The sequence below is a fragment of the Pleurodeles waltl genome, chromosome 4_2, assembly GCF_031143425.1.
Source record: "Pleurodeles waltl isolate 20211129_DDA chromosome 4_2, aPleWal1.hap1.20221129, whole genome shotgun sequence".
Taxonomy (NCBI): Eukaryota; Metazoa; Chordata; class Amphibia; order Caudata; family Salamandridae; genus Pleurodeles; species Pleurodeles waltl.
The window spans coordinates 338538587-339692019 of NC_090443.1; the positions used below are offsets into that span (position 1 = coordinate 338538587).

The following is a 1153433-nucleotide window of genomic DNA, read 5'->3' on the forward strand; positions in this document are numbered from 1 at the left end:
TGGGCGCAAGATTGCTCCGGCCTGGGAGCTGGTGGGCACTTTGCACGTCCTCCGCGGCGGGCTTGGCATCCGCTGGGCCCTGGCACCGGCCCACACCCCGCTCTGGCGACTGCAGATTGGCCCGAATGTCTTGGGCTGGAGCCGGGACCGCTCTTCCCCCATCAGCCTCCACCCTCCTCCTCTTCCTCTCCTCCCCTTTCCCTGGCTCCCGCTGCTGCACAAACCAGGACACTGCACAGCAGCCAAGCGCACTGCCCGAAGCGGAGCCCGGGCACCAGATCCGGGAGCACGGGCTGTGCGGGGTGGCAGGGCACAGCGTGTGAGAAGGGGCTGCAGCTCAAGGGCTGGGCAGAGCCGGGTGACTCTCGCCCACCGAGGACAGGTGAGAGACCCGGTCGTCTATGCATATTCTGAGCTGGCACCGCTACATTTCCCAGCGCCGCGAAACAGCTCCCAGCTGCAAGCGGCACTATACTAAAGTGCATATATGAACTGATGCAGTAAGGCAAGGGGCGAATTGGTGATCTGGTGGGGGCATATACTCCATGACCTTGTATCTGGGCGCGTGGCAGTGCTGCTGGCGCCCTTTCCAGATGGTGGGTCTCCGCGGAGGCGGAGAGGCCGTAGGGTTGTGTGGAGCTCAGGAATGGGAACCGGGGCTCCTCGCTGATGTTCTCCGTTTTTACGAGTCTACTTCACTTTTGGCCGCGCTCATGTTTTTTAGGTGCTCCGAGGCCACCCGTGTGCCAAGTGAGTTACCTAAAATGAAATGTAGTCATTAAACTGTTGCTGCCGTCTACCCGTGCCTAATTCAGTCTCTACACATGTCCTCGATCTTCTCAAGAAAGGCAACGAGCCCCCAACAGGGCCCGCCTCTCTTGTGTCTTCCCCTCTGTGAGTAACACGTGCCTCGTTCGACGCTCCCCTTCAGGTTCACCATTCCTCTCTTCCCCACTAGTTATACTCCCTCTCCGCCTCCTCCTCCTCCCGCACGCTCCTTCCCTTCTCTCTAGCGCCTCGTGTCCCTTTCCCACATGCACTGCTGTTATTCTCCCCTCTCTCCCACTCTCTCCCTCCTGCCTGTCTCTGCCAGTTCCCCTGCCTCTCATGATTTCTTTAACCCTTCCACTCACTGCCACCCCTCTGCCACAGTCTTCTCCCATTCTCCCCTTCCACCCCCCGCTCTGTTTTTCTAGCTTTCTCTTGTCTACTCCTTACAGGCTTTCTCTTAACCCTCTCCTTCTCCAGCTCCTCTTTTCGTTTACTCTCTCTCGCCCGTCCCCTTTCTGCCATTTTCTCTCTCTCTGAATCAACCCTTGACTTTCTCTCTTTCCCTTCCACCTTGCCCCTTCCCTTTATTCCCTCCTTCTTTCTCAACCGCGCTCTCACTCTTTTCCTCTTCTCCCCTCATTCTCCCCTTTGTTCTCTCTTCTTCTTCGCCCCGCGCTCGCTCTTTCTCCATTTTCTCCCTCGTCCTTTGCCAGTCCAAGTTTCGAGTTAACTTACTTTGTGGGAAAGGGCACCGTTCCGGAAGGAGCTGTCAGGAGACCGACCACAAAGCTGATGGAGCCTTCTCGACGCAGGGCCCACGCCAGCAAGGGGTGGGGGCTGAGAGAGGGTAGTGGAGGGAAACATGCAGTGTAAACACTGTGGCGTGTGCCTCGGCCTCAGTTTAAGGAGGCCCGACTGTGCGTCAGGACGCGCCCTCACGGGAGCGGGGGAGCCGGCGAGGGCCCAGTGTGTGCGAGGCTGTACCTCTTGGGTCCAAAGCCCCGTCAGCTCTTCTGAAGTAAATATAGGCCAGATTTGTACAACCACACTCCTTTAATCCTAGTGTTTCCACTCAAGGGTGCACCTCGAAATGACCACCCAAACTTAAGGACAGATTTACAAGGCCCTTGTGCCCCTTCGCGCCACATGTGCGGCAACATTTTTGCCTCAAATGTGAAGCTAACGGGCCACTACCATAGCGCGATATTTACATGGTGGCGCACACTAGATTTGCACCACCTTGTAAACCATTTGCGCCACATCATGTATAATATATGCACGATGTAGTCACAGGGGGTCCCTAAAAATGGTACAATGGAATTTACAAGATTCCATTGTGCCATTTCTAGCTTAAAGCAGGCGTTAAAATGAGGCTCCCATTTTTTTCAATAGGCCTCTTAACACTATGCTAGAGTAGCGTCATTTTTTTTACACCAATCCAATATAGCATTACAATAGCGTCAAAAAATGACATGCACCATGGTGCGCCGTATTGTAAATATGCCGCTACCATGATGGTATTAGGGGCCGCAAGGGGGCCGCAAGGAAAGTGGCGCATCACTTGTGATGCACCACTTTTTTGTAAATATGGCCCTTAGTAGCTAATAGCACATTTTTTTTCAAGCCTGGCTATGAGACTGAGACAGCTACAGACCATTGACACCCCACACCACCCCACCCCAAAAAAAGAAACATATATAGCAAGCTTTTTGATTAGCAGGCCTTTTCCATTGGTCTGTTGAACTGCCATTCATATTTTATTCCCACCAACTACTTCATGGGGCAATGGTCAGTCCAATTTACCTGCTGACACCGCTCTCTGGAAGTTATGTTATGTTCATTTGTATAGTACTTAGCACCCAGGCGCTTGACTGCACAAAGTCTGTGTACGTTGTTCACATCTGCCCAAAAACTTTTTTTCACTGTGGCAAAGACTGTTCAAAGTGTGCTTTTAGATTTTTATTTTCGCTTCAAATGCCAGCTATTTATTTTACCTGAAATTCGTGTTTCAGTTACATTGTGATCTATTTTCTGTCTCTTTTTTCAAGTTGTTGTTATAATGTCATTCAGAGACATTGTAACATAGATGCCCATGGTTCGAATCATTGTCGAGGTGGTGGTGATTTCTTCTTGACTCTTTCTCAAATAACGATCGTTTTAAAATTCATGGCAAACTGAAAGGACTGGTTTTCAAAAATCTTCGCCAGTTAAACAGCCAGGTCACTGTTTTTTTTTAAAAAAAAGGTAATATTTAATTGCAAGTATATGGCTGATACACTTACGAGGTGGTATGTGTTCCTTTTTTATTTTTGAAGCCAGTGCCTGTAATGAAAAATTAAGATATGCAACCAATGCTTCAGCTTGCTAAGGCCACACCTATTGGCTTTGCCATGGACTGTTTTTGTAAGTAGCTAGTGGGTTTTGGATTACACAAGGGGTTTGGGTTACACCAGTGTTGTGTCTTTCTGGAGAAGCCTGTGAAAACATTGACTGTAAAAAAACGGTTGGCAAAATATAGACTTCAAAAGGCAGACTGCCAAAAACCTGAATTTACATGAATATGCTACAAAATTTTTGACTTGCACTCAAGCGCTTGTCCGCAAACATGCTCCAACTGGAGGCAGAATTGAAAAATGACCCAGTCCTAATACACATGAGAATCGGCATTGGCTCGATTGAGGAATTAAATACAGGTTAGGTTTTTGGTAGGGAGGCATTGAAGGTTGAGATATTAAATTGTCTATGATTTGGTGTCTACTTTCTATAAAAAATATGTTTAATGGACTAGACTGTCACATGGGATTCTTTCCTGATAATTCTACCCTCCCCCTTATCTCTCATCCTCCCTGTTTCCTACTCTCTCACCCCTCTAATGTTCTTATCCCTCGTGCTTCTTCCTGTATCCTGTCTCTAGTCCTTCTTCTGTTGCTCTTATCTTCTTTCCTCCTTCTACTGGCACTTCTTACACATCTTATTTCTGGTTGTCCTTTCTATACCTGGTTCTCGTCCCCCATCCTCGATCTTTGGTTCTCCTCCTTGTTCCACGCCCCACACCCTTTCCTGCACTATCCCCCCCCCCCCCCCCCCGCCCCCACTGTTGCTCTCATGCTTGATTCTCAAACCAGTACTTTCAGGCTCAGTCGTTTCCTTCTGTTGCTCTTTTTTCTTATTCTCCTTTCTGTCCCAGGTTCTCTCCCTCTCTCCTACTTTTATCCCTGTTTCTCCTCCCAGTGTCGTGTCTTCGCCCCATTTTTGGCAGCCATTAGTATCATTCACTCTCCTGGTTCCCGGCCCTGCTCTTTGGACCCCTGGTTCTCTGTCATGTTCCTGTCTGGCTTGTTCCCTATGTCTATCCTTCCAGGCCCCCTTAACGTGTCATGCCTCTAGGTCTCCTTGTCTACATTCCTCGTTTTCGTGGTTCTAATTTCTGCCCGCTCTCTACACATGCTTCTAAAACCACCCTCGTTTGGAGGGTGTCATCCTCTTTAGACTCGTTTACACTCTCCAAACAAGCAAAACACCCCCTGGACTTCACTGGTATCACCCGCCGTGGAACACTTCCTCACCCCATAAAAACCCTTGGCGTCTTCACTGACTTATTGGGGTCGCCCTCCGAAGCCCCTTAATCTAAGCCTCATGGGAGGCAGAAGCGGTTTAGAGGATGTTCTACAAGGCTCTTTATACTCTACTTACCCCGACTCCATGCCCCCCACTTGCCTCTCTTTTCAAGTCCCTCTTGCCTCTTACTCATGTGGGTCACCTTCCCCTGCCCCCGTCTCCCCTTAGCCCCAGTCATTACCGTTATCAGGGCCCGGGGCCGACATGAAGCGGCCTCGGGTTGTGTGTTCCTCAAACACAGAGCGCTGGCTCGGACTACCGCCCGCGTCTGATAACGGAGGGGGAGGTGTGCAAATATCAAATAATGGGTAATCCGGGGCTCAGGGCTCAGTCACGGAACAGGATCCGCGGGAGGAAAACGTGCTCTGAACAAGAGCACCTTTCACTCTGCGGTTTCCCGAAAGAAGCCTTCCAGGGGCTGACTTTCCAGCGCCCGGCAGGTCATGCGCCAACTTTCCAGTGCTCAATACTCCAGCGCCTGGCCACACAGAGTCTGCCTTTTCAGTGCCATGTCTCTCACAGCCTGACCATCCGAGTGCCTGACGTTCCAGTGACCGGCTTCCCATGGCCTCATCTTCAAGAGACTGACTTGCTAGTGCTCAATTCCCCAGTGCCTGATCGCTTAGGGTCAGACTTTCCTGTGCACTGTCTCTCACAGCTTTATCCTTCGGGGACTGACTTTCTAGTGCGTGTCTCACAGAGCCAGATCTTCGAGGCACTGGAATTCCAACACCCTCGCTCCTAGTGCCTGACTTTCCCGTGCCCAGCCTGGCCGAGACAGCCCTTCAGGGAATGCAATTCTGGTCCCACCCCCTCAGGAGCCGACTTCCCATCGCCCAGGATCCGGGAGCCTGCTCTTCGAGGAACTGGCATTCCATTGACCAGTCTCTGAGGTCCTGGCATTCCAGTGCCCAGCATCCGATGGCTTAACTGTCTGGTGCCCAGTCTCCCAGATCTTGAACTTCCAGTGCTTGATATCCCTTGTTCGAACTTTCCAGCTTTCCACAACAGAAAGATTGTCCTTCAAGGGAATGACTTCCCAATGTCAGCCCTCCAAGAGCTCAACTTTCCTGTTTTCAATTTCCCAGGGTTCCACCCTGGGGACAGGGCCTCCCAAGGGACTGGCATTCTTCTTCCCAGCTTCATAAGGCCTGACTTTCCAGTGTCTGCCCACCCAGTGGCCAACATTCCAAGACCAGGCCTCCTAGTTTCGGACTTTTCAGTGTCTGGCATCTCAGTCCTTAGCCTCCTAGCGGTGGCCCAAGGCTGCAGGGGCTTGACTGCTTTGTGCATTTCCTCTTACGTGCCTGACTTTCAAGTGCTTTGGCTCCCAGGGTCTGAATTTCCAGAAGTCAGTTTCAAAGTCCCATGCCTCAGTGGGCCTGATCCTCCAGGGACTGATTTACCAGTGCCTGCTCTTCTAGGGCCTGGCTTTCCTGGAATTGGCTTTCCAAGGCTCAACCTCTCAGGGTTTGGCAATCGAGCTGCTTTCCAGTGCCTGGTCTCCACAGGCCTGGCCTCACTGGAAAAGGCTTTGCAAGGTCCAGCTGCTTTCAAGGATCTCACTTACAAATGCCCTGTCTTCCCGGGCCTGGCTCCCCCTCCCCCCCCCCCCCTCCCAGGGCCCCAAACACCCAGACCTCTATCACTTTTCAGTGTTCTGCCTCCCATTGCTCCTGGGACACGAGCAGGCTACCTCTCAGGGCCTGGCCATCCAGGCTCTTACTTTCCAGTGTCAGACCTCCCAGGCCTTCCTATGCAAAGACTCTCATGTCATGACTTTCGGGAGTCCGGCCTCCCAGTGCTCGTCTTCTCGGGACCCAGACCAACCTTCCTCTCGGGACTTGGCTTCCAGTGCTCGCCCTCCCATGAGCCAGGCCCTGACACTTCTGTGGTCGTCTCCCTGTGCCCATCCTCCCAGTTGCCCTGCCTCCTTTCACCCCAGGACAAGAGTTAAATTGCCAAGCCACCCAACACCAAGAGCCTCAGAGCCAGACCTCAGTTCACTACCTCAGATTACCATGTCTCCCCAGCTCTCAAATCACTACCTCAGATTACCACGTCTCCACAATTCACTGGTTCAGATTACCATGTCTTTCCAGATCTCAGCTCACTTCCTCAGACTACCATATCTCCGCAGCTCTCAACTCGCTACCTCAGATTATCACGTCTCCTCAGTTTACTGCTTCAGATTACCATGTCTCCCCAGATTTCAGATCATTTCCTCAGATTATCATGTTTCTGCAGCTCTCAGCTCACTACCTCGGATTACCACGTTTCCTCAATTCATTGCCTCAGATTACCATGTCTCCCCAGCTCTCAGCTCACTGCCTCAGATTACCATGTCTCCACAGCTCTCAGCTCACCTTCTCGGATTCCCATGTCTCCTCAATTCACTACCTCAGATTACCATGTCTCCACAGCTCACTGCCTCAGATTACCATGTCATCTCAGATTACCACCTCAGATTACCATGTCTCCTCAGCTCTCAACTCACTACCTCAGATTCTCATGTCTCCTCAACTCTCAGCTCACTGCCTCAGATTACCATGTCTCCACAGCTCTCAGCTCACCTTCTCGGATTCCCATGTCTCCTCAATTCACTACCTCAGATTACCATGTCTCCACAGCTCACTGCCTCAGATTACCATGTCATCTCAGATTACCACCTCAGATTACCATGTCTCCTCAGCTCTCAACTCACTACCTCAGATTCTCATGTCTCCTCAACTCTCAGCTCACTACTTCAGATTACCATGCCTCATCATTCCACTACCTCAGATTACCATGTCTCTTCAATTCACTGCCTCAGATTACCATGTTTCTCCAAATATCAGCTCACTGCGTCAGATTACCATGTCTCCTCAATTCACTACCTCAGATTACTATGTCTCCCCAGATCACTGCCTCAGATTACTATGTCTCCCCAGATCACTGCCTCAGATTACCATGTCTCCCTAACTCTCAGCTCACTGCCTCTGATTACCATGTCTCCTAAATGCTCAACTCACTACCTCAGATTATCTGGTCTCCTCAACTCTCAACTCACTACTTCAGATTACTATACCTCCTCATTTCAGTACCTCAAATTACCACTTCTCTTTGGTTTCCTGCTTCACATTACCACGTCTCCCCTGATTTCAGATCAATGTCTCATATTACCATGTCTCCACAGATCTCAGATCACTGCCTCAGATTGCCATGTCTCCTCAGTTCACTCCTTCAGATTACTTTATCTCCTCAGTTTACTGCCTCGGATTACCATGTCTCCTCAATTCACTGCTTCAGATTACCATGCCTCCAAAATTCACTGCCTCTTAGGACCACGTTTCCTGTCCTCCTGTGACCAACATTCCAGTGCTTAGCCATCCAGGGTTCAGATTTTCTGAACAGAGCTTCCAGACTCTCTTCTTCCAGTGCCAAGCTTCCACATGTCCATCTTCCCGGTGCCCAGCCTTCCAGCGCTCAGGCTGCAGTGTCCTCACTGCCCCGAGCAGCTGGCCTGTCATGCTTTTGGCAGTTGATTTAGTGGGATCTTTTTTTATTACATTTTTGATTGTCATTTTGCGGAAGTGGTGGATACCTAGCACTTTTTTCCTCATACTCGGTGCCATGGTTTGTTGGGGTAACGGCAGTGAGGTCCCCGATACCCAGAAAGCAGGACTACCGTATGGCTCCTTGAAATATTAGTCACCATGTTTGAGTCCTCACAGCCTAATGCATTCTGGGAGTTGTAGTCTTGGTTCATCTTTGATGGACCCTACTGGACTGAAGTGTAAAAGGACAATGGTTTGTGTAGCATTCGGAATACTTGATGAATGGAAATGCTTACACCAACCGTAACATTGGTAATTCATCTAGGCACATTTAAGTCTATTGGTTAATCTTTTGCGTGCCATATACTAACAGTATGGAAATCCATTTTTGCCCACCCTAAAAAAGGAAGTCCTCACAAAAGTGAGAGCACCTAACCTGCTAGGGCACACCTCTAATTGAAGCAGGGCACTCTGGTATCTTGGACCTACATCAGGCTACATTCATGTCACCTAAAGCGACTCACTTTGCTTTAAAAATAAAAAGAAAGCGGCTCAGATTACACTAATTATTCAGAATCATTAGCAATTCCGCGGAATGCATTTCATTCCATTGTTTTTGCTCTGTGCTGTTGCAGATAAGGACCCCTCAAATACAGATCACACTTGGCCGGGACCCAGGACACGGTCCAGCTCATAATCTTGGGCCACATCTCATATGAATGAGAACACAAGCAAACCCATATAGTTTACGGTCTTATCAGAACTCTTTGTTGATGAGCAGATCCTGCGATCCCTGGACCCTCATCCAGTCATACTCATCTTACCTAGGGCAATTCACTTAGGATTCACGTATCCAAAAAAGTGAAGGATAGTAATGCTTGTACCAATCTGACCAACTGGTCTTAACTCTGGACACATACCATTGTATCATTTTAAAGTTTGTTGATACCATTGAACACTGCCATCCTCTAGATGCAGCACAGGTGCATCACTCAGGAGAACGCATAGCAGGGTATATAGGGTAGGATCTCCCACAGGTCTGTTACCCAAGTCAGTCTTCTGCAGATCCATCCACATATGTGCACCTTGGTGATATATATATCTTCAAGGTACACTAAGGTGTAGTTAAACACAGAACATCCTTAACTCCCCCTGTGTACTTCCCTTCCCATATTTTGGCCCTCAGTACTGTTGGAATGATATCCTGTCCTGTTGAGATTTGGGACTCAATAGCCCCTACTACAGTGGGGTCAAGAGTGGACGAAACTGGGTGCAAATGTCAAGTTAGTGCATGAAGGACTGTTTGATGGAGTTTGTGGGTGAGGATATGTACAGATGTAAAAGTAAACTGTTTGATGGCTGAATGAACTTACGGGCTGCAGTTCCTGAATGAGACATGGGACAGAGGGGTGACGTATGTGAGGAAGAGGGCAAAGGGGAGTGACGTGTGTAAGGGGGCATCCTGTACATAGCTTGACATCTAGATTTCTCAAAGCTTCTGAAAATGCAATGTCCATAGTCCAAGCCTAATGAGAGCACAAAACAAGCCCTTGACCAGTGAGACCACTCGATACATCTAGGGAGGGTACTGCCAGCAACAAGTCTTTCATTCATAAGCCCATGGAGAGCTAGAAGAGGACAGGGACATCCCCAGAATAGACCGCATAACCACACACAGAAACCAGGCATCCAGAACACTCCTTCTAAAAAACAGACCAGAGCTCTGGCGCTCTATGGCCAGTGAAAGCAGCAACCAGCCTTCTATTCCAGTGATGGAGCAATCCAAAATGACGTGATCCACGGTGCCCGATTCCCAGCCAGGTAAGGACCAGGTTACACATCACCCAAAAAGATGGGCACACAGGCACTCAATCCTCCATAGACAGGAACAAATGACATTACAAAAGAGCTTGCCCAAGAGTCCTCATCAGGGTTGAGAAGATGCTAGGACAAGACCATTTGTCTCCAGGAAGGGTTGGCTGCTAATCTTGGGCTCTGGAACAGCATGCTACTCTCCGTAATGGGCTTCAGTGTTCCATCAAGTACAGTAAGTGCTATATAAATGCAATTACAATGCAATAACACTGGGCAGCTTTACTAGAGCCCTGTGCCCAGCTTGGTTGCTAGATTAGTCACGAGCTATCACTTACAGGCAACTGGATGGCATTGCCTTAGGGTTCACCCTGTTGAGAGCCACAAGGGGGAATGGCTGCACTTTCCCAGTTTCTAGATCATCCTTGATGGTCCTTCTATAGTGGTTCTTGAGGCAGCGGTCATGGGCAGACTTTTACAACTCTTTGCTTGGCAGTATCTCCGGTTCTGGAAATCTCAATATCACACCAAGGATAAAACCATCTATAGCTCCATTATTGTTCAATATCCGCACTTCTAGAGTCGCAGTGGTTTAGGACCAAGGCCAAATGAAACTCAGGGCACAAGAAACCAGCAATTGGAAATAAGTGCTTACTGTTAACCCTATCCACATGCAAAAGAAACCTTACTGCAGTTTTGAAGAGTGAGAAATCTTGAATTTAGAACTAGACTTCATTTACAGTTTGGAGAGAAATGAAAGCCCTTCAATGTCTGGTGACAGTGTCCATAGCATCGATTGGAATACTCTCAGCCCCAGGTCCCACTTGGAGGCAGCTTAATGCCCTCAGTTCACTAAGATTCCTAGTATGAACTGGGCCACAAACTACAATGAACAAGCATTTACAATGCAACGGGTCTCGCGTTTGCTCATGTTAGAGCTGATCGCGTTGTAAACTCCTAACCCGACTTTTCACCTATCGGGCAAAAGTGCATTTATGTACGTAACCCGAAAAAGTGAAATTAACTATGTAAAGAGCTCGACTCCTGCCAATCGAGATCGTGCTCGTAAATTAGAGAAAAAGAAGTCCACGAGCCCGATGGAAAACAGCGAGCCTCGCATGTTTTCTGTACTTGGTCGCTGCGCTCGAGGAGGGCTAGCCACCAGAAAAGGCATGACGTATACGTGCCTTCGACTAATGAAAGCAAGCAGATTTTATTAAGCAAGCCCACGAACCAATAAAATACACTGATGTGAAGTTGACAGGGCTCCGAGCCCTTTTCTATATACTAAAGCGTCTCGCTGCGATACGCATGCGCAAGCGCATGCAACGCAGGCTCGACCCTACAAAGGGCTTAGCTGAGTACAGCCCTGCCAGTAGCAGTTTTGGTTCTATTTAAATCTCAGCCCAGTAATCTAGGGACAATCCTGCGAAAACATTGCGGCAGCAAGTAATGCTGCAGGCTTTCTCCAGCAGCAAGTACTGTCGAACATACCTCTGAAAATTACCAGCATATGCACTGTCTAACATGCACACTTCCCAGTATAGTATTGCTGCTGCAGATCTCAGTAATAATACATGTTTTTATAACTGTAAAAAGTGAAAAAGGACTATTGATATGGTTACTATACAATATGCCCACTCCTTTGCATATCAAGTGCTCCTTAACTCATGATCTAAGTACAAAGGTGACTTTGCTGTTAAAGACTAACTTCTAATTCTAACTAACCAGGTCCCGTTGCTATATGCCCTGGACCGCAGTTTTTCCCCCTTATAAATCACATACACACAAATTGTAATTTTAAAGGCATGTTTCAAACATAAATATAGTAGCAGGATGGCCTAGAAAAATCTAAGACTATAACTTTTAAATATTATTAGTCAGATGCTTGTTTGTGGTTTTAATTAGAGAAATATGAACTCGCCAAGAGTAAAATATAGTAATTATTAAAATCACTTTCAGAATTTCCGCTTTATGTTCTTCTCCTCTGACTGTTTTGGATTGCTTTGCAGTCAACCTTGCATCCCATTACCTGCTGCAGGGTACCCAACTGGTCGCTTCATATCTGACTGCGACTAACTGGGCCCAGATGTGGCCGAACCTCAACCACATGTCATGGGCCCCATTCGGGAAGGCATGTCAGAGTTTACTGCTAAATGGCTTCATTCACATCTGTCAAGAATTCACAGAAAGATTCCTGACAGGCATAACTGGTTTTACTGCTGCATGAATCTCTGCCAGTAGTGTGCAGAGTTACCCCCACGCAAGGCGTGGGGAGTGAGCGAACAACTAGTTTGGCGGATGCCAACTAACGAGCTCACACTACCTACGCTACACATGATCCGAGTTTTACTCCAGCAAAAGGACAGAGTAACTCCTCTTTCAGCTTGGATGGGTCAAATCAAAGCTTGGAGGGGGTGTAGTAAAAGGTGACTCCACGAGCGAAAATATCTTCATGTGCCATTTCCCCGTGCATAATAATACTTTGTGTACAGTTGTGCGCTAGGGAATGGGAGCCCCGGCAGTATGTCAAATGACATTGGCAGTAGTACTTAGGGATACTTGCGCCTGGCACAGCTTTCCAGACATGCTACTGGGATATGTATACATTTCCAAAGATGGTAAAATTGCACCTCTTCATAGGAGTACCACTAAGGGTAAAGATTTACTACCTCTTTAGTGAATCATTACCAGTCTATTTTACATTTCCGCACACTTGTCTCACTAAATGGCCATTGCGATCCCCACCTCATCGAAACTGCCATACAGACATGGGAAGCATGAACGTCATTTCACCAAAAGGCCTTGGGTAGCAAAAGTGACATCACATGGCATTTGCCCTTTACATTCATTCGCCCACACATGCTTACACATAACACACGGTCACACATACACTGTCTCACATAAACACAAACACACTCTCACTTGCACGCACGCACACAGTATACATTTAAACTCTTTTTTTACTTACCTCTGTTGCCTGGGGGGGGACATATTCGAGCCAATTGTACTCCATTTGTATTACACTAATTGTGAATAATATGTTAATAATCACTATTAGTGTAATAAAAATTGGCAAAAAACAAGGAGATTTTATCCCCCCCCCGATGTGCCCCTGTGTTACAGGCACTGATTGTGTCACCTCTGAGACCATGGGCCGCAAATGAAGTGCTAGGGGTCGCAAGGCAGGGGTCACATGACTCCTAAATGACGTCCATGCTGGGATGATGCCCCGCTTCCCAAAAAATAGGCTCCTAAGGGTGAAGGTGCGCGATTGCATAGAGGCAGGGGTCATGGCAAATCACTTGAACGAAGCCAGAAAAACCACCCTTTCCAGAGACACAGGTGTTACCCCGGCACACCACCATCGAAGAGACAGGAGCCGCGGCTGTCCAGCCCCAAAGGATCTTTCCTAAAAGAGCAGAGCAGGCTCTCCCATCCCCCTTTCATAGAGGCAGGAGTCGACCCACCCCTCCTTCACAAAGAAACAGGATTCCACCCTCGAAAACAAAAGGGCAAGTGCTTTTTATTCAACCCCCACCCAACCATCGAGAGGAAGGAACCATGGCAGCCCATTTCCCCAAGAGAGCAGAGCTTCGGCCCCGCATCTAAAAAGAGTCATTGGCCCGGACAGGCCTCCTGTTCCGGTGTATCCCTCGCCTCCTTGGCTGAACAGGCCATGGGTGGCTTGCCCTTGGCCTTGTGACTGCCCAGTCTCACAGAGCATGGACAATCAGGCTCCTTTCAAGTTTTTAACAAGGGCGCGCCTCAGAGAGGTGCAAGATTCCCAATGGGCGCCACCGCAGCAGGATGTCACACAGCACAACCTACCACCTCTCAGGCGGTGACTCTAAAACAGCTCAAGCCATTGTTACATGTATGCAGGGCCTCTGGATTTGTGCGGCAGGGGAGGACCGTATTATGCGGCAGGGTTTCCTAAATTATGAGGAAAGAAAAGGTAACATGCGGCATAATGCAGCACATTTTGTGATAGCTTTCATTCCTTATTTTGACATTTTTCACACAGGTTAATACTGTCTGGGCAAACGTTTCACTTCATTAGGGCCAGTTTAATACTCAAACGCACAATAAGTAACCAAAAGATGACCTGTCAGCTTTTGTAAATGTCCTTCCACTGCCCTGCACCACGTGTCACTGGGTTTTCAGTAACTTTGGGGCTAGAAACCGTTTATTTTTTATCTGCAGATTGTGCTGCGGATGATTAATTATATGGCTAATCCATAATTATGTGGAAAATGCAGCCCAATTGTGCATCTTTCCCTCTGTTGTAGCTTAGTGTATATCGAGTATGTTACAGGTTCAGATCTTGGGCCAATAGAGACTTTAATTCTTAATAGATCAATTAAAACTAGCTGAGTACAAATTAAACCTGTGATTAAAACCGACGAATATTTATTTCGTTGTTGCACTCCATCTAAAAGCTCAATATTGCAACTAATGTGGCTCTCTCTTGTATTCCAGGTTGACAAATAGCAACGGTAACCCCTGCCTTATAACCTGTGCACCCCATTGGACTGGGAGGGCAGCCCAGCGTGGAGGTCTCCTGATCAGTCCAATAGCATGCTTTGCTGAATGTCTCACAAACACTCCCAGTGACCGAATGAGAGATTCATGAGTAGCAAAGGTTGGCGGTGGACGTCAATGTCTTGCAGCGGTGGCACCGATATCCACCAGTCAGCTGGTTAACATCAACAGTGGGATGCAGCACCCAATATTTCAAGGATACCTGAGGTTTTAAGCTCTACACAAGCAACTACACACAATACAAGTGCCCCTTGCCATCCAGCAACACCTTGCGATCACGTGGAGCTGGTTAACATTGTGGCTGGCAGGGGCATACACTCCCCCAGGGACAGCAAAAGCCTTAGAAACACTCACCCTCGCCACCCTAGAGCGCTTTGCAGATTCGTGGAATTGGACAACAGTGCATTTAGGCCCCACTACCTAACAGTGTTCTTCTGGCTAGGCTGGCTGGTGCACACTCAATCTCAGAGATGCCAAGAGCAGTCCCCACTTCATGGTCATGTAGAGGTTGACCACCGGGTTTGTGTCCTTGGAACCCATCAACCACGACAGAGAATTTTGCCTACAAGGGGGATCCTATCTTACCAACGTTTGTTCATGCCTTCACAATGTTGATATAATTGGTCTTCAGACTGAAGGAAACTTGAGGACATTGGGAGTTGTTTTTTTGTTCTGATTAGTGGAATTCAACTTGGAAGATGAGTTTGGGAAAGCTACCCACTCTTAAGAGCCTGGTATCTGGCACCCATCCCAAGCGCCGCCAGAGGCATGACCTGACTCTGGACATGATTGGACCACCATTGGGCGACTTCCGACACACCATGCACGTGGGCCGTGGGGGAGAGGTTTTTGGAGACACCTCCTTCCTCAGCGAGCATGGCGGCAACGCAGCTGAGTCACCAAGTAAAGGCGGCTTCTTTTCCCGGACGCTGCGTCATGTACGGTCACCACTGCGGGGCCGCGGCGGGAGCATCAAGAGCGAGACCGTAGCCATAACTTACCCACCTCCCCCAGTCTCGCCCATTATCAAGAATGCTGTCTCACTGCCACAGCTGAACGAGATTGCCAATGGCGGGTCAGAGAGGTTCACGTACAAGAGCGCACCCATCAACAACACATCTGAGAACATGTACCATTATGGTGAGTGTTGTCCCTTGTTATGTAGGAAAGGTGTGTGCCCCTAGGAGATATATTTAAAACAGATTACATAAATACCAAGGGCCAGATGTAGCAAAACGCCAATTTGCGACTTGCAAATTGCGAGTCCCTGCGACTCGCAATTTGCAACTCGCAAATTGGTATGCAGTACGGTGTCTCAGACACCGACTGCGACTCGCTATGGGGTCGCAATTACCCACCTCATTAATATTCATGAGGTGGGTCGCTAATTGCGGCCCCATAGCGAGTCTAGGCACTCGCAAACATGGAGGCCTGCTGTCGTCAGCAGACCTCCATGTTCGTGACTGCTTTAAATAAAGCAGTTTTTTTTTTTTTAAGTGTAGCCTGTTTTCCTTAAAGGAAAACGAGCTGCACTTAAAAAAAAAAACGAAACCTTTAGTTTCGGTATTTTTTCAGGGCAGGGAGTGGTCCCTTGGACCACTCCCTGCCCTGAAAAAATATTTGTGGGTCCATTCACAAAGTGGAAGGGGTCCCATGGGGACCCCTTCCAATTTGCGAGTGGGTTACCATCCACTTCAAGTGGATGGTAACTGCGACTCCATTTGCGACCGCATATGCGGTCGCAAATGGAATTGCATTCCACTCCGAATCGCAAATAGGAAGGGAACACCCCTTCCTATTTGCGATTCTGAAATGCATATTGCGAGTCGGTCCCGACTCGCAATATGCATTTCTGAATAGCAAAGAGGCTTTTGCGCCTCGCAAACGGCGATTTTCGCCGTTTGCGAGGCGCAAACCCTTTGCTACATCTGGCCCCAAATGACGTAAGGTACAGACTGGTTGGTGGTGATTAGACTCTGTTGGTCTTACAGCAACATCTCAGGCTAATTCTATGGATCATTTCACGTTTGCCTTTGTACCCTTTCAGATGTTTTGGAGACAGGTGGCATATGTTGTTCCATTTGTGACAATTTAAAAATAGGTTCTGTCTTCAGTGAATTAGGTTTGGGAGGACAGGACATTATTTGATCGCTGCACATGTTGCACGCATTGCCTGACCAGAATACGTTGTTTATTTAAAGGTGGTTCAGAATTCCTTTGTTTTCCTCATATCCTAAGAACAGAACTAATGCAATAATTTTCAGAGTTCCATTCAAAATTATACTTCAACATTTGGGTGCTCTATTTCTTCCAGGATCAAAAACCATTATTAGGTAATTTGTTATGTTCTGGAATGCTCTTATGGTCATTTGTGGTGGCGCCATAAGGCATATTTCTCCAATTGCCTTCATGTAGCGACGGCCTACCTATTAAAATAATTTCTTGCTCAGTACCATCATGACTGCAAGCAAATGTAAACAAAGACTAAAAGAAATATGAGATAAGCAAATCATAATAACTGTATTGTAGCAGGATTCAGTTTTCATCTATGCTGTTTAAAAATGGCAATATGGGGAACACTTTTAGTTCCTTTGAAATGAAGAACACAAACAAGTAAAAATGTCATATGAAAAAACAAAACCTGGAAAAGTTGATTCATGTAGACTGCTTAACACTATAAGCAAGATTACAAGGATTATGAGGCCAGATGTATATCCACTTCATTTTGCAAGTCTCTAATTGCGTCTTTTTGTGTTTCACAATTAGAGACTCACTAAATGAAATGTGCAAATGTGTCTCAGACACAATAAGGGCCAGATGTAGCAAAGGTTTAGCGACTCTGAAACGGCGAAAAACGCTGTTTGCGAGTCGCTAAAGCCACTTTGCTATGTAGAAATGCATTTTGCGAGTCGGAACCGATTTGTAAAATGCATTTCCGATTCGTAAATAGTAAGGGGTGTTCCCTTCCTATTTGCGACTCGCAATGCGATGTAATTCCATTTGCGACTGCGAATGCGGTCGCAAATGGACTCTCAGTTACCATCCACTTGAAGTGGATGGTAAACCTGTCGCAAACGGGAAGGGGTCCCCACGGGACCCCTTCTCCTTTGTGTCTGGCATAAAAAATAATTTTTCAGAGCAGGCAGTGGTCCAATGGACCACTACCTGCCCTGAAAAATACCAAAACTAAAGGTTTCGGTTTATTTTTCAAAGTGCAGCTCGTTTTCCTTTAAGGAAAACGGGTTGCACTTTGAAAAAAAAAACCTGCTTTATTTAAAAGCAGTCACGGACATGGAGGTCTGCTGACTACAGCAGGCCTCCATGCCCGTGAGTGCCCTGAATCGCTATGGGGTCGCAAATTGCGACCCACCTCATTAATATTGATGAGGTGGGTCTTTGCGACCCCATAGCGACTCGCAGACGGTGTCTGAGACACCGTTCTGCATAGCAACTTGCGAGTTGCAATTTGCGAGTCGGAAGGACTCGCAAATTGCAACTCGCAATTTGCCACCTACCTACATCTGGCCCTAAGTGATTCCCAATGGGGTCGCAAAGACCTACCTTATCATTATTCATGAGGTAGGTCGCAATTTACGACCCCATTAGGAATGGCCGCACTCACAGGGATGGTGGCCTGCTGGGGACAGCAGACCACCATGTCTGTGACTGCTTTTAAGTAAAGCAGTTTTTTTAAAAAATGCAGCCCATTTTACTTAAAGGAAAATGGGATGAATTTAAACAAAAAAAGTAAAAGTTTTCTTTTCATTTTTCAGAGTAGGCAGTGGTCCGTGAGACCACTACCTGCTCTGAAAAAATATTTACGCTTCCATTTACAAAGGGGAAGGGGTCCCTGGGGACGCCTTCCCGTTTGCAAATGGGTTACCACCAACTTGAAGTTGATGGTAACTGTGAATGTTTTGCGACTGCATTCACGGTCGCAAAACATTCTTACATACCAGTGCAATGCGGTATATGGACAAGAGGCCCTAAACATGCCCCTTCCTACTACCGAATCGCAAAAGCAAAATGTCACATTTTGCTTTGGTACGTAGAAAAAAGCCTTTTTCCAATCACAAACGACCCTATTAGTACATTTTTGCGAGTCAAAATCTCTCTCAGAAACAGGTTTGGGCTTGTACTTTTTTGTTTCTGCAGATTCCAATTCACAAAAGGGACCCATTGTCAAGCTGTAGGTGCAGTGGCTGAAATCACACTCTCTGGGCCATGCATTGTATGCATATTACAGCAGCCTGTACCTGCCCATTGCTCTAATATGCTGTGGCTCCCATGTGCCATCTGAGTACAGTGAAAGGGCCCAATTGATGTCAGCAGGCTGAGTCCCTGTTTCCAGGTTACCCAAGGGATTGGCATTTACATATATGGTTCTTAAAGGACCCTTACAGGTCAATGCACTGAATTACCTTTCTACCCCCAAATTAAGGGTGGAAACGCAGTTACATACTCAGGGAAGATTTGCTAATATTTTGTGTCAGGTTTGCTACACAAATGTGATGCAAACTGGCACAAATTATTTATTTGGAATGTTTTTTCCAGTGTAAAAATATGCGTAAAATGAACAGAATTGCTGCTTTGCTTTACTTTGCATCAAGGGGGTGTTTCGTGTGTGGTACGTGGGTGTTCCAAAGCAAACATACTTTGTTTTTGAGAGGATGTCATATCTACTAACAATATAAGACAGCAAAAAATAAAATAAAACCTCTGTAAGGCAGAAATTAAAAAGGAGAAATAATTTTGTTTCTCCAAACCAGGCTTTCCACTTTACAGCGCACATGCAAAGTAGGCAATGCTTTAAAGATTGTCTAGGCATAGTTTTTTTTTTTCTACTGGAAGGCTACACTTCCAGTACAAAATCTACTCTAGAATGTATGTAATCACCTTTCCACTATGTAGCAGAGGTGTGTGTGTGGTGCTAGGCAGCCTGATTATGTGCTAGTACAAGGAGGCGAGTAGGACAGTGGCATATCTGATTAGAAATGGCCCTGTCCTGTAATATCCCCCCACATCTTTGGCTGCTGCACTCAATCACATGGGTTTTAAGTAATCTACCCCTTCGTGTCTTACTTAGTGGAATAGCAAAGGTGCCTGAGGCATAATTTAAGTAAGTGAAATAGGGCTATTGTTCTCCATTTGCACAGTAAGAGATAGCTTTAATTTGGGTACAGTGGATTCCTCACATCTGGTGAATTGCATCGGCTGTCCTGTTGATAGCTAGACACCTGGGGGTATATTCATTAAGAGTGTATGCCGTGTTTGCACAACAAAAGTGACGCCAATTGTCACAATTGTTTTTCCACCTATTTACTTTCCAGTGCAAAACTTGTTTTGTGTTGGAAAGTACCCTAAAAGTAATGCAAAGCAGCACAAAGCACTGCTTTGTGTTGCTTAGCACCATGGGGGTGTTACATCAGTGGTACATGTGCATTACCATGCAATCACCCATGCTTTATGAAGCTGAACCATGTCTACTAACATTAGTAGACAGGGTTTAGTGTCAAAAATTAACGCTGCTGAAAAGCAGGGGTTAACAGTAGAAATGTTTTCATTTCTCCTTTTTTTTCCAACTTTGCATGCGTGCTTCGCTGTGCAGCACACATACATTTTAGGAAAAATTTTAAATAGCTCTTGGCGGAGTTCGCAGAGTTCTGCTACACAGAACTCTGAGAAGTGACCAAAATACTCCACCCGGTACGCCGAGTTCCGCAAGCAGCAGAGAGCTTTAGGACACGCAGTTCGTGATGATTTTTAGCACTAAGGGCCTGATTACAACTTTGGAGGAAGGTGTTAATCCGTCCCAAATGTGACGGATATACCACCAGCTGTATTACGAGTCCATTATATCCTATGGAACTCGTAATACGGCTGGTGGTATATCCGTCACATTTGGAACGGATTAACACCTCCTCCAAAGTTGTAATCAGGCCCTAAGTGTTTTTTCCCACCCTGAAAATTCACCGCAACCGGCACAACATGCAGTGTAAGAGGGTGCTGCTTTTTTTCTGCCACTCGAGTAGATTCTTTTCTCGAGTGCCACCTTCCTCAATGCGAGCGGTAGTGACCATCCATGACCGCCTGCACTGAGAAATCTCGCTAGGAGGTGGTCTGAGTAAGATTTTCCTCACTCGCGCTAGCCAACTTAATGTTGGCAAGCGTGAATGAGGAAAAAAACTCCACTATGCAGAGTTTTTCAGAACTCTGAGCTCAAAGCGGAGTGCAGACTGGGAAAAACTCCGCAAAATCTGTGAGCGGAGCAGAGCTCACCGCCCACCTCTAGCTTTAAAGTATGTCTACTCATAGTACTTTGTATTGGAAGGGCGCCCTTCCAGTACAAAACTTATGCTAGACACACATATATACTAGCACTATGGCGCTATGGTGTGCGTGTGGCGCTTGGCAGCTTAGATCAGCGCTGGTGCTAAGGAAAGGGGAGGAGAGAGACATATTTCTGTAAATATGGTGCTTTCCTGTTCTCTCCTTTTCACGCAGCACAGCACATCATTTTTTGCTGCTGCACTGTGCTGCATGACTATTAGGTAAATCTGGGCCTTAGGGCCTTCCTTCTCCCTAATGCGGGTGCAGAAATGTGCTGCCATGTGCCACAGACACACCTTTGCGACATAGTGCATAGGTCTTGTACTGGAAGGATACTTTCCCAGCACAAAATACTATGCTTAGACTAACTTTAAACATTTTCCTACTTTATATGCATGCTATACAGTGCAGCACACATGCAAAGTCGGAAAATAAAGGAGAAAAAAAGCATTTCCCCTTCATAGCGCCTATCTGAAATGGGCGCTATTTTCTGACGGTAAGCCTTGTCTACTTTTTTAAGTAAATAGGGCTCAGCATCAGAAACCATGGGTGGTTGGATAGCAATGCCCATGCACCACACATTGTACGCCCCCATGGTGCTAAGTAATGCAAAGCAGCGCTATGCCCTGCGTTGTGCTACTTTTGAGTGAATTTCCAGCACTAAGCAATCTTAGCTCTGGAAAGCAAATTAGTGAAAAAAGATTTAGCTTCATTTTTGTCACTTATGTGAAGCAAACATTTCGATAAAACTTAGAAATAGACCCCTTAGTCTTTCCAGGGCAGTGCACTGCACAGGCCTGCAATACTGGATGAACATTTCTGCTCAATGTCAGCGTTGTATTTTTTCTCCACCATTCCAGCAGTAAGCAGGACTACCATACTGGAGCAAGATGTGGGGCAAACCCCTATCTTAGCGATTTGTTGGGATATTAAAAATATACTCATGCACCGGTCTGTGCCCCATGTTTACACTTTGCACTTGAGGTATATGTTGTACAAAAATACAGATTATGGGCCTGATTTAGATACTGGCGGAGGAGTTACCCCGTTCGCCAGTATCTACATCCCATTATAACCTATGGGATTTAGATACTGGTGGATAGGATAGCTGTCACCGTTGTGACGGAGTAACTCCTCCGCCAATATCTAAATCAGGCCCAGAGTACCAGCAGCACATTTCACCCATGCACAGATTTATTTTATCAAGCTGCATTCGGAAATGCACAAAATTGATTTTTTATTCTGCATTAGCGCTGATACAGGGAAAATATCTATGAAGCTATTGCTCATGTTTCTAGGCCTAGGCTTTTACTGAACAAAACAGTGTATTCTGGGAATTGTAGTCTGTGATTCATGTGCCACACTCTTTAGCAGCGGTTCATAAAATGAAAGCCCATGAGTGGATACATGTGATTCGGTGTAATGGAGCAAGCTGCTCAACTTAAATACGGCTATAGGGACCCAGTTACTGAATTACAGTGCTACAAATGTATGTGCATAGTAGAGGTCAATGATGGAATGGGCCTGCAGAGTGCAGTGGATTGTTACCTACTGGTGACCACTCCAACGAGCACTAGCAAACCCAACATGTAATGCTTTAATGTGCTAATACAAGCACATATGTGCACAGTCTATCTGCCATTGTTTCTGAGTAATTTGCTTCTTGGCACCACAAGCTTGGGGAATAAAAAAGAGAGCCCAGACATAGAAGGTACAGGAAGAGGTTGGTTGCCCGGGTAGAAGGCACAAATAATCTCTGCATGCCTTAGCACATTAAAGCCTGATCTAGTTGCTTTGCCAGGGCTCGTTTTCCTCAGTGAAATGACCTAAGTACAACAGGTATGTCAAAATGCTGGTCTTGTGCTCTTTGTGTATTAGGTAAAAACTGAATCCCAGAAATGTGTTTAAAAATGCTGTAACCAATCTAGGTTTGCTTCTGTACCGGTTAAGATGAGATTTCACTTTGCAGTTTTGGCAGACTGTTCATATTGGAGCAGGTGGCACAGTGAGCAAAAAAATGATAGTCTGGAATGTGGCCCAGAGTAATTACCAGTGACTGAGATTAATTAAAGCATTCTGCCCATCTCCTTTTTAAGGTTTAGCATTTGCCAAGACCTTTTGATTTTACAAATATATGCATAATATGCTTGCTGGGCTGTATCCATTGGCCTGTTGCTGAGTCACCCATTACAGGAACAGCATGCAGTAGTGGTTCAGCCCACTTCAACCAGTGGCTAACTTCACTGAGACTCAGGAGTAGCTTGTGGGGCATGGAAGGGGCGGGCGGTGCACGAGGGGGTTAGGGGAAGATAAATAACAATTTAAATTTTAAAAAAATTACACTAGCTACCTCGCCACCCCCCACCGCTCCATCCACTCCTTCTTTGCTGACTTCAGGCACAGGCTCCCAGCCTGCCCTGCGGCCAATCCTAACGCTGCTCAAAGCAGCATAAGGATACACTGGGAGCGCCCAGTCAGAGCGCTCCCAGGCAGACTGGGATCCTGTGCAGGCTCTCTCCAGCCCAGCAACTGTGTTGCTGGGCTGGAGAGAGCCTACTGCGCATGTGTGTTTGGCCGGCCCAAGACATCCTGCCAGACACACATGCACTCTGAGAGGAGTGCTCTGTGCACTCCCCTCAAGTTCTCGTCACCCCGTGGCCCACCCCTTTTCAAGAAAATGATAATAACCACAGTTTATTATCATTTTCTTGAAAAGGTTTTGCAGCTGCCGCTGCTGGTGAAGGGGGGAAACGCTCCTCCACCCAAATGGAGGAGCCGCCCCTGCTGAGACTGACAGCATTTTGCTCTTTCACAAAAAAGCACATTCATGCGCAAATTAGTTCCCTTCACTTCAAGGGGATTGTATTGGCAATATGTGCTTTTTAAGGCCAAACATATATTTTTACTTTTAACCAAAGTTTTTTTAAATAATTACAAGAACACAGCAGCTCTCCCATTAATAATGTTTTACAAAAATATGGCAAAACCAGCTTTGAAAAAGCCATAAGGCTGATAGCCAACTTCAGATCTGTTGTCTCGCCAATGCTTGTTGTATTTGTCAGTGGTTATAACTGTGGCAATTGCAGTTTTTCCCTGATGTGGTCACTGCTGTCGTCACTTTCATTACTGTTGCAGCAGCTGTGGCAGATGCTGCTGTAACAACTTTTGTATTTCAGTCTCTACACAGAGGTTGTTGCTTCTTCAGTCGCTCTTGTGGTCTCTACACATAGGTTGTTGCTCCTTCAGTCTCTCTTGTGGTTACAGCGGTGATTGCTGCTGTGGTCCCTGCTATTACAGCTGTTGTACTTGCTATGGTGACAACTCTGTCTTTGCTGTGGCTACAGCTATGGTCGCTGGTATTGTGCCTCTCATGGCGGTAGATATTGTTACTACTCTGGTCCCTGCTGCGGTTACCGCTATGGAGGAAGTTGTCTTCTCTGCTATGGTTCCTGCTGCACTTGCAAATATTGTTTCAGCAGTTATTGCTGCTGTGGGCTAACTGTGGTCAGAGATGCTGTAGATAATGCTGTGACCCATGTGGCTGTAGTTTCTACTGTGGTAGAAGCCATTGTTGCTGCTTGTGTTGGTGCAGTCACAGCTGTCATGGGTGCTGTTTTTCTTGCTGATGATACAGTTGCAGCCATTGCTGTAGTCCATACTGTGGTTGCAGTTATGTTTGCTGCTGCTTTCTTTGTTGTGGTTACTGCTATCATCCCTGGAGTTTTCCATGTTGTGGTGGCTATTGTGGTCCCTGCTTTGGTCCTTGTTCTTGTCTTTGCTGTGGTTGATGCTCTGGTACCTACAATGACAGTAGCTGTGGCCACTGCAGGAGTACCTGTTGTCTTTAAAGCCTTGGTGCTGCTGTACCTGCAACAAATACTGCTGCAGTTGTGGCTATTATTGAAACCTTTCTACAGGTTGCTGTGGCAGCTCGCTATAACGGATGTTGTGGCATGTGTTGCAATAGCTATGGTTGATGCTATGGTTCCTGCTTTCATGACAGCTGGTGTTTCTTGCACCAGTTATTGTTACTATTGTGGTCATTGATGTTTTTATTACAGTTATTGTTTGTGTTGTGGTGGTAGTTGTGGTTACTTCTTTCACACTGCTTTTGTCACTGCAGATTTGGTCACTCCGCCATGACAATTGCAGTGGTTCTGCTGTGCTGGTAGCAGTTGTTGTTGCTGTTGTCTTTGCTTTGGTGAAAGCTGGTGTTCCTACTATGGTAGGAGCTGTGATATTTGCCTTGTTTTCAGTTGCAGTCACTGCATTTTCCTTGTCATGGTGGTAAATGAGGTTGCTTCTGTGGTCCCTGTGAGATAACAGGTGTTGTTACTCCTGAGAGGCATGCTCTTGCGGCTGCTGTTATCACTGCTGTGAAACCACCACTGTTGTCACCTCTGTTGTTAATATTCTTGTCCCTGCAGTGATGGCAGTTGTAGTCTTTGCTGTAGTCACAGCTATAGTGGAAACTGTTGTCACTGCTGTGCTTGAAACTGGTATTGCAGATGTTGTTGCAGCTGTGGTGTTCACTGTGGCCTAAGGTGTTGTGAGTCTTTTTATAACATGACCCCTGGTAAGCAGCTAGAATTGTGAACAGCTACAATAAAAAAGGAAGCATTTGCAAAATAAGGTCTTGCAGTTGCTAAATTTAGAGCTATTAGCATATTTCGTAACTAGACTTTTTTGCCACATAAATTGAAAATGAAAAGTAAAACAGTAGACATAAGGGAGCCGGTTCAAAGTGCCATGGTCGCTGTGAGCATGATCGCGAAGGAGAGACACAAAAGGAAAAAGAAGTTCGCTCGCAGTCAAACGTATCAGCAAAAGTACAATTATCCATGTAACAGGGTCGATGGCCAAGGCGGTAAGAAAACTTCCACTAGGCAAAACATAAAGCATTTACAAATGATAACAAAGGAATTTTTAAAGGCAAGCCCATGAAGGAGTGATAGTGATGGGTGTGTGGTGGGCGTGTTTAAAATCCCAGATAGATAACTACACGTCAGAGTGCTTGCACGCTCATCCTAAAAAGACAAGTATTGGCTGGGCATGGAGCGTAAAGTTTACCTCATCCAGTGTAAGTCATTGTTCTAAGGAAATGCCAAGGACTGAGCGGACATTGAGATACCAAAACCTTCTCCACTTGAAATGGTCCTCGGTAGAGGGGCTGATGATTTAGCCTGCATCCATCCACTTATCCGGCATACACCAGTCCTTCTATCTCTCTGTTCTTCCTTTCATCTCACCATTTATTTGCGTTTGTGTGTGTGTGGTTTATGACTGTGCATGCTTCTATACATTGCTTGCATTTGTGTGTTTATAAGTGGTGTCATCTGTAAAAAAGTGCCTCTATGTATATGCGTGGGTGCCTTTGAGCATAGGTCACTATGGGCCTGATTACAACTTTGTTACAAAGTTGTAATCAGGCCCTATATGTCTGATGCCGTCCTTAATTTCTGTTGGTCTTTGAGCAAGGGTACTTAGATATCTGTTGGCCTATGTGTCTGGGTCTCGATTGTTTGTGTGTATCTTTGTCTTCCTCCCTGTCCATCAGACCATCCATGTGCACCTGTGCTGTCTGTGACTCCATGAGTTTAGGGTAGTTGTTTGTGATTTCTTAGCAAAATGCTTTCATGGAATACCATACCGAGAAATCATTTCACCTAAACTGTTAAATGGAAATTTTTAGAATGAATGGCATTTGCTATTTTGTAGAAACGAATCATAGAATGTACTTTTGGTCAAAATAGGATTTTGAACGCATATTTTGTGTATATGTAATGGCTGCCGGTCTTAATTTCATAAACAGTTTTGTTGGTGATATTTATTTCAGTGCTTTATTTCAGGGGACATTAATATTGCCTATTTATACCTTTTACTTTATCAATTACTTTGGATGCTTTTAATTCTCTGACCCATCACCACCCGTAAACAGCATCCATCACTAACCCCTCACAACAACACCATCAAACCCTCCACCTTAAAACCCCTCACCACATCTAATCTACACCCGCCAATGAAGCATAAAAGCCCTTTCTACCCCAAAAATATAGCATCCGTGAACCATAAAATCACTCACTATCCCTAAAGCTACAAATTCCTGAACCCTCAAATCCCTTTCTATGCCTAACCCCACTCATCCCAAACTCATTAAATGACCTCAGCACACCCAAACTCTACCTATACCTGAACCATAAAAAAAAAATCTCCACTCTTAAACATCAGCCAACCATGACCCACAAGAACTCAGCCTAAACTACTCATCTCTGAACCCTACAAATTGCTTTCTACTTCTCTGAATCCTTAAAATGTTTTTACACCCTGAACTCCACCCTATCCTGAACCCTAAAACTCTTCACCACCCCAGCCGCTACCCATAATTGAACTTTAAAAATACCAGCCCTAAACTCAGCCCATCCTTATACCCTAAAACCCCTCAACACCTTTACAGTCCACTCCTCCTTGAAACCTAAAAACATGTCGCATACCTAAACACTACTCATCTGTGAATCCTAAAACCCCTCTCCACCCATCTCTGAACCCTAAAAACCCAATTCTATGCCAGAATGGCAATTATTCATGACCCCTAAATATTCCTCATCACCCTAAACATTACTCATCCTTTAACCCAAAAACTCTACAGAAGTCATAAGCTCTTTAATTTTGGATTTTTCCTTAAAATTATATTTCATTTAAAATATTTCCTTACATTTTTGATTTTTTGTATTTCCTTAAAACTTTCCTTCCGTAAACCTTGGTTTCCATAGTTTGATTTCCTCCAATGTGGTTTCTCAGTTTTCAGTTTTCATTAATTCATACATCAGTTTAGGCTGACTATGCGATTTTGTGTATGTATGTGTGTCTTGTCCTGTGTGATTTTGTCTGTGTATGGACATGACCATGCTTGTTGGTCTGTGTGTAGGGGTGCCCTTAGGTGTACACATTGCATGCGTGTGTGCTAGAATGTGTGTCTGCAGGTGTTTTATTAATTGTATATGCTCGTAAAACACGCTTCAAAGAGTTCTGTTCTGACTTCCTCACCGGTTGCCTCCATCATCTACCATGCATTCTCTTGTAAATCCTCACACTTCCACGCCACTTTGATACTTTACAGGTCAGACTTTATACATACCATACATACAAACATACAGGGGTGAAGCTTGGTCAGTTAGACTGAGGGGTGTGATCTTCAGATTTTCCGACAATCAGGCTGATATATAATGTTTAAATACGTTATACGAGAATCAGGGTGCAGGACTGGGGATTACGAGGCAGAAGAAGGGAAGAGGAATTCAGATTGGTAGGAGTAATAAGAGAGAAAATACAATATTTTGGAAAATAACCAATATTTTGAGGACTTTCAAAATACAATGGGAGAGAGTGTGTGTCTGTTTTTGTCTGTGTGTATGCAAGAATTCCTGGTGAAACCTGACAGACACCTCACTATACCTGACTGAAAGCACCTGTACCTAATTATTTATCATAAAATGCATTTATTTGGGTGGGTGTAACACCCCAAATACCCTCCCTGAATCCACACCCCTGCAAACATACATATGTGCTTATATGTATGATCTAGGCATGAATGTGCGCATGCAGGTGATGTGTCTCTAGGTGCTTGCACTATTCAAAAGTTAAAATATGTTGTTTTTTAAACTCTAAACAAACACACCTGCCCTCTCCCCCCCTCCGAAACAACCTGCAGGAAGCATAGGTAAACATATGGACTTTGGCATGAAGAAAGTTTACCGATCTGCAACTATGAAAATTGCACACAATGACTAAATCGCTGCTCAGAACAGATTGAGCTGTACCTGAGAAGCTTGTGTACTCTTCGAACTAAAAGACAATCATGTGAGGGAAAAGGGGGAAGGGTGTGTAGGGCATGGAGTATCACTTGGCATAATTTTGAGGCAGTGAGTGAACGCACAAAACAGCTTTCCATGCAGAACATACAGGGATAAAACACAGCTAACCTGTTTTTCAGGATTCTCAAGTTTGCCAGGTCTGTGTATGAATAGGTCATCCAGTCCAGAATTTTGCTTTGCATTTTGGGACAGGTAGTCATCCCTATCCCATTATAAAATTAAAACTACAAGTCACAAAATGCATAGTAAAATAAATAAAGGCTGGGTGAGCCGCATAATGCACATGCCTCAAAAGCTTGAGAGTCCTGTTTTAGGTCTGGCATTTGAGCTACCTAATTTGTCTCACCAGACTGTTGTTTAAAAAAAACAACTGAATAATATACTTATATAGAGAGGCTTTTGAATAGTAGTCTTCATCCATTGGTTTGCTAAATTGTCATTCACATTTTGCTACTGCCCACCACAGCATAGAGCATGGGGCCCACTCTATCCATTGACTCCTTTCTCTTTGAGTGACTGCACAAAGCCTGTGCACATTGTTCACATCCGTTTCAATGGTAAACCTGATTCTAAGTGAGCCTTTTCATTTTAGTAATTGTTAGACCTGTCAGCTCTTGTCGCGTTGACTCTCATTATAATAATGAGACTGCTGGATTCAGACAGCAGCACCACAGGAATTTGGAGAACTGAGTCCAATCCCACACCGTGTGACAACTGTCGGCCTTACCTTTGTGGCCAGCTAGCAGTACCTCATTAGTTCCCAAGAGCAGAGGTGAGTTGTAGCCATGCACATGACATTCTGACTTCTCATGGAAATTGGGGTGGAACAGATCTTAGCCCTCTTCTCTCAGTTAACTTCATCTCACACATGTAAAGACAAACAGAAACAGGGATTGGTTCAATGAATTTCATTGAACCAACTGCATCCTAGATAAACAGGCATGTACTTCAATGATTAGGATGATGAACCATGATAAAAGCAGAGCGGTGACGAAAAAAGTGAAACATAAGAAAAGTCCCACCATAATGTCCCAATGCTAGGGTTTAGAATACCAACCTACACCACTATGGTTGTATGCTAGCGCACAGCAGTTTTTAGCCCTAATCTGCCCTTACGGAGCCATGGGAAGACACCATTCTCCATACCTGAATATGGTAGTAGCATAGAGGTCTGTTGGTCTACCAAGATTCGTCTCCCATGTAGGCGAAAAGGATGCTTAGTCTCAGCAGACAGCTGCAATGAAGTGAACGGAATGTGATGGGAACTTCTGGATAGAATTTCCCTCTAACGTATATGGGACAGAGAGGTGTTTTTATAATAACACATCTGTTAGTCTGAGATTATGGCCCTAACGTAAGAATACATATGTTTACATGAATCAGTAGGGACTGTGATGTTCTGCTTTGTACCAACATTATTGTGTATAGCCTTCAGCAAGCACAGAGTGAAGATGTCGTGCTAAGAAATAAAAACAATTTCTAGGCTAAAACCATAATAGATAAAAGAATAAAGACATCACCACAAAATGAGGCTTCTGCTAAAATAATAAAATGAATTGTTTTCTAGGCTAAAGAGCACAAGCTGCCGACCTATGTCTAAAATACCATGCCCATAAAAAGATTCTAAAATAACCTCACAACACCCTCCCCTTGTCAGTTTAAAGTGTAGAGGTCAGCCCAGATGTACTCAAATAAAAAGAAACTAAATATGTGCAAAAATGTCCAAGTTGACATGCAAAGCACACTGAAGCAGGCCAAATAAAAGCAGTCAATTTAGAATATAAAAATCTCATGAAAGGGCCAAATGTCAACATTATCTCAAAAGTCAGAGTCATTTTGAACATCGGCAATTACATCCATGACAATGAATCGAGGAAAGATCCCACTTTGGAAGGTGGTAAAGTTACCAAATCGGTGCCAAGGAAAACCAAAGAGCACTTGTGTTCCAATGCCTCAGCTCCAGCTAAGGCTGCAGCTTTCTGTGTAATGCCAGATGTTAAAGTATCAAGAGCCACTTGATCCACAAAGGGTGGCTCATAGGAGTCTTCCTGTAGCAAACGCATTCTCAATGCGCCTGTCTGTTAATGAGCCCTCAACAAGAACATCAACAGATCAGCATCTAATGAAAGTAAGCACTGCGTAGAAAGACACAATTGTAGTGCACATTTGAAAAGGCACCTAAGGCAATGAAACACGTGCTACACACAGTCCAAGACCTGTCTAAACAATAAAGACTAGTTGCATCCAGTTCTTCAAAGAGTGGTGCTCCAAAATACTGCATTATGCGTTCATTACATAGTTGCGCTGGTGGAAGTGCCATCAGTCCTCCTTGCTGTGATGGAGTATCCATTGCGAATAACAAATAGCAACAGCAAAATGCCACCTAATAAAGCCAATGTAATTGGGAATCCTCCAAAAATGCCAGGAAATATTGATTATATAGCTGAAGGTATTATATCAAATATAGACGAAAAGGTGCTGACAAACCCAGAACCAACAGCCTTAAAGAAATGCACAATCCTGGCAGTATTGGTCGCGTCGAATATTTGTCCCCCAAGTTCACTGAAGTGTCTCAGAAAGTTTGTAATTTTAACAGACTGTATCGCTTCAGATGACCTTGCTACTTGGAGGGCATAGGTCTCACGTGCAGATGTCAGCGCTACATGTTTCTGAAACAGTAGAGTTTTTATTCTGCTTAGCTGGTCAAAATTTACATTAGAAGTGGCACTATGATGCCAATTGTCTGCTACTTTCGTCTCTTGTGTGGGGGGAAAAAGTAAAGTATCACAACATGTCAAATTTTTGCAGACTGAAACTGCATAGGAAATTCTGGATCACATTCCACAACACCCTCATTCTTTAGAAGCACATAACTTCCATTTGAGAGCACCTGGGATGCTGGTCGAATCAAGTAGACAGGACCTCCCTTCAGATAACAAGCCAAATTCACTGCAGAAGTGTTACATGCTCTGTACAAGGACAGCTTTTTACAAACCATTGAATGGCTCAAAGAAATCACACATTGGCTGCCTCTAAGAAAGATCTCCTTAATGCCATTGAAACATTTGTATGCGAAGGGTAACTCCCACACCTCACGAATGTAGCTATCTCTGAGCCTTTCATATCTGCCTACTGGAATGTGTTTCAAGCAAGATGTGAATTGTAGTGTTGAAATAGGCAGATTGATAACCCCGTGAGTTAATAATACCGCAGATGGAATTTCCACCACAGTATAAGGCAACTTTCCTAACTTTCCAATGTTCAGCATAATATACATTACTTCTTTCTTAGCCATTATTTGTTGCTGTCGCATCACATTAAATGAGGCAAACAGGCCTTTTGCTTTAACGTATTGCCATGGCACAAGACCACTTTTCAATGTCTGTAGTGTCCAACCCAACTGCATAATGGACCTAAGTTGATTCTGTCCGTGTTGTAAGAATGACATGTTAGTTTGCATATTGTCAATTGCAGAAGAAATTATGTTGTTAAGGATTTATATACAGTCAGACAAGGTGTTTATCCCATTATCTACAATGGCTAATGTGTTCTGTAAGTTTCCCTGATCTATTTGCCTTAACCAGGCAACGGCTTCTTGTTGTGAAAGTTCCTAAACTTCATTGTAAATTGCATGTATGAAGCTCTTTTCACATTGTCTTCTGGGGCCTAACAGAAAATCTTGTATGTCTGTGTTATTTAACAGGAGGCTGAGGTGTTCTTTTACAGCATCTACTGAGAGACTTTTTAACCATTGCTTGCATACGTTCCCAACACTGTATTTTGTTACAATACCCAAATGTTCTGATGACACATAACAAGGGTTGGTCTGCTCGTTCTAAAACCCCCAGTGGAGTTTACAAAATGCGCATGGCAACCATTTGTGCCCTGTGGCCACAATAACCACCCGTCAGGACTTAAAAGTGTTGTGTTAAATGTTCCTTTTTGGACCCACCCATCAAGCTGTTCTTAAGTTGCATTCATATAGTTTTGCCATTTGTTAAATTTTGAGGGAGTGGGCGCATTCAGTTCTTTAATCTTTGCCAAGCCTAGGCAACTTAATGGCCGCACTCTGTTGTTTAAAAATATCAGTTGTAAAGGTATCGGGCATGCTCTAAACAAAGGTTCCCTTCCTTGTATTTGCCAGTTTTTAGTTTCCCAAACACTCCTAATGTCAATCAGCTTCATCCAAAATTCATAGCCTTCTATGGCCAACTGGGAAACAAAGGAAACAGAATAAATCAATTTTGTGTCTGTTAACAGTACATTGTGCTTTTCTATTGGAGGCATTTTAAAATAATAGGACTCAGCATTTTTAACATTATGCCCAGACAAATATGTAAACGTTCCCATATATGTTTTAGAACCTCCCATTGGTGGGGTAGGACAATGTTCCCATTGTGTACAATTAAAAACAGTCTTCAGGGTACTAGCTCTATGAATTAAATGATGTCCATAGTAATTATAACAGAACATATATCCATAATTTTCTTTTGTTTGGTAAATATCTTCACTTTCAAATACCAAAAAATAATCAAGCTCAGAAAGCATAGATTGAATGTGTTGTGCTAAGAAATGAAAACAATTTCTAGGCTAAAACCATAATAGATAAGAGAATAAAAACGTTGCCACAAAATGAGGCTTCTGCTAAAATAATAAAATGAATTATTTTCAAGGCTAAAGCGCACAAGCTTCAGGTCTATGGCTAAAATAACATGCCCATAAAATGATGCCAAAAAACAACCTCATGACACTCTTGGCATGGTTTCCCCTGTCCTTTTTCTTCTGACCTGTTTTCCTGAATTTCATTTTTGCTGGCTTTAGGACTCTGGGCACGTAATCACTGCTGACCAATGCTGCAGTGCACGTGTTCCCTGTCTAAATTGTATTTGTGATTCGCCCCATGGGTAGGGTTCAGTGTATTTAAAAGGTAGGACAAATGCTGGTGTGTTTTACATGTCCAGATAGTGAAATACTGCTAAATTCGATTTTCACAATTGCAAGACCTGCCTCTCCCATAGGGTAGCATGGGGATTACCTTAAAATACATTTAAAGTGTAATTTACCATTGGGGGCCGGTGAAGATTGGGAGTTTGGGGTCTCGGAACTCACAATTTAAAAAAACATATTTTGGTGAAGTTGGTTTTTGAATTGTGGGTTTGAAAATGCGTCTTTTAGAAAGTGGTCATTTTCTTGCTTAACCATTCCGTGCCTCTGCCTGTCTATGGAATACACATCTGGGTCAGGATGACAGTTGGACTGTTTGTGAATTCACTCTAGACAGTCATACAAAGGGAGCTGAGGTGTGCCCTGCATTTCCTGATGGGTCTTCCTGAGCTTTTGTGGTGGGAGGAGCTGACATTTGTACCTGAACTGGGCTATGGCTGTCCTCACACAAGGCAGTCTCAAACCCCCTGGAGTATGTCCGAGGCCAGAGCCGGGAAAGGTAGGGTCTTGTGCACTACAAAGACTTCGCATTGAAGTTTGCCTACTTCAAAGACAGAAATTGGTATAAGTACTGAACCTCTGACACCACATAAAACACTTCTGGACTGAGGACATTCTGCCAGAAAGAGCTGGATGCTGTAGAAGGGACTGCCACTCTGCGTGTGGTTTTGTTGTGCTGGCGTGCTGCTTTCTGCTTCTGCCCTGGGAGTGAAAGGAATGCACTTTGCTTCCTACATCCTGCTTTCCAAGGTTTTCCAAGGGCTTGAACTGAGTTTGTCTCCTGTTAAGAAGTCTCAGGGCAATTAAAGACTTCACATACCAGCGCCTGGGCTCTCTGCTGAGGGTCCTGACTTGCCAAGTGGTGCAAAATCCAGTTCATGGGCTCTTGAAAGTGAGCTCTGGTGCAACCAAGAAGAAACTAAGCACATCGCCTCCAAAGCGACTTCGGAACTGGTGCCACTCTCCAGCTATGCGATGCCGCCTGCACCAGAGCTGTGGTCCTTGCTGAGTGCAATGACGCGACCTGCAACAGAGGCCTGACACCACACCAGCATCTCTGAAGTTCCACCACAGAGTGAGTCCCGAGTGCCATGTCATCAATGTCCGTGACTCCATCTCCGCCACAGCACTTGTGGCCCTATGGTGTTATTGCGACACCTCAAAGTCGACGCCTTGCATCTTGACCTGCTGGATTCATTGACTCTGCCTTTCATAAAGAACCGATGCCTCACCACCAGTGGCGCATCACCTCCCTTGCAACCATAAGGAACCGATGCCTCACCTCCCCTGCCTAGCAGTAAGGAACCAACGCCTCATCTCCCTGGTAGAAGTAAAGAACTGATGCTGCACCGACTCCAGCGACACCTCACCTCCCCCACTCCGTGCAATGTCTTTGTTCCCTCGTTGATTTCCAAGGTACTGTGCCCGCTGTCTGTGTGACTCCGTGACCGGCCCACACTCTCTCACAGGAGGCATCAGACTTTTGGGAGCGACTCTGTGAAGATGCTGTGAGAGCCCCAGGTGGAGCTATTGTGTTTCTAAGCACTATACCAAGATTTAATCTATGAAAATGCATATTTCTGCTTCTGTATGTTGAATTTTCATCATTTTGGTCTTCTTTTACTCAGATAAAAATTGGCTATTTTTCTAAAGTGGTGTGGAGTACTTTTTGTAGCGTTTTCACTGTGTTACTGTGTGTGTGCGAGTGCGAGTGTGTGTGTGTGTGTGTGTGTGGGTACAAATACTTTACACATTACTTCTAAGATAAGCCAGACTGCTCAAGCTACCAAGTGGGTGAACAGGGGTTATCCTGGCTGTGTGATTCCCTTACCCTGACTAGAGTGAGGGTCCCTACTTGGACAGGGTGCAGACCACTGCCAACTAAAGACCCCATTTGAACATCTGATTTTCAGTTTTAACTTTCATCAGCAACTATTTTTTTATCCTGGCCTTTGGGGTCCGAGTTAGATGGTTATTTATTTTTTGTTTCATGTTGAAGTTTTTAAGTGTTTATCTAACAATGTAGTAAGAAGAATAAGAAGAAAATGCATGGCACAACTGAAAGGTAGCTTTAAAAATTAGCAACTAGTAAAACGGCCATATCAGTGAATGTTTTTAAATTTTTTTAATGTAAATGCAAGTACAATGTGCCTTGTTTAGGTAGCCACATATTTTCTTGTTTCTTTTTGTGGCATATTCGTTCAATAAAAGTAAAAAACTAATTACTGTACCAGCCCTCCAAAGCCAGACTTACAGGCTTTGCCAATGCTTGTTTGAAAAAGGGGGCTTGTATGAGACTGACTCTAGAGACAGTTTTCAGAAGGCCGTTTTAGTACTGGAGCCTGTGTGGAGACTTGTTAACAAGAGTAGATAGGGAAGATTGGTTAATCCTGCTACTCATTCTATGTTCTCAAACTCAATGCGTATTTGCAACCAATTCAAATGTGCTTATTCTAGCCCTCCTAACAAATAATTATAAATTTGTCACAAAATATGACCATGTTTCTTGGTTAAATTAGCTACCATAAAAATATAAAAATGCAATTATTGAAAAGAGCTGGAATCCGGCAAGTTCAGTTTTCCTCTAAGATAAACAGCAGGCCCAGAGAATTGCCTCAAGCTCTTTAGAGCTGGAAGGGGAAGCCTCTGGTAGGAGTGGCAGTGTTCCTGCAATGGTGGTGGGGGTGTGAAACAAGGATCTCCAAACTCCATTCTCCTTAAGTAGCCAAAAAAGAGTAACTGAGTTCCAAAGTTTTGACTTTATCAAATTTGGGACAAGGGAGGGAAAACAGTAATTTACATATTAGTAAATTACACGTCTAAAGGTGTAATTCCCGAAAGGGTAAGCCTGTTACCAACACCATTAGGAATTATGAAGGCTGAGGGGTTACCGTGGACCTCTGTGGTTTCTCACTGACATTTTGGACTACTAAAGGAGGGACTATGGCACCGAAATACTGACTTTTCCAACACTTCCTCATTACTTCGGGCATTTTCAGGGATTAACCTAGAAATCCTAATAAGTACTCACCGTGGAGTTAATAGGGCCCCCAGTACCAGTACCTCAAGTGATGCAGAAGTACCAAAATGCATGTTAGTGCTACCTATGCAAATGTACTTGCTAGTCTATTTTGCACTTGGGGGAGTTCCCAGGACGGTGTCAGAGGTATAGTCAAGCAATTCCGGGGCAAGTAAACACCCCAGGTCCAGAGTAAGACAGAGGTATTCACAAAACAAGTGCAGATGCATTCAACACATTTTTCAGTACATGTAAGCTACATCTGTCAAAGCCAGGTTAAATGAAGCTGAAAGTGTGTAAACCAACTCCTCAGTTTACATGTAGTAGTTGTATTAAGAAGGGTTAAATTGAAAGAAAAGGTTTTGAACTGAGAAAAATTATCATCTAAAATATGATATTCAAATGCCCTAACCCAAAACACACATAGTTTACACAAGGCATAAAATACTATTACGTAGGCCCTCCTTACTAGTGACCTCGAGCAGTATTCACGCAGGGAAATATTGCTCCGAGCCATTCCAGATTGTTTGGATCTGCGATCATCAGGTCGGCAAACAATTTGCACGGAATTCCAGGCCTGGAGACTGCGGGCCTGGCTTTACTGGGTGCAGATGTGCATTAATTGTGACTGCTGCAGGGAAAGGGGTAGAGGCTCCTAGCAGGGGCTGCTAATTGAAACCTTTGTATAGAAGAACTTGGATCAACTAAGCAAAAATGATGTATTTATCTACTGGGCGAAATGTTTATTAAAATATCCACTTTTGCATCGAGAAACCTTGTCCTTATATTTATGATGGGTGGGTCAACCTACCTTTTTTCATATTAAGTCTTCCATCTTGAGGAGAAACTGGTCCAAACCTCAATTGGTGACCCACCCTATATGACTAATATGGGTATTCCGCAACAGAGGGCTTTGTTAGACCTTGAACCATACAATTTAGCTTAGCCTGGCCCCTGTCTGACTCCTGCAGTACTCACGATCAGGTTCAGGCCTTCCCATGTTTCTGACCCCCATCTCCCCTCCCTGTTTAGCAGCTAAGCCGGGTGTGATGTACCCACTCCCTACCAGGGATCTGGACAGAGGTTGTGGCCCAGGGCAGACCGGGTCCCTCAGCCCAACACCTATGGAGTGGAGAAGACTTGGCCTCCGGCATGCAGGCTGGAACCTGCCCGCCATCCACCCACTTCACGTACCCCATCCCTCCCACCCCACAGCAGCAATGCTGGGCACTGTCAGCACCTGGCACAGTTGACTCTACCACTCTTGCGTACTGCCCAGCCCCAGAAAAAGGGCAAGTCTCGGCTATTGCAAGAGCCTGGCACTGATGTCTCTACGACCCCCGCTGCTCAGGTAGCCTGGTGACTGAGTGCTCCCCACCCACCCAGATCACAGTATTGGGGAAGAAGGCACCTCTTCCCCCTCACCCTCCCACCCCCGTACTGACTGTGTCCTGCCCCGAACCCCTAACACCCTGACGCCCTCCCACTGACATTTTTCACCTGCTTTGAGATTTGTTCCCGGAGTCAGGGTTAAAAACATTGGGAAAAGACCCAGTATTCCTGCATGTTTGTGATTTTTGCCTATTCTGGGGACAACTCCCACAATGGGCAAATTTTAGTGCAGAGATACCTGATAGAATCAGCGATTCTGCTCCCCCTGCACCCCCCTCAGTATCCCTGCACTAAAATGCAGCACATTGTAAAGGGGGCCACGGAGTTAGCAAAATGTGTACGTTTTCTTCATTCATGAATATTGGACTGATGTGTGTTCGTTGTGGCTGGTCTCATTTGCAGCTTTTTAAGCAGAAAAGTGCAATGAAATATCTAACCCAGTCTAACTGACACCAATGCAGCCATTAATTTATGGGGAGGTGTGAAATGTGTGAAATTTGCGAAATTCGTTCTGTGAAAGTGCTCAGAATTTGGGAAAGTTATGCGTAATGTCGCGCTATAATGTAGATGAAATGCACATCATATTAAGTGTTGACATGAGGATGCATTGCGCACAAACAGCCTGGAAAACATATTTTCTGCAAACAGTGGCCGCGTTCTGCATGTTCGTGCTGTTACGGCGCTATAATTTTTCCCCAGATGGTGTGGTAATTAAATGACATAGCACTGTGAGGTAATTTGGGGGATTTGTCATAACAAGGCTAAAGTGAAAATTATAAAATTATGGGAATTGCGGGGAGTAGTAGTATAGCTGTTTTCATTAGGAAAAAAAACCGGCTCAATGTTTGTTCTCTAGTCAAGCATGAGTTGTTGCTTTCACAAGGAAGTAACACTTAATAAAGTTTGTAGCATTTTGTTTCATAAAAAATCAATCTCGCTGGCAAAATCTCCATTTTGCAGTATTGCAATATTACAAAAGGAAGATTCGTTGTGTTCAATTACACCCCTGATAGAATTTTCCAATAAAATCTATTTGGGTGAAAAAAAAACTCCAGCAAGAAGTTTGTTTTGAAATGTGTGCTCTTTTTTCCTAGAAGAATACAAAAAAGTTGTATTGCCACTAAAAGAAATCAGCCATTCGTTTGCATAAATATTGTATCTTTGAGAAAGTAATAATGTTAGATTTGAAATACTTTTTTAGTGAGTTTTTGAAAATATTGGTATGCAATGAGTCATTATCAAACATCTTGAGGCAATAACATTATTCTCTGTGAGATGGGATTTCGCTAACGAGTATGTTCTCTCTCAAAGAATGTTTGTCTTAAGAAATTCCATGAAAAGCTGTGGTAACAATCTTGACAGAATCCTTTTACACTCAATTGGCACATTGCCCCCCAGTTTCGGTTACGCCTATTTTCACATCAGATCATAGTTTGCATTATGCTCGGCTAGCACAGCGTGACCAGCTCTATTCAGGCCTGTTAGCACGTCACTGACATTTTTCATGATGTTTTGCATACCCTGGGCAGATGCCAGTATGCCAAATTATGAAAACATGATCAGTTTCGATTATACCCAGTTGGCACATGACCAGCAGTTTCCAATATGATCTAATAGCACATCACAACCAGCATTATCATGCACTTGACGGTGTCTTAACACCTTACTGACTCCAGGATCGCAGTGACTTTTTTGTAGGCTATGCCATCTCAATGCAGGATTGCACGACCAGCGTGCTACTCTGGACTGACAGCCATTGCGTGCTTAATATGTTAGAAAATAATATATACTCCAGTTATTAGGATATAAGGGTCAGATGTACAAAATCGCAGGTTCGCGATTTCCTAATAACACATTTTAGTGATTCGCTAATAGGTAATGATGGAGCAGATTGGCTACTCATGCGCTACTATGGCATAGCATGGGTAAAGAAACATGAAAGAGGAGGTGACAGGACACTCAAACTAAGACAATTGGAGTCAAAAATGATTATTAGACTCAAGACTAAGATACTGTATGGATTGAATGGAGATGAGGAAATGCACAATCACCTAGAGAAAATGTACAAATAGGCACTGACACTAGTGTTATGACTAGAGATAGGGTGTAACTGTGCAATATCCAAGCCCAGAAACACTTATGTTAAGATCAGCAGACTTCTATGATGGTGATTCATAGACTTGCTGTGGGAAATGTAACAAAATGCATTGGTATTTGGATAGTAGGTACGAATGTCATGTCAAAATAAGAAAGGTGCATGATTCCCTAAAGTGTACAATGTCCATAGGTTTTGGCGAAGGTACCCGGAAGTGGATAGGTGGTAAGATTGGGACACTGAAGACATTCCGGCAGGAGATCAGAATAATGGACAGTTCTCCAGAGGACTTAGGACCAGACTATACTGTAATGATGCCTACAAGGGAGAGGCCAGGGATACTATGGGCCAGATGTAGGTAAGTATGGTTTTGCGAGTTGCAATTTGCGAGTCATAGCAACTCGCAAATTGCAACTCGCAAAACCACATGCAGAAAGGTGTCTCAGACACCTTCTGCGACTCGCTATGGGGTCGCAAAGACCCACCTCATTAATATTAATGAGGTGGGTCGCAATTTGCGACCCCATAGCGAGTCAGGGCACTCACGGGGATGGTGGCCTGCTGGAGACAGCAGACCACCATGTCCGTGACTGCTTTTAAATAAAGCAGTCTTTTTTTTCAAAGTGTAGCCCGTTTTCCTTAAAGTAAAACGAGCTGCACTTTGAAAAAAAACCGAAACATTTTGTTTCTGATTTTTTCAGGGCAGGTAGTGGTCCCTTGGACCACTGCCTGCTCTGAAAAAATATTTTTTTGTCCAGTCACAAAGGGGAACCTTCCCATTTGCGACTGGGTTACCATCCACTTCAAGTGGATGGTAACTGCGATTCCATTTAATTGCATCGCATTGCGAGTCGCAAATAGGAAGGGAACCCCCCTTCCTATTTGCGAGTCGGAAGTGCATTTTGCGAGTCGGATCCGACTCGCAAAATGCATTTCTACATAGCGAAGAGGCATTTGCGACTCGCAAACGGCGATTTTCGCCGTTTGCGACTCGCAATCTCTTTGCTACATCTGGCCCTATATCCCTTATTATAATAGATCTGAGCAATATCTAATATAGAAAAACTGATATCACCAGTGGTCGCAAATAAACTACAACGTTAATAGTCGTTACATTTCGATACTTCGATCGATCCATAGGGCTGTGATCTCGGGCTCATGTACTGGTCCCACATGGATCACCTAGGATAGGAGAAAGTATGTCCTGATACCATGTAAATAGATATGCAGTAAGCCCAGTGAAATAGACTTATTGGTACAAAGGAAAGGGACAGGTGGGTAGCCTTGGTAGAGTACACTCGGGCCAGTGGGAGGGATCCACCTACCCACCTTTGCACTAGTAGTAGCTGAACACATGGACTTTAATATACCCATGATGGATAGATCATGTATAGGAGTTTGAAAGAATAGCCTCACTCATGGGGAGAGATGGCATAGATATGTCTCTGAAATACACACTGTGCATATGTAAAAATAATGTATAAGTAGTAGAAATAGACAAAGGGATCAGTAGTGTCTGTGAAAATGTATTAGACGTTTTGTTGGTAGCTCGTTATATGTATTTTTAATTTACACTGTAACTATTGTTGTTTTGCACTACATCTCCCAGAATGCTGGATAATGGCAGAGAGTGGGAGCAAATATATAGTCAAAAGAAAAGATGCACTTACTGTGATCAAGACTGCGATAGTGGAAATGCGTTGATGGTGATGATGGGTTGCTTTAGAACACATTAAAGAATTAGACGAAGTCTTTTGGAGTACTGCACTTCGTTTTTGGAAGAAAAAAATATAGATAGATAGATAGATAGATAGATAGATAGATAGATAGATAGATAGATAGATAGATAGATGATATTACATTTATGTTTTTTCTTTTTAGGGGAACCCACCTGCAGCACCTCTTTTTTTTAGTTTACTTCTAACCAGCCTAAACCACTACCCACCCTTGAACTAAAAAATTACCCTTACCACACTTTACTACTACCCACCCCTGAACCCTAAAGTTACCCTTACCAACCCTAAACTAACCGTTGCCACCATTTATCACCACACACCCCATACATACTTACAGTATCAATACTTACCATGAGTTGTAAAGGCATTCTGTGTTAAAGGCATGCATGGCAAAGGCTGCATGGTAAAGGTATTGCTTGGTAAAGGACGCGTTGTAAAGGATGTTTCCCCAGAGATCAGATATTAATGACTGTGTCTGGGTGTGTTTGCAAACTTATCTCCCCAAACTCCCATACCAGAAAACTGGCTGAAATTTAATATTAGTAATTGTGTCTGACTGTGCTTACACGCTTGCCACTCCTTTCCTACCAGGTACCATAGCAAAAGTTTTTTTTTTAAGATTAATAACTGGATGCCCAAATTTACCCTCATTCACCTGATCCAGGAGATGGTCCTGGGTAGCCTGGTGAGATCCTGGGCCTCTGCTCAGACCCATAACCATTGGACTTTCAAAAGCAGGAAACCAAAAAAATAGGTATAAGCAAGTGGGAAATGTGTACCCTGACCTCGTCGTGGCAGATGATGACTTGAACACAGGGTAGTGAGGCAGATATGGAAAACAAAAGGCCAAAATGGCGCAGGGCCACGTTACTAAACTTATTCTCACATCCAGCCCCACCACTCACAACACGGTACGCCAGGCCCAAGGATCAGGTGAAAGCGGGATCTGCTACCACAATGGAAACTGCGTTCACTGATGAAAATGGCGCTGGGTGAACACCACTGGTGTTTGGCTAGTGTTGCAGCCTAGCCAAATGTGCTGCTCCCTCTGCCAGGAAGCAAGCATTGCAATGTCACGGACGTCGTTTATGGTTGCATACCAGAATATCAGGGTCACAAATAAACTACAAAAATGATCGACTGCAGAATATCACTATACTGTCCGAGTAAGGTTACTAAGTATAGTGAAAGTGTAAATAAGTGTAGATTTAATTTTCATAACTCCACATCTGCTTACCTTAATACTATATCTGGATCATCAAGGTTTGCAGATGTGGAGATAAGAACAGAAAATCTGCCCTTACCAAGAAGATATAGTGTTCGTTGATATTTCTTGAATTTCTCGCTGACTGCCCCTGCATCATCTACCCAGACTTTCTCTTTAGCCTCATTCGTGTACAGTCTCCTTGCCTGACAAGCATCTAATCTACTGCTCCCCAGCTTCCTCCAGAGCCTTCCTGAACTCCTCCTCTAGCTTCCTCCACTCAGGGTCACCTCCTTCCAGTTAGTTGTGTGTTGAATCAAAACTCTGCTAGTAAGTTCCGTAAGTTTCACCACTTTTTAAAGTCAAGTTGCAAAGTTTATGAATTTTTCACAACTTGGCTTGCAGAAAAGTGTTCCACCAAAAGCTGTTTTTGCTGGAGAGTTTGCAAAATTCTCGCACTAAAAGTACATTTTTCTGGGATTTTTTGCTTTCTTTTGCACAAATTCTGTGAAATTCATTACGTTTTTCAAAATAGCTACAAAATCTACAAAGCAGAATCATGCAATTTCGTACAACCTATGACCATGGAGCAACCTTCCCTTCCAAATTAAGTTCTAGACTCTACCGCCTTTCATTGGGAGTTCTACAGATTCTCTGCCCTTCCCCTCCTCTCATAACAATGGCCGCTGTTTAGACCTCCTTTTCCAAAAGACTGAGGGCCTCATTTACGTTTGTTTTTGACGTGGCAGTGGCGCTAACAGTGCACTGCACTGCTCCAGATTTACACACGACGCATTGGGTCCAATGCGTCAGTTTGTAAAGCCCTGTGTCAGATTATATCTGCACCAGGTATAATGTATACAGGGTAGGCATTTCGACGGAAAAAGCCAGACAGAACTGATGCAGTGACATTTACAACATTTCACTGCGTCATTCTGTAACTTCTCTGTGCCAGAATGTTACTACCTGCTCAGAGCAGGTTTAAAATTGATGCAGGGCTTTCTCTAATGGGAACCTCCTCGCATTGCTGGAGTAGCATCATTTTTACAATACTACTCCAACAATATATCAGTTTAGCGCCAACCAATGCTTCAGAATTTCTGACACCTACTTGAAAATGTGCATCATGGAGCTCTGTTTTGTAAATACAGCACATCCATGGAGTTGTTAAGGGATCTTAGGGAATTGTAAGAAATCTGAGGCATTTAAGCCGATGTGTCAGATTTTTGTACATGAGGCCCTGATTTCCTTGTTACTCTTATTGACACTATTCTCTCCTGAGAGTCTGCACACGTGTAATACAGGGGTCCACGCACACCAACGGTCGGGACATGAGCAATCCCAATGGTAGTGCATGCGCAGGCCCCTACTTGCCTTTGACCTACAAACAATCCACATATATGCCAATAGACCCAAGTCAAGCTAGAGAATCCTGATTTTTTAAAGCCAAAAATGGCTTTATTTTTTTCTGTCTCCCGCCTGAAATTACCAATGCTTCAATAAATGTCATTGGGGGAAATTCATTCCCCCGATTGTTTTTTTTTAAATCTCCCACTTTCTTCTTTCAAAATGTTGGCATATATGAATCCACAAAAATGAAAACTTGTGCCTGCATTTGCAGTCCTGGTTTGGCCACACATGCAAACTACAAGACTTAACGGGTCAGTCTGCCATGCTTTTCCAGTGGGCTGCTCTCAGTGCACAATAGGCCGCCATGACCCAGACATAAAAGCCCACATCGCCTCATGCTGGTCGCAGCCTTCTGCAGTGTGTGGCAGGTTTTAATATTTTTGCATGGGCTGATCTTGGTTTTAAGTCTAGTCACAGCTCATAGCCTTGCATGAACTAAGGTCTGAGCACACGTGAGTGTTCTGCTTATGTGACATTCGGGGTTATAACACGTATAGCTGTTGGATTCCCAAGTCTCGGCATTCAGGCACTAAAAATGAACAAAATGCAACGTAATGTGCAATATTCCCATAAACCTGTCACCTCTCCAGCAACAACAGAATCAAGCAAACCAAACAACATATGTAACAAGGTTTTGGTTGCGGGCAGGAACATGGATGCATAATAAGGAATGTGTTAAATGTGTGCTGAAAGGCCTGGACTGGGGGAACTGCATGTGGGAATGGACTAGGTAATTCCAGGACCTGCAGATTTTCCCGATTCTGTGTCCAGAGCTCATGTTGACAGTAACTATGAAGCAGGCACCAGAGAGAATCGTAAACTCCGGCCCTGGTATTCACCCCTCTAATTAACAGGCATGCCTTGTGAGAAGCATAGTAGGCAGTGCTTAGTTTGAGCCAACGGGGCCCACCACCACTCATTTTTGGGAATTGGCACTGATTTTCCTAAGCAGTCTTTAATCACGAGCAAACGAAAGAAAACCCAAAAGGAGGACTGGAAGAGGAAGAGCAGGATGGAAAAACAGTGACAAAAAGAGAAAAGCATTTGCAATGTAATGGGTCTCGTGTTTGATTGTGTTACAGCTATTAGAGTTGTAAACTCCTAACCGGACTTTTCTTGCCACATAAACTAATAATGAAACACAGTTTCACATATGCGAGCCGATGGTTGCCATGAGCATGAAGGAGACACAGAAATGGAAACAGAAGTTTGCTCGCAGTGAAACTTATTGGGAAAAGTGCAATTATCCATGTTACCAGCAAAAGTGCAATTATCCATGTAACCAGCAAAAGTGCAATTATGCATGTAACAGGGTCGATGTCATGCAAAGCGCTTGACTTCTGCGCAGGGAAGTAGCACTGCGCAGGAAATGAAAAGATAAAGTAGTCCAGAAACCAGCTGAAAACACAGAGCCTCGGATGTTTTCAGTAGTTTACCGGCACGCTCGAGGAGGGCTAAAGACCAGAAAAGGCATGAGATGTGCATGCCTTTCACAAATGGAATCAATCTATTTTTAAAAGGCAAGCCCATGAACTAATGAAAGTGACGGGCGTGACATGGACGTGGTTAGAAGCCCCCAGAGAGATTACAAGATGTTCCAGAGCGCTTGCGCATGCTGACCCTAAAAAGGGATGAGAAAGCATCTGCAAGAGTTAGATAAAGAGACATTCAGTGTTTGATGGTGGAGTAAAGAGGCATGAATTGGAATCAAGAGAATGCAGCATTGGTATTTGGTCCACCAACATTTAGTAGTGCCAACCATGGGCGGCTGAGCAATACTTTGGGCCCCAGCACTTATTCTTTCACAATTCAATCACTGGTAGTAGGTGACCGAACCAGTGAGGCATGGAATGACCACTGCCAGAAGTGTTGAAGGGGACAAGGGCCATCATGAACCCCTTCAGAAAAGTTTCTGCAGAGGTCCCCAATACTGGGTTTTTATGATAGCGGGGCATGTGTTCTCCACTTCTGGGGGTTCAGACGTTCTACGGGCCAAACACTGCTATGTGGACCTGTCTTAAAACATGAAAGAGAAGATATTAGTGATCCTGGCCATGCACTGTACCTTGAACAGTGCTCACTCTGGTGATTAACAACGTAAACCATAGACCATGAACAAACACTCCTGTATTCTCTGACCTTGAAAGAAAGGCAATGGCTAATGCAAACAGATAAGCAGTAACTACATACACCTCACCTGTGGGGCTCGGTATACAATGAGACCTGTGTGATTTTCAGACTTAGCTGGTTATGTGGCTTGAGAAGAGAATTCCTTTTTAGGGGTGACTGTGTCTCACTTCGGGGCTGAGACCTTCTGTGGGGGCTGGTACAATGGTACATGGATCTGGCTGGATACCTGAACAAAGCCGGCTGGCATCATTCTTGGCAGCATGACGTAAAACAATATCCACTCTTTGGATAAACAACATGTCCCATGCTACTAACAAGTGCTTTTTTGTTCACAGTCCTTGGAAAGAAGACAAAGGGCGTAAGTGAATAAGCCGTTATTTCCACACTGTCACTTTAGGGCCTGCTACACATACTCAAACACTCAGGCATGTCAGAAGTTGTTGTGGAGCCAGGGTCATTAAACTGAAGCAAGGCCCGTTATAAGACGAGGACCCGTTTAATACGTCTTTACAAATCACCTTTAGGGAAATAGTCCACGTGGCAAATTCAGAATCAGGTGCCATCTAGTAGAGTTAGCTGTCTCACCATTAAAAAATAGGGCAGTTTTGTTGTAAAGTCTGTAAATAAATAAGGGAGCTCGAGCGCGGGGTCCACGAAAGAGCACAGGACTTGGAAAATAATGTCCCCTCCGGCCCCATCCCTTTCAGATAATCTTGCACTCAGTGGTGGTAAATTCTGCAGAATTGTAAGGCCTGTTGGCATGCAGTTGGTGTTCTTGGTAAAGATGATGGTGATGTCCAGGGAGCAGGACGGGTTTATAGGGCTCTGGTCCCCTGTAATGTCAGGAGACACAAAGGAAAAACTGTGTTATGGGTGCTCACGATTGAGAGGCAGTCTATTTCCTGCCCCAATGATGGGTAGTACAGGTGGGGCTTCGGAAGCAGGCAGGAATCTGAGAATGAAAGCAAATGCAGCAGCATATGGACTAGGGCAGTGGAAAATATGGATGATTCTCGAGAAGTTTGTGAATTATTAAAAAAATTACATTATGAAATTTCCTATGATTGTTTTGCTTGTGCAGAAAATGCTTTACTGAGAGATATTTTCTGCTAAAATCGGTCTCCGGCTGCTATATCGAATGACTTTTTGCCGTAAGGTATGCCCGCACAAGACAAATTCATGCTAGATACCAGGAAACCACATCACAGGCTGATCACCCAATTTCACACAATTTTTACTAAATTTTGCTGGAAAAATTAGGTGATTTCACATACTATAAGATATCTTTAAAATAATACTCTGGATGAAAGCTCCATTTTTATCACTCCGTGGCGTCACAAGACTTTTTCTAAGGTCTTTCTGGGAGGTGCATAGAGAAAAGTTAATAGGTCTGGTGTTGGCTGCCAACCTTTTGACTTTGTCTATGTTTATTTTGATTAGTCATGGTTTTTATAACATTTTATTGTTGGAGAAGTTGCCTGACCCACATCAATCTAAAAAATTTAAAAAAACAGTAGTGTAAAGCATAAATATGCCTTTGGTTTCTACAAGCACACATTGCCATAGTAGTACCGTATTAGTGCCTGGCTCTGAAAGGAACTACATTGTGTGTGGATAAGCTCCATGTGAAAGGGCACAGTGCTGTTACTCATAATGAATTTAGCCAATGGCTGAAGTGAGCTAACCCACTGCCACACGCTGTATGCTGTAGTGGGTGGGAAAAAACATGAATTACACAATAACAGACCAATAGATAGTGAGGGCTGGTGGAAAGCCCCTATATGTAAATATAATACACAAATAATTTTAGTAAAATCTAAATGGCTTGGCTAACACCAGACCTAAATATGAATAAGAATGTCACTCTGGGCCCTGCATTGAAGATAGAAAGAAATCTGAACATCCGAATAGTCAATGACGATATGCCCTGGTTGTAGGCTGATTCGCAGGGCAGCATGCACAGGTTGGCTGGAAGAAAATGATGGACTCCTGGATTCCCATCTGAAGGGGGGTGTATTAGTAGCCATTTCAATTCAATCTCTTACCACCCGAGTCAAACTTCGGGATACTGTATTTGCAGCATAGGGTGGGCCTCCTTGATGTACAGTCGCTGAACGAGAATCCATGGCTCCGGGAATCAATAACATCCCATTCTTCAGGTGATTACCAATGGTGACAGCTAGTCTTCAGGGAAGACTTGCTTCCTTTTCCATGGAGTTGAGGTAATTCCCTGGAAATTTCCTTCCATGAGACAAGTCCTTCAGAACATTTGTGTGATCTCAGTGAACCACCTGACATGAGTAGCTTATCAGTGCCATTCTCCCTTTCTCCTTTGGCTGTCTATTCTCTGATCACAAAACACCAGGGTTCTTTCCCAGACCAGACTCCCCGATAATTTTCCTACCTGGTGGGTGAATGTGTTCCATTCCCCATGGATGTCAATGCAAGCTGCACCAGACCAAGGCCAACTTTAGCTTTGGTGGTGCCTGGTGCCGCAATCTTTGTTGGCACCACCTGCAGTGACCTGCTTCTTCCTGGATTCCCTCCCTATCACCATCCAATGGTGGCACTCATCTCTCCATAGCCCATTCTCACATTTATTTATTTTATTGTGCTACTCATCCCAATGTACAGTGTAAGAGCGATTTACATCACAAACATATTACACAGAGACAATAAGTCATACAAGAGTGTAAATCAGTGTATAGGAAATATTACTCAAGGCAAAGAGGACTACAAGGTGTAGGATTCACGTCATCAACATTGGTAGCCATTATATGCTAAGAGTGCTTGGTCTGGAGAAACTAAGGGGCAGTTTATCAAGTTTTTATGCAGTATAGTATCCAAAGTTGCTGTGCTGTGTTGTGTAACAAGAAGAGAGTACAACAGTCCCATGTCTACAACAATGTGGTGCTGTTGCTTTTGCCTCTAGTACTGGCTTACCTAAGGCTTCCTTGCTCCATTGCATATACGCTTGCACCATCGTTCACGGGTGTTCTTGGGATGTCAGGCATAGGTTTTATACCAGAAGGGTACCCTTCCAGCACAAAACTCTAAACTTTGACAAAGTTTAACACATTACCACATTGTATGTGTGCTGTACAGTGCAGCACACATGCAAAGTTGGAAAGGTTCGGAGAAAACACAAATTTTCTTCAACTTTATGCCTGCTTCGTGGAGGCATACTTTTCTGATGCAAATCCATTTCAAACAGTGTTAATAGAGAAGGATTAGCATCAAATCTATGGGTGGAAGCATAGTAACACCCATCTACCCTTCATGGTAGGCGGCTGATGCAAAATAGTGCATAGTGGTACTTTGTGTTAATTTAGGGCTACTTTCCATTACAATTCAGGATTTGCACTTGAAAACAAACCCCAAAGCAACAGTTTACAGTAGGTTTGTGTCACTTCTGTGATGCAAGCAGGTGCAAAATTGAATAAATCTACCCCATAAACTCAGGGGCATATTTATACTTTTTGGTGCAAAACTGCACTAACGGAATTTTGCATCAAAATGTTTTGCACCAGCTTGCACCATTCTTGAATGCCAGCCGGTCACCATATTTATGGAATGGTGCAAGCCGGCGCAAAGGGTAGGCTTGCATTAAAAAAAATGACGTTAGCCGGGTTAGAGTTTAAAAAAATGACTCTAACCAGCCTAGCGTCATTTTCTGATGCAAAACCATCCATACCACATGACTCCTGTCTTAGAAAAGGCAGGAGTCATGCCCACCACCCTAATGGCCAGCACAGGGGACCAGGGTCCACTGGGCATGACCACTGCACCCAGTGCCATGTAGGGGGGCCCAATTCAGGGCCCCCAATGGCACTTAAAAAAAAAAAATACTTACCTGTACTTACCTACACTTACCTGGGATGGGGTCCCCTATCCTCCGCTTTCCCTCTGGTGTCGGTGAGGGTGTCCCTGGGGCCTGGGGAGGGCACCTGTGGGCTTATTCCATGGTGCTCCACCATGGAAATAGGCCCACAGGTCCCCTAACGCCTGCCTTGACCCAGGCGTTAAATAATGGTGCAAAGCAAGCTTTGCACCATTATGTGACCCCTCCTCCCCCGTGCGTGATTTTAGCATGGGGGGATAAATATGGTGCTAATTCCATAGAGTCATTTTTTGCACGGGAACGCCTACCTTACATATCATTGACGCAAGGTAGGTTTCCACATCCAAATAATGTATAAATAAATATGGAGTTAGTTTTGCACCAAATTTGTTTAAAAACAAAAATGATGCAAATTCGGCGCAAAACAAGTATAAATATGCCCCTCAGTTTTTTAAACTTAACACAATGATTGGAGGTGTTCTGCTAACAAAATTGTATTACTACCTAAAAGAAACATTTTTTGCAATCTTTGAATAACAAAAGATTGAGGAAAAACAATAGGGTTTTAAACTTGCGCTTGAGCTTGCAATTTGCATGCAGCGCTTTGATTCCAGTTCATAGCTTGATGTGCTATATTAGGATTGTTAATTATGAACTCCCAGTAACAAACTAATCTCTGTGACAAAAACAATTACCCACTGAGCTTTCTACATAAAATACAAATCTGTAATTTGCATTTTACACCTTGTGCTTTGCAACCGGGACATTAACCCACTATGCTACTTTATACTGAGTCAAAATTGTGACTATACAAATCACAGGTTTACAGCATCCATTATAGGACATCCATCTCTACTACTCATTCATACCTTTCATCCATCATCCCTTCTTCTCATCCATCATCCCTACTCCTCGTCTTCCATCCCTACTTCACATCCCTACTTTTAATCCATCATCACTACTTCTCATCAATCATTCCTACTTCACATCTCTCATCACTAATTCTCATCCATAGTTCTCATACATCATCTCTACTTCTTGTCCCTCATACCTGTGCAGCATCAAGCTAATGTATCAATAGGTCTGGTAGAGAAAGTGTAGACCCCTTTATGTAAGGTAAGATTTGGTTTCAGTGCCTTAAAAACTCAAAATTAAGATATGTCGCTGGATTAGATGTTAATTTAGCTGGGATATGAAATATCAACTTTATTCAGAACTTTAAAACACGTAGTCAATGTCTTTATGTGATTACAATAAAGTTAGGGTTGTTTAATTTTTTAGCAATGTAAGTGGTGCACGCTATATTATGTTTGTTTATTCTACGTTTTTTGTGCAAAAAAGAAACATGTAAGAGATTTTTTCCCCACAGCAACATCTGAAATTTCGAAAACCTTATTTGCTTAATTGCATTTTAGAAAAATACATTTAAAAAAGCAAAATGTTCTTAGTGTCTACGGTGACGTTCCAAACAAGCATGACAGACAAAAATTGTAAGGCTCAAAGCAGAAAATTCCATAGGTTAATGTTAGGGATTCGTTTTTTTTGTAGAATGAGCCTTTAAGCAATTTGCGTACATATCTAAAATATGGTGTATTATATGTGGATTTTAAAATAATATGAAATGCCCAAAATAATGAAAAAATTTATAAAAAAATAAAGAATAAATGTATGATGTTATATGAATTTAACATGTTAGACACCTATGGTATAATAACACAGCACAAACACATTAAAATAAACAAAAAAATGAGTAAAGCTACAAACTAAAAAAAATCAAGGTACAATAATTAAACAAAATATACTTAACTGCATATAACATTACAAAAATAGTAACACAATCTCAAAATAATGATTGTGATTATTCTATCAGAAAAAAATAACAAGATATATACCATTATTGCAGTGGTAGTAATGAGTCGTAATGTGAATAGCCTTTCTGGTTAAAAAAGGGATAATTATTGGCATAATTATTGGCATAAAGTTTCAAAGTACTTTAATAACAGCAAAGAATTACAGGCCAGATGCACTATTTACTGTTTGCAAAAAAACTGGGTACAGGTCGGTTTGTAAAGTTAAATTTGAAGTACATTTTAATTGGACCTATCTCATGAATATCAATGAGGTAGGTCGAAAATTGTGACTTACTTCAATTGGATGCCATGAGCGAAATGGAGGCCTACTAGAGTCATCAGACCATCATGTCTGTGAATGCTTTTCAGTAAAGTATTTTAATGCAGCCTATTTTCCTTAAATGAAATGGTGCTATTGTTAAAAAAAAGTTTCCTTCTATTTTAAGTTTGTTTGAGAGTTGGCAGCGGTCCCCTGGATCATTGCCTTCTCTACAACTTACTTTTTTTTAGTGTGCACAAAGTAGAAGTGCTCCCAAAGGCATCAGTTTCCTTTTGCGAATGGGTTACCACTCCATATCAGGTACTGGTAACTTTTTAATGTTTTGCTACCGGACTTTAGTGGCAAAACATTGATACAACATGCCACTTCCGAATAGTGATTCAGTATGGGGTTGCAATCCCTTTTTAGGGGTCAGAAAAACGTTACTGATCCTTAAAATGGGCTTAGTTCTTTTAAAAATTCATTTAACTGTCACAAACGGTGCATTGGAGTATTTGTGACTGCTAAAATGCTTAGTACTTTTGGCCCTAAATTTCTGCTGAGCAACAGCATTAAAGAGCTAGAGAGCAGAAGAGCCTCTTGACTCTGGCTTGGTGATTGTTTTAGTGATAGAGGTAGAAGATGTTTGGAGCATTAAAGGACATCACGTCAGGTTGTCATTCGAAATGTTCTGACAGAGGCCGGTGCCAAAACCTGTCATATGTGACAAGCACAGATTTTAGAGCTGTTTTGATACCAGGGTTTTCAGATCCTATAAAAATTGTGCAGCAGAAACGTGGCAATTGGTAAGAGGAGCCTGAAATACGAGTCCATCTAAAGCCCAGACCAGAAACCCACTTCCTGGTTTATCTAAGGCCTGCTGCAAGTGCATCACTCAGTCCTGTGGATCAGGTCCTGGGAGAGAGGCAAGGGCTGAAGAGGAGAGCGCAGAGGCAGAGGTTGAGAACAGATGTTGATTAAAGAGGTTACATCTGCACCCTGATAGATACGGCCATTTTTATTGTAGTTTGGCACTATCATAAGGGAGCACATCAAGGCCTCTGCCTGACCTCACTGGTCTTGTCCCAGGGACTTTTACAACAAAATAGGAGCCCCTTTAGAGGACTTCTGCTGTGCCTCCTTGGTCAGAAAAGAAGATTTAAGACATAAGTGTTGAAATGAACACAAACTTTGTAAAAAAAAGGAGTCTGGGACACCTGCTTTAAGGTATTCATAGTTGTGTGGCTTCAGTGGTACACTTGGGAGCAGGGGTTGTGTTTACATTGAGACCCCAAAGTACGGTTGGAAGAATATTACACTTTTACTGAAACAATCTAGGACGGAAGTTAGACCAGTAAACTTGTTATCCAGTGCAATGCCAGCACCTGCTGCTCTCTATGGGCATAATTTGTTTTCGGGTGCGTGGCACAGGCACTTCTTTCTTGACACTGGCACTTTGATAGTTTACCAAATTATGTTTTTGTAAAATTACTTTTTAAATGGGCACATCAGCAGAATGTTTAACAATGTCATACATTTTTAAAAAACACTGCCACAACCAGGCCATTTCTACAGCTTTGTTTGTCGCGGAATAGTCAAAACTGTCAAACTGTCACATTTGTAGAAGTGTCATGGTTCGTGAAAAGCATTGTTACTGGCAGCAGGCAGCACTGGCAGAGGCAGTATTGGTGCAAGCGGCAGTGGCCGCCTGAGAGATACCCAGGGACTTACTTTTTTTTTTTTTACAAATTAAGCATTGAACCCAACTAAAGGCAACATACCCAGGGCACAATAAAATCGTAAAGAAAATAGTCTTGAAATGCCACCAAACTGTCCAAGGTGGGCAACTTTTCATACAGATGGAGATGTTGAGCAATAAAAAATGTTGGAACATTGTAATTTATATAACTTTTGCCAGACACAATTTTTTCCATTCAAAAACAAAATAGCAAGAAGCTGTGCTTGCGCAGTAACACTCAAGCCGCACTCCACTGATGATGCACAAGACTAGTCCGGGCTGCCTGTTTTCCTGTTCCCAGTGGCCATGGCCTGGAAGTTCGGCCTCATCTGTCCCTTTTGTGTAAACACCATGGGACGGATTTAAGAGGCCCTAGCACCACTTTAACGCCGCCATAGTGTCATTTTTTTTTACAGTAAGGCGGCGCTAAAGTGGCATTTTCCCGCGCCATATTTACAAAGTGGCACAATGTATGCATTGCTCCACTTTGTAAACCCTTACGCCACATTATGCCTGCGCCAAGCATAATGTATGCAAGGAGGGTGGCCCCCCGTTAGTGGGGGGGCTGAAGAATGTTGCAAGGAAATCTAACTGATTTCCTTGCGCCATCCTTTTTGGCACTTTTAACGCCTGCTCACAGCAGGGGGCTTCCAATATTTATAATGGGCCCCTATGTACTCTGCAAGAGTAGCGCCAAATTGTTGGTGCTAATCTTGCAGAGTACATCAATAGCGCCATGTTGCGCCGTAAATTTAAATACGGCACACACATGGTGGCGGTAGGAGGGCCAAGGAAAGTAGTTCTGCAATAGATGCAGCGCCTCTTTTCTTAAATCGGCCCCATGTCTGATGCGCATATGTTTAGGCTCTCCTAGACAAGCTAAAAATGATGTAATGGAATGCACTCGAAGTAATTATCTGTGGGCCGGATTAATTTAAGCATTCCACTCATCACTTTGTTGCTGTTCAGATGTTAAAAAGTTCATACACTGAAGCTCTTCTCTTCTTCCATTGCAGGGCTGGAGTCTGGATTCTGCACCATCCCCCGGCTCTCACGTCAAGAGAGGACCCCAGAACCTTCCTACGCGTTGGAGGACCCAGAGGAGCCCGAGTCAGAAGACTTAGAGTTAGACACTGAGGGATGCGACTCTCTGCAGTCCTTCCACCTGGACTTTGGACCCTCGTTGATGAGTGAGGTCTTTGGGGGCATGGGGTTTCCAGCCAGCATCGCCGAAGAAGAGGAAGAAGAGGAACATGGCTGGGGTTACTCGCAGAGCGGGAACCCCGGGGGCACGATGACCAATGGACATTTTGCTCAACAACCCCAGGAGTCGCACAGAGAGCGGTGCGCAGAGCGTGTCGCAAACCACCAAGCTTCTTGGGAACACACTTCCCACCTGCAGGACACAGTGGGCCTTCGCGTGAATGGCGTGGGTCGCCACGAGCCCCCCCAAGCAGTCCCAGCAGCAGATCACAACGGTTTCAAAAGAGACACAGATTCAGTCACAAAGCCGACACCGAGCCCGCGGAGGCAGCGCGAGTCGCGGCAAATGGAGCGGCCCGGCCTCCCCGGGGACCAGGAGCACACGGGAGCCGCGAACCCGGACTTGAAAGCAGAGACCGCGCCACAAGCCCAGCCTCCGCCACTTCCCACGGTGGGTATGAGGCCTGGCGAGTTCAGCAGGGTTGCCCGGGTTTTGGACCACCATTACGGGGCGACTCCTGGCGACCCCTGCACAGAGGAGCTCGAGGAGGCGGTGCTCCCGCTACCACAGGAAGAGGACGAGACGAAGGCCCCGGCGCCAAAGGCCAGCCGAGTCTACTTGGCCCTGCGGGGTGGGGCCTTCGCATATGCCGAGGAGGAAGAGGACGACGAGGTGAAACTGTGACCTCGACCTCCACGCGGGACAACAAGAGGACGTGGGACTTTCGTGGGACTTTCATGGAACTTTGCAGCGCATCACCAGCATGTGACAAGGGCGGGCTTTGGCTTTCTGTACGTTTATAGGAATCGCTAACGACGGCTTCTGAGGCGAGGAGGGACAGAGCGTAAGCAGAGAATGAGAAATAGGAAGAAGTGTGGGGGGGGAGAGCGCGCGGTCAAGGTATAGAACGGGAGAGAAAGTGCGAAAGATAAATAGAAAGCGAGTGTCGGGGGAGAGAACTGAGAGGGGCGAGGAATTACAGAGAAGGGCAAAGCGAGAGAGCCGGGGTAGAGAGGAAAGGTGACCTTGTAGGTGCTGGAAACGAGGAGTGGAGTGGGTGAAAGAAATACGCTGTTCGAGAAGGGAGGGTAGAAGAAGAGAGGTCGAGTGAGAGGAGTGGGGATGGTAGTGAAGGAAACAAGAGGAGGAGGGAGAGTGGGGGGCGGAAGAGCAAGGGAGAGTGTTCACTTTGTCTTGAAGAGGCTGTCACACACACCGCAGAGACAATCAGGGTTTAAACAGGGACCCCTCCACAGAGATAACTTTAAGAAACAGCACGGATTCTACAAAGAGACAATCACTAGACTTGCAGAGGACAATGTATGTCCACTACTAAGTGACATCGAGGTATCATATAGGATAGTAACTGTACACAAAGAGATCACACCAAAGGCATGGTCATCTATCCCTAAGAGATAGTGCACGCCTCCAAAGATACGTCTCACATAACCACCGCTTATGTTGTATAAAGAGGCAGACAAGAACACCAAAGAGACAGCCACATAGTGGTGCAGAGACATACATCCTCAGGTCTCTAACAAACATAGGATACCAATGAGAGTGAGCCAGGTAGTCCACAGAGACATTTAGTGATTCAAAGGAGACAGCTAGTATATGCCAAAGAGACACTGAGCCACCACAAAGAGACTATCAACAAAGACCAAAGAAACACACAGTTGACAGCGCCCTGGGGGATTGATGCATACCAGGGAGAGAGAGAGCTTTCTGCTCATAATAGATCCCAACATTGCAAAGAGACACCTGGGGAGGTAGCCAAAGAGAGAATCCAGATGCACTACAAGTATGAGATGTGCTGGGGTAGCAGCTTCTGCTCTCCATTCTAGGACCTCCATAGAACTGTTCATTTGCCCCGCCACTGTCCCTTGCCTAGGCTTCTTGGGGGCTTTTCCCCTCGACTTGGGGGCACTGGAATTATGCAGCAGGGGATATTCAAATTATGCGACAAGGTTGACTAAATTATACGGCAAAAAAGGTAAAATATGCAGCATATTGTAGCACATTTTGTGATAGTATTACTTCCTTATTTTGTTATTTGTACACATCAACACTGTCTGGGCAAATGTTTCACCTTATATGTACTATTTTAATGCCCAAATACGCAATATGCAACAGAAAGAGGGCCAGTCAACGTTTGCAAAAGGCCTTCCACTGCACAGCAATATGTGTTGCTGTGTTTTTAGTAACCTTTGGTCCCTTTAGGCTATATTTTTCAGCTACAGATTATGCAGCAGATAACGGGTTATGTGCCAAATGAGGCAAATCAATAATTATGTGGAAAACGACACAGATGCCAAATTGCATAATTCCTGTTGCCCTGCCTATATTCTCCAAGGGGCCTTGTCTTCTCTTCCCTGCAGATGTCTCCCCTGAGCGTCCTTTGTCCCTCCCCAAATTGTTTCCAGCTGCCCGCTTCCTTGTCCTCCCTGGGAGCACCTACCCTGGGTGCCCTGGATCCCACTCCGTAGTACTCACTGCTAGTAGCTCCCTCTGACCCAGTGTCACTTCCTGTGTTCTGCCAAATGTCCTTATGTGCCCCTCCTCTAATATACTTCTCTTTTTGTATGGCCTCTCATTCAGGGCATTCCCTCGCCTCACACGTTCCTTTCACTCCCTCCAAACCCCTGCCCCCTTCTACCAGCATGTTCCTCTCTCGCGCTGTGCCTCCCTCCCTACTTCCTGCACCCCAGCCCCCTCCTGCTCAGGATCCTGGACGGTCTTTCTGCCCACAGAAAGCCTCAGTGACAGGGAGATGCCAGGGCAGTGAGGTCACACTCCTTCCCTGGCAGGACAATGCCAGGCAGTGTGCCAGGGACAGGGGTGGCGGCTGTGCACTTTCTCGCCCAGATGACACTTCACCCTCGAGTCTGAGGCTGTGCAGGCCACTGTACCCTTGTGAGTGGCACGCAGCTGGTGAGGGTGCAGAGGCCCGAAAAGGGGTTTGTTTGACTCCTTACCATCTGGGAGCCATCATCTGTCCAATCTAGTGCCAGTGGAGTGAAGCCCGCCCCCGCAGTCTCATTCCGTGCTCCCTACCCTGCCCAGCAGCATCCTCACCAGGTGCCCAGCAAATGAAGCCCTGGTATTACTCTCGCCAGCCGCCTAGAAGCTTCTACAGGGAGTACTATACACCAGCCCCATCAGTCTAAGAAGCTGCCAACCCACACCCCAGTATCCCCACCAGTTGCTAAGGAGGGAGCACCCCTGCTAACCCCTTCCTCAACTGCCCAGCAGGAGCACACTCGACGAAGCACCCCATGAACTGCTCAACTTCTGGTTGGGTCCAAAGTGAGATGGTATGGAGGGCGAAAAAGAATGGACTGGGATGCAGCCCGAGTGATTGCCAGTGGCCTAGATCAATTCAAGCATTCCATCCATCACTTTTTGTGTTGTAACTTCTACAAGGAGCAACTTCTGCCTGCCCTTCCGGTTCATTGCATGCAAAACAGGTACCCCCACCTTCTTCAACAGGACCCCCACCAGCCTCCTCAACAGACAGCAACTGCAGCACAGCACCTTCTGCAGTAGCCCAGCTCTTTCAGGGAGCACCCTTGCCAGTCCTAGACCCAGCACCAGTTGGTGAACACATAGAGAAAGCATACCCACTGCCATACTCAGCAGGCCTCACTATCTGCCTAGCAGAGAGACTCTTGCCTGCCCCAGCATCCTCGCCAGTTGACCAGCATCCTTAAGGAACATCCTAGGCCAGCATTCTTACCAGCTGCCCATCTCATGCTGGTTGTTTACTTATCTGCACCCACACAAGTGCCAATCCAATAGAATTCCATGGCAGCCGAAGCATTATTATCAAATGCCCGATTACTACAAGCTGCACCCCTGCCAGTTCTAGCTTTATACTCATCTGCTTAGCTCCGGGGGGTGCATCCCCTACCAGGACATATATCAGCTGTTTAGCTCCTACAAGAATACCTGCGCAAACCAAAGCATCCCCTCCATCTGCCCTTTTCCTAGCACCTCCATCACCAGGTTCGCCAGCTTCTGCAAGAATCTCTGCGTGGTAGCACCAGCTGCCCCGCGCCCACAAAGAGCACTAATAGCAGGCCCAAGCATTCTCACCAGATAATCACTCAATCAATGAATGTATTTGTAAAGCGTGGCTACTCATCTGTTAGGGTCTCAAGGCGCTGGCCACTCCCACACCTGCTGTCCTGACTCCTTCAATGAGCAACCGAGCCCGGTACCCTCACCAGTTGCCCCCTCCCCACCCCCTCTGGCAGTGCCAGCCTCAGATCCCGTTACCAGCTGTCCTGTCCTGGCATCTCCAGTGAGCGCCCTCACCAGCAGTCCCAACTCTTGCAGATTACACCTGCCAGCCCTTGTGCCCTCGCTAACTGTCTGGCTCCTGCTGGGTACAAACACTGCTAGCCCAAGCTGCCTCTCACTCTGCCATGGGTCCCCTATGGTACATCATCTGCCAGCCTCTGCATTCTCACCAGCTGCCCTGACTGCAGCAGAGCACCCGATTACCAGCTGATCTGGTACCTGCCCGGTTCACACCCTGCCAAGCCCAGCACCCTCAACTGCTGCGCAGGTTCCTGCAGGGGCATGCTCCAGCTCGTGCACCCTGCACCCCTACTAGCTACTCCGGCTCCTGCGGGGTGGAACCTCCATCTTCCAGCTCCTTAACTCCTGCCAGCTTTCAGGCCTTCTGCAATGAGCAATCATAGCCACCGCACACTCCCTCGCCAGCTACCCATTTCCACTAGTCCAGCACTCTCTCCACTTGCCCTGCCTCCTTTCAGGAAAACCCCGTATCCCTGGTACAGGGGATGGTCAACCATCTACGGGGCCCTAACTATGTAGTGCCCCTAGCAGACGGACCAGGGATAGGTGTTTTTACCTGGCCTTTTCTGGGAAGTAGCAGGCACTGGGGCTTTTTGTGGGGCTGTACATCTTGGGGTAGCACATCTTGTTCTGTTAGAGGATTATGTTGCCAGCCTTATTCAAGCTTTGAACGTCTCTGAAATGCGTCTTTTGAGAACAAAATATATTAAAGCTTTTTTTAAAACATGATTTATGTCTTATGAATCTGTTATACCGGTCGATCGAAGAGCGCCAACTGCAGACTGTCCCTCCAGGTTAGATAGCGCCTTGCTACGCTGCCCAGATGATAGCACCGCCCCTGCCAGCGCCTCGGGAGAGAGCCCCTCTGCTAACCTGTCCTCCATCGGAGAGAATGCTCCCTGTTCTCAGGGCAATTGGTGAGAAAGCGCCCCCTTGCGGTTGATGCTGATGTGAAAACTGTCAGCGGCTTAGGAAAGGGCCCACAGCAGTGCTTAATTTGTGCTTGTTGTTTCCGGTGCGGAGCACTGGCACTTATTTTTGAGGAGCGCCGCTTTTTTTTCTGCCTCAAGCATTTACAGCGAGCAAAAGACACATATGAGAAAGACGGAGGAAGAGAAAAACGAAAAAGCATCAGAAAGGGAAAAAGCAGGAAGCTGCAAGAGTGAGATGAAGGGGCAGGGAGTGGCTGTGAATAGATTAATGAGACCCGATATGGCTTCAGGATTAGGCTGCCTCAGTATTCCGCTATCGCACAATTTTTGCAGCAGCCCCGTGGAGAGCTTTGAGCACCGGCACGTTTTTATTTACGAATTAAGCACTGGCCCACAGCTTTCTGCGACTCAAGGTAGGAGAGCGCTCCCCTCCTGTCAGTGTAATGTGGTAAGCGAGCCCCTCAGCTGCCAATGTTATCTCACGACAGAGCGTCGCCAGGAGAAAGGACCCCTTGCTAGCAGCGTTCCGGTTTAGGGCGTCCGCTCAGGTCGGGGAGCTCCACGTGAGAGGGCCTCGTGGTGGCTGTGCCTACAGGGGAGAGACCCGTTAGGACCAACAGGAGAGACGGCGTCCTATTATTACCGTCCCCAGATGAAAGCACCCAGCTATCAGGGTCCTCTAGGCGAGAGCGCCGCTGGTGGCTCCTGGCGAGGGAGCGCCCCTTCTGAGGGAGTCTCCTGCTGTTTGCGCCACCTGTTGAGGGACTCCACTTGCTGTGACTGCTGACAACAGCACGGCAGGTCACAGGCCGTTACTGCTTCCAGTGCTGCCAGGGGAATGCACCCCAGCAGCCCCTCCAAGATGGGATCTGTTGAAGCGCGACACATTCAGCTGTTGAACTGCACGGGCTCCAGTGCTTTATCAAGGCAGAGGGTCACAAGTTTGTTATACGAATGCTGGTCCAGTTGAGCACAGTGCTTGATGTCATGTATTGTGCACAGTGCTTCGGGTGTGATCCTGAAAGCATTGGGGGTCAGTGCAGGGTCACAGGGGCTGGCGTTTTGGACCCTGTTGTTTCAGGTGTAGAAGTATCCTGGAAGCAGTTTTACAGCTGTTGTAATTTGTATAGGAGGGATGTCCACGCTCTTCGGCCTAAAGCGTTTCATCGTCGACAGGACAGAGCACAAGCACAGCTGTACTTGCAGCTTTGTGGGAAAAGCCTAGGTTGAGGACATTTTCGTGAACATTCTTGTTGACAACTTCACTACGGCATTGTTTGCGAGTCCAAAGTAAGATCTGCATTTACAAAGACTACTATAATTTTTCACGTGACTGTTTCTGCAAACACTTCCCCTAGGTCTGCAGGCTAGGATGAGGTCTGTGCAGGCGGAAAGTAGTGACATTTGACAACTTTGGTCTTGTATGTGTTGGGTTCAAGGTGGCTGGTGGCCATCCATTCTTTCACCGCAACCAAGGAAGCTGCCAGTCTGGATGTCTTGGTATCACTGAGGGCCTTAAATTTGAGGATAATCTGTGGTGTCACTGGCATAGTTGTTAAAAGGCAGACATTTGGATTGAAATGGTCCGTGCAAAGTGTTGAGGCAGATTTTAGAAAGAAGGAAAGAGATGATCAACTTTGTGGGGACACCAATATCCCAAACTACCATTTGGAGGTAAAAGGTAGCAGAGAAATTATGTGACTCCAGTTTGTCAAGAAACGGCGATCCAATCCAAGGCTTTCCTGTGGATGCCCACGTTCTCCTGTCTGGTCAGTAGTTTTTGGTGGTACACCTTGTGGAAACACCTGAGAAGTCAAGTATGATCAAGGCGACTGTCCCATTAGCATCTGCTAATGGCCTTAGTTCATCCATTGGAGAGAGCTAGATTACGTTCCTCTGGAAGGACAGGACACAGTTTGTGAATAAGAAAAGCAGTTGTTTTGTATTTAGGTGAATTTCTGCATTTGCTGCGTTTTCGATTATTTCTGCAAAGGAGCATCCATGTACCCCTGGTCTGTTGTTCACGGGGTTCTTTGGACCCAGAGCAGGCTTCTTTAGAAGTGGTTTGATTCGTGAACATTTGCACTCTTTCAGCATGATACTTGTAAGTAGTGCATTGATATGGGTGTTTTCTAAATAAAGATCTGATAGATATTCCTTTGATGATATAAGGGGAGATGGATAATTCAGACATTTTTGCTACATGACACTAGTTATTTAAAATATTGGTCCTATAACCGGGTTGGGGGGGCGCATTTTAAAAAGTGTTTCTTTCATTTGTTTGTATACATGATGCTGGTTTGGGGTTGTTGTTTATTGGTGTCTTTGAACTGAGGGTGTGTAAAACCTCCGTTTTTTCCTACGAAATGAGGGGCAAGAGTGTCACGGGCATGCAGGAGGCATCCAGTTAATCGGAGAAACCTGGAGGGTCTTTAAATTCAGAGAAGATTTTAAAACCTCTTTGAAAGGCATGACACAAAGTAGAAACAAAACAGCAATATTTTTTATTTTTTATTTTGAAGGTTGCTCTGTGTATCAGTTTATACTGTGCATTTTAGGTTTTTCCTCCATTTATGATGACGTGTTCTGTTTGTGGTTTTGAGTGTTACAAGCTCTGTGTGACTCAAGCATGACTCTGCTCTATTCGGTGAAATGTTTATATCAAAAGCTTTTGACACTATTCACTGAATTTTGAAATTGCTAATGACATGCAGCTAAATGTTGCTGGATTGGGGAGGTTTGTTGTAACTAGGGATTCCAAGGTGGCAAATGCATTTTTCAGGTTTTAGGTTTTAGCGTTCTTGGGTGTAATTGCCTTCAGTAGTTGTGTTAGTCACGGATTGTAATGTTGAAAGGGATGTGAAGACAGCTGCTCCCTTTTAAGAGTAGAGGATTGGATGCAGGGATGTTGCCATTGTTGTTAAAGATTCCATCAAGGGTGTGTCCTACAAAGAGCTCTCGGTTTGTGATGACCTGTGTCAGGACTGAGTGGTCCTTTTGTTGAGAGTCAATCTGATTTCTCAAGTCATGTATTGATGTTGCCCAGAACAGTGGTGCTTGGTTGTACTTAGATTGAGGCTGGTGGCAGTATTATAGAAATTTGTTGTGAATAAGCTGCTTTGCGTTGTTGAACTGTCGATCAGCAAGAATCAAGTTAAGTCGTTGTTTGATGGACAATTTTAACAGAGTTTCACATTCTACCACTAAGTAGTCATGCAGGTGCAAAGTATTTAGGGATTCCTTAACCCTTTTATTCAGATGTTTTTTCATGGTAATCTTATACTCTGGTGGTATTTCTTTATGCAAGATGAGGGTAGTGTCATCTTCTTTTTTCGGTGATGAATACCCAGTCTGATTATGTCTGTTATTAAGTTATGTATATGATATTTAGTCTTCGAAATGGATCTTAAACTGATGAGCATGCCTTTGTACTTTTTGTCTCTAATGGGACACCAGGTTGGGTAAGATTTGTGCTCTGCCCCCCAAGGGCTATCTATTTATATACAATTCTAGTGCTTTTGAGTATATTGAGTTCTTTCATCAAGTTATACTTCTGTGTTGTATCGAGACAGGGTGTCAGCTGGAATCTTGTGGCAGTGATGGACTTTATTTTTATCGCTGCTGTGTCAGGTAGAGTAACAGATGGCTTGGTTTGGGATATACAGAAGGTGGGGTTTGAGTTGTAAATCTGATCCATGCCATTGCTGGTCCAGAAATTCAGTGTTAGAATAGATTCTTGTTGGTGGTTGTTTGGCTTTATTTTTGTCTGTTGTTATCCAAGACATTTTGATTTTACTAAAATTGTATGTATAGTATTCTTACTTATAAAGGCTTTCTGTTAGCTGTCTTTATGCATTGGTCCATTTTTGTGTCATTCACATTTTTCTTCCACATACTACAACATATAGCATGAGGTAATTGGTCAGCCCATTTCAGCCATTGGCTAACTTCCTGTGAGTGGCAGCATTCTGTCCTTTCACAAGGACCACATTCACACACAAAGCAATTCCCTGCAGCGCCAGGGACTATTATGGCAAGGAGTGTCTTTTGAGACCAAAACAATATTTTTGTTATCCATTTTTTTCTGATTGATGAGGGCCCACTAGCTTCGACAACATGACGTTTTTTAAAAAAACAAGACAAAACAAGCACTGACAAAGCCGAAAGGATTGCAGTCAACACCAGTCATTTTACAATGGGGGTGTCTCTTTACTAGTTGTTACATGGCAATTTCTGGCCCTGTCTATTCATGTACCTATATAAGAGCCCCCTCTGCCTGCAGGTGAGCGCATAATGCTGTCCTAACCGCAGACGAAGTGGTATATTTACATGGCATACATTTTGTGCATTAGATTATTGTTAGTGGTGACTGGAAGACAAACGTTTAGGAGGCTAAGGGTGAAGGGTGTAGGGGTGAGTAAGTCATCTGCAGCCGCGGTGCTTAAAGTGAAGATGGTACAAGCTGAGTGGTAAGGGCTATTTCACGATGAGACTGGGTGTTTTGAGGTGTCTGAAAGTGCAAGTGGTAGTAAGAGGCAAAGGGTGACCAGAGAGTGCCATAGACAGTGCTTAATTTGTGCTTGTTGTTTCCGGTGCTGGGCACCAGCACTTATTTTTGAGGGCCAGTGCTTATTCTTCTGCCTGAAGCATTTACTGCAAGCAAAAGACACATATGGGAGAGACGGAAGAAGGGAAAAACGAAAAAGCGTCACAAAGGGAGAAAGCAGAACGCTGTTAGAGTGAGCTGAAGGGGTGGGGAGGGGCTTTAAATGCATTGAAGAGGCCCGAGATGGCTTCAGGATTACGCTGCCTCAGTATTCCCTGTTCCCACATTTAGTTGCAGCAGCCGCATGTTTAAGTGGAGTGCTGTGGGCACCGGCACGTTTTTATTTACAAATTAAGCACTGGCCATAGGACACGTCACTGGAGGTGGAGCTGAGTAAGGTGGAAGATTGTTGTGATTTTTGGTGGATTTGGCAGAGGTGGGTTTAGGTGTCAGCCTCCTTCAATGGCTGTGTCTTGGTAGTGGGAGTGTTGGGTGGGTGGTGGGTGTTTGCAGTTGTTTCTATTTCACTGTGTGCAGAGGGCGATTGGCTGATGGCGGCAGGGGGTGAGATACTGGATGAGAGCACACCTCGCTGTGGGTGAGTGAGTCATCTGGTGTAAGGGTCCCAAGCTAAGAGGGTTCTTGCCGACAGTGCATCATCTAAGAGCATCCCTGCAGCCAGTAACCTAGGTATGTGTCATCTGCTGTCAGTGAATTATGCGAGAGCTTCCCTGCTGTCAGTGTCCTATGTTAGAGTGTCCCTGCTATCAGTGCCATGGGTGAGGGTCATCTGCTGCGAGTGAGCCGAACAAGAGCTTTCACAGTTCCATTTGTGATAACACTCCAGCTATCAGTGCTGTAGGTAAGTGTTATCTGCTGTCAGTGCACGAAGAGAGAGGTTTCCCTACCTTCACTGCTCCTGGTGAGAGCATCCCAGCTGTCAGTGCTGTAGGTAAGTGTTATCTGCTGTCAGTGCACCAGGAGAGGGGCTTCCCTGCCATCAGTGCCCCTGGTAATAGCTTCTCTGTTGTCAGTGCCCCATGTGAGAGAATCCCAGCTGTCAGTGCTGTAGGTAAGTGTTATCTGTTGTCAGTGCACCAAAAGAGAGGTTTTCCTGCTGTCATTGCCCCTGAATGATATCGTCCCTGTTGTCAGTGCCCCATGTGAGGGCATCCCAGGTGTCAGTACCTCAGGTAAATGTCATCTGCTGTCAGTGCCCCAGGGGAGTGTCATCTGCTGTCAGTGCCCCAGGGCAGTGTCATCTGCTGTCAGTGCCCCAGGGGAGTGTCATCTGCTGTCAGAGAGCCAGAAGAGAGCTTTGTCTGCTGACAGTTTACTCAGAGCCACCACCCCCTGTTATCCGGATACAGCCCCCTACATGTAAGTTCAAGGGTTGTTCCAACGTATGTTAAGGTACACGGAGCACCCTTGCTGTCAGTAAACAAAGAACACCCCCTGTTGTCAGTTTACTGAACACCCCCTGCAGCTGATGCATGCAGTGCTCCCTCTGTTATCAGGGTTTTCAGGTCTCTCCCAGTGTGATGACACCCTCAGCGGTCACTGTGTCAAGCCTGGTACCAGTTTTCTATCAGTGCACCACTTGCTGTCAGTCTGAAGTGTCACAGAGCAGAGAGCACCATGTGTTAGTGCGGGAGTGATACAGAAAACACGTTACCTTTAGTACTGAGTCACCTTCTGTCAATGCAGAGAACACCTTCTGCAGTCACCACATAGGGAGCACCCCTGCTGTCAGTGCACAGAGACCAGGCTACAGAGGGACTCTGTGCACTGTACACAGGACACCCCTGATATCAGTGATCAGAGCCCAGGCTACAGAGGGTCTATGCTGCACAGTGCATAGAGTATCCCTGCTGTCAGTGCACAGAGGCCAGGCTACAAAAGGTTTATGCTGCACAGTGCATAGGGCACCCCTGTATTCAGTGTACAGATGGTCTCGGTTGCACTGTACACATAACACCCCTGATATCAGTGATCAGAGCCCAGGCTACAGAGGGTCTATGCTGCATAGTGCATAGAGCATCCCTACTGTCAGTCCACAGAGGTCAGGCTACAGAGGTATCTGCTGCACTGTACACAGAGCACTCCTGCTGTCAGTGCACAGAGCCCAGGCTACAGAGGGTTTCTGTTGCACTTTACACAGAGCACTCCTGCTGGCACGGCACATAGCTCAGCGTATAGAGGGTCTCTGCTGCACTGTACACAGAGCACCCCTGTTGTCAGTGCACAGAAGCCCGGCTACAGAGGATCTCTGCTACACAGTGCATAGAGAACCCCTGCAGCCAGTGCACATAGCTCAGCCAACAGAGGGCCTCTGGTGCATTGTACACTGAGCACCCTTGCTGTCACTGTACAGAGTCCAGGCTACAGAGGGTCTCTAATGCACAGTGAAGAGAGTAGGCATGCTGTCAGTGCACAAAGCCCCGTCTACAAAGGGTCTATGCTGCACAGTGCATAGAGGATCCCTGCTGTCAGTGCACAGAGGCCAGGCTACAAAAGGTTTATGCTGCACAGTGCATAGGGCACCCCTGTATTCAGTGCACAGATGGTCTCGGTTGCATTGTACACAGAGCACCCCTGATATCAGTGCACAGAGCCCAGGCTACAGAGGGTCTCTGCTGCACCGTGCATAGAGCACCCCTGCCGTCAGTGCACAGAGCTCAGGCTACAGAGGGTCTCTGCTGCACAGTGCATATAGCACCCCTCCAGTCAGTGCACTGAGCCCTGGTTAAAGAAAGCCCCTGATGTTCTGTACACAGAACATCCCTGCTGTCAGTGCACAGAGCCCAAGCTACAGAGGGTCTCTGATCCACAGTGCATTGAGTATCCATGAAGTCAGTGCACAAAGCCCAGGACACAAAGGGTTTATGCTGCACAGTGCTTAGAGCACCCCTTCTGTCAGTGTACAGAGCCAAGGCTACAAAGGTTCTGTGCTGCACAGTGCATAGGACACCCGTACAGTCAGTGCACAGTTGGTCTCTGTTGCACTGTACACAGAGCACCGCTGCTATCAGTGCACAGATCGCGGGTTACTGAGTGTCTTTCCTGCACTGTACACAGAGCATCCCTGCTGGCAGTGTACAATGCCCAGGCAACAGAGGGTCTCTGCTGCACAGTACAGAGAGCATCCCTGCAGTCAGTGCACAGAGCCCAGGTTACAGAGAGCCTCGGATGCACTGCACATAGTGCACTCCTGCAGTCACTGCACAGAGCCCAGGTTAAAGAAGGTCTCTGCTGCACAGCGCATAGAGCACCCCTGGACCAGAGCACAGAGCCCAGGGTACAGAGGGTCTCTGCTGGACTGTACACAAAGCCCCTCTGCTGTCATTGCTCAGAACCTAGGCTAAGCAGGGTCTCTGCTGCACAGTGCATAGAGCACCCTTGCTGTCAGTGCACAGATCCCAGGCTACAGAGTGTCTCTGCTGTACAGTGTATAGATATCTCTGCTGTCAGTGCACAGAGCCCAGGCTACAGAGGCTCTCTGATGCACAGTGCATAGAGCACCCTTGCAGTCAGTGAACAGACCCCAGGCTACAGAGGGTATCTGCTGCACAGTGCATAGAGAACCCCTGCAGTTAGTGCACTTAGCTCAGCCTACAGAGGGTCTCTGCTGCACTGTGCACAGAACATCCCTGCTGTCAGTGCACAGAGCCCAAGCTACAGAGGGTGTTTGATCCACAGTACACAGAGTCCAGGACACAAATGGTTTATGCTGCACAGTGCTTAGAGCACCCCTGCAGTCAGTATACAGAGCCAAGGCTACAAAAGTTCTCTGCTGCATATTGCACAGGACGCCCCTACAGTCAGTGCACAGTTGGTCTATGTTGCACAGTACACAGAGTACCGCTGCTGTCAGTGCACAGATCCCGGGCTACTGAGTGTCTTTCCTGCACTGTACACAGAGCACCCCTGCTGTCAGTGTACAATGCCCAGACTACAGAGGGTCTCTGCTGCAGAGTGCATAGAGAACCCCTGCTGTCAGTGCACAGAGCACAGGCTACAGAGGGTCTCTGCTGCACAGTACAGAGAGCATCCCTGCAGTCACTGCACAGAGCCCAGGTTACAGAAGGTTTCTGCTGCACTGTACACTGACCACCCCTGCTGTCAGTGCACAGAGCCCAGGCTACAAAGGGTCTCTGCGGCACAGTGCATAGTGCACCCCTACAGTCAGTGCACAGTGGTTGCACTGTACACAGAGCACCCCTGCTGTCAGTGCACACAACCCAGGATACGGAGGGTCTCTGCTGCACAGTGCATATAGCACCTATGCTGTCAATGCATAGACCCCAGGTACAGAAAGTCTCTGCTGTACGGTGTATAGATGCCTCTGCTGTCTGTGCACATAGCTCAGACTACAGAGGGTCTCTGCTGCACTGTACAGAAGGCACTTTTGCAGGTAGTGCACAGAGCCGAGGCTACAGTTGGCCTCTGATGCACAGTGCATAGAGCACCCATGCTGTCAGTGCACACTACAAAGCCTCAGCTGTACAGTGCATTGACACCTCTGCTGTCTGTGCAAATAGCCCAGGCTACAGACGGTCTCTGCTGCACAATCCATAAAGCCACCCTGCTGTTAGTGCACAGAGCCTAGGCTACAGTTTGTCTCCCATGCACTGTACACAGAGCGCCCCTGCTGTCAGGGCAGAGCCCAGGCTAAAGAGGGTCTGTCGTGCGCAGTGCATAGACCCACCCTGCTGTCAGTGCACAGAGCCCAGGGTATAGAGGGACTCTCATGCACAGTGCATAGAGCACCCCTACAGTCAGTGCACAGAGCCCTAGCTACAGAAGGTCTCTGCTGCACACTGCAAAGACAACTCTGCTGTCTGTGCACAGAACCCAGGCTAGAGAGGGTCTCTGCTGCACAGTGCATAGAGCACCAATGCTGTCGGTGCACAGAGCCTTAGCTACAGAAGGTCTCTGCTGCACAGTGCATAGACAGCTCTGCTGTCTGTGCACAGAACCCAGGCTAGAGCGGGCCTCTGCTGCACAGTGCGTAGAGCACCCCTGCTATCGGTGCACAGAGCCCTGGCTACAGAAGGTCTCTTCAGCACAGTGCATAGACAACTCTGCTGTCTGTGCACAGAACCCAGGATCGAGAGAGTGTCTCTGCTGAACTGTGCATAGAGCATCTCTTCTGTCAGTGCACAGAGCTCAGGCTACAGAAGATCTCTGCTGCACAGTGCATAGCACACCTCTGCAGTCTGATGCACTGCACATAGAGCACCCCTGCAATCAGTGCACAGAGCCAAGGCTACAGAGAGTCTCTACTGCACACTGCATAGACCACCCCTCCTGTCAGTGTACAGTGTCTAGGCTACGGAGGGTCTCTGCGGCGCAGTGCATAGAGCACCCTCACTGTCATTGTACAGACACCAGGCTACAGAGGGTCTCTGCTGTACCGTACATAGAGCACCACTGTTGTCGGTGCACAGAGCCCTAGCTACAGAAGGTCTCTGCTGCACAGTGCATAGACAACTCTGCTGTCTGTACACAGAACCCAGGATCGAGAGAGGGTATCTGCTGCATTGTGCATAGAGGACCTCTGCTGTCTGTACACATAGTACGTAGCGCACCCCTGCAGTCAATGTACAGAAGATCTTTGATGCACTCCACATAAAGCACCCCTGCAGTCAATGCACAGAACCCAGGCGATAGAGGGTCTCTGCTGTACAGTGCATAGAGCACCCCTGCTGTCCGTGCACAGAGCCCAGGCTAGAGAGAGTCTCTGCTGCATTATGCATGGAGCACCCCTGTTGTCATTGCACACAGCCCAGGCTACAGAGGATCTCTGCTGCACAGTGCATAGGGCACCCCTGCAGTCGTTGCACAGCTCCCAGGCTACGGAGGGTCTCTGCTGCACTGAACACAGAGCACCCTCCCCTCAGTCACACAGAGAACCCGTGTTGAACTGTACAGAGGGCACCCCTTCGGTCATTGTACACAGGATCCCTTTTGTTAGTCTACAGAGTGTACCCTTGCTGTGAGTGTACACGTTACTGTCTGGTGTCACTGTACAAAGTACACCAATGCTGTCACAGTACAGAGAAAACTACTTTAAAAAGCCCTTCCTGATGTCGGCATAGACAGAACACCTCTTTCTGGCAATATGGTGTACACAGTGCCCTCTGCTGTCAGTGTAGAGAGAGTACACCTTTCTATGTACAGAACATCCTTCACTGTCACCCGATAGAGAGCATCCCTGATGTTAGTCAACAGATAGCTTCCTATTGTCAGCAAAGAGTGAGCATCCCTGCGGTCAATGCACATAGCACCCTCTGCTGTCCGTGAGAGGGAGGACACACTCCCCTGACAATGTCAGTGTACAGTGACACACTCACAGCTGTCAGGAAGCACCAGAGTCTATATATTATACAGAAACTTTGCACTGGCACACAAAAAAGAGAACGGAGACTCCTTTTGCACCATTTTTACTGCTTCTGTGGGCCAAAAAGGGCAACTAGATTTTGCTTCCGTCAGCTTCACTCACATATTTTTGCATTAGAGTAAAACGAAGGAAAGACAATGTAAAACCAATTTGCAACACCCAAATTGAGTACACATCATTAAAAACGAGCCAATAAGATCTTAACAAACACACCTTCGTAAAGGAATAAATCTGTGTTTGCAACTTTTATCATAAGAAACGAGGAAAATGTTTTTGCCACAAACACGCTCCTTTCTTCCATTTCTGATAAGTGTAGCAAATGCATTTTTTCAATTCTTAATAGGGAAAAAGAGCAAAAATAGCCTGAAATCAGATTGTGCCATGTGTTTTTTTTGGTGTAATCCAGAAATCATTTGTAACCTTCACTTCTACATTCCGCAAACAGAAGCATTTCAGTTTTCTGTTTTTTTGTTTTGCACCTGTACACATTTTGTGAAATACGGTCTCATTGTGTAACTCGGTGTTATCGAGTGAATGGGAGGAAATCGACGTAACCTTGGCAGTGCTGGAGGCTGGCACTGCCCTACCCATCTACCGCTTCATTTGATTGTGAGGTCATCTGTTGTACCTGAGTTACACATTAACGAGCTGACGTCAGCGGTGCCCCAGCGTCCAACATATTTAGAAAATGTCTGCCCTCTGGCGTGTCTTTTGAAGGCCAGTCAGACGTGTGAATGCCTGTATCAGTGGCCTGACCTCGGGCTCCGCTGGGGATGACAAGGAGAGGTTGGCATAGGGCATGGCTTGGTCACCCGAACTCAGTGCTTCAAACGGAAATATAGAAGTGCAGACACTCGTTACCCGAGTATCAGTTCACTACTAAGAAATTCTGATACTTTCCGATCAAATGTATTGCAGCAGTGCCGAGAAGTACAGGTACTCTCTCGCTCAAATTAAAGAAGTGCCGATGCTCGGTACCTGACAGTACCTGCCCATTTAAATCACCGCCCACACTCAGTTGTAGACCTGGAACTAAAAGCAGGCCTGGAAAATGTGTTACTGCCTGTCCCATATTACACAGAAGCACTGAATTGAGTGTGTCAAACTTTCTCTGTAAGTCAGGTGTCTCCAACCTTTTCTATAATAAGAGCTACTTACGATCAATGAAAATCATCCCGAGCTACTGCTAACATTAGTGTTGCACTAGTGACCTTTCTAGGCAAGACTACATTAGTAGTCACTCTGTTCAAGATTACTAGCAATGATTACAAAGAGCATCAGGCAGGGTAGTCAGCAGTATTGTAAAAACACCTTTGCCAGTTTGAAATGCCTTTTCATAGTAATACATAAAAGATTTAGCTTGAATGGCCCTGGAACCAAGCTAATTACTAAGTTTTAAATATATTTTGGGAATCCAACCATTTTTCTCACAGCATCAGCTTATGAGTTCTAAAAATACACTCACTTTCGTCTTAAATACACATTTTTCAATTTTGGTATAGGCATATTAATTTGGTCAAGCAAAAGTTTCTAATTTAGTAAGTAGGGTTCGAAACAGAAGAGCCACTAACAGGTAGCTGTAGAGCTACCAGTAGCTCATGAGCTACTGGTTGGAGAAGCCTGCGATAAAGATTAGGTGGCACAAATAAATTGCATAGCTATCTATGAGAAAATTGTGCATACTGCCTCAGGTCTCTTTCCCAGGCCAGATTGTTCCTGATCCCCCTCCCACTCACCCCTAAGCAGCCCTGTGTACCTAGCCTAACCATGTTTTCAATGTGTCTCGTATGCTTAGTTCATTGCACCCATGCCCACATCAGTGGCGGCCCGTCCTTTAGGGCAGAGGGGCCACGCCCCCCCACCCCATGAAGAGTGTTTTTCAGGCTGAACTAAGGTCAGCCTGACAGACACTCTCCATGCTCAGGTCAGGCAGCCAGGAGCAGACATGCGCGATTTGCGCAGACTCCTGGCTGCCTGAGCTGAACTTTGCTGGGCTGAGGAGGTCACAGCTCCTATGGGTGTGACCTCCTCGGCCCAGCAAAGGTGCCTCGAGGCCCTCCCCTGGGTGACGAGGAAAGCGTCACCAATTGACACTCTCCCTGGGCGCTTCAGTTTAAGCCCTGAAGCGCCCAGGGCGAGTGTCAATCAGTGACACTTCGTCACAGAGTGGGGTGGGGTCAGCAGTTTCACTGACCCCATCCCACTCTGTGACGAGGCTGGGACTGCTGCCTTTCCTCATTGGCTGACCTCATGTCAGCCAATGAGGGAAGGCAGCAGTCCCAACCCTCCTGGGACCTTAAGGCTAAAGGTAAGTGTGTGTGTGTATGTATGTGTGTTATGTTTTACATTGAATGTTTGGTGCGCACGTGCATGTTTGAGTGTTATGAGTGTTGTTAATGGATGTGCGTGCGTGCTTGCGTGTGTGTGTAAGAATGAATGTGTGTGATCTTGTAAAATGAATGTTTGGTGCGTGCATGCATGTTTGAATGGAATGAGTGTTGTTAATGGATGTGCGTGCATGCGTGTGTGAAAGAATGAATGTGTGTGATCTTGTAAAATGAATGTTTGGTGCGTGCGTGCATGTTTGAATGGAATGAGTGTTGTTAATGGATGAGCGTGCGTGCGTGCGTGTGTGCGTGTCTGTGTGTGAAAGAATGAGTCTGTGTGTGTGTTTGTGTGTGTGTGGGTGTGTGTGTGTGCCCCGCCCGCCCCCTTCCCAAAGCTGCTGGCCGCCACTGGCCCACATCCTCATAGCTCACCAAAAAGGGCCACAAAAAGAGAAGAGGCATGGGGTAAGTGAAGTGGGGTGGACCCACACACTGGATGTGCTCTGCCCTGAGGCCTATGGGCCTTTCAGAATTACTCCTGAAATGTCACTGGAATCTCAACTGTGTCCTACCAGTTTCTCAAGCTCCTTGTTCTGGAACACTCTAAGCATACTCATACAGTTGGTAAGAGATGTGGTCTAACAGCAAGAGCTGGCGATTTAGGATTTGGGTAGGCCAATACGAGTGTGGGCTCGGCTAAACATCTGGGATTTTTAGCAAATCCGAGTGCTCCAAAAAAGGGTGCGCATGTAAAGCACTCTAGTGCCCTTATTTTTTGGCTCCAGCATTTACTCCCCACACCTGATAATTTCCAAGCACATGAGAGGGAGAAAGTAACACAGTTCTGAAAAATGGAGAAAGCGAAAGACGGCAAATTCATACCAATGGGAGAAAGCAGAACCTGCTAGAGCGAGAAAAAAGCAGCAGGGACTGTCTGGAAATGGATTTAAGACTACCAGCCCTAGTATTCGGCGCACCCTTGTTTAATTGCACCAGACACCAGCTTCTGAGATCTTCGGGCGCCGGCACTCTTTCTTTCACAAATTAAGCACTGCATGTTTGATGTATATTCCCCACTTCCGGGTCGAATGGGTTGGAACAGAGTGAAATGCAGGGGACTGATCTACTATTAAATGTGGTACCTTCTATTCTCGTTTGGCTTCTGGCAGGAATGAAAGACAAGATTTCATCAAGACTGATTGTAATAGGCGGTTTTCGGCCTCCATCAAGACGTAAATGCAAATAACTTTTTAGTGCCACCCAAAAGTAGCAAGATACACATATTTGTAAACAATAAAATACCAGATTTTGCAGCATATTCATTGGACATAACTAAGAGATAGAAGTCGAAGAAATACCAAACTATACTGCAAGCCTCATGCAGCTGCCACTTTCTGCAGGCAGCAACTCTTTTCAGACTTCTGAGTGGCTGCTACAAGTGCTGCTCACTGTATCCCAAGATAGTGCCCACATTCTTTGTTTGTGTCGTTTGTTTAAAGAACATGATGTTGGAAACCTAAAGGCCCCAGTAGCATTAGGCTACTTGTTACTAGTTCAGAGGTTGAAGAGGGCGAGAACTATTGGGAATGACGTTCCCGTACTTCTTTAACTGAGTAAAATAAGCGGCTGTACTTTGCTGGAAAAAAGAGTGTTGCATGGCGGCATTTTCATGGTCTCTTCACGCCACAAAGGGTCTTGCTGTGGAAACAGCGGTCGAACAGGCAGCCGAGGACCATGATGTCTGTCTGGCTTTGACCAGTAGGTGCCTGGGGAATCACTGGAAAGCAAGGATCGGGAAGTAGGGGAATATTGCCTTGTTCCCATACCCTCCCTTACAAGGCAGTTCGTTCCCCTCCCTAGGTGGCTGTTCCTGTGCGCTCCTACCCTTGCTATCACCATCTACAGACCTCACGTCACCCCTTCTGCCTAACATCTCTCGTTCACCCATGCCCTCTCACTGGCCTCCTTTTCTCTCTTTACCCTTTACCTCCTCTGTCTCCTCGCGTTTTCCTGTGCCCTCCCCCGCTCTAAGGGCCATATTTATACTTTTTGACGCAAAACTGCGCTAACACAGTTTTGCGTCAAAAAAATTAGCACCGGCTAACGCCATTCTGAAGCACCATGCGGGCGCCGTATTTAATCAATGACGTTAGCCGGCGTTAGCCGGTGTTAGCCGCCGGCGCTGCCTGGTGTGCGTGGAAAAAAACGACGTACACCAGGCAGCGCTGGCGTAGGGGGATATGGAGCTTGGGCGCCAAAAAATGGTGCAAGTCAGGCTGAGGCAAATTTTTCGCCTCAACCCGATTTGCGCCATTTTTTTCGACTCCCAACCCCCATAGAAATGACTCCTGTCTTAGCAAAGACAGGAGTCATGCCCCCTTGCCCAATGGCCATGCCCAGGGGACTTATGTCCCCTGGGCATGGTCATTGGGCATAGTGGCATGTAGGGGGGCACAAATCAGGCCCCCCTATGCCAAAAAAAAAAATATATATACATACTTACCAGAACTTACCTTAATGTCCCTGGGATGGGTCCCTCCAGCCCTGGGTGTCCTCCTGGGGTGGGCAAGGGTGACAGGGGGTGTCCCTGGGGGCTTGGGAGGGCACCTCTGGGCTCCTTCCGAGCCCACAGGTCCCTTAACGCCTGCCTTGTCCAGGCGCTAAAAAACGGCGCAAAAGCGGCCGTACGTCATTTTTTTTGACCCGCCCACTCCCGGGCGTGAATTTTGCCAGGGAGTGTAAATACGGCGCACATGCCTCGGAGTCAATTTTTTAGACGGGAACGCCTACCTTGCATATCATTAACGCAAAGTAGGTGTCCACGCTAAAAAATGATGCAAACTCCATGGACTTTGGCGCTAGACGCGTCTAACGCCAAAGTATAAATATGGAGTTAGTTTTGCGTGGGAATTGCGTCAAAAAAAACGACGCAATTCCGGCGCAAACAGAGCATAAATATGCCCCTAAGTCCTCTGATCTCAATGCTCTCCCTTCCTGCGTTTCTCATGTTTACCACTCCCTGTTTCCTCTCCCTAGCTGCAGTCCTGGACTCACCTTTTCACTCTTCCCTCTATCTATTCTCTCCAGTGTCTTGTGAGTTGTCCCTTCACCCCCTCTTTAGCTGCAGGCCCCTTTCTTCGTGTTCTCGCTGCCTGCTTCCTCCTCTTCCCCTCAGGTACTCAGGTCCCTCTCTTCTCAGCTCACTAGCTGCAGCTCTCCATCCTTCTCTCTCACTTCATGTCCCTGCCTCCTTGTTACAGCGGCAGCTCTTTTTTTTCTCCTGTCTGCCCTCCTGTTTTCCTGCCCCTTCTCCGAGTGTCCTCAGTGCACCTCCCCCCACCTCACTCCAGAACTTGAGTCCAACCTCAGTGTTTTCAGTGCACCTCTGAGTATGGGTGGAACTACAATACACTGATTGAGCCTTCACGGGGGTGGGGGGGGGGGGAGGGGCACCAGTGCATAATTTGAGTCGCTGGTTTCTGGTGCTCGGCACCAGCACTTAATTGTCAACACTGACGCTTGTGACAGTCTGCCACAAGATGGCGATGTTAGGCTAATTTAGAGATGACCACAACAACAGTTAATTATTAATTCAATATACATTAAAAATGACTATTACCTGCCACTCAAGAGTTGTTGTATCTTTTGGGCCTGGAATAGTCTGAATTGTCACACTTGTAGGAGTGTAATGGTTAGTAGTTGTGTTGTTGCAATCATTGCATGGAAGGCCAGGGGATGGGTGTGCAAGCTGCAGTGGTCTCCTGACCGGAGCCATAGCACTTTTTTTTCCTTTTTATCCCCCACAAATTAAGCACTGAGTGGCACTTATGTCATTTCCCCAGGAATTGTGTAGAGGGTAGTGGCTGCTCATAGGCATTCTATAGAGGAGCTGGGAGTTCAACCACAGGGCCCTCCCTGACACCAAGCCTGGATACAAAGGCTGCAGGGAATTAAGTAGTTTTGCCCACAGGCCAGGACTGGCCTAGTAGGAGATGGTGGAGTTTAATCCGTAGGCCTGCGCTGTCTTCTGGGTAAAAGTTCGGTATAGGCAATGGTGGAACCATCTTAAGCAGTCGAACTATGTGCCGGGCAGGTGCCTCCGAAGGTCTGGGGCAGTAGAGCGTGAGAATCAGAACCAAACACACTCCAGAGGAAAGGTTTTTGAAGGAAGATGGGTAGAAAGCAGGGCCATCACAAGGTTGGGGGGAAGGGGAAGAGCTGATATTGCACCCCAAGCCAGCTCTTTTTAGGGATCCGTGTACAGTCAAAAAATCTATATATAGATTTTAAACTGAAAGTTTACGTTTTAATTTAATAAGGCATCTTACATGGCCATACCACTAGATGGTGCACGAGGCCAAGTTTTCTATCCCATGAGTCCGTTTTGTTGTTTTGATATTTGAATTAGGTCTTTATGTCCCCTGGCAAAAAAACAGGAAAAATGCGCCCAGAAGCACTGCATTAAGTTTTTGCCCGAGGCCTTTCAAAAACTTCAGACAAACCTGGGATAAAATGCAGGGAAGTAAATCACTGGGCAGACAAGAGAGAGACACAGGGCTCTTTTACTCTAGCAGTTTACCTTCCTTGCAGGCACTTCTCACCCAGAGAGGACTACGATATATCGGAAACTGGGCAGGAATACTACCTTAAGTGCAGATTTAAGGTTATTTCAATTCTTACTTTAGACCGTATTGCCAATTAAATGCTCAGTTTCAATCAAATAATGTGTAGTGTGCAGTTTGACCAACATTTTTATGTAGAATTAAGTAGTGATAAGAAACAGTGAGGCATATTTATTATGCTTCTAGCGCCACCTTGCGCCACATTTGCACCATTTATTTTTACACAAATGTGGCGTTAAGGTGGCATTTCCCACGCACCATGGGCCATATTTATACTCCGGTTGCGCCGAATGTGCGTCAAAAATTTTGACGCACATTCAGCGCAAACGATGCCCCATATTTATACCCTGACGCCCGATGCGGCGCACAAGGGGAATGGCGCTATGTGCGTGAGTTTTTGGAAGCGGCACCCCACCCTGCGTTAATGACATGCAGGGTAGGCGTTCCCGTCCAAAAACCCACGCATACAGCGGTGCGTCGTATTTATGCTTCCGGGCAAAAATGTCTCCCGGGCCGTAGGCGGCGCAAAAAAATGACGCAAAGCACGAATAGCGTTAAATTTTAACGCCTGGGTCAGGGCAGGCGTTAAAATGGGGCAAACACACCTGTACTTAAGCAGAACACACAGAACAAACAACAGAGCAGCAGAGTAGCAACAGGGAGCTATGGAGGTGCTTTTTCTTCAACGTGCACGTAGACGCAGAGCCCTGCAGCAACAACAGCAGCTACAACAACAACAGCAGGGACCCCAAAGACAGCGCAGAAGGCAGGACAGGATATTCCGCCCAAGAACAACCCTGCATGGCCTCAGGGAACGGGACATCATCCAGAGGTACCGGTTGAACTGGCAGGCCATTCAGCAGCTGCTGGCAAATATCGAACAACAGTTGGCCCCCACTTTAGTGACACCCCGCACTATCCCAACTGAAACAAAGCTGCTTGCCGTACTACACCTGCTGGCAAGTGGCTCCTTTCAGACAACTGGTGCCCTGGTTGGTGGAATATCCCAACCATCATTCTCTGCATTCCTGCCTAAAGTCCTGGATGCCATCATTCGCCTGACACCCCGCCACATCTGCTTCCCTAACACACTGCAGAAGCAGCAGGAAATTAAACAGGGGTTCTACGCCATCAGTGGCTTCCCGCACGTCCTTGGTGCAATCGACTGCACACACGTACGCCTTGTGCCACCTGCTGATTCAGAACACCTCTACCGCAACAGGAAGCACACACATTCAATCAACGTGCAGGCCATAGTCGATCACCAAGGACTGATCACCAACATCGTGGCCAAATATCCTGGGAATGTACATGACGCATTCATCTTCCGTCACTCCACCATCAACCAACACTTCCAGGATGGACGCTATGGCAATGGACTACTTGTTGGTAAGGACAAAAAACAAACCCATACACACACCGCACACAAACCCTCTAGGACAAACAACACATACACCACAATAGCAACACCTAGCCAGGAACACACTGAGGTACTCACATCACTAGCCATGTGTCAGAAGTCAACATTTAACCTGTCACACATTGGAATTTAATCCACAGCCTAATGTGAAGACATCAATGAGTGTGGTTGGCCAAATGTCACTTTACAGATTGGAAGTCTCAAAATAACCTGTACACTAATACAATGCATAAGTCAAAAGGTATGGGATGGCCTGGGCTCATACACATGAAGGTGTCAAATACACTTTCACGTTTTAACTCGGCATGGAACTAACATCACACCCCCAGTGAGGACACACAGACAACTGTATCACTAGTCACAATGCTAGGGAGGGAACACTCTACTGCAACAACAAAAACAGTCCTTCTGACAAACGGTTAGCCAACAAACACTTGCTCAGCCAAGGGAAAATATATCAAAGCAAAGTTTTCAATAACAACCATAGGTTGGAACATTAGTACACAAAAGAGTCACAGACAACACAAGACAACTACAGCCATCAAAGATCCGTACAACACTGCCTCCTACATCTAATTCAATCCATTCTCTTTCTCTTTCAGCTGATCAGGGGTATGGCATCCAGCCTTGGGTGATGACACCATTCGGGAACCCAATCACTGCTGCAGAGCGGGCATACAATGACGCCCACAAGAGGACCCGCAGCATTGTGGAGAGGACCTTTGGGATCCTAAAGTCTAGGTTCCGCTGCCTTGACATCACTGGCGGGAGCCTACTCTATTCCCCAGAGATGGTGTGCAAAATCATCCTCACTTGTGCCATATTGCACAATATATGTGTCCAGAGGAACATTCCCCTCCTTGAACTGGACCCAGGCATGCCTGAGGATGACGAAGAGGAGGATGCTGGGCCGCAACAGGAGGGGGGACAACCCAACACGGCAGCAGGACAGCGTAGGCGCCAGCAGCTTGTAAATAATTTTTTTGCTTAATGTATAATAATCACCTGTATTACACTATTGTAAATAAACACAGATATCAAACACCACATCATGCTTTGGTCCATGCATTACTGAGCACCTTTACTTATAAAATGCTGACGAAGAATGTGGTCTCCTTGACCAACAATGCCATAACAATCATCACAACAAAAAAGAACATTTCAATTGTATGCACAGAGGGTAGGATGTGACATGATACATTGCCATACACAGAGGCCCACATGAGTACAAATGTGGCAAATCCACATGCTACATCAAAACACCTGAGACAGTCTTGCACCCAGACAAAAAAAGTAGATCATGTGAAAGTCACATCACATGTGGTCAGAGACAGGGTGGGACCATCCATGTGTACGTCACCATGTCATCAATGGCTTCTCTCCAGTGGGTGATATGAGCAAAACACAATTGGGACAACATTAGCTGCCACTAACTCAGGAGGAGACCTGGATGTCACAGTGACAACATACACCCAGACAGGTGATAGTGGATCCACATACCAACACACATGTACACATATGTCATACAATTAACCAAATTATTGAAAGTAGACCATCACAGTCGGGTCCCAGTTTGAACCTAGCAGGAAGAATGTGACATGCCACTTAACCAGTTAATGCAGAAAGGGACACAGACACCCACTAAAGAATATTCCCCAGAACATCAGGAACGCTCAGAGTCTTCCAAACATAGTCATTGGGAAATGGTAGGCATGTCAGCTCAAAATCATCATTACTGCAAACTTCTAATGGGCTAATGAGATGAATGAATGGTCAACAGTCATACATACCATATGGCCTTACATTAGCCTGCTGCTGCAGGTTTCCCATAAAATATTAAGCCAAGCCATGGATACTGTAACTAATCAGGATGGTCAAATCCTAGGGTGCTGGGGGCCTAAGTCCACTTCTACGGTCCCACAAACATACACAAATCCTGTACTTGTGAGCCAAACACATGCATAAGGTACATGTGTGGCCTACATGTCAAGAGTAGAACACAAAGCACAAACACAAAATGAGGCTAGGACATGGTTAGCCCCATAATAACTGTAAGTGACCATTGCACTCCCTGTTAGGACTCCAGATAAAAGCATCACCATCATAAGTGTGGACCAAATTTGGAGAAGGAATACATCATGGTATCCCATCCATCATTTCCAAACAGCCATCAGCAATTGCCACAAATATGTTGACAAATATGGAAAAGACATTATGTAACGTATCCACACCATTACTGTGTGAATGCCTGCCATACATACAACAATGGACATGTGGCATATCCAAACACAAATGTGTATCACATTGCCCCGTTTGACCCTGACAAATCACCTTCCCCAAGTTAAAAACATGAAGACGTAACAAAAAGATTTGATCATAATTCTACGCATACAGCATGGGTGTCATATTTTGGTCACGTACATGAGTGCACAGAATGCAGAGTCAAATCTGAATGTATACAAAAATTTCACAGATTTAGACAGCAAAATATAAGTTACATCATATTTCAGATTTGACTCAGCAGCATGTGCATTCCTGTACGTTTCAAAAATATGACGCCCATCATGTATGCGTCGGAAAAAATGACGCAACATGCACATATTTTCGTACATCTCGTACAGTAAATGAATATTAATATTCATATCATATTTTTTCACTCAGCAGCATTAGCACTCCTGTAGGTGGATAAAATATGACGCCCATCATGTATGCGTCGGAAAAAATGACGCAACATGCACATATTTTCGGACATCTCGTACAGTAAATGAATATTAATATTCATATCATATTTTTTCACTCAGCAGCATTAGCACTCCTGTAGGTGGATAAAATATGACGCCCATCATGTATGCGTCGGAAAAAATGACGCAACATGCACATATTTTCGGACATCTCGTACAGTAAATGAATATTAATATTCATATCATATTTTTTCACTCAGCAGCATTAGCACTCCTGTAGGTGGATAAAATATGACGCCCATCATGTATGCGTCGGAAAAAATGACGCAACATGCACATATTTTCGGACATCTCGTACAGTAAATGAATATTAATATTCATATCATATTTTTTCACTCAGCAGCATTAGCACTCCTGTAGGTGGATAAAATATGACGCCCATCATGTATGCGTCGGAAAAAATGACGCAACATGCACATATTTTCGGACATCTCGTACAGTAAATGAATATTAATATTCATATCATATTTTTTCACTCAGCAGCATTAGCACTCCTGTAGGTGGATAAAATATGACGCCCATCATGTATGCGTCGGAAAAAATGACGCAACATGCACATATTTTCGGACATCTCGTACAGTAAATGAATATTAATATTCATATCATATTTTTTCACTCAGCAGCATTAGCACTCCTGTAGGTGGATAAAATATGACGCCCATCATGTATGCGTCGGAAAAAATGACGCAACATGCACATATTTTTGGACATCTCGTACAGTAAATAAATATTAATATTCATATCATATTTTTACACTCAGCAGCATGTGCAATATTATGCGTCATAAAAAATGACGCAAAATTATGTATGCGTGAAAATACGACGCAAACCGCGATTAAAAAACGGCGGCCATTTTATGCAGGAAGTGATGTAATAGGATATCCTGTTTGCCAAATCTGTATTGGAAGTTGACTTTCACTTTCACTTTTCAGTCTCAGATTTTTCTAGACTGTGTGGTTCAGTGAAGAGTGTTGTCCTGTGAATTACTGCTTTGTTGTCCTGTGTAGCTTGTCTTTTGTACTTTGTTCAGTCTAATATTGTTGTGTATCATTGTCTCAGTCTGTTAAGTCTAGTTTTGTCCATTCCTGTATTTGTTTGTATTGTCTGTGGGAGTCTGTTGTGGCTAGGGTAGTTATTGGGGTTAGTTGGGCTATTTTCTCCTTTTCTTAACTTCACACCTCTACCTTTCCCCATTTCCTACTTTATTTTTTCTGTTAGTCATCAGTCATAATGTCAGGGAGGCCTCGCCTGTCCAGGATGGGCGAAGATGAATTGGGGGGATTTATCTGGCTAGTGTGCCATTTCCTCCCGCTGATGCTGGAGGCTGGGGGCCGTGTGATACAGGGGTATCATACGGAGGCCCGGAAAATTCGCTGGGAGAAGGTGCGCCATCACATGGTCCGGGTCCATGGGACCATGCGGAATGTCCATCAGTTGAAACACCGCTGGGCCGATCTGATCACGAGGGAACAGGACCTGCTGGACCACCTGGGAGTCAGGATTGGTGGCCCTGTTGGTGAGTAGCAATCAATTACATGGACATGATAGTAATCTGTGTGTGAACATGTGATGAATGTTACCCAATCTGCTAGATAAGGAGCTGCCTATGTGTAATGCTAGGGAAACCTAGGCCCTTGTCAATATATATTGATATCCCCAAATTGGCTACACTTTTTCTCCCTCAAACAGCAGAAACTTAATACATATATCTGTATTTGGCAGGTGTGGCCCATCTCTGCGTGATGCAATGATGCAAATGCTGCCTTACTAATGTTTACATATGTGCCCTAATGTGTACGTGTTGCACAATGTGTATGAAGACCTATGCTAGCAGTCAGATGGCTCAGTTGTTCTACACATACCAGATGGCTGTAGCTGTATGTAATGTAGTGTAGCATTTGTGTCAGACAAGCAACACGTTAATGGCTCTATTTGTACTCTACATGTCATAATGGGCAATGAGTAAGTCATGTCGAAACAACATACCTACATATGTAGACCCCATCGCTCGAAATCTGATTTGAATCCCATGATGATGATATACATGTGTGTTTTATACACGTCACATGAAGTCAGATATGTTTTCCACAGATATGTCACATGTGTGTGTGGTTGCTGTGTGTTGAACATGTCCACATAGGCTGTTTGACTGTGAGTGGTCATGCAGTCCTCATGGAACAAGTGTCTGGATGTCTCTCTGGAATGCACATGCTGAGATGTTTGGATAACAATATTGTCGGGGCATAATTATTGTGAGTAAACTTGGACGACACCTGACTGTCCTGGCCACTGCATGTGTGTAGTAGGGTGTGTAACTGTAGCAGGAGAATCATCCAATGTTAATGTTGAATACAAACTCATACATGCAGTATGAGCATGTGTGAAAGTGTATCATTACCATGTCATATTCTCACAGTGTCATTGTAACAGAATTATTTTGTCAGTCCACCCAGTCTGAGTACATTCTTCCTGTCATGCTTTACAGGTGGACCAGAGCCTTACACCGTGGGAGAGGTGGCACACTTCGACGACCCCGATACCTACAGTGAGTGTTGCCTGAGTGCTATTTGATATATTTATTTGCCAATGACGCAAAATGGACTACTGTGTGTTCAAGAGAAATCATGATGTGATGCGCTGGCCGTTCATTGCCATTGTCGTGTTAGTGTGATATCAAATTGGACTTATGTTTCTGTTAAGCAACACCTAGCCATCTCTGAGATTGAGGGGCTGTAGGACATTACAGTTGGGCCGCAATGGGGAATGGGATGAGTTACTTAGAATACACTGGTCAAAGTAAGACTTGGTCGGGGACTTGACATGAACTGAGTCTGCATATCAGACTGACATTCTCCCATATAGCTTAGGCACATGGCTGTGATGAAAAGTGCATCTTCCTAGTTGAGGATGGACTGTGCACACTGTAGGTTGGATCTTCCGGGGGCATGTACTTACACAAGCTGAACTAGGAGTGTGTGTGACTTGAGTGCAATGGCCTATGTGTTCTGTTGAATCATGAGAATGGGTGTTCCACCTCCTCTGTGTGTGTAGTAAAACATGCCTCACTGATAGTATGTCATGTTGGCAAAAGTCATATCATTGTGACATGTGTGGTCCATGGATGTCACAATGTTTGCCTAAGTCCAACGTGTTGCTAGCCATTCATAGGTCTTGTGTGTGAAGGCACATACTTGGTGAACGTTCAATACACTCCTGGGTGTGCATTTCACATGGGATTGGTGGTTGTTCTTCCCACACCACCCTCAACGACTGGGATGTTAATGTGAAACAGGCTACCTTGGACTGTAGCAACCAGTATCTCACACTTACTTGACACCTTTTGTGTCGTGAGTCAGAACCTAGGGCCAGATGTGCCAAACTGTGTACAAGTTGATAAACTCATAATTATTGTGTGTGAGTTGCAAACATCTGTTTCCTATTCCGAAATGTATTAGGTGATCATGAAAATATATGGGAGATTTTATTCCTAATCCTAAATATGAAGGCTTTTTCCAGTCCTATTTGCAACTGACAGTGGTATGCAAGTCCATTTGCAATGGAGTTTGTGGTTGCTAAGTGAGTCGCAGTTATCATCCACTTTAAGTGGATGGTAACCCACTTGCTAGCAGTAAGGGGTCCCCATTGTAACCCATCACCTTTCCGAGTGTACCAAAATAATCCTGTACAAAACAGGCAGTGGTCCTTGGGACCACTGCGGCCCGTATTTATAATTTTTTTGCACCACATTTGCCCAGCTTTTTGACGCCAAAACGGCGCAAACTTACAAATTACAATTGGAATTTGCAAGTTTGCGCGGCTTTTGCGTCAACAAGTGACGCAAATGCGGCGCAACAACAAATATAAATACGGGCCTAAGTGCCTTAAATTATTCAATATTGAAATTGTCGTAATTTATTTCTAAGTGCTGCTCATTTCCCGTTGAGGTAAACGGCCTACACTTGGGGAACATGTTCTGCGTTATTTCCAAGCGGTCACGGACATGGAGGTCTGCTGTTCCCAGCAGGCCTCCATCCCCGTGAGTGCCCATAGTTGCAAAGGTGGAGCAACTTGCAACCCACATCATTGATGTAAATGAGGTGGCTCTTAGCAACCCCATAGCAACTCACAGACGGTGTCAGATACCCCATTCTGCATTGCAGATTGTTCGTCCCATTTCCCATCTTCCTACATCTGGTCCCTAGTGTAGACATTGGGTTATAGCCCATTGGTTCAATCTTAGCACACAACCAATTCCAGATGGCTTAGAGTGAGGAGTGTGATAGTTATCACATATAGTGACATATGTAGTGAAGTAAGTATGCGGAAGAGGTGCAGCCATGATGTACAAAACCGTAGGGATGATTAGGATGAGTAGTGTAGGGTGATGTCATCCATCATGTAGAGACCTGGATATTCTAGGTGTGATATGCCCTTATGTATGCATGCTTCACATGTACTTCCTCTGAGCCCTTCTGTGAACTATGTTGTGACAATTGCTGCAACCTATACATTTCTAGTAATGTACAAATAACCCATTGTGCTATCCCACCCAATGCAAAGCCAAAGGTAAATATCTGCCTTTTCTCTTCACAGCTGCTAACATGAGGGCGGCCGATCGCATCCATTTTGAGCGGCGTGCCATCCGTTACAGGCACATCCTGCAGGTGCAGTCTGGGTATCGGCGGATGGGCCGCAGGTATCACTCCGAAAGGGCCTCCGGGGCGTGGTGGGCCACACCACAGCCTCCAACAAGTGTGCCACCTACAGCCACCAACGACACAGCCACCAGGTCTGGCCCAGTGGTCCCATCTACTTCGGCTGCCATGGACCCGCCGCATGCAGCACGACCTGGACCCAGCCGTGTGCTGGCAGCAGGACAGTCACATGTCCCACCAACAGCTGCCACTAGCTCGACCTCTGCTGGCACACAAACCCTCCCCACAGACCCTCCCGTGGACCCTGCAGCCTTCCAGGCATTGTCCCAGAAAGTGGACAAACTTTTAAGGAAGGTGGACAACCTGACTGATGACATGAACTATGTAAAGACCCGGGTCCGCGACATCAGGCGCACACTAAGGAGTGCAAACGTCTAGTTCGTTTGCCCTCTTAAACTTTTATCCCTCCCCTCTCACCTCTTTCCTTTTTTTCTCCTGTTAGTTGGGCTTTGGGGATTAGTATTAGGATTAGGATAGGTATGTAGCTTAGTTAGTGTTAGGGAAGAGGGTGGGGGGTCCTTGTTATTTTTCTCAAATATTTGTGTGTGGGTGGGTGGGTGGGGGGCAATGTTGGGATTCATGTTTAATAAAACAAAAAAAAAAAAAAATTTAAAACAAAAAAAAAAAAAAAAAATATCTGCTTGTTTAGGATAGTGTAGTATGTGTGTAGGTTAGTATGTTTTGTCCTGCATGTGTCCTGTCTCATAATGGTGGGTGGGGGGTTGATGTTTAGATCGTTTCGTTACATGTGTAGAGTAAGTTTAGCTTAGGTTAGATAGGGACAGTTGTGGGTTATTAGTAGTCAGGTTAGATTAGTGTAGGTGTACCTTTCCCTTAGTTGCCTCTTGTAGTACTAGATATAAATAAATATTTTGTTAACCCTTTACTTGATGCGTTAGGTGCTACTTTATCATGGCCTTGACATCCATGTTGCAGAATGATTTAGTGTGACATTTGTGTCCTATGCTCAGCATCCCCTGGGAATGGATGTTTAACATCCCATCTACCCGTGTGCTCACTTGTTAAGTATCCTCAAATTGGGAGACTCCCCATTGGTAGTGTGCATTGTACACCAAGCTTTTGTTATGATATGTGTTCAACTTCACAAAGAGTGCTTCATTACATGTCAATGTGGGTTAATTGTTAGGTCGGACAGCAGTGTGAAGCTCAGGGAGATCTTTGTAGATGAGGAGTTGTTCACACTCATGTATTGCTGCTTTCATTGCTGAGCTACATCATGTGTGTACTGAAGCAGCATGAATTTCCTTCATGGAAGCCTACTCTGTAAGGGAAGTTAATGCAGTGTGATTTGTACACGATTCATTACATTAAGCGGCATCCATTCTTATTTAAGTCTTGCATGGAGCCTACATTTCCCAGACACCATTTGCTCTCTGGAATAGCGATAGATGGTGCATCATTCTGACCAACACAGCATGATTGTGTGTGCTTAGTTCCTTCCTCAGTTATTTCCCTCAGTATGGTAGGGCTATGATGCAATCCTGGCCAATGCACAGATGGATCTGAATATATGACATCAGGACAGTAGTATAGAGATTCAACAGGGTTGCCACACAGCCACTTTGGAGTTAGGTACTGCACAGTTGAAGTGTGAAATGACACAGAGACACAATAGGTGAGCAAGTGCGATTTATTTACAGGTGTTGTAGTGCAAATTGTCCATTCAACATTTTGGCAGAGTCCGTTCTGGGGCATCATTTCTTGGTGAGCCTATAGAAGGTGTCAGTGCAGAGGGACAGGATTACCAAATTGTAGGAGAGAGACATTCACTGGCAATGTGGACAAGTCAAACAGTGGATTGCCAAACAGTCATTGAGTGTAGGTGTTCAGAAACTGGGCTTTGACTAAACGCAGGACCTTGGTCAGAGTAGGCCATGGTGCAGGGACTAGGGCTTCCGGGTACTCCTCCGTGTGAAGGTTATCTGTTCCACGTCTTCTTCTTCTGATGTGTGTGTTGCCTCCTCTGTCCTTGTTGTTGTTGGTTGTGAAGGGGCAACACACACCTCAGTGTTAGAAGACATGGAGGCAGACATCCCGGGGGCTAGTCCCTGTGGACTTAGGAAGGGCAATACTGCAGCAAGGAGGGCCTGCTGGTTTCTCAGAATGGCAGCCACATCCCGATGGTAGGCAGCCAGGTCAGCCCTGAGGGGTTCGATGTTGCATTCGTGCACCCGTTGACTGGCTTGCATTCTTAGTTGTTCCGTCAACTGGATGACAGCTGTGGCGATTTGCTTTTGAGTTTCTACAAGTTCCTGCATGTGCGATGTTAGTGCTTGCATCACAGCTGTCTGATCAGCAGGAGGGATCATGCACGAACGCACCCTCTCAAGGCTGGCTGCCATAGTTTGCATCCCCACCCGCACCTCCTTGGCCAGCTCCCGCTGGACCCCAACGACGGTTCTTTCAAAGCTGGTTCCAGTGTCGTCGGAGTCCTCAGCTGTGTTGGAGCTGGCAGGTATTACATTTGGGGTGGCAGGTGGGTCTACTGGGGTGGCTGCTTCTTCTGGGCTCCTCCTTGGGACTGAAGGTGGGGTTTGGAGGCTTCCTAAGACCATGTTGAGGGTTTGTGGGGAGAGGTTGATGGGGTTGTCATCGATGTCATCAGGGAAATCAGGGTCAGGCATATCGGCAGGAGATCCATGTTCCTCTGCAATGAAACAGGGTACAATTAGTGTGTCTGTGTTGTAACAAGTTTGCAAACAGTTACAGGCGTTTGGATGCCTTATCTTTGGTGTCTGTTTTTTTCTGGGTATCTGCTGTCCTTCATATGGGCATTGTTGTAGGCCTATGGCCCACCTGTGTGTCACATGTGTGATGTGGAGCTACCAGACTTGTCTGCCTAATTGCCGCTAGGTGTTGCTTTGTAACATTTTGTGAATAGGCATCTTTGTGTCCTACTAGTCCCTCCGTGATTAACTATTCTTATGTAGAGACATTTTCGAGGGTGTGTTCTCATTATCCGACCTGAGCTGACTTGCTTACGAGGCAGCAGGATAGCTAATGGTGTGATGGACTGAGTCTGACCCACTTTTAATTGACTCTGTCACCCTGATTCTTTCATTTTGCTCTAGCTAACTAGCATTGGCTCATGTCTCCCACAGCAAAGGAATGATTATACATCCGAGCGCATGACATCTTTGGAACTTTTCAGGGAAGTTGTGGTCACTCAGATCCCAACATCTTCACTCTTTTCCAGTATGAACTCATACACAAAAGTCAAAGACAGTATTTGTTTCATATGATGATCTCTTTGAACAACTGACTTGTCTATATTTAGGTGTGAGCCACAATAACCCAAATACTTCAACATGGTAGACTTGAAATAGTCAGCAGGAGAGTAAGACATTGGTCGAAAGCTATCATGGTGCCTAACAGTTTGTACTCTCCCTCTGCTTGTTCTATTTATAGCACAGCATGTTAAGCTTCTAGCCTGCCTGTCTGAATCACTGGGGAGACTTCATCCGTCATATCTGAGCAATGGCCTGTGATCTGGTTTTGCATCTGCAGCAAGGCAGGCAGCGTCTGGTGTTTCTCTGTTTGGAGACTCCCTCTTGTGTGTCTTGGGACAAGGAAGTGATTTTATAAGTCATAAGTCATGGTGATGAGATAGTCTCCCTACGCAGGAATGGCAAATCAGAACCCCTACCCCATCTATCCGCAAAGTACCAGACTGTATCCTTGACTGGGGCACAGAGTGTATCTGTTCTGGCACACTCCAGTGCAGATGTAGGCAAAACAGTGTGATTGGACTTATTAACAACACCCTAGGACTGGCTATTTGGTATATTTCCTGATAGGAAGGCCAATGAGAAGCATGTAGTGCAAAGTGCTCAGAGGCTCTTAGATGTGAGCATATGCGTAAGAGTACATTCAGGGTAAGGTGCAGAAAGGCCTACAGCCTGAGGCTAATGCGCAAAGTATACATTACACTTGCCAGAATACACATTGACTGACTGTGGGTGTTGTGAGTGCCCTGCCAACACACTTGCCTCTCAGGACCTGCCCCATTCACTTTTGATTCACATTGCATGCAGTGTACATGTTCCGTGCCATTTCCTATGCATGTTCATGTTTGGATGTGGTGTGGATGTAAACATTGTTGATGTTTGAAGATGAAGGTGGGTCATGTGTGTTTGATTGTATAAGCCTGTTTATCGTATGAAGGTCCGATTTGTTTGTCAGACTTTGCAGGTGTGTTTGAGTGACCAGTTGCCTATGTCTCCTCCTCAGGTGTTGTCTGAGCAGTATGACATTAGTGATGTAGCCTTGTTATCCAGGCATGTGAGGGACCCTGACGTATGCAGCATGTGTGTGTGGTTGGTGCTGTGTGGGTCCTATTGCTGTTTACTTTGGCTTATGTATGTGTCAGGTATGGACATTGGGCATTTGAGTGTACTGGTGCGTTTGTATTTTTACACTGACTTGTTGCGGATGTCAATGTCACCCCCTAATTTGTGTATGTATATTCCATGGGGAGGTTGCTGCCATTTGGTACTGTAGCTGCACAGAGATGAGAGGCGTTATTGTAAGGTGTTGTGGCAGTTACATTGCAGTTGTTGCTTTGCCTACTGGGTTACTGATAGGGACCTAGTTGCTGTAGGATAGATTTTACAAAACAAGTGCCTGGATGTGAGTTTGCTGTAGTGGCCTTCCTACCTGTCGCTGCTTTCCCTTGGCTCTATTGTTGTACTTACAGGATGTCCCCATGGGGCTGTACTTGTTGCTGTGTTTGGTGGTGCCCCAGCTTCAGTGTGTGCTAGGCATGCCCCCCTACTGTGCTCCTTTACCCATGCCACTCTATGTATATGCTGACTTACATGCATTGTGTAGTAGGTATTCCCCCCCTGGTTGCAGTTAACATTAGTGCATTATAATTCCCCATGCGACTTACCCTGCATGTGCATTGTGTCTTGGTAGTCTGCACTGTCCTGCCCTTGAATCCCTGTGACGATCTCCTCGGGGATGGCGGCTGCAACCATCTCCTCCATGTGGTCCAGGGCCTCCTGTTGTGCTGGACTCCCACCTCCAGTCTGCATTGCTGCCTTCCTGTTCCTGGCCATTTTCTCTTTGGTCCTGCGTTTACAGTCATGCCAGCGTTTCTTACACTCAGTGACTGTGCGGCGTTCTTCAGCCACACTGTTGATCTTGTCCACTATTTGCTTCCATATGGCCTCTCTCCTACTGAGTGGCAATTTGGATGTAATGAAAAGTTGGTGCTGGTGTTCCGTCACCTCTCTCACCAGGATTTCCTGCTCCTCTTCACTGAAGCGACACTTTCTTTTCTTTTTTTGGTTATCCTGGTTTGTTTGTGGGACCTCTTGGCTGGTTCCTGGTCTGCTGTCATCATCCTGGGCTCTGTTGTGTCCACTGGGATCCATGTTGGCTCTCTGGTAACACTGCAGTTTTCGCGCTAGAATTTGACGCAATTGCGTGAGAAAAACCAGCGCTTTCACGATTGCGCTGTCGTAAATCGGCCCACGGTGATGTGCGTCGCCTTTACGTGGTTTTTCCTTACGACTTGACGCCGCTGTGTGCGTCACAATATCCTGACGCCCACCTGTTGGTTGCGCCGCCGTACGTCAAAGTATAAATTTGACGCCCGCACGGCGCATCCAAATGGCGTTAGACGGCGCAAAATTTTTTGACGCAAAACTGCGTTAGCGCAGTTTTGCGTCAAAAAGTATAAATATGGGCCCATATTTACAAAGAGGGGCAATGCTTAGCATTGCGCCACTTTGTAAACCCTTGTCACGCATTATGCCTGCGCCAAGCATAATGTATGTAAGGGTGGCGTTCCCACATAGGGAGACCAAGAAAAATGACACAGTGAAATTTGCTAGATTTCACTGCGCCATTTTAGCTTCATTATTAACGCCTGCCTAAGGCAGACGTTAAGATGACTCCCCCACTGAAAACAATAGTCCTCTCTGTGCTTTGGTGCATTATGTATGGCATTAATCCGGCAAGGAGCCACATTAGAGCCATAAATTAGGATGCTAATATGGACACGACTGACATGATGCGCCAAACTGTAAATACGGCGCACACATGGTGGCGTTAGGGGGGCACAATGGGGTGCTGGAAAAGTGGTGCATCATTCGTAAATATGCTCCAGGTTTTCAGACAGTTCGGAAAAATGGTGGGTGGGTGGGCGGGGGACGAGTCGGTCATGCATTAATTATCTCCAGAGAAAATAACTGCAGTACTTGGTTCCTTACAATACTTGGTTAAAATTCCCCTCAAAATATGCACAAAGCAATCCAGATCCCAGTCTTCCTGTAACTGATGTTGCAGTGTAATGCCGAACGGGTGCCCAAGCAGGGCAGAATTGGCCTTTTCTTCTGTTCGGCATTTCCCTGATGGGCTTGGGGCATTAGGAGCTGTATTTGAAGTCCAGGGCCTCTGCTGGTGCCTCTACCACTTTTTCTCAACTCCCCTACACCCCACCCCATCCCGATTAATTGCAGCTGACACAGGGGGCTTAATAAAGAGGGGAAGAGAGTTTGGTGCATATTTACAAGTCCTCTGCTCCATAGTGGCATAATTATTTTAAGCTAATGTGGCATTAAGGAGGCATTTTCTTTGTGCCATATTTACAAAGTGGCGCAATGCAAGCATTGCGCCACTTTGTAACCCCTAGCGCCATATTATGCCTGCTCCAAGCATAATGTATGCAAGGGGGGTGTTACCACGTTAAGAGGCCCAGAAAATTGGCGCAGTGAAATTTACAAGATTTCCCTGCACCATATTTAACGCCTGCCTTAGGCAGATGTTAAAGTGATCCTCCCATTGTATCCAATGGGCCTCCTTTGACGTTGGTGGATTAGCGCCATGATTTTTGGTGCTAATCCACCAAATCGCCACAATAGCATCAAAACTTTTGACACTGTTGGTCTAACGTGTGCCATATTATAAATATGGCGCACACATGGTGTTGTTAGCGGGGCGCAAGGAAAGTGGCGCAGCATCTATGATGCACCACTTTCTCGTAAATATGCCCCTTAGTGATTAATTGGACCAGCACTTAATTTTCTTTAATGGGCTTTGATCCAGAGCAAAAGAAAGAAAACACAAAAGGGGAAAAAGAAGGAAGAATACAAAGATAGTGACAAAGGGAGAACGCAGGAATGTGAAAGGGCCTGCAAGAGGAGATAGAGAGGCCGGGACTGTCTGGTGGTGGATGAAAGAGGTATAAGCTGGCATCAAGAGAACGCCGCCTTGGTCTTTGGCACCATGGCCTTTGTGAGCACCACCCTCGGGCTTCAGAGCAATGCTTTGAGCCCCGCACTTGTTCTGCCACAAATTAGGCACCAGATAGAGGGATGAGAGAACGAACAATCAGAGTGAGAGAAAGGAGGGAGAACTGATGGCTGGGAAGAAAGAGAGAGCAAAGAGAGAAAGAGTGCAATGCTGTTTTGAGCATATTTGCTATGGCCTCTTTTGGTTTTCAGTTCTGCCCTGCGCCCAAGAAACCTGTGCTCTGTTCACACCACTCCTCCTGTTTCCTGATACAGATGCAACCTCTCTGCGTGGGCGCACCCACATCTGCTTAAACCTGCTCAAATCTGCTTATTCTAAAGTGTGTTAATGTTTCACCTATAGATAGTGGTATAAGAGTAGCTATCTGAAAAGATGCAGCTATTGCAGTGTAAGGTTTGTTAAGCAAGAGTAGGCCCGACCACTGGTTGGGACCTCCCTTTTGTGTGAGGCTTCCTTGCATATTAGCTATGGCCTCCCCTCTGCCCAAGTGCTGGCCATTCTTCTCTCCCTGTTGGTTTCCTCAACAGTTTGTCCGTGGCTGTTGGCTCTCTGACACCGGAGTGTTTCTTTGTGTCGTTAGCTGTGACGTCCCTTGCATACATGGTTGTCCACAGAATATTTTTTCAAGGGGGAGCCATAATTTTAGTACAGTACTAGTGCAGGCAGTGTAATGTTATTCTGCACTATGAGCCTGCAAACCAGGCTGTACCTAAATCCAGGGTGGGGGAGCAAGCGCATCCCCTTGCCCCCGCCCTACGGACGCCCATAATTGCATACTAAGTATAGACTTGCCCATGTGCTGGCTGGGTGTACCATTCTGTTGGATATGGCTTCCCCTTTGCTGCTAATGGCCAATCTTGCACCTCTGTGGTGACCACGCCTTCATCCCTGATGGCCAAGGCCACCCCTGTGTGTGAAGTAGCACCCCCTATGGTCCAGCTCAGGTCTTGCAGGTGTTGCCTGTGTCCTCATATGTGCCTTGGCTGTTACCTCCCGTGTGTGTTGGCTTCATCCGCCATTCTCTGTTGGTCACATTCAGCCTTGTGTGGTGCTATGGTCACAGCCCTCGCTTGCCAGGAGTCATTGCCAGATCAGAGCCTACCTTTTTAGGTTTTCTAAATCCTCCAGCGTGACCTTAAACCCTTCAGGAAAAAGGCGTGAGCATGTGATGCCCTTAGTCGACACACTCCACACTGCCCTCAGACTCTACCAGACCATATACTGAAGTTACCAGGGCACATAAGTGCCCATCACACCAACCACGCTTTTGTCCTGTTGCAAACATCTTTGGTCTACCCAGAATGGGGCCGCACTGTGGTCTTCCATTAAAGGGGTTGAGTTGAGGTTTGGACGTTGGTGGAGAGATGAGGGTGGGTTAGCTGGTGAAAGTGTGGGCTGTAGATTGAGGATAAGGGATGGGACATTAGATTGATAATAAAGGGCTGGGAAGGTGGAGGCTGTTTTTTGTGGTTAGGACAAGCGTTAGGAGAAGGGTTGGAGGTTGGAAAGCACTGGGTTGTTGCAGGGCTGAAGTTGGGGTTGATGATGGAGTTGAAGAATAGGAATGGTGGGGATTGGAGGTAGGAGTTTGGAGTCGGGAATTGGTGATTGCAGCTGGGTTTAGAGGTCTGGTTTTGTGGTTAGAGTTGAATAATTTAGAAGGTGGCGATTGGAGGTTGGGGATTACTGGATGGGGCAGAAGTTAAAGGTGAAATATTGCGCAGGAGGGGTTGGGAGCCGTAGGTTTGTATTAGAAAGGCTGTGCAGCTACGCTCACAAGAGTAGCCGATGAAAGAGTTCCCAGAAGCCTCTATGCTACGCACACGGTGTGGTCTGCCAGTGGTTTCAAACACCACTCGAGAGACTAACTCATCTGACAAAGTCCATGGACAAGAAGAGTCATCTCACACAGCCTGGTGCGGAATAGCCCTAGTCTGCCATGTTCGATGCCAACCTCCCGAGCCATTCCTTAGTAATGAACCCTGGTGAGCTGTGTCTGTGAGGTGTATGGTCACATTTGCGAGAGTTTGTGTCCCAAAGAGAGAGTTGAATGCAGGACAGCACAACCTGTCTGTCTTCAATGTCTTTAGTACAATTGGGCTGTAATTGAATCATGAGCATAGCCTTTAATAGTGCAGCAGGTGCAGTGGTACTGGGGCCCCTATTATGACTGTATTTTAATATTCAAACAGCAGACAGGGGGGGTTGCTTGCACCAGTGATGATGGAAACCTTGCTACCCCACTGAATTAAACTGGAGATGACACGTGTGAAAGGCACTGTGTGAGTCAGTGGAAGCACTTTCCAAGAATCCTGGGGGCATATTTACACGGAGGTTGCGCCACCGCTGCATCATTTTGTTTGACACAGCGATGGTGCATTCAGTGCTCCATATTTACAAAGTGACTCCATAGGCACTTTGTGTCACTTTTCTCTGTCCTGTGTCGGTTTTTTCTGTGCTACAACCGGCTGCCTCAGGTAGCATTAATCATATGCAAGGTAGGCGTTCCTTCTTAAAATCCCACACAGAACTGACACATCCATATTTACAAGTTTTTAGAAAAGTGACGCATTGGCGACTAATGACACGCAGAGACCAAAATGCTTCAAAATTCCTACGCCTCCTTAAGCCAGGCTTAAAAATGACAGAGTGGCTTTTCAATACGAATCTGACCAGCTGAAGTCACTTTACACATTTGAATATGTCTGTATTTCACTACCCATCTACTAGTAGTGGGTCTACACATGTGAGAATCATTTTGTAGGACCCCTTGACTGAGCTGAAACCATGCACCTATAATTTCGTCATCCACTGCAGCAAGGCAATGTGACGTTGTGTACTTTTTGTAAGGGTCAGTTCAAGATTGTCACTTCTCTATAGAGGAAGGAGTCCTCAGGTCAAGGCCTGCGTACTGCAAAGGACAACAGGTAAGCACACACATAAGGTACTTAATACACGTATTGCAACTTCACATTCCAACATATACTTGTATTCACTTACATTACACCGTCACTCACTATGTCACACATACTCAGGTGTCTACTTACACATACGTACACTGTGCCCACTCTAATGTGACACATATACATAATGCATGCATAACCTCTAACATCCAGGACCAATGTAAAATGTAGAAGGTTATATTCCACCATTTTATAGTATTTTACATTGGTCATCAAACAATAGGCTAATTGTGTCAATTAAAACTGACGCAGCACCTCTAAATTTTGATGTTTCACTGAAGTTGCGTCAGTTGTGAGTCCAACTTCAGCGATGCGCTACTTTTAGGGCTAAGTTTACCGCAAACTTCCCACAGATGTGTTAGAATTTCTGATGCACCTTAGGTCCTTGCTCCATGGTGATCCATATTGTAATATGGTGCATCCATGGTGTTGTAACATATTCCTGCTCATCGTAACTAATTTTGACACGTTGCTGCTACAACATAGGGACGTGTCATTTCTTATAAATATGCCCACTGGTGACTAGGGAGCCCTCTGGTGTGTCACACCCTGCACTCATTTTGTCATCTCCCCACTCACTTCCTTTGAGGCACTTTTCTCATACTATTTTCTGCTACTTTCTGCATTTTCTGTATCCTACTATTTTTATGTATGCCTTTATGCCTACCAGTGTTGAACTGACCTTTCAATCTTTCTGGCAGTCTGGCACTCCTGTGACGGGATGAAAAAACAGCCCAGACATTGGCCCATCTGAGAGTGCCAGAAAGCCTAGGGCCAGTCCAACACTAATGTCTGCATGGCCTCAGACTACCATAAAGATGCTGTCAATCTGCTTCACATTGATACATAACACAATTGAACAAATAGACAGATATGCAGCGACATTGCACCTATGCAGCGCAGTCTGATATCAGCAACCCCAGAAGCTTCAGCGAGGGAAGAGTTGTAGGTCAGAATATTGTGGTCCGAAATATTGTCTGCCATAAATGATTCTCACAGTATTGTCCCATTGGATGTAGATTTTCTACTATTAACTGCAATATTTGTAAAACTCAGATGGAAGTAGCAACAGCATTGATGATTGCGACATCCTTCCCACACACAACTTCCTTCACAAGCATTGAGGACACAGACCCTAGAAAATGGAAGGCCTCCTCAGTCCAAAGAATTAAGATGGACGCCAAAAGATGGTACAAAAAATTGACATCCCTGTTGGGATCTTTATTACGAGTGTGAGTTGCATGGTACAGTGCACTGGGCTCGAGGCGAGAAGGGCAATGCGTAAACAGAAGCCCTCACTCGTACTTGAAAGAGGTGACTTTGACATCACCCTTGACGGACATGTAGCTGAGCTTGTCGTAGCCATGCCTGTTGGGGAAGGAGATCTCGTGGCCGTCGGGCAGCTTTATTTCAAACTTGTCACCAGAGTGCTTGATGCTGATCTGTGGGCAGAGCCAGAGAGAGAAATGAAGGAAAAAGCATGTCTAAAGCGGAGCAACCTGTGTTACTAGAAGTACAACAAAGGGAGTTACTGGACGTGGAGCAAGCAGATTCACTTAGGGGGAGCAAGTGGAGTTACTGGAAATGGAGCAGGCAGGGTTATTATAGATGTAGCAAGCAGGGGTGTATGGAGGAAGAGCAAGAGTGGTTATTAAAGGTGGAGCAAGCAGCATTACCAGAGGTGGAGTAAACAGAGTTACTGGTGGTGGAGCAAACAGGGATTCTAGAGGAAAATTAAGCGGGTTACTAGAGGCAAAGCAAACGGGGTTACTAGAGGCGGAGCAATCAGACTTAGAAGAGGCAAAGCAAGCGGGGTTACTAGAGGCAAAGCAAGCAGGGTTACTAGAGGCAAAGCAAGAGTTGTTACTAGAGGTGAAGCCAGCAGGGTTACTACAGGAGGAGCAAGTGGGGGTACTAGAGACAGAGCAAGAGGGGTTACTAGAGGCGAAGCAAGCGGGGTTACTAGAGGCAAAACAAGCAGGGTTACTACAAGAGGAGCTAGCAGGGATACTAGAGACAGAGCAAGCAGCATTACTAGAAATTTTACTATAGCTGTAGTAAATGGGAGAGGAGAGTTGGAGCAAACAAGGTCTTACTAGGGGCGTGACTGGGGCCAGACAAAACACAAAGTTTTTGGTCTTGTGAAGACTGAGAAATGTTTTAATTTCCTACAGAATCTAGAACACCTTTCAAATTATATTACATAAGTACTGCTTTCCAAACAACTTGGTACTCATTTTATCAGTCTCAGAAATAGTTATGGGCCAGATGTACAATCTTTTGTTTTGTGACTCCCAATTTGTGATCCGTTTGGGAATCGCAAATTGCGAGTCGCAAAACAAAATGTACAACAGTGTTAAGTACATTGTTTTCAATTCCCAATGGGGTCTCAAATGACCTACCTCATCAATATTCATGAGGTATGTCGCAATTTGCGACCCCATTGGGAATGGCCGCACTCACAGGGCTGGTGAACTGCTGGGTACAGCAGACCACCATGTCTTTGACCTCTTTTTAAATAAAGCATTTTTTTTTAAATGCAGCTCGTTTTCCTTGAAGGAAAATGGGATGCATTTCAAAAAGAAAAATGAAAAGTTTTCTTTTCATTTTTTCAGAGTAGGCAGTGACACTGCCTGCTCTGAAAAAATATTTTTGCTATTATTCACAAATGGGAAGGGTCTAACTTGGTGTTAACTGCAATTGTTTCGGACATCATTCAGCGTTGCAAAACAGTCATTTATACCAGATTCGGTATTTGGAAGGGACGCCCTGAATACGCCCCTTCCTAATACCCGAATTACAAAACCCAAATTGCGATTTAGTAACAAGTTACTGAATTAAAATTTTGGGCTTTGTACATCCCCAAAAACATTTTTCTAGTCACAAATAGGCCGATTCGCAGAACCGGTCCGTTTGCAACTAATTAAATGCTTTGTACATGTGGCCCTAAATGCAGTAGCAGACCTCTCGAGATTCCTAAATTTGCAACAGAAAAGTGTACAACTGAGTTTGGACTCTAACTTGTATTTCCCTCCAGCTCTCTCCATGCAAAGGTGTGAGCGGGCGTGCCGGCGCACACACACACACACACACGTCACTCACCTTGACCTCTGACCCTGGGTGGAAGCACATGTGGTTGCTGCGTTCCTCGGACTGCCAGTTGTTGCTGTGCTTGGAGTTGCACACAATGACACTGTCATTGAGGCGGGGGTTGAAGTGCAGACCTACGTCTGAAGAATTCTTGCCCAAGTTGATGGAGAAACTTTGATGTAGATGGATGGGAGGGAAAAAAATCATGTAAGCGCCAAGTTGTGAGCAACCTTATCCCATGAATAACCAACAGCAAATCGATATCAACGGCAAACACTTATGAGACAAGGAGTGAAAAATAAAGAGTGAGGGCGAAGGAGTGAGAAGTGAGGGTGAGTGCTGAAGAGTGAGGGATTTCCCATTTCAGTCCCAGCAGCCAGTGAGCGGCCTGCCAACTCACATGGTGCCACCGCGTGACACATGATATTAGCTTCCCTCACAGGGTCTCCTGGTGAGGATCCAATATCACACAGTGGCAGGGAAAATGAGCTGGAAACCACTGTAAACAGTGGTTCTCAAGTCGTTTTCGGAGGCTTTTAACTGCTGATGTCCATTAATGGGCGTGAAAACACCCCCAGGACATGGGCAGCAGCCTCAGCAAGCCTTTTTATTTTTTTTATTTTTAAGGAGGGGGTTTGGGGCCAGGGTGACGGCAAAAGTGCCTCTTAGGTGCTTTTCGGCACGAAGCCACGCCCCCTCTTCACACTGTGAGGATTTTGGTGAAGTTGGCAGGTCTGCAGTGATGAAGAGCTCTGTGCTGCTGCCTCCGTGTGGTGAGGGGGAATTTTCCTGACCAATAAAAATATTGCACCCATTGTCTTTTTGGATCCTGTGGGTGCAGGTGGGCCCATCGGCGGTCGTTGTTTTCAAAATCAGACTTTGACCCACAGCAAGAGTTAGACATGAAAGGAGAAAAGAAGGAGGAAGAGAAAGATGGAATACACGTGACAAAGGGAGAAAGCAGGGGCGAAAAGGAATCCGTAAGAGTGAGTTCAACCGGCAGGGAGGGTGTGGTGCTGGATGAAGGATGTGTCAGGTGGAATCAAGACTATTAAAGTTTGGTACTCTGCAGCCCTGACATTTTGAAGTACAGGCAGAAGGTTTCTTCCTAGAACTTTGGCCCCAACAGTTGCTCTCTTACAAAAAAAGCACGAAAAACACCTCTGCTGAGAAATGCCAGTACACTCCAGAAAACGTATGCATTGAACTATTTCAGAGGTGCCAGCTTGGCATCAGATTAGGCTTCAACACTAGAGAGGCTTGCCAGGTGGCCAGCCACAGTCAGGGGATGGTTGGGTGGACTACCATGTTGTGTTTTCTTTCTTTTAGTAGACTTGTCAGTATAATGAGTTCCCAGGGAAGGTTCCCTTATAGCACAGTTTTCTCTGCTTTCTATTGGAAGCTTCTGAACAGAAGGAAGAGAGGGGTTAGGGGCTCTGAATGTCAGGCAAATGGTTTTACCTCATTTGGAAGGAAAAGCAAAATGGAGAACACCAGGCTTCTATTTTGGAGACTATCCAAAATGAGGAAAATCACTTTGTTTAGAATAAAAAGAGAAGACTAGACAAAAAGGAAAGATAAAACTGAGTTCAACAGGGAAGAGGAAGTACAGCGACAAGATTAGTTTTTTCATGAAAGACATTTGCCAGGATGAATTTGCCATCTTGGAAATGCCATTCATGTGGAAAAAATTAGAGGAAACAGGTCTGTGGAGAAGAATGCGATAGAGCACGAGTCATCAATTTTGCTTCTCACCAGAATCACAAATAACCAGGCAGATAGCTCAGTAGAACTTTCTCAAGAGCAAAGGGCAACAATGGTAGCCCCATGAAGAGTCTCAAAAGGATGGACTTTAACTGCTCCCCTACTAATCCCTAAGAACACTTAGTATTGTCATTCCCATGGCACTGCCCCACCAAACCAAGGTAATTACTCCTCTTCCATGCGCTTTTCTCTAGGTGTAATTGCCCAATCCAATGCATATTTTCCTGATCCAACACCTCCATCCCACAACTTTCTAAACTGCATACCTAGCACCCCCCACCCTGGTGCCCCACTTACTTCTTGCAATCTCCGGGGAGCTTGCACTTCACCTTCACCGACTCTCCTGGCTTAATGTCCAGATTGACCATTTCAAACTTCTCCTGCAATCAAACCAGAGTCTCAGATGTCACTACAATAGCAGCTGGAATAACCTCACATTTACACCAACCTGTCTCATAGTCCATGAGTACATCCTATGAACCTCAGCCTCCTCCCATTCACAGTGTCAGTTAAAAGATTTGGGGGCCATTAGGCAAGAAATATTTGGGGGGCCCTTGTTTGGAATAACTTTGGATTTTATTACCCAATTTCTGCTAATTCAAGCCCTATGTGACTGAAAAATATTGAATTATACATGAAAGGTTGAGACTAAGGGTTGGTGGTGAGCTCTGCTCCACTGGCAGAGCCAATGGAGTCTTTGGCACTCCGCGCTCTGCTTGGAGCACGGAGTTTGGCCCAAAACTCTGCTAGCCCCTGAGCAGAGCAGCGCTCACTGCACTAGTGTTATGGGCCACACAGCTTAAGCGCAGATTGTCTGTGCTTGCGCTGTGTGGCTCATAACTAGTCTGCAAGCAAGGGGAAGTCTAGGTCTCCAAAAAGGGAATATCGGTGCTTGATGGGCTGGGGGCTAGAGCTCAACAAAGGCAATGTCCAGGGGTCAATGTGAGGGGCCCATAGCTAAGCTGGGAGATGTCTGTAGCTCTGCAGGATGGGGTCTGGAGCTCTTTGAGATTAGAGTGTGGATGTCAGCAGGGTCTGATACTCAGTGGGGCCAGGAGATGGGAGCCCCGGGGTTAAGCTAAGAAATTAAGCCTTCCTCCTGTCATTTTCGGTGAGTGGTACAATGTATGTGTCACCCATCATGTGTCATTGAAGTGGGGCACTAAAGGGATGGACATCTAAGAATGATTGGGAAGGATGAAGGGACATTAAGTACTAGGAGGAGATGACAGAATAAAGATTGCTCTTAGGACTGGCAGAGCAGGTTGATTTTGGTCTTGCAGGGGAAGAGAGGTCGGTAGGATCAAGAGGATGGGTCACTTGGGGGCAGGCACTGGAAGGAGTGATTTTTCTGTTAGCTTTATTGTTTAGATTAGTCTGTAAGGCTTTGAAGCCAGGGCTGCAGATGCTCTTGTAGTGCTAGGAATTATTTCCTTGTAAGCCGCTATCTCCACCAATAATTGGTTTGGTCATTGTTCAGGCTGTCTCCCCCATGCTAGTCTGGAGCTCAGCCAAGGGGGGGGGGGGAGACGATTACAATAGCCTTAGGGTGCAGAGGATAGTTGTGAAAGGGTCTGGAGGTCAGCTTCTCCATGCCTGGAGCTACTTCGTGGGAGGATCAGGAGCTCTGTGGGGTTTGGAATTCAACAGGGTCCCGATCTAAGGGGTGCAGAGTTTAGAGCTTAGCGACCTCAGGGTATGTCTGAATCTTAGCATCACACTCATTGCAACTCCTAGAGCTAAGAAAGGGGGGCAGGACTGAGCCTGGGGAGGGTCTGATTCTCAATGGGGTGTGCCGCAGCACGGGTTGGAGCTCAACGGAGGCAGCGAGTGGAGCTCAGCAGTGGGAGGCTCCTATCTCAGTGGAGGCTGGCGCGGACAATAACTCCTTCCACCACTCTACATTGACATTGCATGAGGGGGCACTCACCGACATGGCGGCAGGTTGTCTTAGAGCAGCTCCGGATCTTCTGATGAGTACTGGGCTGCAGTGCTTACTACCAAGCCACCTTTATAACCACCAGCTGGGATGATATCCCACCTGTTACTCATTAACAATCCCTCCCCCTCATTAGCTCCTCACCGTAAGAAATCTGCAACAGTGGGAGAACTTTGAACCCCCACCTGTTGACTTGCTAAACTTCCTCAATCGATATCATAAAAGGGTGCGCTGGTGGGGGGGTTCAACACACCCTCCCAGGCACAGCCTGGTAGTACGAACATCAGGGAGAGGCCTGGGCGTGAGGATGAGGAAGGAGGTGCAGCAATGTCACCTGTGAGTGACCCTCGCTCCCTCCCATGTGATCACAAGGCAGGATCTCACTAACATGGTCCAGGCAACAGGAACCTGTGCGTGAACATGAGCTCCCTACAGCAGTGCTTAGAGTTGTGTCATGCCTACCCGCACATCCCCAGGCGAAATGGAAATCATGCCTCCATAATGTGCATACTTGTCGGAATTTTGCGTTACATCTGTTATGCAAACGTCTTGAAATTATGCCATGTTGTGTAACTTCGCCACCGTTCGCAACAAAATTGTAGCGTAGAAGTGTGGGATGAATGCAAACAATCAGAAAATAACTGGCTCTCTTTCGCAGTACCTGTGTTTTTTGCGCTATATTTTTAGCCTAAAATGCACCCTCACTTAAAAATGGACACGAAAATGCAGTTCGAGCTGAAATGTAGCGCTAAATACCAGATTTGTATTTCACATAATTGTATGTCATTTGCACACTCTCATTTATGCCCGGTGTGTGTTTATTTGTACACAGGTTATAATTGTACATATTCAACAAGCACCTTTTACGCAGGGCTCCCGATGTTAATGTATTTTTTTATTTTTCTGTCGGCATTTATCAATATCATTCACTTGCAGTATTTAGCTGTATTTGATTTCCATTTCACGAAAAAACATAACTCTGCAGATGACATCTTTCACATATATTTAACTGTACTTGAATCCGATTAGTGTTTTAGGGCTAGAAGTAGCCATACAACAATATAACTGTTTAAAAAGATTAGTACTGCAGTGCAAGTGTATTCCCAACTGGTAGCTTTTTAACTCCCCATGTGTGAATAGACATTGCCCTAGCATACACAATTGACAGCACGAAGAGCAAAAGAAAATCTGAAATCTGTTTTCCATGTTTCCGTTTTTAAGAGCTAATTAAAACAGTGAAACTTATTGGGGCATATTTACAAGCCTGTTGCACCTCCTTGGACTGCCCTAGTGTCATTTTTTTAAGCTAAGAAGGCGTCAAGGAGGCTCCCACTGTGCTCCATATTTTGGCGCAATGCATGCATTGCACCACTTTGTAACCCCTTGCGCCACATTATGCCTGAGGCATGTATGAAGTACGCAAGGGGGGCGTTCCCACACAGGGAGCCCCAAAAAAATGGTGCAGTGAAATGTACAAGATTTCACTGCAACATTTTTTCCGTCATTTTTAACGCCTGCTCAGGGCAGGCATAAAACTGATGCTCCCATGATGACCTATGGGCCTCCCTTTGCTCATATGCAACATGCATCACTCTGCATCCAATGGACATCACCCTCACATAAGGCCACATGTACAAGCCCCTAGAACCACCGGACTGTCACTTTTAATGCTGCTTGGGTAGAGCAATGCCCGTACCGCAATTACGAGGTGGTGTAAAGCCACTTTTTGTGTCTCAAGGCCACCTGGACACACACATTACTTAGGGCCAGATTTAGAAGGAACTGGTGCAGCGCTGCACCAATATTGGCAGCACTGCACTAGTCAGTTATGAAACACAGGGATGCACCGTATTTCCAAAAATACAGCACACCCCTGTGTTTCCCCTAGCACTGGCACTAAATTTAGCTGCCAACGCTGGCATCCTCGAAGCGAAACGGTGTCTTCTTTGAAGGGAATGATTGTTTAGGTGCAGGAAGGTGCCCCTTCCTGCACATAAGCAATGTACAATGGTGATCTAGCACTTCTATGTGTGCTGCAAAATGCAGCACAAATAGAAGTAGAAAATCGTCATTATTGAATGATTGTTTATGTGCAGGAAGGGACACCTTGCACATAAACAATCATTCATGGCCTTTGCTCTATCTATGTGTGCTTCAGAATGCAGCAAACATGAAAAAGCAAAAACAAGGAGAAATGAAAGTATTTCTCCTCATTGCGCCATGCTAATGCCACACGTGGGGTGGCGTTAGTTTTTGGTGCTGTCTCAGATTAACAATGACTTGTAAATCTGGGACAGCGTCAAAAGTAACGCCCATAGCAACACTCATTGCAGCCAGGAAATATGGATAACAGGTCTGTGTGCAAGGGAGGTGTATCATGTACACGGGGAGAATTCACATGCAACACACAACACCTGTTTCATGGCACACACCCTACAAACTAGGTTTAAACTCACACAACATTGCATATTGGCCAGTCATATGTGACAGGGGGAATGTAAACTAATCTGCAACATCACACACATCCTGCATGGGTGAAGCACCATGCCACAAAAATCACACAATCACCATGCCCCTGAGGCTGTACCCCTAACTGGAAGGTGCACTACAACACACCAATACAATCATGTATGTAAACAGGAACCCATACAAACCAAGGTACTAGTAAGAGTCTCTACGTCATTGACAAACACTGTGCAAGGGCAGTTGGGAAGGAAACACAAGGGCAAGTCTGACTCTGTCTCTCTTCCCCCATTGCAGCGGACCAAGGATGCAGCATCCAGCCGTGGGAGATGACACTTATTGGGAACCCACACACTGAGGCTGAGAAGGCATACTGTGAGACACACAGAAGAACAAGGAATGTGGTTGAGAGGACATTTGGCATTCTTAAGTCCCTGTTCAGATGCCTTGATTTATCAGGGGGAGACTGTTATATGCACCACACTTTGTGTGGACAATCATACTAGTTTGTGCAATATTGCATAGCATTTGTGTTAGGACCAATGTTCCCTGGGACGAACTGGTGGAAGACCCCAGGGAGGAGGATGAGGACAATGACGGTCCACCTCAGGAGGGAGATGCACAAAATACTGCTGTGGGGGCACGCAGATGGACAAATATTGTGCAAAACTTCTTTGCTTAAACATTGTACCCGATTCAACACTGCACCAATATCTAAATAAACCACACATTTGTCTTGGAGCATTTGTTAGATACGAATGCATCAACAACTCACCCACATCTCAGAAAGCATGACTAAGCCACAACAGTTGGAAATCAGGAAGTACAAAAAGCTACACAAAATGCACTGGTTTATGAATGTGAGGGTGTAATGTTTGCTTTGCCAGTTTAACACACATTTTACATCTCAACACACATATCACACAAGTCTGTCTGGTTGACATTTGACAGCAGACCCATTGTGAATCCATGTGATGAAAGTTGTACATATGTATGGCCTTGGTAGTGGAAGAGTAGTATGTACCTACAACAGTAGGTCAGTGTCAGCAATGTGACAACTCCTTGTCTGAATGTCACAATCACAGGTGATAACTTACAACATATCGCTCAGTGGCACACACATATATGACATATTGTGAGTGAACTACAGAGGACACTGCATCTGCATGTCTAGGCTTGTCACACTCATTTCAGTTGTCATCTTGCATGTAGCCCAAACAATGACATAGCATGTCTCAAAACCTTGCCAAACTGCATGCAGCAATCGAGACACAGACATGTTAACATATGCATGTTGTACTCATAGCTGTCAGAACAAATCACTCAATCCACCTATACATATTGTGCATCTGACAAAGGATGTTGGCTGCAGCTGCGTGTGAGTGCCCATGTCAAACACACACATGTTGAAGGACAGCTGAGATACTTGTCTACTTACCTGGCCCAGCCACCTTGTGGAGGTGACTCACAGACTACACAACTGCTGTGACTGGAGTCTGAAGATGTGTGTGTCAGTCACTCATCCTTCATGATACAGCAATAGGGCTTGGCCTGTAGAAGAGCAAATGTCCATTTACAAATGTCACATGGACCAAATTCTATTAAGTGCATTATGGACTAGGCAATGATGATGAGGAAGATGAGGAGCAAGTACAAATTGCCCAAACACTGCCAGCAACATGGCACCCGAAACCCACAGTACACAACCTGGCTACAACATGTGTGAATGAATACACAATGTCAAACACTCACTTAAAAAAACAACATTGAAACCATGTAAGGCCAGACACATAAGCACACATATTGTGTAGGCCAATGAACATCCCAGTCACACTGTCAGCAAGTCCCCCTGTGTGCTTGGCCAGCACAAACAAGGATGAGTGATGCATGTGGAAACTGACACTTTCTGTACCCTAGGTCTGTAGACATGTCCCTGTCATAGTTCCTCTCAATGGAGTAACAATGCCTAAAAGGAAGAAATAGCATCCCAAAACACAGTCTCATGTAAGTCCCATGTACATAATAAGGCAAGACCAACATAAAGAACCTGTAAGTCCCTAGTAGATATTAGGGCAAGGCTGACATTAAGAACCTGTAAGTCCCGAGTAGATAATAGGGCAAGGCTGACATTAAGAACCTGTAAGTCCCTAGCACATAATAAGGCAAAGCTGACCTAAAGAACATTTAAGTCCCTAGTAGATTTTAGAGCAAGGTTGACATTAAGAACTTGTAAGTCCCTAGTAGATAACATGGCAAAGATGAACTTAAAATCCGGTAAGTCCCTAGCAGATAATAGTGAAGGCTGACATTAAGAATAGGTAAGTCTGAGTACATAATAAGGCATGGGATTCATTTGTACAGTTGGATTCCTCCATGTGACTGTGTACTGATGTGAAGCCTACCATCCTTGTCTGATGGCAGCCCTGCCATACAGACTGTGTGGTAAAAGAAGAAGTCTGAGCAAAACTACTTGGTGCAGAATTGTACAGTCAAAGTGTATGTGCGAGGAAGATTGTCACAAAATGCTAACTCAACGTACACCCTAGGTGCCCCTGGCTTTGTGTAGTCTGCAACTTTGAATTTGGGCAAATGCACATATGCATCATAGGGCCTGGTGTTTGGCGAAACAACCTCTTAACACTAACATAAAATAGAGATGTATCAATAGTGGTAACATGTTGTTCACAGACATGAGCAAAAATGTTGCTCTGAAGGAGTGATATGACCCATGAATGGATTTGAAGGGTTGTTAAAGTCATATCCCAGAACAGGCCACTGTTATAGGCTGAAAATATCACACATGAAGAACACATACCACTCACATGCATGTCATGTAAATGAACACATCCATGACAAATGTGTGTCCACCACATCCCAACAATTGCCTGCACAGGGAACTCTAAGTTATCCATGTTATGTGATAGCCTGATGTATGCTCCTTAGGACATACATCAAATTGTCACACTAATGCACTGCCATAGGGGTTGGTAATCTGCCTACATTCCAGGTAAAGTCTTCAGCATCCCTGGATATACACTTAGCAAGGGTATCATGTGCATAAACATGTTGTGCACATGGGCCACCTATCCCAAGCTGTGTGGCTACACAAAATTACCAAATGTGACCTCTGCATAGTGTGATTCCAATAATGCATGTACCCTCACATCTGTACACTCACAGTACACATATTGTACACATGGGAAGACATGGTGGGAAATGAAAGTGGGAAATAGTGAAGCTCATCTCTCGCTAGTGGTTTGTAAATGAGACCTTAAGTAGCACAGCTCTTGGGGGCGTGGCTTGGCCGATCAGCAAGATGGCTGCCACAGTGTGAGGCTCTGCTCGGCGGGGGACCTACTTGCTGCATTTTTCCTGTTTTTGCAGTGCCTCGCCCTTCTTCCTCATCTGTGCCAGCGGCGGGGCGGAAGCTGTCGGCTCCGTGCCGCCGCCGCCAGGCCTGGAGGCGGGGCCGGCGTGGTCACGTGAGACGTGAGTGCCTTGGACACAATTTCCTTCCGCGTCGGGCCATGGACTGCCGGGGCGGGCGCCGCGGGGAGCAGCTTCTCTCGCTGGGCCTAATCCTTCCTGCCCCCACAATTGACCTCTTGGTCTGGGGGCTGCCCTTGCGGCTTTGCGAGGTGAGTGCTGTGCTAAAGCCTCTGCGGGGCCCTCTCCGTGGCCATATCAGACTGCGGGCCACCATGGGTGCGCCGGCGGTCGCTGGGGCAGGGGGAGGGGAACCCCTCTGCTGCTGGCGGCCCCAGGCCCTGCCAATCAGGTTGTTTTTGGTGCCGGCGGGCCCGGGCTGTTGGTGGGGCCGGCGGCGGGCCGGTCTGACGTGCTGCCCTCTGTCTAGGAGGGGCCCGGTCGCCAGCTGGGTCGGGCCACAGGCCCCTGCAGATGCGCAAGTCCACCTGGCCCCCTGAATAGAGGCCCTTTTTTGGTGCGACGGATTGCCAGCTTGGTTTGATGAGGCCTTTGGCTGAGTAGCCTCTTGCGTGCCTCCATTGGTGCGTTTTAAATGGTGCGCAGTCTCACTGTCGAGGATCCGCCATTTTTTGCTGAGACTCTGTTCCTGCCGGGCGCATAGATCATTGGCGGCGACTTCATTTTTGAGTGGCCCTGTGCTTGGCGGCCTTGCTGGGTTTGGGTCCCTCTGGCTGGTTTTTGAGTCAGTAGTTGTGTGGCTCCTCCTGCAGGTTTGGCCTTGACACTTGAATCCTCTCTGCCCCCTCCTGCCTTGTTACGGGGTGAGCTGCCGGCCAGGTGGTGGTTTCCTCGGAGGGCTTGTCTTCGGGGGGCCCCACTGCCGGCCGGACGTCTGCTGGTGCGCTTCGCGGGTAGGCGTGTGCATGGGTGTGCACCGCCGGCCTGCCTGCCTGTGGGAGGCATGGGGAAGGCTGATCAGAAGCAGACTAAGTTAACTTTTGAGAGTGGGCGAAAGAAAGGTGGCTCATCTAGCGGATGGCTGATGATTTGCTGCAGGTGGAGGAGCCGCCTGCGGCATCCGTGAAGGCTATGTTTGTCGATCTTAAGCATAGCCTGGCTAGTATTGATGCCAAGCTAGACCATCTCACCGAACAGATGGATCGCTTAAAGGAAAGGGTGGATGGTCATGACACACTCTTTGAGCAGTTGGAGTCCCGCACCTCGGATCTGGAGGATGAACGTCACGGAGACGGGGAAAAGCTGCTGCACATGGAACGTGTGTTGGAAATCATGAGGAATAAAAATGAGGACCTGGAAGCTCGGTCTCGCCGAAATAATGTCCGCATTCTAGGCCTCCCGGAGTCGACAGGTATGAGGCGTATGGAGGACTTTGTTGAGACTATGTTATCTGCGTTTTTTCCTGGGGAGCTTTCTCAGGTGTGGGTGGTGGAGAGGGCCCACAGATCTCTGGGGCCGCGGCCTCCGCCGGGGGCTCCCTCACGCCCCATTATTGTACGGTTACTTAACGACGGAGATACTATATTGAGCCTAGCTATGGAGCGCTGGCCAGTGGTATATAACAACGCGGAGCTGAATTTTTTCCCTGAATATGCTCCTGTGGTTCAGGCTGCCCGCAAGTTGCATTTTTTTATGGATCCGAAACTGGCTGCGAAGTATGCTAAATCTGTCCCCAGGAGGAAGCAGTCCGACAGCCTGCGTTCTGTTGATGACGATGGAAGTTCTCTGAGTGATAATGATTAACTGGCCCCTTCAGCTAGGGCTCATGTGACCCTCTTCGGGAACAAGTAGCCTGCGTATGTTCAGTGACATGCGGTGGATGTTTGCATGCTACAGGAGACCCATCTGGTGGATGCCACCAAGCATCAGCTGAAGGCTGGTTGGATTGGCGAATGGCATGCTGCGATGTACTCGTGTTACGCGCGTGGTGTGGCGATTTTAATCTGGAAGGGGCTGCAGTGGCGCACTGAGAAGGTGCTTGTAGATCCAAATGGTCGCTATGTCATGCTGCGGGGAACATTGATGGACAGGCCGTGTAGACAGGTATCGCTATATGGCCCAAATTCTAATGATCCTGAATTCTTTGGAAAAGTGGGGAGATTAATTGATTTGTTAGGTCCTGGGTCCTTGCTGTGGGGGGGGGTGATTTCAACATGGTGCTGGATTATGAGGGGGATCGCGAGAGCCGGGCCCAACCACAGCATGTGGCGGCTGTCCGGGCGCTGTCCCGGGTCATGAAGGATGGAGCCATGGTGGATTTATGAAGAGAAAAACATGGTACTGATAGGGAGGGCACTTGAGTTAATTATGTGCACAGCACTTGGTCGGGTTTAGACTGCTGGATCGGCACTAGGGTCGTGATGCTCTGGGTGCGCTCTATAGCACATATGGCCCGCTCTCTGTCACATCACTCTCCAGTCCTGTTGGAATTGACTGTTCCGGGTGGCCCGGGTTGCGCCTTTATGTGGAAGCTGCCTCCTGGGGCGTATTTAAAGAGGAGGGCCGTAACGCTATTGTACACTACTTTGCAGAGAACCCGAGGTCGGTGGCCTCTGCCGGTATAGTGTGGGAGGCCTTTAAGGTGGTGATCCGGGTGGTTTGCCTTTCTAAACAGCATGGTCTGCCGATCTACCTTATATAGCCTCCGAACATATTTTGCGATCTCCTGTATGATTGACCCTGATGAGTGTGCAGCGGCGGTGTTTCTGGACGTTACTAAGGCCTTTGACTTTTTGGCATGGCATTATATGTTTGCACTGCTGGCTTGGGTGGGGCTGAGCTCAAAATTTATACAGCTGATTCGCCTGCTATATACGCAGCCACTCGCACAGCTGAGAGTTAATGGCACCATATCTGATCCTTTTCCGATAGCTAGAGGAATTTGTCAGGGGTGCCCACTCTCTCTGCTGCCTTTTGCTGTAGCGATGGAGCCACTTGTGGCCCGCTTCCACCAACATCATAATCACAGGGGCTTGGCCTTTCAGCAGCATCCAGTGTTAATATCCATGTAAGCGGATGATGTCGCTCTGTATGTTCGTGATCCATGGCTTCATTTAGATGCTTTGCTTGATGAGATAGTTGAATTAGGGCGGATATCTGGGATCACCATTAATTGGTCCAAATCGGTAGTGATGTCCTTATCTGCAGCTATGTTGCAGTTCACCTCTCAATACCCCCTCTGTTGGACTGAGGGGCCTGTAAGATATCTGGGTATATGGCAGAGCAGGGACACGGACACACTCTGGTCGGCTAACTATGGTCGGGCCATTATGTGGTTGGAGGAGAAGATTGAGAGGTGGCGCTCTCTGCTGCTTTCGCTGGCGGGTCGCATTGCTATAGCGAAGATGGTTGTATTGCCCAGTTTCTTATATCTCTTTATCAACATACCTCTGGTTCTAACTGCTAGTTTTTTTAAACAGCTTAAATCTGCTCTAGTAACTGTGGCCTGGGCCGGTCGACACCCCAGAATATCCTGGGAAAAACTGACACTTCCGTTTGAGTGGGGTTGGTTGGCAGCCTCAGAACTGGTACTATACTACCATTGTGCTCAGGCTCACTTTACACATTTGTGGATACACCCTATCAGATACTTACCCCACTTGGTGCCTGAAAGTGATGCTGTGTGGCTGGATAGACTGTCAAGAGTGCTGGTGGGAGGGCCTAGGCCCAGACAGCGGGGGTTGACACAGTGGCATGCGCGGCCGGTGCATGGACGGCACTCCTGTGACGCGCGGCTGTGGGAGTAGCCTTTGCCCCCTCAGTGCCGGTACTGGACATGGGCAATATACAGATGTCGAAGGATGTTCGTGTTTGTGAGTTCCTTCATTAGGCTGGTTTGTCTATCTTGGGATCTTGGTTTCCGGATGGGAGATTTTTATCCTTGGAGACCGCGCTTGGCAGTGTACCCAATATTGCACTGCACTGACTATATTTCCTTAGGATTCGTGCTATGCTACATGCGCGTTATCCTTGCTTTCCTGAAGTACCTGGGGAATGCGGGGCGCTGGAGTTTCTGTATCATGCGCAATGCCCACGTAGGCTTATTACTAGGCTATATGTCTGTATGCAGCGTGAGATGGAGGGAACAGAAGCTAAAGCTAAAGCCCTATGGGAGATGTATTTAGGGGAAACCATTTCTGGTGAAGAATGGCGACGCTGCTGTGTGCATATGCGAGCGCTGTCCCCTAATTACAGATTGCACCTTATACATTTCAATTTTTTACATCGCTTATATTATACCCCTTGTATGCTGAAGGATATGGGCCTTCGGGCTGAAGCACATTGTGTGAGATGTAGGGCCCCTGATGCAGAATTTTTGCATCTGCGTGGAGCTGCCCGGCGCTGGGCGTGTATTGGGCGGAGGTGTTGCGTGCGATTGAGGAGATGACTGAGGCCCAGCTGTTGCGCTGCCCTAAGCTTGCCCTTCTGGGTTACGTTGAGGACCTCCCGGTTGCACATAGACGCTTGATAGGACTGCTACTCCTGTTGGCTAAGCGCAGAGTTTCAATGTGTTGGGGGAGACGTTGGATTCCCCGCTGTGCTGAGTGGTTAAGTGATGCCTCGTATTGCCCGGACCAGGTACAGATATACTGGGACCTCATGCCGGAGGGATCCGGACCACAGGATATTTGGGGCCGCCTGCACTCCTTTTTGGAGACCTGCTTTTTGACCAATGTACAGTAATTGCACCCCAAGCGATTGCGCTGTCTTCATGCTCCCCATATATTTTACTGTATGCTACTGTATTACTGGTTGTATTTATATATACGTCCAGACGGCTGCCCTGTTTCTCTCTACTCTTTTATCGCTTTTGGTCTGCACTATTCTTCCTCTCTGTTTCCTGTCAATTCTATGTGCAGGTCGTTTTAGCTCACAAGTATTGACTGCTCGGCGGTCCTATGGATGCGAATTGGATGCTATTGTGGTTAATGGAGACTATTTGCCTCTGTGCTGAATTTTATGTCCTTTGGGTATTGGACCTTACTGCTCCTTATGTTTGTATTGTACTGGTTGAGCACACTGATAACCTTAAGGATTTGTATGTTTGTTGTTGGTCTTAATAAAGATAAATAAATAAAAAAGTATCACAGCACTTCCCTGCAACACACATTGTAACACACCAAACGCCATCTTTGTGTGACAGCCTGCTCTCTGCACCTTGGGATGCAGCACATATTGTTTGACATGTGCACATTCCTACATGTTGGTGCACGGACCACATTCCATGGCTAGTTCATGGCATCCCTGAGGGTAAAGTAAGCAATGCATTTAGGTGCCAGCACATAGTTTGCCCATGAGGCAATTCTCTGAAGTTTCCATGAAGTATATGAAATTAGGCCAATATATTGTCTGATGCTTGTAAAGCATGTACCATCACACAAGCATACACACAATGCATTCATTGGACACATTTCAAGGGAGAAGTATGTGCAACACAAACATTGACAGACAAGACAACAATCCACATCTCTGTGAAAATGTGTACATGTGTTACATATGACAACATACATCTTCACATCTATTACATTGTGTGAAGAAACAACACATTATCCCAATGCATGTTTTTTAAAGCATTGCATCTGCCAAAAATGACGCATACCATGCAACACATATGAACATCCTCATGTTGCGTTGTCAATTGACCTAAGAAAACAATGCATTAGTCCATAGCATCAGAAAAATGAAGCATTGCAAAAAAGGTGCGGCATCACCACACTAAGTGAGGTAATAGAGCTACCATGCTTCACACCAGGAACTAAAAAGTTAGTTTTACAGTCACAGTCTTTTTGTCTGTCTTGGAGTGAGGTTGTGTGTATTTGGATCTAAGGTTTGGAGGGCCGGTGGATTGGTTTTTTGTGCTGTCTCCTGTTGCTGTAGTGTCCCTTGTGTCCATTTTGTCCTGTATCATTGTGTACTGTATTGTTTTGTCAATGTATTGTGGGGTGTCTGTATTTGGGGTAGTTCTGGAAGTTGGGTTAGTTGGGGGTTGTTTGGGGTATTTCTTTGTTTGGGAGAGTGGCGTGGGTTGGGGTTTTGTCATGTCTGGGAAGGGAAGGGCCCATCACCTCAATCCAGAGGAAATAGGAGGGTTCATCTGGCTGGTAACTCATTTCCTCCCAAATATAGTGGTCATGGGGGAAGGGGGCGAGTGATCCAAGGGTATGGCACGGAAGTACGCAAGCTGTGGTGGGGCAAGGTCCTATCCAACATGACCAGGATATACAAAGGGGAGTGCACTGCACAGCAAATGAAGCATCACTGGGCAGACGTCATCACACAGGAAAGGGACCTCTTGGACTACCTGGGAAACAAGATAGGCAAAACTGTGGGTGAGTACACAATCTATGTGGCGGATTCCTCTTATGCAATTGCAAGTGCATGTTGGTGGGACATAGGCCCTCCTTTAGAAAGTACTGACCAATGGCAGCGTGGTGAGTATTGTGTTTGTGCAAAACAGCATCCATGACCAGAGCAGTAATGCACCATTACTAAGACTAATGCCATATTCCTGCCCTTCTCCCCTGTGTATTGGCAAAAACAGTTTCATGTGCACCAATCCCAACACAAATGTGTCATGTTTGAAGGGTCGATTGTTACCAGGAAGAACTTACATGTCCACTAAGGGCCTCTCTAATGTTGTATGTTGCATATGTCATGTACATGTGATGAGTAATGTTGCTGAGTGTGTCCTGCGACCCATGTATGTCCACAGTGCCATTACAATTAGCTATGCCAGAGAAATGTTGTAGTAAGAAGTCATCTGCAAAATATGAACACTGTAACTATGACATGTATTTATGGTTCCAGTAGATATGTTTGCCCTACCAATGCATGTCACAAAGACATGTCAAATGGCATATTTGAGCATTCACCAACCTAAGTCTCCTATGTGCATTAGCAAATCATGTGTAATGTCCACTAGCTGTCCATAGTGTTCACTGCTCTACATTCACAGTGCTATGTCTTATGTTATTTCTAGAAGGTGGACCCCAGCCATACATCACTGGAGAGGTGGCCAGTTTTGCAGACCTCGATGCTACCAGTGAGTGTCAATCTGTATGTGTAATGTATGTTTTAAATATGATAGTTGATGTGGTATGTTGCGTCCAATGCCATGTAACAAGTGCATGTATGCCACTACGGACATCGTATGCCATACATGGTTATGGACTGTACACTTGCAGTTGTGTGTAGGATGTGCATCCCATGTAACCAATGCACTGGTGGCAACATGTGGCACAAGACCCTTGTGAATGTTGGACATGGTATATGAGTCCAAACACAGTGATGACAGTAAGGACATGTGCCAGAAGTTCAGGTTCCTACACATGTATGCAGGTTGGCAAGAAGTTGTACCTTAAACATGTTATTGCCCTGTGTGCCACATGTAGCACACAGTAACTGAGGTATTTGTAGGATTAATGGCCATGTGACGTGTTCCCTAAGATTTGCAGGACAGTGGGCAACATACCACCCCTCTCAAATGCCAAAGTTGAACCACCATTGTGATGTACTGTCCCATACTTCGACATACCATCGCTCAGTACATCATCAGATAGTGGTGGTCTGGATAATGTCCATAATGTGATGAAACAGCTTCACACAATGTACAGCATTAGCCATTGATGTTCACAAATCCCTGTGCAGATAAGGTGTAGGGCATGCATGCACCCACATATGTGATGGTGGTGCTGTGTGGTGGTGAGCAACATGCTGACCAGATTTCTGGACACACATAAAGGAAATGGGCAGCATAGTGGCACACATCAATTGACTCTGGGACTATGCATAATGTCATGGCACAACTCACCAGGTACTGACCTATGTGGCCATGAGAAAAGTATAATGCGCACATGGATGACTGCTCCACCCACCATTTCAACATATGATACCTGTCACATCCATTTTCCATCTGGCAATGTCTTCAGACATCTGTCCTTGTCATCTCAGGCACAAACTGTTATGAAACTAGTTTTTACTGGCAGTCCTGGCTCAGAAGATATTGGTACATGCGGATCTGAGGTCAATGGCGCAAGCATGAGTGACATTGATGAGCAATCCAATATGATGATTGGTATGATGTGTATGATGACCTTGGTCAATGGTGACATGGGCCTTTGAAGATGTTCTGAGATGGTAAAATGGTATTATGCAACATTAGCTAGCCTTGATACTGTGGACAAGTGCAATATGGAGATGATGGTTAATGTGCTGTAGTACATGTCCTTGTCTATGGATGTATTGTTAGGGGGGTGGGGAGTTGATGTTAATCAAGTCGCGTCTGATGTCTAGGATTAGTTCAGATAAGAAAAGTTAGTTTTAGGAATAAGTTAAGCTTTTAGTCACCTCAGTTGTGTTGCAGTCAGTGTGTGTGGTTTTGTGCCTGTCACTAATCCACACACATATCCCATGGGCGGGTACTCAGGGTTATATTGAGAAGCCCCTAGCACCACCAGAGCATCACTTTTCGTGACGCTCCAGTGGCTCTGTGCCCTTTCCCATGTTTAGAATGTGGCAAGAAACAAATCTGGTGGCTAGGAGCCACATTTGGAATGTGTCCCTCCCCAACTCAGATATATGCCGCAGAGATATGTGCAATGGGTTTTAGCACTTCCTCAATGAAATGTACACCTGAGGCAGTGCCAAAACACTGATACCACACCAGGGGTGGGGATGGCGTGGCACAATGGGGAGTAATACTATTGTTTCACCAAAATCTAGCCTTTTCTATGTGTGCTGCATTCTTCAGCACACATAGACAGAGCAAAGAACCATTATTGGTTATTTATGTGAAGGGAGGGACGCCTTCCTGCACATAAATAACCATTCCCTGCAACATAGTCACCCTCGCACTATGGTGCAAGGGTGCCTTCATAAAAACTAGGCAGCAGATACAGCACCAGCGGTAGAAAATACACCTGGGTGTGCAGTATTCTTTGACATATGAGACACTCTGCATTTTTTGTGTAGACACAGCTCAGTACAGCTAACTTGCATGCAGCACCGTGCTGCCCCTATTGCTATCTACATTGGACCCTCAATGTATTGCCTTCACACAATACATATAGATCAAACAGATACTGCCTCAGACACAGATTCAACACAAATTATGTATTTAGTGAATTTATTTACATGTACAATAGTTGTAATTGTCAGATTGTACATAGCACAGGAGAATGACCCCAACTGTGACCCTAAGCCTTTGAATGGGCAGACTGATTCCAAGGGGGGGACAGGCCATGAGAAGTGTACAGGAGAGGAGTGCATCAATGAAGAGGTGATTACATTGTCATTAGATACGACTGGCCACACTGACAGTCCACATCTGTGATAGGTCAACAGTGGGAAAGTGCTAGGTTTTGCAACACCAGCATGGTGTTAAGCACAGAGCAAAACTGTCCATGTGCCACAGACTCAAGCTACCAGGTGGTTTTGCTTGTGAAAGATGTTCCTTCTGCATCTTCATCCTCAGATGTGTGCGGTGCCTCCTGTGCCAGGGGTGTTGCTGGTGTTGAAGTGAAGGAGGCACACACACATCAGGGACTGAAGATGTGGATTCCAAGATCCAGGCAGCTATCATCTATGGAAATATGAAAGGCATCTCTACAGCAAGGAGGTACTGCTAGTTTCTCAACACATCAGCAACGTCACGGTGGTAGGCAGCGAAGTTGCTAATGAGGGAGTCCTACTTCTGCTCCATGGACTCCAGGACAGTTTATATAGCCTCCAGCCTGTTGGCAACCTCGCTGGTGCCACTTTGGCATGGCATTTGTTCATACTTCTGCCTCATGACACCAGCGATGAAGGCCAGGGACTGCTGAAGTCCACAAAGCAGAGAGTAGGTGACTCTGACGGAGGCAGAGTTGTCCTTATTCAGACTGAGGGACCTAAGGACTGCTGCTAGGCTGCCCGCTATGATCTCCAGACCCAACCACACCTGCTATGTCGGCTTCCTCTTGACTCCTACTGCTGTTTGCTGAAAAATTATGTCAGGGTCCTGGGAGTTCAGGGCTCTGGGTGAGCTGGCAGGTGGTGTGTGCTGTCTGTTGTGTTGGTCATCTGGTGACCCAGCAATGCTGTGTATCCTCCCTGCGACCGGAAATAGTGTCTGGATGACACCCAGGATCTGCTGGAGAGTGTCAGGATTGATGGTGTTGAGCTGTCATTGCCATGATCAGCGAATTCCAGGACTGGCAGCTTGGCAGGAGGTATAACATCATCCTCTGCAATGAAGTAGGGACATGTCAATGTTGGGCTGTAGTAGCTGTTCACATGAGTCAACAGATTCTCCCTACTGGTGCCCTCATTTATGGGCCCCTAGCAGCACAATGTGCAACCAGAGGGCCATATTTTGTTCAATGCTCCATTGGCACATTCTGCCAGTCTCCATTTCCCAGTCTGGTCAAACCCACTTTGCATGGCTTTTCATTGGCTTCTGCTTATGGACCCCTTTCATGCATTACACTGCGTGACAGTTGTATGCCATAGGTGTTGCTTGGGGTGTTCCCACACAACACCCATGAAGCCTACGGAATCAGTTGCATTGCCTGATGTACATTTTTGGGTATGTGTCAGATTCCTTTGCCAGCCCACATCTGTTGTAAGAGTGATGCAAGGGGGAGTACTGTCCACATGCATCCACTTTGTCACTTCCAGTCATGTGTTCCTTATCCTGCACCTCCCATAGTAAGATGCAAACACCTCTTGTGGTGATTATTGTAACCCCATGCAACACTTTAGCATGCATAGAGTGACTACTATGTGCCTCCCCTTATGCCTTTTGTTAGCTACAACACTGTCCCACATTGCAACTTACCCTGCGATTGTTATTGGTCATCATGCACTGCACTGTCGTCTCCCTGGACTCCTGCCTCCGACTTCTCCGGGATGACCACTGCCACCATCTCCTCAAGCTCATCCACCTGCTCCTGGCTTGTGGGACTTCCACTTCCAGTCTGTAGGGCTGCCGTTCAATTCCTGGCCAGTTTCTCTTTTGTTCTGCGCTTGCAATCGAGCCTGTGCTTTTTTGCAATTGGTGACCGTACTTTTGACCTCTGCCACACTGTTGACTTTATCAACTATGGACTGCCATATGGTCTCCTTCCTACCTAATGGCAACTTAGAGGTGACAAAGAGCTGATGTTGGTGCTCCGTCACCTCTGTGATCAAGATGGTGTTCACCTCCTCACTGAACCTTCACTTCCTCTTCCTTTTCCCCTTCTCCTGGGTGTCCGTCTGTTGATCCTGGCTGGTACTGGAGGCACTGGAGTCCCTCAGGGGTCTCTATTGTCCTAACTTCTCCATTGTGGCACCTCGTGGCTTGTTTAGCTTTTTTGTGGGCTTTGTTTTACGCTTGTAAGCCCAAGATGGCCCTAGCACGACTAGCGTCAAAAAACATGCCGCTAGTCAGGTTAGCACTACTTTTTCAGCGTTAGCATCATTTACTTTTGCGAAATGTCACAAAGTCTAGCATAATTTTTTGGGTGCTAGCTTTTCTTTGTGCCTTGGTGCGTCTTTTTGTAAATATGGTGCTAAGAAATTACGAAGTGCAGCAATAAAACTTTTGACACACAACTGTGCTAGTGCACTACTGCGTCACTTCTTGTAAATATGAGCCATAGTTTTCTTACTTTATTTTGTTGTGAAATTCCATAGAAACGGAAATATGGAAGGAGCCCCACTAATTGTCTAAAAGCTGAGGCCATATATATATGTGTGCAGATTGAAAAACAGGGTAACAGAAAAGTGGTGTAAGTACGAAAATCTTCATGTGACTGAGAAATCTGTGTCACCTTGCCCTACTTGACTTTTTCTTGTTCGCCTAACGACCCTTCCCCCCAACAAACCACCAGTGGACTGAATATTCTGTGCGACTGCCAAAGGTGCCCCGTGGCTTTGATCTGCTGTTTAGCAGGCACCTGACTTGTGCCCTCGCCCATCGTAGAGGAGGCTTATGCCCCTCAGCGAGCAATAGCGTGACTGCCGGGTGATGGAAGCTAGTCATAGTTTCAGGGGCACAGGGCTGGATGCACTTCCCACTTTATGGGACTTTCCCACAGTAAAGGGACACTAACCACTTGGTATATGCAATTTGTGTCAGTTCAATAAACTTACCAAGTCAATTAATGTAGGACTGCATACTTCTTGGCAGACTAACCAACACAATAAATGCAAGTCAGAGAATGTAATTTACACAATGCAATGCTCCTGTGAGTTATGATACATCAGGATGACCTCGAGATAAAATGAAACTGAGGATAAATGAACATGGTACCATTCGATGCAGGAAAATACCACATGTTTCACTAATCGGGATTTAGATACCGGTTGTTGGACTTGGCCCCCTCTGCAGGGTCACCCTAACATTTTTGCATTCCACCCTCCTATTTTTCTGAATTTGTTTTTGCTACCTTTAGGGCTCTGATCACTTGTGTTGAAGTGCATGTGCTCTCTCCCTAAAATTTGGTAAACTTGGTTTACACCCTATTGGCACAATTAATTTACTTGTAAGTCCTTAGTAAAGTGGTGCTATATGTACCCAGGTCCTGTAAGTTAAATGCTACTAGAGGGCCTGCAGCACTTATTATGTCACCCACTTGCCACTCAATGCAGCCTAGTGACAGTTTTAAACTGCCAATTTGAATTGGCAAAATAAGCCTTTGCTAAAGCCCAAAACTCCCTTTTTAATCCATATGTCACCCCTAAGAAGGGCCCTAACAACCCATAGAGCAGTGTACATGTTATTTAAAGCTTTACATGTTCTGCTAGTGAAAAACTCAGAAAATCTTTTTCTCTACTGTGAGGCCTACTTCTCCCTTTTAGAAAGTTGCCATTTTCCTGTCTTAACAAGTTGGTGCCTGCAGCCTGTTCCTGGGTCACATGAATAGGTGTGAGTGGCAGTTGGCCTTTGTGTATTCCTCCCAGACAACTACACAACAGGGAGCTAGGATCATGGCAGGATGGGCCACTCTGGCAGGATCGGGGTTGGAGCTGTGAACAGTCCTGCTTGCACTTCAAATACACTGCCTCAGCACATGCTAGATCCCTATCATAAATATATAAGATCTCCCACTTGATGGTGAGCCCGATCAGGTAACATACAGTCCTGCTCATGGACAGAACCAGTGGATAAAGCATGCCATGAAATGTTAGTGTGAGTCCTTTATCCAAACAAATGGATGATGAGGATAACTCTCTTGATATTGGGTGGTACAATATATTAGTTTATCAGTCTGTGTTGTGGGAGATTTGTTGCTAATATCACCAATTTTCGAGAGTTGTACGGCCCGATTTAGATCTTGGTGGAATCGGTTCCACCATTGCTTTTCCGTCATTTCCTGCCCGCCTCCTTTGTGGTCCACCTGCCATATTTAGATGTTGGCAGTCTCCACCCACGTCAACTGCGCAATTGGATAGAGTGGAAGGCTTGAGGACTATAGCCACTTTTCCTGCCGAGCAAATTATGATGTGCCTTCCCACCAAGGTAACTGTGGCAGTGATACCTCCATACCTGAGTTGGCGGATTGGAAGAGAAATGAGGTTGAAACCCAATTTTTTCCCATTTCCACTTCTGTTTTCAACTGGACAACACCTGCCGTTGCTGCTGCCACTGGACCATGAAGGAAACACAAACCTGTCATCATGGGACTTAAAGGTCAGCATTCCATATCACTAGTGAACATTGTTTGGTCACTTAACATTAGCACAGAACCAGTGCAGTAATATATATGTTACAATAACTTTTTAAAAAACAATTTGTGACATGCAAATATCTGTAAATCATCTGTGTTAGACATTATTGGAGCTACACCTGTATATAAAATAAATTAATGACAACACAATTTTTATTTTGGTCTAAGTATTCATTACCAAATGAATGCTTGCACCAAAATAAGAAGAACATCACATTTGTAAACTATGGGGGTCATTCTGACCCTGGCGGTAATTACCGCCATGGCGGAGGTCGGCGGTAGCACCGCCAACAGGCTGGCGGTGCACCGCTGGGCATTCTGACCGCGGCGGTTCAGCCGCGGCCAGAAACGGAAAGTCGGCGGTGTCCCGCCGACTTTCCGCTGCCCTTGAGAATCCTCCATGGCGGCGGAGCGCGCTCCGCCGCCATGGGGATTCTGACACCCCCTACCGCCATCCAGTTCCTGGCGGTTCTCCCGCCGGGAACAGGATGGCGGTAGGGGGTGCCGCGAGGGCCCCTGGGGGCCCCTGCAGTGCCCATGCCAATGGCATGGGCACTGCAGGGGCCCCCGTAAGAGGGCCCCAAAAAGAATTTCAGTGTCTGCCTAGCAGACACTGAAATTCGCAACGGGTGCAACTGCACCCGTCGCACCTTCCCACACCGCAGGCTCAATTCTGAGCCGGCGTCCTCGTGGGAAGGGTGTTTCCCGCTGGGCTGGCGGGCGGACTTTCAGCGGTCGCCCGCCAGCCCAGTGGGAAAGCCAGAATGACCGCCGCGGTCTTTCGGCGGGAACCGCGTGGCGGGCGGCGACCGCCGTCCGCCGCGGTCAGAATCACCCCCTATGTGTGGTAATGTGGTTATAGATGAAAACAGGTCCACACAAATGAAGTTATCTTCGGTATTTTTTTCCAAGATGTCTTCTTAAGTTAAAAGGAACTCCAACCCCATCCTAGGCATCAGCGCCTCCAACAGTCCAGCTCAGAATGCTGTCACAGCTGAGGAAGAATCTAAATGCCACAAGAGGAGATGGAAGATACCATACACTACAAATATACACTACATAATACCATAACCCCTAAGAATGTGAAATACAACCCAACACTAAAATAACACAAAACAATACTGCCTACAATATAATTTGAAACTAAATACAATACAATACTATACTATGTCCATGTGTGCAGTTTGAAATGGGACCGGTAAGTGAAATAGAGCACTTCCAGTTGTGAATGTGAGTAATTACATGTTTATCAATAGAACAACAATTCAATTCCAATGACACAATGACTTGTACTGTAATACACAATGTGGGACACACTGTGTGAAAGTGGGCCTCAGGTCATCAGACATATACTCCTACTCTCATGTATATTATTTTTGCAATGTAACTCATATGTGACAGTGAAAATGTTTGGATGGTATAATTTCCCCTGGCTCTGTTGCCCTTCACTTGTCTCCTGCCTATAGTCCAGGGGTGTCTGCCTCAAGAATGGGCATCTATTGGGCACATATCCGGCACCTCAAAGCGTTTACTTGGGAGGGGTGTGAGTGGATTGGCTGGTTGAGGTAGAGAGAGCTTGGTCTGGGTGATGTGGTTGTGTCTCTCTTTGAGCCACTTGCATGTGGGTCTGATGTTTGTTCTGCATGTTTGGTTGTGTTGCTGTGTGCAACATTTAGGTGAGTGTGGTTGCTTTGTTGTGGTCATTGTTCTGATGTATGTAGTTTTGCTTTTGTGTGAGTGAATTTGTGTAGAAGTGTGTAATTGAGTTGGTAGTTATGGTTCTGTTATATGTGGGAGTAGTGTCAATAGCTTGTGTATGTTGTATTTAGGATGTATGGCTTTGTGTGTTTCCTGTTTGTACATGTTGTGCTGTTGTGGAATAGCAAAGGATCATGGTGTGTATTTAGTGTGTTATGAAGGTGGACACATATGGTTAAAGTACATTGTGTGTGTGTTACTTGCTTCTTTTCCATAGTCACTGCCATTGTACAATGTTCATTGGCTCCCGCGACGAGCTCTCCCATCAGCATTCTACTGGCAGAACACTGCCTGCAGAACTGTAACATCTAAGTATGATTGGGGGAAGCCTGCAAGCCCTGCAGCTAGGAAAACCACCCCATCGAGGCAGGAGGCGGTTCACCCGCAATGCATCTAAATACGGCAGTCGGAACTCTGTCAGCTTGACAGAGTACATGGGACTGCCACCGCGGCGGGATGGCAGTATTCCCACCAAGATCTAAATCAGGTCGTTAGTGTTCAGTCTATACTGCTGTGGCACACAATATATGCTGTCTGGGACTGCTAGACCATATACAGGCAATTCCATTTCCAAGCCTTAATATTGGCACACTAATCACATATGACCAAAGCAAGCAACTAGACTTAACCGACATAACCATTACGTCCTAGTACTGGCCCTCGGGGGGAGCGCTAGCCACGCCCCCACCCCTCATGGCAGGGCTGGAAGGGGAATCGCCTCCCCTTCCACCCCCGACCCCCCTGACCTCCCCCAGTGACGTCTGATGACGTCAGCACGTGATCGCGTGCTGACCTCATCACAGGTCACCTCCCATCACGCTGGAAGCATGCTTCCAGCGCGATGCGGAAGAGAAATGCTCAGCATTTCTCTTCCGCTCAGGAGGAGGGGGCAGGCAGAGGCATGAAAGGAAAGGCCTTTCCTTTCATGTCTCTGCAAGCATTTCTGCTGCCCGATCGTGGTGCGATCGGGCAGCAGAAATGCCCACTAGACACCATTTTACCTTTTTAGACTTACTCATAAGGGAAGCGGCACCTTGGGCACGGGCCGTTCCCCAGGGGGCCAATAATTGTTAGGCCATTTCTGCCCCCATTGGCGGCAGATCGGCCTATTATAATTAGGCCGATCTGCCCCCAGGGGGGGCAGAAACCCCAAGACACCAGGGATATTTTTTTTGTTTACTTTATGTTTTTATGAATGGGGAGCGTTCCCTTAGGCAAGGGTCGCTCCACTGGGGGCCAAATTTTATTTCAGCCATTTCTGCCCCACTTGGGGGCAGATCGGCCTATTTTTATTAGGCCAATCTGCCCCCAAGGGCGGCAGAAACATCTAAACACCAGGGATTTTTATTTTTTTGCATCAATTTCACGCACGGGGAGCAACCCCTTAGACGAGGGTCGTTCCCATGGGAGGTAAATTTATTTTAGGCCATTTCTGCTCCCTCTGAGGGTAGATCAGCCTATTTCGATTAGGCCAATCTGCCCCTAGGGGGGCAGAAACCACTTAGGCACCAGGGATTGGTGTGTGTGTATGTGTGTGTTTTGTTTGGGGAGGCAACCCCTTGGACAAGGGTCGCTCCCCATGGGGGCACATAACTGTTGACCATATCTGCCCTCCTTGGGGGCAGATCGGCCTATTTTTGGAAGGCCCATCTGCCCCCAAGGGGGGCAGAAAGCACCCCAGAGACCAGGGAAGATTTTGTTTTCAAAATAAGAGGGTGGGGGTATGGCCATACCCCCACCCTAAATAAATGGGGCCAAAGTTGTTCTGCCCACCAGTGGACAGATGGCGAAATTGCCCCCCTACCCACACCCCGGGGGGAGGCAGAAAGTCTACTAGATGCCAAGGAATTAAAAAAAAATTGTGTGTGGTGGCTACCAACCAGTATGGGTATCGTTATGCCCCCACCCCACCTGAAGGGGGTAACAGTCTTTCAGCTCTCCCCTGCACACTAAAACATCTTATTCCACAACAAGAAAGAGGTCATTTGAATATTTTGGGTTTTGGTTTTACATTTGGGCCATGAGAACTTGGCTAACTCTCAAAATCGCCCCACTTGGAATGGTGAGGGCTGCACTTTTTGGACTTTGTGACGCTGCCATGCAGAAAAATCCACAAGACCTAGACACATCTAAAAACTAAACATGCGGGTGAGTCCAGGGTGGTGTGCTTCACATGCACCCCTCATCATTTTCTTACCCACAATGCCCTGCAAACCTCCAACTTTGCTGGAAATCACACATTTTTTTCCACATTTTTGTGATGGAACCGTCCAGAATCTGCAGAAATCCACAAAAGTCCTACCACCCAGCATTGTCTCATCTATACTAATACAAAATTTGCTCCACTTGTCAGCCTAATTTTTTTTTTTTTCAAACTGCGCTTTGGACCCGCTTTGGTTCCCCCTCAATTTTGACATGTTTTTGGCTCGTCCCTGTCACAGGCACTTGGCCGGGAGACTGAGGGGAACGTTAGGTGGTAGACAATTTGTTCCTGTGCAGTCATCCCCCACAGAAATGTGGGAAAATGTGATTTTTTTAGCTAAATTTGAGGTTTGTTGAGGATTCTGGGTAAGAAAACATTGGGGGATCCACGCAAGTCACACCTCCCTGGATTCCCTCGGGTGTCTAGTTTTCGGAAATGTTTAGGTTTGGTAAGTTTCCCTATATGGCTGCTGAGCCCAGGACCAAAAACGCAGGTCCCCCACCCAAAAAAGGTAGTTTAGTATTTGATAAATTTGATGTGTTCACATAGTGTTTTGGGGCACTAGGCCTACCCACACAAGTGAAGTACCATTTTTGTCAGGAGACATGGGGGAACGCCGGGTGGAAAGACATTTGTGGCTCCTCTCAGATTCCAGAACTTTCTGTCACCAAAATGTGAGGAAAAAGTGTTTTTGGTTTGCAAAGAATTCTGGGTAACAGAATCTAGTGAAATTTCCACAAGTCACCCCATCTTGGATTCCCCCAGGTGTCTAGTTTTAAAAAATGCGCAGGTTTGGTAGGTTTCCCTAGGTGCCGGCTGAGCTAGAGGCCAAAATCCACAGCTAGGCACTTTTGCAAAAAACTGTTCTGTTTTCTTTCGGAAAATGTGATGTGTCCACGTTGTGTTTTGAGGCATTTCCTGCCACGGGCACCAGGCCTACCCACACAAGTGAGGTACCATTTTCATCAGGAGATTTGGGGGAACGCTGGGTGGAAGGAAATTTGTGGCTCCTCTCAGATTCCAGAAATTTCTGTCACCGAAATCTGAGGAAAACTTGTTTTTTGGCCAAATATTGAGGTTTGCAAAGGATTCTGGGTAACAGAACCTGGTGAGAGCCCCACAAGTCACCCCATCTTGGATTCCCATAGATGTCTAGTTTTCAAAAATGTGCAGGTTTGGTAGGTCTCCCTGAGCTAGAGGCCAAAATCTACAGCTAGGCACTTTGCAAAAAACACGTCAGATTTCAATGTTAATATGTGATGTGTCCATGTTGCGTTTCCTGTTGCGAGCATTAGGGCTACCCATGCAAGTGAGGTACCATTTTTCTTGAGAAACTTGGGGGAACACAGAATAGTAAAACAAGTGTTATTGCCCCTTGTCTTTCTCTACATTTTTTTTCTTCCAAATGTAAGACAGTGTGTAAAATAGACTTCTATTTGAGAAATGCCCTGTAATTCACATGCTAGTATGGGCACCCCAGAATTCAGAGATGTGCAAATAACAACTGCTTCGCAACACCTTATCTTGTGCCCATTTTGGAAATACAAAGGTTTTCTTGAAACCTATTTTTCACTTTTTATATTTCAGCAAATGAATTGCTGTATACCCGTTATAGAATGAAAACCCATTGCAAGGTGCAGCTCATTTATTTGCTCTGGGTACCTACGGTTCTTGATGAACCTACAAGCCCTATATAGCCTGCAACCATAAGAGTTCAGCAGACGCAACGGTATATTGCTTTCAAAAATCTGACATCGCCGGAAAAAGTAATAGAGTAAAACATGGAGAAAAATGTTTTGGTTTTTTTTCACTTCAATTTCAATATTTTTTTTATTTCAGATGTTATTTTCTGTAGGAAACCCTTGTAGGACCCACACAAATTCCTCCTTTCTGAATTCAGAATGTTGTCTACTTTTCAGAAATGTTTAGCCTTCTGGAATCCAGCATTGGTTTCACACCCATTTCTGTAACTAACTGAAAGGAGGCTGAAGGGGGCGTGGCCAAGATGGTGACCGGAGCGGCAGCATAAACTGCAGCTCCGCTCCCGGCCGTATTAATAATCCTGCACCCAACGCTTCCCGACCTTCTATCAGGTGAGCGCCGTTCTCCCTTCCGCTTGTGACCACATCGGGCTGGTCTGAAGGTTTCTGTGCCGCTGTTTGAGAGCCCGAGGAGAGCAGACGCCGCAGCCTGCGGCCTGTCCTGAGGCAGACGTGACGTGGCCTCCGACCGGGACGAGCGCCGCCCGCGGAGGGTGAGACCGACGCCGCCAGTGGGGCTGGCGTGTGGGGGTACCGGTCGGCGCTGTCCTGCTGAGGGTGGACAAAACCCGAGCTCTGCTCCGATCGAGCTCGGATACTGCCACTAGTGATCCCGTGGGCTGAACCCAGCGGAAGCTGCGTCGGCGGCGCAGCCCGACCCGCAACTCGCTCTACAATAAGTTAATGGCCGACTGGATCGGACAATTGCCTACCTAGCGTGCAGGTGCTGCTCCACCAAAGGAGGCGTGTGAAGCATCCGGCAGGCCCCCTGAAGCTGCTGGTGGAACACGGGCCCCCTGGATGCCCACGGTGTCCCCGTAGTTGTTGGCGGCCCCCGACTCCACGGCTGTGGTGCTCGCAGGCGGAGGCGGCTGAGTACGTGCTCCACCCTGAGGGCGCAAGCAGCTTGTACTACGTGCCTGGAACGACTTGCCTGGGAAAGGAGGTGAGGGTGCTACAAACGCACAGCGAATGTGGCGTTGCTGTGTTGTACTGCGTTGAGGGGGATACACGACGTCGAGACCCAGGCCCTGGCCTAACTGAACCAGACACTGTTATGGACGTTCGCGCGAGTAGGCTCTCTCTTGGGTAGGCTTGATCGGCGGCACACATCGAGCCGCTACCAACACACTATTTCCACTGCTGGAGACTGTGCCGCTCCCCATGCTGTACGGAGTCGTGGGGCTCATCAAGGCTTAACGAAGGGCCGGGAGGCCTTTGGACTCTACAACGCCTGACCCACAAACTGACAGCGTTGAAGCACAGCCATACCCGTGCCTGCCTGCTTTCCCTCCCTCGGTGTGCAACCGATGGTTAGTAGAACTCTGTGGCGGTGTTGCTGTTGTGTGAAACTATGGTCTCAACAAAATAGCTCAGACCAACTAAACTGTGTACAACTGGGCCTCTCTATCGATCGGTAATCTTGGAGTCCGCATCTGTGTAGGTTCTCACTGAATGCCCAACCCCTAAAAATACTCCCTGTTGGCATAGGGTCAAATGGACAAACCTAAGACCCCGAGAGGGCCCACGAACACTATGGATGCACCTGCTTCCCCTGCAGGTGAATAAAGTGCTAGAGCCACAGCAATTTGGCTCACAGGTGCAGCACACATCCATAGCCAGGAAGATGGAGCTATGGCAAAGAATCGTGGACAGGGTCAACGCTGTGGGACAGCATCCAAGAAATCGGGAGGACATCAGGAAGAGGTGGAACGACCTATGGGGGAAGGTGCGTTCTGTGGTCTCCAGGCACAACATCGCGGTACAGCAGACTGTCGGAAGACCCCCACCTCCTCCCCCACAACTAACAACATGGGAGGAGCAAGTCTTGACCGTTATGCATCCTGAGGGCCTCGGAGAAGTTGGTGGAGGAATGGACACTGGTAAGTTAAATCTCAACTATTATACCCCTCACCCTACCTGCATGCCATCACACACCCCTGCCCTCACCCCCTCCCCTATCACTCCAACTCCTCACTAATGTACTCATAACACAAACCACACATCCCAACACCAAGCCCTGCATGACACAACTCAGCATGGTCACCCATCAGTAAAGCATGCTCACTGCACATACCCATAACAACCCCCTAACCATCATGACACAAGCCCCCACACACGAATGCTTGCACTGGGGTACACGCTCACCCACCCATTGCACACCATGACACACACACATGCAATAATAATGCTTTTACACCCCTGCAGGACCACTACGGAACGTAACCACACCGGAGGGTCCAGACAACTCCACTCCACCCCCAGAAGAGGCCCACAGTGACGACAGCGGCTCTGCCCTACTGGATCCTGATGACCAGCCCGGACCATCGGGGGCCTCGGGACAGTCAGTTCCCCTCACACTAGCACAGCCCAACACTGACCTTCCACCCTCTGGTAACACCAGCACACCACCCACCCAGCGGGCCCATACCTCCATCCCCAGGACACGTGAATCAGCTGTGTGTCCACCACTACAGGGAACTCAGGATAACCCACCACCCCAACAACAACAGGGACCTGGGGGCAGTGGTAGTGGGCACACGGTCCAGGGGACGGAGGCACAGGAACACAGGGGAACTGGGAGGGCTGCTGTGCGACAGGGGGCGGACAGGCCAAGGGAACCCACTCTCCACGAGGCCCTATCCTCCATCATGGGAGCATACCACCACTCCCAGGAGACGATGGCGACGGTCCTGGCCAAGTTTCAGGAGCCCCAGCGCCTGCAGGACGAACTGTATATGGGGTGCAGGGAGGAGCTCAGAACCATCAGCTCCGCCCTGGGCACCATCGTAGAGGTGCTGAAGGACATACAAAAGACCATGAGGGACACTGTGGCACTCCAAGGGGCCCCTGACACTAGCATGGACGATGAACTGCCCACCACCTCCGCCAGCGCTAGTGGACAGGACGCCCCGCCACAGGACCACCACACCAGCACCCCACCCCCTGCAGACGGACAACCACCACGCAAGCGGTCCCTGAGATCCAGGAACAGGACAGAGCAAGATGGCAAGACCCCCGCCAGGAAATGAGACCACCTTGATTGCCCTCCCCCTGTCCCACTTTGTTACCGTGTCCCGATTGGAACTGCCCCAGCTCCACTTCCTATGCCCATATGGGCAATGCACCTGTGAGACTTATAGACTGGACTCTGCCATGGACATTCCTCCACCGTCCCCCATCACCATATCACTACCCCCCTCCATTTTGAGCACTGCAATAAACACCCTTGAACCACAAAACAATCTGGAGTCAGTCTGTGATTTGGTAAATATGTATAATCAATGACAGTGTCAACATGCTTTCCATTTTTATAGCCAACATACCTATGTCACACATCACAAGTCCTTGAAGAATGCAAGAAGATGACACACGTTGCTAACCACACCTGTGAAACCGTAATGGAAAGGTACAACTCAGTGAACAAATACTGCTATGAAATGACAGACAGGATAGAGGTAGAACTGTGAAAGTGAATGTAATGGTAAAAAGATAACTGTTCTCACCTGTGTGTCACTGGAAATATTGCTGTATGACTGACTCCCTGTTGTCTATGTCTTCTTCCTCAGCGTCCTCCTCATCACTGTCCACAGGCTCCACAGGCTCCACAGCTGCCACAACACCGCCATCTGGACCATCCTCCTGCAGAAAAGGCACCTGGCGTCGCAAAGCAAGATTGTGAAGCATCGAGCAGGCAATGATGATCTGGCACACTTTCCTTGGTGAGGGGAATAGGGAACCACCTGTCATATGGAGGCACCTGAACCTGGCCTTCAGGAGGCCGAAGGTGCGTTCGATCACTCTCCTAGTCCGCCCATGGGCCTCATTGTAGCGTTCCTCTGCCCTGGTCCTGGGATTCCTCACTGGGATCAATAGCCAGGACATGTTGGGGTAACCAGAGCCCCCCAATAGCCACACACGGTGCCTCTGGAGTTGACCCATCATATAAGGGATGCTGCTATTGCGCAGGATGTAGGCATCATGCACTGAGCCAGGGAACATAGCATTTACCTGCGAGATGTACTGGTCTGCCAAACATACCATCTGTACATTCATCGAATGATAACTCTTCCGGTTCCTGTACACCTGTTCACTCCTGTGGGGGGGGACCAGAGCTACATGGGTTCCATCAATAGCACCTATGATGTTGGTGATATGTCCAAGGGAGGGCATAGAAGTCACCTTTCACTGTTGGCAAATCCTGCACCTGAGGGAAAACGATGTAGCTCCTTACGTGTTTCAGCAGGGCAGACAACACTCTGGACAACACATTGGAAAATGTAGGCTGGGACATCCCTGATGCCATGGCCACTGTTGTCTGCAACGATCCACTTGCAAGGAAAGGGGGGGATTCCTGTGGGATGGCGGATTGGTGACATCAGGTCTGGCTCCAAATGGGTACGCAGTTCCTGGATTGTGGCACAGTCAAACCTGTAGGTGATGAGTAAATGTCGCTCCTCCATTGGCAACAGGTCCACCAGCGGTCGGTACACCGGAGGATTCCGCCATCTTCTCAAATGTCCAAGCTGACGGTGCCTAGGAAGGACAACAGCGACAACAGAGTCAACAAAATCCCAGGTATGTACCCACAGATACACAGAACACGACACCAAAGACAAAGATCTTCCTGTATGTGTGTCGACTGTAGGCCTAGGTATGTGTGACGCAGTTGCAAATTAAGCCATGTGGGTCCCTGAAATGGCGGCTGCCTGACCTCTAAACTGGGACAGTGGGATGTGAGGTAACTGCGCTGGCGTTGTACACCGTCGCGGTAGGCGGGCGGTGACCGCGGCGCAAAGCTGCATTTGTTAACATTGGACCTTATGGGTCCCAGGAGCCAATGATGAAGTGCGCCGGTGGTGATGAGACGCACCGCCGCGGACGTGACCGCCGCGGACGTGACCGCCATTTTCTATCTGTTCAATCACTTGATACCTGATCTTCGACAGGAGAGGACCTACACTGCAAGTGCTGCTGTGACCTCGGTCTGGAAGAGACAATGGCTGGTGCGTCTGGGGAAAGGGCCCCTGCCTTCACTGCTCAGGAGTTGGAGAAGCTCGTGGACGGGGTCCTGCCCCAGTACACGCTACTCTACGGTCCTCCAGACCAACAGGTAAGTACACAGGGAGCACGTTGTATGGGCTATGCCTGGGTGGAGAGGGCTGGTTGTAAGAGGGAAGGGGGCAGAGTGCAGTGAACATGAAGGACTGTGAATGCATGTGCCACATGGCAAGGGCAGGGATGGGGGCCACTCACTTCGACGGTGCTCTTGCTAATGACTTCTCTTCTTCCCCTGTGCATGTCATGTAGGTCAGCGCCCACCAGAAGAAGGACATTTGGCGTGCCATCGCCAAGGACGTATGGACCCTGGGGGTCCACCAGAGACGGGGCACCCACTGCCGGAAAAGATGGGAGGACATTCGCCGCTGGAGCAAGAAGACGGCGTAGGCTCAGCTGGGGATGGCCTCCCAACGTGGGTGGGGTGCCCGTCGCCCCATGACCCCCCTGATGTTCCGAATCCTGGCGGTGGCCTACCCTGAGTTGGATGGGTGCTTGAGGGCATCACAGTAGACACAAGGGGTGAGTACACAATCATTCTGGGGACTTTGCGCGCAGTTGAGGGGTCTAGGTGTGGGAGGAGGGCTGTGGGATTCCCTAGGCCAGGGCGACTTCCATAGGCTAGACCCCTCCGTAATGCAGGCCATGTGGCACACCACCCCACCGCAGTAGAGTGCCAAGTACAGGTATACATGCCCCTGTGGCATCCATGTGTGCAGATGTCCACCATAGCCATATAGGCCAGATCCCAGGAATTGCATCTGTAGAGGCCAGGAGCACGGCGTAGTGCAGGGGGCTGCTGTGTCTGTATTGTCCGCCAACGGTAGCGGTATGCCATGCACTAAACCTGTCTTTCTTCTGTTGTCCCCCCCCCCCCTTTTTCTGCTCTCCATGTTCTTTTGTGCATCAGCATCATCAGGCGGAGGTACAGTGGCACCGGAGCACGAGGGAGCTGCATCCCACATGGCCATAGCCACGGACTCAGAATGCACCAGTGGGACGGAGGGCGAGGGGAGCTTCACGCCGGGCACCGGATCCCCAAACAGCGACACGGACTCGTCCGCCGATGGGAGCTCCCTTGTGGTGGCAGCACCATCTGTGACCCACACTTCTACAGGTACAGCCGCCACCTCCCCTACCAGCACCGCCCTCCCAGCAGCCCCTTAGTGTTCGCCCCGTGCCCGCTTACCCAGGAGGGTGGGCATCACCTTCGCCCCAGGCACCTCAGGCCCTGCCCCTGTCACCCCTGCTGCCCTCAGTGAGGAGGCCATTGACCTCCTTAGGTCACTCACTGTTGGGCAGTCTACCATTGTGAATGCCATTCAGGGTGTAGAAAGGGAGTTGCAACACGGTAATGCATTCCTGGAGGGCATTCATTCTGGTCAGGCTGCCCTTCAGCGAACCCTGCAATCTCTGGCCTCAGCACTGATGGCAGCCATTGTCCCTGTGTCTAGCCTCCCCCCTCCAACTTCCTCCACCCAGACCCAATCCCCTGTACCCCAGCCTATCCCAAGCACACCAACAGACAAGCATGCACACACCTCAACACACAAAAGTAGCTCAAACAAACATAGGCACCACACATCCCACAGGCACTCACACAAGCATCACCCACATACAGACACAGCAACATCCACTGCCTCCACTGTGTCCCCCTCCTCATCGTCTCCCTCATCCCTCCCTGTCTCGTCTACACTCTCACCTGCATGCACTACATCTACAGGCACTAGGACCCGCACCAGAACACCCAGCACCACACCCCGCTCACCTGCACTCCCCACCCCCACTCCCATTTACACGTCCCCTGTGTCCTCTCCCAGTGTGTCTGTTATGCCCCCTCCCAAAGTACACAAACGCGGGCACCCACACATCCAACATCCATCTACCTCACGACTGCCTCCAGTACCTGCACCTGCACCCAAAACACCTAAAGTGACACCTCCTACAACCACCTCCTCTTCCTCCACTCCCAGACCCCTTCCAGCTACCCATCCCAGTGTTCGTCAGAAACTCTCCCTCAGCAACGTTGACCTCTTTGCCCCCATCCCCACCCCTCCAATTCATAAGTCCTGTAGTAGTACCTCAGCCAAAAAGACACCTGTACCAGTGGTGCGTGTTCAAGGTGTGTGGAGTGCACCGGCCACCAGGGCAGGCAGTGTGACACGGAGCCAAAGCACTGCCAGTCCACCCCCTGTAAAGCACCCAAAGTTGGAAAGTGGCCGACGGGACAGGTTGAAGACTCCTGGCGGCAAAACTGGTCACAAGGGTCCCAGGGGGATTGCAGAGTCAGCTGTGACTCCTCCAAAGGTGGTGAAGGGCCGGAGTAAGTCAGCACAGTCTGGTGAGAGCAGCACGGCGGAGAAGGGCGCCATCCTCCCCGGCGGCCAGGACGCCACCGCCAGCACCGTCGTCACTGGTCAGGAGACCACCGCCAGAGTCAGTGCCCAGGAGGGCCTGAGTATCGTCACTGGTCAGGAGACCACCGCCACAGTCATTGCCCAGGAGGGCCCGAGTATCGTCACTGGTCAGGAGACCACCGCCAGAGTCAGTGCCCATGAGGGCCCAAGTATCGTCACTGGTCAGGAGACCCCCACCAGAGTCAGTGCCCAGGAGGGCCCCGGCTGCCACAGCCCCGCTGGAAAATGAGGGACCCTCATACCACACACCAATGCACAGATCAGAGACCGCCATGGCAAAGCCCCGCTGAACAAGGGAATCACCGCTGTGGTGAAGACCGCTGAACAGGGCACAGCACCGCTGAACAGGGCACAGCACCGCTGAACAGGGCAGAGAACCGCTGAACAGATCAGAGACCGCCATGGCAAAGCCCCGCTGAACAAGGGAATCACTGCCATGGTGAAGACCGCTGAACAGGGCACAGCACCTCTGAACAGGGCAGAGAACCGCTGAACAGATCAGAGACCGCCATGGCATAGCACCGCTGAACAAGGAAACACCGCCAATTCAAGCATTGTTATCCCATGTACAGCTGGGACTGTGACGGTACAGGAACCGTCATGGGGAGCTAAATGCAGTGTGGGCACCATTCCCCGTCCAGAACCGTTGGAGACTGTTATCCACTTGAGAGACTGTGGCTTTGCACTCCCCAGGATGGAACAGTGGGCAACCCACCCACTGTATAGACTTGAGAGACTGTGGCTTTGCACTCCCCAGGATGGTCCAGTGGGCAAACCACCCACTGTATAGACTTGAGAGACTGTGGCTTTGCACTCCCCAGGATGGTACAATGGGCAAACCAACCACTGTATAGACTTGAGAGACTGTGGCTTTGCACTCCCCAGGATGGAACAGTGGGCAACCCACCCACTGTATAGACTTGAGAGACTGTGGCTTTGCACTCCCCAGGATGGTACAGTGGGCAAACCACCCACTGTTTAGACTTGAGAGACTGTGGCTTTGCACTCCCCAGGATGGTACAGTGGGCAAACCAGCCACTGTATAGACTTGAGAGACTGTGGCTTTGCACTCCCCAGGATGGTACAGTGGGCAAACCAACCACTGTATAGACTGAGAGACTGTGGCTTTGCACCCCCCCCCCAGAATGGATCAGTGGGCAACCCACCCACTGTATAGACTTGAGAGACTGTGGCTTTGTACTCCCCAGGATGGTCCAGTGGGCAAACCAACCACTGTATAGACTTGACAGACTGTGGCTTTGCACTCCCCAGGATGGAACTGTGGGCAAACCAACCACTGTATAGACTTGAGAGACTGTGGCTTGGCACTCCCCAGGATGTAACAGTGGGCAACCCACCCACTGTAGATACTTGAGAGACTGTGGCTTTGCACTCCCCAGGATACATCAATGGGCATGGAACCCCGTCGTGGATCTGGGTAGGTGCTGTAATCCGGCTGAGGTGCCCCCCCCTTCCCTTCCCCCTGTGGTGCCTGTTGTATTTCTATCTGATGCCCCAGCAGTGTTCTCTCCGTTTGTGGACAGGTATCGTGTGTGGGCCTCGCCCATGCATTTTTGGCCCAGTGGTGCACGGACATTGATATGTGCATACCTGCACTGCTTCTCGTAATGTATATACTTTTGAATGTGTATATATTTATCTGTATATATTTGGTACCTGTATTTTGATACATTACAATTTTTCGACTGATTTCCTTTGGTCTTTGCATTCTTCCCGGGGGGTTGTGGGTTGTTACTGTGATGTTTTGACATGCATAGCTGTGTGTGTTATAATGTGCGAGGGTGGGGGTGGGTGTTTTGCGTGTGTGTCCCCCTGACTTTTGCCTCCCCCCTCCCCTATGTCGTAGGTGCAGTACTCACCGTTGTCTTCGGCGATGCCGTTGCTGGTGTTCATATATAAGCAGGAAGACAAGGGCAGGTAGGATTTGTAATTCTGGCTCCATGGTGGCCTCCTTCCTCGTGGGATGTGTAGAAGGTGAGCGTTTTCCCATTGCAAAAGCTGTTTCCGCCGTGTTTTTATCCACGGTGAATCCGCCCCGGAAAAGGTGGCGGATTGGCGGGTTGTGATAATGTGGGCGGTACATTGTCTTCCGCCTGTCTGTTGGCGGTGACCGCCGCGCTGCTTGTCTGTACCGCCATGGGGGTCGGAGTGTTAAAGTGGCTGTCTATGTTGGTGGTTTCCGCCACGGTCATAAATCCCTTTTTTTGTCCGCCGGCCTGTTTGCGGTATTACGCACCTTTAACACCGTCCGCCAGGGTTGTAATTACCCCCTATATCAAGGCTATACAAATTACTGTTGGTTGAAGCCTGCCCTGAATGATCTCATGCTAAGGCCCGTTGAGATGCGGCACTTCCTTCTCCATTATCCCTAAGTGCATGGTCCTCTGCACTATTGTTGGTAAAAAATATTTCCTGCAATACCAGGCTTCGTTACACTCAGTTCAACTACATACATCACTCTTACTTATCCCCGTCCCGCATTAAAAGGATATATCCCAGTTCAGATCCGATGTGTCCTAGATGTGCGCTGCCAGCGGCAGACTTTTACCATATGGTGTGGAGCTGCCCCCCATTGAACACGGCTTGGCGGCGTATCAATGATACTATAGCGGGCATCACTGGCCACACTCTGAATTTAACCCCAGTCTTGTTTGTTCGGCTTGCGCCATCGTGCCAAAGGCGATAAACACCTACATAAATTCATTGATCTAGCCTTCATGGTGTTTAAACGCCTGATAGCCACACATTGGAAAGCTCCACATGCCCTATAACACAATACTTGGCTGCACTATTTATTACAGTGCTCTCATGCTCAAGCTCAAACATTACGACAGTTACAGCACAAAGGGCTGATTCGGGGAGGTGCTGAGATATGGGATGCCCTTATTGTTGGCATAGAAGCTAAAAGCGATATATATCCACCTTGAATCTTGATACACATTACGGGCTATCGTATTTTCTAAGCTTCCCTACCTAATGATTGCATTATGTCACGGTAGATAAATTCTGTACCTCAACCACTTCACACTGCTGGGTTCACGCACATTGGACGCTTTGACATTACACAAGATACGCTCTATCAGTTAACAAAAAAAACCATTTTGTGCTGTCCTGTTTCTGGTGTACTGTACGTCCCAACATGCCAACCTATCTATAGACTATTGTATTGGGTAACAAATCCTTCCCCCCATTCACCAGTACAGGTGTCTTGTTGTCTCTCCATCTTAGCTGTAGGTAATTCAGGTTACCTCAAGAACCCTATGGTTCACACAAAAGATATTAATGTGATGCAGTTTAACCATTTAATGTTTTGTAGTATTTCACAGTATAGAAGACAAGGATACGCTATGCACTCTATGAATATATACATTAACGTAAATGTAATTTTCATTTTTTCATTATTTATTATATAAATGTACTGATGTTTGTAGATATGTTTAATAAACTGATATTTTTTTTAAACTGGAAGGAGGCTGAAAGCACAAAAAATAGTAAAAATGGGGTATGTCCCAGTAAAATGCCAAAATTGTGTTGAAAAAATGGGTTTTCTAATTCAAGTCTGCCTGCTTCTGGAAGCTGGGAAGCTGGTAATTGTAGCACCACAAACCCTTAGTTGGTGCCATTTTCAGGGAAAAAAACAAAAGCCTTCTTCTGTAGCCCTTTTTTCCCATTTTTTTTTTAAACTAAATTTTCGCTGTATTTTGGCTAATTTCTTGCTCTCCTTCAGGGGAACCCACAAAGTCTGGCTACCTCTAGAATCCCTAGGGTGTTGGGGAAAAGGACGCAAATTTGGCGTGGGTATATTATGTGGACAAAAAGTTATGAGGGCCTAAGCGTGAACTGCCCCAAATAGCCAAAAAAAGACTTGGCACCTGAGGCCCGAGATGGCTTCAGTGTTATGCTGCCTCTGTATTCCGCGCTCGCACATTTAATTGCAGTAGCCGTGTGTTTTACGTGAGAGCTCTGGGCACCGGCACGTTTTCATTTACAAATTAAGCACACTTTGCAGGGCTCCCTTAGGCTTCACACTCTGTATCTTTTCCACCGCCCCTGAGAGAGCAGGGCTGGGTATTCTACAGAGCTCTCAGTATCAGCAGGGCTGCTTGTTCTCTAGCAGGGCCACCAACTCCCCCGGCTCGGCTCTCCCGTGGAATCTCTTACACAGGGGCATCTGTACTTTCCACTTGACTAGGTTAAAGTCCAGACCATCCCGACATACCTGGCCCAGGTTATCACCTCGCTGTCTCTGGCGGTGCCACGTCCCAGGCGTCCCAAGCGGAAGGAGCGATTGATTATTGCCTAAACAGCCCACAGTTGATCCTGGGAGCCTCCCACACTTACAAATCCATCTAGGCAAGGCCGGGCAGCCCCATCCTCACGGGAAGGGCAGCTAGGGCATCTGGTGCCAAAGTCTGTGGCCCAGGTTCCACTCACTTCAGCATGCCCAGGACATTTGACAGCCCCTGTGCCGCCAGAATTCTCCATTGCTTCCATGTTTTGGAAGATCCCCTACCCCACAAACGAGCACTTGCAACGCTAGTAGATCTGGCGCTGTCAAACATGCATTTTTTCACTATTTTTTAGGCTAGCACATGCATTATGAAAAGAAAATACTTGCCAAAGATGAATGTTTAAAGAATGGACTGGCCCTGCAACCACAACACACCACCCTGGTGCTGAAGTGCACTCCTTTTCAGACAGCTGTGCACATCCCATCAGACAAAACGCAATCCCTCACAGTGCTAGCCAGCCAATGGGATGACAGACTTCCCCATGCTCTATGCTGCAGTGGGCGGAGGAAAAACGTGATTGACACTTGAACAGCCCAGTGGATGTTGAGGACTAGCTGAAAACTCCTTTATATTTGTATAAATGTGAGTATTTTTATCATGTTTATTGAAAAAAACATGAGGCTGGTGAGACAGCTAAAAATGCCTATAGGCCAGACCTGAAACAAGTCTTCAGGATCCTCCAAACCTAAACAGTACCTCCTTAGAGAACATTTCCCTCTGCATTCTCTCTCAGCGGAAATGACACCCACTATGTGTCTCCAGGAGCCAACATCACTCCTCACTTGCCCATAGGTCCCTCATATCCATCTCTTTGTCACAGGGAACTATTGCGCCCTCAACGACCATTCTATGCTATTTCATGTGATGTTCTTGATTATTTACAGAGCCCAAAGTTTTTTGATCATATTGACACTATCAGGTAAGACACCTGGAGATACAATTGATAACTAATCTGAAAACAACAAAAGCAGAACAAGGCAAACAAACAAGAGGAGAGGAACACTAAAGGAATGATCTATTAGTTGAAAAGCAACGCCTTATGGTTTGCGCAGAAGATCTGGAGCGAGAGCTCATGCCGAAGGGTAGTGGCAAGAATTTTCAGGCCTGTGCCACCAAAAAAACGCTGTTGCCAACATAGACTGTTCGGGAACATCCAGAAGGTCCTGGCGAGTTGAACTAAGAAGGTGCTGTGGCTTGTGCTGTCTGACTTTTACAGCCAGACAGTCCTGGGCTGGGAACCTGGAGAGAGCTCAGATGATGGGACTGATATAATCTCTAGCGGTATGCCTTGAAATGAAGGGAGCTGCTGCATTCTGCATCAGCTGAAGTATCCTCATGGGAGCTCCTAGATAAATCAAACTATCATAGTATAGTCTTGATTGCACCAAGGCATTCGCAACTGAGAAATGGTAATCAGGGTGACCCTATGGTGGTATCTTCTTTAAACATTTGATTTGAAGAAACAAGGCCTTGACCACCTGTTTGTCTAGAGAAAGCTTTGTCAATCATAGCTTCCATTGATTTGTATTGCAGCTAGCGGAACTCTTCATAGACCTTATGAGTTTCACATTTTGTCCTAAAAATGCCGCATGACGTGGGTGTTAGTATTTAGTGAACCAAAATCTGAATGTCTTGTTATTTCCCTGAGCTTTTTCACCCAGTGAATTTCGCTAGATTTGACCAGCAGTATGCATCGGGTGAAATATCCGACTGTTGAGCTTTGCAGAACCACTCATAAATTTAACACCCGTTCATGCAGTGTTTTGCATGGGTCTCGGAGTGACCCAAGGCACTTGTGACTGAGGTCTTAGTGATGAAGACCTGTGTTCTGATAGGTTTCAATTTCCGATACTTAGAGCATCATTACAAGTTCCCTGCTGTGGTCTACACGGGACCAGGATCACTACTGGGGTATACCAGTTACCAGAATCACTTATTATGGCCCGTCCCTTCTTTAAATTAACCGAAAGTACACGTTATTTACCTCTGAATGAGGAATAACATGAGGACCAGGGAATATTCGGTCCAATTCTGCGTATGTTTGATACTTTCAAGGGAAATAGGTCCAAATCCTTGCACAGTTACCACCTGCTTTTAAGATATAGAACCATGCATGCAATATGCATGCTATAACATGAAATAGAACATAACGTGCAGGAAATAGCCAGGCTTTTAACTGATTGCTGAACTCTAACAACATAGGCTCTTTACTCAGCTCAAACGGAAAACTATTCCACAGCTTTGCTGCAGCTACAAAGTCCAAGGACATAAGCCATCCTTACATCCTAAGCTGAGAACCCTGTTTGATATCTTCCGGGTGCATATACAACTGCACCTCAACACGGTGAAGCAGCTGTGCGAGCCACAGCATGTATATGTTAAAAAGCAGGGGTGACAACATGGAGCCCTGGAGAACCCCCACACCCAATGACCTTAAACTGGCAGATGTAACATGGAAAAGAATCCATTTGGTTTCTGTTGGACCAACGTCAACCCTACCTGTCAACTTCTGTGCCCAGCCTCTGCTGCCCCTCACCACGTGACCTGCTTCTTACCTGCTCTGGCTTTGCCCTCTACGCACCTGCCCAGTCATGGGGCGCAGGGCCTGCAGTTTGCAAATATTTATTTATATTTTCGGCGTGGAGGTATGAGGGGCAGGGTGCTTAAAGGTCAGAATCATCTCTGCCAAGTACCACGCATCAGGCGTTAGTCTAATGCACTCCAGTGTGGTGGTCGGCACCACCGCACTGAAATGCAAAACCACACATTATAGCGCCCCCTCAACTGTCAAGAGGAGCGCTATAGTGCAGCATAATCATAGCTCCGATGGTAGAAGGTGATGCGCGCTGCTCCCGGCAGGCGCAGGTGGCAGTCACTGTGTGCCCAATGGCTTGATTAGTAAGCAGACTGTAGTTAGTTCACAGTTTAATAGGCTAAGATGGGTGCCGTGACTCACGCGCTGGTGCAAGTGGGCAGCATTTCAGAAAGTTTTGGCAGCGCTTTTGGGCAGGTCAGAAATGCGCGCTGTAGCACCTCCGATGACCTCGCCGCGCGGTGGGGATGAAGATCGACCAGACAGAGCCACGCAAGGCCGTCCGCGGCTGGCTCTCGCCGTCGGACAGTGTCCCTGCACAAGATCTCGCGAGCCGACCTCAGCTGCCTTGAGTCTACATCATCAACTGAATGAGTGCCTGGTAGAGTGAGCTGTTCTAATAATTAAAGTAATCTCTTGTGCCTGGCATACATGTTAATTACATTGCTTGTTTCAGACTCGCGCTACCCTTCTGCACCAGCTCCAGGTGAATGTGGGCGGTGCGCCGGCTCCAGGGGCGCTCGGCCGCTCTACGCTAAAAGTATTAATTTTCATATTTATACTGCTTAGTGTCAGTGCATTTTTTACATAATAAAGCCTGCTACTGGGCTGTGACCTAGGCTGTGTTTGTACCCTACGATCATGGCAGGCCTTGCTGTGACCATCCGCGGTGGAGTCAGTTGATGACTGGCGGGTGAGAGTTCCGTGTTGGGTCCCGCCTTCCTCCTTTCACATCCTGTTTCAGACCTCTCCTTGGCCCTGGTGTTCCACGTGGGACAGAGACCGCGGCATCAGTGATGCTCTTTGCGTTGATTGAGGTGCACCAAGGCTGGGTAAAGATAACCTTGCGCATCATATCCATGTATGATGTTCAATGCTCTGCCACAGCCTGTGCCCCTCCCGGCCCCGATGCAGCAGTTCTAAAATCTTCTTAGAGTTTCTTGTTGCCTAAATGGGTGTCATTTCTGGTATTTATGTTTCTCTCCTCTTCCTTGCTTGATCTTGCTCGCCTGAAATTGTCACTCATAGTCCTTGAAACGTCACTCCTACTTACATTGAACTTATGAAATTGTCACACATAGCGACCTGGAACCTTGGCAGCTCTGCATAATACAATTTATAACAGATCACTTGAGTTACACAGTTGTTACCATGCAATCAGAATTATAAAGAGAGTTTGAAGCACTGCAGAGAAATATCTCAGCAACAAACCAAAGAAAAGGGCACAGCAAAGAGTTTGCATTCTTCCAAGCAAGGGGCTACTCGGTGTAGGAGGTGATCCGTTGTGTTTTAATTTATTTTTTTGTAGCTTTATATAACACAAAACTGGAATTATAACGCTTTACATGCGCACTAGGTGACGTCACACATTTGGTTATTTATGGCAGCTGGAGACTGAGCAATTTGTCAAAAGGTATGGGACGAGGAGGCAAGGGTGGAACTTAACTCCTTCCTACGTTGCCATCAGGTCTGACACATTTCAAGGGTGACCAGGTCATACTCAATAGTTAAGTTGGGTGTCCTGTGCAAGGTACGTCTGGACCTGTAGTAATTCCAGGGAGTGGTAAAATGGGAGCAGAGGTCGAAGTGGGCAAAGGAATGAGGTAACAATGTTCTCGAGCTTTGCGAATTTGCTCAAAACAGTCCCCATATCTTTTATTTAAAAAATAGAACGGTTCCCAAACGGTTGAGCCGTCACAGGTTGAAGGGGAGAAGAACGGTGTCCTTTAGGATGAAGTGAAGGACTGGAGAGGCAGCTCTCCAGGGTGCCTGCTTCCCGAAAGAAATGTAAACACGTGCAATTGGTTAGTTTGCAAACCTGAAGGCTGCTTAGGGGTCAGTATAGATTTTAATTGATTGATATAATCTGGAATTTGCCCTTTTTAAAAACTATTAAAAAAAAGGCTTGCACTAGCTACAGTCACATTGTAAAAGAGATATCTTTTCAAAGCACTGTAAACATTTAAACAATCTTTTTTTGCACATTTTGACTGTATGCAGCTATATTATATTGTACGTAATACATGTTTTAAACTAATGACTTAGTACACCCTGCTTTCTGTCACAGGCTTGGACCTGTTAGTACTATAAATCAGTGCTTAATTTGTAAATTAAAAGGTACAGGTGCTAAAAGCACACGGGGCTGCTGCAATGAAATGTGCGGACACGGAATACTGAGACAGCTTAATCCCGAAGCCATCTCGGGCCTCTTTAATCCATTTAAAACCACTCCCTGCTCCTTCAACTCACACTTGCAGCTTTCTGCTTTCTCTCATTGTGACGCTTTTTCGATTTTCTCTTCCTCTGACTATCCAAAACGTGTCTTTTGCTCGCTGCAAATGCTTGAGGCAGAAGACTAAGCACCGGCCCTCAAAAATAAGTGCCGGTGCTCAGCACCAGAAACAACAAGCACAAATTAAGCAATGCTATAAATACACGTCACCATTTCCCCAGGGTGCCAACCAGGATTCAAATCACTGGCTGTCCACGTACATCCACAGACACCTGAAGTGATCGTATTTGTCAATCTGTCCTACCATGATTTCCCATGGATGAATTCAAGTTTCATTTATTTTTCTTTAGAGGTGTGCGCATTACATTTAATATGCAGTTAACAGTAGGTCAAAAGCTAAAAAAATGTTTACGGAATATTTTATTCTTTTAGCCAGTACTTATTTTGTAAAATATTAAGTGCCAGGGCCCAAATATTTTTCTGGAGTCCACTGTACCTGGCACTGGTCCAGCGACTGCCAAATGCCAGTGACAGCTGTAACACCATATATGGTGCACCAGAAACACCTGCACAGATTAAGCACCGCTTTTAGTACGTTGCTGATGGTGCCCCACACTCACTGACCATACACCCTTTATTCTCAAGACCACAGTGCCCACACTTTTCTTTATGCAGTTCGGCCGCTGAATGGGAGTATTTAAACTTTTTATGAGAGGTAAAACGTTCCATAATAGGATCAAGCATTAGAGGAAGGAGAGTTTCTTCAGTCACTGGAAGAGATGGCAATAGATTGGCTTTGCCTCATATCAGAATGTTAGAAAGTGCGTGTGAATAGACGGCAGAATTTTTGCACTGGGAAGGGCCAATGGCACAATGAGGAAGGGAACAGGTCAGTTGTTCTTTCCCATTTCACACCTGAGAATGGGACTGGGACCTAGCACTTTCCTGACACCTCACAACCCCTTTATTCCACTCCCATAACCATGGTTGTAGCTTCAATTAATGCAGCAGGTACAGTGATACCAGGGCCCAGCGACATTAGGTTACCACTCAATGCTGATTATTGCTGTATTTTATAATTCAAACAGCATCCAGGAGCCCCATTTCCTTCCTTTCACTAGGACCAATGACACACTGGCTACACTACTGCCAATATCGTACTCTTCGTGTCCACTTTAAGATGAGAGGGAGGCAGGTATTGACAAAAGATGTCATTAAATGTGCATGTGTTTATGTGGTATTTGTGTAGCGCAAAAATAACTGAAGGCAATGGAGCGCTGTACAGAGTGAAGTGCAAAGACACAATCAGTGAAAGATTGGAGGGGTAACTGGGTTCATAGACCCGAGGTGGAATGTTGCTACGTCATCATATAATGTACTGTACGAGTGATGTGCACTGGGCCTCAGCCATTAGAGGGGTCACGTGCACAGGAATTCCATTCACACGCCCTTCCACCTCACCTCACCACCCTTGGTCTCATACCCTCCTCTGAAGCGCGGAAGCTCTGTTTATCAAGGGATTGCCTCTGCCCATAAACTCCAGGGATGGGCAGAGAGCTTCTGCCGCAATGTTTGCCAAGCAGGAGGTGCATCCGTATTCCAACTGAACCTTTCCTGACACCTCACCTAGGGTCATTACGAGTAAGGATGTGCTCAGGTTCGGACTGGGACAGATTTAGGCCAGGTGTTGGAAATTAGGCTATTAGTTATGTGGCCAGCACAAGTAATAGTTCCTCAGTTGTCCTCAGTGGGAACCAAACACCCCATTGTAGCACGTGACTCTTACAGGGTAGCGAGGCGGTTGGTGGTATGGGCTAAGAATCACCAGACACTGGCACGCAATAATAACACTCAATCTCTTAATAAATAATTGTCCAGTCAGTATTTCTTTTTTTGTGTGAAAAAGGATAAGTACGTTTATTAAGCACACACTACTAAATGCTAAGCAGTAATTTACAAATATACATTGGCAGATGGAATATACAATAAGAGGCACTGTAAAATCACTCGGGTCACCCAAACATATTACGTGAGTTCCAACAGTTATCATTTAATCACAAGATATTACTTGGGCATGAATCATTGTAATAATGGTGATAATACAGTACCAATAAAACATATGCAATCATCCTTAACAAAAGCACAATAAAACATTTATCAGGAATTAACTTTTTGTTTGTGCATTCTTTGAAATATTTAATATTGACGTTTTTTGGTCGAATTAACCCGTAGAAGGCACCAAACTAAAAATAGCATATTGAAAAAGCATTGTAGGATAACCAGTGCACAATTTTTGTTTGTTGTTTCTGGTGCGGTGCACCAACACTTATTTTTAAGGGCCGGAACTTATTTTTCTGCTTTAACATTTACTGTGAGCAAAAGACTCATATGGAAAAGATGGAGGAAGAGAAAAACGAAAAAGCGTCAGAAAGGGAGAAAGCAGAAAGCTGCAAGAGTGAGCTGAAGGAGCAGTGAGTGGCTATAAATGAATTAAAGAGGCCAGAGATGGCTTCAGGATTACGCTGCATCAATATTCCGTGTTGGCCATTTAATTGCAGCAGCTGTGTGTTTAAGAGGAGAGCTTTGGGCACCAGCACATTTTTATTCACAAATTAAGCACTGAGTATAACCATATAATGAGGCTATAGAGGGCGTAACCACATAAAAAACAATATGGGGAAAACCATACATTCGGCCCCTACAGGGCACAACTACATGAAATACAATGCAACCAAATAATTAGCCTGTAAAAGACACAGTGCATTAACCATTTTTAGGTCTTCCAAGCCTTCTACAGTGTCACCATACACAAGACCCTAAAAGACAAATGACTCCCAGCTGTTGAACAAAATCCCCAGCCATGGGAGAGTTTGATAATGAACTGAATAGTGGAAAATGTGATGATTTTGGGGTCTCCCCCAACCTGGGATGGAGACCCAGAAGCATTCTGCCCCACCCATTTTCCTCCTCAGGAGCATTGAGAAGTAGTGCTAACTTCTTCATTGCATGGGGATGGCCTTTGTTCCTCCTGCTGGAGAAAATGTAATTACTGGACACAGCAAGGAGACAACGGGCATGAGCTCTGATCCTGAGCTGAGCCAGGAAAATATGAAAACTCTGAATGACCCACAAGATGTACAGTTATTATTTTAGAAGTGTCAAATGTAATTTTCTCGCACAGGTTACACTCAAATTCAAGATGCCAATGGTCTCTGTAGACCACGGAGAAGGGAAACTACAATCCAAGGCAGTTTTCTCCCTGTGTGTAAAATGGGGTGTCTCTATGGTTAAAACAGTAAAGCACACTGACGTTCCCTAATAGTGTACCCTACTCTCCTGAGGCTTATCCCAGATGAATACCTATCCCTGCAGAGAACCCATCGCTCCAAGCTACCTGTGCTCTGGTACCGGGCTGCGCATGACAGTAGTCTCCATGTAACCAGCCAAGTGCCCCTTTCCTTGCTGCATCACAGCAGCCGTATCTTAAAAAGCAGATGCTGGTGGTAAACATATGCAGTCCATTTACCATTTGATTACCGTGGTTGAGACACTAGTAGTGAGGCTCACCCACAGTAAAAAGTCCAAACACCGGGTGATCAAAAAACAAAAAAAATCCATACGTACTGCTCGGGCAGAACCCAATGCATACCCGGGCACCAAAATAAAAGTGTCCTCCTTCAGTGAATTAGCTACCTAAGAAAGTGGCCCATGTTTGTAAATTGGGGCAGTTTTAAACTTATAAAGGTATGCTGTATAAGTATTTTGCAGGGTATGGAAGACTGCAAGGACTTGATGGATTTGAACTTACTGCGGGCAATGTTTGTTTTAATATCAGGAAAATCAACAGCAAATCCTGGCCCACCAGTGCATAAAACAGGCCCATAAATGGGCAAAAACGTTCCACACAGAGACCTGTCAGACCAGCACCTCAGGCCCTACCTGATTGCCTTCTATGCTGGTACGACTGTGAGTGTGGAGGAAAGCCAGGTTCCCCCATAAGCCACCCATGCTCCCAGTGTGATGGAGGTAAACTGGAGGGTGGGCTCCTCTCTAACCCTAGACCGGGGCACCTTGTGGCAGGGGAATAGCACAAGCTTTTGCAGCCGCTGCAGCACATGCCCCTTTTAACCCAGCCCTTTGATTTCTGTGAGATCAGAGAGCCTTACGGACACTTCACCACATTCTGCGGTGGAGGAGTGGTATTTTGTTTTGTTACATCAACCCTTAGATATTTGGAGGGAGCTAGATGGCAGCAGAAGAGGCAGCTGCCACCATGTGCCACACGCCGCTAGTTAATGAACTTTAATAAGACATTGATCTGCTGCCAGTTACTGCCACCGCCTCTATTAAACTTTAGTGAGGTAGAGAGAATCTTCCAGCCTCTGGCACTGCTAGGCATTGAATTGTAGTAAAATATAATGCTTTTTTCTTGTCGCAAATGGCCCTATTCTGCTAATCGGGCTGTTTGCGTCAAGAAAAAGCTTTGTATATATGTCCCTTAGTTCCTAATAGCTTCATTAAACTTTTTAAGTGGACTATAGCATACAGTTTCGGGTAAAAGATTCACATTCAGTCATGCAAGAAGTAGGGGTATAATTGGCACCTAGCCTGTCCTTGGTACTCTCTAGAGAGTGACACTGCAGTGACACAAGGTAGGCCGCCTCCACCTCCAATGATGGTGACCACAGTAGGCAGTAGAGTTATGCAATGAATATGTTTGTGCTATATCAGTGAATAAAATTGCAACACAGTACAGACCTTCCAGTGTGTGCTATGCCTAATGAGTGAAAATGCAAGAAGATGCAGTATTGTCACATGTACCCCACCCCATCTAGAGGAAGAGCCTGGGTGCAGTTTACAGGACTATTGGCCTTTGCCATCTCTTGGCAGTGCCACACTAAAAAGAGGCATGACTGCCAGTGTGTGTCAACTCTAGACACAGAGACCATCGTAGGCTAAGAGCTGTGAAGAAAACAAGACTATAAGGGAGCCATGAGCCTTCCATAAAGACCATTCAAGCCCTCCGCCCCATTCCACAAAAGACCTACCCTTGCTAGTGTTAAATTTGTGCTAATGGTGGCAAATAGGGGGCACCGGAATTTGTTTTTAGTAAGCAGAACTTATTTTTCAACATCACACTTTGACCCAGAGGAAGAAAAAGAAAGTAATAAAGAAAGAAGAGGTAACATGAAGAGTATCAACATGAGAAAGCACTGATGAAGATGGACCTGTGAGAGTGAGATAAAAAGAAAGGAAGTTTAGGGCAGTGAAAGAAATAAGTATGAGGAGGAATCAAAAAACAAGGCTGCATTGTATTCCGCAACCCTGACATATGACAATACCGGCTGTGGGCCCGTTAGGGAAACTCTATGTCTCTTGCACTTCTTTATTTTAAAAAAATATACTAGAGCACTCCAACAATTTATAAAAATAATAATGTTTGAGGGCAAAGAACTGGAAGAGTCAGCCCATAAGTCCAAGGTCATGTGGTATATTTTTGTTGTATTTATTGCGTTTACGTGCTTCCAACCAAGTACATGCTCATCAGCTGAAACGTGTTTCGTCCCCAATGGCACTTTGTCAAGGCTGTGTGTAGTAAACGAATTTGAAAGCAGCATGAAACCAACCTGATACATGAACTCTGTTCATTTCATACATGAGTTAAATGCATTCCGTTCTGTCGATGGTGCAAGCATAACTTAAAAGTGAATCACAGAGAGGTTGGCATATCAGACTTATAATGCTCCTAACACATGCCAAGTTATTACTAAAACAATACCTGATGGGATAGTCAAGATGTAAAAAGAAAAAACATGCCATGCTGTGTATATAGGCCATATGTGTGATATAGCACCTGTGTTGTGGGGCAAAAAGTGAACTGATCCTATGAAGTGTGCACCACAGAGAGCCCTGATAAGCTGTAAAATGAATTAATCAGCACCAAATTGCTTATTTAAGGCTTATTGTAGAAATTAGTAATATGCCATTAATTGTTCTGATAGAACCCGCTCCACAAAATCACTGGGGGATAAGGAAGTTGCCTCATATGACTACAGTCACCCGGCAGAGAAATGAGTTAGTCAGAATGGTTGAGTAAATACATATCACTCCAGTCTTATTTCTTATCTGTTTAAAACAAAGCCACACTGATAAAACATTTGACTGGGTACGGTGGCTGCATTTAATATTTTATTGATAATACATCCAATACTACTCATTCTTGTTTATAACATGAAAAACATTGAGGACCAACATGTGAGGATGACTACATTTGCTACTAGGAAGAATCTACAATTGAATAGGCCACAGGAGAGGTGGGCCTCTCACTACCACTTTTCGCCAAAAACTAATTAATAGTTTGAGATGAATTTGCAAGCCCTCCTCCCCCCCATTTTTCATTACAGATCACCTATAAGAAACTCGTACTATGGCACATAAATCACCTTACTTTATGTATTATTGATAATGGAATACACTTTATAATTATACAGTGAGTCCTTTAGTGGGGATTACAAACTAGAGCAACTTTTATTCATTTTCCATTTTAGTATCCGCACACAACTCCGCCAAATTCTTTTGAACCAAATAATGTTTCAAAACTTTGTGACCACTAAAGGCAGAGTTCCCTAAAAAAATCAAATTGATCCTGGAGTGGGACAGGGACAAAAAAATGTTGTGAAGCATTTGGAACCATAATAATCTTAGGTCACAGTTACATTTGTTTAAATCTTTCACTGGTTTATTTAGTCTGCAGTAGAGGATATTCTTTTTTTTTTTTGGGGGGGGGGTCACACTTCCTTTTCTCTGTGGTGCCAGTTTCATAGTCCCAGTTCACTTTTTGCCCCACAACACAGTTGCTTTATCACAGATACAGGCTATATGCACAACATAGTATTTTTTCTTTTTTCTTTTTACATCATGACTGCCCCATCATATTGTTCTAAAAAGACTGTAGTACTTGGCATGTGTAAGAAGTATTATAAGTCTGCTATGCAGGTGTCTCTTTGATTCGCTTTCAAGTTCTACTTGTTTCATCAACAAGTCTATGGCTGAATGTCTTTAGGTTCTCAGCTGCCAGCGTCTGCCCCTAAATGTTTCCCGTCATAACTGAGATTACATCAAAGTACACTCCATTTGGGGTAGACATCAAACAAATTCACAAATGATGAAATATGTATCACCAAGAGCCTGGTAGCTAAGAAAATTGGGGATGCACACTTTAGGCTATATCACTCCAAGTTTCATGAGAGTTAACACCCATGGTATAGTATCCATAATAACAAACGGGCGCCATCTTTGTAAATCTATTACTTCCTTTCTAGCCAACTGTTATAGTGTCTCATGAGTGAGAATAGTCTCACAATAAGAATCTATAATCTGGGGCAGTTTACACGTGTTCCTCCCCTCCTAATTTTCATGTAATTCATACAGACTAATCTGATCTCTATATACGGGGTATTAGCATAACGTTCTGACAGATTCTATATTACATAATCCTCCACTAATATAGAAAATTAATTCCTGACAAGAGTATAGTGACCTTCTAAAAAGGAGAGATGTTTTATATGCCAATATTATCCACATTATTGCACTTGTTTCCAGTTAGGTATCCAGTAGTAGACACTATCAACACGAAGACCCTCTAAAAAGGTGATATGTATCACTTACCAGCATAATCCACATTACTACACTCCATCCAATTTAGACTATCCATTAAAATGCACCACGGTCAATATTTGACTAGAAAGCAAGTAATAGATTACCAAAGATGGCACCAGTTTGGAATAGCAGACTGCATATCATGGATGTTAACTCTGACTAGTTATTCAATACTTCAACAATGTTCAGAGTTTGAAAACAGGATCACGTCTCAGGAAGAAAGTCTTGAATATTACTAGCCTAAGGTTTAGTGCACACTAACCCAAATTTGGCTTTAAAAACAGTGGAAGTAGAATCCAAAACAACAGGAAACTCGCTGCAAGGAACTCAACAGGAGCAGAGTCTTAATTCATAGAGAATAATGGAAGCATTGCAGACGCCAGAATCACAGAGTCATCAGAAGGGCTCCGGGAGAATCAGGAGACGATCACAGGGAAGAGACTTGCGCTGGACTGGGGCACAGGAAGATGAGTGCTGGAACAATGCTGGTGCACTTTGGGAGCAAGTTTGAGGGAAAGCGCTGATGCAGGTTCAAGGAGGATAATTATACTGGAAGCCAGGAGGATTATCGGGACTAAATAGAGGATCATACAATCCTGTAATGATTTGCTGTAGCTTTGATTTGCAACATGTAGAATATAGAGTATCTTGTATTTATATTTGTAAAGTGTATTAAACCCAAAGGCATCAATGCACTAAAACCAGGTAAAAGGAGAAAAAGCAACAGCAGAGAGGCACGACCAGGTGGGTGGTAGGCCAAAACAACCCGTTATGCTGCTGAGAACAGCAACGTTTTTACCAGCCTTTGAAAAAATCATATAGGAGCCCTTTCCTCTGATTACATCAGCAACTGAATAAAGAAGGAATGAAATACCAACAGTGACTGGAACTTTTGTCCTTTGACTATTATGTGTGTGGAACAATTGAGGATGTAGGAGGCTGGCCTGGTTTGTAGTGGGTACCTAAGGTACTTACACCTAATACCAGGTCCAGTTATCCCTTATTAGTGAAATGTAGGCAGTGTTCTAGCAGCTTAGGCTGTCTAGAGGTAGTTGTATCAGAGCAGCTTAGGGTGAACTAGGAGACACGCAAAGCTCCAGCAATACCACTATAGTTACACAGTACTTATATACAATAAAAGACAATACTCAGTGTTACCAAAAATAAAGGTACTTTATTTTAGTGACACAAGGCCAAAAATATCTTAGAGGCAATACTCCTTCTGGAGGTAAGTATTATACACAATATATACACTAGAGACCAAAATCAGGTAAGTAAATAGTCATAGAATAGTGTAAACAGTAGAAAATACCATAGAATGCAATAGGCCTAGGGGCAACACAAACCATATACTAAGAAAGTGGAATGCGACTCACAAATTCCCCTCTAGGCAAGTGTAGTGTGTAGAGGGACGCTGGGAGTGTAAGAAAACACCAAAGGTAAGTAAAATACCCCACCCAAGAGCCCAGGAAAGTAGGAGCAAAGTAATGCAAGTTTCCTCAGGACACACTACGAGTCGTGTTAAGAGTTATTGCAAGAACCAAGCAAGACTGCAAGCAACAAATGGTGGATTCCTGGACCTGAAGACCTGTGAAGAGAGGAGACCAAGTCCAGAAGTTGCAGAAGATTCCAGGAAGGACTGGAGCCCCTGCCAACCTAGAAGATGGTGCAAAAGAGGATTCTCCGGTTAGAAGAAGTCTGCAGAAGAGCACCAAAGAAGATGGCTGCGGGTTCCTGCATGGTACAGAAGATGTCCCACGTCGAGATGTTGGATGCAGGCTGTTTGCGTCGCTGGATTCGTCCAACAAGCCTTGATTCAAGAAAGGTCGCATTTTGCGCCAAAATGGCACTGCCTGGACCCAGGAGGGACCTGGGGGCCTCAACTCAGACTGAGGAGGCAGAGGGGGCTTCCAACACTGGAAAGAGCCCACAGATGGCCAGGCAGCACTCACGGGAGTCCCAGGACATGGGGACAAAGGAGGTGCTAAATGTGGTTGGTGCAGCACAACAAATGAAGGTACCATGCCACTGGAGAACACCTCAGCGAGTTGTGCATCGCAGGATGGGGTGCTGGGGACCTGGGCTATACTGTGTACGAAGGATTCTTGGAAGAAGTGCACAGAAGCCCAAGGAGCTGGAGATGACGCACTGCACAGGGATACTGTCGGAAACCGGGAAGGCAAGCTCTTACCTTCTCCTAATTTGGACAGCTGGACCTTAGGACAGTCTGGGTCGTGTTGGTCCACCACCTGTGTTCCAGGGAGCATGCTCATCGTCAGGAGAGGAGTCCCAGAGAACCGGTCGTCTTCGCAGAAGGTGCCTGCAGGAGCAGGGAAGTGACTCCGTCACTCCACAAGAGATTACTTCGGTTCTTCTGGTGCAAGGTGAAGACTGGGAGTCCTCAAAGTGTGCACACCTTGGACACTGTTGCAAATGCTGGCTGGAGCTGAAGTTGCAGGTCACAGAGTCGTCCTGGATACTTTGTTCCAGTTACAGCGTTTCCAGGAGCAGTCTGCGGTTGATCCGACGGTCTGAAGCTGAAGCAGAGGATGCAGAGGATTCCTGGAGGAGTCTTGCGAGCTGAATCTGAAGAGACACCCACAGGAGAGACCCTAAATAGCCCTTAGAGGGGGATTGGCTTCCTACCCAGGTATGCACCTATCAGGAGGGGTCTCTGACATCACCTGCTGGCACTGGCCACTCAGAGATCTCCAGAGTGTCCCCACACCTTGGAAAACAAGATGGCTAATGCCAAGGACACACTGGAGGAGCTCTGGGCACCACCCCTGGGGTGGTGATGGACAGGGGATTGGTCACTCCCCTTTCTTTTGTCCAGTTTTGTGTCAGAGCAGGGACTGGGGTGCCTGAACCGGTGTAGATTGGCTTATGCAAGGAGAGCACCATCTGTGCCCTTCAAAGGATTTCCAGAGTCTCTAGGAGGCTACCCCTCCCAAGCCTGTAATACCTATTTCCAAAGGAAGAGGGTGTAACACCCCGCTCCCAAAGGAAATGCATTGTTCTGCCTTCTTGGGACTGAGATGCTCAGACCCCAGGAGAGCAGAATCCTGTCTGTGAGGTGGCAGCAGCTGTAGCTGCAGTGCAAGCCTCAGAGAGCTGGTATGGCAGTACTGGGGGTCCATGGTGGAGCCCCCAGGATGCATGGGTTTGGCCAGCCAAAACCAGATTTAGAATGGGGGACAATTCCATGATCTTAAACACCTCACATGGCCATATTCGGAGTTACCATTGTTAAGCTACATATATGTATTGGCATATGTGTAGTACACACATTTAATGGTATCCCCGCACTCACGAAGTCCGGGGAATTGGCCCTGGACAGCGTGGGGGCACCTTTGCTAGTGCAAGGTTGCCCTCACCCTTAGTAACTTTGCACCTAGTCTTCAGTAAATGAAGCTTATATATATAGGTGACTTATAAGTTACTTAAGTGCAATGAAAATGGCTGTAAAATAGTGTGAGCACTATTTCTCTCAGGCTGCAGTGGCAGTCCTGAAGAAAGATTTGTCTGACCTCCTTATGGGTGGCAAAGGAAATGCTGCAGCCCATAAGGATCTCCTGGAACCCCAATGCCCTAGGTACCTAGGTACCATATAGTAGGGACTTATAAGGGGGTCCAGTGTACCAAGTGGAATTGGAATATGAAGTCACTAGACTATAGTGTTAATTTGGAAGTAAAGAGAGCATAAGCACTGGAGTTCTGGTTAGCAGAACTTCAGTGACACAGTTAAGTACCACTGACAACACACACATTAGGCCTCAAGCTATGAGCACTGTGGTCTTGTCCAGCAGGATCCCAGTGAGAGAGGCAAAACATACTGACAAACAGGCAGAAATTCGGGGTAACATGCCAAGAAAGATGATACTTTCCTACAGATGACATCTGATTAAATATTCAATTTAATTCACAAACAGATATATACAAAAATTGAACTTTTATTTTGAATGGAAAGGTTGAAACTCTCCTAAATTTGGGATCTAATTCTGAAAGAGGAAGCAATATGCTAAATTCTATGTCAAGACTGGAGGCAAGGGTTAGGAATTTCTTTCTCCTTTATTCTACTCCAGCAGCCATAAAAAGAACACTACAACTAACAACATTTCTCATAAAGCATAGGGAAAGAAAATATCACCCAGTCCACCAACCCCGGTCCCTCCATCCAGATAAATTCTTGCAAGGATGCTCTACCCACCTCTTTCTTCGCTGCTCCAGCAGCTACTTATATTGCCTTGTCTTTTCTCAGTTTGATAAGGTAGAATTTGGCAGTTTTGCTGTGTGGCTTTCATAGCGTGCTTGCACTGTTATTGCATTTATTCAAGTATAGCGCAGCAGTGGAAGCGCTCACACATTAGCGGCTGAGTCAGTGTTTTCTGTCCATTTAGAGTGACGACGCGACCGCGGGGGAGTTTCCTCTCTTCGCGGCCGTGTCTTCATTTCCTCAGTGCTTCTTTTCCTCAGCAGCTTTGGCCCCTCTATTTGGGGGTCCTGAATGGCATAGCGCCCGCGGGAGCGATCGCCCCTTCGTGGCCGCACTGCCATAATACATCTCTCAGCGCAATGGGACCGCTAGGGGAACCGTACTACAGTTTTACACATGCAGCATGTCTGTACCCCCCACATGGCCGACGTGCTATTCACCCACCCTGAGGCTTGGTGAAGCGCGCACGACCATTATACGATCGGGGCAGATTTGATTAATTAATTAATTAAACTTTTCTGCCTAGCGAGAGCCACTGTCTGGAGCTCGACACCTGTTTTCAGGGGTAAGTTTTTCGGGGCACATTGGGACTCGCCCAGACAGCGTTAGTTCCCTCAGATTATCAGGGAGTGGTGATCCCAGACCGTACGCATCACAGCAATTCACCCCTTGGGGGTCTATTATTATATAGGGAACATCCCTAATTCTGTATTCCCCAGATACATCTTATACAATCTAAAAAAATGGAGGAGTTGGGTAATTATTGTGAGGAAGAGGAGGTTACCTACCTCCCTATTGATGACCGCTTTTGCCAAATAATGGATGTTTTAATTTTCGAGGTGGTTTCATAGGTGGTTGGTCCTCTGGAGAGGAAAATCCAACAACTTCAGGCCCAGTGCCAAAAAACCCTCAGCTCCAGGGAGGAAATGCAAGGGCCCCTGACCCACTTACCTCCAGGGCAACCGGCTCCTTCAAACTTGGACCCCAAACGTAAATGCGAGGAAGACACTGGGGTAGACTTGGATGCATTTGCGTGCCTCAAAAAGGAGTTTATTGATTCCCACGCCTCCAGCGCTATGCCTCTGGAATTTGGTCACGTGGGGGACCCCTTGAACGTGTCTAAGGCCAGAATTCTGGAGATCTGGAGGATTCAACCGATTCTTCATACCTCTAATGGGGACGGGGATTCAGGCAAACCCTGGCATCCCTCGGGAGCCAATCTTTCCCAGGGGTCTACGGACCCGGCATATGAACCTCACAATTCTGACGGGAATATGTTATACCCGGATAAACTGGTACATCCTCGCTCAGCGGCGTGGGCCCCTGCCCCTAAAGTGGCATCCTATACAGCATCCAGGTTGCATAAACCCTTGGATAAAGAGGTTCAGAACTGTCTGATGGGGGAATGCCCGTCTTGGAAGGGAAGGTGGCTCTCATTCCAAAGATAGACACAAAAATGACAACCTTTCTGGCAAAGTTTATCAGAGATCCCAAGAAAGGTATTGATAGGTCCTGGCGGGCGTGTCAGGATATGTTTTTGGATACCATTGGCCCCTTAGCAAAAATCCTGGACATGGCGGACGATGCCAAGACCTCCGGCACTCAAATCTCCCCGGATGCTTAATCCAGCTTGGCTCAGAGGGCGATCATATTCTTGGGAAATGAGAATTGCGCAATTTCCACGGAGCGGCGTAGATCATTCCTAATACAGATAGACCCAAAGTTGGGGGAACTTTCCACCTCAGAGGCAGACCTTATTGCAGAAGACAGTCTCTTTGGCGATCTTTTCTGGGCAAATTTGTCAAAACTTTTATCTCCCTTGACGAGGCTAAATCATCAATGAAATGCATTTTTACGCCTCGTGTTTTTGCCAGTGCTGGTCGTGGCAGGGGGGGCTAGGCCCGCCGTGCTTATCACCATGCCTCCTTTAAAGGCAATGATTCCCGCAAGGGTCAGTGGCAGGACCCGTCAAAATTCGGAACCTTCTACCAAACAAGAACCTATCCACGTCGGCAAGGGGCTCGAGGAAAAAGCAATGCTGCCTTTGCTTCCCCACAAGGTGAGTTTTTGGAGTCCTGACGGGGTACAGATAGGGGGCAGAATGAGCCTTTTCTTCGAAAGGTGGGAGGTCTTAACCTCGGATACCTGGGTTCTTCAAACGATCAGGGGGTTCCAGATAGAGTTCTATGGTCCCCCCTTTAACCCTCCCGCACCAAACCCCTTCTTTTCAACCCCAATCACATGTCCTTGATAGACAAGGAGACCTCCAGTCTTTTGCTCAAGGGAACAATTGTTCCGATGCAGATTCATCCCAGGGGTTTCCTCAGCAACATTTTCCTGGTGGAGAAGATGGATGGAGGATACAGGCCAGTTATCAATCTACGGGAATTCAACGGGTGGTTGGTAAATCATCACTTCAAGATGGAGGGCATCCATCTTCTCAGGGATTTGCTGCAATCCCAAGATTGGATGGTCCGATTGGGCCTCAAAGATTCATAGCTCGTGGTGCCAATTTTTCCTCCAGTTTCAATTGAGGTCTTGGAAATTTGAGTTTGGCTCTCCGCCTTTTGGTCTATCTTCCGTTCCTTGGTGTTTCACCAAGGTGATGAGACCAGTAGTGGAGCATCTGCAAGCTTTAGGGATCTGATTGATTGTCTAATTGGATGATATTTTGATTCTAAATCAGTGTCCTGTCTGCCTCTCCCTCCAGTTGCAGACTACCATCGACCTGTTAGAGTCCTTGGAGTTTGTGATCACTGAGAACAAGTCAGTTCTCTCCCCGTCCCAAAACATTCAATTTCTGGGCTTTGTGCTAGATTCGACCAAGGCCACATTGAGCATTCTAGCGTCCAAACTTTCCAAGATCAAACAGGAACTGAGACGCTCTCTGTCCAAACCCATGATATCTTTACTACAGATGTCCAGAATAATGGGTCTACTTTCGTCCTCGATTCAGGCCATCTTCCCAGGGCCCCTTCACTATCGAGCCTTGCAACATTTGAAGACATTTCATGTGGTGAAGGTGGAGATCCAGTGGGGATCGCACATATGGACACTTGGAATGGTCGGGCCATATTTGGCTCTCAACCAGATATAGGTGGTCATTACAACCCTGGCGGACGGTGTTAAAGCGGCGGTAAGACCGCCAAAAGGCCGGCGGTAAAATTTTTGCAATGACGACCGTGGCTGAAACTGCCAACAAAGACAGCCACTTTAACCCTCCGTCCGCCACGGCGGTACAAACAAACAGCGCGGCGGTCACCGCCAACAGACAGGCGGGAGACAGTGTACCGCCCACACTATTATGACAGGCCAATCCACCACCTTTTCCGGGGCGGATTCACCATGGATAAAAACACGGCGGAAACAGGCATTTAGAAGGGTAAACGCTCACCTCTACGCACTCCACGAGGAAGGAGGGCACCATGGAGCCGGAACTTCATATTCTCCCAGCGCTAGTCTTCCTGCTCTTCTACGAGGAGCACCAACGCCGACGGCGAAGACCACGGTGAGTACTGCACCTACGACATAGGGGTGGGGGGAGGCAAAAAACAGGGACACACACACTCAACACCCCAACCCCCACCCCGACCCTCACCCACTACAACACACACACCAATGCTTATCTATACATTACAGTAACCCCCCACAACTCCCCCGGAAGAATGCAAAGACAAAAGGAAATGAGTGTAACTATTGTAATATATCAAAATTCAGTAAGCATAAATATACATATATATATATACACTATAAACAAAATATACACCACGATTAGTAGTGCTGGTTTTGCATCATTCATAGTCCGTGGACCACTGGGCCCAAAATGCATGGGCGAGGCCCACACAAGATACCCGAACATGACGGAGAGAACAGTGTTGGGGCACAGATAGAAATACAACAGGCACCTCAGGGGGAAGGGAAGGGGGGGCATCTCAGCCGGATGAGTGCAAGACGCCAGATCCACGAGGGGCCTCCATGCCCATTGATGTATCCTGGGGAGTGCAAAGCCACAGTCTCTCAAGTCTCTACAGTGGTTGGTTTGCCCACTGTACCATCCTGGGAGTGCAAAGCCACAGTCTCTCAAGTCTCTACAGTGGTTGGTTTGCACACTGTACCATCCTGGGGAGTGCAAAGCCACAGTCTCTCAATCAATGCATGTCTCCACTGGTTCTGGAGGGGGACTGGTGCCCAGAGTGCTTCATCCTGTGCAGGACAGACAAAGTGGATGCATGTCTCCACTGGTTCTGGAGGGGGACTGGTGCCCAGAGTGCTTCATCCTGTGCAGGACAGACGGAGTGGATGCATGTCTCCACTGGCTCTGGAGGGGGACTAGTGCCTAGAGTGCAGCACTCACCCTGTGACGGTCCCAGTTGCGTCACTGCCCCTGCCGCAAATGGGCTAGCGGTGCTTTCCATGGTGGTCTTTGCCCTGTTCAGCGGTCCTTGCCCTGTTCAGCAGTGCTTGCCCTGTTCAGCGATGCTTGCCATGGCGGTCTTTGCCCTGTTCAGCGGTCCTTGCTCTGTTCAGCGGTGCTTGCCATGGCGGTCTTTGGCCTGTTCAGCGGTCCTTGGCCTGTTCAGCGGTGCTTGAGTTGCCAGTTTCTGACCTGTTCAGCGGTGCTTGCCATGGCGGTCTTTGCCCTGTTCAGCGGTCCTTGCCCTGTTCAGCGGTGCTTGCCCTGTTCAGCGGTGCTTGCCATGGCGATCTTTGCCATGTTCAGCGTTCCTTGCCCTGTTCAGCGGGGCTTGCCATGGCGGTCTTTGCCATGTTCAGCGGTCCTTGGCCTGTTCAGCGGTGCTTGAGTTGCCAGTTTCTGACCTGTTCATCGGTCCTTGGCCTGTTCAGCGCTGCTTGAGTTGCCAGTTTCTGACCTGTTCAGCGGTCCTTGGCCTGTTCAGCAGTGCTTGAGTTGCTAGTTTCTGACCTGTTCAGCGGTCCTTGCCCTGTTCAACAGTGCTTGCCATGGCAGTCTTTGCCCTGTTGAGCGGTCCTTGCCCTGTTCAGCGGTCCTTGCCATGGCGGTCCGTCATTGCCCAGCTGGGCTCTGGCTGGCGGTCTTCATGGGTCAGCTGGGCTGTGGCTTGTGGGGCCCTCCTGGCCAGCTGGGCTGTGGCTTGCGGGGCCCTCCTGGCCAGCTGGGTTGTGGGTTGCGGGGCCCTCCTGGCCAGCTGGGCTGTGGCTTGCGGTGGCCTCCTGGGCGGTGACGATGGGGCTGGCGGTGGCCTCCTGGGCAGTGACGATGGGGCTGGCGGTGGCCTCCTGGGCAGTGATGATGAGACTGGCGGTTGCCTCGTGGCCAGCGGGGATGATGGCGGTCTTCTCCGCCGTGATGCTCCTCCCAGACTTTGGAGGTTTCTTCTGCCCCTTCCCCACCTTGGGAGGAGTCACAGCTGAGTCCACACTCCCCCCGGGACCCCTGTGAGCGGCTTGGCTGGCTGGAGTCTTCCCCCTCTCCCACCGGGCACTGTCCAACTTCTGGTGCTTCACAGGGGGGGACTGGCTGTGCTGTGGCTCTGTGCCACACTGGCTGCCCTGGTGGCCGGTGCACTCCACATACCTGTAACAACAGGCACCACTGGTCCCGGAGATTTTTTGGCTGAGGTGCTAGTACGGGACCTATGAGTTGGACAGGGGGGGTGGTGGGAAATAGGTTAAGGGGGGACAGGAAAAGCTGTTTGCACACACTGAGACGGGTAGCTGGAGGGGGTTTGGGAGTGGAGGAAGAGGTGGTGGTTGTAGGAGGTGTAACTTTTGTGGATTTGGGTGCAGGTGCATGCGCTGGAGGCTGTCGTGAGGTGGATGGCTGTTGGGTGGGTGTGTGCCTGCGTTTGTGTATCTTCGGAGGGGGCGTCAGAGACACACTGGGAGAGGACACAGGGGACGTGTAAATGGTAGTGGGGGTGGTGAGTGCACGTGAGCGCAGTGTGGTGGTGGGTGTGCTGGTGCGGGACGTAGTGGCTGTAGTGGTAGTGCATGCAGGTGTGAGTGTAGACTAGACTGGGAGGGTGGAGGGAGACAAGGAGGAGAGGGACACAGTGGAGGCAGTGGATGTTGGTGTGTCTGTATGTGTGCGATGCTTGCGTGAGTGCCTGTGGGATGTGTGGTGCTTATGTTTGCCTGAGCTTCCCTTGTGTGGTGAGGTGTGTGCAGGCTGGTCTGATGGTGTGCTTGGGATAGGCAGAGGTACAGGAGATTGGGTCTGGGTGGAGGAAGTTGGAGGGGGGAGGCTAGACACAGGGACAATGGCTGCCATCAGTGCTGAGGCCAGAGTCTGAACGGTTCGATGAAGGGCAGCCTGACCAGAATGAATGCCCTCCGGGAATGCATTTGTGTGTTGCAACTCCCTTTCTACACCCTGGATGGCATTCAAAATGGTAGACTGCCCAACAGTGAGTGACCTGAGGAGGTCAATGGTCTCCTCACTGAGGGCAGCAGAGGTGACAGGGGCAGGGGCTGAGGTGCCTGGGGCGAAGGTGATGCCCACCCTCCTGGGTGAGCGGGCACGGGGAACACGCTGAGGGGCTGCTGGGAGGGCGGTGCTGGTAGTGGGGGTGGCGGCTGTACCTGCTGAAGTGGGGGGCACAGATGTTGCCGCCACCACAAGGGAGCTCCCATCGGAGGACGAGTCCGTGTCGCTGGTTGCAGATCCTATGACCGCCGTGGTGCTCCCCTCGCCCTCCGTCCCACTGGTGTATTCAGAGTCTGTAGTGTGGGCCTTCATGCCCATGTGGGATGCAGCTCCCTCGGGCTCCGGTGCCGCTGTACCTCCGCCTGATGATGCTAATGCACACAAGAACAGGGAGACCACAAAAAGGGGGGTAACAGAAGAAAGACAGGTTGAGTGCATGGCTTACCGCTACCGATGGCGGACAATACAGACACAGCAGTCCCCTGCACTACGTTGCGCTGTTGGGCTCTACAGTGCAATTCCTTCTAAATGGCCTACAAGGCTATGGACGACATCTGCACACATAGATGACACAGGTGCACGAATAGCTGTACTTGGCACTCTACAGAGGTGGGGTGGGGGGGCCACAGGGCCATGCCTTACAAATGGGCTTAGCCGACAGAACTCGCCCTGGCCTAGGGGAACCCACAGCCCTCCTCCCCCACCCAGACACCTTTACTGCACGCAAAGTCAGCTGAATGATAGTGTACTCGCCCCCTTGTGTCTGCTGTGATGCCCTCAAGCGCCCATCCAACTGCGGGTAAGCCACTGCCAGGATCCGGAACATCAGGGGGGTCATGGTTCGACGGGAACCCCTCCCACGTTGGGAGGCCATCCCCAGCTCAGCCTCCGCCGTCTTCTTGCTCCAGCAGCGAATGTCCTCCCATCTTTTACGGCAGTGGGTGCTCCGTCTGTGGTGGACCCCCAGGGTCCGGACGTCCTTGGCGATGGCACGCCAAATAGCCTTCTTCTGGTGGCCGCTGACCTACATGAAATGTACAGGGGAAGAAGAGAAGTCATTACCAACTGCACAGTCAAAGTGAGTGGCCCACATCCCTACCCTTGCCATGTGGCACATGCATTCACAGTCTTTCATGCACGCAGAACTCTGCCCCCTTCCTTCTTACAACCAGCCCTCTCCACACAGGCATAGCCCATACAACATGCTCCCTGTGTACTTACCTGTTGGTCTGGAGGACCGTAGAGTAGGGTGTACTGGGGGAGGATCCCATCTACGAGCTTCTCCAACTCCTCTGCAGTGAAGGCAGGGGCCCTTTCCCCAGACGCACGAGCCATTGTCTCTTCCAGACCAAGGTCACAGCAGCACTTGCAGTGTAGGTCCTCTCCTGTCGAAGATCAGGTATCGAGTGATTAAACAGTTAGAAAATGGCGATCACGTCCGCGGCGGTCACGTCCGCGGCGGTGCGTACCATCACCGCCGGCGTACATTGTCATTGGCTCCTGGGACCCATAGGGTCCAATGTTAACCAATGCAGCTTTGCGCCGCGGTCTTCGACCGCCGACCGCGACGGTGTACAACGCCAGCGCAGTTACCTCACATCCCATTGTCCCACTTTACAAGTCAGGCAGCTGCCATTTCAGGGGCCCACATGGCCTAATTACCAACTGCGTCACACATACCTAGGCCTAGTCTCACAACACACATACAGGCCAGATTTTGTGTATGAATGGTGTTCGGTGTAGACTGTGGGTACATACCTCTGAGTTGCTTGACTCTGTGCTCGCTGTTGTCCTTCATAGGCACCGTCCGCTGGGACATGTGAGGAGATGGCGGAATCCTCCGGTGTACCGACCGCTGGTGGACCTGTCGACAATGGAGGAAAGAAGTTTGATCATCACCTACAGGTTTGACCGTGCCACAATCCAGGAACCGTGTACACAGTTGGAGCCTGACCTGATGTCAGCAATCCGCCATCCCACTGGAATCCCCCCTCAAGTGCAGATGCTATCAGTGCTCCATTTCCTCGCAAGTGGGTCTTTTCAAACAACTGTGGCCATGGCATCAGGGATGTCCCAGCCTATGTTTTCCAACATGTTGTCCAGAGTGTTGTCTGCCCTGCTGAAACACATGCGGAGCTACATCGTTTTCCCTCAGGTGGAGGACTTGCCTACAGTGAAAGGTGACTTCTATGCCATGGGACATATCCCCAACATCATAGGTGCCATTGATGGGACCCATGTAGCTTTGGTCCCCCCCCCCCCACAGGAGTGAACAGGTGTACAGGAACCGGAAGAGTTATCATTCCATGAATGTACAGATGGTATGTTTGGCAGACCAGTACATCATGTGAATGCCATGTTCCCTGGCTCAGTGCATGACGCCTACATCCTGCGGAATAGCAGCATCTCTTATGTGATGGGTCAACTCCAGAGGCACCGGGTGTGGCTATTAGGGGACTCTGGTTACCCCAACCTGTCATGGCTACTGACCCCAGTGAGGAATCCCAGGACCAGGGAAGAGGAACACTACAATGAGGCCCATGGGCGGACTAGGAGGGTGATCGAACGCACCTTCGGCCTCCTGAAGGCCAGGTTTAGGTGCCTCCATATGACAGGTGGATCCCTATTCTACTCACCAAAGAAGGTGTGTCAGATCATCGTGGCCTGCTGTATGCTTCACAACTTGGCTTTGCGACAACAGGTGCCTTTTCTGCAGGAGGAAGGTCCAGATGGCGGTGTTGTGGCAGCTGTGGAGCCTGTGGACAGTGATGAGGAGGAAGCAGAGGAAGAAGATATTGACAACAGGGACTCAGTCATCCAGCAATATTTCCAGTGAAACACAGATGAGAATACATTCCTGCCTACTACAAGTACTTTTACACTTCTACCTCTATCCTGTCTGTCGATTTCACCCAGTGTATGGTCACTGAGTTGTCACTTTCCCTTACGGTTTCACAGGTGTGGTTTCCAACGTGTGTCATCTGCTTACATTCCTCATGGACTAGAGCTGTGTGACATAGGTATGTTGACATTACTATTTCCTGGAAATTTTGTCACTGTAATTGCAAATACACTATTTCTAAATCACAGACAGACTCCAGATCTTTTGGTGCTTTAGGTGTGTTTATTTACATACAAAATATTGGTGGGGGAACTTAAATGGTGAGGGTTGATGGCGGAGGAGTGTCCATGGCAGAGTTCAGTCTATTTGTCTCATAGGTGCATTGCCCATATGGGCATAGGAAGTGGAGCTGGGGCAGTTCCAATATGGACAGGGTGACAAAGTCGGACAGTGGGTTGACAATCAGGGTGGTCTCATTTCTTGGCAGGGGTCTTGGCATCGTGCTCTGTCTTGTTCCTGGATCTCAGGGACCACTTGCGGGGTGGTTCTCCATCTGCAGGGGGTGGGGTGCTGGTGTGGTGGTCCTGTGGCGGTGCCTCTTGTCCACTAGCGCCGGCGGAGGTGGTGGGCAGTTCATTGTCCATGCTAGTGTCAGGGGCCCCTTGGAGTGCCACAGTGTCCCTCCTGGTGTTGAGTATTTCCTTCAGCACCCCTACGATGGTGCCCAGGGCGGAGCTGATGGTTCTGAGTTCCTCCCTGAACCCCAAGTACTGTTCCTCCTGCATGCGCTGGGTCTCCTGAAACTTGGCCAGGACCGTTGCCATAGTCTCTTGGGAGTGGTGGTATGTTCCCATGATGGAGGAGAGGGCCTCGTGGAGAGTGGGTTCCCTTGGCCTGTCCGCCCCCTGTCGCACAGCAGCCCTCCCAGTTCCCCTGTGTTCCTGGGCCTCCGTGCCCTGGACCGTGTGCCCACTGCCACTGCCCCCAGGTCCCTGTTGTTGTTGAGGTGGTGGGTTATCCTGGGTTCCCTGTAGTGGTGGACACACTGCTGATTGACGTGTCCTGGGGACGGAGGTATGGGAGCGCTGGGTGGGTGCTGTGCTGGTGTTACCAGAGGGTGGAAGGTCTGTGGTGGCCTGTGCCTGTGTGAGGGGAACCGACTGTCCTGAGGCCCAAGATGGTCCGGGCTGGTCATCTGGATCCAGTTGGACAGAGCTGCTGTCATCACTGTGGGTCTCTTCTGTGGGGGGGTGGAGATGTCTGGACCCTCCTGTCTGGTGACATTGGGTAGTGGTCCTGCAGGGGTGTAAAAGCATGATTATTGCATCTGTGTGTGTCATGGTGTGCAATGGGTGGGTGACCGTGTACCCCAGTGCTGGCATTCCTGTGTGGGGGCCTGTGTGATAATGGTTTAGGGGGGGGTATGGGTATGTGCAGTGTGCATGCTTTAGTGATGGGTGTCCATGCGTTGGTGTTGCATGCAGGGCTTGGTGTTGGGATGTGTGGTTTGTGATATTAGTACATTTGTGAGGAGTTGGAGTGATAGGGGAGGGGCGAGGGTGGGGGTCTCTGATAGCATGCAGGTAGGGTGGGGGATATGGTAGTTAAAGGTTTGACTTACCAGAGTCCATTCCTCCACTGACTCCTGCGAGGCCCTCAGGATGCAGAATCGCCAAAACCTGCTCCTCCCATGTTGTTAGTTGTGGGTGAGGAGGTGGGGGTCCGCCGCCAGTCCGCTGTACCGCTAGGTGGTGTCTGGAGACCACAGAACTCACCTTCCCCCGTAGGTCGTTCCACCTCTTCCTGATGTCCTCCCGATTTCTTGGGTGTTGTCCCACTGCGTTGACCCTGTCGACTATTCTTCGCCATAGCTCCATCTTCCTTGCAATTGAGGTGTGCTGCACCTGTGCTCCAAATAGCTGTGGCTCTACCCGGACGATATCCTCCACTATGACCCTGAGCTCCTCCTCCGAGAACCTGGGGTGTCTTTGCCTTGCCATGGGGTGGTGTAGGTGATGTGTGGGGTGGTGTGTGTGGTGATAAGTGTGGTGATATGTAGTGGTGTGTGGTGTTTTGTGCGTGGAAGTTGTGTGGGTGATGGTGTTGAGTGCCTGTGGATGGTAGTTTGTGGATGCTGGTGTCTCTCTCTGGCTTTCTCTCTGTGATTTTGTTTTATATTGTAATAGGTGTGTGGGAGTGGTGTGTGTATGTGTATCAGGTGTGTGTATTTTGAATTGTCCAATGTGGCGGTGTTTTGTATGTGTGTGTGTATTTTGAGCGCAGCGGTGTGTACCGCCAATGGAATACCGCGGTTGAAAGACCGCCGCGTGAATTCATGTGTCGTGATATTGTGGGCGTATTTCTGTTGGCGTGACGGTTGAGGTTTTGTTTTCGCCAGTTTATCACTGACCTTTGGTGTGGCGGACTTGTGTGGGTGTCTGAATTTTGTCGGATTCCGAGATGTGGGTCGTAATAGCTGTGGCGGAATTCCGCCGCGGCGGCGGTATGTTGGCGGTCTTCTGCACGGCGGTAAACGGCTTTTACCGCCAATGTTGTAATGACCCCTAAAGTGATCGAGTCAGATGCCAGTGGTTCAGGCTGTGCATTGCGAGTTGTTCTCCACAGGAGGAAAATGGTCTTCCGAGGAACAAGCTTTGCACATAAATTGCTTGAAGTTGTTGGCAGGGTCCTTTGCAGTAAGATGCTGGACCAGGGGCAAGGCCCAATGCTGTGTCTTGCTCAAGATGGACAATGTGGCAGCGGTTTGCTACAACAACCATTTGGGAAGCACAAGGTCAAAGATTCTATCAGACTTGGCTCACAGTCTTTGGGTTTATTGCCTGAGCAATTAGATTTCTCTGACGGCAGAGCATCTCCCGGGAGTCTCCAACCAGATTGCGGATTGGCACTCCCATCATTGGCAGGACAACAGTCTTAAGAAACTCCAACTATCAGTCTTCCATGTGATACAGAACCTTTGGGGTCCATTTTTCATTGACCTTTTTGCTTCCTGTCTGGACAACCAGTTGGAAAGGTATTGCAGCTGGCGTCCAGATCCTGGGGCAATGGCCGTAGATGCGCTTCTCCCCTCGTGGAGAGGGGATTTGTGTTTCCTCTGTTTTCAATGATAACAAGGTTATCCTCCCAAACCAGGAGACAACAAGCAAACCTGGTGGTGGTAACCCCGATATGCAGGTCTCATGTCTGGTTTCCAGTTCTGATGGAACTTTCTTGGGATTTTCCAATCCGTCTACGCCTGTTTCAAGATCTACTTCTGGATCCCCTGGGGAATTACCATCCAAAGATCCTGTTGGGCTCTCTCCTTCTCATGGCGTGGCAGATTACAGGGAACATTGGCAGGTCCCAGGAATTTCAGCAGAAGCTGCCTCGTTACTATCCAGGGCCTGGGCAGAGAATACCAACAAAAGATACCGGTCTGCATGGTCAACATAGGGCAGTTGGTGCCATCATTTGCATATTGATCCATTGGGAGTTATTCATGACTTGAATTTCTTAGCCTCTCTGGCCTCGGAAGGTTTAGCTTACAGAACTATAAATACATTCAGATCTGCAATTTCAACAGGCCTTTGCCAGTAGAGGGACACCCAATGGGTGAGCACCCTCTGGTGTGCAAACTGTTGTGTCATTCGTTTGTCCATTCCTCCCAAGCCTTGCTACTCTTCTTTATGGGATGTGAATGAGGTGTTGGTATTGTTTAAATCCTGGCCGTCCAACAAATATCTTTCCAGGAAACAGTTATCTGCCAAATTGGCTACTCTGCTTTGCTTGAGATCATGTCGAAGGGTATCGGTTGTGAGAGCATTGGATGTAACAGGTAGAATATACACCCCTGAAGGGGTTACTTTCCATATATCCAGTAAGACAAAAACCAATTCAAGAGTAGTATCATACCCCTCCTTTAATGATGTGCCTAAATTATGTGTAGTAAAAACTCTTAAGGCTTATTAGTCGATGACTGAGGAGATTCGCCTCCATGGGGAAAGACAGTTGCTTGTTGCTCTAACAAAGCCTCATAGGGTGGTTTCTTCACCAACTATTGCACACTGGGTACATTGGGCCATTCAGCAAGCTGGAATCGACACGTCTTGCTTAGGTGCTCATTCTGTGCGGGGAGCTATGGCTTTCAAAGCGTGTGTACTGGGGGCACATTTGGAAGATATTTTGAATGCAGCAGATTGGTCCTTGGACTCTACCTTCAAAAGGTTCTACTTCAAGCTGGTTTGTAATCTGGCTTCATTAGTTGTTGACAAGCTTTAAACTTGCCTAATCCTCATTTCCGGTCCTGACATAGAATGAAAAATGTCCTAGCTATTGTAATGGAAAGTTTAAATTCTATTAAGGGCACAGAGGCGAGGATTAGCCCTCCCTTGACTAAAGTTTACTTCCCACCCAAGGGATCTGCTTATGTAATGTAAGTAATTGGTTTCCAAGGCTATTTAAGGTATTCTTGAAGAATGTCCTTTCTTCGCATTTAGTCATTAAGTCGGTTTGTGTAGAAGGATAATGGTTGTCCGATGTTTATGGGATCTTTCTATTTCCTAAGGTTGGATTTGAGTAAACAGGAGAATGCATGAAGATCAGAACATGTGTCGCAGGAAGAAAGAGGGGGACAGAGCGTCCTCGCAGGAGTTTATCTGGATGGAAGCACTGGGATTGGTGGGCTGGATGACGTTTTCTTTCCCTATGCTTCATGGGATATATTGTTTGTTGTAATGTTCTTTTAATGGCTGCTGGAGCAGAATAAAGGAGGAAGAAATGCCTAATCCTCGCTTTTGTGTCCTTATTAGAATTAAAACTTTCTGTTATGCTAGAATGAGAAATTTCCTAGCTATCGTATCATTTTGTCTTTTTTTGCTCCTACTCATCCTGTCTTTGCTATATTCTGTTTGCTGTACTTGGCCTGCTCCCACACATCCAATTATGGATACCAACGTGATTTTTAGCCTCCAATTTCAAATTTCTCCACATTTATAGATTTTTTTTTTTTATTGTTTCTACCTTAGGTGTTGCTACTATATTTGCATATAGTTTACTAATCTTCTAATAATAATTAATTGTCTAAACAGTCTCAGACCTCCTTGGTAGCAGTTATTTATCCCCAGGTGTTCACGGACCACAAGCTTAAACCCACCGTAATTAGAGTATTCATATTTTTTCTGAACGGATAGCATTATCTGCACAATCAGACTTTGTGAAGACATGGGCAACCCATTGTAAAACCAGCGAGTTTAAGAGGTTTACACACTGTAATTAAGGTTAATTTTTAACAAAATGGCAAAGACTGCACCCGGTGTCACGTGCATGGAAGACAAGCCATAAAAGAACAGAATAAACTATAGGGTGAAAGGTTGGGTGGTAAAACAAGAGAGATGTGGAAGGGAGGTGCCCTATTTCACATAACTGGTTTGGTGCTCAATTGCCAAGCAAAGGTATCGGAGACAGAGTGTGGCTGCATGTGTCCCCACAGCCGCTTTTGGTGTGAAATGACACTGATGCAGTAGAGTCACCCGCTGTTCAGTCACAGTACGGCACTGGCGGAGGCACCGGAGTAATTAGACACGTTTGATAATGACACCTGGGCCTGAATTTCATATCCGGCCCAATTTCCCCGTTTGCAATAGGCCGCAGCCTTAACTCGATGCGCCTGGCGCAGTCAGGGTAGTGCACCCAATTACACCAAAAATATGCAGTGCTAAGGGGAAGCGTGACTTCCATCATGCGCTGGGAGAGAGCATTATGGAAAGACAGGGTCACCTTTTGAACGCCTTGGCTCTGCCTTTCACAGGATGTGGACTGGCTTCGGTTTAGAGAGGGAGCAGGCATCCCCCAACAGGTAGGGGCAGTGAATTACTGCAACCAGCTGCAGGGGGGTGCCTGAGGGTTTCGCTCTGTACTCGGTGCCTCCTCCCTACAGGTGCCCACAGGACACACTGACCGAGTGTCAGTTCTATGTGGCGCAAAGTCAGTGCGCCTCACTGCAGCTTTTCTGCCTTTATCTCCACGTCTCTAAAATGGTGCATGTGTGAGGCAAACTGTTCCGTCATTTGTAGAGGGTCACATGTATACCTTCACAGTCCACATAAGAGAAGGGACTACACAAGCATCTGTGTTATGAAGGATGATACTGCAAAGTAATATCAAGTTAGCTTCTTTAGCCCCTTCACTGCCAGACCTTTTCCCTCTCAGCTGCCAGACCTTTTCCCCTCCTCTGCCGAGCCTTTTTTTGGCTGTTTGGGGTAGTTTGTGCTCATTACTTTTGCACATAAGCTATCCACGCCAAATTTGCGTCCTTTTTTTCCAACATCCTAGGGATTCTAAAGGTAGCCAGAGTTTGTAGGTTCCCCTGGAGGAGACCAAGAAATTAGCCAAAATACGGTGAAAATGTGGTTTTTTGGGGGGGACAAATTCGGTAAAAAGTGCTGCAGAAGAAACCATGTGTTTTTTTTCCTGCAAATGGCATCCACAAAGGGTTTGTGGTGCTAAAATCACCATCTTCCCAGCTTTCAGGAACAGGCAGAAAACCACATTTTTCCACACAATTTTGGCATTTTGCTAGGACATATCACATTTTTACTATTTTTTTGTGCTTTCAGCCTCCTTCCAGTTAGTGATAGAAATGGGTGTGAAACCGATGGTGGATCCTGGACAGCTAAACATTTCTGAAAAGTATACAACATTCTGAATTCAGCAAGGGGTCGTTTGTGTAGATCCTTTAGAGTTTTCCTACAGAAAGTAACAGCTGAAATAAAAAAAAATATTGAAATTGAGTTGAAAAAAACAGCCATTTCTGTCCACATTTTCTTTAACTTTTTCCAGCAATGGCAGATTTTTTAAAGCAATATACTGTTACATCTGCTAGACTCTTCCGGTTGCGGGGATATACATGGCTTGTAGGTTCATCAAGAACCCTAAGTACCCAGAGCCAATAAATGAGCTGCATCTTGCAATTGGTTTTCAATGTATACTGGTTATACAGCAATTCATTTGGTAAACTATAAAGAGTGAAAAACAGGTATTAAGGAAAACTTTGTATTTCCAAAATGGGGACAAGATGAGGTGTTTAGAAGCAGTGGTTATTTGCACATCTCAGAATTTGTGGGTCCCCATACTAGCATGTGAATTACAGGGCATTTCTCAAATAGACTTCTTACTTGCATGCTGCCTTACATTTGAAAGGAAAAAATGTAGAGAAATACAAGGGACAATAACACTTATTCTTCTATTCTGTGTTCCCCCAAGTCTACCGATAAAAATCATACCTCACTTGTGTGGGCAGGCCTCATGCCCGCGACAGGAAACGCCCCAAAATGCAATATAGACACATCACATTTTTACATTGAAATCTGACGTGTTTTTTGGAAAGTGCCTAGCTGTGGATTTTGGCCTCTAGCTCAGCCACCACCTAGGAAAACCTAGCAAACCTGTGTATTTTTGTACTTTAGACACATAGGGGAATCCAGGATGGAGTGCCTTGTGGGACTATCACTGGGTTCTGTTAACCAGAATCCTTTGCAAACCTCAAAATGTGGCAAAAAACACATTTCCTCAAAGTTCGGTGAAGGAAAGTTCTGAAATCTGAGGAGAGCCACAAATTTCCTTCCACCCATCATTCCCCCAAGTCTCCTGATAAAAATGGTACCTCACTTGTGTGAGATGGCGTAGTGCCCACAACACAAAATGCCCCAAAACACAACATGGACACATCACATTTTTCTAATGAAAATGGACCCATTGTTTGCAAAGTGCCTAGCTGTGGATTTTGGCCTCTGGCTCATCAGGTACCTTTGGGAATCTAGGATGGGGTGACTTGTGGCGCTCTCACTGGGTTCTATTACCCAGAATCCTTTGCAAACCTCAAAATGTGTCTAAAAACACTTTTCCACACATTTTAGTGATGAAAAGTTCTGGAATCTGAGGGGAGCCAAAAACTTGCTTCCACCCGCATTCCCTTACATCTTTCGATAAAAATGGTACCTCACTTGTGTGGGTAGGTCTAGTGCCAGCGACAGGGAAGGGTCCAAAATACAACATGGACACATCAAAGTTATCTATTACAAAACTACCTGGTTTTGCAAGGGGGGCACCTGCGTTTTTGGTCCTGGGCTCAGCAGCCATCTAGGGAAACCTATCAAACCCAGACATTTCTGAAAACTAGACACCTGAGGGAGTCCAGGGACAGTGTGACTTGCGTGGATCCCCCAGTGTTTTCTTACCCAGAATCCTCAGCAAACCTCAAATGTAGCTAAAAAAAAAATCACATTTTCCTCACATTTCTATGTGGGATTACCGCAATGGCACGAATTACCTACCATCCAATGTTGTCCTCAGTCTCCCGTTAAAAATGATACCTCACTTGTGTAGGTGGGCCAAGTGCCTGTGACAGGGAAGGGCCAAAAACATGTCAAAATTGAGAGGGAACCAAAGCGGGTCAAAAAGGGCAGTTTGAAAAAAAAAAACTTTTTAGGCTGACAAGTGGGGCAGAATTTTTATTTTATCGGTATGGATGTGACTATGCTGGGTGGTAGGAATTTTGTGGATTCCTGCAGATTCCGGAAGGTTCCATCATAGAAATGTAGGTAAAATGCGTGATTTCCAGAAAAGTTGGTGGTTTGCAGGGCATTGTGGGTGAGAAAATGGTGTGGGGTGCACGTGAAGCACATCACCCTGGACTCACCCTGGTGTTTAGTGTTTAGGTCTGGTAGATTTTTCTAGGTGGCAGAGTCCCAAAGTACAAAAAGTGCAACTGCTCACCATTCCAAGTGGGATGATATTGAGAGTTAGCAAAGCTCTCCTGGCCCAAATATAAAATCAAACCCCCAAATAATCAAATGTTCTCTTGCTTGCTGTTGGGATAAGATCCTTTAGTTTGCAGGGGGGCTGAAAGACTGTTACCCCCTTCAGATGGGGTGAGGGGCATAACCATGCCCATACTGGTTGGCAGCCCCCACCCCTGTATTATTTATTTTTTTATTCCCTGGCATCTAGTAGGCTTTCTGTCCCCAATGGTGAGTGGATCAGGGCTAATTGCCCCATCTGCCAACGCTGGGCAGAACAACTTTGTCCCCATTTATTTGGGGTGGGGGTATTGCCATACCCCCACCCTCTTTTTTAAAAATAATTCTTCCCTGGTGTCTAGTGGGCTTCCTGACCCCCATGGGGGCAGATGGGCCTTACAAAAATAGGCTGATCTGCCCCCAAGGGGCCAGAAATGGCCATCAGTAATGTGGCCCCATGGGGAGTGACCCTTGTCCAAAGGGCTGACCCCCAAAACAAAACACACACAGAACCCTATCCCTGGTGCACAAGTGGTTTCTGCCCCCCTTGGGGGCAGATGGGCCTAAAAAAGAATAGGCCAATCTGCCCCCAAGAGGGGCAGAAATTACCAACAGTAATTTGCCTCCATGGGGAGCGACCATTGCACAAGGGACCGCCTCCCCCAAACAAAACACACACACGCACACACACAACAACAACAACAATCCCTGGTGCTTAAGTGGTTTCTGCCCCCTTGTGGGCAAATGGGACTAATAGAAATAGGCCAATCTGCCTCCTAGGGGTCCAGAAATGGCCTAAAATATTCTGCCCCCATGGGGAATGGCGCTTGACTAAGGGGCCGCTCCCATTATGTAAAATATCAATTTTTTAAATCCCTGGTGTCTAGTGGTTTCTGCCCACCTTGGGGGCTGAGGGGCCTAATTAAACCAGGCCAAAATGGCCTTAAAATAAATTGCCTCCTTGGAGAGCGACCCTTGCCCAAGGGGCCGCTTCCCTTATTTGTTCACAAAAAGTAAACAAAATCCCTGGTGTCTAGTGGGCATTTCTGCTCACAGAATGCTCAGAGAGATATGAAAAGGAAAGGAAAAGCCTTTCATTTCCTTATCATGTCTCTCCGACATCCCCTTCCACCATCCTAAAGAGAAACTAATCAGCGTGGCTTCCAGCGCGATGGGGGCAACTTCTGATTAGGTCAGCGCGTGATCGCGTGCTGACGTCATCAGATGTCACGGGGTGGTCTGGGGGTGGCAGAGGAAGCGCTTCCCCTGCCATCCCTTCCCAGAGGGAGTGGGTGGGTGACCCATGGGGGAGCACTGTCGCTCCCCCAGTGGGCTAGGTACAGGACGTAATGGTTATGTCCTCGGCACGGCAGCGCTGCAGCCAAGGACGTAACCATTACGTCCATGGCGCCCAAGGGGTTAATTGAAGTCTCCAGTACTACAGGCAACCACCCACTGCATCACACACCCTCTGCCTCACGTCCCTTGCTCCTCCACAGTTAGGGAGTCAGAGGCAAGATTCCAGATTCCAATACGGCCCGAGGGACAAGGAGATGATAGCACAAAGACACAAACATAACATACCTAATAAATTTAACCAAACAAAAAAGAAACAATGATAATATACGTCAGAAAAATAATAATAACAATAATAATAATAATAATAGGAATACACTATATAAACATGCCAATACAAAAATCATACAATAGTTCCGAAATTATAGGTATGCAGGCAAATACAAAAGAATATTAAATATGCACACTAAAAATATTTATTCTACCCATGACGAAATCCTTGAACTTCCCAGGAACCCTAGGTTCACGTTCCCCACAAACAGGAAACCCACTCGCCTGACTATTAGACTTGGAGTCCAATTTCACTCTCCCAGGAGCATGAGAAATGTATTTCTCAGGAAGATAGGCAGGGACAAGAACTTTAACTACACAAGCAACATTCCAACATTGTCCATTCTCAAAACTCACCACACTTCCATCCGTATTTACTTCATCTACTTGACACAGTGCACCATACTTCACTTTGCCCTTTATCACTTTGGCACCAAGTAACTTGACGGTAACCCATTCCCTTTTTTTTAAGGGAATTGACTTGGTTTTCTTGCCCACATCCGATCTGACTTTACTTTCCAATTGACTCTGTTCAATGTCAGCACGCATGTCACAGGTGTGTTGCCTAATGCTTACACTAGGTTCAATTTTAGACAGATCATTCAACCATGCAGGTTTCAGAAAATCCTGAGAAGATCTTGCCCTTAGTGCTTGAAAAGGTGAAAGCCTGTTACACAATGGGGAGTGTTACAATAACACCATGCCATGGCACATACTGCATCTACAACGTCCATTTCTTCAATGATTGCACATCTCACATATCCACTCACCAGTTTATTCACTCTCTCCACCTTGCTATTACTTTGGGGATGATATAGACTACCTCTTTTCTGCTTGATACCAGCATCTCTCAAAAACCCTACCATGTCATCTGACACAAACTCTACTCAGTCATCTGCTTTCACTTCAGATGGAAAACCCTCTCTTGAAAATACATCTGTTAAGAAAGTAATGACTGTTTTAGTGTTGGTACAACTCATAAATTTGATCTCCATTGATTTGGATAAATGGCCGGTTATTACTATCGCAAAATGTTGGCTATAAAGCAGAATTCTGAAAGGACCAAGAAAATCCAGACTCACTCTACCGAAACATTCTCTGGACTACCAACTTCCACAATAAGAGGTCTCACACTCTTCAGATTTGTATCATTTTGTAAACAAACATGGCATTTACCAACAAAAGTCTCAACATCCCTGTACATACTCAGCCACCAATAGGTTTCCCTCAAACTTTTCTTATTGAGAGTCAGTCCCAGATGGCCTACACGATTCAACTGCAACAGTTAACTTCTGATATTACATGGTGGAATCAATTTGTCCTCTTTGAACATAAGGCCTGCTTCAAGGGATAGCTCTTATTGTAACTTACTAAATGGCTGCAAAGTGACTGATACTTTTATTTGCTAGGCCACCCTTTTGTCACGCGTACCACAACTTTTTTCAAAATATTGTCCTAATTCAACTCCATCCTCCACAAAGGCTTGCTATCAAACAGTCTTGGTCATGTTTATCATTCATTCCCTTCTCTAAGTCATCACCCTAGCATGGTAAACAAGATTAGCATCCAGCCCTTATATTACTGCCACAGGAATATATTGTACATCAGAGTGATACTCCAACAGTTGCAAGCTCAACCTCTTCAACCGAGGAGGGGTTCTGGTGGAATGAACATTGGAACCACTAATATTTTTTTCTGCATCAAATATTTTAAACATGCAAACCATCAGTCCTCCACACCTTTCTTACAAACTCCAGGGAAATCACCTGTAGCCTGGAAAGAGTGGTTTAGATCATTCATTGCATTTGTGGGCACAATTGGTGGGTTTAAATTCAAACCAGAAAGCAAGCATTGGCTTGTGGAACATTCTCTGGGTATGGAAGGCCAATAAATACTTGGACATTTACCTGACTCATCAACTGATGATGTGGTGGAGAATGAGATGGATGAATATGAGCTGGCACTAATGAAACTTGATAAACATTTTTCTAAACCTCCCGACTTAAGTGTCAGACAACATCATTTATTCTCAAGAGAACAATCAGCTGTTGAATCAATTGATGCTTATATAGCTTTGTTACAGGTTTTGGCGGCCAAATGTGAAATTGGTGCATTCACCAACCAACTCATCAGGGATCAACTGGTAATCAGGTGCCACAATGAAAAGACCCAGGAAAAACTACTATCATGAAAGAACCCGCCACTCAATGAAATAGCTGACATTGCCAAGAGTACGCAGGGTTCAAAAACAAAATCTGTCAAGGAACTTAATAAGGATGCAGAAGAAGCTGTGTTGTTAGTTAAACCTAACAAATATGGGTTCAACAGAGTTGTTGACAAGAGGGGAAACCAAAGTAGGGGAATACATGTTTCTGTTGTGAATCTAAATTCCATATAGCCTCATTTAAGCAAGCTCCTGCGTTGGGCAAAGAATCCATTTGATTTGGTCCATTGGATTTGGTGAATTCAATATTGACCCCATGGGAGCGACCCTTGCCTAAGGAGCCGCTCCCCTCTTGTAAAAAAACAAAATTATCCCTGGTGCCTAGAGGTTTCTGCCCTCCTTGGGGGCAGATGGGCCTAATTAAAATAGGCCTATCTGCCCCCACGGGGGGCTGAAATGGCCTTAAAATAAATTGTCCTCCTTGGGAGTGACCCTTGCCCAAGGGGCCGCTCCCCATATTTGTTTATGAAAAGTAAACAAAATGCCTGGGGTCTAGTGGGCATTCCTGCAGCACGATCACTATGCGGCCGTGCTACAGGAATGCTCAGAGAGACATGAAAAGGATTGTCATGCCTCTCCGACCTCCCCTTCTTCATCCTGAGGAGAAGTTATTCAGTTTGGCAATATACAAGTGTCAGATTGCTTGTTTCACCCATCCTACAACAATGTCAGGGTCTATAGGCTCATTGGAGTCTTTAGCCTGGAAGGCTATGTCTAGGATCTTTATCAAAGGTCCAGAAATGTTGAGGAGCTTATCCTGGCATTTACATCAGGCTCTGTCAAGACCTTTTTTGGGACCTTCGCCACTTCATAAAATTGACCATGATAGGGTCTACTTCGGGGGTCTCTGTCACCTTGCCCTCCAGGTCAGGCCTGGGGCATTCAGCACATAGCCTGGCACGGACCTCCTTGTCAAATGCCTCTCTAATATTATTTTGGACATACATCGCTGGTTTGAAATTTAGAACTTTTGGTACTTTGGACTGCGATTCATCTCCTCTCCCCGATCATTTTCTCTTACTGGGTCCTGGGTGTCAGCGTGGTCACTATCACTGTGCCCAGCGGACAAAGATCCATAGTCTGAATGATTGGAGGGATTAATCATGTCATCAGGGGAAAAGGGAATGGGTTGGACAGTGCTATACCCATGTCCCTCCCTGACTGTATCTAAGAGTTTTTCAAATGCCTCTGAGTGGCCCATCTCTTGGCTTGACGCTTGCCTTTATTAGGTTTAGTAGGTGGAGTTTGGGGGCCCCCGGAAGGGTTGATGAGAGGTAACCACCCTTGTTGGCGGTCAAAGCTTTTCAAATGCTGGGTGAGGGGTTCCAGGGCTTTGGCTAAGGCCTTATTCCCAGACATTTGGACGTTATTGTCAAGCGCTTTGACCAAATTTTCCTCTAGGGAGGGGGCATCATTGCCCAAATATTCCAAGTCCTCTTCATATTGGTCATACTGGGCCATAATTCTTTCCAGGGTACAGGTTATCAAGGGTAGTGAAGCTGCAATATGTGATAGTATTTAATTATCAATAAGAGCTTATGGGAGTAGCCAAGGTCCTTTCTATCTCTTTTCCCTCTTCTATTTGTCACTGCTGCCACTACCCATGTGCCCACCGCCTAGCACATAGGTGCATAGAGCTCCAATATCCATTCCTCAAACTGCATAAGCAGCAGCAGAGGGATATGGTGGTGCAGTGATGGTACGGCGGGAGTTAATAGCCCCATCCCTTTCCTTTCTCTGCCCTTCTCTTTTCTCTAGGCCCCCCTGTTTGAGACTGCACCTTCAGCCCGCTATGCCAGCCACCGCTGTGATCCGGTTGTGCCACTCAGCTCTACTCCGCTTGTGGCTCAAACACTCCTGCCATTACTTGTCGACAGTGCTGCACTTCCACTTCCTGCTACCAACAAAACAAGTAGTTAGGCCTAAGTATCATGTTTATGCAATAGAAACTTGCTGTGCCACTTAAAATGCTGATCTGGCAGTTACATGAGATAGGACGAGCAACCATGGACTAGAAAACAGCCCAAGAGATAGCCAGTAGCTCAGATTGGTATCAAGGATCCCATCCATAATTTTGTGGTTTATTGCAGTAGAATCCCTAAGTGTGACACGTTTGCCTAGACATGGGTCCCATGCTCTCTGAAACAAAAGAGTCAAGCTATACCTCACTGAAGTGGTCTAAGTGGGCTGAACCCTGGACTAAGGTTGCTTGTGTTCTCGTCTGGAGGGGCCCTAGTCTGGCAGTTCGTGCTACACTCCTGTCACTAAAGTTGGACCATGACAGATTTGCATATAGTCAGTCTCTGGAGTAGCACAGAGGGTGAAGAACAATTGACTATGGTGTAGCCTGAGTGACTGCTAGTGGCTGCGACTGGTTCCTACATCCCTTTCAACAATATGTTGTTTCTTGCAGTTACAGCACAGGGACAGGGGGCTGAGAAGAGAAGTGCCTTGCTCCTGGTGAGTTTTCCTGCCTATTATTTTTATATGTAACCTACTACCAATCCTGGGCTTAAATGAAGAAGCTGCATTTTGTATTGTGATAGTCCTCCCTGGTTCATGCCTCTAGCAGATGTTCTGTGGAATTTTACTATGTGACAGTAACACCCAGTGGCAAGTCACAGTAGGACACTGACATTTTGCTTTTAATTATTTTTTAGGTAGCAGCCTACAAGACAGTGCAGCTGTCTGGTTTGCTAAAGACATCTTGGGGGCTTTCACAAAGTTGATCTAGGAATGTATTCTACTCGTTGATTACCATTGGCTTTGTGGTTTTCCATTTGCTGGCTTTATTTGCTTTAGGCTCTCCAGGTTCATTTCGTCCCTCCTGTTGCCTAAACCTTGTTTTCTCTATCCTTCCATGAACTTTCTGTTAACAGGCCTTTCAAATCTGGTCTTATCTTGTCACATTTGCTGTGCATTCAAAGACCGAGGTCAAATGTCAGACACTGACTTCCAAGGCCGCTTGTTTACTTTTCTTTCTCTAACTTCAAAGTGAGAGGATTAATGTGAAAATCCTGCTGCATACCGGGAGTAGGAAAGAGTTTTTTTCTAGGACAGGACCACGTTTAAATGAACTGTGTAAGTATTTCAGAATATATACAAATTATGAACGCACAAATAAAGTACATTTGTTGTTATTTCTGCAGTGTGTTGCAAACAAATACTTTAATATGATCAAAACAAGTCATTAAACTATACTATGCAATTTCCACACAATTTTGTCTGTGCACCATATAGTTTTATTAGTAAAACTGTCTGTCTGTGCAAATGTAATTGTCATTTTAATTGAAAATGTGTTGTATGTATTGTAAGTATGCTACCACACCAATTAATACACCACTCTACTCTGCACCACTCCACACTACTGCACTCTACACTGCACCACTCCACTTTACTACTCAATGTCACTGCACTCCGCACTACTCCACTCAATGTCACTGCAGTGTATGCCACTTCACATTAAGCCTCTCTACTGTACCCTGTACCAGTCTACTCTATATGCCAATGCACTCTTTGCCACTCTTCCCTACACCACTGCACTCGTCACTGCACTCCACACCACTCCAGTCTAGGCCACACCAATCTATTTTGCACATCACCTCTCTATGCCACTCTGCAGCACTGCACTGTATGCCAATACACTCTACACCAATGCATTTTACTATCTAACACTCAATTCTATGCCCCTGCACTGTACACCAATCCACGGTACACCACTCTAACCTACTCTGTACCACTGCACTCTATGCCACTGCACTCTACGCCACTTTACTCTATGCCATTACACTCTATGCAACATCACTCTACCCTGCACCACTCCACACCACTTCATTCTACTGTGAAACAATCTAGACTTCGCCATTGTACTCTACTCCACTCTGCACCACTCCACTCAATGCCACTGCACTCTATGCCGCTCTACTTTTAACCACTTCACTCAACGCCAATGCACTCTACACAAATGCACTCTATGGCATTGCACTCTACTCTGCATCACTGTACTCTATGACAATGGTCTCTACACCACTCTGCTCCACTCTTCACCACTGCATTCTGACACTGTACTCTGCAACACTGCACTCTCCACCACTGAACTCTATGCCACTCTACTCTTTACTACTCCACTATACACCACTGCACACTATGCCACTCTACTGTACACTCTATGACACTGCACTATATGCCACTCGACTCTGCTCCACTGCCCTCTGCATCACCCAACTCTACACCACTCTACTCTGTGCCACTGCACTCTACTCTGTGCCACTCTGTTCTGCGCCACTCCACTCAGCACCACTGCACTCTACTATGCACAACTCCAATCTACGCCACTGAATTCTACGAGGATGCATTTTACCTGGCTGAATTCAATGCCACTGAACTCTACACCACTATACTCTGCAACACTCTACAGCAGTCCACCCTACTCTATGCCACTGTAGGCAAATCCACACTATGCCACTCCAATACACCACACTCTCTGCCACTCCATTCTACAACCCTCTACTCCACTCTTTGCCATTCCACTCTATGACACTGGACCCCACTCTCCTCTATGCCATTAACTTTTAGCCATGCTGAACAATGGCCATGCTGGTAAACAACATGGCTAAAACACATTGGCAAACCTATAACTCTTGCATAGGCAATACCTAATGGCTTTGCCACAATCAATTCCGTTCCTTCATCACTTTTTTTACTTAACAGGCTGAGCTGGCTGGAGCACAGCAAGGATAGTGGAGTGGGGCTAATGTTGCGGGGAACAAAGGTAGTTGGTTGGATTTTAGAATTGCTTAGGGGGAAACTGTTAAAAAGGCATGAAAGACCTTATCACACATGATGCCAACACAGCCTTACATCCGGAGGGGGCTAAGGTGCCTTTGGATGGACCACCTCTACAGACCTGACAACTTCTGAAAACTTTTCACTATGTAAGGAGGGGTATGGTATTGGAGGGGGCTGAAGCATTTCTTTTTTTTTTAGTTTAAAGAGAAAGTTTATTGATAATTAATACAGTATTCAAAATATATAAATACACTTGAAGACATGAATAAATAATACAGTAACAGTTCAATTTCATGAAACATACTCATTACAAAACACGAAAAATTTATCAATGCTTTGAACTATAGGTATACATGCATATATTGAGTATATAGATGTATGAAATTATGAACACTATAAGTAAGTACAAAAAAAGAAATGTAAATAAAACAATTCATGGCGGTGTAGAGACCTCTTCATTTCTAGGAAAATGATTACGTGCAGAATAAGCAAAAGAGTTCAGGTAATTTGTAACATGTATCCATAACATAGCAAGGGATAAGGGGGAAATATAGGCTCTATCCAACCTATGGTTATAACATATACCATACCACCAAGCTTGAAAGGATAATTTAGAAGAGTCCTTCCAATTTTTCTTAATTTATTGAAAAGCAACAGACAATAATAAATCTAAGATTAAAATACTATTTTTTAGACAAGGGGACCACTTGTCTGCAAGGCTACCTAAAAATATATTTGCAAAACTTAAGGCAACTTGAGTGTTAAAAATAGTATTCATTTGATTCCAAACGTTAACCCAAAATTGAAATGTATATGGACAATCAAAAAGCATATGTTGAAGATCTGAGACTGGCCCATTACAAGACCAACACGAGGATGGAAGATTAGAGTTCATTACATGTAAAGACGATGGTGTAATTAATAACCTATTATAGATAAAAAATAAAGTTTGAGTAGCATTAGCTGCTCTTGAGGATTTCCGTATTTTAATCCACACCTTATTCCATAAAGGAAGTGAAAATGAAATATCTAAATTTTTCTCCCACTGTATTTCTATTTCAGATTTAGGTCTGTCCTCAGGAAGGGCAGTAATTGTCCGATAAATACGACAAGCCATTGAAGACTGTACAAGCAGATTCTGAATTGGAGAAGGTCTGAGAAAAGAAGCTTGTTGAACTGGGAAGGATTGATAAGAACTATTCACGACATGTATTAAAGCATCATATTTTTTATCAACAGAGGTCGGAAATGAAAAAAGAAGTTGTGCTTGTACCAAGGAAAGAGCAGATTCATGTTCATACAATTGATGTACCCATCTTAGCCCCTTTAAATGCCACGCTTTCCAATAGATAGGTCTATTATTCAACTTGATGTACTTATTATAGCAAATAGACAACTTTAGAAACTGTACTCTGTCTCCATTGTATGGAGCAAAAACTGGCTGCAAAATTCTACATTAACTTTTCAAAACAGGCAGGGAAAAAGATGCTGGTTTATTTGACAAAGTTAACACCTCCAGAAATGTAAAAGGGACAACAAATGACTTTTCAACTTCAACCCATAATGGTAAACTAGGAGAGTCCTTCTCATTCAATAAATAAGAAGCTTGTTTAAGGGAAAAGTCCAAAGGATAAGAAAAAAGATTCGACAGTTAATTCCTCCACAGATTTTAGGCCTTATTAATTTTTGAAGAGACATTCTGGGTCTTTTATTATTCCATAAGAATTTGGTTAAAATAGAGTTCACCCTCTTAAAAAAAAGACAAGGGATATTAATTGGAATATTTGATAAGTAAAGGAGGATAACAGGAAGCAACATCATTTTAAGCGAGTCTAATCTACCGCACCAGGATAAAAATAAAGGATTCCATTTAGCTATAAGAGAATCAAGAGTAGAAAATAGGTGAAAAAATTACAGGAAATTGTATCTTTAAAAGAAGATTTAATCCAAATACCTAAGTATTTCATTTTATCGTTGTTCCAGTGAAAATTGAAAGACTTAAAATCCCCAGGAAGACAGAATTTATTTAAGGGAAATATTTCACATTTATCTTTATTTAACTTATACCCTGAAATAGAAGCAACGTTTTCTACCTCCAATAAAAGGTAGGAAGTGAAGAATTCAGGATTGATATCAAAAGTAAGATATCATCAGCATAAGCTGAAAATTGTATCTGCCTTTCCCCAAAATGGAAACCATGCTAACTTGGATTAGCTTTAAGTCTCAATAAAAAGGACTCCAAAGCAAGAACAAATGAAAGTGGTGACAGCGGACACCCCTGACGAACTCCTCTAGAAAGTGAAAAAGAGGGAAAGATGAGACCATTTAGAAAAATAGCAGCTCTAGGAGAAGAATATAATAATAAGATTAGATTTATACATTTAGTTCCAAAGCCAAACCATGAAAGCATTGAAAAAAATAAAAAGCCAATTAACGCGATCAAAAGGTATTTTTCAGCATCCAGTGCAATTGCTTATAGGGATTCATTAATAACAGACTTACTTAATATATTGAAAAATAATCTCGGGTTATCAGATAATAGACTGCCTTTAATAAAACCAAATTGCTCTTTACCAATTAATTTAGGAAGAATCAATTCCAAACGCATGGCAATAATTGTAGCAAAAATCTTATCATCTAAATTAACTAAAGAAATAGGTCTATAATTCTTACAAAACTTTGGATCTTTGTTATCTTTTGGTAAAATAACTATTAAAGCTTCTTGAAAAGAACCATCAGAGGATTTTTCAGTAATAAAATAGGTAAAAGGTTGAAATAATCTTGGAACCAATAGTGGGGAAAAATGTAAATAAAATTCAATAGTAAAACCATCTGGGCCTGGAGCTTTACCCTTCTTAATAAGATTTAGTGTATTTTAATGGAAATATCATTTTCAAGAGCGGAAAATTCATAGGGTGAAAGTACAGGCAGATCAATGGTAGACAAATATTGATCAATAAGATCCTGTGTGGGATAAAATTCAGGAGTATATAAATGTGTGTAAAAAAAGAATGAATTCATCCAAAATATCACCATTCTTATGTAATAAACCATTGGAAGAGTTATAAATAGAAGCTATCTTTGTTCTTTCTTTCCTAATTTTAAGATAATTTGCTAGAAGTTTTCCTGACTTGTTCTGACCCCCATTGCACTTAGCACTAGATTTAAGAAGATAAGAATTAGCAATATCAGTCGAAGTTTTATTAAAAGTAAATTTAGCTTGAAGTAAATCATTAAGACAAATTGCAGACTTTGAAGAATAATATAGATTTTCTGGATGCTTGATAAGACCCACCAAATGAAGCAATTTTTTTGCAGCTGTTTTCCTTTTATTGGCAACATAAGAAATAATAAAATCCCTAGATGCTGCTTTGAAGGCATCCCAAATGATTTGAATAGATAACTGGGGAGTATTATTTTCCACAAAGAATTGTGTTGCAAACTTCTCAAAGATTTGAGTAAAATTAATGTCAAGTAGTCAGGAATTCATAAAATCTCTATCTATTACTCGGCTGATTATGAACAATAAGATCAAGATTCATACTCACTGGAGCATGATCCGAGATTAATATGGAGCCAATTTCCGAACCCAAAACATGTTGTACGAGATGTTGTGAGACAAATAAATAATCAATTCTCGGCTGGGAAGAATGTACAGGGGAGAAAAAGGAATATTCCTGTAATGTGGGGTTATACAACCTCCAGACATCCGTTAAAGCTATTTGTGTAATTATAGAGGTAAATTGTGAAAGTATGGTAGATGGTATGAATCTAGAATTGGATTTACGATCAATAAAAGGATCCATAACTATATTACAGTCTCCTCCAAAAATAAAATATTTATCTGAAAGATACATCAACTTAACTAATATTTCATTACAAAAAAATGTATCCGGTTGGGTAGGAGCATAAACATTAAAGATAGTGAAAGGTACTTTATTAATAGACATTGAAACCATAACCCATCTACCAATCACATCACATTCTTGAGAAATATTAGAATTATTCAGTGCTTTATGAGACAGTATAATAAGTCCATTTCTGTTACACGTGCCCAGAGACAAAAAAACATGACTTACCCATTGCCTTTTAAGTTTAGCTATCTCAGTCTCCGAGATATGAGTCTCTTGCAACAGGGCAATATCAGCTCTCAATTTTAAGATATGTGTTAAAACTCTTTGCTGCTTTATTGGGGATCCTAAACCTTTAACATTCCATGAAATAAATCTAATTGTCATTTAAGATACCAAGTATAAAATAACCATGAATTAATGCAAGTAAATCAACTATTATTGAGGACAAATTGAACCGAAAGGAATATTTTGACATACAGAGGAAGAAGAATATAACTCTGAACAGGAGAAAGTAGAAAAAGAAAAAGGAAAAGAAGGAAAAATAGTAAAAGAAGAAGAAAAGGAGAAAGAAATAAAGAACAAAGTGCATTATAGAAGGAAACATTTAAAATATTTTTCGAAGTAGTAAAAACATACCTCTAAGACAAAAACAATGTGAGGGTGGTGAAATCACAAAGGGAAGATAATGCAACCTTCACTCCACGACTGCAGACACAGGAGGCAAGGGAGACCGGGCCACACAAGTTGCTACCACAAAAGACAGGTACTTTAAAGAAGAAAAATCTAAAAAAGAGAAAAAACAATAGGGAAATTCAAAACCTTTAGAAAACATGACGTGCTTAAGATTACATGAACCAGTAATGAGTATACCCATTAACTGAAAAAAGAAGGAAAAACACAATATAATAGTCAAGTCTCGCTTACTTTAGATGTATCAATTTTGTTGTTTCTACACGAGTCAGTAAATTGCTGAAGTAATACTGAATCTTCATATGTTGTGGTCTTATTATTGTAAGTCACCTTGAACAAATACGGATGAAAAGGACCATATCTTGCATTAAGCATATCCAGAAACTTATTTTGTTTGTCCGCCGTTGATTTAGCATAATCCTGAGCAAAGAAGAGATTGGAACCTGACCACATGGTCCGACCTCTAGCTCTTGCTGCTCTGAGAACCTTTAGCAGGTCTACATACTCCAAAAAATAAAGTATTATTCCTCTTGGTTTTCTTGACGTCAAAACCATATTTGAAGGATGACCAAGTCTATGTGCTGTTTGAATATTTAAAGCAGGAGAAGTAGGCAAATCCAGAATTTTTGGCAGAAACGATTGAAAAAAAGATAATGGGTCAGAAACTTCAATTCCTTCAGGTAGACCATAACTACGTAAAATATTCCTTTGGTTCCGATTTTCTATATCCTCTGCATGCTTTTTCAACATAACGAACTCAGCCTGTAGAGACTTAATAGATGCAACTGAATCCTCAAGCACTTCCACTCTTCGTTCTACCTGAGAAACTCTATTCTCCACAAGAGACCATTTATCATCCAAGATGTGTAGTTGTTTATTTGTATCTTCCATGTAAGGTTTAAGAGCTCTTATTTCCTCAAGAATTAATCCCATAGAAACAGTGTCAACAACTATAATAGGAGAAGGAAGATCCTTCTTAGCTCTCTTGTTGGTAGACGTCGATATTGTAACTGGAAGTTTGGACGATAATTTATTAATAACAGTAGGGGGAGAAACAGGTGTTGAAGGTGTACTATCAAGATCAGTAGGCCCTGTAGCCTCCATATTCGACAAAAGGGTGAATGAGTTCGACAAAGGAATAGTATCTGAAGCTTTATTATTTTGTAGCTTATTCTTAGTCAACTGAAGGTTCCTAGATATGCAAGAAAATGTATTTTTACCTAGTAAGTATTAAGTCATATATTGTAGGAAGTAAGGCTCCTCCTCAGAAAAAACATAAAGTAGATCAAATAACTGGACACATTCTGGTAAAAAACAAATTATGAGAAATAGAGAGCATAGATACACACTTTGAAGCCAAAAAGCGCAAAAAGAAGATCTGAAGCAGGATGTAGAAGCAAAAAAAAAGACATTGTGAGGAACAAACAGAAGAAAAAAAATGGCGGTCTTAATCAATTCCTCAGACGACTGCCATTTAATTCAGTTAATTAAAGAATAAAAAATTGCTTTTATGTCATTTTAGAGGGAATAATGCACTCCAGGCATATTCCCCTAACATTTCCTCTCTCGAACCGTAAACAAAAATACCCTTGAAACGGACCAAATCCCTCGTCTCCCGTTGCTGTCACGGAGCTCTGGGGAAGGCAGCCATCTTCGATCGGCACCAAGCCATGCCCCAGGCATTTCTAAATCGAATAAAAAACCCTTCTGAGGCTGCCACAGATGTCCTTGGGAGGTTTCACACCTCACTAGACATCGACTAAGCAGAGCTTCCTAACAGGAACTGGAAACCCAATCTACCCAATGGTTTCCAGACCACTTTGAGTTTTACTGAGAGCAGCACTTCATTGGGAGACCATTTGAATGGAGCCAATGTTGGGTGGCATGTGGTGGCATTGTGTGAGTTGAAATGTCTTCTTCTAGCCAGGTATCGATTTCGAGTAGTATTTAAGACATGCCTGCAAAACACAGAAAGAGAGGCACATGTTTTTTCAATAATTAAGTGGTGCCAATGGTGGCACAAGCACCGTGGAGGAGGAAAACATATGCATGCTGTGCTCCGTGAGTCTGAGGTCCACTGAAACGGCCTACCCCAGTGACGTCCCCAATGAATGCATGCTAATCCCATGGAGGGCCTGCAGCATTCTTGTCACAATTTTAGAAATTCCCCCGTTCATTGGAAAGGGATTTTGGACACCATCTAACAACTATAGCTGAACAACTTTGGCTATTGTCTTCTGTTTCATTATTATCATTATTTATTAAGAGGCATAGGAGAAGACACAGCAAAGCAAGAAAGAAGAACAATATTTTACTGCCCAGTGACTTAAGAAGAAAGGTCAATAAATCATGAACGTTTTTTTTATATGAAGGATCATAAGATGACATTTATAAAATACCTTCTTGACAATTAAACACATATCAAACTTGATAACACCAGACCATAACATTACATGCTCACTGCAGTTCCTAGTCCCTTTCCTGGCCCCACGATCTTGACTATTTAGTGCCATAGGAGATGCAACTACCACCCTCCACTCTGAGGCCCATATTTATACTTTTTTTGCGCCGCATTTTCATAAACGAATTACACAAATTCAGCGCAAAAAAAGTATAAATATGGGCCTGAGCGTCTTTATTGCTGAATAAGAGTAAAACTATCAAACGTAAATATAGCTGTACATCTCCAGTAGCTTAATCACTGTCTAAGACCAGTCACAGTATGGCGTCTTGGCCATGCGAGTTGGTATGTAATAGTGCTTGGGTCATGGCCGCTCAGCCCATCAATGCCTCTTCTGCTTTTGCATCAGTCCTAGTTTTCCTCATGTGTGCCTCCTCCCAATTCACTCACTCCAGAAGATCAGTTCTCGGGGCTGTGTCAGTCAGGGGATGAGGCTGAGCCAATTCATGGCAATGCATCTTTTAGACACCAATAGACCTAGGATTGTATATCGTCTAGTGAGTTTTTTTTGAGGGGGGAGATATCCGGCTGGTGGCCCAACAAACAATTTTTAATAGCTAATGGAACGTCCCATCTCAACACTAACTTTCATTGTGCTAGGATCTTGGCCCAAAACTCAGATATTTTTGGGAAATACCACATCATATGAACAAAGTTCGCTCCAGGTGCCCTGCATCTAGAACAGGACCCAGATGTTGAGGGATAAATGCATTGCAGGCACTCCGGGGAGAGATATGTCATATGAATAACGCTATATTGAAACAGTTTAAATATAGCAGATGTGGCTGTCCTACAGGCCCCCTCATGTATCTTAGTCTGATCTCGGGAGTAATCTGTTCTACACTGTACCGTTGCCATCGTTCTTCTACCTTTAGCGAATGATGGTGCCGGTCAGCCCAAAGTGCACAGTATAAGTGTGTAATGAATCGTTGTCCCCTTACCATAGCTAAGAGAGTGACCATAGTGTGGGTGGGGTCTGGTGCATCAGGAAATGTAGCCATAATTGGCGTGCCGTGACAGATATTTTGGCAAGTAGGAGGAATTGTTCCCCGCCTCAGTGAAAGGTTGCCTGTGCCTCCTGCAATGATATAAAGCGGCCATCAGGATAAAGATCAGCTAGCACTATGCAGCCTTCCTCTTGCCATTTATCCTTTACCATCACTTGGGCTATAGTTCTGAAATGAAAGATTCTCCAGATATCTAAAGCTAAGGCAAAGGGGGCTCGCCTCAGGAAATCAAGAAAGTTTAATATGTTTTTGCAAAAGTAAACATGATTATGCATAATCCCCTTTAAAGCCAGTCAACCAATTCTGTTGTGGTTCGGAAATCTTCTCGGGTGTACTTTAAAATTCCTAGGTATTTATAGAATAATTCATCATAAAGTAGTATTTCTTTAATCTCTCGTTCCCACTCTTGTCAGAAAGGTGATAACACATTTGGGCAATTAAAGAGAGGCCGACCAGTAGTGTGAAGAAAATCAAATGGTCATCAGGGCCGTGCACCATTTTTCTGTCACCCTAAAAGTAGTCACATAAAATCATGTTCATTATAATCTTCAATACTATTTTATAAACTGGAGAGCACGCAGAAGGCGTAATAAAATAAGTGGGTCTCCACTTTTTTTCTGCCTAGCAAATAAACTTCTTATCTGAACATTTTTAAAGAAGCTTGTCCAAAGTTAAATTTTATATTTCAGTTTCAATTCTGCATAACTTATATTTCCATCTTTGTACCGAAGTTATTTTCCTATGTGCTTCATGGTACTGCCCCTTTACTGCCCAGGTAAATTGCTTTAGGGGAGGCAGGCGTTCCCCCGCAGTGGTACACTTCCTGGATCTCTTGCATCCTTAATCTTCCAGATCCATTCCAAGTACCACTGACACATCACATTTAGCGTTTTGAAGCTGATCTTTGATGTGTTTGGGCTATGCAATTTGTTGGCATATGCTAAAGTCCTCTGCTCTTTAGTCATACCATTCCAAATAATGGAGGGGAACTGTGTATTGGGTTCCGGGAAGACAATGCGCTGACGAAACTGTGCGAAAGATGCCAAATAATTAAATTCGGGTAACATCCACGCTTCTTTTGCCAGGGGAACACGCAATTTCCTTTTGGTAGGCCCAAGGCCTTCCCAGCCCACACAATCCAGCATACTAAAATATTATATTTAGAAAAAGGAAGATTTGCACACAAGGAAGGCATTGAAATAAAAATCGCTAGTACGACATTTATACGACCAACCAGGGACACAAGGCATGTTACCAGATCTGATTGTCAGTCTCAGTTTTTGATAGTAGACCCCTATAATTCAGATGATGCTTTAGTGCAGCTTACCCCTGTGCCCCCAAATACCGAACACTGCAAGATCTAGTAATTGCCTGTGTCTCTTCTGCTAACTCAGGGATCTGGGCATTTAATAGGAGTCCTTACATCATGGTATCATTTATTTTATTGCTGGAGATGTTAAAATGTATCTATTATCCTAAATAAATTTTTATATTTCGCAGTTAAGGACCCAAAAATGAAGTCACATCACTTGCATACATCAGAATCTCATTAGCCTCTAAGATTTTAGGACTGTCCTTGACTTGAACCACATTGGTTATATAGCTATATAAACGATCAACAAAAGCTCCACTGTTAACTGGGAATATGGACAAGCCTTCCTAGTGGCCAATTTGATCTTAACCTCACCCACTGGATGCCAGTCATTTTTTAGGTCAAAGTCTACCAGTCTGGTTTGCTTACAACTTTTTGTGGGCATTGTAGGAGGCTGGCCTGGCTTGTAGTGGGTACCAAGGGGTACTTACACCTTGCACCAGGTCCAGGTATCCCTTATTAGTGTAGAGGGGTGTCTAGCAGCTTAGGCTGATAGAAAAGGTAGCTTAGCAGAGCAGCTTAGGCTGAACTAGGAGACGAGTGAAGCTCCTACAGTACCACTAGTGTCATATGCACAATATCATAAGAAAACACAATACACAGATATACTAAAAATAAAGGTACTTTATTTTTATGACAATATGCCAAAGTATCTCAGTGAGTACCCTCAGTATGAGGATAGCAAATATACACAAGATATATGTACACAATACCAAAATATGCAGTAATAGCAATAGAAAATAGTGCAAACAATGTATAGTCACAATAGAATGCAATGGGGGCACATAGGGATAGGGGCAACACAAACCATATACTCTAGAAGTGGAATGCGAACCACGAATGGACCCCAAACCTATGTGACCTTGTAGAGGGTCGCTGGGACTGTAAGAAAACAGTGAGGGTTAGAAAAATAGCCCACCCCAAGACCCTGAAAAGTGGGTGCAAAGTGCACCTAAGTTCCCCAAAGAGCACAGAAGTCGTGATAGGGGAATTCTGCAAGGAAGACCAACACCAGCAATGCGACAACAATGGATTTCCTGACGAGAGTACCTGTGGAACAAGGGGACCAAGTCCAAGAGTCACGATCACGTCGGGAGTGGGCAGATGCCCAGGAAATGCCAGCTGTGGGTACAAAGAAGCTGCCACAGGATGGTAGAAGCTGTGGATTCTGCAAGAACAACAAGGGCTAGTAACTTCCCCTTTGGAGGATGGATGTCCCACGTCGTGAAGAGCCGTGCAGAGGTGTTTCCGTGCAGAAAGACCGCAAACAAGCCTTGCTAGCTGCAAGGGTCGCAGTTAGGGTTTTTGGATGCTGCTGTGGCCCAGGAGGGACCAGGATGTCGCCAATTGTGGGAGGAGACAGAAGGGGTGTCCAGCAAGACAAAGAGCCCACTCAGAAGCAAGCAGCACCCGCAGAAGTGCCAGAACAGGCACTACAAAGTGGAGTGAACCGGAGCTCACCCGAAGTCACAAAGGAGGGTCCCACGACGCCGGAGGACAACTCAGGAGGTCGTGCACTGCAGGTTAGAGTGCCGGGGACCCAGGCTTGGCTGTGCACAAAGGAAATCCTGGAAGAGTGCACAGGAGCCGGAGCAGCTGCAAATCACGCGGTTCCCAACAATGCAGTCTAGCGTGGGGAGGCAAGGACTTACCTCCACCAAACTTGGACTGAAGAGTCACTGGACTGTGGGAGTCACTTGGACAGAGTTGCTGAGTTCAAGGGACCTCGCTCGTCGTGCTGAGAGGAGACCCAGAGGACCGGTTATGCAGTCTTTTGGTGCCTGCGGTTGCAGGGGGAAGATTCCGTCGACCCACGGGAGATTTCTTCGGAGCTTCTAGTGCAGAGAGGAGGCAGACTACCCCCACAGCATGCACCACCAGGAAAACAGTCGAGAAGGCGGCAGTATCAGCGTTACAAGGTCGCAGTAGTCGTCTTTGCTACTTTGTTGCAGTTTTGCAGGCTTCCAGCGCAGTCAGCAGTCGATTCCTTGGCAGAAGGTGAAGAGAGAGATGCAGAGGAACTCTGATGAGCTCTTGCATTCGTTATCTAAAGAATTCCCCAAAGCAGAGACCCTAAATAGCCAGAAAAGGAGGTTTGGCTACTTAGGAGAGAGGATAGGCTAGCAACACCTGGAGGAGCCTATCAGAAGGAGTCTCTGACGTCACCTGCTGGCCCTGGCCACTCAGAGCAGTCCAGTGTGCCAGCAGCACCTCTGTTTCCAAGATGGCAGAGGTCTGGAGCACACTGGAGGAGCTCTGGGCACCTCCCAGGGGAGGTGCAGGTCAGGGGAGTGGTCACTCCCCTTTCCTTTGTCCAGTTTCGCGCCAGAGCAGGGCTGGGGGATCCCTGAACCGGTGTAGACTGGCTTAGGCAGAGATGGGCACCATCTGTGCCCATCAAAGCATTTCCAGAGGCTGGGGGAGGCTACTCCTCCCCAGCCCTGACACCTTTTTCCAAAGGGAGAGGGTGTAACACCCTCTCTCTGAGGAAGTCCTTTGTTCTGCCTTCCTGGGCCAAGCCTGGCTGGACCCCAGGAGGGCAGAAACCTGTCTGAGGGGTTGGCAGCAGCAGCAGCTGCAGTGAAACCCTGGGAAAGGTAGTTTGGCAGTACCCGGGTCTGTGCTAGAGACTCGGGGGATCATGGAATTGTCTCCCCAATGCCAGAATGGCATTAGGGTGACAATTCCATGATCTTAGACATGTTACATGGCCATGTTCGGAGTTACCATTGTGACGCTATACATATGTCGTGACATATGTATAGTGCACGCGTGTAATGGTGTCCCCGCACTCACAAAGTCCGGGGAATTTGCCCTGAACATTGTGGGGGCACCTTGGCTAGTGCCAGGGTGCCCACACACTAAGTAACTTAGCACCCAACCTTTACCAGGTAAAGGTTAGACATATAGGTGACTTATAAGTTACTTAAGTGCAGTGGTAAATGGCTGTGAAATAATTTGGACGTTATATCACTCAGGCTGCAAGGGCAGGCCTGTGTAAGAATTGTCAGAGCCCCCTATGGGTGGCAAAAGAAATGCTGCAGCCCATAGGGATCTCCTGGAACCCCAATACCCTGGGTACCTCAGTACCATATACTAGGGAATTATAAGGGTGTTCCAGTATGCCAATGTAAATTGGTGAAATTGGTCACTAGCCTGTTAGTGACAATTTGGAAAGAAATGAGAGAGCATAACCACTGAGATTCTGGATAGCAGAGCCTCAGTGAGACAGTTAGTCATAACACAGGTAACACATACAGGGCACACTTATGAGCACTGGGGCCCTGGCTGGCAGGGTCCCAGTGACACATACACTAAAACAACATATCTACAGTGAAATATGGGGGTAACATGCCAGGCAAGATGGTACTTTCCTACAGGCATTCTAAAAGCTTTCCTGGAAATGCATTCTGTCCATCGCTGACCATTGCCTATCTGGTCTGTAATTCACATTTTCTGACTTTCTGTTTGCTGGCTTTATTTGTTTTAGGCAGTCCAGTGTCAGTTCCTCCCTCCCATTGCCGAAATTCCGTTTACTGTATTCTTCCTCGAACTTGTTTTCTGTAAACATACCTTTAAATATTGTTTGTCACATTTGCTGTGCATTCAAAGACAGAGGTCAAATCTCAGCAGGCTTTGTTGTTAGAGGGAACACTATATCCTTTCTTTGACTTCAAAGTGGTAGAATTTATGTACTAATCCTGTTGAGTACCTCTGTGAGAGAAGAGGGTGTAGGATGTTTTTTTTATAGCACACAAACAAAAAAAAAATAACTGTGCTGATGTTGTAGAATATACCAGATTAAGTACAAACGAAGCATATTTTTTGTAAATCTGAAGTGTAGTGGAAACAAATATTGAATACAATCAAACACATCAATACATAAAATGATGGCATTTGCACACATTAACGTTTCTGCGTCAGTGCAAATGTAATGGTCATTTAAATTGAAACCTTGACTGTATTCTTTCACAGCAATGGCGCAGATTAACGCTTTGGGAAAGAGACTGCATGACGGTCCTGCATCTCACAGGAAAGGGGTCGGTTCAGGTGCATAAGATGAAGAGCAAGAGACGGCGAATGCCGTCGGAATCGCGGAAGATGTTTGAAGGCACCACCAGCGAGGGTTGAGGGTTTGTATTCTGGAGAAAACAAAACATTGAACAGTAGTGCAAGAAACTGAAACAAAAGGAAAAAAGGAAAAAAAAGTCAATGCAGCACAAGAAATGCTGTACACAGAAAACTATCCTGACCACCTAAAGCATCTCTATTTAACTGAAGAAGAAATGTTAAAGAAGCAGAAATGGAAAAGTTAAGAAGGTCAAGAACAAGCCAGTCAAACATTCTCAGGACCAAAAAGCAACACAGTAGCTGAGAGGCTCTGATAAGAAAGCAAGAAAGGGAAGAAGCACAGAGACTCTACAAGTAAAGAAAAATGGAAGCTTATAAGATATAAAGTAAGAAGATCAAAACGGGACAGCCAAATTTAAGCCTACAAATGGAGTATCTGCTTCAGAAAATACAGCAAAACAACCAATGGAGATGCATGGGATTCTTTGTGTTTCATCTGCTACGTGTTATGGTAGAGAAGATGAAAAGTCATCCCATTGCCTTCGAGTGTTTTATTTATGGGAGAACTCAGTGTAAAAAGACATTGAAGCATTTTTTATAATCCACACCATCTGTTACCAGATGAAGTGAGGTGTAGAGCTCAAATTTGAATTTATTATTTGTCTTAGTACATGCATGATAATGTGGATTCTAGCAAATTTTGTATTTAATTTTAATAAAGCTATGATCATGAATTGAAAATGTGTTGTCTGTAATGGCAGTGCGCTACCACACCATGCATACTCCCCCCCACCCCACTCCAATCTACCCCATTCCAATCTACCCCACCCGCCCTAATCTACCCCACCTCAATCATCCCAATTATACCCAACTCCACTCCAATCTAACCCACTCAACTCCATTGCCATCCAATCTAACTCACTCCACTCCAATCCACCCAATTCCAAAACAATCTACCTCTATCTACCCACTCCATCCTAATCTACACCACTCCACTCAATCTAACCCAGTGAACCCCACCCCACTTCATTCTACACCAATCTACACCAGACCAATGCAGTCCACACCTACGTACCCTAATCCAACCTATTCCACTCCCCTCTAATCTACCCCACTCCAACCTACCCCATCTACTTCACTCAATGTACCTGACTCCACTCCACTCTACACCAGTCCAATTTTCCCCACTCATTCAAATTTAACCCACTCCTCTCTCATCTCCTCTACACTCTGTCTAACTCCCCTCCACTCTAATCTACCCCACTCCACTTCAATCTACCCCACTCCACCTACCTCATTCCATTCTCCCACTATCTTACTCACTCCACTACAATCTACCACACTACAATTCACCCAGTTTACCCCACCCCACTCTACCCCATTCTACTACATTCCACTGTATCCAAATCTACCCCACTCCACTTCACTCCATTCTACCCCACTTAAATCTGCCACAACCCACCCACTTTGCCCCAATCCAGTCTACCACACCCCACTCTACCCTACTCACATTTACCCCACCCAATCTACCCACTCCAAGCTACCCCATCTACTCCACTCCATTCCAATCTACCTCACTCCACTCCACCTCAAATCCACACCATCCCACTCTACCCCACCCAAATCCACCCACTCCACTCCAAACTACCCCATTCCACTCAATTCTACCACTACTCCACTCCAGTCTACCCCAATTCAACTACCACACTCCAATCATCCCACTCCAATCTAACCCACTCAATTCCAATTTACCCTACTTTAATCTACCCAATCTACCCCACTCCAATCTATTCTACCCCACTTCACTCCACTCCCAATGCACCCCACTCCACTTCTCCCCAATCCATTTCCCTCCACTCCAATCTCAACTCCAGTTCAACATATCCAATTCCACTCCAGTCTACCCTCTACCTTATTCCAATCCACCCAATCTGCTCCACTCCAATCTCTACCCCAGTCTACCACAGTCAATTCCACTTTACCTAATCCATCCCACTCCACTTCACTCAAACCTACTACACACAACTCAAATCTACCCCAATGCAGTCCACTCTAACCCATTTCACCCCAATCCACCCCACTCTAACCCTATCTACCCCACTCAAATCTACCCTACCACATCCCAATCTACCCCACACCAATCTATCAAACTCCACTCCAAACTACCATAATCTACCCCACTCCAAATTATCCCACTCCTATCTATCCCACTCCATTCTACCCTACTTCACTCCAATCTACCCCACTTCACTCCAGTCTACCCTATTATAAGACACCCAATCTACCCCACTCCACCCTAACCTACCCTACTCCAGTCTACTCCTCTCCATTCCAATCTACTGCACTCTACTCCAATCTGCTCCACACCAATCTACCCAACTCCACTCCAATATACCCCAACCCACAGTACTCCACTCTTCCCCATCCTACCCCATTCCACTCCAATCTATCTCAGTACATCACACTCTACTCTGCCCCGATCCACCTCCCTTCACTCTAATCAAGACTACTTCACTCCAATCCAACCCATTCCACATCATTCTACTATACTCCACCCCAATTAAATCTATCCTACTTCTCAACTTAAATCTACCCCAATCGATTCCACTTCAGTCTATTACACTCCATTCCAATATACCCTACACTTATCTACCCCACCCGAATCTATCCTTCACCACTCCAATCAACCCCAATTCCCCAATCTACCCCACTCCATTCTACCCCAATGTACTCCACCCAAGCTACCCCAGTCTGCCCCCACTCCATTCCAATCTGCCCTCCTATAATCTGCACAATCTACTCTACTTCAATGTACCCCACTCCACTGTACCTCAGTCCACGTCATCCACTCCAATCTACTCCAAAATGTCCCACTACATTCTACTACTACCTACCCCACTCTAATCTACCCATTGCAATCTACCGCACTCCAATCTAATCCAATCTAGCCCACTCTACCCCTATCTACCCCACTCCACCCCAATGTACCTCAATCCACCCCAGTTCGATATACCCCACTCCAATCTACCCCAATCCACACCCACTCCATTCTATCCTACTCTACCCCACTCTTCTCTACCCTAATCTACCCCTCCCACCCACGCCACTAACCTTTAGCCTTGCTAAACAGCAGCCATACTGGTGTACAGCCTTGCAAAAACACAATGCCAAAGCTGAAAGCTCTTGCGTAGGCGCGACCTATTGGCTTACCAATGCTTGTTAAGGTTAACTGCGCACCTTGATAGAACGAGAACAGTAACCTGCTAAACTGGTTTGTGAAATGTATCTCCCCCCAACACCAGATATCAAGGTTTACCAGGTCAAAGAACTTTTCAGTGTCCTAGAACCAGATGATCAGCAGTTCAATTCTGATGTCTGCATAATCCACAATCTCCTTTAGATGTGAATCCAAATGGTGTTCAAGAATAAACCCCATCTGATTTGGATGAATAAACCTGTGGATTATACTTCCAAATCTCCCAGAATAAATTTACAATAAGAAGCTATAATCAGCATTTAATATGTGGATAGGTTTTGCTAACATACCTAGGGGCATATTTATACTTGCTTTGCGCTGAATTAGCGTTATTTTTTTTAATGGATTTTTTATATTTATACTTTAGCACTAGACCCGTCTAGCGCCAAAGGTATGGAGTTAAAGTAATTTTTTGGACTTGGAAACCTACCTTGCGTCAATGAGATGCAAGTTAGGGGTTCCTGTGCAAAAAATGACTATATGGCCTTAGTGCCATATTTATACCCCTGTGCAAAAATCACACACGGGGGAGGAGGGGTCAAATAATGGTGCAAAGCTTGCTTTGCACCATTAGTTAATGCCTGGGTCAGGGCAAGCGTTAAGGGACCTGTGGGCCTATTTCCAAGGTGGAAACTCATGGAATAAGCCCACAGGTGCCCTCCCCAGGCCCCAGGGACACCTCCACCCACACCAGAGGGACAGAGGAGGATGGGGGACCCCATCCCCGGTAAGTATAGGTAAGTACAGGTAAGTATTTTTTTTTAGTGCCACTGGAGACCCTGAAATTGGCCCCCCTACATGGCACTGGTTGCAATAGCCATGCGCCAGGGGACCCTCGTCCACTGTGCTGGCAGTTAGGGTGGTGGGCATGACTCCTGCCTTTTCTAAGACAGGAGTCATGAGGTATGGATGGTTTTGCATCATAAAATGACGCTAGGCTGGTTAGAGTCATTTTTTTTCTGTAACCTGCCTAACGTAATTTTTTGGTGCAAAACCCCCTTCTCCCATACCGCCAGCCCCACCCAGCTAACGTAATTTTTTTTGTTATGCTAGCCTACACTTTGCGCCAGCTTGCATCATTCCATAAATATGGTGCCCAGCTGGTGCTCAAGAATGGTGCAAGCCGGTGCAAAACTTTTTTATGCAAAACTGCGTTAGTGCAGTTTTCCACCAAAAAGTATAAATATGCCCCCTAATTTCTTTTTCAGAGTAAGATTTGATTGGTTTTCAAGGGGCCAGATTTAAAGAAAATTGGCAGTGCCGCGCTGCATCACTGTAGAAATGCAGGAATGCACTGTATTTAAGGGAATACGGGGCACCCCTGTGTTTCCCCCTGCAGTGGTGCTAAATTTAGCTGCCAGTGCCAACGCAGGCATCCCTGCACCATCGTGCAAGGAAGTCTGTGTTGAGTAGTGTGATTGTTTATGTGCAAGAAGGTGTCCCTTCTGGCACATAAACAATAACTAATGGTGCTTTGGCACTTCTGTGTGTGCTGCACAATGTAGCACACACAGAAGTGCCAAAGCGTCATTTTCAAATGATTGTTTGTGCACAGGAAGGGACACCTTCCCCCACATAAACAATAATTTCTGGCATTTTTCTATGCATGCAGTAGAATGCAGCATGCATAGAAAAAGCAAAAAACAAGGAGGAATAAAAGTATTCCTCCTTGTTGCGCCCTTGGGGTAGCGTGAGATTTTGGCGCTGCTCAGGTTTACGAAATTTCATAAACCTGAGGCAGCGTCAAAATGCAATATGTGTTGCTGTGGCACGCCCACAGTAACACCCATTGCACGCCCCTTTCATGCACAGTGCTGCGTGGGAAGAGGCTGTATTTACAAGCTTAACGCCACCTTGTAAATACTGCGCTGTGCTTAGCGCCTCAGGAGCATCACAAAAAGTGACGCTCCTGTGGTGCTTGGTGCCTATAAGTACGGCCCTTTGTTCTTCTGTTGTAACTTTGTCAAGATGCCACTGTGTTCCTGGAGGTGTGTCTGGAAGTTACCAGCCACCTCCCTTAAAATGATCAGCAACTATTTGGTATGTCCTGTCCTCATCTGTACCGTCACTTCATAGTGCTAATCTAACAGGTGCGCAGAAGGGTGAGCGTGCAAATTATGGCTGACAGAATGTCAAAGTTCAAAGGGAAAATGTGAAGAAACTGTTCATTGCCAGGTGAAAACAAAGGGGCATTGCTGAATTACCAGTAACTTAACTCCAAAACGTTTTTATTGACCACTGGGCCTGGTGGCAACAGCGCTTAATCCGAGTCGGTGTTTGCCGTTGCTCAAAATCGGCACCTAAACCTTAACACTGGCACTTGCTTATGACAGTCCACCATATGGTTGAGTTATTTGTATATTTTGAGGTGAGGACCACAGCAGTGTTAACAATTCAATACCCATTAACTAAGCATTGGCAAAGCCAATATTTCTTGCCTAATCGAGAGTTGTTGGCTTTACCATTGTCTTTTAGCCATGTCTTTTGCCTGTTTAGGTGCTGTGCAGCATGGCTAAAGGTTTGAAGAAAAAAGCGCTATGACGAGGCCAGCGTGGGCCATGTCATTGTGCAATCTTTTTCTAAAGGCATATGAGGGGTGGACAATACAAACACCGGGAGGGATGGTGGGAGCAGCAACAGTGACAACAGTATGGGGAAAAAAGTGCTATGAAGCAGTGAGCACTGGACGTGTCATGCCATTTGTTTTTCTTATGGCAGGTGGGGTGAGGGAAAACACAGACAACTGGAGGGCGGGTGGTGGGAGGAATAAGCAACACATACAACATGAGAGTGAGAGATAATGAGCAACAAGGACAAGGGGAGGGCATGGTGGTGTGAAGGAAAAAGCAACACGGACAATGGAGGGGTGGTTGAGAAGAAGCAACATTGACAATAAGAAGAAGATGGGAAGAAGAAGGAAACAAATAAGAAGCAACATGAAGAAAAGAAGAAAGGAAAAAAAGAAAATAGCACCTCAATCACAGTGCGAACAGTAGAAGGACATTAATCAAGATGAAGCCATCAGTACTAGATCCATGCTACATACGAAAATGGAGGAAGTGAAGCCAGCATGTGCAGGCCAATTAAGAGGCAGAAAGTAAGACTGACAATTTAGCCAACAAATGGTAAGTAGTGGGCGTGCTTCAAGCCCCTTGTACAAAACAAGAGCACATGCACTAGTGTATGCACTGTTGCAGGCGGAACCTAGAAACAATAACAATGTGCCCAGGCCATTCTTTAAGCTATGGACAGCCTGGAATGATGCAAATTATCACATTCGTGAGAGTGTGATGGTTAGTAGATGCGTGAGTACTGGCGTTTGACAACAATGATAGGGGCTGTGGATGGTGCAAACTGCAGTGGCTCCAGAGAAATACCCTGAGCCCTTGCCCTTCGTTGTTTTATACAAATAAAGCACTGGGTGGCAGGCATAATCAGGCAGACGATATGAGAGGATTTTCTCCCAAAATATATTCTCCTATTAAAAGAAAACCAATGTTAAAGTTGCATCTAATACATCAAGTACCCAAAGGGCAACGCTCAGCAGGCTAGGGTGTAGGAAGGTAGGTCTGAAAATAAATAACACGTTTGGATGATAAAACTTTAGAGCACTAAAAGAGGCGGGGCAAACCTAAGCGTCCAACATCATTGAATAAACACATGAAATATTGAAGGATCGCTGAGATAGCTTCGTTGCAGAGTGACACTGATGCAACATTGACACCTAGTGGCCAGTCACATTGTGAACATGCCTGATGTCTTGGAAGGAGCTGAATGACATGCATGAATGATAATAATAATAAACTTTTTTATTGGAGTTTTATTGAAGTTTTACATAGAGCAAACGTAACCCAAAGGTATTGTAGCACTTTATATGAGCACCAGTTACATTACAGAAGGACATATTCATTTTTTAAGACACAGGGAGATTAAGTGCAGGGGCGGCTCCTCTGCAGTGGCAAAGGAGCTTCGCCCCACTGGCTCAGAGTCAGCAGCCAAAAAATAACACAATATTTGATTATCATTTTCAGCTGCTGGCTCTGAGCCACTATGTGCAGGGAGGGGTGGTGCTGGGCCATGGGAGTGGGGGAGGAGGAGTGGAGTGGCCGGCCAAACTGAAATGCGCACTAAGGTTCCTCCAACCCGGCTTTGTTGCACAGCCAGGTTGGAGAAACAGCACAGACTCCAATACACCATCTGAGCGGCAGACCAAGCCACCCAGATCAACCCTGACGCTGCTCTCATGCTAACAATAGCATGAAAGCAGCGCCAGGCTTGCATGGAGAGCCTGTGCCAGTGTCCCAGGGACTTCTGGGACACCAGCACCATCGGGAGAAGAGCGAAGTAGCCAGTGGCACTGGACAGGTATATTTATTTAAATTTTTATTGTCCGCCCCTCATCCTCTCACTCCCCACTCCCCCCTTGAGATTTTTGGCAGCCGCCATTGATTAAGTGATTTGGTCAGTATCACAGTATGTTGACCTGATGCTGAGACTCAAACGTGGTTCCTAGATTCCAGTTGGAAATTTAGCGTTAGCACTTGCATGAGGCAAACCGGCACTGGGCAGCATAGATGGCAGAGTTCATACATTTGCGCATGGAAAAGGTAAGTTGACACAGGCGAATGGCCAAAGCCATTCTATCTTTTCCATCCATGTCAACAGACCCGATTCAGACAAGAAGCTTCCGGTTTTTTAAACAAAAAATTACTTTATTTCAGCTGTCTCACGCCTAAAATTGCCTTTTTTTAATAAACGTACATGGGCAAAATACATTCCCCTGAATTTTTGTTCAAAACTTCTCACTTTCAAGTTGTAAAATGATGCCATGCATGCTACTCGTGTGGTGCCAAACCCATGATAATGTATGCAAAGAAGCAGGGTCAGACTGGGACAAAAAATAGACACAGGAACCAAAATAAAAGTATCCTACATTAGGACAACAGAGCAGTTTTGAACTTGTGTAACGTGTTTTGCAAGGGATGGGAGGCTGCGTGCCTTTGAGCTTGCTCCAGGCGATGTTTGTGGTATTCTAAGGGGAATCATCAGCAAAACAGTGAAAACCATCCCAACAGACCATAAGAGAGGCCCAAAACAGCCAAAAAAACACCCACACAGTAAACAGTCTGATCAGCCCTTCTGGCACTACATACTACACTTTGCTGTACTTGTGCTCCATGAATCAAGCTAAAGATACCAACTTAATTTTTAGCCTCCAATGTCAATTTCCTTCACATTTAATAAGTACTGCAACATTTTCAAATTTACATATTGCTTTTTTATGTGCATATACTTTATTCATTTGCTAATATTATTTCATTTTCTAAACAGTTGCAGACCTCTCTAGCAGGTGTTGTGGACCTTCATTGGGCTGTAGACCATAGGTTAAGAATCGCTGACTTGCAGCTTTATTCCAGTTGGTTCATTGAAGGCAAACTACACCTCGCTGCTAAATTTTGACGAAGGACGTCAGTTTCCCAATTTATGCCTTGGCAGCACATTCCCTTGACTAATGTGCAAAATTCACACAAAATTATATATAATCAAGCAAATGCATATCTGACATTTAGGGGCTCATTACGACTTTGGCGGTCTTTTTGGAAAACTCCCAAGTCCTGCAAGCACATCAAAGTTCCCAGGACAGAATGGGCCAAATAATCACCATATTGCGGGAGAATCAAAGGCTGCAGAGGGAATACCACCAAGAAGTCATGCAGATTGAACGACCTTAGAGACGGCAATATTGGCAGGACACTCGGATCCCTGCGCTCCTCGGTGGGGTTCTGGAGATCATTGAAACTAACAATAATGGCCAGAGTGGGGCTCTCAAAAATGATCATACTTCCACGCCTCCTCTACTACTTTGCTAACTTACCACTACAGGTCCCCTCTGCATGGTTCCGAGAGCTGAACGCTCTGCTCAGAGAGCTGATATGGGATGAGGGTCGCAGGAGAACGGCGCTCTCGACCATCTGTAGACCGACACACTTGGGGGGTCTGGGTGCTCCTGACTTCGAGGCTTATTACTTGGCATCCCAGCTACAATGGGTGGCCGGCTGGCTGGCGGGCAGGGGACGGCTGGACCTAGCTACCGCACACGGAGTAAAAGACACAGCTCGGATAGCAGCTAGTATGGCGGGCAGGAAGATTGCCCCCATAAGAGACAACATAATGTGCAATGTGGCGATGAAATGCTGGAAACGGTGCGAGAAAAGGACAGGGGTGGGGCCACCGTACTCTCCCGCTCTGCCGCTGGCGGCCATCGCTCTGGACCCGGGAGTGGGGGAGCGAGGGGGGCTGGGATTGGGACCATGGACGAGAGCAGGGATGGTGACAGTGGGGGGGCTATTCAGGGAGGGGGTGCTGAGGAGCTTCGCTGATGTAGCAGGGGGGGGAGTGCCGCAAGGACAATTTTTACTCTTCAGGAGGCTGGTGCACACCCTGAAAGATCATTGGGACACGATCAACGCGGACCCCACTGTCCACGGGGTGTTGCACCTCCTGTTGACAGCAGGAGAGGAACCTCACTTGATTGCAAAAATATACCGGGCCCAAATAGAGGCAGCTGTGGACCCCCTGCATTCCCTAAGAGAAAAATGGGTGAAGACAGTTGGGCGGGAGCTGTCTGAGTCAGAGTGGACCAGAGCACTAGCTTATCCCAGGATGATCTCACGCAACACGAGGCTGAGATACATCCAATACAACTATCTACACAGAACATACCTCACTCCTCAACGACTGCACCGCATATATGGGGGGGTGCCCAGGACATGCCCCAGATGTGGGGCCGGTGAGGCCGACTTTGATCATATGATGTGGGGATGCACGATGCTCCAGAGGGGTTGGGGCGCGATGATGGCAATCCTCACGGAGCTGTTCGGGACGGAGCTCCGGCCAACCCCCGCCATGTGTCTATTGGGCCTTAGAACCGGCGTCAAGTGGAGCAGGGTTGGGGGTCGTTTCCTTGACCTGTCCCTAGCCCTATATAAAAGACTGATTACGAAGGGCTGGAAGTCTCCCGCTCACCCATCTCTGGCAGAATGGAGAAGCGATGTCACAAGATGGTCCAGGGCTGAGCTGCAGGTCCTTAAGGCCGAGGAGGCCAGGGGAGTTCGCCAGACCCCCATCGCCTCGGAGTGGGAAAACCTAGTGACAAACTGGGACGACCTAACGAAGAGACCAATAGCACCTGAGGGGGTGGGATGAACTAGCTGAAATGGCCAACAGATATGATTGTAGGGGAAGGTCCCTGTAACCATGACAGGAGGAATACTAGGCGCCCCGCCAAGCCGGACGCGGAGGGAGAGAGTGCGGGGGGACAGGACACAATAACTAAAATGATAGAGGAGGGAGGGGAGCGAAACACAGGCCAACCCTACATAACAAGAAACGCCCTGACAATTCTCCCTTTTAGAAATTAAGCAGATCCACCCACATAAGCCAATAAGTTTATTTACAGTTTGAAGTTGAGGTAAGTCTGTTATTAGGTCACAACATCCAAAAGGTAACAAGGGGCACTGAAAGAACTGACACCATAAAAACGGTCTGGTTAAGAGCTGGAAATAATGATGTATAAGTATTATAATAATATTGAAATGTACAGGTAATTGTGAAACACATTGCAAGCAAAGCAAAACAGAGTTGCAGCTCAGTTAGCAGAAATGTACAATAAGGACAAAATGTTACTGTAAATAGACCTACATATGTAAAACAGCAAACAGTTAATAAAAATATATTTGAAAAAAAAAAAAAAAGTCATGCAGCAGTGGCAGGCACATAATGCCACCATGACTACTATTGCAGGGGTGCTGAGGCACATTAATACCGCCCAAATTGGTTCCACAACAAACCATCAGGCCGCTTCCACTAGCAACATAACATCTGCCCCATCTACATCTGAGGTAGCTAGTGGAATGGAGGCCCTGCCAGAGGAACCACATGCCTCAGACACCTCTCCCTCTGTAGCTGAAGAAACACTCTCACCCAGGCAAATGTGGACATCCACCCAGATATCAAGACCAAACCCACTGCCAGGAAGTGAACCTCTCCTGATATATCACCCTTGTGTGCCACTAAGACACCCTGTGGACTCTTCTGAGACATGACTCCATTTTCCCACTGGACTTGTGTAACCAAGTGGGGTAGCTGCTACTCTGATGAATCCATCTACATGACCTAACATCACCCAATTTTCATTTAAGCACTTTGATTTTGACCTTTACAGTCCTGAGATGCACAATAAATAACAATTGTACACAGCTTTTGTATATGTGTCTTTTATAATACATCAACACTTGTCATGCTTGCCAACTGTGGTCAGGTCATGCCCCCCTCTTCGAACAGCCAGTGTAATGACCATCAGACGGAAGCTCCCTCAGCTTGAGAGACATTGCAACAGAAATGTCACAGGACAGATGTCAGAGAACTTGCAATCCAGGCCAGCACTATAGTATAGTCAGTATTCCAATCTGCAAATAGAGCATGGCAGAGAGTACTATCAGGATGGAAGGCATGGTGGCGCACAAATACAAGTAACAGAAGTCATGCCCATGGTAACCCACCTACAAAGCAGGGGCACCCAGGTTAGAGATATTTATCACCAGGTACAGACTCTTCACATACACATACAATAGCTACATGATTACATATCTGATGCAACACACTTATGACATCACTGAGGACCCAGTACATTAACCATATACTAACATAGGGCCTATACCTGTAAGATTGTGACTCACCTTTGACACTATGCAGTTATCTGCACCTTGGACAGCAATATCAGAATAAAAACACAGCTAGGCCCCATGGTCATCACAAAGTTCTCCACCCACTGTGTAGCCAGAAGCCAGGATCCTATCTTCACACATGGGCCACAAATTTCAACTGACATGTAATACACCATTTCACCCCCCCCACCCCCACTGGCAATAGGAACGGACTAAGCAGTCACAATCCCACTTGTACGAAGGGAGTACAAACAAGTTTCCATCCCATTGTAACTAAATCTAATTTACCAGCTATCTGTCATGTACACCTCTCATGTCTGTCACCTATTACCATTGGCTACTGACAATGACTACCTCAAGCCATAGGTTGAAGAGCCAAACACGAAATTGCAATTTCAGTGAGTGGAAGGAAAAGAGAATAGGAGAATGCAAGAAACACAGTTTAATACTGATTAGTCAAAACAGAGGTGTATGTTAGGATCAGATGTAACAATACATGTTTCAGGTGACCCTCTATTACTGTACACCTTACAATCTATCTGTCTGCTTCCACAACTCACACATAGGCATTGGAGCTCATTACACCCCCACTGATGTTTCAAGTCAGGCAGTGTAATGGAAACCATCCACTTCAAAATGTGCACATTCAACATGTATAAAGGTCCACTTCACATACCTGTATGTCAGTGGAAGTACTGATTGATGAGCTCTGTCCTAGAGGCAGCTGCTCATTCTTCCCCTGGCCCTTCATCACTTGCCATATCAGCATTTCCAGCCACTGGTCTAGCTGCCTCCCCCTCATCTACTATCAATGGTATCTGACGTCTCAAGGCTAGATTGTGGAGCTAGCCGCAGGCAACGATTATTTGGCATACCTTGTGGGGCTAGAAGAGGAATGTACCTCCAGATAGGTCCAGATACCTGAATCTTGCCTTCAGAAGCCCGAATATTCGCTTGATTAAATGTCTTGTACTCCCATGGTCCTCATTAAAAAGGAGTTCCCCTAGCGTGGCTGGGTATCTCACTGGTGTCAACAGCCAAGGAAGGTTTGGATAGCCAGAGTCACCTGTGAACACAATGGTAGAACAAATAATAAATAGGTGCTGGGGCTGGCTTTATTGTGATGGCAGGAGACAATACACTGAAACACACACTACAATGCCTACTTACTAAGAAGCCAGGCCCTCTCTGTTTGTTGTCGTGCTATGAGATGTGGGACATTGCTGTTCAGCAATATGTAGGAATCATGCACTGATCCAGGAAACTTGGCTGTGACTTGTGAGATGTACTGGTCTGCCAGACACACCACCTGTACGCTGATTGAGTGGTAGTTTTTCCTGTTCCTATACACCTGTTTATTGGCACTGGGAGGAACCAGGGCTACGTGGTCATCTATGGCTCCTACCACATAAGGAATGTGTCCCATCTCATAAAAGTCTGCCTTCACATACGCCAAATCTGATCTTTGGGGGAACCTGACATAGCTGTCTAGGTGTTTTAACAATGCACATAGCACATCTTTCAACACCAGACTGAACATGGGCTGAGACATCCCTGCTGTTAAGGTGACAGTATTCTGAAATGAAGCCAGGCCAGGAAGTGTAGCACTGACAATACTTGAATGATGGGAGGTATGCAAGAGGGATTGCGTATGGCTGGCATCAGATCTGGCTCCAACTGTGTACAGAGATCCATGATGGTATGACGATTCAGACGATATGTCTAGATGACATGCCTGTCCTCCATGGTTGCCAGGTCTACTAGTGGACAGTACACTGGTGGTAGTCTCACTCCTCTCAAGGCAGGATAACTATGTTGAAAGGAGAGAATGTTCAATGAGTTATGCAGTATGGACACATCATCAACACATTGGGGGTGATTCTGACCCCGGCGGTCTTAGACCGCCGGGGCCAGGGTCGGCGGGAGCACCGCCGACAGACCGGCGGTGCCCCGCAGGGCATTCTGACAGCGGCGGTAAAGCCGCGGTCAGACCGGCAACACTGGCGGTCTCCCGCCAGTGTACCGCCGCCCCTTTGAATCCTCCAAGGCGGCGCAGCTCGCTGCGCCGCCGAGGGGATTCCGACCCCCCCTACCGCCATCCAGTTCCCAGCGGTCCGCCCACCGGGAACCGGATGGCGGTAGGGGGGGTCGCGGGGCCCCTGGGGGCCCCTGCAGTGCCCATGCCACTGGCATGGGCACTGCAGGGGCCGCCGTAAGAGGGCCCCTACGAGTATTTCACTGTCTGCTTGGCAGACAGTGAAATACGCGACGGGTGCAACAGCACCCGTCGCACCTTCCCACTCCGCCGGCTCGATTACGAGCCGGCTTCATCGTGGGAAGGACGGTTTCCCCTGGGCTGGCGGGCGGCCTTTTGGAGGCCGCCCGCCAGCCCAGGGGAAACCTCAAAATACCCACCGCGGTCTTCCGACCGCGGTACGGTATTTTGGCGGCTCCTGCCGGGCGCGCGGTGACCGCACCCGGCGGGAGTCAGAATGACCCCCATTGTGTATTACCTGACACCTAACACCTGTGCAGGATGCAAGGCACTGCTGACATATACAATACAGACCATAGATATGTACCTAATTCACCTTCATAGCTGCACATTGGCTAACATGTAAATTGGATTGTACACATGAAACATATGTAATTGTACATGTGTGAGAGAGTTAGAGGTCCTGCACTAATCACACATATGTTTTGGAATCCAGCTATATCTAGCTGTGGCCTATGTACGTTAGAGTAACTTAACATAGTTCTCAACATATATACTGCCTTAACACGTCATTGTGTAAAGATTGTCCCAATATGTTGCACAACCATGATGGCACAACATGCGGTTACACTTAATTTTGGGGGAGCAAGTGACTGACACAGATAATTAAGCACATCCATCGATTACATGAGCCCAAAATGGCAGGCGCTTGACCTACTGTAGTGGACAGTTGGAAGTGACCTAAGTCTGCCGACGGAAGTCGGCATGGCGGTAGGCAGTCACAACCGCTGTGGAACTTGTCATTGGTTAACATTGCCGCCTTTGGTGGACTAGGGCCAAAGGGCATGACCACTGACAGTGAAGGTCCTGCACATGGCGGACGTGATCACCATTTTCTGCAGTTTTGCTCACTTGACTCCTGACACTGTTGCCAGCAAGACTTCCACGACGTGAGCTGCTGTGTTCTGCCTCTGGGAGCCATCATGCCACTTCCTGCAGGCGATAGGGCCCCTGCCTCACCTGGAGAAGCTAGTGGAGGAGGTCCTACCCTTGTATGAACAGCTGTACGGGGCACCAGAGGGGCAGGTGAGTCCAGTGCCCCAGCCACGTGTGATAGGAGTTGTGTGTGAGGTTGATTCGGGCATGTGAACTAGTGAGGGTGTAGGTACATTCAGATGACATATTGTGAAGGCGTGTGAGCACAGAGGAAGGGTATGTGTGCCTACTTGCTGTGCCAGATGCATAGTGACCACTTCTATTGATATGGTGCATGTCTACATGACTTTCTCCTTTTGCCTGTGTCATCCATGCAGGTAAACACCCACCAGAAGAAGGGGATCTGGAGTGCCATTGCCAAGCAAGTGCGGACCCTGGGGGTCCACTGCAGGCAGAGCTCCCATTGTCGAAAGCGTTGGAAGCAGCTGAGACATTGGGCCCGGAAGACCCCTGAGGCCCAGCTGGGGATGTCCTCTCAACGAGGGAGGGGCGGCCATCGGACCCTGAGCCCCCCCTTATGGCCTGCTTTTTGGCAGAGGTCTACCCTGAGGTGGATGGGCGTTTGAGGGCAGCACAACAGCCACAAGGGGGAAAGTACTGACTGTATCCTTGTACTTGGCTCTGCTTGTATGGTGTTTGCTGTCACAGTGTAGCAGCTGTGACAATGTAGTAGGTGCTACATGTATGCAGACTAGTGGGAATACGTAGTACCCACATTGCCTGACTATTAGATGTAGATCTGGCATCATGGTTTGCTATGAGTACGTTTAGATCACCTGTGTCAAGACATATCTATGACTGCATGTGGAGATGCTCAAATGACAATGCCACATGTGTGACTCCACCCAGCTATTTATATGGATTTAAGCTGCTGTATCATCCTACCCATAGAGTATTTTGAGGCCCACCCATCAGCATATGTGCTTTAGTAGCTCAAAGGTGTCTGACAACTCCCATCTGTGTTGATCATCTGTATTTGCAACTGGGTGCCTGACATTTTTGGTACAGCGGCTATTTAACTTTTGTCCTGGTACTGGTATTGACTTCATGTGAGGAAGGCATCTCAATCACTCCACAGATATGGCCAGTGTAGGACTGTACATATGGGTTTGTGGATCTATCCACATTGTCCCTTCATCTTCATACTAAGGGGTATGTGAAGGTTGTAACAGAAGGCAATTATACTTTGGATGTTTGAATTTGTCTATTTGCCCTTTTCATGCATTTCCATGCAATTGACATGTGGGCAAATCAGTTTTACCCTAATGGCTTTGTTCTAGAGGAGATAAGTGGCTAGGCAGAGCTAGTCTTTGACAATATGCAATGTCCATGCTATTTGTACCAATGCCCTACCAATAACAGTGCAACATATGATATTAGCTGACTACATCATGTCTAAATGGTTATTTGAGGGCACATCTTATAGAGTGGGACAATCATTGCTACCCGTAGCTTTGCTGGTGTAGGAAGTTTGGACGGGAATTGGTATTGATTGACTTCTTAATTCAAGATGTAATGGTTTAGCTGTAGTACTGTTTCTAATACAGGTGTTGTTGTGGGATATGTTGTCAGTGCAATGGCAGTCGTTTAGGTCCATCATGTGTACATGTCTTTTCAGTGGGATACGTGTGCTGTCTGGACTTAGGTACAGGTAATCACATGTCAGGAATGGTGTGAGTGATGCTAGTTTATTCATGTTGTCATGTTGTGGAACTGTAACTGCATGTCAGGTGGAATGTTAGGTGCCCTATGATGTATTTTGTGGCTGGCTAATGTTTAGTTGTTCTTGCACTGCACGCAGTGATTGTCAGTGGATGTCTCATATGTGCTATGTAGGCCACTGTAGCTGCACAGGCATATATGAAGTGATGTGATGTGTCTGTGTTTAGTGTCTGCATATATTCCTCTGGGATTTGGTACATGCAGTGACATGGTTGTTCTCCAGACATGTATTCTACAAATCAGATGTAACCTGTATGGGAGTGCCACTTGTTGTGGCTACATCAGTGATTGTACTCATTATGGCATTTACGTACAGAGGCTTCAGCTAGGCATGTGATTTGAATGGCAGGTGCGGTGTGGTCTGTGAATAGAGTTGCCTTAACTATCATGTGACATTATTTTTGAATATGGACTGGTCAGGTGTAGAATCAGAACATGCATGATATGTTGTGATCAGTCAACTTCTTTTCCTAAAGGTTATAGGAGTATGTAAAGTTATGATCAGGATTAAGACAGATTTTAAGCTTCAGCCAGCGCACGATGAGCATGCTGACATAGCTTTACAGGTGAATTTTTGGAATGCTCCAGTAGTGCTACCTTACTTGGATTATGATGTGGGTGAGAGGGATAACACAAAGGGGTGGATAGAAGTAACATGTTGTGACATGATATAGGATATGTGGGTTAATATATGGGATAGCCTAGTCAAGAGATGTATACTTACAGTTGTCCATATTGTAATGTGTTTATTTGAAGAATGTGATGACCCTCTCTCTCCCTCTCCTTGTCTATCTCTATCCCTCCCTCCAACTCTCTCTATTTGTGTGCATCAGCATCAGCAGGCAAAGGAGACGGGACACAGGCGAGTGGGGATGCTGCTGGCCACAGGACCCAGAGTGCTGATACCACCAACAGCAAGGGACCCAGTGGCCCAGAAGACGAGGGGCGTGTCACAGGGGAGATAGGATCCACATCATCATCCTCAAAATCCTCCTCCAGTGGACACTCTTTGGCAGTAGCGGACTCCTCTGGGCCCACCCCAGCACCATCTTTGTCCGCCACCCGCCTTACTACCACCGCCCTCCCTGTAGCTCCACACCCAGTTGTCCGTACCCGCTCATCCAGGAAGGTGGGCGGCTCCTTCGCGGCAGGCACCTCTGCCTGCTGCCCTCATTGAGGAGGTTATTGACCTCCTGAGGTCGATCTCAGTCGACCATTGTGAATTTTATCCAGGGAGTAGCAACTCAAGTGCAACAGAGCAATGCGTTAGCATTCACGGAGCACTAGCTGGCCTACAGAGATCATTTTAGGCTCTGGCCTCCACACTGACGCAGCCAGTCACCCTTTTGTCTTCCGTCCACCTTCCTCTTCCAATCCCAAACCCCTCTTCCCCGTCTCAGCCAAAGCACACAGACAGACAAGCATGCACCCACCACAACATCCAAGGGTACTGCTGACAAACACAAGCACCACAAGATCTACCACATACAACACCCACCTGCAGACACACTAACACTTACGACCTGCACTGACCCCCCACCACATCCACCTTCACAGACACCACACCAGCATTCACTGATAAAGCCACAAATTCTATTCTACCCACACTCACCACAATAGCAGACCCGCAGACATCCACCCCAGTAACCACATCCGCAGAAACCATAGACAATCCTACATGCAGCACAACCACCATACCTGCAATCACCACCCCAACAGAAAGTCACCCATCCACCATGGCATCTCCCAGCACCTCATCCCAAGACACATAAACACCCACACTCATTCACCCAACAGACACCAAGCACACACAAGCATACCTCGCACACACATGCACCCAAGACATCCACCAAAACACCTCTTACAACAACCTTGTTTCCCTCCACTGCCAAACCCTTTTGACATGACTGGACCCCTGTGTCAAAGAAATGTTTCTTTTTGGAGTTGTCCCTTTTCCCTACTGCTCTCCCACCCCATGTGACCCTTGAAAAATCTGTGTCCCTCCTCAAGTACAGCCCGTCTACCTCACAGTCCACCCATGGCCCCCCTGCAGGCAGCTATGCCCCTCCCCCGCCAAGAAGTCGACCCCTCCCTAGAGTTCCCAGTCCTCCCCTAAGCCTCGACCAAAGGCCTCCCCTCCGAAGCCCAAAGAGCCCCCTCCCAAACCTAAGCCCAAGACCCTCCCTCAGCCCCCCTTAATCCCTGAGGTGTCTGCCTGCCCCCTTGATGCCCCTAACTGTGGAGGTTATATGGCAGCCAAGAGTCAAGTAGGGGCACTTGAAAGTGCCATGTTTGCATGATGCACATATGTGTTTGGACTGGCCTATGGCCTTCTTCTTTTGTACATAGTTCTGTATATCTATTTACTTATTGACATACATCTGGGACAACCAGTTGTTGGTTCCAAGGTTAAATGTTTGTCCTGCCTTTCATTCCTTATGGCTGTTTTGGTCTTGACTGCTTTAGTTTGTGTGTGAGTATGTTTTGTGTGTGTGGTGGTTGTGCTACCAGTTGTGTCTGGGCAGCATGTGTGGGTGTGTGCATTGCATTTGTCCCACAGTGAAAGCTGTGTACTCTGTGATGGCCATGTATGAACTTGGAAAATGGATTTAGGTTGATATTGTGTGTAGTGATTGCGTTGACATATGTTATTTGGAGTGTTGTGTTCCTTTTTTCGGGTGGCTTCCTCTCCGGTGAGGGGAGCCAGATTTGCATTTGAAAGGCAGCAGTCCTTTGAAGCTTGCCGCCTTAGGAAGGCTAATCAGCAGGTCAATCTGTAGGAAGAGATGTTGCACCCTCTTCCCAGACAGGCTTTTGCTCTGGGCCTCCTGAGAGCAGAAGGCTCTCAGCCTATGGGACCAGAACCCTATCGCTTGTGGCTGGCTGGCAGAAACCAGTCAGCAGACACACCAGAGGCTGGTAGAGTTTCAGGGGGCACCTCTAAGGTGCCCTCTGAGTGCATGTATTGGTAACTCTAACACTCACATCAGTGTGTATTATGTGCATGCGTGTGTGTGGTGATTGGTATGTCAGATCCGTTGTGAAGTGCGTTTGCGGGGTATGATGTATGTCTCATTGTATGGATGTGTGATTGTGTGTGTTGGTTCTCTGGTGTTGCTACGTAGTGTTGTATGTATGATTTGTCAAGTAGAGATGTGTATTCTGGATACTTAACAGTGGTTTTGAGGTGTTGCGGTTGTGGTGTAGTTTAGTAGTGTTGTGGTGTTTGACTGTGCCGGTGCTGTGTATCTGCAGGTTGGTGTGTGTTTTAGAAGTGTGTGTGTTGGCCATAGTGTGTGTACTATGTATGTGAGTGTGTGTATGTGGCTATGTGTGGGTGTGCGTGTCAGTATGAGGGTACGTGTGTGTGTCGCCATTGCCACCTGGTAAGGATGTGTATGTTGTGTGTGCATAGATACATTGGGATTGTGCAACAGTGATAGGTAAGTGTGTGCACTCACTTTTGCTGTCGTCGTTGGTTCTGGAGTCGTTGGGCGAGCAGGAGCAGCAAGAAGATGTGTAGCTCAGGATCCATGACGGCTCCAGACGGGTACATGTTCCTGAAGGTGAGTGTCTCCTTTTATAGAGTTGGTTTTCGCCAAGGTTTCCATGGTGGTGCGACCGCGGCCGAAACCTTGGCGGTGTGCAGCCTCGTAATCTGTCCAGCAGGAACATGGTCTTCACAAGCCTGAAGGTGGCTACCATCATCCGTGGCGGCCTGACCGCACTGGTGGTGCTGTTGTGTGGCCATTTTAGCTATAGTTTCATACACGTTATTTTAGCAAACTAGACCTGTCACTGTGCACTTTAACCTAGATATATTTTCTTTACCTTTGCTATATTATTTTAACATTAGCCACATTTTCAGTCTTGTATTATTTTCTCTATCTAGCTGTTCTTCGCCTATGTCAGCACTGCGTTCTTAAAGAAGACATTTCCTTCACTCTGTGCTTTTCTCAAGGCTGCAGTAAGATAGGTTGCTGGCAAAAGTGGTACGCTTTGTCTCCAATGTTCACAGAAACATCCATACCCTTACATGGGGATCCTTTCTTGGAACATCAGATGTTTTATTATAAAAACTCTACTTTGAACCATGCACGCTAGAGGGAGGTTCCAGCCAGATGACCACAACTGTATGCCCATTGCCGATCGCTCTGCTACAGCTGCTTATGTAGACAACAGGTCTCTTGCTCAGGTATGAGGGATGATGTCTTCCCAGGGGGAACCTGAAAGACAGACTTAGAGCTCACCATGCTGTGCTCCAATATTGCGTAGATAGTAACTATCCCTACAAACCTAAGTGACAGTATGGTAGCGTTATTCTTGTGTTTTACTCTCCTCGTCACAATTTTAATCTTATTGTGCTTCATCTTCCTAGTTATTACAATATATGCTTTAAGATGCAGTTACTTCAATAAAACCTTATTGAACTTTACTCTGCTTCTGATTGTCCTTGCATACGTGAGACTAATGTAGCTGAGAGAAACAGATGAGATCTGAGTGACCACGATTTCCCTGAGGAGTCATGTATGTCATATGCCCGGTTGCCCCAATCATCCCTGCTCTTGGGTGGAGATGAGGCACTGCTACTTAGCCGGAACAAACCTGGATTAGGCCGTCAGGTGTCACATCGTGCGGGATCAGACCCAGCCCCCCGTGGTACCGGTTATTCTGCTGCCCAAATCCAGTAGTCTCACTAGGGTAATGAGAACCTATGTGACAGTGCCAGTGGTGGATTAGCTGTATTCTGTTGGGAATACCGCCATGGTCATAATTTGGCGGTCTATTGCACCAGCCTGTTGGTTGTAGGACTGCCACCGCCAACATGGCAGTCATGGAACCGCCAAACTCATAACGATCCCATTAGTGTTCTAATTTCAGGTGAAACATATACCCCATCCATTTTGGGTGTGAGGATGTATTTCATGCTAAAAATGAGCAAAAATCACAAATGCTGCAAGAAAAAGCTACTTGTGTTCTGGTCATTTGCATTGTTTCAGTGCTCCCCCATTATAAGTTGGCCACAACTGCAGTATCGTTATGGGACACGGCGTAATTGCTTAGTTTCAGGAATTTCACATAAAAATCATAATGTGAAATTCCTGAAATTATGCAAATTATGCCAGAGTAATTTAAATTTCACCTGGGTCTGGTTTAGATGTTCTTAAGGATGGCTTGGTCATTGTAACTTACATCTGAATGTGGACGATAGGACTGTGACTGGGCATCACTGGTCTCATTCTGTGTACCTAGGTACCAGGTGCCAGACAGTGTTCTCTGTCAAAAATGTCAGGGCAATGTGAGTATGACCCACTGTCTCTGGTTTTTGAAAGCCCAGGTGTATGTGAGGAGGATCACCCTGTCTGATGGAAGAAATAGCTTTTGTTTGGGCTGTAGCAAGAAGGGTCTGGTCGCTGTGTATCTTAGTGTGTGTGTGTGTAAGTGTCACAGTCATAAAATAGAGGTCCTTCTGGCTAGAAATTGATGTTTGAAATAGCGTTGACCCCCACTTTCCGTGACTCTCATTTATGGCAAGGATGACATGGTTCTGCCTGGGCTGTTTACAGCTTTGACACTATCTTAGCTCCAGGTATTTGCTGTTTTATTCCTTGGATCCTGTGTGTCCCTCTATGTCACTCATGAGAAAGCCTTGGGGGTCAAGATTGTTTCCGGTGGGTTTTGAAGGTGTTGTACCATCTTCGGCTTCCTAAAGCTTGTTTGCTGTTGAAGTTCAGCGCAGAAACCTCCTATGAACCTGAACCTCGTCTTCTAGAGCCATTTCTGAGCAAGGTTCTCTTGCTCTGGAATTTCATAGCCTAACCTGACAGCAGTCCGTAGACAGCAGGGACCAACTCACAAACTGATGTTTTAACCATGTCCAAAGGATCCATAGTAATGAGACTTCAATGTTTCTCCCACTAGCCTGCCCATTCACGAGTGACTCAATGGGATTGTAGGCCACTGGGCACCATTATTTTTAGACCACGACCAGCCTTTTAAAGATTCAAGCATCTGAGGATTCATTATTTTGGGGGAACCCACAGAAAGCTAGTCGAGAAGTGAAAGTTTATGATATTGACACCTGAAGTCCATCAGGTAGCCACCGGGATTAAAAGTGAGCCTAATGAGGATTTAGGGCAACAGCAGGCCTTTACGGACATTAGCTTGCAAGCTACTACAAGACATCCAAGCTTCTCCCCACCACCTCAACTCTTACCATAGCTAGTTTATTCCCAGTGCTAGGTTTTAGGAGCCTAAGCACTATCGTCAACCTCAAATATAAGTTGACCAGTTCTGCTGCACTAGAATTGGCGCACACTTCTTGTCAAAATGCATCTTACATTAACCGAGACCTACAACTTGAAAGTATAAACACAGCTTCAAATCTGAAGATCAAAGCCCTTTCCTGACTGACTAGAAAATTAGCTCCATAGATTTTCACTGCATGGCATGCTGACTTCATAAAGAAGCATTAAGACACATTTGGAGACATACCTTCTCGTTTGAATGCACGAGGCACTTCTGGCAGTCACCAGTGATTTCTCTGTTGTACATTTAAGGTACTTCTTTTCAAACAGATACCTATGGTCAAACATTCATATTTATCAACTGCAATACCCTTCAAAAACTATCGTGTTATGTTGTATCTAAGCACAACTTCCCTAACTACCTCCTTGAGCACTGTGCCAAAGCCAGAACTGGAAGGTCTTGGAAACTAACAAGTCTTTACTTATTTTCTCATGAAACAAAAACTAAACCCCGTGACAGTAATGCCAAATGATAGTGCTAACTAAACACTGGTAGTGCCCAGCAACACTCTCTTGTATCTCATCCGTCCTCTTGTTCAACACTCAATTCTATAGCAGGACCGGAGGCGAGGATTATGCAGATCTTTCTTCACTTTTTATTAATTAGCAAGTTCAAAGTTAAACACAAAATGAACAGAAAAACTACAAGCTCCATGAAGCCGCCGCCATGGTAACCAGTATCCAATGAGGTTCCTCCATTCACGCCGGTATAAATACCCTCAGCTGCGACACACTTCCTCTTTCTTCACTGCTCCATCAGATAAGTGCCTTTACTGCCTCAGTTTAACTTTTACTCTTCGCATACTGTTTGAATTGCTTAGCGCGTTATTGCCTTTGGGTTAGACTGTTGTAGCAACGAGTGTTGCTACGGGGGTGTGCTCGGCTCGGAACACGCGTTCCGCTCGAGCGCTTTCATTTTCTTCTTTTCACACGCGTCGGACCCGGCAGAGGGCGCGCGGTGTTTGTTTAAAGCGCGTTTGAGCGCTTGGGCGTTTTAAACACTCGGCGCTCGGTTTTGGCTTCATTATACACATTTAATTTCACTTTTCTTCACATTTCTGTGTTTTTGCTTGTTTTCCCTACCCCGTGACACCTTTTGGTCGGCAGTACCCCCGAGGGGAAGAATTTTTGGCTTATAATTGCTATTGTTTGACAGAGGGGGTAGGGAATTACCCTTTATATATTTTTTATAGGGTGTAATCTCTGTCGCATTATTGTGCTTCGTCTGAACCTCAGCATGCAATCCTCACAGGAACATGAGCCTTTTGCCAACATGTCCCCAGGTGAGGGTCCCTCTCACCGTACCATTCCCCCTGGGGTGGACGCTTTGTTCTCGCAAGCGATTTCACACGCCTTGACCCCTCTTAGGGAGACAGTAGCTAAACTCACGGAACAGGTGTCCAAGGGTACAGGCATGTTTGGTGTGACGGGAGTGGAGGGTGATACCTCTACCCTTTCGGCTCCCAAGAAAATGCGCAAGCACGACGCGGGGCACCTGGAGGATAGCAAATTTTTATCACACTCCAAGAGTGCGCACGCGCATAAGCGTTTACCCTCCCGGGAGGGATGTTTGCCCGGAGTAATGGGTGACATGCTTCACCATCTATGGAACCCTGACTTAGGGTCACCTAAAGGCATCATGGGTGGTTCAGACGAGGATTCCTCATCTTTGGACGATGACTCAGGTCGCCCTTGGCGTCCTAATGCTACTCTACCTGATCCTTCTGACCCAGGGGATTCTGACCCTGATATGTTTGAACCGGAGGGTATCTACCATCCACGTTCCTCGGAATGGCGTCCAGACCACAAGGTTGCTGAGTATGTCGCCAGTAAAATCAGGCAACCCTTGGACAAGGAGGTGCGTGCTCGTTTACGGGCCGAATGCCCACGCCCGTCTTTATCAGATAAGGTCGCTTTTACTCCTGATATAGACCCAAAAATGTGTACCTTTTTTGCAAAGTACACCAAAGATCCCAAGAAGGGGATCGATCGCTCCTGGAGGGCATGCCAGGACAAACTTCTCGATGTGTTGGGACCCCTCACACAGCTAATTCAATTGGCAGAACGCGCCAAACAATCAAACACTCCCCTTCAAACAGACATTGTCGCAGGATGGGCCCAGAGAGCTGTCTGTCTACTGGGCAACGCGAACTGTGCCATTTCGGCAGAAAGGCGCAGGTCTTTATTAATTAAAATTGACCCCAAACTAGGGGAGCTTTCTAACTCGGAGGCAGGGGCTATTGCCCAAGGCAATTTATTTGGTGACCCTTTTGTAAAAGAATTGGGTAAATTCGTTGCTACTTTTTCGGCTCTGGATAAAGCCCAATCATCCATCAAAAAGATTTTCCCCAGTAAGGTTTTTGGCGGGGCCGGACGAGGCAGGGGTCGCTCTTCCGGCCGTCTTTACCAACAAGGCCCCGGTTCCTTCCAAAACAACGGTTGGCGTGATGGCCGACAGGGAACGTTCTTCCCCAACAGAGGAAGGGGGAAAGGCAGAATTTCCAGAACCGCACGAGGAGCATCTAATGCCCCAGGAGGTCCCTCTGGTAAGGCTTATCCCTTTTTCCCCTCGAAACTTCGGAGGGAGGTTGCGGTTTTTCAAGACCAACTCGAGGCGTATTACATCAGACGCATGGGTTCTACAGACAGTGTCAGGGTTTCAAATAGAATTCTGGGGTACCCCAATTCAACAAAAACTGCCACCACCGATAGTGTTCTCTGCAGCAGAATACGAACTCATAGATTTAGAAGTTCAGGATCTTCTGCACAAGGGCGCCATAGCCTTCACTTCCCGGCACCCCAAGGGTTTCGTAAGCAACATCTTCTTAGTAGAAAAGAAGGACAAGGGTTTTCGAACTGTCATCAATCTTCGAGCATTCAACGAATGGGTTGTTTACAGGCATTTCAAAATGGAGGGTATTCATTTGCTTCTCGACCTCCTTCTACAAGGGGACTGGATAGTGCGTCTAGATCTCAAGGACGCATACCTCACCGTCCCTATTTTTCCCCCTCATCGCAGATTCCTGCAATTCATCTGGAACGATCAGGTATTCGAATTCAGCACTCTCCCGTTCGGTCTCTCGTCGGCACTGTGGTGTTTTACCAAACTCCTCAAACCAGTAGTGGAAGCACTGAGGTTGCAGGGCATACGACTCATCATTTACCTGGACGACATCCTGTTAATGGATCAATCCAGGTCTCAACTTTTATCCAATATGAACACAACTACTGCTCTTTTCCAGGATATGGGGTTTGTAATCAACCAACAGAAATCGGAACTTTCTCCGACCCAATCGTTAATCTTCCTAGGGTTTCTCATAGATTCTCGTTCGGCATCCCTCAGTCTTCCGACGACGAAGATATCCAAGATAAAGAAGGAACTGAGAAAAGTCCTTCGGCGAGACAGGATTTCTCTACGTCAATTAGCCAGAGTGGTCGGCCTGCTTTCCTCCTCAATTCAGGCCATCTTTCCAGGTCCCCTACACTACAGAGCCCTACAGCGCCAGAAGGCCTTCCACCTTCGCCGAGGGGTGACTTATTCCGAACTCATCTCCCTATCTCAGGAGGCGAGGACGGAATTATATTGGTGGCTGGACCACATGGAAGCATGGAATGGCAGAGCCATTTTCGGAGCAGCCCCAGACCTGGTGATAGAGTCAGACGCCAGTTGCCAGGGATGGGGGCTTGATGCGGGGACATCTCGTTTGGGGGACGTTGGACCCCACAGGAGCTCACCATGCATATCAATTGTCTGGAGCTCCTGGCAGGATCGTTTGCGATCAAGTCCCTAACGAGAGACAAGGTCTCATGTGTGGTTCTTCTACGGATGGACAATGTATTGGCGGTACAATACATAAACCGTTTAGGGGGGACGCGATCGAGAGCCTTAGCGGAACTAGCAAAGGACTTTGGCATTTTTGTCTCCAACACCAAATCTCAGTCACAGCAGAGTATCTTCCGGGAGCCCAGAATACTTGGGCGGACTGGAACTCCCGTTTTCTCACGGATTCCAGCGATTGGCAGTTACATCGATCGATTTTTCAAGCGATCATGGCCCGTTGGGGTCCCTGCACAGTAGACCTGTTTGCGTCCAGGTGGAATGCTCATCTTCCCCTCTACTTCAGCTGGCGCCCGGATCCGGGAGCTGCGGCAGTAGATGCGTTTCTCCAACATAGGGGGACGCTTCAAGGTTATGCTTTCCCACCGTTTCTTCTTATCCCGCGGGTCGCAGCTCAGGTTCGCCGTCAGGAGGCGACAGTAATTCTAATAACCTCCTGGTCGAGGTCTCAGGCCTGGTTCCCGACTCTGCTGGAACTCTCCTGCGAGTGCCCTCTTCGTCTCCCGGTATTTTCCTCGATCCTCCGGGACCCGTCGGGGTTTTATCTCCCCCTGGTCCTTCAGGGTCATCTCTCTCTCATAGCCTGGAAGATTTCAGGCATCGTTGGCAAGACGGCCGACTTTCGCAGGAAGCTAAAAAGTTCATTGCACAGGCCTGGGCCCCTGGGACATGCAAGCGATATAGATCAGCGTGGAATAGATGGACTCGTTGGTGTGTGGGCAAACACCGTGATCCCATGGGGGCCAGTATTACAGACATCATAAATTTCCTTGCAGAATTGGCGGAATCTGGTCTCGCTTATTGTACAATTAACTCTTTTCGTTCAGCTATCTTCGCGGGTCACCCCCCTCTGAACAACCACCCGGTCGGCGAACATCCCTGGATATGTAAACTCCTCAAGGGTATTAGACTCTCCAGACCTCCACAGCCCAGATATTCAAATCTCTGGGATGTAAACATAGTTCTTAATCTTTTAACCTCATGGCAGGATAATCAGTATTTGTCAAGGAAGGAGTTGTCAGCCAAATTAGCCATGCTTTTGTGCCTCATTTCATGTAAACGGGTGTCAGATATCAGGGCTCTGGATGTATCAGCTCGTGTCTTTACTCCAGAAGAAGTCACGTTTACTATTTCAAGGAGAACAAAGAATAATACCAGTTCAGTATCCTATCCAGCTTTTCCTGATTCCCCAAAATTATGCGTCGTTAGATGTCTCAAGGTCTATGAGGAAGTGACCGTGAATCATAGACCTCCAGGTGAAAATCAATTATTGATTTCCATAAAGAGACCGTTTAAGGCGGTTTCTTCTCCTTCCATTGCCAGATGGATCAGATGGATTCTGTCCGAGGCAGGTATCAATATTCAAGTTTTTGGCGCCCATTCTACCCGGGGAGCCATGGCCTCAAAAGCCATACAGGTGGGGGGTAGATTGGAGGACATCGTGCATGCTGCTGATTGGTCTACTGAATCTATTTTTAAAAAGTTTTACTTTAAACCAATTCATGCGGCAGCCTCACTGGTGGTGGGTAAGCTTTGAACCTGCATAATCCTCGCCTCCGGTCCTGCTATAGAATGCGAAATTTCCTAGCTATCGTGAAGGAAAGTTTCAATTCTATTAAGGACACGGAGGCGAGGATAATCCCACCCACATACTACTCACGAGTTTTCTGCCCACCCGAACACTTGTATCTTCGTATTGAGGTGGTATATTTGCATGTATCTCTTTATTTATTTATTTATTTATTATCTTTGCTCATGTGTCTAGTTTTCATTAAACTGTGTTGATAATTATTGAGCTTGTAATTATGATTCAAGTTTATAAGTTACGTATATTCCATACTTTATTGACATTGGAATGCGACATTGACTTATCGGTTTGGGCCCTAATTACACCGTCTTTTGTAGGTTCCGAAACTACACCCAATTGACTCTAACAGGATTTCCGCAGTGAAGTCGAGGAAGTGTGTCGCAGCTGAGGGTATTTATACCGGCGTGAATGGAGGAACCTCATTGGATACTGGTTACCATGGCGGCGGCTTCATGGAGCTTGTAGTTTTTCTGTTCATTTTGTGTTTAACTTTGAACTTGCTAATTAATAAAAAGTGAAGAAAGATCTGCATAATCCTCGCCTCCGTGTCCTTAATAGAATTGAAACTTTCCTTCACGATAGCTAGGAAATTTCGCATTTATACACACATAACCACAACTGGAACAGAGTAGAATTTGATTGATCTTTAATAAACCAGGAAAAACAATTAAAATGAAAAATGTAGAAGCACAAACTCAACTGTTGGTGCAGAAGGGACAAGCTCTTTGCGACAGCAAAGCAGAACTTTTCAAGTAATATAATCTTACTCAACCTGTACTTGAATGAGGGATCTCCTCAGCAGCACCCCTCACAGCTGTCTCCCTTTTCTTCCACTGTCTGAGATCTGATTTATTTATCTTAATCTAATCTCTGACTCTTTCTCCCCTCTTTTCTCATACATAAAATAGGCATAACTAGGATTGACAGGCACCCTGTCCAATCACAGGTGAAATCACCTCCCGGACCATCCTTAAAGTTAGCCAATCAGTAGGGATTGAGGATTCCACACACCTCCAGCCAATAGACACATACTTCGGACATTTCTGCAGATGACAACACTCACATATATTCACTTACAGGTTGGCGAACCAACAAAATAAAAGAGAGAGCTGAGCCAGAGCCAATGGTGTAGCTGGGCTCTAAGAGACCATGCACGACCCGAGCCGAGCCCTGAAAATGTTTGGCACACAAATAGTGTAACAAGCACCATATAAAAATACCATAAAGGCTGTTCACATTTTTTAAAATAGTGCATTTCCTATACATGAGGAGCGTTTCAACTTAGCACATCAGATTACATCACTACATAGAGTGGCATTTATTAAAAGTGGCAGTTCTTAAACATGAATTTAAACATATTTATGCTCCTCCTCCACGTCATGATGGCAATGCCTTTTGTGAACTGGGGCAAGTCAGTTGTTTTATGCATCCAGTATGTGGCCTAGATTATTTCATGAACTAACATTGTAGTATATTTAAATGAGACACAAGAGGGGTGTTTGTATAGCACACTGCCTGAACCTACATATTGCAAAGTGTTCTCTAATGCAATAATGAGGAAAAACAAAGCACAGTGAAATCAAATATTTGGCCAGGATCACATAATTTGGTCAAGCCGGAAAGCCTGCATAAATCTCAGGTTTTCAAGTTTTACCTTTCACGTTTAGCCACTAGATGTTTTACATAAAAGTTCTTTCTTCAGTTCTCAGGATACGAGGTTTGAGTGTGGGTGGCAGGCAGAAGGCAAACAAAAGCTTGGCTCGATTTGGGTTGGAGAGTCCAAGAGAACCTTGAGCTGAGTCAGAGCCAGGCACCCGGTTCAAGCCTGGCTCGAGCTTTCAGTGGCTCATCCATCTCTATATTCACTCTTACATAGTGCTCATGGACCGTTCACGCAAGCGCGCTGAGGGTGTGGTACGACAATTTTGTGGTCCAAATATCTTCTGAAAAAATATAAGTATCATTTGCAAACCTATTGGCCCATTGGAGTTAATAAAATATGGAGTGATATTTTTGTAACCGAGAACAAGAAAACAATGTAAAGCCATGTCTCCTGGACTGGCACCATTAAACTTTGCCTCTGAGTGACTGGCAAAACCTTGTTTGTAACCTGCTGGCTTATGCACTTAACCCAGTTCTACAAACAGATGATTTTTCACTTTTACAGTTTGAATAAAATGTAATGATATGTCCTTGCTAAATGATAATAAGATGGAATTTCAATGTTACCTGTTAACATAAGGCAATTGAACATATGTAGGAAAAACAAGAATTAATCATTGGGCAAAATGGTGCTAACCCTATAACTAATAAATAAGCAGACATTATCAATGCTCAAGGTTTGATTAAGGGGTTAAGAGGTTGGGAGAGGTGTGGCACTCCATCACAAACGTGATGAATTTCCAGTCTGCCCTAATACAAGTGCAATATCTCATAATGCACCTGCAACAAGGTGGGTGGGATGTCTCTCCTCTCATGAGAGAAACTCATCTGCTAAACTCTAAATCAGGCGTATGTTTTTTTCTTCTAGTAAGTGATTTATATCTCTCTCATGGTATGTACATATCTTCAGCCCACCACTGATATATTTGTTTTGGTAATGAAAAATAATAGCTTAATTGTTGATTGGAGTTAGTTGAGAAAAGCAACAAATCTACCACAACTTAAAAAAGAGATTGAAAATAAATGATTTTAAATATCTTTCTTAAAGAGCGAAGGAAGAATATAGTAGGCATATGATATGTGGCAATCAGTGTTGCTGAGACTTATTGATCAGCCTGGTTATACAGTAGCATGATGAGCCTATGGAGGGGTTAGCCGAAGTGAAATTTCTTAAAATGAATAACTTCACTTATGAGAGCAACAATAAAGGTGTCAAATAATAAAGGTGTAGCGTTATTACCAAGACACAGAGATGATGAAAATAATATAGAACAGCAGATAGACAGACAGACCCATGTTATTTTATTGATGACTACATTTATAGAACCCACTATTATTATCAATCCAAAAGGTAATATTTTCAATTCCCTTTCCCTTGTTGGATGATATGGGGCTGCAATCCTCATTCTCACAGTCCACTTAAGATGTAGTCATAGGAAAGTGGCTTCACATTATTAGGCAATCATGCCTTCAATCATTAGCATGTATCCACAAAATGAATCATAGGGTTGCAACTTAGATGACTCCACCAACCACAAACTGTTGATGCGTTTCGGCCTCTTGTGCTTCTGGCCCTCCTCAGGACTTAAAGGAAAGGCAGAAAGACCTCATAGTTGAACATCATATTTAATAATTGAAATTAAAATATGTCTATATCAATTACCATGATTTTTCTTTAGTGCGTACCCAACCACCCAAAAGGGTGTAAATGCGCATATGCCATCCATGCACTGACACCGGCGGTCAAACCAAGTGTATCAACCACCACTAGATGCAAGCCTGTATACTGTGATTACCACAAAGATCCTTCAGACTTCTTATACCATTGATGCTTATGATTATTCATAGTTGCTCCTGACTGTAGAGATCACTGCTGACACCTGTGCCCTCATCATTAGTGGCAAGTGCCCCAATTATAAGCTGTAAGTACCTCCGCTATGGAGATGGAATAGGCAGAATCAAATCACTAAGGGCCTGATTTAGATCTTGGTGTTCTTACTGCCAATCTTTGGCAGCAGACCTGATAAGACCATCAAGTCGACGGTGTTCCACCCGCCATATTTAGATGATGGTGGCTCAGCTTCAAGCCGCCACAATGGAGTGTAATCCGTTGCGCCAGTTGCATCCCGTATCTGACGCGGCGGACTTCAATGCTGATGATTAGCCCACCATCGCCATCTTGATGGCAGAATCCTGCAGCACCCATTTAGATAACACAGTTGTGCTAGCAGTGTATCAGCGGCGGTCCCATGACGGCGGGAGCACCTCGCAGGACCCATTCAGTGTGGTACTATGGCTGTGGCTATCGGTTAGATGCTAGCCGCTGATAGAGCGTTCCATATAAATAAATTACCTGTAGTTGGACGCTCTTGGGCCGATGAATCTTTTGACCAAGTGGGACTCTCTTCACCCGAGATCAATCAATTTAATCAAATCAATAATCAATAACGAACATAAGCAATACCCTGATCAACATAACACTTAACAATTAATCCAGAAAACATTTCGGCGAACCATGACCTTTCGGCCATGAATAACCACACCAGTTTATTCAAAGTTAATGAATTTGTTTCCCTATATTAACAAAGCTAGCACAATATAGATGTGTCTCAACACCAATTGATATATGTAAATGAACATTAATAGCTGTCCATAACGGCGGAAAAGATGCAATCTATGCAGTATTTGAATAACAATGCATTCGATAATAGCAACGCAAACCACTAAAACTATAATCTGTAATGAGCTAATTGAATACATTAGTCAGCATAACAAGGTCTCAAATTGCATTGTGCACCAATGATTCCTCATCTAACCTCGAATTAGCATCTGCATGTGGGACTTCATGCAAAAACAATTTAGCAACATTAATTTAGAAAACTCCTAGCTAGGGCTCTTATCAAAATCAGCAGTTGGTTACCTAAAAGAAACACAATGCAATTGTACAATTTCCTTTCATATTTACCAATTACAATCAGCATTCAAGGAAGTCTTCGTCTCACAGGTACCGGTTTCTCTATCAGCATGGGACGGGGCAAAGGGGGCAGGGTGGACAGGGCAATTGCCTCACGGCGGCAAGATAAACTACTACTTCATGCAAAGGGGCAGTTCAAAGTTAAAGTCTCTAGGGCAAGAATTATTTAAAGTCTCTTTCTCTCGATTAGAGAAAGCATCAGAGTCTCATTCAAAATGACATCGGACATCAAGATGGCAAAATGACGAAGTCGGCAAGATGGGCCATAATGGCTGCAATGTCCTGCAAAATGACGAGTAATGGCCAATGGCAAATGTCTAATGGCTAAAATGGCTATGGCGAGTAATGGCTGCAAAAATGGCTGGTAATGGCTCGTAATGGCTGCTTTCTTCTCGTGCACCGGGTTTAAATAAACAACAGTTCAAATCCAGTAGGGTCTTCCATTGGAGGGTTCATAGGTTGGCTTCAAATTGTCCAATCAAAAACAACAGTTCTTAAGCTTCTACCTAGGCATACATTATCCTTGGAGTCGGGAACGTAAGTTGCAACATATTTTACCAATTAACTCACTTTCAGAGCTTCCATTGTCCGCACCTGCAGATTGACCTTGGAGCAAAGAAGAAGATGCCAGGCTGGCACGAAACCTTAAAGATAAACATGTGAACCGGTCTCACTGGAAAAGTACAGCTTCAAGCAGAAAAATACACGTTTATTAGCACGTTAGAAAGACACGAGCATCTAAACCGTGAGACCAGGCAACTAGGCCGAAGCCTCCACTAAAGTTATGCTAAGTTAAAACATTTCAAACAAGCGAAATCATAGCACACGCTTACGGTTATGTCAGATTAGTACAATTCTAATACATCACGTTATATAAAGCACGCTTATAAATGTTGGCGAACTACTCTGAGGGCACATTTGTCCCCGTACAATCTTTATTAGTTCGGTTAAAGTCACACTTGATTATTGCAGCACTACGATTATGCACTAATAAATGTAAAACCTTCATTTCTGCGTCATCAATCCCTCCTCTGATGACTACTTGTCATCACACAAACTATTCCCACAAATTTTATTCCATTAAAATTCTGTCAGTTCTCTTTTCCTTTTAGTTCCCCTTGTTCTTGCTTTGTATTCTTCTGCCATTCTTTTCATCATTTTCTCTTCCTTCCTTCTCTTAATTCTTTCCATTATCATTTGTATTCCCCTTTTTATTCCCCAAATCCAAAAGATGCAAATTAGTACTATTAGTATTCCCTGTATTATTTTGAGTAATATTCCATTCCAAATGCCACCAAGCCAATTTCCCACTGAAGCAATTCCTTTTCCAACCTTCTCCCAAACTCCTGGTTCTTTCAATTCCTTCAAGTCTGCACTCTCTTTTGTTAGATTAGCAAGCATTGTTTTAATCTTTACACTGTTGTCAGGTATATACGTGCAACAGTGACGCGCACCAAGCATTTTGCAAACGCCGCCATCCTTTGCTAAAAGAATGTCTAAGGCAAGCCTGTTTTGAAGAGTCATAGCTCTTTCTGCTGCAAGTTCAGCATCCATCAGGATCATAGCACCTGAAAACTTTGTCAACATGTTATCCACTATAGTAGACAACTTTCTTATTTTGATGGAATTCAACACAACTCCCAATGAAGGAATCATGGCTCCAAATATATCTCCTACCACAGCAGCTGCGGTCTCTCTTTTCTGGATACGATGAGATCCAGACGTCTTTGGAATCATCGATAGGTCATCCAGTTGATAAACCTTTGGGAACACTATACCCAAATAACATCTCCCCCACCACCCTTTTGGAAGACGATAATAGGCATTATGCCCGCAAATGTAATATACACCAGGTATGACAGGGTCAAGTCCGTTCAACATGAATGTCCATTTGGCTTTAAAGATAAACGTATGTTTACATTCACTCGCTCCCACAAAAATGTTATCATAATAAGATTCACCACGATATATACAAAATTTCCCTACATGCCAAGCGTCTAAAGCTATTCTCCCTTGTGTCTTTATTGCAGCAAAAGCATAATTATCTACTGAAGTCCTCTTACTTAGCTCTTTTTCTAATTTTGCATTCATTTGTGCCCTTCTATCATCTGTGCGATCTAAAAAGCTTATTTCTACTGCAGTGAGTGAGCATGTAAGGTTTTCCCTATGTGCGTGAGCTGTTTCAAAAGGTTGCATTGGCTCGAAAAATTCCCTCATTAATTTAGCATCCCAATCTTTAGCAATCTGGCTTAGCTGCGTTATTATAGGAACATATGCAAAGGTAACATCATAATTTGAATAAAAATACTGTATGTTAGTTTGACCATAAAATCTAGAAGTTACTATACTACATGTAATCCCGTATGTAAGAGGCATGTGGTGATAAGTCACCCCTTCCTTTACCGATGTCGGTATCTGTGTACACACATAACAATCTTTCGCATCCATAGTCTCAACATATTCGGTTAGTAGGCGATAGAAAACATTATACGAAAGTTCCTTCTAATCATGCAAGTGTCTCTCATCTAATTCTAGTCTTTTCAATGCGGTTAGTTCAGTGACAGTAACAGGAGCAAAAGTAGAAGCATCAATTTTCTCATTCTCACCCTTTCCACGTGTTGCAAGCACTATTGCCATTATTATTAGTACACATGCAGTTATCAAGCCTATACACGCATATTTACAATATTTCACTCTACTGTTTTGTGTAGCCATGATCTGTATAGAATCAGAGAGCTAGAAGCACTTATAAAGAAACGATTTAGCAATTAGTTACAAAGCTTGAACGAGCGCAATGTTCACACAGTTTTCTTCAGGAGCCCAGTCACTTATCGGTTAGCAGCGTTTGTCTCAATTCGGCAATAACTCAGTCTTTATCAGTTAGCAACGTTGTCTCAAATCGGGTTTAAGAGTCAATCAGGTTATCAAAGTCTTATCAAGTTAGCAAATGTCTCATCCGGTTTAGCAATGTCTCAGCTGGTTGTATCGCGTTAGATTATAGCAAGCAATGTCATTTATCACCCTTTCAATCAATAGTGTCCATAAAACTTTTCTTTTCTATTGGTATCTCTTCTTCTTCGTTCTCGAGGCTAAGAGATACAAATTCGTCAGTCCAATCGTCATTGACTGCATATGCCCATTCTGGACCGGAATATCTCCTGTTTGGTATCCTTTTCCTTTTCAATTTTGCATCTCTCTTTGATTCTGCCTCACTGGTACTTTCCTCTTTGGCCAAGTCCTTTTCTTCACTTGTTGTTGGTACCACGACAGACACTTCCTTTCTTTTCTCTTTCACTCTTGGCCTTTCACTGTCGTTCAACTTTTCTCTAGTTCTTAGTTTTACTGGTGATATACTTGGTCTTTTCTTTGCACTGTGTCCACTTGATGGACCTGCGATCTCTTCTGTGGAGGTTTGAACAGTTTCGTTCTGTTCTGCCTTGTCCCCTTCTTCTGCGGAGTCGATCAGGTTTTCCTTTTCTTTTTCTGTACCGTCTGCTTCTGGGAAAGCCCTCCTCTGATCAGGCTCTCCTGCTTCTTCACCTCTTTCGAGCCCTTCGTCACCGTTACTTTCTTCAGGCTCTTTATCACTTTCAGCTGCTTCAGGCTCTTTGTCACCTTCAGCTGCTTCAGGCTCTTTGCTACCCTCAGCTGCTTCAGGCTCTTTGTCACCTTCAGCTGCTTCGTCGCTGTCTGAGGTTTCTCCTTGGTCTTCCCCAAGCGAATCTGTTGTTTCGTCCTCAGAGACTATTTCTCTCTCTCCTGTTTCTGCCTGTTCGCTTCTAGTTCTGTTTTGCTCTGTCTCAGCGCTCGGCACTGTGTTATCAGTTACTGGCAGTTTCAGCGCTTCAACTTCCTCATCTGTGGGACACAACACCCTCTTTGTGTGACTGGCGTGAATCCAGTTGGGAACTCCCGCACACTTCACAGCGGTAGTGGTCGTCAGGATCACTTGGAAAGGGCCTTTCCAACGGGGTTCCAGACACGACTTCCTCACGTGCTTCTTTATCACGACCCAGTCACCTGCTTTCAGTGTGTGTCCTGGACCTTGGATCGGTGGCAAGGTGGTTGCTTCCACCTGGTGAGAGAAAGAGCGAACCACGTCAGCCAGACCTTTGCAGTAGTCTAACACCATATCATCTGTAATATTCAAAAGCGCGTTTGCGGGAACTGCAGGAAGTCTCATGTCCCTGCCCATGAGAATTTCGTGCGGGGACAATCCAGTCTTTCTGTCAGGGGTGTTTCTCATTGACATTAACACCAAAGGCAATGCGTCAGGCCATTTCAAATTTGTCGATGCACATATTTTCGCCATTCTTGATTTCAGTGTACCATTCATCTGTTCCACCAGTCCTGAGGCTTCAGGGCGATAGCTACAATGCAGTTTTTGCTCAATGTTCAGCGCTGCGCAAAGTAACTTTATCACCTCGTTATTGAAGTGACTTCCTCTATCTGATTCTAAAGAGATCGGGAATCCGAAACGTGGTATCAACTCCCTCAACAAGAGTTTTGCAACTGTAAGGCTGTCATTTCTACGTGTGGGATATGCTTCAATCCAGTGATTAAAAATGCACACAATCACCAACACATACTTCAGACCTCCATGCACAGGCATCTCAATAAAGTCCATCTGCATTCTGCTGAACGGGCCACTCGCCCTGCCAATGTGGCTCATGTTCACAACCGTTCCCTTTCCTGGGTTCATCTGCTGGCAAATGACACATCAATGGCAAACTGCTTCTGCAGCTTGACGGAATCTGGGGTTAAACCAATCAGTTTTGAACAATCTTATCATGGCATCTCTCCCTAGGTGAGCCTGCCCATGATAGAACCGCGCTAGCTGCGATAAGAGACTATTTGGTAAGACAAATTTTCCCTCATTTGAAATCCATAACTCATCTGGTCTCCTTGTACATTGCGACTTAATCCAGGAAACTCTTTCATCCTCCCTGACGCTATTCTGTAATGCTTTTAGTTCATCCATTGTATCTACGACCTTCAAGGCAAATGCTTCAGCTTGTTCGAGTTCTGGTTCACTTATCAAATTCCATTCATCCCTGAGCAATATACAGTTCAAGGCACAAAATCTTGCAACTTGATCCGCATATGCATTTCCCAGGGAAACATAGTCCTGTCCTTTTGTATGAGCACTACACTTTACCACTGCAATTTCGGCTGGCATCTGGATGGCGTGTAACAATTCCCTTATTCTTTCCCCGTTTTTCACTGGGGACCCTGAAGAGGTCAGGAAACCTCTCTGTGACCATAGTTGCCCAAAGTCGTGCACAATTCCAAACCCGTACTGACTATCAGTGTAAATGGTAACCTTCATCAATGTAGACAGTTGGCATGCTCTTGTAAGGGCTACAAGCTCTGCTACTTGTGCGGAATAGACTCCTTGAAGCCAGGATGCTTCCAAGACACCTGTTACAGTACATACAGCATATCCTGCTTTCAAAATTCCCAATGCATCTCTTAAACATGACCCATCAACAAAAACAATTTGGTCATTTTCATCAAGCTTAGTATCCTTAATGTCAGGTCGGGGTTTTGTGCAAAATTCAGTCACCTGAAGGCAGTCATGCTCGACGTCTTCAGCGTTCTCAATTTCAGCATTTTCACCGGGAAGCAAGGTTGCTGGATTCAACGTAGTGCACCTTTTCAGCTGCACATTCGGTGAGCCCAGAATTATTGTTTCATACCTTGTGAGTCTTGCTCCAGTCATGTGTTGCGTTCGGGAGCGGGTCAAAAGTATCTCAACTGAGTGAGGGACCATGACTGTTAATGGGTGTCCCATCACTATTCCCTCACTCTGAGTGAGGCTGATACCAACTGCTGCTACGGCGCGCAAACACCCTGGAAGTGCTGCTGCGACCGGATCCAAAGTAGCTGAAAAATACGCTACTGGTCTGTTTATGCCACCATGGGCTTGGGTCAAGACAGACAAAGAACATGCATCACGTTCATGACAAAACAATGTGAAAGGCTTTGTGTAATCAGGCATACCTAAAGCTGGAGCCCTGCACATGCATTCTTTTAATTCAATAAAAGCATCCATCTCATCTCCTTTCAACTCAATTTGATCCAAGGCATCCTTCTGGGTCAGTTTCAGTAGAGGCTTTGCTAGAGTTGAAAAGTTGGGAATCCACTGGCGACAGTAGCTCACCATCCCCAAAAACTTCCTCACCTCCCTCCTCGTCTTTGGTGGACTCATTTGAAGAACACTTGTTATTCTTTCCTTCATTATTCTCTGTGACCCTTTCTCTATTTGATGACCCAAGTATTTTACTTTCTTCTGACAGAACTGCAATTTTGAAGGAGACACCTTGTGTCCATTCCTTCCCAAATGGTTCAGTAGAGCAATGGTGTCGGCTGTGCAGCCACTTTCTGTCTTAGATGCAATCAATAAGTCATCGATGTACTGTACTAGGGTTGACTCGAATGGCAATTCTAATGCTTCCAAGTCTTTCTTTAGAATCTGATTGAAAATTGACGGTGACTCCGAAAACCCTTAAGGAATTCGACACCAACTGTAAACTCTGTCTAAGAATTTGAAACAAAAGAGAAATTGGCTGTCCTCATGAAGAGGCACCGAAAAGAATGCTTGTGACAAGTCAATGACTGAGAACCACTCGGCATCGCAAGGGACTTGAAACATTATCACAGCTGGATTTGGTACGACAGGGCAGCATTTTATTATGATGTCATTTATTTTCCTCAAGTCCTGCACTATTCGGACCTTCCCACTCGGCTTTATTAATCCCATGATTGGTGAATTACATGGACTGCTTAACACTTCTTTCAGTACTCCCTGTTTTACAAATTCATCAATGAGTTGGGCGACTTTCATGAGGGTGTCTTGTGCCATGTGGTATTGTGGGGTCTGGGGAAAGATTACATTGGGTTTTACAGTCACTTTCACTGGTTCCACTCCTTTCATCAATCCCACCTCTTTTCCTGTCATATCCCACACTTCCTTTCCAACTGTTTCTCGTAATTCAGCTGGAATATCTTCTTCAGTTATCATCGGAAAAAGGTTAATCAGAGGATATTCTTCATCGACAGTTTCCATCTCATCCCCTTCTACACTGTCCTCTTCTTCCCCATCACTGCTCGTCTGGATTCTAATTCCATCGTTCGAACACATAATCGAACATCCCAATTTGCACAATAGGTCTCTCCCTAACAGTGCTATCGGGCTTGAGTCACATACCACAAATTTATGGGACCCTTGATAGTTACCAATTCTGACTGGTACTGGATCTGTTATTGGGTTCGTCAGGTGCCTGTTTGCTACTCCCACCACTTGAACTGTCCTCCCTGAGAGTGGCAAATTTGTTACTTCAATGCTCCTAACAGTTGAACGTGTGGCTCCTGTGTCAACCAAGAATGAAACACTATGACCCATAACTCTTCCCTCCACATATGGACCCTTTTGATCAACTTCCAAGGATGCTGCAAGCACACAATTTCCCTCCTCATCTGAACTTTCACTCTCCCATACATTGTTTATTCCATTCTCACTGTGTAATGGGAACTGTTGTATGGTGCCATTTGTATTCATCACCTGACTCGAGACCTGTGGAGGAACCATCACTTGCTGCTGACTCACTGGTGCCAAAGGTATTTGCATTTGCTGATTAGGTACCATGGGAAACTGCTGTTGCATTGGCTGCATTTGCGTCATCTGCATACGGGGCATCTGCATCTGCTGCGGCTGCATGGGCTGTAATCCCTGCAGCTGATTTATGGTCTGAAAATTTGGGTTTGGACCTCTCATTTTCGGTCCCCTCATTGTCTGAAATGCATTGACATCATTGTTTTGCTGACCAACACCTGCACCTTCCTGCACCACCATCGGGCACTCGCGTTTCCAATGACCGACGATTCCGCACACGTGACACGGCATCACCCTTTTCATTGCCTGCACACCATTCGGAATTACAACAGTGTTCAAATCCGGACCATTACTCCCAAAACCTCCTCTGCCTCTGCCTCTCGCCTGTGGCTGTAACACCATATTTCCCTGCGGCTGCGGCTGCGGTATCTGCTGTTGGAACCCTTGCAACCCTTGCAGACCTGTCTGAGCTGCTTTAAGTTGCATCACCATCACTTTCTCCTTCAACCTTTTCTGTTTCACTTCAATTTCGTCGCTACAGTATTTCGCGTAATTCAACACCTCATCAATAGGTTTCGACTGCCAACAAATCAAATGCGCCTTTATCATCTGACTTATCTCTGGTCTCAGCCCTTCCACAAATCTAAACACAAAATGAAGCATGTCCTTCGCCTCTATTGTTTCCGTGCCACTGTAGTTCTTGAACGCCTTCAACAACCTCTCATAGTAACCATGAATCGACTCTTTAGCCTCTTGGGCAGTTCGATCAATCTTCTGCCAATCCACATTTTTCGCGGCAACCTTCGTCTTCAAATGCTCAATCACCTTATAGTACAAGCTCATCACCATAGGTGATGGTGCACCCGTATCCCTGTCTCTCTCTGGTTCACTTGTCGGCCAACCTACAGCCCTTTTGCAATCCTCCCACAAATCTGCCGGAACCACAATCTCAAAGAGGGTGTTCAGGTCTTCCCAAAGACATTTTGCAAGCTTCACAAACCTATCAGTCTGTTGATACCATTCAATCGGTTTCTCTCTCAGTTTGGGAAAATCATCCGTAAAAGACTGAGGGCCTGATTACAACTTTGGAGGACGGTGTTAAACCGTCCCAAAAGTGACGGCTATACCACCTACCGTATTACGAGTTCCATAGGATATAATGGACTCGTAATACGGTAGGTGGTATATCCGCCACTTTTGGGACGGTTTAACACCGTCCTCCAAAGTTGTAATCAGGCCCTGAATGTCGCTCCTGTGCCACGGTACATGTACTAATTTTCCCCCTGCTGTCTCCCTCATTGTTAACATGGTTATTGCATCACTACTCTGTGGTCTTTTCTCGTTATGCTCGGGGGACACTGTCTTTCCTCTTTTCCTTTTTCTTTACCCATCTGCTTTCCCATTTGTCTAAGCACCTCCACACTTGTGCACTCTGCAGCAATTCTCTAAGGTGCGTTTTCATGCCTGCTGACCTCATGTGTTCAAAGTCTGTGGTCCCGAAGTCCAATCTATAGCTCCTGCTCAAGTGTTTTGTCTTGTCTATCTCAACCCCGTTTTTGTCAGCTATCTCTTGCAACCTTCTATGTACCTTGTTCACTTCTCTCGTAATCCTAGGACATAGATACCTCAGCTCTTCTTCCGAGTAGGACTCTAACCTATTCACACCCATAGTCCCTTCCACCAATTCTTCTGCTTCCATGTTCAACCTGACCCTATTCAAATAGTCTTCTCCCTTCCCACTGGCTGAGCTTTGTGTGGAATTCAGACTGTTGAACCACTGTGTCAGCTGTTGCGCATTCAACCCCATCAGTGTAGCATTCACATCGACTGCCATTGCTGGTTGCGGCAACTTTTCAGTGCTCGATGACAGCGGTATCATCAGTGGGGGACTCGACCTCACCACTGTTGACTGAGCACATATGGGACTGAACTCCATCAAGGACCCAGATCCAGTTGGCAGAGCCGCTATCGGAGTTGTCTCTGGAGTGTTTTGTATGCACCTCCTTTCCATCCCACTCTGCACCATTGATCCTTGACCGCTCATACCTGAGTTAGGCTGAATGTACAAAGGTACCGGTGGACCTACAGTAATGGGTAGGGATATCGCATCTGGGTTCTGTCCATTCCCCATGTTCTGAGGCATGTTCATTCCCACACTATGGGTCATCATTGCCGGCATGCCCATCTGACTCCCCGTCATCTGAGCATGTGCGGTTCCCCCCTGCATCTGTTTTTGAGGCATCAAAAACTGAGTTGATTCAGCTTGTGCCAATGTTGGGTTGCGACCATTCTGTACTCCCATTACAGTCGGATCTAGAATCATTCCCGTACTGTTGTCACTGCTGTAGTACCTTGGGACCTGCGGATGATAATTTTCTGCTGTTTTCAGTATAGGCACATCTGGATATATTCTCCTAACCTGCGGTATCTGCGGGGTGAACAGTAAACTCGGGTCCTTAGATCTCGATGGCGTTTCTGAACTCGGAGTTTCATTGTTCTGTACCGGTGCCGGAGGGGCAGAACTGGTACTTGGACCTTGTCCACTCTCTGCATAAGGTGGTGGACGGTCGTTCAGCAATTGCATTATTAACTCCTCATCCTCTAACTCCTCTTCTCTCCTTAACTTTTCCTCGTCCTCTCTATCTTTGGAACACCTCCTGTTTGTCTTACAGGTAACTTTCTTGCCTGTCGCCTCTTCTTCCTTAGTAATTGCGGGAAACAATTTTATCCCCTGCAATACATCTGACCTCCACACCTTCTGTGCATTATCCCACCTAGCGTCCGCTAGTGTCTTTTCTACCTTTCTTATCCTGGTCTCAAACTTATTTTGCTGTTGCTGTCTAGCCATTAGTTCCCAAATCGCTAGAGCCTCAAACTGTGCTGGCCTTGGAGGTACCTTCATGTCGTACAAATTCTCTAGGATCCTTATATTGAATGTCCCATGGATCGGGAACGCTACGCTCCCATGTTTCTCTGTCAGCTTGTGCCATTGTTTTAGCCAAAGGCACGGAGCTACCCCTTTTTCCTCCATTACAATGTAAGCTGGTGTACCTTCGGGTGGCGTCTCCTCTCCTACGCTCGCTTTAATGTAAGACTCCCCCTTCATCGCACTCTTTAATGCTTTAAAAAATTTCATTTTCTCGTCTTTTGTTTCACAAAGTTTGTAATCACTAAGTGACTTTAATTCCCGGAATACTCTTCGCTTGCCTTTCCCCTTCCAATCGAGCCCCACGGACTGCGTCCAATCCATGCGCGACCCTTCTTTGCAACCAACCTATCCCAGCGCGGCTCCTAGTGACGTCACACTCACACACACTGCGGCTGACAAAGCCTCGCGGCTAGTCCTCCTTCACTCAGCTCCTCTCGTAACAACTTCTGGCATGTATCGCGAGCAACCAAAAAAATAATAATAAAACAGATCTGTCGGTTTACTACAGGAAGGGTAACACAATTGCTTCAGGACCTTAGGGATTTTTCACTAGCCTCAGCAGTTATTCCATCTTTCTCGGTCCCCACTTTCGCAAGCAAATCTGACCCGCAGACTCTGCTCTCAACTTGTCAATGATCTATTCTAGTGCACTTAGAATTTGTCAAAGCCCGAAGTCGAAGTTTTCTTTCACTCCCTTAACACACGTATCGACTCGTTGACCACGCCCGGTCAACCTAATAAACCGACTAGACCACAACATAAAACAAGTGTCTCATACACTTTTCAACATACTCCGGAGTCTCTTGACCTCGCAGGGCCCGTCTCAACAACAACAACCACGTGGACCTTTTCCGGCACAAAGCGCCACATGCACATGAAGTTCGACGACCTCCCTACTCTCACACTCGGAGTCGCACCTCCGCTATTCTCTAAAATCCTCGGAGTCGCACCTCCGCTATTCTCTAAAAATCCTCGCAACCTTTTCAAACAATCTGCGGCAATAAGCTGTGCAAGCGCAAAACCCTAACTTCACTCATACCGTCACTAGTACCGCCAACGCCGATTTCACACCTCCATTCTCTCCATTCGCAAGCTCCGAGATCCCGGGAAAGTCGCGGGGGACTTAGGGCATCATCATTCTCTCAATCTGTTTTACCCAAGAAAAATCTAATTCAACACCATATACCTCTCGAGCGGGGTCCCAAAAGTCTAAACCGTCCTCTGCTACCATCTACTGATAGAGCGTTCCATATAAATAAATTACCTGTAGTTGGACGCTCTTGGGCCGATGAATCTTTTGACCAAGTGGGACTCTCTTCACCCGAGATCAATCAATTTAATCAAATCAATAATCAATAACGAACATAAGCAATACCCTGATCAACATAACACTTAACAATTAATCCAGAAAACATTTCGGCGAACCATGACCTTTCGGCCATGAATAACCACACCAGTTTATTCAAAGTTAATGAATTTATTTCCCTATATTAACAAAGCTAGCACAATATAGATGTGTCTCAACACCAATTGATATATGTAAATGAACATTAATAGCTGTCCATAACGGCGGAAAAGATGCAATCTATGCAGTATTTGAATAACAATGCATTCGATAATAGCAACGCAAACCACTAAAACTATAATCTGTAATGAGCTAATTGAATACATTAGTCAGCATAACAAGGTCTCAAATTGCATTGTGCACCAATGATTCCTCATCTAACCTCGAATTAGCATCTGCATGTGGGACTTCATGCAAAAACAATTTAGCAACATTAATTTAGAAAACTCCTAGCTAGGGCTCTTATCAAAATCAGCAGTTGGTTACCTAAAAGAAACACAATGCAATTGTACAATTTCCTTTCATATTTACCAATTACAATCAGCATTCAAGGAAGTCTTCGTCTCACAGGTACCGGTTTCTCGATCAGCATGGGACGGGGCAAAGGGGGCAGGGTGGACAGGGCAATTGCCTCACGGCGGCAAGATAAACTACTACTTCATGCAAAGGGGCAGTTCAAAGTTAAAGTCTCTAGGGCAAGAATTATTTAAAGTCTCTTTCTCTCGATTAGAGAAAGCATCAGAGTCTCATTCAAAATGACATCGGACATCAAGATGGCAAAATGACGAAGTCGGCAAGATGGGCCATAATGGCTGCAATGTCCTGCAAAATGACGAGTAATGGCCAATGGCAAATGTCTAATGGCTAAAATGGCTATGGCGAGTAATGGCTGCAAAAATGGCTGGTAATGGCTCGTAATGGCTGCTTTCTTCTCGTGCACCGGGTTTAAATAAACAACAGTTCAAATCCAGAAGGGTCTTCCATTGGAGTGTTCATAGGTTGGCTTCAAATTGCCCAATCAAAAACAACAGTTCTTAAGCTTCTACCTAGGCATACATTATCCTTGGAGTCGGGAACGTAAGTTGCAACATATTTTACCAATTAACTCACTTTCAGAGCTTCCATTGTCCGCACCTGCAGATTGACCTTGGAGCAAAGAAGAAGATGCCAGGCTGGCACGAAACCTTAAAGATAAGCATGTGAACCGGTCTCACTGGAAAAGTACAGCTTCAAGCAGAAAAATACACGTTTATTAGCACGTTAGAAAGACACGAGCATCTAAACCGTGAGACCAGGCAACTAGGCCGAAGCCTCCACTAAAGTTATGCTAAGTTAAAACATTTCAAACAAGCGAAATCATAGCACACGCTTACGGTTATGTCAGATTAGTACAATTCTAATACATCACGTTATATAAAGCACGCTTATAAATGTTGGCGAACTACTCTGAGGGCACATTTGTCCCCGTACAATCTTTATTAGTTCGGTTAAAGTCACACTTGATTATTGCAGCACTACGATTATGCACTAATAAATGTAAAACCTTCATTTCTGCGTCATCACCGCCCACACCTGTTGTATATAAGACAATTGAGAACACCTGCAAAACAAACTATAAAACACACTCCGTTTCAGACCATGATACTTTGCCATCACACTGAAGCAGACCATTTTCCCAGCGGAAATTGCCACACAGGAGACAGGTTTTTTTTGTGTGTTTCTCTCCCTCTGTGTTTTTGTAAATATACGTTTCTTTGATTATCCTTAATTATTTTTGGGCACTAGTTTTTTTCACAAATAATCACAATGGCAGGGAGGAGAAATACATGTTCTACAGTCTACAGAGGGAGAGTTGTCTGTCATGGTGGATGAAGTCTTTAGAGAAGAGCCACAATTGTTTGGAGCACAAGTGCAAAATATAACCATATCTTAGAAAAGACAAATGTGGGCCAAAATAGTTGACAGAGTGAATGATGTAGCAAACAACCTGTGCACACAGGAGGATATTAGGACGAGGTGGAACAACCTGCAGGGGAGAGTGTTTTCCTGGCCTTTTATCAATACCGGGAAGCTCAGAGGACTGGTGGTGGTTCTACCAGCCCCCCTTAGAACTATTTCCCTGGAAGGAGAAAGTCTTGAAGATCCTACATCCTACTTCCTAAGGTTTTGACAGGAATCCCTGGTGGAGTGGGGTGTGGTAAGTTGCACTTAGCAATGTCTCAACAATCACAAATGGAGTTCTGCCCTTATGTTAGCTGTTTAGAATGTTTCAACACCCTTATCAAATGAGATATATCTAAACATGACTGCACAACATATCTTGTTTCATCCCAATTACTAGTATCATTGTTGTATCTCTCTTTTTAACAATGTGCAATATGTTTAGACAGATTGTGTGCTGTTCCCCATGGATCATCCCTTGCATTTGCTTTATGCCCTGCTTTCTATCAAGATATGTTGTTGTCCTCCCAAAACACATGTCCAAAACTGCATCCATTTGCACATGAAGGTATACTGCTTGTAAGTGGAATTTTGCTCTACCTTCCTCTACTTCCATATGTGCACACATCTCAAAAACTTGCTCATTTGACAGTCATTTGGCGCTGAAGTCGGAAGCAGCTGGTGGGGGCGGGAGCAAGGCCCCTTTAAACTGTAGTGCGCGCCCGCTTCGCGGGTCGCTCTGAAGCAGCTGGTGGGGGCAGGAGCCAGGCCCCTTTAAATTGTACTGCGCGCCCGCTTCGTGGGTTGCGCTGAAGTCGGAAGCAGCTGGTGGGGGCGGGAGGAAGGCCCCTTTAAACTGTAGCGCGCGCCCGCTTCGCAGGTCGCGCTGAAGTCGGAAGCAGCTGGTGGGGGCAGGAGCCAGGCCCCTTTAAATTGTATTGCGCGCCCGCTTCGCGGGTCACCCTGAAGTCGGAAGCAGCTGGTGGGGGCGGGAGCAAGGCCCCTTTAAACTGTAGCATGCGCCTGCTTCCCGGGTCGCGCTGAAGTTGGAAGCAACTGGTGGGGGCAGGAGCCAGGCCCCTTTAAATTGTATTGCGCGCCCGCTTCGCGGGATGCGCCCGGGCCAAGGGGGCGGGCCCGTCCTGTGCCCATCAGCGCCCGGAAGAGGCTGGGCTGGGCCACATCTCTTTATTGTTTGCTCCAGGGACCAGAGTTTAGATCCTGAAATTGCAACAGTGAGGCTTGTGGAGTTTAAGCTAATAAGGACCCTTGCCGTGCTTCCAGAATGCAGATCCTATTAAGCGCGGTACGAAGTCTGGGCTAAGGGCGGGCCCATTCATACCTGACTGAGACCACCTGAGGACTGAGCACCCCCTCTGGGCCCTAAGGTACGATTTTGGGGGTTTTCTGACATAGTTGTGCTTATTTTTAGGGTCGAGCCTGCATTGCATGCGCTCGCAGCCAGACTCTTTTGTATTTAGAAAAGGGCTCGGAGCCCTGTCAACTTCACGTCAGTGTTTTTTATTGGTTCGTGGGCTTCCCTAATAAAATCTGCTTGCTTTCATTAGTCGAAGGCACGCATATGTCATGCCTTTTCCGGTGGCTAGCCCTCCTCCAGAGCAGCGAAAAGTACAGAAAACATGCGAGGCTCGCTGTTTTCCATCGGGCTCGTGGACTTTTTTTCTCTAATTTACGAGCCCGATCTCGCTTGGCAGAAGTCGAGCGCTTTACGTACTTGATTTCACTTTTTCGGGTTCTGTACATAAATGCACTTTTGCCCAATAGGTGAAAAGTCGGGTTAGGAGTTTACAACGTGATCAGCTCTAACATGAGCAAACGCGAGACCCGTTGCATTGTAAATGCTTGTTTTCTTTTCTTTTAATTCGCCCTCATATTGGAGCAGAGATCCTTGTACAGAATGGGAAAACGCATAGCGAGAACTAGTCCGGAACTGGGTCCTGCCAAATCTAAAATTTCAAAACCCAATAGAGTTACACAACCTCATACTAATTGCGTGTCCAGAGACATTGATAATTTAATAGAAGAAGTATAGTTGATTCTTAATAAAAAAGAGAGGAACGTTCGGAAGAGGCTGAAATCTGGCACTCTAATTCCGTTTTTAACTACTGGAAACCATTCTTCCACTGATGTCCAGCCCCTGAGTGTCCCACCTCAAGTACCAGCTTCCAAAAGCCCCTCTCGAAATGACAATTCCGCTTTATATCCTGTACCTAATTCCAATTTGGAAGCCCCAGACACTGATATTATCATTCATGGGATTTCCTGTTCAAATCGGTTCTCTATATTGGAACAACAAGACTTGGATGGTGTCCAACAGATCTCCCCGGTTCCCTCGCTCTCCAATTGTGATCCTCCTAGAGAAGAACTCTTAGGATTGTTTTTTAGTCTAAAGAGTGAGGTAGGAGAGCTGAAGCATTTAGGGCCATATGTACGAACACATTTTCCCATAGACACAGAATGGGCAAAACTGCTTGCTACATCTGGCCCTTATTGCTTAAAGTCCTTAAGCTTCTCAAGAAGACTGACCTTCCACTATTTAATGTACTGAAGCCACTGCCTTTGTTAAGTAATCATTCCCTGGCCCCTTCGTCCTTGCTAGCAGATTTGCAGCTGAACTCCGAGGCTGTCCAGGGTCCCAAACAAAGGTCTAGTTTCAGTAGAGCTGCTGTGCCACTTTTGACAAAACCTACATCTTCTCCTTCCAATTCTGATCAGAATCGGGACACCATATTAGCATCTGGCCAGTCTTCTCACACGCCTAATGAAAACTGCATTTATATGTGCAATGTCCCTCCGCTTCGAGCACACTCGTGGGAAGACAAACTTTCTTTAACCAACAAGGTCTTACACTGGATTTGTCATGTAAGATGAGAAGCTGTGGCTCAATTATCCATGCTGACATTGTATTGGCCAAACGGTTAAGTGGCTGATTTGGTAGACAGGCCTTTATAAAACTCAATCTTTCAAGTCCCCATTTGGTCAAGGGCCGATTACAGATGGAAGCACGCAATCATACAAGGAAGGAATTTGATATATTCTTCAGTGCTAGCTGTCCTGCATTGGGAACCATGAGCTTGCCTCCCTCTTCAAACATGACTATGCCAGCATTAAATAATGCCACAGGCCATCATGCTCTTATTGGTTCAACATCCAGTCTAGCTGCTGTGACTGACACGGGTCTTGATTTCAAACGTACTACTGTATGTGATTCTGAACTACAGGGGGCTACGTCGGATGTCGATTGACTATGTTCTTCTAGCTTTCCTAACCCTAGTATTAGATCTGATTTGCAGCCTCCACCATATTTAAGAACTTTTCAATGTTTAGGAGCTTATACTCTACGGGAGCCTCAAACTGCCTTTTGTGTGGAATCTATTTCTGCCCTGTATACCGAGCACACCAATACTTATGTCCCAGTTGCTTCAACTAGTGAATCTACTTGTTGCACTACACATTCGATAGGGAAGTTCTTGTCTTGGAATGTGGCTGGTATTAAAAGTAAATTAGTCGACTCTGATTGGGTGGCTTATGTTGAATCTTTTTGTATTTGCATGTTCCAGGAAACGTGGGCAACGGAAAGTGTGTATAGGCAAGGGTTTTGTTCCTATACTAAAAATGCTACACAGTCCTCTATAGGCAGAGCAGTAGGGGGATTATGCACCTGGGTTAAGATGACTGAAGTGGGAGTAGTAAAGGAGATCTTTGTAGATTCCCCTGACATCTTGGCAATAGTAATACTGCCCAATTCAGGTAATCCAGTTCTATGTATTAATATCTACAACAGACCAGGCCCTTCTAACTATCGGTCTGCTACTATAGATCTCCTGTATAATTTAATCACAGATTTTCACCCCAAAATATCGTATCATCATTGCGGGCGATTTTAATGCACCAATTGAACTTAATTCTGCCCTCATTGAGGCCGCGCAGATTGAAGATGAAGTGTGGAACATCCCCCCTCTCTTAATTCAGTCAATGTCATCTACTGTTTGTAGTAGAGTGCTGCAGATAACAGATCTTACAATAACCTTTGGTCTCCATTTTGGCAATGGCCGTTTCCCAGCTGATACCCCTGCTAGACCAACTTTTTTTAGGGGATCATATAGTAGTATCCTGGACTATGTCATTTTCGATTTAAGGGTCTGGCACTCTATAATAGATGTGAAGGTGGGTCCACGGCACACCAGTGATCATGCGCCTCTCCAAATTGTATATGATAGATCTCTTTTATCAGGAGTTGGGTCTTTTCGTGTTTCCAAAGCCCTTGGAGCCCTGAAGCTATCTAGCAATAGGCATGTTGTGAGATGGGATTTGTTCCAGAAGTCTAACAAGTTATGTGAGAAACTTCGTGCCTAAGTCTCTAGACACCAGCTTTTTGACGATAATTTTTTATTAACTCCACTGGAACTTATGTCCTTTCATGTGGACCTTTTTGTGTCCCTTAAGGAGTTGTTTACTAAAACCGTTACGAATCGAAGTAACCCTCTTCCTTCATCCAGCAGTAAGTGGTTTGACAAGAGGTGCCGAGAGGCTAAGAGTTTCTTTATTAAAGCATTAAGATCTAAGGACCGGGAAGCCATTACAAAGGCAAGAAGAATTTATGTCTCCACATGCAAGATGTGCAAACTCGAGCATGAGGAGAGATTATGGGTTGAAATAGCTGAGGCTGCTAGGGCTCACGATGCCAAACTTTTCTGGTGTCTGGTTACATGTAGAGATTCAAACCGTTCAGCTATTCCAGAATGCCATATTGCTGGTGACATCTGGCTAACCCACTTTAGGGAGCTGTATGGCCCCACACCTGATTTTGCTGCCATCAGCTCTGGAGAGATATTGCCATTCCATTAATCGGCGATTCCGCTGTCTCCTTTCACCCAAAAAGAAACTGAGTTGGCAATCCTTGCCCAGAAACCAGGAAAGGCTTCTGGTCCTGATGGAATTCCCTCAGATTTATATAAATCGGATTTGCCTAATTAGACTCTGTATATAAATAGGATATTGAATACTGCCTTGTCCAATAGGCTTTACCCTGATTCTTGGAAGGAGGCAATAATTGTGCTGATACACAAGCAACTCGAGAAAAACCTTCCAGGGAATTATAGACCCATCAGCCTATTAGATAACATGCAAAAAATATTTTGCTACCAGCTGTTAAGCAGATTGAAGCGTTGGATAGTGGAAAATCAGGTATTAAGTCATCTTCAGACAGGGTTCATAGACAAGGTCAGTACTATTGATCAGGTCTTCCGCTTTATTACTATAAAATAGAAGACTGTAGACGGGGACTCAGGCCACCTCTTTGTGGCATTTGTCCACTTGAAATCCGCTTTTGACCACGTCCCGAGTCCTAAACTGTGGGAAGTTATGAGCAAAGCTGGAGTCCCCAGCTCCATGCTTAATATAATTAAAGATCTTTACTCAGGTAGTTGTGCCAGAGTACGATGGGGTCTGGCAGGCGAACTGACTTCAGCATTTCCCACAGTCCGCGGTGTGAGACAGGGTTGTGTACTTGCACCCACCCTGTTTCTTTTATTTATTAACGCATGTATTCCCTACCTTTTAGACTTTTCTAGTGATGCCCCTATTATGGGAGGACAGAAGTTTCCATGTCTCCTATTCGCCGACGATACCTTGTTACTTTCTCGTACAGCCATGGGCTTTTCAAGTCTGCTTGCAAGATTTGTGGAGTTTTGCAAAGATCTTGTTCTGGAAATCAACTCACTCAAAACGAAATATATGGTGTTCGCAGACAAAAACCATAAAATGAAAAGACCTGTTTATTTAGAAGGTACCCTATTGGAAAGAGTGGGCACTTTTGACCACTAAGGTGTAAAACTAGAAGATTCCCACAAGTGGCACGCCCATCTCCAGAAATCATTAACATGTCTGAAGCAAAGGGCGGGTGGTATTGCGAGATTTGCAAGCGGATCCCCTAGTTTTGCCTTGACTCCTGTCCTTGAAATATACAAATTACAAGCTAGGGAGGGGGCTCTGTATGGTGCTGAGTTATGGGGCCACTGTAATTTGGAGGATCTGGTTAGGGCGGAAAAACAGTTTTTAAAGATATTGTTAAGAGTTCCCTTAAGTACCCCCACTTTCCCTATCCGTATGGACTTAATCTCTTTCCAATCAACCAGATCGCTGCCTTAAGGCCACTACTGTTTTGGATTCGGTTAGGGTCTTCAGATGCTCTCATCCCATTTAGATGTGGGCTGCCCAAACTGGTGGGCAGTAATCTTAATACCAAAATTAAGTGGTGTGCCTATGTTGAACGGTCTTTACTCTACCTTGGCTTGGGGTCCTATTGGTAGGATCCCTCTTCTATACCTAAAAATGCCGCTCATATATTGAAGGATGCTTTCTGGCTCAAAGTCCAAACTGCTCAATTGACCGAAGGTGTGCCCTCCTCCATGTAAGATAGTTTTTTGCAATTTAAATGCCACTACGCGTTTGAGCCTTTTATGGATGCAGCACTCTCTCCATTTGCACGCGCTCTCTTTATCAGATTTAGAATGGGGTCTCTTCCTCTGTGTTCTTTAACCTATAAATGGCCCAATTCTACTAACAGGTCTAAGCTATGTCCGATGGGTTGTAAACATGAAGAGACTGATCTTCATGTTCTTTTTCAATATCGTGCATATGGTAAACAGAGGGCTCTTTGGATTATTCCCTTATTCAAACAAATGGGTTTTAGGAATTGTGCATCTGCTGAGAGAGTATTTAAATCAGATTCATCCGTACAAATAGGTTGCCCTGTGGCAAAAAAAATTGAATCAATTTGGCGTTTTAGAGTAGTGGTTTTAAAGAATAAGACCCGTTAACAGATTTTAGAAGTAGGCGCATAATGCACAGTTGTTGTATTTAAGTGTAAGTTTATTTGTCCGATGTTTTAGCTGGGACTGGAGGTCCTTTTAAGCATTATATTTATGGAAAACGAAATCTTTTATGTTATTATCTTCTTTCGTTTTTATCATCTCTCTTTTTTAGATTTTGTAATTTATCTTATTTGTACTCTTTTTACAATTTTTCTCTTGGATTGCATGTATTGTACTTTTATGGTATGCTTTTACCGAAATAAAGTAATGATGATGATGATGATGATGATGATGACAGTCACCATGTCATGTTATGGATGAAAATGTCAATTGTTTTGTTCTTCAAACATGCTGAGACCTTCTCATAGCTACATTTAATTGATGTAAATGCTCACATAATTCATAGTCTGTTGAATCCAAGATTTCCTAACGTGATGTTGCATGCTGAATAGAAGTAGTTTCCATACACAATTTACTGAGCACTGTCCATATGATGACCAACGCCAGTTTTTCTATTAAGTTGAACCACAGTTTGTCTAATGTTTTTAGCCTGCTAGGCCTTGGAATTGCCTAGTACTCTAATCTACTTACCACTGTGTTGGGTTGAATGTCTGGTACATTTAATGTACACTTCAAAAATAACATTTAGCATTTCATGACATTTCTAAAACTTCATCACTTGAGTTTGCTTCTGTGTAAATCTACATGCATGTGTAAAACAAAGAAAATCACACAAAAGCCTAACCATTCTATCAGTCTGATTTTACTTTTTGAAGTTGCCCCAGATTTTAATATATTATCTGCATTCTTCTCAGGTCCAACACCCTGGGCCAGTAGACCACTGTCTGCCACTCAAGACACCTCTTTTACAGACCAGGGCAAAGCCTTCAGTAAGGACTCCACTGCTGCACATATGGATGTTTGGGAGCATCTGGTCTGCCTAGCCAGACAGCTCCAGTGAGTCACACTCAGCCCACAACTACACCTACCACCCCAGCTGCAACCACATCTCAGCATCAGGATACCTCCACTTCCTGTTTACAGAAGAACTTCACACCAATCTTGTACCCCGGGTCCTGGCTGCTGTTGAGACAACGCCAACACGACCTCCAGTTGTGCCTGGACCCAGTGAAATGGGCACCCTGCCTCCAGGGCACAGGGTAGTGGGAGTAGAAGTCGTGGGAGGGAATCTATGTGCCAGCAACATGAGGCCACTGGCGCCTTCGTCCACGAGACCACCATTCACCGAGTCTTGGGAGATGTGATGGGCCAGGTTGTAACTGAGCTGCAGGAGATCAAGGAGGTGCAGAGAGAGCTCATGTTGGAAATATGCAACCATAATGACAAAGTGAGCTCCCTGATGGGGGAGCTTTTTGACATCTATCAACACATGTGCAGAACGTTTCCCATACTCTCTGTCCCTGTCTGTGATTCTTCTACACCTGGACCAAGTACACCACTGCCAGCCTTAGACAAGGAAGCCCTGCCATTTGAGGAGCCTGCTCCTCCCAACCTAGTTCCTGCACCTGTGACCCCCACCCACCCCAAAGAGGCGGTCCTCTGGACCACTAGGAGAGGATGGCAAGACCTCCACCACCACCACCTCCAAGAAACACAGATCCTAATTTCCTCCAGTGTGTGTCTAGCATTCACTGTTTGGACTATTTCAGGGACACATTTACCTTTTTTGAGGACAGCTGTATTTTGTACGTTGGTCCCCAAACTTTTATGCCTCTACTACTATACTTTCATTCACCATGATATTTTTTTTTGTTCATTTTTTCATTGTTTGAAACACTTTTCATTTCCTTTGTGTCATGCAAATAAATGACATGGCCACAAACTACAAGACTGTTATTTCATTTACTGTGGCATTTCATTTTTCATGTCTGTCTTCCACCATCATTTTGTCAAATCTATTGAACAATAAGTTGCAAAGGAAAACTAGAAATGGCAAAGAGGTAATGTGTTATCCATTTCATTCAAACAAAACAAATCAAACTCTCAATGTATCACTGTCATACGTATGTAGGTAACAAGTCGGACAAATTCAGAACTTTGTTTCACAAGCCATGCATAACCCCAATAGTCTGTGCCATTTAGAGGTGGGCACTCGGCAATCTTGACACCAAGGAAGAAGGGGAATATTACATGGGATCAAATTAAATAGTCAAACTATCATTGGTGCATGACCTCAGCTGGAGCTTGGCATCCTGCCCTCACAATAGGAATCTTACATCAATAACACCTATAGTCTACATCAGGACAATAACACAATTTGAGGCCACATGACCATTACAAGACATCGTGGCAGTATCTGGTGCAATGTCACAACCACCATTCAGTGGTGTGCTAAAGAAAAAATCTATCAACTATGAGGAGACACATCAACAACTACCTCCACTGAACGAAAATTGAAGATTTAGCCAATGTGAAGGGAGGAGAGTAGGCTATAGCTTGACATACATATGTGGTTTGATCAAGTTAAGTAGCGCATATTGCCTTGATGGCAAAATCCCACAGAAAACAGGTCTGACACAATCTCAAGATCTTCCATTCAATCACAGTGCAAGATGTCCCTTTTCAAAATCTGTTCGTCCCAAGTGGGTGTCTGTCCCAGGATTAACATATGTTCATTTTGTACTTTTCAACAGCAACATATCACTGCAAATGTCATAACTTTGAAATGTCCAAATGAAGATGACATGGTGAGGGACCCTGAAACAGAATAACAAGCGGAAAATAATGATTTCACATGTACAATTTGACTCAAATGATGAGTAAGGCGGACACAGATACTTAGCATGAGTAAAGTTAATCTATGTCAATAGCCACAGTATTCAATGTAGTTAAATTCTGATCCACGAACATCTTTGCCTTGGACTTTCCTGAACTGACCATTCCTACCAAATTATCATTGCAGACTGATATGTTCACTATGTCACAAGTTGATCAAACATTGGAGATTTCAATATGTAAAGATACACTTAAACTCAGGTGAAGAAGTGGTCAGTAACATCTTGGCGTACGTCAATTACTTCTTCTTCACCACTGTCATCTACATTGGGCATTTCAACATCCTAACCCAGTGGGTTTTCACTGTCTGCATCCTCTGCGAAGACTGAGATGTTCCTTCGCAGGGCAATGTTGTGCAAAATGCAGCAGGCAACCATGATTTGGAACACTTTATGAGTGAGTAGGGGAAGGCTCCACCAGTCTTGTCCAGGCATCTAAACCTGGCTTTCAGAAGCCCAAAAGCCCACTCCACTGGCCTCAGTGTTCTTCCATGGGCATTATTGATACAGACTTGCCCTGGTGTTATTGGATTCTTCAATGGTGCTAACAACCATGGTCTGTTAGGATAAGTTGTGTCTCCTACATGGAAGCAATATATCAATAGATTAATTTCATGCCAAGCTATTGGACCTTCCTAAACTAGGACTGAAGCAAATGATCCTCAAGTCATATTGGACTTACCAGCAAAGCCAGGCCCTCTCAGGTCCAAGTTGTGACATTTGCAGGGGTATGGTGGTGTTCCATAGTACAAAGGGATCATGTGCTAATCCAGAAAAGCGGGCACGCACACTTGAGATGCATAAATCTGGTAAGCAGACAACTTGCACATTGATGGAATGAAAGTTCTCCCAATTGCGATAGACCTGTTCTCTTGAGTGTGGTGGCACCAAGGCAATATTTGTGCCATCTGTTGCTCCAACCAACACCCAAAGCATAAAATTCTCCCTTCACAGTGGTCAAATACTATTGACGTGGGAACTGGATATAGTTGTTGATGTGTCTCAGCACTGGAGAAAGGACCTCTTGCAAATGTGACGCAAATCCCTCATAAATATGCTCCCAAATCTGCTGTGAATGAGGCAGTAAGCTGAACTTTTTCCAGTGGAATTTGTTGACGTCTTCAGCAGCCCCTGCACTGTTGACTTCTCGCTGAACAACAGCGCTTAGGGGTGAAGGGGCTTTCTAGGTCGAGTGAATAAGAGCTTTCAACTGTTGTAAATATTGTGGGTGTGTTACCATGCCCATCACTTTCAATCGTTGTGGGCTTACCATTCAACTATCACTCGATGTCATTGGTAAATGCTTTACATTTGTCCCGCCTTGGTGCGGTTTGGTTACTGCCTTAGACACCCACCCTGTTACAGGGATAACTGCACAATTGCCAATATACTTCAGTGTGGTCGAACTACTTTTTTCTTTTGTCTGCGCTTCGTGGCTGCCATGGTACTCACAGTGCTCAAAGCACAAACTTGATCGGCGGTATCACTTTTACATTATATGTACTCTGATCTGCTTAGTACACATTCTTTGCAGCAGGCATTATAACCTTGAGCGCTTTCTTATGATGACTTCAAGTTCCCACTAGACAAAAGTACGTTCTCTTGGCTGCAATGGCACTCACAGCACTCAGAGAGTGAACTCCATTGGGGGTATCGTTTTTACATGATATGCACTCTGATTTGCTTAGTACACGTTCTTTGCAGCCAGCATATTCACCCTGTGCGCTGGCTTATGATGCCTCCAAGCTTCCACTAGACAAAAGTGCGTTCTCTCTCCAGGAAGAACATAAATCGCCAGAGTTATTTTCACATTGTTACATTACATGCTCTTTGTGATTTGCATAGTACACATTCTTTGCAGCAGGCATATTAACCCTGTGTGCTGCCTTATAATGCCTCCAAGCTCCCACTAGACAAAAGTATGTTCTCTCTCCAGAAAGAACATAAATCGCCAGAGTTATTTTGACATTTTTACATTACATGCACATTGTGATTTGCCTAGTACATGTTCTTTGCAGCAGGCACATTAGCCCTCTGTGCTATCTAATGAGTCCAAGCTTCCACTAGACAAAAGTGCATTATCTCTTCAAAAAGAACATTAACCCTCTGCGCTACCTTATAATGAGTCCAAGCTTGCACTAGACAAAAGTATGTTCTCTCCCCAGAAAGAACATAAATCGCCAGTGTTATTTTGACATTTTTACATTACATGCACTTTGTGATTTGTCTAGTACACGTTCTTTGCAGCAGGCACATTAACCCTCCGCACTACCTTATAATGAGTCCAAGCTTCCACTAGATAAAAGTATGTTCTCTTTCCAGAAAGAACATTAACCTTCTGTGCTACCTTATAATAAGTCCAAACTTCCACTAGACAAAAGTATGTTCTCTCTCCAAAAAACGCATTAATCACTAGAGTTATTTTTCATCTTTACATTATCTGCATGATCTGCTTAGCACACGTTCTTTGCAGCACCCATATTCATTCTAGGACTTGAAAATGTATTTTTATAATGTGATACAAGCTGGAAACCAGTCCTTGGAGTAGTATTTGTAGAGTTGTCCAGCTCCTCTAGTTCAATGAGTGATTTGCTCATTTTGTTTATGTTTCAGCTTTGCATTCTGGAACTTGTAGTTTTATTTTTATTAAGTGATACAAGCTCCGAATACAAAGCGGAAACCTGACTAGATAAACTACTCACATTTCAGACTGTGAACTTGAGCTGTGTGTAGGTATTTATAAAATGAACCACAAGGATAGCTTACAGTTGATTATGCTGTACATTGGTCAATATATTATAACTAATATTTCAGTTCAAGACTGACTGAAGATCATTAATATCATGTCAGGTGGCTCTTCTCAAGCGTGTGAAAAATCATAGCTGTTTTGTTCGATTCAACAAACTGCAGTAAAGGGTCAGTAATCCAGTAAGCACGCATTCTTGGAATACAACTATTTATTCATTGCCCCGCAGGCAATGTCGCCTGCACCAACTGCCAAGTAAATATGTTTTGCGCCTAGGAGTAGGTTGCGTTTTAATGGCCTTGTTTAAAAAATATTCCAGTAGGCCTAATAGCCCTTTAGTTATATGCAGGGCCACTGCAATTATGTGTCAGAAAGGACTAAAATATGCGGCACGGTTGACCAATTAATGTGGCAAAAACAGTCCAGTTTGGCATTTACAATGCCAATAGCTCCAACTCAAGTACATGCGAGACCTATTGCATTGCAAATGCTTGTTTATTTTCCCGTCTAGCTGGGCCAAGGCAAAGGTCTGATTTAAAGGCCATCAGCTCTCCTTTTGTGTGTGAACAATCTTGTCTTCTAGCAATCTACAGCTCCACACCTAGGTGCCAGAACAGTGGAGGGGAAACAAAGGCACATAGCCTGTTCTCACTTCACAAGCATTTAAAAGAAGCTACACTTTGATAGCAAGCTTTTCACTTCATTCATTCCCTGCGAATAGCCATTTAAGTAGCAATTTTTAAATGTAATTCTTTTACAGATGCCACTTCCGGTAATGTCACAAACGATGTGATGCGCAATCATATCACAGGCTGTGATATCACTTGCATACCGACTAACTTAGCTAGCCCCCCCCCCCCCACCCCCACTTCTTTATGACTTGTGCCCTGGTTAGCGTGAGTACTAAGGCCGAATATAACTACAGAGACTCTCCTGGCCTGACAGTCTCTAAAACGGAGGAGTGCAGAGATGGGAAATTGGGGGACAAACCTTCAAGTGAGCCTTTCACAAGCAGTTTCCCTCAGCTGCTTCTGACAGTGGCTGTAGTAAAACCCAGAGTACCTTACACAGTGACAGTGTCTACTTCAGGCCTTAGCTGAGAATGTGAGTGCAGCCCGGTACACCGGTTATGCGCAGGGTGAATCCAGTCAGAGGCCTTTGTGATAGAACTTCTGGTTTAATGTTGTGGTATCTTGGGAAAAAACAAAAGGCCTTCAGTTACCCTCTTCCCTCTTGATCGAGAACATGATTTAGAGTTGTCACATGGTTGGCCTGTATGAAGTGTTTAGCCAGGTCTGGCTTTTGGATGTGAACAATAAAATATACTGACTCAAAATCTTTCTGCTCATGTGATTCAGAGTTTGCTGTCTGTCACGTGACTTACAGAGTCTGAATCCAACAGTATTAAAGCCTTTAAAGGCAACTGGAGACCGTGTTGGGGGTCAGATTTTCGAGATGAGTCAGGACATGGCTGAGCGGTTAGAATTAGTTACGAAATTAGATGTCCTCCTTCAATTAATACAATTCTGTACATGATATAATTAATGTACACAGTATTGCCGCTGCATGTAACAATCTAACCGCTAAATAGCAGCGCTCAACACATCACACTGGCTAGCCCAACTGTATCTCATCTGTTGCCTTCTATCCGAGGCTGCTAGGACTGTTCCTGCAAGTATGCCCCCTCGGATTTAACCTTAGATCCGTGATCACGTGATGCAAAGACGCAACTAGACCCAGCCTTCAGAGGGCCAACAGGCCAATCAATGGAGGCAGGTTTAACGCTTCAAACATTTGAGTAGTGCTATCCCACGAGCCAAAACAAGAAAATAGGGTCATAAGTTATGCATTTTAAATATACTGGTCTAATATGACCACAGCAATCTTGTTTTATAGGCTGCTGAAGGAGATCTTTGAAATGGAGAATGAGTAATTTGACAACTAAAAATCTACATATTTCAATACAAAGCACTTTGGAAATAGTTTTTGGAAACCTATTTCAAGATGACACTCCATTTTGCCAATTACTTCTGTGCAATGGCACCGAGGTCATGAAAATCTTTAATTACATCGTCCGTTCCTTGAGACTTTGCAACATATGTTTGTTCAAGGCTGTACATTTACAGGTCTCGCAGTATTGAGCTTAGTGGATGAGCCACCCGATTTTGGGTCATGTGACTGATTCCTAATGCATCTTCACTTCCTCCTGAGACTAAATAAGTTAGTGCCAACCAGTTGGCAACTTTACCACCTTCTAATTACTGTGCAGGAATGTGCTCTATCCTAAAACAAATTAATCCTCACATAAAAAGAAGGTAAAAATCAGGGTCTGTTTACCATAATGGCTTAAACTATACTCTGTCTAGACCAGTGGTGTAAAAAAGGTCCCCCACAGTCGCTGCGTTGCAGGGGGGCCCCGAGCTTCATGGGGGCCACTCAGCACAGTACACTGTGCACGGGCAGCAGGCCTTTGACTGAGTTGAGGAGGCTCCTCCAGGTACTTTGCAGGGGCCCCCCTCAAGTTTTGTTACTCTCCTGGACTACACCTATGGGTGGGCAACAACCCTTCATCACACAGATATACTCCTAGTATAATGTGTTTAGATAGAGGGTTATGGCATGTTAAGAATATTCTAAAAAGTCTCCAGTCAGTGGTACATTAGTGATAAATTGATTGACAAATAGGACGCAAACTGGTTAAACGCTTATCTAAGAATCTTTAACAGCTCATTTGACTGAGTTTTACATTGCCATGTAAAACCTTGAATACTCAATTTGCCCACTACGCCTTTTACTGCCTTGAAAAAGGTCCCAGGCCTGTAGGTTAACTAAGGGGTGAAACACATGTGGATGACGCACATGTCCTATAGATGTGTCATAAAAACGTACCTTGATTACAAAAAACGCTTCTTTAATAAACTTTAATTTCATCTTTTGAGAATATGCTTAACATTGACATAACTGTCTACTTAAAACCAAATCAAATTGTTGTTGTTAGCACCTCACATTAAGCAGTTCTCATATGAGATTACTAAACACATTTGTGCAGGATTCCATCACGCCTAGAGACCTGGCAAAATAGGTAGTTGCCTTTAATACCACTGCAACCAATTGAGTTCTAGCATGACAAATGGATTCTTTTAAGCTAAGAAACACATAGAATGTGAGGCTGATGGACAATGTTCTGCGGAGGTCACTCAAACAGAAACAGAAACCGTGTGTCTTAATAGCATATGTTATTAAAAAAAATAAGCGTGCTTTCAGTTCTGTCTGATGCCCCTAGCGCACAAAGTGTCAAATCCACTGAACTATTGATCTTACTTCTAGATCCTGCAGGAGCAATGTGCATTCTAAAATGCAACATTTGTTATAAATTTGTCCAAAATTCCTTTAAGAGGAATGATCATATTCTCTATCAAGGGTGCTCCTAAATGTGTGTACTAATTAGCCAGACCTCAGTAAATAAATAGACAACCTTGAATAGGGCACAAGAGAAACACCAGACAAAAAACATGGTTACCCTTTTATCAATGTAACACTAAAACAAGTAGTGCACAAAGTAGTGCTTTGCATTGGGAACCTATTACACCAAATATCAGAAATATCTTTCTTTTGACACACCTGTGCTTACTGGCAGAACAAGGATTCAAAAGTATGTTGTTGCCATACCGCACCTCTTCGAAGATGCAGGACAAATACACGCAATGCCTACACCAGGGGAGTGCTGGTGTATGTTCTTTGCAAAGACAGCATTGCGGAGAAGAAACACACAAGACATATGTTATAGAAAATTCTGCAACTGTTACAAGGCACTCAGAGAAACTGATCATAGAGGTGATTACTTTAGGCAGCAGAGGTATGCCTCTGGTTAGACGTAAATTATATGTTCCGGCTTCACATAGCTAAACTATCTCTCAGTTTACCCTTAGGTAAGACGCCAGACACCTGAGTATCTCCCATGTGACAAAGCTCCATCCCCAAAGGACAAGAGCCACAACCCATCATGTCCGCTCGATGTTTTATAAAATTGCTGTCAGCCTTGGGTTCAGTGCATGAGTGTACCCACTAAATATATTGAAAACCTATACATACAAGATATGTGACTTACAGAGTGCAACAAATGCCCTAAACATCTTGGCACTCAACTGCATAACAGCAGAAAGGATATGAAGAAAACCAAGAAAGTAGGTGTGTTTTAAGAGCCTTCCTAAACATAGAATGACCCTCTATATTGCACAGACCAAGATGGAATGCATTCGAAATAGAGACAACAGCAAAAAAGAAGGATCATAACTGAGCCATAGCATGGTGAAATCAGGCAGGGAAAATGTAGACTAGACCTCTCACACAGGCAGAATGGTCCCTGTGCGTCAGGCCATGTCGGTTTTGTATTGCAAAAACAAGCCCCCACTTCGAGAGTTTGTCTCAATACAAAGATGTTTACAGAGGAGGTACTTTAAACATGGTACCAACTCAGCAACTCTGCAGTGCTCTTTTGGTGGTGCCATCATATTCACTGTCCTAACAGCACAGTAACCACACCGTGGCAGGTGGGGAGCTCTACATGAAGTGGATGGTCCTCTGCTCATGTTGTGGAGGCCCTAGGCTTACTCCCTGGCAGATCTGATGACTGTCTACCTGGTTCTAAATGCCCCCCTAAGCATGGTCTCCAAGATTATAGTAGGCAGGACATATGACATATCAGATGAGTCTACTGGTCTTTAGGGAAGCATCATTATCCATGCACGATCTTGTTTGTCTTTTTAGCTACCTCTATGATGTTACCATAGTGCATGAGCAAAAATAGTTGGTGACTGCAGGAAAATGGACAGATGACACCAAGAAAATCTATAACTAGGCTGCATGACAAACCAGAACTGTTCCATCTATGGCACTTCAGGGAAGCATACTAACCCTTTGCAAATATGCTTTAATGAGTATGAAGAATACAACACAATACAACATACTTGAACCGTGCAGCACTACAAGGCGATAATAACAGCAGCACAGACCTAGACCTAGGCAAATCTCTGATGACATAACCTGTTCCTGCCTTTTATAAACATACAGACTTTCTTTAGACACGGATCCAAAGTTGTAATTGATAGTCCTATCCATGTGCAAATGGGGGAGTACACACAGGTCGGAATTCTGAGTTATGCACTGATTACCAAAATCTTAAATGTTCTTCTTTTTCTTGACAGATTCCACCAGAAAAGCCTTGAGAAAATCTATCATAGCCTGTAATATATCCCCACCTGTACCTTTACCATGAAAATACAATTACATAATATAAACATAAGAGTAGGGTCTGGGGCTTGGATGTGTGGCAAGCCTTTTCTCCAGGGTGCCTGATAACTGAAAAAAATTTAATGTGTACAATCAGTTAATCCTCAAAACTAAAGGATGCCAGTTTATAGCTTTAATTGATGGAGTTATTTGAGGCTTCATAGTAACAAAGATTTATTGTTTTTGAGATGTAATGTTAAGTTGCTATTAGGTGAGTTCTGGAGTGAGTCCCTGTAATGGAAACTTATGAAAAAAAGATTAGCACCAGGCAGGTACAGTCTGATTGCCTATTACTAAAAATATGTGCAAGGAGCTGGGTTCTGGTTGCAGTACCCACACACACACTTTTTGCCTGTTTTTTAGGTGCAACTTCGACTGAAGTGCACTAGGTTCCATCTAACCAGGTCCACATCAACGTCCCCAACAACAACACTACAAACCTCCTTGACAGTATGAGCATCCTCGGATTGACCCAGATCATCCACGACCCTACACACAACACAGGACACACACTGCACCCCACTTTCACCTCCAGCAACTACACCAAATAGAGCCATGTTACAGAACTCACGTGGACCGATCACTCCATTGTCCACTTCAGCATCTCCAGCACCGCAACTCCACCCCCAAGATGACCAGTCCCCTCCACTGGAAGTGGAACAAAATCTCAAACAACAGCTGGGCGGATGCCCTCAACACCTCCAACCTCTCTACCTCCACCAACCTCAAACAGGGAGTGAAAAACTTCAAGGCCTGGATCACCAATTGCACCTACAGCATTGTCCCCATCAAGAGCAACATCCAGAGAAAATCCTCCAAAAAAGGCCAGCTGGTACTGTCATTCATTTCTAATAGTGCTTCTACAGGTTAGCTCTCTGGGTGAGGAGTAAGACCACTTTAGGCACTCTGTGTGCCATATATTTAAGTGCGCCAGTGGCCTAACTGGCCCTGGGCAGTCCCGACCTGGGATTTAACATTGGTAACGATATGGTAAGAGCCTGCATGACTGCTGAGACCTGTCCATAGCCTGTTCTCGACCCTGAGTTTGGTGACTGCCTGGCTTAGTAACACTGCTTGTGCTCATGCCACAGGGAGGGAATGGGGCAGTAAGAAGAGTCTGCAGAAATACTGCAACCTGACCCATAGCCGACCTCGAGTGCAGCGGCCACCAGGCATCCAGAGAGCTGGTGTTGCTCATGACATGGAAGAGGGAAAGACAAGGCTACGTCTCCCAGACATTTGCTCCAGTCACAGTCGGGGCGGCCTCCCGACCAGTTCACCATGACGGCGGTGCTCATTCCGTCCCTGCAGCTCAGCCACCCAACCAAGGCCACAGCAAGCTCAACACATAAGGCCCAAACTGTGCTGAAGCCAGGCCAAGCACAAGGTAGAGACCATAACCAAAGTCCCAACAGAAATTAATGAGGCACCTACCTCTACCCTGCACACTTAAGACACGAGGGCCAGCTGCCCTGCAGTGCTAGTGAAACACCCAGCCCAAAGGAAAGGGGAAGAAAAAGACCTTGGCAGACAGGACCATTCACCACCATGATATTGCAGGTGTACCAGCGATAGAACCATTCAGCGTTGAGGGAGCACCGTCCATGCAAGCACCCAAATGGTGAAACTGGGTTGAGCACCATGAACTATACTTTTAAGCCACTGAAGGAAAAGCAGAGATGGAAAGAGCACTCCTGCTTCATCTAGGTGCAAAGGAATCCACAAGAGATACAAGAGACTTAACAAGGTGAGACCCAAAACATTCTAGACTCTGGTCGTGGCCCTCAATGCTCACTTCGAGCCAATGGCTAACCAAGATTACAAAAGGTTCATATTCCAACAAGCTCACCAAGAGGCTGAAGAATCCCTCACAACATCTACAGGAGGCTGACAGAACTAGCCAGTAACTGTGGATTTGCTGGTGAACAGGAAGAAATTTGGGGACAGAACATCCAAGGGTGCACCTCGTCAAAGTTGATGGAGAACATTCTTCAAGGAAGTCCCTGCAAGATATACTCATGGTAGGAAGGATGAAGGAACTCTTGAAGGTAAGAGCATCGCACATGGAGCATGCACTACTCAGAATAGTTAAAGCAGAACCCGTGAATGCAATGCAACCAAAGAAATCACTGGAAAATCCCAAAAGGGCACCAGAAGCACCCAGAATATGTGAATACTGCAGAGGGTGCACCCACTGGCCAAAAGACTACCCAGCAAAGGGGAAAAAGTGCACCGCATGTGGGAAATAAAACCATGACACAAGGGTATGCTAGACATCAAAAGGAAAGAAGGTCAAAGAGAAAGTGAATACCTTCACAGAAGGAGAGAAAGATATGGAAGAAATTGATAATGACAGCACAGAGCACATGTTACACTCAGTGTTCATGGTCAGCGACTCCACTGCCATCCATCGACCATTTCCCCCAATGTCACCTACATGTATGGACCAACCAGTTACAGCAACCAGTGACACAAGTACCTCCATTAACATTGTGGCTGCAGACCTTTATAACACCCTGCTACCTCCATTGACTCAGGCCATGATCGGAGCCTTTACATATGGGCAGAACAGACCCCTACCCATGCTAGTATATTTCAAGACCTAGACCTCACATTGCAACGCTTGGATGGCTACCACTGTCTATGTCGCAAAGGGGGGCAGGACATGCTCCTGAGCAGTGTCACAGCCGAGGCACTAGAACTTGTCTAGTTCACGCTTCGAATACACACAGGAGAACCAACACAAAACCTAGCTGAGTTCTCAAGCCCATTTGAAGGAATTGAGTGCCTGAAGAACAAAGTAGTCAGGCTAAGCATTGACTAATCTATACAACTGGTGGCTGTGTACCATCGTAGGATAGTGTTCCAACTATGGTATAAAGTTGAAGATGAACTAGGCAAGCTTGATAACACAGGGATCATTGAGAAGGTCAACGGCCCACCCTCCTGGTTGTCCCCAGTCGTTGTAACAAAGAAACTAAAACAGCATGCAGATGTTCACATCTGTGTGGACATGGGGCTACCCAATGTTACAAATTGCCGCGAAGGCCACCTCACCCCCACCATTCACAACCTAATCAGGTAACTAAGTAGTGCAAGTTGGTTCTCCAAGGTAGACTTCCAGTCAGGGTACCACCAACTAACCCTGCACCCAGTGTCAAGGTACATCACAGAGTTTTCAATGCACATAAGCTTCTGACACAAACGCCGCCAAAACTTTGGGACCTCTAGCGCCGTAGAACTCTTTCAAAATGCCATCTGAAAAAGGATGATCATCCTACCTGGAACTGTCAACGTCAGCAATGACTTCCTTATATATGCCTCCACAATCCAAGAACACAACAAATGGCTCAGAAGCGTACTGCAAAAATACAAGTCAGGCCTCACCCCAAACTGAGACAAATGTGAATTTCTGCTGCAAAGTATCAGTTTCTTCGGATGCACTTTCTCCGTGGTGTAGGAAGCTGGCTCTTTATATGATATATGAAAATTAGATATGTGGTGCAAAGAGCCCAGGGGCTCCCCTACTAGTAGACAGGGGCTTGCTCTAGCAATCCCAAGGTGCTCTTTTTAGGGGATAGTGTGGTCGAGTAGCCTTAGGCTTATCAGAGAGGAGTGTTAGACATCTGCAAATACACACACAGTCAATAAATGAGATGCAAGACTCAAGAAGGAGATCCACACCAATTTACAAAAATAACAAGTATCTTTATATATGTTTAGACACCAGAATCAATACGATCAGGTAAGTACATTTTGCAAGAAAAATACCTTCAGGTTTCAGAAGTTGACAGTAAATTGTTCAGAAGCGGCAATGTTATCCTATGGAGAGAAAAACAAGTACTACATTCAGGTATAGCACAGGGCTGCACTGAACCAATCTCCTGGAATTAAGGAAAGTACATGGCAAAGGTCACAACCACACCAACAGGTCACACCGGGCAGCACTGGGATGGCCAGGTGCAGAGATGTAGTATGGCATTGGGTACCCAATGTCAGTCAATGGGGATCGGTCCAGTTGAAAGGAGGCTGCAGAGTTTGGAAAAAGAGTCTAGTCGAGGAGACCCAATAAGTGGGTTAAAGTCTTGAGATGCTCTGAGACAAAGGGACACCTTCTGTCCTCTTTTCCACAAGCCAGGGGCGATGGGTGCAGCGGTGTCCTGAGACATTGGGTTTTCTCCACTGGGAGCACTCATGGTTCAGGAGGCTGCAGGCAGAGGCTGCAGAGGACGTTGCTAAGTCCACAGTGGACAAGTCCAAGGTGGGCTTTGTCTCTATAAGGCTGGGGGCCACGGTGGCACCATTGGCCCACTTCAACTCAGGCTAGGTGGTACGGTGCAATTGTGCTTTCCGGTGTCTGGCTTTTCCAGTCCAGAGTCCTCTCAGGTCTCTTGGGGTGCCTGCAAGACACAGGGAAGCAGCTCGGCTGCTCCACAGGAGTTCCTTGGTCTTTGTTCAAGGCAGGCAGTCCTCCCAGACTTTTTGAGGCACAGTAGCTTGCAGGACGGGTCGACTTTGGTACAAATTGGCAGGAATAGCAGACAGGTAGGCAGGGTTGGAGCTAAGTCAGGTGCTTCTTCCTCTGGCTTTGCAGCTTTTGAGTGCCCTTCTTTGTAGGTCAGTAGGAATCTGATTCTCTGGTGCCTGGGGCTCTCCTAAATACTGAATTTAGGGTTTTTTCGCTTGAGAGCAAAGGCCCTCACCCTAGGGGGTCAAAAGCATGCCTGGTGGTGGCAGGCTAGCTAAACCTAGTCAGTCTGCACATTGGGAATTGGTAGGCTTTCAGGGGGCACCTCTAAGGTACCCTCTGGATGCATGTATTGATAAAAAAGTGAGGGTGCCCATGTCAAAAAGCAACACATTTCTACATGTGGACGGCATTGCGTCTGACCCCCATAAGATGCAAGCTGTCAAGGAAGCCCTGGCACTGTCCAAGTTATCTGAAATTAGAAGCTTTCTAGGCATGATCAATTACTATGATTGCTTCATACAGGACTTGACCAACCTGACACAGACCTTAAGGGAACTCACTATGGCCACAACCACATTGACATAGGGTGAAGACCAAGCCAAGGTGTAGGAAAATGGCTCCTTGTTGCAGTTACCCCGCCACCCCTTTTGCCTGATATTGATGCTGACTTGATTGAGAGTGTGCTCAGACCCTGCTAACCAGGCCCCAACACCAGTGTTCTTTCACTACAAATGTACCATTTTTTCCACAGTTGGCACACCTCTGTAAAAGATTCCAGTGGTACCAAGGTCCCTGTGTCCAGAGAAGGTCCCTAAGGGCTGCAACATGTGTTGTGCAACCCTAAGGGGCCACCTCACCTAACACATGCACACTGCCATTGCAGATTGTGTGTGTTGGGGGAGGACAAAAAGGCAAAGTCGACATAGCATCACCCTCAGGATGCCATGTGCACAAATCACTGCCTGTAGAATAGGTAAGTCACCCCTCTAGCAGGCCTCAAAGCCCTAAGGCTGGGTGGACTACACCAAAGATGAGGAAATTGCTGCATGAGCAATATGCCCCTACAGTGTCTAAAGTCGATTCTTAGACATTGTAAGTGCAAGGTAGCCATATTAAGTATATGGTCTGGACGTTTGTCAAACAAACTCCACAGCTCCATAATGGCTACACTGAATACTGGGAAGTTTGGTATCAAACTTCTCAGAATCATAAACCCACACTGATGCCAGTGTTGGATTTATTAAAAAATCCACACAGAGGACATCTTAGAGATGGCCCCTGTATTTTACCCAATCCTTCGGTGCATGACTGACTGGTCTGTGCCAGCCTGTCACTGAGAGACGAGTTTCTGACTCCCTGGGGTGAGAGCCTTTGTGCTCTCAGGGGCCAGAAACAAAGCCTCCATTGGGTGGAGGTGCTTCACACCTCCTCCCTGCAGGAACTGTAAAGGAGGCTGCAGAGTTTGGAAAGAGAGTCTAGTCGAGGAGGCCCAATAGGTGGGTTAAAGTCTTGAGATGCTCTGGGACAAAGGGACACTTTCTGTCCTCTTTTCCACAAGCCAGGGGCGATGGTTGCAGCAGTGTCCTGAGACACTGGGTTTTCTCCACTGGGAGCACTCGCGGTTCAGGAGGCTGCAGGCAGAGGCTGCAGAGAACGTTGGTTAGACCACAGTGGGCATGTCCTAGGTGGGCTTTGTCTCTATAGGGCTGGGGGCCACGTTGGCGCCATTGGCCCACTTCAACTCAGGCTAGGTGGTACGGGTGCAATGGTGCTTTCCGGTGTCTGGCTTTTGCAGTCCGGAGTCCTCTCAGGTCTCTTGGGGTGCCTGCAAGATAAAGGGAAGCAGCTTGGCTGCTCCACAGGAGTTCCTTGGTCTTTGTTCAAGGCAGGCAGTCCTCCCAGGCTTTTTGAGGCACAGCAGCTTGCAGGACGGGTCGACTTTGGTACAAATTGGCAGGAACAGCAGACAGGTAGGCAGGGTTAGGGCCAAGTCAGGTGCTTCTTCCTCTGGCTTTGCTTTTGCAGCTCTTGAGTGCCCTTCTTTGTAGGTCAGTAGGAGTCTGATTCTCTGGTTCCTGGGGCTCTCCTAAATACTGAATTTAGGGGTGTTTCAGGGAGTGAAGTGTAGTAGCAAATGGGGTACTTACCCAGGGGGTCATTACACCCACTATAAGATCATTACCTGTGGGAAGAGGGCATAAGCCTGTCTCAGAGTTCCTAAATATGCCAGCACCAAGGTGACAGATTTCTAAACATTGTGTCCACATCAGGCAGTGCACCTTTGGGGTGAGACTGATCCGAGGGGTGGACACACCTATCTGAATATAAAATTTCCCGCCTGGCCAGGTGTCAAATGGGCCATCTCTCCTTTGAGTGAAACAAGACGAGACGTGAAATACCAAAGGAGGTGGGCTGTTTTGAAGCCTCCTACCTTGAAATGCAGATTTGTAAGTCAACCGGTTGTGTGGGGTGCATAAACATTTCTCCCAGAGCAGGCGTTGTTTCTAACCGCTTGAGAGCAAAGGCCCTCACCCTAGGGGTCAAAAGCATGCCTGGTGGTGGCGGGCTAGCTAAAATTAGTCAGTCTGCACATTGGGAATTGGTAGGCTTTCAGGGGGCACCTCTAAGGTACCCTCTGGATGCATGTATTGATAAAAAAGTGAGGGTGCCCATGTCAAAAAGCAACACTTTTCTACACGTGGACGGCATTGCGCCTGACCCCCATAAGGTGCAAGCTGTCATGGAACCCTGGCACTGCCCAAGGTCTCTGAAATGAGAAGCTTTCTAGGCATGGTCAATTACTATGATTGCTTCATACAGGACTTGACCAACCTGACACAGACCTTAAGGGAACTCACTATGGCCACAACCACATTGACATAGGGTGAAGACCAAGCCAGGTTGTGGGAAAATGGCTCCTTGTTGCAGTTACCCACCCCCCACACCTTTTGCCTCATATTGATGCTGACTTGACTGAGAGTGTGCTCAGACCCTGCTAACCAGGCCCCAGCACCAGTGTTCTTTCACTAAAAATGTACCATTGTTTCCACAGTTGGCACACCCCTGTAAAAGGTACCAGTGGTACCAAGAGCCCTGTGACCAGGGAAGGTCCCTAAGGGCTTCAGCATGTGTTGTGCAACCCTAAGGGACCCCTCACCTAACACATGCACACTGCCATTGCAGATTGTGTGTGTTGGGGGAGGAGAAAAAGGCAAAGTTGACAAGGCATCCCCCTCAGGGTGCCATGTGCACAAAACACTGCCTGTGGCATAGGTAAGTCACCCCTCTAGCAGGCCTTAAAGCCCTAAGGCAGGGTGGACTATACCAAAGGTGAGGGCAGAGCTGCATGAGCAATATGCCCCTACAGTGTCTAAAGTCGATTCTTAGACATTGTAAGTGCAGTGTAGTCATATTAAGTATATGGTCTGGACGTTTGTCAAAACAAACTCCACAGCTCCATAATGGCTACACTGAATACTGGGAAGTTTGGTATCAAACTTCTCAGAATAATAAACCCACACCGATGCCAGTCAGTGTTGGATTTATAAAAAAATGCACACAGAGGGCATCTTAGAGATGCCCCCTGTATTTTACCCAATCCTTCGGTGCAGGACTGACTGGTCTGTGCCAGCCCGTCACTGAGAGACGAGCTTCTGACACCCTGGGGTGAGAGCCTTTGTGCTCTCAGGAGCCAGAAACAAAGCCTGCACTGGGTGGAGGTGCTTCAAGCCCCTCCCCCCCATAGGAACTGTAACACCAGGCGGTGAGCCTCAAAGGCTCAGGCCTGGTGTTACAGTGCCCCCAGGGCACTCCAGCCAGTGAAGATGCCCTCCCCCTGGACGAGCCCCCACTTTTGGCGGCAAGTCCAGAGGGATAATGAGAAAACCAAGGAGGAGTCACCCCCTCAACCAGGTTGTAGTGGGTGTGGCAATGAAGAACCGGAACACACAGAGGTAAACTTGTTTATTATAAGTAAAGCAGTACCTGGAAACAGGTCCGTTCAGAAAGACACCAAGGCTCAACTGACACAAGGAGACCACAACGTCATAGACCTTGGAATCCCCTAATGTCACCGGCCCTATCATTCCAAATAGGAATGAGAACACACTACATATCCCCCTTCTTTATTCCTAAAACAGAAATTAAATAAAGGAAAAATAAATACAAACAACAAATTATAACCAAAGAAAAGAACATAATAATGTAAAGACCACATAAATAATACAATAATATTCCCAAGGAAACTACTGTTAGGTATTTGAAGATGCTGCTATGTGTCCTAACACAAAATCTTTCAACCAACGAGGAGGTGTCACCTTCCTTTTTCCTTCCTGCGACACAGCATCTGAGTGTCCCATCACATGGTCAGATTCACTAGAGTCACCACCTTCAGAGTCACCACCTTTGCACCCAATCACCCTCTCATCTCCATCAATGGCCGGACTATCCAGAATAGAAGCAGGCAAACTCTCTTCCGCTCCTGAAGTTCTATGACCCTTTACCTCGTCCTCTAACCATTCAGTCCTTGCCTTCTCATACATCTTGCCATTCATACAGTCATCATTGCAACCAAATTTTTGTTCATTGTTAAGCAAGACCACTTGCTTAAGATTCCAAACCCTGCCATCACTCTGACGGTATTATGCAACACTTCCATCACTTGTTCCGGCCCAAAGTACTGACTCTCACCCTTCCTCACCTTATAATGTTTCTTAACCTGAACCCAATCTCCTACATTAATCTTGACTGGCTTAACATGATGAAGTTTGTCATAATAAGACTTAGACCTCCCTACTGACTTGTCCAAACAATCTCTCACGAACTCCATAGACCAGTGCTGAACACTGGTATTAACTAACCACGCTGGGTTATGTTTGTTACTAGGATTCCTTCCCCTCATAATAACAAAAGGACTCAATCCCGTCGCTGCATTCTCAGTAATCCTATATGCCCACATTGTTTTGAAAACAGCAGTATGCCAATCCTCACCCCTTTCCATAGCATATTGAATAACACCCTTGACAACTCTGTTAAATCTCTCTACAGCGCCATTTCCAGTAGGATTATACAGGGATGTGGTCTTGTGTTCAATCGATCCCCACTCTCTCTAAATACTTCTTTGCAGCTTCAGACACAAATTGCACACCATTGTCACTCAATAATTTAGAAGGGATACCTTCAGATAAAATCACCATGTCCAAGAACTCCAACACAATGGTAGTGTTGGTTCTCTCAATTATCTCAATTTCAGGCCATTTAAAAAACAAGTCATTGAGAACCACCACAAATTCCTGAGCATTGCTAACTGGTCCCAAAAGATCCACAGCAACATATTCCCATGGTTGCTTGGGTAAAAATGTTTGCTCCATAGGTGGTCTCAAGGTACATAAACTCTTATTGGCAGAAGAACACACTTGACAGAACTTGACGAATCTCTCCACTCAATTATCTACCCCTGGCCACCAAAACAAATCCTTATCCATGGATTTGGTCCTGACAATGCCAAAATGGCCCTCATGACATAGGGGGTCATTCTAACCCTGGCGGTCGACGACCGCCAGGGCTAAAATGACGGGAGCACCGCCAACAGGCTGGCGGTGCTCCCATGGGCATTCTGACCGCGGCGGTACAGCCGCGGTCAGAAACGGGAAACCGGCGGTGTCCCGCCGGTTTCCCGCTGCCCTAGGGAATCCTCCACTGCGGCGCTGCTTGCAGCGCCGCCATGGGGATTCCGACCCCCTTACCGCCATCTAACAGGATGGCGGTAACGGGTGTCGTGGGGCCCCTGGGGGCCCCTGCAGTGTCCATGCCAATGGCATGGGCACTGCAGGGGCCCCCTAACAGGGCCCCACTAAGATTTTCAGTGTCTGCATTGCAGACACTGAAAATCGCGACGGGTGCAACTGCACCCGTCGCACCCTTTCCACTCCGCCGGCTCCATTCGGAGCCGGCATCCTCGTGGAAGGGGGTTTCCCGCTGGGCGGGCGGGCGGCCTTCTGGCGGTCGCCCGCCCGCCTAGCGGGAAACTCAGAATTACCGTGGCGGTCTTTTGACCGCGCAGCGGTATTCTGGCGGTTCCCGCTTGGCGGGCGCCTCCCGCCGCCCGCCAAGATTGGAATGACCCCCATAATTCTAAAATCGCTTCCCTCACACCATATGGAGGAATGATTTTATACCCTCTCCAAACAACATCCTTCACAACAGAAAGTTCATTCCTAACTTCCCAGAAGCACTTACACTGTTCTGTTAACTGGTCCTTCCTAGGCCACTCTTCCAAAACATATTTTAAAACAGACTACAATATGGCATCCTCCTTCATTTCCTTCTTCGAACAATCTTTACTAAGTGCAGGTCTACCAGAATCTTGTACAAGAGCAACATTCCACTCATACCACGGATCGTCAACACATTTTTCTAGTGGACTAGGTAACCTAAATAAACAATCCGCCATCACATTGTTCTTTCCAGGGACATACACAATGCGATACGTGAAATCCTTCAAGCGCATGGATAGTCTTAGTATTCTTGCTGAAGCTAGTACGCTATCCTCACATGTGAGTAATTTGATCAGGGGTTTATGATCACACCGAATTGTAATGTCCTTACCCCACACAAATGCACAAAAATGTTCCAGTGCCCAGGCGCAAGCTAAGGCTTCCTTTTCAATGACTGGGTACCTTTCCTCAGATGGAGATAATGACCTGGAAGCAAATAATATGATTCTTTCCTTCCCATATCTATCCCTCTGAGATAAAACAGCACCCAGTCCTTTATTACTTGCATCCGTGGACACAAAGGTTTCCAATTTGGGGACAAAACTTTCTAAATGTGCTACTTTACTCAAATCCCTTTTAATGTTTTCAAACTCTCGTTCACACGCCTCATTCCATGCAAATTGTGAATTCTTTTTAAGTAATAACCTTAAGTTATAAACTTTACTTGCAAAATTCGGGATAAATTTGGTACAAAATTCCGCCATACCCCAAAATGATCTTACCTCCTCCTTAGTCATAGGAGATGATGCATTTACAATAGCATTCACTAATGACGCTTTAAGTTTTACCCCTTCACCACTGATTTCATACCCCAAATATTCCACACTTCTTTCTGCAAATTTACACTTGCTTAGTTCTACAGTTAAACCCTTGTTCCCCAACACCTCCAACACGTGTTGCAACCTCTCATCATGCACACTCCTATCTTTTCCAAATATTAAAATATCATCCTGAAAACACATCACACCCTTGGATTTTCTAAACAACTTGTGCATTAAGCATTGAAAAACCGCTGCAGCTGACGCTAGTCGAAAAGGCATCCTTTTGAATTGGAAACACCCAAAAGATGAGATAAAGGCTGTACGTTTTTTCGATTCCGTTGACAAAGGATCCTGATGATAGGCGGGTGACAGGTCGATTGTGGAGAACCAACATGCTCCCTTGAGGCTGGAGACCACCTTCGTGATCTTCGGTAGAGGAAAACGATTGATAACAATATTATCATTCAAGTATCTTAAGGCCACACATAAGCAAATCTTCCCATTGCTGCGCCGAGCAATTAGTACAGCAAAATCCACTCCAAACTTTCTATTGGTTCAATTACGTCCATTAGCATCAATTTATCCAATTCCTTCGAGACTTCCTCTCTTATCATCACTTTATGGATTTTGGGTACTGTCTCTCTCTTTAATATGATCTCGTGCTCGAAACCTATTAATTTTCCCAGTTGTTTATCAAAAACCTTGGGAAACCTCCCCTTCATTTCTGTAGCCAAGGAATGCTTTTCACCCACCACCAACATTTTTTCTTTGCCGCTGGGATCCAAAATCATTTGTAGATGTCCTTGATATTTCCAGCCTAGAACTGATGGTCCTTTTTTTTATACATATAGCTTCCCCCGGGCACTCCTATTTTTGAAAGTGAACAAAAGCCACCTGAAACCTAATAAGTCAATTTTTTCTCCAGTGTAGCTTTCTGGTTGAATGTCCGGTTGTATAAGTTGCATGCCTATTTTCTCTACAAATGTTTTGTTCCATACATCCTCATTTACTATTGTGAACTGTAAGCCAGAATCTGCATACATTGTAATAGGAATCCTCCCATTTTCCATGTCACACACAGGTTTCCCTTTGGTATTCGTCTCAGTTATGTTAAGAATTAAGTTTCCGTCTTCCGCACTTCCTCTGGACTCAACAGTTTTGTCTTCACCTTCACCTCCAACAAAATCGTTATCTTCACAAATACATTTGACTACCTTCTTTTTATTTCTGCATACTTTTGCAAAATGGCCCACAACACCACATTTGTTGCACCTTAGCTTTAAAGCTGGACATGACTTGGCGTATGCCAGATGTTCCTTACTGTCACATCTGTAGCATCTTCTCTCACCACTTTGTAGACTTTTCTGCTCCTTCACTGTTCTACGATTCGCCACTTTGTAAATATCATCCCCACTTTTCTCTATTGAACTTAATTCAGAAACGCACCTTTCAGAAATCTCTGCCTTTCTTACTATAGCCAAGATTTCATCCAGTGGAGAATCTCCATTTGTCCACAATCTTTCTTTGATAGATTGATTGTTACTATGCATGACCACTTGATCCCTAATAAGCTCATCATGGATTGCACCGAACTTGCAGTCAAGGGCCAATTTCTTTAAGTCTGCAACATAGTCGTGTACAGGTTCTCCTTTTTCTTGTTTCCTCTGGAAAAATTTGTATCGGACAATCCAAACGCAAACCTTAGGCTTAAAATATTTATCCAGGTCTTGCATTGCAGCATTAAAACACATACATCCCCACTCATAGGAACCTTCGGCATTTTATTGTATGTTTTTAAACCCATGGGCCCCAACGAATGTAGTAAGATCCTTTTTTTCTGTTCTGCAGCCATTTTGTTCTCTACATCAATGGCACCTAAATAATTTAAGAAATAGGCCCTCATTCTGACCCTGGCGGATTGAATCCGCCAGGGCCGAGGGCAGCGAATGCACCGCCAACAGGCTGGCGGTGCATTCATGGGCATTCTGACCGCGGCGGTAACGCCGCGGTCAGAAACGGGAAACCAGCGGTCTCCCGCCGGTTTCCCGCTGCCCATGGGAATCCTCCATGGCGGCGCAGCAAGCTGCGCCGCCATGGGGATTCCGACCCCCTTCCCGCCAGCCTGGTTCTGGCGGTTTACACCGCCAGAACCTGGCTGGCGGGAACGGGTGTCGTGGGGCCCATGGGGGCCCCTGCAGTGCCCATGCCAATGGCATGGGCCCCCTAACAGGGCCCCACATTGCTTTTCAGTGTCTGCTTAGCAGACACTGAAAAGCGCGACGGGTGCCACAGCACCCGTCGCACACCTTCCACTCCGCCGGCTCCATTCGGAGCCGGCATCCTCGTGGAAGGCGCTTTCCCGCTGGGCCGGCGGGCGATCTTTTGCAGATCGCCCGCCGGCCCAGCGGGAAAGTTGAAATGCCCCCCGCGGGCGGTGTTTGGGCGGTTTCCGCCCGGCGGGCGGCGTCCGCCGCCCGTCCGGGTCGGAATGAGGCCCATAGTCTTTCCATTCCACCCACTTGATAGGTGGTGTGCTTCCAATAGCCAAAAATGCTTGCGGAGGAACGATAGTAAAATTAGGTTGTGCCATACTGTACCTCGCCTCGGTGCACAGTTCGAATTAAATTGCAATGTCCCAACACACCCCGGACCTGTTTCCTATTGTCACTAATTCCTTTATTGTCACGGTGAAGAGTTATTTAGTTATACTCCTGGTTTGTTTGCTTTTATATATATGTATAAATATGTTTATTTAAAGTACTTATATATATTCCTTGCTCTCTTGTGAGGGGACGCGTAAGTAGTCAACTGTTTCGTTCTGTGTCTCTTTGGAGGCACGCTCCGATTCCTCGCGTATGATGCGTCTCCGTTCCCTTGGAGATGCGCGCATGAGGAATGGTTCCCATTCCAAACATCACAGCGCGCAGGATCCGCGTCTCAGTTTCCCTGGAGACACGTGCAGCGGCAACCTGAGCGTCAGGCAATGCAGACTCCTGGACGTCGTGTAAGGGTTTCCGCTCGAGCTGGCGTCTCCGTTTCCCTGGAGATGCGCGCTGACGTAAGGGTTTCCGCTCGAGCTGGAGACGCGTGCGGAAGCAACGGTCTTTGCTTTCTTTGCTTGTGCTCGCGCATACTCCACCACTGTGCCGCAGTCAACGCGGAAATGGAAGAAAAAAGACAAATGAAAAATCACCTGTACAGACGTCCTGAGGAATCTCTGCAGGAAACGCGGCTGAAGAGGTGAACTCCACAATTGGTAGAGGAGCACAGTCCAGCCGCTAAAGTTCCACCTCGTCGCCAAATTGTAGTGGGTGCGGCAATGAAGAACCAGAACACACGGAGGTAAACTTGATTCTTTATTATAAGTAAAGCAGTACCAGGAAACAGGTCCGTTCAGAAAGACACCGAGGCTCAACTGACACAAGGAGACCTTGGAATCCCCTTATGTCACCGGCCATATCATTCCAAATAGGAATGAGAACACACTACACAGGTCCACTCCTAAGGTGACCAAAGCTGAAGTGACCCCTCCTTGAGAAATCCTCCATCTTGCTTTGGAGGATTAGGAACAATAGGGATAGGGATGTGCTCCCCTCCCCAGAGGGAGTAGGCAAAAGGAGGGTGTAGCCACCCTCAGGGTGCCCTCTAACCCTGGCTGGAGAGTGAAAGCTAAAATTGGTTCCCAGTCTTAATAGGAGCGAGTCAATTTAATTAATCAATGGAATAAGACCGGGACCAAGATTAAAAACAGAAGGAAAGTGTAAAATGAGGAATAATGCTCAACCACTTTCTGCATGGTGCTGGAGCTTAAGGAGATTATCGTCGGGCTCCTAGGACATGGTCAACATGTTTCGCGTACAGTGGTCTAACAAGATCCTATGACGCTTCTTCAGGACCAATACATAATAAGACTTCTCCTGTCTATATTACTGAAAGTTTGCAAAAATGTCAAACAAATCATATAGGGCCTGATTACAACTTTGGAGGAGGTGTTAATCTGTCCCAAAAGTGACGGTAAAGTGACGGATTTACCACCAGCCGTATTACGAGTCCATTATATCCTATGGAACTCATAATACAGCTGGTGGTATATCCGTCACATTTGGGACAGATTAACACCTCCTCCAAAGTTGTAATCAGGCCCATAGTCACTTACATTGAAGTTCACTAATTGTCAGAAACCTTTAATGGTCGCCCTAGAAAAATACAAACAAATCATTTTGATCAAAACACACAGAAAAATAAGGAAGGACACCCGTGACACAACAGTGTGTAGTAACCAGTTGTGTAAAAACATAATAAGACAATATGCTTACCATCTCTGAGTACTGTAGCAGAATGTAATAGTCTGCGTGGTGATTTACAAAGGCAAAAACACACTGGCAAAGCGTGGTTATCCATAGAATATTAAGGGATTACCCCGACCTAAGTCTGTTAATACTTTGAGAGATGTCATTAGTTGAGCTCAATATACGTCTGCTACAGTACTCACCAAAACTTTTTAGAAATATTTTCTGCTGTAAAACTGTTTTATTCCTCCCAGTTTTCCTTCAACAAATGTCATAAATGCTAGTGACGAGTCTGTGTATGAATTTCCAAGTGACATGGACTAATAATGTGCTTGATGTTCATAATCCATCTAACCAACCGACCTCTAGTAGTGAATGTGACTGTTTTGGTTCTGATTGATTACACTGCATTCATGGTGTCTGCTTTACCACTTTATTAGTAGTGACCGCTTTCGGCTTGCTACTTCCCAAGGGGCCCCCCATGTACCAAGGGATGGTAAGCATATTGTCTTATTATGTTTTTACACAACTGGTTACTACACACTGTTGTGTCACGGGTGTCCTTCCTTATTTTTCCGTGTGCTTTGATCAAAATGATTTGTTTGTATTTTTCTAGGGCGACCATTAAAGGTTTCTGACAATTAGTGAACTTCAATGTAAGTGACTATATGATTTGTTTGACATTTTTGCAAACTTTCGGTAATATAGACAGGAGAAGTCTTATTATGTATTGGTCCTGAAGAAGCGTCATAGGATCTTGTTAGACCACTGTACGCGAAACATGTTGACCATGTCCTAGGAGCCCGACGATAATCTCCTTAAGCTCCAGGACCATGCAGAAAGTGGTTGAGCATTATTCCTCATTTTACACTTTCCTTCTGGTTTTAATCTTGGTCCCGGTCTTATTCCATTGATTAATTAAATTGACTCGCTCCTATTAAGACTGGGAACCAATTTTAGCTTTCACTCTCCTGCCAGGATTAGCGCCTGACCGCAACACCAGGTCTTGTAGTGTCCGCTACCACGGCTGCTACCTAAAAGATCTCCGGCAAAGAGCCCCCTTACGGGGAGCCCGTCAGACATTGCAGCGCCGGTCTGACGAGGAGCTACCCAATGATGAAGCATGACATCCTCTCGGATGTGTGAGGGCTCTTGCTCCTGAACTTTAATGTTCCCCTAGTGATTATATTTTTCCATTTGGAACAGTGTACACCTTTTTTGTATGTTCAGTTAATTGGGAGACCGTACACTGGACCAACTAATCTCCCAGTCCCTCCCTTTGTTGATGCCCTCTAACCCTAACACACCCCTAAATTTAGTATTTAGGGGTGACCCTGAATCCAGCTCTTCAGATTCCTGATGACCTACAAAGAAGAAGGACTGCTTAGCTGAAAAACCCTGCAGAGAAGAAGGAAGACGACATCTGCTTTGGCCCTAGCCCTACCGGCCTGTCTCCTACTTCAGAGAACCTGCACAGCAATGCATCCTGCGGACCCAGCGACCTCTGCCGACTCAGAGGACTGCCCTGCAACTAAAAAGGATCAAGAACTCCCATGGACAGCGAACCTGTCCAACCAAGAAAGAAGGACCATCTTTAAAGGGGCTCTCATCTCACTCCAGAAGTGTTAGTCCCACCACTAGGCACCTGATGCCTCTGGCCCGTGTCCAGAGAAACCAATGACCCACAGGGGATCCCCAGGCGACTCCGATGGCGTGTCCACCCTGGGCTGACCTCTCTGCACCCCCAACGATGACGCCTGCAGAGGGAATCCCGAGGACCCCCCTGACTGTGACTGCCCGGGATGAAGATATCCGATGCCTGGAGAAGCACTGCACCCACAGCCCCCAGGCCCGTGAGAAACCGACCAACGGTGCACCAGTAACCAGCAGGCGGCCCTCACCCTTGCCCAGTTGGTGGCTGGCCCGAGAAGCCCCCCTGTGCCCTGCCTGCAACGTCAGAGTGACCCCCGGGTCCCTCCATTGAAACCTATTGAACACCCGAACGCCCTGTTTGCCCACTGCACCCGGCCGCCCCTGTGCTGCTGAGAGTGTGTTTTGTGTGCCTACTTAAGGCCCCCCCAGTGCTCTACTAAACCCCCCTGGTGGGCCCTTCGAGGATCCAGGTACTTACTTGCCAGCAGACCGGAACCGGAGCACTCCCTGTCTCTATAGGCGTCCATGTTATTTTGGCTTCTCTTTGACCTCGGCACCTGACTGGCCCTGTGTTGCTGGTGCTGGGTGTTTGGGGTTGACCTGAACCCCAACCATGGGCTACCTATGCCCCGGAGACTGAACTTGTAAGTGCTTTACTTACCGTAATAACTAAACTGTACTTCCCTCCCCCAGGAACAGTTGAAAATTGCAGTGTCCACTTTTAAAATAGCTTATTGACGTTTTTATGAAAAACTGTGTACATTACTGTTTTGGTTCAAAGTTCGAAGTATTCCTATGCAAAGTACCTTACATTTAATGTACTTACCTGCAATATGAATCTTGTGGTTCTAAAAATAAATTTAAAAAGAATATTTTTCTATATAAAAAACCTATTGGCCTGGAGTTAAGTCATTGAGTGTGTGTTTTCAGTTATTGCTTGTGTGAGTACAACAAATGCTTAACACTACCATGTGATAAGCCTAACTGCATGACCACACTACCACTAATAGAGCATTAGTATTATCTATTATTCCCTCTGTGAAGCCTCTTGGGGAACCCCTGGACTCTGTGCACACTATATCTCATTTTGATATAGTATATATAGAGCCAGCTTCCTACAAGGCCTTTCAGGCAACGAAAGACACTTTGGCCTACTTTCACCCTATGAGGCCCACAATCCTTGCAGTAGATGCCAGCCTGACAGGCCTAGGGGCTGTTCTCATTCAAAAGCAGACCTGTAGAGAATGGACCTGGTTGCCTTCACCAGCAGATCCCTAATCCTGACAGAGTAAAGGTACTCTCAAATTGAAAATGAGGTGATCACCATCCATTGGGCATAACGCCATTTCCACCTCTACATCTACAGACACCCCTTCATCATGAGTACGAACCACGAGCTGCTAGTTCAGCTATTCAAAGGGTTAGGGCCTGATTTAGAACTTGGCGGACGGGTTACTCTGTCACAATGGAGACGGATATCCCATCTGCTGAAATCTAAATCCCATTGGATATAATGGGATCTAGGTTTCGGCGGATGGGACATTCATCACCGTTGTGACAGAGTAACCTGTCCACCAAGTTCCAAGTTAGGCCCTTATTCTCCAAGCCACCACTCCACATAGACAAATGGATGCTCCAGCTCCAAGACTATGATTGCCAAGTAGAATACCGGCCCATGGCAAGCAACCTAGCAGACTACCTCTCCTGACTCCCAAGAGAACCAAAGTGGTAGGAGGTGGTGGAAGCACAGAACACCGAAGAGTACGTCAGGTATGGGGGGAACGGTTCCGACACCTACCCCATCCTTCAACAAGATCTGCACAGCAACAAAGGGAGATTAATGCATACAGCTAGCCCTCTCAGCTCTACAAACAGGAGAACACTGCGTGCACTGGTGACCAGATGCAAAACGGGTAAAAATGTCACTCTATCAGGTGCACTAAGAGTTAGGGACTGAGGCTGAAGGATTCCTACTCACGGGGCACACCCAGTCATTCCCAGCAGCCACACCAAACAGGTAGTGCAGTTGGCACACACCAAACATCAAGGTGTAGTCAAGACAATGAAGCACCTCAGGAATAAGGTGTGGTTCCTGTTAATCGACAAAATGGTGGAAACTGCGGTATGCTCATGCCAGTGGAGCCAAGTAGCAGGGCACCCAGACCTACCAGACCCTGTATTTATGTAAAACTGTCTGCAACAGCAATGGACATGTGCCAGTCTCGATTTCACCTGCCGCCAGATGGGCTGTACACTATGGTCCTAATAAACAACTACATCAAATTTTCAGAAGTGGAGATTGTTGGATCCCAGAGAGCCAGCGAGACCCTGCTGAAACTCAAAAAGTGATTATGACACATGAGTTGCTGAAAGAGCTTTGTACCGACAAAGGCCAGCCATTCCAAAGTTATCAGTCCACAATATACTTGCAAGTGTGGAACATCAAGCATAGGAAAGTGACCCCATGGTGGACCCAGACCAACTGCGAGGCTGAGCGATTCATGCGAACACGCCACAAAGTAATCAAATTTGCCCATACTAAAGAACAACCCTTGGAGTGGACCATATATGCTTTCTTACGAGAAAACAGCCAGACCCCGCACTCTACTACTGGGCAGGCCCCAGGGCACGCCATGATGAGTCTGGTGGTCGCAGACACCATTCCCCACCACCCACACTGAGCACTGCCTCCCATTGATGATGACTGGGCACTGCAAAAGAGGAAGACCACAAATCAATGATCAACCATGCGCCAAAGGGCCAAAGTACCAGACATCCAGATAAGGGACCAGGTGTTTATCGAGGACAGGCATCTTGGAAGCAAGTTCTGACTATCTTTCAAGCAGCACTCGTGGGTGGTAGTCTGACGGCAGGGCACCATGATCATGGCCTGGTGGGAAGGAGAAGAGATCACCAGGAATGTTTTGTATTTCAAGCTCGCCAGATAGGGACCTGATGCTGAGATGAACAAGGAGAACAACTGGACAACAAAGGCAGGCAACAGAGAGTGGACCGAAAACTCAACACCGCAGCGGATACAAACTGTGCCAAATCAACCTGACGGAGCTAGCAGCCTTCCATCACCCATTATCCCATACCTAGAGTCACCCAGTGAAGTGACCCAGGACAGCAAGAGCAGTCGCAACAGATATCACTTGAGGGACATCTTGGTGCCATCAGTTTGGCTAAAAGACTGTGCATTCTAAAAAGGTGAGATCCTTGTATCACAGTACGCAATGTGGGTTGTTGTTATGGTACTGCCATGTTTCTTGTTATGGTTGAGAAAGAATGTTGTGTTCTTCACATATAAGGACATGACACTGAGGATGGCACCGTATGCACGGGTAGTGCATATGGAGACCCTGCCCTCGGTGAGCACATCGTTTAACCCACTGGTGACGTGGGGACATCAATAAAGGAGAGGAGGTATAGACTGGAGTTCAGCCCCACGCTGGGCTGAACAAGAGTACCCTGTGTCCATGTGCCATTTATTTAAGTGCACCAGGAAGCTAACCGACCCTAGGCCGTCCCAAACTGGGACTTTACAACCATGGTATTTTACTACCCAACAAACGATGAGAGTGCTCTATATCCTTGTTTTGCTTGCACTAAGGCCCATGACACGCCTAATATGCCACTTACATCACAGATAACTCTGTGTTCAGCAAGAGCATACATGCCAACAGACCCGATTGAGGTAGCAGATTCACGATTTTATAAGACAAAAATTGCTTAATTCGGGCTATCTCCCGTCAATAGAAGTCAATGGTATACATACATTCTTCCCTTTGTTATTTTAAAATCTCCCAATTTCCTCTTCCAAAATGTCGGCATGTGTGCAAGAGCAGGTTGACCGGTATAAACTGTCAAGAGCAGTAACCTCAATCAGAGTATCTGACGAAATAAACAGGTTGGCACCAAACCTGTATTTATATAATTTCATAAAAATTAAAGGCTGACGTCAGGTCAAAATAAACTGACATTGTTGATAAAATCTTAGCTAAACCAGACTAAAACCAGAACTAGAAAGCTCAGAACTTAAAAAAAATAAAAGGAGCCGGATTAACCAGTCACAAACGGATGTGGGAAACGTGGCTTCCATGCACTTACCCAAACCGCACATTTATTTCTGTCTTCAAAGGTTGACATGAAACCTGTTTGAACCTGGTGAATTATCTCTTATGTAATTAATCTGCTAAACACTTCGGTTGTCACTCATGCAGACGGTAAGAGCCCTTGTATTATTTTACCTTTCCATAGTCCTTGCCAGTTTTTAGCCCTACTTAAACCCCGGCTTGTCCCCGTTTTAAATTCTAAAAAATCCGTTCTTCTTCGCCATAGTTGTTTGCCACCAACCCCATCCAGGCTGATCATATAATTTGGTATCAAGTAAGGCTATATAGAGTTGCTCCTCTGCAATATGGCGCCTGCATTTCCAGACAATTCAAAGAACATTTTTAAATTGGGAGAGTTGCTATCCCAGGTCGACCATCTTTTAACTGGGTGACAGTTACAAACGAGGTGGGAATGGGAGAGGTTTCAAGATGGTCTTTCAGGGAAAGAGGCAGACCTCTTTTTATGTCTATCGCGGTACTAGGAAGATGACGCGAGACTCGAATAGAAGGAACCGGAAGTCTCGCGGGATTTGTCGGTTTCCCGTACTGTCTTTGGCGGTGGCGGCTAAGGGTTCCCGAGAGATGGAGGAGGAGAGTTTGGAGTCACGGATCAGTGAGTGCGGGAGAGTGGGAACTTCCGGGTCCATGATGACGTCACGGGCGGGTGTGTTGCCATCACTCGCACCCGGAAGTGATGTCAGAATAGAAGGCATCTCTTTTGGAGATGTCTGTGACATCTTTGCTGATGTCACTATCCCTTTCCATGTCCCTGAATGTAGGGAGTTCACTGTCACGTTTCTGCGTCGTGGTGTCATTGCTTCCTCGAAGTGGGGAAAAAGTAAATGGCTCCTTTGTTTGATGATGTTAGTTGACTGTTGTTATTATCAAAATCTGCACTGCGCTGGCGTCTTTCTTGGTGGCGTAGCTGGCTTCGCTTTGTGTCCTCACCCCTCCCTTGAAGATGACACTGGTCTCTTCAGGGTGTACTTCTCCCCCTTGTTAATTTCGGTGGTTATTTTGGTGGTGAACTGTCTTTTCTTCCCTCTGTGGTTTAGCCGTCCTAACACTTTTTGATGCCATTGCTCCCACATGTGGAGGTCAGTGGCATTCGTTCTGATGCCACTGCCTCCTCTACCTTTTGTGATGTCATTGCTTTTAGCCTTTGGGAAAGGCAGTAGTCTCTTATTGATGGTGTCAGGTATCCCCTTAGTAATGGCAGAAGGTTCATAATTAAGTTATTGCCCAATCTTTTTGTTGTGGTGCGGTTTCATCTGTCTTTGCCGATGCCATCTCCCCTGCCCCTTCTTGGATTTGCTACCAGTACCCTTTGGTGAGGACTAAGGCCACTGTTGTTACTGTTTCTAGCTTCCTTGTGGAGTCGTTGTCGCTCTATTTGTGATGTCTCTGGACCCCTTCTAGTGATGTATTTGGCGTCAGCGCCCCCTCTTATAGTGGCTCATTTAATGCCCCAGTGATGTCACGTATTTTCCTTCTGAGTCTAGTGGCCTGTTCTTGAGTTTTATGTGGTGCTGGTTATTTTGCAAACTTATTCTCCCACTCTTTACTTATTAGGTGGCTGTTGTTGATCTTGTGCACAGTTTGCCATCAGAGGTGTAATGCATAATGTTTGAGTTGTTCTGTTGAGCAGTGCACCCCCAAAAAAACTTGTCCTTGAGCTCTACGGAATAAAGGTAGAAGCAAAACACTAGGGCGTGCAAAATTAGAATGATGTGCTTTTGTATGCTTAAGCAAAATGTCAGCAAATTACATGAAATGCACAACAGTGGCAAATTTTAATGTGAGGAGTTATTTTGCTCCCAAATAATAGTGCAAAAAACAAAGCACCGCAAACTGTCACTCACGTTTATTTGTTCCTATGCGTTTGCAGTACATTCTTACCACAAGTGGTGTGTAATTACGCGAAATGGCATAGCTCCGTGATTCCTGGAATGTCACAAAATTACAGGGAGTCAGTGATGGGCTAAGGGTCAGATGATTTATAACTTCATAAAGTCGGAAAGGGTGAAGGCCTGGCGAAATCTACTTGTCCACTAGCTATGGCGAGTCACATTTTATCAGGTTGAGCTATATTTAGGATTTACTCGCCCGCTCTCTGTAGTTAGTTGACAAAGAACAGGTGTTCTATTCAGTCAGAAAGTGAAGGGGTAATAAAGATGCCTTTGAATATTGTTGTTATCTTGTTATGTTCAGAGACAGAGGTCAGAAGTTAATTTACATATACTTTTACTTCTCTGGCTGCAGAGTTCCAGGATTTTGTAGAGAGAACTGTCTAACCTGCTGTACGAAGTGTAAAATGAAAGGCTGTAGGGTATCACTTTTTTCCTAACACACATTTAAATAGCTAATAAGACAACTCTGCAAACATTTCAAAACATTTCAGTAGCTTTTGTGTACTCCTGTGTGATGGAAAAATATTTTAATACGATGCAAAATGAATCAGAACACTTTACTTATTGATGTGCAAATAATAAATGTTTTCTGACAAGTTATTGTTAACACACTATATAGTTTTATCAGTAAAGCTACAAGGTAGTGGGAAGGTATTTGGCGATTTCTTGGCAATTTACTGTCTGTAAATGACAGTGTACTACCACATCATGCTTCAGTAATATTTTTATTAAAAGTGAGTGTTTAAACATGAGCTGAGAAACACTCCTGCCCCAGCACTGATGGTAATGCTATTAGTAAACTAAGAGGCAAGTCAGTGATTATGTGTACTCTATATGTGGGCGAGATTCTTATTACACATGGAGCAAACGTTTAATCTATTTAATCAAACAAAGGAGTTTTGCTTTGTGCAGCAGAAATGCGGTCCTCACATATTTAAAGGTTAACTCATGTAATAATGAAGAAAAAGGTGACTGTGTAAAATAAAATATTTGCCAGTGATCCCTAAATTTGAGACCAGTTTAGGGGTCAAGTATGTTACAGTTAAGTAGATTATTTAAGTTACTTGACCTGCATGTCTAGTAACATTTTATTAATTTTCTAGGCCTGGGGCTTAAAATTGTAGCATGGTGTGTAATTTGTCAAATGTAGATTAGAGGGATGTTGTAATTCAATCCAAATGGTACATTCCTTTGCCACCATTTACCCTCATACATTCTCCTTCTTTTGTCTATGCCATGATTCCAAATTAGAACACTGACTTGAAGCTCATCTTAGAATGTTGGCATTGTGTGAAGGCAACTGTGTTCATGGCAACTGTAATGCTTAGAGGACTCTTATGAATAAACAACACAACTTACCTCTGGTATGGTATCTTACTTCAATGGAAATGCATTGAACTATGTCCCACTTGTCCAGAATCTATCTTAGACATCTGACCACTTAGGTTCTGTGGAGAATAACAAGAAATGTCTTGTTCAGATTCATCAAACCATAAGCTTGGTAGTTGGGTGACATCTTTTTCTGAGCCCTAATTAATTACCTTTAAGTCCCAACATGAGACTTTAGGAGTTCAATGAGTTTGAGTTTTTACATGTTGGGATTTTCCTGTGAATCATTTGTGCTTCTGCAAACATACAGCTAAGAGGTTCATGCAGGTCTTTCATAGGCATAAGGGAAGCTGGCACAGATGAACATTTTTAGAGAGGTAATGGAGAGAGGCCATGGAAGAATTTCTGTATTATGCAAAGGTGCTACTTGACCAACGGTCAGTGCAGTCCTTAGCGACAGAATATATTTTTATATGTGCTACACATTGTATTGCTGTAATGACTGTAGGATCAATCGAAAGAGAGCGGCATGAACTAAGGCCTATGAAAGAACCCAGGCTTGGATAGGGAACAATGACTGCTGAAGAGAGTTTGGTGCTGATGGTAGCTTTCAAGGTACGAGTGAGGTTCAGGGAAGTTTGACACAATTGTACATTTCTAAGGCACAAGCTGCTTGTACCTGGAGAGAAACACAAGTGTTAAGTTGTGAGGGACTGTGGTGTCTTCTGTCTCTCACATCAGGCAGCAGTATCCAGATTTGTATAGACTAAAAACAACCAGGGAGACAATTATTCCTCGCTTTCTTGACTTTGCACGCGCCAGAAGTATGACTCCAGCGTCATCTTTTAACCCAGTAATACAATCGATCACACGTCACTTGCTAGTCACATAGTGCCAAAAAAAGTCAAGTAAATTCAAAAGTATTTGAGAGCATTAGCACACGATAGCCATTGTACATGGATAAAATGTTACCCTATCACTTTCTACTCTAAAAACAATCATACAAATTTGTATTTGAAAGAGACATATATTGTATTGAATAATAAATCAACTTAAAAACTATTATAATAATAATCTTAGCACAGAGGAGGGTAAAACATCGTTTACCAAAAAGTGAACCGTAGTCCGCTTTTGGAGTTTAGTCTTACTTCTAGAATATTTAATTCCTTCAAATAGATCCCTGTAGACACATATATGCTTTCCTGAAGCAGTAAGGGGTTTATTTATCTGACGTTGATCCCAGTGTAACTAAAGCTGAATCGCAAAGCAGTGTATGTTTTTGCACAGTGACTGCTTTGCGACCCAACCTTAATTTTGTGCTGCCACAACTGTGCCAACCTGGGGGGGGGGGGGGGGGGGGGCGTAGATGACCGCACATTAACCCGGATCCCGCCGCTCAACCCCTAAAACCCCCACCATCTGCAAGTAAACTATTGCCAGAGCAAGAAAAAAAGGTGGCGTTTCTGTCGGGAGCTGTTTCTGCCACGGACCTCTGGGACACGAGCAGCTGACCACTCCTGGCAGTGCGGCCCAGCTGAAGCGCGGCTGCTGCGGCCTAAAATGTGGCCAGCACCGCGAGGAGCGACACTTGGTTTATGACTACGGTGACCAGCGAGACTACAAATGGGGCCCCAGAGGCCGATATTCCTGACCCCAACCTCTGCCTTGTACCCTGCGTTTGGCCCTGGGCGAGGAATGGGTGAGGTACAGTTTGATATTTACTGAGCCTCTCCAGGATCAGTGATCCTAGTTTAATGGTGAATGAGCGTTATATTTGGAGAGACAGATTGTGTGGCGAGACGTTAGTTTGGTTCCCCACCTTTCTTTCCCTAGGTTGAAGTTGTAATGAGAGCTGCACACCACAGTCACATCGGTCCTTGGGCCAGAACCCCATGCTCTTGTGGCATGATCTCTGTCCATCTGACGTTCTGGGGAAATTCATCCATAAGGAGTTCAGGCCCCTCTCTCCGTTCACCCCCCATGGCAACCAATATAAATGTGCCCAGTTTCAGGGTACTATCCTGGAACACCAATGGGTTGGGGGTCAAAATCAAGTGAGGGATGGTCTTACAGTACCTTAAGTGCCTTGCACCTGAAGTGGTTCTATTGCGAGAAACACACCTTCAAGGTAACTCCTGTCGTGCAATGGACAGGTGGGGATACAGAATGATACCTAATGCGTGGTTCACAAAGGCATCCCCCTACGCAAACTCCCCCTCCCTCTCCCCCCCCCCCCCATTATAATACAACAGATCTGGACAGACCAACATGGGAGTCTTGCTGACCTGTCGGGACAATGGGAATGCAAAACCATCAATATTATTGTCATGCACGTCCCCCCCAGACTCCACAGACCGCTTTGGGAGACTTGGGTGTTCTTCTCCGCCAACTCTCTGAGGGTGGCCTGCTTTGGGGGGATACCTCGACGATAGATCGTTGGCCCCCACATCCATAAAAGACAATAAGACGTCTACTGGCTGACTTTATGTCAGCTTTTGGACCAGCAGACGCATGGTGCACCGTCCACCCCTCTGTACAACAGCACACACATCTGTCAGGGGTGCATGGCAGTTTCTCGCGCATTGATTACCTCCTTATGGTAACTAAAGAACTTCCATGCATACGCGAGGCCCAACACTATGGCAGAGGTATTTTCATCTATTCCCCAGTATGCATCACCTATGGCCCCTCTGGTGTGGAGAACAGTCGAAGAACAATGCTCAATCCCTGGTACCTACAGATGTTGCAAACGCATCCGCAAGTTCGTGCAACACTGTTTTCAAGAGAATGAAGGCTCAGTAGAATCTACATGCACACTGTGGGAAGCCTACAAAACTGTTGTTAGAGGTCAGAGCACCGCAGGACATAGTAAAGAAAAGCGAGCCCGACTGGAACGATTAGACAGTTGGAATCCCTTAAGTTATCAGGTGATCAGGGGCATTTGCTGCATGCACTATTCCTCAAACAGAAGGAGTACAGGGACTTTGTGACAGAGGCAGTTCGGAGTCACTATCGAGCCTCCTAGTGCCACCTCTAAGAGGTAGGAGATAAGGCTGGAAAACTATTAATCTGGTTGAAGAAGAGAGAGGCAGCATCTTGATGGGTCTTGCACATGCAAAACTTGCAAGATGAACGGATTAGTGACCGCAAAGGCATAGCAGGCGTGTTCATGGATTACTATGCGCAACTCTACTCAAACAGCCCCAATCGACAAATGCCGCAAACTCCTTGCAGACATTAGTATGCTGGACCTCTCATGAGACGATCGATAAGCCGTACAAAAGGTCTTGACAGAAGCAGAGATTAGGCAGGCAGTCTGTAACCTGGCATCGGGTAAGGCAATGGGCCCCAGAGGCCTCCTAAAGCCTCCTCTAGAACTTTACAAATTGACAGCCGACAGCGTGGCTTCGCCCCTTCTGTGCATGTTTATTGAGAGCTGTGAAACCGGTCCACTTCCACAAGGTTAGCGATTAGCGAGCATAGTGGTTATTCCCAAAGAAAACAAACCACCTGAAGATTGTGCCTCCTATAGACCCATATCACTGCTAAACGCAGAAGTAAAAATCCTAGCGAAGTTGCTGGCCATGCGACTGGTGGGGGTGATTAAATCTCTGGTCCACCCAGATCAATCTGGCTTTATACCTCAGGTTAATCTGAGGTGACTACATGGTGTGCTGGGCCATGCCTCCGAGATCTGTGAAGATGCCCTCATACTGTCCTTGGACGTGCGAATGGCGTTTGACATGGTGGAATGGCCTTTTGTGTATACAGTCCTAGGAAAGATAGGCTTTGGGCCGCATTTTATCTCTTGGATCCTCTATATCCATACTCCGGTTATTGTACTCCGGTCCTCTAGCGCAAGTAACAGTGAATGGGGATGTGTTGTTGCAGTTTTCTTTATAGAGGGGTACCCGACAGGGACTGCCTGCTCTCTCCCCTGATTTTTTGCCTTGATACTAGAACCACTGGTGGCATGGGTCCACAGAGATGCCTTGGGTACGGGGCTTAGTTGGACCGCAGATTGGGAGAACTGGATCTCCCTCTATGCGGATGACATACCTCTCCACCTGGCGGACCCCTCATCACATTTGACAGAATAATGCACATAATGGCAACATTTCATAGATACTCTGGCTATACAATCAATTGGAATCCCTGATATATGTCTTTTTGTGGAGGGTCTCCGATCTTCCCTGCCGGCTGTGAGACTCATGTGGTGGTGGAAGGATTCTGCTACTTGGCCTAATTTGTCATGAGACGCAGAAGCATTCTAAACACGTAACATTGAACCCCATTACAGCATCTGCAAGGGAATGTAGCACATTGGAAAACCTTACCTCTTCACCTGACGGGCAAAGCAGCCCTCTTAAAAATGATGGCCCTGCCACTGTAGGCACTCTAGAACACGCCTTACCCAGTGCTTCAGTCTTACTTCCGTGCCATAGATAGTGAAGCATGCACACTTCTTTGGGAGGGGGACCCCCTCCTATCACGCTCCAGAAGTTAACGAGGGGTTGAAACAATGGAGGAATAACCTTTCCTGAGATATGGATTTACTACTGGGCCTCCCAGTTAATCGTGATCAATCACTGGATGTGCCTTCCAGGAGAAGAACCGGCTTATGGGATGGGTAGAAGAAACATGCAACCAGGAGTCTACCTACGAGCACTTTATGGGGGAACGAAGCACCCATCTAGATTCGAGCCCAAGGCCGTCAGTATTTCCCTATGGCACACAGTATTGAGACCATGGGCATGGAGGGGAAGATGACACTAGCCTCCTCCCTGTTGAACACACCACATTTTGGCAGTCTGGCTCTCCAGGTGGGATTCAGTAAATGGGACCTCATAGACCTGTCCTAAGTAGGGGACCTGTGGAAGGGCGGTGAGGTAACCCCCTTCCCAGAACTGCAAACTTAATTATCAATTAGCTCCCACAGAGATATATAGGCACATGCAAATACGTTATGCCCTGTACAAAGCAATCACTTAGGGAGGTTCTTCCCGAATCCTCTCCTATGGAAGATAGACTGCTTGATAACTACCTACCCAAAAAGGCAATCTCCCTCACTTACCGAAAAATGTTAAATAACTCCCCATATACACTAACCTGACTAAAGGAGGCTTGGGAGAGAGACATAGGTGGTATAGAGGAGGACGAATGGCCTGAAGCTCTGGCCTCTCAACGGGAGGTGGCCGTACAAGCATGCTTCCGACTTCTACAACTGAAGATCCTTCATAGAAGTTACTATGCAGCTACAACACTACTGAAAATGGGTAGACTGGACACAAAGGGGGTTATTCCAACTTTGGAGGAAGTGGTAATCCGTCCCAAAAGTGACGGTAAAGTGACGGATATACCACCAGCCGTATTACGAGTCCATTATATCCTATGGAACTCGTAATACGGCTGGTGGTAAATCCGTCACATTTGGGACGGATTACCACCTCCTCCAAAGTTGGAATAACCCCCCAAGTCTTGCCCCAAACGATGTGGTCAGATAGGTACATTTCATTATATGTTCTGGGACTGCCCAGTGTTGCAGAACTACTGGGCTAGAGTGGTGGCATGAATGGCAAGTGCGTGTGTGGGATTTGGCAAGACCTAGGAGACCGTGTGATGCACTTTGAACACCTGGGGCGACACAGGTCCTACCCGTATGGATTGCCTGTGGATGACCCTGGGTCTGATGGTGGCCAAACGGAACATAGCCATTGCTCTGGGGTGGTAATAGTGTACCTCGTTTTTGGGGAATAGAAGAGAGATATGCAGTCACTGGTGTATGCAGGCGTAGACAGCAGTCTTTGAAAGTAGAGGATGTCCAAATAAACAGAACAGAGTGTGTGGGAAATGGAACGAATATATTTGGAAAATGTGTGCACTCCTGTATTGGTTGCCGTCCGACATGTTTGGGACAGGTAGACATGTGTATTGATGATGGGGTTGAGGGAGGAGGATATGGACATGGGTAAATGTTTACTTGATGCATAATGCCAATGTATTGTGTATATGTGAGCTTGTATTTTATGTCGCTGATCCACAAAGTTTACTTTTGACTGAAATGCCAATAAAAAGAACTTAAAAAACTGTGCTAACCTGTTGCAGCTCAAAATGACCATTCAGGAGGATTGACTAAGTGTTCTTTCATTAATTTTAATAAGTCTGGATTCCATTTGCACTTCCTACCGAACCGGTTGCAAATGTAGGGATGAAAGCCTGCAACTTGTCTGGAAACCTCAATCCTTTCATTTAGAATGCCTACTTTTTATTACATTCCCTGTGCACGGAAGGAACAGGGTCTGCAATAAGAAGATAAAATAGGCTTGCATTGTTTAATTTATTTACACATTCTTATAAAAGCTCACACAGCCTAAGAGTATCAGTGGGCACACATAAATTCAAGACAATGCCAGACTTCAACTCCCATTGATCAAACATAAACCAGACCCCAAGGATTTTTCTGCAAAAGTTGGCAATGTCTGCTGCAAAAAAACACATTTTGATGCCCAAAACTAAAAAAAGTATCTTATTTTTGCGACAGGCAGAAAATGTGACTCACAAAAACATCACTTGGCCCATCGTCCGGCACTTAAGGAGATTCCGCCAGGTCATAGTCTGAAAAATGTCAGTGTTTCCAGCTCCACTTTGCCACGGAACAGGAGGATAACTGGTGCAGAACTCCGTTTGAAAGCTCGTCGTTCTTGTCACCTGACAACCTTCTTTCTAGTGAGGACACAGGCCAATAGAGAGGTTTGGCGGGGTGGTGGCACACAGACATAGGGGAGGGAGCTCAGGGAAGACGCAGGTTCTGGGTGGGGTGGGCAGAAGACTCAGGGTAGAGGAGTAATTCAAAGGTTGGGCTTCCAGAGGAGACAGTGGGGCAGGGAATTCTTTTATTGTGGAAATACCCTGTAGTGAGGCTATCTTAAAAGTAATGTCTCTTGGTGAGTCACTCCCCCCTCCCCTAAATTCTTTATCAGAATTCATAGCGGAGATGAGCCAAAATTGAGCACTGGGAAACATAGACCACAGTGGTAGTCTCGGATATAAAATTTATTTCGCAATTATTTTCGAACAGTAAAGAAGGAGATGATCCATCTCAAGAACACACCCACAATCACATGTATTTCATTAGTATCTGAAGGAGTCTGTGATGAACAGTTATGTCAAAAGCCTTCAGTGAATATCCTAAAGGGTTTTTAGACTTGCAGTTCCAGTACTGCGCCGATTCAGATGCCTGATTTGTTATGTGACATGGAGATTGTTTTGTTCACTGTGTTGGTTTATGTATGTATGTATGTATGGAGGTATTTGTAGAGCGCATTTATCTGCATGGCATGTTTAGTGTGTTCATGTTCGTGTGTTTGGTGAGTGGGTAATGAAGGAGTAGTTTGGGGGGATTATTTTGTGTCATGCAGTATTTCTTCACACAGTTAAGAGTTAACTTGTTGGAAACATAAATTAGAAAATAGTTTGAACTTTTTTGATATACCAGTTCTGCCGAGGATGTTCTTTAGAAACATATGCTTGTAAAACTAGTGTGAGCAGTGGAACAGCATCTTTTGAACTGGGACTCTGTGACATTGCTTTATTGTAGGGGTGAGTTGTCTAACCCAGACAAAGAATAGTATTTCTGGGTTGCGGAGAAATGATTTGCGTGTTATTAGTCCCACACAGAGCCCCTTTTATTCTATGCTACAGTAGAAGCAGAGATAGCATCCCCTTTTCCGATAAATCAACAATAGCTAGCCCTTTAACTAGGATTTTGCTGCTGGTGAACATTGAGGCACATATGGTGTATCATCGGATGACTGTGAGCACAGGCTTTGCAACTTATTGTGGTCTTGTGTTCGTCAGAGCTATTGGTGTGGGATAAGCCCTGCTCGCTTGTGGCAATACAGTATAAAGGGCAGGCGCCGTTTACATGATTGGGTTGCTTAAAATAGGAGACGTATACCCATGGGGCACCTTGCCTTATCTCAGTTCAAACTGCTAGGACATACAACCCCAATAGTTGTATTTTTATATTTCAGACTCGGGCACATACTTTAGCTGTGCTACCCTACCCGTCTCCCCCGGTGGCATTTGCGGGGATGCACATCTATTCATCAGACTGACAGTGTTTCTTTAAAAAAAAAAAATAATAATCCTTAACAAATTAAGCAAAAAAAATGAAGCTTTTTTAGGGAGTTTCTAGACTTGCCTTCAAATTGACCCAAGTGGCATGCCTTACATAAGTGCTTAAACAATTTAACAGAACTATGTGGTTTTTGTGTAGTGTTGTGCAGAGTAACACTGCAGTTCATCAATGCTCACAGTAATTTGAAACGTTTCATTGAATGAATCTTTTAATACAGGCACGTCTTACTATGTTTATTCAGTATTGTGTTTGCAGAGACAAAATGGTAAATATTTGGAAAAATCTAAATCATTAAAAAAACCTCAGAACGAAGCATTATAATTTCTATCTGAGGCAATGAATTTTCTCTAAGCCACGGTTCTCCCCGAACAGAAACCGAATGATTAGTCATGTGTTGGGTGAATGTGGTTGTTGAAATGCCGTCTGGCACTGCAAATTCAACTTCATGGAGTCTGATGTATCTTATTGTACTATGAATTATTTATTGTAGGTAATGGTGTACTGTATCTTTCGATTTTGTGTTGGAAGCGAATAGGGCAATATCACCCATGTTTATCATAGTGTAGTCTCTAATGCTAACTACACCTATCTATCCACTATTGTATGGTGACCTAGCCATTTGGAACTAAAAGTGTATTTCTGCTGTGATTAATACTTACCTCTCTTTTGCAAAGGAGTCTACAAGTGTGCACATGTCATTCCCAAGTCACTTTAATAACTTACAACAGGAGGAATGGGATTGGCGCCTTTCTTGGTGAAAATGTTATGTTGTTTATAATCGATTCACAACGTGAAGTTCTGTGCCCTCAAGGTTGAAGTCATCTCCTGCTCCACCAGCTGCTCTTCAGTGACCATGTTCAATACCTTACTCACCCCTGATGCTGTCCCTCACCCTGCTTGGAATTTGTGGAGACAGTGATTCCATGAGGAAAGTAATGGGTGCACACAGATGAGTAGTGGGGCAGATAGGAACCCCTAGAGTATGGGTGCTGTAATTGCACACACACAATTTGTGTTGAAATAGTCCTAATCGTTTCACAAGGTGCTTTTTTGCTTGACAATCCTTGTCAAAAAAATATTAGTTGCGTGTTACCTGAAGAGATTCTCTATGTACTATAGTACTCAAAATAGCTCATGTGAAATGAAGCACCACTATGCATTCACATGTAGCGACGCACCTCTTCCTCACCCAGCCCTTCTGCCCCCACCCCACTTTCACCCACTGCTATGTGCCTACAGTCTACTGTACATACCTGTTGCTTTGGCGTTAGGTTTGTGCTACATAAATCTACATGTCTGAAATAAGTGTATCTACATTTTTGTAAATTCTAGGCTAGATAAATTGATCCATGTTTTTGACTGCTCCATGTCGCTACCCTACAACAGACAAAGGTGAAAAATGACTCCTTGGTTTGGACGGTGTGCTGAACATCTGCTTTCCAAACAATTTATAGCACTAGAAGCCCTTCTACATTTGTGGTTGGGTTGAGCACACCTCCTTGCCTGCAGTAACTTTTAATTTTCTGATTTTAGACCGAGCAACCAACCCGCTGAACAAGGACCTGGACTGGGACAGCATACAAACCTTCTGTGAGCAACTTAATCGAGAGCTGGAAGGGTGAGTTTGAGACTGGAGGGGGTTTAGACTCCGCCAAGCTTGAGTACAGAGGCAGGTCTGTGTTAAAGAGAACATTAAAGTGGATAGACGTTGCCAGAGTGCAGCTCCAGACTGTGTCAATGAAACCCTTGGATACAACATATTTCGGACCACTATCCATATTGTAGGTCATTGACATTACCTAGTAGAAGCTATGATTACCTTCTCGGAAAACTTAAGTTCATGTTTTGGACACAAGATCCCAAAACAGTTATTCCCTCCTGTTAGAAATGGGGTGTCTAGTTGGCAGTCATTTTGCACCCTGTCCAAGTAGGGACCCTCGCTCTAGTCAGGATAAGGGAGATAACCGCTCAAATAACCCCTGCTCACCCCCCTTGGTATCTTGGCACGAGCAGTCAGGCTTATCTCAGAAGCAATGTGCAAAGCATTAGCACACAACACACAGTAACACAGTGAAAACACTACAGAAGGACACCACACCACTTTTAGAAAAATAGCCAATATTTATCTATTTAAAACAAGACCAAATACGAAAAAAATCCAACATACAGTAATAAAAATATGAATTCTGCAAGATTTACTCAAAAATACAGTTCCTTGAAGTCAATAGCACCACCTGGGGCTATCACGGCGTCGTGAGCAACAAAACCAACAGTGCAGGCCGGCCACGGCTTTGCAGGCCAGTTACGGTGTCGGGAAGACCCGCAAACAGTACCTTGGATTTGTAGGACATTGTGATCCTTCCGGTGAGCTCCGTCTGACGTCACGGTGCCAGTTCCAGAGTCTGTGCAGGAGTCGTTGGGCCCTTGAAGTCACACGCCTTGCAGATAGAACTCCGGGCTGATGAAGTCAGATGTGCTGACATTGGCGTCGGGGCTGCGGTGCGAAGCGGGACGATGTGACGTGCGGTGCCCACAGGTCACGGTGCAGGCAGCGGCTCGTTGACGGCGTCCAGCAGTGTTGGTGAGGCCAGGGCTGCATGGTGAAGCGGGGCGGTGCAACGTGCGGTGTCCACAGGTCATGGTGCAGGCAGCGTTGTTGTTGTTGCGGAAGTGCTTTCGTCGGTAGGCGCAAGCCAGCGGTGCTGGATCGGACGGTGCTTTGTGACCCTCACAAGCGATGTCCTTAGGCCATGGTGCAGGCAGGGATGCCTGTTAACGACACTGGAGTCGATGATGCTGGCGTCGGTGAACCGGGGCTGCGGTGCGGGAAGGGACAGTGCTTCATGCTCCTTACGAGCGGTGTCCAGAGGCTATGTGCAGGCAGTGGCATCAGTGTCAGCAGGAGCAGCATTGTCTGGGAGGCCCAGGCTGTGGTGTGAGCAGACGATGCCGGAGTGCGGGGCAGCAGCTCGGTGAAGTCATCTGATAGCGTCGGTGAAACCAGGGTCGCGATGCGAAGCGGGGCAATGCCACTCCATGCGGCGTCAGCAGGTCACGGTGCAGGCCAGCGTCGTTGGCGGCGGCGCTGTGGTTTCTCCTCTTGAACAGCACAAAACACATAGTTCCCAGTGATGTAGGTCGAGGAAACTGAAGTCTTTGGTGTCCATGAGACTTCCAACAGGAGGCAAGCTCTACTGCAAGCCCTTGGAGAACTTTCTCATGCAGGACACACAGCAAAGTTCACCCTTTGCTCTCTTTTCAGGCAGAAGCAGCAACTGCAGGCCAGTCCAGCAAAGCAACACAGCAAAGGGACAGTACTCCTCCTCCAGCTCTTCAGCTCTTCTCCTTGGCAGAGGTTCCTTTTGATACGGAAAGGTTCTAAAAGTCTGGGGTTTTGGTTCTTCTTCTTATACCCTGTTCTGCCTTTGAAGTTGGCAAACTTCAAAGCAAAGTTTCAAGTATTTGCAAGATCCTTCCTAGTCCAGGCCAGGCCCCAGACACACACCAGGGGTTCGGAGACTGCATTGTGTGAGGGCAGGCACAGTCCTTTCAGGTGTGAACAACGGCTCCTCCACCTTCCCCTCTAACTCAGATGGCTCTTCAGGATATGCAGGCTACACCCCACCCCCTTTTGTGTCACTGTCTAGAGAGGTGGAAAACCAACTGTCAAACTGACCCAGACTGACAATCCACAAACAGGTAGAGTCACAGAATGGTTTAAGAAGAAAATGCCTACTTTCTAAAAGTGGCATTTTCAAACAATTTAAAAAACAACTTCACTAAAAGATGTATTTTTAAATTGTGAGTTCAGAGACCCTAAACTCCACATTTTTATCTGCTCTCAAAGGGAACCTGTGCTTTAGGGATATTTAAAGGCAGCCCCCATGTTAACCTATGAGAGAGATAGGCCTTGCACAGTGAAAACCGAATTTGGCAGTATTTCACTGTTGGGACATATAAAACACACTAGTATATATCCTAACTTACACATACACTACAACCTGCCCCTGGGGCTACCTAGGGCCTACCTTAGAGGTGCCCGGCATGTAGTAAAAGGGAAGGTTTAGGCCTGGCAAGTGGGTACACTTGCCAAATCGAATTGGCAGTTTAAAACTGCACACACAGACACTGCACTGGTAGGTCTGAGCCATGTTTACAGGGCTACTAATGTGGGTGGCACAATCAGTGCTGCAGGCCCACTAGTAGCATTTGATTTACAGGCCCTGGGAACATCTAGTGCACTTTTCTAGGGACTTACCAGTAAATCAAATATGCAAATCATGGATAAACCAGTCAACTGTACAATTTACATAGAGAGCAGATGCACTTTAGCATGGTTTAGCAGTGGTAACGTGCACAGAGACAATAAACTAGCAAAAACAGACCTGAAAATAATAGGAGGAAGAAGGCAAAAAGTTTGGGGATAACCTGCAAAAAGTGCCCTTTCCAACACCTCCTACCCACAGTGGAGCACAGATCCTCTCCATTGACATGGTAAAAATCCAAAAACCTTCTTCATAATTCATAGTCTTTCTAACCCAAAATTAGGCAGCACGCCAACCTCCCAATAATCTAACTAGTCTCCACTTCATCAGCTCCCTTTAATGGGCTTAGCACATCACCTTCCATAGCACATGCTTTGGTGCTTCCAGTGTGTTGAGCAGTTTGAACCTCTGGCCACAACACCCTAATTTAGTGCTTTTCTTTTCCAGCCCCCAGCTTGCTACCCGGCTCTTGGCACATAAGATCCAGTCACCACAGGAATGGGAAGCAGTCCAGGCCCTAACGGTAAGACCCAGCCAAGACAATTAAGTTTGTGTTGGCACTGTTTTTGCGACTTTGAATTTAACAGGTGCTTCAGAACTCGACATCTGACTGAGAAGGCTGGACCCCAATGAAGCAAGAGATAGCTTTTATATACCTTAAGCATATCTTGGCCTTAGATATTGCAGTACAGTGTGAGAATTCTAATGAACAGTCTAGGCATTGTGTCTGGTCAAAATGCGAAGACATATGTAGACATTGAGTGAGGTGGTAATAAGCTAGGCAAGAGGTGTGTTTTTAAGCTTGTGAGTTATAAGTGCGAATAGTGTTCAACCATTAGATATTTCAGTTGATATTTGTGATATTGGGTGTGGGATACGTAAAGAAATAGGACTGTACTAGTAGAAAGGCAGCAACACCAGTATGTTAAACATTGGCAGCCACACTTTCCATTAAAGGGATATTTTTTGGTTTACCTTTAACTTTTGTCCTTATAGGTGAATCTGCCGAAAACTTGTTTTCCCGTTTTACTCCAATAAGATTTTTTTCACTCAGAGCAAACGCAAAAATTGCCAAACAGATTTACACCAAACTTGGCATGTGTATAACACCTTACTCAGAAAGTGTGCTATTGTTGGTTTGTTGTAAATCTGTTAAGTAGTTTTTGAGTGATGTGTCTTAGAACAAAACATGCCTGGTTGGTTTGAAGGGTTAATACTCTTATATGTCTCAACTGTTTTAGTCATCAGAACAGATACCCCACAAAAGGTTCACACTTGGTCCTGAATTTAAAAAAAATAAAGTTCTCCCCTTAGACGTGGAAGGTTTCTGGTGCCGTTGTCCATTTCTTGTCCACAATCTCAAAACTGAGAGCGCACACCTGAAAACTCCCAATTGGCTTGCCACAAGAGAACATTTTGTCTTGCGGTCGCCATTACAGGCTGTGGGGCCTGATCCTAAAATCTTTGTAAAAAGCCATGTCAATAGTAAGGGTAGTAAGGGTAAGTGGGGCAACCCAACTAGTGCCCATCCTAGTTGGGTTCTTTCAAAGAGACTCCCATAGATTCCAAAAAAAAAAAAAATGTTTGCATTCCAGAGTACGTAGAATATTTTTCGAGGGTGTAGCCTTGCAAGACACAAAATGGCACCTGGTATCTGCGACCTCTGTGCTGAGACAGCAAACTATGACACTGGTGGAGCTGTTCTGGGTTTCCCTTTCTTAGTCCAAGGTCTCAACACAGGCTGCAGAGTATGAGCACCATTTTGTGTGTGGCAAGTCCTCTGGCTCGATGATGAGACATCTGAATAAAAAAGTATTGGTCCCTCTTTGGGGCCCCTTTTATAGTTCACACTTTCCGTACTGAGGATGTGGATTATTGGCTTAATTTTTGTATGTCGAGCGTGAGGTCTGAGAACACGTTTAGGTACAAATTTCCACCTATTTGTGGACCGGCTTTTGAGACCGTTTAAGCACAAGTTTTCATAGTGCACTCACTTTGTTTTAATGCGCCAAGCCCACAGTCTAATGTGAGACCACTGACTCTTTATGCCTTGCTGTGTGGGCAGGACTTCCTCTGTTATTCGAGGGTGTTCTGTGTAGTCGGTAAACTATTTTCTAAAATGAAGATCATTCTGAACTTTTAATTGGTTAAAAGTTCAGTTAACCTTTCAGCAGGAATAAACCCTTTTTCCTGACAGCAGTGAGAAGAAACACCATTTTGTGAGAAGTAGAAGACCTGCAAAGGTGATAATGTTGCTCATAGCTCCATTTGCACCATAAATTCGAGAAGAGATTGCAGGATCATCCTCTGCTGCTCCACATGAGCAGAATTAAGAGGTCAAGTTGGAGAGTGCAGAGGTAGATAAGCATGTGGATGTCTGAGAGTTCAACATACACTCACCGGAGGTAAAGTTGTTTAATGCAGTGCGGGTCATCCGCAAGTTTTGTGACCAGAAACTGAGCAGGGGCAACGTGGGTTCTTTATGTAAATAAGTGGCAGTTTAAAGGAGTTCTCCTGGTTTGTATTTGCCGAACCATAACTGACTTAACTTTTGTTTTTCAGTGTTCTGGCCCAAACATGCAAAACCGGTGAAATTCACCAACTGTGGTCAGAAATGTACACAACACTTGCTCCTCCTTGGCCTGTACAGGTTGTAGGGGCAGATGTTGTGCTGGCACCCGCTTCTTTTCGTTACTTTATTTACTTTTTTGCAGCCACCCTGTCCCTCTGCCCACCTAAACGCCTGCCCACTTAGGCCTTGGGCATGGCTTTCAAGCTCATTGGGGAAAAAAGACTGAAAATGTACAAGTCCAGTGCGAAATAGCTTAGCTAAGCCATACAGCTTTCACTCCAACAAACCTACTAAATGCTACAGTTTTGCCTGCTTAGCTAGTTGATGTATGTGTATAGTTAATACCATATAGATACATACAAATCTGCCTCTCTGAATTATTGAACAAGGAAACAGCCATTGTACAATGTAGCATGCGACAATAAAGGACACATCGCCTATCAACAACTCAGAGGCAGATTACAGTAGGTGTCAAATATCAAAATGATAGCACTTATATCAGAAATCCCCCAGGTGATTTAGGCCCTCAATTGACTTTGCCGGTCTCAAAGCAAGACCACCAAAGCCACGGGCGCCAGAAGACCACCAGTGCTGGCGGTCTTCCGCCCGCCATAATAGGGTTACTGCTGGATTTCTGCCACATTTAGGGTGGAAATCCGGCAGAAACCATCCTGGTTGTCGAGGCGCCTGGGCGGTGCTACCACCTGCACTGCCCCTCCAGAAGGACGCTGCCAGCTGTATTTTGACCCAACAGACAGCCTGGCGGTGCGCTGCTGGCAGTAGCAGCGCCCATTCCCTGCCAGACGACCTCCTCGCCGGACAAATTAAGTTGGGCGTCTGAAAGGGGAGGGGGGTGGGAGGGCGGGGGTGTTGTGTCTACATGTGTGAATGTGTGTGAGTATGTTAGTGTGAATGCGTGTGTGTATGTCAGTGTGTATGGAAGTGGTGGTGATGGGTATATGCATGTGGGTGTATGTGCGCATGAGTGCGGGGAGTGGGGGCGCTGTTACGCTAGGGGACGCTGTTACTCTAGGGGCGTGGGGGCGATGTTACTCGTAGAGGCGCTGTCACTGTAGTGGGGTGGGGGGTCAGGTGTTTGCTTGGGGGGGACATAAACCTGTAGCCTTAGCGCCGCCGGTCTTGTGTGGACCACCGAGTTGGAGATGTACATCTCCGGCCCGACGGTTCATACCGCCATGGCGGTATGAGTGGAGATGTGGCAGGTTGGCAAAGGCCAACGCGCCACACTCATAATGTGGATGTATACTCCGCCAGCCTGTTGGCGGTGATACCACCACATTAACCCTGGCGGTCAAAAGATCGCCAGGGTCAAAATGGGGGCCTTAGTCTGGTATAGCCAGACCAATGTCCTTGTAAGCCAGTATACTTTTGTCAGAGCAGCATGAGTGCAGCAAGTAGACTCTAATAAGGGCTATTGGTGACCTCAGTTGAAGCACTAGTATGTACCTACAATCCATACCTACACATTAGAAGCAAAAAAGACAAAATGAAATGCTAGATCCTAGCATATCACTTTGTCTTTTAGAAATAAAATGAATCCTTGAAAAGCTCCAACCTACCCTAAAATAATATTTTCTATTTTTACATTTTGTTTATTTTGAATTTCCATATAGTGTGTATTTGTTTGGCCTACACTTTTTTCTTTGTAGTTATGTATTGTTTTGAGGTTCAGGTAGTAGAAATTGCTTAGGTGGGGCAGAAGTCCCAGCTACTATTAGTGATTCAGTGTGGGTCTACAGAACTCAAAAGCTAAAAAACCACAGTCCTAGATCTTGTTAACTTTAATTTCCTACTAACTCAACTAAAATCATTTCATATCTTAAACATAAAAACTCTTTAATACCCCTAGTCGTCCAAACACCAACAAAAAAAGACACTTTCAAACGATTATATCACTGATCCAGTTTATGGCTTTCCCAGCTTCATGCAAAAGGGTGCTCAGATGATGGAGAATCCACTAAAGGGCTGACAGTGTTGGTAGGCCCTAACGGCTACACAGATGTAAATTATGTACTGAAATACTTAATGGTTTGACAAAAAATGCACAGGTCTAAACTGTCAAAAGATGCCTCGACAAATGACTCTCCTATGGGTGCCCACTTTCTTGAATATCACAGCTTCTAGCCTGCGATGAATGCTCACATATTGCTGAAATTAATACAAGTCTGTGCTGTTTTCGTAGAGACCAGAGTATAAATGATGCCTTGTATTTCAACTTCCTGGAAGTTTCACCCTTGCACATAGTTACTAAAGGATGAGCTAGCAAAATGGAAAATGAGAGGAGGGTGGCAGTCAGCTGAAGCCCTGACACAGCAGAAAAGTGGCTATTGGCTCTGGGTGGGTTTGACAATTGTTTACGGGGAGCGAGTACTGTGTCTTCCAGTCTAGAGGGAAAGATCTGACACTCTACTACTGTATGGCGTGTCTCCAAGGTTGTGTTTATCAAATTAGTTTTAGTGTCAGGCGATAAATCTCGAGTCCAAATAAATGTTTCCATGACACCACACTGAAGAAGGGCAGTACCACGGACGAAAGGCATGACCGCCTGTGTGCCAAATCAAGCGTCAGCCTGCCTTGTGGTTGTTTGCAAAGTCAAACCTGTTTAGCAAACAGAAAAACATAAACAGCTACGCAGGATCAGCTGATGCAAGTTGTTTTCACTTTACTTAAAACAATGTGCATCCTTCGAATTTTGGGGACCTAAATAGTTTTCAGCGCACTAGTCATAACCTTGAACATCTGTGGTTTGGATCGGACAGCATTCTTAATCTGTTTTCCTATGTCCCTTCAGGGAATTAATCTGGCACTGTGTAGACCCCTTGTGGATGCATCTAAGATTTCATCCACAATTCCACAATAAAGAGACAGTAAGAGCATGATGTGAAGAAGAGTGGGGAGTGCTAAATCAGTAGAAAACTCTACTGGGATAGTGTGGGAGAGGTACATACATTTGTGGATTGTATTTCTACATTGGCAGTTTTGCCACAAATCAGAGGATTTTCTGTTTTCACTAAACTTTGTCATACCGTGTGTATCATACCTGCACAGTTCTCTGTTTCCCATTTTCAAAAAAGTTAGCCATACCATTCCATAGCATAGCAACTGGATTCCAGTGCTATGCCATGCCCCTGTTTCTCATTTTCTCTAATGATACACAGCCAGTTTGTTTGTGTTATGGGCAGAAGGTGCTCTAGGGGTCCCCACCCATCTTGAGGCGGTTTTTAATCCTGCTTCTCCTTTGGTGGATGAAGTGTGGTTGTGTAGTATAGAGCCATTGGGTGATGGTGATAAAAGGTGGTAAGGTTTGCCTCCTGCTTTCCTCCTGGTAGCCCTAGGTGCTGGACAAGTGGGTGATTCTGTAAGTGGTAGGTTGCTTGAGTTCTCGAGGTGACTAGAAAATGTTATCTTTTCCTAATCTGCTTGTTGAGTTTGTGGTTAGTTAGAAATGAAACAGGATGCAACATACTTTTGATGTGATTCCCCTCTTGTTCTGTGGATGATCAGAGGTTGTGTGTGTGTGTGTGTGTGTCTGTGTGTATATGTGTGTGTGTCTGTGTATATATGTATGTATGTATATATATATATATATATATATATATATATATATATATAAATATATATATATATATATATATATATATATATATATATATATAAAAATGTTTTCCAGGGGTGTAACAAAACTGCAAGCCCCCCCCCCCCCCCCCCCCACCCACCCCCTGCAAAGAACATGGCAGTCACCCTCCGGACTCACCCAGGCCAGATGCTGTGCTGAGGGGTCCCACTGGGGCTCTTGAGCCCCCCACACCGCTGGGGCTGCATGGGCCTTTGTTACGCCCCTGATGTTTTCTCCTGTTATGATTTGTCTTCTCAAGTGCTGCATTTGTAAGTAGTTTTGTAGAGTGTTGTTGGAAGGGGTATTAAGTGCTAAGGTCCACTCCAGAACTAAGCAGTTCTCGGTCTCCCTTACGTTACACTTGGCTAATGAGTGCTTGTGGATGTGCAAGATTAAAGGTGACAGGATGTGTTGAGGTCCCCCTGAAGAACCTGCACCAGGTCATTGTCTTCTTGTTGTCTGTGTTGATTTCTCATGGCAGACCGAAGTATATGCTAAAGGGCTCCTATAATTTGAAGCCTGTATCATCCCAAATCTCTTCCCCAGGTGCTGGAGACCTGCATGAAGAGCTGCGGCAAAAGATTCCATAGTGAAGTTGGGAAATTCCGCTTCCTCAATGAGCTGATCAAGGTGGTGTCACCCAAGGTAAGGTCTTTTGTAGTGGGAAAAGGCTCCAATGGTAGTTCAGTGGTAGGACATGATAAGCCATGAGTTTCTGGGTATTTGTTAAAACATTATTCAGGACGTCGTGTGGGTCATCCTCTCAAGCATTTTTACATTCCTCATTTCCTTGTTATGGTCTTATCCTTTTCATGACCACTATTTCTCATCTCTGTACTTGTTAGAATACTTTAATTTTTGCTCTGTTGCTCTCATTAGCCTTCTTAAACTCTGAGGACTCTCTGGTTCTAGCCTTGCTTACCTTGGTTCTCCTCTTGAGTCCCTTGGTTAACATTTCAATCTGGCCTTAGTAATTGTTCTCCTTCTTAGTACCTTGGAGCATGCTCTTACTCTCTCTCACTTTTGTATCCCCTATACTTATTCTTGTACTGGGTAGGATGCTCTGCTCTCTTCCTTGTTCATTCTTATTCTTGTTATTAATATTTTGGAATATCTTGGGGACACTAACCATGGCTTTGGCCCATCTCATTCTCATTCGTAGTACCTTGGAGGACGCTCTCCTGAAAAAGTGAAGTCTAAGATTCTGGAGTTGATGTATAGCTGGACCCTGGGGCTCCCGGATGAGGCCAAGATTGCCGAAGCCTATCAGATGTTGAAGAAACAGGGTGAATAGTTACCGTTCGTCTCTCCATGAGCCTTCTCCATTGATAGCCACATCATTTTGATTGATTGAGGCATGCCATTTTACAGCAACAGTAACTCATTTACTGAGATCCTGAATTTTACCGTGCTATCTAAATAGGGGGCATATTCAAACTTTTCTTGTTAGGGAAATACTTTGTTTCTGGTAGCCTTCCTACATACACACATGTTAAAGTAAAAGTAATTAAGGCAATACATATTTTAATAAGGTGGATTGAAAGGAGGCTGACAATGTAGTTATTTTAGAACTTCACTGAGAAACTGTAAATAAAAGCCTGTATCCTATGCACTTTAAAATATAGAAGTGTACAAATGCATTATGCAAGTTTCATACTTCTTAGAGCATAATACAAAGTCCGTTTTCCTTTGATTTCTGAGGTGACCACTTTAAACAGTGAATTGGGTGTATTTGCCCATCATTTGACATTTGTGTGTATAACGATTTGAAGTAGGAACAATAACAAGTTCTAGTGAATGCTAGTTGGATTATTCTTCCAGAACAAATTGTGTTACTCTGGTCCTATGGCCCTGCACTTGCTCAAACCTGTTAAGCCATATAACCTATATGGCTCACACTATACAAATCTCCAAACGAGGGTAGCATTTCTTTCGAAACACATTACTGCATGGTATCATAATTTATATATCAATTTTTCATTTTAATTATTCTTAATACACCTTCTAAAACCAACACACTCAAGAATATCGGTTTTCAAACACTCCTGGACTGTCATTCTACTGACTCCAGGATTAATCCATCAGGTTTCAAATACATTTCCACCCACTTTTTTGTACCGGTCTTTAAAGTCCTCTTTATTTATTCTTCAGGGTTTCGTGGTATTCCTCATGATTTGAATCTCAACTCCAGAGTTGTCAATGGATTGATCACAAACTTTGTTAGAAGTCCAATTGCCAAAAATATTATTGACTGAAGTGGCAGTATAGAATTTACTCAAGCCACAAAATAGGAGCCAATTTATTTTACATGGGACCAATGCGTGTTTCACAGAGTACTGCCACTTCCTCAGGGCTCGCTTTCGACCTTCCAAGAATCCATCAAACTATTTGGAATTGCACTAAAACAAAAGGTTTTTGCTACACCTCATGAAAATAAAACAATCTTGTATCTTTTAATTTTGTGTGCTTGAAGGCATTTATTAAATGATGTCAACCAAATATTAAGCAGACGTGAGACTTTGAAAAATTATTTAAGATATTTTTATTTAGAAAAGTTTTTAAATTAATCTTCGAAAGAAAGCACATCGTATGGTCCAGTGTACACATTTACAAACACAAGGAATGATGAATTACCTTGTTTAAGTTTCAGGAAGTAATAAAATGATATAGCGCCTTTACGCGTTAGCATGTGAATCAACACACCCAGCGGGAGCAGGAGAGGTTTCTGGAGTTTAAATGCCAGTGCCAGTTATTGTACACATAGTCTGAAGATTGCACTGTTGCTAGGAACCAGGTACTGTACTTTTCACACTCCGGAAGTTTGAGCCTACCCCATAATGACATTCAGTCTTATAGGTCTTTTTTTGTTTAATTTGTGCCTTTTCAACGAATTATAGAATTAACGTTTTATTGCAGGCATCCTGAAAGATGACCCCATTCTTCAGGATGATATGCTCATCCCTCCACCACCTCCACCACGGCCACGGAATGCAATCTTTGATGATGAGGAGAAGTCTAAGGTAAATGAATAAAAGTGGACATTGTTGGAAGCGAGTAGAGGCAGTGTGTGGGTTATTACAGAACCATTCCAGCTCAGGCTTCTATAGGTGCAGATGCATAAAATGAAGGGGTACCAAGATACAGTGATGGGTTTCACTAAATACTGGAGTATCAAAAGTAGACCTGAAGTTAAACTCCCCACCACCCCCTCCACCATCCCAGCACTTCCAGCGGCAGAAAAAGTAGATGAAGGAATAGTAATCACTGTGGATCACTTATGTACTTGCACTTCTGTAATATGTTCAGTGCTGTCCTTTCTTTTTATTGGCATAGGTGTTATACTCAAAGTTGTGTAAGAAGAGTGCATTAGAGGTGCTCATAATGAATCAGAATTTAGTTTAAACACAAAATGACTGGAGATCCTACCCTTTTGATGGGCGTCAAGTGGATATCCAGTGACTAAACTAGTTGTTAACACACTTCTAGTAGATTGCAGGAGCATAATCACCATAGGAAAAATCAGTGACTCGAGATGGAGAATCCAATATGCCCTCTGTTAGCAGTAAGCTTGGGCACTTGGCAGCTTGTTCGCTCTGCTGGCCTCCCATGCCTGGTGCAAAAGGACCCTGTCCAACTGAACTGGAGCCAAGGCAAGCAGGATTGTGGCTTTTTGGGCAGGAAGCATTGAGATGGGGAGAAGCTTTGGAAGGTTGGTGTCACACTGTTCACACTACTGTGAGCATGTGCAAACTATAGTGGGGTGGATACTGGCATTTTCCAAGCAACGCAGATACAAGAGCCTTCCCTGCAACTGGGTGAAAGTGTATTGGAATAGTAAATGCAATGAAGATACTGCACATATTTCACTGTGGTCTGCTTCCCCCTGCTTTCTTCTTTTGCAGATGTTAGCGCGCCTACTTAAGAGCTCGCACCCTGAGGACCTTCGGGCCGCTAACAAGCTCATTAAGGAGATGGTGCAAGAGGTAAGTGCCTTCTACGCTCGACTGTTAGATGGCTCTGTGTTTAGATCCTACATTAAAAGGAGAATGTTTGCTTTCTTTAGAAAGAGTGTGTGTGTCAAAAAGTCTTTGTTGATCCAGGGCTTGAATCTCGATTGCATGAGCGGTCCATTGACTGCTAGAGCATGCATCCCTTCCTTCCCAAGTGTGAAAATGAGCATCCATCACAAATTTAGCTCATGGCAGGCTGACCAGTCTTGAGCCACAAAGACCAGACGCTGGGCGTAAGCCAACCAGGCCAGAGGCAACCAGGAGCTAAGCCACAAGTCGGGATGACCATTCCTGAGGAGCAAGCTAGGCAAAAATAGATGAAACAGAAGAAGGGCTTGACCATACCTGAGCCATTAGCAGGCCAAACAGACCTGAGCCAAATGACAGGCCAGCTTGAGCTGAGCTACAAGCCACGCCGACTGAAGTTGAACTGCCAAGCATGGGTGCAAGAGTAGAGAAGCACAGTTTTCCTAGGCTCTTCGGCACTGCAAATTAGGCAGAGCCAGAGTGAAAAAATCGGTGTGTTCCCTAGAGTACAGTTTGAACAGTTTGTTGTACCAGGCTTATTTTAATTTAATATCCTCTGTGCCCTCAAAGCTCAGTATGATTTATTTATGTTGTTCCTTGGGCTATTGTAGGTTTGGCATCATGTCTGAAAATATTGCTAATTGTCATCGTTGTGACTCTTTTAGGATCAAAAACGGATGGAGAAGATTTCAAAACGGGTCAACGCCATAGAAGAAGTGAACAACAATGTCTCGCTGCTAACTGACATGCTGAACTCGTACACCAAAGGGGAGACCTCTGAGGGTAACGAGGACCTCATGAAGGTGAACAAGAAGGCAGCACAGCAAACATAAGGGCACCACTGACTGTGGAGATAAAATAGTAATGTGGAGAACATGATGGCAACAATATTTGTGTGAGAGTACAGAAATAGCAAAGGGCATCCAAGGGATATTAGGATAGGACATAACTCATGATATGTATGGGCAAGGCAGTCCTCGTATAGGTAAGATAATAAAGCAAAAACATGAGGTTCAACAAGATCCTCCTACTCTGGGTTTGGAGGAAGGCATTGGGAATGGAAACCTAATTAATGCATAGGGTCTCTGGAAGAGATATGAGCATGTAGACCTCATGCATGGGGCCTGTGGTGGGGGAATCTGAGAATAGTGAACTCAAAGGGCCCTGGGCAAAATATGTCAGTGTGTACATATACAAAGGACAAGGGACCTAATGCATATATGCCTGGTCTGAATTATTCTGAGACTGGCAATGTCTTACACAAGCAATAGAGCACAGGAATCTCATACTCAGGCTTGTAGACGAGGAATCTTAAGTACAGGACTTGATACATATGGCAATGGAGGAATCTGCAAATATAGGCTCTCATTTGAATCTGAAAAAAAATATAAAAATGGCTACCTTATACTCCATCCAAGAGCAGAAGAATCGGCATGTGTGGGTCACCTACATAGGAACATAGGCTAGGAATCCAGGAACACAGAGCTCGTAAACTATGCTTTGGTCAGAGGAATGTGAGAGCTGAGACTTTATGCACAGCAACTGGGTTGAAGAAATCTGAGACGAGGATCTCACACACTAGCATAGGATGGAGTAATCTGCGAATGAGGGCATAGAAGACCTAGTCCAGCACTAAGAACTCTTTAAAAGGACTGCATACACAGTGCCTAGGGTATATACATCTGAGAATGAGGCCCCTGTATACAGAACCAATGAAGGAGGGCTCTAAGAACGGGAGCACATAGGCTATACTAGGGGCAGAACAAAAAGGAACTTGAACCCCCTGCATAGAGACCAGGGTTTCCATTTTACATGGCTCTGCTTTAGCTTAACACAAGATGGAGGCTCAGGACAGCTTCCCTCAGAGAGAGTAAGTGTATTTACCTGCATTGCTTTGGATGACCAAGACACTGAAGTGAAGAGGATTAAGACAGAGCTCCCTTTAGAAATTCCATGAAAGCCTTGTTACCAAAGGAATGTTGATTAGTTCTTCTTGAACACTGCCATTTGGTAGATAGTATAGGTTGTGGGCGGTGTTCTGGTTTCTATTGTTCATTTTCGGGAAAGATTATAGGCAGAGCCTTCCCTTTTGTTTGTCTCTGACTCCTGATTCAGGAAGATTGATGACGCCTAGTGCAGAGAAATTACACTGCATTGTGCTCATGTTTGCGATGCTCCTGCTTGGGGCCAGCCTCATTGCTTTCTGCTGCGAGAGACATTACTTTGCACAAAATCTGTGCCTGGAGAACAGCTTGAAAAAGCCACTTGAAAGGAATCCAACCCAAATCCGTTTTGAAACCATAGACAATGGTTCCATATCACCTCTCTAGAAGGTATGTATACAAGTGGGACCCAAACCACCACACGTTGTCCAATACTAAGAAGTTCTTGACCAAGCAAGGCACTACTTGAAGGATTGATGCTCAACAAGGACTGGTGTCTTCCTGACAGCCAGCCTTGCAGAGTTCACCAGGGTGAAGTCTTTGCTTTTTGATGCAGGAGCTGTGAGTCTGCCTAGAATGCTGCCTGTCTGCTGAAAGAGGTAAGGCGTGTGCCTGGCATTGCAGGAGGAATGACTGTCAGGGAGAAGATAAGGAGTGTGTTCCCAGTGTGGGACAAGTCGTAGTTACCAAACAGCTGCCAAGGAGCCCTGCGTGGAAGGGGTCCTCAGTCTTCTAATACGGTTGACATCATAAACCTCAATTCTTCTACCAAAGCGACCACTGAGCGAAATTGGCAGTCAACCGGGACAGAAAGCCTGATGCCGCTGCCGTTGTCTTTGGAGCCCGAGTGCTCCTGTACCACAGATGAGTGCAATGTTATCAGAGGCTGCAACTGCTAAAACCATCTGCAAAGGCGGGATCTGCCCTGATACCACAGTTGCTGAATATCATCCCTCCAGTCCCCAGCCTAGAGAGGCTTCAACTGCTGAAGACTGAAGCTGCAACAGTAGTCTGTTAAACAGAGATTGCTGAAGTATCGATGTTTGCGGCTAGGACAGTGCTACATCTAGAAGTCTAAAAGTCTCTGCCAGAGTAGGACTGCTTCACAGTTCTGTTCCATACCCCCAGCACTCCCATTGACGAAGGCAGGTGGCCTTGGGGCTGCGGGCCTTGTGCCAGAGACCTAGGTGCAGGTGTAAGGGACTTATTCTATGCTAATATCACACTTAGGGAAAGGTGACACCTTGGGGGTGATTAAGTGACGGAAATTAGATGCCAGGTATTACAAACATTAGAAGTCCCATTCGCAGGCGTATCCAAGGGTGTAGTACCTAGACTTGAACAGAATTTCAACCCTGTAGTGCATTCCACCAGTTGTCCCGTTTAGTATTGAGTAACACTGTGTTATTAAAATGTTTTTAACCCAAACAGCTAACACTAGACTGGGCAATATATTATTGTGCCTGCTGGTTGATTGTGAGTTCTACCTCCATGAGAAGCCTGTGACTACTCACCCTTGCTACTCTGAAACTCAAGTGCTGAAAGGTCTGGCCTTAACCCAGCTTGCAGAGCCATAGTAGGACACAGCCCTGGACACCAGTGGCAAATGACCTCAACCACCATGCTTGGGGACCAGTAGCCCCTGTCTAAATGTGTGGTCTCCTCATCACGTCTGACAGATGCTTGATAACATGTGAGTTCAATATCTGGAACCCTGGTGGCAGAAGTGCATGATTGTCTCATGATCAAATCACATGGTCAAGAAATCTGGATTCTGCTGCATGTGTAGCAGAGAACTCTGGAGTGAATAAGACTTCCTGTTGCTCAGTACCTCGCTTTTAGGGTAGACGTAATCATCATTTTCCTAAAAAACAGCTATGTGACGGGTATACTCACATGCATACATTTAGCATCCTAATGCTTGTGTATACCTGCTGTCCTACCATATAACTTTGATTTTACACTCAAAATGCTACATCCTATCTCAGGACACCTTTCTATCTAAATGTCTTGTTTCTTTCATCTCCAGGAGCTGTATCAGAGTTGTGAGAAGATGAGACCAACCCTCTTCCGATTGGCCAGTGACACTGAGGACAATGATGATGCTTTGGGTAGGCCTGGTGTGTCTAACTTTGGTTTGGGCTTTTTGTCTCTACACTCTCTTAGGCCATTCCATTGCATGGCGGGCTCACTGGTAGTTACTGATTTAGTAACTACCAGTGAGCCCGCCATGCAATGGTCGCTTGATCAGTGGCGCTTAGTATTAAGGCTCTGCTGCTCCAATGGGAGTAAAATAAAATGAAACAAAACAAGGCGATTTGCCAAATGAAGATTGCATTTTAAAATGAGAATGGGTTGTAAATTGAACAGCTACCATGAACCAATGGCAATATTCTCTTGGAGGCGAACCAGTGCCTGCCGTCTCATTCAAGGTACTCACCTGCGAAATGTTACATGATGATTTCTCTGAATGATAACACAACTCTGTATGTAATGACTTTCTGTGATGTTCAAGATGATCCACCTGTTTCCATGTCCATTCCCTCTTTCGGTGTGAAAGAATAATGTTCATGGACTGTAAAAGCAGCAGTTGATGCTAGGTCCTGTCTGCAATAGAATTTTTCCATTTGGATTTCTGAACATCTAGGCAATTTTGTGGACAAATGTATGCACCAATTTCTGCTCTAGGCAACATCTCAAGCAGCAACATAAAGGTTAGGATATTGGACCCTAGGTATATTGAGGTGTGTACTATGTGGCTAGGAAATGCCTAAACGTGGGAAAAACCTGGACTATCAAACATACACTGGTAGTGATTGGTTGGTGTTAAGATTCTTTGAGTATGTCTTCCCAGCGGAACAGTTCTCTATAGTTTAAAATAAAATTAATTTATCTATTTATGCATTTGATTGTAATTTTTAATAATCTGCATGTTTTTTGTTTGTTTTGCATTGGGTATCAATAATATCCTAAGCCAGTGTTTCCCAGACTCTGGGTCTGTGGGTCGCGAGCCAATTTTTGGTGGTTTGTGAAAGTCCAAACGATAAATAAATATGCTTTTAAATTATGTGTATATATTGTCACATTTGCTGCACTTCAAAGACAGAGGTGAAATATCAGGCTAGGTCATCTGCCAAAGTGCTGCTTATGTTTTTTAACATAAGGATTGGTGTTTACAAATTCCTCTAATTTTTCAGTCAGAGAAAGAAAAGTAACGTGAATGTATGTTTACAATCCGACTCACAAAGGCTGCAGATGTCATGTTTTTGTAACACAATAAAATGTAAAAAAAAAAAAAAAAGTAAATTAACTGGACACATTCAGCAGTTAGGAAAGGAAAAATTAAGCACATTTTTTTGTAATTCTGAAGTGTGATGCAAACAAAGATTTTAATAGGATAAAAACTGGTCAAGATCATTTTTGTTGGATAATGCACAAATTATAAATATTCACTGAAAACCAATTTACAAACATTATTATTTGTGTTTAGTATAGTTTTATCTGTGCAAATTGAATGACCGTTTCAGTAGAAATTGTGCTGTCTGTCAGTGACAGTGTGCTGCTACACAGCGGTTTATAACATTTAAATAATCACCACGTGTATCCATTAAAACTAGGTGGTCGTGAAAGTTTGTCGTAGTAAACAGTAGGTCATGGTTACGAAAAGTTTGGGAAGCACTTCCATAGAGGCAAAGCTTGTGGTGCAATAATTGTAAAATCCGTTGCTGAAGCTTATGAGCAGAACATTGATCACATGGAAAAAGTTGAAGTAAAGCCAATATAAAATGTGCTGTCAGTAATTGACAGCAGGCTACCATACAATGCTTTAGTTACGTTAAAAAATAGCCTGCATCATGTCCAGTAAAGCTAAGTGGGTCGCAAAAGTTTGTTGCTCTACAAAGTGTCTCATTGTTTGAAAAAGTTTGGAAAATACTGTCCTGTGCAAATTGATGTTTTGATTTTTAGTTTGACTCTTTTATTATTTATTGTATTTTCCCCTCTTCTGGTGTTAACTTTTATATCTCAGTGTAATTATTAAAAAATCTTTATTTAAGAGGTACTGCTGAAATGTTAGTTATTGGATTTGCATTATAAAGAAAAGGAGGAGATATAGAAAGAAAGTGTGTGTACATGTGCTTGAATATGAAAGCATCAACGGACTACAAACTTCACACCAAAGGTTTTTAGACTAGCACAAAGTCAAGGCTTTGCTCTGTCTGACACCTACACTCATCTCATCAAAGTGCATATAAATTGCAAAGAAGAGATATCATACCTTGGTACTGCAGGCAGAGGAGTAAAACAAACTTAAGATAGTGCCTGTAGGGATATGGAAATGACATATCTGCATAATCCATTTTTTAAATCACTACACCCACATTTTTAAAATGTGCACCACATGATTGGACCAATTCATGTTTTTCTCTCCCTTGGTGGCAGTGTGACAGGGAACTAATATGTGGCTTTGATGATGCATTGTAAGAAAGAGATACTTGTGCCCCTCCCTCACCCTCATGGACTTTGAAAAGCATTTTGCTGTTCCCTTGCCAGGAATTAATTTGCTCCCCGCTCAAACCTCCATCTTTCTTGTCTTCTTCAGACACAATAGATAACTATTTCCCTTCTGACTATCCTGAGTTTTGGAAGGTTCCAACATGTGGCAGATGTGTTCTTATTGTTAGTACCTTCTGTTGTTTCACATGTAGGTCTCTTAAAATGATCATTTGATTGTACTTTTCAGCTGAAATCCTTCAAGCAAATGACAGTCTGACACAGGTGATCAACATGTACCGACAAGTGGTGCGAGGGGAAGAAATTAATGGTGAGACACCTAGTAGCACCATTCCAGGTGAGCATGCTGCTGAGTTTGGGATAGTCACTTTTGGGAGGATGACATTTTAATCTAGTCTGGTGCAAAGTGAATGCTAAGATGAAAAGCAGTTGAAGCATTGATAAACAGTGGGGAAAAACTAACTGTGAATCTTGTGGAAGGAATCTGGAAAGAGCAGGGCACAAGGAAGAAGCTCTTGAGAATTGGTGTTTGAGTGGGCCTAGAGTAGAAGGAAAGGCTTTCTCACAGGATGTTCATTTTAGGCATGTTCTCTGGTTGCTGGAGGTTTCTCAAACCTAGATTCCTCTGTTGTGGACGTGTTGCAACGGATCACTGGGCCAAAGTATGTTAAGGGAACTAGGTTAATAAAACACATGAAGGGAATGTGTATTTGGGGGTTATCCATGTGTAAGGTCAGAATGGTTCATAATCCTGGTGTCCGCAGGTCTTACAGGTACAGTGATTCTCCTCTGTTCTCACAGGAAGCTCCTCAGCTCTCTTGGATCTCTCAGGCCTAGACCTGCCCACTGGGACTCCCACATACCCAGCCTTCCCATCCCTCTCTCTAGAGCACAGAGCATCCAACCATGAGCCTGGGGCCTCGGCATCACTGCTGGATGATGAACTCATGTCTCTGGGTAAGATTTGTCCCTTGTAACCAAAGGATGGCAATCTTGCCCTGCCTTAGAACACGTCATTCCATGTTTGAAAATGTAGTCTTTCCCCCATCTTCTGTTCTCCTTTTCAAACTCCATGTTCCATCTTTAACTCTCTCTAGTTCTGTTTTATTTTTGGCCCTTCTTTCCTTTTTGTGTATGTCCCCTCTCATTTCTTCCTTTCCCCGCACTGTTTCCAACTTAGTTTTGCTAATTTTATACCATACCTCCTAAATCTTTTTCTCACTCGGTCCCTCCCTCACTCTAGTATCAGTTTCCCTTCACCTGTGACTGTACTAATAACCATCTTTCTTTGCTCTCCTTACAGGAATTAACGACCCCACCACCTCTAGTCAGAACGTCACAGATTCTGGAGGATGGAATAGCTTCCAGGTACAGTGGCTTGGGGTGGAAGACAAGCTCGTGGGTGTGGGGGGAAGGACTTGAAACTTTGCATGTGATGAAAGCAAATCACTTCTGAGTGCTACACTTTAGGCTTGAAACTACAAACAAGTGAGAAGGGAATTTCCAAAAATTCAAGTTACTTCTAGAAGCAGCTTAGAGTAAGTAAAAAATGGACATTTTTTGATGGGTACTTCTAACCACACATCTTACCTTCGGAATCATCAGATTCTCAAGGCTGGATCCTGACACTCTGACAGCATGGAGCTGCATAAAGGTGCCACTCCTATGTGCTGGCATCTATTCTTATTTTTTGATGCCCTTTAATAGGGATCAGGAGCTTTGCTCCCACTGGTTTGGTTGCTTACCAAAGCCCCTTCAATTTAAATTATATTCGCAGTGTGCAGAAATGTCTTCCCCCAAAGAACACATGTTGCATGTGCTGGAAGCCGAAGTCTGCCTTTGCTGCCTTGATATCAAAGATGACTCCACTCCAGTGACAAATGCCATGAGGGAGTGGAAACCCAAACTGTCTGTTGCTGAACATAGGCATCTGAACTACTCTGAAATAGTATTGGGAAGCCATTTCCAGTCCAGCTCTCCGTCTTTGGGTAAGTCAAAGGTAAAGTTGTGTGACAAGTCGAAAAAGAAACAGCAGGAGTAAACACAGTTCTTCAATATCCAGAGTCTCCTGATATCAGGGGAGTTAAACAATGCTGGCTTCACTGTTTTTTAACATTATGGGCAAATCTGGTGCTGATGCGCCATGAGTTTGCATATCCATCATCAACTCCACAACAGGCGGAGACCATCAAAAAGACCATGCTGTCGATTTTTTTTATTTTATCTTGGGTCACTTTTGTGCACCCTCTGTCTCACTTCCACCAGCGGGGCATTCCCTGTCACCAGCTTCCTCGGACGAAGTTAGCCCTCTCCAGCTCTGGCACCAAGTCCTGCTTCTACTCCTGTACTGCAGACTTCGCCAGTTTTTCCTACATCAGTGCTGAATCCACTTTCAGCTGCAACCCAATATTCACATCCTTCCTTAATTAGAGTTCATATTATGTCATGCTATACCCACCTCAATAACTTTGCCTAGGTAACAGATAGAGGCTGTTTTTGGATCAGACTCTGCAGCCACACATGATCTTCAACCTGCTCAACATAATGATGAGGCAGATACTTGTTACTTCCTCTTTACTCTGATGCTGTCTTATATCTCGACTGATAGCATGCTAATGGCCTAGATACCTCCCTCTTGATTCCCCTTTGGGCGTCCAACCAAATAAGGCACTTCTTTCACAATTATTACTCAGAAGACCTCAGAACTGTTAAATCTGCCAAATAATATAGAGGAGACTAAGGCAAATCTTTTGACAAGAGAGTTTGGACTTTCTACTTTAAAGCATTGGTTGCAGTTTAACCAAGTTTTGACTAGCCCCATGATGGTAGCTTGGTTGAAACTATTTCTAGGCCGGCGGTAAATCGATCCATTACGAGGCATCATAGTAAAGTGCCCGAAGATCTTAAGTTCTTTCAGACTCTAGAAAGCCTTGGAGAAAAGGTTTCCACTTGCAAATAAACCCAAACTCCTTTTCGGCATCCCTTCCGGATACAGAATCTAAGAGAGTTGATTTTACGGGCAGGAACGTTTTTTCTTTGGGCAGTCTGGCACTGCAGTCTTTGACATCTGAAGTGCTGTATAGGACACAATGCACGAGGCTCTTCTTGCACTGCCTGATGACCTATGCAGTACCTTTGCGCAAAATGTCAATATCAGCAAGACACAACTAAGCAGATTCTGCATTCTGGACTGAACATCACTGACTCATTTACCTCTGCAATAGGCCACCAGTGTCGCCCGCAGACATTGCATTAAATCCTTTGGAGACATTCATTAATCAGTGATGGATGTGCTCTAAAATAGGGTCAGAGTTTTTGGTGAAAAAAATCTAAAGCTGATCTACAGCTTTTCGAAAACAGCAGAATAACTGCTTGATTCTTAGGATTACTATCCCCAGCCATTCAGTTTCATGTAAAGAAAGGTCATAGGGTTCTCTAAGGGCCTCACCTTCCACGAGCTGCAGTTGTCAAAAGTCCATCCAATTACCATTGCAGACATTTTGTGGCGCTCGAGGCAGGGGCAGTGCAAAGGGCATCATCAGTCCATTTCCTCCTTGTCTCCAGGTAATGCTGCCAAACTCCTATAGCTTGTCCTTGAGCTGGCATCTGGGACCTTTAGGAAGCAGATACATCATTGCCCACCCTACTATAATTCAGTCATTTCTTACCTATGGATCCTCGAGATTGAGCAAGTTGTTTAAAACCTCACCTTTCTTGTCTAGCACAGAGTGGCTGTTGCAAGAGTTTCCGGATAGAGTCTGGCACCTGGGCAGACTGCAGAGGTGAGGAATCTTCAGCATTCAACAGAATGTGTTTCACCAACGTTGACACATTCAATCCTAGCAAGCAATAAATGTACTTAACATCTGATACCATATGAACCTGCAATAGATATAAACTGGAGGTTCCAAGAAGTGATAACTGTAAATACAGTAGATTTTCCTTAAAAACTCTAGATGTGAAGGATGTGACTGTTGGTCACTCGTCTCCGTCTTTACATTCCTCTTGTCTTTGCAATGAGGTTTTTCCTGCTTGATGTTCTTTTAACATTCACAATGCTTAGAACTGCTGTCGGGTAAAAGAGGTAGCTACAACAGATGGGAAACTATTCCAAATAATGCGAGACTCTAGAGGAGATATAACAAGATAACTGTTAACAAGAATGCATTTTCCATATATTCCACAATATGTCCTGCTTTATTTTAGTTGATATCCAGGAGAAGGCAACACAGCCTTCCCTCTTTGCAATGCTGGTAATCTGAGTAACATTTAAACTTATTGATAGAATTGGCGGTAATTCACAGGTCATAGAGACAGTAAAACAGCATTTTGAAGACACATGAGAAACCTTCAGTTCAGAGCTCCACAGTACCTTGCTTAGGATTCTGGGCAAGTATTACCTGACAAATCCACAAGCATGCTGTGCCCCATTTTGTTGATTATTTTCTGAAAGAAACAGTTCAGATCACTATGCCTGCTGTGTCCAAGCTTTGCTCAGCATTTTGGAAAAATAATAGTCCCAGCCATGCTGCAGCATGTTTGGCACTCTGAAGATATATTAGAAATGGCATCCCTAACAGCTCAGCTAAACAGATTTTTTTTCTTAAGAAAGTATTCAAATTAAATGAGGTTTTAAATGATTAAGAAAGGGTTTTTTGGAAGATTACCCCCTCCTTTATGGGGCTATTCGTATTTGCTCCCAGTATTAACTTTATTTCCATTAATGTATTTGTCTCATTTCCTCTATTCTAGTCATCAGAGAGCAGTGATCTTCATGCAACAGCTCAACCAATAATCCCTTCCCGGCTCCCCACAACCCTCACAGAGCCCCCAACAGCACCAGCAGCACCCAGTCGGACAGCAGCGCTGGAAGATCTAGACCTTCTAGGGAAGACACTTCTCCAACAATCCTTGCCACCAGATTCTCAGCAAGTGCGGTGGTAAGAGGGCGCACTGCTTCAATAGTGAACTAGACATGAAAAGTACTTAAAGAATGGCTCCAATGTTACAGACCTATTATGGGTTTGCACCTTTACTATTAATGAGATCTTATCATAATATAGTGACTACATATAATACGGCAGAGAGCCACAAAGGGAGCAGTTAGACACAATCGTGCCAGCGACATCTCATGAAAAGGGGCACTCTTGCCTGAGATACTGCTAAAGGTAGATATCTTGTGCACTTGTTATACCCAGTGGCAAGTCACAGTGAGGCATTGAGCAGCAAGTTGACTTATTGAGTTAAAGGCTTGCCGCTAAAATCGACAGTGTTTTCTAGGCGTGGAGGTCAGGTCTAATCCTGGTAAGGGCATCCTTCAGTGGTCCTTGCATTGAAATACCATTAAATTAGGTAATAATCAAACCTGTTAATTAAAGTGCTCAAGTGCAGCAAATGTGGAGAGTAAAACTCTGTTTAGAAAGCACAAGGTCTCCAGAATTATGCTAACATGAAAGATTAGAAATTGGGCAGTTTTTACCCAGGTCTAATGGGTCTGCCGAGCTTTTTTTTTTTATAGGAGGGGTGATAATTGCGCAATTCCATTGGCTAGAATGCGTGCCAGTTCACAGTGGAGCATAATGAAGGTGGTCATGCCATTGGACAGGGAGAAGATATGGTCCGATTGGCAGATTAGATGCTTTGATTTGTGAGTCAAACATGGATATTTACTCCTCCAGGTTTAAAGACTAGGATTTATTCAGTGCTTTAAATGGAACAGAAGGTGTGGAGAAGTTTGGGGTTTATTTACAATTGCATCACAGATCTTTAAAATTTTGGATCAGACATTGGAATTGCTTTTAACAGTATTGTCATGTCATAAGTGATATTTTCAGGGCTTTTCAGGTTTTTCATTGATTCTAAAAATATCCGTATTTTGGCTTCTTGACTTCTGAATACTACTGTTAGAATGTTTTTAGTTTTTCTTAATGATAAGCTGTTTACCTATTCTGCTGATCTTGAAAACAATTTTGTGAATTTCAACCTCATTCACACTGTAAGAGCTCAAAGTTTAGCTGTTGTGTATTTTGTATCACTATATCGTGATAGAACAATTTGTTGTTGTTTTGAGGCTTTGCATGCTTTTTCTCTGCTATTTTTGGGTTCTCTTGCTAAGACCGAGATTGATGTTATGGTAACAATTCTCAATTACATCCCACATTGAATATGACTAGGTGTCCAGCAGCTATATAGTGTGTCAAAATTTAACTCATTGAGGTCTTTGTGATATTTTTTGGTTCTTGATGTTCAGTCCGTTCTAATTTGTAGAAGTGATTAACACCATAAAATTCAGGTGATGGGGTAGAGGAATGTTTGTTCTGACTATATATATTTCAGGTTAGATTTAAAGCTTAGAAGTACAGTGTAAAAATGATCAAGCTTGACATCCCTTCTATGGGTTGGGTCATTACCAACCTGAAGATGTCAAAGTGGATTTCTGCTTTCAATCAGGTTTGCAATTATAACTGTCAATCCATACGTTAAAGTCAGTGATCATCAGCATTTTAGATGCTATAGATTGCAGCTAGCGGGCCAGAGAAAGGTATTCCTTAATGAGTTTTTAAGTGTAATTGGCATTTGCTATATTGTTGCAATGAAGAAGGTGCTATTTGTGTTGATTGTGCATTTAGCTACCAAGCTTTCAAACTTACACCATACAGCAGGCCGTACGCTACCCTCTCTCTACACTCCCGATGTTTTTAGCCTCTTTGTTTTGTGGCTCCTTTACAGTCTTCGTGGGATTTATAAATTAGCAGGTGATTCGTGATCAAACCATCTCTCATTGAGTCCTAGTAAGGTGACAATATGTATCAAAAATGAGGTCAGGTATATTTTGCTAAACTACATAGATGCTAGCTTGAAGGTGGCAATGCATAGTCAAGGAAGTTTCTGTTCAAGTGAAGGTGACTTGTGGGTTAGATGTGCATTATTCTGTGATTTGTAGTGTGTCTGTTGATATGGCATGCTTTGTATGAGTTGGACTACAGTATACAGTGCCTTCTGGTACCCACAGTCCAACAGTTATCACTTTGTTTCAGACTTTTCCTCACTTTCTATGCATGGATTGTGTAGTGGGCAATATGTTCTCAGTCTCTAAGGTTGGACCATCAAATGCTCCACAGCTAATCACCCGCAAAGGTATCCAGGTGCTGAGCGCATTGCCACTGAGGGGTTCAGTTGAACAGCCAAATCTTGAGTCCTTTCCTGAATTCCAGAAGAGAAGAAGTAGTTTGTAAGTGAAGGGGGAGGTTGTTCCAGGATTTCACTGCGAGGTAGGAGAAGGACAATTCTCCACTGTTGCTTTTCCAGATGCAGGGGGTGAGTGTGAGGGAGAGAGAAGCGGATCGCAGGTGCGTGGAGGATTGGTGGAAGTTCAGGCGGTGATTGATGTATGCTGGTCCTTTGTTGTGAAGGGCCTTGTAGGTGTGGGTCAGCATTTTAAATTGACATCTCTTCTGAATGGGGGAGCTAGTGAAGCTTCTTGAGGTGGGGGCTGTTGTGAGTCCGTTTCGGGAGGCCAAGGATAAGTCTGGCCACTGAGTTCTGTATGGTCTGAAGTCTCTTCAGGATTTGTGTGGTGATTGCTACGTAGAGTGTGTTGCTGTAGTCCTGCTGGCTGGTGACTAGGGCTTGAATAGCGGTTTGTCTGTGTTGATGTGGAGCCATTTGAAGATTTTACGGTGCATGTGAAGAGTGGGGAAGTATGCACAAAGGACTGCGTTGATCTTGTTTTCATGTTGAGCTTGCTATCCCGGATGATGTCAAGGTTGCGTGCATGGTCTGTCGGAGTGGGCTGTGGTCATAGTTCAGAAGGCCACCAGGAGTCATTCCATGAGGTGCTGTTGTTCCTGAAGATCAGCTCTTCCGTTTTGTCTGTATTGAGTTTTAGGCTGCAGTTTTTAAACCAGTTGGCGATGCCCGTCATGCACCTGTGGAATTTGGCCTTGTTGGGCGGGCGTTCTGATGATGTTGGTCAGGGGTATCATGTAGGTGTTGAACAGTGTAGGGCAGAGGGAACAAGCCTTGAGGGACGTCACAGATGGTGCTCTTGGGTTCTGAGGAGAAAGGTGGTAGACAGATTCTCTGGGTTCTTTCTGTGAGGAAGGAGGCGGTCTATTTGAGGGTGTTTATGAGGGCGAGATGATGAAGTCTCTTGTTAAGGGTTTGGTGGGAAATGGTGTTGAATGCTGCTGAGAGGTCGAGGAGGATCAGGGCCACTGTTTCTCCCCGATTGAGGAGGGTTCTGATGTCATCCTTGGCAGTGATCGGATCGGTTTTGGTACTGTGTCTGTGCAGAATCTGGACTGGGAGAGGTCCAGAAGATTGTTGATCTCTAGGTCCTCTGTGAGTTGGCCGTTGATGGCCTTTTTGAAGACTTTGGCGGGAAAGAGGAGCAGCGAGATGGGATGGTAGTTCTGGAATTCGCTGGGGTCGGCGGACGGTTTCTTGAGAAGGGGTTTGACTTCAATGTGTTACCAAGTTTCAGGGAAGGAGGCTGTGGTTATGAATGAGTTGAAAATGTCGGTGAGCTCGCTGCTAATCATCTTGCTCCCGAGGTTGAAAATGTGGTGGGGGCGGGGATCTGTGAGAGCTCCCAAGTGGACTGAGTTCATGATAGCTGTGGTGTTTTGTGTGGTGAGCTGTCCCAGTCGGGCGGTGATAAAGTGGTTGGATGTGACATTGGATTAGTATCTGTGGGGGTGTGGAGTTTGAGGGTGTCAAGAGCAGTGGGTTGGGGTTTGAAGTTTTTGTAGATGGTGGAGATGTCAAATTATTTCCACTCTTTAATACTCACTTGCATTATTCCGTAAAAACTACATCTAGAAATTGTATAGTGTTACTCTGAGTCCAGTAGCACACCTACTGTTTTCCCCATAACCAATAGATTCTCTGTTAGGACCCTGTATTTGCTTCAGCAATGTGCTCAAGAATTACTTCATGTGCCTGTTGTCTTAAATTTCATACATAGTCTCTGTAGAAAAAACAAGATCTATTAAAAAAAAAAAAAACACTCTAACCACAACAATAGACATCACTTCATTCTTCTATGTTGGTAACTGCCTCAGCTCTTCCTCCTGAGTTTAGAAGTCTCTCCTCTGCTACTTGCTTCTCAGATGACAGAAGGTTTCGTCTGGTACAGCACAACCTGCTTCTTTATTCTTCTTCACTACCCCCTCTCATTTTATACTTTTCTCGTAGGGGATTTCCATGTATAGTTGTAGGAAGTTGGCTCTGTATGTGCTATTTCAAAGTAAGGAATAGCATGCACAGAGTCCAAGGGTTCCCCTTAGAGGTAAAATAGTGGTAAAAAGAGATAATACTAATGCTCTATTTTGTGGTAGTGTGGTCGAGCAGTAGGCTTATCCAAGGAGTAGTGTTAAGCATTTGTTGTACATACACATAGACAATAAATGAGGTACACACACTCCGAGACAAATCCAGCCAATAGGTTTTGTATAGAAAAATATATTTTCTTAGTTTATTTTAAGAACCACAGGTTCAAATTTAACATGTAATATCTTGTTTGAAAGGTATTGCAGGTAAGTACATTAGGAACTTTGAATCATTTCAATTGCATGTATACTTTTCAAGTTATTCACAAATAGCTATTTCAAAAGTGGACACTTAGTGCAATTTTCACAGTTCGTGGGGGAGGTAAGTTTTTGTTAGTTTTACCAGGTAAGTAAGACACTTACAGGGCTCAGTTCTTGGTCCAAGGTAGCCCACCGTCGGGGGTTCAGAGCAACCCCAAAGTTACCACACCAGCAGCTCAGGGCCGGTCAGGTGCAGAGTTCAAAGTGGTGCCCAAAACGCATAGGCTTCAATGGAGAGAAGGGGGTGCCCCGGTTCCAGTCTGCCAGCAGGTAAGTACCCGCGTCTTCGGAGGGCAGACCAGGGGGGTTTTGTAGGGCACCGGGGGGGACACAAGCCCACACAGAAATTTCACCCTCAGCGGCGCGGGGGCGGCCGGGTGCTGTGTTAGAACAAGCGTCGGGTTCGCAATGGAAGTCAATGAGAGATCAAGGGATCTCTTCAGCGCTGCAGGCAGGCAAGGGGGGGCTTCCTCGGGGAAACCTCCACTTGGGCAAGGGAGAGGGACTCCTGGGGGTCACTTCTGCAGTGAAAGTCCGGTCCTTCAGGTCCTGGGGGCTGCGGGTGCAGGGTCTTTTCCAGGCGTCGGGACTTAGGTTTCAGAGAGTCGCGGTCAGGGGAAGCCTCGGGATTCCCTCTGCAGGCGGCGCTGTGGGGGCTCAGGGGGGACAGGTTTTGGTACTCACAGTCGTAGAGTAGTCCGGGGGTCCTCCCTGAGGTGTTGGTTCTCCACCAGCTGAGTCGGGGTCGCCGGGTGCAGTGTTGCAAGTCTCACGCCTCTTGCGGGGAGATTGCAGGGTTCTTTAAAGCTGCTCCTTTGGATAAAGTTGCAGTCTTTTTGGAGCAGGTCCGCTGTCCTCGGGAGTTTCTTGTCGTCGTCGAAGCAGGGCAGTCCTCAGAGGATTCAGAGGTCGCTGGTCCCTTTGGAAGGCGTCGCTGGAGCAGAGTTCTTTGGAAGGCAGGAGACAGGCCGGTGAGTTTCTGGAGCCAAGGCAGTTGTCGTCTTCTGGTCTTCCTCTGCAGGGGTTTTTCAGCTAGGCAGTCCTTCTTCTTGTAGTTGCAGGAATCTAAAATCTTAGGTTCAGGGAAGCCCTTAAATACTAAATTTAAGGGCGTGTTTAGGTCTGGGGGGTTAGTAGCCAATGGCTACTAGCCCTGAGGGTGAGTACACCCTCTTTGTGCCTCCTCCCAAGGGGAGGGGGTCACATCCCTAATCCTATTGGGGGAATCCTCCATCTGCAAGATGGAGGATTTCTAAAAGTTAGAGTCACCTCAGCTCAGGACACCTTAGGGGCTGTCCTGACTGGCCAGTGACTCCTCCTTGTTATTCTCATTATTTTCTCCGGCCTTGCCGCCAAAAGTGGGGGCCGGGGCCGGAGGGGGCGGGCAACTCCATTAGCTGGAGTGTCCTGCGGTGCTGTGACAAAGGGGTGAGCCTTTGAGGCTCACCGCCAGGTGTTACAGCTCCTGCCTGGGGGAGGTGTTAGCATCTCCACCCAGTGCAGGCTTTGTTACTGGCCTCAGAGTGACAAAGGCACTCTCCCCATGGGGCCAGCAACATGTCTCTAGTGTGGCAGGCTGCTGGAACTAGTCAGCCTACACAGACAGTCGGTTAAGTTTCAGGGGGCACCTCTAAGGTGCCCTCTGGGGTGTATTTTGCAATAAAATGTACACTGGCATCAGTGTGCATTTATTGTGCTGAGAAGTTTGATACCAAACTTCCCAGTTTTCAGTGTAGCCATTATGGTGTTGTGGAGTTCGTGTTTGACAAACTCCCAGACCATAGACTCTTATGGCTACCCTGCACTTACAATGTCTAAGGTTTTGTTTAGACACTGTAGGGGTACCATGCTCATGCACTGGTACCCTCACCTATGGTATAGTGCACCCTGCCTTAGGGCTGTAAGGCCTGCTAGAGGGGTGACTGACCTATACTTGCATAGGCAGTGAGAGGCTGGCATGGCACCCTGAGGGGAGTGCCATGTCGACTTACTCGTTTTGGTCTCACTAGCACACACAAGCTGGCAAGCAGTGTGTCTGTGCTGAGTGAGAGGTCTCTAGGGTGGCATAAGACATGCTGCAGCCCTTAGAGACCTTCCTTGGCATCAGGGCCCTTGGTACTAGCAGTACCAGTTACAAGGGACTTATCTGGATGCCAGGGTCTGCCAATTGTGGATACAAAAGTACAGGTTAGGGAAAGAACACTGGTGCTGGGGCCTGGTTAGCAGGCCTCAGCACACTTTCAATTGTAAACATAGCATCAGCAAAGGCAAAAAGTCAGGGGGCAACCATGCCAAGGAGGCATTTCCTTACAATAGTCATAAGCTCTGAATAGTTCCGCCCGCCTGCGGGGACCCCAGAACACTGTTCTGAAATTGTCTTAAGAGTTGATGTTCGCCTTTCTTCAGGAAGGCCTTCAAAGTCACTTAAGAATGTCAATATGCAGCCTAAAGGATAGGCTACAAAGGCCAAAATTATTAATCCGACTTGGTTGAAAAAAGGATACTGTAAAGTAGATATGCATTTAAATGCATGAATATTTTAAAGATTTCTCAGAAAAAATCTTTCACAAACCTTTTTGCAATGTTATAAACGTATGAAGGAATGCAGGGCAGTCTAGCCCATAGGCTGCCATCATACAGAATCAAAATAAAGCTGTGCCTTTAAGAGCAGATGGTCCTCCCATATCCCGTCATGCTTAGCAAGAGGCAGTTAACTCAGTTCTTTTTTCCGGGTCCTTCTGACACGACCCTGAAGCATAGAGCTCCACCTATGTATAGGTTTTTTTCTCAAAAATGTCTGATCAAATCATTTTGATTACACTTCTACTCGAAGTTTTTATCTTTCTTGAGTATTTTCTGTCTTTTTAAAATCCTGACAGAAATTTAGGGCATTTTCCCATCCAAAATGCCTTCACTTTTGACAAGTGCCCTCGCTGTGGCCGAAAGAAGACCAAAACAGACCCACACGAGGTCTGTATTATCTGCCTTCCAGCTTCACATATACCAGATGCCTGTGAGATATGTAAAAACTTCTCCAGGCGCACCCTGCTTGACAGGGAGAAAATTCGCCTCCAGGCCAAAGAGGACAGCAGACGAAGAAAGCAGCCTACCGGTAGGACCTTAGAGCGAGGGGAAGGTCAGTCTTCCACCAGGGTTCTTACTTCGTCGACCATGGCAGGTACAACATCTCAGAAACACAGCTCTGTTAAAAAACGCCGTATGTCCCAGTTGACGTCGAGAACATTGACGTCAAGGCAAGTAGCCACGCCGACATGTTCGCCGTCAAGAGCAAGCTCGCTGGTGAGGAAGCGACATCACTCGCCGTCTCGTCACTCTTCGGCGTCAAGAGTTTACATGCCATTGAGACGACATGGAAATCCGACTTCGAGAAGTGTCCCTCTGTCGAGGTCGCCGTCGACACGGCATGGAAGATCAACGTCGAGGGACACCCGGTGTCATAGACAATGTCAAGGGACACCCGATGTCATGAGGGATCGACGTCCAGAGGAACACGTCGATGTCGTACATCGACGTCCAGGAGTTTGACGACGTCGAGGAAGTCACCAAGGTAGAGAAGGAGGATTTAATCCACATCTGAATCCTCTGCCTCTCTCATGATATTACCATTTTCTCCTCAACCATCTCCTCCTCCACATAGGACAATGACGTTGCTGCTTTCTCCACCTCTACCAGCTCCTCCCGCTCCTGTGGCACCTCCTCCAATACCGAATTCTGAACTAGCTCGTACAACTCCTGTAGGATCCTCAAGACATTCGATTCATCAGTCTTCTATACGCACCTCTAGATCTCGACACCGCCACCATTATGTCTCTAACAACAGATCAACATCTCGCTCCCATCGTCTGCATTCCTCATCGTCTATGAGAGACTATTCTCCAACTCTGTCTGACTGTCCTTCGCCACAAATTTCTCTGATTGATGACGTAAACACTTTTCAGGAAGTCCTTGTCCGATGTGCTACTAAACTTAACATCCCTATGGCAGTACCTAAACCGACAACATCAATAATCTTCGAAACCCTACACCAACAGTCTTCTGAAAGACCTTTTCTCCCGCTGGTTCCGGTCTTCTAGAACCGGTGAGGGACTATTCTTGACACCAGCCACAGCCAAAACTGCGCCTTCTAGACTCCAGAAGAAATATTGTCCTCAATGAACAGGATCCTTTATTTCTAAGAGCAGACCCAACACCAGATATTGTAGTTATTGTCGCTGGCAAGAAGCTACATTCAACTTCTCCTTCATCCTCCTCTCTGCCAGACAAGGAGAGTAAAAAGATAGATGCAGCAGGATTCAAACTTTGTTCAACATCAGCCATTTCCATTAAGACAGCTAGTGCCATGGCCCTTTTGGGCAGATATGATTGCGCTCTTTGGGACTCCATCATCCAATTCGCTGATCATCTCCCCAAAGGTAAGAAAGAAGATTTCCTTGAAATCATTAACAAAGTGCCATGGTTTCTAACCAGATTATAAGCGCAGTAGCGGATTCTTCCAATTTAGCGGCACATGGATATTGTCATGGAATATCCCTCAGAAGGCAATCATGGCTATGTCTTATTTGTCTCAAACCAGAAGCGTAGCAAAGAAGAAAGAACCTTCCATTTACAGGTTCTACTTTGTTTGGGTCTCGCGCGGATGATTTGATGTCTAGAATGAAAGCAGAACTAGACACTCTTAAGGCTGTAGGCATTGAAAAACCGAGAAAGCAGCGGAAGTCTTTCCGTCCCTACCACCGCAGGTTTCTCTCGCAAAGAATCCAAACTCCACAATGGGTGCCACCTAGATCTCAGCAGCAACAGCACCAGAGACTGCATCAAGCTCAACGCAAACAGATACTGGGTTGATCCACTCCACAAACCGCCCAAGGAGGACGTCAAACATCTGCATCTAAACCCTGAATCCTTACTTCCCCCTCTTCCGTTACCCACTCCAGCAGCAGGAAGTATTTCACGTTATCTGGAAGAGTGGCAACGCATAACATCAGACACCTGGGTTTTGTATATTGTGCAGAATGGCTGTTGTCTCAGGTTCACCAATCCTCCGCCTCCACCAAAGCCATCCAGATTACACCTCAATGCTCTCAAGGTAGGGGTCAAAATCCTATTACAAAAGAAGGCGCTAGAACCAGTTCCCACAGATCAACGGGGAAAAGAAATTTCCTCAAGGTACTTCCTAGTGCCAAAAAAGGACAAGCATGAATTCAGACCTGTTCTCGATCTAAGAATAGCCAACAAATGGATTCGGAAGAAGAAGTTCAGAATGCTGTCCTTGCATCAGAAAACCCCCCAACTTCACCAGGGAGATTGGCTCTGTTCCATAGATCTTCACGATGCTTACTTCCACATTCCTGTTGTCAGGAAGCATCAGAAGTTCCTAAGATTTCTTGTGGGACAAGACCATTACCAATTTGCAGTGCTCCCTTTCGTTCTCAAGTCAGCACCCACGACGTTCTCCAAATACATGGCGGTGGTGGCAGCCCATCTAAGAAAACATTGAATCTTTGTCTAGAAGATTGGCTCATAAAGGCATCCACATCTCAAGAGGCCCAACTGAATTTTAATTGGACCTACCAACTTCTTTAACAATTGGGCCTTCAGGCCAACCTCACCAAGTCAAAGCCATCACCTGTCCAGAGGTTGCACTACTTAGGTGCCACCATCAACACCATTCAAGCAAAAGTGTTTCCTTCAGAGGAGCGACGTTTATCGATCCTTCGGAAATGTCAAACTATTGAGAGAGCGCCTCATTCAACTGCAAGAATAGTCTTATCTCTCCTAAGGTCGATGGGGTCTTGCATCTACCTCACTCCCAATGCTTGCCTCCACATGAGGCCCTTGCATGAGTGCCTGGAAAACCAATGGAATCAGCTAATGGGCAAATGGGAAGACAGGATTATTCTCTCTCCACATGCAATACAATCCCTCAAGTGGTGAAGTTCTCCGGACAATCTTCTGAAAGTGATGCCATTCCACCAACAGGTTCCCACACAGACGATAGTCACGGACGCATTGTTACTCGGATGGGGTGCCCATATGGATCATCTACAGATTCAAGGCTCTTGGTCTCGAAAGGAGAGATTGTATCACATCAATCTCCTAGAGCTACGTGCAGTCCATCTTGCACTCAAAGCCTTTTTTCCTGCAGTCACCACAAATACTCTGCTTCTTCAAACAGACAATACGGCCATCATGTACTACTTGTACAAGCGGGGGGCACCAGATCCAGGACTCTATCTCTGGAGGCTCAAACAATCTGGAACTGGCTTCTGGCCAGGTACTTAACAGTAACAGCGACTCACCTCCCTGGCATAGAGAATGTTCAGGCAGATGATCTCAGCAGAGCGATAGTTGAAAACCACGAATGGGTTCTGCACGACGTCATCGTACACTACATCTTCTCCATGTGGGTCACCCCTTCTATAGATCTATTTGCAACAGCAGAAAACAAAAAATGCCTAGACTTTGCCTCTAGGTATTACCATCCAAGGACATTGGGGAATGCCCTATGGATAGATTTGTCAGGAAAATGTCTTTACTCTTTCCCGCCACTTCCCCTGATCTCAGCAGTCCTGATCAAACTGTCCCACTCCAAAACCAGGATGATACTCATCGCTCCGAAATGGCCAAGGCAGTGGAGATTTCTGGACCTTCTTCACCGGTCACTCCGTCCACATCTCAGATTGCCATGCAGGCCAGACCTCACGATGACATCCCAACCTCTCGTTGAATTTGGCAGCATGGCTCCTGAGCTAGTGCAGTATGGTCACCTTAACCTTCCGCAAGACTGCATGGACGTTCTAAGAGAGACAAAGTGACCTTCTACCAGATCAGCATATGCCTTAAAATGGAAAAGATTCTGCATGTGGTGTCTGGACAAGCGCACAGATCTAACAACATGCGGAGAAGATGTTATTCTTCCATATCTATTGCAGCTAGCAAACGTTGGCTTACAACTCTCATCCATCGAAGTACACCTGGCAGCTCTGACTGCATACAGGAAAAGTCCTTCACAAACCTCTTTCTTTAAAATTCCAGTCATTAAAGACTTCCTAGAGTGGTTAAAGAAGATTTTTCCTTCTACTAGGCGTCCTTCTCCTCCATGGAAGCTTAATATAGTTCTTTCACGTCTGATGCAACATCCTTTTGAGCCCATACACAAGGCATCTCTCCAACATCTCACTTGAAAAACTGCCTTCCTTGTAGCAATTACTTCAGCTCGCAGGGTTAGTGAGATCCAGGCCCTTTGTGCTCAGGAACCATACACAGTTTTCCATTCCTCCAAGGTTGTAATGAGAACACATCCAAAATTTCTACCTAAAGTTATCTCTGACTTTCATTTCAACCAGACTATCTCTTTTCCAACTTTCTTTCAAAACTCGTCTACTCCTGCAGAGAGAACACTTAACTCTAGATATGAAGAGGGTTTTAAAATGTTATCTAGACAAAACTAAATCCTTTCGCAAGTCACAACAGCTGTTCATTCTCTATGGCCCAGTTTGAACACGCCTGGCCACCTCCAAGCAGCCTTTGTCCAGATGGATTGTTGAATGTATTTTTTTTCGTTACCAGCTAGCCAATAGGTCCCTTGATAGCAGACCTAAAGCACATTCCACTTGGGGCAAGGCAGCCACAGCAGCATTAATGAGAAACATTCCTTTAGCAGATATTTCCAAAGCGGCCACATGAAGGTCTGTCCACACCTTCACTAACCCCTACTGTCTTGATTCTGATGCTAGGACAGGTGCTCAAGTAGGGCAGGCTTCTCTTAGAAATCTCTTTGTATGAATAAATATCACTCTGTTGTTCTGTCTACTCCACTGCTCTCAGGGGATGGGCTTGCTAATCTATTCAGTGCTTATGACTATACATGGAAATCCCCTACGAGAGAAGGAATAGTTTCTTACCTGTAACTCCAGTTCTCTCGTGGGGGTATTTCCATGATAGTCATAAGCGACCCTCCCTCCTCTGCAGTGGAAGAGACATAATAATATTAATAATTTTGAATGATAATTCACAGACTCCGTCTTTTCAGCTAGTAAAGCCTACAAAAATAACTGAGGTATCTGCCTCTTGCTAAGCATGATGGGATATGGGAGGATCATTTGATTCTGTATAATGGCAGCCTATGGGCTAGACTGCCCTGCATTCCTTCATCCTATAACATTTTAAAAAGGTTGTGAAAGATTTTTTGTGCGAAATCTTTAAAATATTCTTGCATTTAAATGCATATCTACTTTACAGTATAATTTTTTCAACCAAGTAGGATGAAGAATTTTGGCCTTTGTAGCCTCTCCTTTAGGCTGCATATTGACATTCTTAAGTGACTTTGCAGGCCTTCCTGAAGAAAAGCAAACATCAACACTTAAGAAGACAATTTTAGAACAGTGCTCCGGGGTCCCCGCAGGCAGGCGGAACTATTCAGCGCTTATGACTATCATGGAAATACCCCCATGAGAGAACTGGAGTTACAGGTAAGAAACTATTCTTTCTCCTGGTTCATTGCTCCCTCTTATTTTATATTTCTCCTTGTTCACTGCAACTTGTGCCTTTATACTTCTCCTGGGTCACTTCATTTTGTTTCTTCCTACCTGCTCATCCAGAATGGCTCATCTGTTCCACCTCATATCGGTTCCAGGTCACTGACACTCGACTGTAGTGGAAAGCTCAGCCAGCTGTTCCGTAAATGCCGTTGACCGAAAATCATTTAACTACTTTTCACGTAGTCCTATCACCTGCAAATTTCTCCTCCAGCAACCAGAATAACGACCAGCAATAGGGTATATTTCCCAAAATCCAATGCCAATCTACCCCCAGGTTTGTCTTACAACTTCAATAGTTCCAGAGTCTGCACCAGTAGTTTGCAAACCATGTTGCTTAATGAACTTGGTCTGCATTCTTTGACACATCTCTAGCTCAGCACTTGGTCTTGTTTCTTTCTAAGTATACTTCATGTGTCTATAACAGACGTGCCTGAAGCACGCCTGCTCTGCTGATGCTTGGCTACTAGTGGCACATGATTCCTGTTGTTACAAAGTAATCGTGTTTCAGAATAGAGCAAGTTACTGTGTACCAGCCTTCTGCAGGAGCAACAGCTGATAACTCCACCTGGACACTTCCCAGTACCATGCAATCAGCAAAAGTAAATACACCTTTGTATAAATTCAAATAACGACTGACAATGTGGGTCAGTTGAAGATCACACTGACACCTCAGTGTACGTTGCCCAACCAATCTTTTTGTAGACTGCCACTTAAGTCGATTGCTGTAAGATTTTTGGCCCGATTGCTGATCCTTGGCGGTGGACACAGCCGTATAAACTTTAAATCCACACCATCTCTCCAACAGGAGCAGTTAATATCTAACTGACTCCTTTACGTTCTGACATGTATTGCCCTTCTCCCAAAGGTTTGCAGCTGGGCAAATTACTGCTTGTTTGTCCACTTTGTATGGGTAGCAAGTATGAATGCATTATGCGTGTGTGACTTATCCCTTCCATGTTGCCATTTAAACAGTATCATACAGGTGAAAAGAAAAGATACTGTACATGAATCTCCACTCTGTAACCACCATTGTCCTCATTCCTGCATCCTGAATGCCATCTTCACATTCCTCATGTGTGACAAACGCTGTATTTATAAGTCATACCTATCTTTTCTTGCGAGTCACAATCAAGGTCTTTTGGGTGGCGGTGAGAAATGTTTCCTGCCAGAGATGACAACACACCTGATACCCATGTGTATCTGCTTAGAAACCACGAGGAACGGTATCCAAAATGAATGAGTCAGACAACTAGAAATTTGCACTGTGAGCTTCCGTTCTAGCACTATGGGTTTTAATGTTTGTTGCCACAGTGGATTTTAAAATCAGTGAATTATGTGGTAAGGCTGCTGTTTTAGTGCTTTATCATATGCCATATGATTTTACTTTATGAATGGAAACCATCTAGAGTTGGACAATAGTTGTTAGCACGGGTGGCCTGTCCAAGTATTTCCTGGGTAGATGGTGTCATCCATACTGTGTAGAGGGGAAAACACTGAAGCTGTAGCAGCTACAGATTGATTATAAGGGCAAGCCTAGGAAGGGCACTGATTTCAGGTTCATCAACTTAGTTTTAAGTAGGGATAGGCCTGGACTGGCTTTCCTAGGTACGGGGTGTTTTCCCGGTGGGCTGGCAGGGTCTGGACCACTTTTGTTGTTGGAGTGGTCCCTGCTGTGTGTTTTGACTTCAGCACTTTGGGGCTTTATAAACAATGTAAAACACATGGTTTTAAAGCATGCCATTACACCACAGTCACGACAAACCCATTTGTTTTTCATTTGGGTGGTTTGTGTTTCCTACAGGGTCACCACGAGAAGAATTGTCATTCAAGGGTACGGTTGAAAACGGATGTGAGGGATCTGCTATTGCTTGACTCAGAGTTCAGAATATACCTGATTAAGACACTTCAGAATCCAAAACAGCTTATTTCTCTATAATGTAGCCATGCCAACCTGTTTCAGTTTAGCATCTTAAATTATACCATTGCATTGAATGACAGTTGTTAGAAAAGCTTCTAGACATGCACTTGGAAGTGTTCACGCCCACTGCCCTGACGACAGTGCTGTTAGATAACTAAGAGTTAAGTTAGTTGTCTTTTGCCCCTTTAATGTGGCCGAGGGTGTCACTATTGATTAGCATTACAGTCTTTTGTTTTTGTGCAGCGCACATCCTGAACTGTTGTATTTAAAGTGTTCCTGTGATGATGAAGAAAAAGGAGGCATTGTGAAAAAAAGTAATTACCTAGGATCACACAGTGTTTTCAAGTAGAACCCAGGATTGGTGCAAGGTTTTCTGCTTTCACCTTGTGCAATTCAGCCACTAAATGATTATCTCTTACTCACCCATGTGAGATCTAAGCTTAATGCTTTGTGTTTAATTCTTTAAGGCGCCAAATTAGTGTGCTGTGTTAAACACATCCGAGCTATGCATGTTTCACAAAGATTGGGAGAGATAGTGTTTGGGGAAGGTGACATTTTTCAATGCAGAGGCTGAATTAAAAACCAGAGCACCCAACCTTATTCAGAACCTTGAGGCCATTTGAGGCAAAAATTCTTTATTTATTTTCTTAAATTCTTGAATTAATTCATCCATCCACTCCTCACCCATACAACTATTCATTAATTGAGGGATGCAGCCACGTTTGCAATCTCCATACAACCACGCCTACATTAGTGATTGAACAAGGTTCTGTAGTGGAAAATGTATGGTAAAACACACCTTATTTGCAACTTAAAAAAATTCTTAGGCGGAGATCCTCTCCAAACCCATCTTGCAGTGGTCAAGCTCACTCTCTTACTACATGCAGAATGAGTGGTGGTCTGACAAAATTTGTCAGGTCTGCTTGTGATTCCCAGCCCTCCCCTGAGTAAGGAAATAATTTTTTTGTACAACTGCGGATACAAAACACAGCCATAGTCTGCCATTTTGAGACTACTTTCAGTTGTCAGGGTTGCTTGCAAGAAGGATTGTTTTTTGCCACACAAAAGTTTGAAAAACTAACTGCCCTTTATGATTGCAGTGATTTTTGTGGGGGGGGGGGGGGATTTCCACCATGTGAGAACTGCTTCTGTCATGCTGCTCCCACTGTTCGCCATGTCACTTTCTCATGGTCTGCCATAGACCCACCCTATTTATTTTTCGCATCTCTTCCTACATGAGAGTGCCCAAAATGGTCATAGAATGTGGTTTGGCTGCAGTTGGTAATATCTGGATCATGGTCCAGTTCCTTTGCAGTTCTTGTGTTATCAAACACAATTAATCTGTACGTAAACTGTGGTTTAGCTACTAGTCTGTGGTTTGCCTGCCCTGGATCGAATCTGTATAGTGTGGGTGTTCAGGCCTCCAAAAAGAGCAATAATAGCCCTACAAGACCACACAAGCAATAGTAGTCAAACACTCATAGAGTCCTACTGCTCATGAACCCCGAACATTCATAACTCAATCCCAATCAACATGAGGAGCGCTCCAGAGTGTCACATACAAAATGAGCAGTTCATTATATCTAATGTTGACACAGTTGGTCAAGATGGGTGCTTCTGTCTTCCGTCTATTAATACACAGGAGCCATAATGCTGAAGCCCCACTTTTTTTTATTTTCTCCAAGCATCAGTTTCCAGCCCAGCCAACGCATTTCATCCTTTCAAGAGGACTTCATCAGAGATAAAGATTTTCATCGGCCTGTCTCAATATTCTTTCTACCAATCGTATGTTGACCAGCATAAGCTTATTCCCCATGGAGACCTTTTAGGGGGAAAGATGCCGACATGTACTCCAGATCAATATATATATTTTTTTTTTTTATTAAAAAAGGGTTTAAGTGTCAACGAGGATGATTGGTTCTATAGAGTTTCCCTTACAGCAGATTTCACTGTTCTGTGAAATGGCCAGTAGCCTATTTATCCTACTAACATTAAAAAGGAGATAGAGGTTAAAATGAAGACTGATCTTGCTGAAGAGGTGGGAAGCCACGCTCGCAACCTAGGCTTCATCCTGGACTCCTCCCTCTCGATGACCAGACAAGTCAACGCCATCTCATCTTCATGCTTCAACACCCTGCGCATGCTTCGAAAGATCTTCCGGTGGATCCCCACCGAGACCAGGAAGACGGTCACCCAGGCCCTCGTCACCAGTCGGCTGGACTACGGGAACGCCCTCTACGCCGGCACCGCCGCCAAACTCCAGAAGAAACTCCAACGGATCCAGAACGCCTCAGCACGACTCATCCTGGACATCCCCGACACAGCCACATCTCCGAACACCTGAGAGACCTGCACTGGCTCCCCGTCAACAAAAGAATCACGTTCCGACTCCTCACCCACGCACACAAGGCCCTCCACGACCTGGGCCCCAAGTTCCTCAACAGCCGCCTGACCTTCCACAAGCCCACCCGCCAGCTCCGCTCCGCCAGCCTCGCTCTCGCCACCGTCCCCTGCATCCGCAGAGCCACCGCCGGAGGAAGATCCTTCTCCTACCTGGCAGCCAAGACATGGAACTCCCTCCCCATCCACCTCCGGACAACGCAAGACCATCTCGCCTTCAGGAAGCAACTCAAGACCTGGCTGTTCGAGCAGTAGCGTTCCCCCCCCCCCCCCCCCCCCCCCCCAGCGCCTTGAGACCCTCTGGGTGAGCAGTGCACTATACAAATGCCTTTGATTGATTGATTGATTGAAGATATATGTTCCAAAACATACTGCAACTTTACCTCCCAAAAGAAAGAAGTGTGGCGGAAAAATTCAATTTGCTAACTGTTAAGTCTGCTTCAGTTCTACACGCCATAAAGATAGCTGAAGACTAACTCGACTGGTAGAAGAAACCAAGCGTACACATGAAATATGCTCACATTCACATCTGTACCATCACCTGAGAAACCTGCTATTCGTCTAGTGCATGAGTTGATTCTCACAGAGCACACTTTAAAACCAAAGCCCACCTTGGTGAAGAAATTAGAATAAGAGCATTTATGAAGCCCCAGTTTACACCTCATTTCTCAGCAGTGAAATGGGACTTCTGCTAGAATGGCCCCACTACGCTGCATGACGCGTGAAGCAGAAGAGCTTTATATAATGACTAAAGAGTTTGAAATATTGTTTTTACTTAAATGTGTTTTGTGGATTAGAACAAGTTTGCCTGATTCTGTAACTATCTTTCAGTGAGTGTGTACAGTCCTAGATTTAACCTGCCTCAGTGCAAACCTTGAGAGCTGTAATTTTGCTGCACCTGGGGGTTACCTAAATGGCTATGAAAAATGCACATCAATATTTCAGTGATTTAACAGGTGACTTGTTCTTCCCTATTCCAGGGACAAACAGCAGCCAAGACCAACACTACGTGACCTCCAGAACAAAACAAACTCAGGCACACCACCTATCACCACAGGTGTGACCCCATTATTGCACAGCTCCTCCTCCCCTAGACGAACCTCCACAGTACCCAATTTGGGGTCAAGTGGGCTTTCAAACCAGCTGCCTGTGCCCAGAACAGAGTCACCAGGAATGGGCACACCTTCATTGCATGGCGAGATGTCTCTGGCAAATGTGACTGTGCCTCTTGAATCCATCAAACCAAGTGAGTAAGGGGCACAGGGAAATACTTGCACAGTTTAGCTCAATAACTTTTGAACATGGTTAGATCTACAAAGGAGTCAAGGAGGCAGGTGCCTGGCTCTGGTGAAACTTTCTTCGTACGCTCAATCTCAAAATAGAATACGTGACAGAACAACTAGGTCCTAAACAACTATAGCCTAAACCACTACTGCTAAACAACTAAAAAGTCTCTACAACTAAGTACTGAACAACTACTGTCTAACCAACAATCATGCCTGACTAACAATTGTCTGAACAACTAATTTTAATATATATTCTAATAAACCATAAAAAAACAAAAAGAAAAACTTACCTTAAAATTAGTTGTTCAGGCAATTGTTATTCAGGCACAATTGTTGTTTAGACAGTAGTTGTTCAGTACTTAATTGTAGAGACTTTTTAGTTGTTTAGCAGTAGTGGTTCAGGCAAGTAGTGGTTTAGACCTAATTGTTCAGGATGTTTCCCCTCAAATTATCTTTCCTTCCTGTCTCAACTTACGCAGTGCCTCTTGCTAAATTGTGGTGTGTGGCAGAAGCTAGCCCACTAGTCTTTACTGCCCTCGCTTTTCATAAATTAGTAAATCAAGAAATAGAAGCTTTGACTAAACAATATTGGTATAGTTTATGAAATCAGTCAGGCCGAGTCTATTATTCTCGAACATGGCCACTGCTGGGTATTGGGACCAGAACAAACAGGCTTTCAGAGTGCTTGCCACACCCTCGGTTTGTTTCTTCTGTTTGTTTGACTCGCTCAGCAACTTTTTATGGTTCATATTTTTTATTTGACTGGTTGTTGGCAAAAATATGAAAGAAAACATTCAAATATAAATGTATTTTACTCAAGAATTCTATACAATAGTAAACCTGTAAATAGCCACAAATGCATAATCCACCACACAAGAAATAAAATATTGAAGGATTAATTATATGATACAGTACCACATTAATTAAATACACAAGTCATTCTTAAATAAGTAATCTCTCTCAAACCAGCTCTTACATTCTAATCTCACTGCTAGCAGTAATATTTTGCTTGTTAATGTAGTAATTTGTACAATACAGTTTGTTATACATTTGCCTCTTGTCTATCAGTGTGCCTTCTTTGTCTTGTAAACTCTGCCACTGAGATAAGCACAGTCAAATAAACTAAGCATTTTAACTGTCACAAATGCTGTGGTTCGGCATTTGCAGCCATTAAAATGTTTTCCCTTATCTACTAATTCCTTTGTAAGAGTTGGAAATGTTTTTCTTACTCCTAAAATTGAATTATGAATGTATACCGATTTGGTACATGCTAGGGGTGCGTTGTGGGCGTCCCTTCCAAATAACAAATCAGTATGTGATACATCATTGTTTTGCGGACAAAATCTAGTCGCAAAACGTCGATGTTTTACTTACACCTCAAAAGAGGTGGTTATGCATAGGGGAGCGGGTCTCTGTGGGACATCTTCCCCTTTGTGAATAAAAAAATAGTTTGTTGAAAAGTAGGCAGTTGTCCAGTTCACCACTGCCAACTCTTGAACAAAAAAAAAGGAAACCTTTCCTTTTTTAAATGCATTCCTGTTTCCTTTAAGGATGATGGCATGCATAAAAATAATAATTTCCCTTTATTAAAAGGCATAACAGATTTGCTGTCCCCAGCAGACCTTCATCCTTGTGATGGCCACCAGTCACAGTGAATAGCAATTTGCGGCCTAATTTATTAATAGTCATGAAGATCCGATTGCAACCTAATACAATCTGGGTTTTAAGAACTAGCCTATTAGTACATAAGGTTGGTTCCTAAAAATCTTTACTGGCCCCAATTTGCAACAAGTACTTTGTAGCCAAATATTTGTACACCTGGCCCAAAATGTCCAGTTTAAGGGAATACCAAAAATAATGCAGATTTCATATTGGATAGTACTTCATTCTGATTAAGGCAATAATAGCCTACCTTTGGTCACATGTAGTTGATTGGGCAACATGGATTTAGGGTTATACCTTTTGCAATACGGGTTTAGTCCAATTTTTTCAATCACGTCTATTAATTGTGGAAAATTGCTGTTTATCGCTGGACATATTTTGCTGGGTAACGCTTTTGGACTGGAAAGGACTGCTAGCAGCAAAAGCTAAGCTCATGGGTAAAGTCTTTTTGGAGAAACGTTTTCTCCGAAGGAGTTCGAAGAAGAATCAATGTCCACCTTTTGCCCAGTAAGCGTCAGTCCATATCTTGTAGATTGTTGACTTTCCTTCAAGGACGGTCTGGTACTGTTGCAGTCTGAAGAAGAATCTTTGTCTTTAGATCGAGCCAGCAGTATTTTCTGACTTCCTCTTTAGAGGGTGAAAACGTTTAAGTTGGCATCCCTGCAGAGATTTTTTCAGTGATATTTCAGCATTCTGATCCTTGCCTATCTGGTAGGTATTGGATATAGACTCAGGAAATAATATTAGTCTGCAGATATATAGTTATTTTATTCACCTTCAGAAAATAATGGTATTCTTAGCATGTGTGCTGTAGATACACATGTTCTGCATACTCTTGCCATCTGGTGTTGGGCTTCGACAATTACAACCTGATTTTCTTTGAAGGAGCTTTTTGAGTCGGGAGGTCTTGGTGACTCCTCATCTGACTGTAGACTCCATTGTTAGATTGTGTTTCTCAGCCACTGGGTTCATTCGGAGCCAGGGTTCGTCGATTCCTGTTGCACGTCCTAAGTCATTGCCTTTCATCCTGTTGAAAGAAAATTCCTAGACGCTATTCTTCTTCTCATGGATCCAGATGCACTCCTCGAGACCAACATCGTCAAGCGAACAGGCCTCAAAGCCCTTCGGGTCACTGCGTGCTCCAGTCTCTGTTCAGGGAGCAAAGACATACTCGAGGTAATGGAACAGAACCATTTAAGAGATTCCCACAGTGTCATTCTAAATACTTCTGGGCCGTTCTCCATGCCATCTGCAATCTCTACCTCGCTGCGGAGCATGACAAGATCCGGTGCAACTCTTACTAGACATTCCACAACAAGAAAATGATGCGTCAGTGTCGAAACCCATGGTGGGCCCCCATCAGAATGCCAAAATCCCTTTTAGAAATGACTAATATCTTCAGTGAGACTGATCTTCTCACTGCCGAAGAAGAGGAATTGGCTGAGTTGTCTGACCTTTCAGCATGACAGTCCAGCCCTGAGATCATAAACTCTGACGTTTCACCAGAGGTGGAAGAACTTCTGGGGTAAGAAAAAGGGGCTTCTAAAGACGCTCTATCCACCCCGATAGGTTCCAGTCCTCGTCTGAAAACCATGGCTCATGTGAGTACTGTCAAACCCTAGGCCTCTTTAAGGATACAGAAATGGCCCCACATCAGAGCCAAGCACTGCCCATCTGGGGGATGGGCGTCAAGACCTGTGCCAAAGCCGCCACCACCTTCAGGTGCGAAACTGCCCTTGAGTGCTGGTTGACACTGAAGCTAGGACTCAAAGCTGAGGAAAGATCCTTTCAGGTACCTCGACCCTCTGCAAACCTCAAATCTGAGGATAACAGTCAGCACCAAACATTTGAAGCTGGCTCCTCCATCGAGGCCGAAAGCGTAGAAACATATGCCATTAGTGTCAAAACCAGTTGACTTCGAGGCTGCCTGCTCCCGAGGTCGAGGAAAGGCCAGTTCTTGAGAGACTGCAGCTGGAGCTAGAGGAGAAGCAAAGTCGCTCATCCACCCGCCCACATGCAAGATCCCTGCCTTAGGAAAGGTCTTGCCAAAGAAGTGCAGGTTTGCCCTGGAAGGGGTCCCGCCACCGGACACTTCTCTGCCTCTGCTGCCCTCCAAGAAACAGAAGATCAAAGCTGCTCCTCCTCCTTCCCCTTAACCACCATTTCCACCTTCACCTGCTCCACTGCCAACTTCTCTACGGCCACTTCCTCCCTCCCCTCCTATAACATCCTCTCAGGGGTCACCGTAGTCATACTCCACTACTGACAGCTGAAGACTTTGTCCCTATCTACCCAGGTATGTTAGGTGGTGATTGGCAGGATTAGAACATGGATCTTGTCACAGACGCTGATCTGGAACATGTCCCCATCAGAGCCTCCCTGCAACACCATGGTGTACCACAACACTATTCAATACGCGGCTGCTTGCCATAAGGTGGAGATGTACGACACCCCTGAATATGATGACATTTTGGTGGACACCCTCTCAAAGACAGAGATCTATGTCCAAGACCTCCCAGTGCTCAAGGGGATGGTTAAATACGTCACTTGGATATTTAAGGACGCAGAGAAACCCTATGTGGTGACACCACGTATTGAAATGAAATATAAACCGGTGTTATGTCCAACGAGATTCCTTAATGGTGACCACGGCTAGGAAAAAAGCAGCAGCCAAGACCACTGTCCGCACTCTGCCTCCTGACAAGAAGAGCAACCGGATCAGTGCTGCAGGGAAGGGAGTAATGGTGGGTGCAGCCACACACTGGCACATTGCCAATTTTTTAAGTGCCCTCTCCTAGTATGATAATGCTCACTGGGAGGAGATGGAGGGGCTCCTCCAGCACAGCACGTCCCTGGAATATACTGTAAAAGAGGGAAAGAGCTTGTTGAGGAAGGGAAGGCCATCCCTGAAGTAACCATCAAGTTTCCATTGTACAGCAGCTAGAGGACTGAACACTTTAATCATTCTTTGGCATCACTCATGGCTCCATATGTCTGGCTTCAAGCTGAGGTGCAAATGCACCTTATTAACCTGCCGTTCAACAAGGGAGTGCCTGTTTGGACCGCAGGTTGACTCAATGCTTGAAAAGATCATGAAGGACACTGAAACTGCAAAGATGATGGGTGCCCTCCAGGTTCCTTCCAACAGGGCTCCTTTTGGAAGCAGCAGCCAAGGGGTGGATCCAAAGACATTTCCCCAGAGCAGACCTAGTCCTGCCATCAGCTGCACCTGGTTATTACCAACAGGGTGGCAGGATTTCACACAGGGCTCCCTTATAGGAATAGCTCCATGAGCCAAAGCAGATGCACCCTCAGTAAGGGAGCCCCAACCTCCAAAAACTCACTTGCCTCAAATCCCACCTGATAACACTACATCTGTCAGGTGGAATACTTCAGGGGTTTCTTACTTACTGGGAGGAGATCACCACATATCGGTGGATTCTATCCGTCATCGAGCACAGCTACTGCCTGGAGCTTGTTTCACTCCCACCAAACATCCCACTTCGCACCGACACCATCAGCCTGGAACATCTTATGTTACTGAAAGTGGAGGTTCAGGCACTGCTACTCAAAGAGGCTTTACAGTCGGTGCCCCTTCAACACCTGGGCAAAGGCATCTACTCCCTATACTTCCTCATTGCCAAGAAAGAGACTCCAATCTCTCAACAGATACATCTTGTCAGAACATTTCAACATGATAACTCCACAGGATGTTATCCCCCTGCTGCACAAAGGTGACTTCATGGCCACGCTAGACCTAAAGGACACCTAGTTCATCCAGCTCATCAGTGCTCCCTCACCCTTCATGTTAAGTGGTCAGTACTACCAGTTCAAGGTTACGCCCTTTGGCATCCCCACAGCTTCAAGGGTCTTAACCACATTTTTTGCTGTGGTAGCAGCTCACCTAATGAGGAGAGGAACTCACGCTTTCCCTTGTCTAGACAACTGACAGGTCAAGAGCGCAAGCAGACAGGACTATCTAGGCCACACCCAGCCTCAATTACCCTCCTTGACAGCCTAGGTTTACAGTGAATGCCACAAAATCACACTTGGAGCTGCTCCAAATCCACCTCTTCCTACCGTCAGTCCTAAACACAGTTGTGGGCAAAACTTTCCCCAGCGGCCAAAGGATTCAGGATTAGAACAGCGTCTACCTCTTTTTCAGCCACTCAGTCCATAGTGATGCACTTTCTAGAAATGATGGCCTCATAATTGCCATAGTGTCCCACACCAGACTTCATATGCACCTGCTTCATAAGTGCCTCTCAAGCCAGCGGTCACAAGAACAGGGCCATTTGTATGATCTAGTGTCTGTACCAGGACAGCACCCATTACTCTCTGCATTTGTGGAACAGCAATAATCTGCTACAGGGCAGGCCCTTCACAGACCCAGTGCTGTCTCTGACCATTACTACGGACGCATCTCTAGTTTACTGGTGAGCACACCGCAACAGCATGAAAGTCCAGGGGCGGTGCCCACTTCTTCAGTAGGACCTCCATATCAACTGCTTGGAACTGTTAGCCATTCATCTAGCCCTCAAAACCCTTTTGCAACAGACTCCAGGCCAGACAGCCCTCATCTGCACAGGCAACATGACTGCCTTGTTCTGTCTGCAAAAACAAGGAGACGCACTCCACTCAGCTTTCAGCACTAGCGCAGCAGATCTGGTGCTGGGCAATTCACAACCAAGATCATCTCACAGAGTATCTTCCAGGGTTGGACACAGACTTTGCAGTCCTGCTCAGGAGGACGCAGCAACAAGTCCAAGAGTGGGAACTCACCGAAGTCCTGCTTCCATAGTTCCACAGGTGGGCACCCAGATATAGACCTTTTTGCAAAATATGAAATCGCAAAATGCTCAAACTTTGCTGCCAGTTTTCCACACCCGCTGTCCATGGCTAATGCTCAATGAAGAACTGCTCAGGGATCTTTGTGTATTCTTTTCTGTCTCTCTCACTGATTCCGTACATGTTTAGGAAGCTGAGGCAAACATCTCTCACCTTACATTAATTTGAAGAACAAGCACCCTACACAACTGCAATACAATTGCATTCCTCTAATGGTATATTTCCTGCCTACAAATGCTTAGAAAGGAGCTTTGCAATATGGAATCAACCTTATGCTTATGTTGTCCCTCTTCATAGTAGCTGTGCTACATTTCCCACTTGCTGCAGTACCCACATGTTGACACTTTGGAGCAATGCAATGAACTACTTATTGAAGGTACCTTTTTTGTTAAGGCCTTTGAGACAGCTGCTCTAGATCTCAGACTAGATCTCAGATTTGAACGCCATGAGGCATTTCTAGTGGCAAAAGTGCACTTTATAAGCTTCCTTAACATAACATAAAAATGTCCTATTCAACTATGCAGTAGATGATAGATTGTAGATATTCTCTCTTTTTTGGTAATCGAACATGCTTTGTTTGTACATTTGATTCCTAAGGCCATGTTGGTAGTTCTGTGTCTTACAGATGTAGCCTCAGCAGGATATGGGCTAATGCACCAGAGAGCATTTTTTCCTATTCAGTACCATCCTTTGGTGGCGAAACCTGCCTGACTTATTCAGTTCCCCATCGGCATCTGTGTTCCCAAGGCGTTAATATATCAGTGTCTGCCTGACAAAAACTGACAATTTCTTGTAAATGTTGGATGTATGTGTATTGGAATTTGCTCCTGGTGTTTTACTTGTAATTTTTCTGTCTCGACTTCCACAAGGTACCCAAACACAATCACAGCCTCTTACAATTACATTTTGCTTAATTTGGATCCGTACTCACACAGCCACCAGAGACCAGGCTATGGCGGCTAAACAGTAGCTTTTCAAACCGAGGTTGTCTTTGATTGAACAACAGTTGCCAGTGCTTAGTTCCCTATCCACGACCAGATAGCACCTTTGGCTACAAACAATGGTGCCTCAATAACATGCAGGAAAAAAGGTTGAAGACTGGTGTAGTCTGTTTTACGCTCCCAATCAAAGGAGCAGGGTACTGAAGGTGATGAGGCTTTCGGTCTAATAAACTGGGCCCAGCCCTCCATAAGCACTAGCTTCGGTTGAAGTGACCCTGTGCACCTTCTCTACAGGCAGAAGGTATTCTTGCTTTAAAATCTCCTGTGCACCTAGCCAGGACCTCAGTATACTAATGCATCCACTTGAGGGATCTTTGTTTGACTTGATGTTGTGGGTGAATCCAATTCAGCCTTTCGTCCTTCTGAGTTTAGTAAAATGTGTATCATTGAGCTGGGTAATAGTACATATCCATTATCTGCCAAGAACACCCCCTTGCCCTGGAAGCTATAAAGCAGAGCCACATATATGCGCCACCATCCTCCGTTCCTTGCCTTCAAACACAGATCTGGAGCTTCGCCTCTACTCCCCCTCACTCCCCCCCTTCTGTCAGTTTGGCAATTTTTTCAAAATGAATTCTAGTGTGCTAGGGAGCAGTATTTCCACCTTAAGGTACAGGTTTCAAACCATGCCATAACTGTAGTAAACAATTGTCAGTGACTGACCCGCATGGGGTGGTGTGCCTCTTGTGGTGGTGGGTTTGAGGCCATGACTCTAAGCCATGTGAGGAATGTGCCCTAATGCACCGAGGGCAATCCAGGATGTGAAGCAAAGCCGTATGTCACTAAAGAAGTCAAGGATGTGGATGGACCCTTTCCCACTCCTGAGACTGATCCCCCAGCAGTCATCTTTGCGGTCAAGTTAATTCAGTAAGTCGAAGTCCAAAGCAGAAACATACAAATGTGAAGTGGAACGCAACCCCATCCCACCACTCTCTATCTAAAGGAAAGTTGTAAAGGTGTCAAGGGTGCTGCTTGATCTCACTCCTCATCTCCGAGTTGATTCCAATGCACCCGACTTCCTGGGGCCATCAGTGACATCGCAACAGTTTGAGGCCTTTAAGGAGGCTGTGCTGAGTATTTTTGGCATTTTACCAGCTCCCTCTGACCGACTTCTGTGCACCGGGAATCAACAGGGGCCTCAAGTTGTTACCCCAGCGGATCTATCCTCTGTGCGGCCAGAGACCCAGGAGCCTGCCTCTGGTTCCTCACTGACTCTAATGCTGACTTCCATGCTGGCTCCAAAAACTGTATGGGTCTCTTGTCTGTTCATTTCCGACCCTACGCTGTGGGTGCCTGAAGGGGGAATCTTCTGCTGACTCTGGTGTCCCTTCCCAAGTCATATCTGTCTCGATCCTAGCTGAGGTTGTGCTTTGGCTCCACTCCAGGGCACCCGGTTCCTGTATAATCTAATTCAGACAAAACACTCCCTCTACCATGGAGCCATCCTCTGATAGATCATGCTGTGTCTACTAGAAGATGACAGGGATCCTATTCTGTCCACTAGGAGAGAACCGTGGCGATGATGAGGATTATTTACCCCCTCATTATGATGACAATTTATGTATGTATTTACAGGAGGCCTGCAGGCTTGATACTTCCCCTGATAGAGGGTTGATTTCCCACCTGGGGCTGCCAATTTAGGAGTGTGCTTCCTTTGCTGTAATCATCTGGCATTCATTTTGCTCATTTGTTCCTACTGGACATATTGGTCTGATCCCACTCCACAGACCCTCCATCTTGGGAAATAGTGCTTAGGTTTCTATTCTAAAGGTGGGGAAACCGCAGTTAGAAGTAGTCATCGATAAAACAAGTTACTTATCTTTGATACCTCCCTTTCTGGTGGGTATTGTAGGTTTTCCATCTCCCCATTCTGTGGAGTGGTCTCTTTCATCCCACCTAGAAAGGTCCCAAATTAGAGATCCTCACACTGGTGCCTCCAATTGCTTTGTGCTCTGCGTTCAAAGACGCAGCTCTTTCAAGGGTGTGGAAAGAGTCAAGCAAGAAATTGACAACAACTGCCAGAGGTGGCACTTATAGGTGCGCACAGGAGCACTGCTATGAAAATGTCCGGCCCCAGTCTGGAACCTGGGGAAAATTCTAAATCTGGGGAATTTGTGGTTAAAGTATCCACTAGAAAGCATGTTACTGAAACTAAGTAACTTATTTGTTGTCTTATGCTACAGTCATTTGTATAGGACACTTCTTCAATTTTAAGGATTTTAAGGACCTGTTGCCACCATGTTCATAAAGCGTAAGTTACAGTTATGACATCTTTCGATGTGACTAAACAAAATGGGCCTTGGAGAGGCACTTTGAATCAACTTCATAGAGCATAGGTTCCTTATGGTTATCTCACAGGCCCAATCTTTTAGCATAAACCAGTTTTAAAGGAAAAACTGGATTTGGCAAAGTCAATAGATCTGAGTTTAATGTGCTAATATATACAGCATTAGCACATTAGAGAGACGAGAAGGGGTAAGCAGGAGCAGGTGCAGGAGAATAGGTGTAAAGTAGTTCCTCATGTATTCAATGCATGCACTCACGTGAAGGCAGAAAGATGCACTGAGACAGCCGATACTGTCAGTCGAGAGATGAATACGCCACTAGACCAACTCAAGACCTGATTGACTTAGTCTTAAGCGTGGCCTGGCCACCAGTGATGATGGCTGCCTGTTGATCGAGCTCCGTGGGGCAACGGTATGGGAGCTCTGGGGGCACCCCTACCCACTCCCCCATGTCCCCTGAGACAGTGGCAAGGTTCCGACCACTTGACCCGGCCCGCTGCAGCCCTGCAGCACCTGCCGCAAGCGCCACGGCCTGCGTTTCGGAATTGGGCCTGCAGCATGAGGAAAGCCACGGCCTCAATTTCCAACACTGCTGCATGGCACCTACTTTGCTCTCGCGTGGCATGACTGAACCTGCTCCCCTACCGGCCATCATCCAGTTGAAGGGGCCACCAGAAATCATGACCCCCCTCTTCACAACAGACACCGTCTTTACTGCCCTCAGTACACGACATCGGGCCACGCGATGGAAGGCTCTCTCTGCAGTCAGCATGGCCTACACTCTGGGAAGCGATGTGGACTACCGCTGTCCCTGACGAAGGGCACTGCACTAGCACACTGAATACAGGCCTCAACCCCCCAATCAGGCTCAAACACCCTTCTGATTTCTCTGCCCTCAGCCTGCATGAGCCCATTCATGCACACTGCGCCACTGCACTGGATACACACCTGGCACATGCCTTATCGCTGCACCTCACAAACTAGACCTGAGAGAGAAGACCTCTGACCAGCAGCCCCCCCTTCCTCCACTCATGGTGATTTGGACCCAGATGAAGGGGTAGGACCCATGCTAATCTACTCTCCGGGGGATGAACCGCTGTGTTCCCTACCCACCTCCCTGCGACTCACAGAGGATCCTGAGGAAGGCTCTTCTACACCGCGAGAGGGCCCGCCCCCGCCCCACAGGTGGCAACTGCATGGCCCTCACAACACATGACACCCCCCTCCCTCCCCTTCTCGGGTCCATCACTCTCTTTCTGCCTCCACATTGACGGGCACAGGTGTAAATTATAGTGCCAGCAGCACCCCTTCTGGCCTTACTGCCTCCTTCTTGCTTGTGCCATCCTTCAGAAAGTGAGGCCCATCTTGTGCATAGGCACCAGGATCACAAGTTTAAAGCGTGACTGTCCCTGGTACTCAGACCCTGTGCCACTGCCCCTCTTCCCGGGAACAGGTTGTGGCTGCTCCTCATCTCCCTCCTGCCTCCCAGTTCCATTGTTGGCCTTGTTCTGCATTGCCCACCTCCCTGTGCCTGCCCCTCCCCTGTAGATCCCCAGCGCACGGGCAGCCCAAGTTTAGACCTGCGGTTCATAGTTCCTGACCTTTACTGAGGTCACCTCCTTGGCTCAGGGCTGTCTGACTGTTATCTTCTTCCTTCCCCCTTCTCTTCTGTTTTCTTCCCTTTCTCACTCTCACTCTCCTTGCTTTCTTCCACGTCACTCACAGTAGCAGACACCTCCCTATCACACTATACTTCTCCCTTGCTTTCTCCCTCTTCGTCCATCTCTCGTTCCTCCCACATCGGCTCCCCTTTCCCTCCCCTCCCTCCCCCCCAGTCCTTTCCACCTTTGCCCTCGTCCCTTAGCCTACAACACACTCCCACCAATGGCCACCCCGCCCAACACCCGAATGTCTCACCCAGGGCCCAAGAGCACCTCTGCGCTATGTGCCATCTCCTGAAATATTAAAGGCCTAATGCATTATATTAAATGGAAAAACGTCCTGTCCTACTTGCAATCCAAGTGTGTGGATGTCACCCTACTACAGGAAACCCACCTTTCCCACCTGGAATCTGAGAAACTGAGTTGTGACTAGTTGGGGCGGGCACTATATAGCAGTTGCTCGGCAAGCTTATCATCAGACTCAGGACTGTCGAGAAAACACGGCGTCTCAATCCTTCTACGAAGATCACTACCCTTCACCGTCCTCAAGACTTTGTCTGATTCGGATGGTCGCTACATCCTTGCCAAAGTAAAACTTGGGGAACACATCTTGTGCTTCGTTTTCATATATGCCCCTGTGGGCACTAAACAATCTTTCTTTCTTCAAATCAGCTGCCTCCTGACAGAGATTGGAGCCACCCATTTCCTCCTTGTAGGAGACTGGAACCAGGCCCACGACGCAGTGCTTGACCGCACCGGCCCTCTAGATCATTGCAACAATGCTGAAAGGGCTCTCATCTGTGATGTTATGATGGATCACGGTCCCGTGGACCATTGGCATCTCTCCCACCCTTTAGATCAGGAATATACCTTCTTGTCACAGGACCATGGTGCTAGGGTCTAGGCTAGACTATTTTTTGACCTCCAAGAGGCCAGTAGTCCTTGTCAGGGAGTCCCAGATCATGGAGGCTGCGCTCTCGAACCACTCCCCTGTCCCAAGGGCTCGGTTTCTTCCCATAGTGTGATTTGGGCTGCAGCCCTCACCAATGCCTAAAGGCACTCTCAGCAGAAGGACCTGGAGGGTTTGATTGCAACCCTAACCTGCCTTTAAACTAGGGACCCATCCACCTTTGTCTCGAACAGGTCAAAATGGATCTCAACGCCCTTTACACCTCTAAGGCATAATATTTCCTTCAACCGATGAAAGGACACCATTACAAGCAATGAGAGAAAGCAGGTCACGTCTTGGTGGCACAGTTGCGACAACAGGTGGTGGTGCTGGCCATATCAGCTATCAAATCCTTGGTTGACGCTATCCTCACTCACCCCAGGACATTGTCAGCAAATCTACAGACTTTTACTGGACTCTTTACACCCTAGAGACAGAGGAGGATCCCGCCTGACTCACCTCATTCCTTGATGGTATACCCATACCCAGCCTCAATGATGACTGCAGGAGCTTATTAGAGGGCGACATTAGTAAAGCAGAGATAGCCCAGGCTATCTCTAGACTTACCTATCATAAGGCACCAGGGTAGGATGGATTTCCTGCGGAATTCTATAAGTGGGTGGGCAAGGATTTGTTTGAGCTGTACAAGGCCTTTCGGGAAACAGCCTGCATGGGCTTTTTTAGCTCCATTTCCAACAAGGCAATGATAGCAGCCCTCCCTAAGCAGGGAAAGGATCCTCTGCTCTGTGGGAGGTTTAGGCCCATCTCCCTACTTAATGGGGATATCAAGACTCGAAGGTTGGGGTGGTTCTAGCGGCCTGCCTACTGAAAGTGATCCTGACCCTCATACACCACACGCAGGTAGGATTTGTTCCTGGTCGTTCATCCAGGAATCATCACCGTACCCTTGCGCTCACCCTGTGGTCGGCCAGAGACTTACAGGATGAAGCCCTTGCTCTCTTCCTGGACACCGAAAAGGCGTTTGACAGGATTGAATGGTGGTACCTCTTTGCGATTCTGCAATGCTTCGGCCTGGACGATGACTTCAAAGCCAAAGTCCGCTGGCTTTATGAATCACCCATGGCACAGGTGAACTGCAGAGGCTTCCTGTCCGAGCCGTTCCCCATTTGAGGTGGTACTAGACAATGGCTGCCTGCTGTCCCCACTGCTGTTTCTTCTGGCTATGGAGCCACTGGTGGCCTCCATCTGACATGCTCCGCTCATATCTGGAGTCCCCATACCAAATCCACAATCTATCTTTATGCGGACGACGTCCTACTTACCCTCACAGACCTTCCAAGTTCACTCCCGACATTACGCGTCACCCTCGCTGATTTTGCGGCAAGGTTGGGTAATAAAGCAAGTTGGGACAAGAGCAAGGCGCTACCCCTCTCCCATGTGATGACGTGCGCTTCTATTACAGATCTTCCCATTCGGTGGACGCCGTCTCATCTCAACTACCTGGGGGATTTATGTCAGCCAAGGCCTGGATTGAATGCTTGCCGACAATCTTGACCCCTTGCTCGCCCAACAAAGCAAGATTTTGAGAAATGGTCACAGCTGGGGCTCTTCCTGTATGGGAGAGTGCAGGCAGTATGCATGGTGACGGTCCCACTGTATACATATATCCTTGGCATGCTACCCCTGCTGGCCCTCCTCTCTGTGCTACGCTCTGTTGATAAGGGTATCCCCTCCTTCGTCTGCTAGGTCTTCCCATCCATGTCTAGCTAGCACCAAACTGATAGCCCATCGCTCTTGCGACGGATTGGTCCTGCCCTCCGTAGAGACATGGACCCCCCCACTGTGGGTTCAGACGGAAATCATGGTACTGCAGTGCCCTTAAGGACTGAGCCCACTCTCTGTTGATAGGGGTTCCATGCTACGTCCTGCCAACCCAATGGTACAAGCCATGGTGAAATCCTGGTAACAAGCTAATCGCCTGTTTGGGGTGGGCCTCCATCTCCATGAGCATGTGCCACTTTGGGACAATACCAGCCTACAGATCGGTGGATAGATGCTGGACTGGAAAGGTTGGCACTCTGCAGGTATCACTCACCGGGTCCAGATCCTGGCCAACAGTGCCCTTAAGCCTTTCGTAGCGCTCCATGATGAGTTTGGCCTCACCCATCGCACCCCCCCTCAACAAGCCTGGAGACACTTGCAACTCCAACACTGCCTTGCTCATAATATGGGAGCGTGCCCTTGAACCATGTAGTCCTCTCCTGTGGTTTCCTATCTTAGGGCCTGGGGCCACTTCCACGGAGTGAAGTTCGGACTTAACAGCCGCCTGATCAGTCAGCTCTTTTCCCTATCTCTTTCAAACAACCTTTGCATCAAATGGTGTGCAAAGCTACAGGTTGAAATCAAAATGGAGAACTAGGCAGATTTACTAGAGGCCTCTGACCGCGGAGCAAGGGAGGCTCGGATAAAAGTCTGCCTTTTTAAAATGCTCCATGACTGGCACTGGGCAACTGTGAAACTGAGGGCGGCAGGCCTCTTGCCCCATGCCCATTGCGATCTCTTGCACATTGTATGTGACTGCCCCTCATGTCAGCCCTACTGGTATGCAGTGGTAAACTCTATGTGAGAGACCTTGCGATTCCTGAATCCTCCCCTACCCCGCCCCTTGATCTTTTTAAATGATGCTCAAGGGTCCCCGACCTAACTCGTCCGAATGCCCGCCCTCTAAACATGGTGCCTGCCACGGCCAAGCTCTGCATACTCCAGCATTGGCATTCTCCCACACCTCCTTCCCATGACAAGTTGCTCACGGAAATGTTTCAGACAGCCTCACATGAACGCATCATCTACAACTTACAGGATAGGACTGAGGCCTTTCTTCAAACTTGGGCGCCCTTCCTCCAGATGGATGTGCACCAACCCTAAACTCCCTGCCTCCTGTGCCCACTCCCCCACCCCTATGCAGCTGTTCCCACTGATGATCCCAGGAAGCAACGGTCCCTCCACCTGCTCCTCCCTTGCCTTCCTTCATCGCCATACCTACTGCCTTCACTTTTCCCTCCAATTTCCTATCCCAGATTGCCCCTCCCTCTATCCCCCCCACCCTCTGCTACATTTTCACTTTTTTTTTCTCTTTTACCGCCACCAGCCTGGCCAAGTGAACGCCTGAAACCGTCGTGATTGCTCGCCCTTCCACTGTTCATAGGCCCCCACACATCTCCGCATGGTCTGGAGTGTCCCTCCCACTGACACTGGCCCACCTTACCAGGGTGCACCCCGGCCCCCCCAGGATCCAAACCCCTGATTATGCCTTAACCATCGTCTTATTTTGTGTACGGAACCGTATCTCCTTCTTGTACAACAAACATTGTACCTTAAGACCATGCATGGGCTAAGATCATGTAATACTGCTGTCACCCACTCATTCACGACTGTTCCTCTCTCTCTCCCTATGCAATGTACTGTGCTATAATGACTTAACCAACAAAGAATTGCAAAAGAAGAAAAAAAGCTAGTGGCTGAATGAGGCTGGTGAACAAAGCCAGTGGTTGAATCCTACCGTATATATTTTGTAAGCAATAGGTCTGTGTGACAGCTTCGCGCTCTAAACCCAGACCAAAAAACAGTCTGATACTGGTGAAACTCTCATTTGCACATGAGGCTTCTAATGGTATAGTATTTGTTAAAGATTCCCGTCACCATTTATCCGTATTGATTTTTTTTGTTTCAACTGAATCTATATGTTCGATGGCATCTGTCGCTGTAGATACACATGGTCTGCATAGCTCGCCATCTGGTGTTGGGTCGGAGTGTTACAAGTTGTTTTTCTTCGAAGAAGTGTTTTCGAGTCACTGGACCGAGTGACTCCTCCTTCTGTGCTCATTGCGCATGGGCGTCGACTCCATCTTCGATTGTTTTCTTTCCGCCATCGGGTTCGGACGTGTTCCTGTCGCTCCGAGTTTCGGAACGGAAAGATAGCTGAAAACGGAAGATTTTCGACGGTATCGTTGCGATCCGGTTCGAGATAAACACATACGACGACGCATTGAACATCGAAGCGCTTCGGTGCCCTTCGGGGTAGATTTCGGCACACCGTCGGGGCCTAGTCGGCCCGACCGCGTGGAGAACAACGCCGATGGAACGGACCCCGTTTCGATTCTGCCCTGAATGCCACAACAAATATCCCTATACGGACCAACACTCGGTCTGTAACCTGTGCCTGTCACCCGAGCACAGCGAAGAATCCTGTGAGGCCTGTCGGGCATTCCGGTCCCGAAAAACTCTGCGCGACCGTCGAGCGAGAAGACTGCAGATGGCGTCCACGCCAAAGGAGCATCGACAGTTCGAGACAGAAGAGGAACAGGAGGAATCCTTTTCCATCCAGGATTCAGACTCCGACGAACTCGACAATACAAAAACTGTGAGTAAGACGTCGAGATCAGAAATTAAAAAAGGCAAAAAGGCCCAGGGGACGCCACTGCCAACCGGCCATGGCTCAACCCAAATTCACGGTGACAAACAATCGGCACCTTAAAAGGCCCATTCAGTGTCGAGATCGTCCGACTCCGGTCGAGACACCGGCACGCAGCCTCCTCGGGACCGAGAGAGTGCTAAAGAGAAGCATTGACACCGAGAGTTCGGTGTCGACACGGATCGACGCCGAGACAGTGGCGCCGAAGACCATAGAGGCCAAGATTTTTCGGCACAGAAGAAGAGGAAGGTTACCTCGGAGCCGAAAAAACAAACAACAGGGTTTTCGGAGCCGAAAAAAGCACCAACAGACCCAGTTTCAGGCTCCTATACTGAAGAACATTCTATGTCTTCACAAATGAAAAGACACAGATTCGAACAAGAACTGCAATCCACTGAAGTGGATCACACGCAAAAGCGTATCTTTATTCAGCAGGGGACAGGGAAGATCAGTACCCTTCCACCTGTCAAAAGAAAGAGAACACTTCAGTTTGTAGCACGAGAGGCTCCTCAGCAACAAACAGCAAAGACGGTAACACCTCCTCCCTCGCCTCCACCTGTAACTCCGGCTTCGCCAACTTACACCCCGTCACATTCGCCAGCTCACACCGCCATGAGCCACGACGACCAAGATCAAGACGCGTGGGACTTGTACGATGCACCAGTGTCTGATAACAGCCCAGACACATACCCAACTAGGCCATCACCACCTGAGGACAGCACAGCCTATTCACAAGTGGTGGCTATAGCAGCTCAGTTCCATAATGTGGAACTACACTCTGAACAAGTAGAGGATGACTTTTTATTTAACACCCTCTCCTCCACCCACAGCTCCTACCAAAGCCTGCCTATGCTCCCAGGCATGCTACGCCATGCAAAGGAGATCTTCAAGGAGCCAGTTAAAAGTAGGGCAGTAACGCCTAGAGTGGACAAAAAGTATAAGGCGCCTCCTACGGACCCTGTATTCATCACCTCTCAGCTGCCACCAGATTCTGTGGTGGTAGGGGCTGCCAGAAAACGGGCAAATTCACACACTTCTGGGGATGCACCTCCCCCAGATAAAGAAAGCAGAAAGTTCGATGCAGCTGGGAAGAGGGTCGCTGTCCAGGCAGCAAACCAGTGGCGCATCGCAAACTCACAAGCGCTGCTAGCGCGATACGACAGAGCCCACTGGGATGAGATGCAGCATCTCATTGAACATCTCCCAAAAGATCTACAAAAAAGAGCAAAACAGGTTGTTGAGGAGGGTCAAAACATCTCCAACAATCAAATACGCTCCTCTATGGATGCAGCAGACACAGCCGCAAGGACCATTAATACGTCGGTTACCATCCGTAGGCACACATGGCTCAGAACGTCTGGATTCAAGCCAGAAATTCAGCAGGCAGTACTTAACATGCCAGTAAACGAAAAACTTCTGTTCAGTCCGGAGGTCGACACAGCCATAGAAAAGCTCAAAAAGGACACTGACACTGCCAAGGCCAGGGGCGCACTCTACTCCCCGCAGAGCAGAGGATCTTATACCACCTTCCGCAAAACACCTTTTAGAGGAGGGTTTCGGGGTCAGGCCACACAAGCCAGTACCTCACAGTCCGCACCGTCCACCTACCAGGGACAGTACAGGGGAGGCTTTCGGGGCCAGTATAGAGGAGGGCAATTCCCTAGGAATAGAGGAAGATTTCAAAGCCCCAAAACCACTACCAACAAGCAGTGACTCACACGTCACTCACCCCCCCCACACAACACCAGTGGGGGGAAGGATAGGTCAATATTACGAAGCATGGGAGGAAATAACTACAGACACATGGGTCCTAGCAATTATCCAACATGGTTATTGCATAGAATTCCTGCAATTCCCTCCAGACATACCACCAAAATCACAAAATTTATCAAAACACCATTCACAGCTTCTAGAGATAGAAGTTCAAGCACTACTGCAAAAAAATGCAATAGAATTAGTACCAAGCACACAAATAAACACAGGAGTTTATTCACTGTACTTCTTGATACCAAAAAAGGACAAAACACTGAGACCAATTCTAGACCTCAGAGTAGTAAACACATTCATCAAATCAGACCACTTTCACATGGTCACACTACAAGAAGTGTTACCATTGCTCAAAAAACACAACTACATGACAACCCTAGACCTCAAAGACGCATATTTCCATATACCAATACATCAATCACACAGAAAATATCTAAGGTTTGTATTCAAAGGAATACATTACCAATTCAAAGTATTGCCTTTCGGTTTAACAACCGCTCCAAGGGTATTCACAAAATGCCTAGCAGTAGTCGCTGCACACATCAGAAGGCAGCAAATACATGTATTCCCGTATCTAGACGACTGGCTAATCAAAACCAGTTCGCTCAAACCACACAAATCAAGTCATACAAACCCTCTACAAACTAGGGTTCACCGTCAACTTTGCAAAATCCAACATTCAGCCAAGCAAAGTACAGCAATATCTAGGAGCCATAATAGACACGACAAAAGGAGTAGCAACGCCAACTCCACAAAGAATTCACAATTTCAACAGAGTCATTCAACACATGTCTCCAAATCAAACAATACAAGCAAGAACAATACTACAGCTCCTAGGCATGATGTCCTCATGCATAGCCATTGTCCCAAACGCAAGACTGCACATGAGGCCCTTACAACAGTGCCTAGCCTCACAGTGGTCTCAAGCACAGGGTCACCTTCTAGATCTGGTGTTAATAGACCGCCAAACTTACCTCTCGCTTCTATGGTGGAACAGTATAAATTTAAACAAAGGGCGGCCTTTCCAAGACCCATTGCCACAGTACATAATAACAACAGATGCTTCCATGACAGGGTGGGGAGCACATCTCAATCAACACAACATAAGAGGACAATGGAACATACATCAAACAAAACTGCATATAAATCATCTAGAATTATTAGCAGTTTTTCAAGCACTAAAAGCTTTCCAACCAATCATAACCCACAAATACATCCTTGTCAAAACAGACAACATGACAACGATGTATTATCTAAACAAACAAGGAGGAACACATTCAACGCAGTTAAGCTTATTAGCTCAAAACATATGGAAGTGGGCAATCCACCATCAAATTCGCCTAATAGCACAGTTTATTCCAGGGATCCAGAATCAACTGGCAGACAATCTCTCTCGAGATCACCAGCAGGTCCACGAATGGGAAATCCACCCACAAATTCTGAACACCTACTTCACACTCTGGGGAACACCTCAAATAGACTTATTTGCAACAAAAGAGAACGCAAAATGCCAAAACTTCGCGTCCAGATACCCACACAAGCAATCCCAAGGCAATGCCCTATGGATGAACTGGTCAGGAATATTTGCTTACGCTTTTCCTCCTCTCCCTCTCCTCCCTTATCTAGTAAACAAATTGAGTCAAAACAAACTCAAACTCATTTTAATAGCACCAACGTGGGCAAGACAACCCTGGTACACAACACTGCTAGATCTATCTGTAGTACCCCACATCAAACTGCCCAACAAACCAGATCTGTTATCGCAACACAACCAACAGATCAGACACCCAGATCCAGCATCGCTGAATCTAGCAATCTGGCTCCTGAAATCATAGAATTCGGACACTTACAACTTAGCCAAGAGTGTATGGAAGTCATAAAGCAGGCCAGAAGGCCATCCACTAGACACTGCTACGCAAGTAAGTGGAAAAGATTTGTTTGTTACTGCCATCATAATCAGATACAACCACTAGACGCAACTCCAAAACATATAGTAAATTACTTGCTCCATTTTCCAAAAGCAAAGCTAGCCTTCTCTTCTATTAAAATACACCTTGCAGCAATATCTGCATACCTGCAGACTACCTATTCAACTTCCTTGTATAGGATACCAGTCATCAAAGCATTCATAGAAGGTCTTAAAAGAATTATACCACCAAGAACACCACCTGTTCCTTCATGGAACCTAAACGTGGTCCTAACAAGACTCATGGGCCCACCTTTCGAACCCATGCACTCTTGCGGAATACAATTCCTAACCTGGAAAGTTGCCTTTCTCATCGCCATTACATCTCTGAGAAGAGTAAGTGAAATTCAAGCGTTCACAACACAGGAACCTTTTATACAAATACATAAAAATAAGGTCGTCCTACGACCTAATCCAAAAATTTTACCAAAATTTATTTCACCGTTCCATCTAAATCAAACGGTAGAACTACCAGTTTTTTTCCCACAGCCAGATTCTGTGGCTGAAAGAGCACTACATACATTAGATGTCAAAAGAGCATTAATGTACTACATTGACAGAACGAAGAACATCAGAAAGACTAAACAGCTATTTATTGCATTCCAAAAACCTCATGCAGGTAACCCAATATCAAAACAAGGTATAGCCAGATGGATTGTTAAATGCATCCAAATCTGCTACCTTAAAGCAAAAAGACAACTGCCCATTACTCCCAGGGCACATTCAACAAGGAAAAAAGGTGCTTCAATGGCCTTTTTAGGAAACATCCCAATGCATGAAATATGTAAGGCAGCCACATGGTCTACATTCACCAAACACTACTGTATAGATGTGCTATCCGCACAACAAGCTGCAGTAGGTCAAGCTGTATTAAGAACTCTATTTCAGACAACTTCTACTCCTACAGGCTAAACCACCGCTTATGGGGAAATAACTGCTTACTAGTCTATGCAGACCATGTGTATCTACAGCGACAGATGCCATCGAACTGAAAATGTCACTTACCCAGTGTACATCTGTTCGTGGCATCAGTCGCTGAGATTCACATGGGCCCACCCACCTCCCCGGAAGCCTGTAGCAGTTCAGAAGTTACCTTCAATTTTGTACATTTGTATATATATTATTTAAACCTTTAATAGGTACATACTTACACATTTCATTGCGCGGGCACTATTACTATAGTACAACTCCTACCTCACCCTCTGCGGGGAAAACAATCGAAGATGGAGTCGACGCCCATGCGCAATGAGCACAGAAGGAGGAGTCACTCGGTCCAGTGACTCGAAAACACTTCTTCGAAGAAAAACAACTTGTAACACTCCGACCCAACACCAGATGGCGAGCTATGCAGACCATGTGAATCTCAGCGACTGATGCCACGAACAGATGTACACTGGGTAAGTGACATTTTCATTATTGTTCTTTGTTTGAAAAAAGTGGATTGCAACCAGTGTATTAAATTATGAATAGCCTCCCTTTTTTATAAGCATTTGTGTTGATGATCTGGCAACGCCTGTTTGTGCCACAAAATGGCTGTCAGGCTTAAGACCTGTAACAATTAGACATCAGTTCTTGAACACCCAAATGCTTGTTCAACATAATGAAGAAAACACAAAAATCTAACAATTATTTTAAAAAAGTGAATGACAAAACTTCTTCAGTGAAATGCCAAACATTTGATTTATTTCACAAAAATAAATGTTCTGAATCTGAACAAAAAATGTTTTTCTCCATAAATTGTCGGGGATTCCATTTAATATATTAATTGTGGTGCATCTTCCACTTATTTTCAGTTTTCCAACATTTTCAAGGGAGAGCTGGGTGTCTCATGCTTCCTTGTGACCTATACTTTTGAACTAGTAAATCTTTTTCCCTTTTGTAAGTTGGATTGTGTCTCGCCTTATGCCCCACTCTATTTTTACAAGCCCCTGTTGTTCATCTCTTCATCTTGCAGGTAGTATTCTCCCTGTCACAGTGTATGATCACAGCAATTTCCGCGTACTCTTCCACTTCGCCCGGGACTCTCCGCCAGGAAGGCTAGACGTACTGGTGGTTGTTACCTCCATGATTAGCACTGCCCCTGTGCCTGTAAAGAACATTGTGTTTCAGGCTGCTGTTCCGAAGGTTTTATTTTTACTCTTCTCTTGGCCATTCACTCCTGTGTGCTTTTCAATGTTGTCATTCAACTATTTTCTTTTTTCTTGTTTTTTCTTGTGTCCTCGTTTCTATTTTACCCCTGCTTGCATCTTGTTTTTTTTTTATGCATCTTTTTTTTTGTTTTCAATTTTGTCTTGGTATTTTCCTTCAATGTTCAGTATTTCTTTTTTGCGTTATTAATACTTACGTGTTCCCCACTTTTCTTTTTCTTTTTTTTGTCTTTTTTTTGTTTTCCTATGTTGCTCCTTATTTCTCCATTTTGTCTTTGTTTTGTTTCACATTTTTCAGTTTCTCTTGTTACTGCTTTTTTTTAATTGTGCTTTCTCTTTTATTGTTCATTTTCTTTGTTGTATACCTCTTCTTAAGTCATCTTCCTACTTTTCCTTTTTATTATTTTTATTTTTCTTTCAAACATTGTTGTGTCTCAGTCACAGCCCTCTTGTTATCACCCTGCACATATGCTTCTGGTTCCTGCATCTTACCTCACTTCTTTCTGTTTTTCTGCAGGTGATGAAAGTGAAGCTTCAACCTCCCTCGGGAACAGAACTTCCAGCCTTCAGCCCCCTTGTGCCTCCCTCTGCTATCACTCAGGTGCTGCTGCTGGCAAACCCACAAAAGGTAAAGAGGGTCTGTGGTCTTGAAATGCCCTTAACAACAGAGTCATAGTTGCAGAATTGCAGAGCTCCTGTGCTCCAGGGAGAGAGGGGTCGTTTTAGAGTTACTGGACGGATTATCCTTTCAAATCTATATCAATGCTTAGCAAGAGCTATGAAGAATGTCTGAGTGTTTCTGTGACATGGCTGTCTTGGCACAGCAAGCACTGTGGAGAAGGGCTCCATGTTCATGTGATTCCACTATGGGTAGAAGAGGGGTGAGTGCACACAGTGTTGCATCAAGGACTGTTAATTATCTGTTTCTCCTGTCTGCTGAAGCACTGATGTGGCTGATAATCCTCTCTCCTCACTAATTTTACCCTCTTTCCTCTAATTAAAATTATAATTAGATCTTGCAGTGGTTTCATCTCGCTTTCTTCCCTTGCATGTCTGTGGTTTTGTTAAACACGATTTTCCGCCTTAGACTTTACACATTAGCACCGTTTTAAGCCCTTCTACTGTGTTTACTTGATTGTGTAGTTGTCTTTTATTTTCCACTGCAAGTTGTAGAATTAACATAGACACAGTGTTCATATTCTGGGCCAGTGTGCATGTTTGTACGTTGTCTCTAAAAATAGATGCTGAAGAAGGATGAATACCTTCGTTCTCCCTTTTGCCTTGCTCCATGCCACCAAAACAATAGCTTTCTCAGTGCCATTGCTCCAGAGATTCAAAGTTTATAAACCAGACTATGTCTAACATGGTTTCCTGGGGCTAGATGCTGTAGCTGTACATATTGATAAAAGTCAGGATTTGATGACATTCTGGCAAAAACAAATGTTAATTTTATATGAAAAACACCATGAGATCCACACAAACAAAAATTGTCATTTGGTTCTAAAGTCTCTTAATCAGATATGAAACCGCGTAGGCTCCCATTCTGGCTTGACATGCATGCTGTCCTCTGAAAAGCATCTCTTTTGATGCCAACATGTGACTTCCCTGCCAAAACCAAATAGCGCTTTGTAATAGATTACATTTGGTTTCAAGAGAGATGGCAGGTGTGTGGGACAGCAAACTGCAAATGTGTATTTGTAGAGGTAAAAGCTTACAATAGTTCGATCAACATGTAAGATTACAAAAGACAGTCAACATTTTTGCATTTATATAACTAAATCCTCTGTTTCACTTTTTGCCCTATTCTCATGTTCCCTAATATTTCCTCATTTAATCCCCCAACCTTGCACATAAACACAAATCCAGCGATGGACTCCCACTTTTACTGTCTGAACACCATCAGCAATATCACTGCACCCACAGCCTGTATTTTAATTCTGTTTTTTGTGCAACCCTACGGGGGTATTTTCCCTAACTCCTTTTTCATATGGAACCATGTCAAACGTCCCAGTTGTCTGAAGTGACTGAAAGTCGCCTCACAGTTCATTATAAAAATGCCAAATAAATATGTTCCTCATGGAAATCACAGATAATCCACATTAAATCATAGAAGAAGAGTACAGTTCTCATATGATATTTTATGGTGGCTTTCACCCAAAACTTTGACCGGGTACACTCATCAGCTGACTTAGAATGGAATGGAATAAGGTGTTTATAAAGTGCAGTGTCACTCAGAAGGAAGAACGTTAGAATAAAAGCCGGAAACAAAACCAACCACAGTCATTGAGTAGCTGATTAAGTATGTCATCAGGTAAGGAAAAGAGACAGGTTTTCAAACATTTCTTAAATGCTAATTCATTCTCAATGATCAGGAAGTTGATTTCAGGATTTAGACCCCCATTCGGTGAAGAATTTACCACCTCTTGCTCTAAGCCTGTAAGAAGGGATAGCCCAAAAATGTGAATTAGAGGACCTCAAGGTCCCTTAGGTCCTGTGATATGCGAGTCGGTGAGATAGGTACTTGGGACCTTTAAGATAAAACGTTATGAAGACCAGTGTCAGAGTTTTCAAAAGAATTTGCTTGTGAACAGGACAGATAAGCAGACAGACCATGAAATGAAACTCGGAAATCACGACAGGTGTTTTGTTAACGAGTAACCATATTTAAAATCTCACAGACACATGCTTCTCATGAATGTTTGTTCTGCATCATTGCTGCTTGAGATCGTAGAGCAGGGTGGGTTATTCAACACTGATCTACTTCTGGTGGAAACTCTTTAGAATCCAGAAGGTTCTGATCTCATTCTCCAACCAAGATCTGCGGCCCTCTAAATATAACACCCAGTTTTTTATGGACACTTGTGATTCACTAACCTGGCTGAGGAGCATCCCTTCTTTGCTTCACAGTCTTCTGACATGGTCAGTACTCTTTCTTAAGAAAATTTACATTCCCATCCTCTTTGTCTTGAAACACCCCGGGGCAAATTCAGTTAAAAAGTATCTTAAACATGCCTTTGACCTCCATCCTTCCGGAATGCTTAACACTCATCATTGCCAGCTCCAAAGTTACCTTTTCTATTGAAGAATCACCTTCTCCAGCTGTTCTGTAACCACGTCCTCCATTACAAAAAAAGTGATTCAAATCGGCCATCTTATTGTTTGGCAAGCAGCAGATTAGAACAGTGAAATGACACAACCTGTGACCCATGACCCAAGATAGCTGGGTGTGTCCCTCCACAAGAGGTTCCTTTAAAATGTTCTCCCAGTGTAAGGCCTGCCAAAGAGAATTGTGACCTTTTTTTCATCTCCTCTGTTCACTTCTACTAGTCTCAGTAATCTGCCAGTCCAAGGAATTTCATGGTTGTGTGACATTCCCAATCAGTGCACAGTGCTCTGCTCAACCATAGAAAAGAAGGCTATTGCCATGTCACACCCAAATATAGGTTGGCAAACAGTTAGTGGCAACTGATTATAGTCAGGGGGAACATGCCTTTCATAACCTATTCTCTGGGTGACGAAGTTCCTACTGGCGCCGCTCCAGTAGTGTGGACAGTGTCTCGCTATTAGTGTGTGGTGTAGCAGAATGTCGTATTTTTGTGTATTTGAGACCAGTAGATTTTGTGCACAGGGTCCAAGACAAGGGGTGCCAGCACAAAATGATTGTTCCCTTATGGATGTGACAACTTGCAGATGCATAGTTCCTGGAGAAATCCGGTGGAGTGGGTGCACCTATGTCTACGCCAATCAAAACAAGGTCTTGCCTACAACTATATTTGAGCTGCCTTTGTGTACTTGGCAATGCCATTTAAATTAGACAGACCTGCCGGAAACAGTCTGATATCGGTCATGCCAAATGCACAAAACCACCAGTTCTGCTCCTCCTGGCGACTCTTGCTCTGGACAAGTCTCTGTAATCACACTGTGCCCTGATCGGTGGAGTGTTTCACGTTTGGATAGTCCTGACTTCCTTTCTTCCAGTCTAACCGAAGGTGAATAAATGTGGATCATCTGGGCCATTTATTCATACTTCCTCTGAGCTTGAGCTAACTGCACCAGGTTTGACAGGTGTCTTCTATCCTTGGCTAGAGCCCTGCCAGCTAATCTTCTCCTTTATGGTTTGGTTTTACACCCTTTGTCCTGGAAAAGGCACTGTACACGCCAGATGATCCAGTGTCAGGCACATGCTGATTTCAAGGAATACTCTACAGCCGAATCACAAGACTCACCAAGACAAGGGCCGCCTTCATCCCTCATTATAACTAAAGGAACAGAGACAGTATGGGTCTCCTCTCCGAATATATTTTTATCTCCACCGTCGATGAGCCTCGCTCCACTGTAATGAATATTGCTGTCATCTAATATACCTGCTTATTATTGTCGCGTTCTCCCTCTCTCTTCCCTGCTCTCTCACTCAGATGGCCTGCCTCTCTCCTTTAGTGACACATTCTCTCACCAGATGACACACACTCCCCCAGCAGATGACTCTCTGTCCAGTATAAACCTTCTTCCTTTTAGATGAATCTATTCCCTCTCTCCCTTCTGATGCCGCTCCCAGGCTGAGATCCCTATATCCACTATAATGCCCCATTCTCCCTTCTAGCTATCAGACGTCCCTGTCTCCCTACCCTGAAATCTACCAGCTGCAACAAAGGTTGTCCACCACCCCCTTCTAGTTCTTTTTCACCCCAGTTATACTGTCCCAATGTCCTGTTTCTCCAGATGTCTGTCTTCCCCTAATGGCCTGTTCTCCTCCCCCCAGTGATTCTATCTAGTCCTCTCATGTCCCTCTCTCTAACCCTCTAACGGTCTTGCCCCCATACATGAAGATTTCTCCCTTTGATATCATTCTCTTCTCTCTTGATGTCGGTCTTCTCTCTCCCTCTCTCTTACCTGATACACTCCCTGCTCCGATGCTGTCAATCCTCTGTTGTTGTTTGCCTTCGTATGACTTTTTTCCTTGATCACCCACTCTATTTTTTCTGATCACCCTTCACAGGAGAAGGTGCGTCTCCGGTACAAGTTGACTTTTACTATGGGTGACCAGACCTTCAACGAGATGGGTGACGTCGACCAATTTCCCCCTCCAGAGTCTTGGGGGACACTATAGCCGTGACAACATACCCGGAAGAAGAGTGAAGGTCAACACGATGCCTCATCAGCGCTCTCCGGAGGCCAGGGAGCCTTGTTGCTACACAAGAGTTCTTGGGTTGGAGTCTGCCCCTTCCCACTTGGGACAGTGGCTGGAGCCTTCTCAGATGTCTCGTTTAATCATTGAATTTGCACTTCAGTTCCTTTCCTGCTTCTGACCCGGGGAGCTCAGGGTTGGTAGAGGGGGTAACAGCCTGTTCTGTGGAAATATGAAGACTTTTCCGCCATCTTGCTCTCTTGTGGCTACGTCAGGCTAGCTACAAAGGCCTTTAAAGCCATGACCAAGCCGAAGGGGGTGACTGATATTCACTTGACCTCTCTTTAAAATCCCCCCAGACATTTTCTGGTAAAGTATGTAACTGGTGAGCAGAGCAGCGAGAGGAGAGGAAAGGCACAGTCTTCTCAGGTGTTGTTGAAGCATGATGCGGGGCAATGTTCATATGGGTTGTGATCATATATACATTCTGGGGATGCTAGTGGGTATGCCTTCTGCGCTCCATCTCCCAGCCAAAGCTTCATAGACTCATGAGCCCCTGTTCCTCGCGGTGTTCTCTCCCAGCATGTGGGTGGTATGGTCCAGTGTCACACCCTATCCTGGTCTTCGATCCGACCCCTCTGTATTCTAAACCAGTGTATCCCAACACTGCTGCCGAAGAGAAGGCTATATATGCCTTCTCTGTTCACCAATATCAACCTCTCTCTGCAGCTGAATCACAAGACTCACAAAGGCCAGAGCCATCTCCATCCCACCATGTGCCCTTCCACACTCACTGGTCCTTAGAGGATCTGTTACTGGAACAAGCACAGAGCTCTGTGGAAAGCAGGCACACCAAGAGTGTTTGCTTTTGCATGCATTCATTCTATTCCTTCATCTCCTTTCCTCCCTCATTCGCACTCATTCCGAATAATTCTTCGCTTCCTTTCTGCCCTGATTTTCCAGAAAAAGCCCCCTTTTTTTTTTTTTCAACCTGTCTTGCAAAATATTATAAAGCCAGTTTTCTCTTTTACTGCCCACATAGCCCCCATCATTAGTCATCTCTGCACCCTGGGTCTTCATTTTCATTTTGGGGAGCCTTTGTGCAACCCTGTGGCCTTTAAGCATGCATGCTTTGGTATTGTCGTGGGGGTGAGATGAAGTGAGAGAACTTTCAAGATGTGAGAAGGTTGGGGTCCACCTGACTTTAGAACTTGCTATGGTTACCCCTCATACAAATGGAAAAATAGGGGCGATTGCTACTATCAGCCATCCAGGTACCCTTCCAAAGTTAGTAATCTTTGTGGTTCCTTAACTTTTGACTTTGTACGTGGCTGGAATGGAGAAGGGTAGGCCTGTGGAAGCCCATGTTGGCTTTGCAACTTCCACATCCTGTTTTTTGGTCCATGACTGCTTCCGATGCCCCCTCTTTGTGATGGGATTCCACTGTGTCTTATACCAAATCCTAATTATATATAAATCTATTTTTTTTTCTTCTAAATCTTCTCGGAGGCACTGGGTGACGCAGGAGGCATAGGGTGTTGTAAGTTTATTTTTAATTTTTATTTCCTCCTCCGTCGTCACCCCTTGCCCTTGTCCTTGTATATAATATGTATTCCTCATTTGATTGGGAGCAAGGAAGGAATAGTGTCTGTAAAAGAAACAGCAAGCTAATAATGTATTTATGAGGTGTAATAAAATCAATATTCTCCTCTGGTGTGGTGTGCCTATTTTATTTATTTAGGTTTGTCAGTGAAACTCTAGCTCCACTAGCTAGATGACACATTGGTGTTATAGGTAGAGTGGGTCATATGACAGGAAGTGGTAAACTGGGTCAGATTTTTGACACAAACTGAGAAATGCTCAGCAGCTCGCACAGGCATACAGTACTGATCATCTTTTAAGGCAAATAGATGCTCCTCTGCAAATATTCTGCTGGTCATATTGTACCCTAAAGCCATTTTTTTCCTCGTTGTCTGTAATAGTTTTGATTGTTGTTAGGGTGTCTGTTTCCCCATTGCTACTTCCAACCACCTTTTGTTCCCATAGGGCACGTACACCACCACCTACATCACTTGTTATGTACACCTATACTTCCACTGGCACACGTTACAGGACCACATTACCTCTACAGTTGAATCTTCAAGAGGAGCTGTCCACTGTAGTTTCCGAACGGCCAGAGCCACGTTTTTAGATTAACCACTACATAAATGAGTTCCATTTAGATTCATTGTCCATTTTGTTTATTGGATATTCGGAAAATTGTACACTAATTTTATCCTTCTGACCCTATCTTAGTCTACTTTGAATATCACCTCCTACACGATGTGGGTACATATACCACCACCTATATCGCCACGTTCACCTCAAACCTCCACTTAGTACACTTTGTACGCCCTTGACAGCCTCTATCCTCCACCCTGAACAACTTTGCTTGAACTCTGTACCACCTACAATTAATACAACTACTCCAACACAAAACCTATTTTTTGCTTTTATTTAAAAATTTTCTAACAATGCTTTTGTACTTGCTTTAAGATTTCCTTACCTTGCATTGATATGTTAAGCTATTGTAGCTGACCATCGGATCACTATGTAACAAACACTGGTGGGTGAACGTAAAACTTTCGGCAGTTCCACCCGTTTCCACACAAGAATTCCTTGTCCGGCTTTCAACAGAATATGCTAGCTGTTTTTTGCTTAAATTAAGTAGATGACTTTCTGATCCATTGAAGTTTCAATCTTTGTTACCTATTTACCTGATCCATTTTCTCAAGTCATCCAGAAAATTAAGAGGAATGGAGCACAGGTTATCTTCATTGCATTGAATTGGACAAAGAGAGTCTGGTATTTAGGTGTTCGGTGGCATGTGTAGCTGCAGATACACATGCTGTGCATAGTCTGCCGTCTGCTGTTGGGCTCGGAGTGTTACAAGTTGTTTTTCTTCGAAGAAGTCTTTTCGAGTCACGAGACCGAGGGACTCCTCCCACTTCGGTTCCATTGCGCATGGGCGTCGACTCCATCTTAGATTGTTTTTTTTCCGCCATCGGGTTCGGACGTGTTCCTTTTCGCTCCGTGTTTCGGGTCGGAAAGTTAGTCAGAATCTCAGGAAAATTCGTCGGTATTGTTTCGTTCGGTATCGGGATAGTTAGGGCAAATCGACACCGAACCTTAAAGAGCTCCGGTAGCCCTTCGGGGTATTTTCGATCCCCCGTCGGGGCCTGGTCTGCCCGACCGCGTGCAACATCGAGACTGATGGAACGGACCCCGTTCCGATTCTGTCCTAAATGCCACAGTAAATATCCTTATACAGACCAACATTTGGTCTGTAACTTGTGCCTGTCCCCCGAGCACAAGGAGGAGACGTGTGAGGCCTGTCGCGCGTTTCGGTCGAGAAAAACGCTCAGAGACTGAAGAGCCAGGAGGTTGCAGATGGCGTCCACGCCGACAGGACAACAAAGGTTCGAGGAGGAGGAAGAAGAAACATTCTCCATCCCCGATTCAGACTCCGAAGAGCTCGACGTCGAAGAGCAACCAACCGTGAGTAAGACGTTGAAACAAAGATCACACGAAAAAACAGAGAAAGCCCAGGGGATGCCACTGCCAACAGGCCATGGCTTAACCCATAAAGTTGGTGACCATCCATCGGCACCGAAAAAGGGCGAGCTGGTGCCGAAGTCGTCCGACTCAGGTCGAGACAGAGGCACGCAGCAATCTCGGGACCGAGAGAGTGGTGCAGAAAAGGGTCGACACCGAGATAGCGGCACCGAAGCTGCTCGGCACAGAGACGGCGGCACCGAAACTGCTCAGCACAGAGACAGCGGCACCGAAGATGGTCGGCACCGAGAGGGCACGACACCGAAAAAAAGAAAGATCTTGTCGGAGCCGAAAAAAACTAAAGACACGGTTTTGGTGCCAAAACACCCGGCAACCAACCCAAAAACCAGTTCCTACTCACAGGAACAATCACTGTCCTCCCAACTAAAAAGACACAGATTTGAGGAGGAATTACAAACAACAGAAGTAGATCACACGCAAAAGCGGATCTTTATCCAAAGTGGTACAGGGAAGATCAGCACTCTTCCCCCAATCAGAAGGAAAAGGAAACTTGACTTCCAGCAACAAGACAAGCCACCACAAGCAAAGGTGGTAAAGAAGGTAACTCCACCACCCTCTCCACCACCGTCAACTCATGTATCACCGGCACAGACTCCACCACAATCACCAGCTCATACCACCATGAGCCAAGATGATCAGGATGCATGGGACCTCTATGACGCTCCGGTATCGGACAATAGCCCAGAGGCGTACCCAACTAAACCCTCACCACCTGAGGACAGTACAGCATATGCACAGGTGGTAGCTAGGGCAGCCCAATTTCATAATGTATCGCTACATTCGGAGCCTATCAAGGATGACTTCCTCTTTAACACCCTGTCCTCCACCCATAGCCATTATCAAAGCCTTCCTATGCTCCCGGGAATGCTAAGGCACGCTAAACAGATTTTTAAGGAGCCAGTTAAAAGCTCCTTAGAGCAATAACTCCAAGGGTGGAGAAAAAATACAAGGCACCGCCCACAGACCCTGCTTTTATTACATCACAACTGACACCAGATTCAGTAGTCGTAGGAGCAGCTCGTAAAAGAGCCAACTCGCATACATCAGGCGACGCACCACCTCCGGACAAGGAGAGCCGCAAGTTTGATGCAGCTGGGAAAAGGGTTGCAGCACAAGCTGCAAATCAGTGGCGCATCGCCAACTCGCAAGCACTCCTAGCGCGATACGACAAGGCCCATTGGGACGAGATGCAGCATCTCATCGAGCACCTCCCCAAAGAATTCCAGAAACGAGCACAACAAGTGGTTGAAGAGGGACAAAATATCTCCAACAACCAGATACGTTCTTCTATGGATGCAGCAGATACAGCTGCAAGAACAATAAATACTGCTGTGACGATAAGGAGGCACGCATGGCTGCGCACATCTGGCTTCAAACCTGAGATACAACAGGCAGTGCTCAATATGCCGTTTAATGAACAGCAATTGTTTGGGCCGGAAGTGGACACTGCAATTGAAAAATTAAAGAAGGACACCGACACAGCCAAAGCCATGGGCGCACTCTATACCCCGCAGGGCAGAGGCACATTTGGCACATTTCGCAAAACAACTTTCAGAGGAGGGTTTCGAGGTCAAGCCACAGAAACCAGCACCTCACAAACCAAACCACCTACCTACCAGGGACAATATCAAAGGGGAGGCTTTTGGGGCCAATACAGAGGGGGCCAATTCCCAAGAAACAGGGGAAAATTTCAAGGTCCAAAACCCCTCAAAATAAACAGTGACTCAAAAGTCACACAACCCCTTCACACAACACCAGTGGGGGGAAGACTAAGCCAGTTCTACAAATCTTGGGAGGAAATAACAACAGACACTTGGGTCTTAGCAATTATCCAACATGGTTATTGCATAGAATTTCTCCAACTCCCTCCAAACGTCCCACCGAAAACACACAATATGTCAAAACAGCATATAGACCTTCTAGGACTAGAAGTTCAAGCATTACTGCAAAAAGACGCAATAGAATTAGTACCAAGTCCACAAAAGAACACAGGAGTTTACTCACTGTACTTTCTAATACCAAAAAAGGACAAAAGTCTGAGACCAATATTAGATCTCAGAACACTAAACACCTACATCAAATCAGACCACTTTCACATGGTCACGTTACAAGACGTAATACCACTGCTGAAACAGCAAGACTACATGACAACGTTAGATCTAAAAGACGCGTATTTCCATATACCGATACATCCCTCGCACAGGAAATACCTAAGGTTCGTATTCAAAGGAATACATTACCAATTCAAAGTGTTGCCATTCGGAATAACAACAGCGCCAAGAGTCTTTACAAAATGTCTAGCAGTAGTAGCTGCACATATCAGGAGGCAGCAAATACACGTGTTCCCGTATCTAGACGATTGGTTGATCAAGACCAACTCGCTAACAAAGTATTCACACCACACAGATTATGTTATACAAACCCTTTACAAGCTGGGTTTCTCCATCAACTATGCAAAGTCACACCTTTTGCCGTGTCAAACACAGCAATACTTAGGAGCGACAATCAACACAACAGAAGGGATAGCCACTCCAAGTCCACAAAGGGTTCAAAATGTTCACAAGGTGATACAAGCCATGTATCCAACACAAAAGATACATGCATAGATGGTATTAAAACTCCTAGGCATGATGTCCTCATGCATAGCCATTGTCCCAAACGCAAGATTGCACATGCGGCCCTTACAACAGTGCCTAGCATCACAATGGTCACATGCACAGGGTCAACTTCTAGATCTGGTGTTGATAGACCGCCAAACATACATCTCGCTTCTATGGTGGAACAGTACAAATTTAAACAAAGGGCGGCCTTTCCAAGACCCAGTGCCACAATACGTGATAACAACAGATGCTTCCATGACAGGCTGGGGAGCACACCTCAATCAACACAGCATCCAAGGACAATGGGACGTACATCAAAGAAAGTTTCATATAAATCACCTAGAACTGTTAGCAGTATTTCTAGCGTTAAAAGCATTCCAACCCATGATAACCCACAAATACATTCTTGTCAAGACAGACAACATGACGACAATGTATTATTTAAACAAACAGGGGGGGACACATTCGACACAGTTGTGTCTCCTAACACAAAAAATATGGCATTGGGCAATTCACAACCACATTCGCCTAATAGCACAGTTTATTCCAGGGATCCAGAACCAGCTAGCAGACAATCTCTCTCGGGATCACCAACAGGTCCACGAATGGGAAATTCACCCCCAAATCCTAAACACTTACTTCCAAATTTGGGGAACACCTCAAATAGATCTATTTGCAACAAAAGAAAACGCAAAATGCCAAAACTTCGCATCCAGGTACCCACACCGGCAATCCCAAGGCAATGCTCTATGGATGAATTGGTCAGGGATATTTGCGTACGCTTTTCCCCCTCTCCCTCTCCTTCCATATCTAGTAAACAGATTGAGTCAAAACAAACTCAAACTCATACTAATAGCACCAACATGGGCAAGACAACCTTGGTATACGACACTACTAGACCTGTCAGTAGTACCTCATGTCAAACTACCCAACAGGCCAGATCTGTTAACACAACACAAACAACAGATCAGGCATCCAAACCCTGCATCGCTGAATCTAGCAATTTGGCTCCTGAAATCCTAGAATTTGGACACTTAGGCCTCACTCAAGAGTGTATGGAGGTCATAAAACAAGCTAGAAAACCTTCCACTAGACACTGCTATGCAAGTAAATGGAAAAGATTTGTTTGTTACTGTCATAATAATCAAATTCAACCATTGCATGCATCTCCGAAAGATGTAGTAGGATATTTACTACATTTACAAAAATCAAATCTAGCTTTCTCTTCCATAAAAATACATCTCGCAGCAATATCTGCTTACCTGCAGATTACTCATTCAACTTCCCTATTTAGAATACCTGTCATTAAAGCGTTTATGGAGGGCCTAAAGAGAATTATACCACCAAGGACACCACCTGTTCCTTCATGGAACCTCAACATTGTCTTAACAAGGCTCATGGGTCCACCTTTCGAACCCATGCATTCTTGTGAAATGCAATACTTAACGTGGAAAGTTGCATTTCTCATTGCCATTACATCTCTAAGAAGAGTAAGTGAAATACAGGCGTTTACCATACAAGAACCATTTATTCAAATACACAAAAATAAGGTCGGCTAAGAACAAATCCAAAATTCTTACCAAAGGTTATCTCACCGTTCCACTTAAACCAAACAGTGGAATTACCAGTGTTCTTCCCACAGCCAGATTCAATAGCTGAAAGAGCACTACATACATTAGACATCAAGAGAGCGCTAATGTACTACATTGACAGGACAAAAGAAATTAGGAAGACAAAACAACTATTTATTGCCTTCCAAAAACCTCATACAGGAAATCCAATTTCAAAACAAGGTTTTGCCAGATGGATAGTAAGATGCATCCAAACCTGCTATCTTAAAGCAAAGAGAGAACTGCCTATTACACCAAAGGCACACTCAACCAGAAAGAAAGGTGCTACTATGGCCTTTCTAGGAAATATTCCAATGAACGAAATATGTAAGGCAGCAACATGGTCTACCCCTCATACATTTACTAAACACTACTGTGTAGATGTGTTATCTGCACAACAGGCCACAGTAGGTCAAGCCGTACTAAGAACTTTATTTCAAACTACTTCCACTCCTACAGGCTGAACCACCGCTTTTGGGGAGATAACTGCTTACTAGTCTATGCACAGCATGTGTATCTGCAGCTACACATGCCACCGAACGGAAAATGTCACTTACCCAGTGTACATCTGTTCGTGGCATTAGTCGCTGCAGATTCACATGCGCCCACCCTCCTCCCCGGGAGCCTGTAGCCGTTTGGAAGTAGATCTTGAACATTTGTACATTTGTAAATATATTACATTAAACCTTCATTTTGTACATACGTATTTATTCCATTGCATGTGCACTATTATTAGCATACACAACTCCTACCTCACCCTCTGCGGGGAAACAAAATGGAGTCGACGCCCATGCGCAATGGAACCGGAGTGGGAGGAGTCCCTCGGTCTCGTGACTCGAAAAGACTTCTTCAAAGAAAAACAACTTGTAACACTCCGAGCCCAACACCAGACAGCGGACTATGCACAGCATGTGAATCTGCAGCGACTAATGCCACGAACAGATGTACACTGGGTAAGTGACATTTTCCATTCAATGCAATGAAGATAACCTGTGCTCCATTCCTCTCCATTGCACTCAGTGTGTGCCCTTTGATTGTGCTCCTCTTCTACAAGATCTCCTCACACAGCAGATAGGTTGGGTTTGGGTTCTACTGTACAGCAGAATCCTCAGGCTCTCAATCTACATGCCTAGAAATTTAAATCAGAATGCAAGCTTTTGGCCTTCCTTCTGAGCCAACGGATGTCCTTTTTGTGGAGTCCTGTTCCGCTAATAAAATTCTCTATGTGGGTGCTACTCTTGCCTTGTTCCTTAGCACTCTTCTCTGTTGTTGGCTACCCAGTCTCTTACTCCAGGCATGGTTGAAGGCCTATCAAGTCACTGTGTCGTTCGTTTTTGCTCTTACCAGATCACCCTTGATGTGTCAAAAGTCTTTGGTGATCTGTTTCCTGAAAGGATTAGATCTTGGTGCCTCAGTGGAATCTCAATTTAGTTCTCACGTTTGTTATGGCATTACCATTTGAGTCAGTGCATAGTTTCGCTATATGGTTGCTCACATTTAAAATTCTTGAGTGCCAGAGATTTGAGCTGCAGAGTTGGTGAAGCAGAGGCATTGTCGTTTAAGGCACGGTACGGTGTGTTCTTTCTGGACAGGTTGGTCCTGTAGAGTATTGTCAGCATAGGTAGCTTGTCTTTTTCATGTGTTATATCTTATTAATTTGCCTATGCTTTGTCCCTCCTATGCGTCCTGCCAAGAATGATGAGAATGTCTGTTGGCCTGGATTTCAAAAGGTAAGTATTCATGTAGACCGGGCCAACGATGTGCATGTTGACACCCGGGTGTTGCTGATAGAAGGTAGGATAAGCTGTTAAAAGTGCATAGTCTCCCCTAAGATGGCGGACGGGTGAGACAGAGCCCTGTATCTCCCGCCTGCTGCCTACAGCCCCTGCCGCCTGTGGGCCCCATGGTGGCAGGAGAAGCACGGCCCTCTTGCCCCCAAAGAGGCAGAGAGGGCCAAGAGTAGGAGACAGGCGAGGGGGGTGGCTGCGGAGCTGGCGGGTGATGGAGGGTGAGCCGGGCAGCACGCGGACACGCAGCTCCCAAAATGGCAGCGCCCGAAGGAGCTCGGCTGTGAGTCGGCGGCAGTAGTGCAGGGGGGCCCCCTGAGGCTGGAGAGGTAACATCCGGGGCCCTCTAGGATAGTAGTGGAGCCTGCCCGTGGTGAGAGGTGGTGAGGTCTGGGATCCGGAGAAGGGCACTGGGAGTGACTGCGGGCGCTGGTGGGCGGCAGAGGGTGTGCCTGCTGGCCCGCGGCTCTCGAGCTGACTGTGCCCGCAGGGGCTCGGCTGTGAGTCGGCAGCGGAGGTGGGGTGGGGGGCCCTGTGGCTGAGGAGGCGACACCCAAGGCCCAGCTGAGACAAAAGTGGAGCCGTGGGGAGAAGCAGCACAGAGAGGCCTTGTGACTTCATGGGGAGACACTAAAGATCCCCCCCCCCTCCCTTGCGAGTAGTCACAGACACAGCGGCACACCGGCGGCGGATGAGCCGATCGGGACCGGATCCTGTGGAGGGACCTGCGGGCGCAAGGAGCGTCATTTGGCCACAAGTCTATGCAGTGAGTGTGCAGGAAAGGAAGGGCGCCCATGGTGGGGCCGGCCCAACCGAGGTGGTCCTTGAGGAGCTTTGGGAAGGTCTGAGCTGTGACTGGGGATCCTCCCTGGGGGAGAGAAGGCTGGAACCGGGTGGCGTAGAGGCAAAGGGGGCCCCAAACGAGGCGAGAAAAAGATCCTCCAATATTCTGCAGAGAGGGGCGCCAGGGAGGAGAGAGGAAGTCCCTGGGGCCAGCTGGGACCCTCAGAATACCCCCCAAGGGAATCCTGCAGATACTTGGGCAAGGCTGGGTTTCCTGACGGGCTCCAAGACTGTGGAAGAGAGGGAGCTGCACCATTTTGCCAGTCCAGAGGTGGGACGACGTTGGCGGTCTCATGCAAGTGCAGGGGGACCCCAAAGTGAAAGGTGGGGGGGGCTGTGGTGCCTGACAGTTGAAGAGGGGCGTAATGGCCACGGCACGCCCCAAAAAAGACTGGTTAGTCAAGGAAATAGTGGCCAATACTACGAAGGGCAACCCATAGGGAGATACTCCCACTACGACCCGGAGGGAAGGCGACGAAGAAGGTGAGGGCCCAATCATACAGTCCTTCCTCAAGGGGCTCTTTCAGTCCCTAAAAGAAGACCTACAGGTGGTAAAGCAGGACTTGTCCAGGGACCTTAAGGAAGTGAGACACGAACTGGAAGCAGTTGGAGAGAGAGTGAACACCCTGGAGGAGAACGAACACAACCGCGATGAGGAGATAGAACAACTTCAGCAAGAAGTCATTTGCCTACAGGAGCAACAAATCATGCACCAGGCACACACGGAAGAACTGGAGACCCGCTCGAGGCGGAGCAATATCCGCATCAGGGGGGTCCCCATAGGGGGAGAGGAGGATGACATCACCCAATATGTTGGCTCCCTCTTTTGCCAGATTTTAGGGGAGAACATGGATAAGGAGGTGCGAATGGACAGAGTTCACAGAGTGGGCTTACCGAGACCGGCCCATGCACCTCCCGCGGACATTTTGGTTTGTGTTCATGACTTCCCTCTTAAGAAGCGCATTCTTCGCCTAGCAAGGAAGCAACACCCGCTGAAGTTTCGGGGCCACTCACTGCTCCTCTATCAGGACCTGGCAGCAATTACCCTACAGAAGAGGAGAGACTTTAGGCCGATCACCTCATATCTCAGGGACAAAGGGGTTACCTACTCCTGCAGCCATCCCTTCCACCTGATTTTCCGCTGGAACGGCAAACTCCACGAACTGTGATCACTGCAAGAAGCCTGTACTTTGCTGAAATTGGAACCACCCTCAGGGGATTGCCTCCACTCGACCGGGACTAGACCATAGGTGCCAGAGGCGCAACAGGTGGCAGACTGTCCCGCTGAGGAGCAGCAAGCCAGATCCATAGACAATAGCGTGGGGACCCAGGCACACTGACACATATACTCTAGGACTGTCCGAAGCTGGCCACATACTGGGGGGGCATCCTGGATGATATCGACCATCACATGACCACTCAACTTCCGAGATTCCTGGCCTACATCATTTTGGGCCTTCCAAACCCCTTGACATTTCCACTCAAATCACTAAAAGGATGCCAGATTAGCCTTGCACTTGGCGCTGCACTCCAGAACATTTTGACACACTGGGGCTCCCCACAGGTTCCCACTCAGCTGGGCTGGCTACATCGGCTGTGGCAGATTCTGGGGATGGAACGGATTTCTCTTACCCTACAGGCGCGGGACCACTCCTATAGAGAACTATGGCACCCTTTTCTGACTTTACTCGCTGGGGAATTCCGAGAGCTGACCTGCCCTAAATACCTACAACTCCTGTGTCTCTCAGAGGATGACAGTCCACAAAACACCGAGAGGTAATGGAACATAATAATAGAATTGCACGCACTCTTCCATGTTTGGGGGTCTTAGAGGCACCTAGAGGGGAGGGAGGGGGGGAGGTTAGGGGAGGGGTTGGGGGGTGGGGGTTAATGGCCGGGGTTGTTCAACTCAGTTGTTTCAATACCTGTTGTAGGGCGAGCCTCTGCCCGTATTTATATTGGTAGTTGAAACTCAATAAAGAAATTTGAACCATAAAAGTGCATAGTGACTTGCTGGATTATTCTGTGAATTAATATTGTTATGATCTGCTATGCCCTTGCAAAGAAGGAAGTGTTAGTGGGGGCTCACGCCTCCATAGCAAAAGCATATTTTTCAGCTTTCGGAAGAGTAGTTGCAATATCTGACATTTGTTGCTCTGAGACTGGCTTCTGTACAGATGTTCACTTAGCACTGTTTTGGATTGGCAAGCAAGGAATGAAGCTAATTTGCCGTGCTTGTTCTTCAGGGTTGTTTGGATAGAGCTTCCCTTCTAAAATTACAATTGCAAAGGATTCATTCAAACCTGGGGAATTGTTGGAAAGAAGCATCCTTTAGTACATTTCTTGTCAATAAGCTCGCATTTTTTCATCACCCACCCACCTCTTGTTTTGAAGAGCTGTCATTTTGACATTTCTCCATTGTTTCCTTTTCTGATTGGTAACCGAATAATGGTATGGCCCAATTTTAAATCGTATACAATTATGTTTCCAATTAGAAATTGCACTATACTGCTCTTTTTGGTGTTCTTTTGTTGGTTTTCATAACTTAATCGCCTTGCTTCTGAAGAGTGTGGAAAAAGGATGACAAACTGACTTACGTCTGCCTGTGTCATTCTGGTTAGTGGAGAAACAAAACTGTTGCTGAGCCACAGCAGTACCACCTAGTATAACTAGGGAGGTATTACTGAGGGGAACATTTTTAATCCAGCCTGGCACATAAATTACGATATGGTATCTGCTGAAAAATCTAGAATCCACCAGAGACCGTTACTAGCATAAGTGAACTTCACTTCTTTTGTGAAGGCTAGATCAGTGACTAGAGGTGTGGAGCAGAAATATTAGGCTTCACTGCTATCCTAATAACATTATGGTAAATGATCACTAGACTCCATGCCCGTGTGCTGTAATCCCAGGGACCGTGGGTGAAGTAGACAAAGAGAGCAAGCACTTGGATGCAGCCAGTCTTACGTATGCCACTTGTAATTCACAAGCAATGGTGAGTAGGTATGGCTGATTTCAGTGAAAGCACATGAGGGAGGTGAACTAGTCCAACTTTCACCAGGAATACGCAATAATAGAGTCTTAAGAATTCATGTAAGAAGGGAAGACTATTTCTACTGTCATTTGTTGATCCTTAGATAAAAGTTGTTGCTTGTACACCAGTGGTCTTCAAACGTTTTAGTGCTTCAAACCCCTCCCATGAAAAAATGGACTATTATATCAGCAGCCTTCCATTGCACCAAGTGAAAGCCATGTGTCCCCTCTCGAAGGGCCAGCATCTGCCAGATCGAGATGAGGAGAATAGGGCGGGTGGAATCCCTGACCCTTCATATAGCGACATCAACATGAATGGGCATCCCTCATCTGATGTGACCCCCTCATGTGGCTGGGGTCAATAGCCTGTATATATTTGGACTTCTAGGGTTCTTGCAACTGTCACCGTGATAAATTTGCACACCACAAATTTAAATTTGGTGTAGCACCATTGCAGCTGGCAGCATGTGAGGGCCTCCCACTCTGGTTCAGGAACTGGAGCCAGCAGATATATTTATGATTTGGCCCACTTTACCTTGAGGCCAAACACCTCACTAAAGTCGCCCAACAGCATCATCAGGGCCAGGAGTGAGGCGGTGGTATCCTGCAAATATATCAGCATATTATCTGCATACAGGGATTCAACATGGTGTTCTCCCTGAGCCAGTGCCTGCTATTGTGCTCGTGGCTGCAAACTACAGCCCAGAGGGTCCATGGCCAGAGTGAATATCAGTGGGGACAGCAGGCAGCCCTGTCTGTGCCCCTTTGGATGTCAAAGTTGTCAGAAACCATTAGACCAGTGCCCACCCCAGTAGCCGTCTGATTCCCATACAGGGCACGGATCCATCCCATGTAATTCGGCCCTATACCCATTTGCTGAAGAGAAGCCAATAAATAATCCTACCCCAAGATGTCAACGGTCTTTTCTGTGTCCAGTGACACTGCAGCCTGCCCTCTAACCCCAGATGGAGTAATGTCCACCATGCAGAGCAATCTATGTGTATATATATATGAAGGTATTACATCCGGGTATAAACCTGGATTGATCCGTGTGTACCCATAGACCAATAACAGGAAGCAGCCTATTGGCTAACACCTTTCCTAGCACCTTACAATCAAGGTTTAAAAGGGACAATGGACGGTAAGGCTGAACATCTAAGGGATCATGACCAGGCTTAAAGAGGACCATAGTCTGTGTCTAACTGGAGGGATTGTGGTAGCTGTCCGGATTCATTAAAGGTCTCTAAAAGTTTCAGGGCAAGATATGTGGTGTACACAGCGTAGTACTCATTCCGAAGCCCATTTATGCCTGGAGTTTTGTTCCTAGTAATCCGAGTTATAGCCAGTAAGATCTCCAATTGTAGGGGTGCCTCTAGTCAGCCCCGTGTATTGGCATCAGGTGGGGTAACGGCAGATCCCGAAGGAAGCCCTGTATATGTGTGGGAAAAGGATCATTCACTGCCATATATAGTTAGCAATAATTCTCCATGAGGGCAGTATTCATGGCAACTTGTGTGTTGACCACTGTGCCGTTGGGTAATCGAACAGCCCCAATCGGTGGGTGGTGTTGAACGTCTTGCACCAGCCAGGCCAATAATCTGTCAGATCTATCCCCCTCCACATGCAAGAGGGCAAGGTGTCATCTATAGTTGTTGTTTCCCCAGCCGTGCCTCCGACTCTCTGTGCTCCTTATGTTAGGAACCTAAGTGTTCTACCGCGCCAGGTCGCTGGACCATCTCGGTTTTTAGTGCCCGCATCTTTTGCTTAAGTGTTAGCAATAATGTGGCTAAGGCACGGGGGATCCCCCATGTTGCTCCCTTGCAGTGCCCCTTCACAACAGCTTTGTGAGCATACCACTCCACTGCCCTAGTGAGTGCAGTTTCCTGTTCAGCTCAAAATAAGGGGTGATCTAAGTCGATAGGGCACCTTAAATAGAGGTTCCAGCAGGGATTCCGTTTGGAGCCTTCAAATTGGGATTCTGGGCTGTGGTCTCCCCCGGTTGATTGTAACTAGCAACAGACAATGATTAGACAACATGCATGGTAGATATTCCGCTCTTGCAATATGCCCCTCCAGGGAGTCACTGCAAAGGAAAAGGTCCAGCCTCGTCTGAATACCGTTGACTGAGGAGTAAAAGTAGTACTCTCCATCTGTGGGTGGAGCAGGTGCCATACGTCATGTAGACGGTTGTGGGCCATCCAGTCCCTAAAGTGCTGTGCTGTTCGAACACAGGTAGCCCCCTAGATGGGAGGAAAGAACGGATCTTGTCCATATCAGGCACACAATTATAATTTCTGCCCCACATCCAAGGCACCTGATGATCCTGCAGGAGTCCTGGGGTAAGGCATCAAAGAAAGTCGACTGATTTAAAGTTGGGGGTGTGAACGCCCACAACGTGAGAAGCAATCCATCTATGTGGCCTTCCAAGATCCCAAATCAACCCCCTTCATCAATTGTGTGGGAATCCACCACATACGGTACCCCCGCGCTATCCACATCAGCACCCGCCCTCGCATAGGCTGAGGATACAGTGCCATATACTTGTCCTCTCCACTTTACCCTCACCTTGCATAGTTCCCCTTGCGTAAGGTGTATTTTTTGTAAAATCACAATGTGGGCGCGAGATTGTTAATATATGCGTGTATTTTATAGCACTTGGAGGGGCTGGCCATGCCGTGCACATTCCATGCCATAAGTTTATAGCGGGAGCAGTGTCATGCATTGGAGTGCATGTGTGTTATGTATAGAAGCGACACCACTCTGATCCTCACAACATCCTTGTAGGGACCCCATATAGAGAGCATCCTTCAGCTACACAGTGAGCAGAATCCGCCTGCTGCAAACAGTGCCCAACCCCAAAAGACACACAATAGATTCCAGTTGTACGTATAACATAGTAAAAAGGGAAAAATTGTAACTAAAGAAGAAGTGAAAACAGGGGGCGTGGCTAGCACTATCTAGATGGTGGACATACTCTGAAGAGGCTCCGCGTGGAAAACCCTGTTATCTGTAATTAATCCTACTCAGACAGAGCATCTGATGCCACTGCAGCCAGCGCTGTATCCCCAGACGCTACTGTGACTATTGATACCCTTTTACCTTTCACATACACGGCAGTGACGCCCTGGCTTCCTACGCTGGGAGTGCACGGGAGGCCCTCTGACTGAGCAGCGATGGGGCTTGGTCCGCCAGGGACCTCCTGCCTGGTCTGGGGAGGCCAGAGGCGGCTGCAATGACACTACGACTCATGGCCTGCCATCAGCGGGACACAACTGTCCCGGGGTGTAGCAATACAACATCGAAGCACAGCAACCTGAATATATGATGAAGTGATTGAGCCCGCTGGCACAGGTCAGCTGGGGATCGCATAGCTGCCTGTCCCTGAGATGATATACCTTTCTTCTGGGTGCCCCAGCAACACTGGATGAACTGCGGTGCTGCCGACTGCCACAGACATGTTATAAAAGTCCTGTGCTGAGGCCTACCCATTGTATGCAAACGAGAGTGCCAGGGACCCGTAGGCACGTCATCTTGCTGCCAATGTGAGGTTGGAGAGAGGGCCCAGGGCTCATGTTGCGTACAGGCATGAGCCGCTGAGAATCTGGCTGAGTGCTGCCCGCTGAGGTGGGAGGTCTGGACCCTGGCGGATACGAGCGGAGGGCCTGAAGAGGGAATGTACCCCCACCCCCTGCATTTAGCCTGGGCCTTGGGTATTATCGAACGGTGCCAGATACTGCTAAATGAGAAGTGTGACCTGAATTTTACTGCCAGCATGTTCAAGCAGGCACTATTGCTACTGCACCAGCTACATCACTCAGCAGAGGCACAGGAGCAGACTCTGGCCTAGGCCTCTATATTATTGACCAGGATCCTTACTTGGGAGGCTGGTGTCCCTAGGCTACCTATCAACATGTCCTGCACTGATCCCCGCTGAATCTGAAACAGAGGTATCGACACTGGAGCCCGCACCTCTCCAACATTCATAGAGAATAAATTAGGCACTGTACTAACTGCAATTGAACGCTCCAGAACCTCATTAAAAGACAAGATTGACAGCGTGGTCTCAGATCTTACACTCCTACATGCAGATGTAAGCTTGCAGACCGAGTTGCTCTGACGGAGCAGGCTGTCCATGGCCTCTAACCGCAGTTGAAGGATCTAACCTTATCCCTGAAGACACTGTGAGAATACGTCATCATCCCGGATTGGAGAGCTGAAGGCACAGAAGGGAGGTCGAGAAGAAATAACATCAGCATGGTTGGACTTCCGGAGCATAGGGAGAGCTGAGACGCTGTACAGTGTATGGAACAATGGCTGTGAGAACTTCTCCCTCCATACATGCTCTCACAATATTTCTCCATTGAAAAGGCACACCATGTGCCAGCTAGGAAGCCTCCGTCCAGGTTTAACCCCGACCCAATGATACTAATATTGTTGCCCTTTCATGATAGGAACTCAATATTACACGAAATCAGGAAATTCCATGAGTTTAAAATGGATAATGCTCAAGTTATGTTGTTCCCTGATTACACAATAATGGTCCAAAAACAGCACAGTTCCTTCATGGCAGTAAAGAAGTGACTCCGGGAGCTAGACATAAAATATTTGCTACTCTTTCCGGAACACCTGCACGTGGTTGCTGGAAGTACCATACATTTCTTTGAAGTTGCTGAAAACACATAGCCCACACATCTGTCTCGTCTCAGTCTGACGCATCAACGAGCCAGAGACAACCAGGCCGCCGCCGCCGCAGACGTCAGATTGGAACAGACCAACCATTCATATCCAAGACTGCTCCAGACCTGAAGCAAATCATTGCGGAACGTCATCAGGTACTGCAACCTGCTGCCACTCTTACTGACAGGCTGGGGTGCTCTGGTCCAGAAGATGAATTGCCACACTTCACCAGCGATAAGAGCTCTGCCGCAACCTGGCCCTCACATGTGGAGATGGAGCCCCCGCCGGAGGTGATCCCACAAACTTCCAACATCATATGGCCAATCAATGTAAATGATGTTCCAGCGGAACTTCCATGCAATGTAACATAAAGATACAATATTCATATGCTTCTATGCCCCATTCATCAGAACCCAATAATCTGTGGTTCGTTGTTCATCCTAGTATAGATAGTCACTATATGCTTATTCTAGAAACAACTATGCTTTGCTGATGCTGCACCCTACTGTTATATTATTGCTCTGTTGTCTCTGTGAATTGCAGGTTTTGTAGCCTCTCACGCTTCTGCTGCCCCCGTACGCGTGTGTACTTCTAGTGTTCCTACGACCCTGTTACTGACTAGTTTGGGTAGATGCTCAGTTGGTGCACTGCTCTCATGGTATTCACAATTATTGTTTTCATAGTTATGTTTCATTATGTTTTATCACACATGGTACACATCTTACTCGCATTTACCCTCAACACTGCTGCGCTCATGCCTTTCTGTGACAATATAGCACTGTCATTACCACCCCAAGACCACCATTTGTCTACCCCTCGTCATCACTATGATAGACGTTAAAGTGCTAATATGGAATGTTTGTGGTATTCACATCCCCAGCCAGAGATATGCCATTTACTCATACCTCAGCAGACATGACATAAATATTGCCTTTCTGCAGGAATCACACTTCACAAGGCGCTGAAGGGGACTGGTCTATGCCACTGAGTACTTCTCCTACACCCGTGGGGATACTCCTTTGAGTTAGACCAGGCACTTCATTTGCGCCAAACAAGGCGGTTACGGACTCAGAGGGCAGATACTCTAGCAAAGGACAGACTGGATGGTCGCCAGGTCCTATTGGGAAGTATATAAGCCCCCAATGTGGAGCAAGGGCTGTTCTGACACTCCCTTTCTCAGGTTCTTTCATGCTGGAGTGGTCTGCTTTGGTTACTGGGGGGGCAACTTTAACAGGGTGCTCGACAACACTCAATGGATCATTTCCCCCATTATCATGCACTACCACTTCCTTTAACTCCCAGGCCTTCACCGCTTGGCTGCAGCACTGGGGCTCACTGGAATTCGTATTGAAAACACTAGAGTTTATCCCTTTTTATTCGGCCCCACATTCGCTACATGTGAGGATTGATAGGCTGGTGGGCACGCCGAATATTGCCCCTTGTATAACTAGCATAGATTACCTAGGCTACACCCACTCCGATCATAATCCACAATGACTCCAATTTACCTGGACACATGCACCCCCCTACCCAACCACTAAGTGGCGCCTGCAGCACTGGAGGACCCGCTTTTTCTAGAGTCTGTCACTGCAGCCATTACAGGGTACTTTGAGAATAACACTGATACCACCACATTGAGATCTATAGAGTGGGATGCCTTTTAAGGTGACGCTTAGGGGGCACTACATGGGGGTCCATTGGAATATACGCCGACAACTAGACACCAACATAACACGCAGAAAGACGACTGATGCATCTGGAGAAAGTGGCAATAACCAACCCACCCAACAGCCACAAACTAAGGGAGGCCCGAGGGGAGCACCTGGCCCTCCTTGAACCCTTACGTTGCCATAATTACGCCACCCACTCAGCCAAAACACATGCCTTCACTGACAGAGCTGGCTACCTTCAGACGTGGATGATATGCCAGAACAAGCCAAGTGACCCCATAGTAGCAGTGTGGTCTGCTACGGGACCTCTGCTATATTCACAACACAACATTCATCGCAAATTGAAAAATCACTATACCTCCTTATACTGCTCGGTTTCAGTGGCCACGGCAGAATATGTTACCTCCTTTTTAGTCACACCACCACTGCCATCAGTTACCAATGAACAACTGGAGGAATTCAATGGCCCCATCATACCTCTCGAAATAAGGGAGACAAGACGTGCATTGGAGACTGGGAAAATGCCTGGTCCCATAGGCCTGCCTGCAGAATTTTATTAGGCTTACTCTGTGCAGCTCATACCACCACTACAAGCACTTTATACTGAGGCGTTAGATACGTCTCACCTTCTGACCTCCCTCCGCAAGGCGCTCATCTCCCTACCAAAGCCAAACGGGGACCCTACAATCTTAAACTCTTATCACTCATTGGTGCTTTTAAATACAGACTATAAAATATTGGCGGACTGTCTGTCTCCGCTGGTACCGAAATTACGACATCCGGATCAGAACGGATTTGTTCCAGCTCGAAATATCTCATTTAGTCTGAGACAATCATTTTGGATACTGGACTGCGCCCTGTTGAGGTGGCCTAAAGCTGGCTGCTCGGTCGTTGATTTGGAAAGGGCATTCGATTCTCTTTAGTGGTCATACTTGTTTACAGCTTTGCCACAGTTTTGGAAACTATTTTTTAAGGCATGTTCGTCTACTCTATACACTCTCTTCAGCATGTGTAAAGACAGGCTCTCTTGTTTCTGAGTCCATTCCTATAGAGCGGGACACGAGCCAGGGATGTCAGTTGTCACCACTGCTGTTTTCACTGGTAGTGGAGCCTCTACCAGTACATCTTTGCAGATTGATCCATGATTGGGGCATCCTCCTAGGTGAAGGTATCCACTTGGTATCCCTCTACGCTGATGATTTACTCATTTATCTGAGAGACGTATCATCTATTCCTTAATCAATCCCTAGCACCCTTCATTGATTTGCTGCCCTTTCTGGACTAGGGTCAACTCAGCTAAATAATGTCTTTTCCCACTTTCCCCTCAAACCCAGAACCCCATAGTAGTCTCCTCTACACCTCTTCTGAACTTGCAACCACACACGTTCAGATATCTGGGCTTACAAATGTATCACTCAGCTGCAGATCTGCTCGATGGCAACTTGACACGTACCCTCACGTCCCTGCGATCCCAGATTATTTGATGGACCCTATCTTTATCAGTGGCTGGCCGTGTGCCACTGCTTAATGGGGGCTGTGCTACTGCTTGTGAATTTCTGCAATGACTATCATGGGCAAAGCAGAGCACAGCCTGGATTAGAATGACAGTTAACATGTCCTCCTGTCTAACTGAGTCTAATATGTACTTGTACGATATGTTGGCTACACACATTTATCTTTGTGCAATATGCTTTCACAAGGACATATCATTATTGTACACTGTACCCCTGATGCGATTTAAACAAAAAAAGAAGGGAAAAGAAATGACAGAACAATCCCAACCCCACTATTTCCAGTAATACTGCAGGTACCCGAGCTATGGCATCTAAACAGTTATTAACAACACAAACAAATATCCCATACTACAAAATCTGTACCGGAAGCCCTGCGAGACATTGCACACATATGGCTAAAGTTCTCTGACTGTGGAGCCCACCAAGGTGCACTTGTCGTCTGGCCTGGATCCAACAGAAGCAGCCACCTCTTCCGGACAAACCAGGTAATGGGTAGCCAGTACGAGTCAGAGTAGGAAAAGTCATCATGAGTATCAGAGCATGTGATCCGCCATTCTGGGTGCCTTAACTGGACCCCCAGACATTGTCTCCAAAGAAATCACAGAGCTGCTCACTACCGAACTTGTATCCAAGGGGTGACATTGCCGGACCTTAACGGGGTTTGTCCCAAGGTGCGAGGCCTCCACCACCGCTTATGCTTATGCCTTAGCTACCTGCTCCAGTGTGGAATGATGATCCATCTTCTTCTGCCTCCTGTGGGAGGGCTTATGCGTCAGCCATTCACCAGATAGCTGGTATGCACCACAGTCTTTTAGCAAACCTTTGGCATGAAGCCAGGTCCATACGTCTTCAGGTGATTAAAAAAACTTAGTGGAGTTTCGGTCAATGACTATGAGCTTTATCTGGTAAAGAAGTTCATATTTCAAGGACAGTTCACATAGCTTTTACTTAACAATGGCATAAGAGCTGGGTTTAAGTTGTACCTCCACAATAAAATCCAGGTTTACCGTTATGGTAGCACTGTTGTACCTCCAGGTGCCTTTGGATCGAAACAGTTGAAAGATCAGGTCTCTCTACTTATAATTCAGAAGACAAGCTATAAATGGTCATGGACAGGCTCCAGGAGGTGCTCAATGGAAAATAATTTTGACGCACTGTCTTCCAGGATCATGCCAGTCCTCCAGTAACAGTTCTACATTAGGTCCTTCAGAGCATTCAGGGAAACTAAAGAAGCGTACCTTGTTCTGATGCAGTCTGCTCTCTGCATCTTCTGATTGTTGGTAAAGGGAGGTGACCTCTGACTGCAGGTTCTGTATTTGGGACTGGAAGATTTGCAAAGTGCGTCACATGGAGGTCAGAGTTGATTCAGCATCACCTGCCCTCATCACTAGCTTTCGATGATCCACCTGGAACAGGTTGACATGAAACAAAACTGAGCAGAATGACCATAGAGGGTGGCATCAAGGTGTGTCAATGACCCCAGATTCTAATCAGAGGGCATTGCCAGTGTTGCAGCATCCACAGGGTCCGGGTTCTGGCCCTTGGCAACCTTGGGTCTCACCATCATGTCGTCCGAACTGAGCAACCGGAATGAGGGGCTAATTTCTTCCAGCAAATGAGCCTGGTAGACCAGCAGAAGTTACAGATTCACCCTGCGGCCACAGCCAGCCAGCAAAAAAGGGCAAGTCCTCCCCCATGCCACCAGCTTAGCCGACGGTCAACCCCCACAAGCTCCCTGCTCATCCCAAAGCCCAGAGTGAATAGACCGCAGCCAGAGGTATTCCAGTCAACCAGGCAGGGGGACAGGCCCAAGCAGGAAACCCTGGGCTCCGCACACAAGTACACCACTGATCACACACCCAGCCCCACGGGTAGGGGCACTTCAGTGTTTGTGCACTCACTCAAGGAGTAGAAGACATTCTTGCCAGGTAAGGGAGCCCCACTCCGACACTCGCTTATGGTCCCACCTCAGCACGGTGGTGGTGATGCATGTAGCTGAGTCTTGATAAGTGGCAGTGCCCCACTCCCAAGCACCGGCAATCAGGAGCCGTCAAAGAGGTGCAGATGAATTATTGTCTCTACCGCCTTACCAGCAGACCCTCATCAACACAGGGTCCTAAGCCATCCGCAGCCCCTGCAACACCTTGCCCATCTTCGCTGGCCCCCTTGTGGTTTTTACTTTGCAAAGACGGTAGGGTCGAAATCAGGGTCTCAGCCTGTAGTGATTGGCCTGTAGCACTGGAAGGCTCTCGCAAGAATGATGCAAACAGTTCAATGGCGCACCAGCCCTAGTGCATGTCGCAAGCAATGTACATTTAATCCACAGGTAATACCCGCCGCCTGAAACCCTGGCTTCTATCCTCAGGGTCCCAACCTGCAGCCTTGTCAGCAGCAACTTTCCAGCAGGCCTGTTTGAGTTTTTAACTTGCACACGTGGTGGGCCTAAGACCAGTCTAGGATTTGCACCTGTAGCACCTTGAGATGCCCTAAGCAATATCCCCTGTATTTGGGTAGTGACCTGGATCAGGCGTGCAGCTCAGTTCATATGCATACGGCCGCAGGGAAGTCTTCGCCTCCCGATCTGTGGCCCAGTCAGCAGCATTATGCTAACAGGCCACTCAATTCACCGGAGCTGTCCGTGCCCAGCCCGAGATGTGCACAGACTGGCACTCCGGGGGCAGTTGATGGCTCTTGACTCTGATCCAGGAGGGCCATGCTGTGCAGCGCCCCATGCTTGTCCTCCAGCATCTCACAGCCACAGCTGCAGCCCTGGCACCCAGATGCGTCAGTGGCTTCCTGCCACACATGCAGTCTGAACAATCCAGCCCTCCACCTGGCTTGCCTCACACCTCAGCCACACCCACAGGGGTTGGGAAGCGACATCGGGTCAGATCCAGCCGATAATTAAAGGATAGCAGGGGCGCTCAGGACAGAGCTCATGAGAGCACATCTACCGCAGTTTTCATCTCGGCCATGCCCCTGGCACAGTGGAACCTTAATTTGGTCTTGAAGTTTCTCATGTGTATGCTCTTCAAGTCGATGCAGAGCTTCTTGTTGCATCTTCTGCCCTTGAAGACTATTTTCATCATTGTGATCACTTCAGTTCTTCACAAGTGAACTTTAGGTGCTGTTGGAGCAATTGCTCTACACCACATTTATCCAGTCAAAATGATGCTGAGAAGTCAGGCGATCTTCTTGCCTAACGTTGTGACTCCTTTTCACATTGGGCAATCCATCACTCTCTCCATGTTCTTTACCCCTTCTTGCCACTGGAAGGAGGAGGAGAGGCTCCATTGATCGGACCTGAAAAGAGCTTTAAAATTTTACATTGATAACACTAAGGACCATCGGGTGAATGATCAGCTTTTTTGTGAGGTTGTTTTGGGAGAAGAAAGGTGAGTGTCAAGGTGGATAGTCCTTTGCATTAAGATCTGATAAGCACTGGCCAAAAATCAGCTTCGGGAAGGCCTGAGAGCCCCTCCCACCACAGCTAAGGCTACTTCCACTGCATTGGCACAGGTAGTATCTATCCTTGATTTCGGCCAGGCTGTGACATGGGCATCGGTCCGCACATTCATGAAACACTGCTTCCTTGACAGCAAGGTCCTATGGGAAGGGTATTTAGCTCATTCAGTCCTGCAGGACTTTTGGACTGAGTCCACTCCCCCATGCCACTTTTGAGAGGTGTGGTTTTAGTATCTATTCTAAAGATGCAGTTAGAAGTATCCATCAGAAGAACTTAGCTTTGTTAACGCTTTCTGGTGGATGCTCTATTTCACTACAGATTCTTTACCACCTTTCCACCTTCCCGTCCTGTGGAGTGTCCTCTTTTAACATCTGTAATGGGTACCAAGCTGGGGATCTGCACACTGGCACTGATGATTGGGTCACACACCTTGTCTGAGGACGAGGACCGAGTCAAGAAAGAAACTGACATTGGCGTGCAAGGTTGTTTCTTTTATATGGCTGTGCTTTGTCCTTTTCGGGCTGTTCAAAGGCCAGTGTGGAGCAGCATGGCATGCAGAACTCCACATATAGTCCCAAAATGACAATTGTCATAAGACAGGCTGTGCAAAAGGTGAAGGAATAGATGCTTCACCAAGGACTTTCAGCATCCCATTGGTACCCTTCAACCCTGAAAGTGAAGCAGGAAAGGAAGACATATCATTTTGCCTCCTGGCTGAGAGCTGAGCATGATTTCCTGGATTCTCACCTGTCCAGCTGACTGGTATTGCAAATGTTGCTTATGTTGTTAACTTTGTTGCTGTTTTATGTTATTTTGCATTTCTATAGTGCCACATGCCATTGTTTTGGCATTAAATTGCAATGCCAGTGCAAGGGCACTAAGATACAAAAAAGAGCATATCTGGATACCGTTTTTGTCTGACTCTTAGAAGGCAAACCATCAATTCCACAGGTCGTCATTTGATTGTATGTTATTGTTTGGTTAAGAGTGGTTAGTAGGGGAATTGTCAGTGTTAAGCTTCAAAATGTTTTGTGTATTAGTATGAAAGTAAGTGAGTTCTATCTTGAAAAATATTTGCTGTTTTTATGTGTACTCTTCAGGTAACCTTTACCTGCTGCAGAGATTCTTTGGCAAATAAGTCAAAGGATTAATTTTAATGAATTGCTCTGCTATGATATCCCCTCCCACGATATGTTTCTGGTTTTTTTTTTAGAGCCACTCCACTGTATTATGCAGGACAGTGATCACTAAGTCACCCGATAGCCATTACAAAAAGCTTCTACCTCGGTAAGCCATCAAGATTTTTACTAGTAGTGTTGGTTAACCTACTTCTACATGAACAGCTGATGGACATTCGTGCAGAAGCAGAGGGACATACAAGTTGAGAACTTCTGCTTTTCAGAAGCAGCCTTAGGTTGCTGAATCGCCTTAGGTTTCTAGCTAGCCAGTCAGTATTTTGTTTAGTTTTTATGTTATTCATTTTAAAGACCCTCAGTCCTCTCCACACACCCTGCTTCACTTATAGAGATGTAGAAGAGAAAGTACCCCGTTCTGATGGATACTTCTAGCTTTAGATTCCTCAACATGTGAATCTCTCCAGGTTCCGCCATACTATAGCCTGACTCGTCTGCCAATTTGCAATAGCTTTTGCAAATTGGCAGACAAGTCTATCGGCCTTTGTGTGACTCCAAACTCCCTCCAAGCACGATGACATACAGCCACGTGTAGGTACCACCCTTCAGAGCTGATGTCAGTGTTTTTTCTGCACCCTTCAGTGTGGATCAGAAGTTGCGTTTTTCGGTCCCCTTTAATATAAGTTTTTCAAATCTTTAGCCATTATACAGATATGTAAACCACCAGGTCAACACAGTATTGCACTTGTAGTCTGCGGATATCAGTCACAACTCCCCACAGTGTCTGCCTTAGGAACCTCTGTACCAGTTGACTGACTTAAAAATGTTTTTTTTTCTGAGCAGAAGCTTCATTCTACAGTAATGTTTTATTTGTTTTTATCTCATACAACTTTAGCCTAGGAACTGTTTTCATTCTTTTTACTCTGACGTTCTGTACTGTGCTCAAGGTTGTACCCAATATTGTCAGTCCAAAGTGGAACATCACAATCTTTGCCACTTCATGAGAAACATGTGTTCCTTCGCTAGGGCAGCTTTCTTAGAACACCAGCTTTTTTTATTATAAAACATCCCTCTCCCCCTATACCCCTATATGTTAAAGGGAGAGTTCCAGTCAGAAAATTGCCACCACATGCTGTTGCTTCATTGCAGGTGTTTGCTGAGATTTAATGTATTTTCTGCCTACATGGGAGAGGGTTCTCAGTAGACCATCACCCCTCTTTGCTACTACCTTATTCAGGTATAGTGGATGGTGTCTTCCTAGGGATCCTGAAGGACGGATTAGGGCTAACACTGCTATGCTCTAGTGTTAGAAATGGGGTTTCTGGTTGGCTAGGGTATGCATCTAAGCCAGGCAGAACCTACCACGCTTGCCAGGGCGAGGGACTTACACATCCAAGATAACCCCTGCTCACCCCTTTGGTAGCTTGACATGAGCAGTCAGGCTTATCACAGACGTCATGTGTAAAGTGGTTGCACAACACACACAACACATGTGACACAATAAATACACCACAAAAGAAACACAACTAGTTATATAAAAATAAACTGTACTGCATAAAACATCATTAGACCAAACCAACATGTTTCAGTAATAACCTGCTACACAAGCAGTTGTCAGAACATCACGCTGGTTGCTAATACTCTGCGATAATAAGCAGTAGTCAGATAAACATATAGGTTACTGGTAGTCTGCAACACAAGCAGTAGTCAGGTCAACATCATCACCAGAAATGCACATGGCGTAATCAACACATTATCAGAGATGACCAGACGCCATCATAAATGCACACAGAATGAAACATTCCCCAACTGGCAGCTCATTATTATCACCATATTAAATGCACATATCCTGAAAACATTTCCATAGGCATAGGTTGCTTCCTTATGTATGGCAATCACAGTAACACATACATGTACTTTAAAACATCTCCATATGGCCTATATCCCATACACAAACATTACCCACCTTATGCAGGCCATGCCAATCCTGAAGTACAGTTGTGGTTATAGCTAAGTAAAAACAACATTATAAATGAGGGCATAGCAAGTCAAGGAACGTCTACCAAGGGCCCCGAAGCATCTTATGCATGCGCGTCGGTGCTTCTTTCAGAAGTTATATGGTGCGTAAAATAATGTATACACCCAGCACAGGAGCTCCAGCACGCTTATCACCATAATTACAGTAAAGACAAGGCTAAGCCTCGATGGGACCTTCGTCGAGGAGTCCCTTCCCATCCTGAAAAAGTGCCCCCAAAGGTATGTCTAAGGAGATCTGAGGGGAATTTGGGGGATAAGGGGGCACGCACCTACTACTTCTGGAGGGAGACTGCTCTTGATCTCGCTGCGTGCAGGCGAAGGCAGGGTGGCTGCCCACAAGTATGAGGTGCTTCAATTAGGGATCCGGGCAGTAGGGGGAAGGGCCCCCTCACCTTCCTCGACGGAGGGAAGACCTTCCCCAGTCTCCCCGCATAGAAAGTAGGTCTCATGCAGCTGCCTGCGGACCTGCGGTGCAGCTGCATCCTGGGGGGCAGTAGGGCTCCCTCCTAGCCACCGGTCTCCAGAGGTGGCGCTGCCTTCCAGGAGCAGTGTGTCAGGAGCTCTCTAGTGTGAGAAGGTAGCCTCTTTCTAGCCTTGTTACCCCCACTTTTGGCCTGTTTGTGAGTGTATGTCAGGGTGTTTGTCACTGTTTTCACTGTCTCACTGGGATCCTGATAGCCAGGCCTCAGTGCTCATAGTGAAAACACTATGTTTTCAGTATGTTTGTTATGTGTCACTGGGATCCTGCTGGTCAGGACCCCAGTGCTCATAGGTTTGTGGCCTATATGTATGTGTCACTGGGACCCTGTCACACAGGGCCCCAGTGCTCATAGGTGTGCATGTATATGTTCCCTGTGTGGTGCCTAACTGTCTCACTGAGGCTCTGCTAACCAGAACCTCAGTGGTTATGCTCTCTCATTACTTTTAAATTGTCACTAACAGGCTAGTGACCAATTTTACCAATTTACATTGGCTTACTGGAACACCCTTATAATTCCCTAGTATATGGTACTGAGGTACCCAGGGTATTGGGGTTCCAGGAGATCCCTATGGGCTGCAGCATTTCTTTTGCCACCCATAGGGAGCTCTGACAATTCTTACACAGGCCTGCCACTGCAGCCTGAGTGAAATAACGTCCACGTTATTTCACAGCCATTTTACACTGCACTTAAGTAACTTATAAGTCACCTATATGTCTAACCTTTACTTGGTAAAGGTTAGGTGCAAAGTTACTTAGTGTGAGGGCACCCTGGCACTAGCCAAGGTGCCCCCACATTGTTCAGAGCCAATTCCCTGAACTTTGTGAGTGCGGGGACACCATTACACGCGTGCACTACATATAGGTCACTACCTATATGTAGCTTCACAATGGTAACTCCGAATATGGCCATGTAACATGTCTATGATCATGGAATTGCCCCCTCTATGCCATCCTGGCATTGTTGGTACAATTCCATGATCCCAGTGGTCTGTAGCACAGACCCTGGTACTGCCAAACTGCCCTTCCTGGGGTTTCACTGCAGCTGCTGCTGCTGCCAACCCCTCAGACAGGCATCTGCCCTCCTGGGGTCCAGCCAGGCCTGGCCCAGGATGGCAGAACAAAGGACTTCCTCTGAGAGAGGGTGTGACACCCTCTCCCTTTGGAAAATGGTGTGAAGGCAGGGGAGGAGTAGCCTCCCCCAGCCTCTGGAAATGCTTTCTTGGGCACAGATGTGCCCAATTCTGCATAAGCCAGTCTACACCGGTTCAGGGACCCCTTAGCCCCTGCTCTGGCGCGAAACTGGACAAAGGAAAGGGGAGTGACCACTCCCCTGACCTGCACCTCCCCTGGGAGGTGTCCAGAGCACCTCCAGTGTGCTCCAGACCTCTGCCATCTTGGAAACAGAGGTGCTGCTGGCACACTGGACTGCTCTGAGTGGCCAGTGCCACCAGGTGACGTCAGAGACTCCTGCTGATAGGCTCCTTCAGGTGTTAGTAGCCTATCCTCTCTCCTAGGTAGCCAAACCCTCTTTTCTGGCTATTTAGGGTCTCTGTCTCTGGGGAAACTTCAGATAACGAATGCATGAGCTCAGCCGAGTTCCTCTGCATCTCTCTCTTCACCTTCTGATAAGGAATCGACTGCTGACCGCGCTGGAAGCCTGCAAACCTGCAACATAGTAGCAAAGACGACTACTGCAACTCTGTAACGCTGATCCTGCCGCCTTCTCGACTGTTTTCCTGCTTGTGCATGCTGTGGGGGTAGCCTGCCTCCTCTCTGCACCAGAAGCTCCGAAGAAATCTCCCGTGGGTCGACGGAATCTTCCCCCTGCAACCGCAGGCACCAAAAACCTGCATTACCGGTCCCTTGGGTCTCCTCTCAGCACGACGAGCGAGGTCCCTCGAATCCAGCGACTCTGTCCAAGTGACCCCCACAGTCCAGTGACTCTTCAGCCCAAGTTTGGTGGAGGTAAGTCCTTGCCTCACCTCGCTGGGCTGCATTGCTGGGAACCGCGACTTTGCAGCTACTCCGGCCCCTGTGCACTTCTGGCGGAAATCCTTTGTGCACAGCCAAGCCTGGGTCCACGGCACTCTAACCTGCATTGCACGACTTTCTAAGTTGGTCTCCGGCGACGTGGGACTCCTTTGTGCAACTTCGGCGAGCACCGTTTCACGCATCCTCGTAGTGCCTGTTTCTGGCACTTCTCCGAGTGCTACCTGCTTCAGTGAGGGCTCTTTGTCTTGCTCGACGTCCCCTCTCTCTTCAGGTCCAATTTGCGACCTCCTGGTCCCTCCTGGGCCCCAGCAGCGTCCAAAAACGCTAACCGCACGATTTGCAGCTAGCAAGGCTTGTTGGCGTTCTTTCGGTGGGAAAACACTTCTGCACGACTCTCCACGGCGAGAGGGATCCGTCCACCAAAGGGGAAGTCTCTAGCCCTTTTCGTTCCTGCAGAAACCTCAGCTTCTTCTGTCCAGTAGAAGCTTCTTTGCACCCGCAGCTGGCATTTCCTGGGCATTTGCCCATCTCCGACTTGCTTGTGACTTTTGGACTTGGTCCCCTTGTTCCACAGGTACCCTAGATTGGAAATCCACAGTTGTTGCATTGCTGGTTTGTGTCTTTCCTGCATTATTCCTCTAACACGACTACTTTGTCCTTAGGGGAACTTTAGTGCACTTTGCACTCACTTTTCAGGGTCTTGGGGAGGGTTATTTTTCTAACTCTCACTATTTTCTAATAGTCCCAGCGACCCTCTACAAGGTCACATAGGTTTGGGGTCCATTTGTGGTTCGCATTCCACTTTTGGAGTATATGGTTTGTGTTGCCCCTATCCCTATGTTTCCCCATTGCATCCTATTGTAACTATACATTGTTTGCACTGTTTTCTAAGACTATACTGCATATTTTTGCTATTGTGTATATATATCTTGTGTATATTTCCTATCCTCTCACTGAGGGTACACTCTAAGATACTTTGGCATATTGTCATAAAAATAAAGTACCTTTATTTTTAGTATAACTGTGTATTGTGTTTTCTTATGATATTGTGCATATGACACTAAGTGGTACTGTAGTAGCTTCACACGTCTCCTAGTTCAGCCTAAGCTGCTCTGCTAAGCTACCATTATCTATCAGCCTAAGCTGCTAGACACCCTATACACTAATAAGGGATAACTGGGCCTGGTGCAAGGTGCAAGTACCCCTTGGTACTCACTACAAGCCAGTCCAGCCTCCTACATTGGTTGTGCAGTGGTGGGATAAGTGCTTGAGACTACTTACCACTCTTGTCATTGTACTTTTCATAAGAGAAAAATATACAAAACAAGGTCAGTGTATATACACATAGCCAAAAAGTTTTGCATTTCCTCTTTTCACTCTTTTCTAAGTGCTGAAAAGTACTTCTAAACTTTCAAAAAGTTCTTAAAAGTTTAAAAAGTTTTTTCTGTCTTTCCAAAAAGTTCTGAAAACTTTTTTTCTTTTTCTATCACTTTAACTCTCTCTAAAAAATGTCTGGCACAGGCCAAAGTGTTGATCTGTCCAAACTTGCATATGACAACCTTAGCTGGAAAAGAGCAAGGAGTCTCTGTATAGAGAGAGGTTTGAGTGTAGGGAAGAATCCTTCCTTGGAACTGTTACTTAACATGCTTAGAGAACAGGATAAGGCCATAGGTGCCCCATCTGTTGAAAAAGTACCTAATAGTTCCCAATCTGATTCAGGGACTCCCCCAGGAAAAGATTCAGGAAAGAAACTTCCTAGCCTGCCCATTACTAGACAATCTAGCATAGATGGTAATGATGATGAGCCACACCAAATAAATAGTGTTGTCTCACATCATAGCAAAAGCATTTATTCTCACCATACTGGTAGTAATGTTTCTGTAAACCAAGCTGTTAAGTTGGCTTCTGTAAGGGACAGGTCTCCTTCTGTTCATTCCCATCATAGCTCTGTTTCTAGAAATGTCCCTCCCACCAACCCTGATGACAGAATGTTAGAGAGGGAACTCAATAAGTTGAGGGTGGAACAAACCAGACTGAAGCTTAAAAAGCAACAGCTGGATTTGGATAGACAGTCTTTTGAATTAGAGAAGGAAAGACAGAAGTTGGGTTTAGATACCCATGGTGGCAGCAGCAGTATTCCCCATAGTCATCCTGCAAAAGAGCATGATTCCAGGAATCTGCACAAGATAGTTCCCCCTTATAAGGATGGGGATGACATTAACAAGTGGTTTGCTGCACTTGAGAGGGCCTGTGTTGTACAGGATGTCCCTCAAAGGCAGTGGGCTGCTATCCTATGGCTATCATTTAGTGGAAAAGGTAGGGATAGGCTCCTTACTGTGAAAGAAAATGATGCTAATAATTTCCAAGTTCTTAAAAATGCACTCCTGGATGGTTATGGCTTAACCACTGAACAGTACAGGATAAAGTTCAGAGAGACCAAAAAGGAGTCTTCACAAGACTGGGTTGATTTCATTGACCATTCAGTGAAGGCCTTGGAGGGGTGGTTACATGGCAGTAAAGTTACTGATTATGAAAGCCTGTATAACACAATCCTGAGAGAGCATATACTTAATAATTGTGTGTCTGATTTGTTGCACCAGTACCTGGTAGACTCTGATCTGACCTCTCCCCAAGAATTGGGAAAGAAGGCAGACAAATGGGTCAGAACAAGGGTGAACAGAAAAGTTCATACAGGGGGTGACAAAGATGGCAATAAGAAGAAAGATGGTGAAAAATCTCAAGATAAGCATGGGGATAGTGCTAAAACCAAGGATCCCACTTCAAATCTTAAACACTCTTCAGAGGGTGGGGATAAAACAAATTCTTCCTCTTCTTCCCAACCTGCACACATTAAAAAGCCTTGGTGCTTTGTGTGTAAAAACAGAGGCCATAGGCCAGGGGATAAGTCCTGTCCAGGTAAACCCCCTGAGCCTACCACCACTAATACATCAAGCTCTAGTGCCCCTAGCAGTAGTGGTACTAGTGGTGGGACTACTGGCAACAGTCAAGCAAAGGGTGTAGTTGGGTTCACTTATGGGTCCATAGTGGAAACTGATGTAATCAGTCCCAAGACAGTTTCTGTCACACCTAGTGGCATTGGCCTTGCCACACTGGCTGCTTGTCCCCTTACAATGGATAAGTACAGGCAGACAGTTTCAATAAATGGTGTTGAGGCCTTGGCCTACAGGGACACAGGTGCCAGTTTCACTTTGGTGACTGAAAACCTAGTGCCTCCTGAACAACACATCATTGGACAACAGTATAAGATTATTGATGTCCATAACTCCACTAAGTTTCTTCCCTTAGCTATAATTCAGTTTAGTTGGGGTGGAGTTACTGGCCCTAAGCAGGTGGTGGTATCACCTAGCTTACCTGTAGACTGTCTCTTAGGTAATGACCTAGAGGCCTCAGGTTGGGCTGATGTAGAGTTTTATGCCCATGCAGCCATGCTGGGCATCCCTGAGGAATTGTTCCCTCTCATTTCAAGTGAAATGAAAAAGCAAAGGAGAGAAGGCCTGAAAACTCAGGATCCCTCTCCATCAACAGGTAAAAAGGGTATCACAGTATCCCCTAACCACCCTACCATTCAGGATACCATTCCTGTGGTGGGAGAAACCTCTCCTGGGGTGGCACCTGTTCCAAGGGAATCATCAGCTGGCAAAGCTGGACTCCCTGAGGTGGAAGTACCTCTCTGTGGGATAACTAACATTGGTGAGAAAAACAGCACCATTTTAGTTAACATGGAGCATCCCTCCAACCCTCCCAGAGAAACTTTAGTGCAGAAACCCTACACTACCTCACAACACTTAGGACAGCATCCCTGCCCTAGTGTGGAGCTCATAGGACAGCATCCCTGCCCTGCTCCAACTCAAGAGAAACAGCATCCCTGTTCTCTCTTCCAGCCAGATGGACAAAGTTTTTGCCCAGCTATGGCTTTTCTGAGACAGCATCCCTGTCTGGCATTTCCATCACTACAAATAGGTTCAGTGGACAATTCCCACTGCTCTAAACTAAAACTTACTGATAGAAACTCTGAAAATACATCTTCACATTGTTGCTTAGCTAAAAAACTTCAAACAGGGTGGTTTACATCCCCACAGGGAAGTAACCATATAGTGGATGATAAAGGGAGTAACCAGTCTACTGCAGAGCTACTCTCTACTTATCACCACTTAGACAATAAAGTCTCAACTGGCCAAGGTTAGCCTTATTGTCCTTCGTTTGGGGGGGGGTTGTGTGAGAAGGTAGCCTCTTTCTAGCCTTGTTACCCCCACTTTTGGCCTGTTTGTGAGTGTATGTCAGGGTGTTTGTCACTGTTTTCACTGTCTCACTGGGATCCTGATTGCCAGGCCTCAGTGCTCATAGTGAAAACACTATGTTTTCAGTATGTTTGTTATGTGTCACTGGGATCCTGCTGGTCAGGACCCCAGTGCTCATAGGTTTGTGGCCTATATGTATGTGTCACTGGGACCCTGTCACACAGGGCCCCAGTGCTCATAGGTGTGCATGTATATGTTCCCTGTGTGGTGCCTAACTGTCTCACTGAGGCTCTGCTAACCAGAACCTCAGTGGTTATGCTCTCTCATTACTTTTAAATTGTCACTAACAGGCTAGTGACCAATTTTACCAATTTACATTGGCTTACTGGAACACCCTTATAATTCCCTAGTATATGGTACTGAGGTACCCAGGGTATTGGGGTTCCAGGAGATCCCTATGGGCTGCAGCATTTCTTTTGCCACCCATAGGGAGCTCTGACAATTCTTACACAGGCCTGCCACTGTAGCCTGAGTGAAATAACGTCCACGTTATTTCACAGCCATTTTACACTGCACTTAAGTAACTTATAAGTCACCTATATGTCTAACCTTTACCTGGTAAAGGTTAGGTGCAAAGTTACTTAGTGTGAGGGCACCCTGGCACTAGCCAAGGTGCCCCCACATTGTTCAGAGCCAATTCCCTGAACTTTGTGAGTGCGGGGACACCATTACACGCGTGCACTACATATAGGTCACTACCTATATGTAGCTTCACAATGGTAACTCCGAATATGGCCATGTAACATGTCTATGATCATGGAATTGCCCCCTCTATGCCATCCTGGCATTGTTGGTACAATTCCATGATCCCAGTGGTCTGTAGCACAGACCCTGGTACTGCCAAACTGCCCTTCCTGGGGTTTCACTGCAGCTGCTGCTGCTGCCAACCCCTCAGACAGGCATCTGCCCTCCTGGGGTCCAGCCAGGCCTGGCCCAGGATGGCAGAACAAAGGACTTCCTCTGAGAGAGGGTGTGACACCCTCTCCCTTTGGAAAATGGTGTGAAGGCAGGGGAGGAGTAGCCTCCCCCAGCCTCTGGAAATGCTTTCTTGGGCACAGATGTGCCCAATTCTGCATAAGCCAGTCTACACCGGTTCAGGGACCCCTTAGCCCCTGCTCTGGCGCGAAACTGGACAAAGGAAAGGGGAGTGACCACTCCCCTGACCTGCACCTCCCCTGGGAGGTGTCCAGAGCTCCTCCAGTGTGCTCCAGACCTCTGCCATCTTGGAAACAGAGGTGCTGCTGGCACACTGGACTGCTCTGAGTGGCCAGTGCCACCAGGTGACGTCAGAGACTCCTGCTGATAGGCTCCTTCAGGTGTTAGTAGCCTATCCTCTCTCCTAGGTAGCCAAACCCTCTTTTCTGGCTATTTAGGGTCTCTGTCTCTGGGGAAACTTCAGATAACGAATGCATGAGCTCAGCCGAGTTCCTCTGCATCTCTCTCTTCACCTTCTGATAAGGAATCGACTGCTGACCGCGCTGGAAGCCTGCAAACCTGCAACATAGTAGCAAAGACGACTACTGCAACTCTGTAACGCTGATCCTGCCGCCTTCTCGACTGTTTTCCTGCTTGTGCATGCTGTGGGGGTAGCCTGCCTCCTCTCTGCACCAGAAGCTCCGAAGAAATCTCCCGTGGGTCGACGGAATCTTCCCCCTGCAACCGCAGGCACCAAAAAACTGCATTACCGGTCCCTTGGGTCTCCTCTCAGCACGACGAGCGAGGTCCCTCGAATCCAGCGACTCTGTCCAAGTGACCCCCACAGTCCAGTGACTCTTCAGCCCAAGTTTGGTGGAGGTAAGTCCTTGCCTCACCTCGCTGGGCTGCATTGCTGGGAACCGCGACTTTGCAGCTACTCCGGCCCCTGTGCACTTCTGGCGGAAATCCTTTGTGCACAGCCAAGCCTGGGTCCACGGCACTCTAACCTGCATTGCACGACTTTCTAAGTTGGTCTCCGGTGACGTGGGACTCCTTTGTGCAACTTCGGCGAGCACCGTTTCACGCATCCTCGTAGTGCCTGTTTCTGGCACTTCTCCGAGTGCTACCTGCTTCAGTGAGGGCTCTTTGTCTTGCTCGACGTCCCCTCTCTCTTCAGGTCCAATTTGCGACCTCCTGGTCCCTCCTGGGCCCCAGCAGCGTCCAAAAACGCTAACCGCACGATTTGCAGCTAGCAAGGCTTGTTGGCGTTCTTTCGGTGGGAAAACACTTCTGCACGACTCTCCACGGCGAGAGGGATCCGTCCACCAAAGGGGAAGTCTCTAGCCCTTTTCGTTCCTGCAGAAACCTCAGCTTCTTCTGTCCAGTAGAAGCTTCTTTGCACCCGCAGCTGGCATTTCCTGGGCATTTGCCCATCTCCGACTTGCTTGTGACTTTTGGACTTGGTCCCCTTGTTCCACAGGTACCCTAGATTGGAAATCCACAGTTGTTGCATTGCTGGTTTGTGTCTTTCCTGCATTATTCCTCTAACACGACTACTTTGTCCTTAGGGGAACTTTAGTGCACTTTGCACTCACTTTTCAGGGTCTTGGGGAGGGTTATTTTTCTAACTCTCACTATTTTCTAATAGTCCCAGCGACCCTCTACAAGGTCACATAGGTTTGGGGTCCATTTGTGGTTCGCATTCCACTTTTGGAGTATATGGTTTGTGTTGCCCCTATCCCTATGTTTCCCCATTGCATCCTATTGTAACTATACATTGTTTGCACTGTTTTCTAAGACTATACTGCATATTTTTGCTATTGTGTATATATATCTTGTGTATATTTCCTATCCTCTCACTGAGGGTACACTCTAAGATACTTTGGCATATTGTCATAAAAATAAAGTACCTTTATTTTTAGTATAACTGTGTATTGTGTTTTCTTATGATATTGTGCATATGACACTAAGTGGTACTGTAGTAGCTTCACACGTCTCCTAGTTCAGCCTAAGCTGCTCTGCTAAGCTACCATTATCTATCAGCCTAAGCTGCTAGACACCCTATACACTAATAAGGGATAACTGGGCCTGGTGCAAGGTGCAAGTACCCCTTGGTACTCACTACAAGCCAGTCCAGCCTCCTACATCTAGTAACTCCCAAGCTACCATCTTTTCTCTTCCCGGATCGTAACGGCCTCGGGACAACTTTGGGTAGGTGTGTCGACAAGCCCGCGGCTCTCCATGCTCCGTCCGGGTCGCAGTGGTGAGAATCCACAGAAGTTAGTGCCCGCCTGTGCCCAGGGGGCACGTAAGAGAGCGCTCCTCATCATGCTGAATTGAGAGATTGCTGGCAGGCTCCTCTCAGCTTCTCTTGCTTCGGGATGGGAGGAGGGCACCCAGGCAGACGGATACGGCAGCGCTCTGCACTCGCTTGCTCTGTTTACACCAGATGCAGGCACTTCCCCATACTGTCTCCCATAAAGCGCTCTTCACGCACTATAGGGACAGAAACAAAAGAAACTGCAGCACTCACAAGATGCAGGGGCCAGGGGCAATCAGTGAACCAGGCAGTTGCAAGGCAACATTAACCCTGTGTCAGCCCCTGGGAGAAAACTGGTGGGGAAAACACATGGCAGGAGGCCAACACAGCTAAGTAGGTGGCGGTTCCTCCTGGCCCCCCAACAGTTTTGAGGGATCCCCAAAGTCAGGGAGCAGCTGGTAGCAGGTCAACACGCATAAAATCAATCCAGATGAATCCTTTAGTCCACCCAGCAACTACCAAGCAGCAAACCAACACAAGAAGGGCAGTCCAGATGAGTCCTTTGAGCAGCCAGGCAGTCCGTCAGGCAGAGGTTTGGTCCCCTGTCCAAAAGTGCTCTACCAATGTGGGAGACAAACCCCTGTACCTATACTCATTTTGCGCAGCCTCCACAAAAGGGGGTGATGGGGTTCCATCCAGCACTAACTGGTTCCAGGGATGTCCCCTTTCTCCTCCAGCACTGGCTCCAGACATCAGCGGGGGTAAACAAGCCCTTTGTGTGAGGCCTGGGCACAGCCTTTACAGATGCAGGTGTGCCCGCTTCGATTTCTCCCAGCCCAGGAAGACCATTCAATATCCAGTTGCATTCTTGTGACACCTCCATCCTCACTGTGTACAGGCTATCTGACAGTATACACAAAGCCCAGCTCTCACTCTGCCCCATATGTGGATTGGAAGCAAGCTGCAAAACACCAGAGTCATCAGCAGAGAGAAATACTCACTTTCTTAAAGTGGCATTTCTATATTAGTAATAAAAAATCCACCTAGAGCAGTAAGCAGCATTTCTCACTACCATTCCAACCATACCAAACATTCCCTCAAAGATCAGACAATACCACTTAGGCATATGTTAGAGCATTCCCAATGCAGTCGTATGAGAGAAGCAGCGCTCACAGTAGTGAGAAACTAAATAGGTTGTTTGTCACTACTAGGCCATGTAGTACATAAAGACATATGTCCTACCTTTCACATACACAGCACCCTGCCCATAGGGCTAACTAGGGCCTACCTTAGGAGTGACTTATATATAGTATAAGGGAAGTTCCAGGACTGGCAAGTAAAGTTAGATGCCAGGTCCCTGTGGCAGTAAACTGTGCACGCAGGCCCTGCGGTAGCAGGCCTAAGAGAGGTTTGAAAGGCTACTTCTGTGGGTAGCTCAAGCTGTGCTGCAGGCCCACTAGTAATATTCAATTTACAGGGCCTTGATATAGGGATACTACTGTACAAGGGACTTACATGTAAATTAAATGTGCCAATTAGGTGTAAGCCAATCATACTAAGTTTAAAAAGGAAAGCACATGTGCTTTAGCAATGATCAGCAGTGATAAAGTGCTCAGAGTCCTAACCTCAACAAAAAGGGTCAGAACAAATAGGAGGAAGGCAACAAGTTTGGGGATGACCCTGTAAAAAGGGCCAGGTCCAACATCTAGTAGTACATTAGTGGTGTAGGAAGGAATTCCAACAATTAGCACTCTCCCACTATGGTTCGACTTTTCTTATGTTGAACTTTCTTTGTCACCACATTGCTATTAATATGTTGTATCACCCTAATCATTGCAGTACATGCCACTTTATGTATAAAGCAGTTGATTCAGTAAAGTACATTGAATCAATTCCTGCTTCTGTTTGTCTTTGCATGTGTGGGACGAATGTAACTGAGAGACAAGGATGAGATCTATTACACCACAATTTCCTGAGAAATCAGAATGTCATGCACACGACTGCCATAAATCACCGCCACTTTTAGGTACGGGTGAGGTACAGCTACCTGGCCGGAAGGGTAAGGCCGACAGTTGTCACACAGTGTGAAACTGGTCTGGGTTCCCGACAGCCTAATGGTGCTTGCCACCCTAATCCAGCAGTCTCATTGAGCATAAAGAGAGCTAACACAACACTAAATTCACCAGCTGTATTAGAAGTTCTAAAGATATTCATGAAACGTTGCCTCTTGCCATATGCAACTGTTGTAACCTCTCTACTAACCAGCCCAGCCTATTTGTGGCTCCGAGGGAGACATGGTCACCAGCAGATGCAGCAGTCCTCCTCTTCACCTGGCTCAGCAGCTGCCAAGACGCTTTAACTCACACTCCAGTAGCCATGTGGTTTTGCTAGGGGGCCAGATTCAGCATTATTTGTTTCCTGGCATGTAACTACTTCGAAGCAGTGGGTCCTTCATATTGTTCAGTTTGGTTATGACCTACCCTTCTGGGGTACTCCGGACTCCATTCTTGCAGTTTCTTCAAAAGATTGGTAGATCATGCCATTATTTTTTCCTGAGAAGTGCTTTTTTTGCCAAGGGCATGATCAAGGTACTGCCCAAGGCCAGGAGTGGTACGAGATGCTGCTCCTAATACCTCCTGGCCTCCAAGAAGGATGATGTATAGACACTGTTTTTTTACCTCATTTTGTTGAGTGCCTTTCTCAAGAAGGAGAAAGTCAAAATGTTGCCATTGAGTCAGATGAGCAGATTGTTGCCTTGGGTTAAAAGGTTACTTCTGTGTGCCAATCCTGCAGTCCCATAGGCGGTATCACTGCTTTGTGATGAGGGCACATTATTTTCAATTCACTGTCTTGCCCTTCTCTAAAATCTATTAATTTCAACTTAAAAATATATATACTCACTGAAAAAAACAAAGGTTACAGGGACGGAATAGTTAGGTTCTGAATTTACTCGTACAAAACCATAGAAATTCAGCAGTTATAATTAGAGTTCTTTCAATTAACTATAACTTGTGCCCTAAGGTAACTATAACTCACGCTCTTGCCATGCACAATTTTTTTATAGATAATTTTATTGCAAATGTTGCAGTGATAACATCAACAATGCTACACAAGATCTCATCAATTATTTAGCTGTGCATGTCGAAGGCGTGAGTTATAGTTACCTTATGGCCTATATCACACCCCTGTGGTCAAGGTACCTTTATCCTGACCCCTTATACCACTTTCAATTAGGATTTTCACCCTGGGGGACCATGTCCTGTGAAACAAAATGGCAGCTGCAGCTTTCTAGTGAGGTTGCGGTCAGCCAATTGCAGTGCTTCTTTTCGCACATTTGTGGAAATTTGCGAATTTCCGCGATTTATTCGTGAAATAATCATAGTCACCACGGCTAGAGATATATAAACTGGTTTTCCTTTAATTTCTCCAAAACTACTGAGCGGATTTCCACTATATAAGCGAAAGCATGATCTGCTTGCCGAAAGGTAGCTTTCTGTAAAATCTGGTGTGATTCCATCCAGCGGTTTGGGCGATAGTCGTGTCTAAAGGTCCCATGGGAATTAACAGGGGAAACACAACTTTATGGACATCCCCTTTTTCTCGGCACCTGCTTGACCGATCACCCCAAAACTTTCCGTGCGTAACAAGAATCACTGCAACACTTTCTGGGGGAAATTGTGTGAAGATTTGTCACATACACCAAAGATATAGGCAAGTCAAAGAATCTTTTTTCTAAGGAAACATGGTCCTAACTATGATTACCTATGGGCAACCGCCACTAGGTAATGTTTTTGAAAATTAGTTTTGTATTTTTTTATTTTATGATTTTTATTTCTTGAGTATACATTTGTTTGTTACGTTTCAAAATGTAGGAATAGTGGTAAATATTGATAAAATATATCAATTTTTTATAGCGATAAATGTTATTTTATATGTTCATGTTTAGTTATAAATATATAGGGTTTTAGTTTAGCTTACTGTGTTTTTTTAAAGTAATTTGTATTTTATTTTATAGATTAAAAATTAGGTGTGAGTATGGACTATTACTTGGGTATATAAAAATGTTAGTGTGCAGCACCTTGCATAAAATGTTTTAGATTATAGTAGAAATACTAAATGTCTCCCCTTTGGTGTCCAACATATTCCCCAAATGGGTGTAGATTGAAGTGGAAATAGTAAATGCCACCTATTTATTGTCCAATACCTTCTCTAGATTGGCTTAGATTGGAGTGGGAATATAAATGTCACCTTTTTTGTGTCCAACACCTTCCCCAAATTAATTTAGAATGGAGTGTGAATTGCAAACATCACCCCTTTAGTGCCTAACACTTTCTACAAAATGATTTGTGTTGAAGTGAGAATAGTAAATGTCTCCCTTTTAGTGTCCAACACCTTCCCCAGGTTGCTTTAAATTGGAGTGGTAACAGTAATGTCACCCCTTTAGTGTCCAAAAGTTTCCTTAAAATGGTTTGCTTTCGAGTGTGCTTATTTAGTTTAATAATTTTAGTGTGAAATACTTTTTAAAATTGTAATCTATGTATTAGGAGTAGTTTATTTAATTAGTATTGCTGGAGTTTAGAAAGATAATTTCAAAAGTAGTAAATTTTATATGTGTAGTAAATACCATTATTAATTACATTCCATATTTTCATAAAGTAGACATTTTTCAATTTTTATTTATCTTAACCAGGTTTATCTTTTTAAAATGTTTAAACATACATTTCTAATTAAAAATAAACATTTATATCTGGATAGGTAAGTCCTTCATACATTTTTATTATTAAATACACAACGTAAATCATATTTAAATAGTATTGTATGTTGTACATTCTACAGGTTTTATTGTCTTGTTACCATTTTTTCAACATTTCTTGAATGGTTTCATATACATATTGTTGCATAAGTTTTTTCAGTATAAAATAAATAATGTTATCTGTTTGTACTATTATTTTATTTATACTTTACAACTTGTTAACATTTTTACATCATTTGATATGTATTTTACATGTTTCATAATGGTTTAAATTTTTTAGTATATTTAGTCAACATTCTTTAGTTTTTTCCGATTCACTTCTATAGGGAGATAGTTTTTTTAAAGTTTCATTTAACTGCCTTTTTTCACCACAGCCTTCTATTTTGTAGACTAGTTATGTCATTTTTAGTCTATTTTCTGGGATCCAGGTCGCATTAAGGTGCTGCTGTTTGTTTTTAGAATTTTGAGGGTGGGTAGATCTAGCGGGTAGGTATAGAGGGTTAAGCATAGTGTTATTTGTGGGTTTTATGTACATTTAGTTGTATAACTTGTAGTGTTTTCAATAGTGTGTAGGTTGGGCTTTTCGAACAATATATCAATATGTTATGATATATTGTGTTATGTTACTTGCTTTATGATGATTAAGTGTAATGTATATGTACTTTTGTGAATATCATGTTTTTTGCGGGTGGATTTTCTGTTTTAATTTTCAACTTTTTTGTCTATAAACATGTCCTGTGGGCATTGGGATTTACTTGTTTTAAGGAAATCTCTTTTGGTTTATAATAAACCAATATTTTTAACTATGATTTTCTTTTTTCTGGTTTTCAGGAGCATTTCTGTTTTTTAACCACGTTTTGGGGTTTTTATGGTTCCTAGATACTTTGGATTGCTTCGAGAGATCTCCATTGGATTGGTTTTATTTAGCATTTATTTTGGGATAATATTTTTTGCGTTTTGGTGGATTATATTTTTTGACTACGTGGATATAGAGGATGATCTACAGCTATAGAACAAAGGGCCTCATTATGACGCTGGCAGGCCGACTGCTGGCTTCCCAGCCCCTGGAGAAGAGACCGCCACTGTAGCAGACAATGAGCATTCTGAGGGTGCTGGCCAGAGGGGCACGTGCTCCGCCCATGACATGATCGTGGGCAGTGCAGGCCCCCACATGGCCCCCACCACTGAGTTTCCACCAGCTTTTTCATGTAGGGGTCCCTGCTATGAAAAGGCTGGCTGAAACTGGACTCGTCATCAGCGCTACGGTGCTGAAGTCAGCGCCGCCATGGCTGACCACAACTATGACAACTATCAGCCCGTCGGGAACCATATTCCTGGCGGGAACGGGTCGGACCACCTGGAATGCGGCAATCCAACCACCACCGCGACATTGACGGTCCTCGGATTGCCAATGTCATAATGAGGCCCAAACTCTTTTTTTCATTTTTTTTATCTTCTTTAGGTAGGAAATGTTATATTTTATTATTTGTGTAACTTTTATGTGATTGTTATTTGGAAATTAATAATTCATGTGTTGTAATTATTTTATGTAATGGATTGAGTTTGTTCTTTGAGCTTTCTGGTTGGTGAGATTTATATTTTTAATATGAATAATTCATATATTTTATTTTACCAGTTATTATTCAAGATTGGAGGTTTATTTAATGTTTTGACTGGCGTAATAAAATATGTTTATTATTTATATAAAAAAATACTTGGCATGGTGGTTAAGATTGTTATAGCTTTGGGGAAGTTTTATAGGTTAGTATTTATTTTAGAATATGCTTTTGGCTATTATTGCTAAGTAATGTACCCTATTATTGTTTATGAAGCATTTGACATTAAACTGTAGCATGTTGTACATTATTTTGGTTTGTTTGCTAAGTTTAGGTGCAATCTGGGTTACAGGTTGCCCTATTCATAGTTGCTGGTAGCTTTGCTCTATTTGTAATGCTTATATACATTTATAGAGTGTGAGTTTAGTTCTGTAGTGTGGACTGAAAGGCATTGGGCCAATCTTACACTGCATTGTTTGTTTTGGCTTTGTGTGTTAAGGTGCTTTCATAGAGATTCCACCATGATATTTGGAATTTGGGTTGGCGTCTGTGTCCAGAATGATGAAGTCTGCCAGCCCAAGTATCTTCAAAATAATTCATTGAGGGGCTTAGTTTCAGTTCATTTTTGGTAGAAAGGACTTTCTATCAGTAAATTATAGTGGTTAGTTACCTCTGTGGATAAGCGACTCAGGCTAGGGCTAGGTTTTATATCAAAGCAAATTGACTGTAGCATATTCTACACTACAGATTGTTGGAGTTGCCTCCACAAGCTTTGATTAAAATGGTAGTAATAGCCTTGTATAGCAATATGGGGTAAATTTTTAAAATGGTTAGAATCATAGTTTGTTCAAACTCTATGATTATTTTTTGTAGGTAGTAATTTGTTTTATGTTTTATGTGGTTTAAGAGTTTGTAGTAAGTGCTACTATATTTATTTAATAGTAGTACACATATAAAATGGATATTTGTGTTTTGATAATCACCATTTATGGTGTATATCTAAGTAAATGTTTTAAGACACACATTGAAGGTCCCATCCGTCATCCGGGTTTACCAATGGGTTAGTTTTAATAACGTATCTGTCAAAGCTTAGGTTGCCATAATATAGGAAGGGTTCCTCATTATGTGCCATTTTTACATGTTCAGGTATTTCTATATCTTGGTATCGCGTAGGGGCAGGAGAAGTATCGCTAGTGGCATTTTTCATTTGTGCATTTAAACATTTTAAAGTGGGTATAGGTGGCATGTGATGTACTCAGTGATTTGAGGACATCTTTTATGCTTTTGGCTGTGGGTTTCTAGGAGCTAGTGCTTGCCTCTCTTATATCCTGCAATACCTCCCTTACTTCTATTTCTGTCACATTTGGTGGGTGGTCGTGTTCTCTTACATTAATTATAACGTCATCTTTTGTAGAGGCCCTCCCATGCCATGCAGTAGAATAATATTTGGTACACTTTGAATACTCATTTTCCATCAATGCACTTTCTTGGTTGTAGATGTAGCCCATATGACTTAGTAATTGCTTTTCTTTCTGGGTCGTTATGTATCTTTTTCAGTCAATCATTGTGCCTGAAAGTAGTGTAATAGTGTAAATAACTACAATTGTAAAATGCTTATGTTTGCTATTTACATATACAGGCAACTACTTTTACAATTTATACTTACATGTAAGTTCTTTTTAGATGTTTCACACTTTTTTGCAGCTTTTCCGTTGGGTGTGTTGTAATGTGGAACAGATGCTTTCTTCTTTGTTGGAAGAAAAAACAGAGCATCAGTTTCATTTTAAATGTTTATTTGTAGGTAGTTTGTTGAGTTTAAGATCATTAGGTTTTTTTAAATTGCTTTTGGGGTGAGTTTCTATTTTATAATAATTAATATATACTATTTATGTGTCTTTACTGGTTTGCGTTTGGTGCTTTTTTGGCAGGTTAGCAGTTTTCATAGCTGTAATTTTTTTTATTCAGTACATGTAAAGAGGTAGATGTTGGAGAGTGTTTTGTTAATTATTTGCTATTTTACACTTTTACATTTTAATTACAAGTAAGTTTTAATTTAAATATTAGTTTTACTTTGCAGGGAAGTTGTCAAGATGTATATATTTATTTTCTAAGGGTCTGGTCAGAGAATCTTGCAGAGTTTCTGGTCTTGCAGCTTTTGTCATATTTTTAAATATTCGGGTAAGGAAATTTGTGTGTCTTTAGATTGTTAATTTAATTGTGTGATTTTTATTGGTTAAGTATATGTTTTGATTTTATTGGTCAGTTTAATGTTAGTTTGATGTTTTTTATCAATTTTGCCCTCTGGTAAATGCTAATTTAGGTGTTATTTATAATGTTTATTATGTAGCTAGATAGTTTTGAATATTATGGGCCTCATTACGAGTTTGGCGCCATGTTGGCAGAACTAAAACAAACGCTGTGCCGGCGGTCCCCAGACCTCTGTATTACGAGGCAAACAGGCAGGACTTCCACCCGCCAAGCAAAAAGCAGACCGACAGCGGTACGGCGACTAGTATATAGGCGGTCCAATCCCCAGTGCAGTCAGCGTGCGGCCAACCACTGAGCTTATTACATACACACAATCGCCATCTCTTCACAGTGGTCAACCAATGATGGTCGACCACACCTGTATGCGTCCAGCAAAGTAACAGACAAGTGCACATTGGATGAATTAAAAAACAACACAGCTGACATACATTGCTCCACTCAACGCACTTTCAAATTAATTATACAACACACCCCTTCACAGACCACAATCCTTTGCATTTTCACAAGGATCCAAAGAACCATAACCACCATTTTTTAAAATTTTCATTGATTAGGCACCCCTTTTTTCACCACCCCATAGAACACCCTGAACACACTTTTGTCCATTCACTCCCTTTTTTCACTTCCCCTGGTAAGTCCTTGTCTCCCACTTTAGTTGTCTACGAGTCATGGTGGATGAAATCATAAGAGTAGACCCCCACTTTTTTGTAGCCCAAGTCCAACAAACTCCTCTCAGTAGGATAATGGAAATGTGGGACAGGATAGTCGACAGAGTGAATGCTGTAGGCACCACCCTGTGCACAAGAGGACATTAGGAAGAGGTGGAATAACCTCAGGGGCAAGGTCTGTTCCCTGGTCTCCAGGCAGCAGCTGGAGGCCAGGAAAACTGGTGGTGGTCCTTCCAGTGTCCCATTAAGACGCTTTCCCTGGGAGGAGGTGGTCTTGGGCATCTTGCATGATGAAGGCTTGATACGAATACCTGGGGGAGTGGAGTCTGGTAAGTTATGACACAAAAACTGTCACATCACTGTAATGTCATGCATGCCCACAGCTCAGCTTTTGCCACTGTCTTACCAGCACCAACACCAACACTTAATACCCAGAGTATCTGAGTTTTACCACTATCAATGTATATTATTGGACCCAACATCACAACTACCAAGACTCATCACATGCCAAATGTCCAAATGGTGGCTGTAAATCTCACAATATCAAAACACGTTCCGGGGGGAAGCAGAGTTCCGTAAGTGGGGACACAGCACATTGCAGCGCATTGTAAAGACTGCATCTCCCAGCTGGGTCTGCGGCAGAAGGACCGCCGATGCCATCAGTGCTCTTGGAGGCATGTACAAAATCCACCTGGGTCTCCCGCAGTGCAGGAAGCAGAGTTCCATGAGTGGGTGGCAAAGCGTATTGCAAAAATGACATCTTCTGAATGGGACTGTGGCAGGAGGGCTGCCGACGGCATCAGTGCGCCCAAAGGTGCATGAAAAATCAGCCCTGGTCTTCCACTGCGTGGGAAGCAGAGTTTGTGTGTGGGCACAGTGCGCTGCAGCGCATTGCAAGGACTACATCTCCCAACTGGGAGTGTGGCCGAAAGGCTGCCAAGGCCATCAGTGCACCTGGAGGTGCATACAAAATCAGCCCAGGACTCCTGCAGCACAGGACGTGCATGGGATGCGCCTGGCAGCGTGCCCAGGTGAAGACCGGGCCAAGACAGGTTCGTCTTAGACGGTCATAGCCTGACAGAGGCCGGGCCAGGCTCCCCTCCTTTTCCATGTGGACATAAGTGTTTTTGGTTTTGCTGCCTTCTGGGCAACCTTGTACAGCCTTAAGGTACTATGCAGACTTTTATTATCCAATGTCACTTTGTGGAAACGTTTTGACTCACATTGATTTCCATCGATCACTCCTGACAGACCTTAGGAATTAAAAATGGGGAAAAGAAAACCTGTTAGTTCAGGAAATCTGAAAATCCCCCAGTCACAGGGAAGGTCCACAACAGACAATTTCCTGGTGAGGGTAGTTGGCATAATAACAAATGAAATAAAATTAGCGAAAGAAGGTTCTCCTTCACAGCGGAAGACCTGGTTTAATCACTCCCTCCGCCCTCCGTGTTACCAGGCTTATCTCAAGCCAATAACTCTCAGAAGAGTAATTTTGCTCTTACTGACATGGTATCACATCACCCCCCCTGCCTCATCGTTAGGATCTCTAGCGGAGGCCATAACCACAGCTGCAGAAGGGTACTCAAATGCAGTGCCTTCGAAAGCCCATCTAGAAACACAGAGCAGCAACATCTCCACTCCCTCACCTGAGTGCGAACCAGCCACAAAGCGAAGGAGGCAGTCCCTAATGCAAAAGCAACCAAACTTAACACTAGAGGCAAAGCGGCATTCTAAAGCACTAATTCCACCCACGCAAAATATTTTAAAAGATCATGAACTGGAAAACCTCAGCGGTCTCCTAAGTGACTTGTTGGACATAAAGCTGCGCTAAGTTCTTGCCCGGCTCATGGCACTGGAGTCTGAGCTAAAATAATTTATGGTAATTTCGACAGGGCCTTCTATCAGTGCATCCTCGGGTCATCCACAAAGAGGGGAGGGGGCAGAAAATGGCACTGTTGTAAGTGCCTCACCAAATATCCAATCGTCCACTCCCCCCCCACTAATGAGGGAGATAGCTCTGCCAAAAGTTTACACAGAACTGGGAAGCATAAGAAGGTGATGGGATGACAATCTTTCAGACAGGCTCACTTTAGTCCTGGGAGACAGCCTTCTCAGGCAGCCTTGTTGGTAGGCTTGGCCAGAGTAAAAACACAGCTGCCACTGATCCATCTCCCACCTGCAGCCTTATGTTGTTGACTTGGCAAATGTCCCCCCTTTAATAGATGGTGTGGTTGAGTTGACACTTGCCTTAATAAATAAAGTAGAACACTGGTTATCACAGAATTTGATGGGATTAGCTCCAGGAGATTATATTTGCACAGCGAGTGGGAGGAATTGGCCCATTACCACAGCAAACCCCAGGAGAAGTAATTGTCATAGACTTTTGTAGTCCCATGTTGGTGGGGGCTATTAAAGCTTGCGCAAGAGCAGGAAGGTTGAAATGAAGCCATATAAAAATCCTACCATTACACTTAAACCGGGCCCCAAGAAAAGATCAACCTGTCTATTTTCGCAATCAGGAGGCAACCGGAGGTAACACAGACACCCGGTGCTCAATGGAAACAGATTTAGGGCATTATTACGACCTTGACAGAGGGGTTTCCTCCATCACAAATGTGAAGGATATACTGTCCGCTGTATTACGTTCTCCATTGAATATAATGGGATCATGATACGACGGATGGGATTTCCGCCACATTTGTGATGGAGGAAACCCCTCCATCAAGGTCGTAATAAGGCCCTAAGTGTTCTTGCCTCTTTGGGTCAAAATGATGATTGACTCGCTCCTTTGCCAGCTAATGGAGAGCCAGTTGAAGAACTTTTGATCCCACCATCCAATCATCGGGGGCATCCATTCCTGTTGAGCAACTGAAAGCGGCAAAAGTCCTAAACAGCAGGGTTTCCTGTGAGGACAGCGACTCCCCTTCGCATCCTTTTCAAATTTATGATGTCAGGCAAGGTGGCTTGAGTATTATGACATGGAACTTCACGGGCACATGACGAAAGTTGGATAATCAGGAGTGGTTAAGTCTCTTGTCCACTCACAAGGTGATTTGCGACCAAGAGACCTGGATGACATATTCTTTTAATTTAAGGTCTTTTCTTCTTTAATTCAACCTGCCCTCCGCTCGACAGCAGGCAGTCCTAGTGTCTCTTTAAAATTGGACAAAGTGAAAATGGCTGTTGTATGGTCATCCCCCAGTTCCTGGTGTCATTGATTTCCATTGAGGGCAAATGGGATATTTTGCGAGTTAGCTTTTATAATAACATTTCTAACAAGTTCGTGCTGACAGCAATTCAGGACTTTGGTGAATTTATTCATAGTTTTTTCTTAAATCTGAATAAGAAAGTAATTGTTGTCTAGATGGGGGATTTTAATTTCAACTGTGTGGGCTACAAAGCTCTGAGTTGCGCGGTGTGCCGCAGGATGATGGTGGTATGAACAGGGCTCATTTTAAATATAATGCCTTTGGTGATGCCTTGAATACGCTTCTGTTTAAATTAGACTTGTACATATTAGGACCCCTGGGGGGCATCCTAGGGCATACACATCGCACTTTCACAGGTAGTTTAAACAGGAGCATTATAAATTACATAATTATCTCGGTGGATGCAGTTCACCTAACATCAGAGTATACAATTGTTGCCTGAGTGATCATAACCCTGTTTGCACTATTTTAAAAATACATACCCAATCTAATCCTCCAGAGCCCGCACAAAATCTTTTTTTTTAACAAGAACAAAAATATTAGGATTAAATGGGAACAAATTTAAACAGCCAGTTTCACAAATAAATTAGTACAGGAAAATATAGCCCCTATAGAGTACTGTCTGGTGGAGGAGTCAACTAATGCAACTGTAACGGGGGGGGGGGTAAACCAGTTGTGTTGAGTAAGTAGTGAGGGCTTGACAGCTAAAAGATTTCCCCAAACTACTACTTCTCACCGTTGGTTGGTTTAACAAGGCATATTCGGCAGCCCAAAAACGCTTATCACATGCACTAAAATCAGTGCCACAATGTCCGCAGGAGATTCGCAAAGCCAGGCAGGAATATAAGGACACAGTGGAGGCCAAAAAGGATGAAAGCAGGGCAAAAGTGTCGGATGATCTGATTGCAGCTGCCGCTTTGAAAAATAACGCAATGTTCAGGGGTGTTATAAATCATCCTTTTTTTCTAAAACCAAATACTCCAAAAGTGGAATCTTTGATTCCTGATGGTGATTGGGTAACACATTATACAAGAGTTTTTCAACCCAGTACACCTATCCAGCTGAACTGGGATGACCATGTGGTAGAACCCCCGCCAGTACCCTTATCAATGTCGATTGAAGTTGGGGAGGTTGTACGGGCTTTAAATCTTTCGGCACCAGGCAAAGCCCCAGGCCCAGTTGGGGTGAAGGTAGACCTTTTCAAATCAAACATTAAACCTTGGGGCCCAATTTTAACAAAAGTCCTAAGAAGTTGGGTGAAAGATAAGATCCCAGACTCCTGGAAATCAGCAATTTTAGTACCAATCTTCAAGGAGGAAGATAAATCCTCACTGGCCTGTTATAGGCTGATCTCCTTGATAGATGTGAGAGAGCGTAGTATAAATATCATATATTATAGACGTGAAACACTTACATTTGGCAAAGCAATATTAATAAATAATAATAAAAATGCATTAATAAACGTGAAGATTTACTCATTTATGAACACTAATGTTGAATAATAATAATAATAAGATATATGCATTATTACAATCAAAACTGTATTCATTAAAACGTGTATGTCTTAAGTTAGCATGAGTTGCGAACTAGCCATGTAACTCTCATTTAAAGCTTATTTTTTCCTGCTTTTTCTGTGTGCGGACTCGCAAATGACTATGACCCAGCTATTGTTCTTTCTGTATTAATTTGAAACATGAAGAAATCTTCCCATCCGCATGCTAGCAGTTTTTAGTATAAAAGATATGTGCTTCGAAACAGTAATGGACACTCTCAAGGACGATGAGACGAGGGGAAAAGAACTCCTGACCCGAGACGTGTGCCAAGATGGTGAAGTAACCCCCGACGTACCACCTACGGAAAATGCTGATTATGAAGACCAATTGAAAGACAATTCAATATCAAGAAATAACAAATGCATTACTTAATGAATAATTTGATTGGTTACCAATGATGGGGTGTAGTTAATAACCAATAGAATTTTAGGGGAATGTATTATGGAAAAAGGGATAAAAACTCATGACACAAGAGACGAAGTTCAGTTAGGAAGGGATGACATCAATTGCATCCAGAAACTCTGTCACTCTATTTGGTGATTTGAGACTTAGACAAAATTATCATAGCCCATAACCTGCCCTATTATACTTTCCTCCATATGAGGAGAGTGTCCCTTGATTCCATTTAGATAGATTGACGGTGAACCATCTGATGTCCTGAAGACGAAGACTGATCTTGTATGCTGACTTAACTCGAGGAGGGTAATTATTAATGCTAACAGAATCTATATGCCTTTCTTTCTAGGTACCAACTGCTGTATGTTTAATTAGGTATCTTAGTTAGATGTTTTCCAAATTGATGTTCTAAATTGTTTTGCATGAAGCCCAACATGCTAATGCTAATCTGAGGTTAGATGAGGTATTCATTTGACGGACGGAACTGACGTGACTGACATGTAGCTATGCTGAACTGATATTCTGTTGTTTATCATGCACTATGGTCTATTCTCTTCTAACATATCTATTCTATGATTCTGATCATCGCATTGTTGAAAGTTCATCATGATTGCCACTTTGTGATTATGCTTTTATGCTTCTTGGTTTTAAGAATAATCCGTTTATTATTAGATTGTAATCAATAGGGAATAAATTCACAAATTCTTCTTCCGAGGTGTGGTTATTTGAGTCAGAAAACAAATGAATGCGTCGAAGATTTTTTAATGGTTTTTGTGAAATATATGTTGATGGTTGGTAATTTCGTCTTACGGAGACTCACCACTGGGTCAAAAGGTTCATCGACCTAAAACGAGTCCTGATGTGTATAATTTAACATAGACGGACGCGTTAACAGTTCAGGTAGCAGAGCCGCGGTTTGGCCCTTGGGGGCCCTAGGACGGAGTTTTCATTGTTAATTTTGTTTTCTGTGATAATGAAATTTGGCAAAACGATGAGTGGCTAGGTTCATCATGGGCTTTCCTGGGATCTCGGAGCCTGCCTAAGATGAGTTGGGAATGTTCTCGGCGGCATAGTATGTGTGGTTAGGGTCTTTGCGCTTGCTCAAAGCTTATGCCTCATGCAGGAGATTGTGAAGAGTGTGTGTATTTAGGCCAAAATAAGTGTCGTTTAGCAGGAGTGGGCATACTCCACAGTATGAGAGTAGGGAAGTCGGCGTACTTCATGTGAATACAGCGCTTATTGTTCAAAATTATCCACGTGGTTGGTAAAGGTACAGGCCTGTTGAGGTCTAAGACTCCGGAGTAGGATGAAAAATATGGTTTATGTTGTAATCTGTGCGATTTAATAGGTCAATCGGGTGTGGTTGACAAGTCAAGTTTGAGTCACAACGTATGTGTGAAACCTTCGATGGAGATTTGACAAGTTCTAAAGTGCACTAGAAGGAGTCATTGACAAGTCGAGAGTAGGATTTGCGGGTCGAATTCTGCTTGCGTATGAGGGAACTGAGAAGGAGAGAGTAGCGGCCGAGGCTTCAAGTGAAATCTCTGTAAAGTTCTGAAGCGAATGTGTTACCCTTCCTGTAGTAAATTGGCAGATTTGTATTGTCATTTAAGGTGTCTGCAATAAATCGCATTAGTTTGTATGAGTTATAAGAAGTTAGTGAGGTGTGGACAAGCCGCAAGACTTTGTCAGCTGCAGTGTGTATGAGTGTGACGTCAGTGGTGCCGTGCTGGGATAGGTCAGATGTTGAGAGGGGTCGCGCACGGATTGGCTGCCGTTCGTGAGAGGCAATAGGGTGAGCAAAGGGCAGGTGAAGAGTGTCCTGGGAACTAAGCCGTTTCCTGATTAAATCTAAAATAAAATGAATTTTGTTAAGGCATTCAAAAGCGCTTTGAGGGGAGATGTGTACATCGTTGCAACAGATGGGGAATCTACACCGCCCGAGGGTACTCCAGCTTATAGAGTTATGGAGGAAAAAGGTGTTGCACCTTGTTTGTGGTTAAAACAATGGCGCAAGTTGACAGAAAAAGAAGGGTGTCTAGCGTTTCCGGAACATGGGACGTTCAATCAAAAGGTATTAGAAAACTTAAGGTGGATGTTAAGTACACAGAAACCATCTCCGAGACCGGCACAATACGAGGCTCTAGCGATCTGGGATCTGATGGCTCTTAAACATAGGCAGGAAAGGTTTCACAGGAGATTGACAAGAGCAGAGAAATCGTATGCAGAAGCAAGATGGGATAACGAGAATAAGATGTGGAGACGGGGAATCGTAGATGGGTTAAAGCTGTTTCCAGCGATAACACAGGGAGAAGAGACACAGGGAAAGAAAGCTTCTTGCAAAACTAACAAAGACTCAGACAAAGTTAAAGAACAAAAAAGGACCTGGGAAGAAGAGGATGATTCAGATGATGAGGAGTTTATGGATAGGTGACTGCATGACCGACCACCACCTTATGCGGTGAGTGACAATGTTCCGAGCACTAGCTTGGATCCTGGGAACCAGACACAGGAGAAGGGAGTTACTGATACGGTACAGACTAGCGATACAGCTTTGATACAGAATGGTGACAGTGTACCTACTGCACCAGACGTACCGATACAGTTACAACCTCCACCACAGATAAAAATAATTTATCCCGATGTTCCAGTACTCGAGACTACTACGAACTTGGTGGTGCCGCCAGACCCGATATATACAAAACCAAGATTGGTTCAGATCGAGTCAACCCCACAGTTAGTGTCACAACCACCACAACTGATACCGGGGTATAACCCAGTAGCGGGTCCTTTGAAAGAACCTGCACCGGGATTATTAGAGCAGACCTATGGTGTTGAAGCTCCTAGAAGCCTGGGATCAGGTCAGACACCTGCCGCAATATCACTACCTATCACTGTTGGTCCCCCAGTACCGTTATATGCCCAAGAGAGAACAAGGACATGTGAACAGGGAGTCATGACCCATGAAGCCATAAGAGGAGGGTCTATTAGAACTCCACAAATAATGGCCCAGGGAGGTCAGGTTTCTGAGCGATCAAGACCCTTAATGGACCTCAGTCCAATAGGGGCACCTCTTGAGGCAATGCGGCAAGCAGGTTTGGGAGTCTTGACTCCTCAAACCATGAGTACAAATACCTCATATACTCCAATGATACATACAGGGAACATTTCACTGCAGGGTTTTACAGTACAACAGTTAAATGAGTGGTTAGAGAAAACTTGTACATCACAAAAGGCTACAGCAACTACAGTAACCGAAGTCAATCCTGAAAAAGAAAAACAAGATGAATACCTGAATCTGGTACGGCTAAGTGCAGAAGCTGCTGAGTTGGTGGAAGGAACAATGGGGGTGAACAGGTTAGAATCTTACACTGAGGCAGAACTGAGATACTTATGCCCTAAGATTACCAAAGAAGTGGGAAAAATACACCAGAGATTAACGAATCTGGCAGACAAATACAACATCGATATTGGGAACACGAAACATTTGAAACGAAGCTACAGATTAGACTTTGACACAAAAGATTTTGAACACATGAGATCCGCAGGCATGAAGACACACCTGAAAGAATTGCTGCAGAGTGCGCAAATCTGGGGAGCATTAGAGAAATGGGAAAACCGATGGGCAAAGAAAAAAGACAAAGGGAAGAGGGATAGCCCAGGGTCTATTGAAACAGCGACCACACCCAATCTGGATTCAGTAAAAATCCTGCCCATGAGAGAAACAGCTGGTGGTGTTTTAGTCCATGTGCCATGGTCCAGGGGAGATATTTTGTCCTTTACAAACGATTACCCGAGGTTGAGAGAAAAACCGATCGAGTGGTATCAGCAGACAGATAGATTTGTGAAGCTCGCAAAATGTCTTTGGGAGGACTTGAATACTTTATTTGAGATTATTGTCCCACCAGATTTGTGGCTTGAGTGCAAAAGAGGGGTGGATTGGCCCACAAAGGAACCGGCAAGGGATAAGGCGACAGGAGCACCTTCTGAAGAGGTGATGAAATATTATCATAAAGTGATTGAGTTTTTGAAACAAAAGGTGTCACCGAAGGTGACCGATTGGCAGAAAATCGACCGGACTTCGCAAGAGGTTAAGGAGTCAATACATGCCTATTATGAGAGATTGTTAAAAGCATTTAAACATTACAGTGGTACTGAAACGATCGAGCCGAAGGACATGAATCATCTTGTGTTCAGATTTGTTGAAGGGCTGAGACCAGAGGTTGGTCAGATGATTAAGAACCATTTGATTTGTTGGCAAGCTAAACCGATTGACGAGGTGTTGCAGTATGCGAAATACTGTAGTGATGAAATTGAGTTAAAACAGAAAAAGCTGAAAGAAAAGGTGATGGTGATGCAGATAAGAGCTGCACAGGCTGGAATTCAGGGAAATGGTGTTCAGCAAATGATGCATCAGCAACCGCAAATGAACGGTGGGTTTCAGGTACAGCCGAGAGGTAGAGGTCGAGGCTTTGTGAATCGTAATTTAGACATGAATAATGTTGCCATTCAAAATGATGGGCAAATAGTGAAGAGGATGTCACCATGTCACGCATGCGGGGGCATGGGACATTGGAAGCGGGATTGTCCAAATATGGTGCATGATGGCACAGTTCAGCAGAGCATGAATGTTGGGGCACAACAGAATCCACGAGGTCCAAGAATGAGACAACAAAATCAGAATTATCAAAATAATTTGACGCAGATGTCAGGGGTACAACCCATGCAGCAAATGCAGACTCCACGGTTCCAAACTGTGTCAGTACAACCAATGCAACAGCAGATTCCTATGGTGCCTAGACAGCAAATGCAGCTACCTCTAGCCCCGATGGGTCAGCAACAGGTGATGCTTCCTCAGCAGGTCACAGGTCAGGTGTCGAGTCAAAACAACACTGTACAGCAATTCCCATTGCGAGGTGAAAATGAGACGAATGACGAATGGTCAGATGACAGTTCAGATAGTGAAGAGTGAAGGCTCGCAGCCTCATTAGAAGTAGATCAGAGAGGCCCATATGTAGAAGGAAAAGTAATGGGCTATAAGGTTTAATTTTTGGTTGACACTGGAGCTACACGCTCTACAGTCCGCAGTGTGGAAGTACCAAGGTTACCTTTATCAGGACGCACAATACGAGTGGTTGGTGTGGCTAATCAGTATTTGACAAATCCAATTACCGATCCAGTACAGGTTGAAATTGGAAATTTCCAAGGCCTGCATAGGTTTGTCGTATGTGACTCAAGTCCAGTATCCCTGCTGGGAAGGGACTTACTATGTAAAACTAAATGTTCAATTACCTGTTCCAACGATGGAATAGAAGTTCAGACAAACAGTGATGATGAAGGTGATGAGGACCAGCTCATAGGAGGAGGGGAGACGAGCGAAGATTACCCTCTAATTACCTTATTCCCAGTGTTCACACTAATCGACTTACCTGCTGACCTACAAGGGTCTGTAACAGAGAGAGTGTGGGATTTGACAGGAAAGGAGGTTGGATTAATTAAAGGAGTTAAACCAGTCAAGGTGCAGATAAAACCAAATGCAGTATTCCCACAAGTACCACAATATCACATGACTCAAGACGTACTCATCGAAGTGACACAGATTATTGCAGATTTTCTCAGGCAAGGAGTTTTGAAAGAAGTTTTGAGCAGTCCATGTAACTCACCTATTATGGGTTTGAAAAAGCCCTGTGGGAAGATTCGGATTGTGCAGGATTTGAGAAAAATAAATGAAATTGTGATAAAATGCTGCCCTGTGGTTCCTAACCCAGCGGTAATAATGTTCCAAGTTCCTTGCGATGCTGAATGGTTTACCGTAGTAGACCTATCACAAGCATTTTTCTCAATACCACTGCATGAGGAAAGCCAATTTTTGTTCAGTTTCAAATCCCTAGATAAGGTGTACAGTTGGTGCAGAATCCCTCAAGGGTTTTCTGAATCGCCATCTATCTTTAATCAGATCTTAAAGAAGGATTTGGAACCTCTTGTACTACCTTTTAATTCAACTCTTGTGCAGTACATTGATGACTTGTTGATTGCATCCAAAACCAGAGACAGTCGCAAATATGATACCATTGCATTATTGAACCATTTGGAAAGAAACAGGCATAAGGTGTCACCTAAGAAGCTGCAGTACTGTCAGAAAGAAGTAAAATATTTGGGGCATCTAATTGAGAAAGGATCCCGAAGAATATCAAAGGAGAGAATAACAGCTGTCATACAAATGAATCCCCCAACAACAAAAAGAGATGTCAGGATGTTTTTGGGAATGGTGGGTTATTGCCGCCAATGGATACCCAATTTCTCAATCATTGCAAAGCCCTTAATAAAACTGACAGGAAAAGATGTCAAAGATGAGCCATATACAATCACTTTGACAAAAGAAGAACTTGAGTCATTCTTTGAGCTGAAAGAATGCATGTGCAGGGCCCCAGTATTAGGGATGCCTGATTATGAAAAACCTTTTCTGTTGTTTTGTCATGAACGTGATGCTTGTTCTTTGTCTGTTTTAACACAGGTCCACGGAGATGCAAACCGCCCTGTAGCATATTTTTCAGCAACTTTGGACCCTGTCGCAGCAGCCCTACCGGGTTGTTTGCGAGCAGTTGCAGCAGTTGGTCAAAGCCTTTCCCAATGTGAGGGCATAGTGATGGGATACCCTTTGACAGTTTTGGTTCCACATTCTGTTGAAATCTTGTTGACAAGAACGAAAACACAGCACATGACAAATGCACGACTTACCAAATATGAGACGATTATTTTGGGATCACCAAATGTTACACTGAAAAGATGCACAGTACTGAACCCGGCAACTCTGCTTCCCAATGAAAATACAGAAATCAAAGAAGGGGAAGAATTTGAGCATGATTGTCTCGAGGTGAATGACCTCTGTACCAAACCTCGCCCAGACATACAGGACACCCAATTAAAAGAAAATGATTGCATTATGTTCGTGGATGGGTCCTGTTTAAGAGATTCAACTGGAACATTAAGAGCTGGCTATGCAGTGTGTACAATGTCTGGCATAGTCGAAGCCTCCTGGCTTGAAAAGGTATTTTCAGCACAAGTGGCAGAATTAATAGCTCTTACAAAGGCCTGCCATGCTGCTGTAAATTTGAAAGTTACAATTTATACTGACAGTAGGTATGGATTTGGAATTGTACATGATTTTGGTCAGATCTGGTCACAAAGGGGTTTCATGACCTCTTCCGGATCACCTGTGAAAAATGGAGAACAGATAAGAGATTTGTTACATGCAATTCAGTTACCTCTTGAAGTTGCCGTGGTAAAGTGCAGTGCTCACACCAGATCACAAGACTTTGTGTCAATGGGGAATGATTATGCAGATCAGGTAGCAAGATTTTGTGCATTAAATTGTATATCATTCAAAGAACAGTGGGAATTGCTACCTCAGCCTGAAAATGACACAACTTTAAATCTAGCATTACAAGTGGTTGATACTTTAGATGAGTTAAAGACACTACAAAACCGTGCTAACAAAGAAGAAAAACGCTCCTGGCAGGAAATGCAATGTACACAAAGAGCAGATGATATATGGGTCTCAGATGATGGAAAATTGGTCTTACCTAATAGTCTCCTGTCACAATTTGCCCGAATATATCATGGGCAAGCACATTTAGGAAGAGACGCCATGATCAGATCTTTTAAAGTTGATTGGTTTAATCCAAAATTCAGACATGCCGCAGAAATTACTTGTCACAGGTGCATTATCTGTCAACAGATGAATGCTGGAAAAGGAACAGTGGTAAATTTGAGCCACATTAGAAGAGCTGGAGGTCCATTTAATAGAATACAAATGGATTTCATTGAAATGCCTGTTTGTGGAGGATTGAAGTACGTGTTGGTGATTGTGTGTGTTTTCAGTCATTGGATTGAGGCATACCCTACACGTAGAAATGACAGTCTCACAGTTGCAAAACTATTACTGAGGGAATTAATACCACGATTCGGGTTCCCGGTTTCTATAGAATCAGATTGGGGAAGACACTTCGACAATGAGGTGATCAAGCTTCTGTGTGCAGCACTCAACATCGAGCAGAAGTTACACTGTAGCTATCGCCCTGAAGCATCAGGACTAGTTGAACAGATGAATGGTACCTTAAAATCAAGAATAGCGAAAATGTGTGCAGCAACAAACATGAAGTGGCCAGATGCATTACCGCTAGTACTGATGTCCATGAGAAACACACCAGATAAGAAAACAGGATTGTCCCCCCATGAAATCCTCATGGGTAGAGCAATGAGGCTACCAGCGATACCTGCAAATGCACTAGTGAATATTACAGATGATATGGTGTTGGATTACTACAAAAATTTAGCTGACATGATATGCTCTTTCTCTCACAAGGTAGAAGCTAACACGTTACCACCAATCGGCGAACCAGGACACTCTCTGCAAGCTGGAGATTGGGTGGTTGTCAAGAAACACGTAAGAAAATCGTGTCTTGAGCCGCGTTGGAAAGGGCCATATCAAGTGATATTGACAACCACTACTGCTGTGAAGTGTGCCGGGGTTCCCAACTGGATACATGCCAGCCACACAAAGAAGGTAACGTGTCCTGTTGAAGAGGAACTTGAAAATTCCGGTACAGCAACTTCGAGAGAAGAATTCTCAGAATCAGAGATCAGTCAAGAAAGATATGAGACTACAGGAGAGCCCGCTGAGAACAGCCGCGTCCCTCACACTATCAGAGAGTTCGAGAGAGGTGACGGAGTGCCAATCTCAGTGGAGGCAGCAGGAGAACAAAGACAAGGAGAGGTTCTCCCAGAAGCAGACGAATACAATTCAGAACCAGAATACAGTATTGAACAAGAAGGAGAGAGAGACGGAATAGTGACAAATCCAAATCAAAACGAATCAGACTCTTCTGATCGAATTCCAAGCCTATCGAGAGAAAACACCATATCACAAGAGGAGGGTGCTGTCCAACGTCCTGAAGGAAATCACCGAAACAAGACACATAGAGGTGATACATGGCCAGAAAAGTCGCCTTTTAGAATAAGAAAATTAACGAACGAGACAATAATAGAAGAAAGTGATACCTCACAGGTGGATGATCTGAGTGAAGGGGAACAGCAAGGTGAACGAAGATTAAAAAGAAAGAGAATAGCAAACCGAAGGTACACAGGTCCTGAATGGGCATATGCTACAACCTCTGAATGGCAACAAGAATTCTTGGCATTCTGTTTTGATCGAGAAGTACCTGGCCAATACTACGGTACCTGAAGGAAAACAACAGGAAAACTCTGCAGAAAATATATCAAAAGAAAAGAGACTTTATAAACCTACCGGAAAGAGACAATTAAACCTGGATTTGACTTATAAGAAACCTGATTACGACAAGCTGCTAACCTGAATTGACAAAAAGGGTCCTGGAGTGAGAGAAGACGCTGTAAATACGCAGAAAGAGTTTGCCATCTTGAAGTTGATTGTTGATTTGCTATTCTGATTCTATACAAACATGGCTTATAGCAACAAAGGAAGTAAAGTGTGTGGTTGGTTAGGACTTATGATAGGTGTTGTATGCGCAATAATGATTGTGGGAGTGATTGTGGGAATGCCGTGGAGAGAGAGTGAAACTATTAATGCAACTTCAAAACCTGAGACTACCACTACAACTAATAAATTATCACCGTTGGAGAAATTCGAACAAGATACTAAACATCTTCATGAGGGAACTAATACGAAGAGGGAACTTTCTACTAATGTCTTCTATCGCTTATTAAATGAGTATGTGGAAACTATGGATACGAGAGATTGTTATGTGTGTACTAAAATTCCTTCATCTGTGCAGGAGGGGGTTACTTATCATAGTCTCCCTCTTACTTATGGAATTAGCTGCAGCCTGTTACTAACGAGATTCTATAATCAAGAGCATGTACAATACTTCTATTCGAATCTGGATGTTGTGTTTTCTTTTGTGCCTGTAATTGAATTCCTAAATAAGCTAGCTAAAGAGCATGATATAAAATTAGTCAGAGCATTCTTTGAGCCAACACTAACATTTGGAACTGCTTATGCACACCGCAACAATTTAACATGCTTACTGTCTTCTGTAGAGAAAAGCTTTTTAGATCACACAGATGATAGATGCAAAGCACTAAAAGAGAAATTAGAAAAAGGTTTAGAAAAACGTACTTATGCAAATGATTATGCTTTCACTGCCATTAAAACACAAGGCAAGTTAGCTATAGATGCATTACACGTAGGTAGGCTATGTATATACAGACCAAAATCTGATCAAGACAATTTGTTTGTGGGTACAAGTGAATGTAGGCATGTGTTTTTGTTTCAGAGTAAATGGACCTTCATGTTTAATGGACAAGACCCAGCGATTCCTGGAATCTATTACATCTGTGGGTTAAATGCATATTATCGTCTCCCAAAAGGATGGTATGGGACATGTTATTTGGGAATAGTTTTCCCAAAGATATACCAGATTGATGACTTAAAACAGATACCTAAATCTTCTGAAATACAACATTCTAGACAAAAACGAGAATCAGTGGCTGCTGTCATTGGTGACATATTTGGAGCAATAATCCCATCAGTTGGGGTTATCTTAAATTCTATGAAAATTCAAAAGTTGTCTACTATTGTGGATAACATGCTGACAAACTTTACAGGAGCAATATTATTAATGGATACTGAACTCGCTGCAGAAAGAGCTATGACTCTTCAAAATTGGCTTGCTTTAGACATTCTTTTAGCAAAGAATGGGTGTGTGTGCAAAATGCTTAATGAGCGTCACTGCTGTTCCTATATACCCAATAATAGTAAGAAAATTAGAAACATGCTTACTAACCTGACTAGAGATAGTACAGATTTGGAAAAGGAATTGCCCGGGTAGGAAACTGGTTTACCAATATTTGGAATGGTGTTCTTGCAAAAATTATCTTGGGCCTACTAATTGTTTTAATTTGTCTATTAGGATTATGGGGAGCATGCAAAATTAACGACAAAATCAGAAGAAACTTGTCAAAAAGAGTCAAACAGAATGAAGAAAGTGAAAGAGAGAAAATGTTTAATGAAATATGGGAAAGTTCACATAAAGGGCAAGATGTTGAAATGCGCATTATGCGCAAGGTGAAAAATTGAAAATCAAGAATTGTATGATGACGTGCGTCATCAGAGGAGGGACTGAGAGAGCGTAGTATAAATATCATATATTATAGACGTGAAACACTTACATTTGGCAAAGCAATATTAATAAATAATAATTAAAATGCATTAATAAACGTGAAGATTTACTCATTTATGAACACTAATGTTGAATAATAATAATAATAAGATATATGCATTATTACAATCAAAACTGTATTCATTAATACGTGTATGTCTTAAGTTAGCATGAGTTGCGAACTAGCCGTGTAACTCTCATTTAAAGCTTATTTTTTCCTGCTTTTTCTGTGTGCGGACTCGCAAATGACTATGACCCAGCTATTGTTCTTTCTGTATTAATTTGAAACATGAAGAAATCTTCCCATCCGCATGCTAGCAGTTTTTAGTATAAAAGATATGTGCTTCGAAACAGTAATGGACACTCTCAAGGACGATGAGACGAGGGGAAAAGAACTCCTGACCCGAGACGTGTGCCAAGATGGTGAAGTAACCCCCGACGTACCACCTACGGAAAATGCTGATTATGAAGACCAATTGAAAGACAATTCAATATCAAGAAATAACAAATGCATTACTTAATGAATAATTTGATTGGTTACCAATGATGGGGTGTAGTTAATAACCAATAGAATTTTAGAGGAATGTATTATGGAAAAAGGGATAAAAACTCATGACACAAGAGACGAAGTTCAGTTAGGAAGGGATGACATCAATTGCATCCAGAAACTCTGTCACTCTATTTGGTGATTTGAGACTTAGACAAAATTATCATAGCCCATAACCCGCCCTATTATACTTTCCTCCATATGAGGAGAGTGTCCCTTGATTCCATTTAGATAGATTGACGGTGAACCATCTGATGTCCTGAAGACGAAGACTGATCTTGTATGCTGACTTAACTCGAGGAGGGTAATTATTAATGCTAACAGAATCTATATGCCTTTCTTTCTAGGTACCAACTGCTGTATGTTTAATTAGGTATCTTAGTTAGATGTTTTCCAAATTGATGTTCTAAATTGTTTTGCATGAAGCCCAACATGCTAATGCTAATCTGAGGTTAGATGAGGTATTCATTTGACGGACGGAACTGACGTGACTGACATGTAGCTATGCTGAACTGATATTCTGTTGTTTATCATGCACTATGGTCTATTCTCTTCTAACATATCTATTCTATGATTCTGATCATCGCATTGTTGAAAGTTCATCATGATTGCCACTTTGTGATTATGCTTTTATGCTTCTTGGTTTTAAGAATAATCCGTTTATTATTAGATTGTAATCAATAGGGAATAAATTCACAAATTCTTCTTCCGAGGTGTGGTTATTTGAGTCAGAAAACAAATGAATGCGTTGAAGATTCTTTAATGGTTTTTGTGAAATATATGTTGATGGTTGGTAATTTCGTCTTACGGAGACTCACCACTGGGTCAAAAGGTTCATCGACCTAAAACGAGTACTGATGTGTATAATTTAACATAGACGGACGCGTTAACAGTTCCAACAGTGAAAGTATTGGGGAGGGTAATCCTGGAACACCTAGAAACTTGGGCGGAGGAACATAAGGTCCTAACCTCGGTACAGTTTGGATTTAGGCCAGGGGTCGGTACTACTGAACAAATTCTATTCCTCCATCTTATTATCAGTAAATACATAACTGTAGAAAGGCGGTCCATCCACATAGCCTTTATAGACTTATCCAGCGCTTTTGATTTATTAAATAGGGACAATCTTTGAGCCGTAATGGAGGAAATGGGCTTTGAATCTTACCTTGTTACCCTGATTAAATGTCCCCATTATGATTTGAAGGTGTCTGTCGCTATGTGCCTCAGGGACAGCTGACATTCTAAATAAAATCTATTATAGGGGTAAGACAGGGGTGTATCCTAGCCCCATTTTTATTCTTGGTTTATATTAATGGCATTGTTGATTACCTTGAAAACGCTGGTGTGGACGTGCCAAGGATTGGTGGCACCCCACTCCCCATACTTCTTTACGCTGATGATGCAGTTTTATTAGTCCAAACTTTAAACAGCCTGCAAGTGTTGTTAAATTTGTTTGCAGAAAATATGGAGGGGGTTGATTTCAAAATAAATCAGTCCAAATCGTTTGTCATGTGGCCCAAAAAATATAAAAACAATGGTGCATAGGATGGGGGTACTGTCTTACAACGAGCTAAAGTCATAAACAATATTCCATTTGCATGGAATTGAAAACAAAAACCATAGTCAGAAATGCTTACATTGTTTAAAGCAAAATGCATCACAGCGCCCATTTATGGGGCTGGCCTTTAGGGCTATCAAGATGAAGCCATTCTGCAGCATGTGGAAAATGGTTTTATTCGTTGCTTGCTAGCTGTTCCTAAAAATACTGCAAATTGTATCTTCCATGAGGAGTTAGGTTTAACTTTTGTGGAGGATCAGATCAAAATTGGCCTTTTTTGTATTATGGGTTAAATGTTGGTTGAACCCCTAAGGGGAATTTGTGGGAGAATGCATCACAGATTGTCTAGCTCTTCAAAACATGCAGAGGATACCATGGTTTAGTTATGTTAAGTTATTATTGGTTGAGCTAGGACTCCCGTAAATGTTTTTAGACCCATGGTAAATGCGATGTGACGCTAAGGCCTTGGTGATAAAAAAAAACACTATGCTGAATTATTAAAGAATTAAAGATTACATAGTGTATTAAAATCTGTGAAATATAATATATCCATTGTAACAGTAAATCATATAGAGCCATATTTACTCTAATTTCCCAATTCAAATCACCATGCACTTTCAACATGTTTTAGGTTGAATATAATAAACTTCAAAGTTGCATTTCCCATCCATGGAGTTTGGATGCATGAGCTCTCCTGTGTCACTGCAATTACAAAACAAGGCACAAGCCATTTTATCTTTTTACCCTCTATATTCAGGTCCAAGAAGAGCATTTTAAGTACCCACTTCTGCGGAAGATTGATCTTAGCAATTACCAAGCTGCTATGGTATTTTTACAGAAACTCACTTAAATTGACTTATGTCGTGCAATCTTGGATTTTATTAGATGTGCATTTTAAAATAATGAAACGGTACTAGCTGATACTTTTTTAAATTGGTCCCATTTTTTATATGAAAAGGTTGTTTATATTTTACATGTTGTTTTATTGTAGTTGGAATTATTTTTTATGTAACTTTTTTGTGTTTTTATGGCAGTATATGCTGAATAAAGTTGCTTTGTCTTGTAATTCCAGGATTCATGGTATGTCCCAAAATATAAATGTATGCTCAAACCTAAATGCAGCCTGCATACAGTTATGTGATACCCACCATTTGTCAAGTGTTGGAAAGCACAGGGAGTGACCTGACTGCAACTCCCAGGGGGCCTTGTGTCAGTAATTCCAACCACCAGGCCAGTGCTCACTTGCCCCAATACATCTGTTAGGGAACTCTCAAATGATGTTTACTCACTTGGGAATATACCATTTGTCAAGTGTTGGGATGTTACGAAGTAGAAAAAGTGACCTGACTAAAAAGCCTAATAGGCCCTGTTAATCTAACTTCAATCATCAGCCCAGTGTTCACTTGCCCCAATATACCTGTCAGTGAACTCTCAAATGAAGTTACTCACCTGGGAGAATACCAATTGTCAGATGTTGGGAAGTAGAGGGAGTGACCTGACTGCAAAGCCCAATAGGCCCTGTTTCTCTAACTTCAACTACCAGCACAGTGTTCACTTGCCTAAAACCATCTTTTAGTGAACTGTCAACTGAAGTGTACTCACCTGGGAGGATACCATTTGTATAGTGGTATAGTGTGTTTAGTAGAGAGAGTCACCTGACTGCATCGCCCATGGGCCTTGTGTCTGTAACACCAAAATCCAGTCCAATGTGCACTTCTCCAAATACCCTTGTTTGACAACTCACAATTGTAGTTTACTCACTTGGGAGTGACCAAGATACAGATCATGCTAAACTCCGAGACCTGTCTGTCTACCTAGCTCCATCTTGACCTTCTAACTCAAGATGAAACTATTGAGGGCAGGAATGACACCTTACCCAGTGTGTACAACAAGTATTCCTGAGGCCTCAAGTTACATCACCAGATCGGTATTGGCAGCAGACACATTGACACAGCACTGTGCACTTGATGACTCCACTCACATGTAGAGCAAAGTCCTGTGTTTGCCTGTATCTCACTCAACTAGGCCTCCAAATGGTAAATTGAAAATAGTGCCTCCCCACAATGTCAGATGTCATTTTCAGTCCATCTCCCAAAGTGCATTTGATCTGCACGTGTCACCAGCTGCTTGAGTCGAATAGTTTGGGCATGCTTCACACGTCATGTCAAATAACTCAATACTGTGGTAACTTGGCACAATAGAATTACCTACAACTTAACTATGTCCAATGTTTCTGCTTACTGTAACACAAAACCTTTTGAGGTAAATGTCACAATTTAACAAGTAACAGTGTACGTTCTTCATCAACAGTTCGAGCTGCCACTGAGGACATGGAGGTCACAGAACAGATTATCACTACCGCCTGGATAAAGCCTTCAGTGTTGAAAACACTCCTGGACTTGTGGACGTGGAGGAGGGACCTGGTCCATCTGGGCAAACTGGTCAACTGGCAACAGTGAGACTCACTGTGGCCACAATGTCACCTCCGAGCCCTTTACCATCTCAGTCAACTAAATGCCCCCCAACCTGTGTACCTAGCACATTTTCCACAATCTTGTGCCCCCCAGTCCTGGATCCTGAGGTTGAACTTGACACTCCGGACACTGAAGGTCCAGGACCCAGTTGCAGAGGGCACCCTGTGCCAAGGGCTCAGGCTTATGAGGGTAGGGTATGTGGGAGGGATGCTGTGGGCCAGCAGAGTGTGGCCACTGGGACTGCTATCAGCCAGCCACGTCTTGAGGGGTCTATCAGGAGTCCCAAGGTGTGATGGCCAGGTGTTGACCGCACTCTGGGAAATCAAGCAGCTGCAGATGGACTTGCATAAGGGCATGTGTAAACAAATGGCAGCCCATAATTCAAACATGGCCTTTCTAACAGGGGTGCTGAGGGACATTCAGATAACTCTCATTAAGGCTTTTCTAAACTAATCTTTCCCTTCTTCTCGCTCAACAACATCAGGTGCAGCCACAGGAAGGGAGGCTTTGCCAGAGGTACAACCACCCACAGACACCCCTGCCTCTGTAGCAGCTGGTCCTCCCACCCCCCACTGCCTCGCAAGCGGGATGTTCAGCAAAGATTCCAGAAGGTGCGGATGGCAAGGCACCCACCACTGACAGCAATAATCCTCTTACTTAATGTCCTCCTTTGTGTATCACAGATACACTCTGTGGACTGATTCTGAACCTCCTTCTACTTCCAATGGGAGGTGTACTCTGGACTTTGGACTTCCAATGGTGTGGCATCTACTCCAATGATTTCATTCACCATGACTGACCCCTTCTCATTTGATTTTTTTTTTTGCCATGACACATATATTTTCTGGTAGTCGTAGCTTCCCAATAAAATCGCCCATCACTAACTCATTGTCTTCTGTTTTTAATTTTACAGCCAGGTAGATATGTGAGACCATGTGAACAATACAAGGATGATCAAGAGTACTTGTTCAAGATGAGATATGTTGCATGTACACAGTATCCAGCTCAGGATTACAGCCATTCCAAACAAACACATACATACAAGTGTCTGGTCAAGGAAGAAATGTTATTACATTGTTCAGCAAATAGGCTGTCAAGATGTCTGGAACATTGCAAAATATAAATGACTGTATCATAATGAATAGATGAACATATTTATAGGTACAGACCTCCAGACCATGAAAGGAAGGGATTTGTCAGACATTGTCCTTAGAATAGGTAAACATTAAAGTGGTTGATATCATCAGCTAGAGACATATCACCTACCACACCAAAGTAATCCAACATCATATAATGCAAGACTCAGATAGATGGCTGTACAACAGTTTCTGATCGCAGAGTCATTACAATGCAGTGCTTATGCTTCTGGTGGTCTGACACAAACATATGTCTGTGATATGGCACAGGCACTCTGGCCTACAATGATGAAACACATCAGCAGCTACATAGAGGTCTTACAGAAAGAGTGTTTAGCCAATGTGAACGGTAACTGACATGATTGTGGCCTACGACTACATATTTTCTGACCACATTATGACACACATGATGCATCATGGCAAACACAGGACAAAAAACAAGTCCAATGGAATCTTATAAACTTCCATTCTATCACTGGGCAAGCTGTCTTGGCATAGGTCTCCTACACCCAAAGTCTGCGACCTACATTCCCTGGAACAATCCATGTCCACTTCGTATGTCCAAACAGTATCATATACCTGCTAATGTCACAACTCTGAAATGCCTACATGAAGACGTCATGGTGAAGGTACCTGAACAAACAGCAAAACAAGGAGTATAGTCACGAAACCCCGCATATGACACAAGTCACACAGCAAGCACCTTGAAAACAAAGTACATTGTAATAAATCTGACTCAAACATATCAACGTCAACAAGGTGGGGATGTGTCAAAAGCTCTCTCATCAAACAGCCTTTGGGATTTTTGGCTGAGTATCAGCTCCCTAATTATTTCAAAGAATCAACTCCACACATTCTCACAATTACAGTACATTGTACAGTCCAACTCATGACATCACATGACATACACTCATGAGAAGAACCTGTAGATGAGATCTTGTCGCAAGTCACCCCCTTCCTCTTCAGCACTGTCATCTTCATTTGGAATTTCAGGATTTCCCCCCGGTGGCCCTGCAGACTCCCATTCCTCTGGCATGTAAGGGATATACCTCCGCAGGGCGATGTAGTGAAGCATGCAGCAGGCAACAGTGATATGGCACACTTTCCTGGGTGAGTAGAGGAGAACTCAACCAGTCCTGTCCAGACAGTGAAATCTGGCCTTCAGGAGCCCAAAAACCCACTCCACTGGCTGCCGTGTTCTTCCATGGGCCTTATTGAAGCGGACTGCCCCTGAGGTAGTTGGATTCCTCAGCAGCGTCAATAACCAACTTACGGTTTGGATATGCTGAGTCTCCAGTTTTGGAATGGGACATAAGTGCAACAATGAGTCATTTACTTCATGATTGTAGCACCTGACATTGCTCAAACACCATAAGGACAGATGTGACTTACCCACCAGCCAGGCCCTCTCTAGTTGCAGATGCAACATCAGCTGGGATATGGTTCTGTTCCGCATTATGAAGGAATCATGGACTGATCCAGGCAAACCAGCACAGACATTTGAGATGTAGCAATCAGATAAACAGACAACTTGCACATTGATTGAATGGAAGTTCTTCCTGTTGCGATAGACTTGTTTAGTGGCCTCCGGTGGTACCAAGGCAACATGTGTGCCATCAATGGCCCCCACCACATGTGGGAGGTGGGCCTAACCACAGAAGTCAACCTTCACATTGGCCAAATCCTCACATCGGGGAACATGATATAGCTGTCAATGTGTTTCAACATTGCTGATAGGAAATCTCTCAACACAAGACTGAACATAGGTTGGGACATACCACCAGATATGGCCACTGTATGGTGGATGGACCCTGTGGCCAGGACGTGCAATATTGCCATGCGTCTCACAATGGTTGATATGTGTAAGGAAATGCCTCCTTGGCATGGTTACCCCCTGACTTTTTGCCTTTGCTGATGCCAAGTTATGATTTTAAAGTGTGCTGAGGCCTGCTAACCAGGCCCCAGCACCAGTGTTCTTTCCCTAACCTGTACTTTTGTTTCCACAATTGGCACACCCTGGCATCCAGGTAAGTTCCTTGTAACTGGTACCTCTGGTACCAAGGGCCCTGATGCCAGGGAAGGTCTCTAAGGGCTGCAGCATGTCTTATGCCACCCTGGGGACCCCTCACTCAGCACAGACACACTGCTTGCCAACTTGTGTGTGCTAGTGGGGATAAAACGAATAGGTCGACATGGCACTCCCCTCAGGGTGCCATGCCAACCTCACACTGCCTACAGGTATCGTAAGTAACCCCTCTCGCAGGCCTTACAGCCCTAAGGCAGGGTGCACTATACCATAGGTGAGGGCATAAGTGCATGAGCACTATGCCCCTACAGTGTCTAAGCAAAACCTTAGACATTGTAAGTGCAGGGTAGCCATAAGAGTATATGGTCTGGGAGTCTGTCATGCACAAACCACAACACCATAATGGCTACACTGAAAACTGTGAAGTTTGGTATCAAACTTCTCAGCACAATAAATGCACACTGATGACAGTGTACACTTTATTGTAACATACACCCCAGAGGGCACCTTAGAGGTGCCCCCTGAAACCTTAACCGACTACCAGTGTGGGCTGACTAGTTTTAGCAGCCTGCCACACACCAGACATGTTGCTGGCCACATGGGGAGAGTGCCTTTGTCACTCTGTGGCTAGTAACAAAGCCTGTACTGGGTGGAGGTGCTTCTCACCTCCCCCTGCAGGAACTGTAACACCTGGCGGTGAGCCTCAAAGACTCACCCCCTTTGTTACAGCACCTCAGGGCACTTCAGCTAGTGGAGTTGCCCACCCCCTCCGGCCACGGCCCTACTTTTGGCGGCAAGGCCAGAGGAGATAATGAGAAAAACAAGGAGGAGTCACTGGCCAGTCAGGACAGCCCCTAAGGTGTCCTGAGCTGAGGTGACTCTGACTTTTAGAAATCCTCCATCTTGCAGATGGAGGATTCCCCCAAAAGGGATAGGGCTGTGCCCCCCTCCCCTCTGGGAGGAGGCACAAAGAGGGTGTAGCCACCCTCAGGGCTGGTAGCCATTGGCTACTAACCCCCCAGACCTAAACACACCCCTAAATTGAGTATTTAGGGGCTCCCAGAACACAGCAAGATAGATTCCTGCAACCTAAGAAGAAGAGGACTGCTGAACTGAAAAACCTGCAGAGAAGACGGAGACACCAACTGCTTTGGCCCCAGCTCTACCGGCCTGTCTCCCCACTTCTAAAGACACTGCTCCAGCGACGTGTTCCCAGGGTCCAGCAACCTCTGAAGCCTCAGAGGACTACCCTGCATCTAGAAGGACCAAGAACTCCCGAGGACAGCGGCTCTGTTCCACAAAGACTGCAACTTTGCAACAAAGAAGCAACTTTGAAACAACACACGTTTCCCGCCGGAAGCGTGAGACTTTGCACTCTGCACCCGACGCCCCCGGCTCGACTTGTGGAGAACAAACACCACAGGGAGGACTCCCCGGCGACTACAAGACCGTGAGTAGCCAGAGTTGACCCCCCTGAGCCACCACAGCGACGCCTGCAGAGGGAATCCCGAGGCTCCCCCTGACCACGACTGCCTGCTTCAAAGACCCGACGCCTGGTAAAGACTCTGCACCCACAGCCCCCAGGACCTGGAGGATCTGACCTCCAGTGCAGGAGCGACCCCCAGGTGGCCTTCTCCCTTGCCCAGGTGGTGGCTACCCCGAGGAGCCCCCCCTTGCCTACCTGCATCGCTGAAGAGACCCCTTGGTCTCCCATTGAAACCTATTGCGAACCCGACGCCTGTTTGCACACTGCACCCGGCTGCCAACGTGCCGCTGAGGGTGTACTTTTTGTGCTGACTTGTGTCCCCCCCCGGTGCCCTACAAAAGCCCCCTGGTCTGCCCTCCGAAGACGCGGGTACTTACCTGCTGGCAGACTGGAACCGCGGCACCCCCTTCTCCATTGAAGCCTATGCGTTTTGGGCACCACTTTGACCTCTGCACCTGACCGGCCCTGAGCTGCTGGTGTGGTAACTTTGGGGTTGCCCTGAACCCCCAATAGTGGGCTACCTTGGACCCAACTTTGAACCCCGTAGGTGGTTTACTTACCTGAAAAAACTAACAAACACTTACCTCCTCCACGAATAGTTGAAAATTGCACTTGTCTAGTTTTAAAATAGCTATATGTCATCTATGTAAAAACTGTATATGCTATTTTGCTAATTCAAAGTTCCTAAGTGAAGTACCTTTCATTTAAAGTATTACTTGTAAATCTTGAACCTGTGGTTCTTAAAATAAACTAAGAAAATATATTTTTTCTATACAAAAACCTATTAGCCTGGAGTGTGTGTTCCTCATTTATTGCCTGTGTGTGTAAAACAAATGCTTAACACTACCCTCTGATAAGCCTACTGCTCGACCACACTACCACAAAATAGAGCATTAGAATTATCTCTTTTTGCCACTATCTTACCTCTAAGGGGAACCCTTGGATTCTGTGCATACTATTCCTCACTTTGAAATAGTGCATACAGAGCCAACTTCCTACAATATGCATGATTAATTAGTGTTTTCAGGCATCAGATCTGTCTCCAACTGCATAAATCCACTATTGTTTGCCTATTCACATGGTATAGTTGAAATATGTGGTGTTCCTCTGTGGTTTGAAGGTCTGCAATGGACGGTACACTGGAGCTTGTCCCATTCTCCCCCTCCCTGAGTACCTATGTGTGAAAATACATAAGTGGGAGCATTAGTCACTATGTCTACACCAACATACATAATGTATCTCAACAAGATCATGTGACAAAGCATTTCAGACTTGAAATACATTGCAACCAGTACACATCACAGCTGTCAACTACACAAGGGTCAAATTTGACCCCCATGGTTGACAAAACGTTTCCACAACATGGATTCGTGCAACACTCAACCATCTGCTTCTCAATTGCCCCTCAAAATGTAACAGTATTTTCCAACCGCCGAAAATACAGTCAGCGGCGCTGGACAGTGCACCGGCGTCATATGCCATCTGTGCCCAGCAACACACTACACTGGTGATTGTGTAGTAGGACCTACACAACAAAACTGATTGGGGATGTTTGTGATGAGCTCACACATATTGTTGTTGTGACACATTTAACAGGGCCACATACTGTACAGGGAGTGCAGAATTATTAGGCAAGTTGTATTTTTGAGGATTAATTTTATTATTGAACAACAACCATGTTCTCAATGAACCCAAAAAACTCATTAATATCAAAGCTGAATATTTTTGGAAGTAGTTTTCAGTTTGTTTTTAGTTTTAGCTATGTTAGGGGGATATCTGTGTGTGCAGGTGACTATTACTGTGCATAATTATTAGGCAACTTAACAAAAACAAATATATACCCATTTCAATTATTTATTATTACCAGTGAAACCAATATAACATCTCAACATTCACAAATATACATTTCTGACATTCAAAAACAAAACAAAAACAAATCAGTGACCAATATAGCCACCTTTCTTTGCAAGGACACTCAAAAGCCTGCCATCCATGGATTCTGTCAGTGTTTTGATCTGTTCACCATCAACATTGCGTGCAGCAGCAACCACAGCCTCCCAGACACTGTTCAGAGAGGTGTACTGTTTTCCCTCCTTGTAAATCTCACATTTGATGATGGACCACAGGTTCTCAATGGGGTTCAGATCAGGTGAACAAGGAGGCCATGTCATTAGATTTCCTTCTTTTATACCCTTTCTTGCCAGCCACGCTGTGGAGTACTTGGACGCGTGTGATGGAGCATTGTCCTGCATGAAAATCATGTTTTTCTTGAAGGATGCAGACTTCTTCCTGTACCACTGCTTGAAGAAGGTGTCTTCCAGGAACTGGCAGTAGGACTGGGAGTTGAGCTTGACTCCATCCTCAACCCGAAAAGGCCCCACAAGCTCATCTTTGATGATACCAGCCCAAACCAGTACTCCACCTCCACCTTGCTGGCGTCTGAGTCGGACTGGAGCTCTCTGCCCTTTACCAATCCAGCCACGGGCCCATCCATCTGGCCCATCAAGACTCACTATCATTTCATTAGTCCATAAAACCTTAGAAAAATCAGTCTTGAGATATTTCTTGGCCCAGTCTTGACGTTTCAGCTTGTGTGTCTTGTTCAGTGGTGGTCGTCTTTCAGCCTTTCTTACCTTGGCCATGTCTCTGAGTATTGCACACCTTGTGCTTTTGGGCACTCCAGTGATGTTGCAGCTCTGAAATATGGCCAAACTGGTGGCAAGTGGCATCGTGGCAGCTGCACGCTTGACTTTTCTCAGTTCATGGGCAGTTATTTTGCGCCTTGGTTTTTCCACACGCTTCTTGCGACCCTGTTGACTATTTTGAATGAAACGCTTGATTGTTCGATGATCACGCTTCAGAAGCTTTGCAATTTTAAGAGTGCTGCATCCCTCTGCAAGATATCTCACTATTTTTGACTTTTCTGAGCCTGTCAAGTCCTTCTTTTGACCCATTTTGCCAAAGGAAAGGAAGTTGCCTAATAATTATGCACACCTGATATAGGGTGTTGATGTCATTAGACCACACCCCTTCTCATTACAGAGATGCACATCACCTAATATGCTTAATTGGTAGTAGGCTTTCGAGCCTATACAGCTTGGAGTAAGACAACATGCATAAAGAGGATGATGTGGTCAAAATACTCATTTGCCTAATAATTCTGCACTCCCTGTATTTCCAACCTCCAAAATGGCAGATGCCTGACCTATTCCACTGGACATTGGGAACTGCCCCTGGGTGCCAGCAGAAGTCATTCATGCGGTGGATGGTTTCAACCGTGGCTAATATTGCCTGTGTCGGTAGCGGGCCAATGGCTGTGGCCATCAGCGGTGCTGATTGTGTATGTGGCGTACGTGTATGCAGTATTTTGCAAAATCAGTGACTTGACCCCTGACACTGCTGCCAGCAACACCTCCATCACTTCAGCTGCTGTGTGCCGCCTCTGGGAGCAATCATGCCATGGCCAGAAGGTGAAAGGGCCCCTGCCTTCTCTCTAGAGGAGCTGGAGAGGCTTGTGGTCGAGGTCCTTCCCCTGTATGGTCACTTCTATGGCTCACCAGAGGAGCAGGTAAGTACCTGATAGACACAATTGACTGTTCAACACCATCCTTTCCCTCCTCACAGGCTACAGTGTGCCCATGTGTGCCAGTTAGACTTCTTGTGTACTTGTTGCAGTTTGTGTGGCATTGATGGAATGTACATGGTGCAGGTATTGGAGAACAGTACTATATTTATGGACATTCACACTGTGTTGTGCAATGTTTTTTAAGGCCCTAGATCCTCCTTCTGTTGGATGCATATAACTAGACAAGGAGACTTAACTGACATACAATGACATTTCTGTGTTTATGATGGTTGTAAATGTTAGGTAGCATATATGTGCATGACAGCATGAGATGTATATGCATCTTGTCTGAGTCATTTGAGGATCTTGTAAGCAATGTGTATTGTGCCACATATCTTTTACCCTACATCTGACCTTGCCAAACTGTTATCTGGAAGGCATATCATGACTCGCTGTGCCCTTCAGGTTTGCCACACAAGCCACATTGATTCTGGCTACACGGTGTATTGTCATGCATGGAAGTGAGTGTCATGTAGGTTTTGTGTGCTCAGCCTGCAGAGACGAGGGCCTGTCAAGTGTATTTCCCAGTATGGGACATACTTCAGGCTGTGGGAGAATTGCTGTGGCTATGCAACTGTGGGACTGTGCCCACTCCCTGTAGAACTGCAGATCCTGTCATGTGGCCAATATGAGGCTCTAGTGGCAAACCTTGCCCTGAATGCCTCAGTCCATTGAATAGATTGGCAATGGGCACTGAGCTAAATCCATGAAGTCCATATGTGCATGTTGCATCATTGTCAATGTGGGTCTTTGACTCATGACAGGTCCCTTACTCACACAGCTCTCTTGTCACCTTCACATAAGTCATATTTGTCCAGTACAGGTGTATAGCACAATTCACAAATACACAGTACAAATAACGTGTAGATTCCAGAGAGGCCATGACATGTGACTCAGTAGCTTGGTTACATAGCAGAAATTGAACCAAACATTATGTTGGATGCAACCTCTGTAGGCTTGTCACATATGTTCAAAGGTGTGTTCTGTAGTACAGGTACATACCACTCACCCTGAAGTGGAATGAGTCAGCATTTGGTAGGCCACATGTCTACACATGCACAGGGAAGAGACTTTCTGTGTCCACCATGCCAGCCCTTACATTGTCACTTAAGTCTTAGGGTGAAGTCTGTTATATGGTAGTTGTCTGTAGGGAATATATGCATTGAGTCAATGTTGCAGAGTGTAAATGTGTTGGTCCAGTCAGGGCCAAGGAGTTTACCCTTCAGAAGCCACATTGGTGTGAGGTGTTTGTGGCTCGCATCACAGTATATGTTGCTGGAGCGTGGGCTACCTGATATCAGTAGGCTTGCTTAGTTAGTCATTGTAGGCCATGAGCAAGTAGTGGGTTGGTCTGCAGATAATGCCAAAAGTGTGTAATCATGTCCCTGTACTTATAAGCATGTGTGCTTTACACTTGTGGTGTGTTGACAAATTGCAAATATTGTGCTTGGTGTTTCTGACATGTGTGTGACACAACCATCTGTGCAAAAACTTGTGTTTGTAATCTATGATTTCTCTTGCATCCATACAGACCAACGCCCATCAGAAGAAGGGGATTTGGGGAGCCATCGCCCAGAAGGTGCAGACCCTGGGCATCCATAGCCGGCGGAGCGCCCACTGCCCGAAGAGGTGGGAGGACCTTAGATAGTATGTGTGGAATATCACTGCTGAGGCTGTCCTCCCAGCGTGGGTGGGGCACACATCAGAGCCTGACCTCACCCCTAATGGCCCGTATTCTGGTGGTGGCCTACCTGGAAATTGATGGGTATTTGAGGGGAGCACAGCAGACACAAGAGGGTGAGTGCAGGGCATATCACTGCCTGTCACATTGCCAAGTTTATGTGTTAGGTTCAAACATCTCCCCCTGATGATTGGGGATGGGCCATGTATGACACACAAGATGAGTAACTGTTTGTGTAGGTATGGAAGTAGGTACATACTGATGTGCCTTGCCTATTAGCCCTGTGACCTAGGACACAACCAAGTACAGTCCACAAACAATCTGGTCTCCAAGGCCAACAAATGGGTGTGTACAGTGATCACTCAAGTAATGTTGGTGGTTGTTGTGGATGTAATTTGTATGCAACAGTACACTATTCTTCAGTATGGCAGCCCAAACAACATGAAGTGATATCACTGTCCTCTGCCATGTGACTGCTCAAGTGAGTAAATTGGCATCTCCCCCCCAGAGGCCACTTGTCTTAAGTATGTCCTGAATGCTGGTGCCTCACTACTGTCTGTCATGTGAAGGTGGCCATCATACATGTGCATGAGCATGCGTTGCTCATTTGGTGCAGCTACAGATCAATACTTTCCCTTGGTATGTGGGGAATGTCCATTGACATGGTTTTGTGTAACACCACTGTTGCCAACCTTCCTTGTGCCTACATGTTAGCATGTGTTCCTTTCACTTTTGACAAATTATTTTCACTGCTGTTTCATGTATGGTCTGTGTGTGTTCATGGGATGATTTCTGTATTCCCTCACATATGTGTGCATGCCTACATGTTTGGAATTAGACATATGTCATGGGGCTACATTTTGTGTGGTCCAACAGAGGCATGTGTCACTCATTATTGCATGTCATTTGACATGTACAACTGCAGTAGTAGCAATGAAGGACATGACAGGTAGGACTACAGTTTTTATCCACAATGTGCATTTCCATGCCATTGAGGTGGCATCATGTAGCAAAGTGCTCTGCACATGTGAAATGGGGAAGGCTTGTTACCTGATTGTTGGCATGCATCAAGGAGTGACTTGCAGTTATATGGGAATCATATGTGGTTGTGGGCAACCATTCATCCACAGAAATCTGGGTTTTCAGGACCAAAATGGAGACAGTGATGTAGCTTCCCATTGAACAACATTTTGAGTGCCTTCTACAAGTACTTGAGAATCCCTGGGCCTTTCCAACAATCAAAGGACTATTGGCTTCTACTGATGCAATCAGTGTATTTCATTGTAAGGGGTGCCATACAAGAGAGGTGATTTCGCTGGGACCAGCCGATTCATTGTGTTGTGGATTTTGGAGCTGTATCTCCCTGCCATTTTACACACTCTGTCTACAGTGTACATTTCCATGCTAGACGTGTAGTATATCTGAGCAACTTTAGTACAACCTCCATGACTCCATTAGGACAATTTATACATGGTGAAGTGAACATTGTTGATTTGTTTTCAGTGTGACATAGGTATTTCCATGTCACCTTCTTCAGGTTACTGTACTTCCGTCAGCAACATGCCACAATTTTGGATCAGCATTTCTTATTATTGTGGTATTGTTTATGTGACAAATAGATGTAAGCATGCCCTTGTGTGGGATCTGTGGGAATGAATTTGGCATTTGCCCACTACTGTATGCCAACAGATAACTGAGGTATGCTACATGAGGTAAACCATTGAAGGTGATGAGGCCTCCTACTTGTTTAGTGGTTACTGTGTTGCACAACTTCTCCCATACAATAGGGGTTGTCTGAGATTCTGATTTTCCTGTAGGCAACTGTTGACAGTTCATGTAGCATGCATGCATATGGTGTGGTAAATGTAGGAGTTTGATGTAATTTGTTGCTGGGGCCTACTTTTCGTCATGATAATGTTTGCTAATCACAGCTGTTGTTCAAGTGTGATCGGGAACATGTAGTGACCCTATTTCTCTTTGTATTTGCAGCATCATCTCATGCAAGTGAAGAAGATAGGGTGGAACCAAGTGGGGAAGCATTAGGCCATGGTACCTCCAGTCCTAACACTATCGACACGGAAGGACCCAGTGGCCCGGAGGATGAAGGGAGTGCCACGGAGGACACAGGATCAAGCTCATCATCTTCGGATTCTATCTTCGGCGGCCACTACTTAGTGGTGGTGGATTTATCAGGACCTGCTCCTGTACCATCCTTGTCTGCCACCCTCCCTGTTACTCCCCACCGACTTGGCCATGCTCACCCACCCAAGAAGGTGGGTATCTCCTTCGCCTTAGGCACCTCAACCCCAGCACCTGTTACCCCTGCTGGCCTGAGTGAGGAGGCTGTCGACCTCCTGAGGAGTATCTCTGTGGGGCAGACTACCATTGTGAGTGCCATCCAGGGTTTGGCCAGCCAACTCCAGCAGACAAATGCATACCTGGAAGGCATTCATAGTGATGTGTCTGGCCTACAGAGATCTTTTCAGGCTCTGGCCTCTTCACTGATCATAGCCATCTACCCCCCACAATGCTCCCCACCCCACCACCTCCTGCTTCCCAATCTAATTTCCCTATTTCCCTACCTGTCCCAAGCACACAGACCCATCTGCAAACACCCACCCCTACGCACACAAGCAGCACACATAGACCACGTAAATCTACTGTTCTGCGTCTTTCTTCTTTCTTGTCTTTTTGAAGCACACTTTTTAAAATATTTTTTAAGCTCCTCAGTTTTATTCCTGGATGTGCAATGTGCTTTCCTACCCTTAACACACGCGTACAGCTTCTTATTTATGTAGCATTTGCCATATTTGCCATCACTTTTGACGCTTTAGTTACTTACACCCACAACTGTATTACTCCACCCAACTCATCTGTAAACTACTCCACTGTACTCCACTCTGTGCCACTCCACACCACTGTACTCTGTCACTCCACACCACTCTATTCTAAGACACTCCACTGTACTCTACGCCACTCTACTCTACGCCACACAATGCTGCTCTACTCCACTGTACACCACTCTACACCACTCCACTCTAAACCACTTTGCTCCATGTCACTCTACCCAGACCCCCTCCATTCCACCTTACTCTGCGCCACACCACTCTACTCCATGCCACTATACTCTTCACCACTCCACAGCACTCCACTGTACTCCATATTACTCTACTCTATGCCACTCCACTCCACACAATGCCACTTAATGCAACTGTACTGTACAACACTCCACTCTACTTGATGCTACTCGACTGTATGCCACTCCACTTGATGCCATGGCACTCTACTCTATGCTGTGTTACTCCACTCTGCACCACTGTACTTCAAGTCACTCTACTCCACTCCATCCCACTCTATGCCTCTCCACATCACTCCACTTTACTCTACGTCACTCTATTTTATGCCACTCCACTCCACACAATGCCACTCTAAGCCTTTCTATGCCACTCCAGGATACACCACTCTATTCCACACCACCCTACTCCATGCCACTTTACTCAACGCCACTCTGCCCCACTCAACTCCACTTTATTCTACTCCACCAGACTCTATGACACTCTACTGTATGCCACTTTGTGCCACTCTACTCTCTACCAATCTTATCTATGCCACTCTACTCTACACCTCTGTATGCAATTGCACTCAACTGCACTCCAGTCTACGCACTGTTTGCCACTCCACAGTATGCCACTCCACTGTATGCTACTCCATTTTACATCACTCCACTCCACACAATGCCACTTTGTGGCACTCCTTGCCACTCTACTCTGCACCTCATTCCACTCTGTGTCACTGTACTCTACTATATGCCACATTGCTCTATGCCTCGCCACTGTATTCTATGCCACTATGCTCTATGCTATTCTGTGCCACTTCACACTGCACCACTGTTCTGTATGCTACTTTACTCTGTTACACTCTACCCTACTCCACTCCACTTGATGCCACTCCACGCTGCTCTATGCCACTCCACTCCACTCCACACCACTACACTTTACACTACTCTACTCCAGCCTCCTCTACATCACTCTATGCCACACCACTTTTAGCCATGCTGAAGAGTAGCCACTGTGCTGTACAACATGGCTAAAAGACACTGACATAGCCAATATTTCTCACAAAGCAAAGAGCTATTGGCTTTGTCGATGTTTGTTGTATTCCCTTCGGCCTGGCTAGGCTTTCATTGGGCACTGTTAAAGAATATTTATTGGCCCTTTTAGCCTTGTTTCATTTATCTGATCAGACCTCTTTATTCAAATCATGCGCTGGTATGCGTTATGTCAAAACAGGCTTTCACATACCTCTTGCCTCTTTCAATGTACCGCAGCGGATCTCAATTTGGTTCTTACTTTTTAGATATGTGCACCATTCGAGCTTCAATTCTTAATTTGGTTCCTACTTTTCTGATAGGTGCTCCCTTCAAGCTTTTGCACAGTTGTACTTTGAAGCTCTTGACAATTAAGTCTGTTACTTGTTGCCGTTACTTCAGCACATTGCATTAGTGAACTTCAGCCCTTGTCGGTCCAGCCTCAGTATATCACCTTATTTTCTGATGGATGCATCCTTGCGCCACTGGTGTTACCTTTTCATGTGGGTCAGTTCATCATGCTCCCTGCGTTCTTCTCTCTGCTTCATAACTCTGAGGAGGAGGAGATGCCCTTGCTGTTTGTATCCAAAATGGGTTCTTAGTTTCCACATTAATAGGACTAAGGAGTACTCCGTGAACAATCAGTTCTTTGCTATGTTTGCTGGTGTGAAGAAGGGGAAGGTGGTGCAGAAACAACCCTTGTTATTCAGGATTTTTCTTTGCATCAAACTGTGTTATAAATTGGCTGAAAAGGATCCTCCTTTGCATTGATTCCACCAGGACAAAAGCCCCAACTACAAACCTATCTCAATGTGTTCCTGTTTTTGATGTCTGCCAAGCAGTCAAGTGCGTCTATCCATATTGTCACCAGGCACTACTGTACTTTCACTCAAGTCTGTTGGGATACAAAATGTGCGTGCTCGATACTACTAGGCTTCCTGGTGGTAGGATCCCTTCACAGATCCACCTCATTTGACAGATCATTGCTTTTGTATCAACTCATGAGTTGAGCAATTTGTTGTTGTAAATATCCATCAAAAGAATAAATTACTTACCTTTGGTAATGCCACTTTTTTTTTATGCTCTAGCTAAATAATCCTTGCTGCCCACCCTTCTCTCCTTTCTTTGGAGTAGACTTTTTGGAGTTAATAAGGATCCAAGTTAGATTTACACTCTGTCCAGTCCATTGCCCAAAGCTAGCAATCAGTCTCCCCATCTGAGGGCACAGAAAATATAAATTAATAAACTGACTTCAGCATGACGGGTGTCACCTAGATGCAGCTTCATGTCTTCCTGACAGGAGGGAAAATGGAGCTCAATGGCCTCTTCTACCAGCATGCAGGAGCTACTGCAGAGTTGTCAGATCTAGTCTGATGCGGGGGAGATTTACAAGGTGAGGAATCCACAGTTAGATAGATTATCAAACAGAAAACATGCTATTGAAGGTAAGTAGCTTCGGCCCTCATTACAACCCTGACCGTCGGTGATAAAGTTGCGGTAATACCACCAACAGGCCGGCGGTAATTACTGACAAATTATGACCATGGCAGTGAGAACTCAGATAGACAGCTACTTTACCACACCGACCGCCACGGCGGAAACAACAGTGGCCATTGCGGTAGCCGCCTACAGCCAGACGGAAGTCATTGTTCCGGCCACCATATAATGACAATCCAATCCTCCACCTTTTCTGGGGCGGTACCAACGACATCCAAAGCCTGGTGGAAAAAGAAGACAGAAGGGAAAGGACTCACTATTGGAGACACAGGGAGCCCGAGCTGCAGATTTTTCCGATGATCTTCTACGTCCTGCTCCACCCCGAACACCAACAATGGCGAAGATGACCACAGTGAGTACAGCCACATAGCATACGGAGGAGGGAGGGAGAAAAAAGAGAGTGACACACACACGCAACACACACACCCTCCCAGCACCATACACACAATCTTCAACACGAATAGATGAAAGTGAGTGTAATAATATAAATACAGTAAAAATACGTACTTCCAATCTAAAAGTCTATGCATATGTAAAATTCAAGCGGCACTGCCCAGTCCTCAATGTGCGTGGTCCACAGGGCCACAAGATAAAGTCCAAGGCCCCACTTGTCTCCTGCAACAACACGGAGGGAACACTGCAGGGGCATCAGTTTGAAAACAGGCAGGCACTTCAGGGAGACGGAGAGCGGGGGGCACCTCAGCCGGCAGATGGAACAGGATCACTGGTTCTGGAGGCGGCCACATGCCCTGTGCTTGGTCCTGGGGAGTGCAAGGCCACAGTCTCTCAAGTGGGTGACTTTCCCACATGCTCTGGATGGGGCAAAATGCCCGGTGCTTGCTCCTGGGGAGTGCAAGGCCACTGTCTCTCAGGTGGGTGACTTGCCCACTGGTTCTGGAGGGGGCATCGTGCCCTGTGATCTTCATCCTGGGGAAGATGGGGTGAGTGGGTGTTTTCCCCACTGGTTCTGGAGGGGGCATCATGCCCTGTGATCTTCATCTTGGGGAGAGTGGATGTTTTCTCCACTGGTTCTGGAGGGGGTATTGAGCCCCGTGATGCAGATCTTGGGGAGTGCGAGGTCACAGTCTCTCAGGTGGGTTTTATACCCACAGGATTTGCAGGGAGGGAAGCCCACACAACAGCCCATGGACGCAGGTCTACAGACTGTCCGGCGGTGGTGACGGCTGCTCAGTGGTGGTGGGGGTGGCTCCAGCCCATCCCTTGCAGCCTCGTACGGCTGCCCACTGGTGGTGGTGCTTCTGCTGCTGGTGGTGGGGGGAGGCTCCAGCCCATCCCCTGCAGCCTCGGACGGCTGTTCAGTGGTGGCAGAGGTGGTCCTGCTGTCGCTGCTGGTGGTGGATGTGGGGGGAAGCTCCTGCCCATCCCCTGCAGCCTCGGACTGCTGCCCACTGGTGGTGGTTGTGGGGGGAGGCTCCAGCCCATCCCCTGCAGCCTCGGACGGCTTTTCAGTGGTGGCAGTGGTGGTGCTGCTGCTGGTGGTTGTGGAGGGAAGCGCTTGCCCATCCCCTGCAGCCTTGGACGGCTGCCCACTGCAGGTGGTGGTGGTGCTGCTGCTGCTGGTTGTGGTGGTTGTGAGGGGAAGCTCCTGCCCATCCCCTGCAGCCTCGGATGGCTGCACAACCAGGGCAGCGGCTGGTGCAGGTCTCTTGCCCTTCCTGGCAGCAGCTGGGGATGGCTCCTTGCCCTTCCGGGCAGCAGCTGGGAATGGCTCCTTGCCCTTCCTGGCAGCAGCTGGGAATGGCTCCTTGCCCTTCCTGGCAGCACTGGGGATGGCTCCTTGCCCTTCCGGTCAGCACTTGGGGCAGGCACCCTTTCTGTGAGGCTACCTGGTGCCCTGGATCCTTTCCCACCACAAGTTACTGCGGACACTACTGGGCCCGTGGACTGGGTGGCTGAGGTGCTTGCTTGGGTTTTAGCCACCCTGGCCAGACGTGAAGGAAGGGGGGGTAGGGAAGAGGTCAATGGTGGAGAGGAAACGCTGCTTAGGGAATTGGAGCGGGAAGAGGGAGAAGGTTTGGGAGTGGAGGAAGAGGGAGTGGTTGTGGGAGGTGCCATACTGCTGTGTTTGGCTGCAGGTGCATGAGCTGGATGCTGTTGTGAGGTGGACAGCTGTTGGGTGTCTGAGTGCTTTCATTTGTGTACCTGGGGGGGGCAGACACAGCGGGAGAGGACACAGGGGACGTGTGCATGGCTGTTGAGGTGGTGTCTGCCAGTGAGGTGTGTGTTCTGATAGGTGTGCTGGTGATGGTAGTGGATGAGGATGTAGTGCATGCAGGTGTGAGTGTAGACGGAACTGGGAGGGAGGTGGAGGGGTACACAGTGGAGGCAGTGGATGTTAGTATATCTGCATCTTTGTTTGAGTGCCTGTGGGATGATGTGGGGTGCTTGTGTTTGCCTGTGCCACTCTTGTGTGTTGTCTTGCGTGCATGCTGGTCTGCCTGTGTGCTTGGGATAGGTTGGTGTTGAGGGCAATAGGACTGGGTAGAGGAAGCTGGAGGGGGAGGGTGGAGACAGGGACAATGGCTGCCACTAGGGCCTGGATTGATCTCTGTTGGGCCGCCAAGCCAGTGTGAATGTCCTTCAGAAATGCATTGGTCTGTTGCATTTGGGATGCCAGCCCCTGGATGGCATTCACAATGGCTGACTGCCCAGCAGAGATGGATCGCAGGAGGTCAATAGCCTCCTCACTCAGGGCAGCAGGGCTAACTGGCGCAGGGCCTGAGGTGCCTGCGGCGAAGAAGATGCCCACCCTCCTGGGTGTGCGGGCATGGGCAATTCGCTGAGGGGATGCTGGGAGGGCGGTGCTGATATGGGGTTGGCGGCTGTACCTGTAGCTGGGGTGGGCACAGAGGTGTCTGCCACCACCAGAGAGCTTCTATCGGAGGAGGTTTCTGTGTTTGAACTGTCCCTTCCAGTCTCTGCTGTGGTGCTCCCCTCGCCCTTTGTCCAACTGGTGCCCTCACTGTCTGTGGACTCTGCCTCCTGGGTCCTGTGGGATGCAGCTCCCTCCGTCGCCGGTGCCTCTGCTCCTCCGCCAGATGATGCGAATGCACATATGGACAGGACGACAAAACAAAAAGGGGGGGAGAGACAAAGGATACACTTGGTCAATGGCTGCACCAACACCACCATTGGCGTACACAGCACCCTCACACACAGGGAACAGGCCTCCGCACTATGCAATGCACTATCAGTAACAATGCTAGTCACCAGGGCATGGGGAGGGACACACCGCCAACTGCAGCATACCTGGGACCCACACAGCCCTGTCAGTAGTGGATGCCTACAAGCTAGGTAGGAGGAATATCACATCAGAACCCTGCCCAACATGGGACCTACTCTGCAATGTCAGGCCTGGACTAGGGGCACACATAGACACACATTCCCCACCCGGATACCAACCCACCAGGCGTAAGTAGTAATGATGGCCACTGTACTCCCCCCTTGTGGCTGCTGTGATGCCCTCAAACGCCTATCCAGCTTCGGATAGGCCACCGCCAGTATGCGGGCCATCAGGGGGTCAGGGTTCGACGAGCATCCCTTCCTCGTTAGGAGGCCATCCCCAGCTGGGCCTCCACCGTCTTCCGTGCCCAGCTTCTCAGGTCCTCCCACCGTTTCCTACAGTGGGTGCTCCGCCTGCCGTAAACCCCCAGGGTCTGCATTTCCTTGGCGATGGCACGCCATATACCCTTCATTTGATGGGCGCTAACCAACAGAGGAAATACACACAGGGAAAGGTATTAGTCAGACCGTCCTGCCTGTTACACTCATGGCCCACCATACCCCTTCCCATCCCCATTTGCACAGATATGGCCCAGCACCCAAGCAGCACGCCGCCCAGGGGACATCCACCAACCCCCCCCCCACACGAGGCCTCCACACACACCACTCTATGCATTCATGCCCCATCCATCGTGCTCACAGTGTACTCACCTGTTGGTCTGGAGGCCCATATAGCAGTCTGTACTGGGGTAGGACCCCATCCACCAGTCTCTCCAACTCCGCCGAGGTGAAGGCAGGGGCCCTTTCCCCAGTCACACTGGCCATGGTAGGTTCCAGACACAGGTCACAGCAGCACATGCAGTGTAGGTCCTCTCCTGTTGAAGGTCAGGTAGCAAGTGAGTGCACAAATAGAAAATGGCAGTGACGTCTGCGGCGGTGCATACCGTCACCACCGGCGTACATCACCATTGGCCACTGTACCCCATAGGGCCCAATATTATCCAATGAGGCGTTGCACAGCGGTTCCCGACCGCCTCCAGCAACGGCGCACAACATCAGCAAAATTACCTCACTTCCACCTGTCCCTCCACATAGGACAGGCGGACGCCATTTCAGGGAGGAGGGCAGGCCCTGGATTATAACTGCGTCACAGTTCACAACTGTAGATACAGGAAAAATGCCACTTATACATTACAAATTAACATTATGCATTATACTGTTGTGGCTACAATGTACAGTTTATGACCGAATCCTCATTCTTTTTCCCCATAGATTGCAACCGCTGTGGATGAATAGGAGATGGAGACATACCCCCGTGTACAGACCCCTGGTAGACTTGGCAACTATAGAGGACAGGCACATTATCCTCACCTACAGACTTGACAGGGCCACAATCACGGAGCTGTGTGCCCAACTGGAGCCTGACCTGATATCTGCTATCCGTCACCCCACTGGGATCCCCCCTCTTGTGCAAGTGCTATCTGTGCTCCATTTCTTGGCAATTGGTCCTTTCCAAGTGACAGTGGACTTGGCACCAAGAATGTCACAGCCAATGTTCTCAATCGTGCTGACCGGAGTGTTGGTTGCCCTGATTAAACACATGTGAAGCTACATTGTTTTCCCCCAGGTGGAGGATTTGGTCACAGTGAAGGCAGACTTCTATGCAATTGGACATATCCCAAACATCACTGGGGCAATTGATTGAACACATATTGCATTTGTCCCCCCCACCGGCAAAATGAACAGGTCTTCAGAAATCGAAAAAGTTTTCACTCAATGAATGTCCAGATGGTGTGCCTGGCGGACCAGTGCATCTCCCACGTCAATGCGAAGTATCCTGGGTCTGTGCATGATGCCTTTATCCTGAGGAATACCAGCATCCCAAATGAATTGGGCCAACTACAGAGGCACCGGGTGTGGCTAATAGGTGAGCCCTGGTTCCCACCCAGTGGATGATGGTGTATGGGATAGTGTGTGGCTGTTGTCCCTCAATATTTGGAGGTGACTCTGGTTACCCCAACCTATCATGGCTACTGACCCCTGTGAGGAATCCCAGAACAAGGGCAGAGTAACATGACAATGAGGCACATGGGTTAACAAGAAGGATCATTGAACGTACCTTAGGCCTCCTGAAGGCCAGGTTTTGTGCCTCCATCTAACAGGTGGATCCCTGTGCTACTCACCCAAGAAGGTCTGCCAGATAATCGTGGCATGCTGCATGTTGCATAACCTTGCCTTGAGACGCCTTTGCCTTTTCTGCAGGAGGAGGAGGCTGGAGATGGCCATGTGGCAGCAGTGGACCCTGTGGACAGTGAAGATGAGGAGGATGAGGATGAGGACAACAGAACTGCAGTGATTAGACAATACTTCAGGTAAGACAGTGTAACTTCACATTTCATTGTCATTTTTTTGTTTAACATTGTTACTGGCATGCTGTGATTTCACACTTCTATGCCAACTCACTGTACCCTGTGGCAACTCTTTTTGCAGATGTTGGTGCCCCCCTATCGCTCCTGGGGTGTTCACTGCAGCCAAATGCATGTCTATCCTATGTGCACATTACTGTACAGTTGAATCATTTCACATACTCCATACTTGTATGTTTTCAAAGTGTGTTTATTGCAGTGCTAAGAAGAAAAGGGGGAAGTGCAATGGGCTGGGGTGATGATGGAGGAAAGTCCAGGGTATTGTTCCAGTCTATTTGTAGCACAGGTGCATTGTCCAAGGGGGCATAGGAAGGGGAGCAATGGCAGTTCAATGTGGATAGGGTGACAATCAGGAGAGTCTAATTTCCTGGTGGGGGTCTTGGCAATAGTCTCTGGCTTCAACCTGGATCGCAGGGAATGTTTGCAAGGTGGTTCATCTTCTGCAGGGGGAGGGGTGCTGGTGGCCTGTTGGTCCTGTGGCGGGGCCTCCTGTCCACTAGTAGCAGCGGAGGTGGAGGGCAGTTCAGATGTCTGGCTAGTGGCAGGGGCCCGCTGTTGTAAGACTGCCTCCCTCATAAAGTTGGCCATGTCTGCCAGCACCCCTGCAATGGAGACCAGGGTGGTGTTAATGGCCTTCAAGTCCTCCCTGATCTCTTGGTACTGTCCCTCCTGCAGCCGCCTGTTCTCCTGCACTTTGTCCAAGATCTGGCCCAGTGTATCCTGGGAATGTTGGTATGCTCCCAGGATCTCAGTGAGTGCCTCCTGGAGAGTCAGTGCCCAGGGCCTGTTCCCCCCCCCCCCCCCCCGGCGCACAGCAGTCCTCCCAGTTTCCTGGTTGTCCTGTACCTCTGTCCCCTGAACCGTGTGCCCACTGCCACTGACCCCAGGTCCCTGATTGTCTTGGGGGCGAGGTGTGCCCTGTGGTCCCTGTAGTGGTGGACACACTGCTGACTGACGTGTCCTGAGGACAGAGGTGTGGTTACGCTGGGTGGGTGCTGCGGTGGTGTTTCCTGAAGGGGGAGGCTCTGTGGTGGTGTGTGACTGTGCTTGGGTAACCGACTGTCCAGAGGTCACTGATGGGCCAGGCTGGTCATCCAGATCAAGGCGACCAGAGCTGCTGTCATTACTGTGGGCCTCTTCTGTGGGAGGACTGGAAATTGCTGGCACCTCTTCTCCGCTGACATTGGCTGGAATACCTGTGTGGATGTAAATGCAGTGTTATTGTTTCTGTGTGTGACATATTGTGCATGGGTGGCCTGCTCTCTTTGGTTGTATTTGCCCAGTCTGCTCTAACTTGTGTGAGTTGGTATGTGGTGGGCTAGATGATTCTCTTTAGTGTGCATGCTTTGGTGATAGGTGTCCATGCAGGTCTGTGAGTGGTGTCCATGCATTGGTATGACATGCAGGGCTTGGCATTGGAATGAGTGAGATGTGATGGTGGGGTGTGTGGGAAGTGGTGGAGTGATGGGAGTGAGGGTCAGGGTGGAAGTATGTGATGGCATGCAGGTAGGGGGGGTGAAAGTAGTAAAGAGTTGACTTACCAGATTCCAGTCCTCCTACTCAGGCCAGGCCCTCAGGATGCATGATTGCCAAGACTTGCTCCTCACATGTTGTTAGTTGTGGCGGAGGAGGTGGGGGTCCACCACCAGTCCTCTGTACTGCAAGCTGGTGTCTTGCTGCAATGGAATGTACCTTCCCCCGTCTGTCGTTCCACCTCTTCCTGATGACATCCCTTGTTCTGGGGTGCTGTCCCACGGCGTTGACCCTGTCCACAATCCTCCGCCATAACTTAATCTTCCTAGCAATGGATATCTGCTGCACCTGTGCTCCAAATAGCGGAGGCTCTACCCGGATGATTTTCTCCACCTTGACCCTTAGCTCCTCCTCTGAGAATCGGGGGTGTCTTTGTGGTGCCATGGGTGTTATGTGAGTAGTGTTGGTGTGTAGTGTGATGTGTTGGGGTGTGTGTTGTGAGGTGCGTGGTGTATAGGTGATGGTGGTGTGTGGCTCAGGTCTTGTCTGTGTTCTTGGTGTCTATCTCATGGCAATTGTTTGTAGTCGTAAAGGTTTGAGGGTAATATGGGTGTGTGTTTTATAGTGGTGTGGGTGTGGTGTGTGTATGGGTGTCAGGTGTGTGTAGTTTGAATTGTCCAATGTGGTGTTGTTTTGTCTGTGGGTGTCCATTGTGAGAGCGGCAGTATGTACCGCCAATGGTTTACCACCTTTGAATGTCCGCTGTGGTGATTCGTGAGTCATAATGTGATGGGGGTAGTTCTATTGGCATAACTGTGTGGGTTTTGATACTGCCAGTTTATCACTGACCTTTGGTGTGGCAGACTTGTGTGTGTGGCTGAATAGTGACGGTTTGGTGTGTATGTGTCATAATATGGTGAACGGATATCTGCCGCCGCCACGGTATGTTGGTGGCAGTCAGCGTGGCGGTAAGTGGGATTTACCGCCATTGTCATAATGAGGGCCTTAGTCTTTAAGAATGTATGATTTTATATAATACAACTTATCTAACCATCATTGAGCCCACAACAAACACTAACACTAGAGAAATGCAATTGCAAGTGACAAATAACATGCACATCCATCATAAAAATACAAGCTGCTAGGGCCTGAACTCGACCTGATTAAGCTAAGTGTTCCCCTCCGTCCCCTGAAATATTTTTTAAATGGTGACCATCCTGAACCATGGTCACCATGGTGACCTTGTGGCCATCTGTGTCTGTCTGTTTTTTGTCTTTCCTCTTTTTTTTTTACTACTTTTCTGTTTCCCTGTTTTACATTTTGCACCCGTTCTGCGCTGTTCCCTCTACCGCTCCCACGCATCCCTCCCCACCGCTGCTGCTCCGTGGCCCTGCCCTCGAACCACTTTCTGGCCTCCCAACTCCCAGCTGACTAATCCCTTCCTCCTCCCTCCCCTTCTTAAGGGTGGCCGCTGTGTGGCCACGCAGAAGGTGCGCCAAAGGCAAACCCACCTGCGCCTGTCCATGCCTGGACCATACCCAGCGCCACAGACCCTGGCTCTCACACCGTCCACCGATATGACGATGAAACCCTCTGCGCACTGAACCCTGAACGTTCAACCGCCTGCCACCTCACTTCCCCCAAAAGCACACATGGACCTTTCACCAGCCGCAACTGCCATTGCACCTTTTCTGCACTCCAAATGCCAGACCCCACCCCCAGCTGCAAAACTGTCAAAAACCCCTCCAGGCGACCTCAATTGCATCCTACTCAACATCCACTCTCTGCACAAGCATGCTGTGGAACTTAGGGACCTGATAGACTCCACCCACCCGAACATCACTTTCCTCACCGAAACATGGACAAACACAGCATCTGAAATCGTACATCACCATTGCCAGCCCCTGTGACTACAAACTGCTTCGCAAGGACCGACCTTCCAGACCAGGCAGTGGACTAGCCATCACCTAGACCACCCGCCAATTATCAATCAACACACATGAACACTTCCAAGTGCACATCAATCCAAAGACCACCATTCACTGCACCCTCATCTACAGACCACCCGGCCCAGCGACTCCATTGTTGACATCATAGCCCCCCACACACTCCCCTCCACCAACTACATACTCCTCTGAGACCTCAACTTCCATATCGACAACCACAGCGACTACAAGACCTCATCGCTACTCGAGAACCTTGACACAATCAGTCTTAAGCAATTGGTCATCTCACCAACACACATCTCCAGACACACACTCATCCCCATCTTTTCCGCCAGCAGCAACGTCACCATCGATGACTCAACACCGCTACATTGGACTGACTACTACTGCATCCATTTTTCCATCACCACACCTACAGCTCACGCCTACACAGCCCGTCCCCCCACAGAAAATGGAACCAGACCACAGAGGAGCAACTAATCAACACCCTCAGCAACTCGCCACCCCCCAACACAACAGATGGCAACACCTCAGCATGCAACCTCTGCCACTGGCTCGCCAATTGTGCCAACACTCTGGCTCCCTTCCGAACGACCACAGGAAACACACCATTAAGAAATCCAGCTGGTTCACCACGGCACTCCAGGAATCGAAGCGCATATGCAGGGAACTGGAGAAAAAATGGAGGAACAGCAAATCCCCAGAGGCCCTTGCAGCCTTCAAAGCTGCCACAAGATCCCACCATCGCCTCATCAGATCCATCAGAAACACTGCCCTGCAGGACTGCATCAACGCCACCACTCACACCACAAAATAACTTTTCACTGTCATCAAGGAATTTGCCAAACCACATGCTGAAGCCACTAAGATCCCTCCATCCCAGGAACTCTGCAACAAACTAGCCACCTTCTTCCATTGGAAAATCAAGGATATCCACAACAGCTTCAGACGCCAAGAATCTCCGAACTCACCAACAACGCCCCAAACTGGATCCACCACACCCCCACTGTTTCTGCATGCCTGGATCCCCTCACGACAGATGAGACCCACTCCATCATGAGCACCCACACTCCAGGGCCCTCACCGACCCTTGCCCCCACTATATCTACAACAAGACCAATGCATCGATCGCACCAGAGCTCCGCAAGACCATCAACTGCTACCTAGAGTCGGCCCCCTTCCTGACGACTGGAAGCACGCCCAGATCCCCCCGCTCTTGAAGCCCACAGCTGACCGCCAAGAATTACCACCCCATCTCGATGCTGCCTTTCCCAGCCAAGGTTGGCGAAAAAGCAAGCAATGCCTAGCTCCTCCAACACGTCAAGGACAACAACATCCTGGGCATCTCCCAATCAGGATTCAGAACTAATCACAGCACCAAGACTGCCCTGCTCGCCACCACAGACAACATCTGCTCTTTCCTCAACCATGGGCACGCCGCAGCCCTCATACTGCTTGACCTATCGGCCACCTTTGATACCGTGTCCCACCGCACCCTATGCACCAGACTCCACACAACAGGCATTCACGGCACGGCCCTTCAGTTGATAAACTGCTTCCTAACAAGCAGAACACAGAGAGTCAGACTTCCCCCACACCTGTCAGAACCTACAGAGATCTACTATGGAGAACCCAAAGGATCCTATTGTCTCCTACGCTGATGACACCCAGCTGATCATCTCCCTGACTGAAAACCCCACAACGGCCAACAAGAACTTCCAAGACGGGATGGAAGCAGTCACCGCCTGGATGAAGGAAAGCTGCCTTAAGCTAAACTCCGACAAGACTGAGATCCTCATCCTGGGACCCTCCTTCTCAGCCTGGGATTCAGTGCTTAGTTTGTGCTTGTTGTTTCAGGTGCTGAACACCAGCACTTATTTTTGAGGGCCGGGGATTATTCTTCTGCCTCGACCATTTGCTGGAGCAAAAGACACATATGGGAAAGACGGATGAAGGGAAAAACGAAAAAGCGTCACAAAGAGAGAAAGTAGAATGCTGTGAGAGTGAGCTGAAGGGGCAGGGAGTGGCTTTAAATGGATTGGAGAGGCCCGAGATGGCTTCAGGATTACGCTGCCTCAGTATTCCATGCTCGCACATATAATTGCTGCAGCTGCGTGTTTGAGGAGGGCTTTGAGCACCGGCACCTTTTTATTTACAAATTAAGCACTGTATAGAACCTTCTCTGAGGTGACACAATGTGACTCTTTCGCCAGTCTTACCCGCTGTGCATTAGCTTTTAAGTAGTAATAAGGTTAAATATCAATGAGTTTACGAACCAGCATTTTTACCACGTCTATTCTTGGAATTCTCTGGATATTTAGTAAGTGACCTTATTCTGGTAAAGTCCGATCCTTAATGCAGTTTTATTTGCTGTGCATTAGCTTTTAAGTAGCAGCAGGGTTCATTGTCAAATGATTTAGGCACTAGCAGTTACTTTGTGCACAATGTATTCGCTAATACTGTGTTGTTTTCTTTTTATATCACGTAAAGGTTTTGATTAACGAAATCATGATTAATAAACTTAAACTTGGAGGCTTACTGAAGAGTGGAGCCTTGATTGCTGGTGGGCCCAGCATCACGATTTGTGTTGCTTTCATTAAGACAAAGGAAGCAATGCTCACTTATCTCTTGAAAACTTGTGACGTGACAGAGACAGTACCTTTGTACGTTGCTGAATTTGAAGGCAAGGGTGTATGTGCTGATCCAGTTGACCTCCTACTGCTCCCGGTTGGACACTCATCTTGGATAGTTTACGCAGAAATTTGAATTTTCCTGCCTTGCTGAGCCCCCTACAGGTGAAAATTTTACACAGAAAAGCTAACTGAAAGTGTGTGAACCCCTGTATAGGTCCCTTGGTCAGAATGCATCATCAGAACATATTCAAAACGATTCAGTGGGACCAGCCCTGGCCCCGTTTTTGGCTCAGTAAGTAGGATCCAGATGGTCCCATACTGATCACAAGGCCATGGACAGTTTCCCATAAGCCAAGAAATAGTCCTCATATAAGCCATGATGTTCCCACACAAACCATTATACGCTTAACAGTGCGGCTCAGTCATGGAATTTCCTCTTCATGAAACTCGAATATGACCCATTTCCTGGCAGTGAAATAGACATTTCAAAATTGCGCCCAAATAAATCAGGATGAGTCTACCCAAGCAAAAAGATATGACCCTCGGGAGCAACAAGCTACCATAAAATGTACCATTTATAAGATGAAATTCGTCCTCACGAGCCACAAAACTGATTGTTTATTCATCCAATTCATGAAATATCTCCACAAAATGTACAACATGACCACATGGATGATGAGCCCACAGAAAAGCCATAAAAATCCCACTACTCAACTCTCATAACACATGTGAACCCTGAAATTTTAAAAAAAATCTGTTGAGCAGAGAACAAAAGCACCAGGCATTTTTGAAGTGCCCCGAGAGGATCCTGTTTTTCGTAGTGGCACGTGACAGGATCCTTTCTGTCGGTTCAATATTTATGTGCGGCCTTAGAACATCAAAGATGCCTTTCCAACTCTTCACCAGTACCTAAATTAACATCTGTCTGGAGAAAAACCAGGAGCAGCAGTCACAGATCACCAGTTGTGTAGAACATCTGTGCCACTAGATTCAAGAGAGCGCTCTTTGTGTGAACTGAGCCCTGTGGCTGAGATTCTTGTGTGGAGAAGACACCGAGCCTGCCTCTGTTTACTAACCACACATTCCCTGCCACGGACAAGAAAGTAACATTTTGGGAGTACTATTTGCTACCGACTTGTTGTTCTCACCACAAGATAACGGTGTAGTCCGGGGGTTCAACGTTCAGCTTCCTGTGCTCCGGACAGTCCGCCTTCTACTACAAACCGATCATTGAGTAAAGACAACATGTCCCTCGGGCATGACGCAGCAGAATACTGCAATCTTGTTTACACCGGGCTCCTGGAAAAAAACTAATGGACACGAAGCAAAGGTGTCAGGACTGGCAAATGGGAGCGACAGAAGTTCAGTTCCATTCACTCGGGGTGCAGGGCGAGAGGTCAAGGGTGACTACAGCTCCAAATCGGCCGTGAGACGCGTTGGTAGTAAGCAGCATCGAATGGCTGACAACAGAGCAATTCATTAGAAACGACGGTAGAAGCAGCTCCGTCATGGCCGAACTTGCCTTTCATTCCATCGGGCATTTCCCCTCTGGGCTAAAGCCACAGGAGGTCGGTCCTGGAAGCCTGGGGTGCTGCTAGTGCCTCTGTCACTTGCCCCCCCCCCTTAATATTAGCTGCAGCAGACTTCGGGAAAGAGAGGAGGAGACTGGGGGAGAGAGAGAGAGCACGCGATCAACGAAGAACAGAGCAAGAACAGGAGAGAGAGAGAGAGAGAGGATGGATGGATGGGAAAAAGAGAGATGGGGCGACAGGAGGAAGGGAGTGGGGCTGGTTTGAACATTTTTGCTAGGGCTGTGTTCAGTTCTCCAGTCCGGCCACGAACCCTTGGCACCTTAAAGTGTGGCCCTGGGTGCTCTCTGGGGTTAAGAGGCATGGGGTACCTTCAGCAGTACCTTCAGCACATTGCAGGCGTGGACTACATATCTCAGGGACTCCCCAGAGGTGCTTCTGTAAACAGCGGCGGCTGCCGCAAATCTAAAGAGGAGGGGCGGGTGGGTGGTTACAGGGGAAAATAAATAAAAACAAAAAATAAATAATAGTACCAAAAAAGTACCTTTTCTGATGCCGCCGCCTGCCGCCTCGCTCCTCTTCTGATGGAGTTCCAGCATTCCCTGGGACACCAGCAGAGCTCCCTCCCCCCCCCCCCCATGCAATCCATGTACTGCTCTCATGCTATAACTAGCATGAGAGCAGTGCCACGATTGGTCTGAGACGCTTGATCTGCCACTCAGACACTGCGTTGAAGTCTGTGTAGTTTCTCCAACCTGGCTGCGTAACACAGCCAGGTTGGGGAAACCTAAGTGTGCACGTGTGTGTATTTGGCCGGCCTAAGACGGACGGTTCAACACACATGCGCACTTAGGTGCACTCTCTCTTCCCCAGTGCACCCTCCCATAGCCCAGCCCTGCCCCGCCCTTCACACACTGGCTCAGCTGAGCCATCAGATAAAAATAAAACAAAATATTGTTTTATTTGTCAGCTGCTGCCACTTAGCCAGTGGGGCAACACACCTTCGCCATTGCAAAGAAGCCGCCCCTATCTGTTAGGCGGGGTGAGGCAACAGTCCTAGGATGCCATCCTGTGGTGGTGCAAAATTATAGCAGAGGGCCCAAACATTTGCAGGTTTTCTGTTTATGACACAGTGGCAAACACAAAATGATGGGAACACCACCCCAGCTGCCCCACACCCCCAATTCCAGAATGCAGAATGTGAAAGGAGTCCGAGTTTTACACATCTCATAGATATTTATTGGCCTTGGACTGAATGAGGTTGCACTGAAGAACAAGCCCTCTCCTGAACAGTTTGGAGGGGCAGGGGCGTGCTATGCCTCTAGTACAGTGGTCTACAAACTTTTCAATGCCGCACCTCACAGTTGAAAAATAAAAATCATTGCCCCCCCCTCAGAATTTTTCACAATTATTTGATAAAGATGGCAATGTTTAAATATTTAAACATTGCAGTTAAGTACTGTTACCTTTTTAAAAATGCAATAACATGCTTCTGCTTAAAACAAAGCTGTTATCTGTATAATGCTTCTTTTGGCCAGAGCCTGGTGCCCCCTGTTGGGATCACTTGAATACCCCCAGGGGGCCCGCCCCCAGTTTGAAGACCTCTGCTTGAGTATGAGACCTCGCACAGGGTGTAGTGTGCTGCTCAGTGTAAACCACTTCAATGCCTCATCAGGGTGGTGTAATTGTAAATTGTGTTTATATAGCGCTTACTATCCCTGAGGAGGCATTGAAGCACTTTGCGGCAAGTAGCACTCTAGTCCGGGACCCAAGATTAGAGATTATTAGTATTAGTTAGTAGATCAGTAAAAAAAAACGTTTTATTTTTTAGTTTTGTTCATTAGTTGTGTTATGTTTGTACTCTTGATTTCTTGTGTGATTAGTAGAGTTTAGAGAAAGAATAGCCTGATTTGATTGGATATGAGAGAAGTAGTAAGTTGTTTTTGTAAGTAGTAGTTGTATGTGCCTGTTCTACAAGCATTTGTAATGCCTATAGGCAGGGCCTTGGAAATGGTGCGGCTGCAGCGATTTGCACATAATTAGAGATTTGCTGCAGTTGCCACATAATTCATCATCTGCGGCACAATCTGCAGATTTTACAAGAAAAAAATTGTTGCTAGCTCAAATGGTTGAAAAATTATTTAAAATGGGATGACATGTCTTGCTGCGCCAGGTAAGGCCCTTTGCATAGCTGGACTGGTCACCTTCCTGATACTTATTGTTATATTTTGGTGTTAAACTGGTACTAATGAGGTACAGCCAATGCCCAGACAGTATTACCAAGCTTAAAAGTGAAGAAATAATGAAGTAATACTATGACAAATTGTGCCGCATAATTTACCTTTTCTTGACGGGTGACGCATAATTTAGTGAACCCTGACGCATAATTTGGCCCTCTCCTGCCACATAATTCCAGTGGCCCTGCCTATGGGTCCGGCTCTAAAGGAATGGTGCACGGCAATGCAAAATCAGCACACATCAACAGCATGTGAACGGACAAGCACCTGCGCAGAAGCAAAGAACTGAAGTACAACACTGGGTCGGGTCAAAAGATCAGGCGAGAGCCGCACTGCCAAACCAGAACCAAAAATGCATGCAGGCCAATGACTGCCCTCCCCTCATCCACGGCGCCGCCAGAGAAAAATATCACAAATCATCTAGTTAACAAAGACACCTCCACAGCACTGCAATGCCATGTGTGCGTCCACAAACGCTCAAGCCCAGGCAGCTGGATAGACAGACAAAACGAGCAGAGGCCACTCTCCACCCCCACTCCCCCCAACCCCATGGAAATTCAATTTCAATTAACATTACAATTAGGCACACTAAAGATAAGTGGTAAGCCCTGACCTCTCCGTGTGCGTCAGACAAGATTTCAGGTTGCTAAAATGGCTTCTTGTAAACCCGGGGCTGGCTTCGCGTCGCCTCTTTGCCCTGTGAATTCCCCATTGCGTGGCTAACTGAAGGCAGGCCCGTATCCGGCCCCGAGCTGCAGCACTCGTGCACCACTTCCTGCAGGTTACGGACATGCTGTCACCCATCGTGCACAGAGCTCTGCGGTCCGTGCTGCGGCCTTGCGCAATGCTCTGCACAGACTGCAGCTCTCAGCACCCGAGTGCAAACGGAAACCCCAGAGGGGGGAGTGGGGGCATTAACAGAGCTGTGTGGAACCCAAAGACCACTTCTGGCCAGTAGCGCGGGAAGGGTATTTACAAGGGGGGGGTGGGGGGTGGGGGGAAAAACGTCACCTCACGAAAGGCTTAGGGGATGTTTAACAGAGTTTCTTCGAAAACACAAAAATGCCGCCAGTGTAAATCTTTTTGAAAGATCTTTTTATTGTCCAGGCTCGATCTAAAATCTTTCACGTTTTATGGGGGTGCTGCAGCACCTCCTACAGCGCTACTGCTTCTGGGGGGGTCAGGTCAGAGGTACACTGGGAGAATTGCTAAGAAAATGAGCTTATGTTATTCACATTTATATAGTTCGAACGACAGTTATTGTGGCTTCGTAGCACTAACTACCTTTTTTTATGGCATTCTAGCGCATTCTGCATTTGGCCGCCCTATAATGCGTACCTGAGAAACTTGTCAAGCGGTTGTGTCTATTGTTTATTGGAATTTGCTTATGCCAGAATAGTAGAGAGTTTATTGAAGGTTTAGATCTGGTATTGTTTGACTAGTGTGAAGTTAAGCGTCCCTTCATCTTGGCAGATCTTTCCATGGTGGGGGTGTATGCAGAAGTGGACTTTTCATTTTCTGTGCATTATGCCATAGTGGCCTGACGGAAAACCTCTGTATGTTTTGGAAAACCCCTGTATGTTTTGGAAAACATTAGGCTGGCAAGAAACAGGACAGACCTAAACAGGGAGAACTTAGGCCGATTTTACAACATTAATGGAATGTACTGATACATTGGAAACTTTTGTCAGGGCAGCTAGAGATTACTGTAACAAGCAGGGCCTTTTGTCACTGGTATCCTGGGCCTTATCCTTATTATTGAGTCCATAAGTACACCCTTTCAGCACTTGACCCTCAGGGTGGTAAAGTCGAGAAGTCCACGGCCGACTTAAAGAGGTGGTGTGTGCTTAGAGACCCGGAAACCAATAAGAAGACCAAAGCAAGTCAACAAGTCACTCTCCAGTCCATGGTTAGTCTATTCAATCATACACAGATAATACTGTACATGATAAATCAGGTAGCCGCAAATTATACTGGACGTTTCAAGAAGTTTAAGCAGCTACTGTTAAGAAGGGGTATGCTGATGCCACGGGACAACCGCTTATGGTGCACAGCATGCAAATGTCCAAGACCTTTCCTGTGGATCTTCCAGATAGGACGTAAGGAATGCGGTTAGTCTTTGGAGAGGCCGACCTGGTCAAGCTCATGTACCTTGCTCCCTACCTGTTTCGTATGGACTTCGTTCCTCTTCTTTTGGCTTTTCCCAGGTTGCACAGTACCATTGTTGTTCATTTGATCATTAAAGAGTGCAGACGGCATCCAAAGTCTGCTGCTTAGCGGGGCAGCCAGTGCTTAATTTGTAAATAAAAACGTGCTGGTGCTCAAAGCCCTCCTCTTAAACACGCGGCCGCTGCAATTAAATGTGCGAACACAGAATACTGAGGCAGCGTAATCCTGAAGCCATCTCGGCCCTTTTGCTTATCCCACTTTGACTAGTCCAAGCAAGGTCTTTATTAAATGGTGCTAGCAGGAAGGTGGGGTGGAGCTAGGATACTCCTGTGATGAGAAACCAAAAGCAAGGGTACAAAAGAGAGAGGTTTTCTCATTCAACTACCTGTCAACTTCTAGGGGTTGCTCTCCTGGTGATCAACAGGCCAGAAAATGGTAGGGTAAACTAACAGCTTCAAAAGTGTCCGTTGTCCCCTATCCTTCACACCCACAATTCTTTCCATATACTAAGGGTCACAGGAATGTTCTTGAAGAGCCCTGCAATTTGCATCTGTTGCCTGGGCTCCAACCCCCGTCTCAGGTACCCCTTGGGTGTAGCAATTACAAAATGGATTCCAGTGTGTTACTCTCACTCCACTAAAGGAGGGTGAGCCAACAAATTATCAGGAAGATCTAAGCCAAGGACCTGGCTTGGCTCTAATAACCCAGGCATGAGGCAAACCATGAAAATGTTTTGTCATGTAAACTTTCAAACAAATATCCAGTGGTTATTATTGGTCACCTTAATAAGTCTTGTGGGTTCATGTACTATCACTGTGGGAGCATATACATAGACTAGATTCTTATTATCAATGGACCAACGTTATACTATGTTAAATCAAATACATGAGGTTTTTGTTCAATATTTGCCAAGGATCACACAATTTGGATAAGCAAAGAAGTCTAGATTGAGCTTAGAATCTCTTGTTTCAGATTGATCATCTGATAAATGTGTATCTCTTTCTCTCCCCTGCTTTACATTAGAAGTCACTGCTTTTTTGTTAATTTGTGGTGCACGAGGTGTGAAATGCAGACCGAAGGCACATGAAAGCTCTGCTCTTGTTGGGCTCGAGGCTTCAAGGGGACCTCGAGCTAAGCCAGGCACATGGCATTAGCATAGCAAGGAAACAATGGCCCCTAGCGAAAGCAAACAAATGGCCCCTTTGACTGTTGTTGGGGTGGTAAAATGCAGCACATTGTCAGAGTTCAATGGACTCCTCAAGGCTCTCGACCCCGGTGCCACTGTACCAGGCATCTGGCTCAAGCCTAACCCGAGTTTTCAGTGGCTCACCCACCTCAATGCTCCCCAAACATCCTGTATACACACAGATGAGTATACATGTACAATGGGAAGGGTATGCCCAGACGTGGGTCCCTTGTTCATTGTGCCACTGGATTCAAGCTAGCCTGGCTGATGAAGGGTGAAACCCTGAAACCGGTCCCAGGATGCTTGCTTCTGGTCCAGCGAGTACCTGGCTTTGCAGTTCGGGCTGGACTGTTCCCATGAGGAACAGGGTCAAGACTGATTTGCATATGGCTGGGTCCAAACTGGGGTGGCATGGTGAGCAAAAGAAGGATGGATTAAACCCATATCTGTGACTGGGGGTGAGTGTTTGCATTGTTCAGCACTCCGTCCGTCATCCTTTTGAGTTACATGTACGACATCCACACAGATAGGTGAAGGACCTGGTTACAGGGACTGGCAGACCAATTGAGTCAAGGTGGGGTAGACCAGTAGGCAACTCTCTCTGGAAAGGAGAGGTAAAAAAGCCTGCATTGTCACAAATATCTTTATCATTGTCTCCACTGTCAGTCTTCTACAGCTCCGGGAGCTCACAGTAGTGATGCACGGTAATAAGAGTGCCCATGGTGTGCCCCTCAGGACTACTAAGCCCTGCTTTGGGATTCAATCCATGTTACACAAGTGCCTGCAGCACACATGCATAATCGTCATGCAAGTGGAGGCAAAAATCTATACCATACTCTGATGAACTTGAGGTAGGATCGCATGTTCTCCAGACCAAAGCTAGGGACCTTTTCGCCATTCCAACAGAGGTATCACTCTCCCTCTTCTAGTCTTGTACATTGTCTTACTTAGCCACTGGTCTTTCTAAAAGTTCTCCCACCCAAGGGTTAGCTAATTCAGTGATCTGCACAACTGTAAAAAATGTCACACATCCACCTGGAAATGTTTGCTGCACACTTAGCGTGGATCTTATTACATCATATTTTGCACTATGGCAAAATATTAAGTAAACTGATTTTGTACCATTTGTGTTGCTCACATAATTTGGAGCACATAAAATGCATTTTGCTCCAATCTTCACATGTGCAAGATGGGACTAAGAGGCAGAATCTGCCATCAAAGCTCCTCACTAATAACTCTGTAAAAATTGGACAAAGAAGTGACTCACTCTTCACCTTGCAGAACCCTAGCTGAGCACGTCATGACACAGGAATGTGGCTGGTCATCGCACTCGCCCAATAACTCAATTTAACTTTAACACCTCAAAGATGAGTCAATGTAGGTGGGTAGGACTCAGTGCTCAGTTTGTAAAAGAATGCTAGTACACAAAGCTCTGCCGTACCTGCTGTTAAAATTGGCGTCCCAAATACCATAGTGGTGAAGTCACTTCAGGTCTCTTTAATTCACTACCAGACACTGCTGAAACTTTATCCATCTTCCTCCTCCTTCTTTCCTTTTTGTGTGTTTTTTCTCTCTTGCTTGCTGTCAATATCTCAGGAGGCAAAATGAGTGCCTGTGGGCCCCACTAGCACCCATTTGCTCATTAAAAGTACTGACTGGACTGGTTAATCTGGCGCTTTGGCATTTCCCCAATTAACTGTAGACTAGAGGACTACAGAACTAGATGGGCTTCCATGGCCCAACTATGCCTTCATGGCTTTATTCTAGTAGGGTGTGGGTTGGGAATATTGAAGGCAGAATAAGAATGGGTCACAATATCATGACCAGAATATCAATGGAGAAAATATTGAAATGTAACTTTGTTCGAATTTGAGTCTCTAGTTGGCAGTGGTTTCCACTTTGTCCAGGTAGGGACCCTCACTCTGGTCAGGGTAAAGGAGCCACACAGCTAAGATAATCCTTGCTTACTCCCTTGGTAGCTTGGCATGAGCAGTCAGGCTTATCTCAGAGGCAAAGTGAAAAGTATTTGTATACATACACACAGTAACACAGTGAAAACACCACAAAATACTCCACACCAGTTTAGAAAAATAGCCAATATTTATCTGAGTACAACAAGACCAAAATAACACAAATCTAACATACACAAGCAAAGTTATCACTTTTAAACAATCAAATGCAATTGTAGTTCCTTGAAATCAATGAAGCGCTTGACTGAGGCAAAGTACCTGAGGTGCGTCAAAAACAAAGGCAATTCGGGTCGCAGCAGAGGTGATGCATTGAAAAAGCCAGAGATGCATCAGTTCCTTACTGTTGCAGAGGAGGTGATGCATCAGTTCCTTACTGCTAGGCAGGGGACGTGATGCGTCAGTTCCTTACTGCCACAGGGGAGGTGATGTGTCATTTGCGGAAAGAAGTGTTGATTCCTTATTGCGGTGTTGATTAAGAAAACGGTGCCCAGGGACTAAGCGTCAGTGATTCACCGGGAGTCAAGCAGCGATGCATCGATCTCAGCGATGAAGCAGGTGCTGTGTCAGAGTCAGAGCGGTGTATCAAATACTTCAGTGATGCAGTGCTCAAAACTCACGCAGCGGTGGTTCTTCTTACGCACTGCGATGTTAAGCTGGGGCCTGCATGGAAAACCATGGTCACTGCATCAAGCGGGGATCTCACTCCGTTGCAGGCAGCTGTGAGGCATCCAATTCTTGCAGCCATGCGTCGGTTCAGAGTGATGCAGTGAGTCGATGCATGGATTTTCTTCTTGCAGCACCAGAACCTCCTTCAAGGGCACAGACTGGATTTGGCATGACTTGGCAGGACAGGGTTCTCAGCAGAGGAGCCCAGGTGCTGTCAGATTAAGTCTTTGATGTCCCTGAGACTTCGTAACAGGACGCAAGCTCAACTCAAGCCCTTGAAGAACCTTAGAAAGCAGGATGTAGAAAGCAAAGTCCAGTCCTTTCACTCCCAGGACAGAAGCAGCAAGCAGCAGGCCAGCACAACAAAGCAGCAGGCAGAGTGGCAGTCCCTCCTACAGCATCCAGCTCTTTTTCCTGGCAGAATGTCCTCAATACAGAAGTGTTCTAACTCTGTGGTGTCAGAGATCCAGTACTTATACCCATTTTTGTCGCTGAAGTAGGCAAACTTCAAAGAAAAGTCTTTGTAGTGCACAAGACCCTGCCTTCCCTGCCCTGGCACCAGACACACTCCAGGGAGTTGGAAACTGCTTTGTGTAAGGACAGGCACATCCCTATTCAGGTGCAAGTGTCAGCTCCTCCCACCACACTAGCTTAGGAAGCCCCTCAGGATATGCAGGGAACACCTCAGCTCCCTTTGTGTGACTGTCTAGATTGAATTCATCCAACTGTCATCCTGATCCAGACTTGTACTACAAGGACAGGCAGAGGCACAAAATAGTTAAGCAAGAAAATGCCCACTTTATAAAAGTGGCACTTTTAAACATATAATTTAAAAAACAACTTCACCAAAAAATGTATTTTAAAATTGTGAGTTCAGGAACACCAAACTCCACATCTCTATCAACTACCAATGGGAAATTGCACTTAAAATATATTTCAAGGCAATACCCATTTTACTCTATGGAAGTGATAGTCCCTGCAATAGTGAAAAACGAATGTAGCAGTATTTCAGTATCAGGACATGTAAAACTCACCAGTACATGTCCTACCTTTCAAATTCCCTGCACCCTGCCCATGGGGCTAACTTGGGCCTACCTTAGGGTGCACTTGCCAGGTCAAAATGGCAGTTTAAAACTTCAGACACTTCAGTGCCAGGTCTGAGTCCTCTTTACATGGCTACTCTTGGGTGGCACAATCAGTGCTGCAGACCCATTAGTAGTATTTGATTTACAGGCCCTGGGCACACACAGTGCACCTTACTAGAGACTTATTAATAAATCAAATATGCCAATCACGAATAAACCAATCACCAATACATTTTAGACAGGGAGCAAATGTGCTTTAGCACTGGTTAGCAGTGATAAGGTGCCCAGAGTTCTAAAGTCAACAAAAACAGGTCAGAAAATATAGAAGGAAGAAGACAAAAAGACTGTGGATGACCCTACAAAAAGGGCCAAGTCCAACTAAGTGTATATGGATTTTCTATACCGAACTCCACAAATTGGTACTTTGGTGATTTATATATTTTCAAGGTATGCAGTGGAGTTAAGAATAGTAAATCAATACCTTTCTCTTTATACTTACAGCTTTGATATGTTGTCCCTCAATATTCTAGTCAAGCTAATGAAACCCCTTAAGATTCTCTACCACAATCTTCTAGTGACGACCTTCTCCTTTGCGGGTTGGTTGGAACATTTTTGCCAGAGCTTATTTTGGTTTCCAGTCCTTCTCTTGAACTCTCCTTCCTCACTAGCTGTCTTCCCTGGTCTCTCTCTGAAGCCCCGGTACCATAGGATGGTATTCTTATGCCATCTTAAGTATTTTATCAGCAAGCATTTTGCTATTGAAAATTGAGGAAAGATAAAATAATGTTAGAAAAGCACACCAACAAATGAACCTCAAATATTGCAAATCTTGAAAGTCTGTTTTTATATGACACATCTTTAAAACTCAAAATATTATATGCGTTCTTATATTCCTTACACATATATTCCCTTACTATGTATTTACGTATCTATTTATTACTTTAGTCCTAGTGTACATGGGGAAAAAATACTTTCTCGTAAGCTTTGCTCTATCTCCCCAGCACCCTACACCTCTATGAATCTATCCTCCATCCCTACTCTCTGACTCTTCCCAAACCCATTTTACTATTGTAATCTCTAAAATAACCCTGCCTAAGATCTTCCCTCCTCTACCACTCCTGGCTCACCCGAACCTCAGTTTACTACTATGATCTCCCAAACAACCCTACTAAATTCTCCCTCACTTATCTCACCTTTGACTCATCCAAAACCCCTTCTACTATTATGATCTCCCTAACCCCTTTATACAGACTCTTTCCTCCTCCCTCTCTCCTTTACTCATTTCAAGCCTTGTCCTATTACTATAAACTCCCAATTACCACTTCTGGATTCTTCCCTCCTCAAATCCCTCCATTATTCGATTCAAACATATTAACTAACTCACATATTCTCTGCTCAAATCAACTCATACTAATACTGTACTCATATTTCCCTATACTAATACTCCACTATTCTTTTTGGGTTCTGGAGTAGCGTGCTACTTGCCGAAAAGCACTTCGAAGCCTCATCAGTGGTAGTAAGCGCTATATAAATAGAATTACAATACAATACAATACAACATGCCTGTTTCAGGAACAAGGCCAGTGTCATCCCTCTACGTGGATGTGCGAGAACTTGACCCATCCTAGAGATACCACCAAAGCCCTCATTGGAGCAGTCACCCGGCCAACCATGTGTAAAGCCAGGATCTATGAAAAGCTAATCGGGCTACCCAGAGGAGATGAGGGACAGAGTCTGGCCATAAGTGCTATGTGGAGGCTCCCGCACGAACCTTGATGTCCAAGCACCTTTTAAAAGGAAAGGACCAGCATTCCTATCTTCAGGTGCGAGCACACAGGGAAATATATTGGTTAGGAAAAGAGTGCTATGAAGGCAAATATGCCGTGAGCCGCAGAAGTGGCATAAGTACCCTTTATCCCAGTCAAGTGACAGCACTGACCCTTTGTTCACATTATTTTCCTCCTTAGCCTGAGCACCATTCTGACACAGATTAAGGGGCTGCTTTCGGAGCTGGTGGGCTGCTTTAATCCAACCATTCCCCAACTATACATTCTAGCAATGACCTCCACATTTGGCAGGGCTAATTTTACTTTCCAGTCCGGTCCTGCAAAGGACTATGGGGAGTGGTGGAAACTGCAGAATTTAAACATGGGTCCTAGACCACTCTTTTTTTAATCTTTTTTCTTTACCACAGCCTTTATACCCCTGGGACCAAGGGTGGCAAGTTCAAGCGAGGGGCTGTAAACGTAAAGCAAAGGCACTGATAGCATTTGAGATATGTTGTTCTGTATGTATGTACACATAAGTTTTTTGAAAATCAACTAAATAAATATAAAATGTAAAGCAAAGGGGAGCAGTTGGGGTCTTTGATTGCAGAGATGTCTGAAGGTGCAGCCCCTTTCTCTGAGGTTGTGAGAGGAGTGATAATCTCACTGGCCTGATCTGGTATTTCTGCAATCGTAGGATTTCTACCTCTCAGTCTTATTTTGGACAGCTGGAGTTCTTTTGCAGCCACGTGGCTAGTTATGCAGCAGAATTGACTAAATTATAAGGCAAGGAAGGCAAATTATGCAACATGATGTGAGGCATTCTGTAGCAGTAATACTCTGTTATTCTGGCATTGTAACAAATTAATACTACCTAGGCAACTTTTCATCTCATTAGTACTCGTTTAACACCCGAGTACGACAATTAGTAACTGAACGGCTACGAGTTAAACTTTGCGAAGAATCTGGCACATTTTTTAAAGTATCTTTTGATTTGATCCCTTTGCGCTAAATACATTTTTTATTTGATGAAATCAGCTAATTATGCGACAAACGAGGGATTATGTGGCAAGTGTCGTAAATCCGTAATTGTGAGGAAGGGTCACAGTCCCACTCCCAGAAAAAAAAAATATAGTGACACTGGGAATACTCCGAGTCCTCTCGCCGTTCTTGGGATGTCCTCTCTACCCACCCTCTCAACTCCTCCCCTCTCCTGCAGCCCCTTCTGACCGAAACCCCAAATGTACAGCCCCTCAGAAGCCTAGGGGGGTCTACTGTGACAATAATGCAATGACGATCCCTCTATTACAAGGCTCCTTTCCTCTTTAAATCTGTTTTTCCCCTCATACCCGTGCTCCTAACTTTTCACCTATCATCTCTCCATCCCAACACTGAGAGGCTCTCTCCTCCATCCCAGGTTGCACCGCAGTTCCCTTGACCTCTGCCTCCAGTCTCGTTGCACACACTGTGTTGTTTTCATGCGTGCGCGTGCTGTGGTTTTCCTGTTCATTCTGGAGAGGACCAGATAAGCTGCTGCGCACTGGTCTTAGCCAGCGCGTGGGCGCTGCGCGTGTAACAGCGAAGGCGCAGAAACAGGACACGCACTTCATGTTGTAATCATAATGTAGACAATATATTTCACGACTCTCTATTTGGGGTTCAGACGTCGCTATCAGAGGAAAGCGCTGTTGAAACGCTACGCTATTGATTCTGAAGGCCAAAATGTTACAGACTCTACCCCAAATGTAGATAGTTTTAAATATATGTATTTATGTCATGTCAGTCCAAATAAATTTTTTAAAAAGCAACAAAGTGATGTAAGGAGTGCTTGAATTAATCTTAGCTGCTTGTGATAAAACAGGGCTGCATTTCAATTCGTATTTTGGCTACTGAATCTCGAGAAAGAGACTAGGTATGAGCAAACGATTCTTGGTGCTGCTCCTGTTAGAACTGTTCGGACCAGCCATATGCAAACCGGTCCTGGTTCTGCTCCAGCCCAGCCTGAGCTGGTAGGTCGTCCACAGACAAGAACACGAGCAGCCACACAGCAGCATAGCAAGGGTGCCATGGGGGCCCTACAGTAAGCAATTAAACTAGGCCCTGGTTTGATAGTAAAAAAAACCTATGCAATGAGGTCAGAGTGGCCCCCGTCGCACCCTGAGCCCTAGTTCCACTGCACCTGCTGCACTATTAGCTGCGCTCCTGCAGATCCAGCGTGGTTCTGATCTACCTAGGCCTGGTTATGTGGCACACAGCTTGAGGTCCTATGGCACATTGTACGCAGGACTCACGTTTGGTCTACCCCTCTGAGTTTGGGGGAGTGGGGTACTGCAACTGCAACCACCAAACAGCAAATATGTCAATTGCCAGTAGCTGATATTAATTCAAGCATTTCTTTCGCACTTTGTTGTGACTATGGGGTGAGCTTCCTGTTTATCTCAAGGCTCCAGCCACTTGAAGTCAAGACCCCTTCAATCAAGCAATCAAGGATTTGTAGAGTGCGGCTAATCACCCATAGGGTCTCAAGGCGCTGTATGTGGGCATGCTGCTCAGTCGAAGAGCCAGGTCTTGAGGTCCTTCCTGAACTGCTTCAGTGATGCGGTCTGCCTGAGCTTGAGAGGTAGTGCATTCCATGTCCGGGCTGCTAGGTAGAAGGATCTTCCGGCTGCTATACTATTCCGGATCTTGGGACGGCTGCAAGGGCGAGCTGGGAGGAATGGAGACGTCTGTTGGGTATGTAGAAGGTGAGGCGGTGCTTGAGGTATGCCAGTCCTATGTTGTGCAGTGCCTTGCAGGGGTGGATCAGGAGTTTGAATGTGATGCTCTTGTTGACTGGGAGCCAGTGTAGGTCTCTCAGGTGGGAGGAGATGCAGCTGCATCGGGGGAGGTCCAGGATAAGCCTGGCTGCTGCAGTCTGAACTCTTTGTACTCTTGATTAAAGTTTCTTGGTGATGCTGGTATGGAGTGTGTTGCCGAAGTCCAGTTTACTACTGATGAGTGCATGGGTGACTGTCTTCCTCGTGTCCGGGGGAATCCATTTGAAAATCTTCTGTAGGAGTTGGAGGGTGTGGAAGCATGGCGAAGAGATGACATTGACTTTGCGGGTCAATGATACAGAGGAGTCCAGGGTGAATGTGCGCATAGTCAGTGGGGGCGGGGGCGTTACCCAGAGCGGTGGGCCGCCAGGAGTCGTTCAAGGCAGAGGGGGTGGAGCCGATCACGAGGATCTCTGTCTTGTCCGAGTTGAGTTTGAGGCAGCTGGTCTTCATCCAGGCGGTGACTGCTCTCATCCCACTGTGGAAATTCCTATTGGCTTAAGCAGAGTCCTCGGACAGGGAAAGGATCAGTTAGGTGTCGTGGGCATAGGAGTCTATGTTTAGCTCATGTTGTTTGGTGATCTTGGCAAGCAGGTCCAGGTAGATGTTGAAAAGAATCAGACTGAGTGAAGATCCTTGGGGCACTCTGCAGCAAGTATTTTTAGGTTCTGATGTGAACGGTTGTAGTCTGACCCTCTGTGTTCTGGTAAGAAAGGACCTGATCCAATCTAGGGCTTTGTCTCAGATGCCGGCGTCGTGCAGTCTGTCGCAGAGGGTGGAGTGGGAGATGGTGTCAAATGTGGCAGAGAGGTCGAGGAGGATGAGTGCGGCCATGCCTCTGTGGTCCTGTAAGACGCGTATGTCGTCGGTGGCCGCTAAGAGTGCGGTTTCGGTGATGTGGTTGCTTCTGAATCTGGACTGGGGTTGGTCTAGGATATGGGGTGTCTCAAGGAATTCGGTGAGTTGCTGGTTGACGGCTTTCTCTGTTACCTTGGCTTGGAAAGGGAGCAAAGAGATGGGTCTGTAGTTCTTCAGCTCCCTAGGGTCGGCTGTGGGTTTCTTGAGTAGCGAGCTGATTTCGGTATGCTTCCAGTCTGAGCGGAATGTGGCAGTCTCGAAAGATTGATGGTTCGGCAGAGGTCTGGTGACATGGTGGTGCTGGCCAGGTTGAGGATGTAATGAGAGCATGGAACTGAGGGTGCTCCCGAGTTAATGGAGTTCATCAGTCTCTGGGTGTTGTCTATGGCGATGAGGGTCCAGAAATTCAGAATCTGGGGAGGTGCTAGGCTCTGATGTTCTGGTGGTGCATGGTGACTGCATTTTTGTAGGCTGTAAGGTTTTCGGTTGATTTGCTGATCCTCCATTTACGTTCCAGTCATCTGCAGGGGCACTTGGATTCCGGTAGGTCTGTCGTAAACCACTTGGGTGTTTTGCTCCGTCGATTCCCTGCTGTTTTCCTTAAGGGGGGGGGGCTACGTTGTTGGTTAAGTTTGAGAGCCACGGATGTAGGTTGCTTGCAGCTTCATTTCTGTCCGCTGCGTCCAGTGGGAGGGAGTGGTTGAGAGCGTTGGTACATTGTGCTTCTGTGACTTTGCACCAGCGTCTGCTGGAGGGGATTGGGGGTGTGGTATTCTTTGTGTAGGTGAAGTGGATGCACTTGTGGTCGGTCCAATGGTGTTCGGAGTTGTGGGAGATGGTAATATTGTCCCCAGCTGAGAAAACAGGGTTGAGAATGTGTCCATCTCTCTGGGTGGGGACGCTGATGAGTTGTTTGAGGCCGAGAGTTGTGAGGTTGTCCAGGAGGTCTGAGTTGTTGCGGTCATTGTGGGTATCAAGATGGAAGTTGAGGTTGCAGAGTAGAATGTAGTCAGAGGAGGTGAGCGCTTGGGGGGGGGCAATGATGTTGGCGATGTCTTCGCAGAACTGGGGTCGGGGTCCAGGTGGCATGTAGATGAGTTTGCCATCTAGGGAGGTGATTGAGTTGGTCTGGATCTGGAAATGTAGGTGCTCGCGAGTTGACTGAAACTCACTGGTGGTGGTCAGGCGGAGGTCGTTCTTGTAGATTATGACAATGGCTCCTCCAGGCCAGTTGTCTCTGTCCTTGTGGATGATTTTGTCATTGTCTGGGATGGCTGTGGCAATGTCTTGGGCGGCAGTGGGGCAGATCTAAATCTCCATGAAGACGACGACATCTGGGGCTGTTGAGTGGAGGAGGTCCCAGACATCTACTGCGTGCTTGATGAGGGAGTGTGTGTTGAGGATTATGCACTTGAGGTGGCTGTCTGTGCTTGGTGCAGGATTATGGGGTGGTCCTTGGAGGGTGCTGGAGCAGGTGCGGCAAGAAAAAGGTCACTGTGTATTCCTGGGGTTGGTTTGGTGGCAGGCTGATAATCTTCAATGGTTGAGGGCGCATAGTGTGCTGGCATCGAACCGGCAGATGGGACGAGAACCAGGGTCCGTGGCACGGGGCGCGGTACAGGTGCAGACAGGCTTGCTTTTTGCATTCCAGCGATGCGCCTACTGCGTGCATCCGCTGCGTGGTCGCGCTGCGGCCGCCAATAGGAAGGGGAGGAAGGCAGGGTGCCAGGTTAGCTGGGAGTTGGGAGGTGGGAAAAAGCTCTTCACCGGGGGGAGGTGGGTTGTGCCACAGGGGCAGCAGCGGCGCGGTGACAAAACGCAGGAGGGAGAAGAGACGAGAGTGAGAAAAATAAAAAAAAAAGAGACAGAAAAATAGAAGTAACGGCAGGAGTAAAGAGAGACAGAAGATACTTGCAGATGGCCACTAGGCCACCAGAGATGAGGTGCAGGCTGGAGCCTGCTGGTGGAGGTGGGCCTCAAACAGAGTCAGGCAGGCTCTCAGTTCGACCAACGCAGAGGCAGCAGTACCAGGAGGAGCTGCATTGCGGAGGGCAACAAACACTGACCAGATTAAAAAATGGTAATAAATAACATAGGACTCTGTGCATCTAAATACATACCATACACAGACACACATACCACATTTCTGTATCTAACAGCTATCTCTGGTTTCATATCGGGCATGAGAGTACAGGCTTTTTCCCCGCTGCATTTTCTCGCAGGTCAGACGGCTCAGAGTGTAGGGGGACGTGCAAGTTTAGTATGAGTGTTCAACTTGCAAGTCGAATTCAAAATTGCATTGGTGTGTTCAACCAGTTGGCTTGTGTGTAAAAAAAACACGTCTGGAACTAAAGGAATTGAAAATGCAAGAATTGTGGCTAGGTGGAACAAATTGGTTATATGTTTAAAACCCAAAAAAGAGGGGACTCAGCCTTTCATCCTTCTGGAATTGGTAATATGAGTAACATTGAGTTGGGCGATAACAACACATTTAATTTTATGGCCTATGTGATCACTTGATAGTTCTATAGATACGGTAATATAAACTGGATGTCTGGCTCCTGCTGCCGCACAGAGCATGCGCACTGTTTGCACACGTTTGAGGGCATCTTGAGATTCAGAATGACTGGCGAGCTCTGGCACGCTGCGGCGCGGGCGTGTGCCATCCTGCACCCCGCAGAGGCTGAGAGGCAGGGTGGGGAGAGCGGTTCTACCAGTATCGCTACTGTCTGCGCCCTTGTCGTCCCAAGGGAACTATCGAGACCAGGCCTCTGCGAAGAGGCCCAGCGTCAAAAAGACTCAAGGGCAGGACTCACTGTAAGGAACTCAAGGACAGGGCCTCGTTCTGAGGCTCAAGAACGGGTTTCAGTCAGAGGCTCTACGGCTGGCCTTGCTCGAAGGTCAGGACAGGCTTTGATCGAAGAGATTTGGCAAAACTTAGTATATATAGATGTTTCTTCAAAAAGGCTTAAGGAACAACCTAACTGAGAACTCTGGACAGGTTTTTTTCAAAATAGCGCAAGAACATAGTTTGTTACAAGGGGGGAACTCAACGGGACAACAGAATTCACTAAGGCTACTTAAGAGTAAAACTGGAGACATGGTGCTCATTCTGTGTCGAGCAGACAAGTAGTAGGCAGATTGGCCGCGCTTGGCCCTCCTTATTTAACGTTAAGTGTTTCTGTGAAGAAGAAGCAGCACTAATTGGGGAAAGACTGAATATCTTATGGTTGAAACTTTTCCCACAATATGGTACAATTCCGCTTTTTGGCGCGTTTGTGATGCACAACATTTCTTCTTGGGGTGTTCAGATTGTGTAGTGAAAACAAAAAGCTCTGTTTGCAACTAGTGACTCAAGCCTCGCTGGATTTATTTATTTTCTTTCAGGAAGTGAAACTTTTATTGTGTAGTCGATAGCAGCCACCATAAGCCACGTCTCAGAGTGCTGAAGTACTCTAGCACGAGGTACAGTGTGGGGTTATATGAAAACGGTCAGAGAGGATGAAACCGTTGTTCATACCCAGAGGTGGGCTTGTCATAAATCTCAGAGACTGAAGGCCCAACTCAAGACAGAGGTCGATATTTTTTTAGTCCTAACAGACTGAAGTCCTGTCTCTGGACAGAGGTCAGTCTCAGTTAAACATTCACAAACCGAAGTCCTATATCTGCACAGCGTCCATTCTCGCCTTAACCTTCACAGACTGATATCCTATGTTTGGCTGGGTAGAGGCCAATCTCGTTTTAACCCTCACAGACTGAAGTAATATCTATAGGCAGAGGCCAGTCTGGGTTTAACCCTCACTGACTGACGTCCTATTTCTGGGCAGAGGCCAGTTTTGTTTTAATCCTAACAGACTGAATTTTTATCTCCGAACAGGAGCGGGGAATGATCTGACACCGACGCGAGGGATGTCTCTTTTCTTTCTCTCTCTTAGCCCGCAGAGAGTTGTGTGTTTTGCAGTCTCTCTCTCAGAGACCAACCTCCATCAGCCCATAACGGACTCTCTCGCTTCTTTCTCCCCTGGGAAGTCCGGGTCCCTCATCAACCCGCGCTTGTCTCGCTTGGAAGGAGTTGTTCACTCTCTCTCTTGCTAAACATCTCCTCCCTTATAAAAAACATTCCAAATCCAGGCCTCTCTCTGATAGTTGTGTGTCTCTAGGAAGCCCCTTCCTCACTCAGCGCCTGTCTTGCCCACAGGGAGTCCACGGCGGTCTCTGGGAGCGCTCTCTCTCTCTCCGTGAGTCCATGCCTGTCTCCCCGCAGGTACTAGCCTCCCTCGGTCTCTGTCAGTCTCCTCCCTCAGCCCACGCCTGTCTCGCCCGCAGGGAGTGTACCATGAGAGAGGGGAAGTGCTCTGACCGCGTTCCGCTGACAGGAACAGAGGGAGGCGGGCCAGCGCTCCCTCCGCGGCAGGCACCGGACCTCCCTGCGCTGACATGACGGACTGACCCTGCTCCCGACCCGGACCCGAGGAGCGGCTGGACCGGAACAACCATGATGAAGAAACACCTGAACCGCATGCGGCAGCTGGCCAACCACACGGCGGGCAGGTAGGAGCGTCCCCCGGTTACTCCCGGGAGCGCAGCCGAGGGGGTTAATGCACCAGCAGCAGAGGTCACAAGGTTCAAATACGGGAAGACAGATAGCCGAGGAAGTTAGTGCGCCTGCCTCTGGATCTCCGTATAGGCGGTCACAAGGTCAGGTAGCTGGGAGGGTAAATGCCCTTCCTCCTGTCGAGATACGTGCGCGTCGTGTGAGTCGCAGGGCCCTCTCCCTGGGGCACCACAGGTGGGGGTCTTACTGGGTCGGCTTCAGAGGTCACCGGATCCAATCCCTGTGTCGCTGCTGAGGAGGTTTATGCGTCTGCTGCAAAGATGTTTATGCATATATGATACTAGATTCGGTTTAAACGGGAGACTCGCGATATATTAAGCAACACTGGCTTTGTTTTAGATCTTCCTAGTCTGACATCGCCTCTGCTTCAGTAGAAGTCAATGGGGAAAATACAATGCCCCGATATATTTTTTTTCATATCCCCCTTTCCTGTTTTAAAATAAGGGCATGCGTGTTTACGTTACTTACAGGGCTCACCCCCTGCAACGTGGCGGAGGGGGTTAAAGTTCCCGACGCAGAAATGTGTGTGAAACTACAAAGTCACGTGAACCAACTCCAGTAAGGTATTTGAGGGCACGGGGTTAATGTACTGAAAGCAGAGCTCTTTGTGTGCGTAGAGGTCACAAGTTTAAATATGTTCATCCAGCATTTATTATGCTCATTGAAAGTGGACCCAGGCACCGTCTTAACTTACGTCACAGGCTGTGTTGCGGAAACTTGTGGTGGCATTGGCGTGAGGGTCCAGGCAAAGAGCGACTGGAGAACACTGTCTGATTAACCAAGCCAAAGATCAAAGTGTGAATGCAGAAAGTCCGGCCGCAAACGAGACCGCCTGCCAACTCTTTCTTCCTTTAGCCGTGCCGCCAGGGGCTCCATGTCATGTCTCACCCCTGACGCAATACTGTGTTTTCAATTCCCCTTTTGTAATTGGGGAACTACAAGTCCCAGAATGCAAAACCTTGCTTGGTGAAAGAAAGCCAGGCCCGGTTGATGTTGTCACACATAATATGGGTCACTTCGTACCTTTGAACCAGTCCTTCCCACCTGGTGTTTTCCTTCTCATACAAACTCTCTACCTTTCTTTCTACCTTTCTTTCTTTCTTTCTTTCTCTACCTCCGTCTTTCCCTCCCCACTAATTGACCCGCTCTCTTTCATTGGGCTTTTTCCCACACGCCTGTCTCACTTTTTTCCTACGACCACTCTCGCTTCCAGTATGTCCACTGTTATGAGGGTGACACGGCCATCTGTTTCCTTTCTCTGGGACTTGTAGTTTTACTTTCCACACGATTGTATAGCGGGCGAGTTCCAGCATGCGCTGAAGGCTGAAATACCCGCATTCCTGAAACTCCGTATCCTGGTTTGGATGTGTTGTCATCCTGCCGCTCTCATAATGTCAAATCACCGGCCTCTTCCTCGCTTACAGCTTTCTCTCCGCCGTCTCTACCTATCTATCTCCCCTTTCATTGGTCGCGGTCTCTCCAAGTGTCTCTTCCCCTCGCTCCAAGCTTTCTTCCTCGGCTGTTTTCTCGTTCCTTCCACTTCTCCCTTTGATTACACTTCCCTCTCTCTTCTGCCTCACCACCTGTTTCCTTCACTTTCTTACATCTCTTTCCTGCTCTCCCACATCGCTCTCACTGTGGCGCTCGCTCGCCCATCTGCCTGTATCATACATTTTTCCCACTTGTCTCCCCCAGATTTCTCCCACGAGACCTATGCTGTGGTGTCATGCAAAATGATGGGATACCAGCAGGATATGGTGAGGGGCCACCGAGGCTCCTTAATCTTGGAGATTAGGCCCACGTAGGCTGAGTGTTTTTAGAGACTGAAGGGTGTGCGCCCCCAAGCCCCGCCGGCAGGCCAGCACCCTTTCTTTTAACTTTCGGTCTCACCAATCTCACTCCCTCTCACTGTACCCAGCGGCGTAACGAAACTTAAGCCTGCTCCGCAAAGTACATCGACCCCACTCCCAACGTTCACCACTTTTATTGAGGGGGTCCCCTGGGCCCTCCTTTTTGTTACGACACTGACTGTAATCTCTCTTCTCGCCCACTTCCGTCTCTCAAATCCGCCGCTCGCTCTCTCTCTCCCCCCCCCCACTCACATTTTACTGGGGCACCCATCTGTGTTAGCCCTTCTTACCTTTCGCTGCGTCCCTCAGTGTTCTCACATGTTTCTATCTCTCCCTCTTTTTTGCCACCACCCTCTTTCCCCTCTTCCTCTCAGAGTCTACTTTCACTTTCGTTTTCTGTAAAGAGGATTCCAGTTAGTGAAATGGCAGAGGCCTTCACCCGCAGGGTGCTCAGAAGGCCGGCGCAGTAAACAGCGCCAAGGTCTGGCAACGTTGGCCTGAGAGCACAAGGGCAAAATGGAGGGGAGGGGAGGGGGGGGGGGGGGGGGGTCAAGCAGCACCCCCCCCTCCCCCTCAAGCCGACCAGAAATGGTGGTGTGGTGCAATGCACCAAAACTAACACAAGCGGCGCAAAGCACTGGCCAATGGGGACGCCGCACAGCATTTGAATCGTGCCTGCAGGGCAGTTGTGCCCTCTAAGTGGCGGGAGCCCGCTTGGTCAGGGCATTCTCGGGACCAGTGGCGCCCGAAGCAGGCCTCGGGCCATCCAGCACCATCGTAAGATGGGCAGCTCAATCAGGCATGCGCTGGGAACACCTGCATGCCAGTTTGGAAGACCTGTGTCAGCGGCACCCAAGGGAGCCCGATTTGGTAATAGTTCACCTTGGTGGAAATGAGCTAGTGCAGCTATGGAGATGAGAGCTGCTGGAGATGGTCGGAGGAGGCCTGGTCCAGGCAGCAAGGATGGTAGGCAGCTCAAGCCTCATGTGGTCAGAAATTGTGCCTAGGTAAACGTCGAGAGGGGCTAGGTCCTCCAGCGCTCTGGAGAGGTCCAGGAAGAAACTCAACCTGGTGGTGGCAACATTTTGCAGGGCAAATGGATGGGAGACCATTAGGCACAGCTTATCAACTTGAGGATACCAGAATATTTTTCACAGGATGGGGTGCACCTGTCTGATACGGAGCTTGAAATATTCTGGTCCAACCTGTTGGCAGCCATGGCATCGGCTGGCTGTCAGTGAAAAGTGCCCCCAAGCAGGGGGAAGCTGTGTGCGGACGTGGGCCCCTGGGCAGCGTGGTGGAGGTTGGAACTTGAAAGAGCTCACGGAGTTGGGAAGGCCACCATGGGGTGGCAGACCGGTCCCTTGCCTTGGGATGCCTCACGGCAGGGTAAAGAGATCAGAAAGAAAAAGGGGTCAGGACACCAGCTGGCGGAGCGCAACAGACTATTCAAGGTAGCAAGTTGGGCCTAAGACTGTGAAATAATGCATCACCCCTCCTCTCTGTATAGACAGTAAACTCCAGCTCAAGAAGCAACCAACAACGGTAAACCCCAAAACGGCACAGGCGCGAAGCATTCAGCTAGCAATGTCATGGGGTAACAATGGATGGTTTTATGACTGGGGGTGGGGGTTTTCAGTGACACTGATTGATTTATGGCATGTAAAATGATTTATGACCCAATGCAAGATGATTTATGACCTGTCCTCAGTGATTTATGACTGACATTGATTTATGACCTGAGACAAGATAATGCGTTTCAACTGTGCCGTATGAGCGGCAGTACTGTAACAAATGCAAATAAAGCTGCGGCGGAATGGCTTCCACATACGAAATGCTGTTATTTGAATGACATGTCATGTGAAGTGGGAGTGGCTGCGTGTGAAGTTTACTGAAACCTGCTAATCTTGCAGACAGCTCAAGTGAGCGAGGCTTTCATAGTGTAAGGTGTCATCTCATGCTGAATGGTGATGTTTGGTGGTGTAAGAGGCAGCATTTCCCACGAGTTACCAGTTAATAAGATGTGAGTAATGTCCAAACTATTTACTAGTAATCTTCATTATATCTAAGTCATCCTCCTCCTCGTCCTCACAAATGTGGTTTTACCCATGTGTGTATAGACCCCACCTAAAATTGCTTCAGTTTCAGTGTCAGTCAATGGGGAAAATAAATGACTCCAGTTTTTTTTTTTTTTTTTCTAACTGTCTCCCCAGCATATTTTTTTACTATCTACCTCTTTCGAAACGTTGGGGTGTACGATAACTCCACCCCATGCAGAACTTCCCGATTACAAAGCACTGCGCTATTACCAAATCCTGCCCATGCCGTGCCCATACAACAGGAATATGGAGCACCCACTCCACTCTGAGGGGTGAGGAGGGTCTAGGACTGTGATGAGGAAGAGTAGGACTTGGTGTAATGAAGATTACCAGTAGGTAAACTGGGCATTACCCCACGCCCCATGTTCACTATTCTTTGTTCACTTTTCTTTGTCCCAAATAAGGCCATAGCGAGCCAAAAAGTGAGTATACAGAGCGCACAAGTTAAACGCTGAAACTGCACATCACACAACCTTTTATGCAGTTCAGTGGGCAGACTTCAGTGCATACTCCCCAAAACAGAACTACTTAATCAGCCAAGCAGGAAGTTAAGCTAATCACAGCAGCCCTAAATGAATCCATGGGCATCCAGTTTGAAGTGTGAAACAAAGGTGTGAGGAGAAAGCCATGCAGCTGCCCTACACATATCTATCAGGGAAATACCTTTCGTTCTGCCCACGAGGTTGCCATCCCAAGACCGTCCCTGAACAGAATAGGGAACAGGAACCCCTGAACTAGCATAAGCAGAGGCAAATGGAGAAGTACTCCGTCCAAGACACAAACAGAGCAGCCGTCTCATGGAATGGCTCAATCCGGGCCAAATAAATTCTAACTGCCCGACCTACATCAAACAAGTGAAAAGAGGGATCAGCAGCTTCAAATAGGTAAAGCAGTGTCCTGAGAAAGGTGAGAAGGAAACAGGAAAAGCCTTAGGCTTAAAATAAGTAGAGGGCTGCAACACTAGCCTTTAGGGGCTAACCTAAAATGCTCCTCCCAAGATAAGAGCCCCAAATCCTCCCAATCATCTGGCAGATGTATTTGCCACCAACAGCGCCAACTTCCAGGTCACAGATTTCACAGGGAGCCACACTAAACTTTAAAAAGAAGCAGTCATCAGAGCCCCACACACTGGGAGAGATTCAAGGAAGAAACCACAGGCTACACCCTGGCATGGGTCAGTTCAAACCCCTGGGAGCATAACCCTCAATGGAAGCAAAGCCCGCCATGGCTCTTGAAATGCAGAGATTGCTGTCAGCTCAGTGCAAAGAGAAGAGGTAGCCTGGCCTCAGTCAAAACCAAGCCAACCATAAGTGGGACAGCTGGCTGAGGGGCGAGCCTAGCTGCTGATGTGGCAGATGGGTCAGCGGAAGCGCCTGTTCATGCTTGACTGTATTCAAAAGGAGAACACCCAACCAGGGCATGTGGGGCCAGAAGGTGGCTACCAGAACAACCACAGACCTCTTCCTCCTTATTCTGTTCAGAACCTAGAGCAGAAAAGAGAATGGGGAAAAGGCAAACAGGAACCTCTGAAACCACTGAAAGGAATGGGCATTACCTCCCCAATCCCTCAGTTCATTCGCAAAATAGTGACTGCGGGGCATTCTTTGGAGCCCATAATATCAATCCAAGGGAACCCCAAATCCTCTCATGATTTCCTATGAGACCTCCAGGCTGAGAAAGAAGTCCAACGAGAATGGCTTGGCTTAGGCAGTGGGCTTGGACATTCTCCTCCCCAGGCAAGTGAGAGGCCTGTAGGGAATGCAAGTCAGTCACAGTCCATATCAACCGCGGTTGCACTAGGAGATGTAAGATTTTGTCACATAGTTTTCTGTCCTCATCACAAGAGCCTCCCTCTGGATCTGCATGAGAAATGTTTGCAGTCCCATCTAAATAGCTTTCAGTTCTCTCCAGCTTGAACACATCTTGGTCTCCTGAACTAACCACAGACCCCGAGCTCAGTCTAGAATGCCCCCTCCCCAATGCCCAATAGACTGGCATGGCATCCTTTTTCATAAACTGAGGAAACAGGGATCAACGCTTGACCATACACAGAGGCCAGCTTTCTGTAACCACACTGGAGAGGAAGCATAAGTGAAGGGGAAGAGTAATTGGACGATCATAATTCTGAGAGACCAGATCCCAAAGCCCCAAAACGTGCCGAATTTGAGGCTTTAGGTGACAGCTGACCTTAGGGACCAGGAAGGCTACAGTCTCCTCCTCTGACTGCACACACTATCTGACTGGAACTCTTTTCAGCCAAACTCTGAGCGTCCAGTCTTGGCTGGTAGTGCAAACCATGTCCCTCAGGGGTATTGAATACGGTTCGGATGATTTCCCTCTGATAGCAAGTTAGCATGTTGTATTTTTTGTTAAATAACCACCCGAAAGACAGGAGTATGTTTCACTCCAAGTCTGTGTGTGCCAGAAACAAGGAAAAATAACTCTCATTGACAACTGGTTGTCCAGGTAAGGATACACTTGCACCCCTCTTGGAAGCAGGAGGAGCCAAGACCTTTGTAGCGATTCACTGGGCTTCAATTCTGAGGAAGAAAGCAGGGCAGAAAGTGTCTTGACAGGATGACCACCATCAGGAAATTTGAAGTTGTGGGTGGAATGGCACCTCAAAATAGGCATCCTTCAGACCTACTGATGTTAAAAAAAAATCAGGTGGATCACCATGCTTAACTTGTAAAAGAAAGAGTGCCGGTGGCCAGGGCTCTGCTCAGAAGCCCACTGCTGGTGCAATTAAATGTCGGCGCACCAACTACCAAGGCTGCATAATCCTAAATCCACCTCAGGCCTCTTTAATCCACTACCACACACTGCCGGCTTGCTTATCCTACTCTTGGATGTTCCTGCTTTCTGCCTTTGGGGCGTTTTTTTCTATCTTTCTATTCTTCTGTCCTTCTGCCTTGAATGCCTTTCCCTCTCTTCCTCTCGAGAAACATCTGCTAAAGAAAAATAAGTGCGATCCCCAAAAATGATTGCCGGTGGTCCCCACTAGCAACCACTAGCTCAAATTAAGCTCTGGTTGGTCAACAGTAGTTACGACCTCGTTCAGAGATACCAACCCAAATGAAAGATTCTGATTGGAGAGATCCACTCAGATTAGGTTTATTACCTATATGAAATGCCCCCCTGAGGGCCTAGAGTTTCAAATCCGATCGCAGTACACCCCCAAACCCTATTCTTCGCTTTGGTACAGATGTGATTGCTATTCTGCTCAAAATGTCCACCACATCCTTCTTTAAGATGCGGCATTGAGGTGGCGACTAATAATGAGTAGGCTATACCTTGGATAAACTTATGGTTTTTTCATTCTGCCTCCTTTACCTCCTTATTTTTAAGGACTGGAACGAGAAAAAATAGACGAGGTAATAATGCAACGTGGTATAAGCTGTGTCATTTCACGCTGGTTGTCAGTTAATGAGTTTTGAGTGATCCTTTTTGTGTTTCGAAACGTCACCTCAACACATTTCATATCATAGTATGTGGTCTGAAATCATAGGGTGTGACCCATTATTGCTTCCATGTTTTCCTATGCTGACGTACCGCTCCTGTGACATGACGCATATGTCACATACCATACTCACCTGGTAAACACCAAAGACAGGTTTTCCACCACTCTAGGAGTATCACATCCTAGGCCTAATTATCTCTGGTCTCATGCCATCAAATTACAGAAGAACAATTTGTGATTCTTTGCGAAAACATCAACTGGAAAACCACACATTGTAAACAAATAAAGATCTAAAAACCTAAAATGCCCCAAAAATTCGTACGTTTAGTCATAGTGCCCTGCAAAAATGTAAACGTGTTATATATTGTAAAATGCAACCAATTTCACACCTCTTTTCTAAGAGTAGGTTAATTTACTTTTCAGATTCTAGTTCTGATATACATGGGGCATGTGCTTTCTTGTGGGCTCAGATACTAGTCTACATTTTATTACAGAGATGCGCGTGTTTTGTAGATATTTTGAAAGGCAACACTTGTGAGTCTGCATTTTTGCAGTTTGTCTTTTTAAATTTGGTGGGTTCCTGCCAGGTGGTTGGCAGTGGTGGCCAAGCATTCTCTTCTGCTTGCAGAATGTTGAATCCAGTGTTATGGGTCTTTTTCTCACCCATCACAGATTAATGAGTATGTTGCTATCAGTAGTTAATAGTTTATCGGTTTTTGCTATTGTTTTTTTGGCCGTTACCTGTTTTTTGCAAATTTCTGTGTCAACCTTGAAGAGTTAGTTATTCTTTCAATATATTCACTGATTCATGCCTATTCAGTACCTTTTGTGGTGCCTTCCACGCTGCTGGTATTCGGTGTCACACAAGCAATACTTGTCAATAGATCGTGTATTACCTTTTTCAAAATGTATTAACTTCTAACAAAATCGGTTGTTTTTTCCCTTCTATTCTCTGTTAACATCCTATTTGAATTTCTCATTCAATTTTTATTGCCCGTTTTTGATGACCGAGGACAAATAAAAACGTGTATTCTGAAGAATGGAATTGTATTTGTCATAGATGTGAAGCACTTTTACTGTATTGAAAATATTATATCGGTCTACTTCTGACACCCTCATGAGTCTGTGACAGATGTGCCCAGGATGGAGTCAAGTGGGCTCGATCCATGCCATATTTTCAGGATGTCCACACACAACAAATAAATTTACATACACCAGTTCTAAATTTCTACACAGGCTGAGTGGTTATCCTGTTAATATGGCATTTTTCTGGCCCTCACAGATTTCAACAGGATATGGCTTTTTCTGATACACTACGTGTTCTCTGATAGAATGGCCCGTATGGATCTATGTGAGAAGGACCCAAGGCAGATATCTACATGTTCCAAGTGTACATACAATTGATATGAATGGAACTCGTTTGCGTAGTCAGTGGTTATGCACAACATCTGGCACAGGTCTGATGCTAATGGACTACCTTTGGACGAATCTCTGAAAAGATGAATAATTTTTTACATTGCATTTAACATAGGCTACTTCATAGGACTCAGTAGTCAAATTTACCCTTTAATAGACTCCTAGCCAAAAGGTGGGAGTTGGGTGGGGTAACTACAGCCTGTTACACACCCTACTTCCCAGGAGGGATTACAATCATGTATTAAAGCTCCCCTATGATGCTGACCTCATTGCTGACCTCTTTGCTGACCAGGGGTTCTTCAGTCTTGATCTGCGCTTGGCCAGTAAGACAATAGTATAGCAACCTGACATGGAGGCCCCAAATGCATAACACATTTACCGTGAATCCGCTCCGAGAGGGAGGCAGTTAGTGTGCATAGTGTACATGTTGCCGACATGAGATCTTTCTGCAAGAAAAGTGGAGAACCACTGCCAGATAGATCCCTCGATCTCCAAATGTACCGCTACAATGATGCCTGGTGGCTGACAGGTTCAAGGGCTGCTGCTTGATCCAGGAGCACAAGCAAAGATTTCTCCTCCTTGTCCAGTGAACTCACGACATCCACTACCACCGGCATAGTGGCTAGCTGTACACAGAGCTGCACCAAGACAGAAGCTTGGCCAATGGCAAAGAAGATTATGAGATTATACCTGTAAATAATTGAGTAGCCAAACACATTTTAAGCCACTTTCGTGCAAAAGACACATTTGTAAACTGAAGAAAGTTCCCCAAACTCCCTTGTTCTGAGAATGACTTCTTTAGCAAAGGGAGCACTTGTGCCACTATGAAAATATATGGAAAGCAGCCAGCAATTAAAAAACCCAAAAGATAGAACAGAAAATGCAGACAACTACAAAGAATTTTGATTCGGAAGAAATGTAGGTTTAGTATTATCAGGACCAACACAATACCATCTTCTGAAAAACGTGTACGTTTACCTAGGCAATAATTATTCATTTACACTATGCAGGCAAAAGTATGGGGTATTCAAATGGCGGTGACTGATTCTTTTAGAGATGCCCCAATAGTTATCAACAAATACGTTTGTTACTTTAACTTAACCTGAATATAAATTATGAAAATAAAACCGAGGGCTAGTGTTTTACACGTCGGTTCAGAATAATTCTATAGTTTGGACTCCGAGTGGGGAGACTTTTGGGAAGAAGTGTTTGTCTTCCCCACCAGATGCTTGCAGTGAGCTATAGTTTTAGAACCTGACAGCAGTTTACTGAAGAAATATTATGTGGTCCCTGATATACAGTTAACATTTGCGGCCTTACTTCGTTGACCATTTAGCAATTTGATTTCCTTATAACCTGCAGAAATTGAAATCCACTGAAGATCATGGTCCTCTTGCTACTGTAAAATCAATAGGAATTTATGTCACAAACAGTATCTTTCTGTTCATCAAGAATGTTGTGGTCCACATTTTTTTTTAATAATCTCCCAAATTCCAGATTTTCGCCGAATTGTAGAATAGAGTGGCCATCTTTCACTTACATTTTTCTGAGTCTTCTCTCAGGCTCAGATTCCTTAAGGTAGACGGATAGAATCGTTCCTATGTCCGTTCTGGACCAGGATGAGAGAGAAGGTGGCTGACACGTTATTCTAACTTCATTAGCTCTAGTGGCTGCACATCTCTGAGATCTCCTGAAACAGATCAGGGAATGTGTCTGGGCCCTCAACTAGCTTCTTTCTGGCAGCTGCTATTCATCTTTTGGGGTGCACTCTTGAGGCCTTTGTTTCTCAATACAAATTTGAAACCTTTAGCGGACCTCATTCGTTTTGCTGTAATATATTTGATGTATATATCAGATGAATGGAGATCTGAATGTGACAACTGCTCAGTTTGGCTTACAACAGGTGGATTGAAGACATGCTCTGTAATCAAATTCTGTAAAGCCAGAGATTGCTCTGCTCTTCTGTTTTCTTTGGACAGTAAGCTGTGACCATCACCCTTGACTTATATATTGGTCCAGTGATGTAGGTGCACGCAATCAGTTGAATTGTGGACCATATGCCACTACTGTTGCAAGAAAACTTTATTTCTGCCTCATCAGATTGAGAAGATTGTTTAACGGATGCTCCTTCCTAGATCATTCTAACTTGGTCAGTTTGTGTAATTCATTTTTATGGTTTGAATGCTACAAATCTATCTATCTTGGCATAAAGAATCAAAAAGGTGGCCCGAACGATAGGTCCAGAATACTAATGTCCATACACATCCTCGCGTTAATCAGAGGCTGCACAGTAACTGACTCTCCACTTACTCCAACTAACTTTAAGGCAGTTTGTTGAGACCCGCTAGCCTACCACACAATAGATCCAAGTTGTCTTTTTGACAAATTCAGCAATTATGCTCCCATCAGACATCTTCACTCCTTTCATCAACATTATCGGGCTGATTTAGAGTTTGGTGGATGGGTTACTCTGTCACAAATGCGACGGATTTTCCTCCCGCCGTATTACAAGTTCCATAGAATGTAATGGAAATCTTGTACCGAAGATGGGAAATCTGTCACGCTTTTGATGGAGAACTCAGTCCCCCAAACTCTAAATCAGGCCGTAAGTCTGCAATTCTGGGTTGCACCATCCAACCGGTAAGAACAGCAAGCAGAAGAGTGTTCAACCCATACTTTTATGTACTAGCTGACAGTACACAGTGGCTCAAGACACAGATGACCCAATCCCAGCTGCTGTTTCCCTGAGCCTTCCACTCCACGACACAAGATATTGCTCTGCGTGCCCAGCACCACACTGCTCCTTTATCCATTTGGCCATGAAGTTGAGGCGGGAGCTACCTGAAAAGTTAGGAGTGTTTGGTGGCTTTTTGACAGCCCAGCTGATCACCAACACATGGCTGGGCCCTTTTCAATTTCCCTTTTGTCACTAGTTTTAACTTCACTATATCAGGTACAAAGATGCCCATTGCGCCAAAGGTGAATTTAATAAACAAATGTAACATAGCATTGATAGCACAGGACAAGCCCAAGTAGGATGAATTTGTTAGGGAAGGTTTTGTAAAAAAACATACAATATTTATGTCGGTGGTATAGACGACACAAGCCAAGTAGATAGAAAACCCAAACAACCCACTGATGCGGTCTTTGATAGCGAAAAGGAAACAACAAAAGTGAAGTGAGGAAAGGGAAGTGTCAGAACAAAATGACTATGTCTGGAGTGTAATACATGCAATCGCAATGTTACCAGAAAGTGAGTCTCATGTTTCCTTCATGTAACTCTGCCCTCAACCCATTACCGGGGGCATCAGCAATTCCCAGGGGAAGAAGGGGTTGAGAGGGAGACTGAGTACCAGAGATTGCAAGTGATGGTCCACTTAGAAATGCAGATGGAGTTACTGGGTTACACCACCGATCTGCAGAGTTACTGCTGCTCTTGTAATCTCGATTTAGCCAGCAGGGTAGCCAGTGTTTCATGGGTTTTTTGTCAGTTGTGGCTGGCAAGTGGGCAAAGTGGCAGGAAGAGCAAATCAAAAATGTAAACAAATGTTTAAAAAAAAAAATTAAACTTACCTTGAGTTTGCCACCATTCTGCCGAAGCACTCCAGGCACAGGCTACGAGCCTGCCCTGCGCCAATCATGACGCTGCTCAGAGAAGCGTTATGATTGGCTGGAGCGACCTGGCTGGGCGCTCCAACACCGACTGGGATACTGGATCTGCTATCTCCAGCCCGGCAACACAGTGTCGTTTGGAGTGAACCCTTGTGCGCATGTGTGTTTGGCCTGGCCAAAGACAGCCGGCCAAACATACAAGCACACTGAGGGGAGTGCTCTGTGCACTCCCCTCACTGCTCGTCACCCCCATGGCCCTTCCCCTTTAAAAATAAAACAATAATAAACACTGTTTATTCTTTTTTATTTTTTGCAGCTCCTGCTGCTGGGGGAATTGGGAGAGCGCTCCTCCGCCATAGCGGAGGAGCCGCCCCAGGTCTTAGTGCAAAGAAGGAAATGGGCCCTTGGGCTGTTGTTTGAATTATAAAACACATCAATAATCAGGGTTCAGTAGGCCTCTGTGCTGCAGTGCCACTGTGCCCGCTGCACCAATAAAAGATATGCTATTGGGTTTTTCTGGTAACTCTCATTAGCAGAAGAATTGAGATAGATTAACAGGATCTTGAGAACGAGGCTGAATGAATCAACTGTTCAGGTTGGTTAAATATTGAATAAACCCAGGCTGAACCGTAAAGTATTGAGGCACCATTGTCTCTTGCTTCTGATTCCCCTTAGCCTCAAAAGAGCCCTCAAACCAGGCCACCAAGTTGACATTGCTGCAATTTGACTTATGCAAAAACAACAGATGATGGACGGAATGCAGACCAAATCAAACATTCACCCTCAGACACAGATCTGGGTTTAATCCATCTGTTTTTTTTGCTTGCTATGCCATTTCAGTTCGGACCGAGCCATAGGCAAATCAGTTTGGACCCTGTTCCCCATAGGAACAGTCCAGCCCAAACTGCCAGGCCAGGTCTTCCCTGGACCAGAAACAAGTATCCTGGGACCGGTTTCAGGGTATCACCCTTCATCAGCCAGGCTAGATGAATCTGATGGCATTGCAAGCACAGGACCTAGGTCTGGGTATACCCTACTAACTTGGGGCTACAAATGCAAAAACAACAGATAATGGACGGAATGCAGAGCAAATCAAACATTCACCCTCAGACACAGATCTGGGTTTAATCCATCAGTTTTTTTGCTTGCCATGCCATTCCAGTTCGGACCAAGCTATATGTAAATCAGTCTTGACTCTGTTCCCCATGGGAACAGTCCAGCCTGAACTGCCAAGCCAGGTCCTCCCTGGACTGGAAACAAGCACCCTAGGACTGGTTTCTGAGTATCACCCTTCATCAGCCAGGCTAGCTTGAGTCTGGTGGCATAGCAAGACCAGACCCTATGTCCCTTGGAACCTTGCTGCATTTATAGTTTTGCTCTGGGCATCAGGTATATCACTTGTATGAGGCTAGTAAACCTTTAGAGACTGATATTAAATTCCATTAATATATTCTATAGAAACAGCCATGATACCCGATCAAGTGCTTTTTAAGCATCCAAAAGAAATATATTTAATGGTGTGAGTAAGGTGTTTGCTCGGTCTTTTAATGCCGTAACGAAACTGGTAGGAGTGATGATATCTTTGCCTGCGATTAATTCATGCTGCTCTTTAGACACTAACCTAGTAATAACTGTATTGCCCCTATTCGTCAGAATCTTAGTACAGATCTTAGAACATGTATTGAGCAGCGGTATAGGGCAGTGAGAGCGGAATAACAGTGGAACTTTATCTTTTTCAATAAAATGGTAATAATAGCCTTGTGCCAAGGCATCTGCAAATATTTTGTAGTTTGAATTTCATGGATAACCTTTAGGGGTAGCGGCAACACTATATTGGCTATTGTTTTATACATTTCTGCTGGAATGTTATGAGGTCATGGGGCTTTCCCCACAGGTAGATTGAGAATGGTAGTAGCCACCTCTTCTAATGTATATTGTGCATCAAGCATTTCACTATCCCTAAAGCCTAGTTTATGTAGCTAATTTTCTTTTAAATATCCTTTTGTGACCCTGTTGTTGTAGTTCAAGTCCTCCTGATTGAGTGTGAAGTAATATTTTTTTTAATACAGCAATAATTTCCATCCAGTGTTCTTTTATTTCCTCTACTGGATTTTTAACTTGGGTAATTGCAGGTGTTTGGTTGTCTCATCAACTTCAGTTAGATAATAGCTTACCAGATTTTCTCCGATCAGGATTTAGCTCAGCGTAGAAAAGCTTTTTTAATTTATTATTGCGATAATGTGCCCATGTAGACCCAGTATTTTGAAGTATGTATCATAAACTCTATGGGACTGAACAGCAATTAATCTACAAGGACTCTGGATTAGTCTATCTAATTTTTTGTGAAATAACATTTACTTTTCACAATTGTAACCATTGTTTCTAGTCTGTGTACCATCAGTTATTGCTGCTCTTTTTTCAAAATGTGTATCCTGCTCTCCTTCATCCTCCTTCCCCTCTCTCCCAACCTCTTGTTCCCTCCCTCCCTCAGGCCCTTCCCATAACCCTCCTTCAGTTCCACCATGTGATAGGAACCCCACATTTTGGTTAGATATCAAACTAGACATCTGGACAGCAGAAAAGATTGAGACATGCCCTCCATGATTCATCGCTAGATGTGTTAAGTTGGCCATCAGGCTGTGATGTTAAACATCTTATATCTAATCTCCTCCTCTCAATACATCATGCAAGCATCTTACACTTGGGGCTTTATTACGACCTTGACGAAGACGTTTCCTCCATCACAAATGTGACGGATATCCCGTCCGCCGTATTACGATCCCCATTGAATATAATGGGATCATAATACGGTTGACTGGATATCCGCCACATTTGTGATGGAGGAAACCCCTCCATCAAGGGTGTAATAAGGCCCTTAATGTTGGCACAGGCAAAAAAAACAATCCTAGCTTAGCACTGTAAATCATATCCTGTTACATTGCTGCTTCTCATCTCTGAGAAAGATATGAAGGTGTTTGCCAGTTAATTCTAAGCGTGTGCCTTAGATTTTGGTATTGGAGCTCTCATTTCTTTAAATCTGACAGTGATTTCCCAAGCGAAATATTGAAAGAAAGAAAATGAATAGCTCTCCTTGGTTTCCTTTCTTTAGCAATGTTGAGGACTCTCTCTTTAGTGCTGAAGTTCTGAAAGTAGGCAAGCATGGTGCGTGGCTTCCCTCCTGGTTTGGGGGATCCTGCTGGCACCCTGTGTGTTTGACAATGGAAACTGGTGAAAAGGGGCTGCTGCTATCTTCTGTTTGATCACCAAGCACTTTGCAGGAAGGTAAGTTAGAGACCCAGTCAGCGGTGCCCCAGTTAGATCCTTTGTTGCCTTCAGGCACTCCGGCTTTCCATAAGTTAAACCTATGAGAGGTTTTCTAAGGCTTCACATTTCTGTGTGAGGGCCTTGTTCTGAGTAGCTTTTAACTCCTGTTTCTGCTGATGCTCAGTGGAGGTATGTTCTAAGCCTGAGTTCTTGGCCTCTGTTTTCTTATTCTTTCCCACAAATGCAGAAACTTGCTCCTCGATTGACAAAACCTGCCAAGTCAGTCTTTCCAAGTTGGCAGACTGTGAAACTTGATTGGCTTTAATCTGACGAATCTCCTTTAAGATAATTTGGTATATTAGTTTAGTAGAAGCAGTGGTGGAGGAGCTGGTAGATTTCTGCCCCGATTCCTCGCCTCCAGAAGTATACTGAGTTATCTGACATAGATTGCATTCTGCCAATGGCTCTTTACTGATGTCGCTTGCTCCTTCCAGAGACAGGGTGGACGGGGCCAATATGGCATATCGATTTGGAGGCTAAAAGTTTGATGATGTTGAGCAAAGGACTTGAGTATAGCTAACTTGCTGATCAGAAGCCATATTTCTCTTATTGCTCTTGCTATTGTCTGCTGATGCTGGTGCTCTTGTTTTCTGTACTTTGGTCCTGGCAAGAACGTCTTGGGCTGTTTTAATCCCAGGTGATGTACAGCTTGCATCCACATAGACCTTGATTAATTCTTCCCTGGCCAGTGGTTTAGAGCGAACATCCTCAATTGCCTCCTGCGATTCTGTTGTCAGAGTAGGAGTAAAGTGATCTGTTGCTGCAATTCCACTTGCAGTTATCGACTGAGTATTGTTGGCAGTTGTCTCTTCTTTGCTGCTATACCGACCCTCATGTGATGGCTCAAAGAAGAATTATGCAGGGAATGTCTATTGTTACCACCTCTCCATCGTCCTCTAGTTCAGCCATCTCCTTCTGGCGCATTCGTTGGGCAAGACCCTCAGAGGCCTGACCATGCTTCATTCCACTGTCATGGTTCATATTGTCGGCTTTTGCATGTTTATCTTGGATGGGGCCATACTTTGGCGATTTGTGTTTGGAGCAGGCATTAGGACTAAGGACGGAGCTATGGTCAAATGTGTGGGCACTTGGTATAGGCAAGTAGGTTTAGTACGCTCAGTACGCTCGATACTGTAAAATCATCCTGACTGATACTTAGCCCCGTTGAGGGAGGATCTGAATAATGTTCTGTTTGAGTGAAGGCGGAAGGTACTTCCGAGCTTGCGTTCAACTCCTGCTTATCACTCAACAGGCAGACTGTTCCCTGTGGATTTTTATTCTCGTCTTCTTGGGGTGAGCTTCGGTCTTCAGGGGAAGAAGTTGTGCTACTATATTCTCTAGTAGGAAATACGTCCCCCATAAAACACATAGAAGATTTAGTAATCCTGGGTTTGTAGTGTTGGCCCTCGCTTTACCAGTCCCAGTGCCAGGCCCGCGAGTACCCGTTCTACATGGCACTTACCATGTCTTTTAGAAATACCTCGCTTGCTGAGCTCGTCGTTTGACCAGTATCGAGTCGTCTGATCTGAAATCCATATGCTATTGTTTCCAAGATCTATAGATTTTAAGTTATAATCAGTCGGTGCTTAATTTGTGCTTGTTGTTTCCGGTGCGGAGCAACAGTACTTATTCTTGAGGGCCGGCACTTATCTGCTTCAATCATATACTGCGAGCAAAAGACACCTATCGGAAAGACGGAGGGAAAAAAATGAAAAAAACGCCATAATGGGAGAAAGCAGGAAGCTCCAGGAATGATCTGAGGGGGCAGGGAGCGGCTGTAAATGGATTAATGAGGCCCGAGATGGCTTCAGGGTGAGGCTGCCCCAGTATTTCGTGCTCGCACATTTAACTGCAGCAGCCGCGTGTTTAATAGGAGGGCTTTGGGCACCGACACGTTTTCATTTACAAATTAAGCTCGGTAATCAGTTGTCAACTTCCTAAAATACACAGTTTACTTACTTACCCTCTTAGAATGTGATGCCGATTGCATTAACAATAGTTAGTAAGCCAAGTGAAATATCGTAATACAGAGAAAACAAGAGATATATTTGGAAAAATGTACCTTGAGGTCCAGTTCAGTTTAAAACTCAGGCTCACTTTCAGTTAGATCTGCGGGAATCACACAGGCAGCAGATAGCAGGCCGCTCTCCCTGCTCCCCACAGAGCAGTGAGCCGGGGCCATAACGCAGACAGTTCTTAAGACAGCATCAGAGTTGGCGTTTTCTCTGCCAGTGCTTGTAAGCCACCCCTGGGATACTACAGAGCTGCTTTGCCTCTGGGTCGCTCCAAGTAGTTATTGGTTCCTCCGCGGGCACGACACCTGAATTGGCCTTCCCAAGCCTGTCTCTGCACTCTGCAGGTCAGCTGCATGCCTTTCCGGTACTGCCCGCCGCCACCTGAGGCTTGTGGTGCCTCCGTGGAAGCCAGCTTCGTCCTGTATCACAGGCTAAGAGGCAAAGTCCACCGCTCTCCCCTCACAGTACTTGCACCGGCTGCACGGACAATATCATGATGGGGAGTTCTTTCCTTTTGTCCGCAAGCGGAAACCATATTAGTGAAGGAGGCCGCGGGCACTAATCGGACGGGGTGGCACCAGTGCTTAATTTGAGCCGGTGGTTTCTTATTTTTGAAGGCCGGCAGTTATTCTTCTGCCACAAGCATTTCTTGCGAGCAAAAGACACATGGGTAAAACGGAGGAAGAGAAAATAGAAAAAGCGTCACCAAGGGAAAAATCAGAAAGCTGCAAGAGTGAGCTGAAGGGGCAGGAAGTGGCTATAAAGGGATTAAAGAGGCCCGACGTATCTTTATAATTAGGCCGCCTCAGTATTGCATTCTCGGACATTTAATTGTCGCAGGCCCGTTTTTCAGAGGAGAGCTTTGGACACCACCACGTTTTTATTTACAAATTGAGTACTGGAGAGCGCATCCAATGTGATGTGATTACTTACTCGTGTGTAAAAGGCCGCTTTAATGAAACAGGTGCACAAAATATAAGCATAAACCTTGGCTCCATGCATTGCATAGCAACCATTAAAAAAAAATCCCACTATACATCTTAATAATTATCATCTCCTTTCCTAAGTAACCCTTTACAAGCCGCATGTCCATTCATACAATTATACTTACTTCATTGAAACTCCCCGCATCCAACCATCATGCATACACCACTGCTGCAATATTCCATTCATAAAAAAACTGCCCCTTTCTTTCTTCCCCTCCAGCCCCCCTCCTCCCCCACCTATTCCTCACCAGGAGGTGTGTCAACTCTAAAATGGCACCCAACCACTAGAAAGGGGGCCCTAAGAAACCCTACAACTTACCCCTAGGACCGCTGGCCAATTGTTCAGCCCCCCTGCTCTTGGACCCTACCACCTACCCGAACATCCTGGGTGGCTGGGCATTCTGCCCACCCGCCCGAACCCCACTTTGGAGCTCAGCTAGAGCTAATCGCAGCTATCTTGCATCCGGCCGCCATGTTGTCCTTTCATCTCACCAGGTCCTTCTCTGCTCCACGATTATCACCTTTGCCAGACTGAATTGTGTTATTGTGAGTGAGTCAGTGCACATCCTCCATACTGACAAACAAGGGCATTATAGATAATCATAGCTACCTCTTGTCCCAGTGCCAGCTGTGACATCCTCAGACATTCCTGGAATTGAACTAAGACGTGGCATCCTAGGACTTGTAGTTTGGCTTTTAACATTGGAAGAATAGGATCAAGGGTTCCAGCATACAAAGTCTGGACTGACCAGTGGTGAGGCAGATATGGGCACCTGAATTCATTTTTGAGACTCCGAACCTATTTTTCATCATCAGACTCTGAGCCAGCACAAAACAGTGAAGCCAGAAGTAGGAGAAAGAAGAATGGAGAGAGCGACACAAAAAAGCGAGAAAAAGAGGGTGAAAAAGATTCCACAAGTGAGAGATAAAGAGATAGTAAATGTAGGGTGATGGAAGGAAGAGGCAAAGAACCATTAGGGGGAATCAAGACTAGAGAGCCTTGGTGTTCAGCAACCCCTACTTTACGCAGCACCAGAGGGCAGACTCCTAAGAATATCTTTGGACCCTCTACACATTATTTTATAAATTAAGAACCAGAAAAGGCTTTTTTTGTCATACATGACACAGGCCACTTAATACTTTGGGTAACATCATATACCTCAGCTGCACTTGTCCTCTTTGGAGAAATAAAAAAAACTTTTATTTGTAGGTGTGTTTCCTCTGCAATTGGTTCTTTTTTTTGAACAAGTACTTATGCTACACAAATGCAACTGCAAAGTTTTTCATTTTTGTTAAGTATCAATTTGCATACATCAAGAACAGATCCCAGCAGTGCTTAATTTGAGCCGGTGGTTGCAGTGCTCGGCACTAGCACTTATCAACACACAACACTTGTGACAGTCTGCCACATGATGGCGTGGTCTGTCTAAATTAGAGATGAACACATCAAAAGTTGTTTATTAATCCAGTACACATTAAAAATGACTAATACCTGCTACCCAAGTCATTCTTCTAACTTTGGGGGCCTGGAATAATCTGAATTTTCACACTTGTATGGTGTGATGGTGATGGTTAGAACTTGTAGTAGTTCTGTCAATACTGGCGGGGGAAGTGGGCAGTGCAAGCAGCAGTGCCCACCTGTTGAGGGCCTTTGCACTTTTTTTTTTAATCCTGGAGCCCAGGGTTGTACCCCTATGCACAACCTCAGCATGCTGCACAGCAGCGTGCTGTAATATTGTTATAGAGAGGACATTGTCTCTACACTTTATGCTCTGACCAGGCAGTAGGTAGAAACTAAATGGGGCCTAGGGCAGGAAGTGACAAACTGCCTCCCATTTCCTGCCTCTGTGGAAGACTGATTCTTGGGTTATGTACCATTGAGGAAAGGTGGGAACATGATGCACGGATCCTGCTTCACCCATATTGGTGGAGAACCAAAAATGAAAACCTTTGCCCTGACATATTTGTAGCATAAATAATATTTAGGAAAAAAGTCTGATTACTTATGCACAACTCTGCAAATTGCATTTGTGTACACCAGTTGAGAATATACAAAGGTAAAAGCCTAGTGCTGCCGCTTTTTATCAGTTAACCCCCTCAATTGGAAGAAGGAAGTGGCACGAGGAGGGAGAGGGAACTTATTGTTGCCGGAATCTAAAGGTCAACGACGACAACAACAAAACTAACTTTAACTTCCTTTTTAAATGCTGCTTATGACTAAGCGTGGTGTCTGCTTTCCTTTTTTTTTTTTACTGCCTCCTGATGTGTGGTTATAAGCAGTGCTTAATTTGTAACTACTACCCGCTGGGGCCCGAGGTATTCCTCAAGAAACCGCTGCAGCTTGCACCAAAGCACCGGTACAAGGACTCCCACTGACCAGTACAGTCCTATGAATGTCACAGTTTGGATCATACCAGGTGACATAATGCTGTAACAATGGCATAAGCCACCTTTGTATTATTGAATTTTTAAAAACCTTGCACGTGTGCTTTTTAAAATGGTCATAAATATGCGCTGGTGTTACAAAATAAGTGCGGGCGCCGAGCATCGTCAAACCCCGGCATAAATTAAGCACTGGTTACAGGAAAGGAACGGATTGATTTGACAGCACCCAATCCAGCCTGCCACATGTCTTCCTTTGTTGTACAACAGATTATGTGCAGTGAGGTTAAAAGTGAATTTGATGCTTCTGAGGTCTGTTGATTTTGGCGTAGCCTTGGGTCCGTCACACCGCTCTCTAGCCCCTGGCCCTCCCTCCCTGCCTGCCAGTGCCAGGTTTTTACAATATCCACCTAAGCCGTCTCATTACACTCACACTGGTCACCAGTGCCGACAATGCCAGGTCTCGCATGTCCCAGCTGCTAGCACGTCATGTCAGTTGCTGTTTCCTACACTGCACTACCTGCACATGAAACGTGCTTCTGGTGACTGTAGTGGGAGTTTAGACCAGCGACGTGCACAGTTCTTATAATGTGACACTGGACTTGTGGAATTCGCGATTATTGGCCTACCCACTCGTTGAGGGTTTTTCTGGCTTTTCCTACGCTTGGGTATTTGCATAGTTTTCTCTCATGAGTATTAGCTGGCACCAGTAACTCACGAGCATTTAATACGTGAGTGCATACCTCGTGCTTCTCAGGAATATTTTTAAACCCCGTTGCGTTGGTAACTTGGAACCATTTTCTATTCGAGTACATACTTTTCTTTCTTAGATTTTCATCGTGAGTCATTCAGCATACATTCTACAGAAAAATATTTTGAAGAGAACATATTAATTTGTTGCATGTTTCTACTTAGGGCACTAAACACCTACAGACTTTCAGTAAAATAAATGTGGAAATAGAGTCTTTAAAGCTTAATGTATACCCCAACAAGAAATAAAATACATAAACACCAATAAAATGGGACAAAAATGATGGCCACGTATGAAAATGACAAATAGCACAAACCTACGACTGCATTAAAGTACTATATGGAATACTTTAAAGTGTGCATAGTAACCGTAAGCCTGCAATGCCTCTACCATAGAAGTGTTTTACAGTGGAGTTGTGAAACCGCAAAGCCTACAGCCATTTGCAGTATCGAGCGTGAAAAGCCAGGCCTCGAAAAATCATAAAAATGTTACCAGATCTGCAGGTCGGGTAGCATGAATAATCTATTCCACCCAACTGTACTGTACTTGACCCGGAAATGGGTCTCTAATTGTGTGATCCTAGGCAAATATTGTATTTTACAGTTAGTTACCTTTTTCGTTCTCACATATGAGTGCACCTTCAAATACGTGAGTTCAGCATTTCTGCTGTAAAAAAAAAAAAAAATCCTCTTTTGTTTGATTAAATACACTAAACATTTTCTCCATGTATAATAAATCTAGCCCACATATAGGGTACACTTGATCCATGCTTGACTTGCCTCTTAGTTTCATCAGGGCAGGAGCATTTCTCAGTTTGTTTAAACACTCGCTTTTAATAAATATATTACTAAAGCATGATGTGGTAGCGCTCTGTCATTTATAGACAGTAAATTTCCAAGAAATGTCCAAAAACCTTCCCACTAACTTGAAGTTTTATTGATAAAACTATATAGTGTATTAACAATAATCTGTGAAAATTGTGTTTCAGAAAACATTTATCATTTGCACATCACCAAGTAAAGTGTTCTGACTTTTTTTCATTCTATTAAATATTTTTTCAGCACACAGAAGTAGAAAATAAATTGTCCTTCACAGCTACTGAAATATATTTTGAAAGGTTTGTAAAGTTGACTTAGTTACATAAATGTTGTGCGCTAGGAAAAATCTGATACCAAAAGCCTTTCATTTCACATAGGTCAGACAGTTCACCTTATAAAATCCTGGAACTCTGCAGTCACAAGTGAAAGTATTTGCATTGCAAGACAACAAACTGACTTGTGACTTCTGTCTCTGAACACAGAGCAAGTGTGACAAGAATATAGCCTTGGAGCCCGCCGTAGCAGGCTCTACCGGCTATTAAAGGCCCTCGCTGAAAGGCCCGAGCCGAAGGCAAGGGCCTTTAACAAGGGAGAGGGCCTTTAATAGCCGGTAGAGCCCACTATGGCGGGTTCTAAGGCTATTAGAACATTCTGCAACTCAGGGCAGAATGTTCTATTAAATAAAACAAATTCCTCACGGAGCCCAAGGGGATTGTAATCCCCTCGGGCTCCGTGAGGCTTTTTTCACAGCTGTTGCTGTGAACAAAGTGAACATTGGAATGTTGGCGCTGCGGGCTTTTACAGGCCAGTAAAAGCCCGCAGCACTCCATTGTTTTCAATGGAGCTGCCAACGTTCCAATGTTCTAATATGATTTAAAGGCATATTAATTGCTAATTCAGTTTCTGACTGAAGAGAACACCTGTTCTTTGTCCACTTGCCAGAAGGGTGTTGTGGAATCTAAAAATAGCTAGACCTCATAAAATAAAACTCCCATAGCAAGTGGTCAAGTAGATTTTTGGTGCCCTGAAAGCAATACCTGCTTTTTACACAATTAACTTTTCAAGCTTCTTTTTCTTTTCCTTCAGTCATATTCGCAAGTGTTGAGGACTCTATCGGAGGGTTACGATATCCTTATGGCCAGCCATAGCAGGCCATTGAAGGCTTGCCCTACTTAAAGGCCTAAACCGAAGGCGAGGGCTTTAAACAAGGGATTGGGCCTTGAAATGGCTGTTTATAGCCCAGCTATGGTGGGGCATAAGGCTATTATAACATTCTGCCACTAGAGGGCAGAATGTTCTGATAAATAAAACAAAGGCCTCACAGAGCCCAAGGGGATTGGAATCCCCTCAACCTCTGTGAGGCCTTTGCTGAATAGCTGTTGTTGCGAGACAAACATTGGAACGTTGGCGCTTGGGATTTCTATCAGCCATTAGAAGCCCAGAGCACTCCATTGTCTTCAGTGGTGTTCCCAACATTCCAGTGTTCTAATAACCATAAAGCTAGATATGAAAATGGCTGACATTATTTACAGTGCAAAAATCTCTTGCGTCAGCCATGGTAAGAGGGCAACTGTTGCTAAAAAGAAACAGAAAGGATGATGCTTTAACTACAGTTTTTGTTGTTAAATTCTAATTATAATACCCACCTACCAATAATGACCCATCTTCAGACACTGCACCCCTCACTCCATGTTAGGGGAAAATTCCTACTCAGATAGTAACTTCAGTTATTGGACAAATCAGGCTTCCAAGTGTTGTTGTGTTCCTGCATGTGGTAATACCTCAGGGTTTTCCAAGGACATATGTACCAGATATAACTAGTCAAATAATGTATTTGGAAAATGGCCAGGAATGTGAGAATTACCTGTGAAAATTGTTGCAGTAACACCCATTTCCCCAGTAATTCCTCATACCATAGGAAGAAGCTCATAATTGTGGGTGGGTGTAGCTCGCTTAAATCTGTGTTGTGTAATCATGTAAAATGACCCTAAAATTCAGCAAGATTCCACAGAATTATGCAAGAAGAGTAATTCTGCATTTAGTGCTATTTTTTTAACGCAGAAATGCCACCTCAAGACCAAAATGGCTATGAGGTGCATTTTGCACTAAGAAATATCACCAACTGCAAGAGAACATGAATAGTCAGTGTGACAGGTGGCCGTGCTATAAATGTTCACATGGAGTAGGATTTCTCAGAAAATACCCCCAGCATTTATGGCCAGATGTATCAAAATGTTTTGCACTCGCAAACAGTGCGAATTGGTAAATTCGGCCGTTTGCGGGTGCAAAACAGAGGTCTGCGATGCATGAAATCCATTCGCAGACCACAAATAAGAAATCGCTAAAATTGCGATTTCTTGCGTTGCGACCTGGAAATTGCGAGTTGCAATTTGCGATACGCAATTTCCAGGTCGCAAGGCTATGCTGGAAAAAATAGCAAATTGCGATTTTTCCAAATATGGCATTTTGCACTTGCAAAATACCATGCTTTGCAACCAGGTGGTAACCTGGTGCAAAATTAAAAAATGCAGTAAAACTGCATTTTTAAATTAAACATGTAAAGCACACATGCCCTTTTGGCATGTGTGTACCTTACATGTTAAAAAAAAAAGTTTTTGGGGTGCAGGAGAGGGGGCGTTAGGCCCCCAGCACCCTGGCCTTTTGCATTTCCAAAACTGCGATTTCTGGTTCAGAAATCGCAATTTTGGAAATGCAAAAAATTTGCATCTATGGGCCAACAGGCCCATAGCTGCGAATGGGGCCGGTATCGCAATTTGCAATTCGGTAATAGCTTTTGCAATTTTTAAGAAATCGCTATTACCGATTCGCAAATGTGATACATGGCCCTTTGCGAGTCGGTAATAGCGATTTCTTAAAAATCGCTATTACCGAATCGCAATGGGCCGTGATGGTACATCTGGCCCTTAGTGCTATTTTCTCAGCGCAAAATGTACCCTTGTATCCAAAATGGACCTGAGGATGCATTTTTGTGTAACAAATAGCGCTAAATACAACAGAAGACGAATAACGAGCACCTGCTCGCACTCAATAAATGTTGCAGTAGTATTTTTCCCCCTCAAAGTACTCTTAATTCTGTGACGGGGCGTAATCACATTATTATTGGTAAACCTCTGTCAAAGAGTAGCGTGGATTTGGCAAAATTACTCAGATTACTCCAGAGTAATTGAAATTCTGCCCAGGCCTGTTTATAATGCTGTAGTAATTTTGCATCCTTGAATTAGTGATCCCAGAGTAGCAGTACATTCAGGTGTGAAGTTACCACATAAGAGCTTTGGCCTACTGGTGATGGCTGCCTCTGATGCTCACTGAAACAGACCATTCTTGGGTTTTCAGTTGTTTCCTAAATGACAACGAGAGTGGTATTTTCCTCAGAATGGTGGAAACGATTTTTCGCCATTTCGAGGCAATTACCCAGAAAGGTCAGCTACAATGCTTCTGTTTTCTAAAGTTAGGAACTAACAGCGTACTATAAGTAATAAAGTACTTGCTCCATTTGGAAAAACGATCTTGTAAGACATCTTGGAGTTCCTAGTTTTTTTTAAGGCGCTTGTTCTCCTCCTCTTTCCACTGTTTGGTCATAGAACTATTAGTGACTTGCTGTTGTCAGATATGATGGGAGTACCTTGTCTCATTCACAATCACTGACTGCTTTTGCTCTTTACAATTTTGAAATGCTGCTGTTTGTAAAAAAAAATGCATATATTTTGAGGTTGTCGGGCCTTTACGGGTTCTTCTCTACCTTTCCCCAGGTGAGCGTGGTTTAGCAACATTTTTACACAGCACACCAAGGTCTGTTTCCAGAGTTGGGTGAACATTCTCCTAGCAATTTAGGATTTACGGTTTCTTTTAACCCCCATAAATAAACCTGCTTTCCGAAGATTATTTGCGACACCTTTTTTAGTGTTCCACAACTTTGTGAAGTTCATTAAGTTATCAAATGTCCCTAAGTAGGAGATAGCGTGGTTTCAAAAATTCCCAGGCTAGCAATAACGGTGTTTCACATTAAATTAAACAGGAAACCGCGACCCCACGCTTGCATCCTGCATTCACTGTCTTCACCAGTCACGCAATACAAAAGTGACCTCCATTTGCGAACTGGGTAGTAAAAAAAATACACATTTGCACCATAGCTTTCTAAGACATGCCGCATAAGTGTTTTGTAAGGCGTGGGCGTGCTTAATTTGGACCGGATGGGGACACCAGCACTCATTTTAGAGGACCGGCAGTTTTCCCCCCTGAATGTACATAACGGAGAGTAGGAGAAAGAAAACAAGCATTGGCAAAGCCAATTGGCCGCACCTGTGCGAGAGCTCGTGGCTTTGGCAAAATGTTGTAGCCATGCTGTAGACCAGTGTGGCTGCTGTTCAGCATGGCTAAAACTTAGGGGTGTGGCGTGGGGTAGACTCAAGGAGTAGAGTGGAATGAGATAGATTGAGTTAGAGTGGAGAAGGGTAGATTGGGATAGAATGGAGTGGATTGGGATATATTGGTGTGGGATAGATTAGAGTGGAGAGTTGGGAAGATTAGTGGTAGATTGTAGTGGGATAGATTGACATGGGGTAGAATGGGGTAAAGTGGGGGTATACTGAGTGGAGTAGAGTAGATTGGGATAGATTAGAGTGGCGTAGATTAGAGTGGGGTAGATATCAGTAGAGTAGATTGGGGTAGAATGGAGTAGGATATATTGGAGTAGATTGGGGTAGATTGGAGTAGGGTTGGGTAGATTGGGGAAGAGTGGAGTAGGGTGGATTGGGGTAGATGGGAGGGAAGTGGGGTAGATTTGAGTAGGGTAGATTGGGTGGATTATAGTAGGGTAGGTTGGGGTAGTTTGGAGTGGGCTAGATTGGGCTAGGTTAGAGTGAAGTGGGCTAGATTGAGGGGAGTGTGGTAGATTGAGATAGACTGGGGTAGAGAATATTGGTGTGGAGTAGATTGGGGTAGGCTGGATTGGGGAAGGCTGGAGTGGGGTAGATTGAATTGAGGTGGAGTAGATTGGGATGGAGTGGGGTAGATTGGAGAAGAGTGGAATGGAGTGCAGGTAAGGGGTAGATTGGAGTGGAGATGAGGTTCGAGTGGGTGGGGTGGATTAGTGTAGAATGGGGTGGAGTTGAGTGGGGTAGATTAGAGTGGAATAGATTGGGTGGATAGTGGTACGGTAGATTGGAGTAAAGCAGGATACTTTGGAGTGGAGTTGGATAGTTTAGAGTGAAATAGATATGAATGGTCTAGTATGGAGTGGGTTAGATCAGAGTGGAGTGAGGTATAGAGGAGTCGAGTAGGATAGAGTGGTGTGGGGTAGATTAGGATGAGGTGGGGTAGATTTGAGTGGGGTAGATTTGACTGTGGTATATTAGGATTGGGTGGCGTAGACTGGAGTGGAATAGAGTAGACTGGGTGGAGTAGATTGGGGTACATTGAAGTGTGACAGCTTGGATGGGGTAGATTGGAGTAGGGTAGTTTATGATTGAGTGGAGTAATGTAGAGTGGAGTGGGTTAGATTGGATTTAAGTGGGGTAGATTTGAGTGGCAGGTGATAGTGTGAAGTGGAGTGGGGTAGATTGGGTAGAGCAGAATGGAGTCTGGTAGATTGCGTAGAGTGGGGTTGGTTGGATTGGAGTCGGTAGATTGGAGTCAGGTAGTTTGGGGTACAGTGGAGTGAGGTAGATTGTAGTGTAGTGGGGGAGATTAGAGTGGAGTGGGTTGGGGTAGATTGGGTGGATTAGAGTTGGGTAGATTGTAGAAGAGTGGTGTAGTTTGGAGTGGGGTAGATTGGAGTGGGGTATATTGAAGAGGAGTGATAATGGGATAATTTGGAGTGGGGTAGATATGAGTGGAGTGTGGTAGATTGGAATTGAATGGTGTAGGGTGGGTAGATTGCAGTGGTTTGAGATAGATTGGGGTAGATTGGAGTAAGGTGGAGTAGATTGCTGAGGAGTAGACCGGGGTAGATAGGGTAAATTGGGGGGGGTTGATTGGAGTAGGGTAGACTGGGGTGGGGTAGATTGAAGTGGGGTGAATTGGGGTGGAGTGGGTTAGATTGGAGTGGGATAGATTTGAGTGGAGTGACGTAGATTTGGGTAGACTGGAGTATAGTAGAGTGAAGTGGGGTGTAGATTGGAGTGGTGTGGGGTAGATTGGAATGGTGTGGACTAGATTGGAGTGGGGTGAAGTTGGGTAGGTTGGGGTGGATTGGGGCAGACTGGATTGGAGTGGAGTAGATTAGAGTGGGTAGATTGGAGTGGGATAGATTGAACTGGGGTAGATTGGGGTGGAATTGAGTAGACTGGGGTGGAGTGAGGTAGATTGGAGTGGAGTGGGATAGACTGAGTGTAGTAGGATAGATTGGAGAGGGGTAGATTGGGGAAGAGTGGACTAGTTTGTTTTGGGGTAGATTGGAGTGGAGTGGGATAGATTGGAAGAAGAGTGGAATATAGTGAATGAGGGTAGATTGGAATGGTATGGGGTAGATTGGAGTGGAGTGGGGTTGATTGGATTGAAGAGGGATAGATTGGGGTGGGGTAGATAAGGGCAGAGTGTACTAGACTGGAGTGGGGTAGATTGGAGCGAAGTGGGGTGGGGTAAATTTGGGTAGAGTGGACTGGTGTGCGGTGGAGTGAAGTGGGGGTGGAATGGAGTAGGGTAGATTGGGTGGTTTGAAGTGGGGTAGATTGTTGTAGATTGGAGTGGAGCAGATTGTGGTGGAGTGAGGTAGATTGGAGTGAGGTAGATAAGAGTGGAGAGAAGTTGGATAGATTGCAATGGAGTTTGGAATGGGGTAAATTGGAATGAAGTGGGGGTGAATTGGATTGGGGTATATTGGATTGGAGTAGAGTAGAATAAAGTGGGTTGGACTGGGGTGGATTGAGGGAGCAGAGTGGGGTAGATTTGAGTGGAGTGCGGTAGATTGGGGTGAAGAGGGGTAGATTGGAATGGGGTGCTGTTGAATCGGTTAGACTGAGTGGGCTGGGGTAGATTGGAGTGGTGTGGGGTAGATTGTGGTGGGTAAATTGGGGTGTGGTAGATTAGGGTTGATTGGAATGGAGTAGGATATATCAGGTGGAGTGGGGTAGGTTGGAGTAGATTGGGGTGCATTGGAGTGAAGTAGGATAGATTGGAGTGGGGTAGAATGGCGTGGGGTAAGTGGTGTGGAATGGAGGGGCGTGGAGTTGTGTGTTGTGTCATGAAATGAGTGGTGTAGATTGGAGTGAGGTGGAGTTAAGTGGATTGGTGTGGCATAGAGTTCAGTGGAGTGGTGGAATGTGGAGAATTCTTGGTGTGGTAGCACACTGCCATTAAAGACAATACATTTTCAATTGAAATGACCATTACATTTGCACCAAAATACAGTTTTACTGCACACAAACTGTGAAAATGTCATCACTTAGTCTATTGATGTGTTTTGATCGTATTCAAAGATTTGTGTCCACCACACTTGAGAATTACAGAAATGTGCTTCAATTGTAGCAACTCTGAGATATTCTGAAACATCAGTAATTTTTTTTGTTTTGTTCTGTGATACAAAAAATATCCTGCACCCTTTCCTCTTGCATGAGTGCTCAGCAGGATTGTCACATGAATTCTCTCACTTGGAAGTCAGAGAAGAAAAATAAACACCAAGCTTCCTGGAAGGCAGAGCCTGACATTTGACCTCTGTTTTAGAATGCATGGCAAAAGTGACAAGATAAGAACAAGATTTAAAGGGCTCCTTACAGAAAGCAAGTTTGTGGAAAAATACAGTAAACAGGGTTTGGGCAATGAGTGGGATGAACTCAAGCTGGACAGCCTACAGCAAATAAAACCAGCAAATAGAAAGCCAGGCAATATGAGTCGCAAACCATAACGCCAATGGTAAGCACCAGGTGTAATGCATTCCTAGGTCAGCTTTCTGAATGTCCCTAAGATGTATTTAGCAAATCAGACAGCTGTGCTGTCATGTATGCTTCGACCTAAACAAAGGGTAAAGAAGGAGGAACAGAAAGATGGAAAAAATGTCACAAAGAGAGAAAGAAGGAATCAGCAAGAGTGCGATAAAAGGACAGGGAGATTATGGTAGGGGATTAAAGTGGCAGGATGTGATGCAAGACTACATATTCAGCATTGCACTCATTCCTTTCAAAATTAAGCACTGAGCGTGGGGGTGCATACATTTTTGCTTGCTGAATGCAATGTTTTGTAGTAATATTAGAGAAAAGCAGCAGTGAAATCCACTGGGTTTCTTTCCTGCTAAGAAGGTTACATTGACACACTACTGCTTTACTATCCACAAAGTGCTTATGGACCTTCAGATTTGCCATAGATTAGAGAATATGATCCACAATGCACCTTCCTCAATCCATCACTTTTGTGTCCATTCATTCTTCTCTCTTGGTCTCACTTTTCAACTTTTACAATTACTCTTGGAGCTTTTGGCAACTGTCTTGTCCTGTTCTTGATCTGAAAATGTGATTGACAAGGTAATGAGATATTTGCTACTCATAAATGTGAGCAATCATAAGATTATACACAAATATTTTGAACAAGTGCATTAACAACCCGAGCAATATACTTGAAGCATTAAGCCATCATTGATGGATTCCTTCACCTCACCTTTGCAGTAGGTACACTTGCAAAGAAGTTATAGCTGGTAAGAAGTTGTAAGTAGAAACACAGATATAGGTAGGCATGTACGTCTGTGTCTACATATGCACCCACTTTCATAATAAAAAGGGTGCTGCAAAGGAGTGATTCGCTTCTAGAGGGGATTACATTCCTGCAAGAAAAGTGACAATCATACTCCAGGCAAATGTACCAAAATTATGGGAATATTGCCAAGATTGGAAGGTCTACTACATGCCCATGCTTTGTTTCTAGCTGCTATATTGGTAGCTGTGATTGATGGCTGCCACTTTAGAAGGCAGAGTGCATGGGTGGATGTCATAGGCCATGCATTCTTCCTTTCATATCTCCTAGTATTAGTCCAGCAATCTTCTCTCACCTAATAAAAAAACATATAACTCAGCAACTGGGGCGGGGGCTAGCAGTGTACATACCCTGTGTAATGCTGTACAATAGTTCTCTTTACTGACTGAAGATGGACAAGGTGTCGCCCACTCAGCTCAAGACAGAGCATATGTCATTGCTGGCTGTATTCGAAGGTCCTTGAAAAATGGCAGGCAGGTGATTCAGTCTGGTGTGGAGTGGCCAAGGAGACAGTCTTGCCAGGGGATTTCAGGCCTCGAAAAATCATAAAAATGTTACCAGAAATAATCTATTTCACTTAATGGTAATGCTCTTGACCCATACACCGGTCTTAAATTATGTAACTCTTAGCAAATATTTTATTTCACCGAGCTGCCTTTTTCTTCATTATCACAAATGAGATCACCTCCAAATATGTGAGTTCAGCATGTCTGCTCTACAAAAAAACCCTTTTATTTGATTTAATAGACTAAACATTTCCTCCTTGTATAATAAGAATATAGCCCACACACAGGGTACACATGACCTCTGACTTGTCTCTTAGTTCACTAACCCAATTGTCATCAGGGAGAGGGCAGGAATGTTTCTCAGTTAATTTAAAAAAATGTTCATTGTAAATACATATATTACTAAAGCATGATGTGGTAGCACTCTGTCATTTACAGACACCATGTTTTCCCTTGAGATGGCCAGAACATTTCCCGCTGACATGCAATGCAATTTTACTGCTAACACTAAATAGTGTACACCAATAATGTTTGAAAATTAGTTTTCAGCAAATATTTATCATTTGCACATCAGCAACTAAGTGTTCTGATATGTTTTGATCCTATTTAAATCATTGTTTCCATCACACTTCTGAATTACAAAAAGTTATTTCCGAAATGCTGATATACTTTGAAATGTTAGTCCTGTTCATGTACAAGCTATTTAAATGTGTGGCAGAAAAAAATGACATCCTACAGCCTTTCATTTCATACTTCCCGTGCAACAGCACAGTTGTCAGACAATTCATTTTGCAAAATCCTCTGGCTTTACACTCACGAAAAAGAATATTAAATACCAATCTCCAGGATAAAATAAGCAGCAACATGTAAGAACATGTAAGACCATATAAGCTGACATCTGACTTATGTCTCTCAAGGCACAGCAAACCCGACAAGGTGAAAGCTAGATTTAAAGACACCTTTACTGCTCATTCACTTTCTAAATAAACAGCCCACCTGTCTTTGCCAGCTTGAGCTCTGTCATCAGCCCAGCCCAATAGACCCTAAAAATAGCCAGGCCTGATAAAATGTGACTCATAGTGAGCGAGTAGTTTTTTCGAGGCCTGGGATTTTATCCGCAGAGAAAACTGTGTGGGTGGGAGGGAAGTTGGAGCATTTGGAGTGGATTGGATCCACCCAGCCCCCTAAAACTAGAATCCATTGTTCTGTAGGCAGCAATTGTTAGATGTCTCTCCCCTCACTGATTGTCCATTCTGTAGGGACGAGTGGGTGAATCCCCAGAGTAGCATCTCTAATCTGCTTTCCATGCACTATGGGACGTGTCAAACCAAAGAGATAAACACCCACCCATGTTACCCAAAAAGAAAGAGAGGGTAGTGAAACATTTTGCTGTTTTTTTTTCCCTTCCTTTTCCCTCACTGGTCTATGGACAAAACACTTTTGTTCTGCTAAACCTGTGTACAATAGAGGGAAAGCAGTGGCTGGAGACAAGGAAAGAAAGGCACAGTTCGAAGCAAGAGGAAGGAGAGGGAACATGGGACGTAGAGGAAAGGAGACAGTAAAGATGGGGAGCGAAGCACAAGAGGCGTGAGGAAAGGTGTTCGAGAGGTGGCTGGAGCTATGTGATGTTCACTCGTTGGCTCCTGGAGGTGAAGTTCTTGCTTCCACTAGAGACCATGGCCCCCTTGCAACGCCACTGCGCATTTGACAAATGGCTGCTGGCTGAGCCCAATCACAGGCAGCAGATCCCAATACTTCCAGTGTCCATAATCAGCCATAAGCGGTCATCAGCTTTGACAACATTTAAAGGGGTAAGCGAAGAAGAACATACTCTCTCTTAAGTTAGGTAATAGAGCATGTTAGGAAATGCCACTTGGTGTAGATGATGCTCCATTCCCAATTGAGGATATCTTGTATTGCAGGTTGTGTGCCAAGTCTGAATGTATCAGGGTTTACCTGAAGGGTCTCAGAAGAAAGGGAGAAGTGCTAGTTGAAAACCTATTAGAAATGAGTGTTTTTTCCCATGCAAGTCACTGATGATTCCCTTCTGCCTCGAATAGGTGCTTCTCTGGTTGCAAGTATGGGTGGTGTTTTCAATTAGGAGCAGGGAGAGTGGGAACCAAAGGCAATCCTGGAAAATGTTGTCAGACCCGTCCCCTTACTGTGCATAGCGAGTAAGCACAGTGAGGGGTCTCAACCACTGCAAGGTGGGCTTTGAGGAGTGTTCTCCCCGAAGAAATGTTGGAAAACATTGTGAACGTTTTTCATTTTGCAACTCATTTTCCATTATATATTGTAATTACATCATTTTTAAAGTATAGTTGACTACCCTATTGTGATCAATGATTCCTAGTTATAGAGGAACCACCAATGTGTGTATAAGCATTCTTATAGAGGAAACAAAATAAGATGTCATGCATGAAAACGGGAAGTGATTTATGCTCCATTTGTAGTTGCCAAATGACTAACTGTTCACTTCGGTTTGACCTTTCAGCTTTCAGTAAATTGCATCCTGGGATTTGTAGTTTTACTTTTAACACTAAATACAAAAATTGGCAGAAAAATCTTAGCATGCAAAGTGCTGTCTGCTAAAACACCAGGACATGCTGAAAGTGTCACACATTATATGGTGCCTCTTGGCACCTTTGTGTGCTATGCCAATATGGTATTTCAGCTTAGTTGAAGCAGACTATGTGCATACTCCCTGGAAAGAAACACATGATAGAGACATTTGTCCTTGTGTTACTCTGAAAGTGGCTGCCTTATTAGTAGACGACCACAAAGCAGCCTTCACATCTGAATATAGTGTTGAACACAATAAGCAGGACATGGGCCAGTAGAATCCCTTGGTCCAGTGGCTGCTCACATGATTCTGTAACTGCAAGGGTTCAGCAATAAGCCTCACTTACAGGAATTACTACTAATTGGGACATTTTGTTGTTTATTGGAATGGATTGAATCAGAGCCTTGAGAAACGACATGCTCTTTGCTTTGTAAGGGATCGCAAGCATGCAGAAATGCATTCAGGACAGAGGTTTGTTTACTAAGGAAGACTCTGGGGGTGATTTTAACCTTGGCGGAGGCCGTCCGCCAAGGTACCGCCGCCAAATGACCGCACCGCGGTCAAAAGGCCGCGGCGGCCATTCAAACATTTCCTCTGGGCCGGCGGGCGCTCTCCAAAAGAGCGCCCGCCAGCCCAGAGGAAATGCCCCTGCAACGAGGACGCCGGCTCAGAATTGAGCCGGCGTAGTTGCAGGGGTGCAACGGGTGCAGTTGCACCCGTCGCGTATTTCAGTGTCTGCAAAGCAGACACTGAAATACTTTTTGGGGCCCTCTTACGGAGGCCCCTGCAGTGCCCATGCCATTGGCATGGGCACTGCAGGGGCCCCCAGGGGCCCCACGGCACCCCCTACCGCCATCCTGTTCATGGCGGGTTTCCCGCCATGAACAGGATGGCGGTAGGGGGTGTCTGAATCCTCATGGCGGCGGAGCGCGCTCCGCCGCCATGGAGGATTCACTGGGGCAGCGGTAAACCGGCGGGAGACCGCCGGTTTACCCTTTCTGACCGCGGCTGAACCGCCGCGGTCAGAATGCCTTCGGGAGCCCCGCCAGCCTGTTGGCGGTGCTCCCGTGGTCGGTGACCCTGGCGGTCACCGGCCGCCAGGGTCAGAATGACCCCCTATGTATCTACATCGAAATTAAGGGGTAATGGAGAGTACTTCAGTGGACTGCTGCAAAAGACATCTGAGAAGCAACAATACGTACCTGAGGTTATACAAGGTACCCATTTAAAAAAAATCTTTTTATTATTTTATTTATTCAATTAAGATTCTCTAATACATCATGTAATGTCACTGTTCAGACGCATATGTTGAGTACATTATCAATACATTTGTACTCCCTGCGGAGGAGTCAACGAGAAGTTCTTTATCTTGTAAATGAACAATCATATTGGTTAGCTGCACAGTAGTATTAGAATGACAAATAGAACAATTGCACTTAAGGTCAATATCATAATAATTGTAGCCTGTTCAACTCGGTGAGTTACTTCTAGGGAATCATGTGTCTACTCAAGTCTGGCACAAGCCAAGACTCGTGTTCGTAAAGCCACAGATAAACTTGTAGATTCAGCATTGACAGTAAAGAGACTGTATGAAACAAGAAAAACAGTTAACAAAACTTAGAGCCCGGTTTAGATATCCCCCAACCCGCCGCCCAAGGGCCTCCCAATACATCTGCATAACAGTATCTCCACCTGTAACCAGGGTACGACAGTGAAATGGTCTGCTATTAATTTGTTATCACTGTAAGGGGTTTATTTAGGAAAGTATGCCATTAAGGGTCCTGTTAACACTCTTAGCATATGAATTGCCTACTCCAGTACTAATTCTGTGTTATAAACAACTGTGTCTTCAGTGTCTGTGCCTTGTTCCGATTTGTGTAAATGTGTCAGCATCGCGTCCCAACTAGCAGACAGTTGATATTTACGCATGCCCATAGCATCCTCGTGTCGTAGCACTACTCCCTCAGCCTCCGCACATATCAGAAAGGAGTGCTCCCAGGATTGTACGGATGGAGACTCAGTGGCGTTCCATCTTTTAGTGATGAGGCGCTTGACTGTCAGAAGTCCTAGGTCCAGAAATCTCGTGGAAGCCCTCAGCTTTCTAACTCTCAGGAAGAGACCAAGGAGACAGGATGCCCAGTCAGTTAACAGTGGGAGTGAAATGCATATTGATAGGCATGACTTGACTCCGTGCCAATAAATGTTTAAGGAAGGGCAAGACTGTAGCATAATGAGGTTATACAAGGTACCAAATGGGGTTGAAGGATACAAAGGTGGACATAACTGAGAGAACCAAGGGGTATCTGACTAGGGATGAAGAACGTAGTATCTACAGGGATTTCAGAAGAGGAGAAGGCCCCTCGGGGGAATACTTGAGATAATGAAGAAGTATATGTTGGAAATGAAGCAGGCAAAGATTACTGGAATATACTAGGAGGGGTAGGGAGGAAAGAAAGTACGTCGGGGTGGTCAGAGTGTGCCGGGGAGAGCTTATGTGAAGAGAGACATAAAAGGATTTCAGGCACATAGAAGGATTTGATTGGACGACAAATATTACAATTGCAGAACAAGCAGTGTGGTTAAACATGTCAATATCTGTAATAAACAGCGATGCATAAACCCAAGTGATTTGCTCAGCTCAAGAGTCACTTGAGGTATCATAAATAACACATAAGCTCTGCTTATGTGTAGAGTGATCTACCTGAGTAACAAATAACTGTGTTGTCACTCAAAGAGCAAATACTTACCCTTACAGTACGAACATGTGAAAACTATATAGTATGCATTGTTGTAAATGTTAAACATAATCTAAGTATTTTTTAACAATAAGACCACTCTCTAAAATGGCATTCTGATACTAAAGGCCTTTTGTTTTTTTTCCTTTCTTTCTTTTTTTGGGTTATTGCCAGCAGCGCCCCAGAGTAGGCCAGGTTGACAGAACTGCACATGTAATGTATTGCCTATTGCTTTAGTTAGTTAGCTTATTTGACTATCAGGTTCCAGGATGAACACACTTGTAGTAAAGGGAAAGGAAGGATAGCAAGTCTTTTCATTCACGAGCAGCTGCAAACTCTAACTTTGATACTTACATGCCCAAATTCGAATTTATCTGCCCCACTGTGTGTTTATGCTGTTCCAACACCCAGTCCCATTCAGGGATGAATCCGCCAGGCGCCCTAGGGAAGGTGGCCACATGGCAGGCCCTGTGTAATGCCCCTGCACCAGAAGAGCCACCACTTAAAACATTTAGGAAGGGGTGTTTTGTTTTCTGTTGTAAGTGTTCTTGGCCTGAGCATCTGATGCCGCCCATGCATGCCAGGCCATAGGGCAACGTCCAGTACTACTCAAGGGAACAGAAGAAAGGCCTAAGGTCTGCTAAGAGCACTCGGCACAGATGAGAGGCCTCTCTCCATTGTAGGCCATGTGGGGAGCGACCCTTTCACACAAGATGTACCTGAATCAACAAAGTCTGCCCGTGTGTTTTGACAGCATAAGTCTATAGCTGATAGTCCTCAAATTGGGCTCTGGAAGTGCTCTAGTAAAGGCCAGCGCTGAGAGTACCCGAGGGAGGTTGGAGCAACTTCAACCTGCTGCACAGTGGCAGTGACTGACGCCATGCGCTTTAAAATCAAGGAACTTTAAACTCTTTTTAAAGCTTGGTTGGCATGCACTTGTGAAGCATGCACTCATCACTGCACTGGGACGGGCAGGCAGACTTGCGAGCTCCTCCTCAAGCCCAGAGATGCCCCAGCCTGGAATCTGCCTAGAGCCTGCTACGTGCTGACGTCACAGCCCTACATCAAGCACAGAGATGAGGGAGTGCAGGAGCTGGGCCGCGTTCCCTGCCATACATTTGTTGTCTTCATTGCTGCGGTTTCTTGTGCTCGCTCAGTCAATGGACAGGAGCCAAGGTAGCTGCTATTGGTCTGCGTGCCAAACGGGCAGCAGATGCAAGTTGCAGCCGGACTGCATAACTCACACCGCTACCTCTGGGGGACAAAACCGGCCTCCTGGAGGACGAACCCGGCTCCAAGGTGCAAAATCGGCCTCCAGGGGGATGCCGACTGGCCAGTCCAGCCATAACTCGGGGAAGTTTCACTAGTCCGAGCTCAGTACTCGGCATGAAGGAACAGAAGATGCTAAAAAGTCTAAAAAGTCCATATTGTGATATGGAAGTAGGCGTGGCAACCATATCATTTTAGTTATATTGTTTTTTTTTTTTTATAAAGTGTTCTTGGCCTCATTCATATCACAAGCAAAATAAATACAGATAACGAATACAAATCTCAAAACTATGCGAAGCAATTTTCTGGATCGCCAGAAACTATTATGATTTTCTCTTCCATTTGTCTTCTCCTTGACCTAACCTCATCTTTTCCGATATTTAATAAGCAATTGGAAAATTGAGGAAATATTTGATTGATTTTGTTTAGCTGATTGATAGTGTAATCTAGTTTTGCAGCATGTTAGAGATCGTGAGCCACGTCCAGAAAACAAAATACAGAAAACGAAACACTCAAAGGTAGTTAACTGCATTGTGGCACATTTGGATGGGGTTTTTGGCTGTCACTGGTTTAAATAATGATTGAAGTGCGTTAAATTCCCAAATTCTACTTTGTAAGGTGTACTTATACCATTTTCCAATATGTTGCAGTTCCATGATTTAAAATTTAACTTTTTCATTTTTCAAGTATACTATTTTATAGTTAACACCTACATATATAAAAATACCTATAGACAAATGCTGTAAGATTATCAAATATATTCTTTCGATAAATCAATATATTTTTGCATCCTTTTGTATTTGAACCGCTGCCCCTTATTACGGTCTCTTGCAGAGGGTTATGTTTAAAGCAGGGACGAGGAGGAAGAGAAAATGAATTGGAAGGCAGTATCATGAACTTTACTCCAGGCTCCACTCTTTTCAGGGCCCCACTGCTTATCTTTTTACACTTCACAAAACCAGGCTTTGCCTCCGCGCTCTTGGACGACCGTCTAGAGACGAGCTGAGGATGCCGGGCACAGAACTCTATTAATTGCGCTTCAAGATTTCTGGGGCAACTCTAAGGAGCAGGGGCGTAGCTTCCGAGGATGGGGGGTGTTTAGGGTGTTACCTCCCCCAATAAATGTATTTTTGGGAAAATAGTTGGGGGCAGGTGCTTTCAGTCGGGTATGGTGAGGTGTCTATTGGATTTCAGAAAGAATGTTTACATAAAGACAAACAAAAACGCTTACACACTCTCCCCCTCTGCTTTGAAAGTCTTCAAAAATGTTGCTTATTTTACAAAATATTATGTTTTTTCTCACTTAGTACCCTCCAATCCGCATTTGTCTCCCTTTCGACTACTGCTCGGTTATTCCCTCTCTTTGTTGTATAATGTATTTTGACATTATATGCCAGTGTGATTGTTGGGAAATCTGATGCTCCCCCCCAATCTTACTAAGCTACGCCCCGGACAAGGAGACAACATTGGAAGTGAAAGAGCCAAGTGTTGAAATCTGAGCTTTGGAATCTGTGTCGCATGTAGTGCATATCAACTACCTACACACAACTCTGCACAAGGTTAGCCCCTTTCACCCTCCTCTTTCAATTATCATTATTGAGTCTACCTCACAAGGAAGCAATTATTACACATATCTATGCAGCATGCATATTAACCCACTGGCCACAACAGTTTTTAATTGCAGGGCTGGATTAAGAACTTTAGAGGCCCTAAGCACTTAAAAGATTTTGGGGCCCCCATGTATACCTAATTCAAAATATAAAAAATAATAAACTGTAAATTAAAGTGGTATTTTTCGATATGAACGAAACTTACTGTAAGATGGAATATTATGTTTATTTTTGTATAATTCCACTTTATATTTGAAAAGTTTTCTCCTACTTTTTCTAATTGCAAAGTGTTTGATCAGATCCTTAAAACTAATCGTATGTGACATATCTGCTTCTATACTTAGTAGAGATAAGGCATCTAGCCTGCTTGCTGCATAGTTGTTCTGTTGGGATTTTTAATATACTTCAACTGAGAAAATGAACACTCCGCTGAGCAATTTGTGACCAATAATGTTAAAAATACACAAAACGAAATGTCTACATTTGGAAAGACGTACTCATTGTTGTCTTCCACAATTATTTTATAAAGTTCAGCATGACTGAATCTTGTTTTTAGATTTTTTGTTGCACTGAACGTATGACACACGTATGAGTGAAACTGCTGAAGCTCAGCTAAGAAATTAGTGTTCAAGTCCTCTGGGTAAGCATCAAGCTTTACTATGAATTGCCAGGACTTTCTTCTTCCCTGGGTTTCTGAGAGACATCGTAGATAACTGAAGCTCTATTCTCGTATAATTGTTGTCACTCACAACCTCTCAGAGGAGCAAATTCCTGTTATTCACAGCTATTCATCTTTAACTCTATTTGTATTTGCTGCTAGATCAAGTGTGGAGCACATTCCCCAGGACCTATTAGTTATTAAACTTTTACTTTTCATAGGAAATGGAAATTTTACACCTGCCTGGAGGCGCCATGCTCACATTTTGCTTTCCATTCTGCATTTTTTGACCTTGGTGAATGTGACTGTTCTTTGGCCGGAAGCCATCTTTTCTCATTCCTAAAACTGGTTCTTCCACAGTGTGATCGGGTCTCAGCTGTGTCATCCGTTTAGGCAGTGGCTGATTCTAACTGAGATGCAGCACTACAATCAATGACTGGGGACAAATGCGCACACTGCATGCTTTGGACCCTAAAACCAGGCCTCTTCCTGTCCTGCTGACCGGCAGCCATCTTGGTCACCCTAGATATGTTGTCACTGGCAAAGGGGACCTGTAAATTGAAACCAGGGTATATTGTATATAATTAAAGCAAAACAAATGGTTATCTAGGGTACATTTGAAGTACACTGGACAACCTTAAGTCCAGGTGTGAACTAATTTTGATCGGGCCTTAGTTATTGGTCTATCGTGGATCTGTAATTTAATTGTTCGTGAATTCATATCGTTATTTTGTGGTGCTTATTTGTTAGTGGAAACTAATCACCCATGTTTTGTGTGTTTTAATTAATTGTTTTTAAGTAATTTTAACACGGCGGAGATATGTTTGCACCTTTTTAAAAATGTCCACGTATATTTTTGTAATTTATCTGTTTTTGTGCCTTGTTGTATAGTTTTAGAAGTGTTTAATTCCCGAAAAGGCAAATGGCAAAATGTATGTCATTCACAATCATTCGTTGTACTTTAAGATTGCTGGTCTCAGAGGACACATTTGTTTACTGCAGCCTTGTGCAATGATTGACAGGAGGCGTGTATGTTCCAGGAGATCATGAATGTTCCTGTGTACTGTTGGTTTGTTTACTTTGCTGCAGAGCTGGGAAATATCCTCTCAGTGGGTGACTTTCATATTTCCTGGGAAGCAGATCATTTTCACACATGCCAACATTTGGGAACAGAAAATAGTGAGATTTTGAAATAAAATCGAGGGGGAGGGGTTATTTCCCCTACACATTTGCAGTCAAGTGGAGACAAATTTAGGCGAGAGAAAGCTAAAATAAAGCCATGTTTGGCATAAAAAATTGGAAGTACCCTGCCTGAATTGGGCCTATTGGCATCATGTATATTCAGATTGTTCGCACATGGTGGGTTGAGGTGGTGGTGGTGGACGGCGTGATAGTTTTGTGGGAGGGGAAAGGCCCATTAGAGTTTCAGCTTTTGAAGCCCCTCACCATTTCTCTAGCTCTGTCACACTGCAAAATAAACACGCATCTAAATCTGACATCCTGTTTGATTTTGTGGTGCAGTCCATATGGCACAACTCTACTCCCTATAGGTACGGTTATTAGCCGAATGTAATATAACCTGAGATGGGAGGAGTAGAGTCGGCTTGAACAAGTTGATCTGAACTTGTTTCTGGTACAACTCATCTTTGAGAAGAGTGCCAGCCTAAAGATGTCTAAAGGAAGTCTGGCAATCTCTTATGGAAGCTGCCTCTGAGGGAGAGGAGGGCCCAAACCTTGCAGTGACCGGGAAGTACTTAATAAGACCTCACAATGATTGCCAGTACCTCCCAATGTAATCCTGGTACAACTGTGATTGCAGTGGGGCAGCGAGATGGGGCCTGACATCCACAGATATTTGTCGCAACTTCTGTCATTCTGTCTGCAGTACCTGCGGAGATGTGGTGGGAAAGTTAAATACAAGTGTGGACTTCGCCACAAACAGTGCAGACAAACAATCACTGCTAGCGTTTTCGTAGGAGCCAGAGTACCAAAGCTGCCTAGCCTTGATTATACTTCATACTATTTAATTCCACCACCCTACATTTCCTGTCTCTTTAGTTTACTCTTGCAAATTATTTTTGATCTGTTTCTCCCGTTTGTCATTTTTTTCTCTCTTTCGCATTTTCTTAATTTCTCTCTTTTCGGCTTTCTTTTTCATGCTCTGGTTCAATGACTAATGATGAAAAATAGATCCTGTTCCAAAAATGAGTGCTGGTGCCCGCCACCTTCAACTACGAGTTTGCTAATTGGAATAACACGCACATTGCAAAGACCTGTGCGGTCAAAACAGGACAACAAATAGAACCAGTAACCAAAAAAAAAGTGGCCCCAATTAGCGAATCCTATAACTAAATAAGAGGGCCACTTTGCAAACCAGAACACTTTTGAACTATTAAACACACGTTTTATAGGTTTTTTGGAAGGTATGGGATATTATATTTTTTGTGTTTTCTGCAGGCAATGTTTGTGGTAATAACAGGGGAATCACCACTTAGAAGTGCTCACTAGACCATAAAACAGGCCCACAAACAGCCAAAAATCCGGCCCACCCACCAATCGTCTGTCCAGTTGTTAAGAACTAGAGGATTACCACGAGTAAGGTACGGCTGGATTTATTGAAACAGATGGTACTGGGTTGGAACCTGCCTGCCAGCTGACAGTACAGAACTCCCACACACTGCTTTCAAGAATGCAGTCCACACCATTCTGTGTTAGACACGCCAGGATGTAACAATTCTCTCTTCCTTAAAAGAAACGTAATTAATAATATAACATAAAATACAGAAACATAATAATATTCATGATTAAAAAAGTTTTTAAAAACAAGGAAAACGCATCCCATGCAGGTACAATATAAGAGATAAATTAACACCTGCACAGAACTAATCAAGGTAAAAAATCATCAAACTGCGAAGGCGTTCTAAGTGTTGTAGGACCGTTTGCCCCGGCATCACACCCTAATCACCTGACTCTGGTGTTCCTCCATTCCTGGGTAAGACACTCAGGCAACCTCTCAACCTTTTGAGGTTGAGCACAGCAGCGCGCCACCGTTGCTTTTCCGACGTGTTGGTATGTATCTGGGCTTTTAACAGCAGCCTCCGCACGCCCATCACTATCACTCGTTCATGGGCTTGCCTTTCAAAAATCCTTTATTTTCGTTGGTAACTGCTTTACGTTTGTCCCTCCTTGGGGCGGTTTTGTTACCGCCTGGCCATTGCCCCTGTTACAAGGATAATTGCACTTTTGTCGACAACTGTGACTGTGACCGAACTTCCTTTTCCTTTTGTCTCCCTATTCGCGCCGACATCGGTGCTTTGAATCGGCTCGCTTATGTCAAATGTTTTACTTTTTGTTTGCAGTTTGTGTGGCGAGAACCCCTCCAGTTTGGAATTTACAACGCTAATAGCTCTACCTTGAGCAAACGTGAGACTCATTGCATTGCAAATGCTTGTTGCAATTCCAGTAATTTACATCACTGAGCATGATTGTGTGACAATGAACTCATTTTATTTGAGGCGGCTGAGAACTCATAAACATACTTGTCCACTTGGTCTCTTCAAAACACGCACTCAGACTCCAACCTTAAACTCAACTTTAACAACCTTGTGTTGCTTTTACTCTATTGTTATTTCCACACCCAAAGATAACAGTGTTCTTGGTTTTTGGCCTCTCATCATCTCAAACAGGAACTTACCAGTCACACAGTAAAGTGTAGTGTAATACAACCACTCCACTGTAATTTATTCACAGCTTCCTCACAATTAGCTCCATTCCTCAGTGGCAATTGTAGGCCATCTTTGAGAATACCGTTCTTTCGACCAATCTATTAATTTGGTGATAGCACATAGATGAATCAACATGCGCAGTCCCATTTACTGCAAAAACTTCTTCATGGTGTGAGACACAGACTGAACCTAATTGTTGGTCACTATGGACTCAAGAATACCTTCACTGCCACCATCTCTCCTAGTAACTTAAGCAACACTTCAGTGATATGCTTGGTGAACTTGATTTCTGGCCAGTGTGAATAATAATCAACAGCCACAATTGCATACATAGGATTCTTTCCCGAAACATAAAATGGTCTGGAAATGTCAACAGGAATTTTCTTCCATGGAGATTCTGATTTGTCAGAAGTCAGAGGAGGATACTTTCTTGTTTTCTGGAATTTGTCCCTTCAAGCCCATGGTAGGCAAGCCCTGATATTCCGTTCTACATCCCGACTGAAGTGGCCACCTATATTCTTCCCTAATGAGTCGCTTGTTGGCTCTCATACCGGCATGCCCCTTACTGGGCAATTTCAAGATGAACTCTCTCAAATTAGTGAGCACTTCCTCCAATTCACCTGGCAACATAATTTCACCATCAATGGACAATTCTGCACTCACAGAATGGAACGATTACGTAGCATCAGACACTACTCTTTGATGGTCAACCCTCCAACAAATACCCCCTCGCTTCCTGCAGCGCACCAAATGGCAACCACCCATTCCATTCTCATTCTTCCCTATGTGCTTTCCTTCACCCAGGCCACCATAACCTCCTCTTATCGTTCTTATCATCCCCATCACTCACAAGCAACCGTGGTAGACAGTCAAAGTTACATTATTTTTCCTGTAACATACTCCATCCTATAATTATACTTCAACATTCTTCACCAAAGGTGAAATTCTAGCAGAAGCTTTTCCGACTCCATTGGCAGAGAACAATTCACCAAGGGACAATGGTTGGCTGGGTTGAGTAATTCTATTCCCGTACACGAATTTCCTGAAGTGGTTCACACCCCACCAACAGTCTAATGCTTCTCTCTCAATAGTAGAATCATCATTCTCAGCATCGCGTAAAAGCCTTGAAGCACAGCCATTGGGGACAAGGAATGCTGATGTGGATCCCATACTTGTCGCTACTGTAAAGGTAAAGAACTAGAGAGCTACTACGAGTACGGAAGGTTAGAATTTACTGAAACTGCTATTGGGAGGGAGCCTGCTTGCCTACTGACAGAACAGAACCCCTACACACTCCGCTTCTAGGCATGGACTCCATTTCATCATTCCATGTTACACATACCAGGATGGACTATTAGCCCTTCTGGCACTGCCAGATTGCACTTGCCACTAGTCCAACTCTGTCTTATTATGCAGGTACAAGTACAGTTCCCAAACTTACTCCTTCATCCTCTTGAAAAGATTGATAAGATAAGAATCATTGAGTTGATTGAAAACACCAGTGCTATACAAGCTCAAAGAAACAATTCATCTGGGAGTGTCCTGTGTACACAGTAAACATTTTCGTTATAACCTAGGGTGTGATAATATTTTTTAGAAAACGAGTTAGGCTATGCCTGGTATTTTTACCCCAGTGTTGAAATTTCCCTGGCAGCTGCTGTTGACTGCTGCTTGCTGTATGCTGATTAATAGTTGTGGGGTAACACCTTTTCCTTTGGGTATCCACTGCGTATGTTCTACCACCACTACCAGTCCATCCAATATAAAATCTAATGTGATCACCCCCTTACAATATTTTTCTCTGCACAGTGCGTGATTGGTGAGTTCATGTGTGAAAGAGATCCATGCTAATAGGGACAACGTTTTGCCACTCTGTTGTCCATTGACCACAACTATGCAATTTCTAGTTTGTATCCTTGTATTGTGAGTTCGGCTATTGTAGTTTCTTTCAGTGGTTTCAACCTTTCTTGTATGCTCCGGCAGGAGCTCCGTTGCCCTTGTGCAGGTCCCACGTCCTATCTGTATCGGTGGAAGTTTTATTTTTCTATTGTTTGTCTTTGGAGCCAAAACCAACATCACATTCTGTGTCAAACCTGTTCTAGTTTGCCATCTTAACACAAAACCAAAGCCAAACACGAATTGCTTTCTATAGCCTGGCCACCCCGATTTTGAAGAATGTACCATTTTTAATTCGACCTGGACACCTGTCAAGCTCCGCTAGAATAAAAGATGTACTAGATACCTTGTTCTGGCATACTTTGAAGAGTAAGACCAAACGAAGACCTATCTGGACTTTATTTTAAGTGCTTTCAGTGCACCAGAGGTACAGGCTCAGAGGATCCAGCCAGGAGACAACTGACCTGCCTGCTGATGATCAGGCAAAGGTCCTGAGGTAGTGCAGTAAGCGCACCAGGAGGAGTGGTGGTGATTGGACGATGGCTTTCCTGCTCTGACCACAGTTCATAGATGCTTCTTGAGAGGTGGACACGCAGTGGAAGATGGGTGGGAGCACCACCCCTAGACAACAGTGATCAACACTGTGCAGGTGAGCAGCATTAGAATAGCAACTCAGCCTTGCAACTTTACTCCACGTCTCCGAGGAAAAACCTTCACTCGCCCCCCCCCCGGGAATCCCTATGCCCTGCTCCCTTCCCAATGTGAACAAACCCCTGTGGGATGCCCAATGCTCCCCTGTTGTCTGTGAGTGAGACTAGAGACAGCTGGGGCATCTTCATGACCGTCGAGGCACAGAAGGTCCAATGTCTGTAGCCTCAAAGCATCTACTAGTTTCTGTGACAGCGACCCTTGAAATTTCCGTTATTCCTAACCATAGCTACTGGACGCCTGGACAACCTACATCGGGAAGACCAAGCCTTGATGGCCGAGTATCCCATAGGTACCTGAGAGTCAACAACGAACATCCTCTTCTGCATTACTGGCACATTTGTGCCTTCCCATGACTTTCAGACTTCAGCAGAGCTAAGGGAGATTCTGAAAGTTTTGAGAAATAAAAAAAAAAAAACGTTGAGTGCACCAGGCTTCCGAGGCCCCAGTTCTATTAAAAACTTTGCGCCTCTATTTGTGGACTGCCCCAAACATTTGGTTCAAACCCATCAGCAAATGCTCAAAATTAAAGTGCGCCCCGGATCTGTGCCGAGCTGTTGTGGCAGACCGAGCTGGCACCTGGAAAACCCTTGTTGACCGCTGAAACTTTGGAATGGATTGTGTCCCAATAAATATAAATATTTGGAGTCATATCTCTGTAGTCGTAAGTGTTAAGTACTCTGACTTCCCCCTTATCCGTTTTATTTTAACTGCTCTAGTAATAAAGAGCGAAGAACTTTAAGGGATTCTTGGTTAAGGTATGAAAGCAGCAGCAACCAGGTCCCTGGGATAGTGAGGAGAAGCGTCAGTAGCTGCCACTAAAGCTGCCAGCTACTAGACACCTGCCCCTAGATATTGAGAATATTCTATTTTTTTTTAAATCGTTTTGGGCTATTCCTCTCTGTTTTCCCAGTTCTTGGCTCCCCATTTTAAAGAAGAGTAGTCCGAGCAGACATAATCCTGTCCAGACCAGAGATTTACCTTATCTGCCTGAGACAACATTAGAAGTCAGTGGAGGAGCAGGCAACTTTAGTACGTTCCTTGGGGGAGCCGAGGGATGAAGGTGGTGGGTTCCTAGGAATGATAGGTTAGGCATTTTTCTGTCTGCCACTCAAACCTTTGCACTGTTAGTAGCTCACTGGAGCTATGCGCTGATGTTCTGTGGAGTTTCCACATCTGCACACGTAAAGAACAGGAGTGGCTTGTTCTAAGCATCTCTAGCCTCTCTCTCAAAGGTTCTCTTCCCCTAAAGGAAAAGGAGTGACTCAATGTGAAATTTCCCTCACACCCTTCCTATAAAAGGAATAAGAGGTGACTCACTCGGAGTATTTTCATCCTCTCCTGCTACCTTGCATCGAGGACATCTGTCTCCTGTGCAGCCTTAGGAGCACTTGTAAAAGGTTAGGGAAAAACACACATCTGGCAAGAGCACACATAGCCACGAGTGAGGCTACCAGGGACATATGGATACGCTGCCCGGATATCTCAATAAATCCTGTAATGTTGGTACCTTTTAAAACTCTATTTAACCTACGTTAGCAATTGTTGCTGTTTGCCCGCCCCACCTTCCAAACACCTCCTCCACACCCTCTGGGTGTTTAGATCCCTAATTGAATTAACCATAGCCATTCTTAATTACACGGGTCACATTCCAGTTCATCACTTTTTGCCAACTTTGACATATCAGACAAAGACCACACCCAAATCAATAGGAGCAATGCAGCTCAAACCACCAGGCCACGCACTCTCTAGAAGGAAACACAAGCAATCTAAGACCAGTTTTGGTCAATTAAGGCTTCATTAGGAAAGTGCAGCTTGATTCCAATGGTACAGTGAGCATGGGACCCACGTCCAGGGATACCTTCTGCATTCAGGTACTCGGCCTTAAAAATCCTTAATCAGTCATTATGAGATGAGCCAAAGACAGGTATTGGTGTGAATGATGTCTCCTTGTTTGGAAGGCAGTTTGAGAAACATCCTGGAAACTGGTCCCTCTCACTGACAGCACACACTGTGGGCACTCTGACTCCACTCCAGCCAGTCACTCTATGTTGCTGATGGGGCAGGGCTTCCTTGATTTGATTTGAGATTTTGAAAGTGCACGATTACCCAGGACAGGGAGTCCTGGTGCTGGAGAAAGTGGCCAAATGGAGCTAGGTAAAAGAGTTAATTGCTGATGGATCTGGAGTGGGCACAGACTATGGCCGTGACCACAGAAAATGCTACCAATGAAAAATGTGCGCTATCGAAAAATGGTCAAAAGATTAGGAGAGCTCAAATGAAGAGTTCTGAAGTGCATGGAGCATATAAACGCCATGAGACATGTATCCAGGGTTGGATGAGAATAGAGGCAGGGATGTTTGGAGACATGGTCATACTAATGCTTTTGCGGGCCCTAGGGCCAAATGTATTTTTGGGGCCACTGTTTGGAACAGCCTTGAATTTATGATCAACGCTCAGCTCCTTCATGCCCTCTTTGGACTGGTCACTGACAGTGCGCATTGTCCACATTCTAAATATGTTTAAATCTAATATTCAGGGGTAGTCACGTGTGTTTTCAATGTTGTAACATAGCAACCGCTCACTAATATTATTAAAAATAATCTGTGATATTCTTCCATTTCTAATATGTGAGGGCCTGTTTTCATCTAAAAGAAGCTAAGAACACTTTTTTTTTAAATAGATGTTGCATGCAGTGATTAATTAGTAACAAAAAATGTGCCGGTGCCCAAAGCCCTCTTAAACAGCGGCTGCTACCTTTAAATGTGCGAGCACTGAGGCGGCGTAATCCTGAAGACTTCTCGGACCTCTTCAGTCTATTCAAAGCCACTGTCTGCCCCTTCAGCTCACTCTTGCCGCTTTCTGCTTTCTCCCTGTGACACGCTGTTTCGTTTTTCTCTTCCTCTGTCTTTCCCATATGTCTTTCGTTCCCAGTTAATGTTTGATGCAGAAAAATAAATACCGGCCCTCAGAAATAAGTGCCGGTGCCCCGCACCGGAAACCGCCCACTCAAATTAACCACTGGTTGCATGAAACAAACTCATTTCTCTGCAATATAGCTGTAAGGGACTTTAATACATCACCGACATAAATTAAAGAAACGTGGTATTTAAAACAATCTGTTCAAGAATTAGTCAAGGTCAAGAGGGCAAGACTGTCTGCTGAACACAGCTGAGTCTATCTTGGGGCCTCTAAAAGGTTGGGGCCCTGGGCCAGAGCACACTTCGCCCAGGCCTTAAAACGTACCTGTTGGGAAAGACATCTTTCATGAGTAGGCCATGATGGGAGCAAAGGTGATCGGAAACACCATATTGTCTGTTACAGTCAATCGTCAGGTGGGCCGATGCGTTTTTGGCATGCAAAGGTGTAAGCTGGAAGACTGACAGAAAGTTGTAGCACTAAACTCAAATAGTAAGGGTCTAAACCAGGAGTTTACCGCTTATTACATAAAAGTTTTTAATTATGTTCAGTGCCTACTAGCATCACTGTTTTACCCATAAAATTACACATAAAATACGATTACACTAATGGGCACTCAGTGCACGATCATCAGCAGTGATTAAGTCAGTTTATCAGGCAGGGCTGCTGGCAGTCATATAAAAAAGGCTTTGTCAAGGTGGTATGCCCCTGCATGGGTAATACATAACACCCATAGCTGTAAATCCCCTGGCGCCAAAGAACCATTTTTTATAAGTCTCTACAACTCTGTATGATTTATCACTCTAATATCAGATTTTAATATATTTTGGAAATTCACCCATTTTATCCAAACATTAGCTTATCAGTTCTGAAAATACCCCTTCATTAATACATGATTATATATATATATAATTTATATATTGAACTAAACAAACGCTTCTATAATTTAGTAGACTGGGCTCCACCCAGAGAGCTACGTATAGGTACCTGGAGAGCTATCAGTAGCTCATGAGCAAATCGTTGGGGAGTATTTGTCTAGACTAATGGTTTACAAAATTTTGCAAGAAGCATTAGAATGCCGATTTTTGATTATCATCATCAGCTAGAATAAAACAATGGAAAATAATTGGATGTGAGGATAAAATGAGAGGTGGGGGTCTGAAATGATTCAAGTTGTAGGCTGATTCAGCCAGAAAAGGGGGGCCAGTTGACTGGCCACCAAGCAGATGTCCAGGCAGTAGGATTACCAACAAGCATTGGCAAAGCCAATAGGTGTTGCCCACACAAGAGCTATTGGCTTTGTCAATGTCTTTTGTATTTTAGCCATGCTGTACAGCAGTGTCACTGCTGTGCAGCATGGTTGAAGGTTAAAAAAAAACACTATGAGGCAGCCATCGCCAGTGAAATCATGCCGCTTTTTTTTCCTGGCAGGACGGGGGCAAGCAACAGCTCAGGAGGGGGAGTGAGGTACAAGCAACGACAACTATGCAGAAGTGGTGCAGAAGGGACAGGGCAAGGAACGATGTGAGACAGGTAGGAGGGACAGGGCAAGCAACAATGTAGAAGTTACATTACAAACAACAATGCAGAAGGGGGCAAACAACAATGCAGAGTGAGACAGGGGCAAGATGGCCCTCAAACACATGCACTGTTATGGAGTGCTTCAAGTAAAGAAAGAAATAGCTTTGAAAGCTCAAGCAATGGAAGGGCATCGAGCAAGGAAGAAGTCCTTCGGCCATGCTCCAGGGGAAGAACAAACGCACAAAGAGAAAGGGAAATAAGCACATGCTGACCAAACAGAAGAAGGAAATGAGAATGTTGTTGAAGCCAACCAGTGGTAAGCAATGCTTATAATACCTTAACACTCCAGATGAGTCAAAAGTTCAATGTCTTGTTAAACTTTCTTGTGCATTATTCACATGACTTTTTAGATCATGTACTTGGTACACAAATTCATCACAGCTCTAGCCACCAAATGTGTTTTATCGCTGATAACTGATATCCTATTAACTTCCTCAGGGCTAAGAATAAATATAATAAAACAACAATGTAATATTACTAATGTAAACCACCACCAAGGTTACGTCAATCAAGAAAATGAAACATATCAAGGGAGAGGAACCGAAAACATTATTAAAGATGTATAATTCATCCGTGTACATGAAATACCTAAACCAAGTCCCTTATATATCCATGAGTCATGTACAAATCATGTCTATCTGATGTGACTCACCAGAAAGACAAACACCCAGATCTGTTGTGAAAATAAGTGTGTTTACGAAAATATGACACAAGCCACAAGAATTAGACTAATATTGTATCCTTCTAAAATGTACATACTCATGAGGCTCACTTTTAGTGTCACCTCTACCCAGTCTCTAGTTACTCTTTCAGTGGTAAGCAGTGCATGGTCTCTAAGACCCCTATACAGAATATTTCACCAACTACAGACTATCTAAGACGAGACCTACAAAACTGCACCTCAGTCTTATCCGTGTTGAGTCAGAGAATATTAGTGTTCATTCAGTTTGCTTCAGCATGCATGCAATCCTTGAAGAGTGTTTGACGGAGGTGAATTGCCAACATGTCTAAGAATGAGCTGTGTCAGGTGGATAAGAGCGAACATTGAAGGAATGAATAAGAATAATAAAAGTTGAGACACCAAGATTTAAAAAAACTGAGATTGAGGGGCATGTCCTTTGGAACTTCACATGCAATTGCTTTAAATGTCGATTGGTAGGTTTTTAGGAGGGATTGTAACTTCCTGGTATCAATCAGTTATGAAGGAGGAAATCCACTGAAGGGCAAGCAAGAGATGTTTGATGCCCAGATGGGTGAAAGGGTTTATAAATATGGAGGAGGACACGGTTTCAAATGCTGCAGAGATATAAGTAAAATGAATGCAGATTGACAATAAATACTGTGATTTTAGCCATGAAAGTTGAAAGAGAAGAGGGTTGATAGCCAAAACGTAAGATTCCACTATGGGAGTTTTCAGGAGAGCAATGATGTGAGCTTTTCCCAGTCTTGGGAACAAGGCCAGATGCTAAATAAGCAATGTCTGACACACTTAGTGCTGAGGGAATACAAGGAGCAGGAGGTTTACCAATTTTCGTGGGTCGTGGATCTAGGGATGAGGCAAATTTAATGGTGTTAATTTTAGCAAGCACAGTTTCTCTCATTATCGGAGCAAAACATGTTAAGCCTCCAGAAATGGGGAACGAGGGAACACAAGCTGAGGAGTGAGTGGGTTAACATCGGAGAAGTCACTGAGGTGAATCTTTTAAATACTGTAAGATATTGAGATAGAAGAAATTAGTGAAATTGGAGCAAACTTAATCGGATGATGAAACGGCTGATTTGGTGGTTTCTAGATGAGACAGATTATTATAGATTGCATAAAGTTCTTTGGTAGGATTCGTTTTTTTTTTCATCACATGACTAGTAGGAATAGGTGCAAAACTTTCCAAGATTTTTTATAATTATTAATGTGTTGCCTGTATAAATCTTTGCCGTTGGATGAATATGTGGCATGACATTCTTTCAAATTTTTTACAATTTTTTCTTAGCTTTCTTGATCTCTTCCATATACTAAGGAGCCAAAGGGACTCTTCATTGGGCCTTATATTGTTTATATTGTTTTCATGGAATTTTGTTATCTATTGCTGATGTGATCCAAATATTAAAGGATACGAACATTGGTTAATTTCCGCAATCATGAAAGGGGTGGTATGATTAAAAAACGCCTTATACTACTAACTATTCATAAAAATGTAAACCAAGTTCTTTTTGAGACTGGAAGGGCTAATGCACTCACATCTTTAAGCGAGCTAAATTAGAGGATGTGGGAGGGATGTCATTGTGGTGGTCCCCTGAACTTTAAGGATCTGTTTGAAGTTCACCAGCTCGAGTTGAGTGACAATCCAGACTAATTTATGTCCTGCTACATGTTGGGACCTACAACGAGCTGGGTTAGGTCTAGCAGAGAGCATCAGGTGATTAGATATCTAGCCAAATAATCAGTGGGATTATCTACCCGTGCACGCATTCTACTCACCAAGGAAATAGGCTTTTGAGATTGCACACTTAATGGATGACTCCACATCTAGCAAGCATTTGCAATGCAATGGGTCTTGCGTTTGCTCGAGTTAGAACTATTAGTGCTGTAAATTCCTAACTGGACTTTTCCTTGCTACATAAATTTAAAATAAAAAGTAAAACAGTTGAAATAAGCAAGTCAATTCAAAATGCCTCGTCCGCCAGGAGAGGCACAAAAGGAAAACGAAGTTTGCTTGCAGTCAGATATATTGGAAAAATTCCAAGGCTGGTCCCCGATGCGGTAACAAAACTGCCCCAAGGCAGGACAAACAAAATGCATTTATCAATGTCATCAAAGGATTTTTGAAAGGCAAGCCCACAAACAAGTGAAAGTGAAAGTGATAGGCGTGAGGTGGGGGCAGTTAAAAGCACAAATAGATACCAACACATCTGAAAAGCAGCGCTTACGTGCTGCTATTCTCAACCTAAAAAGGAACTGAGAAAATAGGTGCTCGGGTCTGAGGACGATATGCAAGTAAAATTTAATGTTGTGTTTAGGATTGAGGCTAGAATTGAGAGGCAGATATTCCTCATCAGGAACAGAACTGATGAAAAAGGGAATGATAGCGAATATGGTTTTGTAAATGGCTGCTATGCTGCACCTGGGGCAGGAAGGTCTGTTGCAACACTGGATGCGACAGCCTGTAGGGATGGCATTTGTAAGGTTCAGGCCTAAGTATTCTTTAAGCCAAATCTCTGTTAGAAATGTTATTTTGAGATGGAGGGCTATGATTGGGTCATGGATCCCGATAGCGTTCTGTTAAGTGAGTGATCGTTGTTGAGACCACTGGAGAGTTTTCTAGCATGTAGATTAGGATAGAGGGTGTAATAGTGGGCCACATTAAGCCAAAGGCAATATGGATAAAATATGAGGTTGTGAGGATGAAACACGAGAGAGAAGAAATAATCAGATGGAGGGGGCAAAAAGAATAGTAGAAGGAGCAATGCTGAGAGCCGCATAGAAATGATAATATAAAGTCTCTACTAGCCTGAAAGGTGACATGAGGAAAATGGGCTGCGTCCTGTGTCCTGAGCCTGGCGGGAGAGTGACACGTGCAGGAGACTTTCCTCAGGCGTGCCCTTTTAAAACTTTTTTTGGGACTACCAGTCCTTCATACTACATGGACATTGAGGTCCCATAGCGCTAGGAGTAGCGGATGTGCATCACACAGTATTTGACCCCATATGACATATCTAGGTTTAGCCCCGTCCCACCATTTCCCCTTAAACAGTCTTAGTCACTGTCCATTCCTAGTAGAAGGGCAAGGAGTAGAAAGTGTAGGAAGTCAACATTACCTTTGGTGTTTAGTTTCTCGTCCTGCACTGAATTCATGGTCCCTCAGGCCAGAGGTTCCAAATGGCAGTGCGAGGGACAGCAGATGTGAATCCTGCTTCCAGAAGAGGTTACTTGGCAGAGCAGTGTCTCCTTAACCACGGATTGTCATGCAACCCATAGTACCCTCCGTTGCCCCCAAGTGACATTGCTTGAATAAAAATAAAAGTCATGGATTGGCAGTACTGGAATTAACCTAGCCCACTGGCAATTACCCTGGGTGGCTGCTCAACACACAGTAGAGTAATGTTCGTTGGAACAACCAGGGTGATGCAACCAACAGTACAACGCCTCCATTTTGTTTTAGGAACAAATAAACTATTACATCCATAAGCGTCACAGACACATTTCACCTTGAATCAGATGACTTTGTGGAATAGATATGCGGTGAAAAGGATCAATATCTTTAATGAAAACGAGAGGTCCTTCCTGAGGAGGGATGTTAGTCCCACTTGAGGTCCAAAGGAGAGCCTAAGCATTTTCAGCTGAAACATGAGGTGACTCGTACACGCATTTGATCCATATCAAACCCTAGGGGCCCCACACATTGATGTCTAGGATCACCAGAGTCTCTATGGTCTGTTTACTGTTAACAAAATAGGCCGCCTCTAAGCTTTGGAATTGCCCTCTCACCCCTCGATGTGGGTGTACTACCTAAGACCGTCCTTTCGTTCTAAGAGGTGGTTGGTACAACTTAAGCCCTGCCAGAGGTTGCTGGGCCTAAGAGGGGCCTGAAATGGATCTAATAAAAGCAAGAAATCCCACGATTAAGGATACCATAGTAACTACTTCACAATCAACCATTTTTTTCTTTTTGTATACTACTAATGATAATAGAGAATCAATAAGCAACAATCAAGAATGACAAAATGTAACATCACCACTAATCCTAACCCTAGACCTAACCATAATCTTCAACCTTACCCTTGCCCTAATCCTAAATCAAACCCTTGCAGTTACCAACCTTCCCTCACACCAATGCTAATAAACCCCAACACAAACATTTAGGTTCACCCTAACTCTAACCTTAATTCTTATCCTAATCCAAGTACAAACCTGGACTGGTTTCCCAAGCCTGTGCCAAACCCTAAGCCCTGTTTCCTGTTTAAACCTTTACCTTATCCTTAATTTCAACCCTAACTCATTTTTAGGTCTAGCATTAGACAAGACCTTTTGATTTTACTAAAATTATATGTACAACATACTTTCTTATGGGGTTTTCAGCCAGCCATCTTAATCCATTGGTCTGTTATTGTGTTGTTCACATTTCCCCCCCAGTGTTGTTCAGTAGAAAGCATGGGGCAGTGGGTCAGAGCACTTCATCCATTGGCTAGCTTCATTGTAATTGACACCATCTGGCCCTTAATCAAGGAACCCACCAGCACAAAATTATCTTCCCTTAAATGTCCGTTACTACTATAGAAATGTGAACTTTTTACAGCCCAAAAATATTTAAGCTTTTAGCCCATGTTTTTTGTAGATTGTTGAGTGCCCAGCTGCTTCCACAACAATAAAGTTTTGCAAACACCATGACAAAACACTGACAAAGCCAAAAATTGGTAGCCAAAGCCAGACCTCATTACTTTTTCAATACTTGCTCATTAATATGCATTGCTTAAAAAAAGCTACATTTCCTATACATTCTTTATGTTCTCATCTTTATTATATTTCTTCAGTAAGGCATTTCTTTTTTTGTATTTGTGGTGGTTGTATTTCTTCATTCTGGTTTCTTCATTTTCACGCAATGCCTTCTGACGCATGTCACCCACTTCCTGTTCATCTTCACTCTCTTATTTGCTGCTTTGTGAATAGACCCTGAGGCTGCTCAAGTCCTATCAGAGGGGTGGGGCCCAGGCCTCCGGAGGTGGTCACCCACTATAAGAGGACCTTGTGCCTAGCCGACAAGCTCTTGAACCACTCCCCCGCTAATGATACATGAGAGTAAGAAGCCCTCTTGTGAAGCCCATCAGCATCTCTTCAGCCAGATTTCAATACATCCTTCCTTAAGGCATTCCTCGAACTCAGGCACCTCCAGTGTCGTTCATTGCCAGTGAGACTCACACATATGAGTTGGGGTGATGCCTCACAGCAAGATGCATGTCATACCTGGCAAGAAGGGTCAACATGTGTCTCCATGTAGAGCTTTGCTGTGTGCAGAGCAGCTCATAGGAGTTAGAGGCTTCCAGAAACCATGACACCACAGAGGGATCCCTCCAACATTCTCATTGTGGGAGAAGCTGCTTACAACACACCAGACTTCTCCTCCACTTCCTATGCAAGCCAGGAGTCTACTTCAGTGAGGATTTGATGTAGCTTTTTTTCATTTGACTTTTTATTTTTATTATTTTGGTACAGTTTATTGATAACATCATAAGTGTTGTCCTTCATGTCAAAGGTGTGTTTTATCGTTTTCGCTGATGGCATGATGCTGGTCAGGCGGGGCTGGCAGTTTGGGATCCTTTTGGAACAAGACCAAGGCTGAGTTGCAGGTGGCAGGATGCTGTTGCATTTGGGCAAAAGAACGAGGAACAGATTTGCAGCTAAGAGTAATTACCAGTAGTTGAATTTAATTCAGGTAATCCGCCCATCACGTTTTTGTTTTCCTCATGTTGTCATCAAATATGATTATTAGTTGTCTCATGTAGGAATTTTCAAAACATGAGAGCTATGTGAGCTCTCCTCTCAGTCTCTTGATAGTCACAAGCGCCACCTGTGTAATGAAATTTGGCACCTCCCAAAAACAGGCCTAACCTGCCTCCTCTTTCTGATGCATGGATTAACACCAGTTAACTCGCCTCCTCTAGTCCACGTTGCTGCTCTGCCACCTACAGGGTCAACGAGAGTGAAGCAAACCAGACACTCTTATCCTTCCGCAATCTCACACGTGTCCTCGAACAGCACAGATTCACTCACGTATGCAGTCACAGTGTAGGATGATACCTTCTGTTTTTCAGAATCTTTGTCCCAGTCTTACTAGTGGGGTAAGATAGTGTTTAAGGGGCACCACTGACTGGAACCCGTTGTATTGCCTTCTTCCTATGCCAGACAGACATATAAGGACAGAGAGCCCTTCGAGCAGAAGTACGATTGGCTTTGTGTCCAGCCATGGCAAAGAATCTGACTGAGAAATGATTTGAGCTATTCAGTTTAATTCCAGGGTCTAGTTGAAGAGCTCCCATATTAATATTGAATGAGTTCCCAGAATAGCCCCAGTAGCCATCTTAGGCTGCTGTTGCAGGCCATTGCTGTAGATGGCAGCCATCTTGGAAATCGGCTTATCCATTATTTATGGCCTTTGTTTTAATACCAGTAAGGGTGAGGCTTCCACAGTGTGGTCAGGTACATGTAGTACTGCAGACCTGGGAGGAGTTGTTGAGCTTTAGAAATATATGCAATTGCCTTTATTTGTTTATGGTGCTTCATACAGTTGGTCAACATCTGCTCTTTGTCTTATGAAAAGAATCTGCTTGAGCTGTGGAAGAAAACACCAGCAACTATATTTGTCTGCAGCACAGTCTTTTTCTGTTAGCTCTGGAGCCACAAAGGAGCGAGGGTTGAGTAAGGAAAGACATTGTCACAAATAAAGAGGCGATAATTCTGTCACATTTACATTTGAAAGGAAAGGCTGCAGTATGGCATTTTTTCGAACATACAATAAAATGTAACTACTAATAAATTAACTTTACAAATGTTTCAAAATGTGTCAGCAGTTAGGAAAGCACAAACGAAGCATTTATTTTGTGAGTTTGAAGTTTGATGGAAACAAAGATTTTAATAGGATCAAAACAAATCAAGAGGCTTTACTTGGTGATGGGGAAATGACAAATATGCGCTGAAACCCAGTTCGCGAACATTATCGTTTGTGACCTATATAGTTTTATGTGTAAAACTGTATGTGTTTTCAAATTTCATGGCTCTTTCTATGGAACATGTGCTGTCTGTAAGTGATGACAGCATCTCCACACTGAAAATTGTTCAAATACTACTGGATTTCAGTCAGCCTTCTTCATCCATTGGTCTTTTCAAATATCATTCACTTTTTGCTTCGACCCACCCATGCACGGAGGAATGGGTCAGCCCATTGGATTTCTTCACTGTGAGGGGTGACATTTTGCTTGTGCATATGTGCACATCCCCCAACCCTCCCAAACTGTGAAGGAGAATGAATGGCCAGTGACCTCTGAATAGTGGGTACTGGTTGCTTAGCAGATGGGTGTGGGCCATACGCTAGTAAGGCAGGAAATGACCACTGTGCTGCAAAGCTCCTTTATGCAAAAACACGGACCTCTTAGAAACCTGCTAACTTCAGTGCTACATGTTACAAGGGCATTTACATATGTTCAGCAGGCAGAAAGACCACTGGTCATCCTAAATCATGGGCTCAGCGACGGCTCCTCCATTATGGCGGAGGAGCGTCTCCCCCCTGCTGAGAGCCAGGACAGGGAAACGTGAAAAATAAAATGATAATAAAACCATTTATTATCATTTTATTTTTCTTACTGGTGCTAGCGCCAGCTGAGTCTAGGGATGTGCAGGCTATTTTGACAGTAGTGGGAGGAGTAGTGCACACTCTTAAGTGCACATGTCGGTTTGGCCGACTGGCAAAGGCCGGCCAAGCTGACATGCGCACTCAGATCTCTGCACCTGGCTGTCCTGCACAACCAGGTGGAGAAGAGACACAGGCTCCCAGGTCCTGAGCGAGTGTTAAACCCGCTCAGGCCAATCACAGCACTGCTCTCATGCTGGTAAGCAGTATTACCAGCATGAGAGCAGTGTCGTGAATGGCGTCTGTGAGCCTGCGCAGTGTCTAACAGACCTTGGGGAATCTGGAGTCAGGCCGGAGCAGATGAAGACTCCGGCTGCAGCAGGTAAGTACTTTTAATTATTTTTTTTTTTTTACTTCCGCTACTCCCTACCCCTCCCCAACACCACTTATCAACAATGGTAGCTGCCGCTGCATGCCCTGCTATTTCTCTGAAGAGCTCTGCTCGGGGATTCATGCTGTCACATAAGGTATCTCACCCAGACGCACCCCAATGAGCAACAATACCTGCTCTGACGTCTGAAAATGGAGCTGTGCTTGGGCTGCATGACCACCTACCCCAAAGTATAAAACCTAATTTCAATCATGAAAGTTTTATAAAGCAGACTTTACTAGATAACTTGGTAGAGATCAGGCCTATGACACAAATAAATTGGATGTGAGAGAACCATGGCTCCTTCATTGAACACATGAAGAAAATAGCTCAGACTGCTAAGTGAAGGGTGCGGGGTGGTCAAAGCAAATATATTTAAGTGGTGTCAGGGGTGTATGCCTTCTACGTTGGATACCCTGAAATGTAAGACTAAAATGGCTCAAAACATTTTGCATGGTGGAAAATGTGTACTCTATTGAAAGGAAGCACTAAATAAGTCATTCAACCAGTTAGAAAATCTAAATATAGGAACTCTGATATAAGAGTATTAAGAGCTAATTATAGGAAACGCATCTTGAACGAAAACGGCAAAGAAGGGAAAAGAAGTTGGGTACAGCTATATAATGCTTGCCATACTAAAGACCAATGGAAATGTGGGTGGTGATTAAATAGAGTGATCTCTGGAGTGTAAAAGATCAGACGTAAAAAATTTCCCACCTCAAGAATGGAGAACTCATATAATAAACTTCTATGGACCAACCAAGGGTACCCCTTTCTTGATTTTGAACTCTCATTAGCAGGAGATAATGGTCTCCACGATTTCGGAACCCGACCAGCAGGAGAAAGTCATTTCTGTCTGATGAAAAATCTATACTAAGATCCACTAGAAAGGATGGGAGCCCTGGCCGAAGGGATTACCAGGGTCAGTCTTTAACGTCAATTATGGACTTATCGGCAAAGGTGTTAACTCCACTATATGCACTATAATCCAATTATCAACTAATAGCACTACTAGACGTCGAAGGGAAATGCTTTGATAACGCCATACTAAGGCTCCTTGAGGAATGGGCTGAACATAAAAATCTGATACCCAACTACTAAACAAGCTTCCACAGGGGTAGCAGTATCAAGGACAACTTAATGGCATTATCTGTGCTTGTTCACTAAACCAGTGGTTCCCAACCTGTGGTCCGGGGACCCCTGGGGGTCCGCGAAGCCTTCTCAGGGGGTCCGCGAGAGGCTAGAAAATTAAAAAATGTTAACAAATATTGACAAATTAGAGTCCCCAGCTTTCAGTAATGACTCAGAGGGGGGTCCCCGGATTCCCATGATGATTCAGTGGGGGTCCCTGGGTTCCATTAATGTTAAAGTGGGGGTCCACAGAAATCAAAAGGTTGGGAACCACCGCACTAAACCATTGATAAAAATGGCAATCTTTTATATGCAGATTTTATTGTTTTCAAATCAGCTTTTGACTTCATAGATTGGAGTAAATTATTGGCCAGGAGCACCCCATAGGCCAGTTACTACCAGTTTAAACACAAACATTTGGTTAAAGATCAGTCTGCCCCCAGACATGACAACAACAGAGAAAATCATTACATAATTTATCAACAAAGATAATTTTCCAATGGAAATATGCCAAAGCCCGTGTTAACTTGTAATAATTTTAAAGACCCATAGAGAGCCCAACTTCTGATAAGCTGCAAAACAGAAAGGGGAATGCTTAAATTACCCCAGTATGTCTGGGCATAACACAATCGACACGTTTCGGCCCCTCCTCCTTTCGGGCCTCCTGGGACACCAGGGAAAGGTACAATAACTAGCTGTTTTTGTCTAGTGGGCTCGTTGAATCCAGATATAAGACTTGTCGTCTTCAGTCATGGGGTAATTTTCCATGTTTCTGTTATTCGAATCAATCTCTCGGAGAGGCACTATCTTTACTCTTCCGTCTGTATATGGATAGCTGCCATCAGTACCCGCCTGCGTGTCAGGTGATACCAGGCTTGACAGCTTCTTATAAGGGCAAGAAATCTTTAGTTGTAAGATTACAAGTGTATAGTTTTAATGGCGTAATGTCTTTATTTATTTGAAATGATTTCAAATAGCTGTGCAATGAAGTATAACTCATTTTACTACGTTAATGACTCTTATTTAGATTAATTCTTTGCAAATCTGTCATTTTTTGATGTCCTGGAAATCTGTAACAGATTTACTCTTGATCGACTGATGATAGACACCCCTATGGTATGGGAAAATGGGGCTTATAGCACTGCATGGATATGCTATTAACAAGTTAATTATTCCAAGTTGAAAGGTGGTTGTTGGAAGTCCGCTTTGGATGGATGCAGTGGCGTAGCGTGGGTTGTCAGCACCCGGGGCAAGGCAAGTAATTTGCGCCCCCTAACCCGGGGCAAGGCAAGTAATTTGCGCCCCCTAACCCGTGGATTTAGTCTTTTCCAAGATGTTGCGCCCGGTGCGGCCGGCCCCCCCTGCACCCCCCACGCTACGCCACTGGATGGATGTGCTCTTACCAACTTGATTCACCAACGGAATTATTCCAAGTTGGAAGTCGAGTGTTGGAAGATAATTTGGAATGGATATGCATTTACCAATTTGATTATTCAACTGGATTATTCCAAGTTCTTAGGTCATTTTTGGAAGTTTCTCAAAGAGTGAAAGTGACTGGCATCTCAGTGACAGTTGGTTTGATCTCACTTAGCATCCGATCTGAAGTCTTGTTAGTTTCGCACAGTTTCTGTGGAGTTTCATTCCTGAATGAATGAAGGGTTCAGAAAGGACCGTATGGAGGAGCCCCCATGAGCTCTACATTAAGGTCTTGTAATGTTGTTTCAAGACTGAATCAACTCTGGATGAAGTGTGAGAACTGCACTGATCTTGTAATGTATGATGGACCCCTAATATTGCAAAGCTAAGATCAAATAGATATCGCCATGGTGAGCTTTAATGACAATCAGTACTTGTCAAGCTTGTTTTCCTCATCAATGTTGTGCGCAGATAAAGACGCGAATGGGCTTTTCTGAGTACGTGAGTATCGTACCTGACCACACCCTGCACCAACATCTACTGAAGATGAAACTAGGAATTAGAAAAGCACAACGTCTTTGTAAATCGGGCAGATTGGAAATAAAGCAATGCTCTTAAAATCTTCAAACTTACGAAAATCTGAGCCTCTTCTTACTAGCTTGACCCTGGCATTATGACCACAGGCTCTTTCAGTTGGTCCCAATAATGAGGAAAAATAGGAAAGGAGAGTGAAAGAAGCAGTTCTTTTGTGTTTCCTTTGCAGTATTCCTCGGCTGCTTTAACAAGAGGGAAATTTCTGTGTAATGCTGCAAAGCTAGAATTTTGGATAACTGAAATTTGTAGTGTTATGTTATATGGTTCTAATGTCTTTGGTTTAAATGTTTTATTGTTGGTTGAAAATCAAATGTGTTTATGAGATATGTAGTCTAATAACCTACACATTACATTTTTGTCTTCACAGAAGTCAGGAAGTAGCTGATCTCTTGAATGAAGATTTGTTATTGGTAAGTACCATCCAAGTCCGGAGAAGCTGGTATTATCAGTGAAAACAGTGTTTGGTGATGTGAAGCACACCTGCGTGTACTCAGTGCCTCTTGGAAAACCCTTGGACATATACTGGAGCTTGATTTATGTCCACAACAATTAGAAAACAGCATGGTGCAAATCAAGCACAAGTGTTTCTATTCTAGTGAGTGCAAAATACGACAAGAGTTGGGCTGGAGTAGACCGGATGTCCTATTTTTAAGTCACTCCAGTTGCGTTGCCCCACTTTTGTTTCGTCCCGTTTACAAAAACATAACCCCACCCGCAACTTGAGATCTCCTTACGATAACCTTCTTTCCATTCACACTTGTAAACAAAGACCAGGGATGGCTTGAGGTTTGCGGTATTGGCGCCCCGCATATGGAACGCTTTTCCTTTAGAGATCAGACTCCTCCTTCTTGCAATACGGTATTCAGAAAACTCTTAAAGATGTGGCTTTCCAGGCTGGCATATGAGTGTTGTACGTTAAGTTTTAGTTACTCTAGCCCCAAGAAACCTATTGGTGAATGTGAGCTTTAGAAATATTGTAACATAACTAAATAACAGTGAGTCACAGAGAGTTCCTGTAATCTCACGAAGTAAGAGAAAAATTGTAAACCAGGATTTGGCACAAGTGTGCCATGAAAGAAGAAACTGGGAGCTAGACAGAAGAGCATAGGAGGAGCAAACCAGCAAAATAACAGGTGGATGGTAAGGTGGAGCGCGATCATGTATCGGTTTGAAGACAACGCAAGGAATGCAGAACTGAAAACGAGAAGCAAAGTGTAGCTTACCAAGAGAAGTAGGATAAGAAGAAATGACTACTGAAAGAGGAACTTGAAACATAAAATGAGCGAGCAGCTACAAACATAAAGAGGAGGGGTGAGAAAGGCTGCACAATTTATGAATATCACAGAGTTAGTAGCAACAGGAGTGGGGAACTGTATAGAGATAAGTGAAAGATCAAGATACATCAAAGATGTCAGGATATGTAGTTTGTTGCTTTTTGTGAAGATGGGCTTACATTTGTGGGATTCTTTGTGGCTGGAAGAGAAGGGAAGAAAATGCAAGATATAGTTGCAAATCGTTATAGGTGGAGAAGAGACTTGCTAACAGAAGTTCGAGATCTTTACTTGATTACTAAATTTAGGAAGAGGTGTCCAAAGTTTGTCTGACTATCCACCACCTCCGTCCAGCTTATACATTGGTATGTTTTTAGAGATGCTTAATGAAAAGTGAAGAGTGGGTGGTTTGGTGCATGGAGTGCAAAGTGTTTTCTCGGAGTGCATTGATAATAGTGGTCTCGTGGGTACAAACCAGAGTGTTGAAAATAAAGGCCTCTGCACTAGGAGCTAAAGAAAAGACCGTAGCTTAGAAGAGATACAGTCATATTTTTCCAATCAAAGGGGTCTTCAGCAGCAGAATTTTGAATACGTTGCAGTAACTGGAATGATTCTCACGGAAACCAAGTTAGACCCAGTTTGTACCACCAAAAGAGAGAAAGAGAGAAAGGACAGAGTGCCAGTTAAATGGTAAAAGCAACTCTTGATGACTGTTGAGATCTGACGTGTAAGGGAAAAGTTAATGTTCAGCAAAATACACAGTTCTATAGTAATGGAGCAGTGAAGCTTGAGGTCTCAGATAGATTTTAAAAAGCAAGGGTATTAGTGCCTACTTCTGGGAAGAGCTTCTAGTTCACACTGGTTGAACAGCAGACTCACAACAGTCCAGACCACTGACTGGGTGCCTGCCGACAGAAATGATTTAATCGAGGTAAGGCCTAGACCATGAATAGCCGCCTCAGAGAGGTACTTAAAGAGCAAAGCTGTTTCACAGTGCATGACAGTGCATCACAGTGCAAAAGACAGGTGACAGATCCAAAAGCGTCAGACCACCACCACAACAACAACACCACCACCATCACCAACGACATCTGTTCTGATACTGAATCAAACTACCTTTATTGGTGCTGCCGAAGGGCTTCCAAGAATGGTTCGTTCAAGATTTCTCCTCAGCTTAGGTTCAAAGTTGTGCAGTCACTGTGTGTTTCAAACAACTAGTGAGATAAGGTAGTGGAGAAATTGGAGAGAGAGTTGCTGGATGAGATAATGCCATAATTAGCGTCTGAATAGGTCAGAGGGAAGGAGAAATGTAGATGAGGGTGAATGGCATGGCGGTGCATCGTTGCCATCTTGGTGGCAGTTAGCATGAGCAATATCTGTACCTCATGGAGGGGACTCTAGTGACTCTGGCGCAAAGTTAAAAAAAAAAAACCCTGACCTTGATTTCTTCACCTCCTAGAATAAAATCTGAGTGTGTCTCCTGTTGGAGTGAGAGATCTATTCTAGATTTCCACCTTCCCTAGAATGGACTTTGTGCTGCTAGGAAGGATTGCGGATAATTGTCAGTGCAGGTTAATGGCAACTCTCTGGGAACTGTTAATAGAAGAGCTGTGTTATCACAAGACCACAAGAACACTGAGTAACTTCACTGTTTCTCTCCGCCAGGTGGATCAACGGGTAGAACCGGTGAAGAAGGCTGCCCATGTGGTCTCCAAGCGCTTGCAGGCCTGCATGCAGGGACAAAGCGGGTCTGACCTGGAGAAACGGCTGGTGAGTTAAGAGATCAACTGCCGCCCTCTCTCATGCCTCCGACCCCCGCTTTTTCAGAACATTCTCCTACCCCATCAAACCATTTGTACTACCTGAGGCGAGAGGGGCTTAAATGTTCTTTCCTCCTTCTTTGTGTATCACACCACTAGCCCTGCTGATCCAATGTCTCTCCATAAAACCATCCCTGTCCACCAGAATTTATTTTCCCAGAAACCTCTTTCACCTTCTAAAACATCTGTGCACATGGATGGCTCACTGTGGACTTTACTCCCTGCACACATGGACGTCACACCACAGGTAAATGATGGCTATGGTCCTCCTCTACAGCCATATCCCATAACCTGTGAGAGCTACACTCTACACACCAGGCAGTTCTCGGGCTATAATCCATGGCAACTGTGCCCTTGACCAACCGTGTTCTGTTTGATGAAAGATATAGATTCTCTCTACACATGAGAAGTTTCACACAGACAGTGCTTAGTGTTCTATGGACAGATCATGCCCTGTAACCTGCATCATCTATTCTCTCTGTGGGGGTTCATCTCAACATTGGTTAACGTTGGCAGGTGGTCATAGGGTCCACCACTGTATCCCAAAATCTCAGCCCCTTTCCATTTCAAGAAACGAATTTGATTTTTCGACGGTTTTTCAGACAAACCATCTCTCCTGGGCTCATTTGTAGGCTTCTGGTTTCCCCTCAGCTACTTCTGAAAAGCCTCTTCAGTGGTGCAGTGGGCTGTGAGGTTTGCCATAGAGTTACAGACTACACAGTCAGCTGTGAAAGGTGCCTCATGTTACAGGTCCTGCTTTGACGCCATGGTCTTTCTTTCCTTCTCCTGCAGAAGAAGCTTCCGCTCATGTCCCTGTGCACCGCCATGGTGGAAAGCATGAACGAGCTGGATCCTGACTCCATCATCCGGTGAGTGTTGCTCCTGTACAGCGGACATGGTGTGATACCCAGTGCTTGAAATGGAAAAATAGAAGAGCAGGTACTTTGTACCAGAGTGCCTGCTTATTTCTGAGAAGTGCCGGTACTCTCCAATTAAAAGTATGTCGTTTTTCTTGAGAAGTGCAGCTACTCTCCTTCTCAAAACGAAAAAGTGCCGGTACTCCGTACTGGACAGTACCGGCCCATTTAAAGCACTGGTCATACCAACATAATATCCTTTTAATTCGACCTAACAAAATATTGTGTCCATCATCTCGACTACCAATATCTTGTCATATTTAGTAAATGTGATTTAAGAAGAGTAAGACATAATTCCATATTTATATACATACCATGACCATATGTTGTAAGACAAGGTATTAGCACATGTGTATAAGTCAAATCAAATTGAGCATGATATGGGTAAGTAGGTTCAAATGTTATTAAATCCAAAAAGTATTATTATATACAACAATGTTTTTTTTTTTTTTTTTTCAGAAGTGTACATAGAATCAAAATTATAAGTATCCTATTAACGTTGTTCTGTTAATAAAGTAGAATATTCAATAGTCCATATTCCAAAATTAAAGTCTTAACATATTCACAGTTCCAAATGGGGATCCAAAGTAATTCCAAATATCCAAACACGATCCAGTCCAATTCAAAAATGTCCACTATTGGTATGTCCGTCCTGTCAACACGTGTTTCATCCGGGGAGTGCCCCTGGATTTCATCAGGACCTCCTTAAGGGAAGTCTCCAATTGTTTATATTAGTGATGTTTTCTAGCATTCGCACATCCTTTGAGAGGACTTCACTACTCCGTATCTTGGATTAGTTATTGAAATAAATTTTCGTATTCCCTATTTCCCATTGATTTCTGTATTTAACCACGCTCTGCGAGTACGCATTCCCGAGTGTCCTTGACCATATGTTGGTAGTTTTTAATCACAGATGCAGTATTTTGGCTGATTGGTATTAAAATTAGAGCACTGTGGCATACAACAACAAAGATTTAACTTTGTGCACGCTTTGCGGAGAAGGATTGTACACAATGCTTAATTTGAGCCAGTGATTGCAGGCGCCCCCCAGACACTCGTTTTTTGGGGACCACACTTTTCCTCATGAAACTTTGACTCAAAGCAAGAGGGAAAAACACAAAAGGGGAGAGGAGGCGGAAGAGAAAGACAAAAAAACATGGACAGAGAGAGAAAGCAAGGACGAAAAAGAACATGCACGAGTGGAATAAAGGGGCAGGGATTGTATGTGGGTGGAAGAAAGAGGCATGAGGTGGAATCAGTGCTGCGCAGCCTTGATAATCCTTACCTATGTTAGCACCAGCTGCGAGCTTTTGAAGAAAAAGTTGTGCACCTGTACTTATTATTTTAAAAATTAAGCACTGATTGTACAGAGTTGTGGCGGTCACACCGCTGGTGACATGATGCTCATGCTGTCCGTAAGAGATTAATAGAGATCTGCAGTTGTCCAAGCTCAGGTTCAGCCAGTCTTGTTTTTTTTCATACCAAGTGGAGCTGTATGCGTAGAGTCTTACGGGAGAATATATAACTATGAGTACCAGAATGTAGGAAAAAAGAAGATCCTGGGTGAGCTTCTCTCATGTAACATGAGAGAGAGCTTGAAAAAGTAAGACTGTTTAAGCTACTTACCTCTGACATGGGAGAACCTTTACTAATGGAACTTGATAAGGAATTCCCAAAACCATATGAGATATGTGGAAGGTAACTCTACAGGCTATTCATGTTTGAAAAAATGGCACGTTGAGAACACGCTGGATCAGGATTGTCACTTCATTCACATCATATATTCATCCCAAAATGTATTTCTCTTTCTCAATGTTAGTACAGCTGTCTTGGGCAAAGAACATTTTGCAGCAAGCCATTTTATTGTTACTAATGTCTAAACTGTTAAATTGCCAAATTTGTGCACTGGTGGTTGCTAGTGGTGGGTAGAGGCAGAGACACTCATTTTTGGAGACCTAGGCTTATGGTTTGTCAACGAAGGTTGACCCAGAGAAAGACAAACATGCATTGCCAAAGCCAATAGATCTTGCTTATACAAGAGCTATTGGCTTTGGCAATGTGCTTTTGCCATGTTGTACACCAGTGTGGCTGATGTTCAGTAAGCCTAAAAGTTAATGGCGTGGAGCGATGTAGAATGGAGTGGGAGAGTAGAGTGTGTTAAAGTGGATTTGTTGGAGTAGAGTCTTGTAGAGTGGAGTAGAGTCTTGTAGAGGGGAGTATAGTTCAGTTCTTCAGTGCAGGGTGTTGTAGAGTGCAGTGTCATAGAGTGGAGTGGTGTATAGTGGGATGGAATAGGGTGGAGGTGGTTGGAGTGGGCTGAGGTGATTAGGTGGATTGGAGTGGGCTGCATTGAAATGGGTGAGATGGATTTGGGTGGATGGATGGAGTAGATTAGATTGGTTTAAGGTGGGTGGATTGGATTGGAGTGTTAGGAGTGGGGTAGATTGGATTGAGGTGGGGTGGATTGACTTAAAGTAGGGTGATTTTGAGTGTGGTGAATTGGAGTGAGGTGGAATGGTGTGGAGAGGGATGCATTAGATTAGATTGAATTGGAGTGGGATGGGTTGTGGTGAATTGGATTTACTAGAGAGGTGTGGATTGGATTGGACTGACATAGGGTTGATTTGTTTGGAGTGGATTTGGTGGACTGGGTTTGAGTGGGGTTTATTGGATGTGAGTGGGGTGGATTGGAGTGGACTAATTTGGAATAGGGTGCATAAGATTAGAGTGGGGTGGACTGGAGTGGGGTTGATTGGATTGGAGTGGTGTGGGCTGGGTGGATTGGATTGGAGTGGGGTGGATTGAACTGGGTGGGTGGATTTGATCAAGTGGAATGGACTAAACTGGGGTAATAGAAAATGGATTGGGGTAGAGTGGTGTACATTGAGTGGAGTATGGTGACGTGGAGTGAATTGTATTAAATGTGATGCAATGGGGTGAATTGGAGTGGGGTGGAATGGGGTGTACTGGATTAGACTGGAGTGGGGTGGCTTGGACTGGGGTGGATTAAGGTGGGTTGGATGGATTGGAGTGGGATGGGTGGATTTTATTTGAGTGAGATGGAAGGGTTTGGACTGGAATGTACTGATTAAAGTGAGGTGGATTCGAGTGGGGTGGGTTGCATTGGAGTGGGTGGGTTAGATTGGATGGGGTGGATTGTACTGGAGTGGGGTAGTTTGGATTGAAGTGGGGTGGGTTTTGTTGGATTGGAGTGGGGTGAATTAGGTTGGATTGGGGTGAGGTGGACTGGATTTTAGGTGAAAGAGTGGGGTGGACTGGGGAGTGTGGTGGATCGGAATGGAGTGGGGCGGATTGGAGTGGAGTGGGGTGAATTGGCACGGAGTGGGGTTGATCGGAAGGGGTGGATTGGAGTGTGGTGGATTGTTTGGATTGGAATGGGGTGGATTAAATTGGTGCAGGGAGGATTGGATTGGGGTGGATTTGATTGGATTGGGGTGGATTTGATTGTAGTAGGGTGGATTGGACGAGAGTGTGGTGGATTGGATTGGAGTGGGGTGGGGTGGATTGGGGTGAGGTGAGTTGGTCCACTGGATTGTATTGGAGTGTGGCAGATTAGATTGGGGTATTGGATTGTGGCAGACTAGAGTGGAGCACTTTGGATTGGGGTGGATTGGATTGCGGTGGGTTGGGAGGATTGAAGTGTGGTGGTTTGGATTTGGGTGAGTGGTTTGGATTAGAGTGGGTGGATTGGAGTGGGGTGGATTGTGGGGTGGCTTGGAGTGGGGTGGATTAGATTTGTCTGGGGTGGGTTGGATTGCATTATTGGTGTGTGGTGGATTGGATTTGTGTGAGGTGTGGTGATTGAGTGGGGTGGATTGGGTTGAGTGGGATGGATTGGTGTGGGGTGGGGTGGTTTGGCATGGATTGGATTGGAGTAGGGTGTGTACTGTACAAATATGTATTACAGCACAATTTCAGAAATTACACATAAGAAAATGTCGTTTTACGGTATTTAGAACCAGATAATTGTCATGTTTTGAGAACAGAGCTCAAGAGCAAAAACAAAACAAAACCTGAGCACAAAGTGTGAAAGGAAAACTTGGAAAAGAAATTTAACTATAAAAAATACAACTTTGCAATATTGTTTGCCCTGCTGGCCGTGTTTTTCCCAGTCACACGCCTTCTGTTGCAGGGCACCAGAAGTTAAAAAGAATAAAATAGTACCTCAATAACTTCAGGAGCCGCGGACAGGCACTGATTAAGTTGAATCAATCATTGCTTGGTCCCTGCTTCACAGAAAGGAACAGGAATTATGCTAGGTCTGCAGTGACCAATTTGGAGGCTGTAAAGAAGAGTGCCATGCAAGCCAACAAACCGTGAGAATGGGCGGGCTCCAAGCTCTTTTTGTGAACAGCAGTGTCTCACAAAGGTGGTCATAGCCAACTGCCAATCAAGATGGTTGCCTTCTAAAGTGCCTCCGATCCTCTTACTAGCCTATTCCCCTAAAACTCCATCACCTCATCCGACCTGAGTGTATAAAGACTCACTGTTAAGCCCAGATATGCCCGGGGAGCCTGCTGGGCTGTTTTGAGCACCTAAATGCGCATGTTAGACAAGGAGCTCCAATGTGGCCTACATAATGTAGAAAGCCCCGGACTTGCGACTGTTACTGGCCACGACTGTGGCACATAGAAAGTTATTACCCCATGACTGCTGCTGTTGTTAACCCCCCCTGGAGCCGCCAAGACAAGGGAGCGTCACGAGGGCCTGAGTGAAGGATTATAATCTCTGAGAGGTGCAGAGTCAACTGGTCCCCCCCCTCGTACCAAGTCCGACATGTGGTGGGCTGCCTGACCCCATTAGTGTATGGCGCACAGTAGACTGACCTCATTAGTTCAACAGGCTGAGGACGGGCACAGTAATGAAGACAAAGACGTGCATGGATCCCCCAGCCCCTCCAATGAGTTTGAGACAGCCTGCGCGACTGCGAGGAGTGGTGAGTCGCAGAACTGTAGGAGAGCATGGGCAGCAGCTGACAGTAGGCTGTATGTGGAAACTCCTGAAAATACTTTTGCTATGACTGCACCAAACTGCCCCATGGCGTGAACTCACACCCAAACCATTGTGCATAAGACTATTCAGGCCCAAATTGTTTTTTTTTTTAACTGTGCTATACCACTTAGTCCCTGAATCTGGCGGCAGGCCCCTCAAAGACTGTGCATTGAGGACCGAATAGGAAATATTTAAACTGTCCTCTGATTGTGTGCTGGAGAACCACCCCCACTCCCTTCTTCCGAGTGTACGCTGAGGCTCCCGAGCCTCCTCCTAATAGTCACTGCCTCATCCAGGAGCTGTGATAACTAACTTTCACAAGAGGCAGAGGAATGTGCGGTTGGAAAACTTACAGGCCGCTGGGGACATCTCCACATTCCATGGCAGGTGGCGGTGAGTACTGCAGTGTCCCATGCTGCCCCCAAATGAAGCTGGACAAATACGCATTCCCAAAAGAGGTCCCTGGAATTGGAGTGTCTCTGGATCCTGCTGCAACAATGCCAGACCAGGTATCACCTGGGACGGAACCTCTCATACTCCACGATATCATGGAGGCCATACAGGGAGTCCATACCTCCCTGGAAGCCAGAATTGATTTAGCTACAATGAAAGTGCCGCTACTGAGAACTGACCTTCAAAATCTGAATACCCGGGTGAATGAGGTTGAAGACTCTACTGCCACGCTCCAGTTGGGACACTGAAACATTGAAGACTCAGGTTGGTGAGTTGCAAGCCACAAGAACTTACAGGCTAGGTTGGAGGACTACGAAGGGCGATTGAGGTGCAACAATATTCGCATCATAGGCGTACCTGAGCACTCCTAAGGACCTGCGGTCAACTTGTTTTACGAGGATCTTATCCTTAAGGAACTCAGCCACGAGGCCTTTCCAAATATTTTTTAGTAGAACAAGCTCATCGTGTACCTGACGCAACCCCACTCCCAGGAGCAACTCCTCAACTGATCATAGCCAGAATCTTCAATTTTCATGATTGTTACGTGATTTTGCAAACAGCTCGAAGTGCTCCTCCAGATAAGTATGAAAATGTGACTATAACCTTTTTTCTGGACTTCACGCAACACGTACAATGACTGCAACACAGTTTCTTGGAGGCTAACCGAGCCCTAAGAGAACCCGACTTAAAATATTTAATGATTTTCCCTGCAAAACTGCGTGTAGTGGCTGAGAAGAAGACGTGGTACTTTGAGATGCCGCAGGATACCTGGGACTGGCTCGAGGGATGGCAAAAAACAGGAAGGCCGCAACGTCGGGCACACCCTGGATGAAGGAGCCAAGAGGTCGACAAACTGAACCAACAAACCTACAAGGCACCTAAGAGAGACCGGGGCACCTCACCAGGAGTAGACGTGACCTGAGATCTCCCTATAAATAAGAGTAATTTGCCTCTGATACATATTTGGACTTCTATAGGATGATTTAACTGATTGTGAGATGGCAGCTGTGCAGGCAGCCTCAGGGTGTTACTCCTCCAAAATATATATAAAAGCTGCTAGACTAGGTAGTATTGTAATAGTGCATGGAAGAGCATGAGCATGCTAAACATTTTCCTTTATTGGGGTGGCAGGCAGGGGATAGTCAGATGTTAGAGAAACCCACCTTTAGTTAAAAATGGCCAGTAATGTGGCAGTTTCAGATCCACCAGGGAGGCAGTTACGGGGGACTTTTTGGATTCTGTTTGTTTTAGTTTTTTTGAGATTTTAGTTACATTTAATGTGCAGCACACCAGCATTGATGTGATTCATGCCCTTTTCCCTGAGCCCCCACACTGAACTGATCTTCCAATTCCCCATTATGTAAGAGCCTTACAAATCCGTGACCCGCCTTATTTACACCTAGGGCATCAACACCCCTGATATTAAACTGATATCCTGGAATGTTAACGGGCTAGGAGACAAATTAAAGAGGGGCGTAGTACTCCAATATCTTAAGAGACATGCCCATGACATTGTTCTCCTTCATGAGATGCACTTACATAGAAACACCACCGAGGCTTAGACCTCTGGGGATTTAAAATGATAACCCATGCAATTTCCCTCACGTACAGTGAGCTTATTATTAACTGATCAGATACACTTGAGAGCCTACGGGAACACTGGGTCCATGACCTTTGGGGAGTTGAATGATGATGAGTGGCTAGAGGCCTTGTCCTCCTCGCAAGAAGTAGCCATCCATTCTAGGTTCCATTTGGTACAGTTGCAAATCCTCCATAGGTCTATTATGTCTGCACTACCTTGGTAAAGATGGGCAGGGTAGCTATGCCTCACTGTCCTCGGAACTGTGGGCAAATGGGGACATTTTATCATATGCTATGGAGTTGCCTGGCCATACAGGGCTATTGGGATTCCGTGGTGTCTCGTTTAAATAATGTTTGCGGTAACACTGTTGAACCCTCCTCTGAATGGTGTTTGTTGACTATCTGGGATAAAACAAATATTACCCATATGGACCAAACCCTAGATGACTTTCCTGGTTAATAGTGGCAAAACATAATATTGCCCTTACTTGTAAAGTGTATCGGCCACCGGAGTTGGCTGATTGGAAACTTGATTTGGACTGGTGCATGTTAGCAGAAAGAGTGGTATATGAGGGGAGAGGTTGCCCGGGAAAATGGATCAAAATCTGGGGGGATTGGAATGAGCACTGAGGTAGGTTGTGTATTCCACCTGGACTTGCAGGACCAGATGTTCGCAACTGTCCAAAACCTGATGTTGCAGATGCTCTCTGATTTATCCGAGGGAGGCGTGGATGGAGGGGGCTAGGAGACTACCAGAGTAAATGGCATCGATTAGCTGTATCCTGTTACTGTTAACTCTGTTGCTGGAATGTTGTGTTTGTTACTTATTTGCAATAAAAAGAATTTCGGGAAACAAGACAGTGTCTCGCAAGCAAGACATATACACTAGTGTATGCTATCGCAGACTTGACACTAAGAAGGGAGGACACAGGAGGAAGCGAAGGATAAGAAAACACTGGCAAAGGAAGAACACAGGGATGAAGGATAAAGAGTAGTGTTGGGTGGTGGAAGAAAGAAGCATGGGATGAACTCTAGACTACGCACATTGGTATCCGGTCGTCCTACATTCTGGTGTGCTTGCAGTGAACTACTAAGAACACTTTGGGCCCCTGCACTTATTTAGTTTTCTATATCTAATGACATTTTTTGCAGAATAAGCGGTTCTTGAAAGACAATGGACCTGAAAAGTTGTTGTATTGCCAGGTCAGGGAGTTGGGCACCGTGAAAGGAATTGGCTGGTACTCTCAGTAGCTTTTGTGGTGCTCTTACAAGCAGGGTTTACTCTACTTTTGTTAGATGAGGGATGAGAAGGGCTTGCATTTGTATTTACTCGGGCAGATGTGTCTGACCTGCTGGACACCTGTTAGAGAAGAAAAAAGAACATGGAAACAACTAGCAGGTGTAGAGTGGGAGGAGACTCTCAGTCAGTGCTTAATTTGTGAACGAAAGAGTACCGTTGCCCGAACCTCTGGTCGAAAACCGGCAGGTGCAGTTAAAGGTCGGCATGCCACATACCAAGGCTGGTAGTCTTTAATCCACTACGAAACACTACCTGCTCCTTTTTTTCTTGCAGGTTCCTGCTTCCTCCCTTTGTGACAGTTTTGTCGGCTTTCTCTTCCTACATCTTTCCGGATTGTGTGTTTTCTCTCTCTTGCACTCCGACATATCTTATGCGGAAAATGAAATGCCGGTCCCTAAAAATAACTGCCTGTGTCCCCCACCAGCAACCACTGACTCAAATTAATCACTGCTCCCAGTACAGTGCACTAGATCACAGAAAGTATATGGATGGTGGCGTGACTACTGTAGTTTTCAGCGTCAGGACATCAGCTTTGGGGGTGGCTGAGGACCACTTCTGGCTGGAGGGTAGCTCTGGAGGCAACTTTGGAAGTGCTGGTGCAGCTGATCATACTTAGATGTTCAACTCTGCTTCCCTGCTGACGGGGAAGACTGGATCAAGCCTGGTGCTCACTGAGGAAAGGGAAGGCTGTGACAAGACTGTCACTCACTGAGGACACGGCAGCCTGGGCAGGATTAAAGGTCACTGAATCAAGACAAGGGCACAAGTACAATGTGACACACTTTCAAGGGACGGTGCGTAGATGAAAGGATAGGCTCCCTCTGTTAAACATATAATCTTGTCTCTATCGGTTACCTCCCCTCTCTCTCTTTTTACAGGCGGACACTCGAACTGACCTACTGGACAGAGAGCAAACTGGCCCGGGACCTTGCAACCTACGAGCTTTCCCTGGAGAAGGACGTGGTGCAACCTTTGCAGAAGCTGAGTGAGGTATTCGTTCTTCTAAGAGCATCTTTGGCCATTGTTCTCCGACCTTCACAGCTCGCATACCTACGTACACACATCTCAACTAACTCCCCTTTTATTCCAAGAATGGAAAGACCCTCCGGCGCTGTGCCTCATTGGAGGAGAAATGTGCCACTGAGGGATGTCAAAGCGTTGGCTAGACTCCATTGGTGGAGGATTGTGTGTGCTTGGAGGTAGACTCCACACGGTTTCACCTCACTGACAGGGCTTTTCCAGGGGTGGAGAAAAGCTCTCTTGAGAATGGAACTCATTTTAACTGATTTTCTGCCCTTCCAGATGTGTTGAGCACAGTGCTCAATTTGTAAGGAATAAATAAAAAAATAAGTGCAGCAACCGAAAATGTTTCTGAGAAGCCTGCCAAGTGATGCTTAGTGGCGGCACTTCTGAATACTAAGGCAGTCTAGTGTTGATTTCAGTTCATGCATTTTTCATCCTTCAGCCTACTTTTCTGGTTTCTTTCTCTCACTCTTGAAGGTTCTTTGTATCCCTGCTTTCTCCATTTCTACTGTTTTCCTACTTTTCCCCTCCTACTACGCTCTCCATTTTCTGTTCTCTATCTTGTTCTTTCTTGGTCACACTCTGCTGATGAAAAATAACTTCCAGTTCTCAAACTTGATTACCTTTGCAGACCTCCTCCAATCATCGGAACAAATTAAATCCTGATTGAGCCTCTTCTATGTTGTGATGTTGTTCTGTGTCACGCTAAATTCAGTGCAGTGCAAAAGTCCAACATAGTGCTAGAGGTTTATGTTATGCTATGCTATGCTGTCTTATATTATCAAGATTGCTGTTGGTGATGGGATAGCCTGAGCTTGTGGCTGACCCAAAGGGAGATCAACTTTGATGAACATCAAGCTGTGTGTCATTGTTTGTGTAATCGTATATTTATGTTGTTTGACCCTTGGCAAGATTTATCCCTTGTAGTCTTGTGAGTATTTCCTTTTTCCTGTATCCACGAGGCTGCTAGTGGTACAGAGTTCCTTTTTCTACAGACCTGAGCCAGGTTTTGTCTTAGAAGACACCATTGTTTGCTAATTTACTTCTACATCCAGTTTTTTTTCATTTCAGGAAGAGCTTCCAGGAATCTTGAAGCGCAAAAAACAACTCCAGAAGCTGATCACTGACTTCAATAGTGCCAAGGCCAGGTAAGGCACTGCAGCCTATCACTACATTGGTCCCCTTTGACCTACACGGATGAGTGCTAGGAACTGAGTTCTTTGAGATCTTCATTTAACGTTCTGTATGTAACCCAAGTTTTTTTTGTTGACGATTTGGTCCTTGTTCCCTTCTTTTTTTGGTACCCTCGTCCAGGTATAATCAAGCACTGAGGTCCTCTTCAACCGGAGTTGGCATTGGCACAGTGGCCGGCACTGGAGGTGCCTCCAAGTTGGAGATGTTAAAAGAGGAAGAGGAAGACTTGAAGAGGAAGCTAGAGCAGTGCAAGGTTGGCACATGTCATCCAGGGATTAATAATGGGAGCCGATCTCAAAGAGACTATGGGATAAGTCCCTTATCTGTCTGCCAGGCATGGCCCATGCTCTTCCCCCTTATGGTTGCTCTAGTTTAGTTCCTATGGTCTGTCAAGGACGGGTTTTTTTTGGGGCAGGTTTTATGAACCTTATTTCAATGGAGATGGGTTTGTTGGTTTTAGATGTAGGCTGGTCTTGTACTGTAGGCTGGCTTTTGTCATTCTGGCTGCAGAGATTAACTACTTGTGGTAACCGCATAATCTCCTTCCATCCAAAACCATGATAAGGTAAAGCTATCCTAGTCCTAGGATAAACACTCTCCTCATCTGCCCCCCCTCCCAAAAAAACCAGGGTCAAATAAACATGTCCTTTATGTACTCACCTGCCAATAAAGCCTAAATCAGATAAATAGGCAGCACAGCGTTTGTAGATGGGTTTTGATTCACTGGTTTGTAAAATGTCATTAGCTGCCTTAGCAACTTCAAGCAACTTAATTAAAAGTAACTTCAAACACCAACAAGGTTACAAAATACTACAAGCATTGTTAAAGCCAATAGGTTTGGCAATATCAGCCAGCCGTTTGTTTTTTTCAGTGCTTTGTTTTTATTTGTCATGATTTTTGTAAAACTTAACTATTTTACTGTTGGGGTAATCTAGCCAATATAAAAAGTGGCTAAAAGCAAACCACTTTTTCTTGTCTCAAAAAGCACGCATTACCATGGTAATTCCTAGCACTTGGGAAAGTGCAGAATGCTGTCACTCACATTACAGTTAGCCAATAGTTGAAGTGGGCTGACCTTTGTCCCATGTGGTATGCTGTAGTTGGCAGGAGAAAATGTAGGGGACACAACAATAGGCTAATAGATGAAAAGGGCTGGCTGATCACATATTACATGCATAATTTTAGTAAAATCAAAAGAGCTTGGATAGCGCAAGACCTAGAAATAATGTAAGCATAGGTATTTTGTATTCAATTACACTTGCATGCGTGGAAATGCAATTTAAACCAAAGGGAGTGTCTAAGCTTTTAGGAAGAAAGCATCACATTTTGATAAACTCTGAGAAAGGGGCAAGTAGTTATAAGTTTCAGTCCTTTAGGCAGTCAGAATACCACCTACACATTTTTACCGCACGTGATTCATCAGTTTATGCTAAAATAAAAGTTCTTGCAAACAGCCCCTGTGTGATTATTCTCCCCAAGTTCACTTTTTTGTTTAACACCATCCCCTTGGAATTTAAGAATTCTTGGTTTAGGAAGATACAGGCACATTTAACCTCGTTTGTGTGGTCATCTCGAGGGGTCAGGATTGCCTGGTAAAAACTATGTAGGAAAAAAGAAAAAGGGGGGATTGCGGCTCCAGATTTTTATAAGTATTATTTGGCTTTTCAATTGAAGAATGTGTGGGTATTGTTACGCGACAGGTCAGAATATACTGGTTTTTGGGGGGCGATGACGCAGGAACTGTTAGAGACCGGCAGGCATTTTCTGTACAAGTTTGGTCATCCTAAATATTTCAAAAAGATCAGTTTGAAGATTCTTAAAGCTGCTGCTAGATTGTGGTGGTTGGTCCGACAAATTTTAGGAACCAAATATTATAGCTTCCTGGCTCCGGTCTGGGACTCTCCTGGCACCCCAGAATTTTTTACTTTAGCGCTCCCATTGAAGGGGTGGAACGGTGGGGACAAATTCTGGAAGAGTCAAGGCTGGTGTCCTGGAGCAGGATGCAGGAACTTACTGAACACAAGATTTCAAAGTTCAAGTATTATCAGTTAGTTAGCTGGGCTTCTGCCCTCCAAGACGAGGGGGATATAGAGAACATCTGGGAGGGAAAACTAGCTCAAGCTTTAGTGCCTAAAGAAATCGCTGTTTGGTATCAGGCGTTGCTAGATGCTTCAGAGCTAAGTCTGTCCTTGGCGGAGAAGAAATGGGGCGTCACTCTACCAGCTATTGATGTGGCAAAGTTCTGGGAAACTTCTTGTTCTATCCTCTGGTTGACCACCAGATCGGCCGCGTTGAAGAAAAACCCTCTATTTACATTGTATAGAGCATATTGGTCTCCCCAGAAGCTATCAGTTGTGGGGAGGACAGAGAGGAGCTGTCCACGTTGTGGGGAAGTCCATGCTGACGATATCCATATGTTTTGGAGTTGTGCGAGCCTAAGGGGGTTCTGGGTTGGTGTAGAGAGCCTGCTTCAACAAATCTTAAGTGCAGAATTAGAGGTAACTCTTTCGTTAGTGAACTTTGGGGTGGCACTTAGCACAACCTGGTATCCAAGACTCCCCAAACCCTATAAGCATCTGATTTTCATACTGGTACTATTGACTAGACAGCAAATATGTTTTAGGTGGGTTTCATCTGTACCCCCATCAGTATCTGACTGGCTGATATCTGTGAATTATCTTTGTCGATTGGAGGGTTTTTCCCTGCTGGTAAACGAGACGAGTGTTGGGCCATATGGGCAAATTTTCAACAAAGTAGCTGCTTTTCCTCCTTATAGTCCAATGATTACTGGCCCCCTGGGTTCAGGAGGTGTACCCCGTAAGCACGGTAGATTCACAGGCATGCACTGTTCGGCAGGCATGGAGAACAGTCTGTGACCGGGAGAGGTGATAATTATTTGTGACTTCCTGTATTGGAGGGCACAGGTTGATGACCCTCGCCTGGTGAAAGTGTGCTTTTATGAGGACAAAAAAAATAAAAATACAGCCCCCGTGTGTTAATAGGATCACAGGGTCTTCTCTATACACTTCCAGGTACGTGTGTACCCTTGACGTCTGTTGTGGTCTGCTCAGTCCTAGCATTGTAAGACTAAAGTTCTGTTACCCTACTCCGGAAAATGATTGATTGCAGGCCCAGCAATTTGATGTTCACATCAGTGCAAATTAAACAAGCTAGTGTATAAGCCCATCCCATTTCTTCCCTGGCTGGCTCAACAATCTGCCTGTCATTCGTGTCTTTATTTATTTGGCCATACAGGATTTCCCACATTTCCCCTAAGGTGATCAACCAAAATTCTTTTTTGGTCAGAAAATAGCCGTTTTTCCCTGTGATGTCCATGCTTCCTGATAGCCTTTAGCCATTATTATTGGGATGAAGGACTTAGACGGCGGCATGGCCTTCGCATCAGCTCTGATGAAAGGACATGAGATTGTTGATAATGATAAGTGCTAAGATAATGTTAAGACCATTCAGTGATCAGACACCTGGATGGATGGACGAATGAGCAGATGAACATACAAGCTAAGTCTTTCATGATCATATTGATGATGCAGATAATGTTTACATTGGTTGTTAAGACAACAAGGCTAGTGTCAACTCCACAGTGATGCTGGCAGTAGGACTGGTCACAAAAGGCCTAAGATATTGATCTTGTGAAAAGGGCTAACATTGACAGATTCATGAGATATTGTCCATTGAGGCGCACCATTTGTGACCGATGATGAAGATGGCAGTAATGCTCAAAATACCTGCACAATAGACTATATTTGCTGTCCTGGTGGTGGGTTTGATAGTAACAGGCAGACTTGTACTACAACAAGTGACCATAGCTACTGTAATGATGAAACTTCTGAGAATGTTGATGAAGTTTATATCAGTGACATGGATGATAATGAAGCTGCTCTCTCCCTGACCCTCTCTTACCTTTTTTAGGATGAGTACCTGGCTGATCTCTACCACTTCGCCACCAAGGAAGATGACTATGCAAAGTATTTTGTTAATGTAAGTTCCAGCGTTCAAATCTTAGTATGATAGGGAGACCACCTTATACCATGTCATCATGGACACCGTCTCCTATCCTGAATTTTGCACCTCTAAAATATTGCTTTCAGGTGTGGCTGTGTAATTAGGTGAATAGAACAAAACACAGGTTCAAAACCAAGAATGCATAATGTTATTACCAAGAGAGATCCAAGACTGGCAACGGCCCCCCAAAAGATCTGGAGAGTGGTGGTCACCCTCTACCATGTTCCCTAATATGAGGTTGCCTTTTCTACGCTATCAATATTATTCGTGCCCCTTGTTTATTTGTATCCTGAGTGCCTGTGGTGTGTTGTGTTTCCATGGTATCGCCAAGCCACCTGTGAGACAGATCAAGCTCTTGTGTGCCTTTGTCTCACAGCTCCTGGATATCCAAGCAGAGTACCACCGGAGGTCACTGAACTCCCTGGACCGCGTCCTGACCGAGCTGAAGGAGAGCCACAACATGACAGGTGAAGCCCACTTCCCTCTCACAAAGATAGGGGCCCCCTGTTGTAATTTTGCTGTTCCTCCACTGTGGGGATGTAGGAGGTGGCTAACTTATTTCCTTCACCTGATGTTCTGCTGTGACTCTCAGTTATTTGCCCATTTGATGTCGCCATATTGACAGGAATGTGGTAGACAGTTCCTTCCTTTTTGAGAAGCCATTTAAGTCGCTGCAAAAGGGTTATGGGACAGGGTTTTAATGGGTGTTGGCTTTTTAGAATCCTGAAAGGGACATGGAGTGTGGTCTTACACAACCCCGTCTTACACAACCACAAAAACATTTTCTTCTGTCTCATTCTGCTAAATTATTGCTTGTGTAATCACGGTTCCAGTTCAGACCAGCATAACCTTCTCCCTTTTACCTTTACTTTGTCTTTTCAGCCCTCCCACGGAGACAGCCATATACTGTCTAGGTCTCATTCCTCTATGCCTGTCCTTTCTCGTTTCAGACTCACTTCTGAAGGACAGTTCGCTGTCTGGGGTGTACGGCATAGATCTGGAAACCCACTTGGAAAAGTTCAGCAGGGAAATTGCCCTCCCCATCGAAGCTTGTGTGATGATGCTTCTCAGCAAGGGAATGAATGAAGAGGTAAGTGTGAAAGTCATTAAAAAAACAAGTCTGCTGACTGACACCACTATCTCTCTGCCAGATCCCCATAAATTTTGTAATCTGCAAGCTGTTCTCCATGCTAGATCCCCAAGCATTTCCAGTCCGCAATCTACCCATGGTCCTTTTTACTAGATCCCCAGGCATTATCAGATAAACCTTCACAAAAAAATAATACTTTCTCATACCTGATACCCAGACATGACCAAGGAGATACTGTCATTCATTACCATTAATTCAGTGCTTTATTTGTGCCTATATTTGCTGGTACTTGGCACCCATGTTTAACTCGAACACTAGCAAGTTCTATGACTGTCCACTACATGGTGGCACTGTGTGCCTACTGTCAGCCTGGCACTTCCGTTTAGCATTGCAATATGCATTAAAATTAGTAATAACAGTGCATCCACAAGCCAATTGTACTGGTAATTTGAAGCACTGACGGGGCAGTGGGAGGTGCAAGCTGCAATTGCATCCTTAGCGAAAACTTGGTCTGGCATTTTCATTTTTTTTTTTTTTTTTTAGAAGTTGAGCACTGCATGATAATGGTATGTATCATATTTGCGATTCGGAAATAGCAATTTCTTAAAAATCGCAAATGCTATTACCGAATCGCAAATTGCGATACCGGCCCCATTCGCACCTATGGCCCTGTAGGCCCATATTTGTGAATTTTTTGCATTTCGCAAATTACAAATTCCTAACTGGAATTCGCAATTTTGGGAAATGCAAACCCCAGGGTGCTCGCCCAGGGCCCCCTCTGCTGCATCCCAAGAATTTTCTAAAAGACATGTAAGGTGCACACATGCCAATGGAGCTGTGTGCGTTACATGTCAATTTTAATGTATTTTTTAAATTTGCACATGGTTACCACCAAGTTCAACTTGGTGGTAATAGCGATTCCTTAATGCCCAATTCGCATTAAGCAATTGCTTGTTACGTGTGGTTTAGAAATCGCAAATAAGGATTCCTTATTTGATATTTCCTATTTAGAGAATCACAAATTGTAATTCTCTAAATGGGGTCGCAATTTTAAGGAATCGCTATTTTAGTTATTCCTTAAAATTGCGTTGCAAATGCCTTTCATACATACTGAAAGGCATTTTTGCATTCACAAACAGCCCTTCACACCATTTGCGAATGCAAAAATGGTTGAAACATCTGGCCATATGTGATTATAAATTATCAAAAAAAAGAATACATTTAAGAAGAGATATTTATGAAGAACCTTTTATGCAGAAACACATTTCACATTGTACTGACGTTATTAAGAGTATGAGATTGAAGATAGTCACTTACATAACAATAATTATAATTGTTATACTTACCCCTGCCCTAACCCAGTCCCAAACTTTAAACACTGTACTAACACTTATGTTTTGCATGATCTTACACCAGTGACAGCCGCTGTGAAAAAAAGTGGTGGGGCAGCAAGAGGGAAGAGGTGGGACAGCATGAGGAGAGAAAAATAAATAAATAAATAAATAAAAAAACACTTACCTTCAGAATGCCACCTCGGTGTTCTTCTGAACCTCTTCTCTTGACTCCTGGTCCCCAATGTCAATCCAGACGCCTCTCTGATGCTAGAAATACTATGCTATGGCTGGATCCAAACTGGGGTGGCATGATGAGCAAAAGAACGATGAATTAAACCCAGATCTGTGACTGGGGGTGAGTGGTTGAAAAGTTTCAGCACCCTTTCCATCATCCTTTTTGTTTTGCTAAAGTTGCCGTAAGTGAGAAGGGTATGCCCAGACGAGGGTCCCTTGCGCACTGTGCCACTAGATTCAAACTAGCATGGCTGACGAAGGGTGAAACCCTGAAACCGATCTCAGGATGCTTGTTTCCGGTCCCGGGAGGACCTGGCCTGGCAGTTCGGGCTGGACTGTTCCCATGGAGAACAGGGTCAAGACAGATTTGCATATGGTTGGATCCAAACTGGGGAGGCATGGTGAGCAAAAGAACGATGGATTAAACCCAGATCTGTGACTGGGGGTGAGTGGTTGAAAAGTTTCAGCACTCTTTCCATCATCCTTTTGTTTTGCTAAAGTTGCCGTAAGTGAGAAGGGTATGCCCAGACGAGGGTCCCTTGCGCACTGTGCCACTAGATTCAAACTAGCATGGCTGACGAAGGGTGAAACCCTGAAACCGATCTCAGGATGCTTGTTTCCGGTCCCGGGAGGACCTGGCCTGGCAGTTCGGGCTGGACTGTTCCTATGGAGAACAGGGTCAAGACAGATTTGCATATGGTTGGATCCAAACTGGGGAGGCATGGAGAGCAAAAGAACAATGGATTAAACCCAGATCTGTGACTGGGGGTGAGTGGTTGAAAAGTTTCAGCACTCTGTCCATCATCCTTTTGTGTTGGTAATACTATTTATCAGCATGAGAGCAGCGCTGTGATTGGCCTGAGCGTTCTGATTTGACGCTCAGTCAGGCACTGGGAGCCTGTGCTTGGTCTCCACCCAGCTGAGCACCACAGCTCGGATGGAGCGACCCTAGTGCGCATGTCAGTTTGGCCGTCCTAAAACAGCCGGCCAAACCGACATGCACACTTGCATCAGTGCCCACCACTCCTCCCCCTGCTGCAGCTGCTGTCCATCAGGGCGGCCCAGCTCCACCCTAGCCTTGAATTTGGCTCAGCAAGGAAAAATAAAATGATTTTATCCTGTGTTATTATTATTTTATTTTTCATGTTTTCACTGCTGGGTGAGCAGTGGGGCAACCCTCCTCTGCCTTAACAGAGGAGCCACCGCTGTCTTGCTCACAAGCCTAAACATGACTGTTTCCTGATACTTAATCATAACCATAACTCTGTCCCAAAGCCCAACCACAGCCTAAACCCAAACCCTGTCTAACTCTATTTCCAACCCAATCCTATCCCTCAGTTTTATCACAACCCCTACACAGTTCAAATCCTAACTTTTTAACCATCTCCTGCACAAATCATATTTCTTACTCAAACCTTACAACTAAAACAATGATAGTAGAAAATTGATTTCCAATGTTAATTGATTTTCTTCATAATTGCTCTTCATGTTTGCTTTCTTTATTTTATTTTCTCAGTGATGGGTTCCCTCATAGTTCTTTTTTAACAATATCTACAATCTTCACAAAGTATCCAACTCATTTCAGCAGAAAGGCATGCATCTATCCCCCACAATTTGTTGGTCCTGATCTCCAGGTAGATCCAGACGAGAAACCTTCTCACTACCTACAACTCCTCTCTAACCTCAAAAACATTCAAATCAAGCTGCCCCTCATTCCTCACCTGAATCTCCACAATGTGACGGAATATTCTGTAAGGATGCTGATACCTTACGGATGGGTAGTAATAGGGTGTCCTCTGAGTTCCACAAGACTATTTACTGCATCCTGTTTGAGAAACTTCTCAGCCACTGGTCTTCTCCACAGGGCCTCTTCAGACTTGCAGCAGGAGCCTCCACCCTTCGGAAGCTGAAGATGAGTCTGGCTGGCGGATCTGGTGCAATGGAGGAGTTCTACACAGAGCCACACGCTGTAGCTGGTATGTCTATATAAAATGGCTTCTTCTGCAACATTCTGTAGTACAATAAACATAATTCACAGCCTTTCGCATCTTCAGCCAACATGAACTATTGTTAAGCAATGAGAGACAACATTCATAATTCCTGCAAAGTTACAACTAGAGTTTCATGAAGTTTACTTCTGGCAATTATGGGACTTTTAGAAAGCAGGCCAAAAATCTCACAAAAAGTTAAATGAGAAAATTGGCTATGTACGAACAGTCTCCAGTTTTTCAAAGGAATTTTCACCTGCTAGCAAAGTTGTTTAAAGTGTGCAAACCTACCCACTGTGGTTATATATTTATTTACTTTTGGGCATCACGGTTATGACACTATTCAAGGGTTCTAGACCTGGACCTATGTTGTAGGTCCACAACTGGTCAAATCACCTGCAGTGTCTATTAAATGATAGCCATTCTGAGATGACATCTTTGATACCATTAAAGATGTCAACCAAAGCACCTTTTGCAGCACTGAGCATGCCATGCACTGTACCTTTTATATCATAACCCATCTGAAATATCTCTTCTTCTCTTTCAGGGGCTCTAAAATCTTACTTGAGGGAGCTGCCTGAACCTCTGATGACCTTTGAACTCTACGAGGATTGGATGAAGGCAGCCAGGTGAGATGGCTTGATTGATGGTGAAATATACAGCAGGCCCGATTGAGACCCTTGCAAGTGATCTCTCGATGACCCACTTTGTGGCACCCACTTTGTGAAAGCATACCCTCCAAAGCCCTCAATACATGTCAGGGGAGTGGAATTACCTAATGAATTTGAGGCTTACCCGATTCCATGTGCATCCATTTTTATAAACATGGTGCCACATTTATGACCGTTTTCATCTTGTTTGCACCACCCAACATGGTACATACGTGACTCGTACCTTAAGTGAGATTTATGGACCCACGAGTGCCAATTTCCATGGCCCTGAATGGCTCCATAAATCTGAAGTAAAGCAATGCAATGCAAATCGCTGCGTTGCCTTCCTCTGCACTAGGGAGATGTTCCATGGACATTGCATGGGTGTTCCCACGCTACTCCCATGGCTTTTGACACATTTCCAGGTTTACCAGAACTGGTAAACCTGGGAATGCGCCAAAAACATATGCCTCCCCATGAGAGGTGTAACAAGGAGAAATATTTTTATTTTTCCTTATTTTTTCCTCTGTATGTGTGTGCTGCATTCTATAGCACACTGAGAAAGAGGAAAAAGCCTCAGGGGATTGTTTTTGATTAGAAAGGTTCCTCTTCCTGCACAAAAATAATCCTTCGTGCGACAGAGGCACCCTCGCACCATGGTGCAAGGGTGCCTGCGTGGCACTTAGCAGCCAAAACGGCACCAGTGCAGAGGAAAAGCCAGGAATGCACTGTATTCTTTTAAATACGTCCCATTCCTGCCCTTTCTCTGTCACACAGTACAGCGCAGCAAGGTGACTTGCTGTGCAGCACTGCATGACAATCCCCACACAGGTGCCCCATGGTTTTTCCAAGTATGGGATTAACCAGACTGAATTTTACAGAGTGGTAAAATCGTAAGAGTCTGCATCAGCTTAGCCTCTTTCCCCCTTTTTTACATTTTTATGTCGAGAGTAAGCGTTTAACCTCATATATACTTTTAGTATACTTCTTATGGCTTAAAGTGATTTAATTTGTTGGTTGCAGTGTCCTTTAAAAATTCTTGCTTGCTGGTGATCAGTTCTGCCTTTTTTTCCCTCTTTTTTTCTGTTTTAGAGCAGTGACCAACTACTGTATTATTCCACTTTGGTTTCTTTATCTGTTGCTGTGACAGACTACTTTTGTAATTTCTTTGTTGCTGTGTTTTCGCTGTGGGTGTTTTAGGCTGGTAGCTGCCTGCATTTTACTGCAGCATTATTTTCCTCCCACCTCCTCTCATGTCGCTGAAATTTGTTTTGGCTTTATTCCAGTACTGTCCTTGTTTACCTCAGGATCATTAAATAAGCTTATTTTACTAAAGTAACACCTGGTGCCTAAACATTTAGCTCACTGCTCACGAAAGCCACAATATGCCCTTTCTGGTAGAATGTAGCTAAACCTAGATGCAATGATGTGAAACTTGCAGAGCGTCTCATCTGGAGTCTCTCTCTCCAGGCCCCCTCTCTGCCAGCCCTCAGAGACATTTGCACACAGGGCATTGTTTATCTCCTTTATTGGGGCCATAAATCTTCTCAGGCTGCTCTGCTACTGCTGACCTCATTGGATCTTTGTTTAAATGCGAGTAATACTTTTCCAGCCTTAGTTTTCAATTTCTGTTCAGACGTTTACACAGCTGAAGGTAGTGCAGTCATCTTATCATCTCTCCTCAAGGGCTTGTGATTTCTGATGTCAGTAGCTGCCAGTGACCACCAAAACATGTCAGGAAATGACAAAATTATGAGGCAGGGTTGAACAATTCATATGGCAAGAAAAGTCCAGTTCTGAATTTACTATGCCAATGGCTCTACCTCCAAAAAATGTAAGACCTATTCCATTCCAAATGCTTGTTTTTTTTATTAAAGCTGAACAAAACAATGCTCCCTTTGCCAGAAACTACCTTCTACTTCCCTCCCTCAACCCTCCTACTCCCACCCTCACTTCTCACCCCATTCAGAAAGTAATTTCATAGAATATATTCAGAGCAATAAAAGCAACATTCTCTGCCAACACTGGAAAAACACGGTCCTCGTGATTTTTTGCAGTGCAAAAATGTGGGAATACTCATAAAGACTACTTTTCACAAGCCTTAAAACATTGGTAAAAGTCCACCGGAAGCCCAGGCAAACTCTGAAAACAGGAAACCATTGTAATGGCTAAATAGACTGAAACAAACCAACCACGAAATGCTGAAAGGTCACAACGCGAAAAAATGCCTTCATAAATGTGTTTTCAGAGCTTGTGAAACAAAAACTCAAAGGTAGGGGTGTGGCTTGCTTTGTGTGAATGGCTCTGTGGAGAATTACGTGTGGATAGCTGCCTCACATGGTTCATGATGGGCACATGCGGGATGTGATCATTTGGAGGGCAGCCGCTTCCATGTTGCTTCTGCTGCCGACAGATTGCGCTGTGTGTGCATTAGAGAACCACTTTGCCACATTACCAAAGCCATTTGTAAAGTGAATGGCAGCGTGTCACCAACTGCGAAATGCTGTGGTTCTCTCCAATAGCTGATGTTGTGTGTAGCCAGACATTAATTAAGCATTGGCAAAGCCAAGATGCCTTTTCTATGGGGCTTTGCCAATGCGTTTTGGCGATGGGCCTGGCTTTTTCCAGACAGTGTTCTGCATTGTCAAAAAAATGTTTTTTAAAAGGTGCACTGATGCAACTGTTTCTGGCTGTCATTCCACTGGTGCTCGCATGCATGATGACATTTGCACACATGTGTCAAAACACATGCGCTTGGCAGCAGAATGACATGGGCTCTATTAGCTTTAACTTTTTATTTACCAATCCAAGCTGGGTGACACCAATAGATCGGTAAATAAAAATGAAAAAAAAAAAATGCACAGTTTTGTTTTTAAAACATGGACCTATGGGTGTAACAGGGGAGTGAATAGGGGAGCAGGGAGGGGACAAGCATTGCATGAGGTGGAGAGCAACACTGGTGGAGGGAGAAGCACATGCAAAGAAGAACATGGCGAATGGGTACAGGCGAGAGAAGAACACAGGACGTGAAGATTAGAAACATACAAGAGAGCGAGAAGCACACAAAAGGGGCAGGAACATGGAAAGGGGTGAGACGCCGATGAGGGTGAGAACAACATAGAGGGCCCGAATATGAGTTTGGCGGTGGCAGTGAGACCACTGCAATCCTGGTGGTCCGACTGCCAGATTATGATTCTGGCAGTCAGACCGCCAGGAGACCACCGTCCCCGCCAGGAACATTGTTCCTGAAGGGGTGACGGCAGTCAGAGTTGTAACCAGCCAAGGTGGCGCTGAACTCGGAGCCACCTGGCTGATTACAACCCTACTTTCCGCCAGCCGTTTCATGGCCGGGACGCCACCATGAAAAGGCTGGTGGAAAACCAGTGCCTGGGGCCACAGGGGGGCCCGTGAAAGTGCAGTGCCCCCCTCTGCCAGGACCCTCGGAATGTGCAATGGCTGCACTCCAGACAGTGCACATTCCGAGTGTTCTGTAGTGCTAGGATATTGGCCTTGGCTCCTTTAAAGGGCTGGGGCCAATATCCTAGCACTGTTCCCACCGGGCTGATACAAAGTTCCCGCCGGTCAGCCTGGTGGGAACATTGTAATAGGCTTGGGGTGGGGGATGCCACCGGTATGACGGTGGCATCCTCCCCTCAGCTTTGCCGGTCTGCTTTTAGGACTGCCAAAGTTGTAATAGGGCTCAGAGTGCGAAGAGCTGGGGGAGAAATACACAAGAGAGAAACACTGAACATGAGTGGCCATTTGGGGAAGCAAACTGGTGAGAGAAGTAGTTGTGGAGAACACATGCACTCTCATGGAGTGTGTGACCCAAAATAAAAATAAAAACTAAAAGTGATCAATGGAAGAATGCAGTTAAGTCTAATAAAAAAAGGATGGTAAATAGACTGTGTCAAGGGGGGAACAAACGCAAGATGGACAATTTGGGACAAAGAAAGTCATCAAAAAAAAAGCAAGCAAATGAGACTGAGAGTGTTAACAAAGCCAACCAATGGTAAGCAATGGGCAGACTGTAAGCCCCTGTTAGTACTTGGTAAACCCACATTAGGTCTTGTGCAACCAGACAGCTTGCACTGTTGGGTAGACTCGACCTAAAAGCAGCATAGAAATGTATGGATCTTAATAAGAAGATAATTCTACATTAGAGCTGCAACATCTGATAAAATACGATGGAAACATTGTCAACAACAATATTGTGAGACATCCAAAATACTAGGTGGGAGAGAACATATGTCTTGGATCTGATGTTGCAAGTTATAAATAAGAAACAATCTGACAATGTTTTGGGAAGAAAAAGAACATGAGGAGAGAGAAAGTGATAGAGCTAGTGTTACAATAGCAAAGGGAGACTGAGAATGACAAAGAAGGTTGATAGTGAAGAAAATGATAAACTAATGATCATAATGTTAATACTTCTTTATCTTTTTTTAGACAACATTACAACCCTGCTGTAAATACATGTGTTACTATTAGTGAGTGGTCCACTTTTTACTCGCCTGAGACTGATCTGCGAGTTGTTCACACCTCTGCAGGAGGCACATGCGCCCATTGATACATCTTAACCTTATCTTGATTCTCCCACCCCCTTTTCTGCTTAGCCTGAAGGAACCTGAGGGGCGCTTAGAGGCTTTCAGAGCAGCCTTCAACAAGCTCCCAGAGAGGAACCAAACTAATCTACGGTAAGCAACTACAGAAGAGGTGGGTCAGTGTGTTGCAGATGGTATTTTATCAAGAGTAGGAAAACCAGACTCGTGAACAAAAGTACATTTTATTCCAGTTGTAATGTGCTGTTTTCATGGTCTTTACATTGCATTTCGGTCTTTACTTGCTTTATAATTAGATACGGATGTTTAGAATGTGTTATCTGCTTATTACAAATCATCTATGACTGTAACTCTTCCTTAAATACCTGTACCAAAACACCATTTTGGTCCTAAAGCTAACACAACATGTAAATTATTCATTAATGTTTCTTAATTCACTCTCTTCTAGTTTGCTTCCATTTTTTTCTTTCCTGACCACATTATTTTATAATCAGTCTTTACTTTATCTGATCTTGGGTTTTCACCCTTACATATCATTCAATGCATAACTGTGTTTAAACATTTGTAAATCAATACCAAATATTCACAACGTTTGCAATGTGCTATATGTCACAGTTCTAAATGGCACAGCAATCTCACATTTATGTTCATCCAATGTAAGCACATTACACAAATTCAGTATAGTGATTACCAACATCCTTTTGTCTCTGCATATATTTTCATCACCCATTCCTGCTCAGTCAGCAGCATTTGTATAATCTCAGGATATTGATCATCAGTTGACTTTTTGTTTTTGTTTTTAGATAAAACTAAAGACTGGTTATGTCTCATTCTTTCTTCTTAATAGTTAAACACCACTTGCTTTCCTTAATCTCCCTTGGGGGTATCAAACTTGGAGTGGCAGGGTCCATTCCAGGTTTGTATGAAACGGATGTCAATATGAATGAGATCTATTTAGATGTATTGTATGTAAATGTTTCTTATGTGGATACATGCACATGTGATCTAGACCCATGTACATCGGATACCCCGAAGAACTGCATACTTGAGTTATATAAATTGTGCATTTTCTCATGTGTCTTTGCTGTTTCTTTGTTTTCTTCTTCAACGTTTTGTGTCCGTATATAACTTTATTTAATAAATTAGTGTTGCAGCTAACATTTTTTGGTAGATCTCACCTGAACCTTTTTTTGGGGTATGCATATAATTTTTAACCACACTACTCCATAAACTTAAACTCAATGTCATAGACACTGATTAACTATCTTTGCTGCTGAATTAATGTCTACATGTTGATTGTCTTGGGTTATCATGTTCTTGTTGATATACAATTAATGGGTAATTAACATCCTTAGGTGTTGAAATACATTTTAATCTTCAATTCTACATAAATATTCCAATACAACCAAAATACCTCCATAGCTTTCTTTCGGCAATCTAGTCTCAATTATCTAATATTCATCTAGAGAACGATTACCCTAATATTTAAACTATTCATCATTGATAGTTAAGCTCTCTCTAGCTAGACTTTTGCTTGCATTACTCATTAAAAGAAAATTTATATTTCTTCTGCATCTTTTAGTAAAATTGACCCTGCTTCTCCATATGCCTTTATGGAATAAAAGCATAGAAACATTTTAGTCACATTGGCTGTTTTTCTTTCAATTATCCCTCCAAGGATTTTGCTTCAGCATAAATAGCTTAGATATATTATAACTAAAGTTTCCATTTTATTTACCACCTAGTAAATATTTCCATAAGAATTGTTTTCTTTTATCTTTCCATTAAAACTAAATTCAAATCATGCCTCACCAAACACCAATCACCATGTAAACCAACCAATGAAAGGACCTTTCGCCCCTCCATGTCACCTGGTTTGTTTTAGTGTCATCCAGACTTAACACACCAGCCATGTATGGAGCTGTGGCTCCATCTGGATTTGTGATTAATTAAGAATGCAAAATTTTCTAAGGAAGCGGATTATTTTAGTATGCTATGATAGAGGACTGCGAGGGTGTCTATTCTGGTACTCTTTGAGAGTGGCCATGATGGAGTCCGGACTCGTAGTGGCTGAAGCTGCTCTTAAAAAGTTTGAAGAGCAGAATGAACGCACAGGGGACAGCATGCCTGCGCAAGGAGGAGTGGGGCTCTTTGTGATGCAGTCATGCATCAGGGGCAGGTAAGTCACCCTTTTGTTGGCCTATATTTTGGTATTTTACATAGAAAATATCTCTTGATATGATAGATTTTTATATGAAGGTTTGATATGGTTGGCAGCAGTTGATGGCATTGTGATTCTTCGGGACCCTATTCGAGGGTCTCTAAGTGACAGATAGGCCTTTTTAAGAGGGGCAGGCATTACATGCTCATTGTTGTTCGCAGGGGAAGTGAAGATCTAAAAGAAGGCACATTTTTTTCTTCAACCTTTGATGAGAAGGGGGTTTAATTCCTGCAATTAGAAGCAGATCTATAAGCTTCCCCACTTCATCTCGTGGCATGCCTGCACCTATGTCTGTGGCAGAGGTTCAGGACATGATTGAGGCAGCAGTGATAAGTGCTCTGGCAGAAACGTCCAGGTCAAGAGCCTGAGGGTCTCTTTTTCAATATGCTATAGAATCTTTTTATGTCTGCTTCTTCATAGTAAAGTCCGAAAGCTGATATTTGGAGAATGTAAGGGCATTGCTCACGCTAGAATGGCACGGTTCCTGCAGAGACTCTGTTCATAGAAGGAATCAGTGGAAGGGCTTCCACACAATCTGAAGATGGATGCTATTTTTTTTTGCAACATTGACTCCATAAACCCAGAGGATTATGCTTCAAATGATCGAACAGACAAGAAAGTGGAAATCAAGTTGAAGAAACCATTTCCAGCAGACAACTTATCTCTTAGAGCGGGTAGCGACTCTGCAAATGCTGCACAGTCGCTGGTGAAGGACTTTGATCATTTGTCCATGGCAGTTCAGGAGGGTACTGACTGTTCAGAACTTTTGGTTCTGAAGAGGCCAAGTTCTTGGTGGATGTTTCCTTGGGTTTTGTCAAGTCCATTGCTATGGCTGCAGGTTCAGTGATATCAGCAAGAAGGAATTTCTGGATGAGGGATTAGAAGGCAGAGGCATCAGAGAATCCTGCCCAGTTAAAAATCCCCTTTGTCAGCAAGAAACTGTTTTGTGAACAGTTGGATGCAGTGGTTACTAAACCATTGCATTTAATGATGGAAAACATGCTTTGCCTTAAAAAAGAAAGTCTTCAAGTTTGCATAAATATTGGGGTCGCTCCTCCTAGGAAGGATTCAAAGTCTTCTTCCTATTTGAGATTGCAGTTTCAACCCAGGAAATCTGTGAACTAAAATCATTCAGCAAAACAGGCTGGCTCTTCCATGCAGAAGTCCTGACAACTACCTTATTCTGGTCAGTTTGGGTCCAGTAGGTGGAAGGATTCCGCATTTCCATCAAGCCTGGGAAAAGGATATCCGGAATCAATGGGTTTTGAATGTTATCAGGAAAGGCATTATAAAGACTTCATAGAATTTTCTCCCAAGTCGGGTTTCATCCATACACCTCTGCCAAGAGACTGAATAAAAGGCAGGGCTTTTTGGGTGTAAATTGGAGCTTTATTGGACAAGAAAGCAATTGTTCATGTACCTTTCAAAGACCAAGGAAAAGAGGATTACTTGATCCTATCGCTGGTCAATATCTTTGGGTCGTAAGGGCCACTGCTGGGTTTGAAGACAGTAAATTCTTGGGTTTTAACTGTCTACTTTAAAATGGTAACCCTGCAGCCCATCGCCCCGAGGTTAAGTAGCAAGGACTATCTGACACCCATTGACCCGCAGGATGCCTATCCGCACATCTCAATTCTTAAAGAATATCAAAGGATCATACGTTTTGCTGGGGGAGGACCATCATTTTTAGTTCAGGGTTCTACCTTTTGGGCTACGCTCAGCCCCAGGTATTTGAAAAAGTATTAGCACCATTACTAGCCTTGCAACATTAAGGAGGAATCTTTCTCCAGCCATACTTGGACGACTGGCTATCCATGATCATCAAAAGAGCAAGTAGAACAGCAAACCGAGATGGCACTCACAGTGCTACAAAGGCACAGTTTCCTGGTCAGCAGAGAAAGGTTTCACCTTGTCCCATAGCAGGATTGGCGTTTAATTGGAGCATGGTTCAGCACAGATTGCGGGTTGGTGAATATCCAGGAGAAAAGTGTTTTAAAGACCCTGTAACACATCCTTGGTCTTCTGTCCCAAACGGCTTCAATGGTGCATTGATAGTTACAAGTGCAAGGAGGTCTGGTAACAACTATATTTCTAGCTCCTTGGGTCAGGTTCCATCTACACAGGCTAATGAGACATATCTTAAAAACCTGTAGCCCTCTCTCAGGATTTGTCATTAGTGATTTCAGTCACAGACAAATGAGACAAGACCTGACCTGCAGGTTAAGGGTGAGCAATCTGTTGAGAGGTCTTTCTAACGGGGTGGGGTGCATGTTTGGGCCTGTACCAGGCTCAAGAGTTTTGGTCTCTCCCTCAGAGGTAGGGATCTACCAATTGAAGGAAGCTGGAAGCTGCATGTTGAGCTCCACAAGCGTTTTCTCGACACATGAATGTAAAGGGATTGCTGGGCAGGTCGCACAATATGGCAGCAAAATGTTATGCCAACAAACAGGGAGCACCAGATCTCACTCCCTAGCAAGGATATCAGACAACATGTGTTTATGAACAGAGGAAAGAATCTCTTTGAGTTTTGTAATTCACATCCAGGGGATACCCAATACCTTCGCAGATAGCCTGAGCAGGGACATTTTCCGTCTTTGGTGAATTTTTGCCACCATCCAAAGATCTTTTCACAGATAGTTCAGCATTGGCATTGGAGCCGTCCTGCAATAGACTTATTTGCTTCCAGATGCACAAGTGGAGAAATCTGAAGGAACAGGGCCGGGCAGTGGATGCCCATTCTGCTGATAGCCTTAGGGGCTTATGTGTGCACTTCCTACCTTTCCTCTGATTCTCAGATTCCTAGCCAGCGTAAGGACGGAGAAGACTTCAGAGATCTTGATAGCACCTGGATTGGTTTACGTGGCGATGGGTGTCTAGGGAGGCAGGACTGCCTTATAGCATGATGAATTACAGCCAGGAAGTAGGGCTCAGAGTAGCGCAATTACCAATAAGGAATCAGGGCGTTTTGGATCACTCTGCTTCTTGATAGCATCGTTTTAAAACAATTACCTGCAAGCAGCTAGGTGAAACTCTGCAGTCTGTTCTTGGAACTATTAGTACATCACATCAACATATTGTGTTAAATATATTGCGTGAAATTTATTATCTCCCGTTGATAATTGTATTGCCTTCAATGATTCTGTACATTTTGTCTGATTAAAGTAAACTGCACCCACAATCTTTGGTAAACATTGCACACTCGATTTCATATCTCCGTGTAGTCATGACCTACAGTATAATGCTGAATGAATGTCCGATCCAGACCACAGGAGGATGTACATGTCCGAGGGACAGCAGGGACTGCCTTGTGTCATCAGGTTTCATGTGGCCAGACCACCTTGATGACCGGAAATGGGATGCTGTCAAGCTTTCATTAGTGGAACTAAATCACACGAAGTGCATTCTCTAGCTCCGTCCTGCCTGGCATCCTTTTGTGTTTCATGAATTTATTTCTGTATCCTGTCCGGCGTTCCTTCACTTGGACACCCCACTTTTCTCCTCTGTATTCTGACCCACTTGGGAACACATTCCGGTCCCCTCTCCTACACACTGTTTTCATTGCATTAACTAACTCCAGTCTGCTCTCCCCTCCTGTCTTTGCACGTGAACACATCTTCTCCTTCTCCTCCCGCACACGTACCTACTCGTGTTCTCCACTTTTCCATTCTTTCAGATACCTCGTCAAATTCTTATCCAAGCTGGCAGAGAATCAGGAAGTGAACAAGATGACTCCGGGGAACATCGCCATCGTTCTGGGACCGAACCTGCTGTGGCCACGAATTGACAAGTGAGCGAAGTCCGTCCGCCTTTATCAAGAGGCTGCATGTTCGTGCTGAATGAGTTCCCACTGAAAGCTGTGGCGCTGCACTGTAACCGGGCCTACAGTTCCAGCCTTGGCACCCGCACATAGCCCTTCCCAGCAGCCCAGCTCTACCGTGGAATGCCTACTGCCAACCCCCCTGTTGGGCACACACAACAGCCTCCCTTAGACCCTCAGTCGCTCCTGTTCACGCACCGAGACCCCCCGCTGCTCTCTCACTGCACCTCTGTCTCCAGCTGCAGCCCCACCTGGATCTCCCAGTCCTAGACTCCAGCACCCCTGCTATTCCTGTGTGTGGACCCACTTGACGCTTTGCTCAGGCTCCTCAGTCAGGAGCAGTTCAGTCCTAACCCTGCTACTGCCGCTCTCACACTGTGCTCTCTGCTCTCTGCCCAGGGACTCCTCGGAGTTGGACATGGCTTCGGTTTCATCAATACTTGTGGTTGGTGTCGTGGAAGGCCTTATTCAGAGCGCTGACGACCTCTTCCCAGGAGGTATGTAGAACCCATTTCTTAACAATTTAGCATTTTGCAATAAGGAAACACAATACACATTTCAAAGTCGTCGTGCATGATGAATGGTATATAATATGGTGGGGCTGAGCACACATCTTCTCAGAGTATGAACAGAGAAATAATTTGATGGACAAAAAGGACAACATTTCACGACTCTTTATATTGGCCCCCAGTAGATGGAGGCAATTATTCCCTCCATCTAGTGGGGGCTTTCAGACTGTTTCTGGTAACCTTTTTGGAACAGTGTACCTTTATGAGTAATGTATTATGAGTAATGGCAATTATTATGAGCCAGCATCTGAAGTCAATTACTCTCCATGTTGGTGGGGGACATCACCCACAGCTCTGAGGACCTCAGCATCTTGGACATTGTTAGATACAGTCCCCCAGTTCTTTGCAGCCTCTTTATGTAAGTGGTAAATGGGCACTGTGTCGTGTCAAACTTGCCAACTGTCGCTTATGATTGCTGTGAGCATGGCATAGATAGTCTACAGCTTCCCCCACCACAAGTTCATTGAAGGGTCTTGTGGTTGCTTTCACATCTGGGCTATGCTCCTTCTTGCCGCCAGGAGTAGGTGGGAGAAAAGCCACCCCTGTGGAGTCAGTGGGGTAAAGTCTATCTGCCTCATGGTCGCCCAAGAGAACCAAGAGCGGGCCGTGTGAAAGCGTAATGCCAGTAATGGAGTGTACGTGTCAAGGACCTCGATCCTAAATGTTTGTATCGTAAGGCACGCCCACCAATGTAAAACCCATCTCTCTGCCAAAAAAATGAAATCAGTTTACGCAAAGTATCTGTAGGTAATATGCCAACATGAATCTGCCACCTACTTTATAATATAGAAATACTGGGAAAAAAAGTGTTTTGCCACTCCCCAGCTGGTGAAATTAAAATATGGCTTGCTTTTTGCAAAGTACAAGAAATGCTATTATCGAAAACGTTGTGTGAAACATTGACCATCAACAGCACAACTAAAAGATGAAATAAAAGTTGCATTGCTGGAGTACTACCTATATGTGAGTTACTCAACAGTAGTTTTTTCTGTATGTAACTTTTGACCATGCTGCAATTACAGTGGGAAATGTGGGTGAGCGTGGATATCCTATTTATTTAGGAGTTTTATATAGTATCATGTCAACGACAGGTATTCAGGCGCAATAAGTAAAATAATGAACTGAGTACATGAAAACGTTTTTTTAAAAGCGGGGCGACATTTAGAGTCCTGATCGAGAAAAGGAGAAGGGATATCAGGGATAGGTAGCAGAGATGGAGAAAGGGAGAGAGATACTGTAGCGTCATAACTCAAACATCAACATTCATACATCAATAAACCTTGATTTAACTATTGGAGATTAAGATTAGAATTTTGTAGTAGCCCGTGGAAAACATGGGATGGAAGGTGGAGGTGTACATTCTATATTATTTTTTATTTTCTTTCAAAAAATTGCATTGAAGAATTTGAAAATATTATGTCTGTTATTAAATATTGATACCATTTTCAAAAGCCGAGGGATAATGCTGAGCAAGAAAAAGGTAAAATAAAGGTAACAGAAAAATGAAAGATTTTAAACATTGTTAGAATTCTGTTAGGGGGATTCTTGTAGACAGCTACACTGCTGACTGAATAGTCAGAGAGCGATGATGCAAACCAGCGCTGAACGCCCACTGAGAAGTGGTTCCTATGACGAAAGAGTACATGGGAGTAAATGGCTCATTCTGGGGTAGTGGGGCTCTGGAAACAAGAGAGAACAGGGGACAAAGGGAGTTGGGACAGGAAGAGGACCCCCGCTCCTCATAAACACAGAGCACCGTGCAGGTATGGAAAAAGTTAAGAAAAACATGTAGTTCAGAGCCTGATGAAAGAGCTCAAATGTATGTTTGAATGTTTCCTCCTGTCTTTGGGGTACCTTTCTGCCTGTTGTGGAATTCACAACCTCTTTGAAACTGTAGCTATCACGGATTCCAAGGACGGCTACTGAAATCCGCTGTGAAGTAAATATTTCCAGGAGCAAATATACAAGTGTAATGTATTTCTGCCCATTTAAAGATATTTGAGCAAGAGTCAATGTGCTTGGTAACTTTTTTTTTTCTTAACCCCCATCCCTGCACGCCCATCAATGTGGGCAGTGTACTCCAACAATCTCTATTATCATACTTAGTTCAAATATCTTTCGGAATATGTGCTCTATCTGACAGATGTATTGCATGCCTATTAATGGTCTTTTTAGGTTTGAAGGGCCGGAGCACCCAACTTTAAGAATGGCTTAACTCTTCATTTTACCTTTGATTCATTTTGCTATTTTTGCACTTTTGTTTTATTAATACAAACTGGAGTTAATCTAGGATGGACAAAGTTGTGAAACTTTTCCTACATGAGGATTGTAAAGCTTTGTTCAAAACATTGAAAAGTAATGGAGTCAGCTAAAAGTAGATAACAGTGGGACAGAATCCCCCATGAAAAACTACTTTTAGCAACAGAATTAAAGTTAATCACATTTATTTTTAAATTTCCTTACCACCCGTTGAGTATTACATCCTGTACAGAATGAGAATATATTTTGTACTGGAGTAAGATATACTTCACTAAGTATGTTAGTGCTTCCCATCTTTGGCCAATTTTCTACTGTGGTTTAAACATTCAGGAAATGTAATTTGTGCAGTGCTTAATATGAATTCTGTTGAGATTGTATTAAGTCAATATTATTTCTGATCTCTTTTTGATATACTTCTTAAATGTCTTCAACCAATTTTGTTTGCCCTTGTCACCTCCTAACATCAGAGGTAACACGATTTTAGTAACTAACAACTTTATATTTATATTTGTAGCCAGGATGTTGGCACTTGACTATTGCTGTTCAGTAAAATCTTCTAAGGATTTTGATGCTCCAAGTGTTTAAGTCACATAGGTTAGTTAATTGGGTGCTGAGGATTTCTCCCCCAGCCCCTCCAGAAGCCTCCACTTGGACAGTTTATGTGGAGTTCAGTGTCTGCACCTATTCAGCTTTTAGTCTCACTCCAGCTGCAGTGATGTATTCTGCGCCAATCATTGGCCTGTCCTGGTAAAGGCCTTCTACTCTAACTGCTCAGACACTGGCGCTTTCTTCCTTCCTAAACTCTTCTCTTTTTCACTTACTCTAGAGTTTGACTTTAACGTGTCCGGCACCTTTGACCCCCCGACTGCCACTGCATCCATGCCACAGGATGGAAATGACACACCCTTGGAAGGAGCAGGGCCCCAAGTATCAGACGTGGTGACCCCAGTATCCACTGCCAAAGAAATCTCTCTAACTCCAGCAGAAGGGTGAGGATGGACAACACTAAAGTACTTTGTGGATGCTGAAGGTTCAGGGCAATTTTTTGGAGTCACTAGCTAGCGGAAAGTGTGAACTTGTACTTTAAACTGCCTGTAAGTAGCCTTACACTGTTTATAGATGCTGAAAATTAGGACGTTTAGGGCCTGATTACGAGTGGTGCTAATTTTCCCTGAGCATAAACTATGTTTACACATTTGATCAGAATTATGAGGTAGAAGGTATTTAACACATCCAATAATTATTGGATGTGTTAAAAAGCTCAAGCGTGGTTAAATTTCGGCAGGTCAAACCTGCTGAAATTCAACAGGGGAAATGTGTTCGGTATTTACTGTACCATGCAGTTTTTGCTGTGTTAAACACCAAAATCCACATGTTATTCTCCATAAGCTTGTTCTGGAAAATATTTACCGCACCTGATAAATAGCTAGGGCTCCCGGTTTTATGACATATTTTTTTACATTTCCCTCTGTCTTTATCCATATTTATTTTTTGCTAATTTTATCTCTATTAATCCATATTTTTGGGGGGTTTTGTGAAAAAAATGAAGCTGATACTGGTATATTTCCACATTTATTTAACAGATAAATATGCATTTATGCTTGAATGCCTGCCAGGTTTCAGTGATATGAACACCTGCAGAAGATAGATCAATGCACTTATATGAAAATATGTACATTCCGTTATCAGCCTTGTGCAGTATTGATTGCGGTTCAAGCCTCTTTAATTTGTTTCAGTTTTTTAACTCCCCTTACCTATTAATCCACACTACTCTTGGCCTGGCAGAAATGGCAGAGAGTATTTAGAATCACTCAAAAAGCAACCCAATTTCCGTTTTTATCCACATTCAAAACAGACATTTAAAATACTGACAAGAAAATAAATGGTTTTCTGTTTGTACGTATCTGCAAAAATCAGTAAAATCGCAAAACAGGGAGCCTTATAAATAACTTACCCCTTGGTATTGTTATTTATTAGGTGAACTAAATAGCACCTACATTTGTCATCAGGACCTTAGGCTGAGTAAATCAACACCTGATATTTACATCTTTAAGATTTTTTTTTTTTTAATTTTTTTTTATATATATTAACCCTTTCTATCCGTCCTTTTCCAGGAAAGATGCAGGCGCACCCATTCCAGCTTCCATCCAGAAACCTGCACCAAAGGCAGTTCCTGAGAACGCCAGCCCGCCCCCCTTACACGTGGCAGAGAGGATGGCAGCAGGCCTGGCACCTCCCGATCAGAACAGTCCCAGTACCCTGCGCAGAGGTAAGTTTAGCAAGATACTGTGGAGTTGATTCTCAAACTCATTTGTGCATGTACATTCCTTTTACGCAGGTAATTGGCTTATTTTAGTTGTGCAAATCCAGGTTTTGTATACACAAACCCTTGTTTGGCACTTGAAAAGGAGTTACACCTGCAGAATATTACCCCACTATGACGCTATATTGTGCATGTGAAAATCATTTACTGGGGAGGGGAGAGGGCATTTCAGGGTGGTGGTGATCTGGAAAATTTGGGAACACCCACACAATCTTGTGTTTGTTGGGATTCACAAATCTGTTTGTAGGCTATTCCTATAATGGAAATGGTTGACTATTCACTCGTGTCAAGGGCAGAGTAGATCCCTTTCCAGCGTGGAAATTGTCTGAGAAGGGAAAAAAAAACTAATTGTGCAAAGTGTATTTGCACCCATGTGAAGGAATTTTTTTGCGGGCATTTGTACCCTGTGCATAACTAGGCATGCCAGGAAGCCTTTCATATGCATGCATGTACTTTGAAAATCATTTTTTCTCATTACATTGCAAAGGGAGCTAGGCCTGCTTTACTTCTGACCCGAAATGCCCTTCTTTTCATGTTTCTATAGTTTACAATTGCCAATTGTAATGGTCTGCGATGAGTCTTAGGGTCTGAAGGACTATGGGCCTGATTACAACTTTGGAGGAGGTGTTAATCCGTCCCAAATGTGACGGATATACCACCAGCCGTATTACGAGTTCCATAGGATATAATGGACTCGTAATACGGCTGGTGGTATATCTGTCGCATTTGGGACGGATTAACACCTTCCTCCAAAGTTGTAATCAGGTCCAATGTCTTAAGAGGGGGAGCTATTTACTGGTAAATATTGATAGTATGGGATGATGTATTTAGGTGTGGTAAGTACCTCCTATTAAGAGTTAGTGCAGATAAAATGGAGTATTGCTTGCAGAATGGCGTATAGCAAATTAAATTCAACATTTATCAGATTTCTGCACACATTTCCCCCTTATTGATTTTGCAGGTTGTCAGAGGGAAAATTGAGGCGGTGCCTTTGTAACAAATCTCTTCCCTGATAATAACTCCATAAACCTCAATATTCAAGGAAATACTGGCTCATTAACAACCTACCACAGGCTGACCTCCCACCATGAGGCCATGTCCTGTGCTCTTTTGCAGAGATGTGCCTAACGTGCTTGGGTATCCTCACCTGCCTGCTAGGATCTCTTAGCTTTCAGAGTGTCTGTTGTTGCTGGAGTTGCTCTAAAGATTGAAGAGTTTGCCAGGCGCCCGCCAAACAGACGTTCTTGTTTTGAAGAATACATTTCAAAAGTGAGACTTGGTTCTTGTAAGCAAAAATTCAATGGTTCCGATGCATACAGATTTTTCTCTCTGCATGTGGGGACCACAGAGGAATTGCTCTGAGTGCGACAGCCGCATCTTACATGGAGTCTTGGGTAGAGAAACCTAGTGACAGCCATCACACCCCAAAAAGAGCAGGGAGAGACCATCTTTGGGACTTAAGGTTAATTGTTTTCAATGGTTAAGCCTGTTGGGCTCCATCATCGTAATCCATGCAGTCCCCCACGTCTAAATGGGGCAGGACCACGAGTTTTGTGGGGCATTGCAAGCGGATCACCAAATGATGGCAGTTCACCTGCTCTGCCAGACTGTAGACACTGATCTTGGGATCCTGCCCCTGCTTACAGCGCGCTCGCATCTCATGCACACACTGCTAGCAGTGGCCCTATCAGAATGGACTTTGCCATTCTTTTTTCATTAAATTTTATTCGATTTCTAGCATATAAATAATATTCAATAACATTGCAGTCAGGATGCAAATCATTCAACTCAGTGTTAGGCAGAAAAAACACTGACATAAATAATTCTCTGTCTAGTACTATTGATAGGTATCCAACTAAGTACTATGCCTCTCTCCATTTGTTACTCAAAGGAAATTGCCCCAAGCCCATCAGAGGCACACCATCTCTCCCTTGGTGTTGATATTTAAGGAAGTGTAGATTCTTCTAACAGTGTCTCTCCTACCAGCTGTTCCACACCTTCGTGAATTTCCAGGGGTGCTGCCTGCTGTTATAAAACGCTTTATCTGCCTTCATGCATAAATCCAAATTTCCGGACCACACTCTAAATCTGGAGCTACTTGTGAGACCCACAGCCTGGCTGTGTCCTACGTTGCCACTAATCGCTCCACCTCATTGAAGGTTTTGCCATTCTCAACTACAACCAATAATTTCAAAACAGGATTCTAAGGCTGCTGCCTGTGCATATGTATGGGTGCACACATAGGCAGAGAGCATTTCATGGTTTTTGTTATACTTTCTGGCAAAAAAAATCAAGTTGGCTGCCTGTATGTGTGCACACAAAAGCAGTCACCCTATAAAGTTTTCACCACATTTTATCATTCTTCATTAATCCAACTTGGTCGACTTATTGCTTCTAAATGTGTAAGCAATTTGCAAAGGTAAAGCAAACACACAGTAGCAAAGCCAGTAATGTCACGATTCTCCTTTCTCTCACCGCTTCTGTCAGGTGTAGATGAAGTCCGGCTTTGGATCTTGCACGTCCTGGTCTGGGCAAGATTAGGGCGACCCCTTCCAGTAGCCATGGTGCTTCTGGCAAGAGGGACGTCCAAGCAGTCTGTGCTCTCCAGGAGGAGCTCCAGAGGAAAAACCACTTAGGGAGAAAAACTACAGAAGGGAACTCCAGAAGATCTGAAAAAAAGGCACAGTAGAACTCGACTCCAAGAACTGGAACATCAGGAATCTACAAGGAAAAACAGGCAGGAACGCACAAGAGCGAGCATCACCACCAACCAGAGTGTAGCAATGCAAGGAAGAAAGAAACTCAAGCTCCCTATATACCAGAAAACAGGAAGTGAACCAACAGGAAAAAGGAAAAATGCCATATTAAGTTGCGAAAGTGTCATAGAGAAAACTAGGAAAAATGCCATCTTGGAAAGGGATTAATAAAAGAAAGGAACATTGCATGCTGGGATGAACAAGCATTGTAGGTTTAAGAAAGTATGGCTTCCAAAACCAAGAACAAGCAGCCCAGAACCAACGAAACAGATAAGTATTAAATATGCGTTGTGGGTGGCCCCCGCGATGAAGGAATAGAGCATGCAGTGACCACGGCGGGATCTGCGTCCTGACCCTGGGCCGCCCGACCTAGCCGCCCCACCAGAGAAGGACGCTGCGGGCAGAAAAACGGCCCGCTACAGGCCCGACATGCTGAAAATCGTACCGCGGGACGAAAGTAGAGCGCCGGGGGTCGGTAACTCTGAAGCCAGATATTAAAGGCCAGACCAGTTCGTTTGTCACTATTTCTTTTTCATTGCTTCTTATGGTGCCTTCTGCCACATTGTCCTATCTACCTAATCCGTCCTCTTTCAAGATAAGGAGAGGAGACATATGCTCCTCAACGTGCCCACGGGACAGATGTGAAGGTAGTAGCCATGGACGTTGATTCACCAAAATGCTAGGGGCAGCAGAAGTGACATCACATGCTCTTTGATCCCATGTGACATCACATGACCGTTAGCCCAGGTGACATCCTAGAAAGTGACATCCTGTGACATTCCATCCAGAAGAAGCCACTGGAACTGATGTTACCGAAGTGTATGTAACATAAATATAATTTTTAAAACTAAGGGTTGCTTAGGCCTATCGGGTGAAAAGCTGGAGACTGCACAGGGCCTCTGTAATTACCAAACAAGGAAAGATTAGTCATACCTGACACATCGAAGGCCATCGTTGTCTAGAAAAGAAATCCGAACCATTTGTTTAGATGCATGTTCTTATTGCCCATGTACAGGTTACAATATAGTTTGTATCCAGATGAGAGAGGAAAACACGCAAACCAATAGTCAATGTCCACTGGTTGGGACATGGGAGTTTAAAAAAGGCCTACCAGCTTTTAAAATTACCTGCATCAAGTTGAAGAGTAAAACACAGTGCCTGTAAGCTGCACACTTCTGGCAGAAAGTGCTTTGAAAATGCTATTTCATCAATGTTCACTTTATATATTAATTAATCAGAGAAGACAGTTATGTTAATAAAATCCCACTGCAACATGCTACAGAGGAAGTGTCTGGAAATGGACCCATGGACAAGATTTATATGGAAATTGAAGAAAAATACCAGCTTGGCCTGATTTTCTTATTGTTTTTTTGCCAACTTTGTCATTAGAATTCTGACCATTCTTGTAAAGTACTGCCCATATGGCAACTGAGCAATATAAAGCATGCAAACCAACCCTCCCGATTAAAGTGGGAGACTACCGATTTCAAGGGTAGTCTTTCAATTTCTGCATGCAGAAACCCAATTCAGTGTTTTGTAAACCTGCCAAAAATAAAATGTTGATGCTTGTCAATAACGGTCCAATCCCACCCTCTAAGAATTACCTCTGACATCAAAAGTTAACACTTTGACCTTAATTCTTGGAGGGGGAGAATAGTGCTTGTGACAGGCCTCAACATTTTATTTTTGGTAGTTTTACATAGCACAAACAAAAACAGAGTTTAGAACTCTTTTGTTGTTTGTGCAAAATGAAATGCTGTTTGTCTCTCACCATTCATGCCAATAGACCTTATTCAGGCAGATTTCATCTGTTTCAATATGCCAGTAGGGAAAATACATTTTCCAGACTATTTTTTAAAAACCTCCCATTTGTCTGCTCTAAAATGTTGGTATGTATGAAAAAGTCACACTGGGACAAATGGGGGAAAAACTGAAAGCACCTACTGACCCTGTCTGCAAGATTATGACAGTGTTTAGTAGTACTGGTCCTGGCCCAAACAGCTGGGGCCCAGCAGTGCAGGACATAACATGCCAACAGACTTGATTCAGGCAGGAGACTCCCAATTTTTCAAGGCGAAAACAGCTTTATTTTAGCTCTCTCCCATCTGAAATTGCTGTCTCTTGCCTGAGATTGCTTCTGCATTTATAGAAGTTGATGGGGAAAATGCATTCTCCCAATTGTGTTTTCAAAATCTCCCACTTTACAGGTTTAAAATGTTAGCATGTATGACAGGAAGACCAGGAGAGACTTCTTCCACCTGTCAATGTAATTTTTCTCAGCCCAGTAAACGCACCACAACTAGGACTGGGTCGAGTTTGCGGAGTTCTGCTACGCTGAACTCTGTGAAGTGCGAAAAAAATCAGCTGTGCTAGGCGGAGTTCTGCAAGCGGTGGAGTTTGGGTAAGTTGCACTATTCACGCTGATTTTCAGTGCCAGGAGTTTCTCCTGCGGTGTAAAATCATCACGAACAACATCACGTGGTGTGCCAGAGGGTGGTAACTTCTTTCTGCTGCTCAAGTAGATTTTCTACTTGAGCTTCAGCTTCCTCAACGCGAGCCGCAGGTTTATCATCACAAGCAGTCACCGCCTACCACAACCACTCGCATTCAGAAATCTTGCTCGCCAATTTAGCGATTTCTCTTGCTCACCAACTTAGTGATTTCTCCTGCTCGCCAACTTAACGTTGGTGAGCGAGAGAATAAGCGCTGCTCTGTGTCACTTCGCTGAGTTTTTCGGAACTCTGCTCAGAGCGCGGAGTGGGGAAAACTCTGCAAACTCCGCCGGCGGACTGGAATTCTTCTCCCACCCCTAACCACAACTGAGAGAATGCAGGCAGGCAAAGTTGTGCTAGGTGGAGCCTGGGAGGCCTGGAAATGAATGTTATTAGGGAACACCTCATTCCATTGGAAAAACTGAAACAGTTATAAGTTTCAACTTTGTACAGTCCCAGTCAGGTGCAGCCTGGAGCTGCTGCCTTATCACATGGAGCAGATCTATTTCTAACATGAAAACGGCGATGCCTTTGAAATCTGGGGCCAGGGATCCCAAAGGCATCACGTTGGGACCCCTGGCAACCCCAAAATGGTGTCATTTCAGCAGCAAGGATGAAAACTGCTGTAATCGTGTCCTTCCCTATCAAAAATAAACGTCAGGGTCACCCTGTAGCACTCCCAGTTTGCCAAAAACAGGGAATAAGTTTCCAACAAAGAGCGATTAAAAACAGACACAATAACCTGTCTTGAATACCTTTTCTTCTACAGTAAAATTATATGAAATTTCAACTGCATGACATTTAAATACAAATCTTAGTAGTGGGTTTTTTATTTTCTCAGTGCTGTCAGACCACTCATACTGTGCATCGGTATTGAAACATAAAAAATAAGTATAGCCTCACCGGGTTAAAGAATGTCTATCCATTATTCTACATAATCCACGTGATACAGTTGTGTTTGTAGGTGGGGATATGTGCCTTCTGCAGCAATGGGTGGGTAGTCTGCATGGCGCGGATTTGAATCCCTGTAGGGGTACCTCAACCTTTTACCCTTCTCTGAATCATAAATTGGGCATTCCTGGGGTGTCTAACAAAAATCAGCTATGGCAAACCCTACAAAAACACAAATTGTATACTTGATAAGTGAAAAACAAATATTTCCGGGAATATTAATGGTACATAAAAAATAAAATAGTCCCCAAAAAACTAAAACATCCTAAGTTAATATGCTTCACAAAATCTTAAAAATATCTTAACTCTCTTCTGACTAATGCATAAAGTCATTGTGTGTATTGTGGAGTAATGACGGTCGTTCAGAATTAGTTAAGAGATTCCTATTAACTCCTTTGTGTTTTACTTAATGGCACAGAAACCGCCATTTCAAAATCGAATGGTGAATATATATTTTAGTGTTCTAGCCTGCACCCACTGTATCGTTAAGTCCAGTTTAACACGTTATATTGAGGTAGTTTAGTGTTATCCAGTTTGAATATGTATCGTTTTCCATGCCTGTTTGGAAATGTATTAAGCATATCATGCAATATTTTTTTCCTGGGGACATACTGCACAAATGCATATTTTATTCTGTGATTGCATATTCACTTGTGTAAATGTCAATTTCTTGGTGCAGTTGCACATTAATTTATTGTACTTTATGGATTCAAATGTACATTGGTTAGGATAAATCTTCATTCCTTTGTCTGAATGTATATCCATTGGAGGAAATGCACATTTGGTTACAAACCCTTGTATGTGTTACAGATAATTTCCTCCCTATACCAGGTGTTTTTGTATATTACCTCATGCCACCTACAAGGAGATATGTGCTACTTAGAGGCTGGACAGCATGCCACTCCATGGGTTGTTGTAGTTTTGTAAAGTGTGGGTTTATAGGGTCCATGTGGAAAGAGCACCAGTGTCGACTGTGATGACCAGAGTGGTGCTGCTGTTGTTGAGCTGCATATATGTTGAAGTGATGATTTGTGGAGTGAAGCTTAGAGGAGTGAGACAGTCACTTATACATGACACTTGTGCTTGTTTATGGTGTGGCCTAGGTGGGAGGTGTTTTAAAGTTGGAAGAGATAAGTACAATTGTGCTATTATCATGTTGTAGAAATGTTATAGCTGCACTTAAGCTTGGGTGGAGCAAAGGGAAGTGAGAGATTCTTTCTCAAATGCTAAGTCCTACCATCTTTGTGGGAATCAGTGACTGCTTCGCGGGATGGTTACTGTCTCTGGTATTGGTTTTGCTGTAGGGTGTAATTTGCATAGGAGCAGCCTGGTCTTTTCTGCCTTCTTAAATTCAAGGCAGTATTAGAAGTTTCTTATCATTGCTAGAAGTGAGTTTCAGCATTTTGCTGACTAAACAGAAAATATATATCTACTGATATGTGACTTCCTGCTGAGCACAGTGGTCAGCTGGGATACCAGTTCTGATGACAAAGGTCTATTTTGTGTGCATTGCAGAAGTTTCACATGCATAAATGATTATTCAGCTCAGTGAATGGCATTGTGGGCAATGCATGGCTCATTAAAAGAGGAGACACTAATGATGGACAGCTAAGGAAGTACTTGGAGGGATAACATGATGTTGCCTTAGAGGAGTAGGGGCAGCTACTGCATTCTTTATCATTTGAAGTTGCCTGTGTAGGTAGAGGGGTGCTCCCAAGTAGCACTCTTTGCATTCTTCAGATGCAACAGAACCATGGCGTTGGGGGACCCTCTGTAGGAAACATAAATATGGAAAAATGCTTTGGAGGATTTGTATGATGAAAGTCGTCAGTCTTGGTAACTTGGTTCGATTTAGGCGTGACTGATCAGTTAGGGTCTTGGGATCACTCCCTAGATTCTCACTTCAGTTCATGTCATTGTTGGAGGACTCATTTCTTGTTTGCAGGTGATCATTGGGAGGGTGTGAAATGGTGCTTACTCTATCAGTGAGGTATGCGGCGATCCAGTCTAATGTGATCGTTTAAATAACACGCTCTTTTAATGTCAGTAGTGTGGTGGAGTGGTGTACTGTATCAAAGATTGCGGAGCAGTCCAGAAGCACAGATGACCTTCATTCCTGCCACCTGTGGTCTTCATGTACAGAAGAGGGTATATTCTATTCCTTTGCCAGCATGGAAGCCAGTTTGATGGTCGGAGGGCAAGTTGTTTTCTTCCAGGCACTTTGAGATTTGAGTGAAAGCTCAAGCTCATTTGACCATTTTTAACAGTAATGCCCTATTGATGATGGTAATTTGCTGGCTGGGTCTGATGGATTGAAGTTCTTTTTGAGTTGCTTGATGTAAAAGTCTTGAGGTCATTTGTGAAGATTGGGAAGTTGTTATTGATTGTTCTGAGTGGGACAGCCATGTAACTGGAATGTTGCATGCACTTCAAAGCTTGGACAAGGTTCCCATGGAGAGCTAGCCAGGACACTGGCCATTAACCATTAATTACATTGGGTGGGGAAAGTTGCCTGAAGTGTAGCAAAGTCTGTTGTCTGCCAAAAGACATTGTGATGCGTCTTATGGTCTAAGGCCGGAAATGGCTGTCAGACTTACTTGTGATGTTCTGTTCCAGGTTCTTGTTATTTTTCTGAGCAGATGGCCTGAAAGGGCATTTCAAAGGTTTGAGCATGCGATCTTGTTGACAGTGTTGGCTGCAGAAGTCAGAGAGGATCCTGTAAAGTTCCCTGTATGGGCATGATGCTTTGTAGATCCAATGGAAGTGGGAAAGATTTTTTGGTTTTTCTGATAGCTAATTTGTAGGTTCTAGGCTAACAATGAACGTGAAGCTTGTCATTGTGTTTATTTGATTTGTTGAATAAAGTTCAAACAATCTGTTTTTTTGTTTTCAATATTTTCACATTTGTGTTGAGACAAGATTGTTTTCAGTCGATGTTTCCAGCACAATCAGATCATGAAGGGTCTGTTGAAGCCCTTTGTAGCCAGTGATAACTTTGCTTCACTTCTGTCATGCAACTGGCTTGCAGAAGACAATGATGTGAGATTGGGTGTGATAAAATTGAGCTTGTACCACCATCTGCAGGAGGTCTTGTGATTCACATATAATGCAAGTGTTAATTGTGGACCTGCTACAAAAAGGAGGTGAGGTGGCAGAAACAGATGATGGGGACATTTTATATTACTTTCATGAGTCTTGGTGGGGAGAAGATCGCACCCTGTGTGTGTCCAGCTGAGCATGTCAGTCCAGGGGCAACTTGGAAGAGTTTGAAACATTTCTGTTTAACAGGAGGAGTTTTGTTTGGTAAAAGCAGAAGTTCAAGTCTCCAAAGATGCAGACACTGTTGTGGGTTATGGACCCGTCACTGATGGCTTCAAGGAAAACATCTGAATATTTTTGGTGGCGATCCTGTGTATCAGTAGGCATGAACAAGAGATGCTTGGGTGAGTTGAGCAATTGATAAAAAGTGATTTTTATTTTTTTATTCAGCAGAAGCAAAGTCTTGGTAAATCCTGTTCATTAAGATGTTATTAATTCTTTTTCTGTCATCTTGGCGTGATTTCTTGTGCGGACTCTGTATCTGCCTAGAATAGTCCTGTGAGTAAGGTGTTGTGTTGTCTCCTGGCAATGTTTTGATAATGAAGAGAAGTCTAGTTTTCAGTTTGAGGTCCGGTTACTGACGTTCAGTTGATTGTGGAGGTTGCGCCTGGGAGTGTGGAGGGTGATTAGTACAGGGAAAGGTAGGTTGAGGGGGAGGAGGAAGCCTCAGTTTCAGGAGGTAGAAGGCTGATGGGTACATGAAGACCTCACTGGTCTCCATTCCAGTAGACCGCTGTTGATTGCACAAACCACCTCAAGATGGCTGGTTTCTCTGGGATAACTGTGTATGACCAGATGAGAAGAGCAACAACCACCAAATAACAAAACTGCCACCAATAGGCTGCAAGTTGAAATCAGATCACAATATCTGGGGCCTTAGAGGGAGGGAGGCGAAAGCAGGTTATCAGCATGTTGGAATGATTAGTCGCTTGTGATGGGTAGGAGGAGTAACAGCGCAGAGGCACATTAGTGAGAAAAACAGGAAACAAACAAACCTCTCTTTATGCAGGTGGCAGGCTGCCACGTAAATACTTTCCACCATTGGCTGGAGCTCAGTGTAAGTACCATGCATTGGTCACAAGAGACTGGGAGCTCATGCTCTTGCCAAGAGATCGCCAACCACAGTCCCTCTACGCAGGCCTTGGGACACCACGCGCCAGTCCAGGAATGTAAATGAAGTGGACTTTGCACAAGCTTCTTATTTAATCACCATACAGAACAGATCGTTGGACATCCCCAGAGCCATTTACAAAGAGCACCCACATTGTGCTTCAGTGCCTTTCCCTGTTGAAGGCGCTATACAAATGCTGAGAACATAACATAATAATGCGGGGCAGGAGGGCTCAGGAGAGGGAAGGAGATGGTTTTTAAGGCGAGCGGTGGCAGTGAGAGTAATCAAGGAATAGCAGAGAGTTAGAAAGCTAATGGGGCACTATTTAAGAGACAGTAGGTCCAGCTAGAGAGAGGCCCTGGAAGGAAGGAGCTGCCCTTTGGCTTCACACTGCCTAGCTCGGGTCCTGCACATGGATACATTTAGCTTTACACCAGCAGCCGAAGGGAGAGCTAGAGCGAGGGTTGTAGAGGGAGTGTGTAATGTGAGATTGCAGAGGCCATCTAGCAGGTTTAGCAAACTTCGGGCAGGGTTACGGGGATGGTGGGCGGCGGGCTGGGTCTGAAAAGGTGGCAGGGTTTGCAACAGGTAGAGACACTGCGCCCTGCTCATGCCTGTACTTGACCACCCAGACTCAAGCATGGTTGGGGTGCGGTATGGAGGCCCATCCGGCTGTGCCATGTTCTTGCCCGGAGTAACACAGTAGACGCTAGTTTGTCAGCAGTCCAGTCCTTTCAGCCACGTAGCTGCTACGTTCTGAGCGTGCATATATGTGCCATTTCCTTTTTAGTGAATTATATGTGACATTATGAGTGGCACTCCAACACGAGTAGAATTAGGATGAGGCCAAGTAATAAGATAATATCAGCAATGGCCCGCTCTTTGTAAAGGATCATAGAACAGTGTGGAAGGCAAAGTAACTTTAGCTAGAAAGCCATACCAGACCAAGGGCCACGTGCCAGCTATGTCAATGTCCTGTCACTCTCCTCCGTGACTCCCATCCGTGACTCCCTGTGCCTCCCCCCTCCCCCCCCAAAAAAAAAGAGAGAGAGAGAGATGGAGAGAGAGTGAGACGCACACGTGGAATTTCAAATAATAAACATCGTTCACTTTAATATTTATAAAATGTGTAACCTATAATATTTACTTATCAGCAAAACCATTTTAATCTGATAACAATATCAGGTCCATTGCAATTCTCAGAATATATATAAGTGCTACAAGACTGAAGCAACAGTTCCCTTGAGCCCAGATTGTTGAAAGGCAAAGTAGACCCTGCTAGGAGTTTACCCTCTGACCTCCAGGCCCTATTTCTGCTGGAAAAGTGATTATATTGTATATTATTTACAGTTAATAGACCATGTTTGAAAACGCTGGAGCCTGCATAAATCCTTCCAGAGTACGCTTTCACGCATTACAATTCTAGGAGGGCGGAAACTGCACAATAAAACAACTTATATAGTGCAGACTGTAATTTTGAAGGAATCTTTACAGTTTTATCACCTTTATGTACATAGAAAAGATGACCTGTTTGGTGACAAATTTCACAGACCCTTGCCTCACACACCAATCGCAAAACCTCTGAGTAACCTACTATGCATAAAGAAGTTGTATTACCTGACAGAGAAAGGCAACAATATTTCACTGGTAATGGGGCACGGAAGTAGCAACGCTCAGTGAGGGAACGTACAATGTTCGGGCACCCCTGCAGAAAGAGACCCCACACCCCAGACACATGCATAGGCCTCGGGTTGAATGGGGCCTGTGGAGGCTGGTGGCACCTCTGCCGACAGCTAATGAAAAGGTTGGCGTACTCTCCGTGTTTGGCGCTGTGCTGACACCTCAGCAAGTTATTGCACAGATGATAGTAATTCAGGAAACATAGACTTGCTATAGCCTGAGCTGTAACAGGGAACCGTGACTCCCATCACTAACCACCAGACTCTAAAAATGTTGCAATTTGGACTATTCCATCTCGCAGGTCTCGCATTTGTTAGACTTCGAGCTATTGGCGTAGTAAATTAGAATGTTTGCTATATATGTGTTTTGTTTTGGAGTGTGGGGGATGTGTGTGCTGTGGAGTGGAAATTTGTAGTTTGAATTGCAGTTGTTAGTTGTGGAATTGTGTGGTGTGGAGTGTATTAGTGTAGTGAAATTATGTGGCATGTTGAATATATAGGGGTGAGAGCTGTATAGAATAGATATAAATGAAGATCTAGATTTCTAGCAGTAAATGCCTAATGGAAACAAGTTCGCTTTTGCATAGTGAAGGGACATAAACTCACTTTCCCGAGCACATTTAACTTTTATTTAGTTTGTGCTTTTAAGCTCATCGCTTAAAGAACAACGCTACTATTATCCTGTGCTTTATTTTACTAATGTGTGAAAAACAATTCTTAAAGTAAATAGGTGGAAATGAGCCCCTATATATTGTGTGATATCGGTTTTAGGGATATAATTCTGTATGCTCTATAAGAGGTTAATTTAAGGTGAGTCCCTCACGTTACATTGTCTAAAGGTGGGTTTTAGGAAACTTTATGCCGTAAACTTTTTAGAAGAAAGCAGCAGGAAAGAAATCTGTACACATGATTGAAGGTGTGGCATTAAAGAGGATGAGACAGCAAGGGGGTCTCGTCAAGGAGAGATGGTAAAATACTTCAAAATCTGCAACAAACCTCACTTTGGGAGATTCGCCTTCTGAATTATATATTAGGAGACTCCTTGGGGCACCTAATAATTTATATGCAGGGTTATTAAAGCGAATACCTTACAAATGGCCTGGTTTTTTAAGCTACCAGCAAGGTATATGGGGGAGGGGGGCGGCGGGAGGAGTGATTTGGTGGTGAATCCCAATGGCTCTCCAAGAAAGAAAGATCTTGGCAAAAAAAGCATGTTGTGGGCTAGCCTGAGTGTAATGGACTTTGTGGATAACACCATATTCCATGAGTAGGATTAACTGTAGCTTGATCTGTAAGGAATTTTTAAGAAGGTTTTGTTTTGAGGAGGAATAGCAGAAAGTCAATTACTGGTCAGGTTGGTAGAGGTACAGTTATAAAGCTGATGAGCATATATATAGAAATACAGGTGTGTAATATATATATATATATATATATATATATATATATACACACTATGTGTAGTTTATATGCAGATTATTATTGTTTATATGCTGACTATAGATATTATTATATATATTCTCTTTCTCTAGAAATGCCACTCCATCAGTAATTTAATTATTTAATCAGGCCTAGGTATAAACATCATGTGACCAAGACTTGTAGCTAAAACGTGTCAATGTTTATACCTTGTCCTGAATAAATTAATTTACAGAACCACTTTTAGAGTGCCAGCCTCTCTTTGGGGATTTTCGAGACAAACAGGATATTTGGCAGCATGGACAGCAGTCACTCCATTCACCAAGCCCACCGGCGTTTTGGAGCCCGCAACCAACTGCCATACATATATATATATATATATATATGTATATATATATATATATATATTGTTAATAGTGTTAATAGTTCAGTTATTTTAAGAGTCCGAAAGTGTACATGATAAGCAACAAAACAAAGTGATTCTTTATTAATAAAGGAGAAAAACAATCTGAATGAAAAGCAAAGAAACACACCAGCAGATACATCACAGGAAACAGTGCAAGCTTCACTCAAACACAGATCAAATACAACACAGGCAGCAGCAGTGTAAGCCTCCCTCACACACAGCAGATACAGCACAGCAGCAATGCAAGATTCCCTTACACACAGCAGATACAGCAAAGGCAGCAGCAGTGCAAGCTTCCTCACACAAAACAGATACAGCACAGCAGCAGTGCAAGCTTCTCTCACACAGCAGATACAACACAGGCAGCAGCAGTGCAAACATTCCTCTCAGAGAATGTACAATGCAAGCTTCCCTTATGCAAGGAACAGATACAGTGCAGGCAGTAGTGCAAGCTTCCCTCATACACACCAGATACAGCACAACAGAAGTACAAGCTTCCCATGGAGAAGGTACGTTGCAAACTTCCCTCACACAGAAGGTACAATGCAAGCATCCCTCACACACAGCAGATACAGTACACCCAACAATGCAAACTTCACTCACACAGCAGATACAGCACAGCAGCACTGCAAGTTTCCCTCGCACAGCAGAAACAGCTTAGGCAGTAGCAGTACAAGCTTCCCACACACACAGCAGACAGCATAGCTGCAGGGCAAGCTTCCCTCTCAGATACTGTACAGTGCAAGCTTCCCATACACAAGAAACAGACACATCGCAGGCAGCAGTGCAACACACACACCAAATACAACACAGAAGCTGTGCAAGCTTCCCTCACACAGAAAGTACAATGCAAGCATCTGTCACGCAGAAGATACAATGCAAGCATCCCGCACACACAGCAGATACAGTACATGCAACAATGCAAGCTTCACTCACACATGGAGCAGATACCGCACATGCAGCAGCTGTGCAAGCTTCCCTCATACACAGAGAAGATACAGCAGAGGCAGCAGCAATACAAGCTTCCCTCAGGCACAGCAGATACACCATAGGCAGCAGTGCATGCTCCCTCACAGAGAAGGTAAAATTCAAGCTTCCCTCACACACAGAAGATACAATGCAAGCAGCAGTGCAAGCTTCACTCACACTCAACAGACACAGCAAAGGCAGCAGCAGTGCAAGTTTCCTTCACACACAAGTACAGCAGCAATGCAAGCTTCCATCACACACAGCACATGCACAGCAGCAGTGCAAGCTTCCCTCACACACAGCACAGTAGCGGTGCAAGCTTCCCTCTCAGATAATGTACAGTGTAAGCTTCCCTTACACACGGAACAGAAACAGTGCAGGCAGCAGTGCAACTTACACTCCAGATACAGCACAGCAGCAGTGCTAGCTTTCCTCACAGAGAAGGTGCATTGCAACCTTCCCTCACACAGAAGGTACGTTGCAAGCATCCTTCACACAGAAGGTACAATGCAAGCATCCCTCACAAACAGCAGATAGAGTTCACACAAATTCAAGCTTCACACACAGAGCAGATACAGCACATGCAGCAACAGTGCAAACTTCCCTCATACTGAGCAGATACAGCACTGCAGCAGTGCAAGCTTTCCTCACGCACAGCAGATACAGCACAGGCATCAGCAGTGCAAGCTTCCCTCATACACAGAGAAGATACAGCAGAGGCAGCAGCAATACAAGCTTCCCTCAGGGACAGCAGATACAGCACATCATCAGTGCAAGCTTCTCTCACACGTAGCAGATAAACCACAGGCAGCAGTGCATGCTCTCTCACAGATAAGGTACAATGCAAGCTTCCCTCACACAGCAGATACAGTACAGGCAGCAGTGCAAGCTTCACTCAAGAGTGGATACAGCACAGGGAGCAGCAGTGCAGCTGGCACACAGCAGATACAGAACAGCAGGAGTGCAAGCTTCCCTCACACACAGTGCAGATACAGCACAGCACCAGTGTAAGCTTCTCTCACACAATACAGCAGATACAGCACAGGCAGCAGCAGTGGAAGCTTCCCTCACACACAGCAGATATATCACAGCAGCAGTGCAAGATTCCCTCTTGGAGAATGTACAATGCAAGCTTACCTTACACAAGGAAAATTTACAGTGCAGGCAGTAGTGCAAGCATCCCTCGCACACACCAGATACAGTACAGCAGCAGTGCAAACTTCCCTCACAGAGAAGGTCCATTGCAAGTTTCCCTCACACAGAAGGTACAATGCAAGCGTCCCTCACACGGAAGGTACAATGCAAGCACCCCTCACACACAGCAGATACACCACATGCAACAATGCAAGCTTCACTCACACAGAGAGCAGATACAGCATAGGCAGCATCAGTGCAAGCTTCCCTTACACACGGGAGATACAGTACAGGTATCAGTGCAGGCTTCACTCACACACAGCAGATATAGCAAAGGCAGCAGCAGTGCATGCCTCCCAAACACAGCTGATACAACATAGACCGCAGCAGTGCAAGCTTCCCTCGCAGACAGAGCAGAAACAGCACAGCAGCAATGCAAGCTTCCCTCACACAGCAGATATAACACAGGCAGGAGCAGTGTAAGGTTCCCTCAGACCCAGCAGACAGCACAGAAGCAGTGCTAGCTTCCCTCTCAGAGAATGTACAGTGTAAGCCTACCTTACACAACGAACAGATACAGTGCAGGCAGCAGTGCAACACACACTACACACCTCACAGCAGCAGTGTAAGTTTCCCTTAAAGAGAAGGTGCGTTGCAAGCTTCCCTCACACACAGCAGATATAGTACATGCAACAATGCACACACAGGGTACAATGCAAGCATCTCTCACACACATCAGATACAGTACACACAACAATGCAAGCTTCACTCACACACAGAGCAGATACAGTACAGGCAGCCACAGTGCAAGCTTCCCTTGCACTAAGCAGATACAGCACTGAAGCAGTGCAAGCTTCCCTCACACACATAGCAGATACAGCACAGGAAGCAGCAGTACAAGCTTCCCGCAGATACAGCACATCAGCAGTGCAAGCTTCAATCGTACACAGCAAATACACCACAGGCAGCAGCACATGATCCCTCACAGAGAAGGTACAATGCCAATTCCTCACACACAGCTGACACAGTACAGGCAGCAGTGCAACCTATACTCACACACAGAGTGGACACAGCACAGGCAGCAGCAGTGCAAGCTTCCCTCACAGCAGATACAGCACAGGCAGTAGCAATGCAAGCTTCCCTCACACACAGCAGACAGGACAGCAGCAGTGCAAGCTTCCTTCTCGGAGAATGTATAATGCAAGCTTCTCTTATACAAGGAATAGATACAGTGCAGGCAGAAGTGCAACACACACTAGATACAGCACAGCAGCAGTGCAAGCTTCCCTCACAGAGTAGGTACAAGGCAATCTTCCCTCACACATAGCAGATACAGTACAGGCAGCCGTGGGAGCTATACTCACAATCAGAGTGGATACAGCACTGGCAGCTGCAGTGCAAGCTTCCCTTCACACTGAGCAAATACAGCACTGCAGTAGTGCAAGCTTCCCTCACACACACAGCAGATACAGCACATACAGCAGCAGTGTAAGCTTCTCTCAGAGCAGATACAGCACAGCAGCAATGCAAGCTTCCGTTACTCAGAAAGCTGATACAGCAAAGGCAGCAGCAGGCCAAGATTCCCTCACACACAGCAGAGACAGCACAGCAGCAGTGCAGGCTTCCCTCACACACAGCGCAGATACCGGACTACATCAGTGCAAGCTTCCCTCATACAGCGCAGACAGTAGCAGTGCAGGCTTCCCTCACACACAGCAGACACAGCACAGCACCAGTGCAAGCTTTCTTCTCAGAGAATGTACAATGCATGCTTCCCGTACACAAGGAACAGATACAGTGCAAGCTTACCCCACAGAGAAGGTACATTGCAAGGTTCCCTCACACATAAAGTACAACGCAAATATCCCTCATGCAGAAGGTACAATGCAACCATCCCTCACACACAGCAGATACACTACAGGCAACAGTGCAAGCTTCACTCACACTCAGAGCTGCTACAGCACAGGCAGCAGCAGTGCAAACTTTCCTTGCATAAAAAGGCACAGCAACCTTGCTAGCTTCCACCACGCACAGAGCAGATACAGCACAGGTAGCAGCAGTGCAAGCTTCCTTCACACACAGGAGATACAGCACAGCAGCAGTGCAAGCTTCTCTCACACACAGTAGATACAGCACAGCAGCAGTGCAAGCTTCCTTCACACAACACATACACCACAGGCAGCAGTGCATTCTCCCTCACAGAGAATGTACAATGCAAGCTTTTCTCCCACAAAGCAGATACACCACAGGCAGCAGCAGTGCAAGCCTCTCTGACACACAGCATAGATACAGCAGATCAACAGCACTAGCTTCCCTCACATACCGCAGATACAGCACAGGCAACAGCAGTGAAAAATTCCTTCACACACAGCAGATACAGTGCAGCAGCAATGCACGTTTCCCTTACACACACAAATACAGCAAAGGCAGCAGCAGTGCAAACTTCTCTCACACAGCAGACACAGCACAGCAACAGTTCAAACTTCCCTTACACAAGGAAGGGTAAAGTGCAAGCAGCAGTGCAAGCTTCCCTCACAAAGAAGGTACATTTCAAGCTTCCCTCATACAGAAGGTACAATGCAAGCATCCCTCACACAGAAGCTAAAATTAAAGCATCCCTCACATACAGAAGATAACGTACTGGCAACAATGCAAGCTTCACTCACACACAGAGCAAATACAGCACAGGCAGCAGCAGTGTAAGCTTCCTGCACACACCGCAGATAGAGCACAGCAGCAGTGCATGCTTCCCACACACACACAGAGCAGATACACTGCAGGCAACAGTGCAAGCTTCCCTCACACACACACACACACACACAGAAAAGGCAGCAGCAGTGCATGCTTCCCTCACACACAGAGCAGATACAGCACAGGCAGTGCAAGCTTCCCTCACACACAACAGATATAGCACAGCAGCAGTGCAAGCTTCCCTCTCACACAGCAGGTACAGAACAGGTAACAGCAGTGGAAATGTCATTCAAACACAGCAGATACAGCACAGCAATGATGCACGCTTCCATACAGCAAAGGCGGCAGCAGTGCAAGCTTCCATCACACACACCAGTAACAGCACAGCAGCAGTGAAGCTTCCACCACAGAGAAGGTACAATGCAAGCTTCCTCACACTGAAGGTACAATGCAAGCTTCCCCCACACCATAGTTACAGTGCAAACATCCCTCACACAGAAGGTGCAATGCAAGCGTCCCTCACATAGAAAATGCAATGCAAGCATCACTCACACAGAAGGTACAATGCAAGCATCCCTCACACACCGCAGATACACTACAGGCAACAGTGCAAGCTTCACTCACACAGAGCAGATACAGCACAGGGAACAGCAGGGCATGCTTCCCTCACAAACAGTGCAGATACAAGGCAGCAGCAGTTCAAGCTTCCCTCACACACAGCAGATACAGGACAGGCACCAGCAGCACAAGCTTCCCTCACACACTACAAATACAGCACAGACGTAGTGCAAGTTTCCCTCTCAGAGAATGTACAATGCAAGCTTTCCTTATACAAAGAACAGATGCAGTGCAAGCTTCCCTCACATGCACACCAGAAACAGCACAGAAGCAGTGACCATGGGGAGGATAGTCAGCATTGGATGGGGCAAGGATCTAATTCGACTTTGGGATCAGTCTTGGAGGATTAGCAGGGGCTAATAGAGCTGGTGGTTCCGATGATGCAGGACGAGGTCAAAGAATTTGGCAGGAGATCAAAGGTACTAGTCTGAGAACCCTTTTCAAACATCTACGTGCTCGGTGACTTAAATCGTGCACTGCCACTAAGTTTAAATGTAGTGCATACCAAGCTGCCCAGGCTTGAGGAGGCTGCTTTTCTCTGTGGGTAGCCTTGAGGCTGAATAGTCCCTTTGTAGTAGTCCCATAAACAGAACACCCATCTCACAACGGGTGTGCATGCACTGAGAGGATGAATGGAGTCAAAACACAGCCACCCAGCACTACACCTCGTTCTACGACATAATAAACCAAAGTGTGCTAGGCTTTCAGTGCTGTGTGAAAACCTGGATAAATCATACAATGTGGAGCACAAACTCATCTTCTGGATGCACAAATTGATCAGTTTCCTTTCAATCCTAAGTGGTAGCATTAGAGTGTGACTCACTCACTCGCAAGATTGGCTTCAAGCCCTTGCACAGCTGGGAGCTGGGGGGAGGGTGGCGGTTAGAGGTGCCTGGCACTGGTGGGGTTACATGCAGAGCTGGGGAATGAGCTCATTGTGTCGAATTACTGGACTGCGTGGGGATCCAGCAAAGACTTGTACGAGCTCGAGGCACACCTGGGTGATTGTGGACCAAGAACCTTGGGTATTGAAAGGGGGGGTGAGAGAGGAGTTGCTGGAGAGGAAATGAAAAAAGTATATACGTAGGGTGAGTAAAGGAAACTGAGGGAGAATAAGATACAGAGAACAGGGAGAAAAAAGGGAGGGATCCGGTTAAAAGAAGGATGAAAAATAAGGAGTGACGGAGATAGGGGAAAGAAAGAAGAGTGAGAGGCCAAGTGACAAAAAATGTTTTTACAAACACAGCAATAGCTTTGAGATAAAGTATCTTTAAGAATGTTGCAACAGTTTATTGAAAAGGCTACAATACATTACAATGACCGTAAAAATGTCGAAAAAGCTACATTATGGTAAAATAGAGGTTTGAGCCCACATGCTAGAAAGGGTTGGTCTGTTATTCCTAGGGTGTTTGGGGGTGTTCGGATAGCATCATTCCACCCGCTTCCCACGCATCTAAATTATCTAGAGGAGTTTAGTTAAATATGTTGTAAGGCCTGAGCGACCATGACATGTTTAGCCGAACTGAACTGCTGTTAGGACAGAGAATGATGCGGAAAATATGATCTTATATTATGCCGTTCAGCTCCTTAAAACACACGTTTTCTTCCATTGCTGTGGGTCTTTTAGCAGGCAGGATTCATAGTGATATCAGTAAGACATCTTCTTGTGCTGACCTCTGCCCTTGTTTCTAGTCATAGTCAAATGGAGCAGACCATAGCTTCACATTCCCTTCACCCCTCCCAGAGATGAAGGCTGGCTGCCCAGGGTGCCCTTCCTGCTGGTGAGTCTGGTTTGATGAACTGTAAAAAATAAAACAAAAACAAGCCTCTAAAACTACATCCCTCTTCTTTCTTAAAATAAAAGACAAAGTCAGCTGAAATGATAAAAAACAGGAGCAGCTAAAAGAGTTAAAAAAAAAATAAGAAAAAAAGAACATTCCATTTGTTCATGAACATTAGTAGTGTTGACCACGTTTTTGAGGAAAACAATAACAGACCTCTAAAACGTACAAAATTGTTTTTGCAAATAAAAAATAAAAAAAACACTAATAAATGATATTTAAAAATAAACGGGCAGCAAAACATCAAACACAAAATAAACGACCAGCAGAAAGTCAAAAATGAAAAACAAACCATTATAGTTGTTCAAATGCGTTGCTGTCGTCATTATAGTCATGGGAGTTTGTTCCAATAAAAAAAAAAAAAGAGTGCGGACAAAGTGAGATAAACAGCGTGAAGAGATAGGACACATGTAACAGGGAGCAGTCCTTATGGGAGGGAGCACTTACACCAATCTAAATCAACTATTTAGCAAAGGCAGTAAAACTACCCAATTATAAACATGGGCGGTACTTAAAGCCCATATTATTAAAACAACACATCTCGAAGAGACAGCGCAAGCGCTGCCTAGGCGAGACCTAAAAAGGAGAGAAATAGAAGATGAAATGATAAGGTCAAGAAAGAATCAGAGGAAAAAGGAAGAGTGAGAGGAGAAAGAACATTTGAAAGAAAATGTGAAAGGCCAGATGGATGGGTGAAAAGAAGGATGAAAGAATGAGTGGACAGAAGGGTGAAAGGGCAGATTGAAGAGTAAAAGGATCAATAGATGAAAGGGAGAATGGATGAAAAGGTGAATAATGGACAGATGAGTAAGAGTGGATGGATGGATTGATGGATGGATGGATGGTCGGATAGATGGAAAGGTGAAATAATGGGCAAATGAATAGATAGAACAGTTACAGGATCGATGGATGGGTGTTTGGGAGGAGAAGGAAGGGGTAAAGGAAGAAGGGTTGGGTTTGCTCGCATGCATGCTCCGTGTCTTTAGAGCTATAGTTCAAGTGGGGATTATTTCAATTTTCTGGCTGCTCCTTCGTAAAAGAACATGTCGAGGTATTAGAAACGCTCTAATACCCACTTCGAAATTAGCCAAATCACCTGCTTTTCATAAATCACCTTCAAGCTAAATCAGAGCTACTCGGACATTTATTGGACAGAGATTGAACACATCAGGCCACCTTTCAAATATTGGCCATTACTTTGATTCTTTTCCCATTGTCACTGCCACCAAGAACATAAGTTTGATCTCCAACAAGCACAATGAAAGAGCAATCCTGGAAGAAAGGTGTAACTCGAGTGTATGTAACTAGATACTGACCACATGCACGGACTGGGGACACATGGCCAATGATGCTCAACACCATGGATGTCATTTAGGGGTCGCCAGGGGTCGCAGGTGCGACACCTGGCTTGCCCCTTGCGACCCCTGGCCTCAGAGGTGGCTACACTCAGTGCCTGGAACACGGGGCAGCTCATCCTCATGGACGTCGGTTAAGGCTCAACTTTCCTGGGTTCCTGTAAATGTTTTTATTCCACAAATAGTTAATAACATTATTCACTATTCGTGTAATAGAAAATGAAGTACAATTAGCTTGAATGTGACCCTATCTGGGAGCTAGGGTAAGCAAACATGCTTTTAAATGTATGTTATGTGCTTGCTTGCAGGTGAGTGTTTATATGATAGTTTAAGAATGTGTGTGTGTGTGTAAATGTGTGCGCGAGTCGAAATAAATGTTACATGGTATGTGGTGTCACCTCCGGTACATTTGGCATTTTGGTGAATTGACGCCCATGCTCAACACACTGATACATTGTGGAGAGCAGCAGTTGAAGAAAGTCGGACAGAGGGCATGCTTCAGCCAGCACTAGAATCTAAGTGACCATCACATTTAACATTAATCTTTGATCTTCCTAAGTCCCTTCTCCCGTTCCCTCCAGTTTTTAAACAGACAGCGTATAGGCATTTAACTTTATTAATTATAGACCAAGCCTATAGGTAGGTTAAGCATGCAAATTATTGAGCTCTGCGAAGTAGTTGTGAAGCAACAGGACAGTGATTCAGGCAACACTCTTGGAAACTGCTATATTAAGGGCTGGAGCTGACTTAGAGCACAATCATAAATAGCCACAAGAGGGCACTAGGGTGCACCAATGGGCCTCAAAAAAGGTTTCCTTGCTTGAGGAAAGGGAGCATTTTTGTGAAAGAATACCGTTTTGCCTGGGTCCAGTAGCCGCCCCCCCCCCCCCCCCCTTGCAAACTACTTGGCGCCCCCCCTTTCGGACTCAGTCAGGAGCTCTCAAGCCAGGGTATTGTGCTGAGGTGAGGGTAACAACCCCCCTCCAATCACCCCGCCACCCACATGTTACGCCACTGCTTGGGTCACAAAAAATCATTCCAACAGAGTAAATTAGTGCTAAAATAAAACGTATTTCGTAACGACCCAGCAAGATGAGAGGAAAATGCATTCGCTTCTTCTTGCGGTTGTAACTCTTTCTAGTGGTTAAATGTTGAACTGCAACTAAATTAAACTATCAATATGCCAAACAACACCAATACATCCATTTGGGGATTTTAAACTCTTCCTCCAAGGTACCTTTCCTACTTCACGACATGTTTAAAAATATCTTTCAGACTTTGGACATAATTTTAGCCATTTTTCTTTATTACACTGAAAGAAACCAGAATGTTATTTTTTTTAGCCAGATCACGTGTCGTATCTGTATTTTTAAAAAAATGTTTTTGTTCTTTTATTTTCTAGTAAAGAAACCTGCACCTGCCCGCCCGTCCATCCCTCCGCCTATCCAGCCACGAGTGGCTCCTCCCACTGGCACCAGCGCAGACGCACCAGAGAGCCCAGGTGCACCGAAAACGATCCCACGACGGGGTGGCAGCGTCCGGACCCCCGGCGGTCCGCCTCCACCGATCCCACCCCAACCTGTGAAACGCCAGAGCAGGACTTCCATGGTGGTGCACGCGGACCCCCGGAGCGGGGAGCCAGAGGACAAGGGAAGCGCAGATGAAGCCCAGCCCCCTGGCAGCACACAGGAAGCCCCTTGTGAAGCACCCGTACAGAAAGCGGGACCACCACCTGTGCCATTGCCCAGAGCCAGGAGATTGTCTTCTGAAAACTGAAAGGAATGTACAGTGCCCCTTCCGCGGATGCTCGTCGCAGAATGATGCTCAAGGGAAAATAGGAAAGGGGTGAAACATGGGGGGAGTTTAAATAAGGGGGAGGAAAGGGACAGAGTGCAGGGGTGGGAGATAGAAGAGATAAAGGGAGAGAATGAAAGAGAGGAGAAAGGGAGAAAGATAAGGTCAGCGAGAAAAAAAGAGAGGGTGCGAGAGAAACTGAGACAGCCCTACGTGACCGCACGAGGGAATAGTTAAGCGTGAAGTCTGGAAGAAAAATGGGGGAATTTAATTTTCCTGTTATCTTGCGTAGAAGTGGAAGAGATTTCAAGCTGGCAAAAGCTAAAATAAAGTCAGTAGAGAGACACACCAGACAATGAAATAGATTGCAGGGAGGAGGTTGGAACACCATAAAGAGAGAGAAACATTAAAGGGACTCAGAGGCGCAGCTGGCAAGAAATACCATCATATGGGCTCAATACCTGGAAAATAAGGTGGGTTCATATCGTGTGAATGTCACATAAAGGCCCTCTGGTAAGCAGTACTTGTTCTACACGCAAAGAATGGAACATTTCCGAATACAAGCAAAGACAAGGGAAGAAAAGCGTGCAGCAGTGCTCTCTGGGACGAGCACCTAACACAAAGCAGAAGCCGGCTTCATTTTGGTATTTGGGATTCTGTCTCTACCCATCTTGTCTACATCTCGCTCTCTGTCTGTCTCTATCTCTTACTGTTGTCACGAGCCATTGCTGCTAAAAGAAAAGAAGCCACAAAGCTCATTTTCCGCCGGTGGAGGCGCGAGCAATGGGTTACTTCTCAAGGTCATAGAATGGCACTCTGGCAGCTATTTCAAAATGCTTCTCAAGGGCTAGACTAGCTTTTGTTGGCCAGAAGGGTTTTGTCTCATCTGCACACAGAGAGACAGTCTCTTTCTTTGCTCAAAGGGCAAGAGCGCAGAAATAACTCGCAGTCTCCTGGTCTCCCGTCCGCGACTGTCTCTGACCCCTTCACTTTCTAAAATCTTCTCCTAGGATATCGCTCCTGCCAGGATTTTTCATTTTGCCCGTCCAACTCGCCCAAAAAGTCCTTGCTCTGTAACTAAAATAAGGTACGTTTTTATCCTGCCGACGGTATGCTTTTTGTAGCTGATCGAAGTGTAATAAATTATTTTTTAAGGAAAAAGAGATGTGTGTTGCTTGATTGCCCACCCACCAATAGTACACGCGCCTCCAGACAGTAGGGAGTATAGAATATCGAGATAGTTTAGTGTTGTATCCAAACTATTAAGGACCAAAATAAGTTACATGCATACAGAGACATGTAGATTTACTGTTCTTAACTCCACATCTGTGTACCTCAGGCCCGTACATGTGGAGTTGGACAAACTTAGCTGTCAATATTTTTGGCCTCGATATTTTTGCTATGATATTAAGATCTAACAATACTCCCTACTCCGCATTCGGGACCATTACCTCTTCGTCACATATTATGAATCTCTGAAAAAACTGCTTTATGTCTTTTTCCTCCGTCTTATGGTGAGGCCATCATGTCTAGCCACTCTAAGCGAATTTAGCACTATCATGAATGTTCCCTTCAGGTCTTAATCTCTTCATGCCCTGTCCAAAGAACTTTAAGGAGCCTGCCAGCTGGGGTGCAAATCTCCACAGTGTCACCCATGGATGGAAACAAGCTGCCAGTGAGTTCCACTCTGGTATGAATACATGACGTGAAAGTTATTGACCCCTGTTCTCCATTGTCTGCCTCATGCCAATTTACCACGAGTAGGTGAATGGTCTCTCAATAGCTATCCAAAAAGGGAGATTATCTTAAATTTAATTTGTCTAAAGTTGCAGTATGCAGGAGCAGCTCCTCCATGAGAGCGGAGGAGCATCGCCCTTTTATAAAAATGCACCAGAACTGCTGAAAAATAAACCGGCAATAAAGTTTATTTAATTCCATTTTATTTTTCAGCAACCCGTCCTAAACCATGTGTCAGGATGGGGTGGAACAATTGCTGCACCATGGCAGCAGGAAGCTGTGCACTGTTTAAAGAACGCATGTCCCTTTTGCGGGGCGTCTTGCGGCAGCCAGCATGACATGCGCACTTTAAGTTTCTCTAAACCATCTGTCTTAAGGCAGCTGGATTAGAGAAAGCACAGGCCTCCAGTGCTCTTGAGAGCACTGAGAGGCCACTCCCTCCAATCCTGACACTTCTCTTAAGCTGTTTAACAGCATGAGAGCAGCACCAGTATTGGGTAGTGCAGTTTCCTGGGCCCGGAGCTTAAAAGAGAGAAGACACCGGAGCGAGGAGGACGTCATGACAGGTCAGTAAGATAAGTGCCATTTATTTATTATTATGTTAACCCCACCTGTATTTTGTCTACCCCGCCACTCTAAATACATAGCAGCTGCCCCTGGCAGCATGTACCCCAAATTAAGTGCAGCAATCCCATTACCCATAGATCAATAGAAGGCTGATTGAACAAACCCCCCGTCCCCCCCGTAATCTCCTGAAAAGGAATACTGCTGTGATCTGGACAGCAGATCGCCTGCATCTCTGTATTGCCCCTAGAACCACAAATAAGTTGCTTGTATCTGTCCTTTGGTTTCTGAATTCCGTGATTTTGCGCCAGCGTCTGCAAGTTGGTTCCACATGTTTCCCACCTTATGTGTTACTTCAGACTTTTCATTATCTCAATTATTTAACAACACCGCAATTTCCCTCAATTATTCGAGAAATGTATCCAGCCATTTTGTGGTAGCCAACCTTGTGCTTCACAAAATCACTGGGTTTGCCACAACAAAATACGTTTTTGTTATGTGAAAAAACCATCATATGAGTCAGGAAATCAGTTCCACCTCACAAAATGCGTTTACCAACAATATGAGCATCACAGTTGGGAAAGGGGGTGAAAGGGGCATCTCTCATCTTAATTGCGACTTGAAATGGTATGTATGAATGGTTTGCAAAAGCAAGTGTGGTCCCAAAGCATTGGGAAAATGCAAACTTCTAAAGTGGGTTGCTGATTTGCAAAGGGTAAGCAGTTGCCATTAGACAGTTTCTGTTTTGGAAATTGTGCCCATAATCTTAGAGGGAGAAGGCAGCAGGCCATGATTCAACTATCTGCTTTCCAGTGTATTCACAAGCAGAATCTATTTTTTAAAGCAGCACAAGTTAATTTAATGAACACAATATACTTAAAAAAATCCCATTTGAGAATGCAAGCACAGGGATGGTGGTCTGATGTTCCTTGCAAGCCACACACCATGAATTTGTAGCCAATCACAAGGGGTCCTAAATAGTGACATGCAAAATTAATATTCTTTGGGCAGGTCCCTCTGAGAACCCACATGATGGCAAAGTTTGTGATGCAACTTATTAGTGCAAGCGGTTCATTGCACAATTCAAGACCCCTGTGCTACTGCTGCGTACCAAACCATCTACCTCATTTGCTCACTACAGGAGTCTCAAGACCTACAGCCTTTCTCCCCAATGCCTTCAGCCTCCCAGGACCACCCAAAGGTCCCAGGAGGTTTAAAGATTAAGCGAAGGGGCGCACACCTTTGGCTCTGAAACAGGGACTGGTGTTATTTTCTGTTTATCCCCTTTTGTACAGTTATAGGGAGTAATACAGGGTTTTGTTAGATTTCCTGATTTGAGTTATTCATAGTAAAAAAATATAAATTCTGTCCCCTGCTCTTCATCTCTGAGAGCCATACCTGACTGCATGCAGTTTACGGCTCTTGTGTTTCTAATTTATTGAGGAGTCACACTCCAAAAACCTTGCAAAAACTCTCCAAGAGTTATTAAACAAGAGCTACCATCTCATGCCAAGGATGTCCATAATGTGCCAAGAATTTTTCAATGTTATCATAGCTTCATTTCAGGAGTGGGTACCATCATGAGTAAACATGGCAAGAAACTTGAAAGGAGAAAGAGGAAAGATTAAAACCCAAAGTTAAAGAATGAATACAAACAGACTGTACTATACGGACATTTAAAAAAACCTAAGCTCTCTTTTAGGAGGAGAAGATCAGCCAGGTATCCAGCTCCCCAAAGGTGTGGTTCAGCATTGTCAGATCTCTTACGGTCGCTGAACAGAGCATCATACTCCTACCATCCTCTCTTGGCACAATGTAATGAACTAGCAGCTTTTTCTTAAAAAAAAGTCATGAATATCTACGAATGATTGGCAGCTAATGCAGCAGCACCTATCGATCAAAGAGCATTCCCTCTCTACTCCACCCCGCCGCCCTATCACACTTCCTGGAGGTGAAGGAAGAGAGTACATTGCCACTGATTGGCAAAGTAAATTCGGAATCACCCCTAGACCCAGCACCTCCGCACTTGCTATCTAAGGGCATTCAAGGACTTCTTCCATCTATAGTCACCTTGCTGAATTTGTCATTAAGGACAGGGCCAGTCCTAAAAAGTGGAAATATGCAGTAATTAGACCCTTATAGAAAAAAGCCCACTTAGACCATGGCATCCCTGGCAATTATCGACCTATTTCCCTTTTTCCAAGGATAGTAAAACTACTTGAAAAGCATATTAACCAAATTCTGTCATGCTTTCTAGAGGACAACCATCTGTTACACTTCACTCAAATGGGCTTTTGTGCACAACATAGCATGGAATCAGCGCTCCTAGTTGTGACGGAGGAGCTAAAAATCTTACTTGACCAGGGAGGTGCTGCAGCTATTTTGCTTTTAGAGCTAAGCATGGCATTTGATACTGTATGTCATACAAACCTGGCCTTTAGGCTCAGAGGAGTGGGTATTCAGGATAAAGTCTTAGAGTGGTTGACATCCTTTGTGAAAGTTAGCACCTTTCAAATTATGGAAAACTCATGCTTCTCAGATATCCTGCCTTCTAAGTACAGGGTTGCACAGGGCTCATCATAGAGTCCTGCTTTGTTTAATATCTACATGCGTCCACTAGCCAACATTGTTCAAGAATTTGTGTTATCTCTAGTTTCCTATGCGGACGATACTCAGTGGTTTCCCTTGCAAATGGGTCTAATTCGGGAAACCATCATTTAGCGCCCTGTCTGGAAAAAGTGGCTAATTGGATGGCAAGTTGCTGTTTAAAATTAAATGGGGAGAAGACAGCATTACAGATCCTGGGGAACAATCTTCCCCTTCGGCCTGCCCTCAACTAGCCCAGTTGTATGGGCCACCCCCCTGCTCCCTGCTCTTCTATAGAAAGCTTGGGAATGTGACTGGATCAAATCTTAGCAATGGATGCCCAAGTGAAAAAACTTTCAGCAACATGTTTTGGATTACTCAGAACGATCTAGAAGATACTAGAGCTCATCCCAGAAAACTCAAGGAAAATGGTAATACAATCCTTGATGGTGTCTCGACTGGATTACGGGAACTCATTGTTCTTAGGCTCCCCAAAATATGTTATTAAAATACTGCAGGTAGTCCAGAATATGGCAGTTAGACTACTCTTTAAAATACCATGCCGCGCACCAAGTGAAGGAGACTCTGAGGAATCTCCATTGGCTGTCTGTTGATGCAAGAACTAAGTCCAAAGCTCTATGCCTTGCACATAAAGCCATTCATAACAAGGGACCAGTAAAGATCAGAAACCTCCTCTCTCCTTATGACCTGACCAGATCCCTAAAATCATCTCATGAAGACCTTTTGAGAATACCGAGAATCAGAAGGGAGAGATAGATCATCCACTCCCCAAACTCTGGAATACTATGCCCCACCAGCTAAGAAATTTGAGGAAGAAACACAACTCTAAGAAAAACATTAAAGCTTGGCTTTTTCCCTAGTATTTTCTGCACTACTTTGTCATCTCTCAGTCAGCCGCACTCACCTAGCGCTGGGAAGCCCTAGTGCATCTTTGCGCTCTATAAATGCTATAACATAACAGAACATCATGCCATGGATGCCCATCATCTGCCAAGAATTAGCACAATTGTGCCAGGGTCAGCATTATAGCAAAAATGTGCATCATCAATTCCATGGATGCACACAATATACCAGAGATTGCCACTGTAATGCCAGGGTCGGATTTATACCAGATGTTGGCACCGTCATCATGCCATGGAAGGTACTGATTATTCTAGGTGACAAATACATCCTTTTAACCCCTTCGCTGCCAGGCCTTTTCCCCCTCCTGTGCCGAGCCTTTTTTTGGCTATTTGGAGCAGTTCGCGCTTACGCCCTCATAACTTTTTGTTCACATAAGCTACCCACGCCAAATTTGCGTCCTTTTTTTCCAACATCCTAGGGATTCTAGAGGTACCCAGACTTTGTGGGTTCCCCAGAAGGAGGCCAAGAAATTAGCCAAAAAACAGTGAAAATTTCGTTTTTTTCAAAAAAATTGGAAAAATGGGCTGCAGAAGAAGGCTTGTGTTTTTTTCCCTGAAAAGGGCATCAACAAAGGGTTTGCAGTGATAAAATCACCAGCTTCCCAGCTTTCAGGAACAGGCAGACTTGAATCAGAAAACCCAATTTTTCAACACAATTTTGGCATTTTACTGGGACATACCCCATTTTTACGATTTTTTGTGCTTTCAGCCTCCTTCCAGTCAGTGACAGAAATGGGCATGAAACCAACGCTGGATCCCAGAAACCGCAACATTTTTGAAAAGTAGACAAAAATCTGAATTCAGCAAGCGGTCCTTTGTGTAGATCCTACAAGGGTTTCCTACAGAAAATAACAACTGAAAAAGAAAAATATTGAAATTGAGGTGAAAAAAACATCAATTTTTCTCTACGTTTTACTCTGTAACTTTTTCCAGCAATGTCAGATTTTCGAAAGCAATATACCGTTACGTCTGCTGGACTCTTCTGGTTGCGGGGATATATAGGGCTTATAGGTTCATCAAGAACTCTAGGTACCCAGAGCCAATAAATGACCTGCACCCTGCAGTGGGTTTTCAATCTATGCCGGGTATACAGCAATTCATTTGCTGAAATATAAAGAGTAAAAAATAGCTATCAAGAAAACCTTTGTATTTCCAAAATGGGCACAAGATAAGGTGTTGAGAAGCAGTGGTTATTTGCACATCTCTGAATTCCGGGGTGCCCATACTAGCATGGGAATTACAGGGCATTTCTCAAATAGACGTCTTTTTTACACACTGTCTTACATTTGGAAGGAAAAAATGTAGAGAAAGACAAGGGGCAATAACACTTGTTTTGCTATTCTATGTTCCCCCAAGTCTCCCGATAAAAATGATACCTCACTTGTGTGGGTAGGCCTAGCGCCCGCGACAGGATATGCCCCAAAACACAACGTGGACACATCACAGAAAACAGAGGTGTTTTTTGCAAAGTGCCTACCTGTAGATTTTGGCCTGTAGCTCAGCCGCCACCTAGGGAAACCTACCAAACCTGTGCATTTCTGAAAACTAGAGACCTAGGGGAATCTAAGATGGGGTGACTTGTGTGGCTCGGACCAGGTTCTGTTACCCAGAATCCTTTGCAAACCTCAAAATTTGGCTAAAAAAACACATGTTCCTCACATTTCTGTGGCAGAAAGTTCTGGAATCTGAGAGGAGCCACGAATTTCCTTCCACCCAGCGTTCCCCCACGTCTCCCGATAAAAATGATACCTCACTTGTGTGGGTAGGCCTAGCGCCCGCGACAGGAAACGCCCCAAAGCGCAACGTGGACACAGCCAAATTGGTGAAGGAAAACAGAGGTGTTTTTTGCAAAGTGCCTACCTGTAGGTTTTGGCCTGTAGCTCAGCCGCCACCTAGGGAAACCTACCAAACCTGTGCATTTCTGAAAACTAGAGACCTAGGGGAATCCAAGATGGGGTGACTTGTGTGGCTCGGACCAGGTTCTGTTACCCAGAATCCTTTGCAAACCTCAAAATTTGGCTAAAAATACACATGTTCCTCACATTTCTGTGGCAGAAAGTTCTGGAATCTGAGAGGAGCCACGAATTTCCTTCCACCCAGCGTTCCCCCACGTCTCCCGATAAAAATGATACCTCACTTGTGTGGGTAGGCCTAGTGCCCGCGACAGGAAACGCCCCAAAGCGCAACGTGGACACAGCCAAATTGGTGAAGGAAAACAGAGGTGTTTTTTGCAAAGTGCCTATCTGTAGATTTTGTCCTGTAGCTCAGCCGCCACCTAGGGAAACCTACCAAACCTGTGCATTTCTGAAAACTAAAGACCTAGGGGAATCCAAGATGGGGTGACTTGTGTGGCTCGGACCAGGTTCTGTTACCCAGAATCCTTTGCAAACCTCAAAATTTGGCTAAAAATACACATGTTCCTCACATTTCTGTGGCAGAAAGTTCTGGAATCTGAGAGGAGCCACGAATTTCCTTCCACCCAGCGTTCCCCCACGTCTCCCGATAAAAATGATACCTCACTTGTGTGGGTAGGCCTAGTGCCCGCGACAGGAAACGCCCCAAAGCGCAACGTGGACACAGCCAAATTGGTGAAGGAAAACAGAGGTGTTTTTTGCAAAGTGCCTATCTGTAGATTTTGTCCTGTAGCTCAGCCGCCACCTAGGGAAACCTACCAAACCTGTGCATTTCTGAAAACTAGAGACCTAGGGGAATCCAAGATGGGGTGACTTGTGTGGCTCGGACCAGGTTCTGTTACCCAGAATCCTTTGCAAACCTCAAAATTTGGCTAAAAATACACATGTTCCTCACATTTCTGTGGCAGAAAGTTCTGGAATCTGAGAGGAGCCACGAATTTCCTTCCACCCAGCGTTCCCCCACGTCTCCCGATAAAAATGATACCTCACTTGTGTGGGTAGGCCTAGTGCCCGCGACAGGAAACACCCCAAAGCGCAACGTGGACACAGCCAAATTGGTGAAGGAAAACAGAGGTGTTTTTTGCAAAGTGCCTACCTGTAGATTTTGTCCTGTAGCTCAGCCGCCCCCTAGGGAAACCTAACAAACCTGTGCATTTCTGAAAACTAGAGACCTAGGGGAATCCAAGATGGGGTGACTTGTGTGGCTCGGACCAGGTTCTGTTACCCAGAATCCTTTGCAAACCTCAAAATTTGGCTAAAAATACACATGTTCCTCACATTTCTGTGGCAGAAAGTTCTGGAATCTGAGAGGAGCCACGAATTTCCTTCCACCCAGCGTTCCCCCACGTCTCCCGATAAAAATGATACCTCACTTGTGTGGGTAGGCCTAGCGCCCGCGACAGGAAACGCCCCAAAGCGCAACGTGGACACAGCCAAATTGGTGAAGGAAAACAGAGGTGTTTTTTGCAAAGTGCCTACCTGTAGATTTTGTCCTGTAGCTCAGCCGCCACCTAGGGAAACCTACCAAACCTGTGCATTTCTGAAAACTAGAGACCTAGGGGAATCCAAGATGGGGTGACTTGTGTGGCTCGGACCAGGTTCTGTTACCCAGAATCCTTTGCAAACCTCAAAATTTGGCTAAAAATACACATGTTCCTCACATTTCTGTGGCAGAAAGTTCTGGAATCTGAGAGGAGCCACGAATTTCCTTCCACCCAGCGTTCCCCCACGTCTCCCGATAAAAATGATACCTCACTTGTGTGGGTAGGCCTAGCGCCCGCGACAGGAAACGCCCCAAAGCGCAACGTGGACACAGCCAAATTGGTGAAGGAAAACAGAGGTGTTTTTTGCAAAGTGCCTACCTGTAGATTTTGTCCTGTAGCTCAGCCGCCACCTAGGGAAACCTACCAAACCTGTGCATTTCTGAAAACTAGAGACCTAGGGGAATCCAAGATGGGGTGACTTGTGTGGCTCGGACCAGGTTCTGTTACCCAGAATCCTTTGCAAACTTCAAAATTTGGCTAAAAATACACATGTTCCTCACATTTCTGTGGCAGAAAGTTCTGGAATCTGAGAGGAGCCACGAATTTCCTTCCACCCAGCGTTCCCCCACGTCTCCCGATAAAAATGATACCTCACTTGTGTGGGTAGGCCTAGCGCCCGTGACAGAAAACGCCCCAAAGCGCAACGTGGACACATCACATTTTTTCATTGAAAACAGTGCCTACCTGTTGATTTCGGCCTCTATCTCAGCCGGCACCTAGGGAAACCTACCAAACCTGTGCATTTCTGAAAACTAGAGACGTAGGGGAATCCAAGATGGGGTGACTTGTGTGGCTCGGACCAGGTTATGTTACCCAGAATCCTTTGCAAACCTCAAATTCTGTCTAAAAAAACACATTCTCCACACTTTTCGGTGACAGAAAGTTCTGGAATCTGAGTGGAGCCACAAATTTCCTTCCACCCAGCGCTCCCCCAAGTCTCCCGATAAAAATGATACCTCACTTGTGTGGGTGGGCCAGGTGCCTGCAACAGAATAAGGCCCAAAACTTGTAGAGATAGAGGGGATAGCACCGCAAGTTTATAAGGACATATTCTTTTATACATCTTTAGACTGACTCTGCTTTGGGGACCCACATAAGTGAGGTGTCATTTTACTTGGGAGGCTGAGGGGAACACTGGGGAGTAGGAATTTTGTGCTGGAGTGGTGATCCTACGAAGAAAAGTCAGGAAAATATGCTTTTTTTAAGCACATTGAGGTTTACAGAGGAGTCTGGGTAAGAAAATGTTGGGGGATCCACGCAAGCCACACCTCCCTGGACTCCTTGGGGTGTCTAGTTTTATAAAATGTCTGGGTTTGGTAGGTTTCCCTAGATGAAGGCCGCACACAGGACCAAAAACATAGGTGCCCTCTCCCCCCCAAACACAGGTAGTTTTGTAATATATCGTTTTGATGTGCCCACATATGTCCGTGATGTGCCAAACACTAAACTTTTGAAAAGAAACACAGTTAGGTTATTTGAAAAAGACCCCTCACCCACCAACCAATTTGGTGGCATGCTTCATCATCGGGGTCCCACCTGAGGCACCTAGCGTGTCACAGGTGTGCTGCGACGCCTGATTACAGCGGAGCAGGTTTTGTCATTTTTACCACACATACTGGTTGGATTTGGCACGAGGGTGAGTGATGGTTCAGTGGATCAAATTTTACTAACGAGCTTTCACAAAAATGAAATGCACTGTTAGTAACTGAAAGGCAAAAAACTGAACCAATGACTCACAGCTCGTGAGCTGTAAAGCCGCGACAAGGCACCAACCGCTTTACAGTCCATTCACACAACTTTCATACATGACACACACAAGGCCATTCACACCGCCAGCCACGGGCCCAGCACATTACAACACTCACATCGACAGACAGCGCCACTCAAGGGCCCATCACTTACATACGCCCACGTGCCTGATACAACAATCACACCAGCTGATGGGAGTGTGTGGACTGGTGTTTGGCTGGCAGTGTGTTGCAGTAGCCAACAGCAAGTCAATATGTACACTCTCAGCCAAGCCCCACTCCACCCACAATGGCATCATTTTTTTTTTTTTTTTTTTAACAGAGGAACCCCTAACTATATAGAAAGAATTACAAAACTACAAACACAAAAGCTCTAACTAAGAACATGACAGAAATGCTAACCATGAAACTAAACACATGAAAATACAAAACAGACATGAGTTTACACTCATGGTTGTTCCCAGAAATTCTTCTGGGTGTGGTAATTCTTAAAACAAGCACCGACACACAGCCCAGGCTTTGAAGGACAATCCGGGCAGTACATTCGAGACTCCCTCCGGATACCTCTTCGAAAACACACTCTACATTTCTTAGCTGGAAAGTCTTTTTTGGGTGTGGGAGGAATGTGCTCAGCAAAGTGGCGATCTTTCAATCTAGCCACATCCTCCACCACTGCTTCTCTAGGAACTCTGGCCTGTTCCACCACAATAAGGCTCTCTATCACTGACTCCTGAAATTTCACAAATGTCATCTTTGACTCTGGAGACCTATCCCTAAACACAATAAAAGCATTGAAGGTTGGTAAGTGGAAGAGGTGAAGTCCTAACTTCTTATACCAAACGTAAGACTTACGAATAGCAGTATAAGGTTCCAACCTCTGGTCAACTCTATCTACACCTCCCATGTGCTTATTATAATCTAAAATGCACACAGGTTTGCGCACTTCAGCAACCTGGCCCCAAACAGTCACATGGGAAGTACTCTCATCATGGATGGTACTTAGCATGTAGACATCCCTCTTATCTGAAAATTTCAAAGCTAGCAGCTCCTCGTTCCGCAAGGCACAGCACTGTCCTCTCTCAAGTTTTTTACAGACAAGCTCCCTTGGATAGCCTTTCCGGTTAGAACGGATTGTGCCACAAGCAACTGTGTCCACTCTAAACAATTCCTTGAACAATTGCACACCAGTGTAGAAGTTATCTACATACAAATGGTGACCTTTGTTGAACAGTCGTCTACCAAGATCCCACACAATTTTCTCAGTAACTCCAAAAGTGGGAGGACAACCAGGGGGGTCAATATTGGAATCCCTACCAGTGTACACACGGAAACTATACACATATCCTGTCCTACTTTCAGACAGCATATACAATTTAATTCCATATCGTGCCCTTTTGCTAGGAATGTACTGCCTAAAAACCAAACGACCCTTGAAGAGGACCAAAGACTCGTCCACACTTAACTCTTTGCCTGGAACATAGACCTCCGAAAACCGATCTACAAAATGATCAAGGACAGGCCTAATCTTAAAAAGACGGTCAGAATCTGGGTGATCTCGTGGCAAGGCTAATGCATTGTCAACAAAATGCAGCATCCTAAGAAGAAGCAAATACCGATTACGACTCATGGTCGCTGGAAATATAGCTGTTGCCATCAAGGGACTAGTAGACCAATAAGAAGCCAGTGACGGCTTCCTTATCAACCCCATCAAAAAAGTCAAACCCAAAAACTTTTTTAACTCCTCCAAATTTGTGGGAATCCACTGGGCAGCTCTAGAGTGTGGCCTAAGTCTAGCAGCGTTGTCCCTCAAATGCTGCTCCGCATACAAATTAGTCTGCTCAACAATCTCTTCCAAAAACACATCATCCATGAATAACTCAAAGAAATTGATAGGCATAAAGTTCTCTGTATTGGCGTAACACCCCGGGAGACCAGTAAAGGCAGGCAACTCTGGCTGCTCCATGTTTGGGGCAACCCAGACATCAGGTCTTATAACGGGAAACCTTTCAGCCCCAGGTTGCTGCACTATTGGCACATCAATGTCCTCCTCTAAAACAGGCCCTTCATCTGCACTGAGTGTGGCTTCATCATCAGAAGATTCCCCTCCAAGAGAAACATCACTGCCAGAATCTCTGACTTCCTCCTCTGCCTCAGATGCAGAGTCTGTCTCATAGTCATGATCAGACTGTGACTCAAAAAGCATACCAACCACCTGCTGAGCGGTCATCCTGCGGCTAGACATGATATCTCCTGCTAAAATTAACTGGACAAATTCACCACCAACAACCAGCACTGTGTAAGACAAGTGACAAAGTGTAGCTTTGTTAGTAAGAGTTATAAACTCAAAAACTATACCGCTCACTTGCCTGAAAAAGCTTGATTCACCAGCAACTACACAGCAATCACCAATGATATCCCACTAAAAATAAATAAAGAAAGGCAAATTAGAAATAAGACAAAACAAATATCATTGTGCACAAACCTAAGGACAATTTCACACACAATCCTGCATTTAGTACACCCCCTACAAACATGTCATTCATGCATGGCAACAATACTCCTTTGGAGTAAATTGTTTTTACTTACCTAAAACATGCAACTGTGCAAACTGCAGGTCAACCACTGCCAAAACCGCAAGGAGCCACAGCAAATAAAGCAAAAGCTTTGAACTAGAACAAAAAGGAGGAAAACATTTTTTATCACAAATGCAAAGACTTCTTCAGTTGACAAACACCCCACCATCAAACATTTAGAAATTGGTGCCTAAGTGGATTCTGCCATAGGGGCAGATGGGCCTACTAATAAAATAGACCTGTCTACCCCAAGGAAGCCAGAAAATACCTTTAGTAGTGTGTCCCCATGGAGAGCGACCCTTGCCAAAGGGGACAGCCCTAAAAAAAAAAAAAAAAATAAACACACACAACACTATCCCTGGTGCCTAAGTGGCTTCTGCCCCCCTTGGGGGCAGGTGGGCCTAAGAAAATAGGCCCATCTGCCCCCAGGGGGTGTAGAAATGGGCAACAGGTCAATGACCCTCTTGGGGGGGCACCCCGTGACCAAGGGGACGCCCCCCCACAAAAATAAACAAATAAAAAAAAATCCCTGGCGTTCTAGTAGTTTCTGCCCCCCTTGGGGGCAGTCCAGCCTAAAAATAATAGGCTGATCTGTCTCCAAGGGGTGCAGAAATGGCCTGGGTACATGTGCCCCCAAAGTGGGGGGCGACCCTTGCCCAAGGCCCCACCCATCCACTAACACACACACACACACACACTATCCCTGGTGTCTAAGTGGCTTCTGCCCCCTTGGGGGCAGGTGGGCCTAAGAAAATAGGCCCATCTGCCCCCAGGGGGTGTAGAAATGGGCAGCAGGTCAATGCCCCCCTTGGGGGGGCGCCCCGTGACCAAGGGGACGCCCCCCCACAAAAATAAACAAATAAAAAAAAATCCCTGGCGTTCTAGTAGTTTCTGCCCCCCTTGGGGCAGACCAGCCTAAAAATAATAGGCTGATCTGTCTCCAAGGGGTGCAGAAATGGCCTGGGTACATGTGCCCCCAAAGTGGGGGGCGACCCTTGCCCAAGGCCCCACCCATCCACTAACACACACACACACACACACACACACACACACACACACACGCACACTATCCCTGGTGTCTAAGTGGCTTCTGCCCCCCTTGGGGGCAGGTGGGCCCAAGAAAATAGGCCCATCTGCCCCCAGGGGGTGTAGAAATGGGCAACAGGTCAATGCCCCCCTTGGGGGGGCGCCCCGTGACCAAGGGGACGCCCCCCCACAAAAATAAACAAATCAAAAAAATTCCCTGGCGTTCTAGTAGTTTCTGCCCCCCTTGGGGGCAGACCAGCCTAAAAATAATAGGCTGATCTGTCTCCAAAGGGTGCAGAAATGGCCTGGGTACATGTGCCCCTAAAGTGGGGGACGACCCTTGTCCAAGGCCCCACCCATCCACTAACACACACACACACACACACACACACTATCCCTGGTGTCTAAGTGGCTTCTGCCCCCCTTGGGGGCAGGTGGGCCTAAGAAAATAGGCCCATCTGCCCCCAGGGGGTGTAGAAATGGGCAACAGGTCAATGCCCCCCTTGGGGGGGCGCCCCGTGACCAAGGGGACGCCCCCCCACAAAAATAAACAAATAAAAAAAAATACCTGGCGTTCTAGTAGTTTCTGCCCCCCTTGGGGGCAGACCAGCCTAAAAATAATAGGCTGATCTGCCCTCAAGGGGGGCAGAAATGGCCCTAAAAGACATGCCCCCCAAAGGGGAGCGACCCTTGCCCAAGGGGGCGCCCCCCCATCCACTACACACACAATCCCTGGTGCCTAAGTGGCTTCTGCCCCCCTTGGGGGCAGATGGACCTAAAAAAAATAGGCCGATTTGCCCCCAAGGGGGGCAGGAAAGGCCAACAGTTCTCTGCCCCCTTGGGGGGGCGCCCCTTGCCCAAGGGGGCACCACCCCCACATAAATACACATAAAAATAAAAAACCCTGGTGATCTAGTGTTTTCTGCCCCCCTTGGGGGCAGATCTGGCTAAAAAGTAGCCAATCTGCCCTCAAGGGGGGCAGAAATGGCCCGAAAAGACATGCCCCCCAAAGGGGAGCGACCCTTGCCCAAGGGGGCACCCCCCCATCCACTACACACACAATCCCTGGTGCCTAAGTGGCTTCTGCCCCCCTTGGGGGCAGATGGACCTAAAAAAAATAGGCCGATCTGCCCCCAAGGGGGGCAGAAAAGGCCAACAGTTCTCTGCCCCCTTGGGGGGGGCGCCCCTTGCCCAAGGGGGCACCCCCCCCACATAAATACACATAAAAAGAAAAAACCCTGGTGATCTAGTGTTTTCTGCCCCCCTTGGGGGCAGATCTGGCTAAAAAGTAGGCAGATCTGCCCCCAAGGGGGGCAGAAATGGCCGTAACTAATTGCCCCCCAAAGGGGAGCGACCCTTGCCCAAGGGGCCGCTCCCCGCGTGCCAGAAACAGGTAAGTAAACAAAAAAAAAAAAAATCCCTGGTGTCTAGTGGGCATTCCTGCTGCCCGATCGCAATGCGATCGGGCAGCAGGAATGCTCAAAGAGACACCGGGGAAAAGGAAAAGCCTTTCCTTTTCCCCGGTGCCTCTTTAGCCCCAACCCCCCACCCACCGGGAAGAGATTCTTACCTCTTCTCTCGTCGCCGCACAGGAAGCAAATGGCTTCCTGTGCGGCGAGGATCCCATAATGAAGTCAGCGCGCGATCGCGCGCTGACGTCATTATGGGGGGGTGGGGGGGTCGGGGGTGGAAGGGGAAGGGCTTCCCCTTCCATCCCCGACTTTGGGGGGTGGGAGGGAAGCACACAGAGGGAGCGAGAGCGCTCCCTCTGGGCTGTGTGCCGAGGACGTAGTGGTTACGTCCTCGGCACAGCAGCACTGTGCCGCGGGACGTAACCACTACGTCCGCGGCACAGAAGGGGTTAAAATGATTTCATGTTGGTGTATTTCAAAGGCTCCTAAAAATCTTATATGTTTTTATTAATGTCTTCGAGGCATTAACCCTTTTTTTGTTAAAGAACTCTAAAGGTCTGCTAATTATTTGGAAGCAGTGACGGGTTACTTTTAAGTAGAATGAGGACTTTCCAAGTGTGAGATGTAGGCCTCTTAAGCTCATTGCACTTTAGGTTCAAACATAGGGCCTGATTTAGAGTTTAGCGGAGACGGTTACTCCATCACAAACCTGACGAATATCCCGCCCGCCGTATTACGATTCCATTATATCCAATGGAAATTTTAATGTGGCAGACATGATATATGTCACATTTGTGATGGAGTAGCCCACCACCAAACTCTAAATCGGGCCCAGAGTCTCCACCCAAATTTGTATTCTGAGTTGTGTAGTAGTTACTTATGGGTTATTCTCACACAATTTTAAACGGGTAAAACTAATGATCAAATGCATGAGTTCAAAAATGACATCTCAGGAACTGCAAGTTGAATTACTGTATTCTAGGCCCCTCTAAGGTGCATACATTTGATTGGTATGGCAATACCCCATAGGTAAATAACACAATCCCATGGTATTGGTATTTATTTGGTACTGTAATTCTACTCTTAATAATCCAGGTGTTGTAATGAGGGCCCAAAGCATGCAGGAAAAAAGGCTTGCTAATGATTGTTATAAGGACTGTGACACTACCCTCTGCCACTACTGAGATGTTTTTGAGAAACAACATAATATCACTATATGCAATAAAAGGAAATGGTGATAGAGATTATCAGGCTTTTATTTGTTGGCCTACTCTAACAGGAATTATGTGGTAATATTAAAAAGTGACTATTTTGTGATGAGCGTTCATGTTGTAAGGCACTGAAATCAGTCCCATGTCCACAGCCGTGTTGAAAGTGAGCAAGCACGCACTTGCCTCTGTACCTTGAAGTATATGGATTGGTGCTTGTACTTTTGTTTTCTTAAATTTTACTATCACTACAAATGAACCTTTACTGTTCATGGATGTCGATGCAGCCCAACTGTATACTTTGGTCGTTGACAGCATAAGCTGCTGTAACAGAGACAGCTCATGGTACTTCCCGTGAAGCATTATATTTATCAAGGCACCACTTTCTTTAATGAAAGGAATTGAACATCCACTTATTTCCATTGTAATCTCTGGACAGTTTTTGTATCATTTTGTTGCTTTGACATGATGACTTTTCCTTGACTGACTTTTCTCCTCACAAGCAACCAGTCTGGCAGGTGCACGTTTTTCTGAGGTAAGCATTGACATGGTACAATCACTTTCTTCACTTTCACTTAATATTGAGGCTGAAGAACTGTTTGACGATGATTTAGATGATGATTGACTTTGTTAGGATTTGCCTCAACTGATGTTGCAGCTTGGCCTTGTGGGTAGACGTCGAACATTGCTTATGGAATGTTCTGACAGCCATTTTGTCTTCGCACTGTGACACACGTACTTTTTCTTTTAATCCGCAAATGGTCACAAAATGGTTCCCTACAACTTATTTTGCATATCTGACCAGACAGAACACTTTCCTTCCTGTGGACATGCAAATCCACATCTGAAACACAACTTCTTTTTGCTTTTAGACATTACTTTGCATCCTTCTGACTTTTGTTTCAAATTACTTTTCACACTCATGACTGACTCTCTCTGGGCACCTCCAGCCTTGAGGTTTGCAGCTTGTCCTTTAGCATGTTCCTCAGCTCTGGCAGCCATCAACGCTTACTCCAGACTAAGAGTTTCTCCTAGCATTCGTCCTTTGAATGAACCTGACGAGCATGTATCGATCACTCTGAGCTGCTTAGCTTCTTCATCATTAGTTTAATTGAATGTACAGTGATTGATGAGTGTATTGATTCTTTCCATGAATTTGATTGTTTCACCAACTCTTTGACGTTCTTGACTAAAACGTATCGTTCAGTGGACCTTTGGTACTGGATTAAATTTGAGAGTCAACACATTCTTAATCTGAGGATAAGTAACTTCTTCCTCAGTTCTTGCCTTTTTCTTTATGACTTCTTTCACACCATCACCAACAAGAGTTTTGATATACCTGATAATCTTCCTGTTATCAGTCTCTTCAGGGGTATGAGATAGTTTGGAGGCTTCATAGGAGGTGGTATTGCTAACGTATACAAAATGTTACAGATTTGTTGTTCTCTCTTCTATGTTCATCTTCCACACTATCTTTTTAGGGTCGAGCCTGCGTTGCATGCGCTCGCGCATGCGTTTCGCAGCAAGACTCTTTTGTATTTAGAAAAGGGCTCGGAGCCCTGTCAACTTCACGCCAGTGTTTTTTTATTGGTTGGTGGGCTTCCCTAATAAAATCTGCTTGCTTTCATTAGTCGAGGCACGCATATGTCATGCCTTTTCCGGTGGCTAGCCCTCCTCCAGCGCAGCGACCAAGTACAGAAAACATGCGAGGCTCGCTGTTTCCCATCGGGCTCGTGGACTTTTTTTTCTCTAATTTACTAGCCCGATCTTGCTTGGCAGAAGTCGAGCGCTTTACATACTTGATTTAACTTTTTTGGGTTATGTACATAAATGCACTTTTGCCTGATAGGTGAAAAGTCGGGTTAGGAGTTTACAACGCAATCAGCTCTAACATGAGCAAACGCGAGACCCGATGCATTGTAAATGCTTGTTTATTTTTGTCTTCACACTAGCTCTTCACGTTGCATCGCCAGAGTTGCCTTCTTGTGTCCCTGCCTGGCTCTTATCTTCTGAATAGTTTTAGAATGATTTCAAGTCTATCACTGAGCAGGCTGAAACAAGCTGCCCAGACCTCAGCTAGGATGTCACATCCCAGGAAAAGTGCACAGGCCTTGCAATAATGTTACAATATTGTGTCCTACCCTCAGAAGGCTGAGCACTGTGTACTTTGAACACGCCATATTACTACTGCCTATTACAGTTCCTTGAATGAGCCTTGGAAGGGATCTGTCACTGTTCTCCCAGCATTCTATTTACTGCGCCGGTGGAGCACTTTGGACAAAAATGGCTTGCCAAATTGGTGGCAAACTGTAACTTTGGTAAGTGGTATGTTGCTCAGAAGGCAGAGGTGGGCATCAAACAACAGAATGGCTTAAAGGCCCATCTGCCAAAGTATATTTGATCCTCTTAGACTAAATCACAGACAAACAATTGAATGTTAAAAACAAGCATTAGCAAAGCCAGTATGTGTGACTTTGTAAATGCTTGTTCCTTTGTATCATGGTTTTTGTTAATCCTGATTGCTGGGTAAGCTGCTGGGCTCCCATCAATCTAGAAAAACATTGGCTGAAAGCAAAAATATTTTTGGTCTAAAAAATTACACATTGCCAAAGTAGTCCCGGGCACTGAATGGAACTATTTTTTTTGTGAGGATGTGCTCCTTGTGAGAGGGAAGACAACCATCACTCACAGTGAAATTAGCCAATGTCTGAACTTGGTTAAACCACTGGCTCATGCTGTACGCTATTGTGGGTAGATAAAAATGTAAATGACACAGCAACATGCTGACGGATGAAGAGAGCTGTCTGAGAGCCCCTTTATGTAAGTACATTATATTTTAGTAAAACCAAAGGGTCTTGGCTGACACCACACCTAACAAGCATTTGAAACGCAATGTGTCTCGCATTTGCTTGAGTTAGAGCTATTGGCATTGTAAATTCATAACTGGATTTTTCTTGCCACATAAATTGGTCGACCCTGCCTCATAATTTGGTCCTTTCCTGCCACCCACACTACTCCAGTGGCCCTGCATATAACTAAAGCACTTCCATTTACCTTCTTCCTCTATCTGCAGCCAAAAATGAAAATGTTGCCTTTTAGCATCCTAATTCAAATGTGCCATGCTACTTCCAATATTATACCACTTTTACCACCCTGCCATCAGAGTTGCTGGCTGGCTAACACAATTCCCAAAACAAGACAGCCTCGGAGGAGTAACAAGAGAAATAAACTAGAAGGGTCACCCAAACATATCAAAAGTGTTCAAACAGTCATAGTGTAATAAGGATGGTAAGTTGGCCTGAATCATGGTCATAATTGCACTAAGGAGAGATTAATAAAACATATACAATTATTATATACATCCAATAAAAACCTTTATCAGAAATAAACATTTGGCATTAGACTGTAATGCTCAGAACAGCCCCTAGAGGATACCACAATGAAAATAGCATTTTAGATTTTTTGTAAAAGAATGCACTCCAAAGCATTATGGGACAACCGAGTGCAGCAAATATTGAGCTATGTTCACTGTAATGCTTAGAACAGCCCCTAGAGGACACCAAAATAAAAATATCATTTGTAAGAAACATAGGCCCTCATTACAATCTCGGTGGTCTTTTGAAAAGACTGCTGAGGCTGCAGGAGCCAGCATACCGCCAATGCCGGCGGTATTCCTGGCTCCCTATTATGACTTTTCTGCTGGCCCAGCAGAAAAGTCACATCAACATTGCTGCCAGTTCGTAATAGAGCCTGCGGCAATGCTGATGTGCAGTGGGTGCAGTAGCACCCATCGCGCATTTCACGGCCCGAAATTCAGGCAGTGAAATGCGCGATGGGCTATGCCTGGGGGCCCCTGCATTGCCCATTCCAAGTGCATGGGCAGTGCAGGGGCATCCCAAGTCCCCCTAACCGCCAGCCTTTCCATGGCGGTGTTTACCGCCGTGGCCAGGCTAGGGGACTCATAATCCCCAGGCTGTGGTGCTTGCACCGCTGCCCTGGGGATTATAAACGACAGGCGAAGGGCCGGCGGTATGGCCGTGGCTATTGCACCACGGTCATAATAGCTGGCAGAACACCGCCAGCCTGTTGGTGGTGTTACCACTAGCTTACAGCCGGCCGCCAGGGTCATAATGAGGCCCATAGTCATGTAACCATATAATTAGTCTTTAGAGGGCATTACCACATGGAAATAAAATGGCACAAAATAATGTAGTACAACCATGTATTTAGCCCCTAACGAACACAGTGCCTTACATATTTTCAGGCCTAACAGGTCTACTGTAACACTAAGCTCCTTAGAACACAAACTACTCCCAAATGTAAAACAAAAGTTCCAGCCATGAGAGCGCTTAAAAAGACACTGAGTGGGGGGAGGGGTTATTATTTTGGGGTCCCCTCTAACCTAGTGTGTGGACCTAGAGTTGACCTAAATAGAAAGAGTGTCATGCTGAACTGGTGGTGGTCCCATTGTCCTAGGACCACTACAGGCTGAGTTATGGGCAAAATGTTTTGAAAAAGAATGCTTGCAAAGCACTCTGAGGTGACTTTTCCTGAGTGAAGTGAATATTATAGAATCAGCTCTCCTGCTGTGCCAAGAGAGCCTTCTTGTGGATTTCTGAGTGTTTTAGTAAAGCATTGGGAAAGCTATGGAGGGTGAAGGGGAGAGCCAAAAGAAATAACTCTGGTTAGGTAACAGTGTGAACAATGTGACTAGCGCTCCAATACCAATGATGGAGTTTGCACTGTTGGCACTGAGAGGGCCATGGCGCACGAAGGAGAGAAACAAAAGAAAAAAATAGTTCACCCACGCTGTATATTGGCAATCGTGCAATTATCCATGTAACACAGTCATTCTGCAAGGCAGTAACAGTACCGCCCCAAGGAGTGACAAATGTGAAACATTTACCAATGATATCAAGGGATTTTCGAGAGGCAATGCCAGGAACGAGTAAAAGTGATGGGCATGAGGTGGGCGTGTTCAAAAGTCCACAATACTTACAATAGGTCAAAGCGCTTGCGCACTTGACCTAAAAACATATTGATAATCATCTGGGACTCTTGGCTTGTGTCCTTGGTGACCAAGGAAAATCAGTCAAGGTTTCCTGATTATGACAGTGTGATGAATTTTGGATTGGGGTGGGGGGCAGCATTGTCAAACACTTGAGAGCTGAAGGAGAATTTTTTTTTTTTTTTAATTTGCCGCTGGCACCACGATGCATAAATTTTGAATTAGTGCAAAAAAGGCCTAAACCATTTTACAGTGATTTTAATGTGGTACCTTGTACGAAGGAGAGGTTAGAGGCAAACTGTTTTTATTTGCACAGATAGTTTTTTGCATAAAACAAAGAAAGAATGTGGACCAGTTACATGAAATGTAGACGCTTTTCATGCGTTGTACAGTTTTTCAAAAGAAAATCTGCCCCAGGAATAACCTCTGTTACAATCCGAGTGGCTGTCAGGATGACTGTATACCAGATTGAAAGGTGACTCGCCTTTATGCTTTTTGAGGCCTATTGCGAGTTTATCTCTGTAGATCCGCTTGTAAATTAAAAATAAATATGATAGAGTTGTAGTTCAGTGAACTGAAACACCACTGTACCCCATGGGGGTTTAAAGCATGGGTTCAGTCGCATCAGATCCCGCGGGATCAGATGACAATGTAAACACGAACTACAAGCAGCCTTTGGCCCCTGCTTGACCCTAATCCACTGTTCATGCAGCATTGTAGCAGACTTCTTGGGTCGGCTCCGGCTGCCGATAGAGCCCCAAAGCCTTCGGGACATACATACAGTGACACTCTTTGTTGGTGTTAAAGGTCATTTATTTTAGGACAGGGTTTAAAACACAAACATCATTTAACATTTTAACTGTATATCGTCCTTTTAAACCAGACCTTAACTTTTACAACATCCTTTTGCCTTCCTTCTCTCCTCAGATAGCTCCCTTCAATTCTCCTACCGTATACACTCCCCTATTCCTCCCATGCCTTCCTTGCTTTAAACCTACCCTCTCCCGCTCTGATCCTTCACCTCCTTGTTTTTCCCCCTGGAATGGTGGACAAGCCCGCATCTGGCTCTCCACCCTCCCCCATCTCCTGCCATCCAGCGAAACCCATGAGGCGTTTTGCTGCCCCACCCCAAGGAAAAACAAACCTTTTTCCGTTGCAAACGTGTCCCTCTTTTTAATATATTTTTTTTTTTTTTAAATCTCTGATCCACAAATTTACTCCCCATACACTTTCTATCATCAGCCTTAGCTCAGTTAGATAGTACGCATTTCCTATCTGCGACAAATGAACCCCATCATCTCGAAACAAAAACCGTCTCCTGTTCCTTTATGTCCCTGTGCCTTAACACCTTGATCCCATGAGACCAGCAAAAAACTCTCATGGCCCTGTTCAGCTTTTTTCGAGCCCGCTCAATGGCTCCATGATTGAGTGCCCCTCTCCATGCCCTTCTTGGCACAATTTCCGTCCATACCAGGCATGTCCCGCATTTTTGTTTCAACAGTTCCAAATCTCTCTGCATGAGTTGTATCAAAGTGAGCCCCGATAGCTTCACTAAATCATTTTCCCCAAGATGAATCAATAAAAGGTCTGGGCATCCCGCTGCGGCAAATTACCAGTGAAAAATGGGAGCAGGCTCCCCCACCTCATACCACTCTTGCCCCACCAACGCACTTCATGGTGTCTGCTGGGCAGTCCCAGTGATCTGCCGTAAATTTGCTTCTCTGCAAATTTTGCCGCCCAATGAACGAACGAATGGCCGACCAACCATGTCGTCGTCTTGTCCGACTGCGGCCCAGCCAGTCATCCTGTAAAGAAAAAACATTGTAAAAACTGTATTGGTGGGCTAAACTCCCCCCCCCCCCAAAAAAATTTGTTCTCCTCAGGACCTAACATACCGCTCGCAGCACCTAGACTTCCATCTCCCTATGGACCTGATCTTCGCCCAGTCCCATCCCAAATGTGCTGCCGCAGTCGCTGCCCCAATCCTGAATGAATGTGTTCCATAATCCCCTGCGCACCGCCCTATTCTTCCAAGCGCCATTCTCATAACTTGCAACAGCTGATAACTAGTCAGCTTTTACCCTGATGTATGCATAAAAACCCCTGAATCGCCTGCACCCTGCCACCTGGCCTTAAAACTGACCCATTCTGTTACCGGACACACCATCTCAACTCCCCCTTTTTCCAGCCATATCCACTTGCCCTTGCCCAGCTGATCCGTTTTTGAACGTCTGAGCCATATCCCCAACCTGTCCCTATACATGCACACCTCCTTCCTCATTACCCCAATTTCTTTCCCCACCCCCAGCAGCTCGGACACTTGAAAAGCTCCAAAAAACATCCACAACATACACAAACGACATAAACACACCTCGTACTCATCTGTACAACAAACTGTTAAAACCTGTACCATCTCCAACAATATTTCGAACGTAATGGGTTCTCTTGCTGGTTTATCCCCAGTGGCCCTAACCCTGCTCCAGCCTTTCAACATTTTACCCAGCAGATCACTGTTCGCTGTGTCAGACCCGAAAAAGTTTCCCATAGAAAGAAACACCTGCCAGTTTTCCCCCAATTGTCGCTGGAGATAAACCCTCCCTGATCAGAAAAAGCACGAAACGTCTGGCCCGCGCTTCAAGCATTCGCCTGCCTTGCACCCAGAAGTTGCCCCCAAACTGCTCAAAAGATTGAAACTCCAACCATGCAAGTCTGTAATTTCGTCTCGTAGATACCGCTAATGACATCTCCACCAGCCCAGAGATCATCATGCCCCCCATTCCCAAATGTCTGCCGGGACCACAGTCTTGTTCCATTCCGCATAGGTGCCAATTCGCGAAAACGCCGCCACTGTGAACGAGATAGGGAATCTGCAATCTCGTTATGAACCCCCGGTATATGCGGAGCTTTGAAAATAACATTCAAGGATAAGCATAGAAGCATGAACTGCCGCAGCAAGCGCAAAACTCTAAGGTCCCTTGCTCTTGCCTGTTGACCAAATCTACCACCGCCATATTGTCTACCTGAAAGATCACTGACCTGTTGGCTAACTCCTGTCCCCATACTGCCAGTGCCACTAATAAGGGAAAAAACTCCAGAAACGCGATGCTTCTCCCCTGTTGTAACCAAAGGGCCGGCCATGTTTCCGCACACCACCTCCCCTCCCAATATAAACCGAAAACCGACGCTCACGCCGCATCAGAAAAAATTTGGACCTGGCAAACAGTGTCCGCCTCACCAAAAGGCATTGGTATCCCATTGAAATTTTTCAAAAAGATCTCCCATATTCTCATATCCTCTCGTAATGTCAGGGAAACTCGTATCCTGTGGTGTGGAAGTACTGCACCTGACATAGACAAACCCAGCCACCTGCAGAACGTCCGGCCTCCTCTTACTACCCTGCACGCGAAATTGAGATAACCTAGAAGCTTCTGAGCCGTCCTCAAATCTATTTTTCGCAAAGTGCGCACCTCTGCTAAGAACTCCAGCATCTCCCCCACCTTTGCCGCTGGCAACCTAGCCACCAATTCTCTTGCATCCAGCTCGATACCCAAAAAGGTCAAGATTGTCATTGGCCCTTCTGTTTTTTCCGGGGCCAGGGGTACTCCTGCTTGTTGCGCTAACCTCTGAAACATGTTCAGCGCCCTCCCACACGCCCCGGATGCGGCTGTCCCTACAAATAAGAAATCGTCCAGGTAATGTGTCACCCACCTATGTCCACTGGTTCTCACAAAAACCCACTGTAGGAAAGTGCTGAACGTCTCAAAAAGCGTGCATGAGATTGCGCAGCCCATGGGCAGAACCCTATCTACGTATATTTCGCCATCCAGCTGCATGCCCAAAAGGTCAAAATCTGCTGGATGAATAGGAAGCAATCTAAAAGCCGATTGAATATCACATTTTGCCATTTCCGCCATCCTCCCGCACCTTAAAACTAACTTTATTGCGTCATTGACTGATGCGTAAATTACCTTGGAGTCTTCTTGAGCAATGAAATCGTTAACTGACGCTCCTTCAGGCCATGACAAATGGTGAATCAAGTGAAACTCTCCTTGCGCCTTTTTGGGTACTACCCCCAAAGAGGATATCATCAGAGAATTACTAGGCCACTCGGAAAAAGGGCCTGCTATTCTGCCTAAACCCACCTCTTTTGCTAGTTTGTCACGCACTATCTGGGGCCCTTCTTTGGTTGACCGCAAATTGTCAGCCCATCTCCTTTCCCTGGGACCTTGGTAACCTATTCTAAACCCTTCTCGAAAACCCCATTCCAGCAAACGCGCTTTGTCTGTATTTGGGTAAATGCGCAACCAAGGCAACAGAAATTCCAGTCTAACTGGTGTAGGACCCTTTTGGTGCAGGAGCGCTATGCGTTCCTCTTCCTCTCCCTCTTGAAGCTCTCCACTGTTCTGCTGGGCTGGACAGTGAGAAACATTGAATGACTGGATGATGGCCCCCGCACTTGGAGCAGTCATGTTTAAACCTGCATTGTGCTCTGGAACAAAAACCTTTCCAGCAGGCCCCCGAAGTTGCCCCTGCAGTTTTTGTGGTGGCGCCCGCCCCTCCCAGGGCGGGGCGGCCCTGAAAGGGCTTATATGTCACTGGCAGTCCACTCGCTGTATGAGTGGACGCCGCTGCCTGTGCCGATGCCATCCATTGCATCCATAGCTCTGGATCTACATCCCCCCCAAGGTTTCTCCGGATTAATGCTCACCCGAGCCCTGAACTCCTCGTCGTAACTGAGCCATGTGAAACCCCCGAAGTCCATTTGTGCCTTTCTAATGATGTCCATGTATTTAAATAATGCAATGGCCCTATCCGGGTATTTCTCGCAGTATATACTGGCGAATATCAAAAAGGCAGACGTCCAATTATCCATTGTGATAGGGACCCTGGGCCTGCGCGCTAGCTCCCATTCCTCCTCCTTAGAACCTTCCTTGGCCTGTATGTCTCTATGCAGTAGTTTGAAAATGTCCACATACTCGTGTTTCCATATCCTGGCTTTCGTTTTCTCGGCTATGTGGGACCCAAGTGGCATCGCCAAACCCATATATGGCAAACGCTTTTTATGTCCTCCCCCTTCTTTGTCCTCTACTGTCGTCTACCCCACATCCGCTTTACTATTTTTGCTTACATCCACTGTTGCGGCGCCCTCCTTCTCCTTGCTCACAGCCGTTCCTTGTATGGAACTAGTGCCTGGTACACCCAAAACGGACCCGTCACCTACCCCAATGGGCCTGCTTGTGCTAGCCTCCTTCGCTGTCTCTCACCCCTCGCCCCACACTGACCACCATCTCTTACCTCCGACATTCTCTCCCAAATTCCTTGGCACTCTCTTCAGGCTTCTACCACGCGGCATGGCTTGCGGCCCCCCTGCGGGGCCTTCCGTTGAGATCATATCCTGTAACACAGAAAACGAAGAAGAGGTTGCGCGGCTCTTGCACCCTCGGGCCCCCCCTTTTTTAACAGCGCTTATTTCCAAATCCCGAATTTCCCCATCTTCCCATTCATCCCCTTCTTCTTCATAATCCAGTTCTAACTCATCTTCTCCTCCCCATTGGCTCTTGTGTTGGCCCGCCGCTCTTGCCTTGGCTGATGTCGTTTCGGTCGCCTCCGTGCCCGCATGGCGCACACCATCGGGACGGTATCTGTGATCCCCTGGAGTGGAGAAGGCCGCCGCAGACCCCTCCAATGCTTCATACCAACGCGCTTGGGCCGTGTTGCGCCCAGTGGCGTGTTACTCCCAGTGGCGTGGCCCATCTCTTGCCAACCTCCGACGTTGGCATTGGTTAACTTTTACCCCTATGACCGTGTGCGTCACCGGGTTTTCCCATGCCAACTTGCCCTTCGGCCGCACCAGCCTCTTGCCTCTGTTCTCTTTCTGGCTGTGGGACCCACACCCAGGTTCCACTTCCCGGCCCCGGCTGCTGCGCACCTATGTTTTCCCTGACCTCTCTGGCCCTTTTGGCCACTTCGTTGCGAGCGGTCGCCTCCTCCCTGTCCTTACACAACTGTGTCCACCTGGCTTCCGTCTCCAGGGCGACCCTGCGCTGTTCCCTTATTCTGGCCTCCAAATCCCAGGTCTCTGCCAGGTCCCAATTCCCTTGCGTGTGTGGGGCTGGGTCTTCTCTGGACCCTACCTCGTGTCCTGACTTGGTTTTCCCACCTCTGGCCTGTCGGGGCGCCGCCTTAGCTCTCCCCGCCCCCCCTCTGTGTCTCCCCGAGTACTTGCCTCTCTTCTTTACCGGGGCCCCAAAACCCCCGGGGCTAGGTCCCTCTCCTTTGTGGTATGACAAATCTAGCGGTGCAAAATCCCCGCTGGGCCCCGGTAGGAGCTGCTCGTTCGCCCCGCCCTGCACTATGTGCCCTCTCTCCGCAGCCGATTGCCCCACAGGGACTGCGGGGTCGGCTCCTATTGGTGTGCTGTCTGCCTCTGCTGTTCCCTGTCCTTCATCCAATGCCCCTGTGGCTCCTCCGCTGAACATCAGCGGGCTGTGCGCGCTGTGAAATTCCTGTTGCGTGTCTGAGCCCTGACCAGGGGCCCCCGACCCGGCCTCCCTATCCCCATCTGAGTCCTGTGACTCACATGCCGCGACTGCCGCCGCGACCCGGCCCGATGCTGCCCTTGTCGGGCGCGACATGCCCACCCAAGCCTGCTCTAGAACTCCTGGTCTGAGTAAATCCGAGCGACCTGCCTCACCTAAAACGCGGAGCGCCGCCCTCACCACCTCTGCGTTATGGCTAGCTGCCATGGCCTACTTTGTTTTATGTGGGAGATGTAACTATCTTTACTGTATTCATTTTCCTTGTACTCCCTTTGTGGGTTTTTTGTTTTTGTTTTTTTAAATCAATATAACTGTGGGCCTTCTCAGAAGTTGTGCTCTGGCCTGCTGAGGGTCCCCTTAGTGGCTGGGTTTCCTGGTCTCAGAAACCTAGGTCCTGCCTTTTTAGCAATATGTCTTTTTTTAATTTTTTTTATTTATATATATCCAAGGGACCCCGCCCGGTATTATTATTATTTCTGTATTATACATTTTTTTTTTTTTTTTTGCGAGCCCCGGGGTGCTTGTTGGGCGTGGAAATAGGCCCTCATATCCCCGGCCCCAAAAACTTCCTGCGCGTCCCCTGGTGCAGCCCTTGCGCGTGAAAACGCGCCCGGGAAAAACGCGGCCGAAATCGGCCAAAAAGCTGCCCAAAACGGCGCGCTAACGCCGCACCAAAAACGCAGCCCGCGAAACGCGCGCCTCAAACAGCCCCGCGCGTCCTGTGGGGCCCGCTTGCTATTGTGTCACAATGCAGCCGCCCCACGCCTGCCTCTTCACGCGGCCCCCGGCGGTGCCGATCGGTCCGGGTAAACACTTGCCAAAAGAAAACCCCGCTCACCGGCCCCCAGGCGGCCCCACCTAAACCCTCCATACCTCGGCCTAACAATTGACTTTCCTAACCTGACACCTTCAAAACTTTCCCCTAACTAACTAGTCGGCGCGGAGAAAGAGGCCGACCCCACCCTCCACCCCCCTTTTATATCCTAACTAACTCCCTCCCCTACTTACCTGTCCTCCAATAGGGCGCCTCCGCGCCATTTCCTCCCATCACGAACGTACCCGCGGAGAGACTAGACCGGGTCTCTCTCTCCGCGGGTGTCGTACGTGAGTTAACGTACGAGGCCGCAGGGACAGAACTGGTCTGTCTTCTATGTTTAGGCGCCTCATGATGCCACGACCAATCCGTAGCGAGGACGGTCGTGACGTCAGGGGGCGGCGCGGCGGAAAGGCAGAGGCGCGAACAAAGCGCGGTGTTGCGGCCGGCCGGCTCCTCGTGGGCCTTATTTCTTGTGGCAAGAATAAAAGATATTAACATGAAATCCGGCTCCCTTGCATCCTTCATACTTGCCACTACAAATGGCGACGAAGGTGGGATGCTAGTCCCTGGGGCAGAAGATCCCATAGTTCTGAAAGATGATTTAGTGAGGGCCATACGAGATGCCCCTTGCCCAGGAGACAAAGACGCCTTGCGATCGTTCCTGGGACTCAGCGAATACTATTCCAAGTTCATGCAAGGATACGCAACCACTGTGGAGCCTCTAAGGAAACTGCTACGGAAGAACGAAAAATATACGTGGACACAGGAACAAAGCACTGCCTTCGAATCCGTCAAACAGGCAATCGCCGCGGCCCCAGTATTACGACCGTACAACAAGGACCTCCGGAATGTAATCACGGTTGACGCTAGTGCCAAGGGAATCTGTGCAGTGTTTTGCCAATTCCAAGGGAAGAAGGAGAACACTGTTGCATTTATATCGCGGTCATTGAGCGAAGCAGAGAAGCACTACAGCACCATCGAGCGGGAGACGCTCGCGTGCGTCTGGGCCGTGGAGAAACTGAGAAATTATTTGTGGGGCAGGGAGTTCGAATTAGTCACCGACCACAAACCCTTGATATACATGATGAACGGTGAAGGACGTGGCAATGGCAAAGCCAGCTCGAGGCTCCTACGTCTACTGTCTAAGTTGCAAGAATATCACTTCACCGTCAGACACATCAAAGGGGGTCTCAACTGCAGGGGGGATTGCCTATCTCGCATACCGATCCCGGATGAGGAGAATGATTCCCTGGACGACACGGAGTGCGTTGTGGCAATGGTTGACGCAACAGCCATGTGCGAGGGATCCATATCAGAGGAAGAATGGTTGACGGCTCAGGAGAAGGACGTAACTATGCGGAGGGTGATGGACCACATGAAGGCTCATTGGCCCCCTATCCGGAACTTGCACGGGGCACTCAGAAGTTTCCAACAGATTAGTTCCGAACTCACCATCGAAGGCGGCTTTGTGAAGAGACACGAGCTGTTTGTACCTCCGGAAAGTTTAAGAGACAAGCTAATCAGGATTGCCCATAAGGGCCACCCGGGCAATACCGCTACAAAGAATCTCCTCAAGCAGTACTACTGGTGGCCAGGGATGTGCAGCGACGTCAGCAGATTCATTGATCGGTGTGGACCGTGCTTAAGGGCCGATAAGCACTGGAAGACGACAAAAGGAGGGTTGCAGCTGGTGGACATTCCTGCTGGCCCGAGGAACAAGGTTGCCATTGATTTTGCGGGCCCATTTACAATGCTACCTGACGAGTGTAGACATCTCATCGTCCTTACGGATTACTTCTCCAAGTGGATTCACTACAAGTTCGTCAGGGAAGTTACCACTGAACGAGTGATCAAGGCATTGACGAAAATTTTCGCGATTGAGGGACAGCCGAAGATCATGGTGTCGGACAACGGCACCCAGCTAGTGTCCAGGCAGATGACGGATTTTCTGTCCAGGTTGGGGATTAAGCAGGAGAAGACCCCGCTGTACAGCCCGAAGAGCAATGGGCAGGTTGAGCGTATGAATAGATTCCTCAAAGAGGGCGTGCAACAGGCGATCGCTTCCAACATGAATGTGAAAGCGTTTCTGGCGAACAAGGTGCACACTTTCCACAACACGCCCAGTGAGGTTACTGGACACACTCCGTTTTATTTGATGAGAGGGAGAAGATGCATGAGTGAGCTTACCCCCCAAATTCAATAAGTGGTATGACATGAACCGGGAAATTGAGGCAGAATCTGATGAGAGGTTGAGAGTCGAAGCAAGAATAGTGGCCAAACAGGAAAACAATAAGCGGTACGCTGACATGGCGAATAGAGCCAAAACAAAAAATATAGCGCAAGGGGATTGGGTATTGGTGAAGAAACCCAACAGGGTGATGAAGGGGGAGTCTGTGTTTCAAACCCCGGTGCGTGTGCAAGGAGTGACAAGAGGGGCAGTCTGTCTGGAAGGAGCGGGGTGGCGGAGCAAGGACGACATAGTTAGGCTCAAGGCTGGTCAAGAGAAAATCATCATGAAAGATGTCCGTGTGGATGGGGCCGAATGCACGGATGATGTTGACGAGTGGCAAACTCACGAAGCCAGGGATGTAGTCATTGATGAGGAGGAATGTGCGAATACGCCTTCCAGGCGAGGAATAAGTGGACAGGGGAGTGCAGAGCGACGCGAGAAGGCATGGCGTGGCTTGACGGATGCCTCAGGACAGAATGGTTGCAGGCCCGAATTTGTGGAGAGCGACAGTCACAATGTAATGGTGTCAAGCCGAGAGGGTGCGTGCGCCGTCAAGGCGAATTCACTTCAGTATGTTACTCCGAGCAGGCCAATTAGGCGTATCCGAGCCCCCAAGAGGTTAGAAGATTTTGTTATGAGGTGAAGTTCCTTAAGTTTTCTTGTTCTGTTGAAAAGGGAGATGTCGTACGTGAGTTAACGTACGAGGCCGCAGGGACAGAACTGGTCTGCCTTCTATGTTTAGGCGCCTCATGACGCCACGACCAATCCGTAGCGAGGACGGTCGTGACGTCAGGGGGCGGCGCGGCGGAAAGGCAGAGGCGCGAACAAAGCGCGGTGTTGCGGCCGGCCGGCTCCTCGTGGGCCTTATTTCTTGTGGCAAGAATAAAAGATATTAACATGAAATCCGGCTCCCTTGCATCCTTCATACTTGCCACTACAGCGGGCCCCTCCATTCGAAGTTTCTCTGAAGGTAATACAATTAGCTGGTCCTCGGTGCGAGCCCAGCGCGAGCCGGCTGTAGCCCTGTCTCGCGCCTGACACTGACTTCTTGAGTTCATTCAAGTGATTTGGGAGAGGACGAGGAAGGGAGATGGAAAAACACATCTCCCCAAAGACTGCTCTGCAAACAGCCACTGAGCTTGTCACAGTAGAGAAAACTCAATACAAGTTCGCACTCTATAAAACTTCAATGCGGCATGTCCGCCACGGAGCAAGGAGAGACAAAATAAACAATATGACTACCTGGTATTCATGCAAATCGTTCAAATACCACTGATCAAGTCCACGCATTAAACTTATAAGCACCATGTCCTCCATGAGCATCAGCGCGAATGAGAGAGACAACATAAAAAAAAGTAGTTTGCGCATAGTTAAACATATCGGCAGTCGTGCACACAGGTATGACGTAATTATTTCATGTCACATGAGAATAAATAAAAGGTGGGTACAGTTACTGTAATATGTTTAGTTTTACAAGGAGGGCCCTCGTGTTTCTGAAAAATAGATTTAAAGGTTGTTTGAAGATTACAGGACTGCATGAGGAGCCAGTGGATGAGGACTGGAGAGTATTTTCCTTATATTCAGCATTTTAGAGCCTTAAAAAAAGAGGCCATCTTAGCCTTTTGTTGTCAGATGTTCCCAGTGATAGGAGTCAATACATGGAGCTTAGAGCTAAATTTAAAATGGAAAACACTTTTCATTTCAAAAGAATGCAACGCCATTATATCTAAGTTTTTTTTTTTAAACCTATCTGCTGAACAAATTAATTAAATCAGTAATTTAAATGTTGCAACTTGGTGCATTACACATTTATTGTATCACTTTTCACTATCAAATACAAACCATGCATGTTCAAATTTATTGACACAAACCTATTCATCCGATAGTACTTTCTCACCTTTGATTTCCCTCCATTATGAGAGAACTGATGTCTGCTTGTAAATCTGGAAATTCTAATGAACAATTGATTAGAAATGAATTAGTGTTACAGAAATTATATTGTGTAGTCACAATTCTCAATACAAGGGCTACTCTGTGAGCAGTATTGACCTTCATAAATTGCATGGCACAATGGACAAAGTGCTTGAAAGAACACATGAAGGGGATGCTTTGGATATAGCAAAACTGAACAAGAATATTTGAGGAAAAAAGGGGAGATGGATAGGATGAATATATTAAAAAAAATACACAAATTCTAGAAGTTTCAGATGTTGAAGTCACTGTCACATTTCCATTTTTACAGTTGTGTTCAGTTTGGACTAAATAATTTAGAAAATGTTATTTTATATAACAGGTTACAAAGTTCTGTAGGGAAAGCAAAAGAGGTCAGATAGAACAAGAAGGGAAAGAGTGTGAAAGATGTGGTTACCTTTGTTAGTACGACTACTAGTAAAGCAAATGTTAAAAAATAAGACTGTGGCAAAAATAACTTTGTTTAGTGCATGTTAACGGACAAGCACTCAGTATATTACCACCATGGCATTTTTTTCAGACGTTCTGTAATTTAATGTGTGATATGTTATGGGGAGCAGTTATTTATAGGGGGATCTTTGGGGTAAGAAATAGTCTAAGACAAATCAAAGCCTATGATCAGGGAAGAAAACTTAAGCCATGCCACTAGTCAAACTGAGGTGGGTATCTTTTGTAATACAAGAGACAAAAGAAATGCTTGAATGTACCTGAGTCAATACAATCAGAAGAATGACTTTCTCCTTTTGTAAAAACATAGAGACAGTTTGAGACAGTGTGCGACACTGTGTAGATCAACACATAAAATTCTAGAAGACTGTTTCCAAAAAGCTACTACTTTACAAATGGAGGGATAATTTACCAACGCTGATCACAGTGGTGCATGCCAGCAGGTAATGATACAGTCCAACTCCAGGATTTTAAGAGTCTTCACACAATCAGAAAATATATTTATTTTTCACTGGTTTTTATTTGGCTTAGCTTTACAAACAAATGATGACATGTTGTCTAAGAAAGTTTTTGTTTGCAAACATACCTTTTTGCAGATAGTAGAAATGCATAAGTTTCCAACAAAGCTTCAGTGTAGACATCACGCAGATTATTGAAGGTACTTCTCACTATGAGAAAAGAGAAAATCAGGTTTATGAGGCAGAACACGGAATATTTGCTGTATGAGATATCTGAAAATAATTTTAGGTCAAATAGAGTTCAGGTGCTTGCCTTTAGGAATGTGCCTAGGCCCGTGGATAAGAATCAGCTCTGGTCATTCGTGATTATAAGAATACTGCATTATGTTCCTGGAGATATTCTTTAACAAAGGACAAGAGTCGTCTACTGACCAAGTTGTGACTCTAGAAACTCTTGGCCCGGCATCTGTACTTGACCAGAATAAATATATGGTTGTGGGCACATCATTATATCACATTGTGCCACTATCTGGAAAAATGTTTAATACGAATTTAAAAAAAAAAAAAGAAATCACCACTGCACTGTATTTTCTGGCATTTAACAAGACCCCACCCTCTATATTCTGTGTAGAGCATCTCATTCAAGACATATATAATAAAAAATGTTCTCTACAAAAGTGTACTGTTTCTCCTAGAAATCTTGTTGCAGTTTCAAATATGTAAAAGATAATAAATACATAATGTTTAAGACCATGTTTACTGAGCAGTATGGGTGCCGAATGGGAATAGCAAAATGAAAATATATTTCTAAGAGACAAAGGTAGATATTGTGAATTCACCCTTATGCCACCCAATAGAAACGTGCAATGGATGTGGCAGACGTTAATCTGTATATGTTGGAGCAGTTATGTTGTAGTTGAGAAAGGGACGAGACAAAACTGCAGAATATGAGTCAATGGAATTGAGCAAGGCACAGCGAATCTACTGAGCTACTGTGAAGAGTACACAGACTTGGGTATCTGCAGCTGAATATTTTAAGCTCTACTGCATGGACAGCAAAATCAGCTTGAGTACAGATTGAATCTTAATTAAGAACATAGATGGGCTGGCAAGTAGACTGTAAGAACATCGGTTTACCATGGAGTACGTTCTGAGTTGCAAAGTTAGACAAGTTGATTGACTTGCTGTTAAGATTACCTATTGTAGAAACCATCATGACCAGCGCCCATCCTTATCTTGCAAATAACATCACCATCTCTTGGGGTTCTCTGCACACCCTCAGCTAGGACACCGTCAGACTAAAAGGTGTAAATAAGAAAATACAAGGCAGCAGGTCTTTTCTGTGCACCCAGGATCTGGAAAAACATTTCCATATCCATCACAATTGTCCTAACACTGATCCAGTTCAAGAAACAGTTGAAGACTCGGCTCTTCAAAGACAACTACATCACAGTGCATTAAATGTCTCCAACCCAGCTAACTCTCTTGTTGACTTTATGCTTGTAAGGAAACAGATTTTTGCAGGACTTCCCCCACTCCCCCTCCCCCCCATTTACACTATTAGCTGCTGGTTTTTGACTGCAAGTGTATTGAGGCCTGCTAACCAGACCTCAGTGCCAGTGTTTTAACCCTATACAAATTGCATGTTGAATTGGATATGCCCAATTGGCTTACACAGAAGTCACTAGTATATGGTACCCAGAGTACCCAGGGCATGTAAGACAGTGCCCACTCAGGACTGCAGCACTGTTTGTGCCACCCTTCATGTGACAAGATTCAAAACTGCCCCCAGCCTGCCACTGCAGACTGGAAGGACAGTATTTTCACTGCCAGTTCTACTTTGCCATTTAAACCTATGGCAAATCTACCCTATCCCTTAACATTATATAAAAGTCTCCCCTAAAGAAGATCTTTAGAGTCCTATGGCAGGGAGCTGTATTTTGTTGAGTAAGACATACATTTTGCAATATGTCTTAACAGCAACACTTCCAAATTGTCTTTTTGCTGTGCGTAAAGTTTGTAACCCCATTGACTAATACACATTTACTAGGTGGCATCATAACCCGGCGACCTTTTGACTGGGACGATCAAAGTGGGTCATGTAAGGCATCAAATTAATTGTTTCATTAAATGCAAATCAAATCGAAATTGTCACTTTTAAAGGTAAGCAACTTTTACGAAGTTGCCACTCTGTGCCCCAGCTAATCCAGTGGCCTCACAAAGGCATTGACACACAGCTTTCTGCCTGCCTGGGGACACGTGTAAATGACTCCTAGGCCAGTAACAAAGGCTGTTACTGCACAGGAAGGTGTGACCTTCTCCCACAGGATGGCTGCCTGGGGTCTTAGCTCAAAAGGCGAGCTTCACAGGGGAAGCAGCATTTGAAGGGCCACTGTGACAATACTCTTCGGAAAGATGTATTTTGCTTCCTGCAGACAGAGTAGAGCCAGGGACAGGGGAGGGAAAACCAGTTTACATATCGATTTTCCAGGGGTGTGTAGCCCCATGGTAGCCACACCTCTGTGGGTGGGCTACCAAGATCCATACAGTCAAGGAAGGATTCTGCCATGTTGGTTGTGTCATAAATGTTGCACTCTGGGATAGCCAGATGCCACACATCACTGGAACTGTGCCACCAGAAACGAGGAGACCAACTAGCCCATTGGCTAGTCACCATGTTGTCCTCTCAATGCATTTTGCTGGGATATAATGGGCACCTCAGGCACCCGAGACTTCAGTACTCATTAGACTTGGAAGGAGGACAAGAAGACGACCACTTTACATGCGCTGAAAGCTCACAAAGAAAGGCTGTGATGCTGGAGCGGCTGCAAATGCTGCACTTTAGCCTAGCTGGGTTTGGATGCTGTTCTGTCTGCCTGGCCTGGGAAAAGTTGATTCCCAGCCCCAGTTTGAAACAGAGACTCCAAGGTTGAGTTTGCTGCCCCGCCCCAGAACAGCACTGAGGACATTAAAGCTGGAAAAGTCCAAGTCCCATCTCTGGAAGCCACCGCAGACGTTTTGCCACTCCCAGATGCTGGGTATCTCAAAGGACAATTCGGAGATAGCCAAAAGATGCCCCCATGTTTGCTGGGCTCCTGAATGTTTATTATGACCGGATTCATCACCCAAGGTGGACACCAGCCTCCACCAAAGATTTGCAAAAGTGCAAGGTCTGCATCAACACCCCTTGGAACCCTGCAAAGAGGACTTTGTGGGATCCCGAGATCTGTGGACAGAGTTGCCGGCACTCACCTGTGGACCAAGGACTTGACCGGACTTCGCGCTCCTGGACCGCACAGCATCAGGAGCATCCTTAAGCATCTTTAAGCCTGCATCCCCCAGCATCAGAACCACTCCAATGTTAATTTTGGCAGTCACCCTGCAAAGTTTGCATCTTGCTTTAAAAATGCTGTGGTCGCTAGATAGCTGCCCAAAGTGTCCATTCAGGCCTCCTAGACCTCTGTAGTGCTGGACTTGGTTGCCCAACTCCCGCCAAACTTTTCAAAGTTTCCAAACTTTGTGTTGCCCAATGGATGTTTGCGCTTAATTTAAAAGTTATTATTGCTTCTAAAATCTGTATCCCTGGAATCTCCTGGTGGATTTTAATGATTAAGGTATCTAAAAATTCATAAAAATTTGCTCTATGTTTAGAAATTGGTGTCCTGTTTCTTTCATGTTGTGTGACTTTATTTTGTTATTTGGTGCTGTTAAATGCTTTACACACTGTTCCTTTGCTAAGCCTTACTGCTCACAGCCACAGATACCCAGGGTTGAGCTTAAGGTTAAGGTTAAGTAAACATACCTGGCTGGACCCAAGATGGTATTTGCGAGTGTACTGCACACTAAAGCTACCCAGCCATATCACATAGTGCACCCAAATCCTCACAATGCCTGTCTTTGAAACTGTACAGCACTCTGCTGCCTTTTGGGTGGATTTGCACTATAAAAATACCATATACATACATACATATATACATAAAACAAATACTGTCATTGGATGAGAAGCAGTTGAAGAAATCACATGGCAAGAGTACATGTGCAAGATGTGGCGTCTGAAGTAGTAGAGCGGTAAAAGAGAATGAGTGGGTGAGTGAGAGAAGAGAGGTCCGAAGGAGGAGTTAAAGTAAATAAAGATGCTTAGCAGGATTGGTTGGTCTAAAGAAAGATCAATGTTAAAAGTATGCAACCATTCTGTCAGGCAGTGGATGAAGTGACTACTGAGGTGGTGACTACTGAATAAGGCATTATGGATTAAGGCTGATGGATGTGTATGTGCATTCCACATGCACGAGAAGGCAATATGGCCTTGTGCTCCACAAAGTAATGACATTGGTATAGGTTTAGTGGCTGTCGCTTGAACAAAATATAGAACAGTTGGCATGTCAGTGTTTTGGTTGCAAAGGAGACAGTTGCAGACATGATGTCTATCACTAAGCCCAGTGCAGAGTCCTCATTGTTCTTGGCAAAAGATGGCCATGCATTACACCATCCCTGTGGATGTATTGCCAGAAATATAGTCATGATAGATGACTTTTTCAGAATGGATAGAGACAATTTTGTGGATGCCTCGCCACAAACAGAGCACATTGTTTTTAAAGCCCTTTTTAAAGAAGAAAATGTTGCCAATGAAAATAGTCACAGATTGTGGACAAGTGCAGGCTTCTTCAGAAATAGAACAGGTTAACAGGAACATGGAATTATACATAAATAAGTACTTTTTATCATCCACACCCCAATAAGCAATCTGAAAGAGTAAGGAATTATTAAGAAAGATCAGTAAAAGGTGCTTGCTAGAGGTTTAGAAAAGAGAGAGGCTTTGTGGAATACACCATGACCACACATGGTAATTGCCCATTCTGTGACAGGTGGGTGTCTTTTTGAGGTCTGAATGGACAGACATCATTTGTCATTTTTCATCTGGTTCAGATGATAGAGAGGAGTTACTGGGAGAGGGATCAGAAGAAAATCAAGGTGCACGTTGTAGAAAAAAAATATTATGGCTGTTGGAGGTGTCATTTGATCCAGAATGTGCAAGGAATATAGTAGCAACAGAAAAATACCGGAAGGTTAGACTCTGGCTATGCCTGTCCAACCGATGCTAACTGTACTTTACACCCAGAGCTTCAAAGTGACAGCAAGGTAGTACTGTAGTGCTGTACAAAAATATGTAAACAAGTAAAATAGCAAAAAGAAAGCTGTGAAAGAAAGTATTTTGGAAACAAGTCGTGTACCGATGATAAAATTTTTTTTTAGAAGGGACTATAAGTGTGTGCCCCAGTTCAGTAACCAAAAAGATGAAAAAGGGAAGATTATAGTGTCCTGTTGCAAGGTGACTAAGGGTGGAATTTGGGAATAGTGACATCCTAGTAAAAAAGGACGAATGCACACTTGCCAACATTCTGTGACCAAAAAGAGGTGCGATTTTCATGTGTCAAAAAACCTAATTAGCATACTAATGGCACCACCAGAAATTATATCACACGACCACTGTGTCAACAACCTCCTCAGAAGAAATTACAACAGGAAATCAGATCTAGACCTGAGAGAATGATCATGTGGATTCTGACCCAGATGGCATCACTAAACATAAATGGCATGCCAGAAGTAAGTGAGCTTTAATTACTGTGGTCATCAGTGATCTTCCTAATGCTGGTTCTCTAAGCAACTTCAGCAGCAACTGCATGACTGTGAATTCAGTCTTTGCATTCTTAAAATGTCCAGAAGGAAAATCTTCAAAGGGTTTGTTTTTGAAAGCTTCTCTTTTTCATACGCTAGTAATGGAAAACATAAATAAAATCCTAATTAACATATGGCATAAAAGAAAAATGATTTAAAGAAAAGTATGTTTTGAAGTTGAGAATGGTTTGCAGCATATACTTGGAAATCCTATTTTTTTAATCTATTCATAGGCCGTCAGTACGCACTGAAAAGCTGTAGGAACGTGTAGCAAAATATGCAGGAAGTAAGGATTGTTAAAAAATATTAGACTACTGCCGAAACCAGTAGCGTTGCCAAGTGTGTGAATAGGGTGTGTAGCTACAAGGCAGGAAATGGAGATATAGCATAAACATGGAATTATCATATTGAAACATGTAGAGCATTACCTGGAACTCTGGAGAAAGAATCCACACCTTGGCAAGATGGGAGAGGATAGTGTTGAAGCAGTTTTGTTATGCGCTGCCCCTAAAATGAAAGTTGATTTTAAATTGTATTGTTTGTTTATTGGTTTTCTCTGTATGCTTACTAGTGCAGACATTTACATATAATAATACAATAGTCATTGTTCTTGTAGTTAAAAGACGTTAATTTTACTTTGATTACAAATGTTTAATTTAAAATGCACTGTTAATGATTCTGAAAAAAAAATGCAACATCTTGGATGATTAAGATGAATTTGGTAACTTATTTTCTGTATACAGCACTTTCAAAAATCACCTAGCCCCCTTCCCATATGGCCACTGAACAGGCATGGGGGGTCTCTTGAACAGAGGATTATTTGAGTGCTGTGTAGGCAAATGTACTATTCCAACATCAGGCACAGAATATCAAGGGACTGTGCAACGTTCTGTAAAATAGCCCATGAGGCGTGTTTACTATTCTAATTCCGGTCCCAGAATATTATGTTATGTTATGTTAATTTGTAAAGGGCAGCTAATCATCTGTGATGGTATCCAGGCACTGAGTAGGTTGAGGGCCTAGGAAACGTGGGCAGATGGACTCATGCCTTGAGCTTCTTTCGGAAGGCCATGAGAGAGGGGGTAGTTCTGAGGTGTGGGGAAGTTCCTTCCAAACATTGGCTGCGATGTGTGAGAAGGTTCATCCCCCACATCTGGTCTTCTTGATGCAAAAGTTGCAAGTGGTAGCCTGGGGGGCTGACCGAAGGTGTCTGGTGGCTTGGTAGAAGTTGAGGAGGTGGTTGAGATACACTGGTCCGATTTTGCTGAGGGGTTTGTAGACTTGCGTGAACAGCTTGAATTTGAATCTTTCATGGACTAGCAGCCACTGAAGTGCACTGAGGTACGGTGAGATGTGGGTGTTTCGTGGGATGTCAGATGATTCTGGTGGCGACATTCTCGGTGGTTTGGAGTCCACATTGGAGACGGGCTGGGATTCTGGCATAGAGGGCATTTCCGTAGTCAGCTCCACTGGTGATTAGAGCCTGAATGACCGTTCTTCTGGTGTTCACAGAAATTCATTTGAAAATCCTATGTAGCATTGGCAGGATGAGGAAGCATGATGAGGAGACACTGTTGATCTATTTATTCATGGGGAGGTTGGTGTCTAGGATGATCCTGAGGTTTATTGCAATAATCTATTGGGGTGGGTGGGAGGCCCAGTTTAGATAGCCACTATGAAGCATCTTGGGGGAGTGATGTTTCTGAAAATCAGGACTTTGGTTTTGCATGAGTTGAGCTAGAGGCACTTGTTTCCCATCCATGATGCAATGTTGCTTATGCAGTTGGTGAAGCTAGTTTTGGAGGTGCTGGACCTATCTGTTAGAGAGAGAACGAGCTGTGTGTCATCAGCGTAGGAGACGATGCTGATGCCATTTGATCTGATGATGTCTGTGAGGGATGCCATATATACACTGAGGAGAGTTGGGCTCATGGATGAACCTTGAGGGATGCTGCAGATTAGAGTTTTGAGTTCTGAGGTGTAGGGTGGTAGTACAATTCTTTGTGTTCTTCCTGTGAGGAAGGAGGATATCCACTGAAGGACTGGTCTGCGATGCCCATGAGATGAAGTCTTCTGATTAGTGTGTTGTGAAAGACGGTTATGTAGGCTGCAGAGAGGTCAAGGAGGATGAAGGAGTCTGTTTCTCCTTGGTCGAGGATGCTTCTGATGTCATTGGGGGCCACAATGAGGGCTGTTTCAGTGTTTAGGTTGGGGTGGAAGCCTAATTAAGATCTGTTGAGGAGTTGGTGGTACTCTTGATGGCCAAAAAGATTAATGTTGATGGCTTTCTGCATGGCTTTGGCTGGGAAAAGTAGGAGTGAGATCGGTCTGATGTTGCTGTAGGTGTTGGGGGTGCACTGACAGCTTCTTCAACAGAGTGGTGACTTCTGCATTTTTCCAGTTTATTGGGAAGGTGGCTGTGGTTAGGGTGGAGTTGATGATTGTGATGAGAGCAGGGGTCATGATGGTGCTTCTTAGGTTATAGGTGGAGTGGGGGCAATGGTCAGAGGGGACTTCTGACTGGATTGTTTTCATCAAGGTGGTGGTGTCGCTGTTCAAGTGGGGCTTTCAGTTGTTATCTTCTGTATGGCGGTGGTGGCGGAGCCTGGCTGGTTGAGAATGTTCGGTTTGGTGGTCTGAGGGTCAAATTTGTTTTAGATCTTGGCAATATTCTGGTCAAAAAAGTTTGAGAGGTCATCACAGAGTGCTTATAATGGAGTGATGTTGCTGTTGAATGCCGCAGGTGTGGAGAACTCCTTGGCGATGGCAGAGCTCTTTGCAAATAGCAACAAGCTGCAATTAGCAGGAGAATGGCAGAAAGAAACTGGCGCTGGCAACAGGAGCTGGCACCAAGCAGACAGGAGCTCAGGTGCCTTCTCAATGCAGTCATGCAGTGGCCTGCATTATGTAGGTCCTGGGGTGAGGTGGATGGGGCTTCCGCAGAGGCAGGAACAGGAGAGCAGGAAGCCTGGCAGCGGCGGTGAAAATAGGCAGCAAAGAGATACAATGAGCAAGAGAATGACAGAGAGAAGTTAGCAACAGCAGCTGGCAACAGCCAGGCAGAAGCCCAGTTAAATAGGTACCAAGTATTTTAAAAAGGGTTTAAATCTATAATTTTGCTTTGCTAGGAGGTGTGTCCTTGAGAGTACCCCTCATGGATAAGCCAAGGACTAACCTTCCACTGTCACTTGCTTCGTCTTTGAATTGGTCAGCTGTCACCATCATGAGATTTTGTTTCTTCGTTTTGCAAAACTGGATGTCTTTCAGATAAAGGAGGGACCATCTTGACATTGATAAATTCCTACAATTTGCAACAGAAAAATACATTCAAAAGACAGACATATTATTTTTAACAATAATCAGTATGGATTATAATTGTGACTTGAAAATGGCATTTTAATTTGCTGCTGTAAAAAATAACATTTTTTATTTAACATCTAAAGAAGACAAGCCTTGGCAATGTCAATAGTTCTGGCTTTAAAAGAATGTTGTTTGGTAATAAGAAGAATTACAAGTAAAATAACATGGGGATGAACATGTATTTGTGCGGAAGCAAAGAACTGCAAAATAATATTGGTGTAGGTTCAAAGGTCAGGTGACAGCTGCACTGTCAAGTCAGACCTAGAGAAGTGTGGCTCAATGGTTAGAGCGGCAGACCCTGATGCAGAAATCTGGCACGGGACCAGGGTTCAATTCCCGCCTCCGTGGGTCTTGGGCTCAATTTCCTCAGACCGGACATCGGTGCCTAATCTAATTCATGGGTCCCACTCTGTAACTCTGGGCAATAGCTTGCTTAATCTCCACAGCGGCCCCAACAGCGCTGGGTTGCCTGGCTTCACCTTGGAGGTTGCCCAGGAGTGGGCACCTCACAGGGAAAAGCCAGGAGGGGTTCCACAGTGGTATGTGTACAGCACCTTGAGACCCTAATGGGTGATTAGTGCGCTATACAAGTACGAAGTTTACAGTTTTTTAAAAATCCATGTAGGTTCTATTTGTGATGCTACCAGAGAAAAACAACATAAATTCCCTAGTTTTCCAAGACATTTTAATTGCATTACAGTGTAATGTGTGTGTCCCTGAAAGTACAGTTCAGGCAGCTGGATGATTAAACAAAATTGAAAAGTAAATTTTTGTTATTTTTTTCAGTATCGTTTCTACTAACACCGTCTAGTTCTATTGGAGATGGCAGCTGAACGTGGTGTTCATTTAACTCCAGTTTCTGTCATTAACTGTTAGAATTCCCGTTTTAGGATTGATCAGCTGTCAACTCTGCTGCAGTTTGATTGGCCAGCTGTCATCTTGATAGTCAACAAATAGCTAGCTGTCATCGTTGCCATATTCTAATAGAATAGCTGTCACCCTAACTGTTCTTCTATTGGTCGCCGTGGAAACAGGGACTGCAATTGGCTCCCCGTACTGCATGCGGTACTTTGTGATTGGCTCCTCCCTCCGCCACCGGTGTTAATGATGGCGGCTCCCGGGCCGCCGCAGCTACCTCTTCCTCCCCACCTATCACCGGCGCGGGCCCGCCAGGTGTTGGGTGGGACGCGCACGGTGCTCTTCGACTGTGACGGTGTGCTCTGGGAGGGTGAGCGCGCGCTGCCGGGGGCGCGAGAGGTGGTGAGGGCACTGCAGGCGCGGGGCGGCCCCGGCTCCGCCATCTTCGTGTCAAACAACAGCCGCCGTAGCCGTGCCGAGCTAAGCCAGCGTTTTCGCGGCCTGGGCTTCGGCGGCGTGCGAGGGCCAGAGGTCTACACCTCCGGCCACTGCGCCGCCCGCTACCTGCGTGCTCGGCTGCTCGGGGGCGGCACAGGGACACAGGAAGGGTCGAGAAGAGGTAGCCAGTTGGCCAAGCAGGGTCCCCAGGGCTCCCAAAGAACCAAGGATGCTCTCCAGGAGACACAGGAGGATGGACGGGGGCCCAGAGACACTGATCAGGAAGTTCAAGAGCTGGGTCAGCAGGAAGGCTCCTTTACAGCAGAGGGGCAATCGAGCGAGCAGGAGGGTGCGCAGGACAGCGAGGTGAGCCACTGGGTATTTGACCTGCAGAGGATGCCGAGCAGAGACGAACAGGACTCTGCAAAGGGAACACGAACCCTACACAGCACTGATGGTGGTCCACAACAGCCATGGCAATGCCCTCTGCAGGAGCCCCATCAGCAGCAAAGACCATGCAACATGCAAGGAGGGGATGGAACTAATTTAGCGACCGTAGACTCTTCTCTTCTCGAAGAAAGTGGCACCGTTGAGCAAGAAGACGACCCCGTAGGAGAGCCTGCGCCAGATGCTCCCCTGGTGTTCATGATTGGCGGTCCCGGGCTACTGCGTGAGCTGCGGAATGCTGGGCTGAGAGTGGTGGGCGAAGAGGACAGTGACGCCACGGTCAGCGCAGTGCTGGTGGGCTACGACGAAGAGTTTACTTTCCGCAAACTGAGCCGCGCCTGTACCTACCTAAGGGATCCCAACTGCCTGCTGGTGGCCACTGACCGTGACCCATGGCACCTGTTGAGCGGTGGACGCTGCACCCCTGGTAAGGATGCTCAGCTGAATGCTTCAGCGCCCGTGTCCGTTTGACAGTTTTAAGTTATAAAAAGTGTTGTATTACGTCCTATCCAGATTTGTTAGATTTCTACCTAGCCTTAGACGGTTGCATGGGTTTGCTCACTTACGGTAATCAGTTTTTACAAAACTAAAAATTGAAGTTTAACAGAATGATTCAGCACATTCAACCCACTTTGCCTATGAGTATGAGGTTTCTAGTGTCCCAAAGAACGCGTTGGGGGTACACTGTGCATGGATTATGTCCTTGTCAGTTAGACAGGAAAAGGTATAAATCAAACTATATTCCCATAATAATCTCTGCTCCTGCTATGTTAGGGGTCCGTCACGTTGGAGATGCTTAAATGGCACTCAGAAATACTGCTAGTATCCTATGTACATTTATAGGAAGAATTAAACCATCGTGGAGATCAGTAAGGGATAATCTACCGTACCAGGTGCTACACCTGGCTTGCCCTTTGTTACCAATAGCGCTACCTCCAGTCTTTGAGGGCCATGAAGGCAGACAAACGGCCAGAAAGCAAATCTGGCTTTAGGACCTCTGATTACTTTGTGTGGTTTACACAGCTTGTCCTTTCTTAACCTGTGGTCTGGGTACCCATGAGGGTCAGTGAAGCCTACACAGGGAGGCTGCGCCTGGTTAGAAAATAAAATAATAATAACAAATTAATTAAATGTTTATAAATAAAAGAGCAAAATGTACAAAATACAATTTTAAAACGTGAAAGAATTTGAAATAGGAGGCAAAAAATTAAGGTACTAAGTATCCTCACATTGATTCCTCGTCCAAATGCATCGAACAGTGGGGGCCACAGAAGTCAAAAGGTTAAGAACCACTGTTCTAGTGCCTCAGCAGAAATTAAGGGGCAGCAGAGGGGCATAAAAGTGGGACTGGAGGTTCACTTTCTGATGTCAAAGGATATGGAATGCCACTTCTCTTGCAGCTAACATTTTAGAGGATAAACATCAATAGAAGGGTCCTAAAAGGTATTTTTGTCAGGGTGAAGGTATCCTAGCCGGACCCCTCCGGGTTTACTAGCATCCACACAACCTTTCTTCTTCTTCTCTCTTCTCCCTCCTTCTCCCTCCTTCTTCCTCTTCTCCCTCCTTCTTCCTCTTCTCCCTCCTTCTTCCTCTTCTCCCTCCTTCTTCCTCTTCTCCCTCCTTTTTCCTCTTCTCCCTCTTCTTCTTCTCCTTCTTCCTCCTCTCCCTCCTTCTTCTTCTTTCTCCCTCCTCCAAGATGTCTTTCAAGAAGAGGTAACACTGGTACAATTGCACCCCAGTTTTTCTTGATCACCAGACGTTCGAAAATGTGTCCCCCTATATTTTCATTTGCAATGCCCATTTCAGGAGTAAAGCTAGAAAGAGGGGAACCTGCAAACAATCAACCAACGAGGCATGGAGTGGACTTATTCATACTGTAGCACATTGATTCAACACGAAAGTCAAAATAATATGCTAAGCCAGTTGAAATAATAATCTCTGGCCAACATAAAATCTAAAAAATTCAGTTGTTTAATTTGTTCACCCCAGATTAAGTGACCCATAGACCAGTTGCAAATATGTCTGTTATTTTCATGTGTAATTGATGTGAGGTAACTTTGGTAAATATTTTTTCTATGTCCATTAAAAGATCCTATATTTTTGGTTAACTGTGGCTCAGACAGATTGGTGTCTCACTGCATTTTACTTATATTGTCTTCATTCAAGAATTACTGTAACTTCGCAGAGAACAACACAAAGTAATAAATTCTGACATAAAGATGACAGTTCAGGCGGTTGATCTGTCTGCTTACTTCCGGGATACAACAATGGCAATCAAACTAGAATGCTCCAGATGCTAATATCAATTCTCTTAAATACAAGCAAACTTTACGCTAGGTCCTTTTAATTCTTAACAAGAGTTGGTCTCCTGTTAAACTGATAGAAAACAATCAACTCATCTCATTTTTAGGCATAGCCTATACAGTGATTGCAAAATCTCTTGTAACCAAAACAAAAATCTTAAAAAAGGCTTAGAGCCCACCCATTATTTTCCTTTAGTTACCATTGGTTAACTCCCACATAACTCTTGTTTCCTTTCTTCTTGATGGTCAGGACCTCCTCATGCCTCCAGCTTCCTGCTTGGCTTTACATCTTCATCCTTGCTGTGGCGCTTGGTCAAAGTCCTGCTTCCGGTGCCCAGTGTCCTTCCACTGGCCGCAAACTTGTAGCACACTCCTATTTTTTTTTTTTTTTTAACTTTCCAGCATCTGCATTCTTTTCATTGCTTGCCTGTGCCTGCAACCACATCATTTCCATTGCTACATTGCCCTTCCTCGCATGCCTCTTTTTTCTGTTCATTGCTAGTCTGTCCCTCTGACTACTTCTTTACCGTCACTGCATGCCTCCTCCCCACCCCGTCACTCCATGCCACCTCCCCAACCCGTCGCTAGTTGCCACCCTCCTACCTCCTCCATCATAGCTTGTTTAAAAAAATAATAAATAAAAAGAAACACCCTATGACACGGTCTGGCCGTGTCATATTTGGTTTTCTTTAAGCTATGTAGCACAGCAGCTAGCACCACTGTGCAACATTTACAAAAAATAACAAAGCCAATAGATCTTGCATAGGTGAAACCTGTTGGCTTTGCCAATGCTTGTTCTGTGTGCAACCACTACCATATGAGTATTGGTTAGTGAGGAGCTAGGAATCGCTGACCTTTGGCATCATAAAATCAAAGACAGTTCAGTACTACACAATATTTGTAGGTTAAACCAGTGGAGTAAGAGTTCACCGTTCCATTAGGAATTGATTATTCTGCTGCTTATCTTGTGTAGTATGCAAGGTCAATCAAATAACCTAGATTGCGTAGATCTACCCACCCCTTCTTTGTACAAAGGAGGACATTGTATTGGAGGTAAAAGTGAAACATCTGTAGGTGTTCTTTGTTGAGCATTTATCCATGAAGGCACTGGTCTCTTGCATCAATAAGTATGTTTCTTCTGTCTAGCACCATTGCAGACGTTCATAACCTTCTCCCTTTGTCTACTATCTATGGGTATCATCACCTTGGTCAATTATGCCAACTATATATACTTCCAGAAACTGCAGATTGCCCAAAATGATGGGGTGAGAGTGATTTCGGCCCTTTGCAGTGGTGATAATTTTTTGAAGCCAGGCATGATTTGCAGTGGTTTAAGTTAGAGGATCAGATTGTATTAAAGCCTATGTTCCTGTTTCATAAATAAACTCCCAGTGTAGCTCCTTCCTAATCCTCAGAAACATTCTGTTTCTAGATGTTATAGAAACAACAGTAGCCCCACTGTAGGTATGGTTAAGTCACACTTTCCACTGAAAAAGCATTTTATGTTTTGCTGACAAACTTGGGGCCAATTAAAAATAGGGTTTTAGCATGCGTAAACCCTCTGATTTGGTAATTGAGAGGATTTGTGAATGCTAAAACCCATTTTCCTGTATAGTAACTGCTTTTAGCGAGCCTCAGGACAGTTTCTAAATTTTCTAAATGTGTTTAGAAATTGATATCGATTCAGTGTTTGGAAGGGGTGTGTTGAAGTCATCCTTTCCAAATGAGAATCGGTATGCTCTGTATCAATGTTTTCCAACCAAAATCTGATCACAAAACATTGATATTTTACAGACACCACTAAGGAGGTGGTAACCCCTTTGTAAAAGGGAAGCGGTCCCGTTGGGCGTGTGCAGCACGGCATGGGTAGATAGCAGAATGCGGTATATATGACAACTCCACAGAGTCTGGAGGCCATGCACATCACAAAAGCATTGACATGAATCCGAATTGAGAGATCTGCGTGGAGAGCCTGAGAGCTTAGGAAGAAAATGCCCATACTAGCCAGGCCTCGAAAAATAATAAAAATGTTACTAGACCTGCAGGTCGAGTAGCTTGAATAATCTTCTCGACCGAACTGTAATGTACTTGACCTGGAAATAAATCTCAAATTGTGTGATCCTTGGCAAATATTGTATTTTACAGTCGACTTTTTCTTCGTTCTCACAGATGAGTGCACCTTCAAATATGTGGGTTCAGCATTTCTGCTGGAAAAAAAAATCCTCCTTTGTTTGATTAAATACTCTAAACGTTTGCTCCATGCATAATAAATCTAGCCCACATATAGGGTACACATTATCCATGCATGACTTGCCTCTTAGTTTACTAATAGCTTTGCCATCAGGGCAGGAGTAATTATTAGTTTATATTTAAACACTCACTGTTAATATATTACTAAAGCGTGATGTGGTAGCGTACTGTCATTTACAGTCAGTAAATTTCCAAGAAATGACCAAAAACCTTCCCACTAACTTGCAGCTTTACTGATCAAACTATATAAATATATCAACAATAATCTGTGAAAGTTGGGTTTCAGAAAACATTTATCATTTGCACATCACCAAGTAAAGGGTTCTGACTTTTCTTCATCCTATTAAAATATTTTTTTCATCACACAGAAGTACAATAAATGGTCTTTTCACAGCTACTGAAATATATTTTGAAATGGTTATAAAGTTGACTTAGTTATATAAAGGTTGTGTGTTAGGAAAAAGCCTTTCACTTCACATAGGTCAGACAGTTCACTTTACAAAATCCTGGAACCCTGCAGTCACAAGGAAAATTATTTGCATTGCAAGAAGACAAACTGACTTTCGACCTCTGTCTCTGAACAAATGTGACAAGAATAAGACTTAAAGACATCTTAATTGCTAATTCAGTTTCTGACTGAACAGAACACCTGTTCTTTGTCCACTGCCAGAAGGGGTTGAGTGGAATCTAAAAATAGATGGAACTCATAAAATAAAACTTCCCAAGCCAATGCAAGTGTTTTCCAGCCCTGCTAGCAGTGGTGACCTAAAAGTGTTAGTCCAGAGACTTTAGAAAAACAAGCAAAAAGTGGTGTATGCCCGAAGCTTTCACTGTTGGTCTTGGGCCCCTTGGGAGTTTTCAGGTGCACTGACAGGGCAGAGGTATGGTGAGAAGTGAGTTTCAGTGCTCTGGGGCAGTAGTTCTTAACCTTTTGACTTCTGTGGACCCCCACTGAATCATTTCTGGATTCCTTGGACCCCATGAAGTCATTATTGATATCTGCTGACCCTCAGCCTAAGGAATTTCAATTATTTCAATTTCAAAAGAATACACAAATATAAAAACAAGTATGCATCAAACAAATACTCACATTGATATATTGTGTTGTATTCACATCCAAATGTAGACTTTTCTCAGATTTTCAATTGTAGTTCTTATTGCTACATACTTTATTAATTTTCATATTATTTAATTTAGCAACATAGTTGCAACCCCCCCTCCCCCCTCCCCGAGTAGGCCCTGTGGGCACCCAGGGTTTCTCAGACCACAGGTTAACCCCTTTGCTATTTGCGTCCTGTTTTTTCAACATCCTGGGGATTCTAAGGGTACCCAGAGTTTGTGATTCCCCCGAGGAGACAGAGCAATGAAAATGTGTTTTTTTGTGGAAAATGTGTGTGTGTGGGGGGGGTAACGTTCTGCAGAAGAAAGCATCTGTTTTCTTTCCCTGCACGTGGGATCAAGGAAGGGTTTGCAGTGCTAAATTCGCTATCCTCTCAGCTTCCAGGAACAGGCAGGCTTGATTCAGAAAACCAACATTTTCAACACAGTTTTGGCATTTTACTGAGACATTCCCCATTTTTACTATTTTTTGGTTGTTGTGCTTTAAGCCTCCTTCCAGTTTGTGACAGAATTGGGTGTGAAACCAATGCTGGATCCTGGACAGACAGTATTGTGAATTCAGCACAGGGTCATTTGTGTAGATCTTTTAGGGTTTTGCTATAGAAAATAACAATTGAAATAAAATAATATTGAAATTGAGTTGAAAAAAACTGCCATTTCTGTTTAAGTTTTTTTCTGTAACTTTTTCCAGCAATGGCAGATTTTTTTAATGCAATATACCAGTTTCATCTACTGGACCCTTCTGGTTGTCGGGATATATAGGGCTTGTAGGTTCATCGAGAGCCCAAGGTACACACAGCCAGTAAACGAGCTGCACCTTGCAATGAGTTTTCATTTTGTAGTGGGTATACAACAATGAATTAGGTAAAATATAAAGAATTAAAAACAGATATTAGGGAAACCTATGTATTTCTGAAATGGGCACAAGACATGGAATGTAGAAGCAGTGGTTATTTGCACATTCCTGAATTTGGGGGTAGCCATACCAGCATGTGAATTACAGGGCATTTATCAAAATGATTTCTTTCTTACACACTGATTTACATTTGGAAGTCACAAATGTAGAGAAAGACAATTGACAATAACACTTGTTCTTTTATTCTGTTCAACCAAGTCTCCTGATAAAACTGGTACTTCACTTGTGTGGTATGCCTAGTGCCCGTGCCAGGAAACACCGCAAAATGCAACTTGGACACATGACATTTTTCCACTGAAAACTGACTTGTTTTTGGCAAAGTGCCTAGCTGTGGATTTAGGCCTTTAGCTCAGCCTGCACTCAGGGAAACCTAGCAAACCTATATATTTTTGAAAACTAGACACATAGAGGAATCCAGAATGAGGTGACTTGTGGGGCTCTCACTAGGTTTTGTCACCCAGAATCCTTTGCAAGCCTCAAAATGTGTCTAAAAACACATTCCTTTCACATTTCGGTGATGCAAAGTTTTGGAATCTAAGGGGAGCCACAAATTCCCTTCCACCCAGCATTCCCCCTAAGTCTCTGGATAGAAATGATACCTCACTTGTGTGGGTAGGACAAGTGCCCGTGCCAGGAAACACCGCAAAATGCAACTTGGACACATGACATTTTCCACTGAAAACTGACTTGTTTTTGGCAAAGTGCCTAGCTGTGGATTTAGGCCTTTAGCTCAGCCAGCACTCAGGGAAACCTAGCAAACCTATATATTTTTGAAAACTAGACACATAGAGGAATCCAGAATGAGGTGACTTGTGGGGCTCTCACTAGGTTTTGTCACCCAGAATCCTTTGCAAGCCTCAAAATGTGTCTAAAAACACATTCCTTTCACATTTCGGTGATGCAAAGTTTTGGAATCTAAGGGGAGCCACAAATTCCCTTCCACCCAGCATTCCCCCTAAGTCTCTGGATAGAAATGATACCTCACTTGTGTGGGTAGGACAAGTGCCCGTGCCAGGAAACACCGCAAAATGCAACTTGGACACATGACATTTTCCACTGAAAACTGACTTGTTTTTGGCAAAGTGCCTAGCTGTGGATTTAGGCCTTTAGCTCAGCCAGCACTCAGGGAAACCTAGCAAACCTATATATTTTTGAAAACTAGACACATAGAGGAATCCAGAATGAGGTGACTTGTGGGGCTCTCACTAGGTTTTGTCACCCAGAATCCTTTGCAAGCCTCAAAATGTGTCTAAAAACACATTCCTTTCACATTTCGGTGATGCAAAGTTTTGGAATCTAAGGGGAGCCACAAATTCCCTTCCACCCAGCATTCCCCCTAAGTCTCTGGATAGAAATGATACCTCACTTGTGTGGGTAGGACAAGTGCCCGTGCCAGGAAACACCGCAAAATGCAACTTGGACACATGACATTTTCCACTGAAAACTGACTTGTTTTTGGCAAAGTGCCTAGCTGTGGATTTAGGCCTTTAGCTCAGCCAGCACTCAGGGAAACCTAGCAAACCTATATATTTTTGAAAACTAGACACATAGAGGAATCCAGAATGAGGTGACTTGTGGGGCTCTCACTAGGTTTTGTCACCCAGAATCCTTTGCAAGCCTCAAAATGTGTCTAAAAACACATTCCTTTCACATTTCGGTGATGCAAAGTTTTGGAATCTAAGGGGAGCCACAAATTCCCTTCCACCCAGCATTCCCCCTAAGTCTCTGGATAGAAATGATACCTCACTTGTGTGGGTAGGACAAGTGCCTGCAACAGGGAGGGGCCCAAAACATATTGTGATGATAATGATAACTGAGGTAAGTGTACTAATTAGTCCTGGGATCTGGAACCATTTAGTGAAACCTACCAAACCCAGACATTTCTGAAAACTAGGCACCCAGGGGAGTCCACGGAGGTGTGGCTTGAGTAGATACCCCTAAATGTTTTCAAATACACTTCAAAGGTGAAATGTTGAATAAAAACACAATTTTTCCTTGCTTTTCTGTGACGTAAGCTACAGAAATATGCATGGATCCACAAACATCTTACCACCTAGCATTCCCCAACTTGTCCTGACAAAAACGCTGTCCCACAGGTGTGCCTAGGTTTAGTGCCCGTGACAGGAATGGATCACACAAGGGTCAATGGTAGCACTTGCATGAGGGCTACTGTTGACCCTGGAGTTATCCATTCCTTATAGGAGCACTAGGCACAGGCACACAAGTGGGGTATTGTTTTTTATTGGGACAAGTAGGGACACATTCCTGTAGTTTAAGTGACAGAAAAGCAAGGAAAAACAGTGTTTTTACTCAGCATTTCACCTTTGCAGGGTATTCTGGGTTAGAAAACTTGGTGGAATCGACACACGCCACAACTCCCAGGACTGCCCCGGGTATCTAGTTTTCAGAAAGGGCCGGGCTTGGTAGGTTTCCCTATATGGTTGCCAGGCCCAGGACCAAAGACACAGGTGACTGTCTTACAAAACCAGGCTGTATTGTAATAGGTAATTTTGATGTCTCCACAATACGTTTAGGGCCCTTCCCTGTTGCCACCACTTGTTCACCCACACAAGTGAGGCAACATTTTTCTTTGGAGACTTGGGGGAACACTGGGTGTTAGGAAATTTGTGGCTGCCTGCAGATTACAGGACTTTCCCTCATGGAAATGCAAGGAAATGTGTTTTTTAAGCAAAGTTTGTGATTTGCAGTGGAATCTGGGTGTAGAAAAACTGGGTAGAGCCACGCAAGTCCTGCACCCTTGGACTCCCCTGGTACTAGTATGTTAAAGTAATCCACCACTCACACTGGCTCGTGTTAGCCCCTCCAGAAATTTTGGCTTCAAAGCATGAATACTTATTAAAGTATCTGAATATTGTAACCAAGCCTTCTGAAGGTGAGCCATAAAACCACTTCATGGCACCACCTGCTTTATGGTCCATTCATGCACAACACTTTCATACCACCGGCTACAAGCTCAATCCAACTAATCACTGCACTCTCATCAACTTATCACCACCAGACAAGGGCACCTTGCATCCATACGCCACAGGATGGAATATGACTGCATTTTACCAACTGTCAAGTAACCGCCTCCTCTTTGAACATTCCCAAAGGCATGTGTAAGGAACCTTTACTAATGGCTTTCATAACAGGCACACGAGGCTCAGGAAGACATGTTTTTCATGCACCTTGAGTGCACTCAGTTTGCTAAATCCAACTCCTTCCAGTTTGTGGATGCAAGTTGGGGGTTTCCGAGTATGCCTTGTGAGGCCTATGCCTCGAACCGAGTGAGCATATCTACCTTTGAAACTGAGGCAGACATGCTGGGGAATTTTTGCGAAGTTCCCTAAAGAGAACACCATAAATTGTGAAGAAGGGTAGTGATTGGCACACAGGGTAGTCTGTGAGAATGGAGCATATGTCCCAGCCACTGTTATGTGCAGTGCTATGACTGTAATGCACTTATCATATAGCAAATTGAACATCTGCTAAGTTCTGACGAAGGGTGAACATGGCAAGCAGGTCAAACCTGACCCATACATGTTATTGTCCTTCAGTGCCAGTGTGGCACCAATGGGTTTGAATCCATAGGTGTAGATGGTGTGCATCTGTACTGCCTTTACTATCTTCCTTCTACCTGTGCAATATCCCTGGGAAGGCACTCCTACAGTCAGCTTTTCTTACCCATTCATGTCTCTATCCTCATCAGAGTCCTCACTAATCTGCTATAATTGCCAAGTGAACCTATACTAATGCCTTCTGTCCCTGCTACTTGAAGGTCAAGAAAACATGTCTTTCATGTGCCATCAGCGCACGTACTGTGGTAAATCCAACTCCTTCCAGTTTGTGGATGTAAGTTGGGGGTGTCCAAGTATGCCTTGCTTGGCCTATTCCTAGAACTGAGCGAGCATATCGACCTTTGAAACTAAGGCAGACATGGTGGTTAATACTACCTAAGGTCTCTAATGTGAAAAGACAAACAAATATCCTGTGGGACTCATTCACCAACACGTCTACTTTTATTTTGAAAGTGAAGCTACAAATTGAGTTTGCACAGTTTCAAACAAGTAGAAATTTTGGTAAATATGTCTTACAGGACATTTGTTTTACTTATTACACTTTGGTTTTCATTGGCAATCGTGGTGGCAATAAGTCTTGCATTTGTGAGTTAGAGCTATTGGCATTCTAAATGACAATGTCATTTACCTATGTGTTTTGGTTTGGAGTATAGGTGATATTTGAACAGAGATGATGCAGCACTGTCTAGAGGACTAAGAATGGGGAATTACCACTGGGAACAGAGACACAGCTGGTGCACTGCCTAGAGGACTTAAAATGGATGAGTTACCGGCCGGAACAGAGAAGCAGCTGCAGCACTGTCTAGGGGACTAGAATGAGGACTTACCACTGGGAACAGAGAAACAGCTAGCACCACTGACTCTAGGACTTAGAATGAGGACTTACCAATGAGATCAGAGAAGCAGCTTGCAGCACTTCTAGAGGACAAAGAATGAGGAATTACCCCTGGGACCAGAAAAGCAGTTGCAGCATTGTCTACAGGACTAAGAATGAGGAATTACCACTGGGACCAAAAAAGCAGCTAGCAGCACTTGCTAGAGAACCTAGAATGAGGAATTACCAACCGGGCCGGAGAAGAAGCTTGCAGTATTATCTAGAGGACTTAGAATGAGAAGTTTCCGATGGGACCAGAGAAGCATCTTGCAGCATTGTCTAGTGGACTTAGAATGAGGAATTACTGACAGGACCAGAGAAGCAGCTAGTAGCATTGCCTATAGGATTAAGAATGAGGAATTACCACAGGACCAAAGAAGCAGCTAGCAGCACTGGCTAGAGAACCTAGAATGAGGAATTACCAACAGGACCAGAGAAGCAGCTTGCAGTATTGTCTAGAGGACTTAGAATGGGACTAGAGAAGCAGCTATCGGGACTTCCTAGCGGGCTAAGAATGACTAATTACCACTGAGACCAGAGAAGTAGTTAGCAGCACAGTCTAGAGTGCTTAGAATGAGGAATTACTGACCGGAGCAGAGAAGCAGCTAGTAGCATTGCCTATACAGGGAGTGCAGAATTATTAGGCAAGTTGTATTTTTGAGGATTAATTTTATTATTGAACAACAACCATGTTCTCAATGAACCCAAAAAACTCATTAATATCAAAGCTGAATATTTTTGGAAGTAGTTTTTAGTTTGTTTTTAGTTTTAGCTATGTTAGGGGGATATCTGTGTGTGCAGGTGACTATCACTGTGCATAATTATTAGGCAACTTAACAAAAAAAAAATATATACCCATTTCAATTATTTATTATTACCAGTGAAACCAATATAACATCTCAACATTCACAAATATACATTTCTGACATTCAAAAACAAATCAGTGACCAATATAGCCACCTTTCTTTGCAAGGACACTCAAAAGCCTGCCATCCATGGATTCTGTCAGTGTTTTGATCTGTTCACCATCAACATTGCGTGCAGCAGCAACCACAGCCTCCCAGACACTGTTCAGAGAGGTGTACTGTTTTCCCTCCTTGTAAATCTCACATTTGATGATGGACCACAGGTTCTCAATGGGGTTCAGATCAGGTGAACAAGGAGGCCATGTCATTAGATTTCCTTCTTTTATACCCTTTCTTGCCAGCCACGCTGTGGAGTACTTGGACGCGTGTGATGGAGCATTGTCCTGCATGAAAATCATGTTTTTCTTGAAGGATGCAGACTTCTTCCTGTACCACTGCTTGAAGAAGGTGTCTTCCAGGAACTGGCAGTAGGACTGGGAGTTGAGCTTGACTCCATCCTCAACCCGAAAAGGCTCCACAAGCTCATCTTTGATGATACCAGCCCAAACCAGTACTCCACCTCCACCTTGCTGGCGTCTGAGTCGGACTGGAGCTCTCTGCCCTTTACCAATCCAGCCACGGGCCCATCCATCTGGCCCATCAAGACTCACTCTCATTTCATCAGTCCATAAAACCTTAGAAAAATCAGTCTTGAGATATTTCTTGGCCCAGTCTTGACGTTTCAGCTTGTGTGTCTTGTTCAGTGGTGGTCGTCTTTCAGCCTTTCTTACCTTGGCCATGTCTCCGAGTATTGCACACCTTGTGCTTTTGGGCACTCCAGTGATGTTGCAGCTCTGAAATATGGCCAAACTGGTGGCAAGTGGCATCGTGGCAGCTGCACGCTTGACTTTTCTCAGTTCATGGGCAGTTATTTTGCGCCTTGGTTTTTCCACACGCTTCTTGCGACCCTGTTGACTATTTTGAATGAAACGCTTGATTGTTCGATGATCACGCTTCAGAAGCTTTGCAATTTTAAGAGTGCTGCATCCCTCTGCAAGATATCTCACTATTTTTGACTTTTCTGAGCCTGTCAAGTCCTTCTTTTGACCCATTTTGCCAAAGGAAAGGAAGTTGCCTAATAATTATGCACACCTGATATAGGGTGTTGATGTCATTAGACCACACCCCTTCTCATTACAGAGATGCACATCACCTAATATGCTTAATTGGTAGTAGGCTTTCGAGCCTATACAGCTTGGAGTAAGACAACATGCATAAAGAGGATGATGTGGTCAAAATACTCATTTGCCTAATAATTCTGCACTCCCTGTATGACTAAGAATGATGATTTACCAGTGGGACCAGAGAAGCAGCTGCATCATTGTCTGTAGGGCTAAGACTGAGGAATTTCCACTGGGACCAGAGGCAGGTGGCAGCACTGCCTATAGGATTAAGAATGAGTATTTGCAGCACTGTGTAGAGGACTTTTGAATGAGGAAGACTGAAAGTGGATGAGTGTGTCTCTGCCGGCGGGTGCAAAACACACCCTGAGCCAATTATTTCTAAAACAGCAGTGGAGGGAAAAGTGACTTGGAAAACATCAATTAAGTGTACCTGAGCAGGGGCACAAGAACAAATGAAAACTGAAACCTTCGGTGCCTTTCTAAACAGTGTTTTCACTGGTGTGGTGTGAACATATTGCTATGGACAACCAAAAGAACACTTGGGCTGCAATGCCCATGAGGAAGGAAAGGCCACTACTAGCTGTAACAGGAGGAAGTGTGAATGTAGTTTGATGGCCAACAAAAATGTTCTCTTAGTGAAATTGCATGGGAGAGAACTAAGCAAAGGAGGGACATTTAGAAAAATGCACCAATTAAAGGAAGCATTTAAGACAAGCACAGCAAAGAACGAATGACAATAGTGGGTGTGGTTAAAGCCCATTGACTGAATACAGCTTGTCTTGCAGACCGCACATGCGTGCTGCCTTTGCTCAACCTAAACAGGGGTTCCAAAGATCCTTATCAGAGCATTTTGAAGAAGGAAAGAGCTAGAGACACAAACAAGTAACAGGCCCACATCACCCAGAAGCAGAAAGGAGGACAGAGGAGTCTCCAGGATTGTTCTCCTGAGAACCAGTGAGGAGAGGGGAAACTTCTCAGTGTATGAGTTACTTAAGAGCAGTGAAAACAACAAAAAACACCTCAGGTCTGGCAACCTGCAGACTAGAGAGCAGAACTGAAACTTATCCCGGTCTGACAAATGGAGAACCAGAGAGAAACACAGATGTGCTTCAGTTGTGATAGCCTACATTCACAGATAGTATTAAAAATACCTCGGGGTTGGCCTTTCCAGAACCAGAGAACCTCAAGAAACACAAACCTCACAGTACGTCTGAGAACTACATAGAGACATGCATCTGAGGATCAGGCTGTGTGGAAATCTGGGAGAGAATAGAGGAAGGACTGGTAAAGTATGGTATGGGGTGAAGTTTGGGATTAGGTTCAGATTATGTTTAGGGGTTAGGTTTGGTATAAGGTTGATGACGTGCATGGTTTATAGTTGGGGTTAGAATAAAAGGTGACTGTAAGGGTTGATTTAGAGTAAGGAATGGTATAAGGAAAGTTGTTAGGGCTGAAATAAAAGTCTGTTATTAGTGGAGTAAATATGAGGATTGGAGTATGGGAGGAGGTTATGGTTAAGTTCAGTTTAGGGCCATGGTCGGGGTTTCAGCAATGTAAAACATAAACCATGGTGGAAGAGGTATGTAATAAGCATTGGCATAGCCCATAATGCATCACATTATCCTGGGTGCTACAACATTTACTGTTACTTCTCATGCCACTGATAAATGGCCACACACCCAAGGTTGGGCTTCTGTGCTATTTAATGAACGCTGGGCAGTCAATTTATGCCCAGATAGGTCAAGTCTGCAACCCAAATGAATTTAAACGATTAATAAAAAACTTGATTCAAATAATGTCTTCACTAACTGCACCAGTCAGACAGAAGTGACATGATTCATGTTACTTGATTCTTTTTGCAGCTTCTTTCATATCTACATTGTAAAGAGGTCTGTCATCCTGTGCCAGGGTTAAAAAGTGCTGTACAAATAAACTAAATAAATCAACTAATTACTGATTTTGTGATAGTTGTGCAAATGCTTGATGCAGCATTATGATGTAGAACAAGGAGACCAAATTGTAACCCCACCTTGCTTTTATTGGAAATTTGTTTATTAGTGAGATGCATGGGTGGATTCTGCAAACTTGATTTATCTGCACATGATTGAAACCTGTCTAGAAACAGTGAAGGGGGATTTTAAAAGATAACACCGAAATAATAGTGTGCAGTTTTATATGTTAAATAATATATGAAGGACAAGGAATACAAGTGGTGGGGGCGAAGCAGGGAGACAGGACAGAATGAAAGACCGGGAATGGGTGAGAAACGGCAAGAAAGTGGGCTAGGAGAAAGGTGGGAGAGTGAAAGACAGACAGCACAAGACTGACAGAGATAGTGGCAGGCTCTCTTTGGGGCACTGAAGACAGCTATGTTTTTTTCGATAAGGTATTGTCAGAACAGTGACAGAAAGCTCAAAGACTGTTGTATTTCTGTGGTTTATTAACATTGTCTCCAGTGAGTGCTTGAGAGAAGTGGGTTCAGTTTGTCATGCTGCATAATAAATGGAAAAACTGAAAGTAGAATATGTGGGTTGGCCTAGTGCCCGTGACAGGAAACAGCAAAAAACACATCAGATTTCAATGTAAAAATGTGATGTGTCCATGTTGTAAGTGCCTAGCTGTGGATTTTCGCCTCTAGCTCAGCCGGCACCTAGGAAAACCTAGCAAATCTGGAAATTTCTGAAAACTAGACACTGAGGGGAACCCAGGATGGGGTAACTTGTGGTGCTCTCACCAGGTTCTGTTAGCCAGAATCCTTGGCAAACCTCAAAATGTGGCAAAAAACACTTTCCCCTCACATTGCGGCACTACAAAGTTCTGGAATCTGGGGGGAGCCCCAAACTTCCATCTACCAAGCGTTTCCCAAGGTTTCTCGATAAAAATGGTACCTCACTTGTGTGGGTAGGCCTACTGCCCGCTTAAGGAAATACCCCAAAACACGATGTGGACACATCAAAATGCAGGGGGGGGGGGGCACCTGCATTTTTGGTCCTGGGCTCAGCAGCCATGAAGGGAAACCTACCAAACCTCAAAATCTCTGAAAACTAGACACCCGAGGGAGTCCAGAGAGGTGTGACTTGTGTGGATCCCTCAGTGTTTTCTTACCCAGAATCCTCAGCAGACCTCAAATTTAGCTAAAAAAAATATATCAAAATTTCCCCACATTTCTGTGTGGGATCCCCACACCAGGACAAATTTCATACCACCCAGCATTCCCTTCAGTCTGCAGGTAAAAATTATACCTTACTTGTGTAGGTGGCCCAAGTGCCTGTGACAGTGAAGAGCCAAAAACATGTTGAAATTGAGGGGGAACCAAAGCGGGTCCAAAAGGGCAGTTTAGGCTGACAAGTAGGGCAGAACTTTTATCGGTATAGATGCAACAATGCTAGGTGGTAGTAATTGTATGGATTCCTGCAGATTCCGGAAGGTTCCATCACAAAAATGTGGGGAAAATGTGTGATTTCCAGTAAAGTTGGAGGTTTCCAGGGCATTATGGGTAAAAAAAAATGGTGCAGGGTGCATATGAAGCACACCACCCGGGACTCACCCAGATGTTTAGTTTTCAGATGTGTCTAGGTCTTGTAGATTTTTCTATGTGGCAGTGTCCCAAAGTCCAAAAAGTGCAGCCCTCACCATTCCAAGTGGGACGATTTTGTGAGTTAGACAAGCTCTCATGGCCCAAATGTAAAACCAAAACCCAAAATAATCAAATGTCCTCTTGCTTGCCGTGGGATAAGGTGTTTTAGTGTGCGGGGGAGAGGTGAAAGACTGTTACCCCCTTCAGTTGGGGTGGGGGCATAACCATGCCCATACTGGTTGGTAGCCACCGCCCCACTATTTATTATTATTATTATTATTATTATTATTATTTTTTTTTTTAATTCCCTGGCATCTAGTAGGCTTTCTGCCCCCTGGGGAGTGGATCGGTTGTTAATTGCCCCATCTGCCCACCGGTGGGCAGAACAACTTTGTCCCCATTTATTTGGAGTGGGGGTATGGCAATACCCCCACCCTCAGTTTAAAAAAAATAAATAAATAATGTAGAATCTTCCCTGGTCTTTGGTGGGCTTTCTGGCCAACAATAATGTGCCCCCATGGGCAGCGACCCTTGCCCAAGGGGCTGCCCCTTCCCCAAACAAAACACACACACCAATCCCTGGTGCCTGAGTGGTTTCTACCCCCCTGGGGGAAGATCGGCCTAATAGAAATAGGCCGATCTGCTCCCAAGGGGGGGGAGAAATGTCCTAAATATAATTTCCTCCCTCCAGGGGAGCGACCCTTGCCTAAGGGGTCACACCCCACGTGTACTTGAAAAAAAAAAAAAAAACTGGTGTCTAGAGGTTTCTGCATCCCCTGGGGGCAGATCCACCTAATTAGAATTGGCTGATCTGCGTGGGGGGGGATGGTGGGTAGGGGGGGGATGGTGGGGGAGGGTTTGGGGGAGAAATGGCCTTAAAATAATTACCCCCCCTGGGGAGCGACCCTTGCCCAAGGGGTCGCTCCCCTCATGACAATAACCAAAAAAAAAATCCTTGGTGTCTAGTGGGCATTTCAACAGTCAGAGAGACATAAAAGGAAAAGCCTTTCCTTTCCTTTGCTGCCTCTCCTGCCCCCCAACATGTGATTGCAAGAAAAATGCTTTTGCATTTCTCTTCCGATGCGTGCTGGAAGCTGAGCTTCAAGCGCGGTGGGGGCGGCCTCTGAAGAGGTCAGCACGCAATTGTGCTCTGACTTCATCAGATGTCGCTGGGAGGGTCGGGGCGGGGTGAGGGTGGAAGGGGAAGCGATTCCCTGCTCATGGGAGGGAGGTGCTTGGCCATCAGGCGCCCCCCCCCCCCCCCCCAAAGGCCCATAGCAGGATGTAATGGTTTCATCCTTGGCACCCGAGTGGTGCAAACGAGGACTTAACAGTTATGTCCTGGGCACCCAAGGGCTTAAGGGAGGTTTGGGTGAACCTGTACATTAAATTCATGGTTTTGTGCTGGCTCGCATTTTAACCGGCCCTCTCAGAAATGGGGGACAGAAGTTCACTAGTTGAAAAACTCTTGCTGTACTGCCTCTCCTCATTTAAGCAGCACAGCAGAATTGTATGAGGTGTAAATCAGAGCCAGTGTACATGTGTCTCATATATATATATATATATATGATGCCTTGTGACCTAATAGGACATGTAGTCCTATTTCTATGTCTGTTTGTACCCGTCTCAGTTGTTCTTGCTGAATATCTGGCCACCCTACCAATAGAGTAGCATGTTAGACCTAGACTGCTAATAAATGCTCCTTCACATATTTCTTACTATAGTGCAGAAGTGACATTCCTTGTTACGGCAACATTACAGTGTAAATAACATTATAAACACTGATTAGTGTTTTAAAGCATGAATGTTAAAGTGAATTGAGAAAGTAAAAGCTTCTTTACTAATATTAATAAGGTACTTTCAGTGTGATTTCATCTGAATGTATTTATTTAACCCTTTGATTTCTTGTTAAATAGTTTTGTTTAGAACTGCTTCATATGAAACATTTGCAAGGCATAAATAATCTGTGCTGATTTGTTGAGTTTAATGTGGTACATATTACCATTGTAATTGTCACATTGGCGGCTTCACCTCTCATGTTCGGGCCCTTCACCTCTCAACAGTGGCACTAAATGAACCATTTTCTTTTCTAGTGTTAATGAATTTACTTACTATATAGCATTTCAATCAAAGATGGTTTTGACTGCTTGCAGTAGCTTCGTGGCTATTGTGGTATGATTGCTGTCGACTTTGAATTCCGATTAAATTCATCTCCAGTTTGTCACACTGTGGCATTTTGGCCCCACCTGTCCCCCAGTATTGATCTACTAATGATACGTTATTCTAAACATTCACAATTTGATCTCTTTAGTAAGGTAATAGGAAAAGCATGTTGTATGATTAAAGTTGCCCATCAATGATATATTTTCTGAGGCACGTCTTCTTTGAATATATAGGACTAAGAGGTTGTGAAGTGAATAGCAATTTGTGGGTAAAAAGAACAAGAATTAGAAACCCACATTTATGCAGTCAAGTCACATTAGAGACCGAAGACTATATACCAGTCTTTGAACAATTTTTCACGTGCCTCTAATCACCCTAGATTTACGATTTTATTTGTTTGGTAGCAGATTTGTTTCATAAATTTAGATAAAGTAGGATACTCTTGGAGCCCATCCAGACTCTAAGGGAAAAAAAACTTGCTTAAGGCAGGCATTTAAATAAACTAGGATATCACTGAAGAGAATCCTTCAGTCTAGAAAAGGGACATGCTTTTTAATAATCTACAGTGACGTCTAAACAAGAACTTGATCTGGTATATTTTAGTATATGCATTACAGAGCGTAAGGCTATCAAACATTCTTTTGAATAACTAGAACGTTGTTGAAGGCTCCATAAATATGTACTTACTAGTAACCACATATTGGGTTCTAGCTGAAAGGCAAAAGGATTAACTTGTATACACAATGTGGCGTAAGGACTGTGAAAAAGGTGTGTTCCCATATGTGAAACATCCGACTCTTATAGCGGGACACATGACTATAAAAGTGTGATAATGAGGATGTGAATGGTCTGTGCAGCTTGCCAAAGTGTATTTGTTGTATATTACTTAAATGCCCTTGCAGGTCTGTATGTCTGAGAAATAGCCTGGCAAGTCAGACAACTTGTACATGAGTACAACACGCATTGGCAAAGCCAATATGTCTGGTGTTTGCAAGCGGTGGGATGTTTTTATCTTTGTTTGCTTTGTTGTTGCAAGCATATGTTCTGCTTTCCTACATATCTCCTATCGGAGCTTACAGAACCTCTCTGGAATGCACTTCGGAGTTCAAAGAAGACCTTTATTGTTGTTAATTCTCCCCCACCCACAAGTTCCTGAGAGACGAAATTAGTAGATTTCAAGCACACGTTCAAAAGTAGTCGCAGCAATGAAAGCAAAATATATCACAGTACTTCTCAGTTACAATGTACACAGCAAACATATATGATTATAGTATAATATAACTGCTAAGCAAAGCATAAAAGTCAAATTCATCACCGTAGGGCCTATAGCTCAGCTTCATCTTTCTGGGGTCTGCAAGTTGATGACTCCGGTCAACTGCGAGAAAGAGATTTTCCACCCAAACGGGAGACTGGCAACTGACGTCTAGCTCCAGCCTGAAGTCAAGCAGATTCGAATCTAACTCACTGTAGCTCAGAGTCATCCTTAAAAGCAAACTCAGTGTGAGATCGGAGTAACCTTGGAAAGTGGCCAGTTCTCCTGAGCTCTTCGTTGTCAGACTGGATTGCGAGGTTTAAACACCAAAATCTACGTGCTCTTATCCGCTAAGGTCTGGTGTGAAGAAAACAGCTTGGTTCATCTTGTGGAAAAACACAGCTTGGAAAAAACACAGTCCTCTCTGCAATGTCTAACTCCACGTTAAAGCCAATAGGCAGCTAACCTAAATATCAAATGTAATGTCTAATATGTCAAAGCCAATAGGCAGCTAAACCGAATACAGAATGTAATGGCTAATGCTGTGTCAAAGTCAATAGGCAGCTGAGCTGAATACAAAATGTAATGGCTAATGCCATGTCAAAGCTAATAGGCGGATACGCTGAATACAGAATGTAATGGCTAACTCCATGTTAAAGCCAATAGGCAGCTAAACTGAACAAAACATATAATGTGCTACTGGTGAACATTGAGCAACTAATATGCGCAGTGGTGAAACACAAAGTCATTGGTCAAACACAATTAATAGCATCACAGCATATGCGACAAATAATAAAAATGCCCCTTCTGAATGTGACTGCTGTACACCTGATAAAAAAAATGTCATTAAAAAAAATGTAACTTTGCTTATAATGGTAATAGAACCATACTGGTGTTTCCTGGTGAGTAAGTAAACTTACAAGTTGTTTATAAACACTTTTTAGTTTTAGTATTGTTTTGCTTCACTGCTGACCGAGCTGAACTACACAAACACACACACACACACACACTGAAAAGAATCTGTGGAACGCACTTCTTAGTCTAGGAAATACGTAAAGGAAGGTCTGTACAACTGAAAGTGCACATTTAAAATGTGCGCAATAATGAAATGAAAACAAAGAATCTTCAATCTATAAATAGCAAATATATATGCAAAGACACAGATGGATATGTGTAATGCAAAGCAGATAATTAGTAAAAATTAATTACCATGGGGCACAGTTGCTCCTTTATCTTTCTCCCACCAACTTCAAGTCGCAGACCCCAGATCCACTGTCAAGAGAGATCTAACCTACTGTCACGGGAAGGATGACCGGCATCCTGACCAAGGTCTCTGAATCCTCTCACCGTCAATCCTGGGTCTCATATATACCTTAAACAAGTCAGAGAGGACATTTCTAGAACCCCCCACCCTGCTCCGCAATTTGTTGTTTAATAATGCTGGCTACTTCAGGTCAGTTTTGAAAGGAACACGTTGGAATTGGCCATGATCCCAAGATGCTCTCGCAAAACAAAACCATCCCCTGCCTATAAACATCATCCTAGTACACTCTTATCAGCCTAAGCCCTTGGTGAGAAAGAACATGCAGACATGCAGAGTAAAAACATGAGCAAAAAGCACATTGCATAGCATAGCAAAAATACTTGCAGCTTCTGCACTTCTAACATCTGAACCACTAACGTGCCAGAGGCTAACGCTAAAATAAAGTCAATAGGCAAAATTAAGCTGTTGCTCACTAATGTGACGGTGTGCTACTAGGCTAAGTGCAACGTGGAGTCAGTGGTCAAAACACAAATATCATTACAAATGCGCATCACAGGAAAATGTGGTTCTTATTGAGACAAAGAATAGTTACTGTTGGCTTTGATTTATTGTAACCTGAAGGCATAGTTTTAAACACATTGCAGTGACACAAATTATAAAAATAGTCAAAAGTAATAACAAGCATTTGCAATGCAACGGGTCTCGCATCTGCTCATGGTAGAGCTGATAGCGTTGTAAACTCCTAACCCGACATTTCACCTATCGGCAAAAGTGCATTTATGTACCTAACCCGAAAAAGTGCAATTAACTATGTAAAGCGCTTGACTTCTGCCAAGCGAAATCGCGCTAGTAAATTAGAGAAAAAGTAGTCCACGAGCTGTACAGAAAACAGCGAGCCTCGCATGTTTTCTGTACTTGGTCGCTGCGCTCGAGGAGGGCTAGCCACCGGAAAAGGCATGACATATGCATGCCTTCGACTAATGAAAACAAGCAGATTGTTATAGGCAAGCCCACGAACCAATGAAAAAAACTGACGTGAGGTCGACAGGGCTCCAAGCCCTTTTCTAACTACTACAGTGTCTCGCTGCGATATGCATGCGCAAGCGCATGCAACGCAGGCTCGACCCTAAAAACTAGCAAAGTGAACATTTTTCCATCGGCTTGACACAAAAGTGCTCTTCTTTTTCAGCGGATGTTCACATGTGATCAGCCAAAAGTGCTGCCACTCCCAATGCAAAGTAGACCGTGGCTGAGGTGGACTTCACAAACCCTTGTCCCATGCTTTATGATGCGTTGGGTGGAAGCAAAATGTGAGTGATATTTACAGATCAATAGATGGTGAGACCGCTAAAGCCATTTCCAGGCCAAAATGATGTTAGAATCTGCAACTGCTAGCCAGGCATTTTGAGGCAGTGATTCATACAGTGGCACAGTTGCAATTTCAAGGGGTGGAGTATTTTCACATTACTTTAGTAGTTTGACGGAGGTAGCTCTAACAGTGTGATGCATTTTGGATTTAAATACTAAGTACCCTTAAACCATAGGGTGTTAGTGAATATTAGAACTTTACTTGCTTAGTAAAAAGATCAGTTTAGATCAAAATGTACTGGATTTTAGGCTTAAGACATTTTAAAAATATATATGTGGTTATATGATGTCACTGTCTGTGTGATGAACCCCACCCGGTGAAAACTGAACATTTCTGTGGTTTATTTGAAATGCAAAATGATTCAGTTTGCTGTACATTCCACGGTAAAAGGCACATGTAGTGTCCCTTTTGTATATTTTTATATAAGGTTGATTGAGGCATACAGAAGGCCGAATGTGGAGAATGTCCTGGGATGGAGTCATGCAAGGCAGCACATTCTTGTTTTATTAGTCTCCCATAAGTGAGGAAGCTGTTTTAGGTCTGGCATTAGCAAAGACATTTTGATTTTACTAAACGTTTGTATATTACATAGTGGCAGTTTACGCTTTGTAGTAGATCAGAGTTTGCATAGGAAAAGTGTTTTGTTTTGCTAATAACTTTGACATATCTAATGAACAGCAAGAGCACTGGCAATCTGTGTTTATGGCAAAAGTGTGGCACACCTGAAAGACATTTTAATGGAATTAAAGCTGTGAAACGTAAACCATTCCCTTTATAAATGAACAAAATGAGAGGGTTCATTTTAATAGAAATTATGATTTAATGTTCTTGAAATCTAAAAGAAGACTTCAAATATCTTCCTTATCAGTGTCTGTAAGAAATTGTGAAATGCAGAAAGAAACATGCATTTTCAACACCAGCAACAATCTGTGAGTTAACTTCCCAGCGATCAATAGCAGCTTCATCATAGAGTTCGAACGAACAACTGAAGCACCAACCCTCTGAATTTGTAACAAAAGTGTGGCACACTTGAATACCATCCTGGTGGAATCAAAGCTGTAAAACTGAAAGGAGTTTCAGTTTACAGAAGATAATTCAGTACATGAACGAAATGAGAGCTTTGTCTTTGTTAAAAAAAAATTATAGTTATTGCTCTTGAAAGATAAAATGAGATCACATTTTCAATGAGTTATCAAGTATCTTCCTCGTCCATTTCAGTAAAACATTCTGACATGCAGAGTGGAATATGTACTTTCAACTGCCAGCAGCAGTCTGTAATTTAACTCTCTAGTAATAAACTGAAGTGTCACTGCAGAGTTCTATTGAGAAGCTAGAGAGCGGACACTTTGTATGGAAGACAGAAGTGAGACACTCCTGAAAGCCCTTTTGTAGGAATAAGGGCTGTTTAATTTACAGCCTTTCCTGAGGAGAAGGCAGCAGTAAATCAGGAATGCAGGAATCTTAATGCAGTAATGACACCGTGGTGTAAAAATGTGAGGGGAGGTGTGAGTATTTATTAATTTGAGACATAATTTATTTTTAAAGGGGCTAAAATAATTAAAGAGATGGACGTCTACTGAAGTACAGCACCCCCATTGCACATGTATTTACTCAGCCTACCTATCTTCTCAGTCACTTAACAGCCCCTCTACATAATTTGAAAACAATACATTTTGGTAAATATATATTTAAAAACCATGACAAAACAAGCTTTGTAAAAACCAAAACCTTAGCAGCCAGCTCCCCATCTATTGCTTTTGCCACTGCCTGATTTCATAGTAATTTTTCACCTCTAAGCAGCGTACGTTGGGTTCAGTGTAAGGATGCTCTCCTATAGGACCCAGATGTAGGTGTAATAAATGTCTCTCTGGAGGCAACCACTACAACGCACATGAAATACACACCCAAGGACACAATACAGCATCTCTCCTTCCTCTAATACCACACTACAGACAAACACCAAGTACCAACACATAAGAATACAACACAGTACAATACGCATTTGTAAAATGTTCAGCTCCTCCAGAGGAAGCGTCCCGGTTCTAGCAGCAGGACCACCCCAAAACAGGCTAACAGCTTAGGTCACTGGCCTAAACATGAAACAAATGAGACTTCATATCTTTCCTGAAGATCATCTCCAATGGTGCAAAACGGAGACCGACCAGAAGGTGGTTCCAGAGTTTTGCTGTAACAAAAGCAAAAGATCTCCCACCCCGCCTAGTTCTACAAACCCTGGAGATGGGCAGGAGCTTCAATGAATTGTATCTCACGGATCTACCCTGGCAGTAAGCCTTATGTTTACATCTCAAGTTCTGCGGTCCCTCTTGCTCCAAAGCTGTGTAGGTGAAGATAAGTGCCTTGAATTTAAACAGTTAATGACAGTAATCAGTGCAGCTGGCATTGAAGAGCAGAACCAGAATGATGCATAGGAACCCTAAAGATAAGGTGCGAGCAGCATTTTGGATGATCTGCAGTCGTTGCAGTAGGTAAGCTGGTCACCCCAAATATAGACTGTTTGCATAGTCCAATTTAGAGCTAACTAAGGCATGAACAATGGTTTCTGGGATGCCACTGGAACCAGATGCAACATCTTCCTCCGGGAACTCATAATAGCAAAGCAACTGGCAAGAGACCGCTTTGACCTGCAGTTCAAACGACAAGGAAGAGTCAAATTTAACGCCCAGGTTTCCCACACAGAAGGATGGAATAGGAGGTACCCCCAGTTCTGACGGCTGCCAACTGAGAGAGTCGGGGAGCTTGCTTGTGCCAAAAAAAATCGGAATTCAGTTTGCAGCAACTCTCACCCATCCAGTTGCCAGCTGCTTTAAAGCAGTTCTTTAATGAATTAAAGCGGTCACTGGGCCTCATCCTAGAACGTAAAAAGGAGCTGAGTATCATCAGATTACCTTCAGGTGTCACAGTTCAACCAAATTAGCCAGGGGCTCCAAATAAAAACTGAAAAGAGTAAGTCTCACTGCTGAGCCCTGTGGGACCCCGTATTTGGGAGGCTTAGGATCTGAAGTAAATAGAGCAAGAAAAACAGCCTGATATCTATCCTCGAGGTACGATTTAAGCCAAGACCGAGCTTTCCCTTGTTGAATAGACTGGAGAAGATTGGAATACAAGATAGGATGCAAGACCGTGTCAAACGATGATGACAAATCCAATAGTACAACCATAGCCAAAACATCATGATCAAGGTTAGACTTGATAAATTCAGAGACCTCCAGAAAGGCTGACACTGTGCTGTGTACCCTGCCCAGAAGTCTGGTTGCGTATCATGGAAAAGGTAATTCGATTCCAGAAACAGGCAAAGCTGTCTATTAACCAGTTTTTCCAGCATTTTGGCTGCTGCAGGAAGTGAGATTGGTATGAAGTTGCTAAGTGTCATAGGTTGAGCATCAGGCTTTTCTAACGATGGTAACAGGAGGGCCTTTTTCAACCCTCTTGGAAGAACTGCAGACTCCTGTGAGTCATTCAGCAGTCCGGATTGGGTTGACAGATGGCTAAACTGGCTTTGGGATATCAGGAGGGCTGCAGTCACTGGCAAGCTGGACTTGCATTTATCCAGCAGCAACGCCGAATCCTCCAGCGTGATGGGCTCGAACTCTGCCAATCCACACCGTTTTGCTTCTGATGCGCGCTAACTGGAGAATTGATCATAGAGTGCTTTAATTTTTTTTAGAAAAGAAACACACTCTACTCATACTTCTGAAAAACCCAACTTGCTGTAAAGTAAACATCGCTGCTAGGATCTATTTAAATACTTTGAACACTGTTAAAAAGATTGTACAATTTTATTGTAGAATTACTCGCCCTACTCGCTCCATTACTGTCTCTCATCAGATGCAATTTCGCCTTACCATCATTCGGAATGAACAACAACACTAACTTAATAAAACTCATAATTAACTCACCACGGGTAGTCTTGAGTACAGAAATAACAAGTGCAAACGTACACTCGACATATAACACTAGTATCAAATGCAACAACACTCAACCTGTACCATGGTATGTTAAGTACCAGATCAATTAATGCAATTCACAAGAAACCCCAACCAGAAAACAAGAACAGAAGTATTCCCACATCATTATTTTGTAAACCTCATCACCATGGTTGTAAAGATTGAATATCTCTTTCAGGCAAACAACAGGACAGACTTAATGGGTACAAATGGGTGTCTTTTGGTTTTTCATGTACACAGCAGGTAATGGTAGTGTTTACTTTATGTACACAGCAGTTGATGGTTCCCCAAAGTCAACGTCCCACTCAGCCTCTTTATATCTGACTTCTCAGTCCAGTGACATTCTCGGTATTCCATAAAACATCACACATCCATGCCGATTCGGCCAAACGCTGGATACACACACAAGGAGAAAATACAACACACTCTATCCCTAGTGAGTCTTTTGCAGCATTGGCCAATCTTTATTCAATAAAACTCTCCACTTAAATGAATGGGATACATTTGAATATTCTTAATATTTTACTGTTTTAATGCCCCTCGAGTTTTGAATGTCGTTTTTTGCTGAACTTTTTAACCCGTTGCATTCTTACGGTCCACAGTGCCCACTAATTTTCCCCCTCCTTTCCAAATGTACCCAAACTTGGTTTGCAACTTTTGTTTTGTCTAGCACATGTGCATTTCAGAAGCTACGCTTTACTTACCTGAATAAAAGGAAGATGTGTTTCTAGTAAAGTAATATTTTGTTTTTAACAAATCAACTTTTACAGGATCCAGTCGATTTTTCAATTGAGCTGGTTAAAAATGGCACCCCTGTTAGAGAGCTGTTTGGTACTAATAGTTATGTTTATTAATAGTAACTTTCTCTTTGGTTGGGCTTAATAAATTATGCTTCGAGCACTAATACATTACAAGCCTTTTGGGTTTATAAAAACAGGGCACATAGTGGGACAAGTGGAATTGACGGCTGTTGAGGTGATTGATAATAAATTCTCCTAAAGTAATGTTAGATGTTTATTGTCTTTAATGCAAAGAGGTTGTATATAAACGCTATTAACTGGTGCTGCGGTCCTATATAGTTTGCTTTACATTTTATCTTCCCATACAAAAAAAATCTTGGTGTTTGAAAAGAAAAAAAAAATACAAAATTATTTTTATATTTTAAAGTTTGTACAGTGTCTTTTTTTTATTTTTTTTATATGTACCTTTCTTTCCTTGGCATCAGTTAACTTCATTCCATTGATTCCTAATTCGATACTTAAAGTTAGCAATTTGTGATTCCTTTTTACTTTTTTCTGTCATGACACTAAGCTCTAATTTTGGCACTATCCATTATATTTCTTCAGATCTTTCCTACGGATAATACTTGCCATTATCCACAAGTATCTCTTGTACTAGCTGTCCTTTGCACTTGCTCAAGGCATTATCAGTGACTCATTTTTTCCTTTTTGGGTAAGAATTCATTAAATTATTTGCTCTTCCATCCAACAACAGCTACCAATGTTAATACTAATTGCCACTTTGTGGATAATTTTTATGCAAGGAATAAAACAATCACATAGCGCTATTATTCAATTTTTAAATTGAGCTAGCCTCCATATGATTGGCCAAATTAATTTGTAGAAGGTATTGAATTTCAGGTATCTTTGACCACCATTTTGTGATAATTTTATGCATGATAATGAGGATTCGAGCTTCTGACACCATCTCTGTGATATCTTTAAGCATGATAATGTGGAACCTATATGTACACTGGCCTGGCAGTTCAGTCTGGACGGTTCCCATGAGGAGCAGAGTCAAGACTGATTTGCATATGGTTGAGTCCATACTGTGGTGGCATGGTAGGCAAAAAAATGATGGATTGGGATGTGCCCCGGATGATTGCCTGTGGCTGAGATAAATTCAAGCATTCCATTAATCACCTTGTTGTTTTTGCATTTGTCTTCACACTTGGGCATCTATTTTTCCTCCTGGTGTGTCAACAACTCTCTTGTGCTCCCCTTTCTGTTCTTCTTTTCCAATAATGCCATCGACTACTCTTCTGTTCTTTTATTTACTACAAAACACATTACTAAATATGCTTGTAACAGTTTGAGTATTGCTTCCATAAACTTCATTACCTCTTTGGGGTGGAATATATTTTTGTATAACTCATCAACTCACCTAATGACTTCATGTTCTATGTAACTTTATTGCATTTTCAATCTTGTATTGACCATTGATCTATCATTGTATTTTTAGTTTTGTATCATTAATAACTGATATACCTCGGTTTCTCCCACCCAATTCCTTTAATTTAATTAAACTTGATTTGGGTTAATTTTCATATGTTTAATTTTATTATTATTGTCTTACACTTTGAAAAAGCAATAGTGTATTTAAAAGGTGCAAAACACGTGTTGGGTTGAGTCATTTCATAGAGAAACTGAGCAATAAAAATCAGTATATGCCAACCATGACAACTAACAATATTCCTTCTTTTCACTGACTTGAGTACCTGGCTTCTTTATTCTCAATAGTACTGTTTGCTTTTGACCAAGACCTAGGCTTGATTTCCCGCTGACTATGATGGGACGCTGGTCGTATACGCCAGGTGGGTTCGCCCCAGCCAAGGATTTTAACTTCTGACTTAGTCTCTGAAATAGAAGTCAAAATCCTTCAGCGGGCCAAGGTTGCAAATACATCCCGGAAAGGCATCTCAAAGCTATGGATAGCCATTGGACGAGTTCTCACTGGAGCCATTGGTTTTGGTGGGAAAAAGTCAAATGTTGCGCCATGGGAAGTCTGCTCGTCAGCTGGCTATTTTTCACATCTTCCCCAATCAAGATTTATTCGTTTAGACTTGGGGTCTGATTTAGAGTTTGGCAGAGGGGGCTACTCTGTCACAAACATGACAGATTTCCCATCCGCCATATTATGATCCCATAATAACCCATGGAGATCGTAATTCGGCAGACGGGATGCCCATCACGTTTGTGATGAAATAACCCGTCTGCCAAACTCTAAATCAGGCATCTTAGTCTGTGTTTTGGAGCCCAGAATTCTCAAGTGGGGCAAGGCGTCAGGCTGTATCCAGAAGATCACACTAAAATCTGGTTGCGAGGGTCCACTAAATAGGTTTTTCGAACGAAAAAAAGTTCAGAACAGGACCAGCTTAATATTCTTGCCCATCGAGGTTGTGCCTTGGGTAAATTAACTTTTGAGTGATTGATCCCAATCCTCCAGCGGTCTGGATGTCCAGAAATTAAGATCCACCTTTTCAGCTGTTGTTGAAGCCCTGCTGGACACAGCCAAGGGTTCCAAGTCTTGAGGGACAGCACTTACAAGTCAGAACTTACTCCAGCAGAAGCCACAAGCAGGGTCCAGTTGTAACTGGTAAGGCGGGCACTTCAGAAGAAATACTTCTTGTAGCTTGTGTCCATTGGAATCCACTTTTTGTCCTATGTACAAGCGGGAGCATGTCCAGTCCCTTAGGGCCTTCTCATAGATCGTACACAGCAGGTGCAGTCCTTCTTCTGTTCCTCCACAGGTGTAGAGTGTGTGTATTTAGGAGCTGCTAGCGAGGTCCATTTTTGTACAGTTCAGTAGACTGGACGGGGGGGGGGTGTTTGACTCCTTGACGCCTCCCTAACCATTGGGTGAAAAGGTCCTAGGGGCAACCATATCCACTTTTACAACATATCTAGATAGTTGTACTGCAGATTGTTACAGAGTGCACTTTTCTAAGGGAATTCAAAGATGGCACAGGCCTTGTGATCTTGGAGGGAGTTTGTGTGCTTGTTAGGGTGTGTTTACGGAAATGAGCCGTCCCCTCCTCCTAAGTCTCACATGCACTGTATTTTATACAAAATAGCATGTCCAATCCCCTTATTGGTTTAACAACGGGGTATCGCTCTTGTCAAACTGTCTGCGCACAGTAAAGGGTTTTTATCCCTCGTGCTAAAATCTGCTTTCCCATGTTTGATCTTTACACGATGTATCACCCACCATCTTTTCTACTTATATGTTAGTAACCTTATGTATAAGAATTGCCATTTGTTTATGTTTCAGCCTTGAAAAAGTCAGTGAGGACGAAACACGTGTTGGCTGTTTTCCGATTTCTCACATGCTTTGTTTCACATAAAGACACGTCCACCATTGGAATACCGTGTCTTCTTTAGCAATATCATGGATTAAAATATCTTTTGCAACTCTACTCATCTTGGACTTCATGTTTATTATACAGATTTGGAGTGCCCTGGTCCTTTATTCTTTTTCAATTTGTACCTCACAGCACGAGACAGAGGTGGTCCCTATGCGGGTTCCGCTTGTGTATTCTGTGCACTTTTGAAACCCTTGGTGGTTGGGTTTCCCTGACCAGGTTGGCACCGTGCCTAAATATACGTTATGCGACTTTGAACTTGATTGGTTTCAGATGTGCGACAATAGCATTAACCACTTCTTTTCTAATTATTGGTACCACACCATCTTTACTCTGAGATGATCTAAGATGCCTCCTAGGGGCATAGCAACCAAACGTAGATTTGATAGATACTGGTACAGTCCCATGTAAAGCTCTGTGTGCAGACCTTTAAACATGGATTGTTTCCAGCCTGGCAACTGGTGTAAACTCTTAAACGACTGCTGGTTTAGGGATCCCAAAGATCAGCCTGGTGGATGCATGTTGAATGGGCAGACTTCACCTCTGTACCTTTCAAGTTAATAAAGTTCCCGGAACCTGTCTTTCTTTTTTTTGTGTTGTATTTCTTTATTAAAGGTTGTAGAATCAACAATCAAGAACAAGAATATCCACATAAGTACTTAAATCCGTTCAACATGCAATAGACAAGTGTCCCTTACAAAGACCCAGCAGTTACATAGATGGAGGAGTTTATAGCCGTGCAAAGATAGTATACGACCTGGGGCGAACAAATGTCGAACATAGCTTCAATACTAATGTCATACTTCTAAAATGCAATGCAACTGGTAGCTCAACACAAGCAGTCTAATAAGTGTATAAGGATATGTTCATGGCTCTAATCATGTCCCAGTGATAGTATTCATAATCGATCAATATTTCGTGCAAACCCCGTCTATTAGTTTTCCCCTACCTCCTCCCACTGCAGCAACCACCACTGCGGGCGGGGGTAAGGGAAACGGCGTGGGGGTAGGTCACTAACTGGGAAACCCGTGGAAAGAGAGGAGTGGTTCTTGTAGGTCGCAGGGGCTGTAAGGCAAGGACAGTGAGCAAAAAGAGAAGTTGGAGTAAAAAGAGGGAAAACCTGGCGCAGAGATCTGGGAAAAAGAATCTATAAATCTGCTGAAGGGGTGGGGAAGGAGAAGATAGACGATGCGATAACTTAGCTGGTCGCGCTTTCGAGAACACGCTGGAGAGTGCTAAGGTGCTAAGAGTGTCTTAACATACTAATTAGATTTCTGAGCTGATATAGATCATGCTGACTAATGGGTGAGAAGGTTAGGTGCTAGACTTGAAGTACCTAGGAATAGTGAACATCTGACATGATGTGCTACTTATCGGGGATTAGTTCTGAGCTATGAGGTGCGAGAGCCATAAACAAAAAAATACAATGATAAAAACACAACGTTCGTGAGAAATGAGAGAGCGGAAATAAGATGGAAAAGAGAGATGGAGCTATGGAAAGGGTAGAAGGAACAAGATAAGAAAGCGTAAGAGTAAGAATGGAGACAGTAACATTGGTGGTATGGAAATACCTCAATATGTAGTAGGCGTTGTTGTGGTCGTGATAGGCAACTTGTCTCACTGGTATCATGCAATAATAGTAGTGAAGGGGTGAGGGAAGTCGGTAGTGGTATTATCTCCCTGAGGGTACGCCCCACTTTCTACCAAAAAGCGTGTGTAGCTGGGCAGTCATGTAGGGTGTGAGGCAGATCACAGCGGTCATGAGGGCATCTCTATCAGGAGGCGTGGCATAATAACCCCGCCGAGCGCAGCTTCTGGGGGGGGTCCAGTACCATTCGTGCACTGTCTTGAAGAGACTAAATTTTAGGCGACCTTCTCTAGCCCCCCGATCTCTGGCCGCAATCATGTCTGCCCAATCCTCCAATTCGTATTCAGTGTGGAGGTGTGCCTACCATTTTGCCTTAGTGGAGAGTAAAAGTGGGAGGGAAACAAGGTGACGGTTTAGCTGGGAGTATAGCCCAGAAATTACGTGTCAGAGGGATCTCCAGGTTTCCAAGTAGTGGAGTATTGGGGATTCAGGGAGGTTCCAGGGGGGCTTTCCCAATCGGCCCTCCAGGCAATATTTAAGCTGGACGAAGCGCCATATATGATGTTGCAGGAGATCAAAGTCCTCCCTTAATTCTGTGAAGGATTTCAATGTGCCCCTATTCACAAGTTGGTCCAGTCGATGAAGGCCCTTTGAACGCCACACCTCCCAGGAATTGTTTTTTTTTTTTCCTATGAGTAATCCCCCCCCATTGCCCCACAATGGTGCTCCTTCGTGGATCTGGGGGTCAATTTTGAGCAAGCGATGAGCTTGACGCCTGGAGTTGCGCATGGCTCTGATCATGGGGTTGGTGGAAAGCAAGGGAGCAGATTTTGCATTATAAAGTATCTGTAACCCCGAGGAGGGATGGGAGATAGTCCTTTCCACCTCCACCCAGAGAGGTGGGTCCCACACTTTTGGTAGCAGATAGACTAATTGTGAGAGGTGTAACGCAAGTGTAGGAGGGAAGACCCAGTCCTCTGTACTCACGTCTGGCGAGCAATGCTGTCCTGGATAGCCACGGATGCATTGATCCCCACACAAAGGCCCGAATGCGACGGTCTATCTCTCGGAGAATAGACAGAGGAATCTGTTAAGGTAGCATACCCAGGAGATATAAGAAGCGTGGTAGAGTTACCATCCATACCGCCTGAGCTCTACCCCACATGGAAAGGCCTAGGTGCGCCCACTTTTCATACTGGTTAATAGCGGGTCCAGATTATTTGTGATCATGCTTTCCAGTCCCCTATTGATATATATGCCAATATATTGCAGGCGCAACAGTTTCCAATTTACCGAGAGATCCCGGACTGATGCGCCCACTGTTACAGAAGACGGTAATGTCTTGCACTTACCAGAGTTAATTCTGTATCCTGAAAGGAGCTCAAACTCGGGATAGTATGGCACGAAGAGCCGGTAAGGAGTTGGATAAGTCGGTGAGGGTAAGTAGAATATCATCGGCATACAGATAGATAGTAGAACCCCCACCAGGGATTGGAATCCCGGAAATGGCATTGGAGCTGTGTATTGTGGCAGCCAGTGGTTCAACAGCCAAAAGAAACAACAAGGGCGACAGGGGGGTAACCCTGGCGGGTCCCCCTACACACCAGAAATGTGTTAGAGAGGAACCCACCGCAGTTGACCTGTGCAGACGGAGAGTCATATAGTAGGCGTACCATATTAATGAAGCAAGTTCCGAGGCCAAAGTTCTTTAGTGTTTCAAAGAGGTACCACCACTCTATGCGGTCGAAGGCCTTCTCGGCATCCAGAGAGAGGGCAAGAGCTTCCTCCCTTGAGTCCTGTGTCGCTCATATAGCATGGAACAGTGTGCGGAGGTGATTCCTGGAAGAGCTTCCGGGGCACAACGCCAACCTGTGTGTGATGGACCAGAGAAGGTATAACCTTCTTGAGACGTGCTGCAAGTATCCCTGCCAAGATTATAAGGAGGGATATGAGACGGTAACTGCCACACATAAGGAGGTCCTTACCTGGTTTGGGTAGTACTATTACAGAGGCTCTATTGGATAGTGGGTGAAGAGAGCCAGTTTGGGTGGCCCCACAAAAGTTCTCATACAAGGTTTCCACCAAATCCTCTCCTGCCCATTTATAGAATTCAGTTGGGTACCCGTCCTCGCCGGGTGCTTTATGATATAGTAGGTTAGCAATAGCCTGTCAGATCTCTTCTCTGCTGATGTATCCTTCTAGAAGAGCCCTACCCTCCTCCAAGAGATGTGGTAAGTTCGCCTTCTCCAGAAATATGGACACCTTACCCTGATCTTCTCTCACCTCCGGGGCATAAAGGGTCTGGTAGAAGTGACCAAACTCATTAGCAATTTCCTGGGGATGCGTAATAAGTGAACTGTGGGTATTGTAGAGGCCTGAGATGGCCAGCGTTGCCTCTCGTTGGCAGAGTTGAACGGCTAATATGTTCATAATGACGGCCTTTTAGTCTTTGTAGGGCATATTCTGTGTGTGATGTATAGAGGGAGTTAAGTTCCATTTTAGTGTGTTTTCACCTGCAACGGAGGGATGTGGAGGGGGCCCGGGTATAGTCATGTGTATTTTGTTGAATACAATCTTCCAGGGCTTTCTGCTGTTCACACCTTTGGGCATTGGCAGCATCTCTCATTAGTTGTCCCCTGATTGCCGCCTTGGCAGCAGCTGGGGTGAAGAGACCGAGCCCTTGTTATTATGGAGGTAATCTGTGACATGAGATCTAAGCTGCTCTTTCCCTTTCGGGGTGCGTAACTCGAGGTGTTGAGGCGCCATGTTTTACGACCGGGAGAAACTTGCCCGAGCCTTAGAGACAATAAAACAAAAGTGTAATCTTGGTCGGTGGGGTGTGAGAGACGCCAGTGATCCAGCAGACCATGGTCTGAGAGGACGTCCCCCAATAGCAACCTTTCCGCGTTGTTGCACGCATCGCTGGCGCTCGATATATCTAGGATAGCTTCAAGTGCTAGGTTCCAGTCCCAACCCAGAAGATATTGAGAAGCTCCGATCTCTGTCAGTAGTCTGTAAAGAGAGAGAAAAAAGGAATATTTGGAGCCCGTAGGACTGTAAATAGATCCCATGCGTATTGTGGAGGGTCCCAGTACTAACTTGGCAAGGACTTAGCATCCCTCTGGGTCACATGTCTTAAGAAGCCTAAACTGCAAGGATCAGTGAATGAGAATTGCCACTCCGCATCTCCATCCTGTGCCCAGCACTCATCTTGCACTGGCGGCACCCCACTGTAGAGCACCTTGCCCACCCAATCTCTACGCAGCTTTTCCGATTCTGATGAGGATAAGTGGGTTTCCTGCAATAGAGTAATGTCTGAGTTTTTGGATCGTAGATATGATAGAACTTTTTGTTGTTTAATGTAGTGTGTCATGCCTTGAACGTTCCAGGAAAGAACCTTCAGCTGAGCTGTGGAACCCATTAAAAAATAGCAGTGATTCAGCTGTGAGAGGGCCCAAAATCTCCTAATGAGGAGTATTCTAAATGGAGGGACTGTAGGGGGTGGATTGGGACTCTGAGTATGAATACGGTGGTAAAGGACAGTCGAGGGAGAAGCTATGGGGGTCCCCGGCCGAGGAATAAAGGAGGGTCAAATCAGTAGGAAGTAGAGGATAGACAAAGGAAATGAAAAGGGAGAACAAATGCTAATGTTGGAATACAGAGAATAAGTCAATATATAGAAAGAGAGAGGGGACAGAGCTGTAGATATAGCTGAAAAAAGGGACCCAAACCTTGTGGCCCTGGGAGTAGGGAAAGAGAAAAAGAAGCACAGATCAGCATCTGTGACAGGTAAGGAAATTCCTCACCTCCGATAGTTCTGTTAAACTGCGGGTCAGTGCCGGCATGGTCCGCGCGCTGATCAAGTGCGGAGGGGCGAAGGTCAAGGAAAGGTACGTGAATCATAAGGGCCGTCTATAAACCACTAGGAAGAAGTAACAGTTGGCACCAAGTCCACGGACGGGGGGTGGGAGGAGGGCATTATGGAGCGCTCATTATGATAAAGAACGAGGTCCAAAAGACAAAGAGGGTAAGTGGCCAAAAACAGAGTGTCGACCATGTGTAGGGGAATTCAAATAACCCGGATGGACAAGAATCAGCAGTATGGGGGGGGGGGAGGCAAAAATCCAGTGAATGGGGTGGATTGGACATGTCGGCCTATCTCTGGTCAAGAGATTGTGTCAGACCAAGGTTTCTGCACTTAATATATGTCCCTTGGGGTCTACTCACGGATAAACCTGTGCATGAAAGTAGTGGACCCAAGCTGTAACACTGAGACACCAGAGTGTCAGCACATGAATCACCCCCCCCTCCCCCCCACACACCACCCGCCCTTCCACAACAACAAAGGAGAGATAGGGAAGGCCTGCAGTCAAAACACTTAGCTGTCTGCTGCTTCGTGATGCTCTTCTTATAAATGGTCCATGGAGGTGATATGGTAGCATTAGGTGTGGTCAGTAGTTGATGGCTTCAGAGGATAACGGGACTTGTCTGTGCCCTGGTCCTGGGTATGCGCAATCACTGCTTGCAGAGCATGATCGCGTCCATCCTGCAATTTAGGTGGGCGGTCATAAATCCTGCTTCTTTTCTGTGAAACAGTATGAGGTTGGGAGAAGGCAGGGAAGGCCAAGAAGGTGTCTCCCCTGGCAGGGGGGGTCTGGGCACAAGGACACTGTGGTGCAGTCCATGGGTCGCTGAGTGAGGTCATCCAAGAACAAGCTAAGGTCCGTAGGTTCCATGAAGTCCCTCGATTTGCCGTTGTGTGTGATCCACATACAAGCTGGTTCGAATAGGCCAAATTTGATGTCCGGTTCCTGGTGTTGAGGCCTGAGAGCCAGGAACGCCTTTCGCTTCTCATGTGTGGTCCTGGAGAATTCTACTGCCACTCTGACCTCGTGACCCTCCAGCAAGAATGGACCTTGAGTCCAAGCCGTCGAGAGAACCTACCTAGCTTGCTCATGGCGGAGGAAGCACGCGATGACTGGGCGGGCCGCCCAGAAGGTACTGAGTTGGGGGGGGGGGGGGCGATCCTGTGCATTCTCTGGAACTCACGCAATGGTGAGAAGGTCAGTCCGGTAAGCTCTGGCAGCAAACTTTTAAGGAAATCTTTGATGTTGGTGCCTTCCTTTCGTTCTGGTATGCCAAAGAAACAGACGTTGTCTCTCCGGCTCTTGTCTTCAAGGTCCGTGAGCTTGGCTCGCAGGGCCCGCAACTCTGTGTCATGTTCCGGCACCATCCCAACATGTTCTTCTACAGTTGTGAGGCTTTGATCCATATCCGCTACCTTCTCACTGAAACAGGCTTTGTCCGTCCTGATGGAGGCAGAGGCTGCGGAAAGGTCTGTAATCTTTAAATCCATAGCCTCAAGGCGCCGTCCTACCGCTGTAATCTCCTGCAATATGCCGTCAGTGGCATCTACTGCTCGGGGGTCAGCCGGTATGGTCGTGGGGTTGGAAGGGGTCGGCTGAGCAGTCATGATTTTCGGCTGAGCTATGGCCTCTGAGAAGAGCAATTGGCGGGAATGTTTGCCGGAGGGTTTCCCATTGGGCATCGCCTCTGAAGATGGGTGGCTCTGGGATGGTCAAACCAGACACTCTTGATGGTGAGGTTAGGTCTCCAATCGGCAAGCTAAAGTATCTGCTCTGTAACGGTTAGGATTCCCAACGTATATTCCGCTATTGAGTATCCAGTACAGCTGAGCAGGTTCTTATTAGGGAAGGTATTCAGAGTGATTAAATGATAGTAGTCCTAAAATTGCAGGAGGCGGGTGAGTTGATGTCTCGTTGAGAGTGTGAGAGGATCGGACACTAAGGGACTTTTCGCCCTATTCTGCTGGGGCCTGCCGAACGTGTGTCCTAGCGTTATAGGGGTTCACAGTTCTGGCCATGGGTAAGAGATGAGAGGCGCTTTCGCTTTGCCCGCATGCAGAGATGAGTTGACCACAGTTGTCTCTAAAATGTACCTGAGTGGAAGCCAAAGGGAGGTGAGGACACGTAGGTCCATCTTCACTTTTCTGTGGGCAGCGGTCATCGTCCCTGGCTGAGGAAAGCCCGTAGTTGTAGAGCACTGAAGTCTGGACATCTGGGCTAATAGGGGGTTTGTGACCCACATAAGGCCTGTCTCCTGGCCCCTCAGAAGCTATAGTGTTGGGGGCAGCTCCAGTGGTAGGGGAGGACCTCTCTCCTCTCCTGGTCTTTCCACTGATCGGCGGGCCGTATGAGAGTGTATGCTTCTGCGATACTCCTGTATCGTGAACTGGAGGGCTATGTTCGTTCTTGTGTAGGGCGTGGGCTTTAAGGGAGGGGGTGCAACTCACCAGCCGTCTGCTCTCCTACCTCTCCATGCAGCTAAAGGTGGAGTACCATGTCGTAGGATGTTGTGAATCCGACTGCACAGCAGGCCCCAGCGCAGTCCATGTGATCATATGCTGCGATGGCTGGCCCTATGGCAATTTGGTTTGACCCTTTATGGACTTCAGGCAGGGTCCTGGCGCGTTGCGGTATCCTGCAGCCCCTCCTCCTTACCACCATGCCGCAGATCAGGGAGGTCCGTCCCATGTGACCTCTACATCTACATCTGCACTGCCATAGGGTCTGCGACCCGCATGGACCAGGATATAGCCCTCTGCGGCCTCCGGGCGGCCTTTCCGATTGTGTGCTGCACCCCGCCGTGCATTGGGACCTCAGCCGTAATCGAGGCCGCGGTCGTGAACACCGGTGCAGGCCGCTTCTCCTCCGTGGTCCCGCCGGCACCGGATTTCAACCCCTCCGGGCTCCGCCGTCCGGTCAGGGCGAAGTGGGAGCCTTGATGTTGCCCCCCCCCCTCCCCCTCCCCCTATGGCTGGGGTCCCCCTCTGTAGCCTCCGTCCCGTTACCGCACGCGGAGCTACCAGATTAGGGGGCCATGCTCCGCGGCGGCCAAGCCACACCCCCGGAACCTGTCTTTCTTTAGCTGCTATGACTCGCCACCCAGCATATCCTGATACCAGGCTTAGGACATTGTCCATGTTTTTGGTGTCAGAGCACATACACTGGGGCGCTGGCCAGCAGTGCCCCCAGAATGCAAAGTTGACAAAAAAGAAGCAATAAAATTCAGCAAAAAAATGGGTGTGACAACCCAAAAGGGCAATTTTTTCACAAATGTAACTTTTGCGACAGAGCAACTAAAGTCGTGGACATGAAGTGTTAATCGCGTAGCACCCATCAAACATCCACATCTATCCATGGCTTCCACCTGCATGTCTTTTGGTCTTTACGAATTGTCACTTTTGTTTGTACATTTGAATCTTTTGTCCTGTGTGAACAAGTGTTGACAATTTGTGTTTAATATTGGGGAAATCAACAGTAAAAATGTCCCAGCAGACCCTAAAACAGGCGCACAAACAGCCAAAAAACGACCCAGTACGCGACCTATTAGACCATCTCTTCTGGCACTGCCAGATTGACTTGTAGACCAGTGCAACCTTGCATCACATCAGACTCAGTGCTGCTCCAATGCCAAAAACACTTAACCCATGAACGATCCTAGCTTTAACACAATTTTCCTACAGTAGTAATAGTCGCACCTCTCGTGTCAGCAATGCAGAGGCAAGGACTGTCAGCCCATTCACAATTTCTGTCACATGTTGCATCATACATCTGCTGGCTCACAATAAGAGTTCCACCCAAGTAGATCTTAAAGAACACTCTGAGAATGGTGACCATTCCCTCAACCTCTTTTTTTTCTCACTGATTGACACTCCCTCTTCTCATATACCCAAATGAAAACTCTTTGTGAACTGTCTGGAGATGTACTTTGCTACTGCTGGGGTGCTAGATAAAAGGAAAATACATCTCTTTCTTCATCTTGGTGGTAAAGGTATTTTTAAACTATGCCCCTATGGCAAATCCATACTACAAAAATGTTTGCATCATTTAAGCAAGACATGGATGAACCATTGGACTACTATGTGCCAAACGGTTTTCTGTGGTGGTGTACTGTGGGAGATGGATATGGAATTTAATGTCTCTCGCCCATTAAGAGACCCGATCAAGTTGATATCCACATTGGACTCGATCAGCGTTTCCCAAACTGTGGGTCGCTGTCTGATTTTTGGCAGTTCGCAAAAGAGCAATAAATAAAGATTGCTTTACATTTTGTGTTATTCTTGTCACATTTGTTGTGCTTCAAAGGCAGAGGTTAAATGTCAGGCTTGGGTTCTGACAATAATGCTTATTCTTTTAACATATGGATTGTTTTTTTTACTTTTTTCTCTGAACACAAAGTGAGAGGAGCTTTTGAAGTGAACTATGTGACGGTCTTGCTGGGGTACATGAAAGAGAAGTTGTAGGATGCCATTTTTCATAACAAGACAAAATGTAAATGCCTGTAAATGTATTGTTCACATTTCAGAAAATGTCAGCAGTTAGAATAGCAAACACAAATCACTTTTTTGTAATTCCTAAGTGTGATAGAAACAAATATTTCTATAATTTCCATTTGATATGCAAATAACAACAAATATTAACTGAAATCTGATTTCCACAGACCATCACTTGTGTGCTGTATAGTTTGTCAGAAAACAGCATATTTGTGCAAATGTAGAGCCCATTTCTATGGAAAATGTGCTATCTGTAAATGACAGAGCACTACTTCATGATGCTTTAGTTACAAATTTCCAATGGTGTTTTCCAAAATGCACCACTAACTACATACTACGCCCTTACCACCCTTCTACTGCATACATTTGCTAAACTGTGTGTGAAGCTAGGATTTTTCACAATACCTATGACTCAGCAGTGTAACAATGATGTAAGCACCCCTACTCTGAAAATTGTTCCAGCACCATAGGTGCAAAGGCTCTGAACTATGTCCTTAAGTCCAGCTTTTAAAACAAACCCGTTCATGTATTCCTGAGCAAGACTCCGGTTGAACCTTCCAGTATGTTTTGCTGCTGTTTTTTTAAGTTCATAAAACCATTTCAACAGTGAATGGCTGTACAATATGTCATTTGCATTTATCCCACTTGTATATGACAAAAATTGAGCAATATGGATGTGGCCTAATGGCCAGAGCTGCTGACTTTGTATCTGGGGAACCAGGTATGAGTCCCTGCATTGGCTCTGGGCAAATCATTTAACCTCCTCTGCTTAAAATAAAGTGAATCTGACCTTCTGTAATGTAACCTGCTAGTCCTGTAACCTGCTAGTCCTGTAAAGCACACCAATGCCCTGCAAAATTGCAATGTATCTATGGAGTCCAAAATGCACTACTGAGTTTCATTTTAATACAAACCATGCATGTGAGGCAGAAGGGCTTTTTCAGATTTGCTAAAATCACTGGTATCAACACCAAGATTTTTCAGAAGTCTTGCTGTTTGTGAACAGATGCTACAGGCCAACAACCCACACTGAAAATGTTCCAGTTCCAATACAGTTCATCTGCCACTTTTATTGGCAGATTAGTCTTTTGGGCACAGTCCAATAAAGGCATATTGTTTTTAGAGGGAAACAGAAAAAAATCGAACAAGTACATTATTTCTGTAATTCACAGCATTTTGAAAGCATGTCTACTATTACATTAAAAAAATCACCTCATGTCCTTTAAAGCTAGGTAGCTCAGCAAAGTTTTCATTCAAAAAATTGTGTTGTGGTTCTAAAATGTTTGGGAAGCACTGGAATACATGGGAGAACGTCATACTGCCTTCCAAGCAGTGAAAGAGGCCCTATGGGCTTAGACCATCATTCAAAATGTTAGTTCTAATAAGGAGTACGAGCTTATTCTGATGGATACAACTACCTGTGGATTCCTCACCTCATGAATACTCCCATGGCGCCAGCATTCTACGGAAATCTTCTTACTAGTCTCTGCACGTCGACGAGGACGTCACTGTCTCGCACGCGACGCCGTCTGACGTCATACAGGCAATAAGAGGTCCTCGACGACGTGCGGACGTCAGTTCCCTTTTTTCCGTGCATTCGAAACGGTTATCTTCGAGGGAGCAACTGTTACTCTTGCGGTTACAGTGTATATCTTGCTGCGTACTCTTTCTCTGTGGAAATAATGTCGCAGAGAAAGTCTGGATTTAAGCCTTGTCGTGAGTGTGGAGGCAAGATGTCGGTGACGGATCCTCATTCCGATTGCCTTTGGTGTTTGAGCTCCGACCACAACGTCTCGACTTGTGATTCATGTCAGCACATGAATCCGAAGGCCCTTAAAGAACGTGAGGCGAAGCTGTTTATGGCCAAGTCAAAGGAGAAGCATCACAAGAAGTCTTCTCCAAAACATCGGCGTCATCGAGACTCCCGGCGCCGTAGAGAATCTCGGCGTCATTCAAGGGAGGCTCGTTCCAGGTCTCCGGATCGGCGCCGAAAGACATGGGAGGTCAGCCCCACGGTGACGCCGCATCCTTCGACGCCGTTGCCCTCTCCGGCGTCACCAACTTCGCCTGGACAGGCGTCGGTGATTGAGGTATTGGAGCCTCAAGTGTTTTCTCCGGCGCAGACGCCGAGGCCGGAGTCGGGGTCGCCTCCGAGACAGGCACCCCAGTATCCGGCTTTTCCCACCCCTGGAGCCGATAGTTCCGCATTCTTGAATGCGATGTATGCCATCTTCCAACAGATGGCTCCAGGGGGTGCTCCGGCTGGGCCTTTGGCCTTTTCTTTGGGTGATCCTGCGCCTCTTCGGCCGGCACCCTTTATGCCCTTTCTCCCGTTTGGGAACGTGGGCTCGGCGCCAGTGTCGGCGCCGGTGGCCGCTCCGGTGGCTTCGGAGGGATTGGCCCCAGGGATTTCCATCCCGTCGACGTCGAGATTTCGGCCTGTGACTCCGGTGGGTCCATCTGTTTCAGCTGCTCTTCAGTCGGCGCCGAAGTTACCCGTGGCGCCGGATGCGGCGTCGGTGGCTTCGGAAGATCGGCGCCGATCTCCGACTTCGGCGTAGGCATTGTCGACTCCGCGGATTGAGCAACGACTGCATTCAAGGAGGCGTGCTCTCCGGGTACTAGAAGAGCAGGAGTACCAACGAGCCCTAGAGGAAGGAGAGCTAGAGGACTCGGGTGATGGGCTGCGTGGACTGGAGTCGGCCAGTGGGCTGGACACTTCCCCTGAGTGGGACCTTTCGTCCCCGGGGGAATATACTGAGGAAGCTGCTTCCTTTCATACAGTGGTACGGAAGGCAGCTAGTTTTTTGGACCTGCCTTTGCCGGTGGTGGAGGCAAAACAAAACCTTTTGACGGAGGTGTTGCATCCGGCCTCAGCCGCGGCGGAGCCTCTGTTACCTTTTAATGACGCTCTGCTGGATCCGGTTTTAGAGGTGTGGAAGAGGCCGGCATCTTCCCCAGCAGTTCACAGAGCCGTGGCCAGGAGGTATCGGACGGCACCAACTGATCCTGGTTTCCTATCTAGGCACCCTACGCCGGAGAGCTTGGTAGTGCAGGCCTCCTGTTCGTCCAAGTCAGCGCCTGGTTCTTTCCCGACGGTGCCTGGGGACAGAGACTCAAAAAAGCTAGAGGCGCAGTCGAAGAAGATTTTTTCGTCCTGCAGTCTGGCGTTAAAGGCCACTAATGCGACCTGTATCCTGGGGAGGTATATTCATGCTCTGATGGATGACATCTCCTCTTCGTTTACAGAGCTTCCCCAGGGTCTTTTGGATCTTGTCTCTGATGCCCAGGCTGCTGCGACCCAAATTATCCAGACGGGACTGGATACCACCGACTCGGTAGCCAGAGCAATGGGCACAACTGTGGTGGAAAGGAGACAGGCCTGGCTCCGTAACTCGGGCTTTTCGGCAGATGTACAGTCCACATTGTTGGATCTCCCATTTGATGGGGACAAACTGTTTGGGGCTAAGGCTGATACGGCCTTGGAACGTTTTAAGGAGAGCAGGGCCACGGCTAAGTCGTTGGGACTCCAAGCTCCTTCTTCCACGGCCTCTTCCAGATTCTTCAGGAGGTTTCGTGGATTTGGGCGTGGCTCTTCCTCCTCTTCCTTTCGGGGAAGATATCAGCAACCTGCCTCTTCCCACCCCTATAGATCTTTTAGGGGGAGGGGTAGGGTCCGCACCAGGGGAGCCTCTCAGCAGCACTCTGCCTCTTCCTCATCCTCTGGCGGGGTGCAGCAGGGGAAGCAGCCTTAGGCTTCCACCATTTCCCACTCACTCCTCTCCTGTAGGGGGAAGATTACAGCATTTTCTCACCAAATGGGAGACTGTTACGTCGGACACTTGGGTTCTCAGTGTTGTGGGAAAAGGCTACACCCTTCCCTTTCGGGAGTTTCCGCCCCTCATCCCGCCCCGCCCTTCGTATTGTTCACAAGAACACCTCCTGTTGCTAGAACAGGAGGTAGAAGTCCTCCTTTTAAAGGGCGCGGTGGAGTTGGTCCCGGAGCAGGAAAGGGGTCAAGGAGTTTACTCAAGGTATTTCCTGATTCCCAAGAAGGATGGTCGTTTGAGACCAATTCTGGACCTGAGGATCTTGAATTGGTTCCTCAAGCAGGAAAAGTTCAAGATGCTGACCCTAGCACAGGTGCTTTTGGCGTTGAACATGGAAGACTGGTTGGTGTCTGTCGACTTGCAGGATGCTTACTTTCATATCCCGATACTCAAGTCACACAGGAAGTATCTCCGGTTTGTGGTGGGATCGCAACACTACCAGTTTGCGGTCCTTCCGTTTGGTCTTACTTCAGCACCTCGAGTCTTCACGAAGGTGATGTCGGTGGTTGCGGCAGAGCTCAGAAGGAAGGGGATAGCAGTATTCCCTTACTTGGACGATTGGTTGATCAAAGCCAAGTCCCCGGAGCTTGTGTTGCGTCATCTGCAGTCAACAACCCAGTTGTTGTTCGACCTGGGCTTTTCGGTGAACGAGCCCAAATCTCACCTGGAGCCCTCTCAGCGCCTCCTGTTCATAGGGGCAGTACTGGATACAACATTGGGTCGGGCCTTTCCTCCGCCTCAGCGGATTCAAGATATTCAGGATTTGGTTCCAATGTTTCGAAATGGAGCGGTAGTTCCAGTCCTCAAGGTCCTTCGTCTGCTCGGTCTTTTTGCCTCCTGCATTCTGTTGGTCACGCATGCTCGCTGGCACATGAGGGCTCTTCAGTGGTGCCTCCGAAGGCAGTGGTCTCAACACAGAGGGGATCTAGAGGGTACTGTCAAGATCTCCAGAGATGCTGCTGTGGATTTGAAGTGGTGGATTGCAAGCAACAATCTTTCACAAGGAAAGCCGTTCCAGCAGTCGCCACCAGTGGCCACAGTCATAACGGATGCTTCCACTCTAGGGTGGGGAGCTCATCTGGGGGATCTGGAGATCAAAGGTCTTTGGTCTCCAGAGGAACAGATTTTTCACATCAATCTGTTAGAGTTACGGGCTGTACGTCTGGCTCTCAAGGCCTTCCTCCCTTCCCTTCGTGGTCAGTCGGTACAGGTCCTAACGGACAATACTACCACGATGTGGTACATAAACAAGCAGGGAGGAGTGGGGTCGTACCTTCTCTGCAGAGAAGCTCTTCGACTATGGTCCTGGGCAAAGGACCATCGGATTTGCTTGATAGCAAACCATCTGGCCGGAGTCTTGAACGTGCGTGCGGACAGTCTCAGTCGCCACTTCTCGGCAGACCACGAGTGGCGTCTCCATCCAGATCAAGTCCGTTTAATCTTCCAGAAGTGGGGGTTTCCTCGGGTAGATCTGTTCGCCACTCGAGAGAACGCGCATTGTCCGTTGTTCTGCAGCCTTCAGTATCCGATGCAGGAAGCGTTGGGGGACGCGTTTCAAATGACCTGGTGCGGCCAGTTGCTTTACGCGTTTCCTCCCATACCCTTGATTCCTCGAGTATTGAGGAAGATTCGCCAAGACCGGGCTCTAGTAATCTTAATAGCTCCGGATTGGCCAAGGAGGGTGTGGTACTCCGACCTTCTCCAACTCTCAACGTGCCCGCCGCTCCGTCTCCCTTTCAGGGCAGACCTCCTCTCACAGTCGCAGGGGCAGGTTCTACACCCCAACCTCCAGAGTCTGCACCTACATGCCTGGAGATTGAACGGGGCAACCTGAGTTCCTTCTCTCTCCCGCCTGAGGTAGTGGATGTTATATTAGCGGCCAGGCGACACTCCACTAAATCTATCTACGCTAATAGGTGGTCTAAATTTGTTGCGTGGTGTGGAGAGAGGCAGATTGATCCTTTACATGCTCATCTATCGGACGTTTTGTCTTTTGCTCTATCTCTGGCGCAGAAAGGTTGTGCAGTGGCTACCATTAAAGGTTATTTATCGGCCTTGTCAGCCTTCATATGTCTTCCAGACCAACCATCTTTATTTAAATCCCCTATTGTTATCAGATTCTTGAAAGGTCTTCTAAATCAATATCCTCCAAAGCCATTCGTTATGCCGCAATGGGATTTGTCCTTAGTCCTGACTTTCCTTATGGGGTCCCCTTTTGAACCTATGCATTCTTGCCCCTTGAGGTATTTGGTTTTAAAAACAGTCTTCCTGATAGCTATAACATCAGCAAGGAGAGTGAGTGAGTTGCAGGCCTTATCAGTAAAACCCCCTTATACAACTTTTTATGGGGATAAGGTGGTGTTGAGGACCAAGGCTGCTTTCCTCCCGAAGGTTGTTTCACCCTTCCATTTGGCTCAGGCAATTACTTTGTCCACGTTCTATCCTCCGCCTCATCCTTCCAAAGAGGAAGAAAGACTGCACCGTCTGGACCCAAAGAGAGCGTTGAGCTTCTTTATCGATAGAACAAAGGATTTCAGGCTGGAGGATCAGCTGTTTATTGGATACGTGGGCAAGAGGAGAGGAAAGGCAGTCCACAAGAGAACACTATCCAGGTGGGTTGTTCTTTGCATTAAAATATGTTACTCTTTGGCAAAGAAGGATCCTCCTGAGGGCATTAGAGCTCATTCCACCAGAGCTAAGTCGGCCACTTCGGCCTTAGCCAGAGGTGTTCCTGTGGTCGACATCTGCAAGGCCGCAACTTGGTCGTCCCTTCACACTTTTGCAAAACATTACTGTTTAGATTCTGAGGTTAGAAGGGACGGCCATTTTGCACGGTCAGTGCTGCAGGATTTCTTGGTTTGACCATTTAGGCACCCACCGCCGGGCGTGGTACTGCTTTGGGACTCTATTCATGAGGTGAGGAATCCACAGGTAGTTGTATCCATCAGAAGAACGAGTTACTTACCTTCGGTAACGACTTTTCTGGTGGATACATTAGCTACCTGTGGATTCCTCACGGTCCCACCCGCCTCCCCGTTGCCTTTATGGTCTTGCCAAGTAATCCTTGAGTGTGCTCCTCTTGGTCTTTGAGGGTGCAATAGATGTATATATATAATATATTTATATATATATAGGTATATGTGTATATATCTTTATGTATATACTTGGTGTGTGTATATATTTTAAAAGAGAGAGTATATATATATATATATATATATATATATATATATATATATATGTACATAAAAGGATTTACAGTTATTCATACAATGTGGTGTATTTTTACAATATAATGGATGTTGCTTTGTTCTTTCATTGCATTGCCTGGTTGTTCTCATGCACGTAAAAAATGATTGGTACTGACGTCCGCACGTCGTCGAGGACCTCTTATTGCCTGTATGACGTCAGACGGCGTCGCGTGCGAGACAGTGACGTCCTCGTCGACGTGCAGAGACTAGTAAGAAGATTTCCGTAGAATGCTGGCGCCATGGGAGTATTCATGAGGTGAGGAATCCACAGGTAGCTAATGTATCCACCAGAAAAGTCGTTACCGAAGGTAAGTAACTCGTTCTTTTAATCAAAGTGAACCTATTAGTCTTAGGCTACATGGATAAACTTGAGCTATATAAACACAGTAGTTGACGCGAAAATCACTTACTAGTAAATTATTCTTTAATTCACATTCAGTAGCCAGGATACCAAATTTATGTGGATTCTCATGTGTATTATGTGATCAAGTAGTGTCATTTTCAATTATTTACACGAGCATAAATCAATTTGTCACATGGAAATACTGATGGTAATGAACTTTGTTCCAAATCGGGTTCAACATTTACCAATGACCTTGCAGTGCATGTGGCTACTGAACAAGTAAGAGTGCACAAAACACACAGGAATACACTAAATTATGCCTTTTATTTTTAAAAGGTTATTTGAGCTATTAACAATGATATTCTTCAGTTAGGGTTCCAAATTATATTTGAAAAAATCCCAAAATAACTGTTCTTCTACATTTCAACCTCCAGTGTTTCTTATTTAGTCAGGGTCTTCACCAGGGCAGTTAATTATGTAGCACCTCTCTATTGCAGAATTGTTATAAAATATTTGATGGCTGCCTATGTTTGAGACTTTCTTTATCGGGTTGAGAGCCCCTACATGAACACTAATTGTGGCGCATATATTTAGCCGTGACTTATACATCACTTATCTAAGTTCCTAATAGTAATTTTCCTGACTTTTGTGTATGTTACCTATAATCTCTGATTATTCCATGATATAAAGAGCTACATATGAATGCTATTTATGTGTGCCAAGTCATGGGCTTCCATTCAACAGGGGGAAGATAAGGGATCAAAGAAAATCAATCTGATAACTTTTTCTCATTAATCAGATCTGGAACAAAATGTAATATACCTGTTGTGGCTTTACTGGCAGGCTGGGAGGGATGGGAATTAACACTGAGTTTAGGGGGGCAGTGGTATGAGCGGGAAGCAGCACGTAACAGACAGCAAGAAAACACATATTCTCCTGTGGAGTGCTGAAGGAAAATGTATCTCCCTATTGTGAGCTGCCTACTGACACAAAGTAATTAATTTAGTCAAAAATATGGTAAGGGGCTTTGCTCCAGGGAAGGGACTCCCACAGGCATAACGGTTGAATAAGATCCAAGCAAATGAATTTGGCAAGAAAGCTAACTAACAATAAGAACTAGGCTGGCCCAAAACCCACTCTAAGTATTGGAATTGTACACAATAGGCCTTCCACAACCGATAGATAGCTCAAGGCTGTCTATGCGTGAGACATACAAAGGGGACACACAGTCTAGTGATCCTATTCCCAAAAGGGTGGGTATGTATGTATGTGTGTGTGTATGTATGTATGTGTGTGTGCTTGCGTTATTTGTAAAGTGCAAAACTAACCAGAAGGCAGTGGAGCACTATACAGAATCAAAGGCAAGCATACAGTGGACAAGTGGTTAAAGCAGTTGTTGGTTGGTGTAGTGTTCTTTAAAGAGACGCATCTTCAAATCTTTTTGAAATTGGAGCAGAGTTGAGGCACTCTCTATGGATTTGAGGGTGTTGATCCAGATCTTGGGTGCATATATGGAAAAGGCATGTTGCCTAGTTTTTCCTTTTTTACTCTTTTGTCACCAGTCCGATGGTGTCCAGGCTGCAGATTTTCCTAGAGCCACTAAAAAATGGTGAGCTCACGAACCAGCTAGTTGGGGTGCAGGTGGTGATGGTTTTGTAAATAATGCAGCTGTTTTTTAAAACCAATATGGGCCGGCACAGGGAGTCAATGGAGCTACATCAGGTTGAGGTTGAGTATTTCTTCAAGACCCTAGATAAAGTGCGCTACAAAGAGAGCAGCATGTTTTAAGAGTCAGCATGCATTTTGAATGGCCATGCAGCATGGCGTTTCCACTTTCCATCCAAAGCAGTTCCGAAAGATAATAACATAAAGCCTTTTAAGTGATTCAGCAGCAGAGGTCTATATACTCAATAAGAAAAATGTGACAACATTCAAACTGAAGCAACACAAAAGGATGAAGTCATGTCATTCTAAGAAGAATGGAAATTTAACTCGTTCATATTAATGTGAAGAATCAGAATAATGTAACAGCAATAATGAGGTTGATGTTGTAAAAAAATGAACACTTTAGCTTTATTGCTATTAAGCTACCAGCTTAGCTTGATTTATATCACTTTTAAAATTGGGGCAAAAGGTGTTGGGATTCAATATGAAAGTGTAAACAATGAAATAGAACTGAGAATTAATAAAGAACAGACGTGAAATTATGCTTGAAGTGGCTTGAATATTGCAAGCCAACACTGTACAAAACAGTTATGGGCATGTATGATTGAGTGTGCAAAAGGAGACTATTATAAAGTGAGTTGTGCAGATGATCCCTTCGCAGGGGTCAGGGAAGTGGTAAGAGGAAATCTGCAACATTAGGTTTTAATAGAGCTGGTGTGAGTGTACTGTGTGGGTAAAAGGCCTTTGTGCTGAAGCCATCAGAACAAGGGGCTACAGATTTTATCAACTCTTTACAAGTATTTCTCGAGCATTCACACACAGTTGTACAGGTTCCCTATTCATTCAGTAGGTAGGTCTACCCACCTTAATTCGGGAAAGCAATCACGCCACATGGGTTGCTTCTGCATCATACCCATATATAAAGAAGCTGCAAGCAAAGTGGTCTCAGATTTGCCACAAAAGCATTAAATATGGCCAATATTCAACCAGAGGGGATAGGAAATTGTCATTTCTCCTAGGGCTTGAAAAGGCCTCCCACCGGCCATGCATGTCAAACAGGTTTGGGGCAGCCCAGCTACCTAATTCATTTGCACCACCCTTTCCCACCTCTTATAAAGCCATGATTGAAACCTGAAGTCTTGAGTAAGGATTTGGGGGATGAGGATTGTGTCTGATTTCTCCTTTCAGAATGCAAGAAGTAAGCTCTCCCAGAGTTGTACACAGATGGGGTCTTGATGGACTTCTCAAGTCTTCAGATTGTCAGCTGTGATTTAGCCTCAAATATGACAATAGTGTGTCTTTGTTTCTTGCGGAGACATTCCTCTATATATAGCCCGTTGATATCCCTAGTTCTGGAAAAAGTGTTTCCTTGTAACATATCCTCAGAACCCCGAAACCTATCCCAACTCCCATGGTAGCCACCAATTTTGATAGCTATGTATTTTTATTTTCCCATCTTCCATGGTTACCTCCAGGTCTAGGCTAGGTTTTCATTATCCGAAATCTCTTCATCAACTTCCAGAGTGATCACACTGCCTAGTTCTGAGGTCGGGGTTTAATCTTGGCTTGGAAGATATTCCATAATTCCTCTTTGTTTGTTTTACAGGTACAGGCAGCCTAGTGGCAGCGGTGGAGACTGCAGCAGGCCGGCCGGCAGTAGTGGTGGGCAAGCCATCCCTCTTCATGTTTGAGGACATCCTGGCCCATCACAACGTGGACCCTTCCCGCACGCTGATGGTTGGCGACCGGATTGAGGTGGATATCCGGTTCGGCAGGAATTGTGGCCTCACTAGCATCCTAACCCTAACAGGTGTCTCGCAGCTGACCGATGTTCAAGCCTATGCTCAAAGTGACCTACCTGCCCAGCGCCGCCTGGTGCCCGACTTCTACGTGGAGAGCATTGCAGACCTGTTACCTGGGCTGGAGGGCTACGAAGAGGAACTGTGAAGTGTGGGAGATTTTTCTTAACGCCTCTTGGTGTGGTGTCTAACCCTGTGTGCTCCTTCCCTTTCCCTTTCATTTGGTTGGACCCCTACATCCTACATCCTACAGACAGATGCCATCCCTTGACTGGGCTGGTGCCTCTAGGCCATAGGGTGGACTCTTTGAAACTATTGGAGGCACGCTTGGATGGGGTGTGGGTGGTCACTGCAACCAAGTTCAGTTTTTAGGACAACAAGAATATCTTTGCACAGTGGTGTGTATAGGTAATGTGGAGCACTTCCAATGTGCACAGGCTGAAAGGAGTAACAATAACAGAGAGTTGTTTGTGGTCTGTGCTCATATGAACAAGCAACTAAAGGGAAAACAAGTTTGTTTTACTTTAAGGTTAATGACAAGCGACATAGATTTTGCCAGTAAGAGATAAACAAGGCAGACACTACAGTTCGACACTTTGGAGTGTGCCTGAAGTGGACAGGCTTTGCACAGACCAGGATGGGCCTGGGTGGGAGAGTCATTGTTTCTAGTGGCAGCATGCTTGGGAAGGGCTGGGTCAAGACACTAGTATTGGTCTCTAACTGTATGGAGCATGTTTAGGCCATATAAACTTCACACCTTGTAGGGGGATCACTGAATGGAGTGTACCTGGATGTATAGAACGTGTTCACACTAGAGTGAAGGCCACTGTATCTCTGTTAAGCATGCCTAGGAGGGTTGGGTCACTGTATCTTTATGGTGCATGCCTTGAAGAGACTAGCTCGGCGTATACTGGGGAGGGTCACTGAATGGGGTTATTTAATGGAGGAACCAGCTCGGCATCCACAAGTTTTGAAGTTACTTGCTATACAAAGCATGGATGGGAGGGCAAGGTTATGCACACAGTAACCTCGTCCTTTGTTTTTCTCTTCTTTTACAAACAATGGTTATCCATGGCTTGGTTGAACTATTTTTTAACAAGTATTTGGGCTGGGATTTGGGCAATCCTGAGAGATTGGCTGCTCATCCACAACATTATTACTTTATGTAATTGAGCATGCGTCAGTGTCAGGTTAAGCACCTGCACAGTGGGTTGGATGAGTAACTCATGTCGCCAGTGACACTCTGTTCAACACTTTGGATTTCACAACCCAGTGAAATCTGGTGGTAAAAGTCCTGGATCACATTAGTTGAAGTAATTGGACTAACGTTCAAACGTACCATCAGCTGTGTATGAAATAACTGCCATATTATTTCCTGAAAACGTGGGAGTCATCTTGATCCTTCTGTGTGCAAACATCTTGGGGAAAAATGGCTGGTCACACTTTCTGGCTTTTTGTGTCTGAAAGAACCATACATTTGCTCACACAATAAGGTAGGCCACTGTTAGAAACCTATTGAGAAGAGTACCATGAAAGGTTTTATACTACGTGAGTTCCAGCATATTTCCCCTAGTATGCACATTCATTTACTGGTATCTGTCCCTCCTTACGTGGTCCCTCGGTTTTCTGTCTCCTTTGAGCAGAGTGCAGATTATACACCAGATTTCTTTTAGGAAGATGTGGACAAACGAATACCAAATGGGTGTCTGCATCTGGAGGAGGAATAATAATTGAAAAAACAGAGAATTTCATTGTTTTTCCCTCGTACAGAAGGGTTGCAGTCGCAACATGTCTGTCAAGCTATCCTAGTGCAGCCCGTGTAATAATTCATAAGGTTTATAGACACTGAAACCAATCAAGATTTGATGTGTCCATTTATATAATGCAGCTAAGATCTGGTGGGCTAAAGTGGACAAGACCTTGCTAGGAGCGAGCAGACCTACTTTTATTGAAAGCAACAATTTAGCTGTTTTAAAAAAAAAAAAAGAATTGTTGAGATGAAATGCAGCTGCACGCACATAGCTTTTCTGAAAAGCAAACTAGCAGCAGTCTCCTGTGCGCGCACAGAGTAGTTAAGTAACAGTAATGCAGAATTTTAATCAGAATGGCTGGTTGTTTCTCAAAGCATTTAGTCTGAATCTCCATGAGTTCTCTGTTGTCCTGTTTTCAAATAATTGAGTAAAGGCAAACACATCATAGCAAGATTTACTACAGAGTAGTATGGTCACCTTCATCCGGTTTTCGCTGTCCGCCGAACTTCCGAAGGAGAGGTTGCTGCCACACTGGCTACCTCCCCGCTGGACCCATTAAGAGTTTCCCCCTAGGTCAGCGGGCAGAACCCTGAGTTTCCGCCCACTGGCCTAGCAGGAAACAGCCTACAGCATTGTCTCAGGCTCACAATCGAGCCAGCAGCAATGCGTATAGCGCAGAGTGCACCAGCACCACTGTCTGCAAAGCAGAGAGTGAACATTGTGATGGTGCCGGTCCTGGGGGCCAAGTACATGGGCACTGCAGGGGCCGCCCTGCACCCATTCTCTGCCAGCATTTTCATGGCGGTGGTACCGCCATGAAATCGCTGGCGGACAAGGGTGTCTTAATCCCCCCAAGGGCAGTGGTGATCCTGGCGAAGCCGGTGGCCCAACCTACAGGGTTGAAATATGGTGCTCAGACCGCCACATTGGTGTTAATCTGACCGCCATCCCCAAACCTGGTGGTCGTGTGACCGCCAGATTTGTAAAGGGGCTGCTTATGTTTGCTGTCCAGTTGGAGAGAGTGTCCCCACAAGGTGGATCATCGGTTGGGATAGCTGTGTAGAACCACCAGGTCATGACTCTGAATTGCAGAGAATAAATCTCACACTGCCAATAGCAACACAGTCTGTGTCTCTAAACCTTGAGGAACCATCTGCTTTTGCATGCATCTATCAGGTCATTGGGTCACCCATTTATTTACTATGATCGAATGATTTATTTCAGAAGTTCGTCATTGGTTCAGCCCTTTCTTTCCAGCTACCACAACAGACTGGGGCATGTTTGGGGTTCCAGCAGCAACCACTCCATGATCACATACCATTTCAAAGCTAAGTACTTTTGTGTCTTGCTCAGCAGCTTGTTGAGGAACAAAACAAAGTGGTTGCACTCTCTACTCGTGCCTTCTCTTGTGGCTGCTTATGTCTGCCAACAAATGCTGAGTCTTGGCTAGGTAAGATTGTGGGCTTTCCATCCTGATTGGAAAAGTGGTATAGAAGATTATACTATGTTGGCTTTGATTTGATGCTTCTTCAATAGTGGATGGGCTGTGGTTGGGCTGTCCTTTCTTAAGCATGTCCTACATAGTATCCTGCAACATGTGATGTGCAATTTAATCCTTTCAAATGTCCTTCCTGCATGGGATACTTTGGACTGACCTATGTTGCTAGGTCATGCCTACCTTGGGACACAGTTGCCAAAGGTGGCCTTGGCCCATAAAGTGATTCAAGCCTCTGATGTACGGGCTGCATGAAATTCTTCAGTTTCTGGGGCACGCTTCCCTTTTTCTGCACACTGCCACAGTTTTTTATGTGTTCCATTTACTGATGAGCACAGCTCAGTGTTTGGTATGGCAAGTAATACTTTTCAGTGCATAGGAATGCCGAAGTATTGGCCTTAGGAATTTAACCAGTGCCAACTTTATCCTGGAGAGTTTTGCTGTATGTTTGTAAAGCTGCGTAGAAGTGATACAAGACAGCTAAGTAGGGGTGTCATGAGTATTAGGATCCTTGCCAGTGCTCCTGGGTAATGACAGTACCCATTCTGATTCTAAGCTGAAAGAGGCATTAGGCGACCATCCAATTTGTTTCTCCTGTAATCAACATAGAAATTGGAACATATGTCTGCCATCAACTCCTGCACCACAGTTGCCATTCAGGGTTTACTTGTAATCAACCCTTTGTTCCATCATCTCCTTCACACCCTGTGTGGGGGCGAATTGTGGCAGGTATTTGGACTCCTATTCAATACTTGTCATATACAGGTCGCTTGCTTAAGTCAAATCATACAGCAGCTATTTGACATCATTAGTTTGTCTTCAGAATCCTCAATGGAAAGCCTGAGTTCTTTCATTTAAGAGCTTGGCACGTCCTCAAACAGAAGTTGTAGAATTAAATTGAATGTGGGTGTTTCCTGTTTCACTTCACATGCCTCATATTGTCCTAACCATATTAGTTATTCATTGTGTTAAAGCAGTACACTTTATTAAAGTGGTCTGTGTTGCATATTATTGCCACTATCTGTATAGCCTATTGTGGATGAGTAGCACAACCTTTCAAGTATTACACTGCTTTGACTTTCTTGTGCCATGCTTCCATTTTGGAATGAAAGACAGTCAAATATTCTTTTTCGAATCACAGAAACATCTTAACCCTCTCCATAGGAGTGAGCACAGGATTCATATTTGAGATCAGTTAGCAGACCATATCAGTCCTCGATCACAGCCAGGTGTCTTGTCTCTCCTAAACAAAACATCAAAAAGCAGTGCAAATTGACATAAGATTGTATTTTGTCCAAACATTTCCTCATTAGAAATCCATAAGTTTGGTGTGCATATTTCCAATCTTTCTCACCAGTTTCTGCAAAAGTTACATTTATGGTTTTCAGTGACTGATTGCATCACTTATTTAAGCCATTGATCTTGGTGTGATAACATTTATGAGGTTGTCTTACCTTGCAATAACATTACAACCTGTAGCAGTGATTCCTTCAGCATAATTTTGGTAGCGCACGTCAGACCTCAGTCAAAGCAATTCAGTGGCTACATTTGTGTTTAATCATGTTTAGTATTGATTTAAAAAATCTTTGGTAGAAAGTTTGCTTGATAGTGGGAAAATCTGCATACATTTAATTTTATGAGGAGTAAAAGCTAGCTGTCCTGACTTGGGTTGGCCACCATGTATTTAAAGAACTACTGTTTTTTTAGGTTGATATTGGTCAGAGCTTCTTCTTTGAATTAAAGCAAACAATAGGGGATTTCTTAATTGAAATTATGCACACCAGTAGCTTCTGCTTGTTCTCAGGTTAAAGAACTTGAATAAACCTTGTCTGAGTGAAGATGGGGACATATATCTGGATTGCTGCTTTCATGTTTGCTGTCAATCTAGGTGCATTAGTGGACTATTGTGAGCCACTGATTGTAGTTTACAGCCAACTAAACAAAGTGGTTTCCCGTTGGCCTTTTTGAAGGCTTATGGTGGCGCTGAAACTGCACTTGATGTACAATAACATCTGTTGACAGTTGCAAAAGTTTGCACTAGGATGTGTTTGTGGTAAGTTTGAAGCACTCTGCCATAAACAAATCTAACACAGTGAAGAGACCGTGAGAGGCCACTTCTTAGTTTTGGGGGAGAGAGCAGTATGAGGAGTTCGAGGTAAGCATCAGTACAAGGATCTTGGCATTCTTCTAGAGCAGATTTGAGGTAGACCCCCTAAGACACAAAATAAGTTGCATATGTTCTACTTGGCAGGATGTAGGATCTTGAAATATGAGGAAATTTAGTAAGGCTTTGTTGGTGCCATTAGTCATTTGGTGTCATTGATCAAACCTTTCCCTGTCCACTGACTCCATTGAAATATAACCTGTCTGGGTGTGGCAACCAGGCATTTACTTTCTTAGTGACACAGTAGTGGTAGTTCTGATTTCCTGCTACTTGAGCAAATCTTTTTTTTTTTTTTTTTTACCGGAATAAAAGACCTTTCTATTTTCAGAAAGTCCCTTTCAATTACACATTTTCGTCGGAACGTTTTTTTTTTTTTAATTTTTTTTTTTTTTTCTATTTACCTCTACTGCCAAGACCCACTCCTAAACCAGAGAAATAAAGGTGTACTTTACAATTCACTCACTGTTGTTAACCCCATATGGCTTTAAACCTAATGGGATTAGGTTGAGCAAGAACTAAAAGCAATCGGGACCAATAAAGCAAAACTGCAGTGGTTCTCAATCACTTTAAAATACTGTAAAAGTAGAGTTAGGGGGCAAAGTTAAAATAGGTTAAACCTTTGGAGTTGGGAGATCTCCTCTGCAAAGGCATAATCTTGCTTAATTGCTATTTAAATGTGTGTTTTCTCTTGTGTTTTCATGCATTTAATTAGTTGTACAACTATTTTGCCCTGTATTTAAGAAAAACAATGTTGCTGCTTTTAATCATTAAATCCGTTTAAAACATTATTTACCAGTTTTTTTCATTCAGGGATTAACTGTTTTTCAGAACAGTAAAATATTTTGTTTACTTTAGTAAACTTGAACTGTTTGGTTTACTTTCTTTTGGTTATTTTTTTAGAAAGCATTTTTTTCTAATATTAAAACATTTTTACTATATTATTTAACACGTTTTTACTGGGTTTATTTATTCCAGTAAAGCACTGATTTTTTTTTTAATAGAAAAACAGTTACTCTTTAACTTCTTTCAGTTTATTTTTCTTCAGGAAAGCACTACTTTGTTCAACATACTAAAATAGTGTGTTTACCTTTTTCTAAAATTGTATTCTCCATAAAATATTGTTTTCTTTGTAATGCAAAACACATTTTTATTTTAGAAATGTGCAATTGTTTAGTCTTTATTTCTCAGGAAACATCTTTAGTATTTGACTGTTTTAATAACATTTATTTTCTACCTAGTGGAAGCATCTTCTTGTTAAATTTAAAAGCATTTTAGCATGTTTTACTTGTTTTCTTTTGTATTAGAAGAGGCCTATTTCTCTTTGAATTCTAAAACTTTTGCAACCGTTATTATTTTTTGGTAAATCAAATTTGGTCTTAATATCAAACTGTTTTTACCATTTTCCATTCATTTCAGTGAAAGAATGACACATTGTCACCTTCAATCCCTATTGAATCTCAGAGAGAACATGGTATCCTGTCTTAGGGCTGATGGCCTAGTCCTGGAGGAAGGCCATTTCGGTTTATGCTATCATATGTTTTGGGTGCATCTGACAGCTGTTGTTCTCACTATTATGCATTGCATGATTATATGTTAATGCAGTGCTGAAATACCCATGTGTTTTCCCCTTTTCAGTACAAGAGCATTGCAGCTTTTCAGATTCAAGAAGCATGCAGTGGGTTCTGTAGCCAGGGCTTCCTACTATTAAACTTACCTTCCTCTTATTTGATTCAGTAAAAGACTGGAGAGTGTAGCATATGCACCAGGCTAAAGTCTTTCTGTAATGATCTGGCTGTATTACTTGATTAATAGAAAGCAATGAATTATATAAAGACCACCCCTCCATGCAAGGCTGGGTAGCGTGTCTTTAATTGATGCAATAGTCCTGAAATCTGACATCAGTCCCCTCTTTATTCAAGTAACTAGATGAATTGAAAATGTGTTTATATGAAATAAACATAATTTCATGAAACCATATAAAAACAAAAAACTTGAAAGAATAAAATATGGAAAGTCACTTTTAAATTGAATTATTTGGCAAGTCTGTCCCCTTTTGAGACTTTAAGTATTTGGTCTACTTTGTGGGTGGATGCCAGAGGCAGTACATTATTTGTGTTGTTTTCACACGTGTGTTGCTGTTACCAGTTCTGTATTTTGCTGGTCCAGTTGAAGATGTCATTCTGTATTCTCAAACCATTCCATAAGCTTATCTCTTGTCCAGTGTAATAACTGGTCTGGTATTTTTCCAGACCTAAGCATTGTACCCCTGTATTATGTATTGTGCTTTTGTGGAAATGTGGATTATATGTGGTAATAAATATTCAGATGAGTGAATAAAAGTGGTGGACTTCAGTTTCTTCTCTCGGCCATGTCAGAAACAAAATGCAACTTGAACAATTTCTCCTTCACTGTGCCTGTTCCCTTACCCCTGTCCACTCATCTCCCTTAACTCCTGTCTGTCTGTTCTCCTTTCTTTAACCCTCTCTCACCCATGCTACATAACCCCTAATGTAATGTTCCTCCCTTTTCATCAATTGATTGATTTTTAGCTGGGTTCATGCATCTGTCTGCATACATACATACATACTCGAGAAAAAAGGAGAAACAGTGTTGTTTGACAGGTACTGCAAGGCATGGCTGTACATGTGAAGAGATCCTTGTATCCAAGAGTTATGGAAGACTTGGAAAGCTCTTCTTCAATTTACTGCAGCAAAGAAGAAAGACAAATTGCTACAAGTAGTGTACAACAGGTGGATGCATTCATGGAGTACTAGAGCAGTTAAACAGCCTTTAAGTCATGGTTGAGTAAAATAATTGGTCCAACTGTGTCCTCCTTCTGCCCATTGTTTTCTTTTCCATAAACAGAGGCTGCATTACCCCACTCCCCAAACTCCCTCACTGAGGACTAGCCACCTCTCCCTTTGTGGTACATTTCTGGCTGACCATACGTCCTCTAGTAAGCTGAGCCACTCTGATACTGCTGAAAAGGAGTTGATGATTTCACTAGAACCTAACACGTGACCTTCCTATGGTCTCACATCCCCCATTTTGCATTTTCTGCCCAGTGTCTCAGGTGCACCCCCAGTCTACTGCAAGAACATATGCCCAAACCAAAAAGGCATAGACCACTTCTGCAACAAAAGAAGCAGCCATGCAGTGGCTGTTTCAGTCTCAGTGTCTCTCTCAGTCACACCATTTCAAAAAGAAAGAATAGCGTATGGTACTGTTATGCTATGCTACCACAGATGGCATTGCTATAAGAAAATCTATCTGATTTTAAAATCCTTTGTTCTGGTTAGGATGTTTCTCTTCTTATCTTAATTAAAATGATAGCCAGATGTTCAGCATTATTTCACCACCAGCTGTTGTGTTTACATGCTAGCAAATGCAGAGTATACTTTTTGTGGATTTCTCCCTGGAACACAGCCCAAGAAAGGATTCTTTAGACCTTTCTGCACCAAGGACTTAGCCAGTGTACCCATATGAAGCAGAGAACCAGATAGACTATGCCTCCCACAACCCACTGTGCATTACATGAGTAAGGTGCATTTTGTGTACTAATCAGTCTTGTGAGATTCAGATTAATAGTTAGTGGAACGCAAGCCCTCTTATCATGAATAGACACACTGCAATGCTAGGAATATATTTTTAAGAGTTACTAGTAACTATTATATAAAAATAAACAAGTTAGTTACAATTCTATTTTATAATAGGGAGACCAAGTCATATATTAACATTATTACAGTATTTTAGGGTTTCTATACATTGATAAGCCAAACCCCTTCCTTCCTTCCTTCAGCTTACTATACTGATCTTACCACCAAAATGGGCCTACTCAGGTTTCATAGATAGTCTACACCTGCATACCTATTATGAGCTATGGAATCAGTGCTCAATAAAGAGCCACCAGCTGTTGTTCTTTTCTCCACATCTTCGCAGCTATGTTGTAACTTTAACACCTGCACATAGTAACACACACCCCTATTTCTTTGGGGAGCAGAATTAATTGGGGATTCCCAACTAGCACACACACTTCCTCTTTGAAATTTCACAGACATTGATTTTCAAGTAGTACCTCTCTCTGTTCTACATAAAGCACAGAAAACATCCTTTATCTTAATGTTTCATCCCCCAGCCTGTTTTGCTGACAACCTTTTCACCAGTGATTGGACAGACTTCTCACTTCAATCTATTGGGTATAGTTGGCTCCACCATATTGTTGAGAACCCATGCAACTGATTCATGAATGCTGAATAAAACTTCCATTCGATATCAGATAGACAAACTTTTCATCTCATCTGCGTCCAGTATTTCACATGTCAGTAGTACAACTTTAAGCTCGCCATCAACAAACTTGCTCCTCTCAGTCTTAAAAGTCAAAAGTCTGGAGCTCCTGTCTCCAGCTCTGTAAGACCCTCACAGCTAGAAGAGCTTCAATGTTTTTACAGGAAAATCATTGGGAAATTATACAAAGGCAACATCCTCGGAATTTAAATTGCTCTTCCATCATGGGCAAATCAATGAAGCTGTAAATGTCCCGGGGAACCGTTTGAAATTGTTAACATTTGCTAAACATTTACCAGCGCATTATGTCTTCCATTCCTAATTCACTAAATTCATGCTCTTTCTTTTCTGGAAAATAACAAACCTAGAGAATGAGCAACTTCACTTTTATGCTTTCATTTTCCAACTCTTCCCTGAAAAAGCGATTGTAATTAGTCCATCTTTATGCAATCCTACATCATCTTACCAAGCAACTTGAAATATTCTTTAAGCCCTAGCCCCCCTGTCAGTCTTTCTCATAGTTTTTTCTTCCTGCAACTAACCCAGCTAAGTATGCTGTCTTCTCAAAACATTTTCAATAAACATCCAAGACCTGTAGGAATGTTGCACAGATCTTCAAATTAATACAACATTGTGCTACAGCTCAACAACTTCATTATCATCAAATACTTTAACTGGATTGAAATATAAAATTATAAAAGTAAATTATAGTTAAAAACCAAACAGTAGACATACAATGCATTATAAAACATTTTGTCAACAATTGTTCATAGAGTTTCTTACTCTGGCAGCGCATTTAAAAAAAACAGGAAACAGACTGACAAGTCAAGAGCTCACTAAGGAACTAAATAACAACAATGTAGGCCTGACTTGCGTACATTTTCTTCAAACTAAAAATGGTCTTGTAAACCTGATTCTCAGAAAAGAAAAAAGTGCATAGTGTCTTGTTTTGATAAAGAGTTGCAAATACAAGTTGGAAGTACCACATCACAAGACCATCCCTTAGGGGCACTCAATAAAAAAATTAACCATACTTAATCTAAACATGTTAATAAATAGCGATGAGAGTTAGACATGTTTGATAAGTGAGATGGCTCTGTGGACAGAGAGGTTTGCACAAGTGCATAGGCCACACTGAGACCTTGGACAGGGTGAGGGATACCCTCTCTTCGCTTACTTGACTAACAAAGGTATCTTTTCCCCAGGTGAGGTCTACTTTCACAATGCTATTGCATTACTTAAAAAGGGAGGGTAGGTCTCATTTTAAAAACTGTTCCTGAAATAACAAATTTATGGTATTTATAAAACATGGTCCAGACCTAAACAATCCTTTAAAAACCTTCTGTTGAGACTCAACTCATATTTAACTAATGATTACTAAGAAGGTCTGGTAATATTTGGAGATGTTGGGCCGTCCTGGAAACCAAAACTGTATCATTTGCATATAAAAGCTGGGTTGGGCTGGCCAACTACCAGCTACTAGGACTTCCTCCAACTTGTTATACTTATAACTTCCGTCATCGATCATAAGAGTACAATCAAATAGAAATAATAAATACAATATACATTTTTTTAAAACACATTAAATATCTAATTACTATAAAATAAAAATACACAATTCGCCCCACATGGATGAATAACCAGCACCTCACCCTAAGTACATACAAATAAGGTAGACAGCAAAAACCTCTACAAAAGCCTACAGATGGCTATGAAGGATCCACTATTCTGTAAAAAAAATAAAAAAAAAATCCCTTCCTCTGGGGTTGCTGGCACTCCAGGTCCAGAACTCATTACAAGAGGCTTTTAAAATTCATAAAAATCAATTACCACCTCAAAAGAACCTTACTCTATAAAACATAAAAATCAGAACTTATACAATCGGCATAGTCTCTAAATCACTACTTCCCTAAGGGCATCCCCTTATGTCTAATCCACCAAGCTTGCTCTAATTATTTTGCTACTGCAAACACTATCATTTCCTGTAGATTATATTTAAAAATTCCTAAAGCCTCCCAGTAGTGCCCTACACCCATCAGCTTACAAACCACGATTTTCCATTTCCTGCGTAGCTGTGAGTACGGGGGGAAAAAGATTATAAAATGATATTCAGTTTCTGTTTCCAATAGACAATAGGGACAAAACGTTGGAGAACCACCTTGTTTTTCTCATTTGGCCGTCAGCGATCTTAGCAGCAAAGATCCATTCCTAAATTGGAGATATAATTATTTGGCAATAGGCGGATAAATACCGTCCATAAAATCTTCATAAATTGGGGAACATTTGACTTTTAAAAACAGCCCCGTCTGGCTCTCTTTGTCATAATTCGACCAGATCTTTCCAGAACATAATCCCAGTAAGCTCCTTTCACTTTGTCTGGCACCCTTAGCGACTACTACTGGTGAATTCCAGAGGTCTGCCATTGTCAATTTCTTGCACTACATCTTAAAATTTTTTCAACCAGTAGGAACCACCTGTGAATCACAGGAGATTAGATCAATTAGGGACTCCCTATAGGGTGTCAGCTCCAAAGTTGTCCAAATCCCCACCTGATACAGTAGAGATTTTAACACCACCACCAGATTTATAGGATTAAGTGCTAAATCTGACCTCCGTGGGACCAAGGGCGTACCCTTTGGCAAATTAAACAAAGCCCTAATAAAGTTATTCTCTACTATTGTGAGAACGGAAGCATCAGCAAACCCCCATATCTCTGCCCCATAAGACGCTGCCAATAGGGCTGTGGCGTTATATATGTTAAGAACTGGGGACACAGCACCTTCACCAGTTACCTTGTGTTTCCTGCTGATTTGGTGTGCTCTCTGCTTGAGAACTATTTTACTATTCTCCATCTGATAGGCCCAAGTCATTGTATCTGACAACAGGCCTGTAAATAATCAAAATGTTTGACCTGTTCAATTAGGGAGTCCTCAATTATCATTCTACCCTTAAAAGACTTGTGAGTATTTATCCCCATAAATTTTGTTTTTAATGGATTGATTTGAAGGTCCCTCGATTTTTCAGAAGGTCAAAAAAGAATCCAATTCTGCCTGGAGGCCCATAAGAATTCTAGAGATAAGCAGAGTGTCTCTCTTGAACATTAATATGTGGAGTGGAACTCCAGCTAACTTCGGTGCATCGTTTATACAGTTGGATAACCACTTGACTGCACCATTGATATAAAGACTATAAAGTGTTGGGCCAGTACATAACCTTGCTTTACCCCCGCCAGGTGGGAATTGTATCCATTAAGTCTCCGTCCATATTCCACCTCACCTTTGCCTAGGTACTTGTATGGAGAGCTCTTAAAATCCACCAAAGATCACCAGACAACCCATCGGCTTCCAATACCCTCCTATCCCTCGGGACAAGGTCAAAACCCGACCTAAGATCTATGAAGGCGACATACAAATGATCCCTCTTCAGCGTAACGTACTTCCAGCACAGCAACTTGAATTGGAAGAGCTGGTCGCGGGTACTGGCTTTACTAGTGAATCCTGCCTGAACAGCATCAAGAATATGGGTATCTGAGACCCAGGATTGCAGCTTTGCCAAGACCTGTCTGCAACAGTTTGTTTGAGAGTTATCCAGTAAACGTATTGGTCTTAGAGGGAAGGTCCCTTCTCCCCTTTAAAAAAAAAAAAAATATAGGAATAATAACAGCTCCAAGACAGGTAGGTGGACTTTTCTTACCCTTCATAATAACATTGCTCAACATATTGAAGTAAGGAACCCACACATCAGGATGCGACAGAAAGAGGTCATTAGGAATACTATCCATCCCGGGAGCCTTTTCCTTCTCCATTTGCTTTAGGGCAGCCCACGTTTCAGTCAGGGAGAAATAGAAGGACTCTGGCTCAACAGTAGCTACCTCCCCGAGGAATGAGGGGTAACCACTAGGCCTTTAAGGCACACCCTCTCCATATACTCCTCCTGTACAATTACATCAGTTTCTTCTCCCTCTCGCTATATAAGGCCCTAAAGTTTGCAACCTAGTCACCAGACTGCACTACCACTTCTAGATGATTATCAATAAACTTTAGCCCCTTCTGTGCCAGGGACATAATGGTTACATCCACCAGCACAGTGCTCCTGTGCCGAGGGCGTAACCATTACGTCCTCGGCATGGAGCTCAGAGGGTTCTCTCTCACCCCCCCCCCCCCCCCAAGGCAGGGATGGAAGGGGAAGCCCTTCCCCTTGTACCCCGACCTCCCCAGTGACGTCAGATGACATCAGCGTACATTCACGCGCTGACCTCATCAGAGGCCACTTCCCCATCTCAGCTTCCAGCACGATCAGAAGAGAAATGCTTTGCATTTCTCTTCCGATCCTGTGATGTGGGCCTGAGAAGTCTCTCAGAGCATTTCAGAAGCCGGATCGTAAAGCGATCCGGCTTCTGAAATGCCCACTAGACACCAGGGATTTATTTTAGAAATAGAAATTGGCATAAGGGGAGTGACCCCTTGGGCAAGGGTCGATCCCCAGGGGGGCAATTTTTTACAAGGCCTTTTCTGCCCCCCCCCCCGGGGGCTGATCGGCCTATTGGGGGCAGAAACCACTAGGTGCCAGGGATTTTTTTTCTTTTTTTTTTTTTTTTAAAAGAGTTGGGGAGGGACCCCTTAGGCAAGGGTCGCTCCCCTAGGGGGTAAATTATATTTAGGCCATTTCTGCCCCCTTTGGGGGCAGTTCGGCCTATTTGTAAGAGGCTAGTCTGCCCCCCAAGGGGGCAGAAACCACCAGATACCAGGGAGTTTTTTGTTTTTATGGCAAATTCACGGAAGGGGAGCGACCCCTTAGTCAAGGGTCGCTCCCCAGGGGGGGCACATTTATTTTAGGTGATTTCGGCCCCCCCATTGGCAGATCGGCCTATTGTTATTAGAGGTGGGGAGCGACCCCTTAGGCGAGGGTCGCTCCCCTGGAGGGTAAATTGTATTTAGACCGATCGGCCAATTATTGTTAGGCCAATCTGCCCCCAAGGGGGGGCAGAAACCACTAGGCATCGGGGATTTTTTTTTTGCGCCAATTTCATGCAAGGGGAGCGACCCCTTAGGCAAGGGTTGCTCCCATGGGGGCAAATTGTATTTAGACCATTTCTGCCCCCCTTGGAAGCAGATCGGCCAATTTTTGTTAGGCCAATCTGCCGCCAAGGGGGGCAGAAACCACTAGGCACTGGGGATTTATTTTTTGCGCCAATTTCATGCAAGGGGAGCGACCCCTTAAGCAAGGGTCGCTCCCCTGGGGGGCAAATTGTATTTAGACCATTTCTGCCCCCCTTGGGGGCAGATCGGCCTATTGTTATTAGGCTGATCTGCCCCCGGGGGGCAGAAACCTCTAGGCGCCCGGGATCATTTTTTTTGTTTTGTTTTGTTTTTTTAGAGGTGAGGAGCGACCCCTTAGGCAAGGGTCGCTCCCCTGGGGGGGTAAATTGTATTTAGAACATTTTTGCCCCCCTTGGGGGCAGATCGGCCAATTTTTTTTAGGCCAATCTGCCGCCAAGGGGGGCAGAAACCACTAGGCACTGGGGATTTTTTTTTGTGCCAATTTTACGCAAGAGGAGCGACCCCTTAAGCAAGGGTCACTCCATGGGCGGTGGGGGGATTAATTGTAGGCCATTTCTGCTCCCTCTGGGGGCAGATCTACTTATTGTTGTTAGGCCGATCTGCCCACGGGGAGGGCAGAAACCTCTAGGTGCCAGGGATCATTTTTTTGTGATTTTTTTGTTTTGTTTTTTAGAGGTGGGGAGCGACCCCTTAGGCAAGGGTCGCTCCCCTGGGGGGGGCAAATTTATATTTGGCCATTTCTGCTCCCCTTGGGGGCAGATTGGCGTATTTCTATTAGGCCCCTCGGGGTGGCAGAATCCACTTAGGCACCAGGGATTGGTGTGTGTGTATGTGTGTGTTTTCTTTAGGGAGACAGCCTCTTGGATAAGGGTCGCTCCCCATGGGGGCACATTACTGTTGGCCAAGTCTGCCCCTTTTGGGGGCAGATTGGCCTATTTTTGGAAGGCCCATCTGCCCCCAAGGGGGCAGAAAGCCCACCAGAGACCAAGGAAGTTTTTTTTTTTTCCAAAATAAGAGGGTGGGGGTATGGCCATACCCCCACCCCAAATAAATGGGGCCAAAGTTGTTCTGCCCACCTGAAGGCAGATGGGACAATTACCCCTGATTCACACCCCAGGAGGGCAGAAAGTCTACTAGATGCAAGGGAATTAAAAAAAAATAGTGGGGTGGTGGCTACCAACCAATATGGGCCTGGTTATGCCCCCACCCCAACTGAAGGGGGTAGCAGTCTTTCAGCTCTCCTCCTCACTCTAAAACATCTTATCCCACAGCAAGCAAGAAGTCATTTGATTATTTTGGGTTTTGGTTTTACATTTGGGCCATAAGAGCTTGGCTAACTCTCAAAATCGTCCCACTTGGAATGGTGAGGGCTGCACTTTATGGACTTTGGGACGCTGCCATGTAGAAAAATCCACAAGACCTAGACACATCTGAAAACTAAACATGTGGGTGATTCCAGGGTGGTGTGTTTCACATGCACCCGCACCATTTTCTTACCCACAATGCCCTGCAAACCTCCAACTTTGCTGGAAATCACAAATTTTTTCCACGTTTTTGTGATGGAACCTTCCGGAATATGCAGGAATCCACAAAATTCCTACCATCCAGCATTGTCTCATCTATACCGATAAAAATTCTGCTGCTCTTGTCAGCCTAAAAATGTTTTTTTTCAAACTACCCTTTTGGACCCGCTTTGGATCCCCCCCAATTTCAACATGTTTTTGGCACTTCCCTGTCACAAGCACTTGGCCCACCTACACAAATGAGGTATAATTTTTACCGGGAGGCTGAGGGGAACGTTGGGTGGTATGAAATGTGTCCCAGTGCGGTGATCCCACACAGAAATGTGGGAAAATTTGATATTTTTTTTTGGCTAAATTTGAGGTTTGCTGAGGATTCTGGGTAAGAAAACATTGGGGGATCCACGCAATTCACACCTCCCTGGACTCCCTCAGGTGTCTAGTTTTTTTTAGAAATGTCTGGGTTTGGTAGGTTTCCCTAGATGGCTGCTGAGCCCAGGACCAAAAACGCAGGTCCCCCTCCCCCCGCAAAACAGGTAGTTTTGTATTTGATAATTTTGATGTGTCCAGATAGTGTTTTGGAGCATTTCCTTTCGAGGGTAGTAGGCCTACCCACAAAAGTGAGGTACCGTTTTTATCGGGAGACTTGGGAGAACGCTGGGTGGAAGGAAATTTGTGGCTCCTCTCTGATTCCAGAACTTTCTGTCACCAGAATGAGAGGAAAATGTGTTTTTTGGCCACATTTTGGGGCTTTTCCGGTTGCGGGCACTAGGCCTACCCCCACAACTGAGGTACCATTTTTATCGGGAGACTTGGAGGAACATAGAATAGCAAAACAAGTGTTATTGCCCCTTTCTTTCTCTACATTTTTTCCTTCCAAATGTAAGATGGTGTGTAAAAAAGACATCTATTTGAGAAATGCCCTGTAACTCACATGCTAGTATGGGCACCCCAGAATTCATTCAGAGATGTGCAAATAACCACTGCTTCTCAACACCTTATCTTGTGGCCATTTTGGAAATACAAAGGTTTTCTGGATACCTATTTTTCACTCTTTATATTTCAGCAAATGAATTGCTGTATACCCAGTATAGAATGAAAACCCATTGCATGGTGCAGCTCATTTATTGGCTCTGGGTAGCTAGGGTTCTCGATGAACCTACAAGGTCTATATATCCCGCAACCAGAAGAGTCCAGCTGACGTAACGGTATATTGGTTTCAAAATTCTGACATTGCAAGAAAAAGTTACAGAGTAAAACATGGAGAAAAATGGCTGTTTTTTTTCACCTCAATTCAACATTCTTTTATTTCAGCTGTTATTTTCTGTAGGAAACACTTGTAGGATCTACACAAATGACCCCTTGCTGAATTCAGAATTGTGTCTACTTTTCAGAAACGTTTAGCTTTCTGGGATCCAGCATTGGTTTCTCACCCATTTCTGTCAGTAACTGGAAGGAGGCTGAAAGCACAAAAAATAGTAAAAATGGGGTATGTCCCAGTAAAATGTCAAAATTGTGTTGAAAAATTGGGTTTTCTAATTGAAGTCTGCTTGTTTCTGAAAGCTGGGAGGATGGTGATTTTACCACCGCAAACCCTTTGTTGATGCCATTTTCAGGGAAAAACCACGAGCCTTCTTCTGCAGCCCTTTTTTCCCATTTTATTTTTAAAAAACAACATTTTCGCTGTATTTTGGCTAATTTCTTAGTCTCCTTCAGGGGAAACCACAAAGTATTGGTACCTTTAGAATCCCTAAGACGTTGGAAAAAAAGGATGCAAATTTGGCATGAGTAGCTTATGTGGAGAAAAAGTGATGAGGGCCTGAGCGTGAACTGCCCCAAATAGCCAAAACAAGACTCTGCACAGGAGGGGAAAATCCCTGGCAGCGAAGGGGTTAAGCTACCTGCAACCAATTTCCAAAAGGCCTTTGAGTTCTCACTCTTGAGTGCATTAGTGAGCTCAAACCATTGGTCCATCTCCCAACTCTTTTTAGCCTGAATCAGAATTACCTTATAATGTTTCCTTGCAAAAATGTGTCTTTTTACCCTTTTTCAGAGCATCTTAGAGACTAGTCTTAGCCATCCGGCATTCCTTAATAAACCATCCTAGACCACTTTAAGAGGGCCCCCTTTTCCTGACTTTGACAAACCGAGGTCTTATTTGTTCCATTAATTGACAATGCACAGAAACCATGTCAGTCTTAACCCCTCTCCCGCACACACCCCGGGTTAATTACTGTGGCTACATTTTTAACAAACAACTTGTAAATTTGTGTTTGAATGGCATCATTGTCCACAACCTCTGCCCATTTAACCTTCCTCCTGTTAGCTGACACTAACGAGGTCTTACTGTTTACAGAGGGAAAATTGAAGCTCGTAAACATAACAGATGCAAATTTGGCACTTAAGTCTTCATGGTCACTATTTACTCTTCGAACGACAGCCATATCAGCCAAAGAAGGCCACATGACCTGGTCCACCAGTAAATAATCAATATGAGTTTGTACAACACTCTTTTAAAGGTTGGCAAGGGTGAGGGGGAGGGGTGGTGTCAGAGCAAGTATAACCATTTACAATTTTTAAGCCATATTCTTCGATTAGATCTTCCAACTGGCCTGCAACTGCACTTGGATTTAATATATATTGATCAGATGCGCTTGAACTAACCATGGAGCCAAAGGCTTGCAGCGATTGATCTAACATCATCTGCCCTCTGCCAAATCTCGTGTTGCAGTCACCGGCAATGAATTTTAAGGTATTACCTTTTAAACACTGCAGCATATCAGCAAGTTGGACCACTGTAGGGGAACAAACATTTGAGGAAACAGATCTAATATAAACTTTGATAATGACAATATATCTCACTCCTTGGGAGAGTTTTTACTTTTATTTCTACTCCAGTAGATCTTTACTCCCTGATGTGACTTCCTTCACTGTCTGGAAACAATCTAATTTTAACCAGATTGATAGGCCACCTGAAGCTCTTCCCGAGGTAGAGGGTGTCACATTTGCACTAAAAGTAATAAAACCACTTCTGAACACCGGTGCCACTGCCCAAGTCTCCCGCAGGAGTATAATCTGATGTAAATCGATAAACTCTCTCCACTCTGCGTTTGTAAGCTTTGCTCTCACTCCCGCCACATCCCAGGATAGTATTCTGAGGAAATGTTCACCAAATAGCCCCCATCAGTCCTCAACCCCCAGCTAGTACAACCCTGGGCATCCAATATATGCTGGTTGTTCTCCATTTTCAAAGTGGTACTCATTGCACTAACTCTTGTATCACTGGCTGCTGTGTCCTGTAACAACACTGTTCCAAACAAACCATCCAAACAGGACAGTAACACTGAGGGTCATCTCTCAAACCATTTTTTAAGGGACAATGACTGATTTAGACGATGAGCTAGGTAAACTAAGTTTAGAGACCTCATTAAAATAGATGGTTATTATGAGTGCCTGCAGAAGTACAAAGGACTCAAATAGGTCCATTATAACCCCCATTAGGACCAGGAACCTTACTGGGGGAAGAGTAAGCACTGCATCTCTTACTTCTTCCTAGTCAGAGGAAACCGAAAACCCACTGGCGGTTGTCAGAACTGGGTCGAATTCAGTGAGGCCGTTGTGAGGACAAAGTCTGTCATAAATTCCTTCAAAATGTTTAACCCACAAGTCGGCTGTAATGTACTGCGATAGAGCTTCCGGAGTCAGGGTATTAATAGGGGTTGGTTCACAATCTCCCAAAAGTTGGCACTAGACACGGCGGTGCAGGCAGTATTAAGGTCCTACGAGGCCTCTTGTTTCAAGGTATGCTTCCTAAGATGTAGGGCAGCTTTATACGTAGCTCTGAGGGATTCAATTTTGCATCTGTTTCTAGGATTCTCCTTAAGGGCCATCAAAAGATTGGAATGAGTCCTGCTACAAGAAAGGTCAAACCAACTAACACGAGAGGATGGGCATGGCCTAGAAGAAAAGAAGTGCCTTCACATGCCATCAAGCTAACAGGACTATCATCCATTCACCGATGGTCGAGGCATGATGTGAAGGCGTCAGGTCAAAGACCAAACAAAGTACGGTAAAACAAAGGTTGAGAATCACGCCCTTCCATTCAAGTCTGCAGCCCAGGTTGTGTGCGGCTACCTGTCCTTGGAACAGATTTGTGACAAAATCTATAGTAATAGAAGTGCCTCTCCCATGGAACATGGGCCTAATAGCACGAGAGCCAAACTTTGTAATGCCCTCACATATAGCAGACAGATTATAGGTGATCACCATGGTTTTAAACAACTCGCCTTGGATAGCGTGCTCAAAGTGAATGTCACAGGAGAGAAAGGATATGTTGTTGGCAGGCCACCAGCTTGTGCAACGATGTACGTTAAAATTACCCGCCAGAATCACAGGACTAAAAATATTAGTAGAATATAAGCACTGCTCAAACAGGGATCTGAATTCCAAACAGTGAGATGAGAGACGTTTGCATTATAGAAAATAATAACCAGCAGCTCACGCAAGCTGGAAAAGGACCACCACAAGGCTAGTATATGGGACAAACCAGTGTCCAGTTCTGGCTTCCAAATGAGATCAAGGGAAACTAAAGTCAAAAGACCTCCCTTTCTGTGAACTGCGCTCAGGCACAAAAAAAAACTCACCATAACCTTCAAGGAAGAAAGTCCCAAGTCACATGAAGACAGGGGATATTTAAATTCCTTAAGAAGGACAGCCAAGAAGAATCATCCCTAGTACCCGCAATGCCACAAAGCTCCAGGAGAGAATACGAAGCACATGAGAAGGGTTAATAATGCAGATCAGTCGTCTCCTGAGAAATCGATTCCTGGGGCAAAGAGGTTGCAGCCATAAAGGGAAGTCAGTCATTGGCATCGAGGCTGCTTGATGGATACTTTAAACATGGCCCCGCAGGGATGAGCTTTACGAGCAGAAGAGATGCCAGCACTGTAAGATGCAAGGACTGTACGGACACCTCCTGCACTTGAATGATGATTGTAAAAGTAATTCAAAGGTTCCTGGGTGTTCAAATCATTGAAGCAAGAGCCCTCCCTCACCATCTGGTGACATGCTTCATCATAGGGCTATGCTCCTCGTCAGGCCGGCACTGCAATGCCTGACGGGCCCCACAAGGGGGCTCTTTGCCGGAGAACTTTTCGATGGTAACGAGCCGCTCAAAAAGGTGTAGTGATGTAGGATTGGTATGAAAAAGACGTAGGTCAAGGAAGGACACTTCTTTATTAGAAAAGTTAGCGCTAAAATGCAGGTGGATACCTTGGATATCCACCTGCATTTTAGCGCTAACTTTTCTAATAAATAAGCTGAACGATAGTCCGTTTTCTTTTTCCACGCACTTCCCTTCTCTCAAAAGCTCCTCCTTCGACCCGATCCCCAGTATCCCGGGAGCACTGAGCCGAAGTAGGAGTAACCACTAATCGTGGTTGAATTTCAAGTAAGTGCCAGTCTCTTGTTTTGTGCCCTTTTACTTTCTGCCTTGTTGCAATCTTTGGATACCTCCGCTTTTGCTGTACCGGCTCTCCGTTTTTTATAGGCGGTTATATATATTCAAGCCAACGTGGTTTCTAGGGGGATTATCCACACGCCAGCTTCCAGCACCGCGTACTACGGTCCCGGCGTCTATATTTAGACGCGCTGTATCCCCTCATGAGTATTTCCATTCGTATGAAGAGATGGAGTTCTATCTCTTTAAAACCTCGGCATTAGCTCATGCCGAGGTGTAATACCCGTGCCGATCATCTTGTTGAAGGCATTTTTGTACCTAGAATGCATACATATTTAACTGACCTTTACAAATCGTTGGCTCTTGGCTTTTTGACACTACTTTCTTGATTTGAACTGGATGTATTATGTATACATTGCACTATTCGGCATGCTAGAAAAGTGCTTCCCTGTAGGAAAGTCTAGACCTTGTTTATTTATGCTTACCTGATCAGATGAAATTATTTTTTTACTTTCTGTTCACACATCATATAGACATGTTTATTATTTTTCTCTGTCATGGAGTGATTGTTCCGTGATAGATTTCACCAGTAGGATATATACCTGGTTGATACTAAAAATAAACTGTTTTTTTAGACACCTTTCTATTTTTTTCATGATAGAGTTAAGGATGTACCTTCTATACGCATCGAAGATAATTTCCTTTTCTTAGGGGCATTTTTGGCCTGACCTTGTATTGACATGATGTATATTTTCAGTCTAACAGTTCTTTATCTTGCATCTATATACTTAGACCATATTGGACCACGCAAGCTTGGTACTTTCCCCGATGGGGCCCATCCACTAATATGAGGAGGGTAAGCACTTGTGGCAATTTCGCCTCATTGTGTGTATATTTTAATATCAACATTTTGTCCTTCACTCTTGTTTTGCACATCACGGAAGGGAGTTCTCACAAGTATGTGGCCTTGATTTGTTGACTCACTGCACATAATTGAGTGTTCGCTACCTGTTTACCAATCATGTTGTTTCTTTCCATACCTCTAGGTTCCTGCTAAATATTATTCCCCCAAGTATGGGTTATTTTTCTATGGATTAGGTAGGTGTATTGGTCCTGACGAATCGCAACAGATCATTAAGACTATTACGCGAGAAACATGTTGACCATGCTTTAAGAGTAGTACAGGGGATCCTGTATCTACTTCACTATACTCTAAACTTAGGGAATTAGTGATAACTACTGATACTTATCTCATTTGATCAGGGGAGTTTAGACCTCAATTTATTGTCTCCCCTCACTTTTGTTTTTAATCTTGACAGAGGTTGGATATCACAATAAATTATGTTTTACCTCTAGTCATTTTTAACAGCACTCTTCTTTTTCATACCAATCCCACATGACTACACCTTTTTGACCGGCTGCTTACCATCGAAAAGATCTCTGGCAAAGAGCCCCCCTGTGGGGCCCGTCAGGCATTGCAGTGCCGGCCTGACGAGGAGCATAGCCCGATGATGAAGCATGTCACCAGATGGTGAGTGAGGGCTCTTGCTTCAATGATTTGAACACCCAGGAACCTTTGAATTATTAGTTTACACCTTTGTAGTGGATCTGTGTATACACATTTTTGCTTTACATATCTGATGGGAGTATTATACACAGGACCAGGAATTAATTTCCGAATCTCCCATCTCAATTTAGCCCCTCTTTTTTGTTGTTGGATGATTGTAAAAGTAATCCATACAGGGATAATGCCTGTGTCATGGTTGTTGCACTGATAGTACCCTTGGAATGTTCCTGCACAGGTAACGTTGTTAAAATCAATAACTATACAGTATTCTGCCATTTTTAGGACCCTTGCCCAACTGGGAACCCGCCTGACTACGTTAATCCTATTAAATAAATATGGTGTGGGGATCCAGCTGGCCATGGAGCCAATGAACAAGCTTATTTCTAAGTTGGCAATAGTCCTCCATAAGGCCATTCACATTGGTCAGGACAACAACAAATGGTGCAGCCACCTGTGGAAGGTCTATACACGTAAAATCAAGTCAGTCGTGGCCACTCTATCACCTATGTTACAGGCTCCATCAGACAGTGTGCTCCCCATGATGCTGTCATGAGATCTCATGCAAGAAGGGCCAAACCAGGAGTACTTATCTTTGCTTTTGACCCTTATTCAATCTTGCAGGAATGGCATCTGTGGTCCCATTAGGGTGTGGATTAGAAGGCAGTAAAGGGCAAAGGTCAGAGGTGCATGTTGCAACAGAAACTGCTGGAATTCGGGGAGTCGAGTTGTTGCAGATGGAGTGGACGAAGCAATAGAGAGACAGCTGAGAGCCCTTTCGATGTCAGAAAGTCTATTGTGACATTCTGTTAGAGGCAGGACACGGAAAGTCGAGGTGAACATCAGGTGTTTTGTTTGGTCTTCACTAGCTGCTTCCACCTTCCACTCCGTCCCGTCAGCAGTCCCCTCACAACGTTCTAAAGCAGATTTCCTCGACACCAGGGCCATTCCATTTCCACAAGCAAGTGGGGTAGGAACGGCTGTACCATACTGCACTTCTACTTACACAAACAAAAGGTTTTACAGAAAATAACCTAACCTTAATAATGCTAATTATAACACATCCCCCAACCTACAAAATCTTTAACTATATGTGGTGAATCATTTATTACATTACAGTACATCAACAAATAGCAATGACTTGGGAAGATAATGTATACATAATAAAGTCAATTGTAACCCCTATGGAAGTCACAGCTCACTCTATTTCATGACATAGGGGGTCATTCTGACCCTGGCGGTCATGGACCGCCAGGGCCAACGACCGCGGAAGCACCGCCAACAGGCTGGCGGTGCTTCCGGGGGCATTCTGACCGCGGCGGTAAAGCCGCGGTCAGAAAAGGGAAGCTGGCGGTTTCCCGCCGGCTTCCCGCTGCCCCAGGGAATCCTCTACGGGGGCGCTGCAAGCAGCGCCGCCATGGGGATTCCGACCCCCTTCCCGCCAGCCTGGTTCTGGCGGAACCTGGCTGGCGGGAACGGGTGTCGTGGGGCCCCTGGGGGCCCCTGCAGTGCCCATGCCACTGGCATGGGCACTGCAGGGGCCCCCTAACAGGGCCCCACATAGATTTTCAGTGTCTGCGTGGCAGACACTGAAAATCGCGACGGGTGCATCTGCACCCGTCGCACCCCTTCCACTCCGCCGGCTCCATTCGGAGCCGGCATCCTCGTGGAAGGGGGTTTCCCGCTGGGCGGGCGGGCGGGCGGCCTTCTGGCGGTCGCCCGCCAGCCCAGCGGGAAACTCTGAATGACCGCTGCGGTCTTTTGACCGCGGTACGGTCTTCTGGCGGTTCCCGCCAGCCCGGCGGCATCCGCCGCCCGCGGGGGTCAGAATGACCCCCATAGTCTTTGTGCCAAACGGGAAGCCTATGAAGTCTTCCTTCCCAGCACCTGATGTTGGAAGTTGATGAGGTGCCATCACTTGTGTTGTTCCTTGTGGGTTGCCGTTTTACCAATCTGTCCATGCTCCACATTGGATCATTGTCCATTATGACTACATTGTGTTTTTACTTTTGCAATGCGCATAGGGTCATAAAATTTGGAGACATCTTCACTCCTTCTAAACGGTTTCCTAACGTAGGCCAGGTCTCCTGTTTCCTATTTTTGCTGCTTGGTTCCATGCGTGCAGTCATAATATTCTTTATATTTGTTCTGGTGTTTAATGATTTCGTCCTTTCTTTCTTCTGCGTTGTACACCACCTCAGTTCCCCCTCCTAACCAACTAGGAAAGAATTTGGTGCAAGGTTTCCTTCCTTTGGGTGCTGCAAAAGGGGAGATCCATGTAATTTGGTTTGGGGTGGTGTGGTATGCCCAGAGCATGTCTTGAATTGCTTTCTCCACTGGAATGTGATTTGCGCAAGCTAATTGAATACATTCTTTCATCATTCTATTAACTCTTTCCACCATACCATTGGCTCTAGGGCAGTACAGCGCCGTTCTTAAATGTCTGAGTCCTAGCTGTGGTAAACATTCTGTCATTGCAAGGGAAGTGAATTGTACCCCATTGTCTGTCACAATAGTAGAAGGTATGCCTTCTATCATAAATGCGTCTTTTAAAAATGTTATGAGAGAGTCTGTGGTAATCTGATTTATCATCTTTGCAAACATTCAATGTGATTGGTAATCGACCAATACGAATGCAAATCTTTCTGCTAGTCCTTTACGGTTGATTGGGCCAATTATATTGAGAGCTAGCTTCTCCCAAGGTTTGTCCGGAACAGACACCAGAGATATAGGAGTCTTACAAATTGTTTTAGATTTATCACTGTTGGCACAAATAGTAAAATTCTTTACTTTAGATTCAATTGAGGAGTCCATTCCAGGAAACCAGTAATGCTCCCTCAGTCAGGCCTTAGTTAGACTTCTGCTTAAATGACCCTCATGCATATGACTTTTTCTTTCAGTGCATCTTGGGGGATTATTTTGTCACTTCTCATTATCAAGTTGTTATTCATGTTGAGTTCCTGATGTACATCCCAATATTGTTTGATATCCTCTTGTAAGGTCTTGTTATTTTTAAGCCATCCTTGTAGAATGTAGTTGTTTAGGCATTGTAAGACCTCATCCTCAGCGGTGCAATCTTCCCATTCTGCGTTAGTAATGGCTGATGAATTAATTTCTAAAATGGGATATTCAAAGGTTTCATATTCTTCTTCTTTGTTCAATGGGACTCTTGAAAGAAAGTCTGCAGCCATGTTGAGATTCCCTGGGACGTATTCTATTTTGAAGCACAAACCCTCCACTCCTAATACCCATCTGGCTATGCGTGGAGTACTGTTGGCAGCTCCTTTGTTTGTAAACATGTACGTCAGGGGTTTGTGATCAGTACAGATTTTGAATTGCAGCACCCACAAAAAGAATTTGAAATGTTTGAGCCCCCAGAAACATGCCAAGGCTTCTTTCTCTACTACTATAGTTCATTTCAGATTTGTTGAGAGATCGTGAGGCGAACACAATAATTATTTCCTTGCCATTAATCATTTGGGAGCCCCAGACCTTGTTGCTGGCATCCGTAGTTAGTATGGTTCTCCTGTTGGGGTCGAAGCTGCACAGATACAGAGCTGTAAGGATAGCATCCTTCAACTTTATAAAGGATTCTTGATGCTCATCCAGCCATCTGTATTGAGTATGATTTTTCAACAATTCCCTTAAATTAGCTGTTATGCTAGCAAAGTTCTTGACATACTGCGCCATATATTCCGCCAAGCCTAAGAAGGATTTGTGTTCCTCCTTAGTTAGTTTCTGGGGCACAGGCTTCCTTTATTGCTTCTAGTGAGCATATTTTGGGTTTAAAAGCTTCCTTGGATATGGTATGGCCCAAATAGTCCACCGTGCTGACTCTGATTCTACATTTGTCCTTCCGTAAAGTGAGCCCTGCGCCTTTGAGCTTGTTGAGTACAATCCATAGAATTTTATTGTGTTCTTCCACTGTGGAGCCATAAATTAGGACATCATCTTGGAAACACAAAGTTTTGGGTATCCCCTCCAGAATTTGCTGCATTATTTTATGGAATAGCGCGGCTGCAGATGCCAGGCCAAACGGCATTCTGTTAAACATGAAAGTGCCCATTGGTGTGGTGAATGATGTTAAACACCTAGACTCTGACTGTAATTCTACTTGGTGATATGCCATTGATAAGTCAAGTATGGAAAAACATGTGGCTTCGCCCATAGTGCTTATCATTTCATGACTGCGAGGTAGTGGATGTCTCTCAATACAAATATTGTCATTCAGGTCACGTAGGTCAACACATAATCTGATGCCATCACCATTAGCTTTCCTGGCTAAAACAATCGGGGATACCCATTCTGAACAGGCAATGGGTTGTATGACTCCTAAATATTTTAGTCTGGTTAGCTACTTTTCTAATGGCCCCACATTAAGTGCAGTATATGTCTTGTCTTATGCACAACAGGTTTGTAGTTTATTTTCAACTTAATCTTGCGTTGGTACTGTTTTAGGAGTCCTAATGTTTCTGAAAATACTTAAGGGAATTCATTGCATATATGTTCGCTTGAGGTGGATTGATCCACTAGTTGTACTTGCTCCAGGTTATTAGGATCTAACTTTATTCCTAATTCTTTCTGATGTTGCCAACCAAGGAGATTCTGAAGCCTTCTTGTACTATATACACTTTGCCAACGGTGGATCGATCTTTGAAAGCAATATGCGTATGAATCATGCCTTTCAGGGGAATCGGGACTTTCGTGTATCCACTTGGTGAAATGTCTGGGGAATCGACCTCAGGATCGTTGTTATTGGTTATCAACTTGAAGTCGGAAATTTTGATAAGTGTAAATGGTGAACAAGAGTCCACGAACATTCTCACAGGTTTGACATTTAAACTAATGTTGCACACTGGATACCTTATTTGGTTGATTGTGCTGCCTTCCCCTATTTGTAAAATTATTTTCTTTATACTTTGGGAATCTTCATCTCGCATTCTGTTTTCTTCCAGAGTTCTTTGATAAGTCTCTGCATCCTCTGGCAAAATGACCCTTCTTGTTGCACTTCCTGCATATGGCACCCTTGGCTTTGCAATTAATGTAGTTGGCCAAATGGTTACTGCTACCACATCGATAACACTTAGCTTTATTCTGCATTGAAACGTTTTTTTGACGATGTTCCTTACTTGAATCATTTTTTTGTTGAATCTTACATATATTGCTTTCGAGATCCTCTTCTGATATTTTGGAAATATGTTAATTTGCTGCAGTGACTTTAATTTCTTTCAAACATATTGCTGTGTGTTCTGTAGATTTGCAATTTCCACAGCCTCCTGTAAGTGTGGTTGTGTTTGCAGTAACTTTTCTTGGATTTTTACGTTGTTTGTACATCTAACTAGTTGGTCCCTTATTAATGAATCGGTCAGATTTCCAAAATCACAGAACTTGCTTGAGCCTCGAAGTGCTGCAACATAACTAGTTATGTTTTCCTGTGTGCCTTGCACACATCTGAAGAATTTGTGATGTTCCAGAACAATGTTGATTTTGTCTCATATTGATTTTGAAGTTTTAATAAAGTAATTTTTTACTCATCTATGTCGTTGACCATTATTTCCAGTTCAGGAATCGTTTCAAAGATTTTCCTGCCATGGGGTTCCAGGTTGTGCAGTAAAATATGCTGTTTTCTTACTGGGATAAATTTTTCACCTCCTTTAGCTATAAGGTAGGATTAAAAGACGTGTACCCATTTGTCCCATGGTTCGTTGGGTTCCCCCAATTCATTTAAGAATGGTGGAGGTTGTAGCATACTGGCAGCAGCCATGGTGGTAGGAAAATCTTAAGAATTGCTGTAGATAATTAGAATCAACGTGCTTTAGTCAGTAGTACCTATATTTCCTTACAGTTGTACAAAATTAAACACCTGGACAGTTGGTCATTAATCGGGACTGCTTTAAGTAAATTACATAAAATGTAGAATGAACTTCTTGAGATGTGAAATTGACAGAATGATCATGCTGTATGTTAAAGACCAATATACACATTTCAGCCATTCACACATATATGTTCAAACCACTGTATATGCTTGGCATAAAGTAATTGCAATAACGCTATTGCAATTATTCTCAATACAGCCATAAGATGGCACTATAGGATCAGAAATCGTTGTTATGCATGCTACCTTTACTACGATGAAAAGTTCTTTATGTAATCTTTACACAACCGTTTACTTTCTGAAATAATTTTGCTAACAGATTAATACAGTCCCATATACCTGATAGCTGAAGAAGGCCTCACTTTAAATCATGCTGGGTATTTATGCACATAATGAGTTCAGACGAGGAGCAGATTGTTAAAATGTAAATAACCGGCAATCCACCATGACAGTCCGAGATTAATTCCTGAAAAGTGAAGTAAACATGGTGTGCATGTCACCGAGGATGTGCAAATAATTGCTGGCTGGTGAGGAGTGAGTGCGATGCTTAATGGGCGTTTAAAACTCCATGAATGAGGGTACTTGAAGAGGCGGGGTACGCCTCACGGGAGGTGCCCGAGGCTTATAGCTTCAGTGCCAGAAACACAGACACTTAGACACAAGCCTGATGCTTCCGGGGATAGGGGCTTCGTTATGCCCCTCGGAGAAGTTAACTTGAACGGTGCAAAAACAAACTCTGCTGCAGTACCTTGTGGCGACGGGCAAAGCATGGAGAGTTATCTCCCTCAGAGAATACCACAAGGGATGGTGGCAATCCCAAGACTGGAAGCGAAGGCACACAGAAGAGGTAAAGACCACGCGGCCCCCTTACGCAAATAACTCGTCGCCAAATAATGTTAGAGGCAGGACATGGAAAGACGAGGTGAACATCAGGTTTTTTATTTGGTCTTCACTTGCTGCTTCCACCTTCGACTCCATCCCGTCAGCAGCCCCCTCACCAACGTTCTAAATCAGACTTCCTCGACACCAGGCCCATTCCATTTCCTCGTGTAAGATGAGGTAGGAAGGGCTGTACCATACTGCACTTCTAATTACACAAACAAAAGGTTTTACAGAAAATAACCTAAACAATAATGCTAATTATAACACATTCCTTAAGGGATTTTACAATTAAGTGTTCTATAGTGATAAAAAGATTATACAGTTGTCAATAACGGGATCACGGGGCAGACTGAAATCACTGTCAGCCCGCGCGCTGACTAATGGTATCTTTTCAGGAACTACTGCTTTCGGTCCTCTCTTTTTTGGGGGGTAAATCACCAGAACCAGTAGTGAGGGAGTCACATGACTGATGAACAATTGAGTTACGAGAAAAAGGAGCATTTGATGTTTCAGAAATGGGACCTATGAGAGAGTTTGAAGAATTCTGTGGATGAGGAACAGTGGGACAAACCAGAGGGCCAACAGCAGGAGCACCAGCAGCCAGCCCAAGTTCCTCCTCCACATTAGTGATCTCCTCTTAATTGCCCCCACAGCAGAAGTTAGGAAGGTCAAGATATTCGAGCCATTGCAGGTCCTCTTATAGGAAGTTAGAACTAGTGAAGATGCTTGCTTACCCATGACAGTAGTAGAGACAAAGACAACAACCAAGAGATAGGGTCCAGTCAAGTCTCAGTCGTGCGTGGGCGGGTGCAGACGGGTCCACCGCTGGCCTAGTCTCCCCTCAGGCCAACGACCTGGCACTGCCAGCACAGTGGGACAGCTGCAGCACTTTGTGGCTCATTCGTCGGGCCCCCACCCGTTCCTGTAGCAGTGGTTGTTTGGAAACATAATATGGTCCAGCAGCAGTGAATCTGTGACTCCTATGTAACAGGACAGCTGCAGGCTCTTTTAAGTGTGTTATCCAGGTCCCTGCCCTCTCCTGTACCAAGGGTTACTTGCAAACAGAATCCGGTCTAACAGTGGCTCAACAATGAAGCACAATGAAACAAGTATTTGCACACATCCTAGCAAGACAGTACTGAAACTGTCTACATTTCATATGGTAGATTTTTGTCTAACCATGCTTGGTGAAAATGACTCTTGTATGCTCATTCGATTGGTTGTATCAGTGGCCTTGGACAAAATTGATCTTCAGATATTGCTTTCTACACTATATTCCTACATGGGCATCAAAGGCAAACATTCAAGTTGTTTACATTGTTCCTCTCCCCTGTCTTAGAAGTCTGGGTCCATCAGTGTGCTAATGACAACCACACACACCTCAAGGTGCCAGCAACAAATGATCTAATTCAACTAAACAGCGTTTGTATATCCTTCCATAACTAGATGCCTTCCAAATTCCTCCAACCCAATCTTTCGAAGTACAATCTGATTCTTTTCTCCCTGTAGACTCACTTCTTCGTATCTAGGACCGACTCTCCTTTGCTATCCTAATCCCAACGCCTTGCTGCCCCATCCATGGCTGTCTCTGTCTGCTAAATTTCCAACTACCTGACCACGATATCCTTAGCCCCCTCCAAGCCGGTTTCCGAAAGAAGATTTCCACCACTGATCAAGCCCTCAGATTCCTATTATTATATTGGAAAACAGTGTTCATTGGTAAAGGCAGCCTTTATGTAGCTTTCGTGGACCTCAAATCTGCCTTTGACCTAGTACCTCGCAACAAACTGTGGGTCACTCTCTCTCGGATGGGAATCCCGGAACACATCCTTGCCATTTTGATACGACTCCACGAGGACAACTACGCACAAGTCAGGTGGGGCAACAAGGGCCAACTTACCGATAGAATCCACGTCTCTAGGGGTGTGCGGCAAGGTTGCGTACTTGCCCCGACCCTCTTTTCCCTGTACATCAACGAAATTGTCCCCTCCCTTCTCAGACTGCAGGCTGACGCACCTTCACTTGGCACACAAAAAATCCCAGTCTTACTCTTTGCCGATGACACTCTTTTGATATCTAAGACCCCTAGTGGTCTAAGGAAACTCCTTGCGTGCTTCGAGCATTTCTGTTCATCCCAGGGACTCGAAATCAACGCAACGAAAACCAAACTAATGACCCTTAATCCCCACAGATCTTTCAAAGGGAAATTTACTTTAGAGGGCTCCTCACTCGAGAAGGTGGGCATTTTCAGCTACCTGGGCATAACACTCACTGACAACATGTCCTGGAAGCCACACATAGGAAAACAAGCCCTTAAATTAAGACAAACAACTGGGGCTCTACTAAAAAATTTCCACCTCTCACACACAAAACCAATTCGCCCAGCATTACAGTTATACGAATCCCAGGCAGTTTCCTCAGCGCTCTACGGGGCTGAACTTTGGGGTTATACCAAAACCCAAGACCTAACCACCGCTGAAAACAACTTCTTAAGAAATCTTGTGTCCCTTCCGCTAAGCACCCCACTGTTCCCTCTTTTCAAGGACCTCGGCATCAAACGCATTGGTCACAAAGCCCGCCTGCGACCTCTGCTGTACTGGCGACGTCTCTGGACCACTCCGGAACTTGACATCTTCACCGAAGCTCTACAGGTCATCCTAAAAGCCGACCACCTGCACAGAATCCCCTGGCTACGATCCATCAAGGATTTACTTCACTCTATCGGGCTCGATGATCTCTGGAACTCACCAGCCACGTCAGTCTTTCCCTCGAAAAGCGAACTAAAGAAACTTTACTGGCAAAGGGCCAACAACGAAGACACTCGGGCTGCACTCCACACTACATTATCTTGTGACTTTGCCAACCTAAAAGAGTCATGCAAGTACGAAACTTTTTGGGACCTAATCACGGTCCCAAGGGAAAGGAAACTGTACTTCCAGCTCCGCATTGGAACACTCCCATTAAGACTTTTCACCAGCAGCTGGTCACACAACGAATCCACCGCATGCCCTGCTTGCAAAGCCCCCGTCGAGAATCTCCCTCACCTTCTTTTTGCATGCCCCGCGTATACTGCCCCCCGTAGGAAATGGCTGGCCCCGGCATGCAGACTACTGGGAGCACGCTGCTCTGCGCTAGCTCTGCGAATCCTTAGATCAGACACCAGGCCAACGCTAGTGATCGCTATCGCCAAATTCCTCGGAGCTAGTTGGCTTATTAGAGGGAAAACTCTCCTGGACAAAGACTCCAAATAAGACTGTCCCAACATCCTGCACAGTGCATTTCATTTCATCTCATTTCATCTAATTTCATTCCATTTTATTCTATCTCATTTTTATTCCATTTTAATTTTTATTTATGTTTTACTCCCTTTTATCACCATATTTACCTGCAATTTTATTTTATTATGTGCATTTACTTGTATTTATTACTGCTCGTGCTTTTTTGGCTCTTGTAGCCGCAATAAAGCTTCTTTGAATTTGAATTTGAAAATGACTCTTGTATGCTCATTCGATTGGTTGTATCAGTGGCCTTGGACAAAATTGATCTTCAGATATTGCTTTCTACACTATATTCCTACATGGGCATCAAAGGCAAACATTCAAGTTGTTTACATTGTTCCTCTCCCCTGTCTTAGAAGTCTGGGTCCATCAGTGTGCTAATGACAACCACACACACCTCAAGGTGCCAGCAACAAATGATCTAATTCAACTAAACAGCGTTTGTATATCCTTCCATAACTAGATGCCTTCCAAATTCCTCCAACCCAATCTTTCGAAGTACAATCTGATTCTTTTCTCCCTGTAGACTCACTTCTTCGTATCTAGGACCGACTCTCCTTTGCTATCCTAATCCCAACGCCTTGCTGCCCCATCCATGGCTGTCTCTGTCTGCTAAATTTCCAACTACCTGAGCTATTCCCTCAACTCGAAGCCGCTGATTGAGAAAATCGGTACATTTTACCTTTTACAACTATAAAATATTTTGAAGGTTTAACCAGTCCTCGATTCCTTTGACTTCTCAGCAGTTCAGTGTTTAACTATCTCTGAACTGAATAATATAAGCCATAGCTCACTGCTCCCTTTCTGCTCTTAAGGTCATCATTCATTTTTCAGTCTGCCTCGCTGCCCGTCTAAAGAAATTTAATCGTATCACCAAAATCATGAAAGACCTTCACTAGCTCCCCGTCAACGCCTAACTCACTCTCTATCTACATTACTTTCAGAGTTTTACATCTACGAAGCCCAGGTTACTAAACTGCAAATCTCTCCTCGTCTGGCCATTTTCAGACATACAGCAAAGATGTTCTCATCTCACTGACCTGCTCAACAGGAATACAAATCTTGGACCCAAACCTTCTAAGAACTTGGATGTCTCACCCCCTCAGTGCTGCTTAGCTCCAGATTTTCTCTTTTATGTAGTGTTTTTCAAATATCTAATTAAACACTGTTATGTCCTGTTAATGTATGTGCACTTCCCCCACTTTATGCGCACTCACTATTTTTAAATTGTAAAAAATTAAGTATGATTCAAACCTAAACTGGAGTTTCCATACATATGGTAAAAGGTGAAGCCACCTTTTATTAATATGCGAGAATACAAATAAAATCAGAATCTGATGTACATGGTGCAGGTCAAAGTTTACAACTATGGGAAAGCTCAAGGGCGTATGTTACCACACACTGAAACGCTTCATTGATGTGTAACCAAGTAATAAGCCATTTTAAAAAATAATATTGTATTAACGCACTTTGGTTTTAATTCCAACTGCTTTGGAAATTCTGATGCTGCAAATTCACCTGAAAAATTACAGATCAGCAGGAATTGATAATTTTGACTTTCTTAATTACACATTACTCTTGAGTCCATCCAAATTTAGAATTTCGAGTAACTTGGAATGAGGGCCAATGTTTAAATCTTCAATGCCTGATTATAATGCATATGGAAAACAAATATAATTTGGATGAACAAGAGCTGAGTGTTGTAAATAAATGTATTAAAAAAAATATATCTCTATTGATTTTAGAAAAGATGGGTGGAAAGCAGCCACCTTTCTGCAACAAATACAGCTTTTTAAACTTGAGGCATAATTATATTGCAGCATCCATTTTCACTCCCATGTAGCATCACTTTAGTCGCAATAAACCCTTAGGCAAAAACTGGTCCGTCTCCCAGAATATCAAATTTAGTAATAACTATATCACCATATTCCATCCCCGGCGCCCCCTTTTTCCCTGGTTGTTCCTCCCCTTCAGGGCATGTCGTCCACGACTTGTCTCCAGGGCCCCCACACCTTATCAAATTTTTTGGGACATCTGTGCGCCTTATACACCATCTTTTCATATTGTATGCACCAATCTACGTTACCCTCCCGGTTTCTCTGTTTCAGGACCACACTACTCTCCCACAATTGAATAATGTCTCATTTGGCTACCATTAGAGCGGTATTACAGAGGAGTAGAGCATGTTTATCTAAAGGCTGGTCGCTCCATAAGCCCAGGGTGGTCAAGTGCGGGGTCAGGTCAATCATCCAATCCAGTATCTCGAAAGTCACTTTGAAACTTCCTCCCCCCCAAAGTAAACACATTTCATAAGGGTTTGTGTGACAATAGCTGCAAAGTGCACCATTGCACCTTTACGAACTCAAAATATATCCCTCCAATGTCTCCTTAAGACTCCCCCCTTTGAATAGTCTTGCCCTCTTTAATTCCTGCACATCCATAGCATCAGCGCCATTCCTTGACAATATGCTCCCAGTGTGAAACACATCTCTGTGTTCACCGACTGCCTTGATTTTTTGCCGTTTTCTTATTAATATAGTAGTTCCTTGCTCTACCTGTTTTGTTGTTTAAGCTTCTAAATAAGGCTCTCTGATACCTCCAGATGAGGCAGCATCTATGGCTCTGGCCTAATTGCTGTTTGGTTCCCACTCTGATGAATGGACGAGTTAAAAATATTTGAAGGTTGAACTTGTAAATTAGAACTTTTGAAAATGGCAACATTATATCAGGAAATCAACCTTTAGATCAAGAAAACATCCTCTATAGGGAAAAGATTAATCATAAGTAGATGGAGGACGGAAGTTGTCAAAAAGGCCCAAAGTTGAAAAATATGTAAGTGATATATATAATCAAGCCTTTATGGAAAAAAGACCATGTTATGATCAAGGACAAAACATTACTGTAAGGTAATTTTTTTTAACATTTCTTAAGTTACGTGTCAATTAATGATGTTCCAGTCGCAGTTACCCTTCAGGAATATTTAGCTTTATATTTTTATATGTTCTATAGGAAATAGTCCAATAAAAGTAAATAAGAGTTGTGTATCGATTGCTGTGCGTTGTGCTATTATTATTTGTTATCATGATTTTATTGTTTTGCTAAACCTAGACTCTTGCAATGGGAATTTATTTGGGCTTTGATTAATCAGATAGTTGGGATTCATATAAACCCTGGCGGGCTGTCAGCTCTGGTGTCTGCCCCCTGGCAGAGGCTTGCCTGTTATATTTTCAGATCTCCGCCGGGTAAGGCTCTTTTGACTGCCAGCGCTGCAGCTGGTCTAAAGGTCGACCACTTTGCAGAGTGTGCGCCGTGTGCCTATGGCCTTGTTCTGAAAGTGTTTTTTCTCTTTAAAAAAATCCCAAAGGTGAAATCTCAGTGGTTCCGCCACCTATTATTGTAGCAGTGAGCCTGCCAATGTAGGGCTTTCATCTGCTCCACCAAACTCTATCTGGCTCGTTTGTCTTTAGAATATTATCGCGATAAAGGGTTAGGTGCTGTTATGATCTCCGTTTTCGGGCATTACACATAATATTGGACAATCTACTAAAAGTGGTAAAAAGGAAAAAGAGTAGGCATGAAAAGCAAAGTAAGCCAGTAGCATGGCAAATGAAAATGTAATTAGTAAAGGTAATTTTCATAAGTTTGGCTGCATCCATTTGGAGTTTCCTTAAAGTGCGTCAAGGACACCTACACGGATCGTCTCCATTTGCCCTTGATGCTCGGTAGGTACATTTTGTTTGGTATGTTACGTTTACTATGGATCATTTTCAACGACTTGCTTTTACAATGCATTTTTTGCATCGCATAGTCGTTTTCAACGCGTTTTAATGAATATGGGAAGTAAAATGCGGTTTAAAAGCACGTCCTACAAATAAAGTGAGAGGTAAAATGCGTTCTACCAGGCAGTCGTTCAAAATGTTCCTATGCAGACTGCCATCTTTCGTTGTCCGCCAGGTGGCAGCCAGAACCAGCAATTCTGGAATTAAAAGCTACCCCCAAATAGTCTGGATATTGGGGTTTACAACCTTTTTTGTAGTAAAAGCTACACATGTTGATGAAAATGATCCAGAGCTACAAATAATATTAGAATATTAATACTGACCACATCAGACAAGTTTACATGTTTGTTTTAAATATAAACTTTTCAGTTTTTGTAGGCTGGGCTACACACAGGAATGCTACTTCTGGGTAGCTCTAGCGCTACTAGTAGCTCAAGAGCTACTCGTTGGGAGACCCTGTAGAGTCCAGCTGGATTCATTCTAGTGTTTCTGCCAGCCACTCTGCTGAGGGCTGGTCTTGCTTGTATAGCCTACACCCACCAAACACAGGCGTCACCAGTCAGGTGACCCTGCCAATAAAAGGGGCCGGGCGCACGTGCCTGAGGCCAGTTCAGTACTACCCTACCACCGTGTCTGCGTCACCTTCCTTACAAGCATGAGGGCCTAGGGCCCCACATTACATTGGCGACGAGTGGGATCTGAAACCCCACGTGGTCGCAGACATGGACTGAACATCAATCGAGAGAAGCGAGGCCGTCGCAACCCCAGTCACACTGGTGTAAAGAAGGGGGTGAGTGCTGTCGATGATAGCGTCCGCAGCGCTGCCAAAACGGCTGCGGTGCTGAAAATAAAGAAAGCGCTGTGAGGCTCGTGTTCCCGGTGCCCCCCAGAAGGAATTGCCCTGAGCGCGCCCCCCCAGAGTCAGCACATGGAGAGAAGGCGCTGTTGTGCGCCGTTAAGAAAATAAAGAGAATGCCCAGGGCCGCCCCCCTGCACAAGCGCTCGGTGCTGACCTGCACCCGGAATGGAGAAATGCCTAGGGCCGCCCCCCCCCCATCGAAGAATGTGCGAAAATGGGGCCGGTCAGCCCAGGAAAAGAACGCGGTCCGCAGCGTGTCCCGTGCTGCTGCGGCCGCGTGTGGAGAACATGGTGCGATCGGCACCAAGGAAAAAGAAAATTACCGGGGCCGTTTCCCCCTTGTCATTTTGAAGTGGCGCTGTCGCGTGCCATGCGCTGCAAGAAGAAGTGCCCAATTGTGCTGGGCGGTCGCCCCTTTTCATTTACTTTTAAATAATGGTGCACTTGCGCACCGAACTATAGATGCCCAGGGCCGCCCCCACCACAAAAATGCCGGAAAACGGCCGCAGCCCGGAGAACTGCTGCGGCCGCAGCAAGTGACCCACGACGGTGCTACCAGGCACCAGAAAATAGCAATGAAAATGCCCAGGGGCTGCCCCCCTCGTCCTGGCAGCAACTAAAGCAAGAGGTGCTGACACGCACCGAAATAAGTGAAATAACATGGTGCAGGCACGCACCAGATGCCCAGGGCCGCGCCCCCCACCTCCAACAAATAACTGAATGAAGAAGTGAGGTGCTCACACGCACCTAGAAAGGAAAAAACAGTAACCGGAGCCCCCAACCCCCCTCACTAAAATTCGTGCCATCTGCACGCCTCTTTAAACGAGGCTGTGCTGTTTTAAGGAAAAAAAAGTGGACAGAAGAAAAAAAAAAACACAGAAAGGAAAAAGAGAAAAGGGAGAGATGAGAAAGAAAATAAATAAAATTGCACTTACCTGCAGCCCCCACCAGCATGAGTCCTCCCAGCAGCACGCCCTCCTCACCAGCCAGCATCTGTTCAAACAAACGAGCCGGTAACAGGAAAGACTGTCTTTCAAGCTAGAAAAAAAAGTGCACTACTGGCATCCAGTGGCCAGAGTTGGTATTGCACCCTATTTCTGTTTTAAAGGGAAGAGAAGCTTGGATGAAGGAAAGTTTACAGCAGCACCTTCAGAAAGTGACTGCTCCAAACCAAGAGTGCGCCCCTGGACAGAAACGGCGAAGAAGACGGAAACGGCGAGAAAGAAGGAAGCGACGCTGCAAAAAGGGAAGGAGAAGACTGCAGCTGTCCCAGCCAAGCTGCAACGGTGAGAAACGGACGCAAGTGCCACGTGAGGTACGAAGAGAGCGCGCATGGTCTGCGCAGCCTCTGGCGGCCGTCCGCCGCCACCGACGAAAGAACGCCACATGCCCCAGCAGTGATGGTCATCACCGCAGGACAAGAAAGGGACATGCCAGGCGTTGCCACAGGACGCCCAGAAAAAAAAAGAGACTGACACGTGCGCAGCGAGCACAGAGAGCTGCGCCCGAGAATGTGACGACATGGGTAAAGTCCGTGAAGATGGAGAGAGTACCCGAGAGCGTGACGTAACGCACGGGACAAGAGGCCATGTCAGCTGGCCGCACAGCGACGGAAGATGGCCACTGTTGGCCCATCAGTGAGCAGGTCATCTGAACTGACCGACCCTGCCAGAGCAGATGGCAGGACTGAGCGCCGTAACAGCGCAGCCTCGAGGAGCAAGAGTGGCGCCCTCGAGTAAAGAGAAGGAGGAAGAGAGCGGGGACCCTCCCGCCAGAGAGAGGTCCACCAAGAGGATCCGGGAACGGACCAGACCGGGAGAGGTCTGCCTGAAGAGCAGACCATGTCCTACCCGCAGGACTCAGCCTGTGAGAGGCTGCGACCGAGCAAGATGCACCAGAGGAGGTGCAGTGATAGGTCCATGTGCCGCAACATGTGACCTGTGGCACGACGCCACACCAAGGAGAAGAGAGAGTGGCACAATGCCAACAAGAAATGAGGAGAGGAGTGTGACAGACCGGTCACACCACAGATCAACTCCATCGCAGGTGTGAAAGTGGAAGGAAGCAGAATGACACAACTGAGGACTCGTGCGAGCAGATGAGGCACCCATCAGTACAAGACAGTCACCGGGGTGAGCAGAAGTCACTGAAGACAGCGATGCGGGTGGTCCCCCACGCTTCCCAGTACGACCGTCCTGTCACCTGTCACCGGCTGCTTGGCTGTGATGGCATCCCTGACGCCGACTGCACAGGCCACACAAGACCCGCCGTGGCCACTACGTCCATCAAGTGCTCCTTCCGCTGACGAAGCCGCCGCCACCTGTTTGATCTGCAAAAGGATGAAAAAAACATCATCATCATGATGAGGTGCATCGCCCAATCATCGAAGGAGGAGCACAGCACCACCTGAGTGGAGACAGTCAGCAACAAGAACCAACGCTGACAAGGCATGTCTGGCAACGTAGAAACTTATCATCTGAACACTTGCCATGAGCTCCGTGAACCAGACGCCTGCCGGTGAGAGCAGACCAGATCATTTGGATCATCCACCCTTGGGGTTGCGCAAGACTAGGACGTGGCCCTGTTGGGAGTTCAGAGAGACTCCTTTGGCGTGGCCGACGTTGGCCCACACAGCCCACGCAGTCCCGCCGCAATCCAGGGACAAGGGCCTTCCAACAAATTCCTGTGAGAGCGGAATATCGCTGAGAGAGAATGCATCTGAGACAGCTCCACGTCAGGCATCCGGAAGCACGGAGGTCTCATATCGAGAGACTGGTCACCTGAAGACTTTGCAATATGGCCAGATCACCTGAATCCGGATGGCTCGAGCAAGCGGACCCTGCATCAACAACCCTTGTGGCTCCATGCGAGACTAGGATGTGGTCCTGTAGGCTGTTCCTCTGAGACGTCTTTGCTGGGCCTGAGATAGGCAAGCACAGTCCACACAGTCCCGTGGAAGCCCGTGAAAGGGCCTCGAGGAGACTCCTGCTTGATGGAGGTCTGGCACGAGAGGGAAGACTGCCGCTGCTCTGCCGCTGGACTCCCAGGCGCCCCAGGCCGTCACGTCATCTGCAGTCTTAGGAGGTAGACAATCTCCAGAGTCAGAATGCCGTCCAGAACTGTGTACAGTGGACTCCCCACTGCTCCAGATGCACCCGCATCAGAAACTGTAAATAGACTTTGACCACATGAGCCCAGGCAGGACCGGATCGACTATATCCAGTGAACTGTGAGGTCGTGGACAAGCAACTGAAGTATCTGGACTTCATCCACACTGTGTTCGTGCCCAGCTGTACCTGGTTAAATTATGGACTCGTGCGGAGGTGTCCGGATGCTCCCAGCTGCACCATGTCCACTGCAATTCTGCAGTCTGCCTTTTCGAGGCCGAGAGACTGATTGTGGTGCTTTGTTATTGTTTCTTTTACAGGTTGGACTTTTGTTTGGTTCCTCAATAAAGTTTGGGAGGGATGTAGAGTCCAGCTGGATTCATTCTAGTGTTTCTGCCAGCCACTCTGCTGAGGGCTGGTCTTGCTTGTGTAGCCTACACCCACCAAACACAGGCGTCACCAGTCAGGTGACCCTGCCAATAAAAGGGGCCGGGCGCATGTGCCTGAGGCCAGTTCAGTACTACCCTACCACCGTGTCTGCGTCACCTTCCTTACAAGCATGAGGGCCTAGGGCCCCACATTACAGACCCCTAATAGTTTCCAGAAACTCACTTTTCACTATTGACGGATTGTTTTCACACTTGGCACATACTGTTTCCTCTGCAACCTCCCCAGCCACTACTACCCTTGTGCACCAAGGGCCATACCACCAGGACCGGCTTTTGGCGTGGGCCAGCTGAGCCCAGGCCCCTATTCTTCAGAGGGGCTCTCTGCATTAAGGTCCTGCAGACAGAAGTCCCTCTACCTTGGCTCCCTTTATTCCGTTTAAAGCGCTGCTAATCATTTTTAACGTACTGCAGTTCTCACCCTACCTGCCCCTTTACTTGCCCTTTCTCCAACTCTGACCCGCTGCCGCCAGACACCAACACCCACTTCCATAGCTGCCAAGGTTTCAGATTGCTTATGTGTCACATTTTCATAATTTCAGTGTGAATATGATTGTCATTCCAAATCAAGCAGTGAAGAGGAGGGAAACATACATTTCAGAAATTACACCCATTCGAATGAGGGGAAACCGTAAGAAGATCCTAAAACTGCTGCAGAGCACCCGAAATGAAAGGGTACCTTAGTGCCTGGTCTGTCGGACCATGACAAACTGTAGGACACAGTGGGGCAAGCGTTTTGCCGAAAAATAGACCAACCATAAATAAAGGTACAAATCGACTCGATCAAGGGAAACAATATACTCCGATTGCCCATGGAGGTTCCATAATTAATTTAAAGAAGGCGAGTCAGAAATCAGTTACAAAAAAACACGATAGCCACTTAAACCTAAAAACAAAAACTTTTGGGATAGATTGGTGATTTAGGCGAATATTCTCTATTTATCACCTTTTATCTATAGAAAGAGATGGGATTTTTTAATAAATTAAAAATGGAGAGAGAATTAAAAAACAAGGAGTTATACGTTAAAGCCGAAGAACTATGTCCAAGTCAAAGCAGGAAGAGAGAACAAAATTAAAACAGACTTATGTTTCGTTCAAGAGATGCAATTTAAGTCTATGCCAATTTGGGAGGAAGCACAGTTAAGAAAGGCTCGAAAAGCAATTACAAATGATGCAGACTGTCAGTGCATACTACAGAAAACTCTGGGTTCTTTTCCAGACAAAAAATTCATCTTAACTAAATAACAGAATTAACTTGGAAATGGCAGATACAAAATGACTGTTCAAGAACATCACAAAGCCTTAGCCTATGTGCTACATAACACATCCAGCAAGTGGCAGAAAGGCATTGAGATGAAAGCGCTATATTCTTGCTTAGTTCAACCAGGCTCAGCGCGTCCAGGCAGTCAAGGTGCAAAAAATGCGTGATAATGCATTTTAATGCGGTGATGCGGACTACCACATTAAAATGTGTTAGTTTAATGCTTGATGCGTGGTACTTGGCAGGGCTGCCTTCTTCACCTCAGCAAACAACTTGGCACCAGCCTGACTTAGTTAAGCGGGGGAGATTCAAGTAAAGTGGGGGAGGGCAGAGGAGTTTGTGTTCAGAGGCATATTACTGATCTTCTAGCAAAGGTCTCACCTGTGAAAAGGACCCCCTGCTGCTTCATTTTGTTTACCTTCAGCAGCAAATTTCTTTCCGCCCGGGGCGCTATTAGAGCAAAGGCCGGCTCTGCTTATCAGGATATTGGAAAGCATGGTCTCCTGGCTGTTTTCCCCTTTTGCACGCACTAGCTCGACACCCCCAGTCCTGTACTGGAAGACTGCAGGTAGCAGACGTGGCTCTTTGTAGTGCAGCAGTGTACAACGAATTTTGATATTATCTCATTTAAAATGTATTTAATTCGTATAAATGTAACAGTTTGCAGTGTCAATGCATTTTAAATGAGATAACATTAAAATGCTTTATGTATGTCTGCGTTGTAAAAAACATGTAAATTAATGCGTATTAGAACATTGGAATGCTGGGAGCTCTTTTGCAGAGAATGAAGTGGTTCAGACTTATGATACCTGGTATAGGCCTTCTGCTTCCAATGTTTCTCTTCCTCCCTTTTTAATTTTAACATTTTACCCTCAGAGGGTGAAATGTTCTAATAGCCTTATAACCCTTCTATCTCAGGCTATAATGGTTGTTAAAGAGCTTCTCCCTTGTTATAGGCCCTCTCCGCAGGTTCAGTGCCTTTAACAAAAGATATAGCCCTTTGCAATTGGCTACACAGCTATAGTATTATTTTTCTAACTCATGAATGTTAGCCGATTTCACTGCTTGCTTGGGCTTCATCAGGTCTTGCCTCTGTTATTTAATCAACCACTCATAATCACAGTGCTCCCTCTTGTTGCACTAAGGTGTCAAAACCCCCACGTCTAAAACCTATGCAAAACACATCAAAGGCAGCATTCAGTGTGGAGACACCAGACTGTAGAGGGTCTTTGTTGGTTGCTTCTTGGAGCTGCGTTTGCTGCATAAGATTCTACCTTTTTCCCAACTTTCCAGCACGCAACAGTCAATGGCGCTATTACACTTGTGTGCCTCAATTATGGCAATGCATGAATCTAGGGTTTTCCAAGTCATTGACAGCTACCTTGAAGATAATTTTAAATGGTGCTGTGAGCCTGGCTTGTGTGCTGTGATTGTCATCATGTCTTGGTTACTTGTTGCTCTTTATTCGGTCTCTCTGCAAAACAAATCATTCTTTTTAAGTCACAATGAACTGTTTGTTTGGTCCTACACAAAATACAACAAAGCTTTCTATCCAGATATATCCTTACAATTCCACTGAGACCGGGGACTCTCCATTTATGGGGAGGTACTTGCTTCAAGCGCGTTTGTTAAGGTGGCAAAGCCATCTGACATCTGGCTCCCAAACAGTGGAAAGACTTGTCCATACTTTTGTTCTCTGTTAAAAGCCACTCATTGTTACAATAAGCTCTGAAGTCACATCTTCTCTTTCTCTTTAGTTGTACTTGTCTTTTAATATTGGGTTCTTCTCTCCCTGTATCTGACAAACGATTAAAATTCCAAGCTGCATACGGATATCTTTTCATGCTTTATAAATAAATAAAATAATAGTATGATGATGATGATGTAAAGGTGTTGATTCCAGACTGGAAGCTCATCAACCATAATCAATTTCTTGTAGATACCTGTAGGTACTGCCATACACCTCATCAAAGAGGAAGAATTCAACAAACTACTTGACATCCTGCAAATGCTTGTGTCAGATGCAATTTATATGCATATATGTCAAACATGGGCTGCCACTGAAAGGTCAGCCCCAATGAGACCTGGCATGCAGAGCGCACATTGGGAACCTTGATATCTACATTATAACGAGTTAAAGCAACACTGGAAGTCTGGTAAGCTTCTGCTCTGCTTTCAAAATGGGACTCCTATAAGACACGATCTGGCCAAGTAGGAAGGAACCTAGCAACACTCTTACCAACATTGTGTGAAGGCCAAGGCAAGCTAGAGTGTGTCAAATCGAGGTATATGTTATTGAATCAGCTACAATTAATGCAAAGCATTATAGAGGAATTGCGTATAACATTGAGAAAGAGGTGTAAGAAGAGGCTTAACACATAGAAATTTAACCAAGCTCATCTGTAGGCCCATCCTGCGGGTTTCACCAGTTGCACTAGTACCTAGGGGTAAATCCTGGGGACATGACCTAGTCCTAAACAACAATCAAGGGATCTGACAAGACATGATTCATTCACTGAAAGGGACCCGCTTATCTTATATTCTCTTCTTATCGTCCATGCTATTCACATGGGTATTCTTTGTTTCAGGAGATTGTGTGTAGCATCTCTGAAGCAGCTTTTTTTTTCTAAAAGTGAGCAGGAGGGTAATGCTGCTGTAAATCTGTAAATAACAGCAATGACACCCAGTGGCCATATTACAGAGAGTGCCCCTGCGTTACAATAGGCATGTGCACCCAATATTTGTGCCCCAGGGCACTTTGGTATTTAGCAAGGGCTGCAGATGCTTGCATGACCCTTCTGTAATACAGATAGGGTCAGCACACATATAGTTCAGTAGCAATCCTAAAGGGTCATTATTTTATGTGTATGGGGCCTGTACCATGGACACAAGTGCAAAGGCAAAAAGGCTGTCAAAGGGTGCACTGAATGGTGTGCCACAAAGAGGTGGTGCACATTCAGTTCCCCTCTCTCGAGATTGGCCCCTGAAAGGGGGTCCCATGCATTCGGCCCCCACTGACATCCCCCATTGAAAAGCAGGCCGGGTGCTACGTACACTGTGAAAAGTAGAGGGCCTGCTTCAGAAAGCCACTTTGGCATTCACTAATATGCTGACTGGCTGCCCCAGGGGCAGCACATTATCTGTAATAGGATGCATTGTCCCTGTTTACAGCCGGCACACCTAGTTAAGAATGCCTGCAGCATGTAGCCGGAGAGGGTGCCTTTTACATAATGCCGCCCATGGTGTACATCAGTACTCAAGCGAAGCATGATGAGACATTAATATAATCTGCAGTGCACTGAGGAAAGTCGACCTAACTCTCAACAAAGAAAAGTGTGCTCTTTATAGGTTTTCCTTGAAACTGTACAAGCACGTTCTCGGATCAGGGCATGCAACCAATCAAGGACACTACATTCCTCCCAAATTAAATTGAAAATAGAGCAAGTCCAACCTTTAAGGATGAAATACAAAAACACCAACTAAGTCTCTCAGCCTCGAGAGGCAGTCCACAGGATGGCAGTGGACAGGTGCAGATGGGAGCACCCGGGCATCTCATCATGCATCCATGATATAACTAGTTGCAACTGGGCACGAACGATGGACTCCGGAATCGGTACAAGCCGGTTGGATGGTTCAATGTCCACTCACGCACTGTTGCTCAGCCCTACATGCTCTTGGGGTGATGTGGTTGGTGTATACAGTTCAAACTTGGCGCATCAGGAGCATTGGTGGAGTCTGCTGCAGAGATACTTTGTAAGACATCCTGATTTCATGAAGGCCACTCCGGTGAAGACTGAGAAGATATCTGCGGTGATATAACGCCCTCCTCTGAAACCCTGGTGTGTCCTGATACTTTTTCGGTGGATCAGCTTCCAGACCACCTCTAGTTTACGGATTCTTCTCTCAGTAATTCTCTTGAGGCCCTTTCAATGGGTCCCCACAGGAACGCCTGAACTGTGATGGGCTGCATGTGTGCTGTCTGGGACAGTACAGGTGCTCTGACAGGAGCCACAGCCAAGTCATTCATGCAACCATAAAGGTGGATGATACGTGGTCAGTTCACTTGCCAACAAGAGCCAGGTATGGGTGGGCTCTCAAATAGTCTCTGGACAACTGGTCGCTAGGAGTGCCTTGTTGGTCTCTTGTGTTTTTTTGCATATGTATGATTCCACTTTGGTGTTGAGGTGTTTGTCTGTTGAATAAGGTGATGCACTAGACAATGATGGTGTTTGCCATTAGATAACTTGGACGACAGGTGGTGATGTTGCTGGAGTGAGGGTGACTGGTGGGACCTTGGCACAGTTAGTGTAGTCTTTCTTCTTCAGCATGTGCAGTTGCTAGCAGCAATGCCATCTGCTTCAAACAGCTGGTGACAGGTGGCTTGACGGTCACACTGTGAAGCGTGGGGCAGGTACGTGGTTAGCACATGCAGTCCTCTTACGTTCGGTATGCCCACTGAGCTATATACTGTGACATCGCTGCACCCTGGTGGCTGGCTTGTCTGTAGGTGCACTAGTGGCACGAGTGCTCCATCTCTTCACCCTGGGATCTTTCGCTCTTATGCATCGGTGGTCGCCAGGTCTTCTTCCAGTGTGACAGGTCTGTCACCCTATCTTCTCTCTTCTTCCTTTCCTTTCCTTCATTCTTCACGGCATGGCATCATGCCACGCTCTCATCTTGTTTGCGTGGACCTCTTGCAGGTCCGGTCCTCTCTGAGGACTAGGGGCCTGCCGTCTGCCAAGGTACCGCCGCTGAATGACCGCACCGCGGTCAAAAGACCGCGGCGGCCATTTAGACATTTCCTCTGGGCCGGCGGGCGCTCTCCAAAAGAGCGCCCGCCGGCCCAGAGGAAATGCCCCTGCAACGAGGACGCCGGCTCAGAATTGAGCCGGCGGAGTTGCAGGGGTGCGACGGGTGCAGTTGCACCGGTCGCGTATTTCAGTGTCTGCTTAGCAGACACTGAAATACTTTGCGGGGCCCTCTTACGGGGGCCCCTGCCGTGCCCATGCCATTGGCATGGGCACGGCAGGGGCCCCCAGGGGCCCCGCGGCACCCCCTACCGCCATCCTGTTCCTGGCGGGCGAACCGCCAGGAACAGGATGGCGGTAGGGGGTGTCAGAATCCCACATGGCGGCGCAGCAAGCTGCGCCGCCATGGGGGATTCTAAGGGCAGCGGTAAACCGGCGGGAGACTGCCGGTTTGCCTCTTCTGACCGCGGCCGAACCGCCGCGGTCAGAATGCCCTGCGGGGCACCGCCGGCCTGTCGGCGGTGCTCCCGCCGACCCTGGGCCGGGGTCAGAATGACCCCCTAGGTGTCTTCTCCATATTGCGGTAGTGGCAGTTTGCCACTTGGGGTGTGTGACTCTCATCTTGCCTGTTGTGAGTCACTGCCGACTCCACCTTGTGGCAGTGTGAGTGAGGACACTCCTTGGATAGTCTCTGGCCCACTGCGGGCAGTGACGGCGGGTCACTTCCTTTTCCGCCTTCTCTTCGCTTGAGGGTGTGATGCTTGCACCTCAAGACTGCGCCAGCATGGCACCAGGTCCTGCTTAAGCTCGAGCGTGATTGGCAGGGTTGGCCACTCCTTGCGGCATTCTCCCTGATGGGCCAATGATGGTCTTCTGTGCTGAGGTTGTGTCTCTCTTGCTGGCTTGTGCACCCAATGTGGTGCCTTTAGCGTACCCTTCATCCTTGGTGGGTTGCCTCTGACAGCTGAGGACCTCACTTTGTGTAGAGATGACCAAATGAGCACTGTGCCTATGGATATGCTGGGTGCGCAGTCCAATCTTAGAGTCCAGCCACTCAGTCTCACCTTTTAGGGTCTTCGCCTTGTCCCAGATCAATTATAAGGTGTGTGGGGAGATAGGACTGATGCACTGGGTGTGCCAAATAACTTCACCCACCACTGGTGGCAAAATGTTTTGTGTGGAGGCATGAGCGGGGAGCCTCCAGCTTGAATCTCTCTGTTGCTGTGGGGGCCACTTGCCACTGGGGGGGGTGCTTTCCTCTTTGACAAAGAGGCACGTGGCTCTCTTGCTCATTGTGTACATTGTTGGTGGGAAGAACAGTGCATCTCTTTTCTTCTCTTGAGCACAAAGAGACGGGTAGGTATGTGCACGCACTTTCACTGTCACTTTTCTTTTGCAGGGCTGACCGGTGATCATGTGTTAAGTGTGTGATTTACTGCTAATCTCATTTATGGCTGTGGTGCTGTGAGCGATCGCTAGGTGGCGCAGCAGTCACTCGGGATTCTCCAGTGCCGTGGATTGTTTCACCCACGTGGCCTCTTTTTTTCTCTGGTGCCCGCTCGAGAGTAATTGCTGTTTGTTTAGAATGTGGGCACTGCAAAGACTGGTGCTGGAGGTGGGGCACGCAATGCAGGTATGGCGATGAGCATGAATTGTGCAGCAAAGTGTTCTTGTTTTTAACGGGGACACTCCTGAACAAAGTACTTTCCTTGACCCCTGGGCCAGGGCCGAGGTACAGTGAATGAAGAACTACAGCTCGGTGGCACTGTAGACATCTCCTCACGGGCCATGGCAGTCTTTCCTCAGACCGCGGGCCCAGTCTGTCAATAGAGATGTCGGTGCGGGGCTTCAGTCAGGACACATTCAGTGACACAGTCTGTTTAGTGTAAAAAGCCATTTATTTAGGACAGGATTGCAACTTGTACATACCTTTTAACTTTTCCAACAAAATCCAACTTTAGGAACCCCACCCTTTTAATTTCTGCTTGATCATCCTTTTCACTCATTCCTTCACTTTTCACTTCCATTCCCCACACATTTCCCTTTTCCTTTCATGCCCTACCTGCTCGGGCATACCCCCCACACTCTCATCGTTCACCTGCTTCTTTTTCCCCCTGAAAGGGTGGCCAGGCCCACATCTGACTCTCCACCCTCCCCCATCTACTGCCACCCAGCATAAACCCTATTGGCGTTTTGCTACCCCACCAGCAAACACTACTGCAACATAACATCTTTAAACCTTTTCTTTGAACCACATCTTCTCGCCTCACAAGTCACCCACGAGTAACCTGAGGTCCATAAGGTAATAAGCATTTCCCAACTCGGACAGGTGCACACCATCCACCTGAAAAGCGCTTCTTCTTGCTCTGTGATGTCCTCATGTCTTAAAATCTTGATATCATGAGCCCAACAGAAAACCCGCATAGACCGATTGAGCTTCCTTCGAGCCCGTTCCATGGCTCCCTGTTTCATAGCCCCTCTCCGTGTTCGTCTAGGCACAAACTCCATCCATACTAAGCATGTGCTGTGCAATTTCTGTCTGAGTAGTTCCAAGTATCGCTGCATATGTTGCAGTAGGGTGAGCCCAGACAGCTTCACCAGATCATTCTCCCCAAGATGGATTAATAGCAGATCTGAACAACCCCAATTCAGTAAGACCGATGTTATAAAGGGAAGCAAATTACCCCACGTCATGCCACTCTTTTCCCCACTATAATACTTCATGCTGGTCACTAGGCAGTCCTAATGCTCTTCCGTAAATCTGCTTCTCTGCAAATTTCGCAGCCCAGTGGATAAACGAGTGCCCGACCAGCCATGTGACCATTTCTTCTCTCCTGGGACCAGACACACAACCTGCAAAGAAAACAAACTGTAATATCGCCTTTACCAGCCTTCCCATATCAGACTCTAAAATTTCCCCACCTCCAGCAAATCTACCCAAAGGATTGACACCCGAAAATCAAGGCCTAACGTATCGCTCACAGCACCTAGATTTCCACCTCCCAGTTCTCTTAATCTGTGCCCAGTCCCATCCCAGATGCACCACAGCTGCTCCTATTCGGAAAGAATGCGTGCCATAACCTTACGCCTGCCGACCTGTCCGTCGCAACGCCATCCTCAACACCTGCAACAACTGGAAGGCTGTAAGCTTTGTTCCATCAGCATGGTTAAACCCCCCCTCCCCTCCCAAAGGACCTCCTCAAAACCCGAAAGCCCATCCATTCCAAAACCGGGCACGCCGCTGGATCACCCTCTTTTTCCAACCACACCCATTTCCCTTTACCTATCAGTTTTTGAGCATCTAAGCCATATGCTCAAACACTCCCCATGCATACAAACCTCTCCAACTTTCACGCCCACAGATTTTCCTACTCCCAAAAGTTCAGACACTCGAAAGGCACCACAAAACATCCACACCATACATAAAGGAAAAAGAGCCAGCTCGTACTCATCCGCACAGCATACTGGCAAAACATGCAGTATTTCCAATAACAGCTCAAAAGTAATTGGTTCCATGGCTGCCTTGACTGACCCTGCTCTGACCCGTACCCAACCTTTCAGCATCTTCCCTAACAGGTCGTTCATAGATGGATCGCAACCAAAGAACAACTTCCCATAAAAAGAAACCCCTGCTAACTTGCCCCCAATCGTGGCGGGCGACAAACCCTTCTGTATCAGAAAAAGCACAAAACGCAAAGCGTGTAACTTAAGCTCTCTGTTGCTCTGTAACCAGAAATTGCCCCCAAAACTTTCATAACTCTGAAACTCCAACCATGCCAGTAGATAGTTCTTCCGAGTGGATTCCGCTAAAGACATCTCCACCAGCCCAGTGATCATCATGCCACCCCCACTCACAAATGTCTGCCGGGACCGCTGGCTTGGTCTGCTCTGCACCTGGTGCCAGGCTGCGAAATCATTGCCACTGTGAACGAGACAGGAGATCTGCAATCTCATTGTACACCCCAGGTATGTGTGCAGCTTTGAAAATTACATTCAATGATAAGCATCTAAGCATGAAATGCCGCAACAAACGCAGCACCCTGAGGTCTTTTGCTCTCTGCCTGTTCACAAGTTCTACAACTGTCATGTTGTCTACATGAAAAACCACTGTCCTATTCGCAAGTTCATCTCCCCACACTGCCAGTGCCACCAGTAGTGGAAAAAATTCAGGAAAAGCAATGCTCGTACCTTGATGAAGCCATTTTCTTGGCCATGTCTCCGCACACCACCTCCCATCCCAAAAGAGCCCAAAACCTGCGGCCCCTGCTGCATCCGAGAATATATGAACCTGCCAGACCGTATCTTCCTCCCGGAAGCACATGGAGACACCACTGAAACGTGTCAGAAAGGTTTCCCACACCCTGATGTCTTCTCTCATCCCTACTGACACGCGAATCCTGTGGTGCGGAAGAGCAACCCCAGACATGGCTAGACAGAGTCACCTATAAAAAGTCCTTCCCCCTGAACAACCCTACAAGCAAAATTGAGGTAACCCAAACGCTTCTGTGCTGTTCGCAAATCAATCTTGTGCAAGGACCGTATGCGTCCCAGAAACTCCAAGATCTCATCCACTTTACCAGCTGGTAGTCTTGCCATTAAGAATTCTGCATCCAGTTCAATACCCAAGAATGTCAGCACACAATGGGGTCCTTCCGTCTTCTCAGGAGCCAAAGGTAGCCCACCTGCTGACACAACCTCTGAAAGGAATTCAGGGCCCGCCCACAAGACCCAGATCCTGCCGCTCCCGCAAAAAGGAAATCGTCCAAATAATGAGTCACCTCCCGATGCCCACTTACTTTGACAAAGACCCACTGTAAGAAGGTATTAAATGCTTCAAACAGCACACATGAGATGGCGCAGCCCATCGGGAGTACTCTGTCAACACAGATTGCCCCATCAAGCTGCATTCCCAGCATTGCCAAATAATCTGGGTGTATGGGCAGCACCCTAAAAGCCGATTGTTTGTCACATTTTGCCAACTCTGATCCCCTGCCGAACCCACAAACTAGCCTAATGGCATCATCCACAGATGCGTACACCATCCTAGTGTCTTCCGGCGCAATAAAATCGTTTACCGATGCCCCCTCTGGCCATGACAAGTGATGTATAAGGCAAAACTCACCTTCCGTCTTTTTTGGGACCGCACCTAGCGGCGAAATCATGAGATCCTCAGTTGGCCATTCATAAAAGGGGCACACAATTCTTCCCAATGACACTTCTTTGTCTAGTTTGTCCCTCACAACCTGTGGCGTGTCTCTCGCAGACCGCAAATTGTCTGCCCATCGCTTCATTCTCGGGCCCTGGTAGCTTACACAAAATCCCTCTCTGAATCCCCATTCCAACTTGCACCCCATGTCCTTATCTGGATAGCCGTGCAGCCAGGGCAAAAGAGCCTCCAACCTAATTGGCGTAGGAGCCAATTGCCACAGGAGCGCTTTGCATGCCCCTTCCCTTGGTCGTTCTCCATTGCTCAGCTGGACTAGAGTGTGAGAAACATTGAACAACTGGGTGCCGACCCCCACATTTGAATCAGTCATGTTTGAATTTGCAGGGATGTCTGGAATAAAAACCCTTGTTGAAGTTCCAGCATGCTCCTGGCTTGTATACTACTTGCAAACCACTTGCGGTGTGCGTCGATGCCGTGGACTGTGAAGACGCCATCCCCTGCATCCATAATTCTAGATCTACATACCCCCCATGGCTATCCAGATTGACACTCCCTCTTGCCCTGAACTCTTCATCGTAGCTCAGCCAAGCAAAACCCCCAGAATGCATCTGGGCCTTCCGTATAATGTCCATATATTTAAACAGTGCTATGGCCCTGTCCGGGAACTTCTCACAATAGGTACTTGCGAATATCAAAAAAGCTGAGGTCCAATAATCCATTGTTATTGATACCTGCAGTCAGTGAGCTAACTCCCACTCCTCCTCCTTAGAACCTTCCTTGGCCTGTATGTCTCTATGTAAAAGTTAAAAAATATCGACATACTCGTGCCTCCATATCCTTGCCGTTGTCTTCTCTACTACATGAGAGCCCGAAGGCATTGCAAAACCCATGTAGGGGAGCTGCTTTTTGTGCCTCCCTTTTCTTGTCCTCTGTCCCTGTACCATCCCCAAGTGCCTTGCCCCCAGTTTCACTCGTCACGGACGTACCTGAGTCCTTCGTCTGTGTGCTGTCACCCTCCTGCGCCGCCCCTGCCACAGGAGTCTCATGGACTGAAAAATCTTCAACCCCAATGGACTAGTGTGTGCTAGCCCCGACCGCTCCTGTGCCTTCCCCCCATACTGACCACCAATTGCCCTTACCTCTGCCACATGACACCAAGGGCCACATTCCTTTCCTTGCCCCGTGACCACATGCCAGTCCACGAAACACCTCCTGTGTCTCCCCACCGGCCTTGTTTTCCTGCAATACAGAAACAGAAGAGGGGGTTGTGCTGCTCCTGCGCCATTTCCCCCCTCCCTCTACTCCCGCTCACCTCAGCATCATGAATCTCCCCGTCTTCCCAATCATCCGTCTCTTCCTCATAATCGAACTCCACCACATCATCCTCATCCATCGCCCACCTGCCGTCATCTCCACCAGTCACCAGCACATTGGATAACGGATTCAACACTTGTCCCTCATGGCGCAAACCATCTGTGAAGACCCCGTTCCCGCATCGTAGAGAAGGCTGCCAAAGACCCCTCTAATGGTTCAGGCCAACGTCCTGAGGCCGTGTTGAGCCCCGCTGGCATCACCTTCTTTCTGCCAGTCTCCGTTACTGGAATGACTCTACGCGCCCCTCATGGCCGTGTGCACCACTAATGCTCATCGCGCCGCCAGACCTCCCCGGCCGCACAAGTCTTTTGACCCCTCCCTACCTCTACCTGGGGCACCCATACCCAGCTGCCTTGCCCTGGTGCCTGGACCGATGGTCCCGCCATGTCCCTTACTTATGATGGCCTCTTCAGCTGCCTTCCTCTTCCCCATGACCCTTCCCTGTCTCTGCACAACTGCGCCCACCTCTCCTCTGTTTCTGCCACTATGCGCCTCTGTTCCTGTATCCGAAAGGTCCAGTGGCAGAAAGCCAGTACTGGGCCCGCTTCCTCCTGCACCTGTCCACCTGCATCCCCCATGGCCTCAACTACCTCTGCCTGCTCCTTGGGGCCTTGTTCTGGCTCCCTCATGTAGGCCCCCCCTCCTCCTCCCAAGCTGCACCCCCCATCCTGCACTTCCAGAACCTCATTTGTTGACAATTGGGGGGTGGACTCACTGCGCGCCCTCCCCGCGGTTGATTTTTTTTCTTGAACCGCTCTGGCGACCCACGCGGGGCAATTACTGCCGCCACTCTCCCCGACTCGGCGGCCCATGTCAGGTGTGTCATGCCGACCCAGGCCTGGTCCAAAACACCAGGCCTGAGAACGTCGGCTCGGCCGGCTTCACCCAGAACGCGAAGCGCGGCCTTGACAGCCTCCGCGTCGTGGCCTGTTGCCATGGCACCGAGGCTTCAACAAAAATAAACTTGCCTGCCACTAGTTTCTGTGCTGTTCGCAAATCCATCTTGTGCAAGGACCGTATGCGTCCCAGAAACTCCAAGATCTCATCCACTTTACCAGCTGGTAGTCTTGCCATTAAGAATTCTGCATCCAGTTCAATACCCAAGAATGTCAGCACACAATGGGGTCCTTCCGTCTTCTCAGAAGCCAAAGGTAGCCCACCTGCTGACACAACCTCTGAAAGGAATTCAGGGCCCGCCCACAAGACCCAGATCCTGCCGCTCCCGCAAAAAGGAAATCGTTCAAATAATGAGTCACCTCCCGATGCCCACTTACTTTGACAAAGACCCACTGTAAGAAGGTATTAAATGCTTCAAACAGCACACATGAGATGGCGCAGCCCATCGGGAGTACTCTGTCAACACAGATTGCCCCATCAAGCTGCATTCCCAGCATTGCCAAATAATCCGGGTGTATGGGCAGCACCCTAAAAGCCGATTGTTTGTCACATTTTGACAACTCTGATCCCCTGCCGAACCCACAAACTAGCCTAATGGCATCATCCACAGATGCGTACACCATCCTAGTGTCTTCCGGCGCAATGAAATTGTTTACCGATGCCCCCTTTGGCCATGAGAAGTGATGTATAAGGCAAAACTCACCTTCCGTCTTTTTTGGGACCGCACCTAGCGGCGAAATCATGAGATCCTCCGTTGGCCATTCATAAAAGGGGCACACAATTCTTCCCAATGACACTTCTTTGTCTAGTTTGTCCCTCACAACCTGTGGCGTGTCTCTCTCAGACCACAAATTGTCTGCCCATCGCTTCATTCTCGGGCCCTGGTAGCTTACACAAAATCCCTCTCTGAATCCCCATTCCAACTTGCACACCATGTCCTTATCCGGATAGCCGTACAGCCAGGGCAAAAGAGCCTCCAACCTAATTGGCGTAGGAGCCAATTGCCACAGGAGCGCTTTGCATGCCCCTTCCCTTGGTCGTTCTCCATTGCTCAGCTGGACTAGAGTGTGAGAAACATTGAACGACTGGGTGCCGACCCCCACATTTGAATCAGTCATGTTTGAATTTGCAGGGATGTCTGGAATAAAAACCCTTGTTGAAGTTCCAGCATGCTCCTGGCTTGTATACTACTTGCAAACCACTTGCGGTGTGCGTCGATGCCGTGGACTGTGAAGACGCCATCCCCTGCATCCATAATTCTAGATCTACATCCCCCCCATGGCTATCCAGATTGACACTCACTCTTGCCCTGAACTCTTCATCGTAGCTCAGCCAAGCAAAACCCCCAGAATGCATCTGGGCCTTCCGTATAATGTCCATATATTTAAACAGTGCTATGGCCCTGTCCGGGAACTTCTCACAATAGGTACTTGCGAATATCAAAAAAGCTGAGGTCCAATTATCCATTGTTATTGATACCTGCAGTCAGTGAGCTAACTCCCACTCCTCCCCCTTAGAACCTTCCTTGGCCTGTATGTCTCTATGTAAAAGTTAAAAAATATCGACATATTCGTGCCTCCATATCCTTGCCGTCGTCTTCTCTACTACATGAGAGCCCAAAGGCATTGCAAAACCCATGTAGGGGAGCTGCTTTTTGTGCCCCCCTTTTCTTGTCCTCTGTCCCTGTACCATCCCCAAGTGCCTTGCCCCCAGTTTCACTCGTCACGGCCGTACCTGAGTCCTTCGTCTGTGTGCTGTCACCCTCCTGCGCCGCCCCTGCCACAGGAGTCTCATGGACTGAAAAATCTTCAACCCCAATGGACTAGTGTGTGCTAGCCCCGACCGCTCCTGTTCCTTCCCCCCATACTGACCACCAATTGCCCTTACCTTTGCCACATGACACCAAGGGCCGCATTCCTTTCCTTGCCCCGTGACCACATGCCAGTCCACGAAACACCTCCTGTGTCTCCCCACCGGCCTTGTTTTCCTGCAATACAGAAACAGAAGAGGGGGTTGTGCTGCTCCTGCGCCCTTTCCCCCCTCCCTCTACTCCCGCTCACCTCAGCATCATGAATCTCCCCGTCCTCCCAATCATCCGTCTCTTCCTCATAATCGAACTCCACCACATCATCCTCATCCATCGCCCACCTGCCGTCATCTCCACCAGTCACCAGCACATTGGATAACGGATTCAACACTTGTCCCTCATGGCGCAAACCATCTGTGAAGACCCCGTTCCCGCATCGTAGAGAAGGCTGCCAAAGACCCCTCTAATGGTTCAGGCCAACGTCCTGAGGCCGTGTTGAGCCCCGTTGGCATCACCTTCTTTCTGCCAGTCTCCGTTACTGGAATGACTCTCCGTGCCCCTCATGGCCGTGTGCACCACTAATGCTCATCGCGCCGCCAGACCTCCCCGGCCGCACAAGTCTTTTGACCCCTCCCTACCTCTACCTGGGGCACCCATACCCAGCTGCCTTGCCCTGGTGCCTGGACCGATGGTCCCGCCATGTCCCTTACTTATGATGGCCTCTTCAGCTGCCTTCCTCTTCCCCATGACCCTTCCCTGTCTCTGCACAACTGCGCCCACCTCTCCTCTGTTTCTGCCACTATGCGCCTCTGTTCCTGTATCCGAAAGGTCCAGTGGCAGAAAGCCAGTACTGGGCCCGCTTCCTCCTGCACCTGTCCACCTGCATCCCCCATGGCCTCAACTACCTCTGCCTGCTCCTTGGGGCCTTGTTCTGACTCCCTCATGTAGGCCCCCCTCCTCCTCCCAAGCTGCACCCCCCATCCTGCACTTCCAGAACCTCATTTGTTGACAATTGGGGGGTGGACTCACTGCGCGCCCTCCCCGCGGTTGATTTTTTTTCTTGAACCGCTCTGGCGACCCACACGCGGCAATTACTGCCGCCACTCTCCCCGACTCGGCAGCCCATGTCAGGTGTGTCATGCCGACCCAGGCCTGGTCCAAAACACCAGGCCTGAGAACGTCGGCTCGGCCGGCTTCACCCAGAACGCGAAGCGCGGCCTTGACAGCCTCCGCGTCGTGGCCTGTTGCCATGGCACCGAGGCTTCAACAAAAATGAACTTGCCTGCCACTAGTTTCCCTGGGGACCGGCCAACTTCCTAACTGCTCGATGAGCTATCATGGAAGAGGCCAGTCCCTCCCCCTCAGCCCTATAAACCCCCTCCCTCTGTTCCACCCCCACTTACCTTAAACCAATCCCGTCCGCCTCCGTCACTTCCTCTCCCGAATGTTCCCACAGAGAGACTAGACCATGTCTGCTCTCCGCGGGACCCTCCATTGTCTCTGGTGTAGCCCCAATCATCTCCTAGTCAGTTGGTAGGTAGACAAAAGATGGCACGAACCGCACCTCCTACCTTGGCGGCCTTGATGGGGGTGATCATGGTGCAGAGCTGTCAATGCTTGGCCTGCGTCTTCACTTTATTTACTGGACAGCGGTGGCTGTTGTTGCAGTTTTGCCGTGGGAGACAAACTGTCTCCTCTCCTCCCCACGGCAGCGGAAGACAGTCACCAGGGGGTACACAGCACTCTCATTGCCCATCCTGGCTTTTCTTTCTCCTTGCCGGTCTTCAGTGCAATGTTAGGAGCTGCAAGTCGGTCTGCTGGTGCGCGTTGCTTTTTTCTGTAGCCGGAGCCACTGCTGACAATGTAGAGCAGAGTTATTTTGATGATGGTGTACCTTCAGGCTCTGTGTGATAAGGGTGACCACCTGTCAGTAAATTTCATGGACTGCCCGTAATTTTGCCCTGCCGTCCGTTGCCCGTGATGAAAGGCTTAGTGGACAGCATTTGTCTGTGATTTTAGCCTTTCAACAAAAGGACAATGGACTGCAGGGCGAAATTACGGGCAGATTAGTTTTCCCAGCTGGATTCAAAGGTAGGGAGTCTCCTGTGCTCTGAGGGAGGGACGGGCAGACAGATAAGAAACAGACCTTCTTGCAAGGGTGTGTCCTTCCCCAAAGAAATGCAAATGTGTGCAACTGGTAAATCTGCAAATGCAAAGGGGCTTGAAAACATGCATTGACTTTAACCAAAGGAGTCACTTGAAACTTTCTGATGGCAAAGATATTTTCTTTTAGAGAGGTACTGTAATGGTGTTCAAAGGTGAGCTGTGGAGTGTGTGGTTTTAATGGAGTGTTATAAAAAATGTTAGTACTAGGTATAAACTGTATATAATTCAAATCTGTATTTGAGAAGCACTTTTTTTAATTTAACCGAAATACATTTGCGCATTTTGTAGCAGCCTATATTATGACGTAATTGTATTTAAATAGCACGCACTACCCCTGACGAGGCGTTGAATGCATGTTTAAAATAAGGACTTACACATTCACAGTTCTTTCAGGGACCTCGGTACCTCATAGTACTAACAAACATTGGCAAAGCCAATTGGTCTTGTCTATGCAAGAGTTATTGGCTTTGCCAATGTGTTTTAGCTATGTTATACAACAGACTGGCTGCTGTTCAGCATGGCTAAAAGTTAGTGGCATAGTGGTGTGGAGTGGAGTAGAGTGGCATAGAAGCACTGGTGTAGAGCCCAGTGGTGCAGAGTACAGTGCCGTGGGGTACAGTGCAGTTGTTTAGAGTGCATTGGCATAGAGTGCAGTGGTTTAGAGTGCAGTGGATTGGAGTGGCGTGGGACAGAGTAGACTGGCATAGAGTGCAGTGGAGTAGAGTGGCAGAGAGTGCAGTAGTGTGGAGTAGTGCAGTGGCATAGAGTGCAGAGTAGACTCGCGTAGCAGAGCGCGGTGGCATAGTGTAGAGTGGTGCAGTGTGGAGTATAGTGCTGTAGAGTGCAGTCCCGTAGAGTGGAGTGATGCAGAGTAGAGTGGCATAGAATGCAGTGGCGTAGAATGCAGTAGTACATTGGTGTACAGTACAGTGGCGGACAGTGCCATGTTGCAGAGTAGAGTGTCAGTGCAGTGATGTAGGGTGGAGTAGAGTGGCACAGAGAGCAGTGGGGTAGAATACAGTGGTGCAGAGTAGAGGGCAGTGGCGTACAGTGCAGTTGTTTAGACTGCATTGGCGCAGAGTGCAGTGGCATAGAGTGGCATGGGGTAGAGTAGCATAGACTGCAGTGGGGTAGAATGGTATACAATACTGTAGAGTGGCAGAGAGTGCAGTATTGCAGAGTGGTGCAGTGTCATAGAGTGCACAGTAGACTCATGTGGCATAGAGTGCAGTGGCGTAGAATGGTGCAGAGTGGAGTATTGTAGAGTGGTGCAGTTCAGTGTAGAGAATAGTGCCTACACTGCAGTAGCATAGTGTGCAGTGATGCACAGTGCTGTGACATAGAGTGCAGTGGCATAGAACGCAGTAGTGCAGAGTAGAGTGGTGTAGAGTGCAGTGTTGCAGAGTAGAGTGTCAGTGAAGTGGTGTAGAGTGGTAGAGAGAAAAGTGGCATAGAGTACAGTGGTGCAAAGTAAAGGGCAGTGGCATACAGTGCAGTTGTTTAGAGTGCACTGGTGTAGAGTGCAGTGGCATAGAGTGTATTGGTGCAGAATGTAGTAGTACAGAGTAGAGTGGTGTAGACTATAATGGCAGCCAGTGCAGTGTTGCAGAGTAGAGTGTCAGTGTGCAGTGATGTAGAGTGCATTGAACTAGAGTTCAGTGGTCAGAGTGGCATAGAATGCAGTGGAGTAGAATAGATTGTTTCAGAGTAGAGTGCCGTTGCATAGAGTGGAGAGGTGCAGGGTAGAGTGCAGTGGCATAGAATGCAGTGGCACAGAGTGCAGTGGCATAAAGTAGATTGTTTCACAGTAGAGTGAAGTGGCTAGGAGTGGAGAGGTGCAGGGTAGTGTGGAGTTGCCTAGAGCGGCATAGAGTGTGATGGCATAGAGTAAAGTGGTGCAGAGTGCCGTGACATAGAGTGCAGAGGTGCAGAGTAGATTAGAGTGATGTACAGTGTATTGATGTAGAGTGCAGGGGCATAGAGTTGAGTGTTACAGAGTAAGGTGCACTAGCATAGAGTGTATTAGCTTAGAGTGCAGTGGCATACAGTGCAGTGTTGCAGAGTGGCATCTAGTGGGGTTGTGCGGACTAGATTGGTGTTGCCTAGACTGGAGTAGTATAGCGTGCAGAGGAGCAGAGCGCAGTGGTGTAGAGAGGCGTAAAGTGCATTGGCATAGAGTAGAGTGGTACAGAGTTGAGTAGAGAGGCATAGTGTAAAGTAGCATAGAGTGCAGTGGCATAATGTGGAGTGGTTCAGAATGGAGAAGAGTGCAGTGCAGTGGCCTTGAGTGGTTTAAAGTGGAGTGATACAGAGTAGGCTGCAGTGGTGTGGAGTGGTGCAGAGCAGAGTAGAGTGGAGAATGCATGGTTTGGTAACACATTGCCATTACAGACAACACATTTTTGATTGCAATGACCATTACATTGCACAGGCATACAGTTTTTCAAATCAAACTATACTGTGCACAGACGATGATGTGTGGAAATTGCATCACCTAATGCAATGATTTGTTTCCAGCACAGTTCAGAATTAACAAAAATGTGCTTCATTTGTACTCCTAATTCTGATATATTCTGAAGTTTATTTAAATGTTGTCATGTGATAGAAAAAACTCTTTCCTAATCCCAGTATCAAGCAAGATTGTTGCATAAATCCTCTCACTTTGAAGTCAGAGAAAGAAAAGTAAACACTAAGGGGGTCATTCTAACCCTGGCGGTAAAAACCGCCAGGGCGAATGACCGCGGTAGCACCGCCAACAGGCTGGCGGTGCACCGCTGGGCATTCTGACCGCGGCGGTTCAGCCGCGGCCAGAGACGGAAAGTCGGCGGTGTACCGCCGACTTTCCGCTGCCCGTGAGAATCCTCCATGGTGGCGGAGCGCGCTCCGCCGCCATGGGGATTCTGACACCCCCTACCGCCATCCTGTTCCTGGCGGTTCTCCCGCCGGGAACAGGATGGCGGTAGGGGGTGCCGCGGGGCCCCTGGGGGCCCCTGCAGTGCCCATGCCAATGGCATGGGCACTGCAGGGGCCCCCGTAAGAGGGCCCCAAAAGGAATTTCAGTGTCTGCCTAGCAGACACTGAAATTCGCGACGGGTGCAACTGCACCCGTCGCACCTTCCCACTCCGCCGGCTCAATTCTGAGCCGCCGTCCTCGTGGGAAGGGTGTTTCCCGCTGGGCTGGCGGGCGGACTTTCGGCGGTCGCCCGCCAGCCCAGTGGGAAACCCAGAATGACCGCCGCGGTCTTTTGACCGCGGTACGGTCTTCTGGCGGTTCCCGCTTGGCGGGCGGCTACCGCTGCCCGCCAAGCTCAGAATCACCCCCTAAATTCCCACCAAAGACAGAGCCTGACATTTGACTTTGTTCTCTGAATGCACAGCAAATGTGATGAGATAAGAACAAGATTTACAGGCTGTTTACAGAAAGGGAGCACTCGGAAGTATACTGTAAATAAGGTTTTAGCAAGGGAAGGGACAAACTCAAACTGCATAGCCTAAAACAAATAAAGCCAGCAAATTGAAAGCAACAAAATGTGAGTTCCAAACTACAAGGCCAATGGCAAGCAACAGGTGGAATGCATTCACAAGGAAGCACTATGAATGTACTTAAAGTGACAGCCATGGGATACTTTGTGGGGAAAGTCCAGTATTTTAGTCAAGTCCATATATTGCAGAGGGTTGGCCCCATCAATGACCCAGGTAGTATGACGAGAAGACCTGGAGTGGTTTCCATGTTGCGGGAAAGGTCTGTACACCCATTCTATCAGTTTGCCACCAGTTCCTATGGTGTAGAGCTTCTGTCACAACTCTTGTAGAGTTAATGGTAGGTGGCAGACATGAAATAGGGCATTTAATGATTATTTAAGGTGGTTGTAAATAAGGAGTTGACCGGGGTGAAGATGGTGGTCTGCCACAAGGGTTTTGAAATTTAGTAGCTCGCCGTCCAGAAACAAATCCTCCAATTTTAAGATACCTGCAGCATGCCACTGATGGAGTTGGTCTGAGCACAGCCGTCCTGTGTGAGTGGGAAGGCTTAGCAAAGGTAGTGCAGGAGCATAGGGTTTCTTCGTGTCAGCGAGTTTACAGGTTCTAGCAAGGCAAGAGAAACCTGTGCATGATAACCCCAGATGGTGATCCGTAGAATGGTCAGTAGGAAACAATGAGCAGTGCACTAGCCTTCCTTAAAAGTCTTTACTGGTCAACCCCATCTCATGCAAGGAGGTGGCAGAAAGCCAGCGAGCCACCCATTGGACCTGTACAGCTGCATAGTAGCATTCTTTGTCCAGAAGACCTAATCCACCTGCAGTCATGGGTAGATTTAGAGTGGAAGAGTTACCCCACGGTGCTGTAGTGATCAAATCAGATGTGTGGCATGTCTGAAGAAGGAATGAAGGATGAGCAGGGGAAGGTTTGCAAAATAATACTATCATTGGGGTAGCACACCATCTTCACTAGTGCCACGTGGCCCACTACAGAAAGAATAAGAGAAGACCAAAAAGCAAACTGGGGTTGAAGGGACCGGGAGAGCTCTGCCGAGATTTCCATCCTGCAGATCAGTGGGAGAATGGTAGGTATTAATCACTAGTTATCAAAAGGTAACTGGTTCCCAGTTCAATCTGAGATTTAATTGTATATAAAGGGAAAAACAGTGCCATATGTTAAAGAAACTCTAATTACATTTTAAAATTCTTACATTTTGTTTGTGCAATTTACATCCCAAATATTTTGAAGATTCTATGTGTACTTGACACTTAGGGATAACCCAGATCACTAGTTTGTCTTTTGCTCAATTTCAAAACCATTTAAAGACATGGACAAAGCGGGCAATTGCCTTGCACAACCTTGCAAGGGGTCTGGCCCCTGCTCACCCTTCACAAGTATGAACAGCGGACCATTGCACCAGAAGAGTTTGCCAAAGTGGATGGGTTTGCTTGTTCAACCACTTGACAGTGCCTCTTCTGTTTCTCTCCTGGGTGCAGAGACAACTCCCCAGGTACCCAATACCTTCCGATAGTCCTAGTGGACCCATCTTGTCTGATTTTAGTAATTGTCCCACCTTGTTCTTCTCTTCGTTATTTATCCAGTTCTTGGCAACAACCCTTTGAATCACTTGCCATGGATCTCCCATTTGATCTCAATTTCATCCTCTTTTATTATCTTTGATTGGTAGTCCGGGGTCCCATTTCTGAGATAAATTTAGAGTCCCAGACATACACTCTAGTGCTGTGAGACTACAGACAAGTTGTGGGTACCTCACATCCTGACATTAGGTGTGAGACTGTTGCTCACACCATCTGCCCTGCCTCTTTCATTTTTTTTTTTAGGTTGAAAGTCCATGGGCGGTTGGGGTAAGCCAGATGTTTTTGTTCAATTTGTTTAAACTAGCATAAGGTTAATTACCTTAATGTTTCCTAAACTGTTTGCCAGTGGTTTTAAAATGTTCAGTAACTTAATCAAAATGTTGCTGTTACTTTCTCTTCAAGACAGATTGGGTAGATTTTGGTAGGGGTGATGGCCTTCACGCAGTACTGAAGGGCATTAATTCACTACTGAACAAGGACGTAATTTGACACCTAAATGTGTTATACCAGGAGGTAATCACAAAAAGACCACAGTGAATAAATAGTGCTGTGTTAAAAAAGAGTAAATAAATGCACTGACAACATAGTGAGGCATGGCCTTTCTTGCATGTGCCTGTAAAACTGACGTTTGTTCTTGAATTTTTGTCCTGAATTTTGACCCTTTGTCCTGAATGTTTTACAGTCCTGTCCAGAATTTGCCTCAATACCAGGTGGTCACCCTATGTGTGATGAGTGTGAATTGCAGATGTCCTGGCTGACTCAGTATTATTTTTCTTCCTTTTGTTTACTGGAACAAAGACGGCAAGCAGAAAAAGCAGGTAGCTGCCACACCAGGTGTTGGCAAGTGGGAGCTCTGACATGCAGGGGCTGCCACGCAATGCCGGACACAGTCTCTTCTCTTCTCACCGGTGCTGATTGCGGCAGGTCGGGGCAGCCCACGAGTACCTCATCAGGTAGGGGCACAGTCAGTCAGAGGCCCTGACCTCATTTTGGGGCAATGTGTAGGTGTGTAGTCATAGCAGTGCCTACGGGTTTCTGTTCCACCTTCACAGAAGTTGGCATCAGGGCAACACAGCCCGTGGGATCAGACCCCTCATCGCCGATGTCGTGAGGCCCTCATGCTGAGTAAAGGACCAGATGGACACATAGCTATACTGTGTAAAACTGGCTTTGAGCACCTGCACTCAGGCTCCTTTATTGGCAGGGTCACTTGACAGGTGACGCCTGTGTTGGATAAGTGTGGGGTGGGGGTAAAGTCCAGCCCTGGGGGAGTGGCTGGCAAACTACTACATGCAGAAGAGCACCTGTGTGTCCAGCAGAACACTACAAGGGGCGCCACTTTCATTTTGGAGCCCATGCCTATTTTTAGTCCCAGTCCGACCCTGCAGGCTACCAAGGCATTCTTATAAGGCTGGTGGCGATGCGGAGTCTTTACTTCCGGCGAGCGACTGAACAAGGTGCCAGAACGGAAGTAGAAAGAAGAGTGAGACTGATCAACGAAGGGTAGCAACAGCTGTTCTTCTGGCTCCCTCCTCCTCCTGACGCGGAAGCAGCTGTTCTCGCTGGCAAGCTCTCTTGTGAAATCAGTTTTAAAATATTTTCTAGACACGTCAGTCGTATGCGTTTCCTCCAAACAGTGTACAGAGCAGAATTCGCCCTTTAGCTCTAGTTACAGAAAATGTGTGCCGGAGGATTGGAGCAATGGAGTAAAAGCGCCTTGGGCCCTAATGCCCAGAATCAAAATGTGCCGTACTTCCCCGGGTGTGTAGTAAATGACAGCCATAACTGCGTCACAATAAGGCGCTGACACTGTATTTCTGCAATAATGCTAGATAAGCATCTATGTAGTGCAGTAAAAGCAGATAGCACTGGCGCAATGATGCACCAACCTTCAAAGTGACATTTGATCAACCGATTGGTGCAAAATGTAATTTTTGTACTGCTCACTTACTGCAAATGTTGCTTTTGTACTTGACAGGCAGTGCAAAGTTGCATCGTCGACAATTTATTGCACACAATATACAAATGTTGACGAAACTGCAAAACTGCGCTGGTAAAGTCAGCGTAATCACGATTGTTGACCCTTAAAAAGCGCACTTTCACAGACCCCCTCCCAAAAAATAGGATATATTTTGTTTTCAAAGGGTAGACATATTTGGAGTTCAAGTGTCCCTCAGGAGACAGCAAGAATAATGCCTAGCCAGCAGGCCACTTCCACTCTGCCATTCTCACGTTGGATAAGTGATCATCGCTTTGACTTAAACAGAGAAAAAAAGATTGTGAGGAGAATGGGGCACGGGGGTTAAGTGGCCTAGTTGAAAATTTCAGCAAGTGGAGGCCTGTGTCTGAATCTCTGCGTCCCCTCTTAGCCAAATTGAGTGATGCTGCTGAAATAGCTTTATGTCACTGGGAGTGCCAAGTGTGATTAATGTGGCAAAGTCCGCTTCGTAAGAAAATGTATAACAGACAAACAGGCGCAAGAGTTTTTGCAAGAAGGAAAACATCAGGAATCAGTAGTAACTAGTTTGTAATCATTGTGCTTCATTAAGGGATTTGTTTTTAGAGTTGTAGTTGTAGGGTCCTCCCCAGCCCGGGAGCATGTAAATGAACATGCCACACAAGGAACTCTGTAACAGACGTCTTTATTCTTCAATATACTATTGTGCGCCTCACACATTGTGTGATAATGTTTATAACGACACCTTAACGCCTTCCATCCAATTATGTAATGCATGTCAAGAGCCCACCCCGGACCTGGAGGGCCCTAGCGCGCATGATATCAAAGACACTACGGGGGTCATTCTGACCCTGGCGGCCGGTGACCGCCAGGGTCACCGACCACGGGAGCACCGCCAACAGGCTGGCGGTGCTCCCTCGAGCATTCTGACCGCGGCGGTTCAGCCGCGGTCAGAAACGGAAAGTCGGCGGTCTCCCGCCGACTTTCCGCTGCTCGTGTGAATCCTCCATGGCTGCGGAGCGCGCTCCGCAGCCATGGGGATTCTGACACCCCCTACCGCCATCCTGTTCCTGGCGGGTCTCCCGCCAGGAACAGGATGGCGGTAGGGGGTGCCGCGGGGCCCCTGGGGGCCCCTGCAGTGCCCATGCCCATGGGCCCGTAAGAGGGCCCCACTGTGTATTTCAGTGTCTGCAAAGCAGACACTGAAATACGCGACGGGTGCAACAGCACCCGTCGCACCTTCCCACTACGCCGGCTCCATTCGGAGCCGGCGTCCTCGTGGGAAGGTAGATTTGCCCTGGGCTGGCGGGCGGCCTTTTGGCGGCCGCCCGCCAGCCCAGGGCAAATTTCAAAATACCCTCAGCGGTCTTGTGACCGCGGAGCGGTATTTTGACGGGGGAACATTGGCGGGCGGCCTCCGCCGCCCGCCAATGTTAGAATCACCCCCTACATCTCCCTCCTTGTTAAATAGAATGTACAAACAACATTAGCATCATACTTACTCAATGAGTCGTCGAAGCGCTCGCACAGGTCTGCCAGATCATGTGGTGAGGTAGTTGGGATTGGCGTAGGCTTGGGTGTGCAACCTGGATGTTCAGACGGGGTTGTCTTATTTAGGATTTCAGGAGCTGATGAACACTGAGGTAGATATCGGAAGTGTGACGAGACCCGTGTGATGGATTTTCTGGGAAAATGCACTGTCACCATGTGTTCCTTGCACATCACAACACTCCACAGAAAACAAGAGTGTCTGTTTTACGCTTCCATTTCTGTTTGACTTGGGCATGTTCGGGATGATCAGCATATGTTTTAATTTTGCAATTTTTAGAAGTCTCCGTGACATAATTCTTGTCAAACTCACCACCATCCTAAATGCATCCATCACCATGGCCACATGCCATAAGTAATGGAAACATACGGTGGTCAGACCCCTCCTGAAGAAACCCTCCTCTGACTGCAGCAAACTCAATAACTACCTACCCATCTCTCTGCTCCCTTTCCCCTCCTAAGTCCTCGAGAAGGCCATCAACCGACAACTCACTGAGCACCTATAGAACAACTACCTGCTGGCCACATACCAGACCGGCATCCGCACCAACCACAGCACTGATGTTGCCCTGATCGCCGCCACAGATGACACCAGAACCCTCCTTAACCGGGGTGACACAGAAGCATTGATCCTCCTAGACCTACCAGCAGCGTTCGATACAGTATCTTACCATACCAGCATCAAGAGGCTCCACCACATCGGGATCGAAAGAAATGCAATCGGATAGATTGCATCCTCCCTAACAGGAGGGACCCAGAGAATCCGCCTACCTCCCTTCACGTCAGAACTCAAGAGCATCATCTGCAGCCTCCCGCAAGGCACATCCCTCAGTCCCACTCTGTTCAACACCTACATGACACCCCTGGGCAACATCGTCAGAACCCATGGCATCAACATAATTTCCTACACGGATGACACTCAGCTCATCCTCTCACTCTCAGAACTCCCCTCCATCACCAGGACCAACTTCCACAACTGCATGATGAGCATCGCCGACTGGACGAAGACCAAAAGCCGGAAGCTCAACACTGGTCTTCAGAAACCACACCTACCCATGGAACGACACCTGGTGGCCTTCCGAACTCCGACCTACACCCTCTCCAACAGACCACCCCTGTAACCTTGGCATCATCCTAAACAGCAAACTCACCAATGAACCGCAAGGTCACCGCAGTTCTGCTTTCACACCTTACGCATGCTCCGAAAGATCTTCGGATGGCTCCTCATAGACATCAGGAAAACTGTCACACCCAAGCCCTAGTTACCAGCTGACTCGACTATGGCAACGCACTCTATGCAGGAATCTCCACCCAGCTCCTGAAGAGACTCCAGACCTTTCAGGCCTCAGTGGCCAGACTCACCCTGAACTTCCCCAAAAGGACTCACATCACCCCCACCTCAGGAACCTCCACTGGCTCCCTGTTCAGAAAAGATGCCAATTGAAGAAGCTGACACATCACCTGAACTACCACCAACCCTCCAGACACCTGTGCTCTGTCACTCTTGCCCTCTCCACATCCATCAAAGCTACAGCAGAGGTCGCTACTTCTCCTACCTTGCTGCCAAGTCTTGAAACAACCTTCCTCTCCACTTCCGAACATCGTCCTCTCTCACAGAAATCAGAAATGGACTCAAGATATGGCTCTTCGACTGATCACAGCAGGATCCCAGTGCCTGGATACCCTCATGGGTGAATAGCCACACTCTACAAGTCCTGTTTGATTGATTGATCGGCATTCACAGATCTGCTCAATGTCCATTGTGGTAGTTTGGTTGCAATGGCTCTCCCAAATAGCAAGGTGGCAGGGTTCTCACCAGTTGTGGAGTGAGGCGTTGATGGATAGGCGCGAAGCGCTGGACACAGTGCTTGATTCAGATTTATTCCTTCCATCAATGCTCCCTGAATTACCCTCTTGAGGTTGCCCATAAATCATTCAACAGCACCATTGGCTTGCGGCCAAGGAGGTGTGCTATTTTGATGTTTAACATTGAGTCGATCAAGAAACTCTTTTAATTCCTTGCTATTGAGAGGCGGGCCATTGTCAGATTCGAGAATAGTGGGGATGCCCCACGCTGCAAAGATTTCATCAAGCTTCTCAATGTCTTTATCTTGGGTTTTCAATGATAAGTTCACCAAAGGAAAACACGAGTCTCAGAGTGTCAGCGCCACACACTAGGCCACAGGATGGCTCATGATAGCAGGAATCAGAATTGGACAGCCACGCTCAGTGTCTCAGCGGTGTGAAGTCCCAGTGGTGATCCTATGGGGTGACAAGGTCTTTGATGTCTCTGAGACCTTGGGAAAGAACAGAGGGCAAGCCAGGAAGCCCTTGGAGACACTCTGGAGGTTGTTTCTACTCCTTAGGGTGCAGGGCAGAGATAAGCAGGCAGCAGGGCAGCACAATAGGGCAGAGCAGCAGTTCCTGGGAAAGTCAAAGTGGCGATCCTGGCATGCAGCAGTCTTTCCTTGAACCCAGAAGTGTACTGATTTGAGTAGGTCAGAGACCTGGCCCCATATTTATACTTTTTTAGCGCTGCATTTGCGCCGCCTTTTGATGCAAAAACGGCGCAAATTTACAAAATACAATTGTATTTTGTAAGTTTGCGCCATTTTTGCATCAAAACATTACGCAAATGCGGCGCTAAAAAAGTATAAATATGGGCCCTATTACTTATACTAGAAAGTGCCCTTGATGTGGGGGATGACTTCAAAAGGTTTCTGTGAAGCGCACAGGTTCCGCTTTCAGCTCAGCCCTGATTCAAGACTATCAGTGGAAGGTAATCAGCCCCTTTGAGTTGAGTCTGGCCACTATCCTTTGAAGTGTAAATGTGAGCCCTTACCAACCTCCTTCCCAGGAAGACCGATCAGTATGCAGATGAATGCAGATGCAGTTGAGTATCCTGTGTTGTATGTCTGGAGGAAATGCACAAGTGTAGCTGTCACCCAGCCCAGGTCAGATATACGTTGGAGATAGGCTATAGACATACAAGGCAGTGAGAGCAGAGAAATGCCCACTTTCTAAAAGTGCCATTTCTAAAATAGTAATAATAAATCCAACTTTACCAGTAAAGTTGATTTATCATGACCATTCCAATGATACTAAACATGATGCATCTACTCATCTCAGATCAGGAATTACAGCTTTAAAGTATTTTAAGGAATTCCCCATGCTGGCCTACGATAGGGGCAGACCTCACAGTAATGAAAAACAACTTTGGGAGTTTTTCATTAAATTTAAAAGAACGTGTCCTGCCTTTTGCTTACATAGCACTCTGCCCTATGGGCTATCTAGGGCCCACTTTATGGGTGACATATGTAAGAAAGGGGGAGTTTTAAGGCTTGGCAAGAGATTTTATCTGTCAAGTCAGAGTGGCAGTGAGACTGCACCTCCAGGCTCTGCAGTGGGATGCCTGAGACATGTTTGCAGGGCTACTTAAGTGGGTGGCACATTCAGTGCTGCAGGCCCACTAGAGGCATTTAATTTACAGGCCGTGGGTACATGGTATACCACTTTGCAAGAAACTTATATGTAAATTAAATATGCCAATTGGAGATACACCAATGTTACCATGTTTAGGGGAGAAACACGTGATTTAGCATTGGTTAACAGTGGTAAAGTGCTGAGAGTCCTAAGACCAACAAAAAGATACAGCAACAAAACAAGAGGTAAGGTCAAAAATCTGGGGTAAGACCACTCTAAGGATGCCAGGTCTCTCACACACCTTAACACCTCCCATCCAATTATGTAATTCCTGTCTAGAGTCCACCCAGGACCTTGAGGGTCCTAGAACACATGATATCAAAGACAACAGAGTAGTGTATGTATCTGACTAATTATTTGAATTGTTTTTTTTATCGTAAATCACTAAAAACATAGCAGCTGATGGTGAAATACAATTGGATGTCTTATTTTGTAACTGGTAGTTCAGACTAGTGTAGAACAACAGCCTCTCGCATTCTGGCAAAAATATGTGATGTGTGTAAAAGCAGAATTTCAGGAATTTCAAGCTGTTAGGCAATGTTTTTTGCAGGGTTCACCCTCACTTTTTGACTAATAGGTACTGGTGTAATGGCTCTGTAATGCAGTGTGTCCTGCCATACAGGCCTAAGTACCAGTGCTCCGACCCTCCAAATGTTATATGTCTAATTGGCTCACCCACAGTTGGCATAATTTAACTTAATTATCTGTCTCTAGTATATGGGACCAGGCAAACCCAGGGCCTGTAACTTAACTGTCCATTGTGAACTGTAGCACTTATTGGGCCACTGTGAGTGTGACAAAGCAAAGAAGGACTTCCAGCCTGCCATTGCCTGCAGGCAGAGCAGTTTTAAACTGCTAACTCGACTTTGCCATTTAAACCAGTGGCAAAGCCCAGACCTTTCTTTTTAATAGGTCATCCTTAACTCATGCCCATTGACCATAAAGACAGGTTGCATTGCATTTAAAAGATGGACAATTGTTTTGTTAACTTTGTATGTCCTGGCAGTAAAAACACCACATTGTCGCTTCTACTATGAAACAGCTTGTAGCTCCATTGGCAGGTACAGAGTTACATGCTGGCAACTCAGCAGTGCTAACTTCCAAATGGGACTACAGAACATGGTACTTCAAGATACCAAAGCACTTGTGGCATTAACCCCAACTTGTTGTTCAAGTAAAACTTAATGTAATCTTTGCACAATTGCCACTTTCTTGCCCAAGGTTGCCAATAGCTGTCTTCAAGCTAGCCTTCTGTCTTCCTGGAGAGAAGAGAAAATGACTCTCAGGAAGGGAAACTGTTGTGTAGCCATTTTAGTTATAGCTCCATGCAGGTTATTTTAGCACATTAGTCCTGCTGCTGTGCACTTTAACCTAGATATATTTTATTCAGATTCATTTATTATTTTAACAATAGCCACTTTTGCAGTCTTGTTTTAATTTCTCTTTATCTAGCTGTTTTCGCCTAGGCCAGCACTACGTTCTCAAACAAGACATTCTTGCTCACTCTGTGCTTCATTCAAGGCTGTAGTGACATAGGTTGCCGGTGAACATGGTAAATGTTTTGTCTCTGGTATTCTTAGAATAACACACATACTCATGTGGGGAAATTTTTCCAGAACATCAGCTGTTTTATTATAAAAACACTTCCTTATCCCTTACACATTAGAGGGAGATTCTAGCCAGAGGTCCACGACTGTATGCTGATTGCTGACCGCTTCACTACAGCTGCTTATGCAGACTTCAGGCCTTTGCTCAGGTATGGGGGATGATGTCTTCCCAGGGGAACCTGAAGGGCAGAATTAGAGCTTAACATGCGGTGCTCTATTATAGCCTAGGTAGGAATTAGTCCATTGATTCTAGTCACAATATGGTAGTGTTATTTCTATGCTTCACTCTCCTTGTCACAATTCTAATCTTGTCATGCTGTATCGTCCTGGTTATTGCAGTACATGCTTTGCTATCTAAGATGTAGTCACTTCATTAAAACCTTATTGAAACATATATTGCCTCTGTTTGTCATTGTGTGTGTGAGACTAATGTAACTGAGAGAAAACAGATGAGCCCCCAGTCACCACGATTTCCTTGAGGAGTCCATTATGTCATGCGCTCGGCTGCCCAATCATCCCTGCTCTTGGGCAGAAATGAGGCACTGCTAGTAAGCCACAGCAAAACCCAGATTAGCGCAACAGGTGTCACCTGTAGTGGGTTCACACTCAGTCTCCCACACCACAGGCAATTCTGCCTCTCAAAATCCAGTAGTCTCATTAGAATAATGAGAGCCTACATGACATGGTGCCGCCAACGTTTGGTCAGGCTCTAATTTTCAGGTCCTCCTGAGTATCTCTGTCTCACTATATGCAACAACGCCTCAGTACTATAAATGAAGACATCTGTGGTATTGAGGATTTCCTCCTCAGCTAAGTAGGGAACACCTATCTGACACTGGAGGTTGTTCAAGCTTGAACTCTAAAAGGAAAATCCCCATTTGGTGTGCCTTCTCTGAACAAATTGACCATTCATTATGGCGAATCCACAACAGGTAGCAATTGCAGTCAATATGAGACAACATTTATTGGCACATGGCCTAACGGCCCTGGGGGGGGTCCAGTCACATTTGTTGTTGACGCGCACGCAGCTTATGGCACAGAGTTTTCTATTCTTGGGTCACATTTCCAGCAGTTGATGGGAACACAAATACATTTCATAATTATACACTTACAAACGCACCTGCACAATACAGAGCATATGCATACTTAGAAATACCATTATCTTATCAAGAACATACTAATTGGCTTGATGGTGCCCTACCCCACATAATTTTACCTGTTAGGTTAGGTCCTCTAAGTAATGATGGTCCTATCTGGCCATTATTGGCCACTTATACACCTCACCAGGCTGCAGCGAACCTAACGGTAGCTGAAGTCCGTCGCTTATATACTGATCTGATGGCAATATACAGACAATTCGTGCAGTTTGCAATGCAAACATTAAACACAAGCCCAGAATGTGCTGCTCCGGTGCAACCACATGCAGTAATGGCAGGCATTAATCCTGCGACTGTACATTTGATCATGGGTAAGGTACTCGCCAAACGAGAAGAAATTCCACTTTGGTTAGCTCAAAAAATAAATGCGCTAGAAGCGGTATTTCCCCATACGGGACCTCAGGATAAACACAGAATACTAACAATGTGCTTGCTGTTTGGGATGGTTCCCACAATAGATAACTGCAATACATGGGTATTTGCTGCACTCTATACAACTGCACACAGAACACCAACACTTTCAAATTTGCCTGAAGTGTTGAAACAAATTCAAGATGAATACAGGGCTGCCCGGTCCCTGGACTTGGGGATGCAATTAATGGGCAACTTTGCCACGGTATCCTCAATTATATTAAGTAACCTTAAAGGGGAAGCAGTGGCACTAGCAGTGCGCATGCGGCTCCGGGACGTTCCTCCACAGGATCAAGAACGTGAGCTGCCAAAGATTATCGCAGAGACCTACTCTAGTATTGGTCGAGATAGTCTGGGGGCCAGACCAACAAAACCACAATTTCAGGGTAAATCTAATAAAGATTTTACCAAGCAAGCACCTGAGGGTAATAAGAACTGGGATAAAAAACAACAAACACCTAAAAAAGAGAGGGGAGAATCTCTGCGCATGGAGACCCCGCAGAATAGATATAGGGGGTCATTACGACCTTGGCGGGCGGCGGTACGGCCGCCAATGCGGCCGCACTCCCGCGGCCCCCATTACGACATCCCTGCTGGGCCGGCGGGGATGAGGCTGCAACATAGGAGCCGGCTCCTAATGGAACCGGCGATGTTGCGGCCGTGCGACGGGTGCAGAAGCACCCGTCGCGCTTTTCACTGTCTGCTATGCAGACAGTGAAAAGCTGGTCGGCGCCCTGTTAGGGGGCCCCTGCACTGCCCATGCCAGTGGCATGGGCAGTGCAGGGGCCCCAAGGGGCCCCAGGACACCCCTTACCGGCAGCCTCTTCCTGGCGATGCAAACCGCCAGAAACAGGCTGGCGGTAGGGGTGTCATAATCCCTAGGGCAGCGCTGCTTGCAGCGCTGCCCTGGCGGATTATCACCGCCGGGGCTAAAACGGCGAGAAACTGCCGGCCCGAGGCCTCCGTACCGCCAGCCTGTTGGCGGTACGGACGCTACATTACCCCCTGGCGGTCGCGTAATGACCCCCTTAATCTCAGAAATAGGGATAATATAAAAACGCCTGACAGATATCAACATACTGATACACGCCAATCTCGTTCCTTTCAGGACTCATCGGATAAACGCAGTGAGAGCGTTAATCGGTCAGAGCGAATAACTGAGTACGTGAAACCGAGACAGGAATCACAGCGCTTAACAGAGGTTTCTGTCAAAAAAGAAGAGAAACCTCCTCAACTAAAACCCCAATTTAAAAAGAAAAAGGTGGCAGCAGTTGCGGTTCGACATGCCACTCAAGAAGAAGATTCTCTTGAAGAACAAGGAGTGGGCACTAGTGCTACCAGACAGCGCGGCAGAGGTCACAATAGTTCACTGGAATCTTCTAGAGCATCTGGAGGTGAAAGCAACTGATGACTTCCTAAAAGCAGAAACTGTGGACATGTGTGTCTCCACACCTGACAGGGTGTCCAAAGTAAAGTTACAATTAGAAGGAGACATTGAATGCACAATAGACGCAATCTTTTGGGATCGCGTGGTCCACATATATGATATTTTGTTGGCCGAACAAGATTGGACACCTGAATTTGTCCGTACCTGCCCATATGGGGAAGATGTTATTAAACCTTCTTTCTCGCCCCGTGTTCCAGAGTAACTCGCAGAATCCTATGCCATCAATTAGGAATTGGCACAGGCACCCGCATTATATCTCAACCACGTAGGATGGGACAAAGATTCCCCCCTACTATGTAATTCGTATTAAGAACCAACCCCAACCTCAAACCCAGTATCCTATTAAACATGATGCTAAAGATCCCCTGAGGGAAATCCTCAAACAACTGGAATACCAGGGCGTAATCTAACCCTTTATTCCCAGTAGCTAAACCGAACCATTCATACAGAATAGTCTTAGACTACAGACACCTAAACAGTCACACACGCACATAAGATATACAAAATTCACATAGCACAGCACTTATGAACAACATAGGGGGTCATTCCAACCCTGGCGGTCGGTGTTAAACCTGCGGTCAAACCGCAAACAGGCTGGCGGGATAAAAAAAGGAATTCCGACCCTGGCGGAAACCGCCAACAGAGACCGCCACATTACCACACCGCCCGCCACGGCGGCACAAACAAACAGCGCGGCGGTCACCGCCAACAGACAGGCGGGAGACAATGTACCGCCCACTGTATCACAACCTACCAGTCCGCCACCTTTTCCGGGGCGGTAGCCCCACTTATAAAAACACGGCGGAAACAGCCATTTCGAAGGGAAAACGCTCACCTCCATACAGCCCACGAGGAATAAGGACAGCATGGAACCCGAACTCCACATACTCCCATCTATTGTGTTCTTACTCCTCTACCAGGAGCACGAACGCCGGCGCAGAAGACAACGGTGAGTACTGCACCTACGACACAGGGGAGCGGGGTGGAGAAAATATTACGGGGACACACATATGCGACACACCCACCCCCACCCTCACCCTCACCCACTACAACACACACATCAATGCGTAGCAACACATCAGAGTGACACCCCCCAGACCCCCTGGAAGAATGCAAACACAAAAGGAAATGATTCTAAACATTGGAATATATTGTATTACTGGCTTAAAAATATAATTATACATCAAAAACTGTTATATACATAAATATACAAGTCCGAGCATTGTAGCATGTATTGTCCGTGGACCACTGGGCCCAAACCACATGGGCAAAGCCCACACAAGATACCTGACTCCAATGGAGAGAACACTGCAGGGGCATCAGATAGCAAAACTACAGGCACCTCAGGGGGAAGGGAACCTCAGCCAGATGAGTGTACGACACCAGATCCACGAGGGGCCTCCATGGCCACTGTTCAATCCTGGGGAGTGCAAAGCCACAGTCTCTCAAGTCCGGACAGTGGGTGGGTTACCCACTGTTCAATCCTGGGGAGTGCAAAGCCACAGTCTCTCAAGTCTCTACAGTGGGTGGGTTTCCCACTGTTCAATCCTGGCGAGTGCAAAGCCACAGTCTCACAAGTGGATAACAGTCTCCACTGGTTCTGGGTGGGGCCTGGTGCCCAGACTGCTTCGTGCAGCCCTGCCCGACTAAGATGCGGGCCAGCCCCTGCCGCTCATGGTTCAGCGGTGCTTGAGACGGCGGTGCCCAGTTCATCGGTGCTTGAGATGAAGGGCCCAGTTCAGCGGAGCTTATGATGAAGGGCCCAGTTCAGCGGTGCTTGAGACGGCGGTGCCCAGTTCAGCGGTGCTTGAGACGGCGGTGCCCAGTTCATCGGTGCTTGAGATGAAGGGCCCAGTTCAGCGGAGCTTGAGATGAAGGGCCCAGTTCAGCGGTGCTTGAGACGGCGGTGCCCAGTTCAGCGGTGCTTGAGACGGCGGTGCCCAGTTCAGCGGTGCTTGAGATGAAGGGCCCAGTTCAGCGGTGCTTGAGACGGCGGTGCCCAGTTCAGCGGTGCTTGAGATGAAGGGCCCAGTTCAGCGGTGCTTGAGACGGCGGTGCCCAGTTCAGCGGTGCTTGAGACGGCGGTGCCCAGTTCAGCGGTGCTTGAGACGGCGGTGCCCAGTTCAGCGGTGCTTGAGATGAAGGGCCCAGTTCAGCGGTGCTTGAGACGGCGGTGCCCAGTTCAGCGGTGCTTGAGATGAAGGGCCCAGTTCAGCGGTGCTTGAGATGAAGGGCCCAGTTCAGCGGTGCTTGAGACGGCGGTGCCCAGTTCAGCGGTGCTTGAGACGGCGGTGCCCAGTTCAGCGGTGTTTGAGATGAAGGGCCCAGTTCAGCGGTGCTTGAGGCAGCGGTGCCCAGTTCAGCGGTGCTTGAGATGAAGGGCCCAGTTCAGCGGTGCTTGAGACGGCGGTGCCCAGTTCAGCGGTGCTTGAGACGGCGGTGCCCAGTTCAGCGGTGCTTGAGATGAAGGGCCTAGTTCAGCGGTGCTTGAGACGGCGGTGCCCAGTTCAGCGGTGCTTGAGATGAAGGGCCCAGTTCAGCGGTGCTTGAGACGGCGGTGCCCAGTTCAGCGGTGCTTGAGACGGCGGTGCCCAGTTCAGCGGTGCTTGAGATGGCGGTGCCCAGTTCAGCGGTGCTTGAGATGAAGGGCCCAGTTCAGCGGTGCTTGAGATGAAGGGCCCAGTTCAGCGGTGCTTGAGACGGCGGTGCCCAGTTCAGCGGTGCTTGAGACGGCGGTGCCCAGTTCAGTGGTGCTTGAGACGGCGGTGCCCAGTTCAGCGGTGCTTGAGATGAAGGGCCCAGTTCAGCGGTGCTTGAGATGAAGGGCCCAGTTCAGCGGTGCTTGAGACGGCGGTGCCCAGTTCAGCGGATCTGGGCATGGCGTGGAGCTCATTTGCCACCTGTCCTGTGGCTGGCGGTGCCTTCCTGCCCATCTGTCCTGTGGCTGGCGGGGCCCTCCTGGGCTGCAGTGCCGGCCATGTTGGTGGCCTCCTGCCCACCTGGGATGGGGCTGGCGGGGCCCTCCTGGCCAGCTGGGCTGATGGCGGTGTTGTCGGGCGTGCTGCCCTTCCCAGCCTTCCCTGATCGCCTGTGGCCCTTCCCCACCTTGGGCGGTGTGACAGCTGTCTCCACACCTCCTGCTGGAGCCATGGTAGGGGTTTTTGTGCCTGGTGTCTTCACCCTCTCGCGCCGGCCACTGCCTATCTTTGATTGTTTCTCCGGGGGTGGGCTGCCCGTGCCTTGGCTCCGTACTGAACTGGCTGCCCTGGAGGGTGGGGGACTCCATAGTCCATGGCAGACTGTCATGACAGGGCCCGGTTTTGTGGTGGCTGAGGTGCTGACTGGAGTCCTATTACATGGACGGGGTGGGGGAGTTGGTGGAAATAGGTTAAGTTTGGACAGGAAAAGCTTTTTAGGAGCAATGGGAGGGGTAGGTGTAGTGGGTATGGGAGTGGAGGAAGAGGATGTGGTTGTAGGAGTTTGAAGTCTGGTGTCTTTGGGTGCAGGTGCTTGGACTGGAGGCTGTCGTGAGGTGGATGGCTGTTGGGTGGGTGGCTGCCTGCGTTTGTGTATCTTTGAAGAGGGGGTCACAGAAACACTGGGAGAGGACACAGGGGACGTGTAAATGGCAGTGGGGGTGGTGACTGCACGTGTGCGGGGGGTTCTGGTGTGTGTGCTGGTGATGGACGTAGTGTCTGAAGATGTAGTGCATGCAGGTGTGAGTGGAGACGTGACAGGGAGGGAGGAGGGAGACAAGGAGGAGGGGGACACAGTGGAGGCAGTGGGTGTTGGTATGTCTGTATGTGGATGTTGCTTGTGTGAATGCATGTGTGATGTGTGATGTGTGATGTGTGGTGTTTATGTCTGGCTGAGCTTCCCTTGGGTGTTGAGGTGTGTGCAGGCTGGTCTGATGGTGTGTCTGGGATAGGCAGAGGTACAGGTGATAGGGTCTGGGTGGAGGAAGTTGGAGGGGGGAGGCTAGAGACAGGGACAATGGCTGCCATCAGTGCTGAGGCCAGAGTGTTGCACGATCGCTGAAGGGCAGCCTGACCAGAATGAATGCCCTCCAGATATGCATTACTCTGGTGCACCTCTCTTTCGACACCCTGGATGGCATTCAAAATGGTAGACTGCCCAACAGTGAGCGTCCTCAGGAGGTCAATGATCTCCTCACTGAGGGCAGCAGGGGTGACTGGGGCAGGGCCTGAGGTGCCTGGGGCGAAGGAGATGCCCACCTTCCTGGGTGAACGGGCACGGGCCAAACGCTGAGGGGCTGCTGGGAGGGCGGTGCTGGTGCGCTGGGTGGCAGCTGTACCTGTTGTTGCGGGGGGCACAGATGTTGCCGCCACCACAAGGGATCTCCCTTCAGAGGACGAGTCCGTGTCACTTATGTCTGCCCGAGTCCCCGCTGTGGAGGTCCCCTCGCCCTCCGTCCCACTGGTGAAATCGGAATCCGTTGCATGGCCCTCCATGGCCATGTGAGATGCAGCTCCCTCGTGCTCCGATGCCACTTCTCCTCCGCCTGATGATGCTAATGCACACATGAACAGGAAAACCACAAAAAAGGGGGGGGGGAGAAAATAAAGACATGTTGAGTGCATGCATTTGCGACACTGTTGGCGGACAGGACAGACACAAAAGCCCCCTGCACTACGCCGCGCACTTGGGGTCCACTACTCAATCCGTGGGACATGGCCTACAAGCCTATGGACGACATCTGCACACATAGATGACACAGGGCCATGAATAGCTGTACTTGGCACCCTACAGAGGTGGGGGCGGGGGCACAGGGCCATGCCTTACGGAGGGGCCTAGCCTACAGAATTCGCCCTGGCCTAGGGATACCCACAGCCCTCCTCCCCCACCCAGACACCTCCACTGCACGCAAAGTCAGCAGAATAAGAGTGTACTCACCCCCTTGTGTCTGCTGTGATGTCCTCACGCGCCCATCCAAATCGGGGTAGGCCACCGCCAGGATCCGGAACATCAGGGGGGTCAAAGTCCGACTGGCACCCCTCCCACGTTGGGAGGCCATCCCCAGCTGAGCCTCCGCTGTCTTCCTGCTCCAGCGTCGGATGTCCTCCCATCTCTTCCGGCAGTGGGTGCCCCGTCTGTGGTGGACCCCCAGGGTCCGGACGTCCTTGGCGATGGCACGCCAAATATCAATCTTCTGGTGGGCGCTGACCTATGTGAAATGTACAGGGGGAGAAAAAGAGTCATCACCTTCTGCACCCTCAATGTGAGTGGCCCCCCATCCCTACCCTTGCCATGTGGCACATGCTCTCATCCGTCGTTTGATGCATGCCTCAATCGCTCCCCTCCCCACCATCTTTCATCCACCCCACTCAACACAGGCATTGGCCACTAAGCATGGCCCCAGTGTACTTACCTGTTGGTCTGGAGGACCGTAGAGTAGCGCATACTGGGGGAGGACCCCATCCACGAGTTTCTCCAATTCCTGAGCAGTGAAGGCAGGGGCCCTTTCCCCAGTCGCATGAGCCATTGTCTCTTCCAGACCGAGGTCACAGCAGCACTTGCAGTGTAGGTCCTCTCCTGTCGAAGATCAGGTATCGAGTGATTAAGCCGATAGAAAATGGCGGTCACGCCCGCGGCGGTGCGTACCGCAGCGGTGCGTACCGCGACCGCCGGCGCACATCGTCATTGGCTCCTGAGACCCATAGGGTTCAATGTTAACCAATGCTGCTTAGCGCCGCGGTCTTTGACCGCCTACCGCCACGGTGTGCCACGCCAGCGCATTTACCTCACATCCCATTGTCGCACTTCACAGGTCAGGCAGCCACCATTTCAATGGCCCACATGGCTTACTTTTTACTGCGTCACACATACCTAGGCCTTGCATCAACACTCATACAAGCCATTCAATGCATTGGGAATCGTGTTTTGTGCAAGCTGTGGTTAAGTACCTGTGGGTTGATTGACTCTGTGCTCGCTGTTGTCCTTCATAGGCACCGTCCGCTGGGACATGCGAGGAGATGGAGGAATCTTCCCATGTACAGACCGCTGGTAGACCTGTCGACAATGGAGGAAAGACATGTCATACTGTCATACAGGCTTGACCGAGCCACTATTCATGAACTGTGTGCCCAGCTGGAGCCAGACCTGATGTCACCAATCCGCCAACCCACAGGGATCCCCCCTCTAGTGCAGGTGCTGTCAGTACTCCATTTCTTTGCAAGTGGGTCTTTTCAAACAACAGTGGCCATATCATCAGGGAAGTCCCAGCCAATGTTTTCCAAGGTGTTGTCCAGAGTGTTGTCTGCCCTGCTGAAACACATGCGTAGCTACATCGTTCTCCCTGAGGTGGGGGATTTGCCTACAGTGAAGGGTGATTTCTATGCCCTTGGACATATCCCCAACATCATAGGTGCCATTGATGGGACCCATGTGGCTTTAGTACCCCCCAGCAGGAGTGAACAAGTGTACAGAAACAGGACGAGTTATCATTCTATGAATGTACAGATGATGTGTTTGGCAGACCAGTACATCTCCCATGTTAATGCTAAGTTCCATGGGTCAGTGCATGACGCGTACATCATGCGGAATAGCAGCATCCCTTACGTGATGGGTCAACTCCAGAGGCAACGTGTGTGGCTAATTGGTGACTCTGGTTACCCCAACCTGTCATGGCTACTGACCCCAGTGAGGAATCCCAGGACAAGGGCAGAGGAACGCTACAATGAGGCCCATGGGAGAACTAGGAGGGTGATCGAGCGGACCTTCGGCCTCCTGAAGGCCAGGTTCAGGTGCCTCCATATGGCAGGTGGATCCCTATTGTACTCACCAAAGAAGGTGTGCCAGATAATCGTGGCCTGCTGTATGCTTCACAACCTGGCTTTGCGACGCCAGGTGCCTTTTGTGCAGGAGGATGGTCCAGATGGTGGTGTTGTAGCAGCTGTGGAGCCTGTGGAGAGTGAAGACGAGGAAGGCGAAGAAGACAACATAGACAACAGGAACGCAGTAATACAGCAGTATTTTCAATGACACACAGGTAAGATTCCAACCCGGCATATTACATATACTTAACCCCTACTACCTCTATACTGTCTGACCTTTTCCCCCAGTGTATGGTAACTGAGTTGTGACTTTCCCTTCCAATTTCAGAGATGTGGGCCCCACTGCGTGACATCTGCTTTGTTTCCCCATGGACTACAGCTGTGTAACAGTGGTATGTTGGCATCACAATGTAGATATGCATTTTTGGCACGGTAATGTCTAATACATTTGTACAAACTCACAGCCAGACTCCTGATTGTTTTGTGCAATAACTGTGTTTATTTCAGTGCTCTATATTGGTGAGTGATTGCAAATCAGTGAGGGGTGATGGTGGAGGATTGTCCATGGCAGAGTCCAGACTATTAGTATCACAGGTGCATTGTCCAAATGCCTGTGGAAAGTGGAGCATGGGCAGTATAAGGATGGACAGGGTGTCAATGTGGGACAGTGGGATGACAGTCAGGGAGGTATCCTTTCCTGGCGGGGGTCTTGGCATCTTACTCTGTCTTCTTCCTGGATCTCAGGGCCCGCTTGTGGGGTGGTTCTCCTTCTGCAGGGGGTGGGGTGCTGGTGGCCTGTTGGTCCTGTGGCGGGGCCTCCTGTCCACTAGCGCCGGCTGCGGTGGTAGGCAGTTCTTGGTCCATGCTAGTGTCAGGGGCCCTTTGTGGTGCCACAGTGTTCCGCAATGTGGTGACTACCTGATTCAGAGCCCCTACAATGGTGGCCAGGGCGGAACTGATGTTTCGTAGTTCCTCCCTGAACCCCAAATACTGTTCCTCCTGCAGAAGCTGGATCTCCTGAAACCTGGCCAGGACCGTCGCTATCGTCTCCTGGGAGTGGTGGTAGGCTCCCATGATGGAGGAGAGGGCCTCGTGGAGAGTGGGTTCCCTGGGCCTGTTCCCCCCCGTCGCACAGCAGCCCTCCCAGTTCCCCTGTTTCCTTGGGCCTCTGTCCCCTGGACTGTGTGCCCACTACCACTGCCCCCAGGTCCCTGTTGTTGTTGGGGTGGTGGGTTAACCTGGGTGCCCTGTAGTGGTGGACACACCGCTGATTGACGTGTCCTGGGGACAGAGGTATGGGCCAGCTGGGTGGGTGCTGTGCTGGTGTTCTCAGAGGGGGGAAGGTCTGCTATGGGCTGTGGCTGTCTGAGGGGAACCGACTATCCAGAGGTCCCCGATGGGCCGGGCTGGTCATCTAGATCCAGGTCGACAGAGCTGCTGTCCTCACTGTGGGCCTCTTCTGGGGGTGGAGTGGACATTTGTGGACCCTCCTGCGCGGTGACGTGGCGTTCGGGTCCTGCAGGGGTATAAAAGTATGGTTATTGCATTTGTGTGTGCCATAGCGTGTAATGGGTGGGTGCCCGTGTACCCCAGTGCTGGCATTCCCGTGTGGGGGCTTTTGTGATGGTGGTTTGGGGGGGGATGGGTATGTGCAGTGGGCATGCTTTGTTGATGGGTGTCCATGCTTTGTGGTCACATGCATGGCTTGGGGTTGGGATGGGTGGGCTGTGATGGTGAGACATTTGCAAGGAGCAGGATGTGATGGGGGTGAGGGTGAGGGTGGGGGTATGAGTTGGCATGCTGGTGGGGTGGGGGGATGAAGTAGTGAAGATGAGACTTACCAGAGTCCATTCCTCCAGATACTCCTGCGAGGCCCTCAGGATGCAGGATTGCCAAGACCTGCTCCTCCCATGTTGTAAATTCTGGGGGAGGAGGTGGGGGTCCGCCGCCAGTCCGCTGCACCGCGATGTTGTGCCTGGATACCATTGAACGCACCTTCCCCCGTAGGTCGTTCCACTGCTTCCTGATGTCGTCTCTATTTCTTGGGTGCTGTCCCACAGCGTTGACCCTATCGACTATTCTGCTCCATAGCTCCATCTTCCTGGCAATGGTGGTGTGCTGCACCTGTGTTCCGAAGAGCTGTGGCTCTACCCGTACAATTTCCTCCACCATGACCCTGAGTTCATCCTCCGAGAACCTGGGGTGTCTTTGTGGTGCCATGGGGTGGTGTGGGTTATGTGTGGGGTGGATTGTGTGGTGATGTGTATTGGTGTGTTGTGTGAAGTGCGTGGAAATATTGCTGGGTGAAAGTAAAATGCGCGTCTGGGTGCTCAGTTCTCTTTTTCTCAGTGCGTGGTCCCGATTCTGTAGGAGTGGGGGTTTGAGGGTGATGTGGGTGTGTGTTTTATATTGTGTTGGGTGTGTGGGAGTGGTGTGTGTCTGTGTATCAGGTGTGTGTATTTCAAATTGTCCAATGTGGCTGTGTTTTGTAAGTGTGTGTGTATTTTGAGCGCAGCGGTGTGTACCGCCAATGGTATACCGCGTTTGAAAGACCGCTGCATGGATTCGTGTGTCGTGATAGTGTGGGCGTATTTCTGTTGGCGTGACGGTGGAGGTTTGGTCATCGCCAGTTTCTCGCTGCCCTTTGGTGTGGCGGACTTTTGTGGATGTCTGTATTTTGGCGGTTTGCCTGTTGTGGGTCGGAATGACCGTGGCGGTTTACCGCGGCCGCAGCGGTATGTTGGCGGTCTTCTGACAGCGGTAAGTGGCTTTTACCGCCAAGGTTGGAATGACCCCCACAGTGTGCAAAAAATACAAGACTACACTGGACATTTCCAATGGTTTCTTTTTCCAAAATATAGGGGGTCATTCTGACCCCGGCGGCCAGGGTCGGCGGGAGCACCGCCGACAGACCGGCGGTGCCCTGCAGGGCATTCTGACCGCGGCAGTTCGGCCGCGGTCAGATGCGGGAAACCGGCGGTCTCCCGCCGGTTTCCCGCTGCCCTGCAGAATCCTCCATGGCGGTGGGGATTCTGACACCCCCTACCGCCATCCTGTTCCTGGCGGGTCTCCCGCCAGGAACAGGATGGCGGTAGGGGGTGCCGCGGGGCCCCTGGGGGCCCCTGCAGTGCCCATGCCAATGGCATGGGCACTGCAGGGGCCCCCGTAAGAGGGCCCCACAAAGTATTTCAGTGTCTGCTATGCAGACACTGAAATACGCGACGGGTGCCACTGCACCCGTCGCACCTTCCCACTACCCCGGCTCAATTCTGAGCCGGCGTCCTCGTGGGAAGGTTGATTTGCCCTGGGCTGGCGGGCGGCCTTTTGGCGGCCGCCCGCCAGCCCAGGGCAAATCCCAAAATACCCTCAGCGGTCTTTCGACCGCGGAGCGGTATTTTGGTGGGGGAACTTTGGCGGGCGGCCTCCGCCGCCCGCCGAAGTTAGAATCACCCCCATAGTGCCAGAGAGTGGAGACTTAACCAGTTTCAGCACACTAGGCTCCCAGAAAAATTCCGTGGTTTACCCCAGGGGTACAAAAACAGTACAGGACTGTTCGCAGCTCGTGTGACTTCAATTTTGCACGACATTGACCCAAAGCATTGTCCTATGTAGATGATATCTATCTCACGGATGATGAATTGCTGCAACATTTAGGACAGGTAGCCTGCATTGTTGTGGGATTTGCTGAATTTGGCTACAAATTCAATTTAAAAAAAACAAAAATAGCCTTCCTTAGCGTCCTGTTTCTGGGACATGAGCTATAGAGTGAAGGAAAGAGCCTATCGCCACAATTCTTGGAAAAATGTGCACAATTACAACCTCAAAATACCATTAAAAAAACTCCAATCCCTATTGGGTTTCTTACATTTTGGCAGAACTTACATTCCTGATTATGCATCACGCATAAAACCTTTATATGACTTAATACGTCCTGACTTTTCAAGTAAATTTTGGACAGTCGAACACACACGCATTCTCAGAGACCTGCAGACAGACATGCTTGCAGCACAACACTTACACACAAGGGACAACAAAACACATTTGGTCATCAGAGTAATTGCTGGTGCCATTGGTTTCACCTATGTAACCTTTAATGGGGGTGAGACAGTCCGGATAGCATACAAATCACATTTGTACTCAGCAGCAGAACAACTCTTTCTCCCACTGAGAACATTCTCACTGCTGTGCAGATGGCTATCATTAAAGATAGACCTCTAGCCCATGGCAAACCCATTATTGTTGTTTCTCCAATTCCAGCCCTTGAGGCTGTCACTAAAGCCAGCATTCCAAACACTAAAGCATAGCATCCACGTTGGATACAATGGGCAACGTCTTTGACAGCCACTGATGTTGACTACATCTTTGACCCAAAATGGCAAACTCAAGAATTTTTGCAATATAAACTAGAAAACCCAGTTCCAGCAAACACACTACCTATCAATCAGTATCAAAGAGTCATGTACACCGATGGCTCAGCGCAACCTGCAATTGGCACAAAGCATCAATACTTAGCTGCTTGCGCAGTCGTAAGTAGCTCCATGGTGGATAATAAATGTTGTCCTCAGCATACATTCATGCAGACTCAAGGGGATTGCTCAGCACAACTAGCAGAGCTAAAGGCTCTGGTAATGGCTCTGGAACAAACGGATCCTGCACAGCTAACACTGATTGTCTGTGATTCGTACTACTGTGTCCAGTCCTTCACTGAATATCTGCATTACTGGTGCCAGAATGGGTTCAGAGATTCTAAAGGCAACACCATCAAACACAGACTTCTGTGGGGGAAAGTAGCGGATCTGAAGGAAACGCTACCAAATGTCCATAATATACATACACTTGGACACCAGCGCGTTGGAATACATGTTGCTGGGAATACACTGCCTGATGAAGCCGCAAAGTCAGCAGTAGTTACGGCCACTGTTGGTGCAGTAACCCGGTTAGGTGCGAAACCGGACAAGGACATATGGGCTGCCGTGAAAGCTACGGCTGAAGGTACCCCCTATCCAAAAGCATTTCCTGCTAAATATTCCTACCGAATGGGAGGCTGCCTAAATGCTGAGGTTAAGATACCAGGCGTAGGGGTTCAAGAAATTGCCAACAAAGACATAAAACCAGAGTTGATTAAAGCAGCGCATGAGGGGGCAGCATCTTCCCATGCTGGTGTGGTCGGCTACAATATCGTTGTTACAAGCTTGTTTTTGGTGTCCAGGCCTATACAAAGAGGCCAAGCAGTATGTCCTTTGTTGTGACATCTGCCAACAAATTAAAGTTTCCACTGCTAAAGGCCCACTGCAGACAACCCTCCTAATTAAAAAAAAAAAAACATTACAATGTGTGTACCTGGACTATTGTGGTCCCCTAACACCGGACAGTGCATGCAAATACATTTTAGTCGCTGTTGACATTTGCTCCAGATTTCTATGGTTGGCTGACGCTCAAACTGTTATTAAAGATTTGCGAGCCTTTATCAGTACATATGCAGTCGCGGCTTTCCACTCGGAGCAGGGCCCTGCTTTTGCCTCAAGGGCATTCAGGGACGCCATGGCTTTGTTAGGGGTCCAACTTCAGTACCTGTCTCCATTTCATCCCGAGGGAAATAGTATTGTGGAGTAATTAAACCATGATTTAAAGCAGTCCTTAACAGCCAGAGTCTTAGGTACGGGTCGTAGTTGGCTTAATGACCTGTATGGAGTCCAGAGAGCACTTAACAACCTGCCTAGAAGGTCCCTGGGGGGTCGTACTTTATATGAGTACCTGTTCGGAACCCATATGTATGTTCCAGATCTTGATGGCCCTGGCGTGGAGGCAGCAGAAACACCCTTTGACATAAATGAACGTGTCACTGTCTTACAGGAATGCAGCAGTTCTGTGACGACAACGCTTCTGCCAGTGCTGCCTCCACAGGAATTAAGGATGTATCTGTAACTCCTACAGGCTGGATTCCTAAAGTTGGGGATCTAGTACGTGAAAAGGTTGCTGTGAAAAAGGAGTTTGGTCCTTCTTATCGTGCACCATTCCCAGTCTTGGCAATACACGGTTCCAGAACTGTCATTCTACCCATGTTGGCTGGTGCCAAAGAAAATCACTTTGTTTCTATCGACAATGTCAAATTACACCATGTGGCCGATCCTGCAAAGCTGACCAAAAGGAACAGTCAGTAGTTCCCGAATCCCTCTCACTACTGGTCAAAAAGTTCCTCTACAACTTGTAAGCAGCAACACTGACACCTCTCCAAGCTTGGGGAGGGTGGAAAATGATCTTGCATTAGTTCCACTAACATCTGTTTCAATACATAATACAGAAACAATTGATTGATTTGACACAACTTCAATACAGACAGATGGCGTCATTTATTCGGAATCACCACAGAAGACACCCATCGGTTCTCCACGTACAAACACGGCTCCAGATTTTGCACTAACTGCTTCTGGATACTTTGCCGACATCAACAACACCATTTAGGACTCATTCGCCTCTTCTACACCTGAACTGTCAAAAACATGTAAGCTGATAAACTGGCTTAAATCAAATTACTTTATTTTTCCATGGAACTGTCTGTGACTGACATTGACTATACTGGCTTTCCTCCTTTGGATTGGGTTTGTTATAACATTCTTTTTATTGATACATGATCATTTTCTTCCTGAAAGATCTACAGTTGAACTGGTGGATGAGGTGCTAAAACCACATTTTTTTTCTCACAAGATCTGCAGAGACTTGTCCTTTGTAAACATTTTCGCTATACCAATTCCTGATGGGATTGTTTGGGATAAAGTAACATTTGATATATACTGCCCCACAGAGGTCATTCAAATACCATATGTGTTTAAACTTTCTATGAATGATGTAATAATACCCGGAGTTGTTTCTGACGATTGGGATGTGAAAACTATTGATTGTATGATGACTGCATTGCAGTATTACACTGTATTTGAAAACAAAAATGTTTACCAATCTAAAGAGAATCATGGTGATATGTTTTGCTATAATTATTATGGGCACCATTTCATCCATATAGCAAGTTCCCCAAAGACTCTTTTAATTACACACAATGGGAATATTGTCCTACTCCACCACAAGGGAGTTCTAAAACATACTCTGAAAAGTTTGCATATTTTTCTGGTCACAATGTTAAAAATGCTGAGTCATATTATTTTAAATTGCCATCAATTGAAAATGTACATATATTATTAACTAATACAAAATGTATTTATTCGGATTCCTTTGTTTCCTGGTTGACTATAGAAGGCTATGAATATTGGCTGAAGTAGATTGACTTAAAAGGTGTGTGGGGAACTAAACGTTGGCCAATACGGGGGAAGGAAGCTTTATTTAGAGCATGCCTGATACCTGTTCAAATGATATTTTTAAATGAAACTGTACAACAAACAAGTTGCTTAGTCTTAGCTAAGATTAAGGAATTGAACACGCCCAGTATTCCTGCCCCTGCTAAATTTCACAAATGGCAAACTTATATCAATGCAACTGAAGATCAGATCGATGAATGGGTCCAGAATGGTACGTTTAATGCTTCACTGCCACATCCTGGCGGGTGGTTATTGTGGCCAATAGATACTAATAGGTCCCATACACATTTTATAAACTCCACGGGGGATTTAGAACTAGTAGGCCGGACCCTCGCTATATATCATCCCAACATGCAGGTATAGTCACAACATACAGTGTAGGCAAACTGTGCCAGCAATGGTTGAAGTGTTCCTCACTGGATGCGGTTAGAGAACACCTCAGACTCCTGTCTAATAACACTGATTTACAGGATTTTCAGTTAGGCCCCAGAAAACAACACAAAAAGTGTTTCTTATATGAGGTATATATTGAAATTTGGAAGTTTTCCCAACAAGAAGCTGCTGCCTGGTTAAGGCAAATAGACCAGGAAAACTTACAGAAGGCTTTAGCTGTTGTAGATAATTAGATTAATGCCATGTCTGACCGGACATACACCTTAAATACCATTGTCTCTTCTGCTATAGACATGATATAAACAGACATGTCTTCTTTACACCACGGACAAAGTCAACTAAGGTCCATTATGCAGTTGGGTTGGACACTTCAAACATTGAAGGCGGGTCGCGTTCCCTGGCTGCACTTTAGCGCAAGGGACCTATTTTCTGCATTTAACTTAACGCAACAACAACTAATGTGACGTATGTCATGCTAAACATCGAAAAGTTAGAAAAGTTACCTTTTACTGTGGCTGAAATACCATCTGCTGAATGGTTAAAACACGGGTCATTAATCTGCCTATTTCCACACTACAATTCATGTCCTGTTTAAAACACATTCCGGTAGGCAGATTTGAAAGGCTGGGAGATAGTTACATCCATGAGGTGTGGGAGCTGCCCTTCTCGTACAAATGTCACAGTGGCATGAAAGAGGTCTTACTTAGCAGTAGTGAATGCAAGACTTCTGTCAGCCATTCGGTGGTTTGTAAACAGTTGTCCTTGCACGGGTCGTGTAACGCGTCTGCAGCAAACTTAGCTTGTTATCTGAAGGGAGTTCCAGTCCCTTTGATTAGATCAGCATTCCAGGTGCTTTCGAATGGCAGCTATTTTCTCCTCAACGGTGAAGACTGTTGTGTGATGCGAGCCAGAATAGCTTATGTTGTTTCAGTCTCTAAGATTGTTACATGATGCAGGAATGTACTTTTTCCTCCCACTAAACTAAAAGAGGTAGCTGACATCTGGCCCCATCTTGCTACTTCTAATGTGAATTTTAACAAGTTGAGCAGACTCAAAGCTTTATTGTTTCAAAAACATGTGGCCCTCACGTCTGCACGCAAGACATACGCACTTCAGGGGGCAAGGTCGTCAGCAGAGATACAGTCCTTTGTAAGTACCAACCGTCATTATTGACACTTTTTACACATATATCTTAGGTTGAGTTTTAGTAACTTTTATATATATTTAGGCTTTGAATCACTTTCAACTGCCAAGGGGAGGGTGTTGTGTAGCCATTTTAGTTATAGCTCCAGGCACATTATTTTAGCACATTAGGCCTGCCGATGTGCACGTTAACCTAGATATATTGTATTCAGCTTCATTTATTATTTTAACAGTAGCCACGTTTGCGTTCTTGTTTTAATTTCCCTATATCTAGCTGTTTTCACTTAGGCCAGCACTATGTTCTCAAACAAGACATTCTTGCTCACTCTGTGCTTCGTTCAAGGCTGTAGTGACATAGGTCGCTGGTGAATATGGCAAATGTTTTGTCTCTGGTATTCATAGAATAACACACATCCTCACGTAGGGACATTTTCCCAGAACATCAGCTGTTTTATTATAAAAACACTTCCTCGTCCCTTACACGTTAGAGGGAGATTCCAGCCAGAGGTCCACGACTGTATGCTGATTGCTGACCACTTCGCTACAGCTGCTTGTGCAGACTTCAGGCCTTTGCTCAGGTATGGAGGATGATGTCTTCCCAGGGGTACCTGAAGGGCAGAATTAGAGCTTAACATGCTGTGCTCTATTATAGCCTAGGTAGGAATTAGTCAATTGACTCTAATGGCAATATGTTAGCATTATTTCTATGCTTCACGAATTACATGCTTGTCACAATTCTAATCTTGTCATACTGTATTGTCCTGATTATTGCAGTACATGCTTTGCTATCAAATATGCAGTCGCTTCATTAAAACCTTATTGAAACATATACTGCCTCTGTTTGTCATTGTGTATGTGAGACTAATGTCACTGAGAGAAAACGGATGAGACCCAAGTCACCACGATTTCCTTGAGGAGTCCATTATGTCATGCGCTTGGCTGCCCAATCATCCCTGCTCTTGGGTAGAGATAAGGCACTGTTAGTTTGCCAGAGCACAACCCAAATTAGGGCAACAGATGTCACCTGTAGTGGGTTCAGACTTAGGGGCATATTTATACTCCGTTTGCACCGGAATTGCGTCGTTTTTTTTTACGCAATTCCGACGCAAAACTAACTCCATATTTATATTTTGGCGTTAGACGCGTCTAGCGCCAAAGTCCATGGAGTTTGCGTCATTTTTTAGCGTGGACAACTACTTTGCGTTAATGAGATGCAAGGTAGGCGTTCCCGTCTAAAAAATTGACTCCGAGGCATGTGCGCCGTATTTAGACTCCCGGGCAAAATTCACGCCCGGGAGTGGGCGGGTCAAAAAAAATGACGTCCGGCCGCTTTTGCGCCGTTTTTTAGCGCCTGGAAAAGGCAGGCGTTAAGGGACCTGTGGGCTCTGAAGGAGCCCAGAGGTGCCCTCCCATGCCCCCAGGGACACCCCCTGTCACCCTTGCCCACCCCAGGAGGACACCCAAGGCTGGAGGAACCCATCCCAGGGACATTAAGGTAAGTTCAGGTAAGTATTTTTTTTATTTTTTTTTGTGGCATAGGGGGGCCTGATTTGTGCCCCCCTACATGCCACTATGCTCAATGACCATGCCCAGGGGACAGAAGTCCCCTGGGCATGGCCATTGGGCAAGGGGGCATGACTCCTGTCTTTGCTAAGACAGGAGTCATTTCTATGGGGGTTGGGAGTCGTAAAAAATGGCGCAAATCGGGTTGAGGCGAAAAATTTGCCTCAGCCTGACTTGCCCCATTTTTTGGTGCCCAAGCTCCATATTCCCCTACGCCGGCGCTGCCTGGTGTACGTCGTTTTTTTCCACGCACACCAGGCAGCGCCGGCAGTTAACGCCGGCTAACGTCATTGATTAAATACGGCGCCCGCATGGCGCTTCAGAATGGCGTTAGCCGGCGCTAATTTTTTTGACACAAAACTGCGTTAGCGCAGTTTTGCGTCAAAAAGTATAAATATGGCCCTTAGTCTCCCACACCAAAGGCGATTCTGCCACTCAAAATCCAGTAGTCTCATTAGAATAATGCGAGCCTATGCGACAAAACAAAGAACTTGCTGACAAAAGGGTTGTTACCTCCTCCTGGCAGGATTACCAGAGTGGCTGTGAGCCCAAAAGATGAGCTTTAAAGTTGAACCCACCATTAAGGGGCAAAAAGTAGTCACACACCAGAGGGATGCTCTTTTGTTTTAGCAGACAGGCCGGCGTCTCGAGCGGGAGGGGAGAAGCCTTGGTCAAACTAGTTTTTTCAGAGGGTGTGTAGCTCCCAGCTAGTCAAACTTCTGGGTTGGATGAGGGACCTCTATACACCAGGAGAAGGGGTCTGCCGTATTTTGAGTGGGCATTACAATGCACTCTGGGCTAGTTAGATGCCACACTTCACAGAAAGTGATCATCAGACAAGCAGAAATCTGATAGCCATTGGCTAGTTAGTCACCACATCCCCGTAGGCTTGTAGTGGACATAAAAGAGACACACCTGGCACCCATGCCTCGGATCAGGTTTGCATTATAGGGGGGACTGAGAAGGACTGCCCTGCTGTTCCCTGCACCCAGCAAAGAGAGGCTGCACCTGCTGCATCTTAGGCTACCAAAGAAAGGACTGTGCCTGTATTTACCTGCCCGTGAAAAGGTTGTCCACAAGCCCCAGACAGAGAAGTTAACTCCAAGAGTCAGTTGACTGACTCCCTGTTACAGCCACAGGTCCAGAAAAGTTGAGGAGTCTACTCCCTGAAGAGCTCAGCACCAAGAAACCTGATTGGCCCTACACAGTGAGGTGCAGCCTCGGAGACAGCCTGTCCAGACCTTTAAAAGTTGCACCCGAGTCTGCTGGACCAGGGAGAGTCATCGGAGTACAATTTAGTCACCGGCACAGACATTAATGCAAGTTAAAGGAAACTGCTGGCTTTGCTCTAACTGGAGATCAGTAAACCAGTGGCAACTGTTTTTTTCCTGTTCTTCATCCGGGCTTCGAGGGATATTGACCTCTGAGGCCAAAGTCACTCCCATGCTGTTGGACTTCTTTAACTGTTCTGTTTCTTCTTATTCCTATACACTTGTTTCTTTGATAAAGCCTGACTGCTCTGAACCACAGCTTCCCAGGCCTGAGCTAACATTTCACAGATTAACCTGACTGGATCTGATATGAAATTGTGGCCAATATTTATGGTGAATTGGCTTAGGGAAGTGCCACAAGTGTTCTTGCAGTGTTGCCATACGCCAACGTGAATACTGCATACTGCAGCACACATGGAAAGGGGAAAACATGAGGAGAAATGGAAATATTTCTCCTTGTGACGCCTGCTCTGGGGAGGCATAAGGTTTTGGCGCTGCCCCAGGTTTACATGACTTTGTAAATCTGGGGCAGCATCAAAATTTATGGGTGTTGCTTGGAAAAACCTACCACAGCACCCATGGAACACCTCCCAGGTGCAGAGTATGGCAACAAAACGACTTGTGCTGCTTTGACTTATTCCATATCAATGAAGCCAAGCATTATTACACAGTGAGGTTGCACAACCACACCATACAACAACCCACATTCCTTACACAAGCATAACACAAATTCCCCGAAATTATGCAAGTTATGCCAAATTAATTTAATTTTTGCCCGTGCCTAAAAGATCGAACATACGATACCCGTAAGAAAATCACACAATTTTCCTTCTGCTCACTTTGACATTTTCTACCGGCGCTAAGATTTCACATAAAACAAGGTTGCCCTATCTGTAGCTCTAGTTTTGAGTGCAAGATTTTGCCACCTTTGCATCCATGTTTTGCTGTGTGCTCACATCAACTTTTTGGTACATAAAAAATTAGGGCCAGAAAATTGATTGATGCTACATCTTGTGTTTTGTGTGTCACGTACCACTGCTTTGCATCATGCGGCTGCTAGCTCAAAAGAATAGAAAATCTAAGCCAAAGTCTGAAAACCTGGGTTGGGGAATGCTGCTTTCCTCGGAAGAACAGATCTATAGTACAAACAATGATCTATTCCGTCATTCACCACAAGCTTTGTCCACACTCAAAAGTAATAAAGACCACAGATTTACAAAGGGTTCATGCAAAGCAGGGCATCAAACAAAATTGATGCTCTGTGATGCGTAAACTGGAGCAAGAAGAACTGCTCCATATCTACAAAGAAGTGCTGTAGATCTGCTCTTGCCCTGCACTGGCGCACTTTCAGAAACCATGCACCAAAACAGGGCACCCTTGTGCCATAGTGCAAAGTTTTCTGCTTCGTGATTAGCGTTGTGTTTGTGCAGGAAGGTATCCCTTTGTAAACTTTGCTTCAAGGCAATTTCTTCTCCTTATGCCAGCCTGCGGGAGGCAGGGGATTTTAGTGCAAATCCATGTCGACAAGCCTTTGTAGATACGAATTCCATCAAAATCCAGGGGTGGATGCACCGGACCGCCCATGCACCACCCATTGAATGCCTCCTTGGTGGAAAGTAACGCAAGATGGCATATTGCGCTGCATTGCGTTACTTTGGATTACAATCCAATACAAATTTGTGTTGGATTGTAAATATCAACCCAATACTTGTATTGGGTTCTGCATTAAAAAGTAACACAAAGCCTACAGAAAATATTTTAAAAACTGGAGTATAATTCCTTCTAATTATAGACATCATGATATTATGACACTTCACAGAGGCAGTAATGTTGACAGTTTTAACGCATGGTAGGTACTTTTGCCACCTGCCCCTACTTATTTCAGAACTGCAAAAAAATGATCAAAATATGTGGAGCAGATTGGCATAGTTCCCTGGTGAGCTTTAAAGATAACACAACATCCTTGTTAATAATATGAACTTAGTGTCTTTATGCAATTGGGTTTTGCAAACAAGACAGAAAGAAATAATCTGCAGATTTGGCTAAAGGTAGACCTAACTCACCAGGACATGGAATACTGACAAAAAACATAGAGACGCTAAGGCATCCAATCCAAAGAAGGAAGCAGTACCCCACGTCAGAACTTCTGTTTGTTTGAAATAAGCTGCTTTCTAATTGGTTGACAATTAGTCCTTACTTTGTAACTAATGTGTTGTGATCTTCGTGACTTTGCTAAATACCAAGGTGGTCCAGTCTAGATTCCATAACATGCCTCTTTCATCCTCCACCCTACACTTTCGGTCTCTTTATCTCTTTCTTGTGGGTTCTTTTTCATCCCTGTGTTCTTCCTTTCTCACTGGTTTCCTATCTCTCTCTACCCCTTTCCTTTCCCCTTTTTTTTTTTACTGTTGTCTGTCTTGCTCGTGCCCAAAGTGAGAATGAAAAATAAGTCCCAGTTCTAACCTAAAATGAGTGCCTGTGCCCACCACATCAACCACTGTCAAGAATTAAGCACTTATGACAAAGCAGCTCAGGTCTTGATGAACAGCGCATCAGAACATCCTGTAAATAAAGGGAGGGTCAAAATACTGGAAGAACTGCAACTTTGCAAATACGAATGCACTGGGAGGGCTACTGAGTTGTGTTTCACTTGAAAACCACAGCTGAAGGTTATTAGTGTGAGCCAGTCTTGTTTTGAGTGCTGTATAAGGGAGGTTTTAAATAAAATAGATTCAAAATATATACTTGCAGCTTACCTGTACCTCCTCTGATCTAGGGAAGTGCATTCCTGAGACATATGTGTCTCTCCAAGAAGGTAAGCCCCATCACCCTAATGGGTTCATGGCACACTGGGGCCCCTCTCTAATGCAGGCGATGTGTATTGTAAGCAATAGTCAGCGTGATAGGTGCCCTACCAAAACCCAAAGCTAAAACTGAGTTAGACCAGTGTAAAGCACATTTTCAATAAAGCAGGATGGTTGCTGGTTGACAATATTTTCAGTGATTTTAGTGAGGAAGGAGTAAGAGAAATTAGTCTAAAATTAGTGTACATAGGCTTTTTGAGATTGGTATTACAGATGCCTTATTCCACAGTGTAGTATCAGAATATGGTGGGAATATATGGTGTTAAATAAATGTTGCTGCAAAAATAAATACCAAAATATCCTCAAGGTAAGTATATGTTTACTATACTTGATTCTACATCTGTGTACCTATAAGATGTATATAAGAGTGGTATGATCAATTCCCTTTTCGACGGTGTTGTACTAGAAAATTGTTGAAAAAAACGGTGGTACAAAATATCAAAGTTTAACTATGAATATCCTCTAGGTAAGTATATGCTTACTATAAGTAACTCCACATCTATGTGCTTGAAGATGTATTTATAAGTGGTAGAGCGAAACACAAATGATGGACGGAATGCGGAACGAATGAAACATTCACCCCCAGTCACAGATCTGGGTTTAATCCATCGTTCTTTTGCTCAACATGCCACCCCAGTTTAGACCCAGCCATGCCACCCCAGTTTAGACCCAGCCATATGCAAATCAGTCTTGACCCTGTTCCTCATGGGAACAGTCCAGCCCGAACTGCCAGGCCAGGTCCTCCCTGGACGGGAAACGGGAAACAAGCATCCTGGGACCGGTTTCAGGGTTTCACCCTTCATCAGCCAGGCTAGCTTGAATCCAGTGGCATAGTGAACCAGGGACCCACGTCTGGGCATAAAGCAAAACACAAATGATGGACGGAATGCAAAACCAATCAAACATTCACCCCCAGTCACAGATCTGGGTTTAATCCATCGTTCTTTTGCTCACCATGCCACCCCAGTTTAGACCCAACCATATTCAAATCAGTCTTGACCCTGTTCCTCATTGGAACAGTCCAGCCCGAACTGCCAGGCCAGGTCCTACCTGGACCGGAAACAAGCATCCTGGGACCGGTTTCAGGGTTTCACCCTTCATCAGCCAGGCTAGCTTGAATCCAGTAGCATAGTGAGCCAGGACCCACGTCCAGATCGGGTCCCGTGCTCACTGTGCCACTGGATTCACGCTAGCCTGGCTGATGAAGGGCGATTCCCTGAAACCGGTCCCAGGATGCTTGTTTCTAGTCCAGTGAGGATCTGGCTTGGCAGTTCGGGCTGGACTGTTCCCATGAGGAACAGGGTCAAGACTGACTTGCATATGGCTGGGTGCAAACTGGGGTGGCATGGTGAGCAAAAGAACGATGGATTAAACCCAGATCTGTGACTGGAGGTGAGTGTTTGCATTGTTCAGCACTCCATCCATCATCCTTTTGTGTTTATAAGTGGTAAAGTCAACTCTTTCTTCTTGGTGTTCCAAAATATTAGGTAAAAAAATAATATGCTGAAACATATCACAGCTAAAATATCGACTACCAAAATAACACTGAGGTAAGTATATGTCTACTACATCGAATGCCACAACACTGTAAATAAGAATATATAAATCGTAAAGGCACTTAGATATGGACTTTAAGTCAACATATACTTACCTATACGTACTTACGTTAATGATATTTTGGTAGTCAATATTTTGGCTTCAATAGTTTTGTAGCCCTTTATTTATGTCCACAGTATTCTGATTCCATTGAAGAGGGAGTCTACCCATGCCCAAAAAGCTGCAAAACAGCTGGAACAGGGAGCCATGGGCCTGTTGATGCCCTTAATACTTCTCGCGAGGCAGAGATTAAAGGGAAGTCATGTGGAGTACTTCCGGTCTTAGTAAGTATCTTGTCATCCGTGGTAGGTTTAAAAACTGGAAAAGTAGGTGAGCAGTTAGATAGGATGGCCAAGGAGAGATGAAATACGGCAGACTGAAAAGCCTAAAAAATTGTTATAATCTTGTATTCTTAAATGAGGGGCTGATGTACAAAGGTCTTTTATGGTGACAATGTATGTGTTGGAAAAGTCTTTCCTATTTGCCGTTCGGAGAGGAATGTGTCGATGGTGTGTAACCACAGTTGCAGACGCAAACCACTGTTCAGATGCCAGCGCCTCGAAGAGAATGGCACCTGATTCCTAAAGGGGAATAAGATGTCAAATGAAATCACGAGGACAGCCTTGGTGCAAGCAGGCAGTGGTATTTTAATTTCCCAAACAGTGTTTTTGTTCTTTTTAAAGCAGCACCGGTTCCTCTAATTTGTTCCCCGTTTAGGAATACAAATGCAGGGACAGATGTCTGATGTCCATCCTGGCATTTACAGTCAGTCCCTAGGAGTTGCCTGGTTAACATTCCTTAGGTTGTTTGGGACCCCCTACGCCCCTTTTTTGATGCAACATCTTAGCACATCAGTCGCATCGCAGGCTGCAATTGGTAAACCAGTTGGTGTGTAAATTGCACATCCCTGGTTTGCGATTGTGAATAGTATATCAGCCCTTTTGTGCATAATGGGGCAGATGGAGGATTTTTTTTACGTCAACAGCACGTTTATCTAGACTGTCCAGAATCTTGAATACCTCTTTAATTTGACTGGTAGATTTGTAAATAAAATGTTAACAACAGTGGGATCTGGCAACACTAATCTTAATTTATCTTAAAACAGTTGGCTTTGTTGAAGTGCAGCATACAAAGTGCGTCACATCCGTTTTTACGGTATCTCTTGGCCTTGCTAGCTCGGCAGAAATCCAACTGCAGAAGGCCCCGATCTGTGACGAATTATTGTTTGAAAGAAAGAAGTAAAATCAGCACCGTTTACACCCCGCTTTTGAGTCAGTCAGAGCAAATTTCCTGCGTAGAATTTCGCTCGGCCTGATTGTGTCGGTAGGTTTTTCCTTACCTGTTGTTTCCAGATGTGGGACAAACATCCCACATGTTTCCACTAGTGAGGCTTTGGCTGCAGCAGCCATACCACGTTCTGGATTGTTTTTGACAGAGGAGAGAGCACAGAATGCCCCCCTTTCGTACTTACTCCCCACATCCCCCTACCTTACTCCACCTCACCCACAGGTTCCCTCATACATGTGCCACAGGTCAGACAGGTGGTTAATGTATATATAAACTCTATAGAATTGGGAATTCCGTGTTGTTTTACAAACAGAACAATCAGCCCTGGGTGGTAATTCCCTTGCTGTAAGTGTCATCCTATGACAGCCACTTGAGGTTCTCCTTATAGCTGTGGGGTCTGTAGACCAAACCTGTAGATGGAGGAGGGCCCCCGCACACTGCAGCCTCCTCTGCATCCTTCCAGGTCACTGCTGATCACTGGTCTTCTGCTTAGCCCCATTGAGTAAATGATGTGGCCTGCTCCCGTGCCTCGCAGCTTCCTCGAGTGGTCCAACCCCTCTCCTCAGTTGCTGGCTGAGCCTCTTCTTAGCCTGGTGGTCAGTTCTTAGGAGGAGACCGCCCACCCTACTGGAAATCCCCTCACCTACATTAGCACCACACCTGGTCACCCCTCACCATTCCAGAATCCGCAGGCCAGGCTCATCCACCGGGCCTGCCTGTAGGCCTCGCAGATCCTCTTTGAGGGCAGCACAGCCTGGCCCCGCTCCTTCATGGCTGCCCATGCCCCCTTTCAGTCGTTTCAGAGCCTGGAGCTTGGTTCTCTGAAGGAAGGGGTATTCTGGGGTCTCCTATAGTGCAGATACCTGTCACTCACTATCTGCAAAATGATTTGCAGGATATTATCGCAGACAGGGGATCAGACCCACTCTTTCAAGCAGCCATCTTGGTCAAAGCTCTCTTGTCACCGCTACCATACAATTAAAAAAGAAAATGGAGTAGCCAAATGGTACATCCAAGGAGCAGGCCAAACTGAGAAATAACAAGAGAAGGAATAATGGGAAAATCAATTCATGTGAGTTGTCTGCCTGTTCTATGGGATCAATATAAATTTACGTGAGATCTAAGAAATTGTGGACATCATGCTTGGAAATGTCATTTAGACAGAAATTCATGTATCCTTAATTAATAAGATTGGAAAAGTAAAAACAGGAGGGAACAATGATTGCCACAAGGATGTGTTTTACTGAAAAGGAAAAATAAATGGTGATAGTTGTCAGAAGTTCTGCTCTATCAGTGGTTATTGTAGTCAAAAGCAGAAACCTGAAAGCCAAACTGCATCTGTATTTGAGAGCCGGTCCAGGCGGTTGATCATATAGTTGAGTGGGATTGCAAGTAGAGTTACCATGGCCCTGATATCCTGTCTCTTTGGCAGCCCTAACGCTGGATATGCCTATAAACTAGGTTTATAGACAGAAGTCTCTTGATGAAGCCGGTTCTAGGACATGGGCCATGATGAGGCAAATTCTCCTTCCTGTCCTCTCTCCAAGGGACCAAATTGAGCTATGACACCAGGTTTTTGCAGTAGGTGGCAAGACCACTAGGTGCTTTCAAAGACTGCTAGAAGCACCAGCCCTGGTCTCACCAACACCATTCTGGTTCTGGGTAGACTTCTGTTACAACTATCTGCCTGTGCAACCACCCTCTGAAACCAAGATCACTAAAAGCAAGGCCCAATCATCAGAATCACCAGATCACCTTTTTGCTGTTAATTGATTTCAAGCATTCCACCTCCAGCACGCCGTGTACAACACTGCCACCTAGGGGAACTTAAAGGATCCTGCAGCCAGTTCACATTCACTCGCCTGAGTTACCTCGTCACTGTATCCCTTGCCTCATTGAGTGTAGGGTTGTTCCCTATATGGCTGAGAAGTGTGGCACAGCTAATGCCTGCGGCTTCTCTGTTCTAGGACAGGGATCATGGACGTCATATAGGGGTCGACAAAGCAAAAACAACAAGTGATGGACGGAATGCTGAACATTGTCAAACACTCACCCCCAGTCATAGATCTGGGTTTAATCCATCGTTCTTTTGCTCACCATGCCACCCCAGTTTGGAACCAGCCATATGCAAATCAGTCTTGACCCTGTTCCTCATGGGAACAGTCCAGACCGAACTGCCAAGCCAGGTCCTCACTGGACCGGAAACAAGCATCCTGGGACCGGTTTCGGGGTTTCACCCCTCATCAGCCAGGCTAGCTTGAATCCAGTGGCATGGGAAGCACGGGACCCACGTCTGGGCATACCCTTCCCACTTAGGGCAACAAAGCAAAAACAAGTGATGGACGGAATGCTGAACATTGTCAAACACTCACCCCCAGTCATAGATCTGGGTTTAATCCATTGTTCTTTTGCTCACCATGCCACCCCAGTTTGGACCCAGCCATATGCAAATCATTCTTGACCCTGTTCCTCATGGGAACAGTCCAGACCGAACTGCCAAGCCAGGTCCTCACTGGACCGGAAACAAGCATCCTGGGACCGGTTTTGGGGTTTCACCCCTCATCAGCCAGGCTAGCTTGAATCCAGTGGCATGGGAAGCACGGGACCCACGTCTGGGCATACCCTTCCCACTTAGGGCAACAAAGCAAAAACAAGTGATGGACGGAATGCTGAACATTGTCAAACACTCACCCCCCAGTCATAGATCTGGGTTTAATCCATCGTTCTTTTGCTCACCATGCCACCCCAGTTTGGACCCAGCCATATGCAAATCAGTCTTGACCCTGTTCCTCATGGGAACAGTCCAGCCCAAACTGCCAGGCCAGGTCCTCCCTGGACGGGAAACAAGCATCCTGGGACCGGTTTCAGGGTTTCACCCTTCATCAGCCAGGCTAGCTTGAATCCAGTGGTATAGTGAGCCCGGGACCCACGTCTGGGCATACCCGGCGCACTTATGGCGGCAAAAGCAAAGCAAAACACAAATGATGGAGGGAATGCGGAACCAATCAAACATTCACCCCCAGTCACAGATCTGGGTTTAATCCATCATTCTTTTGCTCACCATGCCATCCCAGTTTAGACCCAGCCATATGCATATCAGTCTTGACCATGTTCCTCATAGGATCAGTCCAGCCCGAACTGCCAGGCCAGGTCCTCCCTGGACCGGAAACAAGCATCCTGGGACCGGTTTCAGGGTTTCACCCTTCATCAGCCAGGCTAGCTTGAATCCAGCGGCATAGTGAGGCATACCCGGCGCACTTATGGCGGCAAAAGCAAAGCAAAACACAAATGATGGACGGAATGCCGAACCAATCAAACATTCACCCCCAGTCACAGATCTGGGATTAATCCATTGTTCTTTTGCTCACCATGCCACCCCAGTTTAGACCCAGCCATATGCAAATCAGTCTTGACCCTGTTCCACATGGGAACAGTCCAGCCCGAACTGCCAGGCCAGGTCCTCTCTGGACGGGAAACAAGCATCCTGGGACCGGTTTCAGGGTTTCACCCTTCATCAGCCAGGCTAGCTTGAATCCAGTGGCATAGTGTGCCCTGGACCCACGTCTGGGCATACCCGGCGCACTTATGGCGGCAAAAGCAAAGCAAAACACAAATGATGGACGGAATGCAGAACCAATCAAACATTCACCCCCAGTCACAGATCTGAGTTTAATCCATTGTTCTTTTGCTCACCATGCCACCCGAGTTTAGACCCAGCCATATGCAAATCAGTCTTGACCCTGTTCCTCATGGGAACAGTCCAGCCCGAACTGCCAGGCCAGGTCCTCCCTGGACCAGAAACAAGGATCCTGGGACCGGTTTCAAGGTTTTTACCCTTCATCAGTCAGGCTAGCTTGAATCCAGTGGCGTAGCAAGCAAGGGACCCACATCTGGGTATACCCTAGCCACTAAGGGTGCACAAGGCAATATCACAAAATAAAACGATGGACTTAGTGTTGAAACTTTTCAAACACTCACCCCGATTCACAGATCTGGGTTGAATCCATCGTTATTTTGCTTGCTACGTCACCCCAATTCGGACCCAGCTATATGCAAATCAATCTTGACCCTGCTCCCAATGAGAGCAGTCCAGCCCGAACTGCCAAGCCAGGTCCTCCCTGGACAGGATTCAAGCAACCGGCCCCAGGATGCTTGTTTCCGGTCCAGGGAGGACCTAGCCTGGCAGTTCAGGCTGGATTGTTCTCATGAGGAACAGGGTCAAGACTGATTTGCATATGGCTGGGCCCAAACTGGGGTGGCATGGTAAGCAAATGAATGATGGATTAAACCCAGAGCTGTGACTGGGGGTGAGTGTTTGCATTGACCAACACTCCATCTATCATCCTTCTGTGTTGCTAGAGTTTTCCTCAGTTGGAAGGGTATGTCCAGATCGGGTCCCGTGCTCACTGTGCCACTGGATTCACGCTAGCCTGGCTGATGAAGGACGATTCCCTGAAACCGGTCCCAGGATGCTTGTTTCCGGTCCAGTGAGGATCTGGCTTGGGAGTTCGGGCTGGACTGTTCCCATGAGGAACAGGGTCAAGACTGATTTGCATATGGCTGGGTCCAAACTGGGGTGGCATGGTGAGCAAAAGAACGATGGATTAAACCCAGATCTGTGACTGGGGGTGAGTGTTTGCATTGTTCAGCACTCCATCCATCATCCTTTTGTGTTTATAAGTGGGAGAGTCAACTCTTTCTTCTTGGTGTTCCAAAATATTAGGTAAAAAAATAATATGCTGAAACATATCACAGCTAAAATATCGACTACCAAAATATCACTGAGGTAAGTATATGTCTACTACATCGAATGCCACAACACTGTAACATAAGAATATATAAATCGTCAAGGCGCTTAGATATGGACTTTAAGTCAATATATACTTACCTATATGTACTTACGTTATTGATATTTTGGTAGTTGATATTTTGGCTTCAATAGTTTTGTAGCCCTTTATTTATGTCCACAGTATTCTGATTCCATTGAAGAGGGAGTCTACCCATGCCCAAAAAGCTGTAAAACAGCTGGAACAGGGAGCCATGGGCCTGTTGATGCCCTTAATACTTCTCGCGAGGCAGAGATTAAAGGGAAGTCATGTGGAGTACTTCCGGTCTTAGTAAGTATCTTTTCATCCGTGGTAGGTTTAAAAAATGGAAGAGTAGGTGAGCAGTTAGATAGGATGGCCAAGGAGAGATGAAATACGGCAGACTGAAAAGCCTAAAGAATTGTTATAATCTTGTATTCTTAAATGAGGGGCTGATGTACAAAGGTCTTTTATGGTGACAATGTATGTGTTGGAAAAGTCTTTCCTATTTGCCGTTCGGAGAGGAATGTGTCGATGGTGTGTAACCACAGTTGCAGACGCAAACCACTGTTCAGATGCCAGCGCCTCGAATAGAATGGCACCTGATTCCTAAAGGGGAATAAGATGTCAAATGAAATCACGAGGACAGCCTTGGTGCAAGCAGGCAGTGGTATTTTAATTTCCCAAACAGGGTTTTTGTTCTTTTTAAAGCAGCACCGGTTCCTCTAATTTGTTCCCCGTTTAGGAATACAAATGCAGGGACAGATGTCTGATGTCCATCCTGGCATTTACAGTCAGTCCCTAGGAGTTACCTGGTAAACATTCCTTAGACAGGTTTTTTTGGGACCCCCTACGCCCCTTTTTTGATGCAACATCTTAGCACATCAGTCGCATCGCAGGCTGCAGTTGGTAAACCAGTTGGTGTGTAAATTGCACATCCCTGGTTTGCGATTGTGAATAGTATATCAGCCCTTTTGTGCATAATGGGGCAGATGGAGGATTTTTTTGACGTCAACAGCACGTTTATCAAGACTGTCCAGAATCTTGAATACTTCTTTAATTTGACTGGTAGATTTGTAAATAAAATGTTAACAACAGTGGGATCTGGCAACACTAATCTTACTTTATCTTAAAACAGTTGGCTTTGTTGAGGTATCTCTTGGCCTTGCTAGCTCGGCAGAAATCCAACTGCAGAAGGCCCCGATCTGTGACGAATTATTGTTTGAAAGAAAGAAGTAAAATCAGCACCGTTTACACCCCGCTTTTGAGTCAGTCAGAGCAAATTTCCTGCGTAGAATTTCGCTCGGCCTGATTGTGTCGGTAGGTTTTTCCTTACCTGTTGTTTCCAGATGTGGGACAAACATCCCACATGTTTCCACTAGTGAGGCTTTGGCTGCAGCAGCCATGCCACGTTCTGGATTGTTTTTGACAGAGGAGAGAGCACAGAATGCCCCCCTTTCGTACTTACTCCCCACATCCCCCTACCTTACTCCACCTCACCCACAGGTTCCCTGATACATGTGCCACAGGTCAGACAGGTGGTTAATGTATACATAAACTCTATAGAATTGGGAATTCCGTGTTGTTTTACAAACAGAACAATCAGCCCCGGGTGGTAATTCCCTTGCTGTAAGTGTCATCCTATGGCAGCCACTTGAGGTTCTCCTTATAGTTGTGGGGTCTGGAGACCAAACCTGTAGATGGAGGAGGGCCCCCGCACACAGCAGCCTCCTCTGCATCCTTCCAGGTCACTGCTGATCACTGGTCTTCTGCTCAGCCCCATTGAGTAAATGATGTGGCCTGCTCCCATGCCTCACAGCTTCCTCGAGTGGTCCAACCCCTCTCCTCAGTTGCTGGCTGAGCCTCTTCTTAGCCTGGTGGTCAGTTCTTAGGAGGAGACCGCCCACCCAACTGGAAACCCCCTCGCCTACATTAGCACCACACCTGGTCACCCCTCACCATTCCAGAATCCGCAGGCAAGGCTCATCCACCGGGCCTGCCTGTAGGCCTCGCAGATCCTCTTTGAGGGCAGCACAGCCTGGCCCCGCTCCTTCATGGCTGCCCATGCCCCCTTTCAGTCGTTTCAGAGCCTGGAGCTTGGTTCTCTGAAGGAAGGGGTATTCTGGGGTCTCCTATAGTGCAGATACCTGTCACTCACTATCTGCAAAATGATTTGCAGGATATTATCGCAGACAGGGGATCAGACCCACTCTTTCAAGCAGCCATCTTGGTCAAAGCTCTCTTGTCACCGCTACCATACAATTAAAAAAGAAAATGGAGTAGCCAAATGGTATATCCAAGGAGCAGGCCAAACTGAGAAATAACAAGAGAAGGAATAATGGGAAAATCAATTCATGTGAGATGTCTGCCTGTTCTATGGGATTAATATAAATTTACGTGAGATCTAAGAAATTGTGGACATCATGCTTGGAAATGTCATTTAGACAGAAATTCATGTATCCTTAATTAATAAGATTGGAAAAGTAAAAACAGGAGGGAACAATGATTGCCACAAGGATGTGTTTTACTGAAAAGGAAAAATAAATGGTGATAGTTGTCAGAAGTTCTGCTCTATCAGTGGTTATTGTAGTCAAAAGCAGAAACCTGAAAGCCAAACTGCATCTGTATTTGAGAGCCGGTCCAGGCGGTTGATCATATAGTTGAGTGGGATTGCAAGTAGAGTTACCATGGCCCTGATATCCTGTCTCTTTGGCAGCCCTAACGCTGGATATGCCTATAAACTAGGTTTATATACAGAAGTCTCTTGATGAAGCCGGTTCTAGGACATGGGCCATGATGAGGCAAATTCTCCTTTCTGTCCTCTCTCCAAGGGACCAAATTGAGCTATGACACCAGGTTTTTGCAGTAGGTGGCAAGACCACTAGGTGCTTTCAAAGACTGCTAGAAGCACCAGCCCTGGTCTCACCAACACCATTCTGGTTCTGGGTAGACTTCTGTTACAACTATCTGCCTGTGCAACCACCCTCTGAAACCAAGATCACTAAAAGCAAGGCCCAATCATCAGAATCACCAGATCACCTTTTTGCTGTTAATTGATTTCAAGCATTCCACCTCCAGAAAGCCGTGTACAACACTGCCACCTAGGGGAACTTAAAGGATCCTGCAGCCAGTTCACATTCACTCGCCTAACAACGGCATTCGGATGAGTTACCTCGTCACTGTATCCCTTGCCTCATTGAGTGTAGGGTTGTTCCCTATATGGCTGAGAAGTGTGGCACAGCTAATGCCTGCGGCTTCTCTGTTCTAGGACAGGGATCATGGACGTCATATAGGGGTCGACAAAGCAAAAACAACAAGTGATGGAAGGAATGCTGAACATTGTCAAACACTCACCCCCAGTCATAGATCTGGGTTTAATCCATCGTTCTTTTGCTCACCATGCCACCCCAGTTTGGACCCAGCCATATGCAAATCAGTCTTGACCCTGTTCCTCATGGGAACAGTCCAGACCGAACTGCCAAGCCAGGTCCTCACTGGACCGGAAACAAGCATCCTGGGACCGGTTTCGGGGTTTCACCCCTCATCAGCCAGGCTAGCTTGAATCCAGTGGCATGGGAAGCATGGGACCCACGTCTGGGCATACCTTCCCACTTAGGGCGACAAAGCAAAAACAACAAGTGATGGACGGAATGCTGAACATTGTCAAACACTCACCCCCAGTCATAGATCTGGGTTTAATCCATCGTTCTTTTGCTCACCATGCCACCCCAGTTTGGACCCAGCCGTATGCAAATCAGTCTTGACCCTGTTCCTCATGGGAACAGTCCAGACCGAACTGCCAAGCCAGGTCCTCACTGGACGGGAAACAAGCATCCTGGGACCGGTTTTGGGGTTTCACCCCTCATCAGCCAGGCTAGCTTGAATCCAGTGGCATGGGAAGCACAGGACCCACGTCTGGGCATACCCTTCCCACTTAGGGTGACAAAGCAAAAACAAGAAGTGATGGACGGAATGCTGAACATTGTCAAACACTCACCCCCAGTCATAGATCTGGGTTTAATCCATCGTTCATATAGGGGTCGCCAGACCCCTAACTTTACTTTTGCATCCCCTGACATTGCACTTGAGACCCCTGTCATAGCTGCCAAGTTTTCAGATTACTATGTGTGACATTTTCTTAATTTAATTGTAATTATGAGTGACTTTTCAACGACTATGAGTGACAATTTCTTGAAAGCAAAATCAAGCAAGGAACACGAGGGAACCAAATAAATATTGTAATATATCGAGAATCCTATACCTCCCGTTGTATACCAGCGCCACCTTGTGGCCTTTGATAAACACTACTCGGAACTTAGCAAAGTGAGAAACTGGAACAAGGTTTTACTGCATTTCAGGAATGGTGTGACAATCTCAGGTAATGAGAGGAAAATAACTGCAAATGCGTTATTCTAACGCGAGATGTGTGACGCTTAGCAGGGATGCCCTGCATTACCAGTCGCAAGGGAACAGCAGACAACAAACATGACTCTCTCAGGGCCCAATTTACTTCCTGTAGTTGTTGCTCAGCGAGGCAGACTGATTGAGAAGGAGAGAGGTCTGTGTCCTCGATAATGCATTTGACATGGAAAGAGAACTATTGCACATAGAGGTAGGTGTAGCTCATAATGTGATGCAAATGGTTTATAATTTATAAACTACCAAAGGCGGTCTCACCCCAAAAGCTGCAACAACCGCTGCGTTGTCTGATAACCGCAACATTTAGGCGATATTGTTCTACTACACGAACAGGAAACTGAGTAACATGGTAAACCGAGAGAGAGTCAATGTGGGAGACGCCTAGTTTTAGGGCTTGCGGGGTGTTTGAATTGTGTTAATTACAAGATTTACCAGACGAACATTGTGTGTGACACGGGGAGCAGCTGCGTTTCTTACCTTTGTTACCGCCACGATGCTGTGGTGTTCTGTATACAAACATTTAATAACATTTGTTTAAAAAAAAAACTCCAGAAGGCAGACTCTTTATCTATAGCAGTTGTCTAGTCCGCTGCCAACGCTGCTTTAAAATTCACCTATTGAAGCACAAATAATATTAAACAAGACACTGTCTACGCACGGAATCACACTAGTGAAATGATGACCTCTTAAAACCAAGAATACGGAGGCAACTTTTTAAACTTGATTTTCTTTGTAAAAGCTAATTAAAACTGAATGTTTGGTGCCATGCTCTCCATTTTCACTTCGTTAGCCCTGCAGGACTTCTTCATGGGCCTAATCATTGCCTTAAGTGGGCACCAGGCAACCTGTCTGTTTTACTAATGGTTCTGTTACAAGCATTAATGTGCCATTAACCTATGAATTAAATACGCTGGAATGGATCAGGACTATTTTATTGAATCGAAATGACAGCAGACTAAATGAGGTTTATGTGAGAGCTAATGTGTTGTATTAAATGCTTTTTGAATTATGTGTCAGTGTGCAGGCACATCGCATGCAGGCACACTGTGCTATTTTAAAGCCCACTATGCGATCTTTTAAAAACCCTAAATGCAATGACTGAAGCTAAAAATAAATTGTTTTTGGCTATCATTTTCTTATGGCATAGTATTATGCATGTTTCATCAGGACAATACCTTAAATACTTGGGGTGTCACGTTGTACATTTCTATAACTAGACACTACGCAAGTCTCTCAACTGCACTGAGGGCACCTCTGATATTGAATTGTCGGTCCAATTTGAATTTACTAATGAAAAGGGATGGATGTGCCCTCATCAGACTCTCCACCCTCACCAAACTCCTGGAAAACCCTATGTTGTGTTTTTCTGCCCCACATCATTGATAATTTCCTGTGCACCACATTTTTCCCTCCACCGTTTTTCCAGAAGTTCCCTCAGCTCCACCATGTATTATGCATGCCCAAATTTAGACAAATGTATCCCGTCTGCTCAATTATGCATATTCTTCCTCTTCTTTAATATATTTGTGAGACAGAACTTTAATTCCTATTGACATACAAGAAATCCTCATCTCTCTATTCAACGTTCTTCTCGCTTTATCCATTGCTGCAGGCTTTAGCACCCTTCCCCAATGCCTCCTATTCACAAACTCTATCCAGAGGACACAAGTGGCAGCCCACTGACTTTCTATAACTTGTAGTTTCTCCTTCATTTGCTTGATCAAGGTTAATCCTGACAGCTGTACCAAATCATTTTCTTCTAAATAAATGACCAACATGTCTGCGCTCCTTCTGCTGTAAAAAGTTCTGCTAAGACCTAAAGCAAACTGCCCCAGGACATGCTGCTTTTCCCCATCATACCACCTCATGTCTGCTGCTGGGAAGTCCAGGGGACTGGCCATATATCTGTTGATCTGCATGTATTTAGCTGTCTGTTTGACAAACAAATGTACCACAATCCAGGAGATCATCTTTTATGCATTCAGCCCCTGAACACAACCTGAAGTAAAGAAAAAAATTATCAGAGTAAAAACAACCAATCCATATCTTATACAGAATTGTTTCCTTGTGTATTTTTCACAACATTTGGATTTCCTTCTCCCTATCATCCTAAACTCAGCCCAAGAACACCCTAATTTCACAGCTTCAGTCGCTGTCCCAATTCTAAAGGAACAGGTTCAGTATTTCTGATGTGGCAAACCGAATTGTTCAAAGCCGTCCTCCAAACTGCCATACAATAACTCTCATTCCCTTTTTTATTTCAGAATATTTCAGCATCTGACAAATGTAACCTGCTTTGAATGCATACCCATTCTTCAACTGGACATACGTGATTCTTCCGCACTCCAACCTTTCAATACTTGTTTAACTAACTCTCTTCAGCTGGGTCATAACCCCACTACAGTGTTCAATAAAAGGATATTCCTGCCATTTTGTCTACTATCGGACTGTGTGACAACAATTTTTCTTTTATAAACGTTACAAAGTTCAACACTGTCCTTCCTCTCTTTAGCAATTTCTTCTAACAACCTGGTATTACCATGCATCAGAAATTCTTGTCTGCACCGGTGGCTAACCTTCAAAACGTCTGCCACTGCGATCGGGAGAAAGCATCTGCTATATTATTGATCACTCCAGGTACGTCTTTCTTTAAAAATTACACTAAGCTGTAAACATTGTAACATGAATGTGCGCAACAATCTCAAAGCTCTCAAATCCATGGCTTCTGCTTGTTAACTAGCCATCCTAATTTAGAGTTCCTCCTCCCAAACCATCAAAGCCACCACTAACAGGAAGAATTCCAGGAAAGCTATCCTATGTTCTTGGTGTAACCAATGTTCAGGCTAGCTTTCAGCACACCTTCGAGCCTATCAAAAAAATGCCAAAGCCTTTCGCACCTGCCGCATCTAAAACGATTTGCACCTGCTAAATAGTGTTCTCTTTCAAAAAATAAAAAGAAATTCCATTGAAACTTCCCATAAAGTTCATCCAGGTACATAAGTCTGCTCTCATTGCTGCAGTTAGTGATGCTCATGGCATTGTGAAGCTCCGCATCCTACAAAATGTCCTACCTGCTCCAACCACTCTACATACGAAGTTTAAGTATCCGAACAACTGCTGTACTTTTTTCAACTCTAGTCTTCGCTACCCAATCTCTATCTCTAAGAAGGTTTTCATTTCTTGTACTTTGTTTTTGGGGAATCGTGCAACCTTATCATTGGTATCCAGTTCATGCCAATGGATGTGATCACACTGCTTAGACCTTTTCAGGTGCCAGTGGTTCATCCTAGCTCAAAAGCCATTTTTGAAAATGTTCTAATGCTTTTTTACACTGTCCCGTGTATTTTTGCCCAACAAATAGAAAATCATCTAAGCAGTGGTGCATCAATTTATGTCCACTTTTCTTTGGGAATAGTTACTGTAGAAAAGTACTAAATATTTCAAATAGAGAATAAGAAATTGCACAACCCATAGACAAAACTTTATCCACATGTTTGGCTCCACCAACTTCTATTCCCAGTAAAGTAAAATCAACAGGGTGGACAGGTAATAATAATAAAAGCAGACTGTGTGTCACTCTTTGCTAATTCTGCCCATTACTCCCCCATACCTGACCAATTTCATGGCAACATCAACAGATGCATAAGTTACCCTTGCATTTCCTGCTGAAAAATAATGATTGACTGCCCTCTGTGCCATGACAAGTGGTGAATGAGTCGATACTTTCCTGCTGTCTTCTTGGGAATGACACCTAAGGGTGAGATCATCAAGTCTTTTAGTGGCCAATCCAGAAAAGGGCCTGTAATCTTTTTAATTCTTTGTCCAGTTTTTGTTGTATTGCATGTCATCTGATCAAATTATCTAGCCGTCTTTTAAGTTAAGTATCTTGATAACCTGATCTAAAACCTTCTTCGAAACCCCAAATCAGCTTCAGCTCAGCCTCTTTTTAAGGCTAGAACTGTAAACATTCTCCCAGCACTTCAATCTTAACTGAAGGATGTGTCCTTTGGCATAGACTGAAACCGCTGTCCTATGTCCTTTGCTGTTCTCCCCTTCTCCCCATAGGTAATTGCGGCAAAGCTTTGTGTAAGCGGGTGTCTACCTTCGCATATAGAACACTTGTGCTTGTAAAAACAGAATTGTTGTGTACAAAATCCTTTATTAAAACCCCACCATGCCGCTGTTGCAATCGCCTGCCCCCCTGCCATATTACCCCCTCCTTTGCTGGATGGCATTATTCTGAAAGGACCACTAAATGACTGGTAAACCACTGGCTATATGCATCGTTGGCAAAGGATGTGTAGAAGACATCCATTGCAACCACAGTCCGAAGTCTTCATCACCCTATGGTTTGTCCATGTTTAGAGTCAGCCTCGCTCGAAACTCTTCATCATATCATAGCCAAGCAGATGCCCCAAAATGTATTTGGCCTTTCCTAATAAAGTCCATGTACTTGAAGATTGCAACAGCTCTGTCAGAATGTTTTTCACAGTATATGCTAGCATATATTAGAAATACAGCTGTCCATTTCAATATGGTCATAGGTACTGTCCGCCTTCAAGCCAACACCTACTCCTCCTCCCTAGACCCTTCTTTTGCCTGAATATCTCTGGAGTTTTTTTTTAGCACATCCACAAATTCCTGTTTTATTGTTTGTTTTATCCTTTAGCCGTTGTGTGCTCTGTTAGTATCTACAGCCTTTCATTGACCTCTGACCCCAGCACTGTCCAGGTTGAAACTCCCAGGCTGCTCTTACCTAAGAATCCTCCATTACTATGGGGCCCATGAACCGCTCCAACTCTCTTTTCCTATCCATGCCCTACTTCCTCATTTTTTATACAAATCCATCTATCTGTACTTTTGTGTTTCAAACCTATGTCCTCATTTTGATCTGCCCAAACTGTCTCAACATTTTCCCCCACCCCCCATGTGACTTTACCTGTTTGCCTCTTGTGTGAGTTGTGTCTTCAGTACTTTATCTGAAATGTCTGTCACTATTACTTGTTGTGTGCCCTGGTCTATCGTTCCCTTTTCTTTATATACCATCTCTATTTTTTTTGCCTCTAGATTAGACCATCGTTTTGCAACGGGGGCCAACGGAACTGCATCTCCTATCAGGCAATGTGGCATGGTGATGTCACATGGTTCTGCAGCTTCGTGCTCATATCACAACCGTCCTCTGGTGGCCTAAAATGCTCACCGTGCTCATAGATCCAACCTTGGAGGATGCCTTAAGTTGTTTTATGCTGCCTTGTCTCTCAGCCACCTCCCTACCCTGCCCTCTCCCCATCACTCATTGCCTTCTCCCTTTGCTGTGGCACCATTCTGGCTCCGCCCCGGCTCCTGCTCAACACCCTTGCTAGTCCTGCAGCTCCACTGCACCTCTTAACACCTCCACCAGTAGATATTAAGCTTTTCTCCCTTGCAGTAAATTTTCAACTGGATAGCATACCAAATGACCTTCTCCTGCAATACTCTTGCTCCTCTTGTGCCTGCCTGGAGGTGAGTAAGCCAGGACTTCCATCAATGCCACTTCTCTGAATGCGTTCTGTATGCCCTAGTGTGGGGTCAGAGGGATGGTGTTCTGGGGAGGAATGCGTCACGCACATGGTCAAATGTTGGAATGGAAGGGTAGAGGTTTTTGGGTGGAATATTCTGTGGTTGGCAGTTGCTGTCTGACCACCGGTGCCCTTAGAAAAATAAATTTACCTTCATTATTTGAGTTGCATCTTCTTATCAGCGGTGACAAGTGGCAGCACTGGTGAAGCTATGCGTGTAACCTGGTGTTCTGTGCCTGCTGCCATCAACTTGGAGTTTTGAACGACTCGTCTCATCGCATCGATGAATTGTCAGTGTATCCACTTCTCCCGGGGGAAATCGGGTGTGCCGGCAGTGTGATCCTTGACATCGTTATTCTGTCCTGATAGTAATGTCCAATACCACACACCAATGCAACCATTCAAAAAAACAGGAACACACACAATACCAGATGCAAGTCTGAGTCACCACTCCACCTAAAACTAACATCTGCCTTGGCATATTGGAAACCCCAAATATGCATGACAGACACACGTTCTTACATTCCTTTGCAGCCGACCAAGGTAACGGCAACCAGCCATAGGTGATGACCCCTTTTGGCTACCCAACAACGGAGGAAGAGTGAGCAAACAATGAAGGTCACAGAAGGACACAAAATGTGCTGGAGAGGACATTTGGGCTCCTGAAGTCAAGGTTCAGGTGTCGTCTGGCCCTGACAGGAAGAAGCCTGATGTATGCACCACCCCTGATATGCAGGATAATCCTTGTATGTGCGACCTTGCATAAAATTTGAATTCAGACTAATGTCCCCTGGGATGAACTGGTAGATGTCCCCAATGAGGTGGAGAATGACAACGGTGCAGCAGTGGTGGCGGGGGAACAACAAAACACTGTGGCAGGAGTTCGCAGGAGACAACAAATTGTACTTAACTTCTTCATCTAGTCACTGTACAACCAAAATCACCCCGTAAATATCACTATTAAATCACTTTGCACCAGATTGTCCATGGCATACTCATTCTCTGCTTCATATACCATTGGTGAGGCGCCCATACCTCAGAGAGCAGGAAAAAACCACAACAGTTACAGAGAATGTTGGAACATAGGTTGTGACCTAAGGGGGCCTAGCGCCTCCGTGCCACACATCAGTGTCACATTACTCACGCTCATGTGGCTCTCTGAGGCCTAGATCCATGCACCAGAAATACAAGTGGCATAATGTATGCATTGCACCAATTCCGACTCCTTGCACCACATTATGCCTACCCCAGGCTAGATGTATGCAAGGGAGGGGGCGTACATACGCTAGGAGCTGTTTGAAAATGGTGTACTTGAAACTGAGGAACTAAACTGTGTCACAGCTCAGGCGGGTAGCTGTAATGCCAGCACTGAGCAGGTGTGACAAGGGGGAACACCATTGCTATCAATGGACCATTATGGACTGGTCAGGGTTAGGACCAAACGTTTGACCCTAACCCTGCACCGTATATCAATGGTGTTACATACCATGAGCGCTATTGGCCCCAACCCTGCCGCATCATATGCTGTCTTTCAAATAAAGCACATGCATGTTGGTTGTGGAATTCGCTAAGGGCTGCAAGACAAGTGGAGATGCAATGGGTGCTGCCAACCCTGCCGCATCATATGCTGTCTTTCAAATAAAGCACATGCATGTTGGTTGTGGAATTCGCTAAGGGCTGCAAGACAAGTGGAGATGCAATGGGTGCTGATCCACTCTCCACACATGGGCCCCATAGCCAGGAATTATGAATAAAATGGGAGAATGCGCCACCATATGAATGTGTGGGTGAAATGTAGGCAGAGTCTGTAGCACTTCCAATGTACATTCTTAAGCATGCCACACAATTGTGTTGTCTTGAAATATGCCTGCAGCTAATCTGGAAATACATGTGAAGACTACTGTACCGGTGTATTGCCTAAGTAGGAAAAGGTTAGCAATTACCTACAATGGTTGGTTTGTGTCTGCAAGGTAACCAAGTAAAGTCTGTATGATACAGTCACCCACAACATATGAAAGTACACCTCTCATTGACACTCACATGTCTGACCAAGAGAAACTGATCTACTGGGACCAAAACACTAAAATGTCTAGGTCTCCCACATGCCAATGGGGTTTGGGATGTGCATGTAAGTCTAGCAATGTCCAAACATGTCACAGACCCATCCAAAATTGTATGGGTGAAGGAAACAGAAATGTTGCATGTGGCATTTCACATAATCATAGCTGAGATGACTCCACACACTAACAAGATACACTCATGGTGAAAGTGACATAGGTTGTGGAATGCTGATGTGAGTGCATGCCCGTGTACACCTAAGGATGTGAAAGAACAGCTGGGAGACTCTCTCAGACACTTGGAGATACAACATGGGGAGGTCACTCTGATACTACACAAGTGTTGTGGCTTAGTCTACTGTCATGTGTGTGTGGAAGTCATGTAATCTAGCAAAGCCTGAAAATGGAGGGATGCTAACACGTAGCCAGTAGAAGATTTGTTCATCTACAAAAGTACACAAATCTCACGTAGCATCCTGAACATGTATGACACGACAATGTTGCAGTAGAAGATGTGTACGAAGGAGGGTAAGCAGCCTAAAGAATGCCAGCAATGTAGGACCAAATCAATTCCAAACAAGATATACAGTTAATGTTGGAGATGGAACACACATAGACCAATACTGACTGTACAACACAACGTTACCATGTGATATCCAGACATATAATCACAGATGATGTCTAGGTCAGTACATAACCCATTCATGTTTGCAACAATGTAGTTGCCAATCGCATACATTTGTGACAGAAGGCAGTGACAGATGACATTATCTGTCCCCTGGGTCAGAAAACATAAGCAAGTTACACTTGACATAAATGCCCTAACCAAGCTGCATATGGAAAATACAAACAATGTGTAACCATTTGTGTCAAACCATGCAAAATGATGAGACGTGTCCTACACAAACAAGCAGCCAGTCCCCTGTACAAGATAGGGCAAGCCTGACATCACGTTCCCCAAAGGAAACAAATCATGCTAGGCAATGGGATCACATTTGTGCAGGTGTCTGTATGCAGGGGACTGCGGCATGCGCTGCTGAGGAGCAATCATGAGGAAGGTAGATCCCTGCCCTATTCCCCATAACTCCCCTGCTGAGGCTACATTGACTGTTGACATTGTCAAGGGCCTGCTGCTTGTGTACAGTGGACTGAACTGAGTGGAGCACCGTCAACCTGGGTCAGTACATGCAACCACAGGTCTGTGTGGGCAATGATGACTAGGGTGTCATCACTGCCTGACAGCAACCCTGCAATACAGTTGTATGCCATCGTATGTAACAGTCAAAACAAACATGTTTTGGTCAACTGTATGTACCAAGTGTGTGCCTTTTCCCACATATGTCTGAATTCTCAGCACACATGTACCTCTTCAATGGTTCAGGCCTGGTATCGTGTATTGGAGTATGCACAAAAGTCAACTTTCCACTAATGAAAATGTATATGTATCACATGATCATACATAGACTTATATGACCTTCAGATATGTACCCATATATGGAAACATAGGTGGCACAGATATGAATACACAGTTATGAAACAATGGCCAACATATGTCTATGCTGGAAGATAGATTTGGGAGGTTTTATATCCCATGAACACACTGCTTTGGCATTCATTACACATATTACACTAAACATATCTTTCCACACACAATGACCTTCATTGACATGTCAGTACACCATCTTCTACATCATATATGCATAAGGAACCATATGTTACACATTTAGCATAGCATCATGAACCCTAAACCATACAACACACCACAGTGTCGACACACATGCACTCACATTGCCATGGGTGTCGTTAAATCAACCCAGCCCTAGTTTGCTGCATCCTTTGAGCATGATTTGTCAAGGGTTTTACATGCATGAACATCTATTAGACATAGCCCATCATATCTAAAGTGGTGTTGTCAAACGTACATTTGGAAATCGGACATGACAGTGTGGTAGACCCACAAATAAGTGTTATGTCACATATGTACACTCTCTGTATACATGTGGTAACATGTATGTGGAGAATGTCTACCAACACATGCACATATACAAACGGTATCAGTCATTGCATGCATCACACACACATACAAACATATGGTAACAAATTCCAATGTTACCGTTACATATATGAAAGCACATGCAAACACACACGTAGCCATACCATACTGACTACCTTCGTGCATAGCCCCTGTAACAAGAAATGTGAATCGGGGTATTCTGTCAGCCTATCCAACAAAATCCACGCATTCCTGTTATGCGTCAACATTTTTGACTCAAACAGCAACCCTCCATACATCACAATTGAATAAAATGACACCTGGCCCCTGTGCGTCAATCGCACGTTGACAGGCCTTGTCAGCCTTCATGGGAAAAAAAAACGCATTCCTGTTATGTGTCAAATGTTTTCACGCAAACTGCAACTCTCCATACATCGAAATCAATAAAATGATGCCCGGCCCATGCGCGTCAATTGCAAGTTGCATTCATGGAGAAAGTACCACACATGACTGTCATGCTTAGAAAAAAGTACGCATATCAGAAAACGTGACACACATGCCCAGGAAGTAATGAAACTCAACTTCCTTGCGCAAACATGGTACAGTGATTTCACTTTCACTTTACAGTCTTTTTGTCTGTGATTGTGAGAGGGTGTATGGAGCTGGTGCTGGTCGAGGAGTGGTGTTTTTACAGAGTTTTGTGCTGTGTCCTGTTGCTGTCCTATCAATTTTGTCATTTTGCTAAATTTTGTGTAGTGTTTTTGTCCTGTCATAGTAATTGTTTTGTTGGGTGTTGGCCAGGTCATCCAGGGCTACTCAACGGAGGCACGGAAGCTGCGGTCGGGCAAATTACTCCACCACCTATGGAGGATCTTTGGTGTCATACGGACAGACCACCTACTCTAACAACGTTGGCCAGAACTCATTGTGTGAGCTGGAGATCTACTGGATCACCTGGTGATTTGGAGTGGTGGACCAGTTGGTACGTACCCCCTTTCCATTGCAACATCCTCTTTTGCATGTGCATGACAGGGGGTCATAAGATTGACTGCAGCATGTTTTGTCAAGGGTCAGGACAGGAAGTTTAGTGTCTAAAGCAAACAGCATTTAAGAGAGCTTAGCTATGCACCGGTTGCAGACAAATTGCATAAAGTGTCAAACATCAGATACACATGTGCAATGGTGCAAGGGTACATGTTTCCCCATGCACAAAATTACAGGTCCAACATGGTCACTGCTACTGTGTAATGTTGAAGTGGTGGGAAACATGACACAGGAGTGTTGTCAGTCATGAGTGTGTGTGTGTGCCAAGAGTCATGTATGTGCAGAGTGACATGACAGTTACAGAAATGTAAGCAGGAGTGATTGTCTCATGATGCTACATCTGTGTCTATTTGTTTAAGGTAATGTTGCCAATGGAGGCAACTACTACCTAACCATATTTCAAATTTCGACAAGTGCAAGCATTGTGGCAGTGTGAAAGACTGGTGCCACATGACAGCAGAATCAGGCCTGAGAAATGCAAGTTGTGTATTCCTGCTGTAGGTGGCACCCAAAAAATATAGCCTTAACATCAACTTGGTTACACTGTTCGTTCATTGGAGTCAACTTATATTTCTGCCTAAAGCTGGTTTATTATTTGACTGTGAAGCAAATTTACACTTTGCATGTGTAGCATATTCAAGTATGGTGCTAAACATGCCAGGTGCAACCATACTGACAGGGTTCCCAACATCAGTGTCCTGACCTTCACCATGGTGTGCTATATGTTACATGTGGCATGCACATGATGGATGTATGTGTTGGTGCTATGTGATTGACAACAGGCAAGCATCTGAGTGGCTGGCTTCTTCTTCACATAGATCAACTACAAAAGTCAAAGATTTAACTAATGGCCAGTATCCTCTCCCCTTACATTTTTTTTATATATATATATATATATATATATATATATATATATATATATATATATATATATATATATATATATATATCTGAAACATGTACATATGTCTGCCACCCAAATCTGTACATGTTCTTGTGTGATAACTATGAGCCCCATATGTGAGAAACAGGTGCTGTGCCAACATCAGCAGCACTGCGCTGTGCTGGATCTTAAACACAGGCCTGCCCTGTATTGCCTAAAGTAACAGGGCAGGCCTGCATCTGCTCCTGCACCGGCACATAACTCAGCAGCTTAGCGCCATCACAGGCATATTTGGACCACAGTGCAAGTGAGTCTGTGTTGAGGAGAGTGTCTATGTGCAGGTCACAGATTCAGGAGGACACGCTGGGGTAGGAGCAGAAGAAGAGATTGTCTCTGCAAACTTAGCGACAGCCTTATGCATGTACCTCCTATGGAGCCCTTCCTACAATAGGGGATGGACGACCTTAATGTGTTTAGTTGACTGGACGGACAGTACGCTTTATTGTAAGTGACTGCAACGTTTGGCTTGGATTATTTGATTTTGGATAAACTACACTACAATGCTTTAATTTTTGTGATACAGGAGAAGTGTCTATATGATGTATGGTTATGAAGAAGCGTCAGTGGATCTGTCAGACCGTAAGACGCGAAACATGTTGACCAATATACAGGTTGCATTGAGATAATTTCTTGCCCCTATTATTTCTGGAAAGTGTTTGAGCATTGCCTCATGTTATCACTTTCATTGTGTTTTTAATCTTGGTCTTATCCCCTTACTACCCATTAAATGAGAATTTCCTGTCGGGGTACAGAACCAATTTTAACTCTCTCCTGCTTTTGAATCACGTTCTGCCTGTAGTTCACCACGCCAGTTACTTAATAAGATCTCTGGCAAAGAGCCCCCTCACGGGGAGCCTGTCAGACATTGCAGCGCCGGTCTGACGAGGAGCACCCCAGTGATGAAGCATGACATCCGAATGGATGTGTGAGGGCTCTTGCTCCTAAACCTTAGGGTTTCCCTTCTTTTCTGCCAGGAACAGTGTATTTATTTTGTCTATATGTGCAAGTAGGTATCCCTTCCAGGACATAAGCAGTCTACAATGGTGATGTGTCACTTCTATGTGTGCTGCAGAATGCAGGCCACATAGTAGTGCCAAAACATCCGTTATGTTAGTTTGTAAATGTGCAGGAAGGGACGCCTACCTGCACATAACACCACCCCTGGGCTGTTGTTACTCTTTATGTGCTGGCAATATGTACCATGTCTTGAAAATCTTGGGCAGTGTCAAAAGCTATTGGTTTTTACAATGGGACGGCCACTGCAACAATCAGTGCATGCCCCTCTGACGCAGAGTACTGTGTCATGATGCCCCATATATATGAGACGTTACACTACAAAAAGCAGCATAACAGCTCCTTGTACATATGGTGCAGTGAAAAGCACCACATGAGTGTCACGGTAAGTGATGCTCTGGTGGTGCCATGGCCTCTTCAATCTGGCCATTTTTTCTTACAGACAGAAATGTACTTGCTGTCAGTTGTTCATTCCTAACACAAAGTTAACTAGCTTACTCAGCTTAAGAAGCTGAATGTGTAACAGCTGGCCATGCTCATAAATGTTAAAAAATCACAAAGCTATGTGTTCCTGTCATGTCTTGCAGGTGGACGTCCACCCTACCCAATTGGGGAGGTGTCCCAGTTTGAAGACCCTGATGCAGCCAGTAAGTGTCACCTTGTGTGTCATGTGTCATTCCAGGATTTTGTGTGAGAGGGTATGATGTGTGCAATGTAATGTCAAAATGGCATGTGTGACCAAAAATATAACATCATCTGAGTTAGGGTATTGACATCATGTCTGATGCAATGTTGAGGATGTAGCATAAGTTGATTGTTGCAAAAGTGCCAACGTGTGCTGCTATGGAATTGTGGGTGTGAGGAAAAGGAAAGCATGGCCACATACACAGTAACGTCAATCAAGATATGTGTCAGAGGTGCTGTTTATCTGATTAGTTTGTCTGTTCCCAACGTATTTGTCACAGCACATTTTACAGCACTGTGTGCCACACATTGCTTAAATTTACTCAGGACATGGTACAAATGATGTGTTGAGGTCCCTAGGGGGCTTATCAAGGAGACACTTGCACCACCGGTGCCTCACTACTCTTCAGAAAGTAAGTGAGGCAGTGGCCGTGTAAGGAGCCTTATTGTGCTGGGCAACAGTCAGTTGAGTACACAATGAGATTTCAACTCCGCTCCAGGAGGAGAGACTGGGTTGTAGCAAACAAGATGTGTACAGATTAACCAACACGATCTACCCATCATGATAATTGTGATTGAGCTTGGTCACATCACGTGTGTATAGAATGTGGATGCTGAGTGTATACCTGGTACTTAGGATGTGTAAAACATACATGTGCACAGGTAGTTCAATAAGAAGGAAAACTGTGGCTGCATCCAGTGCAGCACTACTCTTCCTGTGCCCCGAACACCACCAGGTGTGCGAGCATAAGAGATTTTGCATACCATGCCACAGGGTAGGGGGCAATAGGTACAAAATCTGTAGACAATATAGATGTAATGTTCAGGCTTTGGGCAAATGATAAGGGCACTAACCCTGAACTTGTCATAGAGGCCCATTGTAAGCAATGGTGTGCCCCCTTGTTACGCCTGCTCTGAGTAGGTATCCATGATGATTGAGTGTGTGGGTGTTCTTATGTGCATTGGCCCAGTTAGAGGAAAGCCTTAGGGTATGCTTTCTGTATTAATTTACATGTATGACTATGTCTATCCCCTATGACCAAGGAGTTGTCTGATTGACTGCAATATGGCATCAGCTACTCAAAACATTTGGCATCCCTGGTTCCTGACAATCACATTGTGTAGGTATGCAAAATCTTTGACAGGTAAGAATGGAACATCAACTGTCATTGCTGAGGTCTGTCACAAATAATCTTGTAAAGTGTAGCACATATTACTTCACCTTGTATCCTGGCACACTGACAGCTGCCCGTCATTGTTCTATTTTGCCTTTTTGTTCCACACATATTTGTTGTACTAGTGCTATCATTAGGGAAAATTCTAGACACTTGAGTTCTGACACATACATGCCATATGACAACTTGCATGGATATCTGTTTAATACATGCTTTTAAGGCTCTGTATGTTGGTTGTAGCCCACAACACCATCAGTCATCTTTTTCATGTTACGGTCCTAGTGTGTGGCTTTGTGTCTGACAGTAAGCCACATATATAATTAGGTTCTGTTCTCATTGGCATAGCTTCACACAATGCTTACATTTAGATGAGTTGATGGATCACAGTAAAAGATGGCATGATACATATGAATATGGAGATTTATTTACATGTGCAAATGTATTTTCCAATGCAGTACAATGTCCAGTTCACAGACCCCAAGAAAGATCCTGAGCCATTTGATGTACATTCAGAGTCCAGGGGTGAGGGACATGTCATGACACATGGGTAGGAGCAGTGTGCATTAATGAGTAGTGTCCAAATTGACAATATGTAGGAACTGAGGTAATGACAGTCGACAGCAGATATGTCAACAGTGGTTGAGTGAAAAGGGCACATTGCCAGCTGTCACAACACTGGCATGATCTTAAGCACAGAACTAAGGAGATACTGTCCATGTGGCACAGACTGGTGCTACAGAGTGGTTTTACGTGTGAATGTTGTTCCTTCCACAGCTTCATCCTCTGATGTGTGTGGTGCCTCCTGTGCCATGGGTGGTGCTCTGTGGAAGTTGAGGGGGCCACACACTCATCAGGGGACGGAGATGTGGAATCAAAGGTCCTGGCAGCTGCCATTTGTGGGAACACATAAGGCATCACTAAAGGGAGGAACTGCTGATTTCTCAACAGCGCAGCTACATCACAGTGGTAGGCAGCCATGTTTTTCCTGAGGGAGACCACTCCCCTCCGTATGGACTCCAGGGGGTTTTCTATTGCCCCCGGTATGTTATCTATCATGCTACTGCCACTTTGGGAGGGACACTATTGAAAACCTCTGCCTCATGACAGCAGCTATGTCGGCCAGGGACTGCTGGAGTCCACATAGCAGGGAGTGGGTGCCTCTGATGGCAGCTGAGTTGTCCTTATTTGGGCTGAGGCACCTCTGCACTGCCTCTAGGCTTCCTGCCATGTTCTCCATCCCCACATGCACCTGCTGTGCCAGCTCCCGTTGGACTCCTACCACTGTCCTCTGAAAGGTAACGTCTGGGTCCTCAGAGCCCAGGGCTGCAGCACAACCTGTTGGTGATGTGTGTTGGTAGTTGGGTGGTTCACGTGGAGACCCCGGAACAACGTGAGTTCTCCCTGTGACTGGAGGTGGTGTCTGGAAGGAACCTAAGACATCCTGGAAAGTCTCTTAATTGATGGTCGGCAGCTGGTCATCCATGTCATCTGTAAAATCCAGGACAGGCAGGAGGTAAGGCATAATCCTCTGCAATGGGATAGTGAAATTTCAATCTTTGACTGTAGTTGCTGTTGACATGGCTCATCATTTACTTGCTACTGGTGGCTCATTGACATGTTACAGACCCCAGGTTGTAGTTGTTAATTATGTGTTGCATTCTGTATCACACATGGGGCAACCTTTCAAGGTGTTTTGTGCATTGATCCCACATCACCATATTCCTTGCAGGCCCCTTGACCCAGCCACTGATACCATAATAGCACGTCATTTACATTGCTATTCACCATGGTGGACATTCCCATAGTAGTGTAATGAGTGTTGTCACTATTTTAGTGCTTTACTGCATTGACACCATGAATGATGGCACTAGTGCAGCAAAGCACAGCGAAGTTCATTACTTAAAACGCTTGTGTGACTTTGTCATATACCTTTAGCAGGCCCCACACATGTGCTAATTGAATGCACACTGCAACCTTAATGGATTGTCAGCCCCATTAGTTCATCCCTCGCTACATTAGGGACATTTCTTTGAATGCAGCATATCTGCCACAGGCATATTGGTGTAAGGATGTACAATGTGGATCAATGCGTTCATTTTGAGTGTTTGTTAACGTGGCACGAGGGGATTGGGAAGTTTGGATCCACATTGGCAACTATTTGTATGATGGTACTGTTGCATTACGGGCTAGTGACATTGTGCCCATAGTGCAACATTGATGCCACTTGTGCCTGTTTTTACGCATGAAGGTGTCCCTTTACGCAGAACTAAAAACCATTCACACAACAGAGACAACTTTGTTACATGGTGAAATTAAAGCTACTTCTAAGCAGCACAAATGATGATCCCAGACATGCCCCATATGTTGTATACGTTCACTTTTGTGCCCATTCCCAAATGGTGCATGCAGGTGTGTGAGAGTTGTTGTTGAGCCGCCCTGTGCGAGTTGCATCCCACATGTTGCACACTGAGGTCCTGATTTTTTCTAAAGTGGCGCAGCGGCAAAAATAGCTGCTAGGCGCTGCACCACTTTTGAAATGCAGGGATGTGCCGTATTTACAGAAATATGGCACACGTCTGCGTTTCCCCATGCACCTGCACAGATTTAAGCTTTGTGCACCAACATAGGCATCTCAGCATTGAGGGTATAGATTGTTTACAAGAAACAATCTATTATGGCAAGGTGGCATTTCTATGTACAGAAGAAGGGCAAGGACACGAGTAGGATGGAAAGCATTTTGGTTTGTTGCGCCATCCTAGCACCACCCCCTGGGGTGGTGTTGACTTTAGTCACAGTCTCAGGTTAACACTTGGGGCAACAACAATATGCAATGGGTGTTGTTGTGGCACAGCCACAGCCACACTGATTGCACGCCCCTTCCAGGCAAAATGCTGCGTGTGTAGGGGCCATATTTACAAGCTGGTGTCAAGCCACACTAAGGGGGTAATTACATCTTTGGAGGAGGTGTTAATCCGTCCCAAAAGTGATGGTAAAGTGACGGATATACCACCAGCCGTATTACGAGTTCCATAGGATATAATGGACTCGTAATACGGCTGGTGGTATATCCGTCACTTTACCGTCACTTTGCGACGGATTAACACTTCCTCCAAAGTTGTAATAACCCCCTAAGTGGCTTAACACCACGTTGTGTATATATCAGAGTGCCGAGCGCCACCAGAGCGTCACTAAAAGTGAGGCTCAGGTGGCGATAGGGTCTTTTGATTCTGGCCTCATGTGTCCTGATGCAACCCTTTTGCATACATTCAGTGTGCCCTATGTGCCTACCTCTTCTGCCATTTCTGTAATTCCAGTTAATCCCCCATGCAACTTGCCATGCATTTGAAGTAGTTCTTGGTAGTCAGCGCTGTCTGTCCAGTGACCAGCTCTTCTGGGATGACCGCTGCCACCATCTCCTTCAGCTCATCTAGGTCTTCCTGGGGTGCAGGACTTCCACCTCCAGTCTGCAGTGCTGTCTTTCCGTTCCTGGCCAATTTCTCCTTATTTCTGCATTTGCAATTGTGCTGGAGCTTCTTACAATCAATCAATCAATCAAGGAATTTGTGGAGCGCACTACTTACCCGTGAGGGTCTCAAGGCGCTGGGGGGAGGGGCAGGGGCCGCAGCTACTGCTCGAACAGGCAAGTCTTGAAAAGTCTCCTAAAGGTAATGAGGTCCTTGGTCTGACGCAGGTGGGTGGGAAGAGTGCTCTACGTCTTGGCAGCGAGGTGCGAGAATGATCTGCCGCCGGTTGTAGTTCTGCGGAAGCATGGGACGGTTGCGAGGGTGAGGTCGGTGGAGCAGAGCTGTCGGGTCGGGGTGTAGAAGGAGAGCCGTCTGTTGAGGTATTCTGGTCCAGTGTTGTGCAGTGTCTTGTGAGCACGGGTGAGGGGTTTGAAGGTGATCCCCTTGTTGAAGGGAAGTCAGTGCAGGTCTCTCAGGTGGCTTGTGATGTGGCAGTGGCGGGGGATGTCCAGGATGAGGCGTGCGGAGGCGTTCTGGATGCATTGCAGCCTTTTCTGGAGTTTGCCCATGGTTCCTGCATAGAGGGCATTGCCGTAGTCCAGTTTGCTGCTTACAAGGGCTTGGGTGACTGTTCTTCTGGTTTCCATGGGGATCCATTTGTAGATCTTTTGGATCATGCGGAGGGTGTTGAAACAGGAGGAGGAGTTGGTGTTGACTTGCTGGGTCATGGATAGTGAGGAGTCCAGGATGAATCCTAGGTTGCGTGCATGGTCCGTGGGAGACGGAGCAGATCCAAGTGTGGCAGGCCACCAGGAGTCATCCCATGCAGAAGGGGTGGAGCCGAAGATGAGGACCTCAGGCTTGTTGGAATTCAGTTTGAGGCAGCTGTTATTCATCCATTTGGCGATGGCCTTCATTCCTTCGTGGAGGTTGGTCTTGGTGCTGTCCTTGGTGAGGGAGAGGATCAGTTGGGTGTCGTCAGCGTATGAGACAATGTTGAGGTTGTGAGATCGGCCGATGCTAGCGAGCGGAGCCATGTAGATGTTGAAGAGGGTCAGGCTGAGTGACAAACCCTGGGGTACGCTGCAGATAATTTTGGTGGCTTCAGAGCGGAATGGAGGGAGGAGGACTCTCTGAGTTCTGCCGGTGGAAAAGGAGGTGATCCGTCCAGGGCTCTATTGCGGATTCCTGCTTTGCTGAGGCGTGTGCATAGGGTGTGGTAGCAGATGGCGTCCAACGCGGCTGAGAGGTCCAGGAGGATGAGAGCCGTGGTTTTGTCGTTGTCCAGTATGGTTCCGATGTCGTCGGTGACAGCGATGAGGTCAGTTTCGGTGCTGTGGTTGCTGCAGAATCCAGATTGGGAAGGGTCCAGAGTGCTGTTCTCCTCGAGGAAGTGGGTCAGTTGTCTGTTGACAGCCTTCTCGATAGTCAGTGACAGTCCTCTTCACCTCTGCCACGCTGTTGACTTTATATACTATTACCTGCCATATAGCCTCTTTCCTACCTACTGGGAATTTGGAGGTGACGAAGTACTGGTGTTGGTGCTCCGTCACCTCTTTGATCAAGATGTCATTCTCCTCCTCACTAAAGTGACAATTCCGCTTCATCGTCTTCCTGGCTGGTACTGGGCTGATTGGGATCTCTCTGGGGTCTCTCCTGACCTGCATTCTCCATCTTGTCTCCCCTTTCTTTTTTTTCTTGCTTGTGCATGTTTTTTTTACGTTAATGCTGTTAAATATAGGGCTAACATGTTTTGCGTCAAAAAACATGCCGCAAAAAAGTTCTAACGCCACTTTTGCAGCATTAGCACTATTTCTACTTACAGCATGTCACAGAGGTTAGTGTCATTTTTATTTTTACGCTAACCATTCCTTAGTGCCATTGTGCGTCATTTTATATATATGGCGCTAAGGAATGGCGTTAGCTCGCCATAATATTTTAGACGCACAACTGTGCTAACGCAGTTGTGTGTCATTTTTGTTCAATATAGGCCATTGTACTTCAATGTCACAAACTCTTAAAAAGTTTGCAGGTGCCTGGTTATCCCATCGATGACTGTGGCAGCATTGCATATGTTGACCTCCACATGTAATTATAAGGAATTTAAAGATGAAATCATAAGCATTCAACATGGCACCTGGAGTGGGACAGGCTGAGGACGAGTTCTAGTTTTCCTCTGCCCTCTGCATCGGTCCCACCCACCGGACGCCAAGTGGGACACGATCCCAGGTGCAATAAAGCACAGGCTCAGGAGCCCGCGTTGCCTGAAATTCTTGAAAAAAAAAAAGAAGAAATTCCTGAATCGGGGTTTTAGTATAAAACTGATTTGGCACCCACCTGAATTTCAGTGATGCCTCCTGATCCAGGTGATTCCATCTTGTCACTCACCTGAATTAGAGCGCTGCCTCCTGCCCCTGGTGATTCCGTCTAGTTACAGTGTCATCTATGTTTGTGGCAAAAGCTTCTTTTCGGTCAGGTGCTTCCTTACTGCATAACACCGAAAGCTGGTATCTGGATGCTCGTCTTGCTTCTACAGTGTTGTTCAGGTAGTTTCAAAGTGTACTGTGAAAAGGAGGAAGCCTCTCATGTGTGATGTCAATTTTAACAATGTCAAAGTGGAAGTAATGGCAGATTTAGGTTTGTCTTTCACTTTGATTGGAGTCTGAGTTCTCTAAACTAAAATCTTTAAGTCTCAATGTGTCACGTATTAAAATCTTTGCCTATAGGGACAAAATTATTGAGATTTTAGGGCAATTTGAGGGTTTATGGTACAGAGTATACTATTTGAGAATTGTTTTTGTGGGGAATCAGTTTGTTTTTCGTATGGATCACAAAACTCTTGTGGATTTATTCAGCACAGGTAAAGGTGGAGGAGCTACCCCTTACATTGCCAAGTACCAATACTATCAAGAATAGTATCAGTATAGTTTGCAATATGTTTCTGGAAAACGTAATCTTGGGGCAGACTGTATATCATTTTTGCCAAAAGTGGTTTAAGTGGAGGGGACCAAGTCTAAAGAAGAGGATTTGGAGTTTGTATGTCTGGTAAATGAAGTTACGAATGGAGCTTTGTCAGAGATGAATGGAGGTTTGCGGTTGAGGAAGATGGGGTCTTGCAGGAGGTTATTACACGTGTTTCCAGTCGCTGCCCAAATCTAGAGTTTTCAGTGAAACCCTTGTTCCGTTTTGGAGGTCAGTAGATGAATTGTCTGTTGTAGATGGTATTTTGCAAAGATGTGAACAGTTAGCAGTTCCCCAGGGACTTAGAGCTAAAGTTCCTGGACTTGCTCTCGATGGTCATCTAGGGATGCGTGCCATGAAGCGGGGAATAAGAGAAGAGTTCTGGTGGTTTGGAGTTCACAGAGCTGTGGAGCAGTGTGTGGGAGAATCTAGTGCATATTGAGTGACAAGACACAGGTTACTGTACCTTCCCCCATTACTCTTCTGACCAGTAATGGAGTACCTTGGTGCAAATTAGCTTTAAATGTGTCCAGTCCTTTTGGGGGTGTTGGGGAGTTCACCCAAATATGCCCTTGAGTTGATTGATTATATGTCCAAATGGCCTGAAGTGAAGTTTGTAAATTGTGCCAGCCCTGCTGTTTTCCAGAGGAATGTCTGACTGATAGTGGGAAACAATTAATGTCCAGGAAAATGGGTGAGTTCTTCAGTAAAAATAGTATTAAGCACATAAGGACATCATTATATCATCCCTGCAGTAATGGTTTTCTCAAGAGTGTTATTAAAGACCAGTTGCAATTAGCATTGTAGAATAGGTTCTGTTGGAAAACCGTGGTGAAAGACACTATGGACAATAAGATCGACCTCACATATTAATACAGGAATTTTAACTTTGACTTTGTTAAGGGGCAGAGTGGCAGAGTCTCATTTGAACAAAGAGTGGATGGAAAGGGGACGTGTGGATGTAGAACAGGTAAGAAATGTGTTGGATGTGTGGAATAAAGTGCAAGGGAAGTATTGTGCCAAGGACAGCAGTGAGTTTGTGAGTCATCAGCAGGTTAAAGTTGGTGAATATGTGAGGGTTAAGACTCCTCATCATGTTCGGAAAGGTCATGCTAAATTTTCTGGCCCAATCTTAATCAAAGGTGTCAGTTGATTTTCGAAAATAGCAAGGTGTGGAATAAAAGCATATTGGTGGTTGTTCCTAAGCCCAAAATCCAGTAGGCGTATGATAAACTGAGGAGTGGAGAGGACTTCTACATTGTCCGGATTCCAAAAAAATCATGACCCTTGTTGTTCTGAGATAAAGGAATGCATGCCTCAAAAGTTAAAAGATTATGAAATGTAGGAAAACGTGGTATGTTTGGTTATAGTATATGTTTAAGTTAATTGTAATTTATTTTCGGATTTTTAAAATAATTTCTTTATGTTGCTAGTCTAGTATGAAGAGAACTATCGATAGTTAATGCTACTGTTTATATTTTAGGAATTTTTATTTTTCTCTGTTATTTTATAAAGGAAGGGGATATGTTTTGAGGGGTGGTGTACCAGGGTAAAATGTGTCACAGTCATTGCTGAAAGTTGGAATGGAAGGTTGGGGAGTTTGTGTGGAAGATTTTGTTGTTGGCAGTTGCTGCCTGGTCACTGGTGCCGGAAGAGGAATGCACTTATCTTCATTACTTGGAGTCATGTCTTCTTTTCATCAAGCCATGCCTACCACGCTTGGCTGATAATACCAGCTTAAGCAGATCCTCTCTGCTGGCTTCACAAAGTGTGTGAATAGCCTCCCTCACTGCCTCCCCACTAGCCATCACCTTTATGTACCGGTGAAAAAAGTATTTACCAACAAATTTGCGTCTACTTCATTAACCAACACTACCCCAACTTTCTCTGCCTACCCCTTGGTAATGGATCTCTGCTGTGCCTGACCACCTGAATTCATGCCCTTTATCCTCTGACCCCGTCCCTCCCTCTGCACTCCCTGTCTTGATGCCTGTACCACTTTCCTGAAGTCACCCAAGGGGAGAATGGCTTTCACCTTAATCTCCTCTGAGCCCTACAGTGAGAGTAAAGCATGAAATGTGCCTTTTCAAGTAACACAAAGCTTGCGATTATAATTCAATTCAGAACAAGGTAGTGAAAATATGTCTAACATCCATGATCAAATTTTTTCATGGCTCAGCTCGTGCGTTGGCTCTTAGGGCCAAGCTCGACGTGTTGCTCGGCTCTGGCTCAGCTTGCCCTATGATTTTGTTGGCTTGTCCACCTTCAGATAAAGGAGAGCAAGAGAATTGGAAAAACAGAGAGAAAAAAAGAGAATGAGGGAAAAAGAAGAGTGAGGAAGAGAAGGAGGGAATGGTGGGTCCTGGGGAGAGCAACAGGTGCAGCCTAGTCTTTCCGCTGGATTCTTCGTGACAAGAAAGTGCATCACGGGGACAGGATGGGTGGGGGGTAGGCGAGGGTCTAGGATGAGGGTTACAAAAGGTGAAAGTGAAGAAAGATCGGCCTCTTCCGTGGCTCACATACTTGCACTGCGGGAAGCTTGGCTGGGCTGCGGCTTTAAAAGTCTTTGATGTAGGGTTGTGGCCTTTATGGAATGCAGCGCAACGTCAGAAGTGATGCGTGCCCCTCTCTGGATCTTAGATGAGGCAGGGAGAGCAGTGCAGTGAAAATGGCTGTGAAATAATGTGTGCGTTATTTCACGCAGGCTGCAATGGCAGGCCTCTGCAAGGGTTTGTCTGAGCTCCCTATGGGTGGCAAAAGAAATGCTGCAGCCCATATGGATCTCCTGGAATCCCAATGCCCTGGGTACCTAGGTACCATATACTAGGGACTTATAAGGGGTTTCGAGTGTGCCAATTGAAATTGGTAAATGAAGTCACTAGCCTACAGTGACAAATTTAAAAGCAGAGAGAGCACAAGCACTGAGGTTCTGGTTAGCCGAGCCTCAGTGACACAGTCAAGCGCTATACAGACACACACATTAGGCCATAAACTATGAGTACTGGGGTCTTGACCAACAGAATCCCAGTGTGACAGGCAAAAACATACTGACATACAGGTAAAAATGGAGGGTAACATGCCAAGGAAGATGGTACTTTCCTACACTGGCGTCTTGGAGCAGGCCTGGATCTGCATGTCGCATGTGGCTCAGATGGCGAGTTGCGTGGCAACGGCAGTAGCCGATTGCCAAAAAGGATACCACAGCTTATGAAGTCAGCAGGGGCACAGGGAGGCGGCTCATCTATCCCGCTATCCCTGAGGAAGGCCCTTGGAGGTTGCAGAGTTATGGGAGGGGCCAGGAGATCAAAATAGATGGTCCTGGGGTGGCTGGGGCTGAGCAAGGGAATATTGTGGCACCTGCTTTAGTAAGCAGGCCTGTAGTGGAGCAGAAGGAGGAACTGGGGCCCATAGGGGCTGATAATGAAGATCTGCCCTTGGACCTCACCACTGGGGCTGCAGTGGAATGGAGCCCCAGGGCCAGTCAACTCAGGGGGAAGAAGAAGACAAAAAGTGACAAGTCCGGGGTGGACCAGAGGCCAGGGTTTGGGGACGCCTCCTCAAAGGGGGGAGAATACATGGAATAGACAACGGGGGCCCTGGGGATCAAGAAGAGCAAGTGCAGGGCCTAAGCACAACACCAACAGGGGGGAAAGCTCAGCAGTCAGATACCACCACTTGGGCTACGGTGGACATCGAGGCCAGAATTAAGGAGCAGGGCCGCTTGGTGGCAGAAACGGAGGACAGGTAGGAGAAGCTGTGCAGAGAAAAAAAGGGTGCCTTTGGCCGTGAGGGAGAAAAGACGAGGAACAGCAGAGCAGGGGGCTCATGGGCATAGGGGTTCCTGAGGATCAGGTAGAAGAAAGGGGATGCGCGGTTTGGGTACTGCACAATGGTGACAGAGAGAAGTGGGGGGCCAGTTTGGCTTGTGGGGCCAGTGGTGCAAGTAGCACACATAGCAGGGATGGCAAGGTGGTGAAAGGAGCGTCAACGCGAGTGGGTGAGACTGCCAGACAGATAGTAATGCCAACGGGGCTCAAGACAGCCCGTGACGTTGGCCCGTAGAATTAGGGGGGCCAGCCTCTGCCTTCTCTACAGCGAGGGAATGATCCGGAACTCAGAATGGCAGGCACCATGTGGGAGACAGAGGCGTCACAGCATAGCAAATGGGATGTGGACGATGCGGAAGCGATGAGTGCAAAGGAGGTAGAAGTGGAGCTCGATTATGAGGATGACAGTGATGATTGGGAAGAGGGCGAAATACTTGAGGCTGAGTTGAGCATGGTATGGGGTGGAGGGAAGGGGTGCAGCAGTGGGGCAACACTCTCTTGTATTGATTTTTGACAGGCACCCAAGGCGGACAACGGAGCCTGGGCAGACAAGTGCAAGGACGTTCGCTGACAGGACCGCAGGATGGTGTTGGAGCTGATGAAGGGGCTAAAAATTAAGGGAGGGTGGTGGTCAGCATGGGAAACCACACAGTGGGGTACCAAGCATGTCCAATTCAGATCTGTGGGGGTGGGGAAGGGACTGTACATGATGAGTTCAAGACAACACAGGGGAGCATGGGAGTGCTGTGGCAGAGTCAGGAGGCCGAACTGACTAAGGAGGATGTGGGTACGGATACTGAGGTGGATGGGAAGAAAACTGGACACGGAGGCTGAGGAGAAGGTAGAGGGGGCACAAAAAAATTCTCCCCTACATGGGGTTGGTGATGCCACTCGGGTCCCATATGTCTGAGAAAACAAAGGCTAGAATATGGAAGCACGAATATGTGGATGTTTTTAAGCTGTTGCACAGGGACATACACCCTAAATAGGGGGTCCAAGGAGGAGAAGGAGTGGGAGCTAGTGCATAGGCACAGAGTCCCTATCACAATTGAAAATTGGACATCCGCCTTCCTCATATACACAAGCATTTATTGTGACAAATACCCGGATAGTGCTATTGCTTTGTTCAAATACATGGACATAATCCGGAAGACCCAAATGCATTTCAGGGGTTACGCCTGGCTTGACTACGATGAGGAGTTTCAAGCCCAGGAGAGCACCAATCCAGACAAACCTTGGGGAAGCATGCATTACGAATTGTGGATGTTGTCATCTCAGTCGGTGGCACTGACTCACACTGCGAATGGGCTGGCTGCAATTTATAAGCTTTTTCAACCTCGTCCTGCCCAGGCGGGGCGGGTAGTACACAGTGTCTTCCGGTACCTAACACGGGAACCTGCTGGAACTTTAATAAAGGTTTCTGCTCACCACACCCGATTAATTTTGAACATGAGGGCTCTTAGTGCGGTGGAAAGCACCCAGTTATGCAGTGCTTCTTGTTGGCTAGTCCCACCGAGCAATGGAGGGCATCTAGGGGACAAGGGGCTCAGGGTCCTCCTGGACCAAAGGGCCCCTACACCAATAAAGCTTGATAAGTTACTGCTCTGGTTGATACCCTGACAGAGACAGCATTGAAGTTGGAGTGGGGTTTCAGAGAAGGTTTCAGGATGGGATATCAAAGGCAGAGAGTGAAGCGTTGGGCCCACAATTTGCGGTTGACCACAGGCTTACCAGGAGTGGTGATGGAAAAATTGTATTGGGAAGTCAGTGAAGGATGGATTGTGGGCTCTTTCAATGGGTGGCCCATGGATGATTTGATGATATCGCCTTTCGGGGTGGTGCCAAAGAAGAGGAAACAGGAGTTTTGCCTCATACAGCACTTGTCGTGGCTGGAGGGGGAGTGAGTGAACAATTTAATCGCACCCAAGGACACGCGAGCGGTCTATGCTTCAGTTGTCGATGCCATAGGCCTTGTTTGTAAGTGTGGTAGGGGATCGTAACTGGTGAAGTGTGACATCAAGGCAGCTTTCCGACTACTTTCCATTCACCCAGCTCATTTTTCTTTATTGAGCATGCAGATGGATGGGGCTATATATGTGAACAGGGTCTTTCCAATGGGTTGTGACGTCTCCTGTCCATTGTTTGAAGCTTTCAGTACTTTTCTGGAGTGGGTTTTCACAAGGGTGAGCAGACATTGTGCGGTGTCTCATTATCTGGATGATTTCCTGCTTGTGGTTGAGGCGGAGGCTGGTGCATGTGACAGGGCACTGAGGTGTTTTGAGCACCCGGCGGGGGACCTAGGAGTTCCTTTGGCCCCAGAGAAGACAGAGGGTCCTAGTAAGGTACTGAAGTTCCTGGGCATAAAATTGGACTCTGTTGTTCTCGTGGAGGGGCTACCAGCGCACAAACTGGACAAAATGCTGTTTTTTTCTGTGGTGACTCCTGTGATTGAACAGAGTTGAGTTGAAGGTGGTGCAGCAGCTCTTCGGTTTGCTGAATTTTGCTTGCAGAGTGGTGAGGGGAGGTCAGGACTTTTTGCCAAAGGATGAGCCTTACGATGTCAGGTGTGTCGCTGCCACATCACCGGATACGCATGTCCTTGGGCATGAGGGAGGACTTCAGTGTATCGGAGGCTTTCGTGACCAGCTTCAATGGGATCTCCATGGTTTTTTGGGAAGAGGACATGGTTTGGCAGGTGCAGATTTTTCCAGATGCGACGGGAGCTTTTGGTTTGTTCTGGACAGCAGGTTGTATGCAGAAGCATGGCCTCAGCTGTGGTTGGCTCAAGGTGGACACATAGCATTTTTAGATTTTTTTCCATTGTTTGTAGCGCTGGCAGTCTGAGGGGAAGAGTTGGTCAATCGGACAGTGCTGTTTCAGGTAGATAACATGACAGTGGTTGACTTGGTGAACAAGCAAAGAGCCAGGGATCTGAGGGTGCTGTGGCGGCTTTGGCATTTTATGCTGTGCTGTCTAAGTCTGAATGCAATTTTTAAGGCATTTCACATCCCGGGGTTCAACAATTCCACTGCTGATTCACTGTCTTGTTCACAGTGGCAACGTTTTTGCAGCCTGGCATCTGGAACAGACGAATACAAGACAGAGATCCCAGCAGAGATTTGAGAGTGGGGGGCATGATGATCGTTAGGCTCATCGAGGAGTCAGTAGCTGAGTACATTCTACTATCTGGCCTGTTTGGAATTTCAGTTCTTTGAAAAGAGTGAAGAAGATTGGCAGAGTCAGGATCAGGGAGCCCTAGAGGCACCAGTGATTCATTTTGTTCTGTTTTTGATTCACAAAGGTTTGTCACCAGCAACTATTGGGGGTAAGTTAGCAGGTATATCATTTTATGGTAAGCTGTTTTTTTGGTGTTGATATAGCTGGGGATGAGATCTTAGGCAGGATGTTAAAAGGGTGGGGGAAGAAAGGACAGGGCAGTGTTTTGAGAGAGGCTATCACTTTTGAGTAATTATTGGAATTGTTACACATGCTGCCAGTTTGCTGTGAGGATGGGTATGAAGTGACACTTTGTATGATATGGATGTTTTTTGGAGCCTTTTGGGTGTCTGAATTGTTACGAGTGAGTAAGGCTGCAGAGGTGCGACATGAGGAGACGAGACTGGAAGAGGAGAAATTGGGCATCTGGTTGAGGAGTTCCAAGATGGACCAGCTGGGGAAGAGAAAATGGTTATAGCTGGGGAAAGAAGGGGAATGGAGAAGCAAGCCCAGTCCGTGAGTGGTGCATTTTCAGAAAATGGGTGGTGACCACGAATGCTGCGATATTTTGCCGAGGTCTTCCCTACCCTCCATTTACTCCCCCTCTGTCTCTCTCGATCGTTCCCTCTCAAATCCTCAACCCTCTTTCTCCCCTTCATTATCCCTCTCACTCACTCTCTCTTGTTTCACTCTCCCTCTTTTTCACATTTATCGCCTCCTCCAGTTTTCAAAGTTTCTGAGAGCTAAATGTTAGTTATTCAGATGTTTTGAAGTTATTGATTGTGTCACAATGGAGGGTCACACAGAGAGCAACAGGCACAGCCTAGGCTCTCCACAGGATTCTTTGTGACACAGAAGTGCGTCATGAGGACAGGATGGGGGGGGGAGTAGAGGAGGGTCTAGGGTGGGGGGTTATATAAGGTGAAAGTGGGGAAGGGTCGGCCTCTTCTGCAGCTCGCATACTTGCACTACGGCAAGCTTGAATACCCACCTACCCTACAGTTACCTGGTGTAATTAGGTTTCTAGTTTGGGGGGATTTGCCAGTTTAGGGCAGGTTTGCAGAAGGGTGGCATTAGCTGAGGGGGGAGGAGAGTCAGATGTGGGCCTGATCAACCCTCCAGGCGGGAGGAGAAGCACAGGTGAAGGATTACAGTGTGTGGGATGCCCGAATGAAGTGGGGTATGGAAGGAAAGCATGGACGATGGGTGAATGGAAGGGGGGAACGGAGTGAATGGAAGCAAAGTGTGGGCGAAAGGTGGAGAAAGAAAAGGTGTGCTGCAGAATTGAGAAGCTGCAAATCTAAATGTTAAACATTTGTTTTGAAATTATTGGCAATCCTGTCCTAATAAATGGCGTTTTACACTATTCTGGATTGTAATGTTGATTGTGTCAGGAAGTCTGTTCCACATATGCCAATTACTTTAGTAGCAGTTGAAATAGCTATATGATGACTCATGGCCAAAAGGGTTTCGTTTTACTTTCGGAATTCAGACTGGGAGAGCACTGGAAAGACAGGAAGGAGGGAGGGGGGGATCAGAGAGGGGGCGAAGAGAATTAAAGAGTATCATGTTGCAGTGGATGGAGAAGCGGAGAGGGCCAAGGGGGGCTGACAGCCAGGAACATGGCCTGAGACATGGAGGGAAAAAGTGAGGCTGAGAGAGGGCGGCTAGACACAAAGAGGAAAGGAAGAGAGGGCGGGGGGCATACAGAGCAGCGAGCAGAAGAATAACGAAAACCAGAACAAAAACAACTGAGACAGGAAGGGAAGAAAGAGCATGGGGAGCAGACTGGCTGATAAAGAAAGCAGACGAGCAAGAGAAGTGAGAAAGGGCGGCGAGGGAGAGAAAGATGTGTTGAAAAATTGAGAACAAGAAACAGAAGGGGAGAGAGACAAGAACGGCGGAGATGTGAGAAAAAAGGAATGAGAGCAGGAATAAGAGAGTAAAAAGAGAATGAGAAAGAGGGATTAAGGAGGAGTCACGGGAGGGCAGAGAGAGTGACATGAGAAAGCGCAAGAGGAGTAAGGGAAAGACAGAGGGAGGAAGAGGAATCCGAGAAAGTGAGTGCGAAGTAAGAGAGAGGAGAAGAGGAAGCGGGAAACGCAAGGAGAAGAGTTGGGGAAAGTCAGAGAAGTAGAGAGAAAGGGAGAAAACAAAAAGAGACTGATTGCTAAGGAGAGCGGACAGAGAGAAGGCGAGGAAAGAGAGACAGGAAAGTAGGAGAGAGAAAGAGAACGGTGAGAGCGAACGGAGGAGAGAGAGGTAGAAAGAGTGACAGTGAGGGAAAGACAGGTATATGAGACAGAGAAAGTGAGAGAGAATTGAGCAGAGAAAAAAACAAAAAACTGGGTGAGAGGAATTAAGACGGAATGAGAGAGGGCGAGGCCGAAACTGGAGGAGGCGATAAATGTGAAAAAGAGGGAGAGTGAAACAAGAGAGAGTGAGTGAGAGGGATAATGAAGGGGAGAAAGAGGGTTGAGGATTTGAGAGGGAACGATCGAGAGAGACAGAGGGGGAGTAAATGGAGGGTAGGGAAGACCTCGGCACGAGAAAGAAGACGAGATAAAAAGAGAGTGTAACTAAAAGAAACTGGAGGATAAAAGCAAGGAAAAAGAGAAAAAATAAATCATACTAAACAGACCTAGAGAAAAAATAAAGACCCTGGTTGATGAAGAAACGTAGAAGAGAGAAGATAAGGGAAAGAAAAAGCACGGGGGAAAGAGCGGCGTGGTTTCGAGAGAGACAAAGAGAGAGCGCGAGGGATAGAGCGAACAAAGAATGCACTCAGAGAGAAAAGGTGAGAGGCAGACAAAAAGAGGCAAATAATGTTGAAGAGAAGAAGAGAGATACATCCAAGCAATAACTTCAAACTTCAGAGTTCTCCCTGAAGGCGGCTAAGGCGGTAAACGTGCGGATTTGTCATTCTGGTACCCTGAGGTGTAACCCTGCTGCCGCCCTCTGCTGCACAAAACCACAGGCCTGCAAAATACCACAAATGGAAAAATGTGCGAATCAGAAAGTGAACCCTCTCTCCACTCTGCCAGAGACAAGAAACCAACTATACAATTATGAAAAAAAAAGAAAAGTACCAGCCTGTGGTTTTTAAAACAATTGTCAGCTTATTTTATTCAGTTGTATAATCATCCTTGCCTCCTCACTGTAGCTTGGAAAGCCCTGCACTAGTTGCCTTCAAAGAAAGAAGCAGGCTTCAAAGCACTGTGCCTCACCCACAAGATAGTCCCGTCCTGAACCACCAAGGCAAGATTGTGCCCAATCAGATGACTGGAGTTGGCCCTGCTGGACTTTGAGTCCGTCTGGACAGCGCTTGGGAAGATCCTTACACACCCTGGCCACCCACCTCGGCTCCACCTAAAACCAGACCACCCAAAACACACCTGTTCTCGTTGGCCTAAGGCCTCAACAGCTCCGGGTCAATGACTTGTGTCCCGGCCCACAGACTCCAATGTCCTCCAACCTGGCCCTAGGACTCCACTGACCTTTGATCCAAGCAACGTGCTTCAATACCTTCTGCCCAGGCTCACATATTTCAATGGTTCCTGACCTGGCCTCTGAACGACCTCTAACATGGCCCATTAATTCCAGCAACCTTTGACCTGGCCCTACATATGGATTTTAAGGACTTCTTTGATTCCAGCACTCCACTTCCAGGCCAAGGAAACCTATAGCCCCTGTACCTGCCTATGAACACAAATGCCTCCAGCTCACTTGTGAACTCCAATGGCCTTTGACCTGGTCATAAACCCCAGCAACCTTCAACCCATCCCATAGATTTCAATGATGTTAGACCCAGGCGCTGCTTTTTTGTCCTTTTTTCCTTTTTTATTAGGCAAATACGTAGTATGAATACGATCTCATTGCTCCCACATCTCTCTACTTTTCAGTTACTAGACCTATTATTTGGACCTGCTGCAAATATTTGAGGAGTACAAAGTCCACAAGCCCCTTTGTGTCTTTTAGTATTTTTACTGCATCATCTGTTTCTCAACCGTATACAAAAGAAGTATACAATTTTGTACCTCTAGGCTAGTAGTGTCTTCCATTATCTGTCTAGAAGTAAATGCACTATTAATACAAATTTTGATCTAACTCTGAATGTACATCCCAATGTGGTTAATTGGATGTCATATTGAAGTATGTGGCTGTTCACTGATGAAATTCATTCCATAACCTGATCCCAACCAGATCTAATCGTAGTGCAAGAAGCAAACATATGTACATTATTTTCATCTAATTCTTTCCATCTAGGACATATAGCAGATGTCTCTATTTTCCATAAATTTACTTTTTCCGGCATGATATAGAAGTCAAAACATTCTCATAGTGATGTAATCTTAATTTATTTATGACTGTAGTCCGTAAGGTCATGTGAAGCAGGTTCTTAATTTGTCTGGGGTTATTTCAATAGTTAACCACCTGGTCCACGTACCGGCCCAGTGGGTGATCCTCTTTGTTTGATTGTCCATCAACTCTTTATATAGCATTCTAATCAAAGGAATTGGTTGATTCATTAGTGTTGAGCATATTTTAGGAGGTGTACCAGGTTCAAGTTTGGTGTTAGCATCATTAAGACACGTTCTTATCTGTAGGTATTTAAAAAACACCATATGTGGAACATTTTATTTATTTACTATTTCATTAAAGCTTTTTAAAATTCCTTCCTAATATAATTGTTATACAAAAATGTAGACTTGTACTTGTCCATATTAGGTTAGCACTTATTCTAGCAGCTGTCCTCAATAATAGGTTGTGCCAAACAGGTTGATAACCATGTAAAGCAGGAACTTTGAAATTCTGTGTACTAAGATAACTTTTAATTGAACTTGTTTGGGATGTCATTAAGGATCGGTAAAGTGAAATAAATAGAATGAGGATAATATCAAAATGTAAATATTAATGTGCAAAATGCCTTTAAGATATCTTGTAACAATTTAGCCATTCTTCAAGCTATAGTTATCCAAGATTTAAACAAGATATTTGGAAGGATCCAGTCTCCTCAAGTCTATGCTAGCTGTAGATATAAATGCTGAGACTGCTGTGCTAATCTAGTAAAACAAAGAGTTCAGGTAGTTACCCAGGAAAGGCATAGAACAAACATAATAGTTTAGGAAGTATGCTCATCTGGTTTGCATGCTCTATTGAAGTAAATGGAGAAGACTACCATTTATTAAGTATAAATGTAATTTCCACCACTAAAGGGGAACAGCTAGTGCGCTTCTTGTAGATTTATAGGTAGTTGTGATCCATATCCCCAAGTATTTTAATGTTTACCTTGGTAAGGGGATGTTACTAAGGAGGTGTCAACTGATGTTATTCGTGTTTTGTCTTCATTGATTTTATGTCCGGAAACCTTTCCAAAAAAATGTGCAATCATCTATATATTGGGAATGGCTAAATTGGGATCAGTTCTAACAGCTAAAACATTGTTTACATATGCCAAAGCTTTAATAGCATGATTACCACAAATAACTGGTGGCTGGGATACCCTTCTAATTAATTAACTGAAAAAGGAAAGGCTTCATATACAATGCATAAAGATTTGAAGACATCGGACAGCCCTAACGGGTTCCTCCGGATATTTTGAAGGGTTTTATGACAACACATTAATTGTTACCAATGCTTATAAATCCATTTGATAATTCAAAGAGGGAATCTGAATCTTATTAACGTAGCCCAAAGAAATGGCCATTTTACTCCATTGAAAGCCTACTCTGCATCTACAGGTATTAAGGCCCAGATTTATCAAGCCTTTGGGTTGTCCTTGCATTGTGCAAGGTAACACAAGGACATTATGAAGAACAAGGAAAACTCATGGGTAGCAAGGGGCCAGGGGTACATGTTATATACAAGGAACAACAGTCCTTTGTCAGCACAGATAAGAATAATAATATGGGAATACAATCATGCCCATATATAACTAGTCCAATCAACTTATATCAAAAAATAATTTTAATGCTAAGTAAAAATACACAGCAAAGTAAAGGTGAGGAACAAACAAGTCAAAATAGTGAAAGCTCAAGTATATGTGTGACAATCATTAGTCCATTACGTAAGTCACAATTTTACACACTATAGCTCTTATATACAGTAATCACATGGCAAAGGGTGAAGGTGTCATAGTGGATGACGTTTCGATCCTCCAAGCAATATCCGAATCATCGGAAACACAAGGACAACAAAAAGCCATGTAAGGGGCTCTCTGTGCCGCCTTGTGTGGCTTTGTCAAGAAATGTAATAAAACAAAGCTACATGAGCTGCTTTACGTTACATTTCAAGCTGAGAAGCATTCCATGGGTGGAGCATGGGAGTTCCCATTTACCCACCCATGGATTTTGGTGCTGCAACAGGCGTGTAGAACAAACACAACACAACCAGCTTAAAGATGTCAGAATGTATTAATCTATGGAAGTATGAGACTGAGGACAAGGTTGGGGTTGGAAGGACAATTGAATATATATGTCTGTTCCCTCATAGATATACAAGAGACTCAGCTTTCTTAAGTGTTTATACATCCCTTGGTTTCACTCCTCGATGACTAGTTCTCACTTCAGTGGCTCCCCCTCTTGGTGCTGCAGCCCTCGGGAAAACAAACCAAAGGAGACATTTAGCACTTGGTCTGTTTGGGTGCTCCCGCCACCAGGCACCAGTGACCAATTCTTAACAAAAACGCCCCAATACTAGTGTGTGCACATCTCTAGTTTGGTCTTTGATAACAAGCTAGAAAGAATAGGCTCTCACCTAGCCCTTCAACAAGCACAAAAGATCATCCCAGCAACATGAACACCATCACCAGTCCATGTGCATGTAATGCTTTACTTGCCTGTTCCCCGCGCCACAGCGTAATCGGCCTCAGCGTCCTCGCCCCCAGGGCTGCCAGGTGAGTATAATGAAATAGGTGGCACCGTCGCGCCCTCCGATGTTTTCTTCTGCTCACTTTCTTTTTCCGTCCTTGTGTTCCAGCTCCTCTGGGCTCCGTCAGGTGGGGTTTTCTCCTTCTCGGCTTCCGACCTCATTGTGTCTCCTTTCTTCCCCGTTCTGTCCATGTAAGATGCCTTCTTCCTATCTTCTGTTGCATATAACGGCCCCGGAAATACGGCCGCCTGAGTGAACACAGGTGCGAGTGAGTTACCCGCTACACCTAGAATTAGACGCCATCTTGTATTTCTAGCGATTATTATCCGTTCCACATGTGCATTCCTAGATTTACTACTAGCTAGTAATCCTTGTAAAGCATCAAAACACTATGCCTTCCCCAGTGAGGCATTAGGAGGAGAAATATCTTTATTTCTCCAAGTTATTTCCTCTTTCTATATCTGCTGTATTCCACAGCACACATGGAAAGCATAAAATACTTCTAAAGACTTGAAGACACCTCCCTGCAGAAAACTGAAGAAAGATTATTGAATAGAGAAAAGCCTCACCCTGAGAACCACCCTCCTGCAGAACCGGAACTAATAGCAGCACATTCACCACAAAAGACTTCAGAGTAAATTACTCCTACTGAGATAAGGCAGAGGTCAAACAGAAGAGCAAAACAAGATCCAATGAATATGAGAGGCGAATTAAGAGCAAAATCTAGAATTCAAGTAGAAGGCATGCTGAAAACTAACAATAGTACAGGGTTAGGTTTGGTAGAATGGAAGTAATTTTATTAAAACTAAGAAAAAGACTAGTGCTGCCTCTCAAATTGTGGACAGTGGAAAGCTAAGCATTAACAATCCTACAGTAGCAATGGTGAACAAAGCACATGAAATTACTAAATCAGCATAGGATCAAGAGATAAATCTACCCCAAACCTCGGGGAAAAAAAGATGTAATTAAGCCATCATCAATATTAAACTAATTTCTAAGCGCTGATTTGGTTAAGTGGAGGGCTGACTTCCCCGTCCTCAAGGAACTAACAGAGAATGAAGACCTAGTAGGTAATGCACAAGAAAAGGATAAAGAGAAAGGTAAAGTATCTATACCAAGAGTAAGGAGGGGCAAGGACATTGTAAACGACTATTCATACACAAAGAAGGTCTCTTCATAACTTCATTAGTGTTAGCCACCCCCTTGGATTAAGCGACCTATATCTTACAAGGAGGCTCTAGATATTGGACACTACACTTTTTTGAGAGACACCTAATGCACTAGTGATCTAGAAGAATCAATTAGCGAGAAACAAACCATGAAATGAGACGCAGGCAAGCCAAGAAAGGGTAATGATAGACTGAGCCTGAAAGAGCTATGTCAGAGAGGAATAAAGATTCTGCACAGCCAGAATCATCAACAAAATGCCTTCGTAGCCTACTCATTTTTAGAGAGATTACTGAAATCAAAACCACCCAGAGGGAGCAAATGATGAATTTTTAACAACTAAGTGAAAAGGTAGACATTCTAGCATAGAAGGTGGGCATGATTTGGGACTTGATGACCCAGATGAAATTGCGATTTGAAGAACCTGAGACTAAGGCGGTCATTCTGACCCTGGCGGTTGAAAACCGCCAGGGCAGAGTGCCGCGGAAGCACCGCCAACAGGCTGGCGGTGCTTCATGGGCAATTCTGACCGCGGCGGTAAAGCCGCGGTCAGAAAAGGGCAACCGGCGGTTTCCCGCCGGTTTACCCCTGCCCCAAAGAATCCTCCATGGCGGCGCTGCTCGCAGCACCGCCATGGGGATTCCGACCCCCTTCCCGCCATCCTGGTCCTGACGGTAAAAACCGCCAGGAACAGGATGGCGGGAACGGGTGTCGTGGGGCCCCTGGGGGCCCCTGCACTGCCCATGCCACAGGCAGTGCAGGGGCCCCCTAAAAGGGCCCCATAATGATTTTCAGTGTCTGCCTAGCAGACACTGAAAATCGCGATGGGTGCCACTGCACCCGTCGCACCCCTTCAACTCCGCCGGCTCCATTCGGAGCCGGCTTCATTGTTGAAGGGGCTTTCCAGCTGGGCCGGCGGGCGGCCTTCTGGCGGTCGCCCGCCGGCCCAGCGGGAAAGTCAGAATGACCGCCGCGGTCATTTGACCGCGGTACGGTCTTCTGGCGGTTCCCAAAATGACCCCCTAAATCAGTTAGCAACCCAACAATAAAATCAACATACTGCAAAACTTAGCAGCAGAAGGATGAGGAGTTTGAGAACCACTCCAGATGCAATAATATTAGGATCATCAGGGATCCCAAAAGCTACAGAGGGCATTGCAAATGAACGCTCATTTATCAAATGGATTAAACAAGTAATAAGAGATGAAGTACTTATGGAAGGGCAGGGTGATTTTCACAGTACTCTATCACCCACCCTCAGAGTGCCATGTGTTATTCCTGAAGCAGGAGCTTAGCCAAGAACTATCATGGTTTATTTTCAAGATTATTTGACCCAAGAGAAAATTCTGTCCAATGCCCAAACCAAAAAGCATTTTCTAAGGATGGCTAGATATATATTTTTTCCCATAAAAACTCAAAACGGCACGACGAATCAGTGCAATGCGTGCCTATCAGTTTGAATTTACAAAAATTAGCATCTCTTCATCATTTGTGGCTCTGACTAGCTTGAAGGTTGCATGGTATTTGGGAATGCTAACCTTACATGAACCAAAAGAAGTTTATGAATTTATGACAAATGATTAGAACTGAAAATAAAAAATATATATACTCAACAGGTTATTAGTTATTAATATGCTATTAATGCTTATAGTATACTATAGGGTAACGTTCAGTACCTTGGCAGAAGTCTGCATCAGGAATATCAAAAGAAAGGAGAAAGGGAAAAATAAAACATCATCTGGGAAAACGGACTGCCATCTATACCAAAGTGTGAATTCGCTACCATGTTTTATTGAAGGACAAAAGAGCTGCTGAGACTGGATATAACAGTAAACATTTTTTTTTATTTTTATCAAATTTAAATAAATCACCATTACCAAACACCTGTTTAGAAAACCTCCTTATTTCTGACCATTGTCCCTGCTGGACCAGGTTAATTACTCTGCTGGCCAGCTGGAGGATAGAAGATCTCCCCACACCGTAGAGCCATTTGCCAGTGTATGGGAATGCTCCTGGGAAAGGAATTGGTGGAACAGATTCTGCATGTGATAATTATTTTTCACACTGCACCAGGCCTTGGAATGCTTATCTCCACAATAACATAGGGGGTCAGCCATACCTCTGAAGCAAATCATCAGAGGGGTCCCCCTTTGATGTTTTAGAATGAAGGGACCAGGTAGCTGTGGCAGTTAGGAGCAGGGCTTCGACTCTCAGAGAAGGTCTTTCAAATCAGCATCTTGAAATGTCTCCATTTTGAAATGTGCTGTACAGGAGGATATAGGAGGGGTGAAGTGATGATGTGTCACCCTAGGATTAGGCAGAGGTACCTAGCTTCAAGAACTTTCTACCCTACCTTACAAATCCACTGGGCAAGGGAGAGACTTTTGAGAATAGTCTGAACTTCGGGGCAGCGAAGTTGGAGGAATGTCCTGCTGGAAGAAAGAAGGTGTATGACCCCTACTGCAAGTATGGACTTGAAGAATTCTGATTTCATTTGATACACAGGGACAAGGATTTGTTTCTCCATGGTTAGTAGTGCTGGTTCAGTATACCTTCTGGGGGGCAGACGAGGAATGGACTTTCTTGGGAAGGAGGGGCTTGAGGGCTCCCCTGAATCTTCTATGGACTAGTCTTGCAGCAGTGTAGAGGTGCAGCTGACAAAGGCGCCAGGCCCAGTAGTAATGCCAAGTGCCAGGACAGTAGATAGGGCCTTTGTGAGGATGGAGGTCAGTAAAATTCACTTTCTGACACAATTGCAAAATTTAAAAGCCAGGGGGCTTCAAGAATCCACTCCTGGGGGCTGGTGCTAGCCACAAGGAGTAAACTGCAACTTTCCCCATTAAATACAGCATTACAGGTATTAATGAGTGTCACTGTAATAGGGCACAATCCTTAATGATGTTGCATTGGTTTATCATGACATAATTCTGCTTTTATTATTTTGGTCATGTCCTGACAAAGCCAGTAGGCCTGTATTTGATAACTACACCCCATTGTATTAAGTATGCATGTAGGGGGTATTGTGATTATAGAGTTCCTGACTTGTTAGGGAGCATGTTCTACTAGAAGTGTGTTGCCATAGGTATTTCCCCCTGCCATCATGTATATATTTGTAAATAGATCCATCATATTGAGCAGTAGGTGCCTAACAAAGTACTTTTCCTTTTTATAAGTAAAAGTACTGGCTTGACCCTGCCCGTGGTCACCAAAGACTTTTGACTTTACACATGGGTTCCAATGACCTCTGACCAGGCAAATGTACTATAATCACTTCTCTCTCTCTCAAGTCATGGGCTCCAAGGACCCATGACTCCTACCACAGACTCCAATTACTTTTGACCTGACACTTGAACTGCAGTCACCTCTGACCCAGCCTATGGACTCCAGTAACTGCTGATCTGGCAATGGACTTCGATGACTTCTGATCCTACCAATGGATTTCAATGAGCCTTGGCCTAGCCCATCAACTCCACTTATCTCAGACTCAGTCCTTGACCTGCAAGAATCATCTTTCATGGGACCTTAGACTCACAAACTTACATATACATAAATATATATATATATATATATATATATATATATATATATATATATATATATATATATATATATATATATATATATATATATATATAAACCAACTGGCGGTTGTCAGTGGGTAGCTATAGTTAGGACCATATTTCCATAGAAAACAAGTTTTTGACTTGCCTATATCTTTGGCACAGTTTCACGTAACTTTACAAAATGTTCCCAAAAAAAGTGTGCCAGTGCTTCTTGTTGCGCACAGAAAGTTTTGGGGTGATCTGTCAAGCGGGGGCCTAGAAAAAGGGTGCGTCAAAAAATATGCATTTCCCATTTTAATTCGAATAGGAATTTTGAACACGACTACAGCCCAAACTGTTAGATGGAATTACACCAAATTTGGCAGAAAGGTAGCTTTGGGTACGTAGATTACGCTTTTTGGTATAAATCCGTTCAGTAGTTGTTCAGAAATTTAAGGAAATCCAAATGTTTATATCTGTGGCCGCGATGTCTTTGCAAATAATAACAAACTTGTGCAGAGATCTGCAGAGATCTGATTGGCTGCCAACACTTCAAAAGTGTTGGCAGCCATCTTGGGACTCTGCTTCAGCTGAGTCCCTGAAAAAGAGTGAAAAAAAAGAAAAGGGCCTTGGGTAGGGACATCCTGACACCTAAGTTCTGGTGCTGGGGTCTCAGAGGGACAATACCAGAACAAAAAAAACACTTTTTAAATAAAAATTTTGCCACGAATTAGCAAATTCACAGCAAAAATTGTAAAAAAACCAAGTATGGTCTCCCGCTCTAGTTTTAGTAAAGCCCATGGGTGGGCCAGGTCGGGGGACATATAAAAATAATGGAGAGGCGCACAGGGTCCCCCTCCTGGGCTTATTTATGCCGGCTGTCACCACCCTGGGGCTTAAATTAAATAATGGGGGTGGCCTTGCAGCTCCCCTGTGACCCGGGGACCACCACTTTCCCAGGGCAAAATATTTTCATTATAGTATGGAGGTCTTGCAAACAATTTATTATATGTGGGGGACCACATGCTCCCCACTGCAACTTCGGGGACCGCCACCTCCCGGTGGCTGAATTGAAATAATGAAGGGAGTCTGTCACAGGGTCCCGGGGACCACCACCTCCCCGGGGTTATTTAAATATTGGAGGGTGGCCGCATAGCTTTGAGAGCTCCCGCCAAGTCAGAGCAAACTCCACTCCGCTCCCAGCAAGCAAGAGCTGTCTAACATCTTTCGCTTGCTTGGAAGAAGAGTTTTCGCCTGTTTCGCTGCCCACAGAGATGTCGGCAGCGAAACAGACGAAAGGATTACTCTCACAGATAGGAGCTGCATGTTTAGCAGCTCCCGGTCTGTGACAGCAATGCTGGCTACCGCAGGAGGCGGAGAGCCAGCTGGGACAACAGGGCCTCCCCCCGCAGTCCCCAACAGTGGTGAATGGGTGCCATGGAGGGGACCCAGGAGACATGGCCGGCCCTGGGGATGGGGTCCCCAGGGCCAACATCAGCCTGGGAAGGTGGGCTGCGTGGCCAACATCCCAAAAAATATATATATATGAGAAGGCTGCGCCCAGCGGGATGGGATTCCCAGGGCCAAAATTGGCCTGGGGAGGGGGGCCGCGCGGCTCCCCTCCCCCAAAAATTAAATAAGGCCAGTCTCTGGAGCCTAATTGGCCAGGGGAGGGGTGCTGCATGACCCCCCCACCACCCCTACTGAATAAAGGCCAGGCCCGAGAGGATGGGGTCCCCGGGTCCAAGATTGTCCCAGGGAGGGGGGGAGGGCCGTGAGGCCCCCTCGTCTAATAACTGTGTATACTTGCCGATTCCATATAAAAAAACTGTCTGAAATCCTTTGTGGCTGTGAATGCATCGTTGATCTACTGGAGTGCAATCTGTAATTGGCTGTGACAAGTGTTTTTTTTGTTGTCTTGTCCTGGTGAGAGCAGAGTCCATGGTTCTCCCTTTAAATTGCTACAAGTATGCAAATGGGCAAATCACCTGGAAGCTGCACCTGCTTGGCTCTGCACTGTCCACCTTAGTAGTATGCAAAGGCCTTCCTGCCTTTTGCCAGGATGGTCTAAAGCTTCCCAAAGGGCCTCCCATTGTGTTTGCAGCTAACTTTTGTGGCGTGTTCTTGATAGCAAGGAATATGAGGGCATCTCCACAAAAACAAAGAAGTACTTATGTCATAAAGAAAAGAGGAATGACCCTGGTTTTGTGGAGATTTGCGTCTTTGTAGTCTCTATAGGAGGATTTATGTTATCACAGAATTCTAGAGAATGACTCACGAGGAACAATCATATTGCCAAACACACATAAGATCACTCATGACATTTATTCATGATCTATTGCACAGCTGTAGTGTAGAATACACACTGGACACTTACCCAAGTAGGCAGAAAGAACTGCACTTGGATAGATATTTTGTACAAAGCTGTGGATTCTTTTTGCATAAAAGGGCAGGTGAGATCCCTTCATGGCCGAATCACTCATACACATATGATACACCCACACAGATACACACACACCCACTCACAGATTGTAGGAAGTTGGCTCTGTATGTACTATTTCAAAGTAAGAAATAGCATGCACAGAGTCCAAGGGTTTCCCTTAGAGGTAAGATAGTGGCAAAAAGAGATAATTCTAATGCTCTATTTTGTGGTAGTGTGGTCGAGCAGTAGGCTTATCAGAGGGTAGTGTTAAGCATTTGTTGTACACACACAGGCAATAAATGAGGAACACATACTCAAAGACTTACTCCAGGCCAATAGGTTTTTATACAGAAAAAGATCCTTTCTTAGTTTATTTTAAGAACCACAGGTTCAAGATTTACAAGTAATACTTCAAATGAAAGGTATTTCACTCAGGTATTCTAGGAGCTTTGAATAATCACAATAGCATGTACAGTATCGACAGAAATGGCAATAAGCTATTTTAAAAGTGGACACTGCAAAAATCAACAGTTCCTGGGGGAGGTAAGTAAATGTTAAGTTCACAGGTAAGTAAAACACTTACAGGGTTCAAAGTTACGTCCAAGGTAGCCCACCGTTGGGGGTTCAAGGCAACCCCAAAGTTACCACACCAGCAGCTCAGGGCCGGTCAGGTGCAGAGGACAAAGTGGTGCCCAAAACACATAGGCTTCAATGGAAATAGGGGTGCCCCGGTTCCAGTCTGTCAGCAGGTAAGTACCCGTGACTTCGGAGGGCAAACCAGGGGGGTTTTGTAGGGCACCGGGGAGGACACAAGCAGGCACAGAAAGTACACCCTCAGCGGCACAGGGGCGGCCGGGTGCAGAGTGCAAACAGGTGTCGGGTTTTCAATAGGAATCAATAGGGAGACCCGGGGGTCTCTTCAATGATGCAGGCAGGCACAGGGGGGGCTCCTCAGGGTAGCCACCACCTGGGCTAGGCAGAGGGTCACCTGGGGGTCACTCCTGCACTGGAGTTTGGTTCCTTCAGGTCCTGGGGGCTGCGGGTGCAGTGTGGTTTCCAGGCGTCGGGTTCCTTGAAGCAGGCAGTCGCGGTCAGGGAGAGCCTCTGGATTTCCTCTGCAGGCGTTGCTCTGGGGGGGTCAACTCTGGCTACTAATTGGCTCACCGTCGTCGGGGAGTCCTCTCTGTAGAGTTAGTTTTCCACAGGTCGAGCCGGGGGCGGCGGGTGCAGAGTGGAAAGTCTCACGCTTCCGGCGGGAAACGTGTGGTCTTTAAAAGTTGCTTCTTTGTTTCCAAAAGTTGCAGTTTCTTGAACAGGGCCTCTGTTCTTGGAAGCTTCTTGGTCTTTTAGATGCAGGGTAGTCCTCTGAGGCTTCAGAGGTCGCTGGACCCTGTTGGATGCGTCGCTGTTGCACTTTTCTTTGAAGTAGGGAGACAGGCCGGTGGGGCTGGGGCCAAATCAGTTGTCTCCGTCTTCACTGCAGGGCTTCAGGTCAGCAGTCCTTATTCTTCTTTAGGTTGCAGGAATCTGATTTCCTAGGTTCTGGGGTGCCCCTAATTACTGAATTTAGGGGTGTGTTTAGGTCTGGGAGGGCAGGAGCCAATGGCTACTGTCCTTGAGGGTGGCTACACCCTCCTTGTGCCTCCTCCCTGAGGGAGGGGGGCACTTCCCTATTCCTATTGGGGGAATCCTCCAAAATCAAGATGGAGGATTTCTAAAGGCAGGGGTCACCTCAGCTCAGGACACCTTAGGGGCTGTCCTGACTGGTGGGTGACTCCTCCTTGTTTTTCTCATTATCTCCCCTGGACTTGCCACCAAAAGTGGGGGCTGTGTCTAGGGGGCGGGCATCTCCACTAGCTGGAGTGCCCTGGGGCATTGTAACACAAAGCCTGAGCCTTTGAGGCTCACTGCTAGGTGTTACAGTTCCTGCAGGGGGGAGGTGTGAAGCACTTCCACCCAGACCAGGCTTTTGTTTCTGTCCTCAGAGAGCACAAAGGCCCTCGCCACATGGGGCCAGAAACTCATCTCTCAGCAGCAGGCTGGCACAGACCAGTCAGTCCTGAACTGAACAATTGGGTAAAACACAGGGGGCATCTCTAAGATGCCTTCTGTGTGCATTTTTTAATAAATCCAACACTGGCATCAGTGTGGGTTTATTATTCTGAGAAGTTTGATACCAAACTTCCCAGTATTCAGTGTAGCCATTATGGAGCTGTGGAGTTCGTTTTTGACAAACTCCCAGTCCATATACTTAATATGGCCACACTGTACTTACAATGTCTAAGAATAGACTTAGACACTGTAAGGGCATATTGCTCATGCAGCCATGCCCTCACCTGTGGTATAGTGCACCCTGCCTTAGGGCTGTAAGGCCTGCTAGAGGGGTAACTTGCCTATGCCACAGGCAGTATTTTGTGTGCATGGCATCCTGAGGGGGATGCCATGTCGACTTTGCCTTTTTCTCCCCACCAACAAACGCAATCTGCAATGGCAGTGTGCATGTGTTAGGTGAGGGGTCCCTTAGGGTGGCACAACATATTCTGCAGCCCTTAGGTACCTTCCCTGGTCACAGGGCCCTTGGTACCTACCACTGGTACCTTTTACAGGGGACTTATCTGTGTTCCAGGGGTGTGCCAATTGTGGAAACAATGGTACATTTTAGGTTAAAGAACACTAGTGCTGGGGCCTGGTTAGCAGGGTCCCAGCACACTTCTCAGTCAAGTCAGCATCAGTATCAGGCGAAAAGTGGGGGGTGACTGCAACAGGGAGCCATTTCCTTACACAAGCCCCCCCCCCAGCCCACAGGCCAGGAGACTCAGTCAAAGGTGGAGAGTCTTCCTAGTCTGTCAGGCGAGGAAGAGTAGAGGAAATAGGCTGGTTTGTTGCAGGGCCTACTCTGCCTTACATCCTCCTGTTCAGGTCATTCCCTCTGGGGAACTGACCCACTTCCACAGTGATAGGACCTAGTCTGAATTGCCTCTTGTCTGTGCTTTTAATGTCTTCACCCATTCTCTCTAGTTTGGGGTTAGAGGTAACCACCCCTTCTAATCTTATCTTAGCCAGGGTCACCCCTAGCTTACCCAAAGAGGTTACCCAGAGCTGGAGTAACCCCACCATGACCAACAGGGTCAGGGGGCCTAACTTGCTATTTGGCATGGGGTCAGACCACCATGCCAAGGATAGTGCAGCAATAAAGGCGAACACCCAGCAGAGGCCACTGACAGCTGTCAGTGCCCAGAACCACACCTTTAGCTCTTCACCTGCAAGGGAAGGAGCTAAGTTACAGGCTTCTTTGGGTTCAGGGTGCCTGTCTGCTGTGTAAGAGTGGGGGGTTACTACATCTTGTAGAAAACACCCTTCTTCCACTCTTTCTTCTGTTAACTGAGGAGCCACCCACTCAGGTTTAACAGTTGCCTGACTAGCCAGGACTTCTTGTGGGTCAGGTTGGATTTTACCAGTGCCATTTTTGGAGTTCTCCCCTACTGGAGCAGAATCTCCTTGGCTTGCTGGAACCTTGGCTAAAGGTTGTCCACCTTTCCTACTCTGGTTTCCTTTCTTTTTCTTTTGGGGCCTACTTGCAGTTACTGCAGGGGTAGCACCTCCAGAATCCTTGGGAGAGGACTGGCACAGGACCAGTTCCTCTCTTAGGCTCTGACTAACCTCTGGGTAGTCATTTCCAAGGAGACAATCAAGGGTGAGGTCTGTACTGACTACCACCCTTCTCTAGCTAAAAGTCCCACCCATTTCTATGGGCACAAAAGCCACAGGCCTATCAGTGACTCTGTCTGGGCTAACTCTAACTCTGTCAGTCTCACCTGGGATGTACTGGTTTGAGAACACCAGCCTGTCATGCACAATAGTGTGACTGGCACAAGTGTCTCTCAGGGCAGTGGCTGGGATTCCATTCACAAGTAGGTGGTGGAAGTGCCTACTTCCCTCTGGAATCTCCAACTCACCTGTTGGGCCCTTTTTCTAGTTGAAGGCTATGAAGACCTCCTCATCTGAGGAGTCATTCCCAATGGCTACACTGGTCACCCCTGGGATTTTGCTAGGGGGTTTGTTTTTGGGGCAAGAAGTGTCCTTGGTGTGGTGCCCTGTCTGTCTACAGTTTTGGCACCATGCCTTAGTGGCATCCCAGTTCTTACCCTGGTACCCACCTTTGTTTTGGGTTGTGTCTTGGGCCCCACCCACCTGGTCTGGTTTTTGGGGCCCTACAGAGGACTCTTTCTCTTTGTTTCTAGTGTCACCCACTTTCTCCTGGGGAGGCTTTGTAACCCCTTTCTTTTGGTCACCCCAGTGGAAGTTTTGGTTACCTTAGTCTTGACCCAGTGGTCTGCCTTCTTTCCCAATTCTTGGGGAGAAATTGGGCCTAGGTCTACCAGATACTGATGCAACTTTTCATTGAAGCAGTTACTTAAAATGTGTTCTTTTATAAACAAAGTATAAAGCCCAACATAGTCATGCACTTCATTTCCATTTCCAGTTACCCAACCATCCAGTGTTTTCACTGAGTAGTCTACAAAATCAACCCAGGTCTGGCTCGAGGTTTTTTGAGCCCCCCTGAACCTAATCCTGTACTCCTAAGTGGAGAATCCAAAGCCTTCAATCAGGGTAGCCTTAATGAGGTCATAGGATTCTGAATCTTTACCAGAGAGTGTGAGGAGTCTATCCCTACACTTTCCAGTGAACATTTCCCAAAGGAGAGCTACCCAGTGAGACCTGTTTACTTTTCTGGTTGCACAAGCCCTCTCAAAAGCTGTGAACCATTTGGTGATATCATCACCATCTTCATATTTTGTTACAATCCTTTTGGGGATTTTTAGCATGTCAGTAGTTTCTCTGACCCTATTTAAGTTGCTGCCATCATTGATGGGAGCTAAGGCCATCTCTTGTCTTTCCCTTTCTATGGCTAGGGGCTGTCTCGCCAAAGCCAATCTTTTGGCCATCCTGGCTAACAGGAGGTCATCTTCATTAAGGGCTGCCCTCAATGCTTCCAGAGTTGCTGGACTCTCCTGTGGGAGAAGCAGCATCTCTGACTATCACTGGTGGAGTCAGGGTTGGAGGAACCCTGTTCTCCCTAACTAGGAGTGGAGGTGGGAAATTTTCCTCCCCATCACTAGCTTCCCCCTCTGTAAGGGTATCTTCAGAGGGGCTGTCTCTAGCAAACTCTGCCAAGAGCTCCTGGAGCTGTACTTTGGTAGGGTTTGATCCAGTTTTTATCTGTTTGATTTTGCAGAGAGTCCTTAACTCTGACTTCCTAAGATGCAGGTAAGGGGTGAGGTTGAGCTCCACCACCATCTCTTCTGCAGTAGACATTATTTCTCTAAAAGTTGGGATACTTTATAAGAATCTAAAACTATATCTAGAACTTAATCCAAACTTTTAAACTCTAAAAGAAATGCTAACAGGGACTAACACAAGGCCTAAGCAGGGCTTTTAAAAATTTAGAAAAATAGCTCAAATTTCAAAAATCAGTTTCTGGTGACAATTTTTGGTATTTAGTTGTGTGATCAGGTATTGGCTGAGTAGTCCAGCAAATGCAAAGTCTTGCACCCCACCGCTGATCCACCAATGTAGGAAGTTGGCTCTGTATGTACTATTTCAAAGTAAGAAATAGCATGCACAGAGTCCAATGGTTCCCCTTAGAGGTAAGATAGTGGCAAAAAGAGATAATTCTAATGCTCTATTTTGTGGTAGTGTGGTCGAGCAGTAGGCTTATCAGAGGGTAGTGTTAAGCATTTGTTGTACACACACAGGCAATAAATGAGGAACACACACTCAAAGACTTACTCCAGGCCAATAGGTTTTTATATAGAAAAATATATTTTCTTAGTTTATTTTAAGAACCACAGGTTCAAGATTTACAAGTAATACTTCAAATGAAAGGTATTTCACTCAGATATTCTAGGAACTTTGAATAATCATTATAGCATGTACAGTTCCGACAGAAATGGCAATACGCTATTTTAAAAGGGGAAACAATGCAAAAATCAACAGTTCCTGGGGGAGGTAAGTAAATGTTAAGTTCACAGGTAAATAAAACACTTACAGGGTTTAATGTTGGGTCCAAGGTAGCCCACTGTTGGGGGTTCAAGGCAACCCCAACGTTACCACACCAGCAGCTCAGGGCTGGTCAGGTGGAGAGGTCAAAGTGGTGCCCAAAACACATAGGCTTCAATGGAAATAGGGGTGCCCCGGTTCCAGTCTGCCAGCAGGTAAGTACGCAAGACTTCGGAGGGCAGACAAGGGGGGTTTTGAAGGGCACCGGGGGGATACAAGCAGGCACAGAAAGTACACCCTCAGCGGCACAGGGGCGGCTGGGTGCAGAGTGCAAACAGGCGTCGGGTTTTCAATAGGAATCAATGGGGAGACCCGGGGGTCTCTTCAACAATGGAGGCAGGCACGGGGGGGGCTCCTCGGGGTAGCCACCACCTGGGCTAGGCAGAGGGTTGCCTGGGGGTCGCTTCTGCACTGGAGTTCGGTTCCTTCAGGTCCTGGGCGCTGCGGGTGCAGTGTGGTTTCCAGACGTCGGGTTCCTTGAAGCAGGCAGTCGCCGTCAGGGGGAGCCTCTGGATTTCCTCTGCAGGTGTCGCTGTGGGGGCTCAGGGGGGTCACCTCTGGCTACTCACTGGCTCGCCGTCACCGGGGAGTCCTCCCTGTAGAGTTAGTTTTCCGCAGGTCGAGCCGGGGGCGTCAGGTGCAGAGTGGAAAGTCTCACGCTTCCGGCAGGAAATGTGTGGTCTTTAAAAGTTGCTTCTTTGTTTCCAAAAGTTGCAGTTTCTTGAACAGGGCCACTGTTCTCGGAAGCTTCTTGGTCCTTTAGATGCAGGATAGTCCTCTGAGGCTTCAGAGATTACTTGACCCTGTTGGATGCGTCGCTGTTGCAGTTTTCTTTGAAGTAGGGAGACAGGTCGGTGGGGCTGGGGCCAAATCAGTTGTCGTCTCCTTCTTCACTGCAGGGCTTCAGGTCAGCAGTTTTCTTCTTCTTTAGGTTGCAGGAATCTGATTTCCTAGGTTCTGGGGTGCCCCTAAATACTGAATTTAGGGGTGTGTTTAGGTCTGGGAGGGCAGTAGCCAATGGCTACTGTCCTTGAGGGTGGCTACACCCTCCTTGTGCCTCCTCCCTGAGGGAGGGGGGCACATCCCTATTCCTACTGGAGGAATCCTCCAAAATCAAGATGGAGGATTTCTAAAGGCAGGGGTCACCTCAGCTCAGGACACCTTAGGGGCTGTCCTGACTGGTGGGTGACTCCTCCTTGTGTTTCTCATTATCTCCCCTGGACTTGCCGCCACAAGTGGGGGCTGTGTCCAGGGGGCGGGCATCTCCACTAGCTGGAGTGCCCTGGGGCATTGTAACACGAAGCCTGAGCCTTTGAGGCTCAACGCTAGGTGTTACAGTTCCTGCAGGGGGAGGTGTGAAGCACCTCCACCCAGAGCAGGCTTTTGTTTCTGTCCTCAGAGAGCACAAAGGCCCTCGCCACATGGGGCCAGAAACTCGTCTCTCAGCAGCAGGCTGGTTCAGACCAGTCAGTCCTGCACTGAACAATTGGGTAAAATACAGGGGGCATCTCTAAGATGCCTTCTGTGTGCATTTTTTAACAAAGCCAACACTGGCATCAGTGTGGGTTTACTATTCTGAGGAGTTTGATACAATTTTAGGTGAAAGAACACTGGTGCTGGGGCCTGGTTAGCAGGGTCCCAGCACACTTCTCAGTCAAGTCAGCATCAGTATCAGGCGAAAAGTGGGGGGTAACTGCAACAGGGAGCCATTTCCTTACACAGATGCACTGAGACACTCACTAAGTCACTCATGCACCCCCTCACGGACCTACTCAGAGACTCACACATCCACACACAGACCCACTCGAAGACTCAGGCACCCACTCACAGACCCAATCACAGACTTATGCAGGCACTCACAGACCCACTCAGAAACTCATGCACTCACTCACAGACTCACTCAGAGAATCATGTTCCCACTCACAGACCTACTCAGGCACTTATGCACCTACTCACAGACCCACTAAAACACACACACTCACAGACCCACTCAGAGACTCGCGCACCCACTCAGAGACTCACGCACCCACTCAGACTCACGCACCCACTCAGAGACTCACACACCCACTCACAAAACCACTCAAACCCTCACACACCCTTTCACAGACCCACTCAAACACTCTTACACCCACTCACACACTCACTCAGACATTAACGCACCTACTCACAGATCCACTCAGACAGCCATGCCTCCACTCACAGACCCACTCAAAGAGTCATGCATCTACTCACAGATCCACTCAGAGACTCATGCACCCACTCACAGACTCACTGAGTACTCATTCACACACTCACAGAACCACTCAGAGACTTTTGCATGCAGGGTTGGGTGGTTGTAGGGGGTTGGCCCCACTGTGCACGGCTGAAGCTCATGGGCGGCGGTGGATGCACTAATGTACAGTAATTAAAAATGACTTTACATTTAAAAACAAAGGTTACAGGGACGTTATAGTTAGGAAACAGAATTTGAAAACAATGAATTTCACTTAAAAAAACAAAGGTTACAGGGACGTTATAGTTAGGATCTGAATATACTTGCACAAAACCATAGAAATTCAGCAGTTAGGTCAAGTAATTATAACTAGTGCCCTAAGGTAAATATAACTTGCGCCCCCTGCCATGCATTGTTATCTACCCCAGATATTACAACACTCATGACAACTTTTATAACATCATTAAAAATATAAATAAATGAAGCATTAGCATTCAAATTATTGAAGAAAAAACTGTGCTTGGTGGGGGCACGAGTTATAGTTACCATAGGGCATGAGTTCATTATTATGGCATAGAAAGAACTTCATGTAGTGCACTTTACTAGAGACTTATAAGTAAATCAAGTATGCCAATTGAGGGTGAACCAATGTTACCATGTTTAAGAGAGAGAGAGCATTAGCACTTTAGCACTGATTAGCAGCGGTAAAGTGTGCACAGTCCTAAAACCAGCAAAAACAGTGTCAGAAAAGTGGATGGAGGCAGGCAAAAAGTTGGGGGATGACAATCCTAAGGCTGTCAGGTCTAACAAACACTATTTAACAATCAGGAAACATCTTCTGGTTGTAAGATATTCAGGTTCCTTCTTTGGCTCGGGGAATGAGGTGAGTCAAAGTATAGCTGAGCTGATTAGCAATGTAGAAGTTAGTCAGACTGTGATCAGAACACAATATCTGGAGGGTGCCCAAAAAGTTATAGTCAGGGATGGTGGAGGAGAGTAAGTCAAGACAGTGGCCTCCTATGTGTGTTGAAAGTTTGACGCATTGGAAGAAGCCCTTGAAGGCGTACTCTAGCAATATTTTGACTATAGGAATGTGATGCATCATCAACCGAAATAATCAGGTCACCAACAAAAGAAGCACGATTGTCTTTAGTTAGAAAATGTTGGGCAAGACAAAGAAGGTCAGAAAGAAAAGATGTGAGGCATCTTTGGGTGGAGGGTAAATCGCTGCAGTGGTTATCAATGAACTTGAGCTAATGACCACTCTGCAGAGCAGGTGCTCAAATGAGTCAAAGGAGAGACTGCTTATTCATTTCCCAAAGCTAGAATTATGGTGCATCAAGCCTACGAACCCCACCTCCCCCCACCCACAAACTTAATCCCATTCTTCCTTAAATCTCTATAGTTAGGAAGGATGATATTGTTTATGTCAGGCTGAGAGGCTCTAGTGAACTGTGACATGGTCATGGGCTCCAAAGACTTCTTATTCCCCTTCTATTGCCACATCTAAAATAGATCTAATTCCAGCTGATTCCTTCCCCGTTCTCCCTCAGGAGACTCAATGGAAACAATTTATAATGGATTTATAGGAAGATTTGTTTATCTCTTTCTATTCAAATGTTGCATTATTTTTATATTGTTTCCATATGTTATTATATTTTAATATCTTATTATAATTAGTTGTGTTACCAGTGCTTAATTTGTAAGAGAAAGAATGCTGATACCCTAAGCTCTGTTCAGAAGCTTATGCAATTAAATATCGGCACACAGAATACCAAGGCTGGTAGCTTTAAATACTATGGGGGTTATTACAACCTTGGAGGAGGTGTTAATCCGTCCCAAATTTGACGGATATTCCAACAGCCGTATTACGAGTTCCATAGGATATAATGGACTCGTAATACGGCTGGTGGGATATCCGTCACTTTAGGGACGTTTTAACACCTCCTCCAAAGTTGTAATAACTCCCAATGTGTGTTTCTTTAATCCACTACCACACACTCCCTGGCCTTTTATCTTACTCCTGCAGGTCCATTCTTTCTCCTTCTGTGATGTTTTTGCTGCTTTTCTCTTCCTTCATTGCTTGGTGCTTTGTGCTTCTGCTTTGTGTGTTTTCCTCTCTTGCTCTCAGATAAATATTTGATGCGGATCCTAAGTGCTGGTCCCCTAAAATAAGTGCCACTGGGTCCAACTGGCAACCTCCAACTCAAATTAAGCTCTGTGTATTAATATGTTTATTGTTATCTAATTACTGTTTATTTTATGATTTTATTATTTTATAAAGCTCAACCTCTCACCAAACACTGGCATCTTGGCGCTGAGCTAACTAAGGAGATCCAGCTGTAAAGCAGAGGAACTTTATCTGCAGCCACCAAGTGGGCAAAGACATGAGTCAACTCTGACACCTACTTTGGAAAATGCCAGGTTTTTTAAGCCTTTCTAAAAGAAAGAAGATTCGGGTATCTGAGGTAGTCATAATATGAAGCACTCAACGCATGCACACGTCAAGATGGTACTGGTGCATGCATCATTCATTAGTCATGCTCATACGTGATGAAATTGCACACCTATGTGTCTCTACCCATGTCTGCTTCTACTGAAAGACCCAGGCACCATTTTGTTTATTTTTTTTATTTACCAATCCAAGGTGGTGGATAAAACTAAAAAAATACATTTTCAAATGTTCTAAAGCACATTTCAACACGTAGAATGGTCAGAAAGCAAATGGAAGGTGCCAGACCCTCCAAGAAACATTTTTAAAAAATTAACATATTTTTAAAAGGACTTATACATTTGGGTGAACACCAGAGGAGCGGTTGGGGGAAGGAACAGGGAGTGGGCCCGGGATTAAATAAAATTTTAAGCAAATGTGAGTGGAGAGAAAATAGCTAAAGGTGTTAGCCCTGGCATCTTTAGGGTGGTCTGACCTCAGAATTTTTGTCTTTACCTCCTGTTTTGTTGCTGCATCTATTTGTTGGCCTTATGACTCTGAGCACTTTACCACTGCTAATCAGTGCTAAAGTGCATGTGCTTCTCACCTAAAACATGGTAACAGTGGAGTATCTATAACTGACATATTTAATGTAAATGTAATGCTATTAGTGGGCTGCAGCACTGATTGTGCCACCCACTTAAGTAGCAATGAAAACATGTCTCAGGCCTACCACTGCAGAGCCTGGGTGTGCACTCTCACTTCCACCTTGACTTAGCATCTAAAACCTCTTGCCAAGCCCAGAACTCCCCTTTGCTTACATATACATCACCCCTAAGGTAGGTCTTAGGTAGCCCTTAGGGCAGGGTGCCATGTAAGCCAAAGGCAGGACATGTACCTTTAAATGTTTCATGTCCTGGTAGTGAAAAACTCCCAAAATAATTTTTCATTACTGTGAGGCCTGCCCCTCTTGTAGGCCAGCATTTGGAATTCCTAAAAGAATCTTTAAACTGTAATTCCTGATCTGAGAAGAGCAGTTGCATCATTTGTAGTACCATTGGAATAGTAATAGTAAATCGTATTTACTGGTAGAGTCAGATTTATTTTTACAATTTTAGAAATGCCACTTTTAGAAAGTAGACATTTCTCTGCACTTTCTGCCCCATGTGCCCAGAGCCTATCTCCAGTACACGTCTGGCCTGGCCTAGGTGACATCTACACTTGTGCATTCCCTTCAGACACCCACAACACAGGGTACTCAGCTACATCTGCATTCATCTGCATACTGATGGATCTTCCTGGGAAGGAGGTTGGGAAGGGCTCACACCTACATTTTAAAGGGTAGTGACTAGAACCCACACAAAGGGGCTGACTACCTCCCACTGGCAGTCTGGAGACGAGGCTGACCTGAAAGGGGGGCCTGTGCACTTCACAAGAACTTTTTTGTAGTCACCCCCTACATTAAAGGCCCTTGTCAGTATAAGTATGGAGTCTCTTGACCCATTCAAGTAGTTCACTCCTGGTTCAAGAAGAAACTCTGCTGGTGTAAAGACTGTTCCTGACTGTCCTCTGGGTCTGCTGCCCTACCTCGTGAGCCGCCCTGCTGGCTGCTGCCTGCTGAACTCTGACCAGCCCAAGGAATCCCCAAGCCAACTCCAGGGTGACTCCAGGGGCTTGCCAGTTAGCTCCTGTCCGTGCCTGAGGTCTCAGGAGCAATACTGAGCTTGGGACTGCAACTATTTCCCCCCATCTCGCCTGCCTGCACTGCCAAAGAAGAAACCTGCTGAGATGTGGGCCGCACTCTGTCTCCTTCTCACCTCGACGGCTGTGCTGTGTGCCACACCGCTGCTCCTGGCAGGGCCATGTCCCAGTGCGAGATAGCACAACTCACACCTGCCCCGCCAGACAGCTCCGTCATGGGCGGTCCATGCTCCTCTCTGCAAGTTCCTGAGCGTGGCCGCTGAACTCACCAGTCTCCAGGTCGCTCTGACGCCCCAGTTACCAGGACAGCACACTGAGGGTCGGGCGGTCCATCGGCGTCTCTTGATAGAGACAAGGTGCCTCTAACTACCACCTGAGCTCTGACGTGGGCAAAGAAGCAGCGGCTGTACTCAGGGAGACACCTGGGGGCTGGGCCTTACTTCTCCTAAGTGACACACCTGCAGATTTCACAGACATCACTTTGCCAATAGCCTCATTGCACCGGAGCAGTGCGAGGCCCATTGGAGGGACACTATCATGGACGTCTAAGGATTTTTCACCCCAGAAGGAGCCTCACAAACACCTGGTACCTGTACTTGATACGCTTCAAGTGCCTGGTTCCTTTCCAACCACTATTACCTTGATTGTCTGATTGAAGTATTATCATTCCTGCCTTATTTAAACCTAATAAAGCAGCTATGTTTTTACTATACCCCTGTAAGTCTTTTTCTTCAGTGTTTTTTTCACTGTAAATATTACCTGCCTGTTGCACAAATACTTTACACATTGCCTCTGAAGTTAAGCCTGACTGCTCCACGTCAAGCTACCAGAGGGTGAGACCCGGTTAATTTAGTTGTGTATCTGACTTGCCTTGACTAGAGTGGTGGGTTCCGCCTGGCTTAGGTGCATACCCTAGCTAACCAAAAAAACATTTCTAACGGAAGGGGAAAATCAGCACATGATGGAGGTAGCAACACAAAGCATTGAGTAGGGATTTGGCAAGGGAGAAGAGCACAAGACAGAGATTGACAGAGGAGGGAGAAAGCAACAAAGAGCACAGGGGACAGATAATTGGTGTGAGGAGAAGCACACAAGGGAGAGAGGTGGAAAACACATGGACTTCGAGGAGTGCTTGGCAAAAAAAGAAAGAATAGTCTGCATAAATTGACCAGTGGTAGGATACCAGTTAGACAATCAAAAATAAGGTAGTGAGGTATGCTTCAAGAGAGGGAAAACTCAATAAGAGGAAAGCAAGCCATTGATTAAGAAGCGAGCAAATGAGATGACATTAAAGTCAAACGATGGTAAGCAATATCCAGCCTCTAAGCCCACTATAGTTTTTGGTATGCTCCACAAGTGGCTTTTGCCTTTAAACAGCTTAAATCAGTCTGGTAGGTGAGACCTAAAAACAGAAAAGTCATTCTGGGAACCCACCCATGCACATAGGACTCTGCAAAGTTCTTTCAAGATGAACTGGTTTCACTTTCACGCTAACCTGCATAAGCCACTTCTAAGTTAAACATTGAACAAACTACTATGGTAGCACAACAAAACACCACAAGCCCCAGAAGCCGTCGATTGTTGACACTCAGAGTTCAACATGAAAAGAATCTCATATTGAAAAAGGAGCACAATGCCACAATAATTGTTGTGAGTGCTAATAAAATCCCTATAACATGTTAGCATTGTATTGTTCCATCTTTCTGTGTTTTTTTTTAATCAAAAATATAAGATTAATCAACTCTAGTCCCTTGTGTTATTTTAATGCACTCATCTAATATTATTTTTATTTTGTAATTATTTTAGTGTCGACATATATTTTTTTAGCAAGGTTGCATTGTTTTATTATGTTTTCTAGCATATTATTGCTTCATTTGGGTATTGTTTGTGTTGTTGGCAGGTCCCGGATAAAGAAAGACAGGATTCAGTTTGGCAAGTAATATGAGCATTTATGAATAACGGCCGGGAGGACAGCACAGCTCTAAGTCTGAAACTGCCCTCAAAATCATCAACTCAAGCAGCCCTTTTTATATACTTTTGCTACCTTGTATACATCTTATCACTTGTCATGCATTTTGATCTAAGCGCTCACGTGGTACATTGTGTCACTGCTTTCGTCAGCATGAAGCCGCATTTCTCATGAGAAAGCGTCTAATTACACATTTGCAGAAAAGCGAAGGTTACATATCTATCACGTGCACATTTAGTGAAAAACAGCAATACCTTTATCTCACGTTCTAAAGGCTGTCTGTAGCTCCTCCTTTCCTAACTCCAGGCTTGGAGCTCTCCCCGACTGTCTGACCTCCTCCACACAGCTGCTGACCTTCTACCATCAAAGCTCTTACATTCCTATCCAGTAACTCCCTTTCCTCATTAACGTGGATTTGAAATGCGTGCCTTTCCTGTAACTATATCATTTGCAAGCTTCTAGGCCTTTCTACGTGTAGCTGCTTTGTGGATAACTATGCCTTTGTCTCTCTTCTCTGTCTCCTGCACTGGCCTTTTACTTGGATGCCATGAACACTCGGGGCCTGTATTTCTCTCTGAGCACATATGATTCTGCACATTTTCCTCCCAACTCTTGCTTTAGCAAAAATGGGCCCTCTCTTTCTATATTTTCAATAACATTCCCCCCTTTAGTTGAACTTTCAACTACTATTCCACCCTCTCTACTACTTTCATTCATTTGGATATATATGTGATCCTCATCCTCCTTTACGTCCCTGGCTGCCCTAATAGTGAACATCCCACCTATCTTCTGGCTAACTTTTTTGCAGCATCCTACCACTAACTGAAAGGTGCAGAGCATCAATAACATCACCACAAGTATCGGGAATAACCCCTTAATCAGTCCTGATAACCAGGATGGTATCCATGCAAACCATCCTGAAAACCATTCATTGGGGGCACCCCCTTCGTCTGCCATCTTCTTCCGCAAGTTATGTAGAGTCTGCATGGTCTCTGTGATTGTTCCATTGTCTGCATCGTTGGCATGTAAAACAGGCAGTTCCGATCTTGGCACAGACCCCACCCTCCATGGCCGTCATCAAGTCTAGCACATACCTATGTTGCATAAGCATCACTCTCACAGCCCGCATCTCTTCCTTGACTGCATTGAATCCATCTTCAGTTGCATTGATTGTCTTCATCAGTTCCCATCGTGTTATCTGCAGCCAGCGGGCCGTGGCCTTTGTTTGAACAAAGGGAAAGATGCTCCCAAAGAACAATTGGGCATCATTAAACAACCTGTGTTCTTGTGGAATGTCTTCCCAGGTTGTAGTACCCATATACTCTGCATACCTCTTTTCCGATGACGCAATAAAGTCGTTGGACGGCTCATGGGGTGATCTAAAATTTTGAGATGTCCACCCCTGGAATCACCAGGGAGGGGGTGTGCACAGTTACTAAGGAACAGAGACCTTTCCATCCGGAAGGAAGTCGCGAATACAGCCATTCTCCGCATTGCCAATAATAGTCCATCAGACTGGAGGTGCCCCATTGCATATCAACATTGTACTCTGTGGTGATGCAATTGATGTTCCTTCCCACGGGGACTGTTCCATTCCCTCTGAAACATAAAAAGAAAACAATTGGTGTTCTGCCTGCTCGGAGAGTTGTTGGTGTTTCCACCCATGTTAATCTAGATATATTTTCATCCCATATAGCCTGACACTTCTTCTGGGTGCTATTATCAGTCTGATTTCCCTTCCAGAGAGAGAGAGCTCTACATCCAAATGTTGCACCGTGGTACCACTGACCATGAACATACACTGATCCATTTACTCGAAAATATGGTCTTTCCTGACAATCTTGGGACATGGGTGAAGCTGAATAATTCTTACAGAAAAGTGTAGATCTTGGTATTCCCAGGAATCCCTGTTCTATTATTTTATTCTTCCAATTCCTACTTTTATATTTCATTATTCCCATCTCAGCCATCCTCCCTAATTTCACCACTAATTCCTTGCGATCTGTAAGGACATCTGTTATGTCGGATAATTCCTCCTCATATTGTGTGGTGTTTACTAGAAATGCTCCCTGTCTTATCTGCAAGGGCTGCATTCATGCTCTCATCCTGCAAAGGTACAAGTGCAATAAACATCGAGTAATATTTGGAAATACTTCTTTTGATGAATGTAGCCTATCTGTGTCACTAGCATGTGGAATCAAAGAACAAACAAAACATGATTCATTAGTAGTCTGCATGCCTATCTCTGTCATGTGCTGATACCATACATTGTCTAATAAGCTAGTATGAATATTGTGAGATATATTTTCATATTTATATACTTCTCTCTGTAAGCGCTTAGTATACTGACACATTGCCATGCGTGGACTAAGATACCATTGAAAGGTAATTGATAACATAACAAAGCGTGAACAGAAAAACAAAATCGAAATACATAACTGTCCACTAGTAGTGTCGAGTAGAAGTTCTGCTGGCCTCTTTAGGAAGGACGCTGTCCTTCGTCTTTGTCTTTGTCTTGCTGTAAATGTTCCTGGGAAGATGGTGATGTATGACATGAAGCCGGGGACAATCGAACGTCTGATAGGTGTATCCATGTGTGGTGCTTTTTCTCTTATCTTGTTTCTAAGCACTAACATAACACAACAGAAATGCACTTCTGAGGTCAAAGAAGACTTTTATTGTTGTTAATTCTTCCCCAACCACAATATTTTATGTATGACGAATAAGTAGCTTTCAAGTCCGCGTTAATCAAACAAAATATATCAGTTTGCAATATACACAGCAGGTTATATTTATAAGATATTGAATGCAAAGCAAAACAAATACTTCACCGTGTGGGAATTATCTACAGCTTCATCTTTCTAAGGTCTGCAAGCTGATGACCCCTGTCAGCCGCGAGAAAGAGAGATTCATCTACCCACACGGGTTTGCTGGCAGCTGGCGCCAAGCTCCAGCACGAGGTCCGGCAGATTCGAATCTGACTCTCTGCAGCCTGTTACATTCGTTACAAAGGTGTGCCCCCTCCTCTCAGACCTGGGAAACTGAGCAAGCCTTTTGGAGACTGGCCAGGTCTCCAAGACTACTCCTGTTCCCAAGCTCAAGCAGAGAGAACAACACCCATGTACTCTCTCTTATCATGTCTAGTCTACTGTGAGAAAAACATCTTGGTTCTCTGGTGCAAAAACACAGCTTGGAAAAATACAGCTTGGATTCTCAACTGCAATGTCTAACTCCACGTTAAAGGCAATGGGCAGCTAACCTAAATATCAAATGCAATGTCATGTTAAAGGCAATAGGCAGCTAACCTAAAATATCAAATGCAATGTCTAGTGTCATGTCAAAGCCAATAGGCAGCTGAGCTGAATATAAAATGCAATGTATAATATCATGTCAAAGCCCATAGGCAGCTGAGCTGAATGCAAAATGCAATGTATAATATCATGTCAAAGCCCATAGGCAGCTGAGCTGAATACAAAATGCAATGTATAATATCATGTCAAAGCCAATAGGCAGTTAAGCTGAATACAAAATGTAATATATGATATCATGTCAAAGCCAATAGGCAGCGGAGCTGAATACAAAATGTAATATATGATATCATGTCAAAGCCAATAGGCAGAATATCTAATAGCATGTCAATGTCAAAGCCAATAGGCGGCTAGACTGGATACAGCATGTCAAAGCCAATAGGCAGAATACAGAATGTAATGGCTAATGCAATGTCAAAGCCCATAGGCGGCTCAACTGAATACAGAAAGTAATGGCTAATGCCATGTCAAAGCCAATAGGCAGAATACAGACTAATGCAATGTCAAAGCCCATAGGCGGCTAAACTGAATACAGAAAGTAATGGCTAATACCATGTCAAAGCCAATAGGCGGCTAAACTGAACAAAACATACCATGTGCTACTGGTGAACATTGAGCAACTAATATGTGCAGTGGTGAAACACAAAGTCATTGGTCAAAACAAACTTTATCAAATGGCAGTACATTCCGCCCTTTGACCAATGAATTTTTGTTTCACATATCTCTTGTTTCAAACAAAAACAAAATACATCGGCACAAAAAAAAAAACATTATCAGTAAGTCAGATTTGAATGATCAAAGCAATCCCTGTAAAGCAATAGAAGTGAATTAACACATTGATCTCATAACCTTTCACATCAGATACATCTACATAAAAAAGACTGGGCAATTTTTATACTCTGAATGAGTCTCTAATTCAACAGTGTTAGCAATTTGATGTGGCATGAGTTCTGCTCATGTAAAGGTGCACGGTCCACCTGAAAGGTTTGCTGGAAGATAAGCAAAAGTCAGAGTTCCATACGAGAAGGGAAAAAAAAAAAAAAAAAAAACACAGCTTAGTTCCCGTGGAAGAATGCAATCAAACAAGTTGAACTTGAACTGAAGGCGCAGTTTGCGCAAAATGGATCCATGGTGCTGGCACTTTACTCAGCCAGGTTCAGGTTGGGGATTCGGTCCCTTCCCCGACCCCACACGCACACACCGGAAGGGGGACCACACAGCACACTCAGGGACAGTGGCGAAACGTGGTAGGATCTGCAAAAGAAACAAGTATGACTTTTCTTGCAAATAACATTTTTCATTTAAACTGCACCCTTCCTCTTTCTTTCCCTGTTTTATAATCAGCAGGATGTTTTTGGGGCCCTTTGTTATATTTTCTGCAGGTTCTGGAGGATCACTTGGGGCTTCAGCCCACACATCAGCACTGAGGTTTTTATCTGCTGCGCCACAGCTTCCCTTTTCTTGCACTGTCAGAAGGGCTGGGGCAGACTCATTCTTTACCAAACCTCCATTCACTGCACTTTTGTCAATTTGGGCCATTCTGTCTCCAATTTGTATGAATGAATCAGATTCTTTTCTAGGTATCAGCATAATTTCGATTTTTCCTTGGTAGTTTTCAGCAATCACTCTCCCTAAAACCTGATCAATTTGCCATTTCTGTCCTGGTAACTTTCCTCTCCCCAACTGCTCTGTGACTGCTTGCATGACAGATTGCTTTTGTGCGTGCTGCACAGTTTTTATCAAATCTAGGGGAATGTGCATCTCTCTCATTTCTGCCCACCTGTAAGTGGCTTTTTCTCTCAGCTGTTCACATTTCTGGGGCACCCACTTAGCCATCCCCACTAAGGCAGAATTCTGGGTGTACACTTCTCTCTCTGAATTTTTCTCATTAACATCTGCAAGGTAATTGAACCAGTTAGGTGCTAAAACATTAACAATGAACCAAAAATCAGCATAAAAATGACACATCTCACGTAGCTCTTGCTTTAAAATCTGACACACATTATACAACTCTGTTCCTTCTACTGTGCCAGAAAACAACATTTCAGTCAATGAATCATTAGTAAAACAAACATGCTTTTTATCTTCAGTGGACACGAATTCAAATGGTGCACACAATTTCATTGGTAATTCTTTTACCTGTGGTACTCTAGCCCTGTCTTGCAAGTACCAGATCCATTGTATGATTCTAGCTAGGGGCACTATTTTCTTTCCTTGTTCTTGAGTTACATGTACATAAGTATTTCCTTCTTGCACTGCGCAGAAACCTAAAGTCTGTATTATTTTATTTGCCAAATCACAAGCGCACAGCTGCATATATTTTTTCACAGTGACCATATACAAAAGTGTTAGGATTTCTCTCAAATGAGGGCTATTCTTTTTCCAAAAATCAAACAAGCTAATGAAACTCGGGGTGTCTTGCTCTAAAATCCTTCGTTTTACTTGTGCATTTTGCAACGGTAACTCGTAAATCACATTCTGGTCTCTCCGTGTTATCAGTTAAGGAATGCATTTTGTCTGCCAAAAACCCTGGCTCACACGGAAACTCAGTGCAGCTCAGCTGTCTTAACCCCCTCATTACTGGAATGGGACAAGAAAGATTCTTCAAAAACAGCCTTTTTATAACTTTCAGTCGGGCTAATTTGCTCACGTAAATTCCTATTTTCATGTTCCAACTTCCTACATTTCTCCTGCATTTCTCTGTAAGCAGATAAAGGTATCCAGACCTTTCTGTCATCATTACTTCCAAAAGACACGTTTTCTACATATGTACAACAGCAATTATTTCTCAAAACATTATCAGGCCTTTTAGCTACACATGCATTTTCTTCTGTAATTCCCCAAACAGAAAACAATTCACAGTTTTTCTTAGCACCATCAGGCAGTTTATCAACACATGTCTCAGACATGGTCTGCCGTGCTACTGTGATTCCCCAAACAGAAAACAATTTCTGTAATTCTCCAAACAACAAAAACAATTACACTTTTAAAGTGTGCACTTAGAAATCTACTAACTCGTCAACACCCTCTTAATCACCTCTTAATGACCGACCCCACGACTCCAGGTACCAATTGTGGTGCTTTTTCTCTTATCTTGTTTCTAAGCACTAACATAACACAACAGAAATGCACTTCTGAGGTCAAAGAAGACTTTTATTGTTGTTAATTCTTCCCCAACCACAATATTTTATGTATGACGAATTAGTAGCTTTCAAGTCCGCGTTAATCAAACAAAATATATCAGTTTGCAATATACACAGCAGGTTATATTTATAAGATATTGAATGCAAAGCAAAACAAATACTTCACTGTGTGGGAATTATCTACAGCTTCATCTTTCTAAGGTCTGCAAGCTGATGACCCCTGTCAGCCGCGAGAAAGAGAGATTCATCTACCCTCACGGGATTGCTGGCAGCTGGCGCCAAGCTCCAGCACGAGGTCCGGCAGATTCGAATCTGACTCTCTGCAGCCTGTTACATTCGTTACAAAGGTGTGCCCCCTCCTCTCAGACCTGGGAAACTGAGCAAGCCTTTTGGAGACTGGCCAGGTCTCCAAGACTACTCCTGTTCCCAAGCTCAAGCAGAGAGAACAACACCCATGTACTCTCTCTTATCATGTCTAGTCTACTGTGAGAAAAACATCTTGGTTCTCTGGTGCAAAAACACAGCTTGGAAAAATACAGCTTGGATTCTCAACTGCAATGTCTAACTCCACGTTAAAGGCAATGGGCAGCTAACCTAAATATCAAATGCAATGTCATGTTAAAGGCAATAGGCAGCTAACCTAAAATATCAAATGCAATGTCTAGTGTCATGTCAAAGCCAATAGGCAGCTGAGCTGAATATAAAATGCAATGTATAATATCATGTCAAAGCCCATAGGCAGCTGAGCTGAATACAAAATGCAATGTATAATATCATGTCAAAGCCCATAGGCAGCTGAGCTGAATACAAAATGCAATGTATAATATCATGTCAAAGCCAATAGGCAGTTAAGCTGAATACAAAATGTAATATATGATATCATGTCAAAGCCAATAGGCAGCGGAGCTGAATACAAAATGTAATATATGATATCATGTCAAAGCCAATAGGCAGAATATCTAATAGCATGTCAATGTCAAAGCCAATAGGCGGCTAGACTGGATACAGCATGTCAAAGCCAATAGGCAGAATACAGAATGTAATGGCTAATGCAATGTCAAAGCCCATAGGCGGCTCAACTGAATACAGAAAGTAATGGCTAATGCCATGTCAAAGCCAATAGGCAGAATACAGACTAATGCAATGTCAAAGCCCATAGGCGGCTAAACTGAATACAGAAAGTAATGGCTAATGCCATGTCAAAGCCAATAGGCGGCTAAACTGAACAAAACATACCATGTGCTACTGGTGAACATTGAGCAACTAATATGCGCAGTGGTGAAACACAAAGTCATTGGTCAAAACAAACTTTATCAAATGGCAGTACACCATGGCTTCCTGCCCTCCACCTTCACCGCTGCGGGGGTGCTCTGGGTCACTAAGTAAGGGCCCTCGAACTTGCTGTCTTTCCATCGTCGCACAAAATTGCGGATGTTTACTTGCTGGCCCACGGATATTGGACTGATCTGCTGGGCTGCGTTGGTGCACTTCTGTTGTCGTGCCACCTGTTTAGAGAAGAACTTGACAGACTTCAATAACCTGGATAGATAGCTACTCATTTCCTGTCCTAGGACCTCAGCTGCCTTTTGAGCATCTGTTCGGTGTCGAGCTATTGTTAAGGGAGTTGGCATATGCTGTCCTATTCGTAATCATTTCAGATAACTGCGTAATGAACCAGTCTGTCTGTAATGTGGCAAGAAGGTATTCTTTGGCAGTGTGTGCAGGGAGGTGTAGTTGCTCAAGGGGAATATACAGCAGGGCCTGAGGCATCACTGGCTTGCCTGTACTTTCTTGCCTATACTGTAGATAAAATCTGTTGGTGACTGTATACACCCTCGCTGCTCCCACAGCTCCCTTTCATAAGGTAGTGCTTGTTCTTGCAATTCGCGTAAATGCAATCGTGCCCCATAGATGTCTTTTGAGTCAGTACTGCTGTCATTGTTATTCCATTACAATGACAAAAGAGGTAGAAATGTTTTTTGTAATCAGGTGTAGCTAACACTGGAGCATTTGTAATTACTTCTTTTAGCTCCAGGAAGGCTGTTTCCCTGTCATCGGTCCAGTCTACTTTATTTGCGTTTGCGGGGGACTCTTTTAAGGCAGTGAGAAGTGGTGCAATTAGGGTGGCATAATCAAATATCCACTGTCTCACATAATTGCAGAGTCCTAAAAACTTCTGCATCTGTTTAGTGGTTGTGGGCTTAGACATATTCCTAATGCTCTGTACTCTGTCTGGTGTCAGTTCTGCCCTCTTTTTGACTGTTGACGGTCTTTTTGTGACTGAGACACCTCTGGCTGTCATTACTAATTCTCGTTTGAGGGCGCGGACGAAAATTATATAACCTTCTATTAACTCCTTGCTCATGTGCACCCCTATTAAACCCATTGTCCCATTCCTCATCCTCTTCTGCCCCCCCTATGCCTTGTGAGCCTTCTGGGGGCTCCTCATATGATGGCGTGTGTACACCTCCTCCCCGCTCCTCTTCTTCCTCCATCCAGTCCTCTGCTGCCTCTCTTAGTGTCTCTGCAGATGTGTCACCAAGCCTGAGAATAACATGCCCTGTAGTCCATTGTCCCCGAAGGGGTTGCTCTGCCTGTCTCAGTGTGTGTTGCAATTCACTTACTAGCCTGTCTCTCCCACTCAACTCTGGGTCAGCTCGAGGGGCTGAAGGGACAGGAGCAGGGGTTGCTTCAGTTCCTTGTGCCTCTAACCTCTCCTCCTTAGGCTCAACCCGGACGGGATCTTGATACCCTGCAGCTGGCAGGATAGGGTACAACCCATAAGGTGGGGGTTCCTGTAGCAAATTCCCTGGGGACTCTGTGTGAGTTTGTGCCCCTTCTTGTATGGGTGTCACTGCCTCTTCAGGTGTGGTAGACTTGTCTCTTTCTTTCTCATGACAGAATACTTGCCACAGTGATAGAATAGCTTCCCTCTTCTGCCTTTTCTTTTTCTTGTATGTTGAACGAATGTAAGTCAATGTGTGTTCAACTATATTGTGGTCAAATGTCCCATCTTTTGGCCATGGTTGAGCGTGGCCCTCAGTGCCTTTATGCCACTGTTTGCAATATTTTTGTATTCTTCCCTTGTCTGAAGGGAAAGTTTTCATCAAATGGTCCAAAGGGGTATCCATGATCCCCATAGGACGAATGTTTTCCTATGCGTACCTCTAGCAGCGTAACTGATGCGCTCTTTTTTCCCTGTCTGTTATCTTGTGAGTATTTTAATTATGCCACTGTCACTAACTCACAACAGTATTGTGTAAAGTCAGTCCTACTCAGTATTACCAGACTTCACATATATTGTTGTAAGACCGTATCTGTGGACATCAGCCATGCTTATCGCTAGTCTGTGTAACACTTCTTCTATGGTGATGTCTGGGGCAGGTGAATTTATGGGTGGTCTAAGTGGATTAGTAGCAGAAGCAATGCGTGTTATCACGTTGTCATGTATGTAGATGAGTATTTGGGGTGCTCGGGGTGCGTTGAGCCATTCATTATTTAAAGTAGTGAAGGCACGAATATCTGTGAGGAATGCATCAAGAAGAGCCTCTAATACAAGGGGTGATTGAGTTATTATTTCAAACCTCGGGGTGTTACATGGGCATGGGGGTTGACCGTGAGCCCACTTAAATACTAATTTTAGCTCAAGTGTATCTGTTTCTTGCCACAGAGAATTATTAGCCTCACTCATAGGGATTTATTATCAAGTTTTACTTGCTTTGGTGTTATTTATTCGGGCGTCCTGCGTTTTTATTTTCACTAATTACTGCCCCTTCACAGAACTCTTTAAGGGTGTCTGTTGGGATGTCAAAAATATGGCAGAGATCTCGCACCCTCTCCTCTTCACTTATATCTGACTGCGTGACAACTGGAGGGGACACCTGCCACTTCTCTATAACCTGTCCTTTATGATTGTAAAACACAGTATTATTTTTATTCTCTTTTTCACTCATTACTCATAAAACGCATTTACTAGTCCCTATTGCGCTTTGCAGGTCTGCAACCAGGGGTCTGACTGTACTCAGACTCTCACTAATATTTCAGCCCTGGTCGCTTCCCCTCAAAGACGCCTTCCAGAGGTTAGTAAATCTGGGAATCTGGTGAACCGGGCGTGTGACTCAAAATTTGCACACTTGTTACTCGGTCCACTTCACTATTTCCTACTCTAACTCCTCTGTTCTAACCGGAATATCTGTTAGGCATTCCCAAATGAATGTCTCTTCCAGGGGCTGTCCCCTAGGTAATGCACTACTTTCGTCCAGGGGCTACCCCCCTAGGTAATACACTGTTGTCATCCAGGGGCTACCCCCCTGGGTAATACTCTGAATACTCTAAGAGTCTTCCAGGGGCTACCCCCCTGGGTAATACTCTAAGTCTTCCAGGGGCTACCCCCCTGGGTAATACTCTAAATACTCTAAGAGTCTTCCAGGGGCTACCCCCCTGGGTAATACTCTAAAAGTCTTCCAGGGGCTACCCCCCTGGGTAATACTCTGAATACTCTAAGAGTCTTCCAGGGGCTACCCCCCTGGGTAATACTCTGAATACTCTAAGAGTCTTCCAGGGGCTACCCCCCTGGGTAATACTCTAAAAGTCTTCCAGGGGCTACCCCCCTGGGTAATACTCTAAATACTCTAAGAGTCTTCCAGGGGCTACCCCCCTGGGTAATACTCTAAAAGTCTTCCAGGGGCTACCCCCCTGGGTAATACTCTAAATACTCTAAGAGTCTTCCAGGGGCTACCCCCCTGGGTAATACTCTAAATCTTCCAGGGGCTACCCCCCTGGGTAATACTCTAAGTCTTCCAGGGGCTACCCCCCTGGGTAATGCAGTACTATCTATTACACCAGCTAGTCTTCTGGTCTGACCAGGGAATCACAGTGTAGTAATAACATACCATCAAAACATTGCTTTAACACCCTAGCTAGTCTTCCGGTCTAACCGGGAAATCACAATTTATTTTTTAGCACACAGCATAATATTGCATTAAAACATTTAAACCCCACATAAATCATGCATGCATTTTGTCATATTATAGTTGCCAAAAAGAATCATGCAATTAAAAATAATAAGGTACAAGCCCGACCTCTCTTTACCCCTTTAGGACTGCAACATCTGGAATCCCCGACTGCCTGGTTGAATAGGCAGGTGTAATCTCACCTGTTTATGTTGCGCGCAGTGTTCTATTCAAGCAGTACAGACAGATTTTCCTTCAGCTGCGTCCGGAGAAGAGAAGGAGGGCTCCTGGCTCGGCTGCGCCAAATGTTGTTGGCAGGTCCCGGATAAAGAAAGACAGGATTCAGTTTGGCAAGTAATATGAGCATTTATGAATAACGGCCGGGAGGACAGCACAGCTCTAAGTCTGAAACTGCCCTCAAAATCATCAACTCAAGCAGCCCTTTTTATATACTTTTGCTACCTTGTATACATCTTATCACTTGTCATGCATTTTGATCTAAGCGCTCACGTGGTACATTGTGTCACTGCTTTCGTCAGCATGAAGCCGCATTTCTCATGAGAAAGCGTCTAATTACACATTTGCAGAAAAGCGAAGGTTACATATCTATCACGTGCCCATTTAGTGAAAAACAGCAATACCTTTATCTCACGTTCTAAAGGCTGTCTGTAGCTCCTCCTTTCCTAACTCCAGGCTTGGAGCTCTCCCCGACTGTCTGACCTCCTCCACACAGCTGCTGACCTTCTACCATCAAAGCTCTTACATTCCTATCCAGTAACTCCCTTTCCTCATTAACGTGGATTTGAAATGCGTGCCTTTCCTGTAACTATATCATTTGCAAGCTTCTAGGCCTTTCTACGTGTAGCTGCTTTGTGGATAACTATGCCTTTGTCTCTCTTCTCTGTCTCCTGCACTGGCCTTTTACTTGGATGCCATGAACACTCGGGCCTGTATTTCTCTCTGAGCACATATGATTCTGCACATTTTCCTCCCAACTCTTGCTTTAGCAAAAATGGGCCCTCTCTTTCTATATTTTCAATAACATTTGTCATCATTTTTAAAGCCTCAACCTGTTTTATGATGTTGTTTGTATTCGAGATGTGTCCTCTTTTCATACTATTTAGCTACGATTGTTTTAAGATCGGGTCTTCGGCTTCTGCGAACGCAGATGATGGCAGAAATCCTGACAGTCTCCTGGGCATTACTCACTCAGTCAGAAGGCAGCACGTGATCATCACGCCCAACTTCTCAGTGTGTCCCTCTGGGTCTGTACATATGTAATTATTGCAAGTAATCATGGACAGGATAACTAGTTTACCTGATTTCACGTATTATTAACACTGTCCTTTTCACGTTAAGGCAATGTTAAAAATGTCTTTCCGGTTGAAGGTAAAGTTGTAGTAAGCCACGGTAACCCTTTGCAGGAGCTCTCCGACTTTACCAGGGCAGGTGTAAACTGCTCACCCATTATCGGCTTACTAGCTGAATTCTGCTTCCATTCTGGTATTTGGAGTTTTGTTCTTGCCATTGTGCATTGAGGTCTAGAACTTTTGCATAGGTACTCGTGCGTTATTTGGGTTGCTAGGAGGACAACAGGGCTAGATGCATGGCTGCCGAGTGGCCCTGCGTGATGCATAACATCTTCAACTCTTCCTGGCAGGTTAGTTAATAGGGTGGCGTAGCGTGCTGTACAAAATAACCAACGTAGATAAAAATGGGGCAGGGTGAAATCCCAGTCATCAGAGTGAGGCCGGTGATAGAATGTGCGTGGTAAGCGGAGGGGGCGCTTACAGTGCTCCTTCTTTTATCCCTTAGAGAAGATGGGCTCTGTCTTTTTCTCTGATTTTTGTAGATGTTCCATCTATCCCTCCCTCACGGTACTCACTTCATCTGCAAATTATTTTCTACTGTAAAAAAAAAATATATTAAAAAAAAAAACAGTAATGTTACCAAACCCCACCCACCCTAATTCACCTCCCCTTCTTCCTATTGTCTGTTATCCCCTCATTGGTTGGCGAGTGCTGTGCGGTTCTGGTCTAACCACTTGGGAGTTGAGAAGCCAGCGGCCTCCAGTTCCCTCCCGCCTCCGTTAACTTAATTCCCCCAGCTGGGCTGGTTGCCAAACCCTGTCCGCTGATTGGCTGCGCGACTTTGAGTTCACGTGACGCTGTTTGGCTCATAACCAGTCATTTAAGTGCAGATGAGGAGTTAGGAACAGAACTAGTCAGGGCTGAGGCGGGAGCAGAGAGGTAGCACTTACACTCAGAAGAGGAACGATGGAACAGGTGAGAGAACGAACGAACGAACGAACGAACGAACGAATTAGTTAATGGAGACTGGATTGAGCGACACCATTCCGAATAGGGAATAGATGAGCTGAGTGCGGTGCATAGATAGATAAATGGGCTGTGGAGGACGGGGGCGCTGAGCCGCAGCATACGGACTCAGTGGAGGTAGTAAGGGGGAGGATGAATAGGTTAATGAGAGGGGCAGCTCGCGCGCAGCTGATGGATGCGAAAGAAGGCGTTGGCGTGAGGATGGGCAAGGGAGTGGTGAGAGGGTGGGGTGCGAGAGAGGGTGTTGTGCTGGGCCGGTGGAATACCGTGCAGCACAGACTCGCTCGCGGAGTGTACGTTCCGCTCTGCTGAGCTCTCTAGTGGGGTTCATCCCTTGAGGTTTCATTCATTGAGGGAGTCTCGCGGACACCTCGTTGTGTGTGGGACTTACTGACTGATGCACGGCCTCCCTCATTGAGAGTGTGTCCTCTTCTACAAGTAGTCACGGATATATCAAGAGAAGTGTCACATGGGGTACGAGTGTCGCTCATTAATACACATTATCTCACTGGGTGTGGGGATCCTTCCTCGAAGCATTCACTCGTGGGTATCCCTAAAAGCCCCATTGGTTTAATCGTGTCACCCCTGTAAAACCTCTGGGCGGGTGGTGGGGGCGGATCTAGCTTAGAGGAGAGGGGATGTGACCGTGCCCCCTATGTGAGAGTGCAAAAGTGCGCCGGAGAGTAATCCGAGCGTACGAAAGAGTGGGCGAGGATGTGACCAAAGAAGGTGATGTTCCGGGGGAGGCGTGGTGTGGCCGATGCTGTTGGGCGACCATGTTGTATTTAATGCTGGTGAACTTTCGCTATTGGCGGATAGGTGCACAGTGTGTTGGTGGGCGTTTGTCGGGCATATTGTGTTAATGACTACGTGGAGTGGGTGAAGGTCGTTTGTTTGTCAAGTGTTTCTTTCTTTGTGCTTGTGTAGTCATGGTCGTGTGCCTTTTGTGTGTGCTTGGCAGTTGTGTGCATTGACACATACTTGGCCCAATTTATATCACTTTGCTGAGAGGTTATGGTGGTTGGTCCGGGTGTGGTGATGAGGCGGGAGGGCTTGGTGAGCATCTGGCATGTTGACGTGTAAGATTTAGTTCAACAGTGGATACCTGGGTGTGGCTGGTCTGAGTCATAAGGTGTGGGATACACAGTGGGCTGGGCATTTTCGGATGGGTATGTTAGGACTGGTGTGGCCAGTGAAGACTGAGTACATATCAGTTTGTTTCAATCTGTGTGATGGTAGCTTGGGGTGGCATCAGTGTGGTTGGGTGAGTCATAAGGTGTTTGTGTGGCAAATTATTCATGGCGCACATGGTAGCAAAGTTGTGGATTATCCTTGGTGGGTTGGGTACGGTGCATGCAGGGTTAGACTGGTGTGGTGATGGTGTGCATGGATTTCTTTAAAACACTTGAAATCTATGGGCTAGTGTGGAGGAGTCTGGGGTGTTGCTGGGTGGGTCGTGGGTGCATCCTGGATGCAGCCGCTTTTGCAGATGGTTGGTTAATGCATTGGGAGCAAAGAGTGATGTTGGTCCTCTGCGGATATGGGTGTGGTGGAGTGCATGCAGGATGAATGATTGTGCTGAATGATATTGCTTCATTGGGTCCCTCCCTCTCCATGCCTTGGCCCTTCCTGTCGTGGTCTTAGCCCTCCACTTTCCCTCAGAATCAGTCACTGCACATGAGCAGAGCTAATGACCCGCCATTGCCTCGGCCGCACCCAGGCCTTGTTTGTAATACAAGACCCTCATGGGTGCACCTGAAGAACACACTAGGCTTACCAGCATGGGCCAAGGTTGGCCTTTTGTGGTGTTCACCCTTCCTTTCTGTTGCCTTCTGCCCTAGTCTATTCTGTAGGACTTCAGGTGGCACAGGCCCTTAAAGCATACTCATGCCATCTGTATTTACTGGTGACCCAGCATGAGGCTGATAACGTGTTGTGGTGACCCAGCATGAGGCTGATAACGTGCTGTGGTGACGTAATGTCAGTAGTCATGTTGACGTTTACAAACCTAGGCGTTATATTGTGGTCCTGGTTTAGTATTACTGGGTTCTGGGGGCCATCACAAACCATGAGACTGGGTGCAGATACACCCCCTCCCCCCCCCCCCCCCAGAAAAACTATTATGATCCCATGATGTGATAATGGAGTACTGGTGTCATTCACAAATCACGAGACTGGCTACAAGGCCATGAGACAATGGGAGGATTCTTTCAGCATTTGCAGGCATGAAACGGCACAGTACGCATCAGTCTCCTGACTCCTTATCAGGAGTCTGGATACATTTAGACATCTCAAGGCTGACGTGTGCTGTGGACCTATCGTGTCTTTGGCTTTATGCCATAATACATAATGCTATACCTAACCCACTACCCTGGGGCTGTGGGGCTTTACTTTCAAAAAAGGATTGCATTTGTAAGGAGGGTGGGGGCTTTTGACTACTCACTGAAGCATAAACCGTCGCTGTCCGGAAAAATAATGTTATGTGGCTCAGCTACGAAGTTCTAATCTCAGACTGGGCAGCAGTCCATGACACCAAATATAGTTCTTTCCTGGCTTACATTTCATTCTCCCACAGCTCTACCTACGTAGCTCTCTTCATTGGGTCAAAATAAAAATAGAATAACGGAGGGCCCCACTTATCTGCCTTCACTGCACAACCTAATTTATTTTGTAAATGGTGGTCAAATTAAACCCAATGTGGACTGTGTCCAGCACTGGTCCACGATGGTCAGTTACATTCCGTACCAGATTTTCAGCATATACTCGTAGCATACGTTTACATGCAAGGATCCTTAATGCTAACTTTGTTCCTTTGTGAAAGGACTCTAAGCTCCACCGCCACCCATCTCAGAATAATATTGAAAGTCGAGGGAAGGGGTGAAACTTTCACCCACACAACGCTGATGCCTCTCTCGCTTGCCTTGCAGGGAATGGTGGTGCACAACCTGAACCTAAAGCGGGGCAAATGCATCGACATTAAGGGTATGATACCGTCGGATGCCACGTGGTAAGTAAGGGGCCGGGGTTCCTGAAGTATTGATTGGGGGTGGGTCGAGGAAGATTGGGCCGGGGTATCTGCGGGTGGTGATCCTAGAGACAGGCGGGTCCGGGCCTAGGTTTAGGAGTAGATGGGGCTGCGTCATATTTAGAGAATACGGCCTGATGGAGGCGGTGAGGCTTCTCCGAAAGGAGCCTACTTGGCTAAAGGAGAAGAGGTCGTGGTAAGTAGTCAGCGGGCGTGGCATCTCGTGGTTTAGGGGCCACTGCAAGTGGTGAGTACCTGGAGGATGGTGGAGCGGGGCATGATGAGGATTAAGGTGCAAGACTGCTCTCTGAAGCGCGAGGGACCAGCAAATTGCCCAGGGTAAATGGAGGGTGTAGGACAAACACCGGTGGTTGAGGTGATGGTGCAGGAAATGCCTGGAGTAGTGGGTGAGGGGGCGCAACATGCGTTTGGGTATCTGGAGGGTTAGACCGAGTTGCGGGGGGGGGGGGGGGGGGGGGGGTTTGGGTGTTTTGTATGGCTTTCCTGTGTCGTCACTGATATGACTTGAACCTCGTCACTCGCTTGCACTGCAAGCAGTCTTGGGTGGAGGAGGAAGGAAGGAAGTGTACCGGCCATCTGTAATACATGCTCGGAGCCTTATTACGCACGGCACGCCCCTCCCCGGTCTCTGCTCCTGGATTACATTCTACAACTCTGCCCCTGGGCTGCTATCTCTGGCGTGCATTACAAGATTCTGAGCCTTCTTTCCCCCCTTCCTCCCCCCCCCCCCCCAGCTTCGTTATTAACCTGGGAAATGACAACTCGGACATCGGCCTGCACTTCAACCCCCGCTTCGATCACGAGGGCGACGTCAACACCATCGTCTGCAACTCCAAGGCGGCTGGTAACTGGGGCGAGGAGCAGCGCGAGACCGCCTTCCCTTTTAAGCAGGGGGAGAAGACTGAGGTGAGCGGGGGGGGAGGGGGGGCGCGTACTCTGAAGCTTCTCTCAGCCAGACCCAGCCATATCTCTCCACTCTCCTTAAACTGCATCTCAGACTCTCGTTACAGCACTCGCTATAGACGCGTAGCGTGTCAAGTGCATGGAAACCTTCATCTTTTATTAAATAGGTGTTACTTGTAAAAATATTAACGGGGGGTGGTAGGTTGGGGGCGAGGGAGCGCTCCACCCTACTGGGTTTAACTTTTTTTTTTTTTGGGTACAGTGAGTACACAAACGTGCACAGCAACACTGCCTTACCTAGAAGGCCGCATGTCATGATAACTATTCGCAGGTTTTGTTGGCGCGTCAGGTTCAGGCCACGCAGGGCGACTGATCAGTCTAGGGCCTAGGCCATAGAGCTTGACTCGGGATTTGAAATGACAGAGGCACCATATGACGTACCTAAATGTGCATGTGACACGGAAGTGGCTTTCAAGCGTTGGCATTTTGGCTTCGTGTTTGTTTGGTGTTCTCTGAACTGTGCTTCTAGCAGTGGCTCACGTGCTTGATGCGGGGGGTGGGGGAGGGTGTCGCTTTCTACACCCATGCAATGATGGAACGATGTCGTGGCTGAGAGGAGGACTTGCTGAGTCGAACTTTGGAAATGTAATTGTTCCCCCTCTGTGGAAGGGGGGGGGGGTCTCTTGAGCGCTAGGGATGTGCACCCTGATCAGTATGGGTCATGTGGCGCTGTTTTTGCACACACTGGGGAGGTCCCTTTGAGCACTGGAGCTGCTCTTAATATCAAGTGAGGTTACTCTAATTATTGGGTGGTCTGTACCAGCATGAGGGGACTGAGCAGTGGGCTCATCTTTACTAACACAATGCAGTGAGCATTTGGGCCCTCCTCGCAGGGTCAGGTGTTATGTTGATTTGTATAGCACATTAACCACCGTAGAAGAGATCTAGGCGCTTGGGCAAGGTGTGTAGGTGTGGTCCCAAGGTACTTACATGAAGAGCCAGGTGTGTAGCATTTTGCAGAACTCAAGAGCGGGGCGGCTGAGTGAGGTCCTTACATGTCTTGGGTGCAATGTAGGAGAATGAACAGCCTCCAGTTTTGATTTTGTAGATGCAGGGAGTTTGACAGAGGCAGAACGTAGGTGTCTGATAAGTTGGTAAGTGTGTGCATCTGTTCAGATCCTGTTTTGTAGGGCTTTCTATGTGAATGTAGTTTGAGTTGACTGGGCTTGTGAATGTGGAGCCAGTGAATCTTATTGAGGTGTGGTGTGGATGCAGCTTAGGAGGTGGAGTATTAATATTGTGGCTGCGTTCTAGGTGGTATAGTCTGTTTTGGAGTTGTTTGTGGATTCTGATATAATATTGGCATAATCCATCCTGCTGTTGAGTGCTTGTGTGATGGTCAGTCTGTTCTGAGGCAACCACTTGAAGATCTCAGCATGCATAGAATGTGGAAACAGGATATGCGTTCTACGTTGACTTGAAGATTAAGTTGAGGTTGTGATCAAGGATGATCCCTAGTTATCTTGCATGGTCTGTGGCTATCGGCTCTAGCTCGGACTGCCACCAGGTGGAATCCATGGGAAGGTCTTGTTGCAGAAGACCAGCACATCTGTCTTGTCTGAGTTGAACTTCAGTTTGGTGATTCTGGTGATGGTCCTCTCCTCTCTCAGGGAGAGGATGAGTTTGGTGTCCTCCTCATAGGAGATGGTTATGGTATTGGCAAGCTGTTGAAAAGCATGGGGCTGAGGGTCTATCCCTGTGGGGAGCTGCAGATCAGTTTTAGTCTGATGTGAAGGGTGGTAGCCTATATCTGTGGGTTTTTCCGGTGCTGACACATTTGAGAGCGGATCCTTGTATGCCAATCTGTTTTCTGATGTGTTGTGTGGAGATGGTGTCAAAGGCCACAGAGGTCGAGCAGGATAAGCCACTGTTACTGCTCAGTCCAGGATGTTTAGAATGTCATGGATTGCCTCAGAGTGCTGTTTCTTTGCTGTGGTTCTTTGAATCCTGATTGTGTCTTGTCTAGAAGATGATCAAAGTGGTTTTTGAGTTGCTTGTTAATGGCCTTCTCAAGCACTTTGGCTAGCTAGGGGAGTAGGGAGATGGCCTGATGTTTCTCAGTTGATTCTACTCCGCTTGAGGAGGGTGTTTATTTCTTCAAGTTCACATTCATCTGGGAAAGTGGCTAACGTGATGTAGGTGTTGATGTGGGTCAGGGTGGTGCTGATAGGTGATGTTCCCAAGTTGTAGATGGGGGCAGGTGAGAAAACCCATACAAATTTCTTGATTTTATTCTGTTTATTTCCAGTATAGGATTGCAACCAACCCTGGCAAATTGCTCATCGTCCACTGTACATCCTTTAACTTAGACTTTCTAAACTAAACTTCCTAGAAACATGTTGCTAGGATAACCCACGTTCTACACAGAACTTTGCACAATATAACCTCTCCCTTTACCAAACAAATCATTAACCATATTTTAAACCAACAATACATCTTATACTTTTTTACAATTCTGTACAGTGAATTTGCATAACACTAAGAGTAACTATTACATACAGTAGTTTCTAAATGCATTTAACACCACATACTCTTTTACTATACAACAAATCCATTAACACTTCAAATAATTATCCTTCAAGAGTCCTGGAAATTTAGTTTTCCTTCCAGATCTTTTCATAATCTCTTCATCCCTCCACTATCACTCAATCATCCCACTTTTCCTTCTTTTGATTTCCTATCTTCCCTGCACCACGTGCTTCCAACCCATTTCAATTTTGCAACAGTTTCATTGCACTTAACCCCGCTCCTCATGTTCCACCCCTTCCCATCATCTAATTCCACACTAGATCTATTCACCTTCATTACAAGTTTAGGTACTGAACATTTAGATAGACCCTTCCTCATACTTCCTGTTACCCTGGTCCGAACAAAATCCCCATGCACATCCCCTCACACCACTTCACCTCTTAATTATAATCGCTTTGCTTTCTCTGCACTCTGCTAAATGACTCCTTCTCATTCACCTTCTATCCCATTGTTCCCATCCAGCCCAGTACAGCTGTTGTACATGGCTTCCTTCCTTTCAATAACACAAGGTGACTCAAATGTAGTGGAGTGTGAAGTTATGTGATAACTCAATCTTTAATCTCGCCTTGCAACTAATTTTGCACGGACAATTGTATACTCATTAATAACTCTGTTGAATCGTTCTACTAAACCATTTTCATGGGGTGACCTATTGCCGTTACATGTTTAACGCCACAACTTGTCAAATAATTTTCAAACTCCTCTGAAATGAACTGCGAACCATTAGCTGTTATTAGTTCCTCAGGATACCCTTCTCTCACCCATACCGCCTCCCAAAAATCAACCATGAGAGATCTGATGTCACTCAAAATATTGACCTCAGGCCATTTGGAATAATAATCAACCATCATCACATGCTTTCTTCCACTCCCCTCAATTTCATGTGGTCCACACAAATCCATTACCACCTTTTTCCAAAGTTTGCATGGAAAGGGTATGGGAACAACTGGAGTTTCCTTCACAACATGCATCTTGTCACTACACACAGTTCAAACATCCTCCAAATTGTTCTACATTGTGGTCCACTCCAGGCTACCAAACATCCTTACTTTTCTTTTCAGACATTCCACCATAACCCTTACAAAATCTTTAGTAGTCTCCCTCCTAACTCGAATTATTTTTATAAGCGGTCACAGAACCCCTGAGGAGATGTCGCAGACCCCCAGGGGTCTCCGGACTACAGGCTGGAAACTGTTCTAGCAGCAAATGCTACTACTCTTACCTTCCATTTACTCGCTTGCATTAGCACTACTCCTAGGCCATGCATACTGGCATCTGTAGACACTGGTGTGTTCTTGAACTTCAAATGGCTTCAATTTCACTGAATTTATAATATTTGTAATTCTTCAAATGCTTGCTGACATTCTCCTTTCTATTCATACCTTTTGTCCTTATTTTTTCCCCAGTAATCCCCACAAAGGTTGTGCCACATCTGCATTTTTTTTTACATATTTTGCATAATATTCCACTATCCCTACAAAATATCTTAATTGATCCTTATTGCTTGGACATGGCTTGTCAATAGCTTCCATTAACTTTCTTGGGCTTAATTCCTTCACGATATTGGGTGGCCTAAATACTCGGCACTTTGTTGCCTAAACTTGCACTTGCTAATCTCCACAGTGAGCCCTGCCTTATCTGTCACACGCTTTTCTCAAAAGGTCATCCTGTATCTCTTTTTTTTTTTTTTTCTGTTGATATCAGAATATCATACTGGAAAAATCTTACATTTCGAATGTCTCCCAGTATATTCTGCATTAATCTTTTAGAATACCACTGCAAGTCCAAAAGGCATACATATGAACCTATATGTGCCTTCAGGAGTTCTAAAGGAAGTTAAATGTCTTGACTCTGCGTACAACACAATTTGGTGGTATGCACTAGACATGTTAAGTGTAGAATAAACTATCCCACCTTCCACACTGGCTAATAACTCATTAATGTTGGTAATAGGATGCTGTTAACTCATGTTGTCATTTAGGTCCCTTAAATCTACACACAGCCTAGTTTTCCCATTAGTGTTCCAAGCTATAACCACTGGACTTAACCACTCCGTTCAATCACACCCATATCTAGAAGTTTATTTAATTTTGCCTTCAATGCTTCTCTTAATACAACAGGTACCCTCCTTACTTTGAGTTTTTGCAATAGCTCCATCCTTCAATATAATTGTGCATAATTTTTTTCAAACATCCTAACTTGCTCCTGAACAGATTTGAAAATTAATTTCTGTTCATCGCCACCAATACTTGTTCTTCAGTATTAGTATTCAATACCCTATTTAGCAGTCTGTTCTTTCCATCCTAACGTCCCTTTTCTACCACGTATATCCAACTTGTAGTTCTCCTTTGGTTGAGAACGAATTCTGCCTGAAAATAGCCAGTATTTTGTAACTTATTACCACCATAACCAAACAAATCTACTTTAGTTGAAGATACTTATACCTTAACCAATTTGTGCCAGACGTCTTGGTCTATTTATGTATATGGTGAACATGAATCTGTCCACATTTGTATCATGACACCATTCAGTGATGCTGTACATTTAGGAGGCCTGTACTCCTCATTTTAACATTTTGTTTTCTGATTCCTCAACATGTACTGTTTTGTCACATGGCTGTTCTTCTCCGTCACCTAATAACACTTCAATGTCCTCATCTGAACTGCTGCTATTCCTTTCAAATTTGTTTTTTTACTAGGTGTAAATAGGTTTCTTTTTGGTTGCACGCCCATGAAGTGTCCAATATTACAATTAAAACATTTGCTTTTAACCGCAGGACAGTTCATTGATGCTATGTGTCTAGTACTATTGCATCTATAGCATACTTTTCCCAAATTTGTTTACCAATTCTTATTTGTTCTTTATTTACTACCTAAACCATTGTATGTCTTTTTTTTTTTCCACATAACATGTGGTATCCTCCATCCATTTTGCCACAATTATGGCTTTATCTAACAATCGATCCTTTAAACTTAACCATTTTTCTTGTTTTTTGTACGATTAATTCATTGATTCCTTACTACTTCATGTAATTGCCAATGTTCGCAATGCACTTACATACTGGTCGATAAATTAATTGAATGTTTGTGCCCCCGGAAAAATTGTAGATCCACTAACTTTTTTTGCCACCATGTTCTTTTACTTCTATAGTGTAAAAGCCCTCCTCTTCCCTTTCTCCATCCGAATCCTCTGTACCTTCAATGTTTAGGTACACACAAGGCATTGTTTTTAAGCACTTTCCTTCCACCCTTAAACTGTTTAAATAGAACTAATTTTCTATTTGCTAAAAAAAGGCCTCTCCCAGAGCTTCCAAATATGCTTCTCACCAATCTTCCTAGGACATAATTGGATTCCCTGGTGTAGCTAATAATACAGGAGGAGGAGCGATTGACTGCATGACTATCACTTTTAACTTCACTTCTTTATGCTACAAATACTTTAATATATTTTTTACTCAAATCACTTTATTTTTTATTTTTTATACACACAAACTAATATAACAAAAGCTGTCACCATTGTCTGATGTATACTCCTTACTTCCAGTATCTTGTAATCATCCACTGGTACAAAGCTTTTGCCATAAAATATAACTAGGACTTCCCCAAAGTTAGAACATGGCTGGCTTATAAACACATCTCGTTTGTTTTCACATGCTGTTGCACTTACATTTTGCTTCTGGTGTCCTTCTCACTGCGATCACGCAAGACTTGCTGTCGTCAGCAAATTCTTCACAATAGCAGGGGGCTCCCAGACAGAACATGCAAGGTGAGCACACCGCTTTCAAAGAAACAAATGCTGGTACATGCCGGCCCAGCATGCAGATAGTTGTCAATTGCAACGCCTTATGAGCACTTGCCATTACAGGAACAAGCACTGTACTGTAATCTCAAAACTTTCTGCGTTCTTCAAAATTTCATACAAGATGCACCAAAACGATGTGGGCACTCGCTGTTTACAGAAAACAAATGTTGTGCTGTAACTGCAATCTTAAAAATTTACTGCATTCAAGCCAATATGTCACGCAAGGCACAGCAAAAACATCACACTTAATCCTTTGCAACACGTCTTTAAGATAAGACACATCTTGGTCACGATCTCCAATGTCACTGGAAGAGAACTTTCTCCTTCACACTTAAACAATTCCATATGCATTTACCAAATGATCATATTCCAGCTTCTCACCATAGTTTTTCATCAGTAGGTCCCCCCCCCCCTTCAGTACTCTGCCACCTTTCACAGTGATCACAATCCAAATCTTCTGTCATTATGCCCAACTGCACATAAATCAGGGTTGGCCTATGTATGGGCATATACTGGTGTATCCTATCCTCGTTGCCACTTTGAAAGAAACACATTGTTTTCTTCTGTTTATTTCCATTATGGGAATGCAACCAACCCTAGCAAATATCATCACTGTGCATCCTTCAACCTGGACATTCTAAACTACTTACTAGCAACAGGTTGCTTAAATACCCTTATGTTCTAAACATACGTTTGCACAATAGAGCAGCGGGGCATGAGTTAGTTTGAGCCCCCTGAGTTTATTGTCTACATGATTGCAATTGTCGTTTCTGGTGGGGGTTGTCTGTTTGGTCAGGTGGCCATCTTGGTGGGTGTGTTAGCAATGACCCATGCCCCCCCTCCCCACCCCCTTCCCTTGGGCGATGGGGTACTACTGACTTCTCTGAATGAGGTGTCTCAGCAATGAGGCTCAGCATTACAATCAATATGCCGGGTACACCAAATCTACCTCAATATCTGACCCCAAGCAACCTTTCTCTGCCTTGCCACACTCTGCAGGCAACTCAAACAGACTGTCCAACCATTGCCTTAAGCGCAACCCTTTCGAAACAGTTTCTGTTATCTTCCCTCAAGAAGGGGGGGGGGGGTAGGGTTGGGGCACTAGAAAGTGTTGGCAAGTAAAACATTTTAAGAGGCTGAATCAAAGATTCAGTTGGGTAAATGAGTATTTGCTAAACAGTCTTAACTTTTTAAGCTAAAGCCTTGAGTGAGGAAACAAGTGGAAATGGCATTTGTGAATCTAAGTAGCTAAGCGGTGCTCAATTAAATCTACAGTTTTCAATAGTAGAAATACTCCCTCCCACAGTTCAGAGGTAACCAATCAGAATTACACTGATAAAACTGAAGCAGTTTTTTTTTTTCCCCAGGCATTGCACAATGGAAGCTTTTCAGCTGCATTGCATTCAAGAGGTCTAACGGGATGATGTATCAGTGAGCTTGTCCCAGGCACGTGTGGGGGAAAATCACTATTCGCTCTAAAGGAAACCCGTACTGATACATTTTCATAGAAACTAAACCACTGGGACCATTAATTCAAACTACTTCCTTTCTCTCTGAAAGCAGATAAAAGGGAGGTTGAATCACAGCAGCTTCAATGCACTTTCAATGTTGGTGTGGATTGTTAAACCGAGGCCTGCATTAACTATAGCTAATGTAAGATAGACACTATTCAACCAAAACATGAATGACCCTGTATATAATGCTCACTTTAGCATATATCAATGAAGATGAAAAATAGACCGTTTCACCATCACAAACTCTGGCTTTTTAGAGAATCTGACAGCTGATCCCAGAACCTGGCCCGAAAGTCCCTTGTTCCAGAGCTCTTCCTCTTTATATCAGAATATGGGAACAATTTTCTCACTGCACTTCCAAAAACGCAACTAAAGCCCCCCACCTTGAAAGGTGCTATAGGTGACCCTTGTTCCCTTGCCTCTTGATGCAAGATATTTGACTACATTGCTCCTGTCTGTATCATATGATGGCTTCCCATTGAAGCAAAAGCCCAATTCACATCTACCCACACCACCCACAAAGCCCAAATTACCTCTAGTTAATTAGCTAATAAACACTCACTTGGGAATGAGGATGGGCCATCATAGAATTTCTCCTGCCCAAGCCAACTACTTTCAAGAGTAACATTAAGCAGTCTTCCTCTGCCAGTGGCATCAGAATGTAACTCCAGCTCTTTGTACCATGCCTTGTCCAATGACTTTTTTTTTCTTTTTAAAAAGAATACTCATACCTCCTGCTCAAGACACTGAATTTGCTACTTCAACGTTGTTGCACTTGTTCTGTGCTGTTGGCAGATCGTAGCCTGCACCAACCACTCTACCCTATTTTTTTCAGATTTGCTTCTAAAACTTACCTAAGGTAAAGATTGTCTCTTCACATGCCAAATTGTGGAGAAACTTTGCCTTTTTCTTCAGTGATGACTGTTTTCAGTGTTTGAAGTGTGTTTTTTAATTTATATATATATTTTCATTCTCCCTTGTGAGACCAGAATACCCCTCCTGTGTTTTTATCGGGGGTAAGGGAGATACAGACTGACCATATGGATTCCAAAGCCTGCCCTATAAATGTTCAGTCTCTCCTCAAGCACAAACACTCTGAACCTAATCAGTGATAATGATTGGGATATTATGTTCCTAACCAAAATGTAGCTTAGTGCAAATTCTGGTCCGGATATTGTGTTGGCTATGGCAGACGACTAATCAATTTTCCATGTTAGATTAGTAGGCCTTGGGGATGGGATTGCCATTATTATTCATTCTAAATTTGTATACACCTTTTCAAAGTTGGAGGGATTGGGACTCATTGCGGGATTGATCTTTTCTGTAAAGATTTGTTAACTTCTCCCCCTAGTGGCTTTGCCTATCGCCCCTAAAAGCCTCCTTGCAGTATATGGATGCTCTGATAAATGCAATCACTCCCTGTTACTGCAAAACTCTTTTGTAGTATTCGGGTATTTTAATATTCACATTTCCAAAGCAGTTCATGGATTCTATCGTAGGAGTAATCTGTCAGATTTAAACCCTACACCAGTGGTTCCCAACCTTTTGACCACTGTGGACCCCCACTTTATCATTACTGGAACCCAAGGACCTCCACTGAATCATTAGTAGAATCCAGGGACCCTTCTACTGAAAGCTAGGGACCTAATCTAATTTTCTAAGCAGTCGCAGACCACCTGGGGAGACTCCACGGACCCCCAGAGGTCCCTGGACCACTGGTTGGGAATCAGTGCCCTAAACACCTTGTTAAAAGGGTCCTACTCTTCAACTTACCTGGATTGACCATTTTCTTATACCATCCTATTTTAACCATGTCATGACCAAGACAGCTACATGTAACTGAAGTGACCTTCAGAACTCTTTCTGATCTGAGACTGATCATACTGTTCTGAGACAAAAATTAATAAGTCTATGGGGATTGATGCAGCAGGTAATCACTTTAACAATAAATTGTCGGGTTTATACATCCTGGCACCATTAAACCAGTATAAGGAAAAGAGCCAGTCCTGACTCATCTTGTCTTCAGGCTGGGAAACTTAAATGCGAGTAAAAAAAAAAAAAAAAGGAAATGGAGGTTAGGCTAAAACAGTGAGAAAGCAGGTCTTTTTGTGAGTCCCTTAAGCAATTCAGCAAAAATACAAAACATCTTCACTCAAATAGCCACATCAGAAACCATTCCTAGAAGGTTTTTCAAAATTAAGTATTTTTGTAAAACCTAGTCGTGTAAACTGCAAATTCCGACTTATTCTCTGCCCCCCCCCCCCCCCCCCCCCCCCCCAAGCCCCCTCTTTCTCTTTCCCTCGAGTGGAAAACAATTATGAAAACTTTGTTTGGTGTGAACCTACCTAAAGTCCTGTTTCTTCCCCCTTCACAAACGGGAATGTCCTCTAATGGAATCCTTTCAAAAGGCGAAGTGCCTTACTTTTGGTAAAATTTATTGTACCTTTGTGTTTGGGGGTGGGATGTGTGAGGTGTGTTGTGTTCCTTTTTTAAATTTTTTATTTTTTGCAGATCCATTCAAGTTGCATAACTATAGAACAATCTCCATCTTTAGGGAAGATGTTGCAAACTTTGAACTGTCAAATTCACAACTATGATAAGCAGAACAATATTCTCCATTCTTTACAATCTGGATTTTGTGCTGGGTTTAGCACAAACTGCCCTTTTGGATGTTACTGAATATACCGGAACTGGTCTTGACTTGGGACTGAAAGCAGTGGTCATACTATTGGATCGTTCTGCTGCTTTTGGCACTGTCCCATAAAATTCTCATCCAGAGATTGGAGAAGATTGGAATGGTGGGCTGGGCCTTAAATTGGTTGCCTTCCTGGCTATCCATAAGGCAACTAGCAGTATTTTAATCACTTTTTACATTCCATTGTAAATCTATGTTGTGTCGCTCAGTGCAAAGCCAAACTCGTTAAAAGCTATATGGTTCATGCAGATGGAACAGAACTCTGCTAGCCTTTCCACAGTTTGAAGAATCTGTGGCCAGTGTGGTGTGTGTTTTTTTTTTTTTTTTTCTCCAAAGGGCTGTTTTTCCTGCTGTTGCAGACTGGATGTATAGTAGCTGCTTATAGCTTAATGCTGATAAAACTGAAATCTTGACATTTGGTACTCATTGTCCGATTGATTCTTAAATACTCTGGCCTAAGTTGGGGCAAGTACTTGCACCTTCAAGAGTTGCTACGAATCTTGGGATTTTGTTGGATTCCACTTTCTCCTCAAAATCCCAGGTATGTGCCACAGCTTCTACTTGCTTCAGGTTGTTGAAGTCTCTGAAAGCTTTTAAAAATCTCTCTTGTCACCCCGAAGGGATTACACATACCATGATCACATCTAGACTGTGCTAATGATCTTTAGTCTTGCTAGACCTGCTTACTCTGCCTTGTTGCATCTGGAATACTGCTGCCCATCTTGTATTGAATTTCCCAAAAAGACATTACATCGGGTCAGGCTTACTTCACTTACTACCAATCAGGTCTAGAATGAATTGTAAAACCCGTTTGATCATGCAGAGAGCTTTATATCAGAATGGCCCATCTTACCTTAATATAAGGTTAAAAACATGTTTTCCGTCTAGGGCACTTTGCTCGGCAAATCATAATTTATTTCATGTCCAAAAGTGTGCAGAGTTAAGTGTGGTGGCAGATCATTCTTTTTCTAGCATCCACAATCTAGAATTTGTGATCACTAACTTTCCTAGTGAGTCAGTATATGGCCCCCTGAAGACCTTCTGTTCCATGAACCTTAATTTGTTTACCTTTCTTGTTTGCTTCTAGCACCAGGACACCTACACATTTTTTTCATTCGTATCATTTGCAGGGCAGTGCCAAATTATGCTGCACGTTTGACTAAATTGTGCCGCAAGAAAACACAAATTATGTGGCACAATCCAGCACCTTTTGTGATGGTGTTTAATTATGTTTATCACTTTTATACTTCACACTGTCTAAGCATAGATTGCATCTCCTTAGGACTCGTTTAACACCAAAATATAGCAAATTGCAATAGAAAAGTGACCAGTCAACCTTTGAAACGACCTTCCACTGGTCTATAACATAAATTTATATAATTAGAACACTGGAACGTTGGCAGCTCCATTGAAAACAATGGAGTGCTGTGGGCTTTTACTGGCCGGTAAAAGCCCACAGCGCCAACATTCCAATGTTCGCTTTGTTCACAGCAAGAGCTGTGACCAAAGCCTCACGGAGCCCGAGGGGATTTTAATACCCTTGGGCTTCGTGAGGAATTTGTTTTATCTAATAGAACATTCTGCCCTGAGTGGCAGAATGTTCTAATAGCCTTAATAGCCTTAGAACCTGCTGTAGCGGGCTCTACCGGCTATTAAAGGCCCGCTCCCACGTTAAATGCCCGAGCCGAATTTTTTTACTATACAAGTTATGTAGCAGATTTATATAGTAAATGCGGTCTCTAATACAGAATTATGGTAAACGCCACAGCTGTACAATCACGTAATTCCAGTGGCCTTGGTCGTTTGTCCTTCAATTTGACCTACAACAGTTCCTCTTCCATACTATTACCTCATCCCTACTGTTTCATCCCAATGAGGCCCGTATCTACCCTTGCCAAAGATAAAATTGGCTCTTAATGTCTAGCCTCAACAGCACCTATCTGTTCTAAATCCTCTTTTGGTGGGGTGAACCACTGTTTTCCTTTGTCTATTTGTTATTACAAATGTATGCACTTTAGGGTTTGTTTCGACGGCCAGAAGTGACTGCAGGTAATGCGTGACGGCAAAATGTTTAATAAATGCAAGGCATCAGACTGTTTTCAAAAATGTTTTCTGAACAGTCTTGAAATGGGGCCTGCTTTTCTGTCTTCAAAGCACCGATTTATATTTATTGTAAAACGAATTTTAGTTTTGCGCATGTTTCAGTGTCCACTGAAATACGGTCATTGGGCATGCACTTACTGTTTCAAGTGGCAGTTATTTTTGTATATACATTTTTTAATAAACTTATTTTCCATTAATCGTTAACTTGCAAGGCCATGGTGCTGCTTTTCCGTACCTGATATGAAACAGGTAAACACTAACAGCTGTAGCCACTTTTTCCTGGTTTTGTGAAACCGCATTTAGGTGGTGGCTCAACTTGCCAGAAAGTTGGTAGAGTAGTAGAAATGGGCTGGAAGGGTCCTGGTGTACTTTCGGGTTAGCAGTCTGGGCCCTCCTATCTCTCACCCATCCTATCACGGAGGGGGAGGCCTCTGCGAACAATGCACAGAAAAGGGAGCAGCTGACCGTTCTCTGTGCCAATCAGTAACCTGTGCCCCAGACCCGAATAGGGAAAAACGTGTACAACTCCCTAGCATTTGAATTGTATCTTCTCGGCAGCCTCACTGGTTGTATTACATGCCCAGATTTTGCAATCTGGGGGAAGGAAGGGGGCGTGGTGTAACAGCTACCCCTGACACATTTGGAACGGAGTAGGCCGGTTCGAAATAGCCATTGGCTCAATCAGTTTTGAATTAAACACTCGTGCAATTATGCTCACCTCAAAATTGTACAAACCACGTGGACTGTCATAAGTGCCGCGAATTAAATACCAGTGCTGTACACTGCAAACTAACGGCTCATTAAGCACTGGTGCAGGCTACTTTCCACTCTACTTCACAAACCACCTCATTCCTGCACAGCTGGATAGCAACATACTGCCTGTTTATATTGTCAATGTTTGGAGCCTGCTGTGGACAAAGTTCCATGCATTAAATACGACCATCCAGACTTCTCTGCGATCTATGTGATGCTCATTAAAACTGAAGACCGATCTACATGCTGACAGATCTGGCTGCAGAGGTGATGGCTCCGATTGGGGCAGACCAAATCATTGAGGAATCGATTGGCTGTAGTGCTAGCTTTGATAGTCCTGTTCAGTCTTTCACGTGTGGAAGCAAGACTCATTCGGGCCGTGGAACAGGGATGTTGCTATCCCTGTCCGGTGCGGGGGTGTCATTCTCACGTGGTATGGTTTGGTGTAAATGATGTGAAACATTCCACATTGAGAAGTCTTATTGGCATCAGATGTGTGCATGCTCATTCTGTTTCACTCGAGGTTTGCCCCCCTCTCATGTAAAGATTGTTTGGAGTCTGTTTTGCATTAACCACCACTTGTGGATTTGTAGTGTTAGCACACCAAAAATGTAACTGCTGCTGAATGCAATTGTCATTTTGACAGCCAGTATCCATCCTTCTGCATGTAGATATGCCGAAACTGAATCAATTTGGAAAACCCTTTTTATGTTCGCGTTATCTTCTGCTATCCTCTCTAGACCAGTATTGAGTCTGATCCCTAAGCACGCGAGGCCCTTCGGTACCCACCCCATTGCCTACAGTGAGGAAGATCATTGATGTAAAGAGGACCTTGACCTGCCAGTCGGTGTACATATGGCATGTTACCAATGAATCCCAGGCAATTGGGGTCCATTGTAAGACTGTACAAGAGTGTTGACCGGTTGCATCCCTGATTCGTGTCTTCCCCAACCCCCCCCTCCCCCCCTCACCCCATGAATCTTTTTATATATAATTTAAAAATTGCAGTTAATGTTGGTGTTAGGATAGTTGTGTGGCCATCACCCCTTGCCAATGAAGCCTGGCCAAGTCCCACTTTATCAAGAGTCCTGGATAAATTGCCCTACCCACCACAACGAAATGTGCTTCTGGTGTCCATTGACATGGTTGGGATCTTCTGTCTAGTCTGGTTTTGTGACTTAGGTGGGGAAAGGGTTCTAAGATTTCTAGATCTTTCTGGCCAAAATACACTTGGGCAGTGATTCTTGGGGTATAGGGGAATCTTGGCCAAGACTTTCTAATCTGTTAGACGGGGTGATAACTAGAATACAGGCATGGACAGATTCCCTCTCTAGGGTGGATGGTGACTACTTTATTTGAGCAGTCCAGGGAACTAGTTACCTATGGCTCCTTATAAATGGCACATTAACAGGGTTGGTTTCCTTTGAATCCACCTAGGATTCAATCTTTCCCACAGGTGGTGTACAAGCTGGTAAGGCAGAGAGAATCAGTAATTTCTTTCTTCATGATATCTCCCTATAGTAGGGCCATTTCATCAGGGGCAAAGTTGGCCTATGCAGGAGGCAGCTTTCTCTGGGGTATGACCACCTTGTAGGAGCCTCCATAATGGTCTTCGTAGTACGATGCAAAGGCGTCAGTGGCTTTTATTGAAATGAGGATTGGCTTACCAAGGAAGCAAATACATAATGCCTTGCCTTTTGAGGGTGTTCTAAAAACTGGCAAGATCTGGTACGTGGCACAGGAGAGAGTAGGGTGAATTTTATAGGTACCTAGGGATGGGAAGGCATGTGTAGCAGGATGCGTTTGTGGCTATCGAACTTCAGTACATGGGTGAGGAGAGCATTCAGTAGGTTGGACCACCTCACTCCAAGTAACTACTGACACGGTCTTTAGTAGTGAATTTTTCATTTGAATGTTTTCAGATATTAGCTTATTTGCTCAGTGGGAGCAAAACAAGACAAAACCCTCCCAGGCTGCTGTACCAAACTTATATTGACCTGGATGGTGGCGATAGCACTAGAGCTAAGTAGGATGCTCCCTGGGCTACCAATCTTTGGAATGTCGGTGGGGAGGCATTTGGGCGCTATCTACCTTGCTGGGTGAGGGAGGCGCTGAGAGGTCTCATTCAGATGGTGTTTGTATTTGGGCGTTGGTGGAGTGGTGTCGTGTCTGGGCAGAGGGCATTGTTGCTCTGGTGGGAATGCTTCCCTGATGCCATCTCTGCTCTCGTCCAACCTTGCAGATCTGCGTACACTTGGAGCAGGACGATCTGATCATCAAGCTCCCGGGCGGCCAGGAGATGAAGTTCCCCAACCGACTGGGCTTGGAGTCGGCCTCCTACTTGTCCGTGGAGGGCTTCCACGTGAAATCTTTGAAGCTGGACTAGAGCAGGCGCCCCCTCCAGACGGGCCGTTCTTTCCAACCCTGTATCGCTGTGTGCGTATCCGACCTCGCACCAGCAGAGGTCAGCACAGAACAAGGGACCCGTGTCACCTTCTGTACCATCGTGATCTGTTCTGCCATCTGCTTGGAATAAATTATTCTTTTATGACTGCTAGCTCTTCATTGGCTCGCATTTTATGGTGATTTAATCGCATATGACGTAGAGTAAAGCACAGGTAATTGGCGTGGGGGGAGAGGGGAATAATGTAATTATGTACTCCTCTCCTATAAGCAGGACGTCTGCTGCCTTGTGGGAAGGACCAGCTCATCTGCTTTGTGTCGGGAAGCTGCAGAGTATCTTGGCTGGGGGTGTACTAAATGCTGCCACAATAACTACTCTTGATGTGGGGGGAGGACGGGCGATGATGGTTGGGGTGGGCTGGAAACTTGTGTGGCTTTTCCTCTGCCGTGATGCTCGGCTCCTTTAAAGCGCGGCTCGGGAGTGGAGGAGTAGGGATAGTTACATGATCAGCCGTAGGATTCCCACTTACAGTTCCAACTCGGGCAGGGTGCCGGGGTGTGAGGGTCATAAACACAAGCAACCTGCCGAAGTTCCAGGGAGGAGTTACTTAGTGGGAATAGAGGCCCTCAAAGGTAGGCCTCGTGGATGCTAACTCTTGCGGCTAAAACTAGAGTCCTGTTACAAGCCCAAGTGAGATCTTCAAGGAATCTGCATGGCCAGCAGCCTGTCCCCTACCTGACCGAGTTACAGTAACGGGTGGTGAGCGAGAGATTCTCCCCCGTGTCGCCGTTCATCGCAGGCTCCCGGTTTCCATTTTATCTGTTTTCTACAGAGAGACACACACACACACGTCCATTCCCATATTCTTTTTAAATCTGGCAAATTGATGGCTTTGTAGGATTCCCACTACGTCTATCTTTAGTAACAGGTCAGTAGCTGCGTGGAATTGTCATGAAGGGAGGGTAAAACATAACTGTCTTATTGAACCTTCAACTGCAGCTGTTAAAGCTGTTCCACAATTAAATTGTCTTCAGATGATTGTATTGCACTGTAAGTGGCTACTACCCTCGAATTTCAAACTTAAATATACATTTATTAGTTAAACGTGGACATCTATCAATTGCAGCTCAAACAGATTGTATGGCACTATTCCAGCTTTGTTTTTGAGAAAATGATTTCTGATAAAAGTTGTAGATCAACTTTTGTAATTGGCTCTGTGCTTGTATCTTTTAAGATGGCTGCCTGGTTAGCAAGGTAATATGGACAGATGACTTAAACACAGTAATCTCCTCTTTCTAACAGGAGATTCCCCTGAATGAACATGGTATCCTCTTTACAGTGTTCAGTGACTCCTGCACTAGACACTAAAAAGGTGGTGTCCACTTGGAAGGGATTCCCCCTATTGGGGGAGGGCGCAAAGTTCACTCATAGTTGAGCAGCCATTTCACATAGCAGGAAAGAAAAACTAATTGGTACCTAAATAAAGTTGCAGGATATGAGGGGAGGGAGAAGAGAACTTACAAAATGGTTGGATGGATTCACCATGTAGAGTTGCTACCATGGTGCTTCAGGCCTCTAACATGTTAGATGTGGCTGGAGCATTTTCACTAAATATACTCCTAACTAGAACCACACTACAACACTGTTCCTAGAGGGTGAAGATTTTGCGAGCCCATGAAAATTTGTATGGCAACTTTAGCGATCAAGAGACGCTCTAATAACTGAATAAATCAAAATAGCATATTTAATTTGCCTTGTTTGATGGAAGGTATGGTTGAAATCCTAGAATGCTTGCAGGAAAAAGGATTTTTGTGTGATGGTTACTGAATGCCCATAAGTGGGGGGGGGAGTAGGTGGGGGGGGGGGTGGTGAGTAGCAAAGCTAGCCCAGACTTTGCCACTCTTGTATAATACTGAATGATGTTCTAATGCCTCCTTGGTAGAAATGCATATCAAGACAATTTTTTAATTATGGAAATTGCGCCTTTAGCAAGAACCTATTTTGGCATGGACATTGAGGCTAAATAACTTTGTGTAAATATTTAATCAAACGGGAGACATCCACTGTCTGGGCCGCAGAATGGTGAAACGCAGTTAAAGAATGAAAAGGTTGTTAAACTATGCACTCACATTCTCATTTGTACTTCAAATGCTCCAAGGAATAACAGGTATAAAACACGTGCTGCACTGCATACAGGACTTTTAATCCTTTTCAGATTAGTGCTTTGAAGAGCGCCACAGTACTTGAGCACTTAAATACCTTTTATGGGTAGTATCCCAAGTAAAAAAATTCAGAAAGACAAATTTATTTATGGCAAACCACTATATTTTATGGATAAACTTGGACTCCACAGACCCTTGTTTAGCACACTTAAAGCATCGATTTTTTTTCTTTTCACTAAGGCTGGGTAAATAAGTGTGCATTGGATGATACTAAGTGGAAACGTGTACGAGAATAAACAAGGGCTGATCTTCTCCCATATAAATGTAAGTCTCCACTTTGCTGCAAGATGAGACCTTATATGGTTAACAAGATGTAACATCCCTCGTTGTCCATTTTTGCTGGGAGGGGAGGGGGGGGGGGGGGGGAGGAGAGAGTGGAGAGGAGGTAGTTGAAGTTTACTTCTGGGTCTGACGAGACTGTTCATGAACTGAAGCACATCTTGACTGAAGATCTTAGTCATAGAGAAAGTGGCGGAAGTGATAGTTTCAGCCTGCCTGAAACTTCAGGAAGTCTTCATGTCTTCGTGCTCCTTTTGCATGTGGGTACAGTGGTATGCAAAGAAAATCTAGCTTACGCAACAAGCATTTTCAGTCCTGTTAAAGGACATCTAGGATTGTGCTTCAGTTTACTTTAGCAGTCAATCCCAGTAAAACAAAACTACTACATTACCCATCTGTCACTATACACGTCACATGGTCCAATCACAGAAGAGTAACCCCCACCCCAATATTAGAGTAAGAAGCCACCACATTGTGTCCTTTATTTTGAATAAAGTCTCAAATGCTGCGTTTTCCAATCTGGTTAAAAAGTTAGTCACTAACAGTTCAAATAGATCCAACATGGATCTGAAACTTTGAAATAGTGTCTTTCAAGGAAGAAACGGGTTGTCAACAGAATGCTGAAGAACACTCTTGAGATGCAGAAGGAAGCAGTCATCTGGACTCATTACTATAGGAACTCAAGATTAAGCTGCAATGTCATATTCAACCAATATTCTGGGATCTTCCTGAAATGGAAGATCACTGACTGTAAAACCTGAATAATATAGTAGACAAACACTATATTGCATAAGAAAATCCAAGTAGGGTGGGGAAAATATAATCAATCATTTGTGATTATTGACATCAATAATAATCTAGGTTGGCAAAATCTGTCGCTGTGAATGTTTTTAAATTTATTCTAGGTCAGTGACCAGAGGCTCGGATTATGCTTGTTCAAAGCTGACTGACCACCAGAGACTCCACATCTACAATAGGCTTACATTAGAATTTCTAAAATTCAGATTGAGAAGACCAATCTGCAGCTCTCTAAGCAAGATCCTAAAGAAGATTTTGAAACCCGGCTCATCTGAAGTGGTGAGCTTCAAAAGTTGGAGTGTCCATACCAGCTTCAGCTAATAATCTCATCCATCTGGCCAAGGTAGCTGCAGTTTCAGATCTAAAAGGATTTTGCAAAGCAATAATTATTTGGCCACCTGAATCTCGTCTCCGCTTATGTGTCATTGTCTCATAATCCTTCAAACAATTAATCAAATAATTGAGGATTGTCTGGAAAAATTGGATAAGTTACTTACCTGGAATTAGTCTTGGTACGATGAGCAATACTTCACCTTCTGGGGAAGAACTTCATGTGCCAGATCTAGAGTGCCAGACCTGGCAGCTTTTTGGCATGTCTCCCCTGTCTTTTTGATTTCTGACCTCCTGGTTTTGGACTCTGTTTTTGCTGGTTTATTGTCTCTGCGCACTTTGCCACTGCTAATCAGTGCGCAAGTGCTCCCCATATAAATTGTACTGTGGATTGGTTTATTGATAATTGGCATATTTGATTTACTGGTAAGTCCCTAGTAAAGTGCACTAGAGGTGCCCAGGGCCTGTAAATCAAATGCTACTAGTGGGCCTGCAGCACTGGTTGTGCCACCCACATAAGTAGCTCTGTATTCATGTCTCAGTCCTGCCACTGCAGTGTCTGTGTGTGCAGTTTTGACGGACTTCGACTTGGCAAGTGTACCCACTTGCCAGGCCTAAACCTTCCCTTTTCTTACATGTAAGGCACCCCTAAGGTAGGCCCTAGGTAGCCCCAAGGGCATGGTGCAGGGTATGGTTAAGGTAGGACATATAGTAATGTGTTTTACATGTCCTGACAGTGAAATATTGCTAAACTCGTTTTTCACTGTTGCAAGGCCTGTCCCTCATAGGTTAACATGGGGGCTATCTTCAAATCTGATTAAAGTGTAGATTCCCTTTGGGAGCGGATGGGCATGTGGAGTTTAGGTTGGAAACCTATTCCATGAAGGAACTGAAGGCAGTTTGTAAAAACCTCAAAGTTCAGATCAGAGGCCTCACCAAAAAGGAGGTGCTACAGAAGGCGCTGAGGGCCTCGGTAGCCGTCAGAGGATCCAAATGAAGAGTCTACTGACACAAATTCTCGGAAAGATGTACTGAGGGTGCAGGAGCTTCGGGGGGGGGGGGGGGGGGGAGATAGAGGGGAGAAGGTACCCCCTGTGCCAAGCAGCAGTGGTGGATCAAAAGGATGGACTCCAGAGGATCTGGAGGACAGGAGAGAAGCCAGGAGGCACCAGATTGAGTTGGAGGGATTAAAAATGGAGGCTCAGAGGGAGCAGCGAGCCATGGAGGAAAGAACGATGCTTTTGGACCAGAAGCTTAAAGTAAAAGAGCTGAATGTGAGGAGCAGGTCCAGCCAGGATGGTGGCAGCAATTCCTCAGTGCAGTCATACAGAATTGTGCACATTCCTAAAAATGTAGGGAGAGAGTACAAGAAGGGAGATGACATACAGAGGATGTTTCAGGGATATGAGGCGTCCATCCACATGAATGGGGTCCCTGAGAAGAATGGGGGAGCAGGATTGTGCAACCACTTTACAGAGGAGGGGAGGGACACTTTGCTAGTTTTGGGTAGGGGATACAACCTCACCTACGCTGACCTGAAGGAGGCCCTTCTCACTCAGTATGGTCCCACTCCTGACAAGTACAGGGATCAGTTTAGGCAGAGTAAGAATACGGAGTCCCAGACCTGGTTAGTGTGTGTGGATTCGTTTTGCAGAGCACTGGATGGTTGGGTGAAGGGCACTAATGTGACAGATTTTCAGGGGCTGTACAACTTAATTGCGTGGGAGCACTTGTTTAGTCTGTGTTTTGCAGAGCTGTGCCAGCACTTGACTGATAGGCTGACTGACCCCAGGAAGTTTGCTAAAGAGGTGGACCGCTGGGTGAGTACCAGAGTCCACAAAAAGGTATATGGGGGAGATTCTGCCAAAGGTGGGCAGGGTTCCCAGCAGCAGAGTTGGGGGGGGGGGGGGGGGGGACAAGGGTAAACAATAGGAGTCTTACAAAGGGCCCCAATCTAGTAACCCGGGTAAGAAATCCCACCCCCCTGAGATAAGAAACCATGGGCCTCTGCTGGAAAGCCTGCAAAGGCAGGGCACTGTAAGTGCTTTGCTTGTGACCAGGAGGGTCACATGAAGGAAGATCCCAAGTGGACACCACCACCCAGCGGTGGGCAGACCAAGGGGTTGACCAGGGTAGCGCTTGGGGAGGAGGTGGTCCCAGGGGGGTGTGGTGTCACCTGGTGTCTGAAGAGCACATAGTCCCTGGTGTATTCCACCAAGTGGTTGCAGTGGACAGCTTAGAGCGCCAATGTAAGGTGGTGCAGGTTCCCTTTGAGTGGGGAGGGGCCTCAGGTTCCTTGAGGGTAGCTGTGAGTCCCACCATGCCAGTTGACTCTGTGCTGGGCAACGACCTGGAGACTTCCGCCTGGAAGGAGGTGGAGCTCAGGTCGCACTTGGGGATGTTGGGATTGCGAGAGTGGGCATGCGTGACCACTCTGTCCATGGCAGCCAATCGGGATGATCAGACAGAGCTGGAGCCTGAAACAGTGGCCCAGGTGACTGCCATGAGAAAGGGCAAGGGGTGTGGGAAATCCGCCCCAGAAGTTCCCACGGTCCGGGAGGAGGCTGACCTCGAGGGGGAAGCCCCGGCAACTACAGGGGAACAAGTGGCTGAACTGGGAGACCTACCTGAGCTGACCCATTGGCAGCAAGAGTGGGGGTCCCACCAGGGAGGAGTTCTGCACAGAGCAGAAGGTGTGCCCTACTCTCATGGGTCTTAGGCAGCAGGCCAAAGACCAGGCAGCTGGTGCTGAGCCCAAGGATTACCTGATATACTGGGACAATGATCTCCTGTACAGCGAGCCTAAGGTTGCTAAGCCTGGGGCAGCCCATGTGCTGGTAGTACCCCAGCGCTTCAGAGCCTTCCTACTGGGTTTGGCTCATGGTGTGCCTCTGGCAGGACATTTGGGGCAAGGCAAGACCTTTGACAGGCTTGTCACCCACTTTCATTGGCCCCAGATGAGAAAACATTCTGATGCATTCTGTAGATCCTGTCAGACTTGCCAAGCGAGTGGCAAAAGTGGAGGGAAATGTAAGGCCCCCCTCTAACCCTTTCCTGTCGTGAGCACCCCTTTTGAGCGGGCCCCTGGACCCCAAGACCGCCCTAGGCAACAGGTTCATCCTGGTCTTGGTGGACCATGCCGGTACCCGGAAGCTATCCCTCTGAGGACAGTGACCGCGCCTGTTGTGGCCAGGGCACTGATGGAGATCTTTACCAGAGTGGGTTTCCCCAAGGAGGTGGTATCTGACCGGGGTACCAACTTTATGCCCATGTACATAAAAGCCATGTGGAAGGAATGTGGGGTGAACTACAAATTCACCACCCCTTACCACCCCAAAGTAATGGGTTGGTTGAGAGATTCAACCGAACCATGAAAGGCATGATTGGGGGTCTGTCAGACTCCATGAGGCGTAAGTGGGATGTCCTATTACCATGCCTTCTCTTTGCCTACCAGGAAGTACCACAGAAGCGGGTTGGCTTTAGCCCCTTTGAGCTGTTGTATGGGCACCCGGTCAGAGGACCTCAGAGTCTGGTGAAAGACACCCCAGGATATATTTAGTTACATGCTGACCTTCCGGAGCCAGACCGCCCACTTCAGGAAGCTCACACAAGAGAACCTTGAGGCAAGCCAGGAGGACTTGAAATGCTGGTACGACCAGAATACCACTCTGGTTGAGTTTCAGCCTGGCCAAAAAGTGTGCGTCATGGCCCCGTAGAGCCTTTTTCTCTACAAAAAAGGTGGTCAGGGCCATTTGAAGTGAAGGAGCGCAAGAGTGACGTCACCTACTTGGTGGACTTGCAGACTCCTAGGAACCTCTTGAAGGTTCTACATGTGAACCGCCTCAAACCTCACTTTGAGAGGTCCGAGTCTTCTGGCAACAGATGATGGGACAGAAGAGGAGAGTGAACCGCTCCCTGACCTCCTGTCTAGCAAGGAGCAGGTTGAGTCAGGAGAAGGCGTGGTCCTCTCCCCTTCTCTGACTCTAGAACAGCAGTGTGAGTGTCGCCAGTTACTGGAACACTTTGCCACTCTGTTCTCACTCACTCCAGTGGTCACCCATGTATGCATGCAAGATGTGGACACTGGGGACAGCCTGCCTGTGAAAAACCAGCTTTACAGGTTGGCTGACAGAGTGAAGGCCAGCATCAAGGAGGAGTTTTCCAAGATGTTGGCTCTAGGGGTGATTGAGCGCTCCAGCTGCCCTTGGTCCAATCCAGTGGTTCTGGTACCCAAGCCTGCTGCACCTGGTGCCACACCAGAACTTCGGTTCTGTGTGGACTACCGGGGGCTCCATACCGTCACCAAAACAGACGCCCACCCATCCCCAGAGCTGATGAGCTCATAGATCGGTTGGGGGCAGCCAAGTTCCTCAGCACGTTTGATTTAACGTCTGGGTACTGGCAGATTGCCTTAACTGACGGGGCCAAGGAGAAGTCAGCGTTCTCAACACCAGAGGGGCACTTCCAGTTCCGTGTCATGCCCTTCGGGTTGAAGAATGCCCCTGCCACCTTCCAGAGGTTGGTCAATCCGGTCCTGGCAGGGCTTGAAAACTTCAGTGCTGCCTACCTTGACGACATTGCTGTTTTCAGCTCCAGTTGGGAGGACCACCTCTGGGAAGTGTTGAAGGCACTGCAAGCCACAGGCCTCACTATCAAGACCAGTAAGTGCCAGATAGGGCAGGGGTCCGTGGTGTACTTAGGACACCAGGTAGGGAGTGGCCGGGTGGCACCCCTACAACCCAAAATTGTTGCCATTCGGACTTGGGCACCCCCAAGACCCAGACAGAGGTGAGAGCCTTCTTAGGCCTCACCGGGTACTACAGGAGGTTTGTCAAGGGATATGGCACCATTGTTGCCCCCTTGACCGAGCTGACGTCTAAGAAGCAGCCTAGACAGGTGATCTGGACTGAGGCATGCCAGACCGCATTTGACACCCTAAAGGAAGCCATGTGTACGGCACCCATGCTACTGGCCCCCGACTTCTCCAAGGAGTTTGTGGTACAGACAGATGCTTCTGAGCATGGTGTGGGAGCAGTACTTTCACAGCTAAACGAAGAGGGCCTAGACCAGCCTGTAGTCTTCCTTAGCAGGAGACTACTCCCCAGGGAACAGAGGTGGAGTGCAATTGGAAGGGAAGCTTGGTCTGGGCAGTGAAGAAGCTACGTCCCTACTTGTTTGGGTCTCACTTCCGGATTCAGACCGACCACAGGCCCCTCAGATAGTTAATGCAGATGAGGGGTGAGAACCCAAAACTGTTGAGGTGGTCCATTTCCCTACAGGGGATGGACTTTACGGTGGAACACCGCCCTGGCACAGAACATGCCAATGCTGATGGTCTGTCCAGGTTCTTCTGCCTTAGTGAGGAGGACTCCCAGGGGTTGGGTAGTTCCCCCCCTACTCTCAGCTGGAGGGGACATGTGTTAGACCTGGCAGCTTTTTGGCATGTCTCCCCTGTCTTTTTGACTTCTGACCTCCTGGTTTTGGACTCTGTTTTTGCTGGTTTATTGTCTCTGCGCACTTTACCACTGCTAATCAATGCTAAAGTGCAAGTGCTCCCCATATAAATTGTACTGTGGATTGGTTTATCCATAATTGGCATATTTGATTTACTGGTAAGTCCCTAGTAAAGTGCACTAGAGGTGCCCAGGGCCTGTAAATCAAATGCTACTAGTGGGCCTGCAGCACTGGTTGTGCCACCCACATAAGTAGCTCTGTAATCATGTCTCAGACCTGCCACTGCAGTGTCTGTGTGTGCAGTTTTGACTAACTTAGAAGTGTACCCACTTGCCAGGCCTAAACCTTCCCTTTTCTCACATGTAAGGCACCCCTAAGGTAGGCCCTAGGTAGCCCCAAGGGCAGGGTGCAGTGTATGGTTAAGGTAGGACATAAAGTAATGTGTTTTATATGGCCTGACAGTGAAATATTGCTAAATTCGTTTTTCACTGTTGCAAGGCCTGTCCCTCTCATAGGTTAACATGGGGGCTACCTTTAAATCTGATTAAAGTGTAGATTACCTTTGGGAGCGGATGGACATGTGGAGTTTGGGGTCTCTGAGCTCACAATTTAAAAATACATCTTTTAGTAAAGTTGAATTTAAGATTGTGCATTTGAAAATGCCACTTTTAGAAAGTAGACATTGTCTTGCTTAATCCATTCTGTGACTCTGCCTGTTTGTGGATTCCCTGTCTGGGTCAGTTTGACAGTTGGGCTGTTCACACCTCTCCTCTAGACAGTGACACAAAGGGGGCTGGGGTGTAGCCTGCATATCTTGATTAGCCATCTGTGCTGGAGGGGAGGAGTGGTCACTCGCACCTGAAAGGACTGTGCCTGCCCTCACACAATGCCGTCTCCGACCCCCTGGTGAGTGTCTGGGGCCTGGCCTGGACAAGGAAGGATCTTGCAAACACTTGACTTTGCTTTGAAGTTTGCCAACTTCAAAGGCAGAACTGGGTATAAGAAGAAGACCCAAAACCCCAGATTTTTAGAATCTTTCTGGAATCGAGAGGAACCTCTGCCCAGGAGAAGAGCTGAAGGAGGAGTACTGTCCCTTTGCTGTGTTGCTTTGCTGGAGTTATCTGCAGTGGCTGCTTCTGCCTGAATAGTGCAAAGGGTGAACTTTGCTGTGTGTCCTGCTTGAGAAAATTCTCAAAGGGCTTGGAGTAGAGCTTGCCTCCTGTTGGAAGTCTCGGACACCAAAGACTTCAGTTTCCTCGACCTGCAGCACTGGGAACTGTGTGTTTTGTGCTGTCCAAGAGGAGAAACCACTGCGCCGCCGCCAACGATGCCGCTGGCCTGCACAGTGACCTGCCGACGCCGCACGGAGTCGCATTGCCCCGCTTCGCACAGCGACCCTGGTCTCACCGACGCGGTCATCGGATGACTTCGCGACCTGTGGGCCCTGCACTTCGGCGTCACCTGCTCCCACCGCAGCCTGGGCATCCCTGACTACGTCGCTCCTGCTGACACCGGTGCCACTGCCTGCACCGTGGCCTGTGGCCACCGCTTGTGAGGAGCACGAAGCACCGTCCCGTCCTGCAGCCCCGGTCCACAGATGCCAGCACCATCGGCTCCAGTGTCGTCACCAGGCATCCTTGCCTGCACCGTGGCCTGTGGACACTGCTCGTGAGGGTCACTAAGCACCGTCCCGCACCGCTGGCTTGGGCCTACAGAAGACCATGCTTCTGCAATGACGACGCTGCCTGCACCGTGAACTGTGGACACCGCACATTGCACCGCCCCGCTTCACTCCGCAGCCCTGGTCTCACCGACGTCGCTGGACGCCGTCACCGAGTTGTTGCCTGCACCGTGACCTGTGGGCACCGCACGTTGCATCGTCCCGCTCCGCACCGCAGCCCTGACGCCATCCCCGCCAGCGCACCTGATTTCATCAGCCCAGAGTTCGATCCCCGAGTTGCGTGACTTCAAGGGCCCGACGACTCCTGCACCGACTACGTCGCACTCTGGAGCTCACCGCGAGGATCACGACGCCCTGCGAATCCAAGGTACTGTTTGTGGATCTTCCCGACACCGCAGCTGGCCCGCGATGCCGAGGCCAGCCTGAACTTTTGTTTATTTTGTTCACGACGCCGTGATAGCCCCAGGTGGAGTTATCGACTTCACGGAACTGTGTTAAGTACATCTTGCAGCATTCATATTTTTATTACTGTATGTTGGATTTCTTTATTGTATTTGGTCTTGTTTTATTATATAGATAAATATTGGCTATTTTTCTAAAACTGGTGTGGTGTCCTTTTGTAGTGTTTTCACTTATTACTGTGTGTTATGTGCAAATGGTTTACACATTGCTTCTGAGATAAGCATGACTGCTTGTGCCAAGCTACCAAGGGGGTGAGCAGGGGTTATCTAAGCGGGTATCTCCCTTATCCTACCTAGAATGAGGGTCCCTACTTGGACAGGATGCAAACCGGCTGACAACTAGAGACCCCATTTCTAACATAGAGCATGAACATTGGGTATCCTTCTGCATGAGATTAAGCAACATAACATTTTCAATTTGGCAGAGGTTTGTTTGTGGGACCAATATTCATTTGCTGGCCACTGCTCCAAGAATTTAAGCACAATGTGAACATCCCAAAGGGAAGAGTACTTAGGTTTTGGGGGTTGGCCATACAGTCACCATCAATTTTGGAAACCATGGATGTTCACCCACTGGATTACCATTGATTGGGAGGTGCCCAGCAGAAATTGCAGATTTGAAATTATTCACTGTCCCATATGCTAGACCCAAAGAGGTGAACACAAATGACTCCATCTCTTCCAAGCAGAGGCATAATGTTTGCGGTACTACTGGCCAATGCTTGTCTGATGAAATCTGCACCCTGTTGCAAAATACCTGGGTAATGCCATCTTTCTTTGAAGCCATCAACCAAAGCTGGACTGAGAGGATTGGGGGTGGAGAAGGCCGTCAGGATTCAAGAGAAGATCTTGATAGACCGGAAGAAGAATTGGGGAGCACAGACTAGAGATAGGGCTACTGGGAACCCCAGTTGAGCTCCCCCGAATGGTGTTATAAGGATGAGCCCTGGCTTCTGCTGTTGGAGTTGTGATAAGACTCTAGGAATCATCAGGACCTGGGGAAAAGCATAACCCCAGAACTGAGACCAGTCCTGAAAAATCTCATCTGTCGCCTGGGCATTTGGGTCTGGACACCAACTGAAATACTTGATCAATTGTTGATTGAGTCATAATGCAAAGAGGTCCACTTCGCACAGGTCCCAAAATTTGAGAAGTTGTAGAAACACAGAATGAACACTTTTCCAGTCGCTGGTGTCCCAAAGATAACAGGAGTTCCAGTTGGCTATCCGGTTCTTCTAGGCTGGGAGAAATTCCGCCGTAATGGAAATGCGATACTCCAGAGGCAAAAGTGCAAAAAGTCCACAACAATTTCTGCTGGAAGGCCAGATTTTGTCCCTCCTAATTTGTTGGCATATTGAACTGCTAAAATGATGCCCATACTCAGCAATATGCATCAGTCGGTTTCCTGGGGTGAAAAGCTCCTGGTGGCAAAGGAGCCTACCATAAGTTCCAGGCAATTGATATGCAGATCCAGCTCTTCTTCTGACCAGTGTCCCTATCGAGAGAGATCTGCATCTTGCTCCCCAACCCCACCGGTTGGCATCAGACTCTATCACTATTTCTGGAGATATGCTGAAAATGGCCTTGCCATTCCAGACTGCCATGTGATTCACCCACCACAAAATTTCCGTCCTGGCTTCTTCCAATAGTGGAACCTGTTCTGAGTAAGAAAGGCCCTTTCTTAGATGTTGGATCTTTAGTCTCTGAAGAGCTCTGTAATGGAAAGGACTCAGAAAAATGGCCTAAATCGAAGATGCCAGAAACCCCACTAAAATTGGCGATCAATTTAATTGACAGCCTGTTTGGATAATGCAGACCTCAATTCCCTTTTGATATTGCAGATTTTATGAGAGGGAAGAATCAAATGGGTGTGGACTGAATCTATCTAGAAACCCAGAAATGTTATTTGTTGAGAAGGAGTCAGAAGGGATTTCTGGGAGTTGACTCTGAAACCCAAACTCTGAAGGCGTTGGATGGTCCAAGAGAATGATAAAAGAGTCTGAGGATCTTGTGCCATTAAAAGAAGATCGTCCAGGTATACAATCAAACTGACACCTCTTCCTCTGAGGGATTCCACCACTGGCTTCATCAATCTGGTGAAGCATCATGGGGCTGAAGACAGTCTGAAGGGGGAGAGACTGGAATTCCAGACAGTGGTTTCACACCTGGAATTGAAGGAATCTCCAGTGTGGAGGAAAAATAGGAACATAAAGATAAGCATCTTTCAGGTCCAGAAGGACCATCCAGTCGCCCTCCTGAAGGATATCCCTTAGCATATGAATGCCCTCCATTTTGAAGTGCCTGTATAGAATCCAGACGACATCAAAGCCCTTGAGGTTTAGTACAAGACAATAATCGCCCCCTGCTTTTCCATGAGAAAAACAGGACTGATAACCTGTGGCATGGGGTGTAGTAAAACATATCGCTCCTTTGTTTGAAAGAGATTTCTGAGTTTATCAAAGACTGCACGGTTTGGGGAAAAATAAATTTGTCTTGGCGTATACACCTGGATTGGAGTCTTGTAAAACTCTAGTCTGAAGTCCTGAACGGTCTCTAAGACCCAAGGTTCTTGAGTAATTTGTCTCGAGTTATCTAGGAACAGGCGCACACTCGACTTCTGAAAATGGAATTACTCATCAGAATATCCTTTGTCTTGAATTGCTCCTTGTTGTTCACAGCAGAAGCCTCGTCTGAAACTGGATTGACCTCCTCTGGAGCGAGTGGGGTAGAAGGTGGCGTCAGCTCTCTCTCTCTGTACCACCCCCCTCTGCCTCAAGGATGGTAACCTTGCTGAGGGCTTTGGAAGGAACCTTGGCCTTGGACTCCCCCTCAGACAGCCCAGCCCTGAGAAAAAGGCCTCTAGAACACTTTTTTAAGAGACTGTTGCGCTTTGTCTATAGTGGAATAGGTAGAGCAGAATTTAGCAAATTCCTTAACAAGGGGGCCTCCAAACAATAGTCCCTCAGCTACAAATCCAGCTTTGGAGGTGACTAAATCATTGAGCTTTGGATCGGTTTGCATAAGAACGGATCTCCTCTTCTCCGTAGATATGGGGCAGAAGGTATTCCCAAGTTGGCAGATAGCTATCTGCACCCAGCCGATCAATATATCGATATCCACTGGAGATTGGGAATCCTTGGCATAAGCTAACTCAAGAATTTTTGTCAAGGATACACACCATGACCAGAAACTTATCCTGGCAATTACGCCATGCTCTATCAAGGCTTTTTTAAGGGTTTTTTGCGTTTTTTTTTTTTGTTTAAATTATTATTATTATTTTTTTTATATATATTCATGAACATGACCATAATTGGGCCTACCTCTGGAGCATCAGCAACTTTGCCTTCTAAGTAGAGGACATTCTTCACGAAGGCAAGCGCTAACATCTTTATCGAAACCATGGCAGAGGTGAGATTCTTCATGTTTTGACACCTCTGGGGAAGAAGTCCAATTAGAAGCCCTGAGGTTCATTATTCCAATGGGTTCAAAAGTTAGAAGGAGATGAGGTTTAAGAGGAGCTATACGCTTCTTACTTGTGCCAGGCTTATCTGAATCGTCATTATCAGTATGGGAGGAATCAGAGTCTTGAGAAGTAGAAGGTGAAGTACTGTGGGATGGTAAAGTCATGATCCTTGTCCCTCTCATGGTGTAGTTTAGCAAAAGCCTCTGCGCGTGCATCAGACTGCATCTTATCACTGTTATTACCTTTGTCTGCAGGAGTAGGATCATGTGCAGAGGTCAGACGACCTGGAAGTCAGCCCTGATGGCGGGCGTAATCAAGCAGTTGACCAGTAAAGGGGCCCAGAGCCCAGACCAGGGCATAATTGACTGATTGCTGCACCCAACAATCTAAAGCCTCAACGCGGTCCATTTCCAACTGGCTTCCACCATCTTTAGGGAAATATTCCCCTTCTGCTTCATAGGGACCCCAATGAGCCATTCTCTTGACCAAAATGGGAAATGCAAGTAGTTCAAGAGAGAAAGGGGGACGTGAAAAACCCCTGTCAGGCAATTAAACTGCCTAAAGTAGGATGTGGAGGGAGCAGACTGAGCACTAAAAATCACTTTAGGCCAAGCCTACATATTTAGAATAGAGCTCTGTGCTCTCTGCAGTCAGTACTTCCGGAAAGCAAAGAAGTGCCAGGGAAATTGGCTGGTTCAACCACAGAGTGTGCAGAATGCTTGTGAGCTCTCAGAGGAATCTCATCGGTGCTGCATCAGACACAAGACCTACTTACCTTCAGGAGACATCTCAAGACATGGCTGTTCGAGCAGTAGCAGCCCCCTCCCCCCCCCCCCCCCAGCGCCTTGAGACCCTCATGGGTGAATAGTGCCCTTTACAAATACTCTGATTGGGGAATGTGACGTGTATACAGTGGCAGATGGGTAATGTAGGTTTGGTTTTTACTTTATCGTGTTTGGCTGCTCAAGTTAGATGTAAAGAAAAGAGAAGCATAATCCGAGCCTCCGGTCCTGACATAGAATTATGGAAAGCCTTTGGTGTTGCAGCTGCACCATGTAGGAGGCATGGGTGCATAGACAAAGAAGATGTCAGGAGGTGCACTGATTGTGTGCCAGATATGCGGTGGATCTCAATGATCATGCTACCTGAGTAGCTTCATGGGAGGGAATATGGAGGTCCACAAAATGCTTCATGCATCCCCCTTGCAGATGGGTGCACTGCCCTCGTCTGTGGAATATCCCCGCTCTCTGCTAACATTGACACCGGGTCCACCACTGGGAAAATTTGTAACATAAATTTACAACAGCGTCTCCCTCTTTCCCTGATGTGCTCACACAGCGCAGATGTGAACTGTCAAATCTCAGGTCTCACTTCTTTGCTGGGGGATAGACAATGCATTTTATTCTTTAATTGTGCACAGTTAAGGGTGCACTGAGGTGCAAACCAAGATAAGAAGCCCCTTATGCAATTTGGTTCTGGTGTTTCTGCTTTACACAATATTGGACTGAAATTTTGGACAGTCTGACACTGTCAGATGGGCTAGCTTGAATGGGCGATTGTGTGAGCCTTTTTGTTTCGTGGTTATCAAGGCTGACTGGACCAGAAAAATCAACAGGCAATCTTGTCCTTTCGAGCTGGCCCATCGGGCAGTGCCTGACTTCCCAAAAGACCAGCCCAGCACTGCACCACAACAGGAAGTTGGAGTGTCAGCTTTCGAAAAAAGAATTCCATAACAATTAAGGGAGTAACCCCCCAAACTGAGTAAGGAATGAGCAGTGCTAATTTCAAAGTCTGAAAGAATAGTGGCCACACACGAATAGCATTCTCTCTAAGCCAGCTCTTGGTAAAGGCTAAAATATCAGGACCTCCATTGCCGAAGACTTGCACATTTACAGTGCGCTTACTGCTTGGCCTGTCAGCAAACACTTACCAAGAGCACCATCAGGAAATTAGGGCTGCACTTAACTTCACGTGGCCATGCAGTCGAGTCCAACAGAGGTGAGCCAATTCTGTGGAAAGCTCGTTACTGCTGAATAAAGGTATGCCTGTTGCTATGAAAGTAGTGCCTAGTGCTTAACATCTAGAAGCCTCAACCTAATAATCGCAGGCAAAGTGGTTTGTGAAAGGGACTACACATTAGTATGTCGCGACGTCAGTTCAGAACTGCTGCAAACAACTTGTGTGCGAAATTTGCTATTTTTTTTTTTTTTTTAGAGGTGTGCACAGTGTGTTTCATTGATATCGCCAATAGCTTTTCTCTACGAGGGTGTAGATAATACAGAAACATTACAGACGACAACACCAGAGCACTGGTTCGAGGAGAAATGTCCTGATTCACAAAGTAATTTCCCGCTGTAAATTTATAGGTTTATGGACAAAAATGGCTTTACACATCTTAGGAATTCACAGACGGACGCCTGGCGGTCACAATTGTTTTTTTTATGATTTGAAGGATTTTCCTGCTACAACTGTGAAGGAATAAGCAGTAGTTAACGCACCGCAAAGGGCGGGTACTGGATGGATCTTTGACTTGAATGCTCACAATAAGGTCAGTTTGTTGTCATTCGCAAGTTTCGATCCGGCTCTTTCCCACTCAGTCCATTGTTGGAGTATGACTCCATAGAAGGTCTGGAATTACTACCCTTTTAGGGAGGGAAGGGGATAAATAGCTCACTCCCATGCTTGAGCGAGATGTACGTGGAAGGCATCGAGTCACATGACATGCCCTCCGGGGTGGAGTAAATCTGTGCTTGTTTGCAGAAGTATTATTACAGGTGCAGATTTATTACTGTAGTTTCTATGTGTGAGACACTTTCTCCACCAACTGGCCTCTTACGAGTAACATAAATTCATGTTATGCATAATGATAAAACATTTTCACATTTTGTATAATCCAAAATTCAGGAGTTATGCGAGATTATAGTACCGTAAATAAAAAACTTCCCACAGCCCAACTAAGAAAGCTCATGCAGTAAACCTGAAGTCTTCAGGACGCGGATCTGAAGAGGTCCAGATGGGCGTGAAGGTGGCACAGCAGCCCAGAGCAAAGGTGCCTCGAGGCCGTCCCCTCGGGGGGGGGGGGGGGGAGGAGAGAGAGAGAAAAAAAATATATATATATGAGAATGTGTGTGTGTGAGAGAAAGAATGAGCGTGTGCGATCTTTTAAAATGAATGTTTGGTGCCTGCGTGCATGTTTGAATGGTATGAGTGTTGTTAATGGATGTGGGTGCGTGTGTGCGAAATAATATGTGTGTGTGTGTCCCGCCTGCACCCCTCCTTCCTAAAGCTGCCACGGATTACCAGATTATCCTATTAAAAACAATAAGTTTAGTAACATCAAATAGGAGTGCCCAAGTATTATGGGAAGAGGACGTGGCCTTATGACCTGGCTGCTGACTTTGGAACTGAGGAAATAACCAGGTTCGAACCCTGGCACCGGGTCAACATCTTGTGATTCTATGGCAGGACCGGAGGCTCTGATTATGCTTTACCCAACTTTACTACACCAAAATAGCAGCCAATCAAAAAACACATATAAAACTACATTTCCCAAGAGGCTTTGAACCATGCCTCCGTCACAGTCCACCAAGAGTATATGGACGTAACCTACAAAACATAGAAGCACCATCTTGACTGCCTCTTTCTTTGCTGCTCTGCAGTCAAGGTAAGTGCTTCTCTGTTTCACACTTCTATTGTGCCTTTTTATTATGAATGTTATTGTAAATTACATTGTTCTGGTATAGTGCTGTCGCTTGCCGCTGCACAATGTGTGTACGGTGTTGAGCGCTCGGCATGCAATATGATAGCTGAGGAGGCTGGCCTGGCTTGTAGTGGGTACCAGAGGTACTTACACCTTGTGCCAGGTCTAGTTATCCCTTATTAGTGTAGAAGAGGTGTTTCTAGCAGCTTAGGCTGGTAGAAGGTAGCTATGGCAAAGCAGCTTAGGCTGAACTAGGAGACATGTAAAGCTCCTACTATACCACTGGTGTCATATGCACAATATCCTAAGAAAACACAATACACAGAAGTACTAAAAATAAAGGTACTTTATTTTTATGACAATATGCCAAAAGTATCTCAGTCAGTACCCTCAGTATGAGGAAAAGTTATATACACAAGATATATGTACACAAACCAAAATTATGCACATAATAGCAAAAGGAAGCAATGCAAGCAATGTAAAGTTACAGTAGATTGCAATAGGAGCACATAGGTATAGGGGCAACACAAACCATATACTCCAAAAGTGGAAAGCGAACCACGACTGGACCCCAAACCTATGTGAGCTTGTAGAGGGTCGCTGGGACTGTAAGAAAACAGTGAGGGTTAGAAAAATAGCCCACCCCAAGACCCTGAAAGGTAGGTGTAAAGTGCACCTACTACCCCCAGAGAGCACAGAAGTCATGATAGGGGGATTCTGCAAGAAGAACAAACACCAGCAATGCAACAACAGTGGATTTCCTAACCTGAGTACCTGTAAGACAAGGGGACCAAGTCCAAGAGTCGCGAGAGTGGGCAGGAGCCCAAGAAATGCCAGCTGAGGGTGCAAGGAAGCTGCCACCTGTTGGAAGAAGCTTGGTGTTCTGCAAGAACGAAGAGGACTAGGAACTTCCCCTTTGGAAGATAGATGTCCCACGTCGTGAAGAAGCTTGCAGAGGTGTTCCCACGCAGAAAGACCGTAAACAAGCCTTGCTAGGTGCAAGGGTCGCGATTAGGGTTTTTGGATGCTGCTGTGGCCCAGCAGGGACCAGGATGTCGCCACTTGGATGAGGAGACAGAGGGGGCGCCCAGCAAGTCAGGGAGTCCTCACAGAAGCAGGCAGCACCCGCAGAAGTACCTGAACAGGCACTTAGAAGAAAAGTGAACCGGAGTCCACCCGAAGTCACAAAAGGGAGTCCCACGATGCCGGAGGACAACTCAGAAGGTTGTGCACTGCAGGTTAGAATGTCGGGGACCCAGGCTTGTCTGTGCACAAAGGAAATCCTGGAAGAGTGCACAGGAGCCGGAGCAGCTGCAAATCACGCTGTACCCAGCAATGCAGTCTAGCGTGGGGAGGCAAGGACTTACCTCCACCAAACTTGGACTGAAGAGTCACTGGACTGTGGGAGTCACTTAGACAGAGTTGCTGAGTTCCAGGGATCAGGCTCGTCGTGCTGAGAGGGGACCCAGAGGACCGGTGATGCAGTTTTTTGTTGCCTGCGGTTGCAGGGGGAAGATTCCGTCGACCCACAGGAGATTTCTTCAGAGCTCCTGATGCAGAGAGGAGGCAGGCTACCCCCAGAGCATGCACCACCTGGAAACAGTTGAGAAAGCCGGCAGGATGAAGCGATACAAGGTTGCTAGTAGTCGTCTTTCTACTTTGTTGCGGTTTTGCAGGCGTCCTGAGCAGTCAGCGGTCGATCCTTTGGCAGAAGGTGAAGAGGGAGATGCAGAGGAACTCTGGTGAGCTCTTGCATTCGTTATCTGGTGAGATCCCCAAAGCAGAGACCCTAAATAGCCAGAAAAGGAGGTTTGGCTACCTAGGAAAGAGGATTGGCTACCAAGAGAGGTAAGAGCCTATCAGAAGGAGCCTCTGACGTCACCTGCTGGCACTGGTCACTCAGAGCAGTCCAGTGTGCCACAGACACCTCTGTTTCCAAGATGGCAGAGGTCTGGGACACACTGGAGGAGCTCTGGGCACCTCCCCTGGGAGGTGCAGGTCAGGGGAGTGGTCACTTCCCTTTCCTTTGTCCAGTTTCGCGCCAGAGCAGGACTGGGGGATCCTTGAACCGGTGTAGACTGGCTTATGCAGAGATGGGCACCATCTGTGCCCATCAAAGCATTTCCAGAGGCTGGGGGAGGCTACTCCTCCCCAGCCTTCACACCTATTTCCAAAGGGAGAGGGTGTTACACCCTTTCTCAGAGGAAGTCCTTTGTTCTGCCTTCCTGGGCCATGGCTGCCTGGACCCCAGGAGGACAGAAACCTGTCTGAGGGGTTGGCAGCAGCTGCAGTGGAGACCCCAGAAAGGCAGTTTGGCAGTACCCGGGTTCTGTGCTAGAGACTGTGCTTAGACATGTTACATGGCCATGTTCGGAGTTACCATTGTGACGCTGTACATAGTTAGTGACCTATGTACAGTGCACGCGTGTAATGCTGTCCCCGCACTCACAAAGTTCGGGGAATTTGCCCTGAACGATGTGGGGGCTCCTTGGCTAGTGCCAGGGTGCCCACACACTAAGTAACTTTGCACCCAACCTTCACCAGGTGAAGGTTAGACATATAGGTGACTTATAAGTTACTTAAGTGCAGTGGTAAATGGCTGTGAAATAACATGGACGTTATTTAACTCAGGCTGCACTGGCACCCGCAGAAGTACCTGAACAGGCTCTTAGAAGAAAAGTGAACCGGAGTCCACCCAAAGTCACAAAAGGGAGTCCAATGACGCCGGAGGACAACTCAGAAGGTTGTGCACTGCAGGTTAGAATGTCGGGGACCCAGGCTTGGCTGTGCACAAAGGAAATCCTGGAAGAGTGCACAGGAGCCGGAGCAGCTGCAAATCACGCTGTACCCAGCAATGCAGTCTAGCGTGGGGAGGCAAGGACTTACCTCCACCAAACTTGGACTGAAGAGTTACTGGACTGTGGGAGTCACTTGGACAGAGTTGCTGAGTTCCAGGGACCACGCTCGTCGTGCTGAGAGGGGACCCATAGGACCAGTGATGCAGTCTTTTGTTGCCTGCGGTTGCAGGGGAAAGATTCCGTCGACCCACTTAAGTTACTTAAGTGCAGTGGTAAATGGCTGTGAAATAACGTGGATGTTATTTCACTCAGGCTGCACTGGCAGGCCTGTGTAAGAATTGTCAGAGCTCCCTATGGGTGGCAAAAGAAATGCTCCAGCCCATAGGGATCTCCTGGAACCCCAAAACCCTGGGTACCTCAGTACCATATACTAGGGAATTATATGGGTGTACCAGTATGCCAATGTGAATTGGTGAAATTGGTCACTAGCCTGTTAGTGACAAATTTGGAAAGCAGAGAGAGCATAACCACCGAGGTTCTGGTTAGAAGAGCCTCAGTGAGACAGTTAGGCATCACACAGGGAACACATACAGGGAACATACTTATGAGCACTGGGGCCCTCCCAGGTCTATGTTCCACTGTATAGTCCATTCCCTGTAGGGATATGGACCACCTCAACAATTTAGGATTTTCACCTTTCATTTGTTTTAGCCAAAGTAGAGGTTTGTGGTCTGTCTGAACAATGAAGTGAGTGCCAAAAAGGTATGGCCTCAACTTCTTCAGTGCCCAGACCACAGCAAAAGCCTCCCTCTCAATGGCAGACAACGCTTTTCTCTAGGGGTCAACCTTCTGCTGATAAAAGCAACTGGTTGATCCTGGCCCTCAGAATTCAGTTGTGATAAGACTTCTCCTACCCCTAATTCAGATGCATCAGTTTGAACAATGAATTTCTTGGAGTAACATGGGCTTTTTAGGACAGGTGCAGTGCACATGGCCTGCTTGAGCTCCTCAAAAGCTTTCTGACAGCTAGCTGTCCACAATACCTTTTTAGGCATCTTCTTACTTGTGAGATCATTAAGTGGGGCTGCTATGGAGCCATAGTTTTTAATGAATCTCCTGTAATACCCAGTAAGGCCTAGGAAGGCTCTCACCTGGGTCTGAGTTGTAGGGGGAACCCAATCCATGATTGTCTGGATTTTCCCCTGAAGTGGTGTAATCTGTTCTCCACCTACCAGGTGTCCCAGATAAACCACCTTTCCCTGCCCTATCTGGCACTTTGAGGCCTTGATAGTGAGGCCTGCCTTTGGCAGGGCCTCCAAAACTTTCCAAAGGTGGACCAGGTGCTCATCCCAGGTGGAGCTAAAGACAGCTATATCATCTAGATATGCTGCACTAAAAGCCTCCAACCCTCGCAGGACTGTGTTCACCAACCTCTGAAAAGTGACAGGTGCATTTTTCAAACCAAAGGGCATCACTGTAAATTGGTAGTGCCCTCCTATAGTTGAAAATGCAGTTTTAGGTTTAGCATCCTCAGCCAATTTGATCTGCCAATACCCTGCAGTCAAATCAAAGGTGCTTAGATACTTGGCAGATGCCAGTGTATCTATGAGCTCATCTGCCCTGGGTATAGGGTGAGCATCAGTTTTTGTTACCTGGTTGAGACCTCTGTAATCTACACAAAACCTCATCTCCTTTTTTCCATCTTTTGAGTGAGGCTTTGGTACAAGCACCACAGGACTCGCCCATGGGCTTTCAGAAGGTTCAACCACTCCTAGATCAAGCATTTTCTGAACCTCTTGTTTTATGCAGTCCCTGACATGGTCAGGCTGCCTATAGATTTTACTTTTGACAGGCATGCTGTCTCCAGTATCAATTGTGTGTTCACACCAAGATGTGGTGCCTGGCACAGTTGAAAAGAGTTCGGAAAATTGTCCAAGGAGATTAATGCTGTTGTCTTTCTGTTCTGCAGTCAGACAATCTGCTAAAACTACTCCCTCCACTAAAGCATCATCTTCAGTGGAGGAGAAGAGATCAGGGAGAGGATCACTCTCTTTTTCCTGTCCTTCATCTGTTGCCATGAGCAGGGTGAGATCAGCCCTGTCATAATAGGGTTTTAGGCGGTTGACATAAATCACCCCAAGGGGACTCCTGGTAGTGCCCAGGTCAACCAAGTAGGTGACCTCGCCCTTCTTTTCAACAATTAGATGGGGTCCACTCCATTTGTCTTGGAGTGCTCTTGGGGCCACAGGCTCCAATACCCACACCTTCTGTCCTGGTTGGTACTGGATCAGAACAGCCTTCTGGTCATGCCATTGCTTTTGGACCTCTTGGCTGGCCTGAAGGTTTTTACTGGCCTTTTTCATGTACTCAGCCATTCTAGGTCTTAGGCCAAGTACATAGTCCACTATGTCCTGTTTGGGAGCTTTTAAAGGTTGTTCCCAACCCTCCTTCACAAGTGTTAGTGGACCTCTTACAGGGTACCCAAATAGGAGTTCCTAGGGGCTGAAGCCCACTCCTTTCTGGGATACCTCCCTGTAAGCAAAAAGGAGGCAAGGTAACAGGACATCCCATCTCCTCCTGAGGTTTTCAGGGAGTCCCATTATCATTCCTTTGAGAGTTTTATGAAACCTCTCTACCAGTCCATTAGTCTGTGGATGATAAGGTGTGGTGAATTTGTATGTTACACCACATTCCTTCCACATAGCCTTCAAGTATGCAGACATAAAGTTGCTACCCCTGTCTGATACAACCTCTTTTGGGAAACCCACCCTGGAAAAGATTCCCAGGAGGGCTTTTGACACTGCAGGAGCTGTAGTGGTCCTTAGAGGAATTGCTTCAGGATATCTTGTGGCTTGGTCCACAACCACCAAGATAAACCTATTGCCTGAAGCAGTAGGAGGGTCAAGGGGGCCAACTATGTCAACCCCTACCCTTTCAAAGGGGACCCCAACCACAGGTAGTGGAATAAGGGGAGCCTTTGGTATGCCACCAGTCTTGCCACTGGCTTGGCAGGTCACACAAGACTTACAGAAATCTTTTGTGTCCTCTGACATCCTAGGCCAGTGAAACAGGGGGACAAGCCTTTCCCATGTCCATGTTTTGATCTGGCCAAAATGCCCAGCCAAAGGAATGTCATGTGCCAGAGTTAGGAGGAACTCTCTGTACTGCAGGGGAATGACCAATCTCCTGGCTGGTCCAGGTTTTGGGTCCCTTGTCTCTGTGTACAAGAGGTTGTCCTCCCAGTAAACTCTATGTGAGTCACTGACATCCCCATTTTGCTGCTTCACAGCTTGCTGTCTGAGACCATCTAATGTGGGACAGGATTGCTGTGCCACACTCAGCTCTTCCCTGGCAGGCCCCCCTCCACCTAAAAGCTCAGCAGTGTCTGCTGCCAGCTCATCTGGTGAAGGTTCTGCACAGGAAGGAAATTCTTCTTCCTCAGAAGGAGAATCATCTGTAGAGGAAGGGATAGTGGGTAGGGGTTTACCCTTGCTACCCCTAGCTTTAGGGAGCACTTGGTCCATTGTTCCAGGATCCAAGTCACCCTGTCCTTTTTGCTTTTTGGCCTGAGCCCTTGTCAAAGCAAAATATGTCCAGTAATGCCCAGCATTGCTGCATGAGCCTCCAACTCCACTTCTGCCCAAGCTGATGTCTCTAAATCGTTCCCTAGTAGACAGTCTACAGGTAAATCTGAGGCAACCACAACTTTCTTTGGACCAGTAACCCCACCCCCCCCAGTTGAGATTCACAACAGCCATGGGGTGGCTAAGAGTGTTGTTATGAGCGTCTGTCACTTGGTACTGGTGACCAAGTAGGTGTTGTTCAGGGTGTACCAGTTTCTCTATTACCATGGTAACACTGGCACCTGTGTCCCTGTAGGCCTGAACCTCAACACCATTTATTAGGGGAAGTTGCTTGTACTTATCCATATTAAGGGGACAAGCAACCAAGTTGGCCAAATCAATGGCACCTTCAGAGACTAACACAGCCTCTGTTGTCTCCCTAACAAGACCAACCCCAACTAAATTACCAAAAGTGAGCCCAGCTACTCCCTTGGATTGGCTATTAGTAGGTTTGCTCCCACCACCACTGCTATTACTAGGGGCACTAGAGTTTGCAGTAGGGGTTGTGGTAGTGGGAGGTTTGGTGTTTTTCTTTGGACAACTGGCATCAGTTGTCCAATGGCCTTTGACTTTACACAAATAACACCAAGGCTTTTTAACTTGATTTGAAGATGATTTGGACCCACCACCCCCACCAGAGGATTTTTGTGGGCCTGATGAAGACTCATTTTTACTTTTGTCCCCACCCTTGTCAGAAGACTTACCATCCTTCTTCTTGCCATCCTTGTCACCCCCTGTATGAACTTTTCTGTTCACTCTTGTTCTGACCCATTTGTCTGCCTTCTTTCCCAATTCTTGGGGAGAGGTCAGATCTGAGTCCACTAGATATTGGTGTAACAAGTAAGACACACAGTTATTCAGAATATGCTCTCTCAGAATAAGATTATACAGGCTTTCATAGTCAGAAACTTTACTGCCATGTAACCACCCCTCCAAGGCCTTCGCTGAACAGTCAACAAAGTCTATTCAGTCTTGTGAGGACTCTTTTCTGGTGTCTCTGAACTTAATCCTGTATTGTTCAGTGGTTAAGCCAAATCCATCCAAGAGTGCATCCTTCAAAACTGCAAAATTGTTAGCATCACTTTCTCTAACAGGAAGGAGCCTATCCCTACCCTTTCCATTGAAAGATAGCCACAATATAGCAGCCCACTGCCTTTGAGGGACCCCCTGTACCATACAGGCCCTCTCAAGTGCAGCAAACCACTTGTTGATGTCATCCCCCTCCTTGTAAGGGGGGACTATCTTGTGCAGATTCCTGGAATCATGCTCTCTAACAGGATTACTATCAGGAATACTGCTGCTGCCGCCATGGGGTCCAAACCCCAATCTCTGTCTCTCCTTCTCCAGGTCTAGGGATTCCCTGTCTAGAGCCAGCTGTTGCTGTTTAAGCTTCAGTCTGGTCTCTTCCACTCTCAACTTTTTGAGTTCCCTTTCTGACATGTTGCCTTCAGGGTGGGTGGGTTGGGAATGCTTGGACACTGAGGATAAATTGGAAACAATAGAGGGAGACCTGTCCCTAACAGCTTGGACTCTAACAACCTGGCCTCCATTAATAAAAACATCCCTACTATGATGGGAGCTCCTATTACTACCAGCATTGCTATGTGGTCTGCTGAGGGGCAGATTTGGAATAGAACCCTCCCCACCTCCCTCAAGGGGTTCCCCTGAGTCAGGATGGGAGCTATCTATTAAATTCGCATTTGAAGTGCCAGCTAGGGACTCATCATTCACAATGAGCATGTTATACAGAAACTCTCTTGTAGGGTTCTTTCCTATCACTAAACCTCTATCCAAGCAGAGACTCCTTAGGCTCTTGAAATTTAAATTGTCATAGGTAGTATTGACCATTTTAAGAGCAGACTCTACAGCAGACATGATTGATAAAAGAAGGTTTAGAGACAGTGAGAAGAGAGAAAAAGTTTCAGGACTTTTTAAAGAACAGGGAAAAAAACTTTTTCAAACGTTTAGAAATGTTTTAGAAGTTTTAGAGTACTTTTCAGCACTTAGTAGAAAGTGTAAGAGGGGAAAGCAAGTTAGGTGTACATACACTGAACTTGTTTTGTATATTATTCTCTTATGAAAAGTACACAATGACAAAGTGGTAAGTAGTTACAAGTACTTATCCCACTGCTGCACAACCAATGTAGGAGGCTGGCCTGGCTTGTAGTGGGTACCAGAGGTACTTACACCTTGTGCCAGGTCCACTTATCCCTTATTAGTGTAGAAGAGGTGTTTCTAGCAGCTTAGGCTGATAGAAGGTAGCTATGGCAAAGCAGCTTAGGCTGAACTAGGAGACATATAAAGCTCCTACTATACCACTGGTGTCATATGCACAATATCATTAGAAAACACAATACACAGAAGTACTAAAAATAAAGGTACTTTATTTTTATGACAATATGCCAAAAGTATCTCAGTGAGTACCCTCAGTATGAGGATAAGTTATATACACAAGATATATGTACACAAACCAAAATTATGCAGATAATAGCAAAAGGAAGTAATGCAAGCAATGTAAAGTTACAGTAGATTGCAATAGGAGCACATAGGTATAGGGGCAACACAAACCATATACTCCAAAAGTGGAATGCGAATCACGAATGGACCCCAAACCTATGTGAGCTTGTAGAGGGTCGCTGGGACTGTAAGAAAACAGTGAGGGTTAGAAAAATAGCCCACCCCAAGACCCTGAAAGGTAGGTGTAAAGTGCACCAACTACCCCCAGAGAGCACAGAAGTCGTGATAGGGGGATTCTGCAAGGAGAACAAACACCAGCAATGCAACAACAGTGGATTTCCGGACCTGAGTACCTGTAAGACAAGGGGACCAAGTCCAAGAGTCGCGACAGTGTCGAGAGTGGGCAGGAGCCAAAGAAATGCCAGCTGAGGGTGCATGGAAGCTGCCACCTGTTGGAAGAAGCTTGGTGTTCTGCAAGAACGAAGAGGACTAGGAACTTTCCCTTTGGAGGATGGATGTCCCACGTCGTGAAGAAGCTTGCAGAGGTGTTCCCACGCAGAAAGACCGCAAACAAGCCTCGCTAGCTGCAAGGGTCGCAGTTAGGGTTTTTGGATGCTGCTGTGGCCCAGGAGGGACCAGGATGTCGCCACTTGGATGAGGAGACAGAGGGGGTGCCCAGCAAGTCAAGGAGCCCTCACAGAAGTAGGCAGCACCCGCAGAAGTACCTGAACAGGCACTTAGAAGAAAAGTGAACCGGAGTCCACCCAAAGTCACAAAAGGGAGTCCAATGACGCCGGAGGACAACTCAGAAGGTTGTGCACTGCAGGTTAGAATGTCGGGGACCCAGGCTTGGCTGTGCACAAAGGAAATCCTGGAAGAGTGCACAGGAGCCGGAGCAGCTGCAAATCACGCTGTACCCAGCAATGCAGTCTAGCATGGGGAGGCAAGGACTTACCTCCACCAAACTTGGACTGAAGAGTTACTGGACTGTGGGAGTCACTTGGACAGAGTTGCTGAGTTCCAGGGACCACGCTCGTCGTGCTGAGAGGGGACCCAGAGGACCAGTGATGCAGTCTTTTGTTGCCTGCGGTTGCAGGGGAAAGATTCCGTCGACCCACTTAAGTTACTTAAGTGCAGTGGTAAATGGCTGTGAAATAACGTGGATGTTATTTCACTCAGGCTGCACTGGCAGGCCTGTGTAAGAATTGTCAGAGCTCCCTATGGGTGGCAAAAGAAATGCTGCAGCCCATAGGGATCTCCTGGAACCCCAATACCCTGGGTATCTTAGTACCATATACTAGGGAATTATATGGGTGTACCAGTATGCCAATGTGAATTGGTGAAATTGGTCACTAGCCTGTTAGTGACAAATTTGGAAAGCAGAGAGAGCATAACCACGGAGGTTCTGGTTAGCAGAGCCTCAGTGAGACAGTTAGGCATCACACAGGGAACACATACAGGGCTCATACTTATGAGCACTGGGGCCCTGGCAGGGTCCCAGTGACACATAGACTAAAACAACATATATACAGTGAAATATGGGGGTAACATGCCAGGCAAGATGGTACTTTCCTACAGTTCCTGGCTTACAGGTACCCTTTAGGGTTGCGATCGCTTTTGTGTCATTTCCATCCATTTTATTTTTCTAGGCACGTGCTGTGTCCATTGCCCTTTGACTTCTACATTCAAATCAATGCTTCCGACCTTGTGTTTTTTCCCCTCCTATCAAGAAACTAGACCGCGGCTGCTTGTTGGCGGCAGCCGCAGTGAGCGAGGACGCACATGTAGCCCAATTGGACTACGCATGTACAGCATCCATTTTAGGACATCCTCATTCCTCACTCCTCATCCCTACTTCTCATCCATCATCCATACTTCTCATCCATCATATATTATCCCTACTTCTCATCCACGATCCCTACTTCTCTTGCATCATCCCTACTTCTCATCCCTGCGTCTCATCCCTGCTTCTTAGCCATCATCCCTACTTCTTATCCATCATCTCTGCTTCTCTCCCATCATCCCTATTTCTCTTCCATCATCCCTACTTCTCATCCATCATCCCTACTTCTCATCCATCATATATCATCCCTACTTCTCATCCATCATCCCTACTTCTCATCCATCATACATCATCCCTACTTCTCATCCATCACCCCTACTTCTCATCCATCATCCCTGCTTCTCTTCCATCATCCCTGCTTCTCTTCCATCATCCCTACTTCTCATCCATCATCCCTGCTTCTCATCCATCATCCCTACTCCTCATCCCTCATCCCTGCTTCTCATCTGTCATACATCATCCCTACTTCTCACTTCTCATCCATCATCCCTACTTCTCATCCATCATACATCATCCCTACTTCTCATCCATCATCCCTGCTTCTCATCCATCATACATCATCCCTACTTCTCATCCATCACCCCTACTTCTCATCCGTCATCCCTGCTTCTCTTCCATCATCCCTACTCCTCATCCTTGCTTCTCATCCCTACTTCTCTTCCATCATTCCTACTTCTCATCCCTGATCCCTGCTTCTCATCCCTACTTCTCATCCATCTTCCATCATTCCTACTTCTCATACCTCAGCCATCATCCATACTCTACATCCATCATCCCTACTCCTCATTCCTCATCCTTCAGTCATACCAACACATTTTCAGTTTTGTGAAAAACACCTTCACACTGATTGGTTAGGAACAGCCAGTCAGAGTTACAAGAGAGAGGAGAGAGAAGAGAGAGAGATGCATTCTTACAGCTCTGCTGGTTTGGGAAATACAAGGAGCCCACAGCTAGGGCCATAAATCAGCTCTTGGAGAAAGGGTTATACAGTTCATTGTAAATATTTCTGGTTTCAGAAAAGAAAAAAAAAACAGCTCTCAGAGATAAAAGCAGCCTCAGATGTAAACATGTTATTTGTTACAAATAAAAAGCAGGCTCAGATTTAAACATTTTATTTGTAACAAATAAAAATGAAACCAGAAAAGGTTTGGATGAATTGGATTACACTGTCACCAGAGTTGATTTTAAACGTTTTCTTTCTACATATGAAACTGAAACCAGAAAGGTTTTTGGTTGAACTGTAGGACCTGTATAACCCTTTCTCCAAGAGCTGATTTATGGCTCAGGCTGTGCACTCCTTGTATTTCCCAAACCAGCAGAGCTTTCTGCAGAGGCCTGTGCAAACAGAAAAACACTGAGTTAAATAAAATGAAATATTGTGTAGCCTTGAATTCACTGGAAACAAACACACAGTTGCATTTCCTCTCCCCCCTCTTCATTCACCATGTGCAATGATGAGACTGTTTTTCATTTAAATAGAATGCAGCGCTCTCTCATAACTCTGATTGGCTGTTCCCAACCAATCAGTGTGAAGGTGTGTTTCACAAAACTGAAAATGTGTTTGTATGACTGAAGGATGAGGAATGAGGGGTAGGGGTGATGGATGAGGGGTAGGGGTGATGGATGAGGAGTAGGGATGATGGATGAGGAGTAGGGATGATGGCTGAGGAGTAGGGATGATGGCTGAGGCATGAGAAGCAGGGATGAGAAGCAGGGATGATGGAAGAGAAATAGGGATGATGGAAGAGAAGTAGGGATGAGAAGCAGGGATGAGGAGTAGGGATGGTGGAAGAGAAGCAGGGATGATGGATGAGAAGCAGGGATGATGGATGAGAAGCAGGGATAAAGGATGAGAAGTGAGAAGTAGGGATGATGTATGATAGATGAGAAGCAGGGATGATGGAAGAGAAGCAGGGATGATGGAAGAGAAGCAGGGATGATGGAAGAGAAGCAGGGATGATGGAAGAGAAGCAGGGATGATGGAAGAGAAGCAGGGATGATGGATGAGAAGCAGGGATGATGGATGAGAAGCAGGGATGATGGATGAGAAGCAGGGATGATGGATGAGAAGTAGGGATGATGGATAAGAAGTAGGGATGATGTATGATGGATGAGAAGTAGGGATGATATATGATGGAGGAGAAGTAGGGATGATGGATGAGAAGCAGGTATGATGGATGAGAAGCAGGGTTGAGAAGTAGGGATGAGGTGTGAGGAATGAGCATGTCCTAAAATGGATGCTGTAGGCATGAGCTCCTTTGGGAATCTTGCCAATTCGTCTTTCTCTCGCGCTCAGCAAGCTCCCGATTTCATCACGCTGGTGCCTCCTTCTCCGGGCTGCAACAGGGGCTTGCTAAGAGGCATTTAATGAGACGTTTTATTTGCCATTCCATAAATCTGAGGATTTAATTGCATGATAGGTTGAACCTTCCAATGATTACTCATTTTTGGAACTTCTATATTGCCGAACTTTATTCAGACTTGGGCCAGTTACCAGCTTTTTCCTGCCACCGATGTCCTGACTGGAGAGCCCTGACTAGGGCTGCAATATTTACTCATTAGGGGTCTTTTTCACTAATGTTTTCAGCCCTTTGGCCCTTCTCTCTGAGCACTTAAGATACTTAGAGGTTCACCCCTCTTTGTAACCATGTCTGATTATAAACAACCTGAGCAAGGCCTTAAGGGTTATGGGCCTAATGAGGATGGAGATTACTATTATGATGACAGGCCCGTTGAGGTCATTGACCAATCAGCCCAGTGCTCTATTGACAAAGGCCTCCCTTTGGCCCTTCAATCCATTGCAAAGAGACTTGAGGAACTCTCTGGAAGCCCTGCTGCCCCTCTCCTACCCATCCAGGTAGTTCCTCCCAAACTCCTCCCCCCATCCCTTCTACAGATCTCGCATGGCCTCATTCAGACACTTTTTCCAAATTGTTCCAAGGTGTTTCAGGTTGTTGGACCTGGCCCTTTTTACAGGTGCATCCCCAAACATTTTACCTTCCTCCTCGTATTTTTTCTGACATCTTTTTGTTGACTTTAGGACTCTGGGCACTTTATCACTGCTGCTCAGTGCTAGAGTGCATGTGCTGTCCCTTCTAAACTCGGTATGATTGGCTTAGACCTGATTGGCACATTTAATTTACTTGTAAGTCCCTTGTATGGTGGTATCCTTAAACCCCAGGGCCTGTAAATTAAATGCTACTAGTGGGCCTGCAGCGCAGTGTGAGCCACCAACAGAAGTAACCTTTCAAACCTGTCTCAGGCCTAGCACCGCAGAGCCTGCGTGGGCAGTTTCTGCCACAGGGACCTGGCATCTAAATTTACTTGCCAGGCCTAGAACTCCCCTTTTACTACATATAAGTCACCCCTAAGGTAGGCTCTAGCTAGCCCTATGGGCAGGTTGCAGTGTATGTGAAAGGTAGGGCATAGATCTTTATGTACTGCATGTCCTGGTAGTGACAAACAGCCTACTTGGGTTCTCACTACTGTGAGTGCTGCCTCTCTCATAGGATTGCATTGGAAATACCCTAACATATGTCTAAGAGGTATTGTCAGATCTATGAGGGGTGGCGTAGGCATGTTTAGTATAGTTGGAATGATAGTGAGAAATGCTGCTTACTGGTGTATGTAGATTTTTTATTACCATTATAGAAATGCCATTTTTTTAGAAAAGGAGCATTTCTCTGTGCTTATGTCCAATCGACATCTGGGGCAGAGTGACAGCTGGGCTTTGTGCATACTTCTCAGCCTGTACACAGGGAGGGTGGGGGTGTAACAGGAGTACATCTGCATACTGAATGGTCTTCCTAGGCTGAGAGAGGTAGAGGCGGGGCACACCTGCATCTGTAAAGGCTGTGTCCTGGCCTCACACAAAGGGCTTGTTTACCTTCTACTGAAGTCTGGAGCCAGTGCTGGAGGATAAAGAGGACATTCCTGGAACCGGTTAGTGGTGGGTGGAACCCCCTGTTCCCCTTTGTGGAAGCTGCACAAAATGAGCATAAGTATAGGGGGCTTTCCCCCACATTTTTAGAGCACTTTTGGACTTGGGACCAAACCTCTGGCAGAGGGACTGCCCCACGGCACAAAGGACTCAGCTGAACTGCTCATCTTTTGTTGGTCTGCTGCCTGGTTTTTGCAGGGTGAACTAAAGGACTCATCTTTATTGCTATTTTGCATGTTGGCTGTCTGCCAGCCTTTCCCCTAACTCTGAACTGTCAAGGTTCTGGGGGGCAGCTAGAAGGAACCACAACTTGAACTTCCTGCTGTGTGTGTGTGCTGGCCCTGTCTACCCCTTTGTGTACCCACCCCCAGTGCCTCCAGAGGAGCCCAATGTGTAGGGAACGCTGCATCCCGCTCCTTGGCCCTTTTACAAAAATGATTAAGAGAGGAGCGCTTTACCTTCTGGATCAACGAGTGAGCCAGCGCATGCATGGTCGCAAGGAAGTGTCTGTGTCACCCAGTGTGGTCCCCCCCTCTGATGTGGGAGAGATTGCGAGGGCCGAGAACTAGCGCAGATGAGCGCGCTCCCACCAAGTTCACCTGGGGAACCAGCAAGCACCAACTCCCCACAGGAGGATCACTGCCATAGCCCAAGCCGTGGTAAGCCATCTCCTTTACTGAAGCGGCTCGAGGGGGGTCTGCAAATGCGCCTGGGACCGGCTGCCCTGAGGTGAGCACAAGCAAGTAGGAGCGCTGCCATGAGTGCGTGCACAGCTGCATTGAGACTACCCCGTTTGCACAGAGGCTCTTGAGAGGTCTCCCCCCTGCCTGTCTTTGCCCATGCTTGCTTTCTTCCTCCTCCTCCCCCAGAATGGAGGTCCACTAACAAGTGGAGGGAAAGTGTTGGTCCCACGGGGAGGACCCGGAGTTAGGACCGGGCCAACCGGGCTCATAGTAGGCGTAGGAGAAGACTCCGAGGGGTCTCCCTGCTTCTATGGGGTATTACTCCCCCAGGCATTAGTGGGACAGGCTGGAATCTCGTCAGAGTCCCCACTAGGAGAGAGCAACCACACCACGCAAGGGCGCGGACTGCTGCCCTGTAGAGTTCCCTTCATGTGAGGGGAAGGAGCTGGCAGGAGCCACCTTTCCCCCACTTTTTCCACATGTTACCTTAGCAAGACTTGAGAGGGCTTCCTCACCTTCTAAAGCCGCCTGAGGGCATACTTGTAAAGTAGGAGTGCTGGTCTGCTGGAACCTCGAGCAGGACAGGGAGCATTTTTGGTGATAAGGACAACCTGACTACTGGCACTGCCCTGAACGTTCTATGCTGGCACCCACTATGGAACCCTGCCACCTGACTTTGGCAACAACAGAGGCCATACGGGCACATATTGAGACATGGGTGGAGACCACACACTGGTGGGGGACCTTCTCCTGCATGACATTTGAAGATACCTTCCACACACTGATATGTTGGGACATCTAGGTACACGATGGGGCGGGAGGGGGGGTTTGAGACTCTGAGGGCCTCTGTCATAGTGCACTACCTGCTGGACCATATATAATGGCGAGAAAGATCAGGTAAATCAGAGACACTGTGTAAAAACTGTGTACGAAGTAACCATTGTTTATGTTAAGTGTTAAATGTAATGCTATGCCAGTTATTCATCATCCTGTACAAGCCATTGACAATGACTACTGCAATGGGGCACAACTGACAAGAGGACCCCATGAGAGGGTTGTAATGTTTGTATCTGAAAGTTAATACAATCTGTTTAAAAAATAAAAAAAGGACAACCTGACTACTACTGGTTGCAGAATACCAACAACCTATATGTTTACCTGACTACTACTTGCTTTCGCAGAGTACTAGTAACCTGTGTAATGTTCAGACAACTGCCTGTCTAGCAGAGTATTACTGATACATGTTGTGTTTGGTCTAATGATGTTTTATTCAATACAGTTTATTTTTATATAAATGATTGTTGTGTCTCCTTTGTGGTATATTCATTGTGTCACATGTGTTGTTTGTGTTGTGCAAACAGTTTACACATGTCCTCTGGGATAAGCCTGCCTGCTTTTGCCAAGCTACCAAGGGGGTGGGCAGAGGATATACGGGGTGTGTAGCTCCCTTGCCCTGACTAGAGTGGTGGGTTCTCCCTCACTGGGCTGCATACCCTAGCCAACCTGAAACCCCATTTCTAACATAGGTGAACATACTTGTAGTTCCAAAAAATGCTCAAGCTCTCCTACCCCTTTGACATCCCCCGGCACAAACAAAGATACCGATTCCTCTTCTTCCTCTCACTGGTCCCAAGCTACTTAACGTACTAAGAAATGTAAGTGGTGTTCTTCCTCCTGTCCCAATTTCCGTCCCTCCAATCCCTTCACTTTCGAATTCTCCGACATAATTAATCCCAGGTCCTCTGATTGGGTTACAGCACACGCAGTTGCCGACTATATGCAACACCACCTCTGCAAAGGCTTTGACAAAGGTGTTCGGTCCTGCCTCAAAGCAGAGTGCCCCAGGCCTGACCTTCCCCATAAGACTGTACTGACTCCAGACAATGACTCTAATATGCTCAGATTTTGAAAGACATTCACCAAAGACCCCAAAAGGAGAAAAGACAGAGTCCTCAGAACTTGTCAGGATAAACTCTTGGATGTTTCCGGACCCTTGGTGAAAATTGTACAATTGGCACTTCACTCACAAGACACAGGAACCATCAATCCCGATGTGCTTGCGGAGTGGACTGAACGTGTGATTTGCCTGCTAGGCAACTGCAACTGTGCACTGACCTCTGAAAGATGCAAGTCTGAGAATTGACCCCCAATTAGTTGAATTGGCTACTGCTGGACCTGTTCCCTTGGCTGAAGGCCAACTTTTCGGAGACCAGTTTGTTACAGAGATTGGCAAATTCGTTAACACTTTAGCTTCTCTGGACAAAGCTCAGTCTTCTCTGAAAAAATAATTCAACCCCCTTTTTGGCTGGGCCATTCGTGGCAGAGGACATCTGACCGCCCGCTTCACCTCTTAAGGGTTTTGTATATCGACTCAGAGGATTTTGGAAAGATTCCTCGCAAGCGGGTTTCTTCCCCTCCAGGTCCAGAGTCTGAAGAGGACTCTATAACAGAGGTATCGACAGGGGCTATCAGGCCTCCAACACCCAATCCGCAGGTAACGATTACTCATCTTCTTTAGAATCTTCCACTGGGAGCAGTTTACGACATGTTGCACATAATTGGGCCAAGATCTCGACAGATTGTTGGGTGTTTGACTTGGTTCAGGGTTACCATAAAGAACTTTCTCAGGTGCCTGTTCAAGTCTCTGCTCCCCTTCTTTTTCCCAAATAGACATGAAGTTCATAGACTCTGAGATTAAAGATCTTTTGTCGAACCAGGCTATTGTGCCAACTTTTTCTCACTCAAAGGGTTTCTGCAGCAATGTGTTTCTGGTGCAGAAGAAAGGAGGAGGTCAGAAGTTGGTCCTCAACCTCAGAGAGTTCAATCCTTGGGTGGGTACCCGCCATTTCAAGATTGAAGGTATTCACCTTCTACAAGATCAGCTTCAAGAAAAGGATTGGATGGTGCATCTAGATCTCAAATACACCTATCTCTTCCTTCCTATTTTTTCCCCACACAGTTGTTATCTTCAATTCCAGTGGCGAAAGCGATGATATGAATACCTTTCCCTCCCATTCGGACTCTTATCAGCTCCTTGGGTAGTCTCAAAACTCATGAAACAAATGGCGGAGCGTTTGAGGGAGATGGGGGATCGCATGATCCTCTATCTAGACGATATGATTCTGATATCTCAAGACAAGGCTCAACTCCTGACACATCTGTCTTGTGTGGTGTCCCTGTTGCACGATCTGGGGGTTGTAATCAATTCCAAAAAATCCATGATGAATCCTTCCCAACAGATAGAGTTCTTGGGTTTTCAGATGGACTCAGTCAAAACTCAACTGCTTCTTTCTCCTCCAAAAGTTAAATCTATCAAAGAGGAGTTGGAGACAGCTCTGCCCAATCAGATAGTATCTTTGAGATCCCTGGCTCGGATCCTGGATCTGTTAGCTTCTTCTATTCAAGAGATCTTCCCCAGTCCATTACACTACAGAGCCTTTCAGCGTTTGAAGATCCACTATCTTTAAAAAGGTCTCACATATAATTCTCAGGTTCCCTTATCTCCCGAAGCTCAAGAAGAACTTCAGTGGTGTCTTCTTCACATGGAAGCCTGGAACGACAGAGCAATTATCGGGGCCATGCCAGATGTCACCAACAAATCTGACACCAGCCGCTGGGATTGTGGAGCAAAGTGCAGGGATTTTTCCACCAGCAGTCGATAGTCATCAGAAGAGTTAGGTCTTCATATAAACTGCCTAGAACTGCTGGTGGGTTAGTTTGCCAAACAATCACTCTCCCCATGAAGAGCAACTGCTGCATACTCTTGCGATTGGACAATGTGTCAGTGGTTTGATAAATCAATCGATTGGGGGGCACCAGGTCTTGCCTTCTTGCGAACATCACCAGGGAGTTTTGCCATTTCTGTCTCAGTCAGAATATTACGGTGCTAGATGAATACTATCCCGGCAAAGACAATAAAGTAGCGGATTGGAACTCCAGATTTCTGGTGGATTTCAATGACTGGAAGCTCCATCCTCAAATTTTCCAGAAAGTGTTGCACTCTCTGGGTCCGTGTCAGGTGGATCTTTTTGCATCTTGATGAATACAACTGCAAGAAAGATACAGTTGAAGACCAGATCCAATGGCCCTCGCCAAGGATGCTATCCTTCAGAATTGGTCCGGCCAGATGAATTTGGCGTTCCCACCTTTTTTCCATGATCCTGAAGGTCGTTGCTCAGGCTCGCTGGCAGCCAGCCTCATTAGTCCTGATAACCCTGGTCTAGAAGACACAACCATGGTTTCTGGCTCTTCTGGAGATGTCAGGGTCTCTTTCCATTCTTCTTCCTGCTTTTCCGCATCTTTTATTAGGCTGTCCCCATCCTCTTCTCCTCCAAGGCCAGTTGGTTCTCATGGCATGAAAATATCAGGAGACATGGTCAAGTCGAGGGCATCTCAACAGCAGCTGCTGCTGCTTTTGTACAACAAGCTTGGGTTCCTTTCACCCACAAACGATAAGGGTGGTTTGGTGCCTTCAACAGGATGTGGATTCTGTGGGATTCAAGTAGAAAGATGTTCTCAATTTTCTCTCTGAGTGTGCTTAATCTGGGTTATGTTACAGTTCAGTAAATAATTGCTGGTCAATTTTGTCTGCTGGACTAGATATTCCCAGTTGTGGGATGGTAACAGTGTTCTCTCCTTATTTGATTCCTGCCCAGATAATGCTGATTTGTCCCTTAAATAGATTTTTGCTAAGTTGACTATGCTTCTATGTTTAGTTTTGTGTTGAAGGGTTTCGGATGTCAGGGGCCTTGACTTATCAGGGAGGGTGTTTTCACCGGATGGTGTTTCTTTCATTATTTCAAAAAGGACCAAGACTATATCTCAGGCTATTGATTACCCGTCTTTTCCTTGTAATGCTAAAGGAACGCACATTGATTTGTAGATCTGACCCCTTGGGCCCTCTTCTGTTAGCACTTCAGAAACCCTTTAAACCAATATCTGCCACAACTTTGGTCCGTTGGGTTCTTGGGTCATGGCAGAAGCTGGCATTGATATATCTGTATGGGACTCACTCTGCTCGAGGGGCCATGGCATCCAAAGCATATGTGGTGGGCTCCAAATTGGAGGATTTTCTACATGCCGCTGATTGGTCTTCTGATTCTGTGTTTAAGACATTTCATTACAAGCCTATTGTGCATGCTTCGTCTGTTGTGGTTGGTCATCTTTGAACCAGCATAATCAGAACCTCCAGTCCTGCCATAGAATAGATATTTTTTAGCAGTCGCAACAAGAATTTTAGATTCTATTAAGGGCACAGGGTAAGTATTATCCCACCCATTGTGACAGGTAAGATCTAGTGATAATTTTGTTTGACATCTGCTATGTATTTCATAGTTGTGACTTTTTGTTATCTTTTGCCTGCCTTTGTGATTATTTCAGGGTTGTGGTTCTGGGTTCATATCTTCATTTTGTCTTAAGCTCCGATCAGAAGCAAGGCTCAGATGGTTCAGAGCCTCTTGGGAAATGTAGTTTCACATGTGTTTTTTGATTGGCTGCTATTTTGGAGTAGTAAAGTTGGAGAAAGCATGATCGAAGCTTCTGTATCCTTAATAGAACCAAAAGGTATTTGTGCAACTGCTAGAAATGTTCCATTCTGTGCAAATCACTTAATCTCAGAGTGCCCAAAAAAGAAGCTGACCTTCTATAATGTAAATGGTGCTTGTGTACAGCACTTAAATGTTCTTGGAACAACATCACGCTAAACAAAAAATAAAAATAGCAAAACAATGTGAATGTTTCCTTTCATGGGGTTTCTGGTGGAGTAGGGGCTCAACAGGAGAATGAAATTCCCAGTGCAGAAATTGTGTGGATAAGCATAGTATGCTTAACAGTTTGAGTTTGTAAACTGGCAGAAAATACTCAGAGAGAATAATTTACAGTGTATTCTGAGAAGGAAAGTGAATGCGATTTAAAAAAATGTGGAGAGTGAAATGAACTGGTCAGAAAAGAAAGAGTGAAAAGGAGTGCATGTATGCATACATGCCAATCCTCCTGATTAAGGCAGGAGACTACAAATTTCAAGGCTAGTTTCCCGCAACCCGATTCCTGCATGTAAAAATCTGATTCCTCTGCAACCTTCAACTGACAGGACCTGGTCTTGTGTAATTTGGAGTATGCACGGCAAGTAACCTGCTCCAACAGGCCAGTGCACAGCACTTGCATCACACTCTCTCTGCCTGCCATAGCACTTTCTCTGTGTTCCTGACAGGTAAGGGAAAAAAATGTACGTTTGTGTGTCTAATATCCGATCCTGCAGCAGCAGACTTGCAAATCTCATACATGAAAGTAACCTGATTAAGGCCCCAATAGAAGTCAATTGAGGAAATACATTCTCCCGATTTGTTTCTAGAAATCTCTTACTTTTCTCTTCTAAAATGTTGGCATGTATGTGTCTGTTTGTGTTAGTCAATGCCTTTGCATTTGCACCTGGTGCTCTGCTGGGCGGGGGCTGTTTTTAGAAATACCTTATGGGTTTAAAAGTACCCGCTATCAGCAATTTTCATGCAAAAATAAAAATGTCAAGATAACTCTTGTGATTAATATTCGTGCTGGAGAGCAGAGTTTTAGCTAGTGGCAGTTTTGACTCCTCATAAAGTAGTGCAGAGGGTTAATACGTCTGCTGCAAAGAATGAGTACCATGCAGATCACAGAACTGTATTTTATGAGGATAGCTCAGTTGGTTACTACTTTCATCACAAAGATCCTTTTTAAGTTAAAGCCTACCGGACGGCACAGCTGTATGGTTTGCATTACTTCTTGAAGACTTTCAGAAAGCATCCCTGGGAATGTATTCCACCCCATTGCTTACCATTGGCTTTGTGTTTTATAACTCACAGTTGCTTGCTTTCTATTTCCCTGGCTTTATTTGTTTGGCTGTCCAGTATGAATTTGTCTCCCCCATGAAGCACAGTCTGTTTACTGTATTCTTTGAGGTGTGCTTGCTTTCTGTAAATAGGCCATTAAATCTTGTTCTTATTTAGTCACATTTGCTATGCATTCAAAGACAGAGGTAAAATGTAGGACTCTGTCTTCCAAGAGAGTTCAGTGTTTATTTCTCTTTCTCTGACTTCAAAGTGAGAGGATTTATGTGGCAAACATGCTAGGTACTGGGAGTGTACTAAAGGAGGGTTATACAATGTTATTTTTTTCTAGAACACTACAAAATATAAATGTCTATAAATGAACTGTGCAAATATTTCAGAATAAATCAGAATTAGGAAAGCACTAGTGAACCACATTTTTTGTAATTCTGAAATGTGGTGGAAACAAATATTTTAATATGATCAAAACAAATCAGTACACTAGGTGATGACATTTCCACACATTATTGTGTGTGTGCTGTATAGTTTTATCAGTAAAACTGTATGTCTGCAAATGTAATGGTCATTTCAATTTCTAATGGTTTGTCTTTATGGGCTGTGTGCTACCACGCCCTCTACTCCATGACACTCTACTCCCCTCTAGGCTAGACCACCCTGATCTATGCCACTCCGATCTATGCCACTCCTCCCACTCCACTCCACTCTCTGCCACTCCTACTATGCCACTTCACTATAGATCACTCTACATCACTCCGCACATTGTTGTTTGTGCACTGTAATGATAATTTCAATTGAAAATGTGTTGTCTATAATAGCAGTGGGCTATCACACCCTCTACTCCACAATACTCTACACCACTCTGCTCTCCTCTACACCACTCTGTGCCAATCTATGACACTCTACACCACTCCACTATATACCACTCCACGCCACTCCACTCTGACACTCTACTTCGCTCCATTACACTGCACTCCACAACACTTTACTTCACTCTATGCCACTCCATGCCACTCTATGCCACTTCACTCTAGGGAACTGTACGTCACCCTACAGCCCTTTTCTCCATGATACTCCACTCTGACACTCTACTCCATTCCACTCTACTCCTCTCAACTCTGTGACACTCTATAGCACTGCAAGCCACTCTGCTCCATTCTGACACTTCATCCTAGGAACCTCTACGCCACTCCACTCTACGACATTTTATGACACTCTAAGACACTCTCTACGGAGTCTGTGACACTCCACTCTACGACACTCTATGCCACTCTACCCAACACCACTCCAGTCTGCTCCACTATATGGCAATCCACTCTATGGCACAACATGTTACTACACTCTACAACACTCCACTCACCTCGACTCTGTCACTTGACTCTGACACTCTACTAAACTCTACACCCCTTTGCTACACTCCCCTTCACTCTACTCCTCTTTGCTCCACTCTTCTCCACCCTACTCCACGACCCTCCACAACACTCTGACACTCCACTCTATGCTGCTCCACTCTGACCGTCCACTCTTCTCCACTCCCGTCCTCTCTACACCGTGACACTCTACTCTGCTTTACTCTACAACACTCTACTTTATGCCACACCAATCTACACCACTCCACTCTGACACTCTACTCCACGACCCCCCAATCTCTTAACTTTAGGACTCACCACTCCACTCTATGATCCTGACCCTCTACTCCCCTCAACACTGTACTCCACTCTATGCCATGTTACTCTACAACACACTGCTCTACTCTACTCCCCTCCACTTCCCTTTTCGCCAAGACACTCTACTCCACTCTACAACACTTTACTCCACTCTATACCACAACACTCTATAACACTACTCTCCAGTCTACGCCACTCCACTGTACTCCACAACACTCTACGCCACTCTGACACTCCTATCTATGCCACTTCATGATTCTCTGTGCCACTCCACTCTACTCCATTCCTCTCTCCTCTACAACAGAAACATTTAGCCACACTGAACAGCACCCACGCTGGTGTACAACATGACTAGAACACATTGGCAAAGCCAGTAGCTCTTAAATAGGTGAGACCTATTGGCTTTGTTAATGCTTGTGTTATTTGCAGTTCATAAGTTACAGCCCTAATAAAGCACAGTGAACAAATGCTGCATGGAAACTGCATTGTATGAGTTGGAACATTATTTTTCCCCAGTCTTTCATTCACCTAATGTTGCTAAATGGGGTTTGTTTGTTCACTCGTATGGATAACATATGATTCCTACTACTTGTAATCCTCATTGTTTATGTAAAATTCCCGATGGACTGATTTACACATGTACCATCTATTATCTCAGGATAGTGTGTGTGATGTAAAGTGCTCTAAAACCCTACACTGGTATGAGCAGCGCTATAAAACATACGAAATGCATGCGAGAGAGGGCTTTGGAGGGATGAGGGGCAATGTTGGAGGGTGGCAGTGAGGGAATCCGTGGAGAATGAGGTGATTGGGGCGGCGCCAGCGCTAAAGCCGGCCCAGGTTACAGTTAGATTGTGAAGGCTCTATAAAGGATGTGTGTTAAATAAATAAAATCGGAGAAGTGGGCACATAGAATAAAGGAGAAGCTGACTGGCACGTGCCATAAGAATTCGCACACAAAAATAGACAAAAAGGAAGTGAATTTTGCAGAAGTTGGTTAAAAGGAGAAAGCACGAGGAAGATTACCAGTAACAGAGGGGGGGGGTTGCTGAAGAGGAAATCTGTTAGCGAACGAAAGGAAGAGTCTGATGGGAGTGGAGGAGAAAGAGAAACCTGCTAGAATTACTTTTGGGGGAAAAAAACTATGTGTGCAGTTGTTAGAGCAAAAGTGGAAATCGGTAGAAGGGGTTTAAGTGTCTCTAGCTTCCGAGTACTAACCCCCTCCCGAGAAGAAGTCAAGCTTGGGATCAGGCCCTTTTCGTTCTTCACGATCAGAAACTGAAAGTGGCAGGGGCATGCCCGGATGCGACTCTTAGATGTGCCATAGGATTCAAAGTACATCTCACTTATGAAGGGTGGGGCCAAGACTATTTTGCATATGGTGTGTCCCTGTCTGCACTGCCACAGAGAGCGAAAAAAAGATGGACTGGAATTCACCTCAGAATAACTGTCAGTGAATGAGGTTAATTCAAGCATTCGGTCCATGACTTACTGTTCTCAGTTTTTAGATTTGTACCTCCATCGATGACCCTAGAACTGATGAGTCCAGTGTGAGGAAAGGGCAGGTATTGTCTATGGCTGAAGGGGATTTGCAGGAACTTAAAAATGTGGATTTGCGGGAACCTAAAAATGTTTTTAACGAGTTGAAAGTCGATCAATGAAAGAGCACCAGTTGCACGGTAGAGAGTGGTGAAATGTCCTCACTGACTTTGAGAGGGTAGAAGAAAGTGAGTGAAGATCACCTAGAGACCAACGAGTGCAAAAACTGAGAAGACGAAGGAAGTGAGAAGTGTTGGGTTGGAATGAAGAAATGAGCTAAGGCAAGAAGCTAATAAAATTGGATTGAGGGCAGTCTTGGAACAGTGGATGAAAAAACAATGAGCAGCGTTTATGTGGGTAAAAGGATGGGATCGCTGTCAACATAGATTGTAGGTGTCAGCGTGCCTAAATAAGATTTGTGGGTCTCTTTTATCACTCGAGTGACTGAACCAGAGAGTGTATGGATGCATACATGGCGTTCCACGTGTCTGAATCAGGAGGGTGAGTGCCCTGCATGTTGCACCCCTGTTTGTCTCATAGATGGCAGTGCAGTGGCCCAGCAAAGAATGAGAAGGGTAACTAGTTTTCCTCAGGCAAAAAGAGGGCAGAGAAGAGACTGAGAGTAGGAGACCTTGATGGGTTAATGTGATCGACCAGGTGTATGATCATGGATGTCTATTCATCAAAATGCAATAAGAAAAGAAACTGACATCACAGTACTAACCCTTTGTCACTTTCTTTGCCTCTCAAGGCATCATTTGTGCTGCTGAAGAACTGTGGGAAGGGCAGGGAAAGAAAAGTGCAGGAAGTAAACATGACATTCATAGAACTGTCCATTTTTCAAACAGGGCGCTAAGGCCCATATTTATACTTTTTGACGCAAACCAGCGCTGGTGCTGGTTTGCGTAAAAATTTTTACCGCCCCCATGCGGGCGCCTTATTTAAGGATTGACGTTAGCCGGCGCTGCAGAGTCAGGTTTGAGGCAAAAATCATGGCTAAAACCGGACATGTGCCATTTTTTGACGCACAACCCCCAATGAAATGACTCCTGTCTGAGCAAAGACAGGAGTCATGCCCCCTTGCCCAATGGCCCTTGGCATGGCCATTGGGCACAGTGCATGTGGGGGGGCAAATTAGGCCCCCATATGCCACTTTAAAAAAATAAAAAAATAATACAACCTGTACTTACCTGGGATGGGTCCCCCCACATCCATGGGTGTCCTCCAGGGGTGGGTGGGGGTTACAGGGGGTGTCCCTGGGGGCAGAGAAGGGCACCTCTGGACTGCTTCCATGGTCAGAAACCATGGAAGTAAGCCCACAGGTCCCTTAACGCCTGCCCTCACCCAGATGTTAAAAAACAGCGCACATCAGGCTGGGTGCCGGTTTTTAAGGCCCGCCCCCTCCTGTACGTCAAAATGACGTGGGAGTATAAATAAGGTGCCAAGGCCTTAAAGTCATTTGTTGGACGAGAATGCCCACCTTGCATGTCATTAACGCAAGGCGGTTTCCTGCATCCAAAAAATGACGCACACGGAGGATTTTTGACATCAGCGGGTTCGGGTGTCAAAGTATTAATATGGGGCAAGGTTTGCGCTGAATGTGCGTCAAACTTTTTGACGCACATTCGGCGCAAACAGAGTATAAATATGCCCCTTAGAGTCCCGCTTACCTTCTGTTCCTGCAGCTTTCTTCATGGCTTACAAGGCCGGGGTTAGTGAGAGCAGTGCCAGAGGTAACGAAGGTCAAGACAGGGGTAGCAGCTCCTAACCTTGGTTCCCCAGGTTGACGTCCATTTGTTTCAGAGGAGTGCCTTAGGGCTCCTTGAACTGAGACGTTGTGGAAGTTCTGCCTCTGCGGACAGTTTGGGAACTATAGAGAAGGGAGCTTTAAGGGCAGCTCCGCCTGCAGGAACTCCACAGCGCCTTTCATCTTTGACCCAAGGCTTGGGGGAGCCCTGTGATTAGTACAGGCTCTAGAAGCATCCAAGACTTTGGCTGGTGTAATTGCCGATGTCTCATTCGGGAGTTCTGATGCATTCACTGCTTCGAGGGCAGAGCTGATCGGAGACACCCATCAGTAGATCACAGAAGAGGAAAATTAAGTGAATGACTTAATAGGTTCACCATAGAGGCAGGACCATTGGAATTATGCGACTCAGCAGTGGCTGCCTTTTTCGAACAATTGTAGATTTACAGCACTTGTCATCTAATCAATCGATTTCTGTATAATTGACAGATTTTAACCCCAAAAAATGTTTCAGACTCAAATGGAGCAAAGCGCACTACAAACTCTACTACACATGTTGCTGTGCAGTGGCAGAACTTTTATAACCAAAGCAGGTTAACTTTCAGTTGATGTACTTAGGTGTAACACTGATATTAGCGTGGTGAAACGTTTTCCTATATAATGTTAGCATGTAAAAATGACAAAATTGTGAAGTAATGCTGCTTCAAAATATGATACATTACTTCACACAATTTTCTCTTCCTTGGCGCATAATTTGGTCCTCTCCTGCCGCATAATTCCAGCGGCCCTGCATATAGCGCTACCAACACTCTGGGTGGGTTACGCTAGCTGGGCCAGCTCGATACCTAGGTTCTTGGTAGATGCTGACCCTGTTGCCTCATCTGGGCTCTGTCTGTGCACCTGCAGCCCTATGGAGAGGCTCACCTACATAGGGCTAAGATGGCACAGTATGGGCGAGAGGGAGCTGGCTCATGTGTAGCATACGGGCACCCATTTAGGAAGTAGTAATGAGTCACATCTAAAGTCAGAAGCCAGCCAGGCATGCACGAATGGCAAGAAGGCATGATTTACCTTGTGTCTGCCCATCTTACTGTGTTGTGGAATGTCCCAAAAGGGTCACAATGAATTGCATATCATAAGATGCACAGTAAGTAACATGAGCCCCAACAACAATACGTTGTGTTTCTTAGACACTGAAGACAGTTTGTTGCGTGGTTTCACATGCCCCTTGCTTTTAAACAGGGTGGAGCTATGGCACGCATTATGTGCAGGGTCATTGAAACTATGTGGCAATGGACTACCAACGTATGCCACTGAGTTGACTAACTTAGTTTACGAAAAAAAGGCAATTACGTTGGCTATAATATATGATAATGGCAAATTATGCAACACGTTCTGTAGTATTGTTGTCTAACTATTTTGACACGCATTGGGCTCTAGTGAACTCCCAATACTATTAAAAAATACATCGTTTTCTCAAGAAACGGAAACTATACGCATTCAGCAGATTCTAACCCAAATGGTATTCACCGGCAATTGATGATTTTGTCTTGCTGGGAAGCACATGAACCCCTTTTTAGATGGAGCATAGCAGAGTGCAAGCGATGCTCTTTTCGACACCCTGTAATCTATTCTGTGAGGTTTAATCACGCCTATTACTTTCATTGGTTCCTAGGCCTGCCTCTCAAAAATCCCTTGATGTTGTTTGTAAATGCTTTATGTTAGTCCCGCTTTGAGGCTGCTTGTTACCGCTTTGGAGACTGACCCTGTTACATGGATTATTGCACAATCAGCCATAAACTTTAGTGTGGCTCACTCTTTAGGGTCGAGCCTGCGTTGCATGCGCTCACGCATGCGTATCGCAGCGAGACGCTTTAGTATTTAGAAAAGGGCTCGGAGCCCTGTCAACTTCACGTCGGTGTTTTTTATTGGTTCGTGGGCTTGCCTAATAAAATCTGCTTGCTTTCATTAGTCGAAGGCACGAATACGTCATGCCTTTTCCGGTGGCTAGCCCTCCTCGAGCGCAGCGACCAAGTACAGACAACATGCGAGGCTCGCTGTTTTCCATCGGGCTCGTGGACTTCTTGTTCTCTAATTTACGAGCGCGATCTCGCTTGGTAGAAGTCGAGCGCTTTACATAGTTAATTTCACTTTTTCGGGTTAAGTACATAAATGCACTTTTGCCCGATAGGTGAAAAATCGGGTTAGGAGTTTACAACGCGATCAGCTCTAACATGAGCAAACGTGAGACCCGTTGCATTGTAAATGCTTGTTTACTTTTGCCTCACCGCTGCGCACTGCGTGGCCGTATGTTGTTTTTTCCTCTTCCTTGTTTTTGGGCATCTTGCTGTTTCTTTGCGATGTCTGTGGGGTCTTTTTTATTTATTTTTGTTTTGCAGTTTTATGTAGCGCAAACTTGACACAAAGGTATTTGAGCGCTTTATTTTTCTGCAGTTTTATGTAGCGCAAACTCAACCAAAGGGTATTGAAACGCTTTACCTATTTATTTTTGTTCCCATTTTTGTATAGTCCGAACTCGATACAAAGGTATTACAGTGCTTTATATGAGCACCGGTTACATTACACAAGAACACATTCATTTTTGGTAGGAAGTGGAGATTAAGGCCCTCGTTACGACTTCAGCGATCTTGTTAAAAGACCGCCAAAGCCGCGGGCGCCAACATACTGCCAGTGCTGGCGGTATGTTTGGCGCCCTATTATGACATTCCTGCTGGGCCAGTGGACGGAAACATCGTTTCCGCCCGCTGGCCCAGCGGAAAAGTCACCACAACATTGAAGCAGGCTCGAAATTGAGCCGGCGGCAATGTTGAGGTGCGTTGGGTATTCGGGCAGTGGATTGCGCGATGGGGATGTGCACAGGGGCCCCTGCAGTGCCCATGCTAATTGCATGGGCACTGCAGTGGCCCCTTGAGTCTCCTATACCGCCAGCCTTTCCATGGCAGTGTTTACCGCCATGGACAGGCTGGCGGATGGGGACTCATAATCCCCAGGGCAGCACTGCGCTGGTGGATTACATCCGCCGGGACCGCCAGGCTGCAGGCTGGCGGCAGCCTGGCGGTATCAGTGGTATTACCGTCGCGGGTCCACCACGGTCATAATGTGGCTGTAAGTACCACCAGCCTATTGGCTGTACTTCCGCCATATTATCGCCACCAGCCGGGGTCATAATGACCCCCTAAATGATTTGCCCCGAATCACAGGATGTTGAGTCGGCGCTGAGGCTCGAACCATGTTCCCTAGCTCCAAAGTTGGCAGTGCTGGCCCTTCAGCCACATCCTCTCCCCTAGGTTTGTTTGTCTGGTAGTGTTGGGGCAGTCTGGGAATAACTTATATAGCGCTTGGTAATATAGGTTCTGCCATTTCATAGTGCTGCAAAGCAGGTGCCATTCTTAACAAAATCGCTATTACTTAATTTGCAACTACCTTGCATAGATGAAGAGGTGAAAAAGCTATGTCAGGATTGTAATCTGTGACATTATTTTTCTGTCAGGACCTCTGCAGTGGGTGCATTAACCAATTGACTTGAGTAGAGCTTAACACTAGGTGGTAGCACATGCTCGTGATAACCTCCGAAGGATCACCAACCAAGCACATAGGTTGGTTCTAGGCAAGAAAATGGTGAAAAGTGTTGTCTCCAACATGGTGGAAAAGCAGTTGTGATTTAAGCACTTCATGGGCTCAAGCTTGATAGCGAAAAAACTTCTAGCCTTTGAATGTAAATTGGGCCTCTTCAGATAGAGTTCAGTTTGCATGAACTTGATGCAAAGGTATTACAGCACGTTACATGATCACTGGTTACATTACACAACAACACATTCATTTTTGGTAGAAAGACGAGATGAAGTGATTTGGCCAGAGTCACAGGATGTTGAGCCGGCGCCAAGACTTGAACCGTGTTCCCAAGCTCCAAAGTCAGAAGCTCTGGCCCTTACGCCTCATCCTCTCCCCTAGGGTTTTTTGTCTGGTGCATGTTGGGGCAGTCTGGGAATAACTCATTTTTTAATATGGCGCTTGGTAACACAGGTTCTGCCATTTCATAGCGCTCAAAGCAGGTGCCATTCTTAACAAAATCGCTATAATTCATTTGCATCAACCTTGCGGAGATGAAGAAGTGGAAAAGCTATGTCCGGATTATAATCTGTGACATTCTCGTTCTGTCAAGACTTCTGGAGTGAGTGCATTAACCAACTGACTTGAGTAGAGCTTAACACTAGGCGATAGCATGTGCTATTGATAACCTCAGGAAGGTCACCAACCAAGCACATAGGTTAGTTCTAGGCAAGAGGGTGGCAATAGTTGTTGTCTCCAAAATGGTGGAAAAGGAGTTGTGACTCCAGACCCAAGCACTTCATGGACTCAAGCTTGATAGAAAAATAACATCTAGCCTTTGGGCCTCTTCAACAAGAGTTCAGTTAGTAGAGGCAGCCATGTTCCTAACCCTGTAGTGCAAAGAAGCTAACACAAGGCTACCTCAGTGAGAGGAGCAGCGTATCACAGGGCACAAAAGTGGAGCAAACTCCCTCACTTCCTCCTCTCAGAATTCACTGGTGTCATGGCTTTTTTTTTTTATAGTCCTCACACCAAATCTGAAGAGGCTACCGAATAACTAGATTAAAGCACTGAGAAGTAAGACCGCTGAGAAGGGGACATCTCCTCGAGCCACCCTCCAACCATTCATTAGCCAATCGGTTAGAGCCCACTCTACCAGGAGACACTGCTCCAAAGAGACTGGCTTAACCTTTATCCGCTGAGTCGCTATGACCAGGGGAGCTTGACCAAACACATAATCATTGGACTTCCAATGGTTATTTGCCAACCACTCTCAGTCGCAGTTCAAACTTTCTTGTCCTGCCATAGTGCCCAGAATTTATTTCTCCTGCACTGAAGGCCACTTTTCTCCAAATCGCACAATTTATCAACTGATGAAACCCAATCGTGCACCTCCGGAATCTGGGGGGGAATCCGTTTTAAACATATCTCTTGCCATGCTAAGAGAATCAGGACATATAACATATACTTCTGATTTTTGGTCAGATTTGATGACCAATCGTCTTCCAGATTAATTCCAAATATTACTAACAAAAGTTATCTTCACTTGTGGACTCACCACACCTCTGAGCAACTCCTCTACATCCTTCCAAAATGGGTCAAGCTTCTGACAGCTCCAGAGCATGTGGATGTCATCTGCTCTTTCTTCACTGCATTGCGGGCAGCACTTAATTCCCTTCCCCAGGGCATTTATCTTCAGTGGTGACCAATATACCCTGTGCAACGTAAATAGATGGTTCTTTTTTAATGCAGCAGATTTAACAGTGGCCCAAAGAGTAGCAAAAGATGCTTGCCAGAGTTTGTCAATGTCCCGTGAAGTTATCTCTTTACTCAATTTTTCCGCTGACAACCTGCAAGAGCCTTGACTCGCCTCCATTAGCATCCAATATCAAAGTGTGACTTCCTTACAATACACCTGATTGCCGCAGTTTCTCTTCCCAAGTATTATCTTTTTTCTCTGCTCCGGGAGGGGAACTTGCCCAATTCGATAGTTGATAATATTTAAACGTAGAAACCCTATTTCCTGTTAAAACCATAAACGTGCCCTACGCTATCAGCTTCTGTTCTACTATAATCTGCCCCCATTTAACCACCCTATTGCCTCGTAATGGATGAGATAATTTATGCTGAAGACATTCAGGGGTGCCTTGAGAGTCCCATATCGGCGCCAGGGCACTATAATATGGGATACCTAGCTCTTGTCGTGTGTAAAACCATATCTTATATGCTGTCCTGAGGCACTTTAGCCTCACTTTCTTTAAGCACTTTGGGTGGCCATACTAAAAAAGAAAATGATCACCAGCCTCTAGAGTATCATCAATCATAACTCTATGGTACGGGGCGTAAGTCAGTTGGTCATTCAATAACCTTCTTATATTTTTCAATTGAAATGCCATATAATATATTTTTTTTAATAAACAAATTTTATTGCTTTTGAAGAAGGAACAGGTAAAATACACAAGTAACATACAGACCCTGGACCGATTACCACCGACTGGACAGTCAATTCTAAGCTGACATTTCTGTACCCGAGATACACAGGAATTTCCAAAGTTTCATAATTTGATTTTACAGAGAAAAAGGGAAAAGCAGCATATGCACACATTCTTCTGAGCCCTTTTAGTTTAGCAATCCCGTCCATTTCCCCCAAATCTTCTCATATTTTTGGGGACATCCCCTTGAGTCGTACACCACTTTTTCTTGGGCTGCACACCAGTCCATCCCCCGTTTCCATTTCTGAAGGGAGGGGCCCCTGGTGGTTTTCCAAGCGGCCGCAATGTATCTCTTGGCCACCATCGTCGCCGTTCCCACCAAAGTCCTGTCCGCTCTAGATCCCTCCATGTCGTCCATTACCCCCAGTAGTACCATTTTGGGGGTCAATACCTGCGATGTTCCCAAGACACTGTTCAACTCAAGGTTTACACCCTCCCAGTATGTTTGAATCACGGGGCAGGACCATATCATATGGAAGAAGTCGGCTTGGTCCTCCCCGCATCGTGGGCATTGGGCAGAGCTGCGGACACCCATCTTGTGCAGTCTATCCGGAGACAGATATGCTTTATGTAGAAAATAAAATTGTGTTGCCCTCAGCCTCGCCAATACTGGCAGCGCTCGGAGAGCCATCAGCGCCTCCGCCCAGTCTGTCTCTTCAAGTGGACCCACCCACCTCTCCCATCCCTTCTTAAGGTGGCCTAGGTCCGCAGGTGCATTGGTAACTAACATTCTGTAGATCTGGGAGACGCCTTTCTTCCCCAGACTTCCCATGAGTGTTTTAGCCTCGACTGGGTTGAATTCCGGTACAGGAGTCAACTCTGTCAGGTGCATACCAAGGGCATGCCGGAGCTGGAGATACCTAAAACATTGCTTCGGGTACAATTGAAACTCTTGTTGCATTTCTTGAAAGGACTTCATCATACTTCTTTTCCACACATTTCCCACCAAGGATATGCCCAGTGTGTCCCATTTCCCGAATCCCTCTAGTTTGGCTGTCTCTCTCAGCCAGCTACCGTGCCACAATGGGGTTTGCCGTGTAACCACTTTGTTCCAACCCGTGTGTCTTAGGGCCGCTCTCCATGCTAAAAAGACCGCCTTGGTGATAGGTTCCAGTTCTCTGGGGATCGGTGCACCGTATAGCACATCCAGGATACGGGAAAACCCTAAGGCATCTAACTCTACCTGGTATGCTGGGTCTGACCAGCCCCCGTTGAACCAGTTGTGAATCACCAGGAGTTGCGTCGCCAGGTAATACAGGTACGGATTGGCCATGCCCAGTCCCCCACCATATACCCCTCTTCGGCAGCTCCGGGACGCTCCTCGGTGCCTTGCCCCTCCCCATATAAAGGAGATGGTAATTCCATCCAGTTTTCTAAACCAAGAGCGAGGGATCGTGAATGGCAAGTTCTGGACCACATACAGGAGACGCAGTAGAACCATCATCTTGTACAAAGCTACACGGCCCAATACATTCAGTGGCAGTGATTGCCACCGCTTCAGGTCTTCCCGTACGCGAGACGCCAGTGGAGATAAGTTTAGGGACCAGGATAGTTCTGGGAGCAGCACAACCCATATCCCTAGGTATTTAAAGCTTAACCGGCGCAGGGGGACCACCTTCTGCCAGTCAAAACAGTCTCATGATCGTGCCAGAGGGACCAGTACCGACTTGGCTGGGTTAATTTTGAGCCCTGAGGCCTCCTCAAAACGCCGTAATAGATGGAAACCTCGGGGTCCAGTCACCCCCGGGTCTGCCATGTATAACAGGACATCGTCCGCATATAAGGCCACTCGGTCCTCGTATGAGGGGCCCCATTTCCAACCCTGGTAAATCGGGTCTTCTCTTATCATTCCTGCCAAGGGCTCAATGGCCAGGGCAAAAAGGAGAGGAGAGAGGGGGCAACCCTGTTGGGTTCCCGGATGAATCAGAAAGGCCGAGGACAGGACTCCGTTGACCTGCACCCGTGCCATAGGCTTTGTATATAGGGCCCGGACCAGTCGACGGAATCTTGGTCCAAAACCGGCACGCCGGAGCACCGCAAGAAGGAACCCCCAGTCAACTGAGTCGAACGCCTTTTCGAAGTAGATGAACAGGAGGGCTAGGTGTTGGGGCAGTCGATGTCGCCCCGCAAGAGCGACTTGGAGCCTTCGTATACAGTGACACGTGCTACGTCCGGCCATAAATCCACACTGATCCGGGTGCACTAGCAGGGGCATCACCCTCTTGAGACGGGAGGCCAGCATCGCAGCATAGATCTTTACTTCACTGTTAATCAGAGATATGGGTCTGTAGTCCGCGCAGGAAAGAGAGGGGGGTTGGGTCTTAGGCAATATGACAATGGTGGCAACATCTAGCCCATCCGGGAAGAAGCCTTTTTGGTCTACTTCTGCATAGAGATTCATTAGCTGCGGGACCAGATCATCCCTGAATCTCTTATAATATTCTGGAGGAAACCCGTCCAGCCCGGGAGTTTTCCCCACTCCCATCACCGCTATTGCCTCACCAATTTCCGTTTCCGTGAACGGTTCCTCTAATGCCCAGACATCCGTCTTGGGCAGTTCCGGGAGCGAAGTATCTGCCAGGAACTGGTCTGAAGAGCCCGTCCACCCTGGACTTGTTGCTCGATATAAGACTTTATAGTATTCAGCGAACGTTTCGCCCCCCCCCCCCCCCTGGAGATCAACCCACCGCTCCCCATGCTCATTGCAAATCTCAGGGACGATTCGGGGGGCTTGTTGTTGGGAAATCAGCCAATATAGTAGTTTCCCTGTCTTATTACCCCAGCCATATACTCGGGCCGTGGAAGCGCACCACATGTGTTTGGCCGCTTCTAGGGATAGACTACGAATCTCCTCCTGAATCAGCAGGAGTTGTCTGGTTATCCGTTCATTCAGGTGTGTTTCCTGCTCTGCTTTAAGATGAGTGAAAGAGCCTCCAGTTGGGCGATTCGAGAGTCCCGAGCGCGCTCCCGTGCACGGATTAGGCCCCTAGCTGTCCCTCCCAGCACCACCTTGCTTGCCGCCTATAGGGTCCAGGGCGACCTCACCGAGCCCCCATTAATATTAAAGTATTCGCGTAACGACTCCCTCAAGCTATTGACGTATTCCTCGTCCTGTAGATACCATGCGTTTAGCCTCCATAAGGGGCAGGTCAGTGGGTTTGCAAGGCCCATCTTGAGCCGGACCGGCGCATGATCTGAGATCCCACGCAGTAGAATCTCGATGTGGGAAAGGTGACTGCAGTCACTGGTCGGCATGAACACCAGGTCTATCCTGGATTGTGTGTTGTGAGCTGCAGAGATATGTGTGAATTGTATGCGCCTTGGATGCCAAGCTCTCCAGGCGTCGCAGAGCCCCGTTGATGAGATCCATCCGAACAGACTAGTGGCCAAGGCCTGTCTGTGGGCTGAGGGCCCCCCACTCGCGTCAAGCCCTGGGTTTGGGACTGCGTTGAAGTCACCCCCTATTACCGTCTTCCTAGGGGGCAGTTCTGCCAATAGTCGTGTCAGATCTCCTAGAGTCCCACGCACCATATTCGGGGGGGCATGTACGCTCATGACGTTCGTTGTTCGACCCTCTATAGTACCTGAGATCGCCACGTATCTCCCTTGCGGATCTCTCCATTCTTGTCTCACCTCCATTGGTAGTGAGCGATGCAGCATTATTGCCACCCCCCTTTGAGCCTCTCATGAACCCTGCGTGAAACACCCTGTCAAATCCTTTACGGGCTAAGAAGGGGCATTGATTCCCCATGAGATGTGTCTCCTGCATCAGGAGTATATTGGGATTATGTCTGTGGACATGAGCAAGCACCGCTGACCTTTTAATCTTATCGAGGAGCCCGTTAACATTCCATGATATTATGTGAGTCGTCCCCATTTTTCCCCCTTTGTTTGTCTATGGACAGACCTCTTTGATCTCTCCCCAGGCTCTCTTTGTGTGACCCGGGATTGACGGAAATCAACTTGTCCTGTGTGCGTTCTTTGCAGATGTAACCTACTTCTATTACTTCCAGCCGGTAATTGAGACCATAAGCCTATAATAACTGTTAAGAACAGTAACAGCAGCCAGCTGGCTGGATAGAACCAAACATACCCCCCAACTCCCCGCCCACCCCATACTTCCCCCCAGAAGCATCTGTCGCCCAATACCTGCAACTCACTCCCGAACATAGTGAGCTGATAACAGTTAGTGTCCGAGCTATGGTGGACCCCCTCCATTCTTGCGGATTAAGAAGTGTTAAGTTTGAACAGAAGCGGCATGACCCCGTCCTGGTCACTGGCCCTCTTGGCCCAGCCCTCCCCTCTCCGGAGGAGATTCACAACACTGGGCTTCGGGAAAGGTCAGTATCCTCTGCCGTTACAGGGAGCAGCTCCCCAGAGTCATTGCCCCGCCGGCCACCTCCAGTGTCCCCCGGTACTTCCACTGCCACCGACTCCCGAGTTGTCCCCCTCGTGGATCCCCGAGGGGAGCCCGATGATGAGTCCTCCCTCTCTTTGCGTCTTCTGGAATGAGTTCTCCGGCGGGACCCTCCCGGTCGCCACGACCGGCTGTTCTTCTGCCGGCCAGTGAAGGCCTGCTGCCGTTCCCCCCCCATTTGGGCCCAACGGGACCTCTTCAGTCAGCCATGTCCATGCCTGTCCGGTGGACTCGAAGAAGTAGGTCTTGTTGTTATGGACCACCCTTAGTTTAGCCAGGAAGAGAAGGCGGTATGGCACCTCCATCGCCCTCAGCTTTTGTTTAACTTCTATGAACGAGCGGCGTTGCATTTGAACGTCTCTTGTGTAGTCTGGGAACACCATGACGTTGGTTCCCTCACAATGCAAGTCTCCTTTTGATCTTGCCGCTTGAAGTATTGCGTCTCTGTCCCTGAAGTTGAAAAGTCTGAGGATCACCAGCTGCGGCGGAGAGCCCGGGGGGTCTGGCCTGCAAGGCCCGATGAGCGCATTCAATTGCAAACCAGGGTGTTAGAAGATCCCGGGGCATCCAGGACCGGAACCAATCCTCCAGGAATGTAGCCAGGGAGGAGGCCGTGGTGTTTTCCGGCAGTCCCACAATTCTGAGGTTATTGTGGCGGGATCTATTTTCGGCATCTTCAGCCCTTCGGTATAGTTCTGCTGTTTGGGCTGTTAGCGTTGATACCTGTGTTTTGAGGGCAGCCAGGTCGTCTTCCACCGTGGAGATTCTGGACTCCACTTCTGTAATCCTCGCTGTGGCATTGCGGAGGTCCTGGCGTACTAGGGCCACATCCACCCTCACCTCTCCAATTTTAGCCTCCACCGCTTCTTGGGACGACTGTATCGCTTGGAGGATGGCCGCCAGGTCACTGTTCCCAGCTTGTTTCCCTTCGCCACCTTCCGCCTTTCGGTCATCTTTCGGTGCTCCACTGGGGCCTATGGCAAATTGGTCGATACGCGTCTGCGCCGTGGCAGGGCAGGTTTGTCTGTCTTTCCCCATTACGTCTGGCCTCTGGAGCCTGTTTGTGAGTTACCTCCATGCAACGTTTCTCGCACCTCCAGGCATCTTCTTTTTTGGTCCACTATTATCCGAGGAGGGGGGGGGAGAGGGCAGTCCCCTCTCTTCTGCCGGAGTGCCTTTGTTTTCAACTCTTCCACCTCTCCTCCCGCAGCCTAGATCCCTGGCCTCGGCTCCGATGTCTCTTGGCCTAGAGTCACCCCTCACTTTTGACCACTGGGGCTCCCTTTCTCATCCTACGCCAGGATCCCCAGTTTGGCTTGCTCCACTGTCCGTCCTCCACACTTTTCTGATCTCTGGGTTCCCAGCGTCTGGCAAGCTATGAGCCACGGGGGGGCAGGAGGGGGGAAGGTCGCTCCATCCACCTCCCAGGTAAACCCCCCCCCCCCGAAGCAGCGGCCACTCACCGGCGCCCCCTGGTTCAGGGGCGGGATTTGGAGGGGTCACCCCGATTTGTTTCCACCCGCCTGGCGATCTTTGGTGCCTGTCAGACCTCCGGTCTTGCCCCCGCTCCTGCGCCGCTCGCGCCTCTCTCCAGACCGGTACCACCTCCTCTTCCCTCTGGTCAACGGGGGCACGGGGGAGGGGGGGTAAGACCCCCGCTTCTCGCAATAGAGGTTTCTAGGGACTGCAGCTTCTTGTGGCTGGAGCGGCCGTCATTTTGTGCGCAGGATGCTCCGTTCGAAAGTCTCCCTTTTTTTTTTAATATCGCCAGATTTGCAGCGCAGACCGGCGTCTCCGGTCTCACGCGCTGCCCCTGTGGCCCTCTTTTCCTTCGGGAAGGACCGCCTCCAGTCTCTGCCGGACGATTCCACCGGCCGCCTCCTATGCCTTCGGAGTGCCCGCCATGTTGGACGCGGGACGCTCCGTCCGTTTTCCGCTCCTCTTTGAGCTGTGACCTCCGGGACGTGGATCAAATGTCCCAGGAGCTGCCCACAGCCTTCCGTGGTCTCCCTTCTCCTCAGAGGAGGGCCGTCGATGCATGTATCTTGAGCGGATGACGGAGGGGTCTGGAGCACTATTAAAGTGCGACCGCCATCTTGACGCTCAAGCCACACCCCCCGAAATGCCATATAATATTTATACAGATCTGGAGAGACTATTCCCCCCTGGTTTTTCTTCCTAGACAACTTCCTCCAAGCAATTCGATCTCCCTTAGATGCCCAAACAAAAGTGGTCAAATCCCCCTGCAACCTTTTAAACCATAGTACTTTGAATTCTAATGGAATGGTGTTGAATAAAAAGGTGAATTTTGGGAGAATCAACATTTTCAATATATTGGAACTGCCCATCAAAGACAAAGGGAGAGCAGCCCAGGTTCTTATTAACTTCTTTGTTGACGAGCATACTTTATTAAAATTCACCCAAGCCGTCTCCTCTAAGTCTGCGGTGACCTGAACCCGCAGATATCTAATCTCTGTTTTTGACCAAAGGAGAATCATAAGGAATATTCCAGCACATTATCTCTGTCTTCTGTTGATTGACCAGGTACCCGGACACTGTACCAACTCTTCCAAAACGTTCCATATATTTGGGAATGAGCCTTGTATAAATCATGAGGTCATCGGCATACAATGCCACTTTTTTCTCCCATCCTCTAAAACTAAACACTATGATATTTAAATGGGACCTGATCTTAATTGCCAGTGGTTCTATTTATAAATAAAATAAAATAGAAGCGGGGAGAGTGACATCCCTGTCTGGTGCCTCTCTCAAATTTAACCAGTGTCGTTAAATTACCATTTACCAGTATCCTGGCTACCGGGTCCTTATACAGAGCCTTAATTGCTTGGATGAAAGTTTCACCTAAGCCGTTTTTTCTCCATGACTCTACTGGTGTCAGGGCTTTGACAGTCCCCTCACAGCTACTGTGGCCTTGCAGATGCCACTTCCGAAAGCAACGTCTAAAACAGCGCTCAAATAGCACTGCTTCCTGTTTGAAGAAGCACCACCTTCACTACCCACCACAGTTGCTGTCACAGTCGCAGAGCACTTCCCCATCACCCTCTGGACTCCTGTGCTAGCACAGCCAGTCTGTAGCAATGAGGCAAAGACAGTCCCAAGATGGCGGCCTTGTTCTGTCTTCTCTCCTGCAGCAACATGCCTGGGTGTGTTGGTTTTGCAACTGGCATACATCCACTACACTCCAAACCAAAACTCATAGATGAAAGACATTGTAATTTACGCCAATAGCTCTAACTCTCACAAATGCAAGACCTATTACATTGGAAATGCTTATTATTAAAACAGTCCTTTCTTCCTCTTGACCTGAAACAGACTGTGCAAAGCACATAAAATCAGGGTCGGACTGGGGGAAAAATAGGGCCAGACACCAAAATAAAAGTAACCAGCATTAGTGAAGCTGATAGCCAAAAGAGTGGTTCTTTCAGTGAAATTACAGTAAAAACTGGCTGACCTAGCCACAAAACCTGACCAAAACTGCTACAAAATGGCCATCACACTGATCTGTCACACCAGCCCATCAGGCACTGCCTGATTTTTTTTTTTGTTTGTTATATTATTGCCCCATAGGCCAGTCCGACTCTGAATAAAATGGTGCACTATACGGAAAACAACCTATATGCACACAATTACTTTAATAAAAGTTGTGCCTCATTTATTCTCCAAACCTCAATTATGTTTTAAAACTTATATTCAGGTTTACTTTGTTTGCACAGCAGCCCCCTGAAAGAACCCATTTGAATGTTGAAACAGTTCTGAAAACAGTATTATACTTTTCATATTTCTCACTCAGAGCTACTTTATGATTCAAGATAGTAGACCTTAAAAAAATCTGCAAAGTATTTTAGATTCTTCAAAAGTCTGTCTGTCTTCTTGAAATAAGTACAGAATAGAGAATAGATTAGAGAACAGAGTCCGTGCTCTAAAAATTATTTTGGACGATCAATGAAACAAAACTTGGGGTAATAATGGAATTATTTATTTCAATCTGTTTGAATCACACTTCGGTACTTAAAGTTTCCGTTTCCTACTGTAGACTGAATAACCTTTGCACTCCACTTCTTCCTAGCAAGGTTTGCACTATACAAATACCCCTATATTCCTACACATAACTGCAAAGTGTCAGGCGGTACTGCACTCGTTGTCCCATGATTTAGTAACTTTTAATCAGTTTGAGCTGGAAACATTTTTATTGGTTACTGTTTGACTTGGCCATCTGTGCAGGGTCACACCCAACCTTTTGCCTTCACCTCTCCTGTTCTCTGAACCTGTTTTGTTGGCTTTTTGGAGTCTTTGCACTTTATCACTTCTAACCAATGCTAAAACACTTGTGTTCCCCCCGCCTAAAACATGGTACAATTGGTTTACAGTTGAGTGGTACATTTAATTTACTTGTGATTCCCTCGTATACTTTACCTTGGGTACCCAGGGCCTGTGAATTAAATACCAGTGGGCTGTAGCACTCGGTCATAAATCTTTATGTGGTTAAAGATATAATCATAAAAGAGTATAAAATCATGATACATACACTTCATAAAACTGTAAAAGGCACACATACCTTATTATGAACCCCAAAATGTTAAAAAGTATAAAATGATGTTGCTAAAGCATTACATTAAAACTCTTCATGAACAATGAAAGGGTTAATCCGGTCTAAATCGCCTTGATCTCAAAGTAGCACGTATGACAGAGCGGTCAGGAGGCGTGGCACTTAGGAGCCGGAGCTGCCGTTGCCCGGGCCCGATCGCTGCTCCTGTGTTGGCTGACCTGGCACTTCCGCCCTCTTGCAAGGCGAGAGGGCGGAAGAGCAAGAATTAGGGGGGGGCGTCACTTCTGGTCGCTCCCTGCGCCGCATCTGTTGGGGGGGTATTTAAGTGTCCTCCAGATCAGGCCTCAGCCTTTTCGAGGATGCGGCGTGGGCGGCGCAGACCTGTGACCGGCATTAAGAAGATTGAGGGTTCAAGTACCTTCGTGGTCGACCATGTGATTTTCGGTGACCAGCGTTATGGCATTTGTCTGTTGTAGGAGGCTGGCCTGGCTTATAGTGGGTACCTTGTGGTACTTACACCTTGTGCCAGGTCCAGTTATCCCTTATTAGTAGAATAGAGGTGTTTCTAGCAGCTTAGGCAGAAAGAGGTAGCTATGGCAAAGCAGCTTAGGCTGAACTAGGAGACATGCAAAGCTCCTACTATACCACTTATATCATATAGCACAATATCATGAGAAAACACAATACTCAAAGTTACTAAAAATAAAGGTACTTTATTTTAGTGACAATATGCCTAAAGTATCTCAGAGGATACCCTCACTTAGGAGGTAAGTAATATACACAAATTATATGTACACAAACCCAAACCAGGTAAGTAACAGTAAGAAAAGTAGTGCAAACAATGTAGGATCACCATAGGATGCAATAGGTAGACATAGGCCTAGGGGCAACACAAACCATATACTCCAAAAGTGGAATGCGAGTCACGAATGGACCCCAGGCCTATGGGAGATTGTAGAGGGTCACTGGGAATGTGAGAAAACAGTAAGGGTGTCCAAAATACCCCACCCCAAGACCCTGAAAAGTAGGAGTAAAGTTTCCCTACTACCCCAGAAAGAGAGAATAGTCGTGATAGGGGATTCTGCAAGAACCACAAGCACCAGCAAAACACTGAAGATGAATTCCTGGACCTGAGGACCTGTAAAAGAAAGGGACCAAGTCCAAGAGTCACGCAAGTGTCCAGGGGGGGCAGGAGCCCACTAAACCCCGGATGAAGGTGCAAAAGGGCTGCCTTGGGTGGAAGAAACCAAAGATTCTTCAACAACGGAAGGTGCCAGGAACTTCCCCTTTGGTGAGAAGATGTCCCACGGCGTGCTGGAGGTTGCAGAAGTGTTTCTATGCAGAAATACCGCAAACAAGCCTTGCTAGCTGCAATAGTCACGGTTGAGGATTTTGGGTGCTGCTGGGGACCAGAAAGGACCAGGATGTCACCCCTTGGAGGAGGAGACAGAGGGGGCTCTCAGCAACTCAGAGTGTCCCTGCAGAAGCATGCAGCACCCGCAGAAGTACCAGAGCAGGCACTTAGAAGATCTGAGGACAGCGGTCGACTCAGAGTCTCAAAGGAGGGTCCCACGACGTCGGAGTCCAACTCAGCGAGTTGGGCAATGCAGGACAGAGTGCTGGGGACCCAGGCTAGGCTGTGCACCAAGGAAGTCTTGAAAAAGTGCTCAGAAGCCAGAGCAGCTGCAACTCACGCAGTACACAGGTTTGCTGTCTGGCGTGGGGAGGCAAGGACCTACCTCCACCAAATTTGGACAGAAGGGCCACTGGACTGTGGGAGACACTTGGACCCAGCTCCTGTGTTCCAGGGGCCACGCTCGTCAGGATGAGAGGGGACCCAGAGGACCGGTGATGTAGATGTTTGGTGCCTGCGTAGGCAGGGGGAAGATTCCGTCGACCCACTGGAGATTTCTTCTTGGCTTCTAGTGCAGGGTGAAGGTAGACAGCCCTCAGAGCATGCACCCCCAGGAAACAGTCGAGAAAGCCGGCAGGATGAGGCGCTACAATGTTGCTGGTAGTCTTCTTGCTACTTTGTTGTGGTTTTGCAGGCTTCCTGGAGCAGTCAACAGTCGATCCTTGGCAGAAGTCGAAGAGGGAAGTGCAGAGGAACTCTGGTGAGCTCTTGCACTCATTATCTGAGGAATAGCACAGAGGAGAGACCCTAAATAGCCCAAAAAGGAGGTTTGGCTACTGAAAAAGGAGGCTTGGCTACTAAGAGAGGTAAGCACCTATCAGGAGGGGTCTCTGACGTCACCTGCTGGCACTGGCCACTCAAAGTTGTCCATTGTGCCCCAACACCTCTGAATCCAAGATGGCAGAGGTCTGGGACACACTGGAGGAGCTCTGGGCACCTCCCCTGGGAGGTGCTGGTCAGGGGAGTGGTCACTCCCCTTTCCTTTGTCCAGTTTCGTGCCAGAGCGCCAGAGCAGGGCTGTGGAATCCCTGAACAGGTGTAGACTGGCTTATGCAGAGATGGGCACCATCTGTGCCCATCAAAGCATTTCCAGAGGCTGGGGGAAGCTACTCCTCCCCAGCCGTTCACACCTATTATCCAAAGGGAGAGGGTGTAACACCCTCTCTCAGAGGAAATCCTTTGTTCTGCCTTCCTGGGACCAGGCTGCCCAGGCCCCAGGGGGGCAGAATCCGGTCTGAGGGGTTGGCAGCAGCTGCAGTGGAGACCCCAGAAAGGCAGTTTGGCAGTACCCGGGTTCTGTGCTAGAGACCCGGGATGCATGGAATTGGAATACCAGAATGGTATTGGGGTGACAATTCCATGATCCTAGACATGTTACATGGCCATGTTCGGAGTTACCATGGTGACGCTACATATAGGTAATGACCTATATGTAGTGCACCCGTGTAATGGTGTCCCCGCACTCACAAAGTCTGGGGAATTTGCCCTGAACAATGTGGGGGTACCTTGGCTAGTGCCAGGGTGCCCACACACTAAGTAACTTTGCACCTAACCTTCACCAAGTGAGGGTTAGACAAATAGGTGACTTATAAGTTACTTAAGTGCAGTGAAAAATGGCTGTGAAATAACGTGGACGTTATTTCACTCAGGCTGCAGTGGCAGTCCTGTGTAAGAATTGTCTGAGCTCCCTATGGGTGGCAAAAGAAATGCTGCAACCCATAGGGATCTCCTGGAACCCCAATACCCTGGGTACCTAGGTACTATATACAAAGGAATTATAAGGGTGTTCCAGTGTGCTAATGAGAATTGGTAAGATTAGTCACTAGCCTGCAGTGACAATTTTAAAAGCAGAGAGAGCATAAACACTGAAGTTATGGTTAGCAGAGCCTCAGTGATACAGTTAGGCACCACACGGGGAACACATATAGGCCACAACTTATGAGCACTGGGGTCCTAGCTAACAGGATCCCAGTGACACATATCAAACACACTGACAACATAGGGTTTTCACTATGAGCACTGGGCCCTGGCTAGCAGGATCCCAGGGAGACAGTAAAAACACCCTGACATATACTCACAAAAAGGCCAAAAAGTGGGGGTAACAAGGCTAGAAAGAGGCTACCTTCCTACATCTGTATTTTCTAGAAAAGCGCTCGCTCTTAGTCACTGTCTATTTACAGCGATCGTAGCCCAGAAATGTAACTATGAAGCGCAGCCATCAATCCTCAGCATGTGGTGATAGTATCCTTTTCTTACTGTGATCTCCAGTTGGATATATTTATTTACAAACTGCTTTACAAATATAAAATTTGCTCCGTGAATAAGACTCTACTTAGAGGCAATCAGGGAATCATCATGTATGATAATGCCTCAACTAAATATGCCCTCTGTAAAATATAAAGCCTTGGCGTACTCGGCTGAAAAATGTCTTACTCTGCGGCGCACTCGAAGAACATGCAAAGCATTGTGGTTCGCTTAGGTAAAAGTACTTTTTGTGGAACTCCGCTGAAAAATGTTTTGCGCGGTGGTACTCTGGTCGGAGGTATGCCGCATGGAGGTATTGTCGTGTAAAAATACCATCTATAGTTAATCCGGTGTAGATCTCTGGGGGGTAAACATTGAGCTGTTGTGAGTCCTTGCCCTGTGACTCACCTGTGGCACGGTTTGTAGGATGGGATACTCTGGACACTAAGTCGAACAGAGTACACTGAGTGCAGTATTTTTCATCAAAGTTGCACTGAACGTGTAGCGTAACACAAGACATTAATACTGTGCACTGGCTGTAGTGTGGCACATTCACTGTAACTCTGCATCTAACTCAGCACTGGCTAGTTTTAACACTGCACTCCGGTTATAACACTGTACACTGTGGCTCTGCATACGGGCTGTACCACTGGATAATTATTGTAGCACTGCACGCTGATTGTAGCCCTGCACGTAGACCAGCCATGTCTGCTGACTTTAACAGTGCACACTGACTGTAGCGACGTTTAGTGGTAGCACAGCTGCACAATGCTATGGAATTGCGCATCGACTGTATCATTATATATTGTTTGTGGCACTGCACGCTATAATGCAGTAAAAGTATTTGGCACTAGACAGTAACTGGAGCACTGCATTTCGCCTGTTGCATTGCAAAATGCCTGCATCATAGAGCAACATGGCGCACTGTCACCGTTCGCTGTTTGTGACACTTCCGTGCTTGTGGTAATGTTCACTGTATTTTATATTGCCCACTGGCTGTGACACTGCACGTTCGCCTCAGCAAGTGCCTTTTTCCATGGAACTGCAAATTGATCAAAGTCTCGTGCCTAACAGTACAGACCAGTATAGACTGATTACCACTGCACTCTTCCAGTGGCACTGCATTCTTTGTAGATCACATTCACTAGGGCCCGTATTTATACTTTTTTTAGCGCCGCATTTGCGCCGCTTTTGACGTAAAACGGCGCAAACCTACAAAATACAATGGTATTTTGCAAGTTTGCGCCGTTTTTGCGTCAAAAACGACGCAAATGCGGCGCAAAAAAAGTATAAATACGGGCCCTAGATGTTCACGCGGTCTGTTTAGTTGTACACGGAATGCATGATATTTTACAAAGATCTGTGTAACGCTACATTTCCATCGCTAACCGTAGCACTTCGTGATATATGTACTACTGCACAGTGACAGGATGGGTCGCTCTCGGCAGTGCTACTTGTGCTCTCGTTGTAATACTGCACATACAACGTAACACCACACATTGCAATGAGCACTGCGCAGTGGCGTTAGTATTTTGCATCGTTGTTTGTGCACCAGTGCGCTGAGTTTAGCAGTGTGCACCCAAGACTCGAGGGCTGCACACTACACAGACTGAAGCACTGCAGGCCGCAGCATGGCACACCGAACACTGCTCCTGCGGGATCCGCCGTCTTGCTCTGAGCCCGTGCCTTGTGCACAGAACATCATTAACCTCCAGCGGGCGGGGGGGCAGCAGTAAAAAAAAAACTTCGCAGCTGCTATATGAAAGGAACCTCTTTTGAACCCCAAACAGGGGTTCCGGTTAGGCAGCTTGTCCGAGAATCTAAGTACCTGGGCTATTAATAGAAACAACACACAGTGGATAGACCAGGTCAGCTTGCAACCGGATATTTAATTTTATGCTTTGTAGCAACATTATTAGTAACTTATTTGTAAAAAGGTATTGCTGCCTTAGTGTTGTTTTCTTGGCTCGTTGAATTAAAGGAATTTAATGTTGTACTAATGTAATAATCAACCAAGTTGAAGGATAGTAAAGGGTTTCCGGCATAGTAAAATAGTGATTCCTAACTTTATAACCCATTTCCTGGAATAATAGAGTATTCTATATCTGAGGAGCTATGTTTGAAAGTCAATATTATAATACACTTTAGGGATTTCACCGAGTTGTTTCGTCCCAGACATTTGCTAATTCTTTTTTAAAAGGTTTACAGTGAGAACTCTGTAAAATAGTTAAGCAGTCAAAATATTCAATAGTTCTCAGGGCAGTGACTGATTCCATGTTCATGTCTGGTGTATGAATAGTTTGAAGCACTTCAGTGCAAGTTTAATGCCAGACACTGCCGCCTCGAGTTCCTTGGAAGCAGTTACCGAACACGACAGCCTGGCGAGGATTATCCGGGAGGGGCAGAGTAGATGCACTTACAGTGCCCATGCCTGAGGTAAAGTGTCAGGAATGTGCCTGGGCCCTAACCTCAGGTGATGCAACCACTCAGGGTGCTCTGGTGGGTGCTCTCAAGACCTGGGCTCTCTCTCGGGAGGCTTAGGCCTCAGCCAGGTGTAGGACTCGGGAACGTGCAACATCTTCCTGAGACCTCTGTCGGCACATAAAGGACAGACTGGGCCTCCCTGAGGTTCCCAGGCCTCAGTCGGCTGCAGATGAAGGACGCAGTCATGTGCAACTTTTCCGGGGTCTTGCGTTACATTCTGCCAGAAAAGAAACCATTAAGGTCGGCCTGGGACTCCCCAAAACTCGAGGCCTCTTCCAGCTGCAGATGATAGGTTGTGAGACATACATGATTAACTCTTCCGTGTCCTTGCGTTATAGACTGTCAGAGAAGGAACCAAAATGGGTCCTTGCAAGCGTTGACAAGACAGTAGCCTTATGGCATGGATCAGCTTCTGGCCCTGCAGCATCCAGCAGTCCTCCTGTTACAGTTGGAGTATCCGGCATTCAGATCCCCACATAGTGTATTGATCAGGATGACCTTACTAAGCTCGGATTGGGCAGGCGCATGGTCAGGTCAGACCGTAATATTCAACAGCCTCCATAATGAGCTCCTTTACATAATTCACTGGCAGAAGTATGGGTTAGCCGGACCCTAGGATGAGAGGTGTTGTATGGGGAGAGATTGCACAATTTTCCACACTTTACCGTGTCAGGGGAGAGCCCTGGCTTCGCCACGGGACCTTGCTTGGGGGTGTTCTTTAGGAGGCTTGACCGTATATGGGCTCTTTGCAGTAGGGGCTGGTTGGTAGCTGTGGCGTTACGAATTCCCGGTTACCGCAGGCGTCCAGCTGATGAATTTAGGGGTGGCGATCAGTGAAATAGGGGTCCGTTATACTCAGATTCTGGCAGATACAGTGGCCGGTGGTGGCCGCACCGGTACTAAGGCTGCCTATGGTGCTGATGATCATCTCAGGCTGGGGTTTTTACGGTAATTGCGACGCTGACCTCAAGGGGACGAATGCACATAAGTCATTTAAGACATACGCGCGTCAGTCTTGGTGGGTTCGCCTACACACAGGAGAACTACGTATGGGAGGGTTGAGGTCTCTTAGTTGCTCGAGAGCCTCACGGTAGAGACGCCTGGTGAAGAATCACTGTTAACACTCATTAGGTTCTTCCTCCTGAGTGAGTTTCACAGGGAACGCGGGCTCGAGTTCCGTGGGGGAGGGTACACAGATGTGAGGAGAGCTCCTTCATCTTCCCCGCAGGCCGTGGGCAGAGCTTCCAGTTCAGGCTTCTAGGAGCATGTTGGGGGATTGACGGCACGTTAGATACAACAGGGACATGCCTCGCGCGGAATGTAATATGGACCTGCAAGCCATTAAAACTTTGAGCTGCACTAGGTTTCCCCTTGGGCCCTGGTAGATACTTGAGGGTCGTACCCGGCAGTCTCGCCTTACTACGGGCAACTCCCAGCAGTGTTGCCCTTCACATGGGGGAAGAGTGCTTGTCACAGTATCAGTTCTCTTCAGGCAGGGCGGCCTTAGGAGCAGCTGGGGTGATCCCAGCTTGTGATTTGCTTCAGTCATTTCATAGAAGGACAGCCATTATAGTGGCAAGCACCGGTATGTCCTCTGGGGGAAGTAAAAATGAGTGGCTAGTGGTCATCCGTCTGCTAGTGACGTGATATTCGACCTGTGGTACAATGGCATGAGTTATATTCACTTGGCTTTTGCTTCATTTCTTCACAACATAATTATGCTTGTTTCCTTTGTTTCAGTAGCAGGTCGGCTTATATAGTATGGGTGCTCAGTCTCTCCTTTGTTCGGCAGGCGGCTTACAGGTTTCCACTGCTCCGCAAGCCTCAGTCGGCATAATTTTGCAGCATATCCAGTGGTGTGGGATCGGTGGTCTGATAATCATTCACCTGCAGCAACTGATCCAGAGGGTGAAGGTGTGCGGGGGACTCCCGTTCCCGGACCTCATTGCCAGACCTGGACCTCAGAAAGACAAGTCTACCAGAAATGGCTTAGTCATGTGAAAGAATTTGCGAAGGCTGCTTTTGCATGGCCACACTGGGTACTCTGTCGCAACCGGGGCCTTGTCATGTGAATGAGATTATGTATTTCTCTGTGCGATGTCACACCTAGATTGTCATGGTAGTGCCCCGGTCTAGGGCGTGCTGGGAATATCCCACACAGTCTGTTAAAAGGAGCAGACACATGCTAACAGGAGGGTGCATTTCTCTGATGCACGCACAGACCATGGCATTGAGGATGTTTGGGCCTTTTCTCACTGTTTGTTATGAGGTGGGGAGGGCAAAGGACCTCTGGGCCCCTGGTCGCCCTCGTGGCGTGAGATGAGGTAATAAATTCACCCTAAGCAAGGCAGGGTACCCTGGATAACACAGAAGGTAGGATCCTGCAGTCCTGAATCAACCGGCGGATGTACATACCAGCTTGGGGGTTAGGGTGCCCAGATTGCTGGGGTGGGCACGGGGCTTCCACTCCTGGACACCCCGTTGCACCCCCAAGGCAGCTTGGTATTGGGGCGCAGATCCCAGTGCACGAGGACAAGGGACAGTGAGATGCTGGGAACTGCCCCCCCCCCCCTCCCAAGGATACGGGTGAAGTAAGGTTCACCTGTGTGGTCCAACAGTGTTCGGGACGCAGGAGGATCCTTGGTAGTGTCATTATCATGATTTATGAGATTTATGAAATGATCTATGAGATTTATGAAATGATTGAATTATGACTTGCATGATATGTTTCTTATGATTATGAGTTTAATTAATTGCCATTTGTAAATAAAAATTCTTCCAATACCAAGACAATCAGATTCTGTTGGTTTGCGTTTGGCGGGTGTTGGGGCGGGGGCCTACTGAAGGCATACGGGTTCTCAAAAGCATGAAACAGCAAATAGGGCATGTTCGTTCTGTAAAAGCTGCAAGTTCATAAGTGCCAGATGAACCTGTGTGAAATTCAGGACTTTCAATAACGAGAGGATAAACTGCTTCATGGGCATACTAAAGTACTTGCAAAGTAGCACAAAGTGTAAGGTGTCATGTGGATATATATTTTCGCAACCACAGGGCCCCAAAGTTCCTTGATGGGGAGGCCAAATGAGGGTGCAGCAGATTAAATCTGAACCTCGCCGCAACAAATCTATCCCTCTCAATAGGTAAAAGAGTTAAATAAGGCTCCATAACCTGAACAGTTTTTAACAGCATGTGCCCCTGTACCGTGGGTTTCATCTACTCTGTGTGTTCTTTATTCAATACAGTACGTTCAAAAAACAAATCCCTCACCCCTGTAAACTCCAGAGAGCTCAGGGAGGGATGGTAATAAAATATGTCTGCCCTGCCCATGATAACAAAAGCTTCCTTTACATAGGCAATCAAAGGAATTTTATGCGCGTTGTCAAGGGACAAAGAGTCAGAAAGAATCTGTCTGTTCAGCTGGGCTCCCTCCCCAGACCAAATAATAATCCAGCAAAGCAAAGGCCTAAGAGCAGCAATGTCTCCAATGTAGTTTACACCAAGCTCCTCATGGACAGAAAAGGCTGGAGTACTCTGCAGAACCTTTAGAATACACCTTAGAAGCATATATGCTAGCTGAATCGTATTGTCCATTGTATATCCCCATACCTCACAGCCGTATAGAGCCTTGGAGACACACTTGGCCTGATAACACTTCACTAAAGTGCCCAGGGACCAAGAGTCCAACCTTTGGGCGAAACTAGCTACTGCCCCCATGACCTTGACCAGGTCACATCCCCTTTCCTCAATCAGGGGTTTCCAAGTCGTGTTCACATCAAATAGCACCTGAGGTAAAAGGAAGCTGGAACTTTTGCCAAAGTGTGATTCACCACTTTGAAGGTTTTGGAACTGGTGGACCGGGGGACAACTACCATGATATATGATTTTGTGAAATGTATTGCAAGATCCAAACTGTCCATAAAGGAAACAAACTTGTCCATTAGTGACTGCAGTCCCATTCCAGTATGCGCCATGAGAACTGCACTGTTGGCCTACAACAGGACTGGTAGTCATCTCGCTCCCACCCTGGGACAATCAGCCTGCAATGAAAGAAGGGCTTGTTCCAGCCTTTGGACATAAAGGGTGAATAAAAAATGGGCAAGAATGCATCCCTGACGAACTCCCCAAGGGGTGGGTAAATGCTCATTGAGAACCACCCCCTGTGAATACCTCACCGCACCTGAGATGTTAGCATGTAGGTTCGATAAGGGGACTACTGTATCTGGAATCATGCCCATCGCAAGGAACAAAGCCCACAAGTTCCTGCATTTGAACCTATCAAATGCAGACATGAGGTCCATAAACGTTGGTTGGAGTGATCCTGCCTGGGCAACTGTGCACTTATTTATTTATGATATAGGTTTGAGCATTGATCAATTGTTGACATGCATGGCCTAAAACCATATTGGACCTCCAAGTATACAGTTTGTATCTACCCACAGCATCAACCTATGTAAGAGTACCCTCCAAAGGACCTTCACCACTGTGTCAATGAGTGAAGTTGGTCATTAACACTGGTATAGTCTTTGTCCCCCTTCCTGAAAACCGGAACAATTACAGCAGTGGACCATGAATACGTAACACTCTCCCTCACTGCAACATTGAGGACCAGCACCAAGACTGCCCCCAGATCTCAATGTTATCCTGAAACAAGTCAGGGGGTCTACCATAGGGTCCAGGGGTCCTACGGCAGCAGCGCTCATTTTGCCACCCAGTAAATGTAGCCTTCTAAAACGTGTCTCAGGCCTGTCATTGCAGCCTGTTGCGCAGATTAAACTGCCAATTTGATGTGGAAAAATAGACCTTTTACCAGGACTAAACCTTCCTTTTTAATACATGTATGCCAACCCTAAAGTAGGCCTTAAACAGCCCATTTGGTAGGGGGTGTTGTCTTTAAACCGTAGGATGTGTTTATAGGTTTTACATGTTCTGGTAGTGAAAACTCCTAATTTCGATTTACACTACTCCTAGGCCTACTTCTCCCATTGAATAACGTTGGGTTACCTTATTACAGCTAATATATGCTAATGTTTGATTGGGAGCAGTTATGACAGTCAAGTTTGAACTCAAATTAATTGTAATTTAAAATCCTCTTTAGCGGTAAAGGCAGAGTTTAGATTGCCATCTTGAAAACACCACTTATAGAAAGTTGGCATTTTCCTGCCCTAAACCATCTAAGGCATTTTAGTAGTTTCCAGCTGTCTGGGCCTGTTATTTGTTCCCCCATCAGGAATTGGGCTCAATATGAACAATAGGACCTAGGTGGAGCTATGAGAGGCCCCTTCTGACAGGATCGGTGGGCCAGAGTTGTTCCCCGCACCACTTACATTTCAAAGGGCTGCCTCCAGCACTCTCACAAAGGAACTTCACACCAGCATTTTGTCACCCTAGACCTCTTGGAGCCTGGGCAGATAAAGAAAGGGGAAGGAAAGAACTTTCCAGAACCAGAGGTGATGGTGTACTAAAAGTCTCCCCTCCCACTTCAAAGGGTGGCATAAGGTATAAATATTTAACATTCAGAGCCACTCATCAGTTCACTCCTGGACATGTGGAGGCACCCCATAAGGGCTGCTTTGTACTTCAGAGGACTACCCTACTGCGTGAGACCTGGTTGTACCTCAACAGACTGTCCTGTTGCTACCACAAGACTGCCTCAATGCTTGAAGCCTGCCTTGTACACTTAGAGGACTGTTCTTCTAATTGAGGCCTGCCTTGCTGCTTTATCCTAAGACTACCATAAGGACTCAAAGGGTCAGTAGGCAGACCTCCAGTTCTGAGCTGTGGGGACACAACAGGCTCCAGAGGCCTCCCTGCAACTGCCCAGCTGACCTGCTCCAACTGGACCTGCCTGACCCCTGCTGACCTCTCCTGGCTTTAGTTTCTTATCCCCAAGAGGTAGGCAACTGGACTTTTGGCTGGCATCAATTGTGCTCCTCCTGTGAAATGCTGACATTTTGAACTCTGTATGCCGGACTTTGAGAGGGTACTTTTTTCAGCTGGACTAACCTGGTCCCTCTATCCAGCCCGCACTCCATTGTGGTCGGTCTGTTCATGTGACTTTGTCCCAGTCCAGCGCGACCAGATACCCACTGTAAGAGCTTTCTATTTCTTGGAGCTATTTTTACTTAAACCTTTAAAAAATCTGTATCTCTGGTTCTAATTATTGGATTTTTGTAATTTTGGTCTCGTTTAATTTAATAACTTTTTCACTTTTTCTAAATTGTTGTGGGATATCTATTTGGTTATTTTTTCACTTTATTACTGTGTGCTTCATAAAAAATTAACACAATGCCTCTAAATTAAGCCTGACTGCTGGTGTGCCAATCTACCAAAGGATTAAGCACAGGCTAATTAATAACTTTTGGGGTTCACCTTAACAAGGAATGTGGTTGATGCATGTGAAGAGCCCCCCTCAATCAAAAACGCGATTTCTTACTGTTACCATTGGCAAATCATACAGCAAATGGTGAACTACATGGCCAGTTTTCACAAATCATAAAAGCTAAAGATGTATCTTTATTTTTCCAGTGGCCGTGGCCCTTGTTATGTCCTCACAGGGAAACATACCAAGGAGGATACAGCATACTGCTAATCTCCACCTCTCACACACAAAATGGCTGCTTCTATTTTGTTTTTCTAGTGGCAGAGGGAATGTCACCCTATCCTGTGATGGCCTTGTCACTCAGTGGCGCCAGGGGCATAGAAGGTCCTAGCAAGGTGTTCAAAGTGGATGTTGGTATCACCTTATAGGCTGATGGGGTATGACAAACAAAATGGAGAATAGTGATACATTCTGGAAATTAAAACATTAAAATTACAAATGAGCTGGCCTGTGGTGTGTACTACTGGTATGGCCCCTGGAATTATGCAGCTGGAGAGGACAAGCTATGCAACAGGGTTGACAAAATAATGTGGCAAATTATGCAGCATCATTTGGTACATTTTGTCATTGTATTACTCCACATTTTGTCATTTATACACAGGTTAACACTGTATGTTCAAAGGTTTCACCTCATAATTGCCACTTTAACACCTAAATGCACAATCTGCAACAGAAAGGGGACCAGTCAACCTTTCCTAAGGGCCTTCCACTGTGCGACAACACATGTTGCTCTGTTTTTTATCAGTTTGAGCTGGAAGCCGTTTTTTCTTCAAATGTGAAGATTATGCAGCAGACACTGTGTTGTGTGGCAAATGCGGCAAATCCATAATTATACAGAAAATGCCACTGCTGCAAAAACTAATTCCAGTGACCCTGACTATAGGGAAAATGAATGCAGTGAAAACAACGAAAACCTTCATTTTAGGCAAGTAATGGGTTGTCCTGATGATGGTCCTTTTATGTACATAGGATCAAAATGTTATTGACTATAACCACTCTGACACCGAATTTTGATTCTAATTTGATAAAGAGTGTAGGAATGTTTATTAAGCTGTGTCTTGGAATTGTTTATTACATCACACCATTTTCTGCCTGTGTTTGTTTTTATACAAGTTTTGTTTGCCCCACACGGGGTTTCCCTAGAACATTTATTCTGAATTTGATATTGTATAATAAATGTAATTTTAACTGCAAATTTAAGATCACCTGTGCATTATGATTTTTGTTCCCAGTGTATTTTCTTTTTCATTGTCAGTTAGGGACCTCTGTTCCCTTAAAAATGTTAGCATCTGTGCAGCATACAGTACATGCATAGTGGTGCCCTTGCTGCAAATACCTCAATACACCCGTGCAGTGTCCCAGCAGCCCCGTGTGTGGCTTCCCCAGAATCAGGGGGGCAACAACATAACCAAGAGTCCTTGTCGGAAAATCACAGCTGCCGGGCGAGTGCATGTCATGTACCATACAGTACTTCATCCAGTCCTGACTTATAGGTCCGCCGCACTGAATATGCTTGCCCTGTGCTGTTGGCTAAAAAGTCCATACTTGGCAATGTCGCGGCTATTGCAGGCGAAGAGGCTACCTTGTTTATATGCTATAGCACCCTCTTGAATCTGCAGGCCCCCCGTACTCCTACGTGGCCAAACGGGGAAGAGAAAATGTCTCTTCTGAATTAGCAATTCTGGCAGCAAAATCTCCCTCAAACTGAAAATATGGTCTTTGAGGGGAGCAATCAGTACTGCAGCAGGTTAGGTTTCACTGCAGCAAGTTAGGTTACACCAGGGCTCAGGAGTGTGAGGTGCCCTGTGCGTCCCAGTTATGGCCGTGTTTTCCTATCAAACCACATTGAGAGGTAAATTTCCTTGTTTGCAGTTATTGGCCATGGCACCCCTCTTACGTCACTGAATGCGGTGTAATTATAATCAACTATAATGAGATCAGGCGTCACGGATGGGATGAATGCACTCGCGGCCGTGCCACTTGGCGTGGAGCAGAGACAGTTTCACATCGAGATGAAAATACCGGCCCCTTCGCCTCCCTGTCTTTGGCAGCTCGGTGCGAACTCCCCAGCCTAGGTACTCCAGCAGGGAGGAATTTGGGAGCGTCCTGTAAAGAATTCGTGCCAAGAATCAGGGTGGGTTAGTGGGGCGCAGCCTGTACATCTCACACTGTCCCTGCACCTTATGCACACCATACCATCTCTACGGGGTGTCTCTGAGAGGGACACCTCATGTGCAGTAGAACCACTGTGTGAGGTATCTCCGGTGGACCAGACCCAGACACTGTGGACAAGGCCCCTCCTGTACACCGACTGCCTCTATGGGGCGTCTCTAGAGAGATATCATGTACAGCAGAAGCACTGCATGAGATACCGCCGGTGCACCCGAACTGTAAGCACAGCACATCCTAAACACAAAGTCATCCGAATGAGAGATTGCTCCTGTAATACAGACCCTCCTTATAAAAAGGCACCCTGTACAGCACGCCTTCCTCTGGCGTAAGGTAAAACGGTGGGCCTTCAGAAATCTTTAACTTCCTTCCGGGTTTCTAATATTTCACAGATATTCATTGGTCTTGGAGTTGCAGGGGCCCCTCTGAATGATTTGAGGGCCTCTGAAGCGTTCACTCCCCCAACCCCCTGCGCCGTAGGGGCTGCAGGTGCTGTGTTACGACGCGGGACCCCTCAGGAGAGACCAGTGGCGGCTCCTCCTTTTGGGCGGAGGAGGGTTGCCCCCCGCCAGCAGTGGCAGCTGCAAATCCTTTTAAAGAAAACCTTAGCAAACTATGTTTATTCTCGTTTTCTTTCAAAGGGGTAGGGCCACGGGGGTGACGTGCACTGAGGGGGAGTGCTGAGCACTCCCCCTTCACAGTGCATGTGTGTTTGGCTGGCCATCTCGGGCACATGCGCTGTAGGCTCTCTCCAGCCCAGCAACTAGGTTGCTGGGCTGGAGAGAGCCTGCACAGGCTCCTAGTCTGCCTGGGAGTACCCTGGCTGGGCGCTCCCAGCCAATCCTGATGCTGCTCTGAGCAGTGTCAGGATTGGCGCAGGGCAGGCTGGGAGCCTGTGCATGCAGAGGCAGAGGAGCTTCGAGGGACAGAGGCGCGGCGGAGGAGGTAAGTGTGTTTTTTTATTTATTACATTTTAATAATGTTTATTCCCTCCCGCCTCCCCCCTCCCGCCCCTCCCCGCCCTGCACCTTCCGCGGCCCTCGAGCCGCCACTGGGAGAGACATCTGTTCTGTACAGCAGACCTGTTTGAAACCCCACGAGTACACCAGACACTGTATACACGTCAGTCACGTCAGTGAGAGCAGAACCAATGCTCCGGATTTTGGGCCTCATTTACAAGCCCTATTAGTGCTACCGGAGCATCATTTTTTGGATCCTTTGGTGACGCAGTGTGGCATCCCATATTTACAAGGCCACACAAAGCCATCTTGCGTGGCTTTTCATGGCCTTGTAAATATGGGCCCCTTTCACACATAAAACTGCATGAAAGGAGTGTTGCATGGGTGGTGTTGTGGGTGGTCCCATTCAACACCCATGGAACGCTAAGGAATCTGATGCATTCCCAGAGTTACAAGTCTCAGATTCCTATGCCACCTCAGAAGTGGTGTAGAAGAGACACAACAGGGAGAAATATCTTTACTTCTTCACTTTTTTTCTCTTTTTATGTGTGCTTCATTCTGCAGCACACAGAGAAAGAGGAAAACACCTCTCTTGATTGTTTTTGTGCAGGATGGTGTCGCTTCCTGCACAAAAACAATCATCTCCACAACGCAGGCACCCTTGCACCTGGTGCAAGGGTGCCTGCGTTGGCACTAGGCAGCAATTTGTTCGCCAGAGCAGGGAAAGAGGGCCGAAATGCGCGCTATCTTGTAGATATGGTGCATTTCTGCCTTTTCCCGGTGGCGCAGGGTGGTGCAGCAAGACACTTGCTGCGCCACAAGGCTTGTAAATAAGCCCCTTTGAATATATGACACATCCTCTACATAACCTCATGTGCAGAAGAGAATTCTCCTGGAATGCAGATCTTCTGTATGAGGCACATCCTGCACAGTCCCCCCCCCCACCATAATAGGCATCTATATGAAGGCGAGGCACCTTGAGTACACCAGGCACAATATGCACGGTAGATCTTGTACACAAAGACATCAGTATAAGAGACCATTCTATATCAGGACCGGAGGCGAGGATTATGCAGTTCTTTCTTCACTTTTTATTAACCAGCAGATTCAAAGTAAAACAAAACATTGAACAGACTACAACTCCCATGAGTCCGTAGTCATGGAAACCATGAACCAATGACCATCAACATTATTGACAGTATAAATGCCATCGCGTAATGTCATCCACCCTCTTTCTTCACTGCTCGGAGACAGATAAGTGCCATTTCTGCCTCTCGCTATTGTTCTTGCCTAGTCTTAGAGCGTGTACTTGACAATTTGGTTGCGCGCGTCGGGCGCAATTGGTTTTTCGTCTTGCTTCCAGGTTTCTTGTTGTAGCAACGCTGTTGCTACTGTCGCGCGGTAGGCTTTAGTGCCCGAGCGCGTTTGTTGCTGCGGTGATGTGTCGGGCCCTCTAGAGGGCGCACGTCCCGTTTTTGGCACCGCGACTGCAGCGCGCGCGTTTTTCAACGTGCGCTGCTGCGTTTTTTGTCGCATTGGGCTCCATCCTTCGGCCCGGTGCCGGACCCCCTCCTGGGACACCGCTTGGGGCGGTTGACTGCTTCAGGAATTTTCCCTTGCAGGGATTTTGCTCTCATTCGACAGGAGGGGGTTGTTCCCCACAGTTTTTGGGGTGCAGATTTTTTGGTTTTCTCCTGTCTACACGGTATGCAACCTGCCCAGGACCAGGAGTCCTTTCCCCTCATGCCCTCTGAGGCCTCTTCCCTCCGCGCTCTCCCTTCTGGGGTGGAGGTGGTTTTATCGCAGGCCATTGCGCAGGCTTTGGCTCCTTTCAAGGAAAGCATGACGCAACTGGCCGCGCAGGTTTCTAGGGGCTCTGGCGTGACGGGGGTGACGGGGGTTGCCCACGGGGCTTCCCCCAGGAAACCACGCAAGTGTAATGCGGGGCACCTTGGGGAATCGGAGGTTCCTCCTTCTTTTTCTGATAAGGGTGCACCCTCGCAGCTGCGGTTACCCTCCCGGGAGGGCTCTTTGCAGGGGTTATTGGTGACAAAGGTCACCCCAAATCCGATCTCCTCGTGGGATCTTCATTGGGCATGGTTGATGATTCGGAAGGAGACTCTTCCTCAGCAGAGGATCTGGAAACGGGGCGTCCGTGGCGTCCGGCTGCCTCTATCCCGGATGCCCAGGACCCGGGGGAGTCGGATTCCGACATGTTTGAGCCGGAAGGCATTTATCATCCCCGCTCTTCCGAATGGCACCCGGACCCTAAGGTGGCGGATTATGTGGCGGGTAAGCTCCGTCAACCGCTGGACAAAGAGGTGCGGGCACGACTCAGGGCAGAGTGTCCCCGCCCCACTCTTCCTGATAGAGTGGCCGCCACTCCGGAGTTGGACCCGAAGCTTTGCACTTTCTTTGGGAAGTACGTTAAAGACCCAAAGAAGGGGATTGATAGGTCTTGGCGGGCATACCAAGATAAACTCCTGGACGTCGTGGGACCCCTCACACAAATCATCCAATTGGCTGAGCGGGCCAAATTGTCGGGTACACCGCTTCAGACTGAGGTCGTGGCGGGTTGGGCCCAGCGGGCTTTATGCCTTCTGGGGAATGCCAACTGCGCCATTTCGGCGGAGAGGCGCCGTTCCCTGCTGCTTACGATTGACCCCAAGCTGGGGGAATTATCAACCTCAGAGGCAGGAGCGGTGGCGCAGGGGAATCTTTTCGGTGACCCCTTCGTGAAGGAGCTGGGGAAGTTTGTGGCCACTTTTTCGGCCCTGGACAAGGCCCAGTCCTCCATAAAGAAAATTTTTCCGGGAAAGGTTTTTGGAGGGGCCGGAAGAGGTAGGGGTCGCTCTTCCGGCCGCCAGTTCCAGCAAGGCCCTGGTGCTTCCCGCCAATTCCACTGGCAAGACGGTCGTCAGGGAACCTTCTTCCCCAACAGGGGAAAAGGTCGGAGACGAGCGGGTAGAGGAGCCCGTGGTGCAGCCAATGCTCCGGGAGGACCCTCTGGTAAGGATTACCCCTTCTTTCCCGCAAAATCTGGGGGGGCGGCTCCGCGAGTTCAAACACAACTGGGAGCGCATCACGTCAGATGCATGGGTGCTTCAAACGGTGTCAGGCTTTCACATAGAATTTTGGGGCACCCCAGTACAAGACTCAGTTCCCAATCCTATGGTTTTTTCGGAGACGGATTCGTGCCTCGTAGATTCGGAGGTACAGGAGCTATTGCGCAAAGGCGCTATTTGCCCCACGTCGCTTCATCCAAGGGGGTTCATCAGCAACCTCTTCCTGGTAGAGAAGAAGGACAAAGGGTTTCGCCCGGTTATCAATCTGCTGGCCTTCAACGAGTGGGTAGTGTATTGCCACTACAAAATGGAGGGGATTCATCTCCTGCGGGATATGTTACTCTGAGGGGACAGGATGGTCCGTCTGGACCTCAAGGACGCGTACCTCACGGTCCCCATTTTTCCTCCTCATCGCAGGTTTCTACAATTTCGGTGGCAGCAGCAGGTATTCGAGATCACCTCTCTCCCCTTTGGCCTGTACTCTGGCCCGTGGTGCTTCACCAAACTCCTCAAGCCGGTGGTGGAGCTCCTGCGTATGAGGGGAGTCCGCCTCATTGTTTACCTGGACGATATCCTCCTGATGGATCAGTCCAAGAATTTTCTTATTTCCAATCTGAACACGACTATTGCGCTACTTCAGGATCTGGGTTTCATTATCAACCTTCAGAAATCCGACCTGACCCCATCGCAGTCGATGACATTTTTGGGGTTTCTGATAGATTCCCAGACGGGTTCCCTAAGTCTCCCGCTCCAGAAAATTGCAAAGATCAAGAAGGAGCTGAGGATCGTACTGAGACGGGACAAGATCTCGCTTCGCCAGTTAGCCAGAGTGGTGGGGTTACTATCCTCATCGATTCAGGCTATTTTTCCAGGCCCTCTTCATTACAGGGCTCTCCAACGCCTCAAGGCATATCACTTACGAAGGGGGCTGACCTACTCCGAACGGATTGCCCTCAATGTGGAAGCCAGAACGGAATTGATGTGGTGGTTGGATCACATGGAAGCGTGGAACGGAGGGCCATCTTCGGCTCTGCACCCGATTTGATCATAGAGTCAGATGCCAGTCGACACGGCTGGGGAGCCCGTTGCGGGGATTTGTCCTTCGGGGGTCGGTGGACGCCTCAGGAACTCGATCTCCATATCAATTGTCTGGAACTTCTGGCGGGCTCGTTCGCGATCAGATCCATGACCCGGGACAGGGTTTCTTGTGTGGTCCTTCTTCGGATGGACAATGTTTCGGCGGTTCAATATATCAACCGCCAGGGGGGAACCCGATCCAGGGCTCTAGCCGAACTGGCGAAGGATTTTTGGCATTTTTGCCTCGCCCACAAGATTTCGGTCACAGCGGAATATCTACCGGGCATTCACAATGCCACGGCGGACTGGAACTCCAGATACCTGATGGATTCCAGCGATTGGCAGCTGGATCCAGTGGTTTTCCGGGCGATTATGGCCCATTGGGGTCCTTGTACAGTGGACCTGTTTACCTCGAGGTGGAACGCGCAGATTCCCCGCTATTTCAGTTGGCGCCCGATCCGGGGGCGGAAGCGGTGGATGCGTTGCAGCAGGACTGGACCTCCTTTCTGGGGTACGCTTTCCCCCCCTCCTTGCTGATTCCGAGAGTTCTGTCTCTAGTACGCCGTCAACGAGTCACGATTGTCCTGGTGACTCTGTTGTGGCGCTCTCAGGCGTGGTGCCCAACCCTGCTGGAGCTGTCGTGCGACTTTCCTCTTCGCCTTCCTCTACACCCTTCAATCCTTCAGGATGCATCCGGCCAGTGCCATCCGTTGGTCCGCCAGGGTCACCTGAAGCTGGCGACCTGGAAGATTTCCGGAGCCGCTGGCACGATCGCAGACTTTCGCAAGAGGCTCAATCCCTCATTTCCCAAGCCTGGGCCCCTGGGACTGGAAAGAGGTACAGATCAGCCTGGTCTAGATGGGTTAGCTGGTGTCTGGACAGACATACCAATCCCGTGGGGGCCCACCTTACAGATGTGCTAAATTTTTTAGCGGAGCTGGCCACTTCAGGGTTATCATATTGCACAGTGAACTCTTTCCGGTCCGCTATCTCGGCTGGACATCCGCCTTTAGAGGGCTACCCAGTGGGGTCCCATCCACGGGTTTGCAGACTACTCAAGGGGGTACGTCTGTCCCGCCCTCCCCTCCCTAGATATTCTGAATTATGGGATGTTAACCTGGTTCTAAGGCTTCTATCATCCTGGCAGGATAATTTTCTCCTTTCCAGGAAACAGTTGTCAGCGAAATTGGCGATGTTATTGTGTCTCATTTCCTGCAAGAGAGTCTCAGACGTTCGGGCTCTTGATGTGACGGCCAGGGTTTTTTCTCCTGAAGGCGTTACCTTCATGATCTCACGACGGACAAAGTGTGGCACTAGATCAGTCTCTTATCTGGTGTTTCCTTTTGCCCCAAAGTTGTGCGTGGTGCGTTGTTTGAAAGCATATGAAGAAACCACAGCTGCTCTTCGCCCTTCTGGGGAGAACCAGTTGTTGATATCCTTAAAGAGGCCGTTCAAGGCGATCTCGTCACCTACTATTGCTAGGTGGGTTAGATGGATCCTTTCCAAAGCGAGGCTGGACATTCAGGTCTTTGGCGCCCATTCAACTCGAGGGGCCATGGCTTCTAAAGCCGTCCAGGTCGGTGGTGGATTAGAGGACATCATGAACGCGGCGGATTGGTCCTCGGAGTCAGTTTTCAATAAATTTTATTTTAAACCGATCCATGAGGCGGCCTCTCTGGTGGTAAGTAAGCTTTGAACTTGCATAATCCTCGCCTCCGGTCCTGATATAGAATGTAAAATTTCCTAGCTATCGTGAAGGAAAGTTTCAATTCTATTAAGGACACGGAGGCGAGGATTATCCCTCCCGTCACATGTTAGGTTCCGCCCCGCCTGGAATTGACATGGGACCAAGTTCAAAGTGGTATACTTTAGGCATTGGAATGCAGGCTCCATTGTACGATGTGTTTTATACTGTATAGTTTTCTGTTTACAGTGATGTAGCATTTGGGTATGAGTACCTGATGACTGTTTTCTTTATTCCTAATTGCGTTGTATGCCTAATGTTCTTAGTTTTCAGCGGTTATGTGTTGCGGTTAATTATCTGGGGGCTGATGTCGTATTACTTTTGCTTTTAGGTGCTGAGTCAACGACTACTTGAAGTTCTGCTGTCCCTTCGCAGTGAAGTCGAGGGTGGATGACGTCACGCGATGGCATTTATACTGTCAATAATGTTGATGGTCATTGGTTCATGGTTTCCATGACTACGGACTCATGGGAGTTGTAGTCTGTTCAATGCTTTGTTTTACTTTGAATCTGCTGGTTAATAAAAAGTGAAGAAAGAACTGCATAATCCTCGCCTCCGTGTCCTTAATAGAATTGAAACTTTCCTTCACGATAGCTAGGAAATTTTACATTCTCCTGTACAGCAGATATGCGACCCATCCTGTACAGTAGACATTGTTTGAACAGCACTTCCTGTACATCAGGTCCTCTGTGAGGCATTTCCGGTAGACCTCCTGCACAGCAAGCCATTATATTGCATTGTAACATGTATATAGCGCTTGCTCCCCTATGTGAGGTGTTGAAGCGCGTGCTACACCCTGTAGGGAGTGTGGTTGGAAGTGCGTCGTCTTTGTTTTTTGGTCCAAGCCATGCAAATAAGTTCCACTGGCTCTTGCTTCATAAACGTTTGGTGCTTTGGTCTGTACAGCAGACGCTCTTCACGAGACACCCCCTATTTATCAGACACTGTTTACGAGGCACCTCCTGTACAGCACTCTGCTTGATACACACCCTGTTCACCAGACACGGTTTACGGCACTCTCCTGGACAGCACTTTGTACCGAGACCGCCTGTATGAGCAGTGGCATAGCAAGGAAAATGGGCAGTCATCTCTTAGTCTGTCAAAAAAAGGCTACCGTTGGGGTATGGGGAGTTCCCCGCATCCCTGGGACACCCTGCCTGCTGCACAATTGATAGCTACCCCAATGCGTATGAGAAACACTTCCACCACAGCAGACTCTGTATGAGACCTCTCCAGTACCCCAGACTCTGTACATATGCACCTCCTACACACCAGTCTGTCTGTAAGAGAGACACCTTAGAATACAGCACACCATCTGTATGAGAGACACCTCCTGCAGGGCATCTGCATGAGGGACAGCCCCTCTCCATCAGATCCACTGTCCGAGATATCTCCTGTGCAAACGACATTCTGTATGAGACACACCTGTATACCATACCATCTGTGCAAGAGACAGCACTAGTACAGAAGACACTCTGAATATGACAGAATTGTGTACTAAAGATACTGACACCCTCTGTACTGCACACAAACTGCATGGGACAACTCCAGTGCACTAAAAATATCTGTATACTAGGTCATCTGTATGAGACACACTCCTGTACACCAAGCCGTCTATACGAGAAACACCTCCTGTACACATGGCCATCTGTACAAGAGACACCTCCTTTGTAACGGGCCAGCTGTACGAGAGACACCTCTTGTATACCAGATATTTTGTGTGAGAGACACCTCTTGTACACCAAAGGATTTGTACGTGAGACATCTCTTGTACACCAGATGATTTGTACGAGAGACACTGTCTCTACACCAAACAATATCTACACAAAGACCCTCTGTACAAAAGACCATCTCTACGAAAGACACCTCCTGTACACAAGGCCGTCCGTCCTAGAGACACCTCCTGTACACAAGGCCGTCCGTCCGAGAGACACCTCCTGTACACAAGGCAGTCTGTGTGAAAGACCCAGCTTGTACTGCAGACCCCTCTATGAGAGACACCGCCAGTACAAACGAAGCACCATTTGAGAGGCACTTTGCATGAGAGAACTCGATGTACAAGAAATACTTTCTTTGAGAGACACTTCCTGTATAGCAGACTGTATTAGAGACATGTCCTATAAATCAGACACTCAGTCCCATCCTGCGCACCAGGCCCTCTGCTCTCAATAGTTGTAAACAAGTGAGCAAACTCAGAGCTGAGCCAAGCTCGTGCGTCCGGCTTGGCCCAAAGGGCCAGAGCACGAGCCAAACCATCAACGATTTGACGTGTAAGTCACTCATCAAACGACTTGTAAGAATATCATAAGGCCCTTTATAAGTAAAAGGTTACATATTCTACATCAGTAGGTCTTTCAATATAATACATTAGATTCCGTGGCTACATCGAGTTACACTTTTTTAAAGTAATTTATTGTTTCTGAACATGAATTTGGAAACATTCATTCCTCTGTGCACTGACAACATTGCAATTATTGAACCAAGAAAGATATCAGTTTATCATGCACACTGTGTATGCAGGCAATTTCATTATTGTCTCCTTTTGTACCCCCTACCCTCGATTGTGTGTAAAATATGTAGATGGAAAGAAATGTGTCTAATGGTAGAGTAAATTATTATTATTTTTTTGAATGGGGTATACTTGCAGTCAATATATGATAAAGTGCCTCTTTTTGCATTGTCACCCCCATTTTTTGTTGACTGATACAACAGTTTTTTTAACCCTGCACACTGGGGCTCTGCTGTCTAGGGCCCAGGTATATGTGCTCTAGCCCGTAACATATGGTAAAACTGGCTAGTCCAAAAGTGGCATATTTAAATTTATCATAAGACCACAATATATGGTGTAGGAAAAGACACCAATGGCATGGAAAGTTAAATGTGACACATGGGCTACAGTACTTATTGTGTCATCCACTAGAGTGATGAAGGAACATGGCTTCAGGCCTACTGTGGAGCCTGACTACTGCAGCTTTTTAAACCTGAAAGCAAACCAGTTAAGATAACTGTTTTTGACAATGAAGAACTCCTCTTCAAAATATTAAATATCACCCATAACATACAGTCACAAGTAGCTACAATTACTAGCCCCAAAAAACGATTTCACTCTGACCGTGATGTGAGAAAAACAAATGTTCAGAATAAAATCATATAACTCTACTATCCTAAGTTTGGATCAAGCTGCTGGAATAATTCAAATAATTATTTTTTAATGTTTATTAAAAATTCAATTCAATGGGGAGGTTGGATTTCTAATAAATATTTAGGAAAAGTAACTCTCAAAAAGCTAGATCTTGTCTGCCTGAACCTCTGGTAAGATCATTAGATTTAGGCTGCTAGCAGCTGGCCAGTCAGTGCTTCTCTTTAATGAGGCTTAATGAGGTGTGAAAACTGCTCCCAGAGCAGAAACAATGGCTTATGCCTTTTGGAAGCAAAGACATGAGAGCAAGGTATGTGGCACATATAAGCTCTGCTGATTTCCTCCTCAATCAGCAACAGCACAGTCGGCAAGCCAGCAACTATGATCTGGACAGATAACGCCCTTGTCAGTTTCAGTATACCCATCCCGCACCATCACAGACCTACCACCAACTTCCTGCACAAAAACAATCCCGAGATGCATTTTTCTCTTTCTATGTGTGCGTCAGAATGCCACGCACATGGAAAGAGGAAAAAATTAGGAGAAATTACAAATTATTCCTAATTATGCCTGCTCTGGGAGGTGTAAGGTTTTGGCACTGCTCCAGTTTACTTGACTTTGTCAATCTGGGGCAGGGTCAAAACCCATGGGTGTTGCGTAGGAACGCCCACCACAACGCTCATGGAACACCTCCTTAACGCAAAGTAAGGCAACACAGCGGCTTGCGCTGCTTTGCCTTACTCCATATTTATTGGGCCATGCAAAGCCACGCAGGGTGGCTTTGATCACCTAATAGGTATTATTGAGAGGTTGTGCCGCCGGAGCATCAAAAAGAGTGATGCTCTGGCAGCGCAAGCCTCTCATAAATAAGCCCCAAAATATTCTGTATGTTTTTTTAAGTCTTTCACCGTCAGGTATCTACATATAAAATAACAGCAAGATTAAATGAAAAATAAATAAAATAAATTTGTTACTCGTTGGGAAATGCTCTGTAGTGCATTATGAAACCTCTATTAGTTAATGCACCACAGAGGTCTGTGTGTAACTGGAGAGTAACATAATTAAATCTTGGTTTGTGCAGTGGAGAATAGTGACTTGAGTATTTTTAGTGCCACAAGGTCACAGCCTGCGACAGAATGCACTGTGAATGTGTAAGGCATTATTTAATATTTGCATTACACACAGTATTAGATAAGCCACTACAAAAAGGTTTAAGATAAAAGGGTGCTTCCAAAATATAAATTTAAGTAATACCAGCCATCTGCAATACCATTTTTTAATAGCTGTCCCTTCAACATCTCCAGGTGAAGTAAGCACTGTGTAAATACCATTACAATTAAAAGCAAACACCTCTCAGCACAGTTGTTAACCCTTTGTACTACCACTCAAAAAGAATAAATGTTTGTCATCACAAAGCTTTGAGTGACAATCATTTAAAGCCAGAACCAGTATCTTTTACAGTTGCAGATTACCCTTTACCTTTGCAGATCTACTGGTAGCGCACATTTGCATTTCATTCAGGAAGCAGGTGCCCTGACACGAAGGTGTCTTTATCTGTCTGTGTTGCTTCGTTTCACAACACAGGAGACTCAATGAATCCTCGTTCAGCTGAGGAATTTTAATGATCAGACATATAAAGTGAGGCTGGGGGAATGCGCGGCCCCCTGCCCAGGACTTCACGCCCCCTCTGGGGATCGCAACCCACAACTTGAAGACTTCTGATATACAGCAACTTTCGAGCCTCAACCGACCCCCTTTACTGTTATAACTCAACTTCCCATCGCTGCTAATGAATGAACCCTGACCTTGTGGTCTGCTGTCACCACAGTCAAAACTGCTGCTACCATGAAGACCACTCCGGGGCTCCATCTGACTGTTGCCCCACAGCGCCTTCACCGAAGGACTCCTCCTGACCAGCAAAGCACGAACACCCATACTGAGCGCCTCCATCAACTCAGCCACATTCCCATTTACTTGGAAACTTGCCACCATCATACCCCTGCTCCAGAAACCATCTGCTGGCCCAGCAATTCTTTGTAACTACAGATCCATTTCCCTTCTATCATACCCAGCACAGGTCTCAGAGAAACTAATCAACTGATACCTCACTGACCACTACAATGGCCACCATTTCCTCAACACCGCGCAGTCTGGATTCAGACCCATCTACAGTACAGAAACAGCACTCACTGCAGCCACAGCGACAGCTGCATGATCCATAACAGAGAAGACACAGCAGCCCTCATTCTCCTGGACCTCTCTGCAGTATTCAACATGGTTTCACACCCCATCCTCACCAAGCGTCTGCATTAAATTGACATCCAAGGACCCCTCTTCACTATATCTGCTCCTTCTTAATGGATAGAACACAAGATATGAGCCTGACACCATACTCTTTGGAAGCCCACAAGCTCATCTGCAGAGTGCCTCAAGGTTCATTGATCAGCCCCACCCTCTTCCATGCATACATGATTCCTCTGGCCACTGTCATCTGAGCACACAACATAAATGTCCTCTCCTACACAGACGGCACACAAGTCATACTCTCAATCTTGGACAAGACCCACAACACAAGAAACAAGCCTGCATGGCCAAACACGCTAACTGGACGAAAGCAAACTATCTCAAGGTCTACACCACCAAGACAGAAGTAGTGATCTTTGGCATGAACACCTCCTCATGGGACTCCAACTGGTGGTGGGATGAACTCATACCCACACCCACAACCAGGACACATACCAGGAACCTCAGAATAATCACCAACAGCAAACTGGACTTAACTACATGAGCCAACTCCAGCACTGCGGCCTACTTCCACACCCTGAAGATGTTGAGGAAGATCTTCAATTGGCTCCCACACAACATTAGAAAAACTGTCATGCACGCCGTAGTCACCAGCAAGATGGACTATGGAGATACTCGCTATGGAGGGATCACCTAGCAACTCACTAGAAGACTACAAGCTATCCAGAATTTGGCAGCCAGACTCATCCTCAACTTCCTGCACAGAATGCACTTCTCACCACACCTCAGGGAAATATACTATCTTCCAATACTCAGACTCTTCACACACATGTTCAAGGCACTAATCAACTCAGGCCCCACCTTCCTAAACTGTTGCATCTCTTTCTACCAACCTTGTAGACACCATTGCTCTGTAGGACTCCTACTCACACACATCCCACGCATACACAGAACCAGATCAGTAGGATAGGTGTTTTCTTACATCCCTCCTAAAGTGTGGAATGACCTCCCACTCCACATCAGAGCCTCCTCCTCTCTTCTTGAATTCTGCAAGAAGCTGAAGAGTTGGCTTTTCAGTTAGCCCACCTACCATATGCATGACTACGCACAAGCTCTTGCTCAGCGCCAGGATACTCTAGCAGGTGATACACATAACATGATACTTCCCCCGCAGAACACATCTGGACCCAAAGAAGAACATTAGTGGACTCGACCTGCTGTCTGTGATCTCTGGGGAGACCTTAATGCCTGGACCTGCTCCACTTGTATACAGGACTTAGAAGTGGACTCGGAAGGTCAGTTGGCTGACCTACTCAGTGGCTACAGGGATAAAACAGCCTGCAAAAAGGATTTTCCTGAAGTGCCCAACTGACCAGTAACTACTGGGCATGAGCAGAACCCTGCTAGTGTTGGCCCCTAACTGCTGTCTCTCAGGGCTTGGGAGCCTTAGAAGTGACCAAGGCGACCTGCTCCAGAAATTCGAAAAAGTTGGGAATTGAAATTTTTGGGGAATTCCACGACCTCCAGATCATTCATTATCAGAACTTTGTGGCAAAGGTGTCCTGATGGAGTATTATGGGATCCATAACAAAGACTATGGTCCTGATTTAGATATTGGCAGAGGGGTTGCTCCGTCACAACAGTGGCGGATATCCCGTCCGTCGAAATCTAAATCCCATTATGTCCTATGGGAGTTAGGCCCATATGTATGCTATTTTGCGCCACATTTGCATCACTTTCTGATGGAAAAGCGGTGCAAATTTACAAAATACAATTATATTTTGTAAATTTACACCGCTTTTGCGTAAAGAAAATGACGTAAATGCAGCACAAAAAAGTATAAATATGGGCCTTCGATTTTGGCGTTGTGATGGAGTAACCCTTCCACCAATATCTAAATCTGGCCCTATGTCCAAAGGTATAACCCATGGCCAAGTGAAGGTGTGAAAAGTATCTGCCCTGGTGCAAAGAATTTCTCCTGCTTAGAGCTTTTCCTGACAAAACTAAAGGCTTCAGCAAGATCTCATCCAACAACTATATGGTTTTGAGAGGCCTTTGGTGGATCGAGCCTCCAACATTGCCCTGTTGGGGAATCTTGACTTCTATTTCAAAGTCGAAGGCTGGAGGTAAGATCCATCTTGGTGTATCCAACCCACGCTCCATTGTGGTCCTTCTGAAATTGTACAGAGGCACTGATCAACCATAAACAGTGACTACTAATTGGCGCTTTACTTTTTTTTTTTTAAGCTTGATGCCTTCAAATTAAATCTACAGTTCCCTGTATTGAACTTTGATCGTTTTGGTGCCATTTTGCTCATAACATTTTTCTCTATTATTATAAATTGGTTGTGAGGCTTTTTTATGTTGTGTTTTGACTTTTTAACTGTTTTGTTACAGGAAAATACTTTATACAGTTTCCTAAGTTAAGCCTGGCAACTCTGAGCCCTAGCTACTAGTTGTTTGAGTTTAGGTTTAAAGTTTTGAAACTGTGTTTTAACCTGACAGGTTCATGGCCTTATTTGTTTGGGTGGACTCACATACATTCCAATCAATAATCCACCTGCTTTTACCCTAGGTTTTAGGGGGTAAATGCCCAACAGAGGTAAAGACGAAGTACACAAACTCAAAGCGATGGCATCCTCTGGTAAAACTCGAGTAACAATGTGTTGTTATCCCTCTGAATAGCTTGAGTGAACCCATTCAGGAAGATGGCATGTCCTGAATGAGGAGAGAGAACCCGATGATGAAGCATGCCACCATGGGTGGATGAGAGTCCTGAGTCATAGAAGAGGAGTACGTCTTGTGCTTACTTTCAGTCCTTGAGTTACATTTTACGTGGGTTTGCCATACTTTTTGTTTATGCACATGTGAAATTTGGAGGATGAATCAACAAACACGTCTCTCCCCTTGCTCCACTTTCATTCAGTTATATTACCTCAGGAGACAATGTGCCCAGTCTCATGCTCTACTCACTAAAATATTGTGCAGAGGTAAGGTTAAGGTGGTTGGAGGAAGCAGTATTGCAGTGCATTGTCAGTTCTCTTATATGACCAGATAGTATGACTTTAGGCAAATTATGTGTTTGCCACTGCTCTGTCCCATTCTCTGATATTGTGTGAGAACGTTGAAACAGGCTTGATTTTTTAAACAAGTACCGACAATATATGACACCATAAGCAGCCAAGTCTACCCTATTTGTCTCACAGGAACCTGAAAAATTAGCATTTCTCAGCAGATTTATCTGGCCTTGGACTTCACAAGCAGGTTCTCTCAGTTTAATCTAAAACAGTGGGACTTTTGGTGCTCTGCACAGGCTTTCAATGGAACATGTTGTAGGAAGCTGGCCTGGTGTGTGGTGAGCACCTATGATGTTATCACCTTATACCAGGTCCAGCATCCCCTATTAGTGAAGTGTAGGCTGTGTCTAGGAAGCCGGAGCTCTCTAGGGGTAGCTATGGATGAGCTGCCAAGACTTATCTAGGAGACATGCAAAGCTTATGCAGTACCACTACAGTCACACAGTACTTACACACACGAAAGAACCATACAGTGTTACAAAAATAAAGGTACTTCATTATAGTAACACAAATACTAAAATACTGAATAGCCATTACTTTAATAGGAAGTAAGTAAACACACTATTATGCACACATTAGAAGTCAGTGATTAGCATAGAAATCAATAGCAAATAGTAAAAACAATAGAAAATAGTGAAGGCCCTAGGGGGAGACCAAACCATATACTAAGTAAGTTGAATGTAAAAGACAGTCCCCCACGCAAGGAAGTGGAATCAGTAGAAGGGAGCTGGAGGAACTAGGAACCCCAAAAGATAAGTACCAGCGTGCACCCCAGCAACTAGGAGAGAAATATAAGTAGCTGTTTTTTCCTCAGAAACACAGGAGAACTTTGGAAAAGGACTGTGCAAGACTGGAAGAAACCAAAAGTGGATCCTGACCGAAGAGGACCTGCAAAAGAAGGGGACCAAGTCCAGTTCAAGTTGGAGTGTCCGGCTGTGGCAGGAGCCACTGTCCACCCTTCTGTGGATGCAGAACCAGGTTGACCGTGTATGAAGAAAGTCAGCAGTGCAGTACAGGAGCGGAAGAGGAGTTCCAGATGTGATGCAAGTGATGTCCCACATCGGAGGTCATGATGCAGTCAGTCAGTGGTGCTGGAAAACCACTAACAAGCCTTGGCAAACGCAAGAGTCAGAGAAAAGGGTTTTAGAAGGCTGAAGAGGACCAGCAAGGCCCAGGGGACTCGACCCAAGGAGGGAGTTCAACGTGACCCTCAGCAGCTGGGAATGTCACAAGAAGAGGAGGCAGTCCCCACAGGCGCCCCACTGGCTACAGGCACAGGAGTCGTAGTGAGGCCCACTCAGCACACCTGAAGAGGATCCCCATGTTGCTAGAGCAGCAGACAGGAGACTATGCTTTGCAGGAAGGAGTGCTGGGGGCCGGTCCTACACAGGGCCTGAAGATCCCTTTGAGGAGGAGCAAACAAGCCTTGGTAGCTGCAAAAGTCACGGTGCACAGGAGTACTGTCCTGCATGGAGAGGCAAGGGCTTACTGTCTCCCAAGTTGGATAGCTGGTAGAGAGGCCCAAGGGGACCACTCCAGACTACCACCTGTAATGCAGGACCCATGCAGTTCTGCAGGAGAGAGGATCCACGCAGCAGGTCGTCATTGCAATTGGTGCCTGTGGATGCAGGGGAGTGACTCCTTCACTCCAAGGGAGATTCCTGCCTATTTCTTGTGCAGGCTGAAGACTCGTCGCCCTCAGAGGATGTACTGCCAGTGAAATGTTGCAGTTGCTGGAAGGAGCCAAAGAAACAGCGTTGCAGAGCGGAGTCGTCGCTGGAGTTGCACGGTTCCTGGAGGGTCCAGTTGCAGTTCCGGTGGCCAGAAGATGAAGTTAACAATGCAGAGGAGTCCTGCTGGAATCTTGCACATCGAATCTGAGGACCCACCCCAGAGGGAGACTCTTAATAGCCTAGGAAGGGGGATTAGTCACCTAGCAGGGTGCCCACCTCTCAGGAGGGGGCTGTGACGTCACCTGCTTGATCTGGCCCCTAGGATGCTCCCAGAGGCCTCTGCCCACCTTGGATTCAAGATGGCAGAATAAAGTGGCCACCTGGAGGAGCACTGGGCACCACCCCTGGGGTGGTGATGGACAGGAAAGTGGTCGCTCCCCTTCCCATTGTCCAGTTTCCTGCCAGACCAGGGACCAGGGGTACCTGGACTGGTGCAAACCGGTTTATGCAAGGAGGGCACCAAATGTGCCCTTCAGAGCATACCAGTTGCTTTGGGAGGCTACCCCTCCCAAGCCATGTAGCACCTATTTCCTTTCGGAGAGGGTGTCACCCCCTCTCTGACAGGAAATACTTTGTTCTGCCTTCCCCTGCCTGAGCTGGTCAAGCAGCAGGAGGGCAGAAACCTGTCCGAGGGGTGGCAGCAATGCGGGCTGCCCAGAAAACCCCAGAAGACTAGTAGAAGCAATGCTGGGGGTCCTCTAAGGAGCTCCCAGAGTGCATGGAATCATACAACCAATACTAGCAACAGCATTGGCTTATGAATCTGACATGTTTGATACCAAACATGCCCAGTTTCGAAGGTACACAGCACACGGGTAAAATGGCTTCCCCGCACTTACAACATCCAGAGTATGGAGCTGGGGTTTGTAGGGGCACCTCTGCTCATGCAGGGGTGTCCTCACACACAGGTACCTGCACCCTTCCCTCTGGGCTAGGAGGGCCTGCCATACGGGTGACTTACAGTTAACTGGTGCAGTGACCTGTAGTGAAAGGGTGCATGCACCTTTTGATGCAGGCTGCAATGACAGGCCTGCAGACACATTTTGCATGGATTCCCATAGGTGGCACAATACATGCTGAATCCCATGGGGAACCTCTGGTGCCCCAATGCCCTGGGTACCTATGTACCATATACTAGTGACTTATATGGGGGCACCAGTATGCCAATTGTGGGGGCATGCTAAGTCCTAATCAACCAAATTTAGAGGGAGAGAGCACAGTCACTAGGGTCATGGTTACCAGGATCCCAGTGAGCACAGTCAAAACACACTGACATTAGGCAAAAAAGTGGGGGTAAAAAGAGAGTACTTTCCTAAACATGGAACAGCCACCCACTTTGGCGCAAAGCAGGGCAAGCCCATAGAAACAGGACAGGAGTTCTACAGGTCCCGCCCAACTCAATCTCCAGCCAGGAATGGAGTTGGAGGGATAAATAAAGTGTAAGTTTTCTGTCCACCACACCCCTTTAGTCTGGCGCTGTCCACTCAGTGTGGCTGGAGTTGTGTGGGTATGCATGTGGCTAACCTTAGAGATGTGGGAAGCTCAAGATTCCCCATAAGGCTCAGTAGCACAAAATGACAGGATACTTTGCACAGTGCCTCACACACGGATGGGGCAGTTATTATATAAATAACTGGGTCAGTCAGCCATATTGAGCAGGGCCGAACTGGAAACCAAAATCACCCTTTGCAAAAGTGCTCAAGCCAGCCTCACGCTGCAACAGGCAGCAATTAGAACGTGGTTGTAAGAGCATGACAGGGTCATAACAGATCATCTCACTCTGAGAGCTCTGCCTAACCTAGCCGAACATGGCAGAATAGGGTAGTCCAGCCTTGGCAGTGAATGGTCTCACTGCTAGGATGACTAGATGCCCTGGATTTCTCAAGACAGTCCCAGTTTTCAAAGGACTGTTCCAGCTTCTAGATGCTTTTCTTCATTTTCAGTCAATCAGTGGATTTGTAGAGCGCTTCTTGTTACCCGTGAGAGTATGCGGGCACTGGCAGGGTCCAGTTGGTTAGTTAAATACCCATGTCTTTAGGGACTTTCAGAGCTGTGAAAGAATTGGGGAGGTCCAGAGATGAAAGGGTAGCTCGTTCCATGTCTTCTCTGGTAGGTAGGAGAAGAAGTTGCCTTCACATCTTCAATATCAGATGCAGAGGGTAAGGGTCAGAGAAGGGGAAGGGGAGCAGAGGTGTCTAGTGTGCTGATAAAGTTCAGGCAGTTGTTCAAGTAGGTGGGTTTGCAGTTGTGGAGGGCCTTGTATGCATGGTTCAGGAGGTTGAACTGGCATCTTTTCTGTACAGGGAGCCAGTGGAGTTCCCTGAGGTAGGGGGTGATGTGGATTAGTCTAGGGAGATCCAGGATGAGTCTGCCTGCTGTGTTCTGTATGGTCTGTAGTCAGAGGAGGAGGTGAGGTGTGATCCCTGTGTAGAGAGAGTTGCCATAGTCCAGCCGGCTGGAGATGAGGGCGTGGGTGATGGTGCATCTTGAGCTTTGGGGCAGCTATTTGAATATCTTACGAAGCATGCTGAGAATGAAGAAGCAGGACGATGAGATAGAGTTGACCTGAGTCGTCATGGTTAGCTTTTTGTCCAGAATGATGCCTAGGTTCCTAGCGTGGTCAATGGGTGTAGTAGTAGGTCTGAGTTCTGAGGGCCTTGAGGATGCATCCCATAGGGAGATTCTTTTTCTGAAGATCAGTACCTTTGTCTTGTCTGTGTTGAGTTTCAGACAGTTGTCCTTCTGTTGGCAACATCTGTCATACAGTTGTGGAAGTTGGTCTTGGTGGTTGTCTTCAGAGAGGGAGAGGATGAGTTGTGTGTCGTTGGCATAGGATATGATGTTACGTCTGTGGGTTTTGACAATGCTGGCCAAATGTGTCATATAAGTGTTGAAGAGGGTGAGGCTGAGCGAGGATCCTTGGGGTACTCCACAGATGATTTCCTTGGGTCCAGGGGTGAAGGGAGGAAGGCAGACTTTTTGCATTCTTCCAGTGAGGAAAGAGGCGATCCATCTGAGAGCGGCTCCTGGGATGCCTAAGGTGGTGAGTATGTGGACGATTTTGGCCTTGCCTAGTTAGAAGATGTGGTGAGGGCATGGCTCGGTTGGGGCCCCTGAGCGAAGCTAGTTCATGATAGAGGCAGTGTCCTGCGGAGCGAGCTGTCTCCATCCGGTTAGTTGGATGTCTGTGGTGGTAGCTGGGTCATTGTGTTGCTTGAAGAAGTCTGTGGCCTTGGTCTGGGGTTTGAAGTTTCTGTATATGTTGGTGATCTTGTCATGGAAGAAGTTTGCAAGGTTGTCGCAGAGTCAGGGAGTAATGTTGTTTGTTGCAGCTGAGGAGTTGGATAATTCTTTGACGATGTTGGAGCGCTCTTTGCTGTTTTTGGAGTTCATTCGATGCAAGAGGGTAATGCCTTTCTCTACGATGTTCTCAACTATCTGTGGTAGAGGTTGAGGGCTGACTTGGAGGCGGTCTTGTTGGTCCTGTCCTTGTGTGTGCACCATCTCCTTTCCAGTTGTTTACAGTGTAGTTTACTGGTTCTGTGGTCTTCATTCGTACCCGCTAGCCTGATTGGTGGACCTTCTGTGGGTGTTGTTGCCAATGGGAGCGACGCTGTTGGCACAGTTGGTGATCCAAATACATGTCCAGGTTTTCAAGACAAAGGTGAAGTCAAAGCAACAGAGGGCCCTTGTAAAACATTTTGTTTGGCTGCCAATCCCAGAGGAAACTAACTGTAAAAATACCAACAAAATTGCCACCCAAATATTTAACATCAGTGTAGATCATCCAAAATAATATACACATTAATATTTTGAGCCACAAAATAATGAAAATTAAAGATTTATTAAATCAATCACTTTTATATTATTCATCAGCAATGATATGTATACATTGTCTTTTCCAACATAATCTAAATAATATAGAATTAGGAATTACTTTAACTCAACAAAGGATTATGACATTAGGAAACAATAATATCACACACTATAATAATGATGCCCACGAAACCTCACTCATACTCAAACTCACAAAAAAATTGCAACATTCTCAATCATACTACATTCATTCTACACCCAGAGCACAAACCAATAAAACCTGATCATTGTCTGAGACCAGATGTGCCACACTACCATCTCCTCACAAAATTAGGCATACTAACAAAGAATGTCTTCTTCGTATGTCAAACAATTCAAAATCAATACAAGACTTTCTCTAGTCCTGTATTCACATCAAAGCAATTGAGTAGTTATAAATGAGAAACACATTTTTTTAAAATAAGCAAAATAGGATGATTATTCATAAGTTATGATATTTTTTTCATTAGACTTCAAAAAGATATACAAGATAGATCTCTTCTTTTAGATATGGACGGTGTTGCTTACTGGTCTCTAGCCCATATAAAAAAGCGCCGACATGCAACCAAAATGCGGAGTCATCAGGGTGCTAAAGACAAAAAGAGATGAGGGAAGGAAAGCAAGGGCCCAGGGGCCCGATACCACATCAGAACTATTCACCACTGGCGCAACAAGAAGATCGAACACCCCTACTAAGATAGAAATGCTGCTGCATCCACAACACCAGCGAGTGGGGACTTAAGGGACAGAATATTCCCCTGGGACATTAGTTTCGGCGCACAGTTAGAAAGAGTGGGGAAAACGCAGGACGCTAAGGATGTCCCCTCTGGGGAAAGAAGTGATGCATAAACTGGTGACTCACTACCATACAGTCCAGGTCCATAGCAACAACTAGTACAATGTCTCAGAATGAATAAGCCCGGGATAGATAAGCAGGTCTCTGATAATTAATGAAGCGCTCCAACTACAGACATCCATGAGGCAAGCCCCGTCCACAGGGGCCCCTAAAACAAGGTTCTTTACCTGTAGGACTCAGAAACACTTCCCACACAAGATCAAAACAAAGACAATACCCCTCTAACCACACACCCTACTCAGTTTAGTCTGCTACCTACGTAGGCAAGTTTAGTCTGCTACCCACGTAGGCAAGCTGCCTGGAGTGTTGAAAGGCTTTTTTCATTCTACAGCCCTGCAAGGATGGCACTGGGCCAATCCTATGCTTAAAGATTTTGCTGTACAAATGGCATAAGCCTTTGTCGCTTTCTAGCTCGTTGTGGATGGCACTGTGCCAATCCTATGCTTAAAAACTTTGCTGGAAAAACAAACATTTGAGGTGAACAAATCTAGAGTGTCAATGATGTTGCAGGGTGCTCCTTAGTGGAGCTGCTCTCCACCTAAACTTGGGGAAAAAAACAGAGTTCTCTCTTCTGTTTTGCATAATTTATGCTTCACTTTAACCCTGAAATGGTGTTGTTTTGACTTATATTGGGTGCCCTCTTGTGTCTGGACAAAGCTAAACCTCTCTGAAGAGATGTAAAGACATCAAAACACATGTCATGGGTTGCTTTTGCTCTTTTCAGGTTGGCTTGGATGGTATTTTACCAGTCCAAAGCTGTAATATGGTGCCTGGAGTAGTGAAAGTTGTTTGCCATTTTACAGCTCGGCAAGGATGGCACTGGGCAAATCCTATGCTTAAAGATTGTTTTCTGTACAAATGGCAAAATACTTTGTCACTTTCTAGCTCAGCATGGATGGCGCTGTGCCAATCCTATGCTTAAAAACTTTGCTAGAAAAACAGACATTTGAGGTGAACAATTCTAGAATGTCACTGGTGTTAGAGGGTGCTCCCTGCTGGGGCTGCTCTTCACCTAAAGCTGGTGTGGTGTAGCCAATTTAGTTAAAGCTCCATAAATGTTATTTTAGCAAACTAGGCCTGCCGCTGTGCACTTTAAGCTAGCTATATTTTATTCAGCTTTGTTTATTATTTTAACAATAGCCACATTTGCGGTCTTGTTTTATTTCTCTCTATCTAGCTATTCTTTGCCTAGGTCAGCACTGCGTTCTTAAACAAGACATTTCTTTCACTCTGTGCTTTTCTCAAGGCTGCAGTAAGATAGGTTGCCGATAAACGTGGTAACACTTTGGGGGTCATTCTGACCTCGGCGGTAAAAGGCCCTTACCGCCGGTCAGAAGTCCGCCATTCTACCGCCGCGGCCGCGGTAAACCGCCACGGTCATTCTGACCACCAACTGTGAAACCGCCAAAAATCTGACATCCAAGGAAGGCCGCCACATCAGCGGGCCGCGGAAAACTGGAGATGACCAAACCTCCACCGTCACGCCAACACAAACACGCCCATGCCATTATGACCCACGAATCCACGCGGCGGTCTTTCAACCGCGGTATTCCATTGGCGGTACACACCGCCGCGCTCAAAATACACACACAGCCCCAAAACACTGCCACATTGGACATTTTGAAATACGCACACCTGAGACACATACAAACAACACACCCACACATCCAATCAACTATAAAACACACACCCACATCACCCACAAACCCCCACTAGTTGGAAATCGGAGCGAAGGCGAGAGCAAGAGAGATAGAGATAGAGAGAGCGAGCACAGCAATAGAAAACCCCAACACACACAGGAACTTAACTTCATCACCCACACCACATCTACGCACACATCACCACATATCACCACGCACATCACCACAAACACCACCCCACACCTCGTCCACACCACCCCATGGCACCCCAAAGACACCCAAGGTTTTCGGACCAAGAACTCCGGGTCATGGTAGAGGAAATCATGAGGGTTGAGCCCCAGCTCTTCGGCACACAGGTGCAGCACACCACCATAGCAAGGAAGGCTGAGTTATGGCAAAGGATCGTAGACAGGGTCAACGCTGTGGGACAGCATCCCAGAAATCGGGAAGATATCAGAAAGCGATGGAACGACCTACGGGGGAAGGTGCGCTCGATGATCTCCAGGCACAACATCGCTGTGCAGAAGACTGGCGGCGGACCCCCACCCACTCCACCCCAATTCACAGCATGGGAGCAAGAGGTGGTAAACATCCTGCATCCTGGTGGCCTCGCTGGAGTAGGCGGAGGAATGGACTCTGGTAAGTCGAATCTCAACTACTTCACCCCCCCAACCACCAGCATGCCAACCCCCCCCCTCACCCCCAATCTCACCCCCCAGCACATAACCTCCCTGCCAATGTCTCACCAGCACAACCCACCCTAAACAACACCAACCCCTGAATGCCAACACAAACCATAGACAGCCACCACCAAAGCATGACCATTGCACATACCCATACACCCCCCCCCCCCAAACCCTCACAACACCTCCCACAAGGGAATGCCAGCACTGTGGGCCAAGGGCACACAAAATGCATGCCATGGCACACACAGAAACAATAACCATACTCCTTTACCCCTGCAGGGCCCGAACGCCAACACACCGCCACGGAGGGTCCAGATTTGTCCATCCCACCCCCAGAACAGGCCCCCAGCGAGGACAGCAGCTCTGTCGACCTAGAACCTGACGACCAGCCCGGACCATCGGGGACCTCTGGACAGTCGGTTCCCCACACACAGACACAGGCCACAGCAGACCCAAACCCCTCTGGGAACACCAGCACAGCTCCCACCCAGCGGGCCCATGCCTCTGTCTCGCGGACGCGTCATTCAGCGGTGTGTCCGCCACTACAGGGCACCCAGGCTGACCCAACACCCCAACAACAACAGGGACCTGGGGGCAGTGGTAGTGGGCACACCGTCCAGGGGACAGAGGCCCGGGGAAACAGGGCAACTGGGAGGGCTGCTGTGCGACAGGGGGGGGGAGGACAGGCCCAGGGAACCGACTCTCCAAGAGGCCCTCACCACCATCATGGGAGCGTACCATCACTCCCAGGAGACGATGGCGACGGTACTGGCCAGGTTCACCGAGATCCAGGCACAGCAGGAGGAACGGTACATGGGGTTCAGCAATGAACTCCGGGACATCGCTACCGCTATGGGGACCATAGTCCAGGCCCTCAACCGGATAGAAACCACATTGCGGGACCATGTGGCACCGCAAAGGGCCCCTGTCACTAGCCAGGAACAGCCTACCACCTCCGCCGGCGCTAGTGGTCAGGAGGCCCCCACACAACGACGGGCCACAAGAACCCCACCTCCTGCTGAAGAACAACCACCCCGCAAGAGGAACCTGAGATCTCAAAGGAAGACAGAGTAGGATGCCAAGACCCCCGCCAGCCTAATATCCCCCCGGATGTCATTCCACTGTCCCACAGTGTCACCCTGTCCAACCTTGAACTGCCCCTGCTCCATCCTTCCACAGCCCGATGAACAATGCACCTGTGCGACCGAGAACTGGACTCTGCCATGGACATAACTCCACCCCCACCCATCACCGTTTAAATATCATGTACCACAATATAGCACTAAAAATAAATCACTCATTGCACAGAAATCATTCTGGAGTCAGCCTGTATTATTTACAAATGTATAACACATTACTTATCAATAATGTTCTGTTATTTATGTGTGGACAACATACCGATGTCAATAAGCATTAGTCCATGGGCTAACCAAGCAGAAGTCACGCAGTGGGTCATACAGCACTGAAAAGGGAAGGGAAAAGTAAACTTCAGTTTAAAAGAACTGGGGGGAAATACACAAAGTAAAGATGCAGGGGGCATTCAGTAAATGTTAAATCGCGTGGGTGATTCCTACCTGTGTGCTACTGAAAATACTGTTGGATAACTCTGTCCCTGTTGTCTGGGTCGTCCTCTTCGTCTTCCTCCTCTTCACTCTCCGCAGGCTCCACAGCTGCTTCAACACCACCATCTGGACCATCCTCCTGCAGGAAGGGCACCTGACGTCGCAATGCCAGATTGTGAAGCATACAGCAGGCCACGATGATCTGGCACACCTTCTTTGGTGAGTACATCAGGGATCCCCCTGTCATATGCAGGCACCTAAACCTGGCCTTCAGGAGGCCAAAGGTTCTTTCAATGATCCTCCTAGTTCGCCCATGGGCCTCATTGTACCGTTCCTCTGCCCTGGTCCGGGGATTCCTCACTGGGGTCAATAGCCAAGGCAGGTTGGGGTAACCAGAGTCACCAATTAGCCACACACGTTGTCTCTGTAGCTGTTCCATCACATAAGGGATGCTGCTATTTCGCATCACATACGCGTCATGCACTGACCCAGGGAACTTGGCATTCACATGGGAGATGTACTGGTCAGCCAAACAGACCACCTGGACGTTCATCGAATGGTAACTTTTCCTGTTTCTGTACACCTGCTCATCGTCTTTTGGGGGTACTAAAGCCACATGGGTCCCATCAATGGCACCAATTATGTTGGGGATATGTCCAAGGGCATAAAAATCACCCTTCACAGTGGCCAAATCAACCTCCTCAGGGAATACAATGTAGCGCCGCATGTGTTTCGTCAGGGCAGACAACACTCTAGACAAGATTTTTGAAAACATAGGCTGAGACATTCCAGATGACATGGCCACTGTTGTCTGGAATGAGCCACTTGCCAAAAAATGGAGGACTGACAGAACCTGCACTAGAGGGGGAATTCCTGTGGGTTGGCGGATGGGGGACATCAGGTCTGGCTCCAGCTGGGCACACAGTTCATGTATAGTGGCTCGGTCAAGTCGGTATCGTAGTATGATGTGGCGTTCTTCCATTGTCGACAGGTCCACCAGCGGTCGGTACACGCGAGGATTCATCCTTCTCCTCGCAAGTCCCAGCGGACGGTGCCTAGGAAGGACAACATGGCGCACAGAGTCAAGCAAATCACAGGTACGTTCACCACTGCATGCATAGCACACGATTATCTATGTATTGAAAGGCGTGTATGTGTGGCAATGCAAGGCCTAGGCCTGTGTGACGCAGTACAAATAATGCCATGTGGGCCCTTGAAATGGCGGCTGCCTGACCTGTGAAGTGGGACAATGGGATGTGAGGTCAATGCGCTGGCGTGGCACACCGTGGCGGTAGGCGGTCGAAGACCGCTATACGAAGCCGCATTGGCTAACATTGAGGCCTATGGGTTTCAGGAGCCAATGACGAGGTGCGCCGGCGGTCGCGGTACGCACCGCCGCGGGTGTGACCGCCATTTTCTATCTGCTTAATCACTCGAGACCTGATCATCCACAGGAGAGGACCTATACTGCAAGTGCTGCTGTGAGCTCGGTCTGGAAGTGATAATGGCTGCTGCGACTGGGGAAAGGGCCCCTGCCTTCACGTCTGAGGAGTTGGACAAACTTGTGGATGGGGTCCTCCCCCAGTATGCGTTACTCTACGGTCCTCCAGACCAACAGGTAAGTACACTGGGTGCAAATTGAATGGGCTATGCCTGTGTGGAGTGGTGTGGATGCTAAGTTGGTGGGGTGGGGGGCGAATGAGGAGTGCAACGCACGACAGATGAGAGCATGTGCCATATGGCAAGGTTGGGGAGGGGGGGGCCAATCGCATCTAACATGCAGAGAAATGATGATTCTTCCTTCCCACCCTGTACATGTCAAATAGGTCAGCGCCCATCAGAAAGAGGACATTTTGCGTGCCATCGCCAAGGAAGTCCGGGCCCTGGGGGTCCACGTCAGACGGGGCACCCACTGCCGCAAGAGGTGGGAGGACATCCGCCGCGGGACCAGGAAGACCGCCGAGTCACTGCTGGGGATGGCCTCCCAACCTAGGAGGGGTGCCAGTCGTACCCTGACCCCCCTGATGTCCCGGATCCTGGCGGTGGCCTACCCTGATTTGGATGGGCGCTTGAGGACATCACAGCAGACACAAGGGGGTGAGTATCAGCACATTCTGCTATCTCTCTGCGCAGTGGAGGCGTCTGGGTGGGGGAGGAGGGTTGGGGGTGACATTAGGCCAGGGCGCTTTCTGTAGTGTAGTCCTCTCCTTTAGGCATGGCCCTGTGCTCCCGGCCCCCACCTCTGTAGGGTGACAAGTACAGCTATCGATGGTCCAGCATCACACATGTGCGCCTTCGTCGTCTCTAGACCTGTTGTCCTAGTCACAAGTACTGAGTAGTGTACCCCGAATGCGCGGCTTAGTGCATGAGGCTCCTGTGTCTGTCCTCTCCGCCAACGGTGTTGACATTGCATGCACTCAACCTGGTCTTCGTTTTTCTCCCCCCACCCTTCTTCTTCGTCTTCTTGTGCATCTGTGCATTAGCATCATCAGGTGGAGGAGAATTGGCATCGGAGCACGAGGGAGCTGCAAGTCACAAGGCCCCGGTGGGACCAGGAACAGACACCGAGGGCACCAGTGATCCGGAGGGCGAGGGGAGCACCACAACGGGGACCGGTGGTGACGCCAGCGACACGTCCTCGGAGGGGAGCTCCCTAGCGGTGGCGGCAACATCCGGGCCCCCCATCTCTCCAGGTACAGCCGCCACCCAGCGCGCCAGCCCCGCCCTCCCAGCAGCCCCTCAGCCTACGCTCCGTGCCCGCTCGCCCAGGAAGGCGGGCGTCTCCTTCGCCCCAGGCACCTCAGCCCCTGCCCCTGTTACCCCTGCTGCCCTCAGTGAGGAGGTCATTGACCTCCTCAGGACACTCATTGTTGGGCAGACTACCCTTTTGAATGCCATCCAGGGGGTAGAAAGGGAGGTGCATCGGAGCAATGCCTACCTGGAGGGCATTCATTCGGGTCAGGCTGCCCATCAACGATCGTTCAATGCTCTGGCCTCAGCACTGACGGCATCCATTGTCCCTGTTTCCAGCCTCCCTCTTCTGACTGCCTCCAGCCTGTCTCTGTCTCCTGTTCCTCAGCCTATCCCATCCACACCATCAGACCAGCCTGCACACACCTCAACACCCAAGGGCAGCTCATCCAGACACAAGCACCACAGAACCCACAAGCATTCACGCAAGCAACACCCAGATGCAGACATTCCAATAGTCACTACCACCTCTGTGTCCCCCTCCTCCACGTCTCCCTCCTCCCTCCCTGTGACGTCTACACTCACACCTGCATGCACACCACCATCAGCCAGTGCTTCCATCACCAGCACACCCTCCAGTCCAGTCCGCACACGTGCAGTCACCACCCCCACTACCATTTACACGTCCCCTGTGTCCTCTCCCACTGTGTCTGTCACCCCCTCTTCCAAGACACACAAACGCAGGCAGACACCCACCCAACAGCCATCCACCTCACGACAGTCTCCAGCACAAGCACCTGCACCCAAAGACAGCACACCTGACTCTCCTACAACCACATCCTCTTCCTCCACTTCCATCACCACTTCTCCTACCTTTTACCTTGGCCCTAAGAAAGTTTTCCTTGCTAATCTTGACCTCTTTCCCTCCACTGACCCACCCCCTCCATCTGCAAAGAGTCCCAAGAGCACCTCAGCCACCACCAGCCCAGCTTCGAGTGTCACTGTGGTGCATGGGTTCTGGAGCCCACCCTTTGCCAGCAGTGACACTTCAATCAGCAGCAAGGGGACAGCCAGCCCCCCACCAGGCAAGAAGACCAGGAAGCTAAAGGGCCGCCGTGAGAGGACTGACACGGCTGCCCCCAAGGAGCAAAGTTCGCCCACTTCACCAGCCACAACATCTAGGGGAGGCAAGGGCCCGAGAGCCCCATCTAAGGAGCGAAAGGGCAGCAGGGCGGAAAAGTCAGCCAGCAGGAGCGCGGAGCAGGAGGGGCCCACAAGCCCCATCCCGGGTGTTAGGAAGGACACCAAAGGGCCCAGGACTCCGTCACCGAAGGGTCCAGCAACAGCACGGTCGGAGGGCGACTGAGCAGGGAGTCCAGGCCAGGTCTGGCTCCCTAGACCTACTGGACGAGCACTGCTGAACAGGGCCCCGCCGTCTCAAGCACCGCTGAACAGGGCCCCGCCGTGCAGAAGAGCACTGCTGAAGAGGGCCCCGCCGTGCAGAAGAGCACTGCTGAAGAGGGCCCCGCCATGCAGAAGAGCACCGCTGAACAGGGCCCCGCCGTGCAGAAGAGCACCGCTGATGAGGGCCCCGCCGTGCAGAAGAGCACCGCTGAAGAGGGCCCCCGTGCAGAAGAGCACCGCTGAACAGGGCCCCGCCGTGCAGAAGAGCACCGCTGAACAGGGCCCCGCCGTGCAGAAGAGCACTGCTGAACAGGGCCCGCCGTGCAGAAGAGCACCGCTGAACAGGGCCCCGCCGTCTCAAGCACCGCTGAAGAGGGCCCCGCCGTCTCAAGCACCGCTCTGCTGGGCCCTTCCTGTCAAGCACCGCTCCGCTGGGCCCCGCCGTCTCAAGCACCGCTCCGCTGGCCCCTTCCTGTCAAGCACCGCTCCGCTGGGCCACTTCCTGTCAAGCACCGCTCCGCTGGGCCCCTTCCTGTCAAGCACCGCTCCGCTGGGCCCCGCCGTCTCAAGCACCGCTCCGCTGGCCCCTTCCTGTCAAGCACCGCTCCGCTGGGCCCCGCCGTCTCAAGCACCGCTGAACAGGGCCCCGCCGTCTCATGCACCGCTCCGCTGGGCCCTTCCTGTCAAGCACCGCTCCGCTGGGCCCCGCCGTCTCAAGCACCACTCCGCTGGCCCCTTCCTGTCAAGCACCGCTCCGCTGGGCCCCTTCCTGTCAAGCACCGCTCCGCTGGGCCCCTTCCTGTCAAGCACCGCTCCGCTGGGCCCCGCCGTCTCAAGCACTGCTCCGCTGGCCCCTTCCTGTGAAGCACCGCTCCGCTGGGCCCCGCCGTCTCAAGCACTGCTGAACAGGGCCCCGCCGTCTCAAGCACCGCTCCGCTGGGCCCTTCCTGTCAAGCACCGCTCCGCTGGGCCCCGCCGTCTCAAGCACCGCTCCGCTGGCCCCTTCCTGTCAAGCACCGCTCCGCTGGCCCCTTCCTGTCAAGCACCGCTCCGCTGGGCCCCGCCGTCTCAAGCACCGCTCCGCTGGCCCCTTCCTGTCAAGCACCGCTCCGCTGGGCCCCTTCCTGTCAAGCACCGCTCCGCTGGGCCCCTTCCTGTCAAGCACCGCTCAGCTGGGCCCCGCCGTCTCAAGCACCGCTCCGCTGGCCCCTTCCTGTCAAGCACCGCTCCGCTGGGCCCTGCCGTCTCAAGCACCGCTGAACAGGGCCCCGCCGTCTCAAGCACCGCTCCGCTGGGCCCTTCCTGTCAAGCACCGCTCTGCTGGGCCCCGCCGTCTCAAGCACCGCTCCGCTGGCCCCTTCCTGTCAAGCACCGCTCCGCTGGGCCCTTCCTGTCAAGCACCGCTCCGCTGGGCCCCGCCGTCTCAAGCACCGCTCCGCTGGGCCCTTCCTGTCAAGCACCGCTCCGCTGGGCCCTGCTGTCTCAAGCACCGCTCCGCTGGGCCCCGCCGTCTCAAGCACCGCTCCGCTGGCCCCTTCCTGTCAAGCACCGCTCCGCTGGGCCCCGCCGTCTCAAGCACCGCTCCGCTGGGCCCTTCCTGTCAAGCACCGCTCCGCTGGACCCCTTCCTGTCAAGCACCGCTCCGCTGGGCCCCTTCCTGTCAAGCACCGCTCCGCTGGGCCCCGCCGTCTCAAGCACCGCTCCGCTGGGCCCTTCCTGTCAAGCACCGCTTTGCTGGGCCCCTTCCTGTCAAGCACCGCTCCGCTGGGCCCCTTCCTGTCAAGCACCGCTCCGCTGGGCCCTTCCTGTCAAGCACCGCTCCGCTGGGCCCCGTCCTGTCAAGCAACGCTCCGCTGGGCCCCTTCCTGTCAAGCACCGCTCCACTGGGCCCCGCCGTCTCAAGCACCGCTCCGCTGGGCCCTTCCTGTCAAGCACCGCTCCGCTGGGCCCCGCCGTCTCAAGCACCGCTCCGCTGGGACCCGCCGTCTCAAGCACCGCTCCGCTGGCCCCTTCCTGTCAAGCACCGCTCCGCTGGGCCCCGCCGTCTCAAGCACCGCTCCGCTGGGCCCTTCCTGTCAAGCACTGCTCCGCTGGGCCCCGCCGTCTCAAGCACCACTGGCACAATGACATTGCCGGATCTGTCTTGAGCTACTGTTCACGGTTCACTGTGCCCACCATGCCTCCTCCTTGACCGGCGGAGACTGTTATCCACCTGATGGACTGTGGCTTTGCACTCCCCAGGATGGCCGAGTGGGCAAGCCGCCCACTGTAGAGACTTGAGAGACTGTGGCTTTGCACTCCCCAGGATGGCCGGGTGGCCAAGCCACCCACTGTAGAGACTTGAAAGACTGTGGCTTTGCACTCCCCAGGATGGCACAGTGGGCATGGTGGCCCCTTCGTGGATCTGGCGTCGTGGGATCATGTGGCTGTGGTGCCCCCCCCCTTCCCTTCCCCCTGAGGTGCCTTTGGTTTTTTCATCAGATGCCCCTGCAGTGTTCTCTCCAAAGGACTCAGGTCTCCTGTGTGGGCTTTGCCCTTGTGTTGCTACACTTTGGCCCACGGACACTTGGAATCTCGTTAGATGTGCAGGACTTATTGCCTCGGTTTATCGTATACACTGGATATTGAATTGGTATATTTGATTTGTTATTGCTATTTGACCGTGACTTATCAGTGGTTTTTATTTCCCATAAATTTCGAGTCACAATTTAATTATGTCCTTGTTTTTTTTACGGGGGTTTGGGTGGTTTCACTGTGACTTGTTGCTCTGCATTGGTGTGTACATGGTTTGGGGGGGGTGGGTGTATCGCGTATGTGTGTGCACTTAACCTTTCGTCCTCCTCCCTCCCCTGTGTCGTAGGTGCAGTACTCACCGTTGTCGTCTGCGCCGGCGTTCGTACTCGTGGTAGATGAGCAGGTAGACGAGAGCAGGTAGGATGTTTAATTCGGGTTCCATGCTGAACTCCTTCCTCGTGGAGTGCGTAGAGGTGCGCGTTTTCCCGTTCGTAGTCTGTTTCCGCCGTGTTTTTATCGGCGGTGCTCCCGCCCCGGAAAAGGTGGCGGATTGGCCGGTCATGATAGTGTGGGCGGTACATTGTCTGCCGCCTGTCTGTTGGCAGTGACCGCCGCGCTGTTTGTTGGTCCCGCCGTGGCGGTCGGAGTGTTAATGTGGCGGGCTGTGTTGGCGGTTCCTGCCAGGGTCAGAATTCCATTTTTTGGACCGCCGGCCTGTTGGCGGTTTGGCCGCCGCTTTATCACCGACCGCCAGGGTTAGAATCACCCCCTTTGTCTCTAGTGTTCATAGAAACATACACACTCTTACATAGAGAACATCATCTGGTAACACTTTGGCCCTCATTCTGACCTTGGCGGGCGGCGGAGGCCACCCGCCAAAGTCCCGCCGTCAGGTTACCGTTCCGCGGTCGAAAGACCGCGGCGGTAATTCTGACTTTCCCGCTGGGCTGGCGGGCGGTCGCCTTCAGACCGCCAGCCAGCCCAGCGGGAAAGAGGCTTCCACGATGAAGCCGGCTCGGAATCGAGCCGGCGGAGTGGAAGCTGTGCGACGGGTGCAGTTGCACCCATTCGCGTATTTCACTGTCTGCGCAGCAGACAGTGAAATACATGTAGGGGCCCTCTTACGGGGGCCCCTGCAATGCCCATGCCAGTGGCATGGGCACTGCAGGGGCCCCCAGGGGCCCCGCGACCCCCCCTACCGCCATCCGGATCTCGGCGGTCTGACCGCCGGGATCTGGATGGCGGTAGGGGGGGTCGGAATCCCCGCGGCGGTGCAGCAAGCTGCGCCGCCGCGGAGGATTCAATGGGGCCGCGGTACACTGGCGGGACCCCGCCAGTGGTGCCGGTCCGACCGCGGCTTTACCGCCGCGGTCGGAATCCCCATTGGAGCACCGCCGGCCTGTCGGCGGTGCTCCCGCGGTCCCCCGCCCTGGCGGTCAAAGACCGCCAGGGTCAGAATGACCACCTTTGTCTCTAGTGTTCATAGAAACATACACACTGTTACGTAGAATACATCAGCTGTTTTATTATTAAAACACTACTTTGACCCATGTATGTTAGAGGAAGATTCCAGCCAGATGACCACGACTTTATGCTGATTGCTGAGTGCTTCGCTACAGCTGCTTATGCAGACTACAGGCCTCTTGCTCAGGTATGAGGGATGATGTCTTCCCAGAGGAACCTGAAGGACAGAACTAGAAGTAACATGCTGTGCTCCAACATAGCCTAGATAGGAATTATTTTAACGATTTTAGGGGCATATTTATACTCTGTTTGCGCCGGAATTGCGTCCTTTTTTTTGACGCAATTTCGACGCAAAACTAACTCCATATTTATACTTTGGCGTTAGACGCGTCTAGCGCCAAAGTCCATGGAGTTAGCGTAATTTTTTAGCGTGGACACCTACTTTGCGTTAATTATATGCAAGGTAGGCGTTCCCGTCTAAAAAATCGACTCTGAGGCATGTGCGTCGGATTTATACTCCCGGGCAAAAATCACACCCGGGAGTGGGCGGGTCAAAAAAAATGACGTACAGCCGTTTTTGCGCCGTTTTTTAGCGCCTGCAAAAGGCAGGCGTTAAGGGACCTGTGGGCTCTGAAGGAGCCCAGAGGTGCCCTCCCATGCCCCCAGGGACACCTCCTGTCACCCTTGCCCACCCCAGGAGGACACCCAAGGCTGGAGGGACCCATCCCAGGGACATTAAGGTAAGTTCAGGTAAGTTTTTTTTTATTTATTTTTTGTGGCATAGGGGGGCCTGATTTGTGCCCCCCTACATGCCACTATGCCCAATGACCATGCCCAGGGGACAGAAGTCCCCTGGGCATGGCCATTGGGCAAGGGGGCATGACTCCTGTCTTTGCTGAGACAGGAGTCATTTCTATGGGGGTTGGGAGTCGAAAAAAATGGCGCAAATCGGGTTGAGGTGAAAAAATTGCCTCAACCTGACTTGCCCCATTTCTTGACGCCCAAGCTCCATTTTCCCCTACGCCGGCGCTGCCTGGTGTACGTCGTTTTTTTTAACGCACACCAGACGGCGCCGGCGGCTAACGCTGGCTAACGTCATTCAATAAATACGGCGCCCGCATGGCGCTTCAGAATGGCGTTAGCCGGCGCTAATTTTTTTGACTCAAAACTGCGTTAGCGCAGTTTTGCGTCAAAAAGTATAAATATGGGCCTTAGTGACAATATGGTAGCGTTATTTTTATGCTTTACCCTCCTCGTCATAATTCTAATCCTGTCATGCCTTAGCGTCCTAGTTATTGCAGTACGTGCTTTATTATCTAAGATGCAGTTGCTTCATTAAAACTTTATTGAAACATATACTGCCTCTGATTGTCCTTGTATATGTGAGACTAATATAAATGGGAGAAACGGATGTGATCTGAGTGACCACGATTTCCCTAAGGAATCAATTGTGTCATGCGCTCGGCGGCCCAATCATCCCTTCTCTTGGGTGGAGATGAGGCGCTGCTAGTTAGCTGTCGCAAAACCCAGATTAGGCCGACCGGTGTCACCTGTAGTGGGTTCAGACTCAGTCCCCCACAGTGCAAGTGATTCTGCCACCCAAATCCAGTAGTCTCATTAGGATAATGAGAGCCTACGTGACACTGGAAACTATCTAGAGTTCTCTATTCTGTTTTGCATAATTTATGCATCATTCTAACCCTGAAAGGGTGTTGTTTTGACTTATTCTGGCAGCTCCCTTGTGTCTGGACAAAGCTAAACCTTTCTGAAAAGATGTAATGACTTTGAAACACGTGTCAGGGTTGCTTTTGCTCATTCCAGGTTGGCTTGCATGGTGTTTTACCAGTCGAAAGCTGTAATACTGTGTCTGGAGTGGTGAAAGACTTTTGTCGTTTTACAGCTCAGCAAGGATGGCACTGGGCCAATCCTATGCTTAAAGATTTGTTTCTGTATAAATGGCAAAAGACTTTGTTGCTTTCTAGCTAAGCGTGGATGGCACTGTGCCAATCCTATGCTTAAAAACTTTGCTAGAAAAACAGACATTTGAGATGAGCAAATCTAGAGTGTCGCTGGTGCTGCAGGGTGCTCCTTACTAGAGCTGCTCTCCACCTACCCAGAGGTCTCTCTTCTGTGCATCACTCTAACCCTGAAAGTGTGTTGTTTTTATATATATATATATATATATATATATATATATATATATATATATATATATATGGAAAATGTCACTTACCTAGTGTACATCTGTTCGTGGCATGAGACGCTGCAGGTTCACATGCTGTGCATATCCCGCCATCTAGTGTTGGGCTCGGAGTGTTACAAGTTGTTTTTCTTCGAAGAAGTCTTTTCGAGTCACGAGATCGAGGGACTCCTCCCATTTCGGCTCCATTGCGCATGGGCGTCGACTCCATCTTAGATTGTTTTCCCCGCAAAGGGTGAGGTAGGAGTTGTGTATATATTAATAATGCCCATGCAAAGGAGTACGTATGTTCACATAATGTGACTAAAAGTATTATATTTACAAATTTACAAATGTACGAGTTTAATTTTGATCAACTTACACCGGCTACAGGCTCCCGGGGAGGTGGAAGGGCACATGTGAATCTGCAGCGTCTCATGCCACGAACAGATGTACACTGGGTAAGTGACATTTTCCGTTCAATGGCATGTGTAGCTGCAGATACACATGCTGTGCATAGACTAGTAAGCAGTTATCTCTCCAAAAGCGGTGGTTTAGCCTGTAGGAGTTGAAGTTGTTTGAAATAAAGTTCTTAGTACTGCTTGTCCTACTGTGGCTTGTTGTGATGTTAACACATCCACGCAGTAATGTTTAGTGAATGTATGAGGCGTAGACCATGTGGCTGCCTTACAGATTTCTGTCATTGGTATATTTCCTAGAAAGGCCATTGTGGCGCCTTTCTTTCTAGTGGAGTGTGCCTTTGGTGTAATAGGCAGTTCTCTCTTAGCTTTAACATAACAGGTTTGAATACATTTCACTATCCATCTGGCAATGCCTTGTTTGGATATTGGATTCCCTGTATGAGGTTTTTGGTAAGCTACAAACAATTGTTTTGTTTTGCGAAACTGTTTGGTTCTATCTATGTAGTACATTAGAGCTCTTTTTATGTCTAATGTATGTAATGCTCTTTCAGCTACAGAGTCTGGTTGTGGAAAAAACACTGGGAGTTCCACAGTTTGGTTTAAGTGGAACGGTGATATAACTTTTGGCAAAAATTTGGGATTTGTACGTAGAACTACTTTATGTTTGTGTATTTGTATAAAGGGTTCCTGTATGGTAAAGGCTTGTATTTCACTTAGTCTTCTGAGAGATGTGATAGCTATTAGGAAGGCTACTTTCCAAGTTAAGTATTGCATTTCACAAGAGTGCATGGGTTCGAATGGTGGACCCATGAGTCTCGTTAATACAATATTGAGGTTCCACAAAGGAACTGGTGGTGTTCTCGGTGGAATGATCCTTTTTAGACCCTCCATAAAAGCTTTTATGACTGGGATTTTAAATAGCGAAGTTGAATGTGTAATTTGCAGATAAGCTGAAATTGCTGTGAGATGTATTTTAATAAATGAAAAAGCTAACTTAGATTTTTGTAAGTGGAGTAAGTAGCTTACAATATGTGTAGCGGACGTGTGTAATGGTTGAATTTGATTATTATGACAGTAATAAACAAATCGTTTCCATTTTTTTGCGTAGCAATGTCTTGTAGTAGGTTTTCTAGCCTGTTTGATGACCTCCATACATTCCTGTGTGAGATTTAGATGTCCGAATTCTAAGACTTCAGGAGCCAGATTGCTAGATTGAGCGATGCTGGATTCGGGTGTCTGATCTGCTGTTTGTGTTAAGTTAACAGATCTGGTCTGTTTGGTAATTTGATATGAGGCACTACTGAGAGGTCTAGTAGTGTTGTGTACCAAGGTTGTCGTGCCCAAGTTGGTGCTATTAGTATTAGTTTGAGTTTGTTTTGACTCAGTTTGTTTACTAGATACGGAATGAGTGGGAGAGGGGGGAAAGCGTAAGCAAATATCCCTGACCAACTTATCCATAATGCATTGCCCTTGGAGTGAGGCTGTGGGTACCTGGATGCGAAGTTTGGGCATTTTGCATTTTCTCTTGTTGCGAATAGGTCTATTTGCGGTGTTCCCCAGTTTTTGAAGTAGGTTTGTAGTATCTGGGGATGAATCTCCCATTCGTGGATCTGTTGGTGATCTCGACTGAGATTGTCTGCCAACTGGTTTTGAATTCCTGGGATGTATTGCGCTATTAGGTGAATGTGATTGTGATTCACCCAATGCCAAATTTTTTGTGCCAAGAGACACAGTTGTGATGAGTCTGTGCCTCCCTGTTTGTTTAAGTAATACATTGTTGTCATGTTGTCTGTTTTGACAAGAATATGTTTGTGGGCTATTAGCGGTTGAAATGCTTTCAACGCTAGAAACACTGCTAGTAGTTCTAGCTGATTTATGTGAAGTTGTTTCTGCTGAGTGTCCCATTGTCCCTGGATGCTGTGTTGGTTGAGGTGTGCTCCCCACCCTACCATAGAAGCATCTGTTGTGATCATGTATTGAGGCACTGGGTCCTGGAAAAGCCGCCCTTGATTTAAATTTATATGATTCCACCATTGTAGCGAGGTGTGTGTTTGGCAGTCTATCAACACTAGATCTTGTAGTTGACCCTGTGCTTGTGTCCATAGTGTTGCTAGGCACTGTTGTAAGGGCCGCATGTGTAATCTTGCGTTTGGGACAATGGCTATGCATGAGGACATCATGCCTAGTAGTTTCATCACTAATTTGACCTGATACTTCTGGTTTGGGTGCATGCTTTGTATTACGTTTTGGAATGCTTGTACCCTTTGTGGACTTGGAGTGGCAATCCCTTTTTTTGTGTTGATTGTTGCTCCTAAGTATTGGTGTATTTGACACGGCTGTAGGTGTGATTTGTGGTAGTTTAGTGAGAAACCTAGTTTGTGAAGGGTTTCTATGACGTTTTTTGTGTGTTGAAAACACTGTTCTTGTGTGTTGGTTTTGATTAACCAATCGTCTAGATACGGGAACACGTGTATGTGCTGTCTTCTGATATGTGCCGCTACTACTGCAAGGCATTTTGTAAATACCCTTGGTGCTGTTGTTATTCCGAATGGTAACACTTTGAACTGGTAATGTACTCCCTGGATTACAAACTGTAAGTATTTCCTGTGTGAAGGATGTATGGGTATATGGAAGTACGCATCTTTGAGATCTAATGTGGTCATGTAGTCTTGTTGTTTGAGCAAGGGGATAACGTCTAGAAGTGTCACCATGTGAAAGTGATCTGATTTGATGTAAAGATTTAGTGTTCTGAGATCTAATATGGGTCTTAGAGTTTTGTCTTTTTTGGGTATGAGAAAGTACAGGGAGTAAACCCCTGTTCCTTTCTGGTGATTGGGTACTAGTTCTATTGCATCTTTTTGTAACAAGGCTTGTACTTCTATCTGTAATAGATCCATGTGTTGTTTGGACATGTTGTGTGTTTTTGGAGGCACATTTGGTGGTAATTGTAGGAATTCTATGCAATAGCCATGTTGGATGATGGCTAGGACCCACAAGTCCGTTGTTATTTCCTCCCAATTTTGGTACAAATTTGTTAGTCTCCCCCCCACTGGTGTTATGTGTTGGGGATTTGTGAAACTGAAGTCACTGTTTGTTTTGAGGGGTCTTTGGACTTTGGAACTTCCCTCTAGTCTTAGGGAACTGTCCACCTCTGTGTTGTCCCCGAAAGACTCTTCTCTGATACTGGCTGTAGTATGTGGGCCTGGTTTGTGAGGTTCAGGGTTCTGTGGTTTGGCCCCGAAACCCCCCTCTAAATTGTGTCTTCCTAAAAGTGCCTCTGCTCTGTGGGGAGTAGAGCGCGCCCATGGCCTTGGCCGTATCTGTATCTTTTTTCAGCTTCTTGATAGCTGTGTCCACTTCCGGCCCAAACAACTGCTGTCCATTAAAAGGCATATTAAGCACAGCCTGTTGTATTTCAGTCTTGAATCCTGAGGTGCGAAGCCATGCGTGTCGCCGAATTGTGACCGCTGTATTTACAGTTCTTGCAGCTGTGTCTGCTGCGTCCATTGCTGAACGTATCTGGTTATTTGAGATACTTTGGCCCTCTTCGACCACTTGTTGTGCACGTTTTTGGAATTCTTTGGGCAGATGTTCAATAAAGTGTTGCATTTCATCCCAGTGGGCTCTGTCATATCTTGACAGCAAAGCCTGTGAATTTGCAATGCGCCATTGATTGGCTGCTTGTGCTGCCACACTTTTTCCCGCTGCGTCGAACTTGCGACTTTCTTTGTCGGGTAGCGGTGCATCTCCGGAGGTGTGTGAATTCGCCCTTTTGCGTGCTGCGTCTACTTCTACTGAGTCCGGTGTCAGTTGCTGCGTGATGTACATAGGGTCTGTTGGTGGAGGCTTGTACTTTTTCTCCACCCTAGGAGTAATGGCCCTGCCATTTACGGGTTCTTGAAATATTGCTTTGCGTGTTTCAACATTCCCGGTAGCATCGGAAGACTCTGGTACTGACTATGTGTGGACGACAGAGTATTAAATAAAAAGTAATCTTCAATAGGTTCAGCGTGCAGTGTCACGTTGTGAAAAACAGCTGCTCTGGACACCACCTGTGTGTAAGCAGTACTGTCTTCAGGTGGTGATGGTCTTGCTGGGTAACAGTCGGGACTGTTATCTGACACAGGCGCATCATAAAGATCCCATGCATCTGGGTCATCTTGGCTCATGCCTGTGTGCGTTGGAGACTGCACCATAGGTGGGCTAGCAATTGGTGATGATTGCGGTGAGCGTTGTGGTGATGGTGGCGGAGTTACTTGTCTTGCCACCTTTGTTTGTGGTTGTTTATCCTTCTCTTGGAAAGCCAGTTTCCTTTTCATCCTTATAGGAGGGAGAGTTCTTATCTTCCCTGTCTCCTTTTGGATATGGAGCCTTCTCTGTGTATAATCTGGCTCCCCTGCTTCTAGCTCTTGCCCGAATTTATGGCTTTGCATTTGTGTGGAAAGCCCTTGTTCCTCGGTGTAGGAACTTGTTTTCGGCTCCAAAGCCAGATGTTTCGGTATCGAAACCTTTTCAACCGTCTTTTTTGGCTCTGAAGCCACTTTTTTGAGTTTCGGTGTTCCGATCTCTCGGTGCCGACTCATCTCGGTGCCGGTATCTCGGTGTCGAGATTGTTCTGACCCAGTGTCTCGGGGCCGAGTCTTTTCTGTGCCGGTATCTCGACCGGAGTCGGATGACTTTGACACATGTGTGCCCTTTTTCAGTGCCGATGGACGGTCACCGATTTTTTGGGTTAAGCCATGGCCTGCCGGCGGTGGCGTCCCCTGGGCTTTGATGATTTTTACGTGAGTTTTGGCCGGGGCTGTTTTACTCACGGTTTTCGGCGTCTGTTCTGTTTCGGCCTCGTCCGAGTCAGCAATGGAGAAGGTTTCTTCTTCCTCCAAGTCGTGGTGTTCTGACGGCGCCGACGCCATTTGAAGCCTTCTCGCTCTCCGGTCCCTCAGCATTTTCCTAGACCGAAACGCTCGACAGGCCTCACAGGTATCCTCTTTGTGTTCGGGAGACAAACACAAATTACAGACCAAATGTTGATCTGTGTAAGGATACTTGTTGTGGCATTCGGGGCAGAAGCGGAATGGGGTCCGTTCCATTAGTCTTGTAGACGCACGTGGTCAGGCCGACCAGGCCCCGCCGGGGAATCGAAACCCGGTGAATCAAAATTCGGTGTCGATCTGCGTTAACTAACCCGATACCGAACGCAAACAATACCGTCGAATTTTTCCGATATCTAACTAACTTTCCGAACCGAAACACGGAGCGAAGAGGAACACGTCCGAACCCGATGGCGGAAAGAAAACAATCTAAGATGGAGTCGACGCCCATGTGCAATGGAGCCGAAATGGGAGGAGTCCCTCGATCTCGTGACTCGAAAAGACTTCTTCGAAGAAAAACAACTTGTAACACTCCGAGCCCAACACTAGATGGCGGGATATGCACAGCATGTGTATCTGCAGCTACACATGCCATCGAACATATATATATATATATTTAACCTATTTCCCAGTAGGTAGTTATAGTTAAGACCTAGGCCCAGATTTACACTCTGTTTGCACTGAATTAGCAAAGTCTAGCGCCAAAATATTAGAGTTAACGTCATTTTTTGGATGCCTGAACCTACCTTGCGTCAATGAGATGCAAGGTTGGCGTTCCCAACCAAAAAATGGCTCTAAGGCCCTAGCGCCTTATTTATCCTCCCATGCAAAAGTGGTGCACAGGAGTGAGGCAGGCCTAAATAATGCTGCTAAGCCTGCTTTGTGCCATTGTTTAACGCCTGGGTCAAGGCAGGCGTTAGGGGACCTGTGAACACATTACCATGGTGAAACACTATGGAAAGAGCCCACAGGTGCCCTCCCTAAGCTCCAGGAACACCCCTACCCACACCAGTGGGACACCAGGGGATACAAGGGGATACAAGACCCCATCCCAGGTAAGAATTTTTTTAACCTGAAATAGGCCCCCTACATGGCACTGGGTGCAATGGCCATGCCCAGGGGACTCTTGTCCCCTGTGCTAGCTATTGGTGTGATCGTCATGTGGTATGGATGGTTTTGCGTCAAGAAATCTTGCTAGGCTGGTTAGAGTCATCCTTTTTTACTCTAACCAGCCTAACGTCATTTTTTTGGTGCAAAACAGCATTCTCCCATACTGCCACCCCCACCCAGCTAACATCATTTTCCATGACCCTCTGCACCAGTTTGCACCATTCCATAAATTTAGCACTCAGCTGGCGCAAGCCAGTGCTATACTTTTTGACGCAAAACTGCGTTTGCGCAGTTTTGCTTCAAAAAGTATAAATCTTGGCCCTGGTTTCCGTAGGAAAAGCGTTTTTTTGCCAATAACTTTTGGGCCACTCACTTCAGTTGCCCAGTTGAAAGTTTCAAGGTGACTCATCAAGTGGGGGCTGAGAAAAAGGGAGGTCTCAAAGCACATTTCCCCATACAATTTCCCATAGAGATTTTGAACATGACTACAGCCCAAACCACTGGAAGGAATTACACCAAATTTGGCGAAAAACTAGATCTTGGTGCAGAAAGCATGCTTTTTAGGTTTCGCCTGCACACGCACGTTTGCTCGCTGAGCTAGTGAAATCTTTTGTGATGGAAAAAAATGTTAAAAGGGGCTTAGATCTGCCCCATACTTACCTGAACTTACTATTTGCTCACTCAAACGTCGATCTTCATTACTTGCTTCTCATTGGACAGCACATCTCACGTCGTCTGCTTTCAGTACCTGCATTTGATGCTGTGGAGTGGGGTCTGGATGAAGTACTGCTTCTGCTCACTTTTATTGGCTGAGAGCCAGTATCTTTCCACTGGCTACATCACTGTTCAGGTCCTTTTTTTGTCTTTACAACGAACCACAATACCAGGACTATAACGTGGAACACTTTTAGCCATACGATTTAGGCCCAGATTTATGGTGGCTTAGTGCCATTCCAATGCCACATTAACGTCATTTTTTTTTACACTAATGTAGAGTTGAAAGGGCAAAAGCGCAGCGCCATATTTACAAAGTGGCGCAATGCTTGCATTGCGCCACTTTGTAACCCCTTGCACCACATTATGCCTGTGCCTGGCATAATGTATGGAAGGGGGCATTCCGGTGCTAAGGGGGCCGAAAAAATGGGGCAAAGGAATCTATGAGATTCCTTTGCGCCATTTAAAAAATATATATATTTATTCATTTTATAAAGATAAACATACAACAAAAAGAGCCTGCTGAACGAAGGAGCAAAAGCAATGCATCACATAGTCCCATGCAGAATAAAAATACCAAATATATAGTTCAACACAGCCAATAACAATCGTAAGGGGTGTTCAGCCCCATGTCCAACTAAACACGTCAAGATGAGGCACCATCAACGGGAGTGTTAAAACATTGATCAGTGCAAAACCAGGGACAAGATCAGGAAAAACAGAAGTTCGTAGGACATAAAGATCGTAGAGAACATATCCACAACAAACAAAGAGAACAGGAATAGGGACGGGCAAAGATGAGACGCAACAAAGCAGTGCAACCATCCATTGCCACATAACAGCCATGGTACATGAGAGTAGCAGCAGAAATCAGAACTACTATGCGCATGTCAAGATATAGTTTGCATCAACAGCCTCACAGGTTAGACTCCAAGAAGGAGCGCAGCGGAGCCCATATATCCCTAAGCCGGGAACCCTCAGGGACCAACTCCCAAAAGATCGTTAATTGTTCTTGACAAAATGAGGCATCACGCAGCCAGTCAGATCTGCAAGGAGCCCGGCTGCGACCCCAGCACATTGCAACCCTGCGCTTAGCCAGTAGCGCAGCAGGCCCACCAGTCACCAGGCTCCTGTGAGCCGACGGTATCTCATCAACATATCCAAGAAGCGCTAGTTTAGGGGTAAAGGGCAGAACCAGGCCAGTCATCTCCTCAATCGTATGCATGACCTCAATCCAAAAAGTACGAACTCCCTCACAGTGCCACGCGAGATGCAGAAAATCAGCATCCGGGGCACGACACCTTTTACAACACGCATTCACACGCAGACCCATAGCATGCAAACCTTGTGGGGGTATAGTACAAGCGGTGCAGGAATTTGAAATGGATAAGACGCAGCCTATAATTAGGTGATAGAACCGTCATATGCGTACAGCATTTCCTCCACGCTTCCTCAGATATAGCCTCACCAACATCAACCTCCCATCTAGCCTTTGCAGTCATTTCGGTTCCCCTCTGCTGACTTTGTAAACAATTATATAACTTGGTAATGAGCTTGTGCGGCGACTGCGCACAATACATCACCTCCAGAGCCTAACATACTGACGGGGTCTCGGGGAGGCCAGGGAAACGCGCACGAAGCATCGCACAAATGTGCAATACATACAACCGATGCAACGCAGTGTCACGTCCATCCTTCAGCGCCATCTCCGGGGAGACCAACCGCCCCTCCACAAACCAGTCACCTAGTTCGGTTAAATTCGATTCACAAAGGAAGTCGCACAACCTCACATCTCTAAACATCCACTCATCTGCAACATCGAGTACTGACATCGGCGGAGCATAGGGCTCGCACACACCAACTCAGCACAATAAAGCGGTCCAAGCTCTAGCAGTACATGCCACAGTATCCACTCCGCGTGACCTGGGCCGGGAGGGGTTCCTAATTATCGCAATAGTCCGTCCTGCCACACTGCATCGCTTTCAGGTGCGAGATGTGGTAAATATCAAACAGGGCGTATATAATAATATGCAAAATGGGCCTGCGCACAGTGATAATAGAGCTCCAAGTCAGGAGCAGCTTTGCCACCTAATTCGAATGGTAACGTCAACATCTCCCAGGAAATTCTGGGCTGCCCGCCTGCCCAAGCTAACCGTAACAGAGCAGAGCGGAGTCGCCGAAAAAGCTTGCGGTAAGTATAAGAGGGAGATTCACAAACAAGTATAGGAATTTAGGCAGCACCACCATTTTATCAATAACAATACGTCCGATAAGCAAGAGTGGCAGCGAGCGCCACACCTCCACCCTTTCTTCCAGCCACGAGATAGCCTTACCATAATTTGCCGACCAGAGTGTCTCCTCGTCTCCACTCAGCCAAATTCCTAAATAACGTACTGGGCCGTCAGCCCAGCCAGTCAGATACTGGGAAGGAAAGCGCGCTGTTCCCACAGAAAGGAGCATCACCACTGATTTGGACCAATTAATCGCAATGCCAGAGAAAGTGCCGAATCGCACTATATCATCCAGCAGTGCATCAAGATTTTTCCGCGGCTCGCGAACATACAGCGCGATATCATCTGCGTACATGGATATTAGTATTGGGCGTTGTCGGAACACCAGCCCTCTGTTATTATGATGTTGTCTCAGGCACGCCGCAAGAGGTTCTATCGCAATTGCGAAAAGCAGCGGGGATAAAAGGCACCCCTGGCGAGTTCCCCGAGCCACCCGAAAAGGGTTAGAGATATTTTCATTTAACCGCAGTGTATCAGTGGGTTCCGAATACAACAAGCGGATCAATTGCACAAAACGCACGCTCATTCCCACTCTGGCAAGCAACGCAAACATGCACTTCCATGCCAGCAAATCAAAAGCCTTAGTGGCATCCAAAAACACCGCAACTGCATCCTCCTCGGCTTCAATTGTGCTTGAGACCGCGAAGTACGTGTGCAAATTATGTGACGTAGACCGACCCGGTACAAACCCGGACTAGTCCGGTACACCAGCTTCGGAAGCAGCGGCTGCAACCGCGCCGCGATCATCTTAGCCAAGATTTTATTATCTATGTTAATCATGGAGAGCGGGCGATATGAGACACAGCTACAAGGATCCTTGCCTGGCTAAAGAATCGTGACAATCAGGGCCTCACGAAGGGAAGCAGAGAGAACCCCAATCTCCATAGCCTCCACGTAGACCTCCAAGAGGTGAGGAGCAAGGATATCAGCGTATTCCTTATAAAAAGCGGGAGTCAAGCCATCCAAGCCGGGGGACTTATCTCCAGGCAGACTACGAATCGCCGATTTAACCTCCTCAACTGAGAAGGGGGCATCAAAATAGGACTAATGCGCATCATCAAACCAGAGCAGAGAAGTAGTCCTGTGCAGCCTCAATGTCCAGCCCAGAAGGCTCTGCATACAGATCCGCAAAAAAATTGGTAAAGACCTGCATGACTCCGTTCGTCCCCACCACACGATCGCCCGCCGCACTATTTATTTCAGTGATGTAATTGCGGGCCCATGGCTTGCGCAGCATGCTCGCCAATGTGCTCCCAGCCCTCTCTCCCTCCCCATATTGCCTTGCCCTGGCATACTTTCCCAAAAGACAAATCTCCCGCAGAGAGGCCTCCTCATGCAGAGATACAGCACTTCGCAGAGCCGCAAGCGTGTCTCCAGACCAGTCCGCCACCAGGCGCTGTTACAAGTCCGCTATCTGCGCCTTGAAGTCAGCCAACTCCCGCCGCAGCATCCTTAGTACGCCATGTTGTTTCAAGAGGCTTATCCCATGAATTACCACCTTAAAAGCCTCCCGTAGTGTACCGGACGAACTCACCGACCCGCTGTTCTCAGCAAAATAATGAGTAATGGCCTCGCGAACTTCCTCTCGAAATGCCCCATCCCGAAGCACCCCATGGGGCAAGCGCCACATATATGCGTGCCCAGGCCCACCAGGCACCGCCAGCACAAGCTTGACCGGCGAGTGGTCCGATAAGGTACGCGCCATGTGTTCCACCGATTGCGTCCAGAGCTCCACATACCTCGTACCCAGCCAACGATCAATGCGGGACCAGCTGTTATGAGCATAATTAACACACGTACTCTCTCTGGTAGCCCCATGTTTCACCCTCCATAGACTCACCAAGGCACCCTCAGCCATCACAGACGACAGAAATCTAGCAGCAGCAACGTGCTGCACCCTGGCCAGGCTTTCGCGATCCGCCCCCGGATCCAAAATCACATTGAAGTCCCCACCCCAGATCACGGCGCCGCTGCCCAGCGACTCAGTCAAGCGCCACACTTCATGAAAGAATTCGTGGTCATCAGTATTAGGACCGTAGACCGAGACAAGCCTGCAAGCTCTATTCAGCAGCGTGCCACTCAGCAAGACATATCGGCCATTAGGATCCACTATTACTTTCGGAGTATGCCAGGGCAGTCCCTTTTGCAGCAGAATTGCCACTCCTCTTGCATAGCGCGAGAACACCGCACCGTGGTATTCTCCAACCCAGCCAGCCTTCAGCCGATTCTGCGTATCCACCACTAAATGAGTCTCCTGCAACATGCATATATCAATTTCCTGGTGCTTTACATAAGCAGGCATAAGCCACACCTTACGTTCATCATTCAAGCCACGCACGTTCCAAGTGAGGCAACGAACCGATGTCACATCCCCATGCACCATCGCATCGTCCTAGCAAGTACACCGCACAGCCACAGCATCCCACCCTGCCCGCCAGCCACATGCAAGCGGAAGAAAAAGAAAAAAAGGAAAGGAAGAGGAAAAAAAAACGGAACATGAACATTCCCATCCCCCACCCACGCAGACCACTCAATTGGGTCAGAGCAAAGACCCTGCCCCCCATAACGGCAATAACCGCAACATTAACAAATAGCATAGGAATAGGACTCATCCAAGGGGCGAGTGCCAAGCCATCCATCCCACCACCCCAAACGGGACAAGGGAAGGAGGGTAAAGGGCCAATGAGTAAACTAGACATCCGAGCGGCCAATAGAACAGATACCACAATAACAGTGTACCCCTACAGCAACAGAGAGTCAACCTCAACCATCACCACCCATTCCGATTTAGTCATTGTCACTTAAAGCAGCTCGCTCAGCTCCGGAGGCATCCAGGTCGCCCACTGCAGACTTCTTAGGAACCATTTTGGCAAATTTAGCCGCCAGTTTCAGGTCTGTGAAAAAATGCTGTGTGCCCCCATGCTGTACCCTCAGTTTTGCAGGATAAATAAGAGAGAATCTAGCGTCTGTCTGGCTCATAGTGCGTTTAATCGGCAGAAATGCTCTACGTGCAGCCTGTACACTGGTGGTATAATCCGGAAATATGCTCAATTCAGAGTTCTTGTAGATCACCGGTCGCCGCTCCCTGGCCAGCTTGAGGACAGTATCCCTATCACGGTAATTCAGCAATCGGACAATGATGGGTTGTGGCAGAGTAACAGGCGGGGGCCGAGGCCCCAACGATCTATGAGCTCTATCCACCACCAGCATCCGGGAGAGCTCACCAGGGAAGAGGTCAGAGAGCATGATCATCCACCCTAGCTTTAATTCGATCCAGCTGCTCGGTCAGGTGATCAAGTTTAGCGTCAATGCCCGCAAGGCTATTCTTAAGGACCAGGAACATAGCCTTGACCGAAGTATCTGGGGCCCCCTCTCCACAGGCGCCTCCCCCAGCTGAGAGGCAGAAATGCCACCCCTCTTCCTTCCCCCATTGAAGGTGAGCTTCGCCTGTTTCTGCTCCGCCTTGCCCATTCTCCGCAACTGCCAGGGCACAACAGGCAGGGAACCCCCCCACCGCCAGATAACAAATGCAGCAGGGCTCGAAAGATCCTCACACCAAAGAACAGCACCAAGTGCTCAGAGAAGTAGCGTGGTACAACCCCACCAAGGCAAAGATGGGCATTCAGGGCCCCCACCGCAGCCACTCCATCCACCCAGGCCGAGCCCCAGCCCGCAGACTGCAGCCAGTAGTCTCAGATATCACCGCACTCAGGGCACCTACCGGGAACAACCGGGCATCCAGAAACCAAGGGTCCAACTCCTGTCGCGACCCCTGCACAACCGCACCGCGCAGCCTGCAACGGAGCAGCCAGAGAGGAGGGGAGACAGGGGCTGAAGCCAACCCCCACTGCCTCCTCAGCACCGCAAATAGTCCCACGGTCCGAACCGACCGGCGAAGGGACCCTCCAGCACATGAGGTCCGGGGTGTATCCACACACAGCAGCGATCACAGCAGGTCTCCAAGCCAAGAGGCAAGATCCGCACAAGGAGCCCCTCCACCCCTCCAGTGTCACAGGAAGCAGCAGCCGGCCAACAGCCCACCACAGCATGACCAGGCCGTTATTAGGGGCAGAGAAGCTTCCAGCCCCTGTTAGAGCTCCACTCGCGGGAGGAACAACCCCAGCAGGCCAGCCCAAGACCTCCTTCCACAGCCTGCCCCAGCCAGGTCCGCCGGTGCCGAAATACCAGGTAGACCCCGCGTCCCGCGTTCCGATCTGACCACTAAACAGGCCTCGAGAGGATGAGCTCATCCGGCGCCACAAGGAAACAGCACTGCTATGCCAGCGGGACCCGCCAGGGAAAGAGAATCGCCTAGGTGCAGCACCACTTTTAATAAATCTGTGCCTTAATGTTTTAATTGGACATCCGAGTATGGCCACGTGAAGAGTTGCCTGACATCCTACACTGTGCCTGCACATTCAAAGCGATACCTGGGTTAGAATGTTGTGCCTTTAAATATGAGGCTTCTTTTGTGCATGTGGGGTTATTCTTCATATGGTGATGGCACAGATGTATGCAGTTCATGAACTCGCAATAATATCAGAGCTCATATGACTGGCCACAGATGGAGGTCTGGCACTAACTGGTGGCTTCCTAATTGATATATAGGTAGCAAGGCATGCTTTCATTTCCGTAATCTTGCACAAATTGTTTACAGAAATAAAAGCTTCCACGATAACACATTCCATAACTTCCTGTGATAGAATTAGGTCACAAGTCATCTGCTACTGTAGCTACACTAAATACGTCCTAATTGCTTCCTGGACTCTGCCAGTCCTGCACTGCGTAGTGCCTCCCTGATCCCAAATGACAGACATTGGTGCACACAATGGTCCTTGTCTCTTCTGTTCTCATCTGTCCTGTTGACCCTGTTGGCAGTTTCCCTGTTACACACCTCATGTACATTGATCCAAGGGCCCAAATTTATGCACAATGATGCATTTATTTATTTTTAACACCCGCTAAAGCCATTCTCTAACGTCATATTTATAAAATGATGCACGATGGCGCTAAGGAATGGCAAGTGTATAAAAAAAAGACGCTAGCCGGTGAGGGATGGCGTTAGGGGAAATGGCGCTAGTGGATCAGAAATGATGTTAGGCTGGTTAGATGCAAACTATCTGTCCCTAGCCAGTCTCGTGTCATTTTTTGACGCAGACGCACCAAGAAAATGACTCCTGTCTAAGTATAGACTGGGGTCATTGTCAATAGCCCAATGCCCACCACAGGAGACCAGTGTCCCCTGGGTGAGCGCTACATACCCAGTGCTAAGCAGGGGCCCCATGAAAAGGGTCGGACAATGGCACACCACACACATACACAAACACTCCTGTAGTGTCCCTGTGGTGAGGGTGGTGGTGTTGCTGGGGCTTTGGGTGAGCATCTTTGTGCCCATTCAATGGTGTTTACCCATGGAAATGGGCCTACCTGCACTCTAACGCCTGATCTGACCAGGTGTTAAATAATCGCACTAAACAGGCTTAGCGCCATTATTTAGGCCCACCTCCCAGTTGTGCGTTGTTTCTGCATCGGGAGTTAAATATGCCGCTGGGGGCTAGCGTCATTTTTAGGAAGGGAACACCTGCTGTGCATCTCATTGACGCAAGGTGGGTTGGCACTTCCCAGAAATTGCGCTAACTCCAATATTTTGACACTAGAAGGGTCTAGCGTCAAAATATAAATATGGAGTTAAGTTAGCACCGCTTTAGCGCCAAAATAAATGGAGCTAAGATGAAGCTAACCTTCCATAAATATGGGCCAAGGTCTTCTCTGGGATTGTAAAGCGCTTTGGCACCCTCGGGTTTAGTTTGTGCCCTATAAACCCGCCAAATTAATAAACTTTTCTATCCGGTATAAGTTTTGGAAGGTTAGGAAAGAAAAAGAGAGCTCACCCGTTTTGAGCGTGTTTCAAGATGTTCTGAAGTTTGTGCATCAGACATCTCATTTGTGTGGCTGCAGCTCACAGAGGTTACATTTGTGTTCTTCTGATGACGTCACAGCTTGTCCCTATCTCGGCCACCCCCCCGTAGTATAGACACAGAGGCCTTGCTCTGAAGGGAGCAGCTGGTAGGCAGCACTTTACAAGGCAGGGCCTTCCCTTTTAAGAAAGGCGCTATGTTTAAACCCTCCTTGAACCTGGTGAGAAAGCGCGACATTTCAGCCGTCGTGTGGCCCCTTGAAGCTGGCCACAGAGGCGCTTTATTTAAACCGTCCAGGTCCCCTTGAAGTTGGCCAGAAAGGTGCTATACTTAAACAGTCCTCCTGCCCCATGAAACAGTCCAGTTAGATTCTATATTTAAACCACCCTGTACCCCTTGAAGCTGCCACCTGCTGGTTCATTAATTTTGTATGCCGTAGTAAGGAGCTATCCCTCGCTGGGGATGTCTCTGCACAATAATAAAAACTTCTTCGACCACTTTCTGTAAGCAGCTTAAACCCCTCCCTATCGGAAGTGCCACTGGAATTATGCAGCAGGGGAGGGCCAAATTATGGGGCAGGGTTGAGTAAATTATGTGGCAAAAAAGGCAATTCATGCGTCTTGTCTGTGTGCGGCCTGTATTTGTGTTTAAGTGTCTGTGTGTCCGTGCGCATTACTTAGTTGAATTACTGTTTTTAAGTATATGTGTGTGTATGTGTGGGTGTGCACGCATGTTCGTATGGCACACTGTGAATGTGCGGTTTGGTTTAAATATGTATCTATGTATGCGTGTGTTGTGTCTCTGCATTTTTTTTAATGCTTTGACTGGAATTTATTTCTACCCTGACAGCGCCTAGAAGTTATCTCAGCTGTACTGCTGTGTGAAATAAATTCTCTTGTATTTTCATATACTTACTTCATTCTCCATCCTGGTCTATGCCAGTGTATAGGGTAGTGCTTATGCGTTACTTTCACTGGAGGCTGTGTAAGCATGTCTTGTGTCCATGTGTTTACATACTATCTGTGTGTGGTGGTGCCTGTGTTTGAGTTCTTGTCTGTGAGTGTGCGAGTGTTCGGTATGCATGTCTGTGTGAATGGGTTTTGGACTTTGTGCATGTTTATTTACAATCATTGGTTACAACTTTTTCCTGTGTCCACAGCACCGGGAGATGCTCGTTATTGTCCAGCGGTGCTACAAAAGGTCAAAACCTATTGACTTTGCCATTGCTTGTTGTAATTTCATGTAAATCTGTTCAGTATTTTAGGAGATATTAAAGGAGAAAGAAAATTGTATACCTAGGGATGCGGATCCTCTGCGGATTTGCAGATTTGCGGATTTACACTGTTTGTTCCCCCCCCCCCCAAACAATGCAAGAACCAAAACTTTTCTTTCTTGTTGCGGTCAGCCAATCATGGCCTTGCTTTTCCTCCGACTACATGGAGGATCCGAGGAGGATCTAAGGAGGATCCAGGTCCCTATATATGCAAATGGGTTACCACCAACTTGAAGTTGTAACTGAGAATTTTTTGCGTCCGCTTCCACAGTCGCAAAACGTTCATACATGGCCCTGCAACCTGCTATTAGGAAGGGATGCCCTTGGCACACCCCTTCCTAATAGCGACTTGCAGTCCCTATTTTGCAAGTTGTGACTAGCAAAATAGGGATGGTACATGGCCAGAAGCCTTTTACCGGTCGTGAACGGCCTAATGGGCTGTTTGCGACCGGAAAAATTGCTTCATACATCTGGCCCCTAGCTTTCATAGGAAAATAGTTTTTTGTATTAGCAATAACTTTGGAGCGTTAAACAAATCTTCTTGAGATTTTCAAAATTAGTATGCCACTCACTTCAGGAGCTGTTTTGAAAGTTTTGGGCTGATTCGTCAAGTGGGAGCCGAGAAAAAGTGTGGGTCCCAAATGCATTTTCCTTATGCAATTTACCATAGGGATTTTGACTACAGCCCAAACTGGTGGACAGAATTACACCAAATTTGGCAGAAAGTTAGCTCTTGGTCCAGAAAGCGTGCTTTTTGTGATTCAGTGTAAATCCTTTCAGTAGTTTTTGAGTTATAAAGTGAAAAATAAATTTGTACATTTAGGGACACCGATCCTCTGCGGATCCGACAGTCCTCTGCTGAAATCTGATTGGCTGTCAACACTTCAATCAGGAAGTGTTGGCAGCCATTTTGGGACTTCTGCTCGGGCCTTGCATGGTGCAGGGTTAAATGCATGAGGGGTTGGCTGCAGTGCCTGGTCGCAAATGTGCACACAGGGCAAATCTCTATGCAAGATAAGCAATACAGGGATCTGTCTTTTTGAATTGTCAACAGCATTTGGCAATTTACTGCAGCTGCTCTTCCAGGACCAATCCATCCAATTCCTAGCCCTATGAAAAGGCAACCATCCCCAAGTTAATCTATGTTCTGATGAGACCCTGGTATCCCTGTATGGGTCGAAATACCATCAACAGTTCAAAAAGACAGGCCCCTGTATTGCTTATCTCACATAGGGATTTGCCCAGTGTGCACATTTATATTGTTATTATGTGACTAGGACTTTGCATCAATACACACACTATTGTCACGATCACAGGAACCTCATTTTTAGTTTTGGTGTGTTTAACTTGAGGTGCACTTTTTCGCTATTTTGCTTGGTCACCAATGAAATCTACTTTGCTGTTTGATATCTATGAATAAAAAAAACCTGCTTTATATGTATGATAAGATTTCAACTGGTTGCGTTGTGTATTATGGATTTTTGACAGACAGCCTCAACGAAAATACTCCTTTACTTGATTCATTCTATGGAGGACTTCCTGCTGTATCATATGTATATAGGTACATTTCACCTAAACAGTTGTTTTATGTCAATAAGTACATAAGTCAATGTTCACGTGAACATTTGGGTTGCTCTTGTTCTTAAACAGCCTAAATAGAGTGGGGCCTGAAGCAAATAATCCTGACCGCTCCTTCCATGTGACAACCTTGCCCAACAGCCGTAGCATTGGGTGAGAAATACTCCTTTGAGCTAAGTGAATGAGAGAGCCTCAAGCCAAGGCGTGGAGTGAGCCAGTCAGAAAAGCTAATTGTTGAAGGGGGCAGAAATAAAGTCCACTTTAACTATATCGTAAGCAGATGGGATGCCTGACATTTGGACTGTCAACCGAACTTGAAAATGTGGCAAACAGGACGGTTGAGTTTCAGAATGCACAGAAAGAAAACCTGGACTGGATGAGCTACTCACCCAGGGAACGCAGAAGGTTATTCCCCATCTTGTCAGCAGTCAGCCAAGGTGTACTCCACTCACTTGACACCTGTATTACCTCAGTATATGTGCCTCCTTCTCGCATCACTCACCTGCATTATGATTGCATGTTTCTCTTCGTGTTTGAGTGAAGTGCTAGTTTTAAACTAAACAGATCACTGATTTAGATCAAATGTAAATGGATCGATTAAAATAATTGCAGTTGCTCCTTTTGAAAGTGCAACAAAATAAAGTTACAACTATGGTTTTCACAATGTTTCTAAATGACATGGTTGGCACACATATGCAGGCACTGTTACAAATGCAAACAGATTTAGCATTGTACACTCTCTTTGCCATAAATAAACCATCGGATGTTTTTTTTGTTCACTTTGCATTATGGTAATCCTAGTCGGGCTTTTCTAATAGAAAAAGAAAAAGTAGAAAGGTTGAGGCCAAGGGGACAAAGCAGGTCATGGTGAGTTGCTCAAGGCTGATTCTGAGCAAACTGAGGGCCGTATTCATAGGCCCCTAGCGCCACAGGAGCCTCACTTTTAGTGATGCTTCTGTGGGGCTAAGCACAGCGCCGTATTTACAAGGTGGCGTTAAGCCACTTTTTGTGGCTTAACGCCACCTTGTAAATACGTCCCCTTCCCACGCAGCACTGTGCGTGGAAGGGGCGTGCAATGGGTGTTGCTGTGGGCGTGCCACAGCAACACCCATTGCATTTTGATGCTGCCTCAGATTTATGAAATCTCATAAACCTGAGGCAGCGCCAAAATCTAATGCCACCCCAAATGGGTGGCGTTAGCAGGGCGAAACGAGGAGGAATACTTTTATTCCTCCCTGTTGTTAGATTTTTCTATGTGTACTGCATTCTGCTGCACGCATAGAAAAAGCAAAATGCCAGACATGATTGTATATGTGCGGGAAGGTGTCCCTTCCTGCACATAAGCAATCATTTCAAAATGATGCTTTGGCACTTCTGTGTGTGCCACATTGTGCATCACACACAGAAGTGCCAAAGCGCCATTAGTGATTGTTTATGTGCAGGAAGGGACACCTTCCTGCACATAAACAATCACACTCCTCAACACAGACATCCTTGCACAATGGTGCAAGGATGCCTGCATTGGCGCTGGGGGAAACACAGGGGTGCACTGTATACCCTTAAATACAGCGCATCACTGTGTTTCTAAAGTGACGCAGCGCGGCGCTGCCAATTTTGGGGCAGCAACGCGCTGCGCCACTTTTCTTTAAATCTGGCCCTGCGATCTCCTTATCATATTGTATGATGAGCTTTTTTCTTGAAACAATGCGCCAGATTTACAAGGCCCTTGCACCCTTTAGCACCACATATCCTCCAAAATTTGACACTAACAAGCCACTACCGTAGCACTGGTGCAACTTGTTGTTTTACCCCGCGCCTGTAAGCTCTAATAATAATAATGAAAGTAAATTGAAGATCTAAACAAATAACCCCCTGAATATCTAAACCACGAAGCAAAAATCACACTGAGACTTTCCGTGGGATCTGTTTGCTCAATGTCAAGTGTGAAAGCATTTTTCCCATTGCGTTCTGGTGCTTGAAATTTTTATATTTTCACTACAGACAGAACTATATGTACCTGAATGCAAAGAAAACGGGCACTGATAAAGCCAATAGGTTTGGCTAGAATATTCAGTTGTTAGCTAGTCCTAAAGGCTATGGCAAAGCCACGGGGCGCTTTCGGTTTGTGTTTCAGCCTCAGCCAGAAGCAGGAGCATTGGAAGTGTTGGATGTTGGGAGGGCAGCTGCACTGACCCCCAGGTCGGTGTCTGCTGCCCTCCCCAGCTCCTCTGGCTGCTGCTGCCTCTGCCTCTTGCCTGGGACGAACTGAGAGTCACCTGACTCTCAGTTCGAGGCCCTCCTCCACCCGGAGGATCATCCCTGGTGGTCTAGTGGCCATCACAAATAAGTATTTTCCTTTTCTTTTCTTCTCTCTGTCGCTCTTTCACTTTTGCATTTTCTGCCTTTTTCTTCAATCAGCCCTTGTTTTTCCCTAGTGCTTTTTCCTTTCTCCCCTCTTCCTCCGCCCCCCCCAGTGAAGCACCTTTCCCGCCCTCCCGCCTTCCAGCTGATTGCTCCCCCGCCACCTCCCCTTCTTAATGGCGGCCGCACACAGCGGGTGCGCTGCTGGCGCGCCAAAGGCAAGCCCGTCTGCACCTGTCCACGCTTGGACTGCACACAGCGCCAGAAACCCTGGTGGATGCGATTGAGGTCCCTCCTCCCCAGCGCCTTGAGACCCTTACGGGTGAGTAGCTGGTCTTTATAAGCATTGATTGATTGACTGGTGTACCAAAGCTTATGAATAACACGAGGCTGAATGTGGTTGTTATGAACACCAAATGGTCATTGCGCTAAAGGAAATTATTAGAATAACTACCGTTTGTCTTCCCTAACAATTGATGTTATATTGCTGAAAAGAAAAACAATGTCTATTTCCATAAAAAAGCTTTTTGTATACGATGTGTGTATGAGATAAAGAACTGAATGTGACATGAAGCGTTGCGATTGAGTGTACTTTTCAGATGTGAAGTAGTCCCTCATACGTTTCAATGTAAGCACTTCATAGGAGGCGGAAACATACCAATCATAGCCAATAGCTTGACAGTGAAACAACAATACTGCTCTGGGCTGATAAAGGATGCGACTGGCGATGTATTAGGCCAAAGACTGAAAGTGGACTCACCCGAGTAAATTATAAGTATAATAATGTAGACATGAGTTTGGCTTTGCCAGCCCCAAAAACGATTGAAAATCTAAGCATGCACAGTGTTCAACAGCTTGTAATAAGGTATCATTCAAAGTGCTAAACAAGAGGCATGTATACATCACACAAAGACACACTGTAAACTGAAATGTCACACAAAGGCATACAGAAAACTCGGCATATATGGAAAGTTCTTCATTTTTTGCAATTGCATTTTTAAAACGTACATAACTTTTAATAATATAGTGTTACATGCTGTTGTCCTGGCCACTTTAGACAGCAGGAAGCAGCCTAATTAATATGTGAATTAAGTCGTGATGTATGCGGTCTAGACTGTCCCATTTCACTTGTTTAACCCAATGCTACCTTCCATCCCGAGGGGTGTTTCTGTCTGTCCAGGGGCTTCTTTAGTGCCATATGCAATGGTCAATCAAACAACATAGGGTTCAAGCCTTGTATTGGGCAAGATCAAAAGCTACATTTCCGAATTGCGGCAAGCGAAGAACAGTTTCTCCCGCCGTTGTCGGCTAGCTGAAAGCCACCTGTTTTAAAATTACAATCCAAATGCAGACATTCGGGTGCCGTGTTGCGGTGCAGTGGGCATGAGCAAGTGGGTGGAGATGGCATCATGGTGCAGGAGTCGCTGCCACACGACAGGGGATGCCTTCCGTGCTCAGGGGAGATTTGGGCGGGGCTGTTGCTAGGTTGCAGCTACAGACTAATCCTCATGCGATTTTAGCAGCCAGTCTGTAAAATAGGGTCCAGAGTCCCCACACCCGGGAAATCCAGATGTGGAAACACCGGGCCCTTTGTAATCGGGCAGAGCGGTATCTTAGACAGTGGTAGCTCTCCACCTGACTCATAATCGAGTCCATCTTTTAACACGATAAGAGCGAGAGATCTTTAGTAGCACATCAGATTCTAAACATTCTTCACTGTCTGATGGGAGGGAGCTGGGCATTGAAGGGTGGGGCTTTTTGCCAAGCAAGAAGTGCTTGTGCGACATTTCTACCATACCACAAAAAACAAGCATTTTTAATGCAACGGGTCTCGCATTTACTCGAGTTAGAGCCATTAGCGTTGTAAACTCCTAACCGGAGTTTTCTCGCCACACAAATTAAAAGAAAAAAAAACGTAGCGTGATCGCGCTGTAAAATGCAGCTCGATCATGCTACGTGGAAAATAAACAGATAAAATAGTCCGGAAACCATGCTGAAAACATCGAGCCTCGTATGTTTTTAGTAGTTTACTGGTGCTGTGTACGTGGTTTAAACACCGGAAAAGGCATGACGTATACATGCCTTTCACAAATTAAAGCAAGCGGATTTTAAAAGGCAAGCCCATGAACCAATGAAAGTGACTGATGTGACATGGGCGGGGTTAGAAGCCCAAAGAGAGATTACAGCATGGGACGGCGCGCTTTGCGCTCGCCCATAACAAGCATTTGCAATGGGTCTTGTGTTAAGTCAAGTTAGAGCTATTAGCGTTGTAAATTCCTAACTGGACTTTTCTTGCCACATAAATTGAAAATGAAAAGTAAAACAGTTGACATAAGTAAGTCCGTTCAAAGCACCACGGCCGCCATGAGCATGAACGCAAGAGTTATTGGCTCCATGCATGAATGTCTAGAAAGGATCCCGGCTGGGATGAAAGGCAAACCAAAATCAGAGGAGGGGCCATCACACACTGTAGCAGGAGAAAGCGTGACAAAGTATGATGACCAACATAAATGTTCACTCAGTGAAATTGCCTGGGAGGGAACCCAGCACCCAAAGGAGGGACAGTTCACAAAATGCACCAGTAAAATGAAGCATTGAAGACAAGCACAACAGAGAATAAATAGCAGGAGTGGGTGTGGTTGAAAGCCCACAGAGAGATTACAAGAGGCCAGGTTTAGGGTCAAGCACTTAGATAAGGGTAATTAGGAATAAGCAATTTTTTGACCTCATTTACTCAAACTAAACTGATCCGAATTAAAATATATTATTAGATGTCCAGTGCGTGGTCTGAACAGCACAACTGGAATGAAGTTAACTGCACAATACTGCTGGGCTAACAGATCATCCATAGGTGCCCATAGGCCACATTCCCTCAGGACCAATCAACCTTAGAATGGACAGTTGCCACTCCTGGACCACCCTTCATTACACCTATTGAGTCACGATGTGACCCAACTACTATGGGTCGATCTGTCTCACACCTAAGTGGCCTCCCAGACCACTCTAAAACAAAATGTATTCCCTCTTGTGTAGGTAGAACACCCTTGGCATCAGTGCTTAATTTGTAAATAAAAAGGTGCCGGTGCTCAAAGCCCTCCTCCAAAAAACGAGGCTGCTGCAAATAAATGCGGGAACACAGAATACTGAGGCGCCGTAATCCTGAAGCCATCTCGGGCCTCCTCAATCCATTTACAGCCGTTCCCTGCCCCTTCAGCTCACTCTTGCAGCTTTCTCCCTTTGTGACGCTTCTACGTTTTTCTCTTCCTCCGTCTTTCCCATATGTGTCTTTTGCTCGCAGCAAATGATTGAGGCAGAAGAATAAGCCCCGGCCCTCAAAAATAAGTGCCGGTGCTCAGCACCAGAAACAACTAGCACAAATTAAGCACTGCTTGGCATACTGTGTGACTTGCTATATGACAATTGCTTGAATGGTTCGATCGGTGCACACCAAGTAGGAGTCATGACCAGAGCTCCACCGCTGTCAACCCAGGAATGACCGCAGACAGAATATGCTATGCCTGGTTTCAATCACTTGGAATGCCTCTCCACACTGCTTAATTTGTGCTGATTGTTTCAGGTGCTGAGCACCGGCACTTATGTTTGAGGACCGGCACATCATTTTCTGCCTCAAGCATTTATTGCGAGTAAAAGACACATTTGGGAAAAACGGAGGAAGAGAAAAACGAAAACGCGTTACACAGGGAGAGAGCAGGGAGCTGCAGGAGTGAGCTGAAGGGGCAGGGAGTGGCTGTAAATGGAGTAAAAAGGCCCGAGATGGCTTCAGGGTTACCCCGCCTCAGTATTCAGTGTTCGCACATTTAAATTCAGCAGCCTCGTGTATCAGAGTAGGGCTTTGGGCACCAGCACCTTTTTTTTTTTTTTTACAAATTAAGCACTGCCTCTTCACCATCCCTGGGCAGGCTCCCCAGAGCACATATTGCAGCTGGTAGCATAAACTCCATTCACATGGTTCAGTCCTGTGCTACATTTTCTTCACCCCCCCAGAGCTTATGCTACTACGGGCTTAGTATTTTTTGTTTTGTTCACATGGCTTGCTCCTCTGTTACTCCTGTGGAAAAGCCACACTAGTAAACAGCTGCTCACACTCAGGGGCATATTTATACTCCATTTGCGCCGGATTTGTGTCGTTTTTTTTACGCAAATTCGACGCAAAACGAACTTCATATTTATACTCTGGCGTTAGACGCGTCTAGCGCCAAAGTCCATGGAGTTTGCGTCATTTTTTAGCGTGGACACCTATTTTGCGTTAATGATATGGAAGGTTCCCGTCTAAAAATGTGACTCCGAGGCATGTGCGCTGTATTTACACTCCCGGGCAAAAATGACGCCCGGGAGTGGGCAGGCCAAAAAAAATGACGTCCAGCCGCTTTTGCGTTGTTTTTTAGCGCCTGGTCAGGGCAGGCGTTAAGGGACCTGTGGGCTCGGAAGGAGCCCAGAGGTGCCCTCCCGTGCCCCCAGGGACCCCCCTGTCACCCTTGCCCACCCCAGGAGGACGCCTAAGGATGGAGGGACCCATCCCAGGGAACATAAGGTAAGTTCAGGTAAGTAATTTTTTTTTTTTTTTGTGGCATGGGGGGGCTGATTTGTGCCCCCCTACATGCCATTATGCCCAATGACCATGCCCAGGGGACAGAAGTCCCCTGGGCATGGCCATTGGGCAAGGGGGCATAACTCCTGTCTTTGCTAAGACAGGAGTCATTTAAATGGGGGTTGGGAGTAAAAAAAAATGGCGCAAATCGGGTTGTGGCGAAAATTTTGCCTCAGCCTGACTTGCCCCATTTTTTGGCGCCCAAGCTCCATATTCCCCTACGCCGGCGCTGCCTGGTGTACGTCATTTTTTTTAACGCACACCAGGCAGCTCCGCCGGCTAACGCCGGCTAACGTCATTGAATAAATACAGCGCCCGCATGGCGCTTCAGAATGGCGTTAGCCGGCGTTAGATTTTTTGACGCACAACTGCGTTGGCGCAGTTGTGCGTCGAAAAGTATAAATATGGCCCTCAGTGTGGTTTTAACTGCATGAGGCAGACCACTGCAAGATGGTAGGTATTTGCATAAGCGCAGTGCCAGACCAAGAGAAGAGCACAAGTCCGCAACACGCGCACAAACACATCAAAACACTGCCCTTAGTCAATTCCAAAAGCAGAGATCCTTCCAGTCACAGCACTTTCACGGAGCAGTGCACAACCTCTTCACAAAAGCACTTTGGCCCCTTATCTGGGTATGAAGTGGTAAATAAAACAACTGAAACACAAATACAACCCTACAAAGGATGCCCATTTACAAAACTCGCGAGATATTCAAGGAGTGTTAAGGGCTTGGAAAGAACGGAGTCAAAGTTCACTGTTTATGCTTAACCATTATAACATAGCTAACAACAAATGCTTTTAGAACAATACAACGGAAGCACAGCTTTTTAATTTTTTAATGAAAAAAACACAAGTCAGATTATTTTTAGCCATCAAAAAACTAATAATGAATTAAATAACACCTGAAGCTTTATTTTTAAAGAATAAAGTATATTTTAAAATGCTCTGAACGTTTGTTTTTAGCGAGTGAAGCCATAAACGCATTCTGTATTAAATAACCTCCTAAGTTGTTGGAAGCATGTTTCCATTGAATTGTTTAAAAAAATATATATAAACACTACTAAAAATAAAAGAATGATGAACATACATTTTCTAATGTATAAACATTGATACCTACTTCTAAAAATGCGCTGAGTCTATTTTTACAGTAATAATAACCTATAAATTATGAATTGAAACTAAATATCTGTCACTGAAAGAATAAAACCTACCTTCAAGTCACCACATCATACGGATGAATATCTTTCTTTACTTTTCATAAAATAGCCTAATTCTTAGAATTTAAGATGTGAGTATCCATTTTAATCGAGTAATATATATGCTTATATATGTATAATATATATATATATGTATATGCATAGATATTAATACACACACATATATATATATATATATATATATATATTATATACACATATGTATATATTAGATGGATAGCGATGTATGTACACTCATGTTTTATCAAACCGTAAAACCATATTGCATTACTGTAGCTAAGCAACTTATTGAAAAGTAGTTCATGTTAAAAAGAATAAAATAACTTTAGAACAGTACATCACAACATACGCCAAATCAAGTGATCTACAGACTGTTCGGTGTAGGGGCAATGCTTTACCTTTGTAATAGAAATTTCCCAGAATTCGCTATGTTCATCCTTAAAAAGTAGCTTTATGGGTCTCTGCAGTAAGTGTGATGCCTTTTGCAGGTCCACTTCATGTGCTCAACATGTCACCTTGAGGGGTTTGTGACAGTCCGCACAAGTTTGAAAAGTCACGTGTGCCCCATCTTTCCAGAACTAAATACTGCTGCTTCCCCCGTGCATTGGCTGTTATTCATTGATCCACCAGCGTTGTACCCTGGGAAGGTTTCAATATAACCACTCACTATGTAAATATCTCCCATTGACATTAATTGTAAATAAATTTACCCCAGGTGGATACCCTAACAATTTGCCATTGATCTTGTTTTTGTGCGCCACAGTGGCCTTCCATGCTCTTTACTGTTATCTAATGCACGTCCCTGAAGGGAGTTTTCTCCAGAACTAAAAATGCCTCCTCCTTTGATCTATCTAATGTTGAGAGGCTTTTTGATTTATCCATTTAACAGATACATTCAATTCCACTTTTTGTTTAATAAAATCCATGTATAAGGTGGTGGGGTAATGGAATAGTAACTAGATGCAGGTTTCCCCCCCACCCCGGTTCCGAACTTTCAAGAAATTTCACAGAAATTAAAGGAACTATATATTCTTTAAAAAAAAAAAAAAAAATTAGTTCGATATGTATCCCTACAGGACAGATATGTCACAAACTGTCTTTTATGCAACTCTCTATTTGTGGTCTTCCTCCGCGTCCAGTCTAGGGGGTTCACTGACACACCCATACCATCGTGGCATTCAATTTGTGGTCGGCAGTTCTGGCAGCCTCCCAGCTTGAGGGCACTCTAGCTCCCACTGGCTCTCTAGGCTTCCCATTCCATAGGCGGCGGTGGGCTCCCCTGTGGTACAGGTGGCCGAGCTCCCACCACGACTAGCCAGGTAGTCATGGTAGTTCCTAGTAAGCAGCGTGTAGAGTAGGGGGTTAATGCAGCTATTGGCGTAGGTCAGGCAGGTGACTCCAAAATTGAGGTAGGCCTGGGCGGAGATGGAGAACTTCAGTGGTCGTGGGGCATAGAGCTTGGCCAGCTGCCATGCCCAGAAGGGCACGAAGCAGGCCCAGAAGGCTAGGATAATGGTGAAGAGGCGGTAGAACACCTTCTGCCGCAGTGCCCAACGTTCTCCAGGCAAGACATTGACCCCTGACTTCCAGTAGGCCTTGGCCAGGCCAGCATAGAGAACGGCGATGGTCAGACCAGGTGCGAGGATGCTGGTGGCGAACAGCAGAGTCAGATATACTTTGAATGCATCTGGAGTCCAGGTGGGTGAGCAGATCCTCTTGTGCAGTGGTCCCTCTGTTACTCGCACACGCACCATCACCATCATCGGCAAGGTGAGCAGTAAGGAAGCCAACCAGACCATTAGGATGTTGAGCCGACGGTCACCTTGGGGGAACCTGGTGCTGAATGGCCGCACCACTGCCTGATGGCGTTTGAAGCTCATGACAGTGAGTGTGTAGATGCTAGAATGCATGGTGAGCAGATCCAGGCTGAGCAGCAAGCGGCAGCCAGCATCACCGAAGAACCAGTCCTGAGCGAGGTAGGTACAAACAATGAAGGGGATGGTGCACAGGTATAGTAGGTCCGCCACTGCAAGGTTCACTACATAGATGCTCAGTGAGCCACCTGCCCGCCCCGACAGGGCTGCCACCACTAGCGTATAGGCATTGCCAGCTACACCCACCAGAAACATGGCCAACAGAAGGGAGCTCAGTAAAGAAGTCACCAGAACCTCATAATTTCCTTCAGGGTCTGCAGATTTGTTGAATTGTCTGCTCTCTTCGCCTGTGGCGGCCATTTTGTTTCCAGGATCTGGATGACACCACCAGCAGCTGAAAGTCCCTTATTCTTCTGACGAGGTAGCAACAAACCAAAATGGCCTGTAGGCACTGCAATGTCTTGCACCACTCTGGGATGCTTTCAGTGACCCCACTGCCCAATGAGGAGGTTCTCGCTGAAGGTGTTGCCCATTTCTCTGTTTCTCTTTCAGCCGGCTAAAGTACTGCTGCAGGTTGAGGATCCTGCTGGTGTTCTTGCACTGATCTGTAAGCCCACAGTGTGACGCACCCACTCCTTGAAACTCCGCAATGCAATGTTTCTTCCAATACATGAAGCAGACTAAATCAACATTTAGCAGAGAGGTGAGAGTACACAAGGGGAGTTTGGCTGGACCGCACCCTGGGGATGGAGTCTGGAGGGCGGTAGTGTATGAATCCTCATGTACTGTGACGTTCTCCAAGAAGGAAATATAACTCTCTGACAGATCTAATTTGTGCTCATCAGGGAGACGTGGTGAATGTGACAGTTTGTGCATTGTCACTGGTGAGGGAGAGCACACTTCCTACAGTGCAGAATAAAACTTTCTAAGCACTCTTGGGGATTTTTTTGGGCTGAAATGTAGATATCTTGGGCAAGCAATCTTTATACTATCAGACAGTGTGTGTGCAGACCCTGCTTTTATTTGTGGAGCTTGGGGGAGGGACCATTCAATACTTGGGGGCAGATTTATAGAAAGTGGCACTGCACTGAGTGCAGCGCCATTTTCCCTGTGCCCCTTAGCACCCCCCTACCGCCACCATGTGCACGCCGTATTTAAAATACGGCGCACCATGGCGCAGGGTAGGGGGCAATAGCGTCATTTAACATGACGCTATTGATGTACTCTGCAGGAGTAGCGCCAAGATATTGGCGCTACTCCTGCAAAGTACCTAGGGCCCCATTCTAAAGAAGGGAAGGCCTCTTTTAACGCCTGCTCTCGAGCAGGCGTTCAAAGTGCTGTAAAAATGGCTATGAGATTTCCTTACACCATTTTTCCGGCTCCCCTAACGGGGAATGCCCCCTTTGCATACATTATGCCTGGCGCAGTCATAATGTAGCGCAAAGTGTTACAGAGTAGTGCAATGCATGCACTGCGCCACTCTGTAAATACGGCGCAGGGATTTCGGCCTCATTGGGCCACATTAACGTAAAAAAGAAAAAATGACATTAATGTGGTGCAAGGTGGCGCTAGGGACCTATAAATATGCCCCTTGGTTTCTTTGCTGACATTATCAGGCGGGAACAGTATTGATACCCATTGGCCACTTATTGTGTAGTACTGTACAAGTCCTTGAAGGAAGGAGGCAGTCTAGCAGTGAAATCCATGAGCCAAACACAAAATGGCTCTGGCCGATGCTCCGGAAGGTGCAGACAGACACTCGAATAGTAGTGACACCTAGTGGACTTTTATGGTATAACAATACCATCTTGAAAGAGATATTGTAGTACAGGTTGTCGAAGGAATACAGAAATCAACAAAATACCACACCATTTAAACTAATCCTACTTTTATTTTTCATGATAAAAATATAAAACAAAGTACATCTTAAATATTAGAGTTCTTAAATCCTTGTGCCACGTCATGAACGACAGAGAGGACTTCACCCCTCCATGTATGTCTCAGGATCGATGTCGGAAGTGGGCCTCAGCTGTAGCAAAAAGAAATTAAGCAAAACATGTATATTAGCACTAAAGAAACAACGTGTGTATTGTATATTTGTGTAGGCGCATAGGAAACCTTAAGAGTATAGGAGCTTAATTATGTTTATATTAACACTGAGGAGACCTTGTGTGTCCAGAGCACTGGGGAAACCTTGGATCAGATTTATTAACAATTTTTGTGTGCCAGAAGCTCTACTCTAAAAGTAACACCAATAGCACCTTGGACTACTTTGCATTATTATGCATCAAGGGGGCATTACATGGGCAGTACATGGGTGTTCCCACGCTACAAAATATGTTGTTTTGGTACACAGCCTAATCTGCTACAACTGAGGCACAGAGCTTTGTACCAAAAAATAATGCCTTATTGAGGCAGATGGTAACAAAGAGAAATTATTTTATTTCCGGTAACGTATCACACATTGCATGTGTGTTGCACTGCAGAGCATGCACACGATGTGGGAAACGTTTTCAAGTATGTCTAGTCATAGTATTTTGCACTGGGAGGGTAAAGTTCAAGTTCAAAATCTATGCTAAACATCGGAAGAGCTGGGCATTGAATAAACAAATTGAGAACTAACACAATGGTGCTGTGCGGCTGTCCTGGCTGAAATAATAGAAGCAAGGCCAGCCAAGACTCCTTTCACCAAACTGGCCCCCATTACGAGCGACCCTGTAAATGGTGTGATATTTATTGCACCTGCTAAGCTCTGCAAAGTCAGAATTTAATGGGTGCAAAGAATACCATCTAATGACAAGGCTTGGGGGGGTATGTTGGTGCTTACTGCACCAAAAGTGGCTTGTTCCACTCATTTCCAGGCATTTCTCTCCAATCAATATTGGCAGATTTGAGCTGCTGATATCTATCCCACACCTCCTATTTGCAATATGTGCAGTTACTGCAGTGAAGGCACATATTGCAATTAACAATGCCACTTGTAATGAGGGCCATTGTCTCTTTTTTTCACCCCGAATGTCTTCCACTACCGATCATGAAACTGGAAGTTGTTCAGAGAGGAAATTTTAGAAGGTCACGAGGATGTTTCCTCATGTAAACTAGAAAGATCAAGGGTCTCTGGGATCCAAGAAAGCTATTGTGCTCACAAAGAGGAATGATGACAGCAGTGTGACACAAGACTGGCCTATTTGCTACCGCGCTGTCATGGCGGCAACCCATGAAGCACTTTGTCTTTCACCCTTGTACGTGAAGGTGGCCAGTCTGGCTGGGGTCTGACGCGACCCTGCTAGGGCTTGCCTGCCTTTGAGCACTTCAGCGGGGGTTGGGGCATCAAGCTCTGCTCAAACGTTTGACTTCCTCTGGCCTAGTAGGAGCAGGTGGAATCTGGGCCTTCACATTTTGTGTAATTTCTGTTCAAAGTGCGAACCTTGATTGCCCCTACTCTTCCTTCCTCCTTCATGGATGTATTTGTTCAGCAGTTGGCACTATCCCAGATTTAAATATAAATAAATGAGAAAATGGGAAATGACTTAGGCCTATCTCACCAATTCCCATTTGTGCTATTTTGGTATCCACTGAACAGCATCTCTGCCCTGCGTATGTCGCCATACGGATCACTGGGCCTTCTATGACTACCTCCGTTGTGGAGGACAGGTACACAGCATCCCCCTGCCCTGTGGCTAAGGGTGGCTGAGCTGGTTAGTCGTTATTATAAGTACAATTAGCTGGTCTATTCCTCACATGTCATCACCCATCACACCCCAGGCACTGAGTAACATAACACAATAACCACACCTCAGTGGTCATCCCGTACAGAATAAAAACACTTTCCATAGGGGCTAAAAAACAACAACACCCTCCCAACCACACCCCCTACATGGTGTAGCTTGCTGTCCGTGGGGAAAAGCTCTCAAGCACCCCATACAGGGGTAGAGAGAGCTATACAAATGCTCCAGTACCACACACACACCTTTGCACTATGGTGCCAAGGTGTGCACGTGAGGCTAGGCAGTCTGAAAGAGCATCAGCCCTGGAGCAGAGAGCAGCATCACCACATCTCAGTAGCAGACTTACTCTCCTCCTTTGGTTGCTGCACTGCATTGAGCTATAATTTAGAAAATCTCCCCATTATGTGAACGTACAACAGTGCATTGTGGAGACTCGTTTATGTAAAGGACTTCAGAGGAGACCTCACATACTTGTAGGAAGACCGGAGAGCATTGAAAATACATTATACATGAGTTCAGTAGCCCAGAGAAGAGTACCTATGTGTGAGCAACTGTGGGAGACCTCATATAGGTACAGGTGTACTGGAGACTTATGGCTGCCTATAAGAGCACTAGGAAGACCAGATATTGATTTATTTCTATGTTATTGATTTATAACTTGCTGGCATGTGACAAATGGAGGGTGCATGTGTCTCATCGGTGTGTGTGGGAGCAAAGAGGATTCAAGGCACACCACCAGAAACGCATCATTACACGAAACCCCCAAATCTTAGGCAGCTGGCAGACCGCCGCTCTATCGGACCGAACTAATGGCAGTCCTGTGGTTTTCTGAGTGCACCCCACCTGAGCAGTCATGTAGTACAATAAGTTTCCTTTATTGTAGATAAGAATCATAACACCTTCAGCAGTTATGAAGCACAGCCTTTCTGATCTCCTCCTAGAGCCTTTCTCCCTCCACCATTCTATTCCTGACATCAGCTTGCCGCATCACCACATTCTGGATTCTACAAAGGAGATGCTTCTAAAAGTATAATGAATAGTACACTGAATAATAACATCTCCACACACCTACCCCCTTTCATTATACTTGAAAGTAAAAGAAGAATGAATGTAACATAATCAACTATATACAAGAATATAAGGCATCAGGGAAATTTCAACAATTAAGTTTGCAAACACTTCCCATGTTCCATGTGGAACCATTTTCTAAAATCACCACATTTCTTTTAACATTCAGCACACGTTGGGGAGGAAAATATTTGCTTTCCCCTTTAAGAACAATACCTTTCTTCCTTACTGCCACCCAATCTCCTCTCTGTATATGCTGAGATTTCACATTCATCCTTCTGTTGTAGTGCATGGCACACCTTTCCTGCATTTTCTCAACCCTTGCCTTTATTGACTCTCTGTTAACTATCACTTTCTTATTGGTCCTCAACCATACCGGACATTCTAATACACCAGGTTCTCTCCCCTTTAACGATACAAAAGGTGACACTCCTGTTATTGAATGGGGAGTCGTTCGATAGGTCCATATCATCTTACTCAATTCTTCTTTCCACGAACGTTGGTTCGTCAAGGATAACTGTATGTTCTCCATTATCAGCCGGTTTACCCTCTCCACCAGACCATTCGCTTGAGGATGGAAAAGTGCCACCCTATCATGTCTAATTCCAACTCTTTGTAAATAGTCAGTCATCTCTGATGATATAAATTGCACCCCATTATCGGACACAATAGATCTCGGTATTCCCTCTTCCATAAATACCTCCTCAAAGAACTCTATCACTACTGAGGTTTTCACATGCTCAACCACCTTAGTAATAAACCACTTAGAATGATAATCTACCAACACAAGTATATATTTGCACCTTACCCCCAGGCTGGATATAGGTCCAATAAAATCTACACCCAATTTTTCCCATGGACCATTTGGGAATTTTACAGGAGCCAGGGGTACCTGTCTTAACACTTTGGTCTTATCGCTATTGGCATACGCCACACAATTTTTTACTGCTTCCTCCACTTGTTTGTCCATCTCAGGCCACCAGAATGTCTGTCTCACCTTCCTTTTCATTATACCTCTGCCCAGATGTCCCTGATGGGTAATCTCTATAATGTGTTTACGTATACTAACAGGTGGAACAAGCTGGTCCCTCCTTAACAATCTTCCATTAAATATACTTAGTTGATCTCTAATACTAAAATACTTAGCCAAATCACAATCACGCTCATCACCATTCTTCCAACCATTCACTACCCTTTCCTTTACAACCAACATAATGGGGTCACTGTTCTCTGCCTGGTCCCATTCTTGTACCGTTATAGCCATTTCTCCTAGAATAGTACTTACAACATCGTTTGACTCCTCCTCCAGAGACTCTCCTTCGACCACGGGGGCTCTAGACATATAGTCCGCCACAACATTCTTACTTCCTTTCACAAATTCCACAGTAAAGTTGTAATTCAATACCGACAACAACCACTTGGAAATACGCGGGGTAATACCCACTTCCAGACCGCGTCCTCCTTTAAAAATATAGGTTAGTGGTTTGTGGTCGGTCTTCAATTTAAAGGGTAAACCCCACAGATAAAACTTAAAATGGTTTATACCCCAACAACAGGCTAGGGCCTCTCTCTCTATTACAGAGTATGAGACTTCAGCACCTTGTAATCTTCTGGACGCAAAACCAATGATACGTTCCTCACCTTCCTTAACCTGAGTTAATACAGCTCCAACCCCCACATTACTAGCAGCAGTAGTTAAGAAAGTCTTGGCACTTGAATCAAATATTCCTAAAGTGGGAACACCCGAAATATGGTCCTTCAGTACCCGGAAGGAATGCTTACAATTTTCATCCCATTCATATGCCACTCACCTCTTCATAAGTTTCCTTAACGGTTCAACTATCTCAGTAAAATTCTTAACAAACTTGGAACAATATTCTGCGAGTCCCAGAAACGACCTCAGTTCTTCTTTTGAATTAGGTTCTGGAGCATGCTTAATTGCAGAGATGATGCTTTTCTTTGGCCTAATCCCATGCTCATTTATTGTGTGTCCCAAATATGTCACTTCTCGCTTGCGAATTTGACACTTCTCTCTCTTAATCGTTAAGCCGTTCCTTTTTAATCTGTGCATCACTTCGTGAAATAAAAGATCATGGTCATATTCATCATCCCCTACGATCAATATGTCATCCTGGAAACATAGTACATGACTCATGTCCCCAAAAACTCGCTCCATTATTCTTTGGAACACCGCAGAAGCAGAGGCAAGCCCAAAAGGCATCCTCTTATACCTGAAAGCTCCTACCGGAGTCACAAAGGATGTTAAATGGCACGAGTCAACATGCAGATATATTTGGTGGTACGCAGAGGACATGTCCAGGACACTGAATGTATTGCCCTTCGCCTTTACAGATAGCATATCTGTAATGTTTAGAAGGGGTTGACGATCAACCCATATGCATTTGTTGAGTTCCCTAAGGTCAATACATAGGCAAATCTTTCCATCTTCCTTTGGCGCAGCCACCACTGGAGCCAACCATTCCGAAGATTTAATTGGTTCGATGATGTCCTCCTTCAATAATTTTTCCAATTCTTGTTTCAATGGCTCCCTCATTAAATTCAGAACATTTCTTACTTTGTGTACTACAGGTGTAGTATTTTTCTTTACTATGATCTTATGCGCAAACCACCTCAGAAGGCCCAATTTAGAAGAGAAAACCTCAGGATACTTTGCAACAAGATCGTGTTCCAGAGGTTCGGTCACAACACCAATACTTGTCTCCCCAGTGAGTGACACAGGTTCTTTCGCGTTAGGGTTAAAAATTATTCCTAGGTCCTTCTGATGGCGCTATCCTAGAAGATTTGTTCCAAAATCTGTGATGTACACCTTCCCTTGAATGATCCTCTCTTTGAAGGAGATAGTCATCCAGCACATTCCTATGATCTCTATTTTCCTTCCTGCATATCCCACAGCTCTTATATCAGGAATTGTCAAGTTTTTGTGTGCAAGATTTGCCCATCCAGAATCGAACACCTCTTTCAAAATAAGGGTAAACAAGCTTCCAGAGTCTACCAATAACTTGACCCGAACATCATCTAACATTGCTTGGATATGTGGTTTATCTAGTGCACCAGTACTCTCCTTTTTGACTTCTTGGATTGAGATTTCCTCACATTTGTGGGAGACCAATTCTCCATGGACCGTCAAGATTATGTCTTCCACAGTCTCACAGATGTCTTCTACCTCCTGAACCATTTTATTATCTACACCAGATTTGAATCTGCAAGCTTTGGCAAAATGCCCCCTTTTCCCACAACGACGACATATAGCATTCCTGGCAGCACATGTTTTACTGGAAGCTATATGCCCTGGAGCATCACATCGATAACATTTTATAACTCTCCGATCTTGTATTTTACGTTTCTCCTCTTTATTTACTCTCACATCGTCACAATCCCTATCACACCTATTCCATCGAACTGCACCGCGAGGTTCATCTTTCTTCTTTACTTCTGTCACAATTCCTTGTTCAAGTTGTTTAGGATTTACATCCATTTCTTGAAGCCATACAGCGGCGTGCTCCATTCTTTTAGCAATCTGTATTGCCTCTTCCAAGTTCGGATCCTTCATTAATAATTTTTCCCGTATCCTTTTATCACTCGCACACCTCACAAGCTGGTCCCTTATTAGAGAATCTAGTAACTGATCAAACTCGCAGGATAATGCCATCCCCCTTAGACTTGCCACATAGGATGCAATGTCTTCATCTTTTTGCTGTACTCTTGAAAAAAAATGGTGGCGTTGTAATACGAGATTCGTCTTTGGGGTGAATTGTATATCTAACATCTGTACAGACATGTCAAAGACGTTAGAAGGCTGGCCATCTCCCATTCCTAGCGATACCTCTGGTAAATTCTCATATATCCTTCTACCCTCAATACCAAGGTGATGCAATAATATAGCTTGACGTCTAGGAGGGGCATATCGATCACTGCCAATAGCTAACATATAGGTGTTAAAAAGTTTCTTCCATTGTTTCCAGGGTATAGGTGGATCATCTGAAGTTGCTAGAAATGCTTTGATCACCCATTTATTTTCTTTTTCTTTTCTTTCTGTGGTCTAAATTTGTTTTGCTTTTCCCAATATAATTTCTATTCTCATTCCAATGAGTTATATGTGTATTTGCACAATTTTTAATTTACAAATAGAAAAGAAGTTGTTTTGCATCACTTTTCCTTTTTCTTTTATTTTCCCTTTAACAGTCTTTCTTCACTATTTTAGAAAACATAGTCTTTCTTTTACTTTTTCTTTTATTTTCTCAGAAACAGTCTTCCTCATCCTTTTCAAGCGTTGGCTGCAGAATACGGTAAGTTTTTTTTTTCTCCCTCGTTTTTATTGTGCGCGTGTCAGTTTTTGATGATTTTATTTCCAGCACGAGTCGAGCGCGAGTGGAGCTCGTTTAAAGTGCGTGTTTTGGTAACGCGAGTCAAGCGCGAGTCCAGTGCGATGCGGCGCGTGCAAGGCAAGTGTTGTTTAAAAAATAAGCAGCGCGATGTGCAGAGTCATTCCGTTTCAAGGACCAAATAGATTTAAAGTATTACGTCTAGACGCGTATACTATTGAGTATACAAATGTCACAAATGTTTTAGTTATGAAAATTCTTAAGTGTGAATCCAGCACGATGCGGCGCGTGCAAGGAAAGTGTTCTTTCAAAAATAAGCAGCGCGATGCGGCGCGTGCAGATTTATTCCGTTTTAATCACCAAACGGATTTAAAGTATTACGTCTAGACGCGTATACTATTGAGTATACAAATGTAACAAATGTCTTAGTTATGAAATTTCAGAAAGTTATAATTTCAGAGTTTTAAATACCTTTAAGAGGTTTCCTTGAAGACTAGATGTTGTAGTTGTCATAAAACCCAGGAGTGAAGGTGTTCTTTGCCTGTCTCCTGCACAGGTCCCTCGTCGCCAATGTAAGGATTATTCACACAAATCCTTCTTCCTTTTCATAAGTTTCCTTTATTGTAGATAAGAATCATAACACCTTCAGCAGTTATGAAGCACAGCCTTTCTGATCTCCTCCTAGAGCCTTTCTCCCTCCCCCATTCTATTCCTGACATCAGCTTGCCGCATCACCACATTCTGGATTCTACAAAGGAGATGCTTCTAAAGGTATAATGAATAGTACACTGAATAATAACATCTCCACAGTTTAATAGCTTGCCTCACCTATGCAATCCTTTGATGTTTTAAAAAATGCACCTAACCTGCAGGCCTTTGGTATTTTTTGGTGTACCCCTTAATAACACAGTCATGTTGATTTGGTGTGCACTGTGTTGGCCCCTGTGGAGTGCTATGTTTTGGGGTGTACCTCAAAAGTGCAGCCTGTGGTGCTTTGGGTACATCTCACCTGTACAGTCCTGTGGTCCATTGGGATGTAACTCACGTGCACAGTTCTGTGTTATTTCATGCTTTAACTCACAGTCATGCGTTTTGGAGTGTATCTCTCTGGCACAGCCTTTTGGTGTTCCAGGGTTTATTTCACCTGTGCACGCATGTGATGCTTTTCTAAGGAGCCTTTCACCTGCACAGACCTGTAGTGTATCCGGATGAAACTCACCTGCACTATCCTAGGTTGTTTTGGAGAGTATCTCACCCTGAAGTCCAGTGTTTTGGAGTATAACCTTGCATACGCAAACCTATGTTTTGTGGTGTGTCTCACCTCAGTAGTCCTGTGGTGCATTGGAATATATCTCACATGCACATGTGTTCTTTCAGCTTGGCCCATACATGCTCAGTACATTGTTTTTGGACGTACATCACATCCAGTGTTTAGGTTATGCCACACAGAACCGTGTTGGCGGCCGCAGTGCTTTGAGAGGGCAACTGCACTGACCTCCTGGTCAGGGCCTGCTGCCCTCCCCTGCTCCTCTGGCTGCTGCTGCCTCTGCCTTTGCAGGGACAAACTGAGAGTCTCCTGACTCTCAGTTCGAGGCCCTCCTCCACCGGCAGGCTCATCCCTGCGCCTCATCCCTGGTGGTCTCGTGACCATCACAAGTAAGTATTTCCTTTTCTTTCTCTCTGTCGCTCTGTCACTCTTGCATTTTCTACCTTTTTTTCTATCATCCCTCGTTTTTCTCTATTTCTTTTTTCTTTCTCCCCTCTTTCCTCTGTCCCCCTGCCCCCGCGAAGCACCTTTCCCACCCTCCCAGCTGACGGCTCCCCCCACCCCTCCCCTTCATAAAGGCAGCCGCAGTGCGACCGTGCCAATGGTGCACCACTGGCATGCCAAAGGCAAGTCCATCTGCGCCCGTCCGTGTCTGGACCACGCCCAGTGGCAGGAACCCTGGATCTCCATTAAACCACACCCTGGACTGCCTCCGTTACGACTCCCTCCTGCGCCTCAACACCGGACATCTCAACAACTGCTGTACCATCTTCCCCAAGGACACCCATGGACCTTTCACCTGGAGGAACTAGAACTTCAGCGCCAGCCTCAACAAACCAAAGGTACTCTCCGCACACAAAGATACCAACAACCTCCAAAACCCCATCGACTGCCTGCTCCTGAACATCAGCTCCCTCCACAAACACGCCACCAAACTCTGGGACCTGATCGACACCATCAATGCCTTCCTACCGAGACCTGGACCAACCCCACCTCTGGACCAGACATCGCCATTCCCGACGGTTACAGCATCCTAAGGAGGGACCAGCCCTCCCGCCCTAGTGGAGGACTTGCCATCGTACACAAGTCCTCACTACGTGTCACGGCCTTCCAAGAACACTGCACCACCACGGAACACCTTCACTTCCTGGTCCACTCCAACAACTCCTCCATCCGCGGCACCCTGGTGTAAATGCCACCCGGTGCCCTCCCAGCTTTCATAGACGACGTCGTAAACATCGTTACCCCCCAGGCCCTGGTGTCAGTCGACTACTTCCCCCTTGGCAACCTAAATTTCCACCTCAAGGACCGCACTGACCCAAACACCACTGCTCTACTCGACAACCTCGCCACCCTAAGCCTCAGACAGCTGGTCTCCACACACACACACACATTTCAGGACACACACTGGACCCCATCTTCTCCTCAAGCATCTGGATCACCATTAAGACCATCTCCACCCGACTGGACCGACCACCGCTGCATATACTTCTCAATTACTGCACCCACTAGCCACACCCGCACCTCCAAGACCCCCCACAGGAAATGGAATGAAATCACCAACCAGCAAGTCACCTCATCGCTCACCAAATCCCTCCCTCCCCTGTCTGACGACACCAACACAGCAGCGCGGAGTCTCAATGCATGGATCACCGAATGCGCTGACACTCTAGCCCCTCTCCGGCTGACATTGGCCAAACGCGTACCTAAGAAAGCCAGCTGGTTCACCACTGAACTCCAAGATTTAAAGCTTACCTGCAGACGGTTAGAGAAAAAATGAAGCAACAGCCATTCCAGTGAAGACCTCGCCGCATTCAGAGCCTCAACCACCGCCCACCAACGAAAAATCAAGAATGCAAGGATGGACACACTCCGGGAGCACAACAATTCCTCCGCACGTGCAACAACTCCTCTGCACACAACTCTAAGGAACTCTTCTCAGTCATCAACAAGTTCATAGATTCCCCCCTCCGAAGCCACTAGCATCCCCCATCACAGGACCTCTGCAACAAACTCGCCTCCTTTTTCCACCACAAGATCCAGGACATCTACGACAGCTTCCTCCTGAAAAATCCTGGCACCGGAACCTGTGACCAACCCACCCCCCCCAGAACCCACCCAGACCATCCACGCCTGGTCCAGGCTCACCACAGAGGAAACAGTCAACATCATGAACAGCACCCACTCCGGAGCCCACTCAGACCTCTGCACGCACCACATATACATCAGAGCCAGCACATCCATCGCCCGAGCTCCGTAACGCAATCAACTGCTCCATCAGCACGGGCACCTTCCCCGATGACTGGAAACACCCCGAAATCTGCCCTCTCCTGAAGAAATCTTCAGCCAACCCATCAGAACTAATGAATTTCCGGCCCATCTCGCTGCTACCCTACCCCACCAAAGTACTAGAGAAAGCAATCAACGCAAAACCACAGAATTTCATCAAGACCAACAACTCCCTGGACAGCTCCCAGTCTGGCTTACACAGCATTTACAGCACAGAGACAGCATTCCTGGCAGCCACCGACGACATCTGATTACTCCTAGACCACGGCCACACCGCAGCCGTCATACTCCTCGACCTCTCAGCAGCATTCGACATGGTCTCCCACAGCACTCTGCACACCAGACTCCACAACATAGAAATCAGCGGAAGAGCCCTGGATTCGATCCACTACGCCCTCTCTGGGAGGACGCAGAGGGTCTGACTCCCGCCCTATACTTCCAGACCCACAGGAGTCAACTGCGTAGTCCCCCAAGGATTCTCAATGAGTCTCACACTGTTCAACGTATACATGGGACCTCTTGCTGCCAAAGTCAGAAGCCTTGGTATGAACATTGTGTCATATGCCGATGACACACAACTCATCATTTCTCTCACCTAAGACACAGCCACGGCCAAAAGGAACTTTCACTCAGGAATGGAAGCCGTCACCACCTGGATGAGAGAAAGCTGCCTCAAGCTCAACTCCGACAAGACGGAGCTCATCATCTTCGGAAACGCCACCTCAGCTTGGGACGACTCCTGGTGGCCCACATCCCTCAGCGCCCCGCTGCACCGACCGAGCATGCCCGCAACTTAGGAATCATCCTCGACTCCTCCCTTTCCATGACCCGCCAGTTAAACTCTGTCGCCTCCTCCTTCTGGCACACACTCAGCAAACTTCGGAAGATCGTCAGATAGATCCCAGCAGACTGTCGCAGGACAGTCACCCATGCCTTAGTCAGTAGCAAGCTCGACTGCAGCAACACCCTCTATGCCGGCACCTCAACTAGGAACATCAAAAAATTTCATCTCATCCAGGACACCGCCGCCAGATTCATTCTGGACCTCCCTCGCCAAGAACACATCTCCCAATACCTGAGGACCCTCCACCGGCTACCGGTCGAGAAGCGAATCACCTTCAAGCTTCTCACCCACACGTACAAGGCCATACACAAAGCAGGACCAGCCTACCTGAACCACTGTGTCTGTTTCCACACCCTCGCCAGATCCTTCCGCTCCACCCAGATGGCCCTGGCCACCGTCCCTCGCATCTGCAAAACCACGCCCGAGGACGATCTTTCACCTACACTGCAGCAAAGCGCTGGAACAACCTCCCCCTGCACCTCAGACAAAGCCTGTCGCTCACCATCTTCAGGAAGAACCTCAAGACGTGGCTATTCGGATGAGGCCCCTCCCCCAAGCGCCTTGAGACCCTCACAGGTGAGTAGCCGCACTTTAAAAATATTGATTGATTGTTAAGGGGTGTACTTTATCTATGTAGACCTGAGTTTTGAGTTTTAGGTTTTATCACACTTGAGCAGACCTGTGTTTTGGAGTGTCCCTCACCTGTGCAGACCTGTGTTTTGAGGTTTATTTCACCTGCTCAGACCTGTGTTATGTGATGTAACTCACCTGCGCAATCCTGAGGTGTCATGGGCTTGCCCAGGACTTCGGTGAGAGCCTGCACCCAGGTCTGCTGTTCCTTGTCAGTCTCGCAAGTCAGGAGGTAGTTTCGCTCAGGAGTCACGATAGTGATGCCGTGGCGCCAGGTGAAGTTGCCCAGAGTCCCCTCAGGCAGCCCTTTCTTCACATCATATCCATGAGATGTGCTTCCCAAAAACACCTCACCCTTCGGAAAGGCATCCTGTGAGAAACAGGTGAAAAAATCTGTGAACCACATGGGAGGAACTAGACCTTGTTCCAATTGTACTAAACAGGACTATGGGGAGGCCTTTCATCAGCGTCTTACTGTGGCCCTGCTAGTACCTGTGAGGGGTCCCACTTTTTAAGAACATATGACCCAGGGTCCTTTCTTACTGCTATAATGAAAACAGCGACTAGACCAAAGGTTCATATTTTCTTCTCAACACCCAGCTGTACACAGAGCTCTCACGTTTCCCAGGTCCATGGGTGAATAGCTCATTTAACCCAGTATTGTATTCTAAGACTTTGAATTCTGATTCTATTAGGAGATAAACAGAACAAGTCCCCCAATGCAAAGCAAAAACCTGGATGTGAATAAGTTACCCCCTCGACCGAGGTTGCTTCCCATTCAGGTTTAGACTTATGAATTTCTTTAAGATATGAGAGTCTCGAGGGCCGCTCACCATATTCAGCAGGGGCCCATCATTTTGTGCTACGCCACTGGCTTGCAGTACACTAGACAACCTATTAAGCAGGATTTCAACAGGCATTTCTCCCTCATACTCACGCACACTTCACAAACGTGCGACCGACCATTGACCATAATGAAGCATGTATTTACTGTTTTAATTCCAGGTGTACTGTGGAAGTGGGGAAACTGATACCAAAAGGCCAAAGTAAATATTTTTGCCCTTTTACTTTGTTACATCATTTGCTCAAAGGTACTTAAACAGATTCCACTTAGTGTGGGTCAACCATGCACAGTCCCTCTCTCTCTCTTTGAATATTGACCATAGATATGAAGGCTTCTCTCACCATGGGGTTCTTGAAGTACATCAGGCGTCGGTGATCCAAGGTGAACCACCGTTTTCTAAACCCTTCTGTTTGCTGCAGGAAAGAAGGGTAAAAGAGGACCAAATTATTCAGTGACAACTCAAAACCACAGCCCTGTTTGTGAGCACATTCTTCTGGCTGAGAGCAGAAAGGACTCTGGATGTTCAATCAGCCCTGAGCCTTCCCACTTTCAAACACCATACTCTGTCAATAGTACCCTGCGGCGGGGGGATTACCTTCAACAGGGGTTGGAGGGGCATGCACTGCGCATGGTCATTCATCCCAGAGCCATTCTACTCTCAATATACAGCTCCACAAACCAGGATCTGCCCTGACTGGAGAAGGGAATGTAGTCTGGATGTTCATTCACCTTTGCACCTCTTCACTCTGCTTCACCAATGGAACTCTGCCTTGGACGGAAAATGCGGTGTGTGTGTGGGAGGGGCGTGCAAGTGCATCTACAAATTTATTCAAGCCTTGGATTTCCCCCTTTCAAATGCTCAGTTCCACCAATGATGGTCCTTCCTAAGCAGACCACCTTCTTCTGCACGGAAAGGATATTGCAGTAATTAAGGTCTCTGCACTCAAATACATTGCACCAGGAATGAGGGACCTTTCAAAAACACCTTCCATCACTCCCCTACATGGCTTCTTTTGTATCCCGGACTAATCAAAGCTTTTACCTTTGGTCCTGTCTTCTCCATGTACCCCTCCTTAAGAAAGTTCTGGGTCATTCTGTTGACAATCTGTGAAAGAAAAAGGAATATTTATGTCACACTTTTGTCAAGGCCAATTTGCGAATGCACTCTCATCCCTCCGTCTCCCTTGTTTTGACACTTCCTCTCCTCCTGACACTTTCTGTGGAGAGGAAGCAAAATCACCATTTCAAGGGGTCTCACAACAACCCCCGTAATTGATCTCAATTGGGCAGGTTGCAATTTGCAACCACTCTGTGATTCAGTACATGCACATGGATGGTGGACTAAAAGGGACAGCAGTCCACCATCACTTTACTTGCATTCCCAAAACAGGTTTATTTCTTTAGAGAAGACCATGTTCCTTAAAAGGTATATTGCTGCTTTACACACAAAAAACAAGCATTGGCAAAACCAACAGGTTGCGCCAATGGAAAATCTATTGGCTTTGTCAATGTTTTTTTACATGTCGCACAGCAGTTGAGCTGCTGTGCAACATGGTTTAAAATTTTTAAAAAACACTCTGTCGCAGCCACCATTGTGCGTGTTTTTTTACCTTCAAGTTATATTGCACAGCAGCTCAACTGTTCTGCAATATGTAAAAAACATTGATAAAGTTAACACAATTTGCATAGGTGAAACCTATTGGCTTTGCCATTGTTTTTTTTTTTTTTTGCTGTGCTATATGGTGCGAACTTCACCCAAAGGTATTGGTGCGCTTTACATGAGCACCAGTTATACTACACAAGGGCACATTACATTCAGTAACACACAAACATGCAAACACGTGCACAGACTGATATAGACACCCTGGCCCATGCACATTCAAACCACAAGATCATAAACATGACACACAAGCATACCAACCTCTTGTTGGTAGAAGAAGAGATGCCCCAGCGGACGTTCCTTCGGTAGTTTATCCTTGTGGCAGAAGAATACCTCACATATTTACCACTTTCCTCATACATGGAAGAGCGTTTTCTGTTAACTCCCACGACACAGTAAATCAAGCCCCAAAACTCATAAATAAATATACGTTGCCATTCTTAAATACAGACCTGTACTGCCACATGCACTCCCAGATGCACAATATACACACTCGTAGCATTTGCGTGTACACACGCCTATAAATATGCAGACATGTGCTTGCTACCACACACTGTCTTGTGCATGTACAGCCATGATTTTTGCCAGTCCTTCGAGGTGTTGTGTGTTTTGCCTACGATGATGATAATTATACACACAGTTATTAAATAAGACCTTTGCCTCAGACCAGGACGTCCTGCTGCAGCACAAACACACACCAAGGGCTCTTTACTGCAGCCACTTCCGATGAGTATCACACTCGGAAGGCTTGTAATTGCTCAAAACACACTGCCTTGGAGACTAGGGGTGGACAGAGAGCTCTGCTCGGCTGCCGGAGTTGACAGAGTTTTTTTCACTCCGCGCTCCAATTGGAGCGCAGAGTTCGGCCCAAAACTCTGTTAACCCCATCAGAGGAGCAGAGCTCACCGCGTGCGCACTGCAACCCAGTTATGGGCCCATAACTGCGCTGCAATGCGCACTCAGCACGAAGAAGACATAGGAGGTGACAGGAGGTGGCCGCAGGGCGGCTGCTGAGGGCTGCACCTGGGCCAGCTCCGGATCCAGGCCTCCCTCCTTTCACTGTCCTCAGCAGCACAGCCGGGACCAGGGTGCAGAGGGAGGCAGAGAGCTAGGCCACTGGCAACAGGGATCCTGGGAGTTTGACCCAGGTAAGACCCTCGTTATGCTTTCTCTTCTATGTGCACATGGACATGGGGGCCCACAATGGGCATGGACAGTATTTGCATATGGGGGGTTTAGGGGTGGGGAGGTCTGTGCTTGGAAAAAAGGAAACTTGTAGTCAGAGCTCCACTTGAAAAGAACCTGTCTTCCCAGAGTCCCCGGGAAAGAAAGTGGTGTTATGGGGTACGGTGCTGAGGCTAGCCAGGAGAGGTGGAGACCAGGTGAGTGGTAGTCCAGCCACCCCCACCAGATAGAGATGTGTATGACCTGAGAGAGTGCTTTAGAGCCCAGTGGCAAGCAAGGCTAAGCACTTAGTGAAAATGCTATGCTGCTGGTGAGACGAGCTGGTTTGCTGAAGCTAGTGCTGGGCCCTAAAGAAAGGGCGGTGTGAGGCTGTGTGTAAGTGCACAGGAAGCGATTGAAAGGCTTCTGCAAGACTGGTGTGCTTGGCCCTCTGTAGCAGGTTTGTGAAGGAGGGCAGTTGCTGAAGGGAAGCGTGCAGGTGTGGAAAGCAGCATGCTCCAGGCTGGTGGGCTGTGTCAGCACAAGAGGCCAGAAATGGTCATAGATACCTCCCTGAATGAGCCAGATCTCAGAAGCACTAAGCAAGGTCGGATCTGGCTAACTGATCCTGCACATGCCAGAAATTAGTTACATAAGGACAGGACTAGACCATATGACTGAGATCAGCCAAGGGGGTATGACACCTAGGGCAAGCTAAGTGTGCTGTGGGGAGCATGCGGTTCAAGCAGGACAGGGTGAGGTAGGCTCTGTGAACGATCGTGTACTGGATGTCTTTAAAACAGGCATTCCTGGATCCTGTTTGTGGAGACTCAAGGGCCCTAGACCATTCTGCGCCATGGTGGGGTCTCTTTATGTCCTCCTCCCACAGCTGGTGGAGGTATGTCAGTGGGATCCTGGTGTGCTCATTAAGTGCGCTGTAAAACCATGTGATAAGGTGTCATCCCTCTCCCATAGAGTATAGGTTATGTATCACAGCGTCTGTCAGTGGTTCTTCATTCTTCTACTCTCCAAAGAGTGCGGAGAGCTGCTAGTAGTTACCCGTGTGTCAGGAGCTGGCTGGGGGAGATGGTGACATAGTTGGTCAAAGAGAAGTAACTGTGAATTCTGAAAGACGCCACCCACAATATTTAGGCAATCGGAGTGCCACTCCCCGAGCTGTTCAGGCATGAAGAGTCCCAGGGGTCCGTGTTGACCCTGGAGGGGAATCACCAGGGAGTACGGACTGATCCACTTAGTTAGCTGTAAGGCCCTGGCCAGGCATTTCCGGGCAACCCTTACGTGGAGGGACCATAATTGCTGCATCCGAATGGTGGGAGGAAGAAATTGACGTAGTACGTAGAGGGCCCATTCCCCGTGTTCGTTTCTTATAAATTCCTGCCTGCTAGCCATCAGGAGACCCACTGGAGCTGCGCCACGAGGTAATAGTCTTCAATGGATGGTGCTCCCAATCTCACTTGTCCCACAGGCACTTGAAGTTTACGAAGGGACACATGCTACCTTCCACTGTCCTCTAGGAGGTCAACCCATAGTTGGTCCAGGTCCTCAAAGAAGTGCCAGCATGGAAACACTGGGACACTTACAAAATAATAGAGAAGATGGGGTAAGATGATCTTTTTCGATAGAGCGTTCTTGCCAGTTAGGGCCAGCAGCAGTTTCTGCCAGAAACCTGTTTGGGATTTAAGAGCTGTAAATGCGCACTGTAGCTTACTGTCGAATCAATCAATCAATCAGTTTTTATAAAGCGCAACTACTCACCTGTGAGGGTCTCAAGGCGCTGGTGGTGGGTCTGGGCCCCATTTGAAGAGCCATGTCTTGAGGTTCTTCCTGAAGAAGATGAATGATGGGCTTTGTCTAAGGTGCGTGGGCAGGTTTTTCCAGCTCTTAGCTGCAAGGTAGGCAAAAAAACTTCCTCCGGAGGTGGTTTTCCGGGTGCATAGGATGGTGGCTAGCGCCTTCTGGGTGGAGCGGAGGGGTCTGGCTGGGTTATGGAATGAGATGCAATAGTTCAGGTAGGCCAGTCCGATGTTGTGAAGGGCCTTGTAGGGGTGGGTGAGTAGTTTGAAATTGATTTGCTTCTTCACTGGGAGCCAACGGAGGTTCCTCAGGTTTTAGGAGATGTGTTTCACGATAAGTCTGGCGGCGGCGCTTTGGATGAGTTGTAGTTTTCTGATGTTCTTTGAGCAGGCACCTCTGAGAGTGATAGTCTGATTGCTAGATAGCGGACTGCCGCGATGCCCAGGGTTGGTGCCTCGCGATGCAGGGGAAAGGCACATAATTTCTGCCAGTTTACACGTAGCCCTGCAGAGGCAGCAAAGTCTTGGAACGTAGTTGCTATAGGTGACATATCGATAGCCACATTGTGAACGTATAGCAACAAATTGTCTGCATAAAGTGATATCGCGTGCATGGTTCTATCCAGGGGAATACCCCATTGTTGGCCCTCATGGTGGAGCCAGTAGCCTAAAGATTCCATGGCGAATAAGATGTGGAAGAGGGGGCATCCCTTGCGCGTTCCACGGCCTATGGGGAACAGAGGTGAGATGAGGCAGCCAATAAGGAGGTGGGCTATGTATACAGTAGCTCATTGTATGCAAGGAGCTGCTGATCCTTTCCTACAGCCAGTGCTTATTTGTAAATAAAAACGTTCCGTGCCCAAAGCCCTCCTATTAAACACGCGGCTGCTGCATTTAAATGTGCAAGCACGGAATACTGAGGTAGCGGAATCCTGAAACCAGCTCAGGCCTCTTCAATCCATTTACAGCCACTCCCTGTCCTTTCAGCTCACTCTTGCAGCTTTCTGCTTTCTGCATTTGTGAAGCTTTTTCATTTTTCTCTTCCTCCGTCTTTCCCATGTGAGTCTTTTGCTTGCAGCAGATGCTTGAGGCAGAAGAATAAGCGCTGGCCCTCAAAAATAAGTGCCGGTGCTCAGCACCAGGAACAGTAAGCACAAATTAAGCACTGCCTACAGCCTTCGAGACCTCGAAGAGGTAGTCCCACGACAAAGAGTCAAAGGCCTTCTCAAGGTCTAATATGAGGTAGGCTGCACTTGAAAATTGGAGTAAGGCCTGTTCCGTGATATGGAATAGGTGCCTGATGTTATTAGATGTGCTCTGCCCAGACACAAAACCATTTTGATCAGGGTGGAGAGAACCTGCACGTAGAGTTCTGACAGTACCTTGCCAAGGATTTTGTAGTCGGCACCCAATATCGCAATTGACCGATAAAAGTAGGATCCCAGTCTGGTTTCAATGAAGAGATTAGAAGCAATTCCCGCAGGGAAGACGGTAGGGTGCCTGTAGTGAGGGCCTTGTTATCCATTTCCACTAGGCAGGGGACTAAGTCAAGAACCAATCATAGAATTCGATGGGGAGTCTGCCCAGACCAGGTGTCTTATTACAGACATGGTCTCAGATAGCCTCTTTAACTTTGGTAGATGTGATTAGCCCATCCAGTTCCTCTCGCTTAGGGGCACTTAAGGATAGCAAGTGAGGAGAGAGTAAAAGGTTGTGTGCTGCTTTCAGGGTGGAGGAAGCAGGTGCTCTATACAGTTCTGCATAGTAGGAGCTAAAAGCTTGAAGTATGGCCAGTTGGGATCGGCCGATTTGGCCTATGGTCATCCAAATGTCAGTGGTAGGGGGGGCTGTGTGTTTCTTGGTGGACGAGCCATGCTAAGAATCAACCCAGTTTATTACCCATAGCATAGATGCAAGCTGTATATGCAGTGAGATTATAGCACCAGTTGCTTTTTGTTTTTATGCGTGTATAAGGACGCAGTGCTCTGTGTCATCTAAGGAGGTAACTGCTGCATCGGTGTTGCACAGGGCCCCTATTCGTTCCCTACAGACTCCCACAATGTTCTTTTTGCAAAAGCCCCTTGTGACTACTTTGAAACCGTTCCACTTAATGGCTCGCATGGTGGCAGTGCCATGATTCATCATAAAGTACTGATTGATGTAAGTGAGTTGGGCGTCGCAGAAGACAGAGGCCCTCATTCTGACCTTGGCGGTCTTTTCGCAAGACCGCCGAGTTACCGCCGCGGTGAAGACCGCCGACCGCGGCGGTATGCCGCTGTGCGGATTCTGACCGCTGGGAGCGTACCGCCGGAAAACCGCCAGCAGCCACACTGGCGGTCGGCGGGAAAGTGGAGACTGGTCAACCTCCACCGCCACGCCAGCAGAACACCGCCCACAGAATTACGACCCACATTTCTGTGTGGCGGTCTTCTGTTGGCGGTCTTCTGTTGGCGGTCACCTCCCCATGGCTCCTGTCACCTCCCGGAGGACCAACGCACAAGGTAAGTTGATCGTCCGTGAGGGGAGGGGGTGGGGGGGTGTTGTGTGATGTGTGCGTGCATGGGGGTGTGCGTGGGAGTGTGTAGAGGGGGTGTGTGAGTGCGTGCATGCGGGCGGGGAGTGCTGCTGTGCCTATGGGCAATGTGTGTAGTTCGGCGGGTGCGCATGTCGGCATGTATGTGTGCGGGTATGTGTCCCCGCTGTGTATGTGTGTGTGTAGGGGGTGTGTATATGTGCATGTAGGGGGTGTGTGCATGTCGGGGTGCGTGTATGTGCATGTCGGGGTGGGGGTGGGGAGGGGGTTCGTACCACCTCTGGGGGGTGGCAGGGGGGTGGAGGGTGTGGGGGGAGGACTCGGGGGGGCAGTGGGGGGTGGGGGAGACCCCTATCAGTGCCAGGGAAGGAATTCCCTGGCCCCGATAGTGCCTACCGCCATGGTTCGCATGGCGGTTCCCAACTGCCAGAAACCGCGGCGGTAAGCAGGGTCATGATACCGTTGGCGGTCTTGGGTCGACCGCCGGACCGGAGTGCGCAGACTCCAGCCCGTCGGTCATGACCGCCGTGGCTGTCGGAGTGGGGAAGTGGCGGTCGGTCGCGGCGGTGACCGCCGCGGTCAGAATGCCATTTTTAATACCGCCGGTCTGTTCGCGGTCCGACCGCCGTCTCTCCGCCGACCGCCAAGGTCAGAATGAGGGCCAGAGTCTTCTAACGTGTCCTTAGAGAGTCACCAAGTAGGGACAGGCGGATGCGGGGTACCCCATTTAATATCCATTATATGATCGGCATGGTCAGAAAGGACGCAGACCATATAGTTGGAATATGTATACTGTGGGAATAAGTCCGGGGAGCACATGAAGGGGTCCAGACAGACGTATAAATTGTGTGGGCCGGTCTAATTGGAGTACAAACGTGTGTGTGGGTTATGGGATCGCCACATGTCCTCTAGGGACCACTGTTGGGCCCATCTAGGGAAGTGCTGTGAGTGCAGCCGTGCCGGGGCAGGAATTGGTGGTGGGTGGGAGCGGTCCAGGGATAGGTCCAATATGTAATTGTAATCAGATCCCAGGATCCAGGGGATAGCCACCCACCGGGCGAGGACTCGTCACTGGGTGGCTCAGAATGGTGGCTGCTCAGAGTTAGGAGCATATATGCATCCCAGGAGTATGGGGTCTCCATCAAGTCGCCCCTCTACAAAGACATAGCTGCCCTCTTTGTCTATAACTGCATTAAGAGTTTAAAATGGGGTACCTGGGTGTATCTACAGCAGGGTGCCCCTGGCGAAGTTTGAATAAGTCATTCAGTGAATTATTCCACGCCACCGCTTGCCAAGGCATTGGAGCTCAATGTGGGTAAGGTCTATTTCCTTGAGGAAGCTAATACGTGCCCTTTGTCACTTAATATAAGAGCAGATGGCATAGCGCTGATGTGCTTGAGTGCATTCCCCAAACATTTAAGGTAAGAAATTGTGTAGTTTGTCTGGTAGCCATAGGGTAGTGTCAAGAAGGTTCCGGAGTAGGGAAAGGGGTGGAGGGTGGGATGATATCCAGTATGCTCATACCTATCCACAGGGGTGTGGAAGTTGTACCACTTGTGTAATTAGGAGAAGTACAGCAAATGATAAATAACAATACAGAAACAAAAACCAGAGCCTGCAGCAGAACGTTGCATGCCCAAACTTCTGCTCTATGAGCCGGTGCACAGAACAGGGGTAGTGGTAAGTTACAGTTCTTTAACTTGAAATGTGAAGTAAAGGGGAGCTTCAGGCATGCAATTCAGTATATTATTCTGGCAGGCAAATCTTCCAGATGTATAGAAGCAACTTGTCTGGGGGGTCCTTCCCCCAAGTGATCAGGGTTCCGCACGAGAATTTCCTTATGGCTCAGGATGACGAGTCCTAGACCAGGTGCTCTGCACACTGTGGTGTGACCACGGGGCCAGACAGCAGCCAAAAGTGGCCCAATTCACTTGTGACTGGTTCGTCCTCTCTCCCAGAGGTGCTATTGTCCGTGTGTTGAGGTGGGGAGGACTGGTAGAGGGCAAATGCCGCTCCTTTGGCCGACTGTTGGCATTGTTGAAGGGCATGCTGAGAGGGGCTCCCACAGTCTCTCCAGATCTGTTTGGCTGACTATCTTGGGGACCCTTGCATTTCTGGGACGTGGTGTGCTGCTGTATAATGATGGTGGCTGCCGGCTACTCTCAAAATGGGTCTCCACCCACTCTCAGGTGGATTCTGGCTCAGTGAAGAAGTAGGTCTGCTGGTCATATAGAACCTTCAGTTTTGCAGGGAAAAGTAAGGAGTATTGGAAATTCAGGCCCATATTTATACTTTTTTAGTGCCGCACTTGCGTCCGTTTTTGACGCAAAAGTGGCGCAAACTTACAAAATACAACTGTATTTTGTAAGTTTGCGCTGCTTTTGCGTCAAAAAGTGGCACAAATGCGGCGCCAAAAAAAGTATAAATACGGGCCTCAGTTCTCATAGTCGACGTTTCACTGAAAGGTGGGAGGAACATTAGTGTTGGGTTTGCATAGGTTAGTCCAGGAATATTGAAACCGTGCAGTTTTTGCTCCTTGTAGGATTGCGTCTCTGTCCTTGTAGTGCAAAAGCTTGGCAACTACTGGACGCAGGAGAGGGAGCTCCTGGTGGGGGCCTGCGGGCAGGCACACAATGTGCCCTATCCATAGTGAAGTGGGGCCAGTGGGACTGGGCTGGCGCGAAGGAACACACCCTTCTTCTAGCAAGTCAATCATTGAACTGGTTCCTTCGCCTCCCTCCAGCAGGCCCACCACATGGATAGTATTGCGACGGGCCCACCACTCAGTATCTTCAGCTCTGCATTCTACGTGTTGTACTTGGTCAAGCAGATCCTTTGTTGACTGTTCTTGAGTTGCAAGGTGGAGTTTGAACACTGTGAGGGTATGCTCCGTCTCAGTGACTCTGGAGGGGCAAGACCGCAGGTTACCCTGGTTCGCTGCGCCACACCAGTCATTCTGTCTTCTAGGCTGTGGATCCATGCCAGGCTGAGGTGGAGTTGTGGGGGTCTTGCATGTATGATGCTCTCCAAAGGAGTCAGAGGCTAGAAAGTCTTAGTAAGAGGGTCACCCCCAGAAGTTTGGGCTTGATGCTACCTGAGCGGGAGGTACCAAAGCAGCCATCAGTCTTGGCTCGGGTATGCTGGGTATATACTGCATGGTGCTGGGGTGACAATGTGTGTGAGGCAACCAACGGGTAGTCCAGTGGTGCCCCACCTCTCGCTGCAGCGGGCAGCGCAACAGGGACTCACATCTAACTAGTCCAATGGGAGGCCTCCCCCTATCACCTGTGTCTGGTCTCCCTCCTGTGGGGTACATGGAGGATACTTGTACTTCTGTGTGCTGCGAATCGGGCTTCAGGCGGCAGCAGTCCAAGAGGTTGTGTCTCTTCACGTGATCGGGGTAATGGGAGCAGGTGCAAAGCGTCGGGAAAGGAGCAAGGTTAAACTGGAGTTTGGACTACCCCACCTCTCCTCACTTTCAATGGCGGTTCCTGGCGCAAATCAATGCAGAATTGTTACTGTCTGTGCTCTAGGGTGTGCAGCGGTGCCTCTCCAGATAGGGCCAAGTTAGCAATGGGCAACCCCCTCCCTGCGCAGCCCTCACTCGTTAACAGACATTTTCACGGGGGCCCAGAGAGTTCATATCAGACCTCTGTGATTCCCTGGGTGGTCACTACCCATATGCTATGCAGTCATCTGCGGTCCGGAACAATGCAGAGGTGAGCCCCCACCAGTGCTCCTTGGGAAAGTCCGGGACAGGCCAATGTGGGGGCGGCACTGTTTTCCCAGGTACTTGGGTCGCATTGTGACAGGTAAGGAGCTGGGCCGGGAGATGTTGCAGTGGGCTGCGTCCGTGCTGATCGCCCACCAGCTGTGTCTGTAGTTAGGGCCAGTGCTCTCTCCCACCTCAGCCTCTGTGGGGGAGGATCTGATTCTCTCAGGCAGAGGGCCTCACCGCCTTGCATTGGTGGAGATCTCAAAGTCCTCCTGCTTGAAGGCCTTGTCACTTTAATGGCAGCCTGTCGGTCGCACCTGTCTCATAGCTGACCCTCTGGCAGTGCAAGGCGTCTGATGCAAGGCAACTGCTCAATCAGAGTCCACAGGAAGCTTTCTGGCTCCCACACAGGCAACCGCTGATGCGATCCTGGCCTGTGTCTGGTCACCGACGGCCTTCAAGCTCTGCAGGCCCCAGGCGGGGGTCGCACTGGCACTTGGTTCAGCCCACAGCAATCGGGCTCTGTTGCTTACAACCAGCGGCTCCTGTGTGGCACTCGGGTGAGGAGCTCTCCCACTGGTCGGGTGCAAGAGGGCCACCGGTGGCTCTGGTAGCCCTCTCAAGATGAAGGATTCTTGAGGCCCGCCTTGCCGCAATTTGCGCCAGGTCTTGTTCCAAGCACACTTGAGTTTCATGCTCTGTGGTAAATGGGTGCCCATGAACCATTACTGACCATCTGGTCTCCATCTTTTTTGCCATGTTGTCAGAGCACAGAATGGGAAATGCAGCGGCCTGCTAATAGGCAAAACTTTTGCACCGGGGAATGGTCCTTGCCCTTACCTCCAAGCAACAACACACAACACCACTGAGAATGTGTTATTTTTGCAAGACAGAAGAAGCACCAACCACAACTGGGCAGAAGGAGTGAGTGCATAGTATACATGCCAGCGCTGACATTTCAACGGACAGAGGAGTAGCTTGCTGGGAATGGGTTGGGGTGGGGTTGGGCTGCTGCATTCCGTAAAGGACTTGTTACCACTGCTGTTTCACTCTCCCATTCCATAGGACCACCTGACACTGAAGACACCCAAATATAAACAAACATCATTACTGAAAGTACCCTCAGCTCTTGCCCACCAACTTCATTGCACACATTCATGTGTGCACAGCTACACATCTTGCATGTCCTACCCCACTTACTGTCCCACAGTGTCCCATGATGCCTGGGGTAGATTACCTCCTTGTCGACAGCAGTGGGGAACGCCACCTTGAAGTAGTTGAACTGTGCCATGCGGATAGCGTTGAACCAGTTCACGATCTCCTTAAACAAGCAAGGGAAGGCAGGAGTTAATGTGAATGATACAAAACTTCCTCAGTACATCAGATGAACTCCCAAAGCACTTAGGCATTCATACCACACTCCTAAAACAATGTCCAGAGCCAATGTTCCAAACCCCACCCCACAGGCATGCCCAAAAAAGGAAGCCATATGCTGAGCTGAATTGCACAAGCTCTGAAAATATGCCCCTCAAAGTGGAACACAAGAAAGACGAAACCTCATTCTGGCCCATCCATGTCTATGACTGCTTATGTAAATCCACTGTAACTGAATTTGCATAGTGTGTACTACCTCCGAAGAGGCATTGAAGCACATTATAAAGAGTATCACACTACTGCCGAACCCAGAGTCTTGCACTCTTAGGTAACCATGTTATTATTTTACTTCAGTTTCTTTGTGGCATGTTAACTAATAGACGTAATATGAAATCTTTTGTAGGGGCTGTGATGCTATTTAAAGTTAGCTACCATTTGACCATCTACTCCATTTTATGCAAGTGATTCCATTTTGTGCCTTGCTGCTATTCTGGTGTTTTTCCACCCAAAGCTTGTTTTCCACACTGAACCTGTTTGAGCTCTTCTCACCAGAGCAGGGTCACACCGTGCTAGAACATATTATGGGGGATTTGGCTGCGATAGGAGAGTACAAGGCTGAGAATGTTTCCATCAGAGAAAAGTACAGCTCTGTCTCAGCAATGAGCATTGAGGCCTGGCCTGTTCTTTTGCATGTTTTCTACACAGACCAAGTACAGCCAGCATTTGAATTCCATAACAGAAGGGAGGGCTTTACTAGAATCTTCCTCTTGAGTTGGTTTAAGGTATAAAAGATGAGGAAACGTAGCACTGAGACAGGAACTCACCTGTGAGCTGGATGCACTGCCCAGGAAATCCCATTTGGGGAACGTCTCCTGCCTCAGCTGTTTGAGGGTTCCCCAGCTTGGTGCTGGCAAGGATGATGGATTTAATCCCCATGGTGATGCATTTTAATTCTTAATTATTTAGCTTATGTTTATGTTCACTGTTGATGTACTGCACATTTTAGTCTGTGATTATTTAGCTGCTGTGATTATTCTGGCATATGCACGTTTCACTTAATTTGAGTTAAATGCTTATTTTCATATATTTGTGTGCTTTTATTTGATATCTGGGAATTGCCTTAATAAATTCATTACTCAGACTAAGAGTGCTGCATTCCTTGACATCGTCTTCTCTTAGTTTAAACAAGAGCAGAACAGGGGCTGTGTGAGTTCATGCAAATGATTGGTGAGATGAATAAATGGGTTAGAAAAGATTTGGTACTATTAGGTTGCAGTGATCTGGTTAACCCATTTCAAAAGAAAGCAGATTGACAGAACATAATAAAAATATGGTAAACAGGCAGGCAGCTCCGAGGAGGGTATGAACATGAAGAGTAGAGCATGCAGAGGATGCTAGGTGAGGAGAGAGTTGACTCAATAGCAGAAAAGGAGGGGATGCATGGGATAGTTGTAGATCTATTACATTTAGGAAAGGCACTCATTTGGGTTCCAGCTTAGGCCAGGGTACACTTCAAAAGTCTTAGTTTTATGACTGGCCAGTGATGAAATCAGGGTAGCAGAGTGTGAAGGAATGTGCAGACACGAGGGTGACCACCTCACTCCAGGTCAATACTGACACTGCCTCCAGTCCTAACCTTTTCACTCACAAATCACGTGTTAATTTACTTTAGTGAATGGAAGCGAAACAAGACTGCAACACCCAGAATGCATTTGATTATCATATGAAAGTGCAGGACTGGAAAATGTGTTCATAATGACCAGGAGGGAGGTGGTCACCCTAGCATAAACAGCGAGAAAATAAACGCATGGAGCACCAGGAATATGCTCTCCAAACTTAGCACTTGTTCTTTTATTGTTTTTAAATAGTTTTATGGTCGCTAAAATCTCGATCGGTGTATGGTGACTATAACTTTCTGTACATTATTTTTTACACTTACGCAAAAGTAGTAGAATCATGGCTCGTCAGTGCTCTCTTGTGGTCATGGGACTGAATAACATGAAGTGAATGCTGCATAATACACCTTAATTATGTAAAATGACTAAAACACCTTGTTCTTGTGAAATGACTGATCCGGGCATAAGTTGCCACAGAAGGAAACAAATCTCCTGTCAAATTTTTAAATAAATTGACTTTCTAAAACCTAGCAAAAAGTAGACGCCGAGGGAGAAAAACTCTGTAAACTTCCCTTTTTTACGGCAGGGCTCACCAGCAAAAGTGCTAGTGAGGTAAGTGCCCCATAGAATTTTTTTTTTACAGAAAATGTATTTCACTCGCATGCTCTGACAGAATAATAACACTCGTTCTGTGAAGGGAGATTACGCGTGATACCGTTTCCCTAAACAAGCAGTGGCAAAGTCAATATGTTTAAATATTTGTAGTCCTGGCAATTTGGCGGATGCTTAATTTTTTTAATTAAAAACAATACTGTAGGTATATGCCGCATAAGTAAAAAGAAGAAATGGATAGTATTTTAGTAGAACAATATGGGTGCTTCCTAGCAGGCAGGTGTACTTAAAAAGGTATAGAACCCATCTTTAACATAATTGCACCTCACCGGAAAATATGATTCTTTTTGTCGCTAAGAAAAGGCACTATTGACACAAGGATGATTTAACAAATAAAAAGAATAGAGAAAAGAATGAAAAAAGCATTGGCAAAGTAAATTATCGACACTAACACTTGTGAAGTGGACTTTTTAAGGCACACATGCCTTGCAAAATGCCACATTCGCAGTGCAATAGAAACCATGGCTGAAAAGGGTCTGATTCGTTGTTTGATGCCATATGCTGTGGTGGGCGGGAGAAAAATATGAATTACAGTTGAACATACCAGTGGATGAAGACGGCTGACCCAAAGTACCTGTATGTATGTATATGTATGCACTCTTAATTTATGATTTTATTCGTTGCATGAAACTGACAAGGCAAACCCTCAAAAGAAATTAAGGCCCATATTTAAAAAAATGTAACGCCGCATTTGCGTCATTTTTTGACGCAAAACAGCGCAAACTTACAAAATACAATTTTATTTTGTAAATTTGCGCCGATTTTGCGTCAAAAAACGACGCAAATGCGGCGCTAAAAAAGTTTAAATATGGGCCTAAGTCTGAACTTTGATGAAGCAGAAACCCTCGTTTTGTGGGAGTAGTTTACAAAAGATAAGTTTGTTTACAGGCAAAACCAAGGAAATTACCTGACTGAGGTCAACTCGGCAGTCCCAAAGAACTTTTCTTATTTTGTGGGCTGCGATGGTGACACAATTACAATTTGGAACTAGTTTCAAGACATTCTTAAGCCATTTTCTTGCTGACCCGCTACAAGAGCAATACATTCACATGAAACCTGTTTAAACAAAGCAAGAAACATTCTTCCTGTTTTTCATTAATCGGGAAAAGAAATATGTAAATAGTCAATCCACCAATTTTTCCTGCAACAGGGCAATAACACTACTTTGGAAAATTGGAGATAAAATTTAGGTTAGGTCTAACATTTCATTTAATCAGAAGAGGAGTGGCGAAATGATATGATGGCGACTGCCTTTGTGACCGTACGGATCTTTTAATTGCAATAATTGAAATGTTGCTCGAAAGGTATAAACTAAGCTAGCCAAAGTGGTTTATTATTTTTTATTATCATATCAATTTGACACATTTATATAGTGTAAACCTAGCCAAGTGTTTTTGTCGTCCTTGCTTTCGGAACCTCCAGCATTAGAGATTTCTCCGTGTTTTTGTTTTTTCCTTTTCCTTCCATATATCAGCGGCTTGTCCTTTCAGAAGGTGGGGTGTACTACATCCTTGGCTTTGTGGGTTACGCAGGCTTTCCTGAATTTGATTTCGACCAGTGGAGGTCTCTCAAGATGGGCAAGATGCAGACCAATATCGTTGCCCATTTAACAAGCCATGTAGCTGCATTAGGATGACTCTGAGGGAGGCTAGAGCAAGCGAGTAAGGCCTTACAAGAGGGCGGGTGCTTGCACCCTAAACAAAAAAACCAAAGAAGGGATGGATTGTGTCAGTTTCTTTAGAAGGTGGAGCTGAAATCGGGCTATTTTCACGAGCTTGGTTATGTGTGCAGACCTTGAGATATTCTTATCCATGACTTAAACCGGGGATGTTGTGGTGGCAAAGGGCAAAATTAAGCCCAAGTCGTTCAGGATATATTGTCAGTGCTTGACAAGCAGTGGGGTTGCTAGTATTTGTAGGGGGTAGTGGGTTTTAATAGTGTTAAATTTTAGATAATGCATGAGTCGAAGATGTTTCTCAAGAATGCTTTCTTATTGGCAGCCGGGTTGGAGACTTTGATGTAAAGTTAAATACTGACTGTGGGTCGTGTATTTGTATCCCCTCTCTGGTTAGCATCAGATCCAAAGGCTCCATGCACAAATGAAACAGAAATGGAGATAGATTGCATCCCAAAGGAATGCTCCACGGCTGGTAATTCTGTGACCTGAAATGTTCTGCTTTCACAAACTGAGACATTGATGTGAAGACGGACTAGAGTCATTTTATGACTGTGGAACCCACTTCTACCTGGATGCAGAGGAAATCCTGTGGTATGTTATGGTATCGAACGTGGTATGTTGGTAGGTAGGTATAAGGTGTTATAAAGTGCAATGTTCAGATACAAAATGTATATTGTAACCGCAGCACTAAAAACAAAGCAAAGACCCTAGCCAGAAAACAGACTTCAACAATGAAGCCGAGGAAAGAGCCACACCTTCAGAGCCTTTCTAGGCTTATGCAAATGACATCGCTGAAGCAACAAACGAGGCAAAGAGTGTGCCACCAGTCAACACTGAAAAGGCCTGTCCAGCAAAAGACGTCCATACAAATCTAGGCAACTTGAAAGATAGTGATCCTGAGATCTCAATGTGCATCACGGGGGTTACCAATTAAAAAAGCGTCTGTGACTGCAACTGTGCAAAAATGACTAAACAGCTGCTGGGAATGATAAACCCTACCACTTATTGTTTACATTCATGGAGATCAGGAAGTCAAAGAACATAAGGAGCAAAGTTATTCTTCTGATAAACCAGTCAGTGGCTAGTAGTTTACCCGAGCAGGGTGAATCGTAGGCCTATGAAGGTGAGATCCATGCCAGATATTCAGGATATTCAATGCCTTTGTAATAAAGTTCCATTTTAGATCACTGAATGTACATTTTATCTTATGTAGACACCCGGAAAACCTGTCATAAATTCAGACATCCTGGTTTCTTCCTGTATAACCCTGATCTCGCAGGAGAAGGTGCACAAAGTTGCTAACCGGCCTCTGGTCACGAGGACCACTATTAGCCAGTGCTGGCATTAATTACCAACGGTACTTTGCATTTTGAGACATAACAGAAACCAAGACATAGCAAAATGCAGTTGGATAAAAGGCCAGGGCTTAATAAAGGTGTTTCTAGTTAGATGGCTCAGAGTTGTCAGCACCAGTCTACAGTGAGAGGCCCAGAGGCCGGTGCCCTAGGCGACCTTCACACACCCTCACAATCAGCACTCAAAGTGTTCCAAATATCTCCTAGTCTCACCTCACCATCCTCATGGTACAGGAAGATATTCCTGGTTTTGCTGTCCTTCCGGTGTGTAATCTGCAATCCGTTGGGGTTCCCGATCTTTGATGGCTGGAAGGAAGCGTTGATGCTGTCCACTTTTATGACACACTTTGGTTCTTTGCCCTAAAGAGAGAGGCAGAACTGTACATTACTCATGGATTCCAGCGGAGGGCACTCTTCACAGGATAAACAAGGACAGAGGCTTATATGGCGGGAAACACCTACAGCTGGGGTGCTGTCATCAGAAGGTGGCACTCTCCATGGCTGGGAACATAGCGCGCAAAGAGTGCTCTTATAAGGGTAGGGAATACAGCAGCGTGTACTCTCACGTGGGTAGACAGCACCGGCAACTGTGGCGCACTCACAAGGAATGGCACACGCAACTCTACGGGCTGCGTTCCTCAATATCAGTAGCAGTAACAACAAGGGTGCCATCTTTGGGAAACACTAAACATCTGAGAAACTTCCACCAAAGTGGGGAATACCAACAGTAGGCTGGAAAATACCAATTTTTGGGTGTGATCTCCCCAAGGTGGGCAATACCAACATTTGGTGGTGCTAATGGAGATGCACTTAGCAAGGTGTGTAACGTTGACTGCATGAGTCGTTCTCAACACTTCAAAGAGTCTAACTCTGGTCTGCTGTGTGGGACCCACTTTCATGTTGGAGAAACTGGTTTGTTCTACTCACTTCCTGTGTTTTGAAGTACTTGAGAGTCCCCTCTCGCTCTGAAAGGACAAATTTCCGAATGAGGAACTGCTTGTTGTCTCGTCCGCGTTTCCAGAGTGTCCCCTCTCGTACACCTAGAAAAGAATGGGCAATATTATTGCACGCCTCCACTGCCACCGGCCCATTTATTGCATGCCTTCTCTGGCAGTAGTAGATTAATGCATGCTTCCACACAGTGCTTAGTTTGTTCAAAACAGTCATACTATTAACAGTAAGTTCAGGGACTCAAAGTTGTACTTAGGAGTCCACTGTGGTTGCTGAAAGCCAGGATCGCCAAACACCAAGGCCTCCTAGTCTTGATTCCAACACATGAATCTTTTTTTACTCAACCCTACACTTCCTATCTCACTCTTTTATATCATTTTTCATTCCTCCTTTCTCTCATTGTCACTATTTTCCTCACTTTCTCTGCTTCATTATTTCTCCCTTTTCTGCCTCTCTCAGTCTCTCTTGCTCTGGCTCAAAGTCTGGTGGTGAAAAATACTTCCTAGCCTAAAAAATGAGTACCTGTGTCCAGCACCAGCAATTCCTATCACAAATTAAGCACTGCTTCCTCTACAATAAGAATATTACTGAATGCCTCCACTTTCATGGGGAAATTAAGGGCCTTATTTAGAGTTTGGAGGATGGAAGGCTCTGCAACAAACGGAGCTGATATCCCGCCTGCCCTATGACAAGGTCCTTGTCTATGTAATGCGGCAGACGGGACAGTCGCCATCCATGTGATGAAGTAGCTCATCTTCCAAACTCTAAACAAGCCCATTAGTCTTTAAGTGTTAATTTGAGGGTTAATGTTGTAGAGCTGGGAAGTACGTTTTATGTTTCTTATTTTCCATGATGTACTTTTAATAGTGAAGTCAAGTCCTAGAGTTGTCATTTATTGTTCACACAACCTTTCATTCAGGCTTTCGTTTCTCTTTGTTACTTGCTTTAATTCCCCTCCTTGCTCTCCTGCTTTTTCTCCGCCACTGAGGCTCGTCAGATGTCTAATGGCCAACAGCTGAAGACCTGTCAAGTACAGGCAATTCTAGAAATGACCAAGAGGTCAAGAAGGGCTAGTTCTATAAGATCATATTGTGCCAGGCACATAAAGCACCAATTACTGTGCCTTTCATTGCATATACTGCCTCCTCACCCTAAGAGTCACTGGGTACCATTAGGAGGAAGCCTGAGGTGAAGCTGACACGGTTGGATGTTATGCGCAACGCCTTCGGTCTGTCTTAACGCTTTAGTCAGAATTACTTTGCATGCTGGGGCTTGGTATTTAATTTTTTCCATTTTAATTGTTGAGTTAAGAATACGCAACAAGCAAGATTCCTTCCGCTAAAAATCGTGGACTAGCTAAAGATGTCTGATGGAATCTGTTGGGCCTCCTGTGATTTAAACTTTCCAACAACTCTCCACAAAAGTTAGTGTGAGCTTCCTAAAGTAGCGGCCTTGTTGTCAGCTTCTTTTCATGTAGCGCCTTGGCAGCGTGAGCTCCTGAGCGCAGTGCATTGCTAGACCCCAATGTCCTTTAGCGCAAGCTTTCTGGTAGCAGAGCTCTTAATGTGAACTTCCCCTAGCAGTGCTTTCAATGGGAATTTCCTCCTTGCGCCCTCCAGCAACACCTGCAGTGTGAGCTTCCTCCTCTATTGCCCTCAGTGTGAGCTCTATCCAGGGGGGTCTAGGCATGAGCTTCCTCCAGAAGGTTCCTCAGTGTGAGCTGGCTCCAGCACAACCCCTCAGTGTGAGCTTCTTCCAGGCATGTCCCATAGTGTGAGCTTCCTCCTCCACTACCCTCGGTGTGAGCTCCCTCAGGGGGTGGTTTCGACATGTGCATTCGCCCAGAAGGGTCGTAAGTGTGAGCTGGCTCCAGCACAGCCCCTTAGTGTGAGCTTCATGCAGCAGTGCCCTCAATGTGAGCTCCCTCCTGCACGGCGGTCAGTGGGAATTGGTTCCATCAGTGTGAATTTTGTCCCAACAGTGTCCTCAGTGGTGGCTTCCTGGCAATGCTACAAGTATTACGTGCCAGAGGGCAGTGCCCTTAGTGTTTGTTTTTGCTAGGAGTACCTCACTGTGAGCCCTCTCCAATAAGTAACCTGTCACAGTTCGATTCCAGGCCACTGTACCCTCAGAGTGCACATCAGTCATCCGTGCCTGTCAGTGTGAACTGCCTCACAATAAACCATGCCAGTCTGAGCTTTTGAGCACCATTGCCCTGTCAGTGCAAACTTCCTGATTTCAAGGTACTATCAGTGTGAGTTTCCAGGCAGCAGTGCCTGCAGTGTGAGTATCCAGGCAGTAGTGCCCGTAGTTTGTCCTTCCAGGCAGCAGTGCCCGCAGTATAAGCTTTGTTGGAAAGTGGATTATTGGTAAGGGCAGGTGAGTACCTACACTCAGCAATAGTCCACAGACTCCCACTAGGTTCAGGCAAGGCCTCAATAAATTAATCCTGGATTGACCCTTGGTAGCTTGGCCATGAGCTGTTCGACTTAACTTAGGAGACAGGTGTTTAAAGCATTTAATATCAACAAAACAGTGAATAAGTAAAACACAAATAGATTATATATTTGTCTTTAACATGACAAAAATTCAATAAAGGGAACCGGAGATATGATTTTTTAAAGATTAAGGCCCCAATTATGACCTTGGCGGTCACCAGACCGCCAGTGTCAAGGTCGGACCGACGCCAAAGTGGCGGTGCGACCACAACATTATGACTGTGGCGAAAGCGCCACGGTCAGACCGCCGGCACCACCAGATTGCAGCGCTGCCCTGCAGATTACGAGTCCCCATTCTGCCAGCCTTTGCACTGCCCATGCACTTGGCATGGACAGTGCAGGGGCCCACATGGACATCCCTGTCACACTTTCCATTGCCTGAATTTCAGCAGTGGAAAATGCAACGGGTGCTGCTGCACAGGCCACACCGTCACATTGGCGCCAGCTACATTAGGAGCTGGCGTCAGTGTTAAGGCCCTGTTCACCGCAGGACCAGAGGTGAACTCTTTACAGGGCCGACCCGCACAGGCAGCCTGATGGAGGAACGAGTTTGGTGGGAGGCCTCCGCCAGCTGCAAAACTCGAAATGGGGGCCTAAATTTTTTTAGCGCCTAGAAATCAAAAGCAGAACTCAGGCCATCTGGTCGCACTTGACTGGGGAAAAGCCAAAAGTTGAAGCCAACTGTGATGGAGCACTGCTCAGCTACACTGAGCGAGTGGGGTCGGTCAAAGTTTTACATTCACACTTAGAAAAATTATTGAAGATTTCTCACCGACTGGCACAAAGTGACGAGTTGAGGCCCACCTCGCTGAAGGCCACTTCGGATCCAGGTTGCGGGAGGCCTCGGTCAAGTGTTCGACGTTTGGACTTAGAAACTTTTTCGGGACAAACCACCATCGCCTGGGACCAAGTCGAAAGTTGAGCCCTCCTTGGATACACAGCACGGAGGCCTCGGTCCAATTTTTACCTTAAAAAACGTTTTGGAACTTTTCTTCCAGACGTCGGACAACCATCCTCAGCAAGCCGATGTCAATGTAACGTCATCAAATTGCATTTCCACAAGCCACCGGTCAAATCCTGGAAGTCTGGGACGCCGGGGCTTTTCAGCAGGACGATCCTGCAAGTCAGGCCGGGTCGCGGTCGAGGCTGGTCAGCTTGACTCACGACATCGGATCGGTCCACTTATAGAGCTTCTTTCCAAAGTTGCTCCAAACTTCTGGATCTTCTTCCAGAAATACTTTAAAGGTCCTTCAAGTGTCTACAACTCACCCTAAGGTTCCAAAAGCTCTAAGGTGGTCCCTAAAAGTTAGGACTTCAACTCCCAGAATGCACCTGGTCCAAATTCTTAAATGACCACTGGTCACTGGTCAGCTGGGCCATTTCTGCAGGACATGATGCAGGGGACTCTGGTCAGATCCTTTCTACCTGCAGCTTACAGGGAGTCCTTTCTGAGGTTGTAGAAGTAAGGCAAAGTAATTTCCTTGGTGAAGCCCAAAGTGTGAAGCTGGTGCAGTCCTTCTGAGTGCAGTGTTCAGGTGCAGGCCAGGGGTTTAGCAGGGCAGTCCTTCTTCTACTTGTCTTTTTCCAATAGGGATCCAAAGTGTGTGGTAGGTGTGCCATATTTATCCTTGCTCCTGGAGTGGCAAGCTGGGGAGTGCTCCTGTCCAATCACGTGCAGGCCACCACTCTTTTGAGTGACCACTTCCTGGGAAGTGTGGCAAAAATCCATTCCAGGGAGCAACATTCCTCAAAAATTCAAGATGGCAAACATTCAATCTTAGAATTTAGATCTGGCTGAGTCAGCCCACTGGTGTGGCTATGTTTCCCTTAACACACTCCTTTCCAGCCCTCTCTTAATCTAATCAAGGGGCACCTGACTGTCTGGGGCTGTAGGCAATGGAGGAGGTCCAGTGCTGTCACAAACTTCCTTCCATCCTTTGAAGTCCGATTTGGCTGCTCTCCCCCCACCCTATTCTACCATCTGCTGAGGCAGATCTCCTCCCGCCAGAAGCTCCCTTTGTCTCAGCCCCAGCCACGTGCAAGAGGCTGGCCAATCAGAGAAGGGCACTACAGGGCTGAAGTTGGTAACATTTGGCAAGAGTTCTCAAACCCTTTTCCTGTTCAAGTTATATTATATTCAACAGTGGCAAGTTGTTGGACTTATTATTTTTTAATTTGATACCAAACTTGCTATTCCTAGCTCCTTCCAATGGAAAATAAGACTTGATTATTTTCAAATAATGTCTCTCAATGTTAGCCTTTGGAGCTTATTCACTACAATGGGGAAAAACGAATTTGGCTACTTTTCCCTCACCAGGGCTTCTAAAGCATCTTTTAAAAAGTCACTGCTTATAGTTGCACTGCACCCATCCATGGGGACATACCCTAGGGGTGACATATATAAAAATAAGGTAGCTTAGGAATTTGGTAGTACTTTTAATTCCAAAGTCGAATTTAGCATTAATTTTTCCTTAAAAGGAGCCGGCAAGACAGGTCCGCTTTTAAAATGACACTGGGTACCACAGCAGTCCACCTATGCATGTACTATGTATGCTGGGGTCCCTAAACCTACATGCCCTACCATATACTAGGGACCTATAGGTAGGATGGTACAGACAATTGTAATTAGCCTAATTTGCATATTCCATTTTAGACAGAGCACTGGCCCTGGGACTGGTTACCACACGTATTAGTCAAAAAGTTTAGGTGTGACCAGGGCAAAAAGGAGGACTTTCCTACAAGCTTTCTATAGGGAATAGTGCCCGCAGTGTGAGCTTCCAGGGAGCAGTGCCCATAGTGTGAGCTTCCATGAAGCAGTACCCGCAGTGTGAGCTTCTAGGGAGCAGTGCCCGCAGTGTGAGCGTCCACACAGCAGTGTCCACAGTGTGGTTTTACAGGGAGCAGTGCCCACAGTTTGAGCTTCCATGCAGCTGTGCCCGCAGTGTGAGCTTTTAGGGAGCAGAGCCCGCAGTGTGAGTTTCTATGCAGAAGTGCCCGTAGTGTGAGCTTCCATGCAGCAGTACCCGCAGCGTGAGCTTTTAGGGAGCAGAGCCCGCAGTGTGAGTTTCTATGCAGAAGTGCCTGCAGTGTGAGCTTCTATGCAGCAGTGCCCGCAGTGTGAGCTTTTAGGGAGCAGAGCCCGCAGTGTGAGTTTCTATGCAGAAGTGCCTGCAGTGTGAGTTTCCAGGCAGCAGTGTCCGCAGTGTCAGCTTCTTCCCAGTTGCATCCTGTCAGTGTGGGCTTCCTCTAGCAGTGCCACTACGGTGCCCTTCCTGGCCCAGAGACTTCATTGTGGTCTTCTTGGTAGCCGAGCCCTCTTAGAGTGGATTCTTTCCAGTAATTTAATTTAAATTGTCTGATTTAGTTAAATCATTACATAAATCGATGAAATTCATACAAATAATATTTAATTAGTACAATTATGTTACAGGTGGCCTGATTCTTAAATACAAAAATTAAAATTAAAAAATCAAGCGAATCACAATCCCCATAACAACATATTGCAAACCTTACTATGTATATATATATATATATATATATATATATATATATACACACACATATATATATATGTGTATATATATATACAGGGAGTGCAGAATTATTAGGCAAATTAGTATTTTGACCACATCATCCTCTTTATGCATGTTGTCTTACTCCAAGCTGTATAGGCTCGAAAGCCTACTACCAATTAAGCATATTAGGTGATGTGCATCTCTGTAATGAGAAGGGGTGTGGTCTAATGACATCAACACCCTATATCAGGTGTGCATAATTATTAGGTAACTTCCTTTCCTTTGGCAAAATGGGTCAAAAGAAGGACTTGACAGGCTCAGAAAAGTCAAAAATAGTGAGATATCTTGCAGAGGGATGCAGCACTCTTAAAATTGCAAAGCTTCTGAAGCGTGATCATCGAACAATCAAGCGTTTCATTCAAAATAGTCAACAGGGTCGCAAGAAGCGTGTGGAAAAACCAAGGCGCAAATTAACTGCCCATGAACTGAGAAAAGTCAAGCGTGCAGCTGCCACGATGCCACTTGCCACCAGTTTGGCCATATTTCAGAGCTGCAACATCACTGGAGTGCCCAAAAGCACAAGGTGTGCAATACTCAGAGACATGGCCAAGGTAAGAAAGGCTGAAAGACGACCACCACTGAACAAGACACACAAGCTGAAACGTCAAGACTGGGCCAAGAAATATCTCAAGACTGATTTTTCTAAGGTTTTATGGACTGATGAAATGAGAGTGAGTCTTGATGGGCCAGATGGATGGGCCCGTGGCTGGATTGGTAAAGGGCAGAGAGCTCCAGTCCGACTCAGACGCCAGCAAGGTGGAGGTGGAGTACTGGTTTGGGCTGGTATCATCAAAGATGAGCTTGTGGGGCCTTTTCGGGTTGAGGATGGAGTCAAGCTCAACTCCCAGTCCTACTGCCAGTTCCTGGAAGACACCTTCTTCAAGCAGTGGTACAGGAAGAAGTCTGCATCCTTCAAGAAAAACACGATTTTCATGCAGGACAATGCTCCATCACACGCGTCCAAGTACTCCACAGCGTGGCTGGCAAGAAAGGGTATAAAAGAAGGAAATCTAATGACATGGCCTCCTTGTTCACCTGATTTGAACCCCATTGAGAACCTGTGGTCCATCATCAAATGTGAGATTTACAAGGAGGGAAAACAGTACACCTCTCTGAACAGTGTCTGGGAGGCTGTGGTTGCTGCTGCACGCAATGTTGATGGTGAACAGATCAAAACACTGACAGAATCCATGGATGGCAGGCTTTTGAGTGTCCTTGCAAAGAAAGGTGGCTATATTGGTCACTGATTTGTTTTTGTTTTGTTTTTGAATGTCAGAAATGTATATTTGTGAATGTTGAGATGTTATATTGGTTCCACTGGTAATAATAAATAATTGAAATGGGTATATATTTTTTTTTGTTAAGTTGCCTAATAATTATGCACAGTAATAGTCACCTGCACACACAGATATCCCCCTAACATAGCTAAAACTAAAAACAAACTAAAAACTACTTCCAAAAATTTCAGCTTTGATATTAATGAGTTTTTTGGGTTCATTGAGAACATGGTTGTTGTTCAATAATAAAATTAATCGTCAAAAATACAACTTGCCTAATAATTCTGCACTCCCTGTATATATATATATATATATATATATATATATATATATATATATATATATATATATATATATATATATATATATATATATACACACATGTATTAACCTATACAGTTATACAAACAATTGTGAATTACAATCATTTAATTAAAACATCAGTATGCAGTCCCGCCCTTTGTGCCTTCAGTGAGCTTGCCATCCGCAGTGACCTGTCTAAGTAAGCCTCCACACCATGAAGCTAGCCTCACCGTTTATGCAAAGTTTCAGCTTGTCAGGCTTGGTGAACTCTTTCCGTTCATACTTAGCTCGAATCCACTCCTCCCTCAGCACCCTGAAAGGCAAGAGAGACAGTCACTCAAAGATCACTGTACAGAGAGTCAGAAATGACGGTGGAAAAGGGTGAGCAGAAAGCTGACCAGACACAGACCCAAGTGACACAAGTATTCACTTGGGATACACAGAATGGAACATGCTATTGATTACCATTGTTGAGTGTCGGAAGGAGTCATGATTCGCGAGAGGCCAAGTTTAGAGTGGGCCATGTGTTCCATGACAGTGATTCTTAACCTGTGGTTCGAGGACCCCTGGGGACCCACAAGACCTACTCAGGGGGACCATGTATGGTTTACAAAATTTAAGACGATTAAAGAATCATAAAGTGCACACAAATAAAGAAGCAAATTTGAGAACTTTTTCAATTTTTGATTGTGAATTTGAATGAAACAAAATAGTTCAATATTCAGTGATGTTTTGGTGTGTACTTGTTTTTATATGTTTGTGTATTGTTTTGAGTTTGAAATCATATACATTGCATAGGCCGGGGGTCCCTGACTTTCAACACTGACTCAGTGGAGTATCCAAATTACAGTAATAATTCAGTGGGGGTCCATAGCAGTAAAACAATTAGGAACCGCTGCTCCATGACATACTTTGGTTCAGCGCATTAATTATACTTAGAGGTGTACATGCACAATCAGAACACAGTCCCTTTGCACAGGGGCCATAGTGTGAGCAATGAAAATCCAAGTGTGATGATCCTGAAGGCCCAGAAATGGATCTCCACCATGGTCATAATATTGAATTTGGCATTTGTATTGGGGTAATAAATAATCGGAATCTCCTTTTATTATTACAGTTGCTCCTAATATATTGTTATAAATGGGCTCCCTAGTTGATACTGGTTTGCACCCTGTCCAAGTAGGGACCCTCACTCTACTCAGGGTAAGGGAGCCACACAGCTAAGATAACCCCTGCTCACCCCCTTAGCAGCTCGGCACGAGAAGTCAGGCTTATCTCAGAGATGATGTGCAAAGTATTTGTACACACACAGTAACACAGTGAAAACAATACAAAAGGACTCCACACAAGTTAAGAAAAATAACCAATATTTATCTGAATAAAACCAGACCAAAATGACAAAAATCCAACATACACAAGCAAAGACATAACTTTTAAAAAGTTGCAAAGAGCCTTAATCCAGAGAAATCAATGTTTGCCCCTTTTTAACACACAGTACCTGGGATGCATCAAAAACAAAGATGATGCGGGACACAGAGGAGGTGAGGCGCCGGAAAACAAAGCGAGGCATCAGTTCCTTACTGGCAGGGGAGGTGATGCGTCAGTTTCTTACTGACAGGGGAAGTGATGCATTGGTTCTCTCCCCACAGGAGAGGGGATGCGTCAGTTTCCAATAACGCAGTCTTGGTTCCTTGCTTCAGTGCGGGTCGATGCGAAAATGACCCCAGGGATGATGCATGGGAAAATCCAGACGCACTGTGATCAAAGAGTCACGGTGGAACAGGCACCTCATCGACTCTACAGACGCTGTGTTGATTCTCCACCGCAAGGCAGGCGCCGCATAAATTCTTCATCCGCAAGCTAGGAGATGCATCGATTTTCGGCCGTGGTGATTCCATGCACAGATTTTCTTTCTCAGGTCACCAGTGTCCACTTCCAAGGACCCAGTGACTGGATTTGGCACCACTTGGCAAGTCAGAAGAGTCCTGGCACTTGCAGATAAAGACTTTGATGTCCCCGAGACTTCTAAGAGGAGGCAGGCTCAGTTCAAGCCCATGGAGAACCTTGGAAAGCAGGATGTAGAAAGCAAAGTCCCTTTCTTTCACTTCCAGGACAGATGCAGCAAGCAGCAGGCCAGCACAACAAAGCAACAGGCAGAGTGGCAGTTCCTCCTACAGCATACAGCTCTTTTTGCTGGCAGAATGTCTTCAGTCCAGAAGTGTTCTAAAGTTGTGGTTCTAGAAGTCCAATACTTATACTAATTTCTGCCTTTGAAGCAGGCAAACTTCAAAGGGAAGTCTTTGTACTGCACAAGACACTGCCTTTCCTGCCCTGGCCCCAGACACACTCCAGGGGGTTGGAGACTACTTTGTGTAAGGACAGGCACAGCCCTATTCTGGTGTAAGTATCAGCTTCTCCCCACATTCTAGCCCAGGAAGACCCATCAGGATATTCAGGGCACACCTCAGCTCCCTTTGTGTGACTGTCTAGAGTGAATTCACAAACAGCCCAACTGTCATCCTGACCCAGATTTGTATTCCACAGACAGGCAAAGGTACAGAATGGTTAAGCAAGAAATTGCCCACTTTGTAAGAATGGCATTTTCAAACTTACAATTTAAAAACCAACTTCACCTAAATATGTGTTTTTACATTGTGAGTTCAGAAACCCCAAACTCCATATCTCTATCTGCTCCCAATGGGAAATTACACTTAAAAGATATTTCAAGGCAATCCCCATGTTACTTAATCGGAAAGATAGGGCTTGCAATGGTGAAAACCGAATTTAGCAGTATTTCATTCTCAAGACATGTAAAACACACATGTACATGTCCTACCTTTTAAATGCACTGCACCCTGCCCATGGGGCTGCCTTGGGCCTACTTTAGGGGTGACGTACATATAGTAAAAGGGAAGGTTTGGGCCTGGCTAGTGGGTGCACTTGCCAGGTCGACATGGCAGTGTAAAACTGCGTACACAGGCCCTGCAATGGCAGGCCTGAGTCAAGTCTGCAGGGCTACTCATGTAGGTGGCACAATCAGTGCTTCAAGCCCACTAGTAGCATTTGATTTGCAGGCCCGGGCATACCTGGTGCACTATACTAGGGACTTACTAGTAAATCAAATTTGTCAATCATGGATAAACCAACCACCAATACCTTTTAGACAGAGAGCATATGCACCTTAGCACTGGTTAGCAGTGTTAAAGTGGCCAGAGTCTTAAAGCCAACAAAAACAGGTCAATAAAAAATAGGAAGAAGGCATAAAGTTTGAGATAACCCTGCAAAAAGTGCCAGGTCCAAAACAAACACACACGTGCACCATCCCTCCTCCTTTACTGGTGAATCAAATATATATATATATATATATATATATATATATATATATATATATTTATATATATATATATATATATATATATATATATATATATATATATATATATATATATATATATATATATATATTATCCTACTGGTGATACCAACTTTTCCTAAAAACAAAGCATTTTTTGTTTTGCTAATAACTTTGGCGCCATTTGACAAATCTTTACTAAATTTTCAAAACTACTTTGCCGCTCACTTTAGCTGCTGTGTGAAATGTTTCAGGGTCAGTCATCAAGCAGGGGTTGAGAAAAGGAGGGGTCCCTAAACGCTTTTTCCCCATGTAATGTCTATTTGAAAATTTGGCAGAAAGCTAGATCCTGGTAAAAAAATAATCTCTTTTTGTTATTTGGTGTAAATCTGTGCAGTAGTTTCAGAGTTATTAAAGGCAAAAAAATATAGATATCTAGGAACGCTGATCCACTGAGGATTAGGCCCCGAGTGGCAGGCCACAACCGGATAGGAAAGCTGCAGCTGCCATTTTGTTTTTCCACTTGGCCCTGGAGAGAGAACATGAATAAAAAGCTATACAAGGGGGCAGTATAGAGGTATTCTGACCCCATTAGACACCTGGAGGGTTCTCTAAGGAACCCCTCATGGGCAAAATGTGTCCAAATATTTGTTTTTTGCTGATCCGCGGATCCACTGAGGTGCTCAGCGAGACCCCCAGTGTAACTTCACAATGGATCCACCGATTTGTAACCCTTAAAAAATATATACCAAACTCCTGCCATGCATGGCCGAAAGCTGGGTGCGTTATGGGGAAGGGTGCAAGTGGGAGGGCGGCGTGGGAGTAGTTGGCTGCAGGCACTGTGGTCAACCCCCGCAATGCACGGCAGATGGCAGTGTGAGGCAGTGGTTGTATTAACGTGTGGTAATTATATATTGCTTTTCGTTTAAAAAAAAACATAAAAATTCACTGAAAAAAAATAATTATAGAGACATTATAGCTAGGTTTACGTTTCACCCACACTAAATCATAGAAATAGCAGTTATATTTATACTTATTGTTATACTTTTTTGAAGAAACTATAATTCAGGCTGTTAAGTAACTTTAGGCCATGAGTTATAGCCTATGTATATATACTATATATATATATATATATATATATATATATATATATATATATAAATATATATATACACACACATACATACACACACACACTACCCAGTGGGAGGCGCCACTGGGTAGTTATAGTTTGGTCAGCTGTTCCATAGGAAAACTGTTTTTTATGTTGCTAATAACTTTGGCCCCATTTAATTCGTTACTAAAGTTTCCAAAAAGGTGCCACTTTTTGACTAGTTTGTGCATGGAAAGTGTTGGGGTGATCTGTCAAGCGGGGACCAATAAAAAAGCGAGGTCTGCAAATGCTAACTCTCAATGCATTTTCCATAGCCTTCTTCGCGAAGGACTCCAGAAAAACTGCTGAAAAGAATTACACCAAATTTGGCAGGAAATTAGAATTTGGTCTGCAGATTGTGATTTGGTGTAAATCCCTTCAGTAGTAAATTAGGATAAAAAAATTATAGATATCTGGACAGTTGGGTGTACAACAGACTCTTGCTGGAGCGACAATTTAAAAATGCAGAGTTCTGATTGGCCCATGAAGCTTTATTTTCCTAGGCCAATTCACTCCTGCGGAAGTCAGACTCACGCGGGATCAAGTGCTGTGACTGACTGTCAGCAACATCAGAAAAAAGTTGCTGGCAGCCATTACTGAACTTGGGGACTTAGTTCCCAGTCCGAAAATTGTAAAAAAAAAAAGACAGACAGGAACAGGGAAAGGATACCCTTCCCTGTAGGCCCCTTGAGGGCCCCCACCCTGGCCAGTTTCTGCCATAACCTAGTGAGACTCCTGTGGGATAAAGAAAATGGCAGCTGGGGCTGCCCATATTGTGTAATTAAGGGGAGGGGGGCGTGCGCCCTTCCCCTCCCTGAGCCATATTCGCACCCAGTGAAGCCATCTCCTGGGGCCCCAATGATTAAAATGGGAAGAAGGACCCAGAGGCCCCCTCCGCTAGCTGCAGTTGGCCCTGTGGACCCCATCTCCCAGGGCCCAAATCATCAAATATGGGGAAGGTACTCACAGCCCCCTGCCCAAGCCATTATGGAATGGAAGGGCCCCACTCAAGAGGCCTCATTTAATAAGGGGGGATCATGCTCACCTCCGAGCCATAACTGGCCTTGGAGAGCCTATCCCCAGGGCCGAAATCCTTTACCAAACATGAGAGAGCCCATTATTGGTACAGGGGAGCCCACCCGAGGACCGAAATTCACTAAAAAGGAGGATGGTACCCTCTTCCCAATCCTAGAAAAGACCCTGGGGACCCCATACTCAAGGGCCACTAACTTTCTAAGAAGCAAGAGGGGCTGCGCAGCCCCAATCCCTGGGCCCTTTTTGGCTCCCGAAACCCTATCTCCCAGAGCTGGTTCATATGCTATGTGACATGCTATGTGATGTGGAGCCCACTCCCAGGACATAGCGGTTTCCCTGCCCGCACTCGCACGGGCAGGTTTACCTGTGTTAAGTCATCAGCCACGTGGGAGTAAACACAAAGTCTGCTCCCAGTGGGCAGAAGCTTTGAAAATACTCTCACCAGCTGGGAGTAGACTTTTGATCTGTTTCCCGGCCAGCACTGACAATGGCAGCATTCCCTGCACCCCTAAAATGACTTTTTGAGCTCTAATGATGAAGAAATGAAACTAGAAACACATGTCTAGAGTTACTCAGCACAGGCTGCAACAACAAGGACGAATTATTAAAGACTGCCACTGAAGTGTTATCATGCACTGCAGTTACTATGCTGCATTGGGGCAAATTGAGTGCTGGGTTGTGAGGCAGTGTGCTTCCACCCCTCTTCTGTTTGAAAGGTTCCCTTGAGCTACTGAGCTGACAAGCTTGTTTTAATGCACATGCCCCTGTTAGTGTTGGAGAGACGTGAGAAGACTCTGGGCAGCGTTTTTAAAAACCGCAATCCAGGAAAATTTCAAATCCGAAAAACAAGGTGCACCAGACCGAACACAAGTCAGGTGCGGTCTTCCAAGATTTTTGTCCTACCTGGGAATTTGTTTTTTTTAACGGAAAAGACATAAGAAGCAAAAATGAGAATTGTTTAGATTCCACATCTGAAGTGGCATATGGAGATTCACCGTGTCCTGCTACTGGGTTCTCCTCATTTGGGTTGATATCCCCAACACTTATGTCATAAATATCATGAAGGAACTCCATTTCTCTAAGTACGATTTCATGCCTGTAGCCTGCATAGAAAAGAACATAGATCTCTTTGCAGAGGGATAATTTGAGATCCTAATTGCCTCCCTTCAACGAAGCACATATGCTGACAAATAAAAAAGTCACTATACTTCCTTGCCTAACAGTGGCAGGGTTCGATTACATGATGAAGTCCAACTACAGACCTGTCTCCACCATGCCTTTCCTGTTCAAAATAATGGAACCCACTGTCACCTATTAGCTGCAAAAATATCTGAAGGCCAAAACATTATTCTGAGATCTTCAGTCCAGTTTCTGTCCTCATAGAAGGGGGAGCTGACTAATATGGAGTGGAACTGATGGAATTCTGAGATAAGGGCTACACAACCACCATGAATCTCCTAAAGCTCTCTGTGGCCTTCAACACTATAGAAAATGTCCTCCTCCTTACTCGCCGAGAACGTGTAAGGACAACCCCAAGAATGGTTGCCTGCAACATTATTGCCCTAAATATGTTTTGCTAAATTGTGGAGAACTTGAGGGCTAAAGTGTATGGCCATTCTTCATTTAACATTTTATTTAACACTTACATGGTCCCTTCGGAAGCCCTACTGAGGGCTCAGGGTCTACGGTTTCCAATGCATGCCAATGACACCCAGAATTTTCTAGATCTAAATGATCATGCAGCAGACAAAACACCATTGCAAGATACCTTTTTGCCACCAGAAATTGGATGATACAAAGCGTTTTGTTACTAAAGGGGAAAAGTGAGATCCTGGAATTTGGCTGGTATATTATATATAAGTATATAAACAATGTCTTATTGAACTGGCCTTCACAGTTAGGCCTCCTTCTGAACCAACATCAAGAAACCGGGGGGGTGTTAGGTTTGATACTGATTTGTTTATCACTCCCCATGTTTTCTCAGAGCCGAAAACTGGACGAGGGTTATATCAAACAATGTTTCAAATTACATCTTACAAAAAAAAACATATAGAAATCAGGCACACTTCAGTAAGATGGTAACCATAACGCCATGTGTAAAATACACATTCAGTTGCAAGGAAAACATAGGTTTAAAAAGTATGTCACAGACCAGGCTATTAAAGGAGAAATGTGTGTCTGGAAGATTTTTTCCAAAATGGCAGTGGTCCAGGAACTGTTGCTGCTTATCTGTCAGTTGACCACATATGAAGAGCGTGGCTTTCAGTCAATCCAGGTTTTTCAGCCACCAGCACAAAGCATGCTGGGTCTTGGTGGGCTATATTTACAAAGGAATAAAGGTGAATACTAAGTGATGAGATGAGGATTAGTGAGTACGGGGGTGCATAAAATTCGCTTAGCTTGCTGAGGTGTAATTGTGCTACATTTCAGGAAAATTACACAAAATTACATATACAACTAAGCAAAATAGAAATCCATCATTTAGCGCTAACTTTTAGCACTACGAGAGTCCCCTCCATTAACAATTTCATGATTAAAAAAGCATGAACAACACAAGTGCTGTGAGCAATAGCAGCTTGCATTCTGGGCCTTCGAGTTACTCTCGAGCTCGCCACGAACGGAACGCAAATATGTGACGTGGCATCATTTTGGAAGTTTCGAGTAACAACCATTCCTAAAATTACGCAGGCATAAACTGAATTTCAACCGGACCTCCTGGTGATGTCACCCTCATGGAACGGCAAGACTGTACCTACGCACCTTGCGGTTGAACCAGAATTACTGGCTGAAATTACATTCCTCTCAAGGACAGCCTTCCTTTGGCTAAAAAAATGGTGCAAAAATAATTTGTGTTGACTGTACTCAGCTGTCACAAACATACTATTTTACAACAGCTATAAGAGTTGAATAAGTTTTTGCATTAGAAAAATCGTCTAGTTCCTATTTACAAAACTTAGGGGCAGATTTACATTAACGTGGCACATTGGTCCCAATGCGCCACTTTTCTTCAGTCCCCCTACCAGTATCTAACAACACCATGGGTGCGCCATATTTATAATACGGCACACCATGACGGTCATTAGCACAACAGCGTCTGAGGCTATTGTGGCACTTTGCTGCACTAGCGTCAAAAATGTTGATGCTAGTGCAGCAAAGCACAGGGAGCCCATAGGGTAATATGGAGGTGTCATTTGAAAAGCCTGATTTGAGCAGGTGTTAAAATTGATGGAAAAAATAGTGACGTGTTCAGGGCGTCCCTTCCTAATACCGAATCTAAATGGTATGTATGATTGTTTTGTGACTTTGAATCGCAGTTAGCACCGATTTCAAATTAGTTCTAACCCATTCGCAAAGGGGAATGGGCCCTAAGGGACCCCTTCTCCTTTGTGAATGCATGCAAAAACGTTTTTGAAGAGCAGGCAGTGGTCTGAAACTGAAACGTTTGATTTGTTTTCTTTTTAAACGCAGACTGTTTTCCTTAATATTAATGAGGCAAGTCTACTTGCGACCCACCGGGAATCGCAAAAGAAACTCAATGGAGTTTCTTACATTTGGAATTGCAATTCCCTAATTGCAATTTGCATGGAATTTCAATGAGGGAATCGCAATTCCAAATATACGTACATGTGGCCCTTAACGTCTGAAAAACAGAATTGATGCAATTAATTTGCTAATGTAGTTAGAAGGCCTCCAGTCCTACAAACTGAATTATCTACAGGTACCTTTCTGGTCTTAAAAATCATGTATGCAAATTACAGTGTGTCATTGATGATGGAACTACAGGTACAGTAGCTTAAGAACCAAACAGAGACATTTTGACTTGTTTTCTAAAAGTCAACAGAGCGGGCTTGCGGTTCATATTAGCAAGCGGAGTGTTCCCTGTCTGTGGGTCAAGAGCAGTAAACCTGCCATTCCCTTTTCAACAGAGCCTGTTTCTTGGAATTTTAAGAAGCATCTGATCACCAGACCTCAGTGCTGGTATCGGTCGATACCAGGAAAGCTTCTTCTGTAGACAGATTGTGGCACTCCCTTTCAGGACGTTAAACATCAGACATGTAAGATAGATGTGATACACTTAGTGACCAGGAGCCGAGGACAACAGTGAAGGTCTTATCCTGTATTGTACTACTCGTGTAGCTGCCATGTTCCGAGTGAATTGTAATTGTTCAATCTGTTCTCTGGGTAGACCTCTCAACACAGAATTTACATGGTCTAATTTTGCGTTTATAAGTGACTGGGCAATTGATTTGTGATTCTTAACATCTAGATAGGGTATGATTTGAGTTGTCACAAACAGAATAAGTCTGAATGCACCACTGTCTCTGTATGTGTACCTCGAAATGTAGGTTTGCATCCACAGCAACCCTAGAATTCTAGTTCATAAAAAAAAAGGTGGTGGGGACACTAGGGCCCTTATTTATACTTTTTTAGCGCCGCATTTGCGCCGCTTTTTGACCCAAAAACAGCGCAAACGTACAAAATACAATTGTATTTTGTGAGTTTGCGTCGTTTTTGCGTCAAAAAGCAGCGCAAACGCAGTGCTAAAAAAGTATAAATATGGGCCTAAATATTTCTGGGGGTTCAGAAATATTGCCTGTGACTCACATTTTACAACTCGAGACATGAGATGTACGATTAAGGGTCTTTTTTGTAATATTCTTGCAGTACGTTTGCTAGCTTTGAAAATGTTCAATTCACTATGCTACCAGGGGGTTAATATATGGTTACACTGCTTTATTTTCAGTAATTTTCTTTTCATGTGGTTATGCCCTCAAGGGGCTAACTATATGGTAACATGACTATATTTCTTACAAATTGTCATTGTGGTGTCCTCTAGGGGCTGTTCTGAGCATTACAGTCTAATGCCAAATGTTTATTTCTGATAAAGGTTTTTATTGGGTTTATATGACAATTGTGTATGTTTTATTAATCTTGCCTTATTGCAATTATGAACATGATTCAGGCCAACTTAACATCCTTATTACACTATGACTGTTTGGACACTCTTAATATGTTTGGGTTCCCCTTCTAGTTTATTTCTCTCGTTATTTCTCCGTGGCTATCTTGTTTTGGGAATTGTGTTAGCCAGCCAGCAACTCTGAGGGTGTGGTGGTAAATGTGGTATTCTATTGGAATTAGCATGGCAGATTTAAATTAGGATGATAAATGGCAACATTTTTTATTTTTGACTGCAGATAGAGGAAGAAGGCAAATGGAAATCATTTAGTTATATGCAGGGCCACTGGAATTTTGTGGTAGGAAAAGACTAAATTATGAGGCAAGGTTGACCAATTTATGTGGCAAGAGTCCTATTATGAATTTACAATGCCACTAGCTTTAAGTCAAGCAAATGACAGACTCATTGCATTACAAATGCTTGTTCTTCTTTGTTTCAAGGCACTATTTTCCCTCCAGTGAGCAATGTCCTCCAAACCTCTTTTTACTGGCCATCGGGAACATTTATGCACAGATACAGGTGTGTTGTCTGCATATGCCCCCGCCAGTTTGTATGGGTGGAGGGGACATGAACCCACTTTTCTCCCAACAAGATGAAGAGTGTCTTTAAGGCTGAACAAAGTTCAGCCTGAAGGACACTTCACATGTTCAAGTCAGGCAGCTAGGACATAGACATGTGCTAAATGTTCAGGAGCCTGACTGCCTGAGCTAACTTTGCCAGGTTGAGGACTTCACAGCCCTATAGGCGTGACTTCCTCAGTCGGGCAAGAGTGCCTTCGAGGCTCCCCCCCTTATGACAAGGAGGAGAGTCACTGATAGCCTTGGACCAGGGTGCTTCAGTTCTAAGCACTGAAGTGCCCAGGGATAAGTGTCAATCAGTGACACTCGTAACAGAGTAGGATGGATTCAGCAGTCTCACCGAACCTATCTCACTCTGTGACGACTGAGGGACTGCTGCCTCATCCAATGAGGTGAGGCAGACTCCCAACCCTCTTTGACCTCGGAGGCTTCCCTCCCGGAAAGCTACAGTGAGGGTAAGTGTTATTTTTTTTAAGGTTTAGTGAGTTCATGTATGTATGAATGTATGCATGTATGTGTATGTGTATCTGTGATGTGTGTGTGTGTGTGAATGCCTGGGTGTGAGTGTGCATGTGTGGCCCCCGCCATCCCTCCCGGCTAAAATTACCAGCTGCCACTGGTCTGCATATGAATGATAGTGCTGTCCATTAGCCCTTATGAAGGAGAAAAGTGGCTTGAAAAATATGTAGAAGAGGCTGGGGATAGTGGGGAGCTCTGCAGCATTCTTCTCCCTAACTTGGCTTCTGATGGCTGAAATGAGCCCACGTTGACCCTTTGTCTGAGATCAAACAAAAAGAATTGGAACCACCTAATTGCTGTGTCCAGCATAGAAGCCTCTGAACTGAGCCTCAAAGGCAACAAGTCAAACAAAGCCTATTGTGCCAAACACTGCTGACAAATCCAGCAAAACAAACAAAGGCGTATTACCCTAATCCACTGTTGCTAATACATTCTTAAGCGGTGCCAGTAGTACCACCTCAGACTCATGATGTCACCAAACCCTGATCGATATGCATCAAGCTGCGGGTGCACATCTAGAAATTCTTGGAGTTAAAATGCAACTATGCTATCTATGACTTTCACCAGCCAAGGCAATCCTGCAATTGAACAACAATTTTGTAGGCTAGCTTGCTTTAATTATGATTTGTAGGTCGAGCCAACTAGACAGTATGAGCAAAAAGACCTACTATTAGCTTACCAAGATCTTACAGTGGGCTAAAAGCTGACCCACAGCTTACCACTGGATTGCTTTAGTGTCACTCTCATTTGATTGCTCTTACTTGATGGTATGCCTTGTCCATTTTGTGTTTGCCTATTTCCTGGAACATATCCTCTTTATTTGTGTCTTTCCACTGCTTACCTCCAGGGGACTTACTTTATTCTTTTTGCACAAGCACGCCTTAAGAAGGCATGCATTTTCCAGCTGGCTCCCTTATGATCCTATATCTCTTCCTCCCACTGAGTTTTGTGCTCTCTCTCTCTCTCTCTCTCTTCCGTTTGCTTCCCCATCTTCCTTGTGTACTCATCCCCCTCCCCTGTCGGTTTTGCCCTCTCTCCCCTCTCTCTGTGCTTCTCTTCCCTCCAAGCTGCTATCTCAGATCAGTGTGCTTCATTCCCCAGCTTGCAATCTGTTTATTTTTCGTTTACACTTCTGTTCTGTTACCCCCACCACTGCCAACTCCCCTCTGATCCTGGCTTCTGCACTGTGTCTTCCCTCTTCTCCATCCCTTACCCTCTACACAACTCAGCCCAATCTCTCTTACACTCACCCCACTTTCACTTACATCCCCTTGCCCCTCTTATTTACAAATTCTTCCCCTTCCTCCGGGCCCCTCTCCTCTGCACACCAATGTCCCTTTCCTTTATAACTCTTCCCTCCACCTCCTCCACACACCTTTTGCACTTGTCAGCGGCCCTTGGTACCCCATCTCTATGCCGCAATTCTCCCTCATCGACAGAGATAGGGCTAGCAGCACCCGCTGAACTGCTGTGCATACTTCCTCACAAGCGACTGCATTGCACCGCCCCTGGCGCCCACGATACGGCCGTGGGGCATTCCTTCCACTGCACACAAAGACTCCTGTGAGCAAGTTGCAACATCCTGGTGCCCATGTTACTGCCTGAGGTCCTTCCTTCTAATGCACACAAAGACTCCTGGAAGCGAGCTGCTACATCCATTGTAGGCACAGCGATTGACTTCAAGGTGAGCCCATTTCTCCTGGTGAGTGGCCCCACCCCACCTAAACTAGTGAACCAGAAAGTACCACTGCCCACCCACGCCTTCCATTATAGAATCACTGAGCTCACTCTGAGTTGGGAGCGCATGGGAGTCACTCCCGACTGGGACTTGTGTGCAATAAATGTACTCCTAGTCCTGCCGTTCAATCCTTTGCTGCACTTTCAGCTGCCCGCGTTCCACTGGATGTAATCCCTTCGGCTGCCAAAGCCGAGTAGCCCGTTTTAGTTGCCCATGAGCAGTCTTTCAATTCATTACATCAAAGCCCCCATCTTGGGTTTTTATTGCCCCTCCAGGCCACATGTTTTTCTCAGCCACAGCAGCCATATTCTTAAATCTTTCCCAAAACAAAAACAAGCATTTACAATGCAACGGGTCTCGCGTTTGCTCATGTTAGAGCTGATCGCGTTGTAAACTCCTAACCCGACTTTTCACCTATCGGGAAAAAGTGCATTTATGTACATAACCCGAAAAAGTGAAATTAACTTTGTAAAGCGCTAGACTTCTGCCAAGCGAGATCGCGCTCGTAAATTAGAGAAAAAGAAGTCCACGAGCCCGATGGAAAACAGCGAGCCTTGCATGTTTTCGGTACTTGGTCGCTGCGCTCGAGGAGGGCTAGCCACCGGAAAAGGCATGACGTATGCATGCCTTTGACTAATGAAAGCAAGCGGATTTTATTAGGCAAGCCCACGAACCAATAAAAAACACTGACGTGAAGTTGACAGGACTCCGAGCCCTTTTCTAAATACAAAAGTGTCTCGCTGCGATACACATGCGCGAGCGCAGGCAATGCAGGCTTGACCCTAAAAAAGGACTACGCCCCATACCAGCCCAGTCTTCGACTCAGAACAATTAAGAGGACTATGCCTCTTCCACAGCTCTGAAGCGCCACCTAGTGGCGTAAATATGAATGACGACTTATATTACTAACCTCCATAAGAAACAAAATTACAAGCAATTGAACTGTTTGTATCGGCGCATGGTGAATGTAATGCTTCGGATAGCTAACAGAACCAGCGATCCGTAGACACTGAGTTTAAGTTACAAAAGAGGCAAATGATGGAATGAATTCACCCAGAAAATACTACAGGACCAGAAGAGCCCAACTTCATCTCAACACTTTGGCCCGAGACGGTGAGTGCCTTTCACTTGTTCTCCTAGGGCGACCGCCTCAAATCCCCCTGTCATTGTAGGTGACAACCATCCTTAACCTAGCAAAGGTTGCTTAGGTCAATACCTATAACTTCCCAACTGGCATCAGCATCCAACATGTCATCGACACCCGCTGCCACCAACTACCCCCAGCTCCCCTTTCCAAATCCGGCGCAAACACTTTTAAGATCAAATATCCCCCAAATGAAAGCCTTGAAACAAAGGACCTTGAAAGACCTCCCAGAAACCCTCTTCACAGACAAATACCACTGCCAATGCAAAGGTTCCCTTAAAACCCACCTCCTTCTCTTCACACACAACACTGACCTATGGATCAGATCCTTACACCATTTTCTCCAATCCTCTTCTCTCTCTAACATCCTCTTTGGACTCTCAGGCAACCTTTCAATATCTATTTACAACAATAGGAAGATCATGTTCCAAGCCCACGCGACAATCCTGGACACGATCAACTTAATCTATCTCACCCACAGGCCCTCCTACGATCCTCCACATTCCCTCTTTATGTCCACCCATAATACCACCTACCCACTCTCTTCCCTTCTGGTCCATCTGGAAAACCTCTCTAACCCTGTACTCGCATACAATCCGTTATGTCCCCCACAACCTATTGCTCACCACGTATTCCAGACCTTGAACATCCCTCCCACAAACCATCTCCGTCCCATTCTTTTCCAACCATCCACAAACCATTATCTCCCACTCAGGTTGCCATCGCCACCCCTCTTTCATCACCACAGTCAGCCCATAAGTCCCTACCCCTCTTCCTTTTTTGCCTCCTGTCCCAACATCTCCAAACACCAGACACCAACAACCTGCATCTCCTCCCTCTTGCAAGTCAACCCCTAAGAGTTCATTCCTGACAGTTCCCCAAATCCTCCCACAATTACTGCAAACAACTGGCATATTTTAAACAAGCTCCTTTCCTCATTCTCACACCTCTCTCGAAGAATGTATATCCTCACTTTGACTCTATTCCAACTTAGTGATTCTTTGTCTTCATGTCACTGCTATCCTCATCACCCCCTGCGGACTCTCCCCCCCCAACCTTTCCAGCATACCCAAAGAAAGCTGCCTACCTAGACCCAAATGGACACAACCGTCCCTTAACAACTCAGGCCTACTTCATCTCCTAAACAGTTACACAACTTCAAATTCTGCTACCCCATCCTCCTATCTGCCTACTACCCTCTCCTCCTATCTTCCCGTAGGGGACTGCCAGATTTCCACTATCATCTCTGACCGCATGAAAACTCACTCACACCACCCAAGTGCACGTTCATCCTGTCGTAACATGATACAAGTTCCAGCTACCCTCCTGGGTCAGCCAAGTCAGAAAGATAACAGCTTCACCCTGAACTGGATGCTACATAATTGTCAATCTGCAGTCAATCATTGTCTTGAGTTATAAGACTTGATCCTGACCCCTAATCTTGACATCCTGATCCTCACAGAAACGTGGCTCAATGTTTCATCTAACCATGCTCTTGACCTTCTTCTTTCTCCCAACTACTCCATTTTGCGGCGCGACCGGGAAGATAGACAGGGTGGAGGTCTCGCACTCATTCACTTTCTGTCTTTTGAAAGCTTTTCGATGGAACTGTCCACATCCACTACCTCCAGCTTCAGACTGAATGTGATTTACCACCCACCAGGTCAAAACAACACCTTCATCGAAGACTGCATACATTTCTTCACCTCTCTACTTACCAGCTCAGACTATAATATCTTTCTTACTGACTTCAACATCCACTGGAGAAATGTGGGCAATAGTTATGTGGACACTTTTACCTTCTGTCTCAATGTCAGAGATCTCCAATAACACTGCCATAAACCTACACACCACAGAGGCGCCATTGTGGATCTGATAATCTCCAATTCCCCCTAACTAAAGTCATATGACCCCATTCCAGTCAACTGGTCTGATCACATGCAGAACCCGTTCTCTCTAACCAGCTCTTGGGCATATGGGCAATCAAAGAAAGAGAAAATATGGTTTAGAGACACATCCAAGCTTGACACAGAGGCCATGGCCAACATGGCCTTTCCAACCCTAATTGTGATCGCACCTCAACTTGACATCAACAAGGCCACCGACAAGTTCAACTCCTGCATGGAATCCCTTATTGACAAATGTGCACCACTGAAGTGCAAATTATCCAGACCAAAACCCTCTAAGCCCTGGTTCTCTAAATAGCTTTATGAAGAAAGAACGAAAGCTTATCAGAAAATATGGGAGAGGATGGTGAAAAGCACCATTCTTTCTGAGTATGACTGAGCTTTCCAAAGCAAGAAAACAATACAGAGACCAAATCCTCAGAGCCAAATCCTCCCATATCTGAACCCTCGAGAATTCTGCAAAGAATAAACCAAAATGCCTGTTCGAGGTTATTGCACAGTCCACTAAACCCGCTATCACTTCAGCTCCTAAGCCATCTGCGGAGCATTGCAATGACTTTGTGCATTTCTTTGATAAAAAAAGTTAGAGGCATCCATATTTTACCTCCCATCATCAACTCCCTTGAAACGGTTGAGTCTCTACAGTGCAAAGCAATTCAATCTTGGTAATCTTTCTCTCCAATCTCCGAGCAGGACCTACAAAGTAAAATCCTCAAAACATCATCAGGACACTGTTCCAGGATCTATCAGCAAATCTCTTGCAAAACACCTACTTCCCATATGGACCACCTTGGTCGATTCCTCTCTCAATTAGGGCCTCTTCCCTGAAGGACTAAAAGTGGGACTAATTACTCCGCTCTTAAAAAACAACCTCTTGATCCAGAGAACCTAAACAACTACCGCCCAGCCTCCACACTCCCATTTTTAGGCAAAGTCATTGAAAGCTGCGTAGCATCCCAACTCGCCTCATACAGCCAAACTAACAACCTTCTAGACACTTTCCAATCAGGTTTCCACCAGGGTCACAGTACAGAAACTGTGATCCTCCAAACAGTTGATGACTACCTTAGAATCTTCGACTCCAGCAACTCCTGCCTCCTGGTCCTTCTGGATTTATCTGTGAAATTCAACACTGTCAACCATCATAACCTCCTTCGTATTCTTGAACTACGCTTTGGATGTGGAGGCACAACCCTCAACTGATTTTCCTCTTACCTATCCAACCGTTCCCAAAATGTGAAAATGGGCAACTAATTCTCAAGACCCGTCTGCATTAACCAAGATGTCCTCCAAAGTTTGATCCTCTCCCCAACCTTCTTCAACTTCCACCCAGAACCACTATGTGTGATTCTCAGAAACTCTGGGATTCTCTTCCACCTCTACACCGATGATACCCACAGATATTTGAAAATCTCATCCCCGGAGGACATTGCCCTGCTATCAAATACACTCTTAAAGATTCAAAACTGGATGTCCAACCACCATTCAAAACTCAGCCCTAACTTAAACAATTTTTTTTAAATCTCACCTCTGAAAGCAAAAATGCCTGTTCAGGAATGGTTGGCCAACTTTGTCATGAGTGACAAATCATTCGGCATCACCCTGGACAATCGTCTGAATCTTCACAGCCTCATAGCTGCCACAACACCAACTTAAGCAGCTTTGGGGCATCAGACAACTGAATCCGGAACAAGACCTCAAAACAGTGGTGCAGTATCTCATTCACTCTAGACTAAACTACATAATTGCCCTTCTCTGAGGCACTCCCAAAGTTTACCTAGGCCTACTGAGAGCAACACTACATGCTGCAGCACACTTCATCTAAGGTCTCAAGAAATTTGACCACATTTTCCCTGCCCTGCTAACCCTCCAATGGCTCCCCACTGAAGTGAGGGCCCATTTCAAAATCGGTTGCATCCCCCACAGAGCGCTACACTCCTTCTCACCTTCCTATTTAAACAAGAAACTGCAAATCTCTGGAGCACATAGGGGTTCCAGAAATGCCCAATCCCTGCTCCTGGAATCCCCCACTTTCAGGCGAGAACGATACATGAGCCAGTAGAATTTGGAACTCTCTGCCTCCCTCACTCTGCCTAACCAACTGCCTAGCAACCTTCAAAAAAGACCTCAAGCTTATCCTATCTGACAGACATCTTGGTTAATTTACCCTTGACCAGACTTATTTTACTTTCTCTACTGTGCCCTGATCTGTCATTGTTAACTGTTCATGTCTTCTGCTCTATTGTTGTAATTGTCTCTTGTGGTAACTCCTGTATACATACACTGATGTAATCGTCTTTATTCAACTACTATTAATGTTACCCACTGTAACCCTGTATTCTGTGTGTTGTAATGCCCTCTGATGCCTTCGGGTCATGTCCGTGATATATAAAATTGCAAGAATAAATTAAATAAATAAAAACACCTCGGTCTCTTAACCTCCACAAACTACTGCCGTCTGTCTTGCCTGCTCTTCATCCCGCTCTCCGCATCTTAGTGTCCTCCTCTTTTATCCCTGTCCCTGCTCCCTCTTGTCCTACTCCTGCACCCCCTGCATTCTACACATCACCATTTTGTCTTTTGTACAAACTCCAAACCACTCTCCTGTTGCACCTCTATCCCCTCTCATCACCACTGCCCTCTCTTCTACCCTGGTCCTTGCTGCTTCCATTCCTCTTTGCGCCTCTACCCCCTTCTGTTCTACCCACCTGCTCCTGGTCCCTCCCTCAACACAACTTTGCTCACTCTCCTCTGCAGAGGGCAGCCCCCACATCTCTCTCTCCCTCAAGGCATGCTCCACCCCGCCCGACACCTCTGCCTCTCTCTTCAGTACCCCCGACCGCCCCTGTCTCCAGCACTGCACTTTCCTGCCTGGATGGTTGCTAACTACATTGCTGCTGTAAGATGTCACTGTCATGGCAAACAGCTTCAAAAGGAAGTAAACACCTAATAAAACCAGACTGCATCTCTGAGACACAAACAGGAAGTGGCACGTCTTCTCTGGAAGGGTGGGGTGAGGGGAGGGGTGTTATGCACCAAAGAGGATGGAAGATAGAAGCCTGGAGGACGGACAGGGTCCAGATCCCCTTAATTCTGTATGACAGCCCCCTATGACAGGCAAAGCTGGGGTGTCTTACTTTCCAGCTACCATTTCTTAAAGGGCTTATCTATTTCATGGGGAGGCGAGAGGAAGGGACTATTAAATAAATAACAACCATTGGCAAAGCCAATAAGTCTGCCCTATGCAAGAACTATTGGCTTTGACAAAATGCTTTAGCCATGTTGTAGACCAGCGTGGCTGCTGTTCAGGAGGGCTAAAGGTTTATGGCATAGAGTGGACTGCCACTGGAGTAGAGTAGAGCGGAGTGGGATGGAGTGGCATAGAGTGGCGGAGCATAGAATGGAAGGGTGTAGAGCAGATGGGGCAGAGAGCGGAGGGGCACAGAATGGAGTAAAGGGGCATTGGGTGTCATGGCATGGAGTGGAGTAGAGTGTTGTAGAGTGTAGGGGCATAGATTGGAGGGGAGTAAAGTATCATAGCATGGAGTGGAGTAGTGTCATAGAGTGTGGTAAGTTGTTGAGTAGAGTAGTGTGGTATAGGAAGTAGCTGCATAGAATGGAGTGGAGTTGAGTGGCATAGACTGTCGTAGAGTGGAGTGGCAAAGCATGGAGTGGGGTAGGGTGGAGTAGAGTACTGTGGAGTAAAGTGGCGTAGATTGTCACGGTGTACAGTGGAGTGGTGTAGAATGGCATGGAGTATACTGGAGAAGAGTGTTGTGTCATAGGGTGGAGGGGCATAGAGTGGTGGGACACAGAGTGCAGGGGTGTAGAGTGGAGTGTTGTGGAGTGGCATAGAGTGAAGTCGAGTGATGGGGTGCAGAGTGGCTAGCTTAGAGCGGACTAAAGTGTTGTAGAATTCATAAAGTATGATAGAGGGGAGTACAGTAGAATGGCACAGAAGAGAGTGCCGCAGAGTGGAGTGGAGTGGTGCAGCCAAGAGTGAAATGGAGTTTCATACAGTGGAGTGGCATAGAGTGTCTCAGAGTGTCATGGAGCATCGCAGAGTGGAGTGGCGTAGAGTAGAGTGGTGTGGAGTGTAGCACTCCAGGAGTGTCATATAGTGTTGTGTAACAGAGAGAAGTGGTGAAGAGTGGAGTGGGGCAGAGTGGATTAGAGTGGCCTAGAGTGAAGAGGCCTAGAGTATTGTAGAGTGTTGTAGAGTCGAGTGGCATAAAGTGGACTAGAGTGTCATAGAGCAGAATGAAGTAGAGTGTCTTAGAGTGCATCATGGACTGGAATGGCACAGACTGGCCTAGAGTGAAATGGCACAGAGTGAAGTACAGTGTCATGGAGTAGAGTGTCACAGAGTGGAATGTCATACTATGGAGTAGTGTAGACTGGAGTGGCCCATAGTGGAGTGGCACAGAATGGAGAAGAGTGGAGTGGAGAGGAATCGTTTAGAGATTGCAGTCAAGTGATGTGTTATATAGTATTATGTCACAGAGTGAAGTGCCATGGAGAGGCATGTTGTAGAGTGCAGTAGAGTGGAGTGCCATAGTGTAGAGTAAAGTGTCATAGAGTGGTATAGAGTGGAGTAAAGTGGTGAATAGTGGAGTGACGTAGAGTGGAGTATGCATTGTCTGGTAGCGCATTGCCATTACAGTCAACACATTTTCAATTGCAATAACCATTACATTTGCACAGACGTACAGTTTTACTAACAAAACTGTAAACCGCAGAAACGATGACAAGTGGAAATCACATCACAAAGTGTATTAATTTGTTGTGATGGTATTAAAACATTTGTTTCCACCACACTTCACAAATACAAAAAACGTGCTTCATTTGTGCTTTGCTAATTGTGATATATTCTGAAATACTTTGAGTTCGTTTAAATGTTGTTGTGTGCTAGAAAAAAAAGCCTTTCCTCTACTAGCAGTATCCAGGAAGATTGTCACAAATCTTCTCACTTTGAAGTCAGAGAAAGAACTGTAAACACCAAGCTCCCTCTGAAGACAAAGCCTGACATTCGAACGCTGTGTTTAAATGCACAGCCAATGTGACAAGATAAGAACAAGATTTACAGGTGTATTCAATAAACACTAATCTACTCTGCACCACTCTATACCAATGCACTCTGCGCCACTCTACTCTACTTTACACTATTCAAGTCTAGGCCACTCCACTCTACTCTGCATAACTCCACTCAATGTCACTCTGCAACTCTGCACCCCACACCCCTACACTCTATGCCAATGCACTCTACTCTGTACCTCTCCACTCTACGCCCCTGCACTCTATGCCAATCCACTGTACGCCACTCTAATCTACCCTGCACCACTGCACTCTATGCCACTCTACAGCACTATGCTCTACTTTGCACTACTTTTTGGCCCTCTACACCACTCTATGCCACTCTACTCATGCAATATTCTACACCACTGCAGTCTTTTCCACTCTTCTCTACTCATCACAGCAATCTATGCCACTTTATTCTGCACCACTGCACTCAACGCCACTGGGCTCTATGCCACTGCTCTCTACTATGCAACACTTAAATCTACTCCACTGCCTTCTACGTCGCTGGATTGTTTGCTGCTGAATTCTATGCTGCTGCACTCTAGGCCACTATACTCTGGAATACTCTATGCCAATGCACTCTACACCAGCCCACTTTATGCCACTCTACTCTGCTTTACGCGACTCCACTCTATTACACAACACTCTGTGCCACTCCACTCTAAAACACTCTGCTCCACTCTCATCTACAACACTAACTTTTAGCCATGCTGAACAGCAGCCAATAGCTCTTGCCAATGCTTGTTTCATTTTGCTTAGGCACTTCACCAGAGTGCACGTTTTACAGCGGTCTCCCTCATGTGCTTCTCTCTCCTGCTCCATTTTCTGTCTCACAACTGTGCTCTCTCACAACTGTGTACATCTTTCCCCCCGCCAGCACTACGTGTTGCTCTCTTTCACTTGGTGCTTCAGTGGCATTCTCTCCCTCTTGTGCTTCTCCGCCAATCCCTATGTGTGCTGCTTTTGCCCTTTGTGCCTCTACTGCTCCTCCTCCCTGCTCATATCCCCAAACACGCTGTCTTTTTTTTAATTGCCACTTTTGGCCTAAAAAATCTGGGGTCAGGAAATTAAAAAAATGAAAGCAAATGGCCTGTGTGTCATTGCTCTGCTATACGCATGCACTTTAATCAGTGCAAAGATGTGGCTGCCATCACACTTTTTTTTTTTTTGACAATGGTGCATTGCATCCCAATACTGCACAGGACTACCAAAAGCAATTAGCAAAGCCAGTAGAACCCAAAGGTAAGACCTATTGACTTTGACAAAGCTTGTTTAATTAATGGGGTGAGGACTGTATTCATTAAGCTGTCATGAATCTCCCCAGAGCATAATGAGTCATTCACTAGCTTCGTACCCCATGGTACTATATTGGGAGCCATTATACCCGCTACTAGTCCAGGTAAGGTGTCATACTCATAGCAGGTGTGCTTTAAATGACTTAACAGTTTTTCAATATCTACAATATCCACTACCTTAAAATGCAATTGATGGACTAAACCATTATCACAATTTAATCTGCTCTCTGCTCTGTCATCTCCTTTGGCTTTTACGTGGCTAGCATTGCTTGGTTGCTTATCAATGGACTGCTAAATGTCAGCACTCATGAATAAAAATATATTAATATCTTCTGAATTTTTTACTGATGTCATGGGCAGGACATAAGACATCTTGGATTGATAAAGGCCCGTAGCACCTGAGAGAGTACCTTTTGTTAGTTTACAGCTGCTTCAATTGTATTAGAGAGGTACTGTTTTCCCCTTCCAATATGGCTTCCTTATAGATCCGCAGAAGAGTTGTAAGCTTATTATGATCATTTAGGAGTTTAATTTTCTACCATTTTGCTTCCAAATGCCTTCAGTTGTGTTTTTATTCTTCCAATTGAGGGTTGACCCAGGGTGTCAAGCTTTTTCTAACATTTAGTCTTATGTGGTGCAAACCTATTCCAGATGTTCATCATCGGTGTATTAAACTCACTGAATATTGAAATATATTCTGTTGGAAGATGATCTTTTTGAAGGCTTCCCTTGACTTGTATCAGTTCATCACCCTTTATACTGGTTATTGTAACCAACAAATGTAATGAAAAAGTAACCTGTCCAGCTCAATCATTGTACACCTCTCTTGTATACCTCCAGGTCTCTAAATATAACTAAGTCATAACTAAGTGTGATATGGGAGGTCTGTTCTGAGAAATGTCAGAATATGGGCATTGATAATTTTGTCTATAATTATTCAATATGTATGATGACAGTAACCCATCCAATTTTAAAGTCACCAATAATTAGTAGCTGAAAAGCAGCCAAAGGCTTTGTAGCGAGTAGTCCCTGAAATGGTTATTTCAGATTAAAAAGCCTCGGAAGACTATATACTAACAAAGTTTTAATAGTCCTGTGGCCATTAAGTGTTTGTGATGTTAGAAGGGTTTCTGGGCTACCTAGATAAACATTTCAAGAACATTCTGAGATATTATAAGTAGTTTTAGAGATCAAAACAACACCTCCCTATTCTTATATTGTTCATCTATGTGATAAATACTGGTGTGCATGTATCTTGAAACGCTGTCACAACAAGAAAGAAGCAGTCTAGGTAGTTATCACGCAAGTATGTCAAGATATGGGTAGCTAAGTGCAAGTTTTAAAGAGCAAGGTGCAGGTTAAGTAGATGGAGCCTTGACATGTTGTACTTTTTCTTTTACTGGGGGGCAGGAATGATATGGAGCAGTGGTTCCCAACCTGTGGTCTGGGGACCCCTGGGGGTCCACAAAGCCTCCTCAGGTGGTCTGCGGCTGCTTAGAAAATTAAATATTATTAACAGATAAGGTCCTCAGCTTTCAGCAAAGAGTCAATGGGTGGTCCCCGGATTCCAATAACGATTCAGTGGGGCTCCCCAGGTTCCAGCAATGATAAAGTGGGGGTCCACAGAAGTTAAAATATTGGGAACCACTGATATGGAACTTTGTTGCATTGCATAAGGCAGCTTTCCGCCTTCCTCAGGATTTGCTACTTGCTATTAAATTTTTGAACAGTGTGTGCACTGTTAAACCAAATGGAAACATTTTCCTAAAACAGCCCAAATGAGATGAACTGATAGGATCGCCCCTGCTAGGGATTAAAGTCAATTTTTACCCACTAGGCAATGCTAACATATTTAGCATACCAAATGAGGTATAGAGTTCAAGTTCTTATCTGTAAGTGTCTTCTGAAGTTGAAACTTCAAGCATAAAATACTGTGGAGAGAATTCACTGAGCTGCTTTCACCACTTCAGTCCGAACACACCTGTCTGCTATATGAACAAGAAATAACAAATGGTGTAGTGGAGGGTGTTATCATAAATTCTTATTTGAAACAAAATGTGTCAATGACAAGTATAGATATGTTAAACAGGTTCATGATTTAACAATCAGATATCAAAATGTCAGTAGTCATTAAATAATTCAGAAATTAAGCATAAAAAAGCCGTATCAGTGGTAACCAGTGTATGCAATCTTTAAACTCAAAAAGATTCCAAGTAGTTGAAATCACTTTAGTAAAAGAAAGTCTAAGCATTTCAAGGCAGATCTCTCATTGATTAGCTCAGGCTTGACAGCACAGCTGTCTCCTAGACTTATTCTTAAAAACTCTTTAAAATATACACACAAAGTGTTGGTTCGCCCCATGTTATTGGCTAATTTGTGTATGAGTCTGTCTCCTGTGAACTGTGAGCATTTCAATTCATATGAGACTACTTTATATTTCATAACTACACTGAATAGTCATACATTCTGGCCCATATTTATACTTATTTTAGCTGCGCATTTGCGCCGCTTTTTGACGCAAACTTACAAAATACAATTGTATTTTGTAAGTTTGCGCTGATTTTGCATCAAAAAATTACGCAAATGCAGCGCTAAACAAGTATAAATATGGGCCTCAATTCTTTAACTCATAGGTGCGTGGGGGTACCAAACGTTCCTTTTTTCTTTTTCGTTTTTGTTGCAGCAGGCTTTTTCTGTTTTAGTCAGGGCTCAAAATACATACCAGACCTATTGGCTTTGCCAATGCTGGTTCCTTTTTTAAAGTCAATTCACTTTTTAAGACGGCCAACATGTGGTTTGTGGAATTCAATGTTCTGCCTTCTCAAGGCTCAAGTTTTTGTCAGGAAATGAAAAAAACCCATTCCTGTCTCAGTTTTCTACAAAAGGAATTGTTGAGTCTAATTCTGAACTCCAAAATCTCTAGAACCTTTAGGGGCGGATTTAAGAAAAGTGGTGCTGCACCCAGTGCACCCAGTGCCTTAGCGTCAAAAAAATTATGCTATGGCGGCGCTAAGGTGGCGCTAGGGCCTCTTAAATCAGGTGGAGAAGATACCAGGTAGTTATGTAGACCAAGATCAGACCTGATATCAGCCACTGATGTTATATTCCCGAATTTTAGTTGCTGTGTAACAAAGTGTATATTACATTGACCATTTTTCCAGGTCTGTCATTAATAATCGAAAATTGAGACTCACATGAAATAATAGACCAAATTTTAACAAAATAAACCTTATTCGGCGGGGTGCCTGCAGTAACATTCCTTCCTACATTAAGTGGAACCTTCTAAGACCATTCAAACCACTGCGGTTTTCTTAATTTGCTTCTGACGGTAGATTGCTTGACGACATAACACCAAGGCATTGTATACTCCAAAAAAACATGTTATGGTGCCATTTACATTTTTGCACTCCTTGCCCCACACAGCTTTAGTGTTCGAGAAATTATAATGTTGTTTCATTTCCTATACGTGGCAATATATATTTAAAAATCATTAAAGACCCTCTAGGGTATAGTCAAAATCACTTGAATTATGCCGCAAGGGAGGACCAGAATATGTAGCAGTGGAAGCTAGATTATGAGGCACAAACAAGCAAATTATACATTATCGTGGGGCACATTCTGTGGCATTGCTATCTTGCTTATTTACATTTTAACACACATTAATACTGTCTAAGCAGATGTTTCACCTTATTAGTACCAGTCATCACCAGAATACAGCAATCAGCAACTGAAAGGTGACTAGTAGTCCTTAACAGTGGGTCAGCAGGTTATCTGAAAAGGACTAATAATACTTAACAATGGGTCGACCTCTGCGTGGCACAATATTAAGCTTTTTTAAATAACTTTTTACATGTTTGCACTAGAAACAGCATTTCTTTTTCTGATTTTGTAAATTCTGCTTCACATGGTAGATTAATGTGGCAAAGTGCAATACGGTATAATTATGCGCAAAACATAGTTGCAGCAGAATCACATCATTTCACTTGTGCTGACTATATTTAAGATTATTGTCTGCCTAAAGGCGCTAGGATGTACTCTTATCACTAAAGATATGCGGAAAATTGCTACCATCCCCGACTATCAAATCCCTTCTCCCCAGCACTTCGAAATCTATAAAACAGCACTGAATCTGTTATTGATCTATTTTTACCCATTTGCAAGATATACTAAGTCGGACATAGATCAGCATCTACAAAATAAACTAGATATTTTCTTTTTGCCCATGAAGCTAATTAAATGTTATATCTGCTGCTTCTCAGCTTACAGCAAGGACTCTTATACGGAAACTGGTGGGGAACAGAGTGCAAGCCTGACCAGCTTTTCCTGGGACTGCAATCCTTCCCCAGCTGTCAGGTGGCTACATGTCCTGTGTAGCACCTTCACCTAGTCCTGTTTTTTGAGCCACCAGTACTTTGCATGCTAAGATTTATAATGAGAAATCCTCCCTGTGAAATCAACATTGGCATAGTTTGTCCTGGTGCATTCCACCGTTTTTGAGAGTGTTACTTTCCAAAAACGAGGCACCACAAGCCCAATAATATAATACTCTTCGGCCAAAAAATTAGGACTGGCGAAGGTTTCTCCAATGAATTTGTGGTCACTTGGCAGCCATTTAATTGCTAGAATTCAAATATCTCTTTTCTTAGGTGACTAGTTCCAGAAAATGGAAGGGAATTAATAAGGATCTGATTTAGGGTGTGATGGGTAGGTTACTTCGTCACCAATTTGACAAATATCTCGTGCACCTTATTATAAGTGCATTATATCCTATGACACGTGTAATAGGGTGGATGGCTTATCCATCGTGTTTGTGATGGAGTAATCCATCCATCCAACTCTAAATCAGGTCCTAAGTTTGATTTACCTCTAGCTCAATGATTCCCAACCTTTTGACTTCTGTGGACCCCCGCTTTATCAGTACTGGAACCTGGGGACCCCCCACTGAATCATTATTGGAATATGGGGACCCCCCCTCCAATGAGTCATTACTGAAGGCTAGGGACCTAATCTGTTCATATTATTGATTTTTCTAAGCAGCCGCGGACCCACTGAGTAGGCTTCGTGGACCCCCGGGGGTCCCCGAACCAGAGGTTGGGAACCACTGCTCTAGCCCATTCCTTTCTGCATCGCCTCTAAGCCAATTTCAGCTCATGTCATGTGCTTAAAACAAGAATTCGAGGCACCTAGATAAACAAGTTGCTTAAAGGAAGAGAAGGTGTGGAAATTCCCTGATACCATGTGATGTCAGCACTTGCTGACAAAGCACAAGGTCACATAGAGAGTGGGATAAAGGTGAGTGAAAGTCAGACTCTAAAAAACAGTGAACCCTCAGTTGGTGGCAAGTATCTTTTAGTGTGGACTCCATCGTGGTCCTAGTTTTTAACTTACATTTAAGCACCAGTGTGTTCTGGGTCTTGTAGTCTCAGTTCATTTTCTTTGGCTCACTTGGACTAACTCACTTGATAACGATGATTAATGGCATAACAGAAAGGCCCAATGCTGTAAACACAGTGTCCTGATGCTCTGAGGTGAGATGGTAACCATAAATCTGTTGCAAACCAACAATGTCTTTCGGTATAGGCTTGGCTTGTAAATGTTTTGAAGAGAAGGGGTGATAAAGGGATGTCATAGGACGGAAGGCTGTTAGCCAGAGCTCTCAAATACCCAGCTCAATGTATGAATAGCTCATTCATTCCATATTTTTCGTTGCATGTTGGGGTTTGTAGCCTTTTTTTACCCCGTTGTGCAACCAGGACTACAAGTCCCAAAATTCAAATATACTTCCTAGACTGGATGCGTTATTGACAGATGGAACTGAGAAACTAGAGACCTCTAGTTAGCAAAGAGCATAGTCACCTGTCAGTGGGGCCTCTCTTCTCCCTAACCCCAAACCCAGACGTCTAATGCACTCTAAGGCTAAGGCCTTGCTCTGGTTGGCACACTTCAAACTCAGTCATGTCTGGTTCCTTTCACTGTCACCCTCTAACTTCTATCTCATTGTCACCCTCACTTCCTCTTCCAACCTGATCAACCTGCCCTCGGAGTCACATGATTAGGACTGTCTGTGAGACACTTCAGCTGTTGATGTGCATGAATAATACAATATGCATATCATCCAAGTACAAAGGCCACCTGGAAGAGCTCTCTCAAGTTCTCTAGGCCAGTGGTTGCCAACCTGTTTTCCAGGACCTTGGGGGTCCGCAAAGCCTCCTCAAGGGGTCCACGACTGCTTAGAAAATGTAATATTATAAACAGATTAGGTCCCCAGCTTTCAGTATTGACTCAATGGGGGGGCCCTGGTTTCCAATAATGATTCAGTGGGGGTCCCCGGGTTCCAGTACAGATAAAGTGGGGGTCCACAGAAGTCAAAAGGTTAGGAACAACTGTTATAGGCCAGTAACTCATGCATGTTTAACTCAAGAAGTCCAGGATATGTTGTTGGATACAAAGACTTCTAGTAGTGTTTCTCCTGTTCTAAAATCAGGACTACAGGTCCCAGTAAGCTAAGAAAAAGCCTAGACTGGATGAGTCACTCACACATGGACCCGAGAAACTTCAGAGGGCTGGGCCTGGCTGTTGGGAGGGAATCATTGCATGGTGCAGGAAGACCATTGTGAGACGCACATGCTCATACCTCTTGTCATGGGGGCTCACTTACCGAGAAAGACTTAAATCGGTAACATAAGCAATAAAAGGTTTAATGAGAGAAATATAAAGGTACCAAGGAGGCCCTTAAGCATACTGAACAATAATAGACAATAAAGGCTTGTCCTGGACTTCTGAGACAACCGGGTCATGGGACGGCTAAGAAGTACTCACTGGCAGTCCCGGTGCGTTGGTTGGTAGTAGTAAATGGGTACATGTACTGCGTACTTGCTTTTCGCAACCTCGTTCCCATGTTTTTCCATGAACTGCAAGATAAAAACAGCAGGTTATCTGAAAAGAATGAGTCCCATGAACTACTGAGAGCTAAGATGGGAAATATGCTGGTCAAGTGCTTCTATGTCATGTTTGACTTTGTCAGCTAGGCATTACTTTATAGCTCACATCAAAGAGGGTGCTGGGATTTTTAAGCCTTTAATGACGATGTTAAAAGCTGAACTACATGTCTTAGTATGGGATGTACTGTTGTTTAAAAAAAAAAAAATGCAGAAAGAAACAGGCGCCAACTTGGGTCACTTGTGCAGAAGTGGTGTCACATGGAGAGGACTCATAGTCTTAACACCCATCACCTTATTTGAAATGAACTGAATTTACACTCAAAGCTGATATACAATCCTTGCTCTAAAGGATAAATTAATACATATTTGAATGGCACGGGCATGAGTTATAGTTACTAGAGATTATTATAACTGATGAATTTCAGCGTTTTTTAGTTTAAAACATTACATTGTCAGTGAAATTTTCACCCAACTATAATTTTATTTTATAATATAATATAATATAATACTATATAATATTTTATTACCATAAATAAAACCAACCCCTTCTCACAAAAGTCCCTCGAACCAAACTGTCCTGATATACAAATATTTGTTAACGCTAATATCTAAAAAACTACTGAACGAATCAACACCAAATCACAAAATGCACACTTTCAGGACGAGGCTCTAGCTTTCTGCCAAATGTGGTGTAATTCTGTAAGCAGTATTTGCAGTAGCTCTGTTCAAAAGAGTCTATGGAAATTAAATGAGGATTTTTTCCTTTTGGGACCCCACCTTTTTCTCGGCCAGGCGTGACAGATCACCCCGAACTTTCCATGCACAAACTAGGCAAAAAAAGAGTCATTTTTTGGAAAGATTTGTGAAACATTACCAGAGTTATTAGCCAAGCAATAGAGGCATTGGTCAAGGCGGTGGTTGTTATATTGGCATGAATAAATAAGCACTATTGGAACTTCATGGAGTGCAGTGAATACTTTTGTTGAATTATATATATATATATATATATATATATATATATATATATATATATATATATATATATATATGCAATGTCAAGACGATTTACTTTATAATTGTACATATTTTAATGGGTAAATGATTATTATTATATATATATATATATAATCATTTACCCATTAAAATATGTACAATTATAAAGTAAATTGTCTTGACATTGCATTGTAAGAATCTATGCACTCATTTATATTTTGAACTCATTAAGTTCATATCCTTGATGACATATGAAGTCAAATACAATTGTTTGTAATACATTAAAAAATGTGATATTATACTAAAAGGCTTATGGTCGTGTTTTTTTTTTTTTTGAATCAGCACTCTAAAAGGGCCTCTTGACTCCATGAGCACAAAATCAAGCAAGGTGACCAAATGTGCTTTTCATTTTAATTGCACTTTTAAAAAACAATTATGCATATGTTCTTCAAATTTAAAGGGGTAAGGGAGCTTTAATGTATAAAGTGGCAACATTTTTATACAAGTGTGTGGTTCAAGGTAGTTTTATTGGAAAACTGCAGTTTTTACTGATTGAAAACATGTGCGTAATGTATTGATTTGCAAATTATTTGGTGACAATGCTTATTATTGTATGTTTAACCAGTGAGGAAGCACAAAAATTGTTAAATTCCCACATCTTTAAGAAAAGAGATTGTCATTAGTGGGAAGTTCTCTCAGTTAAGAGGTTTAAAGATGTCCCATTATGAAGTTGTTCTGAAGGATAAATACATAAACCTCGAGTTTTTCATGTCCCTGATAGAGTAGTTAACCCGTTCTAAGTGTTTTTACTTACATTCTTGGACAATTAGACCTGATTTTATAAAGTATAAATATGACTATAAATCTGATAATGCAAAGTAAAACAAGCACAGTCAATATCAGTAGGTCAAGAGAATTGTAGTCAAGGCTAAAACATAATAAAACAAATCTGCAGTGAAAAACTAACAATTGCTTCCTGAATGCAATACATCTATGAGACACATAATTGAAAGTGTGACGACAGTGTTCTTTTGACATGCAAAATAGTTTGTTGTGCATTCCAATACAAGCACTTTACAGTAGGCGGAACGGAATGATACATCAAACAGATAGTAGCATAAGGTGGGTAATAAATACTTCTGTAGGTGCAACCATAGCCCACCCCGTCTAATTTAAAGAACTGGTAACAGTTGTTGACTGACAACTGTGTCATCAATCCTGACCTAAAAACGTGGAGTAGAGACTCTACTCTCATGTGGATCTGTGAAACTAAGAATGTTGTAAGTAGATGTTACCTAGGGTTAAAAACACTTCCTGAGACCACTCTGTCAGTGTGTGTAATGTTGTTTACGGTCGCATACCATTTTTTAAACATTCGTTGGGATCTCTACTCCATATATCAATCTCTCCCCCCTTCTCGTACTTGTGCCAGAGCTCGCTATTTGCACACTTCAATGTATAAGTAGCTCATTCAGCCCAGGTGTTTTTTCTTTGCATATGAGGATCTGCATTGTGTAGTTCATTGATTGTGACAGCCGGGCATTAAGTAAGTTAACCCCTGTGCAAAGTATTGTAAAGTATTTCTGAATTATTTTTACTGGTACATTGTTTTGTATACATGGCTTTACATTACTCGGGTTCAATTAGAATACAGGGTACCCCGTGTTTGATTCTGACATGTATCTATAGGCAGCAGATGGTTCACAACCACCGGCATGATCTGTAAATTGTCCCTCTCACCTGCACCTCTGCTGCCTCCCACGGGTCCTCTAGGCACTTCACCTGGCTGTGTTCATAGAGGTTCTGGTGGATGCCAGAGCAGTTCCTGCAGATAAATACCCCCAAAGTGTAGGAGGCCCACGTGGTTTCTGCAGGAGAAAGAGAACGATTCCATCAGCTGGACTGCAGATTACACAAGAAGTGCAGGGAAAGAGCTCCTACTGCTGTATTTTTTGTCTATAGGGCATGAATACCAGGCTGCTAAGAAAGTGCAGAGGGTAGACAAAGGGAAAACAGAAATTTCGGAGGGAAGCAAATGTAAAGAGTGGAGAGAAGAAAGTGCAAAAATTCTAAAAGAGAGGGCGGGTGTTATTAGTAGTGTCGGAAAAATACATAAGATGTATGCCAGAATATCATATACAAAAATATCACTTGACATAAATACTGTGTCCTAAATATTTTTACAAATTATTGCCCCTTTAGGTGTATTTTTTTTGTTATTAATTCCAGTGGGGCAATATTTTTGACAATAAGAATGTGGGCAAATTATTTACCTAAGAAAATATTCTGATATCACATCAAATTAATACCCCTCTTCAATATGGCACCAGAACTGGAAAAATCAATATTCTCTCTATCCGGCACTAAGCTGTTATCTTCTTTATTGGACCTGATCATTAATTACCCCCTTCCTAGAATATGAGGCCCCAGTGGCACGTTAATGCAAATAGTGCCTCCACCTTGGATGTCCAAGAACTCACCTGCAGCACCACAGTCAGCACATGTGTCATTTCCTGCCTGTTGGGCCAAAGCTTTCATGGTCTGCTGGTGGTCGATCTCTTTGGTGCACTCCATGTCAGCTGGTGTGACGGTGTGCCCCACCACCCCTAGTTCTTCTGGGCCACAGGTCTCTTTGTTGGTCTGCTTGTCCTCCGTGAACTCAAAGCTCAAGCTTCTGTTCTCCTTTGCCTCAGTGAACTCGTAGAATACGAAGCCCCCACCAACGGTCGGTTCAACATTCAAAGTACGTGGAAGCGGAACAGGTAGGTCGTTCATAAGTGAGTACAAGTATGACAGTTGGAAATGTTTAAATCAATTTAAACCATCTGCAATTCCTCTGGGTGGGTCTTACGTACAGGGCTCTCCAAAGAGCAAAACGTATTCCCTATATGATGCGCAACTTTGTTTCTACCTCCTTAACAGCTGGCCTAGTTAAAGCCCTCTAAATGCAATGCCCCTAGCTCTCTGTTACATTCCAGATGAACAGCTGCAGCGTAGGAATACACCCCAAAGTGAGGAGGTCGTGAAATATTAATTAGTCACCCACTAGCGACTGGTGCTGCTGCTCCTAGACCACCAGCCTCCGGCAATGGTGAATGAGATATCCACTTGCCGTGAACAGAACAGGACCACGTGACAGGACTTGATATGATTCAGTTCAATTTTAACTTATGTATCCCACCTAATGAAGGCTGCACTTCTTAAGAAGACTTCAAAGATGATAAAATGTGGCAAGCGAGGAGAACGGGGAGACCGAAGCCTTCAGGCAAATTAATTCACTATTAACAGTACACCTCAAAGAATACCAAAAAGACTTTCAAGAAATACAGGAGTGGTCTTGAGGCAATTTTGTTGATAGTTCAGTGAGCAATATACAAGTTCTTCATTTGAGACATAAATTCTATTAAGTCTGTGTGGGTGACTACAAAACTGAATTCTCAAAGTTCTTTGGCACAGTCCCTTGGATAGATCTGTCAGCTGTACTCGAGTACGGTGGCAGTATCCCAAAAGACAGTCAGGGTATTTTGGCAAATCCAGTACCAAAGTTAATGGTATCTAGTGGTTCCTTACCTGGATCATGGCAAAGGAAGTAAACCGGAGAGAGTCCAAGACGCTAAATAGTGGTAGCGTCACCATGGGGGCTGAACTCAGCCTCAAGTGAAGCTGTTTTTTAAACAAGCCCAATGTTGACTTTTTGCAGGCCTGACACCCCGGGAACAGGTGGAGACAGAGCTGGGCCCCTAAAGGGCGGCGATACTTCCCTCTTGGCAGTTGGCACTGTAGGTACTTTCGTACAGGCAGTTTCGAAAGGTGAGGGCCAGGTGTTCTCAGTGAGGAGTTAGGTCCGAGGAATCCCTCCAACTCCGGTAGCCGCCTCCCTCTTGGTCTGGGACGGAGCAGCGTCCCCGGAGAGCAGTATTTATTCGTCCCGTTGCCTGTAAGTGTCGGTGCTCACGCACGGTGGCGCCTTTCGCACGGGCGGCCTCGGTGAGCACCAGACCCGGAGCTCTCGCTGTGAAGGTACACGGCCACCCGGAAGCCGCGCCGGCAGTACACCGGCTCCCTCCAGGGCTCGGCCACAGCCTCGCAGGCAGCACGGGGTCGATGTCGGTCTGAGTCAGTCTGAGGCCTTCCGGGAGAAGGCGGTCGGGCTCCCCCGCGCTCCCCCTTCCCTCCCGCCTAAGCCTGCAAACCGGTTCCACCGCATGCCTAGTTCATGCCGGGGCACGTAGAGGCCCCGCCAGGCAGCCAGGGGCCCAGCTGCGCAGAAGGGCGCGCCCGACAGAGGTGGAAGATTATCACAGACCCTCCAAGGAGAGTCCAGGAACCCAGCGCTCCGCACACATCCAAAGGGAGGAAGATACTCGTAGACCAGGGAAAAGGTGTAGGAATTCAGACCTCTAGGTGCAGAAACGTACAGATCAGCCGCTGTAGAGGTATTTACACACAGACCAACTTAGACGTACAGAGGAAGCAGTAACACGTTGCCTCACAGGCCAACAGGATGCAATAACTGACTGTTTCACAGACCTGTAGGCGTACATAGTTGAGTTCCTTTTGAGGCGAGGGCAGAAACAGACCAACATGTGAGTACAGAAAGGAAATCACTGCTTCACAGGCCTCAAAAGATGCAGGAACTTACTGTTTCCCACATCAGAGATCCCCAGGAGGGTAGAGGAATTCACGTACCCCCGGAGGATGCACGATTTCACTCCCTTGGAGTCACCCAAAGAGGTGTAGCAACATCCTGTCTCACAGACCAACAGAGTGGGGAGGTACAGTGTGTCCCGTGGTGCAAGAAAAGAAGTGCTCAGTACATCACACGTTTCTAGAGGGGTGCAAACATCCTGTCTGCGAGACCCCTAAAAGTGTATAGGCACTCGTCACCCCACATACTTCTATTAGGATCCTGCTTCTTTCTGCTCCACATATCTCCAAACGGGTGCAAATACCCCGATACTCCTGCAGGGAAGGAAGGCGCTCACTGCCTTACGGTTCGTGCACTGTTGGACAGAGATGTACCGCTGCTCACTGTTTTATACGGAGAAGAGCATGTGCTCGCTTTCTTAGACACCGCAGAAAAGTAGGGTGCACATTGATTCACAGGCCCTGCAGGAATGGTAGGTACTCACTGTCTGACACACCTGCAGTGAAAGACAGGTACTCACTGGTCACTGGGCCCCTATAGTGAAATACAAGTACTCCATGTCTGACAGGCCCCTCAGAAAAGGCAGGTACGCATTAACTCACAGGGCCTGCAGTGAACGGCTGGTACTCACTGTCTGACAGACCTGCAGTGAAAGAGAGACAGGCTTGCAGTGAACGGCTGGTACTCACTGTCTGACAGACCTGCAGTGAAAGAGAGACAGGCTTGCAGTGAACGGCTGGTACTCACTGTCTGACAGACCTGCAGTGAAAGAGAGACAGGCTTGCAGTGAACGGCTGGTACTCACTGTCTGACAGACCTGCAGTGAAAGAGAGACAGGCTTGCAGTGAACGGCTGGTATCCACTGTCTGACAGACCTGCAGTGAAAGAGAGACAGGCTTGTAGTGAATGGCTGGTACTTACTGTCTGACAGACCTGCAGTACTGTCTGACAGACCTGCAGTGAAAGAGAGACAGGATTGTAGTGAATGGCTGGTACTCACTGTCTGACAGACCTCAGAATAATGCAGCACAGTGCCCCATTTCTGAGGCCTTGCACAGAAGGTAGGTGCACGCTGTATGACAGACCATGCAGAGAACGGTAGCGAGTGGGTACACGCTGTGCAACAGACCGGCAGCCAAGGACAGGTACTCAAAGTCTGACAGTCATTCAGAGAAGGACGGGTACTCAAATCAAAGAGACACTGCGGATAAGACAGATACTCGGTATGCCACAGGATGCCTCACGTTATATATATAAAAAAGCTAAAACTCATTGTCTTGCAGCCCCTGCATGGAACTACTGTTACTCACTGGGGAGGAGCAGGTACTCACTGTTGAATAATCTTGCAGAGAAGGGCGGGTTCTGACTGTCGCATACCCCTGCATAGGGGTGCAGTTACTCACTGCTTTACATTTCTGCAGGGAAGGCAAGTACTAACTGACTAACAGGCCCAGTCCCAGCCCCAAGAAGAAGGTACTCACTGGCCCACATTCCTGCAGAGAAGTGCATGCAGTGAATACCCCTTAGTCCATTACATGGCAGTGCAGGTTCCCTGTGTCTCTGTAATGGAAGTGTCTCTCACAGCCTGTCAGAGAAGGGCAGGCTCTTACTGAGTGTCCCTGAAAAATATTGTTGTCATTCCCTGCCAGAAAGTCTACAAAACAGAAGGGTTGAACTCTGAAACCAGCAGAGGAGGGCTGACACACACTACCCCGCAGTCCTTGCAGAGAAGTGCAGATCCTGACTAGCTCACTTTCATTGCAGAGAGAAGTGGCAATCTCAGTCTCATAGTCCTGCAGAGAAGTGCAAGTACTCACTGTTTTAGGTCCTTACATATTTAGAGAATTGCAGGTTCTCCCAGTCTCACGGCCCACACAGAAAAGGACAGATGGTCACTTTCCCCCATTCTCTGAAGAGGCAAACAGGTTCACTGTGGAGACTGCAGAGTAGACTGCCAAGTGGCTCCATTTCTTGTGTGACACCTTCAGCCACTATGGACATTTTAGCCAATAGAGGACCCTATGCATGGGTGGAAGTACACTTTATAAATAATATTTACCCTTTTCACTATTGGGGTGTTAGCACACATCTGTGCCCAAGCTTTTTTTTAAAGCAGAATTAGATTGTTTAAATGCCCTGACTCAGCAGTGGACTTAAGGCAGGCTTATCCGCCTGGGTTCAAAGCTCTTTACAAACCAAGAGTGAGTAAAAGAGGAGGAGTAGTGGTTATCTATCATGAGGGATGGAATATCTCCTTACTCCCACTAGATTAGCTAGGAGGACCGGAAACCCTGGGCTTTACCCTGAAAACAGAGAAAGGCTGCGCCTTATCAAGGGTTCTAAAACTTTTGACCCCAATAACTCAGTGGAGGCCAATTATGTAGCATATGAGCAGGAGAGTCTCAAAATCTTGGATAAAGAGATTACCCTCACTAACATTAAATCTCTTCACAGACCATCTGCGCCTTGGTACAGTTAAGCACTAAAAGCACTTAAACTCTCATGTAGGAGGTTAGAGTGGAAATGGGTGAACGGCTACAGCAAAGCAGATACAAAATGCCTCAAGTCTGCCTGATGTGGTTATAAAAGAGGGGTTTATAAAGCTAAGGCAGAATACTTTGCTAATTTGATTATCGAAGCCAAAATGGCGCACAAAATGTGTTTGATATCCTGTGGGACTTCAGGCAGCCAGTTACACCATCACAGGAGCTCTGCGACAGTCTTGCTGATTTCTTTGACGAAAAGATCAGGAAGATATTGGGGGACATCAGTGCTCCTATTCAGAAAGTATCTGCTGAAAAGAATATACCAGGGAACTTGGAAAAGGGAGCGACAACATGCACTATCTATAGTGGTACCAGGGCTATAATGATAGGCCCCAGCAAATCCCAAAACAAAATAGATCTTTGCGACAGTAAGGACAGTAGGTTTGACTTTTTCGAACCTGTCTCAATGGAATGCTTTCAACATATTATGAGATCCACCACGTCAGGTTCCCCACTTGACTCCCTACCTCCTAGAGAATGGAAGGAGCATGGAGATGAACTTTCCCTTCCAATACTACAGCTATTTAATCAATCTCTGGAGTTAGGGGTTGTGCCACTAGTATGGAAGAAGGCAATAGTCACCCCCCTTCTTAAGAAACCAGCAGTGGACCTGCTGGTCTTGGGCAACTATAAACCCATATCGCTCCTCCTTTTCCTTGTGAAAATAGTTGAGTGATATGTAAGGATGAGGCTATCCCGTTATTTGGAATTTCACTCCCTCCTCGAGGATGGGCATTTTGGGTTTTTCACAGGTCATGGTACGGAATCAGCCCTACTCGTTGCAAAGGACAAGTTGAGGATGAGGATAGACAGTGGTCAGGCGACAGTCCTGCTGCTTTTGATAAGGTCAACCACGCAACCCTCTTGACTCGACTAGTGTCAGATGGAGTGGGGGGGCTTGCGCAGAAGTGGATGGAATCTTACCTTTTGTACCAGTGTCAAGCTGTCGCCCTGCCCCCATACAGCTTCAAATATAAAAACTTGTGCTAGGGAGGTCTGCAGGGCTCTGCATTTATTCCAGTCTTATTCAACGTTTATATGAGACTGCTCATTACCATAATAAAGCAGCCCAACATCAGGCTAGTCAGCTATGCAGATGACACTCAACTGATCCTATCCCTTACCAATAACCAGGACGAAACAGCGACAGTTTTTCAGAAAAGCGTGCTAGAAATTGCTAACTGGATGAATGCAAATTCATTAACATTTAATGGGGATAAAACTGAATGTTTATGCTGCACAGCTAATAGAATCCCAGTGACACTTCCCCACAATTTTTGGCCTCTATCACCGGAAGAGGTACTACAGTCGTCAGCCACAGTCCACAACCTTGGAGTTGTATTTGATGACAAGCTGTCCCTGGAAAGTTAAATCACAAAAGTTGCAGGCACTTGCTTTGCACTCCTTGGTGCTTTAAGGAAGGCGCTACCTTTGTTGTCTGCTCAAGCCAAATCCCTGGTGGTGCAGAGTGTTATACTCAATAGATCAGATAACTGCAGTGCCCTGCTACCTGCAGCTCCTGAATTTCTGGTGAGAAGACTATACAGAATGCAAGTAGAAGCTGCAAAATTGGCCCTGAACAGATCCTCTAGGTCTTCAGCATCTAACACTCTAAAGGAATTGCATTGGCTTCCTCATAAACAGAGAATTATTTTCAAATCCACGTGCATAGTGTTTAAGGCACTGCATGGAATAGGACCTGTGCCTAAGCTGTGTAGTTTAAAGAGATATATGCCTGGGAGTTATCTTCATTCAAGCCCCGCAAATTTGGTCTGCATCAATAAATTCAGAAGGTCTAGGCAAGGATGAGCTTTTACAGTGAAAGTGGTACAGCTGTTGAATTAGCTTCCTCCTTTGTTAAGGGCCTCATCGGAGATGTTGTATTTCAGGAAAGCTCTGAAGACTTGGCTCTTTGTGAAGTAACTACTTGACTCAGGAGTTGTGTCTGTAAATATTTTCAGCAGTATAGTACTTTGTTGCATGTTGAACGCCGGGATACCAGCTTGGTGACAGTCACACTTTATAAATGCCCTAAATAAATAAATAAATGTGTATCTCATTGGTTTGTGGTGCTCCCAGACTTGTAGGGAAACCTATCCATCTCAGACATTTCTTAAAACTAGGAAATCAGGAAAATCCACTCACATGTGTGAACCTCATCACGATTTATACCCAGAATGCCATGCAAATATCAAAGTATTGTTTAAAAATCAAATTTTCTTTACTTTTTTTGTGACAGAACTTCGGAAAACAGCAAGCATCATATCACCCAACACTCCCACACTTCTCCTGACAAAAACAGTAGCCCGCGTGTGTGGGTGGGACTTTTATGTGGGACAGCAGTAGGCAAAACTTTGACGATGTGAAGACCACTTTGACACTACATTGACTTCACAAGGTCCCAGTATGGCACGTTCCTACTTGTTTTATTAGGCACACCCATGCAAGTGAGTTATTGTTTTTATCCATAGGAGTGTGGTAATGTTGTGAGGTGGGACTTCTGGTGCTCCCTACAAATTCGGGAACCTTTTGTCATAGAAATATGAAGAAATTCTGTTTTTGAGCCACATCTGATGTATAGAGGACATTCTGGGTAAAAAAGGGGACAGAATCCCCGCAAGCCAGACCCAGGACTCCACTACATGTTTAGTTTTCAGCAATATCTGGGGTTGGCTGGCTTCCTTAACTGCCAGTTGTCCCTAGGCCCAGTTCCAAAGTTCTTTCTTCTTCTTTCTATGGCTGTGTTCTTCAGCATTTCCTGTCTTGGGTGACAGGCCTAGCCTCACTTATAAGGTACACTTTTATGTGGGAGAAGTGTGGAAAAACATTATGATAGAACATTTGCTTTTATCTATTGAATTTATCTACATGTTTTTCTTGCAAGTTGATGTCTATAAAAACACTTTATCAAAAAACGTTCTTAGAGTCAATAGGCAATAAGGTTAATTAAGAATTTGGAGTGGTATAAATTATTCTTATACCTAAATTCAATTTTATGGATACAGTTTAAAAATGCATAGATTCACATCCAATTTCTATTAAATAGCTTTTTTATTATCAAATCATGCATGGTCAGTAAACAGTAAAGAAATTAAAAACCATGGGTCGATTGTTAGCTCTGGTGATGGTGGGCTTTTGAACAAGCTACAAATACTGCATATCTCTGTGACAAGAAGAGTCTGACAAACATAATTGTATATTATTTTTGTGGCTCTGATTTCTGTGCAAAATGTTAAATGTGATAGTATAGGGCCAGATGTATGGAGCACTGGTCTCAAAATACTGGTCATGATTTGCAACTCGTATTTTTGGAACCAGTGTGGTAATTTGCAAACCAACTTATGTACTAATAAGACGGTTCACAAATTACTGATTCCTAGATTGTCACAATTCAACCTCCCTCATGAATAATAATGAGTTAGGTCATAAGGTCATACATTGCTACCCACGAGGAATCACAACCATCACAGGGATAGTGGCCTGCTGAGGTCAGCAGACCACCATGCCTCTACTAGGTGTTAAGTAATGCAAGCTTTTTTATGCAACACAGTTTTACTTTAAGAAAAACGGGATGTGTTTAAAAAAAAAAAAGAAAATGTGTCCATAGGACTACAGCCTACTCTTGTACACTGTGTACGCCTTATGTTACTGAATTGCAGTTTGTGGTTTGCACATACAGAAAAGACTTTCTGCGATCACAAACAGCCCGATTCTAACAATCTGACCTTTTGTAACTAAAAAATCACTATGTACATCTGGCCTTTTTTACCCGTTACTCTTTTTTCCCCAGTTGTACCCAACAATGATTTATTTGAGAAATCGTTGAGCACTCTACTCAAATTACCTTCCTACTGAATTCAGAATGTTGTTGTCTTTTTACCTATCTATAGCTTTCTGGGATCTTCCATGGATTTCACACTTGTTTCCCCAACATATTGAAAGCAAGTGTCAAGCACAAAAATGAGGAACACCTGTCTTCTTGGACTAAGAAAACATTTGAAGTGTCTGTTGTTGCTGTGGCACAGTCACAGTGCTCCTTCCTCACACATTGTGCCTATGTACGAGCGAAGAGCAAGATGCTGCTTGGATTTAGTTAAAGCCCAAAGAAAAATGCAAATGGTATCTGGCTCCTTGCTAGGATATAGACACAAAGCTCCTTCACCTCACAATACTTCTCATAACAAGAGAAACATTTTGAGAGCGCTGGTTCTAGTCCTGAGCTTGTGCGAGGCAACCTAATTCACTCTGCGTGGTGCAGTCTTGGTTTGTTTCCATTGCACTAACTAGACTAACACAAGTAAAAGCAGTATTTTTTTTAGATTAAATGCCTAAAATTGTATAGGTGATAACAAGTAGTAAGGTAGGTTTCTTAAGTGCCACCACTACGCTCTGTCACCAGCTAGCTAGGATGACTCAAAAACAGTCATGTATGGGCTTTCCGGATGGTCAGTACTTTATGAAAAGCCAAAACTAAGCAACCCTCATATAGGAACCTCAAACAGCGCGTGGGCAAAATTATATAATTATTACTGGTAAAAAAGAAGCCCAGTGTAGCTTATGATAAGCGTACTTAGCAACATAAATGAGGCGTCATGTATATCATTACTACTCGTCCCTGATTTCTTAAAACAGTCCCAGATTTCAGTGCCTTGTCCTGTCTGACCATTGTCCTCGAAAGTGTCCCTGATTTTGGTACCACGCTGGCTCTATCGATCAATTCACATGGGTACCTTACCAGACCTCTGCGAAGAAAGTCCTGTGTTTCACTGGCAGCAGGCAGGCTGCAATTGACAACAGGTTGGCAAAGGTAAGAACATGGTGCTATTACCATCAACACAGCCTCACATCAACTAATTATAATTCTTAAGCAGCAAAAGCAGCCTGAATGTGCTAATTGTGAAAATCTAGCAACTCCTTCAGTCTTATGACAATATTATTCACACCTCTAACAATAATTGAAGAAATGTTGCATTACAGATTCAGAGCCTAAAAGCCATAAACTCATGAAGAAAAAATACAATTATATTCAGGTGTTATGACATACGTATGCCTCCAGGTCTAACGTAACGTTGAAGCCATAGCACTTGACCTGGTAAAACAAAGTCGGAAATTTAACAATCATTATAGCCTGATTTATAGTTTAGAGGCTGTGTTACTCTGTCACAAAAATGACGGCTATCCCATCCGCCTCATTACAAGCACATTATATGCTATGGCACTTGTATTAAAGCAGACAGGAAATTGGTCAGTCACCCTGCTGCCAAGCTGTAAATCTGGCCCTTATTTCCTACTTTCCTTCCCTTTTTTCAGTTTTCTTGTCATTTTCATATAATCTGATAATTATAATAATGTAATAGTCATACACTAGAACTGTTAAAACAACATAAATGCAATAGTTCACTAATGTGTCCTAATTCTGTCTTCTTGTACATTTTTTGTGCAAAATTCTCCTTTTTCGTCAAAACTCTTAATGCACATTTTTGAGTAGCACACTCTAGGAAGGTCTACTTGAATTTCCAATAAACTATAGTCTCTGAGGCTCTTTGAGACCAAGGCATTTTACCCTGGATCACTTAAGCTGATCAGTCAACACAGGTCCGACTCAAAGAAGGCCTCATGATTCAGAGTCTGTAATTTACCCACCAGAGCGAGTTACCTTCTCATCCTCCCTTACAACTCACTGTTTACCCGTTGAAGTGAAAAGAACAAATACATTGTCTAATATGTTTATTGTAAATTGGGAGAGTCCATGTCTGGGGACATTATTCTCCTAGATACAATATTCTAAAAGGGGTGCCTGTCCAACAACATTTAAACCTTTTTTTTTTTTTTAAATGCCCTATTGTTTTAAGATAAATATTTTCAACTCGGTCCATAATTGTCCCTAGTAATTCAGTATGTAAAAGTCCTTGGTGGTGCCCTCAAATAATGGATATGGCATGCACTTAGAAGTATTTAAATGAAGTCTTGCTCTTTAAACTTATCTTTTAGTCAGCAACAGTATGTTCATAACATATTTTACTGTGTAGATTTTGATAATAGCATTTGTAATAAGTACACTAAAACTTCAGCATTGAAAACAAAATGTAGTATGACATATAGAAACTGCGTTACGACCTGCCCTACCTTTTACACAGAGTAAAATCATTCATGCGGCCACAGCCATTCCCAAATGTACTTACATCTCTCTTTACACCATTATAAACATATTGTCATTGCTAAGATATAGTGTGTCATCAAAAAGCTGCATCATTTAATACAAGCTCTGTGAAAGCTTAAAGGTGTTTTGTCATAGCATCTATGCTAACATATTTTTCATAAAAAATAATTTTCATAGAACATAAATCTAACATTTAAAGGTAATTAACACTCTGAGTGAACTGTTAATTATAGTTTATGTGGTTGTGAAATTGCATTATTCAAATTGTGTATATTCCTACCCAATCCTTGAAACAAAGTGCTATCTATGGCTGTGACAATTGAGCAGGCTAAAACCAGGCTCCCAAAAAATGGCAATAAGTATTTAATCTGTAGAGCATGCAAATAAGGGACGAAGCACCGGAAGTAGTCAATTGGTTTCTGATATCTTCTGCCAGGTCAACATTGTTTTTTTTCTTTAGGACACAACTCCACAAGCCTTCAAATCGAAGGATCGGGGTATTAAACCTTCAAAAACAGCAGAAAACTATTTTTACTTTAGCTATGAATAAAAATGTTTTTGTATAGTAAATTAAAAACAACAAGAAAGAATAAAAAACTGTGCATGTTCGCCAAACTTAAATTGACCTTTTCCAATTCACATCACAAAACCAATTAACATCAACAATTCTTTGAATATAGTAAAAGTGCAGACTGGCCGCCAACTTGTTGCAACCTTTCAATACAAAAATGTAAGCATTGTTAATCATGAGGTGAATCATGTGTAATTACAAAACAATAACAATAATAAATTACCTCTGCACTGTGCATTGATGTTTGCAGTTCATTACATCTGTCTTTCTGTTTCGAAATATTTGCATTTTGCTGTTGCTGTGCTACTTCCATAAATTTAGTAGATCTAGTTATAAGCTGTGGGTGACCACCTCTGAGATGGATGCTTGATTCTCATTGATATGTATGATCTCGCAAGAAATTAAAAGGAGAAAGGAGCCATCTCTTGTCCTCATTAATAGCAGCGAGGCAGACACATCAAATATGGAGAACTGACTCCTGGTTATAGTTGCAGAGTCTGCAGCTTTTTACTACGTGTGTTTTCATGAAATGGGATACAAAATCAATTAATAAATATGATTGTCTTTAACAAAAGCATAGGAGTTTATAGATCTTCAAGCATGATATTGTTTTTACAGTGTGTAGTTTTGTTGTAATGTAGCTTTGAGATTTGTACTTAAGTAAGTTTGTGTGATCCTTAGTAGGTTTCGATTGTGTTTCTCACATTTTGTTTACTTTCACATTGTACTCCGTCCGTCACATTAGGTGTTTTCCTAATTGCATTTGAGTTTTGTCTTCCCATCTCCTTTGTTCAAGTTAGATAACTTGTCCCAAGGATCTAATTGGTAGCTTTGAATGTGTTTGTTAGATAAATGTTATTGCATGTTCTTCCTGTAAATTTAGAACTATAAGGAAGGTCAGAACCATTCAGCACCTTGAGCGGATACTTCTGAGCTGTGGCACATAACATTATGTAAGCTCTAAAATTTTGATGGACTGATGGTGAGGCTAAGCTAAATTCAGGATTCATCCAACTTCATGGAGGTGAAAGTCTTAGGCTTATCTAAATGTGGTTACATTTAATACCAACTAGAACCATAAATACAATAAGATTGATCTTTCTCCTTGCAGCTTTTAAGGTGTCCCTATTTGACCCATCGCCCAGGACATATTGTTTGAAGTCAAGGACAGCAAGTTTTAATATTTATTTTGTCCTGTGGCCATGTAGACCCAATCCTGCATTTTGCTGCCAGTTTAGAGCACCACAGAGTGGTTGTGGGACAGAGGATTGACTGCCACTAAGACAAGATTGTTCAAAATTGTATATATGATTCATTCTTGCAAAGCCTTTGCTAACAGAATGAGTGTTCTAAGAAAATAAATGAGCCCTAAACTTACCTTGCATTACTGACAGAGGTTCAAATATAAAAACAAGCATTTGCAATGCAATGGGTCTCACATTTTCTTGAGTTAGAACAATTAGCATTGTAAACTCCTAACCTGACTTTTCTTGCCACGTAGATTGAAAATGAAAAGTAAAACAGTTTCACATAACTAACCGGACTTTTCTTGCCACATAAATTGAAAAGTAGAAGTTTCACATAAGCAAGCCAACGACCACCATCAGCGCAAAGCAGACACACAAAACGTATTGGCAAAAGTGCAATTATCAATGTAACTGGCAAAAGTGCAAATATCCATGTAAATGGGTCAGTGTCATGCAAAACGATCAACTACTGGCCAGCGAGATCGTGCTGTGAAATAAAGAGAAAAAGTAGTCCAGAAACCATATGGAAAACATCGAGGCTCGTATGTTTTCAGTAGTTGGACGGTGCGCTCAAGGAAGGCTAAACCCCGGAAAAGGAATGATGTATGCATGCCTTTCACTAATGAAATCAAGCGAATTTTAAAAGGCAACCCATGAACCAACCAAGCTGATGGGAGTGGAATGGGCGTGGTTACAAGCCCATAGAGCGATTACACCAAGGACAGAGCGCTTTGCGCTCAAGCCTAACAAGCATATGTTTTTAAAAAAATTACAATTTGAGGCTGTTTATAACGCTTGCAGAATGTTCCCTGAATATATGCAAATGCAGGTAGAAGTATGAACACATTACTGGTGACTGCTTGCTTTAAAAAATGAATACAAAAAGAGCAACTTAGAAGAAAATGTTATTCTAATTTAGTATGCCATTATACGACTTCTGTAAGACATTATTTGATACAAGCATTGGCAAAAACCAATAGGCCTTGCCTATAGGCTAGCTATTGGCTTTGGCAATCAGGTGGGGGTGGGTAACTGAGAGAGTGGGTTGTGCTGAGTAACGGGTGGGGGATGGGGCTGGATATCATGATGATTTAAAAAAGCTGTATGAAGCTTTTTTTGTTCTTCTGTCGGCAGAAAAAAACAGAGACGGGGTGAGTAGGAGGTAACAAACATTTAGCAGAAACAGGAACTTAGGGAAAAAGAATCAGGACCTGGGTGTGGAGAAGGTGAAAAAGTTATATGACGTAGCCAGCGTGAACCACGTCATAGCGCTTGCCAGTGGACATAGCTGCAGTTAAAATGTGTGGTTATAAAAAGAGGGCATCCCCTCTGAATTTGTCAGCAGGATGGCCAGCCATGGATTATGCTGTAGTTTCGTTTGTTGCAGATGCCCCTTGATCCGTAAGAAATGGTTCACATTAAGTAGTCAGTATTTGCACAGTTCACGTGAAAATCAACTCTCTTTTACCGACCTGGCCTTACTCCTTTCAAAATATTGTTTGGCAAGTGTGTTTGTGTTGGTCATCTGTCCGAAGACAGCACCTGGTTGCCATCTAGCGGTGAAACAGAAAAATTAACCAAAGAATCTCGTGTCACTGACTACCAGCACAAGCAGATGATGGGTGCCAGTGGAGGGACACTAATCAAGCATAAATAAACTATGTCTGGTCCGTGTACCACTGAACAGAAGGAACTGACACATTGCAAGCGCTGCCCAATTAGAAGGAATTAACGAAGAGTGGACATTGATGAGAACAAATGCTAAGAAATGAGCGGGTTCCAAGACTATTACCGAACCCAAGAGTCTCGCAAGTGAGAGTTCATGCACACGCTCATACTCATACAGGCAAGACCTAACAAGCATTTGTAATGCAATAGGTCTTGCATTTCTGAGAGTTAGAGCTATTGGTGTTGTAAATGACAATGTCTTTTACCCATGTGTTTTGTTTTGTTTTGGAGTGGATGCATGTGGTTTGCAGTGGAATTGCAATGGTTAGTTGTAGAACTATGCGCAGTGGAATTGTGTGTTGTATAGTGTATTTGTGTAGTGGAATTATCTGGTATGATGAGTAGATAGGGGTTAGAGCTGCACTGAATAGTTACAAAGGAAGATAGAGAGGGATAGTTTTTTTGTGCGCAAAGTGGTGAATGAACTCCAGACAGAGGAGCAGAAAGGGTGTGTGAGAAAGGGAGTAAAAAAGGGAGAGCAGGCCACAAACGCATAAAGACCGTGGGCCTGTGTACACAGAAGACATCCCAAGAAGAGGAGGGAGAGTGGGTTTGAGGGATGGAAATCTTGACAAGGCACAGGAAAGAAACTGTGCTCAAAGCCATTAAGTGAACCAATATGAGAGAGGCAGGAAGAGTGGTTGAGAGATCGAGACATAGGTGAGAGAGAGAGAGGGTATGGTGGGAGGGACACCCAGAGGGGTTGGGGAGGTGAACCAGTACACAGTGCGAGGAGGTATAGGAAGGCAGCATGTGTGAGCAGGCAGTAAAGAGAGGATATAGATAGTGTGAGGGAGGGATGAGAGGGGCAGTGGAATTGCAAAATTAGAGGGGGTAGTGAGAATGTGAAGGAGAGCTGAGAGGGATAGTGGGTATGTGGGGGAGAGATGACAGGGTTGGTGAAAGTATGATATAGAGATGGGTTGTACTGGAATTATTTGTTGTGGAATTGTGTGGTGTGAGATTTTGTGGTATGGTGTTGTATAGTGGAAATATGTTGCATGGTGATATTAACTTTTGTGGAATTATGTACAGTGAGATTGTGTGTAATGGAGTTAATTTTGTGGAATGATATTGTGTGCTGTGGAGTGGCATGTTGTGGAGTGAAATTATGTGGTGTGCTGTTAAATGTTGTGGCATGATGTTGAAATCTGTAGTGTGTATTGGGGATATGTGGTGGGTTGTGGAAATATGTAGTTGAAATATGTAGTTTGATTTGGATATGAGTGTTTTGGAAATGTGTGGAGTTGAATTGTGTGGTGTGGAACTGTGTGGCTTTGAGTGAAATTATGCTTATTGGAATTGTGTAATGGTGAGTAATGCATTTATGTGGATTGTTGTTATGTGGCGTAAAGTGCATTTATGTGAGGTGTTTTTATGTTGACTTGAGTACAGTGTAATTATGTGGAGTGTAAGTATGTGGCACTAAGTGGTATTATGTGGAGTGTAATGTTGTGTGGTGTTATGTGGAATTATGAGGGATGGTTTGGAGTGGTATTATGTGGTGTAGAGTAATACTATAAGGTGTGGAACTAAGTGGCATGTTGCAAATTTGAATTGTTATGTGGAGTGTAATGATGTGTTTGGAATTTAGAGAAGATATGTGACATATGTGGGGTGAAATGTAGATTGGAGTGTAATTATGTTTAGTGGAATTATCTGGAGTTGAATTGTGCTGTGTGGAGTGTAATTATATTGTTTGGAGTGGAGTGTAATTATGTAGCATAGTGCTTTGGATTGTGTATGTCAAACTACAGATAGTGCAACAGGTTAAAGGCTGCAGAGTAGTAGGGCACAGTGTGTGTGCGAAGGACACTCAGGATGGGAGTGTGGACTTGTGTCACATTAGACATGAGATTGTGGCCCAAAGACTGCATAAGATTAATGGCAAACTAATTCAGGAGAAAAAAGTGATATGTGTTGGTGCTAAGAACATTGGATGGAAAAGCTGAAGAGAGTAGGAAACCTGAGATATCCCCTGCCGTGCCTACGCAGGGCACGTTGACGTTTATCTGAACATGTGTAAACAACACAAAAAGCAGCTGTAAGAGAAGCCAGAGGCTACAGACAAGCTCTGTCAGCACCCCTGGCCTGGCCCAGGCAGCCAGTGCAGGCGCCCGGACAAAGGAAACTGAATGCAGCTGGAAGGCAGCCTTTCCATCATCTTGGGCATTTATGTAGCGCCTCAACACTACAGGATGTGGGGTCCTATCTTAACATATAGTAGCTTTTAACTGGTACAGAATAACGTAGATATGCTTTCCAAATATTTTTGTTTGTGAAACGGTGACCTAGGTTGGTAAATACTGAACATACGTCTCTGAAGATGGATGGTCTAGTCAGCTTCTGCTCTGCACGTTCTGTAGCCAGTTACCCACCCCCTAGTTACTGAGTATTATACATTCCAGAACACTGACTCAGGTATCACAATTGTACAAATGAATTCATTCTTAAACAAGTGCACACCAGTGCAGGCCCTCTATAATCAAGCTACATTCAGCAGATAGGGCACAACCAGTACTGATTTACAGCCCTGGTTACAGCAGAGCTCTTAAATTACAAGAGCTCGTAAAGACGAGCAGGAAACTAATAAAACAGGGAAACACACACAGAGAGCAGAGGAAGTGTGGCGGCACTGAAGCGATCGGCGCTCTGATCAAAGGAAACAAAACACTCTCACTTGTGGGAAGTACTCATTGCAAATTAAAACAAAAGCAAGCTGGCCCTGGAAAAGCCCCCCTCTGATGTTGGTTTTATGTTTGCAGAGGGAGCTGAGTGGGGAGGAGGGACTTGCCCAAGGAAGTGTGGCTGCACTGGAGCACACATCCAGTGTAAGATGAACAGGAAAAACTTTTTAAAAAAAGTACCCTAAAGAAGAGATAAACAGGACATAGCATAATTATTCAGCAGTGGGTCCCTGCTACCAAAGAGAAAAAAGGCAGGACAAAAAGGCAGAACTGACCACTAGCAAGCAAGGATTTTTAAAGGACATTGGAACCAACAAATGAAATCGCTTGAACCCACAGTATAAGCATACTTAAAAAGTACACAAGAGGTAGAATGGCTACACTCTGTGTAAAAATGTGCTTGATGCAGATCAACATTTAAATAACAATGGAAAATTAGTGTAAAACCATTATGACTAACATTGTGGACAACATGAAAATAGGTTATGGGCTCCATTCATTGAAGACCTTCACAAAAGTGCACCAGCACATCTATGACCTTGCATTGATGCAGATTTATGACTTTTCGGAATTTACAAGAGTTTACAGAAATAAGGCTGGAAACTGTACCCCTCTCAAGCTTTTGTGAATTCCATTTTCACAGGAGTTCAATGTTATTTTTTTCTCCAGGGGAAAATATTTGCTTCATGGAGAAGCCCCTTTCCCTATTCTTCCACCTTCCCCCCACCTTGTCAAACGATTTACCTCTTCCATTGTCAGGACTACGTTTATGACTTTTTCCTGTGTGAAACTGGAGAGGAGTTGATGAATACCCTTAAACGTGTTAGTTTATGTGTGTGAACAAACTCACTGGACACTCCATCTGTCAAACAACTGCTTCCTGTCTGCTTTCACCTCCTGCATGTAGATTGGCAGAAAGATGGCATAATTAGAGCCTTGGTAGAAACTGAGTCCTGATATAATATAACTGTGGAATAATCAGACAAAACTATTATCAGAGCTCTAATATTATGAGAAAGCTGTCATAACGTATATCCTCACTGTTTAGCATCAAAAGGGACAAGTATATTTTTACAGGAAAAGTAGATTTTGGAAGCATCCTATTCTATGGACAAGTAGATATGTTTTAAAGTTCCACCACCCTGTCACCTTAAACCTCATTAAACCACTTAAAAACCACGTATCTTCTCCATGTTTTACATGCATTTATTGGGAAAATATTGGTTGTGGTCTACTAAGATGCTTTCGTTTGGTTCTGCCTTGATATCCTGAATCTTAGCATTATTTCTATTGAAAGTGAAAAGGATATTTTTTCATTTTTGTAAAGTTAATGATAAGAAATTGTTTCCAATCGAATGCCTATTATTGGCTCCAAAGTGTCTGACGTTGGTGGTGCCAAAAACAGAGGCAAGTTATCAGCATATGAGAGGTTTCTTACTCTTAACTTACCCAATACTTAGGAAAAATGCTATATCCAGAATTTAATGTAGCTGGGAGATCTGTGAAGTATAGGGATAAAAGTAATCATGCCAATATATATCCTTCTTGTAGTCCATTTATGTATTGCTATTTGGAAATAGTCCTGAGTCACTGGGTACTTTTACCTTTGGCCAACTCCATGATTAAATTAAAAGGACATTGTCAATACTCTGGCCCTCATGTTGTCGGAAGCACCACCAACAGGCTGGCGGTGCTTCATTTGGCATTCCGACCGCGGCTATAAAGCCGCGGTCGCCCAGCCGGGTCCGGCGGTTTCCCGCCGGATTAGCCCCGGCTGGGAGAATCCTCCATGGCGGCACTGCAAGCAGCGCCGCCATGGGGATTCCGACCCCCTTCCCGCCAGCCTGTTTCTGGCGGTTTTCACTGCCAGAAACAGGATGAAGGGAACGGGTGTTGTGGGGCCCCTGGGGGCCCCTGCACTGCCCATGCCACTGGCATGGGCAGTGCAGGGGCCCCCTAACAGGGCCCCAGCATGATTTTCACTGTCTGCATAGCAGACAGTGAAAATCGCGACGGGTGCAACTGCACCCGTCGCACCCCTGCAACACCGCCGGCTCCATTCGGAGCCGGCTTCTGTGTTGCAGGGCCTTTCCCGCTGGGCCGGCGGGCGCTCCCTTGGCGGGCGCCCGCCAGCCCAGCAGGAAAGTCTGAATGGCCCCCGCGGTCTATTGACCGCAGAGCGGTCATTTGGCGGCGTAAGTTTGGCGGGCGGCAACTACCGCCCGCCAAACTTAGAATGACCCCCTCTGTGTTTGAGATTAGTCCACAGCTGAGTTCTGTCAAACCAGTCGAAGGCCGTTCTGTAGTATCTATAGTATGCAAAAGCAGGGGTGTAGGTTTGAATAGTGGAGCAGGTGCAGTGGTGCCAGACCACAGGTGTGTGAAGGGCCCACTTGTAGGAGGCTGGCCTGGTGTGTAGTGGGTACCTTGGGTACTTGCACCTTATACCTGGTCCAGTTATCCCTCATTAGTGAAGTAGTCGTGTTCTAGCAGCTTAGGCTGATAGAGGTAGCTGCAGCAGAGCAGTTTAGGCTGAACTAGGAGACATGCAAAGCTCATGCAATACCACTTATAGTTACACAATACTTATACACAAGTAAAGGCAATACTCAGTGTTACCAAAAATAAAGGTATTTATTTGGGTGACACAGTACCAAAAATATCTTAGAGACAATACTCCTTCTAGAGGTAAGTATTATACACAATATATACACTAGACACCAAAATTAGACAAGTAATTAGTCATAGAACAATGCAAACAATAGGAAATGCTATAGAATGCAATGGGAGAAAATAGGTCTAGGGGCAACACAAACAATATACTAACAAAGTGGAATGCGAATCACGAATTCCCCTCTAGACAAGTGTAGTGTGTGCAGAATCGGTGGGAGAGTAAGAATACAGTAAAGGTAAGTAAATTACCCCACCCCAGAGGGCAAAAAAAAAGGAGTAAAGTACTGCAAGTTTTCTTAGGACACACTACACCTCGTGATATGAATTATTGTAGTAACCAACCAAGTCTGCAAACAACAACTGCTGGATTCCTGGACCTGAAGACCTGCAAAAGAAGGGGAACAAGTCCAGAAGTCGAAAGAAGTTCCAGGAAGGACTGGGGCCCTTGCCAACCCAGAAGAGGATGCAAAAGAAGAGTCCCCGGTTAGTCGAAGACTGCAGGAATGCACCCTAGGAAGATGCCAGTGGGTTTCTGCATGATGCAAAAGATGTCCCCCGACGTGAAGATGGATGCAGATGTGATTTCGTGTTGGAAGTCGTCAACAAGCCTTGGTTACGACAAATATGCGTTTTGCATCAAAATGGCGCTGGCTGTACCCAGGAAGGACCTGGGGGCCTCAACTCTATCTGAGGAGGAGAGCGGGCTCTCAGTACTTTAGCGAGCCCTCAGGATGCCAGACAGCACCCACAGGAGTCCCAGGACATGGGGACAAAGGAGGTGCAAAACGCGGATGGTGCAGCACAACAAAGGAAGGTCCCACTCCGCCGGAGAACAACTCAGTGAGTTGAGCGTCACAGGAGGAGTGCTGGGGACCTGGGCCAGGCTGTGCATGAAGGAATTTTGAAAATAGTGCACAGAGGCCTCAGGAGGTGAAGAAGACGCAGTACACAGCGGTACAGTCGCTCTCAGGGAAGGCAAGGTCTTACCTCCTCCAAATTGTGTCAGCAGGACCTCAGGACAGTCTATGTCGATGGGGTCCACCCTCTGTGTCCTTAGGAGCAAACTCGTCGCTGTGAGAGGAGTCCAAGGGTACCGGTCGTCGTCTTGGAAGGTGCCTGCGTGAGCAGGGGAGTGACTCTGTCACCCCAAGGGAGATTTCCTCGGTCCTTATGGTGAAGGATGAAGACAGGGAGTCCCCAGAGCGTGCACACTGTGGAAACTATTGCAGTTGCTGGCTGGAGCTGAAGTTGCAGAGGAAAAGTATCCCTTGTGGATACTTTGTTGCCGTTACAGCAGTTCCTGGAGCAGGCTGCGGTTGATCCAAGGTCAGAGGATGAGGTAGTAGTAGCAGAGGATTCATGAAGGAAACTTGCAAGCAGAATCTGAAGAGAACCCACAGGAGAGACCCTAAATAGCCCTGAGAGGGGGGTTGGCTACCTTATCATGTAAGGACCTATCAGGCACCAGCAGGTGGGCACCTGCTGGCACTGACCACTCAGAGCCCTCCAGAGTGCCCCCACACCTTGCAAGGCAAGATGGCTGAAGTCTGGGACACACTGGAAGAGCTCTGGGCACCACCCCTAGGGTGGTGATGGACAAGGGAGTGGTCACTCCCCTTTCCTTTGTCCAGTTTCGCACCAGAGCCGGGGACAAGGGGTCCCTGAACTGGTGTAGACTGGCTTATGCAAGGAGGGCACCATCTGTGCCCTTCAAAGCATTTCCAGAGGCTGGGGGAGGCTATCCCTCCCCAGCCTGTAACACCTATTTCCAAAGGGAGAGGGTGTAACACCCTGCTTTCAGAGGAAATTCTTTGTTCTGCCTTCCTGGGACTGAGCTGCTCAGACCCCGGGAGGGCAGAACCCTGTCTGTGAGGTGGCAGCAGCTGTAGCTGCAGTGCAAGCCTCAGAGAGCTGGATTGGCAGTACTGGGGGTCTATAGTGGAGCCCCCAGGATGCATGGAATTGGCTCCCCAGTATCAGATTTGGAATGGGGGGACAATTCCATGATCTTAGACATGTTACATGGCCATATTCGGAGTTACCATTGTGAAGCTACATATAGGTATTGACCTATATGTAGTGCACACGTGTAATGGTGTCCCCGCACTCACAAAGTCCCGGGAAATGGCCCTGAACTATGTGGGGGCACCTTCTGCTAGTGCAAGGGTGCCCTCACACTTAGTAACTTTGCACTTAACCTTCAGCAAGTGAAGGTAAGACATTTAGGTGACTTATAAGTTACTTTAGTGCAGTGAAAATGGCTGTGAAATAGTGTGTGCACTATTTCACGCAGGCTGCCGTGGCAGTCCTGTGAAAGGGTTTGTCTGAGCTCTGTATGGGTGTCAAAAGAAATGCTGCAGCCCATATGGATCTCCTGGACCCCAATGCCCTGGGTACGTAGGTACCATATACTAGGGACTTATAAGGGGGTTCCAGTGTGCCAATTGAAATTGGTATATGAAGTCACTAACCTACAGTGACAAATTTAAAAGCAGAGAGAGCATAAGCACTCAGGTTCTGGTTAGCAGAGCCTCAGTGACACAGTCAAGCACTACTGACAACACACACATTAGGCCACAAACTATGAGCACCGGGGTCCTGGCTAGCAGGATCCCAGTGAGACAGGCAAAACACCCTGACATATAGATTTGTATCTATGAGCACTGGGCTGGGGTCCTGGCTAGCAGGATCCGAGTGACAAAGTAAAAACACACTGACACACACTCACAAACAGGCCAAAAGTGGGGATAACCATGCTAGAAAGAGGCTACTTTCTCACACCACTGCACACTAATTATAGCTTTTTCTTTTATTACAAAAGCAAGGGATAGCAGTAAATTTTCCTTGCTTACTCTATGGTCCACTCTTGCTGCACTACTGAAGGTGAGCAAGCTTGTCTTCTTTTTGTCTTTTTAGGTATAGCCTACAGGCAGCTTTAGTCATCCCCTCACCGATCTCATGTAATGAAACCAATTTAAAAATAACAAATACATACATGTAAACATACATAGAGGGAATTTGAGACAGCCATGATTTAATGAGATGTTATTCCCATTTTGGTTCAGCCCTCTAAAACATACAGCATGTGCAGTGGATCAACCTAGTTTAGCCATAGGCTTTCATACACTGTAAGTGATGGCATTTCTTCTAATGACATGGGCACATCAGCCCAAAAAGAAATTCACTTAAGTGCTGGAGCTGGTGGACAGATATACCCCTCCTCCATTCTGTCATCATTATAAAGCGATCCTTCTGAAATGGTTGAGGTTCTCGTAGAAGGTGCACTGTGGGAAGATAGGGTACCTTATGTAAGGAATCTGTCTTTTAAAATCCTTTTGACCTCTTTCTTAAAGATGGCTATTGATGGGTTAACCATGAGCTCGACAGGAGAGGGTTTCATATTCGCCGGGCCGATCCAGAGAAGGTGCATACATAGTTGTTCTTTTTCCTGAAACTGGGAGGTTCTAGTGGTAGAAATGTTGCACTCTGAAGGAAACGGCAGCCTCCTGAGAATTTGAGCTTATTGTTATTCTTGGGGTACCTGGGCGCTTCATGGTGCAGGGCTATGTGGTGAGAAACTCTATCCTCAGCTGGATGCTGGCTTCTATTAGGAGCCTATATAGGGACTTCAGAGAGGGTCTGATGTGATTGAAGTTATTCGCTGATGTACTTCGGGTGCATTTAGTGGTGCAATGTGTGATTTTGGTAGATCCGTTAAGGTTGCAATCCCGTAGTCTAGTCTAAACACTGCCAGGGATTGAGCTGCGAAATTGATATGGTGGTACGAAAGGTTTTACTTTCTTTAGGAGGTTGAATTGGTGGACCGGACTGCACGTGGATGCTCTGGTATGAGCTTGCATGTTATGGTTCTTACTGAGTGTTATCCCAAGAGATTTTGGAGATTCAGGGGTGGTGGGTTTGCATATGATGGAGTCTAATTGGCTCAGCCTTTATTGTTTTGGAAGGTGACTATGGGCTGAGAGAACAGTAGGAATTCTGTTGTCTTGGGATTCAGTTTAAGGTGGTTATGTGACAGACGGATACAGGTTTTCACCAGAATCTCATTGAAACGTGTTATATCATCCTGAGAGGAGATCTTTAGGTATGATTGCATGTCATCTGCACGCATGTGGTACATGAGGTTCGACTGAGTGAGCATCTCCATCAACAGTTCCATGTGTAGTTTGAAGAGTGTAAGGAATGCGCTTCCCAGTTTGATTATTTGCGAATGATTATGGAGACAAGAGGTGAACTATTTGAGAACATTACCTGAGATCCCTTTTCTGTGTTCAAGTAGCTCTGGGAGCCAATGATGACTTATGGTGTTGAATACCACAGATAGGTTCAGGAAGATGAGAAGACGAGCTGTTCTGATTTAACATTTTGAGTGCATTACTCAGGATGTGTAGAATGGTCGATTCTGTGCTGTGACAGGCCTGAAACCTTACTGGAACTTAGCAAGTAGGTTGCATTGATCAATATGTTCACATAATTGATTACAAACATATTTTTCCAACAGTTTCTTATAGGAAGGGTATTAGGCGCTATTAATGCGTAACACACTCTGTGATTCAGTAATTATGATAATAATCTTACATTCAGCCATTTTTTTTAGAAAGTAATGCTTAGTTCTGGCACCGCTCCCACACCCGTGTTTGCTTGTATGGTGTGAAACATCTCCCGTGTCCTCTTTCAGAGAGTTGTCTGTATATTCAGATGCCCCTCTGAGCGTGCATGAGCGCCTGTGGAGCTGTAAACTTTGCAGTTTAAGTCATCTTCATGTGCTTATCTACCTCTGTTTCTGTCTATGTGCTTTTGTGTTTTGTTGTCTGTGATTCTTTATGGAACTCTGTCTTTGTATCTGTGTGCTTTCATATGTGTCTTGTCATCGAGACTTTACATGTCTTGTCTGTGTGCGGCCTGCATTTGTGTGCATGTGTTCGTGTAGCTGCACGTCCGTGGGTATTACCGAGTTGAATGTTTGCTTGTATGTGAATACGTGTGTGTCCGCATTTTCGTATGCTATTACGTATGAATGAGCGGCTTGGTTTCAGTATGTATCTGTGTATGCATGTGTTGTGTTTCTTCATTTATTTGCATGCTTTGACGGAAAGTTTCTTCTGCCTTGACAACGTCTAGAATTAATGTCAGTTGTACTGCTGCTTGAAATAAGTTCCCTTATATTATCATTTACTCACTCATTCTCCATCCTGGTCTATGACAGTGTATAGGGTGGTGCTCATGCATTACTTTCACTCTAGGCTCTGTAAGCATGTTTTACTGTGTCCATGTATTTACGTACCTAAGTAGTGCTCGTGCCTGTGTTAGCGTGTTTGCATTCCTGTCTGCGTCTGAGAATGTGTGTGAGTTCTATATGCATTCTCGTGTCAGCGTGAATGTGTTTTGGACTTCATGCATGTGTTTATATACATTCATTGGCCACAGCTTTCTCCTGTGTCTACAGCGCCGAGAGATGCTTGCTGTTGTGCAGCGGTGCAATAGAAAGGCTCCATTCTTTTTATTTGTCATCTTCCCCCTCCCTAGCATGTAATTGTAAAGCACTATAGGGTGGTGTAGGCTAGCCCCCTGCAATATCGTTCACTCATTGCCACGTGTGCCTATTTGTATGTTCAGCTGCACAAGTGGATGTTTCTATGCATGTTCGTGTGCGTATCATTGATGCTTGAGTTGTTGTGTTTCCACATTCTCACCCTAAACTATAAGCAAGAGTTAAATGTTTTGTTTTGTTGACACTTTTTTTAAGGTGTTGCACAGGAGCACAGGCTGTTCTGCAACACGACTTAAAACAAACAAAAAAGTGCTATGACATGGTCAATGCTGGCTACACCATAGCACTTTGTTTGTATTTGCTTTAAGCCATGTTGCACAGCAGACCATGCTGCTGTGCAACATTATTAAAAAATATGAACAAAAAAATAGCTCTTTGGATTTGTCAATGTATTTTAAAGATGTTCCACATAAGCGCAGGCTGCTGTGGAGCATGGCATCAACAAAGTCAGTAGATCTCGCATAGGCAAAATCTATTGGCTATGCCAGTGCTTGTTAAGTTTGGTAGGATGTAAGGACACCTGAAAAATACTTGTGATAGTAGTCTTGTGAATGCTGAATTTTTACTAATAATTATTCATGTATTTCTAATTATGAATCTGCATAGAATTTGATTAATATAGAAAATAATGTGCAATTTGGAAAATGTGCCCACTTGAGTGATCGCTATTATTCACAAAGTGTCTTTATTAATTGCTTGTTAATATAATTTGATGTGCTCATGTTTAGGATAATGTAGTTTTGTGTTATATTGATGATTTCAAAGTATGTAATTGCTTTATAAATTGTAGACGTTAAGTTAGTGAGGTTTGGGCCTAGTTTGCACAGCCTCATGTTAAGCTGCACTGTTTAAATATTGCCATGAGAAATGTACGCTTGAAGAAATTAATACATGCATTGTTTTCCACTGAGTTGACCAAATGTTAGCAGACATCTTAAACGTTCTCATGAGAACTGCTTGATAGAATGTCTTGTGTTAGTAGATGATACTTTGTATAGTTTAATACATGAGAGAGTAATGTTCCCAGGAGCTAACAATGGATGCACTGACTGGAGAACAGAATGATACAAAATTGATACCTGACAAGCCTGATGGTGGGAATAGGAGAAGAGGAGCCAATCATCGACATGTGAAAGACAGTTTAGTTATATCTTAGATTTAGAAATTAGTTCTTATTGGACCAATTGTGAATGTACGATTTTCTGACCAATGACAACGTGGGAAGTTCTTTGGACAACTTTATCTTAACCCAACTACAGAGCAGGAATGGAGCCATTCTGTTTATGCCATTCTTTTCTGATCTATTTGCTGAAGGAGCTGACGAGTTCCTAGAAACTTTAATGCTTAATTCTTGATATGGAATACTGATTCCTAGGCTTTTCTTTAAGATGGTTCGGATTGCTTAGAGCCCACTTTCCAAACCATTCCCTTTCATGTCCCAATGCCGATGCAAACCGAGCTGATGTCCAACTGATGAAGATAATCACAGCTTGCTGATCCGATTTGAGGAGAGGTATAACAAATGCTATAGTTCATGTTGTAATTTTGTATTTTGTTCTTAGGTACCAACCGCAATTTTGATGGTGCCATAGTTAGATGTTTTTCCAAATTAATGTTGACTAAATTGTTTTGCATGAAGTTCAAACATGTTAATGCTAATTAGATGGTTAGTAGGGGAAGTCCTGAAATGTTAACAGGTTGCTAATTAATAAAAAATTGACCTTGCTCAGTTGCTGAACTTAGATGTATGCTATTTCTATTGCGCAGTTGCTCTTGCTATTGATTTGTATTGTAACTCTTGAATGCGTGATAATCCATGCATTAGTTAAATTGAGATTCTTCAGAAGGTTTGGTCAACCAGTGCTGTTCCTATATGTGTACCAGATGGTTTTGAGACTAATCTATGTGATATTAGCATTGTTAATATAGGGAAATAAAATGTTCTAACTTTACATAAAGGCGTGATTATTCATGGCCAAAGGGGTCATGGTGTGGAAGGTTATTGACTCCACAGATGATTGATTTTGGGGATTGATATTATTAATGATTTGTATTGGGTTTGTGACTTATGGTGGGAACTACTCTAAGCGCAGTCAAAAGGTCCATCGATCCTCTAATGCTTCCCCTTATCATTCAACAATAAGAAACCAAATAAGGTCAGATGGGCTCACAGTCTAAATATCAGAGGGTTGACCATTGATGTTGCAAACCATTGGCCTTTCATTGTCGTGGTTATTGATCTTTCAATGTTCCGTATTTTCTCTTCGAAAAAGGATGCAAAGGCTTCACAGTTTTCTGTTGCAATGTTTGTGACGCTGTTTGGTTTACTGTAGGTGACATGTTGGTTGACAATTTCAAAGAGTTTGCCTGATTAGTTTTTGACTGTGTACAGTTGAGATCTGATTAAAGATGCTTTGGCTTTCCATATGGCCTTTCTGTATGTGTTTTTTATTTCCTGTAGCTGTTTTAGATGTGTGGCGGAAGGGTCATCTCTCCATTGTCTCTCAGTGCACCTAAGTCTTATTTTCTCATTGTTTAGGTTCTTAGTGAACCAGGGGCGGGTGTTTTGTTTTTTAATCTCTTGAGGTGGAGTGAGGCCACTGCCTCAATTTTCTAAGACATGTTGTGGTTATAGTGGTCTGTTAAATCGTCCACCCTCTGGATGTCACTCGCAGGTGTGAGGTTGCTGCGACAAAGGGAGGCAAGCTCATCTGAGTTAAAATTCCTGGTATTTCTAGCCCAGCGTTTTGGTTTGATCTCCTGACCTCTTGCTTTCTGAGATCTTGTAGAGATGTGGAATAATTGGTGATGCTATGACCAGTCAGATGGATTTACGGAGGCTCCAGTCTTTGGTATCATTAGGGCCAAAGTGGCCCCTTTATCATGTTTCAATTACCAGGATATGAAGCTCTTTATTGATGCTACAATACAACACAATACAATACAACACAACACAACACAATACAATACAATACAATACCCCTTGGAAAGGTTCATTGTTACAACTCATATGGGAGCGTGGGCCAGTTGACTAGTCAATCACTATCCAGTGAGAGCTCTATTGAACGTGAAAGGGAAACTATTAGCCAAACGGCTGTAGGGAAAATTCTAAACATGGCCAGTTGGCAAACATCTGCTTAGTCTTACATAAAAGGGTTTCTGTGAAATCTGCTCTGGTATGGAGTTGATAATTGCATTGTCTTTAATGAGCATGTACGAAACAAGCAGTGGCAAATACGCCTGAGTGCGCATAAGATAAAGCAACCTGGCAAGAATACCACAGGACCTGTCCTGAATGTAACTCTCAACCATTTACAACAGTGGATGAACCGTATGGATCGACGGGAACATATAATTGACACCCTCAGGCAAGTCCTGTTAAGGATCACAACTAACATACATGCTGTTTCCATAGCCACACACAAATGTAAGACATGCACTACAGGTTTGGTCTCCCAGTCACAATAAACATCCACTCGCACACACTAGCGCTAACAGGCATGCATTGCCCACCATACATCTGGGACTCTAGTGCTATGAGCCGACCAAGTAAATCACTCAACTAGCTTTCAGGGAAGACACTGAAGCCCTGTTGCAGTCTTACCAGGGTACCTCCAAGACCGTCACTTCAACAACTTTAAAAATACAGACCGTGAAAAGCACCAAATCAACGTAGCACACAATTCAAAGAGTAACATGTAAATCTGGAAATGTTGATCATGATTCCCTTCATTCCGGACGACACAATCAATCCCTAGGTAAGAGTGACAAGAGTGCATATTACACAACTGGAAGCCGGTGGTCAAACATGCCACCGACATAGCAGAAGCAATCAAGTATCATGATATTGACATACTATTTCTGACAGGGTTAAATGTACTGCCCATCCTTATCATGAATATACTTACACCTCCAAACGTCAACATCATACGACTATCTCAAACACAACGACACAAAGAGGGGTTCGCAGTCATATACCCAGTAGCAGCTCGAGGGGCGCTGAAGGGGCAGGGCGGCACGCGCGCAGAGGGATTATGAGGGAGGGAATAAACATTTATTTTATTTAATAAAAAAAATAAAACACTTACCTTTCCTCTCTGCTGCACCGATCCTCTCTGTCGCAGGATGCTGCAGGCGCTGGCCCCCAGCCTGCCCTGCGCCAATCCTGATGCTGCTCAGAGCAGCGTCAGGATTGGCTGGGAGCGCCTAGCCAGAGAGCTCCCAGGCAGACTTGGAGCCTGTGCAGGGTCTTCACAGGGCATAACCCCTCAATTCCATGAACAAACAGTATCATAGCCATATTGAGAGCTTTCCTATTCACAATACTTTTCAGCGTTCGTGGTATTCTTCAATTTTGTAAATATGTTTTCTGCCTTCTTTGAAAACACCATTGCAAATGCTTACTGCCGCGCTTTTAAAAAAAATATGTAATTCTGTCATCTATATGCTATGCATTCATTGCAGCAGGCACATTAACCCTCACCGCTACTTTATGTCCGAAGGCATGTAATGTGGATTTCAAGGATTGATCAAGGTGTTCGCTCTCACTCGAGTCAAGTTATGTAATATTTATCGTTATTGTTCGCATATTTCTTCCCGTTATCAGTCCACTTAAAGACATTGGTCATAAATGTGGGGTAGAAGTCTGTGCTCACAAAAGCAATACAAGCCAGTCCCGGTTTGCTATTTTCATTATTGACTTATTGCAGTGAAACCTATATATATTTTCGAAAATTATAGTTAAAACGAAGAATCTGGTGCTGTTAGTATATTTTATCATCCTATGTCGACTACATCGTCTTCTACAGTCAGGTATTTATATGTACCAGTATTTTTGTATTGTGTTCCATTCCGGGAGGAGTAGAGTTTTCTTTCACAGAATGTCAGACTAAATAAAGTACCGTAACACACACAAGACAAACACTTTTCAGAAACCAGCGTGCTTCTAAGGAGGAGCAAGATCTCTCGCTCTCTCTCTCTCGCTCAGCTGAGCCGATTAGTTCAATCTCTGTGGCTGTCTTGTGTATTTTATTTCGGAATTGTGTTAGCCAGGCACCAATTCTGATGGTGGGGTGGTGAAAGTGCAATTCTATTGTAATTAGCGTGGCAGATGTAAATTAGGATGCTAACTAGCAACATTTTCATTTTTTGCTGCAGAAAGTGGAAGAAGGTAAATGGAAGTGCTTTAGTTATACACAAGGCCGCTGGAGTTATGTGGCAGAACAGGACCAAATTATGAGGCAGGGTTGACCAATTTATGTAGCAAGAAAAGTCCAATTAGGCATGTACAACAACAATAGCTCCAACTCTTGCAAATGCAAGACCTACTGCATGGCAACTGCTTGTTCAAGTTTGGTACACAGCTCCGTCAACATGACAGAGCTCTGCAGCAAAAGTTTTTCTTTTTTCTTTTAAAAAAGAAAATCCACAGTGGGATTTTCTTTTTGAAAATAAAAAAGAAAATGCTCCTCTCACCTCACCGTGAGAGTCCTCTCCCATTGTGCGGGAAACATTTAGCAGTTTTCACTGCCAATTATAAACAGGGTTTTCCTGTCGGTGATGGGCAGTGAAAACGGATCATTTTCCACCCATCCAAATTAGAATGGCAGAATTAGATAGCTGTCTCATACAGCCCTGACTTTGCAGGGCCATCAGAGGGGTTTAATGGTGGAGACAGCATAGTCTCTGCCGTGATTAAACCTAAGGTTCACTTGCATTTAAATTTGGTGGGTGGATCATTATCTT

General features: G+C 45.7%; 8 protein-coding genes and 1 long non-coding RNA gene across 10 annotated transcripts; 5 read left to right on the forward strand and 4 right to left on the reverse strand.

The window, feature by feature from the left end:
* Positions 1 to 206: 206 nt before the first annotated feature.
* CDC42EP1 (CDC42 effector protein 1) lies at positions 207 to 60357 on the forward strand. The gene is made up of 3 exons (XM_069231373.1): positions 207 to 382; positions 14220 to 15422; positions 55118 to 60357. The coding sequence occupies exons 2-3, from the start codon at positions 14981 to 14983 to the stop codon at positions 55987 to 55989; spliced, it is 1314 nt and encodes a 437-aa protein (XP_069087474.1). The 5' UTR covers positions 207 to 382; positions 14220 to 14980; the 3' UTR covers positions 55990 to 60357.
* Positions 60358 to 98764: 38407 nt separating this feature from the next.
* On the reverse strand, positions 98765 to 104507 carry LGALS2 (galectin 2). Its single transcript, XM_069231374.1, has 4 exons — positions 104363 to 104507; positions 102730 to 102812; positions 100681 to 100840; positions 98765 to 99020 (listed from the first exon to the last, which is right to left on the reverse strand). Exons 1-4 carry the CDS (start codon positions 104366 to 104368, stop codon positions 98874 to 98876), a joined length of 396 nt encoding a protein of 131 aa, XP_069087475.1. The 5' UTR covers positions 104369 to 104507; the 3' UTR covers positions 98765 to 98873.
* A 3764-nt stretch (positions 104508 to 108271) lies between these two features.
* Positions 108272 to 468735, reverse strand: LOC138292664 (uncharacterized). The gene is made up of 4 exons (XR_011202754.1): positions 468602 to 468735; positions 288155 to 288243; positions 189576 to 189722; positions 108272 to 108385 (listed from the first exon to the last, which is right to left on the reverse strand). It is a non-coding gene; the product is annotated as an uncharacterized lncRNA (long non-coding RNA).
* GGA1 (golgi associated, gamma adaptin ear containing, ARF binding protein 1) lies at positions 285322 to 370545 on the forward strand. Its single transcript, XM_069231375.1, has 17 exons — positions 285322 to 285498; positions 297798 to 297882; positions 300977 to 301052; positions 307285 to 307383; positions 307901 to 308024; positions 309655 to 309758; positions 310641 to 310721; positions 311441 to 311578; positions 314748 to 314829; positions 317460 to 317567; positions 318032 to 318187; positions 318534 to 318598; positions 321983 to 322170; positions 340683 to 340948; positions 363514 to 363683; positions 364224 to 364334; positions 368703 to 370545. Exons 1-17 carry the CDS (start codon positions 285372 to 285374, stop codon positions 368811 to 368813), a joined length of 2091 nt encoding a protein of 696 aa, XP_069087476.1. The 5' UTR covers positions 285322 to 285371; the 3' UTR covers positions 368814 to 370545.
* Positions 468736 to 484860: 16125 nt separating the features above from the next.
* On the forward strand, positions 484861 to 613724 carry SH3BP1 (SH3 domain binding protein 1). 2 transcript variants are annotated; one of them, XM_069231376.1, is made up of 18 exons: positions 484861 to 485055; positions 548977 to 549019; positions 551546 to 551650; positions 552493 to 552569; positions 561843 to 561954; positions 563059 to 563135; positions 563302 to 563434; positions 567112 to 567180; positions 567581 to 567671; positions 568155 to 568294; positions 571727 to 571838; positions 572398 to 572479; positions 577117 to 577197; positions 582957 to 583070; positions 583500 to 583597; positions 586755 to 586917; positions 588043 to 588197; positions 612172 to 613724. In XM_069231376.1, the coding sequence occupies exons 1-18, from the start codon at positions 485000 to 485002 to the stop codon at positions 612543 to 612545; spliced, it is 2082 nt and encodes a 693-aa protein (XP_069087477.1). In that variant the 5' UTR covers positions 484861 to 484999; the 3' UTR covers positions 612546 to 613724. The 2 variants fall into 2 exon arrangements, with proteins under 2 accessions (XP_069087477.1, XP_069087478.1); XM_069231377.1 differs by lacking the exon at positions 484861 to 485055 and adding an exon at positions 485161 to 485202 and having other exon boundaries at positions 612172 to 612675.
* Positions 613725 to 657384: 43660 nt separating this feature from the next.
* On the forward strand, positions 657385 to 711664 carry PDXP (pyridoxal phosphatase). The gene is made up of 2 exons (XM_069231378.1): positions 657385 to 658473; positions 709483 to 711664. The coding sequence occupies exons 1-2, from the start codon at positions 657408 to 657410 to the stop codon at positions 709821 to 709823; spliced, it is 1407 nt and encodes a 468-aa protein (XP_069087479.1). The 5' UTR covers positions 657385 to 657407; the 3' UTR covers positions 709824 to 711664.
* Positions 711665 to 888598: 176934 nt separating this feature from the next.
* Positions 888599 to 908757, forward strand: LGALS1 (galectin 1). Its single transcript, XM_069231379.1, has 4 exons — positions 888599 to 888745; positions 891724 to 891803; positions 892577 to 892748; positions 908443 to 908757. Exons 1-4 carry the CDS (start codon positions 888737 to 888739, stop codon positions 908584 to 908586), a joined length of 405 nt encoding a protein of 134 aa, XP_069087480.1. The 5' UTR covers positions 888599 to 888736; the 3' UTR covers positions 908587 to 908757.
* A 138224-nt stretch (positions 908758 to 1046981) lies between these two features.
* On the reverse strand, positions 1046982 to 1048607 carry LOC138294137 (urotensin-2 receptor-like). The gene has a single exon (XM_069233332.1). The coding sequence runs from the start codon at positions 1048328 to 1048330 to the stop codon at positions 1047275 to 1047277; it is 1056 nt and encodes a 351-aa protein (XP_069089433.1). The 5' UTR covers positions 1048331 to 1048607; the 3' UTR covers positions 1046982 to 1047274.
* Positions 1048608 to 1049841: 1234 nt separating this feature from the next.
* LOC138292669 (arf-GAP with dual PH domain-containing protein 1-like) lies at positions 1049842 to 1124365 on the reverse strand. The gene is made up of 11 exons (XM_069231380.1): positions 1122340 to 1124365; positions 1121600 to 1121727; positions 1118745 to 1118836; positions 1089399 to 1089481; positions 1081492 to 1081604; positions 1080778 to 1080924; positions 1075107 to 1075190; positions 1064026 to 1064088; positions 1063325 to 1063396; positions 1062278 to 1062509; positions 1049842 to 1049999 (listed from the first exon to the last, which is right to left on the reverse strand). The coding sequence occupies exons 1-11, from the start codon at positions 1122632 to 1122634 to the stop codon at positions 1049971 to 1049973; spliced, it is 1338 nt and encodes a 445-aa protein (XP_069087481.1). The 5' UTR covers positions 1122635 to 1124365; the 3' UTR covers positions 1049842 to 1049970.
* Between the last annotated feature and the right edge of the window lie 29068 nt (positions 1124366 to 1153433).

Bases quoted from the DNA above. Each gene is read 5' to 3' on its own strand.
- CDC42EP1 (XM_069231373.1), top strand. From the start codon at position 14,981: ATGAGTTTGGGAAAGCTACCCACTCTTAAGAGCCTGGTATCTGGCACC. The intron at 15,423-55,117 runs GTGAGTGTTGTC...CTTCCATTGCAG, and splicing joins TGAGAACATGTACCATTATG to GGCTGGAGTCTGGATTCTGC.
- LOC138294137 (XM_069233332.1), bottom strand. From the start codon at position 1,048,330: ATGGCCGCCACAGGCGAAGAGAGCAGACAATTCAACAAATCTGCAGAC.
- GGA1 (XM_069231375.1), top strand. From the start codon at position 285,372: ATGACGCGAGACTCGAATAGAAGGAACCGGAAGTCTCGCGGGATTTGT. The intron at 311,579-314,747 runs GTGAACAAGAAG...TTTCATCTCCAG, and splicing joins GTAACGAGGACCTCATGAAG to GAGCTGTATCAGAGTTGTGA. The intron at 314,830-317,459 runs GTAGGCCTGGTG...TGTACTTTTCAG, and splicing joins GGACAATGATGATGCTTTGG to CTGAAATCCTTCAAGCAAAT.
- SH3BP1 (XM_069231376.1), top strand. From the start codon at position 485,000: ATGATGAAGAAACACCTGAACCGCATGCGGCAGCTGGCCAACCACACG. The intron at 552,570-561,842 runs GTGAGTGTTGCT...CTCTTTTTACAG, and splicing joins GATCCTGACTCCATCATCCG to GCGGACACTCGAACTGACCT. The intron at 563,136-563,301 runs GTAAGGCACTGC...ACCCTCGTCCAG, and splicing joins TTCAATAGTGCCAAGGCCAG to GTATAATCAAGCACTGAGGT.
- LGALS1 (XM_069231379.1), top strand. The intron at 891,804-892,576 runs GTAAGTAAGGGG...CCCCCCCCCCAG, and splicing joins ATACCGTCGGATGCCACGTG to CTTCGTTATTAACCTGGGAA. The intron at 892,749-908,442 runs GTGAGCGGGGGG...CCAACCTTGCAG, and splicing joins AGCAGGGGGAGAAGACTGAG to ATCTGCGTACACTTGGAGCA.
- LGALS2 (XM_069231374.1), bottom strand. The intron at 100,841-102,729 runs GTAAGTGGGGCA...TCTACATCAAAG, and splicing joins CTCCCCGGAGATTGCAAGAA to TTTCTCCATCAACTTGGGCA. The intron at 99,021-100,680 runs GTGAGTGACGTG...CTCTGCCCACAG, and splicing joins ACCCAGGGTCAGAGGTCAAG to ATCAGCATCAAGCACTCTGG.
- PDXP (XM_069231378.1), top strand. From the start codon at position 657,408: ATGATGGCGGCTCCCGGGCCGCCGCAGCTACCTCTTCCTCCCCACCTA. The intron at 658,474-709,482 runs GTAAGGATGCTC...TTTGTTTTACAG, and splicing joins CGGTGGACGCTGCACCCCTG to GTACAGGCAGCCTAGTGGCA.
- LOC138292669 (XM_069231380.1), bottom strand. From the start codon at position 1,122,634: ATGAACGACCTACCTGTTCCGCTTCCACGTACTTTGAATGTTGAACCG. The intron at 1,121,728-1,122,339 runs GTGAGTTCTTGG...TTTCTCCTGCAG, and splicing joins TGCTGACTGTGGTGCTGCAG to AAACCACGTGGGCCTCCTAC. The intron at 1,081,605-1,089,398 runs GTGAGGCTAGCT...ATTCTTTTCTAG, and splicing joins GCTGAAACTTTGCATAAACG to GTGTACGAGAGGGGACACTC.